Source organism: Ambystoma mexicanum, chromosome 2q (genome assembly GCF_040938575.1).
Source record: "Ambystoma mexicanum isolate Mex_15411 chromosome 2q, UKY_AmexF1_1, whole genome shotgun sequence".
NCBI classification, from domain to species: Eukaryota; Metazoa; Chordata; class Amphibia; order Caudata; family Ambystomatidae; genus Ambystoma; species Ambystoma mexicanum.
In genome coordinates, this window is record NC_090924.1 from 1,413,936,065 (window position 1) to 1,414,961,915 (window position 1,025,851).

The window sequence follows — 1,025,851 nt, forward strand, 5'->3', positions numbered from 1 at the left end:
GTAGAGGTGGTTCCCTGGACAGACCACGACATGGTTAGAATAAAAATGGGTGTGCCACCGGCCCCGCCACCCGGGTTCTTATGGAGGTGTAACGACCTCCTTCTACATGACAAAGAGGTGCGACAATCCCTCCTTACAGCCATTACTGAATACTTCTCTATCAACGACAACGGGGAGGTCGGAGTCATGGGGGTTTGGGAGGCATTCAAGGCGACCATTAGAGGCATTCTCATCGGGACAGGTTCAAGAAAAAAGAGGGAGAGTGGACAGGAGGAGGCACAGTTGAGGAAAAAGATAGAGGCTATCCAACCTGGTGGGAAACTAAAAACACAAATGTTCCCCGGGAAGTGGGAGGAACTCCAAAGGTTGCGCTCAAGCCTGGCAGATCTCCAGGTTGGACAAACGGAAAAAAAGCTGTCCTTCCTGAAACAGAAGTACATGGAAAAGGGGGAAAAGGCTGATAAAATACTTGCTTGGAGGCTCCGGGAGCTCAGACATAGCAGGAGGGTTAATTCCATCCGGCCACCGGGAGGGGAGCCAACTGCAAGGGACAGCCAAATAGCTGAACACTTTCGGCACTATTATGAACGCTTATACAGCTCGGAATACACAGGGGACGGAACCGAGATCGATAGTTTCTTGGACTCTTTCCCGATTCCCGGCCTCTCACCTGAAAAGGCAGACATATTGGATCTCCCTGTATCTCCAGAGGAGATAATAGATACCATATCCTCCTTGAAGAGTGGAACAGCCCCAGGCGACGATGGGTTTACAGTCAAATTCTATAAGACTTTCCGGTCCACGCTAGCCCCGTTTATGCCCAAAATGTTCAACTCGGCACTTGACCAGGGCACCCTCCCACCTTCAATGATGTCAGCACTGATAGTAGTAATCCCTAAAGAGGGGAAGGACCCTTCCCAGTGTCAATCATATCGCCCCATTTCCCTTCTCAACGTGGATGTCAAGATCCTGGCCAAACTTCTGGCGAACAGGCTGGCAAAACTCCTCCCTTCACTTATACACGGAGATCAGGTAGGGTTCATCCCGGGACGCCAGGGGTCCGATAACATACGAAAGACCCTAGACCTCATGCACGAGGCCTCTAGGCAGGGGGAAGAGGGCTACCTGCTAGTGCTAGATTCAGAGAAGGCCTTTGACCGTGTCGAGTGGCCTTATATGGGCAAAGTTCTCCAGAAAATGGGCCTTGGGGAGAATTTTTGTAGATGGGTCTCCACACTATATAATACTCCCACCGCAAGAGTTCTGGTTAACGGCGGTACGTCGGAACCCTTGGCTCTGTCTAGAGGAACCCGGCAAGGCTGTCCCCTTTCCCCCCTTCTATACGCTCTGGCAATGGAGCCACTGGCCATCGCGATCAGAGCGGACTGTGGAATTACGGGGATAGGCTGTGGTGACTGCGATTTTACACTTTCACTATTTGCCGACGATATCTTGGGGTACCTAACCAACCTCCAGGTCTCTCTACCCAGATTATTTGATCTTATAAACCACTATGGGGCCTTCTCGGGGCTTAAGATAAACGCCTCCAAGTCTAGTATTATGCCAATGGGTCTCGGGGACAAAGACATTGGGGATCGCTCGGAATTCCTGGGAGTAAGGATAGAACGTGTATCCACCAGGTATTTGGGCACTAGCATTCCTAGGAACCTTTTGCTGCTATATCAGTATAACTTCCCGGAGATCCTGGCCAAAATCAGCAGTGATCTCAAACGCTGGGCTCCCCTTACACTCTCCTGGTTTGGCCGTATGGTAACGGTTAAAATGAACATACTGCCTCGCCTCCTGTATCTCTTTGCAGCCCTCCCTGTGGTCATTCCTGAATCCTTCTTCGAGGTTCTACAGGCCCGCGTCCTCCAGTTTATATGGGACGGGAGAAGACCAAGAGTCAAATTCTCCACCCTGACTCTGCCGAAATCTCATGGTGGATTTGCCCTCCCTGACTTCAGATTATACTATAAAGCAGCTCAGCTCCGGGTGATGATGGAGCACATGCGAGAGGATATGAGGACATACTGGACATATATAGAAGATGTCCACACACACCCTAAAAAAGTTAGAGATCTGCTATGGGCCTCCCCCAGAACCCTCCCCTCCTATCTCAGAGAACACCCCACACTGGCAGTCTTATGGACACTCTGGAAGCCGAATAAAGATAACAAAATGCTGTCGTCCTGGCCGGCCCCTTTAACGTCACTATGGGGTCCCCCTATCAACCTAGACACCAGAGGCTTCCGCGACACGCAAGCCTGGTCAGACATGGGGTTGGAGAGAGTTTCCCAGCTCTCCCGTGAGGAGGGCTTCATTGACTACGAACAATTGACCGAAGCACTGGGGGATAAACCACCAACGATCTTTGAGTACTTGCGTTTGAAGGGAATTCTGACCCATCCTCGGTGGGCTGACAATCTAACCCGCCCCCTCACCCTCTTTGAAGAAGTATTAACTAAAAGTGTCACTCGAAAGGGCTCCCTGTCCAAGTTCTATAGTACCTTGATAACGGCTAATCTGGAGGGGAGGCAGCCCTTCAAAGGTATATGGGAAGAAAGGCTGGGCATGGCATTAGATGATCATACATGGAGGGCAGTTTTCAAAACCATATTTACTGGTACTTTGTACACTGCAGCCATGGAGCATACTTTCAAGATTCTCCACTCCTGGCATCGCCCCCCAGACACCCTCTCCAAAATGTTCGCGGAAGTATCCCCCTACTGTCCTAGGCTATGTCACCAAAGAGGCACATGGTTCCATATGTGGTGGGGATGCCCGGTTATTCAGGTGTTCTGGTCGGAGCTCCTCAGCTGGATTAAGGATATAGAGGGATTCTGTCCAACGCTTCTCCCCTTAGAAATCCTCCTGGGTACTCCCATGCCGAACACGGAACAAACTGCATTCCCAAGGGTTATCGGGGCCATGCTGAGGGTGGGGAGGCTAGCACTGGCCCAAAAGTGGAAAAGCGCTTTTGCACCAACCAAGGAGGAGTGGCTCGGTAAATTAAGGGCTATATTCACTTATGAAAAACTTACTGCAGTAAAAAACGATAGAGTCTTGGAGTTCTCACAGGAATGGACAGCAGTTCTCCTCCACGATGACTGTGTCTCTATGCGACTGTAATGATGGATCCCAATATGTATCTCCCGGGCTCACCCCAGCGCCGGCCCTAGAACGGGAGACTGCCCAACATTTTGCTTGGATCCATGCTGCTCCCACGATGTCAAATTGTATAACAAATGCATATAACGATGTTCAAAAGTTCTCACTGTTGCTTCCGTAAACTGCAAAAACCTCAAAGCTTGGTATGTTGCAAAGTTGGGGGGGAGGGGAGGGTGGGGGCTGGGAATTATGTTGAAAAAAGTTGGGGGGGGCAGGAGGGGGGTGGCCGGAGGTGAGTAAAAAGTAAAAAATTCTGTCAGTTATGTTGGCCTGGTGTATTCCTGGTAGGGATTGCTCGTGCACCCTACCTTATTTGTATTATGTCAATAAAAACAAAGTTAAAAAAAAAAAAAGAATGCAGTGGCATTGGGGTCCCTGCTCTGCGAGTTGTGGGTAGGGGAGGCCTGGAGGTTGTTCCGTGCGGGTGAAAATGATTACTCCTTCTGCTCACAAGTGCTCTGGAGGAGTACTTAGCAGACAGAACCACGCAAAACTTTGTTAAAAACCAAACAATCTTACTATGCCAATGGGAACCGGGCCAACCCTCTACTGGTGGCTAAATTTAAGAAAATCCGGAACTCAGTGTTAGCTCTACGGGATGGGAGGGGAGTGATGCGGTGGGGAGGGACAGAGAAACAAAGACTGTTCGAAGAGCATTTTGGCGAAATGTTCCAAGGGGGGGCTGAACAACCATTAGCCCAGGCCCAATATCTCCAGGGGGTGAACATCGAGAAACTGACAGAGACAGAGCGTGCATCCCTAGAGGCCCCGATTGTACTGGGGGAGGTGGAATGGGCCATTAAGACGTTGAAGGATAGGATCCCCAGGCCGGAATGCTTTACAGCCACATTTAATAAAAATTCAGTACTCTCTTGGCTCCCTTTCTGGTTGGTCTTTTTTACTCATTTGGCGCGTCAGGTATGGTGGCACCTACCATCGGTATCTCAACAACGGTGCTGATTCCCAAACCAGGGAAGGACCCGACACTATGTGCTTCATACCGGGCAATTGCCCTTACTAACATAGATTCCAAGCTCTTCGCTAAGATCCTAGCCTGCCGCATGATGGAAGTTCTCCCCAGAATTGCAGCAGAGGATCAAGCAGGGTTTATTGTGGGACGTAGCACCCACAACAATGTAAGACAGGTTCTTAACCTGCTGGAGGTGGGGGAGAGGTTGGGGGGCCGGAATTGGAATTCACGCGCTAAACGCGTATAAGGCCTTTGACAGGGTAAGCTGGGGGGTATTTTAGAAAGGTTCTGGAAAGCTTTGGGTTTGGCCCTTGGTATATTAAATGGGTCATGGCTATCTATCAGAACAAGTCAACATCTCTTCCGGTTAATGGACAATCCCCGATTGGGTTGCCAGTTACTATGGGTACCAGGCAGGGCTGTCCTCTGTCCCCATTGATATTTGCGCTGTGCATGGAGCCGTTGGCCTGTCGGATCAGGGATAATGGGGGCGTTGAGGGGATTGAAGTGGGGCGGGGTTTAACTATAAGGTATCATTATAGGCGGACGGCATCCTGCTCACGCTCTGAAATCCCTGCACCTCCATGACTAGACAAATGAAGGGGCTGGCAAGCGTTTTGGGAAGATCGCCGCAGTAAAGATGAATATCGTACCTTGATTACTATATTCATGTCTGGCGCTCCTGGTCAGAATCCCGGACTCAGAACTTTGCACACTGCAGGGGAAGATTCTCAAATTCATATGGGGAAACAAAAGGGCCTGAATCTCAAAGAAGGTGTTAATGAGGCTGTCGGTGGTGGGGGTCCCAGACGTGTTCAGATACACAGATCTCTCATGTGGTCGCCTGGGGGGGACCCCACTAGGCAAACAACCTGTAAAGCTATAGAACAGACACAATCAGCTGTGGGGCTAGCTCACCTTGCATATGTAGCCCCGGGCTCCCTTTACTTGGCGCACGGCTTCTCACTTTCGTTGGCTAAAATGGGCACACACTGTACTAGTTGGGACAAGCTCTTCGTAGGTGGGGCATTATATGAGGACCCGGTCTACTCACACTGGTCTGGAATAACCCAGAGTTTCACCCAGGGTGTGATGTTAGGAGTTTTGGGGCATGGGTAGCAGGCGGGTTGGAAACGCTACAGCAGATATACAGGAAGGAGCGCCCACTCACCTTCCAAGAATGCAAAGACGCATTTACTTTGCCCGAAACAGAACGTTTCCAATACACACAGTTGAGGCACTGGGCTTTGCATCCCCTCACGAAACCTCGGGCTGCCAGACAGCTAAATGCCTTTGAATTGTCAATTATGGGAGGGGCTTCTCAGGGCAGGGTCTGACAGATCTAAAAGCTACTAGACACAAGGGAGGTAGTGGTGAGGCTGTTGTATATGAATCGGTGGGAGGAAGATCTGGGGGCCCCATTAGAGGATGAAGCACGGCTCCAGATTTGGGCAAGAATGCATGTCATCTCGTTGTGTTGCGGACAAGGAATGTGCATACAAGTTCTGCCTCTGGTGGTGCCTCACGCCGGAAAGACTGCGCTAGATTTTGACAGAATACCCATCAAAGTGCTGGTGGGGCTGCAACACAGTGGGTTCTTTCTTCCATATGGTGTGGACATGTGCAAGCGTCCAGCTCTTCTGGAAGGAGGTGATGTCCAAGATGAAGGAGATTACGGGGCTGACTCTCCTTATGAACCCCCAGGTGGTACTGCTAGGGGACACGAGTGAAGGGCTATTTCCCTTGTTGAGTGAAGGGCTATTTCCCTTGTCGGGTCCAAAGGCTACGCTGATTAGGCATCTCCTCCTGGCAGCCAAATTGATTATTGTACGCAACAAAAATGAGGAATGCCCACTGGTCCAAATGAGGTGGGTTAAAATATGGGAGATTATAGTGGCAGACAAAAATACATGCAATTCGTGAGGGGAGGCACAATAAATACCTGTCTGTATGGAGACCCTTTATTGACTAGGCAGAAAACCGCCTAGCGATTGTGGGTAGACCCCCACAAATGAGACACTTTGTATTAGTGTGAGGGATCGGACAGCACATGAAACTCCTGGCTGGGGGCTTGCCCAAAGAGTCCGTTGGAGGTGCCAAGTGTTGGGGACTACCTCTGGCACACAGGAACAGTTATTGTTGCTACTCCCTTGTTGCTACTCCCAGTCGGTTTATTAAATTGCAGTGTGATAGGGGTTATGTGAATCTATTGGAATGCAAAGTATGTATTTATGTATCTGTCCTACACGCAGTATGTTAAACAAAGGTTTTACGAGAAACAAAAAAGAAAAGACTACGGCCTTTAAAGCACCTTATAGTAGGGCTCACCTAAACAGTAGCGTATTTTCACCAGAAAAGTTTGAGTAGGGAAGACTGCAATCACCCCTGGCCTGGGAACCCAAGTGTAAGTTTTTGTGAGACTATATTCATAATGCTTTTTGCCTCATTGAGAGGCTTGTTGCAACGTCCAGATTTCAATTAAGGTTGTGAATTGCTACACGGGAAAAAAATAAAAGATGACTACCAATTCACAACCCTGATTCCAGCTTCTATAGCTGCACACAGCTGTTAGCACTTGCAGCTTTATTACATTTAATTGTGCCCTCAAATTTGATTATAATGAGGTGAGAATGTCTGGCGGCTGGCCCTACAAACGGGCTGAGTCATTAACAAAAAAGAAATGAATGGAATGGTGCGAAAGGATTAGCAGCTCCAAGCGTTCCCTCAGGCAGGACGTCCAGCATATGGCCTGTCAAGTGTGTAAAACTAAAAACATTTACAGATTCATGTCAGGGGAGAAAGTAAAAGCAGCTCAAGGCCGGGCCAGGGCAGATAGGCTGTAGTGGCTGAGCCAGGAAGAAGTCCATGAAGGGAGGAAGAGACAACATCAGGCAGATGTGGATTGAGAAAGATTCGGAGAACACCTGATAAAGGAGACTGGATCTATGTCAAAGGTCAATGTCAAGGAGCTAGAAGAGACTAGGAAAGGTGGCCGTGGAACAAACAGAAAGAAGCCTTTGTACATCCACCTGGTAGCACTATGAGAATTGGCAGGAGGAAGTAGAAGCAGCTAGGAGAGGGAAGAAAGAAAAGGTAGACGACTGGGATTAAACAGCTAAAATAGATATGTTTCAGAATTCCCGGTCAGGCTCTAGGTATGACCAGACATTTGGAGGAGGAACAGCAGGGGGAGGGGGGAAGAAAGGGCACCAGATATTATGGAGAGTAGGGAAGAAGCAGGGCACAGCCACGGAAGACCAAGTCTACTCTTTCACCTTGTCCTGGCCAAGAAGATTCCTGTTGCTAAGCAACACTGGCAAGACCCTTGTGTTGGATGGTCTTTGGGTTCAAGACCCCAGTAACTCCACATTAAGTGAGTCATCCGGACCACAACCTGGACACAAAGTGTATCTATCGAGGGTAAAGGAGTCCCTTGCAGGACAGAAAACACTGGACACTAGCTTTTCTTTTCTGGAAGCTCACCCTGAGACTGAAAGCCCGAAGGACTTTGGAGTGAACAGGGCGGAACATCGGGGAGTACCGGGCTTGGGTGGCCTCACTAAGAGACTTAAATCCATCTGGACACTATTCTTTGAAGGAAAGGCCCTTTTTTGTTTTATGTTGACCCATCATTACATTTTCCCTTAATAACTGATCTTTCAACTGGCCTTCTTAAAAGTATTGGTATCGTTCTTGATCTCGCTTGTTCTACGTGACTCGCCGAAGCAATCAATCTTTGAGGCGGAGAAAAATCAAGACTTTTAACCTGGTGCTTTTGGATGCAATGAAAACTACAAACAATGAGGGAACATTCCCTGTGCGGGTTGAGATGTAAATGTTACCTGACATGGAGACTCATGATTTTCTATTAGCTTGTCATGACACCATCCTCTTGGAGACAGCTCATCATGATGTGAGGGGATTGCTGCGACTACTGATGAATATAGGGCACGATTTACAAACCCACCTACATTAATGTAGCTTTCTCCAAAAAAGGAAGAAATGTAACAGCAGCATTGCACATGTCATGCTGTTTCCATTACTTAATAGAATGTAGAGTGAATTTAGTGCTGATGGCAGAATTTGAACCTATATCTTTTCTGGTTGGACTGGTCATGCCTACGGGAAAGCTGTCTGCTCACTGGTGGTCACGATCTTGCTAGATAAAGGTATACATGTTTATCGCGGTCTCTGGGCACCTTCATTTAAAGATTGCCAGGCAACACAAAGGAAAGTCCATTGTGACTTTTGACTCCAGTCATATCACAGAATCTCCCACTGCATGTATACGCCAAGCATGGTTGCATTTATTTGAGAACCATACAATTCTCTGGGGTGCTTGTCACAGACATCTTCGGTAAGAGAGAAACTAGGGCAAGCGGGCTGGAATTTTTATCAATGGATTGTATGCTTACACAGATTCCTCATATTGATAGATATTCATCCAGCGTCAGCTACTCAGATTTTATTTTTTGACAGGGGGCATAGCGCCGTTTGACACAGTTTCTTGATGACTCTCCCATATTGGGTTGCGCCACTCCTCGACAACAGACGTGACGTCAATCGCCATTTTACCTCAGTTTCCTTTTTACGCGTGTTGAGCACACTTCTCGGAACAAGCTCATTCTTTCGACCTAATGGAATTTCTTGCTACGGCATCATGTCAATACTAAACCGCCCAGTTAAACATGCTGCAATAACTGAACCACTAAAATGTCCTTCATGGAATTATACACTATCTGTGTGTGGTGTCTCGGTGTTGGACATGATACAGAGCAATGATTCTTGCCTAGCTATGAACCCGAAAGTGGTGAAGGAACGCTCTGCTAAACTTACGCTCGATAGACCACCATTGAAATCCCAGGCCAAGCCCTGAGAAGTGTCAGGAGAGAAGGCAGCACAAAAAATCTAAGAAGCTTGCACACTCGCCAAGCGAATCCCAGCACACTTCCTCGTCATCGTCGTACAAAAAGAAGCGCAAGCGCGATTCCGATTCATCCGACGACAAGGGAAAGTCAGACCCCATGAAGGGTGCATCTGGGAAGGAGTGGGAGAACTTCAAAAGGCAGATGAGGAAGGTTTTTGAGAAGGCCTCAGCTGATACGGCATTGGCCTTGACGCTGCAGGTATATTCGGCTCCTACTGTTCCTGGTTGGTACAGCACATAGGAAGCCAAGGGAGGTCAGACACCCTCGAGCGAGACCCCAAAGGAATAGCCTACTCCTCAGCAGATACCATCGGCAGCTCACGCGGGCCAAGAAGTCCCCCAACTGGCAGCATCCCTTTAAGATCGAACCGAATTCGTGATCTGTTTTCTTTGACTCAATGCAGTCGATCTTTGATGAGGACGACAGCCGATACCTTTTGGATTGGAACTGATGTGGGTGCAGCCTTGGATCTGTTACCCAATTTCATGGAGGAGAAGGCAGGGTTACTGGAACTGGCAGAGGGCCTCTACGACGCAAGCAGAATGACCAAATCCCCGGACGTTGAGTTCCAATAATCAAAAACATGCGCGCACCCGAACGCTCAATACTGTAAGACAGTCAAGAAGGTTGTCATGGCTCTAAAGCTCGGAGCTCTGTCAAAGCAAGCATGTCAATACGATCTTACCGTAATCCTCAAGGTGGGGCTGCAGGCTGAAGGTGTTTTATGTTTCAATGGTGCCACAGCGCATCCGGTCATGACCTTGCGGCAACGCCCGTGTTTGAAGCCGGCAGTCGACACAGAGCTGCCAAAGAAGTATAAGTCGGCAAGAGTGGATTTTCTGTTCTTGCCGGACCACCCAAACCCTGAAGGAAATGTTGTGCAGGTCACAACAGTTAGTCTAGGCCCTTAATGTCACCACTGATAAGTCGAAGAAAGTCAACAATTTGGCAAAGGAAGTGTTCTCACCTTGGGAAGCATGGCGCTTAAAGCCATTAATGCCTCTTGTGCATTTGTGAAGTTCTCGCATGTCCTATGGAACACCATCTCAGAGGCATTCAACCATTTCCCGGTAGGAGGGTTCAAGAATGTTTTCTTGTAGATTATAGGTGATGGTAAAGAGACGGCCTGTCAGACACTCCAAGTTGGACTGGATGCCTCAAACGGAGTGGGCCGCACCGGGGGCCCCTCTACGGTCCTGCGCACGTCAGCCTACCTGTGGGGCTCTGGGTTTTTGATGAACGTCCAGGCAAAGCTGCTAGATCTGACCTTTGATGGAGAGCATTTATTTGGCCCAAAGTCAATGAGTCTCTCAAAAAATTCAAAGACTCTACGCTGCCAGCTAAATCACTGGGGTTGGCTATGCAGCAGCAGCTTCCAAGGCATAAATGTGCCTTTGGATAGAGTGGACGGTGCTAACGGTCATACACCACTTTACCAAGAGGGATGCAATTCCTGTAGGCCAAGCACGAACAACGTAGATTCCCACGGGCAGGGAGAGGCAGAGGAGGGTCGGGGCAGGCTTCTGCTGCCATGTCGCTGGCAACCGTGCCTCAAAAACCACTTTGAGGTCTGCCCTATACTTCTCTGGTTGGAGAGAAAGTCTCAGGGTTCTTGGGCAAATAGAAAGATCAATTCCGGCGCTTGGGTCTTTCAGTTGATCGACTGCCTACCGTTTTGAAACAGCCACCAGACAGGCTTCCACTATCTTCCCGACAACCAGAACGGGAGCTCCAGGAGGAGCTGCAAGCCCTTCTTTTGAAGGAAGCAGTAAAGGAGATGGTAGACTAAGAAAAAGGTGAAGGCTGCTATTCTCTGTACTTCCTGGTACCCAAGAATGGGGGATGGGGGGCTACGTCCCATTCTGAACCTCAAGGACTTGAATTAATTCCTGAGGTAAGACAAATCCAGGATGGTGATGTTGAGGGAAATTCCCCAAGACTGGCTGGTGTCATTGGACCATCAGAATGCCTATTTTCACATGCCTATCCACCGGAAACACAAGTGGTTCCTGAGGTTTGTCATCGGGGAAGCCCATTACCAGTTCAAGGGACTCACTTTTGGCTTGGCCTCCACACCCAGGGTCTTTACCAAGATGATGGCAATAGTAGTGGGCCATCTCAGGAGAGCTGGCATCTTTGTGTTCCCCTACTTGGACAATTGGCTGATCCGGAACAAGTTTCGAGGCACCTCAAGGACACTTGTTTGCTGTTGCACACCTTGGATTTCTCCCTGAACTTACAGAAATCACAGATCTCACAAGCACAGAGGGTCAAGTTCATCGGAGCAGTCTTGGACACCCGGGAAGGGAAAGCTTTTGGTCCCGGAGAGTCACCAATGTTGCAAAGATGGTCAGTCTCTTGCAGAATTCCTGCAGTCTCCACCCATCCGCTTTCTTGTGCCTACTGGGCCTCATGCCATCCTGTATTTTCCAGGTGCCACAAGCCAGACTCCAGATGAGATCCCTGTAGTGGCTTCTCAAGAGCCAGTGGCTGCAGTATTTCAACGAGATGTCGGATGTCTCCAGGTGTCAAGGTCTGTGGTCAACAACCTGACCTGCTGGAATAACGGTACAAACACGATGGCAGGTGCAGGTAGTCGGGGACGCCTCGCTGAAGGGTTGGAGAGCTTATTGCGGCTCTCTCCAAATTAGCAGCCATTGGTCGGAGAAGGAAAGATTTGCACTAGCGCTGACAGCATTTACGCCTTTTCTGCAGGGGCGGCATGCCCTTGTTCTGATGGACAACACTGTCAACATGCACTACCTCAACAATCAAGGAGGCGCGAGTTCACTGCCCATGTGCATGGAGGCCCTGCAACTATGGTTCTGGATGCTGGAGAACAACATCTCAGCCTCTGCAGCTCATCTGGCAGGGGTGGAAAATAGGGTGGGGATGCCCTGAACAGGCAGATCTCAGTCTCCCACGAGTGTGACCTATGCCCAGAGGTCATTATGGAGATCTTCACCTGGTGGGGCACCCCCAATGTGGATCTGTTTGCAACAAAGGACAATGTCGTCAGAACTCACAACAGCTTGGCTTTTGGGCAAGGGATGTATCCCGTTAATGTGATTTCTCAGCATTGGTACGCTGTAAACAACACTACGTATATAGCAAGCGCTCTCTCTACATGTTTTGCACGGGATTTTCTCCAATGGGAGCTAATAATCCGTTTTGACTTTGGAAAAGACTTAAGTGTGACACCGAGTTTCTAGAATCTTTAAAGACTAACCAAACCTGGGATCGAAATTACAGTTTGACTTGCCTTGAGGACGACATAATGTGGTTTGAAACACGTGTCGGCTGTTACCGATCACACTACATAGACTCATTAAAGCTTCTTTGAAAAGCTGTGCATTTTGCGTTCTACATTCAATGGAATACTGTACTTTAATTCATCAGAATTCTTTTTTTTTAATTGGTGCTTCAACTACAATAGGCTTGAGCGCAGTAACCTCAGGACCCAATCCCTGTTTTGTTCTCTTAACATTTCTATTAGGCCTCTACAGGTGGCCTTCGGTCTTTTTGAGAACTTGCAGCCACCCACTTCCATTCTTTTCCTGGTATCTTAGCGCCTTCCCTTTAGGGATCGTACCCATAGTAGGTCAATCACGAGATTCAGAGCTCACCTGATCGCCCCGGACTGGGCAAGGAGGATGTGGTACCCGGATCTTCTAGAACTGGCCGCATGCCCACCTCTCCGGCTTTCTCAGAGACCAGATCTCTTGTCGCAGTGGGGAGGCAATGCGATTCACACAAACTTTGCCCCTCTCAACCTGCATGCTTGGCTCTTGAGAGGCTGTGGCAGGGGGACTGGGATCTCAACAAGGAGGTGCAAGAGGTGTTGCTGGATGAACGTAGATCATCCACTGGTTCCCTGTGCAGATGGAGAAAATGTGTAGCCTGGTGCAAGTCGAAGGAAGTGGACACAATGTTGTGTGCCACCTCCTCATTGATGGGAGTTTTTTATGGCCTTAGCCAAATCGGGCCAACAAGTGTATATAGTGACCCATTTCCTGAAGGGCCTGGTTAATTCCTTCCCTCTGTAGCCTTTGTGGTCCCTGATTGGGATTTGAACCTGGTTCTCACTTTTCTAACGGCTGCTCCGTTTGAACTTTTGCATTCTTAATCCATCAGATGGCTTACTTTAAAGACTGCTTTTTTGGTGGTGATTATGTCTACCAAACAGGTCAGTGAATTGCAATTGCAAGCCCCCTTTCTTGAGGTTTTTCAAGGAGAAGGTATCCCTGAAAGTTTGCCCTAAGTTTTTACCAAAAGTGGGATCAAAATTCCACTTGAGCCAGAGCATAGATCTCCCAGCGTTTTACCCTCCACCCCATCCATTTATGGATGATTAGAGACTCCATAGATTGGATCCCAAGAGGGCGTTGAGTTCTTACATAGCCCGAACAGGCTCTTTCAGGAAGGATGAACAACTGTTCATTGCGTTCTCGCAATCCATGTTATTGGGGGAGCTGTTACCAAACAGACTATCTCTTGTTGGATAGTACTGTGCATCGCAGAGTGCTACCATAGCACAGGTAAAAAGGTCCTGCCAGGGCTTAGGGGCCACTCTACCAGAGGGGTCGATGCCTCCTCAGTCGACCTGAAGGGATTGCCAGCTAGATACATTTGTCACACAGCAACATGGTTTTCTATGCACACGGTTGCCAAACATTACAGCCAAGACATTGCCTGGGTGACGATGCTTGCTTTGGTAGAGCAGTTCTCCAGAGTTTCTTGGTGTCACTGCCAACCCTCCACCAGCATGGTCACAACTTTGGGAGTCTATCAAGATGAGGAATCTGTGGGAGAATGCAATGGATTGAAGGAGAAATTACATCCTAGTAATGTTCTTTCTATGGATTCTTCTCCCACAGATTCCTCATCACCCTTACAACCTACCCGATTGGAAGTTCATGGGTCTCAATTGCGGTCTGTTGTCACGCTTCTGTGTGTTGATGACAAGAGTAAGAGTTTTATTTAATGATGCAACATCAACGGGCTACCCAAATTTACCGGTTCCTGCTGGTTTAAAAACTTACTTCATGTTTTTTATTTATTTATTGATTAGATATACATATAGCCAATTGGCTTTGTATAACACATTAACAGAACAACATAAATACACACAATCTAAAAACATATTACATTTTCACATGTGCTATACAATACAGTTTAAAATTGCCACAATTTTCAAATAAAATACCACCATAGAATATATCAAGTTAATAACATTGCCTCGCATAAAATTCATCCATTGCTCAGAGATCTCAGTCATCACTGTGTCATTGTTATAAGATTTAAAACATGTAGTTCGCAGATCATTTAGACTTTCACAGCACATGATTAGATGATGAAGGAACTCAACTACATTTACTCCACATAGGCGACAATACTTCAACATATGTGTGGAACCAATGTTCGCACAATTTGTTTCTAGTGCATCAGTCACATTAAATTTCATCATTAGGTAGGTGCGAATTATGGCAGCATTGCGATAAGCAAGAATATAGGAGGGAGACAACACTCTACTCATATATTCATCGAGAAACCTGCCACTATGCTTTTTAGATGTTAAGTTTACAATATTTTGTTCATGGCAATAGTCCTGCACCTTGACCTTAAGTCTCATTTTTAAAGATAGTAGAGAAAGAGTGCATGGCTCAGACCCATTAGTCCATGTACAGTGTAGTCTTTGAATGATACCAATGGTACCAATCAACACATTATCTTCCAGACTAAGATATGCTTTCACAAATGGCACAAAGATAGTTTCAGTGCAGAGTGTTGCAGCTTTCTCATAGGATAGAACACATTGGCAGATATATGCATACAAATAACTTTTGATGTTGAATTCCAAATACAGATATTCCACACTCACTCTCGGAGGGAGACGTAGTAATTTTCTTAAGAGAATAGACTCAAAGACCACACTACGTTTGACAAACTTATGCCCCCAAATTTCCACAGCATAGAGCAGCATTGATCTTATTTTTGCAAGGTAAATGTTGAGAACTGCAATGACCGAATAACAGCAATTGCGACCAATAAAAACACTTAAAGCGTTTGCAGCCACAGTACATCTGCTCTTGATAGATGACCACTGTTCCTCCCAATCCAACTTTTCATCAATAACAACTCCCAGATATGTATATGATTTGACCTGTTCCACTTTTTTGCTTTCCAAGCTCCATGAGTATTTCTTTGGTCTGCATTTATTAGAGAAGACCATTATCTTGCTCTTATCGATGTTAATGGTTAAACCATTCTCAGCAGAGTAGATAGCCAAAGAGTCAAGCATATGCTGGAGGCCCGCCGGGGTATAATCTAACAATAGCAGGTCGTCAGCATAGGCAAGCCATCCAATAGTTACTCCATTAACTCTCACGGGGTTAGCTTCTGGGATATGTTATCCTTTATGTTTTTGGTTAAATTGCCATTCCCCACTGATGCATGTTCACTCTTGCAGGGTGTGACCATGGGAGAAAATAGTGGGGGACTGAGGTAAGAGGAAAGCAGAGACTTTGGCTTCAGCTCAACTCCATAGTGCATACTTCTAATGATCGCGGTGGCAGATGGAAACTGGAGATAAACGTGACTGCTGTGTGGGAGCCTGTCTGTGTCCTGTGCTGTACATATTGTGAGGGCGCTGCTGTCAAGATGGTACTAAATAGGTTGATCCTTCCCTTATCAGTCTTTCCTCCTTGCTCTGTTTCTCTACATTTTTATCTTTCATGACATTTTTGATAATATTTTTCACCCTTTCCTGCTTTGTACCACTGTTTTCAGTTTTCTTTCCTCTCTATCCCTCCAACCCTTACTACTTCATTTCTCCTCTCTTGTCCATCTCCCGAGATTTCTTCTCAGTTACCCTTCCGTTCCTCTGTTCCCCCAACACCTCTTCTCAGCCTCCTAAATCAATTTTCTTTTAATTTACCTTTCTTCTCAGCCCACCTTTTCTGAGCTCTTCTTTCCCCTCAGGCTGCAGTGTTCTTAGATGTGATAGGCTGTCATGTGTGCATGTAAAAAGGTGTGGGGTGCATGCATGTGCAAGGCAGAGGGTGCACATGAGAAAACCTGTTGGGTGTTTGCATGTGAAAGGCCATCATTTGTGTGTATGTGAAATGTCATGGTGCATGTGAAAGGCCGCGTGTGCATATGGACCTGAGCCTGACATGTGCACCTAAAAGTCTAAATTACTTGAGCATATGGAAGATTGTGGTGCTCGAAGTATATGAAGCTTCAGTGAAGGTACATGTTGCCATTTCTGCACCTTCGTAAATTGATAAAAAAGTACCCAAATGTAAGAATAAGGTTAGTTAGCCCTGCTAGTGCCAGAATTTACAGCCAGGTCAAATGTGCAGAGCGTAAGCTAATCATCTTTAATGTATGTACATGTCACATGGAAGGGAATCTATAGACCATTTGGATGCTGACATCTGCCCTTCCATCCAAATGTGAACTTTGCTTCCCATTGAAAGCAGGGCCAGGTTTATGATTCGTGTGGTTCTGTGTAACAAAAAACAAAAAGGCTGCCTGTTATGCTTGAGCTAAAACATGGCGCTGATGCGCAGTACATTCTGGGGGCACTCAGAGCTATAATGGATATTTATTACATGCCTCAGTGAAAACTGCACTTGCTTTGCTAAAAGACATGCTTTCTATGTTATTTGTTGCTGAGCCTGGTATGCAGGCCTCAGTCAAGGACATTGTGCTGGGAAAGCTGGTTGTGTTATGTCTTGCTTAGGATGAGTTATGGAATTGTTTTCTGTGGTGCTTTAGAGGAGGGAAGCTTTGCTCCTTGGGGGTTACGGTCGGTTGACCCGGCCGGCAACAACGGTCACTCAGCAATGCGCAAGCGCTAATGCCAGAAGGTTCGAGAAATTGCCACCCCTTTTTGAGGAAGGCATATATGTGAAGCTCTGGAAAGGTCAGGTGGAAAAAACACAAAGGCCTCAGTCGGAGCGGGGACGCCTTGTTCCAACCTTCCTGCGGGCTGTTGTGCTGTCTGCCTGGCTGTTACCAGGTTCTTCCAGCCACTTCTGGCGAGATGAGGGATTCAGTTACGCCCAGGGTGATGTATTTTCTCTTGAATTCTATATCTTTTCTGTGATTTATTTCTGTTTTATCACTTGGTGCTTCTTAGCTATGAATAAATAGCCGTATGAGTGCTCATTATTTTGCTAACTTCATATCTGGTTGTGAGTTATTGCTCCGTCTACCTGCGTTCAAAGTATTTGCTTTGCTCTGCAAATGTACTGGTGATAAATAACTGTCCGTGCACTCTTGGCGAGCAATACACTGCCCTAACTTGTATTGAAATCACTGGAAGTGATATCACACGAAATAACATTCCAGTCTTTGATACTCATTGGAAAGTTACATCACAATAGATTGTTTTAAGGAAGCCAAGTGATGAAAATAATTTACACGTAGCCGGTCAAGTTGCGTTGTTATTAAAATATATTAAGCAGAAAAATGAGTGATTGTTTTTTTGTGTAATTTACACATGACAACTGAATGGCATCTGGGGGCTTTTAATGTTGGTAAATAATACAGTAAAATAAAATAGTTTGTCCAGGATCACAAACCTCAGTTAATTTGCAAAGCCAGGATTCGTGAGCAGTTTGCAAGATAGGCTTTTAACCACATATCTTCCTAGCTCTAATTGGTAGAACTAAGTGTTTCGTTTTCAAGAATGCTCTATTTGGTAGACATGACTTGAAACTTACAAACAGTCCTAATTGGACAACCTAAAAAAATATATAAACCCATAGAGAAATATGTGAAGCACAGAGAAAATGTGCGTGCCTTTATTTTCCTTTTCCTATTCTTGATGAAAAACTACAAGAACCAGAATGCAAATTAATGGGAGGTGAAAAAACATGTTCTGAGTTTGGAAAATGTACTTTCAAGACTTAGACACACAACACAAGTTAAGTTGGATAAAGTCACCATCTTATAGTTGTTTGACAGTCATGCTGCTTGCCGTTACATACTATGTAAAGGAAAAGTGAAGTGGACACGTGTAAGAAACCACGGGTACAAAGTGAACCATCACTAATAAGGAGCTTCCCATTTAAATGCTCTGTCGATAGCATAGAGTGTTCATTATTTGCAAGGCCCTAGTGGGAAGCCCTGTTGAATTTGCCAGGGTAGAACTTTCCAGTAGTATATCTAAAAAAAGCCAACCCCTCCTAGCTCAGCTTGCAAAGCAATGCGCAAGGCCCTTGGACCCTCTGCTGCTGCAGAGGCACATGCCTTTCACCAGCCCTAAATGACAATGAGGATATACATATTTGCTAATTATATACGTTGGATTGCTAATCAAAATATTTTTATTTAGCAACTCAACTAATCAATTTTGTAAAGCGAATGTTCCAAGACCAACTGTGTTTGTGCGCTGAGCACCTGCAATCATGGAGGGCTAAGCTCCCTACATTTGCAAGCTGTTTAGCTATGTTCCTCCCATCTTGTATCACCACTGAGGTGAAGCTTCACACATGTTTCGTGTGTTAATAGCATAGTTTTAGGTACTTTGACATTCTGGGAAAAGTAGTGGGGCATAGACTCAAAAGCTAAGTTCTGGATCGTATGTTTTAGGTTAGAGTAGCCTTCATGATGTACTATCCGGCTAATGGCGACATGATGAAGAGGCCACGCAAATGTTAACCCAAATGTGGTAGAAATGATTTAAGGATATAGAGAAAAACCAAAAGTTAAAACTGAGGTAACAAATGATGTTATGGTAACCATGTGATAGTCAAAATCTCAATTGACGCTGGGAAGTGATGAGACTCAAAAGCGGTTTTCGGTTTCCAGGAAACTGACAAACCTTTACTCAGATACAGTGACTTACCCACAGAACTGTGCGCAGATAAAACTATTGAAGAAGCATACAGCATACTGGGATTTGAACTGAGCTTCTGAGAGGCGGATCTGTTCCTGCCACTTCTTCCCCCTGCCTCTTGCTCAAATATATCTCAAAAGCTGCATTTTTAAATGGAAAACGCTGCACAAACAAAGCTGTAATTCGGACATCACTTGCTGTAGAGTTGAGTAACATTATTGGCGTGTCGGCGTATTCAGCAAAAAGTAAGGTTCACAGGCTTCTAAAGGAGATTGATGGGCCAAAAATGCAATGACAGGGATTGTTAAATTCTCTGGACCAATGACAAAGCTTCAATAGCAAAACAAAAGAGGTGATGGCTGGAAGGTTTAGAATGAATCTTAACCTCTGGCATTTCTCTGGGCAACCCTCCAGACCATCGTTCTTCGCCTGCCAAGCCATGCAAAAGGAGAAAGAGCATATGCAAATCAGCCTTGGTCCCCCCCAAAGGGGTAGTCCAGCCCGAACTGCTTGATCACATCCCTTCTGCACGAGACCACAAGAATCCCCAGACATGTTTCAGCCTTGTTGGGCGTCATCAGTGAGGAGTAGCTTGGGTCTCTAGGCCCAGCAGGCACGGGACGCACGTCTGGGCATACCCAGACTTGAGTGCCTGTTCGAGTGCAGCAAAAAGGACGCCTCGGCACCTTTTAGTTCCTGAGATCCAGCGATTATTCCCAAACGGGACCGTGGCGATTTCTCCAGTCCGGGTGGATGAATCGCCCCAGTTTCACTACAGCAGGCTTCAGGGGCAAGAGGGTCACAAACTTGCAAAGGTTGTTGCCGTAGCAGGGCAACATGGTAACCACGTTTACTCCGGTCCGGGCGCACTCGTCTCACTTCAGACCTGGGAATGCCAAGTGTACAAAATTCGGTGTGAGGGTGCTGTGGACACAGAGCTAGCAGTATACCAAGTCTCGAGGGCCTCCTCGAAACAATGGCAGAGAGAGAGCAAAGGTCCTGCATAAGCTGGGCAGCCTACTGGTTGGCACAGGGACACTTCTGAGAAAGCTTACTTGCAGGTTTTGGTGAAGGTGCCAATAATAGTTGGTCCCACTATTCTAATGGGTCGAAGCATCTTCGCAGACCTAGGACGACCAAATGGAGAGGGGTTCCACAGGACGAGAGCGGGCTCAGGGTGCCAAACCTTCCAGCGGGTCACCAGCGGTTCCTCGACTCAGCTTCGTAGTTGCAGGATACTTGGATCCTATCCTTTGTTCATTGAGAACTCAGGAGATTGACCTTGTTGTGGTGTTTCCAGCCTGCTCTTATCCAAAGTTCCCTTCGTGCCAAAACAGAGGTGACCCAATGGGAGATCTGCTCACAAACACACACACCATACATGGACTAATTACAGACCACGGTGGTCTCAGGCATTCAGGACACTCCAGACTCTCTGGCACCCAGGATGTGTATTGGGACCAGACATCCCAGCCCACATCCTGGAGACACACACACAAGGCATGCAGAAGCCAGCGAAAGCATTGGGATTCGCGGGAAAGTGCATGACCAAATAAGGACTGGCATGGGTCGACTTGACTTGGGGAAGGTGAAGGGAAAAGATGGCCAAAGGACAGGACAAAGAACCTCGTGGCATGGTCATTTTGGAGCCAGGGCACCTATTTGTGCCAAACGCGGTTAACGCGGTTAACATTGCAGGGTTAAAAATAATGTGAAACGATAGCTGCCACCAGTCCTGTCCATGACACATCTGCACAGTTCATAAAAAGTCCAGCGAGAGTATCTAGGGCCTTTAGAAATGACTATAGAGCCAAGTGTGCTGTATGGTAAGATACATTGCACACTGGTTACATGTTGCACAAAAGTTGCAACATGAGTAAAGGAAAGGACTAAGGGAAACAAAGTCTCCCAGTACTGACTGTCTTAAGGGCATGTCAGTTTCCCCATAAAAAGTGAGCAAAAGCCCAGAAGAGTGCAGATGAAGGCTGTGCTTCTCTGCCAAAGTCAGTCAATGGTGTCTAAACAGCAGCAAAACGTTTGGGGGTTGACACATGGAGGGACAATTGCATACAACTATGAAATCTTTCCTAACAACCATAAATCGTCCAAAACTGTCAGTACCCAGGTGTTCCATGAATAATCACATTCACCCCCCTTTGAAGAGAGGATTACGTATTAGAAAGGCATCAATGCCAGAAATCATGGACCCATATTTAAAAGGATTGGTTGCGGATCGAAAAAGAACAAGTTACTTACCAACTGGTAACGTTCTTTCGACTGGATGTTCCTCCAAAGTATTCCACATCTTTGACATGTAATGTCCAAAGCTTTGCACTTCAGAAACTTTTTCAGCAGATGGCGTCCTGCGTCGATGAAGTCGGGTCAAAGCCCTCGCAGGCCTCTGTCAAGGGCGACGTCACCGTATGTTATAAATAGGACGTACGACGCCCGTAGCCTCAGTTTAAGTTTTTTCCCTCAGAACATGTGGCACCAGTTTCATGCCTGCTTGACTGCACATAGCCTTGCAGAAACGGAAGCTGCAATCGCATAGGAAATTCTCCAGAGGGGCAGGCTGGGAGGGGGATGTGGAATACTTTGGAGGAACATCCTGTCGAAAGAACGTTACCAGTTGGAAGTAACTTGTTCTTCGAATGGATTGTGTCCTCCAACGTATTCCACATCTTTGAGACTCCCAAAGCAGTATCAGTAAATGGAGGAGGGAAACAAATTTAGAGTACCCAAACAGATTGCAGAATAAAGAACCGCCTTACCAAAGGCCATATCCTGACCATGCATTGTATCCAGGGAATAATGCTTAACAAAGGTATGAAGCAGAGCCCATGTAGCGGCATCACAAATATTCCTAATAGGAACACCCTGCTAGAGGGCGGTGGAAGCAGCCACGCCCCTAGTGGAATGAGCTCGCAACCCTTCAGGAGGGTCCTTACCCACCAATCGGTAACACTCAGTAATAGTGAGGATAATCCACCTGGACAACTTCTGTTTTTTACCAGCCTCGCCCAATCGGTGTCCTGCATATACTACAAAGAGTTGATCGTCCACTCTGACCCTGGACATACTAGAAATGTAAAAGCTCAGAGCTCTCCTAAGATCCAACCGATGGAGTCACTCCTCTTCCTTAACAGGATGAGGAGAAGGAGGATAGAAAGATGGGAGAACCACTTTCTGACTCAAATGACATTCAGAAACTACCTTAGGTAGAAAGGACGGACATACCCTAAGTACTACCCTGTCCTTGTGGAACACAGTAAAGGGTGGCTTAGAGGGAAAGTGCCTGCAATTCACTCACTCTGCGAGCGGAAGTAACCGCAATAATCTCAAAAGACAAGAGTGCAAAGGTTCAAACGGAGCACCCATGAGAAATTTCAAACCAAATTTAAATCCCAAACCGGCACCTGGAAAGGAGACGGCGGGCACACGCCAACTTGAAGGCCCCTCCAGGCCAAAGAAAGCAAAAAAGACACCATCATAGGAATGGAGCACTGAAAAGGATCCACATTGTGACCTCTGCACCAGTCGAAGAACTTATGCCAATGGCAACGGTACAGGGATTTTGTTGCAGGCCGCCTGGCCGAAAGCAACACCTCCAACACGTCATCCGGGAGGTCCCAATCCTTATAGCTCAACCTTTCAGATACCAAGCATGAAGGTTGAGAGTCTTGACCTCTGGATAGAGAACCCGACCCCCCTCCCCCACCCCTTCGCGCACAATGGCAGATCCTCTCGGCAGGGAAGACGGTGTGGAGGGCAGATGGACATTTCTAGAAGGTCCGCGTACCATGCTCTCCAGGCCCAATCCGGAGCAATGAGAGTCATGTGGGAACCAAACCTCTGTAACCTCTGCAACACTTGAGGAATGATGGGGACTGGAGGAAACGCGTACAGCAGTTGGAATGACCAATCTACTACGAACTTGTCTCCTAAGGCTCCTTTTGGAGAAAATTTGCTTGAGCAGAATCTCTCGCACTTCCGGTTGACACTGGTGGCGAAGAGATCCACTTGCGGGGTTCCCCAAAGGGCGAAGATCTCCTGAAGGACTTCCTGAGCCAACTCCCACTCGTGAGAGATCGTGTTCTGCCTGCTCAGAGCGTCCGCCGCCGCATTTTCTTCTCCAGCCAGATGAACTGCCGAGATCGAAATTCCCTGCTGGATGGCCCAGAACCAGAGCTGCATTGCCTCTCTGCACAATGGGAGTGACCCCACCCCCTTTTTTGTAGAGGTAATGCATGTCCACTGTGTTGTCCGTCATGATTAGGACACTCTTCCCCCGTACAGCCGGCAGAAAAGCCTTCAGGGCTAGCCTGATGGCCCTCAGCTCTAACAGGTTGATGTGGAGTTTGGGCTCCAACGGAGACCAACGACTGCTGGCGGTCAAGTCGTCGGCATGAGCGCCCCATCCTGTGAGGAAAGCATCCATCACTACAGTCACCTCCTGCCATGGTTGACAAAACAGCTCCCCTTCATCAAGTTCCCTTCGTTGGCCCACCACAGAAGATCCTGCGAGACCGAGAGGGAAATCTGAACGGGATCCGACATCTTGCCTGAGAACTGCGACCATTGCATCTTGGAGACCCATTGCAGGGATCTCATCCTCAGCCTGTCCTCTGGCACCATAAAAATGCAGGATGCCATGAGGCCGAGCAACCTTAAGAATTCGAAAGCCGGGAGACTCTGGGCATGTTGAAACTTGTCCACCATCTGCACAATGTGACGAGCCCTCACCTTGGGAGGCGAGCACTTCCCCAAGGACATGTCTAACCCAGCTCTGATGTACTGGAGCTGTTGGGAAGGTGTCAGATGTTACTTCTTGAAATTAAGGGAGAAGCCCAGCTTGATGAGGGAGCGGCAGGTGAGACCGAGGTGATCCAACGCTTGCTCGGGAGAGCACGTCCAGATCAGCCAGATGTCCAGGTAGGGGTAGACGTGAATTCCCCTCACCTAAGGTACTGTGCCACCACCACCATTAGCTTGGTGAAGACCCTCGGGCCGGAGGGCAATCCGAACGGCAGGACCCGAAACTGAAAGTGCGAGTCTGCAGTTGCAAACCTCAGGTACTTTCTGTGCGTGGGATGAATCGGCACATGAAAGTAAGCATCATGAAGGTCCAGTGACACTAACCAATCCTGAAGTTGAAGGGCCTGGAGGACTTGAGAAAGAGTAACCATCTTGAACTTGTCCTTCCTGCGAAGTCTGTTCGACCAGCGCAAGTCCAGGATGGGTCTCAATCCCCCATCTTTCTTGGGGATCGAAAAATAAGGGGAATACCATCCCTTGTTCCTCTCTGCTACAGGCACCAGTTCTGTAGTGCTTTTCTCCATCAGGGTTAAGATTTCCTGCGCAAGGAGCGGATCTGGAAGCTTCAAAGAGAGTTTCCCCGGTGGATTGTCGTGAGGCCGTTGTAGGAAGGGAAGACAGTAGCCGTGGACTATGGTATCCATCTTCTAGATGCTGAGACATTCTGCCCCCAACCGGCGAACCATGGGACATGGCCTCATGACTGTTTGGAAGCGGCTGCGGCAGTGCCTGACGGCAAAGAGGCAGCTGCCTGAGCGGCTCTTGCACCTCTTTTTCCCCGACCACCACGGGTACTTTTTTGTTGGCCCCTTTCACTGGCGGTCCCTCTTGTTCTACCAAAAGGAGGCGTAGTAACGAATAGAACCTCCCCTCCACTGCTGTCCACTAGGATGAAAAGGCGGCGGTTGATGCACGGCTGCGTTTAAAGATTTTGCCACAGCCTTTGAGGTCTGCAACCTCTCAAGGCTCTCGTCAGCCTTATCGCCAAACAAATGTGCGCCATCAAAGGGCATGTTCAGAAGACGGCTTTGCACATCCGGAGCAAAGCCCGACTTCCGCAACCACACAAATCTGCGTACACGGTGCCCACAGCCAGCCATGGACCGGCTAATACTGTCTGCCATATCTAAACCCGACTGAAGGGATTTGCACATAGCATCCTTGCCGTCTTGCACGAGAACAGGAAGCCATCCTTTCTGTCATGGGTATCAGGCAGGTAGTTGGGACAAGCTGGGTGGAGGCTTGGCAGGTCTGGCATAGGCACACAAAGAAGCCATAACAAATCCCTCCTTTAATTTCTTCCTAGTGTTTGTAGTAACTTCCTGGTTACCACTTCCTGTTGCGAAACAGGAAGTGCATGATAACTCATGAGCTCTCTAGTGTTTGGGTGTGGCTAGCTATATAAGCCACACCCAAGATTCTTCCAGTGCTTTGTGTTGCTTACTGTGAGCTGTATCAGCAACACACTTGCCGTGCTCTGGATCATCCAGCATCTGCTTACCTGCTCCGGATCATCCTGCTCCTGCTTACCTGCTCCGGATCATCCTGCTTCTGCTTACCTGCTCCGGATCATCCTGTATCATCTGCTTCTGCTTACCTGCTCCGGATCATCCTGCTTCTGCTTACCTGCTCCGGATCATCCTGTTTCTGCTTACCTGCTCCGGATCATCCTACTTCTGCTTACCCGCTCCAGATCATTCAGCTTCAGCTTACCTGGTACTTACTCCACGCCGCAGCTATCTCCAGTCAAAAGGGGACTTCTACACCGGCACCTGTAAGAACAAAGAAGAACAGCGTTAACACGCGCACATCAGTAATGCTGCGCATACTCACCGAATCTTCCCGTGATGCTGGAATCCAGGTTAGTTGCACGAGCGTACAAACCCCTTTAAGAAAGAAGAGACATTATTCATTGCGCTCGCTCCAATAACGCAGACACTTATTTCATTGCGCTCTCTCTCTCTCTCTCTCTCTACGTGGTGCATACTTACCAAAAGCCTCTGTGCAAACTTACCTAACCACCAAGTCTCCAGTAGTGCTGAACCCAGACTCAAGGCGCTAATACCACATAATTTCTCCTGCAAGGGAAAGGGAGAGACATTACCAGGCGCGCTCGAATTGAAGGCACTGCGCAAACCTACCAGCAGCTAGCTTCTACACGCAGCGCTACTCACCCACAAAAATACCAGCAAAGACAATACGGACAATTTTGGACACTCAACATTCTCTGCGCAATGTTCACTTGTGGGAAGGACTTTCTAACCAGTGAAGAAACGGGCGCCTTGAACTCTCGGCTTCGCTGTGAAGGCATAAAACAGTGTTTGGCATCTGAACTCAGCCTACAGACATTGGCACCAATCACATGAGTGAATCGTGCCCCTGCAAATGCAGGATGGAGTGCACACCCTGCTAAAGATCAAGGGAAGCCCATAGGGGGACATCACAGCACACAGTAAAGAGAAGGGAAGGGCCCAGGGGAATCGGGTGAAATCGGGTGAATTCAGGTCTGAGTGTACACCTTGTATTTGACAGGTATCACTCCAGGTGAAACAGGGGAAGTGAAGACTCGGGGTCAAGGGAGACTCGTCCATCGCTCCTGCAGAGACACAGGGGAGTGTGACAGAACAGAAAGCCATCCTCAATACCTGTGCCCGAGCGATGGAAACCTCAGAGGTAGACCAGCTTTCCCTATTATTAGGTGAACTACGGCCCGAGGTGCATACAGCCCACGCAGAGACAAACGCCTTAAGGCGCGAACTGGTAGTGAACAGGGACAAAACAGACGATTTGGCAAGGCAGCTCCTACAGACCCAGGCTGGTCTAGCACCCCTACCAGGTGGAGTTCCACAGGAGCAGCCTACCGTGGCACCTGTAGCCACACCTGTTCAGGTATTGATTCCAGGCAACATCCCTTTAGCACCCCCGGAACGCTTCTCTGGGGATCCCAAGAAATTTGGAGCGTTCATGAATCAATGCCGGCTACATTTCATATGCAAACTAGATAACACAGGGGAAGACATAGGTGCGGTAGCAGAAAACTCCAACGCCCCGGCAGATGTAGAGGTCAGTCTGTCGAGCCAGGAACAGAGCACTCAGATCTCACATTTCAGTATTCCTGTGGTTTTGGTAGACCCTTCACAGCCCACCCGAATGCATGCCCTCAAGGCTTTCATAGACAGTGGGGCTATTGGGAACTACCTGGACATAAACACTGCAAAGACCTTGGGATTAGCATTCCACCGTAAGGACACTGCAGAAAGCGTGACAGCTGTGGATGGCACAGAACTCCTTTCGGGACCAGTAACACATGTATATCCACCAACACCTAAATCTGCCAAGATGGCCACAGAGAAAGTATTAGATTTGACCTTATCGCTGCACCCCAATTCCAGCTGATCCTTGGGATACCGTGGCTAGAGACACACAACCCAAAGATGGATTGGCGAGCTTGAACCTTACTCTTTTCCACGGAATGCGCCTCTTGTTACGACATCAAAGGGATCAAAGGAAGCCCATTGTTAGCTTCACAGGAAAAGATAGCAGGTTTAGGCTTGGTGGGCACTTTAGCAGAGGAATAGCAGGAGTTCCAGGATGTGTTCGCGAAGGAGCAAGCTAATACACTACCACCACATCGAGTTTACGACTGCCAGATCGACCTGCAACCAGGGGCACAAGTACCGTGCAGCCGCATTTATGCATTAACCGAGGAAGAAAACACTCATCTACGGACCTACTTGGATCAATACCTGGCCAATGGCTTCATTAGACCATCTAAATCACCAGCCGCCTCCCTACTCTTCTTCGTACCGATGAAAGAGGGGAACTTAAGAACATGTATTGATTACCGGGCCCTAAATCAAGTCACCATAAAAAATAAGTAACCGTTACCTCTGATACCAGTACTCATAGACCAGGTGAGACAAGCGAAGATTTTCACCAAGCTAGACTTACGTGGCGCATATTACCTGGTGCGCATGAAGAAAGGGGACGAGTGGAAGACTGCGTTCCGTACCCGCTATTGCTTGTACGAATACCAGGTCATGATGTTTGGGCGTTGCAATGCCCCGGCTGCGTTCTAGCATTTTATGAATGATGTGTTGTGGGAACTCCTCATTGTCTGCGCAGTTCTATACATCGATGACATTCTGATCTACTCCACCACTCCCCAAGAGCACGTAACCGACGTGCAAGCTGCACTCTGCAAATTGCATGAAAACCAACTGTACGCAAAGCTAGATAAATGCTCCTTCCACGTCACCGACTAACAACGCAGGGGATCAAGATGGACAATAGAAAAGTGGAGGCAATCCTAACTTGGTCCTCACCCACGTCTGTAAAGGGAGTAAAGAGTTTCCTAGGGTTTGCAAACATTTATCGACACTTCATATCAGGATTCACACATATTATTCATCCAATAACGTCCTTGCTGTGCAAACACCGAAAGTTCGAATGGACGCCAGCAGCGGAAGAAGCTTTCCGACCTCTCAAGGAAAAATTCACCTCAGCCCCAATTCTGCAACACCCACAGCCCGATTTACCGTACATCGCAGAATTAAACTATGCAATTTCTGAGAAATAACTCCTAGCAATCAAAAGCGCACTGTGTGAATGGCAACATTACTTACTAGGAGCAAAACACACCATCACAATAATAACAGATCATCGGAACTAGCAATACTTACGCTCAGCAAAAGCTAATTCTTCTAGGCAACTCTGTTGTGCCCTATCCTTATTGGATAACACTTTGTAATCACCTACCGCCCCGGAGTTAAGAACGGGAAAGCGGATGCGTTATCCCGCATTGGCACAGGAGATGAAGTCTACAATGCCCCTAACCCGGTGGAGATCATACCCAGCCATAAAATTCTCGGCCTCTGCATCAGCCCATCTCCGTTAAATACTCTGCAGGAAACAATAAAAGAAAATATTTCTGAAGAAGACTTACTGGCTTGGGACACAAAGGGAGATCAGTTCACCATTCAAGACAAACTACCATACCACCAAAAACGTCTGGGTGAATTCAACTGGCATCTAGGACCCCCCCCCCCCGAATCCATGTCTCGAGAGTTGAATCCTTGACTCACCCCAGCCTTTACCTGTGCAGGGTTCTCCCAAACCCATCCCAAGATTCCCTCCCCTTACCCCTCCCCACGGAACCACCTTAAACAAATTTAGTTGACATTAACTTAACTTGGCTTGACTTGCGCCCTCTGTTAGGGAGAATTCTCTTATAAGGCTAATTTCCCAAACCTAGTGAGTCCCCCAGCAGCTTTGCTGGATGTTTGGGGTTTGTTTTTATCTCCTGCTAAGAGTGAGACTCTTTTCCTCCCACTCTTAGGCATGATTTAAGGTATATCTTTGACTTTTTGTGTGCTTATGGGCTATGGGGTCTTTTACTCCATAGGGTATCATCTGTTTTTAGTGTGTGTGTTACACAGCACCCTCAGTGCAGTAACACAGGGGTGTCATAGTGACCCCCAAACATAGACTCCATACCATGGGACTGACTACTGTCTCCCAGGGCATGTAAAGACACCATTGGCTTTACTAGTCCAAAATTGTGAACAGAACCAGTATAAACCATCATATTGTGGAAGTACTGAAGGGGTTAATTAGATTGCCCCTGGGTCTGTTTCCAAGGGGGCACTGTCCAGACCCCCCTTGTCCCGTTTCTGGCTGGTGGCAGTGGTTACCACGCAAAGTATTCCAACACCAGAATATTTCCAATGGGATTTTCCCATTGATTTTAAACGCACCACTTTTTGGTGCAATGTTAAAGATACTGCCGGTTTATTTATTTAATATTAAATCACCGGTTGGGTCTTTTTGCCGGAACTCTTTTCTAAAATGGCGTTTGTGTCAGTCTCTGTAACTCAAACCAAGGACGGGCCCTTTGTTCCACATTTTGGCGGGCTTCTCCACAGAAGCCCTCCAACTGGTGCCACTCTGTCTGGATTCCACAGGATATGTGGGTGGGGGAATTGGACTGCGTTGCCTTAGCAACCCAAGTCGCACTCTGTTCCGATTGGCCCAGTGGTGAGCCGCCCGGCTCACCACTTAGCATGTATGAGTGACAGGTAGGCTTTGAATGGGGGGTTTTCTGCATAAAAGCAGGGCTTTTGGGACTGAAACTTCAGAAGTTGCCACATGACCTAAGAAATCCAAAGAGGGGAGAAGCTCTGTCCATCTGCAACAATGACACCACCGGTAGAGCCCTGCTGCAACAACCTCACCACTTTCCCGACGACAAGAGAAGATCTTCTGCTGAAAGAGTCTTCTTCCCCTGATCTGGTGGGATCAACCAGTTCACCATTTCACCTTCCAGGACGTCTCTTGGTTGAATCGCCCGTGCAAAGCACCCCGGCGGCCGGATAGCCAAGCTTCACGAACTGTGACCGCGAATACCAGGAACGCACCTTTTATCTGACGAACTGTGCGGCTGGTTTCTTCCCTGGGCAGTGCAACGACTCCAAGTTTCCTCCTCGATGAGATCCTCTCTTCCCCTGGTCGAAACCACAAACTGCACCCGCTGCCAGGAACAACTGCCACCACTGGAGCATCCTCAACTTTAAAAGGTACTGTGTTCCACCTGGCCTCCCTTTCTTCGGTTTGCTCAAGGTGACCCTTAAATCCTTGGCTTTCCAACTGGGTTGGCCCGAGACCTTCTAACTTTACCTTTTGAACCAACCTCTTTTGAACATTTCAACAAAGACTTGAATGCATTTCTCAACTGTGTGATCTTGGGCACATTTCACCTTGCTCCATTTAAAGTGGGCCTGGCCTATGAACTTTGGCTCTACAGTAGACTCTGCCATCACTAACTTGTTTTGGTCTCTTAAAAGTGTTGGGATCTGTTTTTTTTATGACCTGCCTTTTTCTCTCCCTTTTATTTAATTATTGGAGTGCCATCTAAGTTACGCGCTCACCTCTGTTTTGACAAAATTTGGTGTTTTGACTTAGACTTGTCTAATAATTCTTAAGGGAGGTGTGTATACTTTTCTGATTGTGTTTTGAACTTGCTTTGATTTATAGTGCTATTGTATTTTCTAAAGTGTGTGTTAAATAAATAATTATATACTTTTGATAACAATTGCTGGTCAGTGTTTGCTTGCCCTACTGTGTTTTTGGCCCTATTGTGTATCCTCTGTATACTGCCTAACTCTTCTTGAGAGAGGTCTGACTGCTCAGCCACAGCTACCAGGTACATCTGGGTGGTACAGACTGTTACCAATTGGGTTTACTGCTTACTCCTGTAGTCTGAATCTTTTGCAGTGTTCCCCAAGGGAACTGCACAGAATTCTGCCTAACACTCCCTAACCCGGTGGAGATCATACCCAGCCATAAAATTCTCGGCCTCTGCATCGGCCCATCTCGGTTAAATACTCTGCAGGAAACAATAAAAGAAAATATTTCTGAAGAAGACCTACTGGCTTGGGACACAAAGGGAGATCAGTTCACCATTCAAGACAAACTACCATACTACCAAAAACGCCTGGGTGAATTCAACTGGCATCTAGACCCCCACAAATCCATGTCTCGAGAGTTGAATCCTTGATTCACCCCAGCCTTTACCTGCGCAGGGTTCTCCCAAACCCATTCCAAGATTCCCCCCTCCTACCCCTCTCCACAGAACCACCTTAAACGAATTTAGTTGACATTAACTTAACTTGGCTTGACTTGCGCCCTCCCCAGGCTGGCAATCAAAACGTGGGTCCCTAATATTCTTGCCCCTCTCTTTTCCTGTCGACGGACCCGTGGGGGATGGATGTTGTTCCCACTTGTTGGGTTTTTTGGATCTTACAGTGGTCCATTCCCAGGGTTTGCGAGAGTTCCATTGAGATTCTGTTGAGCGAGTAGGTGACTGTCGATTCACTTCAATACCCAGTAGGGTGGTGCCTTGCTCGAGCGACGCGATTCTGTGCTGCTTCCCCTGCCAGTCGAACAGTAACCCAAAGGGGAATGTCCATCTGTATCAAATCTTTCGATCTCTTAGGAAGGTTAGAATTGGACTTGTTCTCCTCCTTTTTTTGAGGGTTGATTGTGCTAGTTCCGGGTATAGAAATATTTTGTTTCCATTGTGCATAATTTGTTTCACCCTCCTAGCCATGAGGAGTATTCTTTCTTTGGTCATGTAATCCTGGATGGCTACCAATAAGTCCCTCAGCCTCGCCCCTGGTTCTTGCCTGTGGATCCTATCAAATCTTATCGGAAGGTCGGGTTTGAGGAGACCCCTGAAGATGTTCTGCGTGACTTTGCCGAGATCCTGGTCTTGTGTACCTTCCAATTTTAAGCAAATGTTGGACCTCCGGGATCTATTTACCAGGTCCTCAGCCTGGAGCTAAACGCTCTCGTTGAAGAATTGCTTGAGCAAGGGCTGTGTTATGGGCCGGTCTTGTTCCTCCTGCACGGGGTCGTCTACCTGTTGTGGTGGCCGGTCCGTTATGTGGGAGCCGCCAGGGAGGTCTGGCTCCTTAGCCCAGATCTTGGGTAGGGCGCTTTCCTGCATTTTTCACCAGGGATGGAGGGTCTTTCCCTTTAGATTTAGACATTGCTAGCGTCCGTGTAGTTGTCGAGGATCTTCTAGGTTACTTCTTGCCTCTGGGTGTGTTAGGGCTGGTGGCCCTCTACACCGCACCATTAGAGTTTTTGCAGCCTGCCAGCTCCTGCGGAGCTCGGGGATGGTACGCAGCTTTCCAAGTTACTGCTTGGGGCCGATAGCAGGCGGGATGCGCGGCAGCATGACTTGGTCGCCTGCGTCGCTCATTCTTTCTTCTCCCTTCGTATGGCTTCCTGTCACCTCTCAAAGCCCCTCTGCATCCCATTGGCACGGCAGCAAGGGTTTTTCCGCTGGGCAGTATGTCCACGTTGGCAGGCTGGGTGCGGATGGCTCCTCTCCCTGGGTCCAGGGTGACAGTCAGAGGATGGGTGTCAGTATACGTCTCTCGGTTGCGCCAGATCATGGAACTGCCTGTTCTGCTTTTAAAGGCATGGTCCAGTAAACATTTTTATTGTCCCTACGGGTCGGCCATGTTTTTTTAAGCCTAAGTGGTTCGATTTTAGAAAACTTTCCTATGGACCTTACCTGAGTTTTCGTCCATTAAACGCAAGCGAAAACAGGCACCAGGGAGCCGCCATTTTGTGATAATCCTATCACTTGCCGCATCGCCCTGGCTGACCTGCTTCTGCGGCACTAAATCAAATCCCCCGCCCTTGAGCCTGTCATCAGCAGACTCGTACCGCCCATTTCCCAACGCCAAAGCACATCTCGTGTCAACAATCGCTGAGCCTCAGCTAATGACGTGTCGCCATGGAAATGGCAGGACGCCTCTTTCCTCAATAAGTATAAACAGACCGTTTCCCAACACACAGCAGCAGATTTTCAATTCCATTCCTCTCTCTGTGTTACTTTGAGTATTCTGTGACTCATTTCTGTGCTCTGGTCAGCTACCTTTGCCACTTGTAGCCCGTGTGAACACCTGTACCATCTCTGTAAATTATTTTACTTTGTTTACCACACAATGGCTACAATAATGCCCTACATGTACGAGCCCGAGTATACCGAGGAGGAACTTCTGGAAAGGGAAGCACGCGAAAACGATGGGGATTCGGACGGCAGTTGGGAGGACGATTTAACAGATGAAGAGCCTGGGCCTAGTCGCATGGACGGCGTCTCTACCTGGCGCACATGCAATCGGTGCGAGCTAATGCCAACCGAGGACGAGAACTGCTGCTGCCGAGAAAACTCGGGATGCCTGGCCTACATTTCGGAAGGCGAGCCACGACCGCAATGCATCACCGAGCTGCCAGACTTCAGGGCAGCCTGCCTCACACGGGCCGTGTTGAGAATAATGATGGTGCTTATGCACGAACTTTGCGCAACTGTTCGTCCTCGTAATCCGAGTAACGAGTAAGTATACTCTGCTTGTCATGCCACTCCTATTTCATGTTCTTCTACTATATCCAAAATTATATATTCATATCATAGTAACGCATGAAAGTCGTTCAATAGAGTGCATTGTCTAGATAGCATTTGTCCGTGCAGAATGCCATTAGTTACAAGAATTTTCATTGACAACAAACGTTTATTAAACTTATCTTGGTCATTTAAAAACAGTTTGTTTCATTCCTTTTCACAGGTGGTACAAGCTGGTGGCCTATCGTTCTTTTACATGGTGGCTCCACGGGAGGCTTGGACACCGCGTTCGAAGAATGATACCCGCCTGTGCCGTTCGTGCCATAAGAGAAACATTCCCGAATGACAGCGGTCAGTACAGGGGATTTTCTCTCACTGTCCTGCAACCTGACCTGTATAATCTTTAAAGTCTTGTACTTTTGTGTCATGAAAATACGATACAAAATAAAACACCACATATATTTTAACAACGGTTGTTTCGATTTTTTAAATGAATCAAGTGTGTCTCCATTCAAGGATGGACGTCAGACATCTGTGCTCCGAATGGGTGAAGGTCTGGTCGCTGTGAAGCAGGGTGGTCACTATCTATCTAAGCTAACATAACATATTCTCGATAATGCATGCACTAAATAACACTTGTTCAAGGTCTTTTAGTAGGTTATGTCTCTATAAAAGTCACACATATCTATACTAACAATTACCATTGGATTATACAGGCCTTAGGGTCTTGACCACTATAATACACTGGTTGAAGTGTGGGTCTGTGCTCACAAGAATCTCCGGTATGTGGCATTTGTTATTGATAAGAAACGATGTACTATCAAAGGCAGTTTGCACCCGTGGATGAGCGCTGGCATGTGGGGCTGTCTGGGGCGCGAACGGCCAAGGTGCCAAACAACATGTACACTTCAAAAGGTATCCCACGCCAAGGGGCCATCGGTCACATGGCCTCCTCAGACCCAGTGTCTCCAGCCAGGCCTCCCCTTGAAGTAGGCCGCCCCCCTGCAATCCACATAAGTGTGTCTCCATTCAGCAGTCTTCCTGTGCCTTAACTGCATGCCCCAGGCCCCTCCATCCCACCCATCCTCTATCAAAGGCGGTTCGCGCCAGTGGATGCGCGCTGTCAGGGGCGCGAAAGGCCAAGGTGCCAAACTACATGTACACTTCAAAAGGTATCCCACGCCAAGGGGCCATCGGTCACATGGCCTCCTCAGACCCCGTGTCTCCAGCCAGGCCTCCCCTTCAAGCAGGCCGCCCCCCTAAGACCATGACATACATACGTCATTCATTCACAAACACACCCCTGTTTCTAATACTTTATAAACCACTTGATATGTCTCATAAGAACATCTTTGTGCTTTGCAAGTCAACTCCTGAACGTGCTACCTGGCAACCACTGAGATCTATGCTAATCTGCTCATCGTTGTGCTATCCGTGAACTTCTGTGACCGCTTCGAGCAAACCCATCAGTGTGCTACCTGTGGCCACCCACCTATTCTCCTGCAACATACTGCTCTGCTTGCTGAATCCAACTGTTTGTTGGTCAAGGTAAGGCCATGTATCCTAGTCATATTTCGCAGATTTTTAAATTTCTATCTATTTGCGAGTAGAGTACACAATAGTGCTATGTTCATTGGTCTTATTGCTATTGACTTGAGTTTCCATTGCTATGCTATCAATAGATCTATTTATTTTCATCTTTGTCTATTGTCATCGAATTGCATCCTTCGGGGGTCCAGTCTATAATGTAAGCATGTTTCCTTCTGGTGCAAGACAGAACATCCAAGGGACGAGTCACATGTTCAGATTTTAGTCACATCATTTATACATTTCTGCAACTTATGCAAATACTAAGCTACACATAATGAACTGGTATAGTTCCGGCGACCAAAACAAACCTTGCACTGATCATTGTATGATTCATTTACTTTTGTATCAAATCTTTATTCATGAAGATTGTATAATAATGTCGATATTTACTTTTCAGATTTATCAACAATGCCTGCCTGTTCGATTAGCGGTTGCCCTACGAAGACCCATGCGAAATCTGAAGGCACTACAATGCATGTATTCCCGAAAACTGTTGATCGAATAAGAGAATGGGTCAGACATTGCGGATATCCACTGGATGAGCTGGAAACTAGAGTCCAACAAGTCTTACAGGACAAGAGGGGTGATCGATACCACATCTGCAGCTGGCACTTTTCCTTGGACATGTACACAACATCTTGGGTAACAAAGAAGAATAAACGGCGAACGACACGGAAATTGCTCGAAAACACTATTCCCACTCTATTCGTCCACATTCCGCCACCGGTGAGTGAAGTGTCCGGATTTAGCTTTAGGCCACCCTGCCTCCCTGAAACTTGAGGAGAACCATCTCCAGTTCCGGAAGCACCTCAAAACCTTCCTCTTTGCTTCTGCTTTCTCTCTCCCTCTCCCCTGCTGAACAGCTAATATTCTTCACTGAAACTGCACTGATTCTGCAACTGGACCATTCTTAACGGCCTCGGTCCTGGGCCCAGCCACTCTCCACTTGCACTGATGCCCTGGAATCCCCTCTGCACTGCGGGACTGTCTCTGTATCCCTACAGCCCCCCCCTTTCCAGCACTTGTTCTGCACTTACCTTGCACTTGCCATCAGCTGGCCCTATTTATGTATTACTTTACGCCACTTACCTTGTACTGCACCCCGCCTCCCCTTCCCCTTGCACTTTTCCCCCTCCCCCACCCCTGCACTTGCGCGATCTGAATGACACCTGGCCTAGTAGGATCGTTGTCTGTCTCCCCTTGTTCCTCCCCTCCCTGCCTCGTCGCGCCTTGAAACACCTGTGTATAGGCGCGTTATAAATGCCATATCATATCATATCAGGCCTTGCGGTAGTGTGTAGGTAGCCAAATGGATTAATTGATATTGTAGGTGTTCTATCCTTTGTAATAATTTCGATATTGATATGAGTGTATAGCTTTTTGAATAATGACATTTATCAATATATTCTTTTTCGATTTCATAACCCACAAACGAAATGTACATATATGGGAACAGGGAACTGTGCTGTATTGAGCATTTTTCAAGTATTCTGTCGCCTTACATGGCTATTTTTAATATTGGCATTTCATTATCAATCATTAATTTACCTTTACAACTTCTTGACTATCCCTTGAATCTGAAGCATGAACATTCTACCTCCTTGACGAAGTCGCAGTTATCAACCATTTCTAGCGCATATCAGGTAATCTTACTAGGCTAATCCGCTACAGACTTGTTTTATGCATGTCAAGTAATAGTTTTATTCTATCGTTTTATTATTTTACCGAATGTTTGGTTAGTGCTTTCCAATTGATATACACCTTAGTTATCGTCCACTGTGTTTGTTTTCAGTTATAATTAGTGTTATCCATACTAATGCAAGTACTGTCTTTCAGGGAGATGCTGAAGCGTCCGCCACATCTACAACATTTCTAGATGTTCTTCACCAGCAGGAGAAATGGATACGGACAGCTCCATCGTTTGATTGTTCTACACAATGTTTCAATTGTGGTTAGCCGTTGATATGTACCTGTGCTGTCGACCCCAGGTGTGTGTTATGTTTTCACTATTGTAATCCTCACTAATGCAAGTACTATGTTTCAGGCAGTTGATGGAGCGTCAACCCCTGCACTTGATGGGCAGCCTGACATTCAAGTAATTCCAGGGGAAGTGGAAGCGGAACCATGCGTATACGAATCGGCGCAACAGCTTTCGGAAGTGCGTACTACATTTGCAACATCCATAGATATTCTTCAGCAGCATGAGGTATGGATACTGACAGCTCCATCACGCGTGATCATATAACGTGATTCCATTTGCTATACTTTCTTCCCTATTAACGCAAGTGCTGTGTTTCAGGGAGACGACGGAGCTTCCACTACAATCACAACATCCCATTTAGATGATGCAGATGTAAATAAATCGGAGAAATACATCGATGAAATGTGATCATATTTAGATTTTCCTTTATTCTTTTAGACAATGCATCATTTGTGGTTATCTCTTTATATGTACCTGTGCCGTGGACCCCAAGTGTGTGTTATGTTTCCAATATTGAAAACCATACTAATGCAAGTACTGTGTTTCAGGGAGATGCTGATGCCTCCTCTCCAATACAACCATTCATGGCAGTCCATGCAGAGCCAGAGGTATGGATACTGACAGCTCCATCGAAATAGATCATCACTGGTCGAATACTTGTCGTTTGATTGTTGCACACAATATTTAAATCGTGTTTGGCTATTGAGATGTACCTGTGTGTTTGTCCTCACGTGTGTTTTATGCTAACATTATTTTGATACATAGTAATGAAAGTACTATGTTTCAGGGAGACGATGGAGCCTCATTCCGTGCTGTCTATGCGGATACAGAAAATATAGTCGTTGCAGCGCAAGAGGAAGGGAGGACATGCGGAAACTAATCGGAGCTACAGCGTGCAGATGCTGAAGGTCGAGTCAAAACAGTTGCAAAGAAAAAAACAAAAAAAGGTTAGTTACAAACAGTTAATAACTTTAAAAAAATGTTTGTGCTGGGGAGTATTGTATGTTTTTTTCCAGTCAATTGGACTACACTTTATCTTGTGTTTAAACTGAACATCCCTTTTACAATCTCTCCTCTAGTTACCCGTGGGTGTCAGAACTATACATACACAGACAGTGAAGCGAATGAGAGATGTTGCTTGCCAGACCATGTACACTATGGAGGAACTATTAATTAAAGCGAGGCGTGTTCAGGCTCGAGATGCTCATGTCCAATGGCCAGAACATGAATTAACTGTGTTTGGAAAATACAGCAAAGTTGCATTGGACCATTGCTACAGTGCGACCGCACCACCACAAGAAGATGATATTGAATGTATTGAAGATAGCTCTGAAGTAGTTGCAGATCAATTCACACAATCTACACCCGCCAAAAAATTGCCACTCAAAAACATGTCGACATTGTTGTGTTCTCCCATCAATGTTGAAGTAGCAGATGTCGAAATAACAGAGAATGAACCAGCCGCAGCATCCATAGATGCATCAGAACTTGATAGCATCGATATTACTTTCCAATGTGTTGAAATCTCTGCAACGTCACAGGCCGAAACAACATTGACACAGGATGACAGTCTAATGAAAGAGAGCAAATACATTGTATTCGACAGTTGTTTGATGGAAATTATAAGTATGCTGAAATGTGGGCGTTCAGTTAGAGGGAAAGTATGTGGGAAGCCATTGATTAATGTAACTCGTCAAATAAAAGGCAGTAACGTCAAAATAAATGCCGCCTGTCGATTAAATCATAGGTTCTCATGGTCTGCACAAACGATGCTGGGGAAAATGCCAGCAGGCAATCTACTGTGTGCAGCTGCATCACTTTTTAGTGGCTCCAGTTTTAGAAAGTTAGAGGCTTTCTTTCAGTTTGTGGGACTCCATTTCATTTCTAAATCGCTGTACTACATATACAAACGTGATTATCTGTTTCCGGCCATTAGTGATGCTTGGAAAATTGAACAATTGTCTCTAGCAAGTACATTCGAAGGGAAACGTTTCAGGCTAGCCGGCGATGGACAGTGCGACAGCCCTGGATTTTCTGCCAAGTACTGCACCTACCACTTTCAGGACATGGATAGTAAGAAAACTGAGTTTGGTGGTCGTGCAGGTAACACAATGTACATCCTCAGTGGCCATGGAGAAACTAGGAATTATAAAATCAGTGGAATATCTACAATCAAGGGGAATGCACATCAACCTCATAGCCACGGACAGACACGTTTCAATTGCCAAGACAATGAGAGAGCAGTTCCCGCTTATTAATCATCAATTTGACGTATGGCATCTTGCAAAATCAATCAGTAAGAAAATCTCAGCTGCAGGAAAAAAAAAAGGTTTTGAAAGTATTTTGCAGTGGTCCCAGTCTATCACCAACCATCTTTGGTGGAGCTCAAAAACTTGTGAAGGGTCAGTGGAAATACTACTTGAAAAATGGCAGTCACTGATGCACCACTGTACCAACGTTCACCGCTGGTCAGAAAACCTACATTTCCACCAATGTGAACATGACCCTTTGTCCCCAGAGGAGGCAAGGAAGAAGAAGTGGTTGATTCCATCTTCACCGACACACAAAGCCATTGAGAAGATTGTTTTCGACAAAACTCTATCAAGAGATTTGAGAGGACTGACAGAATTCTGTCACACAGGAGATTTGGAGGTGTTCCACAATATGTGCCTAAAGTACAGGCCAAAGCGCTTGCATTTCAGCTTTCGGGGCATGAAACATCGCACTCTACTAGCGGTCTTGGCCCATAACAGCAATGTCGGACGTGAACAATCTAGGACTAGGGGTAAAGCAAGGATGCCTCACTACACTAAGGTGTTTTCAAAACGAAGTAAGCAATGGGTGATCAAACCAGTCTATGATGAAATGCAGTTCGACTTTGTAAAAGGCCTTATTGTTGCTGTGTTAGAGAAGCACAGATATGGAATTTTGGACGTTTCTGTGTAGAGCAGTGATCCATTGCCACCGAACATTGCAACTGTGCCATGTCCACCAGAAGCACAGCTGGTTGTGAAGTACAAATCCCGGTTTAAATAAATGCAATACGATTGTCTTTTTGTAAATAAATGTTATTGTACAGTGTACCTGTAACCCTAACCCCCACCTTCACCATCATGGGTGGCAAACAAGCTGGGTGTCATCTTTGAATTCTCTCTATTCACCTCATATATGTGTATGTATATATTTTTCTCATGTAAATGTAAATGCTGCGCACTGTTATGCACTGTTAACGGAGGGGAGGCTTGCGTATTGCAAATAATAAAACAAACAATAAATCTCACTTTTGTGGTACTTTATACTTTCCCTGACCTTCCGCCAAAAATTAAATATCTCCATTTGGGCTGCAAAGCTCGCAGACAACGGGGACAAAACTGGGGGCCTTAGAACGCGCCAAGCGGGCCGTGGCATTTGGGAGAGAAGCCAGTTCGCATTTGCACATTGTGGCGCACTACATAGAGGGATTCTAAACTTCAAGTTCTCACAGATGCCTTTACTACGGGATGTTGCAAATAAAGAATGTGAAGGACAGCGGCTTTGATTTTCAGCTCGCGCCCAGAAGAGGCCCACAAGTCTCAATGGAAGTATAAGGGTCTATTGTTTTTTGACCTTGAGACAGGGACCATGCCGAAAGAACTTCATTTGAAGGGGGTGCGCAATAACGTAAGAGACGATAAGGCAGAAAATTCAGAAACTAGACCGAGTTTCATTTTAGCTCAGTATACGAAAAATCGTTGTCAAGAGCACAGTCCGATTTACAGACTGCATTACGCAGAGACACAATGGAAATTTCAAATATAATGTGAGTAAATCTTTAGACGCTTTTATACCGGAATGAAGAATTAATGAATGGATGCATGAATAAATGAATGAATGAAGAGCTAGGAAAAGCAAGGAAAACGTGTTCGTAGTGGGCACATGGGCATGCAGGTTCACTGGTCTCACCGATCTCGGTCCTTGGCCCAGCCACTTTTCCCTGCACTGCCTACCTGCACTACGGGACTGTCTCTCTATCCTTCAGTCCCTTCTCCCGACATTTACCTTGCACTTGCCACCAGCTGGCCCTATTATTTATCTTGTATTCTACTAACCATGTACAGCACTTTTACCCCCCTCTCCTCTTCCCCATGCGCGATCTGTAAGACACCTGGCCTAGTAGGATCGTTGTCTGTCTGCCCTTGTTACCCCCTGCCTCGTCATGCCTTGAAACACTTGTGTATAGGCGCGTTACAAATGCCATATCATATATCATATCATTCCACACGCATGTAGACTGTCATTTCTCATTGTGTGTTGGCCTCGATTTATTTTGTTACTTTTCGCATTGATTTTAGAGCCGAACATACTCCATTGAAATATCCTTGCAAGCAAATAGTTTCTGATCGGCCGTAATAAATAAAATGAGTAATATTAATGAAGATCGGCTGGTGGGACTAATTATAATTTTTTTGTTTTCATAACAGGTATATGCTCCCCTTCTGCTACTGTCATCGGTTTGAGACACCGGCAGACGGATTCTTCAATAGACACCTGCAGCTTCGTGTGAACAACTGGAGCACGTTAACCATATTATGGGACGATCGCAAGGGCCCACATGCCCTTACGCTGTACTAGTGGCTAGAAGCAACATATCAACCTTTATGGTGGACTAGTGCCTAGTTGATGGAACAGCCTTGCGGTATTCCCTGCTTCCAAAGTGCTTATTTTAACGAAAAGCAACACCCTGTGTACCATAAAGGAACAGCGCGTGACTCAATATTAACTTAGACAGATTTGCAGATACAGATAAAAGAAAATAAATGGCTTTCGGAGTTCATATGGCAATTGCTGAATATTCTCTAAACATTTAATGTCAAATAAATGTACTTTACCAACTGTACCGTGTTGCTGTTTGATTTTAAAGTACAGTTTCATATTCCGAATTGTGGCGCGCTGTGTTGTGAGATGGTCTGTGTTGGTTTGCGGGTTCTGTGTGGAGTCGCGTAGAAGACGACTGGGCGCGTTTGCCTACGCAGCACAGAAACGTCACGGAGAGAGGCGGGGAATATGAATGTTTTGATAATGTCAGGCTCAGGGGCGGGGGATTTGATTTAGTGCCGCAGAAGCAGGTCAGCCAGGACGATGCGGCAAGTGATAGGATTATCACAAAATGGCGGCTCCCTGGTGCCTGTTTTCGCGTGCGTTTAATGGACGAAAACTCGGGTAAGGTCCATAGGAAAGTTTTCTAAAATCGAGCCACTTAGGCTTAAAAAAACATGGCCGACCCGTAGGGATAATACAAATTTTTACTGGACCATACCTTTAACGCCTGGGAAGGGCTGATAGTTACTTTCACCCAGTTATTTTAGCTCCTTGGGTCAGGACCGTGTCAACTATGGTCCTGCCAGAGTCACAGCTATCTTGGAATCCTTGTTTGTCTTTTCTTATTGATCTTTTATGTTATAATTGTTTATTATATTTTATTGTAGTGCTTAGAGGTGCATTATAAAAATTAAATAAAACATAAAAAAATAAAAGAATGTGAAAGTAGAATAATACGTTTGAGCCGAATCACACCTGCAACAGCGCCACCTAGCAACCATTACTGGAAGTTCTCCAGTACGTAGCCACATCAGCAAGGCATTGCGGGTATGCAAATTAGCGCAAACGCCAAGCATTTTGCTCCAAAAAATGGTCTTTATCTTAGAGGACAGTGCCACTTTAGTCGTAGGGTAATCAACCCAAAACAAACATTTCTCAAGACTACAGACAACCACTTACCTGGTTTCACCCTTATTAGGGATTATCAGTGCAGCAGTATGGTTGGCGTTTTTGAGCATTTTTAGCAACCACCTGCAAGTTATGGTACAAAAAAAAAACTTTTAATTGGAATAATCCATTTGAGCGATATCACACATGCCACAGTGCCACCTAGTAACCAACTGAGTGTATACAAATTCCAGAGTGCGAGTGTGTTCATGCAAAGACAGCGGGGTGGACCATATCCTGTTAAATCAATGACAGTGCAAGTCATGGTACCAATCACATTCTCATGGTGTAGCACCGATTGCCAGGTTTCACAGAGGTTTACTATACATTCCTAAGCAAACCGTGTCTGTAATGCATAACAAAAGATGATCCTATCCATGAGAAAGAAAATTAATAAAGTGAAATCATTTCTTCTAGTGCTCTTCTACTGCTCAATTTGTTGATAGTGTGCTCTTCTCAGAGATTTACTGTGGCACAGTTCATCAACTGTAATAGCTGCCACAGGTGTGCTAAATGTTTGGCTGCTCTTTTTAACACATTCTAGATCTATGGCTCCTTGCCCTGACTTAATGTTAATTATCGTGATTGGTTCTGGAATTATTTGTTGCTTTGTTAAATTTCTGATCTGCTCCTGAATTAATAATGCTGCTTATTTAATTATCTATATTTTATTCATTCATTTATATTTATTTATATACAGGAGGAACATTGCTCTTTTGATCACAAAATAACATACAATAGATAAGAAATCAGATTTAATGGGAAGCATTGAGCTTCTTATAACGGGGTGAGTTTGAGGGATATTCAAATAAGTGGACATCCAGAGATTAAGGACAACCTATATTGGACATTTTTAAGTGCAGGTAGGCGGTACGGCCAGCTGTGCTTAGGATATGACCATGATGAGTGAAGTGCTAGAATGGTGGCAGAGGAAGTGACAGAGGCAGGTTAGAGGCAATGTTAGCTAGTAGGCAGATGAGAGGTACGTTAAGAGGGACTCAGAGGGAAGTGGGTAGGTTTTTAGTTTGGTTTTGAATAAATCTGTGTTGACTTTCTGGATGTCCGGCAGAAGAGAATTCCATACAAGTGGAGCAAGAAGAGAGAAAGAGCAGATGCGAAAGGAAACAGGGAGGGTGAGGAGCCACAAGGGTAGTCGAGGAGGCAGAGCAGAGATTACGAGAAGGCTTATAGAGTTGTTTTTTTTATTGGCATTTGCAATAAACCAACAGGTAAACAATCCTAACATCCCCCTTCCCTCCCCAATCTCCCCCTTTCACCCCAATTCCCCCTTGCACTTGACCAAGGATCTATTGACCCCTGTACCAACTCCTCCCTGCCCCATTCGTCACCTCTTCACCAACCCCCCCCTCCCCACCCCACCCCACCAATCTTCCCCCAATAGCAGACCGGTCGATCGTCCGTGTCCATCTGGAGTTCTCTCTGTGGCATTTAAACTGAATCAGTTGGAATCTAGCGTTTCACCATCCGCTTCCAATTTACCGTTCACCTTCAATTTCTCACGGGGTACCTCCTCATGTGGGGCCCTATAAAGGTGGGAGATTTTCACCCCCAACCCCTGCCTGTTCCAGTAATACTTTGGCCGTTGGTTTATCAGGTATTCCCTCCGATAGCTCTGCTAGTCTCTTAACTACTGCTCCATATGTCAGGAACAGCCCCTTTGGGAACCCGTACTTATGCATCATTTTGAGAACGTCAGCAGTGTTCGTCCCACAAAAAGGTCTCCTACCACACAGCAACCTTTTACCCGGACCCTCTGTGCCCCAACCCTCCCGATAGCCTGCCTTAACTTTGGATCCGAGCTCTAGGGCAAGGCCCCACTATACAATCCCTTAGGTCGCCTCCTCTGAATGTACTTTCGCCATACCTATCTGACCGCCTGGAACACATTTGTCATCCCTTTGTTTCTGACCGAGTCCCACAACAGCTCCACCCCCATTCAGTGTGTCAGTAGATTCCCCACCAGCCCTTTCAGAGCCTCTCCACCTGCATGCCCCCATTCCAACACCATTTGTAGTTGTGCTGTTATAAAATAGCCCTCATAATCCTGTAAACCAGACCACCCTCCAAATGAAGACGTCGTAACATCGTCAGTGACACCCTCCTCCTTCCCGTGTTCCACAGTAATACCCGATTCTACCACTCAAAATGTTTACCAAACCCATACTTCTCCAGAAAACAGAATAACCAACTCCATTCTAGGGAATCAAACGCCTGCATGACATCAAAAGAGACTAGCGCCATTTCCCCCTCCTGGGTTTTGACCTGGTCCATTAAATAGTAGGCTGATATGTTCACGGTCCATACCCCCAAACATCAGGTACAGACCAAACGGCCCAAGGCGTTGGGTTCCATGGGGGCCTTAAAGACCCCAAAAGATCTCGTAGGGGCTTCCTGGACTCGGTCCTGGCACCATTGGCGCCAGGCTCATACTGCCATCACCAACATGGCACGTTTCAAACCCAATGAAGCACGTGTAAACCAATCTAAAGCAGGTTGAAGCGATTACTTGTCTTGGGACTATTTGCTTGGGTGTGGTTGCTGGGACTACTTTACCTGGGGACTACTTTCAGAAGACTATATAAGCCACACCCTTGGTACAGAACACGCTTTGTGTTATTCTGCACTCCTGCAGAATAACGCTCACCGTGTCTGCAGCTCCAGGCCAGCCATCAGCCACGCCCAACCAGTTGTCTTGAGCTACCTGCAAGGAAAGAGTGAGAATAGAGAACAGAACAAGATACTTACCTGATTCTCCTTTGCCGCCGTTTTTTGGAGTCGCCGCTTTTTCTGAGCTGAAAAGCAAAGGACACCAGATTAGCCGCGCAGCCCACGCAATCTTCATCGCAGTTTAGCTCAACGCTAATACCAGCGATCCAACAGAGCACCATTACACGATCGCCGCTCCATCATCCGATCACTGCTCTGGAGCTGACGCATCTGTAGAAAACAAAGAAAGACATCAGGTTAGCGGTGCAGCGGGGAAGGCCTCATTTAGACTTATAATTTTGCGCAACACCGCTCTCACCTGAAGGCAGCAATCCTCACAGACTCACAATACTTCATCACTCAACCTCTGTCCAGGAGGTTCCGCCACTGCAGAATATAAAGAGCAGCAGGTTAGTTGTGCAGAGAACTGTACCGTGTGGAAAGACTTTCGCATAGCGCTGGCGCAAATCTTACTTGGAAGCCAGCTATCACAGGACCTCGCTCCATCTTAAGCACGAAGAGGAAACCTGTAAGGAAGGGGGCACAGGAGTGAACTTTAACAACTTGAACTCTTAAGCAATCCATACCACTGGAATAGGACTTACCATTGAGTCACAGTTGTCTGGAACCTGGTAGGATCAGTGAAGTAACTAGATCCTTGAACATCTACGCACCCCTGCAAACAGTCGCAGGACGGAGAGCCCACTATTCATAACACAAAAGGTGAGATATAGCAGTGGGGGGTGCAAGAGGACGCCACGGGAGGCGGGAGTTGCCCTCGTCCATATGGTTGGGTAACATGTGATTTAACATTCTAGGCAAGCCTGCTTTCGTGACGAAGTCAGAGGGGAGCACAAGACACCACTCATCACCAGATTGTCCAGCTCCGTTCGGCGCTCCTGTGGAGACCAGGTGAGCATAACAGAACGCGAAGCCTCACTCAAATCTCTACCCGGGTGCCATGGAAACCTCGGAGACCGACCAATTAGTCCAGCTTTTGGGAGAACTCAGAGCAGAGGCGCATTCGGCTCGACAAGAGACTAACGCTTTACGAAGAGAACTGATTGTGGCAAAAGAGCGCACCGATGATTTAGCCTGGCAATTACTCCAAGCTCAGGCTGGCCACACGCTGTTGCCAACAGTGGGGGCCTCAGTCCCAATCCAGTCCAGTAATCCAGTGCAAGTGGTCCTTCCGGGAGCCATACCTTTGGCTCCACCAGAACGCTTTGCGGGAGAGCCTAAGCGGTTTGCGGTTTTCATGAACCAGTGCCGCCTACACTTCCTATGCAGGCCAGGGGCCTTTCCGAACGATCAAGCAAAGGTGGTCTTTGTTCTTTCATACCTCAGTGGGAGTGCAGCGGATTGGTCCATGCCACTAGTGAATCAAGACGACCCTCTTCTTCGAGACTTTCAGGGGTTTCAGCAGAATATGGATAAGTTGTTTGCCCGGCACTCCCAAGGTCAAGCTTTGGATAACGAACTGCTGTCTCTTCGTCAAGGGAACTAGGACCTGTTAACCTATAATGCGACCTTTAACAGACTAGTGGTGCAAACCAGTTGGCCGGAGGAAAAAAGGGTCACGTTATTTCATCGTGGGTTGAGAAGCGAACTGAAGGATGTCTTGACTCAAGTGGTCAACCCACCTCAAGACTGTGCGGAATACATTGACTTAGTGGTAAAACTAGATCATAGACTGCAGAACCGGAAAGCTGACCGAGCTAGATTTGAGAATCGAGCGTTTGTGCATCTGAAAGATAACAACACCAGGACTACAGACACATCTGAACCCATGCAAATTGGAGGTGTGCGAGGACCACTATCTAAGTCTGAAAGGGATAAGAGAAGACAACAACAATTGTGCCTATAAGCGGCACGGTCGGCCATTTCCTCCGAGACTGTCCAGTTAAACCACCCAAGAAGGCAGTCGGGGTAGCCGATAAGGTCAGCACAGAACCGGAGTCAGAAAACTTCTCTGCCCGGCAAGCATAGAGGTCCGCTTGTCGAGCGAGAAGAAGGGTATCCAGACCTCACATATAGCCTTGCCAATCATCCTCATCAGTCACCAGCACCCGTCTCGTATGCACGCAGTCAGAGCTTACATGGACAGTGGAGCTATAGGTAACTATATGGATCAAGAATTGGCTTCAAGGATGAGTCTATCTCTTTGCCCAAAGGAAACGACTGATTTGGTCACCACCGTCGACGGAACAGAGATCTCTTCTGGTCTTGTAACGCACTCGACGAGGGAGATGGCGCTGTTGTGCCAAGACGGACATAGAGAAACAATTGTGTTTGACTTAATCAAAGCCCCCCGATTTCAAGTGATTCTGGGTATGCCATGGTTAGAAACACATAATGCTTTTATAGACTAGCGGGAGAAGAGGTTGACCTTTGCAAACTGTGCTCACACCTGCTATCCAGAAGAATCCAAGGCAATTGCAACAGTCGCAAGTCCGGCAAGTCAGCTACCCCAGGAATACCTGGACTTTCAGGATGTTTTTCAGAAGGACCAAGCCAACACCTTACCACCCCATAGACCGTATGATTGCCAGATCGACCTAATACCCGGAGCTCAGATCCCATGCAGTAGAATCTACGCCCTCACGGAACCCACAAATCTTCACCTAAAACAATATTTGGACCAGTACCTGGCTAAAGGCTTCATTCGTCCATCTAAATCTCCGGCAGCCGCGCCCTTATTCTTCGTCCCCAAGAAGGAAGGAGATATAAGGACTAGTATCGGCTACCGCGCATTAAAGCAGGTGACAATAAAAAAACCGGTACCCACTGTCTCTAATCCCGGAACTGCTGGACCAAGTAAAAGAAGCTCAAATTTACAGTAAATTGGATCTCAGAGGGCGTACCATCTCGTACGAGTTAAAAAGGGGAACGAATGGAAGACAGCCTTCGGCACTAAGTATGGGCTCTTCGAATGTCAAGTGATGCTCTTTGGGCTTTGTAACGCCCCAGCAGCGTTTCAATATTTTATGAATAATGTCCTTCGAGAGCTAATCGATGTCTATGTCGTCGTATATATTGACGATATCCTGGTGTACTAAGCTTCCAAGCAGGATCATGTGAAACACGTCCACGCCGTACTTGAAAAACTCTGACAACATAAGCCGTATACTAAATTGGAAAAATGTTTCTTCCACGTTACAGAGGTCGAGTTTCTTGGTTTTGTTCTAACTCCATGTGGTGTTCGTATGGACTCTAGGAAGGTAGACGCTATCCTCAAATGGCCCTCTCCAACTTCAATCAAAGGAGTTCAAAGCATGCTTGGATTTGCAAACTTCTATCGCAGATTCATCCCAGGCTTTTTGCAATTGGTGCATCCCATCACATCCTTATTACGAAAGAACAAACGCTTTCAGTGATCGGATGAAGCGGAAAAGGCCTTCCAAGACTTAAAAAGAAAATTCACCTCAGCTCCAGTCCTAAAACATCCTCGCCCAGATCTCCCGTATGTAGTAGAAACTGATGCTTCCAGTTTGGCGATGGGAGCGGTTCTTTCTCAGAAGGATCCGGAGACAGGTCAACTTCACCCAGTGGCCTTTTGGTCAGGAAAATTCAAAGCACCAGAACTGAACTATGCTGTAACCGACAAAGAGCTTCTGGCCATCAAGGCAGCATTCAAAGCTTGGCGGCATTATCTCCTAGGGGCCAGACACACCATCACTGTGATTACAGATCACCGAAATTTACAATACCTAAAGTCGGCCAAGGCTCAGTCTTCTCGTCAGCTCCGATGGGCATTATTTTTTGCAGAATACGATTTTGTGATTACTTACCTACATGGGTCCCGAAGCGGCAAGGCTGATGCGCTGCACCGCATAGGGATGGAAGAAGCATATTCAAATCCGGATCCGGTACCCATCATTCCAGGGGGGAGAATCCTTGGAATCACTACCACACTGACCCTGGACGACATCCACAAGGAAATTTCACATCTCCTCGATTCCAAGGTCTTACAAGACTGGTCAGCCAAAATCAAACATCATTTAGTTGCTAATCATTTACCTTATTTCCAAGGACGTCTCTACTTACCTAGTAAAGAACTTCATAAACAGGTCATCTCAAATTATCATGAGTCATTGGTGGAAGGCCACCCTGGAATTGCAAAAACCGAAGCCAAGATCAAGAGATGTTTTTGGTGGCCGACATGGCGTAAGGATATCAAACAATTTGTGCTTTCATGTGGCATTTGTGCTCAGAACAAGGCCCAGAAATGAAACCACCTGGTCTACTGCAGCCTCTAGATGGTCCATCTACACCCTGGCATACGTTGTTTCTTGACTTCATCACAGATCTACCTCCCTGTAACGGCTTCAACACCATATTGGTGGTGGTGGTGGACCTGTTTTCTAAAATGGCCCATTTCATTACGTTAAAAGGTTTGCCCTCCGCTTCAATTTTGGCAAAAGAATTCTTAGAACAAATTGTCCGGATACATGGATTCCCCTCCGTCTTAGTCTCAGATCGGGGCAGTCAGTTTATCTCACAGTTTTGGAGAAAATGTTGTCAGTTGGCCCAGATTGACGTAAGACTTTCGACCAGTCACCATCCCCAAACGAATGGTCAAACCAAAAGAACCAACCAGACTCTGGAACAATACCTAAGATGCATCTTGTATCAAACTGAAAGCAATTGGAAGGACATTTTATGGATAACCGAGTATGCGTACAATAAATCTTTGCATACCAGCACGGGGCAAACTCCATTCTATACAATATATGGAATGCATCCACGAACCTCAGAACTCGACCCACCACAACATTTGGAAATGCCTGCCGTAAGCAGTCTGCACACAACCATTACCCAAGCCTTCAAAAGAGCAACAGAACATTTGAAACAAGCTAAAGAGAGACACAAGAAATTTGCAGATCAACATAGGAGTGAAGCTCCGAAATACCAGTTTGGAGATGAGGTTTGATTAGCCTCAAGACATATACCACTAAAAGGAACCCACACATTTAATCTCAGGTATTTGGGACCATACACCATCAAGGCCATCATCAACCCTGTGGCAGTAAAACTGGAGCTACCTCCAAACATGCAAGTCCATCCTGTATTCCACGTTTTCCTGCTGAAGCCAGTACAACCAGGAACTCTGATAACGAAACTGCCAAGACCCATTTTGGTAGAGGGGGATCCAGAATTCGAGGTCAAAGACATTATAGACTCGAAGTGGATCAAATCAAAACATTTCTATCTAATTGACTGGAAAGGCTATGGTCCTCAAGAAAGGTCATGGGAGCCAAGTGACTTTGTTCATGTACCACGCCTAGTGAACCATTTCCATCGGAACTACCTGACCAAACCCGGACCAATGGGACAAACCACCTTGGAAGGGGGCCTTGGGGGGGGGGGGCAGTGCTGTCACGGTCCATACCCCCAAACATCAGGTACAGACCAAACGGCCCAAGGCATTGGGTTCCATGGGGGCCCTAAAGACCCCAAAGGATCTCGCAGGGGCTTCCTGGACTGAAGCAGGTTGAAGGGATTACTTGCCTTGAGACTATTTGCTTGGATGTGGTTGCTGGGACTACTTTACCAGGGGACTACTTTCAGAAGACTATATAAGCCACACCCTTGGTACAGAACACGCTTCGCGTTATTCTGCACTCCTGCAGCGTAACGCTCACCGTGTCTGCAGCTCCAGCCCAGCCATCAGCCACGCCCGTCCAGTTGTCTCGAGCTACCTGCAAGGAAAGAGTGAGAATAGAGAACAGAACAAGATACTTACCTGACTCTCCTTCGCCGCCGTTTTTTGGAGTCGCCGCTTCTTCTGAGCTGAAAAGGAAAGGACACCAGATTAGCCGCACAGCCCACGCAATCTTCATCGCAGTTCAGTGCAATGCTAAGACTTACCAGTGATCCAACGGAGCACCATCGCACGATCGCCGCTCCATCATCCGATCACCGCTCCAGAGCTGCCGCATCTGTAGAAAACATAGAAAGACATCAGGTTAGCGTTGCAGTGGGGAAGGCCTCATTTAGACTTATAATTTTGCGCAACGCCACTCTCACCTGAAGGCAACAATCCCCACGGACTCGCAATACTTCATCACTCAACCTCAGTCCAGGAGGTTCCGCCCCTGCAGAATATAAAGAGCAGCAGGTTAGTTGTGCAGAGAACTATACCGTGTGGAAAGACTTTCACATAGCGCTGGCGCAAATCTTACCTCAAAGCCAGCTATCACAGGACCTCGCTCCATCTTAAGCACGAAGAGGAAACCTGTAAGGAAGGGGGCACAGGAGTGAACTTTAACAACTTGAACTCTTAAGCAATCCATACCATTGGAATAAGACTTACCATTAAGTCACAGTTATCTGGAACTTGGTAGGATCAGTGAAGTAACTAGATCCTTGAACATCTACGCACCCCTGCAAACAGTCACAGGACGGAGAGCCCGCTATTCATAACACAAAGGTGAGATAAAGCAGTGGGGGGTGCAAGAGGACGCCACGGGAGGCGGGAGTTGCCCTCGTCCATATGGTTGGACAACATGTGATTTAACATTCTAGGCAAGCCTGCTTTCGTGACGAAGTCAGAGGGGAGCACAAGACACCACTCATCACCGGATCGTCCAGCTCCGTTCGGCGCCCCTGTGCAGACCAGGTAAGTGTAACAGATATTCCTTGTTGTATTCCTCCCCCAATAAATCTGCACTGGTCTGGGTGTACCAACTCTGGAGCCACTCCTGCCAGCCTATTCGCCAAAATGTTCCCATTGACGTTCAACAATGAAATAGGATGCTATGACATGCAGTCCAATGGGTCCTTCCTTCTCTTCCTTAAGCAGGACCGTTATAATGGCTTCCCTCATAGATTCCAGAAGGGATACCGTACTCAAATGCATCCTCATACACCTTCTTGAGCCATGGGGCTAGGAGATCACATATTTACAATAAGATTCTACTGTGAGCCGGTAGGTGGCGCTGTGGAGCAGCCCAAGATGGCTGCTTAGCCTTCGAGCTCCGTGTGGGCCTGGCGGACATCTGCTTCCATCTGCGAACAACGGGGAATAATCAACCCACATTTCGGCCGAGCCGCTGCCCTACATCACTGTGCTGCTGCCTGCGAAGTCCCGACTTCTCTTGGTGTCGGGAGGCCTCCGGACGAGCCCCCTACTGTGGCGGCCCGCGGCCTCGCGACATCGGCATCCGCCGGTTTCCTGCCTCCTCCTCTGGGTGCCTGCTGAATTCTGCGACGCGGCGCGGGGCGCTGCCCCTGGGTGCGCCGCCCGCCTGCCTGTGGTCCCCGCTGGGCTAGCGGAGGCCCGGTCGGGGCTTTGAGCTGCGGGGCGAGCTGCGGCTGCCCCCCTGCATGGATTAAGTTGTCGGCGGCCTGCCGGGGCTGCCTTCCGCGGATCGCCGCCGAGCCGGGGGCGTTCGGCACCCGAGACCCTGAGGATCCCGCTCGCCTTTCCTGGTGCCCGCTGGACTGCCTTGGGCCCGATCCGGGTCGCGCGGCTGGGTGACTGGCGGCGGTCGCCCCCCCCTGGTCCCAGCGCCGCGACTGCGACTCGCTGCTGGCCCCTGCCCGGCTGTGGCCCCGGCCGCCGACCTGTGGACCTGTGGACGCTGGCATATCGAGGTGAGGTGCAGGGGGGGGTCCCACTCTGGGCTACGGCGATACCCGCGCTGCTGGCCCGCTGTCTGCCTGAGGCCCTTGGGCCTACTACGCCCCCCGGAGTGCGTGCTGCGTGGACATACGCCAGGCCCGTGCCCCTGGTGCCCATACCTTCTCCTCAGCTGCGCAGCATCACATACCCCGGGTCCCTGCTTTGATTCCGTGCAGTGACTGTGGGGTGGCTGCTGCTCTCACCTGCACTGGGTGCCCCCCCTGCTGACACTTCCACCACTGCCTGGGATATACTGACACCTCTACCTGGCCATATTACCCTTTGGACTACGCTCTCTCCCTCAACGACCGGGTCCTTGCTCAGCGCCACTCCCACGCTTGAATCCACGATGCCTAACAAGACCAGGGGGTCTTCCAGGGGGGGAGCTATGGATAGATTCGCCAGGGCCGTCCCGAGGGGAGAGGAGGATCATGCATCACCCATGCAGGAGGAGCGGGAAGCGGACCACCATCCCATGACCTCTCCCCCGGACCTGACTACACTCATGGAGTCGATGGCCAAAAACTTTGCTTCCTTTCACGAGAAGCTGGACGACATCAACGCCAATGTCGCTTCATTAAAAACACGGGTGGATCAGGCGGGGACCAGAATCACGGATGCAGAGAATCGGATATCAGCAAATGAGGACGAAATACATGTGCTGCAGGATACTGTTGCCTCCCTGTCTCGTGACATGCGTAGTGTGAGAGCGAAGTGCGATGACCTCGAATCCCGTTCTCGCAGAAATAATCTACGAATTATCGGGGTCCCTGAAAATGCCCTTAAGGGGCGCATGGAAGATGCAGTGGAAACCTTGCTCAAAGATCTACTGGGTGACCCGGCCCTGTCACCATACTTCACTGTCGAGCGAGCTCACCGTGCCTTATCTCCAAGGCCCAAACCGGGCGATATCCCTAGGCCCATAATAGCCAGGATCCTCAATTATCGGGACAGAGACCTTATCCTTCGTCTGTCGCGGGAGAAGGGTGACCTGCGCCTTGACTCACATACTATAAGGATCTTTCCGGACTTCTCAATAGCGGTGCAGCAGGAGAGGCGCCAGTTCATTGGAGTCAAGAAGCTACTTAGAGAGCGGAATGTTCCCTACGCCATTCTTTTCCCAGCACGTCTTAAGATTACCTATAATGGCAAACTGTACTTCTTCACTGTTCCGGAGGAGGCAGTGAAATTCATTGAGGCACATCTGCCGCTCCCCAACCCGGCGGGAGCCCCTGCCGAGGCCGAGTGATCCAGAGAGACACTACCCGGAACCCATTTATTGATCCAGTGAATCCGAGACTCGGGACGTGTTTATGGCAACAGCGTACTGTACCCTCAATGATCCAAGCTCCTCTGGCGTTTGATGGGGCTGAGACTAGACCTCACTGAGGTCAACGGCACCTTTCCTGCCCTCCGGGGCGCTGTGCCGGCCATGTTCCCTAGTTACTTATTGGTCTTGTCTCGCCCGCAGCGTTCGGCTAGATATGGAGACCTATCTGGAGATCCGCCCGCAGCAGAACCTACATCAGGCAGCACATGCTGCCCTACATATTATTCTAAGAGCCGCCCACACGGCAACAGCACACCTACTTGCGATTGCAATGTTTAGGTTTTGTTGGTTGTCATTGCTTATTTGCCCCTGTTGGGCTTTGAATGGGGCGTATACCGGTTGGATTACGCCCTCCGACCTCTGCTTCTTGGGGAGAGTTGGGTTTACTGATGGCACTGGCACGGGGGGGTGGAGGACTTACACTGCAAGTTGGGGGTGGGCAGTGAGGGAGGGGGGCGGCACTGTTGGGGTTTTGAGAAATGTTATCGGAAAAGGCAGAGGCGGACCGGCAGGCCGCATCACATCGGGTCTTCTACACCCGAGAAGGCTCAATCTCACATTTGGACTGCGGCGACGGTGGTGGGAGGGCTACCCCCTATGCGGACTCTTCTCACTTAGGACGTGGTCCCGGCTGCGACTGTGGGATGTACCCTAGGCATTTGAAATGTCCACAATAGTGATGTCCTGGAATGTCCGGGGTTTAAGCAACTACACTAAAACGCGCAGGATCATGGCCTATGCCAACAGGCACGGCTGTAAGATTCTGCTTTTGCAGGAAACACACTGTAAAGGCCGACTGGCCAGGAGCATGGCACCCTCTTGGGGCCCCCACAGATATTCTACCGCTTACTCGACCCGCGCCAGAGGGGTATTAACGATGATCCATAGGTCACTCAAGTTCGTGCTCCATAAGAGCTACATTGACCCGGAGGGGAGATATGTTATCCTACATTGCGCAATAGCCAACAGGGAATATCTACTAGTTAACACATATGGCCCCAATGTGGACTCCCCCGACTTTATTGACCAGGTGGCCTCCATATTGCTGGGATACATCAGGGTCCAGATCATCTGGGGGGGGGACATGAACTTCATATTAGACACCACACTGGACCGAACAGGCTTGGCCCCTAGGCTCCTTTCCAATGCAGCTCGCAGGCTCCTTGCGCGCAGCACAACCCTCGACATCCAAGACCCATGGCGGGTAATGCACCCGCAGCTGCGTGAATATACTCACTATTCCTCGGTCCATGATAGCTCTTCTAGAATTGACATGTTCCTCCTGTCCAGTGCCTTGCTGGGGAGGGTGGTAGAAACTCAGATACTGGCGCGCACCCTATCGGACCACTCGCCGATCCGATTATCTCTCGACTTGGGTGGGCCCCCCCCCACGATTAATACATGGCGCTTCAAGTCCTTGGCTTTACAGGACATAGTCTTTAGGGCTGACATTCTATCCGATATCCAATCTTATTTCGAGCTCAATACACCCCAGGCTACCTCTCTGGGGGTCCGGTGGGAGGCTTTCAAAGTCTTCATCAGAGGAATGTCCATTGCCAGGGAGGCGGGAGCCCTCAAAGCCATTAGGGCTGCCCTTGCTCGCTCTGAAACCAAGCTGCGCGAACTTGAGAGTGCCTATCCTGCATCCGTTGACCCTGCCATTCTGTCCCGGATCGGCGAGGAACTCCAATTCTTTAACGAACAGGCTACGAGGGAAGTTCACTACTTTAGTCGCCCGCAGGCTGCCCGTAAATATGGGGAGGGAGACAGGCCCGGCAGGACGCTGGCGACGTTGGCCAGGGGTGAGTGGGGCCAAGCCCAGATACCTTGTATCAAGGACCCCAGGGGGTCGGAACTGTGGTCTGACCAGCGTATTTTGGAGGTCTTCACGGACTTCTATTCAGAATTATACACCCAGCCCCCCGAGCATAGCGAGGTCCAAATGCGCAACCTCCTCGAGCAGATCCCCACGACTATTATTTCTCCCGCAACCAGAGACCAATTAGATTCCCCCATCCGTTTGGACGAAATAACTGAGGCTATATCTAAATTCCCTAAAGGGAAGGCACCTGGTCCGGACGGGCTGACAGCCGAGTTTTATCAGGAGCACGTGGCCATTCTGGCACCCAAACTACTGGAGGTTTGGAACGAGTCACTCCGGCTGGGTTCCCTTCCCCCGTCATTACGTGAGGCTGTCATCACTGTCCTGCTTAAGCCTGGTAAACCTGCTAACGAATGCGGATCATATAGGCCCCTCTCCCTAATGAACCTGGACACCAAAATCTTTGCCAGGGTGATTGCTAGTCGCTTCCTCCCGGTCATGTCGTACATGGTCCATGACGATCAGTCAGGGTTCGTCCCTGGGAGATCAACATCCCATAACATAAGAAGACTGTTTAATGTAATGGCACGCATTGACCAGGGAGTGAGTGCGGTTGCGGTCACACTGGATGCGCAGAAGGCGTTTGACATGGTGTCGTGGAAATATACTTGGTTGGTTTTGGAGAATATGGGCATAGGACCCAAAATGATAGCATACATCCAGCTACTATACACTTCACCGGTGGCCAGAGTTCGAGTTAACTCCCAGACATCCGGTCTGTTCCCCCTCTTCAGAGGTACTCGACAGGGTTGCCCATTCTCCCCGATTCTGTTTGCCTTGGCCATAGAGCCGATGGCCGATTATGTCAGGGAAAGACATGCGCGCAAAGGGGTGCGGCTGAAAGACCCCCCTGAAATTATCTCGCTTTATGCGGATGATGTATTGCTCTTTGTAAGAGACCCAACGGCCCACCTGGACCCAATTCTGCGTGACATCACCCGCATCGGTACGTACTCTGGGTTTACTATAAATTATACTAAGTCTGAGATCCTCCCCCTCACCAGCTCCACGACACAGCCCACCACCGAATACCCGCTCCGCTGGTCCCCGGATGGAATCAAGTACTTGGGGGTTCAGGTGTCCCTCTCCAAGGACTCACTCCTGGCAGACAATTACCGGGCTGTTGCTGAGCAGGCCGAGACCAAGGTTGCACGCTGGCGTGCTCTTCCACTGTCATTGGCCGGAAGACTCTCGCTGGTGAAAATGATACTGCTCCCCAAGCTGCTTTATGTATTTAGTAACGTCCCCGTCTGGCCAGGAAGAAAGTACTTCCTGAACCTGCACAAACTGCTCGCTCAATTCCTATGGCACTCGGGTGCTGTGCGTAAAAAGTGGTCGGCTATGTCATTACCCTATGACAAAGGGGGATTTACAGCTCCGGACCTGTTGCGATATTGGACTGCCTCGCAGGCGCAGTACGCATCCCACTGGTATCCGGGGCCTCCACCCCGTCCCCACGTCAAACTAGAGGTCCTGGCGGCAGCGGGCACCGATGTAATGTCCCTGATTCTAGACCGGCGGTATGTGCCAGACTCGCCCATTGACCCGGTCCGGACTACGGTGCAGGCTTGGGGCCAGATATTTGAAACCTGCGACGAGCAACATCCCTATTACAAATGGCTCCCCGTCTGGAACTTCCCCGGGTTGGAACCCACACACGATACCACCCTGGCGCGACACTGGGAGGCCCTGGGCTACCGTGCCCTCACTGACTTCTATCCGGAGGGACAGTTCATAACACCGCAAACGTGGAGGCCGGGGCACTCGGGCTCGGTTCTGGAGCTTCTGCAGTTCTACAGACTTCGTGCCGCCTTTCGAAATGCCTGGCCTGTCTTCCCCATTGAGCCCCAGGACTCTCCTGGAATTGCTTACATTGCTAACTCGGGTGGTGCTCACGGGGTAGTCTCTTCACTGTACAAGCTCCTCCTGTCCGCCGCTTCTCCCCCTCCATCCAGGGCTCGTACTGATTGGGCCTCCGAGCTAGACCTGGATCTCACAGATCAGCAGTGGGAGAAGATGTGTTCTCTCACTAGCAAGGTGTCCCTAAACTTCCGTTACCGCACCATACAATATAAATTACTCAACCGGTTATATTACACTCCAGGTAGAATCTCGAGGTTTGCCCGCTCTGATCCTAGACTGTGCCCCCGCTGCGGTGCGGAGGGTGCCGACCACCTGCATATGTTCTGGGACTGCCCGGAGCTGGTGACATTTTGGAGTAAAATCATAGAGACACTGTCCGCAATCACTGATACTGTTGTTGACCCAGATCCAATGGGGGTTCTGTTTGGGGTGTGGCGGACTGGGGGGGCTGGAGACACTGTTAGGTTCCTAAATGTGAGCTGTGTCATAGCCAAGAAATGTGTTTTACAAAACTGGAAAAACCCTTCTCCCCCTACATTCCAAAAGTGGTTAAATTTGCTTACGTGGTCCCGAAACTGCGAGGAGGAGTTTCTGTGTATGCTCCCAGTACGTTCTCGACCTCGTAACATATGGTCGGCCTTCAACAGTTACTTGCTCAATTCAAATGACACTTCTTCAACGGATGAATCCTCCTAGTCCCTCAGTCAGAGACTCCGTGTTTCGGCCACCTGTGATATGCTCCTCCCTTTTTTTACTGTCGCCGCATCTTTGCTAATGTGTTCTGTATGTGTATGTACAAGCCACAACTTTATTCATATGCCTCTGATGTGTCTGTTTGTGTTTGCCTCTGCCAGCAAAAATAAAAGTCTAAAAAAAAAAAAAAAAGATTCTACTGTGAGCCCATCACTACCCGAGGCCATACCTTTCTTCATTGTTCGCAATGCCCAACAAATGTCTTCCTCCTCTATCCGACCTTCCAATTCTTCCCTTCGGTCTGCCCCTAGCATTGGCAGTTGGATCGCACGAGCAGCTTGTCTGCATCTTCCTCCACATACATTCCTTCACCGGTATATAAATCCTTATAGAATTTGTGGAACACCTTAGTTCCACCCCTGATTTGGGTTACAGTGCGGCGTGGATGTTCCTGGTCTATTAACCAGGCCAGTAGTTTTCCTGCTTTGTCCCCTTTCCATGCAGTCATACATCTCGTTTGCTACTGTTGAAATTTGCAAGGTCGACCAGGGTCTTGCTATAGGACGACAGAGCCTGGGCCAGTCTGTCACCAACCTGCCCCCCTCCAGCCGCTTCCCTATATAATTCCGCCACTTGTTTTTTCTGCCTGCAGCAGAGCTCCCTGAAACCTTTTCCTTGTGCTTACTGTCTTGGATAAACAAACCCCTCTTATAGTTGCTTAAAGGCCTCTCATAATACCCCCACCATTGCCAATGACCCTGCATTTTGCTCAAAATAGTGTTCTATTCCTCCGTAGAGCTCGTTCCTGAAAGCAATATCCTTCAACGTCATCTCCTGCATGCACCACAACCGTCACGGGGGCCTCTTTCCCATCCCCTGCAGTTTTGGCACTAAGCAGGAGTGGTCTGATAAGATGCGTCCCGAGTATTCAATCCCTTCAAATAGATGAAAGCTTTCCCTACCCGCCAACAGATAATCCAAACGAGTAGGACCCATGTGCACCCGAGTGATACGAGAACCCCCTCTCCTCACCATGTGCCTCTCTCCACAGCTCCACTAGTTCTTCCATTATCATGTGTAGTGATGCTGTCATTTGCCTCTTGTGGGGCCCAGACCCTCCACATTCACACCCAGTTGGCAGTTGAAATCCCCTCCCCATACAAACAAGCCTTCTCTATGTGCCCCTACTATTTTTAATACCAATGGAAAATATTCCTGGTCATCGCTATTCGGTGCATACGAATTCGCCACACATTGTTTGCCCCTCCAATTTCCCCAAGAGCACTACTGTCCTCCCCACCTCGTCCATCAAGACATTTTCCACCTGTAGCAGCATCCCTGCTGCCACCCAAATCAACACCCCCATCCCCTGCGAGGAGTAGGAGATACCAATCACTTGCCCTCCCCATTGTCTCCCTAGTGCCACCAGGTCGGCCCTACTTAAATGTGTCTCCTGTATCAGGAATACCTGTATTCCCTGTCTTTTTAGAAAGCCCCCCCCTCTTGTTTTTTACGGATAGTTTCCAGCCCCCGAACATTCCATGTTCCGATCTTCATGTCCATGTTACCCATTGAGGCCTCCAGGTATAGTTTGCAGTTCCCTCCCGGTCTAACAGCATCCTGCCCTCCTCCCACTGCTTTTTCCTCTTCCTCTTTGTGTTCAACATTCCAATCTCTGGGTCCTCCTCTCTGTCTCACTTCCATATCTTCCCAATTCCCTTGCACACTCCCTCCCCCTCCTTTTCCCCCCAAACTTTCCACAACTTTCCCCTACCCCCTTTCGCCATCTCATCCTCAAACCCCCTCCCCTTCCTAACATCTCCAACCTCCCCCTCATCCCTCCCATTCTCAACCCCCAGTCGCACTGTCCACATTCCCTTTCTACCCTGTGGACGAATACCCAGGAGTACCAGGGATGTCCTCCTCCCTCCCGTTCCACCTGTCCCAAAAAAGAAAAAAACACTGTAGGGAAATATCTCCCTCTTCCTTGCCATTCTTCCCCTTACCCAATCTCAAGCAGTTACTGCCCTATCAGCTGCAGTTTGCACCACCAACCCGAGCCTCCTCCTTTCCCCTTCCTGAATGAGTACAGCCACCACGTCATGTCTCCCCATCTGCTCGATGTTCCCTGAGAGTTGTACGTTGTGGCCTAGACTCCAGACAGTCCCACACCTCCTATAGTGATGCAAAGAACCAAGATGTCCCCTCCACCACAGAGTGAGTTTAGCTGGAAAGAACATCATTTATTTGATATTAAGCTCTCGTAGTCGGCGTCGCACTGCATCATAAATTCTTCGTTGCTTCCGTACCTCCAGTTTAAAGTCAGGGAAGATTTGTAGCTTGGTGTTGTCTATCGCATATTAGCCAATCCTCAGAGATTCCTGTAAAATTGTATCTATGTCCCGAAAGCTTAGGATCTTGGCAACTATCACTCTTGGCTGCCCTCCCGGTGGAGGGGTACTCCCGGGCTGTGTGCCCGCTATACAGTGAAGAGCTTCACCCTCAGTGTATTCAGGATGAGATCCTCCACAAAAAGCTCCATGCTCGGTCCTTACTCTCTGCCAGGGATCCCCACCAGCCAGATGTTACTGCATCTGCACCGTCCTTCTGCATCCTCCGCTCTTGTTTCAAGTGTCCTTGTAGCTCCCACCAGACCCACTACCTCGTTTTAAATGTTATTGTAGGTCATCCTCCATGGTGCTCACCCGCCATGACCCTCTCACACATCTTCCATAGGTCCGCTCTCACCAGGGACACGTCCACCCCTACTTCCTTGATGCTGCCCTCCAGGGAGCTATTAGTAGCTTGTATGGCCTCCATTAGGACATCTAGTGCTACTCCTCCATTTCCTGCCACAGGCAACTCTGCAGGCACCGGAACCCCACCTTCCTGCTTTTGCGGTCTGCTCTTAGGGTTGGTGAACTTGTTTTGCTGGCCTTTTACCATCTTGGCACCATCTGTTGAAATGGCCTCCAGGACAGGTCTTTTACAGTCTCCTCTCACCTCCCTGCTTCTGTGTCCCTCACTGGGGTTGGTGGGGCTCACTCCAATGCTCAATCTCGCTTCTCTCAAACTCCAGAGTGTGTATATCACCACAGTCAAGATTGGCAATTGCCCCACACAAGTCCAACAGCCCACGTGGCACTTTTTTACCCAGTTACAGCCAAGGTAGTACCCAGACTGGCCTGCTCACACCCTCCAAGTTTGTTCTGTGGTTGCCTTGGGCCCTGTCCCTCTCACCTATGCTTTCGCTGTCACTGGTTAGTGCATCAATATCCCCCTCATCCACATTGCTGAATGTGTCCCCAAGCAGCGGCACCTGGGTCAGTCAGCCATCCTCACATTCGCCGGCTCCACTCTCTCTGTTCTATGTCCCTCACTGGGTCCCGTGGTTCAATGTGCCTCACAGGGGCCATGGCATACCTCTCAGCTCCGCTCCCGCTGCTCTCCATCCCTTCCTGGGTCTGGAGGATCAGTGTGCCTCACAGGGACCACTGCGCACCTCTCAGCTCCGCTCTTGTTGCTCTCTGTCCCTCACCGGGTATGAAGTGTCGGTGTGCCTCAGTGGGGCCACCGCATACCTCACAGCTGGTCCCGCCTGACTCCCAACCTCGTCGGGTCATTTTCCGATGTCAGCCAGCATTTCTGTCATGGCCACTTGTCATGAGGCCAGTCCTTCCTCATCCCCGGGGTCCCACTGGACTTGGTCCTGGCACCTCTGGCGCCAGGCTCATCTTAAAGTGTGCTCTGCACACTCTAGGCCCAGGGCATGTACAGCTGGGCCGGGGGTGGTCATGGATCAGAACTGGAAGGCACGTGCCACAGGCCCAAAGAAGGGCAAGGTGGGGTTGGTCAGAGTAAAAAAGGACGACGAATGGAAGACAGCATTCCGAACCAAATATGGCCTTTTCGAGTATCAGGTTATGCCCTTCGGGCTATGCAACACACCAGCCGCATTCCAGTTCTTTATGAACGACGTACTCCACGAACTGCTAGATGTCTGTGTCCTTGTTTACATCGATGGTATCCTTATTTACTCAGCATCCAAGTAAGAGCATGTGGGCCATGTAACAGCCGTATTAGAAAAGCTCCGTAAGAACCACTTATACCGCAAAATTGGAAAAAGGTTTTTTCCACGTTACAGAAGTTGAGTTCTTGGGTTTCATGCTTACCCCCCAAGGAGTACACATGGATACCCGAAAAGTGGAAGCAGTCCTTTAATAGCCATCTCCGACATCAATCAAAGGGGTGCAGAGTATACTCGGGTTTGTCAATTTCTATTGGCGGTTCATTCCGGGATTCTCGCAAATCGTCCATCCTATAACCTTTTTGCTAAAAAGGAATAAAAACTTTTCTTGGACCTCTGACGTGGAAAAAACATTTCAAGAATTGAAATCGGCCTTCACTTCGGCCCCTATCCTCCGGCACCCACGACCTGATCTACCCTATGTGGTTGAGACCGACGCCTCCAATGCGGCTATGGGGGTGGTGTTATCACAGAAAGACCCTGATACCGGACAGTTACAACCTATAGCATTCTGGTCCCGCAAGTTGACAGCACCTGAGAAGAATTATGCCATAACAGACAAGAAATTATTGGCAATCAAAGGAGCCTTTAAACACTGGAGGCATTACTTCCTGGGAGGTAGGCATACTGTCACCGTTATCACAGACCATCGCAACTTGCAGTACTTAAAGACAGCCAAGGCCCAATCATCTCAACAGCTTCGTTGGGCTCTCTTCTTCGCGGAGTACGATTTTATAATCACGTACCGGCCTGGGGTACGGAACGGAAAAGCTGACACTCTGTCGCGAAAGGGCAACAACCAGGACGCATTCATACCATCAGAACCTGTACCCATTATTCCGGAGGAACGAATTCAGAACCAGATTGCAGAACTGCCTGTTGGGAAGAATTAAAGACCGACCTCCTATCTCAAATAGATCAGGCCGCCCAACAAGAATGGTTGAGTAAAGGAGATCAGTATTCTGTCATGGACAACTTACCCTATATACATTAAGGACAAAGAAATCCAAAACAAGATCATCGCCAACTACCATGACTCGCAAGTGGAAGGACACCCCGGGGTTACTAAAACACAAGCCAAGATCAGAAAAAACTATTGGTGGCCCACCTGGAGAAAAGATGCAGCCCAATTCATTGCAACTTGCGGAGTGTGAGCACAACAAATATCGCAGAAGACTAACCCTGCAGGATTATTACATCCCTTAAGCATACCACCGGTTCCCTGGCATACCTTGTCCATGGACTTCATTACAGACTTACCCCCTTGTGAGGGCTTTAATACCATTCTAGTAGTGGTGGACTTATTTTCTAAAATGGCACACTTTATTCCACTAAAAGGACTTCCTACGGCTAGAATCCTAGCCACCGTGTTCCTGGAGCAAGTAGTCAAATTCCATGGTTTCCCCTCTGCATTGATCTCTGATCGCGGAACACAATTTGTCTCAGCCTTCTGGAGGCGTTGCTGCAAAATAGCACAGATTGATCTCTGTCTTTCTACCAGTCACCATCTCCAGACCGATGGTCAAACCAAGAGGATTTACCAGACACTGGAACAGTACCAGAGGTGCATGCTGCAGTGGACCGAGGGATCCTGGAAAGACGTTTTGTGGCCAACGGAATTTGCTTACAATAACTCTATCCACACTAGCACAGGACAAACCCCATTCTTCATCATGAACGGTTGCCACCCCCGGACATCTTTCTTTGACCCACTTGACGAGCTAGAAAAGCCGCGAATTTCCTCACTGCATAATCACTCCAACCCTCAAGGAAGCAACCAAGAACTTAACTAAAGCCAAAGAACAACAAAAGAAGTTTGCGGACCGGCATAGAAGAGAAGCACCACACTACCAAGTCAGAGATAAAGTATGGTTAGCGGCCAGAAACATCCCGTTAAAAGGACCTCAGATCTTCTGCCCCAGGTATCTAGGGCCCTATCCCATCAAGACCATCTTCAACCCCGCCGCGGTAAAGCTAGAACTACCAGACAACTTGCAAATCCATCCTGTATTTCACATTTCTCTTTTAAAACCTGTGAAACCCAAAACAAGGATTACACAACCACCGGAACCCGAGATTATTGATGGAGAACCAGAATGTGAAGTTAAAGACATTTTGGATTCAAAAAGTAGTGCGATCAAAACTGTACTACTTGATCGATTGGAAAGGCTATGGGCCCCAAGATCGCACTTGGGAACCCATGGAATTTATCCATGTGCCTCGGCTGATCAAGCGGTTTCATCGCAATAACCCAACCAAGTCTGGGCCAGGGGGAAGACCACCCGTGAGAGGGGGCCTTGCGCGGGAGTGCGGTCATGGCCACTTGTCATGGGGCCAGTCCTTCCGCATCCCCGAGGTCCCATTGGACTCGGTCTCGGCCTCTGGCGCCAGGCTCATCTTAAAGTGTGCTCTGCACACTCTAGGCCCCGGGCATGTACAGCTGGGCCGGGCGTGGTCATTGATCAGAACTGGAAGGCCAACCCATACACGTGCCCTTCGCTTCACGTTATTCTGCTTCCAAGCAGCGTAACGCTCCCGCTGTACTCACCGGTGCCTCTCTGGATGTTCTCATCCTGAAGATTCTTCCGAGAACGCTCTTACCTGCGGTCTTCCGCCCATCTCTGCAAGCGGCTTCCCTCCAGCTACTCCATCGCTGCAGATGCTTCTTACCTGCTGTCGGCTGCTCCATCTCCGGACACGCATCCTGCTTTTTACCAATCGCTACATCGCTGAAAGCGCACATCTTACCTGTTGCCAGCTGCTACACCGCTGGGCGCTCCACTCACTACACCGCGGAGCGTGCCTCTTACCTGCAACTCGCCGCAGCCTGTGCCGGACCCTTCTTCTTGCCCCATTCCATCACGATCGGAGTCAAAGACTTCCTCCTGCAATCTTCATCGAGGAACCGGACACCATTCTTCATCGGTGGTCGACATCTATGAGGAAACAAGAACAAACAGGTTAGAACTCATATGCATTTGCATGGCCGCATAATACAAGAGACTAAAGCTCCCTTATAAACACCATCTTACCTGTCAATGTAGGGACTCCATCAGCCTCTAAGGTCTCCGGATTCTCTCTGATCCAGATTCTTTTCCAGCACCTATGGAAATGTAATGAGACATTGCAAGAATTACTTTTAAAATGGAATACAAACACTTTAATCGAACAAACTATAATCAAACCAAAGACTTACCTTATACGTGGATTGGTCGCAGCTGGTCTGGATCAAACCCCTCCCACGGACCAGTGAAGTAACTTGGTCCATTCTACGCGCCCCAGCTAGGGAAAGCAGGACGGATAGATGTTCATCACAAAATTACAAGTGAGCGTCTATGGGAAAGTGCTTGCCCACCATATTCTGGCACAAGAGGGCTGAGGGAAGTCACGTTACCCCCACTCCATACTCATTGCATCTCCTCTTCATAGAGGGCAACACCCAGCTCCAGAGCCGCATGTCCAACCATTCTCAGAAGGGGAAGGTGATTTCGCGGAGCCAGTTCGAGGGAGGGCTCCAACCACGCCCCAACACCCCTGCGGAAGCCAGGTGAGCGTAACAGTCTCTCCCCACTCTAGAAGGTGGTAGTCGGCTCAGCTCTGCCCGGCCCCAGTGGTCATCTTTTCATTGGGTCCTCTACGTTGTCCGATCCATCACTCGCAGTTCTCAGGGGCAATGTTCCCCACAGGATCTAACTTGCACAGCTGCTTTCTGGTCTCCTGGTTGGAGGATTACTGTGTTTACGTTCCGTTTTCCTCTTTATAGCAGGATTTCACCAGGATTTCTTCAGCGGCCCAGAGAACTATGTGTGCATGCTCTGACAGCTGGCCATGCCATCTCGAGAAGGCTTATAGAGTTGGAGAGAGGAGGATGGATACAGTGGTGCCTTACTGTGGATACATCTGTGAACCAGGAGAAGAAATTTAATTCTGGCCCTGTTTTGCATCATCAGCCATTCAACCTTGTGGCAGTATGAGGAAGGAGGTGTGAAGTGAAGGAATTCAAAGAGTCCTGGTAGCAAAGTTAATGATCTTGTCGAGAGGACAGAAAGCATAGTTGGGGAGACCAAAGAGGATACTGGCACAGTAGTCCAGTTTAGAGAAGACAAGAGTGGTTAAGAGATGCTTGGCAGTTTTAAAAGGAAGGAGGTGCCCGATTTTCCTAATATTTAGGAGATTGAGGCAAGCCGCTGTTCCAGTTTTGGAGATGAAAGTAGTGAAGGTGTGAGGCGGGTCACAGATGACGCAGAGGTTTCTAGCTGAAGAAGAATAGGCGAGAGTGTCAGGTGGGAACTGGATAGGCAGGTGAAGAGATGAGAGAGAGCTTTTGGAAGGGAAGAGTATGTCTGCTTTGGTAGAGGTTAACATCAGAGAGTGCAGTTGGACACATTCATGCGAGCAGTTTTCCGTGGAAATACATGAGCAAAAACCTGCTTGTAGGTCTCAAAGATACTGGATGTCTGAGAAATTGATAAGACGGTTGAACATAACCCTTTTTGAGTACTTTAGAATAGTGCAGAAGGAGAGACTCAGGGTGAAAGTTAGCCGGTAGGTCCGGGTCAGCCCCTTGTTTTTTAGGAGAGGAATGACCATGGCTGTTTTGAAAACAGAGGGAAAGCAAGGACAGGTTGAAGAGTTCAGCGAGGTGAGCGGCCACTATGCTAGGCCATTAAGAGTGCATATGGAAACTAAGGCACAATAACCATATACTAAAATGATACGTCAGACACAAGGTTTGTTTTCCAAACAAGGCTGGTTTATTTCAAAGTATACTCAGTCGGCCGACTGGGTCTCACGCCTCACGACGTGTTTTCCCAAACACTGTGAGATGCGAGAGAGCAAGCAGCGCTCAAGCAGCAATATATATACATTAGACATAATCTCGGTGAAGGCAATTTGATCCACCCACAAACATGTCGTACAGGCTAGGGTTCAGTGATTGACAATTATGACACGTTGTGACAAGTCTTCATTCAGCCTAAACATAGTTATTTTAGCAAAGGCAGCAGAGACAGCTTTCTGTTATGGGGAACATGGAGCTTCTGGCTCAGCGAGGATATTGTGTTCTTAGCAGGGAAACATTCCTTACTACGTTATCTGTGTGACTTGGGTCATGAGCTAAGGGTCAGATAGTTCTGTAACAGAAAATACCATTCTCTGCGAAGGAGCACCGCTAGAAGAATATAATTCATGTTTTAACTGCCTTTTACTACAGCGTTTGCAAGACAACCCAGCACCTGGTCTGATGATTAGATGCAGCTTCTGCTTGCCTTCAAGGACTTAGTGAAAGAGAAAAACAATGCATTTCTACACAGTTTGACATTCCTGTCTATGTTAGTGTTTCAGCGTTCAAGCCGTGGCCTCGCACGGTGTGCGAGTCTAAAGCATGGAGTACATTTTGCAAAGCGTTCCGACAGAAAAGAAAAAAGCAAATGGCCGCCATTTCACAAAATGGACGCCCTTTGGTTACAGTGACGATTCTGTGATCGCGATGTTTGTCACATGATGCGATTGGCTTCTGGCCAACATATTATACATATCATTCGACTATAGGGTTACTTTTCTGGTCTAACAAACCCTCCTTTTGGCCGTATGCTAATAGCATCATCCATACATTGCGTCTTCATCGGACCAAGTGTCCAATTCCGAACTACCCATGCTGCTATAATCGTCATCAGAAATATTAATGGCCATGAATTATTTATTTCATTTTCGTTCTGTGCACCTTCCATTAAATTGCGTGGAAGTTTCGTTCTAATTGCATGTACACACTCATTTGTCATTTGGGAGCAGAGGACTGGCAGGTACTGTATGCAACAACAGCAGAACATGAGGATTCCAAGTGAAGTGGGAGAATGGAAGAACAAGCTCCCGCCCTTCCCCTCTCACGCTTGGCCTAGAGGATCACAGCCTAGGCACCCGCCACGAGAGGAGTTTGCCTATCTACCAGACGACCAAATATCCTGGTACAGGAACATACGTATGTGCCCACCTACCTGCCCAGCAGCCCGCCCTGCCCATGCCGACACCTGTGGCATGGATCAACTCGACTAAACCTACACGTCGTTAGAGATGCCATGACGACCTAGCCAACGGTCAGCACACCTGTGCACACATGCACACCGGACACTCCCACACCAATCCACACGAACAACATACTCAGTGCTATGACATAGGCGACAGACATACCCACGGACGTGCATCTTTATTATTTTCCACATAGGCTCTCAAAATGCAGAAACGCAAGACGCATAATGAACTTATCTAAAAAGGCTTGCTCACGCTTCTTCTAAGAACCATGTACCATAATAAAGAATATAACGGAGACACGATACTGAGGATAGAGCAATATGATACAGTAACCTAAAGAGCTCTGCATCAAACGGTTCCACCTATGCACCAGGCCCAAGTAGGCCGCAAGCAAAAGTTTCCATGAACATTGAATGAGCGAGAGCCCGGTTGCTGATCCTGCAGAATGAGCCCGGCGAAAGCACACCGCCAAGGGCACGATGTTGCAATCTCGCACGCTGCAAGCCAACACCAAGGTCGCACCTGCAAGATAAACCAGGCACACAGTGGGAAAAACAATATTAATTGTGCTGAATTCGGCCTCAAACACGGTCTCACCTCACGTGACAAAGCCAAACCTGACAGGATGCCAAGCCCAGGAGGAAGGAGACGCCTGAATCCCACGTTTTAAGACACAGGCAGATACAATTAAAAGACTCATTGGACATCTGCAGCAGTGGGAGTAGTCGACCTCCCAACATATGAATAAATCCTCACATTGTTTACACCTACCCATAGTAAAAACATTGTTGCAAATGACAGGTGCACCGCGAGCTGGGAACAGCGATAGTCCCAGACTGGGAGGCTCGCGAGTGGACCAATCAGAACATGGGGCTCTTATCATTGACGCCATTAACATTGACCAATCCTCAGAGGTCTTCATGTAACAATTTTCATGTATCAAATTGAAGGGACAGCCCAAGTATATCACCTGACTAACCCTCAACCACTAATACCTTTCTCTATATGTATGCTATACTAACCCTACCACTCGAGTAACCAATCCAGAGTGGAAATAGGTTTTTTGCTAAACTTTGTAAGATGACGCAAGTAGCACGTCATACTAAGGTAAAAAGGGCCTGCGAGCCCCACGAGTGTGTGTGTGTGTCAGGACGGACGCGTACGATCCTTGACCCATCCCTGCCGTTTTGTCTAATAAACAGCAGAGTCACCTTGCTTCTTGCGTGTGTCTCATACTCTATCTCTTTTGGGATATACGGGAGGAGTTGGGGCCTCCCTGCCCGGAGGTCTATGGACGGCCCGGCCGACCCCGGCGGAATTTCCCCCCGACAAGTTGGAGGCACTGCTGAGATCTGTTTAAGATCTGCTTTTTTATTTTTATTTTTTCCAGGTACTCCCGTTGCGAGGAGGCCCGGCGGCGCGGCCCCCTCTGCCGTTGCCCCCTTCTGAGGACTACAGGACCATCGCGGAACTGCGAGAAGACCGGACAGCGCAATCCGGATATTGGCCTTCGGGAGCCGGTTGAGAAGTATCCCGCCCGCGGTTGGCGAGTGTCCAGACGTGGTCCAGACGAGGGGAGGTGGCGAGCCGCTTGGAGGGGTGCACGCAGTCGAGCGGCCCCGCATCAAGAGAACTTGGTGAGCATGCCACTCACAACAAGCAACGTGAAATTGTGAGGGAGGGGGGAGGCATTAAATACAGAAGGTGGGAGGTGTTGCGCAGGTGCGCGGCGAAGGGTTGACAATTTAGTGTTGGCAATGAAATGAATGGTAGCCGAATGAGTGCGAGAGCAGTCGGCTACGTTGCGCGAGAGAGGGGGGTGGAGCACGAAAACATCACGTGCGGCCGCTCGTAGACACTGATTGGCCTAGGTCGCGACTACGTGTAAGGGTGTGTGTGTGGTTTCCTACGATTTGGCATTTATTGATCAATGAGTAGATGAGGATCCCTATTGTTCGAGCAAGAAACTCGATAGGTAGATGACGTTTCCCTGTAGGCGGTAGCTAGTTAGTTGCCCAATACGGAAGATAATTGGCTGGTTAAGCCCTCCTGTCGAGGGGCGTATCACACGCGAGGCGACGCAGCGTGCGCAGTCCGATTATATTATTGATTACCTTGTTCCAGGAGTGACAGGAAGACAGCTGTGAAGTTAACGGGGGTAGATTACAAGTGTATTTTGGACTTAAAGAATATATGAAGAACTTACCAGTAGCTCGAAGAGATCGGTGACGTCACCAGTAGGACTTTCATAGGATATCCTGAGCACAAGGCATCTTTCTTTCTGAGAGTGGTGGGGAAGGGAACTGTGGTAAGGGAGTGGAAACAGAGATAAAAGGTAATGATTTGATCGGGGAAAGGCGAAACGGGGAACGTGGCTGCGCACGGAGAACGCCGGCCACGGCGAGTGTAGAAGAAGGAGGAGGAGCAAATGAAAACAGGCGACTGTATAAGAACGTCACAAGGGGTACGCAGCCGCAGGGGGCTACATGCGCCTCGGCCGCAGGGGGCCGTAAGGGTGTTGTGTAAAGGAAGAAAGAAAGAAGAGAATATACAAGTGTAAATACTATATTTTAATAATTTTCCTTAGCGGACTATCGCAAGTCCCCAAATTTACGGGGCCAGGTAAAGGTATAAGGCTGTGCATTGTAAGTGTTAGCAAGATAATAGCTACCAAATAGGGGAAGGATAACAAGTGGAGCGCTACTATGTCACACGGGACAGGATCGGGAGGGTGGGGGAACACCCTCACTACCCCACTACAACACATATGTACCACACTGTCACCCCATAGGGAGAAACTGATCAAGTATAGCATAGAATGGACACAGGGGACGGACAACAAAATGATAACACCATGGCCGCCTAATGGTAGCTTCGATCCATATACCCAACATTCACTATTAAACCATCTGCATAATACATACAAAGGGAAGAAGTTGACAAACCACGTGGAGGTGTTTAACTTATGGAGGATGTTCCAAGGGACCCGACCAGGACCAAATGGAATGTTCACTGTGGGGGAAATACCGGAAGAAAAAGAGATTAAGGAGGAAGGAGAGAATGGGGAAAAGGGGAGTGAAGACCCAAAGAACACGGGGAACGGACAAGAGGGAGGAGAAAAGAATAATAACTCAAAAGAAAATGAAATAAAAAAGGAACAGAGCAACGATATACCCCTAGCAAAGGTAGTGAAAACAGAGGGAGGGGGGTTGTACCCTTTAAGAGAATTAGGAGAAATCGAAAGAGGACAGTTAAGGGCGGCTGAGTGGTACTCGAACCCAGCATACAGCCCGCCACCATATGTGGCTCATAGGAAGATGCCAGCTGGGGAGGTGAGGACTGGAGAAGAGCAAACTGTGGAAATAGGACATGAGTGGGTAGCTGCGCAGATACTATTAAAATTACGAGGTTCATTAACAGGAGAAGAGAAGGAGGTAGTAAGGAAAATAGACGAGGATAATACCGGGGAGAGTGGAATGAGAGGGGAAGAGCTGTTACGACAAAAGGAAGAGATTTTGGAGGAATGACTGGCAGAGTTAAGGGATGAACAGAATGAATTGATCAAACAGCTCGAGAGGGAGGAAAGAGAGAGAGCGAGGGGAAGGAAAGAAGGTAAGAACGAATTGGAAAAAATAAGGGAACGAACTGAGGAACAAAGGAGAGAAGCTGAAAGGGTAAACGCAGCAGCAGAAAGGGTCTCAAGAGCAGTGCTACGAGAGAAGAAAAGGGAAGAAGAGGAGAAAGAAACAAAAGAAATGGCAATGTGGAAGAAGAGATTACTATCAGAAACGACTAAGAAATACGAAGAAGGGAGGGTGATAGAGAGTATATTAGAAAGGGAGAGGGTGAGATGGGAAAGGAAGAAAGAGGATGAAAGGATATTGGAAAAGATGAGTAGCGAAGTAATGGAGGAATTAAAAAGGAAAAGGGAGGAAATTGGTAGAGAGATGGAGGAGAGGAATGAAGGGGAAAGAGAAGATAGGAGGAGGGAGAGTGAAGTAAGGGGGTATGTGTATAGAGACACAGAAGTAGCAACAACATCAGCGCAAAGAGGAACGGTTGGTAAAGGAGAAAAGGGAGAACCGGACCTAATAGTCTTAAAAACAGCAACAATCAAGGGGAAAAAGACAGAGTGGGGGCTGCCGTTTGTGAATGACTTTTCTAGTGAGGAAGAAGAAGGAATGGAGAAGGAAGAAAGAAACAGTGAAAGGGAAAGTCTAGATAAACTATACACCACCCGGACCAATACAGACTCACCATGGATCTGTAGGAGAAAGGATGAATTGGAGAGAAGTGAGGACGACGAGCAAGGGATAGCGGTAAAACAGACACATGAAGCCACACCGTCACCATCACACCCTCTCCCATCCCACCCCACCCCACATGCTCAACCACCTCACGCTCATTACGTACAATCAAACTTGCGCCCTTCACAAACGAATTGACACCCTATGCAGGTCGGCTTAGAGACCTCCCTAGACGCAGGCAGGAAGGACGAATACACACGCCCACATTAAATACAGGAAATGATGGAAGAAGGGGAAAAGATGGAGAATAAAGAGTTATGAGTAGGGGAAATACGGATGAAATTGACGATGTAGGAGAGAGGGAAGAAGAGGAGGGGTGTGAGGACTCGATTTTATGGAACCCAAGGGATAAAACGAGACACAACTTAATGCCACTTCTGGAGAGGGGAGGGGTTAGACCACAGTATGTCCCTTGGAAGCATACAGACAAAGAAAATATAAAATGCAGGCTCCCATCATTAAGTGGAGGTGCGGGTAAATGGATATATGAAATGGAAAAACACACCGCAGGACAGAAACTGGCAGTGAGAGATGTAAAGGGCCTTCTAATATCGATATTAGGGGATGCAGCGGATGACATTTGGAAGAGAGCGGGATTCCCTGGGGTAACAATAGCAAACACATCGCACGATGGGGCACCATTCGCAAACTGCAGACCTGCACTATGGCAGGCACTGAGGGTACAGTACCCAGACACATCAGACATAGGAGCAATTACCTCACGCAAGATGCGTGACAACGAATATCCTGTTGATTATATCCAGGAAATCCAAGAGAAGTGGCGCATGGAAACTAGAGAACAATGGGACAAAACACCAGCAATATTTTATCATATACTAGTACAAGGGCTCCCAGAAGGAGTTCAGAAACAACTGAAGAAAGTAGTGGGAATGGAAGCAAAAGCATGGCCAGAAATACAATTGACAATAGTGCATCATTGCAGGACATGGCAAGGAAAAATGAAACAAAAGGAAGAGGACAGGAAAACGGAAGAGGCTAAACTAGTACAGAAAAAACTTACTAAATACACAATGGAAGCGGCACTAATAACTACACCTACAACAATGACCCAAAGCCCCACACAAGTAGTGGCTGCACAAGATCCCTCCCAAATAACACCTTCACAGACTATACCACAACAGGTGCCGCCACTCCAACCATACACGACCAACATGGGAGGAGGATACTCAATGCCAGGAGCTGGGTATTATAATTACAACAGGGGAAGAGGAGGAATTATGAGAGGGAGAGGATACGGATATAACACACAACAGCAGGTGGGAGGACTTAGATATTCCTACCCCACCGGACAACCAGTATACCAGGACAACACAGGAAGCTTTCCATGGCAGAGTAGGGAACCACCAGTGTGTTGGAGTTGTGGATTAATAGGGCACATGTCACGCACTTGTAGAGTAAGACCAGGAACACCATCATGGAGCGAACAGGGACAACCAAGGCCCACACAGGAACAGCAGGGCATACAGCAACAGCAGACGTTGCAACAGGGAAATGAACAGCAACAACTAATAACACAGCAACAGCCATATTCACTGCCACAACAACAGGTAGCGATAACACAACAACCCCAAGCACAACAAACACAACTGGGTAGGGTGACGGTCCTGGGACACAACCCTTACAGAGGAAATGGTCAATCGTTGTATCCTCAATAGGACAGCCCACAGACGGCCTTGGTGTGTCCCATCCTGTCAGTAACACCTAATAGTGCGGAGGAACCACGCATAGAGGTAACGATAGGTGACAAAAAATTATCATTCCTTGTTGACACCGGGGCGACCCGGTCTTGCATAAGGGAAGGTAAATTTAAGATGTCGGGCGAAGCCATGAACACCCAAGGATTCTCTGGGGCTAGAGGGTTGGTTCCCTTTACTGATAATATTCCCTTATCTATAGGAGATTATGACATGTCAGTCCCACTCTTATATTATAGTGCCTCACCAGTAAATATACTGGGGAGAGACTTCATGAACAGGTTGAATATGACGATCTCCTTTACGGAAGACGGCATAATTTGCTCTACTCCAGGAATTAACATGCTCACAGCACGACAGATTATGCAAGCCTACTGCGGACAGACAGCGATTAGGGTTGAGCCAGTAGATGGTGAACTATTCCAGTACGGGACAGACATGGCATTTGCATGGATGCCAGGGATAGAGGGAAAGATCTGGAGAAGACCAGCCGCCTATTTGTTCAGACCAGAAACACCAGTCAATGAACCAGAAGGAAAGGTGGTTCCAGTGGACATTGAGAGCATTATAGCAACAGCTGATTACATTGCGGTACATGCCCAAGACAGAGAAGGAAGAGCATGGAGGGCAGTGATAGCACTAGCAGAAGGATGTGGACTCACCCAGGTGTCAGATGAGGAGCTGTTCTCAGAAGAAAAGGAGGAAGGTGAAATGGTGTTCATGATGAGTGTGGAAATATGGCTAAAAGTGGCGTACAAACAAGTGGCACAGAAAATTGCAATGGCACTTGAGGCACCCACATTCACCCCAGTTCCCTTCTTTGAGGAGGATATGACAAAAGTACCCACATCATTATGGACTACCAGCCCCTATGACGTGGGGTGCATAAAAAGTATAGGGGGAGTAAGGATAAAATTAAAGAAATGTGCAATGCTCCCCAGAGTGAAACAGTACCCACTATCAAAAGAGGCAGATGAGGGCATATATGAAACCATAACGGCCCTTATAAATAATGGCATATTGGTCCCCTCAAAATCACCATGTAACACGGCTGTATACCCAGTGCGCAAGGCTAGAGGGAGGTCTTGGTGCTTCATACAGGATCTCAGGCCCTTGAACAACATAGTAGAAGCAGAATACCCTATAGCCGCAAACCCGGCCACAATATTGTGTGGCATTCCAGCAGGAGCATCACGATTTACAGTGATCGACCTTAAAAATGCTTTTTTCTCAATACCATTGCACCCAGACTCACAAGATTTGACAAGCTTTACTTACAGAAACACAAAGTGGAAACACACCAGATTGCCACAAGGGTACTGCGAATCACCCTCAATATTCAATAGAGTAATACAGATGGATTTGGGTAACATTGAAGTGGAAAGCACAGTGTTGCAGTATGTCGACGACATAATAATTTGCAGTACAAACGAAAGAACATGCAGAAAGGACTCATTAAAGATGCTGACAATACTGGCTGAAAAAGGTTACAAGGTAGACATGGAAAAGTTACAGTACTGTCAAGAACAGGTACTTTACATTGGTCAGCTCATATCTCAACATGGAAGAAAGATTGCACCACAAAGAGCAGAGGCCATTTCAAAAACGCCAGTACCACAAACAGTGAGGGAACTGCAGCAGTTCCTGGGTCTGTGCAACTACTGTAGAGCATGGGTATTTGATTATAGCTCATACATAGGACCCCTGCTTGAGGCATTAAAGGAAGCCAATAAAGGGGAGAAAAAGTTGGGGTGGACAATGGAAATGAAAGAGGCTTTTGATGAACTGAAAGATGCGATATCAACTGCTCCGGTACTGGCAACCCCAGACTATGAGCGACAATTCTTTATATTTTCACATTGCGAATCAGCAGTAATGAAAGCAGTGTTGGCTCAAAAAACAAGCATGGGCTACAAACCAGTAGCATTTTACAGCGGCCACTTAGACCCTGTGATGTTAGGTCATTTCCCTTGCGAACAAGGTCTCGCCGCAGCTGCTTTTGCGGTAGAGAAAGCATCAGCAATCACCATGGGGTGTCCGACTACACTGTTTGTGGAACATGCACTATTTGCAATATTGAATAAACCTAAGTCCACCCTAACCACGCAAAGGGCATCAGGTTATGAGATCATCCTATCCAGAGCTGAACTATCAATTGTTAGATGTAGCACGGTCAACCCTGCAAGGTTCCTAGCAGAAGTACTTGAGGAAGGAGATTATGCACACGATTGTACGCAAATCACTGAAATGTACTCATGTACTAGAAAGATTGAAGAGAACCCACTAGAGGGAGGTGAGCTCCTGTTCATTGATGGGTCATCAACTATCGATCAAAGGGATGGTATAAGGAGGACTGGGGCAGCAGTGGTAAAAATGATAGAGGTACCGGTGTGTGTGGCAATGAAATGTGTACAACTACCACAGCATTATTCCGCTCAAGCAGCAGAACTAATTGCACTGATCTTGGCGTTGAAGGAAAGCTTTGACAAACGAGTGACCATATATTCCGACAGCGCATATGTTACGTCCACTGTCCACTCAGGGCTGTCGAAATGGAGAAGAAGAGGGTTTAGGAGAGCTGATGGCACTCCAGTGCAACATGCCCTCCTATTGGCTGAACTAATTGAAGCAATAAATGACCCCCAAGAATTAGCTTTGGTCAAATGCACCCCACACACCAATGGTGAAGACTACATTTCAAAAGGGAATGCAGCAGCAGACGCACATGCGAAGTATGCTGCATATTTTGGTGAGATATGGAACCCCCCAGAGTCAGAGAGAGGAAGAGGGAGGGGAATGGCTAAGGAGATGTTGATAAGAGAAGGGTACACCCACCTCCCAGCCACACAGATAATGGAGCTACAAGCGGCTGCACCAATGGCAGAAAAAGAATTATGGGTAAAAAGAGGATGCACAATGTCACCAACTGACGCACTATGGCGCCAGGGTGACACTGGAAAGATTGTAATACCACTGGCACTATTGAACACCGCCCTGAGCCAACTACACCACCCAGCCCACACAGGCAAGGAAGTAATTGCAGCACGAATTAGGGAAGACTGGTTCTGCCCTGAGCTAAATTCTCATGTGTCAAATTTTATCAGCAATTGTCTCACATGTCAACAGTTTACGGCCGGTCACACTCTGAAGGTGATAAGAGGTACTATACCCCGGCCAGAGGGACCCTTCCGACATCTCCATATTGACTTTGTTGATATGATCAACGTATGTCAAGGAAATAGGTATATGATTGTAGTAGTATGCCCATTCTCGAGGTGGATTGAAGCAGGGCCCTGTTCACACCCAGATGCATTTAGAGCAGCTAAATTCCTAGTGAGGGAGGTCTTCCCCAGGTGGGGAGTGTGCGAGGTACTGCGGTCAGATAATGGCCCACATTTCGCAAACGAAATGTTCCAGCACATCACATCCTTACTGAACATCAAGCATAAATTTGCATGTGCATACCACCCACAGGCCAACGGTATATGTGAACGCCTGAATGGCCTATTAAAGGAGGCAATTGCAAAAATACAGCAAACAATAAAGAAGAGTTGGTTGTATTGCCTTCCACTAGCCCTATTTGAGCTAAGGAATAGACCAGGTTCCGACCACCACCTCACCCCTCACGAGGTGGTTACCGGACGTTAAATGCGCCTTCCCCTAACGCCAACATCAAGAGCATTTACCGATCACGAGAGTACTGCAAACGTCCTTGGTGATGAAATGTACCAATATGTATCTTCTTTGATTACTAGTGTAGTGTTTGTGTCTCAACAGCTCGAGCGCACACGGGGCGGGTCTAACAGCGATCAACAAAAAGACGCGGATAAAGAATTGGAAAAGGAAAGACTGTGCAAAGTTGCTAAAGGTGACCACGTACTACTTCGCAATTTCAACAGAGAGTGGAACAGCTCACGCTTCACTGGCCCCCATCTGGTAGAAGAGGTATCAACGAGAGCAGTAAAGCTACAGGACAAACGTGCTTGGAACCACCTACACGACGTAAAGATCTACAAACTCCAGACCCGCCCCAGCGCCACCGACAGGGCCACTGGAAGAACAACAACAGCGTCACCAACGGAGGAAGAGACTTCTACTACAACTAACGGCCTAAGTGTCCCCATACCCTGCCACCCCTCAGATTCCCCAGAGACAACTACTAGAAAAGAAAGGGGTGATCCCCATATCGCCCACCCCATGGTTACACGATTAAAGAGTAAAGAGACTTCCGCCAGTTGAGCCCAAACCGTCTGCCCATTGACCCCCTACCTATTGTAGTAATAACTGAACTGAAGGACATTGTCTTGCACATATACACATGTAAACACCTGAATGTTCTCTTTCTTTTCTCTCGCACATGCAGGTACAGCATATTATTGTACTATTAAGAAAGTAGATAACTAACCAATTCACTGCCCAGGAGTAGATGGTACCCTCAGACGATAATTACCTGGAAGAATTGTCACACCAATTTGTATATGAAATAAAAAGGCCAACGTACCTGAAAAGAAGGAGGGTACGTGTCTACTACACAGCATTCCTCTTGGCCATAGAACATTCAATGCCCCACCTCCAACCATATTTGCCTGCCCTAAAATATAGATCGCTTAGATTGGCGGGGGAACAGCTCTTCGCCTGGGCACTGAATGATTACTTGATAGGGAGAGCTTAATAACAATAACTAGCCTTAATAACGAGCATATTAAGAATTTCCAGGCGGGCAACTGTAACGTCGCAAGAATACGCTGCCGGACTGCAGCAAGGTAAGAGCAAAATGCCGGTGAAATTAGCATTTGTAATAAAATTGATGGGGATTTTAATGACCACTGGATTTTTGGCTGCCTCTGTATGGCAGTACAGCTATGCTATCAATATTATTGCTGTACCCAAACCTAATACACCCCCATCCCCAGCTGCAACAGGTGTTACGTCAGGTGGTACTAGTAAAATCCCACACAAGGAAAATAGAGTTAAACGCAGCACATACTCAGACAATAAAGGTATTGCTGATTACATACAAGATTCAGCACACATCTCAAACAACATATGGTACCAACACATGACCCACATAGGGAAGCAGACAACAGAAGACAGCTGCTACGTTTGCTCATTAATACCATACGCCATGAGCGCTTCTCGAACATTTGTTGCCACGGAGATAGATGAAAAAATAGCACGATGTATAATATACCTGGCACTGTTCCAGACGAAAGGAAGATTTCAAGGGACAGTGGTGCAATTGGTGTGGAAAACACGAGATACATATCCATATGAAAACAACTTCCTCAAGACTTATTTGAGTTACCACAAGAGCAGTTTACATGCTGAAGGATTCAGATACATAACAAGTGGTCCTGAAAAAGGAGAAACAAAGAAAGTAACACTACAGTACCTACCATGTGATTGGTACGCCACTGAAGTCCCTGGTAAGAACGGATGTTGGGAAAGACCACTGGTGATAATAACAGGGAAGGTGTACATGAACAACAAATGGGACATAGGAGTGGTTGGTAGCAACATGGTAACAAGAGAAAATATTTCAACTATTGATGGACACAACCACAGATGTTGGATGACCTGGGTCAAGTATGTACCCATGCTCACGTGGATGGAGAAGGATGAAGACCCAATAACGATACTGCCGCTAACTGCGCCTAAGGTATGCTACCAACATAAAGGGGAGGTGGACGTAGGATACAACACCAACTGTGAAAGCGTGATGGAGCTACCTGAGGGGGGAGCAGGAACAGCAGTAGTAATGGACCATTACTGGGCCTGTGGAGAAAAAGCATACCACACACTGCTCCCTCTGTGGAATGGTATATGCACAATAGTGCACGTTAATGTACCATCACTAGTGGTACCCCAGAAACATGTCAATATGGCGAACTTCCCCAAAATGGATGAAGGGAACAAAAAGAAGAAGAGATCTGTACAACCTCAGAAGGAGCCAGAGAGCAAAACCGACGGCAATAATACTGTCCTGAATAGAAAGAAAAGACAAGGAGAACCTCTGACAGGAAACTACTTATGGGGAAGGTCGGAAACAGCACTCACTTCAATTCCACCAGAGCACAGACTATTCAGCAGAGCAGCAATGTTCTTCTCCTCAATAATACATCCAGGACTACAGGCTTACGCAAACGCAAAATGGCTCCAGATAACTCGATGGGAACTAATGATGACTATTAATTCTACGGTAAATCGATTCAACGCAATAAAAGAGGAACTGCGAGCTGTGAGGATGGTAGCACTTCAGAACAGATATGTACTGGACCTCCTCACAGAAATGGAAGGAGGAGTTTGCGCTAAGATAGGACAATCATGCTGCACATTCATCCCTGCCAACGATGCTGACAATGGTACACTGACAGAAGCAGTTTTACAATTGGCCCAGATGCACTCAAAAATGACGGATGAAAGTAAAGGTGTGAAAAAGGATGAGAGCTGGTTTTCAATATTATGGTCATGGATGCCATCTTGGCTGTCAGATGGACTGAAAATTATAGTTGGATGTACTATTTTGGCTGGAGCTACACTGATCATAATAAGATTTTGGAAGGCCCGGAAGGCACGCACCACAGAAGAGATGATCAAAATGGTTGGTATGCACCTCTTGATGCCAACAGATGTCGGCCAACACACACGCACAATCATAAAAGAGAGAGAGAAGTTGCGCAACCAGATCACCACCAACCACCTGGACCCACCATCTGTGAAGCTCGAAAACCCAAGAAACCCAAGGAGCTACATAGGGAAATGGGTATACTGCACTCCTGGAGGAACCTGTGAATATATGTATTGGTCATTTGAAGACCATGTTAACCACTATGGACATTTGGGAGGAATAACTAAAATATGGAGAGTAAGAGGAGATAAAGAAAAGGATATGTTTGTGGTCGACAAGTCGACCAGAGGGGGGACTGAAGTGGGAGAATGGAAGAACAAGCTCCCGCCCTTCCCCTCTCGCGCTTGGCCTACAGGATCACGGCCTACGCACCCGCCACGAGAGGAGTTTGCCTATCTACCAGACGACCAAATACCCTGGTACAGGAACATACGGATGTGCCCACCTACCTGCCCAGCAGCCCGCCCTGCCCATGCCGACACCTGCGGCATGGATCAACTCGACTAAACCTACACGTCGTTAGAGATGCCATGACGACCTAGCCAACGGTCAGCACACCTGTGCACACATGCACACCGGACACTCCCACACCAATCCACACGAAGAACATACTCAGTGCTATGACATAGGCGACAGACATACCCACGGACGTGCATCTTTATTATTTTCCACATAGGCTCTCAAAATGCAGAAACGCAAGACGCATAATGAACTTATCTAAAAAGGCTTGCTCACGCTTCTTCTAAGAACCATGTACCATAATAAAGAATATAATGGAGACACGATACTGAGGATAGAGCAATATGATACAGTAACCTAAAGAGCTCTGCATCAAACGGTTCCACCTATGCACCAGGCCCAAGTAGGCCGCAAGCAAAAGTTTCCATGAACATTGAATGAGCGAGAGCCCGGTTGCTGATCCTGCAGAATGAGCCCGGCGAAAGCACACCGCCAAGGGCACGATGTTGCAATCTCGCACGCTGCAAGCCAACGCCAAGGTCGCACCTGCAAGATAAACCAGGCACACAGTGGGAAAAACAATATTAATTGTGCTGAATTCGGCCTCAAACACGGTCTCACCTCACGTGACAAAGCCAAACCTGACAGGATGCCAAGCCCAGGAGGAAGGAGACGCCTGAATCCCACGTTTCAAGACACAGGCAGATACAATTAAAAGACTCATTGGACATCTGCAGCAGTGGGAGTAGTCGACCTCCCAACATATGAATAAATTCTCACATTGTTTACACCTACCCATAGTAAAAACATTGTTGCAAATGGCAGGTGCACCGCGAGCTGGGAACAGCGATAGTCCCAGACTGGGAGGCTCGCGAGTGGACCAATCAGAACATGGGGCTCTTATCATTGACGCCATTAACATTGACCAATCCTCAGAGGTCTTCATGTAACAATTTTCATGTATCAAATTGAAGGGACAGCCCAAGTATATCACCTGACTAACCCTCAACCACTAATACCGTTCTCTATATGTATGCTATACTAACCCTACCACTCGAGTAACCAATCCAGAGTGGAAATAGGTTTTTTGCTAAACTTTGTAAGATGACGCAAGTAGCGCGTCATACTAAGGTAAAAAGGGCCTGCGAGCCCCACGAGTGTGTGTGTGTCAGGACGGACGCGTACGATCCTTGACCCATCCCTGCCGTTTTGTCTAATAAACAGCAGAGTCACCTTGCTTCTTGCGTGTGTCTCATACTCTATCTCTTTTGGGATATTCGGGAGGAGTTGGGGCCTCCCTGCCTGGAGGTCTACGGACGGCCCGGCCGACCCCGGCGGAATTTCCCCCCGACACAAGTATTATAATCAAAATTGCAATTAGTTTCCATCCCCATGATCGCAGCAGTTCCCAAAACCAGGAGTTTATATTCAGATTCAAACCACCTGTGGGAGCATGAATTTCAGAGCTTAGGACATGCAATTTTTTTATTGCTTCAAATATCGTGGGGGAGGAGTCACTTCCAAATACACAGCACGCTGACCCCACCAATTTGCATACTCCTCCACGATCAGCCAAAATTATATCAAGAACCATTCTATTCTGAAGTGCAATTAATCTGATTGCTTTTTGTTCCAATGTCATATTATAAAGTATATCTGTTGTCCCATTTACCATGTTTTCTAACACCCTGGACAGTTTTCTTATATTCCATGAATGTATTGCTTGTCCCCAAAATGGTATAAATGATTCCGCTATATCCCCTACAATCTGTCCTGCGGTATCATCTCATTGTGGCCGAGATCGAGGTAATTTTGCTATCTCAGATGTTTTGGACAGAAATATACCAGATAGAAGTATACCTAAATAACAGGTCCCTTCCCAAGTTCTAGGTAACCATGGGTAGGCCTGATCTACGAAAATAAAATATATAGAACCTCCCATTTATAATGGTTTTTCTTCTTGCTCAAGCACAGAAATGTTCATGCATCTAGTGAATGTTAACACTGGGTGGGAACCCTTTTTCCGTAAGCAAAATGGGACAGAACGCAGACTATGATTAATAGTATAAGAGGGAGGCACAGCATCTTTATTTCCTACCGGGGCCATCTTAAAAGTGAATAGGGACTTGTAAGGCCTAAAAAGCCTATCTACTGGACTTGTTTTTACTGGGTTTACTTTGTTTCTGCTTGTAAATACCTAACACACCCAACGGTTCCAATACCAATCTTTCAAATTCATTTATGTTTGTTCCATCTAACTGACCAGTGACACTATCATTCCATTTTCTGAAAAATAGCGCTCTTAATGATGCGTAACAGGCGGTAGGTATTAAGTGGCAAAGGATGTACATACCAACCCATTCCTCTTTCCCCGTGCTGGGGTAAATGGGAACAGACCCAATAATTGGACCGATTAAAAGATATCATAATCAATAGCAATGTATTATTGTCATACCCTTTTCTATGTTTCACTTCTTGTGAGGGGAGAGTATAAGAGAGCACATGTACTGGGCTGCTCATAGTAGGAGCATTGGTAGCAGTCAGAGAGTTCAAAGGATGCACAGTTTCTAGATACCAGAATATTGGGACCAGTGTAATCAAGATGCAAAGCGGTATCATAATCATTAGCATATTATTCTTTCCGAACTAAGTCTTTCTTGCAGTAGGCTTAATCTCTATTACTATATAATAAACAACTCGGTGCAGGAGGGAGCAGGAGAAAATATAAGCATTGTCTGTACTGTCTATCTCAAGAAAAGTTTTCCATGTCCATCAGGAAAAGTTCTCCACAGCAACACACGTTAGCAACAAACGTTCAGGCCAGTCCAGGCTAGCCTGTCTATTGATGATAGCAAGCTGATGCAAATTTGCACAGAGCTCCAAAAAGGCAGGAGCAAGTATCAATTTGATAGTGTCGATACCATATGTTCCCGCTTGTCCATGCTAGGTTGCAACGGTCCTTCACTGTTCGATGGTAGCACCAGGAAACCACGTGTCAGAGCTTTCAATTTGAACTTGATACAGCTCGTATGCTCCTTTTCCCTAGGCCTCCGTTCCCAGCGTCATCCGTGGCTAGGAACAAAGGCGAAACAAAAGCTGATCATTTCTGATTGTGAACGTAATTTGTTCCTCACAGCTCCAGGTACAGTATGGTCGATGAACAATGCATTCATTTCCGGATGCAAGATCAATGCCAGTTTGAGATGCACTGCGTGATGATGGTGAGGCAGCAGTCGGACAAAGTTGAGGCACCTCTGGCCTTCTGATCTTCGTTGCAATCTCCACATGCCCTTCCCTGGGCTTAGGAAGCACTTCTGACAGAGAACTGGCGATGATATCTTTGTGATCAAAAGCAGCTGTCTTTCTTTCGATGTCAGGATCATCGATCTCTTTCTCATGTGGCAAAAGAAACGGAACTCTTTTTGTGTGTGTTGTGTGGATCCAATGCTTGCGGGCATTCACTCGGACGCAGTCTGCATAGCCAGGAGCACCTGGAAGGGTCCTGTCCAGCGTGGAGCAAGTGAAGGCTTTCTTTCAAAAATTTTAACCAGCGTCCAGGCCCAAGGCTTCAGACAATGCCCTGGGCCGGTATATCTGACAGACAGGAAGAGCCTCCTGCACCTGCTGATGAAATAAACGCAGGTTTTGAGTTAACTGTTTGCAGTAATCAATAAGTAATGGGTACTCTATATCCCTCAACCATTGCGGCCGCCAACCATTGCGGCCGAGGGACATTCCAAACATTCGCTGGTCTCCCCATCACGATTTTGTAAGGGGGAGACCAGTCCTCGCCTCTACAGTTGTTCGCATGCAAAGTAAAGCTAGCGGTAGTGCATCGGGCCATTTCAAATTGCTCCCTGCACCTATTTTGCTCAACTTGTTATTCAAGATACCGTTTTGACGTTCCACCAAACCGGCACCCATCGGGTGTCTGGCTGAATGGAATCACTTATCAATTTGGAGACCTGCGCAAATTTGCAATATCACGGCCGCAATAATGTACGGGCCGTTATCTGACCATGACACAGGGCAGCCTGAAACGGGCAAAGTACTCTTTTAGCGTGGCTTTAGCTGTGGACATAGCTGTACACTCTTTCAGGGGATAGGCTTCTACCCATTTGCTGAATGCACAGACCAACACAAGGACATACTTATAGTTTGGCACCTCTCTATTTCTCTGAAATCAAAATGGATGACTTCAAATGGCCTGGACGGTGGGCCAAAACTTCCTACTGTTGTCACTGTTCCCTTTTCAATGGTATGTTGTAAACAAGTCATGAAGTTCTGCACCAATCTTTCAGGAGTTTTTCTAATGTGTGGATTCTGCCATACAGATTCCAGATGTTGTATAATTTTTTCTAGAACATATATGTGTCAGACTGTGGGCCATAGTGACCATTGCCAATACATAGCCATTTGGTAACATTTTACGCTCACCTGGTATCCACAGGGACGCCACCCAGCCGGGTTACTCGCTGGTTTGCTTCTCAGCTTTGCCCTGATGTGGTCTGCGGGGAAGGTTCTGCCTGAAAATACAGGAGGACTGTGTTCAAGACTGACCGACTGGGGTAAGTATCCTCCCTCCACCCCCGTATGATTTCAGTCCCTCTGGCGCCCTCTCCTCACATTGCGGTAGAATTAGGAGTGCTCTCCGTCCTGCCTTCTTTGCAGGGGCGCATTGTCTTTCATGGGTGAGTGTGGTCCAGTTACTTCACTGAAGCTGGCCCGTTTGATATTGTTCAGGTAGGTCTTATTGCTGTTCTTTAGTTTTGTTGCTATCCTGCATGCCTTTCTTTGTTTAAAATGTCTCTCTTTTCTCCCTTAGGTATGCGGAGCTTCAGCGCGGCAAACTGGCTTGGTTGAGCCCCGCTGGTAAATGTTGGCGCATTAAGAGCGCTATGATGCGGTAAGTAAGCGCTATGCGCAGCGATGTGAAGTCTTGCCTTTGCTAACCTGTGTTTTCCTTCCTTGTAGGTCACGGTGTTCTTCAGCACGAGTGGAATGTCCGGAGTGGTGCCAGCCGAGAGGCGACCAGCCAGGTAAGCCTTTTGAGCAGTTTGTAATTTGTAAATGTCTCTACTGCTTTCTTTAATGTTGCCTCTATGTCCTCTTTCAGGTCGTTCTGTCCGGGAGGCGTGCAGATTCAAGGAAGCTGTTCTCAGTAGCTGCGAGTGTTTAAAGATGAAGACTGCAGGTGAGATGATGCTGCTAATGATGTTCCTTTTGTCCCCTTGCAGGTTCTGCTTCTCCGAGGTTCGAGGGAATAGCTGGACACGGTGAGCGTCATGTTGCAAGCTGCAAAGTAACGCGAAGCGTGTTGTCTTGCTCGGATGTGGTTTAAATGGTCCCAACAACATAGTCCAGGAAAAGTAGTCCCTAGGCTACCACACCCAAAACACTAGACCGCATAGCTTGGTTCTTACGAACCAAGCTATGTGGATGCCTCCATGTTGGCTGACAATACAATAAAGTAGTTTCCAAGCACATTGTTTTTTCATGGTGTATGAGCCTGGCCCCATGAGGGCTTTTGAAGAGGATGCCAGGCTCTGGAGGCCCGAGTCCTGACTCCACCTGGCCAATGGGTTTGCCAGAGGGAGTTTTGGGCGAGGGTCGTGACATAACATCCATCAGTTATTTTTCTTGTCCATCCAACAACCTTCAGAATCTAATTCTGCTGGTCCCTCAGACCAATTTTTATTTCATCTACAGTAGCTTCTGCTTGCATTTCCTTCGCTGTTGCAACTCCATTTTCTATCATGCAGGGTACTTCCTCTATTTTTTCGACATACATTTTTGTGTGTAAATCAATGGCAGTTTGTTTCGCAATTTTGTCTGCAAATGTCTTTCTCTTTCCAACATTGCATGTTACTTTTTTATGTGCTTCACATTTCATTATCGCTAATCGCTTGGGAAGCGCAAGTGCTGACAATAGTTTCACTATCAAAGTGCCATGTTGGATTTTGGTTCTGTGTGAGGTCAGGAAACCCCTTTCAGCTCATAATCGACCAAAATTGTGTACCACCCGAAAGGCATACTGACTGTCAGTATATCTGTTTACATTGAGATTTGCAGAGATGTCACATGCTCTTGTCAACGCGATTATTTCTGCAACTTGTCCTGAGTTATATGGGATTCGTTTGCTTTCTATAATACTTTTCAGTGTAGTGATGGCATAAGCAGCAGTTGATGTGCCATCTGGTAATTTAAAACAAGAACCATCACAGAACAGTTCTCCATCTGGCTCTTTCTGTGGGGTGTCAGTTAGGTCAATTCTTTCTTTTGTCTCTTGTTCAGTAACCATTAAGCAATCATGGGGGAATTGTTTTTCACCCCCTTTCTCATTTGGAGGGGGCATTAACTCGGCCAGATTTAAAGTGCAACACCTCTTAATTTGAATATGCGGTGCAAATAGAACTATTTCATACCTTGTTAATCTGGCTGATGTAAGGTGTTGCGTCTGTGTCCTGTTTAAAAGAATGTCCACTGAGTGAGGTACCATTATGGTTAAAGTGTGACCTAAAACCATTCCCTCTGTTTGTTTTACTGACGCAGCAGCTGCAGCAACAGCTCGCAAACAACGCGGCAAAGCACATGCAACAGGATCCAACGTGGAAGAGAAGTAACCGCATGGTCTATTCCTTCCCCCATGTTCCTGGGTCAAAACAGCCAAAGCATATCCATTGTTTTCATGCATAAATAACTTAAAACTCTTGTCGTAATTTGGCGTGCCCAGAACTGGAGCTGAATATAATGCAGCTTTGAGCCAGTCAAATGCTTCTTGACATTCCATGGCAAAGGTAAGGTAACACCTTTCCCTGTCATTGTCACTACTGGTTTCACGATCATCGAAAAGTTAGCGATCCACTGCCTACAATATGAAGCCATGCCAATTAAAGCCCTGACTTCTTTCTGCGTATTTGGAATAGGCATATTAGAGATGCTTTCTATTCTTTCTGGTGTCAATCTCTTTCCCTCCTTCAAAAGGAGGTAGCCCAAGTAGGCCACTTCCTTTCGACAATATTGGAATTTTGTTAGCGAAGCTTTGTGTCCATGTGCTGCTAAATGTGTCAATAATGCAACTGTACTCTCTTTACAAATATCTTCTGTGTCTGCAGCTATCAACAAGTCGTCTATGTATTGTAATACAACGCAGCCTGGCGGTAGTTCAAGCATATCTAATTGTTCCTTCAACGCTCTACTGTAAATACTAGGACTCTCAGTGTAGCCCTTTGGAATTCATGTGAATGTAAATGAACGTCCTCCTAGACTAAAAGCAAACAAATACCTGCTATCTGGATGCACTGTGATACTAAAAAATGCATTCTTCAGATCAATCACACTAAAATACGAAGCAGAGGCTGGAATCATAGTCAAAATTGTAGTCACATCCGGGACTACTGGGAAATGGGGATCAACCACTTAATTCGCTCCTCGCAAATCAATTATAAAACAATAAGGTATATCATTACCTCCTTTCTTGTAAACCGGAAGAATCTGACTATTGCAAGTACTACCAGAAGTTTCTTCAATAATGTTTCTTTCAATCAAATCTGATACAATGCATTTCAATGCGTTTTCTCCCTCGGCCGAAATGTTATATTGTGGAATACGCAGTAATGTAATTCCTTCTTTCAGAACAATTTTTACTGGCTCTACTTTCAAACAACCAACATCATTATCGTTCACTGCCCATATACAAGCCGGTACTTTACTAAATTCAGTTGGTAGTGGCTTAGATACAAATTGTGATACAGGAATCTTTTGTGGCGATATTGTCAAATACACTCCATCAGGAGAACAATAAATGACTGCATTGAATTTCTTCAGCAAATTTAATCCCAACCTATTTTTGCTGCAATTTTCTGTCAAACGAAATGAGCAAGACTCTGTGAATGGACCTAATGTTATAGGTACTGATTGCGACACTAGACTAATTATTTTATTTATTTATTTACATTTATATAGCGCACAAGCAGCCCAGGGGCTTTTACTGGCGTACCTGAGAACCCTACTGAGACATTCTTATGCCCTGACAGTGGTATTTCTGGAACTCGCTGATGGTCAATTGAACATTTTTATGCACCTGTGTCCACTAAAAAAAATGTGCTCCCTATTCCCAACCTTCTTTTCTACGAAGGGCCCTTTCTGGTCTACGGGAATAGATACTGGTTCCAACCCCTGTCTCGGGCTGTCCTAGTAAAACAGTACATCGTCAGATGTAAAGTCGCCAGAGTAATATGCATTGGACTGATTGTCAAAAACATTCCCACCATTTGTATTGTTTCGTTGTTGGTTCTGATTCTGATTTTGTTTATCCTGGTTATCCTAAAATTGTGGTGCTCTTTGGTTTCTATTTTGTCCTTGTATTCCCGGACAACCTCTATTCTGTCTTCTCGGAAAAGTGCTATTTCTATTCTGTATATGAGGGCACTGTGCTTGCCAAGGGCCTTCTTGTCTACAATAGGCACATTGATTAATCCATATTGGACGTTAATGCAAATTGGACTCTGGACGGTGCATTCCCACCACCTCTATTATTGTTCGCTACTTGCTGTAACAGTACTCTTGTTTTCAAATTCCCTTTGTCCCTTAGTTCCTTATCCTTTTCTTAATTTACTCTGTTCTCATAATACTGGGCTATATGTAATACTTCACCCTGTGTTTTTGCTTGCCATGCACTTTCAGATATCATTATTAGACTTTGACTTTTCGGTAATAACCCTCGCACAAACTTATCAACAAACAATTTCTTCCCTGGTTCAGTACTTAGATCTTGACCACTAAAATCTGCAGATACTTCTTCAAATTGTTTAAAATAATCCATCGCTCCTTCCTCTTTGCCCTGCAAACAAGTAGTCAATTTATCCCAAACTATTCTTTTTTCTGGCACCAAAGTTTTCAATTTCTCTACTATTCCCGATGGTAGAGCCAACATTACCCGCGGTGGCTTCTCTCCAGCCTTTCTCTCACTATCAATTCTAGTCAAATTCTCCCATGTATCACCTAACATCGGCGCGTCATTTACATTTCTAACCTGTTTACATAGGTCTAGAGGAAGAATCACGGGAAACAATAAATCATTATCACTCAATGTAAAAGGAACAAGTTACTTACCTGTAACTGTTGTTCTCCATCATGGGTCTGGCATGGATTCACATGCTCATGAATATTCCCCATCGTCAGGCCGGGAATCCTCAGTAAAGAAAAAATCAGTATCAGTTTTGTTTCTGATCTGTCTTTCTTAGTAGTAACCAATGACTGATCTCTGGGTCATACAGCCCCCAGCCAATGACTGCCCTCTACCTAAGCCCCTCCCTTGCAGCCATCCTCAGATTTGGTAGCACGTAAAGTGGCAGTATGACCAAGTGAAGAGCTGCAGAGGGGAAGGAGGGAGGGTTCGCATGTGAATCCATGCCAGACCCACGCTGGAGAACAGTTACAGGTAAGTAACTTGTTCCTTCTCCAGCATGGGGTCTGGCATGGATTCACATGCTCATGAATATAAGAATACATAGCAGTATACACATGCACAACCACAGGAGGTGGCAACAGGCTCAACATTAAGCAATACAACAACTCAACATTAAGCATCTCTTACCTCCTCACCAGGCTCACCTTAAGCGAACATGTTGCGCAGCACTGCTTGGCCGACCCTGGATTCCTCCCTGGAGTCCCGATCGACGCAGTAGAATCTTGTGAAGGTGTGCATCGACCTCCACGTAGCAGCCCTGCAGATGTCCAGCAGGGGCACACCAGACAGGTACGCCAGGTAGCAGCGATCGTTCTGGTCGAATGGGCTCTCGGACAGCCGGGCAGCGGTCGGTTTGCCCACCGGTGACAGTGCATGATGCAGCCGGAGAGCCATCTGGAAATGGAAGCCTTCAAGAGAGCCTTCCCTTGATTCACAGGTCCAAAGTTCACAAACAGCTATGATGTCTTCCGAAAACTCTTCGTGCGGGCCATGTAGAACTTCAGCGCTCTAGCCACATCCAGCGAATGCAAAGTCCTCTCGGCCGGAGACAAAGGTGACGGAAAGAAAACTGGCAACACCAAGGGCTCGTTGAGGTGGAAGTCCGACGGGACATTGGGCATAAAGGACGGGTGCGTCCATAGCACCACCCCTGTGTCGTGAAAAGTCAAGTATGGAGGCTTGCAAGATAGGGCCTGGATCTCTCCCACTTGTCGTGCTGAGGTGATGGCCACAAGAAATGCCGTCTTCCACGACAGGAACTTCAACGCGCCAAATGCATCGGCTCGAATGGGGCACCCATGAGCCTGGTCAGCACCACGTTGAGCTCCCACGCCGGGGCAGGTTCCTTCACCGGCGGGAACGATCGGAATAGTCCCTTCATAAATTCCTTCACCAGGCAATGAGACCACAAGGACGCCCGTACTATAGTTCTGGTGTATCGGGAGATGGCAGCCAGATGTATCTTGATGGTGGCGTGAGCCAGTCCAGCTTTGGCCAGCGACAGTAGGTACGGCAATACTTGAGGGGCCGTAATCTGCAGAGGGTTAATCTTCTGTGCACGGCACCAGACAGAGAACCTCTTCCACTTATGTCCATAGCATTTGAGAGTTGAGGACGCCCTGGCTTTTGCAAGAACCTCTCTGCAGTCAGCGGGATATCGTATCCTCCAAACTCTAGTGCTGCAGGAGCCAAGCCTGCAAGTTCAGCAACTACGGGTCGTGATGGAGACTGGTGCCACCTTCTCTGGAGAGAAGATCCGCATCCGTCGCCAGCTTGATAGGTGGGGACGCTGACAAGTCCAGAAGGTCCGGGAACCAGATCTGTCTGGGCCACGTCGGTGCGACGAGGATCATCCTGCACCTGGACCTCTTGAGCTGGTTGATGAGACGGAGCAGCAACGGCGGGAACGCGTACAGTAACAGGCCGTCCCCAGGGAACGAGAAAGCATCGCCCATGCTCCTCGGTTGTGCGAACCTGCTGGCAAACCTCTGGCACACCTCTGGCACTTGGAGTTCGTCACTGTCGCGAACAGGTCGATCTGGGGTTTGCCCCATCGTTGAAAGAGCCGATCCACCTGGTCCTGGCGTAGTTCCCACTCGTGGCAAAAGCACAGCTCCCTGCTGAGTGAGTCAGCAATGTTTTTTTTTATTCCTGCCAGGTGGAAGGGAACCAGAAACATCCCCTGGGCGATGGCCCAGTGCCACAGATCCTGGGCCTCCTTGGATAGGGCTGGGGATCTGGTGCCTCCCTGCTTCCGGATGTAGAAAATCGTGGTGGTGTTGTCGGTGAAGATCCCCACCAATTTGTCCGAGAGACAGAAGGAACGATTTGAGCGCCCAGAACACGGCTTGTAGCTCCAGGATGTTGATGTGAAGAGACCTCTCTTCCGGGAGCCAGAGGCCTCTTGCGTGGAGATCTCCGGTGTGGGCCCCCATCCCTCCAGGGAGGCGTCCGTCGTTACCGTCTCCTGATACGCCGGGGCCTGAAAGTCCATGCCTGTCGCGAGGTGCGCACGGGCACCCCACCATAGAATCGCCCGACGGAACTCATCGTCGAGCGGGATCCTGTCTTCGAAGCTGCCCGCCGCTTGAATCCAGTGGGCGTCAAGGAACTCTTGTAGCGGACGCATCCGAAGTCTTCGAATGGGCACAAGGTAGACGCATGAGGACATCATCCCGAGGAGGGACTTGATGGACCTCACTCTGGCCACATCCGTGGCTAACAGGCGCTACACCTTGCCCAAAATGGCCTTCGTCCTTTTCTTCCGACGGAGATGCCAATCGCTTCACTGTGTCGAGCTTCGCTCCCAGAAACAGTGCCACCTGCGACGGGACCAGATGGGATTTGGGGTAGATGATGGCAAATCCCAGCTCCGTGAGCAGGCGGACGGTCCTCGCTGTGTGTTCGACGGCGAGTTCTCTCGACCTTGCGCGGATTAGTCAGTCGTTCAGGTAGGGGTAGACGTGGATCCCTTGCAGGCGCAGCCACGCTGCCACAGGTGCGAGGCACTTGGTGAACACCCTGGGTGCCGACTTTAATCCGGCTCTGAATTGGTAGTGACGCCCCTGGACTACGAATTTGAGGAACTTTCTGTGTCCTTTTAGAATGGGGATGTGGAAGTAAGCATCCTCCAGGTCCAGTGACGATAGGAAGTCGCCCTCCTCCGGCTGTCCCAGCACGTGCTGGAGGGTGACCATCCTGAATTTCTGTGCCTTGATGTACTTGTTCAACCGACACAGATCCAGGATGGGGCGCCAACCACCTGTCTTCTTTCTGATGAGGAAGTATCTTCAGTATACTCCGAAGCCCCAGAGCCTCTTGGGGACAAGTTCAATGGCACCCTTCTTGAGCATGGCCATTACCTCCAACAGCAGTTGAGGGCCGTGATTGTCCTTCCTGGCCACGGGAGGAATGCGAGGACACTACTTTTGAAATTCTAGCGTGTGTCCGCGGGCCAGGGTGTCCAGCACCCAACGGTCGGTGGAGATGGACTCCCACACGTTGACGAACTTTGTCAGCCGGCCTCCCACCGGGGTGCTTCGGTGGGGGCCCGACGCTACGGCCGGTTCAGTCCTGCTTGGAAGAGGCCTTGCCGCCTTGGCCTCCTTGCCGACGGCGGCGAGACTCTCCTTGCTTGCCACGGCCTCTGTATGCCTCCTCGGACAAGGAGTGGGCTGCCTGGCGGTAAGTAGAAGAGCCACCGCTGGATATCTTGGAGGCTCTCGGTCTGCCTCCAGAGCTCCGAAAGGGCCGCCGTTGCTGAAGGACTCGGGCTGTTTCCGTGTCTGTATTGATGGCCTGGAGGGACTCATCCACCGTCTTTCCAAACAGATTGTTGCCGTCGAACGGCATGTCCAACACTCTGGTCTGGACGTCCTGGCGAAAGTCCGTCGCCTTGAGCCATCCTCGTCGTCGGAGGCAAACCCCATTGCCCAGTTGGCGAAATCTGGTATCGGCAATGTTCGTTGCCACCATTATGGCGTGATCTGACGCCACCTCACCTTCCTGCAGAATCTGTAGGGCCTCCGCCCTCTTGTCGTTCGGTAGGAAGTCTAGCAGAGGAGCTATCTTGAACCAAAGCTCCCTGTCCTAATGGGCCACAATCGCTAAGGCATTGGCCGCCTTAATCGTCCTTGCCGCCGACGAGATGACTCGTCGTCCCATGGAGTCCAACGTCTTGTCTTCGCTGTACGTCGGGGAAGTGGAAGTTGAAGCCGCCGCACCCGCTGCTTTCTTCTTGGCCGCTGCCGAGACGACAGAGTCTGGCATGGGCTAGGCCCTGAGGCACAAGGGGGCGGCATCGGGGACCCGGTACTTCTTCTCGTACCTGTCCCTCTTGGCGGATGTCGTGGAAGGGTTCTTGAAAATAGCTAGCCCCTCGTCCCAGATGTCGTCAAGCAACGGCACCGCGAGGACCGTCTTTCTATTGGCCTCTCGTCGCTGGTAAAGAAAACCTTCCCTTTTCTGTTCCTCAGGGCAGAGCTGGAAAAGCTCAGATGCCCTGGCTATCATGGCGTGAAAAGAGCCAATTTCGTCGGGAGGAGAGGCCCGAGGGGGGGTGATGACGGGATGTCCGTTGTGTCATTGCCGCCGTCGTCGTCCGTCATCGCTGTATCCGTCGCCGTATCCTCCTGAGCGACCGGCGAGAGGGATGAGGGATCCACAGGCCTCGCGGGCACGAAGGGCGGAGCGGGGTGGACTCTCTTCCGCTTGTTCGGAGGGCTTCCCGACGGGCCTGGTTCTGGATCCTCTGTCGGGGTCCGTGGTAATCTCGTCCTTATCTCAGTACATAAGGATTGGATCGCCAACAAAATGGCCACCGAGCTATCCTGGGGCTCGGGTAATGGCTGCGACGGACGGGATGGATCCTCCCTTGGGCCCTCGTCATCACCATCTTCGATCACATCAGCGGGATCCTTCCCCTGGGATCGATCCCGCTGATGGGATCCTTCCCCTGGGATCGAACCTTCTCGAACCTCTCATCGAGGCTTATGAACCTCACGTTGAGGGCTTTCACGGTTTCCACCGGATCCTCCTCGGAGGCTGAATCCGAGTCCGTAATGACCACCGCCCCCCCTCTTTTTCCGTCGGGGTCTTCACGGGGGTCTTAACGATGGTCTGGAAAGAGGATTCCCTCCGCGGTGGCAGGGAAACTCTGGGCCCCGAGGCCGCCTCCACTGGCGTAGCCTCTGCCGGCTTTGCCAGGGCCGCTGCGACAACCTCGATAGAGGCCTTTGCCGGGTGGATAAAGGCCCTCACCACCTTAGGTGCGTCCTGGGCCTTCGCTTTGGGGGGAGGGTCATCGCCTCGCTCCCTCTCGGCTCTCTTCGAGATCGACCGGGGCCTCTCCAGAAGCTTACCTGGGTTCTCGGACTTCCTCTTCCCCGAACCAGAGCGCTGGCTCGTGGTTCATCGTGCCGGGGAAGTCGCGCCCTGCCTGGCAGCCGAGGAGCCCGACCTTTCGGTGCTCCCGGTGCCCGCGGACTGGCGGTGCTTGGCCTTCTGTTGGGCCCCCGTCGCCGGTGCGCCCTCACAGGACTTAGAAGACCGCTCAGACTTTTTCTTCGCCTTCTCACCTGCTGTGTTCTTCTCCAGCCAGGCGGCGAGGCGGGAACGACGATCTTGCTTGGTCCGTTCCGACAGGTTCTTGCGGTACGCACAGTCCTTCTCCACGTGCATCTTGTCCTCATGAAGGTAGTAGAGACATCTCGAATGCTCGTCCTCCTTGAAAACATTTTTCAATCAGCATCCTGGGCAGCTCCTGAACAGCTTGGATCCGGGCGTCGAGCTTCCCTTGTCCTGGGCCATGTCCGTTGAGGTAGGCCACAGATCTTCTGGAATCCTCCAAGAAGCGTAACTCGACAAAAACTTCACCCTTGAGGGGCGTAGAAGAATTCCGAAATGGGTCCCTGTTATCGGAAGTAGAAACGGTGGAGCTTGAGGCTCGATTAACCGAAAAAAAAGAGAAAAATCTCCTGAAAAAGCGTGAAAACGCAGTAAAAGCTCGAGAGCTAAAACACGAGGACTCCCAACACTTGAACGTGCGGTAAAAATCTGAGGATGGCTGCCAGGGGAGGGGCTTAGGTAGAGGGCAGTCATTGGCTGGGGGCAGTATGACTGAGGTTTGCGCACAATAGTTGTAAATAAACACAGTTAGACGGAGATTGAATATTAACTTGTTACCAAGGTAACTTTTATTATCAACTTATAACTTTTCTCATTTTCTCCGCTTTCTTTCAGAAAAAAGGATACAGGTGGTCTCTTGATGTATCTTCTTGTGAGGACAGAAGTCTTCTAGTTATGCGGGTCAGAACACTTCAGGTAAGTCTTAGTTAAGCTTCGTTTCTTCCTTTCTTTAAAGTCTATATTTCTGTTTGTGTCTTTCTCCTATCATATGATCAGTTTCACTTCTTTTCCATTGTAGCTTATAGTCTTTATAAGTTGCTCTTTCTCTTACTTGAAATAAGGGTGTCTGTCTTTAGCAGCTAGTGAAATATAGTCTTTAGACACATGAGTTCACTATTGTATTTAAATGAACAAGTCTCTCTTTATCCCTTAAAGTCTTTAAGAGAGTATAGCCCAGATCCTCAGTTATACTCCCATCTGTATCAATATTTTCGGGGATTACACATAAGGTAGATTGTTACCTTTGTTCCAGTCTTCTTATTCTATTTTACATTCACTCCCCAACCTGTACCTTCATCTCATCTTGTATCAATGCTTCCCCAGTGTTCATTTATATAGCGACTCGACAGTTCGAATCAGCTGCTCCACTTCATTTCGGCTCCTGGCAGCCTAAACTATACCCCTCTTCTCTCTCTTACCGGTGTCAGCTGTTTGCTTCTGTGTGGCTCCGCCCGGCCTCAACTCTGTCCCTCACGTCTCTTCTCGCCTTCAGAGCTTCGCCTCAGCGCGGCCTCTGTTGACCGAAACTCCTTCCCTCGGCGGTGTATCAGCTGCTCGACTCCGCGCCTCCGATGACAGAAACTCCTCCCATCGGCCATCTCAGTGGAGGATCAGCTGCTCGGCCCAGCGCGGCCTCAGCCCGTACGAGCTCCGCCCTCAGCTACTCTCCTCGGCAGATCAGCTGTTCAGTTTTGCGCAGACTCTCCCTCTCTTCAGCTTTTCTCGCCCGTACAATGAAAGAACTGAATAGCGATTTCAAACGATCGCTTATAATAATAATTTCAACAACTTGTAGTTAACTCTGTGCAACGGTACAACATCCATCAGCTTCTGGTCTATATCAATAAGCCCAGTTAAAACCGTCGTTCTTCAAATCCTCCCCCTCTGTCTCCTGGCAACTGAGAAAACAAAAACAAAGAAGAGACAATTGTTGTCAGAAAGCTTCATTTCCATCAAAGCTTTTCTGTGATTGGCCCAATGACCTGTCAATTACTCCCTTCAATCAGATAGATTCAATTAACCCTTCATATGGTCCTTCTGCCTCGTATTAACAGAGCCTGAGCCAGCTGGTGTCCTTGTTGTAGAATCTGCTCCATTTTTATCACAATGACCCAGATATCAGTGATTGGTTACTAAGAAAGACAGATCAGAAACGAAACTGATACTGATTTTTTCTTTACCGAGGATTCCCAGCCTGACGACGGGGAATATTCATGAGCATGTGAATCCATGCCAGACCCCATGCTGGAGAAACAGATGAATTCAAAACAGATTCAATTTCCTTATAGAATCCTGATGGGTTAGTCCTAATATCAGGGATCGTCTGCTTTATAGTATTTACCTCTTGCCTAGAAAAAGGGACATGTACAAACTGCGATATAATGAGCTTCTATCGTTCGTGCTGGAGTTCCTCCAGAGGCAGCAACCTCTACTTTCGGGACAAACGTGGCAGGCACCTCCCTCATGGGTAATTGCAAACCAGGCGATTCTACATTTGTTCGTCTATTAAGCAACAAAGCCAAGTCAAGTGAAAAAACTGTCGTTCCATTTTCAGGCGAAAATGCTCTTTTATAAATCGTCATTAAATCAGCGGGACAACACATCTTATTCTTCATGCATTCATCTTGTAGGTACTCTACCATAACCTGTAATCCCTTTCTCTGCATTTCTGGTGTATACTGACTAAACGTATCATGCACTTCAATTGGGGAAAGGGCAGCATCCATAATCCATCTAAGCGCATCTCGCATACAAATCCGCATCTATTCACTAACAGATTTCAACGGTGGCAAAAATCGTTGCTCGACATTTGACATATGTGGTTTATCTTTTTTCAATAATTCTCTATGCAATCAATCAAGTTCTCGCTTAAACACAAATATTCGACTTATGTGTTCTCGTACTTTCGTCGCATTATCTCGCAAATTCGAAAGAACCAAATCACGCAACTCTTGCAGTACCACTGTATCGGTCAAATCACCCCATAATTTCACAAGATAATTCCCCATGCATTCTAACAATACCTGCTGTTCACCGAGGCCTCTATGATCAGATATGGAACTTTGCACAGCCACTTCACTGTCATCATTCATATATGTTTTGGCCCATTCTTTCAGTTCTTCTTTCCTTCCTTTGCTAATCGAGTCTGTCTAATGCTTCCTTGCGCAGGCCCCATCTCTGTAGAACTGCCTGCTAAAGCGGTTAACTCATGCTCTAGAGGCGGTGGAGGAAATGTCACAGGCACAGGGGGAGAACTGCTTACTATAGGTGCAGATGGAATAACGGGAATGGGAGGTACATAAGGAGGAGGTGCAACGGGGTCAGTACTTTGATTTTCATTTCTCCGCTCATTTAATGTTTTATTAGTTCTTCTGATGTATGCAAATCTTGCTGAGGATATATTTTCTGTACATCTAATTAGAAGGCCCTGTCCATGTTCCTAATGGCTTCTGTCTGCTGATGTTGGTCATGCTCTAGTGCTTTCTCTACATTCGTTTTATGTCTGCGCGCATGTTTCTCCCTACTTCTCAAACAAAGATTAGCTTCCTTCCTCCAGTCTCTTACAACGTTGAAAACTGCAGATCGGGCCTTTTTGCGTAGCAATACTGATTCTAGGTGTTCTATACGTCCTAATTCAAAGCTCCCATTATTAGGCCACTGAAGGTCTGATACATGTCTGGTCTGCCTATGCCAAATAACATTAAACACTATTACCCCTATTCCGTACTTGATATACATTTCATGTGCCGGCGACCCTTCAGGTGGCGCAACCTGGCCAGTTTCCAAAGATTGTCTACTGCAGTGAAAAAAACTCACTAAACAGGAAGACAATTTCCCAGGCATGGTTAATTCTTACCCTTTTCTTACCCTGGGCGTTTGAGCTTGCAAGAGCAACACTCAACCAATATCAGGACGTTTAAGAATCGGGGCACGACTCACCTGATCAACCAATTCGTCACTCAGGACGCAATTCGCCTGTATACAGACGCAAACAAGAATCATCGTGACTGCGTGTCTGGCACAATCCGATTGTTCCAGTACCCTCCCCTTGATGCTCTCTGGGCGCTGCTCATCGATCAGTGATCGGCTGTGTACAGATCTGCGGGGGAGTCTCTTCACTTCTACAGGGGCACCCTGAACACCTTCCGATCCCGACTCGACGGCTTTGTCCTCTACTCATTTATGTCTTCTTCAACTTCAACGTATAAAATGGAGCATTAGTGGGAGGGTCCCTGTTCAGGCACCATATTTGCTAGGCCATAAAGACCGCATATGGAAACTAAGGCACAATAACCATATACTAAAGTGACACGTCAGACACGTGCTTCGTTTTTCAAACAAGTCTGGTTTATTTCAAAGTATTCTCAGTCGGCCGACTGGGTCTCACCACCTCACGACATGAGTTCCCAAACACCGTGAGATGCGAGAGAGCGAGCAGTGCTCAAGCAGCAATATATATACATTAGACATAATCTTTGTGAAGGCAATTTGATCCACCCACATAAATTTCATACAGGCTAGGGTTTAGTGATTGACAATTATGACACGTTATGACAAGACGTCATGCAGCCTAAACATAGTTATTTTAGCAAAGGCAGCAGAGACAGCTTTCTGTTATGGGGAACATGGAGCTTCTGGCTCAGCGAGGATATCATGTTCTTAGCAGGGAAACATTCCTTACTACGTTATCTGTGTGGCTTGGGTCATGAGCTAAGGGTCAGATAGTTCTGAAGCAGAAAATACCATTCTCTGCGAAGGAGCACCGCTAGAAGAATATAATTCATGTTTTAACTGCCTTTTACTACAGCGTTTGCAAGACAACCCGGCACCTGGTCTGCTGATTATATGCGGCTTCTGCTCGCCTTCAAGGACTTAGTGAAAGAGAAAAACAATGTATTTCTGCACAGTTTGACATTCCTGTCTATGTTAGTGTTTCAGCGTTCAAGCCGTGGCCTTGCACGGTGTGCGAGTCTAAAGCATGGAATACATTTTGCAATGCGTTCTGACAGAAAAGAAAAAAGCAAATGGCCGCCATTTCACAAAATGGACGCTCTTTGGTTACAGTGACAATTCTTTGATTGCAATGTTTGTCACATGATGCAATTGGCTTCTGGCCAACATATTATAAATATCATTCGACTATAGGATTACTTTTCTGGTCTAACAACTATAGGGATAATAGGCTTGACTAGCTGAGGACTAAGAGGGTGCTGAGGAGCAAGAGGGTCTGATGAGGCACAAGAGGGGTTAGCCTTCATCAATAGAGATAGCACTCCTTCAGTATTAGTGGGAGATGGAGGCAGAGGATGATGGTAGAGTAGGCGGAGTGTAAAATGTAGGAGTGTGAGGAAAGGTCAGGAGAGTCTCTAATTTTGGTAATTTGTGTGGCAAAGTATTCAGCTATGACATTAACTGTGAGAGTGGAGTTGATAGTCATAGACTTAGGAGCAGTGAGGAGGGAGTTTTGGGAGTCCTGTAGCTGGCGAGGATAGTTGGAGTGAGAGTCGATGAGGGTTAGGTAGAATTCCCTTTTAACTTTATCAAGAGTGGTCTTGAGAGTGTTCAGGGCAGAGATGTAGAGTTTGCATGCCTCATGTGAGTGGCCTCCATTTGCACAGCAGCCGACGTATGTCGGGGCGGATAGAGCATATGAATGGGGTGACCCATGGTTGAGGCTGCTGAGACTTAGGGGTGAAAGTAAGCAGTGGAAAGTGAGACGAGAATGAGTCATATAGTAGGGATTGGAAGTCGGAGAAGGCCGTGTTGGAGGAAGAGGTATCGGGTGTGAAGGAGGAGAGACAATTTTGGGTTGGAGAGAAAGGGGGTATGGCTGAAGGTTTAAATGTCCTTTTAGAAGCAGGCGATGCAAGGGGTAAAGAAAGGTCAGAGGGTGGAAAGGAGATGCTGGAAACAATTGAGTGCTCCGATATGGATAGTGTGACAGTGGTATTAGGGTCTGAGAAAGGGGTGGAGATGTATAAGAGATTAAAAGGGTTACCCCCTGTGTGGGTAGGTAAGTTATGGATAGAGTGGAGAGTGTGATCACTAAGAAAAGACTGACGTTCAGATTTCTGAGAAGTGGCTGGAGAGGGAAGGTTAAAGTCACCTACGAGAATGAGGTGATTTTTAGTGGAACACGCAAATCAAGGAGTTACCCAAGGTCATCAAACAATGGTACAGTGGGTCCAGGAGGGTGATAGATGGAGATGATGCGAACCAAGTGAGGAAGAGCAATAGTAGTGATGGTGAATCCAAGAGAGGTAGGAGAGGACGTGGCATTGGGAATTTGTGTGGCACTGAGCCAGGAAGAAAGTAGTTAAGCGACGCCTCCCCCTCTGCCAGTCAGTTTAGGAGAGTGAACACAGGATAGTTTGGAGTCGTATAGGGCTGCCAGAGTGGCAATGTCAGATGGAGAAATCCAGGTTTCAGTGATAGAAAGAAGGTCTAGGGGAGGAGAGATGGAGTGAAAGCAGTCAGTGTTAAAGGAAGTTTTGTTGCATACAGACTGAGCATTTCAGAGTGTAATGTTTAGTTGATGAGGTAAGGAAGAGAAGAGGCGTCTCAGAGAAAGAGAGGCGAGGTAGATAGGTGTTAGAGGAGGTAGGGTTAGCTCATCGGTTTTGTTTGTTGGAAGGAGGCAGAAGAAACGGAGTAGTGAGAGATTCGAGTGGTGAGTTTTATAATAGGGATAGGAAAGGAGGAAGCTGTAGCCTGATTGGAGAAAGCATAGGGAGAGGCGAGTAGGAGCAGCAGGAGGAGCAAAAGTGAATGCATTATAGGTCAGTAGCGCAGTGTTGAGAGACAGCACAGTAATTTGGAAGCTTCGGGTACTCACAGGTGCAACAGGGAGAAAAGCAAAGGCTCATAGGCCAAGAGGCTTGTAGAGAATGAGCCAAGTACCCACACCTCAACCATCACGCCCATATTGCCTATATGTTGGGAACCAGAGTGAGAGACACATGCAGTACCAGTGAAAATACTGATACCAAGGAGAATCCTGGAGGAAAGGTTCCCACTGAGAAAGCCATATCAGCATATGAGACAGTTTGATGGCCATATGAATGAAATCCCAGAAGAAGCAGGAGCAATGAATGAACAAGCAGATTGGTGACGTCACACGAAGCCAGACTGATGTGCATAGAAGAGATGCAGAGACAAGAGAAGTGAAGATATTCTATAAGGCATCAAGAAGTATCAAGGATAAGTGACACCTCGGGCTCGAGATGAAGAAACCTATGCTACAGAAATGATGAAGATATCAAGTTATTTTACAAGCGTACAGATGCAAAGAAATGCAAGCAGATGAAGTATTCTTGAGGCTAGCTTTATACTGAATAGATTGCAGCATGCACCAACGTGTGTCTGTATATATATATATATATATATATACACACGAGTAAGTAAAGAATGGATGTTTCCATAACGCATTATAGCAGAGCTGGTCCAGAGAAGGAAGGCCTTTTTCAGTGTGTTGCAGTTGAAAAACAATGAAATTACAGAAGTGAATCTCAGAAAGGCGAGGCTGGATCAGCCCCAAGAAGCCAAGGTGTTATCGGACTAGGATGAGCAGACATTAGTTACAATCATGTGAAAGAATTAAACTCTTGTTCAGAAGGAATGGACGAAAACAAGGAAGATGTAGGATCTATTAAAAAATAGTATTTTAAATGCACCAGAGCTCAGGTTTGTGGTCTTCAGTCACATGGATGGATGAACTGGACAAACATGACGAACCACACCCACGCAGAGGGGCAGAGCGTGCCTCTACTCCCCTGTATTCTCCAAAGCAAAGAACATTTCCAAGGCCAAGTTCAAAGCCTTAATTGCTGTGCAGACCACTGAGGTGATGATCAATGATATGCTAATTTGTGGGAAGCTATGGTTATGCCCAGCGCACCAGAAGTCTAGCCTGTGTGCTGCTAACGTGGGTGGAAAAGTACTGACGGATGTAAGAGTGATAACCAATAGTAAGGGGCTGCATGATTAAGAGCCCTATAGTTTGTGTAACCAATGGGACGTTGTGTATTTAGTGACGTTCAAAGTGACTTCCTTGAGGGGAGGGCTTAGTAGTCCCATCTAATGTTAAGGAGCCTATCACTTTCTTAGACTAGCAGGGAATGTATACTTAGATTTTCCCTCTAAGCCTATCACATTTGCCACTAGGTTTTTGTAATTTGCCACGTAGGATGACATTAGTAAATACATAGGTTGTCATCAATGACGAGTTTTTACTATAAGTATGATGTTTTTTTATGAAGCAAGTTGAGAGACCATGCTATGAGACGTCCGTTGATGTCTGTTGTACTCCCTGTTTTAGATAATTGAGAATAATACATTCTTTGCCAACTTCCTGAGTCGTTTTGATTATTGATATTTGAGTAACTTCTGCATCCCCATTCATCTCAAAGTACTGCTACCTCATCTTAAAGAGCTGGGGCAGCTGTCCCGGTTAACGTGGTAGCAGGGGATGGTTCAAGAGCCATCGACCCAAGTTAGCTGTGGGTTCCCAGCAATATCTAATGTCCTCTGCCATTCGTCTGAAAGGACGTGAAGCTCCCTGTAGATAGTTTTTAAACCTAGCCTTGCAAGCGTAGGTGAGACAGGTCCCTTGGTTTGTACGAAATCCCCTCCTGACTTCTACAGGAAGCTGAACGGACAGAAGGTTGAAGCGGCTAATAAAGAGGAGGTGATCCCGAGAGACAGAAGTCGAAAAAGAGAATCGAGTGTAAAACTGAGTGAGGTGGCAAAATTGTGAATGGGCACTGAGTGGATAAAGTGATAAGGGGGAATGAGTAACAGAGGGAGGTTGGGGTCAAGACAACTGAAGACGATGAGCATCGAGTTATTAAGTACTTGACTTCAGGAGAGGAGCCAAGCAATCAAGAAACTGTGAGATGAGGAACATCACAGTAGAGTAAGCCCAGTGTCAATGTCATAGCACGTAACAGAAGGAGTCGTATCTAGAGTCCCATTAGCGGATGGCGTAGGCCACAGACTTGTTTAAAGACTTGTCTAAAGAGAACGATTCACATCACAATCGGGGTATTTTTTTAGGGGATACATATGGCCGGTCGAGTATGTCTGTGTGTTTTATGTATTGTACAGATATAGGAAATATTAGATGAATTAAGAAACGTGAAAAGGGAACACATGATTTAAGAGTTCATTGTTTTTTGTTGAAATTGAATTGATAGTGTTCAGTGGATAAAGTAAATTGGAGTAAAACATGATATAAAGGGTTTGGAGCTACGCCGATTGGTTCACGCTCATATTGTATAATTTTTCGGAAAACGTATTTTTGAAAAAGTGCAAAGTGTAAAGGTGGGTGTTGACAGTCAAGTGTGACGAGTCAACATGGAGGCTATTACTCCACTTACACTTCTATGTAAGCATTTGCCGGCAAACGTACATAATCTTAAACAGTACAGTGCAGAATGGGTTAAGGGCATGGCAGACAAGATGTTCATGCCAGGGCCACAAGGGGGATTACTTTCAAAGGCAGTTTTGCAACACATGATGACATATTTGCATGCAGCATACACAGGAAAAAAGTTAGATAAAAGGCTAGTGAGCTTAGAGCTCTGGAAAATGTATCAGGAGGAAAGAGAAGAGCTGCCTCCTGAAGAATGGATGCTTAAAATATGCAAAGTGGGTGTGAGGAGCCTTCTGCTCCTCCCACCGCGCCTGAAGTCAAAGGCGATAGTATAAAAGATGATGGGTGTACCCCTTAAGAGAACCTAAGGCAGCGGCAGGGTACAGCAATCCAGCATATGAGTCACCTGCGCATAGCAGCGACGAGCGGACCGAAATAATTCCTAAAGAGAGGAGATCTCTAAAGTCGCGAGGGACAAAAAGAGAAAGGGCCAGGAGAGAAAAGACCAACCAAGTACATCCTTAGATATAGGAAGAGAAATAAAGAGATGGGAGGGAGAAAAAGATAAGGCTGATGAGGTAGCACTCATACCAAATGAACGGATGGGTGGTCAGACTTTGCTCAAACTTGATGGTTAGAGCATTGAGGAAGTAAGGCAAAAGGAAGATTGCGACGAACACGACAAAAAAGATAGGGACAGAGAGGAACGATTTAAAGAAGATGGGGCAAGGAGGAAGGATAGACAAAGATGGGAACAGTTGTATCAGGATGAACAACTGAAAAAACAAGAAAGGGCAGAAGAACAGAGAAAATATGACAACAGACAGAGGGCAATTGAAGAATGAGAAAGGCTAGAAAGAGGAGCAGGAAGAACAACAATTAAGGGATAAAAGGGATACAAAGACAGAGGCGAAGAAATATGAAGGGCAAATGAGAGAAGAGATTTGAAAAGAAAAGAAGAAAGGATGAGAGAAGAAGCAAGGAAGCAAAGAGAGCTCGATGATGAAATAGAACGGAAAAGAAGGCAAAGAGCACGCAACATTAAGTGTGTAGAAAAGAATAAATGGTTCCTAATCCAGTGGGAGGACATAGAGAATTCTTCCCAGCACATGAACCAATGCCAGGTCCGTCTAAAGTAAACCTAGAGGATGAGTTTGACTCTAGAAGAATTGGGGACGCAATTGATAAAAGTCTATCATGATATGAGGACTAAGAAAGAACTGAAAGGAAGGGGTAACAAGAAAGTACGCAGTTATATGACAGAGAGGGAGGATTGTGTAGTTTTGAGCCTAAAGAGTTGTCTTTAAACAGGCTAACTCTGAATAGAGACGAAGAGGAGGGAAGCAATAAAAGTTGGGGACAGGATATGTCAGACGAAGACCGAGAAGCCTTCCGTGGGTGGGAGGGAGGTAACATGTGTGGTCCCGAGGTATGTTCTCCAATAGAGAAGTAAGATGGTCAGATCTAGATATACCCAAATGGAGGGCATCAGAATCCCTGGCGCGACTAGTTCGACCTAGAGGGATAATTTCATAGTGAGAGGGGGGACTCGGCACCTTATGTGAGCAGGTTAAGATCGCTGCCAGGAAGAAAGCAGTGTGGAACCATTGTTCCTGCTATGGACAGACAGACGATGAGGGATGAATGAGAGTTTGGGATATTGCAGTTTCCTTTGTTAGAAAAAGGAGGAGTCAGACCACAATGTATACCATGGCCACAAATGGATAAGGACAATGTAAGGTGTAAACTCCCGAGTTTAACTTCTGGTGCCGGGAAATGGATACATGGGTTCGAATAAAATGACTGGAGGAAACACTTTAGCAATAGGAGACATTAAAGGTCTTCTAACCGCTATCCTTGGGGAGAGAGCAGACAATGTTTGGTCGAGAGCAGGATACTCGAGTATCACTATGCAGAACACTGCTCACGATGGAGCAACATTTAATAACTGCAGGGCGGCAGTCTGGAAAGCGCTATATCCAGACACGTCAGATATGGGAGCTATGACAACGAAATAGATGCAGGAAGGGGATGATCCTCTTGTTTACATTCAAAATTTCCAAGAGCAATGGTCTTTGGAAACTCAAGAGCCTTGGGGGAAATCTATACCTGTATTATATCATATATTATGCCAAGGGCTGCCAGAGCCAATACAGAAGCAGCTCAAAAAAATAGTGGGCATGGAAGCGAAGCCATGGTCAGAAATTCAGTTGACCATTGCGCATTATTGCAGACTGTTGCAGGAGAAGAATCGAAAGAAAGTTAATGCTAGGAAAGGTGAAGTGAAATTAGTGCTGAAAAAATTGTCAAAGTAAGCCATAGAAGGTGTGATGTTGACTAGCGGAGAAGGGTCGAGTTCACAGCAAACAGCAGGTATGCCACAGGTGAATAACCAAAGGCAGTACGATCAAAGTAATAATGGATTCGTACCACGGGGAAGGGGAGGCTTCCGAGGTAGAAGCTTCCAGAATAATTAGGGAAATTTCCAGAACCACCAGGGTGGTTTTCAAAACATGCAGAATGATAGTCAAGGCATGCAGGAAGGGCAAATTATGAGACCTCCTGTATGTTGGACATGTGGTATGTCAGGACACCTTGCACGCATGTGAAGAAGCCAAAGGTTTGTGCAAAATGGGCAGTTCTCAAGAGGGGGGACTATATACCCACCAGAATACACTCAACAGAATGGAGAGGGGTTTCCCCAAAATCAAACAGTGCAGCAAACACATGCACCCGGAATGCAACCAGGTTTGCAAACACCGCAGACAATAGTACCCTCCAAAACTCTAGTGCTGCAGGAGCCAGGCCTGCAAGTTCAGCGACTGTGGGTCATGATGGAGAATGGCGCCTCCTTCTCTGGAGAGAATATCTGCGTCCGCCGGCAGCTTGGCTGGTGGGGACGTTGAAAAGTCCAGAAGGTCCAGGAACCAGATTTGTCTCGGCCACGCCGGTGCAACGAGGATCATTCTGCACCTGGACCTCTTGAGCTGGTTAATGAGGCGGAGCAGCAACGGCAACGGAGGGAACGCGTAAAGAAACAGGCCGTGCCAGGGGAACGAGAAAGCATCGCCCATGCTCCTCGGCTGCGGGAACCTGCTGGCGAATCTCTGGCACATGGAGTTTGTCGCCGTCGCAAACAGGTCGATCTGGGGTTTGCCCTATTGTTGGAAGAGCCGATCCACTTGATCCTGGCGTAGTTCCCACTCGTGGCACGAGCGCAGCTCCCTGCTGAGTGAGTCGGCGATGGTGTTTTTTATTCCTGCCAAGTGGAAGGGAACCAGAAACATCCCCTGGGCGACAGCCCAGTGCCACAGATTCTGGGCCTCCTTGGATAGGGCTGGGGATCTGGTGCCCCCTTGCTTCCGTATGTAGAACATTGTGGTAGTGTTGTCGATGAAGATCCTCACCACTTTGTACTTGAGGGACGGAAGGAACGACTTGAGCGCCCAGAACACTGCTCGGAACTCCAGAATGTTGATGTGGAGAGACCTCTGCTCCGGGAGCCAAAGGCCTCTTGCGTGGAGATCTCTGGTGTGGGCCCCCCCAACCCTCCAGAGAGGCGTCTGTCGTTACAGTCTCCTGAAACACCGGGATTTGAAAGTCCGTGCCTGTAGTGAGGTGAGCACGGGTACCCCACCATAGATCGCCCGACGGTACTCCTCGTCGAGAGGGATCCTGTCCTCGAAGCAGCCCGTCGCCTGAAACCAGCGGGCGTCGAGGAACTCCTGTAGCGGACGCATCCGAAGTCTGCAAAGGGGTACAAGATAGATGCATGAGGACATCATCCCGAGAAGGGACTTGATGGACCTCACCCTGGCCACGTCCGTGGCTAACAGGCACCGCACCTTGCCCAGGATGGTCTTGGTCCTCTCCTCTGACGGGGAGGCCAATTGCCCCACTGTATCGAGCATCGCTCCCAGAAACCGTGCTACTTGCGATGGAACCAGGTGGGATTTGGGGTAGTTGATGGCGAACCCCAGTTCCGAGCAACCAGACGGTCCTCGCTGTGTGTTCGACGGCAAGTTCCCTTGTCCTTGCCCGGATTAGCCAGTCGTCCAGGTAGGGGTAGACGTGGATCCCTTGCAGGCGCAGCCGCGCCGCCACTGGTGCCAGGCACTTGGTGAATACCCTGGGTGCCGACTTTAATCCGAACGGTAGGGCTCTGAATTGGTAGTGGCGTCCCTGAACCACGAACCTGAGAAACTTCCTGTGCCCTTTTAGAATGGGGATGTGGAAGTAAGCATCCTCCAGGTCTAACGACGATAGGAAGTCGCCTTCCTCCAGCTGTCCCATCACATGCTGGAGGGTGACCATCCTGAATTTCTGTGCCTTGATGTATTTGTTTAACGACGCAGGTCCAGGATGGGGCGCCAACCGCCTGTCTTCTTTCTGACAAGGAATTACCTGGAGTACATTCCGGAGCCCTGGAGCCTCCTGGAGACGAGCTCGATGGCACCTTTCTTGAGCATCGCCCCTATCTCCAACAGCAGTTGAGGGACGTGATTCTCCTTCCTGGCCACGGGAGGAATGCGAGGGCACTTCTTTTGGAATTCCAGTGAGTGCCCGTTGGCCAGGGTGTCCAACACCCAACGGTCGGTGGAGATGGACTCCCACACGCTGATGAACTTTGTCAGCCGGCCTCCCACCAGGGTGCTTCGGTGGGGGCCCGACGACACGGCCGGGTCAGTCTTGCTTGGAGGCGGCCTTGCCCCCTTGGCCTCCTTGGCGACGACGGCGGGATCCCCCTTGCTTGCCGCAACCTCTGTAGGCCTTCTGGGAAGAGGAGCCGGCCGCCTGGCGGTAAGTGGAGGAGCCACCGCTGGATCCTTTGGAGGCACCCTGTCTGCCTCCGGAGCTCCGAAAGGGCCGTCACTGTTGAAGCACCCCAAGGGCTCGGGCCGTCTCCGAGTCGGTCTTGAAGGCTTGTAGAGACTCGTCCACCGCCTTACCAAAAAGGTTGTTGCCGTCGAACGGCATGTCTAACACTCTGGTCTGGACGTCCTGGCGAAAGTCTGTCGCCTTGCCCAGTTGGTGAAATCCGGTATCAGCAATGTCTGTTGCCACTGTTATGGCGTGATCCGACGGCACCTCGCCTTCCTGCAGAATTTCTAGGGCCTCCGCCCTCTTGTCGTCAGGTAGTAAGTCTAGCAGGGGAGCGATCTTGAACCATAGCTCCCTGTCGTAGCGGGCCACTTGGCCGCCTTAATCGTCGTTGCCGCCGACGAGATGACTCGTCCCATGGAGTCCAACTTCTTGCCCTCGCTGTCCGGCGGGGAAGTGGAAGTTGAAGCCGCCGCACCCGCTGCTTTCTTCTTGGCCGCTGCCGAGATGACAGAGTCCGGCATGGGCTGGGCCCTGAGGCACAAGGGTGCGGCATCGGGGACTCGGTACTTCTTCTCGTACCTGTCCCTCTTGGCGGGTGCCGTGGAAGGTTTCTTGAGGACAGCAAGCCCCTCGTCCCAGAAGTCGTCAAGCCAAGGCACCGCGAGGACCGTCTTCCTCTTGGCCTCTCGCCGTTGGTAAAGAAACCTTTCCTTTTTTTGTTCTTCAGGGCAGAGCTGGAAGAGCTCGGATGCCCTGGTTATCATGGCGTGGAAGGAGCCAATTTCGCCGGCTGGAGAAGCCCGCAGGGGGGGAGGTGATGACGGGCTGTCCGCTGTGTCATCGCCGCCGTCGTCGTCCGTCCCCGTCGCTGTATCCATCGCCGTATCCTCTCTAGGGTCCGACGAGGGGGATGAGGGGTCCACAGGCCTCGCGGGCATGAAGGGCGGAGAGGGGTGGACCCTCCTCCGCTTGTTCGGAGGGTTTCCCGACGGGCCTGGTTCTGGATCCTCTGTCGGGGTCCGTGGTAATCTCGTCCTTATCTCGGTACATAAGGATTGGATCACCAACAAAATGGCCACCAAGCTATCCTGGGGCTCGGGTAATGGCTGCGACGGACGAGATGGCCGCTCCACTGGGCCCTCTTCGTCGCCATCATCGCTATCTTCGATCACGTCAGCGGGGACCGCCCCCTGGGATCAAACCTTCTCCAACCTCTTGTTTTGGCCTATGAACCTCTCGTTGATGCCCTTCTCGGTTTCCACCAGCTCCTCCTCAGAGGCTGATTCAGAGTCTGTAATGGCCACTGCCCCCCCTCTTTTTCCGCAGGGATACTCTGGGCCCAGAGGCCGTTTCCACTGGCGTAATCTCACTCACCACCTTAGGTGCGTCCTGGGCCTTCGCCTTGGGGGGAGGGTCAGCGCCTCGCTCCCCTTTCGAGATCGACCGGGGCCGCTCCAGCAGTTTACCCAGGTTCTCGGACTTCCTCTTCCCCGAACCAGAGCGCTGGATCGTGGTGGAACGTGCCGGGGAAGTCACGCCCTGCTTGGCAGCCGAAGAGCCGACCCTTCGGCGCTCCCGGTGCCCGCAGACTCGTGGTGCTTGGCCTTCTGTTGGGCCTCCGTCGCCGGGGCGTCCTCACAGGACTTAGAAGCCCGCTCAGACTTTTTCTTCGCCTTCTCACCTGCTGTGCCCTTCTCCAGCCAGGCGGCGAGGCGGGAACGACGATCTTGTTTGGTCCGTTCCGAAAGGTTCTTGCAGAACGCACAGTCCTTCTCCACGTGCGTCTTGTCCTCATGAAGGCAGTAGAGACATTGCGAATGCTCGTCCTCCTTGAAAACGTTTTGTAATCCGCATCCAGGGCAGCACCTGAACAGCTTGGATCCGGGCGTCGAGCTTCCCTTGTCCTGGGCCATGTCCGTTGAGGTAGGCCGCAGATCTTCCGGAATCCTCCAAGAAGCGTAAACTCGACGAAAACTTCACCCTTGAGGGGCGTAGAAGAATTCTGAAACGGGTTCCCGTTATCGGAAGTAGAAACGGTGGAGCTTGAGGCTCGATTAAACTGAAAAAATAAGAAAATCTCCTGAAAAAGCGTGAAAACGCAGCAAAAACTCGAGAGCTAAAGCACGAGGACTCCCAACACTTGAGCGTGCGGTAAAAATCTGAGGATAGCTGCCAGAGGCGGGGCTTAGGGAGAGGGCAGTCATTGGCTGGGGGCAGTATGACCCAGAGTTCAGTGATTGGTTACTACTAAGAAAGACAGATCAGAAACGAAACTGATACTGATTTTTTCTTTACCGAGGATTCCCAGCCTGACGACGGGGAATATTCATGAGCATCTATGTCAGACCCCATGCTGGAGAAATTTACGTTATCTAGGAATGCCATGAATGCTCAAGGTTTCACGGGAGCTACAAGTAGAGATCCTTTTACTGAGAAATTGCCAGTCCATATAGGAGAATGTGACATGTCTGTACCATTATTGTATTTGAGACAGACGCCTGTGAATATACTAAGTCAAGATTTAATAACAAAGTTGAACATGACGATTTCATTTACTGATGAAGGCATAGTATGTTCAACTCCAGGAATGCATTATTTAAACGTGAGTGAATTTATTATGGCATTTACAGGACAAATGACCATACGAGGAATACTGCTTGAGCCAGGTTTTTCATTATGGGGTACGCATTTTGTTAACATGGCTACCAGGTTTAGTGGGTAAAACTGTGAGAATACCTGATGAATTTTTATTCAGACCCAAGATACCTATGGATGAAGAGGGAGGGCGAGTCTTTCCCTTAGAATTACAAGCAGCCATAGTGGGGGGAGAAATAGCTTTGCTTGATGGAACCGATTATGAAGGAAGACTATGGTGCACAGTGATTGCCATTGAGGAAGGCTATAGATTGGCTGACGTCACTGACAAGGATATATTTAGAGACCATCCGTCAGATGACGAAGTAGTATTTGGAATGAGTATTATTTATTGCGTGAGAGCAATCAAACACAAGGTTCCTCAAAAAATTATTTTAACATTGAAAGGTCCTGAGTTTTTTGAGGAGGACATGGCAAAAGTGCCAGCTTCATTGTAGACAGCAGGCACCTATGACGTAAGCCTATTAAAAGGGGCTGGAGAAGTTAAGATTAAATTAAAACCAGGGGAAATTTTAACTCGAGCACAACAGTATCCTATGTCTCGAGAGGCAGACAAGGCACCTTAGTGACGCTTGTCACTGTGTAATATGTCGGTGTGTCCTGTAAAAAAAAAGAAAAGGGGGGGGTTGTGGCATTTAGTGCAAGACCTTCGCCCAATTAACCAGATTGTAGAGGCTGAGTTTTCTCTAGTTCCTAATCCTCCAACAATCTTATGTAGCATCCCTGTTGAGGCACGATATTTCACGGTGACTGACTTGAAAAATTTGTTTTTCTCAATCCCATTCCATAAAGAGTGTCAAGATCTGATGTCATTTACATTTCTTCAGACCAAGTTAAAAAGCACGAGATTCCCTCAGGGGTACTGTGAGTCTCCATCGATTTTCAATAGACTCCTGCAGGTGGACCTAAGCAATATTGATTTGCAAAATGTTGTGTTGCAATACGCAGATGACATATTGGTCTGTAGCACCTCAGAGGAAGAGTGCAGAAGTGAATCAGTACAGATGATTATTCTTACAGAGAAAGGATATAAAGTAGATAAGGAGAAATTGCAGTATTGTTAAAAGGAAGTGCTATACATAGGTTAGTTAATTTTGCATGAAGGGAAGAAAGTCACTCCTGAGAGAGCTCAGGATTTTTTAAAAACAGCAAAGCCACATACGATAAAGCACATGCAAAGTTTTTTGGGACTATGCAATTATGTGAGAGCATGGGTCTTTGATTACAGTTCATGTATAAGGCCCTTGTTGCAGGCTCTTAAAAAAGCACAGTCAACCCAGGAGAGAATTGTCCGGACTGAGGAAATGGAAGAAGGGTTTGATGAGTTGAAAAAGGCAATTTGCACAGCTCCAGTTTTAGGGATTCCCAATTATGCTGAGGATTTCTTCTTATTTCGCATACGAATGGCACAGTCATGACGGCAGTACTCAGACAGAACCACGTTGGGGTACAAATCTATAGCATATTATAGTGGGATCCTGGACCCAGTAATGCAGGGCCATTTTCCCTGCAAGCAATCTATGCCGGCCGCCGCATTCGCCATTGAAAAGGCTGCTAGCATAGTAATGGGATGTTCAATTACGTTATTTGCTGAACATGCTTTGTTTGCCATTTTGGAAAAACAAAAAGGTATGTTGACTTCTCAAAGGGCTTCTGCCTACGAGGTAGTCATATCGAATCCAGTGATTAAAATAGTCAGATGCAGAATAGTGAACCCTGCCATGTTTATAGAACCATTGGCAGAAGACGAGCATGCGCATGATTGCTCGAATTATGAGGAATTCTATGATGAGATCCTGAGAGTAAAGGAAAATGCTTTGACCGCTGGTGAGATTCTCTTTATTGACGGTTCTGCTAGAATCGAACAGAATGATGGACTGAGATATACAGGTGCAGCTGTGCTGAAGCACAAGGCCAATGGAGAATTTGAAGTACCGATAAGTGCATGACTACCGTCTCACTTTTAGGCACAGGCTGCAGAATTAGTGGTGCTGATTGTCGTGCTCGAGAATGGTGGGCCAACGAAAGCAAAAAAGACAGATTTACAGGAATGTTACATGAAAAAGGGTCCACATTCTTAACCCTGCACCAGTCGCAGAACTTTCTCCAACGGCAATGGTACAGGGACTTTGTTGCCGGCCGTCTGGCCGAAAGCAACACCTCCATCACGTCTTCAGGGAGGTCCCAATCCTTATACCTCAACCTTTCAGAAGCCAAGCGTGAAGGTTGAGGGATCTGACCTCTGGATGGAGAACCTGACCCCCCTCCCATGAGAGGAGGTCGTCTCGGTAGGGAAGACGACGTGGAGGGCAGATGGACAAGTCGAGAAGGTCCGGGTACCACGTCCTCCGAGCCCAAGCCGGAGCAATGAGGATCATCCGGGAACTGAACCTCCGTAACCTCTGCAGCACTTGCGGGATGACGGGGACTGGAGGAAACGCGTACAGCAGTGGGAAGGACCACTCCACCACAAACGCGTCTCCTAAGGCTCCTTTTGGAGGAAATTCCAGCAAGCAGAACCTTTCGCACTTCCGGTTGACACTGGAGGCGAAGAGATCCACCTGAGGGGTCCCCCAAAGGGCGAAGATCTCCAGGAGAATCTCCTGAGCCAGCTCCCACTCGTGAGAGATCGCGCAGTGCCTGCTCAGAGCATCCGCCGTGTCGTTTTCGTCTCAGGCCAGATGAACTGCCGAGATCGAAACTTCCTGCTGGATGGCCCAGAACCAGAGCTGCATCGCTTCCCTGCACAGAGGAAGTAACCCTTCCCCCCCTTTTTGTTGAGGTAGTGAATGGCCACTGTGTTGTCTGTCAGAATCAGGACATTCCTTGCTTGCACAGTCGGCAGAAAAGCCTTCAGGGCCAGCCTGACGGCCCGCAGCTCCAACAGATTGATATGGAGTCTGGACTCTGACGGAGACCAACGACTGCTGACTGTCAACTCGTTGGCATGAGCTCCCCACCCCGTGAGGGATGCGTCTGTCACAATCGTCACCTCCGGCAGGGTAGCCAAAACGGAGCCCCCTTCATCAGATTGTCTTCGACGGCCCACCACAGAAGGTCCTGGGCGACCGAGGGAGGCACCTGAACGGGGTCTGACATCCTGCCAGAGGACTGCAACCACTGCATCTTGAGACCCCACTGCAGAGATCTCATCCGCAACCAGGCCTCCGGCACCAGAAGAATGCAGGATGCCATGAGGCCGAGCAACCTCAAGAACCCGAACGCTGGGAGACTCTGGGCGTGTTGAAACTTGTGCACCATCTGCTGAATGTGATGAGCCCTCACCGGGGGAGGAAAACACTGCCCCAGGGAAGTGTCGAGCACTGCTCCGATGTACTGGAGCCGCTGGGTTGGCGTCAAATGGGACTTCAAGTTGAGGGAGAAGTCCAGCCTGTGAAGGGAGTGGCAGGTGACGGACAGATGATCCAGGACTTGCTCAGGAGAGCGTGCTCTGATCAACCAATCGTCCAGGTAGGGGTACACGTGAATCCCCCCCCTTTACTGAGATACGCTGCCACCCCCACGAGCTTGGTGAATACCTCGGGGCTGAGGTTAATCTGAACGTCAGGACCCGAAACAGTAAGTGCGAGTCGCCAACCACGAACATCAGGTACTTCTTGTGCTTTGGATGGATCGGCACATGAAAATAAGCGCCCTTGAGGTCGAGAGAATCATTCAGTCCTGAAGTTGAAGGGCCTGGAGGACTTGAGAAAGAGTAACCATCTTGAACTTGTCCTTCCAGAGGAGCTTGTTCAAACCGCGCAAGTCCATGATGGGTCTCAATCCCCCCTCTTTCTTCGAAATCAAAAAATAATGGGATTACCATCCCTTGTTCCTCTCCGCTACAGGCACCAGTTATATGGCGACTTTCTCCAGCAGGGATTAAATTTCCTGCGCAAGGAGCGGTTCCGGACTCTTCAAAGAGAGATTCCCTGGTGGATTGTCGTGAGGCCTCTGCCGGAAAGCAAGACAGTATCCTTGGTCTCTGATCTCCAGAACCCACACATCTGAAGTAATGGCACGCCACTCTACAAGATGCTGCGTCAGCTTTCCCCCAGCCAGCGAACCATGGGACATGGCCTCATGACTGAGCTGAAGCGGCTGTGGCAGTGCCCGAGGGCAAAGAGGCAACTGCCCGAGCGGCATTGGCACCTTGAGTACCCCGTTTTCCACCTCTGGCACTCCTACAGTGGCCCCTTTGACTTGCAGCTCCTCTCGATTTACTAAAGGATGACTAATATCGAAAGGAACCTCCCCTCCATTGCTGTCCCCTAGGACGAAAAGGCGGAGGTTGGCGAACTGCAGCACTCAACGACTTTGCTGCGGGTTTGGAGGTCTGCAACCTCTCAAGGCTCTCGTCAGCCTTGCTGCCAAAAACATGTTCACCATCAAAGGGCATGTTGAGGAGCCAGGCCTGCACATCAGGAGCAAACACCGACTTCCGCAACCACGCAAACCTGCTGCCATGTCCAAACCCGACTGAACGGCCTCACACATGGCATCCTTGCCATCCTGTACAATAGCAAGAAAACCATCCCATTCCTCTCCTTAGGGAATATGTTCAGCTGCCAAGGAAATACAGTTCCACAGAGTGTGCATGAAACGTGACAAGGCACACACGGAGTAGGCTGCCTGTAAAGCCATACCCCCTGAAGAAAACACTTTCTTCGCCCAGCCACCAAACACTTGTCGTCCCTATCAGGAGGGATAGTAGGGTATGACGCCTGCTTTGCTGGGGCCGAAGGTTCCCGGTGACCGCTCGAGCCCGAAGGCGTGTGAACAGTGTCTCTTTCACGTTCCCTGTCGGCGTCTTTCGACGGCGCGGACGGAACGGAGCCCTGCAACTGAAAAATCACCATCATCTCCTTACAGAATGAATCCCATTCTGCAGGGCAGAGTCCTCGGATGAGGACAGGGAAGGCGACCGATGACGGCGCTTCCGTGAGTGCCTCAAAGAGGCAGAGAAGGGCGGGACCCGCTCCGGGACCGAGACCCCCTGGACTTATGCCGACGATGCAGAGAGTCGCCCCTCGAATCGTCTGTCGAAAGCCCAGTGGATTTTGACTTCCGGGGCTTGGACACCTTACCGACAGAAAGCTTCTTCTTACGCTCTCGCAAGGCCTTCGAAGTTAACGCCTGGCAATCGCCACAATCGTCCGTTGCGTGGTCGTCACTGAGGCACCAGAGACGGGCCTCGTGCCGGTCCGTCAGCGACATCTTGGACCCGCAGTCCCGGCCCTTCTTGAAACCTGGCCACGGGGTAGAAGAAGACAAAGACATCATGGAAATCTTCACAAACAAACTGGTTCTAAGAACCGATAGAACAACTCAGAAGAACCGAGGCGCGCCGAGATCTCCGAAGCGAACACGTTCGTGGAAAAAACGGAACTGAGGCTACGGCAGTATAACATCCGGTGACGTCGGCTTGACGGAGGCCCTCGAGGACAGCATATCGACGTCATCGACGCAGACGCCGAACATTTTCTGAAGCAGCACAGCTGTGGTGATTATCTGTCATAGATATGGAATACGTCGGAGGGCCCAATCCCCTCGAATGGATGTTTCCACAGCGTATTATATCCGAGCTGGACCAGAGAAGGAAGGCCTTTTTCAGTGTGTCACAGTTGATAAACAATGAAATTACAGAAGTGAATCTCAGAAAGGCGATGCTGGATCAGCCCCAAGAAGCCAAGGTCTTATCGGACTAGGATAAGCAGACATTAGTTACAATCATGTGAAAGAATGAAACTCTTGTTCAGAAGGCATGGACGAAAACAAGGAAGATGTCAGAGGTCTATTAAAAAATTGTATTTTAAATGCACCAGAGCTCAAATTTGTGCTCTTCAGTCCCATGGATGGATGGAACTGAACAAACACGACGAACCACACCTACGCAGAAGGGCAGAGAGTGCCTCTACTCCCCTGTATTCTCCAGAACAAAGAACATTTCCAAGGCCAAGTTCAAAACCTTAATTGACATGCAGACCACTGAGGTGATGATCGATGATATGCTAATTGGTGAGAAGCTATGGTTATGACCAGCTCACCAGCACCTGGAATTCCAGCCTGCATGCTGCTAACATGTGTGGAAAAGTACTGACGAATGTAAGAGTTCCATACAATTGTAGGGGGCTGCATGATTAAGAGTCCTATAGTTTGTGTAACCAATGGGACGTTGTGTATTTAGTGACGTTCATAGTGACTTGTTTGAGGGGAGGGCTTAGTAGTCCCACCTGATGTTAAGGAGCCCATCACGTTCTTAGACTAATGGGGAACGAATATTTCTATGTTCCCTCTAAGCCTATCACATTTGCCACTAGCTTTTTGTAGTTTGCCAGGTAAGACAACGTTAGTAAATACGTAGGTTAACGTCTTCAATGACAAGTTTTTATAATAAGTATGATGTTTTTTATCAAGCAAATTGAGAGACCATGCTATGAGACGCCCGTTGATGTCCGTTGTACTCCCTGTTTTAGATAATTGAGAATAAAACAGCCAACATCCTGAGTCATTTTGATTATTGATGTTGGAGTAACTTCTGCATCCCCATTCATCTCAAGGTATTGCTACCTCGTCTTAAAGAGCTGGGTCGGCTGTCCCGGTTCAGGATGGTCAAGGGCTGGTCTTCAACGTTCACTTTACCACCCTTAACTAAAATTGTGAATAAAATCTATTACTAATCAGTTTGATATTTGATTTGCTTGCAGTTTGTTTGATAAGCCCAAGTGTCCTAAACTAACCTGTAACATATTAGTTGTTTTCCCATTTTAAATGGTCCTTTATGCCCTCCAGTGCCCAGTTTGTTAATGAGGTTATCTGTCCAGAAATGTAGCTATCGCTGCCCCTGGCTAACGGTCCTCAAACTGTATTTCTGCTAACGGATGCTTTAGTCTAGTTTTCTCACTTTATGTATTTTTGCTCCTTGGTTATAGTGAATATAAAAGTTGTACTTGATAAATACTTGGTTTGGGCTGATGCATCTAGTTGTCTAGCAGTAATGTTTAGTTATGCCTGTGCACTCTCCATCGCTGTCCTGTGGGCAAAAAGAGCAAAGAACATTTTATATAAGCTAATTATGCTTTCAACTCTGCACCCTATGTTAAACATATTTGACTCCTCTGGTTGAATGTATGTGGAGTTCGGGTAGACATTCAGGTCTAGTGATGAAGAAAGTTGTCCTCTTTAGTGGAGAAGAGGGTCTGTTACACGGAAAACAAAAGAATTAAATAAAATAGTTCTTTGAAACTGTTACACCTATCTATTTATAGCATCTACTTGCAGTAGTTCATATACTACATTGTGGGTCTTTATCTGGACCTCTGTGTGTCAAGATGTATTTTGTAGACTTTTCAAAGTTTTTATTGAAAACCTACTTCATTTGTAGTCTCTACTAAATACAAAATCGTTGTTTTGCTAATTGTATAAAGGTGACGCTAAGAGGATTGCTGCTCACTAATGTTGATTTTCAACATGTATGTGGGGAAACGTATGACCCCTCTTAATTGAGGTGCTGGATGCTCGTCTAGCGAGAGGCTGTTTTGCAATGTTCTTTTCTGAGCAGCAGTGGAATTCACTGCACTGCAGTAATCCTATATGGGACTGATACCTTGTGAGATTGCTGAAAGTGGTCTCTTTCTAGCAAACAGGGCTTTAAAGGCAATATCAGAATGGCAAATTCCTTATTTCTCCCTTGTATTTTTATAGTGATGGTCTATGAGGGCAGCCATTACTTTCTTAGTGGGTAATTCTGATATTTCTTCTTCCTTTAGTAAGGATACTCTACACAATAATTCTTCCACATAACCCAATTTAAAAGCAAAACAACATTATTCCATATACTTTAAAACAGTACTCTAACTTCTAATAGGTCAGTTTCAAACCTCATGTGCTTTCGCACTTGTCAATGGAAGGACAAAGAAAACTCCTGGCATTATACTGTATATTCATTCATTCTTGATAGGTCAAAGGATAGATCGAAGCTAGACAACTAGAAGCATCAGTCCACCCTGTAAAGAAGGCATGGCATCAACAGTATGGCAGACACAAGTGACCACTGTATAAGGGTGTTTATTGAACTTCAAATAAGGGTGAGATAAATGCCTATCGAAATCTACAAATGGGAACAAGCTAAGACCATCAAATAATAATAATACAGTCATCGTCATGTTTTGCCAAAATAAAAGGGCCTAAACAAAAAAAAACTATTGCCATTCCTTACATCTAAATACAAATAATATGTGAAACAAGGTTATGAAAAGAAAGAAATGTTCAGAATGATATGTCAGGATTTTCAGGCCATTGCCCTCCCTTCCCCACATTTTTAGCACGGGACAAGCAGTTCACTTGAGCGCAGCACAATCTCTGGCTTCTTTAGCACAAGGATACAGTTCAAGCAATGGCATCATGGTCTTCGACGCACAAGTCTCCTTGTTCTCAAAGTCTCTTTACCTCGGGGCCGAATGCAACCAAATAAACAAGTTCCTTTCTTCTTCAGATTCTTACAAGTATTCACTTTCGGTGACTCTATTCACCCCAAATCCCCATCAGTCGGTCTCAGATCCCTTTAGCATAATGTTGGTCATTTTCGATCCCCTTCATTCGGGCTCAGATCCCTTATATACAATGTTCGTAGGATATTCCTCTTTCGGGTGACTCACTGTTCAACCTGGATCCCCCTCAGCCAGGCTCAGATCCCTTTAACACACAATGTTCATAGGATATTCCTTCTCTGTGTGACTCACGGTTCACGCCGGATCACCCTCAGCCGGGCTCAGGTATCTTTAACACAATTAGTCTCCCTCAGCCGGGCTCGGATCAATGTCAACTTTACATCAAGTATTGATGACTTTCAAATGGGCACAGGCTTTGGCTTGACCTGTTGCAGGACCACTTTGATTTCAAAATTGTTGCAGGACCACCTTTGATTTCCCAATTCCTTCTGTTTTAACGTTCGCAGATACCCAACAGAAACTTTTGAATGAGCACCCACATGATGCCGGACCATTCTGTCTGCGGTTATGTATTTTAGCTTCAAAGTTCATTCATTCATCTGCTCTATCTTCTTCAAACAATGCTGCTTGCAACATTGGTTTTCACACAGACTGGTCTGGTATCAATCTCTCCAACTTACCGGCTGTGCTGACTTCACGGCCACTGCTTTGTTGTAGGAGCCAAGGACAGCACCACAGCTGCAAACTTGTCACCCCGTCTTGACTATATTTCCTTTTCGTGAAGGCTCATGAAAGATACAGTCTTTCGGTGAAAAGGTCAAGGGCACTTCGCTCCTTGCAACCATCTTCGGTCTTGCCGTCTTCCCCATCATGTTAAACGGCCATCTTGGAATTTCTGCTTCCTCGTATGCTTTGCTTCGCTCAGAGTGTGCTTTCATACTTCGCCTTTTATCCATGTGGGGAAGAGTGATGGAAGTCAGGTGCGTGTAATGATCAGTGATTGCCTGACCATTGTAGTCGGACATGTCAGGTATACGGCTCGGGTGTCAGTCTGTTATCCCTCACAGTGAGCGGTCCATGAGAAAGTGTTTATGTCAGAAAACGGGGGTTCGCAGGGGTAAAGGTGTTACAGGGAAGGGGATACCGCGTCTTGCCATACAGTGTCCCACTTCCACTCCCCGAAGACCCCCCGCCATCCAGGTTATCCTCCTGTACTGGTCCACCCCTAGGAACTGGATCCAAAAGCGATGGCTGTATCCTGGCCAACTGGGGACTAGCGGGTAAAACACCTTAACTAGGCTTGCCCTACATCAAGCCCTACAGATAAGGGGTGTAACAGCCGCTTTTACTCCCTTAAAATAGGCAAATTATCTCAAAAAATAAAAATAGGTAGTAAAAATACCCCCAAAAAAACAGGAAACAGACACGTATGACCATCTGCTCCTGCTTTCACCCACTCCATGGATATACTTGGACCAGTAGTGCACACACTACCACAGGAGGAAACTTCTATTATTACTGCCTGATTGGAAGAAGTAAAAATGTTTTCCAGTAAAATCATTTTAACTCACTTATAAAATACTCTAATTGGTAATTGGACTTACATTTTTACCCCCATAAAAATCATTTTAATCTCAATTTTAACAAATAGGGAGTAAAATAATTCCACTAAAAAATCTTATCTGGAGCACTGCCTACATCTAGTTTGTGCGCTTATTATTAAAGTATGCATCAGCTTCAATGCTTTCATACTGTTGCAAAAGAACACAGGTGTGAATGCATGATTTTACTTTACTACTTTTAACACGCCCAGAGGCCTATGTGCGCATGCAAAACAGATTATATTCGAACAACAAAAAAGGCACCAGAAGGGCTAACCAAATGTAGGAAACTAGTTCATTCCTTTATTAAAAAAGTGACTCTTGATTGCTTTTTTGAAGCGCGTTAAGCAGGGGATTGTACTCATGGTAAGAGGAAGCTTGTTCCAAGTAAGCAGGGCCCAGAAGTCGACTCTGGCCCTCACACGTTTGAAAATTGTACTGTGGCAAAGCTAGTAGTTGCGAGTCATTCGATCGTAAGACTCTCCTAACTGGTGCAATCATGAGCCGTTCAGCCAGGTACTGAGGTGCAGCACCATGAAGACATTTATGTGTCCGCGTATGTGCCTTGTGGAGAATTCTATACTTTACCGGTAACCAGTGAAGACCACACCTGCTTGCAGTAATATGATGTTTGCCTAGTCCGCAGACAGCCCGGACTGCCCCATTCTGAATAATCAAAGTTGGAGACATTTGAAACAGAGATGCCAACTAGTAGACTATTACAGTAGTCCAGCTTTGGGTTGAAGCAACCACAACTCTATTCTCCTCAGCGAGGATGGGGTGGATTTGCCTAAGTAAGTTGTTAAGGTAGGCACTGGAGGAGAGCAGATGGGAAGTATGTTTATTGAAGGACAGCTAAGAGTAAAAAAATATGCCAAAGGTTTTAACATGGGGACACACCTTAATGGAACATCCATCAATTAAAGAAATGGCTAAAGCAAGAGTCGAGTTTCCTTAGCCTGGAGGCCGAACCGATAATCAACAATTCTGTTTTACTGTCAAACACCAATGAATTCAACCATCCAGGACTGAATTGAGGCATATATCTTGTTCTTGGGTGTGGTATCGCGGGCGTGATCACCAGACTATTCTAGAACAATCTGTGTATCATCCACATAATTTGTGTAGCAGACTCCCAATCGGTCAAGTAAATCAAACAAGGGCCTTGTATAGATGTTAAACAACGTGGGCGATAAACAAGAGTCCTGTGAGACCCTGCAAGTAAGTTGAACAGGGGAGGCCTGGAAGTCACCCACTGCAACCCTCGCAGGGCGGGGACACTGCCCTGCAGAGAAGGGGTGTACTTGCCACCTTTACTCCCTGAAAATAGGCAAATACTCCCCAAAAATAACAATAGGGAGTTTAAATACTCAAAACAAACAATAGGAAACAGACACGTATGACCTTGTGCTCCTGTTTTCACCCACACAGCTCCATGGATAGGTTTGGACCAGTAGTGAACATAGTACCACAGGAATAAACTATTATTAATGCCTGATTGGAAGAAGTTAACATATCTTTTAATGTGTATGTAAAACCAGGTGCAAAGGAAAAATTATTACAAAAATATTTCAATGTTCCAGTCACATTTTTACTCGCTTATAAAATACTCACATTGGGAATTGGGCTTGCATTTTCACTCCCTAAAAATTCATTTTACTCCCAACTTTAAAAAATAGGGAGTAAAATACTCCCACATCAAAATCTTATTTCTAGCCCTGCAGGGACTGCAGAAAGATTTAATCCAATCTGCGGCAGTTTCTGCGCATCTACAAATTTCCACCAGTCTGCTAATAAGCAGAGAGTGATCCACCAGGTTGAAGGCAGCTAAGAGGTCGAGGAGCATCAGCAAGGATGTGTGATCACCATCAATGCCTGCAATATTAGATTTTAGATCCAGCAGGTCCATCTCAGTTCTGTGTTTGACTCAGAAGCTCGATTATCGCATCCCAATAGACTGTGTCTCAGAGAACTCCTGCAGCTGTATATACGTAATCCTATCAAAGATTTTCTGTGGTATCTGGTCATTTCATCGAATGTAATACCATCGAATGCCTTTCCATCAAAAAGATTGCACTAAAAAAAGCATTGAATGCATGTTTTTTTAAGGCAAAGGGTTTAGTTTAAAATATATTTTTTTTAAATGCATGCGTTGCAATTTTCTTTGATGGATATTTTTCAATGGAATGGTCTATCGATGGTAAGAATTCGATGGAATGACTATAAACCATTTTCAGAAGGAAAGGGACGTTGGCAATTGGCCGATAATTACCAACTGCTGCAGGGTCAAGATTGTCCATGCCTCCTTAAGAGAAGTAGGAACATATGATTCAGCAAAGAAGGTATTGACGATCCTGGTGATCCAGGAAATGAGGGCCTCAGAGTCCTTAATAATGCTTGCAGGGCATACATCTCCCAAACAGGAGTTAGATTTCATACCGCTAATGATGGTGTGAACTTCGATCTCAGACACTTGGTTGAAGACAAACCTAGGCTGAGCCACAAGAGGTGGCAGGACTGAGGAATCCAGAGGGTCTACTGGACAGGGGATCGAAGGGTCAAGAGTTAATAAAAGTGTTTTCATAGTTTGTTAATGGAAAGATATTTTCCTTGCAAATTCATCCTGGCTTGCTTGGCACCAGGAATAGCGTTTTTCAATCTCTGCCTCCTCCATAATTCTAGACTTGTAACTGGCTTGCCCGGCTGACATGATGGCTCACTTGTAGTCGGCCACAGCCTTTTTGTAGTTGATTTTTGTAGTTGATCAAGGTGTCAGCGCAAGGATTATTCATCCACAGGCGCTCTCCTGCCCGCCTAAATCTCCTATATGAGATAATCTCAGCATTAAACCATGTATTTTTCTTTACATCACTTTTAATGGTTTCTACACAAAGCAAGTGTGTCAATGGCCTGTTGGAATTGCAGAAGTAGGTCATTAGCCGTAGCATAAGGGGGCACACTAGAAAATGTCACCATGGTTGCTAGAGCCTATGGTGTGACATTCTTAAAGTTTTTGACCTTTTGAAAACCTGCCACAGTTATAATGTATTAAAAAGAAAAAATAAATAAGAGTTTATAGTACACAGATTTATGTTGATTGTCTGCCATATTTCTGATGTAGGCCAACACGTATTTGTTTTATATTCGAAGTTTGAGGAGTCATGTCTGGAGTCATGTCTCCGCACAGTCTGTGAGAAATAAAATGGCCTAGATAAGGCCAGCTTTGTTATGTTATGTTATTGAGATTTATCAAGCGCACGCCCAACCGTAGGTATCATGGCGATAGGAGAGAGGTGGAGAAAGAAAGAAAGCCAACAGGAAGCAAAGAACTTATTTAAAACAGTAACGTTTTCAGGTTGTGCTGGAAAGTAAGATGGTCGATAGTCTTGCGCAGGGGTAGAGGCAGATTATTCCATTCCTTAGCCGCCGCTACAGAGAACGCACGGCCACCTTTGCGAGCAAATCTAAAGCAGGGTACCATCAGTCGACAAGTCCCTTGAGAGCAGGGGCACCAGTGGGTAGGTAGCGAGGGAATTTAGCCTGCAGGTATTCGGCTCCAACACCACAGAAGGCCCTGTGCACCATTCACATTGGGTTAAACACAATTTGCTGGGAAACTGGTAGCCAGTGCAACTGGCCCAACAGAGGGGTCATGTGGGTGCCAACAGGGGGATGGAGAATGGATCTGGCCGCAGCTGCAGGAGCTGAAGCCATCCTGTCAGGTGGGTGGGTTGTGCCAGATAGAGCGAGCTGCAATAATACAGCATGCTCAGCACCAGAGCCGCGACTACGGGAGCCTGGTTTATGGCTGGAATATGGAAGAACCTTTCGTAAGATCCTAAGTTTAAAATGGGCGATTTACATAACACTGAGATCCGCACGCCAAGGTTACGTACCGATGATACCGGTAAAGGAAGGGGACCGAGGGAGGGAGGCCAGAACTCAGTAGTCCAGAAGGATTGTGGATTGGAAGTGCCTACAACGAGAACCTCGGTTTTACTACCGTTAAGTTTCAACCAGCTTTGTGACATCCATATGCCTAATTCCTCAAGACAATGCCTACAGCGAAATGCCGTTTCGGTTTTGGTTAGGTCAAGGCGGCCCAGAATCTGGGTATCATCCGCGTAGGAATAGAAGCGGAAATCATGAGAGGCGATGAGGAACAGGAGGTATCTTATATAGATATTAAATAGAATAGGGGATAGAGCTGATCCCTGAGGAACGCCACATGATAGATGAACTGGGACAGAGCAGAAAGGGGTGGAAGAGACAGATTGCGAGCAATCCGCCAGGAACGCGATAAAGCATTTTAGCACTTGGCCATCAATCCCAGCCTTGGGGAGCCGGGAGATAAGAAGGACATGGTCGACGGTGTCGAAGGCAGCCAAAAGATCTAATAACAGGATTGCCCCGACACCGCCCTTGTCAGCCAAGCACAGCAGGTCATCCATGACTGAGTTGAGTACTGACTCGGTGCCTCTGCCAGGCCGAAAACCAGATTGAAAGGGGTCGAGAAAATGGGAGGATTCCAGGAAAGCCAAGAGAAGCGGGGACACCAGCGCCTCCAGAACCTTCATCAAGAATGGGAGGAGAGAAATCTGGCAGTAGTTGGCCAGTACATCGGGATCGAGTGAGGGCTTTTTTAGCAAGGGAATAACTAAAGCGTATTTGAGGGGGCCTGGTATCACCCCTGTTGTAAAGGAGATGTTGACGGCAGAAGTAATAGAATTGAATATATCAGGCGATGATTCCTGCAAAAGAGACAGAGGTATGGCATCATCCGGGGAGGCAGATTTAAGTTTTAAAATAGCGGATAGCACATCCGCATTGGAGAAGTGGGGAAAAGTGGACCAAGATCCTATCGTAGGAGGAGGTATGGCTGCCGCGGAGACCTTTGTGATTAGCTGGAAGTCGGCTTTTATAGTGTCGCGGAAGGTAGTAATTTTTTCCACAAAGAAGGTGGAGATAGCGTTGCATAGCGCCTGGGAAGGGGGAGCTGCATTGTGTCCAGCTTTAGGGGTGGACCGAGATTGGACAAGGTCAAAGAGGGCTTTGGGTTTGTTTATAGCCTTCTCTACTGACTGACCAAAGTAAATTTGTTTGGCATTTACTATATCGCTATGATATGCGGCATGCATATTTCGATAGAGTAAGCTTGCATTCAGGCAGGTAGCCTTGGCACCATTTCCTTTCCGCTTGCCTACAGCGAAGTTTGCTTTCTTTTAAGCCTTGGGAGAACCATGGCTCTGGTGGACAATCACGCTGTTTGCGCAGTTTAATCGGGGCCAGGGTATTTATTGGCAGTAGTTAGGAAGGCTGCTTCCAATGTGAATAGGGTACAGATTGCGTTTCTGCTGCACTGACTTTGCAATGAGCGAATTAGCTCAGGTTTTACAATCAACAGTTTTGGAAAACGGATTGTTCAGATTTGGGAGATTAGAAGAAAACCAGATAAAATGTATGTTTTACCCTCACCACATCCATTGAGTCACCCCTGGGAGCATGGAGGGTGAGCCAACTACCGGGCATGTGAGAGTGAGTCATCCCCAGGGCATGTGAAGGTGAGCCATCTCCATGGCATGTGAGGGTGAATGATCTCCAGGACATGCAAGGGTGAAATAAGCATGTGAGGTTTTCTGACTTATGTCTTCAGTTCGTTATCCGTGGTGGAAGTAAAGACCCTTCCTGGGCATTGAAGTGGGTCCTGAAGTCTAGAATTTAATTGGAATTGGTGTTCAGATACATGTTTCTCCATAAATGTTGTATTACGCTAAGGAAAGCTGTATGAGGTGCCAATGTGCCTGTGGGGTCTCAGACCCAAGTTGACAAGATGGCGCACACCAGAGACCAGGAGAAGTTTTTGGTTAAAAAACCTGATTTTTGGATGATCGTTGCAAGGTGTAATGGGGTGCAGCTTGGTTTAGAGAGCCAAGTGATCCAGAAGCAGCCCCTCATACAGAAAAGCTCAACCAACTTTGTTGGCCTTGTGTAAACAGTGAACACTCAATGAAGATGATTATCTGAGACATTATACAAGTTTATGCAGTGTTGTCAAAAATCTTCTGGTAAGCAAAGAATTTAGGTAATGATTTTTGTTCATATTGACAGTGTTTCTGTTAAGACTAATCCAGGCACTACTGGTAGGTTTAAGGTTCTTAAAGGTACCTCAGTCCTTCTCATACCATCGTCCATACAAAGCTGCTGTCACCAGACCAGAGCTGGTCTTTTCTTTGCTCATGTAGCAGTCATGGCCCGCCCAACCCCAGTCACCCGGCAAGTCCAGAGTCATGCCGGACATGAGGAGCAGAGGAAACACATAGGAGGTGCTGAAATTCCCCCATAACTGAAAATCCAGCACGCCACCAGCCTCAGTAATTTCTTGTCCACAGGTTTCCCCACATTTCACTAGGGTACAGACCTGGAGGTAGTATGTGCCATGGATGGTGTGGAGACCATCGAAAACACCCAGAGCATAGGTCTCGCCAGACAAGGCTGCATTCCTGTAGCTGAGGGAACAGCATAGAGAGTTTGAACAAACTTGGAGCCCACCTTCAGCACCAGTTATAAGAACAAGTGTGAAATTGTCATACATCATCTCAGAAAAAAAGGCAGGCGTTGGTTTATGAAATCCCACTGGTTTTCCTTCACAACGTACCCCTTGCTGCTCCACTTGGCAAACTGAACTGTCTAAAGGCAGGTCAACCATGAGGCCTTGTGTCTGGCTTACTTTGTGCCGCGACTCCTTCTTTCGGGAACATTCCAAGGATGGATTCACTGGTACCTGGGCAACAATAAGCTTGCCTTCCTGACTCTTCATGTTGTGGTAGTAGTGCGATTTTGCAGGTGTGTAAATGCCGCTGCCTGTGAGACCCAGGGAGGGCTCATGGATGTTGGCAGCCAGGAAGTTAATGTTGAAACTGCTGGAGAAGCCTCGCTGGATCTGAACAGCAGAGAGGAGTGGGAGCTGGTTCATCCAGGCTGTTGGGTACAGTACATGCTTCACCTGGTGCTGTGTAACGAGGCCCACAGCTGGCTCCCGGAAAAGGATGTCAAAGCAAGTGAAGAGGCCAAACCCATTAGCGAATGGGGTGTCAAAAACAATGTGTTCCATTTCAGGGGGCGAGTTGAATGCATCCTCAAAATACAGGTTTTGTTTATGGTACCTGGCCACAAGTGTACCAGCAGCACTAAAAACAACATCTGTGTTGAACTGGTATTGACCGTCTGGTGGGCAGCCAGGATCCAGGTGCTGGCACGGCATCTTGGTGCCAACATTTGCCACCACAAACATGCTGCCATTTAACGCCATGCAGCTCAGCCTCTGAAGGACCTGGGGAAAAGGAACAAAAAAAAACCAAACCCATCAGAAGCAAACTTCCACAAAGATATACAATGGCTTATGTGTAATCACACAGTGCAACAAAATGATTAATATGGAGATTTCACAGTAAGCACAAGTCACGTTTAAAAGAAAAATAACAGTACAAGTAATAAGCTGTTACCTAAAAATAACTGTACCATTTTGCTGTATTCTTAATCAGTTTTGCACGGTGGGAATGGCATATGCATTTATTATTAATTTATAGTGTGCTTACTTAATACAATCACTCCAAGACTCGCATAACCTTACATGCCCATACAGACACACACACTCAATCCTGCGCAATTAGTAGATTTTAGAAATAATTGGGTGGGCTGGCACAGCCAATTACGAGGGAACCTGTAGGGTTTGCATTGCTAATAGGAGAGACAGGAGAGATCAGAGCAGGCAGCTTCATCACTCCTCCACCTTGGAACTATACTTTTATCATCCAATAGGAGCTCATTCCAAGGCAAAGACATTAAAGGAATTTGCTATGGTGGATTTTGTAAAGTGCTGCTTTTGTCCTTGGACATCTTGGCGCTATAAGATCAGTAGGCAATCAGCATGCTGCCACCAGTGATGTGACCACCAGTCTAGATTTGGCAGCTAAAAAAAGCAAGGTATGCTTTTTTTTTTGGATTGTTTAGGTAAGCAGGATTCTTTCGAAATGTAGCTGTTTGGGGGCAGCAGTCCATTCTATTGCTGCCTGAACATAAAATGACCCGCCAGCTACTTCCGTTTTCTCACATTTAGGTACAGTCAACAGACAATTGTGTTAAAATATAAACCTTCTGGTCGGGACCTTGTTTAGCAATTGCTTCGTTAGGTATTGTCGTTCTTCTGACATAAAATACTTACGGGGTAATTTAAAATAAAATGCTAATCACAATGTTATCCCTTACCTGCTGTTGGTTCCCCTGCATGCAATTTTCACATTTAGAAAGCCGAGTGTAATTGTGAAGAGTAAAAGCAGGCAAAGTCAGCTTTAATTTTCCTTTTTACACTCCGCTTTGTAAAAACAAAAAATAATAAAAAACACCACCTGCAAATTACGCTTTAGAGACCAGTTTTATATTGATTCCTATGGAATCGGCCTCTATTTGTTTTATTGCTACAGGAAGATTGCATGCCGACGTAAGACCTACTGCCTCCCAAGAAGAAGGAAAGCAAAGCGCTGATGCAAACTCTGTTATCTCTCCTCCTCCACCTTCGAAAGACCCAAAGATAATTCTTGATATTACTTGTAGCCAGTAAAAGGATAATTTATTCCAATTAAGGAACTTTTAGGAGCAGTCTAGACTCTGCAGGTGTTTTGTGGATTTTTCAGGTGGACACAGTTATATGCTATTGCCCAAATCCAGCCTGGAAGAGACTGGACGATTAGCAGGCATGGCCTTGAGGCAAAAGGAGAGTAAAGGTAGAATGATTCTGAGTTTTCTCAAATGCAAGAAACAGGATTATACAACTGTATTTTGTATTTCTTTATTATTTATAACGCAGACCAAACCCTAAGGTAACTGGGCACTTGACAGACTTCGGAGTTACATACAAGGTGAGGCAATATAAATTGACAATATACGTTGACATGCAAATATAGCGGCAGAGAGGGACCCTGGTTACAGATGGGTCAGTGAGCAAGAAGTAATTGTACAGCAACTTAAATAAACAGTGGTCAGATAGACGATGGTTCAGCGAGGAGTGGTAGTAACATCTTAAAGAAGGGATTTGTTACTCAACCAGTCTTTTATTTTAGCTTTAAAAGTGAGGAAAGAAGATTCTTGTCTTATGGGAATGGGTATGGAGCACCAACGTTTGGCAGCTTGGACTGGAAAACTGGCTCCTCCAGCAGTTTTTAGGCTGAACCTCGGAACCACAAAGCTGTGAGAGTGGGCCGAACTGGTGGTATGTGAGGGTTGGTGTTTGCAGTTTTTATCGGACAGATATTTAGGGGCTGAGGTTTTGAGACATTTGTGTGTGATAGCCAAGGTACGTAGTGTGATTCTATCACGGATAGGCAGCCAGTTGGCGTTATGTCTAATCATGGAGATCAGGCTTGATCTGGGTAGACTGAGTGCTGCTCTCAGTGAGTTCTGGAGGACCTGGAGTCTGTTTAAGTTGTATTCAGAGGAATCTAGGAATAGTGTGTTACAATAGTCTAGTTTACAGTGTGTTGGTTCTGCTGAGGCTGAGGGGGAGAAAACTCTGGTGGTCCGATTGGAGAGAAAGGAGCTAACCCAATCCGAAGAATTAATGGAGAATGCTGCTGCTGTGGAGAGGTGCTTAGTGAGAATTTGGTGGTCGACGAGGTCGAAAGAGGCAGATAAATCGAGGAGTAGGAGTATTGCTAACTTGCCTTTGTCCTTTGCCTCGTCCATTTCAATCTTAAGGTCAAGGAGTGCAGTCTTGGTACCGTGTCTGGGCCTGAAGCCCGATTGTCTAAGGCCTAGAAATTCGTTTTCCTCTAAGCCAATGAAACAGCCTTGGCTCTGTGGGAGTATTGATAGGTCCCATCTAAAGAACAGGAACCGCTAAGCTCATAATAATTAGTCATAAATGAGATCCTCCATCTTGCAATCGTAGCGTTCGGTGTAGCCTCTCTTGTATCCAACATACTGTAAGTGATGGACAGGTGGGAAGATAGGTAATGGCAAAGGGTCCTGTCAAAGTAAAGTTTAAAGGCTCACATCCACAGAGAGTGTGTCTGTTCATTTGTAGTAATAATACCAAATCCATGAAACGCATAGATACAAATATATTACTTCAACAAGCATAAAATCAGAAATAAAACAGACAATTAGTCAAAAAACAACAAGAATTAAATTATACAGTACCCATCTTTCTTTTTGTAATATGCATAGTAATGTTATCACAAATAGGACATACCGATTGATCCTTATTCCAGGATTTGCGTGGTGGAAAAAAAAAGGGATGTTGGTAAAATTGCAAACAAACTAGGGGTATCCCAGCTGGGCATAGATCTTGTCAACTCTGTTCAGATTCTATCAGCGCACTTTTTGCTGGCCACGTCTGACATAAGGGAACATTTTGGGGGTAAATGTGTTCACAATCCATCCTTTTTAAGCTCAGACTCTTTTGGGCATCGACTTATTAGTGGTTCTCAAAATTCTGTAATTATCGCTCCCACTCTTCGCTTGATTTTAATCTATGATTTATTAGGTGAAATGATTTATAATGATTGATACATTTTGATGAATTGATGAATTTTTAATATTTATGCAGAATATGTATATGTTGTTCATGAAGTTTTCTATTATGAAACGTTTTAACAAACTACACCACAATAAAACGAATGTGCTTAACACAACCATAATTAAAGCTAAACATGTGGCAAACATTAGTACAAGTAATTTGGGAAAATTAATACAAAAAAATGAGAAATTAGTTTTAGCGACACACAAGAAGTACAAATCCCCAGTGACAAAAATATTCTGTAATTCAATCATGCCACCCAAGAGACAATCTATTTTTGTAAAGCCGCCTGATGCTCGGCATAAAGAGGCTGGCAGGGAAACAAGACAGTTGAACCACAGCATCAAAGACTTCAAGCACAAGCATGCAGGCAGGCAGCCTTGAGACAGCATGACACACCAGAACAGAGATAAGCCAGACAACAGGCTAATGCAGTCGTCTGATACTCGGCGTAATGAGGCAGCCAGGGCAGCAGTGGAACACGTTATGAAAAGTTTGGGAAAATTGATAATAGGAAATTAATCTTCTCGACACTCAAGAAGTACACACCCTAATTGACAAATTACAATCATGCCACCCGAGAGACTATCATTCAACTATATCATCCATACTGGAGACATTTCTATATAACTTCATTAGGTTCATAGTGAGCATGGCTAGGTTTGTCTAAATGTGGATCATGTTTGGCACTTAAAAACAAAAGTGGCCCCACAAGTCCCACACAGAATTTTGGATTCCCATTAACGAGTATGTTTAATTCATGCATCTGATAATCATATTGTTTATTATGACGAATAAGGGCTGTGCTCATTATTGCTTTGTGAAAATATTCCCAATTTATAAAATCATAGATACACAGTTTATATGATCAATTATCATTAAATGTTCCTTTTGTAGAATGACTCACCTTTTCTTAATTAACATTTGTTCTGCTTTACCTACATAGGAAATGGAAAACGAGCATTGTGGAACATTACCAAGCCCAACACAAAATTATATGTAATGACATTTCCTTCCCAGGGCTACAGAGCATGGTTCATGAAATTTTGTTTAAAATGCTTGCCTACATTTGAGGTTATGGGTCCATATTGGATATTCCCTGTGAATTAAGAACTTGCAGATTGTGCACTCTAAATTGTCCCGAAACTATTCCATGCTGTTATGAAATGTGAGGCTAAAGGTGCCGACAGAATAAAGCACCCGAGTCCTTTTGTCAATTGTATTTCCAGAGTTATTACAAACTGATATCTGGAATATACTAATGAATGGAACACAGCTATCTTTAGTACTTGCTTTGGTGAGATTTTTAATGGTAATTTTTAATACATTGAAATTAGTTGAAAGTGAAGGGGAGGAATTATTACAACTAATATGTGGAAATGTTTAATGAAGTAGAAGGAACAAGTTACTTACCTGTAACTGTTGTTCTCCAGCATGGGTCTGTCAGGGAGTCACATGCTCATGAATATTCCCCGTCGTCAGACTGGGAATCCTCGGAAAAGAAGAAAATCAGTTTAAGTTTCATTTCTGAACTGTCTTTCTCCTAACAACCAATCACTGGTCTCTGGGTCATACTGCCCCCAGCCAATTACTGGCTTCTACCTAAGCCCCTCCTCTGGCAGCCATCTTAAGATTTGGTAGCACATAAAGTGGCAGTAGGACCAAGAGAAGAGCCGCCGAGGGGTAGGCGAGAGGGTTTGCATGTGAATCCATGCCAGACCCATGCTGGAGATCAACAGTTACGGGTAAGTAACTTGTTCCTTCTCCAGCATGGGGTCTGGCATGGATTCACATGCTCATGAATAAAGAATACATAGCAGTACACACATGCACAACCACAGGAGGTGGCAAGGCTCAACATAGGCATCTCTTACCGCCTCACTAGGCTCACCTTCAAGCGAACAGGTTGCGCAGCACTGCTTGGCCGATTCTGGACTCCTCCCTGGAATCCCAGTCGACGCAAAAGAATTTTGTGAAGGTGTGCGTCGACCTCCACGTAGCAGCCCTGCAGATGTCCAGCAGGGGCACACCAGACAGGAACGCCAACCAGTTACAATGGGTGATGCAGCGTTAGAACCACCTGGAAATGGAAGCCTTGCAGAGGGCCTTCCCATGGTTCACAAATTCTTTGTGCAGTCCACATAGAACTTCAGCGCACTAGCCACATCCAGCGAGTGCAAAGTCCTTTCAGCCGGCGACAAAGGCATCGGAAAAAAACACAGGAAACACCAAGGACTCGTTTAGATGAAAGTCCGATGGCACCTTGGGCATGAAGGAGAGATGCGTCCTCAGCACCACCCTCGTACCATGAAAAGTCAATTAGGGTGGCTTACAGGACAAGGCCTGAATCTCACCCATCCGTCGTGCAGAGGAACGTTGTTTTCCACGACAAAAAACCTGCACTGTATGCATAGGTTCGAATGGAGGACCCATGAGCCTAGAAAGCACCACATTAAGCTCCCACGCCGGGGCTGGATCCTTCACTGGCGAGAGCAAACAGAGGAGTCCTTTGAAGAACTCCTTAACTAGACGGTGTGACCATAACGTCCGCCCCGGAGATCTGGTGTAGCGGGAGATAGCCACCAGATGAACTTTGATGGAGGAATGGGCCAGTCCCGCTTTGGCCAGCGATAGCAAATACTGCAGTACCTGCGGAGCCGTGACTCGTAGAGGGTTGATCTTCTGTGCACGGCACCAAACGGCGAACCTCTTCCATTTATGCCCATAGCATTTTAGAGTAGATGATGCTCTGGCCTTGGCAAGCACCTCTTTGCAGTCCGCTGGGAGATCGTAGCCCCCGAACTCTAACTCTGCAGGAGCCAGGCCTTCAGGTTCAGCGATCCTGGATCGTGGTGCAGAATTGCGCCTCCTTCCCTGGCGAGAAGATCTGCGACCATTGGAAGCTTGACCGGAGGGGACGCTGACATGCTGAGACGGTACGAGTACCATATCTGCCTCGGCCACGCCGGTGCGACTCGGATCATCCTGCACCGGGACCGTTTGAGTTGATTGATGAGACGAAGAAGCAACGGCAGCGGAGGGAATGCATACGGAAACGGGCCGTCCCAGGGGAATAAGAATGAGTCACACATGCTCCCCGGCTGGGGAAGCCTGCTGGCGAACCTCCGACACTTGGTGTTTGTCGCTGCCACAAACAGATCAATATGGGGGCTGCCCCACCTGCTGAACAGGTGATCCACTTGGTCCTGCCGAAGTTCCCACTCGTGGCAAGAGCGCAGCTCCCTGCTGAGAGAGTCGGCAACAGTGTTTTTCACTCCTGCCAGATGAAACGGGATGAGGAACATTCCCTGGGCTACAGCCCAGTGCCATAGGTCCTGCACCTCTTTCAAGAGCAGCGGGGACCTGGTGCACCCCTGCTTCCTGATGTAAAACATTGTGGTGGTATTGTCTGTGAAGACCCGCACCACCCTGCCCTTGAATGACGGAAGGAAGGACTCGAGGGCCCAAAACACTGCTCGCAGCTCCAGCACGTTGATGTGCAACGTATTCTCCTCCGGCAGCCACAGGCCTTTTGCGTGAAGACTTTCGGTATGAGCTCTCCAACCTTCCAGAGAGGCGTCCATCGTGACCATCTCCTGGTGTGGTGGGGGTCTGGAAATCCACGCATCTGGACAGATGTGCGAAAACTCCCCACCACTGTATCGCTCCCGACACATGTACCCAACAGACGTCAAGGAACTAGTAATGGAAGCATCCGTAGCCTGCATAGTCAATGAGGTAGATGCATGACTACATCATGCCGAGCAGAGACTTGACGGTCCTCACCGTGGTGACCTCCAGTGCCAACAGCCGTTGCACCTTGTCCAAGATGGCCGCTATCCTTTCCTCCGATGGAGATGTCAGGCATGACACCGTGTTGAGTAGAGATCCCAGAAACAGGCGTCCTGCGATGGAGTCAAGCAGGACTTTGCATAGTTCACCGAGAACCCCAGATCCGTCAGAAGGCGGACGGTCCTCGCCGTGTGGTCGACGGCGATGTCCTTTGAGGTGGCCCGAATGAGCTAGTCGTCCAAATAAGGGTAGACGTGGATCCCTTTTGGGGCAGCTACGCAGCCACCGGTGCCAGAAAACCCTTGGCGTCGACTTCAAACTGAAGGGAATGGCCTTGAATTGGTAATGCTGCCCTTGAACCACGAAGCGCAGAAACTTGCGATGTCCCTTGTGAATGGTGTTGTGGAAGTTAGCATCCCTCAAGTCCAGTGACGACAGAAAGTCCCCTTCTTCCAGCTGTCCAAGCACGTGCTGAAGATTCACCATCCGTAACTTTTGGGACTTGATGTATTTGTTTAGACAACGGAGGTCTAGGATGGGTCTCCAACCGCCGGTCTTCTTTTTTACGAGGAAGTAACGAGAGTACACTCCGGAGCCCTGAAGCCTCCTTGAGACGAGCTCTATCGCGTCTTTCTTCAGCATGGCCCACATCTCCTGCAGCAGCTGAGGGATGTGGTTTTCCTGCCAGGCCACCGGTGATATAGGGGGACACTTCATTTGAAATTCCAGGGTGTGTCCGTGGGCGAGTGTGTCCAGCACCCATCGGTCGGTGGAGATGGTCTTCCACATGCTGACGAAGCTCGCCAGGTGGCCTCCCACCGGGGTGCAAGGGTTGGGGCCCCGACACCATGGTCGGTTCAATCCTGCTTGGATTTCAAAACGCTGCCTTGGGGACCCAGGTGACGACGTTCTCCTACAGACTTGGCGCAGCCCCTGTTGTTCTCCTGGGCCGACAAGCGGGATGGTTGATTGCTCCATAGACTGAATGGGCAAAAACTTTGTGCACGGCTACAGCCCGAACGGCTGGACGGATTTGCACCAAATTTGTGGCAGGAGCGGGGGCTTGGTTCAGAAAGTGGTGGGAATCCGATCAGTACTTTTGTTGCAAAGAACTGAAATGTACGTCTCTAAAAATGTGTGATATCTGAGTCCACTCTGCGGACAAATTTCCCTGTTCACTCCGCGGACAGAAGTGTCATTGGCTTGCAGTACGGCGTGCTGTCGAACAACTTTGGACGCGGTCGATGGTTGGCTGAAGGGAAGCGTAATCTGCATCAACAATTTTTGGCAAACGCCGCCATGGTGTATCGGTGGACAGTGCGGCAGTGGAATGGTCTGGAAAATATACCGTACGCCATGTGTTGGCAGCAAGAAGGGAGGAAAAGGGTGGGGAAGTAAGAAGTGGTTCATGTGACATATGTAAATAGGTGTGTAGAATTTGAGCGTATTGCGCCAATTCGCGAGTACCTAGACAGGCAACTACTTTGTGTGGTGATTGGAGGCAGCTGTCGTAATGGGGCGATAGCTTCTGCCGCAACCTGTTTGTGGCGACCTCTTTCCGTGGACGAGTGGTGGCAGGTGAATTTCAGAAGGGGAGTGAATTGCACATGACATAGGTTGGATGGGAGCGCGGGTGGCTGGGCTATGCGGATGGATAGCGGTAGTTGGTTACATGAAGTTGCGGTGGGTCTGTTGAAGGATTAAAATATTGGGTGCATGGCCATAGGCCATGCACTCAAGAGACAAGGCCTTTAGCACACCCACCGCAGAAATACATGTCTGACTCTGCATCCAGTAGAGAGTGGCGCTTGCATAGTGTGGTGTGTGCAGATTGGTTGGAGTAGGGCCAGTGTTGCGAACAGTATGTGTGTAGGTGGTCAGTGACAATACTTTGTGAATCAAAGTGGGTACGGCCATAGTATGTGAATAAAAGTTCACAGGGGTGCAGGAGACAGTGTTTTATTTATACATCATGGTAACTATTGCAATTTATTGCTGCATAGCTCCATGGCTGTACGCAGCTTGGGTAGGAGTGCTGGTGGCAGTGGTGTGTATGTAGATTGTCGTAGTTGGTGACATAGTGACATGCATGGTGGCATTAAGTTGCAGTGGATGTGTGTAAGGCCTAGACTATTGGGTGCATGGCCGAAGGATGTAGGTCGTAGGCCATGCACTCAAGAGCCTAGGACTTGAGCACACCCTTCTGAAGGGGAGTGAATTGCACATGACATGGTTGGGTGGGAGCGTGGGTGGTTATGCTATGCGGATGGATAGCAGTAGTTGGGTACATGGTGGCATACATTGGTGCATGCAGTTGCGGTGGGTCTGTTGAAGGATTAGACTATTGGGTGCATGGCCAAAGGATTGAGCACACCAACGGCAGTAATGCATTTTTGAGTCTGCATCAGTTAGAGGGTGGTGACCTGTAAAGAATAGTTGTGGAGCACATTTCAGACGCCATAGAGCAGCAGAAGTAAGCTTCCATGCGTGTATGTTTGGTTCCACAGGTGAGGTCACTGTTGGAACATGGTCAAGTTTTAGATGTGTGGTTGGAGATGGTGCAGTAAAAAGACACGCAGTGTGGGCACTGGGTGCAGTGTTTGCATACTGTCAGTATGGTAGAGGGTATGGTTGAAGTGCAGCTTATATGTCCTTGGATAGTGTGCTGTGCGCAGATTGGTTGGAGTAGTGGCAATGTTGTACATTTTGTGGTTAGGTTGGCAGTGACACAGTACTTTGTGAATGGAAGTCGGTAAGACCATAGTATGTGAATGAAAGTGCATAGGGGTGCCGAAGACAGTGTTAGGTTTGCAGATTATGGTAACTGTTGCATTTTACGCTGTACAACTCCATTGCGGCGCAGAGGTTGGGTAGGAGTGCTGGTGCCAGTGGTGCATATGTGCATTGTGGTAGTTGGTGACATGCTCACATGCATGGTTGCATTACGGTGCAGTGAATGTGTCGAAGTAGCGCACCTACTGCAGCAATGCAGGTTTCACAGTGCCTCAGGTAGAGGGTGGTGATCTTTGGAGAATGGGTGTGGAGCACAATGTAGACGTGCGACGGCAGCACACGCGAGTTAAAAAGTGTGTATTGTGCGTTCCATGGTTGTGGTGATAGTAGGAACATGCTACACTATTTGGTGTACGGCAGGAGATGGTGCAGTGAGAAGTTGTGCAGTGTGGGAACAGGGTGCAATGTTTCTACACTGCGAGTATGGAAGAGGGTATGGTTAAAGTGCAGCTTATAAGTGCTTGGTTACTCTGCTTTGTGCTGATTTGTTGAAGTAGGCCCAATGTTGTGAAAATGTGGTGAGGTTGGCAGTGACACAATACTTTGCGAATGGCAGTGGGTAGCAGTGGTGGAAGCTATGGTATGTTTGTGGATTGTGCTAATTGTGACTCGTTTTCATGGTTAGGTGTTTTATGGTGTGGGGGAGGTGGATAGAAGTGTCGCTATGTATGTTACGTTTGTGCATAATGGTAGCTGCCCAGATGGTCGCATGCATGGATCCATAGTGTTATGCTGGGTGTGGGCAAGGGCTGGACTGTTGTGTGCATGGCCAAAGGTGTGCTAGGTGCGCCTCAGGATCTTTGTGGATGCTGAAATAGTGCACCCTTTAGCAGAAGTTTCTGGTGGAGGGGGAAGCAAACGGAACATGCACTGAGAGTGTTGAGTGGTAAATATGGAGTGGTGTCCAGAAATGATAGTGTGCAATGCAGAGGTTTAGTATATGATTGCTGCATGCGTGTTTGAAAATTTCACAGCAGCCAATGAGGGCGTGTTAGAGAAATGCCAGTGCAAAGGGAAGACGTATTGCGTTTGCTTTACTGGGGCATGGCCCTCGCTGTAGCTGGGAAAGCGCACGTGCCACATCCTGCCCTTTTGAGCATGGTGCCTTTGCAAATGGAACTGTGGGGATTATCCAATGAGGTGTCTAGGGTGTGGTTCACAGGAAGGGGCAGTGACATATTTACCCAAACTTCGATGTAGTGAGGTTGGCAGAGATGGACAGATGCCGCGTGCTGATAGTGGGTGATAACTTTGTGCCGTATCTGCACAGGTATGCCCTGGAAAGAGGTTTTGATACTAACTTCAGTTGGAAGGAGTGGAGGCTTTTTGGGGGACAGTCTATGAGTGGGGTTTCGGTACCATGGTTCTGCTTTGTACATGTGTTGCTTCTGTCGGTACTGTGTAGGTTATGGGCGTGCATTATGGAGGACAACATTTGGGGTACATGTCGTGCTCTTGTTTGCTCAGTCACCTCAAGAAGTTGATGACAGCAGTGATGCAGTGCAGATTTTTTCACACTGCCAAGGTCATTTTCTCATCCCTACCACCAAGAGGTGCTAGGGACCATGTCAGTGTCATTTGTCCACAGCCAGAGGTCGGGAGGTGTTTCATAAACAGAGGCATGTGTGATTTTATGTGCAGTGCTGGGATATTCTGCACCGACTATGACTTTATTAACGAGCAAGATTTGCAGTGGTTCCAAGGAAATGGCATTTTAACATCCATTGGCAATGCTGTTTTGTTTGCCACTCTGCACGAAGCATCAGAGCGAATCCTGTAGCAATGTAAGAGAAGGGTTAACGTTCAGTGCGTACAAATGTCAGGAGGACAAGCAAACAAAGTGATGGAAAGACAAATTATAAAAAAAACATTTTGTCAGACATTACTACAGACCCAAACCCCTACCCTGCTTTACACGCCCCCCCCTGCCCCCAATGCCCATTCCCTCCCACCCCTAGCACGAAAACTCAGCGGATTACACTGTACTTTCACACTTACACATGCAACATCCAGACATTTTCAGGATGGGAGCCATGGAAATGAAACATTGGAGAGAAAGACAGTGCTCTATAATGTTTGTGGTTCAGGTGTGTACGTAAACACTATGGCAGAAGGTCACTTTGTACAATGAATTGCAGGAGGCTACGGTGGAAATGTGCAAGGTAAGGGGCAGGTATCCTGGGTATATGCATGAACTGTATGTATTTGTTTTACATTTTTAACATGCATGCAGTGCTCCTTTTGAGTGATATTTTTTGAAAAGTGGGAAGAAAGTGGGTTACTGGGGAAAACAAAAAAAATGTGCGGTGTACACTGAGTGGCAGGCCTCCTACTGTTTTGAATGCATTGTGAGTATGATATCATATGATGTGGATTTGTATGCTATGGCATTCGTAGTGCGCCAATACACACGTTCAGCAAAGCGCAATGAAGCAAGGGAAGGGGGAACAGAGGGGACACACAGACAACGACCCTACTAGGCCAGGTGTCACTTAGATTGGCCAAGTGCATGGGTGGAGGGGGGGGAAGGTACAGTACATGTTAGGAATAACAAATAATAAGTGAAAATACGGGACGATTATGCCAAGTGCACACATCAGTTGGTGGAGGAACTGTTAGGAATACAGAAAACAGTCCCCAAGTGCAGGGTTTGCTAGGAAGGCCGTGCAGGGGTATGCCTGGCGGGGGGAGGTGACATGGGCCTGACATCACAGAGTCGCCAGGTAACCAGTGCACATTAAGTGTACGCAAAGGCAGTCAGGCGGGGAGAGGAGCACAAACAGCAGACGCTAAGAGAAAGGCTTTGAGGTGCTTCCGGGACCAACAATGGTTCTCCTCATGTTTCAGGGAGGCTTTTGCAGAGGGAGGACCCAGGCGAAAAAAAGCATCTACCACCACCTGGTTTCTTGCAGAAGCGACTGACCCTGAGGGAGTTGGATGAGGGAGCTATCGGAAACATTTCAGTGCAGGAGAGATACCTTCTCAAGGCGCACACTCCTCTTCTGGATGCGTTCCAAAGGGACGGAGAGTGGAAGCAGGCAGATTTACAAAGAGCCTGTTGCAATAGTGTAGCTTGGACAGAAGTACAGCTGTGCAGACAGTGATCTTTTGTAAAGTTGCTTTCAGTTGGTATAATGAAATCAATGCTTCCTTTGGTGGCATATTTTTACGATTTGTGTACGAAGTGGGTTAGTGGGGAAAACATTTCGTAGCATTGTAGGAAGGAAAGCAGAGAGTTCCTGTCTTGATATTACAATGTATGATATGGGTAAATGAGAACGTTGCAAGCACATATCACTGCAGTGCTACTTGAGGTTAGGGGATGGGGAAAAAAACAGTATGCTTCTAAAGAACGTAATGGCCGCTCAGTGGCACATACCGTGCGATGAGGCACGTATAACTCAGTTATAAACAAACTGTCGAAAAAGTTTTCGTACCACCACTTTGTGGGGATAGGTGCTCATGTACATGAATGTGCCTGCAGAAATCTTGCAATCTTTTACGGAACTTTGCACTGGACATCCTTTTGAGTGAAAGGACACTTGTGCGCTGAATTTGTTACGGTACCTATGAAGTGTTCTGCAGAACTGATAGTGTTAACTGCTAACAGCTTGCATGGCATTGGTGTAATCATGCCGGTCAAGTGGCGCAGCGAGTAGCGCGCTCGCTTAGACATCCGTGCAGAGCCGGTTAACGCAGGTTCGAATCCCGGCGGGGCCAAACTCAGCCTTTCATCCTTCCGAGGTCGATAAATGAGCACCACACACCGTGGGTAATAATAAGCAGCGCTCAGAGCCTGAGGGTCCGTAGCGCTATATAAATGCCTAATTATTATTATTATCATGTGTGCCTATTTACCTGTAACCCAATGAGGTAGTGGTGGAGAAAAGATAGTGTAAAGGGAAGAAGGCCTGCTGCAGCTTTACAGCTTTACAGGGGTGCGGTCCTCGTGGTACTTTGGGAAACGCACGTGCCCCAATCTGCGCTTCTCACAATGCTGCCCAATTGACATGGAACTGTGGGGATTATCCAATTAGGTAATGTGGGTGTGGTTCACAGGAATGGCCAGTCAAACTGTTGTACATTACACTCTGCGTAGTGAGGGTGGCCGACATGGCGAAACGCATTGTGTTCACTGTAGGTGATCCCTTTGTCACAGATCTGCACAAGTATGCCCTGGAAAGACAGTGACTGCAATTTTGGTTTGGAAGGAGTGGGCGCATTGTGGAACGCTGTGTATGAGTGCAGTTTTGCCGATATGCATGCACTTTTGAAAGATCTGCCCACTTTTGCTACTGTGGATGTCATCGTCATTTACCACGGCGGCATGCATTTGGGTTACGTGCATTGCTTACATTTGTTCCATTGACTGAGAACATTGCTGGATGCAGTGAAGATGTTTTGCCCCACTGTCAAGGTGCTTTTCTCATCCACAATACCTCGAAGAGTATGGGGCACTGCTCATGGATGTAGTTTCAAGCCAGACGTAGGAAGGTGTCTCATCAACAGAAGCATGTACACTTTTGTCCGCTCGTGGGATGTTAATCTGCAACAATGACCTCATTAGTTGCGGAAATGCTGAGTTCTTCCAAGAAAATGGCATTTTGTTGTCGCCCATTGGTAATGCAGTTTTGTTAGCCCATGTACAGGATGCAGTTAAGAGTTTACTGTAATAGTGTGAGTACACAAAAACACAAAGGGAAATAAAAAAGGTGTTTTTCTAGAAACATCTAAGAAAAAAAAAGCTCTCAAGAGCCGCCCCTTACCACGAACTCCCCCTACCCGGGTTGCAAGTTATTCCCCCATGCCCGCACGCAGCACGAATACCACATCCAGGGATTTTGAGGATGGCGGCAATGGAAATGGGACCGTGGGGATTGTCCAATCAGGTGATTAAGGTGTGCAGCAATAGGAAGGAGGACTCCTGCTTCACTCGAGCCCGGCTCTCGCGGTACTTGGGGAAGCACACGTGCCACATTCTGCGCTTCTCCCCATGCTGGCCTATGGAAATGGGACTGTAGGGATTGTCCAACCAGGTGCTCAGGGTGTACGTCAAAGGAAAGGGCGGCAATGTATTTTCCCACTACTCTGTGTGCTGACAGTAGCAGGCAGAGATGGCGAGACACACACTTTTCATAGTGGGTGATCTCTTTCTGCTAGATCTGCTCCAGTATGCTGCGGAAAGAGGCTTTAATGGCAATTTGAATTTGGAGGAAGTGGAGGCTTTGTGGTGCGGTGTTGATGTGATTAGTTTCGGCCATATGCTTGCAGAATATCGACGAGTGGCCACTTTTGCTACTGTACACGTTGTGGTCGTGCATTATGGAGCCTTGCTTTTGAGTTCCATGGCTTGTTCACATGTGTACCGTCAACTCAAAAAAGATGATGAAAGCAGTGAAGCACATTTTTCCCACTGCAAAGGTGCTTTTCTCATGTATACCATCAAGTCCAGTATATAACTATTCCAATGAATGTTATCGTCAGCCAGAGGTTGGAAGGCATCTTATCAACAGAAGCACGACTGTTTCTGTTGGTGTCCGGAGCAGCTGTGCAGAATGCTGTACATGAAATTATCCTAGTGCACTGTTGGAAGGGTAGTACCCTGCCCACTGGTGCCTTGTGCTTCGATTTCAGTTCTCGCCACATGCAGTACAGACACTTCATGGGACGCCATTAGCCGTAGGACCAGCATTCACGGACATGAATACATTCTGAAATAAAATAATGGTTACAATAAGGTGAAACACAGCTTCATTACGTGAAGCAGGAAGAGAAGTATTCAGCGACACCCATGCGGCTACACTACTATTCTAACCACCACTGATATTCTTTGCGCTCCGAAGAATCTGCTGTTTCTTTACTTCTCTTTACATGCACTTGTATGTGAGTGGCCAAGGTGCACCGCTTTGCAATTTTGCAGACTGTTACACCTGCAATTAAATGTTTACTCCAACTCTACGACCTACCGGCAAACTCTTACTTTCTGTCATAGTGCTCACTGCAGAGACAGTGTGTCTATTTCACGGGTCATGAAAAGGCAAGCAGCACATCAATCAAATGAATACAACATTTAACACGCCCGCCGTACATTGGAGGTTGTTATTCCTTGATTTCTGCATCCATACATCGGTAGGTTTGCACAGCAACCCACGCAGTCGGCATGACTGCTTGAAAATTGGTAGCCTACTGTATGAAACCGTAGGCCTGGCAACAGGGGCGGTGTTACCAGCACACAGAGGATGCCCTACGCATGCGAATAGCTGTGCAACAGACAGACGTGTGCACTCACAACTACTTAAACGTGCATTAGAAAATGCGGCCAGTACTGGAGTCCTGAGGAAACTTGCATTGTGATTGTACATACACTAGCCAGGTGCGGTCTCCCTAGGAAACCTCCATATTACTCCCCTGCAGCCATCTGATACAGTACTGTGCGCCACAGACTCGCCATACATTGTTAACAGAAAAAGAAAAACCACTCCCCAACGTTTAACATGTACACCTTCAATTTCTAAGATACATCAGACACTATTAGGAAAGGGAAGGGAAGGGGTAGCACAAAGGGATACATACACAGGGGAATTTGCCCTTTCAACAAGTTCGTCGTGAGGGCAGCCAAGGATTACATGAACAAATGTTAACGGCACATCATGGTTCAGTTGCGCTACCACAAACCTTTCACCTTCACAGAAAACACTATGCTAAAGCAACGTTCTGGTTACAAAAAAGGCAGGCAAACATGTGATGTCATTAGTCATGTCATCAATGACATGTGTGATGGCATGGGTGTTAGTCCTTGCAGCGCACAGTGGTATCACAAGTTATAGTTGCTTATCTTCCATAACTCGCAAATGGTTGGGGTTTTGCAGTTTTACCAGTAACCATAATATCCCTGTAACAATGTTTTTCCATTGAATTTCAATGTTTTTTGTTATGTATTTATGGGATACATTACTCACTTTAATCATATTTCTGATGCTTGTATCTGCTAAGATTCACATGCTGTGCATAGGCCGACATCTAGTGGAAGCTGCTGAGTATTACAGTTTGTTTTTCGAAACTCGAAAATGGGCGTCGACACAGGGCGTGCCAGTAATACTATCCCTAGTGTGACGTCCACTGTACCCATGATCCCTCACGCGTCTAGGACCCTCAGATTGTATTTTTTCTGACATGAGGTAGCATGAGGAGTAGCGCGAGTACAGATAATCCAAGCAGATAGATAGAAAGGTAAGACTACAAGCATCCATCAGCCTTCTCTCAGAGGGGAGGGAGGGTGGGTCGCATGTGAATCTAAGCAGATACAAGCATCAGAAATACGATTACGGTGAGTAATGTATCCCTTCTGAGGCTTGTGGAATCTGCTTAGAGCTCATGTTGTGCATAGATTAGCGAGCAGTACCTGAAGAAGGAGGTGGGATGTGAGAAGGGTCATGAGCAAATAAATGTCTTAGAACCGCTTGTCCCACTTGTGTATCTGTCTTGGAATGGGTCTCAATGCAGTAATGCTGAGTAAAAGTGTGAATAGAACTCCAAGTAGCTGCTTTGCAAATGGTGTCAAGGGGTACATTTGCAATGAAAGCCAGAGTGGCCCCAATGCCTCTTGTAGAGTGGGCTCTTGGCATGAAAGGCAGAGTTTTTTCAGAAAGGGAGTAATACAGCTGGATACAGTTAATAATCCACTTAGAGATGGCACCTTTAGAGACGCAATCCCCCTCTCTGCCTGTAGCTACGGAGACAACCAGCTGGTCTGTTTTCCTTAGCGGTCTGGTCTTGTTTACATAGTAGAGGACCACCCTACGCACATCTACGGTGTTTAGTTTCACCTCAGCCGAGCTTTGTGGATCTTGGAAGAAAGCCGGAAGCTCGATGGACTGGTTAACGTGGAATGTGGAAATATACTTAGGTGAGAACCTAGGGTGTGTGCGTAAAACCAGTTTATCTTTATGGACAGTAAAGAAGGGATCTTGCACTGACAGAGCCTGAATTTCACTGACCCTTCTTATAGACGTAATTGCTACTAAGAAGGCCGTCTTATAAGTCAGGTGTTTGAGACTGCTTTTATGCATGGGCTCGAATGGGGGGCCCATGAGTTTAGACAGCACCACGTTAAGGTCCCATCCTGGTGGTGGGTTTGAAATAGGAGGGTGAAGTCTCTTTACTTCTTCCATGAAGGCTTTAACTACTGGTACTTTCCACCACAACACCTTGTTTTGGGAAGTGGTGTATGCCGACAAAGCTGCCAGGTGTACCTTCAGTAAGTTAAAAACCAGTCCTGCATCCAGCAGGTGGAGCATGTATGAAACAATAGTGGAAGGAGTGCAATCAACTGGGTTGATTTGTTTATTCTGGCACCAGATAACGAATCTCTTCCATTTGTCAAAGTAGCAGTGCCTTGTGTTTGGCTTCCTAGATTATTTTAGGATGTCCATACACCTCTGTGGTAAATTGAGATGTCCGAACTCTATGACCTCAGGAGCCATGCTACCAGGTTCATTGAGTTGGGTGGAGGATACACTGTTTGACCTTGGTGCTGGGACAGTAGGTTGTACCAGGCCGGAGGTTTGATGGGTTTGCACACCGCTAATCTGCTAAGTGTGGGAACCACGGTTGTCTCGGCCACATGGGAGCAACCAGGACGAGCGTCATCGATTCTCTGTTCATCTTGTTGATCACCTTCCTGATGAGGAGTTGGTGGAATAGCGTACGCAAACATTCCTGACCAGTTCATCCACAGGGCGTTCCCCTGGGAGTCTGGTTGGGGGAACCTGGATGCAAATCCTGGGCATTGTCTGTTTTCGCTTCTGGCGAATAGGTCTATAGTGGGGAAAACCTGAGAGAAGATATCTTCTACGACGTCTCTGTGTAGACACCATTCTTGTTCCTCTGGTAGGGGGTGTCTGCTCAGAGCATCCGCTAGGGAATTGAGATCCCCTGGAACATGTTGCGATGACAGGAAGATGTTCCGTCTGAGTGCCCATATCCACATTTTCTGGGCAAGCTTGGACAGATTTGGCGAACGAGTCCCTCCTTGATTGTTCAGGTAAAACATGGCTGTAGTGCTGTTCATCCGGATTTGCACTGACAGATTTAGCAGGTAGGGCTCGAATGCTTGAAGCACTCTGAATACTGCCAGAAGCTCTAGCAGGTTGATGTGATTCTTGGCCACTGAGTGAGACTAGAGACCCTGAGCTGTGTGGTGGAGATGGTGAGCTCCCCACCCTGCCAGGCATGCATCGGTTGTGACTACCGCCTGTATCTCGGGATCGTAAAAGGCTTTCCCCTTGGACAGATTTTCTCTTGTCCACCAGTGAAGGCTTTGTACAAGTGTTGGCGAAACGACCACTAGATCGTCCCACTGACCACTTGCCCGAGACCACTGTTTTCGCCAACCATTCCTGCATGGGACGCATGCGCAGGCACGCGTGGGGGACCAGGTAAATACATGACGCCATCATGCCCAGCAAACGCATTGCTTTGCGTACTGTTATCTGGCGACCGGACCGATATTGCAGAATTTGCAGCAGTATATTCTGAATTCTTTCCTCGGAAGGAAAGGTCAACCCCTCTTGAGTGTCTAGGATAGCTCCTAGGAACTGTTTGGAGGTGCTTGGCACCAGACTTGAATTTTTCTCGTTTATTGAGAAGCCCAATTCGAAGAGGAGGTCGATTGTCCTTTGAATGTTTGTTCTGCAAATTACTGGGGTCTCCCCCGTGATGAGCCAGTCGTCCAGGTAAGGGTACACCGGGATTGCCTCCCTACGTAGGTGTGCTGCCGCCACCGCCAGTACCTTGGTGAATACCCTTGGAGCCGAAGCTATCCCGAAGGGCAGTACCTTGAACTGGTAGTGCCGACTGTCCACCTTGAAGCGCAAGTACTTTCTGTGCGCTTGGAACATGGAAATACGAAAATAGGCATCTTTCAGGTCTAATGTTGCCATGTAATCCCCCTTTCTTAGGAGGGGGATTACCTCCTGGAGAGTAGTCATGCGAAACTTTTGGGGCTTGACATACTTTTGCAGGCCGTAAGTCCAATACTGGGTGCATTGTTAAATCTTTTTTTGGCACAAGGAAGTAAGTTGAATAAATACCCTTGTTTACCTGGTGTCCCGGGACAAGTTCTATCGCGTCATTTGCTAGCAGATTGACGATCTCCTCGAGGAGGATCTTCTGGTGGTCCAGAGAATGTATTTTTTGTCGTGGAGGATGGTTTCGGAGACGCTCTAACAGTTCTATGCAGTACCCTGCGGATACTGTGGACAGCACCCATCTGTCTGATGTGATCCCTTCCCAGCTTGGGTGAAGTTGGAAATGCATCCCCCTACTGGGGTTGCGTGAGAAGGGACCCTGAACGGAGCGTCACGGTTTTGGTGGAGGCGTGCCGCCTCCTCTAATGGGGCTGCCTTTACCACGTCCTCTTTTATTATCCCTGCCGTAACCCTGGGTAGACTGTTGGCTATTATTCTTCCACGGTGTACCCTGCCCCTGGGAATAGTTAGATCCTCTCTGGGAATCTTGCCCGCGTGGGTGACGAAAATTGCCATTCCCTCTCTGATTAGGGGGTTTATTGGTCAGTTGGCCTAGGGATTTGAGTGTCTCATACTCGTCCTTGGCATTTTTCAGCGCATCCTCGACCGCCTTACCAAACAACAGATCCGGCTCCACCGGTTTAACTAACAATGATGCTTGGGTTTCAGCTTTGAATCCAGACTGCTGTAACCAAGCGTGTCTCTTGATAACAGTTCCTTCTGCTATCAATCTGCCGGCGTTATCCGCGGCATCAAAGGTTGCTTTTAAAATGCAACCGGACACGGCTCTTCCCTCCGCCGAAACACATGCCAACTGGCTCCTTAAGGGTTCTGGGGCAGAGTCCATGAGTGCCGCGACTTCTTCCCACTGATGGCAGTTGTAGCTGGCCAACAGGGTGGTGGAGTTGGCAATCCTTGCCTGGTAGGCGGAAGTGGAGGCTACTTTCCTGCCCAAACCATACAGTTTCTTGCTCTCCTTGTCGGGAGGAGCTTCGGACGATGACAAAGGTGTTCCAGCCCTCTTACGGGTGTTTGTAACAACCAGGGAGTCCGGCTTCAGATGTCCCCTTATATACAGTGGGTCTGATTGGGCTGCCCTGAAAAGTTTCTCAATCCTGGGGTTCACTGCCCTGGTGAGGTTAGGATTTACAAGTGAAGGGTCTATTCTTCTCTGAATAGACTTAAGGATAGGGGTGGCCTGAGCAACAGGCCTCCTTTCTCCCACTAACTCCTCGGCGAAGTCCCTCTCCTCTTGAGCACCCTGCGTGTCAATGTGGAAATGTTCTGCTGCTCGAGACAGAACTTCATTCAGGAGAGGTTGGTTGTCGACAGGGGAGTCGGTAACCAGGGGTTCCTTCTCTACCGGGGAATCTACTCTTTAGGTTTCAGGGTCTTCCTTTTCCTTTTCTTGGTCCTCATAATCCCCATAGTAGCCCGTACCAGTTTGCTTTTCCAACATGCCCAAATCTGGATCCTCACAATAGGATGTCTCTCCTTGATACTGAGAGTAGGGCTGTACATAGAAAGGGTCCGAAGACCGTGTTGGTGTTTCAAACCGGGACTTTTTACTTGGAGGCATTGGATCCTTAGAGCCCGAGGGTGCTGACCCGTCGGGAGTATAGGAGAGAAAGTGTTCAGGGTTTTTTGTGTAAAAATCTGCCAATGATGACATCCTTGACATAACCCTGTCTATGTCATCACTAGACCATTCTCTAGAACTGGGAATGACCCTTTCTGGGACTTTCTCCGCCTTATCCTGACTAGACTTACTGGTCTTAGCAGGGGTCCTTGGGATAACAGAAGACTGGGAGTTGTCCGTCTGTTTATGTGGAGTGGACATTTTTTGAGGTGTGTAAGGAGGCCGAGACTGCTTCCTTTGTAGTTTTCCCCCCTCCCCGTGGGCGGAAGAGTGTTTTCCCTGCCTTTCTGCCCCAACGGAGCCTTCCGACACCTGGCGTCGAGGTTCGGGGGTAGTGTCCCTATCTTTAGAACGTGGAGGTAGGGACTCGGGAGCTGCCGTTATGCGGTCTGCGGGCGCCGACTCCTGGAGTGCGGTCTGGGGATGGAAGTCGGCTTCGTCTTCCGACGATCGAACTTCCGTTACCTTGGGGAGCGAGGCACTCTTGGCAACAGTGGATGATTGCCTGGAGTCATGCGGCGATCTAGAACGCCCAGAGGACACCGATTCGGACCGTTCTCTATGTGCCTCTTTCCGAGACCTCGACGTGTGCGTCGAGTCTCGGTTGGACTTCATGTGCTTTGTGGAAGTGCTGTGGGTAGCGCTTGTGTCGCCGGGGGTCTTCCCCATAGCCGCCCTGCCGGACGACCTTCCGAGGTCGGGGACTTGCGCTCGGCTGTCGCTTGACGCCACGTTACCCTCCCCGCGTTGCTGCCATCACTGAAGGCGCCCTCCGCTGCCATGGCCTCCTGATGCCTGGCGTGGTGGGCCCAACGCTTGATCGAACGGTCCTTAAGTGTTTTTGGTTTAAACCTACTACACGCTCTGCAGTTCGCCTCTGGGTGGTCACTCGGCAAGCAGAGATTGCACGTGGCGTGCCTGTCGACCCAAGGGTACTTGCGGTTGCACTTGGGGCAGAATTGGAAAGGGGTACCCTCCATACGCACCTTGTGGCAGCGGGCTGGTAAGTGTAGGAATATATAAGAATGTACCTATATACCAAAAGAGTGTAGAGTATGCCCACCCCCCACTCTCCCTACTTGCAGGGCCGAGGCCAGCGGCCTTCCAAGGCTCGGGCCGAGGCCAGAGGCCTTCCGAGGCCCAAATCCGTCATGCAGCTGTAGACGGTGGTATTCTTCTCCGGGCCGGCGTCGAGTGTGGAAGTTCGGTGACTCGACGTTGGGGTGGAGAAATGGGTAAATATAACAATATTTAGCAAAAGTATGGCTAAGGCCAGGGAACTCTGCAAAATGCTTCCGACCAGTATGGCGGAAAAAAACAATCTGAGCGTCCTAGACGCGTGATGGATCATGGGTACAGTGGACGTCACACCAGGGATAGTATTACTGGCACGCGCTGTGTCGACGCCCATTTTCGAGTTTCGAAAAACAAACTGTAATACTCCGCAGCTTCCACTAGATGTCGGCCTATGCACAGCATGTGATCTAAGCAGATTCCACAAGCCTCAGAAATATATATATATATATATATATATATATATATATATATATATATATATATATATATATATATATATATATATATATATATATATATATCTATCCTAATGTTTATTCATAAATTTCCCCAAACACACAGAGTTAAATGTCATGTAGGTGTGTTTGTTCAGGCATCGGTTGGCCTGGGGAGCCAAAAGTTGCTCCTGGCAGCCTGGCAGCTGTTGGTGTTCAGACAACCAGGCTCTTCTAGGCTACAAGCAGTAGCTTAATAACTTCCAGCTGCTCTCGCATTCGAACCCTTGTGAAGGGAGCTAGTGGAGACCCTTTTCCGTGGCATTGGCAGGGCCTGAGGCACAGAACGGTGACAGAGCCGAAACCGGTGCCCAATAGGTAAGTGCTTGCGGTTAGAATAGGAGGGCAGGGAGTGTGTGTTAGGGAGAATTCTCTGTTCAGGCTGAATTTCCTAACCTAGTGAGTCCCCCAGCAGCTTTGCTGGATTTTTGGGGTTTATTTTTTTTCTCCTGCCAAGAGTGAGACTCTTTTACCCTCACTCTTGGGCATGATTTGAGTGTGTTTCTTTGAATCTAGATGTGTTTAATGGGCTATGGGGTCTTTTACTCCATAGGGCTTCATGTGTTTTTGTGATATGTGTTACACAGCACCCTCAGTGCAGTGACACCCGGGTGTCATAGTAACCCCCCAGTATAGACTCCATACCCTGGGACTGACTACTGTCTCCCAGGGCATGTAAAGTCACCATTGACTTTACTAGTCTTAAATTCTGAACAGAACCAGTACAAACCATCATATTGTGGACGTACTGGCTGGGGCAATTCGATTGCCCCAGGGTCTGTTAGTCGAGGGGGCACGTCTCCGTCCCCCCTGATCGAGTTTTGGCTGGTGGCAGTGGATACTACTTTTTATATTCAACCGCAAATATTTTCCTATGGGATTTACCATTGTTTTAGGCTACTATCTTTATTTAATTATTTACGGTAGCCTCGAACATACTGCCGGTTTATTTAATTAATATTAATTCTCCGGTTGGTATTTTTTGCCAAAACTTGATTCTAAAATGGTGTTTGTGTTCTCTTCTGTGACTCCAACCCAAGTCGAGCCCTTTGTTCCACTTTTTGGCGGGCTTCTCCACAGAAGCCCTCCAAAGTGGTGTCACTCTGTCTGGGGTACTTAGGAGGGGTGGAGGGAAATTTAGGCACCCTGGACTGAGTTGCCTAGGCAACTCAAGTCGCACTCCATCCTGATTGGCCCAAGTGGTGAGCCGGCCGGCTCACCACTTAGCATGTTTGAGTGACAGCTAGGCTGAGTGAATGGAGGTTTGCTGCATAAAAGCAGGGCTTTGGGGACTGGAACTTCAGAAGTCGCCACAGGACCTAAGAATCTGACGAGGGAGAAGCTGAGCCGACCTGCCACGACACCACCACCGGTGGAGCCCTGCTGGACTGCCTCACCACTTTTCCCAACGACAGAGGAGATCTCCCGCCGGAGAGTCTTCTTCCTTTGACTGGTGGGGATAACCAGTTTCACCGTCTTTTCGCTTTCTCGACGTATCTCGTGGCCGCCTTGCCCGTGCCAAGTACCCCGGCAACCGGGATACCACGTTTTACCACGACCACGAAACAAAGGTACCTCCTTTAACCGGAAGACTCCACGGCTGGTTTCTTCCCTGGTAGTGCAACGACCTTCATCTTTCCTCCAAGTCGAAATTTTCTCTTCCCCTGGACGATGACGCAACTTGCACCCACTACCAGGAACAACTGTCACCGCTGGAGCATCCTTCCCACTTAAGGTACCGTGTCCCGCCTGGCTTCCCTTGCTACCGACTGTACGGGGTAGATTTAGTCCCCGGCTTTGGAACCTGGGTTAGTCTGGGACACCCTGGCTAAACTTTCTTAAAGCCTCTCTAAACCCTTTTTGAACCCTCTGCAAGACTTTCTAAGCATAGTGTAACTGTGTGATCTTGGGCGCATTTGTGCTCTGCTCTTTCTAAGAGTGGGCCCAGCCTTTGGACATTGGCTCACCAGTGACTTTTTGCTCTTTGCCTTGCTAACCGTGTTCCTGAATCTTAGAGGAGTGTACCATTTCATATTCTGTCTTTTTCCCTCCCTTTCTCACGAACTTATTGGAGTGCCATCTAGTTAAGCGCTCACCTCTGTATGAAAATAAGTGGTGTTTTACAGTGACTTATCTGATAAGGAAAAAGGGGTGTATATATTACAATAGTAACTGTGTTTAGAATATTTTACAATAAGAGTGCTGGAGTGTTTCAACTGTGTGTTTTTAAATAAATAATTATATACTTTGATACCAAAGCTCTGGTCAGTGTTTGCTTGTATTATTGTACCTGAGTGCCTATTGTGTATACTCTGCATACTGCCTAACTCTTCTTGAGGGAAGTCTGACTGCTCAGCCACAGCTACCAGGTAAATCTGGGTGGTGCGGACTGCTACCAAGTGGGTTTACTGCCAACACCTGTAGTCTTAAATCTTTTGCAGTGGTCCCTAAGAGAACTGCACAGGTTTCTGCCTAACAGTGTGTTGGGCAGAGTAGGGTTGGGGAGGGAAGGCGGTAGGAAGAGCTAATGATAAGTAGCGAAAGAGACAGTAAGAGGTGATGACATCATCAGGATGAAACACAGGCCTACACCGGTGTATAAAGCTGGAGATACTTTACTGCTGATTGACTGCACCTCCTCCCATGGTGCTGATTAGACAGAAGGGGAACTCAATGCCTCCCCACAGGTCTCCCTTAGCTCCACCCCCGGAGGCCACCTTCAGATTTTTTACCGCACGCTCAGTGTTGGAAGTCCTCAAACAATCTCTCCATTCTTTTGACTATTTGTTGATTGTTTCTTGTTTGTTTTTTTCCTACTGTTTCTTGTTGTTCCAGTTCTCTTTGCCTCTGGAAGTATATTTCGGCTACTTTTTATTGATGCCTTGAAATTGTTTTCCGTGAAGCTATGGATGACACCAGGAAGAAAAGCCTTTTCAAGGTCTGCGCTACCTGTCCCTTGACAAACGTTTACGTAGTCTAACTTCACAACAAAAGTATCCTAAGAGATGGTGACTGTTCCATCGGCCAGTCGTTCTCCAACAAGAGGCTTCGAGACACTGGAAGTTAATGAATTGGTTAGATGATGGTGCTGGACCCTCTGCTATAGCCTATATCCAAGGCCATGCTTCCGTTAGGCAGAGTAGACCCCTGGAGCGTACCTCCTCGTCCAAGAGGTCACAGGTGCACAATGACTTTTCCTGAGGGAAAAGAGCTAAAAAGGGACATACGACCCAAACTTGGGTTGCCACCACTAGTCTTATATGGCCCGTCCTGAGAACATATTGTTACCTGTCAATGAAGCATATTTTGAAGGTCAGGGAAGTGTGTTTTCTGATGTTGACCACACCTACGCAGATGTACCGATGACTACCCCAGTTGGTGCTCCGGCAACTATGCCACCCCGTGAAGTAGTCCTGCTCCCATTGGACCATCGCCAAGGCAGGCTCCCACAACCGGAGCCTCGTGACCTTTCTCACCAGACTGTCGTGTCGGAATTGCAGCAGGCTACATGTTCCAGTTGTACATGCACAACACGATCTTCCTGCTGGCTCATTGCCTGCTACTCTGTCTCCTACTGGCTGTCCCCTCACACCTGCTCTTTCTCCTACCAACCTTAACGATACTGACTCTGACGACGTGTCTCACTGTGGCATGTCCACTCGCACTAATACCTCTGACGAGTTTAATAATGTTGTGCCAGGGGATGACGAGCGCGAGGATCCTCCGCTCAGAGATTATCCCCCTGATGACATTGGTTCCTTCCACGCTCTCATGTCCAGGGCTGCTAAACTGTTTGATCTCATCCCAGAGAAGCAAAAGAAAGAAGGTTTCTTGTACTAACAGAGGGAGCAAACAAGGAAGTCTGTTTTTGCCATACTCGTCCTTGAGGACGGACTGTTTCTTGACCATGAAGTAGTTTTTGGGGGTTTGTTCTGGGTGCAACCTCTTATGCCGGCGACCTCAATGTACCACCTTTTGTGTCATGTTGCGTTGGTGTGGTGGTTTTAGGAGTGACCGATCCCCCACACTCCTTGGTTTCTTGAACACTCTATTAACTGCGCCACCAAAATCTTTTTGCCTCCGGAAATTCCTTTATCCATGTGGTTTCATTCAAATGAAATTTATTGATTGATTATGCCCATTGGTTGTTTACATGTGTTTCAGCCTCCCAAGGGCCTTTTTCAAAACAGAAAGAGTCTGGGCAGGTTAAATCATGTTCTAATGAAAAATATATATACACACGTCAATCACGAATAATAGATAAATGGAAATAAAATTGATAATCGAATGTATGAAAAGCAGAGAGGAAAAATATAAAAGGTTTGTAGGCACCATTGATTATTAATTCATGTATCACAAACATGACAATACGGGAGACCAAATAAAATAGAACAAGACAAAAAGAAGATAACAGAAAAATAAATAAATATTTATGTATAAGAATACACATTAGTTTGCTTTAAAAATAAGTCACAGTTACTTGCATTAATTTATATTTTGCATTGTACACACCTAGTCTACTCATATAGTGTGCTGACACCTTAATCTCATATAATACGTAGTTCCCCAAGTATTAACACTTATAAGATAGTAATGACACTTTTTAGTGTAAGTACCCTGCAGCACGCCGCAGCTGGTACACTAAGTTTTAATATACATTTTTTCTCTTGTGTTTTAACAAGGCTATGACTAATGAAGCCTGCTTACCATTGTGAAATGTTGATCAGTCTCAGGATAATCCCTGTAAAAGCAAACACATAGTTCTATAATGTCTGTCGTCTGATGTAATTATAACTTGAAAAAGTTTTTTAGTTGGTAGACTGCTCACTCAGATCTACTGTCTATGGCATATTTGTCAAATCAAAGTGAAATAAACATGCTCATTGGCAATAATGGGCCGCTTGACTCGAGCGTGTCTGTACAGATATGAAATCTGTTACAGAAACGCGGTGATATGAATGTGCTTGTTTACAATGGCAAATAATGTAAAATCCATTCCCCTCTGTTTCTTGACCTTGCGGAATCCTTTTTCTATCCCTCCCAAGAAGGACAGGTTTGAAAAGAAGTGCAAGGCTCCTGTTTCGGCGCCTAAGTGCCTACAGAAGCAATCTAGTCCAGAATCAGTGGTGTCGGCTGCGGCCCGAAAATCATTCAGCTAATCCGTCCTCTACCCACCTTCTCGGGAAGAATTGAGCATGCAAACAACTTGATACCTTCGGAAAATATATCATCTCCACTGCCGCAACCACCATTTAGGCAGCTAACGCTATCGCTAGCCTGTCTCGCTTTGACAGGGAATTGTGCTATAAATTGGGCCCTGCATTGGATTTTCTTCCCGATGACCAGAAGAATGGAGCTTTCGCCCTTCTTCACGAAGGAGAGACTGCTTCAGACCAAGCAATTTCTGTAGCGTTGATATTGTGGACTCTGGCATCAGACACATGGGAAATGGTGCAGTTCTCCGCTGACAAGGATGGCTCAAGGCCACTAATTTCCATCCAGAAGTCCAGTCGAAGGTGGTGGATATGCCCTTGAAAGAGGAAGACCTGTTCGGCAAGAAATCCGACGACACACTTCAGGCCATCAAAGCAGACACTGATACCACTCATTCCCTGATCATGCTCCAGCAACGGCGTCAGTCCTTTCGGTCAGGCAAGACACGGTTCTCAAGAATGCCCTTCGACTAAAGACTCATATTGGTCTAAGGCTTACCAGTCCAACAACTAAACTGCCTCGCTCAACTACAAGGGGAAGTCCCAATCCTGAACGGGGAATGATGCTCCTCGCACACCAAGGGCCAATCCACAAAGCAGGCCTGGCCAGATTCCGACGCCGCCCCTTCAACTTTCACACCCCAGTGGGAGGGCACTGCTCCAACTCCAAACAGTGACCTTACATCACCACAAATTAATGCCTGTTGTCATTAATCCAGCAGGTACACGCGCTAGAATTCATTGGGCATCCGCCCTCCATTGTCCAAGGTCGAAAGCACTTGCCATTACTACTGCACAAAGTTCAGTCCCTCATCTCCAAGGTGGCAATCAAACCTGTTCCATTTCATCAACAAGGCCAAGGGGTGTACTCAAGATATTTTCTCGTAAAACCTAACTACCTGTTCTTGATCTGCGTCTCCTCAACAAATTCCTGCAATCTCAGACTTTCAAGATGGATACCGTCCGGCATATCCTAACTTAGCTGTAGGAAGGGCATTTCCTTTCACCTTTAGACTTAGAAGACGCATACTTCCACGCCTAAATTCAGCGATGGTACCAAAGGCTCCTAAAGTTCACAGTCGCATGACGGCGCTGCCAGTTCAAGGCCTTGCCCTTCTGCCTGAGATCTGCTCCGAGGGTGTTTACCCAACACCTTGCCCCAGTGGCAGCTCATCTCCATCGTTCGGGGGTTCACGTTTACCCATACCTCGACGACTGGCTGGTTCGGACGGTGCCTCGTCCTCTGGCTATTCTTCATACAGAGACCACAATTGTTGCTTAACATCTTTGGCATTCTGCTTGACCCCTTTTCAACACGCTCTGTTCTTGGGAGCTCGCCAGGACATGCTGGCAACCCGTCGCCATTCTTGCAAAGACTCTCCTGCTTTCGCAAAAGAGGTGTGCATCAGTCCGCAACCTGAAGCTCTTGTTGGGGAGGATGTCAACCGGCAGCCCCCCTGATCCAGCACTGCTGGCTTCGGATGAAGCCTCTCCAAGACATCCTCGATGCTCAATGGAGCAGGTTTCCGGCTCTTGAGAGGACAAAATCCTGTTGAAGCGCACCTTCTGCGATGCTCTTTGCTGGTGGATTCTCTACTCCAATCTTACATAGGGGGACGCTTTTTCGTCTGCCGGCTCATCAGGTCAAAGTCATGACAGACTTGTCTCTGGAGGGTTGCGGTGCCCACACAGCCCATCTCCAGCCAGGGGTGCCTGGTCCCATGAGGAAAATGTTACATATCAATGGTCTGGAATTATGTGCTGTGTTCTGGGTCCTTAAGTCCATTCAACCACAACTTCTAGACCGGTTGTTTATGGACAACACACTGCTGTCCAGAGACCAAGAAGCAGTGCAACACCACTACCCAGCCTCCCGCAATCTGATGGCCCGGCTCCTCCTTTCTTAGAGTTTGGAAGTATACCATTACCTCCAGGCTGTCTTGAGGTTCTAGCCATGGCTCAGGCTTCCTCCACGGCTCCCTGCTACAAAAGCAAGTCAAAGCTTTTCTACTTTTGGTGTTCTGGTAGTGTCCTCGACTCTTTCTGTGTGCAAGCTTGGGATGTCTTGGCCCATCTTTTGTCTTCTGCGAGGGCCGGTCTTCCATCACACCTTGCTGCCATCTGCAGATGTAGTTGTTCCCCTGGGGCACCTTCTCTGTCACACAGGCTCATAAAGGAATTCCCTCCTGTCCAAGCCCCTGCTCCAGATTGGGAATTGAATGTGGTCCTCTCCAAACTCATGGGAACCCCTTTCAGGCCTATACACAAAGCCTCTCAAGTGTTTGTCCTAGAAGAACGCCCTGTTGGTTGCCTTCACCTCTGCAAGGCATGTGGGGGAACTCCAGGCTCTCTTGTGCAAACCTGCCTATTTGACTTTCCATAGCTTTAAAGTGGTTCTACGGACATATTCGTCTTTCATTGCCAAGGTTCCATCTTCCTTCCCCCTTAACGAATCTGTGGTGTTACCTGTCTTTTATGGTTCCCCTTTCTTTCCTGCGGAACACTCTTTGCATTCCTTGGCTGTGAAGCCCTGAAATTCTACGTCTCTCACACTGAGACTTTCCGTAAGTCCTCTCTGCTATTTGTGTCATTTGGTCCATCTGGCTTAGGCAAATGCTCTTTTGAAGACATTGATTGCACGGTAGCTGTCCTCCTGCATTTCCTACTGGCATCAGCTTGCGAACAGGCCTCTTCCTGACATACCTCAAAGCTCATTCTACAAGGTCTTTTGGAGCAATGATGACTTTCTTCTCCAGTGTTCCCCTGCTGGATATTTACAGGGCTTTCACGTGGAGATCAGTGCACATCTTTGCTAGGTTCTACTGTGTCAAAAGGAATTCCATGGAGTAGTCAGGGTCAGCCAGGCAGTTTTTTCTGAGGCGAGTCACCTTCAGGTGAGCTTTTCCACCACCCATTCCTGGTACTGTGTGTGCTACTTTATAATCTATTCAAACAGCATGTGACTCTATGAAAGATTCAAAGCTGGAGAAGAAATAAGTTACTTCTAACTCCTGTTCTCCAGCATTGGTATCTTTCATCATAGATTCACACACATCCCTCCCACCTACACCACTTGGCTCTTTTTGGGGTAACAGGTAATAAAATTGTGGCAAAAATGTCGCCGGTAAAAAAGAAATTGCAGCAAAAATGCAGTGGTTTCACCCGGTAAAGGTGCACCCCATTATACCATTTAAGGGGAGCAGGGGTTGCGGGGGTGTCCCCCGTTACCCTTAAATGGTATAATGGGTCCTGGTGTTGCGAGGGTGTCCCCCCGCATCCTTTACATGATTGTGGCGGCAAAACCACAGCATTTTTCTGCAATATTTTGTAAACATGGCCATTTTTGCCACGATTTAAGACATGGAACCCTTTTTGGCTCATATAGCCATGTTCATGTGCGCTTGCCAAAATCTGAAGATGGCGTCTGGGGGTGGAAGTAAGGGAGACCTGTCAAATGGCTGTGTGGCAATACAACCCAAAATGACTTTGATGGAACACTAAAGTGACATCAGTTTTTTAAACTGAAATGTAAACTGCTTTAACGCTAGAGAGGATTCCCAGCCTGAAGACGGGGATTATTTGAACAGCACAAATGAAAATTAATGTATGAAAGATACCAATGTTGGACACAGGAGTTACAGGCAAGTAACATATTTCTTGGAAGAAGCTAATCAGTAGAGAATGGAAGTGAGATTTGTCCAGAGGTTTACAACTAAGGAGATCATCCGCGAGTGTGATATGGTGTGAATTAAATCACTCCAAGACATGCATAAAGCAGTGTTCAACTCTACTATACCAGTAAGCGGTTTATGAAAGCAATATAGTCCAATAGTGACATTGGTGGGTGGGATGAAGTGACATTGAAGTGACATTGGATTCATTGTCACAGGGACCTCAAACTGATATCCCCAGGCCCACAAATACAGCTGTAACACTTAAATATATTTCTCAAAGCCAAGCATCACTAACCTTTGTGAAGGAGCAGATAAGCAGGAGCTAGGTCTCTCATAATCGCCCTAGTTCACAGAGGGAAACGGTGTAATGGATCCAGAAAAATGAACTATGGATTCAGGAAAAGGTGAAATAGGAGAAGTCCCTAATAAGGCTCCCAAGAGCGAGCTACCCAGGCCCTGCTAACAAACCGAGCAAAGAAAGACTGCATCTCCCATAATGCACTGCTCTCCAAAGGGGAAAACACAGAACAGATCCAGGAAATGTAGTTATGGCTTCAGGGTAAGGAAAACTATCATGGGGACCTGAGCAACACACAAAGGTGCCTTCAACACACACCCCAAAGATGAAAGTAACAAAAGGTCTACATGCCTTTCCCATTTGCCACACAGAGCTAGGGATACGTGCAGCCTTTTGCAGTACAGCAACCAGACACACTGAAAAAACTCAACCTCTTCCCCATACCCCAGGGGCACCTGAAGAGAGGAACACTAAGGTTTCCCTCATAGCTGCACCACTAGGGGTAGACAGTCTACAGCATCCAATCCCCATTAAAATCAAAGGACTAGAAACATGAAGCAGGACGGATAAATGTTTTTCAAAGCTCATTAATCCCCAAAGGAAATCCACGGCACACACACTGGCCTGTTATGTACAAGGAATAGCAAAATCGAATGCCAGTAGTGAGGAGCCCTGCCAGCAAGAGCTGCAAAACCAGCCAAGCCACCAGCAGACCTTCATAGGAAATTGATTCAAAATGGCGACTGGCCTTTTTAAAGACTTCCCCCCAATGGAGTTAGAACTACAAAATATTCCTACTACTGAGCATGCCCAGATAAGTCATGCGACCCTTCCAGCCAATTAAAGAGAAGCTATTTAGTACATGTTCTATTCCAGGGCTGGCTCCCATGATAGCAGGGTAAGTGGGCTTAGGTAGTGTAAAGTTGCAGTGGAGGAAGACTGTTCTGGAAGGAGACAAGGACTGTGGAGAGGAGGAGCTGGCTAGCAGAGGCATGAGAAACACAGGCTTTAAGACCCACAGAACAGCTGTGGATTGTAAGACCTGGAGAGATCTAGAGCAGAGGAAGTAACTGTACAAGCTGAAAGGATAGGAGCAGTTACGGGGGAGTGTAGCTCAGAGAAGGGAGTGAAATTGGAGAGGAGGAGAACATGGTGAGCATGGGAGCTTGCCCCAAGAGGGGAAGGTGAGCATTGCACCTTATCCCTAGAAAGAATAGACTGAGGCATTAGCTCACAAACAGGCAGCAGTGGTTGTCGTCCAGGGAATGACCACTTTAGTGAAGACGGAGGAGGCTGCAAAGTAGGAGAGAAAGGAGTTGGTAGTCTTAAGAGTAAGTGAAGAGGGTAGTGGTTGAATCTCTAGTCAAGGAAAGGGCATAGAGAGAAAAGGCTAAAGTGACAGCTCAGATCAAAGCCCAGAGAGGAATTCCAATACTCTAACCTATGACCACGCACAGGAAAAAGATCAATGTCCTGACCAAAGAAAGGTAAAAAAAAGTGGAAATCTGATGAGAGGGCAGATAAAGCAAGGGTGAAGGCCCTGACCAAGAAAAAGGCAGAGACAGATAAAATTGAGGCCATGCTCAAGAAGAGCAGACAAAGCCAAGAGAGGGGGCCTAACCAAGGAAAAACAGGGGGCAAGTCTTGAAAGAGTTTCCTGGAAGCTAATCAAGGAAGAAGACCAAGAGTTAAAGTTGCCTGGGGGCTCACACAGGATGCAAACAAAAACAGTAATCTGGGGACTAACCTAGAACATACACCAGCCAGAAGATTCACCAGGAGACTAACCCTGGACAAAGGTAAATTGAACAGGTCACCTGGGAACTAACCCAGGACACGGGCAAGCCAGAAGAGTTGTATGGGGACTAATGCAGGAAGAAGGCGAGAACTTGCAGAGACTATTGCACAGTGTTAGGAACCCCATCCCATCATGAAAAAGAGTTAAAGTTACACTCCTTTGTGTACCATCTGTAACAGCTTGTTACAGAACACAATGGTGGACTATGTCAATATTGACCACTGTAAAGTCCAGTGTGATTAGTGCTGAGACAGATAGTGAGGAAAGTCATGTTGTTGCTTTTTGGAATGATGTATTGATCAGCAGCAATGGAGAGAATCAGTTGCAGGTGGTTTTATGTTCATATGTTTATGGCAAGTTCATATTTCTAAACCTGATCTGGCTTTGCCACCTTTGCAGGACAACTCAATTCTACACAAAAAATCCAGGTAGTTGACGGTCTGTGTAAATATCAAGGAATTTGAATGGATTCGGAATTAGAACCATAAAACAGTTTTAAATTAGGCGAACCCTGCAGAGATGATCCAAAGTAAAAATATTAAGGCAACAATTATACATTTTACATTGTTAAATACTATAGTAATACTGAAGGAAAAAGAAGTAGACAACCAGACTTTAACCCATAGCATGTTATAGTTGCAATATTGTAAAGTATTTTAAATAAAATGAAAAATATCCACTGAAAACTGACACGTTAGAATGCCGCAAATTCCCCCACCCTGCAACAGGCCATGACTCCAATGCTGGGTTTTACAAGGTAATTATCTAATATTATAGTTTCACTATGGAAACATGGGGAAAGCCCTCCCACTCACTCTGCATTGTCCCTCTATGTCCACATTAAATGGTTATTTCTGCTCGTTGGATACTTTTTAAAGTACCTTTACCCTGAAGAGTGCCTGTGATTTATAATTCTTGCACCTTTTCAAACATCAAGTGGCAAACATTCCTCGGCAGGCTGCACCAGCCAGAAATGGCCCAATGAGTGTTAGAAAAGCTATTAACCAAAAATAAATAATACTACAATTGAAAAAAGTGGCAGTGGGTTGGGACTTCCTCCATGATAGGCACACTTCTCTGGAGCTCTGGTGCAGGACCTACATTGCGATCCACCACAATCTTTTGAAATGTGAGCAGGGGGCTCAGAGGTGCTGTGGTAGGGAATGGAAGTGGTGGGGCCAATGCCTTGAGCCCCTGATCTCTGGGGCTGTTCTGTCTCCTGCCGAGGGATCTCAATATGGCACTGCTTGCTCCGAGGTGGTTCTGAGTGCTGCTTGTTAGGAATTTCTTTTACAACTAATTTACCTCTATATTTATGGACCCACCCATCTCCCCAAACATTTTGCTTTTCTTTCAGCATCCTGACTTGACTTGCCAGTGGAGCACAGCCTTCAGCTGCACTCTACTGGGCTTTCGCTCATTGTTATGGGAAACCTACACATCCTTCAGGCTGTCAATATTGAGAACAAGTTATTAACCCTGGTAATGTTCTTTATACTGGATGTTCCTCCCATGTATTCCTCATCTTTAAATATCTTCCCTTCTAGGGTCAGCTGCTTCAGAATTTCTTTTTCTGCAGAGGGCGTTGTGCGTCACCGTGGCGACTCGATGTCCCTAGAGGGCCTCCATCTTGAGGTTGACGTCATCGAAGGTTTAAATGGCACGCACTGCACCTGTAATTCAGTTCTGTTTCGTCGCTTGCATCCCACAGGATATCCAGCATTAGCATAACCAAGAGAGTATTAGATGTTGAAGGAACGCAAGGTGTAATGCACGGAAATTGTACTGTGGGGTAGGATGGGAGGGGCGATGAGGAATACGTCGGAGGAACAGGTGTCAGGCCATTTCATCAAAAACAATTGGTCGACAGAACATATGGTCGACAGGACATTTGGTCGACGTAATTTCGTCGAAAACCAAATGGTCAAAATTTTTTTTAAAAATGTATATATATATTTTTAAGGTTGTAGTTTAGGGAAAAAAAGAGTTTTTTAGAAAAAAAAAAAGGGGTTGGGGGGATCCCCCCCAAAAAAAGGGTAAAAATAAAAAAATAAAAAATTCGACCATTTGGTTTTCGACAAAATTGGTTCGACCATTTGTCCAGTCGACCAATTTTTTTCGATGAACTGTCTGGTAACCGGAGGAACATCCAGTCAAAACAACATTACCAGGGGTAAGTAACTTGATCTTCGAATGGATTGTGTCCTCTCACGCATGTCTCATTTTTAGATAGACTCCCAAAGTAGTAAGAGATTTGGAGGAGGGTGTATGAATTTTCGGAAAGGGTTAATCATTCTCAAATTTTGTCATGAATGGAATGTAGAACCGCCTTTCCAAATCCCGCCTCCTGGCTTGAAGCAGAGTTTAGGCAAGAGTGCTTTGTGAAGGTCTGGCCATAAAACCAGGTGGCTGCTGCACAAATGTCGCTAATTGGCACCCCTCTGTAAAACAGAAGATGTAGCCATGCCCCTTGTGGCGTGAGCTCGCAGTCCTTCTGGGGGATCCTTTCCTGCAAGTCTATAACACTCTGTGATAAACAGAATTATCCATCTGGATAGCGTCTATTTGGTAAGTGTCAGACCCCAAATTATGTCCGGTGTAAACCACAAAAAGTTGGTTGTCCCATCTAAAATTAGCAAATCATGATATGTAAAAGCTCAGCACACTTTTAGGGTCTATTCTGTGTAGTCTGTCTTCCTCCTTACTGAGGTGTGGAGGAGGCTAGAATGTTGGCAAAAAAGAAATCTGTGGGATATGAAAGTCAGAAACTACTTTGGAAGAAAAGTGGGTTTAACTCTCAAGACAACTTTGTCCTTATAAAAAGTTGTAAATGGTGGCTTACACGATAAAGCTTGTTATTCGCGCACCCTGAGGGCAGATGTTAAAGCAATTAGTAACGTTGTCTTAAATGTCATAAGCCTCAATGGACAGGAGTGAAGAGCCTCAAAAGGAGCACACAAGGAATTTCAGTACTAGGTTTAAATCCCAAACTAGGACTAGAAATGGGATTGGGCGCAACACATTAGTGATTCTCTTTAGAAATTGAATAACTAGCGGCATCTTGAAGTAAGAAGCTTCTTCAGGCGTGCACTTAAAAATTGAAAGTGCCGCTGATACCCCCCGATGGTTCCATTCTGGAGCTCCAGATCAAAAAAATACAATAGGAAGGACAACACCATTGGTGTGTCGCACTGAAAAGGATCCACATTCTTCTCCCTGCACCAGCTGCAGAACTTGTTCTAATGGCAGCGATGCACAGATTTTGTTGCAGGCCTTCTTGCCGAAAGCAAAATATCCATTATGTCTTCTGGGAAGTCCCAATTCTTATATCTCAACCGCTGAGAAATGATGAGTGACGGTTGAGTGTCTTTACCTCTGGATGGAGAACCCGACCCTCCCCTCACAAGAGAAGGTCCTCTTTGTGGAAGACGTATTGGAGGGCAGATAGAAATGTCTAGAAGGTTTGGATAACACATCCTCCTGGCCCAATCTGGAGCAATTAGGATCATGGATTTCCCAAGCTTTCTCAACCTCCTGATCACTTGAGGAATGACGGGGACTGGAGGAAACGCATATAGGAGTGGAAACTCCCAGTCCACTATGAACACATCCCCTAGAACTCGTCTTGGGGAAATTCCCTGGAGCAGAATAGCTTGCACCTCCGGCTGACACTGGTCACGAACAGATCTACTTGAGGGGTTCCCCAAAGGGTGAAGATTTCTTGAAGGACTTCCTGAGCTAGTTAGTGTGCTCTGCCTGCTCAGAACATCCACTGCCGTGTTCTACTCTCTGGTTAGGTTAACTGCTGATGGGGAGATTCCTTCTTGAATTGTCCAGAGCTGCATTGCCCCTCTGCACAGTGGAATTGACCCTACACCTCTCCTTTTGTTGAGATAGTACATGTGTTGTCCGTCAATATCAGGACATTCTTTCCCCGTACAGAGGGCAGAAAAGCCTTAAGCGCTAGTCTGATTGCCCTGCACTCCAAAAAGTGGATGTGTACCTTTGGACTCCGATGGAGACCAACGACTGCGGACAGTCAGATCTTTGGCATGAGCTCCCGACCTCGTGAGGCATCCGTAACTACTGTTACCTCTAGCCATGGTTGCCAAAAATGTTCCCCCTTCAGAATGTTGTCCTCCCAAGCCCACCACAGGCGACTCTGTGCGACTCTGTTCGGAACCTGAAGCAGATCCGACATCTTGCCTGAGAATTGAGACCACTGGGTTCTGAGGGCCCATTGGAGGGATCTTATCCTCAGGCGAGCCTCTGCCACCAGGAAAATGCAGGATGCCATGAGGCCGAGCAACCTCAAAAAGTCAAAGGCCAGAAGATACTGGACACTTGGAATTTGGTCACATCTGCAGAATGTGTTGAGCCCTCACCTCGGGTGTCGAGGGTTTTCCTGAGGACACACCCAGAACTGCTGTGGTGAACTGGAGCATTTGAGATGGTATCATGTGGGACTTCTTGAAATTGTGGGAGAAGCCCAGCCTGTGAAGAGTGTGGCAGGTTAAGCCGAGATGTTCCAGGGCCTGTTTGGGGGAATGAACCCGATTAGCCAATCGTCCAGGTAGGGATGGACGTGAAATTCCCCCCCTCCCCCTCCTGAGACTCACTACCACCACTGCCATCAACTTGGCGAAAACCCTTGGGTGGAGGTCAGCCTGAATGGCAGAACAAGAAACTGATAATGGAAACTGCCAACAGTGAACCTCAGGTACTTTGTGCCTATGATTGATAGGTACAAGAAAGTAAGCATCCTGAAGGTCCAATGACAACATGCAATCCTGAATTTGGAGGGCCTGAAGGATCTAAGAAAGGGTAACCATTTTGAACTTCTCCTTCCTGAGGAACTTGTTCAAGTATCTCAAGTCCAAAATGGGTCTCAATCCTCTGTCCTTCTTGGGAATCAAAAGGTAAGGGGAGTATAACACCCTTTGTTCCTCTCCATCACAGGCACTGGTTCTATAGCACCTTTCTCTAGCAGACTCAACATTTCCTGCAAAAGAAAGAGATCCAGAATTTTATAAGAGTGGCTCCCCGGTGGATGATCGAGATGCCTTCTTAAAAAGGGGAGGCAGTAACCCTGGGCTACTGTTTCCCACGCCCAAGCATCTGAAGTAATGCCTCGCCATTCTTGTAGATGTTGAGTGAGTCTGCCTCCCACTGTGGATTAAGGTCTCAGAGGTTTTGAGGCGGCTGAGGCTAAAGAAGCCGTAGCTTGGGCGGTCTTGCCCCCTCTTCCTCGTCCACCATGAGGGAACTTTCTTTGACCTTACAGTCCTCCCGCCCTTCCAAATGAGGAGTAGTAACGAAAGGACCTACCCCTCCCACGTTGGTGAACTGGGGTGTGAAGGTTGTGGCTGTCTGATGGCAGCGCCGAGTGATTTGGCTTCCACCTTTGGGGTATGCCACATCTATAAGCTGTCAGTCTTGCTGCCAAATAACTGCCAAATAACTGAATGCAGTCCAAGGGCATGTTGAGAAGTGTAGACTGCACATCCAGTGCAGAGCCAGACTACCTCAACCACGCAAACCTGAGTATGACAGTGCTTCCCGCTATGGCTCTGCTAATGCTGTCAGCAGAGTCTAACCCTGACTGGAGAGACTCACACATTGCTTCCTTTCCATCTCTCGCAATGTTCAGAAAGACTTCTCTCTCCTCTCATTCCAGAATGCGTTCAGCCGCCATTACAATACAATCCCACAAGGTGTAGGAAAACTTAGCAAGCGCACAAGCGGCACTGGCTGACTTCAAAGCCATGTTTCGGCTGAAAATACCTTTTTTGCCATTGCGTTGAAACGCTTGTCGTCCCTATCCGGTGGAATTGTGGGCTATGCAGCTTGTTTTGAGGTGGAAGTTGCAGCTTGGAACACCAAGCTTTCCTGTGTCTGGCATCTTGACAGGTACCCCGGGTCACTACTCGAAGTCTGAACTTTTTTGTAGGATTTCTATTGACGGCTGGTCTCCGGGAACCCCCAATTAGCCTTCACCCTCTTCTGAAGGGCTATATGGAATGGTAAGACAGGGTCCTTTTGAGGACCCTTGTCCAAGGTGTCCGTAAGATCATCTTATTCTGAAGAATTCTGTCACTTTAGACATTAGCTGTGTGAGAGACTTGAAGGTGTTGCACCCGCTAGTCACTGGGGATTTGTCATCCAGGTGGCCAGGACACAGCCATCGCTTTTGGACCCAGTTCCTGGGGATGGACCAGTGGGGGAGGATCACATGGATGAGGGGTGCTCGGGGAGTGGAAGTGTGACACCGGAGGGTGAGACGTGGTATCCCCTTCCCAATAACACCTTTTCCCCCATCCTACCAAGTAGAATACCTAGGAATTCACCCCCCGCTACCACTCCTTTCTGACACAAACTCCTTCTCACGGACAGTTCACTGTGATTGACAACGGACTAACACTGGAGCCTCACAATCATGGTATCAAAAGAGACACAGACTCGAAAGTATTCATTTTAAAACCTTTATTTACAGGGGGCGTGGCTAACTGCCAAACGATGGAGACATAAACCTCCATTGCTCCTGTGCCGCCAGCCGAATCCTGCATCTACCCACCCTAGATGGTTTAAAATTCCTCCTACAGCTGTGTGATTACATGCTGCATCGACCCCCGACGAAAACCGGAGCAGAGGTGCTGTACGATCCTGTAGAATCGTAGTTTTGTGGCCGCGGTCTCCGCGCCAAGCAGCGCTCCCAAGATGGCTGCCATGAGACAGATGTAAGCAGTGGACCGAGGGATCGAGACGCGATAGCGGAAGGCAGGCTGTAAACAAGCCTGCCCTGGCGTCTGGGGACCGCCTCTAGCAGCGAGACACCGATCCTCCAGGTGCCTGTGGACACAGGGGACGGGCGAGAGCAAAGAGCGCCTGCCGGCCTCTGCCCCCTGTGCGAGCTGGCGCACGTATTGTGGTATCGGCGCTCCTGCCCCTGAGGTGACACTGCACGACCAACTGTGCCCTGGCTGCTCTGTAAGGCCGAGGAGAGCCGGGTGGTTTCCCGCCGTGGGGCGAGGGGTGATGCAGCGCTGATCCGACTTCTGCGACAGAGGGGGCACGTTTGTGCGCCACTTAGCCACCCCCGACGGCGTCCTTCACACACAGACGCGTCAAGGCCTGCTCATTGGGTCGCTGCAGTGGCGCGGGAGCGAAGCGGCCGCTGCCTGATATACCGCCTGCAATGGCGCAGGTGCTCCGCATTGCGTAGAGCACCTGCGGAGTCATCTACGCCCTGCAATTACTGACACCTGCTGCTCCGTTCCGGAGAACAACTGTGCGGTAAGGAGAGGGGGGGGTGGCAACGGGCGGGGGCTCGAGTTTCAAGACACTGTTGTGCCTCCTCTCCCCAATTCCCCCCTTGCTCGTTGGGGCGGCCCTGCTGAAGCCCTGGTGTCCCCCCTGGATCTACGGAGCGGGCTTGGGGGAATCGTGGACTGGGGCAAACGGGCAACTGCGCAACGGGCGGCAGCGGCTCGGGACTGGAAGAACCCACGGGCCCTGCCTCCGGAGCGTGGAATAACGGGAGCGCACACAAACCATCTCTACCCCGACCCTGCCCCACCCAGTGAAAGGAAACACAACACAACAGATACGAGCACAAGGCGCGCACTTTGGCCCCTCAAATACACGGAATGTATGTGGTACACAGCATCACTGAGTAAAAGTTTGGTGGGCAATGGAGCGAATCTCTATGGTGCAGAGCTGCCCCAACACTCCCTATTGCAGACCATATTGTATATATCCCAGAACGACTGTAGAATCCTCCCCCTGGCAGTGATGGACACTAATGTACCTACTATATGCGCCTGAAGTGACTACACGGCTCGTAACACTGAGAACTTTGCCTGCAGTGAGAGTTCAGCACACAAGCATGCGACCAAGCAGGCCTGTGCTTCACCTCTGTGGGGGACGAACTGGGCAGCCTCAATAGAATGCACAGAATTGCATGTGTGTAACGATCACGAAGCCGGTAGGCACCCACCGGCTCTCACTCATCTCCTGGACTGCATGGGTGCACAGACTGGCGCTCTGCTTTGGGTTGGCTACTAGACACAAAACGAGAGGTTCCGAATAGGAGGTGACCCCTGCACCCGGGAAAGAACTGGTGCCCCGAACTGCTGTCACCTCCTTAAGCTGAACAAAGCAAGCACCTACAACGAGGGCGTAACACAAGGTGTTGCTATACAGTGTGGTGCGACCGTTACTGCTTGAGCGCATGTGCGTCCAGGTTCATATCCAGGGCAATTCCGTGTGGGTCTCAGTGACTGGTGGGTGCCTCGACCACAAAGTGTCCCTGGACCAACAACACCACAACTGGCGCAGATCCCTGGGTGTTCCGCCCACATGACACCTGGACTCTGCGACAACACTCCCAGCCCAGCAGCACTATCAGCCTCCTGCCCCACCGCTGTCGCCTCCCGTCCTGCCCAGGACAAACCCCTGCCAATACCGGACCAGATACCCGGAAATGGGGAAAGATAATCCCAGGAAGACCTCTACGCAGAGCAGAATTGAACAATACGCTACCATGCCATTGACTCGTTCCCCGGAGAGGCCGCAAATATCTGAGTCAGACTGCATGGAAGAGAATATCTCCCTCAGAGATATAATGAATGCCATTGCCAGCTCCAGAACTTCAATGGAAAAAAAGATGGACAGTATCGGTGCGGACGTGTCCCTACTAAGACATGACCTGCAAAAGCTGACTTCACGCACTGGGGAGGCGGAGGCACAAATTACGGAAACCGAAGACCGCCTACGGGGGATAAACCGCAATGTGTCCGGCATGATGGCACGCATCAAGCTCCTAGAGGCTAGAGTGGATGATAGCGAAGGCAGATCCAGGCGAAACAATGTTCGCATACTTGGCCTTCCCGAGAAGGCGGAGGGGGACTGTATGGAACTATTCCTCGAGGAATGGCTTGTGGACACATATGATGCGCAATCCTTCTCGAAATTTTTCTCCATCGAACGGGCCCATCGCATCCCAACTGGCAGGGTCCCCCAGGGAGCACCGCCGCGCACAGTTATCGCAAGATTTCTAAACTATAGAGATAGGGATACGGTGCTGCAGCTGGCGAGATCAAAAGGGACAATCACGTATAATGGATCAAAAATCGCCTTCTTCAATGACTTTACCAAGGAGGTGCAAAAGGCACGCCAGTCATTCGATCCGCTCAAGAAGCGCCTGCACTCACTGGGTGTCAAATACGGACTAATCATTCTTGCCCAACTTAAGGTTTACCATAAGGGTACATCGTGCATTTCACAGATCCCAAGGAGGAGTGGAGTTGGGCCGAGAGGCACATAGATGGCGACTGAAGCCCTGGAAGGGGGGGGGGAGAGATCGCAATAGACCACATCCACCCACCCAACATGGATTTGCAACAGCAGCAACAAATTGAGAATCAGCACCAAGAAAACATATAAGGAGCTACAACAGCTAGTGAAGATGTCTGAAACATTGCACAAGTAACGCAACGGAGCTCACACTCCATAATGGAAACTAAAACATAAGACATATCTAGGCTGGCGGCCGACCGAACAGCCGCCCCCACAAACCAAGGCAACGAATCAAAAGTTAAAGGTTTAATTCGTTGAATGTTTATATTGGGTCGACAGATGCTTCAGTTGGGGGTGGAGTATGGGGTGGGGGGAGTTGAGGATGACGTTTTTTTCTGTTTTCAATATTTAGCATGCAAAGACATGATGAGTACACTGTACAGATCAAACGCGGTACAACTGCCGCGTGTACAACCGAGGAAACACATGCACGAATCTACACCCCAAACAGCCAATGGCACCTGAGACTAATTCAACCCAAAGAAGGCTCAAACTCCTGTCATGGAATGTGAATGGGCTGGAATCCAGTATCAAAAGAAGACTTGTACTGCAGCACCTAAATAGACACTCCCCAGATATAGCCTTTCTGTCCGAAACACACCTTGTAGGAAATGTGTGCAAATTCTTCCAAAGATCAAACTACCGCACAGCAGTGCACGCTGGTTTCTTCATGGGTGCGAGAGGGATGCTCATACTAATCCATAAAAGACTTCCGCTTGTGATCACGCACAAGCTACAAAACAGAGGAGGCTGCTGAGTACACATCCAAGCAACGCTATGGAGCCAAACCCTAGCACTCATGGCAGTATACTCCCCGCCACTTCTTCTTAATGAGCTGCAAACCGAAATTACCCCCATCCTGGCAGCAAACCCCGCAGACACATGGGTGTTAGGAGGGGACTTCAATGAAGTCATGAACAATATCCTCGATCGCACGCACTTGAGAGCCAGGAATCCCGCCACCACTACCAAATTGGCTTCCTTCGTGTCAGCATTGGGCCTGTGTGACGCGTGGAGAGACCTGCACGCTGAGGTTCGACAGTATTCTTTCCATTCTGGGGCCCACGCCTCGGTGTCCAGAATAGACTACTTCTTCTTACCATGCCAAAATATTCATAAAGTATGCAGCGCATTCTTCTGCGGGGGTCTCCGACCACTCCCCAATGGTACTCGAACTGGAAACGGCAAGACCATGACCTCCCCCCTTGTGGCGGCTGAACACCTACTACTTGGGGTTCCCGGACCTTCAAGAAAAGATGGAGGCAGCTACTTCCAACTATTTTGAATTGAACGCAGGCTCGGTTGACGATCCCAATACACTTTGGGAAGCATACAAACCAGTCGTACGCTGTGAAATCATCTCATGGACATCGGCAAAAAAGAAGGTACAACGCGAGAGAATCACTGAAGCCGAAAGCGAAGTCACGTCCAAGGAATTAGATCACATTGCCAGAGACACCCCGGAGATGAACAGAGCCCTTATAATGGCACAGAAGAAGCTCCACAATTTAGCCTTAGACTGTGCCAAAAAGGCACATATTGCTATGAAAGCACATCTGTACGAGATGGGGGAAAAAGCAGGCAAAATGCTCGCGTGGCTGGAAAAGCGCGACAGAGGACAACAGAAGGTGAAGTGCATCAGAACCTCGAATGCAGATCTTGTCTACTCCGATGCGGAGATTGCGGAACGTTTTGCAGAATTCTACGAGGACCTTTACAAACCCCCCATCAATGCTGTAGTCAGCACCATACTGAACGACATTGACCTCCCAACACTTACCACAGAACAAGCTACCACTCTAGAAAACAAAATTACGGCTGACGACATATCAACAGCCATTGCCCAACTCCAAACAGGCAAGAACCCAGGTCCCAATGGGTTCACACTTGACATCTGGAAAAAGCTGAACCATCTAGAAATACCCACTCACTTGCTCAACATGTTCAAACACTCCCTAGCCAAGGGCGAACTCCCACCAGACGCCCATTCAAACGTGGTCTACTTTCTTAGGCGATTGTGGCTCTTGACAAGCCGGCTCTTTAATACTTTCAGACTCACCGGACAGACCTCTGCGCCACCACTTTACTCCGGCTCTTCGTTACGAGGCCAGGGTCTCACCACTTGCCCCTCTGGCATTCCTGGGCTGCCTCACCGGCAGGGGGGAATGAGCTTTCACATATACAGGTTCTGCGGGGCACCATCCCGCCTCTCGGCTCCCTATCACGGACCCTTCTTGGCTCCCGGGAGAGACAGCTCCCGTGCCATGCTTCTGCCCTTTCGCACAGCAGCTCCTCAGAGTCTCGGCCTCCCGGGCTCTGGCCCTGGGCAGTTGTGGCAACTTGGCTATCATCCCAACTTGCTCTCCTGCTTGCTCTCTTACTCACTCATACACTTGTGTCAGACCACACCTTTTATAGTGAAAAGGCCAGTCAAGTGGTGTCAGGTGTGAATGATTACTATTGAATGCCAGACCCTGCCTATTAGTGGGACAACCGGAGTTCTTGTTATGGTAGGTTTCCCTTATTTTCCCCACTTGCAGGGTCAAGCTCACCTGTGCACATTGCAGTCACGCAGATCGTCTGCATGCATGCTGGTAGTCGTGATTTTGAATCACAATGCAAAGTCGATTTGTGTGACATGTACAGGCCGCACCTGAGGTGAACGGTAACAGGTACCCATTCTTCACCCCATACAGGCGACGCCGGCTATCCCCTGAAGAGGTGGCTCCTAACCCCTGTACGGAACCCACAGAACTGTCAGGAAGAGGACTATAATCGTGCACATACCCGTACCCGTGTCGTGAGAGCAGGCATTTGGCCTTTCGAAGACACAGCTCTGGTGCCTAAGCGGGCCAGGTGAGGGTCTTCTGTACGGCCATGACAAAGTGCCGAAGATAACCATGGCATGTGTAATGCAGCACAAAATGTGCATCAGACGGAATGTGCCTATGCCACCTGACATTGACATGCAACCACCAGATGAGGATGATGATGTTGGGGATGAGGATGGGTGAAATGGTCCGCCAGGACATGCAAGAGGCGATGGCCAGGAGGGACACGATGTGCGTCAGCATCTGATGTATCAAATGTTATGAGATACAAGGGAGAACTATTATGGATGGAGATGGGTATTGTTGCCCTATTGTATGTGGTGAGGCCCACAAAGGATGCTGTCCCCAATAAAGTACACATACACAATGATGAAGACCAAGCCTGTGTTTCAACTTTTCAACAGTGTATTGTGATCAAAATGTGAACAAAAAGTGCATGGCCCTAACTGTGCAAACACCCTTTCCTCCCTCCCCCCACAACACTCCCAAAAACACCCTTTCCCCCTTCCCCCCACGACACCCCCATGTGAGGCTTATAGTGTGTAGGAGTCCTGCTCCACATGTGCCAGCAAGTTCTTGCTGGCCCTAATTCTCATGGTCTTCTCCGGCATTGGGTGGTTGGGATGGCGTGTGCCTCATGGTGCGTAGAGGGCCGCCGGGGGCTTGTTTGACGTGAACTCGCAGAGGAGGAGGTGCCCGGTTGATCCTGTGGTGGGGGGTGGGGTATTGTCGCTCCATGGCGTCCACAATACGTGTGAGGGCCTGCCTAAGTTGGGCCATTTCCTCACAAATCCGGTTTGTGCAGGCCTCCATGCCCTCCCTTGTCTGGCTTGCATACGACCTAACGTCATCCTCAGACGGGCTGCCTCTGCCACATGCTGGCCAACCAGCTCAGTGATTTCAACCTGCCTCTGACTGATGGTTGCAAGGTCATGTTGACTGGGTCCAGCTGTTGGGGTGGCTGCTGCGCCCTGGTCCATGCCTCTGGCATCAGGTGAGGACACCTGAGGGCTCCATCCCCCTTCCACAGTTTTGTTGCCTGATTCTACATGGCTACCTGATTGTGATAATGGCCTTGAGCTTGGCTCAATGGACCGTGGTGGGCTGGGGGTCTGGCTTTGATTCTGAACGTCAATTGCCTCCTCCACGTCCGAAAGCGGCGCAGTGGCTGCTGCCTCACCAGTGGAACTGGTAGCAGCAGAGTGCGGGCCCTCCGTGCTGGTTTCCAATGTCATGGGGTGCACTGCGGTGGGTGGAACAATTGCAGCAGCCGTGGCCTGAGGCTGTGTAGAACTGGTGCTCTTGCTGCCTTTGCCCCTCTGCTGCTGATCACTCCTTCCGGTTCCCCTTGAGGTGGTGGCGGTGTCCCCTCTCTCATGTGTCCTGGGCTTTTTCTTTGCTGGGGGAGCAGGTGTCACAGTGCCCGGTTCATCAGTGTCTGTCTGTGATCCTGTAGAGGACAAAAATAGGAAATATCATTGTTTATGGTTCTACGTGCCTTATGCAGAATGTTTACGTCATGCCGCTCTATGCATTGGGGCCTCTTTATTTTTGATTCCGGTAATGGGGATGTCGGGTGGGTCATGCATGAATGGGCCTGTGTTGCACGTGTATGTGGTGATGCGTGCATGTAGATTTGTGGCTGGATCGATGGCCTGATTATGGACTCATATTTGGGGGGGCCCATCACCCTTCACTGTGCATTGTTTGATGTAAACACTCGCCTCCATCTGATGAAGTGGGCGCACCATGCTCCATGTCTTCGACACACTCGATCGATTCCACACCAATTGTGGTGGCGCAGTTCTCCTCCCACTCCCGGAGTTTTATAGGGGAATCAGCGCCACCTCCTGTGGCCATTGCCAGCTTGCGATTCACAGCCAGAATGTTTCGTACACGGACCCGTAGGTCGTCCCACCGCTTTCGGCAGTCCTAGACAGTGCGGGTGGTGGTGCCCACGCACTGACTTTGTGGGCAACCTCTGCCCAGATGGCCTTTTTCTAGACAAGGGTCTCCCGCCGCATGTCATTTGTAAATACTACATTGGCATTTGCCACAAGTGTCTCAGTAAGCATGATCAGCTCCTCGTCGCTGAACTTTTCTTTTCGCTGGCGATCAGCGCCTTTCTTGACGGCCTTGGGCATCTTTGCGCTATCTGGGATGATTTTGTGTTGGAGTCTTGTGGAAAGAGTTCCTGGATGCAGAGGATGGCAATGGATTGTGTTTTTAAAGATGGCCGCCCTGCTCCTTCCCGTTCCTGTGCGATGACGCTATTTCTGGTTCCGCAATTTAACTGTCACCGCTAATAGCGGTGATCGCTAATAGCGGTGACCGCTATTTGCATGTAGAGTGAGGGCAGAGGTGCTATCAGCACTTTCGTCGAAGCCGGTAAGGGACTTTTGGGGTCTTTAGCGGAATGACGGTAGGGTCATTATCGGCATGGCGCTATGCTCGTGTCCGCATACTCGTAATGGTACGCTATTAGCGCCCTCTTGCCAAGGCGGACACGCTAATAGCGCCATGCCGGTAAATGTTGACTTTTACCGCACAACGTGTAATGAGGTCCAATGTGTTTTATTTTGCTTAGGGTTATTTGTTGTATTATTCTAACTGTACATAATTATATTAATCTTTGAGCTGCCCCCTAGACCTACCCTATTCAACCTGCTATTAACTATTAGGCTTGCCCTGACACTCATTGTATTGCACTTCACCTAGATTGTAAACTGGGCCAAAGGACCAGTCATGGACTTTAGTTTGTCAGGTGATATAAGTTAATTACCTCAGTTCCATTAAATCTGCCAGACTCCAGGCATGGATTCCAGGTCTTGAGGGAGACTGGAGGTTCAAACTCCAGGAAGGGCTGGATGGACTCCCATGTGAAGTTGAAGCCATGGATGCCATCTTCAGGGAACACGATGATCTGCACACCCTGTGTTCAGATTAGAAGGAACAGAAGAGGTTAAGAAAATTTGAATTGCTACTGTGAGAAGCCTGCTCAGTGCTCCACCATCGGTAATACCACAGCAACCTATGGCTTGTTTCAAAACGTACAACTCAAATAAATGTAGCGACTACAAGTACTCTATCCTATCAGAAGGGATGGACAGTAAGTAAAATAAATATTCACTGGGGATGGAATAGGATTAACATTATTTACTGGGAACAAACTGCAAGTAAAGCAATTCAATTGGGAAGGACAACAATCAACAACATTCACTGTGGGAGGATTACATAATGTAACTGGTGCATTACTAGAGCACAAGCTCACATCCCCAGGGAGTTTCTTGTGCTATAAAACTGTAAGAGATGTTTAATGATATAGCCTATTGGGGATCCACAAAGACGCCAAACATGATCTCATGTTGAACCAAGTTTTATTTAACACGCAAAGGTGCTCTCCTGGGTAAAACCCAAAACAAGGCATCAAGATAGTCCCTACTCAACAGTTCTAACTGTACCAGGGTTTCCTTATAAAGTTCCGAAGGGTTCAAGGTGCTACCCCCCTCCCTGTCACTCGGATCCATGTCTTTGCCTCAACACTTTTGCAACCGATGGGCACTAGCATCGGTGTATTAGCATCATTGGATGTGCCACTTTTTCTTTCCTATGCTACATTTCTTTCCCATACTCCTTTCCCCATTTTTGTCCATCTGTTTTGCTTGTTTCTTGAAAAAACACAAACTAGCAAAACAGATCCCAGACCCTCTCCCGTATTGCTCTTCCTTTTTTAACATTCCGCCTTCCCATTTTCATATTGGTTTGGCTTGTTTTGTAACTTACCTCCTTCTCCCTCATCTCTCCAAACTCATTCCACTGGCTCCTTCAAAAATTTCTAACTAACTCCAAATTCCTGTTATAACCTCCTATTCCAAACCCCTACACTGCCCGACTAGGACTCAGAGCATATCTAGCCATGTAAGACCTGCCCGTGGGTTGAGCTTTATGTGAGGGACTGCACCCCTAGATGTGTACGTGTAAGAGTCTGTGATTGGCTACTATTAATTGACTCACAATTACTGCATTCCGGAAAGCCCTACCGCCCCTCTTACCTACATACCATAGTTTACCAAGGTTTGCTAGCTAATAAGTAGTGATTTTAGGCGCTTTCTCAAATTTAGATGCTTCTGCATTTACTACTGTAGCCCCAATTTAGGCATTTCTCCCTCTATTCAGCTGTTTCACTCTTGCTGCTGTCATCTCACTGCCACTCACCAGACCCCTCCTTACTCACATACAAGAGCAGCTCTCAAGCACTCCAGAATACACCACATCCAACCTACATCCTTCACCCTCTTTCTGCACCTAGCACCACACTCACCCAGAATCACTCATGCACACTCTGCCTCTCATCCCACACCTCCCAACTCAGGTACACGAGGAGCCTTTGGGGATTCCAGAAGACACCCAATCCACCCTACATCCTTCACCTTTGCACCCTCATTCCTGAACCCAACTTAAACACTACAAAACCTTTTCACCTCTGACCCTCCACGCAAACCCTACACACTTACCAACTCAACACCACCGCCGCACTCCACACACCCTCCAGGTCTGCTACCAGAGGACTCGCCCTCTGCCAGCCCCCCTCCAAACTACTTCGGCAGACCCTCCACTCATTTCCAATCCTTATTTCCCAGCCACCTTCAGAGAAAACCCACAGCCTCCCACAACCTCTCAGCGCCCACCCTCCAACTCTCAGACCAGACAGGCACACTGGTGTACCCAGAAACAACTGAACACTGTACCGCTCTCAGCAACCCCAGCACAACCCCTCCCCACTGTCCCACATCTCCACCCCGCTTTCCCAGGCGGAGGTCATTCTCCCACTCACAGCATCCATCTTTCAGACCAGAGATGCCGTTGGGCATTCCAAAAAACATTACCCCGCCGCCAGCACAATTCTTGCGCCAACCTTCGGGAACACACCCTTCACCTCTCTCACCCTGCTCCTGTCCCTCACCCCCACAGCTAGAGCCCCAGGGACCACACTGTGTCACACTCAGTCTATTTATCATATGAGGGGAGCCCCCTCCTTCAGCCCAATTGCCCCACCTCCCCTCCCACACCATCCAACCACAAACCCTCCCATGACACACACCTACGACCCATCCTACTCCCTCTCCAACACCACCTCAGAGTAATCCCGGGGGTGCTGCGACAGCCAGCGCCCAACCTCATGCCTCCCCAGGCCCCCTCGGCACTGCTTTCTTCTCCCTTGCCCCAACCACACCTCCCTCGACAAGCATTACACACGAACCGTCCATCCCCTCCAACACTCCTACCACTACCAGAAGACCACCTGTGGCCACCTCCTTCCCCTCTCTCAGCTGTGAGAAACCGGACCATGTCTCACCCGCTAGTCTCAGGGGATCCGTCATCCAGAAGGCCAGGACACGGCCATTGCTTTTGGATCCAGTTCCTGCGGATGGACCAGTGCGGGAGGATCACCTGGAATAAGGGGTCTTCGGAGAGTGGAAGCGAGGCACTGAATGGTGATACACCGTATCTCCTTCCCTGTAACGCCTTTTCCCCATGCTATCAGGATACCTAGGAACTCACCCACCCCCCTTTCCCAACACAAACACTTTCTCACTGACAGTTTACTCTGAGCGACAACGGACTAACACCAGAGCTGTATACCCAACATGTCCCAATGCCATGGACAGACAAGGTCAGGCAATTACTGATCATTACACACACCTAGTATAAATTATAGGGCTCCTGGCGATTCCCTGATCTGCCCAAGTGAATGAAATGATAATGTACAAAAATGATCAGGGCGTCCTGAATGGACGAAAAAACTCTCGTGACTACAAGAGGTTTAGTAAAATGCTTTCCTCATGTTGAGTTTTACAATAATTTAGAATTTGTTGCCTATTACACAATAATCCTAGTTACACAGGACAAAACACATATATATATATATGAATTGATGAAAACGGCAACGAGATCAATGCACATATGGGAAAGCAACAAATATTTTTCACAATACCCAGAGCAGGTGGGAGACATTTCATCTATTGGGAGCAAAATTCTTATAATATTTGCTGATTCAAACAGCTTCAAATTTACAATGTTAACATTTGACACTATAGAAGGAATTGTCGACACTGGTGTGTTTCCGCCACTTTTAGCAGATCTGAGATGCTTAAGGTTGGGCTGCCTTCATCAGGACGGAAAAAGAAATGAGGCGGCACTGAATGATGGATTCTGTGTGTATCTGTGAAGTATTAAAGGGTGGTGATTGAGTTTGGGTGAATCATTGGTTACTTATTGAGCTATTATTGCTTCTAATTAATGAAGAGACCCCAGAGGGACTTACAGTGAGAAACATTGTTACACACGGTATAGAAATGACTCCACTAGTGGTGGTTGTAGAGGGCCCCGGTAAGGCTGGGAATAAACTGTCAACAAAGCCTGACAGTCTGTTGGGGCAAAACGAGGGCCATCTTAGTTTACCCAAGAATCGTCTAAAGGTGCGACTACACTGTGTAAAATCTAGTAGTGATACGTCAATGCTGTAAAGAGTCTTTGAATCCCAACTGCGCATCGTAGGTGAGCGCCACACATCAAATGGATTAGGAGATTCCTACCGCACTCTCCAAAAAGACCATGGAGAATAACATTGTATCTTACTCAGATGAACATTAGCAAAGACTTCTGGGCACATCTACCACATTGAATATGGACTAAGGACCATTAGCACAAGGTGTTTCAAAAGATGAAGTCGATACCATCAATCAGAAAACTGAAATGCATTGGAAATTCATTCTGGAATATCTGAAAGCTGGGATTATCCCAGAGGGCTTACAAGTAAGAAATATCCTGCGTGTGTTTATAGACAACCCCAAGTTCAAACTCAACTTTAGCATTGCCGGAAACAAAGGTAGCCGAGACTGGCTCATCTTGGTCATAGATATGGCAGGCGAGGAATGCAAAATATAAGGAGAACTAGAAGAGATAGAGCAGCGTTTCCTCGACAACCTGTCTAATCAAGACGCCAAAAATAAATTAGAAAAATCGGAAGTCTCCATATTCAATTGGTTACTATAAACAAGAAAGTACAAAAACTCAGAAAGATTTACATAACTACAGCAAAGAAAGAATGTACCCCTAGCTACGAGAGTTTCTACACCGACCAAAAACAGGAAGGACTTAATAGACAGATGTGTAACGTTCTCAGGCACATCAGCATCATCGAGCAACAGGAATCCTGGTCCCTCTGGTCGACAAATGCAGCACCCTTTTTTCAAAGTGGAGGACAACAGGGAGGACCCAAACGGAGACCGGTGCCATCAGGACAACACATGCGGGCGCAGCAGTGGTACACGAACCAATGAAGCATGACACCATCCCCATTTTCAACCTATCGACACATCCCATCACAGCGACAGAAAAGGCCTCTCTTTTGTCCCAGCCTCAAAGGCAAAACTTTGAGACAGAACTAAAACTCAATAGATTCTATAGAAATACCAGGCTGAAATACTTATTTAAGGTTTACCTTCCAGAACATCAAAATAATGAACAAAGGGAAGAAAACGCAGCTATCCACACAAGCTTCAACACGACAGGATGCAAGACAAAATCCATCTTCAACCCCCCACCGCAAATAATTCCAGCGGAATTTGAGGTTTTTGAGAAACTAGTTGCCAAGACCATCCTGGGTGACATAAAAAAGAACAGCCATTATCAAGGCAACCTCTCCAAAGAAGAGAGACTAAGAATGTGAAAGTTTATGCTCAGACAGAGAGGCCTATCTGAAATGAAACCACAATCCCACTGTACGACTCCAAGAGGAGATACAGAGTCTAACACGCCATGCAGAACAAGGCTGGATCTGTCTGTGAGGATGAAAGGATTGTTCTAAACAAAACACATCCCCGAACTTCAGCTTTCTACATTCTCCTGAGGTCCATAAGAACGCGACCAATCCGCCTGGCTGTCCGATCGTTTCAGCCTGTGACCGACTCCTGGAAGTCCGATTATTGCTGTACACAACATTTTCTTGAAACCCTTCGTCACTCGCATGATGTCTTATATAAAGGACATCACGGATACCTTAAACATTCTAAGCAACATCAATTCACCGGAAACCTGCATCGTAGCCACCCTGGATGTTGAGGCACTGTTAGGGAGAATTCTCATTCTATGGCTAATTTCCCTTACCTAGTGAGTCCATCAGCAGCTTTGCTGGATTTCTGGAGTTTATTTTTTCCACTTGGTAAGAGTGTGAGCTTTTCTCCCACTCTACCTGTGTTTTTCCATGTGTATTTCATCTGTTTTTGTGATTGTGGACTCTGGAGTACATCACTTCAGTAGCCCCACTCATTTGTGTGTTACACAGCACCTTCAGTGCAGTGACACAGGGTTGTCGTTTTGACTTCCCACCAGCTCCATTCCTGGGGCCGACTACTGTCCCCCAGAAAAGGGTAAAGTTACCATTAACTTTACATAGTCATTTAACCACAGATCCAGTACACCCCATCTTATATGGAGTATTGGAAAGGGTTAATTTTTAGCCCTTTTTATCTGTACCTCTTCGAGCACTGTTTCGCTCCCTTAACATTAAGACTTAGCTGGTGGCAGTGGTATCTACCCTAATTTTCCTACGGCAATTATATTACATAACGTGGTATTGTTTTAGGCTATTTTAGTAGCCTTGAACTTTAAACCCGCTAGCCCAAATACTTTTTATTTCGGCTCCGGTTGGGTTTAATCGCCATTTCTTTTTGTTAACATCCTTCTTGGGTATTTCTTTGTGCGGCAAACCAGGTGTGTCTCCTTTGTTCGCCGACCTTTGGCTGGCTTCTGACCAGAAGCCCTCCTTTGGCGTCTGGGTGTCTAGGCTGGCTGAATGTGAGGGAGGGGTGTAGTCACCCCCTGCACAGGGTCTCCTTGGAGACCCAAGTCGCACTTTGTATTGATTGGCTGAGGTGGTTGTCTGGACTGGACAACCTCACTACTGAGTGATTGACAGCCAGGCTGTGTGAATGGGGGATTTTGGCATAAAAGGCAGGACTCTTGAGCTAGAAGGCAGAGTCGACACTGGAACTACAAGGAACCAAAGAGAAGCGGAGAAGAAGACAGCTGCTGCAGATCCTCGGCAACTGAGCATCTGCTCCATTGACACTGGCGCAGGCCTATTGACTTTAATCTGTATCATTGAATAAGTCCTTGAGTCTCCTTGCCTTGAAAAAGTATTGCCTATGATTTTTATTCACTTTTCCCTTGTTTGAAATTCTTAAGTACAAAGTGTGTTTTAACTTCGTGAGCATTTCTATCCGCGGGTACGTGTTAGTATCGCAACACCGGTCTGTCAAACCCTAATGTACTTACCTTGAATTTACTGAAGCAAGCAGAATTGGTTGTGTGTCGTGTATTTTACGTGTGGTTTTGAATTTATAGAAGTATTGTGTTTTATAAACAGATGGTTTAAAAATAAATGTCCTTATATTTTTTACCTGAAACCTTGAGTCAATGTTTGCTTGAGTCACAGTCATTGTGGTCCTTTGTGTAATCTCTGCTACTGCTCATATACTCTTGAGATAAGCCTGGCTGCTCCGCTACTGCTACCACTACCAAATTAACATAGTAGTACAGGCTTGTACAAAAGGTGAACTTGTATTACCACTTGTAGTCTTAACTGTGTGTAGGGGTGCCTAAGGGCGCTGCACAGGATTCTGCCAAACAGGCACTATATTCGCCCATTCCCCAACGGGAAGGCCTTGAGGCTCTTCGCACCATCCTAGACACCAGACGAGATAACCAAACAGTACCAACAGATTTCATCTTGGAGTGTATCAGACTCGCAATGACCAAAAAAGATTTCCTTTTCAAAAACCAGCTTTTTAGACAAACCAAGGGTGTGAGCATGGGAGCAACTTTCGCCCCAGATATAGCCAACCTGTTCATGGCCCAATATGAATCAGACCACATGTACTCTGACTCGAATCCTTTCAAGGGCCACATTCTCGTGTGGCGTCGGTACATCAATGATGTCCTCCTAATCTGCACAGGATTAGCTAAAGAACTTGTTTTGTTCCATCAATGGCTTAAGTCCTGCAACAGACACATTAAGTTCACAATTCACTGGGATTCTGACTCCATCAATTTTCTCAATCTTCACATTTACAGATCGGGCGCCACACTAAAAATAGAACTATTTTGCAAGAAAACAGATGGGAACAGTCTTCTACACTTCTCCAGTTACCACCCGATGGGTCTCAAGTACAATCGCCCCTACGGACAGTCCCTGAGAATCAGGAGAAACGTCACTGATTAGACAAACGTTTTACAACATGCAGAAAATCTCCAACAAAGACTCATTGACAGGGGGTATCCCAAAAAAAAGCGATAAGGATGTCCAAGAAGAGGGCCGGAGACACGTGCAGGGAAACAGGTCTAGCATCCAAGACACAAGGACCCTTAGAGAGGTTGGCTCGTGTCACCACATACAGCCCATTGAGCAATTTGATGAAAAGCAATATCAACAAACATTGGTATTTGATCAAGAACAAAGGAACCCTCTCAAAGAAACCATTTGCCTTCAAGAAAAGCTGTAACCTCAAATAAAGATTGGTCCACACCTACATTGTACCGGCAAAATCAACAAACCACTGCAACACTGTGAGGCCCGCCACCGGTAAAAGGCCACTACAAATGTGGCTGCTGCGTGGCGTGCACATATACCGAAACTAGAAAGGTCTTTGAACACACCACCATTTTATGGGAACTCCAAGAACATAACTGCAACAGCAAAATGATCATCTATGTGATAGAGTTCCCATGTGGTATACTTTACATTAGCAAAATTATCCGGGCAGTAAAGCATTGCATCTCGGAGTACCGCTCCTGTATCAAGAATCAAGTACCAGACAAACGTCTGGTTGAACACTACGTTATCAGAAAACACACCAACTCAGAACTAAAATGGTTTATTCTTCAAATGATCTCCCCGCAGAAAAAAGGAGACATCAACAGAGAACTGACCAAACTCGAACAAATGTGGATACATCGTTTAGACACTGTAAACATTTCCTAGCGGCCCGATAACTTTGCTCCGTGCCCCGCTTCATTTGTGTAGGTTTTATTGACTTCTTCTGTTCACTCTACTGCATTAGAGTCTTTGTTCACTAATCTCTTAACATTTTCTGTAACAAGACACTACGACATAGAAAATGTCTATAATTGTGTGTCACCAAGAATCATTGCTAGCAAATTACCATTCTGGAACCATGTGGGCATGTTGTGTTATACCTGCTATACTTGTGGCACACAGGAGTCCATTCAGATCTCTGTCTTTTTCCACACGCTCCCTTTACCCAGAGAAACCCAGCTACTCACATCGGGCCCCTATTAGGGGCTCTGGTGCTCATTACAGGGGGAGTACATACTCTCATGCATAGGACGCCTTGAAAATTATCTCCAGTGTCAAATCTTTATTAGTCCCTGTGAAAGGGTTAATATGGAAGAATTGGGTCAGGAGGGCTTGTCGGACAACACCAGGCATCGGGGCAGTAAAAGGTTAAAAGCTGATAAGAAGGACATTCTTGGGGGGCTTGATGGACAGCTGATACAACCAGTAGGACAGAATGTAGAGGGGGCCTTTTTTTCCAATAATTTTTTCTTTTCGGTTGACAGGAATCAGCTGTTGAAGGAGACAATGTTAGCTATGAATGAGCATACTGATACGTGAGGAGTGAAAGAATTAAAGAGTTTGTGTGTTCAGAAGTTGTTTCAAAGGTTTAACCTTCAGCCTCGTTGGGCTACAAAAATAAGTTAAGAAGTGTAAGCCGTGCCACCGAGAGAGAGGTTGGCGGGAGGCCAGAAGCAGAGAGCAGACTATCACCAAAGCGAGTCAGCTCCACAGACTGCAAGGCCCGTCTCTCCTGCCCACGCTCAGAGGCCGCTGAGGAAAGGAGGCGGGCCTGCCCAGCAGCCGTCATCGAGCGAAGTCAGCTTTGGGGGCGTGTCAAGCTTTCCGCTCGCTGCAACTTGATCAGCTGAGCAGCGCCGAGCCCGTAGTACGGCTGTTGCGAAGGTCGTAACTGACAAAGCCGAAACTGACAAACTGAAAGTAGAAGGCGGGGAAGATTATCCGACGCACGAAAACCTCGCATTGGCAGAACAGCGGTGGCGATCCAGAGATAAGTAAGGAGAAGGACCAAGAGAAAGGATGATGATCGCATGAAATATCTACGAGCAGAAAATGTCTAAAGGGAAGTTGTAAAAGCTCTATGTCTTTAAATGGGAAGGGTACCATTTAGAGACATGTTATTAAAATGAGAAGACCGGCTACAGGTCAGCATTATTGAGAGGGTCAGAACAGGGAAGAGATCCAAGGAATCCAAGTGTAAGAAAGGCCCATAAGAACTGATTCCCAGATTTAAGACCAACAATTCTTTGCATGAGAGGGACAAAGGAAGGCTCCATATAAAAAATTACACTGTGTTACTCTGACACCGGAGAAGACTTAAGAGCTTTTCAATCCAGTTAAAAGTCAATAAACTCCTTATAAGTTGAACTCATATTGGTATGTTGTCGTTTACCCCACCACGAAATTGTGACAGTCCCACATGTAATTTTGTCCACACATGGATGAGGAATATGGAATTGACAATAATAGGATTTGTCTAAACCATTCCACAATATCCACCATTTCAGCATCATGCGCTGGTGTTATTTCATAAAAATTCGCCATCCCGCACCGGCAATGGGTCTGTGTTCACAATGAGGGAGAGCTGACACGGATGCCGGCTCTCTCACTGTTTCAAAACGTCTGCCATGTTGCACAGCGCTGTAATAGACAACAAATATGTTGCCATTGGCAACTGACCCCTAAGGCGTTCCTCCTTATGGCACAGACACGGCAGTTCTCGCACTGACACCGACGGAAGCGCATTCGCGACGGCTGCACGATTGACTTGCAGCAATTTCCAAAATCGCGGTAAGCAATGTCAATATAGTTATGCACGCATGATTCCTGGGTTAATCAAATGCGCACAAGCAGATTGCTGAGCATGTATCTGCCGAAACAGATACCCCGAGCCAGGCTTTTCCCACTAGAGTGATACTGTATGCATATGGGTAAAACCGGTATTGTGCCACACTTACACAGCGTTTGTGCAACGGGCTGAACATGTATCTGCCGGAACAGAGGCATGTCGAGTCAGTCTTTCACACAAGAGCGACACACATAAACAGTGTTTGTGCACCGGCCCTCTCTGTTTCTTCTTCCTAGTGCTGAACCTTTACTTTTGGTCTACACACGATGCGCATGCATGCACTTTAGTCAACGCATCATGGGACGTGCTAACTATGTAGGAGGCAATCAATTTATTTGGTCCCCATGACTATCCACACCACCCACCATGGGAAACCATGCATAGACAGAGCACTACACATCACAGCTCACCTACGATGCGCAGCTGTGATTCAACCACTCTTTGGCATTGACGTATCACTACTAGATTTTATACGGTGTAATCGCACCTTTAGGCGATTCCTATCTAGACTAGACTAAGATGACTCTCCTTTTGCCCCAACAGACTGTCGTCCACAAGGCGTTGTTGAGAGTGTATTCCCAGCCTTAATGGGACCCTCTACAACCACTGGTAGAGTCCTTTCTATACCGTGTCTAACAGTTCTTCTCACGGTAAGCCCCTCTGGGGTCTCTTCATTAATTTTTAACGCTTACCTTTGGACTCTGCGGGGGCACCTGGGCTGTGGCACTCTGCTGAGTGGTGCAGTGCTCAGTTGGACCCACCGATACCTCTGGACCTCGACCCACTGCACGGATTCTCACCTAGGCCAAGAGCATTATTTGCCTCCCCAGGCAAACTCCTTTCACCTTTGAGTTTCTTTTATGGTGCTCTCCTTTCTGCTATCAACCGCAGGGGCGCGTCATCTCGTGTGACTCCAGTTACTTCACTGGAGAGTGATGGCCAGTTCAGCTGTGGCTTGCTAGTTTGGCTTTCTCCTTCTTTAGGCTGCTTATCTTTCGGTCTAGAACTAGACCTAATCTCATCCTTGCCCTTTGCTTCAGAGCCATTGGATTGGCAGTTAGTAGACAGTGACACTGGTGTCCTTAAACGGTCCGTGGTGCATTGCGTGCATGTGAGCGATGCTGCGAAGGGTACTGAAACCTTGGAGAAGGTTCCCGCTTATGTGCTGTGCTTTTGAGCGCATTCAGGCTTTCAGAAATGTCCTTAGTAGCTTGGCGGTGTTAATAAGCACATCCACACTTTCAGCTACGTTTTCTGTAGCTTGGCAGTGTTGCGTGATGTTCATAAGCACACTCACGCTTTCAGCAATGTCTTTTGTGGCTTGACAGTATTGCGCGATGTTAATTAGCACATTCACGCTTCCAAATATCCTTTGCACCTAGTTGCGCCGTGCCTGCGTGTGCGTTTGCTTTTCAAATGTTATTTTCTCTGCCCGAGGTCACAGGCATCAGCTAACCTTGATCTCTTTCTTTCCTTTCTTGCAGGTTCAAAGTCAGAGCTGTACGGGAATGGAATGCCGTCTTCTCCGGTGTCCAACAATAGCTGTAGAGGCGGACTGGCTGCTCGGGAAACACGTGGTAAGTAAATGCTGGGATCAGATCTCTCTACGAAGTCAGGAGACGACGGTAAGCGTTACGCTGCTGTAGGCTGTTTAACGCGCAGCGAGGCTGCACACGTGGGTGTGGCTATACATAGAGGCCCATCCAGGCAAACTAGTCAGCTACCCAAATGAATATTAAATGGCTCAACTGTAAGCCCTGTTGGTTGACTCAATGTCCAACTATAGGGGCCATCTTGGAGGAGCTTCTGCCTGTACTGGCATGTTGGCAAAGCAGTGGGAGCACCAATTATGCCACAGCGAGGTTCAGTCTGCCCTCTCCTTGATTGTCTTAGGCCTGCTTGTTATGTGCATATGAGGCTTATGCATGTTTGTGGGGGCCACCCTGGAATTCATGACATAATTAGAAGCAATATTAGTACCCAGCAAGGGTGCAATCAGAATGAAAGGACCATTCTGATTGGCCCTCGACGGGGCATTACCTGGCCGGGAATCCTGCGGATTCCATGCCTTTGTCCCCGGAAGGGGGCGTGGCAGCCCCTCAGCCAATGAGGAGGCTCGAAGTGGGGCCATCCCTGCTCCGAGCTTCCACACGGCTGGAGGCCGCCTTCGTCCCCCGCCAGGAATTCGGGTATTTTTTTTTTTCCACCCACGACCCTTTCCTCCCTCCCCCACTTACCTTCTGCCTGCTTTGTCCCCATGGGGGATGATGGCAGCCTCCAGCCGTGTGGAGACTCGAAGCAGGGCAATCACCGCTCCGAGCCTCCACACAGCTGGAGGATTCCATCGTCCCCCGCTGGGGACTCAGGTACGTTTAGCTCGGGCCTATAACTATGAGTGCCGGGGCATTACCTGAGTCGGTAATTCCCCCGCCGCTCGGGGCCTATTGCTTAAATAGCTCACTAAATAACCAATGATTCACCGAATGGTAGCCAAATGACTCAATCACCAACCTTTGTTTAATACTTCACAGATACACACAGGATCCATCATTCTGTGCCGCCTCATTTCTTCTTCTGTCCTGATGAAGGCTGCCGGTAACACTGTCATTTTGAAGCTGTTTGAATCTGCAAATGTTATACGAATTTGGCCCCCAATAGATGAAATGGGACCCACCTGCTCTGCATGTTTTTGTGAAAACAAATTCTGTTTTCCCATATGTGCATTGATCTCTTTGCTGTTTTCATCAAATCACATATATATTTTGTCCTTTGTAACTAGGATTATTGGATTATTGTGTAATAGGCAACTAATTCCAAATTCTTCTAAACCTCAACGCGAGTAAAGCATTTTACTAAACTTCTTTGAGTCACAAGAGTTTTTAGTCTCCATTCGGGACGCCCTGATCATTTTTGCACATTATCATTTCATTACACACACCTGACTTCTATCACACTTCTCCACACGGATAAAAGGCGGAGCACATAAGCACACTCTGAGCGAGGTAAAGCACACAAGGAAACATCAGTTCTAAGATGGCAGTTTGTACAAGGAGAAAGACGGCGAGACCAGAGAGGATTGTAATGAGGGAAAAACCCTTGACCTCTAAGACAGTTACTTTCGCGAAACATGGAAAGTAAGAAGCCTAAGACCGGGAACTAAAGCAAGTGTTTCAAGGCGCGACAAGGCAAGGGAGGGAAAACAGAGAGAAGACCAAAAACAATCTTACTAGGTCTAGTGACATTCAGATCTTGCAAGTGCAGGGGAGCAGGAAGGGGAGAAGTGCAGGGGGGCGGGTGGGAGGATCTCTAAATGCAGCATAAGGAAAACAGGAAAACAACAATTAGTGCAGCCAACGGGTGGCAAGTACAAGTGTTAGGAGTGCAAAGAACAAGTGTCTGATAAGTGCAGGAGAGGGGGCTGTAGGGTTACAGATAGAGACTACAAGTGCAAGGGGTGCCAAGAGGCATTGTGGGTATGCAGCTGGTCAGGCAGGGACCTGGGCCTGAGTTCAGAGGGTTGTCCGGTGACCAGTGCATGTAACAGGCAGGGGAGAGCAAGAGAGAAGGCAGAAGCCAAGAGGTTGAGGTGCTTCCGGACCCGTAGATGGTTCTGCTCAGGTTTCAGAGACGCTGGGAGGCACCAGCGAAAGAAAGATCTGCCCCCAACTTGTTGCTTGAAGAAGAGACTGGCCCTCAAGGAGTTGGAGGAGAAGGAGTGAAGAGCTCGAATAGGAAGCTATTTCAGTAGAGAGTTGGAGGTATTGCGGTCACAGGCCCCAGAAAGCCTTGTGGACGATGTAGAGGGTCTTGAACTTGATCCTTGCTGCCACTGGGAGGCAATGAAGAGATTTCAGTGCTGGAGAGATACGATCCCTGGACTTGAGGCCGAGGACAAATTTTGCAGTCTTGTTCTGGATGAGTTGTAGAGGACAGAGAGTAGAAGCAGGTAGATTTAGAAAGAGGCTGTTGCAGTAGTCCAGCCTAGAGAGAACCAGAGCTCTTGAGAAAGTGAGCTTCTGGGGGAAAGCGAGGCAGGGAAGAATACCTCTGAGGAGGTGCAGCTGGTAGTTTGACTTCTTAGAGATGTCAAAGATGTGAGGAGAGAGGGAGAGTGTGGAGTTGAAGATGACGTTGAGGTTCTTAGCCTCACAGGTAGGAGTAGGAAGAGGCTCCAGGCTGGCGGCCAGACAGTGAGAGGAAAGTAAGGTAATGGTGAGCTGATGAGCAGGATCTCCGTCTTACTGGCATTAAGGCAGAGATAATTGGAAGCACACCACTCCTGGATTGCGGACAGAATCCGGGATGAGAGGGCGAAAAGGAGGCTGAGGGGAGCGTAAAAGCGAGCAGAGTCTTCTGAATAGCACTGAAAGCTGGAGCAGAGAGCAGCTATGCAGTGGGTGAGAGGTGCCAGGTATTGGTTGAACAGCCGAGGAGAAAGATTACACTCTTGGGGAACACCACAGGTAGAGAGATAGAGAAGAGGAAGGACCCAATGTGTTACTGTCCTTGGCTCCTACAACAAAGACGCGCCAGTAAAGACAGCACAGCTGGTGAGTCAGAGAGACTGATACCAAACCAGCTTGTGTTTGAACCGGGGTTGCAAGCGTCAACATTGTATGAAGAAACCCAAAGAGGACAGTGTGTGAAACGCATGTGATGAACGACGAAAATATAATTGGAAACCAAAGGAGTGAATGAACTTTAGGACGCCAAGTGAAATACTGTACACAGAATCGTCGGGCGCCACGTGGGTGCTCATTTGAAGGTCTCTGTTAGGTATCCAACTGAAAGGTGACTGTATTGTAAAACAAAAGTTTGTATTGAAGTGGTCCTGCAACGGGTCAAGCTAAATCCTGCGCACTTTCGAAAGTCTTCGATAAACCACAGTGAACTACAATTGGTCCGAGCCTCGGTTAGGGAGACTAATTAAAAAAAGGGAAGCATGTGAGCCTAGCTGAGAGTAATCCGGGGTGAACCGTAAGTCACCCAAGAAAACAAATATTCTCTGAACTTTGTAATAACAGGGATCTGAGCCCTGAAGAGGGGGATCCAAGGTGAAGCACCCGAGTTGGATACATGAACCATGAAAAGAACTGTATATCTTAATTTTGTGTACAACAGGCCTTCTGAATCAAGAGACTTTGATGAGAAGAGAGACTTGGGCACAGAAGGCCCTGTTGCTGGAAATCAAAGTGTATCCTTGTGTCGAAGAAGCCAGAGTGTGTGCTTTGCGTGAGTGAAACTCCTTGCCCCGTGCTGAAAATGTGGGGAAGGGAAGCCAACTGTTAGGGAGAATTCTCTCTTTAGGCTGAATTTCCTAACCTAGTGAGTCCCCCAGTAGCTTTGCTGGATTTCTGGAGTTTTTTTTTTTCTCCTGCCAAGAGTGAGACTCTTTTTCTCCCACTCTTGGACATGATTTATGGTGTTCCTTTGAATGTTAATGCGTTTTATGGGCTATGGGGTCCTTTACTCCATAGGGTCTCATGTGTTTTTACTATGTGTGTTACACAGCACCCTCCGTGCAGTAACACAGGGGTGTCATAGTGACAACTCACCATAGACTCCATACCCTGGGACTGACTACTGTCTCCCAGGGCATGTAAAGTCACCACTGGCTTTACTAGTCCCAAATTATTAACAGAAACCAGTACAAACCATCATATTGTGGATGTACTGGTCGGGGCAATTCGATTGCCCCGGGGTCTGTTAGTCGAAGGGGCACGTCTCCGTCCCCCCTGATCGAGTTTTGGCTGGTGGCCGTGGATACGACTTTTTATATTCGACCGCGAATATTTCCCTATGGGATTTTACCATTGTTCGAGGCTACCAACTTTAATTATTTCATTCTCATAGCCTCGAACATACCGCCGGTTTATTTAATTAATATTAATTCGCCGGTTGGTATTTTTTGCCAGGACTCGATTCTAAAATGCCGTTTGTGTTCTCTTCTGTGACTGCAACCCAAGTCGAGCCCTTTGTTCCACTTTTTGGGGGGCTTCTCCACAGAAGCCTCCAAAAGTGGTGCCACTCTGTCTGGGTACCACAGGGGGTGTGGGAGGGGGTTTAGGCACCCTGGACTGCGTTACCTTGGTAACTCAATTCGCACTCTTGTGTGATTGGCCCAAGTGGTGAGCCGGCCAGCTTAGCATGTTTGATTGACAGCTAGGCTGAGTGAATGGGGGTATGCTGCATAAAAGCAGGGCTTTGGGGACTGGAACTTCATAAGTCGCCACAGGACCTGAGAATCCGACGAAGGAGAAGCTGAGCCGACCTACCACGACGACACCACCGGTGGAGCCCTGCGGAACCGACTCACCACTTCCCGACGACAGACGATCTCCCGGCTGGAGAGGCTTCTTCCCCCGACTGGTGGGCACAACCAGTTTACCTTCTTCTCTTCGCACCCCAGACTGGTTTGTGGTCGAACTGTCCGTGCCAAGCACCCCGGCAGCCGGATAGCCTCTTACCACTGGACTGCGAATCAACGGACCGCTCCTTGTACCTGAGAAACTCTGCGGCTGGTTTCTTCCCTGGCAGTACAACAGACTCCTGTCTTCCTCCCCGACGAGATCCTCTCTTCCCCCAGACGAAGCACCGAATTGCATCCGCTGCCAGGAACAACTGCCCCCGCTGGAGTATTCTCACCACTTAAGGTACTGTGTCCGCCAGGCATTCCTTTCTAAAGATTGCTACAAGGTAATAATAACCCCTTAACCTTCTGGACTGGGCTGGCCGCTTTGACCCTCTAACTGGTCCCTTTCTTTGGTCCAACTCCTTTTTGAACCGTTACAAGACTTTTGTGCACTGCAACCGTGTGACCTTGGACACATTTCGTTTTGATCCTCTTAAAGCGGATCCGGCCTACTGACTCTAAATTCACGGTGTTACTTTGCCTTCCTCTCTTGTTGTGTTCGTGAAAAAGTGTTGGGATCTGTTTCAATTTATTCTCTGCTTTTCTCTCCCTTTTTAAAACAAATTATTAGAGTGCCATCTACGTTAAGCGCTCACTGCTGTCTGAAAATAAGTGGGGCTTTACTTAAGACTTGTCTAAAATTCTTTTAAGGGAGTGTATATCTTTTAGTGACCGTGTTTTTGAATTGCTTACTATTAGTGCCTGTGTGTTTTTCTAGATGTGGTTTTAAATAAATAATTATATCTCTTTTACACCCAGCCCTGGTCAGAGTTTACTTGTTCTATTGTGTTCTCTTGACCTATGGTGAATACTCTGTATACTGCCTAACTCTTCTTGAGGGAAGTCTGACTGCTCAGCCACAGCTACCAAGTGAATCTGTGTGGTACAGACTGCTACCAAGTGGGTTTACTGCCAAACACCTGTAGTCCTAAATCTTTTGCAGTGGTCCCAGAGGGAACTGCACAGGTTTCTGCCTAACACCAACGTCCCAGACATTCCGACATATAATTTTGTGATCACTTATATCTTTTTCATGAACACAACCCCACCTTATTTGTAAATTAGTGGTAAGGATTGGCAATAGTTTTTTTTATAGTATAGGCCCTTTTACTTTGACCCGACTCCACTAGAACTACATTATTGTTATTTGATGGTCGCAGCTTGCTCCCATCTGTAGATTTAGGTTTAGATAGGTGTTCATCACATCCTTGTGAAAGTTCAATAAACCGTTGAACTGTGGTCACTTGAGTCTCTTACTGTGGATACCATGCCTTCCTTACACAACATGGCACGTCTTGCCCTCTCCCGAACCATCACCTCAAACCCTTTCCCTGTGACGGCCCACCCTCTCGCACACTCCTGCAGCACCCAAACGCAAAAAACCCAAAGGTAAAGGCCACCCCCTGACCCTCAACTCTACATGCCTCACCAGCCCTGTATCACTCGACCCAGCGTACCTTTCCTAGCTTCATTACCACATCCCGTCACCCCTGCCTCCCACTTCCTTCATTGTACACAGTCTATCCCCCTGCTTTCTACTTCAACCCACATCATATCCCACCTCCTGTGCCCCATGCACCAATCCGTAACTGCACCAAGCCTGACACCTCCGAACAACCCAGCTCATCTCACCACCACCCCTCAATCCTCTGAGCCATTCTCTACCAACTAAACATCCATCCCACGCCACTACTCTGCCAAAGACCTTAGACAGACTGCCCTCCCACTCTTTCCGGACATACAACCAAATGGTTCGCCACGCACCTGAAGACTCTAAAAACCCATAACCGCTTCCATGAGCGCAAATGGTGAGCCTCCAGAACCCCGCAAAGCAAACCAGTACTTGCCCACCACCACCGAAATTACAAATCTGAGATCCCAAAGGCCAAAAAAGCCTATTATAATAAAAGGATCCTGAACTGCCATAACGGCAGCAAAGAGATCCACAGAATTCCTGAACCCTTCCTGCAACGCAGCCCCGACCCACTCCTCACAAACACTTTGCAACTCCCTCTGTGAACATTTCCACAGAACAGCCCTAAAGAGGACTACCACTTACAACACCAAACTCTCCAACCCGTCTACCCACCCAACACCCGCTCTACAAGAATCAACCCTCTTACCTCTGCCACCCCCGAGAGTCCTTTGCTCTGCTCTTTCAACCCTATCTTGAGCGAGGAGTTCATTAAACTATTATCAGACAGCTGGCCCTTCTGGCTCACTCCAGCATACTTGCCCAGCCACTCTCCTCAAAGAAATATTCATCTTCTCTTGTGCAGGAGAACTGGCGAGGTCCATTCTTAATAACTCCATCACCTCTGATAAATTTCCAGAACCCTTCAAATCCGCACATGTAAAACCTCTCCTCAAAAAAGCTTCCCTCGACCCTCTCCAAACAACTACAGGCTCATGTCCACCACCCGATTCTCGGCAAAGCTCATCGACCACTCTGCGTACTCCAAGCTCAATGGTTTTGTGGAATCAAACAATCTCCTAGACCCCTGCAATCCGGTTTCTTTCCACGCCACGGAACAAAAACCACACTGGGAGGACCTCAAAGTCAAAGCAGACTGAGAATGATTTGCAGAACATGTTCTTCTTGACCTCTAGGCTACGTTTGACATCATTAACCACATGATCCTCCTCGACAGACTGCACTCCCTAGCAATAAGAGATTCAGCACTCACCTGGATCGCCACATTCCTCACTAACAGGCAGAAAATCACCGTCCTCCCCCTTTCCACTCCAACGCATGCCCAGTGAACACTGGAGTACTTCAAGGCACCTGCCTCTCAACCCTTCTCTTCAACTTTTACATGACCCCTCTGCCCAGGATTATCCGCTAACACAAGCTCCCCTGCTATAACTATGCAGATGACACACAAATCATCTTGAGAATCCCTAAATCAACTTCCGACGCTTACCCTGACCTAGCAGCTTGTGTCACTGACATTGACCGCTAGATGACGACTAACCCTCTCCTTCTGACCCAGGGAAAACAGATCATGGTATGCGGCAAAACTGCTCTATTACCCCAACCGACTCCCTGGCCTCCCTCACTCGACCCTCCCCCCGTCGACTACCACCACCTCCGTCAATGGTAGCAGAAAAACGCTCCTTGATTCCGTCAAGCAAAAACATCAACGCAAATGTTAATTTATTGTCAGTTTCATTAAAACACTTTTGCCACCAGTCTTCTGCGTTCATTGAGCGATTATTCATTATTAGTGGACCTAGATGTTTGGTTCTTTCATTTCTCTAAGCCCCACAGAACAGTATCAGGTGTTTTAGTGTCTCGTCATGTTTGTTGCAGAATCTGCAATTTAAACTCATGCCTGTATATTTGGGCCAACGGCTTATCACCTCTGGTTTTAAATGTATTCATTCTAAATTTCACAAAGAGGCTTCTCCGATGTCTGTCTGGAAATGTATTAGATATTTAGAGAGCTTGCTTCGGGATTTAGCCTCTGCTGGCAAATTTTTCATGAGTTTGTATTTGTTTCTTAGATCCCCTGTGTCGGTCCAGACCTTAGCCCACAGTTATTTTTTTTACTGCATCTGGGTTGTTTTCAAGGGTGTCTTTATCAGTGCTCAGATTGTCGAGTATTCTTACACAACGTTCTACCCATAGTAAGAGAAGGCTGTTTGTCTCTCCACTGCTTGGGGTATGTAAGATGTCAAATTGCGGGGGTCCATTTACCATGGTCATCTTCCGATAAATTGTCAATATGTTCCAGGTAATTCTAGAATTTATAGAGAGCAGGCTCAATTCGTATCGAATTAAAGGTGCAGGTGTTCCTCTATTTTGGCTCAAAACTTTAGACCAGAAGATGTTTTCAAGGGTATCCCAGAGAGACGAAGGACAGCCCAAAGCATTTTCAGCTCCAAATATCATGTCAGGCACTGCTTTTTTATTATAGAAATGTATAGCCGGTTTCATTGAGAATCTACTATATTTTTTTATTGAGGACTGCTGCTTGCACTGCGAGCGTCGACATTTGGCCTTTGTTTTTTCAGCCCAAGGGGCAGCATTCAAACTTGAACTAATCCACATGCCTAAATATCTTGTATGCATTACACTACTCAGTGGTTGTTTCTCCAGGAACCATTTAAATGTTTTCCCTTTTTGGGATCTGTTCTTTCTCAAGTCTTGGATTGTAAAAAATATCAGATTTGTTGGAATTGATACAGAGCCCATTTATTGCAACATACTGTTCCAAGGTATACAGTTTTTGTTGCAGACAAATCTGTGCTGAATCAAGAAAGACGAGATCGTCTGCATAAAGAATCCAACTTAAATGGGTTCCGTGGATTTTCAGAGGAAATGTGATGATGTCTTCAAAAGTGTCACCAATATCGGACAAAAATAAGTTAAATATTATTAAGGCTAGTGGACATCCTTGCTTGCCCCACAGAATGTTTAAATGGGGGTAGATAGCGTACCAGTGCTATCAAGGCGAATCTTGATTTCCGTGTTTGTGTGGAGATCTTTTATAGCCATCAATAAACTCAATGGACAGTTCCATTTTTTAGGTTTTGTCCAAAGGATTTTATGATCTACACGATCCAAGGCATGTGACAGATCTACAAAGGCAAGAAACATTTTGCCACCTCTTTTTATGGCATCCATTTTCATTAAATTAATGAGAATCAGATTTAACCCGAAGCGCACACCTTTAATAAATACTGATTGTCGAGGATCAAAGTGGCTGCTATTTCAGATCCAAGAGGACAGTGAATGCTGTAATTGTGTTGCATAGAGGTTGCCGACTACATCCAGCAGCGCAATGGGCCGATAGTCTGGTGGGTTTGCTCTGCTGCTTTTTTTGAAAATAGGCACAATGATTGCCTTCTTCCACGATGCCGAGGTGGAACACTATCGCTATTTTAGTGAATACTAATGTTCAAAACTCAGCCCAGGCCTTAGGATTGGTATTCACGATCTGATTTGTTAACCCATCTGGGCCAGAGCTTTTGAGGAATTAATTTTTTGGATGTTTTTCAAAATGTCCACCTTTTGCAAATCAAGTTCCCACTGATTTATTAATGGGAGGGTCAGGTCTTACACCTCTCCTTTCTTTGCATAGAGTTTGCTAAAGTTTGTGACCCATTGTGTTTCCATCAGCATGCTCTTTTGCAGTGCTTGTTGCAAACTGCACTCTTTGTTGATCACTTTCCAGAATTCAGCAGAGTTTTTATTTGCCAGGCATTTCATTATTCTTTCTGCATCTTGTTGTTCCATGACGCAGCGATGCGCAATTAACCAGCTTTTATATTTCTGTTTGATTTTCTTTTTCTCTGAAGACTGAGTATTAGAATTACATTTTGTGATATTCCTCAGTTCTCTGCGTAGCTCACGTTTTCGTTGGACCACTTGAATATCGTATGAATGTTTAGATTTTAAAGCACATTTTCGGAAGTCATGAGAGCGTTCCACATATTGATCCAATAGATGCGTATATTCTACGCCAAGGCCGTGCATGTTATTGCGATAGGGTTCGGTAATTAGGTTCACATTAATTGCTTTGAGTCCAAGTCTATTTCGGCTCAAATTTACCGATACCACAGGTTTCCAGGTCTGAGGACCATGAATCTGCAGTGCAACAAAGGACGCTTTTAACAGGTTGTGATCGCTTTCGACCATTTCAACAACCTGCATGGTTTTGCTGTTCATGGCCAAGTTTTCAGAAGTGAATATATAATCGAGGACAGATTCTTGGGAGTTTCCTTGCCATGTTGCTCGAGGAGTTATATCCCCTAGTGTGTTTCCATTAAGCATTGTCAAGTCTCGCAATTCCAACTCATCACACCATTTTTGTGCCAAACGTTGTTGAGATGAAGATGTTTGCCATCCTTTATACAGCTTAGATTTAAATCGCCACACAAAATGCTGTTTCATTGGGGATCCTCAAACTTAATCTCGTCAATTATTTCAGACACCTGGTATATATACGAAATTGATCATGCCAGTTTATGCTGCCAATAAAGGTTTATGATATACAGACGAGAACTTCCTTTATTGTCTGTTTTGTTCTGATCAATTGCGGTGATTTCTATATATGAAGTGATGTTTCTTGACTCACGAATTGTGAATCCTGAACTTTTCCGCACAAGAGTTACTAGCCCTGCTATGGGCCGTCCCTTTGCTTTTCTTATTGCGGGATTCATTACAATATCAAACTCATCAGTAATTGGGCAGACATCTAACCAAGTTTTTTGGAGGCACAATACATCAAGGCACTTTGCCCAATCTCCTTTTGAGTTATACAAGTGCATGAAACCTCTGGTGTTCCACGTGACTAAACAGAAGTTCTCTCTTTTTTCATGTCTACGACATTAGCTATGGTCACGTTTTGCAAGCGTTTTAGCCAGCCAATTCCAATTAGCAGATTCCTCGCTGTCACAGTAAATTTTACTTTATTTGGCACAGCTTCAATGGGCTATTGCCTGCCCTCTACAGCGCTTTGTATCCACTCCCCTTGTTGTACCTCTCGCGGAAGGCAATGTAGTTGAAGATCAGCATTAAAACTTTCAAATTCCTTCTTCCACTCGTCTTCAGATGTTGACTCCTGATCCATGTGATTTTATTTCGCCTTTGTTTTTAGAATTGGTTGTTGGTATGTTTGTTAGGTGTTTCTTTCTCGGTCTGTGTTTGGAGAAGCACTGTTTTAAAAAATGTCAAAGCCACATGGCCGGAAAACTGGCGCGGTGTCCAGCAGAGAGTCAGAAATTAGCATTGAATCGACATGTAAATATAGTCTGTCGTAGCAAGGTTCCTTTTTTCGAATTCTACTGTTCTGATATCACTGGACTTGATCGTCCTCAGAGATGGCACGTGGCATAATAACCTTAATACGTTATTTCTGTTCATAAGTAAGCCATCATTTATGGGCAAAAATCTTTCAAGTGTTTTCAGATATTTAGATTCATGTTTTTGCTGCCTTGTATGGCTGTTGTTTTGATCACGTTTGCTTGTATTGATAAGTTCCTGTGCCTTATCCTGGACTCTAGGATTTATTTCAAGTTTCAAGTCATAGTCCAGATTTAGTTTATTGTATGTGTCGTATGAAGAGGCCGTCTTATTTTTTAAATCATGCATGATCGAAGGTTGTATCACTCCATCAGACCTCACATTAAGGCCTTCTTTGTTACACATCTGTTCTAATAGTCTTTCTTTTTTCATTTAATGTTAAACATCTCCTTTCCTTATATTCGTCTTCCTTTGGCTTTAGTTTTTCCTCAGGCATAATAATAGTGCACATTCGACTCCGCCTTGCAGCAACACTCTTACCGCCGAGCTATGCTCTCGGATCACATCACTGACAACTACAACATCTCTTGGCTCAGGTACATCACTTTGCACACACTCGTCCTCCACACTGTAGTCTTCTTGATATGTTGATTTAATAGGGCCTCTACATAATTTTCTTCTATATAGATTACACCATCTGTGTTTGGCTTAACGTGCATAACTCTCTAAGTTGATACAAGGAGTCTTTTCTAGCGATCTGCCTGTTGAATTTACACGACTCTCTGTGTTTACAGTTACATTCACTGTTTTGATATTTCTAAGGAATTTTCGTGAATTATTCATGGTTTTCCTTTTAGTCTGATTTTTAGTTTTTTTACTATTGAGTTGGTTGGTAAACCTTGTTTTTCTTCCATTTGATTTTGCTGTGAAGATAGAAAATAAACCATTAGTTTCTACTAATAAACTTTTGTCAGGTATCTCCTTTTGAGGATGGTCGGTTGCTCCTTTTTGCTTGACTAAGGTAGATGTTATAGAGGGCTCTAAGTCATCTTTACTGCACTTGTGAAGACTCTCCACAACAGCCACAGGTACAATCTCTAAAGTTCGTGTCACCTCCACTATTGACACTATTATTCCTTCGCCATTGGCTGATGTCGAGGGTCTTGGGGAGTTAGACTCCTCTCTCTGCATGGGTAGTTTCACTTGCCCCTGCGCCATACTTCCAGCTTGATCAATATGTTCCATGGGCGCACTTATTGCAGAAGTGGCAACTATCCTCCTTTCGTCTTCAGCCCCGACTTCCTTTTCATCAATTGTTATTTTATTGTTATCATCCATATTTCGTGTTTTTCGTAGATGTATGAATCTCAAAATGTTTAGTTTGACAAATTCTAATTCCTCTTGTATGCTCATATCACCCAGAGTAGATGTCTTCTGATGATGTTTTAATAGGCCACAGACTTCTCTGGCCACTTCAGCAAGTACATTTTTATCTTCATTATTATTGCGTCCCAGCCCCAATAGATTTTTTAGAGCGCTTTCTGTATTTTTGTTTTCACTCATCATTTTTACTTTATTCATGTTGGTTTAATTTTCCAAATTCATCATGTTTGAATTCATTAGAGTAGTCAAGGTGGTTAAATCTTTGATTTATTTATATTTATTTAGCTTTTTTTTTTTTGAAAGCGCTCACTCAGCACACGGGCATCGAGGCGCTGTTACAGGAATTGTTTGTTTTATAGGTTGCGTAATTATTTTTTTTTGTCTTAGTTGCGTATTTATACGCGCTTAAAGACCCAGAGGTTTCTAAGCGCGGACCCGGGGATCGAACCTGTGTTGCTTAGTGTCGTCTTGCTTCCAAAGCGCACATGTTGCCGTTAAGCTATCCTCCCAGGACATGATGTTTCGATGTAACATGAGGTTTTCATTCAGCTGCTCATACATTTAAAATAGGGAGCTACGTACGGCAATGTTCACCGTGGACATGATTATGGGTTGCAGCTCAAGTATGACCTGCTTGGCCACTTCCCGCGCATCAATTTTTTTCTCTTGATTTTTCATCCATGTCGTGAATGTGGAACGCCTGATTTTTGGGGAAAGCATGTTCCATAAGTGAGCAATCAACTGTTGTGTCGTTAGAAGAGTACTCGCTTGAACTATGTTCGCCTGTAACGTTTCCTACTTCACTTGCAAGTCTGTTTTCTGGTTCTGCAACTTGAACTATGTGCTCTTCCACGAATCTCTGCAAGTGCTTAGATCTTCTTTGAGAGTAATTTAGTGAAGATGACGAACTGAGATCGATTCGCCTACGTTTTCTAGTTTCTTCATGCGAGATTTCGTAAGCCGCGTTCTTCATCGCAGAATTAGTGTTATTAGAAATTGTGCAAGTTCCCTCCAACTTGTTTTCAGAAGTATCTGTAGTTATTGTATTTCCACCCTCTCTAGGGAATTTACGAATTCTGATGTTAAATTCATTATTCATCTGCGTTATATCACGCAACAGTTTATCCGCCACTGTCAAAGATTTTCTTCTTTCATTCATATTCGTCAATTCACAATCTGCTTCATCGCCCGCAGGCGGAAGACTTAAAGAACTCTTTGTGGTATATACCGTATTGTGAAACACCTCATTTGACTGATTTAACAAGTTCATGTTCACAACATTCAGCGCCGTGCCCAGAGTTGGCGTGGGGACAGCTTCTTCTACGCTGACACATTCCATACAGCACTTTTGTGCGATCAAGGGCACGATTCTTGCAGACAATTTGCTGTCATACTCATGATCATAAGTCTCACGTGCGCACTCAAAATTGGTGCAAGAAGTTGCCAAATGTCGGACCCCTTGAGTTGCCCTCCAAGCCAATAAACGTAATTGCGGGACTAAGGGCTCAAAGAGAGGTCCAATAGCGGATAAACGTAAGCATTCTTTCTCTACATTGTGACAACAAGCACTCCCTTCTTTCGCCAGAGCTAGAGCCGTACCAAATGTTCCAAGTAAATGGCTACGATTAGTCATATTGTTTGCATGCTTATTTTTGCTCAGACTCATGCCCCCCATAATTGCAGTCACATTTGCAGCTCTTAACAACACTACGCGAGTCTGCATATTCGATGTATTCAATTCCTTTCAAGTCTGTCACCAATACTATCTGTATCGTTACAGGGAACAACAAGAACACAGGCAGAATCAAGCACGGCATCAGACGCGCATGCACGATTTATGGCTTTGCTTACTTGCTTCAGTGGCCGTTCCGTTCTCCGCTTGTGCTCATTGACCTCCAAGCCTCGGGTATTTTCAGTACCCCGCCTCACACGGAGGAGTGCCAGCTGGTGCTCCGTGTGCTCCATATATTCCATTTGAATTCCCAGCTGGATACTATTCTTCAGTTGACGTGGAGCTGCCAGAAGCCGCCCGAGCCTCACAAGACTCGGTGCCAACTCCGCACCGCTCTGCAGAGTACAGGTGCTTTTTACCAATGCTCCTCCTTGATGGATAAACTAGTAGAAAGACTTCCAGAAGTATAGTTTTGTACATCAAAAAGCCAGACACCTCCACCTCTCACAAGACTGCGCTATACAAATGCCCAATAACATTACATAACATGATAACCTTTACTATAGGTTTCCCTTTGGTAGTGAGCTCTGCTCCCTTAAAGGTAGTGCTTCTTAAACTGTATAAGCTCCGTGAATACATAAATTACTTAACATACATGACGTATGCTTAGGGCCAGGGCATACAATGGATCCTTGATTCCATTTTGTTTCAGATACCAAAGTGTGGGACCTGTGTCTCTTGAAGAAAGTGCCCCCAAATTGTCTTATGTGACTACCCTCTGCCCTGGGATTGGACCCAAGTGGGGGTGACCAAGGGATCTGCCACATAACATTACTGGGACCGATCATCCACTAGGTCAGGTAGGCACACAGCCTCCTTGGACACTCTGTTAGATGTCCTTAGACTAAAGCAGGGGACTTCCTTAGTAGCACCCAACTCAATTGTACTTATTTTATCAACCTCTGTAGGATGATTAGCCGAGTCCTGCTGCAGGAGTTAAAATAAGTCAAGCACAGATAATGGGAATGAGGTGATCCTGGGGGGAGGGGCTGGTAGCATCCCCCTCACTCCATAATGTAGGCCCTAAAGGAGGGACATGGAGAATACCCCAAAATCTCCCCAGTCCATAACCAGCATTAAGACTTTGGTCACGTTCAGAAGCCTTAACATTGGGATGGGGAGGCAAGCCTGGGAAGGTAATAAGCAAGGATAATGGTTGCCAAATAGATAAGAGGTGGATCTCGGAGGGGGCGGGAGGGGGTTAAGTTACAGGGACGAGAGAAAGTTACCCTTCTGGGTCAACAGGTAGCCTAATGAGGAAATATGTACTCCCAACAGTATCTTTGGAAGGGTGAGAGTAGAAATCAGGCCCAGGTTTAGCACCCCAGCAGCCCTAAGAAGTTGTGTCCATTTCTAAGAAACACCACTATGAATGGCATGGAGGATTTACTGCTTCCATCCATATGAATGTCTTCTGTACTGTCAGAGGTTTCCTAAGGAGAAATGCCACTTGTACAATGCAGAGGAGACTTGCTATTAATGCTCAAGAGAAGAACAAGTTACTTACCAACTGTAACGTTCTTTCGATTGGATGTTCCTCCCACGTATTCCTCATCTTAGATATATATCCTTACCTTTAGGTTTAACCTCGGAAGATTTTTCCTCTCTCCGCTCGAGGCGGCGACGTCGATGTCCCTCGGGGGCCTCCGTTGAGTGACGACGTCATCCGTAGTATAATTGCCTCGAGCGCGCCCGTTGGCTTCAGTTCTGTTTTTTCGTGTATCAGAGCCCATGTATTATAAACAAAGGCGTGCCTCTCACTGACCCAAGCACTGAAAGAATTTAGAGTGTAAACCACGTAAACTGTACTGTGGGGTAGGATGGGAGGGTCGATGAGGAATACTTGGGAGGAACATCCAATCGAAAGAACGTTACAGTTGGTAAGTAACTTGTTCTTCGAATGGATTGTGTCCTCCCACATATTCCTCATCTTAGATAGACTCCCAAAGCAGTTTTCTATTGGAGGCGGGAGTACAGGTGTCTTTTTACTCATGTACCGAATGTAGTACAGATTTGGCAAATAGACCTCCCTGAGAGGTAGTTGAGTCCAAAGCATAATGTTTGATGAAAGTATGCATGGATGACCATGTGGCTGCTGCACAAATGTCTTGTACAGGGACACCCCTCTTAAGTGCTGTTGAAGTTGCTATGCCCCTAGTTCAATGAGCTCTTAAACCCTCAGGGGGATCTTTTCCAGCTAGCCTATAACACTCAGTTATGGCTAAGATTATCCATCTTGATAATATTTGTTTGGTTACAGCTAGTCCTAATTTACGACCAGTGTATCCCACAAATAGTTGTTCACACTGACGCATTTTTGACAATCTTGAGATGTAGAAGCTAAGAGCCCTTCTGGGATCGAGCCTATGCAGTCTTTCCTCTTCCTTACTTGTGTGAGGAGGGTAGAACACAGGTAGATATATTTTCTGAGACAGATGAAAGTCTTAACTATTTTTGGTAGAAAAGAGGGTTTGACTCGAAGGTCAACTTTGTATTTGTGAAAGATGGTGTGAGGAGGACAACTCGAAAGTGCCTGCAACTCACTTACTCTGCGGGCTGATGTCAATGCAATTAGAAGTATAGTTTTTAACGTAAGAAGCCTTAACAGACAAGAATGTAAAGGCTCAAATGGTGCACATGTCAGAAATGTAAGTACCAAATTTAAATCCCACACAGGAACTTGAAAGGGTATTGGTGGAAAAACATTGTTTAAACCTTTAAGAAAATGTAATATTAAAAGGTATCTTAAAATAAGATTTTTCTTCTGAAGAGCGCTTGAAGATAGATAGCACTGCTACGTATCCTTTTATTGTCTTAACCTGGAGCCCCAGATTAGCTAAATGTAACAGGAACGATAATACCATTGGAATATCACATTCAAAGGGATCCACATTCTTATCCCTGCACCAGTTACTGAACTTGTTCCAATGACACTGGTACAAGGATTTTGTTGCTGGCCTTCTGGCCGAAAGCAAAATCTCCATAACATCATCCGGAAGGTCTCAATCCTTGTATCTCACCCTCTCAGAAGCCATGCGTGAAGGTTGAGTGTGTTGACCTCGGGATGGAGCACGTGACCTCCCTCTTGCGAGAGAAGATCCTCTCTTTTTGGAAGACGTGTTGGAGGGCAGATGGACATGTCGAGAAGGTCCGGGTAGCACGTTCTCCTGGCCCAATCCGGGGCAATTAGGATCATGGTTTTCCTGAACTTTCTCAACCTCCTGATTACCTGAGGGATCACATGGACTGGAGGGAATGCATATAGAAGAGGAAACTCCCACTCCACTATGAATGCGTCTTTTAGAGCTCCTCTATGGGGAAATTCCCTTGAGCAGTACAGTTCGCACTTCCTGTTGACAATGGTCGCGAACAGATCCACTTGAGGGGTTCCCCCAAAGGGTGAAGATCTCTTGAAGGACTTCCTGAGCTAGTTCCCACTCGTGGGAGACTGAGCTCTGCCTGCTGAGAACATCTGCCGCTGTGTTTTGCTCTCCTGCTAGGTGAATGGCAGATAGAGAGATCCCTTCTTGTATTGCTCAGAACCAGAGCTGCATTGCCTCTCTGAAAAGTGGCAGTGACCCTACTCCTCTCTTGTTGAGGTAGTACATGGCCACTGTGTTGTCCGTCATTATCAGGACATTCTTTCCCCGTACTGAGGGCTAGTCTGATCGCCCTCAGCTCTAACATGTTGATGTGTAGTCTGGACTCCGATGGAGACCAACGACCGCTGATTGTCAACTCGTTGGTGTGAGCTCCCCACCCCGTGAGTGAGGCGTCCGTTACTACTGTTATCTCCGGCCATGGTTGCCAAAAAGATTCTCCCTTGAGGATATGTTTCTTGCAAGCCCACTATTGTAGATCCTGTGCTACCCTGGTTGGAACTTGTAAAAGATCCGTCATTTCCCCTGAAAATTGGGACCATTGAGTCTTGAAGGCCCATTGAAGGGATGTCATCCTCAATCTGGCTTCTGGCACCAGAAAAATGCAGGATGCCATGAGGCCGAGCAACCTGAGAAAATCGAAGGCCGGTAGATACTGGGCATTCTGGAATTTTGTCACCATCTGCAGAATGTGGTGAGCTCTCTCTTCGGGAGGCGAGGCTTTGCCCGAACAAGTATCCAAGACTGCCCCTATAAACTGGAGCTTCTGTGATGGTATCATGTTTGACTTTTTTAATTCAGAGAAAACCCTAGTTTGTGAAGGAAGTGGCAAGTCTTGGATAGATGATCCTGGGCTTGTTCTGGAGAACGTGCCCTGATCATCCAATCGTCCGAATAGGGGTAGACTTGAATCCCCCCGCTTCTGAGACTCGCTGCCATTACCGCCATCAACTTGGTGAAAACTCTTGGGGCGGAGGTCAACCCGAATGGCAGAACTCGAAACTGATAGTGAGAGTTGCCAATCGCGAACCTCAGGTACTTTCTGTGCTTGAGATGGATTGGCACATGAAAGTAAGTATCCTGAAGGTCCAATGATACCAACCAGTCTTGAAGTTGGAGAGCCTGAATGATCTGAGAAAGAGTGACCATCTTGAACTTGTCCTTCCTGAGGAAGTATGGAGAATGCCAACCCTTGTTCCTTTCCGCTACAGGTACATGTTCTATTGCACCTTTCTGTAGCAGGGTCAAAACTTCCTGCAACAGTAACGGATCTGGGTTTTTGGTAGGGTTATATTCCGGTGGGTGATTCTGAGGTTTCTTTAGAAAGGGAAGGCAGTAACCTTGGGATACTGTTTCCAGTGCCCAAGCATCTGAAGTAATGCCTCACCATTCTTTCAGATGCTGTGAGATCCTGCCTCCCACTGGGGTCTTGCGAGTCTCAGAGAACAACAGTTACAGGTAAGTAACTTGTTCCTTCTCCAGCATGGGGTCTGGCATGGATTCACATGCTCATGAATATAAGAATACATAGCAGTACACACATGCACAACCAACGGGAGGTGGCAAAGGCTCAACATTAAGCATTACATCAGAAACTCAACATTAAGCAATTCTTACCTCCTCAGGCTCACCTTAGGCGAACAGGTTGCGCAGCACTGCTTGGCCGACCCTGGACTCCGCCCTGGAATCCCAGTCGACGCAGTAGAATCTCGTGAAGGTGTGCGTCGACCTCCACGTAGCAGCCCTGCAGATGTCCAGCAGGGGCACACCAGACAAGAACGCCGTGGTAGCAGCAATAGCTCTGGTCGAATGGGCTCTCGGACAGCCAGGCAACGGCCGGTTTGCCAACTGATGACAGCGCATGATGCAGCATGAGAGCCATCTGGAAATGGAAGCCTTCGAGAGAGCCTTCCCTTGGTTCACAGGTCCAAAGTTCACAAATAGTTGTGATGTCTTCCGAAAACTCTTCGTGCGGTCCACTAGAACTTCAGCGCTCTAGCCACATCCAGCGAGTGCAAAGTCCTCTCGGCCGGTGACGAAGGCGACGGGAAGAAAACAGGTAACACCAAGGGCTCGTTGAGGTGGAAGTCCGACGGCACCTTGGGCATAAAGGAGGGGTGCATCCTCAGCACCACCCTTGTGTCGTGAAAAGTCAAGTATGGAGGCTTGCAGGATAGGGCCTGGATCTCTCCCACTCGTCGTGCGGAGGTGATGGCCACAAGAAACGCAGTCTTCCACGACAGGAACTTCAACAGTGCCGAATGCAGGGGCTCGAATGGCGCCCCGATGAGCCTGGTCAGCACCACGTTGAGCTCCCACGCCGGGGCAGGAGCCTTCACCAGCCAGAACGATCGGAACAGTCCCTTCATAAATTCCATCACCAGGCGATGGGACCACAAGGATGCCCGTCCTGTGGTTCTGGTGTATCGGGAGATCGCAGCCAGATGTATCTTGATGGAGGCGTGAGCCAGTCCAGCCTTGGCCAGCGACAGTAGGTACGGCAGCACTTAGGGCCGTAATCCATAGAGGGTTAATCTTCTGTGCACGGCACCAGACAGAGAACCTCTTCCACTTATGTCCGTAGCACTTGAGAGTTGAGGACGCCCTGGCCTTTGCAAGAACCTCTCTGCAGTCAGCCGGGATATCGCACCCTCCAAACTCTAGGGCTGCAGGAGCCAGGCCTGCAAGTTCAGCGACTCCGGGTCATGATGAAGTATGGCGCCTCCTTCTCTGGAGAGAAGATCCGCGTCCGTCGGCAGCTTGACTGGTGGGGACGCTGACAAGTCCAGAAGGTCCGGGAACCAGATCTGCCTCGGCCACGCCGGTGCGAGGAGGATCATCCTGCACCGGGACCTCTTGAGCTGGTTGACGAGTCGGAGCAGCAACAGCAACAGAGGGAACGCATATAGGAACAGGCCGTCCCAGGGGAACGAGAAAGCATCGCCCATGCTCTTCGGTTGGGGAAACCTGCTGGCGAACCTCTGGCACTTGTAGTTTGTCGCCGTCGCGAACAGGTCGATCTGCGGTTTTCCCCATCGGAAGAGTCTATCCACTTGATCCTGACGTAGTTCCCACTCGTGGCACGAGCGCAGCTCCATGCTGAGTGAGTCGGCAATGTTGTTCTTTATCCCTGCCAGATGAAAGGGCACCAGAAACATCCCTTGGCCGACGGCCCAATGCCACAGATCCTGGGCTTCCTTGGAGAGGGCTGGAGATCTGGTTCCTCCCTGCTTCTGGATATAGAACATGGTGGTGGTGTTGTCGGTGAAGAGTCTCACCACCTTGCCCTTGAGGGATGGGAGAAAGGACCTGAGGGCCCAGAACACTGCACGGAGCTCCAGGATGTTGATGTGGAGCGGCTTCTCTGGGAGCCAAAGGCCTCTCGCGTGAAGTTCTCCGGTGTGCGCTCCCCACCCTTCCAGGGAGGCATCTGTCATCACCGTTATCTGGTGAGATGGGGTCGGGTGCCCCACCACCGGATCGCTCGTCGGAAGGTCTCGTTGAGCGGGATCCTGTCCTCGAAGCTGCCCGTCGCTTGGATCCAGCGGGCGTTGAGGAACTCTTGCCGAGGGCGCATCCGAAGCCTGCACAGGCGCACGAGATATATGCAGAAGGACATCATCCTGAGGAGGGACTTGATGGACCTCACCCTGGCCACGTCCGTGGCCAGCAGATGCTGCACCTTGCCCAGGATGGCCTTCGTCCTTTCCTCCGACGGCGAGGCCAGACACGCCACTGTGTCGAGCTTGGCTCCCAGAAACAGTGCGACTTGCGACGGGACCAGGTGGGATTTGGGAAAGTTGATGGAGAATCCCAGGTCCGTGAGCAGCTGGACGGTCTTCGCTGTGTGATCTACGGCGAGCTCCCTTGTCCTTGCTCGGATGTGCCAGTCGTCCAGGTAGGGGTAGACGTGGATCCCCTGCAGGCGCAGCCGCGCCGCCATCGGTGCGAGGCACTTGGTGAACACCCTGGGTGCCGACTTCAATCCAAACGGGAGGGCCTTGAACTGGTAGTGCCGTCCTTGGACCACGAACCTGAGGAACTTTCGGTGTCCTTTTAGAATGGGGATGTGGAAGTATGCATCCTCCAAATCCAACGACAGGGAATCGCCCTCCTCCAGCTGTCCCAGCACGTGCTGGAGGGTGACCATCCAGAACTTCTGTGCCTTGATGTACTTGTTCAGTCGTCGCAGGTCTAGGATGGGACGCCATCCTCCTGTCTTCTTTTCACGAAGAAGTACCTTGAGTATACTCCAGAGCCCCGGAGCCTCTTCGGGACGAGCTCAATGGCATCTTTTTTGAGCATCGCCCTTACCTCCAATAGCAGTTGAGGGACGTGATTTTCCTTCCTGGCCACGGGTGGAACGCGGGGGCATTTTTTTAGAAATTCGAGGGCGTGCCCCTGGGCCAGAGCGTCCAGCACCCAATGGTCGGTGGAGATGGACTCCCACACGCTGACGAACTTCACCAGCCGGCCTCCCACCGGGGTGCTCCGGTGGGGCCGACACCGCTGTCGGTTCAATCTTGCTTGGAGGACGCCTTGCCGCCTTGGTGACGACAGCGGGGTCCACCCAACTTGCTTCGTCCTCTATAGGCTTCCTGCGACGAAGAGCGGGCCGCTTGGCGGTACGTAGAGGAGCCACCGCCGAATCCCTTGGAGGCACCCTGCTTGCCTCCGGTGCTCCGAAAGGACGGCCTTCGTTGCCAGAGAACGCCAAGGGCCTTAGCTGTCTCTGTGTCCGCCTTGATGGCTTGGAGGGACTCATCCACTGTTTTCCCAAAAAGATTGTTCCCATCGAAGAGCATGTCCAAAACCTTGGCTTGTACGTCCTGGCGGAAATCCGTTGCCTTGAGCCACCCTCGTCGTCTAAGGCAAACGCTGTTGCCTAGCTGGCGGAAACCGGTGTAAGCAATGTCCGTTGCCACCGTAATGGCGTGGTCCGACACCACTTCACCTTCTTGCAAGATCTCCAGGGCCTCGGCCCTCTTGACGTCCGGTAGGAAGCCCAACAGGGGGGCGATCTTGTACCATAACTCCCTGTCGTAGCGGGCCACGATCGGGAGGGCGTTAGCCGCCTTAATTGTTGTTGCCGCTGACGAGATAACTCGTCTCATTTCGTCCAGCTTCTTTCCTTCGCCGTCAGGCGGGGAAGTTGATGTTGAGGCCGATGCCCCCCCTGCTTTCTTCTTGGCCGCCGCTGAGACGACCGAGTCAGGGGTCGGTGCGCCCTAAGTCACAAAGAGACCGCGTCGGGGACCCGGTACTTCTTCTCGTACCAATCCCTCTTGGGTAGGCGTCGTAGACGGGTTCTTGAGAAGGGTGAGACCCTCGTCTCAGATGTCATCCAGCAGAGGCACGGCGAGGACTGTTTTCCTCTTGGCCTCGCGCTGTTGGTAAAGGAAACCTTCCTTCTCTTCGGGGCAGAGCTGAAAAAGCTTGGATGCCCTGGCGATCATTGCATGGAAAGATCCGATCTCGTCGAGCGGGGAGCTCCGTCCCATCGCCGTCGGTACCCATCGTGGCCGTTTCCGTTCCCGTGTCATCCCCAGGGACGGGGGACGTGGGCAAAGGTTGAGTAGGCCGCGAGGGCTGAAAAGTCGAGGCTGGGTGTATCCGTCTTCTCTTGTTTGGGGGGCTTCCCGCCGGGCCTGGCTCCTCCGTCGAGCCTGGTTCCGGATCCTCCGTCGGTGGTAAGTGCAATCTCGTCCATATCTCTGAACATAAGGATTGTATCGCCAACAAAATGGCCGCTGAGTTATCCTGCGGCTCCGTAAGCGACGGGAGACTAGGGCCCTTGCCGGTGCCACCATCGCTCTCGTCGTCACGTTCGTCGGAATCCCTCCCGTGGGAACGGGCCTCTTTGACGCCCTCGTCGAGGCCCTCTAAGACTTCTACCAGCTCCTCCTCGGATGCTGTGTCCGTGTCCACAATGGCCACCGCCCCCCCCCTCCTTTGCCGCCGGGGTCTTCATGGGGGTCTTTTCGATGGGTCTGAAAGAGGCTTCCCTACGCGGAGGCAGGGAGACTCTGGGCCCCGAGGTCGCCTCCACTGGTGTAGCCTCCACAGGCTGCGCCAGGGCTGCCGCGACTTCCTCGATAGAGGCCTTGGCCTGGTGAATCAAGGGCTTTACCACCTTGTGTGGGCCTGTGGCCTTCACCTTGGGGGGAGGGTCACCGCCTCGCTCCCCCTCGGCCAGATCCTTCGAGCTCGACCGGGGCCTCTCCAGAAGCTTTGCCGGGTTCTCGGCCTTCCTCTTCCCTGAGCCAGAGCGTTGGCTCGTGGTTGATGGCGCTGGAGAGGGTGCACCCTGCCTGGCAGCTGAGGAGCCCGACCGTTCGGCGCTCCCAGTGCCCGCGGACTCGCAGTGCTTTGCCTTCTGTCACAGGACTTAGAAGATCGGACTTCTTCTTTTTCTTCTCACCTGACGGGCTCTTTACTTCCAGCCAGTTGGAGAGACAAAGGTGTTGGTCCCGGATGGTCCGTTCCGACATGTTCCTGCAAAACGCACAGTCCTTCTCCACGTGCGTTTTGTCCTCATGAAGGCAGTAGAGACATTTCGAGTGCTCGTCCTCCTTGAACACATTCTGCAGCTGGCATCCAGGGCAAATCCTGAACAGCTTTCCGGGCGTCGAGCTTCCTTTCTCCTGGGCCATGTTCGGGTAGGCCGCAGAAACTTCTGGACTCCTCCAAGAAGCGTAACTCGATGAAATCTTCACCCTTGAGGGGCGTAGAAAAATCCGACACGGATCCCCGTTACTCGGATGTAGAGACGGTGGAGCTTGAGGCTCTATTTGACCGAAAAAAGAGAAATTCTCCTTGACAAAGCACGAAAACGCAGCAAAAGCTCGAGAGCTAAACACGAGGACACCCAACACTTGAGCGTGCGGTAAAAGTCTGAGGATGGCTACCAGAGGCAGGGCTTAGGGAGAGGGCAGTCATTGGCTGGGGGCAGTATGACCCAGAGACCAGTGACTGGTTACTACTGAGAAAGGCAGATCAGAAATGAAACTGATACTGATTTTTTCTTTACCGAGGATTCCCGGCCTGACGACGGGGAATATTCATGAGCATGTGAATCCATGCCAGACCCCGTGCTGGAGAAGGATGCTTACTCAAATACTCTGTATCGGAGTTACAAGGTCTGTATTTTGCCACATATTTTTTATTCACTGCTGGAATAGATTCCGGTCTTTCCCAAGCAGCATTTACTCTCCTTTGCAGGGCAATATGAAAGTATGGGATCCGGTTGAGGACCTCCTGACAAAATATCTGTCATATCATCATCCTGATATACAGGTGAATTCCTACCGCATCCCATAAACTCTGTTACTTTATTCATAAGTTTTCTGTAACCCAAATCAGCATGTTCTGCTGGATCTGGTCTTTCAAATTCGTATTCAGGGGACTTATCTAGTCCACTTGCAGACTGTAAACATTCATACAAATCCTGCATTTTTGATTGAGGATTGATTAATTCCTCAGGAACTTCTCTTGTACCATATTTTACTCCTGCTGATGAAACTTCAGGTTCATCATCTTCTTCATCCTCCTCATTTTCTGAGGACATTTCTCCATATACAGCTGACATAGTTTGGAAAAAATTATGTCTGCTTGCTGGGTGAAATACTTTCTCAGGAATAGGTTTCAACCCTGTAATTGGTGTCGACGTCGACAGAAGCGTTGATGGCGTCGAAGTTGTGGCCGTTACCTTCGATGTTATTGCGGTATTCTTTGATGTTTTCGAAGGCACTATTAATGCTATCCAAGGAATCTTCGAGGCAGTCGACGTTGTCGAAGTAGCCTTTGAAACACTCGACGCCGTCGAAGAAGTCTTCGAGGTCGTCGATAAAGCACTCGACGTGACTTTTTTCTGCTGGGTCGTCAACCCTTTATACTCGACAGCCTTCGACAGGGGCTTCGAAGATGTTTTCGTCAAGGTCTTTAAAGACGTATCAACATCTAGAGTCTTTTTTCTTAAGGGCTGTCTTTTTAAGTGTCTGGGAAGAGTCCCTAGAAGACACCCCTGACAATCTGTCGAATTTTCTAGTTTTAGACCTTTCTCTGACACTTCTTTTGTGAGTAGAGGCATGACCTTCAACAGATTATTTTGAGGGGGTCTGGGCCGCGTTCTCAACATTTTTTTATCATCGACTCTCTAAATGCTTCCCACTTTCTAGTGGAGTCATGTTTAGTTGGACAAGAAATAACTTCCTCCGAAGTCGAGGAAGAAGAAGAAGAGGGTGATCGGTGTCGTCTCTTCTTCGCCTTTTTGGACGAAGAAGAAGAAGACTTCCTTGATCTACTCCTCGATCTGGATTTTTTATGGAGTTTTACCAAAAGACTCAGCCAAGTCTTTCTTCCCTCTCGAAGAAAACTTCGAGGATTCCTCCCCCACCGCCAGTTTACCTCGTCTTTCTTTCAAGGCCTTATGGGTCATAGATTGGCACGAACCGCAGTAGTCGATCCGATGTTCGGACCCGAGGCGCCAAAGACAGTTACGGTGAGGGTCGGTCAGCGACATTTTTCTTCTGCACCTTAGACATTTCTTAAACCCCGTTTTCGGAGTAGACGGGTTCGGAGAAGATGACATAATTCGCCGTCACTGAAGCGCCGTTTTATTTTGATCCGAAGCAAAGCTAACAGAAAAACGGAACTGAAGCTAACGGCGCGTGCGAGGCAAATATACTACGGATGACGTCGTCACTCGACGGAGGCCGCCGAGGGATATCGACGTTGCCGCCTCGAGTGGAATGCCCTTTGCTGGAGAGCGGAACATTTTTCCGATGCGAAACCTAAAGGTAAGGATATATATCTAAGATGAGGAATACGTGGGAGGACACAATCCATTCGAAAGATCTGTTTGACAAGCATAAGATATTTGTTTGCCTATCTGTGGATAACCTATCGTAGGTGTCTAGGGAACCCAGGACAAGGTTGTTGAAGATTGGTTTCAGCAGAAACATTTGACAGTGGCTGTCCGTCACCATGCCCATGTGAATCTGGAGTTTGCAGAAGCTGGTGTGTGGTGAGAAAACCCATTCTTACCCACCACCAACAAAGAGGAACCCTGGAACCTGAAGAGCGGGCTCTACGACGAAAAATGAGAATTCAAGAAGCTGGACCATATAGAAATGATCTCAGATCATGGTGCCACACACAGGCCTGCCCACCATATAGCAACATTCGGGAAGTTTGTAGTCCCATGGAGAGCAATTCAAAGACTGCACTTGCCCACAGCATTCACATGGGTGAAGGCAATCAAACAACTAGGAACCCTGAGTATAAAACGGAGAGCGGGAAAGACAGGGGTGTAGGAGACAGGTGTTGGAAGTATGATGTAAAGGCAGCATGTGGCAGAGTAGCAAGGATGAAATGAAAGGAAGGACCAGAGGTGGAGGAGGTGGCAAGAAGTAGGATGGAGAAGTGGAGAAGATCAGAGAGAGAAAGAGGAGGTTGAGAAGTAAAGGGAAGCAGTAAGGAGGAAGGGAGAATATCAGAAAGAGTGGAGGTGAAGAGGGGCAAAGATGGGCAACAGAGAAGGGGACTGGAGAAGTTCAAAGAGGAGGAACTCTGAAGGATAAGGAGGGAGGTGGAGCCATGGAAATTACAAAGGGAGGAGGACAGGAAGATACAACCAAAGAAGGAGAAGGCAAGAGCCAGAAAGAATGGGGTGGAGTGGAGCAGAAAACACCATGTTGGAATATCAAAGAGGAGAGAGGAACAGGAGGAGAGAGGTGGTGAAAACAAGAAAGAAGAAAGTTATAAGGAGAAGTCCAAGGAAGGGGGCAGCAAGAGATGGGCTGGTCCAAAACAGACCTCCAGGAGAGATCTGTGTTTGGTAGAGGAGCAGTATCCAGAGAGGTCCCCGACAACCTGGATGGACATTATGTCTGATAACCCAAGGGCCCAACGCGATCTTGGGGAACCCAACGTCTGACCCATGTTTAGAAGACCCAAAGTCCAAAGGGCGGTGACCGGTTTTACCCTAGAACTGCAACATCCTGACCATTTCTCCGAAAGCCAAGCAAGCCACTTTACCAGCTAGGAAAGTAGAGTGGGGTATCTAAGCCAAAGATTGAGTGTGTTTTTATCCACCAGGAATGCAGAGTCTATGAGGACGAATAAAGACTGTGAACATAGTCCTGTAGACAAACCTGGCTTTTTGAGTTCCAATTAAATAACCTAATATAGAACTAATCCCTTAGTTTTCTGTTTGTTGTAACCAAGACCCTTAAATTTTAGACATTGGCTCCGAGTCCACTGCTGTTCTCTCAGCTGTAACAGCATACATTAGTGAACTGAATCAAAAAGCATACAAAATAATTTTTTTACTGGAGATCGAATACAAGCAAAGCTATTCACGTGGGTTGTAGTAGAGGAAAGGGCAGTCACTCACATGGGATGGACTAAAAGTGCAGATTGCATCATGGATAGACAAAGCAAATTCATTCACTGGGATCAGACCACAAGGGAAGCCATTTATTTTGGATGCACAACAAGGAAAGTCATTTGTCGGGGACAGAAAAGTAAAGTTGCTCACTGGAGATGAATTAAATAAATAAGGCCCGTCACCAAGGTTTGTAGTCAAAGTTTGTCTCACTATGTGAGAGAGGGTATGCCCAGACGTGGGTCCCTTGCTCGCTGCGCCATAGGGAACCAAGCTGCAGCTCACTGAGGAGGCCCAACAAGGCCGGAACATGTCTGGGGTTGCTTGTGTTTCTGTGCGGAATGGGAACGGGACAATTGAAGTCCTTCATAGTGATGGATTGCAAGTAAAGTTGCTCACTGAGATCAAATTAGAAGTATGGTCATTCATGTGAACAAGCTACAAGTAAAATCATTCAGTGAGGATGGATAGCAAGTAATGTTGTTAAATGAGATGAATTACAAATAAAGCTGTTCAAAGTAAAAAGACCTCATGTAAAATTGTTCAGTGGAGCTTCACTACAATAAGGCTATTCACTATGGCTGGGTTAAGGATAAAGTAATTTACTTTCAACTGACGAGAATTAAAGCCATTCTAGCAGTCATGAATACAGGTAAATCCCGGCACGTGGGTCGGGGACATCTTGCTTTCCTCCGGCTTACCCATGATATGATACTTTCTATCAAGCTCATTCTCACATGCACGGCAATGCGCCCACATGTCTCCATGATGAGGCAGTATTAACATTTATCTTCGACCAGTCATAGCTATCTGTCCTTTAATACATGAGCTGGAGCCAGGAATGACTCCCTGCAGAGCCAGAAAATGTCAACATCGTGAGTAAAGTGTGCAATAAAACAAAGTGCATCCAAAACCGGGCCCACTACAGAGCCGAGAGGCTGCCAAATGCCTGGGAAAAAAACTGAACAATCCATAGACTATGACCACAGAAATGTAGTGATACTCTGTGCTCATGTTACAAAGTATGAGAAACTCACTGTCAATGTAATAGTCTGCACAGGAAGTACAAATAACTCACTGCCAATGTATGGAGGTATGGAAACTCACTGTCACTGCAGAGAAGGACTGCTGCTCATGACTACTAGTACAACAAACTCAATGTGAATGCATGAAGGCCTGGCAACTCAATGCTTGCAAGTGTGGAAACAATGTCACTGCATGGAGGTATGGAAATTCATAATCAGTGCAGAGACGCAATGCTACTCAGTTCTAATGAAGTATGAACAACTCACTGTTAAAGCATGAAGGTACTGAACCTCACAGTCAATGCATGGAGGCTTTGAAACTCACTATCACTGCAGTCAAGTCAACTACTCAGTGCCTATGAAGTTCAAAGAACTTGCTGACAATGCATGGAGGTATGGACACTGTCACTACAGAGACATAATACTCAGTGTTCAAAAGAAATGAAAAACATACTATCAATACATGGAGGAACAGTAACTCACTGTCACTGCAGAGAAGAACAAGTTACTTCTTACCTTGTAACGTTCTTTCGACGGGATGTTCCTCCGACGTATTCCTCATCTTAGATATCTCCTTCCAGCTCTGCTGGCCTCGGAAAAAATTTTCTCTAGAGGGCGATGCGCGTCGAGTCCTCCGAGTCGATGTCCCTCGACAGCCGCCGTATCGACGTCGACGTTATCCTGCCTATAAAGGCCGCGCGCAGCGTCCGTTGCTCAGTTCCGTTTTGTAGCCCACAATAATTCTTTCTGGACTAGACTAATCACCCTGAAGGAGCGTAAGCTGCAACAACAAGGGAAGTGGAACTGTGGGGATGGATGGGAGGGTCGATGAGGAATACGTCGGAGGAACATCCCGTCGAAAGAACGTTACAAGGTAAGAAGTAACTTGTTCTTCGAAGGGATTGTGTCCTCCGACGTATTCCTCATCTTAGATAGGCTCCCATAGCAGTATTCTATTATTGGAGGAGGGAGTACTGACTTCACGCTGTCTTCTATTGATGAATAGAATGCAGTACAGCCCTTCCAAACCTAGTCTCTTGACTGGAGGAGGAATCCAAGTTGTAAAATCGTGTAAAGGTATGGACAGACGACCATGTAGCGGCCGCACAGATGTCTTTAACCGGCACACCTCTTTTGAGGGCCGATGAAGCTGCAATACCTCTGGTCGAATGAGCCCTAAGGTTTTGAGGGGGCTCTTTCCCTGCCAGTTTATAACATTCCAGAATGGCTAGAATGATCCATCTGGAAATGGTCTGCTTAGTTATTGGTAACCCCAGCTTGTGACCTGTGTAACCTACAAACAGCTGGTCTGCCTGTCTTATCCTGGCTAGTCTACTGATGTAAAAACTTAAAGCCCTTCTAGGGTCTAGCCTGTGTAACCTCTCTTCCTCTTTCCCCTGATGAGGAGGAGGATAGAAAGATGGTAGGGTAATCTTCTGAGTGACATGGAATTCAGAAACCACCTTTGGGAGGAAATTAGGCTTCACTTGCAGGACAACTTTGTCTTTGTGAAATATTGTGTGAGGGGGTTTACAAGAAAGAGCTTGTAATTCGCTCACCCTTCTAGCAGATGTAAGTGCTATTAATAAAACAGTTTTAAGGGTAAGGAATCTTAATGAACAAGAATGGAGTGGTTTGAAAGGTGTGCCCATCAGGAAAGTTAGTACTAAGTTTAAATCCCATAGGGGAACTTGGAATGGTCTTGGGGGATAAACATTGGTTAACCCCTTTAGAAACTGTATTACCAAGGGTAATTTGAAATAGGATGGTTCTTCCGCAGTGCGCTTAAAGATGGATAGCGCTGCGAGATAGCCCTTAATGGTGCCAACTTGAAGGCCTGAATTCGCCAAATATAGAAGGAAGGACAAAACCATTGGAGTACCACATGAAAAAGGGTCGATATTCTGTTCTCTACACCAGCTGCAAAATCTGTTCCAACGGCAGCGGTATAAAGACTTTGTTGCTGGTCTCCTTGCCGAAAGCAACACCTCCATAACATCATCAGGGAGGTCCCAATCCTTGTACCTCAACCTTTCAGAAGCCAAGCGTGAAGGTTGAGGGTTTTGATGTCTGGATGGAGAACCTGACCTCCCTTCTGTGAGAGTAGGTTCTCTCTGAGTGGAAGTCGAATTGGAGGGCAGATGGACAAGTCTAGAAGGTCCGGGTACCACGTTCTCCTGGCCCAATCCGGGGCAATTAGGATCATGGTTCTCCGGAATCTTCTCAATCTCCTAGTCCACTATGAACGCGTCTCCCAGAGCTCCTCTCGGGGGAAATTCCCTTGAGCAGAACAGATCGCATTTCCTGTTGAAGCTGGTGGCGAACAGATCCACCTGAGGGGTTCCCCAAAGGGTGAAGATCTCTTGAAGGACTTCCTGAGCTAGTTCCCACTCGTGGGAGACTGTGCTCTGCCTGCTCAGAGCGTCCGCTGTCAAGTTCTTCTCTCCGGCTAGGTGAACTGCCGATAGAGAGATTCCTTCTTGGATTGCCCAAAACCAGAGCTGCTTCGCCTCTCTGCACAGGGGTAGTGATCCTACGCCTCCTCTTTTGTTGAGGTAATGCATGGCCACTGTGTTGTCCGTCATTATCAGGACGTTTTTCCCTTGTACAGCTGGCAGGAACGCCTTCAGCGCAAGTCTGATGGCTCTCAGCTCTAACAGGTTGATATGTAGTCTGGACTCCGATGGAGACCCACGACCGCTGATGGTCAAGTCGTTGGCGTGGGCTCCCCACCCCGTGAGTGAGGCATCCGTGACTACTGTTATCTCCGGCCAGGGTTGCCAAAAATGTTCTCCTTTCAGAATGTTCTCCTGACAGGCCCACCACTGAAGGTCTCGAGCCACCCTGTCGGGAACCTGAAGAAGATCTGTCATTCTCCCTGAGAATTGTGACCACTGAGTCCTCAGTGCCCACTGGAGGGATCTCATTCTCAGGCGAGCCTCTGGCACTAGGAAAATGCAGGATGCCATGAGGCCTAGCAACCTCAAAAAGTCGAAGGCTGGGAGACGTTGGGCATGTTGAAACTTGGTAACCATCTGTAGAATATTTTGAGCCCTCACCTCTGGTGGCGAGGCTTTTCCCAGGGAAGTGTCCAGGATCGCTCCTATGAACTGGAGTCTCTGCGATGGTATCATTTGTGACTTCTTTAAATTGAGGGAGAAGCCCAGTCTGTGAAGGGAGTGGCACACGTGATTTAGTTGGATCTGAGCTTGTTCCGAAGAAACAGCCCTGATCAACCAATCGTCCAGGTAGGGGTAGACGTGAATCCCTTCCCTCCTTAGACTTGCCGCCACTACCGACATTAACTTGGTGAAGACCCTCGGGGCGGAGGTCAGCCCAAATGGCAGCACTCAAAATTGATAGTGAGAGTTGCCAATTGCGAACCTCAGGTACTTCCTGTGTTTGAGATGGATAGGCACATGGAAATAAGCGTCCTGAAGGTCCAGAGATACCAACCGGTCCTGGAACTGAAGGGCCTGGAGGATCTGGGAAAGAGTGACCATCTTGAATTTGTCTTTTCTGAGGAATTTGTTCAATTCTCGCAAGTCCAAGATGGGTCTCAGTCCTCCGTCTTTCTTTGGAATGAGAAAGTAAGGGGAGTACCAGCCCTTGTTCCGCTCCGCTACAGGTACCGGTTCTATGGCACCTTTCTCTAGCAGGTCCAAAATTTCCTGCAAGAGGAGCGGATCTGGAGCTTTCTGAGAGCTGATCCCCGGTGGATGACTCTGAGGTATACGTAGGAAAGGCAGGCAGTAACCGTGGGCAACTGTTTCCAATGCCAAAGCATCTGACGTGATAGCCTGCCATACCGCCAGATGTTGAGTCAACCTGCCTCCTACAGGTGTCCTGTGAGGGAAGTCCTCAGAGTGGTTTTGGGGCGGCTAATGCAGATGCCGATGGTAAAGAGGCACCTGCTGTTGCTGCGGCTTTTGAATATCTACCCCGTCCACCTCGGGTAGTTCTTCTTTGTCCCCTTTGAGCCGGTCGACCTCTACCTCTTCCGAATGCGGAGTAGAAGCGAAAGGACTTGCCCCTCGCAGAGGTTCCTGTGGGACGAAAAGGAGTCTGACGGATTGCAGCTCCTAGGGATTTTGCTGCTGCTTTTGAAGTTTGCAGTTTCTCTAAACTGTCATCCGCCTTTTTCCCAAACAAAGAAGAGCCATCGAATGGCATGTTCAAGAGCCTGGCTTGCACATCTGGGGCAAAACCAGACTTTCTCAACCAAGCGAATCTCCTGGTTGATGTACTTGCCGCCATTGCTCTGCTGATACTGTCAGCCGAATCAATGCCTGTCTGGAGGGATTCGCACATAGTGTCTTTACCGTCCTGTATAATATTCAGGAACGCATCCCTTTCTTCTCCCTCCGGGATGCAGTCAGCCGCTGTAGAAGCACACTCCCAAAGTGTATGGCTGAACCTAGCAAGGGTGCAAGTAGCATTAACAGATTTTAATGCCATGCTACATGCTGAAAAGACTTTCTTTGCCATAGCATCATATTTTTTATCGTCCGTGTCCTGTGGGACGGTAGGATAAGCCGTCTTGACATCTGTAGAGGATGCTGCCTGTACCACCAGACTTTCTGCGGATGGGTGTTTAGACAAAAACTCCGGGTCTGTAGAGGATACCCTGTACTTAGTAGACAGTTTTTTATTTACTGCTGGTACGACATCTGGGGTTTCCCAGTTTGTCATGACCTTCCTCTGAAGAGCTTTATGAAAAGGCACCACAGGATCCTCCTGTGGGCCTTTGTCAAGAATATCCGTGAGGTCATCTTGTTGGAAAGATTGTGAAGGTGCAGACCACCCCATGAACTCTGTGATCCTGGCCATTAAGGCTCTATAGGGGGTTTCAGCATGCTCCCCCGGGTCTGGCCTAGCAAACTCCACCTCAGGGGAAGTGTCTAACCCACTTGCCTCATGTAAGGAATCATGAAGATCCTTTAACCTGCGTTCTTCAGAGGAAAATTCCTCTCTAATTGGGGTTACAGGTCCCTGCAACTCAAATGTGTCTTCCTGTTCAGACAATTCACCCTCTTCCAAAATTGAGGACATAGTTCTCAATTGTTCTGAACTCATAAAGGGAGTAAATCCCATTTCCAAGGCAGAGGGTGCCGAGCTTGTCATTATCGGCCTCGAAAACGTCGATGTCGTCGACGCCGAAGGCTTCGAGCGTGGCGTCGAAAACAAAGGCGGAGGCCTCGATGACCTCGACAGAATTGGGATTCTACTCGACAATCTCGAAGCCATCGCCATCGAGGACCTGGGGATAGTCACTGGGTGTGTCGTGACCGTGACTTTTCTTGGCGTCGACGCCGGCGTCGACGGAACCCTCGTTGACGGCGTCGACGGAACCTTCGAGGAAGGTTTGGAGGTCATAGTCCTACTCGAGGGTTCGAGACGCGCTCGAGAGGTTTCCTTCGCCGGGTACTGCGACTCGCAGGGTCTTTCGACCAGAGCATCGCTCTCGGCAGTCTTCGAGGGGGTCGAGGCCGCTTTCTCGAAGACGCTCATCATATTTTTGCGGAATTCCTCCCTTTCAGCCCAGGAACTATGTTTCGTGGGGCAAGGGATTCTTTTTGGCGAAACAGAGGAAGAGGAAGACGGAGAAGGGGATCTTCAACGTCTCCTCTTCGAGTGCTTCGATCTCGAGGAGTGATGGGACCCACTCCGAGACCTGGAGCGCGAATGGTGACGAGGAGACGAGTGTCTCGACTTCGTCGACGAAGAAGAAGCTTTAAAAGTCTTACCTTTCTCCAGATTCCTTCAGGGCTTTAGCTGTCATGGACATACAGTCCTCGCACTCCGAACAATGATGTTCAGCTCCCAAACACCACAGACAAACTCTGTGAGGGTCAGTCAGCAACATCTTTTTCTCAAAATCTCGGCATTTTTTGAAGCCAGATCGAGGAGTTGTTGGTTCCGACGAGGAAGCCATCGAGTACGGATCGAATAACTCGAGGTAAATAGGATTATATCTGACAAGAACTGAGCAACGGTATTCCGAGGCACTGAGTAAGCGCGGAAAAACGGAACTGAACAACGGACGCTGCGCGCGGCCTTTATAGGCAGGATGACGTCGACGTCGATACGGCGGCTGTCGAGGGACATCGACTCGGAGGACATCGACGCGCAGCGCCCTCTAGAGAAAAATTTTTCCGAGGCCAGCAGAGGTAGAAGGAGATATCTAAGATGAGGAATACGTCGGAGGACACAATCCCTTCGAAGTATGGATACTCGCTGCTCATGATAATTAGTACCAAACACTCAAGGTCAATGTATTGTGATGAATCTGATGATGTCATCACTCCTTTCTCAGCCGCAGCCTCTCCTCATGTGGCCTGGGGACGGCAACCACTACCTGATTCTGACCATGGGAGTGGCTTCTTGAGGAAGGACCACAGGAGGGGAGGCGATCCTCATGAGGGGGGGATTGGCAACATCAGATGAGACATGGAAGCTATCTGCCCCCTTTAAGTACGTCCCATCCATTCCCCATGGCTTTATGGCCTACTGTGGTAACCACCTCCAACATTCCACAAGTCTTGCTGATGACATCCCACAATATCCTGTAATGACAAAGACTATCAATCTCATGTGTACGAGTCCTTTAAAGATACTTGGACGAGGAGGAGAAATTGCGTTAAGAAGATAGCTAGAGCACAGAAGCCCACTACGCACTCTAGTTGTTGGAAGGAGTGGGCTTGTGGTAGGAGCTTTAAATCCCCAACAGCTGATGAAGCTGAGGAAGCTGACAGGAGCAGGCGGGTTCCGTTCGAAGGAGAAATGCTTTGGCCAGAGCCCTGCTGAATCCAAGGCCCACAGAGCAAAGAGGAAGGTACCGAACGTTGTGTAATATTGAAGGAGCTCCACTTGAGATGTAGCTCCTCAAATTCCAGAAGCTCCTCAAGACTTTCCTTTTCACTTCCTCCTTCACTCCTCTGCTAATTTCACAGTCGCTGTGATTGGTGACCAGGGCCCTTGTGTCCACGGTGCCCTGGCCTCTCCACACCCTATTTCCTCAGCCTCTGCCTACACACAGCACTTTCCCGGGCACCCACTGGCCTACGCCTTGTTGGCCTGCACTTACATACTTACTGCAGCTCTACGCTCCCTAGCACTTAACATACTTGGCACTCACTTCTGCTGCTCACCCTCGAGCACAGACACTTCAGCACTTACCACCCACTCCCTATTTCTCTCTGCTCTCTCTGCACTTGCACGTTCTGCATACTTGCATGGCCTAGTAGGTTTGCCTTTATCCTGCAGTGTTTATATTGTTTTCAATACCAAGTTCCCTCCCTGTTAGTATGTGGGTGCCTTGAAACACAATTCACTTGTTGTATAAGCGCCTAACATGCACAAAAATAAAATAAATAAGGTCTGCTGGTACTTCTGAGAGGGAGAAGCAGGAGAACTGGAGTCTTTGCGCTGCCTGAGCAGTGACAGACCATGGAAGCCAACCGAAGAGCGCAGAAAGGACGAGACGCTCTCCTGAGCTACCAGAGTATTACAGCAACCACGGAAGATCGCGAAGGACACTGAAGCAGCAACACATAACCGTTGAGCCCAGCTGGGGAAGGTGGGACGCCGTGACACTTCACAGCAAATGCTGCGCACCATGGTAGAGGGAGGCAAACCTAATAAATGTGATTGAGAAAGGGTTGCAGAGTAACTGGATATAAAAAGCATGGCAAAGGCTGAAGCATACAGTTTAATACGAGTATAAGAGACACACCCGAAAATAAGAGACTTGTAAATTATGTTAACTGTGAAAGTCGTGGCAGGGGAGTATACCAGGCAAAGCCAATTGTCTGAAACAAACCTTAAGGATGAGCCATGCCCTTGGAATTGTGAAATGAAGGAAGAGGAAGTTCTCTTCTTAAGTTACAAAGAACTTAGTTGTATTTTGGAACTTTTGTTTTGCAGGAAAGAAACCTGGGGAAGAGAGACATTCCCAGGAACTGTGTACACCATCCAAGTGAAAGCCTTTTTATTGGAGTTGAACATATTGTTGAACATGGACACTTGCGCACTTTTCAAGCCGAAGATTACCCATAGCACCTTAGAGTTAATTGTAGAGCGTGAGTGCCAGAATAGGATTTTCGGACACAGGACAGTTTGTTTTGGACGTCTTGACATCAGAAGACTCTTAGTTTTGGTTGAGGTAGGAAAACACCCCTAAGAGCAGGGACAGCAAGGCATTTCCAATCCTCTTATTATTTGAATAAAAGTCTATAAAAATCAACACTACCTGTGTCCGTGTCTCATTCCTGGTTCATCACAGTATGGAGTAATGGAAATCCTCTGTCACTGCAGGAAAGTAATGCTACTCAGAGTTCAATTACTGTAAACTCACTGTCAATGCATGGAGGGAGATCTGTAAACTCACTGTCACCACATGGAGGTATAGACACTTACTGTCACTGTGGAGAAGTACTGATACTCACTGCTCATGGTAATTAATACGAAATATATCAATGCAAGGAGGTGTGGAAACACACTGCCACTGTAGTGAAGTACTGAAACTCAGTCCCCACAAAACACACAAAAACTGTCAATGCATGGAGGTATATAAACTGTTCGTGCAGAATATCACTGGCCATTTTCAAGATAATTAGTACAGCAAAACCCACTGCCAATACACAGTGGTATGGAAACTCACTGTCAATGTATGGAACTTTGGAAACTCACCCAAGTGATGGATTGATACTCACTGACATGTTGAGAAATCTGAAAAGCAAGCTTTGTCAATGCATGGGGGTACAGAAACTCACTGCCACTTGTGACGACAGGATCAACAGAACAAACCAGGCGCCAGTATGAGTTAACAGTTTTATTAGACAAAAAAAGAACGTCTGTAGGATAAGTCTTTTTTACTCATCTGTAACTGTATTTCTCCAGCACTTGCACGATCTGAATGACAAGGGCTAGTAAGATTGTCTGTCTTGTCCTCCCTCCATCTTCCCTTACTTGTCTTGTTGTTACCAGAAACACTTGTGTACAGGCGTTATATATTACATATATCATATCAATGATAAACATTTCTATGAGACTCACTCTGTATAAGTGAGCCATGCACAGAAACATGTAGGTAGAGAGCCACGAGTATCTGGAAGGAGGGATACAGATTAGTATCACAAGCATACTTAGGCTGCTCCTATCTTAAGCGAATGGGTGTTGAAGCATTGCCTGTCCTACTGCAGTCAACCTTCTGGTGTCTTCCTCGAGGCAGTAATGCCGGGCGAACGTGTGGAGCATGCTCCATGCTCCATGTGGCCGCACAACATATATCTCCACTTGGAAAGCTGTCGAAGCTGCTCTTGCCCTGGTGGAGTGTGCTGTCGGCATACACGGTAGTGGACCACCTCTCATCTGGTGGCAGTGGGTGATACAGCTCGAGACCCAGCAAGCCAGTCCCTGTTTGGAGATGCATTGTCCCCTGCTGCGTCCCGCAAAGGTGACGAAAAGTCTCTTGATAGATCTGAAGTCCTTTGTATGTAGACTTTTAGTGTTCTAGAAACATCCAGGGAAATGCAGTGTCTGTTCAGCTGCAGTGGTATGATTGCCGAAGAAGGTAAGTATTACCATCTTCGCAGACAATGTAGTCTCAGGAAAAACCTCGGGTGTGGGCGAAGAATGATTTTATCCTTCTGGAAGATGGTTAAAGGGTGGTTCAACGGAAAGTGCATGTAGTTCCCCAGTGTGTTTGATAGAAACTTTAGGTCGCACCTATGAATAGGCTCGTAGGGCGCTCTCATCAGCACTGTTGGAACGGTGTTAAGACTCCAGGAAGGGATGTGTTTCCATTCCTTGGGGAAGGTGACCATCAAACCTTTCAGGAAAGCCTTAACTGCTGGGTCAGAGACCACAGATTCTTGATGAGGCTTTGTGGTTGTAATGCTTGTGCGAAAATGAGCTAAAAAAAATGGCGCCGGTGTGCAGCCATTTTGGACATTCATTTCCAAAACCGTAATGGAAGTCTATGTTTCTGTGAGCTCAGTCAGCAGACATGGGTTCTGCCATGGTAGCAATGTGTATATTTGGAAGCAGATAAGCTGATTATGGAGGATAGTTGGCATATTGTTCGATCAAGGACGCGCCAAGAAGGGTGTTTGAGTTATGCAGGGGCAGTGATAAGGGGTGCTGAGAACGAGCAAGATGGAGAGAAGCTGGGTTTTTCCACTTCAAACTGGATTTTTTCACTTTTTGCTCCCCATGCTTGCTGTTTGTCCTTCGGCCGGGGCCAGGCGGTAACCATGAAGGGGCCGGGATCTGCTCCCCATAAAGAGGAGAGGTATTCCTAATGAAAGACCAGAGAATTGGAACCCTGAGTGATGATGTCTCACTGAGAAGAAGGACGCTCCAGATCCCGTTAGTACGTGTGATCTCGATGCCTACCTACCTTGGGACTGGGTAGTGTCATATTGGTTGATGTCTTCAACTGCACTAACGGTGATGTAATTGTTTTATTCTTTAACTTAACTGTATAAATGATCAACAGCCTGTTTGTTTTTGTTTTTTTGCCCATATGTATAACCAAATCTATTCATTTTCAGAGTTGTCTGTATAGTCTGTTTGAATAAAAGGTCTGTAAAGAGCCAATTATATTCTAACTATTGATCTAAAAGTGTGTATATGTGTGTGTTATTGACTCTCAGTCCAAGAACGTTTTGTCTGTGTGGTTAGGTAAGTGGTTCTGAGTCCCTTACACGTGACAGAAAAGAAAAACAGTGGTGTAAGCGGAAATGGCTGATGTACCTTGATGGATGAAAGCGCTAATCCACTCTGCGCCAACTGCAGGAGACAGGGTAAGATTTGCTAGATAGATGTTGAATATGGGTCTGCGAACCTGCGAATCACACCTTGAAAAGCTTCCACTTCTTGACATACGTCTGCTGTGTGGACGGAGCCCTGGCTGCTTTATGTATGTCCCAGCACTAACTCGAGGTTGTGGGATCTTCGCTGCCGAGGAACCAGCTCCTGAGACATATACTGGCAGAGTTGTGGCGGAGAAACCTGCTCTTTTACTACGACAGCAGATGCTGGTGTGATTGGAAACGGATGGAGGTCTCCTGCGAAAGTTGCAGAAGTGTATTCTACCACATTTAACGTGTCCATGCCGGGGCTATCATGGTGCATGGTTGCTCCTTCATTCTTCGGAGCACACATGGTATTCATGGTATCGGAGCGAAGCTGTAGAGGAATTTCCCCGTCCATTCCACTGAGAAGGTGTCTACCAGAGAGTGTACCTAGAAGCAAACCGGGCTTCCCCCACCTGTTGAACAGCTTGTTTAGCTCCTGTTCGCTCAGTTCCGATTTGTGGCATTGTAAGAAGTGTCTGCTGAGCTTGTCCGCCAGTATGTTGTTCTTTCCGGGAAGGTGTTCTGCCCTCAGGTGGATCTTGTGTTTCAGTGCCCACATCCAGAATCTCTGTGCTTCTAGCGACAAGATTTTGGATTTCGTGAACCTCTGCCCTTCCATGCTTGATCATATAGTGCATTGACGTTGTGTTGTCTGTTTGCACCTTCACCACTTGACCAGTGAGAACTGGTAGGAAAGATCTCAGTGCCGATCACATTGCACTGAGCTCCAGCACATTTATGTGTAGGCAAGATTATTTTTCAGACCACACTCCGCTGCCCTGCAGGTTTTCCAAGTGGGCATCCCATCCGGGAGGCGTCTGTCCTTAGTAGTAGAGTGAACGTGGGTGCTTGAAATGGCATGCCCTGTAGTAGATTGGTCGTTTTGTCCCACCATTGCAAAGCCTCGTGGAATGTTGGTGTGAGGTGCACAATGTCCTCCCATAATCCGCTGTACTGGACCAAATATCTGTCCAGCTCTTCTTGAAGCAGCCTCATCTTCAGTCTGGAATTCGATACGAGGAAGCTACAGGAGGACATTATGCCCAGGGGGGGCCTTGTATTGCTGTACAGTGGAGTTTGCCTTCTTCAGAAACCACACAATGGGGCCTAGTATCGCTGCTGCTCAGTCTGGAGTTGGGCATACCCCGGGGACCCAGCCAGATCTGCCCCCAGGAACAATGAGGTTTGCGCTGGTACAGGAGAGGACCTTTCCTTGTTGATGGAAAATTCTAGGTCCTGAAGCAGAGCTGTATATTGTGTCACCGCTTCCGACGCTGCTCTCAGGGATACTCCCTTTAGGAGTCAGTCATCCAGGTATGGAAAAACCTCCACTCCCAACTGCCTGAGATAGGCAGTTACTGGTGCCAGGCATTTTGTGAAGACTCTCAGTGTTGACTGGAGTCCAAAAGGAGTCACCTTGAACTGGAAATGATGTTTGCTCACTGAGAACCGAAGGAACTGCCTGTGCGAGGGGTGGACAGGAATATGAAAGTAGGCGTCTTCTAGATCTAGGGTGCCTAGAATGTCACCCTTGTTGAGAAATTGGAGGACCATCTGGAGAGATGTCATTATGAATTTGAGGCAGCACACACACTTGTTGAGGGCCCTTAGATCCAGTATTGGGCGCCACTGCCCATTCTTTTTCTTGATTGGGAAGAAGTGCGAGTAGAACTCCTTTCCTTGTTGCTGGAGCGGGGCCCGCTCCATTGCTGCCTTTAGCATTAGCTTGTCGACTTCTGCCATCAATTATCCAGATTGTCATGTATTCCTTGATCGAGGAGGTTGCTGTTGGAAGTCTATGGTGATGACCCCCTGCCCGATCTGTAAAACCCACCTGTGTGATGTGACAGTGCCCCAGTGTTGCAGGTGTTGGGTTATGTATCTTCCCACCTGGGTGCGATACGGGAGGCCCTGCTCCCTGGAGTACATTTTTCTTAGCCTGGGCTCTGCCCTGTCTGGATCCCCTTTTTCCTCTTTAGGTTTGGTATCTGAAGGAGCTCTGATGGTACCTAGCCATTGTTTGGTAGGTGTCTGATGAGGTTTGTGCTTGAAAGAACCTGAGGTGCGCTCTGTATCTAGCGCTAGAGCCTTGAAAGGAGGGATTGCACTTGCTGTATCAGTGTCCGATTTAATGCCTTCTAGGTGGTTGTCAATCTTCTTCCCAAAGAGCTCTTGGCCGTTAAAAGGCATGTCTAGAATTTGTGCTTGGACCTCTAGTTCGGGCTGAGTTCAGTCTGCGGCAGTCGCTGGTCCTGTTGGTTGCTGTGAGGAGCTGCTGCTACACCCAGCGATTTGGAGATCCTGTGCTTTGGACCACTTCTTCTTTAAGAAAAAGAAGCCCAACTCTCTTTAAAAACTCCCCCGGAGCGCGCGCGGAGTTCGGGCTGAGTTTAGTCTGCGGCAGTCGCTGGTCCTGTTGGTTGCTGTGAGGAGCTGCTGCTACACCCAGCGATTTGGAGATCCTGTGCTTTGGACCACTTCTTCTTTAAGAAAAAGAAGCCCAACTCTCTTTAAAAACTCCCCCGGAGGGCGGAGCGCGCACGGAGTTCGGGCTGAGTTCAGTCTGCGGCAGTCGCTGGTCCCGTTGGTTGCTGTGAGGAGCTGCTGCTACACCCAGCGATTTGGAGATCCTGTGCTTTGGACCACTTCTTCTTTAAGAAAAAGAAGCCCAACTCTCTTTAAAAACTCCCCCGGAGCGCGGAGCGCGCGCGGAGTTCGGGCTGAGTTCAGTCTGCGGCAGTCGCTGGTCCTGTTGGTTGCTGTGAGGAGCTGCTGCTACACCCAGCGATTTGGAGATCCTGTGCTTTGGACCACTTATTCTTTAAGAAAAAGAAGCCCAACTCTCTTTAAAAACTCCCCCGGAGCGTGGAGCGCGCGCGGAGCTCGGGCTGAGTTCAGTCTGCGGCAGTCCGCGGCCGTACGCCGCCGCACGCAGCTGAGGCTGAAGCCGGAGCCCTGCTGGAGAGAAGGTAAGAAACCTGTCATTATGGCTGAGTCAGGACCCCTGACTCGTGCCATGTCCAGACAAACATTACAATCTAATGGCAAGTTGGACTCCCTTAGAGTGGAAGGCTCCCTGTCCGCTTATCCAGATGAGCCCGAGCCCGAGCCCGAGCCAATGGATGTGGCGGTCTCTCAAGAATTGAATCCATTGACTGTATCCTCCCTCCAGAGAGACTGTATGACTAAAGAGGGTTTGTCAGATGGATCCTTAAAGAGCCATGACTGGGAACAGCAGAGGTCGAGTGGGCCTCTCACGGTGGGCAAAACACTCCTTAGCCCATGTTCAAGCTTTGCCCACTCCATAAATCCATCAAACCCACACTCGCTATTTAACCCCATGACGCCTGGCTGCATCCATAGCACCTCCTGTAATCCTTGCACCGCTACATCACGGCGTCAGTCTTTAACTCCTGACCTAGCGCCTGAATTACTGAGCGATCCCATAGTGTCGCTATTAGATCTGGAAGTGGGTGCAACCCCTCAGTTGATTGCGTCACTCACACAGTCAGCGACGGATTTGTCCGTGGCAGTACCACCTGTCCCTGTGGTCGGCCAGGAGGAAATTTCGCATGACGAAGTCTGTGCAACCATTATAACCAACGATCATACCGAATTGAAGAGAAACGCCTTTGTCCCTTTCATGAACGCCTCTCACCATGCGAATGAAGGAAAAAGGGGAAGACCGTTGCATGAGTGCGATGTGACGGACCTCGAACTCATTGAGCACGAGAAAGAAATGGTGTTGGTCTCCACTGATGCTGGAACATTCGAACTAACGAACCCTGCAAACACTAGTAACTATCAAACACCTGAGGCGGAATTGAGCCTCGAACCCTCTAACCATATGGAAGAGAGATCAGGTCCACTTTCGAACAAAGATACCTCAGGCAATCCGAAAACACTACCAAGATCAAGCGCTGAAATTGCGAATAACTTGATTAAAGCCAAAGCGATTCGGAAAGAGAGATGTGCTACTGCTGAGTTGCAAAACTCGCTTGCATACTCCCCTGCATACAACATAAATTCGACCCAGGTGTTAGATCTAGCAGGACGTGAAGCTAGACTTGCGGAACGCCTGAAAGCTGACTTCGAAACAATGAAAGAACGCTTGTCTATAGGCTCCTTAAGAACTGAAATGGAGCCCCTTGACAACTACAATAGGAAGCCTCGCCCTGTCGGCCTCTATAATGTCGCAATGGTCTCTCCTCCTCAAATGTTCCACCATGTATCAAGAGAGGCGCAGAGAAATGCTGATGAAGTCTCAAGCTATCAGAGAAATAGACTCTCACGGCTAGAGAACCTAGGGGGGGACTGTGTCTCCAGTAACTATCAAAACTCATTGACGAAGACCGTATCTACCTGTTCCACCCCGAGAACCCCGTCAAACTTCAAACCTACGAGCAACAAAAGGATGGGACCTGGAGAAATGGGGCCAAAGAAGCAAAAGGACCTACTGATCCCGTCTGATGGAAACACAGACGGTGATGCGGCCGCAGCCTACAAATCAAATCTGTCGGCTGCCGCCGCTCTTCAAATTCATAATAATGTGTTAGCCGCATCATCGGTTGCTTTATTACCTTTCACCAAATTATACGATAATTTACATGAGGCGCTGCAATCAAATGGAGGGCTACTTTCCCACATTGTGGAAAAATTAGCCAAACAAGAACAACTAATTGCACAGTTGCAAAACAACCTTGAATCTGAAAAAACAGCGCTGTCAGAGTTCCAAAAGCAAGTAAATGAAGGTATGGCAAAAGGAAATCAGGAAAAGAATGACTTGATAACATCGATTGCTGCCTGCCTAAAGCAATCAATCACGTTAATGAGATCGATGCGTCCAATGGAGTCTATAACACCGACTCCTAAAGCAAATGAAACAATTGGAACACCCCATTCCGACACAATGGAATTGATGCCGAAAGAGCCAGTCGTGTCCAACGACGTGGCAATAATAGTAGGGACTGTGGAGCCACCTTCTATGTCTTCTAATCTTAAGCCAGGACTAGAGGAGCGTGAACCCAAGTCCCAAGACATCATTAAATGTGCCAATCAAACCCGACCAAGTTCATCTTTCAGGATTTTCATTGGAGCTGCAAAAAATTTTAAAGGACTAGGAAAAAATCCAACTTTAGAGAAAGAAAACGTCGAGAAACCCAAAAAGCTGCTGGCCACTGCTAACACCCCGAAGAAACGAAAAGAAAAGAAAAAACATTGTGAACCTCGCAATCAAACCAACAAATCTAGAAAATTTATACGCAATCTGACGTCTCCAGCCAAACCGAATTTCTTCTCAAGAACTCAAAAAAATAATGCATCAATGCCGCCTAAAGAGACCGTAAGTACGAGTAAAGATGTCGGAGAAGCTACAGTTGAAAAGGGAAACCCCAAAAAACGCCAGAGAGTGGAAATGGAAGAAGCGGAAAGCCCAGCCCAAACCTCATCCATCGATCTTTGCAATCTATCAACGTATTCAATAGAAGATGACTGCGAGACAAACAACCCAAACGCTTCAATCAACTCGACGAGCAGCCTGGAAACAAATGAGTCCCTCAATCCTGACCAAAATGAATCCTACACACCTAAGGGAAAAAGGGCGGGAAACCCTTGGATACTAAAATCCAAATCTTGCTCGAAGGCCACTGTACATCGGGCCAAATCGGACTGTAAAAACCAAAAAATGTCCAGAGGCGATTTGTCAGACGTGGGCTCATTAACACAAGGCTTAGGTGGCAGCCCTATTAATATGAGAAGTTTAAATCCCAAATGTACAGCCGGACAAAGACTACTTCAGGCGGTGAAGACTAGGTCTAGAGCCCATGAATCAATGGTCGATAGAAACCCACGAATCGCAATCACGAACATCCATAAAGATGATCCTGATGTGAACTTGAACAGAAGGAATGTAATGCGCCTCCTACACTCGGTACCGGCTCTGAGAATTGTGACGTCTAATGACATTGCTATTATCGAATATATGTCTGAGAAATACGCAGACAAAGTATATCTTCATATATCTTCCAAAGCAGTACGCAATATAATTCTGGCAGCAAAGGATGAAATTCTGCAGCTTGGCTTTGAGACAAGGGAAGTATCGTCTGACTTGGTAAGTCATAGACCAGTCAATATAAAGAATCCGTCAAACAGCTCCGGACATAAAGTGCCCTCTCAAGATCAACGGAGGAGTGAACTAAGAAAACAACTAAGAACTGAACCGCCCATGCTCCACTCTGGGAAAACCAACAAACACGGGGCAGGTTCCAAATAGCTAGTCTCTGACAAAGAGATGAAATCGACTTCCTTAATTTCTTGGAACACGAGAGGCTTCCGTCATCTCTATGAAAGTTTTCCGATTGAGCTGAATGATAATCTCATAATTTGTCTACAGGAAACATGGCTAAGATATCCTCCTGTGAAAGAAGGCTATGCCACAATGCTGAACCCTGCAGGAAAAAATTCACATGGACGTCCTTTCTCCGGCCTGATAACCATGATGAAAATCGGATGTGATTGGAAGGTGCTTAAAAGTGAAAACCCAAATCTGTTTGTGCAATGTACGCTGATGCAACAAAAAAGTCGTGATGGGAACAAACCGCAACAACTTCTTGTATTAAATGTATACTGGAATCCGGCGATGATCACCTCCAAACGATTTATAGGCATGGTAATAAATCTGTTGGATAAGTACATGCATAAGAAGAACAATATCATACTACTAATATGTGGTGACATGAACTTGTCCTGGTTTTCTGAGAAGGGTGCGCGAATATCCAACGACCGTGCCAATAGCCCCTTAAATCAGGAGAGAAGGATCATCTGGGACAATATCATGGAGGCGTATGATTGTGACATGGTGAACGGTCAAATTGATGGAGACAGGCCCCCCAAAAATACGTGGCAGAACATGGACACTGCAAAAGTTTTGGACTATATATGGGTCTCAAAACATGCTTGGAACTTACTTCATGAACTGAACGTAACTCCCACGAAAACCAGTGACCATGATCCGTTGGTATTACATCTGAGGATACAATCAGGAACAAATAAGGCAATAGCGACTCAAGCTCTGGAAGTAAACAACAGAAAAAACAGGCTACGATTATCTACTGCTCAGATAACCAGTCTAACGGCGAAACTGGATGCAGTAGACCGTCTGTCTCTGTGTAATGTGGATTACGTATCGCTGTTACCGCTGAAAAGTTTACCGACCTTGTGGAAGAAAAATTCTGAGAAAAAACATATCCATGAATGGATCACAAGAGTAAACGAAGAAAAAAAAGCGTCTAAAGCGTCACATACGCAAGCTGAAAGCGCAAGGTGGTACTAACAGCGCCAACCTAATAAAAAAAAGGACACAAACATACCGTAATTGGTCTAAGGCATTTAAATTCCAACGCGACCAAGAAAGAGGCGAACTCATGCTGACAAGAATAAGATCACACAAATGCAGAGACATTTGGCAAATTCTAAACAACTGTACAGCCAACCAAGCGATCAAAATGGCAAACGTGGTCACTGAGGCGGAGTGGAATAAACATTTTATTAAGGTTTTCTCAGGAGATAATGAAACAGATATCAAACAAAGAAACCTAAGGTCTGTAAACTGGGACTGCACCGAAACCAGGGATGACATCCTATCTGCCATTGGAAAACTGAACAACTCGCGAGCCGCTGGCCCAGATGGCATCTCTAACGTAATGCTTAAACAACACAAATTGGAATGGGCAAAATTGATCGAAATTTTATTTGCCAACATCAAAAAGCTTAGAGAGATACCGGCCTCGTGGACATCTGCAATTATAGTTCCTATATTCAAGAAAGGCGATCGAGCTGATCCGGCAAACTATCGCCCTATCGCCTTACTAGACACCATCGGCAAAGTGTTTGCGAACTTCCTGCAAAAAAAACTAACGAAGTGGGCTGACACGAGAGGAATCACTGATCCTAGACAAACAGGCTTTACAAAAGGCGTTGGAACTGAAAATAATCTGACCCTGTTAAACTTACTCAAGTTGAATGCCATGGAAAAAAAAACACAGTTATTTATGGCATTCATTGATCTTCATCAAGCTTTCGACCGCATTGATCGGGAAACCCTGTGGGCTAAACTAAACAACTGGAATTGTCCAGATGAGATTCTGTTTCCCATCATTGCATTGCACACAGCCACGACCATTCAGATAAGACTGAATGAAGCCGGGACTCTATCGGACAAAATGAAGACCCAGAGAGGTGTAAAACAGGGCTGTCCCATTGCAGCATGCTTGTTTAAACTATTCATCGCAGATATTCCATCAGCATTGAAAGAGGTGCGTTGCTTTCCGTCGAAACTGAATGGATTTCATCTAAACTGCTTAATATACGCAGATGACAATCTTAATAGACACCACGCCGATCGGCCTACAACGACTATTACATAAAGTATACCAATACATGAATATAAACCACCTGAATATAAATACGTCAAAAACAAAAATTATGAAAATTGGAACGCAGAAAGGAACAAAGAAAAACCGTTTCAAGTGGCAAATTGGAAACACGAGTCTTGAGGAAGTAATTGAATTCAGATACCTAGGTATAATGATATCCTCCTCGATATGTGAGAAGAGCTGGTCAAGACATTTAGGATGTCGCATGAATACTTTGGCCATCCAAGGAACCAGAATTCATAACCTTTTCGGCAAATTCTCTCTGACCCCAATTCGGCTATTCTACTTGCAAAAAGTAATTCCATGTGTTACCTATGGAACAGAAGCTGGTTGGAATCTTGACTACAACCTTTGGGCAAAACTGGAAGGCTATTTCTGGCGACGTGTCTTAAAGCTACCAAACTGCTTTTCAGTCTCAATAATAAGGCATGAACTTGCCTTGGATGCTCTACACACAACAGTTATCTGGAAATCAATAGCACTACTGAGAAAGATGACAATAATAGAGAAAGAACCCGCCTACGAAATCTTAGCAATAGATGACGTGTGTCCTTCGAAGACGATCTTAAACATCTGGACCACAAGATTTCATGACATCATGCGAGCAGCCAATATAAGCAAAGAAATGTTGATAAAATGGCCTCAACTCGCAAAGAAAAAACTAAAAGAATGGGCTTGGGTACAAAACATCGAGCGTCTGGAAAAAATGGTATCGGCGCCTAAACTGGGACCAACCACCAACAAAATAAATAAGATGCCGAGATATCTCACTCAGTTTCCCTCAAGACATCACCGTGACCGCTTTCTTCATTTGCGAATGAATGCGTTACGAACAAAAGAAGTTTTATTAAGACGGAAAGAACCAATGATCTGTGATAACTGGTGCAGATTCTGTCTAAAGGAAATCGAAACCATAAAACATTTGGTAATTGGCTGCACTAAACTGAATTCAATCAGATCGATACACCTGAGCAAATATGCACCGACAAATGGAAATATGGAGGACTGGTGGTTCAGAATACTGAGTGGGAGTTCCGTATTTCTAACTTGCTCGGTGATAAATTTTATCGACATGCTCGATGTATAAGATTGTAGGCCGGACCTGAGAACTGTAATCCTTGAGCTTTCTTCATAGAATGGGGAAATGATTAAGAAATTGTATTTTTCAAAAAGTTTATTATTAAAATAAGAAATAAAAAAAAAAAAAAAAAAAAAAAAGGCATGTCTAGAATTTGTGCTTGGACCTCTAGTCTAAAATTAGTGGCCTTCATCCAGGCTTGACATAGCAAGACCGTGCCATGAGCCATTTGCCTAAACCCACAATGGGCGACATCCACAGAGGCATCGATCATATGGTCCGAGGCACTCTTGCCATCCGTGACTATGGATTAAGCCTCCTCCTAAAACTCAACTGGTAGGTGTTTAACCAGTCACAAGATTCAGAGCCAAAACTTAATATCTAATCTGGCCATCATAGCCATTGTGTTACTGGACCTCACCAAGGAGTTTGGCTTTGGATGACCTCTTATGCACAAAAGAGTCGAATCAGGGGCTTTGTTCTTGTTCTCTGATCTCGCCACCAACGCAGGCGTGGAGAGTGGAGTGACTAATGTCTTCTCCCGAACTTCCCATAGAGGACTGATGTCGTCTCCTCAGAAGCCACTTGGATTTAAAAAATCTCAGCCGATTTGGCAATGGTGGAGTGACATGAGTATATCATCCAGAGGCGAGGCTCTCCCGGTGGAGTCATGCTTTTTCTGCTTCTCAAGGACAATGGTGTCCCAGTTGTCCGGTTCTGTGTTGGGCGTATCCCTAGGTAGCTCTCCCTCTTGCTCGTTCCCTTGTGTGTCAGGGTCAGAAAAATCCCTGAAAGGGTCATCCCCATCGGATCGTCCATGGGATCTTCATGCCATTCAGAGACTGTGATGGTAGATGGTGCTTTGGGCTCTCGGGTCCTTCGTGGTGAGGACCATGTCGGGGATGGAGAATGCCTCTGTGTTTTGGGTCTTGCGACCCACTATAGTGCAATCACTGCCTATGGTACTACTCACCGACGGTGAAGAGCATTGAGTGCGGGCTGCGGGGGACATGCTTCGAGTGCGGGCTGCCTGCTTCGTGAGGGTCTCCCTTCTCCTTGACTTGGCAGAGCAGTAACTAGTTTAGCACTTTGTCTCCTTTGAAATTCCTCCATGATTCTTTGCATGGATTGCATTAGGGTCGGGTCGACAAGAACCCCTGTGTCTTTCATGACTGGTTGCCAGTGTGGGCTATGTTCTTAAAGTTGTGCTCGCTATAGCTGCTCTCCCTCCGACTACTCTTCCTCCTGTAGAATGAAGTCTGCCATTTCTGTCATTGGGGACCGCTCTGCGGCCCCCTCTAAACTCCCTAACTGGGGAGCTTGGATTCCAGAGCAACTCGCTCTTTCTCCAAGTGAATTGATTGTATTGGAAGCTTGTCGATGATGTGGCGCTAGTCGAAAGGGCCTTTTTCTGAAGTTTGGAGGTGTCAGTCGACAAGCGTTGTTTCATAGACTAATGCGGTTTCATAGTCGATGAGTGTTTCGTCAATGAGGTTATGATTTTCTTGGTCGACGATTTGTCCATCGACGGACCAGGTGTCTTGGACAGTGGCAAAGGTTTTGGTGTGGACAGTGCCCCCGTAAACGATCGTTCAGCCGAAGACGGCAACATCAATTCTTTACCTTTTTTGTGGCGATCCCCTTCTGTAGAACCTTGTAGCCTTTTCTGAACCCAGGGTGGTCTTCTCACTTGTTTTCTTCCCATTGGGAGGTGGAGATTCCGTCCTGTCCACTGTTGAAGCTCTCCTCTTTGGAGCTTGCTTCTCAGTGTGTCTGGGTGTTGTGGAACACAGCGTTTCTAAAGATTCCTTGTCAGAAGACATTTACCTGCTTTCCAAAAGTAGTAGTTGCGTTCTATGCATAGTCTCCAGAGTCTTTTTTGAGACGGTCTGGCAAATCTTGCAGAACTGTATTTCATAGGGATAGAGGCAATACATACAGTATTTATGAGGGTCTCTGATAAAAATCACCCTCTTGCCATACTTGCTGCAGTCTCTGAAGAGGGAGGGTTTTTTCGTTATCAGTGTGCATGACTGGCTCTGCCACGAGGTGATAGGAAGGTGGCCAAAACACCCTGTGATTTTGGAGGGAAGGTAGGTGTCCTAAGCCCACGAAACACTATGGCCAGTGAAGGCACAATCCCAGCAATAACAAACTACCTTTCGGTAGAAAAAAAAAAACAGGTTTAAAGGATTAAAGTGAAAATAGCTCAGCGAGCTTGAGGATTCACTGTCATTTATACCACAGTAATAAATCTAAAAGTGTCTGCCTGGGGTGGAGCTTATCCCTGCCTCCTCCTTGGTTAGGGTCTAAAAGGACCAAAGGAAGTGAGGGACTGCACAAGTGAAGGGCTACACAGGCCCTATGGGACTGCTGTGTAGCATTTTCCTACAGGAAAAGTTTCATTAACTAAACAAATTTTAAATTACTGAGGATTCCCAGTCTGACGACTGGGAATATTCAGGCATGTGAATCTATGAAAGATCCAATGCTGAAGAAATGGGGGTTTCTCTAGAAAGAACAAAGCAGGGATCTGCAGATGTTTCTGACTAAAACTCCCTTCACTGGCATAGTATGCTAGTGTTTGTTTATATCTTTCGGAATGTTTAAGGCCAAGAATGATTACTGTATTCCCTTGTTCCCTTCCCGCCTTGAAGCACTTTGAAGCACTTCACCTGTGTATAAGCGCTGTATATATATATAAAAAGTGATAAATAAATCTGCCATAGCTGCATAGTTTATGCTGAAGGAGCATGGGAGTGGTAGTCCAAAGCATCTGCAGTGTCACCTGTTGCAGACCCTTGGAATAAATGCATCGGGGAATAACTGTCTTGGGAATAGGGACCAAGGCTGTTCGACAAAAGATTAACCTTGTATTTAGACAATCACCCATCACAATGACAACTGTGTTAATACCATCCAAGTTAGAATATTCCCATTTCATTCACTCCTAAACATCAGGGTTCGGAATTGCCAAGAGCTGGAGGTATTTGGCTTCTGGTTGAAGCCCAGAAGAGACTGATTCGCTTGAAACCAACAGCTACCATAAGCTAATACAACTGTCCATGCTAAGGGGCACCAAACAAACGTAGGTATGGGATATTACCTGTTCACGTCTGTCTGTTTATTTTTTTTTTAAGAGGAGAATAAAGAGCACAACCTGAGGACATTTAAAGCATAAAGTTAGAATTTGCATCGCGCACATAGGTTACATTTGCTGCTTTCTTTGTACCAGCACCTTGTTCCCTAGGGTAGCTCCTGCTTAACAGGTGCTGCCTGATAACCAGGAGCTTCTAGATCCTGCTCAACAAATCCTAATTTCGAGCACAGTAAGCATACAAATCATATTAAAAACCAAGTGTATCAAAATGTCATGTAAATGAGAAACCATGATCATAAATGGTAAAGATATGATTAATGTGAATGGATTCATACATTTCCATTGACGCATTTCAACAAATATTCAAATAAGGCGTTTTTCCTTTTGGTCTTCTAGTTCTGGCAAGCAAACAGGCCAACATGTTTCAACAGGTGGGACATATCATACCCAGTGTTCGTCAGGGTTGTAATCATTACTTGTATCATTTATATGGGCTGAACGTATACCTCAGTAGTCTATATATTCCATGGAATTAATTGAGATACGCAACCACCAATTTATGGGGGATGCCATGTTAATAAAGCAACAGATGTATTTAAAGTTTCAGCCGAGAAACAGAAAACCAGAGAAACGACCTTGCGGGCAAGTAGCTAAAACCTTCAACACCATTTATTGAAACATTTACAGGGAGTTCCTTTATAGAGTTGCAAAACATGTAGAGAAATGCAAAAAAGGGGGTAATAAGCATGGGTAGTACCAGGAGTATCTGATAGAAGGTATACGTTATTTGTAATTTTACAATTTTGAAACTTCTTACCTAATCTACTAAGTAAGCAACATGGAAACATGGTCCCTGTAGCAATTTGATGTGGCATGCACAAGAACAGAAAAGAAGAACAAGTTACTTATAGATGTGGAATACGTCGGAGGACACAATCCCCTCGAAGAATGAGTTACTTAACCTTATCGGGTAACGTTCTTTCGATGGGATGTTCCTCCGACGTATTCCACAACGTACCCTCCCAGCCTGCCCCTCTACAGAATTTCTTATGCAGCTTACGTTTCCGCAAGGCTTTCTGCAGTCATACTGGCAGGAGATTGGTGCCACGCGCTCTGGGAAAAAACTACAACTGAGGCTACAGGCGCCGTGCGTCCTATATACAACATTCAGTGATGTCGACCCTTGACGGAGGCCCTCGAGGGACAACGTGTCGACATCATCGAAGCAGGATGCCTACGCCGAAAAATATTCTGAAGCAGTACAGCTGTGGTCATTACCTGTCATAGATGTGGAATACGGCGGTTGAACAGCCCCTTTGACTGGCAGCTCCTCTCGATCTACCAAAGGAAGAGTAGTACCGAAAGGAACCTCCCCTCCATTGCTGTCCTCTAGGACGAAAAGGCAGAGGTTGACGTACTGCTGCGCCCAAAGACTTCACTGCAGCTTTGGAGGTCTGCAACCTCTCAAGGCTCTCGTCAGCCTTGCTGCCAAACAGATGGACCCCATCAAAGGGCATGTTGAGAAGCTGGGATTGCACATCAGGAGCAAACCCCGACTTCCGCAACCACACAAATCTGCGTATCACGGTGCTCGCAGCCATGGACCGACTGACACAGTCTGCCGTGTCCAAACCCGACTGAACGGCTTCACACATGGCATCCTTGCCGTCCTGCACGAGGGCTAGAAAACCATCCCGTTCCTCCCCTTCGGGAATATGCTCAGCCGCCAAAGATGCACAATTCCAAAAAGTGTGAGTGAATCTTGCCAAGGCACAAACGGAGTTGGCTGCCTTCAAAGCCATACCCCCCAGATAAAAATACCTTCTTCGCCCAGCCATCAAATCGCTTATCGTCCCTATCAGGAGGAATGGTAGGGTACGCAGCCTGCTTTGTGGGGGCTGTAGCCGCCTGCACCACCAAATTCTCCGGAGTAGGGTGCGTTGACAAGTCGCAGGGGTCACCACTGGCTGGACGGTATTTTTTCGGAAGAGACATATTCACTGCCGGGAGACTCTCCGGAGCAGTCCAAGCCGCCGCCACCCTTCTTTGCAAATCCATATGAAATGTCAACACCGGGTCAGTGGGTGGACCTTGGTCCAGGAAATCCGTCAGATCATCCTGCAGAAAATCAACAGGTGGAGCAGACCACCCCAAGTATTCAGTCACCCTCGACATGAGACGCCTATATGAGGATTCGGCATACATGCCAGGCTCAGGCCTGCCAAACCACCTCCGGAGAGGTGTCCAGTCCAATGGCGTCATGCAAGGACTGACTAGAGTTCTTCCATCTGACTGTGACCAGACAACAGGTCATCAGGGACATCAGGAGGCACAACCATCTCCTCATCAGATCCTCCTTCCTCCTCCAAAATGTAATACAAAGGTTGAAATAAATCCAATCTGGGTGGAGGAACAGAGAAGGGCTCAAAAACAGGCCTCAGGGACTTACTGAGACCCTTCCTCTGAGTTTCCACAGCCCTCCGGGGTACCCCTGGTAAATCCTCCACAAAGGGTGTTGGGGCGCAGATCGAATCGGCGTCGACGTCGACCGAGGCGCCGATGACTTTGACAACTGCTTTGAGGCTGGAGCCCCGAGAGGGTTCTTCGACAGCCTAGGCGCCAATTGCATCGACGACTTCTTCGAAGCCGGAGCCTCGAGAGAGTCCCTCGACGGACACGGCGCTGATGGCGTCAACGCCTTCTTGGAAAGCTTCACAGGTTCCGACGGTCTCGATGGCGTCGAGGACCGGGACCTGGATCTGGCACAGCTATGGCGATCAACCTTGTCCGATCGTGACCTCGACTGCTCCCGATGATCGCACCGACCGCCCGAGCGAGTGGTGGACCGAGCCCGTTCCTTGCCGGCTTCTCTCGAAGGCGCGGACGGAACAGTGCCTTGCGATTCGAAAATCGCCATCTGCTGGTGGAATGCATCCCATTCGGCCGGCGACGAAGACTGTCAACCGCCTTCTGGCTGAGTCCTCAGACGGGTAAGGCGACGGCTTCCAAGAATGCCTCAAAGAGGCAAAGAAATGGCGGGAACCACTCCGAGACCGAGACCGTCTGGACTTTCGCTGATGCGGAGAGTCGCCCCACGAGTCGTCGGTCGAAAGCCCACCGGATTTCGACTTATGGGGCTTAGACACCCTATTTACCTTTAATTTCTTCTTCCGTTCCCGCAATGCCTTCGATGTCAAGGACTGGCAGTCATCACAGTCGTCGGTGGCATGGCTTTTCGCTGAGGCACCAGAGGCAGATGTCGTGCGGGTCCATGATGGCCATTTTCGAACCGCAGTGCCGACATTTTTTAAAGCCCGACTTCAGGGTAGAAGAAGAAAAAGACATTGCTTTCGAAATAGAAGAATCGAGCGCACCGAGATTCTGAAGCAAACACGTTTCCAGAAAAAAACGGAATTGAGGATACTGGTGCCGTGCTTCCGTTATATAACATCCGGTGACGTCGACCCGCAACTGAGGCCCTCGCGGGACAACGTGTCGACGTCATCGACGCAGGACGCCTACGCCGAAAAAAATTCTGAAGCAGCACAGCTGTCATTACCTGTCATAGATGTGAAATACGTCGGAGGACACAATCCCCTCGAAAAACAGGAGACTCTGTGACTGCAACTACTCCTCAGTTACCCTTCAGGAGTTTTGCTGTTGCAACCTCTGTATCACTCATTCTCTACAACTCAGGGAGTCTGGCCATGGAAACAGTCAGGTGTGCACAAGACCCTTGAAGGGAGGCAGTTCGAATGGGGTGGTTCAGGAGGCCAACAGGGGGCTTGTGTTTCTTCTCTTCTGGCTCGATACAGTGATGCTACCCAAAACTAGGTGGGAAAGGTGGTTGTGGTACTGGAGGTGCCTAAGCAAAAAAAGATGTTAGAGCATTTCCCTATGGGAGTTTTGTTCCCAATGGAGGCTTAAGAGTACCTTTCCTAAGGCAGACAAGTGTGGGGATGTCATAACCCATCTCCCTCACCCACCTCAGTGTCAGGTAAATGGTGACGTAATGCACACCATCTGCTTTTATCATACATGGTCTCTTCTAGAATGACTCGGAAGAATCCTTCCTATGCCTCCTCCATGTAGCATTTGACACGGTACATGGGTTCATGATTCCAGGGCTCCTGCAAATGTTATGGTAGGTTAGACAACATGACAGGCGCACAAAGTAGAGATTTACCGATACATACTGCCCATTTTAAGTAGTACAACAAATGCACTGTCACTGCAGTGTGGTACTGAAACTCATTAAAGTGAAATACTGATGCACAATGCCCATGTTGGGAAGTACGGCAAATTCACCATCAATGAATGGAGGTTTGGAAACTAACTGTGAATGCAGAAAAGCTGTAAAACGTACTGGCAATGCAGAGATGCACTGAAACTCAATGTCAATATACCGAGACATTGAAATGTACTGTCATTGTAGAGAAGTACTGACACCCACTACTCATGTGGGACAAAGTCCCCAGCCAAAATGTGGGGCTACCTAACAGTGTTACGCTCACCTGGTATCCACAGGGACGGCACCCAGCCGGGTTACTCGCTGGTATGCTTCTCAGCTTTGCCCTGATGTGGTCTGCGGGGAAGGTTCTGCCTTGTGGTAGAATTAGGCGTGCTCTCGTCCTGCCTTCTTTGCAGGGGCGCGTTGTCGTTCATGGGCGAGTGCGGTTTAGTTGCTTCACTGACGCCGACCCGTTTGATATTGTTCAGGTAGGTTTTATTGCTCAGAGAGACAAAGCTTCACCTCACTGATGAGGCCCAACAAGGCTGAAACACGTGTATGGGGTTGCTTTTGGTACTCCTGTTCAAAGAGGAATTGCCATAGCATTTCGGTGCTGGACTGCCCATGTGGGCGGGACAAAGACTGATATGCAAATGGATATTTCCCATCTGTGAAAGGTACAGTGAGCAATAAGTGTGTGCTGCAAACTCTCATCTCAGAACAGCTTATCATGCCATGTTCTTTCTGGAGAGGAGCGCCTGATACCTTCTTTGAAAGGTCTTATTGATGTTCTTTAGTTTTGTTGCTATCCTTCATGTCTTTCTTTGTTTAAAATGTCTCTTTTTTTCTCCCTTAGGTATGCAGAGCTTCAGCGCGGCGAACTGGCTTGGTTGATCCCCGCTGGTAAATGATGGTGCATTAAGAGCGCTATGATGCGGTAAGTAAGCGCTATGCGCAGCGCTGCAAAGTCTTGCCTTTGCTAACCTGGGTTTTCCTTCCTTGTAGGTCGCAGTGTTCTTCAGCGCGAGTGGAATGTCAGAAATGGTGCCAGTCGAGAGGCAACCAGCCAGGTAAGCCTTTTGAGCAGTTCGTAATTTGTAAATGTCTCTACTGCTTTCTACTGGAAAGCGTGGAGTCAAAGATGACCCTGAGGTTCTTAGCCACGCAGGTGGGGGTAGGAGGAGGGCCAAGGGAGGTCGGCCAGAGAGTGACCGAAAAGGAGGGTGAAGGTGTGCCGATGAGGAGGATCTCCGTCTTGCTGGCTTTCTTTAATGTTGCCTCTATCTTCCTCTTTCGGGTCGTTCTGTCCGGAAAGCGTGCAGATTCGAGGAAGCTGTTCTCAGTAGCTGCGAGTGTTTAAAGATGAAGACTGCAGGTAAGATGCTGCTGCTAATGATGTTCCTTTTGTCTCCTTGCAGGTTCTGCTTCTCTGAGGTTCGAGGGAATAGCTGGACATGGTGAGCGTCAAGTTGCAAGCTGCAAAGTAACGCGAAGCGTGTTGTCTTGCTCGGGTGTGGTTTAAATAGCCCCACAAAATAGTCCAGGTAAAGAAGTCCCTAGGCTTCCACACCCAAAACACTAGACCTCATAGCTTGGTTCTTAGGAACCAAGCTATGTGGATGCCTCCATGTTGGCTGACAATACAATAAAGTAGTTCCCAAGCACGTTGTTTTTCATGGTGTATGAGCCTGGCGCCATAGGCACCAGGACTGGCCCCATGAGGGCTTTTGAAGAGTGCGCCAGGCTCTAGAGGCCCGAGTCCTGACTCCACCTGGCCAATGGCTTTGCCAGAGGGGGTTTTGGGCAAGGTTTGTGACAATAGTGAGTCCAAGGGAGTCAGGTGCCTCCCTTTGCTATTGGATGATTGGCCTGGGTTTGGTTCCGGGAGGATTCCCTGGTTGCACACATTTACTCCCCCCAGTCCCCTAGGGAAGAATCTCATCACATGATGCCATTAAAGAACAGTGCTCCCTTAAGGAAGAAAGCTCCTACAGCTGGAGATCTGAAACAGTATGGAATAAAATACCATGCTATCCTCATTCTTAAAGAGGAGAACTTTATGCATTCCTAGAGCAAATGAATTTGTTAATACTGTCAGTTTAACTGAACTCTGCAAGCAAATTGAAAAAAATCCCATTGACGCTGGTACTGAACAATTACACCGACATCAGAGACACGCCCCATTATGTATGGTATTCACTTCACAAGTCCGGTCAGACATAAGAGGCCCGTCTGATTTTCTTACGCCAATCGCAGAGTGAATCGACTGAAACATACATCAGAAGCACAATACATTTTCCTATCACAACTGCACAGTGGATCCCCTCAAGAAACAAATGCTGCTTTATTTTTCTTGAAGCATGAGCAGAGATCTCACAGGGAACTGCTGCCCCCATCAAAACTGCTTTCAATTGACTCACCCTCAGCAGACTCTCCAGGGACTGCATGCTCAGGTACCCGAGCAGTGGCAACCAAAGGGAATGCTCTGATGCCCAAGAGTGTGTACACTACTGAAAGTAAAATCCTAGCTTGCAGTCAGCCTTTTAAAGCCACAAACCTCCAAAATAAACAAAGGTGAATCAATTAACAAGTTACTCTCTTGCATGGTAACGTTCTTTCGATGGGATGGTCCGACAATGTATTCCACATCTATGACAGTAATCATCACAGCTGTGCTGCTTCGGAAAATCTTTCGGCGTCTGCGTCGATGACGTTGACACGGTGTCCTCGAGGGCCTCCATCGAGCCGACATCACTGGATGTTATAAGTAGGACGCACGACGCCCGTAGCCTCAGTTGTAGTTTTTTCCCAGAACGTGTGGCACCAATCTTCTGCAAGTATGACCACAGAAAGCCTTGCGGAAAAGTAAGCTGCAATCGCATAAGAAATTCTGTAGCGGGGTAGTCAGGGAGGGAGCGATATGGAATACGTCGTCGGACCATCCCATCGAAAGAACGCTACCAGGTAAGAGAGTAACTTGTTCTTCGAGGTGATTGGGTCCTCCGACGTATTCCATATCTATGACAGACTCCCAAAGCAGTACCAACGTAAGGAGGTGGGGAAAGAATTTAGAATATACACATTTAGAATGCCCAATCAAATTGCAGAGTAAAGGACCGCCTTGCCAAAGGCCAGATCCTGCGCATGGGTAGAATCTAGGGAGTAGTGACGTACAAAAGTATGGACCGAAGCCCAAGTGACTGCTTCACAGATGTTACGAATAGGAACACCCCTCTGCAGGGCAGTAGAGGCAGCCATACCCCTAGTAGAATGGGCCCGTAAGCCTACTGGAGGGTCCTTACCCGCCAAGCGGTAACATTAAGAAATTGCCAAGATAATCCATCTAGACAAAGTCTGTTTAGTAACAGCTTGTCCCAAACGCCTTCCAGCGTAACCAATAAAGAGCTGATCGTCCACTCTGACCCGGGACATGCGTGAAATGTAGAAACTTAAAGCTCTCCTAGGATCTAACCTGTGGAGCCTCTCCTCGTCCTTACCAGGATGCCCAGGAGATTTAAATGCCGGAGGAATGACCTTCTGGCTCAAATGAAATTCTGACACAACTTTCGGAAGAAAGGAAGGACGAACTCTAAGGACAACCCTGTCCTTATGAAACACATTGAAGGGTGGCTTAGCTGACAGTGCCTGTAACTCACTCACTCTGCGAGCGGAAGTGACCGCAACTAAAAATACAGTTTTCAGGGTTAACAGTCTCAAAGGACAAGAATGCAAAGGCTCAAATAGGGCACCCATTAGATACTTGAAAACAAGGTTCAAATCCCAACCGGGCACCTGGAAAAGTTACGGAGGGAACACATTAGTGAGCCCGTTCATAAACTGAGAAATTAAAGGAATTTTAAAATAAGAATACTCCTCAGACGAGGGCTTAAATATGGACAGCGCCGCCAGTTGTACCCACTTGCAAGCCCCTGTGGGCTAAAGAAAGCAAAAAAGACAGAACCACAGGAATGTCACATGAAAAAGGATACACATTCTTAACCCTGCACCAGTCGCAGAACTTTCTCCAACGGCAACGGTACAGGGACTTTGTTGCTGGCCGTCTGGCCAAAAACAACACCTCCATCACCTCTTCAGGGAGGTCCCAATCCTTATACCTCAACCTTTCAGAAGCTAAGCATAAAGGTTGAGAGATCTGACCTCTGGATGGAGAACCTGACCCCCCTCCCGTGAGAGCAGATTGTCTCGTTAGGGAAGACGACGTGGAGGGCAGATGGACAAGTCGAGAAGGTCTGGGTACCACGTACTCCGGGCCCCTGCCGGAGCAATGAGGATCATCCGGGAACCGAACCTCCATAACCTCCGCAGCACTTGCGGGATGACGGGGACTGGAGGAAACGCGTACAGCAGTGGGAAGGACCACTCCACCACGAATGCGTCTCCTAAGGCTCCTCTTGGATGAAATTCCCGCGAGCAGAACCTTTCGCACTTCCGGTTCACACTGGAGGCGAAGAGATCCACTTGAGGGGTCCCCCAAAGGACGAAAATCTCCAGGAGAATCTCCTGAGCCAACTCCCACTCGTGAGAGATCGCGCTCTGCCTGCTCAGAGCGTCCGCCGTCTTGTTTTCGTCTCCGGCCAGATGAACTTCTGAGATCGAAATTTCCTGCTGGATGGCCCAGAACCAGAGCTGCATCGCCTCCCTGCACAGAGGAAGTGACCCTGCCCCCCCCCTTTTTGTTGTGGTAGTGCATGGCCACTGTGTTGTCCGTCAGAATCAGGACATTCTTTCCTCGCACAGTCGGCAGAAAAGCCTTCAGGGCAAGCCTGACGGCCCTCAGCTCCAACAGATTGATATGGAGTCTGGACTCCGACAGAGACCAACGACTGCTGACTGTCAGCTCGTTGGCATGAGCTCCCCATCCCGTGAGGGACGCGTCTGTCACGATCGTCACCTCCGGCCAGGGTAGCCAAAACAGAGCCCCCCCCCTCATCAGATTGCCTTCAACGGCCCACCACAGAAGGTCCTAAGCGGCACCTGAACGGGGTCCGACATCCTGCCGGAGGACTGAGACCACTGGAGCTTGAGAGCACATTGCAGAGATTGCATCCGCAACCTGGCCTCTGGCACCAGAAGAATGCAGGTTGCCATGAGGCAGAGCAACCTCAAGAACTCGAACGCTGGGAGACTCTGGGCATATTGAAACTTGTGCACCATCTGCTGAATGTGGTGAGCCCTCACCTGGGGAGGAAAACACTGCCCCAGGGACGTGTCGAGCACTGCTCCGATGTACTGGAGCCTCTGAGTTGGCGTCAAGTGGGACTTCTTTAAGTTGAGGCAGAAGCCCAGCTTGTGAAGGGAGTGGCAGGTGACGGACAGATGATCCAGGACTTGCTCGGGAGAGCGCGCCCTGATCAACCAATCGTCCAAGTAGGGGTAGACGTGAATCCCCCCTTTCCTGAGATACGCTGCCACCACCACGAGCTTGGCCGAACGCGGCGCCGACAGCATTGATTGTGTCGTCACAGGCCTCGAGGCCGGAGCCCCGAGCGTGTCTCTCGACAGCCTGGGCGCCGACGACTTCTTCGGAGGCAGGGCCTCGAAAGAGTCCGTCGACGACCTCGACGCCACCAGCGTCGACGTCTTCCTCGAAGACACCACAGGTGCACACGGTCTCGAGCGCGTCGAGGACCGGGACCCGCAGACCTCGAATTCCGTGGCTTGGACACCTTACCTACCGACAACTTCTTCTTGCGCTCCCGCAAGGCTTTGGACGTGAGCGACTGGCAGTCGACACAGTTATCCGTGTCATGGGACTCCCCGAGGCACCAGAGGCAGGCGTTGTGCGATTCCGTCACCGACATCTTGGACCCACAGTCCCGCAATTCTTAAAGCCCGGACGCGGGGTGGAAGACGAGGTAGACATTTTCACGAAGAATATACTTCACAATACGAACAGGTTCGAAGAACCGAGAAAGAACAGAAACTCCAAAGAGTCGAGGCGCGCCAAGATCTCTGAAGCGAACACGTTTGCGGAAAAAACAGAACTGAGGCTACGGGCGTTGTGCGTCCTACTTATAACATCCAGTGACGTCGGCCGTCGGAGGAGGTCCTCGAGGGCAGCGTATCGATGTCATCGAAGCAGGACGCAGATGCCGAAGATTTTCCGAGGCAGCACAGCTGTGGTGATTGCATGTCATAGATATGTAATACGTTGGAGGACCCAATCCCCTCGAAACAGATGTCTACAAGCGAACCAGAGAGGATCCTATCCCATCAACAACCACAAACAAGTAGGAAGAAACTCAGAGTGAGTGCCTTTGAGTCTTCGAGTGACTGGAAGGTGCCCAAAAACGTGTGACGTTTATAAGGAATCCTTCAGACTGTTGGATCTGTTGAAAAAACTATACTGACACCTTGATTGTGGCACAAAAGAAAGCAGTTGTCTAGTAGAACTCTGGAAGAACTCCTCTGTCACCTGGGGTTTCGAAAGGGCTCCTTTTTTGTCACCTCACCTCCTATATGTTCTACTGCTAATGTCCCTTATGTTATGGTTAGCCAATAAAAATCTTCACTTAAACCCTACGAAGACCGAACTCATGCTCCTGGATCCAAGCACTTATTAAATGATCCTTCACGCTCTCCTTAATCTCCTTCCCGCTTAGGTCCCCCGACTAACTTTGCCAACAAGGTCACAAACTTTGGAACCACATGGAAGCCTGGTCTGAGAATGACCGCACAAATCAATGCAGTTTTTAAATCGGTTTTAGTTCAGCTTCCAATTGCTGCGATGCACCTCCCTTACCTTCACCATTCAGATCATGCTAAAGTGGTAAGGGCATTGGTTAATTCTCGATTGCATTATTGGTATTGATATTTTATTTGTATCCTGCTCGTACACAAGTGTTTCAGAGTGCAACAAGGCAAGGGAGGGGAACAAGGGAGAACAAAACAACAATCTTACTAGGCCCAGTGACATTGAGAATGAGCAGGTGCATGGGAGAGGAAAAGGGGAAAGTGCATGGGAGGGGTGGGAGAAGTGGAAAGTGCTAAACAGAGGAATACAGATAAATAAATAATAAAGCAACAAACAGTGGTAGTGCAGCCAGACGGGTGGCAAGTGCTAGGTTTAAGGCAACAGACAAGGAGTGATTGATAAGTGCGGAAAAAGGTGGGGGGACTGTATGGTTACAGAGACAGACCCTAGTGCAAGGGATTGCCGGAGGCAGTGCAGGTGGGTGGCAGGGTGAGCAGGTACCTGGGCCCGAAAGTCATACGGAAAACCAGGTGCACAGTGCCAAGACAAAGCAGATCAGCAGGGGAGAGGAGGAGCAAAGGCGGAAGCAAATAGAAAGGTCTCGGGGTGCTTCCGGAACCAGAGATGGTTCTCCTCAAGTTTCAGGGATGAGTGGCAGGGATGCTGTTCCAGAGAGAGGCTCAGCCGAAGACAGATCTTCCCCGGCTTGTTTCTTTGAAAAACGACTGACTCTGAGCTCCAGTGGGAAGGTATTAATGGAGGGACAGCTGAATGTATTTTGGTCCCAGGCCCCAGAAAGCCTTGTGGACAACGTAAAGGGTTTTTAATTTAATCCTTTGAAGTCACTAGGAGCAAATGGAGAGATTTCAGGGCTGGAGAGATACGATCCCAGGGCTTGAGGCCAAGAACAAGTCTTGCAGTCCAGTTCTGGATAAGTTGCAAAGGGCGGAGAGTAGAGGCAGGTAGATTTAGAAAGAGGCTATTACAATATTCCAGCCTAGAGACAACCAGGGCTCGAGAGACAGTGAGCATCTGGGGGAGGGAGAGGAAAGGCAGAATACCTCTGAGGAGATGCATTAGGAAGCTTTACTTTTAGCGACATCTGAGATGTGGGCAGAGAAGGAAAGCGTGGAGTCAAAGATGACCCTGAGGTTATTAGCCTCGCAGGTGGGGGTAGGAGGAGGGCCAAGGGTGGTCGGCCAGAGAGCGACAGATAAGGAGGGTGAAGGTGTGCTGATGAGAAGGATCTCCGTCTTGCTGGCATTCAGGAAGAGATTTTTGGCAGCACACCAATGCATGCAAATGCCATTATGCAAATACACTATATGCAGGTCTTCATAAACATCTTCTACAAAGACCTCAGCTTGCTCAAAATGTGGCTAACAGCCTCATCTTTCATCTACCTAAATTGACTCCCATCTCTGACTTCAGACAGACTTTGCATTAGCTACCTGTCTGATGCACATATATAGACCAGACTGAGTATCTTAAAGGTGATATACTTCACCTTTAAGAGACTCTGTCTGGTCTACAGATGTATCCATGGGTTGGCAACTCAATATCTTGAGCAAAGAATTCAGATCAACCCTCGCACCCTCTCAAATCAGCTCAACTTTGTCTTGTATTCATCCCTCCTTCACACTGTCTGACCGAAGGAGATGGGTGTTGTTCTTGGTGATTGGACCCTGCTCCATGACTTTGCCGTTAGCCTTTTGTAAAAGCCTGAAAGACTTCCTTTTCTATTAGCTTTTCCTCTTTTCTTTCAGATACATTATTCCAACTTTCTAGTTACCATCAACTAGTGGTTGTCATCTGCACCAACATACCCTGCTGGGTTCTGCGCCATAAAAATCTAACCAAATCAAATGAGTACAACACCATTTGAAGCAAAACATTGTGCTTGGCTTATTTGCGGACCTGCCTCGTCCATAGGACTGTGATGCTGGAAATGCATCGGAGGGACAGGGCCTCTGTATCCTTGTCCTTTACTGCCTTTTATCATGTGTTCTGTTGTGTTTTACGCGCAGGAGTTCATGTGGGACTCCTCGCGGTGAAGCTCTCTTTTTGGTTTGGTGTACAGACCCATGGGATACCCTTATGGTACCCATAGGTGGGGCTACAACCCTGTGCCCCTAGTGTATGTTTTTGGGCACTATGTGTGGCCCACAGAGCAGGATATGGGCTGGTGGCAGCTCCTTGCTGAATTTGACAGATGCTCTGAGTATCCTCCATTTTGGGATACCAAGGCCCTGGCATTGGAATCAGTTGATTCCTGATCAGAAACCAGATGGCCCCTGTGGCCTCTTGCGTTCTCTTGCCTGTTACATTGTTTTCCCAAAGTCCAGGGAAGCCCTGACTCTGTCCCTTCCCCCTGACTGGCTGTTGGGTGGAATTTCCATATATGGTGTTGTTGAGAAGTCCAGACCAGACTGGCTGGAGCCTTCCCAACGAGTGTATGTTGTGGGTACGCCCTGTGGGTGGGACCTGGGTGAATGGAGTGTGTAACAAGTCCGCATTCTGTGTTGTGGATGTCGAGTATCTGGTGTTTGACACAATGACTGAGACAGCCCTGCTCGAAACTGGTATGAATGCAGTGTGGAGTGTTGAATGGCTGGGTACTTGTCCCAGTACACATAACATGTTGTGAGTGTCTGGAGAGACGTGAATGGCCTGAATGCACTATGCACCTGATTGGCTGCCTGCCTGCATGAATACCCTTCTGACCGATTGGTTTCCTGAGTGTGACCCAGCAGAATGAATGGGAGATCAACTAGTATATCTGGGGGCCTCTCACTGCTAGGAATCGTGTTCAGAAGCTGAAGAGTAACTGGAGGGAAACTGAAGCTTGACCTTGAAGCCCTGCTGGAAGAGAGGAATTGCTGTTGCCCTTCTTCATCAGTCAGAAAGCTACTGTGTCTCCAAGGACTGACCCGGAGAGGACCTGGTAAGGCACCCTCTTCCCGAGCTACGAGGGACCATCGTGCACCAGCTGATCTTTGCCAAAGCTCCCTGGTAGATAGACCTACGACAGGCTGCCGAACGGAGACGGGGACTGCCACGGAATCCCAAAGAGAAGTGCCCGGACTGTTGTCCGCCACCGTCGACGACCGCCATCGCCGACCGGAGCCGCCGTGCTCCTGTTGCCTAAGAACTTCATTTGATCCAAGGACGCTCTCGCCTGCACCGCCGTCCACCTTGTTCCGCCGGAGAAGGCCAGGCCGTCGACACGCCGAGGAGCATCCGCCAGTGGGTTTCCTGCCACACAAAGACCACAAAGACGCCGACAACTCAATGCCCTTGCTGGGCCACAGTTCTTCAAACTCTTTGCGGTCCAGAACTATCGACACAGAGGTGCCCCGCACGCCTCTTCCTTGCAGGATGTTTACGCTTCCCCGTCGACAAGCACTGCTAGGAAAGAAGCGGCCACTTCATCGTCGTAGTTCACCCTGTTCTCCATCAGACGTTCGACGACCCGTGACTCCTGCCTTAAAGGGAGGGCACTCGAGAAGGGCTGTCGATTCCCCGACGAAGAACTCTACAACGTCAGGTACTTAGGGTTTGCAGAACTATTGGAAAGTCTCTTGTGAACAATATATGGACGGGGCTTGTGATATATCTTTATTCCACAGGTTGCCCAGGTGGGGGAGGGGGGGAAGATTCGCCACACAGAACTGTGTCTAGTGGTAGGGGCCAGTATTCTGACAATTGTTGTAACCAACTGCTTTCCTCTTATATCTATTGTTGGTTTCCTTTACAAACTGATTTGTGTGACATTTAACCGTACAGTTGATGCACTTTAATGAGATCTAATAGTAATAGTGCAACCACGTAGAACTGTATATTTGCCATTTTAGATAACTGAGTACAAAGTGAGTTAACGTGATATTATACATAACCTTGAATATTATATAAAGACTGTGTTTTAACTAATACAGTGTGCGGACATTCCTTTGTGGGTGCTTGGGGATTAGACGGTACTTAAGAACCAGCCTGCATCACCTCCTGAGAAGCTAGGCTTTGATTGCTCAACCACGTACCAATAATAAATAGATCATTTTGGCTGAGGTCCTCTGTACCTCTCCTCTGCCATATAGAGAGCAGAAGTACAGACACCCCCCTCCAGTCTTTACAAGGACATAAGAAGTAACTTAGTATTCTAAAAGTTCACTGATGCTTCTGTGTAATAAGGCATTGCTGAAGGTTGTTTCTGTTTCTTGAATACTTGTGATAACGGAAGAGTGCTCTTGAAACGTCAATGCATGCAAGTAATGGGATGCCAGGGATACTGCAATGCCTTTAAGGAACATGGCCATGGAAAATATATTTCTAATAATTCAATGCCTGTGAATAACAGTGTTGCGACGACGCCTCTGGTACTTCAATGCTTTGATTAAAAGGGTACAAGAAAGTCCTCTTCTAATATTCCAGGGCCTGTTAGTAATGCGGTGCGGGAAGGGCTGCACAGGCTACTTTGAGAATGTGTATACTCTCCTGGTAATGTCGGGGAAGCAAGAGTCACTCTGTAAAGTGTGCTTTACATGCATGATCACTCTCACACAACCACACACACTCACCTGCTCTGCGGCTGCCTTCACCTGCTCCTCATAGACTGCCAGGTTCTTGTACATTAGTTCAAGGGCAGCCCTGCGAGTGTGGGGCACCTTTGGGTCGGGAGTCAGCACTGGCCGATGCTCATACACTGCAGCCATGTAAAATGCCCCTTTGTCAACATCCAGCGAAAGCGCTTCCGGGCAAAAAAGGTGTAGGAGGATGAGTATGCAGCCAGTTACCTTCATGGCACCTATATAACCTGGAGGTGAAAGACAGACAAAGTTGAGCAACGTGCAAAGCTCATGTGTCCTTACCCATGGATCAGAGACTTTCAAGATAAAGAAAATCATTCTAAAATATTGGGACATTGTGAAACTAAACCTACCGGATGAGCCTCACCCACGTTTTGTTCTTAAAAGAGCAACAAATATACGGGACAAACTGGTTAATTCCAGTTAGCAAAAACAGTAAACAGCAAAGACGGGCCTTTGGGATCTACGATCAATAAAAGTCCACCATCCCTGCGGTGCACGCTCTGCATGTGCCTTCACAAAGACAATCAAAGAATTTCGAATTGGTGAACGCACATGGACTTTGACAACCTCATCAAACTGTAAGACAAAACAAGTGGTTTATTGTATCGAGTGCCCATACGGACTTAGATACGTGGGTCAAACCACTCGAGCTGTTGATATCCGAATAGCTGAACATCGGTCCCGCATCAGGTGCAAAACCACCACGGCACCGCTTCTTAATAATTACCTGCCATCTAAACACTCACCCAACGACATCTTGTGGTGGGTATTAGATGTAGTAAAAAACTCGTCCATCATATCCAGATGCTTGCTTGAGAAAGAAGCACGTTGGATTTATCGGTTGGAAACACATACCAGAGGGCTTAATGAGGAATTCATTCCACCCCTCTAAGCTTTCAAGCTTCTAAGAAAGCCAGCTTGTTCATTTGCATTAACATGATTACCATATCACCAGGAACTCCATTGGTAACCAAGTTGCAATTGCTTCAAAGTGAGAATTTGAATCGCATCGTTATGGTTTAAATAAACTGTCTTTTACTTGAAAACAAAAAGCTTTTCCTTTTGGCAAAAATATGGGGGCATAATTATGACCCTTACAAATTGTTGCCTTCCATGACAGTAGCTAAATCCTCCACACATTGACATCAGCAGTTCATTTCATGTCGACCAATTAGTAAAAGATCTCATATGGTGATTAGGCTACGAGCGGCACTCACCGCACAAACCTGAACCCGTGCAGCCTAACAGTTACATGTAAAAACACGGATGGCTGCATAACACACAGAAAAATAAACATCTTGTTCAAACCTACCCGTAATGAAGAAAAAGATTAACTTTTCTTTTCAAACATGGCGGGCACAACAAAAAGGAAAAGTGTTTTCATGTAACCTTGGTTACAGTGCTACATAATTTCAGGAAGTAACACGAATACTCTGTCAACTGGAAACATGTGCCCCAAACAGGTAGTGACTAACCAATTGCAAGCAGGCTACGTCACTACAGGAAGCAGGCACTTCAGAAGTTCCGTCTGAATCATTGTGCAAGCTGACTGACTGCTGCACTGCCCGAGCTACCGTGAATACTGACAGAAAGGTAAGCATTAATCAATGCATTAGCATACTTGAGCGCCATACACATTCAGGCAGATTACATGATAATCGGAATGCGTGCCATTATTTAGATAACTGGTGTCCTTGTCCCCTGCTCCTTCTCGTGAGGCGTGTTTTCAAGCCATGAGGACGGCGCAACAAAGGTTTCTACAATCAGGTTCACAATTACGATTAACAAATACTGCACGCATATTTGCATGCACTGTTCTGTGAACTACTAGTTCTATTGTTTCTGCCACAGCCAATTCCTGCTACGTGCTGCAGTCTGTGTCTGCCCACATGTAGCAGTACGGTTACGCCATCATGATTCTGAAGCTATTTTCCTATATTATTTTTCAGGATTCCTTTCCTGAACATTTGTCACCAAATTATTTTGGACTCCGGTTGAAATAAGAAAAACCAACAAATATTACAAAAGCAATTCCAATCACACTCCAATTGAATTGATTCAGGCTGAACAAACACAGATGCAACTCTGACGTTTGAAAACAAATGGTAAAATATATTTTTTTGTCAAAATAATCACCCATAACAACTCTTAGCAGTTTAGACAACATAAGTGCTCTATTCAGATCAATTTAATGGCCATTCTTGTTATTTATTTATTGTATTTAGAATAACCAGACAAATGCAATGTGAAGAACTGACACCTTTCTAATAAACACAGGCAATGATTCTTCATAATGCTGGACCACGCATGCCACTAACGACGGGTCTCTGTCTCGGGACAAACTGCTCCTGTTTTTCTTTACCAACTAATGAGGTAAGATTCCCTTTTTGTTCAGGAGTTTTGAAAAAAGCAGTCAACATTCATGTTTATACCAAATATATAATACTAACACAATTGCAGTTAAACACAGCCAGTACGTAACCTCTGAAAAAACATTTTTTCTTCCGTTTCTGTGTTTGCCTCCCTCACAGGGTTTGTCAACCTAAAAAAACTGCCCTGAGGAAGGCGTATTTTTGAAATTTAGGCCTCACAGGTGGTCTCGCCGAAACGTAACAAAGGTCAACAGCAAAGAAAAACTATTTGAGTTTTCTATGAACTTGAAATACAGCATTTCTGACCATGAAGCCAACTACTAATTGTTGTCTTCCACATAGGCAAACCTGCTTTAGTTACCCATTTGGTTATACTTTGAATACTCATAAACAACTTACTCTGTACAAACACTATTACAAACTGTTTTTGTTGTTCTATTGTCTTTTGTTGTCCAAATATGTAATTTTTTGCTCACACAGGTTGCTTTAACAAAACTTTTTTCTTAAACAAAAATAATCTTTTTTTGGATCTCATTGTCCACATTAGTTTCTCTTTGAACTTTTATCAGCAACCATACTGTTCTTTGAACTTTTATCAGCTACCATACTGCATTATATTTTTTCATAAAAATCTTTTTTATATTTTTGTCATCATGGAATAAAAATGTTAAGAATTCCTCTTTCTCCTCTCCTTCTTTCCGGCTGACTGCTCACTTTAACTATAACTGAGATATCTAAAGATACTCAACGCAAAAACTAATTGAATTTATTTAATCATTTGGGCTAAATAATACTTTTGCAAGCAGTCTTTTGGAAACTAAACCTATATATATTGTTAGACCCCCACCAAAAGCTGCATCACTAGGAGTAACCCCCTTTTTTTGTTATCAGTTGAGCTCACGGTTGAAGTCAGGAGTGTCCTGGTCAGTCCTTGAAAAGTTACATATGATTTCCTCTCTCCAGGTGGGACCTGTTGCTTGATGGTAGCACTCTGGCTAATGTGCAGTAGGCCCAGTAGTGGATGGTCCATTATGAAGGGTGGGGCAGAGACACTACATTGACAGCCAGCGGGCACAAGTAAAAAAAAAAAAGAGACAAAATATTGTATTTGTGTCAGCAACATCCGGCAAAGGTACGCCAAATCTCTGAACTGTATATGTGAGGTCCCGGGAGAGGGAAAGACTTGCAACTCAAAGCTGAAGTTGTGCAACTAAGTAGGGAAGGAAAGGGGCTGCATTTTGTTGGTTTTAGCGATGAAGGGGATATCAAACATGTGCGAACCTCATTGAGAATGGCATGGCCTGTTTTTCAAGAAAGAGATCTTGGCGACTGTGGTGGTGATTCAGCATGGGTCATACAGGTGTCTGTCTGTGGCACTGGCAGCTTTGGCTTCCTGACAACCTGTTTTTTGTCCTTGCTACCATGGCTGAAAGAACAGTTCCAGGTGGGGAGACAGACCCTATCCAGGCCATGGCAGGAAATTGCATGCACGCAGAGTTACACATGAATGTGGGGGTGTGGCACACAGGCAGAAAGGGAGAGTGGAGTTGAAGGGCTATTGTTAGACAATAATGACAGACACACTTGTTTCTTTGGTATCTAAAACATGGTTTGGTATCCCTGCATCTCTTGCCAAATAAACCATTTAAAGAGTTTATTCTGATTCAATCAAATGATCACAGATAATATTTAAAAGGGTAAAATGAGAGCAAAGTGAATTACAACACTGATTAAGAGAGCATAACAGAAACCTACATCAAAAGGTTATCAATTTATTAGGGACGCATGGTGTGACTATTCACCTACTCTCGTCACTTCTCCCCAGAGGGGAACCCCTTTCCATGAGGCTACGGAGATGAGGCTCCTACACAATAGTCTCCCTAAGGATGGTTTAATGCGGAAGGAGCTCATGGGAAGGGACTCTCCTCCTGGGGATAAGTACGACCACCTGGCTAACAATAGGGACAACAGCCCAAACCTAACAATCCCAAAACATCCAACACCTTCTCAAAAAACCTCCCTACCTAATATGTACATTTGTTATTGTAAAGACGGAACCATGACATCTCCTGAGATGAAGATGATGGTGAAAAGCATGAGGAATGGTCTTTGTCCAAATACTGGCACGAGAAGGATGCACAGAGGCATGAAGACTGATCCATGGAACTGGGAGCAGCTTTCTAGCCTTCTGCAGAGGAGTGTTCAACATTATAGCATAAAAACTAGGAACGGACTAAAGCAAATGTCAAGCACAGCGCGGTCAAGCCGGCCCCGGAGTAGCGAGAGGCGAGTAATCTGCTAAACGCAGGAGTCCAGAAGTGGCAAAGACTAGAGACTGGAGGACGCAAGCAGAGAGCATCTCCAGTGGGCCCGATGGCAGTGGATCCAAGGACCATTGGAAGAAGGCGAGGTAGTGCTGTGACCTCTCGCAGGGGGTGGATTGTGGGGTCCACAACGATGCTCAGACTGCAGGGAGCTGACAGACTCAGAAACGGCATAAAGTAACCGAAGACCGCAGGAAGCCAGGAAGAGACTGATGTTAGTCCCTGGAAGAACCAGCACCTTGCAAGCAGCTTCTAACCGGTAACTGGAGGCATGGGCGGACCAATAGGGACAGGGAAGAGTCGAGGGATCTCAGCTTCCAGCCGTAATGTGGCAGAGCCTGAAAGTGGGCCAAGAAGGGTTGGGGACCCAATAATGATTAGAGTGTCCTTCCAAGGAGTACTCTCTTGTCTCAGTGGAGACAGCAAAACAACTGACCACCAGAGAAGGGTCACGGAACTCACAAAGAATAGAGAGTGCATCCGGGGAGTACTTCTTCGTCTCAGTGGACAGAGAGAAACCACCGACCACTATTGAAGGGGCCGGGACCTTAAAATTGTTGAAAGAAGCAACAGAGAACGTCCTCAACCCAGTAGCCATAGGAAGACCGCTGAATACTGAATAAGGATCAGGAACCCAAAGCAAAGTGCAAAACAGCATAGGGGAAACTTTCCTCAATTTAGTGACCAGAGGAACATCACTGAAACTCGTAGAAGGAGTTGGTACAGAATTCAGAGGTCAACAGAATAACTGAGCTGGCAGGAGTTCAGAACATTACACGTTATATGTCGAGAACCAGAGAAAGGGAGTCCTTCCCTCTGGTCCAAAGTGTGTGGACACTGTGATACATCCATTCAAACCAGGAAAAGGGAGGCATTCTCCTGCTAAAGAATCTGAAAGATGAACTAATATAGAAGTCAATAGAACGTCAGGAGAAGAGAGGCATTCTCATGGTTGAAGATCTTGTGTGGTTGGACTTTGCCAGGAGAAGGGATGCATTCTATGGACTTAACTACACTGAATACCAGGAGAAGGGAGTAATTCTCCTGGTGGAAGACTCATATTTAGCATTCTTAGGTTTAAGTGTAAGGGATATTTGTTTATTTATTTGTATAGCACGCAAACCTCTAAGGTAACTCGGCACTTATACTTAGATTCAGTGCTTCAGGTTACAGAAAAGGAAGCGTACAAAGAGAATTACAGCATCACAGAACGTGCAAGTTAATATAACATACACAAAGTGCAAAAAGAGAAGTACAGGGCGATTACATCCATTGAACATGGCACCAAATTAAGGACAGCAGCAGCACAAGAATGCAGTGACAAATTAATGGGCAAAATACATGGTGCCAACCCCATTTTACAGGGCGGCAGCAGCACACATATGCAAGTGTCAAATCAGTGGGCAGATGCCTGAGGACAACCCCATCTTATAGGGAGGCAGCAGCACACATATGCAAGTGTCAAATCAGTGGGCAGATGCCTGATGACAACCCCATTTTACAGGGAGGCAGCAGCACACAAATGCAAGTGTCAAATCAATGGATAATTACAAGAGACCTGTCCCATGTTGTGGGGCAACAAGAGCATGCAGATACAATATGTAATTAGGTAATGCGACCAGGGGTGGGGGGTGGGGGCCACACATTCACACCCTCTCACCGCACAAACCTGGACACAAACAGGGAGACAAACAGGGGCCTTACGATCGGGCCTTCAGAGGAGGGCCAGCCAAGCCTGCCGGCTTTTCATTAGACCGTAAAGAGTGGTGCCTGAGCCAATGACGGCCCAGCACCAAAGCACATCAGAGCACACACAGAGTGCGTGCTGCCATCATGGAATGACGGCTTGCCGTTCGAATATGCTGCAAGGAAGTCAAATCGGGTGAAAATGCACTTATGCCGGTAGAAATATCCAAAGTCCAAAACATAAGAGTGAAGTGCTACGATCATCATGGCAAAGTAACAATCAGAAGGAATGGCAGCGCAGTAGGGCACTTGCCTGTGAAGGCCCAGGGAGGGGCTTACCTTCATCCCCACAAGATGTTTGAGCTACACCCAGTGACATCCGATAGAATGGGGAGGGCGTAGTGTTCATCCAACACCTGCTGCCTGGCCGATGCGCAGGAGAATGATACAAGTAGGGTTTTGGACAAGTATGTGGACTATTATTTAACGGACATTCTGACATTTTAGGTTGAGGCAGGGAAACCCCTCAGAGTTAGAGAGGTTTCTTTGTGGTATATAACAATAAAGGTTTATAACCAAAACAATGCCACCTCTTGGTCCATGTCATACTTATATACTCTTGCCATGGTTACCAACATAGTACACACAACAATAGTCAATTCATCAGGAACACATGATTCTCAACATAGTACAATAAGAATCCACAATTATTATACATCAAGAGGTTTGACATATAAATCAAGCATTATTTGTATAAGAAACATAATTAACAAAAGAAATGAAACAGACCTCCTGTAAAGTATATGTGTGATGATGTCTCCTGCCTGGCTCGTCGGGTGTGAGTGTGACTCAGTGTGTCAGGCCCCACCACGCACTTTTCTATGTGGGGTCAGAGGGTGTTATGAGGAGGCTCGCCCACACAGGACTATAAGCATGGAGCAGGGGAAGGCCACATTAATTCTGCAACCACTGCTGGCCTTTAAGGATTCCAAACAGAGAAGTGGGGCTGAGAGACACGTCTTTTGTTCATATGGACCCGTGTGGCTTACACCTGAGAAGGGCAAGAAAAAGTTTACATACCTTCATCTCCCTCCAGATATAACCCAAGCAGGCACAGTGACTCGCCCGCTGTACACAGAAGACTTGCCAGCTATGTGGGCTCCACTTGGTGAACTCCACTAATGCGTTCCAACCTGCATGTGTGCAGGTGAGAATTCCAAGATGGCAGACAGCCTTTTTGAAGTCTCTGACCACGTAGGAAGGCTCAAAGAAAATGAGTTATTAAACACACATCACTGCCCCCAACCCTAGAGTACAGTCAAAAGTAAACACAGAATAATTATCATACCCAGGTTCAACTCATAAGAAGAAGCCTGGCCAAGGGGGAGAGAATAAACCCCTATAAAAGTCTGGGTAGAGATGTAGATGGTATGAGCAGTTGGAGTAGCAGAGCAGTGAATGGTGGAGCAGAAGAGTTGAAAACATAGGAGGAGAAAGAGCTGCAGGAAGAGTTGAAGGTGCAGGAGGATGTGGAGAGGCTGTAGGAGTTGTAAGAGCAGAAGAGGTGGAACAAAACGGCTACTGCTCTGCAGCAGTATATGATGAGTAGTGGCTAAACTGCCTTTTCATCCCCACACTACTACTAACCAAGCAGTGATCCAAATAATAAAAGGTAACAGACACACCCTGATGTGTATACCTCCTTTGCCTTTTGTGATAACATGGGCCAAGAGCACGCTATACTCTCAGGAGGGGTGTGAAGTGATGACTGTAGAAAACCAAATAGTAATAGTGCAGAGACTCCAAAATGAAAGAATGTCCAATCAAGGTTTTGTCAAAAGATATATACTTTGATTAAACAATGAAAAATGCAAACTAACTAAAACACGAACAAAAACCAATCCATGTGGAGCGAACATAGAAAATGCAGAATTATATAGAATAGCAAAATATAATAGTTAGGGTAATCCGCAATTGAGTGCACTTGGACCCTGATTTATGCCCCTTATGTTGGTTAGATACAGTGTCGGTAAGCCGCAGTCCTGGTCAATATAGGTCCTACTCATGACTGAATATATATGAACAAGTGTATAAAGTTAACCAGAATTCTGCGCTGACCAGGTTATAATCATTAATAAAGATATATGAAAGCAATGTTTTTATCAATTAATGAGTGTATTGATATATAAATCCAAAATTAAATGACAATTGTTGTACACTTATAAGCATGAATGTCATTAAATAATTAGCAGCCAATTAGTCACTTTGTTACACTTTTTTTGTCTCCATATATATTGTTATATTAATACTAAACACAAATTCCCTTACACATCCAACAGCCTGACAATGTACACACCATAAACAGAAATTCCATATACAGACAGCAGCCAACATGTGTTTCGACCGGTGGTCTTTCTCAAGGCTGATACATAAGCTGTTGTCATTATAATATGTTAGATATCTAGTTTGAATCCAAATTTAAGTTCAACATAACACAAAAAGAAAATGGAAAAGAATAAGAGACATGACAAGAACAAGCAGAAAAAGGAACATAAAAAAAGATTTTTATTTTTGTATTTTATTTTTTGCATGGCGCCTATAATCGGAAATTGTTTCCAGGCATCACAAGACAAAGGGGGGTGGGTGAGGAGAGAAGAAAACATAACAGTAACAGTCCTACTAGGCCTAGTGACCTTCGGATCGTGCAAGTGCAATAACAGGAAGTGCAGTGAGCAGGGAAGAGGCAGAAAGAAGTGCAGAAGAGAGGGGGCCAGTGGGATGGGCAAGTGCAAGGGAGGCCCAAGAGGGAAAGTGCTCGGGGGAAAAAAGGAAAGGGGTCAACTAGTGCGAAGAAGGGTGTGTGGACCAGACTCAGTAGGCTAGTCAGGGAAGGAGGGCCTGGACCCAGAAAGGCTCATGAGGGAGGCAGGCAACCAGACATAGAAGCAGGTGGGATTAGCATGTGAGGGGGAGGGAGAAGGAGGAGAAGAGGAAGGTCTTGAGAAGCTTCCGGAATTTAAGGAGATCCGGCTCAAGACGGAGTGGGGAAGGAAGGCTATTCCAGAGAGAGACTCCTGCCGAAGAGAGAGATCTACCCCCACTCTCTGCTTGGAGAAGCGCTTGAGTTTCAGAGAATTAGAGGACCAAAGAACTCTAGCAGGGAGGTATTTAGAGAGAGCGAGTTGGATGTAGTGAGTTTCCAGGCCCCAGAAAGCCTTATGGATAATGCAGAGGGTCTTAAATTGACCCTTGCAGCCACACTGAGCCAATTGGGAGATGTAAGGGCTGGAGAGATGTGGTCCCTGGGCTTGTGGGCAAGGATAAGTCTAGCAGTCCTATTCTGGATTTGTTGAAGAGGGCGCTGGGATGAAAGGGGCAGATTATGGAGGAGGATGTTACAGTAGTCAAGCCTGGAGAGAACCAAAGCTCTGGAGACATTGCGTTTCTAAGGGGGAAGGTGAAGAAAGGGAGAATGCCTCTGAGGAGGTGAAGCTGAAAGTGAGATTTATTGACAAGGTCAGCGATGTGAGGTGAGAAGGAGAGAGAGGAGTCAAAGATGACACCCAGTTTTTTTGCCTCACAAGAGGTTGAGGGGGGGAGCCCCAGGAGGGTGGCCAGAGAGGAGGATAGGAGGCCGGAGTCCCAATGAGAAGGACCTCAGTCTTACTGGCATTAAGGCAAAGATCGTTAGCCGCACACCATATCTGAATAGCAGTCAGACAGTCGGGAATGAGAGGAAGGAGAGGAGGATAGAGGAGGGAAGCTTAAAGGAGAGCTGTGTGTCAGCATAGCATTAAAAATGAGGAGAGAAGGTGGAGATAAGGTTGGCGAGAGGAGCAAGGTAAATATTGAAGAGCCACGAGGAAAGGATAGATCACTGAGAGACACTGGAGGTGGAGAGTGCGGTAGAAGAGAGAAACTGACCGAGTTGTACTTAGGAGGGCCTGTTCAAGAGGAAAGAGGTCAACCATTCCATTGCCCGCTCAGTGATGCCAAGGGTATCATGTAGCTGATTTATGAGGCTCAAAGGAGGACGACAGATTGAGGAGAATGAGGAAAGAAAGGGAGTTGGAATCAAGGTTTGAGAGCTGGTCATCACAGTCTTCAGGAGAGCAGTTTCTGTACCTCTGGCGGCTCTGAAGCAAGACTGGTGGTCATGGAGACAGACAACAGATTCAGTGTGGTGGACTAGTTTGGAGATGACTAACTTCTACAAATGTTTGCCCAAGAAGTGAGTAGTGGAGATAGGGCGGTAGTTAGGAAGTAAAGATCTGCAGACAACTTTTTTACAACGGGGTGCACAAGGGAGTGCTTGAGGGGGTGAAGGAAAGGAGCTAGTGGAGAAAGAATGGCTGAGTTCTGTAACCAAGGAGGGAGTGAGAGAGGCAATGTTGTCCTTGATAGTGCTACAGAAGCAGGGAAGCACCTGTTTGGACAAGACTTTCATAGCGCAGACTGTCTTGGTGACCTCGTCCGGTGCTATGGGTGAGAAGGAGAGAAGAGGGGAAGGAGAGCGGGGTTCCAAGAGAGGCCTGGATATAGAGGGAGGAGTGGGGGGGGAGAAGAGAGAGAGGACAGGATGTCCTGAGTTTTGGTGGTGATGTGGGTGGCCAGGGCCATGCAGAGGGCCTGGAAAGGAAGAAGAGAAGTAGAGACAGAGGTAGGATTGGCCAGTTCCTTGAAGATTTTGAAAAGTTCAGCCGTGTTTGTGGCCCCAGAGACTGGTGCTTGAATGTGGACCCGTTTCTTGGAGCGGATGGAGAATCTGTATTGCCTTTGGAGAAGGTGACAGGCCAGTTTGTCAGAGGATGTGTGAGAAGTCAGCCATTTTCGTTCAGCAACTTATTATGAACCATTATGTTATAACAGTTTTTTTTTTAAAGAATTTTTTATTTTGAAAAATAAACAATACAAACCAAACTTGCAGCATTATTTACAATAAACTCGTGAATATCAATTAACGCTCGTTACTGCTCCCCAAATCCCCCCGCCCCTCAAGAGCTTATTTGCATTTCTAGTTCTGTATCCGCTGCGTGTGGCTGGGTATCGCTTCCTTCCGAAGCTGCAGGATCCACTACTGTGCCAAACAGTCCTGTTATTAACATTCTCCAAGCCATCAGGTTACCTACATCTTCCTTCCCGCAATTGCTACATGCCTCTTGCCACACCACCGTTTCAGCCTCTGCCCATTTTTGCAAGTCCCGCCACCATACCTCTACCTGTGGCTTGTGGCATTGCTTCCAGCCCATGGCTATCCTTCTTTTAGCAAGCACCTATGCCAGGTCCCTCAGTTTCCCAAGGTGTTTAGTGTTCCGTGGTCTGGGAAACCCTCCCAACAGGCAGGCCCAGGCCGTATCTATGTTGAGCGGGACCCCTTTATCCGCTAGTTTCCGTGCCACTTCCCCCCAAAAAGCTTCAATCACTGGGCAAGACCAGAACATGTGTGTCATATCAGCGTCTTCCCCATCGCATTTTGGGCATGCTTGTCTTCCTGCGTTTGCAAACTTAGATATTCTCTTCGGGGTCATATCGGCTCTATGCGTTATGTATAACTGTATCTGCTGCAATCTGGCATTTCTGGAAACTTTCTTGTGGTATCCTATGGCACGTTCCCACATTCCAACAGTCATCTGTGCCCCCACCTCCGCTTCCCAGTCCAGCCTCAGATCAGTCAAATCCTTCCCCACCCGGGTCATCACCATCTCATATAGTCCAGAGATCTCGTGCCCTCCCTCCGATATGTCATATATTGTTCCCATTAGAACGTCTGGCTCTTCCGCCAGTACAGTCTCTGGCCAGGTTTTGCGAATAGTCTGAACTAGCCTAAGATACGTGACATATTGGCCTCCATGCAAGCCTGCCTCTTCTCCCAGGTCTTCGAAATCTTTAATAGCCCCTTCTTGCCATATGTCTCCCAATGTGGCCAGCCCAACCGATTCCCAATAGCTGATTATCATCCTGAGCTGGTTGTCTCCCCTAGCCAAGGCAACCAGTGGCACCTGTGGGGAACACGGGCACGGGTTCTCCATCAGTTGGCATACTCTGTGCCACATCTTCCACCCAAGCAACAGCATACCCGGGCGTTCTTTCATTTCAAGTCTAGGAACCCAGATAATCTCTTTTAGGCAGTCCTGCCCAAACAGCCTAGATTCAGGAGTTTCTTCATCAGAAAGCCATTTGGTTACATATTGCAACTGACTGGCTACAAAATAGGCCTCAAAGTTCGGCAGCTTAATGCCCCCTCTATCATGGAAGTTCTGTAGCTTCCATAGCGCCACTCTATTGCGAGTGCCGTGCCACAGGAAGTGCCTACACATGCTGTTTAGTTTGACAAAAAAGTTTTTGGGTATCAGGTATGGTATATTACTGAAGAAATGTAACAGCCGTCCCATCATCGCCAGCGGCAGCTTCTCCCAAAACTTCATATTTATGCAGATTTTTTTCACTGCCACCTCGGTGTTATGCAAGTGTTCCCCCTCCACAGTATGATACACATCTATTCCGAGGTAGCGGAAGGAATCAGCCGCCCAAGGTACAGACAACACTGGCAGCCGTTCCAGAGGGACTCCTATGTAGCTCCCCAATGGGAACATGCTCGATTTTTGGGGGTTCACCGCTATGCCGGACAGTTCTGCATACTTTTCCATGACCTCTAGAATATACTGAAGATTTTCTTCCGGATATTTCAAATACAGTAGCAAATCGTCAGCATATAAGGATATTAGGTGTTTCTCTCCCCCTGCTTCAATACCGACCATGTCATATTGTTGTCTGAGGTACACTGCCAGGGGCTCTAGGGCCAGAATGTATAACATCGGGGACCAGGGGCACCCTTGTCTGGTGCCTCTACTGAGTTCCACCTCTCAGATATCACTGATCCTGTGCGTACTCTGGCCAGTGGTTCACTGTACAACAATTTCGCCCACCTAACATAACCCGGCCCCATCCCGAATTCTTCCAGGGCCGCCAGCAACCATGGCCACCTCACTGAATCAAAAGCCTTGACTGCATCTAGGGACACACCACTGCCATTTCCCCATCGATTCTGTTTCTCTCTTCAATCACCCGGTGGAGTCGCCTGTGGTTGTGGGTTATATTTCTGTTGGGGACATAACCTGTCTGATCCGGGTGTATCAGTTTACTGATGACCCTTCGTAGCCTATTAGCCAGGACCGCCGTCAAGATCTTGCTGTCCTGGTTCAACAATGGCAACAGCCTATAGGAGCCGCAGCAATGCCCTGGCTTGTTGGGCTTGGGGAGCGGCACGATTAGTGCTTCTCTGAGCGTGTCCGGTAGCCGACCCTTCTCAAAAGACTCATTGAGCATCTCTAGCATAGGGGGGAGTACTTCTGCTTTATATATTTTGTAAAACTTGCCTGGGAATCCGTCCATACCCGGGGTCTTGCAGGTGGGCAGCTGTTTTACCACCTTCTCTAATTCCTCCAGGCTAATCGGTGCGTCTAGTTCCTCCCTTTCTTCATCACTAATCTTAGGTAATTCCATGTCTTTTAGTGTTTCTCTAATCTCCTCCTGATTGTCCCCTCCCTGTCCTTATATAATGTTCTATAATAGTCCAAGAATGCCTCGTTGACTCCTTTCCGGGTGTCAACCACCTCCCCGTCCTCTCTGGTTATTATCCTAATCGGGGGCCTGGGGGTTTCGCTCTTATATAACCACGCCAACAAGCGGCCAGTTTTATCCCCACCTGCATGTTGCCTCTCGACATACTTTTTGTAGTTAAGGTTGCAGAGCCTTTCCCAAAGCTCTGCACACCTCTGCTGCAACTCGAGTACAAGTTCCGCGTCCCCTCCTGCCCTGTCGCTTTCGCGCTCCAGTTTCTCTTCCGCTTCCTCTAGTTCTGTTAGGACCCCACCCTGTAGGCCTTTTGACTTAGCAATAGCAGCACCCCGCAACACCACCTTAAAGGCCTCCCAGAGTGTGCACGCTGAATCTACGCTGCCTGTGTTCACCTCAAAGTACTGTGAGATCGCATCCCTGATGTCTTCCCTGAAGACTGGGTCTCTGAGCGCCTCCGCCCGGAGGCGCCACGTCGGTATCCGCGCCCTGGGGCGGCAGTGCTGCCAGGTCAGCACCAGAGGCGAGTGGTCCGACAGGACCCTCGCTCTTTATTATATTTGGGTGGTCTCTATCATCACATCTGGCATGGCAAAAAAAATAATCCAGCCTCGTGTGCAGGTGCTGCGGAGCTGAGTAGTGCGAGTACTGTGTTTCATTAGGGTGTTTCAGTCTCCAAACATCCGCCAGCCCAAAGTCATCTAGTAATGTCTGTAATACCCTGGCCGCCGGGGTGGGCCGATCAATCTTCCCATCAGATCTGTCTGCCTTTGGGTCGAGCACACAGTTAAAGTCCCCTCCCCAGATAACCGCTCCCCCCACACACGCGCCCAGATGAGTACATAGGGTTCTAAAATACGTAGCAGTGTTTTGGTTGGGGGCATATGTATTTATAATGCACACCTCTTTATTCTCTACCAAGGCCTTCAATATGACCAACCTACCCTCCGTGTCCACCACCTCTTGTGTGAGTTGGAGCGGAACGTGCGGTGCCACCCAGACCAGCACTCCCCTAGCGTAGGCAGAGTACGGAGAGCCCACTACAGTGCCTCTCCACTTCTTCCCCACGAGTTCCAATTTTTGCTGGGTCAGATGTGTTTCCTGCAACAGCGCAATATCAATCCTCTGTCTTTTTAGGTACATCATGACTTTGTTCCTTTTTAAGTAGCTGTTAAGTCCCCTGACATTCCAAGTTACGATCTTAAGGTCTCCCATGGCTCATGAGTGTCTTCCTGCCTCCCATGTAGCGACTCCCCTTTGCCCACGTGATAGAGATACAGCCCTCCATTTTTGCTTGTAGCTTCTCGTACGAGCTCAAACTCCCCATAACTATGTACACAATAAATCCCCAACTTCCCTCCCCTCCCCCCACCCGTCCCCTCCCCAACATCACACACCCCAACTGCTGCCCAGCTCCATCCTCGGAGCTCAGGCACCCCCACATCTAGCCCCGCAAGCACCGAACGATGCACAGAGCTCAGTAGGGTGAAGTCGCCCTAATGGCCACTTAACTAAAACTGTTGTGGGGTAGAGAGAATCGCTCCGTAAGGCTCCCGTTAAGTCAACATTAACCACAGTGCTTATGAAAAATAGTGCAATAGTCTGACCTTCTCTACTGAAGGCTGCGCAAGCGACTATATTCAAGTCCCACGTGCCGCGCCATCTTGCGGCACCTTCTTCATGCATCACTTATCTCTTCAGAGCTCTTTCTCCGTACGAACTTCTGACACCTGGGGACATCCTTGCGCATCGAGCCATCCCATGTCATCCTCCGGGGTCTCAAAAAACAAAGTTTTATGTTTATGAATGACTTTCAATTTTGACGGATACAGTAACATATATTTGTGGCCCGCCTCTCTCAATCTCCGCTTTACCGTCCCAAAGTTCATGCGGCTACTCTGCACAGACAGGGTGTAGTCCGGGTAAGCCGTGATGTTTGCCGCTCCTCGTGTGATCGTTCCTCCCTTACGAAAGTGCTCCAATATCCTCCCCCGGTCACGGTAATTAAGAATTTTGGCTATCACAGGCCTAGGCGGGTTCCCCGGTGGCGGCCTCCTTGTTAGGGCTCTGTGTGCCCTTTCCACTGCAAATCCTTGGGATGGGGCTCCTCCCGGTATCTCTTGCAGTAGCATGGATTCAATGAATTCCGTGGGATCGTGGCCCTCCAATCCCTCCGGCAGGCCCACGATGCGGATGTTGTTTCGTCGGGCTCGTCCTTCCGCCTCCTCCGCTCTGCTCTCCAAGTTGCCCACTCTTTGTATCAGGGTGTGCAGTTCAGCTTTATGGGAGGTGCAATCCGCAGTGTTCGGGCTGACTTCCTTCTCAAGGGACTCCGTGCGCTCCGCCAAGGCCCTGACATCCTGTCGGAGTAGGTTAACGTCCTCCTGCACCTCTCCGACCTTGAGGTCCAGTGCCGTTTTTAGTTCAGTGACGGCTAGTTCGAGCTTAGATTCCCAGGCCGCCCTTAGGTCCGCAATCGCAGCCAGGATTTCTTGGTTGGCACCCGAAGTCGTCATGCCGCTTGCAGGCAGCTTGTCCCTGCTCTTGGTAATGTCTTGACCCGGGGACGTCTTAGCGAAGTCGTCTAAGGTGGGCTAAATTGCCTTCGGCCTCACCATTCTATTCGACATGACCCAGGGGATCTGTAGTTTGCACAAGTGACAAATGTGCACTCAGTGCGCCCCTTTCGCTGGGTCACCGTGCGGCCTGCTTCTTCCTTTGTTCCGGACCTTGGTCGGCCATTTTGTGTCGTCTTTCGTCTCCGGTGCTCCTTATCTCTTCCGCACCGATCTCTGCCGCCGTACCTCCCTGCACCATCCAGAAGTTCACCACGCGTAGCCCAATCATTCACACACCGCAATGTGTATTTTCAGCGTTCGACGGCCAGTCTTCACGCACTTTTTTGCCCGGATCATTGCAGGATCTCGGGAGCTCCTCCAGAACGCGTCCTCCTACATGGCCCTCGTAGCCACGCCCCCATTATGTTATAACAGTTATATACTTCCACAGTTATATACTTCCACAATCCATAACATCTAACAGCCCCTAGTATTGTGATCACCCTCTTTTCTCCTTAAAGTGTAGTCTTGATGAAGCAACCGCAAGCCACAATTCCAATAAGTCCTCTAGACCAATTCAAATGAGGTCAGTTCCTCACCAATGCATTGTGCCTATCTTAGAACCAAGTCTGTCAATGTAGTTAAGTGGGTTGCCGGGACTATTTTTACATTTTGCATCTGGCTAGTTAGTTTGAAAGTGCTATTATACTGGAGTGTGCGCTTAATAGCCCATGATGTGAGTTATATCTGTTAGACCTAATGATTGCCCTTATTATGGGTATCGCTACTATGGTCCCAAACGTGGACTAGGGGGACAGGGAATCTTCACAGTACCCTATTGTTTTCTTTGGAGGGGGAGGGCGACAGTGTCAAGCCAGGCTTCTCAGAGTTTCCTGTGGTGATGATTTGGCATTGGGTTGGCGAGCTGGTTAGATGGGTCCAACATGCCATCCAGTCCAAGCAGCAATGGCAGGTGGCAAGAAGCTGTTTGTGGTAGGCAAGCAGGCAATGTCCTGGGCGGTGTAGTTCACCAGTGGTTCACAGTGGGAATCAGGGCTCCGAATTGTTCCTTGACTTCTGGGCTTCTGGGAGATCAATTCCAGGGTATCGAGGGACAAGATATGTTCCTTGGTTGAACTCTTGCTCCAGGGAGCTTGGCTGGCGACTATAGAAGATCCTTCACTTCCAGCGAACCGGGTCATGGTTCTAAAATGCAGTCAGCAGTGAGGCCTTGGTCCAACAGCACTGTGCCCAATTGTTCCCTGGGGATGGTTGGGGTACAGAACTCTCTTGTGCCTTCAGTCTTCACCTTGATGACAAAGGACTTAGGAATGGACTGCACTCCCAACATAGGTGGTATAATTCTCTTGATGGAATCAAATATGTAGTGGGAGACCCTGCTCTTAAGGTATAAGTTCACAGGGGATTGGGCAGAAGCAAGCCAGTTGTAAGGGGTACAATCCCTGCTGCTGTAACAAGTGACACTTGCCTTCTTGCATCATACCCAGAGTGCCTTGTTCTGGAGGAAATGGAGGGGACAGGGAGGAAAGAGCCTCACAGGAAAACAAGATGGTGTAACACTTTCACAGGTCCACTTTATTCTCTCTGGCAACCCAAAGTCTGCCCCGTGCCAATCCTGTACTTCAAAACAACCTGGTTTGAGGCTGGCCTTTGATACGTGTGACAAGGTCAGTACTCTGACCTTGTCAAGAGAAGATAGAAAATATCTCAGCCTGAGGTGGAGGATCTACCAAGGAGAAATTCAAAGCCAGTTTTACCCGAAATGGAGATGGCAGTGGTTTGAAGGGCCCCATTTCCTATCTCCTACACACGTGGCATTCTATACATGTGCAGTACCAATCTACATCACCTCATGCTGCTGAACACAAGCGCTAGCACATTTTCTCTTTCTTTTCTGGAGAAACCACAGACATGGGAGAAGACCACCTGCTAGACAGGAACCTACCAGCTGTTAAGGATTTCAATCAGGCGAGGCACACCTTAGTCTCAGCCCGGTATGCAGCGCGCAATTGAAATGCTTATGTGTGATAGATTAGATTCTATATTGAGATGATGCACCACTCATATCACACCCCCTTTTCAAATACCCCGGGTCACAGTGGACCATGAACCAGGCTGGTTGATAAAATATAATATTTATTTATTTACAAAATCAAGAAAATCACACACTTTTTAATATATGGGGCAGCAATCACCAATGGGGTGATAAGAACACCATGAATGTAAGCAAGGCACTTAGTTTAACCTTCTACTGACAAAACACCAGGGAATAGGAGCACTTTTGATTTTACATAAGTTCGAATTTCTCCCTATAACGTTCCCTCAACCCAAAAATAATCAATTGTAAGTGGATAAACAGAATCCGCAGGTAATCAGGAATGACAAATAAGAAACAGAATAGAAATCTGACTTTCCCTCCCCAAACAAGAGAGAAAAACGGATTTAAACCCTGGCAATGCTAAAATGACACTCGGAAATGGATGGATAAACAATGAATGTGTCTAAAACTCTTGAAACAAAAACAATATTTTACAGGATCAACACTGGAATCACAAGCAATGGATTGAGCAAAAGCATACAATTCGAAATTGAATGGAAGATTGAAAACCGTTTATAACCAAAATGACATGTAAAATTACACACTTTTGCAAATCCCGCCTGAATTTACCAAAATGGTTTTGAATAAAAACAGGTGAAATTCTTTTTTTTTAATTTTTTTTTTATGAGCATGTTTCTAGTTTACATTTAAACCTTTTTATGCTATTTACAAACAAAAACAAAAACAAATAAATAAATATAAAACTCATACAATTACTTACAAGAAGAAATGTATAAAATCTCATTAAAATAATAAAGAAGAAGAAGAAAAAAAAAAACAGGAAAAGCTAAAAATGAGTAGGGCCCCCTAATCCTTTCCCAAAAGTCTGGTTGTGCTCCATTCTTCAATTTTTTCATCTCAATACAGGTGAAATACGTTTTTTGGGTTGGGGTGTAGCTATGGATACTAGTACAATATGCAAGTGAAATGAGGTCTGTAGCTGTTAAATTGAATGAGACATGCCAGATAGAATGATCTGCGTTTTTGGAAAAATAAAGGCACGAAAAAGGAACAGAAATCAATTTTGACAAGGACCGTTTTACTTTACACTAGGGCATTCAGGCTAGGCTACCAGCTTGAAACACAGTAAACTCCAGAGTTGATCCTCAGAATCAACCCTAGCACCTCCGCGCCTGCCCTGGCGGACCCAGTATGATCACCAGAGGGTTGACTAAGGGTTTAGGATTTCACAAGACAAAATTATTAAAGACGTTCGCACTAGCGCAAGGAATCAAAGGCAGAGTTTCAAGAATGATCGTGACAATATTACAGTTATCAGGATAAGGATTGGATGACTTCGAGATTGGGATGGAACAAAGCAAGGCAAAGTTTACTATGTTTCTATGGTTCCTATTGATACTCTCAGTCCATTTTTAGTTTGGATTTTGGACAGTCAGCGCTCTGGATCACCACACGGATTTGGTCTAACACAGGGCAGCCGGACAAACTGAGCAGGGCAGAATCAGCTGGGCAGGGGCTGGATACCAAAGGATAGTTCTTCTGGACTGGCAATTTTGGTTACTGGATACTATAGGGCATCAGGATAGCAGCAGCATGCAGTGAGCGGCAGCAAGCCAGGTGCATTCAGGATGCTTCCCCAAAACACCACAGTGATTGCCTTATTTTAGAATTGAGGCCTAGCTGAAGCAGGATAAGTACTTTCTTGGCCTTATGGTTCGGATCTGGAGTTTAGATGGATAGATGCAAGTTGAAGACAGGAACAGGACGCCGGTGTAGAAATCAGTAATATGTGTGTGTCCTGAGTGCTAGTCAGGGGCCCTTATTTATAATGCCAGATGACATCATTACAGTATATGCAGGGGCAGTTTTGATTATCTACACCCCTAACAGCTCGCAATGATGATTGCACTTCCTGACGTTTTCTGTGGCTCATATACTTAATATTCATAAAAGGTTAAGATGGTATTGCGGCTTCTGCTGGGCCGGCAATAATTGCAATTGTACGTGCAACACAAGGATGTCAGAAAAAGCAGAGGTGTGCACAGCAGCAACGGGTTACAGTACACTTGTGTGGCGTCAAAGGCAAGCAGCAGTCAGTGTGGGCAGGGCATCTGGGAAAAGTGAATGTGCAAACTGAATCCTCAGTTGAAGCAACTTGCAGAGAAGACTAAAAACTACAAAATAAAGCATGGTAAAACACCTAGAAGATGGTGTTTGAAGGAAAGGCTTGCGAATTGACAGCCTAACACAAATCACGCTAGTTGTATGGCGCATGCATAAGAACATAATTAGGTGAAAGAAGAACAAGTTACTTTCCACTGCTAAAGTTCTTTCGACTGGATGTTCCTCCCGCGTATTTCATCTTTGATATTCGATATCTAGCTTCAGCTGTTTTGGTAAAGAAAATCGGCAGAGGGCCCTGTGCCTCTATGGTGTTGACTCAATGTTCCTCAAGGGCCTCCGTCTTGAGGATGATTTCATCGAAGGCATATATAGCATGTGCAGCGCCCGTTGGCTTCAGTTCTGTTTTTTCCCTTACAGCAGGAATACCCGCATAACCACAGGAACGAAAGATGCAATAGCATGGGAGATTCTACTGTGGGGTAGGCTGGGAGGGCGATGATGAATACGTGGGAGGAACATCCAGTCGAAATAACATTACCAGGGGTAAGTAACTTGTTATTCGAACAGATTGTGTCCTCCCACGTATTCCTCATATTTTATAGACTCCCAAAGCAGTATTTGATTTGGTGGAGGGAGTAGAATTTGATTTTAATTGTTTTCATACACTGAGTGCAGGACTGCTTTACCAAAGCTACAATCCTGACCGAGAGAAGATTCCAGGCGGTAATGCTTTGTGAACGTGTGAATAGTAGACCCACGTTGCCGCTTCAAACATTTTTTATACGTACATCCCTTTTCAGGGCTGTAGATGTAGCCATGCCACTGCTGGAATGGGCTCTTAAACCTTCCCTACCAACCTGTAACATTCTGCAATGGCCAGAATGATCCATCTGCATATGGTCTGCTTAGAGACAGCCTGACCCAGTTTGTGGGCAGTATATCCAATGAAATGCTGATCACCAATACAGAGTTTTGACAGTCTAGATCAGGGGTGCACAACTGATTTTGGCAGAGGGCCGAATGACAGAGGAGACATGCTGTCTATAGTGGGCCGAAAAGTAAATGTGGGGGATGTGGGGTGGGGTAGTGTTTGGTGGGGCTGGAGGCCTTTTCAACCCCCAATTGTTATAAGGCACATGGAAAAAGAATAACTGTTTTGGAGGTGTACCGGTCTTTATTTGTATTTAAAACGTACATTTTGTAGTAAACATTTTTCAGTCCACTTTTATCATTTCCTTCTTTGCAAAGGACATATTGGCACTAGAATAAATATGTAAATCTTACAGGATGAAACAGTGAACCAAACATACTTGATCAGTAAGAATAATTATGCGTTTCTCAGCTGTCAGATTCTGGAGGATCTCAGGCTCCAGTGATGATTTTCCTACTCTCAGGATAGCATGGAGATGTTGGTCAGTGAGTCTTGTCCTCAGGATGGATTTATGCAGTCTAATTTGCGAAAAGACGTGCTCGCAAATGTAAGTACTGCCAAACATAGATACCATCTTTAATGTTTCCCGTGACAGATTGGGGAATTGAGCACTGTTCAGAGACTGATAAAAGGCTAATAAAGGCCTCTCTCTGCGCTTATTTTTCAGGGCACTACAGCACTGAAGTTCAATCACTTACAGTTGAAGTTCAGTTGCACACTGTCGACAACACCAGAGAAAGGGTCTGCAAAAAGTTTACAAGAGGCTCTCTGTGCTTTGAATTGTGTGAAACTATGCTCAAAAACATTTTGCAGTTCCTTCAGGACCTTCACATGCCAATACCACTCTAGATACTTGTCATGGGGGAAAACCTCTGCACATGCGGGGAAGTGTACCAGCATCCCTTTCCCCAGTTGGGCTGTCAGAAGCCTTAACTTTATTTCAAAGGCACAGACTGCCTCAAACAGATCAGATATTAGATGTTGGCTTCCTTGCAACTTTAAATTTAAATTATTCAAATGGCCTGTTAGGTCAGTCAGAAAAGCAAAGTCAGCTACCCAGTCAATATCTTGCATGATAGAAGTGTCCATTCCCTTTTCATCAAGGGATGCTTTTATTTCCTGCCGTAAAGCAAAGAATCGCTTCAGAACATTGCCACGACTAAGCCATTGAACATCAGTTTGATATAGGACATCACCATAATCCACCATTACCTCTTCTAAAAACGCCTGGACAAATCGGTGATTTAAAGAGCGTGCACGGATAAAATTAACAGTTTTCACAATTAAGTGCATGACTTCACTTCTGGGAATTTCAAATGTTTTACACATAATGCCTACTGATGTATGATGCAGTGATAATTTTTTTAATGGACAGCCTTCTCGCCCAAGTGTCTTTTCAAGTTGCCAATAAAACCATTTTGCTCCCCAACCATGGCTAGCGCCCCATCAGTCGTCATGCCTACCAGAGTATCTCATCGGAAATTTAAATCATTGATGACTTTTTGCAAAGGTATTAAAAATGTCAGCACCAGTAGTCCTGCCATGCAAAGATACCAGGGAAGTCAGTTCCTGAAATACACTGCGTTCGTTATTGACCCCCCCCCACCCCTCAATGAAAATTAAGAGTTGGGCTGTGTCACTTGATCCCGTGCTCTCGTCAAGGGCAGCTGAAAAGAACTTGACATCCTTACATTGCATTTTCATTTGGCTGTAACAATTGTCAGCCATGTCTACAATATGCCGCTGGATACTCATCTGTGAAAAGGGAACATTTGTAAAAGCATCTTTTTTTTCTTTACACACTGCCTCGCAAATCTCCATCAGGCAGTCTTTTACGAAATCCCCATTTGTGAAAGGACGTGCTGACCTTGCAATAAGTTGTGCAACCTTATAACTCGCAATGGTGGCATATTCAGATTTTCTTTTTTCTGGGCAAAAACACCCTGTTGCTTGGTCAGCTGTGTTTTTACCTCCCCAGCTTTCTTAATTCTCACTTCCCCCGGCAAATCCTTATATTGTGAATGTTTCATTTCACAATGGCGGCGGATATTATATTTCTTGGGGACTGCTATGCGCTTGAGACAAATGAGACACAAGCACACGTTGGATTGGACTTGATGAAAAAAAAACATCTCAAACCATTCATCCTTAAATTGAAGGTGCTCCTGGTCAATCTTTCTTTTTTTTTAACTGCACTGGACATTGGCAGGGACATCTTTGGAGCAGGAACAGTGATTCAATGCACCCTGGGGCCTGTGTACCAACAGTAAAGGGCAGGTTCAATGGTAATTCGGGGGAAGATACGAACTCCACTGTTATGCTCCCACCACGACATTCCAAGTCTAGAGTATATACAAATTATATACTTTTTAGAGAAGCCTAGAAGCGACAAAAGAACAAAATCAGACAAAGAACATAGCCTTGCCAGTATACTATTTCATGCACTTACTGATGGATATTTCCTTCAGGAATAGCGGGCTGAATAGTGTATCAAACTGCTATGTTTAAGATTAAGGTGATGAATGCAGGGATTGGCTGGCCCTACTACAGTAGCCATTTGAAATTGTGGCAGAGCTGCGCCGTAACACATCCCACCTTCAAAGCATACAATCAACCAGAGCACAAAATGTAGAAACCGGCACAAATGCACTGTCGGAAGTCTCAACTTTATAGAAAAGTCATTTTTGCAAAACTAAAACTGCCATAAGGTGTACATGCCCTGGAAAATGAGTGCTCAATATAGGAGGGCTGTGGCGGAGACAGTATTTTGGACTGCTATACTTTGCTGTTTGGGTCGGCCATACTCTTGGGAGTATAGCCTTGGTTGGGTCACGTTTCAACAAAAGTTTGAAGGAAGTACATATCTTAGCTTTTCCCGTTTTAGCTTTATGTTGTTCAAAGAGCCATGCAGGGAACCCAAGCTACTGTAGTGTCATAAGAAACAGTTTTTACCTGGTCTGGAGTCTGAAGTCTACTTTTGTTCCCAGTTTCTAGGCTGGCTTCATGAAGGTGGATCCGGGCACTTTCTTGATCGTTCCCCTGTCTGCTGCCTTATCTATCTGGAATGAAAGCATTCATAAGCTTTACCAAATGTTGTATGTTTGTTTGGATGTGGCCACACATTTATTTGCCACACTTGGTGAGCCTGCATTGACATGGTCAAACGTTACATAGAAAACTGATTTTCTGTGCAAGATTTGCTTTGTGCATGGCCTTTGACCAGCCCCAGCAAGACATCCATTTTGCCTTCTCATATTTGGCTGAATGCAGATATTGTCCGGTCGGCCAGATGGCCATGCCCAGTGAGCACTTGTATGCACTTCCAAGACAACCCATTGTGTCCAGTGGACCAGGCCAATGGGCATGACCACGAGACACTGTGCCAGCACATACCCCCCAAGAGCCCAATGTCCACACCAGGCATTTCCAGAAGCCATGACAGTGGCCACACTGCACTAGACAAATCCTGGCATCATACCCCAGGTACCTCCAGTCACCCCTTTGGCCCATTGGGCAGTGCCTTTGGGCCTGGGCAGTAGGCTATGTGCCTACAGCATAGCCTTCGGCCATGACCCAGTCCCTTCGCTTAACAAGCATACACCATGCATACATACAACCATATAGACCTGAACCCCCATCCCCCAACTCTGCATACAAACTAACAAGCATACACCATGCATACATACACCCATACAGTCCCGACCCCCCAACTCGGCATACAAACAAGCATACACCATGTATACATACACCCATACAGACCCGAACCCTCCCACCCCCAACTCCGCATATAAACTAACAAGCATACACCATGCATGCATACACCCATACAGACCCGAGCCCCCACCCCAGCATACAAACATGGATACACCATGCATGCATACACCCATGCAGACCCGAGCCCCCACCCCAGCATACAAACATGCATACACCATACATATATACACCCATACAGACCCAAGCCTCCCCACCCCCCCAACTCAGCATACAAACTAACAAGCATGCACCATGCATACATACACCCATACAGACCCGAACCCCCCACCCCAACTCAGCATACAAACTAACAAGCATACACCATGCATACACACACATACATACCCGAATCCCCCACCCACACTCTCAGCATACACTGCCCATACATAAAAAAACAAACATACAGACCAAACACCCATCCACCCCCGCACCTCAACATACACTGCCCATCTACACAAAAACAAACATACAGGCAGACCCAACATCCGCCCCACCCCCGCATCTCAACAGACACACACACAAACATACAGGCAGGACAGCCCTGCCAAAAAAACATACAGGCAGGACAGACGTGCTGGAAGACAGGCTTGCTGGAACGCTTGCAAGGTTTCTGGTACTATGGCTGGCGTGGCAAGGCTGAAATGCCTTCCGGCATCAAGCCTTATTGAACATGCTAGCCGTAGTGCTGGCCCTCCATTGGTGCAGCACACACACACTACGTGACTCGTAGGAGCTACGTGGTGCGTGTGCACTGAGCCATTGAGGGTCCGTGTTTTGTCCGGCCCAGAAGACTAACAAAGACTTTTCCTGATGGATGGCATCCGATGCTGCTTGCGGGCCGGACTGCAATAGGAAAAAGTCTTTGTTCCCGGTGGGCCGGACAAAACAGCATAGCGGGCCGCAACTGGCCCGCAAGTTGTGCATTCGTGGTCTAGATATATAAAAGCTTAAAGCTCTACGAGGGTCCAACCTATGTAATCTCTCCTCCTCCTTACTAGGAAGAGGGGGGGCAGAAACGAGGCAAATATTTCTTGTCCCATGTGGAAATCAGAAATGATTTTGGGTAAAAATGAAGGTTTAACCCTTAAAACAACCCTGTCCTTGTGGAAGATAATAAAGGGTGGCTTGGACGAAAGTGCCTGCAACTCGCTCACTCTATGGGCTGATGTCAGAGCTACCAATAAAATGGTTTTAAAGGTTAACAACATTAAGGGACAAGAATGTAAAGGTTCAAAAGGTTCACACATTAGAAATTTTAGAACCAAATTAAGACCCCAAATTGGAACCTGGAACGGAGATGGGGGGAACACATTGGTGAGCCCCTTTAGAAATTGTGTTACCAGTGGAATTATAAAGTATGAACATCCCCTCTGACGAGCTCTTAAAGAGGGACAGTGCCGCCAAATGGCCTTTAATAGTACCAATCTGGGGCCCCAGATTGGCCAAAGATAGTAGAAAGGATTAGAGATTCAGTGTATTACACAGAAAAGGATCTACATTATTTTTCTCTGCATCAGTCCCAGAATTTATTCCAACGGCAATGGTACAAAGACTTTGTTGCTGGCCCTCTCCATTACGTCATCCGGGAGGTCCCAATCCTTGTATCTTAGCTTTTCAGAAACCAAGCGTGAAGGTTGAGTGTTTTGACCTCTGGATGGAGAACCTAACCATCCTCTCGCAAGAGAAGATCCTCTCTTTGTGGAAGATGTACTGGAGGACAGATGGACATGTCCAGAATGTCCGGGTACCACGTCATCCTTGCACAATCCAGGGCAATTAGGATCATGTGTTTCCCGAACTTTCTAAACCTCCTGATCACGTGAGGCACGACGGGGACTGGAGGAATCGCATACAGGAGTGGAAATTCCCAGTCCATCACAAACGCGTCTCCTAGAACTCCTCTTGGGGGAAATTCCCTGGAGCAATACACTCCGCACTTCCGGTTGATACCTGCCGCAAACTGATCCACTTGAGGGGTTCCCCAAGGGTGAAGGACTTCCTGAGCGATTTCCCACTCGTGGGAGACTGTGCTCTGCCTGCTCAAAGAATCCACCGCTGTGTTCTCCTCTCGGGCTAGGTGAACTGCTGATAGGGAAATTCTTTCTTGAATTGCCTCTCTGCACAGTGATAGTGACTCTACACCTCCTCTTTTGTTGTGGTAGTAGTACATGGCCACTGTATTGTCTGTCATTATCAGGACATTCTTTCCCCGTACAGAGGGCAGAAAAGCCTTCAGCGCTAGTAGAATTGTCCTCAGCTCCAAAAGATTGATGTGTAGTTTGGACTCCGATGAAGACCAACGACCAATGACGGTCAGATTGTTGGTGTGGGCACCCCACCCCGTGAGTGAGGCGTCGGTCACTACTGTCATCTCCGGCCATGGTTGCCTAGGCCAGAATGTTGTCATTGCAGGCCAGATCCTGTGCCACCCTGCTGGGAACCTAAAGTAGGTCCGGCATCTTTCCTGAGAATTGGGACCATTGAGTTCTTAGAGCCCATTGAAGGGATCTCATTCTCGGGCGGACCCTCTGGCACCAGAAAAAATGCAGGACGCCATAAGGCCGAGCAACCTCAATCGAAGGCCGGGAGACACTGGGTACTTTGAAATTTGTTGACCATCTGAAGAATGTCTTGAGCCCTCACCTCAGGTGGCGAGCTCTTTCCCAAGGATGTATCCAGAACAGCTCTGATGAACTGGAGTTTCTGAGAAGGTGTCATATGGGACTCCTTGTAATTGAGGGAGAAGCACAGTCTGTGAAGGGAGTGGCAGGTGACGTTGAGATGATCCAAGACTTGTTCGGGAATACGTGCACTGATCAGCCAATCGTCCAGGTAGGGGTAGACGTGAATTCCCCTTCTCCTGAGACTCGCTGCCACTACCGCCATCAGTTTGGTGAAAACGCTTGAGCAGAGATCAGCCCAAATGGCAGAACTCAAAATTGATCATGAGAACCACCAACTGCGAACCTCAGGTATTTTCTGTGGTTTAGATGGACTGGCACATGAAAAAAAGCATCCTGAAGGTCCACTGACACCATCCAATCCTGGAGTGGAGATCCTGAAGGATCTGAGAAAGTGTGACCATCTTTGACTTGTCCTTCCTGAGGAACTTGTTCAAGTCCATGATGGGTCTCAGTCCTCCATCCTTCGTGGGTATTAGGAAATGAGGGGAATGCCAACCTTTGTTCCCCTTCGCTACAGGCACTGGTTCTATAGCGCCTTTCTCTAGCAGGGTTAAAATCCTCTGCACATGGAGCGGATCTGTAATCCTCAAAGAGTGGTTCTCCGGTGGATTGTTCGAAGGTCTCTGTATAAAAGGAAGGCAGTACCCGCGGGCTACAGTTTCCAAAGCCCAAGCATGCAAAGTAATGTCTCGCCATTCTTCTAGATGCTGAGACAGTCTGCCTCCAACTGGTGAATTGTGACCCAACACCTGACGCGGTTGATTCAGCGGCATATGGTAAAGATGCCCCTGCTTGAGCTGGCTTTGCACCGCTTCCTCGTGCACCACAAGGAAATCTTCTTTGGCCCCTTTGACTGGCCATTCCTCTCGCCCTTCCAACTGAGGAGTAGTAGCAAAAAGATCTACCCCTTCCAAGGTTGTCCACTAGGTTAAAAAGGCTGAGGTTGCCTAATAGTTGTACCTAAAGTTTTGGCTGCCGCCTTCAAGGTCTGCAACTTCTCAAGATGAGCCTTGTTGCCAAAAATGGTGAGACCTGTCATAGGGCATGTTGAGAAGTCTGGATTGCACATCCGGTGCAAAACCCGACTTGCGCAGCCATACAAACCTGCCCATAACAGTGCTAGTAGCCATGGTTCTGATGAAGCTATCAGCAGAATCAAGAACTGACTGAAGAGACTTGCACATGGCTTATTTGCTGTCTCAAACTATGGCTAAGATCCCATCTCTTTCATCCCCTTCGGGAATGTGCTCTGCCGCCATGGAAATGCAGTCCCATAGAGTGAACGTACATTTTGCAAGCGCACATGTGGAATTGGTAGATTTGAGTGCTATACTCCCTGCGGAAAATACCTTCCTTGCCCATCCATCTACTCTTTTGTCATCCCTATCCGGAGGGATGGTAGGGTAAGTCGCTTGCTTAGATGTTGCAGTAGCTGCCTGTACCACCAGACTTTCTGGAGTGGGGTGTTTCGACAGGTAGTCAGGGTCACTACTGGAAGGGTGGTACTTCTTGCTCACGTTTTTATTTATAGCTGGATTGGTTTCAGTGTTTCCCCAATTCGTCGCCACCCTTTTCTGCAAAGCAATGTGAAATGGTAATATGGGATCTGACTGAGGACCCTTATCTAAGATGTCCGATAGAACATCCTTGTTCGAATGGTAATGGAGGCCTACTCCACCCCATGTTTTCCACTACCTTGGACATGAGTTGTCTGTAGGATGCATCTGCATGCTCCCCAGCCTCTGGTTTCCCAAACTCCAAATCAGGCGAGGTATCCACCCCATTTGCAGTCTGAAGGTTGTGATAGAGGTGTCTCAACCTTGACTCCTCTGCAATAAAATTCCCTGGTACATTTGGCGTACCAAATTGGAGGCCAAATAGAGCCTCTTCATCCGAGGGTTCACTCTCTACATATATGGAAGTATGAGACTTAAAATCTTTTCTTGGTAGTGGCACATAGGTTTTCAGGTATGAGAGGTTATGTAAATAATAATGGGTTTGACGCTGGAGCAGCCATCTAAACTTCTTCATTAACGGCATAGGTTTTACCGGGCGCTCTGCGTCGATGGTGCAGCTGGCAATGAGGGCGCAGCTGGCGTCGATGCCTTCGGCGTCGACGTTGAGGGTTTGGCTGGCGTCGATGGTGCCGCTGGCGAAGGTGTTGACAACCTCGAGTTATGCTTTCGACTGGACTGATCCTTCGATGTTACTTCATCGGATCGAGGCCTCGACGGCTCTCGATGTGGATCGGCCTTCGGCCCGAGGGCGCGCAGGATTTAGGTCAAGCCCTTTCCTTCCCAGCTTCTTCTGAAAGACGCGGTAGGAGCATGGCTTGGAGGCTTCAGTTTTTCAAATATTTTGAGCATCTCAGCTCTGAAGGCCTCCCACTCAGGCGGAGTGGATTTTTTATTTGGGTGGAAAACCCTCTCAGAGGAAGCATCAGTCTGTAAAGTCGACGAAGGCGACCTATGGTGCCTTCCCTTAGACTTCTTCGATGACGAAGAAGAGTGGTGAGAGTCACTTCTCGATCTTGACCGCTTGACGCGTCTGTCGAGGGTTTCTTGGCTGGGGTACGGATTCGACCTACCTTCAATTTCCCCTTTCGTTCATTCAAGGCCTTTCCAGTCATCGACTGGCACTTGGAGCAGTCCCAGGTGTTATGGTCTGCCCCAAGGCACCACTAACAAATACGATGGGGATCGGTCAAATATATTTTCGACCTACAATCACAACGCTTTTTTAACCCGGTCTTCGAGGTCGTCAGTGTCCACGAAGATGACATTTTCTCGATTTCTCTTTTGAAATAATGAAGTAGTCACGAAAGTTAAGAAGTGCGCCATATTTCTCGAAGCTAAAGCTGTCGCGGAAAAACAGAACTGAAGCCAACAGACGCAGCGCATGCTATATATGCCTTCAATGACATTGAGATGAGGCCCTCAAGGGACAGAGTCGACACCATCGAGGCACAGCGTCCTCTGCCGGAAAAAAGATTACGAAGAAGCTGAAGCTGGATATCGAATAACAAACATGAGGAATACGTGCAAGGACAATCCATTCGAAAGATGGCTCAGAAAAGCCTCTCCAATACTGAGAAAAGAGGGAACATATTAATGGAATGGGCAGCAGCAGCAGAGAAGATACATGGCTGGGCCTGGGTGCGCAAGAGACTGGGGGATGACACAGATGTTGAAGAAGATATTGTGGTGCTAGACAAAAGGCGAGCCACCAAATAAGAATGCCAAAGACAGTGGAAAACCAACTACAGCAGAGAACAAGGGGAAGCAGAAGGAAAGAGAAAGAAAATCAAAGGTAAAAAAAGAGACAAGCATGACTGAAATGATGGATACTTTTGCGATTAAATACATTGCACAGTAAGAATTAATAGTAAATGCTAAATTTGATAAACTGGAAAAGATGGTGACAGAAATGGGGGAAAAAGAAGTAAGGGAAACAGGGGCAAACGAGGAAAATGTACAAAATGGAAATGGGCATTTAAGGGCTTGGGAGGGATCACAGTGACACCCAGGGCACTGCAGAAAGTGCACCCACAACTAGGGCCATATTGTCAGCACCCACGTTGGTGGACACAGGCCCGCCAGCAAATGCCAACAATAACGACCCAGGCATGGTATCCCTCATAGATGGGAGCAATGGGATCACACCATCACTAATACCAGCCATAATCAGGGAACTAGAAAAAGATACAGAACCCGTTCAAGAGATCCTTAGCATGGAAAAGACCAGGTAGCAAAAGAAAAAATATGGAAGAAAGAGTTTATAGAAATATTTTCTCTATTAGAGGCTGAACAAAAAGGATACGATGTATCCAGGGATCCCAAAAAAGTGAAGAGAAGGCCATAGCTAGAAAATCACAGGTAGAACAAAATGTTGATAACTGGTCAAAAGCATTTAACATAATGGGGACAGTAGTATTGGAGATATTTCCAATGAAGGCAATGGCGCTTTTTGCATACCAGGATAAAATCAGGCAGGTAAGCGAAACCTTTGGGGGGAGGCTTGGCTCACTTATGACGATCAGTTCAGGAGTGCCATGGGCACACGCCCAGAAATAGAGTGGGACGAAGTGCAGGTAAGCCTTTACATTCATGTCGTCTTAAAAACGAAATCCCAATGCTGTGCAGAAAAAAGCACGGCACTGGCAAAAAACCTGCAGACTAACAGCGAGAAATGCACGGACCCAGAACACAAAAACAAGAGCAAGCAGCCCTTTCGTAATAAAGAGCCATGGGTGGCTAGGTCATATACCCACAGCCAGAATGCAAACAAGCCACATAATCCCAGTAAAAACAATGTTACATGTTGGAAGTTTGAAAAAGGGTACCGTTCATGGGGAAGCAGTGCAGATATAAGCATGCATGCACCAAATGTGGGGGTGCACATAGTAGCAACGGATGTACTAGACTGCCCAGTAAACCCACAAAAAGAGGATCTGTGAGACCTACCTGACAACAGGGAGAAAACTCATTAAAAACTGGAATATCAAGGTGAAAGGGGCAAGGATAATAAAGCTGACAAAAATGTAATACCAGGTAAGACACCCATTAAAATAAAGAATTGTATGCACTTATTAGAAACATACAAGGAGATGAGGCAGTCAATAAAAGACGGGTTTATGGAAGGCTTTCGCATCCCCTTTGAAGACCATGGGTCTCTAGAGTGATACCGTTAAACTTAAAATAAGCAACAAAAACCCCTAAACTAGTCAAAAAAGAAGCTGGAAAATGAATTAGAGCTAGGGAGAATGGGGGGGCAGGGTGGGTGGGATACAATGCCTTTCAGTGAGTACATATGCTCTCTGCTGGGTTTGGTACCCTAAAAGAAAGCAGGGCAATATAGATTTAATACACCACCTGTCCTACCTATGGGGCAAGTCGGTGAATGAGGGGATACCAAACACAGAAACAGAATCGTCATACACACACTTCCATGAGGCATTAAGGCTTGTAAAAAAGTGTGGCAAAATGCATTAATGGAGAAAATAGATATAGAATATGCATTTAGACTACTATAAGCCCATGGAGGGCGTGGCTTGGTGCTCATGGAGTGAGGACGCGGAACTTTCGAGCTCCGGCCAAGCCCCGTAGTCTGATCCTGAACTAGGTGTTTCAAGTTTGCTGGGCTGCCCATCCGACAACCTAACCGAAGCTGAGGCGAGGACCCGTGCTCCGCAGCTGCTCTTGACGAAAATCGGAGCTCGGGAGCCCCGATACGGCGCTTTTGCCCAGCCCCCCCCCCTTTCCGAGCGGCGCATTCAAAATGGCGGCCTCGATGCCCGGGAGAGCCTGAACCCTGCAGGAGCGCCGGCGAAACTCCACTCCCCGGGACCAGTCAGGCATTCACGCTCCCTGCTGCTCGAGCAAAACCAACGAAGCGGTGGGACCAGCCGAACCGTGTGGCGCTGCCCAACAGAACATCACTGGGGGGCCCAGGACCCTCCCGGCAAGACTCTCTATCCACGGCGGACGGCGCACGGAGCTGCTCCCGCGAATCCGGGGCCCGCTCGCTGGGACCCTTCCGGATCGTAGCGGGGGAAGCTGTGGGGACCCCCTGGACTGTGATATCGGGTCTCCTGGCACTCGAGGCCCACTGCAATAACACGCGGGGGACCGCGCTCTGGAACCAGCACCGGAGACACCAAAGACGCCCCCCAGCTTAGCCCGACGCCCCGTCCCGACGAACATAATTAGGGCTTGTCCGCCCCCCACGAGTCGGCCCTCGCCTCCGAACAACAAAGCGGGTCGACCCGACAGGCGGATTAACCTGCTGAGGCGCCCCCCCCGCGGGCTGGGCGGAGAGCAGGCTGGGGAGAGCCATACGACCAGACACTTATAACAGGCAAAGGGGACCAGAGACTCTGCAATGTCTACCTCAAGGGGCAAGGCCAAGAATGCCACTATGGATCCTTTCGTCACCCCAAAACCTCACCCGGGCGCCCAGTCCACGCCTAAAAGTACAGCTGCGCAGACCAGCCCAGAGGAACGCGACAAGGACAACCAGGTACTCGAGGCGATTGCTGCCCTAAGGACATTTATTGACACGAAAATTGGTGAGGTGAAGGCTGACATCCAACTCATAAGACAAGATGCCCGCAATCTGACGGAACGTGTCACCAACATGGAAACCACCCAGAAGGACATCGCCGAGGACACACAAGACCTCAAGGCAGAGGTGGCGGACCTTCGGAGAAAGGTGAGCTACTTGGAGGCAAGATCAGACGAGGCAGAGGGCCGCGCCAGGCGTAACAATATTAGGATACTGGGTATTCCCGAGGGAGCCGAGACCACGGACCCGACGGCCTACATAGAATCCCTAATACAGCAGGAAATTGGGGCAGAAAAACTCTCCCAGGGCTTCGCTATAGAAAGGGCCCACAGATCGCTCCAGAAGAAACCCCCCCGGGCTCCTTTCCTCGCCCCATCATAGCGAAAGTCCTCAATTTCCGGGACCGCGAAGTGATCCTAAAGTTCTCGAGAGAGGGCGGAGAGATAGAGCGGGATAATTCAAAAGTCACCATTTACCCTGATTACACGCAGTCAGTGCAGCGAGCAAGGAACTCTTTTGTCCCAATCAAAGCTAGATTGAGAAAACTAAATCTAAAATATATGCTGCTGTATCCCTCCAGACTAAAAGTGATTCACAAGGGGAGAGCGATATTTTTGGAAACTCCAGCCGCCGCCACCATGTGGCTGGAACATAATAACCTGGCGGGTGTCCCCCCTGAACCCACCCACGAGAACTGAACCGAAAGCACAAGGGGCGACGGTCTGACACCTGGACACCACTGCCCTTGAACCAGCACTGTACACCACCACAAGAGTGTACATCACTACCGAGGAAACTACATTGAGGACATCAAGTGACTACGGGGCCCACCCGGCCTCCCGCTCATGGGCGCGCAGCACACATCCACGCAAGACCAGTGCTGGCTAGCTGCCGGCACGAACCTACTCGTGCTAGAAACCCGGATGGGGACAGACAGCACGAGAGCCCCCGAGCACTGCCCCCCCTTGGCAGTAGCTGGGTGCACCAGTTATGGTTATTTTTGTTCAGTTTTTGTTATGACTGCACTCCTCATGAAGACTGTCCCCCAATTTACGGAGGATCAAAGGCCGGAAACTGGAGCCCACCACCCCATGCAAGCAAATCGAAGCATGACACCTAGCAGTGGATGCCCAACCCAGAAAATGGGCGGGGAGCCTCTCCCATCCATGATTAAAGCCAAGCAATGGCAACACGCTTCAGAATAATCACATGGAACGTCAGAGGGATGGGATCCTACCTGCGGAGAAATCGAATACACTCCTACTTGAAAAGGAAGAAGATATCGTTTGCCCTCTTGCAAGAAACGCACCTCACATCCGACACCGCGAACAAATTGGCGGACTACTGGGGCGGCCAGGGCAGTGGCTCCTCTTACTCGAAGTACGCACGCGGCGTATACACGTGGGTGAGTCCTGACACACCCTTTCACCAGATGGGGATGGAGACGGACGAAGAAGGCAGGTATGTGATGATCTGGGGCATGCTGGAAAATTCCCGGCTATGCATAGTCAACTCATACTTCCCACAACATGGCATACCCTCCCACCTCAGGCAGATATGCGCCAAAATTGCACACCACAGGGAGGACGCCCTCTTGTGGGGGGGAGACTTTAACTGCGTGATGAACGAAGACACAGACAGATATTTAACGCCGCGCACACCCAACGGCCCTGCCTCCCGCGCTCTCCGCACTGCGGTTGCGGACTTGTACCTGGTTGACGCCTGGCGAGACTTGCATCCTATCGACAGGGCCTACTCATTCTACTCAGCCCCCCACGATTTACACACCAGGATAGACCACCTTTTCGTCGACAACGCACTGGTTGAGTCGGCGAACTACCTGGGAAGATCGATTTCGGACCATTCTCCTCTCCTGATACAGCTCCACCTAAGAGGCCCGCGGCCCCCTATCCCAATGTGGCGCATGCCAACTGAAACCTTAACGGACCCTGCATTTAAGGAAACCCTAAGAGAGAAACTAGACGAGTACGTACAGATCAACAAAGGATCGGTCCAGAAGTGGAGCACATTCTGGGAAGCCATGAAGGTGGTAACGAGGGGTGAGATAATAGCTGAGGCCGGTGGGATCAGGAGGCAACTGAGGAAGGAGCTGGAGGACAAGGAGGATGAGATCAGGCAACTGGAAGATGCTTCGCCTCCGACCGCTGCCAGGGAAGCCAAACTGAAGGACATCAGGGAAGAATGCAGGACAGCCTGGGAGAGGCTGTCCAAGTTCGACTTCTCCACACGGACCCTGAGGGCACACAAAGAAGCGGACAAGCCCGGCAGGATACTTGCCTGGTTATGTAAGAGGGAGAACCCAAGGCAGGCCCTTAAAGAGATCAAAGACGAGGGAGGTACAACACAGAGGACGCAACAAGCAATAAATGAAGTCTTCTCAAGCTTTTACGCCAGACTTTAAGCCCACAACGAGCGAATCCCCGAAGAAGACATAAGAGACACCCTGGACGAAATCGGACTACCCAAGCTGAGTCAAGAACACCGAGCTGGGCTGGAGGCGGCTATCACACTAGAAGACATATCGGAAGCGATCAGGTCCCTCTCCACCAGCAAGACACCCGGGACGGACGGCCTCACTCCAGAATTCTATAAGGCTTACGAGGAGACCCTAACCCCGATATTACACGAAGTCTATTTGGAGGCTTATGAGACTGGAACCTTGCCGAGCAGCATGAGAGAGACTCTCATAATACCAATGCTCAAGCCGGGCAAACCACCTGATGAGTGCGACTCGTACCGCCCCTTGGCTATGCTGAACTATGATGGCAAAATCCTCACGACTATACTAGCCAAGAGGCTCTCGAGGGTGATAGGGTCCCTAATACATGAAGACCAGAACGGCTTCGTCCCAGGACGCAACACCACCGCCAATCTGAGGAGGCTCCAACATGTTGTGCCACAAACAGTAGAGAGCAAGGAGGACCTAGCGGTACTCTCACTCGACGCTGTAAAAGCTTTCGATTCGATATATTGGGAATGGCTGATCTTGACCCTGAGAGAGTTTGGCCTAGGGGAACACTTCATCCGATGGGTCGAGATACTCTATAACAACCCGGTGGCCCGGGTGAAGACTGGTGGCATGGTATCAAGCGCATGGCCCATCCAAAGAGGAACCAGGCAAGGGTGCCCTCTATCGCCGATGTTGTACATCCTGGGCCTGGAACCAGTGGCAATCTATTTCAGGAAGCAATTGTTCGACTCTGGCATCAGCATTGGCGGAACATACAACATCATTTCCCTATATGCCGACGATGTCCTTCTATACCTCAGGAACCCCCGAGAAACTGCTCCCACAGCACTGGACATCCTCGATAATTTTGCCAAATACTCGGGGATAAAATTTAGTAGACAGAAATCATGCTTCTTCCCCCTTGCGAGACTCAGAGGACGGGACACAGAGGAACTACCTGAAATAGGGATCCAGTGGCAGCCGGAGGCCTTCTGCTACCTAGGTTTAACCATCATGCACACGTCAGCCTCCACCCACGAGCGCAACACCGAAGCAGCAATGTGCGGGGTTCGAAGGTCCATTAAATTCTGGTCAAAGCTCCCCCTCTCAATGATGGGTAGAGCTGCAATCTCCAAAATGATTATACTCCCAAGATTCCTCTACTATTTCACCAACATCACTCACTACATCCCCCCGCCCTTCTTCAGGAAACTGGAATCCCTGGTCGGGGACTTTCTTTGGGGTCAGTCCAGACATAGGCTCGCCCTGAACATCCTCACGCTCCCCCACACCGAGGGCGGCATCCAACTACCCGATTTCCAGAGATACTATCTCGCATCACAACTAACACATGTAACAAAGTGGCTCTCAGATGAACCCTCCGCTGAGACTGGCCTCCTTCGCCAACTGACCGGGCCTACGCACCCTAAGGAGATAATATGGGGCTCGCAGGTGGGCCCTCCTGACCCGCCCATGATAGTAACCTTGGGGAGGCGGGTCTGGAACAGGGTTAGAACACTACTAGGCCTCCATCACCCGTACATGCCCGAAATTCCCATGCTGACAGACGTATGCAGGACCCCCATCGACCTCCCAGTAATGAGGAACTGGGAGATTTGTGGCCTCTACACATGGGGAGACATGTTTGACGAAGGAGCCTTTAGGGACTTTGATTCGCTGCAACTAAAGGACGGACTCTCTTCGGGACAATTCTTATTTTACCAGAGGGTGAGGCACGTAGCCAAGACCAAATGGAACACATGGCCTGAGGAACCAGAGACCCACCCCCTTGTTCAGGAGATGTATAACTTGAGCGACGGCTGGAAGCCGACATCGAGGCTCTACGCCGAGATAAACGACCGAATTAACCCCAGAAGAGCGCGCCTGAAAGAGAGGTGGGAGACCGACATGGGGATAGAAATCACGGAGGAGGAATGGGCAAGAGCCCTGCTGTACCCGAAGGAGGTGTCACGGAACGCCAGGTTCAGGATGATCCAGCTGAACGTCCTTTACAGGACCTACATGACCCCGCACAGGATAGCCACCTTCAACAACAAAATCCACTCGACATGCCCATGGTGCTCCTCCGAACAAGCTGACCTGATCCACATGTTCTGGGCTTGCCCCAGGTCCCAGAAGCTCTGGCTTGCTGCCGAGCAAACCTGCAGGAGAGCTGGACTGGAAAGGTATGAATGGACACCTAAGGAGTGTCTCCTGGGCACCCACCCAAGACTTGGCAAAATCAAACATCTAGTGAAGCTCATGGACATGGCATCCATTCTTGTGAAAAGAACAATAGCGATGGCTTGGAAATCGCCCGCAGGCCCCAGATACGGACCCTGGATCAGGGAAATGGAAAGATGGACCATGGCCGAAACCAGGGTCTGGGAGGAGGGAAACAACAGAGGCGGGGACGACGTGAGCACAACACTGGAGTCCTGGAAAGCCCTCATGAGGGACATGATCTTCTCGACAGACTTCAAACCCCCTGAACAGCCCAACAGGACACAAATTCCAGGTAAAACGTCACGATCAGATCGATGAGCCCTGTGTGCGTTCCAAGTGCTGTGTCCCGAAACGGCCACGAAGAGGGGTGGCCCCGGTCCTGAGCCAAACGCACAGAATAAAGACCACGTCAAGATTCCATGGGAGTGGACAGTCAAAGTTGTTATTACTGTTAATTTTGTTAGTTTGTTGTTATTTGTTGTTCTCTTGGCAGACACGACACATGATCAATAATATAAAGCACACTCCGTGCTCTACTGCTATGTGTATGATTGCAAATGCCAATAAAAACATTTAAAAATAAATAGACTACTATAAGCCCATCCCAGGTCACAGTCCTGTTTGGGTCTTACATTTGAGAATAAATTCTACACAGACAAGTGCCTACCTATGGGTTGCGAAATATCCTGTGCACTATTCGAACAATTCAGTTCTTTCTTTCAATGGGCTTTCCTAAAAGAAAGACCGGGGGCTCAGGTGGCCCATTACCTGGACGATTTCCTGCTAATGGGGCAGCCAGGATCTAACGAATGCAGGCAATCGCTAGAAAAAACGATAGAAATAGAAGTGCATTGCAGTATCCCCCTGGCAAAAGAAAAAACCTCCAACCCATCCACAAGCATCGTTTTTCTGGGTATTGAAATAGATACAGCCGCAGGAGAATGCAGGATTCCAGCAGGGAAAAGGGATGAGTTGCTCATAAATATCAGATCACTTAGGGGAAAAAACAAAAGGTACAGTCAAGCAGGGGAGTTGCTAGGTCTGGAAAAGACCCGGGGCTAAGCTGATGTCAGAACGGTTGGGGGCTAGCTAGTCTTTTGGCTGTAGCTCCTGAGATTGTATCCGGGGCTACAACCAAAAGATCAGGGGCTATAGCCCCCTTAGCCCCCCCCCTAGCAACGCCCCTGCAGTCAAGGAAATACAATCCTTAGCAGGAAGTCTCAATTTTGCAGCCAGAGTAATCCCACAAGGGAAGGTCTTTTCAAGGAGTTTGGAAAAGAACACTGCGCAAAACCATACCTGCACATAAGGTTAGGGGAGGAAGTAAAGAAGTATTTATCAATATGGGAAGAGTTTCTGGCTAAATTCAACGGGAAAATAATATGGCGCACGGCATTGAATACTATCAAGAAAAGGGTACTTTTTACAGATGCAACAGAAAGCAAATGCTTTGGAGCAATCCTAGGGAATTCATTGTATTTATTGTGTTCAGGGTCATGGCTAGAAGCATGGCACACACAAGGACTGGTGAAGAAGAACAAGTTACTTCTTACCTTGTAACGTTCTTTCGACGGGATGTTCCTCCGACGTATTCCTCATCTTAGATATCTCCTTCCAGCTCTGCTGGCCTCGGAAAATTTTTTCTCTCTAGAGGGCGCTGCGCGTCGACGTCCTCCGAGTCGATGTCCCTCGACAGCCGCCGTATCGACGTCGACGTCATCCTGCCTATAAAGGCCGCGCGCAGCGTCCGTTGCTCAGTTCCGTTTTGTAGCCCACAATAATACTTTCTGGACTAAACTAATCACCCTGAAGGAGCGTAAGCTGCAACAACAAGGGAAGTAGAACTGCGGGGATGGATGGGAGGGTCGATGAGGAATACATCGGAGGAACATCCCGTCGAAAGAACGTTACAAGGTAAGAAGTAACTTGTTCTTCGAAGGGATTGTGTCCTCCGACGTATTCCTCATCTTAGATAGGCTTCCATAGCAGTATTCTATTATCGGAGGAGGGAGTACTGACTTCACGCTGTCTTCTATTGATGAATAGAATGCAGTACAGCCCTTCCAAACCTAGTCTCTTGACTGGAGGAGGAATCCAAATTGTAAAAACGTGTAAAGGTATGGACAGACGACCATGTAGCGGCCGCACAGATGTCTTTAACCGGCACGCCTCTTTTGAGGGCCGATGAAGCTGCAATACCTTTGGTCGAATGAGCCCTAAGGTTTTGAGGGGGCTCTTTCCCTGCCAGTTTATAACATTCCAGAATGGCTAGAATGATCCATCTGGAAATGGTCTGCTTAGTTATTGGTAACCCCAGCTTGTGACCTGCGTAACCTACAAACAGCTGGTCTGCCTGTCTTATCCTGGCTAGGCTACTGATGTAAAAACTTAAAGCCCTCCTAGGGTCTAGCCTGTGTAACCTCTCTTCCTCTTTCCCCGGGTGAGGAGGAGGATAGAAAGATGGTAGGGTAATCTTCTGAGTGATATGGAATTCAGAAACCACCTTTGGGAGGAAATTAGGCTTCACTTGCAGGACAACTTTGTCTTTGTGAAATATTGTGTGAGGGGGTTTACAAGAAAGAGCTTGTAATTCGCTCACCCTTCTAGCAGATGTAAGTGCTATTAATAAAACAGTTTTAAGGGTAAGGAATCTTAACAAACAAGAATGGAGAGGTTCGAAAGGTGTGCCCATCAGGAAAGTTAGTACTAAGTTTAAATCCCATAGGGGAACTTGGAATGGTCTTTGGGGATAAACATTGGTTAACCCCTTTAGAAACTGTATTACCAAGGGTAATTTGAAATAGGATGGTTCTTCCGCAGTACGCTTAAAGATGGATAGCGCTGCGAGATAGCCCTTAATGGTGCCAACTTGAAGGCCTGAATATGCCAGATATAGTAGGAAGGACAAAACCATTGGTGTACCACATGAAAAAGGGTCGATATTCTGTTCTCTACACCAGCTGCAAAATCTGTTCCAACGGCAGCGGTATAAAGACTTTGTTGCTGGCCTCCTTGCCGAAAGCAACACCTCCATAACATCATCAGGGAGGTCCCAATCCTTGTACCTCAGCCTTTCAGAAGCAAAGCGTGAAGGTTGAGGGTTTTGATGTCTGGATGGAGAACCTGACCTCCCTTCTGTGAGAGTAGGTTCTCTCTGAGTGGAAGTCGAATTGGAGGGCAGATGGACAAGTCTAGAAGGTCCGGGTACCACGTTCTCCTGGCCCAATCCGGGGCAATTAGGATCATGGTTCGCCGGAATCTTCTCAACCTCCTGATCATTTGAGGAATGACAGGGACCGGTGGGAACGCGTACAGAAGCGGAAACTCCCAGTCCACTATGAACGCGTCTCCCAGAGCTCCTCTCGGGGGAAATTCCCTTGAGCAGAACAGGTCGCATTTCCTGTTTAGGCTGGTGGCGAACAGATCTACCTGAGGGGTTCCCCAAAGGGCGAAGAACTCTTGAAGGACTTCCTGAGCTAGCTCCCACTCGTGGGAGACTGTGTTCTGCCTGCTCAGAGCGTCCGCTGTCAAGTCCTTCTCTCCGGCTAGGTGAACTGCCGATAGAGAGATTCCTTCTCGGATTGCCCAAAACCAGAGCTGCATCGCCTCTCTGCACAGGGGTAGTGATCCTACGCCTCCTCTTTTGTTGAGGTAATGCATGGCCACCGTGTTGTCCGTCATTATCAGGACGTTCTTCCCTTGTACAGCTGGCAGGAACGCCTTCAGCGCAAGTCTGATGGCTCTCAGCTCTAACAGGTTGATATGTAGTCTGGACTCCGATGGAGACCAACGACCGCTGATGGTCAAGTCGTTGGCGTGGGCTCCCCACCCCGTGAGTGAGGCATCCGTGACTACTGTTATCTCCGGCCAGGGTTGCCAAAACTGTTCTCCTTTCAGAATGTTCTCCTGACAGGCCCACCACTGAAGGTCTCGAGCCACCCTGCCGGGAACCTGAAGAAGATCTGTCATTCTCCCTGAGAATTGTGACCACTGAGTCCTCAGTGCCCACTGGAGGGATCTCATTCTCAGGCGAGCCTCTGGCACTAGGAAAATGCAGGATGCCATGAGGCCTAGCCACCTCAAAAAGTCGAAGGCTGGGAGACGTTGGGCATGTTGGAACTTGGTAACCATCTGTAGAATATCTTGAGCCCTCACCTCTGGTGGCGAGGCTTTTCCCAGGGAAGTGTCCAGGATCGCTCCTATGAACTGGAGTCTCTGCGATGGTATCATTTGTGACTTCTTTAAATTGAGGGAGAAGCCCAGTCTGTGAAGGAAGTGACACACGTGATTTAGCTGGATCTGAGCTTGTTCCGAAGAAACAGCCCTGATCAACCAATCGTCCAGGTAGGGGTAGACGTGAATCCCTTCCTTCCTTAGACTTGCAGCCACTACCGACATTAACTTGGTGAAGACCCTCGGGGCGGAGGTCAGCCCAAATGGCAGCACTCGAAATTGATAGTGAGAGTTGCCAATTGCGAACCTCAGGTATTTCCTGTGTTTGAGATGGATAGGCACATGGAAATAAGCGTCCTGAAGGTCCAGAGATACCAACCAATCCAGGAACTGAAGGGCCTGGAGGATCTGAGAAAGAGTGACCATCTTGAATTTGTCTTTTCTGAGGAATTTGTACAATTCTCGCAAGTCCAAGATGGGTCTCAGTCCTCAGTCTTTCTTTGGAATGAGAAAGTAAGGGGAGTACCAGCCCTTGTTCCTCTCCGCTACAGGTACCGGTTCTATGGCACCTTTCTCTAGCAGGTCCAAAATTTCCTGCAAGAGGAGCGGATCTGGAGATTTCTGAGAGCTGATCCCCGGTGGATGACTCTGAGGTATACGTAGGAAAGGCAGGTAGTAACCTTGGGCAACTGTTTGCAATGCCCAAGCATCTGACGTGATAGCCTGCCATACCGCCAGATGTTGAGTCAACCTGCCTCCTACAGGTGTCCTTTGAGGGAAGTCCTCAGAGTGGTTTTGGGGCGGCTGATGCAGATGCCGATGGTAAAGAGGCACCTGCGGTTGCTGCGGCTTTTGAATATCTACCCCGTCCACCTCGGGTAGTTCTTCTTTGTCCCCTTTGAGCCGGTCGTCCTCTACCTCTTCCGAATGCGGAGTAGAAGCGAAAGGACTTGCCCCTCGCAGAGGTTCCTGTGGGACAAAAGGGAGTCTGATGGATTGCAGCTCCTAGGGATTTTGCTGCTGCTTTTGAAGTTTGCAGTTTCTCTAAACTGTCATCCGCCTTTTTCCCGAATAAAGAAGAGCCATCGAATGGCATGTTCAAGAGCCTGGCTTGCACATCTGGGGCAAAACCAGACTTTCTCAACCAAGCGAATCTCCTGGTTGATGTACTTGCCGCCATTGCTCTGCTGATACTGTCAGCCGAATCAATGCCCGTCTGGAGGGATTCGCACATAGCGTCTTTACCGTCCTGTATAATATTCAGGAACGCATCCCTTTCTTCTCCCTCCGGGATGCAGTCAGCCGCTGTAGAAGCACACTCCCAAAGTGTATGGCTGAACCTAGCAAGGGTGCAAGTAGCATTAACAGATTTTAATGCCATGCTACATGCTGAAAAGACTTTCTTTGCCATAGCATCATATTTTTTATCGTCCCTGTCCTGTGGGACGGTAGGATAAGCCGTTTTGACATCGGTAGAGGATGCTGCCTGTACCACCAGACTTTCTGGGGATGGGTGTTTAGACAAAAACTCTGGGTCTGTAGAAGATACCCTGTACTTTGTAGACAGTTTTTTATTTACTGCTGGTACTACATCTGGGGTTTCCCAGTTTGTCATGATCTTCCTCTGAAGAGCTTTATGAAAAGGCACCACAGGATCCTCCTGTGGGCCTTTGTCAAGAATATCCGTGAGGTCATCTTGTTGGAAAGATTCTGAAGGTGCAGACCACCCTATGAACTCTGTGATCCTGGCCATTAAGGCTCTATCGGGGGTTCCAGCATGCTCCCCCGGGTCTGGCCTAGCAAACTCCACCTCAGGGGAAGTGTCTAACCCACTTGCCTCATGTAAGGAATCATGAAGATCCTTTAACCTGCGTTCTTCAGAGGAAATTTCCTCTCTAATTGGGGTTACAGGTCCCTGCAACTCAAATGTGTCTTCCTATTCAGACAATTCACCCTCTTCCAAATTGAGGACATAGTTCTCAATTGTTCTGAACTCATAAGGGGAGTAAATCCCATTTCCAAGGCAGAGGGAGCCGAACTTATCGGCCTCGAAAACGTCGATGTCGTCGACGCCGACGTCGAAGGCTTCGAGCGTGGCGTCGAAAACAAAGGCGGAGGCCTCGAAGACCTCGACAGAATTGGAATTCTACTCGACAATCTCGAAGCCATCGACGTCGAGGACCTGGGGATAGTCACTGGGTGTGTCGTAACCGTGACTTTTCTTGGCGTCGATGCCGGTGTCGAAGCTGGTGTCGAGTCGATAGACCCGTGTGTCGAAGGTCCCTTCGACAACGGCGTGGAAGACATCGACCTCGACGGAATCCTTGTCGACGGAACCTTCGAGGAAGGTTTGGAGGTCATAGTCCTACTCGAGGGTTCGAGACGCGCTCGAGAGGTTTCCTTCGCCGGGTACTGCGACTCGCGGCGTTTTTGACCTTCGGGTCTTTCGACCAGAGCATCGCTCTTGGCAGTCTTCGAGGGGGTCGAGGCCGCTTTCTCGAAGACGCTCATCATATTTTTCCGGAATTCCTCCCATTCAGCCTGAGAACTATGTTTCGTGGGGCAAGGGATTCTTTTTGGCGAAACAGAGGAAGAGGAAGACGGAGAAGGGGATCTTCGACGTCTCCTCTTCGAGTGCTTCGATCTCGAGGAGTGATGAGACCCACTCTGAGACCTGGACCGCGAATGGTGACGAGGAGACGAGTGTCTCGACTTCGTCGACGAAGAAGAAGCTTTAAAAGTCTTACCTTTCTCCAGATTCCCCCTACGCTCCTTCAGGGCCTTAGCTGTCATGGACATACAGTCCTCGCATTCCGAACAATGGTGTTCAGCTCCCAAACACCACAGACAAACTCTGTGAGGGTCAGTCAGCGACATCTTTTTCCCACAATCTCGGCATTTTTTGAAGCCGGATCGAGGAGTTGTCGGTTCCGACGTGGAAGCCATCGAGTACGGATCGAATAACTCGAAGTAAATAGGATTAATCTGACAAGAACTGAGCAACGGTATTCCGAGGCACCGAGTAAGTGAGGAAAAACAGAACTGAGCAACGGACGCTGCGCGCGGCCTTTATAGGCAGGATGACGTCGACGTCGATACGGCGGCTGTCGAGGGACATCGAATCGGAGGACGTCGATGCGCAGCGCTCTCTAGAGAGAAAAAAATTTCCGAGGCCAGCAGAGCTGGAAGGAGATATCTAAGATGAGGAATACGTCGGAGGACACAATCCCTTCGAACATAGCATTGCTTGAAATTATACCAATCTAGCTGGCGCTGCATGTATGGGGCGACTGGCTGGCAAACACGGAGCTAATTGCATGGTCAGACAATATGGCCGTACTAGGGATCATAAACAGGTGATCAACTGTATGCCACTTGGTCCTAATAATACTTAGGGCCATGGGCATTATAACTCTGAACAGGAATATTGAGCTAAGAGCTAAGCACATTGCTGTCAAGGATAATAACATCGCAGATGCATTATCTCGCTTTCAGTGGGATACATTTCACCAAATGAGGCCAGAGGCAGACAGCAAGAGGACAGAAGTACCCAAAGAATGCTGGGAAATACTAGCAAAGAGATGAAGAGAACACCTGCGGCAACGCCGGACGGCCATGACAAAGGTGAGATAACAGCAGAAACAAGCACCTCAGAAACGGGTGCTAACAGGAGCATGCCACCGGACGGTTACACAGACCCTGCAACAGGGTTGTTATTGGGGCTCACCAAGAAAGCTTTGGCAACAAAACACAGCAAAAATATATAGCAAGTGTCTGGAAATGGTACTGAATATTACAAAGAGGGAACATGTAGAGCTTATAACAACAAAAGAAATTAATAGTTTTCTAGAATGGGCAATCAGAAAAGGAAAAAGAATGGGCAAAGATGCACCTGTCAGAGGTAGCCTATTTTGCAAAAATACAAGGGGGATCAGACCCAACTCGCAGCGCACTGATAACTTATGTACTGAAAGGATGGGGAAAGTTAGAGGTCCCACACAAGGACAAGAGGCGTCCTTAAACTTTGAGAAAAATAACAACACTATCAAAATTGCTTGAAACCATGTGCTCGCACAAGTACGAGGCAGCTGTTTAAAGCAGCATTTGCCATTGCGTATTTTGGGGCAGTTAGAGTAAGTGAGCTCATCGCATCAAGCACAAAAGCAAGTGATGGGTTAGGCATGTTGGAGGTCCAAGTAAAAGGGGACTGTATTGCAATAGATGCACAAACATCCAAGACAAGGAACAAGAGGGCAATCATGATTTATTGCATTGAAGACAAAACAAACTGCCCAGTATGTATCACAAACCAGTATGTTAGGTTCCGTCCGTGCATTGGGGGGCGGTTTCTGATACACAAGGATTGCAGGGCACTCAGTAATTTTCAATGGAAGGCAGTCCTCAAGATAACCATTGAAAAAGCAGGTTGGAACAGCAGAGAATATGGGACCCACTCGTTTACAATCGACGCAGCAACATCAGCATGGCAAGGGGGCCTAGGGGCTGAAAAAGTTAAACAAATCGGGGGCTGAAGGTCTGATTGTTATAAAAAAATATGTAAGGCCATAACTAATATAACCATAATTTTCCTCGACAGAACAAGACGCCCCCTTCCAATCGGCATGGATCATAGGACATTCATTCATTAATTTTCAGGACAGGGAGATGGTCCGGAGAAACATAAGACAAACCAGCGTTCAGAAATACCATTACATCATGGTGGGGGTACACAGGTATGAAATGGTCGGAGATACACGACAGACTGGCGGACCTGGTAGCCTTCAGGGACCCACCAGAATTCTTAATTATACATCAGGGAGGCAAATCTGGAACGCAGTACCGTTGCACCTCCGAACGGACCAAACGTTCCTTATCTTTAGAAAAAACATGAAAACCTGATTAGTCTCTAATGTCATCTGAACCCTTCCATGCGCTTGGCTACCTCATTATGCACCTTTTGCATACTGCCTTTATCCGTAACCTGTCTCTATGTATTGTATAATGCTGTAACACCTACCTGTTTCTCATGCATTTTAAATAATTTGTTTTCACCTGCAACATTCTGCACTGTATAAAAATGTATAATCTTGTTGCGCCCAGATACCCTTTGGTGAGGAGTGCATTACAAATAATAAACAAAGATTTGTAGGACAAGGCAGAAAACGATTGCTGACAGACATATGCGCATCCCTGGCAGGAACTGGAAGGAGAACGATATTTTCTATTCAGCCGTGTTACCCAGAAAAACATGGCAGGGGGCAAATTCATACAATGTAATAGACAAAGCCAGGGGGGTAGAAAAATTCCGCACCAGCAGGGGAATTCACTTCATCCGACACAATGCGATTTCGCTAGCAGACCCGGACTGTTCCACAAAGACGGAGTCCCACCTGTCGGTTAATGGAATGGGCAAGTTCCACACAGTTTATAAATAATTGAGCCACAAGAGGATGCAGGTCAACCCACGAACGCAGGAGACTTCTTTCTTTTCCCAATCCCACCCAGAAAGAAGAAAAAGGGAGTAGAAAGGGAAGAACAGGGCAACGAACTGGCCCACAAAGTCATTGGAAGAAGTAGGAGGCACGGGCCAGGTAGGTGGCCCCTGGTCACAGTGCCCAAAAGATAACAGTATTTATCATTGTGTGTTTTTGGATAAATACATTCACTAAAATATGTTTTAGGATTATACTTTGTGCAATAAAAACCACAGCCTTTTATTGCCAACCACAATACAATGCCTCTAGTCGTCATTGTACAACACTAACCAGGGTAATAGGTCAGCCAGCTCTGGGCTCCACACATTATAAGAAACACACCTGCTCCAGTTTCACATCCTTGCACCCTTACACACGTGCCGTTACTTAAGACAAAAACTGTTACAAGGCCATATCCTTTGCGATGAAGCACCTATAGGCCAGTGGTCAAGTGTAAAAGATAAAGTAGTGGATCTAGGGCATTTGATCGAAAAGATTTTGGAGAGGCGTGGTCAGAGGCGGGCCTATTGAAAGTGCAAAAGTGGGCAGTGCTAGAAAAAGCAGAACAAGGTACTTACCAACTGTAACATTCTTTCGATTGGATGTTCCTCCCACGTATTCCTCATCTTAGATATATTTGTATCTTGAGCTTTGCTGCTTCGGAAAAAAGAAATTCCACCAGGGGGCGCTGTGCTCGAGGTCGTGGCGTTGATGTCGCGAGGGCTGCCGTCAAGCGTCAACGTCATCCGCAGTATAAAGGGCTCAAGCTGCGCCCGTTGGCTTCAGTTCTGTTTTTTCCATATACCCAGCTGAATAGTTGACCAAGCGTTCTTTGGACCTCAAGCTCTCAAGGAATTCGGAGTGCAATTGACGTAAACTGTACAACGGGGTAGGCTGGGAGGGTCGATGAGGAATACGTGGGAGGAACATCCAATCGAAAGAACGTTACAGTTGGTAAGTAACTTTTTCTTCAAATGGATTGTGTCCTCCCACACATTCCTCATCTTAGATAGACTCCCAAAGCAGTATAAATTTGGAGGAGAGAGTACTAGATAATACTAATCATGGACCGTATGAAGAACGTCCTAAGCAAACAGGCCTCCTTGTGATGAGGTGGAATCTAAAGAATAGTGTTTCACAAAAGTGTGCATAGACGACCAGGTGGATGCTACACAAATATCTTGCACCGGGGCACCCCTCTGGAGAGTTGTCGAAGTTGCCATGCCCTCTAGTTGAGTGAGCACTTAGCCCATCTGGAGGCTCTTTGCCAGCTAATCTGTAGCATTTGGTAATTGCCAAAATTATCCATCTGGATAATGTCCATTTCGTTAATGCTAGGCCCAATTTATGACCAGTATAGCCAACAAAAAGTTGGTCACTTTGCCGAAATGTTGCCAATCTAGCGATATAAAAACAGAGCTCTTTTGGGGTCCAGTCTGTGTCGTCTTTCTTCGGCCTTACTTGCATGAAGGGGTGGATAAAAAGAAGGCAGAGTGATCTTTTGCGACAGATGAAAGTCAGAGAATATTTTAGGCAAAAACGAGGGTTTCACTCTAAGAATAACCTTGTCATTATGAAAGATGGTGTGAGGAGATTTACAAGAGATAGAGTCTGCAACGCACTCACCCTGTTGGCTGATGTAATTGCCACTAGAAGGATTGTCTTTAAAGTAAGGAGCCTTAGCGGACAAGAGTGCAAGGGTTCAAAAGGAATGCATGTAAGGAACTTTAAACCTAAATTAAAATCCCACATGTGTATCTGAAATGGAACTAGAGGGTATACATTTGTGAGACTTTTTAGGAACTGTACAACCAAAGGCATCTTGAAGTAAGACACTTCTTCTGAGGAGCGCTTAAAAATAGACAGCACTGCCAGGTATCCTTTTATTGTGCCAACCTGAAGCCCCAGATTGGCCAAGTGTAAAAGGAAAGAAAGTACCATAGGTGTATTACATAGGAATGGGTCCACATTCTTGTCTTTGCACCAGTTACTGAACTTGTTCCAACAACACTGGTACAAGGATTTTGTTGCTGGCCTGCTGGCCGAAAGCAAAATCTCCATTACGTCATCCAGGAGGTCCCAATCCTTATATCTCAGCCTCTCAGAAACCATGCGTGAAGGCTGAGTGACTTGACCTCTGGCTGGACAACCCGACCTTCCTCTTGCGAGAGGAGATCCTTTCTTCGTGGAAGACGTATTGGAGGGCAGATGGACATATCCAGAAGTTCCGGGTACCACGTTCTCCTGGCCCAATCCGGGGAAATTAGGATCATCGTTTTCCTCAACTTTCTCAGCCTCCTGATTACGTGAGCAATCACGGGGACTGGAGGAGACGCGTGCGTATAGGAGTGGAAATTCCCAGTCCACTACAAACGCGTCCCCTAGAGATCCTCTTGGAGGAAATTCCCTTGAGCAGTACAGTTCGCATTTCCTGTTGACACTGGTCGTGAACAGATCCATTTGTGGGGTTCTCCAAAGGGTGAAGATCTCTTGAAGGACTTCCTGAGCTAGTTCCCACTTGTGGGAGACTGTGCTCTGCCTTCTCAAAGCGTCTGCTAGGTGAACTGTCGATGGAGAGATTCCTTCTTGTATTGCTCAGAACAAGAGTTGCATTGCCTCTCTGCACAGTGGTAGTGACCCTACGCCTCCCCTCTTGTTGAGGTAGTACATGGCCACTGTGTTGTCCGTGATTATCAGGACATTCTTTCCCCATACAGAGGCCTTCAGCGCTGGTCTGATTGCCCTCAGCTCCAAAAGGTTGATGTGTCGTTTGGACTCAGATGGAGACCAACGACCGCTGATTGTCAGATCGTTGGTGTGAGCTCCCCATCCTGTGAGTGAGGTGTCCGTCACTACTGTCATCTCTGGCCATGGTTGCCAAAAAGATTTCCCTTGAAAATATTATCCTTGCAAGCCCACCATAGCAGATCTTGAGCCACTCATGCCGGAACATGCAAAAGATCTGACAAATTCCCCAAAAATTGGGACCATTGAGTCCTGAGGGCCCAATGAAGGGATCTCATTCTCAATCTGGTTTCTGTCACCAGAAAAATGCAGGATGCCATGAGGCCGAGCAACCTCAGAAAATCGAAGGCCGGCAGATGCTGGGTATTCTGGAACTTTGTTACCATTTGCAGAATGTGTAGAGCTCTCACCTCGGGAGGAAAGGCTTTCCCCGAGGAAGTATCCAGGACTGCTTCGATGAACTTGATCTTTTGGAGTGGTATCATTTGTGACTTCTCGTAATTGAGGGAGAAGCCCAGTCTGTGTAGGAAGTGGCAGGTAATGGTCAGATACTCCTGGGCCCGTCCGGGTGAACTCACTCCGATTAACCAGTCGTCCAGGTAAGGGTGGACGTGAATCCCCCCTCTCCTGAGACTCGCTGCCACTACAGCCATCAGCTTGGTAGCCCAAATGGCAGAACTTGAAACTGATAGTGAGAACCGCCAACCGCGAACCTCAGATACTTCCTGTGCTTGAGATGGATCGGCACATGAAAGTAAGCATCCTGAAGGTCTAATGATACCAACCAGTCTTGGATTTGGAGAGCCTGAAGGATCTGAGAAAGGGTTACCCTCTTGAACTTGTCCTTCCTGAGGAACTTGTTCAAGTGTCAAGTCCAAGATGGGTCTCAATCCTCTGTGCTTCTTTGGGATGAGAAAAAATAAGGGGAGTACCAACCCTTGTTCCTCTCCGCTACAGGTACATGTTCTATTGCACCTTTCTCTAGCAGGGTTAAAATCTCCTGCACAAGGAGCGGGTCTGGAATTGTGATAAGAGTTGGCTCCCGGTGGATGGTCCCGAGGCCTTTGTTGAAAGGGAAGGCAGTAACCCTGAGCTACTGTCTCCAGTGCCCAAGCATCTGAAGTAATGCCCCGCCATTCCTTCAGATGCTGAGAGATCCTGCCTCCCACCGGGGTCTTGTGGGTGAAGGCCTCAGAGTGGCTTTGCGGCAGCGGCTGTGGGGACAGTTGCCGCTGCTGGGGCTGATCTAGCACTCTTTCCTCTTCCACCACGAGGACATTTTCTTGGCTGTCCTCTGACTAGCCTGCCCTTGCCCTCTTCCAAATGAGTAGAATCGAAAAGAAAAACCCCTCCAGGAAGATGAGCCTGAGTAGGAGTGTTGTTGAGGTTGTCGTATGGAGGCGCTAAAAGACTTAGCCGCCGTCTTAGAGGTCTGCAGCTTCTCCAAACTTTCATCCGCCTTGCTGCCGAACAACCTCAAGCCGTCAAAAGGCAAACTGAGTAGTCTGGCCTGCACATCCGGTGTGAAGCCCGACTTTCTCAACTATGCAAACCTGCGTAGCACTGTGCTAGATGCCATGGACCTGCTTATGCTATCAGCAGTGTGCAGTCCTGATTGATGGCATTCCCCCATAGCCTCCTTTCCATCTTTTACAATCGCGAGGAAACCCTCTCTCTCCTCACCCTCAGGAAGGTGTTCAGCCGCTGCAGTAATATAATCCCACAGGGTGTATGTGAATCTTGCAAGGGAGCAAGTCACATTTGTTGACTTTAAAGCCATGCTGCCTGAAGAGGAAATCTTGCGAGACCAAGCATCAATTCTCTTATCGTCCCTATCTGGGGGAATTGTAGGGTATGCCAATTGTCTAGTGGATGCGACTGCCTGGACTACTAAGCTCTCAAGTGTGGGATGTTTAGTTAAGTATTCAGGGTCAGAAGGCGGCCTGTATTTTCCTGCAAATTCTTTATTTACCGCTGGTCCAGAATCTAGGGTTTCCCATGTGGCCATAACCTTCTTCTGAAGGGCAGTGTGGAAAGGAAGGACAGGGTCCTTTTGAGGACCTCTACTGAGAATGTCCGTCATGTCGTCCTGCTCATAAATGGGGGAATTTCTATTCCACCCCATGAATTCTACCACCCTATTCATAAGATTCCTGTATCCCAAGTCTGCACGTCAGTAGGGTCGGGTTTTATCAAATCCAATTCAGGAGACGTGTCTAGACCACTAGCTGTTTGCAGACATTCATAGAGGTCAGCCATTTTTGAGTGAGGATCAATTATTTCCTCAGGAACATCACTTGTACCATATTTTACCCCAGAAGGGGAAATATCCTCTTCAGAAGATTGTTCTTCGTAAATAGAAGCCATAGACTTGAAAAAGTCTCGTCTAGGCACAGGGTGAAAAATGTTACCCGTGGATTGTGAAGGCATAGGCCTTGGCTTCGACAAAGGCGTCAATATTGGTGCCGGAATCAGCTTTGACCTCGACAAAAACATTGATGGCGTCGAATTAGGCTCCGACAAGGCTGAAGGAGCTTTGGATGTAAGCGCCATTGAGAAAGCGATCGACACTGTCCTCGACACTGGCGTTTGGTAAGTCTTCGACAGATGCATTGAGGAGACCTTCGACACCGACTTCGATTGCGGTTTGGTACCTGATGCCATTTTGTCTGGTGTTGCCTCCCGTTTATCCACCGGTAGCCCTGTCTTGCTCTTTTTATGAGGTGTCAGAGAGGTTTCTCTCGACGACACCCTTGATGATTTTACACCAGATTTAGAGCATCTAGTCTCTGACCTCCCACTGCCACTCTTCGAATGAGCCGGGGCATGGCCTTCACGCGATTTCTTCGAGGTAGTCTGGGCCACGTTCTCAAAGATTTGCATCATCGAGGCTCTGAAGGCATCCCCTTTCCTAGAGGAATCGTTCTTTGATGGACATTTGATAACCCCTGTTATAGGACGACGAAGGAGAAGATCGGTGACGCCTCTTCTTTGAAGATGACGAAGATTTACGAGACCGACTCCTTGACCTAGATTTCTTCGATTTACATCAGAATTTATCACTAGACTCAACTGAGTCTTTTTTCTCGACACAGACTTCGATGATTCCTCCCCCACCGCCAATTGACCTCTTCGTTCCTTGAAAGCTTTGTTGGTCATGGCTTGACAGGAACCGCATTCGTCAATGGTCCGGACCAAAGCACCAGAGGTAAACTCGATGGGGGTCAGTTATAGACATTTTCTTCCTGCATTTCTGGCACTTTTTTAAAACAGTTTTGGGGGTCGAAGGATTTGATGATAAAGACATTGTCGAAAGACTGAAGCGCTGTTTTCGTACTCACGTAAGCGAAAGCTTCGTCGGAAAAACAAAACTGAAGCCAACGGGCGCGGCTCGAGCCCTTTATACTGTGGATGACATCGACGCTTGACAGCCGCCCTCGAGGGACATCGATGCGCGACCTCGAGCACAGCACCCACTGGTGGAAATAAATTTCCAAAAGCTGAAAATACAAATATATCTAAGATGAGGAATACCTGGGAGGACATAATCCATTCAAAATGTTCTTATTGACTATTTTAAATTGGAGACAATGGCTATTGAAGGTTGCTACTCGTGGGACAAGAGAATGGCTTCAATAAAGTTTTTTTTTTAATTAAGTAATTTTACCACTTCCATGCACCTACAACGCGATGTTTGTGTGACCCAATTCTTCGTCATTCAAAGGAGAACAGACCTCAGACCAGCCCTTCTGAGGATCGACCCCATATAACCTGCGGGCCTCAGCACAGCCCACCGATCATGTGCTTCAACAGCCAGCGCATCGGTCACACATCTGCCTTCTGCCACTAGGAGCCACGCTGCGTGCGATGTGGGGAGAACCACGCATCGCAACACTGCCCCTGAGGCCAAACAGAGCCGGCAACCCGCGCCAACTGCAAGGGACCTCACCCTGCCAGCTACCACGGATGCCCAGCCCTGACCAGAGCAAAACAGGATGAGCAGAAGAGGAGGGCACCACGACCACTGCAAGCTCCACCGAACCCAGAAACCACTGTAAATGACTTGCAGAGGACACCATCAACCACACCAAAGCATTGCACATCGCCATGACTCAAAACCAACAGCGGCCATGCAGAGGAACAACCCACCTCGCTCGCCACCAGGCCAAGGCCCAACGAAGACCCAGAGGAGACCCACCACATCCGGGCTGAGCTACACCGCAGTCCTAAATCCGCCACCCGACCCGCCGCAAGCTGCCAACCCAGCGCAGGAAGAGGGAACAGCAAGCTGCATCAACTGGAAGACCATCATTGTGAAGATCACAGCTTTTGTTTGCAGAGCTGAACATAGACCCCACCATGACGAGGGGAGCAAGGCTCGCCCTGAGCCTATTCCCGGGCGAAGAAACAAACCAACATACCATCTAAGCCCAGCTATGCCATCGTGATGCGGAATGCAAACAGTATCCAGAAGAAGATAGACAAATTCCTTCACTTGATGGAAACAAGAAAGATGAGTGCTGCCTTGTTGTCAGAGACCCACCTGCAAGGAAATCAGAAGCTGAGCCTGGCGAACCACAGAGTGCACCGGACCGACCAACCTGCAGGAGCCACAGGAGGGGGGACAGCAGGGATAGTGAAGATGACAATTGGCCACCATGAGATTGCACTCCCACCCCTCAGAAGCATTGAAGCCACTGGAGTGCAAGTCAACACTACGACAGGACCACTCTGGCTGATTGCAACTTACTGCCCTCCGAAAGCAAATCTGTTTCTTGGAGACCTTGATGCTTTGCTGGATTTCACCGTTCCGACAATCATCGGAGGACACCTCAATGCCAAATATCGATGCTGGAACCCCAGGACTGTCAACCAGACTGCCAACCAGAGGGGACAGACACTGCTGGCGCATTCCAGGAAGAATGCCTGTGTGGTAGCAGGCCTGACTGAGCCCACACACTACCCAGGTGTAGCAAGTCACAACACAGATGTGCTGGACATCGTGCTACTGAAGAACCCGCAACACTCTGTGTAGCTGGAAACAGGAGGCAATCAAGAGCAGCGTTCCGAAGCAGAAGACAAACCGATGTTCCATCTATGACCTACCGAGAGGCATCCAACAGTCAATCGCTGGCAAAAACAGGGTCTGACACCAGTGGCAGATGTTCTGCATGCCTGAGCACCTGTAGAAGACAACACGCTCACAAGACTCCTGCGGGAGAAAATTAGACCGCACCGTGGAGAGAAGTGGGAGGCTGCAACAGCCAAGCTGAAGGAGGCAGACAACTCAGTATGGAGAATGACTTGTCGCCTGACTGGGAAGAAGGAACCAAGCCCACCAATTCAGGGACGAACCCATCTTGCATGCAGCAACAAGGACAAAGCATAGGCCCTTGCCGAAACACTGGAGGCTTTGTTCACCCCGAAGGTAAGTAGGCTGTCAGACAGAGTGGCAGAAGAAGTTGAGAAGCATCTTGCAGAAGACCGAACCAGGATGGGAGCAGAAGATATCAAGGAATGCACAAGCTCTGAGGTAGCAGAGAACTTGCAGAGAAGCTGGTGAACGGCAAGGCACCAGGGAGTGATGGAATAACCAACCTGGCAATCCAGAACCACCCGCCGACATCAATGGAGCACCTCACAGAGAAATCTACTAGCAAAGGAACAGTTTGGATTTCGAAAGGAGCATGCAACGACCCATCAGCTGCTGAGAGTAGTGGACGTCATCAGTCATGCATTCAACATCAAGAGGTCCACGTGAATTGTCTTCTTCGATGTCGCCAAAGCATTTGACCGAGTCTGGCACAAGGGACAGCTGCACAAGAGGATTGGCCTGGGATTCCCGAACTAAGTGGTGAAGACGATTACAAGCTACCTCGGAGACCGCACCTTCCATGTCACCATGCGCTCTGAGATATCCTCATCCCATCACATCCGAGCAGGCGTGCCACAAGGATCGAACCTCGGACTCTCCTGTTCAACATCTTCACCAACGACATTCCGGGTGATCTCCACAAGACCGACCTGGCACTGTATGCGGACGATGTTGCAGTCATTGCCCAGTCATTCAGCGAAAAAGAAGTGGCGCAGAACCTGCCAACTTCATTGGATACCATCTCGACCTGGTACGACGAATGGCGGATAGAACTCATCACCAGAAAGACAACAGCATCGCTGTTCACCAGATAGAAGAGCAAGGAGCACCCGCACATCAGCCTCAATGGGGAGACCAAGTGGGAGAGCAGCAGCCGCTACCTTGGTGTGACCCTGGACAGCAAACTCAACTGGGGAAGCCATATCGAGAATACTCAGCAGAAGGCAACAGGAAAGATGGCAGCACTGTACCCACTCCTGAAGACCAAGTCCATGCCCCGCCGGACAAAGATCAACGTCTACAAGGCTATCATCAGACCTACATGGGTGTATGCCTCCCCAGCATGGATGACCTGCCATGAGCAACACCGGAAGAGTCTTCAGATAGTCCAGAACAAGGCCCTGTGGATATTGTCTGGAGCTCCAATCTTCACAAGGATAGCTGACCTTCACAGGGAACTTGACATCGAGATGCTGGACGAACATCTTCAAAGTTGAGTAAGAACTTCTGCCAAGGACTGGATCAGAACCCGAACCCTCTGATCAGAAGATCACTGCAAACCCTGTTGACCGCTAACTGCGGACCATCACAGCAAAGAACCTGTGAAACCTGCCCTACTGTGACAAATCCACACAGACTAAGAAGAATCCTAACCCACAAGTACACCACTCTCAACCCGAGAAGATGGAGTAATGCGGCCAGTGCTTAAAGTGGGCCCCTTCTTACCGCAACATTGTCGGGATGCATTATCCCGTCGCGGCCGCAGCCTGTGTGCATGCCGGGTGGCTTCAAGGTCTGCGAGGTTGTGGGCGCAATGCACAGGAAGAAAGAAGGGTCAGCAGAGTCGGGGGTTGTCCCACATATTACGTTTATTGTGTTACCTTATGAAAAAAACGGCGCGGCTCTGCATGTAAACGAAATGTACGGCACGCCCAAGGAGAGACCGTTCGTAATTACGATTCCGCCACACACATGACTACTGCGCCGCAGGACCACTCCTACTCAGCCTCACACTCCTACTAAAATAGCAGTGATCCCAATCATAAAGGTGAAGCAAGCGCAACCTGAATGATACACCTCCTTCATGGCATGTGGTATTGTGGGTCGGGGAGGGGTGTGAGCCAGCACAGAAGCATCCAAACAGTAATAGTACGGTTCTCCCTAAATACAAGAATGTCCAGCGAAGGTTACATTAAAACCAGGAGTCATTAACTAAACTAAAGATACAAACACACTAATCAAAAAGATACTTACTATGCAATCTTTGTAGTGAAAGGGGGTACTCTGGCACTGAAGCAAGGGGTGCACATGCAATGAAGTCAGGCAAGCTGACAGAAGTGGCAGCCAGCCACAGTGACGCTGTGACTGGCTGCCACTTCTGTCAGTCATAGTAACTGCATCTGGTGACCCCTCACGCGAGAGGTCACCAGAGGCAGTTACTGTCCCTTTGTGTCGCTGAGTCTTTAACCCTCGGCGAACCTGGGGATTCCTCGACATATTTTGAGGTTTATAAAAGATGGCCTGAATTGTGTACTTTCAAAGCCATCTTTTATAAACCTGAAATGTTTAAAAAAGATGGCCTGAAAACTAGGCAAACCGTAGGGTATGCACACAAATATATATAAATGTTATATATTTGTGTGCGTACCTTACTATGGTTTGTGTACTTTGCAAGTCATCTTTTATAAACGTAGAAATATGTAACATTCTAATATGTAATGTATTTCTATGTTTAGAAAAGATGGCTTGCATAGTACACAAACCATAGTAAGGTACGCACACAAATATATAACATTTATATAGATTTGTGTGTATACCCTACGATTTGAGTACTTTTTTAGGCCACGCCCCTCCCACAAGCCACGCCCTTAAATGAGGGCCCCCCTCGACTTCTTACCCCACTTACATCCCTGAATGCGGCTCAATCCTCGGTATCAAAAAATCACCTCTGATGGATAAAATCTATCAGCAACACGAAGACAGACAGGAGATCCCACAGAGCTTCTGTTGCTTACTTGGTGCAAGAGGTTAGGGGGAGTACGAGTGCTCCTCAACCATTGCCAACAATCAATCTTAACTAATATTAAAATATGCCACCATTCCAGTAGCCTCCGAGAAGGCATTCTTTACGCTAAGTCTTTAAGCATCACCTAATCACTGTGCTTACTTGACACCTGTTCTAGTAGGATCGTTGTTTGTCCTCCCTTTGTTCCCCTCCCTTGCCTGGACGCGCCTTGAAACACTTAGAGTGTAGGCGCGTTATAAATGCCATATCATATGTAGGCAGGCAGCAGCAAGATCCCAGCAGCTGCATAGTGAGATCGCCTGGTGCTGGTTGCTCGTGGAGCAAAACAAATCAGTCTCTCATGCGAAAAGACCTGCTTATCGAAGAAGTTGGCGTTCGGTACTTAAGCTTTTAAAGTGGCATACACCTCCATGCTAGCTGGTGGGGTGACTCACTTTAAATCCCGACCCCCACCTCTCGTGTTAGCCGCTTTGCCTCGCAGCCAAGAACCGCGGGATTGCCAAAGGGAACCCTCCGCCAGTGGCTCCACCCAGAAATCATCACACGCACCTGCAGCAATGCAGGCAAGGGACACAATCAACTAGTGCACTTTCAGCACCGTCCAGGAACGGTGAGCCCCAGTAAAACAAAGTAAGGGAACGATGTCTACTTCTTTTGTTTCTAAGTAGAGGAGCGTCGTACCCTCTAGTTCCCGCCCGCTATGACCTCTGCTGCAGGCTGATGTATCGACGACGACGCGCTTTATAACTTGCTCTGCATCCTACCCATTCCTGTTCTGTCTGAGTGCCCTCAATATTTCACTATGAGGATCCTGCTTTGAGCTGCTGCTGCCACCCAATATCATGGAGCGGCCCGCCTGTCTCACGTGCGCGCCCTTCTGGCACGCCCTCGCCTCCCACCCCACAGCTCCTGCTTAATGGACTCAAGGTAGGAAGGTGAGGAGCCGCCCCTCCTCCCGGAGAGTGGGAAGGTGCGGAGAAACGATGGTATATATGGCGGCAGGGAAGCATACGCGCCTGTCTGTAGCGGGATCAGGAGTGGGAACTTCCTGGACGATCAGGAGTGGGACAGCTGCTCAATACCGTTCAGAAGGTAGGTGAATGCGGGCTTCTAGAGGCAGAGGCTAGGATGATTCGCGCGCCCAAGACTATGCAAGTTCCCCTTCACTTGAGCTGCGGAACCATGGCCAAGAGAGCTCCGCGTATCAATGCACCTGTTGCAGAGGTCCGTGAATGTATAGTTCGCAGATACCGTGCTGTGCGCGGTTGGCGTGAGCTATAAATGGACAACGCTGTTCTAAGAAGAGCCGTAGTCAGAACACGTTTCAGAAAGTAATCTCTATGTTGCAACCTGCTTCTATCCCCCAGCCCCTCGATGGGAAGCCTACTGTCTAGGTAACCCCATCTGTACTCCATACAATGCCATGTATATCATGGCGAGTTGTTCGTGCAATCTTATATATATAAATGTATACGTAATACGGTATGTTGTATACGTTGTGTTTTTTTTCGTGATGTTTTATTTTAAGTTGTATTATTTGATATAAGTAAGTGAAAATAAAAGCCCATAAACACCCATGAAAGAAAAGGCGTTGCTTTATCGATGCAAGGACACGAACACGAAAGAATAGTGAGGGCAGCGCTTTCTTCCCACGAGGACAGAGATAGTCCAATAGTGTTTTGCAAAATCATCCGCACGGAGTTTAGAACCTTTGCAACATCCGTCATGATTTGCTATTTTTGATATAGTAAATATGAAGTCACACGTGGTCTAGTGTTGCGGAAGGGAGAATTCGGAAGGAACGGACCTTACTGTGCCGTCTTAGCAGTACTGCTGCGGTCACAGCGTCTGGAGGGCAGTCTGTGGCGAGTGTTAATGACTACACTGCGAGCATTCGGATTGGCTAAGCAGTGGCTGTTCAGAAACACAAGGCGCCGACATATATGAATTGTTCTATACTATAGGCCGATAGGTCCTGTGAACTATATGTACTGTGTGCATACCGGGGTGGCTTCAGGGTCTGCGAGGTTGTGGGCGCAATGCACAGGAAGAAAGAAGGGTCAGCAGAGTCGGAGGTTGTCCCACATATTACGTTTATTGTGTTAACTTATGAAAAAAAAGGCGCGGCTCCGCGTGTAAACGAAATGTACGGCACGCCCAAGGAGAGACCGTTCGTAATTTACGATTCCGCCACACACATGACTACTGCGCCGCAGGACCACTCCTACTCAGCCTCACACTCCTACTAAAATAGCAGTGATCCCAATCATAAAGGTGAAGCAAGCGCAACCTGAATGATACACCTCCTTCATGGCATGTGGTATTGTGGGTCGGGGAGGGGTGTGAGCCAGCACAGAAGCATCCAAACAGTAATAGTACGGTTCTCCCTAAATACAAGAATGTCCAGCCAAGGTTACATTAAAACCAGGAGTCATTAACTAAACTAAAGATACAAACACACTAATCAAAAAGATACTTACTATGCAATCTTTATAGTGAAAGGGGGTACTCTGGCACTGAAGCAAGGGGTGCACAGGCAAACATTTCAGCATCAAAGTCAAGTTCACTGAAGAGGTTTTTTAAAAAAATAGAAAAGGGGGACCCTATTGCCCATTGGGGCTTTTTAAAATGGGCCAGGGGACAGAACCACTTCAAATATTTTATAGGCTTGTTTTGGGGGGCTTGATAGCCTCATGATGTGCTTATAGAGGCTTTACAATGGTTTAATCAGCATAGAGATGCTTTGAGTCGGTTGTTCCCAATGGGTATTGGGTGTTGAGACGGTGGAGTCGGCTTGAGACAATCCATCCAGCAATGCAGTGTGATCCTGTAGCGTTGAATAGTTGGAACCAGGTGAGGAACAGCCAAGCAATAGTCGAGTAACTGTCTCAAATTGGTTGAGTTGGCTCGAAGAGGTCAATGATGCCATGCAGTAGGTCAGTGGCAATCAGCTCAAAAATGACTGGGGTGCTGATAGGCGATGAGTGTCAAAGGCATCTCTGGGTGCTGGTGGCATCTCGAAAAGAGTCTGAAAGCAGTCCAGCCGGCTTCTAAATGTATTGATGTGGTAAACAGTGCTCAGCACTGGTTCTCGACTTCCGATTGCTGGGGGACCTCATTGAGGGTCTCCAGGCCCAAGTTCAGTACTTGCTCTGCACTTCCCGGCAAGGAAAGTTTCTAGAAAGCACTTGCAGGGTAAGTCACCTCCAGCGAGCAGGTTCCTGGGTACCAGCAATCTCACCTTACAGTAGGCCTTATCCAGCCAAATGGTGAGTGATGTGATGGGTGATTGAAGGGTCTTTATCCGTTCTTGGAGCCTTTGTCTTCACCTCTATTGACTGAACACCAACGCAGTTCCAAATGAAATGTTACTTCTTCAGTAGTTCAAAAATGATTCAACAAAGAGCGGTCCCATTCTCTTATATACCCAATCACCCACAGCGTATTAGTATCTTTCTAGCCTTCTGTAAGGTATCAGGTAATATTATCGCCACCAAAAATATCGCCGTACATATGGTCGTCGGGAACGACCATAGGCGATATTTTTGGTGGGGATAATTTATGAGGTAAATGGATGGGGGGGGTTGCAGGGGTGTTGCGGGAGGGGTTGCGGGGGTGGACCCCCGCTCACTTTTAAAATATATGGGGGTTGCGGGGGTGTCCCCCGCAGGTTCAATGGGGTAATATCGTCGCAAAAATATGGCAACATTTTTGTACGGCGATATTTTTGCGGCGATATTATCACATGGAACCTTCTGTAAGGGGTCCAATCCTGGCTGATGTGTTCAGAGCCTTTTGCCTGATGATGGCAAAACTAGAGTACACTCAGTCTGCAGGAAATGGGGGTAGTGGACACACAGTGTGGTATTCCTGGGAGAATCCAACATGGTGGGACCCTTCTCTGGACTGGTGCTTCTCTTCCGGCTACTCTAACTTTACCCCCTCTACTATCTGCACTGCACCAAAGAGTCTCTGTTAATTACTACCCTGTTCGAATCTCTCCATTGTCATGTCATAGCTTGGTGAAGGTGAAAAGCCTTCCCAGCGGTATGAACACAGGGTTCTTGTGGATTGGGTCAAAATGGTTGTTTTGATTCAGTCTTAGATGCTGATACACATAGTCACTAGCAACCAAGCTTACAATAATATTGCAACAATAGGTTTTGGGCAGCATAATTGTAGATTCCCTGAGACCACCATGTCAAAACCAGATATAACTCATATTTAAAGTTTCATCTGGCACCAGGCACTGGTAGCAAACATTTATAATTTTAGATTAGGATAGCCCACAGTTAATGGCAGACCCTGGCTGCTGTAACTTTGGGTTCCATTAGGCTGCTGGCAGGAACTCGCATGCCGCTTTGTGACTGCAGGGTTCGAAATTGAGGGGAGCCGGGAGCGAGGTTGCAGGGGTGTGTCCCGCTTCCCTTGTACGGTATAATGGGATCGGGGGCTGCGGGGGCGTCCCCAGCTTCCATTGGAAGGATTGCTGGGGATAAATGACCGCTAATACGGTTTTCGAAATGTGATCTTATGAAACTGTTATATTCCACACGATGTGCAATGTTGCCATCGTGTGGAATATGACAGTATCGTAAAATTACATTTCCAAAAATTCAGTGCGCTTTCCGTTTTTTCATTAACTCTTTACGCGCGTTTCCTACGCACAGCATTATCACGCAATCAAAACTGTCCCAAGGTAATCCCCCTAAACCAACTAGGGCTAATCGATATATCGAGTTTTGGAGATATATTAATATGTTTTAAAAATAAATATAGGATGAGACTACATCGTTAACATGAGATATATATATATATTATATCAATAGGAATCATATATCTTGTCTATGCTGTTTTATGAATGGGTCACATTCTTATATTATGGAAATGTATCTCGCTCAGTATAAACATGTGTCTATAAACCCAGCTATGGCTCTCCTGGGAATTAGAATGCACAGGCACTTTATAGTTTGCAATCTTGCACTGGTAAAATCACAGCGACACAACACACAGCATTATGCTATATATGCACATGCTTGTCAAATATTGTGGTAAATTGTGCCAGCACTGTTATATACCTTTTAGCTGAATAAGGAGTACTATACTTATATTATAATTCCATGGTTTGGGTACATATATTTCAGACAAGGCAACAGCTTTTTAAACGCACTATGCCCTTTAAATATGACCCTCAGAAACATGTTACACATTTTACGATTACACAACTCTGAAGTTATGCTACCATTGGGACACAACAGCTCCTTGAAATGTAACAAACTAAGCCCAATTCACGTAGAAAAAGACGTTTTTTTTACCGTGTTTCTTATTATGTAATAATGACAACATGCACGTTCTATTATGAACGTTGAAAACGATTCTTTTTTATTTTTTAAGCTAACTTTTCTACGCTCTTTGTGATATGGGCAAAGTTGGGCCCTGATAGCCCTATCCAACATGGCTATTAACCATGTATTGATTCTGCTTGCAAGTCACCTTTTCTATGCTTATCACTTTGGTGTGGTGCTGGGTACAAAAACAAACTCCCAAAGGGGGAGGAGTAACTAAGCAAGCCACTAGGTTGCGGCGAAACACGTCAGACTGCCGTCTGCCTAATGATATTATTGGGAAAATTCCTTTTTAAAGAAACTGCTATGAAATATTAAAGGCTGTTTAAATGCACGTACCCGGTGCAGTTTCTTCTTTCAACCCGTGCTTTGCAATAAGGTAATTTGAAACCTCCAGTTTGGAACTGGATGGTGAGGAGTGCAGCTTGAGGGAACAGCGTTTTCCATGCTGTTTTAAACGAAAAACACACACACACGCACACGTTTGATATTTATACAGCTGTGTGTATTCTCAAACCAGAATAAGAACTCTGTATCTGCACTTTATTTTGATCAATGTCTTATAAAAGGTGTTTCTGACATCTCACATGTAGTTGGCTGCTTACAACTGAGCATTTAACACAAACAAGATCGAGATATACTACATATCGCCATTCAGCCCAAAAATATTGAGATATAACTTTTGGTCCATATCGCGCCAAAACCTACCTGGTTGTTGGGGAATCTGGCATCCGGTGGCAGAAACCATGCCATCTGAGTGGTCCAGGTGATGCCCGACGTGTAGAGAGAAACCAGCATGGTGGAGCTGCTGAAAGCAGAAGGAAGACTGCAGGAGCCCAGAGTAAGCCGCAGACGCTTACCAGTGTTCGAGAGGACCGAGACCCTCACGGACCAAGCGAGAAGTCCAGGGGAAGAGATCATTGGACCCAAGTCAGGAGAAGTCCAGCAAAGCGGTCCTTTGGCACCAGTTATGTGAAGACCAGAGGAAGCAAGATATATCCTTTGGAGGTTGATACAACGTTCATAAATAAGACTATTGGAAAAGAGTCAGAGAAAGGCTTGGGGAAGGGAGACTCCTTCCCAATATGGTTTTGGAACTTTGAAAGACCGCCTCCCCTTCTACGGGGACAACATATTAAAGCCTATTGACGGCTAAAGGGAAGAAGATTACTACCCCAACATTTATTAACTGCCTGAAACATCCCAAAGTAGGGAGTTAGTCTGTTATAAGCAGAGTACAATTTAGTTATAGGTTTCTGTTGAAGTGTGAGGGACGGAAATAGTTTTGGGACATAGGACAGTGGAATATTTACTTTTGAAAGACATTCGGACGTTATCCGTAGTTTTGTTTCAGGCGGGAAACCCCTCTTAGTTCTAGGGACAGGTAGGGGTTTTCTTTATTTTCAATTCAATAAAAGTTTGTACCAACAGGTATGCCATCTTTGTTTAACACGTCTACTTCCGAACCCTTACAGGAGCCAAAAGTATCTACTGGTAGCTGCTGGTGTCAAGCTAACCAGGCTCCTCTAGGCCACAAGCAGGCGCTAAATGGCCCCCAGCTCCCCTCATTTCGAACCCTGCTGTGCTACAATCCAGATACGAGACACTGCTGTAACCATCCCTGTTAAGATTGACATGGATGTCCCAACAATGGTATTGCTTGGGAATGATCTAGAAGAGGGATACTCACAAACATTTTCTAGGGATCTACATGTTCGATGCAGCCTTTGTCCAAGAGCTGTATTGATTAGTGGCCAGTATTCAAAACTTGAAGCTCCCAAAAACACAAATACCTCAATTTTACTGACACTGAGGGTTCGAAGTCCCTAAAATTAGGTGTTCATTCTTAAAATCACAATGAGCAATTAATATTGATAAAACATGAAATTGTTTAAATACCACATCATAATGCATATGGCGACTCTACCCAAGATGTTTTGTTGTATGACATGGTGCATTTTAAAGCACACCTACAAGTAACATTAATAATACATGAAAGGAAGACAAATTCAATTTGTATGGAGGTTTGGGTGTTTTTTCCACAAAGAATAATGGTTAAAAGTAGTACTTTGAGCCAGCTATAAGGAAGGTTTGAGTTTTGAAAAAAATAATACATGTTTTGCGCAGATTTGACAACTTCAGAAACAAATGTTTGTTTAATTGTTTTAATACCACGCACTTTACGGCTAATGCCATGCGCATAAGAAATGAGCTTCCTTTGGGTGGCAGTACTGTGGCAGGTGAGGCTTTGCTTGGCTTACGATGGGAACACATGGACGTGTGAGGCTGCACTGTAACTCATGCATAGTAACTATCAGATCTGACCATAGGGAATGCTTATAAATAAAGCACTCGCATTTCACATCTCAGACAGGGCTGGCTAGTCTGCCCTTCGCAAGCCTGAATTCCGAGCCTAGGATGACCTAGCCCTTCATCGTTGCAAAATAATGTGTGTATCAGAAAATGACGGAATTATAACACATTACGGTGCTTAGAAGCAAGAGGAATCTGGCATGACATAATGTAGGGACAGAAATTATTATACCATTCATGTGAGGCATTAACTGGAATTGTATGGCATTACTCAGGCATTTGTGGCTGCCCTTGGCATATGATGGCAGCCACTTGACATGCGAAGGCTGTACCATGCATCTCTCACCTCATTAACCCTCACCCCATCTCTTTCAGATTCCCAAGAGACCATTCAGATGGCAGATCGGTGATATAGATCCCAGTAACATAAGTAGACATTAACTGGTATTACTGTAGCATTGGAGGCTATGCATGTCCAGCAACTAGATGCAAGGATGCACTGTACACCTGGTGCCTAAATGATGCCTGTGAGACATTAACGGCCATTGGATGACATTACTAGGGCATTTGAGGTTAAGTTTGCTTTCTCGACACGAGAAATGCACTCGCCTCAAGGGGACTGGTTACAACATATTTACCAGTGCTGTTTGTAAAATGGTGCATGTCGCCATAAGCACACTTCATCATATTTGGTGCAATGCTGCCACGCACGCACAGTGAAACTTGCATTTGACACTTATTGCATTAATGGAAAATACGTTTCTAACATCCCCATCCTCACGATCAAGGTCGAGTATCATGCAAATAAAAACTACTCACCAATGCTAGTGGGCTAGTCGATTTTTCAAGCCCTAAAGGCAGTAGCCCTCCGATGAGGGAGGAAGAAGAGGTATCCACTGAGAGGACAGCCTCTAATTTCAGTGACATACACGAATTGTAGGGTCTTTGTGGAGGTGGTGGTCCTGAGAATGAACATTTTTGTGAGAGCCAAAGACATTGTCAATCTCTAGAGGGCTGGCGACATCTGGCCCAATTCCAGTTGAAAGAGACACTCCTGGCTGGGAAGCAAGGCATGCATAGTGATCTTGTTGAGCATGCCTGAAATGGGTTACACTGACGGGGCCATACAGACAAGGAGGACTGGCAGCCCCCAATTGTGAGAGGTTTTGGATTGTTTCGCAGGTGCAACATGCAGCATACTGGTTTGATGCGGGCAGTCAGCGCCCCATGTTAAACTAGAGCGACAGGCGGTCGGGAACCATGATGTGAGGTCCCTGAACCTGCCCCCGTTGATGCACACCATCGAGGTCATGGACCCAGTCGCCACTACGGGTCTTGCATGGGGCAACATCTGGAGGCTTGTTGAGAAACCGAACTTGTTCCACAGAGACCTCCTCCTGTGGAATTGCCTGCCGGAGACACCTAGTCATTTCATCAAAACTGTAGCATCGAAATGCCACAGCATCGAAACCAAAGCATCATTTACCAATGCATCAACAGGCTATCTATTACATGTAAAAGTGCTTTTCATCTAAACCAGTCCATCGAAAATATAAATGGACTGGTTTCAATGGAAATGCACTTTTACATGTAAAAGATAGTATTTCAATGCATTTTTTTGTAACTTTAAAACATCATATGAAGCTGTCCAGTCCTGAAATTTCGGCACTGGCCAGCTCCTTGTAACGTTTTAATGTTTTTTTTTTTGTATACTGGGGGGGTGGAAGGAGTGGAGTCCCCTCCAACCCCCATGCCCACTGCCCGAATCCTAACCCTAATGTAACCCTTAATCTAACCCTAGCCCTAGCCTCAACCCTAACCCTAATGTAACCCTACTGCAAAAAAAATATTAATTTATTTTATTTATTCGCATTTGTATAGCGCACTTGCAGCCCATGGACATCGAGGCGCTGTTACAAGTAGGTGTTGGATTCTTAATTCAGCAGATATGCATGAGACCAGAGGTCTTATGGATAAAGAATTACAGGCATAGTTGCAGGTGAGGCATGATATTCGTAATACAGTAACAGAGTGCAGTCAGGTACGTTTCATACAAAGAGCTTAGTTTTAACAGCTTTGCGAAAGGCTAGGTGGGATTCAATCATTCTGATGTGCGGTGGCAGTGCATTCCAGTGGGTGGCGGCCCGAGTGGGAAAGCTGGCACCACCGGCGCGCACCTTGCGTGATTTGGGCGTGACAATCGTGTTGGTATAGCACATTCTTAATGGTCTGGTGGCAGAGTGCTTGGTGATTCTTTGGGTCAGGTAGGGTGGAGCAAGTTCATGGAGGCATTTGTGGGTGAGGGCGAGTGTTTTGAAAACAATCCTCTCTTTCACCGGAAGCCAGTGTGCCTGTCTTCTGACTTCTGAGATGTGGTCTTTTCTCGCGGTACCTGTGGCCGCCCTGAGTGCATTGTTTTGAACTAGCTGAAGTTTGGCCAGGTTCTTATTGGAGGTCCCAACGAGTAGGGCATTACAGTAGTCCAGCCTAGATCCAATTATTGCCCTAGCAATGGTGAGGCAATTCTGGCGTGACAGGAAAGGTCTGGCAGCGTTGAGGACTTTCGAGTAATAGGCTGAGGAGGAGGCAATGGCATTGACCTGTCTATCCATTGACAAGTCGGAGTCTAGGTAGACTCCGAGTGTCTTCACATGATTGGAGACCTTGATGGGAATGTTGTCGATAGTGAAGGAAGTGTACTGTTCACCGAGGTTCCCCAGCGTGGAGGGTGCTCCTATGAGGAGGAGTTCAGTTTTTTCACTATTGAGGCATAGCCAGTTATCTGCCATCCATGATTGGATAGTGGAGTAGATGGTGGTAAGAGTTTTGGTGTCCGCCAGGTAATCGCCTGTGAGTGGGATGAGGACCTGGGTGTCATCCGCATAGTTTGTATACGAGATGCCCAGGGAGTCAAGGATGCTGAACAGTGGCCTGGTGAAGAGGTTGTAAAGCGTGGGCGCGATACATGAGCCCTGAGGCACACCACAGGTGATGTGGCTAGGGGTGGCACAGGCTGAGTCAGAGAAGACTTTCATGACCCTTTCTTGGAGGAAGGAGGTAATCCATTCGCAAGCTTTGGGGGAAAAGTTAGCTTGGGTAGCTAGATGGTGACACAGGGTGTTGTGATCCACCAGGTCAAAGGCGGCGGATAGATCCAGGAGCAGAAGGAGAGCAGGTTTCCCTGCGTCTCTTAGATCGTCCATTTGGTTCTTTAGGTCCAAGAGAGCCGTTTCGGTACCGTGTCGTGGGCGGAAGCCAGATTGCCGCAGGCCGAGGAGACGGTTTTCTTCAAGGAACTTTTGGACTTGCAGGTAGGCTGCTTTGTCCAGAATTTTTAGCAGGAAGGGTACAGTGGTGATAGGTCGATAGTTCCCCGGGATCGTTGGGTCCAGCGAGGGTTTTTTGAGGAGTGGGCGTACCCAGGCCTCCTTAAGTCCAGTTGGAACGTGGCCAGACTGGAAGGATGAATTAATGAATGCTGTGAGGAATGGAGCTAGGATCTGTGCTGAGTCTTTAATGAGACTGGCTGGACAGGCATCTCCCTTACAGTTGGAAGGTTTGATGGATTTGAGCAGGGCGATGACCTCGTGCTCAGTAATATCTTTGAAGTCAAAAGATGGAGAGGGATTAGTGGTGGAGGGTTGACTATGCAGGTTGGCTATGAGGCGGGAAAGGGCTTTTTGGTGGCCACGAATTTTAGTTTGAAGAGTGTTAAGCTTGTCTAGCATTGCGGATTGAATACTCTTGCACCATTTGTCATCTTTGATGAGAGCGGGAGGAGGAGAGGATGGTTTTTCCAGTTCCCTGAATATGGTGAAAATTTCCTTTGACCCCGATTTGGCGTCATAGATCCTAGCGTTGAAGGAAGCAGCTTTAGCTAAGGTGATGTTAGTTTTGTATGATTTAGAGATGGCTTTGAAAGCATTGTTGGTGGTTTCTGATGGATTAGCTTTCCAGGTGGAGAGGGCAGTCCTCTTTTGTGCACGTTGATCAAGGAGTTCTTTGGAGAACCATGAATTAGCATGTTTGGTTTTCTTGGCTTTTTTGAGGGTCAGTGGCGCAACGGCGTCGACTGCTTGGGTGATGACTTCTTTGAATGTGTTGGCTAGGGTTTCTGGGTTGTTGGAGAATGGGGCCTGCAAGGCCGGGTTGCGGAGGTAGGGGGCTAAATTCTCGACTGTGAGTTGGCGGGAGCTCCTGGCGAGAGTGGCTGGGCAAGGGGCGGGAGGTGAGTTGGTCACTTTTTTGGTGCAAAGGTTGAATTGGATGTAATGGTGGTCAGACCATGGGGTGGGCGTGTTTTCCGTGACAAGTAGTGAACAGTTATGTTGACTGATCCAGTCGAGGGTGCGCCCTTTGATGTGGGTGGAGTCAGAGACAGATTGCGCAAAGCCTAGGGTGGATAGGGCGTTCTTGAGGGTTTTGGCATGGGGGTCCTTCAGGTCATTGAGCCCCAGGTTGAAGTCGCCCAAGAGTATGACCTGAGAAGTCTTTTTGATGTTGTTGGACAGTGCGAAAATGAGGGTGTCATGGAAGTCAGTGCAAGGACCCGGAGGTCTGTAGACAATGTGCACAGTTATGGTGCAGTTAGGAGAAACATTAATTTTGAGTGGGAGGTAGTCACTATTGTGGTCAAGTTGCCCTGCCATTTCCCTAATAGCAAAGGTTTCCCTGGCGATGAGGGCCACGCCAACACCTCTCTGAGAGGTGCGGTCCTTCCTGAATATGGAGTACCCAGATGGGATAGCCAGAGATAATGCCGGTCCTGAACTTTCAATGAGCCAGGTTTCTGTGAGGAATAGGAGGTCAAGATTGTCCTTGATGATCAAGTCGTTGATGTCGAGGGCGTGGGCAGGTACGGAGCGAGCGTTGATCAGGGCGCAACTAAGGGTGTGGACTGTTGGAGGTGTGATGGAAGTGGGTGGTCTAGGGGGGGTAGTGGGTGGGTAAGGGATAGGGGGTAGTATGTTTTTGGACTTAGTCGTGGTGTCAGCATTAGGTATAACAGGCAATGCAGAAACAACATTGGGCATAATGGCAACAGTATCAACAATGTGAACAATATGAACATTTGGCATGGGGGCATCATTAGGCATAACAGGTGGTACATAATCAAGATGGGGTATAAGTGCAGCATAGACAGTAGTAGCAGCATTGGGCTTGTAGGCATCACTTGGCCTGGGCGTGGATGGTATATCCGTGGCAGTGTTAGTAATGGGCATTTTGATTTGGGCGTCTGATGAGTTAGGGCGAAGGTGAGGTGCAATGGCTTCAGAGAGCAATGGTGCCAAGGCGCAGGCTGGCCTGTGGGGCACAAAAGTGTCATCCGGGTGGGTCGAGTTAGAGTTGTGCCTGCGTGATGGCGGCAGACATCTGAGACCTACCTTTAGGTTACGGTCTATTATATTGGGGGTGTAGGTGATAGAGGGGCGTGCGTTTCTGAAGCTGCACGGTACTGTGCACCATGTAGTAGGGAGGGCCTTCCCCCATGATGGGTGGGACATGCAGATATTAAGGCAAGTAGCCTTACCTTGTGTGGGATGGCATAATAGCGCCTGCGGCTTCGCCTGCCGGTCTGCCTCCTCTCCCTTTAAGGCAGGAGAGGAGGGGCTGGCGGGCGCGGCAGGCAGATCAGCTGATCCCTCAGCTGTGAAGAGACGCGCTGTGCGGGAGGGGCTCTGCTCTTCCAGGTGCACCGCGGGCCGGGCCGCGTGCATCGCAATGGCGGCGGGGTGGGGGCTGCAGCTGTGGATCCTGGGCCCTCGCAGCGGAGCTGCAGAGAGCGGCGTCGGCCTTTTCCACCGGCCTTCGCCCGACTGCGGCTTCGCCTGCCGGTCTGCCTCCTCTCCCTTTAAGGCAGGAGAGGAGGGGCTGGCGGGCGTGGCAGGCAGATCAGCTGATCCCTCAGCTGTGAAGAGACGCGCTGTGCGGGAGGGGCTCTGCTCTTCCAGGTGCACCGCGGGCCGGGCCACGTGCATCGCAATGGCGGCGGGGTGGGGGCTGCAGCTGTGGATCCTGGGCCCTCGCAGCGGAGCTGCAGAGAGCGGCGTCGGCCTTTTCCACCGGCCTTCGCCCGACTGCGGCTTCGCCTGCCGGTCTGCCTCCTCTCCCTTTAAGGCAGGAGAGGAGGGGCTGGCGGGCGCGGTAGGCAGTTCAGCTGATCCCTCAGCTGTGAAGAGACGCGCTGTGCGGGAGGGGCTCTGCTCTTCCAGGTGCACCGCGGGCCGGGCCGCGTGCATCGCAATGGCGGCGGGGTGGGGGCTGCAGCTGTGGATCCTGGGCCCTCGCAGCGGAGCTGCAGAGAGCGGCGTCGGCCTTTTCCACCGGCCTTCGCCCGACTGCGGCTTCGCCTGCCGGTCTGCCTCCTCTCCCTTTAAGGCAGGAGAGGAGGGGCTGGCGGGCGCGGCAGGCAGATCAGCTGATCCCTCAGCTGTGAAGAGACGCGCTGTGCGGGAGGGGCTCTGCTCTTCCAGGTGCACCGCGGGCCGGGCCGCGTGCATCGCAATGGCGGCGGGGCGGGGGCTGCAGCTGTGGATCCTGGGCCCTCGCAGCGGAGCTGCAGAGAGCGGCGTCGGCCTTTTCCACCGGCCTTCGCCCGACTGCGGCTTCGCCTGCCGGTCTGCCTCCTCTCCCTTTAAGGCAGGAGAGGAGGGGCTGGCGGGCGCGGCAGGCAGATCAGCTGATCCCTCAGCTGTGAAGAGACGCGCTGTGCGGGAGGGGCTCTGCTCTTCCAGGTGCACCGCGGGCCGGGCGCATCGCAATGGCGGCGGGGTGGGGGCTGCAGTTGTGGATCCTGGGCCCTCGCAGCGGAGCTGCAGAGAGCGGCGTCGGCCTTTTCCACCGGCCTTCGCCCGACTGCGGCTTCGCCTGCCGGTCTGCCTCCTCTCCCTTTAAGGCAGGAGAGGAGGGGCTGGCGGGCGCGGCAGGCAGATCAGCTGATCCCTCAGCTGTGAAGAGACGCGCTGTGCGGGAGGGGCTCTGCTCTTCCAGGTGCACCGCGGGCCGGGCCGCGTGCATCGCAATGGCGGCGGGGTGGGGGCTGCAGCTGTGGATCCTGGGCCCTCGCAGCGGAGCTGCAGAGAGCGGCGTCGGCCTTTTCCACCGGCCTTCGCCCGACTGCGGCTTCGCCTGCCGGTCTGCCTCCTCTCCCTTTAAGGCAGGAGAGGAGGGGCTGGCGGGCGCGGCAGGCAGATCAGCTGATCCCTCAGCTGTGAAGAGACGCGCTGTGCGGGAGGGGCTCTGCTCTTCCAGGTGCACCGCGGGCCGGGCCGCGTGCATCGCAATGGCGGCGGGGTGGGGGCTGCAGCTGTGGATCCTGGGCCCTCGCAGCGGAGCTGCAGAGAGCGGCGTCAGCCTTTTCCACCGGCCTTCGCCCGACTGCGGCTTCGCCTGCCGGTCTGCCTCCTCTCCCTTTAAGGCAGGAGAGGAGGGGCTGGCGGGCGCGGCAGGCAGATCAGCTGATCCCTCAGCTGTGAAGAGACGCGCTGTGCGGGAGGGGCTCTGCTCTTCCAGGTGCACCGCGGGCCGGGCCGCGTGCATCGCAATGGCGGCGGGGTGGGGGCTGCAGCTGTGGATCCTGGGCCCTCGCAGCGGAGCTGCAGAGAGCGGCGTCGGCCTTTTCCACCGGCCTTCGCCCGACTGCGGCTTCGCCTGCCGGTCTGCCTCCTCTCCCTTTAAGGCAGGAGAGGAGGGGCTGGCGGGCGCGGCAGGCAGATCAGCTGATCCCTCAGCTGTGAAGAGACGCGCTGTGCGGGAGGGGCTCTGCTCTTCCAGGTGCACCGCGGGCCGGGCCGCGTGCATCGCAATGGCGGCGGGGTGGGGGCTGCAGCTGTGGATCCTGGGCCCTCGCAGCGGAGCTGCAGAGAGCGGCGTCGGCCTTTTCCACCGGCCTTCGCCCGACTGCGGCTTCGCCTGCCGGTCTGCCTCCTCTCCCTTTAAGGCAGGAGAGGAGGGGCTGGCGGGCGTGGCAGGCAGATCAGCTGATCCCTCAGCTGTGAAGAGACGCGCTGTGCGGGAGGGGCTCTGCTCTTCCAGGTGCACCGCGGGCCGGGCCGCGTGCATCGCAATGGCGGCGGGGTGGGGGCTGCAGCTGTGGATCCTGGGCCCTCGCAGCGGAGCTGCAGAGAGCGGCGTCGGCCTTTTCCACCGGCCTTCGCCCGACTGCGGCTTCGCCTGCCGGTCTGCCTCCTCTCCCTTTAAGGCAGGAGAGGAGGGGCTGGCGGGCGCGGCAGGCAGATCAGCTGATCCCTCAGCTGTGAAGAGACGCGCTGTGCGGGAGGGGCTCTGCTCTTCCAGGTGCACCGCGGGCCGGGCGCATCGCAATGGCGGCGGGGTGGGGGCTGCAGTTGTGGATCCTGGGCCCTCGCAGCGGAGCTGCAGAGAGCGGCGTCGGCCTTTTCCACCGGCCTTCGCCCGACTGCGGCTTCGCCTGCCGGTCTGCCTCCTCTCCCTTTAAGGCAGGAGAGGAGGGGCTGGCGGGCGCGGCAGGCAGATCAGCTGATCCCTCAGCTGTGAAGAGACGCGCTGTGCGGGAGGGGCTCTGCTCTTCCAGGTGCACCGCGGGCCGGGCCGCGTGCATCGCAATGGCGGCGGGGTGGGGGCTGCAGCTGTGGATCCTGGGCCCTCGCAGCGGAGCTGCAGAGAGCGGCGTCGGCCTTTTCCACCGGCCTTCGCCCGACTGCGGCTTCGCCTGCCGGTCTGCCTCCTCTCCCTTTAAGGCAGGAGAGGAGGGGCTGGCGGGCGCGGCAGGCAGATCAGCTGATCCCTCAGCTGTGAAGAGACGCGCTGTGCGGGAGGGGCTCTGCTCTTCCAGGTGCACCGCGGGCCAGGCCGCGTGCATCGCAATGGCGGCGGGGTGGGGGCTGCAGCTGTGGATCCTGGGCCCTCGCAGCGGAGCTGCAGAGAGCGGCGTCGGCCTTTTCCACCGGCCTTCGCCCGACTGCGGCTTCGCCTGCCGGTCTGCCTCCTCTCCCTTTAAGGCAGGAGAGGAGGGGCTGGCGGGCGCGGCAGGCAGATCAGCTGATCCCTCAGCTGTGAAGAGACGCGCTGTGCGGGAGGGGCTCTGCTCTTCCAGGTGCACCGCGGGCCGGGCCGCGTGCATCGCAATGGCGGCGGGGTGGGGGCTGCAGCTGTGGATCCTGGGCCCTCGCAGCGGAGCTGCAGAGAGCGGCGTCGGCCTTTTCCACCGGCCTTCGCCCGACTGCGGCTTCGCCTGCCGGTCTGCCTCCTCTCCCTTTAAGGCAGGAGAGGAGGGGCTGGCGGGCGTGGCAGGCAGATCAGCTGATCCCTCAGCTGTGAAGAGACGCGCTGTGCGGGAGGGGCTCTGCTCTTCCAGGTGCACCGCGGGCCGGGCCGCGTGCATCGCAATGGCGGCGGGGTGGGGGCTGCAGCTGTGGATCCTGGGCCCTCGCAGCGGAGCTGCAGAGAGCGGCGTCGGCCTTTTCCACCGGCCTTCGCCCGACTGCGGCTTCGCCTGCCGGTCTGCCTCCTCTCCCTTTAAGGCAGGAGAGGAGGGGCTGGCGGGCGCGGCAGGCAGATCAGCTGATCCCTCAGCTGTGAAGAGACGCGCTGTGCGGGAGGGGCTCTGCTCTTCCAGGTGCAAAGCGGGCCGGGCCGCGTGCATCGCAATGGCGGCGGGGTGGGGGCTGCAGCTGTGGATCCTGGGCCCTCGCAGCGGAGCTGCGGCGTCGGCCTTTTCCACCGGCCTTCGCCCGACTGCGGCTTCGCCTGCCGGTCTGCCTCCTCTCCCTTTAAGGCAGGAGAGGAGGGGAGGGGCTGGCGGGCTCGGCAGGCAGATCAGCTGATCCCTCAGCTCTGAAGAGACGCGCTGTGCGGGAGGGGCTCTGCTCTTCCAGGTGCACCGCGGGCCGGGCCGCGTGCATCGCAATGGCGGCGGGGTGGGGGCTGCAGCTGTGGATCCTGGGCCCTCGCAGCGGAGCTGCAGAGAGCGGCGTCGGCCTTTTCCACCGGCCTTCGCCCGACTGCGGCTTAATTTCGATACTACCATCGAATTATAGTCATTGAAAGGGTACTTCGATGGTAAGGCTTTTCGTTGCACATAATTCGATGTTGTGGTGTTAGATGAAATTACATTCGATGGAATGACTAGATACCCCTTCAACAGGCAGGTCAGCCACGCACAGCTGGGCAGAGGACAGATTTGTTAAAATGCGGGATGCCTATGAGTTGGGCTCCTTCATTGAATGGTGGGGGATCTACCCAGGACCCTGGGAGCTCGCTCCTCTGGGTGGTTACACTATGCTGGTCTCCGTCGTGCACTTAAAACCAGATGAGACAAGTTCCCATCCCTGCCTCTAAAATGACACACTCGCACCTAATCCTGGAAGGGATACTGGCCCCGATGAGAATATCGAGAATGTACGACTTGCTACAGAGCCGAGCCTGCAGTCCACTGCAGAGGCTCCGTGGAGCCTGGAGCATAGATCTAGGAGTTGATATCGCTGACAGAACTATGTGTCTACGTACACATGCAGTGTCATTTAAGTCCAAACTCCGACTGATCCAATCTAAGGTCCTACACAGATATCACTACACCCCTGCTAGGCTGCACCTGATGTCATATGATCGCTCTCCACTATGTCCCAGATGTCGGACTGACACGGATGGGTCTTCCATATGCTCTGGGCGTGCCCGAGGCCTGGGTCGTTGTTCTGGGAGGGGGGTCTGCATGGCTGTTTGTTGGACTCCGGCGAGGGTATAGGAAGCTGGGCAGATGTGTATTGATTCTGGCTGTACGTTGTATATTGCTGCTATGGATGAGGCCGGTTTGCCCTACTATAGCACAATGGCTTTGCGCTGTCACTTGGGCCTCGGACACAGAGGAGCGCTGGGCCGCCATGCAACCACCCACCCACCTGTAAACCTGTTGATATATGGCCCCCCTTCCACATCTATTTACTTCAAATTAGCAACTAAGCATCCAGAAATGTTGCATCTGCCCGATTATGCATGTTCATCTATTGCCCAACTACTAACTGATGCCCCCCAGGTGTCTAAATAAATAATGTACAACTTATTGTCATATAGATCACCTACAGCTGTACACTTCCCTATGCTCTACGACTGCGCGGAGCAGTGTGCTATTTACTGTTCATCCATTACTGCTTTAATGTCAAGCAACTATAAATAAAGTTTAAAAATAAATAATAAAATAAACACCCTTGAACAGTGATCACTTGGTGTCTGTCTTTACTGTTGCCACCATGAGTTCCATTCAATCCCTGCATTCAGTTTCCGCTTCTATCAGTGGACTTTGGTGCTGCCTAATTAGGACGTGGACTCGGAGTCTCGGTGCGTTGCAACTTCAGGTTATTCCCTGAACACCGACACTCGTAGTTCCTTATGACTTCCTGTTACTCTGCAGTTGTTGCTTCTGGTCCTTGGTTGCCTTGCTTCCTGGTCCTTCGTGATTCTTGATACTCCTGCTTTCAGCTAGCATTATCCCTGGGTACTCAGCTACCAGGATATTATTCCCTGGTTACTCCTGCCTCAAGCTAACAGCATATTCCCAGAGTACTCTTGCCTTCAGCCTTCTGCATCATCCCTCGGTCCTCCTCGCTCAGCCTTATGCATCCTTCTCCGATTCTCCAAGAAAGGTTCAGCCTCATTTCCCACTTCTATATCCGGCACCCATTGATCTGCTGTATATTCGGACTTCGACATCCTGCGTGGGACTTCTATCACCTTGTCATCGTGGAGAAGGGTTATTTTCCCCAAGAGGGTTTCCCTTCAGGAGGTTGCCCTGAGGGGCACTTACTCACCAGTTCTGTAGAGACAGGAGGTGAAGTGACCTTTAGTGGAGGTCACCCATTGTTCAGCAAAACCAAAATCAAGCTAAACCTCAGGTACGTCCAATTGCTGACATGGAGTCAAAGCAGCACATTTGTTGGTCTTGTTAGGGACAGTTTGTTCTCTCGCAGACCTACAGGGGTGCCAATCTTACATGTACTTTGTCGTCTATCAACAGATAGAGGAATCATTATGTGCCTCAAGGATGTTGAAGTGTGCAATTCCTCATGTGCAAAGAGTGTCACTGATGAGAGCGCAAGACCACCGGTGGAAGTAAGTTCTGGAGTTGTAGAGTGGGAGTTCGGAGGCAGAGAAGGAGCACTCAAGGAAACTACAAATGCAGAATGAAAAGGAGGAAGAAGGTGTGAAGAACCTGAAGGCAGCCTCCCATCTACTTCCCTTGGACCTTCCTCTCAGGTGGCCAGGGAAAGGCAATCACTTTTGGATCCTGACCCTGGGGGTGGATTTGCGAGGGAGGATTACATGGGTGGAGGGACCTTGTGGAGTGGGGGGCGGGAAGATGTCGGCAGGTGAGACATGCTATCCCCCCCTTTCCCTGTGAGAATGAATCCTACACTGCCACTTCTTTGATAGGGTTTTCCCAGACCCTATCCCACACACACACACACACACTTTATGACCCTCAATCATATACTGGAATGAGGAAGTGGCGACTAGGAGCACTGCACACTTCTAGTCAGTTTCACTACTGTGATACTGAGACCAGGAAGATGCCTATGGAGGATCAGGCATGTCCAGTTAATTGGTGTAATGAGTTAGTAAACATATTTGCATCTGCAACCTATTGGAAGGCTACAGGTGCTTAAAAGGAGGCTCAAGCAGCAAAGCAGGGAGAACCTGTTTGGAGAGAAGGTGGCAGCTGTGTGGCGTAGAGCAGGACCGGCAAATAGGACGCTGTGTGTTGTCACTGGAAGAGAGAGGTGTCACAACCCGAACGAGCCGCAAGAGGACCAAAGCCCCAGCAATTACATGAGCCGCGTGTTCCCAGCTGGAGCTGGGGGGAAAACGTAAACCTCCTAACTGCCACGGGACGCTGCGCAAAGCTTTTCCTGACAGCGAGCGCTGCTCACTGGAGCTCCCGACGCATGCCCAGGAGTGAAGTCAAGGACAGAGAAGGGCAAGAAGGCAGCCAGCGAGGCGGAGCAGTCCTGGTGAGTTCAAGAAGGGGAATCCTCGTACCGGGGTTTTCTAGGGGCGAATCCTGGCCATTTAATGATTGTGAACTGATGAAAAGTGGGTTTTAGAACACGAACAAAGAAATAATTAAATATGAAAAAGTTGTCAAGTATTTTGGAAAAGGCAACCGCTTATATTGAATACCATACTAAAGCAAAGATATGGAAATCATGTGAAATTATAACAGGAGTGGAAAGCAATTGGTGTGCTATGGTGAAAGAAGTGAAATGTGCTAAGAAGCATTATGAAACAAAGTGAAAGGTGTCATGAATACTTATGAACTACATGAAAAGCAAGTGTGAAAGACAAGTGGTTGCAACTAAGGTGGGGGGCAAGGTGGTGGAAGAAGATATATACCACAGAGAAAGTAAATGAAAGTTGTGGCAAAGCCAAACGACTGCCAATATAGAAGTGGTAACCAAGCGCCAGAAACTGCTAAAGAAAAACCCCAGCATATGTTAAGTACTGACACTGGTAATAGGTAGAAAACCAGTGTTAATCAAGACGACTTAAAAGCATCACAAAGTGCCATGGGTTATCGGTTGCGTGACTAATGGGTGGATCGAGTAGCCCGACTTGGGAAAGAACCAAGAAAAACCCAAAGACAAAGGCTGTACGATCCAAGTGCCGATGTGAAGGAAAGCATCTGTCTGAATTGATACGAGTCAAAAGGAGTATAAAGTGAAGTGGACAATATTGGTGAAAATCAAGAGTCTTGGACCGTGTGGAACTGTGTTGAACTTGGGTAAGGGTACCACGAGACATTCTGGTGTTACACTTGGGGAACGGAACCCAGAGTCCTTTTTGTGGGACTATTTGAACTTGGGCAAGGGGAAGCTGAACCAAGCCCAAGCTGGAAAAAGTTCAGAACTTTATTTGGAACACTGTTTTTTTTGGTGCTGCCATCCCTACACATTATTTATCTGTAGTTCTGAGGGCAAGCATAGGTTTTGGACACACACAGGCTCTTGAGTGAATGTACTGACACATAACACCCTTAGTTTCTTTAGGTAGGGAAATCACACCTTAGCATATGGCAAGTTAGGCGTTAGTCCATCCTGTCCTATAAAATAAAGTCCTTTTTGTTAAGGAAGTGAATCTTGTCTGTGTCTTGCTTTCATGATGCCTTCACAAAGACTATAGAGCGGTGGCCAGATTCCATGAGACGAGGTTAAAGGTGGTAAACAATAAGGGGTCGTAAAGGAATTAGATCAGTAAACTAAAAGAGAACATCAGGTGGAGGAAGGTAACTGGAGTGAATGAGGAGGTTGGTGAGATACATTGAGGAGTGTAATCAGGACGTAGTTGGAAGAGATATTGGAGGAGAGACAAAGGATGAGATCTGAGAATAGCGGAGGAGAGAGAGAAAGAGTATCAGGCCGACACCAACTCTGAGGGTTGTCAGTGAATGGGGGGTGGTGGCGGTGCAAGCAGATGGCCGCGTGTCATGGAGGTGGAAAGGAGACTAAGAGAAGAGGTGGCAATAGGAACTATAGGAAAGATCCCCTTAGGGGCAAAACCATTGTGTCAAGGTGGTAGTCGAGAATGCAAGTCTTCGAGTTGAGGCCTTCCCCCCAGCCTCCGCTCAAACCGGTAGAGAGGTTTAGTTGGCTAGCCTTTTGATGCACTTCTGACTCACCCAGCCCTCGCTTTTCTCATTACCTAGGCTGACCGTGCAGGCGTAGGTAAGGTCTCGACACCCATGTGAAGGGACCTCTTGGGAGATGAGGAATAGAGGCAGAGGACCTTAATTACCATAAAGAGAATCCTAGAAACTGGCATTTGGCACCAGAAACGATTGTTGTAAGTCATAGAAGTTTGGGCTATTCTCAGATTTAGGGGGTTCTTTGTTAAGGTTAATACCAGGATCCTCCCTCTCTTCCTTCTCACCTGTTGCTTGTTCCTCAGATGAGCTCTCAGTAGATATCGTCCTTCTATTTCTCCAAGTTCCCTCTTCTCTCTCCTTGTAGGTTTTGGGACGAACTCGACTGGAGGCCACCTTGCCAGTTCGCAGATTGCTCGGCAGTGGGACCCTCAGGGAGTCCGCCCCTAATTCCAGGGAAAAAGGTGTATGCCGGAAAAAACCCTGGCGTGATGGTTAACTGCTGCGGGATGGAATGCAGGAGAGCGTAGAACGTGATTCCCAAAAGACTCTTCCAAGAATCAAACAAAGCAAAGCGAAATCCAGGCACAACAAGGTGGAAGGTGAGAGAATGCAGCTGAGTGGAAGCAGGATTCGTACACGAAGGGAAGCGGGAAACGAGAGTTGTAGTACATGGACCAGAGAAGAGAAGCACAGAGCGGGGACGGAAGACAAACAAGGTAAGCAAGCAAGGTAAGGCGGAGGAATGCGGGAGTCAGAACCCCAGCGGGGAAACAGCTGGAGGGCAGAGAAATACTCACACGGAGCGCGAAGGAAGGAACTTCAGCGTGTTAACCCGAAGCGGAAACTGAGGGTTGCAACGCACCGGCGTAGCTGTTCGGTGCGTAGATAACGTTGAGCCTCATGGGGCGTGGCACGGCAGTCCGGACACTAGACCGCAGTGTATGGTTCAGTTAGTGTTTCCTCCATCGATTCCACAGTTTCCAGGACGGACGCGTTGTGACAGTATAACCTCTTCTCCTCTGGACTCCTCCGGGTTTCCCTGGATGGTTTCTATGGAAGAGACGTAGTAGTCGAGGTGCACTGAGGTTTCTTGCAGGTTCCCAGGACCTTTCGGTCCAAGGGCATCCCTTCCAAAGTATGAGGTACTGGAGAACCCCGTGTCTGTAACGAGAGTCCAAGATTTGAGACTTCATATTCGGGATCTTCTTCTAAGTTTGGGATGCATTTCTTGATCGGTCTTTGATATGGATCTTTTTTGCAAGCCTTGAGAAGGGACACGTGAAACACTGGATGGATCCTTCGTAAGAAAGAGGGTAGCTTAAGTCGAAAAGCTACTGGATTGATCTGCTGTTCAATGATGTATGGGCCAATATACCTTGGAGTGAATTTTCCTGGACGTATACGCCTTGGTAAGTATTTTGTGGATAACCAAACCTTATCTCCAGGCTTCCAGATCGGATTTGCTCGTCGCTTTCTGTCGGCCCATTTCTTATAGGATTGACGGCTAGCTGTTAATGTTTCCTGAGCTCTCAAGTGGGTTTGTTTGAGAGTATTCAACAATTGGTCTACAGTAGGTATGTTAGTGGTTGGAATCACTGACTGTGGGATATGTCGAGGTTCGTATCCATAAGTACATTTGAAAGGGCTCATACCAATCACCGAATGTACTGTATTATTATAGGAGAACTCGGCTATGGATAGAAGTTGGCTCCAGTTATCCTGTGTCTGGTTGCAGTAACATCTGAGGTATTGTTCCAGGGTAGTGTTTAGTCGTTCGGTTTGTCCATTGCTCTCGGGATGGAATCCGGAAGACAATGCCCTTTGAATCTGTACTTGTTTACACAACGAGGACCAAAATTTTGAGGTAAACTGAGTCCCTCCATCCGAGACTATTGTATGTGGTAGACCATGTAGTTTGACTATGTCTTTCAGAAATACTTCTGCAGTCTTAGTAGCAGATGGAGTACTCTGGAGGGGGGAAAAATGAGCAAGTTTACTAAATGAGTCCACTACAACCATGATGGCTGTGAATTCTTCTGAAGGAGGTAAGTCCACGATAAAATCCATGGATATATGCTGCCAGGGACCCGCAGGTAATGAATCCTGTTGGAGAAGGCCCAGTGGTTTGGCCGTGCTGTATTTACCTTGAGCACACGTGGGACAAGAAGATACATAGGCATAGACATCCTTGACCATTGTCGGCCACCAAAAGTTTCTCTTTAGTAGGTGTAGTGTGGCTGCTCGACCCTTATGTCCTGCTGTGGGTAGATCGTGACACCAGGCTAGTGCTTGAGACTGTAGACCGGTATTTGGTAAGAACAGCTGGCCGTCTTTAAACAAGTATTCACCCTTTGTGGTTAAGGATGGAAAACGTGTGACTATGGATCTTGTTTGGGCTTCTAACACTTGTAAAAAGGTGTTGACTGTTCCTATGAATTTCTTCCCTTGAAGTAACTGTTCGTGATTGGAGTATGAACCCGATTCTTCCCCAAAACTTCGGGAGAGGGCATCCGCTAGGTGATTCTCCTTTCCTGGTAAGTAAGTTAGTTCGAAATCATATTGAGCGAAGAAGTATGCCCACCTGGCATGGCGGGAATTTCGACATTCCATACTCTTGAGTACACTAAGATTCCGGTGATCAGTACGTACTTGGAACGGGAAGTTCGCTTCTTGTAAAAGGTGTCTCCATTCTTCACATGCCTGTCTGATGGCCAACAGTTCCTTTTCTACTACAGGGTAATTCTTTTCACTCGGGGAGAGTGTCCTAGAATAATAAGCAACAGGATGCTCCAGTTGATCTTCCTTCTTTTGGAGGAGAGCAGCTCCAATCGCTCCTTGTGAGGCATCTGTCTCTACAATAAAAGGTAAGGTTTGATCAGGTTGCCTGAGGATGGGTGCGGAAATGAAAGCCTCCTTGAGATGTTTGAAAGCCATATCAGCCTCTGTATTCCAGGAACATCGTGTGCCTTTCTTTAGTAAGGCTGTGATAGGTAGGACAATGTTGGAAAAACCCGGGATAAATTTACGGTAAAAATTCGTCAATCCTAGGAACCTCTGTATATCTTTTACAGAGTTTGGAGTGGGCCAGTATTGGATGGCTGAGGTCTTGTTGGGATCCATTTCTACCCTTCCTTCTGACAGGATAAATCCCAGATAAGGGACTGTAACAGCCTCAAACAAACACTTTTCTGGTTTGGCTAGCAGATGAATACTGAGCCTTCGAAGTACCTCTGATACCTGCTGACGATGTGGTGTAAGGGTTGATGAAAATACCAAAATGTCATCCAGATAGACCACTACTGAATTGAACAAAAGATCACAGAAAATCTTATCCATAAATCTCTGGAATTGAGCTGGAGCATTCACCAACCCAAAAGGCATCACTTTGTACTCGTAATGACCCAAGGGAGTCCGGAAAGCGGTCTTCCATTCATCTCCTTTTCGTACCCTCAAGAGATGATATGCTCCTCTTAGGTCTAACTTAGTAAACCACTTGGCTCCTTGCACTGCTTCCATTATATCCTTAATCAAGGGCATGGGGTACCGATCCCGAATGGTCAAGCTATTAAGACCCCTATAGTCAATACAAGGACGGAGCTCCTTGGTGCCTTTCTTGGGGATAAAAAATAAAGATGCTCCGGCTGACGAGGTGGATTCTTGTATAAGACCATTTTGAATATTGGTGTCCAAATAATCTCTTAGAGCTTCCCTTTCAGGCAGAGACAATGGAAACATACGTCCAAAAGGAACTACAGCATCCGGTACCAGATCGATCTGCGACTTGGTGGTAAAGGTCTGGGTTGAACGTCTGCAAACACATCAGCATAATCTTGATAGTGTCTTGGTATGGTGTTGATACTTCTTACAGAGAGAGTAGACGCTTGAGGACATAATTGTTCCTCATTGGATGGGCAGGATCGAAGACACTGTAGCGGAATTCCACTACATTGGCTGTCCAGTCAAGGCCAGGATTATGCCTTCTTAACCATGGGATGCCTAGGATAATAGGAAAGTGCGCTGCTCTTATGAGATCGAACACCATTATTTCCTGATGTAATTTCATCTTTACTCCCAGTTCTTGAGTCTCCTGCCTGATGGCCCGAGGACAAAGGGGTACCATCCACCCCTTCTACAGGGATTGGGATAGGTTTCGCTCTTCTGGGGATAGCATGATCTAGAGCCCATTGATCGTCCATGAAGTTCCCGGCCGCTCCACAATCCAACATGGCCAGACATTCTACAGAGTGTCCTCCTTTCCATTCTAGAACCACAGGTAAAACCATCAACTGATGTGAGGCATTTGGTACTTGGGGTGTATTAGTAATACAGGGATCTGCCGTTTGAACCCCTTCCTTGTCCCTGTTCAGGGTCGGGGTCTTTCGTTTCCCGATCTCCTGGGAGGTACATGCGGACAATCTCGCAGTAGGTGTTTCTCAGAACCACAATACATACATAAGTTCAAGTCTTTACGTCTCTTTCTCTCTATTACAGTTAGAGGCCCTCGTGCAGTTCCGACCTGCATGGGTTCTTCTGTTTGTCGCACGGTTCTTTCAGGTGTTGTAGGAATAAAGGAGAAGGATGAGGAGGGTGATATTCCAGACTTGTATCTTCGTCTTTCAGTGCGTCTCTTGGCCATGCGGTACTCTATCTGAAGAGCCAGAGTAACCAGTTCCTGGAAGGTCTCTGGTCTAGCGACCCTCGAGAGTTCATCTTTAAGTTCATCTAGTAAACCCCATCTGAAGAGGGTCTGTTTGGCAGAATCCGGCCATCCTGTTTCCGCTGCAATCCTTTGAAAGGTTGACAAGTACGTCTGTACGTCTTGAGAACCCTGTTTAATATCCACTAGGTTCTCATATGAGGAGAATAGAACTTCGGGTCTTTCGAATCTTGTGTGGAACTGTTGAACAAAGGCTCCATAATCAGCTAGAATTGGGTCGGTGTTAGTCACCAACGGAGTTGCCCAAGCAAAGGCATTACCTCCTAGATTGGAGATAAGAAAACCGACTTTGGCTCTGTCAGATACAAACATCCGAGGGCGAAAGGTAAAGTAAACCCGACAGGCATCAAGAAATTCTTTCATTCCTTTGGGATTTCCTTCGTACTTGCCACATGGCAAGGGCATAGGAGGAAGGTCATCTCGTACCTCCTCCCTTTGTGTAACTTGTAGGCGTAGAGCAGCATTATCCGCCTTTAATGCATTATTACCGACCTTTACTGCCTGCAGTTCGGCTGTAATTCCCTGAATAGCATTGACAAGTTCCTGATATTGCTCCAAACTGGCCATCCTTGGGCGTTGCAATCTCAGATTTAGGGGGTTCTTTGTTAAGGTTAATACCAGGATCATCCCTCTCTTCCTTCTCACCTGTTGCTTGTTCCTCAGATGAGCTCTCAGTAGATATCGTCCTTCTATTTCTCCAAGTTCCCTCTTCTCTCTCCTTGTAGGTTTTGGGACGAACTCGTCTGGAGGCCACCTTGCCAGTTCGCAGATTGCTCGGCAGTGGGACCCTCAGGGAGTCCGCCCCTAATTCCAGGGAAAAAGGTGTATGCCGGAAAAAACCCTGGCGTGATGGTTAACTGCTGCGGGATGGAATGCAGGAGAGCGTAGAACGTGATTCCCAAAAGACTCTTCCAAGAATCAAACAAAGCGAAGCGAAATCCAGGCACAACAAGGCGGAACGTGAGTGAATGCAGCTGAGTGGAAGCAGGATTCGTACACGAAGGGAAGCGGAAACGAGAGTTGTAGTACATGGACCAGAGAAGAGAAGCACAGAGCGGGGACGGAAGACAAACAAGGTAAGCAAGCAAGGTAAGGCGGAGGAATGCGGGAGACAGAACCCCATAGGGGAAACAGCTGGAGGGCAGAGAAATACTCACACGGAGCGCGAAGGAAGGAACTTCAGCGTGTTAACCCGAAGCGGAAACTGAGGGTTGCAACGCACCGGCGTAGCTGTTCGGTGCGTAGATAACGTTGAGCCTCAGGGGGCGTGGCACGGCAGTCCGGACACTAGACCGCAGTGTATGGTTCCGTTAGTGTTTCCTCCATCGATTCCACAGTTTCCAGGACGGACGCGTCGTGACAGCTATAACCCAAAGACATTTGGGTTGAAACCCACATACATGCATGAACCAAGAAACTATAATTTAACCAAAAAAGAAACCATTGTGTACATTGTTGGAGAGGACACTTCGAAACCCTCCCACCCTCTTGGCAAAATATAATTAACGTACTTGGGTGGTTGTGTTACATGTAGCATTCAATATAGTTACCGATCTAGAAGTCTTCAGTTCTGTGAGGGGGGGGGATTTAGTACATCATGACAAAGTGTTGCAGGGGCTGAAACAGGCTAGCCTGACTAACAAGGCTTCAAAAGTGGCACAAATGTCAGGGCTCAGTGGTCTACCTATGGCACGAGGTTGTTGACGTACGTACAAGCGGTACAAGATTGGGGGACCCCAACAACTTAGACCCAGGTGAGTCATTTTGAGGCTCATTAGACATTACCTTTGTAAAGCTTGAGTGTTGATGGCTTTGTATTATAGTAAGCCTTCTACAGGATGTTGGCAGTGCTTCAGGGCAGCTTAAAAGGAAAGGTTCTCTCAAAGAAGTGAAAGAGTGTCCAAAGAACAAGTTACTCTCTTACCTGGTAAAGTTCTGTCGATGGGATGGTCCGACGACGTATTCCATATTTATGACAGTAATCACCACAGCTGTGCTGCTTCAGAAAATCTTTCGGCGTCTGCGTCGATGACGTCGATACACCGTCCTCGAGGACCTCCTCCGACGGCCGACGTCACCAGATGTCATAAGTAGGACGCATGACGCCTGTAGCCTCAGTTGTAATTTTTTCCCCAGAACGTGTGGCACCAATCGTCTGCCAGTAGCCAGTATGACCACAGAAAGCCTTGCGGAAACGTAAGCTGCAATAGCATAAGAAATTCTGTAGCGGGGAAGGCACGATATGGAATACGTCGTCGGACCATCCCATCGTAAGAACGTTACCAGGTAAGAGAGTTACTTGTTCTTCGGTCCTCCGACGTATTCCATATCTATGACAGACTCCCAAAGCAGTACCAACGTAAGGAGGTGGGAGAAGAATTTAGCAAAAGAAATTTAGAATGCCCAATCAAATTGCGGAGCAAAGGACCGCCTTGCCAAAGGCCAGATCCTGCCCACGGATGGAATCGAGGGAGAAGTGACGTACAAAAGTATGTACCGAAGCCCAGGTGGCTGCATCACAGATGTTACGAATAGGAACACCCCTCTGTAGGGCAGTAGAGGCAGCCATCCCCCTGGTAGAATGGGCCCGCAAGCCGACCGGTGGGTCCTTACTCGCCAAGCGGTAACACTCAGAGATAGCCAAAATAATCCAGCGAGACAAAGTCGGTTTCATCACAGCTTGTCCCAAACGCTTTCCAGCGTAACCGATGAAGAGTTGATCGTCCACTCTGACCCGGGACGTGCGTGAAATATTTATTTTATTTAATTTATTTATGTGTTTATATTGCGCTGCAGCCCGCAGGCATCAGAGCGCATTACATTAAGACAGACTAAAATATAGGAAACAGGACATGGCGGGGGGCACATAAAACAGGACATAAAGAGAAGATGTAGGGCTAACTGAAGAAACTAAGGTAAGCTCCTATTTGAAGAGAAGTGTCTTTAATTGTTTTCTGAAGAGTAGGTGGTTGGTTTCCAATCTCAGTGCGGGAGGGAGTTTGTTCCATTTAAGGACCGCTTTGGTCGTAAAGGCCCTACCTAATCCTTTAGCTTTTTTTGTTGGAATAACTTGGATAAGACCAGTTTTGTTTGATCTCAGGTTGCGGTATGATTCATACCACGTGAATTGTTTTTTTAGGTAGATTGGCGCTTTTCCATATAAACATCAGTGTACTAGGGCAAGGGCTTTAAATATGATGCGTTCCTCAATCGCCAGCCAATGTAGATCCTTTCTGTCCTTTGTGACATGTTCTCTTTTAGGTTTACTGGTGATTGTTCTAATAGTGTTGTTTTGGATCACTTGGCACTGTTTTATACATTTGCTGCTGGCGCCCATTAATAAAGAGTTTCCATAATCCAATCGGGAGAGAATTGTGGCTCTTGCTATTATTGTGCTGTTTTGTAGGCTCAGCAAGGGTCTGATTTTTTTTTTTCAATAGTTTCTGATGATATTGGCAGGTCCTTTTGAGGTAAGCAGTGTTGGCTTCTGCTCCTAAAGATGCCTGTAGATAAATGCCTAGTGTTTTCACTTATTCTGCTATAGGGATTTGTGTCTCTTTGATCTTAAATGCTGTGTATTGCGGACTTCGTTTTTTTCTGCCATAAGGTGATCCAAAAATCATGAGCTCTGTTTTGGTGGCATTTAAGCACATCCAATTGTCCTTCATCTGACTTTCGATGATGTTGATGTTTTTCGCTGTCCCCTGTTCGTAGTTACCACTAAGTTCAAACACCAGTTGGGTGTTTGAACTTAGTGGTACTTAGTGGTGCTTAACGCTCTCCTAGGATCAAGCCTATGGAGCCTCTCCTCTTCCGTACCAGGATGTGGAGGAGGATAAAACGCCGGAAGAACAACCTTCTGGCCTAACTGAAATTCTGACACCACCTTCGGAAGAAAGGAAGGACGAACTCTAAGGACAACCCTGTCCTTATGAAACACAGTGAAGGGTGGCTTAACTCAAAGTGCCTGTAACTCGCTCACTCTGCGAGCGGAAGTGACTGCAACCAAGAATACAGTTTTAAGAGTTAACAGTCTCAAAGGGCATGAATGCAAAGGCTCAAACGGAGCACCCATCAGAAACTTGAGAACAAGGTTCAAATCCCAACCGGGCACCTGGAAAGGTGACGAGGGAACACATTAGCGAGCCCTTGCAGAAAATGAGAAATTAAAGGATTTTTTTTTTTAACTTTGTTTATTTTTTAACAAGGCAGGATGACAATTACACAACCACTTGCAACATCATTAAAGCATTTTAAGCATGTTAACCCCCAGACACTTTCCTGTGCCCCTCCCCCACACTCCTCCTCCTCTCCCCAGGTCTGGGCTCCCCCCTCCAGGGCCGTCTGTTCCGTGCCCTGGCCACTGTGTCCCTTTCGGGGTTTTCTTGGTCCTTCAGGATCCAGCGAGCGTTAATGGGTTTATAGGTCAGAGCTGGGAATTGCCGGTCATATTCCAGAACTGGGGCCCAGATGTTCTGAAATCTGTGTAGGGCACCCGCCTTTGCCGCCGTTACCTTTTCCGCCACCAGTATGTCCCAGAGTTTCGTCCACCACTGGGCCATCAAGGGGCCTTCTGGGTACTTCCAGGCGCGGGCCAGGGTTGTTTTCCCGGCTAGTAGGCATTGGTTCAGCAGTTTTGCTCTATTGCCGGCCCGTGGGTAGATCGTTGGGATCTGTGCTCCCAACAAGACGGGTTCCGGCTCTAGCGGGATCACCGACCCAGTGATTTGCGCGATGGTCTCTAGGCATGTCTTCCAGAATTGCTGAATCCGTGGACATGTCCACCACATGTGGAAAAAAGAGCCTGGGTGACCGCACCCTCTCCAGCAGAGGTAGTCCACTTGGGGGTTCATGTGATGAAGTCTGAAGGGCGGGTAGTACCACCGTAGCATGATTTTGTAGGCGCTTTCCCCGTTTGTGATGCAGGTGGACGAGGTGTGCGTCCGGGTCCAGATGTCCACCCATGTCTGGTCTTCTATCGGGTGACCCAGGTCCGCTTCCCATTGGGCCTTGCAGGGCGTTCTCGTGCTCAGGAAGTCCCCTAAGAATCGCCTGTATAGGGTGGATATCTTCCCGCAGGCCGCAAGGTCCCCGAGTGTCAGTTCCAGGGCGGTAGGGGGGCGCGTTGCTGCCTGCAGAGTTTGGGGGGGGTGTGCACCAGTGACGCAGTTGAATATAAGTGTATCTGTCTCTTTCCTGGAGTTGGAATTTTTCTTTACATTGCTCGAATGTCAGGGGTGCCCCCTCCCCGTATAGCTGGTCTATGGTTTCAAGGCTGCCGTTTATCCAGTTTTGGAAATTGCGGGGGCTCGTGCCAGGCGAGAAGGCCGGGTTAAAGAAGATCGGGGATTGAGGGCTCAGGCCTCTCGGGACCCCCTTCCGTTTTAGCGCCCAATCCCAGGACTTTAAGGTGTGATTAGTTGCCAGGAGAAGGCCTCCCCAGTGTGTTCGGAGAGGGGGTGGGTTGTGTGGCAAGATTCGAAGTGGTAGCGGTGTTCGTGACTGTTCCAGCTCCACCCATCTGGGGCGGTTTGTGATTGTCTGCCATGCGTGGATTTGCGCTAATTGGGCTGCCACCCTATAAGCCTGTAGGTCCGGGACTCCCAGACCTCCCAATTTGGAGCCCCCCAATAGCGTTTTGAGGGGGATTCTCGCCTTCTTACCTCTCCAGATAAATTTCAACATCTTCCTCTGTAGGTTTCGGAGGGCTGGAGCGGGGATCGCCACTGGGAGGGAGGCGCAGGCGTAAAGGAATCTCGGTAGGAGGTTCATCTTGCACGCTGTTATGCGCCCTAGCAGCGAGATCTCCTGCGTCATCCATCGTTTCAGGTCACCTTCCAGTTCCCCGAACAGCCGGGGAAAGTTTGCCTTGTATGTGTCTTTCGGGTCTGCTGAGATATAGACCCCCAGATAAGGGATCGCCCTTTCTTCCCACGTGGTTGGGCACATTTTAGCCAGTGGTTCCCATTCTCCTGGGGTGAGGCCAATGCTTAGGGCCGTAGACTTAGCGAAGTTTACCGAAAAGCCGGGCACCTCGCCATAGCTTTCTATCTCATCTAGCGCGTGTCGGAGGGATGAGCTGGCTTCTGAAAGCATGAGTAAGACATCATCGGCATACAGAGCGATTTTCTGTTGCGAGGGGCCGACCCTCGGGCCTTTGATCTGATTGTTGAGTCTGATTCTTTGGGCAAAGGGCTCCATGGTCAGGGCAAACAGCAGTGGGGACAGCGGACAGCCCTGTCTAGCCCTGCAGGTCAGGGGGATTGGGGCCGAATGGTGTCCATTGATTCTCAGGAGCGTCTTCGGGCCAGTATAGTTAGCTAGTACCATTGATTGGAATGTTGCCCCAAAGCCGAAGGCCCGCAAGGTGTTTTTCATAAACATCCAATCCACCCTGTCGAAGGCCTTGGTCGCATCTAGGGCCATTAGGACCAACTTCTGGGATTTCCGGGCAGTAAGGTCCACCAGGTTAAGAGTTCTCCGGATGTTGTCTCCTGCCACCCGATGTATGATGAAACCTGCCTGGTCTGGCTGAATGATCCCTGGTAGGATGGGTCCCAGGCGGTTTGCCAACATTTTGGAGTATAGGTTTGCATCAATGTTCAATAGAGCAATCGGCCTATACGAGGCTAAGTCTCGTGAGTCTTTCCCAGGTGTAGGGAGGAGGATGGTGGTCGACTCCTGCATCGAGGGCGTCACAGATCCTGTCTCCCTGAAGGAGTTAAAGCGTGTGACCGGGGGGGGGGGGAGGACCAGCTGGGGCCTAAATAGTTTATAGAACCTTGCTGAGAATCCATCTGGGCCCGGGGCACGTGATTTGAGTGACTTGATGGCCTCCTTAACCTCCTCCTCTGTGATGGGCGCCTCCAGCTCCTCCCTTTCGGTGTCAGAAAGCCGCGGTAGCGCCGCTTTACGTAGGTATTCCTATTGTTGCGGTTGGTTTCGTGGATTGGCCGTCATGATCTTGGTGAAGTAGTCCATCGCTAGCTTTTGCTTTTTGGATTCCGAGAATTGGGTGACTCCTTTGGGGTCACGTAGGCCCGTGATAAAGTTGGTCCGTCTTAGTTTGGCCACCAAGATTTTATTTGCCTTGTTGTTCTTCGCGTAATACGATTGTTTAGCTCCGGCCATGAGTAGGGTGGTCTGTGCCGCATAATGGGCCTCTAATTTCTTTCTGGCTATGCGCAAGGCTTTCTGTGTCTTAGGGGACCAGCCTTTCTTCTTGTGGGTCTCTTCTGCGGCCTTCAGTTCTTCTTCCAAGGCTGTCCGGGTTTGTCGCCTATTTCTATGGTAGGCAGCAGCCTCTGATGACTGCTTTCATTGCATCCCAGGTGTTTCCCACAGAGGTGTCGGATGCTGGGTTTTCTTCAAAGAAGCACTTGATGGATTTCGCGATATTGTCCCTTGTAGCCATCTCATTGAGGATGGGGTCGTATAGAGTCCATCTGCGTGGGCTGTCAGATTTTGGATTCTGTGCCCGGATTTCCAGGATCACTGGGGCATGGTCCGATAGGGCTCTCGTGCCGATGGCCACCTCCTTGATGAAAGCTAGAGTTTGGGGGGAGGTTAAGTGGAGGTCCATCCTCGAGAAGGTTCGATGGACGCCTGAATGAAAGGAGAAGTCTGTTTCGGTGGGGTGAAGGACCCGCCAAGCGTCTACTACCTCCAGCGAACGGAACATCTTGAGGAGACTCGATGCCTGGATGAAGTCGCTCAGGGTCAGGGGGTGCGATTTGTCCTTTATGGGATCTGGAACGCCGTTGAAGTCTCCTCCGAGTATTGTCTGGCTTTCTATAAATGAAAAGGAGGTACTTAGCGAGTCGTAAAAATATGATTACCCGGTGTTGGGGGCGTATACCGAGATGAAGGTGTATAGGTCTCCTAGCAGAAGACATTTGACCGCCATAAAACGGCCTTCTGTACAGGCTTTTGTTTCCAATATCTGTGGGTTTAAGTCCTTCCGGAAGAGGATCACAGTGCCCCCTTTTTGAGTTCTCCCTGAGGCGAAGAATTGGAAGGGGTACGATCGGGAGCGGAGCCGTCCAGTGTCCGACTGTAGTAAGTGTGTCTCCTGGAGCATGGCTATTGCCGCCTCTTCATCCTGAAGTTTGAGAAGAATTGTTTTCGTTTGGCAGGTGAGTTCAGCCCATTGACGTTTAAGGAGAAGAGTCTCAGGATTTGGTGATCTGCCAACCGGTCATGTTCCGTGGGGGGGGGGAGCCGGGTGGAGGTGGGTCAACTGCCATTACTGTTGAGATTTAGACGTGTGTCATCCTGCACTTGAGTTTTTAACATGCGCCCCCAATGGGGGGGCGTAACCTTAAATGGCGGGTGGGCCGACATTGTGTGTGCGGACGCACCCATGGCCAACTGGGCCGATAGAGGAGTCAAGGTGTAAAGAATCGTGGTTTCCAAGGATCTGTTGTTGGAACTATCCCTGGGGTGGGTATGAGCCGTGGGTGTGGCCCACCGCCACCGTCGAAGAGCTCTATTTATTCAGAGATGAGCTGGCGGTTCTATAGTGAGTGAGGGCGATCCGGCCGAGGGCCAAAGTCAGTGTGGCCCAGGTTTCTGAGGTGCACATCGCCCCTAGTTATCTCCTCCTGTGGTTTCGTTGAATCTTCGACCATGAGGACCGCCTGGGCTTTGGGGAGGGGGGGGTGGTTCAGAGTCCCCCGCCTTTTCCGGTGAGGAGGTCTCTCTGGGTGAGGTTGGCTGCATGATTGAATTTGCGTTCTCCAAATGACTGATTCGTCGAACAGCGCCTCTGTATGAGAATTGTAGCGCCGTTGGGAACAACCACCTGTATCGCACCTGTTGGTCTTGGAGAAAGAGTGCTAAGGGGCGAGCGCCCTCAGTTTTCGTAGAGTGAGCAGCGAAACGTCCTGGTAAATCTGAAGGGGGGGGAGCCCTGGAACGAGAGGGTGTCTCCCGTACGGCTAATCACTGAGATGGCCTCCTTAGTTGTAAAGAAATGAACCCTGGTGATCACATCTGGGGGGAGGGTCTGAGTCCACTCCCCGGCACGGGTGCAGTCGGTGGGTCCGATCTAGCAGTAGTTGGGATTTGTCTAGATCTGGTAGCAGGGCTTGAAAGAAGTCCCCTATGTATTCCGTTAACTTGTTGTTGGGAACAGAGGATGGGACCCCTCGGATCCGGAGATTATTGATACGCGCCCTATTTTCGAGGTTCTCCTGTTTAAACTTCAAAATCTCATATTTATCTTGCAGGGCGTTGATGGATTGCTGGATTTCTCCAAGGGAGGCAGTGTGGGCTTGTGACCGATCCTCTATCTCCCCCTGCCGTTGTTCAACCTGTTACCCTCTGGTCCGTCTGCTCTACTTTGGAGGCGAGTTCCACTATGCAGGAGCGAAATTCAGCCTTAATGTCCGCCATAAAGGCCACCAGATCCCCTCTAGTGGCAAGAGCGTCTTTTTCCTCCGGCTGTTTCTGTGGGGTCAGTTTGAGAGGGTCCTGTTTCTTGCCTTTGTCCGCTCCTGAAAACATAGTCGGGATATCCGCGGCTTTGCCAGCTTTCGTTTGCCTGGACATGGTGGCTGTATGGAGGGGTCACGTTGGGGAGGTTCCGGCGGCCTCCAGAGGGCCCCAAGAGTGTAGAGGAGGGCTCGTAGGTGAACTCTCCTGGTGGGCACCCCCAAGGATCAGGACTTGCGACTTCTTGAGTGTTGACGGGCTGGTTGATTAAGTGTGTCCAATGGTGGCTGTCGTGAGGCGTTTTGCGTGGGGGGTCCCAGAGGCCTGTTGCTTTGATGAGCGCTGGATGAACGTGCTGGGCGAGGATGTGGGCCGGGGCGCCCCAGGAAGAATGTGGGGGGTGAGAGTTTGTATCTAATTGGGGCTTAGCTGGAGGTGCTTCAGCTGGGCTAGTGTGAATTTGTGCTCTCAGCGCCCTTCACCGGGGAGGGTCTGCGCTCTTTGCGTGGGGAGAGGCGGCAGTGTTCCGGAGGTTCTTGACTGTGCCCCTGTGCTGCTTAAGGGGCTGACGGCATTCCCCCTGTTGTTGCTAAGTTCGGACTGGGCCTATGGCCGACGGATAATGCTGGGGAAGGTCTTGTGAGGAAGCCGGAGGTTTACGGTGGGGGGCCGTGCCCTCAGCTGTAGTCAATTGGATCCAGGGGAGGAGGGCCAGCAGGCGACCCAGGAGGTCTGCGGTGCAGGAGAACAACCTCGAGCATATAAATCGGCTGTCTGCTGGTGCAGCGAGGCTCTGGGGTGTAGTTGGGGCCTTCACCCGTGGGGCAGGGTGGCCTCCGTAGCTCTGAGGAGGTCCAGACTGGAGGGGCGTGGGGGGGTTACCAACCCGAGGCCCCAGCCTCTTGGGCCCGCGCCTGGAGTGACTGCTGGAGTATGTGCTGGCTGGGGGGCAGGGCGACTCCCAAGTGTTATCGCTACTCCCTCGTAGTGTGGGCTCCTCTCCAGGACCTCGGCCGGATCAGCTTGTGGATGCCGCTCGGCTCCGACAGGGTTCCGGGGTTGAGGGCCCCTGGTGGCTGCGCAGGTATAGTTGCAGCCGCGGTTCTCACCAGGGTCGCGGCCGGCTCTGCCTCCTCCTGGAGCCCGGGTGGGCTCCGCAGGTGGGGCCGTGGCTGTTTGCATTGTCGGCTGTCAGTGTGCCCCTCCTCTTCGTCCTCTGCCAGCTCCTCTCATCTCGGCCCGATCCGCTCGTTAGGGTTAGCGGGCGTCCGCCATCTTGTTTTCCTAGGAGGGCGCTGGGTGCTGGGCTTGAGAGGCAAATTTAGGCATAACGCTGGCGCGTTATCGGTCAACCTCGGCGTGCTTCAGAGGTTCCGGTCACCAAAGATGGTACTGGACATCACGGAGCTTCGCTGGAACCGCATGATAATCGCGGCAGCGGCGGGTCATCCATGGGAGGCTTCAAGGGAGCAACCGCATCAGTGGCGCTCCAAGCCACGCCCCCCCAATTAAAGGAATTTTAAAATAGGAACACTCTTCAGACGAGTGCTTAAATATGGACAGCGCCTCCAGGTTACCTTTAACGGTACCGACTTGCAAGCTCCTGTGGGCCAAAGAAAGCAAAAAAGACAGAACCATGTGAATGTCACATGCAAAAGGATCCACATTCATAACCCTGCACCAGTCGCAGAACTTACGCCAAAGGTACAGGGACTTTGTTGCGGGCCATGTGGCCGAGAGCAACACCTCCATCACGCCTTCAGGGAGGTCCCAATCCTTATACCTCAACCTTTCAGAAACCAAGCGTGAAGGTTGAGGGATCTGACCTCTGGATGGAGAACCTGACCCCCCTCCCGTGACAGCAGATCGGCTCGGTAGGGAAGACGACGTGGAGGGCAGATGGACAAGTCGAGAAGGTCTGAGTACCACGTCCTCCGGGCCCACGCCGGAGCAATGAGGATCATCCGGGAACCGAACCTCGGTAACCTCCGGAGTACTTGCGGGATGATGGGGACTGGAGGAAACGCATACAGCAGTGGGAATGACCACTCCACCACAAATGCGTCTCCTAGGGCTCCTTTTGGAGGAAATTCCTGCGAGCAGAACCTCTCGCACTTCCGGTTGACACTGGAGGCAAAGAGATCCACTTGAGGGGTCCCCCAAAGGGCGAAGATCTCCAGGAGAATCTCCTGAGCCAACTCCCACTCGTGAGAGATCACGCTCTGCCTGCTCAGAGCATCCGCCGTCTCGTTTTCGTCTCCGGCCAGATGAACTACCGAGATCGAAACTTCCTGCTCGATTGCCCAGAACCAGAGCTGCATCGCCTCCCTGCACAGAGGAAGTGACCCTGCCCCCCCTTTTTGTTGATGTAGTTCATAGCCACCGTGTTGTCCGTCAGGATCAGGACATTCTTCCCTCGCACAGTCAGCAGAAAAGCCTTCAGGGCTAGCCTGACGGCCCTCATCTCCAATAGATTGATATGGAGTCTGGACTCCAACGGAGACCAACGACAGCTGACTGTCAACTCGTTGGCATGAGCTCCCCATTCTGTGAGGGATGCGTCCGTCATGATCGTCACCACTGGCCAGGGTAGCCAAAATGGAGCCCCCTTAATCAGATTGTCTTCGCCGGCCCACCACAGAAGGTCCTGGGTGACCGAGGACGGCACCTGAACAGGGTCCGACAACCTGCCAGAGGACTGAGACCACTGGAGCTTGAGTGCCCATTGCAAAGATCTCATCCGCAACCTGGCCTCTGGCACCAGAAGAATGCAGGATGCCATGAGGCCGAGCAATCTCGAGAACTCGAACGCTGGGAGACTCTGGGCAAGCTGAAACTTGTGCACCATCTGCTAAATGTGATGAGCCCTCACCTGGGGAGGAAAACACTGCCCCAGGGACATGTCGAGCACAGCTCCGATGTACTGGAGCCTCTGAGTTGGTGTCAAATGGGACTTCTTGAAGTTGAGGGAGAAGCCCAGCTTGTGGAGGGAGTGGCAGGTGACTGACAGATGAACCAGGACTTGCTCGGGAGAGCGCGCCCTGATCAACCAATCATCCAGGTAGGGGTAGACGTGAATCCCCACTTTCCTGAGGTGCGCTGCCACCACTACCACAAGCTTGCTGAAGACCCTCGGGGCAGAGGTCAATTCTAACGGCAGGACCCAAAACTGAAAGTGCGAGTCGCCAACCACGAACCTCCGGTACTTCTTGTGCTTTGGATGTATCGGCACATGAAAATAAGCGTCCTTTAGGTTGAGAGACAACAACCAGTCCTGAAGTTGATGGGCCTGGAGGACTTGAGAGAGAGTAACCATCTTGAACTTGTCCTTCCTGAGGAGTTTGTTCAAACCGCGCAAGTCCATGATGGGTCTCAAACCCCCGTCTTTCTTGGAAATAAAAAAATAAGGGGAATACCATCCCTTGTTCCTCTCCGCTACAGGCACCAGTTCTATGGTGCCTTTCTCCAGGAGGGATTGAATTTCCTGCGCAAGGAGCGGATCCAGACTCTTCAAAGAGAGATTCCCCAGTGAATTGTCTTGAGGCCTCTGCCGGAAAGGAAGACAGTAGCCGTGGGTTATGATCTCCCGAACCCACACATCTGAAGTAATGGTGCGCCACTCTGCAAGATGCTGCGCCAGTCTTCCCCCAACCGGCAAACCATGGGACATGGCCTCATGACTGAGCTGACGCGGCTGCGGTGTTGCCTGAGGGCAAAGAGGCGACAGTCCGAGCGGCCTTGGCATCTCGAGTACCTTGTTTTCCACCTCTGGCACTCTTACGGTGCCCCCTTTGACTTGCAGCTCCTCTCGCTTTAGTAAAGGATGAGTAATAACGAAAGGAACCCCCCCTCCATTGCTGTCCCCTGGGACGAAAAGGCGGAGGTTGGCGGACTGCAGCACCCAGTGCTTAAAGTGGGCCGGGGCCGGGCCCCGGCAGTCTCCAAAAAGTGGGGCTCAGCCGGGGCCCCGTCCCACCGCCCGCAACATTGGCCGCGACGGGAGATGCATGCGCCTGCCATGAAGTCAGGCGATCTGACAAAAGTGGCAGCCAACCACAGCGACGCTGTGACTGGCTGCCACTTCTGTCAGTCATAGTAACTGCCTCTCGCGCGAGAGAGGTCACCAGAGGCGGTTACTGTCCCTTTGTTTCCCCAGGTCACCGAGGCGTCTTTAACCCTCGGCGAACCTGGGGATTCCTCGACATATTTCGAGGTTTATGAAAGATGGCTTTGAAAGTACACATTTCAAGCCATCTTTTATAAAGCTTTGCCGACGGACAATTTTGTCCGTAGTCAAAGCTTTATAAAAGACGGCTTGAATTGTGTACTTTCAAAGCCATCTTTTATAAACCCGAAATGTTTAAAAAAGATGGCCTGAAAACTAGGCAAACCGTAGGGTATGCACACAAATATATATAAATGTTATATATTTGTGTGCGTACGTTACTATGGTGTGTGTACTGTGCAAGCCATCTTTTCTAAACATGGAAATATGTTACATATTTCCATGTTTAGAAAAGATGGCTTGCACAGTACACACACCATAGTAAGGTACGCACACAAATATATAACATTTATATATATTTGTGTGTATACCCTACGATTTGCGTACTTTTTAGGCCACGCCCCTCCCACAAGCCACGCCCCCAAATGAGGGCCCCCCCCTCGATTGCTTACCCCACTTAAAGCCCTGGCAGCGCCCAACGACTTCTCTGCAGCTTTGGAGGTCTGCAACCTCTCAAGGCTCTCGTCAGCCTTGCTGCCAAAAAGATGTTCACCATCAAAGAGCATGTTAAGGAGCCTGGCTTGCACATCAGGAGCAAAACCCGACTTCCTCAACCACGCAAATCTGCGTATCACGGTGCACGCCGCCATGGACCGGCTGACAGTCTGCCATGTCCTAACCCGACTGAACGGACTCACACATGGCCTCCTTGCCATCCTGAATAATAGCAAGAAAACCATCCCGTTCGTCCCCTTTGGGAATATGTTCAGCCGCTAAGGAAATACAGTTCCACAGAGTGTGCGTGAAACGAGACAAGGCACATACAGAGTTGGCTGCCTGAAGCGCCACACCCCCTGCAGAAAACACTTTCTTCGCCCAGCCATCAAAACGCTTGTCGTCCCTATCAGGAGGGATGGTAGGATACAACGCCTGCTTAGCTGGGGCCGTAGCCACCTGCACCACCAAACTCTCCGGAGTGGGGTGCGTGGTCAAGTAGCAGGGGCCACTACTGGCTAGGTGGTATTTTCGCGGCAAAGACTTGCCCACTGCCGGGAGACTCTCCGGAGCAGTCCAAGCCGCTGCCACCCTTCTTTGCAGAGCCATATGGAATGGCAGTACCGGGTCAGTGGGTGGACCTTGATCGAGGAGATCCATAAGGTCATCCTGCACAAAAACAACTGGGGGCAACGACCACCCCAAGTAGTCTGTGACCCTCGACATAAGGCGCCGGTACGATGACTCGGCATGGGTGCCAGGCTCAGGCCTACAGAACTCCACCTCTGGAGAGGTGTCCAGACCACTGGCGTCATGCAGTGACTGACGCAAGTCCTCAATCTGGCTATGACCAGAAAGAATCTCATCTGGTACCGTGTCCGGAACCAACCCATCTTCAGAACCCTCTTCCACCTCGGAAATATAATCCGTAGGCTGGAAAGTGGGCATTGAATAGGGGAGGAAGACATGTTTTGCCTTGGCCAGAGCCTTTTTAGGGGGTTCTCCCGTGCCACAGGGTACCTCCGACACCACAGCCTCGAAAGGCGGAGGGCGTCGAGCGCAGTGCTGACAACATAGACGGCTTCGACACAGGCCTCGAGGGCGGAGCCCCAAGCGTGTCCTTCGACATCCTGGGTGCCGATGGCGTCGACAACTTCCTCTGAGACGGAACCTCGAGAGAGTCAGTCAACGACCTCGGTGACACCGGCGTCGACGTCTTCTTCGAAGACTGCACGGCACACGGGCTCGAGCGCGTCGCGGACCGGGACCTGGAACGGGCATGACTGGAACGATTACCCTTGTCCGAGCGGTACCTCTCCCGCGAATCGTGCCAACTACCCGAGCCTGAAGGCATACGAGTGGTGTCTCCAGTACGGTCACGACCGACCCCTCTCGGAGGCGCGGACGGACCAGAGCACTGCGATTCAAGAATCGCCAACATTTTCTTCCTGAAGGAAGCCCACTCCTCTGGAGAGGAATGCTTGGTGGGATAAGAAACCCGCCGACGGGCGGAGTCCTCGGATGAGGACGGGGAAGGCGACCGATGACGATGCTTCCGGGAGTGCCTCCAAGAGGCAGAGTAGTGGCGGGACCCACTCCGGGACCGAGAGCCCCTAGACTTACGACTACGATGCGGAAAGTTGCCCCTCGAATCGTCCGTCGAAAGCCCAGTGGACCTCGTCTTCCGGTGCTTGGACACCTTACCGACCGACAGCTTCTTCTTACGTTCCCGCAAGGCCTTGGACGTAAGCGACTGGCAGTCGACACAATCATCCGTGTCGTGGGCTTCCCCGAGGCACCAGAGGCAGGCGTCGTGGGAGTCTGTCACCGACATCTTGGACCCGCAGTCCCCACACTTCTTGAAGCCCGGACGCGGGGTGGAAGAAGAGGAAGACATCCCGATAATACTTTACACAAAACGAACAGGTTCGAAGAACCGAAAGAACAGAAACTCCAAAGAGTCGAGGCGCGCCGAGATCTCCGAAGCGAACACGTTCGCGGAAAAAACGGAACTGAGGCTACGGGCATCGTGCATCCTACTTATAACATCTGGTGACGTCGGCCATCAGAGGAGGTCCTCGAGGGTGGCGTATCGACGTAGGACGCCGAAAGATTTTCCGAAGCAGGACAGCTGTGATGATTACTGTCATAGATGTGGAATACGTCGGAGGACCCAATCTCCTCGAATAAAAGGTTCTGCATAACCCAATGAGCAGGTTTCTCGCAGCAGGTTAATGTAATAACCAATGCAACATTCTTGGTTTCTATGTTCTGTTTACTGGGTCCATTCACTCCTCTGTAGCTCTTGGAGCCCTTCTTTCATGTGGGGCCTCATGTACCCCATGTTTCCTCCATTAGTTAATATTGGTCCCTTGTTGGAGGCAGGCTTATAGGTAAGCACTAGGACTACTTGGGGGTATTTATTTTCTTTGAGGTCTCCAAGCCTTACTTATATTTCAGTTAAACTTTGTGCACTTGTACTAACATTTCATGATCCACTTAGATCATTATTATGTTTTTTTCTTGGATTTTGAAATATTCACGAGGCATTCCCATCAACCTCCACCTTATCCCCCCCAGACAGAGCAACTATTTCAATCCAGACAGAAAGGCGGGAGGCGAAGAACCCCCGGCAAACCCTCCCAGGCTGTTCAAAGAGAAAGTGAAACAAGTTGAATACAGGGAAAGAACCACAAGTCCCTAAACAATCCCTACTAATAACCTAACGTCCAATAGAGGATGTAAGTGTCTGCTCGAAATCTATGCATTCCTAAACCCAGCCACCAAACCCAGAATCGATAGATCAGAGAACCTGCATGAAGACAAGATATGTGACAAAAAGAAAAATGCTCTGAGAATGATGCCAACTCAAGGATGAAACCTAAGAAGAGGACAGTAGAGAGACAGGACCAAATTTGGTGCGTATTGTCAGTTCCAGTTCTAGGAGAATCCACTTCAAGATATAGCAAATAGCATGTACTGGAGCTGCAGAAAGGAGCTGAAGGAAGGTGGACAGGAAGTTCCAATAGGTCCTGGCGGGAAAGGGACACGTACTATCAATGGGAACTACTCAAACAAGCAATAGAGGGAAACTGTTCACCCCAAGGCAGGCGTTGAGAGAGCAGAAGAGCAATATTGACTTCTACAGAGAAAATAATGGAAGATGCTCCAGCCAGAAACCTAAGACCACATAAGAGCCAAGTGGTAAGCAACAGTGAGGGAGCAGGCGCAGTCAAGGCCAAATAGGTAAAACCAAGATCTGGTAACAGTAGCAGATACGCAGGAAGTTACTATACTGCAGACAAAGGCAACAAGAGTCCAGTGCACACAACAGCAGTCGGACAAGGAGCGACCAGTTGCTTTCACTCCGTGTCTTCCATGTGAGCTGATGCAAGCACGAACGTACCACTTAAGATTTACGGCATACATGGCCCATAGGACACATTCTTGTGCAATTGGCTATGATCCTGTGGCACCAGGGTGTCCTTTCGGCATCCCCACAATCCCATATTGTTGAGGTCAGACAGTATTTAATGTATTCTAAAAATGTTTTAATGATTTACCTACTTATACATATTGTGTAGTTATTTCCTATGCATAACATTATATAGCACATATTTTAATAAATATATTTTATGGGCCTTCTCTGCAAATTTAAAGTGTTTAGCGTATCTTTAAACCAGCTCTCTTTCACTTTAGAGTCAGAAACACAAAAGGAAACCCCCTGTAAACCAAGTAGGTTGATATGGCTATATCCTAAACGTTAGGTCGAAGAAAAACCTCCCAACAGGCCCTGATTTCATATGACAGGACTGTGCCCTACAATCACTATAGACATTATTGCTCTGTTTCCTACTTTCAGGTGTGTTTATTGTGTAAACAGGTGCTTCTTTCATGTTCCAAACCTCTGGAACAAGCTCACTCTAGACATTAAAACACATCCATCCCAAATCGCAACCAGGAAGTTCTCTATACCTCCCTCTTTTTGGAATCCCTCTCTCTGGCTTGTGCTCTTTCTGGTCCTGCCTTCCATTTTGGGACCACGCCTATAGACAATTCAGTTAATCATATGCATGTAAAAAATCTGGAAATATACACATGATTTGAGGATATCTGTCTGACATTCTTATAGGGGGCCATATTGTGGCACGTCGTCAAAGATTTGCTAACGCTCCCTCTAGTCGGACCAAAATGTGAAACAATCACTGGAACACAGATGTTTACAAGGATTTTTGTTTCTGTTTCAGGATGAGGGACACTCACTTCCTAGCAGTCACATTTGCGGTTTCCATATTTCTGGCCTGTGCAGTCAGTGATCCGGTCTCCAACGAGGTGGAATGGCGGTCCCTGGGGAACCCTTATAACAGAGACCTGGTAAGTGGTCACAACTATCCAGCTTGTCTATTTCCTAACTGCCCACGGCACAGAAAGCCTACATGGGCTCCAGCAATACTGAAGCTTACTATGTCTGACTGAGCTGGGGCGGTTTATCACATTGCTTACAAATACTTACAATTATAGGTCGCGGGTGTGCATGCTCAAATGGAGACGTGCAACCCGAAAACAGGGGAATGCCACGAAAATACTGCAGCCCCTGCAAAAGTCATGAAGAGCCCGAGCGGGAGGTCAGAGAGACCCACGGACAACCAGAGTGCCAATAAACACCATGTGAAGTTATGGGTGGCGCAAACGTTTGGTGGCACCCTAACGGGCGGATTACTAGTGGAGAAAGGGTCTGGAACACCCAGCACATAACGAGCAGCCTCCTAAGCCTTCTTCCTCATCGCAGTAGTTGGGAAGGAAACTTCCCAGATACTAAAAGCCAAAAGAACAGAAAGAACGATCTGGGACCCACACCAGAAGAGTGAACTGTGGAGCAGATAGGCAGCCACTGGCAGTGTAGTGAACCAAGGTTGTCCACTGGATTTGTGAAGTAAACAAACATTCCCTCACAGGTTAGTGAACCAGGGCTGTCCGAAAGCCTGGGAAAGGGCAGCGGAAGAGAGACATTCCCCAACCATTTGTTCAACTTTCTGAAAACTCTGAGAAAGGCAAAGAGAGACATTTCCCCCATCAGTATTGAACTGTCAGAAAGGCTTGAACAGGGCCAGGGGGAAGACAGACTTTCCCCCACAGAGGAAAAAAAAATCTGGGAAAGGTTATGGTGAGAGAGACATCCCCCTGACATTGTGAATTGGGACTAGAGGGGCCCTGGTCAGGAAGATTGAACAAAGCAAATTCCCAAGGAAACCATAGTGAAAGCAACTATGAAGATATACCTACAGAATCTGATGAACCTGAAACGTTATGTTGCTTCAGTACGAGAATGCAACCTGAGGAAGTAATACATGCCCTCAAAGAATAGTTTCAGTGTAAACTTGTCAGTGATTTAATTTCTTTCGTAGCGTAAGGGCAGGAAATAGGATTTTGACACATGACGGTGCACACCTTTAGGCATCCTGACAGACTCTGTAGCACATTTTAGTTGAAGCAGGGAAACAACCTATTAGAAATAGGGCAAGATAAGTTCTCTTTCTTTTCCTTTTATTACGATAAGTATTTTCTAATTACCATGCCACCATTGTGTCAGACTCCTGTTTCTGCACCTTTACAATGTGTAACACCCAAGCTGCTTCTAGTTAAACCATTACCATTGTAACCTAGCCTTGCAAGTCCTTGTCTCTCCTAGAGACTACCTACTCTACAAAGTAAAGTCCCAAAATAGATGGCCAACAAATAGTTCAAACACCCTATCACATTTTTTAGAATCCTAGCTACCCTAGGCTAACCGCACAATGTTAGAAGGATTAGCCCAATGCAAACGGCCATAAACCTAATCTTCGAAGTCAGGGATCGAAATTGAGATTTTATAAGCAGGAGCTAAAAGCAGCACCTGGGTATCCAGAATTAACCAGGAGTTACAACTGGGGTACCAGTAGCTAGTACTTAAACATAAGATTAAATCCTATCACGTTGTCAATTATGCATGGCTCCTTGTGCTTTAAATGTTATATCGATGTTTCCTAATGTTTAGTTAAAGATTGCACCAAATGTGCAAAGTTAAATTGGCATAGGTGTGTTTGTTCCCCATCAATTGGCCTGGGAAGCCAAAAGTAGCTCCTGGTAGCAGTTGGTGTGAAGCTAACCAGGCTCTTGTAGGCTACAAGCAGGAGGTAAATAGCTCCCGGCTCCCCTCAATTTCGAACCCTGAAAGTCCAGCCCTATTCTAATACAACAAAACCAATGTGCGCCCCTGAGAAGGTTCTTGTAGCAGTTACACAGTCTGGTCCCTCCTTCAGGCCCCTCTGCTTCCACCTTGCTTCTACAGACCTCTCCCAGAGTTGAGGTGTCAGAGCACTCTTCTTTTGGCTGCCAGTAGCCTTACCACAATTACGTGCGGGCTTCTCCCTGTCATTGGTATCTTTTCTGTATGTCTCTCACAGGTGACACTGTTTGGACAGCAGGTACCTCATGGAACTTGGCTCTCAGGATGCACAACGGGTCCCTCCAAGACTTCTGCTTTTTTTCAGGACTCACAACAGGCCCCTCTTGGACCCTAGTATTTGGATTCTCAGAAGATCCCTTGTTGGTCTTTGACTTTGCCAGAAGTCTACAAAAGGAATGGGTATTTCTCCCCCACCCTCACAGTCCTCGTCAGCCAGATATCATTATTGCACCCTCCTGCCAGAGCTTCAATGTCTCTCCCATTTTACCTTAAGGTCACTGGTGGAGAGCCTCAAGCTTTGGCCTTCTAATTCCCACTAGGGTTGGGAGTTCTGTGACAAACTCCATGGTTCTCTTCTTTCTCCAGGGTCTTGAGACCTGGGCTGCTTCCAGTCTTCTAGATTATCTTTGACTTTTTCCAGACAGCCCTCTTCTGGATAATCCCCTTTTAGCAAGGTTGTGCAGCTAGACACGTTGTCCTCACCCGGAGGAATTCTCTTGCCTACTGAACCTTCCTAGCTACTTTTATATTCATTCGAGTTGGGCCAGTCTCCAAATCTCATTGCTGATAGATTAGTTCCCATTTCAGTGTGAACCCTTGAGTCTGATTGGTTATTCTGAGTCAGTGTCTTAAATATTCCTCATTAGGTTAGCAAGCCTGAAGGATCCCTCCTCTTCCACTCTCTGGGAGCCACATTAGTAGCGGCAAGCCCAGCCCAGCCCCTGGCTGCTTGCTACCCCCATATGTAAGGATGAGGAGTTGAGACAACTCACCAAAGACTCACTCAAAAGTAATGTTTCCTATGATGCAATGCTACAGCCAATGCAGTGTACAATGCCCCCCACAACATCATAACGACAGAAGTAACCCTCCCATTCCTCCTCTCCTGCTCCCCCACACAACTGTAGATTTACAAGAGCCTTTCTCTGCCCTTCTTAGCTCCTCTTTCCTAGACACATACAGATCATGTTTGATTTTCCCAGAATGCACATAACAAATATATTAAATAATGAGAATTTATTAGGTGGGCTGGTTCCTTCTCACCTGGACCATTTTTTATGTCCAAAATAAACATTCAGTGTTCCCCGGATAATTGACCTCGTTTCTCCCCATTTGCCACTGATCGGGAAGACTAGGACACTACTATGAATTCATTTTATATTTTATGTTGTATTCATTTGGTGTAAGGTCTATCATTAAAGCACTAGGCGCCAGGAAGTTGGGTCTTGTGGAGCGAAGTGGGCAACGTTGTATTTACGTGGTGCACACAGTGTTTTCTTTGTGACTATTGAGGAGGCATTTCCCTGACAAACCTGAACACTATAATTGTGCAGGAGCAGTGCGGAGTGCTGCGTGGTGTGTGGACCAAAGTGGGGCAAAGTGGTCTTTACGTGGTCTGTACGAGCTGGAAGGGCAAGGGAAGTGACACCTGACTAGCCTGTTGCATACAGGGGAATAAGTAAGCGCTAATAGAGGTAAGCGTTTTAAATGTTAAGGCCCGGAGTAATGGAATTATTTCTCTGTAAAACAGAGATTTACATGCCATTCTGCCCGCAAATCCCCGTTTGATTAATACGCAGGCAGAATGGCAAACAAATCCCTGTTTTAAACGCAAATCATTCCATGAATCAGGGCCTAAATACTTACTGCTGTGTCTGTGTAGCCATCTCACTCCCTGTAAACCTGTGCCCGGCGTAAAAGCTCACATTTAAACCACAATAATGCCTGGAAAAGCAGCAAACCGCAATAAGGCGCACATTTTGCGTATGGCTAAGCCGTACGGACTTAGATCAGAGAAACAAACAGGAAATGTATTCGATACGGGCAGGCAGCCGGCAACAAATACAGCAGAGGCCATGGGGAAACTTCAGTGTTAGATATATGATACGATATGGCATTTATAACTCACCTATACACAAGTGTTTCAAGGCGCGACAAGGCAAGGGAGGGGAAACAGAGGGAGGTCAAAAAAACAACAATCTTATTAGAAATAATGTCATTCAGATCGCGCAAGTGCAAGGAAACAGGGAGGGGAGAAGTGCCGGGCCGGGGTGTGGGACGATGGAGAGGTGCAGGACAAGGAAAACTGAATAAGTAGTGCAGTCAACAGGTGGCAAGTGCAGGTGCTCAGAAGTGCAGACTAGTGTCTAATAAGTGCAGGAGTGGGGACTGTAGGGGTTACAGCTACATACCACAAGTGCGGGGGAGGGTGCCAAGAGGCAGTGCGGGTTTGCAGCAGGAGTGGCAGGGACCTGGGCCCGAATTCAGAGGGTGGCCAGGTGCCCAGTGCGTAGATCAGACAGGAGATCAGCAGTGGAGAGGAAGTGAGAAGGCAGAAGCAAAGAGGAGGGTCTAGAGGTGATTCCGCAACCAGAGATGGTTCTGCTCAAGTTTCAGAGAGGCAGGGAGGCTGCTCGAGAGGAAGGCACCACCCGAAGAAAGATCTGCCCCAACTCGTTGCTTGGAGACTGACCCTTAGGGAGTTGGGGGTAGAGGAGCAGAGGGCCAGAGTAGGAATATACCACCTTTAGCAGGTTAGAAAGTAGTGTCCCACAAGTACGAGATCAGTCTGCATTCCCACAGCAGGTGGTGAACGGTCCCCACAGCTTCTCCACATTTGAGGCATGTGTCAGTCTCCGCTCTACCCATTCTGTGGAGCCGGTCCCTCGAATAATGCACCCTATGCAAAATCGTACATTGGATGAGCCTCATCTGCGAGGACACGTAAACCTCTCTGGCCGCCACCATCGCATCCACCCACTCTTCGTTCTCTAAGGTGCCCAGATCTTTCGCCCCATCTCTCTTTCAACTGCGTTAGTGTCGGTGTTGATAAGTTATTAATTGCCTGATACAGTATTGTAATGCCCTTCTTTTGCAGTGCTTCAGTGAACACATTTATCTCATGGGGCTGTGGTCTGGGAGATTGACGTCTCCTTCAAATTGTGTCGCCATAGCATGTGCTAGACGTGTGTATATGTATGCTTCTCTCTGCCCGAGGCCATATTGTCTCTCAAACCTTGGAAGGACATTAGGGTGTTTTGCTCTAGCACGTCCTCCACTTTCGCTATCCCTACCTGAGCCCATTATTTCTGTGCGCCAAGTTTCCTGATCTCTTTCAGGCCTGGGTTGTCCCACAATGGCTGGATCCGTGAGAGTTCTCCCCCGCCATTATCCCATCGCTCTTGTGATTTGCTCCCGTATGCGCACTAACCTTCACCCAACCGTGGGAGTTGCCTCCATCTTGGGGCACCCCATACAGAGTTTGCAAAGGATCCACCCCCCCCACCCAACCCCCCAGGCATCTATTTATCTATTTCTAGTCTTGTGTGTGGAGGTCTCCCTTTCCCAAATAGGCATTCATTTCCGACCACCATGTGGGCAGCCCAATAATACTTTCTGATGTTCGTCAGTCCCACCCCTCTCTCCCATTCCGACCTGGTCAGTGTGTGTAGTGCTATACGCGGGTTCTTGTTCCCCCCATACCCCCATATCACCCCTCTGATCAGGGCATTAATCACGTCAAACTGTCCATTTGGGATCTTCACTGGGGTGTTCTGTAGGGTTTATAGTGATAATATCGAATACAAAAAATGTCGAAAGTCATAATTTTGAAAAAAAAATCTAATTTCTTTTTCACTACGTTTTTTATTCGAAAAGGGGGGTTTTCCTCTTAACCCCCCCTTTTTTTCGTTTCTACCTTTTTTTACTCGCGAAACCCATAAATATATAAATAAAAAATTAAGAATTTGATTTTTTTTCTGACATTTTTTCGAAATTATTGTCTTTCAACATTTATTTTTCGATATTATGACTGAACACCGGTCTGTAGCACATACAATAATCTGTGGAGTGCCAGCATCTTCAGCAAGTTGACCCTGCCCAGTAGGGTTACCGGTAGTGTGGCCCAATTGTTTGCATCTTCCCATAACCTGTTTACTACTGGGTCATTGCATCTGAATCCCCAAGTACTTTAACCTCTCTGCCTCCACCCGTAGGGGGCAGTCCGGCATGATCACTGATTTTTCACCAGTTGCCCCTGAGTCTGCAATACCACAGGAACTCCCGTAGTACCTTGATAGTTCTTGGGCTTGATCTCGCTGGGTCCCCAAGATATTCTAATAGGTCATCTGCGTATAGGGAGAGGGATCTAGGGAAAGAGTTGGAAGATCGCCTGTGGGCAAAGATGTGTAGGAGAACTTTCAAGACCTCCGTAGCTTTTCAATATAAAATGCACGTAGTAAAACCTCTGCAATGCTGGCAATACGACACAGTGAGGCTCTCTCAGATGTTTGCATCCGTGAACCCCCACTGCTGGCACACGTGTGGAGAAAAAGCATATCACTGGCATATGTGGTGGGGCTGTCGCAAGGTGCAGGTGTTTTGGGCGGAAGCCCTGGGTTGAATCAAGGAGGGGGAGGAACAGAATCTGGACCCCATGCTGATGTTTAGAATTTAGTGGGAGGAGGAAAGAGCTAAGGTACTGCCCCCACATGGCTCATTTCCAGTTGTTGGTCCCTAGAGCATGCCTGGCTAGGAATTGGAAGAGGGAGAAACTTCCAGAGAAGGGCGAATGGGTGGCTAAGGACATTTACCTGATGGAAAAAATTACAGCAGCGCTGCATGGCGGGAGCTCAGTATTGGAAGGGGAATGGTCTGGTGTTTGCAGCAAACTTTCGGATACTGAAGACACTGGGGCCCCATGTTAATGCACAACGTGTCAGGGCGTATAAGAGGTCAGGGGGAGAGGAGGTCACATGGTCCTTTTGAATGTTCCTAATGGCGGAGAAACATATGGAGCCTGCCAAAATAGAGCCAGTCCTCTACAGCTGTGAGATATCTGTAGAAATATGGTGTTTTTGGTTCTGGAGGGTGGGATGGGAGAGGTGGGGGTGTTTGTTTTTTTTGTGACGATTCACATGGCTGTATAACTTGCTTTTTTGAAATCTGTATGGAGACTTGTGAATTTCACTTGGAAAAACAATAAAAAGTTCAATTTGAAAAAATAACAAAAATGGCGCATTGGGCCTGGCTAAAATTTTATAAGACAACTATTGCCAGGACGAATTCAGAGCAGTTTGTATGTGAATTTAAGAAGTGTGACACTGGTGCCTTCTGGAAAATGCTTGCTAAATCCAAGGGGCATGGGGTAAAAAAACTGGTAAACCCCATTTCTGTTGCAAGCTGGAGAGTTTATAGTAGATCAAAATGTGTTCATGACGCAATAGAGCCATACGAAGAAACTGGTGTAAGGTCAACATGGTTTATGGACCTTAGTTGGGAAGTAATCGAATAATCAAACTGAAGAACTCAAGATCAACTGGCCCAAATGACTTGGCAAATGCAGTTCTTAAGAAAGACCCACAGAATTGGGCTTGCATAATGTATCTGTTATTCTCTAAGGTATGTCAGGAGCGAAGGGTACCGTCCTCATGGCAGCAGTCTGTATGGATGCCTGTAAATAAAAAAGGTGATCGGACGTGTGTAGATAATTAAAGACTGCTGCCCATGTTGGATGTTACCGGTAAGCTCTTTGCAACTCTGGTATTAAAGGAGCTCCAAAAATAGGTGGATGTTAACAGTTTACACCCATTTCAGACTGGTTTCCAGCCAGGATAAGCCACTGTCCACGATATCAGAGCATTAGATTCTCTGATACATGGTGCACATAGTAGCAGTGGTTTATCGCTATGTGTCAGTTTTGTAGGTTTTAAATCTGCTTTTGATCAAGTGAATAGAGCAATCCTGTGGTCAACATGGAGTAAACTTGGCTGCCCTGGATGGTTACTTCAAATACTCACTGAATTACACAGTTTGCTGGAGAAATTGAATTGCCCGCCAAAGCTTGGCAGCGTTCCATTGGTTGCCATGCTATATGCGAACGGCCAGGTTATGATTGACCGGACATTTACTGGAATGAGGAATATGCTCAATGAGTTATCCAGTTTGCAGACGAGCATGATCTGATGATCAACCTAGACAAGAGACACAATGTGAATATCAGGTAATAGGTTAAATAAAGTCAAGATGGGTACCTCGTTAGGCACGATTAACTATACCACAAGCTATGCCTACCTGGCACTTGAGCTATGTATAGTCTCTAATTATAACCGCATAATTGAGACTAAGATCAGAAAGGCTAAACAATGTACTTTACAGATTTGGAAATTCGCTAAGGAATATGCTGGCTTCTCATTTGCGGGCATAGTCTCCCTATAAAAGCAATGCTTCTGCCCTACTATATTATATGGACTTGAAGCACTAGCCATGCAAGACTTAAAATGGCTGAACAGGATTGAGGACTTCTTCTGGCGTAAATTGCTGGCCATGTCTCCATCTTGCCCAGTAGAATTTATACGACTAGTGTTAGGTCTGACTTCCCTTAGGAGAATTGACGGTAGAACAGTGTGGTCCAAAGGCCTATGTAAACAACCAGCGCAATTGCTCAACATTAGAAATTTAAAAAAGGCAGCGTTCAACATGAAAGTGTGAGGGTGCCAGGACCAAGAACCCTCAGTAAGCAGAAATTAGATGTAATCAGTGAACTGCGCCAATTATCAGTGATACAGTAACAGTTGGGTTATATTTTTAATTCCCTTCCACAGCCTGACACGTGTTTCGAGCAAGGCTCTTTTTCAAAGGCTGTACATAATAATAGATATACAACCAATAATACATGCATAAATAAATTTACAACAAACCAATGTAGCAAACATCAAGGGGTTACAAGGGGATTAGCCAAAAAATAAATGTGTGTTACATAATGCCATACCATTGGATTTAAAAGAAACATTTTATAAAGTAAAACATTTTCCATGCAACCAATTACCGTTCAATAAGAGGATCCATCCGATTACAAACCCAGTAAAAGGGATGACAAAACAACAAAATAAAAGATTAGGTGTGTGCGGTGGAAAACAACCATAGATAGAATGATGTATTGAATCAACTAAATGGATCAAAACTGACTAATTATATTTATCGTTGAACTTGTCCGAAAAGAAACTCTACGGCAAGAAAATAATTTAGCAAAGATTAGCTATTACCATATACGTTCAAAAGCAACCAATTTTACCACATTAATTATGAAAATTGATAGAAAATAAAATCATGATTACCTTAGTATTACTTGCGGTTGCAATGACCATTATATAAATACTGCAAAAATCCACGTATGAAAGGGAAATGTTGCCCGTAGATTACACCACACAACCAGTTCAGAACGAGTCACGTATCCATTGTCAATGGGTGATTGGGCAATTAGCAAGAGAAAAAGAAAGAAACAGGCTCTGTGGAAATGTTTCCTGGTTTCTGACCAACCCACAATGCCAACTGCCTATTTTTTACCTAAGATTCATAAGCCGTTTGATAGGATACCTGAAGGTAGACCTATTATCAGTGGCCAGGGTGGAATTTTGGAACCTATATCAGTGTATATTAATGATGCATTGCACCTCTGGTTCATTCTACACCCACATACTTACGAGACACTATGCACATTCTTGAGATTCTTGCACAATTGCCTTGTACTTCTGAAATATTATTGGTCACACTTGATGTTAAATCATTATATACTTCTATTGACCACCATAAAGCAATTGCCAGCATTACCTATATTTCCGACACAAATCAGCATCATACCATCTTCATATTGAAATGATCAAAGAATTTCTTCTTTGTGCTCTGCAAAATAATGTTTTCCTTTTCAATGATACTTATTACCAACAATTGATTGGTATTGCAATGGGAGCTAGCTTTGCTCCCTCTGTGGCGAATATATTTATGCACCAATTTGAAGAACAATATGTGTTTCATAATAATGTTTTTTCACCCTTGATATATCTTTGGAAAAGATATATTGATTATGTTTTTATGATTTGGACTGGCAATGTTGCTGAACTAAATTTTGTAAATTTTCTAAACGCCAACAATTGGGGTTTGCAATTTGCACATTATTTTTCAAATGATTCTGTGGATTTTCTTGACTTGAATATCTCTAAGTCCCCCATGGGCTTTATCACTAAAACTTTTCGTAAACCCACTTCGGTTAATGCAGTTTTACACTCATCTAGTTCTCACAAACGCTCTGTTATCAACAATATTCCGAAAGGTGAATACATTAGAGCTAAACGGAATTGCTCCCTTAATGCTGACTTTGAAGCGGATAAACTGTTTGTACGTGACCAATTTGTACAACGGGGGTATCAATCAAACCTCCTTGCTAAGGTTGAACGTGAAGTGTCCAGTATGAAGAGGGCTGATTTACTTAAACCCAAAACTAGAACAAACTCAGCTAACACGCGTTTTAATAAAATCAAGTTGATTACTAGATACACCAGTGATAGTAATGAGGTGTATGCTATACTAAAACGTCATTGGCACTTACTCCACCTAGACAAGGATCTCACCAAACTATTGGAACCTAACCCTTCAATAGTTTTTAGTAGAGCTCCTACTCTTAAAAAATCTTTTATGCCCGTCTTTTATGGCACCAGTACTTACTGCTAGAACATGGTTAGATCAAGGGCGCTTGAATGGGTTTCACAAATGTGGGAATTGCAATATGTGTTCACATACATTTGAATCCGTGGAGCTTGATTTTGGCACAACAGGCAAACATGTAATTAATTTGTTTATTAATTGCAACACCAAGTTTGTGGTGTATTGTATTATATGTGTTTGCGGCTTATTTTATGTTGGGAGCACCATTAGGCCACTCAAAATTCGCATTCGGGAGCATTTGGCCTCTCTGCACAAACAGGATGCCAAATACCCATTGGCATTGCATTGGCAGACTCTACATCAACTGGATGATTTTAAGGATTTAAAATTTATTTTGTTGTCTCAAATACGCCCCTTAAAAAGAGGTGGCAATATGGAACTTAGACAACTAGAGGCAAGACTTATTTGTAAACATAGATTGGTAAACCGTGGACTCAATTCCGATCATGAATTTCATGTTTTCTTATGACTCAATTTCATATTTAAAGCTGGTTTTGTGCCACTGACACTTGGGTAGCTACACCTGATTACCGTGTTCCTTTTGTTACTTAATTGTATTTGGAATTCTTATTGAAATGGGAACTTATCTGTTTCAAGAATGTCCTGTGATGTACCAATGGGTGTGTGCGGTTGAATATACAACCTGTGATAACATATTCTTTCAGACCGCCAAGATTATTCTTTTTATCATCGGCTTAGAAAATGTGCCAGATGAATTGGAATGTTTGTTAATTTAATTGAGCCTTAAGTGGTTACTTAGACGTAGTAGCACCGACAGGCTGTGTGCTTACCGCATAACCTGAATTCACTATTTCCGGGGGGGCATTTTTTATTATAATTTGTATCATTACGTAATTATGCATGTAAAAGCATTTAATATAACTGCGTTATTCCCATAAATTGTTGGTGAATTCTAAGGTGTTAAATATGGCTCGAGAGAATATCACTTTACTAGAGCCGGCCCTCTCCCTCACCCAACATGGCCGCCGCTGTTTGCTCTGTCATGTTGCTGCCTATGCGATCCAGTTTTTCTTTTTAACTATACGAGTAGCATCACGCGCGCGCGCTTTTCCTTGTACACTGTTGTTGCCGGAAGGCTGGTAAGAGGCCCGGCTGCTCTTTTGATACGATCCCTGTATTCCAATTAGTCGCTTTTATCTAACTCCGAGCCTGTTTCCTTCTTTTTCTCTTGCTAATTGCCCAATCACCCATTGACAATGGATACGTGACTCGTTCTGAACTGGTTGTGTGGTGTAATCTACGGGCAACATTTCCCTTTCATACGTGGATTTTTGCAGTATTTATATAATGGTCATTGCAACCGCAAGTAATACTAAGGTAATCATGATTTTATTTTCTATCAATTTTCATAATTAATGTGGTAAAATTGGTTGCTTTTGAACGTATATGGTAATAGCTAATCTTTGCTAAATTATTTTCTTGCCGTAGAGTTTCTTTTCGGACAAGTTCAACGGTAAATATAATTAGTCAGTTTTGATCCATTTAGTTGATTCAATACATCATTCTATCTATGGTTGTTTTCCACCGCACACACCTAATCTTTTATTTTGTTGTTTTGTCATCCCTTTTACTGGGTTTGTAATCGGATAGATCCTCTTATTGAACGGTAATTGGTTGCATGGAAAATGTTTTACTTTATAAAATGTTTCTTTTAAATCCAATGGTATGGCATTATGTAACACACATTTATTTTTTGGCTAATCCCCTTGTAACCCCTTGATGTTTGCTACCTTAGGAGAATTGCCCTTAGGGCAAGAGGCCTGATCTATATAAAATCTAGAACAAGCCCTTCTTGTCGGTTACTAGAAAGTCTTGTAGAAAACTGTGACCAAGAAGTTGTATGGAGGGGTAGTAATTATCTAGCCTTGAATAACAAAGTCTTTGAAATGATAGATTGGCAACCAATATTTTAACTTGAGAAGTCCTATGCTGTATTGAAGGTGGCTTTTGAAAAGAGATTTAACGGGTGGGACTGGCACAATAGCTATTCTCACTTGTTTAAACTAAAGAGTTATGAGGCAGTGGCCACAGTGGTTCACCACTATAGAAGAATCCAGTCCTACTTGACCATATGTCCTGGCCTGGAAGTCAGACGCTTGATACATTTGCCCATACCAATCAACTACCCTTATAAGCTGTATGTAGTCCTCAGTTAAATCTAGTACCTGAGGCACGTTACTGTCATATCTGTAGAATTCCTCAAAAGAGATAAACAGCGAGAATTCTTTTTACGCTGTGTGTGGAAACTGGTCCACTATACATGTGTTACTTGGATGGCTTGGTTCATAACTACGAGGCAATTATAACAAAAGCGTTTTGGGATTATTGTCTTAACACGATTCCATTTATTCTCAGATAGCCTTATACCGTGTATGGTTGCAAATCAAAACCCACCTGGGCTAATTTGAGTTGTGTACACGTAAGGAGGATTATTTTCCCTGGATGGTTTATTAATATTTGAATGGTATTTTCAGGGTCCTTTTAAGGTTTTAATGCATGTAATACATATTAAGGTTTTAATACATGTAATGATTTGTGTGTTTAGTGTATGTATTATAGACGTAATTATGAAAATATGTTTTGTTTATATGATTGTGTAAAGTTCAATTAGAGCTAAAACAATAAAGATTATTAGCATGTGTAATTGTAGACGGCGGGACATGTGCTTTGTACTTGAGGGTTTCTCTAAGTCTACCCAAAAGGAGGTTTGGGTATGGCTATTGGTGGAAAGGGGACAGCCCCGTCCCACCACCCCTTGGTGCTTTAAAAGTGAGGCAAGATGCAGTTGAGGCACTGTGATGGGCCAGGGGGAAGGGGTGACAGTGAGAAGGAGGCCTTCCTGTCTAACAGGACCCCATTTATATATAATCAAATATAGTCTAACTACATAATATAGCCCAAGGCACAAGCAGCATTGTTATTTTTGCGTAGATATTAGTAATCCTAGGTAGAAGGGAAGTCCTGCGCGGTAAATTCTGCATTGGATGCAGTAGCCCCAAATTCACGAGACCACAAATTCCCAGCCATGCCCGAGCTCCCATGAGGACAGCTCACAACCCCAACTGCCGCAAGGTCTGTTCGTTGTTCTAACAGTGTTGCAAAGATGTGTTCTGTGTAGATCCAATAGTGCAGCAAAAGGAAATGACCGATGACAAATTGTTTACAGATAACAACAAAGAGGAGGAAATAATCCTAGAGATCTGCATCCCATGTGACATAATGATACAGTACTGAAGAGGTGCAGTGTCCCTTAATGGCAGCATTAAATCCATCTCCATTTTTTTTTTAAAACATCTTTTTATTGGCATTTCATAATCATGTTACAGTGCACAGAATATCAGAGTCAATTACAGCCACATTCCGACAATATTTCAACATTTCAATCTTTCATTTGTTGCAGGTTGTTATAGTTCTTTATGCTTTCGCCAGTTTTGCCTTAGATCGCTGCACCGCCTTAGGCTTCAGCCCCCTCCCCTCCTTCTGGACCTGTGCTCTGATGCTTCCACGTTCCTCTGGGCTAGGTTTACAACGGCCTAGCCCATACAGCTTGTATAAACGTAACCCCTCTTAACTCCCCCCTTCCACCCAAAACTAAGAGTTGCTTCCTGGCTCTGCATCTCTTGTGTGGGAGCTAGGTGCTCCTTTAGCCATGTCCCCTGTTGACATTGCACCATGTGCAAGTGTGCTTGACTTGCCTGGCGGTGCTCGAGGGTGGTCCGTCACCCCTGTTTATTTTATTTTTTCCTTCTATTGTATGTGTCTATCAACTCACGGAATTTTGCTGCTTTAGCAGGGCTGCGTGTCTTCCTTCTCACCATCCCAGCCAGCTCATATCTACATGTTTTTGCTAGGAGTGCCATGCGCTCGGCTGGCGGGGGGCCTTCGTCCTCCAGTGCATGATAGCAGTTTTCTAGCCGTGAATATCATTGAGCCGATTAGTTGCGGGTTAGAGGGTCCTCATGCCATTCTTCGGTGTCTGCCCCCCTTCAAGTGTGAATGTGACCCTGCTCCCCCCCCCTTCTATGTTCCCTATCTGCCCATGTACCTCCTGCCAGTATCGAGTGATCTTGGGATAGTACCAAAATACATGGCCCATTGATCCTAAGGAGTCGCATTCCTGCCAGCATTTGTTGGATTGTGCAATCCCCATCTGGTAAATTGTCGTGGGGGTGAAGTATGATTTTTATATTGTATCTCTCTATTTTTGATGTTTGTGGATATCAGGGGGGTGGCTGCAAAGTATTAAAGGATATTGGTCACCTTGATTCGGGTCCCTAGGTCTTCCGACCAGGAGTGTGCCAATGCTAGGTTTCGCCCTTGTTTCCCGCTATCGCTATTTGGTAGAAGGTGCACAAGTGTGGTGATGCGTCTAGGGGTTTCTCCATCTCCGCCTCACATGGTGCCAGGGTCGGCGGATGTTAGCTTTGTGCTGTGTGGAGTCGAATAGTGGTGCAGATGGTGTCGTATGTAAGCCAGTCTCCGTTGTTGAGACCCAGTTTGATACACGCTTCTTGGAACAGTTGTATTCGTCCGTCAGGTGTTAGCCCAGTCTGTGTGTTGCTCGTAGTGGATTTTATGTTTGTGTCCATAGCAGAGAACTGTCCTGATGATGGCCCAGGGTGGTGCGTGTCTGGTTTGGATCCCTTGTGCTGCCCTGAGCTTGTGCCATTGTGCCGGATTATTGGGTGTTTTTTGAGAGGTGTGGGGAGCTTGCCTGGGGGGGGGGGGGGAATTGCCATAACCTCTATTGGGTTGATTGCCTTCATTAGTCCAACCTCCATGTGCCTCCAGCTGGAGTCGTCCGTCACATCTAGCCACCGCTTGACCCAGCAAGTCTGTGCAGCTTGATAGTAGGCCTTTAGGGAGGGAGCTGCTAGACCGCCGTTTGCTTTGGCGGCTTGTAGGAATGGAAGGCAGTTTCTCGCCTTCTTTCCTCTCCATATGAACTTGGCTATTGCACGATCTAATTCTTTCATTGAGACCGGGGTCGGGCACACCGGGATCATTGTGGCTATGCATGTGAGCTTGGAGAAATAATTAATTCTCAGGGCATTTATTCTACCCGTCAGCGAAAGGGCTAGGGTGTCCCATCTCTTGAGGTCTTGGCATAGTTGAGGTCACTTATATTATCTAGGGAAGCGCTGATGTTAATGCCTAGATATTTGATGTGGTGTCATTGCAAGGACAATGGGGCGACTCCCCCCGGGTACCATGGGATGTCTGGGCGTAATGGCATGACTTCGGACTTGCTCCAGTTAATTATGTATCCCGCCATTGGGCACACTTCTAGTAGGAGGGATCGAATGTAGGCGAGGACTGTGGAGCCTTTGCTTACGTAGAGTAGCATATCCTCTGCGTAGAGAGATCCAGTGTTCCTGCCCCCCTTGTGTGATGCTTGCCCACCCCCCTATGGGTTCTATTGATGGCACGTATAATAGTGGCAACAGAGGGCAGCCCTGGCCCGTTCTGGATTGCAGCACATCAGCGGGGGACGTGATTATCTTGGTCACGACTGCTGCCATGGGGCCTGTGTAGAGCAGCTTGATGAGTTGCACCAGGTAAGGGGGGGAAGCCGTATCACAGTAGAACTTTAAAGATGAATTCCCATTGTACTGAACGCTTTTTCGGCGTCGACAGCTAGGATCAGGTCCACAGGGTCTCGTTTTCCGCTATGAGGTGGAGTTTTCTAACGTTATTGCTGGAATGCCTATTGCGTATGAATCCCATCTGGTCTTTATGGACGATGTGAGGGATGCTGTTTTTTATCCGCTAAGCTAGGCACTTGGCCAATATCTTGGCATTATAAGAGAGATGGACCGGTAGGATCTGCACAATTCGGGGTCTCTCCCCTCCTTGTGGAAGACCACTATGTTAGCATCGAGCATGGATTGGGGAGGCGACCCGTGGCGGTAGCCTCATTGAATATTTCTTCTAATCGGGGTGCAGTGTCCACACTAAGCTCTTTACAAATCTACAGGGATCCCGTCCGGCCCAGCGGCTTTACCCGCGGCGAGTATGTGATCAGGCGGGAATTTTGGGATCTGTACGGAGTTTAGGAAGCAGTCTATGTCATGGGGTGTGGATGTCCTCGAGGCCGTGTATAATTATTTGTAGAATTCTGTGAACCGTGTGTTTATTGTGATGTCTCCCGTGAGCTGCTCTCCCTCTTTGTCCCGAATTGTGGTTATGGTTTATGCGGCCCGACGCTGCTTCAGGGCTAGGGCCATCATTCTCAAGGCTTTATCGCTTTCTGAGTAGTAGGATTGGGACCAACTATTATAGGACTTTTGGGTTTTGTCAGCAGCGAGCCTCCCTATTTCTGCGCAGAGCTCATTTAGCTGAGGTTCGGGGCGTTTGTCCAGAAAGCGATTGTGTTCCCTCTCCGCTTTTCCCAGTTCCGCAGTGAGGTGGGTTATTTCCTTCCCGCAGGACTTGCGTTTGTGCGCCCAGTGTGAGATGCACTGGCCCCACATGTATGCCTTGTAAGCGTCCCAACACTTGTTGGTTGTGTATCCCTGGACCAGGTTGGATTCCCAGAACTGTACGGAGTCTGTTACAAGATGTTCTAGGAGGTCTGGGTATTGGAGCATGCATAGATTTAGTCTCCATGGGGGGGGTTGCGTGGGGTGTCTCGAAGGGATATGCGGAGGAGAACCAGGGCATGGTCTGAAATGACGGTCGGGAGGATGGTGCATTCGGATACTAAGTGGATGATGCCAACAGGGGCCCGCCAGTAGTCTAGGTGGGAATAACTGTTGTGGGGGTGTGAGTAGGTTGTGAAGTCCTGGTGTTGACTGTGAGAGGCCCTCCAGATATCGACTAACCAGAGTTCTTTCATCAAGGACTGGATGGCTTCACGTTTCTTGGATGTGGCAGAGCATGCAGGGGTCGTACCTTGGCGGTCTAGTGAGGGGTCCAGTGTGACGTTGATCGCCTCCAATGATTGTAAGATTGGCCATATGTTGTGCACAAGTTGCAAACATCTTTGTGAAAAACTATGGGGTATCAGAGGTGGGGGCGTATACATTGAGGAGAGTGATGCTATGTTGGTGTAAGAGTTCCTGAGCCAGAATGCATCTACCTTCTTTGTCTGCTATTGTGTTTTGGACCTGTAACGGGATCCGTTTGTTTATGAGGATGGAGACACCCCTTTTCCCATGATGGGGGAGTGGAATGTCGAGCCCACCCACCCCGCTGGAGTTTCCTTGATTCTGTGACATCCAGTTGAGTTTCTTGGAGGAAGATTAGGTCGCCTTGAAGATCCAGCATATTAGTTATCATTCTCCTGCGCTTAATGGGGTGGCCCAATGGATGTTTAATGTTATAAAGCTGACGCCTAGGGCCATGGTCTATGTAAGACTTTCCCTGTACAAGTATTGCCACCAGCCATTCGTAGGTGACTTGGTGCACATGGGGCTGCTTTGAGAGTGTAAGGGGGTCAATGTAGCTTTGTGTTAAGGGCATGCAACTCAGTAGGGCTCGGACCTGAGCCTGTAGTAACCTGAAACACAACAAACTTGGTAACCCATAGCCTGCTCCTAATACAGGGTATTACTACCCTAACACGAGGTAAGGGGGGGTCCTTGCCGAGGAAGGTCCCCCGTTCCTTGTGTCGCACCCAGCTGCGAGGGCTTATCCCCGTTTCTCGCTCCTATCGGGGTGGCAGCATGCCACTGTCGTCTGTGGCCGGCTTTTGAAGGATCTCGGTCTGATCGTTTGAGTTTCTAAAATAAGGTGTGCAGAGTGCAGCCAATGTTAGGATCCAGAGTCTGTCTGTGAATCATGAATCGTGGGACGGGCCTCGTGTGGGCCCAGTTGGTCCCTTGAAGTTGAGTATTTTGGTCGCTACGTGACTTGTCGATCTCGCCTCTTTGGCCCCCAACCCCTCGGTGTCCGGCGGTTCTTCTGCCACTTCTCATTTGCCTGTGCTCCCTCAGGATTGGGGGGCAGAAGGGGGTGGGGGTTAAAAAAAACATAAAAAAAATAAAATAGGTGGGCTTTCCAGTCGCAGGCGGCGGCTGGTCAAGATCCACAGTTTATGTCATGTTGGCGGAAAAAGCACCTGCTGTCTCAGGGTCCTCAAAGGATTGCCATTGCTTGTCGATTTGCACGCACCATGTTGCAGGGAATTTGAGATAATGGATAATGGTGGTAGTCTGTAGCATTCATGGCCCCAAATATTGGGTTGAATTCTTTGCGTCTCCTCGATACCTCCAGCGAGTAATCATTAAAAAACCAGATGTCTGCTGCCTCTACTTTGATTGAGGCAGCTGCTCTGTACGCTTTGAGGATCGCCATTTTATGCTGGAAATTGAGCATCCTCGTGGTTATGGTTCGGGGTCTCTGCTTGGGTGACGGTTTTGGGGCTCAGGCCCTATGCACCCGCAGTGAGTTGCCGGGAGTTTTCTATTTTGAGGGAGTCTCGGAGGAGGTCATACATGTAGTTGTCCAGGTCCGCAACCTCCACGTTCTCCGGCAGGCCCACCACCTGCAGGTTGTTGCGCCTGGAGCGATTTTCCTGGTTGTTGAGTTTTTCACCTAGTCTTTGGACCTCTCTGATGACCCCGTCCAGGTCGTTGCCCGTGGCTGACTGATTGTCTTCTACCGCACCTATCCGTTCATTGTCCGTGATACGCTCAACTTGTGCAGTCAGGTGGGCTTGAAAAACTTGCAAATCATGTTTTATGTCCTGCACCGTGGTATTTCTTGGGTGTGTTGGCTAATGATTTTAATTTCTGCTAGGATAGCTTGGAGTTGTGCTTGTGTTTCCACTTCCGCCTTGTTTCTGCTGGATCTCCTCAGCAGGCTGGGTGAGGCCGGGACCGTTGTCTGCCCTGGTTGTGGGGTGCAACCTCCCCTTCACATGCCCCTGTGGGCTCCGTTGCTAGGCCAATGGCTGGCAGGGTTTGAACTTGTGGGTTATGGTGTCATTAAGTCTAATTCTGTTGTGGTCCCGCTTGCTTTCAGCCGAAGGTCTTAATCTTGGTGAGTACCAGGGTTCTCTGTTTGTTCCGTATGCCTCCCGGCCCTCGGTGTATGCAGGGTTCTGCTACCTAGCTTTCATGTCTTGGTGCTGTTCTGATCGTGGCTTTGTCCCCCTCTGTTCGCCTGCGTTGGCAGCGGGGGTGGTCCTGGCGTGTCTAAGTGGCTTGCCTGCGTGCATAGGTCAGTTGCTTAGTGGGGCTTTGTTCGGACCCCCTTGTCGCCCCAGCCTTTGTCTGCACCACTGGAGAGATCTGTGTTCCCCTAATTGGGGGGATGAAATTGGAGGCTATGTGGTGCTTTGCGTTGGCCTGATTTCTGTGTGCAGGCTTTATATGGGTCAGTTTGTGGCAGTATCGGTGCGCCTTGAAGGGCAGTCCCCCGATATTTGAGCTCTCGGGTAGGCTGAGCCTCCTGTGGTCCTCCTCTGGGGGTGCTTGCTTGTAGTGGCAGCTGATTGTGTGGGCCTGCTCAGTCGGGGGTCCGCCGTGGCACCTCGGTTTGCCCGATTCGGGGTCCTCAGGACTTGTGTTGCTATGGGGGGGGAGCGGGCAATCCCACGGTATCGGTTGCGAGACCACTGGGGAGTCGTCCATTGGTGCGCCGGATGAGCTGGCTACGTTGGAATGCCTTTGTCTTGCTCTGGGGAGGGTCCTTACCCTCTCGGGGAGAGCGTGGCTTCGTCACTTCTGTCTCTCTCTGGTTCCCCCCCCCGTTGTTTGTGGCGGCTTACTTGGTGTCAACGGGCTGATGGATGGCGGTCTTGGGCCATCGTCCCTCAGCTGGTCCAGGCGGCTGTTCTCCTGGGGAGTCTCGGGCAGTGGCGGCGTCTGTCCTGGAGGCGCCGCGTCCCCGCCTCTGCTTCGGGGGGGGAGGGGGTTCGATGCTGCTGTCAGTCGCCTTTATCTGCGCCTGCGAGTCCTAGTGTCGGGCGTGCTCTCTTAATTTGCAGGGGTGGGAGGGGGCCTTGCTCTGACTCCGGTCCGGCCCGCGTGCAACTCCTCCCTCCAGAGTTCAGCGGTGACACCCTCACTGAGTTGCTCCTGCAGGGCAAAATTGGCTGGCAGTTGACGATGCAGCAGGCCTGGGGGTAACTGCTGCCTTGCATCTCAGCTTTCTGTGTCCCGATTCACTCGCCTTCGGTGTCCTATGGATCCTGGACTGGTTATCTACTGTTGTCTGCTATTTGTGTAGACCCATTGTTCTTATTTAGTGCATCTTTGCTCAGTTCTGTTCCCGTTCGGCAGGAGCTCCATTAGTCCGCGGCCATCTTGTGCCACGCCCCCTAGTGGATCCTCCTCATCTCCATTTTTTGATGTAGATTTACAACACGTGCCTTCACAGTTGTGGACTACAAATCCACATGATGTAGGATTACTGAAAGACATAACATCTGTGCGTATAACACTAAAGCCAGGTGCGGTGTTACCCAGGGTAAGACAATATGCACTATCGAGAGAGGCGGAGGAGGGTATTAGTAAAACAATATAGGCCCTACTGGACCAGGGGATTATCGTGCCATCTTCATCCCTATGTAACAGGGCAATATACCCAGTCAAAAAATCAACAAGGGGCAATTGGAGAATGATTTAGGACTTGCACCCCCTAAATGACGTGGTACAGAAAGAGTTTCCAGTCAGTCCGAATCCTGCAACAATTTTATGCAGCATCCCCAAAGATGTAGTGGATTTGAAAAACTCATTCTTCTTGATTCCACTCAATCCGGAGTCGAGGTACCTTACACCACACAGAATACGGCATGCCGATCTTGGGGAAATTCAGATGCCTAGCATGATTATCCAGTACGTGGAGGATATGCTAGTGTGTAGTGAGTGTGAACAGCGTCGGACTTCTACAGTTGTTGCCCTGTAAGGGGTACAAGGTTGACAAGGCCAACTTGCAATATTGCCAACAGGAAGTTATCTATTTGGGGCAGTTCATATCAGCGAATGGCAAGAGACTACTACCAGACAGGGCAGCATCAGTAAACGCCACCCCCAGACCCGCCTCAATTAAAGAGATGCAGAGGTTTCTGGGTCAGTCTAACTACTGCAGGGCTTGGAGCCTGGGGCCTAGATTACATGGGGTACACAAGGCCACTTATAAAGGCCCTTAGGGAAGCACAAAAGACAAAGGGCCATAAGTTACAGAGGACAGCTGAAATGATCAGACAGTTTGACGACTTAAAAGAAGTAATTCGTTCGGCAGCTGTACTGGCCACCCCAGATTATATGCAGGAATTGTATGGGATGGCCAGCTAATGACAGCAGTGTTGACGCAGAAAAAAACTATGGGCTATAAGCCATTGGCCTACTATAGTGGTACTTTGGTGCAAGGGCAGTTTGCGTGCGAACAAGCTTTAGCAGCAGCTGCCTTTGCAATGGAGAAAAGTTCTACAATTGTAATGGGGAGTTCAGTAACATATGTGGAACCTTTGTTGTTTGCCATTCTAGAAAGGTCAAAGTCTACCTTGACTACACAAAGGTCTTCGGCATAGGAGATCATTATTTTCAGACCCTATATTCATGTGGTTCGGTGTAAAACAGTGAACCCCGCTGCCTTTTTGACGGACATGCCTATACAGAGGATTTGACGGTTCATGACTGTGCCACATAAGAGGGGAGGAGGATGACACTCCGAAAGCAAGGTACTGTGCATTGACAGAGGGTGAGATACTTTTTGTTGACGGGTCTTCCACAATTGATCAGAAGGATGGGAAGAGATGGACAGCGGCAGCAGTGGTACGACTTGAGAAAGGGGAGTACAAGACAGTGGTCATGAAAAGGTTGCCTACGCATTATTCTGCATAGGCGGCAGAACTTGTGGTGCTCATCGAAGCACAGAGCGGCACAAATGTGCCATGTCACAATATATTCTAACTCGGCATACATTACAACAACAGTACATGCCGGTCTATCCCACTGGCAGAAGGGGTTTCGGAGAGCAGATCGATCCCCAATGCAGCATGCAGCATTGTTAGAAATGCTGATAGAAGCATTATCAAAGCCATCTCTTGTGGCGGTCGTCAAGTGCGCCGCCCACATTACCGGGACAGATGAAATATCAATGGGGAATGCAGCCACCGACGCGGCTGCCAAAATGGTGGCGTTGCTAAATGAAATATCCACTGAGTACTGTGAGAAACCGGAGGCGTTTTTCCCAGGTTATTCCCAGGGATCCTTTGTTCAGGTGGTCAGGGAAGGGCCATCACTCTTGGATACCATCCCTGGGGGTGGACGAGCAGGGGAGGATGAAATGGGCAGGGGGTCCTTGGAGAGTGCGAGAGGAGAGTCCTTGGGCGAGACACGGTATCCCATTTCTTCCAATGCACGCCTACCTGATATCCCAGCAGCCTTTATGGGATGTTGTCTCCAAAATCCCACACCCCCCCCAGCACTTTCCCTTACAGAAAAGACAGAGAAAACTGGGGAACTCCAAATTACCTATAAAACCCAATACTAAGGTTACCTCTCTACAATACTACAACTCCCATAATCCCATTCCCCATTGAAATCACCCAGGACGAGGAAGAGGCAGGTGGGAGTTATGGGGATTACACATAGGAATCAATGGGCAATAGATTCCTATGGGCAGTCTCAATGTTGTCCCAATAACGAGGTCAGGCAGGGAGAGACAACTTCTCACACCGGACTCCAATTAACTCTAGCTGGGAGTATAAAAGCAGCAGCCAGGAACATCATGGTGAGCGAGTCGGGGATGCTGGAAGGTACCGGAGTGCAGGAGAGAGCCCTAGCGAGCTGGAGAGACCTGAAGAACGGGAAAACTGCCCAAACACTGGTCCTGCAACCAGAGAGGAGATTGCAGTGTGGAGGAGGAAAATTGTCCCTCCAGAAAGCAAGACCATGGCAGCTGGGGTTGCCTGGTGGTACTGACAAACTCCTCCCCTGGGCCAGGCAGGCAAACAAGTGCCTGAGGGGCAGAGGGAAAGACCCTGACCTCCTACAGATAACCCCTGCAGCTCCCAAAGACAGAAAGTGGCATTTCAGGGAGCAACGAAGTCGGAGCAATACCTGCCCAATGCATTGTGGGACTAGAAGTCCCAAAACGTTTTTTTTTTGTTAAAACTTCTGACTTTTGGAAAAGGGGTCCAAGCCCGGCAGATGGAGTACCTTGTGTTACGCTCACCTGGTATCCACAGGGACGCCACCCGGCCGGGTTATTCACTGATATGCTTCTCAGCTTTGCCCTGATGTGGTCTGCGGGGAAGGTTCTGCCTGAAAATACAGGAGGACTGTGTTCAAGACTGATCGACTGGGGTAAGTATCCTCCCTCCACCCCGTATGATTTCAGTCCCTCTGGCACCCTCTCCTCACTTGTGGTAGAATTAGGCGTGCTCTCCGTCCTGCCTTCTTTGCAGGGGCGCTTTGCCTTTCATGGGCGAGTGCGGTCCAGTTAATTCACTGACGCCGGCCTGTTTGATATTGTTCAGGTAGGTCTTATTGCTGTTCTTTAGTTTTGTTGCTATCCTGCATGCCTTTCTTTGTTTAAAATGTCTTTTTTCTCCCTTAGGTATGCAGAGCTTCAGCGCGGCGAACTGGCTTGGTTGAGCCCCGCTGGTAAATGATGGTGCATTAAGAGCGCTATGATGCGGTAAGTAAGCGCTATACACAGCGCTGCAAAGTCTTGCCTTTGCTAACCTGTGTTTTCCTTCCTTGTAGGTCGCAGTGTTCTTTAGCGTGAGTGGAATGTCCGGAGTGGTGCCAGCCGAGAGGCAACCAGCCAGGTAAGCCTTTTGAGCAGTTCGTAATTTGTAAATGTCTCTACTGCTTTCTTTAATGTTGCCTCTATCTTCCTCTTTCAGGTCGTTCTGTCCGGGAGTTGTGCAGATTCGAGGAAGCTGTTCTCAGTAGCTGCGAGTGTTTAAAGATTAACACTGCAGGTAAGATGCTGCTGCTAATGATGTTCCTTTTGTCTCCTTGCAGGTTCTGCTTCTCCGAGGTTCGAGGGTATAGCTGGACACGGTGAGCGTCCCGTTGCAAGCTGAAAAGTAACGCGAAGCGTGTTGTCTTGCTCGGGTGTGGTTTAAATAGCCCCAACAAAATAGTCCAGGTAAAGTAGTCCCTAGGCTACCACACCCAAAACACTAGACCGCATAGCTTGGTTCTTGGGAACCAAGCTATATGGATGCCTCCATGTTGGCTGACAATACAATAAAGTAGTTCCCAAGCACATTGTTTTTCATGGTGTATGAGCCTGGCGCCATAGGCGCCAGGACTGGCCCCATGAGGGCTTTTGAAGAGGATGCCAGGCTCTAGAAGCCCGAGTCCTGACTCCACCTGGCCAATGGGTTTGCCAGAGGGGGTTTTGGGCGAGGGTCACGACACCTTGAAGAACTTCAAGAAGTTTCTGAGCCCGACAGAGGGAGACCTAGTGGTTAAAATACAAGACCTAAATAAAACCTTCAAGACCAGCTGCAGAGTACTCCGGTGCCACGTGGGTGCTTGTATGCAAGACTCTGGCTAATCCCACTCTGTTTTGTGTTCAAACTACAAGAACTAGAAGGCCGTGCGAGAGCTGCAAGAAGAATGTCAAAGTGGTCCTACAGAGGTTGAGCAACATCTGCTGTACAGTCGAAAGTCTTTGCAAGTAATTGAAAGCTAAAGAAAACTAATCCTGCATGGTGAGAGAAAAGATTGGCAAGAGTGAACCCGGCGGAGGGATGCCTTTGATGGGGTCTGCGCCTGCAAAAGGGGGACGCAGGGGTGAAGAACCACACCCCAAAATTGTGTAAAAAAATAGTGGTAGAGACTGATGCCTCAATAAACAGTAGTGCTGACAAGGGTGAACCCAAGAAAGGGAGGCAGACCATGAACTGGTTAAAAGGACATTAAAAATCGTGAATGTAACGGAGAAGATTGGTTACAGAGCTATCTTGGAATACAACCAGAGTGAACCCGGTGAAGGGAGGCAGACATCCAAGGTGGGTCGAAGCCCAGAAGAGGGGAACCCAGGGATGACAAAGTACCACCCTGAGTATAATAGAGAAAGGATTTTGTTTTATCAGACCCTCGGAACCACAAGATATCTAAACCTCGAAGGTCCGTATCCTTTTAGAAACACGTGGTGGGTTTGCACCCGGAAGAGTGGGACCCAGGGGTGAAGGCATCACCAACCGAATAATTTGAAAGTAACTTTTGTTTTGTTATATTTGGAACCATCAGATCCCTGGAGGCAAGAGACTTTTTATTAAAAAAAAGACGTATCCAAGAAGAACCTGGTACTTACAAAGGAACTGTCAGCTCATGCTGGTTTAGCTCAAGCGTGTGCTGCACACAGGACTGCCACCTAATCCTGTGCTCAAAACGTGGGGAAGGGAGACCCCTGGCTAAAGCCCATCCTGACTTATAATTTGAGAACACTTCTTTCTTTACTGAAAACCCCATCCCACACTCTATATTAGTTGTAAGGATTTGACAATTGTCGTTTTAGTATAGGCCTTTTTACTTTATTTTTCATTTGATGGTCGAAGCTTGTTCCCATCTTAGATTTAGGTTACATTAGGCGTTTTTCCACCCTGTATTTATTGTTTAAATAAACACCCTTGAATCGTGATCACTTGTGTCTGTCTTTACTGTTGCCACCATGAGTTCTTTACAGTAGGTTATGCCTGCCCCACTGGTAAGCAAGCATCCAGTATCTTACACAGCATTGCCCATCTCCCAGATTATCGAACTACAAGGAAGGGCACCTGAAATAGAGAAAGAGTTGTAGTTACAGAGAGGTTGCAAGCAATCCCCGACAGATCTGTTATGGAGGCAAGAGAGCTGTGGGAAGACAGAAATGCACCAGGAGCTGCTAGCAGTAGCATTCAAACAGATACATTATCCGTTCCACATCTCGAAGCAGCACATAGCAACTGATATACAGGAGGACTGGTTTATACCAAACATCCAGGAAAGCATTACAGAAATGGTCATACTTTGCACTACACCTCAAAGTTTCAGTGCAGGGATGACGCTATGGACGTTACAGGGCACATTGTCCCGCCCTACTGGGTCTTTCCGTTAATTACACATAGATTACACTGATATGGGTGAGCATTGTAATGGATCTAGGTACCTCATTGTAGTGGTCTGTCCTTTCTCACGGTGGGTGGAAGCAGGGGCGGGTGTACATCCGGATGCCAAGTGTGCTGCGAGATTCTTAGTGCAGGACATTTTTCCGGAATGGGGTTTTGTGCAAGGTTTTAAGTTCAGATAAAGGTGATTTCTCCCATGCACTTCCGCAATTTCAAAGTCACTTGGCCTAGTAAGATTGTTTTCTCTGTCCTCCCCTGTTCCCCTTCCCTTGCCTCATCGCGCCTTGAAACACTTGTGTATACACACGTTATAAATGCCATATCATATATCACACATTTATTTCAATACGTTACAGCACTACTTGGCATCAAGCATCAGATGTTTTCGATTCATCACCCACTGGCAAATGGTGTTGTGGAGAGAATTAATGGGCTCCTTAAAAGTGAGTTATCCAAACTGTGTTCCACGTTGAAGAAACACTGGGTGCACTGTTTTCCCCTGCCCTCTTCAGTTTACGTACGCAGCCAAGCAAAGACCATTTGTCACCTCACAAAGTGGTCACTGGCTGGCATAGGCATACTCCCATATGCCCTGTACGAAGGGCTTCAGACACACATAGGGCTTCAGCAGTGCTAGGCGAGGAGTTCAAAGAGTATTTGACTACGCTAACTAGGGCCATTAAAGATATCTTCCGACAGATTGCACCTCCCAGGATTGTGACGACAGACACCAGATGCCGAGACTACTATGGTGATGGACCCCAAGATTTTGACCAAACGACCACTGCTGCCTAGTGACTTTATGCTCACAAGTTTATTTGCAGATGGAATAACCCTTGGTTCCTAGGGCCTTACGAGGTAGTGTTCTGTACTCTCCTCGCAGTGCTCTACTGGGTGCACCTCTCTGACGTTCGCAGGGCACCTCCTGAGAACAGATTGGTGCATCAGTTATCTTAAAATCAGGGGTACCAGTTCCTATACCCCGAATGTCTCACCGGCCTATCCAGGAGCGATACCTGTGTGATTGCACGCTCAAGTGGCAAGCCAAAGCTCAGCTGCTAGCTCCATATTTTTCTTTTTTCTGGGAGTGCTTTTTTCTTTCTTTTTTTCTCGCTCTCTCTCTCATCTTTCCTTCACTTCTCCCCTCTCTTTCTTGATCCTTCTTTTGTGTACAAAGTATGTTTCTCTCTCTCGGTTGTCTTGTGTGTCTGTACTATTTCAGGAAAGAAGAAGATGGATGTAACTAATGGAAATTTGTTAAGCAGGGACCCGAGGCACAGATGCCCGAATGAGAGAATGTGGACCTACATGTATTATTGTGGATCAGTTATTGCTGGAGGATTGTGTGTGATATTACTAGTACTATAGGGAGAGTATTGGGGGGGTATTATAGGGGAAGGTCCTATAAAAGGGGGAATGGGAGAAATAGGATTGTACATTATCCACATGGAACGATACATATAGATGTTAGTAACAGGAGTGGATTTACAAATATTAACACTAATGTGAACACTAACAATAATAATGGAAATTCAGTTAATGACTAATTTGCACAATACATCAGTGGAGGAAACAGAGAATAGGTTGTTTGCAACAAGTATGGGATTGTCTAGCACCATGAAATGATATGTTATTTCTGATGGTACTGCAAAAGCAGCCATCTCTGAGAATGTATATACGACAAAAGTATGATGCGTATCAAGGGCTGGGTTTTGATGTGATTGAGGCTGTTCATCACCCGAGTACACTAAGGAACAAGTTACTTACCTGTAACTGTTGTTCTCCAGCATGGGTCTGGCATGGATTCACATGCTCATGAATATTCCCCGTCGTCAGGCCGGGAATCCTCGTTATAGAAAAAATCATTATCAGTTTAGTTTCTGATCTGTCTTTCTCGGTAGTAACCAATCACTGGTCTCTGGGTCATACTGCCCCCAGCCAATGACTGCCCTCTCCCTAAGCCCCGCCCCTGGCAGCCATCCTCAGATTTGGTAGCACGTGAAGTGGCAGTATGACCAAGTGAAGAGCCGCAGAGGGGTAGGCGGGAGGGTTCGCATGTGAATCCATGCCAGACCCATGCTGGAGAACAACAGTTACAGGTAAGTAACTTGTTCCTTCTCCAGCATGGGGTCTGGTATGGATTCACATGCTCATGAATATAAGAATACATAGCAGTATAAACATGCACAACCACGGGAGGTGGCAAAAGGCTCAATATCAAGCAATACAACAACTCAACATTAAGTAACTCTTAATCAGGCTCACCTTAGGCGAACAGGTTGCGCAACACTGCGCCTGGCCGACTCTGGACTCCTCCCTGGAATCCCGGTCGACGCAGTAGAATCTCGTGAAGGTGTGCGTCGACCTCCACGTAGCAGCCCTGCAGATGTCGAGCAGGGGCACACCAGACAGGAACGCTGTAGTAGCAGCGATCGCTCTGGTCGAATGGGCCCTCGGACGGCCAGGCAATGGTCGGTTTGCCAACCGGTGACAGTGCATGATGTAGCCGGAGAGCCATCTGGAAATGGAAGTCTTCGAGAAAGCCTTCCCTTGATTCACAGGTCCAAAGTTCACAAACAGCTGTGATGTCTTCCGAAAACTCTTTGTGCGGTCCACGTAGAACTTCAGCGCTCTAGCTACATCCAGCGAGTGCAGAGTCCTCTCAGCCGGCGATGAAGGCGACGGGAAGAAAAGTGGCAACACCAAGGGCTCGTTGAGGTGGAAGTCCGACGGCACCTTGGGCATGAAGGAGGGGTGAGTCCTTAGCACCACCCTCGTGTCGTGAAAAGTCAAGTATGGAGGCTTGCAAGACAGGGCCTGGATCTCTCCCACTCGTCATGCAGAGGTGATGGCCACGAGGAATGCTGTCTTCCACGACAGAAACTTCAACGGCACTGAATGCATAGGCTCGAATGGGGCCCCCATGAGCCTGGTCAGCACCACGTTGAGCTCCCACGCCGGGGCAGGGGCCTTCACCGGCGGGAATGATCGGAACAGTCCTTTCATAAATTCCTTCACCAGTCGATGAGACCACAAGGACGCCCGTCCTGTAGTTCTGGTGTAACGTGAGACGGCAGCCAGATGTACCTTGATGGAAGCCTGAGACAGGCCAGCCTTGGCCAAGAACAATAGGTACGGCAATACTTGAGGGGCCGTAATCCCCAGAGGGTTAATCTTCTGTGCACGGCACCAGACAGAGAACCTCTTCCATTTGTGTCCGTAGCACTTGAGAGTTGAGGATGCCCTGGCCTTCGCAAGAACCTCTCTGCAGTCGGCCGGGATGTCGTATCCTCCAAACTCTAGTGCTGCAGAGGAGCCAGGCCTGTCACCTGTCACTGTCACCTGGTGGGCCGGGGCTAGGAAACCTGTTCCCGCCGTCAGATGAGAGCGGACACCCCACCATCGTATCGCCTGACGGAACGCTTCGTTGAGCGGAATCCTGTCCTCGAAGCTGCCCGTCGTCTGGATCCAGTGGGCGTCGAGAATTCTTGCAAGGGCCGCATCCGAAGTCTGCAGTGGCGCACCAGATAAATGCAGGAGGACATCATTCCGAGGAGGGACTTGATAGACCTCACTCTGGCCACGTCCGTGGCCAGCAGACGTTGCACCTTTCCCAGGATGGTCCTTATCCTTTCCTCTGACAGTGAGGCCCGCCGCGCCACTGTGTCGAGCTGTGCTCCCAGAAACAGGGCGACTTGCGACGGGACCAGGTGGGATTTTGGAAAGTTGATGGAGAACCCCAGGTCCGTGAGCAGCTGGACGGTCTTCGCAGTGTGTTCCACGGCGAGCTCCCTTGTCCTTGCCCGTATGAGCTAGTCGTCCAGGTAGGGGTAGAAGTGGATCCCCTGCAGGCGCAGCCGCGCCTCCACCGGTGCTAGGCACTTGGTGAACACCCTGGGCGCCGATTTTAATCCGAACGGGAGGGCCTTGAACTGGTAGTGCCGCCCTTTGATCACGAACCTGAGGAACTTTCGGTGTCTCTTTAGAATAGGGATGTGGAAGTATGCATCCTCCAAGTCCAACAACGACAGGAAATCGCCCTCCTCCAGCTGTCCCAGCACGTGCTGGAGGGTGACCATCCGGAACATCTGTGCCTTGATGTATTTGTTCAGTCGTCGCAGGTCCAGGATGGGACGCCATCCTCCTGTCTTCTTCTTTACGAGGAAGTATCTTGAGTAAACTTCGGAGCCCCGAAGCCTCTTTGGAACGAGCTCGATGGCACCTTTCCTGAGCATCGCCCTTACTTCCAACAGCAGTTGAGGGACGTGATTTTCCTTCCCGGCCACGGGAGGAATGCGGGGGCACCTCTTGTGGAACTCGAGGGCATGCCCCAGGGCCAGGGTGTCCAGCACCCAACGGTCGGTGGAGATGGACTCCCACACGCCGACGAAATTCATCAGCCGGCCTCCCACCGGGGTGCTTCGGCGGGGGCCCGACCCGATGGTCGGTCCAATCTTGCTTGGAGGCCGCTTTGCCTCCTTGACCACCTTAGCGACGACGGCGGGATCCACCTGACTTGCCGCGTCCCCTGTAGGCCTCCTGCGAAGATCTTGCCGCTTGACGGTACGTAGATGAGCTGCTGCCGGCTCCCTTGGAGGCACCCTGTCTGCCTCCGGAGCTCCGAAAGGACAGCTGTTGCTGTTGGAGCACACCCAGTGCACAGGCCGTCTCGGTGTCCGTCTTTTATCGACTGAAGGGACTCATCAACCGCCTTCCCAGAAAGGTTGTTCCCCATCGAAGGGCATGTCCAAAACCTTGGTCCGAGGCAATCTCACCTTCCTGTAAAATTTCCAGGGCCTCAGTCCTCTTGGCGTCCGGAAAGAAGTCCAACAGAGGGGCGATCTTGAACCATAACTCCCTGTTGTAGCGGGCTACGATGGCCAGGGCATTGGCCGCCTTGATGGTCGTCGCTGCAGATGAGCTGACCCCGTCGTCCCATCGCATCCAGCTTCCTACCCTCACCGTCCGGCGGGGAGGTTGAAGTCGAGGCCGATGTCCCCCCCCCGCTTTCTTCTTGGCCGCTGCCGAAACGACCTAATCCGGGGTAGGTTGCGCCCTAAGGCACAAGGGGGCAGCATCGGGGACCCGGTACTACTTCTCGTATCGGTCCCTCTTCGCGGGAGCCGTAACAGGGTTCTTGAGGAGGGCGAGCCACTCATCCCAGATGTCATCAAGAAGCGGTACGGCGAGGACCGTCTTCCTTTTAGCCTCGCGCCGTTGGTAAAGGAACCCTTCCTTCTTCTTTTCTTCGGGGCAGAGCTGGAAGAACTCTGATGCCCTGGAAATCATAGCATGGAAGGATCCAATCTCGTCGGGCGGGGATGCCCAGGCAGGGGGCGACGGGGGACACGTCCCGTCGTCGCCTCCGCCTCCGTCGTCATCCGTACCCGTCGTAGTCCTATCCATGCCTGTATCATCCCTGTCGGTAGTGGACCGGGGGGAAGGCAGAGAAGGCCGCAGAGGTGGGAGAGGAAGCCTAGGATGCGTCCTCCTCCTCTTGAGTGGTGGGCTCTCCGAAGGTCCTGGCTCCGGTTCCCCCGTCGGGTCTGGCTCAGGTACCTCCGTCGGGGGAAGGGGCAACCTAGTCCTTATCTCCGAGCTTAAGGACTGGATGGCTGACCAAATGGCCACCAAGGTGTCCTGCGGCGCCGGAAACGACGGGAGCGAGGGCTCTTGAGGAGCCTCGTCTGCGTCACCCTCGCCCTCGTCGTCGCCCTCGTCTGGATCCCTCCCAATGGGCTGGGCCTCCTCCACGACTTGGATGAGCTCCTCCTCTTCAGAGGTCGTGTCCGTATCCATGACGGCCACCAACCCCTCCCCCACCCTTTCCAACGAGGACTTTGTGGGGGTTTTCTCGATGGGCCTGAAAGACGACTCCCTCCGCGGTGGCAGGGAGACTCTGGTACCTGAGGGCGCCTCCACTGGTGTAGCCTCCACAGGCTGAGCCAGGGCCGCGGCGACATCCTCAATCGAGGTCTTAGCAGGGTGAATTAAGGCCAACGTCACCTTCTGTACGCCTGGGGCCTTCACCTTGGGGGGAGGGTCCAAGCCTCGCTCCCCCTCTGCCGGAATCTTCGAGATCGACCGGGGCCTCTCCAGAGGCTTCGCCGGGTTCTCGGACCTCCTCTTACCTGAGCCAGAGCGTTGGCTTGTGGTCGATGGCGCTGGGGAGGATGCGCCCTGCCTGGCAGCCAAGGAGCCCGACCGTTCGGCGCTCCCGGTGCCGGCGGACTCACGGTGCTTAGCCTTTTGTTGGGCCCCCGTCGCCAGAGCACCCTCACAGGACTTAGAAGACCGCTCAGACTGCTTTTTCTTCTTCTCGCCTGGCGGGCTCTTACCTTCCAGCCAGTTAGCGAGACGGAGGTGGCGATCCTTCATGGTCCGCTCCGACATGTTCCCACAAAACGCGCAGTCCTTTTCCTTGTGCGTCTTGTCCTCATGGAGACAGTAGAGGCATAACGAATGCTCGTCCTTGAAAAAGTTGTGAAGCTGGCATCCAGGGCAGGTCCTGAACAGCTTCCCGGCGTCGAGCTCCCTTTCTCCTGGGCCATGTCTGGGGTAGGCCTCGGAACTTCTGGAATCCTCCAAAAGCGTAACTCGACGAAATCTTCACCCTTGAGGGGCGTAGAAACTCCGAAACGGATCCCCGTTGATCGGAAGTAGAAACGGTGGAGCTTGAGGCTCTATTTAACTGAAAAAATGAGAAAATCTCCTGAAAAAAGCGAGAAAACGCAGCAAAAGCTCGAGAGCTAAGCACGAGGACTCCCAACACTTGAACGTGCGGTAAAAATCTGAGGATGGCTGCCAGGGGCGGGGCTTAGGAAGAGGGCAGTGATTGGCTGGGGGCAGTATGACCCAGAGACCAGTGATTGGTTACTACTGAGAAAGACAGATCAGAAACAAAACTGATACTGATTTTTTTCTATACCGAGGATTCCCGGCCTGACGACGGGGAATATTCATGAGCATGTGAATCCATGCCAGACCCCATGCTGGAGAACTCATGGTACTCTGATATGAGTGGTGTTGGGAGAAACGCTGTGAATAGGAGCGGTTATGTATGTTCACTTATTCCAAATGCGTCAGGGGCTCCCAGGTGTTAGTTACGCAAGCGGTCCAAATTATAGATTCACAATGCCTAGTTCATCTTGCGCTATGCAGAATAAAAGGAGCTACCCTATCTGTCGGTGAAAGGGGGGAACCGTGTCAATAACAACTGGCAGGACATCACACTACCTTGCTAGGCAGAGGGACAGATAACATAGCAAGGAAATGATAGCACAAGTGGACACTTTCTGTGTGCAAATCCAGACAGAGCATATCACAAAGCTGACGTGGCTTGCAACAATGGAAAAGCCAGTATGAGTTTGAAAGGAATAACAACATAGATTGTGTTTCCACAGTAAAGCTACAGTCTTTGTTGGTACAAATGAAAATTGCAATAAGACTCTCTTGATCACAGACATGAAGAAAGGAACAGTGGCGCTGATGGATTACTACAGGTTCTGCGGCCGACAAACTTACTAGCAACTCCCACCATCATGGAGGGGCTGTTTGCTAGCCACATTGCACTCAGCGCTATTAATAATCCCAGAAGAGCACCTGAAGGGGGGGAGCACTGCCTTCAGAGGGACCATTGAATTTCCCCACAGTCGAAAATTAAGATAAAAGCTTGGTACCCACACAAAGGACAGTTCTAACAAGATCGAATTACATATCCAAAGACTTCTACATTGCTTGCTGAAATACCAGAAGAATACAGTCTTCGCAGCTCAGCAGAATCCTTTTATGCATCTTTACTCTTGCCGGGAGTGCAGGCCACAGCGAATGGCAAATGGTTAAATGCTGGACATATTAACAGCGATGTAAGGTGGGGTTTGCAAACAATTTGGCGATTCCTGCTGTACATACGTGCTTCCAGAGGATGCAGAGAAAGCATCATTTTCCTACATCATTGCTGCTGTCCATGATATGATATTCGATATGATATGATGTGGCATTTATAACGCGCCTATACACAAGTGTTTCAAGGCACGACGAGGCAAGGGAGGGGGAACAGAGGGAAGACAGACAATGATCTTCATAGGCCAAGTGTTATTCAGATCGCGGAAGGGGGAGGAAGAAAAGTGCAGGGGTGGAGGGAAAGTGCAGTGCATGGGATAATAGAATAACAAGATAAATAAAAGAAAGACCAGCAGGTGGCAAGTGCAGGGTGAGTGCAGACATAAGTGCTGGTAGGGGGGGACTGTAGGGATACAGAAAACAGTCCCCAGGTGCAGGGGTTGCCAGGGAGGCAGTGCAGGCGTGCATTTGGCAGGGCTAGGGCCCGAGATCAGATGTGTGGCCAGGTAACCAGTACAGTCTCAGTAACAGCCAGGACTTTAGCAGGGGAGAGGGGGAGAGAAAGCAGAAGCAAAGGGGAGGGTTTTCAGGTGCTTCCGGAACCGAAGATGGTTCTCCTCAAGTTTCAGGGAAGCAGGGATGCTGTTCCAGAGCGAGGACCCAGCCGAAGAGAGAGATCTACCACCAACTCGTTGCTTGGAGAAGCGACTGACCCTAAGGGAGTTGGAGGCGGATGAGCGAAGAGCTCGAGGGAGATATCTAGGAAGAGAGAGATGAAGGTATTGATGCCCCAGACCCCAGAAGGCCTTGTGGACGATGCAGAGAGTTTTGAACGTAATCCTCGCAGCCACTAGGAACCAGTGCAGAGATTTCAGTCCTGGAGAGATATGATCCCTGTGCTTGAGGCCAAGGACAAGTCTCGCAGTCTTGCTCTGGACTGGTTGCAGAGGGCGTAGAGTCGAAGCAGGGAGATTTAGAAAGAGGCTGTTGCAATAGTCCAGCCTAGAGAGAACCAGAGCTCTAGAGACAGTGAGCTTCTGGGGGAAGGAGAGGAAAGAAAGAATAACTCTGAGGAGGTGCAGCTGGTAGTGTGACTTCTTAGAGACGTCCAAGATGTGAGGAGAGAAAGAGTGTGGAGTCGGAAGATGACCCCAAGGTTTTTAGCCTTGCAGGTGGGAGCGGGAAGAGGGCCAAGAGAGGCCGGCCAGAGTGCTACAGGGAAAGAGGGAGTGGGTGTGCCGATGAGGAGAATCTCAGTCTTACTGGCATTAAGGCAGAGGTCATTGGCGGCGCACCACTTCTGGATAGAAGACAGTCAGTCAGAGATGAGGGACGGAGAAGAGGTGGCCGAAGGTAGCCTGAAAATGAGCTGAGTGTCATCGGCATAGCACTGAAAGTTGGGGCAGAGAGCGGCAATGCAGTGGGCAAGGAGTGCCAGGTATTGGTTGAACAGCCAGGGAGAGAGGTTAGACCCCTGGGGGGACACCACAGGTACAGAAGAAGATAGCGGAGAGGAAGGATCCAAGTTGGACCTGGGAGGGTCGGTCAGAGAGGAAGGAAGTCAGCCACGTCAGGGCCTGACCGGTGATATCTAGGTTATCACAGAGACAATTAAGCAGGATGGCATGGTTGACAGTGTCAAGGCAGAAGAGAGATCAAGCAATATGAGGACACAGGGGGTGTTAGAGTCAAGGTTGGAGAGCAGGTCTTCACGGATGTTCAGGAGAGCAGTTTCTGTGCTTCTGGCAGCTCTGAAGCCAGACTGATTGTCATGAAGACAACCAACAGATTCAGTGTGGAGATGTAGCTGGGAGATGGCCAGTTTCTCCAGGAGCTTGCCCAGGAAGGGAGTGGTGGAGAATTGGTGATAGTTAGCCGGGCAAGAGGGATCGGCAGAGGGTTTCTTAAAAAGAGGGTGCACAAGGGAGTGCTTCAGGGGGGAAGGGAAGGGAAGACTCCAGTGGCGAAGGAGTGGTTGCAGAAGTCAGCCAGGGCAGGGGCAAGGGTGTCACTGTGGTCCTTGATGGTCCGGGTCACCCATGGTCTGGGTGTTCGCATGAAGGAGGGAGGAGGAATACAGGACAGTGATTGGCTGTATATGGCTTTTACCTGAGCTGAGTCGTGGCTCGGACCCGTTGTGAAGATGTTAATGTCCATCATTGTGTTCTTCTGGTTATCTTCTGCACTTGTCAGCTGGTCCTTTGATACTGTATGTCAGGACCTCAGCCAGCGCTTGGCCTCTCTGGCAGCAGTGGAGAAGACGGACATCTCCACAGAATTCTGTACGATCCAAGATGGCACCGACTTGGGCAACGTTTCAGTCTATTCCAAGATGGCGCCGGGGATACACTCCGACTCAGTCAGAGGATCGGAATATAATGCTGCTGAGAGGTGAGCGCCCTGCATCGCTTCAATCCTTTGAGCACTTCCGCGCCTTGGCTCACTCTGCGCTCTGGGTCAAGGCTCTGGATGCACTACTGATTAACTAACTTGCCTTCCCTTCCGATTTTCCCTTTCTCATTGCCTTTGCCTATTGGACAGTTTCCTGCTCCCCTTGGTTGTAACTCTCTCTTACAAGCCCCCTTATCCTTGGCATGATATACCAGACTAATCCATCATTCTCTGTCCATCTGTCGGCTGTTCCAGCGGATTCTACCTACTTCAACCAACGTGGGTACCGACTGCAATCTCCGGCTTCTTAGACGAGGGTTTTTTCACTTCACAGGTTTTTCCCTTTGGGCTTGGTCCACAAAGCACCTCTTGTTGCCCTGTTCCCGTTGGGCTCACAGGAGACTTTGTGGGCTTTGTCTCTTGCCACAATCATCAGGCGAAATAGTGGAGGAGACTCACTGCTTGCTCAGGTCAGTCCAAAGACACCTAATCCTTATACTGTGCCACTGGATAGCGCAATAATAATGGTATCAATTGGGGTTCCAAAAGCACCTTGCGAAACATAAAATATTGAAGTACAAACTGATATTTTACAGGATGGCCTGAAGTACGAAATGTTCCTCCGTCCGTATGGAGATGAAGTTGATCCTCTACACCACACCATTATTGCCCCACCCCCTGACACAGAACATTTCACAGAGGTTTGTGTGGACCTGGCAGGGGTATGTATTTATACCTGAAGAGTACGCACATAAGGGGGAGAGTTTGCGATCATTCTGTATGGCCTGGGTGCCAATGAAGGGTACTCAGCCATAAGCAAATGCAGAAACGGGGAGGGGGAGCGCAGAAGCATTCCAGAGTTTGTTACTGTAGAAGTAATGAAAGGGGGGAATGTGGGGAAGGGGACAGCCGTGTCCCACCCCCCATTGGTGCTTTAAAGTGAGACAAGATGCATTTGAGGCACTGTGAGGAGCCGAGGAGGAGGACATTGAGAGGGACGCCTTCCCGTTTAACAGGACCCCATTTTAATATAACCAAATATAGCCATGAGATAGGACAGGTCTCACAGGAGCTCCCGCTGACCCGGCAAAAATCCTTTGAAGCGCAAGGGATTACAGTGTCATGCTAGCTGTATGAACCTACCGACAACACGGTCAAACAGTGGGGCGCGCGAAGCTCTATACTGCAGCAATTTCTGGAATAGGGAAAGGGAGCTACGCAACGAGAATGAACCGACACAGAGACCCCAACAAAGATGGCCGCCCCGAGTGAACAAAGAAAACAACAAGCGCCCTCCGAGGTCCCCGCGAGGTAACACTGAGCACCCGCAGCGTGAACGAAGATGGCAGGATAACGCAACAAGCTGGTTGCAGCTGCGGAGAGATGTCATGATGCCTACTCCCGGAGAACCAGTCCTGGACCAGTGTCCCCAGAAGCAGACATGTTCCCGGGGAAAAGACCAGCAACCTCTAGTAGCGGCCCTTTCATTTTGGACCTCAGTCCTGGCGCCACATAGGCGCCAGGCTCATAAAGGGAGGGTTTATGTGAACTTACCTGATGCAGACCGTGCTGCCAGATCCAGACCTCTTTGAGGCCTGAAAGGGACTATTTTACCTGTGGGACTATTTTGCCACACGGGCATGGCCGGGGAAGAATACATACCTGGAACTACTTTGGGGGCTATTTAAGCCACGCCCAGACAGCAGCTCACGCTTCGTGTTGTTCTGCACCTAGCAGCTGGACACTCACTGTGTCTGCTCCTGCATCCTGACTCCAGCCACGCCCACCACACCTGAAAGGAAAGAAGAGAAGGGAAAAGGTGAACAGAAGAACATTACCTGCTTCTACCCGGAGTCATCACGCCGGCGATCCGAAGGGAAGACATTTATTTTAAAAACGCACCGCGTTGCTCGCTGCAGTGCCGCGTTCCACTCACCTGTTCACGAGGCATCTCCGTGCTCCTTAGCGACCATCTGCACGATCCACCGCATACCTGCGCCTAAGGGGGAAGAGAAGAACAAAAGGTGAGCAAAAGGAACATATTGAGGAAAGCCAGATTTTCGCCATAAGACTTACCTGATTATTGTTGGGAGAATCTTTCCTCATCTCGGGTCAGCGCCGCTTCTTCGGCAGTACCGTACCCCGGCCCCTATGGGGAAAAAAAGACACACGCATTAGTGGGTGAATATAAGGACATTAAAGGAACCACCCATCATAAACTCACCTGAGTTTACCTTCGGCGAATTGTTTCCTCTACGCGAAATCTTCACTCAGCACCTGTGATAAAAGGGATAAGAGACGACTACTGAATATAAAGGCAAATAGAAAAGGAGGCCAACTCTTGAACTTTACAACAGTATACTTACGGCACCTTGCCAGGAAAGTCAAGTAAGCTTGGATCCTCACCAATCCGAACACCAGTGAAGTAACTGGATATAATCGCACCCCTGCACCAGAAGCAGGATGGAGAGCTCGTCCTTTCAAACCTTAAGGTGAGAGTTAACGGGGAATTTCGGAGGTGGTCTGAGGAGAGTGAAAGAGGGAAGTGGGAGGCCGACGCGCTACTCTGCAGGTAGTTAATCCCCTTTCTCCATCTGCAGAAGGATTCTCCTGCGAGTCAGACAAGCGAGATTTGGGGGTCCTGTCCAGTCGGTCTTCTGAGTTCTGCGCATCACCTTAGAAGAGGCCACAGCAGTCCAGACCTGGTCAGCGTCTCCGTGGGAGTCAGGTGAGCGTTACAAGAGATGGATGCCGGAGAGCGGGTGAGCTGGGCCCCCACCACAACCACTGACGGAAGGTACGGCTGCGTGAAGGACCATGAGGAGGAAGACAGAACCCCCAGGAGTAGACGACACAGAAACCAGCCCAGGAGCCGCCGTAAGGAACACAGGACAGCGCGCCGACACATCACCAGAAAGCAGGAACGAGTCTGCAGACTCGGACCATAAGCAACGCAGTTGGGGAGCCTCCGATGAAAAATCAGGAAGACGTGAGGCCAGTGTTCACCCAACGAGCCGCCAAACAGAAGTAGCCCAGACAAGCCACGGACACGGGCATAAAGCAGATACCCGTTACAGGACTGCAAGGCGAGGTGCAGCAGCATATGCAAGCTGCGAAGTAAGCGCTCCGAGAAATCTGACGGAGATGGTGCCTAAATGTGGCTGTGAGGACTGCAACGGCTCGACGCTGAATGAAATGGGAGTGAGACAATAGGGAGCCCCTCCATGCTGGGAACAAAACGGCACATACTAACATACTTTGGAAGGCAAGAGGGACCTGGGACACCAAGCCACAAGAGAAACAGTGGAGCCCAAATTCAAAACGCTCCCATTAATCTAGGGGCTTCCGGTAGTAGCCAAGCATTGAAGTGAAGGGAACCCATGACCCGGATGGTGGAACCTGAGAACACTGGAGGCACCAGCTAAAAGAAAAGTGGCCACGGGGGCAAGCAGGATACTGATCCAATTGCAAGTGCGGGTAACCGAATTGTGGCGGATCACAACAACAACTGATACGCAGCAGTATAAATAAGGCCCCCGAACATAGTGGTTCTGAGACCAGAGTGTAACAAAATCGGTGCGCCTGTGGAAATAAGGCAGGCATGACACTGGCAGACTTGCTACCCACAGGAGAGTGCTGAGAACAGAGGAGGCTCGAGACCTACACAAGACAAGTGGACCTTAAAGCGTATGCTACAAAAAGCTGATTGTCCACTCTGACCCGGGACATGCGTGAGATGTAGAAGCTTAACGCTCCCCTAGGATCCAACCTATGGAGCCTCTCCTCTTCCTTACCAGGATGCAGAGGAGGATAGAACGCCGGAAGAATGACCTTCTGGCTCAAATGAAATTTCGACACAACCTTCGGAAGAAAAGAAGGACGAACCCCAAGGACAACCCTGTCCTTATGGAACACTGTGAAGGGGTGGCTTGGCAGAAAGTGCCTGCAACTCACTCACTCTGTGAGCGGAAGTAACCGCAACTAAAAACACAGTTTTAAAGGTCAACAGTTTCAAAGGACAAGAATGTAAAGGCTCAAACGGAGCTCCCATTAGGAATTTCAGAACCAGGTTCAAATCCCAACCGGGCACCTGGAAAGGTGACGGTGGGAACACATTAGTGAGCCCTTTCAGAAACTGAGAAATCAAAAGGAATCTTAAATTAAGCACACTCCTCACACGAGCGCTTAAATATGGACAGCGCCGCCAGGTAACCTTTAATGGTACCCACTTGCAGGCCCTTGTGGGCTAACGAAAGCAAAAAAGACAGAACCACAGGAATGGCACATGAAAAAGAATCCACATTCTTAAACCTTCACCAGTCGCAGAACTTTCTCCAACAGCAATGGTACAGGGACTTTGTTGCAGGCTTTCTGGCCGAAAGCAACATCTCCATCACGTATTCAGGGAGGTCCCAATCCTAATACCTCAACCGTTCAGAAGCCAAGAATGAAGGTTGAGAGACTTGACCTCTGGATGGAGAACCTGACCCCCCTCCCGTGAGAGCAGATTGTCTCTTTAGGGAAGACGGCGTGGAGGGCAGATGGACATGTCGAGAAGGTCTGGATACCACGTTCTCCAGGCCCATGGCGGAGCAATGAGGATCATTCGGGAACCGAACCTCCGTAACCTCTGCAGCACTTGTGGAATGACGGGGACTGGAGGAAACGCGTACAGCAGTGGGAAGGACCACTCCACTCCTACGAATGCGTCCCCCTAAGGCCACTAAGGCCACTAAGGCTCCTAAGGCTCCTTTTGGAGGAAATTCCCGCGAGCAGAATCTTTCGCACGTCCGGTTGACACTGGTGGCGAAGAGATCCAATTGTGGGGTCCCGTCAAAGGGAGAAGATCTCCATGAAAATCTCCTGAGCCAGATCCCACTCGTGAGAGACTGTGCTCTGCCTGCTCAAAGCGTCCGCCGCCACGTTTTCGTGTCCGGCCAGATGAGCCGCCAAGATTGAAATTTCCTGCTGGATGGCCCAGAACCAGAGATGCAGAGACCATGCCCCCCCTTTTGTTGAGGTAGTGCATGGCCAATATTTTGTCCATCAGAATCAGGACGTTCTTCCCCCGCACAGACAGCAGAAAAGCCTTCAGGGCTAGCCTAACGACCCTCAGCTCCAACAGATTGATATGGAGTCTGAACTCCGACAGAGACCAACTACCGCTGACTGTCAACTCGTTGGCATGAGCTCCCCATCCTGTGAGGGATGCGTCCGTCACTATCGTCACCTCCGGTCAGGGTAACCAAAATGGAGCCCACTTCATCAGATTGCCTTCGACGGCCCACCACAGAAGATCCTGGGCGACCGAGTGCAGCACCTGAACGGGATCCGACATCCTGCCGGAGGCTTGCGACCACTGCATCTTGAGAGCCCACTATAAAGATCTCATCCACAGCCTGGTCTCTGGCACCAGAAGAATGCAGGATGCCATGAGGCCGAGCAACCTCAAGAACTCAAATGCCGGGAGACTCTGGGCACGTTGAAACTTGTCCACCATCTGCAGAATGTGATGAGCCCGCACCCGGGGAGGCGAACACTGCCCCAGAGATGTGTCGAGCACTGCTCCGATGTACTGGAGCCGCTGGGTAGGTGTCAAGTAGGACTTCTTTAAGTTGAGGGAGAATCCCAGCTTGTGAAGGGAGTGGCAGGTGACTGACAGATGATCCAGGACTTGCTCGCGAGAGCGTGCCCTGATCAACCAATCGTCCAGGTAGGGGTAGACGTGAATCCCCACTTTCCCGAGATACACTGCCACCACCACCATGAGCTTGGTGAAGACCCTCGGGCGGAGGTCAATCCGAATGGCAGGACCGGAAACTGAAAATGTGAGTCGCCAACCATGAACCTCAGGTACTTCTTGTGCTTGGGATGCATCGGCATATGAAAGTAAGTGTCCTTGAGGTCGAGAGATACCAACCAGTCCTGAAGTTGAAGGGCCTGGAGGACTTGAGAAAGAGTAACATCTTGAACTTATCCTTCCTGAGCGCATGTACAAACCACACAAGTCCATGATGGGTCTCAATCCCCCATCTTTTTTCGGAATCAAAAAATATGGGGAATACCATCCCTTGTTCCTCCCCGCTACAAGCATCAGTTCTATGGCGCCTTTCTCCAGCAGGGATTTGATTTCCTGAGCAAGGAGCGGATCCAGACTCTTCAAAGAAAGATTCCCTGGTGGATTGTCATGAGTCCTCTGCCAGAAAGGAAGACAGTAGCCGTGGGCTATGATCTCCAGAACCCACACATCTGAAGTAATGGCACGCCATTCTACCAGATGCTGCGCCAGCTTTCCCCCAACCGGCGAACCATGGGACATGGCCTCATGACTGAGCTGAAGGGGCTGCAGCATTGCCTGAGGGCAAAGAGGCAACTGCCCGAGCGGCTTTGGCACCTCGAGTACCTTGTTTTCCACCTCTGGTACTCCTACCGTGGCTACTTTGACTTTCAGCTCCACTCGATCTACCAAAGGAAGAGTAGTATCGAAAGGAACCTCCCCTCCATTGCTGTCCCCTAGGACAAAAAGGCGGAGGTTGATGAACTGCAGCGCTCAACGACTTTGCTGCAGCTTTGGGTCTGCAACCTCTCAAGGCTCTCGTCAGCCTTGCTGCCAAAAAGATGTACACCGTCAAAGGGCATGCTGAGAAGCCGGGCTTGTACGTCAGGAGCAAACCCCTACTTCCGCAACCACGCAAATCTGCGCATCACGGTGCTCGCCGCCATGGACTGGCATGTCCAGACCCGACTGAACCGATTCACACATGGCATGCTTGCCATCCTGAACGAGGAAAAGAAAACCATCCCGTTCCTCCCCTTCGGGAATATGTTAAGCCGCCAAAGACACACAATTCCACAGAGTGTGCGTGAATCTTGCAAGGGCACAAACAGAGTTGGCTGCTTGTAAAGCCATACCCCCAGAAGAAAATACCTTCTTCGCCCAACCGTCAAAGCGTTTGTCGTCCCTATCGGGAGGGATTGTAGGGTACGGCGCCTGCTTCGCTGGGGCCGTAGCCGCCTGCACCACCAAACTCTCCAGAGTGGGGTGCATAGTCAAGTAGCAGGGGTCGCCACCGGCTGGACGGTATTTTTTCGGCAACGACTTGCACACTGCCGGGAGACTCTCCGGAGCAATCCAAGCCGCTGCCACACTTCTCTATAAGGCCATATGAAATGGCAGCACCGGGTCAGTGGGTGGACCTTGGTCAAGGATATCGGTCAGGTCATCTTGCGGAAAATCCACTGGTGGCGCAGACCACCCCAAGTACTCCGTCACCCTCGACATGAGACGCCGGTATGAAGACTCGGCATGCGTGCCAGGCTCAGGCCTACCGAACACAACCTCTGGAGAGGTGTCCAGACCACTGGCGTTGTGCAAAGACTGACGCAGGTCTTCCAACTGGCTATGACCAGACAATAGTTTGTCAGGAACCAAACCTTCATCAGACCCTTCATCCACCTCAGATGTAATCCAGAGGCTGGAATAAATCCCTGGATGAGGGCACAGAAAAAGGATCAAATACAGGCCTCACTGACTTCCTCAGCGCCTTCCTCGAAGTTTGCACCGATGCACGGGGTACCTCCGGTAAAGCCTCCACAAAAGGCATCGAGGGCATCGACGGAATCTGCGACGAACGAGGCAGCGACGGTTTCGACACAGGCTTCGAGGCCGGAGCCCCAAGCGTGTCGCTCGACGGCCTCGGCGCCGATGGCGTCAATGACTTCCTCGAAGGCGGAGCCTCGAGAGTCCCTCGACGGACATGGCGCGGATGGCGGCGACGTCTTCTTAGAAGACCTTACAGGCTCCGACGGCTCCCTATCATCGCGCTGATTGCCCGAGCCCGAAGGTGTACGAGCGGTGGCCCTAGCTGGCTTCTCTCGAAGGCGCGGCCGGAACGGAGCCCTGCGATTCAAAATCACCATCATTTCCTTACAAAATGCGTCCCATTCTGCAGGAGAGGTATGCTTGGTAAGACAAGATACCCGCCGTATGGCGGAGTCCTCGGACGAGGACGGCAAAGGCGAACGGTGACGGCGCTTTCGCGAGTGCCTAGAAGAGGCAGAGGAATGGTGGGAACCACCCCGGGACCGAGACCCCCTGGACTTATGCTGACGCGGAGAGTCGCCCCTCGAATCGTCGGTCGAAAGCCCAGCGGATTTTGACTTTCGGGGTTTGGAAACCCTACCTACAGATAGCTTCTTCTTCCGCTCCCGCAAGGCCTTCGACGTCAAAGACTGGCAATCGTCGCAGTCATCGGTGGCGTGGTCCTCGCCGAGGCACCAGAGGCAGACGTTGTGTGGGTCCATAAGCGACATCTTGGAACCGCAGTCCCAACACTTCTTGAAGCCCGACCGCGGGGTAGAGGAAGACGAAGACATGATACTTCACAAACAACCATGTTCGAAGAACCAATAGAATATCAGAAGAACCGAGGCGTGCCGAGATTCCGAAGCGAACACGTTCGCGGAAAAAACAGAACTGAGTCTACGGGCGTTGTGCGTCCTACTTATAACATCCTGTGACGTTGGCTCGACAGAGGCCCTCGAGGACATCGTATCGGCGTCATCGACGCAGGACGCGGAAAATTTACAGAAGCAGCACAGCTGTGGTGATTACCTGTCATAGATGTGGAATACGTCGGAGGAACCAATCCCCTCGAAATATATATACTCAGACAACAAGTGCACAACCTGGAGAGCAAAGCTGAGGAAGCCAAAGGAAGAGCCCTCAGAAATAACATACGCATAGTGGGGCTCCCTGAAGGGGAAGAAGGGCCGAACCCCACAGACTACATCAAGACCATGTTACTGCAATAAATCGGAGGAGGGGAACTAACCCAGGGATTCGCGGTGGAGAGAGCGCATAGAGCCCTGACAAGTAAACCACCATCCGGAGCTCCCCCAAGACCGATAATAGCCAAAATCTTGAATTACCGGGATAGGGAGAAGATTCTGGAATTTTTCCGGAAAGGAGGTACAATACGAAGGGCAACCGCGGCCATAACGGCATACACTGACGGTGCAGAGGAAGCCTATGAACTATGGAACAGTGAAGAGAAGACTGCGGCCCGCTAACTTCAAGTACATGCTGATGTATCCTGCGAAACTGAAAGTCTTTCACAAAAACGGAGCTCTATTCTTCAAAACCCCTGAGGAGGCTACAGAATGGCTGGATGGACAGAATTGCCCGACAGGGACCGATTCGCAGAACACAGACGGGACGGAGAAGTGAGGCGACAGCTCCAGAGATCGAGGGGCCGTATAAACAGAGATACTGAGACTTGATTATAAGATAGTGTAAACATATGCTGATAATGGGTTTGGTTTACGGATAATGCGCATAACATTATAAACACGAGTGTGGGAGTAACAATGGTCCCGCTATCATACCCCAATAATTAGGTTAGACAGGATACCGGTAGAGTGGTATCCTCCTGCTGGGTTCCCAATACCGGCAAGCCGAGATAGGACCAAATGCGGGATCGCCTGAGATCCAGGGATGGAGCTGGGCAAAAGTTGTGGACGGGAAGGGTGGGGGTAGGGGAGGGAGTTGAAGAGTTTGTAGTAGTTTTAGCAGGGGACTTTGGACAGGGAACAAGCTCCCATCCACGCCAAGCAAACTCGGAGAGAAGGACAAGGAGGGAGGGAGAAGGGATAAGATATGGATGATAATGGGAGACCTTAGAATAGTAACCTGGAATGTCAGAGGCCTCAACAGCTACCTGAAGAAAAATAAGGTAATGATGTACCTGAGAAGGCAAAAAGTGGATATAGCCATATTGAAAGAAACCCACCTCACCAAAGAGAAACAAAAGGTGGTAAAGAAAAAGTGGAGAGGGACCACCATAGTAGCAACTTACTTGGCATATGCCAGAGGGGTAATCATTTGGGTGGCACCACATGTGCCCTTCCAGATGCTACAGGCCACAGAGGAGCCGGACAGGAGGATGGTAGTGATTCGGGGGCTGTTGGAGGACAAACAACTGCAACATATGCCCCTAACCAAGACACAGTGGCCTATTTTAAAGACACTATATAGTAAAATCATTCCACACATAGGAGGCGCGGTTATATGGGTGGGGACTTCAACTGCACGCTGAACCCCAAAATGGACAGGTCAGATACAAAATTAGATAAGCCCACACCTGCAGCGAAATCGCTACAAGCCCTGCTGAGAGACTTTGGGTTGGAAGACATGGAGGCAGCAACACCCGAATGATAGGCACTACTCACACTATGCCGCCCCACACAACCTGTATACAAGACTGGATTATATGTTCACCACTCCGGAACTTGTTGGGGAAATGACAGGTTCAGGATCCCAACATGGAGGCTTAGAGCCGAGGCATTGAAGGATACCGCATTCCGTGAGGACCTAAGGGAGGAGATAATTGGGTATTTTCAAAATAACACAGGAAGCGTGGCGTCAGAGGGAACCCTATGGGAGGCCTTTAAGGTGGTAGTGATGGGTTCAGAATATAAGGCAAGAATATTATCGGACCACTCCCCTCTGGTGGCATGGCGCCATCAGCCCCCTAGAGCCAGGATCCCAACATGGAGGCTTAGAGCATTTTGAAAATAATACAGGAAGCGTGTAGTCAGAGGGAACCCTATGGGGGGCCTTTAAGGTGGTAGTGAGGGGGCAGCCATATCTGAATCTAGAAGGCTGCAAGGGGGTATAGAGAGAGTTACAGGAGACAGAAAAGAAACTAGAAGTAATTATGAAAAGAGGGGGCACCTCACAGGAAGACGCTGAACAGGTGAGCCAACTACAACAGGCTTGTGGTGGGCTCTGGGAGAGGCTAAGCAATCTGAATTACAAAAAATACATTGAAAGTAACATGCAGGGGGAGACACACCGGGGAGGCTGCTCACATGGCTATACAAGAACGAGCCACCAAGATCAGCAATTAGGGAGATAACGGGTGAAGCGGGCCAAGTCTGGAACACCCAGGAGAGTGTGAACGAGGGATTGCTTAGATTCTACAAACGCCTCTATGAAGATGCAGGGCAGACTGCAGAGCAGGGGACTCAGGAGACGCTAGAAGACATAGGATTACCTAAATTGAATGAGGAAGACAGGGAGAACCTGGATGCCCCTATCACAATAGAGGAATTAGAGACTGTGGTAATACATCTGCCCACGAGCAAAGCCCCGGGGACAGACAGGCTCCCTAGTGAATTCTATAAAACATATAGACAAGAAGTGCTCCCCCCGCTATTGGCAATGCTAAACAAGGCCTTTGAGAAAGGGAGGCTGCCGGAATCTCTGAGGGAGGCGGTAATTATTCCGCTTCTCAAACTTGACAAGCAAAGAATGTGGGTCGTACAGACCCCTAGCCATGCTAAACCAGGACAGTAAAATTCTCACGGCTGTGCTGGCGAACAGACTGAAGAGGGTAATAAACAAACTCATACACCCCGATCAAACCGGATATGTCCCAGGTAGAAGCATATCCGATAACCACAGGAGGCTCCACCATATCATAGAACAGGCAGAGGGTGACCCAAGTGAAATAGCAATGCAGTGAAAGCCTTCGACTCCGTAAGGTGGCCTTGGATGATGGCGGCCCTGAAAGAATACGGGATGGGGCCAGGGTACCTGCGGTGGGTGAAAATGGTGTATAGCTTCCCAACAGCCAGGCTCAAAACGGGAGCGATAATTTCAGATAAATGGCAACTTAGCAGAGGCAGGAGGCAAGGCTGTCTATGGTCCCAGATGCTGTACATCCTGGCACTAGAACCATTAGCAATCTGTTTGAGACAGCATTACAAAGAAATAGGGGTCTACACTAAGGGGGGACCGCACTTGATATCATTGTATGCGGATGACATGCTGCTATACCGGTGGTACCCAGAGGAAAACTTGCAATACATCTTGGAGGTGATGGAGCGCTATGCGACTCTTTCAGGCATAGCAGTGAACCCCAAAAAATTGTGCATGTTCCCCTTGGGGAGGTACAGAGGAGTCCCACAGGAGAACTTACCTATTTTGCAGATAGCCTGGCAGACCAGAGCATTCCGATACCTGGAGATTAACATATATCATACGATTGTAGACCAGCACAAATATAACACGGAGAGGGCAGTAGAAGGTATCAAGAACAGCATGGGGTTCTGGGCAAAGCTCCCCCTAGCCATGGTGGGAAGGGCGGCCTTGCTCAAAATGGTGGTCCTTCCTAGGCTACTACACTTCTTCGCAAATATCCCATACATGTTGCCCAAACACTTTTTTATTAAACTCCAGCGTTTATGTAGAGGTTTCCTGTGGCACAACTCCAGAAACAGAGTAGCCCTATGGAAATTACAGAATACGTATGACAGAGGGGGCATAAACCTGCCGAACTATGAGATATACCACTTGGCAGGGCAGTTACAATATGTCACTAGGTGGCTGTCGGAAGTCGAGACAGCAGAATCTAGATGGCTGAGGGGTGAATGCGACCCTTATTTTCTAAAAGAACTGATATGGCTACCCAAACCAGAGCTCCATGGGCAATCGAGATTGCTGGAACTGGGCTGGAAGACAAGGCGCAAAGTGTGCCGAGCTGTGGGAAAACCGACCCAATGCCCCCCGCAGGCGCCACTCGTGGTGCTACGCGGGTGGATGAGCAACTGAGGAAAGGGATCCGCAAACACTGGGAGCCGGTAAGCCTAGCGACCTTGGGAGATATATGGCAAGAGGGGAAGGCACTGGACTTCCAAACGATAGTGGACGAAACTGGGGTACATACGGGGAAATATATCACATATACTAGAATAATTAAACGGGTGAAGGAAATGTGGTCCGAAATAGCACTAGCAGAACAACCTAACACTTCCATAGAAACAATGTACGATATCTCGGAGGGAGGGCACAAAATATCCCGGATTTATGAACTGGTGATATCGAGAGTGGGTAAGGAGTTGCTCCAACTGAGACGGGACTGGGAGGAGGAAGTGGGAGAACCTATGCAAGACGGGCAGTGGGAAAGAGCCCAGAGATATCATAGAAAGGTGTTCAGGAATGCGAGGCTGCAGCAGATTCAGTTATATTTTACCATAGGGCATACATGACCCCCCGAAAGATCGCCTGATTTGGGAGTACAGAAGTACAAAAATGCCCCAAGTGCAGGGAGGTGGATGCTGGGATGATCCATATGTTCTTGGCGTACCCGGAGGTGGGAAAATTCTGGGAGGAAGTTAAAATACGACTATCTGAAAAGGAAATTAAGTTAGATGTGGAATCCGTATGGGCATGCATGATGGGAGGATGGGGGGCGATTTACCAGACCACGCAACCTGAAACACGTTTGCAAACTCAAGAATCTGGCCTACATTCTGGCCAAAAGGAGAATAGCCATGGGCTGGAAAGCAGCTCACAGACCCAGATTAGAGGTATGGTGGAACGATCTCCTGAAATGGGCAGATCCTGCGACAGTAGTATGGTATGAGGCAGCCAGCAGAGGAGAGGATGATAAAGTGGGACCTCTGATAGCATGGAGACAAATGGTAGCCACATTGTCGGGATCCTCCCATGCCAGTTCCAGTGAATATGATACGTCCAAGAACGGCAAAGTGGATTAACCCCAAAAGGAAATCTGAGGAACTGAGGTGGAAGCTCGAGTTAAAGTGGGGAAGGGGGAAGACAGTAATAAATAATATGCAAATATATGCTAAGAAGCTTGTAACCGCAAATGTCGGGTGTGATGGTTATGTTTTGTTTGTTGTAAAAATCAATAAAATGTATTAAATAAATAAATAGTCTAACTACATAATATAGCCCAAGGCGCGAGCAGCATTGCTAATTTTGTGTAGATATTAGTAATCATAGGTAGAAGGGACAGCCTGCACGGTACATGCAGCATTGCATGCAGTAGGCCCAAATTCACCAGACCAAAGAAATCCCCAGCCATGCCTGAGCTCCTATGAGGAAAGCATCACATCCCCAACCGCCACAAGGGCTATTCATTGTTCTAATAGTGTTGCAAAGATGTGTTTTTTTTACCCAAGAGGAATGTGCCCTACAAGGCCGCGATCAGAGACCGGCGCCTAGTGTGCATGTTATTTCACCCTAACCAAAGCATGACCCACCCATTCCCGGGTGACCACAAGTTATGGGCCATATAACTGACTAAACCATAAGATCCCTGAATTCCATGGCACCAGGTGCCCTTTGACCACCAACCCCAAAGTAACAAGTCCTGAAATGTTCAAAGTGGACGGACAGGACATATCGTTAAAGCGACAATCGTGTGATTTGTATTGCAAGGTGCTGGGAGGGGTAAATAGTTAAAAAATGAGGGTGGAGACCTTCGAGCCGGATGGCATGCCAAGTGCACAGCACGAGTGATAAAATATTCGTATGGTAGGAGTATCATTTATTTTCTGACCTTCGACATGAGAAGACGAGCCACGCAGCACCCACGTGATGGTTGACGGACGGACTGTGACCAATAGACCGGCACCCCTTATGGGTAAAGGTGGAACGTGTGTGGGGTCCAACCAATCAGCCGTGCTGGTTTTTACTGTATGTTATTGCTTCATTATGACACTGTGCAGCTTTAAAAGTTTCTGCTTGTAGCTCTGTTCAGCAGAACGTTCTTGGCAGCAGAGTTATTTGCTGTTGCTCTCATCTGTGTGTAAGATTAAAACTTATATCCTTATGGTGGGGCCGCTGTTGTGTATGTTGAGAAATGGCCGCCTGAGGACGGAGCTCCGACCCAAGAAATATCCTGTTTGCAATTAATCCTGTCAGGAGCCGCCTGTACACCAAACCTGTTGAGGACCTGAAGTCGGAAGGAGTATACAACATCTCATGAAAGCACTGAGCCTATCTGCCGATCCACAACGAAGATATTGGCCTGGGGACTCTTGAACGGGTACGGGCCGTGTGAGCTGCCGCCTGGCGACTCTGCGAGATAACAACGGTGAGCCGGAGGCAGAGACTACTGGAAGGCCGTGTGGGGGAGGTGTGGAGCAGGAGCAAAGCGGCGCCATTGACTGCATAACGCAAAGGACTGGAATACGGATTCCACAAACGATTTCGCGAAACGCCTGCTGATACTATCCCCGCTGGAGAGCCAAGAAGACCCACCCTTAGCAGGGGAGAAGCGAACCCAGAACCAAGGTCAGTGACGGCAGCTGCTGCTGCTGCTGCCCCCGTGCCGGGTGGGTAAACCTGACACCCGAAGCGAGCTCCCAGGGTGAGCCCCGGGAGTGGAGTGAGAGGCTACACTCTCACCAAGACAACGCGCATCGACACAACCGTGGGTGTGCGTGCGGTGGGAAGCCCCCACCCAGCCGCGCTGGCCCCGTCTGCTCCCCCCTCCGACGTGTTAAACGGGCACAAGACGCTGTTGGCGGGGTACCCGCTCCCTGTGGGCATTAAAACAAAGAAGCCATCGGCCACAGTATAACAGCCCCCCGATCCTCCCATAACGTGGCAGAACTGGGTAGACAATGTGGACTGCACTCAGGTGAGTGTATGCGGCGGCATACAGGACTACCAGTTCGTATCTAGGACGAGAGGGGCACCGGACATTACACAGACACACTGAGGGGTCTACCGAGGCTGACAAATCCGTACTTCACGAGGTAGGATTACTCTATAAAGACTTAACACTCACACCAGGTGTGGACAAGGGGTGCAGTTTGAAACCCAGTGGGGTCTACGAGCAGACTGTAGTATGGATAAGGAGCGGGCCGACACAAACTGAAAAAGCACAGTGGAAGCCACTGTTTGAGTGGGTCTGGACATTATTGGCTGTGCAGCTGATGTGGTTCGCACCCACAGCAAGCCTGATTGTGGGCTCACACTGAGGCGTTATGTTCATGCTTGACCACGGCGATCACACCCTTCATTATCCAGGCTGCGTACCTGGGTGGAGAGCATAAAGGTTGTATAACCTCTCGCACGCATCCAAACTCATCTGCAACAGAAAGTGTGTGGGACTCCAGGGGATAAAGCAGTGGAGCACGATACAGTAAAGGCAATAGATGGGGAACTGAAGTTCCAGGTGAACCACCACCACACCTCCACGGTACCCCTACAAGAGCAATCCTGAAAGGACACTGATACGAGAGCAGCCTTGCTCTCGGTGGCTGCCACAGGGTTCCATGCTATAATCCCAACCTTATTCTTGGCATCTGAGGCTGGAAAACACTCCCCCCAGGTGCTACGTGCAACAGCTTGTCCGCTCACATACGACTGCTGCACGGATCATATCAACGCCCACACCGCAACAGATCCACTTATACAACAAAGAGACAAGCCGCTGCATCATCTGATTGAACCTTGGTGGTGTCATATCTGCACTGTCCCGGAGCTGTTACAGAACCGCCAAGCCAACCCTGAGATCACCATAACAAAACCATCCTAAACCTGTCATGAGATGTGGGAGAACACAGTCCACTCTCTGTGGGCAGTGGCGCCATATGGGCCGCCACGAGAAGAAAGGTACAGGAGCCAAAAAAAACAGCCCAATGGACTAATTCGCTAGCTCCCAGCCTCATGGATCCGCCACAACCCTGCTACTGACGCTGGACTGCCAGGCCGAGGCCTCCACCGATTCAAGAGAAGACTGCTAGCGACACTGGTACAAAACGGCTTTTTAGCGGTAAAAGTCAAGTTGGACGACATTGTGGCAACAATTAGCTCCCTGAAGGCCAGAGTCCACGAGGAGAGTACACGTATCACTGACGCAGAGAATAGGATTAGCACAAACGAGGATACTATAACCCAACACACCCGAGACATCGCACAACTAAAAGGGGAACTACATAAGACCCAAACAAATGCGAGGACCTCGAATCAAGAACCAGAAGAAATACCATCCGGATAGTTGGCATCTCGGAGCCCTTCTGTAAAGGCCCAACAGAGCAACACATGGAAAACCTCCTGAAAACCCTGTTGGGTGCACAGTCCTTCTTGAACCACTTCCTGGTCGAAAGGGCCCATCATACCATTGCCCCACCTCCAAGACCTGGGGCACCACCCTGCACCATAATCGCCCGTCTCCTCAACTATAGAGATAGAGACACGATCCTGAGACTGTCCAGAGATAAAGGCACCCTACACTACGAGGAAAATAGGATACATATCTATCCAGACTTCTCGACTAATGTTCAAACACAGAGGAGGTCCTATGAACCGGTCAAGAGACAACTCAGGCTACACTGCATCCCCTATGCCCTCATATTCCCGGTGAAGATGAGAATCCAACATGGAGGCAGAGCTCTGAGAATCCTACTGAAACAATGGCATACATCGAGGCCTCTATCCCTATGCCCCCCAGATACCGAGTAATTGACCAAAATAGTCACCCACGTCCTGGAGAGGAGAGACTCGACCCTGCAGGCTGAGAGGGATGTTGACTCATATCCTTTGTTGTTTGAGGTTTTAAATCTGAATTGATTGCTCCAATTAATAGTTGTTGAAATCAGGGTTGTGAGCCTCTGTTGATGGTGGCCATACAGCCGCAACGAGTGACCCTCATGAGTTCCACAAGTTATGGGAAATGGGATACATCATCGTGTTGGGGTTGATGGTGCGTGTGGGGGCGGGGTGGGGCACGAAGTATAAGTAATTGGAGTTGGGGAGGAGCTCGAGGTGAAGTTTTCCTCATCAACTCTGAGACCTGTTGAGAATGTTAAGTGTTTAAAATCAGAGTATTAGTGCATCGTACGCAGCTGAAGCAGCAGTTGCTTCTCATTGTGCTTCTCATTGTCCAGGATACATATCTGTGATCAAAGAGGACTATGGCACAGGGTAGTAATGGAATAATTGTTAAACTCTTTTCCTGGCACGTCCAGGGGCTTAACACCCTGTCAAGCCCCAGAAAACCGCAGCATATATCACTAGGCAGCCACAACCCCAGATCATACTGTTACAGGAGACACATGCACTTGGTCAGGTCTGTACCAGTTTCCTCCCAAAATGGGGACCGCTAAGATTTTATACTGAGTTCTCCAACCAGGCCAGGGGGGGCTCACATTAACCCACCCGAAATTGGGATTCTGACTCCAAGATACCAAAATAGACCCCCACGCTAGATTTGTGCTGGTCTGGGGGGAGAAGGCGGAACGACAAGTTGAGATTGTCAATACCTATGGTCCCAATACAGACGACCCCAGTACTATACAAAATATGACAAAAAAAGGTAGCAGGCTCTCCACTCCAGAAAGAACATGGCATGATAACCTGTACTGAGATGAGAGTTGGCAGCACACGCTTTTTGCTCACTGTACTTTTCACAGATGGGAAAAATTCATTTGCATATCAGTCTTTGTCCTGCCACACCAAAATGCTATGGCAATTCCTCTCTGAACAAGAGTACCAACAGCAACCACATACACGTGTTTCAGCCTTGTTGACCTCATCAGTGAGGTGAAGCTGTGCCTCTATCAGCACAGTGAGCAGGGAGTCCACGTCTGGTTGCCCCCAGGTAACTCAGAGTGACCAACCCCATGTTCCTTGCAAATATTTTAAAAAAGGTAGCAGGCGCTTTATGCTGGGCCATTTCTTCTCTGTGAAAAGAACAGTGAGCTAAAGAATTGGTTGAGATGCTCCCAGTGGCCATCTACCCAAGAACAAGTCAATGGGCTGTGTTTGTGCTGGTAGAGAGTTTCCCAGACCCCCCTCTGTTTTGTATACACAATATGATAACCAAAACTGATGACCCAGCAGTAATATGGTTGGGGGGGACTTCAATACGATCCTTGATATAGACTTGGACTGGTACTCTACTACCCCCCACTTTCCCACTAAAGCTGCACTTACTTTACACCAGATATGGCGGGAAACACATCCCCAGGAAAAGCGGTACACATACTGTTCATCGGTACACGACTCTGAATCACACAGACTACTGGCTCATTAGCTCGACCCTCTCTGATACAGTATTGAACTGTGAGGTGTATCCCCACACACTCTCAGACCATTCTCCAATGTGTCACCCTAACTAAACACAACTCTACATCGCAGACTCGACGTTGGAGGATGCCCCCGCTATACTAAGGGACCCCCAGGTATGTGAATCCCTCCATATTGAAATAGAGGAATTTATTCAATTAAATGAGGGATCGGTGGACAGACGTGCCACGCTGTGGGAGACATTCAAAGTATGGGTGCGGAGGGCTATCGTGGCTAAGTCCACTGGGCTGTTGAGATCTTTTAGAAGGGAATTAGACATAGCCGAAGCAAAGCTTGAATTACTGGAGTTTAAATACAGCACCACACACAGTAAAGAATCCCTCTCCGATATACATACAACACTGGGCAAATTCAATAGATTCACGGATCGGGAAATCCAGTACATGGCTGCCCCAGCCCGAGCCCATAGATATAGGGAAAGCAACAAGGCCGGGAAATTCCTGGCACAGATGCTTAAAACCAACAAAGTCCCATTGCCAGCATATGGATATCCCACGGGACGATGGTAAATCGAGTTCAAGATATTAATGACACATTTACTGAATTCTACAAAACCCTCTATTCCAATCGTGACAGCAAGTTGAAGGAAGAGATAGCTAGTTACCTACATGCATTAGATCTCCAAACACTCACTCTGAAAACAAGAACGATACTAGACACTCCCATTACAGTGGAAGAAATTACAGAGGCAATCAAAGCTTTAACCTCAGGCAGGGCCCCGGTCTGGGAACCGAATTATATAAAGAATTCCAAGACAAACTAGCCCCGATCCTGTTGAAAGTCTGGGAAGAAGCCATGGAGCGGGGAACACTGCCAGAGTCCATGCGCGATGCAGTAATAATGGTGCTCCTTAAACCCTGGCAACCTGCACAGGATATGGGCTCATATAGACGACTATCGCTTATCAATACAGATGCAAAGATTCTCGCAACTAGACTACTACCCTACATGCCCATACTAGAGGACCCCGACCAAGCCGGCTTCATACCAACCAGATCTACAGCCCTAAATTTGCGGCGACTCTTCCGAGTTATGGCACAATTAAACCCAAAGGCAAATGCGGCCATCGCTGCGCTGGACGCCGAGAAGGCCTATTATTCTGTCTCATGGGCCTACCTGTTCTTGGTCCTCGAAAGATTCGGATTAGGCCAATATTTTGTTAAGTGTGTCCGCTTACTCTATACGAACTAATAATACGTCACCTTCCTTTTTACTAAATAGAGGTACCAGGCAGGGGTGCCCTTTCTCTCCCATTCTATTTGCACTAACAACAGAACCTATGGCTGAATTTGTGCGGCCAAATCACGCGCACAGGGGACTCAGAATGAACAGAACCCTGCAAATAATTTCCCTTTATGCAGACGATACCCTATTATACATTCAGGATCCAGCAGAAAACCTGGGGCCCATCATGGCGGATATAGAGGTTTTCTCCAATTACTCAGGGTACAAAATTAATGTTTCAAAGTCTGAATTATTCCCACTAAACTCCAACACCAAAGATGGGTCTGGCGTAGACGGGTTTAAATGGTCCCCCGTGCATGTCCGTTATTTGGGAATAATGATATCCAGAGATAGAAACACATTGGACACTGAGAACTATGGAGAATTTATACAATCTCTCTCCAACAAACTCCAACTATGGGCTAATCTACCCATCTCGCTATACGGACGGATAGCCCTTCTTAAGATGATAGTTCTCCCCAAATTATTGTATTACTTTTGCAACATTCCGATTTGGCCGACTAGAGCCTTCTTCGCAAAGCTAAGACACTAACTACCTCCTTTGTATGGGGAGGCAAAACAGCCAGGCTAGAATGGGCCAAAATGACACGAGCCATTTTCGAAGGGTGGGATCTCAGCGCCGGACTTTGAACTATACCATTTGGCATCACAGGCACATTTTGCAAGGCACTGGTTCGACCCAGACGATACAGCAGTACACATCCCCCTGGAAAAATATGCCACCTCCCCGACGAAATTGCAGTGCGTCATGTTTGATCCCAAACGCAGGGACTCCTGCGTATACGACCCTGTGAGCACTACCACGCGAGCATGGCTCAAGATATATAAGACAATTGGTCTCATGACCCCATATGACCCAGAGATACTGTTAAGGAATTTTCCTGGCATAGCACCCACATTTGATAAGGCGATACCAAGGGCATGGGATCCAAATAAATGTTTTAAGATGCGAGATATGTTCCCGGATGGCAGGTTCTGCGAACTGGGTGCAAAGATTTCGTTGAGACAGTGGGTGGGGGACACCTCAAGCGATTCCAGTTTTATCGAATGAAAACCGCCTTTGACGCCAAATGGCCTACATTCCCATCAGAGCCCACTATTCACGAATGCATTAGTGCAATGACGGCAACGGATGGCCATAGGAAAGGAATCTCCCTAATATATAACTTGGTCCAGACACATTCAAAACCATGTAACAACATTAAAGAGGCTTGGGAACGTGACTTGGGGCTGGAACTAGGCAAATCTAGCTGGTTGCGCTGTTGTCAACTCACTCAGAATGTCTCTATAAACTCGGGGCTGAGACTAATCCAATGTAAGGTTCTCAACCAACTCCACTACCCCCAGCCAAACTAGCTAAGTTTGTGGATGGCCATACAGGCAGATGTCCCAAATGCGATGCCCCTAGGGCAGATGCACATCATATGTACTGGGCGTGCCCCTCTGTATCCCTATTCTGGGGGAAGGTAGCAGAAATCCTAGAAGATATCACCATGATCCTGGCTAGACCCTCTCCATTGAAATATCTGTTTGGGGATATTGGCATGGTGGCCGAGACCACCAGACAACTGTTCAACATTGCATGTGTACTTGCAAAACGAAGCATTCTGAAATGCTGGAAATCTACAGAAGCACCCAAAAGGGAAGACTTCCTGAAAGACCTGTCAATGATGAATGAATGTGAGGAGCAATTTGTTGTAACTGTGCCGTCGACCTGTCGACCCAAGGACATATGGTCTCTTTCCGCCTTTACTTATGTAATATGCTCCCTGAAGAAGATGACACCACATTATTACCATCCTGACTGGGATTTGTTTATTGTAACAACATATATCTGTGCACTGTCATGCTACTCTGCCGACTGCTCTGAACTCTGTTCCCGATGTAACTCTCTTTGAAAAATAAAAGTTAAAAAAAAAGTTTCAAATAAACGTATATCCTTACAAGATCGACTTGGGCTTTCTTCGCTAGCGGGTTGTATTCTCTTGGCTGTGAGCGCTTAGGGGCGTGCCTTCACCATCTTTAAAAGTACCACATAAACAGTATACGTAGAAAATGGCGAATGATTATTATTATTTTTTTTAATCGCACAGCCAAAAATGCTGAATGCGCCCTTGGAAAAACGACCATATAACCAGATTGTCAATCAAGGAGAGTGGAGGTTGCAGAGGTGTCCCCTGCTTCCATTAAAAGGAAAGCGGGGGACAAAGTAAAAAAAAAAAAGAAATAGGAAAAGAACCCTGCAGCCGAAGTTCCGCCTCTCAATGGGGAGGCGGAAACATTGCAGGGTGAGCAATGCACTGAAGGAGTTAAGGGTAAATTGGGCACCAGAGGTAAGTATGAGTCTATTAGGGTTAGGGAGGTGGGGGAGGAGGGGTGGCGGACAGTTGTGATGTATGGTATTATTTCCTTTATGAACATTTTAAATTCATAATTTTCGTTTTTCGAAATTTTCACAATCAAAATAATCACGTACATCCAAATAAACATGCAGATTGTGGACTGCTGGGCAGTGTCTTACGGTCTTTGTTTATGCCACATGTTTCTGAACTAAAAGAGGCCATCTTGACTGGCTATTGTGGGTTTTGTAAGAAACTCATGGTAGCAACAGTAAAGACAGACACAAGTGATCACAGTTCAAGGGTGCTTATTAAACTGTATAATCGGTGAGAAAACACCTATGGGCCGATTCATAGAATTATTTGTGCCGAAAAACAAGGATTTGTGTGCCATTCTGCCTGCAAATCCCCATTTGTTAAAAAGGGATTTGCGGGCAGAATGGCGCACAAACCCTGTTTTTCGGCGCAAATAATTCCATGAATCAGCCCCCTAGTCTAAACCTAAATCTAAGATGGGAGCAAGCTACAACCATCAAATAATAATAAAGCAGTCCTAGTGTTGTCTTGTCAAATAAAAAGGGCCTATCATTTTTTTTTAAACTGTGTTTATTTTTGCAACAGAGCAGAGTGAAAACATTAGAATCAAAATCAGTGCATGGCCGCCGGCCCCCAACCCCCTCCCAAAAAGGGCCTATCCTTTTAAAAAGAACTTTTGCCAATCCTTACAACTAAGTTACAAAATAGTGTGGGATAATGTTCTTAAGAAAAGAAAGAAGTGTTCACCAAATGATAAAAGTCAGGATTGTATAGCTGGGTCTCCCTGGCCCATGTTTTTAGCACGGGACAAGGCAGGTCCTTACAGTACAGTGTTAGGGAGAATTCTCATTCTATGGCTAATTTCCCTCACCTAGTGAGTCCCCCAGCAGCTTTGCTTTGCTGTTGCTTGAGTCACAGTAATTGTAGTCCTTTGTGTAATCTCTACTACTGCTCATTTGCTCTTGAGATAAGTCTGGCTGCTCTGCTACTGCTACCACTTTAACAGTGTAGTACAGGCTTGTACCAAAGGTGAACTTGTATTACCACTTGTAGTTTTAATTGTGTGTAGTGGTCCCCAGACGTCTGGAGCGATCTGCACTACCCAGGGTTGAAGCCAGCAGCAGCAACAGCAGTGGTGAATAAAAGGTGCGCTCCTTTAAAACAGGAGAGGCTCTTCAGATGGCTATCCAGAGCACTGCAGCAGTGTGCAGCGATTTCGACCAAGAAGAGGATCCTCTGCCTGTGGAAGGTAAGCTGGTTGATCCCACCAGGCTTAAGGGAAGAAGACTCCAGACTGGATCTTCTCTTGTCGTTGAAGGGTAGATAGCTCAGGACTGCAGCAGGGCTTCACCGGGACTCGGTAGTTGAAGCAGCTGTCTTCTTCTCTGCTTCTCTTCGGTTCCTTGCAGTTCCAGTGGCGACTGACTTCCAGCCCAAGAGTCCTGCCTTTTATGCGAGAATCCCCCAGCCTGGCTGTCAATCACACAGCAGGGGGGTTGTCCGCCCCGGACAACCCCTCCAGCCAATGGATGCATAGTGCGACTTGGGTTTCCTAGGAAACCCTGTGCAGGGGGTGACTACACCCCTCCCTCACATTCAGCCCATCTAGACACCCAGGCGCCAAGAGGAGGGCTTCTTCAGGGAAGCCCGCCAAAAGACGGTGAACAAAGAAGGCAAATCTGCTTTGCCGTTCAAAGTAAAACACAAGAAGGACTTTAATCAAAAGAAATGGCGAATAAACCCGACCGGAGCCAAAAGAAAGTATTTGGTCAAGTGGGTTTATGTTCGAGGCTCATATAATAGCCTGGAACAATACCACGTTTATATGGTATAATTGCAGTAGAAAAGTTAGGGTAGATACCACTGCCACCAGCCAAGTCTAAATGTTAAAAGAGCAAAACAAAGCTCAGAGAGGCACAGACAAAAAGGGATAGGAATTAACCCTTTCCAGTACTCCATGTAAGATGGGGTGTACTGGGTCTGCAGTTTTAAATAACTACATAAAGTAAATAGCAACTTTACCTGTTTCTGGGGGACAGTAGTCAGCCCCAGAAAAATGGAGTCTCAAAGACAACCCGGTGTCACTACACTGAAGGTGCTGTGTAACACAAAAAGGGGGGCTCATAGAGCCCAAGATCACACAAACAGTAGAAATACACATGGCAAAACACATGTAAGAGTGGGAAAAAGGTTCACACTCTTACCAGGTGGAAATATAAACTCCAGAAATCCAGCAAAGCTGCTGAGGGACTCACTAGGTGAAGAAAATTAGCCATAGAATGAGAATTCTCCCTAACACTGCCCCCACCCCGGCCCCAGACTAAGGGACAGGAGGATTTAATTCACTCCTGGATGGATCTTATACCTCTAGTCGGTTATAAACATCCTAGAGAGACCATCAGCATTTTGGTGGTGACTTCCTGCTCTGTGCTCAATGGTAAAATCAAACCCTTCCAGGCAGATTGACCATCTGAGTAGTTTAGGGTTTTCCCCTTTCATTTGCATTAGCCATCTCAAGGGTTGGTGGTCAGTCTGAATAATGAAGGTAGATCCATACAAGTATGGTCTAAACCTCTTCAGTGACCACACAATAGAAAAATATTCACGTTCTATGGTTGCCCACCTTGTCTCAGGAACCTTTAACTTCCTGCTGATGAAACACATAGGATGTTCCCTACCTTTCTCATCCAGTTGATTAAGGGCTGCACATATACCTACATTTGGAGCATCCGTTTGTACAATGAAGGGTTGGTGGTAGTCAGGAGCTCTTAGGACTGGAGCTTGACAAAGAGCTTTCTTCAGGCCTTCAAAGGCTTGATTGTACACCTCATTCCACCTGAACTTTTTAGGAAATATGGGAGAGGAGATGACATTCAAGGGAGAAGCTATGGTTCCATGGTTCTCTATGAAGTTCATGCAATACCCAGTGAGACCTAGGAAGGCTCTCACTTGGGTTTGAGTAGTAGGGGTGGCCCAGTTTTGTACAGCCTGTACTTTGCTAGGCAATGTCCTTATTTCACCACCTCCTACTTCATGTCCAAGGTAGACCACTGTACTCTGACCAGTTTGACATTTACTTACCTTTATGGTCAGATGAGCCTGTTCCAGAGCCTGCAAAACATATCCTAGGTGATCAATATGTTTGTTCCATGTAGGGCTGAACACTGCAATGTCATCCAAGTATGCCATGCAGATGTCCTCCATCCCATTCAGAACTTGATTGACCATCCTCTGAAATGTAGCAGGTGCATTCTTTAATCCAAAAGGCATTACCTTAAATTGGTAGAAGCCAGCTGGGGTGGAGATTGCAGTTTTCTCCTTGGCATGGTCTCTCAGGGCTATTTGCCAATAGCCAGACATTAGGTCAAATGTGCTGAGGTACTTGGCTGCACCAAGTTTGTCCACCAGCTCATCTGTCCTAGGCAAAGGATGGGCATCAGTCTTGGTGACTGCATTTAGAGCTCTATAGTCCATGCAGAATCTCAACTCCTTGGATCCTGCCTTTGGTACAAGCACAACTGGGCTAGACCATGGACTAGTAGAGGGTTCTATAACCCCGAGATCAAGCATCTTGTTGATCTCATTCCTTATATGGGTTCTTATATTGTCTGACATTCTGTACCCCCTGCTTTTCACAGGCAAACAAACACCAGTGAGCATATCATGCTGGCCCCAAGGGGTCAAGCCTGGTGAAAGTGAGGACAGGGAGGCAAACTGATTTAACAGTAATATGCACTCATCCTGCTGGTCAGATGTTAGACTCCTTCCACCTGCTCACCTAAAGGTAAGCCTCTGAGGTCAGGGAGAGGATCCCTCTCCTCCTCCTCCTGAGGTGAAGCTAGAAGCAAAGCTCCCATTTCAGGTCTAGAGACATAAGCATTCAAACGGTTGGTGTGAAAGACTCTAGGAGCCTCCTTAGGATTGTCTAATTCCACCAGATAGTTCACCTCTCCAAGTTTACCCACAACTTTGAAGGGTCCTATCCATTTGTCCTGTAAGGCCCTTTGCCTTGTAGGTACCATAACAAGAACAAGCAGGTCTTGACCAGCTATCAAGTTATCACTTGCCCCTGCCATCATGTGTGACATTCTCCTCCGGAGACCTATCACATAGTCAGTCACTCTGACTGGCTTGGGGGAAGGAGCACTTTCCAACTCCTCCTTAATCAGGGCCAATGGACTTCTGACTGGATGGCCAAAGAGAAGTACAAAGGTACTATAACCTACTCCCTCCTGAGGGACATCTCTATATGCAAAGAGAAGGCATGGCAGTAGAAGGTCCCACTTTCTTTTAAAGGGGTTCTTCTAAAGCACCCATCATGCTCTTCATAGTTCTGTTAAACCTCTCCACCAACCCATTGGTTTGGGGATGGTAGGCAGTAGAGAACTTGTAGGTGACTACACAGGTTTTCCACATGGCTTGCATGTAGTGGGACATAAAAGTTGATCCCCTGTCAGATATCACATCCTTAGGAAAACCTACTCTGGTAAAAATACCAAGTAGGGCCTTAGCCACAGCCTGAGCCGTAACGGTCCTCATAGGTATTGCTTCAGGATACCTAGTAGCATGGTCTACTACATCCAGGATAAACCTGTTACCTGAAGATCTGGGAGGATCAAGGGGACCAACAATGTCAATCCGTACCCTCTCGAAAGGAACTCCTACCGCTGGGAGAGGCACCAAGGGTGCCACATTCTTGGCTCTACTCTTGCCAGAGGATTGGCAAGTGTGACAGCTCCTACCGAATTTGTCTACTTTTGAACCCATTTTAGGCCAGTAGAAGTAGAGGGAGCCTTTCCTTAGTCTTCTTAAAACTTATGTGACCAGCCAAAGGTATCTTGTGGGTTAACTGTAGGAATTGGAGTTGATTCACTAGAGGTACTACAAGTCTTTTGCAGTTTCCAGGGGTTGACTCAGTCGTTTCACTGTAAAAGAGGCCATCTTCCCAGTGCAACCTATACTTTCCAGGCTCTTTCCCATCGAGCTGAGAAGCTGCCTGTAGGCGAAGACCTTCAAGAGTAGGACACTCCCTTTGTCCCCTGCTGAAGTCTGCCCTGGTTGGTCCACCTTCTGCCAGAAAAGACTGCAGCTCAGGATGTTGAACAGGGTCAATATCTCCAACCAGAGTAAGATCTTCTTCTAGATCTGATTCCTCAGTATCTAGTTGAACCATACAGGGTTGAACCTCACACTCAGCCTCAGCTGGTGGAGGAGTGACAGGTGTAACTTTGGGAAGTCTTGGTGATGTCCTTCTGGGCACAGGGGTGCTTGCTGCTTTCTTGCTGACAGACCTGGGCTTCCCCTTTGTCTCCTTCTGTCCTGCAATATCAGTAAGTTCTGTGGAGTTGGGGTGATAGTTTCTTCTATCAAGTACCCAGGAGAACCTCTCAAGGTTCTCTCCCTAGCAGACCTTGTGAGCTCCTGCTTCCTTTTGCTGGGAGGCGTGGGGGTACTAGACACAACTCCAAGAGTTTTAAGGTCATTACCCAACAGGACCCTTCCAGGTACGTCACTTTGCACACTTACAGGTATTCTGACAGTCATGTCATTGCACTGGATGAGAGCTGGTAACCGTGGAACCATTTGCACAGGGCATCCAGCTATCTTGGTTAGGTGTTTCGGTGTCTTAGCAACATCCTCTACCTTGAAAATAAATTCATCAACCACAGCTATGCTGGCTCGAGTGTCTCTGATGGCAGGGGTTTCCTGACCAGTCACATGACCATTCACAAGAACACTATCTTTATAATACTCTTTAGTATTATCTGGGATTGAGTTCTAGACATCTAAGTTCTGTTGTTCCCAAAGACCCAAGGACACTAAAGAAACACTAGCTGAGACTCTCATAGGCTCATCAGCTAGTAACTGAAAGTTTCCACTGGCTATAGGTACTTCATCCACCTGGGAGAAGGCTAAAGAGACAGTGTGGACCCCTGAAGGTTTACCCTTACATTTGGGATCCTCTTTCACATGGTCAGTTGACCCACAAGCAAAACATTTCCCAAATGCTTTAATGAATGGGGGTTTGTTCTGACCTCCAGATGGTACACTAGCCTGATTCGGTTTCCCTTGTGGTTTACCCTGGTTATGTTTGGCGCCCTCTTTTGGATTGGAATTCTCCTTGTTATCTTTCTTTGGCTGCTTTCCCTCATCCTTCTTCTGAGTTGCCCCAGAATCCTTGTGAGTAGCCCTGTTGGCAACCCACAAGTCAGCAGCCTTAGCTAACTTCTTAGGATTTATCTCCTTTGAATCAGCCAAGTGCTATCTAAGCTCAGGAAAGCAGGCATCATAGATTGACTCCAACATAACAAGATTCATCAAACCTTCATAAGTGTTCACTTTGTAACCCTTAACCCAACCATCTAAGTTTTTCAAACACTCACACACCGAGGTAGCCCAAAGGGTACCATCATGCTTTTTGAGGGTCCTAAACCTCTTAAGGTACTGGGAAGGGGTCTTCCCAAATCTAGCTATCAAAGCTAGCTTCACACACTCATAATCCTGTTTATCTTCCTCCCCCAACTCCATTACAGCATCACTTGCAACAGGGGGAAGCCTAGAGAAAAGCCAAGGAATCAACCGATTCCCTGAGATACCTTGAATCCCATGATTATACTCAAACATTGCTAACCAATCCAAAACATCAAGTTTAGTCTCATACATACCAATCACTTCCTTTGGCATACGGGGTCTCCTAGGGCTGGAAGACCTAGAAGACTCTGGGAGATAAGCATTTTCCAAAGACAATTTCTTCATTTTTAGAGCATGAGCCATCTCCATTTCTCTGAGCCTTAATTCTTGATCTGTCATGGCAGTTTGTGCATCAATATGTTCACTTCTAATTCAAGTCTCATTTTCTCCAGGGCAATAAACTCAGGAGTAAGTGTAAGACCTGTGGGGGTCCCTGTGGACAGAGGTTGTGAGCAGGTAAGGGAGTTGTAGGGTTTCCTAACAATGATTAATCTACTTATTCTAATCCAACACTCTCAGAATCAGAAATATCAGTATCCACATTTGCTAGGGGGTAGGCCCTTCTGACCCACTCCCCAGACTTTGCTTTCCCATTAGCAACCAGTTCAGATTTCTTTCCTTTACCATAGAGATTCTTTTCCCTACACATGGTTCTCAAAACCTCAGCAGTGTAGTTTAAGGGACTCTTCACTGTAGTTTTCCATACTTGACATGATTTTTCAGCTAACAGAATTAGTGGCGTTTAGCCTAGTGGTTAGTTGACCCAAGTTAATAGCAGCACTCTAAGTGTAATCACTGTACTTAAAAATCCTCACCGCTGTACACCAGTGTTAGGCAGAATCCTGTGCAGTGCCCTTAGAGACCACTACACACAATTAAGACTACAAGTGGTAATCCAAGTTCACCTTTGCTCCGCTACTGCTACCAGTTTAACAGTGTAGTACAGGCTTGTACCAAAGGTGACCTTTTATTACCACTTGTAGTCTTAATTGTGTGTAGTGGTCCCTATGTGAACTGCACAGGATTCTGCCTAACACACAGTTCACTCCTGGGCCTCGCCACCACAAGTTTACAGTTCCTTTCAACAATGCCAGGACCTTCCGGGACCAAGTCTCTTTCCTGCAAAAGTCGCATGCCTTGGAAGGCTGGCTGTACCAAAACAATAAACAAACAAAAGTTCCTTTAGCAATCTTTTGACGTGGGGCAACTGCTCTTCGCCTCTTGGATCCCTCTCAGCCAGGCTCTGATCCTTCTTGCCACGTTAGCCTCCCTCAATCGGGTACACTACGGCCTTTCACTCAACATGCATCACTTAACAGTCTTAACGTTCTTTTCACCAACTATCCATTGTGGACATCCCTCAGCCGGGTTCACACTTGTCGTTACAATGTTCTCGGGTGTATCACTAGTTACGCTCAATACACAGGCATCCCTTGGTCAGGTTCACATTTGCCACCATTGCAGACATCACTCAGCCGAGTTCACATTTGTCGTCACAATGTCTCTTCACTAGTTACTCTTTATTTAAGCTCGGGTCTTGGCCCCCAGTCAGGCTTCTCTTAAAGCCTGAGTCAGACTTCACATAGTTCTATTACTCTCTGGTTTACGGGTGTGTTCCCTGTTACCTTGATTTATAGGCATCAGGTTTACTGTTGCCACTTTCACAGGTCAATCTGTTTTCTCTCCTTTGTCAAAGACTTTCGAGTGTATGAGGGGTTTTGCTCGACCCTCGTAGGACCACTTTGACACTTTACACTAACCCCTCCTAATGCCTCTTGGTCTTCGTAGTTTCAACAAAACAACACAACCCCAAAAAGGCTTGCGTAAGAGTCCTTTGAATGAGTGCCCCCGCGACGTTGCTTCTGAACCTTTTGATAGGGTTCCTTTAAAGTTCAATTACACAAGTTTTTTTGTTCAACAAGGCCGCCATCTGCAACCTTGGGCCGAGCACAGTTCAGTTTCACTATCAGTCTCCCCCGGCTCACTGGCTGTGCTGAACTGTTAGAGTCGCTTGTCTCAGGAGTCAAGGTAAGCACCACGGTGGCAAGCGTTTCTCCCCGCTTTGACCATCAATGTGAGAGGTCCCTGTGTGCTGTTGACACCTGTCACACCACATGTCAGCTGGACTTCCCTGTCTTATGGTTTCCCTTTCGGAGGCTTCGCGGGTCTGAGGTGAAAAGGGCAAGGGCAATTCCCTCCTAGTTGTCCCTCCAGGCCTCTCCGCCTTTCTCCTCTGAACTGCCCATCTGGAATAGCTGCTTCCTCGTGCTTTTGGTCTTGCTCGAAGTGTGCTTTCGTGCTCCGCCTTTTATCCCTGTGGGAAGGCAAAGGGCTGTCAGGTGTGCTTAGTTCTTGTCAATTGCCTGACATTGCCTGACCCTTGTGTTGGGACATGTCAGGTAAACGGCTCGGGTGTTAGTCCGTTGTTTGGTATAGTGTAGGAAAGTGTTTGTGTTGGAAAAAGGGGGGGGGATTAGAACTTCTGAATATCCTACGGGGTAGGATGGGGGAAAGGTGTTCCAGAGAACGGGGTACTGTGTCTTACCCAGTGTCCCACTTAAACTCCCCAAGGACCCCTCATCCAGGTGATCCTCCCACACTGGTCCACCCCAGGAACTGGATCCAATAGGGATGGCCGTTTCCTGGCCACCTGGATGACGGACCCCCAGGGACTAGCAGGTGAGACACCTTCAGGTCTCTCACAGTTAGTATACCCTGGAAGTGCATGTAAATGTTGAAATTAGACTGTTCAGTTTTTAAATATATCTACGGTCAATAAAGTGCAAATCTAGCTGCAAAGCTACAGAATGCTGTTCAAAGGGAACACACCCAGAAGATTAGTTGTAAGTGTGCGCTCTGAAGATTGCAGAATTAGGTTGGATAGGGAACCAAGGTTATAATGCAGGTCGGGAACAGCGAAAAATACCGTCCTTATCCACCAGGGCACATATCCATTAACGACCAATAGAAGCAAGTTAATGATGAACATTTCATTAGCCACTAGACTGCATATCCATTAACCACATCACCATTACCCACAAGGACACCCCTATTATTCTCTGTACATAATTCTAAAGTGATATCACCAGGTAGAGCTACTGCATCTATTAGCAGGTCAAAAAAAGGAGTGGAGGGGGGGGGGGGCTTTTGGCCTGTGTGGAAAATTATCAGATTTATTTATTAAATACATTTTGAACAGAAAAGAAAAAGAAAAAGGTAATCACATTAGGTAGCAATAGTTTAGCCTTTTTAGGTAATTGTTGGCCAGACTACAAGGACATGATGATTGGTGACTTTAGGTAGCTGTCAATATATGCGTGTTTATTTTGGGTCATGTGCGGAAGTCTGTGTGCGGCACCAAGTATTTTATGATTTTACCCACTGTGCTTAACTGACCTGTTTTTTCTTCTAGTTTTTCAAATTTATGAAATCCTACATCATGGGTCGTGGCATGCATGGCATAGCACCGGGCCGCAAGGACAAGGTTGGGAATCACCTCCGAAGGGACGCCCAAGCCTTTGACAGCTTTCAGCAGAACCTCGACACTAACCGGGTCTAGGAGGGGCCTCAGCAGAGCACATCCATAAGTGGATTCCTGCATCACACTTGGAGCTCTATACTTTGTTGATCTGCTTGAGCCTGCTCAGTTTCTATCATTTGACAAAAATAAATGGTACTTTTGATAAACGGATGTAATTATAGAATGGTTATTTGGGCTACTGTGTGTTCAGCTCTAAAACAATAGCACAAAATAAAGAATACAGGGGCCCGGTACCCCATGGTAGGTGTGAGGGAACAGACCAACTCAAATGCATGTGTTCCCGTTCAAATAACCTCCAATCTATCTCAAATCTACTTTCTTAGCCAACCAAGTAGAAAACGGGAGAACAAAACAAGTGTTGCATGTCTTTTGAATTCAACAATGTATTGGAAAAGGGAGGTTTTACATCAGGGATAGGGTCTGAGCTTGTTGTAGATAAAAGGGAAGATAACATAGTGGTACTAGTAGATTTATCTGCAGCATTTGACAGTTAGCATCCCATCATGAACTTGAGACTCCAAGAGGATTAGTTACTTCTTGAATGATAGTCCCCAAATGTATGATTTGGGGAGAAATACATTAATTACAAATGATTTTTATATCCCGAAATGTATGCCTGGATCATAGCAATGAATATTCATCCAAGAAATCACAAAAGGAAATAAATTAATCAGGCTGCACAAGTGGGTATTTGTATGGAAAACCTTCTCCAATTGCAAATTCGCACCCAGCTGCTGTGCTGAAGACGAGACGATCTGAAAACTGAGAGCTTGGACTTTATCGGCTGATACACCTGCATTCTGAGTTGTGTTGTCTCACCTTCAAGGAGAATACACCTCCCCCAGGAGGATGTATCAGTGGACAAAGAAAGGACTAGATAGGAGTGCAAGATATTGTCAAGTGCACCGATATCACAATAACAAATTCATGCACTCAATATAATTCAAGGGAACGTCGTAAGGGTGACCTACTGGATTTCGCACAATTTAAAAAAAGGAAAATAATTGTGACTGAGTGAATGTAAACCTGGACCCTGACCTGATCGGTCACTAGAAACCAGATCCATTGGGCTGGCAAGGAAGTTTTCGCTCGTGTTTGGGGGGTATAGCATCCTTACTCATGGCTATGAAGGACACTGATAATTTCCACTAAGCTTAACAAAAGTTAGACAAGAATCGACTATCTTTGGTGATAGTGGGGACGCTAGAGATGATAACTACAATTAAAATTGTTGTAAGGAAAATCATATTAGTTCATAGAAATTAAATACTTTAATAATACAATAGAAATCATAGCCTACCTCCTTGCAGACCGAGATGAGAAGAAATTGTCAGCAACAGAAGAGGTTCCTAAGGAAAGAATACAAAGAAAATGTGAAATGAGTTACAACTCTTCCCTATCTGCACGGGTGTCAGGTTCACATCCAAAGTCAATCACAGGTGACCATGTGCAGAGAAAATGTAAAATTAGCTTATAGTTCACCAAACCAGCAATGTGAAAGTAACTGACCTAAACTGACAGAGAATATAGTTAGGAGCACCAGGTAAAGCTGGCTACGTACTGAATTGAACTAAAACCATGGTGCAGGCCTACTGGCATACACTCTCACTCCAGTTAAACTGTAGTGTGTCGTGCTCCCACTACTACACACTCTCTCTCCCACACTGCCTGTGTCTCAACAACAGCTCTACTCTCATTTTCTCTCCATCACTAATCACTTCTTACACATAAATACCCACATTCTTTTCAGTAATGGTCTCGTATGGACGACGGCCACAATCTGCAGTCTAAACATTTTTAAACACATCACATGTTTGATACACCCTGTACCTTAAAATGGTAAGCTCAGATATGGTGAATTACATAATCTAAAGAAGATGGTGTATTTGGAGTATAAGTAATTGAGGCAAAAACATTTAAAACATACCAACAATGAGGCAAACTCTATTTTGATCACATAGCAAATACGAATAGCGAATAAAGAAAATACTTGGAGCGTGAATGGAAAATTACTGAAATAACCTTTTGAACATAGGGTCCTTTTGGGTAGTGTATCATGCAGTGGATGGGAAGCAGAGTAACTCTTACACCAAATAACAGAACCAACTCAGGAAGATGGCAAGTTTGTGTTTTAATATCAGTTGTCTAAACCAGGGAGTTACAACCGACATCCATGTATGTAGCACAGCATTCTCAAAGTATTTCATTAAAAGAAAAATCACATTTATATAATAAAAGTTTGTCATATGTGACCTCATACAACGTGGCAAATAAGAAAAACATACGGGGTGTTGTGATAGGTTCAAGGGGAAAATGTAAGTATATTTTCTATATGGGATTGGGTTGTGATAGGACATCTACTGTCAGGTGGACAACTCATGCCCACCCCTAGTGCAAGTCATCTTCAACAATTATTAGATACAAAAGACATCATTGGCACTCAAACTATAAAGCCCTTCGTTATATGGCCCTCTACAATTGGTTTTCACGCTCGTGCCAGTCTGGAACTTTCGGCTCACTAGCAGCACGGTTGCTCATACCCCAGGTGTCAGGAGGTGGACTGGACTGTACCTCCCCAACCAATTAGCCTGACATCGCTCATCACCCATGCCTTCTGCCATGAAGATTGTCTTTGAACTTGGCCTTGCAATGTATTCTTGTCTCTGAGAATATAAGGGAGTGTGCGCACACGCTTATAGTTCTTGAACTGTATGCCCAACTCCATTTTCATCTTTGGTTCATGTGACAGGTGACCGCAATTCGGCCAATTTTGCAACATTTAATTGTCTTAAATGAATAAAACTTGGCACTCATGGTATTCTTTCTCTGCACCTTAACAAGGGATGATTTAGGGTTTCACTGTTACTCACTTCAAGAAAATATAACCAGTCTTGGCTGCTTCATCCTTGACGCTAGGCCAGACAGCCCTTCTTGACCTCCATGATCCCAGCTATTTATTTGCTGCGACACAGCTTTCGATCCTTCTCTCCATGGGTTTGAACTTCCTAAGTTGTGACACCAATGTCCAGCTTCTATATAATGGCGGCTCTGCCTGCGGTCTATTTACTACGTATAGCCAGCTTCTATGATCACTTAGTCTACTTGCATGGATGCACCTGTACAGTTATTGAACGATTTGCATTTTCTGCAGTGCTCTTCACACGTACAATCTTCTTTTCACATATGAAAGTTTACAAAATTCTTTATTTAGTCATCAGTTTCTATAATGTCCGTACACTCTCCTTTAGCCAGTCTTCTTTGTGCATCACGCTCGTTTCTTGTGACATCACCAACTCCTTTTCTTGTTCTTTTCATATTTCTTCAGGGACTTCCTCCATGAGATTGTCATCTCTTTGGGAATAGATCTGATAGGGTTTTCTTAGTGGATACTTGCTGTCAAAGATTTGCCGTGGAATGGTCACAACTGCTGGTGTCAAGCATGGCGCAATTTCAGACTTTCAGCATATAAGTGGGAGGGGGCGGGCCTTCTTGTAGGGGCAGTTGGCTGCTCCTCTACACTTTCATAGAGTGAGAATCCAGGACGTCCTCAAGTTGAACATTCAAATACCTTGTTCCAATATGACAATGGTGAAACCATGTAAGACATCATCTGTGGGACCCTTTCAAAGCTGCGGTTAGAAGTGGATACACCCAACTTGCTTCAGAGAAAAAAAAAAAAGAATACAGGTTAGACAATGAACCCACCAGAAACTGTAAGGACAGCTGGTCACACTGGAACAAAAGCATTAGAAACCCTGGTTGAACACTTTATAAGCAGAAGACCGACATTTAGTATGCATGTCTAAGATGCCTCCAGCGATAGTGCCCTTTAAACATCATACCTATTGCCCTGTACTCCAAAGAAATCCAAGATGACCAAACCTTCAAACAAAACACAACAACGATGGGAAGACAAATGGAAGACAAAATATGCATCTCCAAATATCATAGCCCAATTCAGATTGTATTCAGAGACTACAAAGAAATGGGACTCATGGCACATTACTATGCATTTCTTCTTGCTCCAGAACTTGTGGGATGTCCCATATCAGGATTAATACGTAGCTATGGGATAAGCAACAAGAGGCTCTCGACATGTTTTGGCGTACAACTTTAGGCACAGCCAAAAATGTGTGAATAAAGGATCATGGGGGTTGTAGGCCAACGCCTCTTGATAACTGCAGTTGCCTACCCCTGACCTAGATGGAGTGCCTCATCTGAGAGCAGTCGAGGAAGAGTGAAATGGGTTGAAAACAGCTGATCACAAATGACTAGACGGAGAAACTCGCACACAGTGGCTGGAGGGTTTGATGTCCTGCTGCAAAATTAAAACAAAATACATATCATAAGATAACTAAAACCATTTCTCAAAACATATACCACTTTCTTTGAAATACCATAGATTAGAAGCAGCTGTTTTAATTGCCCTTAAACAGGATGAAGACACTCATCTCTGGGTGCCCACCAACCGAACTGCAGCAGCTAATGTTATCCTGTTAGCAAGGGCAGTGTAACATACCATTTTCAGGAAAGTGCACCCTAGTCATCAGGTATTTAATGCAGACATTAATTTGAATGGCTGTGTTCTTATATGGTCAACACATGACTAAAACGGATGTTGTAAGCATATGGCAGTAAATATTTTGGGATAATGCTTATGATACACATTTCACATGAAACAGTAAAGTTGTGGTTTGTTACAAGACTGTTTAGAGGTCCATCAGGTCATAACCCAGAAAAATAAGTGTACTGTGAATGGCTATCGCTACAATGTTCCACTAAGTTAAGCCACAGTGTCTGGAGATGCATTTACATATGGTGCAGATGAGACCATCTTAAATGACCGCCTCATATCTGTTTTTTGTGAAGTTTACATATGATCCTATATCTAAGATAACCACAGCCAATTACCTGACCAGAATTTAGCTATGATTGAAGATCGTACTTCACTGCATGACAATAGTGGCACAGAGGAGCCCTTGCTGAGATAAGGGTTGTGTAATGTGAGAAACCGGAGGGTGTTCTCGCTCCTATTGGCCATGGATCATCAGTGCAGGTGGCCAGGGAAAGACCATCGTGCTTAGATCCTGACCCTGGGAGTGGACAAGCGATGGAGGATCACCTGGGTGTAGGGTCTGTGGGGAGTGGGATTCCCTTGGGAGAAACATGGTATGCCCCTTTCCCTAATAAAGACCAACCCATCCCCTTTCTTCATGGGGTATTAGAAAACAACTCCCCAGACATATTCACAGAACTACAAAAAGCACTGAGACGAGGAAGAAGCAACTAAAAGCAGTGAAGAATAGTTGTTTTCACCACTTAGGTACTGGGACAAAGACGAGGCCTGCTGGCAGCAGTAAAGGTCAGGCATGTCCCTGTAATGACGGTCAGGCAGGGCTAATTGTGAACTCTACAGGGCTACAGGTGTTTAAAAAGCACCACCTAACTAGGGTAAGGGAGGGAATGGCGATAGGAGCAGTGGCAGTGAATTTGAGTAGCAGAGAGGCCAAGAACAAGCTTATGATTCAGGGAAGAGCGGCCCGCGAGCAAGGGCTCTGTGGAACCGAAAGGGGAGCTGCGTTGGAAGGCTGCCCTTTTTCCTTGTGCAAGGTGCTCGTTCTCCTGGGACAAGAAGCTGACTCAGGAGGGCCTGAGGGGCAGGAGGTGGAGCCCTGAAACAAAGAAGAGAAGGCAAGAGGATCTGTGCTGCAGAAACGAGCATCAAATCAACCAGTGAGTTTCTAGATTGAAAGAAACCTGGTGTGCGAGTGTTTGATGCTGCACGTAAGGATACTTTGTTACCGAGTGGTTGTGTGGATTGAAAGGCACGTTGTTGAAGGTCTCTGAATAGAATCCTTACAAACCAATGGACATTACAGACTTGTTAACTCATGAAAGCCAACTGAAAGCCTGTTATCGAAAGTCTCAGCATGATAAGAACAATTTAAAGACACAAGAGGATTACAACACTTAACGTAATTGAACAAGCATAACCAAGCTACTTATACTTGAACCCTTAAAATGTTAGAGGTGCCGCACGGCAGAGACCATTCAAATTCTAAAACTGCATAATTTTGAATACTGCATTGAAGGAAAAACTTTTCTTATGAAGAAACCAAGAGAAGGGAAGCTTTCTCAATATAATTAAATACATCATATAATAAGCCAGTTCCAACACCAAGGAACTTTTCCTAATCCTCAGAGTACTAGAAACCCCTATCCCACCTCCAGAAAGCTGCAATAAAGACGTAGACTGGTCCGAGAATATAAAAAATGCCCTCCAAAACAAAATCGCCCACCTCCAATCTACAATCGAAGTCAAAAAGAACAGCCTAGACAAATTACACAAACTCCCAACGCCACTGTCGCTAAGAAGCTTCCCCAATTTGAATTCACGCAGGCCTCCATTCCAGAAGATTTGAAGATCATCCGTAGCCTAAAACCTTCAAGATGCCAAGGCGACCCATATCCACCAACTCACTCCATTCATCACCAATCTTATCAATTCCTCATTCAAAAGCAACTGCGTCCCATCTGACCTAAAAAAAGCTTGGGTGCTACCCTTATTAAAAAAAATACACTCTGGACCCCAACACTCCAACCAACTACCGCCCTATAACAACGGTACCGTTTCTATTGAAAATTCTGGATCGAGTAGCTTATCTGCAAATTCAGAATTACTTGGAAACTAATGACATCCTGGGGTTACGTCAGTCTGCCTTCCGTCCAAGAAACGGGATGGAAACCGCATTACTGGATTTAAAAATCCAAATGGACAATCTGTGGGACAATGGGAAACTAGCTGTGTTTCTTCTCCTAGACCTCTCCGCTGCATTCGATCTGTTGGACCACAACATTCTTTGTGAACACCTATCAGCAGCAGCAAACGTCTCCCCTAAGGCCACACTCTGGATTCATTCCTTTCTCAGCGACAGAACTATGAAAGTCTTCTTCCCCAAAGCCGACGACCCCCACCACAGTATGCTGTAGTGTACCACAAAGATCCTGTGTGGCCCCCCCACCTTGTATAATATATTCACAAAGCCACTTTTTGAACGCCTCGACGACCTGGGTGTCATCTACACCAACTACGCAGAGGTCACCTTGGTCCTCATTCCTATCTCAGGAGACCACGACACCGCCATCCTCAATGCAATATACCAATCTATCCAAGATTGGATGGCGTAGCACGGGCTATGTTTAGATAAGACGAGCTGCTTATCATCGGCTCTCAACACAAAATCGACAAATTAAATCACCACTTCAAGTCTTTCATCATAGTTGGACACACTATTAAAGCCACCAACGAGGTAAAAACGCTTGGCTGCCACCAACTCCTCACTCATTCTCAACAAACAAGCAGATGCCACCACCTCAGCCACCGCATACACATGCAGACTCATTAGCACGTTCAGAAAATTCCTCTCACCAGACAGACGTTTTACTTTAGCCAGAGTCTTAGTCCTTACGTGCCTCGACTACTGCAACACACTGTACGGTGGGACGAAGATACAGAATATCCGTAAGTTACAGGTCCTACATAATAATGCCCTCAGGGCTGCGCTCAACATCCCCAGATCTGCACACATCTCAGCCACTAGACACCAACAACACTGGCTCCCAGTACAGGAATGCATCATGTGCAAATCACTCACCCTCGCACATAAATGTCTCCACCAGATGGCTCCAGACTACTTGTACAACAGCTTCACGCTGACAACGCTCTAGACCCACCCGAGCAATCTATCAGCACCGCCTAGCTACTCCCAGATTCAATCTCCAAAAGGCAGGCGGCAGCAGCTGCCCCACGTTCGCCAGCAAACTCTGGAACTCACTGCCTCTCCCACTCAGAGCTCAAGACCCCTTCTGGATCTTCAGGAAACAACTCAAAATGCACCTCTTCGCCCAAAGTTTAAGCAACCAAGCACCCCCTCTCACCTAGCTCGTCACCACACCCCCCTGCTCCTACCGGTTCACGCCATCTATTTGTAATGCCATTATCTTCACGGCGTCTGTCTTGTACTTGCTTTGTAACAACTGTAACCTCTACACTCTGTAAGAAAGTGCCCAGATGCCTTTGGGCTTGGCGTGCTATATAAGCTTCAAAATAAATAAATACTGAAGTGAAAGAAACTTTACATTGCACCTAACTTTCAACTATGTTATGTCTACAAAATCACTGTGTATACATGTAAAGATGACTAAGCATGATGAACTACAAAGTGAATGCCAAGGCCAGCAAGTCTAATGCTTATTATTTCTCAAAGTGAAGGGAACTTTGGGAAATCACAGGTGAACTCGAATGATTTACCAGTTTCAACCAAAACTTTTTTGTGGTACAAAGACTAGCAATACACAAAGGGCCCCAGAGTGGCACAGCACATTAAAGAAATTGGGAAACACCCACAAATGATTACATCACTAATATTATGCCTTCGGGAAGGGATCCCTGAGGTTGGAATTGTTTCATTGTCTTGAGGGCAGAGCCTCTGGATATTTTGTGTTTTAAACTGTTTTGAAACCTGGGAAAGGAAACCCAGAGTGTTGTTCAACTTTACATCACTTTGAAACTCAAGGCAATTTTCAGACTTTTTATTATACTTGGGCAAGGGGGCTGAATGAACGCCACATGCTGAACCAAGTTCTGAACTTTATATTAAACCCTCTTTTGTTGGTTACTGACAACCCTACATGTTGTATAAGATTAGTAGTGAGACCAAGTATAGGTTTTGGACACAGAGATTTCTAAATTGAACTTATTGACTTTGACTTTCCTTAGTTTTGGTTAGGTAGGAAAATCCAACATTGTAGAGGGCAAGCTAGGCGTTTTTCCTTCCTGACTTAAGTTAATAAAAGTGGCTCTTTTGAACTTTGAATCTGCTGTGTCTTACTCCAAGATGCCCTCACAGTAAGAGAAAGGGTAGCTACTTTCAATAACAGTTAAGAGCATTTTAATATTGGAGAGACAAAGCGGTTCCGATATGCAATGTTGAATCCCTCCACGGCTATAGTAATATGGGGCACAAAACAATTTACCCCATTGAAAAATGTGATCAAGATCAAAATAACCAAGAATGTGGTCCCTAAACTGTCGATCACAAGACAGAAATAACAGACAAAAAGATGCCCACCATGGTATGCCCTTTCTGATGAATGTTCCTCCATCTCTTACTCTTTCACTTATGCTCTCCCCTTCTCAATATGGCCCTCCCCAACTTCACTCTCCCCTGCCTCTATTCCCACTTTCAATTCTGCACCTCCTCACCACACACCCAGGATTATCTTCTTTCCTGTAGCTAACCCTCTGCTCATTCTGATGCTCTCTCTAGCTTACAAGTCCTAACTGCCATGCCATTATCTGGTTCTCTCCTTCACTCCTTTCTCCTCCTAGCTTTCTCTGCCCCCCCTAAAACCACTCCGTACTCCGACTCCTCCCACCCACACTAGACCTCTTCATTTATCAATGTAAAAAGGGTGTTGAGGCCAGGTTGCATAATTGTGTTAAGGGGATTATGCAGTGCGAGTTGGTCTATAACCAAGATTTGCTGCTACACAAACTATTCATCATGCAGTTTCTTTTAGAAAGCTGTCCACTCATGGCTCCTCTTCTAAGGTATGGCTGCCATTTTGAAAGTGGCCCGATTGCAGTTCTGATTTTTGCAACCCTTCCCAAGGCCATCTCTGTGAATTCTCTTCCAAATGCAACTCCTGACTTCCCTTTAAGGATTGCAGGCTCTGGTGAATGGGCGTGGGTATGCAGGGCTAAGGGGATTTTCAATGAGCAGTTCTTAAAAACTCCTCCTCAAACATTATGGACTTACCAGGACCATGACATGGTAACTCAGACTCCCAAAACCACAGACATCTTGCTTCAGATTTGTGGCTTATGGAATGACCACATTGTACTAATGTTCTTCAGGGCATATTATGGTGGGATTGTAAGAGTAACTTGTTGTACAGACAAAGCTAGGGATGGGATGGTATGGTAGGACCTAAGGGATCAGCCGTATACTCCCCCCTCACACCCTGCATCCTATAGTGGATGGCGGTCCATCCCTCCCAGTTTCACCCCATCATCTAGCCTCCTGTATGTGCATTTGTCATAGTAAATACACAATCCGATTCGCAATATTTAAACACGCAAAGCGCACGGGTCGGAAACTGCCATCTTGTGATAATCTTATCCATTGATCAATAGCCTAAGTTCAGGTGCCATGGCAGCAGTAAATCATATCACATGCCCCTCAAGCGGACATGGCCTTGCCAAATCGATAGGCCACGCCTCTTGTCATGATGTTGTTGCACATTGTAACCAAATATATGCTTTCAGCAACTACAGGCGTGAGGATAGCTTATGGACAACACGTTTCAAGACAATGCAGAGCAAAGCAGGGTTGATTCCCACGCTCAGAGAATGGTTCCACGCTTACAGAATGGTCTCTGGTATTAAGTGCGTTATAAAAGATTATTAATCACCCAACGCAAAATGAGGAAAATACACATTCAGTTTATGTTTATTCGCTTTTCAGAAATAGAAGATAACAAGCTACACTTTTCAATAATTACTCATAGTCAGCGGGAAATTACTGAGTCGTTATTTTATTGCAACTGAAACAGTTCAATACATAGAACAGAGCCATTACAACTGTTTCCATACATAATCAATGGATGATCAGATTGTTTTCTACAAGCTATAGTAATCATGTTATGTTATTGATATTTATATAGTTCAACATCCGCCCAGAGTAATCTTGGCACTAGGCTGCAAATGGGCGAGAGGAATGGAACCTTGACAAAAGGAGGGTATATTAGAACAATGGGTTAAAATCAATGGGTTTTAAGGGAGCGCCAAAAAGATGGATAATTAGCCAGTGAATGGAGTGACAGATGGAAGGCATTACAAAGCACAGCAGGTGCGATGGAAAAAGCACTGCACCCAATGCAAGAGTATTTAGCCCGGGAACAACAATGTGGTAGGCACTGGCAGAGTGGAGAGACCAGGGGGAACATACAGACAACATTTTGCATGAAGATACTCTGCCCCAGTGCCATGCAGAGCGCGGTGCACCAAATGCAGCAATTTAAATTGAACACGCTTGGCCACCGGGAGCCTTTGCAGGTGGCACAGAACAGGCGAAATGGGCCTGGAGGCTCCTGTGGGGATTTTCACGGCTACTCTGCAAGACCCGCAGATATGCAGGTTGTGCCAGATAGAGAGAATTGCAGTAATCCAGAGAAGATAGGACAAGGTATGCCACCACCGGATTTCCAAACTCAACTGGTATGAAAGGGAGGACGTTACGCAAGATCTTCAGCTGGAAATAGCCCTTCTGGCAAACAGCCTTAATCTGGTTTTCAGCAGAAAGAGAGGCTGAGATTTTAACCTCTAGATCATTAACAGCCACCACTGGAATAGGAAATGTGCCATGCAAAGGGGGCCAGAAGAGAGGAGTCCAAAGAGTCATACCTAAGGTGGGTCCTACCCACCAACACCTCGGTCTTGTCACCGTTTAGCTTGAGCCAGTTAATGCTCATCCACTCCCCCACGCCCTTTAAGCAGGTTCTTAGCCCGAGCGCAGTGTCAGCCTGGGAAAGATCAAGGCGTGCAATGATTTGACCATCATCTGTGTACGATTAACACTGGAAGCCATGAGAGAGGATGAGCTTGGTCAGAGGCTGGATGTAGATATTAAACAAGACCGGGGAGATGGTAGACCCTTGAGGGACACCACAGAGAAGAGAAACAGGGGTGGAACAAAAATTTGGGAGAGAGAGGGATGGAGTCTGGTCTGAAAGAAAAGATCTAAACCAGGCAAGGACGGCACCCGTGAGGCCAGCGCTCAAAAGACGCTCCAGCAGGCTGACATGATTAATAGTGTCAAAGGCGACGGAGAGGTCAAGAATAATAAGCGCTCACACACCATCCTGATCCTGCAGACACGTCAGATGGTCATTAGCAGACACGATAACTCCCTCAGTGCCATGGCCTGGTCGGAAACCGGATTGAGAGGGATTGAAAAAGGAAGAATCTTCTAGAAAGGAACTAAAACAGGGACAGAAGGATCCAGAGATGGTTTCTTCAGAAGAGAGGTAACCAAAGTGTGCTTTAGAGTAGCAGGAATAGAGAAAGAACTAAGTGAGAGATTGACAGCATGAGTAACCATCGGGGCTGCCAGGGGCCATACACCAAATAATCCTTTATGTCCCGGAACTGCTCTCTCATGACCTTTCCTATTCCCACGTGCCTGTCCGTAGTTATCAATTTTATTTGCAATCTCCCTGATTGTAGAAGTTCAATGGATTTAATGAAAACCTATTTCTCCATTGCAACAGAGGATGTACATTCTGGCATTTGCACCACGACAGAACTCACTATTTTCTGGGTCCACCTCTCCTGAAGTGATAAGCGCAGTACTTCGCTGGAAATGCAGGATTGTCGCACTGTCCATCACCAGCAAGCAGCAGTCTTTTGTATGGAAGAGCATAGTCGATGGCTATCTGCTGTAGTATGCTGTTCTAGCATTTAACTCAAGATTTATTGAAACTTGAGATCTTATTGATCCACTGAACAACAGAGCACCAAAAATAATTACATTTCCAGCTGATACTTTTCCAAAAATGGGCTGAGTGGAACATGAAAATGTTGAAAGCTTGTGCACACAGCTACCCTTTATCTTCAGGTTGGTGCCTTTTGACTTCGAGTAAACGTGAATGGCTTCCCACATTTCCCATAGTTTCATTTTTATAATCTCAATTAGGCAGCTGTCAAAAACAATGTATTTTGGCTCCCTCAAAAGCCAATCATCCTTCGATAGTGGTTTCAGATTTGAGGGTGGTGGATAAGTCCACTGCACTACCAATGGTGTAGTCAGGGTCATGTATATCATTGTTGATGAATCTCGAAGATGCCTCATTGATTTCAAGATATTTCTAGATTTTTAGAATGTATTGGGGATACAGGAAAGATGATGACTTTCTTTGACCGAAACAGTTTTGAGGGGGTTTATAGTCATTGCATTGAATGCAATAGCATCGAATTCCATACCAGAGAAAAAAAAAGCATTGGAAAAAATGCATCGAATTTATTTTTTTTCATTTTTTTTTTTTAATGGGGGTTGAGGGGGGGGGTTTTCCCCAACCCCTTTTTTAACCTTTAAAACCCATTTTAATTCAACTAAACCCTATACATTAAAGAACAATGCATTAAATGCTTTTTTTTTCCAATCCTTCTTCTCTGGCATGCCATTCAATGCTATTGTATTCGATGCAATGACCCAGATACCTTTCGAAGACGTAAGAGGATTGGCAACTAATGAAGAAGCCTCTTCTGTGTTGTCCATCAGTTCCTGTTGACGTATTGTGCTGGAACAACGATCCATCATTACTTTCCAAGGCTTGCTGGTCATACTCAGTTAAAATTCCAGCCACTGCACATCGGCATCCCGATTCTGAACTTTAGAATGAGCATTTGCAACCTCAAACAATAGGTATTGCCAAATTATTATTTTTATACTTGTAGTCTTTGTATCTCTTTCATCTCGACCATTTCAGTGGTAGACTCCATGTACATAAAAACACATGAAATAAACATTAGATCAAAAATTGCTATTAGAATGTTAACTTGTTTGATAACAAAAATGACATCTTGATGAATGACCTTTTATGCATGACAAATTTTAACAAGTGGTGCATAGACCAATGACAATGTAATATTGAAAAAGATGTGCAATTTTAGAATTGAAAAAACATAACATTTTTATAAAGAGAAAGACAGCCCTTCTAATCATTTAAATGTTGACCATAATTCACTATAAATCATACTGGTTGAACTTCACTGGTTTGACAAGCAACATCATTTGTTAGTGGTGTGGTCCGAGGCTGCCTGTTCTTTTTATTACTCGCCCTCTAATAGATTAAACAAATAACCCTTATTTCTTTCCACTTACTGTGTATAAAACATTAATATCAACATTACAATTTAATACCAACGATCACATTTTCAAATACTGATTTAAAAAGAAAAATATAAAGCCTGAATTGCATTTATCTGGTTTTCCTAGTGCATTTTGGTACAGTCAATCTTAATGCGCAGAGTCCATCCACCATCTGTAATAGAACATTCACAATAAGTTTGAAATGCCCGTAAAAATAATTTTTGGTACTGTTCCTCCTTCTGTTGGTTGACAGTCAACAACAAGAGTGTTTAAATACCTGTACATTCTAATGAATGAAAAATATTGAACAGAAAAGTATGTCATTTCTCACATTTAAGAATATACTAGTGATCATTTGTTATATTATGGTGAAGATTGGAAATAATCTTGAGCTACATATCATAGCTACATACACCTCCATAATTCACTGTTTATCCTTCAGGTCCATTATGAGTCAATCCATAAGATAAGCAAGTTTCTAACTCACTTTTAAGAAAGTAGAATATAGAATATAAATGTATTATGAAGCTATTAGATCACAAATACTTGCTCATAGTAAGGTTCAGACAATGTTTTTAGGTAGAAAAGATACTTACTCCTTTACCTTTCAATATGTTTATCTTTAGTGATAACTTTAATTACAGAAAATGTACTTACTCCAGGTACACTACCTGGAGACCATCACCAGAGCCATGGGTAATGGAAAGAACGCATTGCGCCATGGGGAATGGATAGAACGCATTGCGCCAATGTATCCTCCCATCAATGATAAAGCAAAAGATGAGTTGAACACAAGAAATTAAAATATTTTATTTGTGCTTCAATTACTCAATACTTTAAATAGTTATATGTTCAGTGCCAAGAAACAAATACAATTACAAGTACACTATTTCTCTTTGATTAACATTTTGCACAATGTAAGGAATATTAAAGTCCAATGGATGATAAATGATGACTGTCACTATTATTTTTATACTTGTGGTCCTTGTGTCTCTTCCATCTCGACCACTTCCGTGGTAGACTACTTGTACATAAAAACACATGAAATAAACATTAGATCAAAAATTGCTATTAGAATGTTAACTTGTTTGATATCAAAAATGACATCTTGATGAGTGACCTTTTAAGCATGACAAATTTTAACAAGTGGTGCAAAGACTATTGACAAGGTAATATTGAAAAAGATGCGCAATTTTAGAATTGAAAAAACATAATATTTTTATAAAGAGAAAGACAGCCCTTCTAAATCATCTGAAATGTTGACCATAATTCACTATAAATCATACCGGTTGAACTTCACTGGTGTGACAAGGAATTGACATTAGTGTTAGCACAATACTCTCCTCCTTTAAATCAAATGAGAAATTATTTGCACCAAAATATGTAGTATATGAAGTTAATTTTAATTTCTTGTTCTTCAGATATACAGTATATAAAAAACAGAGCATTTTTGAGAAAAACGGAATCCATGACATTGATCTACAAACCCACTTTGATGTATGGATTACTATCAATGTTGGAAGGTTCATGTGTGATTCATCAGCAATGATTCCCACAGAAAGCCTGGCCTGGGACTCTTGTCATGTGACCTGGGGGAGGCAGATGCTTTCAGACCCCAACCCTGGGGGTGGTGTTCTGCATGAGGATCACATGAGGGCGGAAGGTCAGGAGGAATGGTAAACCCCCTTGTTCAACTTACCCCGTAACCCCAAACTTTTAATGGCTTATTGCAAAAACCGAAGAGTTCATAAAAACTAACTTTGTAACTAGGGACTTCAAGTCCCATAACCCTCCCCGACCCCGTCTCCAAGTACTGGGACATGAAAAAGGGCTACAGAGGAACAATTCTGCAGGAATGGTCAATTCATTCATGTAAATGACCCACACCTGAGGGAGACTGGAGGGCTTAAAAAGCCCCCTCAGGTGCAGGCATTAAGAGGAAGAGAAGGAGGAGGAATGAGCTTTTTTCAGAGCAAGCAGGAAGAGCAGTGCAGACCGTGTATGCAGCTAAGGTTGGGACTGGAGGAGAGAGAAGACACTGGGACCATTGTGGCTGGTCAGAAAAGGATCCATGTCTCCAATTGTCCCAGTTGCAGAGGTCATGCAGCGGGAAGCGTGCGGGACACTTGCCCTTCGAGGTCCCAATGGGCAGAGGCTGAGCAGCAGTCAGAGAAAGCAGCAAGGGAAGTTTCCCCTCTCGAGAGGTCTCTGGTGAACGCCAGAGACTATCAGGAGCGAAGGAAGCTCCAATAACGACTGGCACGGACGAAGAAAGATCCGGAGGAGCTGTCCACTGGGTAACAAGGAGCCACTACAGCAGAAGGCCTGTGAACGGCAGGAGGATCAGAAAAGCGTGACTTAGTAGGTTTACAAGTGACTCCGTTGTAAACTCTGACACTGCTCACGTATTCCAGGCAGGAAGTTTCACTCGCGTATTGACAGAGAGAAATTTTAGTAGTGCTTTTAAATACTGAACTAACAAAAGTTGCGAAAGTTGTATTCTTTCTTTAATTTTTTTAAAATTGATTGTGTTTTAGCCATCCAAGGAAATAAAATACTGATTTATGACTTAACAAATGTATAGCACACAAAATCATGACATTAAAAAGTAAAAATAGAGAATGAAACAAACAATACAAGATGAAACTTTGCAACAGTTTCAAAAATGGAAAATAAAATAAGACCCAAACATATACATCATAAGGTGTAAATCACAGTACCTTCAAAATTGCCTAGATTAAGGATGATTCCCCCCCGCCCAATCCAGAGCTGTAAGAAAGGCAACTACTTCAGCAGTCAGGAAGGTTTCATTACACGACGACAATCTGTCCCAAAAAATATCTGAATTCAAACACCTGGCATCATGGACAAATCTCTGGAATCTCACCAGTCTCAGAGACCAGGTGCCTGGACATTGAGATAATAGATGTTTTAGTGATTGTTTTTCATTATCATCACATTTATCATAGATGGGAGAAGGGTATTCCTCTCTATTGCGGATAGATCGAATTTCCAGAGTGAGACACAAGTGCAATCTGAATCTTAGAAACTCTGCTCTAACCACTGGATCTGGAGATTTATTCAGATAGCGAGGGAGCCAGGATCTGGATTTAGCAAAGCGCGCATATGACGCTAAAAGATTTGCCAGCCTCATTTTGTCTGTTGATTGGATCCAATCCATTTGTTTTATACGCACTCTGACTTTCCCAGGATATTGGATGGGGAGCTCTGTATAACAATCCGAGTTGACCAAGATCTCACGACACTTAAGACTAAAGTTGTTGATCAGCTCTCTGCATTGACAGTGAAACATTCTCATATAACGAACCCTTGGGTGGGTCGAGAATTAACCTAAACATAGATACCCATTTCCACTCCATCATAGCCATAAGGGAGGACAGACCCAACTCATACCTTAGACACACAATGGGAACACAGTTTGGTAAATTCAAAGACCTCTTCCAAAGTTTAGCCTCGATTTTATCCCAGTCTATATTGATGTATAATGGATTTGAGTCCACGTTGAATACAATGACAGGGACCACTTTTCCTATATAAAAGCTCACCAAAGGTTGATTAGAAAATGTGCATAATTTAGAATAAATTAGTTTCATCTGAGATCCCAAATTAATCATCTTAAGGTCGAGAATCGAGAGAAGATGGTTCAATGTCGGGAAGGCTTTGATGACCGCCCCCAAATAGGTTAACTCAGTTACTAATTCAATTGAACAATTCTCCAATGACCAGCTATAAGACTTAAGTATCTTATTGGGATGTTTAAAGATCAACACCTTGGATTTTTTAAGGTTTATTTTTAGGTCATTTGTCTGGGCATAGTCTGTCAGGGCGGATAATAGGCGTTGCAGCCCAACTTGCAGAGGTCTAAAACCACTAAATCATCGGCATAGGCCGACCAGTTTAATTTAGTCTCTACAATTTTTGGGGTGATTAGCCCTATGCCTTGCAACCAAAGACATGGTTCGACATAAAAAGGATGAAGAGGAAAGGGGCAATCAGGCAACCCTGACGCACACCTCTTTCAACCTTAATGTGGCTCGACAGTACGCCTAATCAGGAGATCCTAACTCGCATTATGGAGTTCTGATGGAGCTCGATCAGAATGGACAGCAGGTTGGAGGGGACAACCCAGGCGTTCAACTTCCTCCACAGAAGATTTCTATTGATGGTGTCGAAATGCCTGGGACAGATCGGTCCAAGCACCGAAGAGGGGGGTGCCTCCCTTCAAAAAGGATTGCGCACTAATATAGCTAAGGCCAAGTCCATTTAAGGCTCTAGATAGACCCCTTCTAAAGCCTGTTTGCTGTTTGGGAATGACGCCTTTAGATTTAGCCCAGGTCTCCATCCCTCCCAGAATCAGACCTAAAAAGATTTTACTGTCTGCATCTAAAAGAGAGATAGGACGATAGTTCGAAGCTGCGAGTCGGTCCCCTCTTTTATAGATGGGAATTACAATAGATGATCTCCAGGATTCTGGTATTTTCCCTGAGAGCACAATGTTGTCAAGGAGAGATTTTAAGACCTTTGCCCAAAGAGCCGGGTTCATTTTTTAGGAAGGAATTAATCAGTCCATTGGGGCCAACCGCACTTGAAACTGGAAGACTTCTTTATCAGGTCTTCTATGTACTCACAGGAAAAAGCTAGGGACCATGAGCTGGTCACCTCTAATTTGGAGACCACCAGTTCGGAAGGTCTATAGACCTCAGAGAGGTGTGTAATCCATACCTGTTCCTGCAGGATAGTTTCCTGATTAGAGAAGGAAATACTATTTAGGGACCCCACAAGTGCCCAGAGGTTTCTAGAGTTTTTGGAGAGTAGCAAGCTTAACATTTTCTCCCCATCTTGCTGTAATATTAGATGCCTATGGGAACAGACCCAAATTCTGTAACTTATTATCTAAGCATCTAAGTTGTCTTTCAAGATCTTTTTCATCATGGACCTCCTTCTTAAGGCGAGCCCTTTGTGAATGTTTACGTTTTTTTTATCTTGAATTTGAACATCAAAATAGTGCTTATGAACCTTGCACTGTCTAGGGGCTGTTTTAATTTTGGGACTCAAATCCCATAGGAAGGGCAGAAAGCTGGCTGACTGACAACACACCGAGAGTTGATCAGTGAAAAGCCAGTTAACTAGTTCATTCAAGTTATTTGTGAGAGTCTGACCAACTCTGTCGAACTTCCTAATTAGATTACTGGTGGAATTAAGGGATAGTTCATGGATGTAACAGGATGGAATATGTGTAGAGTCCATGGCCAAAGTCACCACTAACATATCATGATCATCTCTATTCCCCTTCACAACCTTATATTTGCAGCAACTATTCAAGATTATTCCAGAGACGAAGAAATAGTCAATTGCTGAAAAGGAAACTCCTCTATGCCAGGTTGGAGCAATCGAAAATCCCCCGTCAACTTTGCCATTAAGCAACCAAAGGTCCCACTCCCTCAAAGCTTGACCAGCTTTGAGGGAGTGGGACCTTGACAAAGCTTGAACGGATCTTTAGGTGACACACACTGGGAATTCAAATCTCCCTCTATTATTATCTCGCCTGAGGGAAAGAGAGATGAGAACTTAACTAAACGGTCAGATAGATCTTGTACAAATTCAGAGAGAGGGGAGGCCAGGGGGTTCCAATATAAATTAACTATCCAACTCAAAACTGCCTTGCCACCATTTATCTCCACTCTCACCATCAAGATACCCTGTTTATCATTGGACAGCAATTTAGAAGAACAAAAAAAGTCGTTTTTACAAGCAACCAATAGCCCCCCTACAGGTCTGCCCCCTCCTGAAACATGAGCCAGCTGCTGAAATGTGGCAAACCCATCAATTCCCAGTGTTGAGGGCAGCCAAGTTTCCTGAAATAAAATAAAATCTGAGTTCTGAACAGTCAGACGTTTTTTAGGGTCTTTTGAAAAAGAGGAATATTTTCTGGTATTCAAGGAGAGAAGAATTAACTGCGAAATTGCTAGAGCCTCTGTTGAGGGAAACCCATTCTAAGGAAGACTTGGGAGATAATCTCCGGGACCATTTCCCACATGTTCGTGGCTGGAGGAGCATTGCTGGCATTGCTTTGTGGTACAGAGCTAAGGGTAGGGCTACAAATATGTGCCAATTGCTTTTTTTCAAACTGAGGGCATGATTTAGAGACCAACAGACCCCTTTGATACCAGAGATCTTTGGCCCCTAAGATTGACTCTTGGCCCAGTCTTGACTTGAGAACCAATTAGACTATATCTGTATTGGGGGAGTGGGAGAAGCTCACTCTGTCGATATCAAAGGAAGAAAAGTACTTTAGTGGTGGAATACACTTCATTTCCGATAAAATGGTTGCACGATTTAGAGGAGAGTTTCCAGAGTCACTTAAACATTTCCTTGACAGGTAAATATTGCACCCGATTTCTGTACTGAGGGTTTCAAGATTTGTTGCCGCTGATCTGAAGCCTTGTTCATGGGGCCTGGGTTCAGAGCTGGCCCATTAACATTCAACCTATTTATGCTCCCCAAACACTGCTGAAGGGGAAAAGGGTTTCCTGAGTTAACTGGGGGCTGTGGCCTAGCTCCGCCTAAATGATTAGGACCCACTGCCTCAGAGTCCGCCCGTTTCATGCCAACTGAAACGGGCCTACCCATGATTTTAAGACCATCTTTAGAAATAGGTTTTAAAGAGGTTGGCGCAATTTTCACTGTGGTACGCCCCGGGTTAGATTTTTGGGCCACATTCAAAAAGATTGGGGTGATTTTTTTCACTGGAATGATCGCATCGGTTCGGATCCCTACTGCAATTTTTGCAGTTACCACCTCCTCGAGATTGTTAGCGGATTTCTTTCCCTTTTCAAAAGTAATAGGAGGTCTCTACTGTCGCCTCAGGCTCGGGTGATCCTTTTACATTTTTTATGGAACGATTAGTATCCGTCATACGGTTTTTCTTTTTTTGTTTGGCTTCTTTGCTGGCTTCTGTAGGTGGTGTTGCAGCTGATCCCTTGTTAACGTTTTTCTTCCGTTTTTTGGTTTGGTTTAGTTTTTTCCTATGAAACTGCAGTTCTTCTGAAGCTGAAAACACATTCATTATGGGCACCTCATCTGGGACTATGTTGGGAGGATCAAGGTCAGCGGCCTGGGTCAATCGCAGAAACTCCTCATTAACAGAAGCAGAGAGGGGAGTGCCGTTCATCTCATTCTATGAGTTATTAATCTCCTCTAACGAAAGAGCCGGCCCAGAGGCACCTTGGGGCGGGGAGTCTTGTTTCGCTGAGAGGAGCTTCACCTCTTCCTGGACTCCCATCCACTGTTCGATTAGAATATCAATTTTGGATGACTGGACCATGGAAACGACGCGCAATTCTCCAAGAATCTCTGAAACTGATTCATTGAAGGCTGATTTAATGGCGACCATGGTTGATTAATTTCAAGTTCCTTTGTACATTTCCAAGAGTTTGCCCGACTGCTGCTGTACTTCTAGTTTTACATTTTCGAACACTTGCACCAGAGAACTCAATACAAAGTTGACAGCCGTTATTGTTGGAGGGAAAAGTTCTTGCGATTTATCAATTTCCAAGGATTTGCTTTTAACGAAAGGGGTTCTGTGGAGACTTCGTGATCGGGTCCTTTGGTCTTGAGTCATTAGCCCAATGTCGCTGATAATACATTGAGTTCATAAGATGATTCGGCCATGACTCGATTATCCAGTTCTAGCATTTCTTCATCGAGCAAATCAATATTTGAGGCGGTTTCTATTTACACATAGTATTCTGTACCTACTGCATTCCCATTGTGACAAATCTAGGGAACCAGTCATTTCTCACCGAGGGGAGCCCCTTCCTGTGAGACTAGGGGGTGAGCCTGCTTCGCAATACCCTCCCTAGGGGTAGAGGTAAGTGGGATTTCACTGGGAGAGACAAGGACTCACATTCCTGTGAGAAACTCCCTCCAGAAGTATGCCCAATGGCCTATATGTGATGCTTCAGAACACCAGATTCCATCAAGTACCAAGACTGTGCAGAAGAAGCAATATCAGCAACTGAATTATTCAGACTGGGACGAGGAAGCCATGATACCCGAGACTATGAATGATCCCTACTAGAACGAGGAAGACATGAGTCCAGAGACTGTGAATGATCCCTAATGGTGTTAGGGAGAATTCTCCGTTTAGGCTGAATTTCCTAACCTAGTGAGTCCCCCAGCAGCTTTGCTGGATTTTTTGGGGTTTATTCTTTTCTCCTGCCAAGAGTGAGACTCTTTTACCCTCACTCTTGGACATGATTTGAGTGTGTCTCTTTGATTCTATGTGTTTAATGGGCTATGGGGTCTTTTACTCCATAGGGCTTCATGTGTTTTTGTGATGTGTGTTACAGTAACACAGGGGTGTCATAGTGACCCTTTTCCCAGCGACAGAGGAGATCTCCAGCCCGGAAAGTCTTCTTCCTTCGACTGGTGGGGATAACCAGTCTGCTTCCTTTTTCGCTTCCTGGAGCATCTCGTGGCCGCCTTGCCTGTGCCAAGCACCACGGCAACCGGGATACCACGTTTTACCACTACCGCGAATCAAAGGGTAGTACCTTTAACTGGAAAACTCTGCGGCTGGTTTCTTCCCTGGCACTGCAACGACCTTCATCTTTCCTCCATGTCGAGATCTTCTCTTCCTCGGGACGACGCCGCGACTTGCACCCGCTGCCAGGAACAACAGCCCCCGCTGGAGGATCCTTTCCACATAAGGTACCGTGTTCCGCCTGGCTTCCCTTGCAACCGACTGTACGGGGTAGATTTAGTCCCCGGCTTTCGACCTTGGGTTAGCCTGGCACACCCTGGCTAAACTTTTCTGAACTTAACTAAAACCTTTCTGAACTCCCTGCAAGACTTTTTAAAACCTGTTGTCATTGTGTGATCTTGGGTGCATTTGTGCCCTGCTCTCTCCAAGAGTGGGCCCGGCCTATGGACTTTGGCTCACAAGTAACTTTTGACTTTTCTGCCTTGCTTCAGAGTTCCTAAGTATTAGTGTGGTGTATTTTCCTACATTCTGCCTTTTTCCCTCCCTTTTTCGTTAACTTATTGGAGTGCCATCTATAGTTAAGCACTCACCTCTGACTGGAAATAAGTGGTGTTAACTAAGACTTGTCTGATAAGGAATAAGGAGTGTATATATAATAATAGTAATTGTGTTTAGAGTGATTTACAATAATATTGCTGGAGTGTTTCAATAAGTGTGTTTTAAATAAATAATTATATACCTTGATACTAAAGCTCTGGTCAGTGTTTGCTTGTGCTATTGTATCTGAGTACCTATTGTGTATACTTTGCATACTGCCTAACTCTTCTTGAGGGAAGTCTGACTGCTCAGCCACAGCTACCAGGTAAATCTGGGTGGTACAGACTGCTACCAAGTAGGTTTACTGCCAACACCTGTAGTCCTAAATCTTTTGCAGTGGTCCCCAAGGGAACTGCACAGGTTTCTGCCTAACAACTGGGATGAGGAGAATCCTAAAGGAGATCATTATCTAAGAGAAATAGAACATATCTCTTTAAAGCCCAAACTCCAATCCCCGAGGAGGTGGATAAACAGGACTTCACTGGGGATTGAAGAGCGATGAGATGGAGAGAATCACACTCGCGACAGCTGGGAAAGGTCCAGGGGTGCATGATGTAAACCAGACAAAGAGAGCAGTACGCCAGCTGGGCAGTTCCCCAAGCCGCGTACACCGCACCAGCGACAAAGATTGCATAGCCGGCGAGTTTCAAAGTCAATACTGTATCCGAGTTTCAGGTGATACACTGGAGCCAGGGCAAGCGAATAACCCAAGAAATCAAAAAAGCCAGAGCTCATCCAAAAGTGGTGGTGAGGGGACAGGAATCCTTGGTGAACCAGGTATCCAGGTAACATTGCCTATATCACCGACGGCTGGATGCACCAGGCAGTACAGTCGAGTGCAAGATGACCGCAGCACTTTGCCGGGAAACCAGGCTGAAGGAGAGACGCTGGCAGCCTGGATGATGAAGAAGGAAATACCATGATGAAGGCTCCCACGGATGTTCTCCTATCAGTAGGAAGGGAACAGGGAGAACGGGAGGTCTGGGGAGAACCTAAAGGATCATTATAACAATCAGTTAACTCGTCCTAGTACCAAATTGGAAACAGAGTGGAGTTGGAGAAAAAAAATGGAACCCAAGAGCAATAATTGTATAAAATAAACTGTTGAATGGTTAAATAGTGAAGGAGAATAGAAGAGAGGAAGCTACCCTCGGAAAGAGGGATGTTAACTAGACATCCTGTACACAGTCAAAATAAGTTTAAAGAGGAAACAAGATATGAGCAAAAACCTAGAGTACCCAGGCAATTGAATCACAACTTAAATATATCAAGAGACTGCAAAAACGCATGCGGGAAATCTCAAATCAGAAATAAGGAATGATAACAGAATCCTGAGCAGGATAAGAGGGGAGGAAAGAAAGCCAAGTAATCCATTAAGGAATTAAAGAGTTTAATTAGAAGAATCACAAGAGACTATTCATAATTCATCTATTGAAGAGTCGGTACTAGGAGTACCCCAGAAGAAGGACCTAAGAATCTTTTTCAAGAGACTATTTTTATTGATTCACATACCGAATGTCTGATACTAGGAGTACCTTAGGAGACAAGACATTTTCCCGATTCAAGTTTATCTTTGCATAGTGGTAGGGTAGTTTGGACAGCTGGCTTATATTGTTTGGGACAATCACGACTGACGAGCACCGTAGTTATTAAAGTAGGCAGGGCACATCCAGAGTGATGGGGAAAGATGGGCATCATTTGGTTTGCTTAATAAAACGCTTACTACAATGCCCACAATGAGTCCGCGTCTTCTGACTCGCCACACCACCCACCCACACATCCCATTGTGAGCGCATGGCCCATTTGAGAACTGCCTTTGATAATGGAGGGGGGTGGCTAAATAGGAAGCGAGCGCAATAGGCCCTGCACCTTGTCAAAGAACACACAGATATCTTGATTGTAGAGACGGGGTCTTCAAAGGGTAGTATGGAGACACCAGGTCTGGGGGTATTCGTCCATTCTCCCCAGAACCACCCCCTTTAAAGACAGCCTGCTCAGCAAGGAACAGTCTTTTGAGTTCCAATGTAGGCAGAAAATGTATTCGGAAGTGGGACTTCCTTATTGGAATGGGAGTCCTTGTCCCCGAGAAGGGAGTCACACCCAGTGAGGTCCCACTTGCCCAGGCCCCTAGGGAAGACCTTATGAGTATGGGCAGGTGGGACCTCACTGGGAGTGACTCCCGTCTCATGGACAAGGACTCCAGAAGGTGTCACCAGCTAGTCCCCGGGGGTCTCTCCCTCAGGTGGCCCGGGCACGGCCTTCGTCTTTGGATCCAGACCTGCATTATGGAATCATTGGAACCACTCACTAGGCGTTTTGCTTATCTCTAGGTGGTGAATTGTGATTGAAACAAGCTATGAATTTGGACGCACCCTGAGTCCATTATAATACTGCATGGTGTTCACTGTCAATTCCATATAAAGGTTAGTTTCAGATTAATGGCAATAGACGCCCCCTTGGTAGATGGTGGTGTGCACTGGCTTTGGCCTATTTTCTCACATTTCTACATACTTCACTATTATTTCAGGAGAAGACAATTGGCAAACTGTAACTAGTGAATCTAATCCTTTCCGTCAGGAGTTCTACGGTGAGCAACACTGGCCCTTTCATTTTAACATCACTGGGTGGCGTGATGAGCATGACTACAACACTGCAAATTCACGTATTGTTCGACAATGGTTTCACTAGGCCGAACAGGGGAGCGGGAGTCCCGTTAAATTACTTCAACTCTGATGGGATCACATCTAGTTGGCTCGTTTATTTGATCAACTGCATAAATATAAAGAAATGTTGGTGACTGGAGGGGTTAATTCTCTAAGAGATGAGAATGTGATTAAGACTGAGTACATTGATTTGGTTCTATGTGACTTTTTCTGCAGTCCGTTAGGCTCAAGAAGAAGGGGTCAAAACCTCGAAACTCGTCAGCAAAAAGCGGACCTGATATTCAATGTTGACTATTTTTATTGTCATTAAATTTTACTTTTATGTATAAATCGGATTGATTTGCTTTTGATTTATCAGTGATGGAATCGAATCATGTTTACAGTCCTTTGAAATGTTGACTGTTTTGTACAGTAAATCATAGTGTGCAGGGCACCTTTAAACACGTATAGGTTGTTTAGATTTGTTTTTTTAACACTTTAGGTGTGCACGAACAGTTTTTTGTTCTGTATCAGTTCACTAGGATTCTAGTGTGGCACATGAGTTGAGTAGCACCCTATTTTGTTTAGTATTCTTTTATATATATATATATATATATATATATATATATATAATTTTTGAGAATTAACAAACTCACAAACACGCGATCACCTTAGCATTCAGTGCAGATGAGGCGCAGCGTATTCCATCATTAAGGACACAGATAAGTCACTTCAGGGCCGAGAGGATCCTAATAAAACTTATTTTCAAACTAGAAAGGCTCTTAAGACGCAAAATCTCACACAAACTCCACACAACCACTTTGGTGGATTATTATAAATCCCACAAAATCCCACGTGGACTGAAGATATACCCGAGACCTACCCTGCGTAGGGATGTTAAGGACTTTATAACTAAATGAGACCAAATACTTAATAACTGTTCATTAGATTTAATTCTATTGACAATAGAGGAACTTTCTAGATCCCTAACAAACACTGACTCAGAGATTACTACTCTCAAAACACAACCATCCAAATTCAAATCTAAACAAGAACTCACACGAGTATTAGAAGAGGTGAATGCTAAATTGGCAAGCTATAAATCAGATATAGAACAGAGAAAGTTTAAGCAGGAGACCTTTGATTATTTGAACGATATTGTCTATACCTGGCAGGAATTTTACGACCATAGACATCTCAATAGGGGTAGACCTTAACAACCAGGTGCACCTAACTCAGGGAGTAGTAGCAACAGTAATATAGGGGAACCTACTCAACCTGAGACAACTCAACAACTGACTGATATTCCCAATATTCCAGGCGAGAACTCGGACAGAGGTACAGGGATAAGAACAGGCCCTGAGACTTCAACTACAGCTGGTGCTGGTGTTTTTTTTTTAGGGTTAAGAGAAAAACAAGGAGAGGGAATAAACCCACAAAAACGAAGGCACAAGTGAGCAACGAGAATCTAGTGGTTAATTTCTCAAGTAAGACACTAACTAGTGGCCAACTGGATATCCTAAATCGAGGATTGTCCTTTCTACCCACTGATGAAATAAAATCTGCCTGCACAGACTTTTGAGGAAGGTTAGACTTAAAATCTTTTTCGTGAATCAACCACCATTGGAAGTATCATCACCTATGGGCGACAGATTGGAAATGCGTCCTAAAAGCAGGTTCGACCCACAGGTACACAACTCCATATTGAATCTGTTCGAGAAAAATGTCCTGGCTGATTGAAGTAGGATTAATTACCAGAGATCCACTCCTTGGAATGTTAAAAACTGCCAACTTGAACATGTTGAGACTTTAGCTCATGATGAAGAACTAACTATCAAACCGGCTGATAAGGGAGGAGCGATCATTGTGATGGACACCGTCCACTACACCAACAGATGCCTAGAATTACTTCACAAGGAATCCACATACATAAGACTGGATAGTGATCCTCTTAGGGAGATCAAGACCATTGTTAATAATACAGTGGAGAAAGCCTTGGACAAAGATTGGATTAGCCGTAAAACCTATACATTTTTGATTGATCGCTTTCCAATAACTCCTGTCTTTTACGGTCTACCGAAGATTCACAAGGACCAAATAAATCTTCCTTTAAGACCCATTGTAGCCGGGACTGATAACATTTTCGACCCGTTGGCTATCTATGTCAATAGACTATTAAAACCTCTTGTTCAGAACATACCTACATACATGAAAGATACAACTGACTCCTCAATTGCCTAAAAGATATATCGGCACTCAGTTCTGAATGCATTCTGTTTAGCCTAGATGTGTGTAGTTTATACACATCGAGTCACCATGAAGAAGGACTTGAAGCAGTAGAATGGCTCCTAGTTTCTATGAACTCAGAGGGAATGCTCAATTTGTCCTTGAATTACTTAACTTGATTCTAGTTAATTATTTTAGATTTCAAGGGACATACTATATCCAAGCTTCCGGCACATCCATGGGGTCAGCGTTGGCTCCGGTTTATGCCAATACCTTTATGTGCAAATTCAAAAAGAATGGTCAATGAATATCCTGATGTGGAAGAGATTCATCGACAATATCTTTGGTATACAGTGCAGAACTAAGGAAGACTTGTTAGCATTCTTTACTTATCTAAATACAGTACATACCAGGATTAAATTCACACTAGAAATTGGAAATCCATCACTACACTTTCTGGATGTGTGTCTAGAAATTGAGGATGGGAATATCTCCACTACAGTTTACCATAAACCAAGTGATGCGAATAATGTGCTTCACTTCACAAGCTTTCATTCAAAAGCTATGTTGGAAGGTCTTCCCTACAGCCATATTCTTAGACTTAAGAGGATAATATCAGACCCGGCCAGACTAGATATAGAATGTGCCACACTAGTAGATGAATTCAAAAAAAGGAGGTTACCCGATGGAGGTTCTGGATGAAACTAAGTCGAGTTCTTTGAAGCTGTCAAAAGAGCAATTATTGAAACCTAAAGACAAAACTAAAGAGGTACCACTACTGTTCATCTCCAAATTCTCGAGACAGATTTTCCAGATTATTAAAATCATTACAAAGCACTACCTAATTACCCTACTTTGTACAAATTGTTTCCCAAAGCGCTGATGATGACCTTCAAATGAGGAAGAAACTTGAAGGATAAATTGGTCAGGGCTGAAAAAACGATAAAGAACAGGCAAACTGTCTTTAAAACCAACAAGAAGGGAATATTTCCTTGCTAATGTTGCACTCACTGTACAATATTGTAAACAGCGATACAATTTTACATCCACATACTGGAAAAAGAATTAAGCTGAAGGATTTTGCGACTTTCCTCACCCCAGGTGTTATTTTTACAATAAAATGTCCCTGTGGGAAGCTATATATTGGACAGACCATGAAACCGGCAAAGGAGCAGTGGATGAACACAAGTCAAACATAAGATGCAATAACCAACCAAAGGTCCCCAGTAGTGAGACACTTCTCTGAACACCACCACACTATTGCACAATTGAAGTTTCAAATATTAGACATAGTCAAACGCCCACAGAGAGGAGGGAATTATCCGCGACTTCTTTTAGAGAGACAGATGTACTGGATTAACTTACTGGACACTGTACAACCAAAGGGGTTAAATGAGGATTGCTCGTTGAATTGTTTTGTATGATGTGGGGTCACTTTCTGATATATTGTTATTGAGGGAAAATCATTGATCTGATGATGTTCCACTTTATTGTGGTCAATAAAAGTTGTCTTTGGAAATTCCTATGGAATACCCATCTCATGGAATACCTGAAGTTGACATGCAAATTACACTAGAACTATTTTGACTTCATAAATGGATCAAATAAAACATTTTTTTTTTTTACAGACTTGCTGAATGTAACCTTAATGCATAATCGGGCATGTACTAGATCATGTACTAGATGGGCCAGTCCTCATGAATAATGCTATTAGGATATGGGGATAGTTTGCAGTAAGGGTGGATGGGGGACAAATGCCTAATCAATAGAGCATAGGACTATGGTGGTGAAAAACGACCTTATATTAGGTACGTGAGAGAGTGTACCCTTTTCCACATAAATGCCTTAAAGTTAGTCCAACATGATGATGGGTTACAAATAGTTGTTTGCTCTGTAATGTGGGCTTTAAAGGAAATATTTAGCAAATATATGGTGTGTGAAATACTGTATAAAGATAAATCAGTTTTCTTGTTTAAAAAAAAAAAAAACATTGTATTGTTGAGGGATCTCTTGTAAATCATACACAAGCCATTGAGATGCTGACCTGAGCATACATGAGTAGTTTCCATAGCCTGGGATATTGGCTTCTAAAGTATCCTGATTTTCTCCGTGGGGATATACAAAATACTGAACATGACCACAATGATGGGAATTCGAGAATGGGTGGTAAGGTTTGGAACCGTGAGGTGGCTAGAGATCCATAGAGCATATTCCCTTCCAACATGGTGGCTATGAGAGAGAAACCGGCTTAGTTAGTCCGTCATCCATGTTGTGGCTGACAACAGTCTACAAGTTTCACCTAGATGGCCGTCGTCCCGAGCATACAGCGTTGCTGTAACTTTGGTGAAAGACGCCACTCTGCAGGGATCACGGCAGTTCTGCTGTGTCGCTTTAGACATGGTAAGCAAGGCGATCAACAGAACTCAGTTCTCTGTGTAATTGATTAGGAACATATTCAAGTGGGCGGCTTCAGCACATACTGCTGACACTGGTGTCGCTTTCATTCTTGAGAGTTTTCTGCACAAAACAAAGTGCCATAATCGCAGCTATACACTAAGTGATGAAACCATAGCGGTTGTTGGCAGAGTTGCCATCCATACAGAACAGACAGCGAGCCCCCAGCAGGGGGTGAGTAGTTATTGTTGATCCCCCAGTGATGTAGTACACCAATAAATGGAATTCTAGACTGTCAAGGAAATTGAAACATAATGTATTGTAGCGCACGCTGCATTATGGAATCATGGAACCACTCACTAGGCGTTTTGCTTATCCCTAAGTGGTGACTTGTGGTTCAAACAAGCTACGAATTTGGATGCACCCAGAGTGCATTATAATACTGCATGGTGTTCACTGTCAATTACATATAAAGGTTAGTTTCAGATTAATGGCAATAGACGTCCCCTTGGTAAATGGTGGTATGCACTGACCTTGGCATATTTTCTCACATTTCTACATACTTCACTATTATTTCAGGAGCAGAAGATAGGCAAACTGTAACTAGTGAAACTAATCCTTCCCATGAGGTGTTTTACGGTGAGCAACACTGGCCCTTTCATTTTATCATCAATGGGTGGCATGACTACAACACTGCAAATTCACGTATTGTTCCACAATGGTTTCACTAGGGCTAACAGTGGAGCGGGAGTCCCGGTAAATTAGTTCAACACTGATGGGATCACATCTAGTTGGCTCGTTTATTTGATCAACTGCATAAATATAAAGAAATGTTGATGACTGGAGGGGTTAATTCTCTAAGAGATGAGAATGTGATTAAGACTGAGTACATTGATTTGGTTCTATGTGACTTTTTCTGCAGTCCGTTAGGCTCAAGAAGAAGGGGTCAAAACCTCAAAACTCGTCAGCAAAAAGTGGACCTGATATTCAATGTTGACGATTTATATTGTCATTAAATTTTACTTTTATGTATAAATCGGCTTGATTTGCTTTGATTTATTAGTGATGGAATCGAATCATGATTACAGTACTTTGAAATGTTGACTGTTTTGTACAGTAAATCATAGTGTGCCGGGGACGAGACGATCCTAACTTTGGATCGTCTATTCTTTTGTAATTACTGGTAATCCCTCACACCTGACTTCCATTAACCTTCACCACACGGATAAAAGGCAGAGCACGAGAGCACACCGTGAGCGAGGTAAAGCACACGAAGGAACAGTACTTTTCCGATGGCAGCTGAACGAGGGAAGAAAGACGGCAAACCAAGAAGGGTACACAAGGAGGGATATACCCATGACCTTTTCGGAGAGAGACTGTTACTTTCCAAAATTCTTCAAACTAGAAAGCATAAGGCCCAGAAACCAAACTGAAAAATCCTGTACGGAGATACCCGGGGTCCCTCCTGCATGGCTGACTGAGTCGAAGAGGATAGGTTGCCGCTGTGGTACCATCCTTAGCTCCAAGATCAAAGCAGCGGCTGAGAGATCAACAAAGCCGGTGAGTTGTGGACACCGATACGAGACTGGTCTGTGTTGAAGTTAAGACTGCAAGCGGCAACATTGTGTAAAGAGTGCAAGAACGAGGATTGAAACGCGTAAAACGAATGCGAAGAAAGCTTAATTGCTGATAGATGTTTTAACATTTACGAAAGAAAGTTGCAATACCAGTGAGAGGGGTCCAGCGCCGCGTGTGTGCTTAATGGAAAGGTCTCTGAAGGTATCCAGCCAAGAAGTGGCAGAAACGAAAGTAAGGACATTGTGTGAATTGAATCGATGTGGTCCTGCAACAGTTTAAGCAAAACCCATTGCACATTCAAGTCTTTGATTTTTTATATCAAGAGGAAAACGTAGGTGAGATTCATGGTCTGGGCCTGAATGAGGGAGATCAGTTGTGAACATTGTGGTAAAGGGGATACAAGCCTGAAGGAGGGAGACCCATGATAAATACTCAAAGCAAGAACTTGTACATGTGAAAATCCTGAGAAGAAAAGAACTTGGTGCTTGTTTGTTACGACATGCCTCTGTAGTAAGAGACTGTTTTTGGAAAGGAGGCTTTAGCAGAAGGCCTCAATACCTATGCTGTGAACTGTATCCTCGTGGCCGAGAAGCCAGAGAGTGTATGAAGCTCGAATGTGCCGCCTTACCCCGTGCTGAAAAAGTGGGGAAGGGAAGCCAACTGCTCAACTATCCTGACATATTATTTTGTGAATACTTCTTTTCCATACACTATTGCCCCACACCATTTTGTATTTAGAAGCAAGGATTGTCAATACGTTTATTACTATAGGCCCTTTTATTTGTACATACTCGACTAGGACTGCGTTATTATTTGATGGTCGTAGCTTGCTCTCATACTTAGATTGAGGTTTATACAGGCGTTCAACTCATTGAAGTTCAATAAACACCCTTGAACTGTGATCACTTGTGTCTGTCTTCACTGTTTGATACCATGCCTTCCTTACACATCCCAATAAGAAACTCCCAATCTGGAATACATGGTCTGCCTACATTGGAACTAAAAAGACTGTTACTTCTGTTTTGAATTCAGCTAATACTGACATTTCTCCTGTGACGTGTATAAAGAGATTGGATTGTGAAGCAAAGGGAGTCTCTTAAGGAGGCAGTGGGACTGTTAGGCAGCGGTGACCCTCTGCAGTATTGATGTCCTGGAGCGGCCGAGCCACACTGGGCCGTGGAGCCTGGGGCAGCAAGCAGGGCAAGCAACGTGCTAGCTGAACGCCTGTGAGTTGGCGTTTTACCCGATCGAGAAGCTGAGGTCGGAGAAGAGGCAGAAAAGCAGACACAATTGTCTCATCTGGTGGTGTGACCACAAAGGAGCTGTGTTGGGCCGGCAGGCCTATAGCTGATGCCGAGACAAGACAGCCCGAGGTCCAGGTCCCAGACCACCTCACACATCGGACCGTACCTACCAATCCAAGTAGCAATGGGGAGATCCAACGTGGCTATGGGAGCCTGAGAAATCCGACAGACATTGAGAGAAGGCTACGAAAGCAGACGAGGTTACGATGCCTGCAAAATCAGAGGGTGCATATACCCTAAGGGGGATTGAGAAAGAAAGATTGACACTTTGAATTAAAGCTCAGAAAGCAACAGAAGGTAAAGAACTTTGATAAGACAGGGTGAACAGCCGCCCTATCTGAAACAACTTGGATTCAGGAAAATAACCTATACGAGGACCACAGTTCTTTGGGGAGAACCCAACACCTCAAAGGCGAAATGGTTTTTCTGTTTGGCTTCCAGAAATACTGAAGGAATGCAAATGTTTACAAGAGACAGTTTCTTTGTTAGGAAAAAAGGGAAACCACAACTTGATACAAAGACTGGGAAGAATATCCTGTGGTGCTAAAAAAGTAATGTTTGAAACCTTAACACAGCCAATATAAAATCAGTGAAGGCAGACGCCTGGTGCGGCTATTGTGCAAAGCCTCCCATTCCCCGTTTACGCATATATTTTTTTCTAAAGTGGAAGGGCCAGTTAGGTGGATAGGATTTGGACCAAAGAACTTTATTTTAGATTTTTGAGCACACATTTAGCTTTTATTTTTTTTTAGGTATGGAACTTCCCTCCCTTCTGGTTTCGACACAACATTCACCCACCTCCCTTGCAAGCGCATGGCCTAAGTGAGAACTACCTTTGATAAGGTGTGCAAGTAGGAAGCGAATGCAACAAGCTCCACTTCTTGTTAAAGTACACACAAATATCTTGATTGCAGGAATGGGTCTTCAAAGGGAAATATAGAGACACCGGGTCTAGGGTGACCAGGTGGCCATTGGTGCCTAGAAGGAAGACCCCTTTGAGTTGTACATGGTATTCGTCAACTTGTGCATGCACCACCACCCCCTCCCATTGCGAGCACATGGCCCAAGTGAGAACTGCCTTTGCTAAGGGATGAGCGATGGATATGGACGTAGTGCGAGAAAAGGCCTGGTTCCATGTCAAAGGACACCGGATATTTGTATTTATTGGATGTTTATAGGATGCTTATAGAGCAAGACAGTGTTTCAAAGTGCCACAAGGCAAAAGGCAAGGGAACAAGGGAGCAAATAAACATTGAAAATTGAGAATGAATAAATAGTAGCAAAAAGCAGTCCTACTATGCCTTGTGAAATTCAGAGCATGCAAGTGCAGTGAAAAGAAAAAAAAACAATAAAAAGACGGGGTGGGGGTTTTGGGGAATGGGCTGGGTGTATGTGCTATTAGGGTCACCCAGGGGTGGGGGAAGCAAGGTCCAGGGTTGCCTGTTGGGAAGGAAATGCATGGGCAGAGACATTCCAAGCGTTGCGGGGAGGTCTACCGCCCAACAGGTAAGTGCAGGGTGGAGGCAAATCACCCACAGGCAGGTGTGGGCCAGATGGCAGTACAGGGGGTGGGGGAGGCTGGTAGAGATTGGGCAAGGCCGGATCTGGTCCTATTTGAACTCTGTTGATTGCAGGGACGAGGTCTTCAAAGTGGGGTATGGAGACACTCGTGTGGGTTGGCCAAGTTTAGACGCAAGAAAACTTTGCGCTGCACATTCACTTAGGCTCTGGTGTAACTGCAGGCCCAAAACAACCCAAACGAAAAAGCATGGACAAACCGATAACAGTGCATTGATAAAGGGAGAAGTGTTGCATGTGATTAATATTGGTAAAGTATTCAAATGATCTTGCTGGTATAGCATACCTTTTTTATTAGTAGGCTTAGTGGTGCTGATGACTTGGACAAACACTAATTCACTCGTCATCATATTACTTCATTGCCTTTATTTCCTACAACTGTGAAAGTGTAAGAATTGTTAACATTTAACAAAAGACTTGTGTATTCCTGAATACAATTTAATGAAATTTAGAGAACTTGAAACAAAGTAGTAACATGTGAAGAAATAATACTGATAAGAAATGCAATCCCCCTTAGAATGCAACTACTGAGTATTTGGTACTGGGACTTGTGCCTTCTTGTATTTTTTTATGGGAACATATAAAAAAGTTAGTAAAACTAAAATCTTGAAATGACATCAACTAACATGAAATAATTAGAAAGTAAACAATTCCAAATGATTAGTGACATTTATTGAAATTAACTTATTTTAATAAAGAATGCATTTTAGAAAAATGTTTGATGGTATATATACAAACCCCAAATTATACTGATCTGGTAGTGGTACCGTCTGTAAAAATCCAGTGTGCAGTCCTGAGGCACTGGGAAATTGTTAATGGATGGCTCGAATGATACAGGCAGGTATGACATCAAACACGGAATCAGAGTCTTCCATCTATCCACCAGGTAAATGTTCGATAGGCCACACGCTTGTACCATCTGCACAGAAAAAAGATAAATAGGTTTGTTGAATACATCAAAAAATTGGAGGTATCTTTTTGGGCATATCTTTGAAAAAATAAGGTATAGATAGGAATTCAAAAACATACCTGTGAATAATGGAGTCACCGTACAATATTTCTGAAATATTATAACATGAAACGTGCTTTTGAAAAAAAAGCAAGATATGAGGGTCATTTGGTCATAGCTTGTAATGGACACAATTTTGTTGACTCAAAATAGAAGATGTAATCGTTTACCATGAAAAAAGAACAATACATTGTTCAACATATCAAAGTAAATATAGGGAGTGAATCTATGATATCACAATGGCCTTGTAGTAAAACATAAAAGGCTATAGTGCAATGTTGGCACACATCAAACAGATATTCACAATACTAACTCATTATTAGGAACACAAGGGCGAACCATTGCTATAAATTGATGCATCTGCACCATCAGTACTCTGTCGGATCACGTAAGGAAGGCTGCCCTAAGTCTTGCTGCTGGGTCACACATAGTGGTGGAGGGTTCTTCTTCGGCTATGTAGGCCAAGTAGCCAGAGATTTCTCAGCAGCAAGTGTTCTCCACCACAGTTGGCATTACTAAACATTGATGGTACGTACACCAAGTGGAAACCTCCTCTATGTGACAAGGATCAGGATCCTGTGAGCTATTGTCATCACCACTTTCACTCGATTCACCATCTTTTCAGTAACTTTCTTGCACATTTCCTCTTTGGTATGCTCAGGCTACTACAGGAAGGGTTGAATTGATGACATAATTGAGGATTAAAGAAAGAAAATCAACTGTGGGAGAAAAAATAAATATTTCATAATTTAAATCAAAGAATGCAGTGATGTTTTATTTCTAAATGGCATGTTGAAGAAAAGAGAGGACAAGACACGAGCATGCTATAAAAACCCATAGTGCAATGACAACAGGAATAGGCCCAAAGTTTGAAAGTTCTCATCGCCACAGTTAAAAAAAAAAACAACTGACCTAAAAATACCATGTATATCTGGTTTAGCTAAGACATTTGTCAATTATGCAATCATTATTGAAAGGCTAAGCGCTTATAGAGAAAAGTCAGAGCTAGGGTAAGTACCTTTTTGTGTTCTATTCATCATAGTTGTTAAGATAGCTGGACATTACAGGGCAAGAAGGAGTAGTGGAGACACTGAAATAGACATGAAGGCAGGAGAAACTCCAGTGTTGTCTGAACGCAAAAAGGTTTATTGATATTTAGAGAGCAAAGAGACGTCTTGGAATTTCCATGGAGCCACGTCAATAGATCGCGCACAGAAGACGTTCGAATGATACGTGCAATAGCGTGATGACAAGGGGCGCAAGCTTAAAGTTAGCGTCTGCTGTCTGCTTGATGATATATGATATGATATGGCATTCATAACGCGCCTATACACAAGTGTTTCAAGGAGCGACGAGGCAAGAGAGGGGGAACAGAGGGAAGACGGAGACAACGATCTTACTAGGCAAGGTGACATTGAGATCGCGCAAGGGGATTGGGGTAAGGGGGAAGTGGCAAAGTGCAGGGTGAAAGAGGGTGAGGGCAGTGCAGTACATAGGATAACAGTAAAATAAAGACAATAAATAAAAAGTGCAGACATCTGGTCGCAAATGCTGGTAGGAGGCTGTAGGCATACAGAAACAGTCCCCGAGTGCAAGGGTTACCAGGGGGGGCAGTGCAGGAGTGCAACTGGCAGGGAGGGGGACCTGGGTCCGGGATCAGAGGATAGCCAGGTAACCAGTGCAGTCTCAGCCAGGAGATCAGCAGGGGAGAGGAGGAGAGAAAGCAGAGGCAAAGAGGAAGGTCTTGACGTGCTTCCGGAACCGCCGATGGTTCTCCTCAAGTTTCAGAGAGGCAGGGAAACTGTTCCAGAGGGAGGCCCCAGCAGAAAAAAGCGATCTAGCACTAAATTGTTGCTTGGAGAAGCCACTGACCCTGAGGGAGTTAGAGGCGGATGAGCGACGAGCTTGAGAAGGAAGATATTTAGGAAGAGAGAATTGAAGGTATTGAGGCCCCGGGCCCCAGAAGGCCTTGTTGACAATGCAGATGGGGGTGTGTTATGATTTACTGCCACCAGGGCACTTGAAGTTAGGGCGATTGATCACAAGACGGCAGTCACAGTCGATCATGGAGCAAAAGCTAGACCCCGGAGAAGATATGCTGCAGTGGACTGCTCTCACACTAACGCTATTTAACCAACACAGTAGAAAAGGGAAAGTGTAAAGAATGCTGGGAGGAAACATTGGTGAAGAAATACGCGAAACAGAGTGATGTTAGGATATAGAATTATATCACGGCTTGTTATGGGGTTAGGGAAGACATGGAACAGATAGTGTACTAACAGTTACTGATATAGGTAACACACAAGTCTTAATGTCATTACAGGAAGACAATGAGGAAATGGATAGCATTGGTATCCTTCAAGAAATGGACATTGATTCCAAACATTTAACCAATCAAGGGATATGATAGTTTATTTATATAGCGCCTATACACAATGTGTTTCAAAGCGCATCAAGCAAGGGAGGGAACAAGGAAAACTACAATTACATTCTTAAAGACCATGAGTTACTCGGCCTGACGACATTTCAGATACTGCAAGAGCTAATACATAAGGAAGGGAGGGAGAGAGAAGGAAGGAAATGGAAACAGACAGGTGACTACCAAACTAGGCCTGACAACATTTCAGTGAGGGAGAGGGGTGCAGAAAGGGAGGGGAGGAACAAAACAAGCGACTATCGTACTAGGCCTGACAACATTTCAGATAGTTGGAGGGGAAGAAAAAAAAACAAGTAAGGAGAGTGGGGAGGAGACAGACGAGGTTGCTATCATACCAGGTCCAGGGACAATTCTGCTAAAGTAAGTGCATAGAAGAAAGTAAGGAGAGGAGGAGAGGAGATAGGAAAGGGAGAAGGGGAGAAGAGGAGAGAACAGAGAGTAAGCAGTCACAAAGAGTGGAGAAGCAAGAGGGGGAAGTGAATACAATTGCAGAAGTCAGTAGTAACACATAGGGGGTAATTCATGGAATAAATATGCACTGGAATAAGTGGCGCAAGCTGGCGCAAGCGCGAAAAAGCTGGCACACGCGTGCGATTCACACGCGTGCGATTCATGGAAGGCCCTGCGCGTGTATTTCTTGGGATGTACGCCAAATCCACGCATGGTGCACACATCACTGCAACATCCAGAATGCTGTGCGCAACTCGCACAGCGAAAGTGCACAATCTTAGCGCGCACACACTAAAAAGGGGGCGGAACACGCGGAATGGGGAACAACGCGTGAAAATAAGGGCGTAACTGGGGAGTACTGCTGGGAAATACACAGAACGCCCACACGCAAGCGAACTACACATATTCAGGGAATGGAATAGGGGAAACATGCGCACACCAAAAGACACACACAGGCCTAAACACGTCCGCCACACGAAGGCAGGAGAAAGCATCCAAACGCAGTATAAAAGGGTGCACAAACAACAAACATGTATATACAGCTACGATGAATGTCCCATTTTGTGGCCCCTTAGGAGAAATGACGAATCGCGCAACACCAGGCATCCCAAAAAAGCAAGAAAAAGAGATACGTGAATCCTGTAGGCCACGTGCGTGTAAAAATAAAAAATAAACACGCAGTACGCTGTGGCAGCCAGGAACACAAAGAATGTGTACGTGATCAACACGCAGGCTAGTATGCCCGAAAAAAAGGGGTACGCGACTAACGGTGACACCCGCAGTAGGAAAAATAGCATGTGAGACTCACCGTCTGCCTTGCGTGTAGAAGAGCGCGTAGCCAACACCCACGCCAAAAGAAGAAGTACACACTGTAGCCGCTGTGAACTAATTGCATGTGAACCCCAACATCTGGAAAACACACGCACCGCTTTCCACGAAAAGCACGTACAGAGCGAAGGAAACCCATGTGGGACCTTCAACCCGTGCCGAGGGAAACGCCTGCGCGCACGTTACATCACCTACGCGCTAAGGTCCTTTCCTCGGAATTCACGTAAACGTGCTGTTTTTCACGTGCCAAATCACTCCGTATCAAGCTGGCCACGCAACAACACACCGAAGACCACGCTCCTGCCCAGAAGGCCGAATTACTGCCCCCCAGAGCAGCCTCCCACAAGCCATCTGCTGCTGCCTGGTGCCAGTGTGCCCTGCCATTTGGTGCCTGCACATGTGCCATCTGTAGGGGTCCAGTTGCTGTGACCACCCCTGCTGGAACAGAAGACTCCCGACTGGTGTTCCATCACTCCACAGCCCAGCCCCAGGTCCCAGTTGCCCACCCACACCTGCCTCGGAGGTTAACATGTCTGACACAACACCTTCTGGCACCAGTGGCAACCCCCCAGCAGAGAGGCAGAGGGCTACCAGCTTCAGTGAAAAGGAAGTTTGTATCCTGGTGGAGCAAGTTCTGTGGCATTCTGATGCCCTCTTTACACCATCGTGCACCGACAAGGAAGGACGGAAGAGGATCTGGAAGATCTGGAAGTACATAGTGGGTGCCATCTACACAGAGGGGGTGGCACCCCGCAACATCAAACACGTCCAGAAGCGTTGGGAGGACTACAAGTCCAGGACCCTCAAGAAGGCCCAGTGCCTCTTGGAAGCAGCGGATGTAGTGGGGCACCGGGTCCAACTTACCTCCAAGCAGATTAGGGTCCTGGAGCGCATTTGCCCAGTGCCTCACCACCAGATCCTCAGGATCCAGGCCCGCCTGGAGTCGAGCGATAAGTGGCCATGCATTCACGTTCAAAAAAGGCCATGTTGCAGTGTGCTGGTAGTTAGCTACTTGGCTGCATATGTAACATGGGTCATGTTTGGATGTGTGTGTGTGCAGGGACATGATGGTGCCGCAGCATGTGAGTCCAGTCAGGCGTGAACCACATGGATGGTGTATGTGTTACAATGCATCATGCGGAGCAGCATACGGAACACAGACATGTATGCATGCCTGTGTCTGTACTTGGACATGTTTGGGGTGGGAGAGATGTGTGTTGCTGTCATAGACATGCATGGTGTACATGTCCGTGTGTCTGAGTAGTGTGTGCGCCATGGATGCATGACACATGTCCGTGTCGATGTGTTGATTCACTGATACAGCCTAGTCATCTTTGTATCCACTGTGTCTGTGGGTATACGGGGCCAGATGCATGACCCTCCGGTGATGTGTGTGCATGTGACCAGCATGTCCGATGATGCATGCGAGTTTCAGCACACCATTGGATGCATCTACGGTGCCTTGGACATGGATGCCAATGTGTGTTGCATGTGCCATGCCTGTTCGTGCATGTGTGTTGCCTGCACTGATCCATGTGTTGTGGAGGGACATGATGGAAGTGACGTTAGACAGTGCCACTCATGTGCTATTGATTTCTGTCTAGGGGACTATTGTACAGTACCCTGATGCTTGTGTTCAATGACTCCCTTTACACAGCGGCGAGTGAAGAAGAGGGCGGAGACGGCGTTGTCGAGGAAAGCGGCAGGGATTCCTCCACCGGCCGGCGACGCAAGGCCCAGTCACGCTCCCAGGACAGTCCATCATCCGGGAACGAGGGGGACTGGTGCCACGTCCGCCACTACGGCTGCAGCGGAAGGGACGGATGAGCCCTCACAGGGGCTTGCAACGGCAAAGACGGTGTGGAGCCATCCAGGTCGGTGGTGTGTACGGAAGAGGAGGAGGCCACTACAGAGCCGCACATGGGGCCTGGTGGGGGTGATACCACCGGTGCAAGTGGTGCAGTCCAGGGGCAGGAGGCAGCACAGGTCGCCGCGGAGCTGCCTGTGCATGTCTCTTTCCCTGACACTGTGACTGCATCTCCATGCATCAGCAGGGAAGCCCCGTCCCAGGCCAGTCCGCAGGTAGGGGGGCATGTCCACGTCATCTGGCACTCCTCTACCTGCAGACGTGGGGACCCGTGACCCGATTTAGTCCATCCTGATTGGGGTTGCGTTGCGCACACGTGACATTCGTGATGATGTGCATGCTTCCTGGGGGCCCACGCACGTCATCACGAATTGCTGTGTGCCAACATAGCCCAGTTGGGAGGGACCGTGGTCGGAGGTTTCCTCCATGTGTCGGCCAGTCTCTCCTCCTCTGTGCACACTATATGCCAGTTGTTCTCCGTGGATCTGCCCCAACCAACGCAGCCAGCCTGGTGGAGATCCCATCCCTGCCACAGTCGGGAGTCGGAGGTCCAGCAGGGGTGGTGACCCCACCAACAGGGCCCCAGCAGATGGAGGATGTGGCAGCATTATAGGCAGGGCACGTGCACGACGGCGCTGGTGGATTCCATCAGCCCGGAGGCCATCGTGGTGGCAGAGGCAGTTGCGTTGAGGCAGCAGCAGGCTCAGCGTGGGAGGCATCATGGCTTGAGGCCATCAACAACCCAGGGGCAGGCATCAGCCGAGGGGTAGGAGGACCCCGGACTGGCAGTGTCTTCCGTGTGGCAGCGGTTGGGCCAGCAAATAGATGTGGAGAGGCGGCGGGCGGAGAGGGTACGGCTCACTATGGTCAGGGCGGAGAACTCCATGCGCAGGACATTGAGGCGGGCTGAGTGCCTCAAGGCAACTTGCAGGGAGTTGGAGGAGGCCATGGATGCTTCCCTGCGAGACCTCGAGGCCAGGGAAGAGGCCCGCCTCCGCAACATCGACGTGGAGTTTGATGATGCCCTGGCCCGGAACATCAAGAAGTGAGCCATAGGACTTGCCCGCCACCTTTGTACATAGTTCTTTAGGGTTAGGTTTCCTTTGTTTTATATTTTTATTGGGAGTTCATGGACATTGCTCCACTTTCTGTATATAGTTTCATTCATAGGAATTTTTTGTAGGTTTCCTTTTGTTTGTGGATCATGGACCTTTTGGACTTCGATTGTATATAGTTCTGGACTTGTACATACTTACTTTGGACAACCCATGGATCAATGTTTTTTAAACATTTCCTATGGACATTGGCAATGGTCCACTTTTCTATTTTCCTGTTGTGGATTTGTTTTTACATGTGTCGGGGCTCCCAAGTGCATGGTGCCATGTGGGCTGCCTGCGGGGCATTCCCAGGGGTGATGGGCTGCCTGCGGGGCATGCCCAGGGGTGTAGGGTGGTCCCCTGTGTTGTGGGCTGCCTGCAGGGCATGGGGGGAGGAACACACCTGGGAGGGCCCACACTGCCAAATCCACGCGCACCCCTCGGAATACATGTACTCCGCTCGCGCTAGCAAAAACGCGTGCTAAACTCCCTGCGGACCCCCGGAATATGCGCATGCAGCCCATCCACCCGCCCCATGGCCCGCATGCAGCCCATCCACTCCTGGGCATGCCCCGCAGGCAGCCCACACCACAGGAGTACTTTCTTCATGCGTTTTCGCTAGCGCGGGTGGGGTACGCGTATTCCAAGGGGTGCGCAGGGAGTTTTCCATGCGTTTTCATGGTTGGGGGCTACATACTGGTCCACTGGCCTTTGCGCCATTTAGGGGAGTTGTTCGATGTTTTTGTTTTTGGCGCACGGGAGGGGTAGGGGGCGTAACTGCCACTGCTGCAGGGTCGCTGCGCCGCGGCTGGTTATGGATGTTAGTATCCCTGAATACGCTGTGCGCTAAAATGGGTTTTGGCGCACGCGGCTATCGCAGATTGTCGCACGCGCACTCTGTACGCCAACCGTGTGCGCCACTTGTGCGCTAAATTCTATGAAGTACCCCCATAATGTTGCAAGCCATGATACAAGATGAGATGGGAACAGCATGATTCAGGACCACCATGAGTACAAGATGCAAAGGAAGTCCAGCATGAGAGTTGATAAAAGGTGACGCACCATGAATCAATGAAGTCCATAAAAGTAAAATGCAGAAATATGCCACAAGAGGGTGATGGTGAAACCAGAATGTATCAGGACAGACTCCTGCACAAGTAGGTTGGAAGGACAGCAGGGTAGAAGAATCAAGCAAAATAGGCAATACCTGTGGGGGACACAAAGGAACATCACAAGGGAACCGGAGGTGGTGGGGATGGCCTGTGGGGACAGCGGGAGTAAACACATGTTGGTGCATGCCTATCTGCTGCCTGAGAAGGGAGTCAGGCCCTGGGTCCTCCTGTCCGAACAGGTCCAAACAGGAATTGCCCTTTTCTTCATCTGCCCTTCGCTTCGGACGCCCGGACTGGAGACGGCCTTGATGTAACAGTTAAGAGCAGGAAGGAAGAGGTAGGGCTAAGAAGGTGGGTGGTGCTTAGGCCAGGTGACCTAGATTCAATTGCACTCGCTCCCCATCTGCAAAGGAAAAGAGCGGCAACCAGAAAGGCACCAGATAGGCACCAGGTGGACGGGGGCTTGATTTATTTATTTTAAAGTGTTTTTATTGGCATGTCAAACAAAGAACAGGCAATAATGAATTATAAGTGCATTATTCAGGTTAGCGGGAAGGAAAAGGGGGAAAAAGGGAGGAGAGGACGAGGAGAGGGAATACCAAGTTAAACATAACTTATAAACAAACCTATTAAGGTCGTAACTGACCCGCACCTTCCTTCGGAGCTGATCTGGAGGTAGATCGCAACAGGTGCAAGACCTGCCTTTCGGAGGAGCTGCGTTCACTGAATAGGGGGGGGGGGGGGGGGGGAATCAGATTGTGATGGGATGTGGTCCCAACTGTGTGTTTAAAGTTCCAGGCAGGGAGGTGTTGTTCATGGCGGCTTGTCAGATGGCTGGAACAAGTCCTGTAACAATGATTTCCAGGCTTCGTAGGTCATGATCGGGCCTTCTCTGGTTTTGGCTATCCCTTCTCCCCACAGCCTGATTTCCGCCTGCGACCAGTGTTCCAGTTTTTTGAGCCATTTGACGTATCAAGGACCAGTTGAGGTTTTCCATGTCATAGCAATTGCTCTTTTGGCCAGTATGCAGGCCATGTCCATGAGTTTGATGATGTGCCTAATCTTACTTATCTGAGGGTAGGAACCCAACAGGCATTCCTTAGCTGACCATTCATAGCAGGTCAGGCCGGCTCCCCAGCATGCCTGTCGAATTTTGGTCCAAAAGGCTTGTACCATGAAGCAGTTCCAAAACATATGCGCCATTCCTGCATCTTCTGAGTTGCATCGAGGGCATAGCGGGGCCTGGGGTTTGCTGAATTTAGCTATCCTACTAGGGGTCATGTAGGTTCTGTGGAGAACGTTCAGTTGAACCAATCTGAATCTGGTGTTTCTCAACACTTCTCTGGTGTATTGTTAGATTCTTCCCCATTCCTGTTCCGTAATACTAGTTCCCAGGTTGGTTTCCCACGCGCTCTTCAGAGCCTCACTCTTGGGGTTAGGTCTGTCCGAGAGCTGGGCATATATCCTGGAGGTTGGTTTTCAGCTGTCTCCCAGGATGTGCAGTAGGGTCAGAGTCAGATCCGGTTCTGGTTCCTTTGGCCATTCACTCCATTTTTGTTTTGCTACATCCCCGATTTTCCTGCAACTGAGGTGCTGGCCTTTGGAGAGACTGTTGTTAGTTACTAGGGAGTCCAGTTCTCTTAAAGAATTTTCTACATACATATCCCCCGAGGTGTAGACTCTGTGTCTTTCCCATAGTCTTGTTAGTGCCAGTTCGTCTCTGCTAGAACAGGTGTCAGCAATAAGTGGTGTCTCTGGAGAATATGGATTCACCAGTTTCTGTAGCTTTAGGGCTCTGTCCCAGACTTTATGGCCCAGTTGGGCGGGGGCTTGATAATTGGGGAAAAAGAGCTGGGATGAAGGAAAAGTCCAAATTCATGCTTTTTTTGCGACAGAAAATGCCATTGATCTGTTCCAGAAGGCGGTTTTTCTACACATTCATAAAATCATTGATAAAAAGAAAAAAAAAGAAATAGACAAAATCTCACTGAAGTGGAAAGACAAAATCTCACTGAAGTGGAAAGACAAAATCTCACTGAAGTGGAAAGACAAACAGTCACCAGATTATAATTAAGCAAGCAGATCAAGGTGGAAAACATTGTGATAATGAATAAGGATGATTACCTAATTATGGCGAACACACATTTAGAGTTACCAGGTTGCTATGAGAAATTGGGTATTCCGTCCATCAAAGGAATAGTTAAAGAGGCAGAAGACTTGGTCACCAGATGGATGAGAACTGGTTTGTTAACAGATGATGATAAAACTGATTTACGACTCCCAAAATCCCAACAATATATTTTCTACTGAAAGTACACAAGGTATTTCAAACCATTCCAGAAGGGAAACCAATAGTAAGTGGTATTGGGTGGATAACTGAAATATTTTCCAAATATATTGATATTGTTATTGTTAGGGAGGTGTCTAAACTCCTGGCATATTTGAGGGACACCATGCATCTTTTACAGATCTTGGAAAACTTTGATTGGGAGACTGACTATATTCTTGTGAAACTTGATGTTAAGGCCCTGTTCAAGTCAATCCAACATGACATGGCATTTAGAATTTTGTATTATACATATGCAACAAAAAAAAACAGCATCATACCTTTTGCATATAAAGATGGTCAAAGATATGTTAAAGTTATCACTGAGAAACAATGTTTTCTTGTTTGATAAGAACTTGTTTAGACAGACCAGAGGGGGTAGCAATGGGAGCCAATTATACCCAGTCACTGGCAAACCTATTCATGGGTATGTTTGAGAATGAATATGTGTATTCTGACACTTTGTATAGATCAAGGATCAAAGTGAGGAGGAGAGGAAGAGGTGGGGATCCTGATGGCATGGAAATTGTTGATAGCGGAACTGTTTGGAACAATACAAGATCTGACAGAATCCACTGAAAATGAGACTCCACCACGCGGGTCGGATACAGAATGAGTGGAATAAATAGGCTCGTAAGGGGGGGTGGGATAAGGGGAGCAGTGACTAGAATTGTGTAATGAACAATGTGGAAATTGTATTAGTGATATCTGCACTGCATGTTTGGTTTGTATTGGTTTTGTTTGTTTGAATATGCAATAAAATTGTTTAAAAAAAAAAAAAATCAAGGATCAAAGTGATCCACAGTGTCAAATGCCACGAATAAGTCAAGAAGAATAAGAAAGAGGAGTGTTTAGAGTAACGAGCTGAAAGAAGAATTTAGCACAGCGATCAAGGCAGTTTCAGTAGGGTGGAGAGGACGAAAACCAGACTGAAATCGGGGAAGAAGAGAAGAGTCAGTGACACATAAGGAGATCTGAGAATAGACAAGACATTCTAAAAGTTTAGAAAGATAGGAGAGAAGAGAAATAGGACTGAAATTAGAAACAATCAAGGGATTAGCTGTAGGTATTTTCAAGATAGGAATAATAGATGCATGTTTAAAGGATGCAGGAAAAATAGATGTAGAAAGACAGATGTTAAAGAAAGACTAGATAGGGTACAAGAAGAGGATAGGAATGAGGGTGGAAGGAATTGAATCAGTGGGTAAAGCAGTAGGCTAGTAGGAGCTTTGGCTAGTAAAAGAACATCAGTATTGGAAACAGGAACACAAGGAGAAATGAAAGCAGGAAGATGTAGGAGGAGGCGATGTGCCCAGAGGAAGAGAGGCTTCAATATCTTTACGAAGAGAGAGGACTTTTGAAGAAAAGAAATTAGCAAAGTCAGAAGCAGACAAGGTGGTGTTAAGAGAGTAGTCAAGGGTGGGAGGAGAGAGAAGTCGTGCAAGACTTTGAAAAAAGACGCCTAGCATAGGTGGACCCAGTGTGAAGAAGATCAGAGAAATAAGCAATGTGTCTAGAAAGTAAGTATGTTTTGCAGTAAACTGGTGTCATAGAGAGTGTGATAGGAAAAGTAGGAAGAATGATCAGGTGTTGATTTAGATTTAAGCCACCGCCATTCAAGTCAGCCAAGAAGACGCTGCATGGAGCGAAGGTGAGGGGATAGCCATGGTTGAGATGGTTTCCAGGAGGGGTGGAATGCAGACAAAGGATACAGTTGGTCAAGACAGGAGGAAAGAGATGAGGAAATAGATGCTGCATCATCAGCATTGAGGACGGAAAAGAGTGAAGGAGGGAGAGCAGAAATACAGGTGGTATTAAAAAGTGTGGGACTGAAGCTTCGTAGATCACGGCGAAATATTTTTTTTGGAAGAGAGAGAACAGGGGTGTTCTGAAAGATTGAGGACAGTAGTGACACAGAGTAGGTAATGATCCAAGAGGTAGACTGGTAAAGCTAGTACTGGGGAAGCAGTGAAAGTTGAGAGGAAAATTAAATCAAGAGAGGAACCAGATATGTGTATTTATTTTAAAGTTTGTTTATTGGCATTTGTGGTTATAAGCATTTTACATTATTACTGGTCAGGGCCTTTATTTAGGATACCTGACAGACTTATTGTAATTATGCCTTGTTTGTAAAATAAAATAACATTCATACAACAAATTTAACATTAACTGTCTCCTTACAATGGGCGAATGGTGGTTGGTATTATCGGGGAGGGTGGGTGTGCTTTCCTCAGGGGAGCGGGAGTAGTCCTTTCTGGTGTAGTTCAGGGTTTAGGGGGTCTGGTGCTCAGTGTTCTGTGCCTTCATGTAGATCAGTAGAACAATCATTTGTGTCGTTCAGGGGGGTTTATCATCAGAGGATCGGAACAGTTTAGATATGGTGTCTTTCCATGCCTCTAATGCCATGCTTGAATCTTCAGTGGATCTAGTTACGCTGTCCTCCCAGGCTCTGGTTTCGGCGTTCGCCCATCTTTCCAGTTCTTTGTGCCATACTTTGTGGCTTGGTCCTGTGGGCTTTTTCCAGGCCATGGCGATAGTTCTTTTGGCCGTTATGCACAGCAAGTCCATTAGTTTTACAGCATATTTAAGTTTGGCTAGCCTAGGGTAGCTGCCTAGGAGGCACTCAGCTGGAGTCCATTTGTATCTTGTGACTTCTGCTTCTTCGCAGGTTTGTTTTACTTTCAACCAGAGGTTCTGTGCCTTGGTGCAGTTCCATAACATGTGGATCAAGTCTGCCCCATCTGTCCCGCACCAGGTGCATTGTGTCTCAGCGGTTCTACTGAACATCGCTATTTTGCTTGGGGTCAAGTAGGTGCGGTATAATACATTGATTTTTATTAATCGAAATCTCTGGTTCCTGGAGACCTCTTTTGGGAAGGACAGTGCTCTGAGCCATTCATTTTCTGTCATTTCGTGTCCCATGTCCGTTTCCCAGCGGGTCTTTAGTGCAGCACTGCGAGGGTTGGGGGTGTCCCTTAGAAGACTATATATTTGAGATACCGCTTTTCCTCCTTCGTTCAAGTTATACATCAGTGTCAAGAAGGGGTCCTCTTCAGGTTCTCCTGGCCAGGTGGTCCATCTCGTGCGGGCTATGCTGCGGATCTTTTGGTACCACAGGAATTGACCCGCCTGTATGTCTTCTACCGCCTGCAGCTCGGGGAATTCTCTGAATGTACCGTCGGTGTATAGGTCACCCCAAGTATATATCTCTTTCTTTTCCCATAGCCTGATGTTGTATAGGTTGGTATCTGTTTTGTCGAGCCCCGAGATTATTGGCACTTCCCGGAAGTATGGATGTTTCAGGCGCAAGACCATTATGGTTATTGTGTCAAGAAGTTGGAAAAAAGGTTTTGTGATGTAGAAGTGGACATTTTGGAATCCGTACAAGAATCTGGGGAGAATAATCATCTTGGCTATCGAGGCCCTCCCTAGCATGGATAATGGAAGCTTTGCCCAGAATCTTATGGATTTGCGTAGTGTGGGTACTGTGGCCTTCGTATTGTGTATGTGCATCAACTCCGGGGTGTGCATTATTTGGATCCCTAGGTAACGGAAGGAGGTTGTCTGCCACTTGACGCCCACCTTGGGGAGTTCTTCATTGCCTCTGTTTTTCAGTCCTGCCAGAGGGAACAAGCAGGATTTAGTTTTGCTAAATTTAATGCCAGAGAATTTGGCAAAATTGTCAAGGACTTCCAGTATTGTCGGCACATTTAGATGGGGATTGTTAACATATATTAGAACATCATCAGCATATAATGAGATATGGTCGATTCCTGCCAACCTGATCCCTGCATAAAAAAACTGCTGTCTAAAATAAATTGCTATAGGTTCCAATCCTAAAACATAGAGCATGGGGGAGAGTGGGCAGCTCTGCCTAGTACCCCTCGGAATGTCCCATGCTTCAGACACATACTTCCCAGATTTCAGCCTGGCCTTTGGTTTGTTGTACAGGATCTTGACCCGTCTGATGAATCCCTGGCCGACTCCGAATCCCTCCAGGACCGCTATTAGCCATTCCCAGTATATGGAGTCGAAAGCCTTAATGGCGTCTAAGGATAGTAGTGCTAGTCGTTTGTCACATGTGTCAGTCTGGGTTATGATATGTTGGAGCCTGCGCAAATTTAGGGATGTGTTGCGGCCGGGTATGAAGCCGTTTTGGTCTGCATGTACTATTTCTCCTATCACTTTAGATAATCGCTTTGCTAGGATCGTCGTCAATATTTTAACGTCGTAATTAAGCATGGCGAGCGGGCGATAGGAATCACATTTGTCGGGGGGCCTATCGGGCTTAAGCATCGGGATCACTAGGGTCTCTCTCATGCTGTCTGGAAGGACACCTCTTTCGTATGCCTCTGAAAAGACTTGGTGTAGTAGTGGCGTTAGGGAGGGTTCAAATGCTTTATAGAACTCGGGGGGGGGGGGGGGGAGCCCATCACTTCCCGGGGTTTTACACGTGGCCAGGGACCAAATAGCTTCTGTTATGTCTTCCAGTGTGATGTCGGAGTCCAAGGTGTCGGATTGTGCTGGCGATAGCTTAGGTAGGCCTATTTCCTCTTGTGTGTCCGCAATTTGTTCTAGTGGGATCCTGTCCGCATGGGAGTATAGACTTGCATAGTAAAGTTTAAAAGTGTCGTTGATACTCTGCTGGGTTCTGTGCTCTGTACCGTGTTCGTCCCTTAATATTGTGGTTATATGTTTGGGGTGTTCTCGTTTACACAGCCAGGCCAGTAACCGGCCCGGTTTATCGGCTTCTGCGTGTGTTCTACCAGTTCTGGCGCTAAAATCAAATTTGGCTAGTCTATTCCACGCGCCGGAGCAAGCATCTCTAAGGGTTCTGAGGTCGTCCTCCCTCCCGGGGGTTTCTACTGGAGAGGCCTCTAGTTTTAGGATCTCGCATTCTCTCTGCTCAAGTTCAGCTTAGTGTTTTCCTGATGCCCCCCGCTTTCGCAATAACTTCTCCTCGGGTGACTACTTTTAAGGCTTCCCAAACCGTGCTGGTGTGTTCTACGCTACCAGAATTTTCTGTTATGTAATTCTCTATGGATTCTTGCAATTCCTCCCTCAAGGCTGGGTCCTTCAGGGCCTCGGTAGGCATCCTCCACATGGGGATGGGTGGTCTGGGACTGTTGTGATGCCAGTCCAACAGGAGTGGGGAATGGTCGGAGATAGTCCTCCCCAAATATTGCATGCCCCCTACTTGTGGCAGGTGCTCCTTGCTTATGAAAAGGTAGTCCAGCCTAGTGTGGAGTTTATGGGGGGATGAGTAGTATGAATAGGCTCTCTCGTCTGGATGCAATTCTCGCCGTGCATCTGCCAGGTCTAATTCCTTGACCAGGGTGGCTAGGGACATAGTGGCTGCGGAGGGACCTTTTTACTGGAGGCCAGGACCTGTCCAACTCAGAATCGTGGACACAAATGAAATCTCCTCCCCACAGAAAAAAGCCCTCTCTAAATTGCACCATCTTGGCACTCGGTGTTTTCAAATGGGCTGGGATATTATTGTTGGGGAAATATGAGTTTACTATGCAAATCTCTCTCTGCTCGAGAGTGCCCCATATTATTAGGTATCTGCCCTCTGGGTCCTTTTCCATATTAGTCAGGTGGAATGGCACCTGGGGGTTGATCCAGGTGTAAACCCCTCTGGCGTATTTGGAGTAGGGTTCTCCGAAACCCTGTCCCCCCCAGTGTTCCTTCAGTTTTGCGTTGGCTTCTGTGGTGCAGTGCGTCTCCTTCAGTAGGGCAATGTCCACTTTTTTCCTGCATAAGTAGGATTTAATCCTATTTCTACGGAGATAAGTGCCCAGGCCCCTCAGATTCCAAGTTAATATCTTAATGTGCACAGCCATCCTGGTATCGGTGGAGGTTCAGAAGACGCTTGTTCCCCCCCGAAGTGTTTGCGGTCACGTCTAGGGCCCCAGGGTCACCGCCAGCTCGTGGATTCCAGCCCTTCCCGACCGCTGTTCCAGCCCGCCAGACCTATGGTTGTGTTTTACTGTATGGAGACTTACTAACTATTTTAACTACCATTCCGTGGAATGGATTAACTAGGAAAAACAACAAGGAACTGCCCCCAGCAGTCATTTCAAACTGACAACGCTCGGGGGCTCCCGGGCCTTCCAGTCCTGTCCAGGTCTTTTGGCTCGGGCAGTGTGTAGGTTTTTTGCCTACACCTTTCCGGTTGGGGGGAAGGGGGGTCATCAGCGGCTTTGTGATTGGGCTTCCAGTTTCCTGCCCAGTTGTGATATTTCCTTGATGCAGCATTAGATTTGGTCTCAATATTTAGGTGCACGTAGTGCCTTTGTATGGTCTCATCTTTTGCTTTGTTCATTCAATTCCTCAGTGTCTTCTGCAAGGTTATTGTGTTCGAGCCATAGGTTTGCTGCAGCCGGGGTCTCTAGGAAAATGGCCTTTCCCTTGTATAGTATTTTAAGTCTTGCCGGGTACAGCAGCATATATTTAAGGTTCAGTTTCCGTAGTCTGGCCTTTATAGGTATGAAGGAGTTTCTTGCCCGCTGTACCGCAGGAGTGTAGTCAGGGTACAATGACTATTGATGCATTGTTTCTATTGATCTCACCTCCCTCCCTCCCTCGAAAACCTTAGTATAATCTCTCGGTCTCTAAAGTTCAATATTTTCGCAATCATTGGTCTTGGGTAAGACCCAGGGGGTGGTCGCTTCTGAAGAGACCTATGGGCCCACTCCACAGAGAACCCTTGGATGAGATTGCCCGCTCCAATTTCCTGCATCAGCAGTGTTTCTATGAACTCTGTGGGGTTTGAGCCCTCCATGTCTTCCGGAATTCCCAGAATTCGGACGTTATTTTGTCGGGCCCGGCCTTCCGCATCTTCGGAGCGTGCTTCTAAACGAGCCACAGTTGTTTCCACCTCTTTAATCGCTGTTAGCTCCTGTGTGGTCTCTGTGGTTTCCTGTAGAGTGGCTTCTGTGGCAGTGACTCTCTCGGCCAGGTTACGGGCATCTTGTCTTATTAATTGCAAGTCCGATTTTATTTCTCCTCTCATGTCTTCAACAGTTGTTTTCAGTGCTGCTATCGGCTGAAGGATCTGAGAGTCGCGAGGGTCCTCCGCCGGGGTTGGTGGCTCGGTCATGGTGTCCCCCTCTTGTGGCATATGTGTCTTTGGTCGAGCTGTGGTGAACGAGTCCATCGTTACGGTTCTGGACCTGTTTTTGGGAGGAGACATCGCACCATACGAGGTTTCCGGGTTTTCGTGCAGTGTAATGTTGGCTTTGGTAGTTGTGGTCGGCGGCCTTAGTTTGATGTGGGGAGCCCACTTCTGGGGGTCTGTGCGAGTATGAGGTTGAGTTATGCTCTGATCCAACTTCTCAACGGCTGACCCTATGTGGTAGTTTAGCGGAGGCTGGTGCAAGGCGCTTCCCCTAGCACAATACCTAGTTCGCTGTCCACGGCCTACGCAAGGAAGGTAGTTGCCCCCGCACAACTGGTGACAGTGTGGGGCAGTGAGCTCTTAAATGGGGGCAGCCACTTCATTTTGGGTTGGGTGGGTCCACAGGTGTCATCAGGGTTCATATTCTTAGGTGTGGGTGCCTTGTGGTAGCTGTCTGAACTGCTGCGTGGGTTCCTGGCTGCTCCCTCGTGTGGATCTTTCCAGGAACCAGATATGTGTAAAGGGGGAGTCACAAGAGGCAAAAGAAAGTGGGAGTCAAGAACAGAGAGAAAAGGAGTAGTAGAATGAATAGAAGATAGGTGAAGATTAAAGTCGTTAACGACAGGAGTGGGGCTAGGTAAGATGATACAAGAGATGGTCAATGTCTTCACAAAAAGAGCCGACTGGGCCAGGATGACGATGGACAATGATGAATGAAATAGAAAGAGGTATAGTAAAGATTTTATAAATATATTCAAAGGAGGAATAGGATGTAATAGCAACAGAAGGAAGAATAGAAGAGAAACAAGAACAATAGTAAGCCAGTAATCCCTGTCAAGGCTGGTGGCACGGGGGACGTGGGCAAAAGAAGTCACAGATGTAGTCAGAGACGCAGCAACAGTTGTGTTATGAGGCAAAATCAAAGTTTCAGCGATACATAAGAAATGAAAATGTAGTCTTAGAAATATGTCCAGGTTCGCAGTAGAGTTGTTGCATAGAGACCCGGCATTCAAAAGACCCACGTCAATAGTGACAATATTTTTAGAAACCAAGGGATAGATGAGATTGGATTTAACACAGTTATTTGTGAACCTGACATCTGAGTGAAAGCTTTCTGGAGCTAATGAGTTAGGTATAGTTAAAGTCATGAGTAGTAAAACCAGCACCTTGATGTAAAAAAAACTGATGCCAGGAGAGGACTTGCCTCGATGTACTGGGGAAGGGGTGAAGACGCAGGATGGCATTGCTACACAGTTTTGTATAGCGCGTTCCCGCCGCGGACAGCAGAGACCAACTTGTCTTCAACTTCACCACGGCTTCGCCTCATGATCCGTTCATAACGATATAGAAACCAGCAGAGGGGCATGCAGGTAAGAAATGCATCATCGGAGTGCTAAATGAAAGCTATATAAGTCTATGAGCGTTTCTACTTCCTGAAAGGAGTTTAAAAGACTAATCCAAGATCACTGTGGATACTTTTTATAGCAGGGCCAGGTGTCATGAAATCTCCTTCATGGAGGATTTGGGATACATGGAAACCCTGCCATTGAAGCGCCTTCACGTTAGCTCCCAACGTGCTTGCAGAGGTCTAGTGCTCAGTCGCCTTTCTCACGTTTCCTTAACACAGGCTTTCTCTGCCCCTCCTTGCGTTGCAACCCTTGTCGTGCTTTGGGTCTGGGCACTGTTTTCCTTGCTCCTTTTCTGTGCTCCTTTTTGCCTCGCTTCGCTTCCTTCCTGGATTCCACTTGTGCCTTCTTGCCTGCTGCTTTCACTCCACGTTGCTACTTTTGTTTGTCTATCGTATCATCCTACCTCACATCCTGTTTTACTCCACCTGTAGAGCTGTCATCCGGTCTATTCAACGGACCCTGTGTTTTCTGCACATCCAAACTGGGGGGTTTTATGCCCAATGGCTTGCCCCCACAATTGGGCTGTTTCCAGGAGGGACGCCTCTACCCCCGCCTTTGTTACCACTCACAGTGCATAGTAACGACGTCCCGGAATAGAGCCAATCTCTTCGATAAGAAGGGAGCGTTCAGGAACCAGTCTTTGGACTCCAATCCAAGACCAGTCAGCCTGTCCACCTTCACTCTCCTGAGAAGAGTGAAGGGTTGTGAGACCAGGAGAAGGGAGTCATTCCTCTGGTGCCTTGTGATGGGATATTGAAGGAGTTTCTTCTACTATAAGACTCAAGCAAGAAACCAGGAGAAGGGAGTCAAGTCATTCTCTTGGTGAAGGAAACACGAATACACTTTAGTTAAAGGCTTATGTTTATAGTGTTAGATTAGTTGGTTTCTGACAGAGGGCCGAACACATGTCATTTTGACGGACATTCTGACAGCTCGCCAAAGTTTCCCTAGGTCGAGGACGGGCAAGCAGGTTAGAAGTAGGGAGAGATAGGCTTTCTTGATTTATACAATAAAGGTTTATAGCCCACAAAATGGGCCCTACATGTCATTCTCCTTTTTCTACACCCTCACAAAGGGAAATCGTAAAAAGACATTTAGATCAGGTCCAAGAGTAGGAAAAAGGCAGCATAATATAAACATTCAGGAAATCAGTTTTAGTTCTTCTTCCGACATCTGATAATAAGATGATTTCCAAGTGGCACGGCCCTTATGAAATCCTAGAAAAAAAGGTCCCCTAAAGCATCTAATTTCTCCACCTGATAGGCATCAGAAAACACAAGTCTATCATGTTAATCTTTTGAAAGAATGGAAGGTACATCGCAGTGTGACGACTATGGTCACTATGGCCGCCCTCCTTACTGACCCACAAACTGACACCCAATTGACTACACCAGAGTTGCCATTGTCCCATAAAGAGGACCTCAGCAACTTATGGCTCAATTTCCCAAAGTATTTTCAAAACAACCAGGGAGAGTCGCTAATCTCTTCCATTACATCCACACACCACCAGGGAAAACGATCAACTTAAACCCCTATAGGATCCCTGAAGCCAGAAGCAAGATTATCGAACAGGGAATTGAGGAGATGCTCAAGGGCGACATCATCGATCCTTTGGAAAGTCCTTGGTCCTCCAGTAGTTTCCTAGTTGCCAAACCTGGTAACTCTTGGCGATTTTGTATAGATTTTAGGAAAATGAACTCCATATCCATTTTGACAGTTATCCGCATTGACGGTTAAAATCGAGAAGGTAGGGACGGCCAAGTACATTTCTACTCTCGATTGAACAAAAGGATATTGGCAGGTTTCCTTAAATCCGACAGATAGGGAGAAGACCGCCTTTTCAAAACCAGGACGACTCTTTCAGTTTAAAGTCTTAACCTTTGGATTAAATGGAGCACCTGCCACTTTTCAGCGGCTCATAGAGAAAACCATACACTACTTTTTGGGGGCCTACCTCGAGGACAGTGTGGTACATAGTAACAGCTGGCTAGAACATTTACACCATCTTTATTCTATCACCCATGCTCTTAGGAAAGCAGGTCTAAGAGCAAACCCTCATAAGTGCCACTTGGCAAAGTCTGCAGTAAAATATCTCAGATACTTTGTGGAGAATGGCTTAATCCAACCTCAAACAGAGAAAGTGGAGACATTGTAACAAACACCGACCCCTAAAACCAAGCAAGATCTCTAAGCCTTCCTAGGTCTAACAGGGTATTACATAAGGTTTATTTCCAGCTATGCCAACCCTACTGGCTAATCTGACAGACAAACCAAATAAAATCACCCCCCCCCCTAGAAATTGGTTTGGAATAAAGCAGAATAAGCAGGTTTCGAAGGCCTGAAGACCATCCTATGTCAGGAGCCTGTTCTTAAGATGGCAGATTGTAATACAACATTTCATTTACAAACAGATGCATCAAAAGTAGGCTTTGGTGTAGTATTTCCTCAAGAGTATGATGGAGTGGCAGGAGAGTGAGTTCTATAAACCACCCAGAAACTCTTCTCCCCAGAGCAGTCATACTCCACGGTAGAACTTGAAGCTCTTGCTAGTAAAAGAGCGATCGTACATCTGAGGTACTACCTCACAGAAGGAAATTCAGGTTGCTTGCCTATCACTCACCATTAACATGAACAAGCCTGAGAAAAGACACTAACCAAGAGTAATGAGATGGTTCTTGGATCTACAAACATTTTGCTTCACTGTGGAACAACGGAAGGGGAAAGAACAAGAAAATGTAGATTTTCCAAGTCGATTCCCTCTGAACGGAGAGGGGGGAAGGTACCACCGTAAGGAGAATGGCATGTGATGAATCACAGGTATTCGTCCCTTCTCCCCAATGGGGAGACTCCCCCTGTGAGGCTAAGGAGGTGAGCCCGCTCCGCAAGAGCCTCCCCAGGGGTCGAGGCAAGTAGAACCTCACCAGGAGATACTCCACCTTTGGGGAAAAGGACTCCCGTTCCTGTCAGGAACTCCCTAAATCACCTACTATAGCCATATACATAGCACTGCCTAGTATAATGAATAATGGAATATCTTTTCATTTGGATGAAGACAATGCAAAGATAAACCTATGTGGACAAAAAAAAGGGAGATGTCTCTAACAAGATATGTATATTCAAGCTAGACAAGTCTGATGAGAAGAGGAGGAGAGCCTTGTGCGCAGGGGAAGCCCCATGACCTCACACCTTGTGGGGTGGAGTGAAGGCGAGTCGCAGCGCTCCCGACTTTCAACGTGTCAAGAGAACGCCAATACAAAAGGCCGTAGGCCCGGAATGTGCAGATGCGAGGAAAGCATTTTGGAGGAGCAAAGAAGGAATGAGGTATTCGGTGGTGGCGTGACCACAAGTGTAGTGGGGTTGGCAGGATGCCCGAACGACAACACTGAGATCACAATTGCAAGAAGCGTCAATGGCTTCTGATCATCCGTGCCAGTGTACGGCAGGGTCCAGACGAGAAGTCGACGACCGAAAAGAGCGAGAAAGCATACCCGAGAGAGAGCTGAGCCCTGCCACCTTCCCCTGCATAGAGAGAGGTATTGGGGGAAACAGGAGAAGAGGGATGCAGCGGGGGTATCATTGTCCTTCTGAAGAAACTTGTTGCAGTTCTAAGGACGAAAATGTAAAGATAAAATTGTAATTGGAATATTAAAAAGCAGAGAAAACAACTAACAAATAACCCAGTCGGGGAAGAGGGTTATTACAAGAAGACAGAAAATCATCTGAGTCCCGAGGACGAGATACTAAAAGAGAAACCCGTTCAAAACAAAAGGAAAAGAATATACAAAAGGGGTTTACCCAACCCAGGTGGGGAACAAGCAGAGACTGGAAACAAATCCCCTGGGAGGAAGGGAAGATGCCCTATGACAAGGATAAAAAGCAGAGTTGAGAAATCATTACAAGGAAAGCCTAAAAAGGGTCAAGATAACCCCAGCTCATGAAAACCTGACATTAAAGACTTGGAGGAGTCTACAAAGGATGACATGAGTGTGAGGAATCACTGCCAGAGAATGTGTTATAAATATAGGATTACAGAAAGCACAAAAACCGAGAGTATCTTTGAAGAACTACAAAAAATGATCTCAGAGACCATCCAAGGAGATCATGTTAAGAAATATCAGTACCACAGAGAAAGGTTGTCACTAAAGAAGAGACCAGGTGAATACAAGACATTCTCATGGCCCATTTAATTAGATATAGGGGTAGGATCAGATAGAGTTAGTTTGGATAGAGGATACATTTACTTTGGACTTTCTGACAACTGACAAACACTTTTAGATAGGTAGGGTATTACCTCTAGCAATAGGGAAAGTTAGTCTTTTAATTTATAATTTCATTAAAGATATTGAATAATGTCTTCTGTGTGTCCAACTCCTTCTTCTGACCCGCCACACAACCTAACACATCCAACAACACTGCAGCCTGAGGGGAAAGAAGGGCTCAGAAAAGGTGGACTGAGAAGAAAGGTGAATTAAAAGAAAACTGATTTGGGAAGCAGAGAAGAGGTGTCAGAGGAACATATGTACGAAGGGTATCTGAGAAGAGATATGGGGAGATGGGCAAGAGAGGACAAAGGAAGATATAAGGGTTGGAGGGATAAAGGAGAGGAAAGAAAAGTGAACACAGCAGTACAACAGCAAGAAAGGGTGAACAATATCAAAAAGGTTATGAAAGAGGAAATGCAGGGGAACAGAGGAAGGTGAAAAGATTGACAAGGGAAGGGTAAACTCATTTAGTACCATCTTGAAAGCAGCACCCTCCAAATATTTACAGCCAAGGACACAGACAGGCTCCCACAAAGCAGTCACTCTTATCTCCATTTTCCATCTGCCACCGCGATCATTAGATGTTTGCACCTTGGTGTTGACCTGCAGCCCGAATCTCTGCTTTCGTCTTTGAATAGGTCCGGTAAGGGTGCAGGCTTGGACACAATGGTGGCATGTTTTTAGGTATAAAGTTGTATTAAGAAAAGGTTGGAAAAATGCCTCTCTATCCCTAAAGCTCAGAGGATTTCCCCTGCCACAAAGAACTAGTGAAATTGTCAGGAAGTCCGAAACTAAGTTTGTCAGTGTCGTGCCCAAAATCCTGCTTCTGTCCCCAACACTAATAATATAAAGCTACTGTGCAAAGATGATCTTGTTCTTTGTGTTTTCAACCAATAGAAAAGATCCCAGTCTCTCTGGTAGTAAAATGTGATGAAGTAAACAATGTTCATAAATACAAGATTCCCATTCTAGGGTTATGCGCCCCTAGACTCCTCAGTTTCATTCCTTTTGGGCTTGTGAGCCACTTTATCCTCAATGTTACTAGACAATTCACAGGGATATGTTTCCTTCTATCAACTTAATGCAGTTCGTAATCAAATGCAGACCTCCTTTTTAGCAATTCCGGGGTACTTGACCCCTACAATCTCTCACCTGGGTGCAGGTCCCAGACTACCAATATAGCTTGGTTCACTCTCCTGCCAAGCTATTGTCCTCTCGGACTGTCTCCATTTTAAGTGGGTCCCAGACCCTCTTATTCTTCCTTATATTAGGCGTTTACGGGTCCAAGACAGTTCGTTGTCATGGGTTTGGTTCACTCTCCTGCCATACACATGACTCCTATGACATGCTCGTTCTTATGATATTGTATGTTTTTGGTTTGCTCTCCTTTCAAAACACCCAATTCCGTTGTCTTGGTTGCTCACAGCTTCTCATATGGGTGCTGTCCCAGACTTGCAATATCCTTTCAGGATTGCATACCCCACCTTTACCAATGTTTCTATTCACCTCTGAGCTTCCGCAGACCTCCATTGCTTCCTGGAAAACCTACATACTGGTGTTTCTCCAGCCACTGCGTTGGTCCATGATGCTCCGGCAGCTTTTGGTTTAATGGCGGAGTATGCAGGCGTCTCTCTCTGTAATGGCGGTGTGTCCTTCCTCGCCGGCGGCTCACTAGAGCCAAGGTATGTCCTGGCAGCAGCCCATGTTGTCCTTCCAGCTTGGACCCCGGTCATGCTCTCCTTTCCCTTGGTTCGTGGCTCCCCTTGCGGATTTTCTCTGCTTGCCCGGTGCACAGCTCCTGCAGCAGTTCTTCCTTGGAAGATCGTTCTCTCTTGGTCTCCCAGCTGAATACCTTTTAAACTCCTGCGCTGGCTTGCTGTATTCATTTGGGTAAGTGACAACCCGTGAGAAGCTAGATCGCTCACTCCGCTTCTGCGGTGTGATCCTCGGACTCTCAATGATCTTCACAGTACTCACTTTTAACTCTGATGCAACACACTTAGTATCCTCTTGTATTTTAGATTTGTCAAGTATATTCAAGTGACTGACCTGGCAACAGAGCACATTTGCTGAGAGGGGGCTTAGAATTTGGCATTTGAGAAAGGGCTGGATGTATTAAGACGGGGGAATACCGTGTTCCCTGAGAATAGTTGTAACCAATCCCATTGGGGGGCTCTCCTGCCCAAGCGATCCTCCGTCGAGGCGCCACCCCTAGGACTATTGTACTATGGACGCACAGCCCTGGCACCATCGGAAATGTCTCCCACTAGGTGAGAAGGGATGACATCCTCAGATGTGTCATAGCCCTGTGTGCTGTCCTGGGGAATGGTATACAGATCAACAAATGTGTTTTCTCTGAAATCATTTTGCAGTCATGATTGATAAAATGAAAAACAATTAATTACGATTACATTGTGAATTGCGATGTGATACTGTTTATTTGATGTCTTTTAGGGAGTTAGGTTTATGATCAGCATGTCTAGTCGTCCTGCTCATCTTTCTCCATCAGACGTCTCCCACTCCTCATTTGAAGACACTTTCATTCAATTCCTTGCCTCACCACTCCCCATTCTCCTTAAAAATAGGCCTTTTGGCCCCCTTATCTGGAACATATTCTTGATTCTCCTCCCACTGAGGACCCCAACATTATCATGGGAGACCTCACTCTGAACATCTACACTGCTCACAACATGGAACCCTCTCTTCTCCCGTACTCTCTGCCTACCTTTCACAATCTACCAACGCCAGACAATGATAACTCTCTGGACCTTATTTAGATCTCATCCCTCCTCACCTCCTCTGCCTTTTTCAATCAATCGCTCTCCATTAGATGAGTTCCTGATGCAAATCACTGTCTTTTACGCTCTGCACTCTCTCACTCACCCTCTCCTACCTCCCCACTGCCAAAAAGTATATTCCACCCTGACTCGTTGGCTCCCTACCTAGAAGAGATCAGATTGTCTATCCTTACAATATATGCACCCATGCCTCCTGCAATGAACCGGCCGTGATTTACACTCATCTAGCAACTTCCCATTCTAACACCAGTAACCAGTTTTCACATTCACTTCCTCATGCTCGGCCCCCAACCCTAGCTTAACAGCGAAATGAACAGTGATGCCAATCCACCTATGCAGTTGGTGCACGTGTCTCACAACTGCTCTTCGTGTTATTTTTAAGGATTTTCTCTCCACTTCATTGACTGTCATGGATACTGATAAGTACAATCAATACTCAAACCTCATATTGTCCCTCAAGCTCTGATCCATGCAACAATCCCCAAATCTGAGGTCAAGCTGCCCCCACATCTCACTCCACTTCCTCTGCCAACTCTGTCAGGAACTTTTACACATATCTCCTCTACGATCTCCAAGATCAGAAACACTCGCACTGCCCTGCTTTCTCTTCCCCCATCTTCCTCCTATCTCCCATCCTTTCTGGGATTCCTCTCCTGAACCGCCTCCTGTGAAGTCATACCTGTCCCAAACCCATAATGTCTTTCTGTGGATCTATCTGCATTTCAAACAATTGAAAACCTAACATCCATCAACACTCTCTCTGCCTTCCGGAATCTTTCTAGCTTGATGCATAACAGCCCACATGAAAAAAATAAACTCAGACAACCTCAGAAACCTAGCACTACTACAGATTTTGAAACATGTGGTTAACCACTCTATTAAGGGATGATCCTTTTGAAAATGAGGAAAATCTGCCCTCACATCAAATACCACTTCACCAAAACCCTCCTTTAAACCATTGTCCTTAGCTGTCTTCAATACCGCTCAAATGTTCTCTTGGGCCTCCCTATCTACTTCTGCACACATGGGACAAAGTCACATTCAAAAGGCTGCATTGGAGGTTCAGAGGGGCGCTATCACCGCGGTTGCTCACCCACTAAATGAAGCAATACTCAGAAAATGATGGATTTCCCAGACACCTTCCAAGCTTACCCATCCTGTGTGCCTGGCATACATGGAAGCAAACAGATATCAAAGTCCCAATGTTTATATCTTTCCTTTAGGTGCAGATCCCACACATAGGAGAGACAGGGAGCCAGGGGGAAATTACCCCTCTTACGGATCCTTCTGCTTCGATAGGGCCTTTCATATAGACCCGCTTCAGGTAGGAGGAAGAGCCCAACCATCCACAACCCCTTGGTTTATCATGCCGCTTGAGACCCTCACAACAAGGTCAAAAGAGGAATCACTGACGCCACTGATAAATATTGCATTCACCTGAAACATAGCGAACCGCTGCAGAGTGATCAGTGAGACCAGCCACATGAATCCATGAAGAGAAAACGTGGCTTCTGCCTAACTTCTAAATGGCAGACCAGACCTTTCAGTCCTTGACCAGCACCATGGAGCCCTGATTTAGCAAATTTCACTAACAGAACAGGCAGGTAACAATGAGTAACAACACTGAATAGCAATTAAATAAACATAAGAAGTAATTGCAAAAGGGTAATTATCGATCCCGAACAGAGCGAGTAGAGAGTAACTTATCAGACACGTTATATGGCAATATACTCCATCCAGGGGGCTATAAAAATGCTCTGCTTGGTACGGAAAGTGACACAGACAGGCTTTCCGAGCGGAGATTTAAGAGGGGGAAAGGAGACCAAGAGAAGGAATTTGCTGTGGGCTATACCTCAGATAGCTGGGAGCGACCAACTCGAGAAAATAAGCCAAGACCCCCCTGTGGCCTGTGTGCGAAACCTGTCTCCCTGGCTAGTCCCCAGGGATCGGTCATCCAGGTGGCCAGGACACGGCTATCGCTTTTGGATCCAGTTCTTGGGGGTGGACCAGTAAGGATCGATCACCCATATGGGGGAGTGGGAGGCTCCTTGAGGAGTCGGACACTGATGGGTGAGACGCGGTTTCCCTCTTCTTTCAGCACTTTATCCCCACCCTACCACATAGGATATTCTCAAACACAGCCCCCCCCCACTTTTGCACAACAAAAAAGACAACAGACTAACACCAGAGCTGTTTACCGGACATATCAAAATACAAGGACTAGGCAGAATCAGGCAATTCGCCAGAATAACACACCTGACAGCCCCTTCCCCACAGGGATAAAAAGGTGGAGGACAGGATTAGCAAGGCAGACCACACAACGCAAGAGCTAACTCAGCATGGCAGTTCAAGAAGAGGAGAAAGACAGCACATACCGAGGGGGTGACAAGGTGAGAAGCGACCTTGCCCTTTCCGACCAAGGCCCGTGAATCCTCCACAGAAGGAATCATAAGGCTGCAAACAATAGCCAGCGTGTGTCGCAACAGACGTCTACGGTACACAAGACCCTCCTCTGCTGATAATCAAGCCGGGGCGAGACACTGGTCTCTGTGGTACCGACCTTGACTAAAAGGAGAAAGAAAGCCAAGCGGCTCGTCACAGCTGGTGAGTAGAGTGGATAAGAAACCGAACTGTGCTGAACGAAAAGTAGCCAATGGCTAATTTGAACTTTGAAAAGTTTAAAAGATACAATTGATGGAAAAGGGGGAAAGCCAGTAACAGAGGAGTCCGGCACCACGTGGGTACTCACGCAAGAAACTCTGAATGATTACCTGATGGTAGAAACTACCATAACCAGAAGACCTTGGGAAGAGGCGAAAAGAGGTCAAAGTGGTCATACAGGGGTCTTGTAAAATTCTCTGTATGTTGAAAGTCTTTGACCTACAGATGATTGTGAAGGAAAGGGAGATGAATCCTGCTTGGTGAAATTAGCGCATGACTTGGGTATTGTAAAGGTTGGCAAGAGTGAACCCGGCACAGGGATGCTAACGAGAAGGGGCGAGGCTTGAAATCCGTATGAACAGTGTGTTGACAGGAGTGAACCCGACCGAGGGATGCCCACAGTGAACGGTTTTGCAAAAGGTGGCCAGAGTGAACCCGGCAGAGGGAGGCAGACACACAGGGGCAAACCCTGAGGAACTGTTTAAAAGGACATTAAGATTTGTGAAAGCAAGAAGTATGTCAAGGCCAGGGAAAGTGAACTGTCCCCTTTGTCATTTTACATCAGGCCCTCGAAGGCAAGAGACTTTTTATTGCAAAGAGACAACCATCGGAGAACCTGATTGTTGCTATGGAACGGAACTGTTGGCTCGTACTGGGGAAGAGTGTGTGCTGTTCTCAGGAGATCCACTTTGTCCTGTGTTCAAAACGTAGGGGAGGGAAACCCCTAGCAATCACATCCTGACTTATTATTTGTGAACCCTTCTTTCTTTTTGAAAACCCACTCTTGTCGAGAGCTCCCTCTCAGAACCTGGGGCAGGCCACGCCCAGAGAAAAGCCTGAAGAGTTGGTGGAACACTAAGTTGGCACGGGAGGGTTACTTGTTGCTGGCGAGCGCCAAGATCACAGCCTAGAGAGAAAAAAAGCAAGGAAAACAAGGGATAAAAACACTTGCTGGTGGTAGTGTATCCAACGGTATTGTGAACGGCGCAGGAGGGAGTACTTGCTGGGAGGGGAAGCAAAGAAGTAAGCTAGGAGCTATATCCTTGAAACCGTGAAGCCAAAAAACAAGCACGGTGCTACAGCCCAGAGACTGGTATTGGAACCAAGAAGCACGCTGTGCGCTACATCACCGAAACTAAACAAGGACGTATCAGGAAGCCCATAGAGAGGCCCATAGGTAGGGCAATGAGACGAGTTATTTCAACTGTACGCTTTTAATGAAGGGAATAATTGATTTGCTTCTATTTTGATTCCCCTGGACTATGGGTCCGCAAACGTGGCTCTCCAGATATTTCTGACTACGTCTCCTATACCTTCCCCATTGACTCTGCTAGTTAGAGGTGATGGGAGTTGTAGTCCAAAACATCTAAAGAGCCAAGGGTTGCAGACAAATGTCCTAGACCCTGCATGCAATTATCCAAACTGCTTCCCTAATGGCCAACAGGTCCCAGGAAGAGTGTTGGACACTCGACAAAAAGACTTTGCAAAAGGCCAGAGATAAACATGGTAAGTATACCGACAACACATACCTTGATAACTCACGATTTGTTGGAGCGGGAGGTTGCAACATGAAGGGATGCAATGTGCCTTGTGGTCTTTACTGATGCTATTTTACACAATGCAGGAGGTTTGTATTATTATGTACTGAGCAGTGCATTGCACAATGTAGGGGAAGAGTTCTGCAACTCTCCTGTGCCCTTTTATATTGTATCCCGACTTTGGAATGGTGAAAAGGGTAAGGCACTTCAATCATTTAGGCAGTGTTTACCTATTTTATTTTGAAGATAGGTGACAGCTGAGGAGACGTGGCAGTGTATGTGGGCGGAGATTTGGTGGTCTGGGGGCCAGTACAGGTTTCCTAGGTGTTGGGAGACAAGGTTGTTTGTTTTGGATTATTTGTTTTTAAAACAAACATTAGTCTTGGCTCTACACAGGATCAACTGTTATATGGCAGCCCTGTATATGGAAGTGTTGACATATTTCAGGTGTTAGCTGATCAATATTTGAACCAGCATATTGTGGTGACATTTTGGGATTTAATTGGCAAGAGGCGCACAGCACCACTGAGCCCACCTGTTTGTGGAGGCTTTGATCTGTAAGGTTTCACACCTTAGGTTTGATGGGTAGGAAATCACAAAAGGGAGTGGGGGAGGGCCGAAGGTGACTTGTGTGTCACTTGCATTTTAATGGATTTGTATTTAGTGATTCCAGAAGAGGTTCACTAGTGGTTTGTCATAAATGTTGAAAAGAAGAGCGGGTAGAGAGTTTCCTGAGGAACTCTGCACGTTTTGTTTGTTGTGCAGGAACTCTTCTTGACCTCTAAGCACTTGAGTTCTCGTAAGGTTGCCATAACCCCAGAGATTCTTGAAAGTACGTGTCATGAGCAAAGTCGTAATTAGGCAAGGAGGATGAGGTGAAGCAAGCAATGCAAGTTAGAAATGCTTGGTGGTGAAAGAAAAGGAAAAGAAAAGACAGAGGTAGGATTTTTTCCCTTCTATGTGCACCGTCTGGTTAACTGTTACTAAAGACTCTGAAGCCTTCTGTTCTGGTCCTGACTGCTGACTGACTATGCCCATGCTTATTGGAGCCTCGATTTGAGTGATAGAAGCAGAAGATGACAGACTTGAATTTGTGTGCTGGCTTTGATTATTCAGTGCTTTTGCTCAGAGCCATTCTGTAAATTCTTAGGCCCACCTAGGCACTGTGGTTCCCTGAAAGGTCTTTGACTGTGACTTACATATTAGATGTTTAATGTATGACGCTGGGAATGTGACTTGGTGACACTGTGAAACATTAACTAATTTTGTTTACAGTTTTTAGGCTCCAGTTAGATTTGTGGACCTACAGCACCAATATCAGGGTTTTACTACCGGTTTAAGTCCCTTGAGCAACTCTGGCGGCCCCTGCTGTTTAGGAGAGGTGTTATGTGCTTATAGTTGTTTGATGGATGGGTTCTCTAAACGTAAACTTGATTTCAAACCAAGCACATTACTCAAGATTTGGACTTGCATTATTATTATTATTATTATTATTATTATCATCTGCATTTTTTCTTCAATTTGCACTTTGGATTTTTTGTTTGATTTTATTAATCTTAAAGAGTTGGCGTTATTTTAGTTTTTTTTCATTTTTATTTTAAGGACTAGTGGCCATCTTCCTTTTCGCCTTACTGTGACTCCCTTTTATTTGATAGAGCATTTTTTTTATTTATCTAGCACAGTATGTGACAGGGGCAGCTGTATTATCAAGAGGGAATAGGGACCCCCCATCAGCCTGGTGTGATTCCCAGAGCCAGTCCTACCCCAGAGACGTGCTGTGGGAGTTGGGGGTGTAGGGCAGTCCCATTTTGTGGCTGCATGCTTGACATAAGTACAACCTTTACCCAGTGGTAGAAGAGCGAATAACTGGCCTGACCTGGTGAGAGAGAGCCAGAGCCCTCAGGACGGGTAAAACCTCAGCAAGCAGAATGACATTTCAAGTTGTGTACATGCACAGAGCCCCACTGCTTTCAAGAAGAGAGCAACACGGATAGCCATAAGCAGAAGACTGTTACCTACCGGGCCACAGACCGCACCAGGTGTGAATTCGGCATCCCCTGTGTCCCGGGAATGCATTTCAACAAACTGGAACACAGACTTTAGTGTGCTGTTGCAGGCTGCCATTGCCGAGACCCAGCTGACACGCACTTCAGGAAGCGGCGGGGCATAAGTCCCCATTTATAACTTTACTAACCTGTAACACCTCCCAGGCTGAAAGGAAGCCAGTTGTTGAACCATGGAACTAGGCAATGGAGGTAGCCAATGGAGGCATGGGAAGGATAAAGAAGGAACAGGAAGGTTTGGGTTAGTCGGTTGAGATCGAGGAAGTGGGATCCTTACCCGAATTCACAGTTAGGTATCCCATAGAGTGGATACCCAGCCTAAACTGCATAGCTTCCTTGCCTCCCTTGGATATCCAAATCCATCTACTCTTCCACCCCCCACCTAGATCTGTGGGGCATGTACCAACATTTCATTGCATAGCTCCCCCAATATATCTTTTAAACAGTAAAACCTGTCCCTAACTAGTACAGCAGATCGGTGGTACAAAGTGCTCCGTGCTCAGCTTCTGGGTGCAGTCACCGGTGGGGCTCTGTGAACACAGGCAGCGTGGAATGTCGTTTTGCTTGTTGTGGTCTTCCGCTGCCTAGAGGGCTCTGGCACTCGCCCTCTCCTGGTCGGGCCAGTTGCTTGTTTTTCTCCCACTGAGTCCTATTTTCCTGTGAGAGACAGACGGGCGAGCATTGTGCAAACTTGGTATTGGGCAAAACAAGGTGGTACTTATGCAGCAAGGCACAAAAAGAAGGGACAACAAATGCCCCCAACTCCTACACTGCCTCTCTGTGGTAGGACTGGTTTTCAAAACCATTGTGGTAGGCCTCCCACCCCAGGCTGAGCAGGGTCCCCATCCCTTGTTGACGAGGTCAGCTTGATAATACTGGACTAATGAGTCCGATATACATAGTTTTCTCCATCGGGAATGATTTCGGCGATATGTCCTAGCTTCCTGCATGCCCAAATCGCGTAGTCTTTTCCTCACCCAACAGTGGTTTTGTAAACTCCTGTCTCCATGTTTGTCCATATCCTAATCCAATAAGCCATCAGTAAAAATGCAATGCAGTCATGGATCATCCCCTAGTTTCAAAGTGAAGAAGCACAGAAGGAGTCCACCTAAGAATTGTAATAATAGAACAGGAAGGGACAGGCAGCGTATATCCAATTGTCAGTGCCTTAAGACGCCTTCCGTTGATAAACATCTGGTGCAGGTGTCCGCAACCTGAGGCTTTCCAGGTTTTTTGGACTCTGACTCACATCATTCCTCACCATTAACTAAGCTGCTAGGGCTGTCATCCAAAATATCTGGAAAGATAAAGGTTGCAGAACCCCGATCTAGTGCCTGCACTAAGGAATTGCCCCCAAGCTTCCTCTGGAATCATAACACCTGTGAGGGGTCAGAAATGAAAGCCGGAAATAAAGTTTTCATGTTTTGTGGGTGAAGACTTAAACCAATAAACCAAAAACTAAGGATCTTTCTGTGTCAGGATGTCAATAACTGAAAAGCCGTCCCTGTGTCCAAAATTTCCTATCCTGACCCTCACACTACAAACAAAACAATAAAATGTGCAAGGAAACGTCTTCAACTGGATATTGGCAAAAAAGCGCACAATGAAGATTAGAATAACTCCAATAAAAATGTTCTCCAAGGTGAAAGGCCTTGTGCCCAGATGGTGGCTCACTTCCCTTGGATTCTGGAATGGGTGGCAAAGTTTCTTTTACTAACAATTCCTTTATGACTATCTTTGATTCACAGTGTTCCTTTTAGGCAACGGGTTCTGCAACAGTCTTTCTTCAACACAAGTATTTCCTTTAATTAGAAAAACACTATTCTTCTTTAATATTCATGGTAGCTTTCCAACTCACCAGGTATACTCCCCTGCCAGGACTTCTTAAGCATTTAATTTGCCTGGTATCATTCTCTTGCCAGGACTTCACATACGTTTCATAGTTTCTCTGCATCACTAAATCTGTGCATACTGTGTTGTACCCATTACATCTGTTTGTGGTAATAGTTGTTCAAACTTTGCACCACACTTGTACCTCACACGTGTATCTCATTGAGGCTTGAGTCTGTACTTTGTCTTTTCTGCATTCAAACAAACTTCTTATATTTTCTATATTAGAAATCTCTAAATGTTCAAACTGTCGTTGGCGCAGTCGCGGGAATACCCGCCGGGCTCCCCACTTGCTTCGGGTCGACTCACTGGTGCTCACCAGCATCTCCAGTCCTGCTTGCACTTCTGTGGCTTGACTCTGCCACTCACTTCCCACTCTGGATGCTGCAGACATCCTTCCGACTTCCTTCGCGGCTCCCCAGTAACATGCTTGCTTCTCTTCAGGTCCTGGTCTGGAGAACGCTGCTTCTTCAAGCTGCCGAGAGCCCAGGAACTCTCTCATGGTTGCAGGCATCTCCACAACTCTTCCTGCTCTTGCTCAGAGCATCTCTTTCTGCGGATGCCTCTGCTCCATCACACTAGTACGTGTGTCTTGCACTTGAAAGCCTTCTCTTTGAAGTCGGCGTCTTCTCCTGCACTGGCCCACTCTGTAGTGCAGTTGTCATCTTTAAATGTCCCATGCACAGGTATTTCTGTAGAACTAGTCTTCACATTGAGCTTCAACCTTCTGTTGTAACAACTCCTTCATCCACCTCGTCTCAGTACTTCAGGGAATATGGTGGGTGGAGTCCATAGATGCCATAGGATATAAAGCATTAAGATTGTTTTTCAGTGGTTTTACGCAAGCAGCGTATTAGAAGAAAAAAAGGTTCTCTTTGAATTGTAGGTGTATAGGTCAAAGCTGGAGTTTTGACCCAAGGAATAATGAGAAGAGGTTTCCTTACTTCCTCTACAAGGGGGAACCAAAACCTGACAATACACCATTAAGGCGTTGGGTCTTAGAGGATCTTCCTCATGGGAAAGGTGGGGGGATCCAATCAGGGGACTGTGATAATAGTATTATTGAAACAATGATCCTCTTCCCTTTCCTTTGCCACAACTATAAATGGTGGCAAATGAAAGGGGGTATAGAACTCTTTCGGAGGAATGGTATTGACTCTTGCCATGCTGCTATACATTGCAGCGCCCCCACATCATGTGAGAAAATTGTTAACTAGTCGCCCTGTATGACCGAAAGAAAGAACTAGAAGAAGAAGGCTCGGCCTTCCGGATCCTTTCTTGAGCCTCACCCTTCGACCTCCTCACCTGCCTCACCCTTCGTCCTCCTCACCTGCTACTCGCCCACCAACCAGAGATGAACCGATGCAGATTGGTACAACCAGAGCTCTTTTGACGGTAGAAGAGAAGAAGAGGAGACGAGAGGGCAGTCTGTGCCTCTATTGTGGTTCGGCCACTCACCTCTTGAGAGACTGTCCCGACATACACCCGAGGAGGCCGGGAAACGAACGCCCTCGGTAGTCGGTAGGACAAACTATCGAGGGGCATCAGTTAGTTCCTACACTACTCTCTCGATGACTTCGGCAAAATCCTCCGAAGACCATCGTTTGATGGTAATCACCGTCCAACTCCAGTTCAGAGGAAAGGAGATGGAGACACAAGCCTTGCTCGACTGTGGAGCTGCCGGGAACTTCCTAGACACCTTGTGGGCAGACAAGGTGGGTCTTGTCCGAGTTCCCAAAAAGGAAGACCAGAAGGTAGAAGGGGTGGATGGCACTCCTTTATGCTCCGGGCTCATCACCCACACTACGGAGGAAGTGCGAGTATCCATCCAACAACATTCTGAGGTATTAAAGTTCGATATCATCAGGGCAGCCCATTTTCCTGTTATATTGGGGATTGGTTGGCTCCGGAAGCACAATCCAACAATAACCTGGACAGACAATCTACTGAGTTTTCATTCTACTTTTTGTCAAGAGAAATGTTTGCCAGGACCAGTGTTTGAGAAAGTCAAGACACTATGTGCCACTGAAAATAGCTCCATTCATTGTATACCCAGGCAATTCGAGGAATTTGCAGCCATCTTCAAAGAACAACCACATTGGTACTCCCTCCTCATCGGCCGGAAGACTAACATTGACCTCATACCTCAGGACTTGGTTCCCTTTGGGAGAATGTACCCCCTTTCTATGTCCGAATAGGAAGTTCTCCGGGGTTACTTGGATAACAACCTAGCCAACGGACTGATTCGACCATCAAGATCCCCGGCAGGTGCTTCCTTATTTTTCATACCCAAGAGAGACTCCAAGGAGTTGAGACCTTGTAGTGCTTACAGGGGTCCAAATCAAATTACTATCAAGGACAGATATCCTATCCCCATCATCTCAGAGATACTAGAAGCCGTTCAGGGATAGGTGATTTTCACAAAGCTCGATCTTCGGAACGCATATCATCTGCTTCGGGTCAAATTTGGCGATGAATGGAAGACTGCTTTCCGCACTCCCTACGGGCTTTTTGAGTACAGAGTGATGCCATTTGGACTGGTTAATGCCCCCTCAATCTTCCAAAGGTTCATGGACCGCATATTTTCCGATCTGTTCGGAATCAACACCGTGGTGTACCTTGATGACATCTTGATATATTCCCGTAAGAAGGAAGAACATAATTCCCAGGTATCTGAGGTGTTACACAGACTCCAATTACATCACCTACTGGTGAAAGCAGAGAAATGGGTTTTATACTCTCTGAAAAGGGAATTACCATGGATCCCAAGAAGGTTGAAGCCATTCTCGCATGGCCATCTCCCTCATCTGTCAAGGATATCCAAAGGTTTCTAGGTCTGGCTAACTTTTACCGGAAATTCATCCCTGGGTTCTCGAGGCTTACTCTGCCCATGACTTCTCTGCTAAAGAAATCCTCCATGCCTTTTTTTTGGAACAAGGAGGCCGAAGACAGTTTTGTCGGTCTCAAAAGAAGATTCTGCACGGCCCCTATTCTCAGGCAGCCTGACCAACAGAAGCCCTTCGTAATGGAGACGGACGCCTCTGCGGCGGCGGTAGGTGATGTTCTCCTGCAAACTGACCACAACATGGAACATCCAGTAGCTTATTTCTCTAAGACTTTGACAACCAGTCAACAAAATTATTCGGTCACCGAGAAAGAACTTTTAGCTTTAGAAATTGGCTTGTCTGGAATGGAGACACCTACTCCAAGGAAGTATGCACCCATTTCTGATACGCACCGATCACAAGAATCTACAGATCGTGAGGCAACAGGAATGCTACAATACCCGACAAGCCAGATGGGCACACTTTTTTGCTCAATTTCATTTCTCCATCACGTACATTCCGGGCTCTCAAAACCAAGTCGCTGACGCATTATCCCGGAGAAATGAAGTCAACAAGGTATATCAGAAAGAACTCATGTTCCCTCATACCAAAATCGTCCTGGCTGTGTCATCTTTTCTGGAAGAGGTTAGGGGAGCTCCTCCTTCTTTAGAAGAACCCACGCCCAGCCTATTACCTGTCGAGATAAAGGACAGACTGTATTTCAACCGGGGAAGGCTAATCCTTCCTACACGCAATCTCCAGGTACAAGCCCTTCGGTGGTGTCATAACTCAAAGGTCGCGGGTCATCGAGGTTTACGCGGAACACTAGAGTTGCTCCAAAGAACCTTCTATTGGCCCAACATGAAGGCAGACACTCAGGCTTACATTCAGACTTGTTTGACTTGCTTACGAAACAAGAATTCCACCCAGAAGCCGTTAGGGTTACTTCAACTCAACCCGATCCCTCCAGGTCCTTGGATGAACATTTCTACGGACTTCATCGTGGATTTACCTGAATCCCAAGGTTGTACATGCATCATGGTAACAGTCGATACCTATTCCAAATAGGTACATTTTTCTCCTTTGTCTGGCATACCCTCCGCTTCGGTTACTGCTGAGGTTTTCCTAAAGGATATATTCAGATTACACAGTCTGCCACAAAAGATTGTATCCGATCGTGGCAGCCAGTATACCTCTAAGTTTTGGTCAGTGTTGTGCAAATTGTTGGGGATTGAGAGGGCTCTTTCTTCTGGATTCCATCCTCAAACCAATGGCCAAACTGAGAGGTTGAACGGCACCCTTAAACAATATCTGGGGTGTTTTGTAAATCAGTCACAAGATAATTGGGTATCTCTTCTCCCAACTGCTGAGTTCACGTACAACAACTCGATCCATGCCTCTCTAGGTATGAGCCCTTTCTATAGCACTTATGGGTACCACCCCAGATCTATAATACCCACTTTCTGGAAGGACACCTCCATTCCATCGATAGAAACCAGCTTGGCACAACTGAGAGAAGCCCACATATCCGCCAAACAGAGTCTCCAAAGAGCAAGCGTTCAGTATAAAGAACAAGCAGATCGACACAGGGGGCAGGTGCCAGCTAGGGAAAAGGGTACCAATGTTATGCTGTCCACTAAGTTTTTACCCTGTTGGGTCCGACCATCCAAGTTGTCTCCCCGTTACATTGGCCCTTTTGACATCCTGTCCAAAATCAACCCAGTGGCTTACCGCCTCAAGTTGCCTAAGTCGCTCAGCCGAGTTCCCCCGACTTTTCACTCCTCACAGCTCCGCTCCTATGTGGCTGACGATAGAAAGCAGGAAGCTTCCAGACTTTGCATATCGCCCGACCCTAACTCAGAAGAATATGAAGTCTCCCACATCCTGGATTCCCGTTACCATAGGGGACGTTTGGAATATCTCATTCATTGGAAGGGCTTTCCTTCGTCCGAGGATTCCTGGGAACCCCGGTCCTATGTTCATGCACCCCGTTTGTTACACCGGTTCTACAACCTGCATCCCGGCAAGCCGGGGGGGTGTCGCCCTAGAAGGGGGCATACTGTCACGACCGCGGGTCGCTGGCAGCTGTGGAAGAGGTGGAATCTTGGCCGCCATTAAACTGTGCCGTCACGTTTCCTCCTTGACGACGCTAGCGTTCTAGTCTTTCCCAACATGGCCGCCGCCTATGTGTATATATCCTTTCCACACTAGGCGGTTCGGCGCGTTGCAACATCGGATTCCCTCTGTTGCTCTCGCTCCCTCTATGTTTTCTCCTTGGCGGTGCTCCGCCCGCTTTCTTACCTTTCTCCTGTGTCCGGTCTCTCTCTCTCTCTCCCTGGATTCTGCCTCTCTCTTCCCTGTTCCCCGTTTTACCCTCAGTGGTTCCCGGACTGCTCCGTTATTCCTTCCATCTTCCTGTGTGGTCTTATTCCCTCCTCCCTTGCTGATTTTCGCCATTGCTCACACCTCTGTCTCCGGATCTTGCTCTTCTTCGTACTCACCTCATATTGGATCCGCAGTGTGCGTTTCACCGAGTTTTCCTGGTTCCGGTTCAGCTTGCTTCAGTACTCCGGAGGGGTTTTTACGCCATTGGCTTTTCCCCTCACTCTGTTGTTAGTCCGTCGCGGAGGGGGGGTCACCGAGCCTCCAGTGAGGAGCCGCGGTGGCTTCTTTTCGAGCCCGACCATACCTCTTGAAGAAGAAAAGATCTCCCGCTCTGCACGCCAGGAGAAAGAAACTAAACTACTCTTTGACTTCAGCTGAGGAGGAAAGGGAACCGGGAGACGAGCTGAGTTCTACAGAAGAGGAGGACATTACTGATCAGCCTGATAAGGTAGTGAGTCAGCCAGTCAACGCTGATAGTGTGCCCCAAGGTATGAATGTGTGTCTGCCCTTGCGTTAGGGTCCTAGACCCTTCATTATCGGCTTCCTTGTGGGTGCAGGTCCCAGACTCGTGTGTAGCTTTCTGTTCTGATAGACTTGGTTCACTCTCCTGCCCAGTGCTATCATGCGACCCAAAATATTATATTGTTTATTCCATTTGATCAGGGTACAGACCCTATATTTCTGGCTTGCTCTCACCTTTTGTGTGCTCCACCACCTTCTCGGGGACTATTGGTAGGCAGGAGGCGGTATGCAGTATTGAAAACAAAGGTCCTTCAATCAGGTTGCACAACATACCTAGTCAATGAATGGAATGCTTTACGAATGTTCAAAAAAAAGAAAAGCAAAAGTAGCCGCTCATCACTCGGCTCGGAGTAGGGAAGTCGTCTGCTTCGGGCTGCTCGATGCTTAATATGCCCAGTGGAAGCTTGTGCCGTCATCACTCCATTCCTTGCAGCCCTCTCCGTCTGGTCAAACAAGAGAAAACACAAGAACACAAAGTTGGTGTGATTCTGGCTTTTATCAGGCCAACCCCCTTTTCCCGCCTATCACCGGGCCTCTTGGTTGCTTCCCGGGACAGGATGAACACTCAGGTCGCCACCATTCCTCTACACCTACACTGGCCCAGTCCTGTTCTCCAGCTAATTCCGTTGTCATGGCGGTATCGCCACAGTGGAAAATCGTCTATAAGGCAGTAAGGGGTTTGCCTGCAATGCCTTCTGTTGCTAGTGTGCGTCTTCCGGCAGACTGCTGACTGGTAATACGGCGCTCCGGTGTTGCCAGGCTTTCTGGGACTCGTAGACCCGATGGTGGGAGGTTCCATGCAGCACTCTTAATGTTATGTTGTTGGATTGAATTATGCCGAAGCATGACATACCTGGGGCTGGCGCGCATCTCCCACCAAGCTTTGTACAGGCAGGGCTCATCTCAGTGATCAGGGAGGCCCTTGATGTTACAGCGCTGTGTTGTGCCCGAGCCCCTTCGGATACACCCTCACATACTCCCACCAAAGTACCGAGCTGTTTGGGTAGGTCCAAGAAGATGGATAAATAATCAGCGACCAGTTGGTACTTGCCCGGCTTATGAACTGTAGCAAAGTCAAACCGCTGTAGGGTAAGGAACCAACTTAAGACCCGGTGATTGGAGTCTTTCTGTGGGGCCAGCCATCACAAGGGAGCATGATCCGTAAACAAGGCAAAATATCTTCCAAGCAGATAGTAACGAAGCGACTCCACTGCCCACTTAATCGCAAAGGCACTCCTTTTCCAGGGGGGAATACGGCACTTCACGTGGGAGTAGCTAAAGCTACTCCCACGTGAAGTGATCCTAAAGGATGGAGGTCGGATAGAACAGCACCCAGTCTGCAACCTGATGCGTCGGCTTGTAAAACAAAAGGTTCTGAAAAATATGGGCAGTGTAACACTGGCTGACGGGGAATCATGGTAATCAGGGTGTGAAAAGCTGGTCTTCTGGTCTGAGTGGTATCTGCCAGTAACCCTTAGTCAGATAAAGTGTACTTAAATACAGGGCTGGACCCAGTTTTTTGAGTAACTCAATACGGGGCATGGGATAGGCCTCATAGTGGGAGATGGCATTTAACTGTCGGAAGTCCATAAAGAACCTTGTGGTACTGTCTGCTTTAGGTACTAGTACAACAAGAGAACACCAGGCACTTTTAGATGGTACAATGGTGCCCAGTTTCAGCATTTCTTGGATCTCCTTGGTGATTTCAGCCCTTTTTGCTTAAGGCATCCGATACAGTCTGAGGCGGACCATTTTGCCTGCATCTGTCTTGATTAAAGGTGATACAAGGTTGGCTCTTCCAAGGAGACCGGAGGAGATTGAAGTGACAGGTTTGAGGTAGTTGAACAGTTCAGTTTCCCGTTCTTTACTCATCTGGTCTCCTAACAGTACGTCCTGTATACGGCTTGGGTTGTTCAGTACCAATTGTTCTGGTATGGATAGATCTGAGTGGTTGGTATTCATGATAGGGACCGGATTTTCTTTCCATTGCTTTAGTAAGTTTATATGGTAATTTTAGAACTTTGTCTGCCGGTCGGGTTGTTCCACCTCGTAGTTCACTGGGCACAACACCTTGGTCACCTTGTATGGCCCTTTCCATTGTGCCAGTAATTTGCTCTCACTGATAGGGAGCAATACCAACACCTTATCACCTACGTTGAGTGAACGTAACCGGACTGTTTTGTTATAATAGCTTTCTTGCTGCTCTTGGGCTCTTCCTAGTTTTTCTTGGGCAAATTCCCATAGCTGGCCCAGATGATCCCTTAAATCACATACATAGTCCATTAGATTTGTTTCTTCTTGGGCCTCCCATGTCTTCTTCAATACCTCGAGAATGGTTCTGGGCTGTCTCCCAAACAGGAGCTCAAAAAGGGAATAACCTGTGGATGACTGAGGAGTGTCTTGTAGAACCATTAATCCCCAGGGTAGGGCTCGACCCCAGCCTAACCCGGTTGGTCATGTTGCGCGACGTACCATCTGCATGATGGTTCTATTATATCTCTCTGCGAATCCTTTGGTCTGAGGATGGTAACCCGACGTTTTGAGATGGGTAATCCCCAGGGTTTTATAGATCTGCTTCATGAATAGCAACATGAAATTACTGCCCTGGTCGATGACCATTTCCTGAGGTATCCCGACTCGAGCGAAGTACGGGAGTAGTACATCACACACCTGTCTTGTTGACGTTCCCCGTAAAGGGTAGGCCTCCAGGTATCTGGTGGCATAATCTACTACCAATAGAAAACGATATCCCCTTTTGTTGGGTTCCAGAGGTCCTACAATGTCCATTCCTATCCTCTGGATAGGTTCCTCTATGAGGGGCATCCGTTGTAGGGGTGCTCGGGGAGGTAGGTACGTACTGTTTTCTGACAGGTGGGGCATTCTTGACAATACCTGATGACCTCGGAGTAGATCCCCTGCCAATAGAAACTTTGTAAGAGTCTTTTCAGGGTCATGTTCTCAGCCAGGTGACCCCCTGTGTTGTGGTGATGGGCTAACTGAACCAATGTTTTTCTATAAGAGCGAGGTACCAACAGTTGGCCCTTCTCGATTTTGTCGGTCCCCACTGTGAGCCTATACAATAGGCCCGGTTTATCCTTGAAGTAGGGTAGAGAGGGGTTATGTGGGTCTGGTTCCTGTGCCTGCTTGCTGGCCCGTTTTAGGGTGTCATCTGTCCCTGTTTCAGTGTGAAAGGATGGTAAATTATCCTCTAGCCTCCAATCCACTAGGCCCATCTCTCTGGGATCTTCATTCCATGCCGCTTTCAGTTTCCTTTTCATGGACCTGGACAGGTGTGCCCTTAATGAGGACTGAGCTCATAACGCAACATTCGCAAAGGGGGCTTAGTGTAACACGTCCGTAGAGCTAAATAAACTGGAAAACCCGGGAAGGTCCATACCCAGAAGAACGGGGGCCGGGAGGGATGGCATAATGGCAGCCTTTATAGGTTATCAACAGCCCCTTTATTCCCCACGTGATGTCCCAGTATGGGTAGTCCTTAATATCCCCATGCACACACTTCACAGGAATCAGCCCATTTGGTATATGAAGACGTTCACTTACTTGGGGTTATATATCGCGGTCTGTCTACTGCCGCTGTCGATCATAGCCAGAGCCAGGCATCCATCCACGTAACCACAATGACATATGGCAGTCGTCTCCGACGATACTCTTGGGTCTGCAAGGCCCCTATCTACATGGGCTCCGTCTTGCGCTTCAGTGGGAAGAAGTGAGCGATGTGGCCACACTCAAAGTGTCAGGATTAAAGGTTTAGGCCAAAGGAGAGTGAGGATAAGGGCTTGAACTACACTTCACAGCAGGCAGTGGTTCATTGTGTAGTTCAGCATGTGTGCGCGCGTCGGCCCAGCTGGCGTCAATCAAGTGTCTTCATAACCACCAACCGCCCGTGCCCTGGTGCAGATAATCAACGTTGGACGGCACGGGCGGCGGCGGTTTGCAGAGTTATGGGGAGAAATACTGTGAAGAGCGAGGAGACGGAGGACTGCCGGGGAATCAGGTGTTTGCTTTCCCAATCCAAGCTACACGGGCTTGCGTGCAGGAAAGTGTTTGCTCTGGGCTGAGGCGGTGGGTTTCAGCGGTCGCTTCCAGCAGCTCTATCTTCCTAAGCCACGGGGGTGATAGAGGCAGCCCGGTTGATTTTCCGCGTCATCACTACAGGTCCGGATGGCCTCCAGTGGACATTAAGATAAGTGGCAACCTACAGTTTTGTGATCTTGCTAACCATATATAGGGGTGCTATGAAGTGCATGCGATAAACTTGAACAAAAAGGACACTTCTTTTCTTTTCAGTACAGTATATTAAGCAGAAAAATGTTTAAAGCCAGACAAGGAGAGTTTTGGCATTAACACAGTGTATGTGTACGTTATGTGTTGGTTGCTTACGCTTGCCCAAGAGGACATGTGTTTTTGTTTTTCACTTAAGGGAATTCGCTTTGTTTTGTGCCATCAAGCTTGCAATCTATGTTAACTGGTCTGGTGGTCAGAAAGAATGATCAGTGTCTTGTACACTCTATGTGCCAGGAACTAACCTCTTTGTGGCATGTGCATTTATGTGTAAACTAGTACAGTGTCAAGTATTACAGTTTTTGGGTATTCAGTTTCAATAGGAGGTCAGGAATAGAGTGAGAGGGAGTTTTGGTTATAGGAGGTCAGGTTGAGAATTATAGATTCTAGGTTATGGTATAGGAATACTATAAGCAGATATGTGTATGTTTCTTCCCCTTCCTTTCCTTTGTCATTCCATCCCCTTTCCCTAACTCCGTCTTTCCCCCATTGGCTGCCACGTGGTTACCTGTGTAATTACAATTCAGGCGCCCGTGCCAACCACGGTGGGAGGGTCTATCATTTCGGCTTCTGTGGTTCGGGAGAGCGGATTGATACCCCAATCCATTTGTACTAAGCATACCTTGACAGAATTATCTGCCCCCATCGTGGGATATTGAACCACCCAGGTCAAAATGGAAAACCCTCCCTTGTTAGCAGATGTGCTAAAAGCGTTACAGGAGATTCAATTGGAGCTGGTACATGATAGACAGGAATCAGGTACGCTGAAAACCCAGGTGCAGGGTCTGGTAGCTCAAAGGACACCATTGGAGGAAGCAACTTCAACTGGAATCCCAGCAGTTAAAGCACCTATTGTGATTGTCCAGCCGTCTAGTAGCGTACCGTTGACAGCACCTGGTTAAGGGAAGCAGAGAGGGACAACCCATGCAAATCGGGGGGACAAGAGGACCATTAACGGCAGCTGAGAAGGAGCTGCGGAAGGCTAACAATTTGTGTTTGTACTGTGGGCAACCCGGACATTACATTCAAACGTGTCCAAACACCCCGAAGAAGGTAGCAGGTGGAGACAGAAACAAGGGTGAGGCAGGAAAGGGTTTGGGCCGGCCTTAGGGGGAACTCGGGTGTCAGGCCCAGTGGAAGGCAGGATCCCCACTTGGGTGGCAAATACAGCAAGAAAGGGTTATTCCCACTTGTACATTTTGGTGACATTAGTCTTTGCCTGTATGAAGCAGATGGTATCAGCAATGGAGGATTCCGGGGCTACAGGAAACTTCATTGATATCAGTTTGGCTAAAAGATTGGATTTACCTTTGAGGGAGAAAGCTCAGGTGGAAGGGGTGCAGTCGGTAGATAGGTCCTGAAATTAAGGGAGATCTATTTGTCAGCAAACTCAACCTATAAGGATCAGGTGTGGGTCAGGGCATATGGAAGAAACTGTGTTGGATTTGATAGCGGCTCCACAATTGGACTCATTTTAGGGATGCCTTGGTTAACTCAGCACAACCCTAGGACTGATCTGGGTGACACGGGAGGTGTTTTTTGAAGGTTATGAGTGTAGGGGTCACATAGAGGAAGAACGGGGTCCAGCTTTGTTTTTAGCGGATCAGACACCAGTATGTCAAGTAGTTGGAGCCATAGGACCGAGTGTTCCAGACCAGTATCAAGATTTTGTTAGTGTTTTTGATAAAGGAGGGACAGAAAAGCTGCCTCCTCACCGACCATATGATTGTGTGATTGAGTTAGAACCTGGGGCCAAATTACCTTGTAGTAGGATCTATGCTTTGACAGAAACAGGGAATCAACATCTAAGAGAGTATTTGGATGATATGTTGAAGAAAGGCTTTATTAGACATTCCACTTCTCCAGTTTCATCTCCTATTATTTTTTGTTCCAAAGAAGGAACACTCAGAATGTGCATTGACTACCACGCTTTAAACAAGGTGACAGTGAAAAACAGGTATCCATTGCCATGAATCTCAGGTTTGTTGGATCAGGTGAAGAACGCAGGGGTCTATACCGAACTTGATTTGAGCAGGGCCTACCATGTGATTCGTGTGAAAGAGGGAGATGAATGGAAGACTGCATTTCGAACGAAGTTCGGGCTATTTGAGTATTTGGTTATGCCTTTTGGTTTATGTAATGCTCCTGCAGCTTTTCAGTATTTCATGCAGGGAGCGTTAAGTGAATTTTTGGATATTTTTGTTATTGTATATATTGATGACATTTTGATTTACTCCTCTTCAATGGATCAGCATATAGGCTATGTGAGAGCGGTTTTGGGAAAATTACAAGATTATCAACTGTATGTAAAATTGGAAAAATGTGCCTTTCATACCACTCAGGTGGAGTTCCTAGGATTCATTCTGACTATGACAGGAATAATAATGGACAAAAAAAAAAAGTACAAGCAGTGACTGACTGGCCGACACCTCAATGTGTTAAAGATATCCAGTCTTTTTTGGGTTTTGCTAATTTCTACAGACAATTTCTCACAAACTGTGACCCCCATAACTAGATTGTTGAGAAAATCAACCAATTTTGGTTGGGATCAGGAGGCGGATAGGGCTTTTCAAGATCTGAAGAAAACTTTCACGTCAGCAGCAGTACTGAGACACCCGGATCCACAGAAAACTTTTCAAGTAGAAACGGATGCGTCCAATATGGCAGTAGGGACAGTGTTGTCGCAATCAGATGAAGAAGGAATGTGGCACCCAGTAGCTTTTTATTCTCACAAACTTACCAGCTGTGAGCAGAATTATTCTATTACAGACAAAGAGCTGTTAGCCATTCGGTGGCCTTTTTGGAATGGAGGCATTACTTACTGGGAGCCCGACATCAAGTGATGGTGGTTACTGATCATAAAAACTTGTAGTACTTTAAGACAGTAGGTAAAACATGAAGGAAGGTGAGGCACGCACTCCAGGTCCTGGTCAATTAGACATGTTGCAAAAAATATATATATCTGGGTTAAATCCCAAAATGAACAAGTTGCTCAGTATTACCAGGGTTAGATCCCTTCAGCTGCAGTTCTGTTGTCTGTAGTTGTACTCCTTCAAGCGCTTTCTTATCACCCACCTTTTTTTACATGTACTTTAAGACAGCACACACATTAAGCCCTAGGCAATTACATTGGTCACAGTATTTTAATGAGTTTGCCTTCCTGGTAACATTTAGAAAACGGGTAAAAGAAATGGAAAAGCGGATGCTTTGTCCAGACAGCAGAATTTGGAGAATATTGTGACTGAGGTAAAAACAATAATTCCAGCAGTGGGTGGTGGGAGCTGTGGTAACCGCATTGTTGAAACAAGTAAAACAAGAAATGAGGAAGCATATGAATTGGGACTGGGGGTCGAAAGATCCCTTAGAAACTTTCAGAGATCAACTTCCATATTATGCGGGAAGGTTATATTTGCCCACCATTGAGTTACGAAAGAAAGCAATGCTTGGTGTCATAATTCGCCACTGGCAGGACATTCGGGAAGTCGAAAGACACAAGATATGCTGGAGAGGTACTTTCGGTGGCCGAATTTGAGGCAGGTCGTCAGTAATTATGTGCAGAGATGTGAAATATGTGTACGTAGCAAAACTGACCACACTAAAAAAGCAGGGTTGCTTAAACCATTGTCCACTCCGAAACGGTGTGGACCCATTTCTCGATGGACTTTATCACAGACTTACCTCCGGATGAACAGTATGACGCTATCTGGGAAGTGGTGGACTATTTGTCTAAACAAGCTCATTTTGTGCCTTGTAAAGGAATTCCGGGAGCAGGGAAACTGGCAGAATTATTTTTGCAACATGTTGTTTGGTTACATGGATTGTCTCAAAGTATTGTATCTGATAGGGGCCCTCAATTTACCTCTAAGTTTTGGCGAGCCTTCTTTCAGATGTTAGGAATCGATTGTGCTCTGTCCACCAGTTATCATCCTCAGACAAACGGACAAACGGAGAGAGTTAACCAGACTTTCGAACAGTATTTGCGCTGTTACTTAAGTGAGGGTATGGAGTCATGGGTCAAGCTTTATTGTTAGCGGAATTCACATACAACAATACCGAACATGCCTCGCTGGGAATGGCACCTAATGAATGTTTCTACAGGCAGAGAATTTACCTGAAGTGGAAGATATGCCTGTCCTCCAAGAGACAAAACAACTTCTAACCATCCGACAGAAGGCTCGAGCCAATTTGGAGCAGGCTAAAAAGCAGTATAAAAAATATGCTGATAAGAAGACGTGTGGCCCCTCAATACAAGGTGGGAGATAAAGTATGGTTATCCACACATAATCTGTTGTTAGTAGGACCTCGTAAATTTGCTCCCAAGTTTATTGGACTTTATGAGATTGTGCAATGTGTGTAAGAGATGGCGGTGAAATTAAGATGGCCTCACACTGTAAAGATATTCCCAGTATTCCATGTCTCTTTGCTTAAACCTGCAGCTCCTGGGACACGTGTGCACAGACCCCGCGCAATCATCAAGGCAGGTCAGACAGAATACGAGGTGAAGAAAATTCTGGATTCAAGGCGAAGGCATCAAGGATTTTGGTATCTAATCGAGTGGGCTGGATATGGGTTGCAAGATTGTTCCTGGGAACCGGCTAGTTCAGTGAATGCTCCTCGTTTGGTAAGACAGTTTCATTTACGCTATCCTGAGAAAGCAGGTCCTAGGTGGAGCCCTAGGAGAGTAGGTACTGTCAGGATTAAAGGTTTAGGCCAAAGGAGAGTGAGGATAAGAACTTGATCTACACTTCCCAGCAGGCAGTGGTTCATCATGTAGATCAGCGTGTGCACGCGTCGGCCCAGCTGGCGTCAATCAAGTGCCTTCATAACCGCCAACCGGCCGTGCCCTGGTGCAGATAATTAACGGACAGCACGAGCGGCGGCAGTTTGCAGAGTTATGAGGAGAAATGCTGTGAAGCGGGAGGAGCTGGAGGCCTGCCGGGGAATCGGGTGTTTGCTTTCCCAATCCAAGCTACGCACTCTTGCGAGCAGGAAAGCGTTTGTTCTGGGCTGAGGCGGTGAGATTCAGCGGCCGCTTCCAGCAACTCTATGTTCCCGGGCTACGGCGGTGAGTCAGCGGCCGCTTCCAGCAGCTCTATGTTCCCGGGCCGCAGCGGTGATAGGGGCAGCCTGGTTGATTTTCCACGTCATCACTACAGGTCCGGATGGCCTCCAGAGGCGTCCGGACATTAAGATAAGTGGCAACCTACAGTTTTGTTTTGTGATCTTGCCAACTTCATATATATATATGGGCCGCCAAGGTTTTTCAATACTGGAGGGTTTACAAGTGATTACACTGTTTATGTAATTAAGTAACCTTTTTGACTTATATCCTAGGTTGGCTTATTGTGATTACAGGTTTATGATATATTTTTTGACAAACTTCTTGTATAACAGAGGAAAATATGAAGCTTAGGTTTTAAACCTAGGACACACTTTGTTGTGTCCCATTTTAACATTGAATTTATTTTTCTGTTCTTTGGATTAGTGCACACAGGCTCACAACTTTTAGGGATATATTGTTTTTTGGTATTGTCTTCTCTCCCTTGGTTTATAATTCTCTCTCTCAGATTCCACTACATTCGCAGGCTTTTCCTGTGCACACTTGTGTTTGATTCTGTGGGACCATGTAACTTTGTTGCTCATGTTGCCTTGTGTCAATATTGCTTTGAGACAGGAATCCAGGTTTATTATAAAAATAGGCATTATATATTTGGTTGCTTATTTGCACAGGTCTATTGTCAGTTGCTGACCATATGTTTACATGCACTAAGCACTTTATAATGTATATGCACTTTATAGGATACAACAAAATTGTGGATTATATCTATGATAATGCTGCTTTGCATATTTGCACAGGGAAGCTGGCAGTTACCGTCATCCCGCATACAGGAGGCACTTTATTTATCGATGCCAGTAATAGAGGCTTTTCCTCCATGGATATCCTCCCGTCCACTATTATTTGTTAACTTTGAACGATATCAGAGCTAGCATGCACTTTGGGGCCATCAATGCTTCCAGTGCTTTCACATTTTGTAAGCTTTAATGTTTTGCTCAATATTATGGGCTAAACGGGCAAAATGGCATTGCATCATATTTTAAAGAGCAACATTTTTGAACAGCAATTCTCAGAGTTCCACTGCCCGCATATTTTTTTTTTGGGCATATTATTGAAAAAACATGCTGAAATGACAACACTAGAGGCATGCATAGAGCATTAATGCTTGACAAACAGTTTTGAAATTATGCATTTTCGAGAAATTCTTTGCATTACGCATTTATATTTTTTATGAATGTAACTGTTTATTAACTTTGGTATCAGGTTATGTAAACCGAAACTGCCAACGTTATCATGCAAAGTGTTCAAAATAAGTTTGACATGTTTAAATCAAGGTAAATCGGCAGGCTTTTGTGCACGTTAAGATGTCTGCCTTGTTGGAATCGTGAAAGTAGTTAATTGCTTTGGAGACATTCCTCACTGAGCACTGGGGATAGAGATGTATGAACTTATATATAGTCACCTTGTCTGTGTTTGCACTTTTCCTACGTGACCAAGCGGTTTGTTTACCGTGAAACACGTTGTATTCTGTGCTTTTTTCTTATCCATGCTGACTTTAAAATAAAGGTATGTCAGTCTGGACGAACTCTGGTTTTACTGCCTCTGTATAGAGGGTCATTTTGGCTTTCTCTATTTGTTTTTGGGAGTGCATTCCGCTAACCTTATCCTGTTTCCATCACGGATCGGGTAATGGTTTTTTTTTTAAACATATATATATATATATATATATATATATAGGGATGCTATGAAGTGCATGTGATAAACTTGAACAAAAGGACACTTATTTTCTTCTCAGTACAGTATGGGAGAGTTTCCTCCAGGAACTGTGGCATATACTAAGCAGAAAAATGTTTAAAGCCAGACAAGGAGAGTTTTGGCATTAACCCAGTGTATGTGTATGGTATGTGTTGGTTGCTTACGCAGGCCAAAGGGGCCATGTGTTTTTGTTTTTCACTTAAGGGAATTCCCTTTGTTTTGTGCCATCAAGCTTGCAATCTATGTTAACTGGTGGTCAGAAAGAATGATCAGCGTCTTGTACCCTCTATGTGACGGGAACTAATAAGTACAGTGTTAAGTATTACAGTTTTTGGGTTTTCAGTTTCAATAAGAGGTCAGGAATAGGGTGAGAGGGTAGTTTTGGTTATAGGTCAGGTTGAGAATGATAGATTCTAGGTGCTAGGTTAAGGTTATAGTATAGGAATACTATAAGCAGATATGTGTATGTTTCTTCCCCTTCCTTTGTCATTCCATCCGCTTTCCCTAACTCCCGTCTCCCCCCCATTGGCTGCCATGTGGTTACCTGTGTAATTATAATTCAGGTGCCTGTGCCAACCACGGTGGGAGGGTCGATCATTTCGGCTTCTGTGGTTTGGGAGAGGAGATTGATACCCCAGTCCATTTGTACTGAGCATACCTTGACACAAAGCACAGAGGTGGTTGGGATCTAGTAATGGCCCTTCTGGGTAAAGTCTGGGTTTCGGGTCAAAGTCTTGGATCGGGTTGTACCGCTCTTAGTGGTCCGTTGCGGGGAGTCATGGGATCATTACCTGATCTTCCGGGGCCTGACTGTAAAGGATTTTGGCATTCTGGCCTCCTGGTATGCTGTGGCTACATTAATAGCCCCTGTTGGAGCCAAATGATGATGTTGTCGAACCCATCTTTGTACGGGTCCTGGTAGGGAGTTCACAAACTGTTCTAGGAGAATCTTATCTCTTATTTGGGCTATGGTGGGCATGCTAGGCTGAAGCCATTTTTCTGCCAGATCTTGTATCTGGTATAAGAGAGTTGGCGTGGACTTTCCCCAGGCTTTAGGCGCATCTCTCTGTATCTTATTCTATGTCTCCTCATCCAAGCCCACCCTCTCCAATATGTTTTTTTTCTCAAATCGGCATAAGGGGTGTCTCCGGTCGGATTGGCCGCTTGATATGCCCCTTGCATTTCCCGTCAATAAAAGGAGCCAGAAAGAACACCCATCTTTCTGGTGGCCACTGCACTGCTCTGATGATCCGTTCAAAGTTTAGAAAGAAGAAACTGGGATCATCCCTGCTTGATATTTTTGTAGCACAGTGGGAGAGACAGACGCTTGGACTTTGTTGCCAGCTGTCATGCCTCGGGTTTCCCTGCGCAGACACCAGAGTATCCCCCGTACTTCTTGGAGGCTGACCAGGCGTCTTTTTCAGCATCCGTATTGCCACAAACATAGGCGAACTACGGCTCCCAGCAGGCTCAGTGACACCTAGTCACGAGGGGGCGTGCGTAACGTTCCCTCTGCCCCTCGCAGCACTGCAGCTTTTCAAACAGCTGACAGCCACGGCCCGGTGCTCCTTAGCCGTTGTTAATTTGGCTTCGGAAAAGTAGCATCTAGTTGTTTTTAGTCTAATAATTCCCGATTGACCTTGGCTACCAAACTCGGAACTGTTGACACGGACTCTGCACATAATACCTCTGGTTGGTTTCTGGCTCCTGGTCCCTTCTGACTGCTTTTCTCACATTTGTTTGACCTCCAGCTTTGTCCCTTGACCATTCTGAGGATCACATTTATCTCCGTGTTCCTTTGCTACAGTGTTACCCTTCTACACAAGGCTCCGATTCCAAAGCTACTGCTCTCCTTCCGTTCTTCCTGTTGTTTCTGCATAACATCGAACTTACGTTTCATAAAGACGCATTGCTGCACAATCACAAGGTTCTTTCAGCACCAGCACTGAAGGATTTAAACAGTTTTTTGCTTGAAGGACATTCTGCTGCTCTTCCCCAAACGTGTAGTGACCTGTTGAACACTCTGCAGTACCCAACACAGGTTACTCCATTGGATTATCACTTTTGGACACTTTTTTGTTTTCATCTTGGTTGGATACTTCCTTCAATACCAAAATCCTCTTAGTTTGCGCCCTTGTGCCGTTAGGGTCAGGATTCCTTGTGATATACACCCCTTTTGGGATTTGGTTCTTCAAGTACTACGCTCGAACACCTATGGTGGCCTACCTTTGTCTACAAGTAGATTTCCTGCCTATCCACACCACTGAGCAGGTAAGAGTGAGGTTGCTGAGGGCAGTGCAGCTGGGACATCTGGTTTGTAATTGGTACTTATATCCATTGTATCTGCTTTCCTTCCTTAGCTCTGTTGCCGCTCCTGCCCTTTCACTCAAGCCCCTAGCCTGTCAAGTATTATATTATGCTGTAGGCTGCGCTCTTGGGGTGGGGGGTGGGGGGGTGTCTATTATTCATTGGTGTCCAGGACCTCGGACCCCGCCTGAGTGACCTGTCTCTGAGGGTTCGTGGATCCTTCCCATAGCCTACGGTACACGACAGCAGTCACGGCTTCCCACAGTATTCTAAGGGCTTCCCGTGTCAGGAATCGTCCTGGAAGTTATGGGACGACTGGAGACACTAGCTTATACGTGTGCTCCGCTCTAGTCCTCACCCAAGATGGCCGACGCCACTACATAGGTCAGCTACGCCCCCCCCACCCCCTGCCGGTGCGTTGTATCTGTGCTTTTTTGTTACTACGCTCCGTGTATACTGTTGCTCTTTGCCTTCGCTGTGCCTCGTTTGTTCCAGCCTTTTCCCCGTTATTGCCTTTCTTACTAGGATTCCTTTTTCTGAACTCCGAGTCTGCTGCTGCGCTTACCTCTGTTTTTTCTGTGGACCTTCCACCTTTTGGGTTCGGTTTGTATCTACTTTTGGCGTGCTTCCGCCATTCTGACTCTCCGCTACCCGTCCTATGGGCTCGGATTGTTTTGCGATGCTACGCTACTCCTCCTCTTTGATCCTCTCAGTCTTCGGCATCTAGCCCTCTCTTGCCTAACTTATTGCTGAATCATTTCTATATAGATACTTACTTTGTTCCTGTTCTAACCATTTGTCTAATACCCGCTGGTTCTATATTTCAGAGCTGCTTACCTGTTCTGAACTGGGGGTTAGTCCGGGGTTCCAGTTCTCTCTGTAACAACCGGACTCAGTCCTGTTTCTACTTCTGTCTTTATTCTGTTTGTCTTCTCTTTTACTATTATCTCCTATATCCTTTGACCCTAGTCATTTTCCTTCTAGATATTTCAGTACACATTAATACTTACCTGGAATGTGATTGGAGTTAGTTATTCTCCTAGCCTCATCTGGATACTGCTCAACCAAGACGGGTGTATTCGAACTATCTTCACAAATCCCTTCCTGCATACGAACTCTCCAGGGTTTTTTCTACTATCCGGCTTTTTCCCTGAAATTGGAGGCTGGCCCCCCGGGAGTTCTCAAGAACAGATTTCCATCTCTGTCAAGGGGGCCTCCGGAGGGACCAGACCTTACTTACACGAACTGAAGATCAAGAAGGCTAAGGAAAAGACCCCAACCAAGAAGAAGAGCCGCCTAAAGGCAAGGATCGTTTCCAAGGACGCTTCTTCTGAAGGCTCAGGTGAGGAGGTAGAGGAGGGTGAGCCGAGGTCTGACATCCCGGCCCTGATCTTGTGCAGCACTTTGGATTTGCAGTGCCTGTTGCAGGGCTTGCCGGTCAGCCTGGCCTTGGTGCCCCTGTACCTGCAGTAGCTGTTGCAGTTGTTGCTGGCCCACAGCCAGGGTTCTTATAATGGACTCCATGTGGACGTTATCAAATCCCATAGCTTCCACCACTGTTAAGAAGTAAGCAGGAGGTGGTATGCAACATTGAAAACAAAGGTGCTTTATTCAGGTTGCACAAAGTCCCTTGTCAATGAATGGGATGCTTTACGAAAGTTCAAAGAAAAGTTAAAGAAGCCGCTCATCACTAGGGAGTAGAGAAGTCGCCTGTTTCGGGCTGCTTGATGCCTAATATGCCCAGTGGAAGCTTGTGCTGTCCTCACTCCATTCCTCACTGTCCTCCTTTGTCTGGCCAAATGAGAGAAAACACAAGAACACAAAGTTCCTGTGTTTCTGGCTTTTATCAGACCAACCCCCTTTTCCCCTCCGATCAGCAGGCCTCTTGGTTGCCGTGAAATGAATGGGAATGGGTACTTCCCCCCTCCCCGGGACAGGATGAACCCTCAGGCCGCCGCCATTCCTCTGAATCTACACCGGCCCAGTCCTGCTCTCCAGCTAAATCCTTTGTCATGGCAGTTTCAGCCACGGTGGAAAATCGTCCATAAAGCAGTAAGTAAGGGGGTTGTCTGCAATGTCTTCTTTTGCTAGGGCGGATTTTCTGGCAGACTGCTGACTGGTAATATAGCACGCTTTCTGGGACTCATAGTACCATTGGTGGGAGGTTCCATGCGGCACTCTTTTAATGTTATGTTGTTGAATTCAAGGGGGCCCGTGATGTTACAGCGCTGTATTGAGCATGAGCCCTATGGACACACCCTCACAGGGCCCCAGCGCCCTCACAGCGATGAGCGCACCTTCTCTCGCGGCTGACAATCGTCATGGGTCTTCTCTGGCATCGCACAAATTGGTTAATGGTGGGCACCACTATGATGCTTATTTCTATTTTGAGCTATTCTCACTATATTTATTCTACATTTATCAGAACACAACCGTATAAAATCTTTGGCACCAGGGCTTGCTACATCTTTCATGGCTTCTGCGATTAGCTGTGGGGCTTCCCAAACAGTCGTGGCCCGCCTTCTTGCTCAGGCGGCTCTGCAGCTGCAAGCTTTCTGTGGGATGCACGGCTCTCCCTTTTCTTGCTGTCCATTGGTAAGGAAAGCCTAAAACTTCTCTTGGTGGGACTGTCAAGCGGCTCGCCCAGTTCGGACTGGCCCCGGAGCTCCTCGCTTCCTTTTTGGCGGCCTGGTCTGCCTTCTTCCCCTCAGTGCCGTGCTGTCTTTCGCAGCTCCTCCAGGGTGGATCTAAAGAACTTTGCAGTCCTTCTTCCCTTTTTATGTATTTGAAATGTCCATATTGAATCGAACACCTATCTTGGTTCCACATTGTGCTTGTTATTCCTCTGCAGATCTTCGTTGTCCCAGCGTTATCCTTATTAGTCTCCACTGGGTTAGTTAGGTGGGATCCTCCTTGTCTCAGTTCCTTTATGTACTTGGTATGGGAAGTCCCTACGCGTCTCAGTATGTCCTACGAGGCTGGAGTTGTCTACCTTGCAAAAACAAATAGAGGTGGGTGTTAGGTAGGAGGATGAGGGCGGTATGGGTGGAAGGCCCACATTCTCACGACAGTGTTCACTGGTCCCATAGGGGGGTTTGCTGAGTAGAACCCTTAGGGGGGACTTCGGGTAGCGGTCTCACCTGCCTGGGCTCATGGGAAGGCACTCCCCTCATGGGAACAGCAGTGACAATATCCTTGGATTCGTCACAGGGCATATAAACCCCATCATTTAGTTCCATTGCTTCTTTGTCAGAAAAGTGTGAAACCATCAAAGCGCTTCTGATGACACATTTACTACTGATGCCAGGTAATTCATACAGGTGACGTGATCGACTGTGTTGCATAACGAGGTGGGGCAACTGAAGAGACAAGCTGTGGGGTAATTCCCAGCCTTGGAGTAGAGGAGTGAATGCTAGAGGATTGTTTTTAATATTGTTCCAAGAGCATGAAAGTAACTTCCCATCTTATTTATTGAACTCTCGCCTTTTCAATATCTAAACCATGTAAGGCGCTCAGAGATCCTCTGGGTATTCAATGTGGATGAGTTACTAAGAAATGTTTGGTAATCCTCCAATAGCACATTCTTGACAGAGTGGGTTAGGGGCAACTGCTTAATAACTGCAATTATGTTTCTATCACGGTCGCTGCCAGTGCTTGCATGATATTTACACGACTGTACAACACGCTGTCGAGTTTGCCAAATTTGAGATGCCAGGTAGGGGTTATGAGTGTGTGAGGGGTTGGGAGGACAGGTGCCATGTGTGTTGGGGAATTGGGAGGCGGGTATGCGTTTTGTGTTGTGGGTGAAGAAGCAGGGTGTCGGCTACGCTGTTCTGGGCTGCAAGATTGACACGGCAGTCTCGTTTACACCGTGGAATTCTCTGGCTCGCTCGTTGACAGCTATTGCCCTACCTTGTTATAGCTCACCTGGGTCACTTCTAAAGATGGTATTACGCGTCTACAGTCGCTATATCGGCTCCACTTAAGTCTCTTCTACTATAAAAGCCGCATGGCGCTTTACCACAGCCACCTGCGCTGCGCCGAAGAGTGCGATTTCCCGAAGAAAGGAGCTGCGTGCCTGCCGGGAGTGGTGTGACGTCAACTTCCGGTGTGGATGACATCCACTTCCGGTGGTGTAGGTCAGCTCAGCTGACTGAACTCTTCATCAGCAGCAGTAACGTTCCCCAGATCCTCTTAGGTATATTGAATGATGTTCATTTGAGAAAGCATGAAACAAACTACTCGCAGGTTTGAAGAAAAATATCTGAGGCTCAGGCGTTAGAAAGCCCTTACTTTGCTTATCAGCGGCGCCAGCACCCAGAGTGTCGGGCTACAGACCAGTCAAATCAGCCTCTTTTGCCGGGTGTCACCCGACTTGGGCACATTGTCACTCACGCCCACAAAACGTCAATGGTCTTCGATGGACTTCCAAGTAACTCAGCCGCACAGCAAAACGTTTCCCAATACTACTACTTCTGGTTAGGGGGCTCCCAAAAACCAGGAGCCGGCGATTTTCATCTGAGTACATGATGCTCGCCAAACTTCCCACAGACCAACCACCCAAAAAAATAACATCACACTACAATAAAACCACCACACATCAGGAGACTTGTCCGACTAAAGCGAAGCAGCAGGAAGTGCCTCTGTATTTTGCCGTCGTCTATGTCCATGGCCACGGGTCCCTCTTTTGTGTCCATGGCCACGGGTCCCTCTTTTGTGTCTATGCTCAGTCTGCCTGGCTGCTGCTCCTGGCTTGAACTCAGTCAGTCTGGCAGTGCTAGAGCCGGGAGCTGCAGCCATGGGCACTCAGGAGATGGTCACAGGCGCGCAGATTATCGCACAGGCTCTGGCGGCCCAGGTAAGGGGACCCCTCAGCCCTTGAGTTGACAGATCTGCTAGCTTGTGATCAGACAGGACGTCCGAGCCAAGACCCTAGCACCCACCCCCATGCTATATGCCCCTCTAGAGAATAAGAGCCACTGCACCCACCCACCGCGAACAGCGCAACTCCTGCACAGATCTGCTTTAGCTTCGCACACCCCCTCCCCAGAACCACTGAAACTGTCTCTGCTTCACCGGGCATGGCCCCCCTACAACAGCCGAATTGTGCTTTAAGGCTGTCTCATTCAGTTCCTTCATACCATGCCCGCTCTCTCCATGCAGTAGGCAGTGATCGAAGTGTACGAATAATAGAAGTAGTGGAACTGTGCCCCATAATAGAAGTAGTGGAACTGTGCCCCCTCCCATGCACAATACAAATACATGCACCTGCTGTTTAAGAGAACATTCAGTGCAGTGCACTGAAAGTGCAAGCTTCAACTTCTTCCTGCACATTTATTTTAAAATGAAACATTTCCCGAACAGTTTATTTTTTTATAATAAAAGTATAGGAGCAGTAAAACCTAATTTTAAAAAGTAGAGGTCTGCCCGTACCCCAACAGGATAGTCTCCCCTCACAGGACACCACCTCCACGCTGAGCATTCCCAGGATAGCCCCCACCCCTTCCATCAAGCCTCTGCACGATATTGAAAGCCACTTCACCTCGTAGGTCAGACTCTGCCACTCCATGGGAAGACCTATACCTCCCCTGTAAGGTGTGAGCACGAAGCCCACTGTTGGTAGCAATCCGTGTGAAGAGGCGGTGGGGACCAGCGTTACCAGACCGGTGCAGTGCAGCATGTGCAATCGGACTAGGTACTCTTTCCAGGTGGCAAACCACCCTAATTCAGAAAGACCCTGGCCCACTTCTCTGTTTCCCAGTGCCCCCCTGGCGCCCAGACACACCACACTGCCAATGACATGCCAACACGTTACAGAGGGTTGGAGAAGTTAATCGGTTTTCATTCGCTGGGGAGTAACCTTTGACCCGTGGTCTGAGCACTGTCTTTTTGCACTTTGGCAAATCTCTGTTGTAACATCTTCTTCACCTTTGTGCTTTAGATTCTGCCGCACCTTTCGCTCTCTTGGAGCCGCGCTGGGTGACGTGTGTCCAACTGCCTCTGTTCATCTAACTCTACAGTCGTGTAGTGCTTAACTACCACCACATCATTCATACTTATTGTTTCATTTCACGTATCCCTGTTTCTTACCCATCCTCCTCCCTACCTATGCTTATAACCTGGGCAGCACTACAAATCAAAACACATTTTGTTGGCTTGTGGCTTCTAAGCCCTATTGACCAACTTACACTATTTTACTATTTTAATTCATTTTTCCTCCCAGAATGTTGATATTTTACAAACTTTTTGTCTTGTGTTTGTACGTCACCCAAAGGAAACAAATCCTCCCTTTTCATGTGAAAAATCTCCCTCTTTTTGCATTCTTGATCAATTTTCTTGAGGGGGCGGGGGGTTAGTTGACTGACAACTACTCCAGTCTGATGTGTCTGTTCACTGTGTATTAAAATGTAAGACAGCAGCGAGATGCCATCCTTTCATCATAGCCTTACCTTCCTTTATGGGGGTTGCGTCCGTGTTAAAAGTGCATCTGTCACACACTGTATCTTGCATAAACAGTAACTTTTTTGAGCAAGGACGGGTTGGTCTGGCATGCCCTACACCAAACATGCTTAAGTGATATCGTGAGCTAGCTCATTTAAGGCAGGCTAATTATTCCATTAATAACTTTTTGTCATGGTTTATTTAAACCTTTCAAAAGTACTTAAAAACGTCCATAAATACAGTGTATTATACAATAGGGGTTTATTCTAAATAATTTAAAGTCAAAGATACGAGGTCATACAAAATCTAAATCTGTTTCACTAAGAATCTTTAGACGTCGATTCCCCTTTATAAACAACTTAAGTCAGTGAGCGTGATTTACTTTAAGAAACGCAAACAACTTCTAGTGTCGCTGTAAGTTTTTTGCGTTTCTTAAAATAAATCAACCTCGTAGAGAGGCAGAAAAGATACAGGCCCGTAGTAAAGCAGATTCCACAAAGGCAAGGTTGGTAAAACATTTCCCATCAATCCGCACTTTTAATAAAGCTGGACATACCAGTAAATGCTTTAAGGACTCCATCGCGAAGAGCACACAATGGCGACAAAATGGGGGTGTATGTTCTTTGTTGTTCCTGGAATGCAGAATCGCATTAGTATGTAATACGTTTAAACAGACTCTCAGCCTTAGGTCAGTGTTGGGAATTTTCACAAGATCTAAGTGAAGAACGCACCTTTTTCTTATGTTCTCTTTTATTTATTATTATTTTTTTTTTAGTTCTTCATAGATTTTGCACTTAGTTAGCGCTTGAATAGTATGTATTCAGTTGTATTCCCACAACCGCTCCTTTACTATCTGTGGGCATCAAACTAGTAAGCCAACAGTGCCCCCGAGATCAGCAAGGGTAGAAACACGTTTCACCACCCATCCTTCCAGAATGTCGCTCTTCTTGTCTCCGTAAATATTGCCTAGGTCCTCAAATAACAAGTCCTGAGTGAGTAGTAAGACTTTTCCTGGACAGGCATAAAGAATTCCAGAGTATATAGTTAGTTTCATGCATCTAGAAATCTGCACCCAGATACAGGGTTTCCGGTTCTGTCCTTCTGAATTAGTGTGTGACAAATGTGAACATACATTAATGCATAAATACCCTGGCTTTTAAGGATAGTAATCCATGGAAGCAGGGACACAATTTGGTAAGCATAATACATTCCTCCAATTGATCCCAAATCGTCCGGATTATTGGTCTGAAAGGTTTCCTGGCCATAAATGATCTTTGGAATGGCCTTGCCGTTATAATATTTTATGGTGGGTAAAAAAGAAATCTGCTCATATTTGCTATTCAATGCTTTCATTCTTGGGATTATTTTTTCGACTCTAGTTAGAATCATTCCGATTAGTGTAGTCCTGCACACATCGGCGACAATCTGACTCCCCAAATAAATGTATTCTTTAACTACCTCCAGAAGTGTAACATCCAGCATCCAAGTATAACCCATTTTACGCCTACTTCGGGATAGCCTCCCCATTTAAAAAAAATAATAATATATAACAACCACTAAAGAGGTAATTCGTTTTAGTCTAATGGAAGTAAATAACCTCTGAAAGCCAATGGGCGTGTGATCGAGGAGAACCACATAATCCGTGCATGCTAACCAGAAGGGCTGTGAAGTACCCAGTCGGGGCACTACAAAAGAAGATGGTTCCAAGTATTGCCCCAAATCAGTAATATAAATGTTAAATAGACAGGGCGCCAATACGTTGCCCTATCTCGGGCCACGATGCATCAGAATATTATATGAAAGGCCCCCCAATACATTCAGCCTTACCCTCATGCTGCTATCAGTATGTAGGTAAACTAATATATTAAGGAGTCCCGTTGGGAGGCCCCGCAAAGACAGTTTCCTCCATAGGATGTTATGATTAACTGCATCGAACTCGGAGCTAAAATCCACAAAGCCCATGTAAGCAGGCGGGTTACCAGCAATCATTGTCATGTTGCACCATGTTAATAATTGACCCATTAATAGTATCGCAAAGGTTAGGGAGGCTATTTATTGGACAAGCCCTGAATCACTGTATGAGATGGAGACTTTGCATTTGTTCTAGAAAGAGACTATAAGGTGTCCATGAAAGTTCGTTCCTTTGGCACAAGGCACTGAAAATAGTACCACCAAGTTTATCCACTCTTGATACTCATCCGTCAAAGCCCTGAAGCTTTGTTGTGACCCCAACTATAAAGTGCTTTTGTAGGCTCTTAATAATAAGTCTCTGGCATCTATCCTTGTTCTAACTCATCTGAAATCGCCCACTGCCCATCCCCTTCTTAAGAACCCATATGTGGACTGTCTGTCATGATTACCTAATCTGCTGTTAATGCACCAACCGCAAACCTTCGATTCTGCTGAGATCCTTTTGCTTATTACAAGCAGGTTTCCATTTGCATGCAGTGTCTAAAGTACAATCCTCTTCTGGTTTTCTTCCCTTTTTTATCCCTGACAATTTTTTTTCCCTTACTCCCTTCTCTTCTCTCCCCACTCACTATCTTAGTTTTCCGCAGGGGGTGGGGGTTGTCTTCTTTCCTACCACCTTATTTTGAAAGCTATATGTTAAATTTGTAGAGCTGCTTCTCTCTTCCTTTGAATTCATCTACCATGTACGTATGCAGATTTTTGCCCAGCTCGTGCAGCTGAGTGGAAGGAGGGAGTGTTCTGCAGCTACAAGTTCCATGCATGCCACCTCCATTGCCTACTGGATGATTTCTAAAACTCCCTCAGACTGTATTCCAACAATATAGAGTAGGCCATCTTTTGCGGGCAAATCAGTTGGCGTCCCCCATTCTGGGCTCTTTGATTGAGATTTTGCCCCAACCCGGTTTCTACAGTGAACCATGTTGGCTTTAAGTTCGATGAAAATGTATCTCTCAGTCCTCGGATTAACGCAGGTTTCCTCTTCCTACTATTGTCATGATCACCTCTTGTGACTGATTTTCCCATTACTTGAGCGTTGGCTTCGTATCTCTGCTGCTTCTTCCCTTGTACACTCTTGTCTAGATATGTAAATTCCCACATACTTGGGCACCCTGCTTAGAAGCTTAGGCCTCAAAGATCCTTCAGAATGTTTCACCTTGTGGCCTTCATCGCACTTCGATCACTCCCTTTCTAGTAAGATTTCATTGGCTCCATGTCAGAGTGAAGCAAAAGGGGTGATGGCTGGAAGGTTTTAAATTAATCTTAACCTCCTGGCATCGCTGTGGGTAACCCTCCAGACCTTCGTTCTTCGCCTGCCAAGCCATTACAGAAAAGGCCAAAGACCATATGCAAATCAGGCTTGATCCCACCCAAATATGGGCAATCCAGCCCGACTAACTAGGTCAAATAATTTCTGCACAAGATCACAAGCATCCCCAGACCTGTTTCGGCCTCATTGGGTGTTATCAGTGAGGAGTAGCTTGGGTCTCTAGGACCAGAAGGCATGGGACCCACGTCTGGGCATACCCGTCCCACTCGGGGTGACTAAAGCAAAGCAAAAGAGATGATGGCTGTAAGGTTTCAAATTAACTTTAACCTCTGAGCAACCCTACAGATCATCGTTCTTCGCCTGCCAAGTCATTACAAAAAAGGGAAAGACCATATTAAAATCAGTCTTGGTCCCACCCCAAAATGGGCAATACAGGCCGATTCGCTTGATTACATCCATTCGGCATGAGACCACAAGCATCCCCAGACATGTTTCAGCCTCAACTTTTGGATTTGTTGTGGAGTCACCCCGTGTGGGACGTGTATGCCCAGATGTGGGCCCGAGCCGGCTGGGCCTAGAGACCAAGCTACTCCTCACTGATGACGCCCCAACAAGGCCAACGCATGTCTGGGGATGCTTGTGGTCTCGTGCAGAAGGGATGGGACCTAGCAGGTTGGGCTGGACGCCCCCTTTTTTGGACAGGACCAAGCCTGATTTGCATATGGTCGTTCCCCTTCTGTAAAAGGCTTGTCATGCTGAATAACAATGGTCTGAGGGTTGCGCAGAGCTGCACTCGTGGTTATGATTTGTTCAAAACATTTTGGTTTCCCTGTCGGGGGTGCACTTTAAGGGAATCTTCACTTTCATACAGTTTCTCTTCAATAATGATACTCCTTTCTTGACCTCGAGGTTCAGTCTCTACTGTCATTTCTGATTGTTCCTTTCTCTCCTCTATGTGCTCCACGTTTTGTCGAGCCCGTTTTGGTGGTTGGGGCTGCTTCTCATCTCAATCTCCCTCCCTGTGAAATTCCCTCCCCTTTCATGTTCAGTTGGTACCCTGTGTTAGGCAAAGTTTGAATGCAGTACCCTCTGGGAACACTACAAACAACTATGACTACAGGTATAGGCAACCCAACCTTTGGTATAAGCTTGTACTACACAGTTTTGGTAGTGTGTTGGGCAGCCAGGCTTATCCCAAGAGGTGAAATGTGGGCTATAATGGAGTTACACGAAGATTCACTGTTACAGGTATTCAAATAAACTCTTATACTCAAGGTTTCTTGCATAGACAAATAATAATGTATATCAGTCAGTTATAAAGCCTTCTTCAGAAGAGAGCAATATAATAATACACATAAATATACTTCAAGACTGTAAACTTTGAGTTTCTGAGTCAGACAAGGCCCTTTTGGGATGGCCCACAGACACAACCTACACCCACAGGTGACTTCACTAACAAGGGTGCTGGAGACATTAATACCTTATTGTTGGCATTCAGAATATTCTTTAAAAGTTGGTAAAAGGCAAAGGTTATTAGAACACAAGAGACCACAAATATTCTTAAGCAGTGCAGATACTTTTAGGGTTCACTAGAAGAGTCATTCAATTCAATAGGCTAAGCCAAAGTCAATGGGCAAAAGTCTTGGATAGGATAAAGCACTTCTGGTAAGTAATGGAGAAGTCTTTGCACAAGTTCTTAGGAGTCTTTGATGAAAAGAAGATTCAAATGTAGGGCCACATGCTGATTAGACTTGTGAGTTGTGGAAGTGACAAGCACTTCTACAGTAAGAGGTAAGTTCTCTTAGACTTATTTTACAGTACCTTTGAAGAAAAGAGGCAGCTGGTGATTTTTGTTCCTGTGCAGCTCTGCAGATCACGCTGTTCCTGGGCCTCCGTCATGGGGACATGAGGGAGGATGTCGGGGGATTTCTGCACTGCACCGGTCAAAACTGGCAACTGGCAAACTTTACTTTCAGTGGCTGTTTCGCCTTTCAGCTCCTTGCGGTACAGCAAATAGCAATAAGATGTCCTCACTTCTGGGGTCCCGCACTCTGCTGAGAGGGCTCAGGCTTGGTCAGTCCTGCTCCGTGAGAGTCCGGAGGATCTTCCAAAAGCTTTAGGCCATCTTAAAAGTAACGCACACAATCTGGTGTCCCTCTCCCTGGCTATACGAAATTCAACCAGCTCCGAGATGGGTGTCCAGCTGGCTTACTTTGGAGTTGATTGGTCCCAAAAGGTGTCCAGCTGGCTAACTTTGGAGTTGATTGGTCCCACCAGCGGGGGAGCAGGTGTAAGTGGATCTAGGTCCCCTGGCCTAAGCACCGCCCACCTGGTGCCTACCTGGTTGCCGCTCTTTTTCACCACTTAGCAAGCCCTGCCCACCTGGAGCCTTCCTGCTTGCCGCTCTTTTTCCCTACTTAAAAAGCCATCCAGCCTCTTTTCCTTTGCAGCTGGGGAGCAGGTGTAAGTGGATCTAGGTCACCTGGCCTAAGCCCCGCCCACCTGGAGCATTCCTGGTTGCAGCTCCTTTTCACCACTTAGCAGGCCCCTCCTACCTGGTGCCTTCCTGCTTGCCGCTCCTTTTCACCACTTAGCAAGCCCAGCCCACCTGGTGCCTTCCTGCTTGCCGCTCTTTTCCCTACTTAATGATCCCTCCAACCTCTTTTCTTTTGCAGCTGGGGAGCAGGTGCAATTGGATCTAGGTCACAAAGCCTAAGCACCACCCACCTTCTTAACCCTGCCTCTTCCTTCCTGCTCTTAACTATTAGATCAAGGGCGTCTCTCGCCCGAGCGGCCTAAGCGAAGGGCAGACGAAGAAAAGGGCAAGACCTGTTGGGACCAGGAGGATTCAGGGTCCGACCCCCTGCTAAGACAGCAGGTAAGCATGCACCAACATGTGTTTACACCCTCTGTCCCCACAGGCCATCCCCACCCTCTCTGGTCCCCCCGTGTTGTTCCCTTGTGCCCCCCCTTCCTGCACACAGGAGTCTGTCCTGATACATTCTGGTTTCACCATCACTGTCTTGTGGCCAATGCTGGATTTTACTTTTATGGACTTCATTGATTCACAGTGCGTCAACGTTTCTCAACTCTCATGCTGAACGTCCTTTGCATCTTGTACTCCTGGTGGCCCTGAATCATGCTGTTCCCATCTACATCTTGTATCCAGACTTGCAACATTATTTGTTACTATCGACTTCTGCAATTGTATTCGCTCTCCCCTCTTGCTTCTCCACTCTTTTTGACTGCTTACTCTCTGTTCTCCCCTCCCCTCTCCCTTTTCCTATCTCCTCCCCTCTTCCCCTTACTATTCCCCCCTCCCTCCAGCACTATCTGAAACATTTTCAGGCCTAGTACGTTAGTTGCCTTTTTTTGTTCCTCCCCTCCCTTTCTGCACCCCTCTCCCTCACCTTTTGTTTTCCTCTGGCTCTACCAGAAATGTCATGTCCTAGTACGGTAGCCGCCTGTCTGTTTCCATTTCCTTCCCGTTCTCCCCCTCCCTCCCTCCCTTCCTTGTCTTAGCACTTGCACTATCTGAAATGTCGTCAGGCTGAGTACGATAGTTAATTTCACATCCTTACTGTTCATGGCCTGTAAGAATGTCGTATTTTCCCTTGTTCCCTCCCTTTTCTTGAAGCGCTTTGAAACACATTGTGTGTAGGTGCTATATAAATTATCATATCAAAGGGAGAATTCGTCCTTGCAGGGGCTTCTTTGTCGATGCAAACTTGGCAAGTAGTTACTGCAGGCGGGCTTCACCGCGCAAACCAACGGTCCAGTAGTTGCAGCAGGCGTCCTCTTCAAGCTCTTCTTCGGTTCATTCGTCCGGCGGTCAACTCTGCCTTCCAAGCCAGAAGACTCCCCTTTTATTCAGTTCTCTCCCATTCATTCCAGCCTAGCTGCCACTCACCCAGCAGGATGGCTGTCCTTGCCGGACAGTCAGCCAGCCAATCACCACAGAGTGCATTTGGGTCTCCTAGGAGACTAAGCACAGGGAGTTACGGGCACCTCCCTCACCTCCTGCCTACCCCAGACCCTCTGGAGCCAGGCGCGGGTTTCTCTCAGAAACCCCACCAAAGGCAAAATGAACAAAGAGACCAAACCTGGTTTGGCGTGCAGAGAAACTCTCTAGAAGGACCTTTCCACAAAGACCTGGCGAAAAAAGAAAACCGGGCACCATTTTAGCAAAGATGGCTGGATGCCATTTAGAAAAAGATGGCTCCCGCGAATACTTTGCCGGAGCTGCGAATGGTCGCAGTAAATGCAAACCAAAGTAGTTCAAAATTAAACCACTGCCACCAGCCAGTCAATTTAGGAAAGGGTAACATAAAAATTGTTACATGAGCATTTAGGCATAGGGGATACTAAGGAACCCCTCCAGCACTCTATTGGAAGATAGGGTGTGCTGGGTCTAGCAAGTACAATGCTAAGTAAAGTCAATTACACTTCACTTTACTGCTCTGGGAAACAGTAGTTGATCCTAGAGAAGGTATTTAAACCTTGGGAAATCTGGAAGACTTCCCTGTGGCACTGCACTGAAGGTGCTTTGTGACAATTGTAAAAGATCATGCCTATGGAGGTGGTTAGACTCCATAACCAAAAAAGAAACTAACACAGAAAACACAAAGAATTTTAAAGTTCAAAGTCCCAAAGTTCAGCAGAAGAGCTGGAGGTCTCTAAGGTGGGAGGAATTTAGTACTAAACTGGAAATTCTCCCTAACACCCTTCTAGCCCGACCTTTGCAGAAAACTAAAAATCTGGGTGTTCTTTGTCTCATTCCATAATTATTTGTTTCTCTTCCGGCCTCGGAAAACCATTTTGTGGTGTGCATGTACACTTGTAATCTACACTTGTAGCATCCCGGTTTTCAGGACCCCACAGGCTAGCCATGATAGCCTCACAGAACCCTCCACCCCCTTCCTCGGTTCTTTGACGAAACAGTTTCAAAGAGATCCTGAAAGAAGTGGCAACAAATGCAGGGAGGGAGACGCACCAACCATCGAACCCCAAACTGTGGGGAGAAAACACAGGCAGCCTAGTTGGCGCCACTTTGATGGAAGTGCTAACAAATAGACTCTAACATACAAAGACAAGGTACTCCTGCGGAAGTCTTGGGGTGAGCGTAAAACCAAAGGACGTGTAGCATATTGGGAAAGGACCAAGGACCTTGATATGTAGTATACTGGGAAAGGAGGAAGGGCCACACCAGCCGAGGAACCTGATGACACAAGCATGTGCCTGGCAGCAGATTGATATAGGAACTTTTAGGACAGAATTACATTTTTTTGATTTTTAGGACACACTCTGTGGCACCCCTAAACCTTTAATATTTGTTTACAGGGATCCCACATTTTTACTTCTACTAAAGTCCCCCTGCCACTTCAACTCTTTTTGTGATGCCCTTGTAGTCAATATGGCTACCAGGGCAGGCGTGCTTTTTACGCAGCCCAGTTTGCTTCTAGGGTTTTTTTGTCGCCACAAGGATAGCTCTGGGGCATTTTTGGTCCGATCCCCAGGTCCACGCTTAGGAATGGTTCGGTCAAAATATTTTATTGTCCCTACGGGTCGGCCATGTGTTAAGCCAAAGTCGCTCGATTTTAGAAACATTTCCTATGGACCTTACCTGAGTTTTCGTCCATTAAACGCACGCGAAAACAGGCACCAGGGCACTGCCATTTTGTGATAATCCTATCACTTGCCGCATCGCCCTGGCTGACCTGCTTTTGCGGCACTAAATCTTATCCCCCGCCCCTGAGCCTGACATTATCAAAACATTCTTATTCCCTGCCTCTCTCCGTGACGTTACTGTGCTGCGTAGGCAAACGCGCCCAGTCATCTTCTACGTGACTTCACACAGAACCCGGAAACCAACACAGATCAACTCACAACATAGCATGCCACAATTCGGAATATGAAACTGTACTTTAAAATCAAACAGCAATACGGTACATTTGGTAAAGTATATTTATTTGAAATTAAATGTTTAGAGAATATTCAGCAATTGGCATATTAAATCGGAATGGAATTTCTTTTTCTTTTCTCTCGATCCGTAAAAGTTTATCGTGAGTCACGCGCTGTTCCTTTATGGTACACAGGGTGTTGGTTTTCGTTAAAAGAAGCACTTTGGACGCACAGTGAACCGCAAGGCTGTTCCATCAACTAGACACTAGGCCACCGTAAAGGTCGATATGTTGCTTCTATCTGCTAGTACTGCGTAAGGTCATATTGCTCGTTGGCGATCGTCCCATAAGATGGTCAATGTAGTGCAGTTGGTTTACAAGAAGCTGCAGCTGGCGGTTGAAGAAGCCGTCTGCTGGGGTCTGGAATAGGTGGCAGTGGCAATATGGTAGGATGTACCTGTTTAGAAAACATATAAAAATTGAAATTAGTCTCACCAGCTGATCTTTATTACTATTATTCATTTTATTTATTACGGGCGAGCTGAAACTATTTGCTTGCGAGGATAGAGCAGTGGAGTATGTTCGGCTCTAAAAGTAATGCGAAACTAACGAAATAATTCGAGGGAAACACTCAAACTAATATTTTTTTTGTTACCGTTGAACCACAGAGAAACACCTGTTTGTCTACATGCGTGTCGAACGGGCACATGCATGCCCATGTGACCGGTAGAAAGACGATCCCACAAATGTTGTACTTGCTCTTCATTCATTCATTCATTCATTCATTCATTCATTCCGGTATAAAAGCGTCAAGAGTTACTTACATTATATTTGCCATTTCCATTGTATCTCTGTGTAATGCAGTCCGTAAATCCTACTGTGTTCGTGCCAACGATTTTTCATATACTGAACTAACATGAAACTCGGTCTAGTTTCAGAATTTTCAGCCTTATCGTCTCTTACGATATTGGCCACCTCCTTCAAATGAAGTCCTTTCGACATGGTCCCTGTCTCTCAAGGTCAAAAAACAATAGAACCTTATACTGCCAGTGCGATTCGCGGGCCTCTTCAGCCCGCGAGCATAAAATCAAAGCCGCTGACCTTCACTCTGCATGAGCGTACATTCTTACTTTGCAACATCCCGTGTAAAGCCATCTGTGAGAACTTGAATTTTCGACTCCATGTTTGTACTAGGCCTCAATGTGCAAATGCGAACTGGATTCTCTCCCATCTGCAACGCCTCGCTTGGCGCGTTCTAAGACCCCAATTTTGTCCTCGTTGTCCGCGAGCTTTGCAGCCCTAGAGAACCGTAACTATGGAGACATTGACTTTTTGGGGGAAGGTCAGGGAAAATATAAAGTACCCGAGGAGTTGAGTTGAAAGTGAGATTTATTGTTTATTTGTTTTATTTGCAATACGGGTTTTCCAACCACCGGATAAGTAAGATTATTCAGATCCTCTGATTCCTGTGTTATATTGTATTTGCCTGGTACTTAACCTCGTTCTTTCTGCAGCAGCAACAGTGTTCCAGAGGTTCCGTGGATCCGGGAAGTAACATCTCCCACCTGTGGCTCCAAAGTTCGCACAGCGGGGTTCTTTAAGTTCCCCTGAGCGTCACTTGGGGACGGAGGTCTCAACGGTCTACACGACACTCAAGTCAGAACAGTAACTAACCTTATTTTTGTTTCTTTTCTTTGCAATTTTCCTGACTCGAACTTCAACATCTGCACGCTGTTGCTCCGATTCATTTCCGCATGTCTTCCCTTCCTCTTGCACTGCAACGACTATATTTTCTGGATCCGCACAGACAGCATGGAATGACGCTCCATCGACTCCCTGAAACATAGTACTTTCATTACTATGTATCACAATATTGAAAACATAAAACACACGTGTGGACGAACACCCAGGTACATCTCAATAGCTAAACACGAATTAAACATTCTGTAGAACAATCAAACGACAAGTATTCGAGCTCTGATGATCTAGTTCGATGGAACTGTCAGTATCCATACCTCTGGCTCTGCATGCACTGCCATGAATGGTTGTATTGGAGAGGAGGCATCGGCAACTCCCTGAAACACAGTACTTGCATTAGTATGGTTTTCAATATTGGAAACATAACACACACTTGGGGTCGACGGCACAGGTACATATAAAGAGGTAACCACAAATGATGCATTGTCTAAAAGAATCAAGGAATATCTAAATATGATCAGACTTATTTCTCCGATTTATTTACATCTGCATCATCTAAATGGGATGTTGTTATTGTAGTGGAAGCTCCGTCGTCTCCCTGAAACACAGTACTTGCGTTAATAGGGAAGAAAGTATAGCAAATGGAATCATGTTATGACGCTCGATGGAGCTGTCAGTATCAGTATCCATACCTCGTGCTGCCGAAGAATATGTAGGGATTTTGTAAATGTAGTGCACACTTCCGAAAGCTGTTGCGCCGATTCGTATACGCAAGGTCCCGCTTCCACTTCCCCTGGAATTACTTGAATGTCAGGCTCTGCATCAAGTGCAGGGGTTGACGCTCCATCAACTGCCTGAAAGATAGTACTTGTATTAGTAAGGATTACAATATTGAAAACATAAGACACACTTGGGGTCGACCGCACAGGTACATATTGATGGCTAACCACGAATGAAACATTGTGTAGAACAATCAAACGACAAGTATTCCAGCTCTGATGATCTAGTTCGATGGAGCTGTCAGTATCCATACCTCGTGCTGCTGAAGAACATCTAGGGATGTTGTCAATGTGGTGGACGCTTCAGCATCTCCCTGAATGACAGTACTTGCTTTACTATGGATAACAATAATCATAACTGAAAACAAACACCAGTGGACGATAACTAAGGTGTATATCAATTGGAAAGCACTAACCAAACATTCGGTAAAATAATTACACGATACAATAAAAATATTACTTGACATGCATAAAACAAGTCTGTAGCGGAATAGCCAAGTAAGATTACATGCTACGCGCTAGAAGTGGTTGATAACTGCGAGCACGTCACAGATGTAGAATGTTCTTGCTTCAGATTCAAGGGATAGTCAAGCAATTGTAAAGGTGAATTATTGATTGATAATGAAATGCCAATATTAAAAATTGCCATGTAAGGAGACAGAATGCTTGAGAGTAATGCTATTGAAAATGCGCAATATAGCACAGTTCCCTGTGCCCATATATAGATTTTGTTTGTGGGTTATGAAATCGAAAAAGAATATATTGATAAATGTCATTATTCAAAAAGCTATACTCCTATCAATGTCGAAAGTATTACAAGGGACACAACACCTAAAATATCAATGAATCCATTCGGCTACCTACACACTACCGCAAGGCCTAAAGCTAAATCCAGACAATCGACTCACCAGTGGCGGAATGTGGACGAATAGAGTGGGAATAGCGTTCGCGAGCAATTTTCGTGTCGTTCGCCGTTTATTCTTCTTTGTTACCCAAGATGTTGTGTACATGTTCGAGGAAAAGTGCCGGCTGCAGATGCGGTATCGATCACCCCTCTTGTCCTCTAAGACTTGTTGGACTCTACTTTCCAGCTCATCCAGTGGATATCTGCAATGTCGGACCCATTCTCTTATTCGATCAACAGTTTTCGGGAATGCATGCATTGTAGTGCCTTCAGATTTAGCATGGGTCTTCGAAGGGCAACCGCTAATCGAACAGACAGGCATTGTTGAAAATTCTGAAAAGTAAATATCGACATTATTATACAATCTTGATGAATAAAAATGTGATACAAAAGTAAATGAACCATACAATGTTCAATGCAACGTTTGTTTTGGTCGCAGGAACTATATCAGTTCATCATGTGCGGCGTAGCATTTGCATAAATTGCAGAAATGTATAAATGATGTGACTAAACTCTGAACATGTGACTCGTCTGTTGGATGTTCTGTCTTGCACAAGAAGGAACATGCTTACATTATAGATTGGACCCCTGAAGGATGCAATTCGATGACCATTGACACAGATGAAAATAAATGGATCTATTGATAGCATAACAATGGAAACTCAAGTCAATATCAATGAGACCAATGAACATAGCACTATTGAGTACTCTACTCGCAAATGGATAGAAATTAAAAAATCAGTGAAATATGACTAGGATACATGGCCTTACCTTGACCAACAAACAGTTGGATTCAGCAAGCAGAGCAGTATGTTGCAGGAGAACAGGTAGATGGCCACAGGTAGCACACTGACGAGTTTGCTCGAAGCTGTCACAGAAGTTCACGGATAGCACGACTACGAGCAGATTAGCATAGATCTCAGTGGTTCTCAGGTAGCACTTTCAGGAGTTGACTTGAAAAGCACAAAGATGTTCTCATGAGACATATCAAGTGGTTTATAAAGTATTACAAACAGGGGTGTGTTTGTGAATGAATGACGTGTATGTCGTGGTATTATGTGGTTTTCCTGGGGCCGGCCAGCGTGAGGGGGGGGTGTCCTGGCCGGACACACAGTCTGAGGAGGCCATGTGAGCGATGGGCCTTTGGCGTGGGATACCTTTTGAAGTGTACATTCTGTTTGGCACCTTGGCCGTTTGCGCCCCTGACAGCCCCCCATGGCAGCGTGCATCCACTGGCGCGAACCGCCTTTGATGGAGGGGGGTGGGATGGATGGGCCTGGGGCGTGCAGATGAGGCACAGGAAGACTGCTGAATGGAGACACACTTATGTATATGGCAGGGGGGCGGCCTGCTTCAAGGGGGAGCCCTGCCTGGAGACACGGAGTCTGAGGAGGCCATGTGAGCGATGGGCCCTTGGCGTGGGATACCTTTTGAGGTGTACATGCTGTTTGGCACCTTGGCCGTTCGCGCCCCTGTCAGCCCCCCATGGCAGCGAGCATCCACTGGTGAGAACCGCCTTTGATAGAGGGGAGTGGGATGGATGGGCCTGGGGCGTGCAGATAAGGCACAGGAAGACTGCTGAATGGAGACACACTTGATTGATTTTAAAAAATCGAAACAACCGTTGTTAAAATATATGTGGTGTTTTACTTTGTTTCTTTTTTTGATGGCACAAAAATACAAAACTTTACACATTGTACAGGTCAGGTTGCAGCACAGTGAGGGGAAAATCCCCTGTACTGACCGCTGTCACTCGGGAAAGTTTCTCTTATGGCACGAACGGCACAGGCGGGTATTACTCTTCGAACGCGGTGTCCAAGCCTCCCGTGAAGCTACCATGTAAAGGAACGACAGGCCACCAGCCGGTACCACCTGTGAAAAATAATGGTACAAACTGTTTTTAAATGACCAAGATAGCTTGATTAAACGTTTGTTGTCAATGACAATTCTTGTAACTAATGGCATTCTGCTCGGACAAATGCTCTCTAGACACTGCACACTATTGAACGACTTTCATGCGTTACAATGATATGTAGATGTAATTTTGGATATAGGAGACGACCATGAAATAGTAGTGGCATCACAAGCAGATTATACTCGTTATTCGGATTACGAGGACGAACAGTTGCGCGAAGTTCGTGTATAAGCACCATCATTATCCTCAACACGGACCGTGTGAGGCAGGCTGCCCTGAAGTCTGGCAGCTCGGTGATGCATTGCGGTCGTGTCTCGCCTTCTGAAATGTAGGCCACGCATCCAGAGTTTTCACAGCAGCAGCAGTTCTCCTACGTTGGCATTAGCTCGCACCAATTGCATGTGCACCAGGTGGAAACACCATCCATGCGACTAGTTCCAGTGTCTTCATCCGTTGATTCGTCCTGCCAACTGCCGTCCGAAGCCCCATCGTTTTCGCGTGTTTCCCTTTCCAGTAGTTCCTCCTCGCTATACTCGGGCTCATACATGTAGGGCATTATTGAAGCCATTGTGTGGTAAACAAACTAAATAATTTATAGCGATGGTACAGGTGTTCACACGGGATACAAGCGGCAAAGGTAGCTGACCAGAGCACAGAAACGAGTCACAGAATACTCAAAGTAACACAGAGAGAGGAATGGAATCGAAAATCTGCTGCTGTGTGTTATGAAACGGTCCGTTTATACTTATTGAGGGAAGAGGGGTCTTGCCATTTCCATGACGACACATCAGCTGAAGCGCAGCGATTGTTGACACGAGACGTGCTTTGGCATTGTGAAATGGGCGGTACGTGTCTGCTGATGACAGGCTCAGAGGCGGGGGATATGATTTACTGCCGCAAAAGCAGGTCCGCCAGGGCGATGGGGCAAGTGATAGGATTATCACAAAACGGCAGCGCCCTGGTGCCTGTTTTCGCGTGCGTTTAATGGACGAAAACTTGGGTATCTGTAACGCTCACCTGATTCCCGTAGAGGCGCCGGTCTTGACTGGGCGTATACCGTATCTTCAAAGGTGATGTGTAACACACGGCTGGCTCTTTGGGCTGGACCTCTGTGCACTGTATGTTTGACTCGAAGGGTAAGATGTCTGCAGATAGAAAATATGGGATTAATGAACTGGGTTATTGAATGTCTCTCTCTTCTTCCCTTTCCCTTCTCCTGTAGAACCCCGAAGGTTAACGCTCTCACCTTAGGTAAGTGAACGCCGTGCTCTCCATCTGCCTCGGGGCAGGGTGCTGTAACCAGTTTCTTCACTGGATAAGGGGAGCAGGCCTCTTGACTTCAGAGGACTGCTGTCCGTCGTTTACTGCACGAACGGTAAGTTTCGAGTAATTCTAATGTCTTTAAAGTCTTTAGTAATGATGTCTCTTGTTTTGCAGGGTTCCGGCGATGGTGGATGACGGGCTGAAGTGAGTTGAAGATGGAGCCCGTCTGATGAATAGAAGCGCCTGGAAGCACGTAAGTAAGCGCTTGTTGCCTGCTTCACGATGCGCTCTAACTGTCTTTTTATTTTGCAGGTACAAGTTCGGAGCGGCTGCAGGGTGCCGGAATACCCACTGGGTTAGATGTGGAAAGGAGTAATGGCACGTGAGTATTAAAGTTCCCCAATGTCTTTAAACGCACCTTGTTTTGTCTTTCAGATGCGGGATGCAGCGCCGAAGGCCTCCGGAGCGCACGAAGAGTAGGTAAGCCTTTGTCTTTCAGAATGCAGCGCGAGGCGTTGGTGACAGCCGATGGCCCAGGTAAGTGAAGAGCTGTCACTGAAGACCGTAATGCTAACCTGTTCTTTCTTGTCTTTATAGGTGATGCTGAAGACTGGATTCAGGATGGTAAGCCTTTTTCCTTAGGCCCAGGATCAGATGCAGAAGACACGATGAGCGTTCTGCTGCAGAGGATGCAGAATAACGCAAAGCAAGATTCATCCATCAGGTGTGGTTTAAATAGCCTCCTGTAGTGCTTAGCGTCTCCTTCCACAGCCACGCCTAGGTATGAAAAGAGTTCCTGCTTTCCAGAAGAGTTCCAGTGTTCTGAACCTAGGGAGTGGCTCCTGCCCCACCCAACAGGAAAAGTTGTTCCAAACAGAAGAGGATCAGAGGCTCAACTGGCAGGCAAGTAAGCAGCATGGTCTGCTGCAGGTAAGTCCACCCAAGCATTATGAGCCCGGCGCTTCCAGCGCTGGGACTGGGCATATTTATGAACCTGGTGCCACTGGCGCCAGGACTGGGTCCAAAAGGTCCCAATTGGGACTGGTTGGCACTCGGAACCTGGGTTATGAATCTGCTTCCAAGGAAGTTGGGAAGACCCTGACCTTTTGGAAGCAGAGATCATGACAGTAACCCCCCCCCCCCCTTCAAGGCCCCGCCCAAAACGGGCTTCTCCGGGGGTCTTGGCTTGTCAGGAAATATTCGGTGAAATCTTTTGATTAGGCGAGGAGCGTGGACATATTCAGCAGGTTCCCCGGATCTCTCTTGGGGTCCGTAGCCTTTCCAGTCAATTAGGTAAAATAGTTTAGATTTGGAGATCTTGGAGTCCAGAATGCTTTTGACTTCAAACTCGAGTTCCCCATCAACTAGGATAGGTTTTGGAGATTTAGTTAGTCGGGTTTGAGGTTGCACGGGTTTTAATAGAGAGACGTGGAAGACCGGATGTATCTTCATGTGCGGGGGCAAGTCCAACTTGACCGCTACTGGGTTTACTATGGTAGTGATGGAATAGGGACCAAGGTATCTTGGGTTGAATGTGCGTGGCCCTTTTAGAGGTAGATATTTGGTGGATAACCAGACTTGATCCCCTACTCGATATTGAGGGGCTTCCTTCCGATGTTGATCTGCTCCTTTCTTGTATTGTTCTTTAGCCCTTTGAAGGTGAGAAACAGCTTCCTTAAAGGCTTGGGTGATTGTAGAATGCAGGTAGTCTACTGCTGGTGTTTCAAGATCTTGGAGGGGATCCAACTCCGAGGTTCGAGGGTGACTGCCGTACAAAAGAAAAAACGGGGTTTTCCCAGTTCCGGAATGGACAGAGTTATTGTAGGCATATTCGGCTATCCAAAGGATGTCTTTCCAAGTTTTTTCAGTTTGTTGCAGCATGCAGCGTAAATACTGTTCCAGAGTTTGATTGGTCCTCTTGGTTTGTCCGTCGGTCTGAGGGTGGTGACTGGTCGATAGTCTCACATCAATTTGAGCCGACCGACAGCAACTTCGCCAAAAATGAGAAATAAATTGACTACCTCGATCCGAAATTAGAACCGAAGGAAAACCGTGCAGTCGGACGATGTTTTCGAGAAATTCTCGGGCCAGAGTTGCTGCTGTTGGCAATCCTTTGAGCGGAATGAAATGCGCCATCTCGGAGAATAAGTCCACGATTACTAGAATCGTATTGTATCCGGAGCATGGAGGTAGATCGGTGATGAAGTCCATAGAAAGCGTATGCCAAGGGCGAGGTGGGATGTCAATAGGGCGTAAGAGGCCTGCTGGTCTTTCCTTTTGACTCTTGTTTTGGGCGCATACTCCACAGGACATTATAAAGTCTCTGATATCTTTTTTCCAAGACGGCCACCAGAAGTAGCGCTTGATCTTTTCTGAAGTCTTGGCTATACTGGGATGTCCTTCCATTAAAGAATCGTGATAACAAGAGATTACTTCTTTCTGTAAATCTGTGCTGGGTAGGTATAATCGTTCTTGGAAATACAATAAGTTGTCCTTTACTGCAAAGTCCTTTCCTTGCAGATGCCAATTCTGTATGTCTGCTGGAGTTACAAGTTGCCTGGCTTTATCCTTAACTTCCTCTATGGATTGTGTGGCGATTACACCCAGCATTCTTTGTTCGGGAATGATTGGTACAGGTTTAGGGTTGATCAAGTGTTCTTCCACTCCCATCCGAGAAAGGGCATCAGCTTTACCGTTTTTTGTACCAGGTCGATAGGTAATTATGAAGTCAAACTCGGCAAAGAATAATGCCCAACGGAGTTGTCTAGAGGATTGGGCTTTTGCGGTTTTCAAATATTGCAGGTTTCGGTGATCCGTAATCACAGTAACGGTGTGTCGGGCCCCCAGCAGATAATGCCGCCAAGCCTTAAAGGCAGACTTGATAGCCAGAAGTTCCTTGTCAGTAATCGTGTAATTGATTTCAGGAGGCGAGAATTTGCGGGACCAAAATGCCACGGGATGCAACTGATTGGTTACCGGGTCCTTTTGTGATAGAACTGCCCCCATGGCAAGGCTTGAAGCATCAGTTTCCACGATGTAGGGGAGTTCGGGGCGAGGGTGTTTTAAGATTGGTGCAGAGATAAATTTAGTCTTCAAATCCTGGAAAGCTTGTTCCGCCTCGGTAGACCATTCAAAACGTTTGTTTTTCTTTAACAAGGCAGTGATGGGCTGGACTATTCGAGAGAATTCGGGGATAAACCTGCGGTAAAAGTTAGCGAAGCCTAACATGCTTTGCACACCTTTTACGGAGGATGGTGATGGCCATTTGAGAACTGCATCGACCTTCTTTGAATCCATACCCACTCCGCCAGGTGATAATATGAATCCCAAGAATTCAACTTCAGTCACGTTGAAAACGCATTTTTCCAACTTAGCGAAAAGTTTGTGTTGACGCAATCTTTCGAGGACCATTTTCACGTGTTTCCGATGTTCAGATTCCGATGAAGAATAAACGAGGATGTCGTCAATGTAAACAACAACACACACATCTATGAGCTCTCTGAGGACATCGTTCATAAAATATTGAAAGGCGGCCGGGGCATTGCAAAGTCCGAAGGGCATGACCTGATATTCAAATAGCCCATACTTGGTGCGGAAGGCCGTCTTCCATTCATCGCCCTCTTTTACTCGTACCAAGTGGTAAGCTCCTCTAAGATCCAGCTTTGTATATATGCATGCTTTTCTGACTTGGTCCAGGAGTTCAGGGATCAAAGGTAACGGATATCTATTCTTAACGGTGATCTGGTTCAGGGAGCGATAATCTATACAAGTTCTAAGGTCTCCTTCCTTTTTTGGAACGAAGAACAAAGCTGAAGAAGCAGGGGAAATGGAATAAACCCATTTGCCAGGTATTGATCCAGGTATTGTCGAAGGTGAAGGTTCTCAGGCTCGGTGAGGGCATAAATTCTACTACAAGGAGGAGTAGATCCAGGTATCAGGTCTATCTGGCAGTCATAAGACCTATGAGGAGGTAGAAAGTTAGCCTGATCCTTCCGGAAAACATCTTGGTATTCTAGGTATTCGGGAGGTAGCTGGGGAGTCTCTGAATTAATTGCTGCCAGTGCAACACCAGGTGGAGGGTGACAAGTAGAGACACATTCTGGAAACTGGACCGTTCTTGCTCGCCAATCGATCAGAGGATTGTGTTTCTCTAACCAAGGTATTCCTAGAATAATTTGAAACTGAGGGGCCTTGATCACATCGAACACGATCTTCTCATGGTGTCCATCTTGACTTATTAGCGTCACTTCTTGAGTGGTATGCGTTACTGGCCCGGAGGCTATCTCCGTACCATCCACCGTAGTAATGACGTCCTTTACAGCCTTGGGACAAAGAGTTACATTCATCCTCAAAACCATTTCATGATCCACATAATTGCCGATGGCACCGCTGTCGACGTAAGCTTCAATTGCATGTAATCGATCCGGATTATCAGGGCTAATGAGGACCATAGATATCACGAAATGCGAGGTCACGGAACTGGTTTTCACGCTCGGCAAGAGGACCACTATTCTTGTCGGGCGAGGTCGTTTCCCTGCTCAGAGTTTGTAACTTTGGTAACTGCAGCTCCTACTGCCTTCTTAGCAGGTTTCACCGGACAGTCTCGAAGAAAGTGCCCTGAGTTTCCGCAATAGAGGCATAATTGCAACTGTTTTCTCCTTTCCCGCTCCTTTTGTGTTAGAGGACCTTTCAGACCCCCTATTTGCATGGGTTCCCCGGAGTCTACTCCTTTGGAAGGAGTTGGCGGTTTGGAAAATACTCGAGCATCAAACTTGGAACGATCGGCCTTCCTGTTCTGCAGTCTGTGATCTATTTGAACAACTAAGTCTATATAGTCCGAACAATCTTGTGGGGGATTCACTACTCGGGCTAACACATCTTTGAGCTCTCCACGTAGACCTCTATAAAACAGCGTAATCCTTTTGTCCTCAGGCCATTGAGTTTCCACTATCAGTCTGTTGAAAGACGCAATATAAGCCAAAAGGTCTTGATTACCTTGTCGCAACGAAAGAAGCTCATTGTCCAAGGCCTGCCCCTGTGAATGTCTTGCGAACAGTTTTTCCATACTGAGCTGAAAAGCTTGAAAATCATGGAGGACCAGATCATCTTGATTTACTAGAGGGATCGACCAGTCTGCCGCATTGCCACTAAGGTACGAAAGCACGAAAGCTACTTTAGCTTGATCAGTTGGAAAGGCTGCTGGCCGGCATAACAAATGCAACCGGCACTGATTGATAAATACTGCAAACCTCTTTGGGTCACCAGAAAATCGTTCGGGCGGAGCAAGAGGTACATTCCCAGGTAGGTTGATCTGCACTGGATTCATAGAGGATGTAGAAGGAAGATTTCCCCCAGATGCGGGTAACAGGGTCTGTCCGGCTTGTGACTGTAGCAATTGTCTAGCGAGATCATCTGTTCGCTCCTTGGAAATAATCAGTTCCCTTCTTAGAGCGTTCGTTTCCTGACGGGCTGCATGCACTTCTGCCCTTAGTTCCCCAAGTAACTGGGTTAGTTGGTCGGTATCCGAGGTTTCCATAGCGCCTAGACGGGAGTTTTGTGGTAGGCTTTGCGTTCTGTAACGCTCACCTGATTCCCGTAGAGGCGCCGTTCTTGACTGGGCGTATACCGTATCTTCAAAGGTGATGTGTAACACACGGCTGGCTCTTTGGGCTGGACCTCTGTGCACTGTATGTTTGACTCGAAGGGTAAGATGTCTGCAGATAGAAAATATGGGATTAATGAACTGGGTTATTGAATGTCTCTCTCTTCTTCCCTTTCTCTTCTCCTGTAGAACCCCGAAGGTTAACGCTCTCACCTTAGGTAAGTGAACGCCGTGCTCTCCATCTGCCTCGGGGCAGGGTGCTGTAACCAGTTTCTTCACTGGATAAGGGGAGCAGGCCTCTTGACTTCAGAGGACTGCTGTCCGTCGTTTACTGCACGAACGGTAAGTTTCGAGTAATTCTAATGTCTTTAAAGTCTTTAGTAATGATGTCTCTTGTTTTGCAGGGTTCCGGCGATGGTGGATGACGGGCTGAAGTGAGTTGAAGATGGAGCCCGTGTGATGAATAGAAGCGCCTGGAAGCACGTAAGTAAGCGCTTGTTGCCTGCTTCACGATGCGCTCTAACTGTCTTTTTATTTTGCAGGTACAAGTTCGGAGCGGCTGCAGGGTGCCGGAATACCCACTGGGTTAGATGTGGAAAGGAGTAATGGCACGTGAGTATTAAAGTTCCCCAATGTCTTTAAACGCACCTTGTTTTGTCTTTCAGATGCGGGATGCAGCGACGAAGGCCTCCGGAGCGTGCGAAGAGTTGGTAAGCTTTTGTCTTTCAGATGCCGAAATGCAGTGTGAAGACCTCCGGGGCGCACGAAGAGTAGGTAAGCCTTTGTCTTTCAGAATGCAGCGCGAGGCGTTGGTGACAGCCGATGGCCCAGGTAAGTGAAGAGCTGTCACTGAAGACCGTAATGCTAACCTGTTCTTTCTTGTCTTTATAGGTGTTGCTGAAGACTGGATTCAGGATGGTAAGCCTTTTTCCTTAGGCCCAGGATCAGATGCAGAAGACACGATGAGCGTTCTGCTGCAGAGGATGCAGAATAACGCAAAGCAAGATTCATCCATCGGGTGTGGTTTAAATAGCCTCCTGTAGTGCTTAGGTGTCTCCTTCCACAGCCACGCCTAGGTAAGAAAAGAGTTCCTGCTTTCCAGAAGAGTTCCAGTGTTCTGAACCTAGGGAGTGGCTCCTGCCCCACCCAACAGGAAAAGTAGTTCCAAACAGAAGAGGATCAGAGGCTCAACTGGCAGGCAAGTAAGCAGCATGGTCTGCTGCAGGTAAGTCCACCCAAGCATTATGAGCCCGGCGCTTCCAGCGCTGGGACTGGGCATATTTATGAACCTGGTGCCACTGGGTCCAAAAGGTCCCAATTGGGACTGGTTGGCACTCGGAACCTGGGTTATGAATCTGCTTCCAAGGGAGTTGGGAAAACCCTGACCTTTTGGAAGCAGAGATCATGACAGTATGGTCCATAGGAAATTTTTCTAAAATCGAGCGACTTAGGCTTAAAAACACATGGCCGACCCATAGAGACAATAACATTTTTTGATCGAACCATTCCTTTAAGCGTGTTATAAATAGCCAATTATTATTCCCTTAGGGTGGAGTCGGCTGTAATTTAGATTTGACTTCACCAGGGATTCGGTCGTTATGACGTTTAGTAGCCTAGCTCACCAATATGGTAGCCATTTGGATACTAAGCCATTTTGTATGTCTTTCTCCCGGCCATTTTGTTTTGAGCCATCCCTTTGATTGTGTGGACCACGAGGCAAGCCTAAAATGGCCACTGTGTTGATGACCAGCTTTGCAACCTTTAAAGTGGTTTAAACTGGGTTAGCCTGTATTCTTGCGACAGAGCTACCAATAAACAACCTGCGTGTATTGACTTAAGTGTTTGACAGTTTTTGTGGCCCGCCTGATTTAGTTGGCAGTCATGTGTGTAAATGGAGGGCCGGCCTCAATTAGCTCCTATAGAGTTTGCTTATTTAGAGGAGACATTCCACGAATCAAGCTTCTTACCTGGATGGCTGGAGGATTTTCATGCAGGCGAGCTGCTGCATTTGAGGACCTGGTTTGGCCATGCCTCGATTTCTTTGTCCATGCCCTGTTTTTTTAAGGTGGCTGGAATTCCTTCCTGGGCTTTTCCTCGTTCTCTCCAAGTACTCCATGCTGTCTGGCTTGTATCACCATGCGCCAGTTTTCAGGCCATTGCTGTGCTGCCTCACTTCAAAATCTCGAAGAGTCTCGTGGTAGGTTGACTCCCTTGCCTGGACAAGTGATGAGTTGCCACTACTCCGTTTGAGCTCCGTCATGGACCCTACTGGGTCTCCTCCATCCATTGCCCCCATCTTGAGATCATTCTCTGTTGACTGACTGCCCTGTCCTGCCCCTTAAATTGACCTGATCAATTTGGTTGATTCCTTCATCTTCTGGTGCCCTTGCTGTTGCTGCTTTTATCTAGTGGATCGTTCTCATGGGAACAGATATACATCTTTTCATCCATTTGTGTTGTTGCTGGTCTGGCCTTCAAGTCCCTGGTTACCGGATACTTGTCCCAGCCCTGTTAAAGAAGCTTTGTACTTGGGTTTGTCTTCTGTTTCGGAGCATAGTCCTTAGTGACTGGAACCATAAGTACTTGTCCCGGGGTTATGATGTATTACTTAGAATCATTGTTGGGATCTCCTGAGTATTGGGTTGTTGCTGGCAGGGTCTTGTACTGGAAAACAAAAGGTGATACCTGGAAGGTTTAGAATTAATCTTAACCTCTGGCATTTCTATGGGAACCCCTCCTCCCCAGACCATCGTTCTTCGCCTGACAAGCCATTACAAAAGGGGAAAGACCATATGCAAATCAGGCTTGGACCCACCCCAAAAAGGGCAGTCCAGCCCAAACTGCTTGGTCACCTCCTTTCTGCACGAGACCACAAGCATCCACAAACATTTTTCTGCTTCGTTGGGTCTTATCAGTGAGGAATAGCTTTGTTCTTTAGGCCAGCAGGCATGGGACCCACGTCTGGGCAAACCTGTCCCACTTGGGGTGACTACAGCAAAACAAGTGGTGATGGCTGGAAGGTCTTATACTGGAGCTCTTCAAGGTGTCTCCTCTGGTGTTCCTGAGGTTGGATGCTTTCTTGACCATACTCGAGGAGTGGAACAATTACTGACATGGGCTGCTTATAGTTCCTGTCCTGTTATTTCCTATGTGGAAACATTTACAAATGCTCCCCCAGAAGTGACTAAAAAGGGTTGTTACCTGTCCCTTGACATAGTTTGTGGGTCCCTTGTGTTTTATATCCAAGACTGGCTTTTTAGATGGTGCCTGTGATTTATTAGGAACTTCAGTTTAAAGTGATACATTAGTGCATGCATCCCAAAGAAATGTATGAGGATACACTGTATAACTGTGGTGTGCACCTTCTAAGGGTGCAGAAGGAGAGAGACGACACAGACGGCATTTCTGTTTGGGCTAAAGACTTTTATTTGTGTCAAGAATGAAAGTAAAAGGGGTTATGGAAAGCCCCAACTATCCTTAACCACTAAGAGGGTTTGCCCTAACCTAAAACTATGCATGGTCCAAAGTTCAAACTAACGAGTCCACTGTTTCGTCTAACATATCTCTGTCCCTTGCACTTAATACAAAAGGTGCGTAGCGTTTTGTCTTCGTTAGCTGACAGTTTCAGTGTTGAACAGGTTACAGTGTTCCAACAAATGTTCCAAAAATGCAAGTTCTTCCTGGCTCCTCATCACGGGAAGAAAATGTTTTAGGATGTCAACGAAGTTCCCAAAATAACTTCACAAAGAGTGTGACCTTGTGGACCCTCGGGGTTATCCCTTCACCCTGGTGTATTCCAGCAGCAGCTCCACAAGGGGCTGTATTCTTACTTGTTTGTATGTGTGTATAATATATATATATTTTTTTATATATATACACACACACACACACACACACACACACACGTTTCCCTTCCCCCAGTGTATCCCTCTGCATCATTCTCAGTCTTTATAACTCCCACATCACTTTCTCCTGGGTTGGGGCTCTTGCCCTAGGTTTCTCTTTCTCAGTTTGTTCAATTCCGGTAGCCCAGGCCTTCCTCGGACAGTTCTGGGTCCCAGACCCTGGGTTTCACCTGTCCCAGTCTTCCCCGGGGAGGTATCCTTGGTCCCAGGCTTTCCCTGTGTAATGGTGAGTCCCAGACCCTTGGTGGCAGTATCCTGGCCGGCTTCTTTTACTCCCAGGTTTCCCTGGGTAATGGTGAGTCCCAGACCCTTGTTGGCTGCACTCCGACCGGCCTTCTCTTTTGTTTCAGCCGCCTCAGGCTCAGTGGACGGATGCTTCTGTCTCTGCAGTAGGAAGCGGCACTCTTCCACGCAGTCCAGCCGGTCTCTACATTGTGGGTGTCCCGCCGACTGCAGTACACTAAGGGACTACGCCACCACTTGTTGCAGGCATCTCTGGTCAGCAACACCCTTGTAAATCCTAGTTGATATTTAAACTAGTCCACCTTTCTCCTTCATTTTATCAATAGGAGCTTTGAGCACCCACACTTTAAAAATATGCTTCTTTCTCCGTTATATTCTTCTTGACTACATGTCAAAATACAGCAGTTCCAGTCTCCTGCAGGATCGACCTAACATTCAAAATAATTTGCCAGGCCTAATTCCTCAATGAGACTAGTTCAGATCTGTATCATTAAAGCATTTGGAACGGGGGCCGTTAGCAAGAACCCACTCTTCCTGGTGAACCTTTCCCATTCCTCGGTTATCTGCCCCGTACACCTTTGGCTATATATTTGTATACGATTACTCAATCCGTTTTCTTCTGTAATCATTTCCTCCTGTATATAATTATCATATACTGTTCTGTTAACTGTGTGCCACCGAATGTAAACCTTATTTGCCTGAACAGTGTCTTCCACTCTGCCTAAAGCTAGGTGAATTAAGCATATTGCCTCATTTAACGACCACTCTATTGGTGAAAACAACTTAGGTGTGGCTATTGCACAGGGGATCAGTGAACAAACAAAACAAACATGGGTCACTCGATTTCTCTTTCCTGTTAGGACTGATTTTATGTACTCTGGCCTGGTGGACAGATGTATAGAAGGCCAACCTATGTTGTGAAAGGGACAACTCTGGAGAGCTGTAACCAAGCCAGTTCAAGGTAGCAGTGACGAGGGTCTAGGCTAAGTCTCAAGAGGTGGTGAGCTTGTAAAGTGTCCACAATGAGTACACACAATGGGAATCACTGATTACGCTTGGACAGTATGTATAAAAATAGTTATTTATTTATGGCAATATCACTATGAGCAATGACTACGGTAAGGTAAAAATATCACGCAACACTAATAATAGATTACATATACAGTCACTGGTTGAGGGCATAATACAAATCAACCCCTGTAAACGAAAGTACCAATTTAGATTATGCACCAGAGGTCCAGCATAGGTCAACAGAGAGTTAAACCTAACTTCAAAAGTCATTCCCCAAGTTGTCTGGGGCCTTATCCCAAAGGTTCAGGAAAGTTCTGACAAAGTTTGTGAAGCTGGAAAAAATGAAGACTAGGGTCTCTGGGGTCCAGTGAACAGTTCCAAGGGTTAGAGGACAATGTATTCTGACTAATAAGTGTCCCCAATGTTTGGAATGCTTGTGCCAGCAAGCTATGGTAAAACCAAAGTATATTAACATTTTTGTAAAAGTTAGGAAAACAGAAGAAGAACTGTAACTTACCCTCCGTACTCTGGTTCTTCCCCAGATTTGCAGGTCAATGGAAGAGGGTCCGAGGTTGCATTTCCTACCGTCAGTCACAGTCCTTGATTCGCCGGGGTTGCAGGTTCGAGCTGATCTCCTGTTGGTGTCTTCCGCTGGTGCAAGGACTCTTGGATCAAGAATGCAGCAAAACCTGATGCAGGAGCCCTCTCAGGACTGGACTCGGGTCAGGTAAGGTGTTTCAGACGGTGGCCACCGCAGCACAGTGACGCCAATGGCCGTACTTGTTGCGGTCAGACTTTCCCTCCTTTCTCGGGTCTCCTTGCAGCTAGAACTCTGAAAATTTGCTGAGGTAAGTCGTGTATGACAAGCTGAGAATCTCCCAAGTTCCAGATCGCAACTCGGAACAGTGACATCGGCAGCATGGTAGCCCAAACTCTGAGCTAGTCAGCCACAGGACGGTCTTACGGGACACTTCTGAAAAATCTTCTTTGCAGGGTACCGAGCAAACATCAGTAATGCATGTTCCCTCCACTCCAAGGGTCGTAGCTCCCTCGCAGGACTGCTGACGATCGCAAGCAAGACGGGGCTCCACCAGGACAGCAGCAGAAGTTGGTCGCCAGGTCTCCTTCAGTCGGTCTCCGGTCTCTTCACGGGTCTCACAGCTGGACGGGAGTCTTGGTTCCTTCAGGTTACTCCAGGATCTCTGAAGAATGAGTGCAGAGGTCCTCTTCTTATCCTAAAAGCCAGGTAAGAGCCGAAAATCCCACTAGCTAATATCGAAACTAGCCCACACACCCCAGCAGTGGTCCAATCGGGACCACTGGTGGGAACACTCATGCATACCACTCAGACACACTGAAATCGGTTTGTTGATTGGGACTGGACGGACGCGGCCCAAATATATATCTCCCTGTCTCCCTGTCTCTCTCTCTCCCCCCCCCCACACCAAGACTTCTTTAACGTGTCACACATTTTGGCCAGCATTTGCTTTAGGAGACAATTCATCCTCTCCATCATCCTGTTGGCCTTTGGGTGATAAACTGAGCACCATTTATGTTTAACAAAAGGCACATTTCTTTGATCATGTCATTAAAGAAGTGGGTCCCGTTATCGGACCTGAGGATGCCACAAATCCTCCCGCCCCCATTGGAGAAATGCTTTGCATACCAAAAATCTGGATGCACATTTGGCATCAGGGCTGACGCAGGGACCCACCTCAATCCATCATGAATAAGGACAAACCACAACAATACGGTAACAATAGTTACTGCACCTGTTAACCATGTTGACATACTCAATGGGTAGATGCCAAAAGCGTCCTGAGGGGTGGGGTAAGGTTGCTTTGCGAAGGGTACGACTATTATATTTCTGACAGGTAATGCCGTTTGTTATAAAATCTGCAACAAGCTCTTGGAGGTTGAGAATAACCCGTCCTGTTGTAATTCTGCAGCAATGTGTCCTGGACCTGTGTGCTGGGAAGTGCAATTGTTCAAGGGCAATGATAAGGAGTGCTTGGGGCATAACTGGCTTCCCTGAAATATTTTGTCGCCAAATAAGGTAAGTAGGAGAAAGAGAGCACCCTCTCTTTATCCATAAATCATTTTCCTTGTGAGGGCACTTGCTCTTTTAATTCAATAAGCTAGGTCAGGGGAAGGGTGTTGTAGGGAGCAGAAGTTTCTACTAGTTATACCATGAATTCAGTAGCTTTTATGTTAACAGGGTCTGCTTAATATGCTGCCTCCGTGGTTGCTATATCTGAAGAGTCTTTTTGTTTTTGATGGGTCATCTAAATAGGCGGCTTCTTTTGCTGCTAAATCTGTTGCATGGTTGCCATAAGAAATTGGGTCTGTTATTTGTCTGAACTGCATGTTTTACTACTGCAGGGAGCCCTAGTGCATCTATTAACCTCAAGAGTAGTGCTGCATGGGTGTAAAATCTGATTTTCTAAACCATCTCCTCTGCCTTCTGGAGAGGCCAGAGTGCACCGTGGATGTAACGTATGCTGAATCCGATGCTGCTATGAGGGCCCCAAGCTCTCCCCCTTGCGTTGAATAGTGTAAGGGCAATTGCACTAGTGCAACCACCCACTATTCCCCTGTAACCACCGCTGTCCCTGTGTGCCTGACTCCCGTGCTCTGATCAGTAGTTGATGACGCATCAATGAAGAACACGACTCCTAAAAGTGATCCTTTCTAAAGCAGGCACTCTCATCTGAGGTGTCCTCCTATGCCGTGTAAATGTGTACTGTGTCATGTGCATGTGCCTGAACTGGATATGCAATAAATGTAGCTGGATTAACGACATGGCACCTCACAATGTGGATCGAGGGATTTGACAGAATTACCTTGTACCCCGATGGTCATTGAGTTGTGAGAGTGGAGTTTGATTTCTCTAGGATTGCAAAGTGCATGTTCCAAGTAAAGGGTGTCTGGGCACCCCACAGTAATGGTAGATGTTTTCTGTATTACAGAAGCAGCTGCTGCAGGGGCCTGCTTGCATGGGAAATGTCCCTGCATCACTGGGTTCAGAAGACCACTGAAATAAGCTAGAGGCTTATGTCACATTGAAGTTTTCTGTGTGAGGACAGGTGTCATCACCTGACCATTGGAGTGTTAACAAAAAATAATTGTTTTTTTATAATCTGGTGTGGCCAGAACTGGGGCACTACAGATCGTTTTATTAAGATCCTGAAATGATTCGATCATCTGATCTGTCCAGATAATGTGTTCTTTTGCTTTCTCTGCTTCTTTTCGCCCTTGCAGTAGGGCTTTAGTGTATGATGAATAGTCAAATATCCATGCTCGACACTTGTTATATAGAACTAAAAATGGTTGCCTGTGGTTGGCTGTGGTATGTTGTGTACTGCTTTGGACCTTTTCTGGTGTTCTTTTCCTGCCTGCTGATATTCTCTGTCCCAGGTAGACAATCCCTTGCTGGCAATACTGCACTTTACCCTTATCTACTCTGTACCCCTTGTCAGCCATTAGGGCTAGGCATGTTACCAAGTCATTTCTACATTGCTCTTCTGTCGTACTGCAGACCAAAAGGTTGTCTACATACTGAATCACTGTGCTTTGTGTTTGCAAGTTACAGAGGTCCATTTGTAATGTCCTGTTAAAAATGCTGGGGACTCGGAGTCCCTTGAGGCAAATGAGTATGTTGGAATCCTTGTCCTCTATAGGTGAGTGCTGTGACGTACTGACTTTATGGATGTAATGGGTGTGAGAAAAAAAAATCACTCTTGAGGTTGATTACAGTAAACCATGTTGCTGCTTTGAGGATGTTAGGCAAAATGGTGGCGGGGTTGGGGACCACTGGGAATTCTGCCTCTACGTTGTTGTTCACAGGGTGCAAGTCCTGCGCCATCCGCCAAGAGGACCCTTTCACTTTTTTCACAAGTTAAATAGCCGTGTTATATGGGGTCTCTGATGGTTGACTTATGCCCTGCTGCCATAAAGTCTATAAGGTCAAAAAAATGCCTTGCTCGGTTTCTTTTTACCTGGTGTATTGTTTTGCTCGGGGTAAAAATGCTCCTTGTTTCAGTGTGATTCGAATCACCCCTATGCTTTTTAGCAAGCCTACATAATGTGGACAATTGGTCCACAATTTACTGGGCAACCTGTCTAAATCCTCCTGTATGTGTGGCAGCATTCTGTTGATGAGGAGGAGAGTGTGCTGTACTTCTGTGTTTTACTACAACCTGGCAGGCTATGGACATTTCAAATATTTACCCCGCTTCTTCTGTGTCCTCGAACAGCTCTTCGTCGGACACATTCCTCAATCTATGTGTTGGATCAATGCATAAAACGAGCGCCATTCGCGATCCCCCTCGTCTAAACCAGACAGGATTACCATGTCTTTCTTGTTGATCACTGCCTCCAAATATATTTTGACAATGGTGCCTGGCGTCCAGTCCTTCTGAACCGCAGGTCTAAATGGAAACTCCCCTGGTGCATGCAAAATCTTGTCCTTAATTCCTGGCACCCATCCCAATACAACTGTTTACCCCTGTGAGTAACCTGAGGGTATTCTCGCAGTATGAGCTCGAGAATCCTTTATTCAGGTGGCCAGGTCACTGCCATCGCTGTTGGATCCAGTTATCGTGAGTGGACCAGTGGGGAAATATCACTGGATAGGGAAACCTGGGTTTATAATCGGGGGGGGGGGGAGGGAATACTCCAGGTGAGACGCGGCTTTCATGGGCTGTATTGCATCTGCCTCTCTTCCTCCTGAGGGGGACCCGGGAGTGAGCCACTATCACCCTGATGGGGGATGGGGGCGTGGCCTGGAGCTCATCCTGCAAGGCTGCGTTTGTGCTGAGCTTCTGGCATCTATCCTGCACAGATCCTTCACACAGCCTTTAAACTGCTTCACATTTCTCCCGTTTCAGGAAGTATCTGCCTGGTGTAACCTCTGCTACCAAGAACCAGACTGTGTTGCATCTATTTATAGCCCTAATGCGTGAAAAATCGATGGAGGTACGGACCGATAAGCAGGGCGGATGAAGGCAAAATGACAGCTATCATACGCTGCTCAGTGAGCCGTGATAAGCAGCACCAAGCTACCGAAGGGCACAGACGGTAACGTAGCGGTAACGTAGTGGATGGCAGCGAGCCGCACAGAAGCATGGACCTCCCCTTGTCAAGAGTCTGTATACTCAGCGACGACGGAGTGCATCCCAGCGGGCTTTCCAGCGACTTCCCTGGACTAGCGGCTGGGATCTGGACACCGCTCAGGAGTGAACACAAGTCGGACCGGTAGTATGAACGGCGCTGAGGTGCTGATGCAGAGATAAGGAGGTAGCAGAGGTAGCTTGCACCGACGTGCTGAATGGCAAGGTGCTTCACAAGTGGGATATGCAGCGGTACTCCTACGTGGGCCCACAGCTGCAGGACTGAATCTCTTAGCCCCAGAAGTTACGCTGGAATGGTTAACAGCCAGGGCCTCTTAGCACCGACACCCTCAGTGGGGTGGCACGGCGACAGCCCTCGTTGTACCCAATGCCCATCCCCCACAGTCTCTCATTCAGATTCTCACTCCTTCCCGACTACCCTCCTCCCACGGAGCCCAACCCCCTTACACTCCAAAGGAGAGGCATGACCAGTTGGATGAGTAGGAGAAAAAATTGCCACAGCAAATTATATTACATACATAAAGTCAGGAGTTAGCTTACAGGTGTTCCGTTTTAAACTCAGGATTCTGCGCTGAGAGCAATGCAACTTTTCCCCCCCACCCCTTTGGGTCCTTGGGGGACCCGATGCAGGCGCCCAGTCCCTTCCTCAGCAGTCCCTCTCTACCCTTTGGCCATTTCGTTATTTTGAAATTTTCTTTTCATTTTTCTTTCCCCATCTCTATTTAAGTGCAATTTTCATTCCATGTATTACTTTCTTTCCATTCTCCATTTCTGCTTAGGCTCCTTTCTAAAAGGATATGTTCCGGTCTCCTTTTCCCCCTTTTTGCTCCCTTTCCCTTGGATTACATCTTCCCCTTTCCCCTGATTGGCTTATTAATCTTTGTTAATTTTTCTCTCCCCCAAAAAAGTTCCTCCCTTAGCCCGTCCTGCCAGGGAACCCCCCTCCCCCTTCCGCCAAGACCCCGGGCTGGCCTAGCTCTCCCCGCCTTAGTTGTCCCATCCCCTCCGGCCCCTCTTCCCCATAGCACCCTCCTGTTCTCGAGAGCCCCATCCATCCAGCGCTACCTACCCCCCAGAGCCCATCAACCTTCTTATTCCCATCCTCTTCCCCTGCCTTTTGCTAAAGAGGGGTCCTCCCCAGCTCCTCCTGGCCCCTACCCCCCTGCATTCCAAGGCCCCCCCTTCCCCTGTGTTTCTTTTAGATCTGCTTGAGCTACCAATCTCGAATACCCCTTCCCCTTACCAACCACTTATCTCCCATGGGCCCCCTTTCCCCTCCGTTTCCAACCTACTTGCCGGAGCCCCGTTTACTGTGAAATGTTTCAATTCACCCCCCCCCCCTTGCTGACTTCATTGTTGCTCTCCATTTTTTTTTTCAAACGCTTCACTTCCCATTTCCCCACCCACTTTTGGAGTTGGAAGGTCTTCCAAGCCCCCTAACCCTCCCCATTAACATGGGCCTCCCTTGAGTCTAATACTCCTGGGCGCCATTCATAATAAACTGATGGCTGTGCAGTTCCCCTTGTGGTATCCGCCAGTACTTTCTAACGGGAACACCAGGTAACATCCGCTGGGCTTGTCTGCAAGAGACCTGTCGCTGCGACCGGTGTCTCAGCCACGACTCGCAGCGGGCCACCGGCCGCAGTGAGTTCCCCCTCGTGCACCTGGTCACCTGAGCTGCCCAGTTATAATTCCAACAATGCTCCTTTACCCCCATTCATTCCGATCACAACAGACAAGCTGGCCCTCCGGACCAAACTGGTGGCGTGATGAATTGAGCCGCGGCCTTTCCTGCCGGCGTTCTTCTCGATTGCTTGATCGCTTGTTCCGTGCTCCATTGCAGGAGGGCCAACTGACCTGGCAGCGGTGTTCCGAAATGAGGTCTTCCTTTGACCGTTCCGTTTCCTTAGCGGAGGCCCCTCCCCCCACCCCCAAGTGTTGGGGAGGGAGCGTTTCGGGCCAACTAATGGCCTTTCTTAGTGGGTAGTGCCTCTCTTGCCACCTTCCCTCCCTTCACCCCCCTTTGGCCTCTCCTTGTGGTTCATCTGCAGCCCCAACCCTTCCAGCGCATCCTTCAGGACAGCCGCTATCACCCTCACCCCCCCTTCCGATAATGCACTTTAACCTTCCAAAATCAACCCAGGGATTTCGACTATTCAAGGCATGCTTGCTCCATCCCAGGCCACTGTTATTCAGGAATTTCCCCAGTTTTGGTATGATCTCTGACCCCGCCACTGCTGTGCCCCGGAAACTGTTCCCTATTTGGGTAAGAGCGGCCCTCATCCCCGCCGCCAATCGCCCCCTTGACCCCCGGTCGTTTCCACCCAAGTGGATCACTATTCTGTCCGGGCGGCCATGGCACCAACGGCAATCGTCCTGCACCCCCCACCACTCGTCCCATCTCGTGCCTTCTTTGGCTACCCCGAAAATTCCGGTCTGTAAAAGCCCCTATGCGAATCATTGTATTCATTCTCCCCGCCCTTTGCTGCCCGGGCCACGAATGAGTGGCCGATGACCCATCCCGATTTGCGATCTGTGGTGAGATGAATGTTGCTGTTTGGTGACTTGTCCCATGCCTTGCGCAGCTCCCTAGCTTCCTTGGCCCCCCTTCGCAGCCGGCTTAAAGGGCTCTGTGCTAACTATTAGTTGCAGAATAGGAAGTCCCCGAGATTGAGTTGAGTAAAACAAACCTGCCACCTTGATTGTTATCTCTACAAACCACGCCAACTACAATAAGCAGTGCACCTTTGTAAAACTTTTATTTTATGACCATTGGTATTGTCTACATTCCTGTATTGTGGCGATTGCTGAAGAAATGAGTTCCGTCTGAACCCTTGTGCCCCTTTCAAAGAGAATGATCCTGTTGGCCCCATGATTTCGATTGCTTGTGCCTGGACATCCCTTGCGGCAGCCCCTTCTATTGTAAACCAAGGTTGCCCCCCTTCTCCTGGCCACTAATCCCCCACCTGCTTGTGCTCCCATCTCAAGCTGGGGTCGCTCTCCATGCTTCTCCTAAACCTTAGGTCATTCCCTAGCCAAAACGTGCCCCCCCACTTTCTGTGTTCCCCCACCACGCATTCTCTGTAGTAGTGTAAGGCCGGCCCCTGGTTGGGGTCCTTCTCCATTATTATCTGCTCCATGATTCTGAATGCTGCCAACCAGTTCTGCAGGTTTTCCTAAGGCCTCACCCTCTTTCCGGCCTGCACTCTGCCCCCACTTGACTGCAGGTTGTCATACCCTCGAAACCCGTCATCCAGTGACCCGCCGCCCCCCTGGCGTTGGTGCCCCAGACCGTCCGCTCGACCTTGCGTGTCCATGCTCCTTGTGATTGTCGGCCGTAGGACTAGCCCTGTTTCCTGTGGGAGATGTCGAGCCGGAGTAGGAGGAGGGGGAGGCTGCCACCCGGGAGCTGGTTGCTTCGCCGGCTAGCTGTGGGCCCCCCATCCTGGCCACCACAGTTTCGCATCCTTCGGTCTTGGCCAGCACTACAAATCTTGCCCAGGCCTATGCGTTAATTATCTCAAGCGGATGCAGCAAACGACCAATCTCGACCCTTCTTCTGCTGACTGCTCGTCTCCCATCTTCTCCCGGTCCGGCCTTTGACGATGAAGCGTGGCAACCCTGTCTTCCTAACCCAACTAGGGGGCTCGCCGCTGCTGCCATCCGGTGCGCAAAATACGCCGGCTCCTATCCCTGCATGGTACGTGAGCTGTGTGGCGGACCATGAAGGATGAAATAAACACGGTGAGCGAGTCGAAAACCTGTTGTTGACCCCCTTCCCAAAACCCCATACTCCAGGGCTATGTATTGTCCTTTCAGTGTGCAGGGGATCCTGCCAATTCTTCCACCCCCCCGTGTACACTCTCCCATCACCCACTCCCCTTTCCTTTCAACCCCCATGTCACTGTGCATGTAATCCGCCCCTCCTATCGCCCCCTCCCCCTCCCTCTGCCCCCCCCCTCACACGCCCGCCTGAGCACCCCTCTCCTGCCAGAGAGAGAGGGGGGGGGATCAGGCTTGCGCACCCTACCTTCCCCATAGCTTAACCCGCGCTATTGGCCATCCCACTTCTAAAGCCTGTGGCAGAGATTACGCCCGTGCCGCTCCATCACATCCCCTTCCAGAGCGGGGGGGGGGGTTTGCCCTTGCGCCCGGCCCGAAACGCTCTGTTTACTCACAGCTAATCATGCAAGAACCTTGGTGATGTCGTTTGACGCTGCTACACTCTCACGGGTATTTGTAGGTGTCCCCTGCGCTCCCAATTGTTCTAACCGAATGCTCTCTTTCTGTATCTATTGTTGGTTAATCCTAATCCTTGAACCTTTTTTTTTTTTTTTTTTTTCCTCCCTTCCTTTCCTCTTTCCTATCTCCCAGCCTCTGGCTCCCCCCTCGCCAGAACGTTACTCATTTTATAACCCTCACCAAAACATGCTGGCGCACTATTCCTAACTCCGACCCCCTCCCCCCACAAGAGAACACCACGCCACTATTCGAACTCGGGTTACAACCAACCCAAACCTTCGCCCACTGATGGACCCCGCAAGTGAACCTCCACTCAATTACCCAAAATGGATGCGGCGTCGCCATTGTAACCCTGCTGCCCAGAAACCAACTGTGTCCACATTGGGCCCTGCCTAAAACCAAGAGCACACCCCAAATGATAACCACAACAAGCATTTTGCACCTAGCTCGCTCTAGTCACTAGCCCTGCCCCCATCCTGAGGTTGCAACAGCCTCCCTCCAATGTGGTCCCGACTCCCAGAGGCCAAGCAAATGGCATTTGAAATACAATTATTTATCCAATTGCCTACCAAATTACAACAGTTTGCGTATCGGCGCTATATAAATAAACTATCATGTCATACTGTAGCATGTCATATCGTACCCTAGCCCCCGCCCCAGCCTGCCTGCTTACCTTACTTCCTGGAAAAGCACTACCCTGTGCTGTGCAGCTGCACTCCGTTCCCCATTCCTTGATCGGCCCCTCAGCTGGGTTTGTTGGTTCCCGTGAGTGCTCCCCTATTCGCAGGCAGCCGCCATTACCCACGAGGCAGCCACGATTTATAAACGGGGCCCCCAGCACAACATCAATCCTTCAACCGTGCATCCCTACATCGTCGTTGTAATATTCGTTCTGAACGAAGAGCATCCCCAAGCGATGACAAATCATCTGATATATCATACGTTGCTATGTTGTGCGCAGACAAGCCGAGATTACATGCGTTAAATCACTTCGCTTGGTGTGCTGCTTCATATGTGCCTCCTATGGCGATGGTGAGCTTGGAGATATATTCCTTTCCCTTCAGCATTACATCCTTCTATAAAGTTTGATAACCGTTGCGTTTGGTGATGTGGTACGTGTACCTTCCAAGTCCTGCACTGCCTGCTTTTCCCTGCCCTGCCTGCTGCATTCCCCCATTCCCCCTCTGCCCTGCATTGTACGCAAGCAATTAACCCCCGTCAGACCTCCACCCATGCACCCACCCTTTGTTGCACGCAAACGATCCTCCCTTTATTACTGTAAACCCAACATTCAGTAGTTAAGACATACCCCAAGCGCCTACTCGGAGCCAAACTGGCAGTCAAGCGGCTGCCTCCTAGTAACCACCAACCTGGCCCAAATTATATATAATAACCTTGCAAACACCCCCCCCCCCCCCAATCCTCCCCCCCCCGGCAGAGCCAAATGTACATCCCCACCTGAATGGCCACGTTACCCTCCTGAAACACCGTCTGCATGCCATATGGTTGCTACCCATCACCCTTCCTCATTTGGCCCCTCTGCTGGGGTTTACCAGCTTGCCTTCCGAGCCCCCCACCATCCCAATCCTGCCTTCAAACGTAACTCAGCAATGCAGTACCTGATGTGGCAACCCTGCATGACCCCATTAAACATGCATTAGCTTGAGTCACACTACCCCCAAACCTCTGCCTTGCCGCGTGGCTAAATACTATTATTGCACCGCCCACCACCCGGTTAAACATGCGGGCAGGTGCAATATTCCTCACTCCGACCCTTCCACCCACAAAGAAAACACCCTTAAAACAATTTCGACATGTGGCGACCCATAACCCCTCCCACAACCACCACTTGTGTTTGAACAAGTTATGCCATGCCCGACAAACCAATAACTTTACCCCAAACGCGATGCCACCAGCCCACCAAGCCATTTGCAATTGACTCATTCTGCCCACTAGATCTGCAGCATTCATTAATTACAACCGCCTTGCCCCTGCGTGGGCCCACCGACCAAAGCCCCAAACCAGTGGTGTTACAAACTTGGAAAGGAGACCAACCCGCACTCTGACTCCATTGCCAACATCTGGTGTAAAGAATGAATTAAACGCCTTCCGGGACACAGCAGGAACGCCCTTACCGCCCTATCCCTATAAACATGCAACCATTTAATAATCCTTGCCTTGCAACCCCTTCTCCCCAGCGAGGTCCTAGATGTTACAATTTGCATTATGGCCCCACTCCGCCTCTTGCATGCTGCACATGCCCCAATTTCACAGACTCTGCGCTTTGGAGAGCACTTAACTTCGAATGACTGAAAGCGCCTTCCCCGCCCACAAAGCAGTAAAGCAACTGCCTTCATGAGACCTCTATGCCCCAGGCCCCGTGCGGCACAGGACCCCGTGCGGCACAAAGTGCGGCACGATAGAGGGCCTGGGGGGCTAGGCGCGGGGTGGGGGAACCAAACGGCGTGAACTGCAAGGGGAGGGGCAGCCAAGCGGCGCCCCCACCCGCGGCGTTGCCAAGGGAACACAAACACACATGGGGAAAGGTGTGAGGTAAAAGCAACAGGGGGGCAGGAGGAAGTCCAGCCCCCCAGTAGTACAACAATGGGCCAAGGTTGTACAAGTACCCCAACGAAAAGAAGGATGGGCACAACCAGGTAAGGAGCTCACCTCTTTTGGGTAAGCTCCCAGGGCCTGGAAAAGGGGGTGAAGGAAACGTTTTGGTTTGCTCTTGCGGGCTTACTGTCGGTTTTCCTCTTCCAGAGTCACTTGGCCAGGTTTGCTCTTGCGGGCTTAGTAATGGCAATTGCTTGATCTTACTGGGAGTAACCTTCGGCAGAGATCCAGGCGGCGCGGGAGACAAGTGCCGGCGTGCAGGAGAAGTGAAAAACCTGCGTGGGAAGTCAGCCGGAGTCGCGCCGTCGCATCGGGGAGAGGACAACAGAGCAGCAGTCCCCGGAACGTAGAAGCAGCACGGGAAAACAGCCGGAGGCGCAGCGGGCAGGAGGATCCACATCGGAGAGCAGCGAGGAGGTAACCGCTGCAAGGAAGCCCGCTTGGGAGAATAAACGTATAGCACAGGAGCAGCAGGAAGGCGGGACCACCCGCCTCGAGCGAACGAATCAATTACGTTTACCCGGGCGTTGTCTGGGGCCTGCAACAACAAGGATCTTTAAAGGTACAGGCGCGAGGGGGCGTGGCCGGCCCAGACACACGTAATCGGTGCGAAGCGGACACGCTGGGAATTTCTTTTAAAGATACAGGCGCCCGGGCTGCTAAAGTAACGGCAACCCATAAACACTGGAAACTAACTGATTAGATACGCTGGGAGCCTGAGTTACAGGACAAGTAACATATTTAACAGCAGTCCGGAAACACAGACAGGCTCTGGGGCAAGGTCAGTAGGTGTGCTGACTTATGTCTGAGAGGTTGGGGTTCGGGCCAAACCTCCTACTGCAAAATTCTGTAAGCATCTTGAATAGTAATTATAGTGTTAAGAAGATCTTTGCACGTCTGAGCTGAACAAAAACGAATTTTGGAAGCAATGGCTGAAGAAAGGGCAAGAAAAGCGCAAGAATTTAGCGCATGGGCTAAAAAAGCAGAAAAAGAATATGGAGCGCAGTGGGTTCTGGAGCTGATGCAGAAGGAGGAGAATGCAAGGGCAATGTCGCCTTTGCTACTAAAGGAGTCCAGCAGCGGCGAAGAGGAGGTAGCAATGCCATAAGGCCAGAAGAGGGCGAGAGAAGTGGCAGGGGGGCCACAGGAGCAGCCGGAGGAGCCCAAGAAGAGGCAAAAGAAAACCAACAAAAAAGGTAAAGAAAAAATTGATAATAACATTGGGGACAAAATTGTTAAAATGTTGAAAGAATGCATCACGGTTCAGGGTAAGTCGCCCAGAACCCAGGAAGAAAAAGAAGAGACACAAAAAGCACAGGGCCGAACAAGTGGCAGTGACATCCGAGGAGGAGGATAGTAGTGAGGACGAGGAAAAGGGAGCACTTGAAGGCATGGGTGAGATGGAAGTGGGTAATACGTAAAGATAAGCAGAAAAAGGCCAGGACAGATGGGGCAGGTGACGGTCAGGGGACTGGTGGGCCAAGCCCAGCAGACAACGGGGTACCCATCCCACAAGGGGGGGGGGGACAAGAGGATCCACCAGGGTCAACTCCCCAGGGGGCGAACACCAGCATACCGGTGGCACCGGCCGGGCTTACAAACATAGCAGTACAAGAACCAGCCACAGTTATGACAAAATATGGCAGGCTCACGGTCGGGAAAGATGCCCCGGGGCGTTCTATGAAGGCCCAGGCATGGTACATTAATGAAAAAGTGAAGGAAAAAATATGGAGGAAAGAATTTATAGATATCCTTTCATTACTAGATGTACAAAAGAGAGGTCAGAATGTATCATTAGAGGATATAAAGGAGGATGAAAAGGGTTTACTAAAAAGGGCACCAGTACCTAGGAGTTTTGATAATTGGACAGCGGCTTTCCAAATTATGTCCACTATCATACTGCAAAAATACCCAGAAGACGGTTTATCACTGGTAACATACCAGCAGAGGGTGTTGAAGGTTTACAAAGCATTTGGGGGAGATGCATGGAAAGAATATGACCACGAATTTAGAAAAGAAATGGATTGCTTCCCAGATATAGGTTGGGATGAGGAGAACTTCAACCTGTACATATTCAATGTGCTAAAAGAAAAATTGGAAGCCAGGGAACAGAGTAGTGCGGGAGGATATCAAAGGAGGCAATATTGGCAAAAACGATTTTAGAAACGATTATACATATAATACCAGAAGATATGAGAGCAATTATGACCGAGCAAGTGATCAGAGTTTTCGGAGCAGGCAATACAGCTCACAGAGAAGTTGGCAGAACGGCATATTGCCAACAGCACAAGTGGTTGTAGGGGGAACAATGGGCCAACTAGGACAGAGGCAGCGCAATGTCGAAACTTTGAGAATGGGGTACCATGTAGCTGGGGCAAGAAATGCAAATTCAGCCACAGATGCGAAAATTGTAGGGGCGAACATAGTACCACAAAATGTACCAGAACAGCATCCAGCGCTCACAGGGTACTGGAAAAACGGAGTTAAGAAAAACGGTGAGAAAGGGGCCACACCAGTTAGGGTTGAAAGAATGGAGAAGTGGCTACAGGTTTTTCCAGACAAAGAAGTCGCAGAGATGATCAGGAGATGCTTCCAGGAGGGTTTCAATATCCCATTTGAAGGGCATGGGCCCCAGAATACCCCAGAAAACCTGAAATCTGCTTTAGAGAACAGATTGTTAGTGGGCCAGAAAATCAAGAAAGAAGTAGAACTGGGGAGGATAGGGGGCCCATACAGATCTCCTCCCCCCCACCCCCCCCATTTTTCGAATACATATGCTCACCATTGGATCTGGTCCCAAAGAAGGAGGCAGGCGAATTCAGGCTGATTCACCACTTAACATACTCTCCAGGGGCATCGGTGAACGATAGCATACCACAGGATGCAGTGTCAGTGTCTTATGCAGATTTTCAAGAAGCAGTACAGGTGGTCAGGAAAGCAGGGGAGGGGGCATGGATGACGCAGGCCGATTTAAAGTCAGCCTTTCGCCTGCTTCCAGTCAATGGGGAATCACAGAGGTGGCTATGCATGCATTGGCCGGGCAAATATTTTGTCGATAAATGCCTCCCAATGGTTTGCGCCATCTCGTGCGCATATTTTGAAAAAGTGAGTTCATTCTTACAATGGGCACTCACAAAGGAGATGGAGGAGGCACAAGTAGTTCACTACCTGGACGATTTTTTATTTGTGGGACCACAGGGTTCCGAACTATGTAGGGCTATCTTGAATAAATTCATGGCATTAACAGAAGATTGGGGCTTCCCGCTGGCGGAAGAAAAAACAATGGGCCCAACACAAAGAATCCAATTTCTAGAGATAGAAATAGACTCACAAAGGGGAGTGTGCAGGATCCCGGAGGAAAAAGTGGCAGAGCTATTGAGAACAATCAAAAGCCTAAAAGGAAAAAATAAGGCCACGGTTAATGAATTGCAATCACTGGCAGGTAAACTAAACTTTGCTGGTAGGGTTATACCACAAGGCAGGATATTCCAAAGAAGGATTGAACAGAGAACAAGAGGGGCGAAAGAGGGGCACCACAGAGTCAGAATTGGCGAGGGAATCAAGAAAGATTTGTAGGTATGGGGTGTATTCCTTAAATCATTTAACGGAGCAGTGATCTGGCACTCACCAATCAACGAAGAGAGCAAGAGGGTGCTATTTACAGATGCAGCCGGGGGATTTGGTTTTGGCGCAATATTGGGGACAGATTGGTGGGCAGAAAAGTGGCCAAAGGCATGGCAGGATGCAGCTTGGACGAGTAATATTACATTACTGGAGCTGGTTCCTATCTGGGTAGCACTGTGTGCATGGGAGGCAGAGCTAAATATCCAAGAGCTAAATGTTTGGTCAGACAACATGGCAGTAGTGCATGTAATAAATAATTGAAGCGCATCATGCCCGCTGGTCTTGGAATTAATGAGGGCAAGAACATTGGGTTGTCTGAATAATAATGTGGTCTTAAAGGCGAGGCATATCGCCGGAGAAGCAAATGTGGTCGCTGACGCCTTGTCTCGTTTCCTGTGGGACAAGTTCCGAGAGCTGCGGCCGGATGCAAACGGGATAAAAACGCCCACGCCACAGAAGGCATGGGTCCCATTAAAAGCAATGGAGGAAAAACGGTCAACTACAAGGTTGACTCAGAAGAGGAGGTGCAAGGTCAAGTGATAGAAAGATTGGCCAGGAACGCTATAACATACAAAACTGGTAAGCAATACAAGAAGCATGTAAATGATGTGTTAAAGGAAACTGGTTTGCAAGAAGTGGGGGAGATTACAATCTCCAAAATGTGTGACTTCTGGAGAAAGCATTTGCAGCGGCAGCACATTTGGCCGCAGTCGCATATACCTCTAAGGTGGCCGGGGTGACAGACCCAACAGTTAGCCCACGGATAAAATATGCAATGAAGGGCTGGGCAAAATTGGAGGGAAAGAAACCAGACAGCAGGAGACCCCTGAATTTTGGAAAAATGGTTAAACTGTTACATGTGTTGCATAGTATGTGTAGCGACAGCTATGAGACAAGGCTGTTCAGGGCGGCATTTGCACTAGTGTATTATGGGGCTTTTAGGATTGGGGAACTGGTAGCGCGCAACACAGTTGCAGGGGACGGGCTAGCAAGAGGCGACGTCCGCAAAGGATCCAAAGGCATGTCGATATTACTGAAGAATTCGAAAACAGACCAGATGGGGAAAGGCAGAACAATAGAGCTGAATTGCATTAAGGATAGGGAGCATTGTCCCAGGTGCATCACCCAGGAATTTATTGAGGTACGGCCGGAAGTCAGGGGGCAGCTACTAATACACAGGGACGGCAGGGCGCTCAGCAGATACCAGTTCCAAGCAGTTATAAAGAAAACTATAGCTGAAGCAGGGTGGGATGCAGCAGAGTTTGGGACCCACTCTTTTAGAATAGGGGCAGCCACGTCGGCATGGGCAGGAGGTCTGGGAGCAAAAGGCGTAAAGAAAATCAGGGGTGGAGGTCACAATGCTTCAAAAGATATGTAAGAGAAAACTTGATATGATTTCTCTCCTATCCACCCATTCAGATACGAGCCCCTACAAGTCGGCATGGATAGTCGGCCATTCATTTGTGACACGGGCAGGCAGGTGGATCGAAGACTTCAAAGAGGGCCTGCATTTTAAAAAGACAATAACATCCTGGTGGGGCCTCCCAGGAATGCATTGGGAGGACATTCATGATCGGTTATCGGACCTGATCGGGTTTAGGGACCCCCCGGAGTATCTGGTAATCCACCTTGGTGGACATGACCTGGTCAAAACAAATAGGGGCGAACTGATGCGCAACATGTGCGAGTCCCTAAGGGCTATAGCACACTGCTGGTGGAAAACTTAAATTTTTATGTCTGAGATAGTTACCCGCAGAGTCTGGTATGGGGCGCACAGGAGGCATGCAATCGAAGTTGCAAGGAAAAAGCTCAACAAGGCGGTAGAAAAGTACTGTAGGAGTATGGGGCTTCAGTTTATAAAGCATGGCTTGTCGCAGAACAACCCAGAGATGTTCCACCAGGACGGGGTACATCTATCCAACAAAGGGATGGGAATGTTTACAGATAACAGTTTTAGAGCCTTAGCTGAGTGAGGTTGCAGATAGGGACGCTTTTTGGGGGGACCTGAGCGGCCGAGGCGACACCCACTCTGGTGTGGCGGCACGTGTCCAGGAACAGATGCCCTGGGTAACTAAGACTAGCCAAGGAGAAGGCTGGGCATCTACACCCCCTGGACACGAAGTGCCCAAAAGCGAGTTGGTGTTATTGTTGGTTGTTATGATTATTGTTTGGCGTTATTTTCTGTAGAAAATAAACAAGCCTACGGCCATCATTTTTCCACGAACAAAAACCCTGTCTGTATTATTATTGCTGTATCAGGGGTATCCGGGTTTAAGAATTAGAGCGAAGGGGAGCCCACACTACTCAGCCTATGCCCCATGCCCCGTGCGGCACAAAGTGCGGCACGATAGAGGGCCTGGGGGGGTTAGGCACGGGGTGGAGGAACCAAACGGCGTGAACTACAAGGGGAGGGGCAGCCAAGCGGCGCCCCCACCCGCGGCGTAGCCAAGGGAACACAAAGACACATGGGGAAAGGTGTGAGGTAAAAGCAACGGGGGCAGGAGGAAGTCCAGCCCCCCAGTAGTACAACAATGGGCCAAGGGGGTATAAGTACCCCAACGAAAAGAAGGATAGGCACAACCAGGTAAGGAGCTCACCTCTTTCGGGTAAGCTCCCAGGGCCTGGAAAAGTGGGAGAAGGAAACGTTTTGCCATCCAACGAAAAGGCGAGGAGAAAGAACAAGGAACACGAACGCTGAGTACTTTCTTCAGTACACTGTTGCAGAAAGTCGTAGGCAGCGGCACGTGTCCAGGAACGGAGGCCCCGGGTAACTAAGACTAGCCAAGGAGAAAGCTGGGCATCTACACCCCCTGGACACGAAGTGCCCAAAAGCGAGTTGGTGTTATTGTTGGTTGTTATGATTATTGTTTGGTGTTATTTTCTGTAGAAAATAAACAAGCCTACGGCCATAATTTTTCCACGAACAAAAACCCTGTCCGTATTATTATTGCTGTATCAGGGGTACCAGGGTTTAAGAATTAGAGCGAAGGGGAGCCCACACTACTCAGCCTAAACAAGCCCACATTCATACGGTTCAAACCCACCCCTTACCCCCCTGCGCGGTCTAAATTTTAACCCCCCCCCCCGAATGATTATATAAACTTTCCAAAACAGAAACCATGCTGTTCGACTGCTCTCCGTTCCCCATTCCTTGTTTGGCCCCTCTGCTGGCCCATGCCGTGCCCCAAAACTCGAGAGCCCCCCAATCCTGGTTTGGTAAAGTGAGACCATCCAGCCTTGACTCTAACAATTGAGCGAACCTACGCAGTGCTGCAGTTGCCTCCTTGAACCCTTTAAACGTGACAATCCCTTAATTGTTAGATTATTAAAACCTTCGCCCCGGCACGGTTGCAACCGCACCACAGCCCCTACCCGAGGCCGTCCCGCACCAGTGGTTTCGCCGGCCTGTTCCCTTGCTAAGGGGCCGCAGCAACGTCCTTGCAACTGCCAAGCGCGCTTCCACCACACGACCTGAAACCTCTACCACAATTGGGAACTTTTTGGTGCCCCATGCAACTGCAATGTCCCCCTGCCCGCCCAATGGCCGGGGGGGGGGGGGGGAGTCATGTCATGGCGCATAGCAGCTCCCAGCCTTACTTGTACCCGCAGCCTCTGGCGTTTTGTGCATACACCATCTGGTGAACACCTTAACGTGCACCAACTGCCTGTGCCTGGGCCCCTCGATCAATAGAGTAATGCCCTACCATGTTACTATACTTGTCCCACGCTGGAGCGCATCACCCCTTAACCACCTAGGCATGTGCCCCACATCACCCCGTGGCCCCCACCCATCCTGTTGCCCCCGCTCCTGACCTCAGCCTCCTTGCCGATTTATACCTTAACCCCCCCCCCCTTGAATGGAGCCGTGTCCTACCGCGTGTGGAGGGAGCCATTGCATGCTTCTAACGCTCCATGCACCTTAGGGTAGAACGCACCACACCGTGTTCATGCTATTATTTATTTTTTTACACCACGACCCTTCCAGCACTTCTAACACATGCAGTCTTCTTCCATCGTGTTGTCGACCGTCCGCCTTCATAATTAGTTTCCTGTCTAAGAACTGACCTTTTTACTTTGTCTCTATCCCCGTGACGATGCTCCCTCGTCCGGCTGCTGGACCCGATTCCTTCTTTTCCTCCTTCCTGGATTCAGAACCCTGGATAACCGCAGCTAGTACTGGCAAACTCCTTCACAGGAACGGCTGGAAAACCTTGCACAGGACCACTTCCATCAGCGAACTGCAACTTTGGCTGGGAGTCGGCAGAGAGAGGCCCTACTACAATTCCTGGGCTTTTTATAGCGTCTCTGGCTGGGGGCGCGCTGGCCCGCGTGTTCGAGATGACTGTTATGTGTGACCCTCCCAATGTGCATTGCCCCTTTAAGGGGATGTGTCCCTCCCACGTGTATTGCCCCTTTAAGATGGGCCATGACTGTGTCATGGCCCAAGCTAATAAAAGGAGCTCCTGCAGGCATGTGAGACAGAACGGCTGCAGACTCCCAAAGAGGAACGACTGAGTCCGTGTCTCATTAATGATGTAGGCCGCAGGCCTACCCGTGGAGGCACAGGCCTGCACGCCCTGATGCCATGGGACCCGCATGCCAGGACGGTGGCCGAGGTCCGCATGGTCAGGTGCCTGGCAGGCTGTGCCCCACCCCAATGGCGCTGATGCCCCATAGTGCCAAGGGGCCTGCCGGATGTCCAGGGCAGGCCCCAACCCCCACAGATAGTGGGCCTGTGTCGTGCTCACGGAGATAGCACCCAGAGGCGATTGCCGGATGACCGTGGCAGGTGACCCCCAACAATGACGTCACTCCCCTAACCACCCTGATGGGGAAATGCTTGGCTCCACGCCCCCCCACTCCACTTCCCGCCATGCCTCATGAGGTGGTCGGCACTAAGGGGGGCCCCTCCTTTGTAGGGCGTGGGAGCCCGTCGATTTTAAGGTAACTCGTGGTGGCTGGGGCTCTTGCAATATCCCTTAACCCCGGAAACAACCTTGCTCGATAAATGTTTTGTGACTGAATCCAAGACCATAGCTGGCAGCAGGTGCTCCGGCGAGCCCATAGGGGCCCCCTCGACATAGAGAGCGGGCGCTGCTGGACAGTGGGGCTTGTCTTTTCCCCAGGAACTGAAAGCCGCGCTGCCTGCATTTTATTTCTCAGCATAGTCTGTGAAGGGCACACACATGGTGAGAACGACCGGCAAGACCCCGGGCAGTGCGACAGAGGAACAGAGCATCGTACACACCAAAGGTGACAGAATACCTACCCTCTTGTTCCCTGTTGGGTGCATGACCCCTACGGGTGCGAGCATAACTGGGCTCTTGTGTCTCTATTGCTGAACTGCATTTGAGGCGATGACGGCAAATTACTGGGAAATGACTGCCCAATTGTCGTACGTGTTAAGTGGCTGTGCACCCTCCCTGGTGAACACAAGATCACTCACTAGGCACTGCCCCCTGAGAGAACCCTGAGCACTTGCTCCCAGTACTGGGCAGGGCTTGTGCTTGTGTGTAGGGAGTTAGCAGAGACTTGGCTTAACTAGCGCTGCGCCATAGAATTAATCGTGCGAGTGCCACCCGTGCTACAACTGCATGTCAACAGCCTCCTTTTGGTTGGAGGCCTCTACATATATACACCTCATCTGGGCATATTAGAAGAGTGATTCGCAGACCTCATACAGACGTCTTATAAACTGGTCTAGACTGGAATTCGCGGGTCCCAAGGCACCCGGTTTATGCCTAGAGGCTCCTTGGTCTAAGAGCCTGGTTAATCATTAAAACCAAACCAGGCACATGTGACTTTGGAAGATACACTTTTTGCACCTTCATCAAGAGAGTGACTGTATAAAACAATCCCACACTGACAGCAAAGGAGCCTGATAAGTCGTCTGTGGAGAAAACCTGGACCTGAATAGTTGTGCACAGATCAGGAAGAGTCAGCCTGAAGAAAAACCTCAATCGGAGGGACGATTCAGAGAGCACAGTATTAGGGTGCACAGCAAGCAGTAAGCTACAGAGGCAAACGTTATGCCATCATCAAAAAGTAAGCAGAATGTTAACATCGTGGACTCCTTCGCCGGTCTTGGAAGAACACATCATCCTGATCGAGAACCACAGTAAACCCTGTGAGGGGAGGATAAGAATCGAGAGGGGTCTGAGCCTGGCAGAGGGGGATTCAAGGGTGAAAAGTTGCTAAGATTGAGAAGAGTGAAAGCAAAAGTAAGAAACGGCAAGAGTAAACCCAAAGGAGGGATGCCAAAGAAGAGGGGTCCAGGCCCGGCAGTGGGAGATCCAGGGGTATAGCGATCATCCAAACTCCAAGGAAGAAAAGAACTGATATATAAGTATGGAACACGATACGTGAAGGGTCTGTGCCCAGAAGCAGAGGGGGGGGAAGAGACCCATGGGTGAAGCAGTCACCCAATTTGAACTGTGGAATTCAATTGAGAAGTCTCAGTGCCCAGAAGAGGGGAGACGCAGGTGTGAATCACTATCACCCTAACAAACGTTCATTTGGTTAAAAGAAATGTTGTTTTTGTTAGTGGAACGCATCAGGCCTCGAAGGCCAGAGACTTTCAAGTGAAATGAGACTTGGCCATCGACCCTGAGAACTGCCATTGGAACTGTCTTGTGCTGGAGAATCCCGACTGTACTGTGCTCCAAGCTCCCATTTTACCCTGTGTGCAAAACGTGGGGGAAGGGAGACCCATGTCACTGCATCCTGACATTTTATTTAAGAACACTTCTTTCTTTTCTTGAACTATCCCACACCCTTTTTTGTATTAGTTGTGAGGTTCTGCAATAGGTTTCTTAGTACAGCCCATTTTATTTGACACAACACCACTAGGACTGCCTTATTTTTCATTTGATGGTCGACACATGCTCCCATTTTAGATTTAGGTTTAAAATATGCATCTTTCCAACCTACATACATAATTCATTGTTCAATAAACACCCTTGAATTGTGATAACCTGTGTCTTTCTTTCGTGCTGTCACCTTGAGTTTCTCACACCCCATAGTGGAACAAGACTAGATGGAGTGGTATGCCTCCCGGTGTCCCGTGGCCACAGGGTGCCTCTACCATTGCGGCGGCCCTCGTGTGGTACATGCCTGGCGTGGAACACACTATGCCTTCCTCTGTAATTGGTTCTATTCAATGTGCTCATTGGGTCTCTACCCAGAAGAATGGCTAGGGAGTCCTGTAATATAACAAAGAAGCTCACGGTTCATGCATTCTCACAGTGATAGGTAATCCTTCAGTGAAGAAAACCGATACCAAAACCCCAGAAATACATGCATGTCCTTAATTTTGTCTCGCTTCGGGGACGACCCCTCGGTAATACAGGATTTTGAGCTCCTGTGTCGACCAAAAAAGAGAATGTTCTATTCCCCAACTTCACCCTCACCCAGGGTTCCTTATCCGGGTTAGTAGTTACTGATAGTAGTACAGTATGGGCATTTACCTATGTTAAGGTCACTGCAGTGCGCCCAACTACATTAGCTTCAGGCCCCATTTGTTAGCAATCCTGGCTACGCCTCTGGGCACACCAGAACTCCCTGTGGGCTGTCTTTTTGAGAAAATGTGTTCGACCTTGGAGCAGGAAAGGGCTACTCCCTAACACGCTTGCCCCCGTGTAGTGAGTTACTGTTCCCTGTGGCAGGGTGTTCCTATCCCATGGCTGGGCAGGTGACTGGGTGAAATCTGGTGCCGGGGGTTGCACCTGTTGTTGTACTGGCATAGGCAACAAAGTTCTGGGTCTGCGAGGCAAACTGTGGTTGGGTGTTGTACTGTGGTTGGTGCTGAAAAGCGGGGTGATGCGCTGGGATGTTATAGTGAAAGGGCGTTCCTGGTCTGCTCCAACATTCCCATGCAAAGTGACCCATTTTCCCACATGACTAACACTGCTCCCCTGTCCGAGGCCTCATACCTCCAAATCTGCCTCCTCAGCCCCTCTGGAAATGTCCTCTTCCTTTCTGAAAACCTCCCATGCCCCTTCTTTGCATCACTAGGTCCCTCCGTCCATCCCTTGTGGGGGTTTTGCTCTTCTCGCCCTGCCCCATGCTAGTTATCACCCCTCCTCTTCCACACTCAATTTCGCTAACTTTTTCTGTACCAATTTTACCTCTGCCCTCTGTGCTTGCTCTGCCCTGTTTCTTGCTCTGTCCTGTTTCTATCTGTAGTACTGTACTATGTGTGCCTCTATTTCTGGCCATTCGCTTGCTTCTAGCCCAACAACTTTGTTCAAATCTGCTGGGTCCCCTACACAGTACCGGATAAAAAGCAATCATATTCTTGTCCCATGCCTCCCCTATTTCTGCTATGTTTTTTGTGTTTGTTGTATATAAGCTGTGGGGGCCTCATCCACACTCATTGTGCAGGCCATGATGGAATGCATATCAGGTCTATTGGGGTACATGTTACTTAACACTCTCCACACAGGCACCCGGCAGTTATTAAACAGGGTGCCATCTTCAGCAGTATCATTTAAGGTTATTCCTGGATACCCCACCTTTTTCCAAATCTCGTCCGCTTGTTCCCCTAACAGGGTGGCAAACATACTTTTTATGTCTCCCACAGCTAAACCTGCAGTATGTTTCTCAGACGTACATCCACTCCCGCTGTAAGAGAGGGCAGAGTGTTTGTTAAGTTTAGCCGGTCTATTTGAGGCGAGGGCACATACTGCGGTCACCTGCACCTTCTGGAGTAAGGGTAACTGTATTCCCTGCTGGTTCGGTAGGGCAACCCACACCTGTTTCTTGGTCTTCCCTAGGATCATCCAACCGTGCAGTTGTCAGAGCCTTCTCTTGTGTGACCTTACCTCCTCCTGCTCCTCGGATTCCCACCCAGTTTCCTTGTCCTGTTCCCCAAAACTCCTGTCTCTTTCTTCGCCGTCCCCATCCGGCAATTCCCAACCCTGCGCTGCACACACTGCTCATATCGTCTAGGGACGTGTCATCTTTGTCTTTACTATTGATCTTAAAGAGAATGTGTCCTGTCCTCGCTTCATCATCGCATATAGGTGTACACAGCCCATCCTCTTGTCCCTGCTGCCGGTTTGCATTTCCCCCTGCTCGTGATGGCTCCCTTTCAGCCTTTTGTATCTTGTCCTGTGACTACCTTTGCAACTGGTCTTCAGTTTCTGCAATCCGTGAATCTTTGGTTATTCCCTCTGATTTCCCTGACCTTGCCTTCCCACTTTCTATAGGGGGAGAAAATGTGGGCTTAGTGTATCCTACAGCACGTCGTAGGGGGTAGTATCCATATGGGATTTGCGGGATAACTGTCTGCAGCAGTGGTGGGGCGATTGCCTGTTTAACCGTATCAAAAGTATTTTCGTTGCCTACAAACATTTTCCATATATTTAGAATATCTTGCTGTTTCTTCAATTGTTTCCTTTTACATGTTTATAACAAATATATATGCATATGTTTCAATTAACCTTTAATGTGAATTCCTTTCTCAGGCCATGGTGTAAAAATGTTCCCCATCGTTCCCTGCACCCACTCTTTGTGGCATTTAAAAAATCTTTTCTTTGTTCTGCGGTAGCGCTTTACACATGTGGGCCAATGGTGTGTCCATACTGCCACAATAAAAAATAAAACTGGTTCACTCATACAATAACCAACCTCATCAGACAATAATGCCACCTTTTGTTAACACAATTACAAAAAATATCTGACTCCTGAACACTTTCATTTACACACTTGCTACCAATACTGAACAAAGAAAAACCTCTTCAAATACACAGTTGATAACACCTAACAACAAATAAAACAATGTATTTACACAATGATCTATATCCTTCCTCTGTCCTCTTACCTTGAGATAATGGTACTAAAATCTTGTAAAGCACCCTTGCCCCATGGAACCTAGGGATAGCCTGCCCTTTCATAATAGGATGATCACTTTACACTGCCTTGTCTTTCCCCATAAAGGGGAGTTTCCGAATATTTCCTCAACACATATACAATAACAAACTACAAGGAAAGAAGAGGGGCAGAGAGAAAAACACTATATCTTGTCCAACACATACTTTGTACTTACTACGCGATCTCTGAATCCTCCTGAGGCCGCACGGCCCAGCCCGGCACCCCAATCCAGAAAACAGCAAGGCCTTTAAGGTAACATGGCGCCACTCCACCTCTCTGTTAGTGTGCACACTAACTCCTATCTTGAAGGTGGGTGCGGCGGCAGCCAGGAACATGCAGCAGGACTCTGGCGCTCTTGGTGGGCACTGGAGATCACGTCAGCGTCACCAAGTCAAAAGGAAGACCCTTAGTGATTTCCAGGAAACAATAACAAGAGGCACGAGTTGCGAGAAAACACAGGTTTATTAAAAAGTATTTATTAACTGCTGGGAGAGGTCCGTCAATAGCGTACGACCAAAAAGCTGAGAACTCACCACGCCGACATAGGTTAGTTATTTAAAGACAAAAACTACAAAAATAAATATATTCACATATAATCTCAACATTATTTGTAACTTCATCCCAAGCATCCTATTGGCTCTTAACTACATAAAACCTAAGTCGGCAGTCGCTTCCCAATGCTAATAGGTAAGTACATTTCTCCAACCCTATTGGTTAGTACATTTCGAGGTGCATCCCCCCAAGAAGGTGACCTAATCACGTGCAATCGGCAGGAAGAGTGAAATCTTCCATCCTCGGCATAAACTAAATGCAACACTGTTCTCCTCTGTGAGACCAGATAACCTGGGAACCCTTTGTTACTCTACGCACCTGCAGCTCTACCACATTGATGCATCCCTGTGTTCCTATTGCATTTGTGTCTGAATATGCCAAGGCATAAGTCGTGATTTCATTGTGTGCTCACCTCCCCACAAAGAATCCCATGAGAAAGCGTACCAGATGCCTAACTCTCAGAAGAATAGCTAATATTTCTTCTGGCTGGAATATCCGGCAGTTGGACGCTCCTTCTTGAATCGCTGCAGGAATAAAACCAAATTCAGTAAAGGGCATAAGCCTGAAAACATGCTCTAGAATGGCAAACGTGCATCTTCCTAATGGCAAAGCCTGCACCTGATGCAATGAAATTGGCGGAGATACCCACTTCAGTATTGTTCACGTAGTTTGTATTTTCTCCCATGTTTGCTTCTTTTGTTTCTTTTCCACACTTTGTTGACACCCTCATAAAAGGGGTCATGTCTGGTTGTCTGGTTTCCATCTTTGAGCTATTCTACGCGCACCGTTCAGGAGAATACCTCCTTCAACTTACATGTGTAATTGTAAGTCATTTCCCATCGAAAAATTGAATCCCTGTTCTTATAATAAATATATACATTTGTGTCTTCTGGGCATTGTTTAAAAGTGCATAATCACTTCACTCCCCCCAGGAGCTGCATTTAAGTGTATGATTTATCTCTGAGTAACTTGTTTTTCCTTTATACTAAATATTGTGATGGATACTTTGGCTGTTTTTGGTATTGAAGATCCTGAAGATGATTCAGTAATTACTTTTACTGATGCCTGAGACCACCCTTTCGCTCCCTTATTATAATACCATGAGTTTTGCCACCTTTATTATCTATAGGAGTGTGTGTCTTGCCTATGGTCCTTGACTGTTTTTTATTTAAACTGTGTTTACATGTGAAGTGAACTTCTGTGTACCAAGTTATATTAAATGTATCATTTTCAGTATACCGCTAGTGAAAGTTCTTGGCTTATCTATTAGGACTAACTGTACCTACTCACTGGCCTTCTCCCCTTCTTTGCTAGTAAATCTATTCTTTCATCAAAGTATGTTCTATTGTGGTTTAGCAGTTTTCCATTCAGTGCGGTTGACTATCCTCAATGCAGTGATTGTTTTATTTGCTTAATGACAATGGTTTCAGCTGGATAGTTTACCTTACTGTTCTGTAAACTACTGTGATCAAAATCACAGTACTTAACAGTGGGTAGGTTGTTTTTATGTTGGCTAGCTTAGATTTGTTCTTGTTTAGGTTGGTGACTTTGTTTTTCATTTATTCCTTTTGAATAGTTATCCACTAACATTGCAAAGCTACTTATCATTTCTTCCCATTGGTTATGCCTTGACTACTTAGCGTTATCTAGTGAGAGTTGTTTTTATCTATTGGAAAATGTATCTGTACCCGTGTAAAGATGGAGTCTTTTACCAATGTGGCCCTCAACAAAAGGAATGGTGATGGATTGACAACATTATTCTCAACGTATTGGGTACAAAAGATGCACTTGTCAAGGCTATTTAAGGCTCCCCAACTGGATGCGCTTAGCAAGGCTATTTAAGGCTCCCCAACTGGAAATATTGCTGCTGAGGCAGTAGAGGTAAGCTCTACATTTGATGCTACATTGTTTGCTTCTCTTGTTGAAGTCTTCTTCTCCCTGAGGGAGAACCTCAAAGTTAGGACTATGGAACTGGACCTGAAAATGTCCCAAGTTTTGCTGAATTTAAATCCTCAGGATATAACCCTGACACGTTTGAGAGAAAAGGAGGGACAGTGTCCACCAAGCCTGACTGATCTACCAATGCTTACGATGGAGTAAGTTTGATTTTTATGGAACCTTGTCTTGCCTTTAGAATATTTTGTTTAAAAATCCTCACGAGAGGGCTCTGGAAAAATGTAATTAAAAGAATTGATGGCTGTGAGAAACCAGAGGGTGTTATCACATATACTCCCTATAGGTCCTTCTCTTCCCCGGTGGCCAGGGAAAGGCCATCACTTTTGGATCCTGACCCTGGCGGTGTATAAGCGATGGAGGATCAACTGGGTGGAGGGTCCTTGGGGATTGTGGAGAGGATGTCCTTTTGAGGGATGCACTATTCCCCCTTCACATTCCTTAATGAACCCGAAATCCCAGGCGTAGTTGTGGGGTGTTGTTACCCCCTTACCAACATCAAGGCATATGAATCCAGCAACCACAGAAGGAGGGTAAAAGGGAGGAGGGTTCATACAGAGATATGGTATTCACCTGTTGAAAACCATCAGCATAACTCTTACCTTCCCCACTCCCCATATTTTATGGGCTATTGTAACACCATTCCCCACATTTCCATCATTTAACACACTGTGGTACTGCGACAAGGAATTGGCAACTCAGTAATGAACAATTAATTTCACCACTGTAGTACTGAGACGAGATAGAGTCTGCAGTGTATAGTAAAAATCAGGTATGTCCATTTACAAAGCCCACAAAGCCCAACAGAAATAAAAACGTGGGCTTTTCAAGTTGGAGAAGGTTTCACAGCAGGCTAGAATGTGGAGCCGGCTGGATCTGAAAGCGGGTGAGCCGGAGAGACGGGAGCGAGAACGTGAGTGCAGGAAGTCATGTCAGGCGAGGATCAGAGACGCCAGGGGCCAGAGTCGTGCTCAGAGAAGGTCGGGAAGTCCTTTGCACCCTCCGTGTCGGGTGCAATCGGGAGCTGTGGGGTGTCGAACTATGGCTGTCGCTGACCAGAGGGATAGCGAGCAGCACTCTCTCTGAATTCCACGTTGGAGGCATGGAGACATGGAAGCTGGAAAGGCACAACAGGAACAGAGGCGAGGGGAGCTGCCGCCTGAAGACGTTGAGTGCAGATGGGAATCACTCATACCGGGGCTCTGGCAATAAGCCGCTCTTGAAGGTTGAACATTGTGGAAACCGTCATAAGTGATTTCGAAAGCTGAAGCAAGTGCTTATAAGCCTGAAAGGAAGTGAAGATAGTTTTAAGGGTGAAAGAGATGAATATCGTACAGAATTAAAGCAACATGAAAGTGTCCAGACTGCAAAGGGCTATGGTACACTCCCCTGACCCCTCCTCACCTGAAGTTCCAGACGATGTGCTTGGTGTCTGCGAGGTCTCTCTTCTTCTTAGTGTTGCCTTCTGGGTCTTCTTCTTTCTTGTCTTTACCCTCTTGTTGTGTAGGTAAGGACGGGCTCTGCCGGAGGCCACCTTGGCGGCAGGGGGTAACACCTAGCCAAGTGGGACCCCCAGCTAGCCCGCCTTAGTCTCAGGGAAAAAGCTTCTGCGGCTCCAAAAAACCCTGGAGGGTGATGACGGCGAGAGGAGTTTGACTTGGCTTGAATCAGGTAAGTCTTTTAATGGCGGGCGTAGAGCCAGCAAGTCCAATGGTGTGACGTTTTATGAAAGGATCAGCAGATGGTAAGTCCAAGATAGCGTGTAAGAATAGATAAAGTAACAGAGGAGAATACTATAGGGGGAAATGCCCAGAGTGGCTCCAGAGCGTACAGGAGCGGAGAATCCCGCAAAGAGATTAATCAAATTGTGAGAATGTTTTGAATGAAACGAGAGCAATGTGGTGTAAGTGGCAAATGACACCGAGCAAGTTGATTGAAATACAAGTGTTGGCAAAGCAAATACAATCCCAAGAAGGGTGTGAGAAACAAGTAGTGACAAAAGCCAAGTGGTCCAGGAACTAGAGGTTCAGTGAAAAAGTTTATTGGCAAGGGGTAGTGAAGTTCCACAACATAACCAAGTGAATGGTGATCAAGCTGACCACGATAAAGTGTTGGAAGAGGATAATTCTGATAAAAGAAGTACTTTTCACTGTCAAGGGAAAGCAGTGGACAATTGTTGCAAAAGCTGATGAAGAGTGGTATTGGTTGCGTGACCTGTGATGGGTGCACCCTTTGGTCTGTCAACTGTGCCTAGACCGAGTGCCCTGCATTAAAAGCAAGTGAAAGGAGGAATTGAGAGTGTGAATATCCACAAGGAGCAAGTCACTGGAAATATGGAAAGACTTGTGTGAATTGGTGAACCAGAGAAATCACTCTTGGTAAAAGGGTTGGGAGGACCCCAATCCTTTGAGAACTGTTAAGTGTGAACTGTATAGTGAACTTTGAAATTTCTGTCTTGAACTTGGAGAAGGGAATCCGGAGAATTCTGTGGAACTGTTTTAAACTTGAAAATGGGAGCTAAAAAGTACGCCAGGAGCTGGAAGAAGCTCAGAACTTAGTTTTTGAACGCTTTTTCATTTATTGCTGACATCCCTACACCTTGTTTAGCTGTAGTTGTGAGGGCAAGCATAGGTTTTGGGCACAGACAGACTTAGAAATTGAACTCTTTGACTCAGACTATCCTTAGTTTGTTTAGGTAGGGTAATCACACCTTACCTTGGGGGCAAGTTAGGCCTTCGTTCATCATGCCATTTAAGTTAAATAAAGTAAGTTTGTTTAAACTTTGAATCTGTTGTATGTGCCTTGCTTCATGATGCCTTTAAATAGTCCAACAAGAAAGCAGTCCAGTAACCCAAATAAACCAGAGTGAACAACATGCAGTCCAGAAAACCTCCAGAAACATGGTTATGGAGGTGTTCAGGAATGCTAGGGGTGGATCAAGACCAAAAAGTACCAGGAAGGAATTGAGGGAGAAGGTAGGTTGGCAGAGGTCCTGTTTAACAGGTGGTAGTTATGGGGCAGATGACTAGTGATGAGACTAGATGCCAGAAGAACCACAGTTTGGGGAACTGGAAACAAGCCAATAAAGGAATGGAGATCAGAAGACGGAGCTAGGCCCAAAGTAAGCCAAAACACTACCACTGGGGTCCTGGTGGGTGAGTTCCAGAAAACAGAGCTCAGTATGGCAACAGGAACGGTTAGCCGTCAATATGGACAGGTGAAAACAGCAAGCACCATAAATGGTAATTTGTTGGTTTATTAGAACTAGGCGCCTCCTGGGTTTGCATAGCCCAATGTTGCCATGTACAGCACGTGTGCAAGAACATAAACATTGTCCTGATGCTGCCAGGAAGGCAGAATTCTATGGTTTTGCTGCGGGAACCCAAATTCTACGAAGCAGGACGAGAGCAATCCCCCCATTAGACAAATAAGAGGGAGTGAATGTGGTGGCGTGAGGTTCTGAATTAGGAGGGCCAAGTGGGGGCTGCAGTCCCATGCCACGGGTGAGGTCTGAGCACCACATTTGCATCCAACCTCTTAACAGTTGTAGTTTGCATACAAAACACTCTGTAGTCAGCTTAAAAAGCAGCAAGGGTGATCAAAGTTGAACAAGTCATGCTTTTCAGATTTATCTGTGTGAATAAAAGATGGCCCTGAGACAATGACCCCTGTTTTAGAGAAGCTGAAATCTGACTTGTGTCCCCAGTACTCGGGGGCAAGGAGGATTACATTTGCACCCAGCCATAACTTAGTCCTTTTCCCCCCCACCGCTAGAGCCTGATGGAACAGAGCAGTTTTTGCCTTACTTTTGGGAGTAGTGGAGCAAAGGTGCCATCAACCGATGGCCCAGTGGGCAGAAATATCAGCCACAAGTCCTCGGTAGTGCCACACAAGCCCAGATTTCCACTATTTCTCCATCATGTGCAGCATGCTCCCCTCTATCATGCACTCCTTTCATGCCTATAAGGACACTACCAGGGCCCTCTTAACCAGTGGATGTTGCCCTGAGTTATCCGCATTGACCAGCACTTCTACACTTACTCTGATGGGCACCTGTCTGCCCTAGCCTCTCCAAGACGCTCTTCCATCGTGCAGTAGCTTCACAACCTCAACACTCCACAGCAGCTGAGACTCACGAAAGCTACTGCTGTTTTGGTTTATTTCCGCTGCATCGTCTCAACTTCCTGTACACAAGTGGCTTTTTTCTCCCTCGCTATTACCTCTCACTCTGGTGCCCTCCAGTAAAATGTGGTTTTCTTATTTAGGCCTCCACCATAAATCTCATTGTGGTTATGGATAGCTCCATCAGTTTTACTTACTTTAGAAAATCAAACCTTTTTCAGACTTTTGTTCTCGGTTATGGTGCCTCCTTCTCTCGAAGTTGGATGAACACTACTCTGCATGGTCTACCGCCTTCCTTTCTCTTGTCCTCCATTCTCCTGCCTGGTTGTCTCTGCAGTACCGTGTAACCGGGCCATATTAGCCCTCATTTTGTCTCTTTGTTTGGGCTCCCCACTCACCATCACACATTGTTACTGCTTGGCTGCATTACTGTCAAGGCATTTGTCATGGTTGTGCCAAAATAGCTGAATGATAATATTCAACTGTCTGGGTGAAGAAGAGAACACAACACATATGGCCGACATTTGCAAGCTTGATATAGTTGCAATATTCCAAACTTTCCCCTCCGGCTTTCTCGGCAGCAGCTCCTGAGGCTGACCATTTTGGCCTGTTGACTTCCAGCTTGATTCCCCCTTGCTTTACTTGTTTTCTCACTCTTACACAGAAACCTATACTTTGTCAACTTTTTATTATGGTTGGTATTCTTGCTGTACGCTTTTAATTTCCTTTCTTCTTGTTTATTGTAATTCTGATTATTGTATGTTGCTTTTATAAATATTAATTTTTTGTAGAGCCCTCCCACCCCTTCTTCTACCTCCAGCCCCCCACCAGGGTGGCCTCATAAATAATTTAAGTACATGTGGATTTTGGACATTGGTATTCCTCTGTCCAGTATTTTAAAAGAAGAAAAAAAAAAGAAAAGGAAGGACACTTTTTCTAGTTTAAATGAGCGTACCAACTGAAAAATCAGTTCTTGTATCCCAGAACCACGTATTGGCATCTTCTAATCCCACTAGTAACAAAGTGTAACTGATTTTGTCAAAGAAAATTACAGCATAGCTATAAAAACTGGGCATTATTCCGGAGCCCATAAATGTTCCAATGTGATGCCTATTTGTGGAAGAGAAATGAGGAGGTGACGGTGAAAGCAATAAGTTTAGCGGTGAGTTAGAAGTCAGGGACCACAGTGAGAAAGGTGTCAAGATGGGCAGATCCCAGGCAAGCAGTTCTCACCCCATTTCTCTACGGTGTCCACAGACACTTCTTGCTTCCTCCCTCTAAGGATTGTTTTTCAATTGTATATTTTGTGTTCTGACCAGTGTCTCATGAACTGTCTGAGACCGCGACTCCTGCTTCCATGGACCCATTTTCTTTGTGGCAGTGAAACCTGTGTCCATGACAACGAGGTTAGGAACTGGTTGTGCCTATGCTTCTTCGATCAAGGAGGATTCTGGAAAAGCAGTACTTGAGGAGGTGTTATGATTTCTATGGCCGGCACTACTAGCCGAGTATACTGTTCAAGCGGCTTGCCTGCCAGGCTTAAAACGTCATTTGCACCCTCACTTCTTCACATAATTTCTTATTCGCCAAGAGTCACTAGGCAATTGCTCATGTGCAGATTCACCTTGGGGGAATAACCACTCAAAATGTTTTTTTTTTTTTTATAAATGCATAAAAAAGGCATCATAGCTCTACCTCAATTAAACAGTGGGGTGTAATTCACTCGGATCTGTGTAAACATGTTTTTTGTCTTTCTGAAGCAAAGCATTTCTCGGGGCCAGCAGTAGAGATGACCACCCCTTAGCCGACTGCTATGAGAGAGACCTTTGACCTTCTCTTTATTTCTTTAATCTTGATATTACCATTTTGTTGGCTGACAGTGATCCAAGTAAACTGCCTTTCTGGTTGGTACAGAGTAAAGCAATCCGTGAGGATATTGGGACGGATTGCATTAATGGCCTTGTGTACCATTAACATGGATCTAAACATTATTTTTTATTGGACCGGCAGCCAGTGCAGCACCGCTAGAACCATTAATATATGATTGAATTATTTAATTTTTAACAATGTTCTAGCAGGCCCATATTGCAATCCTTGCATTCTCAGAAGCAGTCTCTCTGGTAACCCAGATAAGACGCTGTTCCTGAAATCTAGGCACAATGAGACCAGTGTGGTTATAGCAATGGTACCATGTGGTCTAAAGATAGTAGCTTTAACAGCTGTTTTTACTTTCTTAAAGAAAATAAAACCAATTTGACCGAGCTATTTGAGGTTCCATGCAGGAGATGGTTAAAGGCTATCACTAAATGTAGATGGCCAGAATAATTCGATCCAGGGATTCATAGCTGCCTTAATCACCAATACATTTGCTTCACATGGATTGATTAGCAAAAAATGTAAGTTCATTGAAAACTTTATCAATTTAAGACATTTCTGAAGTCGTATCGGGATTGGCTAATCTATTTCTTGAGCCATTGACCATAATTTGGGTATCCTCTACATTTTTCCTGAATAAAAGTCCACCTTGTCAAACCAGATAAGCCAAGGATTGAATATAAAGATTACAAATTGTTAGGGACATGGAGAACCCCTGCGTGCCCCACAATTTGACAATGTATGGCTTGAGAAATACTTGCCCAAATGAACTATCTGTACGCTTCCGGTCAAAAAGGACCTTTCTCGCTAGTGTCAGAGGAACTAAGCATGTACAGGAGAATTTCCTGGTCCTCCATGTTGAGCAGCAAGGGTAGGCCAGTGCCACAGCCCCCAGCCCCCCACCGTCCACTTCCTTTCTGACCTGGTGATTCATAGACGCTACAAGCTCTGCTGCACTCCCTCTTCTGAAGCCAAGTTCAGACTACTCAAATAACTTCTTTTGCTCCATATAATTACTAATTTGTGTAGCCCCTACTTGTTCTACCTTTTTTGCCAAATATGGCATTTGCGATTCGCTGGTAATTACCCAGTTCATTTGGGACTTAAGTATTAAAAGTGGTTTTACAATAGCCATGTGTCAATGCTGTGGTACCACTCCTTCAGTTAAAGATTGGCTTAACCATTTGGTCATTTCGGGGATGAACAATGTGAATAATGCTTTTGCAGTTTTAGGTGTCACGTCATCCATCAGTGAACTTAAGCATTTAGCTGTTAAAAGGTATTTGGTCCAGTTGTCCTTCTGATGATGCGAAAACTGTCTAATGTAGGTAGGTAGGTAGGTATGTATGTAAGTGATTTATATAGCACGAAGTAGCTAGAAAGCAATGGAACATTATTGGAGGTGGCTGTTATCCTGTAAGTCTGTGGTCATTATTTTCTGTCTTAAGTGCAAGTCACAATACATCGATACCAAATTAGAAAGGCTTTTCAAGTACCACCAATGTTTGCTTGAATTTTCTCTATTTCTGTTCCTCAAAATACGTTGCTAAATTGTCCAGAATGGTTTGAGATGGAATTATGTTTGGTCCTAAGTCTGACGGATTAACCTAACTGACCCTATCTGGAGGGGATGTATACGGTGCCCTCTCTTGGATGTGGAGATAGCCAGCAAGATGGATGATTTGAATCTCTTGATCCTTTCTGCTCTATAGAAAGATGGGATGGGGACACCTCTCTGCCTGGGCTGGGAGGCCTATCACAGGGATTCCCAGATCCAGTCCTGCCCCAGAGGCGGTTTTTGGGAGTTAGGAGGTCCCCAGTCTCTATCCCCTCTTTTTGTGCTTGCATGGAATGAGTACCACCTTGTCTTTCCCCATGCCTGTACTTTATGATGGCTTGCCAGTCTGTTTCTTCTAGGAAAATACAATTCCGAGAACCCGGCAGGAGAAGAACGAGCATCCAGCCTGACAAGGAGAGAAACTGCAAGAGCGCCCTAGGCAGCAGAACAACCCATGTACCAATCTTAGCAGCCAACGCAACCCAAGCTCCAATGATGATACACCCCACCACAGTGTAAACGTACAACACAGTAACTCTCAAGGAAAACATCATGTTACAGGGAGCGGTCCTGTTTTCAATCTGGCATCCTGTATATGCCAAGGAGCCTCACACGAACTGGGGTGGATTGTTGCTATAGTGGGCTTCCTTGCTTTGAACCGGCGGATCAGTGCCTCTGAAAGGAGCAAGGCTTAAGACCCCTTTTATGTTTTTTCTCGCGTGTAACATCTTCCAGTAGGAAAAGGAAGCCTGCAGTTGGCCTTCTTTTGAAACCGGTAAGGAAGGTAGCCAATCGAGAAGGGATGTACAGGATAAAAGGGAAGGCAGGAAGAAGTAGTAGTGCAGTAGTGGAGTGGAGTGGAGTGGAGAGCAGCGGGGAGGTGGGAGCAGCCGTGTAGCGGGAGAGAGGAATAGCATCAGGAGTGGGTAGTATCGGGGTGGGGGAGGAAGTGCATGGGAGAGAAAGACAGTGGGGGGTAGTTGGAGAAAAGGGAGAGACACGGAAGGAAGTAGAGGAAAGAACAGAAGGGTGCAGAAGTAAGAGACCAAGTGGGTCCAGCACATCTAAAAGCATGTTGAAGACTACTCCTAACTTTGGGACTTTAGTTCAGGGTTCACCTAGATATTTCCCAGAGGCAATTTGAAAAGTAAGGCATTGGCCTTTAGATCATTGCATTCAGTCAGTCAGCTATTAGTGGGCTCTAACTATCTCTAAAGGAGTTAAAATGTCTCAGAAGAACCTTTAACTGTGGATACTTAGGGGTCGACCTCAGCGCCTTATAAATTACCTCTGACTTGAATACAGTTTAGTCGCATGACTATGGTAACCAAATAGATTAGTGGTTACTCTGCTAGATAAAGATTGCACTTGTACTGTTACTTTTTATTGGATTCATGCGCCATAAAGAAATCCAAGTTCACACCGTGTTTCTTGTGAAGACCACTTCAATAGATCTTGAGTGGTATTTTATATTTCTATACAGTTGCTCTTTGTGATAACAAGTGTTTCAGTGGAAAACGCTGCCTTCTTCAAATCGGGGCTAGTCTGAAGGTTGCTATACAAAGAATACATACACATAAAGAAGAAAAAATAAAATTCATAAACCAAAACATCAAACCGTTTTTCGAAATGGTCCCAAATTATGTTCAGACATTGCAAGTTGCCAAAGGTAGAACAGTTATATAAAATCAATGGTCCCACACAAAAGAATGTATGTATCTGATGCCATTTCCTTTGTATAAATAACAGACATGAAGGGAGGGATGTTTCAGGTAGAAGAGTACACAGAAAATAAGATAAATAACAAAACAAAAAGAGAAATTGTCAATATACGACCATTTAGATATTATGCATATAGTATGCTTGGAGAGTTAAAGTTCCTTCTTGAGTCAATAACGTCATTCAAATCTTTTGTTACAGCTTTATGGAAAGCCTCCACAAGTATCTGGCACCAGTTGCGGTCTAAATTTTGATTTCACTTTCACTTCCTCTTTTGCAAGACTAGTTTGTTGAATCCTTAATTCGTATATAGTTTCATGCATTGGGCATTCCGTAGTGTCTTGTAGTGATCTTAGAAGATGAATATTGTTGAGCTATTCTATCGATAATTCACTTCTGGTCACGTCTTCTGTTTGACGAGTAAAGTTCGATACTTGGGCGGCGAAGAATTTCTTTAGCTTGAGTTTTCTTACGAATTTAAAGAAATCCTTGTGTACATCTGTCATGTTGCATTCCATAGCTGGGGCAAATGAGAAACCTTTATTCAGTAACGATGTGATGAAAACACCAACATTGGAGATTACAGATTGTTGTATACAAAAGGGAAAGTACTTTATTTGGCAGGTTGGGATTGAACCCATGACTTTTTTCATTGGCATAAAGACCACTTACTCATCAAGGCACAGCTATTTGGTAAGAGTTTAACACTTTAATCTCCAAGCATACTATATGCATAATATCTAAACGGACATATATTGACAATTTCTCTTTTTTTTTTTGTTGTTATTTCTCTTATTGTCTGTGTACTCTTCTACCTGAAACATCCCTCCCTCTCCCCATTCCTTCATGTCTGTTTTAATTTATACAAGGGAAATGGCTATAGATATGTACATTCTTTTGTGTGGGACCATTGATTTATATAACTGTTCTACCTTTGGTAACTTGCAATGTCTGAACCTAATTTCGGATCATTTTGAAAAACTGTTTGATGTTTTGGTTTATGAATTTTATTTTTTCTTCTTTGTGTATGTATTCTTTGAATTGCAACCTTCAGACTAGCCCTGATTTGAAAAAGGCGGTGTTTTCCGCCGAAACATGTGTTATCACAAAGGGAAACTGTATAAAAATATAAAATACCACTCAAGATCCATTGAAGTGGTCTTCACAAGAAACACGGTGTGGACTTTATTGGATTCATGCGCCATAAAGAAAACAAAGTATCTCTAAAGGAGCCTGGGGTCTTAGGGATGCCTAGGTTGGGGGGGCACTGCCCTTAAAGGGCACCATGACTACTAAAAAACAAAAAACAAACACATGAAACTGTCTTCAAGAGTTGGTGTGTTCTTGGGACCATCTGCGACATAAGGTCACTCAGATTTTCTAAACAAGAGAATTGTTCATTTGAGGGTTTGGCAGATGTAGATATTTTATTATTCAGATAATGGCCTTCTATCTTGAGGATAGACTTTTTATAGAGGTGAAGTAGTCTTCAAGATGGATAGATAGTATAATCCTACTTTTTACACCCCCTTTGTTCTTGATTTCAAACCTTTTGCTGGATTACTGAGAGAACCAGCTATTTACCATTTTTCTTCTTGTAGAGTGTTGTTTCATGGGATCCAGCTCGTCAACGTTGTGAAGTAGTTGTCTTGATAAGATGTCATTTTTCCCCAAACTGATTAGGGTAATAGCTGTCACGATTTCCAAACCATTTCTTTCGGACTGCGTTATTTTTCATAGCTTTCCATGAGCGCCTTAATGTAGCCTGGTTTGGTTTACCTGATACAGATTTAGACCGCGCATATTTTATGTCACGTCGAATTGCCACGTAGTCTCACCATAATAGAGGTAGAAGGTGCTCTAGTATAACTTCATACATTGTAAAGATCTGGTCAGTCTGTGCCCGACTCTGTGTGTAGGGTAGATTATTAGATGATTAAGACCCTAACCAGTCAATGATTTTAATAAGTGGGCCATAGACACATCTTTCACCCACTCAAACAAAAAAATTTAAATCATCCCGAACAATGGAATGTGAATTTGACGACATAATCGTGGTTGGCTCCTAGAAATCGTGCTTTGAAATTCTGTGCTCTGTCGATTAGAATGTTCACGATCATCTCCTGATGAATTTTTAAGCTGACATAAAGTGCTCAGTCCCTACAGTTGTGGTTGCTTCCATAAATGATTAGCATGGCGATTGCTTTTACAGAATTGCTATGGCTCCTGCATGTTTTGATTGGCGGGAATGAGTGTAGATTTTATTTCCCTGTGTAGCCATGTCTGCACTTGAAAACATGTTCCTCTGCTGTGTTTCGGTCAAACGAAGGATATATGTAATGTGTGTTCTCCTATCCAATCATACACCACAGCATTATTTGTCACAGCTGATGTAGCATTTAACAGCGTACAATATAAGACTGCATTGTCCAGTATTTTGACTCCACTGTCTACGCCATGATTCTTGAGAAGTGTAACAAGATTACGTTCCTTCCCTTCAGGCAGACATAATACACGCAAGTGGAGTATAATTTGATATGAATTGTTGCAGTATCCGGTTTATATCAACTTTTAACTCTGTTGTGGTGAGACCAGAGGTCTGGGCCCTGGGTGCAGATCCTGCGCGAACTGCAGCAGACAGGCTTGCCTTTGGTGCTGGATGTGACACGGGTGGTCTTGGGACTAAAAGAGGCCCTGTACATTATTTTCAAAATGACCCTATATGACACATTTTCAGCAAACCCAACCCTTTTCCTATGAGAATATGTGGAAATAAAATAGGTTACCACACAAAAAAGATCTCTAGAGTTCCCTATAGGCCACTCCACCATTGGACGTGTCAGCAGTTTCCCAAACTGCTATAACTAAGAACAAACTAGGACCGCTTGTCCCACTGCCGCCAAGTCTTCGCTTTCCTAGCCACCTTCTCACCCGCTGATATCTGGGCATATTGACCCTACTCTATAAAGCTAATATATTAACACAGTTCCCCCAGCCCTGTAAATGGGTAACAAAGACGGGGAATTAAAATCCCTAAAGACTTTTAAATTATTAAAAATTGCTGTAAGAATGCGATCAAATATGAGATGCCAATTACTTGGTCATTAAACACTCAAGTTGAGAATATCTTTGTAACTTTTTTCTAGAAAGTGGAGTACATGTTTGGGATTGTCGGCATTCCTGTCATTGAAGTGGCAGTCGCTGCTCAAGCAGCCGGGATCAAGTATATTGGAATGAGGAACGAACAGGCGGTGAGTAGCGCCGAATCTGATTTACAAGCAGGTGCCAAATAGTCTTGTACTTTGTTCATGTTGAAAATAAGATCACAAAACACATTTTACATCAAAAATATTGAAAACTGCAATAGGTTTTACATACATTCCAAGAAGGAAGTTAACATTGCTTACTTGAAAAAGCATGAAAAAATTGTCATAAATGATTGATCCTGCATTTGCCACTACTTGATCATTTCTAGTAGGTGACGTGATCTTACCTGCCTCGCTAATGTCTGTGCAAAACCCCAGAAATACAGACCACACAGACACTGTGTTTGGGGCATTGGGGTATTGTCTGTGGTATACTAAGGCCAGCAGCAGATCAGGGTGATTGTTTGCTGGGGAGGCAGGCATGTAGGGTTCTGACTAAAGGTATATTGGCAAGTTAGACAGAGGTGGAAGAACTGCAGGGGCGCTGTGAGATTGGAGCATGGTGGTGTGACTGCGGAAGAAAAGGAGGATCAAGCCCCTTGTTCTTGTCTTTGCGGTGGGGGAGAAGATGGAGTTTGTATGTATTGATTTATAAAGCGCCTTACGCCAAAGAGCTGTACAGTGTTCAATGAAAGGTTTGACTCGGTGTTAGTCCTCCAGTTATTAATCAATTTAATGTTATTGCTATCGACCTCCAAAGGGCGAATGGCTGTGTAGTCCTGCTGGCTTATGGATTGCGACGTACAGGCTGAGCAAATGCCATGGATGAGTGCTTAATGCGTGAGCCATCCTACCAAGTGATGCTTTTAGTTTTTTTTATATGCTTTAATTCTCTAGTTGATCATTTGATTTTATTTATGGCATAATAACCAGATGGTGGGTAACGTCTTGTAAAATACTAGCCGCTATATTCACTAAAACCCACAGTGCTTAGGTCTGTCCTGGTATGCCGTGTTACGCACTCGCTTATATACATACATATATGGGTTAAATGGTGTTTGGGGTAGACGGTGCAGGGGTGGTATGGGAGAAATTGACGAGGGGGAAGTGGAAACTCCCCCATAACAGGAAAAAAGGGGAAGTTTGGTATGGTCAATGAGAAAATGTTGACCAAATCTCAATCAATCAACGAGGGATTGTTGTAAATACTTAGAACAGTCAGTCAGATAAGACACTCTGCTAGTGGTTCACGTCTCCAGGTTGGGTTGTGATCTTGCATACATCTCCTACAGCAAATATGGTTTATTTGATTTTTGAGTGTTGTGGCGCATGCACAGATGGAGTAAACATGTTAACCGCAAGCTGTTTGCACATCCTGTTCGATCAGAACGGGCGCGTGACACAAAGTATAACAGCCAGTGTTTTCCTTTCGAAGAAGCACACCATACAAAGTTAATTTATTGTGTGCAGACAATCAGCTGATGTCCTTCTAGTTGAGCCTTCGCTCTATGCGTGTTCCATCATCGGAGCGCAAGGCACATTTCTCTCTTGATGCACTTTGTGAACTGCATCTATCCTGTGCTGATGGAAATTCAGGAAGTATGTTCTGCTTATATACCTTCAAAGCACTGTATCCACCTGAATCCACCCAAGGCTGAGGCTTCAGCAGAAGATGCCAGGAAAAATAGCACAACAGGTTAAGCTGGTGTCACATGGCCTAATAAATTCACAGGGCTTATTTCAAGACAATCCATTATAGCATATGGTGTGCCAACTGTTATTTTCATCAATAGGTAGTTTTCAGTATAACGGAAGGCCTATTGTTCAATAGAATGGAAAAGGGGCGGGTTTGGCGGGTCTCTTTCTCGCCCTCTTTCTCTCGATACTTATTGTTTCTCTATCGGTATGCTGAAGTCTACCTTCTCTTTGAGGACCGCCTTTTCTGTCTAACATCCCTGAGAGACTTCCTAGGATAGCCCTAGATTATCGATGATGATGTTTCTAGAGGGATTATGGTGCTCAAGCACAAGGTGGTCTTCCTCCATCATGCTCAGATGTTCCTTTCCTTATCTCTGATGACTATTCTCCACTCCTCCATCCAACTCCAACCATCCTCTGCTCTCCCTGTCCTTCTGTCTCTCACTCCTATCACCTGCTACTTCTCCCTCCTCTGCACTATTACTCTCTGCACTTCTACTACTCTTCTGTACCCCCCTCACCCCATACTCTATTTGGTGCCCTGCTCACCCTTCCAATGAGATGGTGCCCTGCTCACTCCCAATACACTCGTTCTCCCTATTTTAACCCCTTCTCTTCTCCACCCTTCTCCTTGCACTCCATTCCTACACCCCGCTCTAATATCCTTACAGCACCCACTCTCTGGCACTCTACCCTCTACCCTCACCCGGTCTCCCCTCACTGCTCCACTCACCATAACAAACACTCTGTCATTCACTGCTTAACTCTCACAATCTGGTATCACTCTCCCTCACAAATGCCTAACCTTGCACAGCAATCCGCACCCCTGCTCCTATGCACTGGCATTCCTCTTACTGATCTTTTGGTCTGCCTCCGCCGCCTCTGACCTCACATGAACAACTCAATCCTCTGCCTTTCTTTCTGTCTCCTTTTTTTACTGCGGTCCTGTTTGTGCGGTCCCTCCATGCCATTGGCTGAAGCGATCACCTGACTCTAGGCACCAATTGGTGCCTCTCTTTTCCAGAGGAGCTGGATTACACATGAGAGAGGCTTCAAAAACCCCTTTAAAGACCTTCTCCCTTTTCCAGCACAGTTTTGGAAATGGTCTCTAATGCTTTTCCTGATGTTTCTTTTGCATGCTGTGAATCTGGAAGTTCGTTTTTCTGCTGTTGTGGTAAGTTCTTTCCTTTTCTGAGGTGCTGGACCCTATTGGGTTGTGGTTCTGGTTTACAGTTAGTATTAATTGATGCATTTCGTATTTTCTTTTATTTTTTGGTTTCTGGGCAGGATTTTCTCAGCTGCTCCCAGTTGTGAGTCGTGGGTCTGGAAAGGTAAAAAAAACTAACATCGGCCGGAAAAAGTGCTGGGAGGTATTTTTCAACAGAGGGCGTTGCCATTAATAAAGAGCATGAGACATGAGGGGGTTTCAGAAACTGCGGTTCCCCTATCACTGCTGCCCCCCATCCTCCCCCCAACAGGGTAAAGCCTTGTGTTCAATGACCTATGAAAAGTAAAATGACCACATAATGGTCTGATACTATGCAGGAGAGTGTGCCATAAGCTAAGCAGTATTTATTAACAGGATTGCCCCCCTCCCCACTCATCCCCCACCTCACAAACAGCAAATTATTTGTAGCATTAAATGGTCGAACGATTATCTGGATAGGCCTTGATGCCAAGGAAAAGAGTGATTAACACAATATGTTTGGCCATCCTGGTCACCCGTCAAATGCTTTTATTTGCTCTGGTTTAGCATGGATTGTGCAGCAGCATTTTGAATGTGCTGAAAGCTTGCAGCCCTTTACACTGTAATGCCTAGATGGATGCCATTGGAATATTTCACTCGAGAGCAGAGAATGGGGCTCATTACAAGTATGGTGATCTGGGGGAAAAGTGGCGGTAACAGAATTACTGACACTTTTCCCATTCCGCCATACTACAATTTACTACAGCAATAATTCCGGCAGTAGTATTTCCGCTGAAATCCCCAATGGAGTCCTATGGATTACACATAAAAGTGGACTAACACTGCCACAACCCCCTGTAAATTCGACAGTAAACCCGCCAGTCCAAGTCACACTAATGGTAATTCTGTTGGGCGGTATTCCAGCAGATTTATTGCCAGAATACCGCCAACTCGTAATGCTGAGATTTCGTAATAACTAGGATTGGGAATGGGCTAAGAAACTCTGTCCAGATAAATGGGAAGCTCATCCGTAACTGAAGATGGAAGTCTTGGTTAGCGATGAATTTCAGTCTGTTTTATTTTTATCCTGGGCATAGGCTTTGTAATGCAGATCTAGAAATCTAACAATTTCTTTTCTAGAATGCGCCGCCCTCTCCCTCAAGCCCACCTTCCTACCCCCAAACCTATCCCCTTTCTTCCTCAGTTGCCACCACCACATCGCTGTCCAGTCTCGGGAGATCTTGGTCCCCACTGCATGAACAAGCTCAGGCTAAAGGAATGTACCAAGGAAGGAAGGCAGGCATAATGTCGACCAAGTACAACTCTGCACGGGTATGTTTTCTGTTCATACTCTGATGATAGTTTGCCACTGGGATTATGATCTAACCAACAGGAAATGTGTTATGCAAGCCAACATCTGATCATGAGTCCTAGTGCGGTTTCAAAAACCCTTGGAATAGCCTTTTGGAACATATTGAAGGCTGCAGCCAGATGTGAAATAATGCAGCCTGGCCACCGCCCGCTTTCATCGGTCTCTGGCAGTGTTTCACTCCTATCTGAAATGTTTGCCATTTTGAGCTGTTTTATTTTGGGCCCAACAGTGTCCACTCAGTGGGAATTCCCCTTGTATAGCAGCCTTTACCAACAGCATGGTTTTACTCTTGGGGATCATTCTGTAGGAATGTCCCCTGCAGTGTCTTTTGTATGGAATAAATGTATGTGCACTTACAGACGTTTCCAGTGTGCTAAGGGTGTAAGCATGAGCCGTAGTAGAAAGATGGTGTGTGGCGGTGAATTGCGTATGATCCCTGACTATTTGAAATTTTACCAAGTTCTGGTTTTAAACATTTGCCTTTTCAGATTTCTAAGCTGTTTAGCATTTTTTGAGTAATTCATTTTGTATTGGTGTTTTAGGTCTGCTTTATTTCGTTTTTAATATTTTACTAATGTGCTGGATATTTGTTTTTTTTCTGGACATCCCTCAAATGCATTTGTGCCTTGGTCACACTTCATAAAAATGTGTAAATAAATAAACTCCCCCTACTGGCTAATGAATTCATTTAACATAGTACACCTGATTCATGTTTGATAGAAAAGCAATGTCTCCTGGAGCTGATAAGCTACCTTAGGTAATACCAATGTCGGAGTTTATGGATTTATTGCAGGACTCCACACAAACATTCTTAGGTGGGATGCCAAGGGGTCTGACAGTGAAAGTTGTATTGTCCACATTTAATGTAAAATGATGGTTGATAGTGGTACTTCTCTCATAAGTAGAAGAGGCCATCTTCTGAGTGTTCGCACTTGAAAATCCATTGTAAGGGAGAATTGACAGTCTCCTGAACGAACAGAGAGAGCATTAAGGCTTTCTGTAATGCATCCATGCTGCCATTGTTATGGATGAGCCTGGATGCTACCCTGCCTCTGGGACATTGTAACTTGCACATCCTGTTGCATACATCAGATAATGGGTGAACACCTAGCTTGGCCTGGCTCGCCATCGCTGCACCCCTTTTTCCATAGTCCAGAGTGGGAAATTCCTTATACGTGTATCAAATGTTGTCATTGGACTCTAGTTACCTGGTAAAGGAGGTATAATTAAATTCAAGTGTGTTTCAGGTGACCGAGCATGGCCTATGTGGTATGGGGTACACGGTCTAGTCACTCAACCTCAATGGGGTGGGGGCTCTCATCTGGATGGGCAGATGAGGCCCCCCCATTGTTTATTGTATTAGCTTACGTGTCAGGATGGTGTAAGGCCTAACTTGCCCTATGCCTAGGTGGGATTTCCTTACCTAAAGAGTCAGTAAGTGCAACTTAAAAGTCTGTGTGCCAAAACCTATACTTGCCCTCACAACTAAAGCTAAACAATGTGTCGGGATGTCAGCAACAAAAACAATAGTTTTCCAAGTAAAGTTCTGAGCGCCTTCCAGTTCTTGGCTTGCGTTTCAGCCCCTTCCCTGAGTGCAAAACAGTTCCACACAAAAGAGCTCAGAGTTCCCTTCCCCAAGCTCCTACAGGCCTCAGGGTTACCTTCCCCAAGTTCAAACACAGTTCAAAAGGGACTTGGGGTTTCCTTCCCCAAGTTCAACATGGTCAGTTCTCTTGACTTTCGACAAGGGTTTTTACACCAACTTTACAACCTTTCAGGCTGCTTGTACCTAATAAGTATTGAAGTTATTCAAGAAAAGAACAGCTTCAGTACATTAACTTTCCTTGGTTCACTCCAAGTATGGGTTACACGGTCAAGGTGTAGTTATTGTACCACACAGGCCACCCACTGCAGGTCACGCAGCCCATAACCCAGGGCATTTTGTTATATTTCCTTGTTCTCTTTGGACTTCCTTGCTAACACAAGCTCCCTCTTTGAACCTGGGTCAATTGTCCACTTGCAGTTCTTTTTATCCTTGGCAGCTTCTTACCTCTGCCACAACGTGACTTTCACACCATTCCCCTTGTGAGGTGCTTTCCTTGTCCCTACCTTCCTTTCACACTTCACAATAGGGCTTCTTAGTAGCCTTTTACTTGTTTCTTCAGCCCTTGTTATTGGCTTTAATTTGGTTCAAACTCGCACATTGTCCATTATGACTTTTACTTGCTTTCACTGCATTCGAAATTGCATATCACGTTCATTTAGGTTGTTCGGTACTTTCATGTACTTTGCATAACTTTTCCTTAGTTTGGTATTCAATAATGCTTTAAACACTGTGCAGCACGTTCAGCATTCATAAAGCTTTCCTTTGGTCTCCCGTCCCTCTTATCAGGAGTTTTCATCTGATAGGCATCTCCATTTCCCCACGCCTAGTCCGTAGAGCGATCCGGTGTGACTATTCCCTTTCCGTCACTCACTGGTCTCCGGCAGCACATCCGGGTGCTTTCGGCTTTCACCGCTGTGGTATCTCGCTCCCCATCCGCTCGCCGGGAGATTTGACGAGCAGCGCTAGTCTTCTCCGAACCTTCCTGCTGCTTCAGTCGGCTCTCTGGAGTCTTCAGTGTCCCCCCAACTACAGCGGAGGACACACGGCACAGGATTATGCAGGGGCACCCGATCCCCCACCTCACAGCATGCTTGGGTGGCAGTGTCTTCTACGCTCTTCTGCAGCTCTCTCTCCAGCCTGCTCTGTACCGGTCTGCGCATTCTTCTCCCCAAGCTGGTTTCTTCCTGCAGGTGGGACTCTTTCCAAATGGGTCTCTCCATTTTAGATACACCTGTAGCCTTCCAACTGGCTGCAGGTGTAAGTCCTTTGCCTGACCCTCATTAGTGGGACTCACTCACAGTCCACTTATTCATCTCGGTACCAGAGTGGTGTGCACACATGGAAGTGTGCGTCCCTCCTCGCTGCCTTTTCTTCGTCACAGTCTTAAAGGCATATGAACGGGGAAGAGTGTGTGTGTGTGTGTGTGTGTGTGTGTGTGTGTGTGTGTGTGTGTGTGTGTGTGTGTGTGTGTGTGTGTGTGTGTGTGTGTGTGTGTGTGTGTGTGTGTGTGTGTGTGTGTGTGTGTGTGTGTGTGTGTGTGTGTGTGTGTGTGTGTGTGTGTGTGTGTGTGTGTGTGTGTGTGTGTGTGTGTGTGTGTGTGTGTGTGTGTGTGTGTGTGTGTGTGTGTGTGTGTGTGTGTGTGTGTGTGTGTGTGTGTGTGTGTGTGTGTGTGTGTGTGTGTGTGAAAAAATATCCTATAAAGGTTGGGTGGAGGGCATTGTACATTCTGGAAAGGGGGATAGCAATTCTCTTGCATATCCACCCCCAGGGTCAGGATCCAAAAGTGATGGCCTTTCCCTGGCCACCTGAGAAGAGGATCCAAGGGGAATAGATGGGAGGATGCCCTCAGGTTCCTCACACCTCTAGTAGACCTGCTTGTTGCTGACACCCGGACCTATTGTACAGGAATAGGCCCCTCTCATATCTTTTATTTGTAACTAGGACATGTGATTCCTTGGCTGTTTGGGTGCTAGATTCTTGCTTGTACTGCTCGTCTTGATGCTGACAAAAGGAAGGGGTGACTTACCATTGATGACCTTCTCTCACCACTGTGAGAAACTTAAAGGTGTCTCGCCCGCTAGTCCCTGGGGATCTGTCATCCAGTTAGCCAGGACACAGCCATTACTTTTGAATCCAGTTCCTGGGGGTGGATCGGTGTGGGAGGATCACTTGGATTAGGGGTCTTCGGACAGTGGGAGTGGGACACCGAATAGTGAGATGCACCATCCCCTTCCCTGTAACACCCTTTCCCCTCATCCTACCAGGTAGGTGTATACCTGACATGTCCCAAAACAATGGTCAGGCAGTGTCGAGCAATTACTGGTCATTACACACACCTGACTTCATCACACCTCCCCACACGGAAAAAAGGCGGGGCCCAAAAGCACACTCTGAGCAAGGCACAGTACACGAGGATGCAACGGTTCCAATTTGGCAGTTTAATACGAGGAGAAAGATGGCAAGACCAGAGAGGGTTGCAAGGAGGCAACTGCCCTTGACCTTTTTAGAGAAAAAACACAAGCCTTCGAGAAGTTACATAAGAGCTGGAATTAAAGCTGAGGAAATCTACCTTGTGTGTCGGAGGTACCTGGGACTCTCACGCATCGATAGCCACGGTGGGGAGGAGCGTTAGACGCTGTGGTACTGTCCTTGGCTCCTACAACAAAGCAGCACCAGGAAAGTCAGCGCAAACAGTGAGTTGGGGAGACTGATAGCAGACCGGCCTGTGTTAGAACCAAAGTTGCAAGCGGCAACATTGTATGGAGAAATCTGAAGAAAACAGTGTGTGAAGCCTATGTGATGAGCGACGTGAATATAATTGAACATCAAAGGAGTGACTGAACTTTTGAAGCCAAGATAGATACCATATACAGAGTGGTCTGGCGCCACGTGGGTGCTAATTTGAAGGTATCTGTAAGGTATCCAACGGAGAGGTGGTAAACGTAAAAATGAATTGTGAGACCTAAGTGGTCCTGCAACGGGTCACACTAAACCCTGAAATTGGTCTGAGCCCGGCCGAGGGAGACTAATTGTGTAGGATCTGAGCCCGGAAGAGGGGGATCCGGGGTGAATCGAGAGTCACCCGAGATAGAATATTCTCTGAACTTTGAAATAGGAAATCTCAGCCCGGAAGAGGGGGATCCAAAGTAACGTTCATTGTATAAAAGGTATCTGGGCCCGGCAGAGGGGGATCCAGGGTGAACAGCGAATCACCTGAATTGAGTACTTGTAAGAGGAAAGGAACTTTTCGTTGATTTTTGGTACATCACGCCCTCTCAATCTAGAGACTTTGATAAGTAAACAGACTTGGGCACAGAAGTCCCTGATGCTGGTAATGGAACTGTATCCTCATGCCGAAGAAGCCAGGGAGTGTGCTATGCTCATGTGAACTTCCTTGTCCCGTGCTGAAAACATTGGGAAGGGAGGCCAACGGCCTGAACATCCAGACATATCATTTTTGTGAACACTTCTTTCTTTTTCATAAACACTACCCCACACTATTTGTATTTAGAGGGATTGGCAATAGTTTTTTTTTTTAGTATAGACCCTTTTATTTTGACAAGAGACCACTAGGACTGCATTGTAATTTGATGGGTGTAGCTTGCTCCGCCTGTAGATTTAGGATTAGATAGGCGTTTAATCACACCCTTGTTGAAGTTCAATAAACACCCTTGCACTGTGGTCACTTGTGTCTGTGTTACTGTTGATACCATACCTTCCGTACACCATCATGGGATTATCTGCTGAGAGCTTGCTGACGGAGACCTCCTTGACCCTCTTCATCACCCCCCAGATAACGGTATAGCTCTGGGTTTGAGAGCCGAAGCTTTTCAAGGATGTGAAGTGCTATTAAGAGGGTGTGGAGGTCTGCACACAAGATTGTTGTCTGGGACACTGCACCCTAGAATATGGTTTAATATAATGACATGCAGCATCAGTCTTATCTGTGAGATACTCCTTCATGGCTCCTGTGTCCTGTCAGATGAAGCCTTGCTTATGCTTAGTAGTAAGCTAGTGTGGCAAGCGCCACCTATACATATATCTACCTCAAGGAGCACTTTATATAAGTATACTTCCACTATGCACAAGAGCAGAATCAACCAAAAGGTAACTAAAGGTCTCAGGAGGAGAGCTTTGCAGCAAACAAATCGAGAATTAAAGACGGAGAGAAACTCAGACGAAGACAATCGTGCCAAGAAGCCAAGGTTGTATTGGCTGAAATAGCCCAACAGTGGATACAATTAATAAGAAGAAGAACAGAGTATCCTGTTCAGAAGGTCAAGATAAGCCATAGATGGCAGCCGACTCGCAGAATTAAATCAAATACACACATTGCATGAAGAATAAGATGAGTTCACAGTGTCAAAATCACGTGACCAGCCAAGCAGAAGGGATGAAACGTTCAAACCTACGCATGGACCTGTGCCATGCACAAAAGCCTTTACTTTCCCAGACCAAGAAGCAGTCTTGTGGCCAACAACAAAGAATTAATTGACATATGACCACTGAGCTGATGAGTGATTGTAGAAATAATTGGAGGGAAGCTGGGGGTGCAGACGAACTCCCTGCACCTGGCCGGCTATTCTGCACGCTGCTAAGCAAGTGGAAAAGTATGAGTGGGGTCAATGCCAACCTAATCATAGGGAACCAAGTAATCTAGGGTCCTATAGTTAGCAGAACCAATGAGACGTCGTACTTTTAATGACGTCTACAGTAGCCATTTTGAAGGAAGTGCTTAGGTGCCCCACCTAACAGTGTTTATCCAATCCCCACTCCCTGTTACCATACATAGATATAGTACCTATATTAAAGTTACCTTCCTAGAACCAATCAAGTTGCATGCTAAGTTTTAAGCATTACACGTCAGTGATGAAGAGGTTTTGGTATAAATGATGTGTTTTTTCTGAAATGAATTGGAGTTGAAGCGGGAAGGAAGATCGAACGATTGGTAATATTCATGAACTCCGTGTTTTTTTTGTACTTGTCATTAAATGGACAAGTACAAACTATCCAGTTGTCATTATTGATTTGATGCAATAGTATTAATCTGCATCCCCATCCATCTCAAGGGTGCTGCTGCTCATCTTAAAGTGCTGTTGGGGAAACCTCCAGTCCTATGGGCCGGCTGGGATCCTACTGCACAAGAACATAGACCTTGTAGGAAAACTAGGGAAGAGAGCAGTAGGAGTGAGCAGGGCTCCTGTAGGGAAAGAGCATACACTCTACAGGAGAACTGGGAAAGAGATGCAGGTGTGAGAAGGCCAATCTACATGAGAACTGGGAAGACAGATGTGGGGGTTAGCAGGGCTCCCTGCATGAAGGAGCATGAGCATTGCAGGAGAAATGGGAACGGATGAGGCAGGGTTCCCTGCAGCAAGGAGCAGAAGCATTGCAGGAGAACCCCAAAATGAGTGCGATCTCAAATACATTTTTTTCTGTGTGTAAAAGGTTGATTTTGGACAACATTGGACAGAGGGTTAATCCAATTGCTTAATTCCCATATTGTTTTTTTACAGGCCAGTTATGCTGCTTCTGCTGTTGGGTACCTGACAGGCCGGTGAGCTGTGAATCTTTTGAGTTGTTTGAGGGGGTTTCTGAGCAGAGAAAGATTGATTTACGACTCCTGGCCTCCAAGTAGCCAGTGTGCATGCGTAACCACTGAAAAATAATGCTACGTGAGATAATTAATCTAGGGTTTTATATAACGCCCCTAGCTAGTTGTATAATGCTTATTAACCAATGCTATTTTTGTTTGTAATTATTACCCACAATCTGGTACTCAGTGTATCAACCAGTGGGCAGTGGATGAAGGCCTAAATTGACCCAAATGGGGTATCGAGCCCATGAACGCACAGTATCGTCCAAGTCCAAGGCGAGCATGTTACACTTACCCTCCCGGGCCACCAAAATAGTGCTGGTTACCTGGCAAGTGCCCAAAGCACTTGTGTACTTGTGAAACCTGTTGCACACATGAATATCTGTCAAACCCCTCCAAAACCCATGCGTACGACAGAAGCCTCGAAAGCAGGTGTACACCTTGGAAATCCCTGGAGGAATTGCCTATCTGGTAAACCCTTGGACTAGAGCAAGTGGGTAGCGCCCTTGGAAGAACAATGCTAAATTTGTCAGTCTGTCAAATTCTGCCCGAATCGGATTTGATACTGAAATGGAACTTGTATCCAAGGTAAACCAAATGTCGGTATATACTGGCGGCATGAACTTTCTTTTCAAGAACAAATAAACCAATTGGCAAAGGCGTTTTTTATTTTGTTTTATTTTAGTTTTTTTAAACCACTGCTCCCCAAAGATTCCTCATTCATTGACAAAAAATATTTTGCCGGGGTGTTCGGTTCTCTAATAAATTTAAAATGAGACTACTCCAACTTAATTCATTTAGGTATCCCTGATTTTCAATTGTTTTGGGAGGATAACTCGGGGACAACGTGCTCGCCTTGGAAGCAAGATGACACGAAGCAACACAGGTTCGATCTACGGTCCGCACTTAAACTTCTGGGTATTAAGTGCGTTATAAATAACTTATCATATCACATCAATTCCAGCAATTATAAAAGGTACAGAATGCTGCAATCCGAATAATTCATCAATTGTTAATTATTTATTGCATTTGTGTGCTCTGGGAATCTATTTCCCCTTTATGCTGATCTCTACATTGGCTGTCAATAAACAAACAGAATACTTTTTAAGGTTCTGTGTTTAACCTTTAAGTGGTTGCATGGATTGGTTCTCCCATACCTGCCAGATATATTTAAGATCTATAGTGCAACAATAACTGTGCGCTCAAAAGATAAGCTCTTTCTGGCTAATCCTGTATCTAATTTTGTCGATGGTAGCGTCGCAGTTTTCCTGTGGCTGCCCCTTGTCTATTGAACCCCCTTCCACAGAGTATAAGGGAGCTAGATGAATTCTTGCAATTTCATAAAGCCACCAATCATTGGCTGTTTTGCTAAATTGAAATATGATGGTATTCAGTAGACCGCATGCTGCTCCTTGGTGCAGTTAATTCTGTAAGTGGCGCGTTATAAATACAAATATCTTAAAGCCTATTTAGAGCAAAAATTCCCACGTTTGACCTTGTTACATCAGGATCCTCATTGTATCCCTGTTTTAACTTCTAATTCCAGTTCAAACGGCCGCTGCTTTCCTCATCCTGTTTTGACTGTGTACTCTGTTTGACTGCTTCGCCTCTCTGTTCCCATCTTGTCCCAGCTCACATCTCCATTTTGTTTTCAGACCCGGTGTGTGCCTTGTTGTCTCTGGGCCAGGACTCATCAATGCTCTAAGTGGGATGGCTAACTCCAACGAGAACTGCTGGTAATGTCAGCAAATTGTTTTGTTTTCAGGTTTCTTCTTGCCAAAATGTGTTTTTGTTACTGTCATACTGAAATTCAGAATGGAGTACATATGGATACCCGATGCTTGAATGACAAAATTTAGTTCAAAGATGATGGACTAGAACTTGACCTTTTACACCATATAGGTCCGTGCATGGTAGTGCGATAAGGCCCTGGGTATCACGCTGTAAAGGTTGGGTGACAATCTCTCACGCAGTGGGGTTGCCGGTATAGAAGGGCATAGACAGAGGCAGAGTTGAAGGGGTGCTTCTGTCACCAGCATACATTGGGCTGTTGTCAGAACTGTGATACTGCAAATCGCGATGTCCTCCTGGGAGTCACGAAGAAGGGTCTACTCCTAATTTGGACGTCAGAGACTACTCCCCGTTCAGCAATGAGAGAGAGGAGGCGACTATGACTACCAAAACAGAAGCAACATAACATAGACGCTTCAGGTAGATATCCTGACACCTCAAAGAGGAGCTGTAGTGAGACCAATAACAACCATTTAGTGTTGGTAATAGTGGTCAGTTAAGGAGTTCTTTTCCCCCTTCCCCAGCATAACAATAATACCCTTAATCTCCAGTCTTGGAGCTCACACCACCAGGGTATCTTGAAAAAGTATGTAAACGGAGTTCCTGTTTAAGAAAAAAGGTTTAGAGTCAAGGGTCCAGGGTTTCAGACAAACATATAAAGGGCTTAGTAGAGATCACTTAAGAAAGAAGTCTGTACAAATGAGAAAGCTAATGTAAGGCTAAATACCTACAATCTGTGAATGGCATCTGATGATCTGCATTGCAAGACACTGCTTCTTGCTTGTGGCCTGCTTTTATACCGACTGCTTGCTGACAATGACTGACAGCTGAGACTGGATGTCGGCGGCCATCTTGGGTTGGGCAGCATGGTCTTACTTGGCGGGCATCTTGGTTTGGGTAGCATGATATAACAGGGTGGCTATCTTGGAGGTGGCAGTTTATTCTGCCAACAATGTGGAATAGGAAAACTTTGCACTGGCAGCTACATAGCGTTGTCCATCGGGGTTGCCATATGCGGCCCGGAAGGTGCAGGGCATGTCACGGACAGACTGAATTTCTAACAGCTGTGTATGTACATTGGTGCATCTTTTTTGGACCCGATGCCCATCGCCCTTTGTCCTCGCCAGGTCTCTTTCTATAATCTTTCTGGTGGTTCCAGGGAGACCTCAACATCCAGATAAAATAATCTGACTACAAGTACCACAATGCACCTGGCCCCAACAGATAGTTCTTGGCCTGAAACAGGAGGAACTGGCCTTATTGAATGGACTATGCTACCCCATTCAGGAGGCATATGGGAGACCAAACATCCACTACAGACTACCCAGCCCAGCTACAAGGGAACGTTGGAGCAACAGAGAATGATGCAGCACTAGGAGGGAGAACAAGGAACCCTCGCCAAAGCCATAATGGACATTGACTTACATGGGATCTCCCTCCAGGCTCGGATCCTTCTTGTACAGATGGGCCTCCCTCCGTTGGGTTCACTACGGCCCTTCTTCAACACAGTTCATGTATTCCTAATATAGTTCATGTATTCATTTTCATGAGAAAGCAGTGTTTCTCTCTCTTTAGCTTTTGGCATCCCTCAGTCGGGTTCACACTTGCCAATTGTCACAATTCAAAATGTTAGTAGAACGCATGGTTCCATTCCCCTAGCTTTCCTCTGGAAATGGGTCAGAGACTTCCGATTATATAAGGGATTTGACGTGACCCTTATAGGACCACTCTGATTCCTCATTCCACCCTTTCCTAGGGCATCCTGGTTGCAGTTGTTTCAAAAACAGGTCCTGGTCAGAGTCTTTCGAATGATCGCCCACTTGGCGCCTCACCCCTCTGCACCTTGACCTCAACTGGGCTTTCTTTAAAGTTCAAACATGCACCCACATTCCTTCTTGCGTTCAAAATGTTGCTACTCACAACCCTGGGTTCAACACAGTTTGGTTTCATATTAGCTTCCTCCGAATCAGAAACGGTGCTGAACCCATTGGCTTCTTTGTTCTCTGTAGTCAAGGATAGTACCACAGTAGCCAACTTGCCTCTCCGCCTGCATTATCAAAGCGGGAGGCCACTGTGTACCATTGACCTCTGTTGCCCTGCAGGCCAGCTGTAACTCCCGGTCTTAAGTTTTCCTTTCTGGAAGCTATGCGGGTCTGAGTTGAAAAGGGCAAGGGCCAATCCCCCCTTGTCGTCCTTCCTGGTCTCACCGCGTTTCTTCTTCCTTTGTAATGCCGGTTCTGTGTAGCTGTCTCTTTGCGCGTTCGGCCTTGCTTTAAGTGTGCTTTCTTTCTCAGCCTTTTATCACTGAGGGAAGGTAAAGGGCTGTAAGGTGTGCGTGATTGTCAATTGCCTGACTCTGCCTTACCCGTGTGTTGGGACACGTCAGGTAAACGGCTCTGGTGTTAGTCCGTTGTCTGTTATAGTGTAAATGTATTCACGTGGTAAAAGGGGGTGAGGGGTGGTAGAGCGTCTAAATATCCTACGGGGTAGGATGGGGAACAGGTGTTACGGGGAAGGGGATACTGCGCCTCAACCCTCAGCGTCCAACTTCGAATACCCCTCGCCCAGGTGATCCACCCCCACTGGACCACGCCCAGGAACTGGATCCAATAGCGATGGCCTTGTCCTGGCCACTTGGACAACAGATTCTCAGGACTAGTAAGAGAGACGCCCTCGGGTTTCTCACAGTAGGGATTGGTCACTGGTGTTTTTCTCAGCCTTAGCACCTTGGAATGTTACCAGCACATGAGCAACAATAGGAGTTGGTGGGAGCGGCACCAATAAGATTACCATTTCTGATTCTCTAGGCCACAAGCCAGGATGTTTAGCTTTCAGCATTTCACTACCTTGTATCTTTTGTCCTGAGAACTGGAGGAGAACGAAGGTCTCAGTCTGTCTCTGAATCTAATGAATAGACATTATCCTCTAACTGCAGCTTGTGTGAGAAGACCACATTTTGGATTATTCTTCTCAGTATCTATTAGTATTTTAGCCCTTATTACTGCGGGTGTCATTATCTGCCTTGGCCTCTTTGGACTTGTTCGAGCTAATGTCTTCTCCATATTAAGTCTGTGCCAGTGGGAATCGGACCATCCAACGTTAATTTGTTTCTTTTGCTTATGTAAGAAAAATGTATCTCAAGTCTGGGACCTGGTATCATCTTCTCTCTTGGTTGTCGATTAAACCTTTCTTTCCACTGTACCGTGGCAAAACATATGCACTTGTTGTCTGAGCTGCTTAGATTTGGCTTTTCTGCCAACTCAGCAAACCAGGTCCCCCTGCAGCTCAGAGCCTTCTTAATGTCTCCTGTTCACCCCAACGTGGCTGTGCCATCCATCTGGTTTTACATGGTCACTCGTTGCATTAAGCAAGCTTGGTGTATTCTTGGGCGTCTTACTTTTCAGCGTAGATAAGGCATGTGTCTTCTAACCTATTGGATGCAAGCATATTCTTTGTGTCTAAGTGCAATTTGACCTATTGTTTGTGTAGCTTCATGGTGGATACGTATGCGCTTTATGTCTAATGCACCTACGTCAGTCAGTGTTCAGCAGTGACATCTTTTGTTTAAACCCTCTTGATCATAGCATTTTTATATCCTCCGTAGCTTGCAGATTCAGCTTTTCTGTGATTCCTCCGGGATAGGGTCTATAGGGATGTCTCAGTGAGCACCGTCGTCTCTCACACCAGCGGTATGGCGGTGGGGAGGAGTCAGATGTCATAAGTGATATGCACCTTCCGTTTCTATAGCATCGGGACAATGGAGGGGCTTTATGTAAGACTTAATGAAAGACACGTTCATTTGCCAGGCTTCATATTTCTGAGTGAGAGATTGATGATACTTTAGGAAGAATATTAGAAGAGGGACTCGGAGAAGTTGATATATGGAAAGTTATATGGGAGGGGAGATAGAAGAGGTAAGAGGTAGACCAAGGAAGTGAGGGTAGGACTAGTATTCGGTCACGTAGGACATCCCTGGGGAAGTTGGGTAGATGAGGCTGTTGCCTTGAGGCCACCAACAGTAGGTCCAGCTTAGATAGTTTGGGCACCCTGACTGTAGTGAAGCAGTATTTGCCAAGACCTTTTCAGGATATGGGACCCTGGCCTGGAGAAGTGGGAGCCACCTCAGCGGTCCAGGGAAAATGTACAGGGGCCACTCATAGATTTGAAGTCCTTTTTTCTTGTATGTTTTTTTGTTTTTTAAAACATAAAACAGAAATCTTATTTACTGGTCCTGTGACTTATTGAGAATCCTGTCACAGTAGACACTCGGTCCCATCCACAAGCATGCAGAGGGTGCCTAGTGATGTACAGTACTGTAAGGTAGGCATGGCATCAAAAGAATGACACTGACACAAGAGGTACAGTTTGTACACCTTTATTCAATTTTCGGGGTTTGGAAAATCTCCTGCATTGCTGTATAGCTATAATGGAAGTAGTCTCTACCATCAAATAATAAAGAAAACAGTCCTAGTCAGTCTCTGTGAAATCACAGATGGCCTATACTAACAAAACCCAATGCCTTCCCTATCTCTTATATACACACTGTATAAAGGGGAATATGTATGCAAAGGAAAACCAGTGTTAGAATATAAAAAATCAATGTGGCTGAGTCAGCTCTCCTCCCCAGGTTGGACCACACAGAGAAAGTCGGCCCTTGTAAACAGGATGACACACTCAGGCTTTCAAAACAAAGGCAGTTAAAAACGTGGATCGAGGCCTACTCTGCCTTCCACACTAAAGTCGCCTATTCCAGCTTTCAAAAGTTATTTCACAGTTCAACAAAGTTCACGCAGGTCTTCCTCGGCCGGGCTCGGACCTCGCAATCACAGCACTTGCAGGGGTTCCCTTCCCCAAGCTTACTTCATATTTGTTAGGGGTTCCCTTTCCCAAGCTCCTCACACTTCCGGTCTCCCTCAGTCGGGCGGACCTTTTCCTGATGTCTAAGACCTCCGCAGGACCACTTCAACTTGCACACTTGTGTTTTTTTGCCCCTGTTTCGTTTGGTGTGGGTAGTTGAATATCATAAGCACAAGTTCAACATTCACCTTTTCACTTCCCCTTTTGGTGGGGTTAATCTTGATCATTATGCTTTTTAGAGTTCGTTCACTTTGTCGCTTCATAACAACAAAACATTTCACCTTTTGCTGAGACTTTTGAGTGGACTACTTCCTTTCATAGGACCACTCTGTTACCCTGTATCACTGGCTTCACAGTTATCGGTAGTTTAAAGTTCACCACAGGTCCCCCTTCCTTTGCATCTCAGCCACTCGCGTGCAGCCTTCAATTGTGAGATGTACTGTTGCAACTTCAATCTTTCCTTAACACACATCGGTCTTTCATGTTGCTCGCCAACTCACCAGCTGTGTGCATTCCTTTCTTGTCTTTGGGGTTTTAATTTCACGAGTCAAGGTTAGTTCCATGGGATTAGCCTTGCCTCCACAACTCAGTCGTTCACCCGGGTCGGTCGCTGGTGCCCTTGAAACACAATGTAGTCTTCTAGTCTGGGATTTGGCCTTCTCCACGTATCTTTCACGGCTCTTGGGAGGAAACAACCTCCTTTGGGATCTCCTGGGTTTCTCGACCCTTTGCTCTCGTCCCTCTGTCGGTTGTTTTGCTCCAGTGGATTCGCCGTCACCCCAGAAGTTCTGCTCTTTCTCGTATTCCCCCTTGCTCAGAGTGCCTATCTATGTCCCGCTTTTTATCCTTGTGGGGGAGCGAATGGGTATCGGATGTATATAATTAAAGTCAGGTTCCTCACTTTGCCTGACCCGATTAGCGGGACATGTCCGATGAAATATGTTAGGGTTAGCCTCTTTACTCTGTCACCCTCTTCCTCGGCCCAATGTTTGTGTGAAAGAGGTGGGGGCGGGAGGAGTTGGAACATTGGAGAATCCTATAAAATAGGATGGGTCATGGGTACAGGAAAGGGGTGAATACCGCATCTTACCATCGGCTGTCTCACCCCCGCTCCCCGAAGACCCCTCAACCAGGTGATCCTCCCGCACTGGTCCGCCTCCAGGGTCTGGAACCAAAGGCGATGGCCGTGCCCTGGCACTTGAGATGGAGATCCCCCAGGACAGTAGATGAGACACCCTTTGGTTTCTCACAGTACTGTGTATGCTTGCACATGCTTCTTAATCACAGCATTGGTAGTTTGGAGGATTGAACACTGAACGTTGAAAAAAGGGAGCAGGCCTGTGACCTGGATTCAAACCTTTCCTCTTTTTTCGGGAAAGTATTATGACCTAAAGTGGTCTGCAATAGACTTACAGTTAAAACAGAACCATGAAAATATGAACAGTTATTCCTATATTACAGCTGTATAAAATATTTAAGGAATAATGGATGAGCCTTGTGTGCTGATTTCAGATATCTCTGCCTGGCACTTACTTTATTTTCTTTTTAATGTATTTTTTTGTATTTATTTCCAGTGTAAATTGGAATAACCTAACATTAAAACAAAAGATACATTACAATTGCCAAATATGAGCAGCAATGGGAGCTTTGTTCAAACCACTCCACCTGTCCACTGTTTTTTCTTCTGTGTAAGACCAGAACCCATGTTTTGCATGATGTGTAGGTGTCATGTGTGGTCCGAGGGGTTGGTATACCTTTCTCATAAGATATTCCAGGGTTCGAAATTAAGATTCGATGAGCAGGAACTAAAACTAGCTCCTGGGTGTCCAGGATCACCCCGAAAGCAGGTGCTGCTGCTGGGGAACCAGGAGCGAGTAAACTGCAGATTGGAAATCTATACACACTAACATTTTCCCCATTATGTATCATCCATTATATTTCAATGTAGATTCTCTTTTTTTATTTCCTGAAATGCATGTCTTCTCTTGGTTGAAAAGAATTGGGTCCCTGACCCTGTTGAGCCAAGCTGGCTTCCCAGTGCAGTGATGAATCGGAACAGCCTGGATACTTCCAAGCTTTGTTGACAGTCCCAGACCCTTGTGAGCAGACCCGGCTTCTAGGTACTGCGACTAGGAACAACTTGGATGCCTTTCTCAAGCTGTGCTGAGGGTCCCAGACCCTTGTGAGCAAACCTGGCTTCCAGATACTACAATGAGGAGGAAGGGTTTTGTATCTCCCTCCTATTTGCAACTGGCCCCAGACCCTGCTTTCTGTACCCACTTGGTCCACTCTCCTGCCAAATGGGGTACCCAATACCTTTCAGTTCTCTTTACCTGCTTTCACCCCGAACCATAGCCTTGGTTTACTCTCTTGTCAATGTCTCATATACAATATTCGGATTTGTCACGCACTGCCCCACTTACCTTCCATGGCCTGGCGCCTCTACCTGCAGTGGTGTGGCTGAGCACTCCTTTGGCTTCAGGTTCTTTGTCTACCACGGCAGGCATTACGGCAATTCCTGGTCCGTCGAGGCAAAACGTGGCCATTGTGGCGTTGCGTCCTGGTTTCAGGGGGTCAGGTGATGGAGCGCCATGGCAACGGCTTCCTGGAGCCAATGGCAATGGCCCACGCTATGGGCGCTACGTGCTCCCACTCCATTGTTTGGTCTGTGACACCCTTTCCCTTTTGAAGACCGACCTAACCTTTCCCCTGTCTTTGTGGGCTATTGTCAAACGTCTCCCCCCACATTTCCCCACATATTTCCCATGATAGTACTGAGACAAGGAAGAGGCGACAAGGAGTAGTGAACACTAGTAACTCCTTTTACCACTCTAGTACTAGGACGAGGAAGATGCCCGTAGGGTACTGTGAAAGTCGGGCATGTCCAACTAATTACTCTTATCAAAGTCAGGCAACTACATTCAAGGGCAGACACCTGGGGCCACTTAATCAGGATCTCAAGTATAAGAAGGCGTGCCATATAGCAGAGAGGAAGGCAGGAAAACTTGAAGCAGCTGAAGCCACGTGGCAGGAGAGCCGTAGCGGGAGTTGTAGCGGATCGTTGGAGGCAGAGTATGCCGTGACCAACACCCTTGTGAGGCTGTGATCAAGTGCTGCGGCTGGCGTTAGAGCAGGAGCTCCACTCTGCTGCGTTCGCACAGCGGGAACTGGTGCCGAGCTGGGCTGTTCTCAAAGAAGTGTAACAAGATACCAGTTACCTACAGGTGTTAACCAATCACCGGAGTGTCTGAGGGGCAGGAGAAGTCTCCGTAGGAAACGGAGCAGCAGGGAGTTGGACCCTGATTGGAATTCACAGCAGAGAGGTACGCCTTAGAAGCAGAGCCAAGCTGCAATACCGGTGAGTTTCTGTGTCTGGAGAAAAGCCAGGCTGCTCTGCACGCGGATGCCAATATCCCATGAAACAGTACCAAGTGGTTCAAAAACATTGTTGAATCCGTCTGTGTGTGAAACGCTATGCGGGAGCAGTGACAAAGTAGCAAGCCATTGTTAAAACCATTAAGACCTTCAGCGAGAAGAGAGCTCCTCGCGAGCACGCTTTACTAATGTCCAATGACTGAATCATTGTATCCCTGAATGTTGAAAGCTAAAACACAAAATAAGGGAACCAATATCGTCTGTACATGGGGAAGGGTTGCTTGCATACCTGAGGGGTTACGCAGGGTAAGGGGGGGGGGATTTTGGGGAAGAAAGGAATAACACCACCACGCAGTGACCTTAATGCAATAATGCAATGCAGCAAGGCCAAAGACTGGCAGGGGATATGTGACCCACTGTGGCAAAGCCAAGAGGCTAACCAGGAGAAGACACAGACACACAGACACACAGACACACAGACACACAGACACACACAGACACACACACAGACACACACACAGACACACACACACACACACAGACACACACACAGACACACACAGACACACACAGACACAATCACACAATCACACAATCACACAATCACACAATCACACACTCACACAATCACACACACACTCACTCCTCCTTCCTGTGTGGGCTGAAGCACCTATGGGTCCTAGTTGCACAACCTCTGAAACCAACATCGGTTGCTATGTTGAAATCTTGGGATGGGAACCCTGAGACTTCATGAACTGCAAAGGCTGTCTTGAGGACGGGGCATCAAGACCCTTTTCCTTTGAACTTGGGGAAGGGAACCTTGAAGGGTTGTGTGGAACTATATGGTTTGAGCTTGGACAAATAGCCCTTGGTCAGATCAATCGTGAACATTTATGTGGCGGTGCCCCATTGATTAATGAGTTCATCATTTCTTGGCGTTGGGTAATTATCAAATTAGCGTTCAGGACTATTGGTGAACACCATGGACTCTGAGATGGTTCTATATCATCAGTCGGCATCTTCTCCACATCCTGAATAAGGATTTCCCTTTGCACTTCCGGGATTCGGTTTGTTCTTAGGTTTATGACCTTTCCTAAGGGGGTGTGTATATGGTCATTCACACCTTACTCTCCCGGGCTCGTATTTAAATACAACTGGATGAGGAGATCTTGGATGTATTGTTGTTGTTTGATGGGAAGATATTTAGAAACAAGATTTAAATGATTACCTTCCTCTGTTAATAGACTAGCCATTACTATAGAGGTAGACTCACTGGATCTTGTTTCCACTCCTTTGGGAGATTTACATTTTCTACTTGAATGTTTAACTGTTGGTCCGGTTGAGTGTCCCGGTAATCACATGGTCCGGTTTACTCCAAGATTTCATAGGGACTGTACCAACAGGACAACATTTTGTTTTCTGAAGAAGGACAAGGACGTTGTGTCCTATGGAGAAAGAACAAGGGGATTGGCTTTTAACCATTAAAAACCCTTTTGCTTTTCTTGGGCCTTGGCTAGGTTGGAACATACTATTTCTCTTACAAGCGCCATGTTTTCTTTAATTCTTTGCACAGTTTGAGATAATGGTAGGATAGCTTCCTCTCGCTCTTCGCATGTCTAGCACGTCTCTGGGATGCCTCACATATAGGAGTTCAAAGGGTGAGAATCCCAGAGAGCTTATAGGGACTTTTCTCACAGCAAATGGGGCCTAGGGTACCATCATGTCCTATTTCTTCCCATCAGCTTCAACTAATTTCTTTAGAATTCTTTTCAGGGTTGATTGAACCATTCACCAAGCCATCAGTCTGTGGATGGTATACAGATATGAGGGTTTTAATTTGACAGATTTACTTTACTTGTGCCATGACCTTACTCATGAACATCATGCCTTGGTCGGTAAGGATTTCTCTGGGGAAGTTTACCCGTGATAAAAAGGGGATTAGATGTTTCAGTATTTGTTATGTGGTATTGCTTCTCATAGGGAAAGCCTCAGTATAACAGGTGGCATCATTTAAGTTGACAAGTATATAATACCGGTTTCCCAGTTTGGAAGGCTCCAAGGGACCTATGATGTACATGCCTATTCTGGAAAATGGTACATCTATAATAGGTAGTGGTGGTAAGGGGACTATTATTTGGGATCGTGCGACACCCTGATGGGTAACATACCCCCTCTAAAATAGCCCATGTTTTATTTAAAAATGGACCCTCCTTTCTTCTTCTTTCTTCGTCTGATATTTACTTTGAGGAAAGCCTCCGATAGTATAGGGTCATTCTTCTGTTCAAATGTGAGGTCCAACCTGATTTCTGTTTCCTCCTGATCAGTTTTAGGTTCAACAATCTCGGTACTAGTAGGTGGATGTTGGTCTGCCTCCCGAACCCTTTTGTACCTCTATTTGATCTTGGTTGGGACTTCATCTATGTTGGGAAATACTGCTCTTTACAAAATCCCCTGGGCCCCTGTATCCTCTACTTCGATCAAGTAAGAGATCTTCCTGTTTTGCATCAAGATTTTTACATCTCCCCTTTAATCTGGGTCTACTACGCCTGCTAAAACATTCAGCCCATCTCTCCATGCTAACCAAGACTTGGATGTCAGTTGGATGTTGATTCCTACTGGTTGAGTTAGAACTAGGCCAGTTAGAATTATATGTCTCGTCCCCCGGCTCTATGGTCAACTCTTGGCTACTACAAAGGTCAACACTAATAGACTCTCTGGTAGCCACAGTTGGGGCGGAGGCTTTAGTCAAGAGTTTGGTAAACTTTAGGGTTCCCTTATTTGAATCAACCAGGTCCGATCCCACTCTAACACCATATGTGAGGGTGTAGGAGTAAGACTCGGACACAATGGTGGCATGTTGATTGATGAAGACTTTTATTAATTATAAAAACTGGATTTTGGAGGAAATCCTTGCTAGCCCCATCTCTTAGAGGGCATTCCCTGCCTCAACAAAAGTAGCAAATGAAACTGTCTGTGTCAGAATGTCCAAAGTAAAGTACACTGGCTTGTGTCCAAATCCTAACCTATACCTCACAAACTAAACTTGATATAAGGTGAAAAGGAAAAATGTCTCTTGGCTGGCCACATAACGGGCCCTGATTTGTAGTGCTCCATGAAAGTTCAAAAAGAAAAAGGTGCTCCAAACAAAGTTCCACAATGTTGGGGTTATTTCCCTTCCCTTTTGAGTCTCTTTAGGGTTTGTGAAATGTCTCCCAACTCTTGGTTGAAAACAAATGGGTCCCAGGCCCTGTTGAGCCTACCTAGCTTCCCGGTGTAGTGACGAATGGGAACAGCCTGGATACTCTTTTACAAGCTTTCGAGGGTCCCAGACCTCTCTGAGCAGACCCAGCTTCCAGATACTGCGATGCACAACAACCTGGATGTATTTCCTCAAACTGTCTCAAGGGTCTTAGACCCTTGTGCGCAGACTCAGCTTCCAGATACTGTGACGAAGAACAACCTGGATGCCTTTCCAAAGCTCTGCTGAGGGTCAGACCCTTGTGAGCAGACCCGGATACCGGGTAACTACAATGAGGAGTAAGGGATTTGGATCTACCTCCTATTTGCAACGGTTCCGCAACCTGCTTTCTGTGCCCACTTGGTCCACTCTCCTGCCAAATGAGGTACTCAATACTTTTACTCTTGCTTTATCTGCTTTCCCCCCGACCCACAACCTTGGTTTACTCTCCTGCCATGGTCTGTGTCCAACTCTCATGTACACTGTTCGTATTCCTCTTGTAATGTTTGGTATGTATTCCCCCATTGTGGGTCCCAGGCCCCCTTTACTTAGTCTTGGTTACTATTCACTTAGGTCAGTCTGTACGTTTCTTAATGTTTTTTGCACCCTCTGGGTCTCCCCAACCCCAGGCTTAGCCACCCTAGTACCTGCCTAGGACTTTGCTATCCTGTTTGCGGGTCTCCCAGGATCTTCTGCAGCTTCTCTGGCTCCCAGGAGCCTCTCCAGCAGTTCTATGGTGGTTTCTCTGCGCCCCAGCACCCCGGGAGAGAGTATTTCCTTCTCTTCGGTAAATGTCCCTCTGCATGGGGTTCTCGCGGATGCCCTTCTCTTCCCCAATACCGTCTGCTTCTCTGGTCGAACCTTCTGCGTGTAGTCTGCCAAGCTCTTGTCCGTTTTCTTCCCTCGCTCGTTTTGAACGACAGCTGGCAAATCTGATCGCTGGGAAGACTAGAGCCTGTGCCTTTGTTCGCATCATTGATCTTCATTGCTCTTAGTTTCTTCCTCGCCCCAGTATTGCCATCAACCCCCCCAACCCTTCTTATGGATCTTTTCCTTCCCAGTGGTCCCTACTTGGTATGGATAGCGAAAATGCATGGGGGTAACCGACGGGGAGGTAGGGTATAGTTGATAAGGGGAGGTGGGAGGGTTAAAGGAGTGCCACGTTCTCCCGGGATCGTTACTGCTCTCAATGGGGGTTTCCCTCTCCATCTGATTCTCCCTCTGAGCGGTCTCACCTTCCTGGCCTCATGGAAAGATGCTTCCCCATCAAAAGTAGTGGCGATACCTCCGAATTTGTCAGTCACCAATCCTTTAATCTGGGCTCATCCTGATACTCCAATTAAGAATTAAACTCTTGTGAGCCTTCCCTCTACCCCATCAAGCCTTTAAAGCACTCTTTGAAGTCCACCTTCTTTCTTTGTCCGTTGCAGCTCATAAAGTATTTTTATCCTACTATACGCTTTAGTTTTCTGGTACTGCACAATGTCTGTCATTGGGCTAGCGATGAGCACAAAGCAGAGGGAGCTTTTTGCTGTTTGGCTAGAACAATCAATAAATCCAGCAATAGCTCTGCATTGTCACAACTTCCCTCCCACAATTGGCCTTCTATTACTACAATAGGGGGAGGGAAGCACTCCCACAAAATAGTATAAAAATGAGTGTTGTGGGGTTCTGTTATTTGGTTGTTGGGGTATTGTACTGCACCATATATGAGAAATCCAATGTCTTGAGTGGTTCTGAACACTAATCTTCCCTTTCACTTTGCGCCTTAGATCAGGAGGATGATGAAAGAACTGTGACAGTTTATTTTCTGCTAGACTCATTTTACGGGATTGAAATCACAAACTTGAGCTGTACACAGTGCTCAGCAAGTTTTGAGGTGGGGATGGTACACTTTCTTTTCCTGGTGCAAATGAGTGTTATCTAATGTTGGATTACAAAGTCTGGATCCACTAGAGTGAAGTGGAAAGTAACGTAACAGTGGGGGCCAATTTACCTTTTCTGAAGTGTTTGTGAGATGTTTATATACAGTGTATACAGTGCAGGAAGAGTGGGGATGATCAGACTGTGTTTCTCTCCAGATGTTTTGGCTTGTTAGTCCCATTGGCCCTGCTCAGTATAGTCAATTGTGGGATGACAAGGGAGTCATTCGCCAAACCATTTGGAGAACTGCAGGTTCCCTTCTTCTGATATAGAGTAAAATATTGCATGTCTGCTTCTTCAGCGTTCTCCGATGATGATCATTAAGTCCTTTTTATTCTGTCATTGGGTTCATTTCTGCAGTCTAGTCATCAGCAATGGGGAAGGCGCAACTTTACTTTTTGTCCAGTGTTTGTGCATAGGATATGTACGGTAAACGTATATTTATTTGCGTGTTCTAGGGTATTATCCATACTCTGTGGGATGAAGAAGAGGAGCAGGTCTTTAAGGCTAAATACTTAATCGAGACAGGCAAGCACTTCTGACATACTATTAACCAAACAAAAATCCCTCAGACTTGAACGGTTTAACTAGATGGCCTTTTCAAGAGAGGACAACAGCCTTGTTAACAAACATACAGTGAAATTTTGGGGGCAGTGTGCTCATCCTTGAATGGTCCAGGATACATTGTCCTTTTTGAAGGGATAATGGACACATCTGTCACGTTTGGTCTTTGTAGTAAATGCCTTCATGAACCGGAAGTCAGTATACAGCCAATTTTGGAGAGAAAAACCTGAACCCCTCCCCGCACCCCCACACCTGCCCTCCCCCCCCGTAACATTGACAGAAGCTCAATGATTCTCTGCTGGTAAGGGCATCTTGTGTGCCCCTGTAGCAGGATTTGTGGATGGCCCAGAAAGTCTACTGGTAGGTGTAAGGAAGGCATGGTATCACAACAGAAGTCATCACAGTTCAAGTGTGTTTATTCAACTGTAAAGGTAGGTTGGAAAAATGCCTAATCTAAACCTAAATCTAAGATTGGAGCAAGCTTCGACCATCAAATATAATAAGACAGTCCTAGTGGCGTTGTCAAAATAAAAGGGCCTATATTAAGAAAAACCTATTGCCAATCCTTAAGCTAAATACAAAAAAGTGTGGGATAATGTTCTTAAGAAAGAAGGAAGCGTTCACAAATGTTAAGTCGGGCTGCAGTGTTTGAGGTCTTCCCTTCCACACGTTTTTAGCGCGGGACAAGGTGGGACTTTGAAACACAGAACACGCTTGAGCTTTCCCAGCACAAGCTAACAGTTCCGCTATCAGCAATCCGGGCACTCAGTGGTTAAGTCTCTTTACTATCAAAAGAGTTACATCTGGTGATGTCTTTCACCCTTGCATCCCCATCTTCTGAGCTCAGACCTGAGTGCCAAGGCGGACATCCACTTCCCCTGGTCTTTCACAAATACACCTGTTGTACTTCAGAGGTTTTAATGTCTTTTAGAACAATTCAATGTAAACCACCCTCTGCCGGGTTCACTCTAGTCAACACACTGTTCCCTTTGGGACTTTAGACTTTGCCCCTTTTTAACGGCATCCCTCCTTCGGGTTCACTCTTGCCAATTTCACAGTTCCTTTTAGTCTTATGAAGTGGGTTTCACTTCCCGTATTCACGATCTGGCGGTCAAAACATTTGACTGTACAGAGGATTCTACTAGACCACTGTATGACCATTTCGAAGGGATTGTGTCCTCCGGCGTATTCCTTATCTTTGATATATGTTTCCAGCTTGCTGGCCTCGGAAATTTTTTCTCTGTAGAGGGCGCTGCGCGTCGACGTCCGCCGAGTCGATGTCCCTCGACGGCCACCGTATCAGTGCCGACGTCACCATGCCCATAAATAGACACGCGCTGCGTCCGTTGCTCAGTTCCGTTTTTCCGCGCTTCGTGGGGCCTCGGAACGTCGTTGCTCTGTTTAGTCAGGTTTATCTAAATCTATTTTGAAGAATATTCCTCATCGTTCTCGATGGCTTCTTCATCAGAACCGACGACGCCGCGATCCGGCTTCAAGAAATGTCGAGACTGCGGTAAAAAAATGTCAATACCGGATCCACACAGGGTCTGTTTATGGTGCTTGGGGTCCGAGCACCATTGTTCGGAGTGTGAGGACTGCATGTCCATGATGGCGAAAGCCCTGAAGGAGCGAAAGGGTTGCTCGAGAGAGGTAACTCAGCCAAAACCTCCTCGAAGGTTTCGTCGGCCGGGTCGAGGCATTCGTCTCCTCGCCGTCGAAAACACTCCCATTCTAGATTTCGAAGCAGCTCCCACCATTCGTCGAGATCCAGACACTCAAAATAGAGACGTCGAAGGTCCCATTCCTCGTCTTCGGTGTCCCCAGAAAGAGTTTCCTGTCCCACCAAACACAGTTCTCAAACTGAGTGGGAGTAATTCAGAAAGAAAATATTAAGCGTCTTCAAGAACGCGGCCTCGACCCCCTCGAAGACAGCTGAGGGTGATACCCCGGGTGAAAAACCCAAAAAATCAAAACGCTGTGAGTCGCAGCACACGGCGAAACATTCCACCCGAGAGCGCCATGAGCCATCGGGTAAGAAGGCACCGTCGATTCCCTCGACGCACGGGTCGACGCCGTTGTCGAAGGGTTCCTCGACGCATCGGTCGATCGACTCGACGCCGATGAAAGAGAGGACCAAGGCTCCACAGCCAACAGTGTTTTCAAGGGCCTCCGGCACGACGCCGAGACCGTCGACGATGCCCTCGAGTAGGATCTCGAATTCTTCGAGGCCCCTTCCAGTTTTTTCGACACCATTTTCGGCGCCTTCGAGGCCATTTACATCGGCGTCGACGACTTTGACATTTTCTCGTCCAATAACGACGAGTTTGGCTCCTTCAGCCCTAGAGATGGGCTTTACTCCATTTCAGAGATCAGAATACCCTGGTCTTTCTTCAATTTATGAAGAAAGAGAAGACTCTGACCAAGAAACTTTTGGTTTACAGAGATCCTCACTGCCTGCTGCAGAGGATTTCACCTCTGAAGAAAGGAGGCTGAAGGAACTACAGGACTCACTTCATGAGGCCAGTGGACTTGACACTTCCCCAGAAGTGGAATTTGTAAAGTCAGACCCAGGGTAACATACCGAAACACCATATAGAACCCTGATGGCAAGAATAATTGAATTTATGGGTTGGTCTGCGCCTTCACCTGTTTTCCAACAGGATGATCTAACGGATATATTGGACAAAGGCCCACAGGAGGACCCGGTGGTCCCCTTCCATGCAGCCCTACAAAGAAAAATTGGGAGACTCCCGAAGTCATCCCAGCAGTCAATAAAAGACTGTCGACAAAGTATAGGGTAGCGGCTGCTGACCCTGAATACCTGTCAAAACACCCGACCCCAGAGAGCCTGGTGGTTCAAGCGGCAACTTCATCCAGCAGTAGGACTGCGTACCCTACTGTCCCACAGGACAGGGATGACAAGAGGTACGACTCTATGGCAAAGAAAGTATTCTCTGCCTGTAGTATGGCGTTGAAGTCCATCAATGCCATCTGTACGCTCACCAGGTTCAGTCACACATTATGGGAGTGTACTTCATCAGCGGCTGACTGCATACCCGATGGAGAGGAGAAGGAAGCCTTCCTTAACATCATTCAAGATGGCAAAGATGCCATGTGCAAGTCTCTTCAAACTGGCATCGATTCCGCTGACAGTATCAGCAGGGCCATGGCGGCTAGTACAACAATCCACAGGCATGCGTGGTTGCGAAAGTCTGGCTTTGCTCCAGATGTACAGGCCAGACTTTTGAATATGCCCTTTGACGGCTCTTCGTTATTTGGAAAAAAGGCTGATGACAATCTGGAAAAGTTACAGACTTCTAAAGCAGCAGCGAAATCCTTAGGAGCTGCTATCCGCCAAACTCCTTTTTGCCTCTCGGGAACCTCTGGGAGAGGAAAGTCCTTTCGCTATTATTCCGCATTCGGAAAAGGCAGAGGACAGCCAGCGCAAAGAGGCCAAAGAAGATCCACCCGAGGTGGACGGGTCAAAGGTACTAAGACCGCAGCAGGTGCCTCTTTACCCTCGGCATCTGCATCAGCCGCCCCCAAACCACTCTGAGGCCTTTGCACACAAGACACCTGTAGGGGGCAGGTTAACTCACCATCTGACGGAATGGCAGGCTATAACGTCAGATGCTTGGGCATTGGAGACAGTTGCCCAAGGTTACTGCCTACCCTTTCTACACATCCCTCAGTCATCCACCGGGGAACAGCCCCCGAAAAGTTCCAGATCCGCTCCTCTTGCAGGAAATTTTGGACCTGCTAGAGAAAGGTGCCATAGAACCGGTTCCGGTACCTGTAGCAGACAGGAACAAGGGCTGGTACTCCCCCCCCCCCCCCCCCCCACCCCCCCCAACCCCCCCCCCCCCCCCCCCCCACCCCCCCCAACCCCCCCCCTACTTTCTCATACCAAAGAAGGACGGAGGACTGAGACCCATCCTGGACCTAAGAGAATTGAACAAGTTCCTCAGGAAGGACAAGTTCAAGATGGTAACTCTCTCTCAGATCCTTCAGGCCCTCCAGCTCCAGGACTGGTTGGTATCTCTGGACCTTTAGGATGCTTATTTCCATGTGCCAATCCATCTCAAGCACAGGAAATACCTGAGGTTCGCAATTGGCAACTCTCATTATCAATTTCGTGTTCTGCCATTCAGGCTGACCTCCTCCCCGAGGGTCTTCACCAAGCTGTGTCGGTAGCCGCGGCGAGTCTAAGGAGGGAAGGGATCCACGTCTATCCCTACCTGGACGATTGGCTGATCAGGGCCGTACCTTCGGAAAAACAGGCCCGGACCCAGCTAGATTATGTCTGCCTCTTCCTTCACAGACTGGGCTTCTCCCTCAATTTAAAGAAGTCACAGATGATACCATCTCAGAGACTCCAGTTCATTGGAGTGGTCCTGGACACTTCCCTGGGAAAAGCCTCGCCACCAGACGTGAGGGCTCAAGATATTCTGCAGATGGTCACCAAGTTTCAAAATGCCCAACGTCTCCCAGCCTTCGACTTTTTGAGGTTGCTAGGCCTCATGGCATCCTGCATCTTCCTTGTGCCAGAGGCTCGCCTGAGAATGAGATCTCTTCACTGGGCACTGAGAAGTCAGTGGACACAATTCTCAGGGAGAATGTCAGACCTCCTCCGGATTCCGGACAAGGTAGCCCACGACCTTCAGTGGTGGGCCTATTCAGAGAACATCTTGAAAGGAGAACTGTTTTGGCAACCATGGCCAGAGATGACGGTAGTCGCAGAAGGGAGGTCAGGTTCTCCATCCAGACATCAGAACCCTCAACCTTCACACTTGGCTTCTGAAAGGTTGAGGTACAAGGATTAGGATCTCCCTGATGACGTCATGATGATGAAGTCATGGAGGTGTTGCTTTCGGCCAGAAGACCAGCAACAAAGTCTTTATACCGCTGCTGTTGGAACAAGTTTTGGAGCTGGTGTAGGGAAGAGAATATCAACCCTTTTTCATGCGATACACCAACGGTGCTATCGTTTCTACTCTACTTGGCAAACTCAGGCCTTCAAGTTGGCACTGTAAAAGGCTATCTCGCAGCGCTTTCTATCTTCAAGCGCACTGCAGCGGAACCATCATATTAAATTCCTCTAGTGGTACAAGTTCTCAAGGGTCTGACTAATGTTTACCCTCCAAAACCATTCCAGGTTCCATTATGGGACTTAAATCTAGTCTTAAACTTCTTAATGGGCACTCCATTTGAGCCACTTCACTCTTGTGCATTAAGATTTCTCACACTTAAAACTGTCCTACTTGTAGCACTAACATCGGCTAGGAGGGTGAGTGAGTTACAAGCTCTCTCCTGGAAACTCCCACATACAGTCTTCCACAAGGACAAGGTTGTCCTCCAGGTGAAGCCTAATTTTCTCCCAAAGGTGGTTTCTGAATTCCATATTACTCAGAAAATTACCTTGCCTTCATTCTACCCTCCCCCCCCCCATCCGGGGAAAGAGGAGGAAAGGCTACATAGGCTGGACCCTAGGCGAGCTCTCAGCTTTTACATCAGCAAAATGGCTAGAATCAGGCAAGCAGACCAGCTGTTTGTAGGATACTCAAGTCACAAGTTGGGACTACCCATAACAGAACAAACCATCTCCAGGTGGATTATCTTGGCCATCCTGGAATGTTATAGACTAGCATGGAAAGAGCCACCCCAAAACCTCAGGGCTCATTCAACCAGGGCTATCACAGCTTTTTCGGCTCTCCAGAGAGGGGTACCGGTCCGGGACATATGTGTGGCTGTCACATGGTCGTCCGCACATACATTCACAAAATTTTACAATCTGGATTCCTCCACTGCTCAAGAGACCAGATTTGGCAAAGCCGTATTGCACTCGGTCCATCCCTAAAGGGATATATAACACTATCACTCCCTCCTCCAATTACATACCACTGCTATGGGAGTCTATCAAAGATAAGGATTACGTCGGAGGACACAATCCCTTCAAAGAACAAGTTACTTTCTTACCTGGTAACGTTCTTTCGACGGGATGTTCCTCCGACGTATTCCTTATCGCCCCTCCCATCAATCCCCGCAGTGATAATTTCCCTTGTGGTTGCAGCTTTCGCTCCTTCAAGGTTACTAACCAATTCAGACATGTCTTTCTTATACTACAAAACAGAACTGAGCAACAGACGCAGCGTGTGTCTATTTATTGGCATGGTGACGTCGGCGCCGATACGGTGGCCGTCGAGGGACATCGACTCGGCGGACGTCGACGCGCAGCGCCCTCTACAGAGAAAAAATTTCCGAGGCCAGCAAGCTGGAAACGTATATCAAAGATAAGGAATACGTTGGAGGAACATCCCGTCGAAAGAACGTTACCAGGTAAGAAAGTAACTTGTTCTTTGACCATCTACTCGCCTTTCCCAAGGCCTTCTGAAATAGTTTCCCCAATAGGGTAATCACGCAGAGTTTCTTTAGTGAGCACCCACGTGGTGCCTGGCTCTTCTGCAGCTGGCTTTCCCCTTTTACATCAACAGTTCTTTATACATTCTGCAATCAGACTTTTGCTACTTTTGTTCAACACAGTTCGTTTTTTTTATCGGTTCTCCCCTCGACTCACCGGCTGCGATGAACCGCTTGGCTTTCTTTGTATTGGGAGTCAAGGCCGGTACCACAGTAGCAGGTGTCTCCCCCCGTCTTGCTTATCAGCGTAAGCCCGCTCTGTGCAGCGTTGACATCTGCTGCAACACACTTGGGCTATTGTCTGCGGTCTTGGAATTTGTTCCACGGAGGTCGCACTGGCCTTGGTTGGAAAGAGTGCGGTTGTTTCTCTCCTTGTCAACCTCTCGGGTCGCGCCGTCTTTCTCTTCCTCTTGAACTGCAGTGCTTGGTTAGCTGTCTCGTCGTGCAGTCTGCCTTGCTCGTAGGGTGCTGTCGTGCTCCACTTTTTATCCCTGTGGGGAAGGGAAAAGGAAAGGGCTGTTGGGTGTGTGTGATTCAAGTCGATTGCCTGACTGTTGTGTTGGGACATGTCAGATAAACAGCTCGGGTGTTAGTCCCTTGTCTGTGGTGTGGGAAAGTGTTTGTGTCAGAAAAGGGGGTGGGGGCAGTGTTTTAGAATATCCTGCAGGGTAGGATGAGGAAAAGGTTATAGGAAGGGGGATACCGCATCTCAACCGTCGGTGTCCCACTTCCACTTCCTGAGTACCCCACATCCAGGTGATCCTCCCTCGCTGGTCCACCCCCAGGAACTGGATGCAATAGCAGTGGCCGTGTCCTGGCCACCTGGATCACAATTCCCCTTGGACTAGTTGGGGAGACACTGTCAGGTTTCTCACATTAGCCATTTCCCTTGAGTTGGAACTGGAGATGCAGATGGGACAATACACACAAAATAAATATTGTAACATAGACTTTTGCTCTTCCTGTAATTCTCCTGAATAACCATCTCTGGGGTGTCAAGAACTGTACATGAGGGAGAGACAGCCAGGGGGCGCCTGATGTAGGTCTAGCTCTCCGTCGCTCCGCCTGGGCCGCCCGAATCCTGCTAAATCCTGGTGCGGACATAAATAAAGGGAAAATTGGGATTGACTGTGCCCGCGCCCACCCCCACAAAAGTCTGACGAAAATCGGTGTGATTTGAGGCCCCCTGCACCCTCGGCAAAATCCATTGAGGCTGCCAGCAAAGCCCGTCTGAAGAAAATGGCCGCCGGGCCCCAGTAGCCAGGACCCATGGAGCTGGTGGACTGGTGCTCCGTGGTGCCGACGGCCGCAACACACCAACACACAGCCAGCATAAGAGGGCCCTCCTCCCCGGCGCCTGCTGTGCAAGCGGCTGGGCGCTCGGGTCGAGGGGTGCCCAACCCTACGACTCGCAAAACGACGCACACAGGACCCGGGGCCAGGTAGGCAGTGCGGCCCCCGTCTCCTCACCGATCCCCAACACACCACCATTGCAGGAGGGGCCGTGTGTGCTGTGTGCGAGCGGCTGGGTCCTCGGGTCGAGGGGTGCCCCGCAGACACGCCTGGCGGTGGCAGGGAGAGGACCGGAAGGCCCCCCACACCGGCTACAACTGCAGGGGGCTTTCTCTCCCCCCCCCCCACCCCTCACCCCCCTCCGTGGGACGCGGCGGGGGACCCCAACGTCCCAGAACATACGGCCCATCCCCCACTGGCGGTTGGAGACCCCCACGGAGCAACAGGGGTCCCACCCAGCAACCAACACCGCAGGGGAGTCATAAGGCCGCAAACTCGACCAACACCCAAATAACTGGGCCGCCACTGGACTGCCTGAACTCCTGCACGCGACTGCGACGCAGGGCTCCCCCCGCCCCGGCGCCGCCCGTGTGCGCTGTGGGCAAGCGGGTGGGCGCCCGGGTGGAGGGAGGCCCCGCCATCTGGTATTTGGGGAAACTTTGGGGGAACAAGCCTGGCGACCAGACGCACCTGCGGGCAACAATAAAGGGGACTACAACACACTGGGACAGCGGCTATCCCAATGAAACACGTGGCTAGCACCCCGGATAGGTATGGAACCTGCTACACACATCACGCGGACCTGGGGTCAAAAGAGGGACCTGCCCCGGAATCACTGAGGGGGAAAATATCCCCCCCCCCAACCACCCCTCATCCGGGGATCCAAGACATTAAAAAAACCCATAGCATTACTAACAAAACACAGGCGGATATACCAATACACCAAACCAGCGGTAAAGGCGTATACCCCGCACAGGAAACCCCCCCCTCAGACACGGGCGAAAAGCAGAGACCACACGCAGAGAAGACCTGAGACATAACCGCTCATAACCCAGGGGACGACCCGGAGTGAGAAACAACGAAGGTACCAAACATTGGGAAAGACCTACCCTGCAGAGGGACAGCGCAGAACAAAATGGACAAGTACACAAATTGCACCCCAGCAAGACTCCCTCGACCGACAAACGAGGGGGTGGAGGACAGGGGTGGCGACACGGGCCTGGCACTGTCGCTTACGTACATTATGGCCGCGATAAACCACTCCCCGACCTCGGTGGAGGCAAAAATTGATGGCCTGACCTCTGAGGTGTCATTCCTGAGACAGGACCTGAGGAACCTAACCTCCAGGGTAGGAGACGCGGAACAAAGAATATCTGAATCGGAGGACATGGTTAAAAACCTGGGGGACCGATTGGAACAAGTGGAAAGGAAAATCACCCTCCTGCAACATAGAGCCGAGGACAGCGAGGGAAGATCCTGCCGCAACAACCTTTGCATTCTCGGCCTGCCCGAGAAAGAAGAGGGACCCTCTATGGAACTATTCCTGGAAGACTGGTTAGCAGATCTGATGGCCCCTAAAAAACTCTCAAAATTCTTTTCTATTGAAACAGCGCACAGGGTCCTGACAGGTAGACCGCTTCCCGGGGCCCCCTCCCGCGCACAGTGATCACCAAGCTCATGAACTATAGAGACCGAGACACGCTCCTCGAGATGGTGATGGGCCCAATTACCTATAATGGCAACCGATATCGGCTTCTTCCCCGACTACACAAGGGAAGTCCAGAAGTCACAGCTATCGTATGGCTCTGTTAAAAAGAAGCTAACGTCCCTGAACATTAAATATGCATTATTCTTCCCGGCAACCTTCAAAGTGTACCACAAAGGGGTGGTCCAGGTGTTCCACAACCCCTGGGAAACCTGGGACTGGCTCGAAACGCAGGTTCTCTCGGACCCACATCCCACCAGCCCAAGAAAAGACACACCCCGCGGGAGCGACAGAGGCACCCGCCAACCCCCACCCCTCCCCCCCCCCGAGCAGTCGACACCACCAAGGGGGACGGACGAGATGCACAGGACACTGGCTGAAAATGGGCCCAAATGAGAACCCAGCCATACAAAACAAGGCCCATGGGAACCAAGGAGAAACTTTGGAGCCGGGCGGCCCAGGCGGAGAGGCGCCGAAAGAAGCGTGCCCTCCCACCCCCCCAACCTAAGTGCAGAGTGGCTACAGACTGCACAAGTTGGGACTCTCGGTCCTCCTGACCGCCCACAGTATTTAGTTTATGGTTCGTTTGGTTTGGGCGACAGGTACGTCTGGTTGGGGGGGGTGGTAGTGCAGGGTGGGGGGAGTTTAGGAGTTCTAGTTATTAAAGTAAACGGCTCAATGACAATAAACGCACCACAGACCAGCAATACGCCAATACCGGGACTATCCCTGCTGCAGAAGTAAAGGAAATAGGTATGCCAGTCCTAGGGACCCAAGCATGTCCGCTTATACTCAAATTGAGCCGACATTAATTTCATCGTTAAAGGTTTCTGGGTTTGCAAGCTAAGTACACTATAACGAAAACGCAGCGATAGTGACCATGAAGGGGCACCAGAGCCTGGAACAGAACAAAACACTGCAAGTGATAGCGACATGAAAGCTGCATCACATCCTTCAATACCATCATACAGGAGGACAAATGCCGATGTAGCAAAAATAAGGCCGGTCTCCCTACTGACCTGGAAAGTGAACGGTTTGGGGACGGGTATAAAACGGAAACTGGTACTCCAATACCTTAACAGGCACTCCCCAGACGTTTCATTCATCACTGAAACCCACCTAATGGGTACCACCAGCGGCCTCTTCAGGAAATCCAACTACCCACACACATACCTAGCAGGGTTCTCCAGTGGCTCCAGGGGAGTTATGATCCTCTCACACAAGCGGGTCCCATTTAAGACCAATAAAGTGATATCAGACCCTCGGGGCAGGTTCGTGATGGTACTTGGAGAGATGTGGGGAGAGACATGGGGCATCATCGCAGTGTACGTACACCCCACGCTGACGGCGGAGCTCCTCACTGAGCTCCAACCCATTATGCTGAAAGAACAGGCGGACGCGTGGGTAATCAGGGGAGACTTTAATGAGGTCATGGACATCGGGCAGGATAGAACGCATAGGGGCAACAGGGCCGCAGACACCCCGACCAAGCTGCACACCTTTGCAGACGCAATACGACTATCGGACACGTGGAGGACAATCCACACATCAGAGATGGGCTACTCGTTCTACTCCAACGCGCACAGAACCCTCTCCAGACTGGATCACATTTTCACCCCAATGAACATGACCCATCGACTAAAAGCCGCAGAATTCATGGCAAGAGAGATCTCGGATCACTCCTCCCACCCCCCTACTGATCAAACTCAAAGGGAAACAACATAAGCAGGATCCCACTTGGCGTCTAAGTGCCTACTATCTGGGAATACCGGAAATAATGAAAGGATTCACGGACGAAAACTTCAGAATACTTCGACTTAAATGAAGAAGCGGTCGCCTGCCCAACCGTGCGATGGGAAGCATACAAAACTGTCTTGCGAGGGGAGGCAATTTCCCTGGTATCTGCCCACAGAAAACGGCACAATGAGGCAATCACAGAAGCAGAGACCCAAGTAAACCGGCGAGAGGAACAACTGTTGAAAGAGGGAACCCGTGAGGCACAGGATGCCCTAACGACAGCTCAGACAATCCTAAAGGACAAGGCCCTAGACAAACCCGAAGCCGGATATATGAGAGGGGGGACACGGCTGGCAAGACCCTGGCCTGGCTAGAACTACGAGAACAGAGTAAAGGGCAAGTACGGGCCATACAAACCCAAGAAGGTGAAATTCTAACGGGCGATTCCAAGACTGCGGAGGCTTTTGCCGATTACTATGAACAACTATACTCCCCACCAGCAGAGGATCCCAAACTAAGCGCCCCACACTTTCTTGAACTGATCGAGATCCCCCAACTCTCCAGAGCACAAACAGAACAACTAGACACTGATATTACGGAAGAAGAAATCGGGGAAGCGCTATAACAGCTACAGATGGGGGAAGACCCCTGGACCCAACGGCTTCCCGGTAGAAATCTGGAAGAGATTAAGTGGAACAATGACCAAACACATTCATAGCATGTTCCTCCGCAGCAGAGAGCAGGGCTATCTCCCCCCCAGACCTCAGGAAAACAAACATTGTAGTCATCCCCAAAGCAGGGAAACCCCCTGAGCACTGTGCCTCGTACAGACCTATATCATTAATTAACGGGGAAGCCAAAATACTAGCTAGAGTCCTCGCAAACAGGCTGCTTGGGGTGATCGGATCTCTGGTCCACCCGGACCAATGTGGTTTTTTGCCAGACAAATCCCCAAGAATGAATCTCTGTAGGGTCCGGGTGGCCTAAGACCGCACGGCAGAGATCCCAGACCCGCTCGCCCTCCTTGCGGTTGATTTCGAAAAGGCTTTCGATTCAGTGGGATGGGAGGCCCTATGGGGCATAATGCAATGCATGAGATTTGGGCACTACTTAGTCATGGAATAAACTTCTATACATACTCCCCATAGCATCTGTGCGGGTCAATGGGAAATCGAGGACATTCCCGCTGGGCCTCGGGACCATGCAGGGCTGCCCCTTCTCACCTCTACTATTCCTTCTCACCATCGAGCCCCTGGCAATTAGACTACGCACAGATGCACAATGGAGTGCGCCTGACCTACGGGGGGTGAGGAGCGCGTCTCCCTATATGCAGATGATCTCTTGATCTACCTGAGCAAGCCAGTAACCTCCTGCCCGATGGTAACCAGGACCCTGGAGGAGTACCAACACTTCATGGGCCTTCGGGTAAACGCACAGAAATCGATATACTTCCCGGTACAAAGGGGAGAAGAAGCAATCCCAGACCCCTGCACGTACTCCGTCTCAATACTAGGCTTCACCTACCACGGCATACAGATAACCACCACACCAGGCGACTTCCTCAAACTGAACCTACGCCCAATAGTGGATAGATTTGAAAACAATGTCTCTCACTGGCAAACTTCCTCTCTCACTATTGGGCAGGGCTGCATTATTTAAGATGTTGGCACTCCCGAAATTTCTATACGTCCTCCAGAACGCCCCACTCCCAATCCCGGCTACCACATTCACAGACATCGACGACAAGTCCCTACGCACGTTGTTATGGGGCGGGAAACGGGACCGCATTGCCCTCAAAGCACTCCCGTCGATCGGTGTGGGAGGGAAGCATAGGACTGCCCGATATCCGCATATACTACTGGGCTGCACAAGCAGGGGTGGCAAATGACTGGCTACACAGGGACCCAACGCTCCCACACATCCGGATCGAAACAATGGACAGCGGCCTCCCGCCTCATTTACAAATACTCTACGAGGACAATGAAAACCTGAAGGGGGGGTTCCCAAGAGATCCCTGCACACCCGTCGAATCTGGAAGGAGATACACAGACATATCGGCTGGGAGGGCAAACCAACCCTGATCCAGCCCCTATGGCACAACACACACCTTCCCGAAATCCTGCGAATGGGCCACTTTGACACCTGGGAGAGGAGAGGGATATCCACACTGGCAGACATTATCCACGAGGGTCGGCTGAGGGACTTTGATGCGCTGAATACGACACACGGACTAAGGCCTATGGACCACTTTAGATATCTCCAACTCACACACGCCATCAACACCCAAATCCAGAACCTTAACGACATACCTGCATGCTCCCCCCCCCCTAGAGACAAACACCCTTCCACACCGAATTCCCTCCAAGGTTCCTTCCACCCTCTACCAGGTGATCAACTCCTTTGGCTCTGGGGAACTTGCACACCTCCGAGGAAAACGGGAGCAGGACTTGGGGGCATTTGAAACAGAAGAATGGGTGGAGGCACACTGATGTCCCCACGTGAGATTGGAATAGACGCAAAAATCAGATTAATACAACTCCGGATCCTACACAGATCATACTACTCCAGAACGGGGGAGACGACGATGCAACCTGCCTCCGCTGCAAGAGGGCAGCGGGTACCTTTTACCACATGATCTGAGAATGTGGGGTATTGCAGGACTTTTGGACAGCGTGCCTCTCGCGACTCTCCAGATTGCTGGGAGTCCCAATCTCACAAGACCCCAAACTTATTCTACTGGGAATAGGGGGAGAAACTGATCTTAACAAACATGAAAAGACATTTCTAAGCGTGGCACTAGGGCTGGGGAAGAGACTGACGGCAAGCACCTGGGGCTCTGCGGACAGGATAGGTATTGACCGATGGACCAATGAAATGGACAGGTGCGCCTCCCTGGAAAGGCGAATCTACACGGCAAGGGGGTGCCCCCGGAAGTTCCTGAAGATGTGGGGGAAGTGGGAGGAATAAGAACAATATCAGGAACCGGGGAGAGCCTGGATGTGCTCCGAACTGCTGTAAGGCGCATCGTGCCAACCCTTCTCCCCCTTTCAAGGACTTACTATCAACTGTAATGTCATGTGTTATGCTCTCGCCGTTAAGTCATTCTACTGTGATTATAAACGTGTCCCTGTGCTGTTTTTCTTGTTGAAAACTTAATAAAAAGAAGTAAAAAAAAAAAAAAAAACTATACATGAAGTCTCTCTGTTAGGGAGGTAAAGACAACCCATTACCCAAATATGTTAATGGCATGCCTTGGGGGCATTCAGATGATCTCCTCCCCAAGTAAGTTGATGGCACAAGTTAGAGAGTTTTATCCTATCTCTTGATGCTTGGAGGGTTCTCGGTTTTCTTTCAAGAATTCTGGGAGTCTGCAGTGGATGGCTTATCCAGCAAATGCAACGGACACACTAATTGCCTTATCTGGAGAAAAACACCCATGTCATCCACTAGGCTGCATGAAGCAGGTCATCCATGGGAAAGTTCAGTTCTTTTTTTTGGAATTGCAAGAAGTGGTCTGGTGTTGTCTTCCTTTTACTGCACGAGCGTTATGAACATCTTACGTCCTCACGGCTAGCGTGAGGATGGTGGTCTGACAAGGCATGTGTTATCTATGTTCAAGGATTTTGGATTGGGAACATGTTCATGTGGACAGCCATCCTGAACGAGGACAGGTCTGCAATCACGTGCGCGATCACTGCCCCATGTCTACATTTCCTTGTAGTTGCCCATAGCCGACCTGGTTGTAGTCTGGTGTATAGTTTGATGATGGGTACAGAGTTCCTGACAAGCCTTCCTTTAGAGCAACATAGTGGGGCGCCTGCATACTTTTATGGCTAAGTGAAGCTGAAAACTATGTACAATTTTGGTTGACTACCCAAAACATTTTGCAGTTAGGGTATTTATAGGTCAAGAATACACCTGAACTGATGGTCCTAAATCTGATTGAAGTGGTCTGGGCACAGCAGAAGGGTTAGATGTGTTCACAAACTCATGAACTAGGCTAGGATGTTGGATGGCACCATGAGTTTTGGCCACAGGTACTTTTCAAAGACACTTGCTTGAAGACAGTAAGCCACTGGTTATTGAACAGAATGGAGCTGCAACGAACATGTGATCATGTATCCCCATTAATGTATTTGAACTATGAACATTGCATTCTTTTATATTTTGCCAAGTAAATTATGATAAATACATGCATAATTATTCTGTTTACTTTCTGCAGTAAAGCACCAAACAGGGCTCACTGTGGTCATTAAACCTATCCTGCCTCCTCCAACAAAACATATTGAGAATGACGGGTTGCTTGTGCCACAGATCAAGGGGAACAGGTCCCTAGCCAGCTCATTTCTCTACCACTGTACCTTTAGCAGTTTAGCAAAGTCTAGTGATCAGTCCTTTTTTGATTAGCCACAGCTCTGCCCTCAGGTACCGGTGCTTACAGAGAGAACACACACCAGAGTTGTACTGTTTGTTTTACATATTATTTAAATCTGTTAACTCAACATGTCAACGTGAATTTCAATATGAATAAATATCTGAACAATTGACTTAACATCAATCGGGGAGACCGTTCAGTTGGGTGGAATGGTGTTTTGTTGTGTAGATTTAAGACGAGGGAGGCATTGAAGGTTTGAGACATGTGTTTTGGGTGGAGGTGAGGGTTCATAGACATAATTTCGAATACAAAATATTCGAAAGTCAAAAAGTCGAAAAAAAAACGTCTAAAAAAAAGTCGAATTTTTTTTTAATGACGTTTTTTTTTCGAAATGGGGGGTTCCCCCCCTAGCCCCCCTTTTTTTTATTTTTACCTATTTTCTTAACAGAAACTAGAGCCCAAAAAAAAATATCGAAAAAAAAAACAATTCGACATTTTTTTTTTCGACATTTTTGATTCGACTTTTTTGACTTTCGAAATTATGTTTTCGAAATTATGACTGGACACCGGAGGTGAGTATGTTCTGGACGACGCTGACCAGTGGTGCTGTTCTGGGTGGCTCATAATAATGTGGGCTGGATCGGGTGTTGAGGGGAGCACTCTGTGGATGACTGCTAGAAAGACAGAGTATTGCTGGCATGGATCCTAGAGGGTGGTGGGGTGGAATGCTGGGATTGAAGTCATGGGCTGTTTGTCCTTTGGGTAGTCCTAGAAATTGCTGTGTATCGAGAGGTGACCCCTGCCAGTGCCCCATGTATTTTTCCCTGCTGATCGATATGTGCATCTAGAATGCCATGCCTCTTAACAGTCCCTTAACTGGTGCAGTAATTTTAAAAGTCGCAAATGCCTTATTTGGTTGCTGGTTTAATGGCAAATGCTCTGCATGACGGAGTGTGAGTGGTAAGGGCAACCATGCAAATGCCAGGCTCATTTGTAGGCAACCAAGTCTTTGTTCTTTAGTGAAGCGACTTTCCAGCTCTAATTCTGTGGCATTTTGTACCTCTGCTCCATCATCCAGACCACAATCTGGTTGTTCTAGCCCCTGCTCCTTTTCCCACTCATTGTTGTCTCCTCCACCGGTATCCAGTGATTTTATCAAACCTTTTATTCGAGGCATTTTTTACTGAAACAAATCCACCAAAAAACACTGAATTGTTGTTATATATATTGGTGGTGCGGGGGAGGAAGGGGTTAAATCGTCAGGAAAGAGCGACTTGGAGTGGCCCCCCAGATAATTAAAAAAATAATTTAGGTGCGTTTTTCAATGGATTTGCTTAGGAAAAAAGTGCCTCGGAAAAAATAAATCGATAAAATCACAGTAAACCCATGCAGCACAATATCAAGCACTGCTAGGGACAGCTGAGGTGGTGTGATTTCTCAGAGAGTGGACTCCGAGTTGTAGAATGGGTTTAGGTGAAGGTTGCCTATTCCAAAACAGTAAGTTGTGACAGTTATTTGCCCAGAGGGGGTAGAGTCGGACTTTCTGGGGAATGGAGAGCACCTACTCCCTGCCGAGACCACAGGAGGCACTAAATGGAGGATCCACCAGAGCTCCCCCAGTTTTTCCATTGCAATCTTGAGGGTCAGCAACAAATCTGGTTTGAAAGAAATAAGACCTTAATCAAGAAGAAAAGTTTCACAAGTCCAAAACTAGATGGCCCAGAGTTGAGCTCAGGGCCTTATTCGACTCAAACAGCAAACAAACCCCATAACAAATCACCCTAGGAGAGGTCCTCTCTGTATAGGAGACATGCTATTGAGCTGCATAGTGCATTTAGACCCAATCACAGCTTCATAAGGAGTGGGAATGAAAACATTGCATACTTCACATGTGTACACCCCAGCATGGAGCCTACGGTAGCAATAGAACCCACGGGAATAGTGTCCACATTCTGTTGTTGAAATTGAAGTTTTCATACCTGTGAATGAAGAAAAATGATTATGATAATTGGGTGACTGCCATACAATACCTGATCGAGTTAGACAGGGTTTTTATGATGTTGGGTCATGGGCCAATCCAACTCATTGGAATATTACGCAATGCCTGAAATCAAACAAGCTAGGACTCGCACGTGAGGTGGAGACCAAATCATTGGGAGATCTTGAGCGAAGATATTAAAATATTAATGGGGAAATGGACTCCTTTATCGGTATAATTACGGTAACAATCATTTCTAGAGCACACATATAAAAAATAATGAACTTGTTGACTTTGGGGGTGTTAGGATGACATTTCTGGGTGCACGAGGTGGTGTTGTAAAATTACCTTGTGAAGGATAGCATGTAGAAGACTAGAACTTGCACTGACCAAGCGTAATAAGCCACTTCATAGGAATAATTACTGAAGCAGCAATCCGTGGCAGAGACGGCTTTTGGTGCCAGGGGGGTGGCGGCTCCTGAGTGGACACTATCATTCTGAAAGCTTCAAGGTTAGTGCACCTCGTGAATATTTTCAGTGTAGGGTGTGAATAAGTGTCGAAGAAGGAAGCTGACAGAAAGGTGGCATGATTTTGGTTATAGACTTTTATTTTATTGTGTTGAAAACCTAACTGCCCCTATCTCTTTGGGGGTTTTGCTGCCTCAAAACTAATAACTAAAGCGTCAATGTGACTTGGATTTGGTAATCGATGGAAGGGAGGGTAAGCTTCGGGAGGACTTTGGGGTTCAGGGACCTCACATGCGGGTGCCTGTGGTGATTGAAGTTGCAGAACACATTCAAATAGCAGAAATATCGGAGGGTCCTACCGCTGGTCTAGATGACAGGCTTTCAGCGCAACCATTGTTACTAGACCAGGAGTGTCTGGAAGTGGCAGATGGCAGAAGTGCTGGCCAGCTGTAATCTACGAACATTCAGGGGGATTGTGATTCTGCATCTCGAGAAAATATAGATATAATTAACACTCACAGTAATCGCACTCTGCAAAAGGAGGCAGAAATGGGTCTGCGTGCAGATCCTATGCTCCAGGCCCTCCATTTTGTTGTCAATTCCCTGGTCAATGTCTTTGACGGGCTGAAGGGGGAAGTCGCTCAAGCTCTGGTTCATTACTGGAGCTGATCAAGAACTCTGCGGATTGCGAAATCAGCTATTGTAGGTTTGCCGAACGCCATTAACCAGGGTCCAGCTGATAAAATTGGGGACCTTAAATTGCAGCAGTAACTCAAAGTGAGAAATTGCAGACCTGGCAGTCTAGTAAACCTTTTAATGATCGTATGTTGAGCCTGGAGGGCAACATAGTGTCTATAGTTGATCTGTTAAAATATAACCTCTGCCCAAATGTTAGTCCCAGTGTATCTCAGGGGAATTTGCAGGGGAGGCAGCAACTTTTACTTTTATTCCAGTGTTTATGTGCATAGGGTATGTACGGGAAAGGTATATTTATTTTCATGTTCTAGGGTATCATCCATCTGTGGGATGAATAAGTAGGAGCAGGTCATTAATGCAAAACAATTAATCGAGACAGGCAAGCACTTCTGACATACTATTCAACAAAGAAACATCCCTCATACTTGAACGGTTTACCTAGATGGCCTTTTGAAGAGAGAACAGCCTAGTTAACAGCCAAGCATGCAGTGAAAGTGTGTTGGGGGGGGTGGGGGGCACGGGAGTGTGTATCTCTGTGCATAGTCCAGGATACATTGTCTTCACTTGGGATCGCATACACAAACTATGCTGATGATACCCAGGTGCTCCTTCCAGTAACAGGCTCATATCACCAAGACCCTACAGCCCTACGAGAAATCTATTCCACCATCCAAGCCTGGATGGCCACAAATGGCCTAAGCCTCAACAGGGACAAGACAGAGATTCTTATTCTTGGCCAAAAGTCCACCCTAGCAAAACTTGACTGTCTCTACTCCAACTTCAACATTGACAACTGCATCATTTCAGTCCTATCATCTGTTAAGACTTTAGGGGTCCACATTGATGCTACTCTATCCATGAACAAGCAAGTCAGCGCTATTATTTCTACCTCCGCCCTAAGTACCAAACTCATTAACGCCATAAAACCCTTCCTAACTAAGGACAACTGTCTCTCAATAGCAAGAAGCAGCATATGGGCCAAGCTGGATACTGCAATGCGCTCCTAGCTGGCACCTCCATAAAAAACACGAAAAAACTCCAAATCACCCAAAATAACTCACTAAGAGCAGCCCTGAGCATCCCAAAAAAAGATCACATCTCACAAGCAAGAAAGACTGTCCATTGGCTCCCAGTCAAAGACCGCATCTCTTTCAAAATTCTCACGACTACACACAAATGCATTAACCTTTCAGCCCCGTCATACCTTTCAGACACACTATCCAGAGCAACCTCAACTAGGCCTACTAGAACATGCTACACCAACCAACTCACTGTATCACGTATCAACAGTGCCAAACAGGAGGGATAGTTTTCCCATATATAGCCCCTAAGCTATGGAATGCGCTACCCACTGACCTCCGAGCAGAAACGTCTCTCACTGCCTTTAGAAAAAGCCTTAAAATGGCTCTCTTAACTAATACACTCTCCACTTCCTACCATTTCTCACCTTCTAACCTATCCATGTGTTTTTACAAATTGTTCTGTCCCCACAAAATTATACAATAAGTATGCCTGTATGATTTTTCTGTGCAACTCAGCTCTGATCACTCACTGTAACTAGCGCCGCGATGCCTTCAGGCTGCTGTGCGCTCAACAAATACGAATAAATAAATAAATAAATAGTCTTATTTGAAGGGATAATGGACACAGCTGTCACATTTGGTCCTTGTAGTAAATGCCTTCATGAACCGGAAGTCGGTATACAGCTAGTTTGTTTGTGCATTTATATAGCGCTACGAACCCTCTGGTATCTGAGCGCTGCTTATTTCCCACGGTGTGTGGTGCTCATTTATCGACCTCGGAAGGATGAAAGGCTGAGTTTGGCCCTGCCGAGAAAAACCTGCAACCACCCTCTTCCCCTCCCACCCCCCCCCGTAACATTGACAGAAGCTCAATGATTCATTGCTGGTAAGGGCATTTTATGTGCCCTTGTAGCAGGATTTGTGGATGGCACAGTAAGTCTACTGGTAGGTGTAAGGAATGCATGGTATCACCAATAGACCGACACAAGTGATCACAGTTCAAGCGTTTTTATTAAGCTATAAAGGTAGGTTTGAAAAAACGCCTAATCTAAATCTAAGATGGGTTCAAGCTTCGACCATCAAATAATAAGGCAATCCTAGTGGCGTTGTGTCAAAATGAAAGGGCCTATGCTAAGACAAATCTATTGCCAATCCTTATGCTAAATACAAAAAAGTATGGGATAGTGTTCTTAAGAAAGAAGGAAGTGTTCACAAATGTTAAGTCAGGATGCAGTGTTTGAGGTTTCCATTCCCCACGTTTTTAGCACAGGACAAGGTGGGACTTTGGAGCGCAGCACATGCATGAGCTTTCCCAGCACGAGCTAACAGTTCCACTATCAGCAATCTGGGCACTCAGTGGTTGTCTCTTTACTAACAAGTCTCTTGCCACTGTGGGCCTGATATATTCAAATAATAAACAATCACATCAGGTGATGTCTTTCACCTCTGGATCCCCCCCTTCCGGGCACAGATCCTTAGAAAGTTCTTCTGGATTGCACTGGGGTGACGATTCTTCATCCTTGGTCCCGCTGTTCCGGGCTCGAGAGTCAAGTGGGACAATCCACATCCCCTGGTCTTTCACAAATACCTTCACCTGTTGTACTTCACAGGTCCTGTACTCTCCTTTCCCAAGGCTTTCTGGTTATAGTTATAGTAGTTCCACAAATCGGGTAACCGGCCAGAGTTTCTCGAGTGAGCACCCACGTGGTGCCTGGCTCATCTGCAGCTGGCTTTCCCCTTTTACATCAACAGTTCTTTGTACATTCTGCAATCTGCTGTTTGCTACTTTTGTTCAACACAGTTCGGTTTCTTTATCCAATAGGCAATCCTCCATCTCTTAGGATGGTGTCTCCTCTGTCGCCGCCCATTGTGGAGTCCCGCAGGGGGCATTCGTCTCACCAACCATATTTAATCTGTACATCAGACCACTGTGTGACCTGTTTGAGTCGCTCGGGTTACGTTTACCAACTATGCTGACACACAACTGATTTTGGAAATTGTTGGAGACTATGAGAAGGATGGCAAGAACTTGGCTACCGTTCTCGAAGTAATAGAGAATTGGGCAACAGAGCATTGGCTCTGCCTTCATGAAATTGAGAACGAATTGCTACTGTTCGGGGGTACTGGGACGAGAGCTCGACTGGGTCATGAATACTGACCGTTTAGCATTAAAGACACTGTCTTTACAGTGGTGGACACAGTTAAGACCCTTGGGGTATTCTTTAACGCAGACATCAATACTGAGGCACAGACTGCTTACACTGTGAAAAAATGCAACTACTATTTAAAACTGAACTGATGAGGAATATTAAATCACTCATCTCAGAAGAGAACTGCGTCGATTGGCAGAGCCATCATTTTTATCACGCATTGACTACTGCTATTCCCTGCTGATAGGGGCTAAGAACAAGTTTACCGAGTGGTTGCAAACTCTCCAAAACGATGCAGTTAGAATCATTAAGGGTACCCGGAGAAGGGAATATATCTCCACAGGGAGAGAATCACTACACCGGCTGCCTATTGTGGCCTGGATCCACTTCAAAGCAGCCAATATCGTCCATAAGTGTTTTTATGGTCAGACCCCAAAGTAGCTAAAGACACGCAGTAAGGACAGTAGCTAATTCCCTTATGCCCACAACTGGGTGCTAAGATCGGCCAATTTGGGAATAATTAAATTGCTCCGATTCAGAAAGGCCGGAGATTTGGGTTGAGCTTCCCCGACTAGGGCAGCACAGATTTGGAATAGGCTGGAAAAAACAAAAATCAACAGCTTCCCTGCCATATTGAAACTGTTACTGTTAAAAGGGGTTAACTAGCACCACCTAGCATTCTCCTGAGACTACCACATAAATGTTCAGTCCCGTCTAATAAATGTCCTTCATGTCTATGTGCGCCCCGATGCCTGAGGGTTCCTGCGCTATATAAGTAAATAAAATAAATGTATCGTTTCTCCCCTCGACTCACCGGATGTGATGAACCACTTGCCTTTCTTCGTATCTGGAGTCAATGCCGGTACCACAGTAACCGGTGTCTTCCTCTGTCCAACTTGTCAGCGTAAGCCTGCTCTGTGCGGCGTTGATATATGCAACATACTTGGGCTATTGTCTGCAGTCTTAGAATTCATTCTACAGAGGTCTTGCGGGCCTTGGTCAGAAAGAGAAAGGTTGTTTCTCTCCTTGTCACCCTCTCGATTTGCACCGTCTTTCTCCTCCTCCTCTTGAACTGCCGTGCCCGGTTAGCTGTCTCGTCGTGCGGTCTGTCTTGCTCGTAGTGTGCTTTCGTGCTCCACCTTTTACCCCTGTGGGGGAAGGGAAAAGGAAAGGGCTGTCTGGTGTGTGTGATTCAAGTCAATTGCCTGACCATTGTGTTGGGACATGTCAGGTAAATGGCTTGGGTATTAGTCAGTTGTCTGTGGTGTGTGAAAGTGTTTGTGTTGGAAGAGGGGGAGGTGCAGCATTTTTACAGAATATCAGACGGGGTAAGATGGGGGTGGGTGGGAAGTGATATAGGAAGGGGGATACTACGTCTCGCCCATCAGTGTTCCACTTCCACTCCCCGAGGACCCTCCATCCACGGGATCCTCCCTCACTGGTCCACCCCCAGGAACTGGATCCAATAGCAATGGCCTTGTCCTGGCCACCTGGATGACAGATCTCCGGGTACTAGTTAGGGAGACAGTCAGGTTTCTCACATAGGCCATTTCCCCTTGAGTTGGAACTGGAGATGCAGATGGGACAATACACACAACATAAATATTGGATGTGGACTTTTCCTTTTCCCCTAATTCTCCTGAACAACCATCTCTGGGGTATTAAGAACTATGCATGAAGTCTGTTTGGGAGGTAAAGACCACCCATTACCCTAATATGTTAATGGCATGCCTTGGGGGCATTCAGATGATCGCCTCCCCAAGTAAGTTGATGGCACATGTTGGAGAGTTTAATCCTATCTCTTGATGCTTGGAGGGTTTTCTGTGTTGCTTCAGGAAAGCTGGGAGACTGTAGTGGATGGTTTATCCAGCATATGCAAATATAACATTAACAAAAAGAGCTAGGAGAAAACAATAACACATTGAAAAATCTGGACTACTGCCCGTTGCTCATACCTTACCTTCAAACTAGGTACGCAAGGAAAATAGAAAAAAAACATCTGCATAAATACAATGACGAAATCCGCTCAAAGAAATCTGAGCTACGAAAATCATTAAGGAAAGCCAAAAAAATACCCCACACAGTTAAACTTAGATCTTGCAAACAAACAAAAAAGAAAGTATAAACGGTGGCTTCAAACATTCAGAAAAAACTTGTACCAAGAAGACGCAGAGACTATGCTTAGAGCAGTCTGCAAAAGAAATTCGAACGACTTCTGGACTCTACTATCAGGTCCAACAAAAACAAGCACTAACAACGTCCCAGAAGACAGATGGCTAAAACACTTCACAAAACTATTTGCAGAAACTGAGCCATCGGAAAAAAGACCACCAAAACCTGCAAAAACTAAATGGGTGGCATTTACGGAGGAAGAGATTCGAAAGAAAATCACTAAATTAAACAACTCCCGTGCACCAGGTCCGGATGGAATTACAAACTTACATCTCAAACAAGAGATGGAAACTTGGGCGCCGTTAATTGCAGAAATCTTTAGAAGATGTAGGACAACACAATCTATCCCGGCCACATGGCGAACAGCTAATATTGTTCCAATTTACAAAAAGGGGCTGAAGGATGATCCAGGAAATTATAGACCTATCGCACTATTGGACGTGCTGGGTAAACTCTTCGGATCCCTGATGCTAGAGAAACTCCAAGACTGGCAGAAAATGGCACACACAGCAGATCCCCTACAAACAGGCTTTGAAAAAAAATCTAGGTACCGCGGTCAACATTATGATGATTAGTATTTTGAAGGCCAGAGTCTCCGAGGGCTATCCAACAATCTTCATAGCATCGATCGACCTGGTACAAGCCTTCGACCGTGTAAACAGGAGAAAACTATGGTGCAAACTGGAAAAACAAAGGTGCCCTACTTCACTCCTCAACCCTATCAAAGCGCTGTACAGTAACACCTCAATCAGAGTTCGCCTGAACGAAGCTGGCCTACTATCAGAAAGTATACGAACAGCAAGAGGAGTCAAACAAGGATGCCCTCTAGCTCCGGCCCTCTATAAGGCGTACATGGCTGACATAATGGATGCAGAAATCGACAAACGCTCCTTCCCTCCAAAAATAGGAGAGTCGAAAGTGACAAGACTGCTCTATGCGGACGATATCCTTCTGCTGGATCAAACACTGATCGGACTGCAGCGCCAACTAGACAGTCTTGTAAGCTATCTAAAGAAGAATGACTTGGATCTGAATACTGCCAAAACTAAAATCATGATCTTAGAAAAATCATCCAGGCCAACTAAAAGACCACAATGGTTTGCCAACTCAGAGAAGCTGGAGACAGTGAAAACCTTCACATACTTAGGAGTGAAAATATCCCGCAGCCAAATAGAACTATCGATGCAAGAACACCTTATCTCAAAGATGAAAACATTGGCTGCACAAGCAACACTCCTGGAAAGGAAATTTGGAAAATTCACCATCCTCCCAGTACTAAAATTTTTCAAAGCAAAAGTCACTCCAGCACTAACTTATGGGGCTGAAGCAATGCCTCATCTTCCTCCTACACTGTGGAAAAAATTGGAAGGCGCGTTTTGGCGCAAAGTCTTGCGACTACCCAATTCAACCCCAACAGCAGTAATCTGAAGAGAACTATGTCTTCAATCACTGGAATCAGTAGTAATCAGAAACGGACTCCTGTTCCTGGGAAAAATTTTAAGAACTCCACGACCTATTATTCTGGATATCATCTACCAAGAAATGACGAACCAAAAAAACAACATGCTGACAAAATGGTACAAAAACTTATTACAGCACTCAGAGAAAATCGGATGTTCGGAATGGGAGATAGAACGCACCCCAGAAAAAATCAAGAAAAAATTAAAAATCTATGATTGGATCGAGATCTTGGAAAAAGCAGAGAAACACACATCACAGAGTCACCGCACAATCAACATACAAAGGATAGACGAGACAAGGAATTATCTAAAACAATTTCCAGACAAACCTCTGCGTATAATCTTTCTGAGAGCACGTCTGAATATTCTAAAGACGAAAGAAATCTTACACCTCAGAAAACAGGTTCGAGATAAAAACTGTCGGTACTGTGACACCCTAGAAAGCGAAACAGTGCAACACCTACTTCTTTACTGCTCAGGTACAAGTAGTCTCAGAACGACCTACCTACGACCACACAAAATGAAACATCTTACCACCAGTGACGAAGATTGGTGGAACATGCTAATGAGTGGAGAATCCACAACATTGACAGTAGCAACAGCTAAATTTTTCGAAGGTCTAAAACTGGAAGAAAAACTAAGTCGAGAGTAAACAAAGAAAAACAAAAAAACAAAAAATAAAAACATGGACTTTAAAGAAAGAAATATAGAAACAGGGAGAACTTCAATTTCACCAATCAAGGATTCGCAATAGAAATGTCGGAAAAACAACAGTCAACAGAAAGTTTTTGCAAAAATTGTAAAACAATTAAACGCAAAAAAAAAAATATAACATTTCAAAAAACCTAAAGGAAACACTTAACTGCCTAATCTGGAGAAAAACACCAATGCCATCCTCTGGGCTATGGGAGGCAGGACATCCATGGGAAAGATCAGTTCTTTTTTGGGAATTGCAAGAAGTGGTCTGGTGTTGTCGTCTTGCGGGTGAGTTCTGAACATCTTGCGTCCTCACGACTAGCGTGAGGACGGTGGTCTGACAAGGCATGTGTTGGCTGCGTTCCAGGATCTTGGATCGGGAACATGTTCATGTGGACAACCATCCTGAACTAAGACCGGTCTGTACTCACGTGTGCGATCACTGCCCCATGTCTACATGTCCTAGAAGGTGATGATAGCCGACCTGGTAGTAGTCGGGAATATAGTTTTATGACTGGTACAGAGTTCGTAAGAACAGCCTTGTTTTAGAACATAGTGGGGCGACTACATAAGTTTATGGCTAGGGAAGCTGAACACTATGGACAATTTTGGTTGATTCCCAAATACATTCTGCAGTTAGGGCATTTAGAGATCAAGACTACACCTGAATTGATGGTACTAAATTTGGGGCACAGCACAAGTGTTTGATGTGTTCACAAACCCATGAGCTAGGCTAAGATGTTGGATGGCGCCAGAGGTTTTGGTCACAGGTTCTTTTCAGAAACTTGATGCAAGACAGTAGGCCACTGGTTATTGAACAGAATGGAGATGCAACAAACATGTGATCCCCATTAATGTATTTGAACTATGAACATTGCATTCTTTTATGTTTTGCCAAGTAAATTATACTAAATACATACATAATTATGTTGTCTCCTTTCTGCAGTAAAGCCCCAAACAGTGCTCCCTGTGGTCATTAAACCTATCCTGCCTCCCCCAACAAGAGGCTCATTGCCACTAACTGGATCGAGTAGAAACAACCTCCCATCACCTTAAAATGTACACTTTGCACTCAAAACACTGGACCTTTTAGCAGTTTAGCAAAGTCCAGTGATCGGTCCTTTTTGATTAGCCACAGCTCTGCCCTGAGGTACCGGTGCTTACAGAGTGAGCACACACCAGAGTTGTACTGTTTGTTTTACATATTATTTAAATCTGTTAACTCAACGTGAATTTCAAGATCATTAAATATCTGAACAACTGACTTAACATCAATCGGGGAGACCGTTCAGTCGGGTGGAATGGTGTTTTGTTGTGTAGATTTAAGACGAGGGAGGCATTGAAGGTTTGAGGCATGTGTTTTGGGTGGAGGTGAGACAGGGCCTATCCTGAATAAGGGTGATATGGGCGCAGTTTGGGACTGGTTCAAGGGAGCCCAAGAACGCTGTCATTTGGTCTGCAAAAATGAATCTATGTTCTGGATGAACTGCTCCGAATCAACAGAACGTTTGTCAGGAATGGAGAGCATTTCAGCAGGATGGTGTTTCCGGGTGGTAACAATGACCTGCTCTTACTCCACAGAAATGGCTTTCAAGGTGTAATTACTGAGGTGAGGGACGTCTTCTACCATGTGCAGCACAGAGGGTGCTGTGAGGGATCAAAGTTACTGGTCTTTCCATATCCTTTACAAAGGAGAGCGGTGGTCCGGGGTGGTAGGGTTTTCGTTCTGGAAGGGGGCGCTGTTCTGGGTGGTTTTACAATTATGTGGGCTGGTTCAGGTGTTGAGGGGCACTCTGGGGATGGCTGCTAGAAAGACCATTGGAGGATTGCTGGCATGGATCCTAGAGGGGTTTGGGGTGTAATGCTGGGATTGAAGTCATGGGCTGTTTGTCCTTTGAGTATTCCTAGAAATGACTGTATCAAGAGGTGACACCTGCCAGTGCCCCATATCTTTTTCCATGCTGATTGATCTGTGCATCTAGATTGCCATGCCTGCTAATCTTAGCATATGGGTAGTGAGGCTATGCATAGTGTCATGATATGGGGCAACATTAGGCTGTTTTGGGAACAGGACACCAATATGGCTGGATTATCTGTGAGGAGTGCATAATGTTACAGCGCCTACAAGCTCAGTGCGGCACTGGGACAGAGTTAGGCGTGCTCAACAGGCAGCGGCTGTGTGCCGTAGGACACGCAGAGCTTCACCGTGCCGGGTCTGGTATCTGCAATGGAAGAAAGAAGTTATCACAACTACTCTTCCTTGTCGCAGTACCTGGCAAGGAAGTAAACCAGGTCTACCAACAAGGGTCTGGGACACACACCCACATAGGAAGAGCATCACAATCACTCTTCCTCATTGTAGTACCTGTCAAGGAAGTAAACTAGCTGTCTCACCACAGGTTGGGACCTACACCCAAAACAAGAAACCTGAGAAGGGAGTCATTCCCCCACTACAGGGAAACTGCAAGCCAGGAGAGCTCCGGGTAAGGAAGCCATTCCCTCTGGTATTGTGTACCATGAAGCCAAGTAGAGAAAGGACCGGGGAAGGGAGTCATTCCCTTGGCATTGTGAAAGTATTGCTAACAAGATACCTGGAAAAGGGGAGACATCTTCCAGGAACCCAATAGTGAAGACCACTCTGGGCAATAAGCAATGATGTTTGAGTTGGAACTGAGTACCTTATAGCATCACAAGCTGGAACTTTGTTTTGTATCTTGGAAAGGAACTGAGACCTGGGGAAGGGAGTTATTCTCTGAGGCAAAGTTCCCACCTGCAACTGGAACTGTAGTCCATTGTCCACAAGAAGGGAGCCATTCTTCTAGACCAAGAAGATTCACTGCCTCGTTAGTATTATTATTATCATTGTTATTATTATTACATTTCTTATTCAGTGCAACACGCCCAGGGGCCGTAAGAGGCTGCTATTAGTCATTAGATTAGTTAGAAGTGTGCGGGACAGAAGTAGGCATTTTGACATACAATGGTGGGCTCTTTTCGTTTACTTGGACAGCCTGACCGTTCCTTAGTTGAGGCAGGGAAAGCCCTCTTGGAGTTAAGGAGAGGTGGGTTGCCACTTTATTTTGTTTAAATAAAATGTTATGCCAAAAATCATGCCACCTTGTCAGACTCCTCCTTCTGCACCCTTACACAACACTTTTTTTTAAAATGTACCTTCACACATAAGATCTACTGTTCAGGCATCAGGCTCTCTCCCATCTGACAGGTTCTGGGGCAGCAGGACTTGCCATCATGCCACAGGAAAGGAAGTAGGAGGAACACGTGGCATGAGATGGCAGAGAAATTCTTGAGTGCTTGCAATAGCTTGTGTATGCTACAGTAAGCAATGGCGGTATGCCACCAGTTGTTCAGCAGCTTACTCCCAAGTGTATTTTTTAATTAATAAAAGTGGCAGCACAGCAGGTGGTGGCGGGGGTTCCACACCAGGAGGGGTGGCTCACAAAAGCATTGTACCCCCCAAACCCCTTTTATCACTCCTTGCCCCCTGGATCTGCCACCACCAGCGATGGCAAAGCCTAGTGGGCTGCACTTTCCACAAGGTCTCGTTACATGGAAAGGGTAGAATCAAAAGCTTGTTAGAAGCCTGGACCCTAGTCTGAAGGGGGCCAGGTCATAGGTGAAGACTGGGAGAGCAGCCAGCTGGGGCCTCTAGTCCAGACCTTGCTGGAGCAGCCAGCTGGGGCCTCTAGTCCAGACATTGCTGGAGCAGCCAGCTGGGGCCTCTAGTCCAGACCTTGCTGGAGCAACCAGCTGGGGCCTCTAGTCCAGACCTTGCTGGAGCAGCCAGCTGGGGCCTCTAGTCCAGACCTTGGGACATTGGGGCCTTGCTGGAGGTTGTATGGCCGCCAATCGGGCTTTCTTGGCTTGAAACATTTTGAGAATACCGGCCACAAGGTAGGAGGGTACATAATCCTACCTGGAGATAACCAGGTATTGTGGAGAAATCCTAACCAAATGTGGGCCGAGAAAACCCTCTAGGACAATAGGGGTACAATAAAGGGCTGCATTGGTAGCAGTGTCAAAGACACCCTGCCAGGAGCAGGTGGTGCGGCAGGGTCTTCGAAATAAGACAGTGTTTTGGGGCTCTTAGAAATCCCTGTGACTGTCGGTGGCTTAGCAATACTGCCCCGGGAGAATAGCCAGGGAATTCAGAATTCGAATAGGAATTGGAATTTGGTTATAAGGTTTAAGTATAGGCCCTTCACCTAACTTTTTTAAATCACATTTACCTCCAACCGTTACCTTACATACTTCAACTTGTTTTTGTTTCTTTCCTAACCTATCGTCCGATATTGAAAAAACAAAGGGAAATGAAGGCCCAGAGAATGTACAGTAGTTTGGAGACAAAGGGAAGACTTACCCTATCAGTCCCCCTTTGTCAGCGAGGAATGCGGTGGATGCCTTTGTTCATTTATTGAAAGATTGTTTTGTTGCATCTACTAAAGTGCTAAGGGTTGTATGATTTCCCTTGGCTCAGTCACTCTGTGTTCCTTGTTCCTCAAACAGACCTGGCTAGGGAAGCCTTTTTTGTGTTTACCTGAGCGTTCATTTACTCTCGCCTCCTGGAACTGCCCTCGGTGTAGCCTCACAATCCGCGACATTCGCCATTGTTCCTTTACTCATCCAGCACTTCTACACAAAAGCCAATTGTTTTAAACACCTACCTTTGTGCAGTGTCACAGTCGTACAGGTAAATATTCTCTTATGCTTCTCTACATTGCACTCCTTACCATGACATTTTATACATTTTGGAAATGATTTAAAAAAAGGGTAAATGTTTCAAGCTGCAAGGTAATAGCCAGCTATAAAAGTCACCTGACACCTGAGTTCTGCACATACATACAGCAAATTGGACCTCATCACAAGTTGAGCGGTATTGCGCCGGGATACCACCCAACGCTATTTGTTATCGCAACTCGGTCCGGTTCAATTAGCACCGGGTCCCGAGTTGTGGGTGGCTGGGTGGGGAGGTTGTCAACCCCTATTCCCATTGGGTCCTTTGGACCCAATGGCGTTGGGGTGGCACTATTAGCAAAATGCTGGAGTTAAAACTCCCGTTGTACACCAAACTCATGATTGAGCCAGCCCTTAAATGCGGCAGTAATCGCGTGACCGCTGCATCCAAGGTCTACTGCCCAACTCATGATGAGGCCCATTATAACTTGCCTACGCCTAGTGGTGAGTGTACATTTTGCATCCTGTTTAAATGATTTCATTTCAATATGATTCAGGTCGAATAAAGTGGTTTTATTTCTTTTTATTTGAATGCTTTACTGTGATGGCCTCTTAACAATTATTGATATTGCTAAATAAACCAAGAATACAACATTTCATGTTATTTACACTTTATCACCAATATGTACAGTTTACAGATTGAGAGAAGAGAGTGGAGTCAATTATTTTTCAGGTCATTACTGTATTGAGTCAATGAATAGAAACATTCTTTGGAGATTGATAAAGGTTTGGTGGGAGGGCGATTCCTCTGAATGGCATGTTTGTTTTGAGAGAGATGAGATTGACGCAGATGACACCCTTTAACTGCGAGTACTGTTCGCCTTCCCCTGCTTTTCTTCCTCTACTCTGTGGGGTACCCCAAGTCTCAGCGAACTCCATGCTTACTTCGTGCCTTTGTGGGAAGTTGCTTCTTTTTAGTTTTGGTGTTTGCTATGTGGAACAGTATTCCTTTGTCCCTTTGCAAGAAGAACAACGCTCTTGCGTTTTGCCGTACTCTTAAAACCTTTCCCACTATGTGGCAAGTTGCACTACCTTCCTTGCAGCTAGCACTATGATGCCAGTTGGTGACCAAGTACTCCAGAAAACCCCCAAACATAAGCCTATCAAATTCTTACACGGCCCATAGAACATGTACTAGATGACCAGCCACTTCTCCATTACAACCACCATCAAAGCAGAACACTGTGTAAATTACCTACTGCAGCCCCTAGATAGCCAGTTAGATGTATTGGGAGTTAACTGTCTGTCGACTTAGATGTATTTTCGGGGCAGGAAATGTGTCGCACTTGGATGTATTTTCGGGGCAGGAAATGTGTCGCACTTGGATGTATTTTCGGAGCAGGAAATGTGTCGCACTTGGAAGTATTATGGGGCAGGAAATGTGTCGCACCTGCTTCTATTCTGGGGGCAGAAAATGTGTTGGACCTAGATGGATTTGGACGGTTGACAATGTGTGGCACTCAAACATTAGCCTGTCCATTTGCGCAGAAGATTTATGATGGTATCCTGACCACTGCACTAAGAAGATTATAGGGAGAACCGGTCCAATGCGCCTTGTAGGGATTGATTTTGCATTGAGCCAACCAGCATGGTAGTGAAGTGCGGAGGTGGGAGAAGGATCCCGGTAAGTTGTAGATGGTATAAATAGCAACATTTGGGGATTTGTTAATGGGAGAGAAGTAGCGGGTAGACCAAGGAGTAGGCTTGAGCAGTAACCGAGTGTACTATGCACAGGAGTGGAGTTTACCGTTTTGGCTGAGGGATCTGTGAGGTGGGAGAAAATTCTTCTGATGTTGAGGAAAAGGACTCCTGTAGCCGTGGCAGGAGCCATATTGAGCTGTTGGAGTCCGAGGTCATTGACAAATAGGACCCCAAGATTTCAACCCTTGTATGAGAGAGTGAAGATGTCAGGAAATTAATAAGTAGGAAGTGGGCAAATGGGACTTGCATGTGAGGCTGGGAGAAATATCTGTTTTCCAGGGGTTTTGCAACAAGTAGCGTATTTCTTTGACAGTGACAGATAGCAGCGCCTTGTAGTCTACCCTCTACCATCTGACCGCTTCTCCTTTTGCACCATCTCATGAAACTGGCAATAAAAGCTCAATCTGGGTTTGAGGTAAGGAGGGTGGGATGCAGGACAACAGCAGCCACTACTTGTGCAAAGCCTGGTCATCTCTGCCATTGGCAGTTCATTGGTGGCCTCAACATCAGTGTTGGGACCCCAGTAGCCATCACTCTGGCAGGCTGTCTCCTTAACCTGGTGAATGGTGCATCACTTTAAATCGGATTACATTGCCACCCGCTGTGTCACTTGCCACCTGGTCCATAGTGTGCATTCCTGGTGGTTCAGCGCACAAGTCTGGCGCTGTGGATTTCTAATCATAGACACGTGACGATGCAGCTCCAATTGCATACATTTATTTCAATTTTAGTATTTTTATTTTTGCCAAATTGCTTCCAGTGTGAAGGGGGCAATTTTTAAATTGGAATAACGGTAAGGCATTTTTTGTTCCACGCTCTGAGGACACTGCAACTACTGGCCTTAATGGGAGAGCTATTACACCTGACAAGTGTAGCCAAACCTCTCTTACTGTCAGAACCAAAAGGGTTGATTCTCAGGTAGGGATAGTAGGTACACACAAAGGTACAAATAGTCTAGACACTTACCTCTAGAAAATCCATTAACTGCTGGGCTATTCTGCATGTGTATGCAAATAGGACGAGAATACTCGTCCCGGGCACTTATTACATGACGAGGAGATACCTAGTGGGGAAATTAGACCGCGTCTGTCGCGTGGGTGTTGACTGCAGGAAGAGCCGTTTCGGATGATAAAACATGTCCACACATCACTTTCATGTGCAGTAGATTTCCCGTTGACTGTGCCTCCCTCAGCATAGGTTCATTGAGGGCACGGGTCTGAGAATCTATCCCTGGCCACTTCACAATTACTAATTAGGATGCACAGGGTATCAACTTGAATAGATTGATAATCCTCTTTTCCAGAAGCACCCATTTTTATTACGGAAAACAATGCAATTCTGGAAATTCAGAATCGGTTGCTACTGTTCTGCTGTCAGTTTAATTAATATGTTTCTCGCTTTTCTTCTGCCACTTTAAATTTGGCTGTCTGTTTTAGGCCTTTGCTCGTAATCGGGGGCTCTTCGGATAGAAATCAGGAGACCATGGGGGCTTTCCAGGAATTCCCACAGGTAAGTTGCAGCAGTTCACTGCCAAAGTCTCTTCTGCAAACTTGTGCAACTAAAGGTCTGTTGGGACCTGCAACAGCTTTACTCAAAAGAGCTACTAATGTACAATAGATGCTGTCTAGAGGTTTGTACATGGAAAACTCTGGTACGGGATTCTCTCAAGCCCTCCCATTGTTTGTTTTGTTTGTTTTTATTACTTGTATTGCGCACCAGACCCAGGGGTAACCGGGCGCATTTTTATAAGACAGCTTACAGCTTAGTTACATGAAAAACACATGGCAAAAAGAAACAAGAAATATACAAGGAATATATGTACACAAAATACACAGCAACGTATTTACAGTTCTACATGAACAGGCAGTAACTGCTGGGCAGTGGGTGTGTGCAGAGTGCAGAAGTGGAGAGGGCTGCAGGATCCATCCAGGCGGGGTGGTGGTCTGTTATTTGTCTGCGTCTTTAATCCACTTTGTAAGGTTGTGTCGGAAGGTGAAGTATGGTTGGTATGTCCGCAGGGTGGGTGGTAGGGAGTTCCAAAGTTGAGCTGCTTTAACCTGGAAGCTACAGCCACCGACTCTGGCTAATTTAAATCTGGGAGTTGAAATGTTGTTAGAGTTAACGGATCTGGTGAGTCTTGTAGGTTTTGTTCTCATAAATCTTGCAGAGAGGTAGCATGGTGCGGCATTGTTTAGGCATTTGTAAACAAGTGAGGCCACTTTTAGCTGGATTTTCTCCTGAGTAGAAAGCCAGTTGTTGGCCCTTCTGAGTTCGGTGATGTGGGCTCTCCTGGGAATGCCTAGTGCTGCTCTAAGCGCGGCGTTCTGTAAGATTTGAATTTTTTTGATAACTTCCTTGTTGGCCCCAATATAGAGCGAGTTGCAATAGTCCAACTTTGATAACACGAGCGCTCTCGCAGGTGTGATGCAGCTATTGTTGGACAGGAAGGGTTTGCCTGCTCTTATCAATTTGCAAGTTTAGGCGGTGGCCGAAGCCATTGCGTTCACCTGCTTATTGAATGAGAGGGTAGAGTCCAGGTAGAAACCCAGGGTTTTTACCTCGTGAGCGGTTGTGATTTGGTTATTATCTGTTAAAAGAGGAGTAGTTGGGGCCTAGTTTTTTGAGGGTGGCGGGTGTGCCAAGGATAATGATCTCAGTTTTGTCATCATTCAGGCATAGTCCATGAGTGGCCATCCATGCCTGGATGATGAGATACACCCTGTTCACCGAGGCTAAATCCTTATCATAATCACCAGTAAGTGGTAGGAGAATCTGAGTATCGTCTGCATAGTTAGTGTAGGTGATACCAAGAAGGTCCAGATCATCGAAAAGGGGCTTCGTGAAGATGTTGTAGAGTGTAGGGGAGACGCACGATCCCTGGGGCACGCCGCATGTAATGGGGATAGGGTCTGCTGCCGCAGTGGTGGAGAAGACTCTCATGGTCCTATTATTGAGGAAGGATTGGATCCAGTCTATGGCTTCTTCCGAGAAATGCGCAGCCATGTCCAAATGCCTACAAAGGACCTTGTGGTCAACAAGGTCAAATGCAGCTGATGGGTCCAGAAGGAGGAGTAAAGCTGGTTTTCCTTGATCCCTTAGCTCGTCAATTTGTGCTTTTAGATCTAAGAGGGCTGTTTCGGTTCCGTGCTGGGGACGGAAACCAGACTGCCGTTCTCCCAGCAGGTTATTAGTTTCGAGGTGTTTCTGAATTTGAGAGTATGCCACTTTATCTATGATTTTTAGGAGGAATGGCACAGTGGTGATTGGGCGGTAATTAGTGGGAATGGCTGGGTCTAGTGTCTGTTTTTTAAGTAGTGGGAGAACCCAAGATTCTTTTAAGTTACTTGGTATAGATCCTGTAGTGAAAGAGGCGTTAATGAGCTTTGAGATAAAGGGAGCTAGGTCTCTGGCTGCGTCCTTTATCAGTTGGGCTGGACATTGGTCCCCCTGACAGTTTGATGGTTTTAGTGACAGAATGATTTTTTCAGTCTCAATAATAGAAACTTAGGAGAACTTGAAGCGAGGAGTGTCAGTGTTATTTTTGGGGGGGAGGGTAGTAGACATTTTAGGCTTAGCATCCAAGCTGAGTGATGCTTTTTTCTTGGCAATTTTAGATTGGAGAGTTGACACTTTGTTAGCTAGGGCTAGCTGAATATTGGTGCACCATGGTTCGTCTGTGACACAATTGTCTGGCACCGGGATAGGAGATTCTATTTCCTTTAGGATGATAAAGAGTTCCTTAATGCTGGAGTTGGCTTGGGCTATTCTAGTGTTATAGGTTTCTCGTTTTTCCGACAATATTTCCTTTTTGTAGAGGGTGGATATATCTCTGAGTGCTTTTATTTTCTTCAGAGGGTTGTAGTTTCCATGCGACCTCAGATTGTCTTTTTTTGGTGCGAAGTGTTTTCAAGTGGGGGGTGTACCAGGAGTTGAGGTGGGCTTTATGTTTACTTTGTCTCATTTTAAGCGGTGCAATTGAGTCCAGTGCAGAGGCCATACTTTTGTTATACTCATTCACTAGAGTTTCGGGGTCCAGGTTGTCTGGTAGTGAATTGAGTGTGGGGAGGATAAGCGGAAGTAGGTTATCTGTGGTGATGTTTTTCTTATTCCTTGTCGGGATGGACAGAGCTGGCTGGGCTAAGGTAGGAGTTGGTCTGTCTGTTTCTAGAACAAATGTTATCAGGTGGTGGTCTGTCCAGATTTGGGGGGAGATCGATAGGATGGAGGCGTTGCAGTTATGGTCTGCCACCCAATCAAGTATTCTGCCTTTGTTATGGGTAGGGTGAAGTACTCTTTGTGTGAAGCCTAGTTCAGAGAGTAGATTAACCACTCTACTTGCATGTGGGTCGTTTTGGTCATTGAAGCCCAGGTTAATGTCCCCTAAGAGGATGACCTGTGATTTGTTTTTTAGGTTATGAGATAGAGTGCTGGAGATGTCTTCCTCGAAGGTTCCGATAGGGCCTGGGGGGTCTATAAATCAAGTGGATGGTGAGGGTTTGGGAGTTGTTAATAGCTAATTTGGCTGTTAGGCTTTCGCAGGATTTAGTGTCATTAGCTGGGACTATCCTGGTAGATAAGTTGGATTTGACGATAAGGGCTATGCCTCCTCCACGGGCTTCATTTCTGTCTGATCTCAGAATGGTGTAACCATTGGGGATCGCTAACATGATAGCAGGTCCTGCAGCGGCATGGAGCCAGGATTCCGTAAGGGCCAAGAAGTCAAGGTTTTCGGTCTGAATGAGCTCAGCAATCTCAATGGCATGAGCAATCATGGATCGGGCGTTAATCAAAGCACCTTTAAGGTGGGGGGTGGTGGATAGATGTGTGCGTATCTTTTCATGGGTCGTGGCAGGGGGGTGCATACGCTCATTCTGTGTTTTGGGGATAGGGTTGTGAGGTTTTTCTGTACTCCTGTTAAATGTAGGCTTGCTACGGTTGGACGCAGTCAACGTTCTAGCGAGAGGTTCATATATTTTAGCAAGTCTGGCTCGGAGTCTATCATTTCTGGATGTGGTATTGCGCGGTTTGGACTTGATAGAGCAAGGCTGTTGGTGTGCTTCAAGTTGGTCATTGTGATTTGTTAGTGGTAAAGGTTGTGACTGAGTCATGGTGGGAGAGAGGGCCCAGAATTGAAGGGTAGTGTAATCAGTGGCAAGTACTGGAGCGATCCTGAGTTTGTGAACTAGGAGTGCTGTTAGTGTGGAGAGGGCTAGTATGGCTCGTAAAGTTTGCATCTTGTGGTGATGTCGTGGTAGGGTAGGCAAATCACGGTGTAACAGTGCTATGTAGGTCAGCCCACTGTGGAAGTTAAATTCCAATAAGCACAGTGAGCTGGAGAGGCTGCTTCAAATGGGTACATTGGGCAGAATATAGCATAGGCACAGCAGGACGCAGTGACTAAGGCTCAAGTAGCATAGGCACAGTGGGTATCAAAGACTGAGTTATACAGAGGCACAGTGGGCAAAGTTCAGCATAAGCTACAATGTGGGCAAAGTTCAGCATAGGCTACAATGTCTAATACTCATAGGCACAGTGGGCAAAGTTCAGTATAGGCTACATAAGCTACAATGTCTAAAATACTCATAGGCACAGTGGGCAAAGTTCAGCATAGGCTGTAATGACTAAAGTACTCATAGGCACAGTGGGCAAAGTTCAGTATAGGCTACATAAGCTACAATGTCTAAAATACTCATAGGCACAGTGGGCAAAGTTCAGCATAGGCTGTAATGACTAAAGTACTCATAGGCACAGTGGGCAAAGTTCAGCATAGGCTACATAAGCTACAATATCTACAATATTCATAGGCACAGTGGGCAAAGTTCAGCATAGGGTACAAAGTCTAAAATACTCGGGCACAGTGGGCAAAGTTCAGCATTGCCCCCATATCCTGACTAAGCTTAGACGATTGGGGGTTGTGACCTTCAGAGCTCTGATGCCGACTACCCACCTCAAGCTTGAGCAGCACCACTAGAGATAGCCTTACCTTGTGAGTTCTCATGCTGTAGCTTCTGGTGTTTGATGCTCGGAGGCTGAAAAGATGATCTCTCTGAAATCCCTCTTCCCACCTCCTCAATAATCCCTTCTCCAGGAGAACCACTGCCCTTGGCCCAATCCCTTTGCTTATTTTGGGCTACATCCTTTGGTTTGCCCCAGTGAACTGGCCTTACATTCCAAATTGGACTTTAGAGAAGAAGTCTTGACTTGGTCTACCCTCCAATTATTTTCCATGAACTTATTCATGCCCTTTTTGTGCTACCAAACTTTTTCAGATAACCTACGCAAAAAGTGTTGCCAGGTTAGTGTACTTACAATTATCTACCCAGTGAGGGGACGAGCGTGCTGCTCGTTCTAACATTATCCTGTGCACCCTTCCATTATCCCAAACGGTAGCTTCCAAGTACACTATAGCTTCCAATGTTCTTCATTTGGGCTTACATTAAGCTCTGCATACATGGCTCATGGGTTAAACACTTACCTGTGACATGGTGCAAACCTGGGCTTTGCAAGTTGAACTGCAGTCAGGGCAGACAGACATTCATTCTTCTGAAGTTCATCAATAGGGTAATATTAATCAGAAATATTATAGTGCTTGTAAGCATGGGGAATCCAACATGTATTGCTATATAATATCTTGATAGTTTAATAATTGTACTTAAAACTACTTTGGAACTGTTAATTTCTGGAGACCTCGAGATGTGACCATTATTCTAGTCTTTAAACCTTGTATTTGATTGTATTATTGTTTTTATGGAACACTATGTGACGTGGCCTAGGTTGTATTCTTGCTCGTAGGTTTGTCTGTTGGAGCTGTGCACAAACTTTCTACCCACATAGCTGTTCCTTGGATCACTCAAATGAAGTCTCCCAAAAACCTACTGGTTCCCCCAGTCAGGTTCTCAAGGAGCCTTTGCCCTATGTCGGATGTTGCTCGCTGGGGAGCAGGGGCCCACCGAAACTCTCGCTATTAAACATATGCTTCATTATTGGCAGCAGGCAGACACTCGTCCCATCCCTCTGTTTGGAGAATGTTGCACCATTTGCAGATGCCCACATCGCGCCTCTCGATTTGGAGAATGCCAAGTGACTGGCACTCCAAGCACTCTGGCAGGTTCAGAGCAGCCTCTTTTTCTCTTAATGGGTCTAAGAGTATGAGAAGTGCTTGCACTGGGAAAGTGCAGGTAAAGCAAAATGAAGTTGTGGAATGTACATCAGACTCTGGGTGGGAGAGCTGCACAGGGCACAGTGTGATGACACCCAGCACCGGTGGGAGGTGGATGGTAGGGAGGAGGAGGTTATTGGCAAGGGCTGCTTATTATTGCAAGAGGTCTACATTTGGTATGTTTGGCTAGAATTTAAATAATATAATAAAAGCCTTCTCTCACCTTTGCAGGTTGAAACTTGCAGGCTGTACAGCAAATTCTCTGCCCGACCCAGCAGTTTGGAGGCTATTCCTAGCATTATCGAAAAGGTATGGCGCATAGCGAGACATTACCTCTGAGATATTCTAATGGTAGCATTAACGGCATTGGCGCACACACAGTGATAGTTTGCTGGTGACAGTGGTACAGTTGCCGAAGGGGCGCGTTGGGACAGAGGGATGTGCATGAGAGAGTGTCAGTTGCAGAGGACAAGAGATGTACCAAGTGAGAGGGACAAAGCAATGTAAACATTCTGTGATGAGGTGATGTGGCATTGGCATAAACAATGGGTTTTTGAAACAAAGGAATGGGGGATGTCCTGCTCCTGGCCAGAGCAGGTCTTCCATATCAGAAACATGGTAGACATTTTTTTCCATCTTTTTAGCAGAAAAATGAGGGGGAAAAATTCCAAATAAGAAAAGAGATTCTAGATCCCTAGCGAGGATATGGAAGATCAGGAAGATGAAAAAGAGATCCAATGTAAGGGGATATACCTTGTAACACCTAAACCTGCAATAGGGTATACAAATCCAGTCTAAGCCTCCAGTGTACTCTTGGGGGGCGGGGGGGTGGTCACATGTAGCTATAAATAAGGAGTTAAGAGCATTGCAGGAAAGGTTGATCAGGTTACAAGAACCTGAAGAAGTATCACCAGAAGTAAGGGGTACCAGTGCAGAAAACAGGGGAGTGGAAGCAGTGCTCCAGATAAGATTTTGAAGTGGGAGTATTTTACTCTCCATTTTTAAACTTTGAGAGTAAATGTGATTTTTAAGAGAGTAAAAATTACTTTTCTCCTTCGCAAGGGAGTAAAATGTATGCAACATCCAGCCGACATTTGAACAAACTGTATGGATATCATTACTATGTGGCAGCTTTCTGCATTGTGACCCAATACACCTTTCATTATTTCTGGCCATTTGATCTTTGCTTTATATATTTAAATGTTGACATCACAAAAACATAGCCACTTATATAGTAAAGCATACATGAATTTGTATTGTGTGTTTTGAGATTCGATAGCAGAATTGTCTTTTGATGTTTAATGAAAGAACTAATTTCCTGGAGCTATTACTACCTAATGGTATGCCAATGTTATGATACAATAGCGCAGAGAGGCAAGGACCCCATGCTAAATTCTATATCTAATCTAGTGGTCAAATGGTTATTTATATAGCTATTTTGGCAAAGTGCTGTACATAGAACATATTTATCACAATTACCACCAAACCAAAGTCGGTACTCCTTTATCGACCTCGAAAGGATGAAAAGCTGCGTTGGACTTGCCGGGATTCGAACCCGCAACCCACATATCACGCAGAGATTGCAGCAACGAGTGCTCAACCGGTTGAGCTATCTTATTGGCTAACATCCTTCAGAGGTTGGTTAACTGAGTATCGACTGAGGGATATTGATCACAGTACCTAGATGTATGACAAACCTTTGATGAAGCGCTACATAAAGTTAAATACCTATCCAGAGGGACAGGTTTTGCTGAGTTTCTATTTCAATTACCAATGTAACTTTCATTTGTGTGATTTTGAACAACAGCGCTTGCACTTTCTTGAGAGTCAGGTTTTGGATGTTTTATTTGTAGTCTTGAAGATTTGAGAGGCTAGAACACCTGTGATCAGTGTAATGACAATTACTCACCCTCGAGCAAAGACTCTGCTGCCACTGACCATTTAAGTAATGTACCCCATTGTCTGCAAGGTTGAAAGGATGTAAACTAGACTGTGCATAGTCATCATTTTACACACTGTTTTTATAATTGGACTGTAAATTAAATTAGAAGTGTAAAAATGATCTGCCTCTGCATGATTATGCACACAGCACCAGAACTCTGAAAAATACAATTGTGCAATACTGGTTTGCTTTCACTGGAAAAAAAGCATTACTTGTTAAAAAAAAAAAAAAATACTAATTCTCAATTGCAACTTAGTTTTCCATCTTATTAATTATACAATCCTAAAATTCTAGGAAAACATGCACAGTGCTTCTGAAGCTGAATGGAAAGAAACCATTCCTTTTATCAGTTTGCAGTTTATTTTTTTGAAAGGCTTCAGAGAAATACATTCTGTTTCAAAGGTGGCTTGCAACTACATCCATGTAGATACAAATCACAAGAAGCCTTCTGGTTTCTGTCAAGTAACCCGACCTTTGCACTGCCTCTGCTCTAAACCTGTGTGTAAATGTACGCAGGAAAATAATAAAGCTGGCATATTTACAAGATTTTCATGCGTAAAAGGGCCTGGTACTCGCCTTATCTGGAGCCCTGAGTGGAAGTCAGGAGATGTTTTGGTTAGACTCAAACTTGGGGCAATAAGAAACGTTTGTGTCGAAAGAGGTGATGAGGAGAGGGTATGGGCCGTCCTGGGACAAGAAGTAGAACTAGCATGGGAAAATGTCTGGGAAGACCAAGATAGCAGAAATAATGAAGAGGCAGGGCAAGAAAGAGATCAAGGAAAGGAGGTGGCGGGAAACCCGTCCCCACCACAAGAGGCAGTGAAAAGGGATAGACCAAGAAATAGACCAGATTTAATGGTGGTAGTACAAGATCAGAAAAATATTTTAAAAGGGGTAGAAAACAAAATAGACATGCAGATGCCTCTTGTACATAAAGGAGTAGGGATAACACAGTATGTGCCATAGCCTCAAATGGACAGAAATAATTTGATTAAAACTCTCACCCAGTTTACAGCTGGAGCCAGTTCATGGATCTATGAATTTGCAAAACAAACAGCAGGGGTAGCCTTAACACCAGGAGACCTTAAGAGTCTACTGGTTCCCATAGTTTGGGACCAGACTGGGGACATATGGACAAGGGCTGGGTGCCCTGGGATAAGTCTTGCAGATAATGAACATGATGGAGCAGCCTTCAATGAAGTAAGGCAGGCCCTATGAAAGATGTACCAGTTCACGATGGGTGATGATGAGGACCCAGTTAGGTTTATTCTTAAGTTACAGGAAATGTGGAGAGTTGAGACAGCAGGGCAATGGTACCACTCCGTACCTTTTATGTACTTTATCATAAAGAGGGGATTACAAAAGCGGTCCAGAAGGCACAAGATAAAATTGTGGGGTTAGAAGCCAAAGAGTGGGCGGGATACAAAGTAGAATAGTCCAACATTGTAAGAGAATCAAGGAGCAGGGCAGGGAGACAACCCAGAAGCGGCAAATGGACGAGGCAAAACTAGTGGAAAAGAAACTAAATAAGGTTGTCATCCAAGCACCAGTGATGGCACCGGCTTAGGGGGAAAAGGACAGGAGACACTCAACAAATTGTGACTGCCATAATTGCCGCACTATGGGGCGAAGGAGGAAAGGGACAATGGTGTTGGGGGCAGGGCGGTAACAGTACCCCAGCCCACAGTGGCAGTATGAAGGAGCACCAAGGTGAAGAGGAGGATTTCAAGGAGCAAGAGGCAGAGGCTTTGGGGGCTATTGGGCCCCCGGGGAGAAGGATTGGGAACATCACAGTGCTGGTATTACTGGAGATGGGGGCATTTCCAAGGAGTTACAGTGGCGGGGGGGCAGCTCTTTTTCATTCCCTGGGACAAATGCATATTCTTATTAGAACAGCCCACAGAGAGCACTTGCATGTCCAATCCTATGGACAACCGCACACCCTGAAGAGAATCCCTTGGTCGAGGTGGAAATGGGAAACGAGCAATTTATATTTGTGGTAGATTCAGGTGCAAATAAATCATGCATTATGAAGGGGAACTTTCTATTATCAGGTAAAACTCTTGACATGCATGGATTCTCTGGGGCTATTTATACGGTTCCATAAACTGAGGAGCTGGATATAAAAGTGGAAGGGAAGGTAGTAGGAGTTCCCCTGTAAACTTGTTGAGTAGGGATCAGCTCAGTAAACTAAATGTAACTTTATCATTCACAGATCAAGGGGTAGCGTGTTCCACTCCAGGGATGTGTGTAGCTCGAGCAATGGTAATAATCAATACAATGGCAAGGGAGTCAATAGTCCGTGGGGTTCTTGTGCTCCCGGACATATTTGTCTATGGCATCAAGGTGCTAGCAAAAGCAGTGACTCAAATTTTCTGACCCATGGTGCCACCCGAGATGGTGGCAGGGACAATATTGTCATTCAATTGCAAAGACTAGTAGTGTCAGACAAAAGAGTAGTCCTGATTGGAACAGACCAGGACAGATGCGAGTGGCGCACAGTACTATGTGTAGACCCGACCATACAATTGAAGGAAATGACTGAGAAGTTATTTGAGGACAGTGAGCAAAATGGGGGGGGGGATCATTTTGGAAATCTGTATCCCCTGTGATGTGATATGGTGCGGTGCAATATAAGAAGGTACTGTGCCCCCTGATGGCAGTGGTGATCCCATCTTAATTTATTTAGGACATGTGACATGTGCCAGTACAATTATGGACTGTAATCCACATGATGTTTGGTTACTGAGAGACGTGACCTCAATACAGATTACATTGAAGTCAGGAGCAGTACTCTTGATGTTGCGGCAGTACCCGTGCTCAAGGGAAGCAGAGGCAGTGATGAAAGGCACTATTCAGGCTCAGCAAGAGATCATTGTGCCATCCACGTCCCCATGTAATCGGCCATATACCCAGTCAAGCAAGCAATAGGGGGTAGTTGGAGGATGAGCCAGGATCTGCGTCCTCTTAATGACGTGGTGCAGAAAGAGTTTCCGGTAGTTCCAAATCTGGCGACAATCCTCTCTAGCATTCCCAAGACAGCAACGTACTTCACAGTGGTGGATCTGAAGAATGCGTTCTTCTCAATCCCGCTTCATCCTGATTAATTGTATCTCACTGCGTTTACGCATGGTCAACGGCGCTTTGAGCACACAGGATTGCCTCAAGGGTACTGTGAAAGTCCAAGTATTTTCAATAGAGTACTACATGCCGACTTTGGAAATATTCCGGTGCCTAGCACAATCATCCAGTATGTGGATGATCTGCTAGTATATAGTGAAAATGAACAACCGTGCAGGAGGGATTCTTCTGCCTTATTGTAATTGCTGGCTCACAAAGGGTACACACCAGATAAAAAGAAGCTACAAAACTGCCAACAGGAGGTACTATACTTGGGGCAACTTATTTCTGCAAATGGGGGAAAGAAATATTATCAGATAGGGCTGCGGCAGTACGCTCCACCCCTAGGCCCAATACTGACAAGGAAATGCAGCAGTTTTTGGGCTTATGTAATTATTGTAGGGCATACCTGTATACCGGCTGCCTTACCCAACTTACTCTGCCTGGGAGAGCACGTCTTTCTCCACCACTCTCCTGGCTTCCTGCATCCAACCGCACACGTTGCACTTTCAACTCTTCTGCTGCGGTATCTCTCAGCTCAGGTGTTTTACCATGGTCGCACTATGCTGCTGTGATGCCATAGACGACATTCTGTCCTTTTTTTCTTAGGTTATTCATGATGTTGAAAACATTTCATTAGTGCCTTAAAGCATTGTTTTGCATGTCAAGATACTACACCTCATGGATATAAATAAATCTTTAAATGGGTGCTTTGGGTTGCTCACTTTTACTAGCACAGATTTGCTAGGTACCTGTTGCCTTGCGAGCGCTCTGAGTTGGAAATGTTCCATCATGCATATAAAAGAAATGTGTGTGCAACCTGAGCACCTTAACGACCTGCAGAGAGAGAGAGAGAGAGAGGCAGACAGAGAGGCAGACAGAGAGGCAGACAGAGAGGCAGACAGAGAGGCAGACAGAGAGAGAGGCAGAGAGAGAGGCAGAGAGAGAGGCGAAGAAAAAAAACTGGCAGTGCTTGAATGTCTAGCCTGATACAATATTATATTTGGCTCGTGAGAAAGAATAAGCGACCAGGGGGCATTTCTTGAGCCTTTGAACTAAAGGTACTCTGTAAAAATTAAAAGAACTTGTGGCACGGCGTACCAATGATTTGTACTACACTTCCATCTCTGATGTTGGTGAATTGCTCCCTCCTCTCCCACATTTTGCAGGTATTAAGGCTTCATTAACACTGTCCATGAAAATGCAGTGGAGGATACAAAATACATGTCCTTCAAACGTACTTGGTAACAGTAAAGGTCACCATCACTTTATTTGGGAACTCCATACTAATGAATAACAGGGAAAGTACAATTCGAATGGATTGTGTCCTCCCACGTATTCCTTATCTTTGATATTTCCTAATATCTAGCTTGCTGCTTCGGAAATAAATGTTTCCCATTAGAGAGCTCTTTGCGTCGATGCCCGTCGAGTCGATGTCCCTCGGAGGCCTCCGTCGACGTCATCACAGGTAAACGTAGCGCGCACAGCGTCCATTGCTCAGTTGTGGTTTTCTGCACTTCACAGCTTCTGGAACGTAACACTCTGTTCTGTGAGAACATCCAAATCCGTCGATTTTTCTTCTGCTAAACTTCGAAGACATGGCGTCATCGGGTCCGTCTACTCCCGGTCCAGTTAAAAAACAAAATGCAGAGACTGTGGGGCTAAGATGTCAATGACGGATCCACACAGGGTCTGTCTTTGGTGCCTTGGGGCAGAGCATCCATGTTCTGAACGCGACAAGTGTATGTCCCTGACGGCCAAGGTCTTGAGGGAGCGCAGGGGGAAGCTGGAGCGAGGTAAAGCCCAAAAGTCCATTACCCCATCGAAACGCACTTCAGACGAGTCGAGGCCTTAGTCTCATCATCCCAAAAAAACACTCCCGATCACGCTCCCGAAGTGGATCACATCATTCTTCCTCTTCGAAACACAGCAAGAAAAAGCGCCATACGTTGCCGTCCACCTCTTCCTCCAGTTCTCCTGAGAGGGTTATTTGTCCAACGAAAAACAGTACCCAGGCACAGTGGGAGGAATTCTGCAAAAGAATGTTAAAGGTGTTCGAGAATGCGGCCTTGACCCCTCAAAGGCATTTAGATGCGATACCCCAGGAAAAACACACAGAAGCCGTGAATCTTCGACCTCAGCTGAGGAGACTCCTTGAGAGCGTCCACAACCCTTGAGTCGAGAAAAAGCCTCTGACGCACAAGTGGTCGTCACTATCGACTCATACGGCTAAGTCTGAGAGTGCGTCATCGACGCCCTCTGCGCCTCCATCGAAGAAGAATTCACCGACACTCTGTATGCCGATCTCCTCGGTGCCGCACAAGGCTATACCTTCGACAATCTCATCGAAGACGTTGACGTTTCTGTTGATTTCGATGACCTCGAAGCCATTGAGTTTCATCGAAGCCGCTGATGTCATCGGCGATGATTTCGACAATTTTGGTGCTGAAAACGACATACATAGCATCTTCTGCTTCTACATTTGAAAGACTACACATCACAACCTCGTTCAGATTTTTTTAAGACCCTATCCTCAATCTATGAGGAGACGGAGCCCTCTGAAGAAGGACCCTTTGGTCTCAAGTATGGGATGCCCTCAGTCCCAGAAGAACCGGTGTCGGAGGAATCTAGGTTGAAACATCTGCAGGAATCCTTGCATGAAGCAAGTGGAATTGATACTTCCCCGGAAGTTGATTTTTGTTAGGCCTGATCCAGGAAATCACGCTGAAAGCAGTTGCAGATTTCTTATGACTCGGGTGATCGAGTATATGGGGTGGTCTAGACCCACACCTGTGTTCGATCAAGATGACCTAACAGATATACTCGACAAGGGACCACAGGAGGACCATATTGTCCCATTTCACAAGGATTTACATAAAAGGGTATCTACCATCTGGGAAACACCGGAGGTGATCCTTACAGTTAACAAGGGATTGACAGCTAAATATAGAGCATCAGCTTCGGATCCTCCATCTCTCAATGCACCCAATACCAGAAAGTCTGATTGTACAGGCTGCAACTTCTTCTGGAAAGCAGAATGCATACCCTACAATCCCACACAATCGTGATGACAAGAAATTTGATGTCATGGCCGAGAAAGTTTTCTCGGCATGCAGCATGGCACTAATGCCACATGTACGCTGCCGAGATTCACGCACACCCTTTGGGATTGTGTTTCGATGGCGCCTGTCCATATCCTCGAAGGAGAAGAAAGGGACGGTTTCTTGAACCTTATCAAGGATGGAAAGGATGCAATGTGCGAATCCCTCCAAACCGGTCTTGACTCTGTTGACCGCATCAGCAGATTTGCATGGTTGCGGATGTCCAGATTTGCCCCAGACGTACAGTCCAGACTTCTCAACATGCCCTTTGATGGCACACACCCATTTGAAAGTAAAGCTGATGACATTTTGGAGAAGCTGCAAACTTCCAAGGCGCCAGCCAAATCACTTGGCGCTGCGATAAGGCAAACTCCAAACCGCCCCACAGGTGCGCCCTGGAGGGGTAGGTCCTTTCACTATTGTTCCGCATTCGGAAAAGGCAGAGGACAGCCTACTCAGAGGTCAGAGACGATTCTTCTGTGGTGGACGGGGTAGAGGTACTAAGACCGCAACAGCAGGTGTTGCTTTACCCTCAGCATCTGCGTCAGCCGCCCCAAAACCTCTGAGGTCTTTCATCACAAACAATGGTAGGAGGCAGATTAACTCACCATCTGACAGAAAGGCAGGCTATTACTTCAGATGCTTGGGTATTGGAGACAATCGCCCAAGGTTACGATCTGCCTTTGCTACAAACACCTCAGCCATCCACCGGGAGTCAGCTCTTTGAAGATTCCTGATCCGCTCCTTCTACAGGAGATTTTAATGCTGCTAAAAAAGCTGCTATAGAACCGGTATCTGTAGTGTAGAGGAACAAGGGTTGGTATTCCCCGTATTTTATAATACCGAAAAAAGACGGAGGATTGAGACCCATCTTGGACTTAAGAGACTTGAATAAGTTCTTCAGGAAGGACAAGTTGAAGATGGTGACCCTCTGTCAAATCCTTAGGCACTCCAGCTTCAGGATTGGTTGCGATCATTGGACCATCGGGATGCTTACTTTCATGTGCCTACCCATCACAAGCACAGAAAGTACAGGAGGTTCACCATTGGCAACTTGCATTATCAATTTCGGGTGATGCCATTCGGACTAACCTCCGACCGACGGCTTTCACCAAGTTAATTCACATCTACCCCTACCTATACGATTGGTTGATCAGGGCAAATTGCCTGGACAAGCCCTAGATCATCTAAGTTACGCGTGCCACTCCTTCCAGACTGGGCTTCTCCCTCCACTTCAAGAAGTCCCACATGATACCATCACAAAGACTCCAAATCATTGGAGCAGTCCTGGATACATCCTTGGGTAACGCCTCGCCACCAGAGGTGAGGGCTCAAGACATTCTACAGATGGTGACAAAGTTCCAGAATGCCCAACATCTTCTGGCCTTTGACTTTCTGAGGTTGCTCAGCCCCATGGCATCCTGCATTTTTCTGGTGCCAGAGGCTCGCCTGAGAATGAGATCCCTCCAATGGGCTCTCAGGACCCAATGGTCACAGTTCTCAGGAAGGATGTCAGATCTCCTACGAATCCCACACAGATTCGCACTGGACCTTCATTGGTGGACCTGTCGGGAAAACATCTTGAGAGGAGAACCCTTTTGGCAACCATGGTCGGAGATAACAGTAATGACGGACGCCTCACTCATGGGGTGGGGAGCTCATACCAGTGATTTGACCATCAGCTGTCGTTGGTCTCCATCAGAGGCCAAACTTCATATCAACCTTTTAGAGCTGAGAGCTTTCCTGCCATCTGTACGGGGGAAAGAATTTCCTAATAATGACAGACAACACAGTGGCCATGTACTACCTCACCAAAAGAGGAGGTGTAGGGTCACTACCACTGTGCAGAGAGGCAATGCGGCTCTGGTTTTGGGCAATACAAGAAGGAATCTCTCTATCGGCAGTGCACCTAGCCAGAGAGAAGAACACGACGGTGGACGCTCTGAGCAGGCAGAGTGCCGTCTCCCATGAGTGGGGAACTAGCTCAGGAAGTCCTTCAAGAACCCCTCAAGTGGATCTGTTTGCAACAAATGCCAACAGGAAGTGCAAGCTGTACTACTCCAGGGAATTTCCCCCGAGAGGAGCGCTAGAGGACGCGTTTGTGGTGGACTGGGAATATCCACTTCTCTACTTAATTTCCTCCAGTCCCTCTCATTCCTCATGTAATAAAAAGGTTGAGGAGGTTCAGGAAATCCATGATCCTAATTGCCACCGGATAGGGCCAGGGGAACGTGATACGCGGACCTTCTAGACATGTCCATTGTTACGCTCAACTGGTCTCTGCGGAGGCATTGGGACAATGTTGCAGCCCTCCCTGAACTTTAATCACCCCCTTCAGGCCTCTCCCTCGGTAGAAAAACTGTGAGCGGTGGTAAGGATTAGTCCAGTCCAGCTGCTACTATGCTTCTACTTATGATTGGTAAGTGGCTCTTGAGCTCTTGTGATTCTGTTGATTCTGTTTGTCTTTATATGTTGCTTCTAATGCCCGAAATAAAGTCTCTCTTCTGTTTTCTTCCCTTAGATGGAAATGTGGCCTCAATGCAGCTGTGAGACTCGAGACGCGGCCGGATGGAAGATTGATGCTACCGCAATGTACGACAGCAGGTGAGTGATGGTTTAAGGAAAAGCGCGAAGTATGGTGAAGCGTGACCTTAAACTGACTGTTTTTTGATATCTAACTTTGTCTTCTGTTTTTCCTTGCAGGGGCTGCTGTTGACGATGGAGCGTGTCGTGATGTGGTGCCAAGATGAAGATTTCAGAATTCCGGAAACTGTAAAGATTAATGCTCAGTTCGCCGAGGAGATGTACAGGTAAAGAACAGCTTCCCCCAGTTGGTAAGTATGCTGGCAGGAAGCAGGATGTCCAGGAAGCATGTGACGGTGAGCGTTAGGCTGCTGGTAAGTGCAAAATAACGCAAAGCGTCTGTCTTGAGGATCAGGACAGCTTATATAGCTGTGAATCCATTAGCAGTCACACCCAAGAATACACTTGGGGCTGCTTAATGGATGGAATGTTTGAGGTTAATGCATCTGAAGTGCTATGTCCATAATAAAAGCTTTTTGGTGTTAAATGGATGTTCTTGTTTACTTTTGTTCATGAGCATGTCTTCAAAGGCGCCAGGACAGTGTCCACCCAGGACTCCTGTGCATGCAACCCCTGCATGCCTGTGCCCCTGACTTCATGACCATGACAGCACTCCCTCTCAAGGCGCCTCTTAAGGGTGGTTATCCTCCCGGTCCTGGTTTGGTGGGATTATTGCGATGGAACTGTCTGATTAAATGCAGAGCATTGATGTGTTCACTGGGTTCCCAAGTTCGGTCTTGTAACTTTTTCAGTCAATTAGGTAATACAATTTTGATCAAACCTACTTGGAGTCTAGGATGGATTTCCCTTCATATTGTGGTTCTCCATCTATTACTTAGGGCTCTGGCAGAGGACTAAGCCCTGTATTGGACTTCATTGGTTTGAGGAGAGAGACGTGAAATACGGGGTGAATTTTCATGTGAGAGGGTAACTCCAATTTCATGGCAACAGGATTGATGATGGACTTTATAGTATAGGGGCCCAGGTATCTTGGGCAGGAAGCTCTTGGCCCCTTCAGGGGAATATATTTGGATGATAACCACACCGTTTCTCCAATCTGGTAGGCGGGAGCTTCCTTCCGATGCCGATCAGCAAACAGTGTTTGTCTTTCCTTAGCCTTGGTCAGATGCTCTGACGCCTCCTTAAGAACCTGAGTGATGGTTTTATGCAAGTTTTTTATGCCTGGCATTTCCAGGGTATCGGGTGGATTAAATACTGATGTCCTCGGATGTCTTCTGTGCACAGTGTATAATGGAGTTTTACCTGTGCTTGTGTGAACTGAGTTGTTGTATGCATACTCAGCTATCCAGAGAATATTTTTCCAAGAATCCTCGGACAGTTGCAACATACACCTGAGATATTGCTCTAAAATTTGGTTGGTTCGTTCAGTTTGCCCATCAGTTTGAGGGTGATGGCTTGTGGACAACGGGAAGTCTTTTTTGCAATCGTACAACACTTTCTCCAAAAGGCAGAAACAAATTGAGTTCCGCGATCAGAAACTAATCCATGCAATCTAACAAATTGCTCTAGGAACACAGACGTGAGAGTTGACACAGTTTGGAGTCCCTTCAGAGGGAGGAAATGGGCCATTTTGGAGAATAAATCCACAACGACTAATATGGTGTTGTAGCCATTGCAAGGTGGAAGATCTGTGATGAAGTCCATCGATGAGGTCTGCCAAGGTGCTGGTGGTACTGTTAGGGGATGTAGTAAGCCAGCAGGGTTCTGTTTCTGAGACTTGTGTTGTGCACAGACTCCGCATGTTTCAATAAATTGGGTGATGTCTTTTCGCCAGGTTGGCCACTAGTAGTTTTGTTTGACCTTAGCCTGAGTTTTGGCTATTCCTGGGTGTCCTTCCACTAACGAATCGTGGTAATTTGTGATGATTTGCTTTTGCAGTTCTTGGTCTTGGACATATAATCGTCCTTAGAAATACAGTAGATTGTCTTTGTGGTATACTGGTCACCTTTTAACAGCCATTCCTGTTGTGTTGATTGATCCATTGGGGATTGCAAACTGGTCATTTGGTCATCCACACACGTGGTGGCAGCTATTCTGGTTTGAATCCTTTCCTCGGGAATTATGGCCACAGAGTTGGATGCTGTAAAAGCCTCTTTTTCTTCACTCATGCGTGATAGAGCGTCTGCCTTCCCATTGCGTACTCTAGGTCTATAAGTGATAATGAAATAGTATTCCGCGAAAAAGAGGGCCAAACAAAGTTGACGCAAGGATTGTGCTTTGGCGGTTTTCAAGTATTGCAAGTTACGGTGGTCCGTGATGAGTGACCGTATGTCTCGGCCCAAGAAGGTAATGTCTCCAGGCCTTGAATGCTGCTTTAGTTGCCAGTAATTCCTTATCTGTGATTGCATAGTTCAACTCAGGGGCTGAAATTTCGCAGGATCAGAATGCGACGTGGTGTAATTGTCCTGGTTCCGTGTCTCGTGACAATACTGCTTCCATGGCTATTTTTGAAGCATTTGTCTCAACTATGTAAGGTAGGTCTGGTCGTGGGTGTCGAAGGACTGGTGCTGTAGTGAATGCTAGTTTCAACTATTGGAAGTCTTCTTCAGCTTCTGTCGACCAATGGAACTTTTGATTTTTCTTTAACAAGGAGGTAATTGGATGTACAATTTGTGAAAACCCAGGTATAAACCGACGATAAAAGTTGGCGAATCCGAGTACTCTTTGAACTCCTTTCGTGGAAGTTGGTGAGGGCCATTGGAGGATTGCATCAACCTTTTGTGTGTCCATATATACGCCTTGTGGTGTGAGCATGAAATCAAGAAACTTGACTTCGGTGACATTGAAAAAAGAATGTCCAACTTGGCATGCAATTGGTGTTGTCGAAGCTTCTTTAAGACTGCCCGGACATAGCCTACATGATGTTCCATGGAATTTGAGTAGATAAGAATGTCGTCAATGTAAACAAGAGCTCAAACGTCCAATAGTTCACGGAGTACATCATTCATAAAGAATTAGAAAGCCGCAGGGGCATTACATAGCCCAAAGGGCATGACCTGGTATTCAAAGAGGCCGTACTCCGTGCAGAAGGCCGTTTTCCACTCATCTCCTTCCTTTACTCTTACAAGATGGTACGCTCCTCTTAAATCCCGTTTTGTGCAGATTCAAGCATGTTTCACATGATCCAGGAGCTCTGGTATAAGTGGTAAGGGATATTGTTTTTTTTTCTCTTTTATTTATTTATTTATTTTTAATTTTTTTTACTGTGATCTGATTGGTGGCGCTATAATCGATGCAAGTTCTTAAGTCCCTCTCCTTTTTAGGCATAAAGAATAAGGGCGAGGAGGCAGGTGACTTGGACGGGCGAATGAAACTGTTCGCCAGGTACTGATCCAGATAAGTTCTAAGATGCTGGTTTTCCTGTTCTGTTAGAGCGTAAATTCGGCTTAAATGGATCTGGGCTCTGGGTATAAGATCTATTTGACAATCGTAGGATCTGTGCGGGGGCAGAACGTTGGCTTGCTCTTTTTTGAAAACATCCTGGTAATCTTGGTATTTAAGCGGTAAGGAGCTGATGAGGCACAAACACAATTCCTTTTGATTCAGATTGGCGTCATCTTTTTTTGTAACATGTGTCAGCACAATCATGAGGAAATGTCACAACTCGTTTCTGCCAGTCGATCCTAGGATTGCGGGTCTCCAGCCAGGGTTCCCAATATCATCTGGAACTGAGGAGCACCGATGCGATCGAAAGTAATGTCCTCTTGGTGTCCGTCCTGACACAGAAGCTTGACTTTCTCAGTGTATTGTGTCACCGGTCCGGATGATAGCTGAGAACCATCCACAGCAGTGATGTTTTCTTATTTCTGCTTCTGTTGGAGAGGAAGGCCTATTCAGAGAGCCAAATCTTGGTCAATGTAGTTGCCCACAGCTCCACAATCAATATATGCCTTCAAGGCATGTATTTCTGATGGTTGCTTGTGATTCACAAAAGCACTGGAAGGACTAGATGTGAGGTCTCAATGGATTCCTTTTTCATGCTGGACAAGTACACCCCTACACTTGCCGACCATTGGCGTTTCCCGAGTTCTGTTCTTCTTCTTCATCAATTTTGTCTGTTGCCTGTTGTCTGTTGCCCCAACCGTTTTCTTGGGTGGTTTTACCGGGCAGTCATGGGAGAAGTGACCTGCTTGTCCACAATGTTTTTCCCTTTCTGCTTTGGTAAGGGGACTTCGTAATCCACCAATTTGCATTAGCTCAGACTGTTCATGTAGTTTAGTCTGATTCTCACGAGGTTGTACGTAAACTGACCGTCCCTCTGATCGAGCTCAATCCATTTTCCGATTCTGCAACCTTTGATCGAGTTGCACCATCAGGTCAATGTAGTCTGCACACCTCTTTCGGGGATTCACCACTTGCGCCAGCACATCCTTAAGTTCTCCATGTAACCCTCAGTAAAAGAGTGTAGTCCTCTTCTCCTCCGGCCAGTTTGTCTGGGCTACGAGACTATTGAAAGTTGCTATATAGGTTAATAGAACTTGACTCCCTTGTCTGAGTGACAACAACTCGTTATCCAGAGCTTGTCCTTGAGTATGACGGGCAAACAATTTCTCCATCTCATGTTGGAAATTTCCAAAGTTCCGGACTAAAGGGTCATCTTGGTTTACCAAAGGTATAGGCCAGTCCGCCGCACTACCTCCTAAATACGGGAGTACAAATGCCACTTTGGCTTGGTCTTTAGGAAAGGCTCCTGGTCTGCACAAGAAATGAAGGCTACTTTAAAATATCGCTGGTAATACAATTCTTGAAGGGGTTAACTAATGTTTATTCCCCAATTCCTTTTCAGTTGCCCCTGTGGGATCTAAATTTAGTCTTAATGGGTACTCCCTTTGAACCTCTTCATTCTTACCCATTAAGACTACTTACCTTCAAAACAGTCTTTTTGGTGGCAATAACATCTGCCCGAAGGGTGAGTGAGTTACAGGCCTTGTCTTGCAACCCTCCTCACACTCTCTTTCACAAGGACAGAGTAGTATTCAGAGTGAAGCCTAACTTCCTTCCCAAGGTGGTATCTGAGCTCCACATAACTCTGTGGAGAACCTTGCCTTCTTTTTACCCTCCTCCGCATCCAGGGAAGGAGGAAGAAAGGCTGCTAGACTCAATACAAAGAGTGCCTTGAGATTATATATTAGCAGACTTGCTACCCTGAGGCAAACTGACCCATTATCTTTGGGTTACACAGGCCAGAAGTTGGGCCTAGCCATCACCAAGCAAACCATCTCTAGTTAGATCATTTTAACAATTGCAGAATGTTATAAATTGTCCGGTAAAGACCCTCCAGAACACAAACAGGCTCATTCAATCAGGGGTATTACAGCTTTGTCAGTTCTTCAGAGAGGAGTTCCTTAAAAGGATTTTTGTGTGGCTGCCACATGGTCGTCTGCAGACACCTTTACAAAATTCTATAGCCCGGATTCCTCAACTAGCCATAAGAATCTAAATTTGTAAAGGCAGTACTGCACTCTGTGCATCCTTAATTAATCTAATGTTACTCCCTCTTCCTGATCATATTACTGTTTGGGGAGAGGATCAAAGATAAGGAATAAGTGGGAGGACACAACCCATTCGAAGAACCAGTTACTTACCCCATGTAACGTTCTTTCGATTGGATGTACCTCCCACATATTCCTTATCATCCCTCCCTTCCTACCCCGCAGTAAAACCTCCCTTGTGGTTAGTCTGCGCTCCCTCAAGGGTAGTACCGTCTAACTTAAGACGGTCTTGTGCTTCAAAACTGAACTGAGCAACGGACGATACGCGCGCTACTTATACCTGTGATGAGATCGGCACACGGGCCTCTGAGGGACATTGACTCGACAGGCATCAACGCACTGTGCCCTCTACTGGGACATTTATTTTTTTTCCAAACCAACAATTTGGATATTAGGAAATATCAAAAATAAGGAATACATGGGGGGAACATCCAATCGAAAGAACGTTACCAGGGGGTAAGTAACTTATTCTTCTACCATAGTTGGTTAGATAGCTCAGCGGGTTGAGTACTTCTTGCTGTGATCCATGTGTGATATGTTGGTTCTCATCCCGGCAAGACTAACTCAGCCGTTTATCCTTCTGAGGTAGGAAAATGGGTACCAACTTCGGTACACGTTTATCGACCTGCAAATATGCTGTACAGCGCTTTGGAGAAAGTGTTTTGTGCAGCCATTTCCCAGGCTCGGCCCGTGGTGGGCTCCTAGAGCCAGGCCTGACCCCCAGGCTCAGCTCTACCTATGAAATTAAATCTCTAGCTCCCCCACCTCTAGCTGTAACAACATCCTTCATTTAGTACCACTTTCACTTCTAAAACCTGCTTGTAACCACCTCTTTCCTCTGGCTTACGCCTTCATTGCGGTCACCCAGTGATACGATATGATATGATATGATATGGCATTTGTAACGCGCCTATACACAGGCGCCTATACCTCACTCCTTTCAGTGCCTCCCTCGCTTATATCAAATGCTATAGCACCTCTATCCTTCTCACCTCCCCTCTCCAAATGATTCCCTTTTAAACTTTACTCACCAGCCTTCTCTTGCCCTCTACTCCTAGATCATGGCTTCCTCTCCCCTTCCTTCAGTCTTCTCTCCTTTTCAACTTTCTTCAAACATGAGCCGCCTTCTCCCTCCACCCACACTGCCTGGCTGGAGATAGCTGCATTTATAGTGTTTTCTCCTCCACCCCCTGAGGGAAGGTCTTTAAGTGAGGGTCTCCACCTATAGATTGTAAATGGTTGAGGGCTGGGATTGGTGGTTGTTCCTTGGTGTCCTGGGGGATGCTTTGGACTTGTGTGGGACCGCGTTTATAACTTGCTAGCCACCAGTCCTGGAAGCCATTAATCCATCAGGGATTGTTCTCTGTGCTGCTTTTATGGCACTGCATGTGAATTCAACTGTACACTCTTTGATTTACTGAAAAGTCTTTGTGCATGAAGAAACTGCATCATTGTATTCTTGGCATATAAACTCTCTGCTGAGTGACAATGCTACTTGAACTTTGTTTTCCCTCTCATACAATCCACTGGTTTATTTAAAGAGTTGCAAGCTCTCACAATTGAGGGGGAGGGTGCCTTAGCATTACACTGCAAAGTCTCACCTTGGGTTTGGGTAGGAGTAGGGCTTCCAGGACTTGTCTGTCTTGGTGGACCTGTGAAGTTTGGATCTAGACAACTAGGTGTGGCAGTTTGATTGTCACCCTGCTATGTGATGGGATCAAGTTGGGGGGGGAGGTGTGAATCCTCCTCTTGGCTCCACCAGTCCCAACATCCACTGGCTTGGGACCTGGCCCCCTTAGTCAACATCTTGGGGGTACCCAGAAACCACACAGTGGACCCAGTCACTGCCCTTAAATGAACATTGGGGTTTGGGGGCATTTGTGCTTTCTGATGCCTGCAACCTTCACTAAGAGTCCCTTTGAACTGTATGGACATGCGAGAACACTTCATGATCCCGTGGCATCATTATTCTGGGTGTTTAGTATCCTTAATCAGTAATAAATGAACTTATCTAATTATTTTCAATGCACAACTTTATTATAAATATATTTTGATCCTAACATTTCCTTATGGTATATTTATCTCACATCATATGCAGAGTTGCCTTGTCTGCTCAGCCATTCTATAACTTGGGGGTGTTAGGAACTCAGGAAATGCCCTGTAAATCAATCGTGTTGAAACATCTAGGCTCTAGAAATGTAGACTAAGAAAAACATCACTAACAAGGTGGTGGGGAGGGGGGGCTTTGAATTGCAGCTTTGGGGGGGGGGGCAACCTTGCGACATCCGCTGATCAGGAAAGGAAGGGAAACTGGTAATCTAGCCAGGGCCGAGACCATGGTCTGCTAGGTTTCGGCAGCCTATGCAGCGTCTTCATAGCTGTGGCGGTGCTACCCTAGCAATTTAGGCCAAAGGTAAGTCAGACTTTGTGTGCTGACCACCCTGTAAAGTGTTTTATGACTGCCAGTTCACTGCAGATTGCATTGAACAAACTGACCTTACATCCAAGGCTCTCCACACTACCCATCAACAAGCTACCAAACAAAAATGCAGGACATATCTTTATTCCCAGTTTGTTGCTGTCATATGACACTTTATCAAGCTATATGTACGAAGTGTACTGTTTTGATTGTATGGTTGACATGTGTGTGTTGGTTCACCCTGCAGGCAGTGAGAAGCAGTCTTTATGGACGTCCAGGGACTTCCTACATTGACATTCCAGGAGATTTTGTGAATGCAGAGGTGAAGCAGAGTTCGGTCAGGTGAGAGAGGGTGTCTGTCTACTTCTAATGCCATCTTAAGGGTGCATTGCACTTGTAAGTCGCCTTACTGCTAAACATAGCATGGAATGACACAATGCAAACCGTTCAGGGTTCCACTGTGAACCCACAGTAGTGCAATGCATAATGAGATTATCTGTGCAATCTGGTGTAGTGGGGTGTACAGATGCTTACATCTTAGTACCATTGAGAGTTGTGCTTTTAAAGGAGATCAGATTCACCAAAAATGTGTAGGATCATAGCAGATCACCTTGGCGGGAGATGGCTACTTCTGGCTTCAAGAGTAGTTTTACAATGACAAGAGTAGAATGTTATGTTCTCCAGTAGTTCTGCTGTGCCTATCCCGACTGTAGTGGGCTTACATCAACTGGAGGAAGTGATGTGAAAGAGAAATTAAACAATAAAATAACGAAAGTCTGAACAAAAGCAATTGATATGATTGGTGGGCATAGGGAGTTGGTGGTTGATGCAGGGATGTGTGTTTCTTAAATATGATTAGCTACAAGTATGAGTTAAGATCCCGGGATCTATCACCTCAATCCTTGACTGAATGGGGGCATCAAATCTGGTGGAGAAAACACAAACGGCAAACCTCTGTTCTAGCAGAGCTTCATATCATCTGGAGGAGACAACTAATCCAGCCCTCTCTTGTCAGAGCTTCACTGAAGGACACCGACTCGGTGAGGACACGATTCACAAAGTTCCATTAAAATAAAGGATAATGCCTAACTTTCCCTATATCTATGGGTGTTCCCTGCCTATATTTTTAACTAAGGTACTCGTCCCATCCTATTTTACCTTCCCACTATAAGAAAACTAACTCTATATCTGGAGAATTACTCCCTTCTCCTTAAGGGCATTGTAGTTCCAGTGAGTGCATTTTTAATGATGTGAAATTCTCCAATAGTCTCTTGTGACTTCTTTGATTGACCTCTAATTCTTTAATTGAGCTTCATACTTTTTTCCTTCTCCTTGGGATCCCCTTTTGGGTTTCTTTTCCAAGATGTTTATATTCTTTATTGCCAATTCCAGTGTATCTTTTTTAAAATTTCTATTTGTTTTCATACATTTACATTTCTAAATTCGTTCAATTAGCCAAAACCAAACCTCACCCTTCCCTTCCTTTCCCTGTGCTGAGTTCCAGTCTCAGAGAAAGTTCCACCATGATTGTAGAATGTCCATTATTCTAATATTGTGGGGGCACCATTGTTGCATATAGTCACTTTGTAGTTGTCTCAGTATCTGCCCCCATTCTTCCCCAAACTCCTCATGGGCACCTTGGAGTTTGTATGTTGCCCATTTCAACTAATCAAAATTCCAAACTTTTTGCAACCATTATATTGAGCATGCTGTTCTTTTCTTCCATTGTTGGGCTATTGAGAGCCAGCCTGCTATTACCAAGATCATAAAGTCCCTTTTCTGTGCTTTGGTTAAGCCTCCCGGCCTGGTTCCCACTTCCCTGCCATCCAAACCCTTTCCAGAGCTTCTCTGTTCCTCTTAACAGCTTGCCTACCTGTTCCTTCACCCCTTCCCAGAATTGATGAATTGCCAGACAGCTCCATCAAATGTGCCTCCAATCCCCCTTGCCTGTGCACCCTCTCCTGCACTTGACCGGTGTCGCTGGTAACCTTGCGTGTAGCCTCTCTGGTGTATAGAGCCATTAAAGTATCACTTTTTGCCACATCTCTGGGACTTGTATTGAGCGTGTTAGTTTTGGGATAATTCCTCAAATGTATTCCCACTGTTTATCGTTTCCTGCAATGTCTTTTCCCACTTCATCATATAGTTTCACTTTACCTCCTATCTCTGGGTGTTCAGAAGCCTATACTGGTTCGAGACTAATTTCTCCGTTCCCGGATTTGTCGTCCTGTTTAGCTCGAAGGGTGTCGGTTGGCCTGTGGCTGCCTGCCGTATATGGGGTGGTCGCAAGCCAGTGCTTGAGCTGGGTATACTCAAAGGTGCCCTTGACTGTTAACCCCAAAGCTTGATTGCATTCTTGGAATGTCCTAATATTCTGCCCCTGATACATACCCCTAATCGCTCAGCATCCTGCCAGTGCCAATTTTTTCTATGTAGCAGTATCCATCCCCGGTAGAAAGTCTGGGTTTTCGAACATTGGTAGGAATGAGGAGTAGGTTGTTGGTGCCCCTCTCTTGATTGCCCCGTCCTATATTTCAACCCCCACTACTAACACTTCACTCAACTTGACATTCAGATGCCTATGTTGTCTCTCAAACCAAAGCAGACCGAGAGTGGGGACCCTGCCACAGCCCTGTCCTGCCTTGCCCATATATGTTGTGGAGTGTCCGCTAGCCATTCCTTTATTACCCGCAGTTGGGCCGCTTCATGTTAGCTACGGAAATGGGGAAGTGCCAATCCTCCCTGATTTCTGGGTTCCGTCATCGTTGGCATCGCTATTCTTGGTGTCTTTTGCTTCCCTATATATGTCTTTATGGTTTTATTCAGGGATTTAAAGAACGTATTTGGTATCCTAATGGGTAGGGCTTGGAAATAATATAAGTTTTGGTAGTACCACCATTTTAGTTGCCACCATTCTCCCCCACCACAATGTCGTTAGTGAATTCAATTTCTTGATCTGTTTACATTTTTTCTAACAAGTTTGTATAATTTGCTTTATACATTTGGCTAAGTGATGATGATGGTGTGATCCCCAAGTATATTATCCCTGTCTTTGCCATTTTTAACTGTTTATTTTGGGTCAGACTTTCTATCGTGTCCTGTCGTGCCGCTAAGTTTAACATTTCCAATTTTTGTTTATTTTTAGTCCAGATATTGCCCCAAACCTTTCCAGTTCCTTCATAAAATCCGGGCAGGGAGTGCTCCGGGGCTGTTAATGTTACCAGCATATCATCTGCAAATGCCATGGTTTTTAGTTCCCCTCCTGCCATTGCTATCTCCTTCACCTCATCCGCCTCCTGGATCCTCGCCAGCAGTGGCTCCAGATAAATCGTGTACAATAGCGGTGACAGTGGGAAACCTTGGTTTGTTCCCCTCCCCAGGATCACCGGTTCTGACAATATTCCATTCAGGGCAACACCCGTCCGAGGTGAGTGGTAGTTGGCCTTCATCATTTGAGGAATTTCTATCCAAACCCCATTTGTTCCATTGTACGGAATAACTGCGTCCACTCCACCGATTGAATGCTTTCTCCGCATTCAAAGAAACTAGTATTGCCGGTGTTTGCTTCATTTCCGTTTTTTCTATTAGATGACCTACCCTACGCGTATTGTCAAATGTCTGCCTTGTCGGAATATATCCTGATTGATCTGGTGCTATTAATCTAGGGAGTAGACGCAATATTCTATCTGCCAGCACCTTAGTATATAACTTTGCATCTAAATGTATTAGAGATATTGGACGGTATGATCCCGGGAGTTCTAAATCTTTACTCTGCTAAGGAAAAATTACTAGTTTTGCCTCGTTCATGGATGGGGTAATGTTGCCTTGCATTTTAAATGAATTGTACAATTTTGTTAATTTAGGGGCCAAGATGTCCTTAAATGATTTATAAAAACAGTCTGGGTATCCATCTGGACCCGGTGCCTTGTTTCTCTGCAGATCTTTTATTGCTTTCTTCGCTTCTTCCTCCGCTGTGTCTCCCTCCAAGTTCTCATTATCTTCCTTTGATATCCAGGAGAGGTTGGGGTTCCCTAAGTATTCATCCTGTTTGTCCACTTTCGAATTATCGGATGTGTATAGCGTTTCATAATAGTCCCTTAATATTTCACCCATATCTTCGTCCTGGGTCTTCTCCGGCCCCTGTTTGTCCCGGAGCATCGTAACTGGTCTACTCTTCACACTTTACTTTAGTTGCCTAGCTAGGTGATTGCATTTCTGTTGATCCCTTCCCCCTTTTAAGGCTATAGGGTCCCCCCTTAATACCGCATTAAAGGCGTCCCAAACTATTCCCGGCGATACATCCCCTTTGTCATTGTCCGAAAGGTGTTGTTCGATCTTCCCTCGTAGAGTCCCGCTGAACCTTGTCTTGTAGGAGTTCCGTAGGGAACTTCCATTTCCATAATCCTCCTTTATTGTGTCCTAAAATGAATGTCGCCATAATCTGGGCCTGATCGGAGAGGGAAATCGAGCCTAAATCAACCTCTTTTACCATGCCTACCAGTCCTGTGGAGGCCCATATATAGTCAATTCTTGATTGTGAGTTGTGGACATGGGAGTAATGTGTGTATCCCTGTGCTTTTCCCATAGCTGCCCTTCAAACATCGTGGAGTACTAACATCTCCATTTTATTTTTCAACGCTTTTGATGGGGCCACATCCTTGAGCATGCAATGTTGTTCCTGTCCAGGTGGGGGTCCCAGGCTACATGGAAATCCCCCGGTAGAATAATTTCACCCGTGTGAATCCTTCTAAACTAGAGAGAAGCCCCCTTAGGAACCAATCTTGTCCTATGTTAGGGGCGTATAGTGAGGCCAATGTGAATTTCCCATTCCCATAGGTTCTATTTAGGAAGAGATAGCGTCCCTCCTTATCAGACAAATCTCCCTGCACATGTACGCCCCTTCTCTCCTGTATTGCTATCAGGACACCCTCCCTTTTCTCCCCAGCGTTGGCTTGATATATTTGTAAAAATCTTCTCATTTTTAGTAGTTGTTTCTTATCTGTTTTCTCTATCTGCATCTCCTGATACATTAATATGTACGCTTTCACCCCCCTAGTCAGTTGTTCCACCTTTTTCCTCTTGATGGGGGTATACATTCCCCTCACGTTATGTCAATATTTTCAATGATGCCAACCTATCCCCCATTTATTCTGTTTTCTCTTAGTCTCATCCCTGGAACTATGCCTCCTTTGCCCCCTATTCCTTCCCCTTTCGCTCCCCTAACCCCAACATTATGCCTCCCCCTTCCCAACTCCCTGAGGAAGAGAGCAGGTTCCTATGAACGTTCGGACGGAATGTCCGCCGCGCCTGGCCCTCTAGCCTTCTAGAAATATTGCAGGGAATTCTGAAACCCACTAGGAGTTCCACGATTCATCTCCCCTCCTGTCCCCTGGGCCGTTTATTCATTATAAAGTTGACGATTGTTGTCCCCTATATGGGGTCCAGCGTATGACACCCTGCCCACTCTTACTTGACCAGTGTTAGGAAAGATTTCCATGTATGTGTAATTTTCCCTCCAATTGAGTACCCCCAACGCTTTTGCTGCTGTTTAACACCTTAGTCTAACTTTACCAGGGGAGCCCAGCCTTATGCTGTGCTCCTGGGTTTTCGCTCACTTTTAATGGGGAAACTAACATGCCCTTTAGACATTCAGTACTGGGAGACTTTGTTTCCCTTGGTCCTTTCCAATGTTGTAACTTTTCTGCAACATATAACAAGTATACAATGTACCTTCCAGTACAGTACACTTGGGTCTCTTAGTCATTTCCAAAGGCCAGAGATACTTGCGAAGGATTTTTTAGGAGATGTGCAGATGTCACGAACAGGGCTGGTGGCAGCTTATCTTTTCATGTATTTTTAATATATCTACTTCTGGCTGGGAGTGATTTGTAAGTGTCCTATACTCTGTGTGCTCATTGAGGTCTTTCAGTCACCCTCACCCCTCCTGAGACTTAGTCTTGACCGCCGCCAAGCTACCTTGAATGGTCCGGCTTGTCCAGAAGGTTACCCTGTTCCAAGAAACTAGGCTGGCCTTCTGAACCTCTGTCCACCAGTGCAAAGGTTCAGAAAGCCATCTTATCACTTCCACCTCGGTTGTATATGTTCTGTCTATGGCTTCCTACGCCCCTTTACTTCTTTTTGGCTGTTCTCAGTGTTGGTGACCCTTTTCCATTCCCTTCTGCTTCCTGCAGTTATTGTCTCTTCTCCGCTGTCCCTCGCTTGATTCCTGCAAGTCTCCTTGCAAGTTCAAAATTAGTTCTCCTTCACATGTGGTGATTCTGTGTTGCAGTCCTTCAAACGTGAAAAGAAATCCGAAAGGAAATGTCCATTTATAACTCGTATGCTTTGATGTAAAATATTTCACTTCTGTCTGCTTCCAATATTTCTGCAAAGAGTTGTTGGACAGTAGTTTTCATGTCCTTATCCTCCACTTTTTCCGAGATTATTAATTCTTATATTTCACCTCCATGAGCGGTTTTCTGAATCTTTGGCTTGTATTTTCAAGTTATGCATCAGGAGCGCCATATGTATCAGGGCCTATTTGTCATTCTCCGTGTCCTGGACTTCCCATTCTAATGTCTGTCCTTTCTTCCAATTTGGCCACACCCGGTTTTATTTCCTGCATCAACTGTTTCATTTCTACTTTTAAAGTCTCTGTTTGCGTTTGAAAGAGGCCAAAAACTGGTTTTCGAATTCCCTGAACCAGTTCTGCATATTTTCTTTGCACATTGCCATTGTTTCTCCTGTTCCGGTCTCCTGTTGTATCGGGCTTAGTTTCTTTCCTCCACTCCGTGTAGCAGCTGTTGCCTCCATACTCCATAGCTGTTTAATGCTCACAGTCTGTTTAACTTGGAGTTTGTTGGGTCGCCGCCATCACTGCTTTCCCCTCGTTTTGTACATGTGGCTCATGGGGTCTGCAGTACTGTGGGCTTAATCTGTGGGCTTTTACTGCACACTTTCAGAGTGTCTTCTCCTGACCCGCTCTGTATTTTACCCCTTCTCAGAGTGTTGAGTTCTTGGAATAAGTCTGTTCACTGTCCATGGGTTCCCCTATCCCTCTCCTGAGGCCACTGCCCTCCTTATGGACTTGCACTGCCACCTTTGTCTGCTTTCTGCCTGTATTTCACTGGATGTTTTGTGCCCTGCACTCGCATATTTCCCTCCTGTTTCATTTACTGGCCACCAGACCCTTTCTTCCCAAGGTGTGTTGCCGCTTAGTTTGAAGAGAGGGGTGGGGCCTTGCCTTACCCACTCCAGCTCCTCCGGGTGTTATATGTCCCCTTAGGATGTTTCCGAGTGTACACAGGAGCCTGATTGTACGTGGTGGGGGCACACGTCCAATAGTGCACTTTGATCTTCCCCATCGTCAGGTGTTCCGTTACTCCTGCCACTCCCCCATTCCACTTGATATCCCCCTGCCGTATGTCAGGTTGAGGGTGTCCCTTCTCCTCTGCTTCCCCTGGCCGAGAGTACCTTTCTTTCCTCCTTTGGCTCCGTTGCCAGGGCCCACCTCCACTCTGCCGTTGCTAGCCTCATATGCCACTCGCTGGTCACTTTCTGCAGAGCGCGCTGTTAATCCCCATAAAGGATTCTCTGCGTTCGTTTGACTCTCCTCGTTGGGGGTATTATGCCACATATATTTCTGGTACCATCTGCATGGTCTCAGATTCGTCCCTGTTGCTTGATTATGCACTTTACAGCAGCCCGGTTGGGAGAGGCTCTACAACGCAACCTCTTCCCACGCCGGCCATCTTGGATCTCTCCAGTGTATCTTTGAAAGATAATATTATTCAGGTGGCCTTTCTCTTTGGATGAATTAGAAATCAACTTGCTCTCTCCTACTGGCTTATTTAGTTGGCTGAATGATATATGCAATGGTTCTAGATAGTGCTAGTTCTTGTTTTAGTACTTTCACATTCTGATTCTCTGTGTCTCTATTTTGTTTCATCTTTCTTTCTATCCCAGTAAATTGTTCTCTCTGATCTTTTCCCACAATGTTTCTCTCTCTTGTACCCCAACAATGTAGATTCGCTCGGTTTAAGGATAAGTCTCTCTCATTTATACTGGGACGAGTAATCTGCGTGATGCGATTCCTCTTTGGTCTTCCGTTCTCCCCCATTAACTTATCTTACGAGGGGGAACGTCTTCGGGAGCCATGTTCCTTGTTAATGTCTTCTCAGGCATCAGAATGTGGTCGCCTTGCCTTCTTCAGCGTGTTTCTCTATGTGGTCTCTTTTCTCTACAGTGTCCCGGTCTGATGGGCCAGATACCACCTCTAGAAAAGCAGAGGCTGGTATCCGCGATATTTCCTGGACCGGCTGTTCCCCACAGGCTTTCTGTGGTCTCTCCACCACCTTCTCCTGGGCTTCTGCCCTTTTGTTCTCTCGTACTGGGTTTGTGCATTGGCTTTGGTGTCCTAGTTTCGCGTCTCAGGCTCCTGTCCTGTACCTTTCTCATTTTGGGGCTGTGCTGTGACTTTGGCGTTTCAGCCTCTCGTAGCAGGCTCCTGCACTGTTGCGCTCTCATGCCGTGGTTGTGCCTTGGCTTCGGTGTCCATCTCTTGTTTCGGGGTCCTGCACTGTGGCTTTCTCATAGCGGGGGTGCGCTGTGACTTTGGTGCCCCCACTTCTTGTATATGGTTAGTTTCAAACTTGAGGATCTCCTCCCTAGTGTGTACTCTACGTCCTCTCAAACTTATGCAGTACACTCTCTAGGCCGAATAAATATTCCTCTCTCTCAGCTCTCCATACAGGGTTTGTTATTTAACGTACTCGCCCCATTGAGTTGCATACTTTGATTTGAAGGGACATGTTCATTTCTTATAAGATGGTATCGCTCTGGAGTTTCTTCGTCCTAGTCTTTGTCTTTACAAGATTCTAGTTTTGTAGAACTTGTCATGTAGGCCTTAGTGTGTGTAACTGTAGGGAGTTCCTAACGGGAGTCCTTGTCCCTTAAGAGGGGAGGGGGAATCTCTTCTGATGAGGATCCACTTGCCTCGACCCCTAGGGAGGGTGCTCCGGAGCGGGCTCCCCTCCCTAGCCTGGGTGAGCCTGGGGTGGCTCCCCCTTTGGGAAAAGGGACAAATTCCTTCGATTCGTCAAAGTACATACAGAACAATGCTATAAGTGATTGAAAAACTCCAAATGACTGAGGTAAAGAGAACTTTTCATACCCCTCCGCTCACAAAGACTGAATTATACAGAACCCCTTCACTCAGGAGTCCCGTGCTTTAGAACAATCCATCTCTTACCAGGTCACTCACAAGCACTCAGTGCGAGATATAACACTCACTTGCACTCCAAATCTGAGAACTACATTGTTTGACTTCTGAAGAATGTAGTCTTTCGGCAAGCAGAGTTGCTTACTATTATTCAGACATCTTTTGAGAGAATTATTGGTTGCAGTGCCTTGAGGGCGACCAGGTGGACTACTGATTGAATGAACATATTCTGCATCTACCTAATAATATGAAGAGCGCTGACATAACCAGACCTCGCTTAATTTCTGTACGCTTACTATTTCAGAGACTTCACGGGTGGCTCTGTTGGTCTGGTTCGTCCGCTGCCCCCAACCATATACGACTTATTTAACAGGGCCTTCCAACCGTGAGGATCGTACCAGTTTTCAAACTTTACATACATTTTTAGCCCGACCCACTTGTCTCCACCACAGACCATAATTTGGCTTGCAGTGTGAATTAATTCCACTACTCGCAAGGGAGTGCACTACAGAATGAATCCCCAGCACTTATGGAAGACTGAGCTAGGATGTCCAGTCACACCACTCGTTTTTATTATTTATTCTTTTGTTTATACATAGGAGGAACAATGCCCTTTTGATCACAAAAGAACGTACAGTAGATACAAAAATAAGATTTGTCGGGAAGCTGTGAGCTACTTACAATAGGGTGAGTTAGAGGGACATTCTGACCAGGTTGTGGACTGGAGTAAATGGAACAGTTACCTGGGACAATGCATAAGTGGACATGCATCGATTAAGGGCAAAGAACATTTCAAATTAAGTGCATATGGGCAGTACGGCCAGCTGTGCTCGAGATGTGACCATGATGGGTGAAGTGCTAGAATGGGGACAGAGGCAGGTTAAAGGCGAGGGGGAAAAATGTTAGGTAGCAGGCCGATGAGGTAGGTTAAGTGGGTAACTCTGAGGCGAGGTGGTAGGCTTTTAGTTTGGTTTTGAACATATCCTTATGGACTGTTTCTCAGATGTTTGGGGGAAGGGAATTCCATGCAAGTGGAGCAAGAAGAGAAGAGAGGAAGCACAGGGAAGGTGAGGAACAAGGGTAGTAAAGGAGGCAGAGTCGAGATTATGAGAAGGCTTGTAGGGTTGGCTAGAGGAGGATAAATACAGTGGTCCCTTACCCTGGATGGATATGTGAACCAGGAGAAGAAATGTAAATCTGGCCCTGTTTTGCAGTGAATAAATTGATTATTTCAAATTGATTTAATAAATTATTGATTTAGAAAGACTGCTCGGTGGCCGCTCCAAGCAGTCTTTCTAAATTGAACAGTCAGCCCCTGTGATGTGCACGGCGACTGCCAGAAGGAGTCTAGGGAGTTCCATTGTGGGGGATTGATTGGGAATGCTTGGGGCAAAAGGAGGTAGTGTGGGGGACCGAAGGGGGGCTTGGGTGGTGAAACCCCCGAAGGTAAAGAAAACCCATCGGTGCAGGAGGGGCAGTGGGTGCGGGCGGACCGGGGAACGGCTTGCTTGGGAGGTTGGGGTTGTAAAGCCCGCGAACCACCCCCCCAGGCATGTTCTATTTCTGCTTTTTGAGGGCCTCACAAAATCGACCAAAATAAATCTCTTTTGTGAGTGCGCCCTTCAAAAAGTGCAAAAATCACACACAACCGTCCAGCCTGGTGACTGTATGAAGAAGTAAGTGTGAAGTCAGAGAGTTCAAAGAGTGCTGGTAGCAAAGTTAATGACCTTGTTAATCAAGAGGACAGAAAACATAGTTGAGGAGACCAAAGAGGATGCTGGCACAGTAGTCCAGTTTAGAGAAGTTAAGAGTTTCTTGGTAGTGTTGAAAGGAAGGAGGTGCCTGATTTTTCCATAATATTTAGGAGGTTGAGGCGACCTTTTTTTTTGGAGATGAAAGTAGAGAAGGATCATACATGAGAGGTTTCTAGCTGAAGAGGAGAGTGCCAGGTGGGAACTGGATAGGCAGTGGGAGAGATGAGATGGCTTTTGACAGGGAAGAAGAGCACCTGTAACATCAGAGAGTGTTTGAAGCCAGACAATATTTGATGGCAGAGAGACCGTTGGACATTTTGATAGAGAGAACAGAGGAGAGTTCAGGAAAAGAGAAGATGATTTGAGTGTCGTCTATGAAAAGTTGGTACGAGAACTTAAAGGAGGAGATAGTCCCCCAAGACCAGAGGTGTAGAGTATAAAGAGGAGATCACCCAAGACCCAGCCTTGTGGAGCACCAACAGTCAGAATAATTGTTGAGGTGAAAGGTAGGATTCAAACCAGGCAAGGGCTTGATCGTAAATACCAGTAAGAAAGAGAGAATAAGGAGATCAGAGTGATCTACTGTGTCAAAGGCAGCAGACGGGTCAAGAAGAATTTTGATAGAGGGTAGGTTGAAGTGCTTAGCAGTTTCCGTAGTGTGATGGGAGCGGAAACCTGCTTTTAGGGGGTCTCGAAGTTTGTGAATGTCTAAAATTGGTAAAACGGTTTAACACAAACCTTTCAAGCATTTCAGAGTAGTGCATAAGGAGAAATGCAGGGCGAAAGCTAGCCGGTAGGTTCAGGTCAGGCCCTTGCTTTTTTAGGAGAGGGATGACTGTTTTGAAAACAGAGGGAATGCAAGTGGAGTCTACGGACATGTTGAAGAGTGAGGTGAGAGGCCAATAAAGGGGTAATAGGTTTGACTAGCTGAGAAGCAAGAGGGTCTGAGGAGACACAATAGTGGTTAGCCTTCACCAGTAGAGAAAGGACTCTGCCAGTATTAGTGTGACTCAAGTGGGAGATGGAGGCAGAGGATAATGGTAGAGTAGGCAAAGTGTAAAATGTAGGAGGAGGGAGTGTGAGGAAGGTCAGGAGAGCGTCTCTAATTGTGAAATTTTTGCAGCAAAGTAGTCTCATGAGGGACTTGTGATCTCTAGACCCTCTCATCCCACCGCAGTAAAGGTCGGAGATAAGTAACTAAACCTTGCCCTGCCCCTTGTCCAAGTGCCCAGAGCAGACTACAGTGCTTCTGTTCTTGGCAATCTGCCCCAAGAATGCAAAGGATGTGACACAGTTTAGTTGTAACGTCAACTTTCTAAAGCACTGCCCTGGAGAAAGTTGCTCTTGTCCTCTGGTTGGTAAGTCGTGCTGCTGTTTGTTGTATTTTAGAATCTCTTGATGTTGATTTTCGCTTTGCATCAGATGGAGCTTTTACAAGTGATGGTTGTTTTTTATGCTGCATGTTTCAGTCACTCAATGGCCTCCGCAAATTTGAGAAAATGTCCAAGAAAGATGGATTGATTGTGCTCTCTTCTAGTAAATGAACTTAAGTAAATTGTAACCTTGCCATTCCCCATATTTGGAACATCGTGATAAAAAAACCAATACATTCCCTTTAACAATACTTTAATAAACAATTTCGAACTGTATACAATAGTAATACATTTCAAAGGAATAACCAACACATTGAAAATGTAGTTTCAAACACATTTCCAGATGTTGCCTCCTTTTAGTACCTCCTTTAGTGAATCAGGGTGTCTACGGAGTGAATTATTTGCATCCAAACATAGACTACAATCTTGCCCTCGACAAAAGAGGAATCCATGCAAAATTAAGTAGACGTGGGTTCAACGGTATGGATTTGTATAGATGGACAAACATACACATACATACATTCAGCTTTACATATAAAGAAGAAAGTATGTAGTTATTATTTTTACACCAGAATCACTTTAGAAGTTTATGTTCGAGCACTGAAGAATACTTGATAATTCACTTCAAAGGGCACTTTCACTTTTGTGTTTGTTCGCGGTTACATTTGTAGCAATGTTGGAAAGGAAAAAGACAATGTTATTGTATTATCGGTTATTGCGCACTCATGCGCTTTTCAACGGGTTATACAGCAAGACATTTACTCTGCAAACGCATATAATAAAGTCACTTAAAGGGAGGAAAATGCTTTGTTAGTGTAGCATGAGCTTAGTTCAAGGCTCTTTAGACAGGTTCTTTGCCTAGTAAGTATTTTAAGTCCAAAAACGCAACCCTAGCTAAAGGCAGTTCGGAGAGGGCTTAAAGTCTTGACAATCAGGGAATTGCGAAGTGTTCCTGTGGATTTCTTAGTGTCTAGAGTTAATGAAGCAGCAAGTTAACAACTAACAAGAGACCTTTAAACAAACTCTAGAAGGGGGCACAAGCAGCAGCTTGAGTCAGGTAAGCAGGGGTTGCCATGGACATCTCTACATGCACTCCAGCGCTCTGGAGTGACTTCTTGGAATCAGGTAAGCAATACATTTCTCCCCCTACAGTACCTTAGGTTAGAAAAAAAAGTTTGTGCTGGAGGCTCTGCGATCTTGCAGCACTGGACCCGACCTCTGCATACCTTGGTCTGGTGACTGAAGACAGGACAATCGATTGGGATCTCTCAGCAGCAATCTCGAGGGAGGACCTGCAGCATGACTTTCAGCAACTTCTTAGTTCACTCTGCGGTTTTGATGCCTTTTTTGCAGCACCAACAAAGGACACGGATCACCCGGTCAATTTTCCTTGCTTCCTGCAGTCCCACACTCTGGTGCGCAACCAGATGGAATGTTCCAGTTCCTTCAGAAAGTATATTGTATCATTCTGCTATGCAGCAGTTCTGTTATTTGATGGTAGTGCGAGAGGGCCGCCTGTTCATTGACCCTTTTGCACCACAAGGAATCGTTATTGCTGGTGATAATAATCGGGAGGAGGTGGAAGGAGCAATCACGTGGCACATAGCCAATAGTGAAGCAGACCCACAAATCAGGAACCACACTTTCTCAATCACCTAATGAACTAAAACATAAAAGACTCAATCCTACTAACTGTGTGGGAGATGGAATGGCTTGCCTAAGAGTGGTGACAAGAGAGTTTAGTTAAGAGGAGGGGAAAGCGTGCTGCATTCAAGATGTCCAGTAAGAGTCAGAAGAGGAGCCTAAGCTTGAGAGACACTAGGGTTTGAGAGTATTAATAGAGAAGTCTGTGGCCTTTTGCTCAGGGACTGGTAGATAAACAACCCCTCAGATTGCTACAGTAAGATGAGAAACGTAGTGGGGTAGCGAGGCCACTAAAATAAACAAGTCTTGATAGAGCTTCAACCCTGTGTAGACGGCAACAGATCTTACCTGAAAATTCCCATGTACGGGGGAATACTTATCAGTGCGGTTGATCAAGCACCCGCAGAGCAAAAGGGGTAACCTGAAGGTGTTCTCCAGGTAGCTTTGTTGATGCCATTTACCTCATCCTTCCAAGACTAAGACATTGACCAAACAACACTAAGCATCAGGATTGCAACAAAGACTAATGCCTGGATAAAGACCCCACCTTTGGGAAGGGTACATGCCGATCAAATCATGGCGGTTTCATAGCAATTTGTGAACTGCAATTTTGCTGCATTTGTTGTGGCTTTTGTTTTGGGGGTGGGCCGGGTTAGGGAGCAATATAAATAATTTGTGGTGTACTAGGAGGGTTGAATGGCATGGGAGGCATGCCCCACATAAAAAGACACATAAAAAAACACTGTGAAAAATTGGGCAATAATGCATATGCAATCAATGGATCTGATCTAATGGAAAGTGAAGACTGCAGTGACACCCAAAACATTATCTTGCGCAAAGCCTGTCAGTATAACTTTATTATTATAATAGGGATGGCCTTTGGAATTCCAGCCTTTTCAACTAGTATCTTGGCATGGACATTGTTGTGTCTTCTCCCTTGTACTGCCTACCCATCTGCTTGAAATTTTAAATAAAAATCTGTGATAACATCACTTGCGTTGTGTTTTCTGTGATCACAACCCCTGGTTGGAGAAAAAGTGCCCCTAACACTGGCACATCCAAGGGCTATTTGTCTGATTTGCCCGACTGAGGGTCGGCTTTTGAAAGGTCGGATTATCTCTTTCCTCCTAAGGCATTTTTTGTTCCATCGTGCATATCCAGCTGTGTACTTGATAACGGTTCCATCTGATCCCCTGCACTCTTGCCCATTGAGGATCCTTGCCATTAAAACATTTTGCTCACAACCATTGCTTAATGGGTGAGCTTTAAGCCCTTTGCGTGGACCCTCCTTTCCTGGTTTTGTCCAAGGAAGAAATTACAATCAAAGTCAGTCCCAAGATTTACCTTCTGGTGCGTTTTTCCTCTCTCCATCCATTGAAGATGGCCAAAGGAGTTCAATGCCTTTACTCCAAGTGGACACTTGGATATCATGTTTCCATTTCGAAAGAGTATAATGTTGATGACATGTGGGGGCGGCCCATGTCAGGAAGAGCATGGTTTTCATCCACCTATATCCCAATACGTTGCTGCTTAATCCACGTTCCTGCCAGGTGTAAGAGGATTCAATTCAACACTACAGCTAAGTCAATGCCTAGTCTGGGATACTGAATGGAAACCCTTATTGATATATCTTTATGTCCAGTTCATGAGTTCTGGATGACTACCCCTATATAACACCCCTCTCTTGGAATCCCCCTGACCCCACTGAGCCAAGAAGTAGTTCTGTTTTGCAAGTTTAAAAGGTTTATTTAAGAATTTAAACAATATATATATATATCACACTTTTATAATGAATTAATAATTGAATATCACACTTAATCTGAGCAGTAATCAATAATGGATAGTCTGACACTAGCACACTTCTTTATAATCCATGATGAGTGGGTATAGGATGGATAAGATAGCAACAATACTTTTATGGTTTCAAATAGATATAATGTGGAATGAAAATGCAGTACAGAAAACAACTTGATAGGATTTCAGCAAAAGACAATGTAATCACTTTCTTGGACAATTCACCCCCCCCCCCTTTATGCAATGTAAGGAGATGAAGATGAGAGCACACAGTTCTTAGGAATGCAATCAAATAGAATTCAGTTCAATTCCCCCCTGCAGCTTATACAACAGATAGGAGTTTTGAAACACAGGCAAAATGCTTTGAATATGGTGACAATGCAGTGAGAAATATGCTGAAAATGCTTTTAATTCCCTTTAGGAGGTTCAGGGTGAGTGAGAGATACTAGGGATGAGTGCAGGCTCACTTTAGCAATGTTTCAGGGATGGTGATTAAGAGGCAAATTAAATTTTTGGCAAAGGAAAGCAAGGAAGCTGCTGTTTTCACACGTGGCTGAATTTTTAACCAAATCGCGAATCGCGGCAAAATTCACGAATGCGTGAATCACAATTACGGCAAAAGTATAAGGAGTAGCAAGTCGGTTCTAGGTTCGTTGAAAAGCTAAGATTCTAAGCTTTCAGAGGAAAGCCCAAACGGTTCCAAAGATATGAACGATTTTGTAAAGCTTGTTTTTTTAATTTAAAGTAACTCAAATTGACAGGTGCCAGCTTTTAGAATTGACAAGTGACAGTTAGGAGGCAGTTCTACTTAGATTAAATAGATTGAATTAGATCACTGGAAACTAAGAGATTTGGTTGCACACCGTCCTAGCTGTACTCACAATTTATTTGGAAGGTCTAGGTCTCACGGATCGGGTCAAGATGGCTTCGGTTCTGGTTTCGCCCCGGACGGTCTCTGCGCACAGCGTCTGGTCTCTGCTCTGCTGGTCTGGTCTGACACTGCTCCTGGCCCGGCTCCTGGATCTCTGGGTACAGCGTCTGTGCACAGCTCCTGGATCTTTCTGCACAGCCCTCTCTGGACACAGCGCTGATCTGCACAGCTCCTGGATGCTGCTACCGCTGTTAGGTTTGCTGGATGCTGCGGCCCGCTGAGAAGAGTTCTTAGTTTGTGGGTTTAGGCCCTTGCTTTGAGTTCTGAATCAAGTTCTTTGGAGTTTTAAAGTCTAAGTGTTGGATCTGGTATCTTCTGGATGTTCTGTGGTCCGGCAGAGCGCGTTGCAGCAAATGGATTTGAATGTGCTCTCTAGCTTCCAGTGGCTCTTTTTATGTCTTTTGAATATGGGTGTGTGTGCAGCATCACTAGCCAGCCCCTCTCTCAATTGCCCATTGGTCAAGCTTTCCGCACTGCTTTGATTGGGGGAAGGAAATGTGAGTCAGAGTGATGCTGTAGGTTTTATGGGTCAGAGGATCCTCCCCTGGTCAGTTTGCCCAAAAATCTATATTTGATTCAAATACATATTGCACAGATACACAGTTGTTTAAAATTACATGCACCCATCACATATCACATGAGGTATACTCTGTTCAAACTCTGCTCTTCCTGAGGGCTTGCATTCAAAAATGGGTACTTATTTTCGATTTTAGTGGGTTATGCAACCTTGGTTCTTCATTAAAAGTTATACACATATACAGAGGCTGTCCATACCTATTCCAGTAAATTCCCATATCTCTAGCTTAAACACAGAGTATGTGGTGTCAATAAATAGCGGGGTTTTGCCCCAGAACATCACACAAATTGGAGTTTGGGCTTAAATCGAAGGTACATTTTTTAAATTAAGGCTCTCAAAGTTATACATTCCTGTCATTTGATTACAAAGAGTTATCAGTATTTTTGTAAAATATATATTTTCCTTTCAATTCAGTTCTCAGAGTGTTGGAGTCCGCCTCCAAGACTTGGGTGGGTCAGAAACCATGCCTCTGCTGGCAGGCAGGCCTTTGCTGACAGGAAACAGTCAAAATCAACATATTCTATTCAAGTGCAAGAGCCTATTGTGTGGTCTCCAGGAGGCTGAGGTCAGCAGACCAGGGGGTCACTTTGCATTTGGTTATTATGACCATGTGATATCCTGGGCTGTGGTGTGAATCTCTTGAGGTGAGAGGGTTTCCCATGCTTCTGGCCTCTGGGAACAGCAGGTGGCTAATTTTTGATTAAATACAGCCTTTGAAGTCAGCTGAGTCAAATTCCTTTGTCAGCAACTGCACTCAGTTCTCCTGTCAGAGTTTAGACCGCTAGCGCCGCCTTGGGGATTTTGTTGGTACTGCATCCATTTTTGGGATCTTTCTTGGATTAATGCATTCCAAACAGGAATGGTTCTTACATGGTAGTAAATAATCCTTGCTTAACATTGTTTTGATGGGGCTCCTTACAGTAAAATGGTTATGTGGAACCCCACAAAAGGGTTGAATCTTTAAAGTGGTCCGGTGAGCCACGATTTCAGCAACTTTTTGACATCAGTAACAGTGGATTTTGTTAACAAAGATCTTTCTTTACACTGGTGGGTGGCAAGTTAGGTAACCATTTTGGTGTGCGCACAAACTGCGTGGTTCTCCTGGATTCTGGCGCACATGTCGGCTTTTTGGCCTTCTTGGATTTTCTCAGCCCACAGCACCAAATGGTGCAGCATGATAGCTCAAACGTGTGTCAGGACACCCAACAAGGCCCCCCCACCCGACTGCACTTTAAATCTGAGTTGATGGGGAGTCGGGTGCAAAGGAGGTTTTGACCCACGTTTGGTATGTCCGCATAATCTTCTTCCAATTCTGCAATGGCACAGTTCAGCATCTTTTCCTCCCTCCAGTCGATCAATCAGTTCTCCTTGCTGGTCCTGATGGGAGGATTGTGCGGTACCCCGGGCCCCTCGGGTCTCTGCTCCCGGTCTCCGGATCGTCCTCCTTGGCCAGTCTCCAGGTTTTCTTTCCCCTAGGACGACAAAGGAAGAGCGGCAATACCTATTCATGGACATTTCTCCCCCACCATTGATATAGTGGGGTGGCATATATATATTTTAGAACTCAACAGATATGAACATGCACATTTTTTTTAATTAAGCAACAGGAACACATAAACTTGAGAAACACAGAATTTGATAGGCTATATGTAGGATATTTTAGGGTTGGAATTGAATTACTCTGGAGCGGTACCCTCTGGGATTACAGAGGACTCCTCCAGTTGCTGTAAAGTGTGCCTGGGATGGCAACACTTCAACTGGTTTATGTGGACCCACTTGTCTTCCCCCTCTGCCAAACCGCCTTTGGGGATGCGGATCTTGTAGGCCACAGGGGAGATCTTGTCTATAATCTCAAAGGGTCCCTTCCATGTAGGCAAAAATGTGCGCTGTCTTGCCTGGTTTCTTTGGAAGTTGTATAAATAGACCCGGTCCCCCACCTGATATTCCTTCCGGGAAGTTTTCAGGTCATAGTGGGTCTTCATGCTATCAGCTGATCTTTCTAGATTCCGCTGAGCATAGGCAAAAGCATGTTGAAGGTGTTTCCTTAAATTCTCCACATACTCATGAGTTGTGGAGGCATTTATCAATGTTTGCTCTTGGGTTCTGTAGAGCAAATGCTGGGGAAGCACCATCTTGCGTCCAGTCATCAACTCAAATGGTGACATTTTGGTTGCAGATGAAGGGGTAGATCTGATGGCCATTAGGACCAGAGGTAATCGGATATCCCAACTTGGCCCAGAATCTGCCACAAACTTTTTTAAGATGCTCACAATTGTCCGGTTGTAGCGTTCCACTGCTCCAGAAGAAGCTGACCTGTAAGCAATGTGTAGCTTTCTCTTGACCCCCAGTATCTCCCACATCTTTGTCATAACTTCACTGGTGAAGTGGCTACCTCTGTCTGATTCAATCCTTTGAGGTAGACCAAAACGGGAAAAGATGTGGTTAATCATCAAGGCAGCTGCCGTTTCTGCCTTGCAGTTTGGGGCTGGGAGACATTCCACCCACTTGGTAAACAAGCATGTCACAGTCAACATGTACTTATTCCCCCTAGCGGAGCGAATCACGGGGCCTACAAAGTCAATTTGTAAATCTGACCATGGGAGTGTCATTCCCTTCTTTTGGAGAGGCGCCCGGTGTGTGAGGGATGTTGGCTGAAATTGTGCACACACAAGACAACCCTTCAAATATTGGTTGAGGTCCTGGCCCATGTGTGGCCAGTAGGCAACCTCTCTTAAGATCTCAAGTGTTGTGTGAAACCCCGTATGACCGGCGGTGGCCGCATCAAGGGCGTGACTTATCAGGCTTCGGAATGAGGTAGGAACCACCCACTGATCATGGCCAGCTTGGGATTTCCGTACCAACAAACCGTCTTGGATTCGGAACATTTTTGGACATTTCATCAACACTCTTAGGTCCTCTTTCCCAATGTAATCGGTATCCGTCAGGGGAAAGGTCTCAGGGTCCTCAAGGTGTTGGTAAAACTTGATTGGATCCCCCTTCTGAGCTGTAATTAAATCAGCATCAGGGGTCTCCTTACTCCATTGTGCAGTTGAAAGATCATTATGAGCACTTGTCTGGGACCTAGTGATAGCGGTGACCTTGATTTCCCCCAACAGGGACTCTATTTCTATTAGATCCCCTTGGATGGCCCCGGTTTTGGCCAGCTGATCAGCTAAGTAATTTCCAGTTTTGTCTGGTCCCTCTATTTTGGAATGGCCCTTGATCTTTTTCCAGTAGATGGTCATCCCATTCGATGTGACCAGATCATCAATGTTTTGGATTAACTTCCCATGTATCAAGGGTTTGTTATTAGCGCATAACATGCCTCTGGTTTTCCAGTTGACCAGGTGCTCCACGAACCTGTTCCGTACATAATCTGAATCTGTAATTATGACCAGTTCGTGGAGTTGATGTTGGACAGCAGTGAGGATGGCCTGATGCACAGCCATCAATTCTGCCACCTGACTACTTCGGGGACCAATTTTGTATCCAGCGGAGGGTTCTGGGAACTCATTCACCTATGCATTCCCTACGTCCGCCACCAGTTCTTTCTCCCCGTCGTTGTCAACATGGTAAGAGCATCCATCCACATACAGTGGGCATTCCCTCACACTTGTCTTCTTCAAAGACTTTGTGTGGGGAATTAAGGTATGCCTCCATGTTGTCCTTGATGTTTAGACTTTCGTCCTCGAGACAGCTTTCTCCGGCACAATCATGCAAGTCAGCCAGACCTTGCGCGAGGGGACTCTTCTTGTTTTGGCCATATCTGACCTCCACAGGAAAGCCTTGCATTGACAGAATCCAGGAAGTAATTCGGGAATTACTCACATTTCCGGCCCGGATTCTGTCACTTTGGAGATATTGCAGAGGCTGGTGTGGAGTCTCCACGATGATGTGTTCCCCCTGGATAAACGGGCGGTAATTCTTCAATGCCCACACCGTTGCCAGGAGTGCCTTCTCACAATCGTTGAATTTTTCCTCCACAGAGGATAAAGTTTTGCTCGCATAGGAGATTACTTTATTGACCTTGTCATGCTTTTGGTATAATACTGCCATCAAGCACGTATTAGAGAACCCTGTCTCCAGTAAGAACTCCTTGTTTCTGACAGAGTAAGCTAGGCAGGGCGCTTGTGAGAGGCTTTTTTTGAGTTGTCTTACTGCCTCGGCTTGTTCTGGACCCCATTCCCACTTGACCCCCCCCCCCCCTTCAGGAGATGAATCAGGGGTCTGGTGATCTCTGCGTAGCCCTCAATGAACTTTCTGCTGTAATTAGTCAGTCCAAGGAGGTTCCTTAGTTCCCGCAGAGTTGTGGGGTCTTTCAGTTTCTGAAGTGCTTCCACTTTCTTTTCCTGGGGACAGAGACCCTGAGGAGTAATCTCATGCCCCAAGAAATTAACACGGGTTCTACACCACTGTGCTTTCTGAAAGGAAAGTTTTGCTCCGGCGGCCCTCAACTGGGTCAGAACATAACGGATCTCCGCTATGTGTTCCTCCACAGAGGACATCATCTACATAAGCCAGGTTACCCCTTGCACCCAGGTCGGGCATGGCCTTGTGTAGGAAAATGTTGAATTCATTGCCGGAGTTGAGGTATCCGAAGGGAGTCCGGGTCCATGTGTACTGCTGGCCCCCAAAGGTAAAAGCCAGCTTGTATTGGTCCTCCCTACTGACAGGCACAGTCCAGTATCCATTGGTCAGGTCTATTGCAGTGAATACCTGTGACCCCTGGATCTGGGCCAGCCCTTGGTCAATGTAGGGCAGAGGCCATCGGGAAGTCTGGACCCGTTTGTTGAGCTCCCTGAGGTCGGCGCAGAGTCTCCACTGGCCGTTCGGCTTCAATATTCCCAGCGCCGGGTTATTGAAGGTGCTGTGTATTGGACGAATTATTCCCCGGGACTCAAGGTTCTTAATTATTTCAGTAAGGGACTCCATGGATGCGAGAGGCAAACGATATTGCTTCACAAACACTGGAGTCATGCCAGGGTCCGTGGGGATTGTTGTGGTGTGGATGTCGGTGCGACCACAGTCATATGAGTCTACCGCAAAGAGATCTTGGAAATCCAAGAAAACTTGTTTCAACTTTTGCTTTTGTTCCAGAGTCACACAGGCATCAGCTAGGTTGACTCTCTCTTCCACCATCTGCCTGAAGCCTGGAAAGACTTCTGGTTTGGCTATCTCAGCGGCCTCCTCCAGCTGGGTGGAGAAGTCCCTGGTCAGAGTGCTGATTTGGACTGGAGGCCTCAGGTGGGAAAGGCAACCCTCATGGACCTGGAAAATCACCTCATCCCTCCTGAAGTCACAAGTCACATCTTCCTTACCATAAGGGCAAGAAGTGTACACCAGGAAGTTCACCCCCATGCCGGGTGAAAATCCTGTCTGGTGTTGTGTTGTCATCACTGTCACTGTCAAAACAGTCCTTGGGGATTGGTCCTAACAGTTCATTTCCTAAATCAATGGAAAAATGTCGGTCATCAACCGCCATTCCAATAATGGTGCCTGCGGCTAGAGTAATACTCTTTAAGTCGCTGTTGTCCATCTCTATTAGAATGGTGTCATGTTCTATGTTGACTAATGGAGTTGGGTTTACCCCCAACCCTTCCTGTTGGAGAGAAGCGTTTTGATGGATATATGCATCAGGGTTTTGCAATTTTTGTCCTCTTTTAACTCACTTCCAGGGAGAATTGTCGGGTCCTTTCTGGGATGGTGACTTCCTCTTTGATCTGAATTTCAACTGCATAAGGTAGCAATTGAGCTGACCTAAATGCTTTTTCTGGATCATCAAAGCCCATGGGATTATCCGCTAATCGGGACCAAGCTTTGAAGTTTATTAGGTCCAAACTAATGGCAAAGCGATTGAGAATGTCACTGCCTAAGTAAAAGGCGGCAGTGACGTCTCGCACGACCCAACAATTATGGACTATGCTCTTGTTGCCAATGGAGATTTTGAGCATACACCTGTTTGGCAGGAGATGTTTGGAATTAGGTGCTTCCAGGTCCATTTCCCATGTGTCTATCAGTTTGAATGTGGGAATGGCTGGAGCTTTTGGGAGTTGGTGGAACATGGCTTCGCTGATGAAGCTCTTACCGTTGTTCACACACACTCGAGCGAGAACAGAGTCCTTCCCATAATTTAACTGGACAGGGATGAACAACTGCTCTCTAATTTGCTGAATATCAGCCAGGCTCTGAGCTGATTTCACATCTTTCTGGACTATAGGAGTGGGAGTTTCTGATTGTGGATTAGTAAAGAATTTCAGGGTGTTTCCTTCCAGTGTGGGATACCATCTTAAACTGGAAGAAAGGTTGATTTTCAGAAATAGAGAGGACCCCCATCATCAGTCTGTTGTCCTACTGCTATTACTGTCACGTCTGGAGTTTGGTTGTTCCGGAAGTGAAATTCTACTTGGTCAGATTTTTGTTCAACCATGTGGCAGGTGCCGTTTAAACTAACATGGTTGACACTCTGTTTTAATTTTATTGGTCAGCTAGTCTGGGTGCAGAGGACCTTGTTTGCACAATCTATTAGGGATGACAACCTTTTCAGGAGGTCATTCCCTAGTAAACAAGGGGCGCCCTCTGGAGTCACTACTATGACCGGGTGTTTCACCTTGTGTCGCCCAATTTTAATGTCCAAGTCTGCAGTCCCCTCAACGGGAATTTCCTTCCCGTCAAAGATCTGCAGTTGTCCAGGAAGAGAGGTGAGAGGAATTCAGTAATTCTCCCCCCTTCCTGCATTTAGTTCCTCAAAGGCCCTTTTGGACAGAAGGGTAGCTTGGGATCCAGTGTCCACCAGTGCCAAAATTGTACCCTGCCCCTGTACTTGTACTGGGGCATAGTATCTTCCCTCCTTCTCCTCAAGGGGGCATAGATAATGCACATTTTTGGACAACTGCTGGACTAACTTTCTGGTTTTGGACATTGCTAGCGAAGAGATTTGGGCAGAATTCTGTGGAGAGCCTTGGGAATCTGAAAGAAAAAGTTGGCAACTGGAGATCAGAGCCATTGTGGGTTCCCCTGGTTCCGGTTCTGGGCCGCCCCCCCCCTCTTCTTGGAGGCAGTCACCAGGATGGGTTTGAACCAGGGGATTTCGGTATTGTGGGTTCTGGGATGAGATGATAGGCGGCGGTAGCTCAGTCTCCATATCTCCCCAGTCTGAATTGACATCCCTTGGGACCCATTTTTCCTTGGGAGGAGTTCCCCCATCTCTGAAGGAGAAGATCCTTTTCACAGGATCTTCTGAGGATCCCTCTCCCTCAAATTGGAAGACCTGTACCTCCTCCACAAGGGTCTGTTTGGGTCCTTTGTTTCTCCTACCCCCCCTCTGCTCCTTGGGAGGCAGGCTTTCAGGGGCAGGAGATTTTGTTTCCGGTTCCTGGTTTTCCAGAGGCTGTTTACAAGTTGGGAAGGAAGCTTCCTCCAAGGCTTTACACCCCCCTTCCCCTTGTGCCTCCTCCCTGGGAACCGGTGTGTTATCGGGGTGCTGCCCCCGTCATTGTTCTGGAGCACCAGGTCCAGAGTTTGGGGCATTCTGCGGTGGCATGCTCATCTGAGGGTTCTGTTGAGCCCTCAGTATGTGACCCAGATCCCGTGCCATATTTTGGACCTGGCGCTCTAACTGGGAAACCCGCTCGGGCTGATACGGGGCTCTATTTTCTCCCCTGGGCTGATCCCGGGAAGGGTAGCTATCCCTTCTCTGGTAGTACCCCTGGTTGGGAAGATTTTGGCACCCCTCCACCCTTGGCCTCCCCTCTCCCGGATTAGGTTGTCTGGGCTCAGGGAATTGGGGAAAGAAGGATGGATGATTTTGGGGCTGGAAATTGGGTGGATACCTGGGGAAAAAGTTCTGCCCAGGATTTGGAGAATTTCTGCCCTCCTGGGGGAAGTTAGGAGGGAAGTTCCCCGGGTCAGGTGCTTGGCTGGATCCCCTCCCTTGGGCTGGAGGAGTCCACACATAACCCAGGATTGGTCGGTTTCCCTTGTAGCGGGGACTTACATAGTCAGGGGAGCGGGGGACCCCATTTGTGGGACTACCTCCTCGACTCCCTGTCTGTGACTGGCCCGAGGGCCTTCTGGGCTGTGAATTATCTGGTGCAGGCAGGTTTTTAGGCCCCCCCATCTCCAAATCTAAAACGGGGGCAACCTTTACCTCTGCCACCTTGGCAGCAGCAGGGGTGCTGTTGGTTTTGGGGTTTTTCGGCGCGTTATTTTTATTTTCGATAGGCTTCTGCACCTCGTAGATCCGGGTAGCCTGTTCAATGACCCAGTCTAAAGATCTTTCCTCATGAAAATCTCTCATGAGCTGGGTCATTATGTATTTGGGCAAGGCATGGAAAAATGGATTGACAAATTCTCTGCTGTCTGTGCGCACCCTTCTGGTGGTCTGCGCAAAGGCACGTTTCAGTTCTTGCACAAATTCTTGTGGGGCCTGATCCTCCCCACATTGCAAATTGTAGGTTGCCTCGCGAGCCTCTTGGGGATTTCTGTGCACAGAAAACTGTTTCAAGATGGCCGCCCTATAGGTGGACCACCTTGAATGATTTTGGTCCTCCAGGCCCGCAAAGAAACTGGAGTACTCTGGGGAGAATGTCCACTTTACATACTGAATACAGCTTTGGCTGTCCTTCAAATGAAAGATCTCCATCATTTGCTCATAGAGCTCCAAGTGTTCCCAAACAGAATACTTGGCGTTCTTATGATAAGGCGTGATGACACTCCTGATCCCCTAATCTGTTTCAATGGGTCCTTAAGCAAGGCCCTTTTTGCCTTATTGGCCTTTTTGGTTCGGGTAACCCTGGTCCATTCATCCTCTGACTCAGAGGCACTGCTCCCAGAGGTTCCTGTCTGATCTTCCAGGTTTTCCCGGATTCTGCGAGCCTGGGAGTGGCTGGCAGAATGTGGGGACCTGGTCTCCTGTGTCCTGTACCGCTCAGAGGAGTCTTCAGATCCCTCCTCGCTGCCAGGATTTGATGGGTACCCCCCCCACTGACCTAACTGGGCAGAGGTTTTCAGGATGCCCTTAATGGGCCTACTCTCCTGGGGTTCCCCACTAAATTGCACTGTGCTTGGGTGCCCATACCCAGATGCCCGCCTCTCCATACCTGGGTGGTACTGGCCTATGAGCCCCATGCTTTTGGCTGGATAGTAATCTGCCATCCCTGTGGCCCGGTGCTCATGTGCGCCAGGGGACATGGGGGTGGCAGAGTCCAGGGACTGAGAGAGATAAAAGCCTCTGGTACTAGGGCTCCTGAGGTTATGCTCAGGAGTTTCCCTTTCCCAGCGAACCTGGTCTCTATCCGCCCCTGCTCCCTGTTGCAATGCAAGAGCCTGCGCCTTCAGTTCCTCAGTTAAGGCCTTACTAGACTCTTATAGCCGGTCAAGTGGCACAGCGAGTAGAGCGCTCGCTTTGACATCAGTGCAGAGCCTGCTAACGCAGGTTCGAATCCAGGCAGCGCCAAACTCAGCGTTTCATCCTTCCGAGGTCGATAAATGAGCACCACACACCGGGGGTAATAATCAGCAGCGCTCAGATACCTGAGGGTTCGTAGCACTATATAAATGCCAAATTATCAGTCTCTCCTGCATCGCTACCTGTTGTTGGAGCCTATCGTCGCGCTGGCAGAGAGCCTCATTCTCTCTCTGCATTTCCTGATTGGTCCTGGAGCACTGGGCCAGACTTTGCTGCAGGAGGGTTACCTCCTGAGCTGTGTCCCTATTGGCCTGCTCCTGTCTTGCCAGGGTCTCCTCCACCCTCCTGGTGTGCTCTAGCAAGTCCTGGTGTTCTTTTTGGAGGTCACCCAGTCCCTGGTGGGCCAGGTGATTTTCTTCCATCTTCCTTCTTAAGTGGCAGACTTCCTGGCCTAAGGTGTCCCTTTCCTGACCAAGAGCTTCAATTTGTGACGCCAGGTCGTCCCTTTGCCTTTGGAAGGCACCAGCTTTCTGGCGCTCCTGATCAAACTCTGCCTGGGTATCCATGTCTTTCAGGATCAGTTTATTGCTCTCCTCTTTCTCTCGGTCTAGTTGGATTTGCAGGGTGGCTACCTGCTCTGTGCATGCCCTGTTGAAATTGATCTGTTGCTCCAGCTTTTTCTGGCTCTGCAGTAGGGAGTCCAAACTGTCTTGGCGTTCCTTCTGCAAAGGCAGAATTCTGGTATCCTGGTCTGTCTTTTCCTGTTGCAGTATATCCATGTCCTCTTTTATTATAATGATATACTGCCTACTATCATTTTCTGACTCCTGGCTCCTCTGCAGCCTCTGCTCAGAAGAGACCAGGTCAGATTGGACCTTCTCTAACACCATCTGTCGCCTATTTGCCAGATCTTGGCTTTCAGTACATTTATCCTGCATGTCTCCCATATATAGGTACAGCTATGCCGCTATCCTGGCAATCTTATTGTGTTCATGTTTGGCTTTAGGAGCCATATATAGTTCACTCAGGGCCACATGTAATGGACCCTGATCTCTCCATATGTCTGACCCTGTTTCAGTGACCTGTTGCGCGATGGCCTGCAACCAGACCGTTTGGTCCTGGTGAGTCCATTCACCTCTCACAAATAGCTTATGTAAGAGGTGCTCCCTCGCTATTTTCATGTCTACTCAAGGTCGTCATTCTAGAGTTTGATCTCTGTCCTGACTTACAGAAATTAGTATTTTATTTTTGCAAAACAGACCTTTTCCTTAGAGTGTCTCTTTGAAGAGTGCTTTACAGCGTAAAACAGCGTGGTGATCCGACCGGATGTATGTATCCCGTCAGTTAGCACACTGTATTAAGCTGCACAATTGATAGATCTAACCCAGACATCCCGGACGAGCCCCCAATTTTGTAAGAGGATTCAATTCAACACTACAGCTAAGTCAATGCCTAGTGTGGGATACTGAATGGAAACCCTTATTGATATATCTTTATGTCCAGTTCATGAGTTCTGGATGACTACCCCTATATAACACCCCTCTCTTGGAATCCCCCTGACCCCACTGAGCCAAGAAGTAGTTCTGTTTTGCAAGTTTAAAAGGTTTATTTGAGAATTTAAACACTATATATATAGATATCACACTTTTATAATGAATTAATAATTGAATATCACACTTAATCTGAGCAGTAATCAATAATGGATAGTCTGGCACTAGCACACTTCTTTATAATCAATGATGAGTGGGTATAGGATGGATAAGATAGAAACAATACTTTTATGGTTTCAAATAGATGCAATGTGGAATGAAAATGCAGTACAGAAAATAACTTGATAGGATTTCAGCAAAAGACAATGTAATCACTTTCTTGGACAATTCACCCCCCTCTTTATGCAATGTAAGGAGATGAAGATGAGAGCACACAGTTCTTAGGAATGCAATCAAATAGAATTCAGTTCAATTCCCCCCCAGCAGCTTATACAACAGATAGGAGTTTTGAAACACAGGCAAAATGCTTTGAATATGGTGACAATGCAGTGAGAAATATGCTGAAAATGCTTTTAATTCCCTTTAGGAGGCAAAGGGTGAATGAGAGATACTAGGGATGAGTGCAGGCTCACTTTAGCAATGATTCAGGGATGGTGATTAAGAGGCAAACGAAATTTTTGGCAAAGGAAAGGAAGGAAGCTGCTGTTTTCACACGTGGCTGGATTTTTAACCAAATCGCGGCAACATTTGTGAATGCGTGAATCACGATTACGGCAAAAGTATAAGGAGTGACAGCTTTTAAAAATGACAGGTGACCGCTATGCGGCTGCAGAATTGACAAGTGACAGTTAGGAGGCAGTTCTACTTAGATTAAATAGATTGAATTATATCACTGGAAACTAAGAGATTTGGTTTCACACCGTCCTAGCTGTACTCACAATGTATTTGGAAGGTCTAGGTCTCACGGATCGGGTCAAGATGGCTTCGGTTCTGGTTTCGCCCAGGACGGTGTCTGCGCACGGCGTCTGGTCTCTGCTCTGCTGGTCTGGTCTGACACTGCTCCTGGCCCGGCTCCTGGATCTCTGGGTACAGCGTCTGTGCACAGCTCCTGGATCTTTCTGCACAGCTTTCTCTGGACACAGCGCTGATCTGCACGGCTCCTGGATGCTGCTACCGCTGTTAGGTTTGCTGGATTGTGCAGCCTGCTGAGAAGAGTTCTCAGTTTGTGGGTTTAGGCCCTTGCTTTGAGTTCTGAATCAAGTTCTTTGGAGTTTTAAAGTCTAAGTGTTGGATCTGGTATCTCTGACGGCAGAGCGCGTTGCAGCAAATGGATTTGAATGTGCTCTCTAGCTTCTAGTGGCGCTTTTTATGTCTTTTGAAAGTGGGTGTGTGTGCAGCATCACTAACCAGCCCCTCTCTCAATTGCCCATTGGTCAAGCTTTCCGCACTGCTTTGATTGGGGGAAGGAAATGTGAGTCAGAGTGATGCTGTAGGTTTTATGGGTCAGAGGATCCTCCCCTGGTCAGTTTGCCCACAAATCTATATTTGATTCAAATACATATTGCAGAGATACACAGTTGTTTAAAATTACATGCACATATCACATGAGGTATACTCTGTTCAAACTCTGCTCTTCCTGGGGGCTTGCATTCAAAAATGGGTACTTATTTTCGATTTTAGTGGGTTATGCAACCTTGGTTCTTCATTAAAAGTTATACACATATACACAGGCTGTCCATACCTACTCCAGTAAATTCCCATATCTCTAGCTTAAACACAGAGTATGTGGTGTCAATAAATAGCGGGGTTTTGCCCCAGAACATCACACAAATTGGAGTTTGGGCTTGAATCAAAGGTACATTTTTTAAATTAAGGCTCTCAAAGTTATACATTCCTGTCATTTGATTACAAAGAGTTATCAGTATTTTTGTAAAATATATATTTTGCTTTCAATTCAGTTCTCAGAGTGTTGGAGTCCGCCTCCAAGACTTGGGTGGGTCAGAAACCATGCCTCTGCTGGCAGGCAGGCCTTTGTTGACAGGAAACAGTCAAAATCAACATATTCTATTCAAGTGCAAGAGCCTATTGTGTGGTCTCCAGGAGGCTGAGGTCAGCAGACCAGGGGGTCACTTTGCATTTGGTTATTATGACCATGTGATATCCTGGGCTGTGGTGTGAATCTCTTGAGGTGAGAGGGTTTCCCAGGCTTCTGGCCTCTGGGAACAGCAGGTGGCTAATTTTTGATTAAATGCAGCCTTTGAAGTCAGCTGAGTCAAATTCCTTTGTCAGCAACTGCACTCAGTTCTTCTAGCGCCGCCTTGGGGATTTTGTTGGTACTGCATCCATTTTTGGGATCTTTCTTGGATTAATGCATTCCAAACAGGAATGGTTCTTACATGGTAGTAAATAATCCTTGCTTAACATTGTTTTGATGGGGCTCCTTACAGTAAAATGGTTATGTGGAACCCCACAGAAGGGTTGAATCTTTAAAGTGGTCCGATGAGCCACGATTTCAGCAACTTTTTGACATCAGTAACAGTGGATTTTGTTAACAAAGATCTTTCTTTACACTGATGGGTGGCAAGTTAGGTAACCATTTTGGTGTGCGCACAAACTGCGTGGTTCTCCTGGATTCTGGCGCACATGTGGGCTTTTTGGCCATCTTGGATTTTCTAAGCCCACAGCACCAAATGTTGCAGCATGATAGCTCAAACGTGGGTCAGGACACCCAACACAGGAAACGCTGCAAGATTTTCAAGCAACTTCATGTGCCACACTCTTACATAAACCACAGCAAGCTCCTGATTGTTGCCTAGACAGTTCAATATTTGGGGCGCCCTCTGAGGCAAGGGGCACATAAATATTTTCCTCAAGGAAGGGAACATACTCCCTCTGTGAGAAAGGTCTGCTTCTATAAAGCAATCCATGCTCGAGTCAGGCTGGCCTTTCCACTTCTTGGCATTGATGGCATCTTGCATCTTCGTAGTGCGTTAGGCATGTTGGTGCATGAGATTCCATCAGGATCAGTGCTCTGACATCAGAAGGTTGAGATGAGAATTTGACAATCTTTGACTGCCACCCGGTCACTTCGTTAGAGGGTTCGGGCAAAGAGCTTTTTCAAATGGAACCCTCTCTGGAAACCTCTTGTGCTATAGACAGTGGGGATTAATACCTCCATATAAGGTTGGGGCACACGCATGGATTCCTTTGTGACTTGGTCGATTGAAAGGAGCTGTTGCTACTTAAGTCAAGAGCATGCTAGAAATATTTCGGAATGATACAAAAATGTTGCCTCGCAAATTGCAACTTCTTCATTAATGCGCCTTTGCGTGGTAATAAAATGTTGACCCCCCCACTACACCGACTAATGGGATGAGGGGTTGCGGGGTTGTACCCGCTCCCTTTTGTCGATGTAGTGGGGAACAGGGGTTGCAGAGGTGTCCCCCGCTTCCATTAGATGTTAACTGGGGACAATAAAAGAAAAAAGAAAGGTTAAAGAAAGAAAAAAGGACCCTGCAAAGCCAGTTTAGACCCACGTTAGTGGGTGAGAATTTACGCTGCGAGGCCGGAGGAGACACGGCAGCCCACTTCATGGTGTGCCACCGCAAAGGTAAGTGGATAGGGGGAGGTTATGGGGATGCAGTGCACAGTGATCTAGGTGATCACTGCACTGCGCCATAATGGGAGTCTGCAATTTAATGGTCGACATTATGGGCGGCGCAGTCATCACATAGATTTAATAATTCTAGATTCAGCTTCCAAATCAGGTTCTCAAGTGAGCCTCTACGAGAATTCTATCTAAGAGGTTGGCTCCATGAATATTCATGAGCATCCTATGAGTGAGAAGAAAAGGCAATTTTAACTGTAATCCTATTCCCCATCATGGGTACCGCCATTAAATTTATAGTGTATCTGCTCTCCTCCCTAAATAAACCAGGGAAAGGAATTAGTGGCGATCAGCTTTGATACCTTCTCTTGCAATCGTTAAAATAAAGTAACTGTGCTGCCCAACACTGTTGCCCACTTTAGAGTGCTTGAGGGGCAATTATTTTTCTTTTGTATGAATACCTGCTTGCGTGTTTTCCTATGCCTTTTTAAAATGATTAAAGAGTATGAATTCCAATAGCACAGTGTTGCTGCTTTCATTTGAAAAGAAATGCTAAATTGCAAATAAAACAATAAAGATAGCTATGCATATTGGTAATTTAAAAAACATAATGATTTCTCGATCTAATGCAGGGAGCTAGCCAGTGCTTATAATGATACCTTTGGTGGAGGTGCTAGGATTGCAGCTAGGTGCATTTACTCTCTGTGCCCAATGATATGAAGACCTATGTATAGTGACCAGACAAAGGACTCGGTGTGAGTATCTTCTTCAGGTCTTCCCTCACCTGCGCCCACCTATCTGCAATGCACTACACCAAATTCAAGAAATCATGCCTACTGTGTTGCCCTACTTGCTCTCTTTTGCCTATTTGATGGTTTCATTATTTCCTGTTTTTCAGTACCGTGGACTGATGAGTGAAGGGGCATGTGCTGTTGTCTTACCTCCTTTCTGACCGCGTTTCTCTCTTGCAGGTACGTGGAATGCTGCCTGCCTCCACCTGTAAGTCTTGCGGACCCTCGCGCTGTGTCAGAGGCCGCCTCCGTCCTGATGGGCGCCAGACGTCCACTCCTCATTGTTGGGAAAGGTACAGCCGTGTTCCTACCTCCTTCACAGGCCAGTGAGAATGAAAGGAGCATTCTGCTCGATGTCTGCCTTACCTGAGAGTGGCACAAGTTTCATAACGTTTTATTCTTCTTGTTTTATATAAATTGTGTAATATCTATCACACTTATCACAGCAAAATAAAACGCTGCACTGTGTTCAAGGAGCTTCCTGGAAGCAACCCCATTGCCCTACATGAAATGTTTCTTAATGCTGTCATTGGAGTACATTTAATTTACTTAAAATCTACCGTACAGATTCTTATTAGTCCTACCTCACATCCCCTTTCCACCACTCGAATGAAGCACCTTAAATTTGAGAAGGTCTGCTTGCCCCCAGGTTCTGCCTCTTGCATGCCCATCATCTCTTGATCGTGTCTACGCAAGGTACATGTGCTGCTGCTTTCTTTTGCCAGTGTCCTTTAAACATCTTGAATGCTTGGGTTCCTCAGTGGGCTCATTTTCTTCTGCTATTCCTTCTTATGCCGCACAACATTGCACAAGGAATGCCATTTCTAGAGTCTTAGATCTCGGAGGTTAATCCTCACGTGTATGGTGTGCGATGTCTGGATGCATGTTTCTTTTGTGGACCTCTTCCAGAGGTGGTAATAGCAATGCATCTACTCCAGTACTCTGGCATTTTCGGAATCCCGTCGCCTCAGAAATTCTGAGACTAAAATGGGAAGCATGCATAGATCTGTTTTCGTACAGTACCCACTTTCCCAGGGCCCAGTTTGCTTTTCTTTGGTCCTCTGCTACAGGGAGAGATATACCAAGTGAGAGGACGGTTGTCTCTGGGCCACTCATCCAGTGTCGAGGCTGTGGATCATTGTGCCACCTGTTCTGTAATGTATACGCATCTTTACACTGAGCTTGATCCTACTGTCTCCAAGTTCCCTTACGCTCTAGTTTGCCCAAAAATACCGGTCAAATAATTTTGCTCTGGACTTAGTTTTGTTTCATCTGTCCCAAAGAGTTTTCCAAGCTTAACAAGTGGATCTCCCCAATGGGCTAGGGTATCATCCTTCCAGAGGTGCTCTTAAAGAATTCTATTCTCCCCGGCCACTTGCAATGGAAGAATACTGTCGATAGGAGCTTTTATTGATCTGTGGAGCTATGTGACATTCAGCCCGTTCCCCACTGCCAGGCAAAGGATGCAAAGAAGGGAGTAAGCAGTACTCTGATTAACTATATAGACTCTAAAAGGCATAAAAGCTACTCGGATCACCTCTTGGGCTAAACACAACATATGCAACACATGATGTAGGCCTCAGCCTCCTGATGATAAAGTAAGCTGGCCTTAAAATGTTGGTTCTGGATGCCCTCTGAGACGTTTTGGCTGACAACCAATTCTTCAGTACATCCAATTGTGGACTGGTGCCTACAGTGGGGACCCACTGAATGATGTCTACTTTTTCCTTCACGTTAGAAACCCTATAGGGCATGTGATTTGTTTTATTTTTTAGGCTCCGATTTTAAAGGTGGTGTTGATTCAGGGCTCTTTTGGATGATGGCCCCAGCAGGTGAGATGTACCAAAAAATATCTAGTTTGAACGCTGTTCTCTAGGGATGTTGAGCACATTTCAGGCCAACTGGTGGATATTCAATTGAATGTCCGAGATCCTATTCAGTGGTTGAAAATACGTTTCCTGTACGGTGCAGTTTGTCCACATCCCACTCGTGCACGCCAGGTGCAACATGTGGTATATATATTAGGCTATGGTGTCTACAACCTGCTTTTTTCTGCACATAATCCTCCCATTGTTTCCATTTCCAAAGGCACTAGTGTACATGACAACAATATATTGGCGTCTAGCTAAACAGCTGTACTTGGGGTTCCTTGAATAAACACACAAAACACCCGTCAAGGTGTTTAAAAAGTAATTGGAGCTTAACTGGTTCCGCCACGATTCAAACATATGACCTGCACCAAGGAAACCTTTAATGGTCTTGTATCGTAAACCAATTTCATGCATAGTTAAACTAGTCTTAAAGAAGCCCCTTGGCATTGGTGGACTCCTTTTGGAAGATAAAAGCATGGCCCACCACATTTCTTCATGAATGGCTACCTAGGTGTGACCACCAGTGTGCAGGCTTAACACCTTGTCTGAAAACTTTATAGTTCCACTTTCTGTGTGGTAGGTTTGTGTGGTTTAGCATTGTGGGTAGAGGGCAAAGCTCTAAGGAACTGTGATGTTGCTGAGCTTCCTTTGAAGAACACAGCTCGGCCACACTGGATTTGGGCTCTCGTTCATTTAGGTTTGAATAAGCATTCACATTATGTTTAGTAGTCTGGTCAGTCCAGTGTGTCCTTTGTCCAATACCCATCAGAAGGAGTCATTCAAGAGAGCTTAGCTTTTCAGGGCTGTGGGCCAGTTCACACTCGCTGCTTTCCAGAGAATCCTTGGGGCTGAACCCAGAGTGCCGTGGTTAATGTCCAAATAAGATACAGAGAGGGTGCTCCATGCTGAGATGCTCTGCTTAGTTAGCAATTTAGAAATGTTGTTCTAGTCACCAAAGCAACACTTTCATGGCCCTATTTTGATTAAAGAATTCTATTTTTTTTAAAATAACTTTATAGGTTTTCCAACAATGTAAACAAGGCAAATGGTAATGAATAAGGCATCACAATCATGGATCTAGTGCTTTACCCCCCTACCCCCCTCCAATCCCTCCCTCTCCCAAGACCACGGGCAGTTCAGTGTCCTTTGTGTCAGTTTATGAGCCAGGGCTATCGCTTTCATCTGAGGTGCTGTCCGCCGCTTTGGGGTGAAGAAACGATGTTAGCGCCACCCAACGTTGTAGTTCTTCACTGGAGTCTAGTCTCTGTTGCTGAATTGCTGTTTCCCATGCTCCGGTCTCAGCAATTATCCACCTTCTGAGGTCCCCCCACCATAGTGCCTCGCTAGGGCTCTTTGGGCTTTTCCATCCCATGGCTATGCGTCTTTTCGCTGTGATGTATATCAAGTCTTTGAGTCTGTTGAGAGGCTTGTTTTTACTGCTGCGTCTGTAGTTGCCTAAGATACAAGCCACAGGCCTATGGGCTTCCACTTCGATGTCTGCCATGCCAACTCTATCTTTTACTTGTGTCCAGAAACCCTGTATGAGTGGGCAGCCCCAGAAAATGAGTCAATCCAGCCCCCGGTTCATTGCATTTGGGGCACACCTGAATTCCCGCACCTTTGAATTTCGATATGGCTTCTGGCGTGAGGTAGGCTCTGTTGGTGATGTACAGTTGGATGAGTTGTAAGTGGGCGTTCCTTGAATTTTTTTTGTGGTAGTGGGTTATCTTTTCCCATTCTTTGACTTTGAATTCGAGGCCCAGTTCGCTTTCCCATTTCACCTTGCATTTGAGTTTGTTTCTAGGCGTACCTTGCAGCAAGGCCTTGTATAGTCATGAGGTTTCGTGGCCACCCTCAGCGGCGTTCAACATGGTTTCTATGGTCTCAAGTTCCGTTGCAGGATTAGCAGCCTCAGGCCATCTGTCCTACATGGCTCGCATTACTGCTCTATAGAGCAAGAACTGTCCTGCAGGAAGCCCTGTGGCCTCGCTGAGCTTGGTGAACATTAAGGTCTCATGTTCTTGAACCAGGTCTCCTAACGTGGCCACCACGTAGGGCTCCAATTGGGCGCGCACTTCCTGATGTCCCCATGCGCGTTTCGCCATGATTGCTGCTATGGGGATTTGTGGAGAGTATGGGTCTGCTGTTCCGACCGTTTGCAGGCCCGTTTCCAAAGGTGGATCCCCAATTTGGCAATGTATGGGTAGTGTTGTGCAATACTCTCCTCGACCCAGAGCAGGTCTGAGTATTAGGCGGGGCAGGGCAGGTTGGAGGAGTCGGGTGTCCGCCGTACTCTATTAAAGAATTCTAACAAGTTTTTGTTTGCTTGTTTCCCACATGTTGGCAACCTTATTTGAGGATCTCTTTACAGTAGGTTGTCTTCACCACCTGGAAACCCCTTTTACTTTAGGTACCCTGGTGATAAACAAGGAAAGCACCCTGGAAAATGACCCCCAGCTCTAGTGAACTGAGTTTGAGACTAATATTTTTTCTGCTGAAATGTAATATGAATCACTTTCTCTAGTTCTCCAATGAGTAACTCATCCGCTGGTGTGTGAAATAAGTAGATGAGCACACAAGTCTCCGGAAACGTTCGTATATAAGATATTCTATGCTGTCCTCATAGGAGATATTTATTTATTGGACATTTATATGGCACCTATACACAAGTGTTTCCAGGCACCACAAGGCAAACAGGGAGGGTTGGGGGGCTACATAGGAAATAACAGTAACGATCATACTAGGTCTTGTGACATTCTTACTGTGCAAGTGCAGAGATGAAAATGTGCTGTGGAGGGGTGAAAGGTTGGTATGGGAGTGGGGGTAAGTAGGAGAGGAGGCCCAGATGATGAGCAAGTGCTGAGGGGAGCCAAGAAAGGGCAATTGCCAGGGGGATAGGTGGGAGAGGGCAAAACTAGTGCGGTGAATGGGGTGGACCAGATTCAGGGTAGTCTGGGAAGGGAGCCCGAAGGCAGATGCTGGTTAGGGATGCTGGGGTAGACTGTTAAAAAAGGAGGGCCTGGTCCCTGTAAGACTCCTAAGTGGCCAAGCACCAGTCACATCGGCAGAGGGACATTAGCACGGGAAGGGGAGAGGGAAGGAGGAGGAGAAAAGGAAAGTCTTGAGAAGTTTCTGGAATTTAAGATCGGGCTCTATCTGAGGGGTCAGGGTGGCCATTCGAGAGGGAGGCTCCTGCCGAGGAGAGGGACCACTCTCTGCTTGGAGAAACGTCTGACCTGCAGAGAGTTGGAACTAGAGGACCTAACAACTCTAGCAGTGAGTAATTTCAGTAGAGAGAGCTGGATGTAGTGAGGGCCCCAGGTAGTCTTGTGGATGATACAAAGAGTCGTGCATTTTGATGCTTGAGGTCATCAGGAGCCAGTGGAGAGACTTTAGTGCTGCAGAGACGCGGTCCCTGGGTTTGAGGCAAAGGATGAGTCTTGCAGCCCTATTCTGGATTAATTGAAGAGGGTGAAGGGAGGAAAGGGGCAGATTGAGTGGACCAAATAGTTTTTTTTTGTGCATGACTTTAATGTTTGTTCATGGTGCAAGTACATCCTCTCACTTCACTTTCCCTGTTTTTCCAGGTGCTGCTTATTCCCATGCTGAGGACAGCATCCGGAAGCTGGTAGAGCAAAGCGGATTACCATTCCTACCCACTCCGATGGGCAAAGGTGTTGTTCCCGACAACCACCCTCTTTGTGTAGCAGCTGCCAGGTCCAGGTAAGTGTCTGGCAAATCTAGGTCCTTGTGAGGCTCAGTTGGGTGCCCCTCAGGATCTTCCTCTGTGTTGGGGGGGAATTTCAGACCAGTCCTTTGGTAGGATGCTGAGAGACCAATCTAGTTGCTGAACAAGCTTTCACCAAACTCTCATAGTTAACATAGGCAGAGCAGTAAGGCAGACTTCAGGCGGGGAGGGGCTGTGGTGTAAGTGCAGTTAACCACTGGAGGCAAGTAATGAAGCTACCCACATAAGTCCAAAAGTATAGTTTTAGGCCTTAAAAATACATGCAGGTAAAACCTAGTATAGTACACAATGCAAAACACTCCTGTCTACACAAGCAAGCCTATAGAGACGTGGTTTGCAATCCTAAAGGAGAGTACAAAATACTGTGCCAGCAACATAGTTAACAATGTCATGCACACACTATAATAGTGAAAGATAACACAAAAAACAAAGTATATTACAACCTGCATAATCATTATTAGGCAACCACCTTTTTCCCTAGCAGGTGTACAAACTATGGAATGCCCCAGAGTCCATGTTAAGGTAAGCACCTGATTGATGGATAGGAAGTCCAAAGTTGCCCGGGTCAAGTTAGCCAACATGTGCGTAAAAAGAAAGTACCTCTCGTAGAATACAGGTAAGCAATAGAAATAAAGATTTTCCATAATAACTTACTAGAAAGTCTTAATTCTATTAAAAGACACGGAGGTGAGCATTATGATTCTCTTTCTTTAATTCACTAATAAAGAAAAAGCTCAGCAGCAAGATATTTTGTGCACCCAAATGTGCCATGAGTAATGTGCATAAAACAGGTGCACTAAATATATAATAAACATAGTAACATAATAACTTATAACCAAGAGTCTCTGAAGGAACTGCATTTCCCAGGGGACTTTGCTCCAGTTCATTTAGAGGCCACCAACATGTGACCTAGTCCTCCAATAGTTGTCCAGATCCCCTCCATAAACAGTCCTAAACATGTCACTTCCTCTTTCGAGGCTGCGAACTTGGCTGTCTGTAGTCGAAGATAACTGTAGCCAACTCGTAGAAGAACCTGTGTCGGCCCCGATCAGACTGACTTGTCTGCAGGTGCTGTCAAAGAAAAAAGGGGGTGAATTACTTCATGTATATGACAACCCTAGATCCCTTATTAGGGTGGGAAAGAAATTCATGGAGTTATTCTGGTAAAATACATATAAGTTCCAAATCATTAATATTCACATTAAAGCCTTAAATCAACATCAAGTGATACGCTGTTATTTCTCGCTGGGTGGGATAATGCTCACCTCTGTGTCTTTAATATAATTAAGACTTTCTAATAAGTTATTATGGAAAATCTTTATTCTATGTCAAGACCGGAGGCTCACATTATGCTTGTTTAAAGCTTACTTACCACAATGGATGCCGGCTGATCTACCGGTTTATGGTAGAATTGTTTGAATACTGATTCGCTTGCCCAGCCTGCCATCCTCATGATGTCTTCTAGACTAACTCCTGCCTCAAAGGCTTTGGAGGCCATGGCTCCTCTAATGGAGTGGGCTCCGAAGTGCTGGGTATGGGTATCGATCCCTGCTTGAGTTAGAGTCCAGCGCACCCAGCGTGCTACAGTCGGCGCTGACACAGCTTTGTGCGGTTTACGTAGAGCTATCAGTAGCTGCCCGTTAGGGGAGGTACTGAGTGAAGCTGTCTTTTCTTCGTAGACTTTCAAGCATTTAACCAAGCAGAGCTTGGGTTGATCTCTGAAGGCGGGATAAGAAATCACCCTGGAATTGCACTTCGTTCTCCTATGAATATGGAATACGATGCCGTCAGGAGAAAAAAACCTGCCTGCTAAATCGAGAGCTCTGACGTCAGACGCTCCTGCAGGATACCAAGCAGAGTAGGGTAGTAAGTTTGCCGGATAGGGCCGTACGTGATAGTTCTTCATTACGGGGCCATGACAAAAAAGAAGTTCAGTACTTTATTAACGTCCCAAAGCCTGTCGTAGTGGGCTGGAGGTGGGACGGTAAGCCTCACACCCTTGAGCAACCTGCACACGAGGTGGTGTTCTCCTGCTGGTACTTCTTGAATAAGGTCATGACCTGCGGAAATTGCTGAACGTTAGGCGTTCACGGCCCTGTAGGCAATCCCTCTTTCCACTATGGATGCTAAGAAATTCAATATCTCCTCTACAGGTGCTGAAATTGGATGTAATCCTTTCTCTCTGCACCAGGAACTCCAGGTGCTCCAAGAGTTGGAATACCTCTTAAGGGTAGTAGGAGCCCAGCTCTCTTCGATGAGATTGATCGCCATGCAAGTCATGCCTGGGAGTCTCCATCTTGACCTGAAATCCTCCAGGCCGCTAGGGTCAGAGATCCGCTGAGGAGAAGGGGATGACGCTGCCCTGAAGGATCTAGTAGGAGATCCAGAAATTGGGGTAGTAGGATTGGAGAATCCGAAGAAAGTTACAGAAGAACTCGATACCAGATCTGAGAAGTCCAGACCGGTGCTATAAGGATCAGATCCGCATGCTCCTGACGGGCCTCCGCCAGGGTCCTCGCTATCATAGTGAAAGGGGGGAAGGCATACAGTATTCCCTGGGACCATGACTGCAGGAATGCGTCCGTTGCGGCTGCTGCTGGGTCCGGCCTCCAGCTGTAAAACACTGGTAGTTGAGTGAGTCTGGAAGCGAAGAGGTCCATGGACAGCGGACCCCAAATATCCTGGAGGCGGAGGAAAACCTCTCTGTTGATCCTCCAATCGCTGTAATATGATGGGTGACAGGAATACCAGTCCGCTACAACATTTGAGAGACAGGGAAGGTATTCCGCTGTCACTGAAATCCGATGATCCAGACAGAAATGCCAGAAATCCTTGGCTAACTCTGCTAGAGGTCTTGACTTGGTGCCGCCCAGATGGTTGATGTATCTTACCGCCAGTGCTTAATTTGTAAAAATATAAGTGCCAGGGCCCAAAAAATGTTGGCCCCCTAATGCCGGGCTGGGACCTGCGGGAGCCGCCCGCAATGCGGGCGTCACGGCCCAGGCCGGTTCAGTGCTAGATCTAGATTGGCCCACCACCAGCCCATCACATTGCTGCTGCTGCTCCATGTCACATGTTTAGCGCTGCAGCAACTGCTGGCACGGACTAATAGTGGGATGGATGCGTAAGGAGCACACATATCTATCTTTGTTTATTTCACAACTTATTTAATTACATGTTTTAAATCACTGAAAGTACTGTGGGATTAACTAGATTTTTCAGGTTGGCATCAACTTGCATTCTGGGAGTTATAGTTTAACATTAAAACCACAACAATATTCTTTTGGCTTAAGATGTTGCTATAATGATTTACATGCGGTCATGTGGCTTTAATTAGAAATGTGCGTTTTTTGTAAGTAAACTCTACAAGACATTATTACTGTAGACCTTGAAATCCAACTATTTGAGCCAAGGTTTGTGATCCTGGTCAGACCCCTTCCCCCCTTGACATCCCCTGCTACGACCTAGGATATGGCCACTGGCCTCTAAATGTCTATTCTATGTAGGTTTCCTATTCATATTGAAGTGGAGGTTATGTTCGGGATAGCCCTCTTATCTTCTGCCTCAGCACCCGTAGTGCCGCCTTGCACATAACCAGCAGGACAGGCACCAGAAGTTAAAGGTGGAAGTTATACAGAAACTACAGCATCTGACCATTTGATTGGCAGCTCCATAAGCAACCCAATGAAATCTATGCCTCCTAATTACCTACAATTATTTTAGCTGCCACAAGTGTTCCAGTGTTTCCCCCTGCTGACTAGTAGCTTGTGTAACATCTTCTTTCAGCTTTGCACTCGTTTCCATATGGGCACGTTGATTTACATGTTAGCATTGTCACAGAGAGCCAGGTCAGCTTCACCCCATCGGTAAAAATCATTAGCAACACCAACAGTTTGGGCTTTTGTGTAGGCATGGGAAAGGCACTTGCCAGGCACTGCCGTAGTGGTATTACCTGGCTATAGAAGGTAGCAGGTGAAAAATGGTGCAAATATGGGCTGGGCATCTAAAAGTGTCTGGCAAATGCCTAATACTTATACAAAAGCCAAAACTGTTAGCGTTGCCATTACTTGTTTTTTACAGGACTTCACTGAAGGACATGTATAGTGCTTATAAATGAAGTGCCTGAAGGCGAACCTGGTTAAGACGTTTTTATTACACCAGTAGCACACCTAGCATAATTAAGTCATTAACTCTAAGAAGAACTGGCAGGCGCTTCTAGTGCAAAGTTTGATGGTGAGGCTCCATTAAAGCAAGCTCAAAGAGTTCCATTGAGGTGATGTTTATCATATCATGTGTGCATCAAGTGCTGGGCATGAGAAAAAGTGAAAGAAAAGAAAAAGCAAACCTAATTTTTCACACCTTGAAACACTTGTGTATAGGCGCGTTATAAATGCCATATCATATCATAATATTCAGTGCATGGACCATTATAGCATGCTAGTTTACAGAGAAACATCCTTAGTGAAGCAAGTGCATATTTCATTGTTGTATATAAAGCTATTTCCAAAGTAATGTCCTGTTTGTAGGGCTGGATGAAGTTAGCCGACAGAAATCAAGGGAATTATAGACATAGTGTAGCCTGTCACTGTCACCCAAGCTCTAAATCGCTAGTGCTGCAATAGTTGTAAATATAGTTAAAAACAAACAGCAGATTGACCATAAAATATGGAGACAATCTCTAAACACCACCAGAGGTCGTACCCAGTGTAACCCGGGCGGCGGCATATCTCAGAATGGCAATCTTCTGGATAAACGCGTTCGTGTTCATACGTTGAAAAAGGTCAAACATGCAGCCCGCCTAAGCATTAAATCAAGCCTCATGTTGAACAAAGCGTTAATCTGCTGGATAAACACGTTCGAGTTCACTGATTGATAAAGATTAAACATGCAACCCACTAAAACATTAAATCAAGCTTCATGATGAGCGCGAGGGCTGCTCAATAAATCAAAGGCTCTGCTTACCTCGCGTACATGGAAACTCCATTAGCACTGGCCAGATGACTCTGGTCTGGGGAAGAAATGAAAGGCTGCCTGGCCCCTCTCATTCATTCAGCAGGGGCGGGGAGGCAGGGGATCACCTCTGCTTCTTTTTGTAGCAAAATCAGCTCTTTCAGCTCACTAGAGTCCACCCACCCCCACCCACAACAATTTGTTATTGGAGGGAGCATGGCTGGCGCCACGCTGGCGGGTAACTGGGCCTCAGCAAGCGATTGAATTCATCAAAGAAAGTTAACCCTTTCGTGTTAACTTTCTTTGATGAATGCCTTCATCCCCTGGGCAGAATGAGTTCCGATGCTGAAATAACTCTGCCGTTGGGGCCCACCCCCAACCACCGGCACAAATTAAGCACTGCTTACCACTGAGATGTTGTCCATTTTTAGTAAGATACAGCAACTCGCTCTGTCTCTGGCAAAAGAGCGTACTGCAAAGGAACCTGCAAGAAGCTCTAGACAGTTGATATGCAGATCCAGCTCCTGAGGAGACCAAGTCCCTCCCATGCCTACGGAATCGCATCTCGCTCCCCAGCCGGAGCGACTGGCATCCGATTTGATGATGATATCTGGAGCGGAACCGAAGATGGCTCTGCTGTTCCAGGCTTCCATGTGAGTGAGCCACCAGTTGAGCTCTGCCCTCGCTTGAGGTGCCAGTGTCAGGAGTTGGGAATAAGAAAGGCTTCGTTTTAAGTGTTGGCCCTTCAGTCTTTGCAGTTCTCGATAGTGAAGAGGGCCAGGACATATTGCCTGAATGGAGGATGAAAGTAGCCCTATCACTCTTGCTAGCTCTCGAAGAGAGAACATGTTCTTCTGTAAAAGCCTGTGTATCTCTCTTTTGGTAGAGTGAATCTTGGCTGATGGGAGTCGAAGTTGAGAATTCTGGATGTCCACTACGAACCCCAGAAATTCCATATTTCTGGATGGAAGAAGAACTGACTTTTCCCAGTTTATGAGAAAACCGAGGCTGTGTAGGAAGTTTATTGCTATTCTGGTCTGTTTCTGAAGTAGTTCTTGCGAATGGGTCATGAAAATGATGTTGTCTAGGTAAATTAAGAGACGGACACCTTGTTCTCTTAAATGAGCTACTACAGGGCTTAAGAGCTTGGTAAAAACCCAAGGAGCTGACTGAAGGGTAGGCTTGTGAACTCCCAATCTCGATTTCTCCAAGAAAATCTCAGGTAATTTGTGTGCCTGATGAATCGGCACTGCGAGGTAAGCGTCTTTTAAATCTAGGCACATAAGCCAATCGCTCGGTCTCAGGAGGCCTCTGAGCATGTGTATGCCTTCCATTTTGAAATGGCGGTAAATGAAGAATTTGTTGAGAGCTCTGAGGTTTATGACTGGGCGTACCTTTTGCTTCCTGCGTACCAGGAATATGGGACTGAAGAAGCCTCCCTGACTTGAGCAGGGGAGAATCGCTTGCTTCTGATGAAGACTGTGTATTTCGCTGTCTAAGGCTGTTTGATCTGTCTGAGACATTACTATGGGAGTAGGGTGACATGTCTGAATGGGTAGCTCAAAAAACTCTAAGCGCAGACCCCGAGCTGTGTCCCTTAACCAGGCGTCTCCCGACATCATTAACCTCCCTCCGATAGGTGTTAGTGGTGCTGGCGCTGCTATAATTACACTGACCTGTAGATTGGTGTTGGGCTGGGTATCTAGCCGCTCTCCTCCAGGGACGCCCTCTTCCACGACCTCTCGAGGGGGAGAATGTGTCGGAGCGTTCTTGCCAGGAGTTATGCTGACCTCTGGATTGTTGAGGTCTCTTGTCGAAGAAGTAACGGCCGGAAGAGCGACCTCTGCCTCGGCCGGCCCTGGAGAAAACCTTGGTTGCGAATACTCTTTTGATTGAAGCCTGTGCTTTGTCCAATGCTGTGAATGTCCCGACAAATTTTGTCATCTCCTTCATAAAAGGATCTCTGAAAAGCAGACCTTGTGCAGTTGGACCAGATTCTGTGTCTGCCAATTCGGTCAGTTTGGTGTCTATTTTGTATAGGATGCCTTTCCGACGCTCTGTTGAAATGGCACAACTGGCGTTTCCCAAGAGGCAAATAGCTCGCTGAACCCAACCGGACAGTATTACTGGGTCATTGGGGTCCGAGGAGCTGATGGCTGCTTCCGCAAGATCTGAGATTTTGGCCAGTGGACCTGCCACTTCCAGTACTTTGTGCTGGCAGGACTTCCAGGCACGATTAATACCCTTCCTAGGGTCTTTGACGTTCTTACCTAGAAAGGTGATCATTTTAGAATCGAGCTCTGGAGTCAGAGCTACTTTGTCCGCAATGTCTGGTCGTGGACATTCAGCACGAAGTCTGGCCCTGGCTTCCTTATCAAGTGGCTTGCGCAGCTTGAGGTGAATATAATTTGATGTCTTGGAAGATGGTTCCCAGTCAGTGGACCTGGGGTGCATTAAGTCTTCCGGGGCGAACATCTCTTCTGCAAGAGGCTTGTTCCCGGTTGTGTCCTTAGGGATGGGGTCTGCCACAATCCGTGAACCTGAGGGTTTTGAACCCTCTATCTGAAACTCTTCAGATGAAGAGTGGGAAAGATCAGCGTCATAGACGCCCCTATTATGGTCTTCTTCTTCCGTGCCCTGTCCATATCCCTCCGGGCTTGAGCGTCTATTTCCCCTATTTTCTTCCTCGGGTATGAGGGTTCGTGGGAAGGGGTTACCTTCCTGTTCATAAAGGCTTGTTTCAGCCTGGAGAAGGCGTCCAAGACGGCAGCTGTGACATTATTTGGCTGGCTCGGGGGGGGGGGGGGGTCGTAGAGCTTCTGCACTTGCGAGCCGGGGTACATCCCCTTCATTAAGGTGCTTTCTTTTCTGGGTCTTTTTCCTACCTGGCAGTGATGTTGCTCTTAGGCACTCCTCCATCGTATCTAGGTGGTTTTGAATGGGTACGAGCATATCAGTCACAGCTTTTTTAATACTGTGTTCAACTGAGGAACCCAGCACTTTCTGTATGCTATTAGCCATAGCCACTTCATCAATGTAGCAGGCATCTTCCTCACACTCAACCTAGGCTTGATCTGATTGAGGGGAGTACTGCGCTGCCATGATCTTCTTTTTTATTTTTATTTTTTATTTTCCTCTGAGATTCTAAACGCCTTCTCTCTAGCCCAGTGTTATTATTTCAGCTTGTTTTATTATATCCCTTATGGGTTGCTGAACAGAAGCTTTCCTTCTTCTCTTTTTTTTTTTTAAATTTAAATATGCTAATTTCAGTATTAGTATTCAAATATCACTCGCGTGAGTACTCGCTTCTGTTCGCGAGGGAAACGCAATGTAATTGATACCAAATTGCTTAAGAAATTTCTTCAGCTATCACAGAAAGTATTCCGGCGCTCGAGCTGCGAAGACCGTTATAAAACTGTCATGCGCACTCGAGCGCCGGAATAAAAAAAAGGACAAAAGAGAGCTGGAGCTCCCCTGGTGGTCTGCGGGTGGTTTTGCGGTCCTCTGTGAGGCCGCACAGGCCTCTCCGTGCCGGCGAGGGAGACCGGAGGGCGAGAGATGTGGAGGCAAGCCTCCGAGGATTTGTTATAAGACGCACAGGCCTTTCCGAGCCTGTGCGCTAGAACCGGAGGGCTGGAAGTGAAGTAAGCCCTGTAAATAGTCCAGTTGCGCGCAATCGAAGCGAAGTACGGAACGAAGGTAAACAAATAACGCTCCTATTACCATAGTCTCTGACGACAGCAGGAGGCCGCTGGTGTCTGGGCTAACAATGCCGAAGATACAATCTCCTCAGAAGAGGATACATTCATAAATTTAAAGCGCGCGCTATCTAGGTATTTAAATACAAATATTTGCTTCATTAGCATATTATAATACGGTAAACAGAAATAATATAAACATGTTATAAACAGTGCTAAACATAATGTACTTATCTCTTGCTGTGAGCAGCAAAGAAAGGAAGTGACATCATGTTTAGAACTGTTTATGGAGGGGATCTGGACAACTATTGGAGGACTAGGTCACATGTTGGTGGCCTCTAAATGAACTGGAGCAAAGTCCCCAAGAAATGCAGTTCCTTCAGAGAGTCTTGGTTATATGTCATGTTAATATGTTTATTATATATTTAGAGCACCTGTTTTCTGCACATTACTCATGGAACATTTGGGTGCACAAAATATCTTGCTGCTGAGCTTTTTCTTTATTAGTGAATTAAAGAAAGAGAAGCATAATGGGAGCCACCCTGTGGCGTTACCCTTGGCTAGAAATCCGTAGGGATGTGCTAGGTAGTGGACTTTGCACTTATGCGAATCCTATGGGGTCAGTGGAACACTCGCCTCTTATCCAGTTTTCTAGTTAACCACCCTAAGGCCCAGAGAATTGCCAGAGATACGTAATTCAAGTGTTAGCTCTGTCGTCGAGGGTCCTGGGGTTGCTAGTGCAGTGACTGAAGATGGTGTTGGGATTGGGTCTGGCTACATGTGGCACCGATCTGGGACAGCTCAGACAGACGTGTGGCTGGATAGGCCAGAAACCTCAGAATAGCAACTACAGTGACTCTCAAGACACGGAAGGACCACCACTAGCACCAGGACCACCCAAGCGAAGAAGTGCTTTGTAAAAACCCCGGCCAGGGGTGAGCAAGTTTAAATCATGACAGCTGCAAGAAACCAGCTGCAGGATGGCCCCTCTTCATAGTGGCAGCAATGTTCTTAGGACACAAGTAGAGGATCGGACACTCTCCAGCTCACAATGGAAATCATAGCATCCGAGAGTCTTTGGAAGTGGATGGGCTGCCCACAGGATGGTCCCAGGACACTTCTGATGGCAGACTGCTGGTGCAGGACGCAGGACCAGTTTATCCCGTCAGTTTAGGATAAGGAGACATTGACAAAGGTCTTCTCAGGTCACATGAAGGGAGGCAGGGCTACACTGGTATATGGCTAGGGCAATGCTTTGTGACCGTAGCAGCAGTTTTCTCAGTCTTCAGTACAGAATCCTCTTCTCTTGAATCTTTGTTTCCAGTAGGCAACCTCTAGGACTGTTGGGGTTGCCCAAGCCCACCAACAGAAAGGATCTGCAAAATTCAGAAAGGGGACGGCTGCCCAATCATGGACAGATACAAACCTCACATCTGCCCAGGAACAGCCATTCCTGGCAAGATGTGTATTTAGCCTGCACAGTCCCAAACCCAGTTCTGACCAGTTCAGACACCTATCATGGGATCCAAGCTGGATCTTCCAAAAGTGCATGTCTTTGTTTGGGGTTTCCCGACCTGAGCGGGTAGGAAGTCTGTTAGAAATGCCCAGATTACTTACTGGGAATCTTCATTACCCTGAGTCCTACTCTTTCTCACGCCCGTCCCTACAATCGGGTGATCCCTCTTCCCAGACAGGTCTCATAGTAATAAAGAAATCTTTGACATTCCCTAAGGGAAGGAGGTTTCTCCTTCCCATGACTAGATCAGAGGAACCTCCTCCGCTCAATCCACCTACTATAGCCAAGCCGGTGGCCAGGCCCAACCTTCCAGGATGAGGATGAGGAAGAGGAAGAGTAGGACTCTGGTTAAGGGAGATTACTGGTAGCTAATCTGGGCATCACCCCTTCGCTCCCTCTTCCTCCTCCCTGTCCATAACAAATGAGGATATGGCAAGAAGGAGCGGGTCACCCGAAATTTGAACTAAGGACATCACGTCAAGAACATGAGGCCTACTCCCTTGCATCATTAACATTGCACCCTTAAACCAATGGAGAGCACTATAAATTACTGATCTATGAAGGAAATTGCAACCCCTAACAGCGAGAGGTAGTTTTTGGCAAAGAAAAGAGCCTGGGGAGGCCCAGGTAGCCGGCGTCAGCTATAGGTATCCCAAAAAGACAGCAATCTCTCCCTGGAAGAAATGCTCTAATGGCCATGGGGTGCCACTTCTGTCAGCTCGTAGCATATGGAAAACGTAGGCCGAATCCAGCAACTAAAAGTTGTGACTGAAGGCGTCCTGCCTGCATGGAAAGCGCCGAAGAAGATCACAGGATCACACCTAACTGTTCCATCCAGACAAGTCTACATGGAACCCCTCATCCCAAGGAACCAGGGAATGTACAATCTAGCAAGAGTTCAGGCAGGACCAGGGATGATGGCATGATGCAACTCTAGAGAGGGACACAGGACCAGACCCCTAGAAGGAAGCAAGACTGCACCAGACACAAAGGAGACACACCAATGCCCCCAGGACGATAAAGAAGTCTCACCCAAGACGGAAGAGGTTCGCCCAGGAGCAACAAAGAAAACACCAGAAAGAGGCTCTGATGCCATTTACTGAATCAGTGGGAGACACCCATCGCAGCCCGATAGGGGCTACTGGAATGATAGATGCTCCAACCATTCCTGAGATAGATCAGAAAACTGATCATAAGAAAAAAAGGGAGGAAAGGCCACGGGATCACCCTAGTCCATGCACAAAATCCTAGAAGACAGTGAGACTTGTAGGAGCAAACCTAGTCAAAAACGGGATTTCGGGACCTCCCACATAAAGACCCGAAAGCCTACTGAGCAAGGCAGCCCAAGTGAATGAAAAGATCAGGCTGAGCGCAGTGATCTTCCCAAAGCCTACTCCTGGGAGAAAAGGAGCCTCCCGGAACATAAGATGCTTCCCTACCCAGGACATGATCCCAGAGGCTCTCGGGAGGATAGCTCGGGGGCAACGTGCTCCCCTTGGAAGCAAGACGCACGGAGCACCAAAGGTTCAATCCTCGGGTCTGCGCTTAAAAACCTCTGGGTATTAAGGGCATTATAAATAACCTATTATATCAGGGGCCAGGGAAGACACCTTGGTCCTGATCAGAAGGAAAGCACTTGGCCACTTTCAGATCCCTGATTGGCCCACTTAAGTGGAAGAGGGTCTGGAGTGTAGATATCCATTTACTGCAGTGATGGACTTCCCCCTTTTATCTTTTTTCTTTTCTCCAGGCACCCCTGCTCAGTGTGTTACTCGTGAACAATACCAGTGTGCCGGTGGGCAACACATTTCACAACAATACTGGATCATGCTAGACCCGAGCTGTGCAACCTGTGCATTTGATTTTCAAGAAAGCTGTTTACATGAGCAAGACCTCTACAGCTTCAGCTACTACCCCGACTGAATAAGAGTGCAAGCACTGAGATTCACAGGAGAAGATGGTTTCGCCAAACCCTTCCCTTCCTCTCCTCCAGACCAATGCAGCTTGGCTCTGGCTGGGTGCCGCAACAGCCCTTGAAAGTATGTTTGAACAGATTACATGAGTACTTTGCAAGAGGCGGCATGCCCTCTGGCTGAGCTGTGTGTTAAACCACATGAAGACAGTGGCCATGGGTATGTGCTTAGGGGATTAACACACTGATGTTGAGATCCACCAACCACTTTAATACTGTGCAGGTTAAGATCTTGTTTGCTTAGTCCACAAATCAACAACTTAAGAAATGTGATGTGTACTTACGGTTTCGTCATTGGCAGAGATCACAAAGATGTTGAGTCACTACTGAAAGCTTCAAGATCCATCCCCTTTAGCCATTTTGGCAACACCTGGTTGATACCAGAATTTTCCAGGAGATAACGCAGATGGAGAAACAAGTTACCTCCTAGGAATAAGCCCACAGGCAAAAAAAGCTTTGGGTGTAGGTGTGCTTCAGGCTTCACGCTTGGTTGTGGTTTGACAGAAGGCTTGAATAATGCCAGGCTGGAGAGTGGATGAGGTGGCTTTGATGAATTGACTAATGAAAGGATGTAGATACAATGATGTAAGGATGAAGAATTGAAACAGGATTTCATGGGGCTTGGATGAGGCAAGGCAGGCGACTGGACAGATGATAAATGGGCTCAGGATGGAAGGGCAAGCTAGCAAGACAGGGGGGGAAAAAACCTGTTCTTGTTTCTTTATTTGCAAGAATGTGTGAGAAAGAGGGTCTTCACCCGAAGTGTAGCCTCCAATGTGTAAGACAGTTGGATGCCTTAACGGTATTGAAAAGGGAATTGTTGGGACAGACATACATTTTTGGGAGTTCTGCACTCTCCTTTTATAGAAGCCCCTAAACATTTTTACGTTTTAACCTTTACATTTTATAGGATATCGGGCCTTATTTTTGTGATGAGAAGGACTTGTACCGAACCTGACGAGCCACTGAAACCCTTTTTTCTGTACTGTCCTTTGGGCCCTAGGGAGATTATATCACTGTATAGTAGTGTTGTGGAGTAGCCTGTTAGCAGCTCTAACTTAGATTTGGCTTCACCATTAGTGCAGCAGATTTTACTGCATTAGGAGTACAGTGTCTCAGTATGGTAGCCATTGGGGCCCTTATGCACCTTTTTTTAAGTCCTACGTTCGCCAAAACCTTTGTGTGCCTATGTAGGAGAGGCCCTGTGCATTTCTAAAGACTGCTGGAAATCTTCTAGATTCTTCCCAGAATCGCTGGAAGATTGGCCATGAGGTTGACTTTTAGGATATGATATGATATGATTGTTTATTTATATAGCGCCTATACACAATGTGTTTCAATGCGCTTCAAGGCAAGGGAGGGAACAAGGGAGAATACAACCACATTCTTACAGGCCATGAACAGTAAGGATGTGAAATTAACTATCATACTCGGCCTGACGACATTTCAGATAGTGCAAGAGCTAAAACATAGATAAGGAAGGCAGGGGGAGAGTGGGAAGGAAATGGAAACAGACAGGCGACTACCGTACTAGGCCTGACGACATTTCTGGCAGAGCCGGAGAAAAACAAAAGGTGAGGGAGAGGGGTTCAGAAAGGGAGGGGAGGTACAAAACAAGCGACTATCATACTAGGCCTGACGACATTTCAGATAGTGCAAGAGCTAAAACATAGATAAGGAAGGCAGGGGGAGAGTGGGAAGGAAATGGAAACAGACAGGCGACTACCGTACTAGGCCTGACGACATTTCTGGCAGAGCCGGAGAAAAACAAAAGGTGAGGGAGAGGGGTTCAGAAAGGGAGGGGAGGTACAAAACAAGCGACTATCATACTAGGCCTGACGACATTTCAGATAGTGCTATAGGGCTGTGGGGAGGAAAAAAAACAGTAATAGGAGGGTGGAGGACAGACAAGTTTGCTATCATATTAGGTCCAGGGACAATTCTGATAGAGTAAGTGCATAGAAGAAAGTAAGGGGAGGAGATAGGAAAAGGGAGAAGGGAAAGGAGGAGAGAAAAGAGAGTAAGCAGTCAAAAAGAGTGGAGAAGCAAGAGTGGAGAGCGAATACAATTGCAGAAGTCAGTAGTAACACATAATGTTGCAAGCCAGGATACAAGATGAGGGTTTACCATACTGACTCGACTCTAGGTCATTTGTCTCTTTCTCCAGTTTCACATTTTGACAGTTGGATGGCCTTCCTGGGCTGATCCTCATTCTCCTCCTTGTCCTTCCCACTGCATTGTCTGGATGTCATCTGCTAGACTGTTTCTTGGCTGTTCCACTTCTGTCTTTGCTGCCCAGAGTGCTGCTGGGACACCACTACCCGTTTGTTTTCATCTGTACCCGTTTGGGTTGCATCCACTGTTATCCCCATTGTGGGACACTTTTCTGCTGGCTGGCTGTTTCCTTATACTTCATGAGCTGTCTTGATCTGTTTGGCTCCTACTTCATCCTGGTGTCCTCTGTTTTTTTTTTCTTCTGCTCTTGACTGATGAGTTGCTCTCCTGGGAAGGCCACTTATTCTTATTTCGGGTCATTTGGCGTTAAGGCACAAATCCCTGGGTAGTGTGACCGATTCATTAGGTTTTGTCCACTTCACCCCAGGGGAGCCCCTTCCCATGAGGCTCTGGTACAGCCTAGGCAGAAAAGACCACGAGGAGGAAGATCACAGAAGAGGTGCAAAGTACTGGTCAGGCAAGTACTGGTAGGAGGTGGGCCTGAGTCATTACCTCTGGTGTAAAGTGTGTGAACACTGTGACCAAGCCATCGACACCTGGAGAAGGCAGGCTTACTCCTGGCAAAGAGAGCGTAAGCTGGTACAATACACAAGTTAGAAGTGTCGGGCAGGGAGTCATTCCCCCTGGCTTGTGGTCTTTTCTTAAGCGAACTCTGAGAAGAACTCCTGGTTGAAGATCTTTTGTGGTCTTTGAGTCAACAGACCTAAAGGTCTACCCAGGCGATATTTGGCTCTGGCACAAATCGGACAGGCTTTAACATATTCGTAGGTCTCCTTCTTCGCGAAAGGAGCTCAAGAGTGTTATCTGCACCTCTATGACCGGCCGAGCGAGAGTGATGGCTCCACTTCAAGATCTTAGTGCGTAGAGGACCCTTAGGGATGTACAGTCTTCTCTTGTAGAAAAGCCAGTCCCCTTTTTGTTGAAAGGGGGAAGTGGATCGTAAGGACAATTGAGGTCCTTCTTGAACCAGGGCCGTCTTAACATCTTGAAGGAAAGATCCGATGCAAGCCAGAATCTGATTGCGATTAAACATGGACTCCTTCCTGATTGCTGTGTGCCCTTTAATGGAGTCTTTGCGGGACAAAGCATCTGCCAAACTATTCTGGGATCCAGGGATATATGTGACCTGGAATTCGAACTGTGCAAAAAGATGAGCCCACCTGGCCTGTCTGGAATTTGAACACTCCATCTCTTGAGGAACCTTGAGATTCTTGTGATCAGTTCTGATCAGCAATTGATGTCTGGCCCCCATTAGCAGATGACGCCACTCCTCACAGGCAAGTTTCATGGCCAGCAGTTCCTTTTCCAGCATGGAGTAATTGAGTTGGCTGGGATAAAGAGTCTTTGACAGATAGGCCACCGGATGTTCCACATCCTGTATGACCTGAAGAAGAACGGCTCCTATCGCGACTGCTGAGGTGTCCGTTTCCAGAATAAATGGTTGTGTCTGATCTGGGTGTTGCAGAATTGGAGCGGAGCAGAAAAGACTCTTAAGATGACTGAAACTCTTTCCGGCTTCGTCTGACCAGGAAAACGGAAATGCTTCTTTCTTGAGCAGTCGCGTAATGGGATACACCACTTCAGAAAAGTTAGAGATGAACCTTCGATAGTAGTTCGCTAGGCCCAGGAATCTTTGTACCTCTCGTATGGAGGTAGGAGCCGGCCAGTCGAGAATAGCTTCAACCTTGGTCTGATCCATGGCAACACCTTCTTCGGAAAGAATAAAGCCTAGATAATGCACCGAAGAAACCGCAAACCTGCATTTTTCAGCTTTGACAAGCAACTGATTCTCCTGAAGACGAGACAATACCTGAGTAACGTGTTTCACATGTTCCTTCATGGTAGAGGAGAAAACAAGGATGTCGTCAAGGTAGATTATGACAGAGACTGAAAGCAGATCTGAGAACATCCTATCCATGAATCTCTGAAAAGCCGCTGGAGCATTCACCAAACCGAATGGCATAACTCTATACTCAGAGACCGTAAGGGGTGCGAAAAGCTGTTTTCCATTCGTCCCCTTCAGCGATGCGGAGCTAATGATATGCGTTCCTGAGATCCAACTTAGTGAATACCCGAGCTCCTTGCACCGCCTCGATGATGTTGGTTATGAGCGGCATAGGATATAGGATATCGATCTCTGACGGTCACCTTATTGAAACCCCTGTAGTCTATGCAGGGTCTGAGGTCGGTGCTGTCCTTCTTTTTGATGAAGAATAAGGAGGCTCCGGTGGGAGACTTCGAAGGTTGGATCAGTCCATGCTCCATATTAGTGTCAAGATAGTTCCTTAGAACCCTCTTTTCTGATTGAGTAAGGGAGAACATCCGCCCAAATGGAACCAGAGCTTTGGGTTCGAGATCAATTGAGCAGTCTTCTGGCCGGTGAGGTGGTAGTCGGGCGTGAATGCTCTCTTGGAAAACTTGAGTAAATTCAGCACAAAAATTAGGGAGAGTGTGAATCCCCACATGATCATTCGAGAGAATCCTGACAGACTGTGGATCCTTCCTGGCTTCTGAAGGAAGACAGTTGGCAGCACAATATATGGAACCGAAACTCAGTTGGTTCTCGGTCCAGTTGATGTGAGGATTGTGCCTGCGAAGCCACGGGATTCCTAAGATTATGGGGAAATGGGCGGCCCGGATGATGTCGAATTGAAGGACCTCTGTGTGTCTGTTGATGACTAAAGACAGTTGCTCGGTGGTATGAGTAATGAGCCCGGAGGACAAAGGGGTACCGTCAACTCCTTCCACTTTCTGACCCTCCTTCCAGGCTATCCGGGTCAGTTTCATCTTGTCTGCCCATAGCGTGTCCGCGAAGTTTCCGGCCGCTCCGCAATCCAGTAAGCCCATGGTGTCTACAGATTAACCCTTGATGTTAAGGCTAAGCAATATTACCATCAGTCTGGAATCATCTTGGGAATCTGATGCTGACACAGATAGAGTAACATAGGGATGATGAAAAAACTCGGAATTCCCCCGGACCCCAGTCCCTATTGGCGCCGAGGGTAATCGTTTCCCGTCTTCTTCTCTGGTAATTCTGAGCAGCCTTTTAGGACGTGTTGATCGGAACCGCAGTATGCACACAGTCCCTTCTCTCTTCTTCGTCTTCTTTCTGCAGGTGACAGTGGTGTTCTTGTGGCACCGATCTGCATCGGTTTGTCGGCAGGGTTAGAAGAGGAGCGCCCAGAGGATGAGTGTGAAGGGGGGTCCACTGGAATTCCTGATCCTCTTTGTTTTCGGCGTTCAGTCCTTCTCTCTTGGAGACGGTACTCAATGTGGAGAGCAGCCGCCAGTAGATCTGAGAGCGGGGAGATCTGGCCAACTCATCCTTCATCTCTTCTCTCAAACCCCTTCTGAAAACAGCATATTGCGCCTGTTCGGGCCACCCGGTACCTGCCGCCAGCGTCTTGAAGGAGGAGATGTAAGACAGTACATCTAGAGAACCTTGTCTTACGTCAAGCAAATCTTCGCAGGCAGTGAAAGACAATTCGGGACATTCAAAAGTCTGCTTCAAAAGGCTCTGAAACCCAGAGAAATCTTGCAGGATGGCATTTCCACTTGTCACCAAGGGAGTGGCCCAGGTTAATGCGTTCCCTTTCAGATTGGAGATAAGAAACCCCACCTTAGCCTGATCCGTCAAACATGTGGGGTCTGAAGGTAAAGAAGATGGCACAGGCCTCTAAGAACTCTCTTACTCTCTTGGGTGAACCATCAAACTTTCCAGACGAAAGAGCCATGGGGGGTAGTTCTGTAGGGTGGGAAGCTTCCCTGGCTGCTGCCATCTGTTTAAGAAGAGCGTTCTCAGTCTTAACACCCTGTAACTCCAGAGACATTGCTTGGAAAGCCTTCCAAAGTTCCTGAACTTGTTCCTCTGCAGACATTCTGATAACCTTTGGCGTTTCAATCTGTGGCTGTTCGTGCTATCGAACCACGTCTCTCCCCTGTACCTCCACACTCTCCTCACCTGAACTTCCTGAGTTGTATGTGTCTTGTAGGTTCCGCCGACTCAGGTAGTCTTTCCTTTTTTAGGGGCACTTGCCTGTCACGGAAGGAAGCCACAGTTACCGCTGAATGGACAGCAGTTCCGGGACTCCTTTTCCGGAAAAAAGCCGGGAAAAGGGAAAAACCCACACGGGGGAAAAAACCCTTGAGGATGCAGAGTGATCGTTGCAGTCTGGAAGATCCACGCAGACAAGGCTGGAGGAGACACAGTCCAAAAATGCAGGTACAGTGGAGTCCAACAAAGAAGAGCCCGGTAGCTGAAGGGTCGAGAAGTAATCCGTAGGGAGGTGAGACTGTCCTAAGAGTAGACCGCTGAGAAAAGGCGGCTAGTAGGGGCTGGGTGGACCGAGGAACACGGCCCAGAGAAGGGAAGAGAACAGTTCCCAGAGAAGGAAGAAGGCAGCGGGAAGAGAAGCAGGAGAACCTTACCGCCACGGAGAGAGAGCGGCCAGGGAGGAGAAGGGAGGAAAGAAAAAACGCACGCCGCTGAGGCAGCAAGAGCGAGGGAAGCGGAGGGAGAAAGGGTACCGCGAAGGAAGCGGCAGAGGAAGGGGAAAAAGACAGGAAAGATAGTATCGCTAGGGGAGCGAAACTAGAAGGTGCCAAGATCCGCTTCGGGAGCCGAGGCAAGCAGAGGGATCAAGCGGGGCCAAGGGGAGCGAAGGAACCAGGAGCGCTGGAGTGAAGTCAGCGAGCGGTTGAAACGCAGTGACTTCCGGGTAGAGAGAGAAGATAACACCTGGCAGCCCTGCGTCTGGCCAATGGGCCCGGACCAGAAACAAAGGAAGGACTAAAAACCCTTTCGTCCGGGTTGCAGTCTCCAACGTGGAAGAAGCCGCCAATTGCGGCGGTGGTGGCGGATGACATACAGAAAACGGTCTCTAAGTGCAAGTGTTGCCAGGGGGGCAGTGCAGCTTGCGGGGGAGGACACCTGGGCCCAAGATCCGAGGGTTGGCCGGGTGATTGGTGCAGTTTCAGTTTCAGCCTGGAGTTCAGCAGGGAAGAGGGGGATAGAAAGCAGAAGCAAAGAGGACGGTTTTGAGGTGCTTCCGGAACCGGAGATGGTTCTCATCAAGTTACAGGGAGGCTGTTCCTGAGGGAGGCTCCAGCGAAGAAAGAGAGCTACCAGCAAATCATTGCTTGGAGAAGCGCCTGACCCTGAGGGAGTTGGAGGCGGATGAACGAAGAGCTCGAGAAGGAAGATATTTAGGAAGAGAGAGTTGAAGGTATTGAGGTCCCAGGCCCCAGAAGGTCTTGTGGACGATGCAGAGGGTTTTGAACGTAATCCTCGCAGCCACTGGGAGCCAGTGCAGAGATTTCAGTCCTGGAGAGGTACAATCCCTGGACTTGAGGCCAAGGACAAGTCTCGCAGTCCTGTTCTGAATGAGTTGCAGAGGGCAGAGAGTAGAAGCAGGCAGATTTAGCAAAAGGCTGTTGCAGTAGTCCATCCTAGAGAGAATAAGCACTTTGGAGACAGTGAGCTTTTGGGGAGAGGAGAGGAAAGGAAGAATACCTATGAGGAGGTGCAGCTGGTAGTGTGACTTCTTAGAGACGTCAGAGATGTGAGGAGAGAAGGCTAGTGTGGGGTTGAAGATGACCCCAATGTTTTTAGCCTCAGGTGAGAGCAGGAAGAAAGACAAGAGAGGCTGGCCAGAGAGTGACAGGAAAGGAAGGAGCAAGTGTGCCGATGAGGAGAATCTGTCTTACTGGCATTAAGGCAGAGATCATTGGCGGCACACTAATCCTGGATAGCAGACAGTCGGAGATGAGAGAAGTAGTAGTAGTAGTAGTAGTAGCGGCAGAAGGGAGCCTGAAAATAAGTTGTCGTCCGCATATCACTGAAGTTTGGGCCGAGAGCAGCAATGCGGTGGGCAAGAAGTGCAAGGTAGTGGTTGAACAGCCAGGAGAGAGGTTCGCCCCCTCGGGAACACCACAGATAGAGATTGAGATTGAGATGGAGGAGAGGAAGGACCCAAGTTGGACCTGGGAGGGTCATCAGAGAGAAAAGCGGTCGGCCAAGCCAGGGCCTGATCGTTGATACCCAGGTTATCATGGAGACGGTTTTGCAGGATGGCATGGTTGACCATGTCAAAGGCAGAAGAGAGATCAAGTAAGGAGGTATTGGAATCGAGGTTTGAGAGCAGGTCTTCAAATCAACAGGTTCAGTGTGGAGATTGAGCTGGGAGATGGCCAGCTTTTTCAGGAGTTTGCCCAAGAAAGGAGTGATGGAAATTGGGCAATAGTTAGCCGGGCAGGACGGGCTGGCAGAGGGTTTCTTAAGAGGGTGCACAAGGGAGTTCTTCAGGGGAGAAGGGAATACCCCAGTGGCGAAGGAGTGGTTGCAGAAGTGGGCTAGAGCGCGTGCCAGGGTGTCAATGTGGTCCTTGATGGTTTTGGAGGATCAGGGGTGAACCTGTTTTGATGAGACTTTTAGATTGGGCTTGTCTAGAAACCTCGTCTGGGGAGAACGGGGGAAAGGCAGAGGAGGAGTGAGGAGAGGTGGCCAAAGAAGGGACATAGGAAGAGGAGGGAGTAGAGGGGGCAGGGAGAGAGGAGGACAGGATGTCCTGAGTTTTAGAGATGAAATGAGAAGCCAGGGCCCTGCTAGGGACCAGAGAGGTAGAGACTGCAGCAGGATTGGCCAATTCCCTGCAGATTTTAAAGAGTTTGGCCGAGTTGTAAGATGCTGCAGAGACGTGGACTTGGATGTGGGCTCTCTTCTTGGTGCGGACAGTGGTTCGGTATTGCCTTTGGAGCAGGCGGCAGGCCAGTTTGTCAGAGGATGTACCAGAAGCACGCCGTTTCCTTGCGTTTAAGGGTGGCGAGGTCTGAGTCGTATCAGGAGTTGCACTTGGCTTTGGGCTTCAAGCGGATCCTCATGACAGGAGCAAGAACATCAAGAGTATCAGATAGCAGAGTGGGGCATGGAGAGGGCTGTGTCAGGGTGTGAGTCAACCAAAGGGGGAGTAGGGGTGAGGAAGTGGCAGCAAAAGTCTCAATTGACGCACGCTTCGTGGGTCGGATAGGTGGCAGTGCTGGAGTTGGCTTGGCCTGAGGTGGGAGGAAAGGAGAAAGTGATCACTCCAGGAGAGAGGAGTGGTGAGAGGGGAAGAGAGGGGAAGGTCTGTGGAGATCAGAACATCCAGAGTGTGCTCTGCAGAGTGAGTCGGGCCAGAGGGGAGGATAGAGAGTGAGAGTCGCAGAGGTCACAAAAGAGTCCAGAGGAAGGACAGGAAGCATCCAGGTGGATGTTAAAGTCTCCAAGAAGGAGGAGTGGTTGATACCAGGAGGGACGAGGAGAGGTCTGCCCACTCGGAGAGGAAGGAGATCTGACAAAGTGGCCGATAGATGGTAACCACAGTAAGGGAATGTCTAGGAGAGAGGGTGAGCCTGCAGATGAGGCAATCGAAAGAAGAGTAGGCCTGCGAAGGAATGACAGAGGCAGGAATCCACTATGGCAAGATCAGGGCTACTACCCCTCTGGAACAGTTGGACCTGGGTGCGGAGAGGTTCTTGTAGCTGTCAGGGAGGAGAGTGTCAAAGCTTGTGACAGAGCTGGCATGAACTATGTCTCGGTGAGATCGAGGTGAAGTTCTTCAAGGAGGCGGCAGATGTCAGGAGTGTTTGACAGCTGAGCAAGAGTTGAGTGGCAACATGGTGAAGGCTGCCATCCTTGAAAGACTTCTGGCGAGGGTTCCAAATTAGAGGTACGCCCTGCAGAAGTGTAGAAGAAGCCTGAGGGTGGGGGGGCAGAAGAGGAAGGAGGAGAGGGCAGGGTAGCCAAGGAGGAGATAGCAGGGGGAGGCATGGAAGCCATGGAGGAAAGAGGAGACAGCAGGAGAAGGAAGGAAATTGGTGAGGCGCGTGAAGCATCTATCAAAGAGGAGAACATTGGCCTGAGGGCCTTGGACCAAGACAGTACCATTCTGGTAAGTATTAATGATGACCTTCGGGGAGTGGAAGGAGGCCAGGAGAGCCTCCCACCGGGTGCCACCATTAATGGGAGAAGGAGAGAAAGGAGAAAGCACAGAGACCATATGAAGAGTCCTTAAGTCTGTCGAGAGAATGACGAAGGGGATGTCGTGAGGGTTTGCCTGGAGGAAGCACTGGTATACGTGTCAACGATAGGGAGGCCAGGGTTGGAGACCAGGATGTCCTTTTTAAATTTCTTCCTCCCAGATTTAGTGAGGAGAGCAGGATAGTCGATAGAGAAGCAGTTAGAAACAATAGGAGAGACAGAGAGCACCATAGAGTAGGTAGGGAGGGAGGGGGAGAGAAGAGAGGGGACGTAGGGGTGGGAAGGACACAAGGAGGGATGCAAGCAGATGAGACATTAATAGACAATTGAACAAATCGTTCACTTAGAAAAGGTAAGAACCAAGGACAGCACTCATTTCAAATGTAGTTTATCAATGGAGACAGCATGCCTAGATCTGAGAGTCCTGTAAAGTGGGAGGAAGGCCTAGGTTTTACAATGCAGTTTAAATACTTACAAAAATGTCACAGCGCTAATCGAGCGCGGCACAGGCTAACAGAACACGCTCTATTCTTCACCCGGGACCACTCCTACCTTACTAGTTGCTGTTGGTTGACGGCTGGCAGCTGGCTTGGTTTCCCCTGCTGACACCTTCAAAACTAGCTGGAGCCACCTCTGAGGGAGCCGCCCTTTGCCTTGGGGCCCTTAGCCGCAGGGGCTGCCGGGCAAAGTGCTGTCCTGGGAAGGTCAGTGATGACCGGTGAAAGGCCAATCAGGCGGGGGGGTTGGGAGGAGGGCTGGAGGAACACGGAAGCAGGATGGCGAGGGAGAAGGCACAATGGGCAACGGGGGACAGGCAAGAAATATTTAAATTTAGCAAGCGCTCTAGCAGTCCCGAGGGACAGTACACTCACCTGGGCAGAGCCTCAAGCTTAGTTGACAGTACAGTTCTTTTTGGCTCGTATATGGTCAATCAGATTTTCATATAGGCTGGAGCTCCCCCGTATAGGCATCTGTGGACAAGGGTGGCTGCCTTAAACTATGTGCGTACTGGGACTGGAAGCCAGTGCATAACTTTTCTGCTGGAGGAGATGTGATCTCTCAGCGAGATCCCCTTTATGATGCGACTAGTATCATTTTGGAGAACTTGGAGTTTTTGAAGGCAGCTTTTGTTAGCACCAGTCAGCAGGGAATTACAGTAATATAGCCTGGATAGTATAGTATGACCTGTGCGATAGTTTTATTTATTTGAATTTATAGAGCGCACTAGCAGCCCAAATGCATCGAGGCGCTGGTCCAGGGAAAGTAATATTTACAAGGTAGAGCTACTGGAAGGCGTAGCATAGGAGGGTGAGGACATCCAACAATAACATTATTAACAGTAATTACAGGAGTTACAAAGTAGACAGTAGGTAGGCAATGGTTGTTCCAGGAGGTGTGAAGTAGCAGGTTCATGTGAAGAGCAAGGTCTTAATTGCTTTACGGAAAGGCTATGTGTGAGGGTATCCCTCTGAGGTGAGGTGAGGTGTTAGTGCTTTCCAATGTGTAGCCACAATAAATGGAAAGCTGGCACCTCCGGCGCATGTCCTAAGGACCATGGGTATAGTGATACGGTTTGTGTAGGGGATTCTGGTGGATTTGATGGAGTGTGGTCTGGAGATTCTTTGGGATAGGTATAGTAGGGCTGTGTCATGCAGGCATTTGTGAGTGATGGCAAGGGTTTTGAAGATTACCATTTCTTTGATGGGGAGCCAGTGGGCTTCTTGTCTGACATAGGTTATGTGGACTCGTTTGGGAATGCCAATGGCCTTTCTGAGCTCTTTGTTTGTTTTTAACTGTGATGCTGGAAATGCATTGGAGGGACAGGGCCTTCCCTGTCCTTGTCCTGTAGTCCTTTTTAATTTGTGGGACTCCTGGCAGTGCAGCTCTTCCTATTTTTGGTTTGGTGTACAGACCCATGGGATACCCTTATGGCACCCATGGGTGGGGGTTCAGTCCTGTGCCCCTAGTGTATGTTTTTGGGCACCTGTGTGTGGCCCACAGAGCTGGGTATGGGCTGGTGGCAGCTCCATGCTAAATTGGACAGGTTCTCTGAGTATCCTCCATTTTGGGGATACCCAGGCCATGCCATTGGAATCAGTTGATTCCCGATAGGAAACCAGATGGCCCCTGTGGCCTCTTGCTTTCTATTGGCTGTTACCTTGTTTTCCCAAAGTCCTTGGAAGCCCTGACTGTCCCTTCCCCCTGACTGGCTGTTGGGTGGAAGTCCCATATATGGTGTTGTTGTGAAGTCCAGGCCAGACTGGCTGGAGCCTTCCCAGTGACTGTATGTTGTGGGTACACCCTGTGGGTGGTACCTGGGTGAATGGAATGTGTGACCAATATGCACTTCTTTTTGTGGATGTCTGGTTTCTAGTATGAAACACAATGACTGAGACAGCCATGTCCGAAACTGGTATGAATGCAGTGTGTAGAGTTGAATGGCTGGGTACTTGTCCCAATACACATTCATTGTTGTGAGTGTCTGAGAGAGAGGGAAATGGCCTGAAAGCACTGTATGCCTGATTGGCTGACTGACGGCTGAATGCCCTTCTGAGAGATTGGTTGCCTGAGTGTGACCCAGCAGAATGAATGAGAGATCAACTAGTATATCTGGGGACCTCTCACTGCTAGAATTCGTTCAGAAGCTGAAGTTGAAACTGACGCTTGATCTCAAAGCCGAGCCTGAAGAAGAAGGTTGACTGTTGTCTCCCTTTGCTGAAATCCAAAAGCCGTCGAGACTGATCCAAGAGAGGACCTGGTTAGGCGCCCTCTTCCCGTGCTCCAAGGATTCAACGAGCACCGCTAATCTTCGCCGAAGCTCCCTAGAAGTCAGACCTCCGACAGGCTGCCAAACGGAGACTGGGACCGCCGAGGAGAACGAAGATAAGCACCGGACATTCTGTCCACCTTAGTCGACCAGGGTTCGCAGGTTTGCTATAACCGCTGGCGCCGTTCTAAGCCGCGCTGCCCAGAAGAGGGGACCGCTTGACGCTGTGCCATCGACGACTGGAGCCGCACGCTCCGTTGATTAAGTCTTTTGATTCACGGACGCGCTCGTCTGCGTTGCCGCCCACCTTATCCCGCCAGAGAAGGCCAGGCCATCGACACGCCGAGGAGCATCCGCCGGTGGGTTTCCTGCCACCCAAAGATCGTAGAGATGCCGGACAACTCAATGCCCTTGCTGGGCCACAGTTATTCCCAAACTCTTTGTGGTCCTGAACTATCGACATCGAGGTGCCCCGCACGTCTCTTCCTTGCTGGTCATCTTCGCTCCGTTGTCAACAAGCACCGCTGGGACCGAAACTGCTGCCTCGATGCCGAGTTCACTTTCTTCAAGGGATTTCGACGATCCGTGGCTCCTGCTTTAAAGGGAGCCGCTCAAGAAGGATCCGTCGACGACTCGTCGTCGAACTCTGCTTTTCCAGGTACATTGGGGTGGTAGAAACATTATAGAGGGAAATAAGACTTATTGAACAATAAATGGACTGGGCTTGAAGTGTATCTTTATTTTACAGTATGGGGGGCGATCTCCACAGTTGTGTCTAGTGGTAGGGGCCAGTATTCTGCCATTTGTTCTAACCAACTGCTTTCCCTCCTATATCTATTGTTGGTTACCTTAATTACGTGATTTGTGTGACATTTAACCACAGGACAGTTAGAGTTAGTCACCACGGCTGGGCGACATGGTAACCGCGTATACTCAGATTCCGGCGCACTCACTTTTTACTCCAGATTCGGTGTGAGAGGGCCGTGAACGTAGAGCTAGCGACATACCAAGTCTCGAGTGTCTCCTCGAAACGGCAGTGGTATCAGGGCAAAGAGTCTGCGTAAACTGGTCAGCCCACTGGCTGGCCCAGGGACACTTCCGAGAAGGCTTACTTGCAGGGTTTGATGAAGGTGCCGAGAATAGTTGGTCCCACTATTCCAATGGGTTGAAGCGTCTTCACAGACCTTCTAGGATGACCAGATGCAGAGGGGTCCCATGGGACGACAGCGGGCTCAGGGTGCCAAACCTTCCTGTTCCTCGGCTTCTTAGCTTCCGGATACTTGGATCCTATCCTTCGTTCAGTGAGCACTCCAGAGATCGACATGATATGGGTGTTTGGGGCCTTCTCTTATCCAAAATTCCTTCGCGCCAAAACGAAGAGGACCCAATGGGAGATCTGATCACATACAGGCACACCAAAAGTGGACCAATCATGGACCACAGTGGTCCCAGGCATTCACAGCACCTCAGACTCTCTGGCAGCCAGGATGTGTATTGGAACCAGACGTTCCAGCCCACATCCTGGAGGCACACACAAGGGATGCAGAAGCCCGCGAAAACTTGGTGTTTCGCAGGAGAATGCATGTCCAAATAAGCACTGACCCAGGTCAGCTCGACCTGGGGAAGGTGAAGGGGCAATATGGCCAAAGGACAGGACAAAGAACCTCTTGGCATGGCCATTTTGGAGCCAGGCCACCTGTTTGTGCCAAATGCAGTACTCACGGTTTATCTGGCAGGAAAGGTTTAAAAATATACAAAATAAGCTGCCACCAGCTCTGTCCAAGGCGCATCTGTACGTCTTCAAAAAAATCCTTCGAGTATCTAGGGCCTTTGGAAATGACAAATAGACCCAAGTGCACGTCCTAGAAGATACATTGTACACTTGTTGCATGTTGCAGAGGAGTTTCAACATTGGCAAGGACTAAGGGAAACACAGTCTCCCAGTACTGACTGTCTTAAGGGCATGTCAGTTTCCCCATAAAAAGTGAGCAAAAAGACTCCAAAGCAAACAGTTGGGGTGTTCAAAACTGGAGGGAAAATTACACTTAAATGGAAATCTTTCCAGACAACTGCCATTGTAACTGACGTCACCGACAGCCAGACCAGCAGTGTCTGCATTCATGACCTACCCACGTGCATCATTGCCCAACCTTGGGGTGCCCTGCTACCAGGAGGTATTGCTGTCTCTGAATCAAGTCCTCCCCAATCAGAAGAGGTAGAGGAAGCATGTGGGGAGGCCATCATATCACTGCTGTCTCCAGCACGCAGTCCATCGCCTCCCAGAAGGCATTCCAGCTCACTGCAGGGTGAGGTAAGCCTGATCAGACTACCACCGGTACCTCCTCTGCATTCACCTCTGGTACAGGACAGTTTGCCTTTAATGCAGCCAGCTCCATTGCTGCCTCCATATGGAAACATATCACTGGATATTGTATCCACATCAACCACTCTGGTGGCATTCTTGCAACAACGGCTGCCTGTACCAGCCATGGGTCCGGTGCCTCCTATGTGACGGCACACAGATGTCGTGGGCCCTCCATGACATCCCTCACCCCAGAGAACATTGCAGGAAATCTGTTATGTCCATCCCTCTGTTGGAAGACTTCTGGGAGGATGGCATGGTCGCCCTGGCGCACCCAGGAACTGACTCGGCTAAGAAAGACTAGTTCCACAAAAAGTACAGAGCCCCAAAGAGCGCTGCCAGCTGCTTCCGCACCCAACCCACGCCAGACTGTTGTCTCTGCTGCTGCCAGAAAAAGGTCTGCTAACCCATAGTCATCCTGCTCCAGACAAGGAAGGCAAGCGCCTCAACAACGTCGGTAATAACATCATTACCACTGCGGTCACAACTATCAAGGCTGCAAATTCAATGGCCATACTCGCAAGCTATGATCGCGAGCTGTGGTACAAGATGGGTCCCCTGCTAGAGTTTCTGCCGGACGACAAGAAACAAGAGGCCATGGACATCTTCCATGAGGGCGAATTGCCAACGGTCTCTGTGGACCTCGATGATGCTGGGTTTCGCCAGCTTGGAAATGTAGCGGTTCTACAATGGAGATGTTGGCTCACGGCCACAAACTTTAGACTCAATATCTAGTCCAGTCGTTGATATGCCCTTTGACGGATCTGCACCTTTTGTGAAGAAGGTGGATCAAGCCTTACAGTCTATAAAAAACGGATACCGCTGGCTCCTTGGACACGCTACAGCAAAGGCCCAGTCCTTTCATTCATGTAAAGGGCATTATGGCTCCACGTACCGTCGTCCTTCTCTTACGAGACTCTGTACTCATCAGGCGACCAGTACAAAAATAATCCCTGTCCTACTGGGGTTCGCAGTGGCACCATGGCTCCTCCCAAGCTAGAGGCCAGTCCTGCAAACAAACATGACCAGCCCAGGCCCTCCCGCTAAAGCACCCCACCAGGTGGGAGGATGACTGTCGAGGTTCGTCGAAGAATGGGCAAACATCACAACTGACGAATGGGTGCTATTCCATCTCCAGCAGGGCCACTCGCTGGAGTTCATGGACTATCCACTGGACATTCCTCCCACCCACAAACCATAAACGTTGCGGCACCTCTTGCTACAGGAAGTATGAGCTCTGCAGCTAAAGGGCGATGTGAAGAAGGTTCCAAAGGAGGAGCTCGGCAGAGGAGTCTGCTCCAGCTACTTCCTGGTAAGGAAAAAGTCACTGCACAACAAGTCAGGGGGTTGGATACCCATATTAGATTGAAGGGTGCTCAGCAAGTTCCTAAAAGCACAAACGTTCTGCATGGTAACACTGCAGCAGGTGTTGTTCAAGCTACAACAAGGAGACTTATTGGCATCCTTCTACTTAGAGGACGTCTACTGTGAGAAACCTGGTGTATTCTCCTGAGCGGACCTCCCGAATCAATTATTCAGGTTGCCAAGGAAGGGCTGACATGCTCAGGCCCCAGCCCTGGAGGCCAAAGAGCGAGAAGGGATCACCTGGATGGGGGAACTCAGGGTTGTGCTCGGGGTGGGGAAAATGTCCCAGGTGAGACGCAGTATCATACCGAAGAGGAAGGTGAGGAAAACAGAGTCCCTGAGGCTTTTGTTGGCTGTACCACATCTGCCTCCATTCGTCACATCGCATCTCTCTTGCCCAAAACCCCCAATATTCCGAACCCATGTATATTCAGAAACTCTCTGAATACTCCGTCATTCTCCTTCACGTCCCTCTGATTATTATTTCCCGCACTCCCAATCTGCTCAGACAAAACACTACTATTCCCACAATTCCCCCTGGTAAGTTTACAATAATAATCCTGATCATTCCCGTTTGCTCCACAAACCCTACCAATCTCACGCTTCTGAGTTTACCAAACCCTCTAGGGCAAAGGCTATAATTATATATAACACCTCTTCGCCGTCCTACCATGCAGAATACTCACACTACCTCTCCCCTTTTTTTCCCAAGACAGTAACACTTTATTCTGACACGAAAGACAATGGACTAACACTAAAGCCGTTTACCTGACATGTCCCTATCCAAGGGTCAGGCAAGGTCAGGCAATTGACCTTAACCGCACACACGTGACTGCCTTTTCCTTACCCCCCAGGGATAAAAGGTGGCGCATGAGAGCACAAGGGGAGCAAGGCAGACCACATGACGACTCAGCTATCAGAGTACGGCAGTTCAAGACGAGAAAGGCTGCGAGAACCGGAAGGGTGACAAGGAGAGAAGCAACTCGCCCTTTCTGACCCAAACACGTGAAAGGAATCGTAAGACCGCAAACAATAGCCAGCGTGTGTTGCAGCAGATGTCAATGGTACACGGGGCCCTCCTCTGCTTATAACCACGCCAGGGAGAGACGCTTGCCACTGGGGTACCGCCCTTGACTCCAGAGACAAGAAAAGCCAAGAGGTTCATCACGGCCAGTGATTCGAAGGGAAAGCCCATAAGAAACCGAACTGTGTTGAGCAAAAGTAGCAAACGGCTAATTGAAGAAAAGTACAAAACTGTTAATGCGATAGGGGAAAACTAGCTGCAGTGGAGACTGGAACCACGAGGGAGCTCACTCGAAAAACTCTGGTCGATTACCCTATTTGTTGAAACTACTGTTACCAGAAAGCCTTGAGAACCGGGCGAGAAAGGGGTCAAAGTGGCCCTACAGGGGTCTAGTAAAATCCTCTGTACAGTCGAAAGTCTTTGACCGGCAGAAGTTGAAAAGCTAAGGGAAGTGAATCCTGACTCGTAAAGAAAGTAGAAGAAATTTAAGTGATTTGATAAAAGTTGGCAAGAGTGATCGTGACGGAGGGATGCCGATGAAAAGTGGCAAAGCCTAAAGTCCCGATGTACAGTGTGTTGACAAAGGTGAACCCGACAGGGTTGTCCACAGTGAAGTGTTTTAAAAAGACATTAAGACTAATAAAGTGAAGAAAAGCCATATGAACCTGACAGAGGGAGGCTAACGTTCAAGATGGACCTGAGCCTGAAAGAGGGGGGATACAGGGGTGAAAAGTCAGCACCCCATTGACAAGTGATTGCTAACTGAGAAATCTTTTTGCAAACAAGCCAGAGTGAACCTGACAGAGGGAGGCTGAGATTCGAGAGCGGTTTGACCCCAGCAGAGGGGGACCCAGGGGTGAAGAATCACCCCAAGTGCAATCCGAAAGGAACTTTTGTTTCTTGCTTTGAATCTATCAGGCCCTCGGAATCAAGAGAGTTCTCCACCAAAGGTCCTGATATCGCTAGAACTGTTTGTGGATCAACTGCCCAGAAGAGGTGTATGCAGGGGTGAAAATTCCTCAACCAACATCCATTTTAAAAAAGGGTCTTTGTACATCAGGTCCTCAAAGGCAAGAGACTTTTATAAGAAAATCGACTGTCCTGATGGCTGAGAACGGAACTGTCATGTCGAGCTGGGAAAGCTCGAAAGTGTGCTGTGCTCAGGAGGACCACCTTGTCCCGTGCTCAAAACCTGGGGAAGGGAAACTCCCTGGTTACCCCAGCCTGACTTATAGTTTGTGAACACTTTCTTCCTTGTGAATCCTTTCCCACACTCCTTTTGTATTTAGCTATAAGGACTAGCAATAGATTATATTAGTATAGGCCGTTTTATTTGACAATACACCACTACGACTGCCTTATTTTTCATTTGATGGTTGGTTGTAGCTTGCTCCCATCTTAGCTTTAGGTGTAGATTAGGCATTTTTCCAACCTTCAAACTCAGCTTAATAAACCACCTTGAACTGTAATCACGTGACTGTCTTTACTGTTCCTACCATGAGTTCCTTACACTAATTTCACATCCTTATTCGATGCTCACACCGGGGCTACCTTTCTTACTTTTCAAGCCACAAAACTGCTGATAATCCTCTCTGGTCTTTTCCCGACTGTTCTACTCTTCTACTTCTCTTTGGTTTTCCAGCTACTCGTCTTGCTCCCCTTAAATCTGTCTTTAATGTCTCTATCCGTCTACTTTGTCTTCTCTCTTTCAGTGACTCAATATCCTCTTCCCTTTCTACTCTGGATCTCTTCGTTCTACATCCCAATTTCTTCTAGTAGTTCCCTGACCTCCCTGTGCTCAGTCTTGCATATTCAGTCTTTTGCTCTCTTAGATTTCTAAGCACAGACCCGGGGATCGAACGTGTTGCTCCGTGTCGTCTTGTTGTCAAGGTGTAGCCCTAGAGCTATCCTCCCGACAGATGGCTTTTATTTTATTGTTGTTACTATTCATTTTCTGTACTGTCCTGATTTTCTGGCTTAAGGCGCTATATAAAATATATACAAATAAGTTTTGTGGTGGCAAGAGTACATTATCACTTCAAGGCACTTCCATTCAGCTTGCGGTCTGCCTCGCAGTGTATTTACCAAATACCTTGCACCAGTGGTGGTGCACCTGCGGCAGAGGGGAGGTTACATCTACCCGTATCTAGACTGGTTGGTGAGAGCCACCTCATCTGCTGGCATTAACCAACACTGCCACCACCATCCAGTGTCAACAGCTGCTGGGTTTCTCCATTAACTTCCTAAAGTTATGCCTGGTTCCATTGCAACAGGCACTCTTATCTAGGACCAAGAATCAACACCCAGACCTGTGCCGCCGGGCCTGCGGACAAAAGGGTGGTGGCTCTTCTTTCTCAACGGCACCCACGTAATGCCAGTCTGCAACTACACATCTCTGCTGGGGATGTTGTCATCATGCATCCTGTTGATCACCAACTGCCGGTTACACATGAGGCCGGTGCAGAAATTCCTGGATGCCAGTTGGATACAAGCCTCAGGGTCCTGGGACAACCGCATTGTTCTGATAAGGTTTTCAGGCAGTGCCATCGCTGGTGGTCAGTGAGGGAACATTTGGTGCAAGGCACCCCCTTCAGGTTGCTGGCCCATTAGGCCACTGTCACAACGGATGGTTCACTGGAGGGCTGGGGTGCCCACTGTCAGGACCCACATACCAGAGGCCTTTTGTCGGAGGAGGAAAAGAGCCAGCACATCAACCTGCTGGAGCTGTGGGTGATTGCTTGGGCCCTGATGTCTTTCCTCTCCCTCCTGATGGGTATACTGGTACGGATTTACACCGACAAACCAACATCAGTGTTTTATGTCCGCAAGCAAAGAGGAACAAGGTCCCCACAGCTTTCCAAGGAGGCACAAGCCCTGTGGCATGGGGCTCTACAGCATAACATGTTTCTCACTCCCCTTCATCTACCAGGGATTGGAAACACTGGTGGATTCCCTTAGCAGGGAGTTGCGCTCTTGTCATGAGTGGGAACTGCTCGGTGACCAGCTTCACCTGTTTCAGACGTGGGCCACTCCAGAGATCAACCTTTTTGCCATTTACGAGAATAGTTACTGCAAGACCTTTGCCAGCCGCTTCCCCCTTCCGGAGTGCTTGCTGAATACCTTTGCATTTCCATGGCAAGGGAAGTTTCTGTATGCATTCCACCCATTTCTACTGGTGCCTCAAGTCCTACACACCTTCAGACTGTATCAGTGCAAACTGATGTTAGTGTCCCCTGATTGGCCGGCAGTTTTGGTACTCCAACCTCCTTGCCTTCTCGTCAGCGGCGGCGATCAAGCTGCGCCTGCACCAATCTCTCCTGCCCAGGAATCGGGGGGGGCCGGTGCTGCACCACGACCTGGCCCCACTCAGTCTGACGGCTTGGCTCCTGTGTTCTTAGAATGAGCTCTGTCCCTTCCGCAAGACTGCCAGGAGGTCCTGGCCCGGGCAAGAGCTCCGTCCACTTCAAGTATTACAAGAGCAGGGGGAAACTCTTCATGTGTGGTGCTAGAACCATCAACTGCAACCTCAGACCATCTGGCCGGAGGATCTGGTGCCTTGATCTGTTGTCCCTGGCTCAGTCTGGCTTAATGCATTCGTCCATTAAGGTGCACCTGGTGGCGATCTCCCCAACCGCTCTACAGGGGTGCCATCCCTGTGGTCTCACCAGCGGGTGAATGAGTTCCTATGTGGGCTGTTCGATCTTTACCAGCTGTCTCTCACCCAGCGCCAGCTAAATGTGCTACTCGCAAGGCTCATGAAGCTGCTTTTTGAGCCCATGCACCAGCTGGGAGCTTGCCTCCGTCCATATGTATTGTTGTAATACTGCTTTGTAATCTATTCACAGCATGTGAATCTATGAACAATCCAGTGCTGGAGAAGGAACAAGTTACATGCCTGTAACTCTGGTTCTCCAGCATTGGTATATTTCATAGATTCACATGCGACCCTCCCACCTACCCCGCATGGCTTGTCTTTTGGGTCTTACTGCCACTCGTGTGCGCTTGCCAAATCTGACGATGGCTGACTGGGGAGGAGTTGAGGGAGGTGTTCCCATTGGCTGTGGGCAGTATGACCCACAGTGACTGTAATAGAGCACACAAATGACAATGTTTTCAGTTTAAGTTTAAACTGCTCTGTTACCGAGGATTCCCGGGCTGACGACTGGGAATATTCACAGCATGTGAATCTATGAAAGATACCAATGCGGGAGAACCAGAGTTACAGGTAAGTAACTTATTCCTACTATTAGGCTTATTACATGGAGTCTGTGTCCCCAATGGCAATCACTCGGCATACCGTGGGCTTTATCAGGACTTTGACGGTATCCCGGCGGTAAATCCGATGGGATACTGCCATTGCAAATTGTGTTACCGCAGCTCGGTCCTGCGCTATTAGCGACGTATCCTGATTTGCGGGAGGGAGTGGAGGGCAGTAAGTCCCCATTTCCCAATGGAACATTCTGGGTGCTACTACCGCTGCGGTAATAGCGCCGCAAATGGGCGGAGCTGTAATGTGGCAGTAATAGCGTGCCCCCCCACCCCCTCCATGTCTGCCAACTTCAGGTCCTTTCAGCTGGGCATCCTTCGCATCCTTTGTCTATTCAGAATGTTAAATCATCTTTTGTATCAATTATGAATGTGTATTGATGGCTTTCTTTTCTTCCCCAAGTTTGGCTTTGGTATTTTTTTCCAGTCAATTATAGTGCTTAAAGTGTACCTGGCGTGCACAGTATTTTCTGTATTTCAAACCTTTTGTCATCCCAAGCTGCAGAAATGTGTCTATTTATTGCCTAGTGATATCCTGCATATAGGGATGTTTCTCAGTGGGCTTTTCTTTCCTCTCTTGGGGGTGCACTGTACGTGCTGGGTCTTGCATGGCGGGATCCAAGCTGTGAAGCCATACTTTTAGGTCCAATCCCATCTGACCTGTAACCTGTGGCAGAGCTCTGCTCTCTGAGGCCCAAGCTACACACGCCTGTAGCCTGCGGAGTATCTCTGCTGTCTGAAGTCAGAGCATGTAAAATGATCTAACTTGGAGGGGGTTGCTTTGCTATCGCAGGCCTGGGTTTCTAAACTCTCTGTAACCTGGATGAAAACCCTGCTTGTCGCCTGTAAATTGAAGGTGATTTGCATCTTAAAGAGACCTCCGAATTGTGTGTCTTGCCCCTGTGAGTTATGCAGCCTTGGGATTCTCTCTACTGTCTAAATTGTGATTGTTGAGAGGTTTTTCAGAACCGTTACTGGTGTAGGCATCTGGAAAACCAACCAATTGGACCCACGTAACAAGACTGAACAGTAATCTTCTTAGACCTGGGAGATTATCCTGGGCTTAGTGTAGGGTGCAGTTACCACAGGAGGTTGACCAGTATTAGTGTTCACATCGCTATATATAAAATATAGTATTTATTAAAGGAAACACCTGAATTAAAATCTAGACTCTATAAAACTAAGCAAAGTAATATTTATAAATGTACATTTCACAGTTTGGTAATCTTAATTGTGTTGCACACCACTTAAGCATTGCCACTGTTTCAATACCATCACTGCAACAGTTTCCTAAAGCGGGGAAGAGATGTTAAATTCAAATCGCAATCATTAACCTCAAAATGATAGAATCCAATACAAAGCTCATAATTAAAGTTAATACGTCAAAGTCCCAGCCTACAAGAATGTTGAGCTGTGTTACATGTAGGTAACCTAGTTGTACAGGTTACTAATGATCCGTTTGAACAGTACTACTATAGCTCGACTCTGGAGAAACAATGGGCTTGAAAGTGTCTTGAAAAAATAGTCTTTAGAGTTAGGGTAAAAGTCCTTATATGGCAAAAGTAGGGTTTCCTGTAAAGAAAACTCTGGGCTATCAGGAGGAAATCAGACGGGACTCTTATGCCTGGGATCTACCACCTATGGCAAGGTAAGGAAAGCTGCTAAGGTGGACTTCACACCCAATGTTTCCTATCGGGAATAGGGGGCATAAGGACATATAGTCAACCTGGCCCACTGAACCCCAAATGCAAAATACAAGGACTCCCCAGCAACAAAGCTCTGCTAGCGTCAACTTCGCTCCCCATTGGTTCTGCTGTAGATGGATCGCCTGATGGAAGATGGGAGGCGTATTCTGACGGGCACCTCTGACACCAGCAGGGACTTCTAGATGGAAGAAGATAGCTCGGCTCTGCTTCCCAAGATGCAGGAGGATCCACTTGGGAGAAGCCGATGGGAGGGAGAGTTGTAGGGCCCGCAGATGGGGCCAATGGGCACCCGGCAGAAAACGATTGGAATTGTGTTCCCGGGACGCCTCCCTCTCCGCCAGGTGCACAGAGTATGCTTTTTAAGGTATATAGCCCAAAGGGTAGACGTGTCCGTGCTAAGAGGCAGTCCACTTCCTGGAGAATGCAGATCAGCTTCATATCCAGCAACTCTTCTGAGATGCGAAGACAGCAGAGCAAGAATCTGAGCTCCAAGAGCAAGGACATCAGAGCAAGACACAAATCTAGTTTTATCCACCATTCAAATGGAGGGGGGACACCTCTTCCTGGACTCCCCTGTCTGAGAAGGCAGAGCTTTGCTATGTGGTGCTTGGCTTTTGCCAATTGCGGATGCAGTTTTACTCTTCCGGGATCCCTCTGTTTGTCCTTAACTAGTTGTTAGGGAGCATCCTCTTATAAGGCTAATTTCCCAAACCTAGTTAGTCCCCCCCCAGCAGCTTTGCTGGATTTTTGGGGTTTGTTTTTTTCTCCTGCTAAGAGTGAGACTCTTTCTTTTTTCCTCCCACTCTTATGCATGATTTGAGGAATGTCTTTGACTTTTTGTGTGCTTATGGGCTGCGGGGATTTTTACTCCATAGGGTATCATCTGTTTTTGTGTATGTGTTACATAGCACCCTCAGTGCAGTAACACAGGGGTGTCATAGTAACCCCCAAACATAGACTCCATATCCTGGGACTGACCACTGTCTCCCAGGGCATGTAAAGTCATCATTGACTTTACTAGTCCAAAATTGTGAAGAGAACCAGTACAAACCATCATATTGTGGAAGTACTGGAAGGGGTTAATTTGATTGCCCCTGGGTCTGTTTCCAGGGGGGCACTGTCCAGTCCCCCCTTGTCGAGTTTCTGGCTCATGGCAGTGGTTACCACGCAAAATATTCCACCGGAAAATTTCCCATGGGATTTTCCCATCGATTTTAAACGCACCACTTTTTGGTGCAATGTTAAAGATACCGCCGGTTTATTTATTTAATATTAAATCAACGGTTGGGTCTTTTCGCCAGAACTCTTTTTCTAAAATGGCGTTTGTGTCCGTCTCTAACTCCAACCAAGGTCGGGCCTTTTGTTCCACGTTTTGGCGGGCTTCTCCACAAAAGTCCTCCAACTGGTGCCACTCTGTCTGGGTTCCACAGGATGTGTGGTTGGGGGAATTGGCACCCTGGACTGCGTTGCCTAAACAAGTCAAGTCGCACTCTGTTCTGATTGGCCCAGTGGTGAGCCGCCCGTGGTTAGCATGTTTGAGTGACAGCTAGGCTGTTGAATGGAGGTTTTTCTGCATAAAAGCAGGGCTTTTCTGACTGGAACTTCAGATGTCGCCACAGGACCTAAGAATCCGAAGAGGGAAGAAGCTGAGCCATCTGCAACGACGACACCACCGGTGGAGCCCTGCTGCAGCGAACTCATCACTTTCCCAACGACAAGAGAAGATCTACTGCTGGATGAGTCTTCTTCCTTTGAGCTGGTGGGATCAACCAGTTCAAACCTTTCGCCTTCCAAAGACGTCTCTTGGTCGAATCGCCCGTGGCAAGTACCCTGGCGGCCAGATAGCCAAGCTTCATCACTTTGACCGCGAGTAAAAGGAACGCACCTTTTAACCGACGAACTCCGCGGCTGGTTTCATCCCTGCGCAGTGCCTTGACTCCAAGTTTCCTCCTCGACGAGATCCTCTCTTCTCCTGGTCGGAACAACGAACTGCAACCACTGCCCGGAACAACTGCCACCGCTGGAGCTTGCTCTCTCTTTAAGGTACTGTGTTCTGCCTGGCCTCCCTTTCCATGGATTGCTAAAGGTGACCCTTAAATCCTTGGCTTTCCAACTGGGTTGGCCCCAGATCTTCTAACTTTACTTCTTGAATCACCCCAACCTCTTTTGAACATTCTGCAAAGATCTTTAGTGCATTTTAAACTGTGTGATCTTGGGCACATTTTGCTTTTCTCCATTTAAAGGGGGCCTGGCCTATGAACTTAGGCTCTACAGGGTATACTTCCTTGACTCCCTTGCTTTGAACTTCGAAACTTGTTGGGAACTGTTTTATTTTTTATGCCCTGCCTTTTTCTCTCCCTTTAACTATTGGAGTGCCATCTAGGTTACGCGCTCACATCTGTTTTAACAAATAGTGGTGTTTTAACTCTGACTTGTCTAATAGTTATCAAGGGATGTGTTTTTATACTTTACCTGACTGTGTTTTAACTTGCTTTTGATTTAGAGTGCTAGTGTATTGGCTAAAGTGTGTTTTAAATAAATAATTATATACGTTTGATACAAAGCTCTGGTCAGTGTTTGTTTGCTATACTGTGTTTTTGGCCCTATTGTGTATACTCTATATACTGCCCTACTCTTCTTGAGAGAGGTCTGTCTGCTCAGCCACAGCTACAGCTACCAGGTAAATCTGTGTGGTGCGGACTGCTACCAATTGGGTTTACTGCTTACTCCTGTAGTCTTAATCTTTTTGCAGTGTTCCCCAAGGGAACTGCACAAGATTCTGCCTAACACTAGTGAATACTTGGCTTTAGTGCCCGATATCACAATTGGCTCCTGATGCTGTCCGATCTCAAAATCCTGGGCCAAGAGACTACTGCCCACTAGTAAAGGACCTACAACTTTAAAACCTGAGTGACATTCAACTTTCAAACAGCCTGCTACTTCTGTAACTGGCCAGCAACAGTGATCTCACTCAGGCTGGAATGTGTATTGGGTCCAGACGGCTCACTTAGGCAGTACTTTCCAGCCCAAAACACACACTGGGCCTTCTAGAGGTTTCTTGACCGGTGCCTGTGAAAGTCAGTCTCGTTACAGTCATTTCCTTCCTGAGAAGAGAGGACGACCGACAACAAAAGATAAACATCCAAGAAGATGGCGGAGACCACAAAGAGCAGCCTTTGTGAGCAGGTGGTCATCCAAAAGGCATTCTCTTTGTGAAAGTAAAGGTGCATGGGTGTGAACCTTTAAAAAACGGTCATGTGCTAATAGCCTGTTCAAGATGCATATTAAAAGTAACAAAAAGTAATTTGCAGAATAATTGGGGGACAGTATGTCTCTGCAGCTCTCACTTAAGGTTGGTGGTGGTGCTGCCATGCAAAAAGCAAGTTGGGGGGGGGGGAATGGGAGAAGCTGTCCCTGCACAGATGGTCTTATAGACTTTGTAATTTATGATCATGCCAGAGATTGGTTTCTAAGAACGGGATATGGATTCAAACCTGTGTTGCGCTGCGTTGTCTTGATTTCAAGACAAATGCGTTGCCCCTGAGCTATCCCCACCTCACCAATATTGATATTATCTAACGTGTAGCTTTTGGTGTAGTGCGACGAAAACTGCAAACTTTGGCCTGGCCTGTAAGATTTGTGTAAACTGTAGCTTAGCTGTGCATTCTTGAGGTCTGAGCTTTCAAGAAATCAAGAGATAGCAAGTCCTTTTTTTAAGATGTGACCAGGTACGCAAAATATGGCTGAACCATGGGATTAGGTTTGTGTGAAAATTCACATATTGTGAAAAGTATTTCATGCTGGTCAACCTTTGGATTACAATCTTTACCAGAGCACTTACCAGGCGTGAACAAAACCGCACATCACTCAACTTTGCTGACTTTATCTCCAAGCATTCCAATATTTGTTAGAGAATACCTAAATAGTGAGGGTGGGAGTGGAGGGGTACTGGAGGGTGCAAGGGTGGAGGATGTACTTCCAGTTTTGGACAAGTTGGGAACTTTGTATTGGAATCAGTATTGTCAAAATCATAGTGGGTGCAAACATGAAATTGCACAACACGTGATACCCCTATCCCCTCACCTGCCCATAATGACAAGAAGGGATAACATTATTCTTGACTCGGATTAGAAGCATGTGTGTCCTTTTTAAAAATGTCTATTGAAAAGTTGAGGCTGTAGTATATTAATAAGGGATTGCTAATTTGCCAGAACACGCAACTATGGCCAAAGTTATAGACCTAATGCCTTTTAATATATCAATAAGCCAAGTGGTTATGCCACTGGGTTGAAAAGCAGTCCACAGTAGTTGCAAGCAGCAACATAATAATGCCCTTAGTTACAATTTAGACCCGTTTGTAAAGGCCACCATTGGCGATCAAATGTGTTTGGTATACTGGTGTTTCAGTTCATTCCATGAGACTCACGTTGCCTTAAAATGGCTATGATGTCTTGCTCAGTGACCTCATGTGTTGTCTTATAGTGCCTGTTAGGAAGGATTATTCTTTTAGAACATTTCCTTCCACTGGCTTAAATGCAACACCCGTGTGTTTTGCTGTGCCTTGATTCCTGGCCTAAATTTGGGGATAAGTAAAGCCAAACCCTCCCACAGGACTGGTTCTGAAAATTAATTTTAACAGTGGGAAATATTTCAGTGGTTTGTGGGACTTGTTTCACTTGACAGAAGATTTTTAAGACTGCTTATTTTTTGTTAAAACTATAACCCCTCATCATTTTAACAAGTGAGGCCGTAATGGAGAGACACCATCACCTTGTGATAGCTGGGATTTCCCAGGCAGAGAGGACTTGAATAATGGCATCCACTCTCGTGGTGCTCATGAAATGAGGTGACATTGTTGCTGTCATGGTGGTCAAAGCTTCTGCATTGGTGGCATTTGGCCTGAATTGTATAACTGGATAATATACACTTGGGACTGACCAGGACAAAAGGTCGATGACGAAAGTGATTATCAAGGCAAAGCTCCTATAGCCACACAGGTAAAACAATGAAGCCAAAACATGAATGTACATCAAAGAGAAGAACATTATTGAAAGTTCTGATGAAGAGAATGGCATGAATATGAAAATGTTGGAGAGCTGAAACTAGTTAGTAGAACTTTGCTATTTACAAAGAAAGACTTCTGTTTATTTTAGAAATGTCTTTATACTTGCTGTTTTATATGAACATTTACAGAAAACATGTGGTTATTGCGTTATTTGAAAGGGGCATAGGTTATGATTCCTTAAATATTTTGCACATTTTCTTTAAAGTGTTTGATGGAAGAAAAAATGAAAAAATAAAAATTATAAATTGATATAAATCGTAAAAAATAAAGATATATGTGTATGTAACGGTGATAAATGTGAATTGTGGCATGTGTAAGTCTAGATGAATGGTATGGTAACTTGAAGTGAGTGAATAATTCTCCTTGCTAAACATTAGTGAGATATTAGCGAGACGGTGCCTCCGGTCCTTTGCTCTGGGTCGCTATCACTCCCAACTACTCCCATCTTCAGGACGAACTTTAACACCATAGGATGTGGGATCGCGCCTATTGCCTAATCCTCCCTTCTCATCAGATGTACTCCACCCCTCAGATGGAAGGCTAAGAAACACTACTGCTCAAACTCCCCATCAACTTGCAATCCACATATAGCATCCTTCCCATCTACCAGCAACCAAACTCTGTCAGTTCTCTGGAGTCAGACAGCCCCCTCCTAATTAGTACCCTTTTGAAGCTCACCACGATATTCAATAAACTAGGCAACTTCAACTTGTGATTCAACAATCCAATAGATAGTAAAGTAGTCTCACGTTTACATGCTACGTTTGATCCTCCTCCACACTAAGGACCAGCACGCCCCCCTAAAATCTAAACTACCTAAACCGCATAAGCTTGCCAACAGCTGGTACGCAGCTGACCATGTCACACTCTGGAGAAACAAGAGAGCCTTGGAGCATCTCTACAAGGAACACTCCACCCCTGCTAACTACATGAAGTTTAGCAACTCTGCCAAATTGTACAAGAAAACAATTATCTCCCGTAAAGCTGACTCCTGTGATACTAGAATATCCAACGTGAGCCCAAATACCAAAGAACATTTATATTAAGAGAACTGATGAACCAAGTACCAAACACTTTGCAGACTAGGTCAAACAAGGACCGGTTGCCCCACCATCCAACAGGCCCTGCCAACAAAACCAAGCTACAGTGTAACAAAATCACTATTAAAAAAGAAAATACTGCTAGCCTCCACTCCACCTCTACCTGTCTTCCTGACACCCCCGGCTCACTCCATATCTAACTCAACACCCTCATTTTTTTCTTTCTCCCTACTCTGCTAGACATCATCCAGTAGTTGAAACACGCTAATTGTAAGGGTGATCCCTTCAAGGCCAATGTTGTCCCCATCAATATGAAAACAGCGTGGGACACGCCACTCAGTGCCCACTAACTACCACCCTATCACCACGGTTCACAAATTGCCTACTCTCACGTACAACAATTCTGACAATTCCACTAACTCCTAGGGGCAAGACAGTCAGGATTCTGCCCTTAACACAGTACAGAGCCCTGCTTGACCACAAAATGCAGCTAGACTCTGTACGTGATTCGGATTTCTTAGCTATCCTCTGACTTTTCCGCAGCATTTGATCTGGTTACCATGACACGCTCTGTCAGCACCTCACTATACATTTTCAATTCTTGATTGATACTGTTGCAAGGGTTAAATCATTACTCAGTTATTGTACCTCAAGATGTTTCATTGTGAACGCAGCATCTTACCCTATCCCAGTCCCCTTGAGTGTTCCCCAAGGCTCCTGTTTGTCCCACACTTTCTACAACACCTACACCAAGCCACTATTTGAAATCCTTAACACCCTTGGCATCATTTATACCAACTTCGCTCATGACACCCAAATTCTCATCCCCCTTAATGGCAACCACTCGGAGGATATAGTCGTCATTAACAGGGTTTACAGCACTATCCAAAACTGTATGGCCACCCATAATCTGTGTCCTAATGATGACAAAACAGTACTTGTCATTGTAGGACAACCCCCTCTTCCCCGCCCTCCCGCCACACACTGCCTCAAAAATCTAGACGCAGCCTATGCCTTTTCCCATTGATGGCACAGCAATCCCAGTCCTCAAACATGTCAAAACCCTGGGAGTAAACTTCGATGCTGCACTCTCCATGACCAAGCACATTAACACCCTGGCCTCATCCAATTCCTACACAGCTAAACTCATCTCACCGAGTAGATAATTTCTCTCACCGAATAACCATCACGTTGGCAACAGCCATCATTGTCAGCAAGTTGGATTTTTGTAATGCTCTCCTCATGGGCACTTCGTATCCAACCTTGCCATGCTCCACCTCCTCCAAAATAAGCCTTTGCGTGCAGCGTTGGGCCTGAGCCGTTCCGATTACATCTCAGTTTCCCAGTGCAAAGTCCACTCGCTCCCCATCAAAGCTTGCATCGATTTCAAATCCTTGACTTTGGCCCACCGCTGCATCTACAAAGAGGCCCCTCTCTGCCTGAACAATAGCATCACTCAGAGACAGCACCTGTGTTCACTAAGATGTCTCAATTGCATCTCACTGGTCACCCCACATTTCAAAAAGTCCAGAGCAGGAAGAGTAAGCTCCTGTGTCACAGGCCCTTCCCTCTGGAACTCATTACCTCCAATCATTAGAAATGAACAATCGTACCCCACCTTCAAGAGACTGGTGAAAACCTGGTTATTCAACAAATATGACTAATGCCACTGTCTTCCTGGAACACCTCGTAATGTACTTTTTATCACTATGCACAAACGGTGTGATACCTGTGGGTCTAGGCGTTAGGCAAATGCTATCAATAAATAAATATTGGGATCTGTAATGAAGCATAGGGGGGGGAACTGCCACTTTACTTATAGGATAGGACAACTCTGTGCACAGCCTTCTCTGGAACCTGCTCCTCAAATACAGTCATGAATGAAGTTGAAACTATCAGCCCTGTCTGTGATAGTTCTCACATCCAGGGCTCTCTCTGTCACTAACATTCTGATGTTTTTCTGTTCTTTTTCCACTTGCATTTCCAGTGCACTGCGAAATGCGGATGTAATACTGCTGCTGGGTGCCAGGCTGAACTGGATGCTACACTTTGGACTGCCGCCCAGATACCATCCTGATGTGAAGATTGTCCAGGTGGGGGGGCACACAACCCATTATTTTGTAGAGAATGCTGCTTGCTGCTGCGACTGTTTTCCTGTTGGCCATAACATTAACATAGTGTTCTGATATGGATGGTGTGAGGGCATCATGAGGCAAGACAGATAACAGATTCAGAATTCAAAACAAGCACTTTTATTAACTTAAATGTCAGGATGAAAAAGACATAACTTTCCCTGTACTAAAGTGGGATTTCCCTACCTAAATAAAAGTAAGGAAAGTCTGAGTCAAAGGGTTCAATTTAGTAATCTGTTTGTGTCCAAAACCTACACTTGCCCTCACAACTAAATCTGTACAATGTGTAAGGATGCCATCAACCTAAAAGAAAATGGTGTTTAACAAAGTTCAGTGCTTCTTCCAACTCGCTGCTTCCTTTCACCTCCCTTCCCTAAGTATAAAACAGTTCTGCAAAGTCTCAAAATTACCTTCCTTGGATTTAAGATAAAATGGTCTTAATCAGGACTCCGGGTTCCCTTCATCAAGTCAGGACTTGGGATTCCCTTACCCAAGTGCTAAGCAACACAGTTAACAAGCAAAGTATCCTTGTCTTCTTAATTTAAGTTTTGAGATTCAATTAATTTTGTTTTCAAATATTTGTTCCTATAGTTTATAGCTTTCACAAAAGTTGGCATCAATATTCCTTTAACTTTTAAAGTTCCACTGTAAATGATGCTTTAGTATCTTTTGTTTACATGATTTTTAAAGTCACATTCATTTTAGAATTCCGCATTCTGGGATTTTCTTATTCTTTAAAGTTAAATTAATTTCAGCGCTTCAACATATAATGGTTTGCTTGGATTTTAAGTTCAGTTTCCTTTTTGGGTTCCAAATATCTTAATTCTGTTAATATAGTTTTGATTCAGTTTGGTATTCAATAATTGAGTTTTACTTGTGACTCATTTTGTCCCATATTAGTTTGTTTTGCTTTAATTGAAAGGCTCAGTGTTGTGAGAAACCTGAAGGTTTCTCCCTAACTAGTCCCCAGGGATCTGTGATCCAGGTGGCCAGGACAAAGCCATCTCTATTGAATCCAGTTCCTGGGGGTGGTCCAGTGAGGGAGGATCACCTGGATGGGGGGTCCTTCGAATGGGAATGGGACACCGACAGGTGAGAAGCGGTATTCCTCTTCTTTTGACACCTTTTTTCCCCCCCCAACCTACCACGTAGGACATTCAAATCCACTGCCCCCCCTTTCGATACGAACACATTCGCACGACACACCAGAGAATGGACAGACCCGTTTACTTGACATGTCCCAATGCAGGGGTCAGGCAGAGTCAGGCAATTGATCAGAATCACAGACACCTGACGGCCCTTCCCTTCCTCACAGGGATAAAAGGTGGACCCAGAGAGCACAGTACGAGCATTGCGAACAGCACAACGAGACGGCTATCCAGGCGCGGCAGTTCAAGAGAAAGAGAAAGGCAGCTGAAAGTGAGGGTGGTGAGGAGGGAAGTGACCTTACCCTTTTCGTTCCAGACCGCGGAACCTTTTGAAGACAAGAGCCTAGGACTGCAAACAATAGCACAAGTATCTTGCAGCAGATGTCAGCTGTACACAGAGCGGGTTGACGCTGATAAGCGGGAGCGAGGGGAGCTCCTGCTACCGTGGTACCGGCCTCGTCTTCAGTAACGAAGAAAGCCAAGTGGTTCATCACAGCCGGTTAGTCGAGGGGAGGGCCGAAAAGAGCCGGGCTGTGGTGAATGAAAATCGCAAACTGGCAAGTTGAACTAAGTTTAAGGAACTGTAAAAGTGTTGAGGGGCAGTCCAGTTGCCGAGGAAACCAGCAGCATGTGGGTGTTGCTCAGAGAGACTCTGATCGATCCCCATTTGAGTAAAAATACAGAAACTAGAAGGGCGTAGGAGAGCCGCCAGAAGAGCTCAAAGTAGCCCTACAGGAGATCTAGTAAAATCCCCGTACAATTGAAAGACTTTGATCTACAAACACGAGAAAGTAAGGGAAGTGAATCCTGCATGGTGAAAGTAAAATGGAAGTGAATCCTGTGAACATTGATAGTAAAGGGTGAATGTGAAACCGGCAAGAGTGAACCCAGAAGAGGGGTGCTAATGAGGAGGGGAAAATTCTAAAAGTCCAGAGAAACGGGGTGTTGGCGAAGGTAATGTAGCCCAGGGTTGTCCACCAGAACTGTTTAAGAAGACATTGAATTTATAGCCGCTCTATTAGTATGATCATTCCAGTTTAATGCACTATCAAACACTTTCCCAAGATAACTAAATTTCGAGACACTCTAGTTTTCGACCACACTCATAAATACTGGTCAAATTATTACTGGGCTTGCCCGCACACATACGTTTTGATTTGTCAGTATTCAACGACTGGTCTCTCGGGTCCATGTATCTAACATAGCCCATATTGAGTTTGTGAAGAGCTAATGGGGTGCGAGATGAGACGGCATCTTCTTCGTAAGAAAGGACACCTGTGTTTCCCTGAAATTCCAGACGCGTCCTTTGTGGTTTCATTTAGCTCTGGTGATAGAGTGCTGATGTAAAGATTAAATAATAATGGCGCTAGCACGCACCCTTGCCTAACTCCGCAGGACACACTGATGGATGAGGTAACTTTACCCATGTTGTCCAATCTCACCCCTGCAGTCCACTCTCACCCCTGCATTAAGGTTGTTGTGCAGGGAAATCAGCATTTCTAAAAGGGGCACGGACATGCGCATTGAAAGCAGTGAACGCCACAGCTCTTGCTGGTTCACGCTGCCGAAGGCTGGCTTGCGTCCATAAACCCCATGTAAACCTGACATCTGTGACCTCTAATGTATATTTCCAGTATCAACTTGAGGTTCAGTGAGGTTAAGGACCCGCTCTACCGTTTCAACTCCTTCTCTAAACCCATATTGCTCTTCTGATAAAATTTTATTTATTTATTTACATTTTTAAAGCGCTCACACAGCCCTGGGGCATCGAGGCGCTGTTACAGGAATATGTCTTGGTTGCGTATTTATAACACGCTTAATACCCAGAGGTTTCTAAGCGTGGACCGGGAATTGAACCTGTGTTGCTTCGTGCCGTCTCGTTTCCAAGGCAAGCACGTTACCGGTGAGCTATCCTCCCAGGATATTGACCTGTGCCCAATCAGTTATACAATTTATAAAGAACCCTGCCTAGCCATTTCGCATTTGAATCGATAAATGATATTGGGCGATAGCAACTTGGATCTAGTCGATTTTCCTTTTTTGAAGAGTGTTTTATCGATTCTCTCCACCTCTACAGGATTTCAGTCATTGGCCACTATACCATTGAAGAGTTTAATATAAACCGGCACCTAAATGAGAATATTTGTTTTAAATGCATCCAGTGTAATCTGGTCCGGAAGCTTATATCTTCAGCTACAAACTGCAGTAAATGGATACCCTCATTTCCCAGTGTGAGATATTTTCTAGGGAAAAATTATCACCTTGTTCTGAAGATTTATAAAGCTGAGACCAATGGTTAAACTCATTTAGCAGTCATTGGAAATACATTTGCATTAACTAAGGTTAAGCTAATTCCCGTTAAGTCTTTGAAAATTCACATTTGTCTCCAATTTTTGCAGCTGCTTCCAGCCGTTGCCAGGACCTTTGCTTCCAGAGGTCTTTGCCTTATCTTATTTTAATCTTATTTTAATGTATTAGACTCGTTTTGGCTCTAATGGGTTCCTTAATGACTTTTAGTAGCATGGATTTCATTTTTCTACAATCCTGATTGTACCAGTTAGGGTATATTGCTGGGGCCTAATGACAGAAGTTAGGTGCAGCCTTGCAATTTCTATTTTGCTGTTATACATTTGTAGTTGCACCAGATCTACTTCAGAGCTAATGAAATGAGGCAGATGTATACACTGCTAAGGCATGCACTAATCAGATTATCTGAAATTCTGTCCATGTTTATATTTGCCCATTATTGGTTTCCTCCGAGTAATAGTGGGTTTATCGCAAATAGTTTGGGAGTTAAATATACGTTTATGATTGTAGATCACAAACAATATCGGAGAGTCGTCGCCACTGCCAGGACGTTTAATTATCCTTAAGTAATGTGAACGGTCAATCGTAAGCATGCATTATAAAAAAAGTTGCTTGTCGATTGGTATCTAGTGTTCCTAAATGTGAATTTCCTGGAGTATCTGATGGTAACCTCCCAATAATTGCAATTAAAGCAGTACACCCGCCTTAGATGTGGTTCCATCCAGCTTGCTTGATAACGATCTGTTGAGGGCGAGGTCATCTTCCTGGGACAGACCTACACCCCTCCCCCCCAAACAATACAATCACCAAACCTTATATTGAAATCACCCCCGATTATTAGCATTGATCTTATGTTACGGTTCAATGATTGGGAAATGCTAGAGTCCGCTAGTCCTTTTAATAGTACCTCAATGTCGAGGCTCAGGTTATTCATTGTGACGAATCGTTGAAATGTATAATTGACTGCGATTATACCAGCACTAATGTGGACCCTTAACACCGTATTGGAAATGATTTCCAGACTAAAGGTAGCGCATAAATGAACATTAATATATGTGGCCAAGCCACCTTTATTCCTGACACTTTTACTCTTTAGGGCTGGCATATGGAACCCGTGAAAATTATGTAATTGAATTGGCATAACTTCCCAGTTTTCCTGCTACATTATATCATAGGAGGATATAAAGGCAACAAACTCAGGATCCCCAAGCTTACTTTTTAGACTGACAATAAACCAAGAGACTAATGTTAGACAACCTTTTGATAGTCTGGCTGTTGCTAGACCCCCCCTTTGTCGTGTGAAATCATTCACATTGGTATAAACGGGGTCACTTGCCTGTGCAGACAATTCCATTCTCAAAGAGCCATTCAACGCCCTCTCAAGGGCCAGGGGATTAATGTCTGTTAGCACCTGGTGTGGGTGGCACAACCAATCATGATCCGCGAATCTCGGGTTGAAACCTATAATCTCAGCCCCCAGTATTTTTATATATTTTTTTTTTTTTAAAGATGCCTAACCCCTCCACCCCATCCCCACTTACCTGATTGCAGAGGCGGGAGCCCTCCGCCGCAGCAGATTTCCTTTTCCGGCCACATGGTCATAGAAGAGGTGCCCCCCTGTGGAGTGCCGCCTTCTATAACCATGGAAGCCATTTTGGATCAGTATTTACATTCATTGAGCGGGACCGATGTGGTAACCTGGGGTGCTAAGGACCTTAACCCTCCCGTTCCAAGGGCTCTCATTAACCACCCTAGCGACCCCCCCCCCCTCCACAGCTCCCCCGTTATAGTCCATGGTACGGGGGTTATCGCCACATTGTTCCACAGAGCTCAGGGATCTCGCTTGTTCGAAATTTGTTATGGGCAGCAACTAATCTCTTTTGCACCGGAGATTTTCCTCCTTAATGATTTTTGTACGAGGACTGGAAGATAACAGTGCTTGTGAAAATGCCATTGCTTGGCTCCCTTTTCTAAATAAACCTCCATACATGTGTTGGAGAAAACCTCTTGCGTATTCAAAAATATATTGCAGATACCTTCATCAGTAAATATCTTAACATTGCAACCACTACAATACATACAATCCGGTATGCGTAATAAAGGGAGCATCTGGTTTGAACTCCCAATAATCCCCACACGCTTTCTTAGCACTTCATCTAGTCTTCTATAGGCATTCCTATTGCCATACAAGCAACCTTTAAAAGTCTGGCTACAGTTCTGTCTTCTGCAGCTTTCTATTTGGTCGAATTGTGTGCTTGTTCTAGAATCCTGCTTTACATGCACATGCAGGTGATTTCATGCTGAATCGCAAGTTTGGTTGCAGGATATGGGTCCCTGATCTTCCGGCTGAGTGTAAAAGATCCTAGCATTTGTAGGTGCAGCAAAGTTAGTGCCCGATGGGCCAATTGACTTGTCCAGACCATTACATGCCCTGCCTTTCAACCCAGCTGCCCCTTGCTGGTCCGACTCTGATTCAGCCTTTTTGAGTGTGGCACTCTTGGCGTTCTGGTACAGCCCTACTGGCTGAATGAACATTTTGAGCTTAGAAATATCCATATTTGTGGATCTCTCTGTAACAATGTTTCCATCTACTTTCATGTGTATTGAGTGATTCTGTTGAGTTTCAGCATCAATTACCTTTTTAGATAAGGTTTGGTCATACTTTGGCCCATCTTGACTCACTAGATCATTTGTCAGATCTAGAATGTTCTCCAGCCGGATTTGGCCTTCAATGCGCTCTTCACTTGCATATCTGACCGCTTGCATTATATCTTCATCATGAGCTCCAGTCGAGGGAGTTGGAATTTTAGTGTCCACCTCCACTGAACGATCTAGATTAGGTAGCCGATCATGAACCCTTATTTCTGGTTCAACTGGTTTGTCTTTTATGGGTAAATGATGACTTCACATGGGCTTGCCGTCAGGTGCCAGTTCCTTGGTGGAAGCATGATTTGTTCACATGGTATTTGAAGCCAAATGATCAGTACCTATTGATGCAGTCATGTCTATGGGATCCTGAATGCTAATAACACTGATTGCACCCCACGACCCACTGCTGGAATGATTAATTGTATCTGCTGAAGCACCTAGACAGTGATCCTCCTTGGTAGGGCTTAGACTGGTGCTCCCAACTATTAGCAAAAGGGCGGTCTGGTGTCAATATAATGTCAATTTTGTATTAACATGGGCATTGCCTATACCAAGCAGAGTTGAGGTTGCAGTTATCGAATGAAAAAATGATGTGCTCAGCTTTTGTGAAAGAGTTCAGGAGTTCATCCAGCTTTAGCCCCAAACGATCAACAATTGGGCCATGATGCAAAGTAGATAGGTGCGTTTGGGGACCAGCCAGGGGGCTTTCAGCTACATTGCCCGATGTTTTCACCGGTGGCCTTGACTAATAGTGTCCCCCTCAACCCCTTTGCGGGAATGCTTATAGCCACTCTTGGTTTTCTGGTCTTGAGTTCGGCAGACTGGAAAGTTACACTGGGTAGTCTGTGGTGAATCTTTGTCCACTCCCCAGACTCAAATCCAGGTCCTCCTCTCGATCAACGTGAATCTGCCCTAGGTCATCTCCCAATTCCTTTGCCAATTAACTGCTCACTAAGGCTATAAAGTCGTCTATGGCGCAGAAAGACTCCATTATCACCTTTGTTGCAAAATCTTGCTCGCAGGCCTCAGACCCCAAGGAATTTATGCCGTAGTCTATTGTGACGTTCTGAAAATGTTAGGGGGTTAAGGCCTGCCCGACAGTCCTGTTGTCCATAGTTGTTCTCTTAATTAAGCCTTTTTTTCAAGAGGTCGAGGCATTGGGCTTGAGTGCGGTACTGTGCCATGACCCCACACCCCCAAAGGCCATAAAGCCTGGCGTCCCCAGTGGATGATAAACTTTCTCTGGGGCAATATGGACGTTGCAGGGACATTGCTTTGGCTTTGACTGCGCAAAACCGATCTTGAGATGGTATTGATGCAGCTGTTTCCTGGACTTATTCTTCATCCGTGTTGGTTGACCCAGGGTAACAGTTGAGCTGGGACCATCTCTACGCTTGGACATGTGCGTGGAGGAGGTAGTGGTGAGCCTTCCTCTTGTATGGGTTTTAGTAGTGCGCCCATCCGCATGCCTGGCTAATTTGACTGGAGCCTTGATGGCCGTCGCGGAGAGATGGCACACTTGCCCATAGAGACCATAGGTATAACGACTGAGGGATTCTCTGTGTGGTCTGGTGTGTAGAGCATTAACATAAGATAAATACAATAAAATAATGATTCTACTCTGTGGAATTTAGCCACTCTTGCCTTACTACCTACCCTGCATAACCAGGCAAGGTAACTAAAAAAATCTTTTAATGAAAAAGCTGTCGTAAAGCACATTAGAGTGCAATTGGGGGCATTCACTTAATCAGTGACTCGATTTATGGTAAAAAATCTCAGGCCATGAGCTGCTGCATGGTTGTTATTGGAAGGTTCGACACAGGGAGTAGGTACTCGCGTCACCCCTTACTCCTTAGCTTACTCTTATCCTTACTGCAGCAGCCCTCGATCAGAAAAGTGGGAAGCCAGCAGCTTGGCAACCCAAGAAGGCAGAGTTCAGCCTCTCCTGTGTACTGCAGCTCGTCCTTCTCCACTACCCCTGAGCCTCTGTCAGCCGGACGGGACCCCTCACCACAGCTGGCAGAGGCGAGGTGAGTGGCGAAAAGCACTTCTCACAACCGCCACGTACAAGAACTGTATACAGAGCACTGGCAGGCAAAGGCTCATACCACACCCTCTGTCTGTGGCAACTCATGTCAGAACGTCTGGGGTCTGGTGGTGTCTCTTAAACTGCGTGATACGCCTCCTTGTCCCCAATAACGAGGAAAAGGGTGCTTTTTTGAAGTATAAACATGGAGGGCTGCTTCCTTGAAAATCCTTAACAAAAGGTTTTTTTTTTTTTTTTTGTTGCATACTGCAGGTTGCCTCTTTCCAGGGCTTTGCCGTACTATGACGGTAAAAGCTATAGATGGGCTTCACAGGCCCCAGGTCGTTTCCCCAAGTCTGTTTCTTTGATGTCTTATGTTTTATTATTGGGCTGGGGCAGACACAAGTGTGAAATGGAGATTGCTAATGGCCATTTTCCCTGACAAGTCATAGCTCACTTGGAAAGGGCCATTAGCATGCCAAAGACCCTCATTCTGCGTATTCTCCACAGTAAATGCATGCATCGCATAAGCCTGAAACGTAAGGCATGACCGCGTCATTCAGAAGATGCCTGTGTCAAACTATTCAGTAATATGAAGACAAGTAGATGTCTGGTCATCTTGTGCAGGTAAGAATTTTTCAAGCATCAGGGTGTTGTAATTGTTTCCAGACTCCTTGATTTCGGGAATAAGGGGTGTTTCAAATGAATGTTGAAAACAAGGAAAGGGGTGTTTTATAAAAATGGGGAGGAGCAGGGGTAGAACTTTAAACTGATGCGCTATCACCAGGGTCTATGGCCGCTTCGGAGCACCATGTCGGTTTACTCTTAAGTCTGAAGATTCCAGGACTGTATAATCAGTGCAAGGTCTTCCGCCTTGCCTATACCTTTTGTCAGACTTCTATCTCCTCTGTGCCTGTGTAATGATTGGAGATGTCCTGCCCAATGTCTGTATCCCTTGAACAGCTTTTGACACATCCATGAGTCCATAATTGGTACAATGTCCTACACCATGCCTGTATGCTGGTAGGCTTCAATTGGTCAAATGCCTGTATAATCCAGGTGTTCGCCCACTCGCCCTCGATCTGTTGCTTTGTATATTGCTCTTTCCCTCTCATTGTCTTTCTTGCTCCCTCACCTCATTGCAGTAATGCACGTGCTCAATGTCCTAGTTCGCTCAGCAGGAGACCACGTTCTTTCTGCTCTCGTTCAACTAGCAGCTTTCTCACCAGCCCGGGTGAGTGGTTAGTGCTCTGTCTACTTGCTCAGTGAGTGGGGAATGATGGACTCCCCAGCATGGCTCTGTGATGGGTGAGTGATGTATGTTATGTCCTGGCGTAGTGCGAGAATTCTGACTTCATAGTGAGCAGTGGCAGATTTTTATCTCTTGGCTTACCGAGTGATAGTGCTGTTTGTCCAGGGTGAGTGATTAATTATCAGATAATTACTGTCTATATGGTAAATGAAAAAATATGGTGGTTGCCTACTATGGAGCAGCTTATTTGCTTGACAGTGACTCTGGGAGCCACAGCGTTGTCTATCACGGGCTAGTGAGCGCATGTGCTCTTTCGCCTGGGTTAGTGAATGGCAAATTATGTGCTTTCTGTCCTCACCTAGTCCTCAATAATTGAAGTGTTCTTTGTCTGCCTCTGAGCAGTTGATAACTTGCATTGTTTTTCCTGGCATACTGAGTGCCTGTGCTCCATCGCAAAATCTAGTGAGTGGTGACTGACTTGCTGGTTCTCTTTTGTTTACAGGTGGATATTTGTGCAGAAGAGTTGGGAAACAATGTGAAGCCGGCAGCGTGCCTATTGGGAGATGTTGATGCTGTCACTAAACAGGTAATATACAGTTCTCTGTTTAGACACTCCGCTGCTGGGCCCTTGCAGTCATTGGACTTCTCCTACAACGAAGCCCGTACAAAAACATTGGGCCTCTGAGAACATTGGGTCCTGCCATGGGTATCGTTGCACCTCTAATCATTGAGCCCCTCGTACAATGAGGCCTCTTTAATTATTGAGGCCTTCAAGATCATCCTGCGATCACTGAGCCTCTATAATAGTTGTCTCTTTATGGCCCTTAGGCCTATAGCATCACTAGAACCATGATTGGATCCCCACAGGACTCTGAGGCACCGCTGTTTCGTTGATGACTGGGGTAGACTGAACTGTTTAAACCATCCTCAAGACTCCCAGGCAATCCATGTATAGATTAAACAATTTAGGAGGGAGGATTAACCCTTTGGGAACTGCAGCAGGGTCTCTGCTCTCGCTCCTTCACAACTGATCAGGAATCTCCTTTTGTTACTGCAAACAGGCAGAAAAGCATTGTTCAGTCCGAAAATCCCTTTTTGGCACAGTTCGCCTAGTTTAGTTGCTAGCGTTTAGTGCCCTGATAACTTTCTGTCCTGTAAGGCTTAATCCAATGCCGCTCAACTTTGTTAGAGACGTCATAGGTCACCAGTGGCAGACTTGGTCTCTGGGTTCTTCAGCATCTATTCTAGTGGGGAGAACCAAGTGATATGGTCTAGGATGACAGGAGGCCTACTGTCGGAAGGTGCCATCGGTCACAGTTTATGTAAGAATTGGACACTTAGGAGTCCCAGCAAAACAATTTGGGTTCTTTGTTGTTCATCAGTACCGTCACAATAGACCCTGGGCTCTGTTATTGATGCTCAGGATTTCCAGTGCGTCTATATGACCGATCTATGCAATGATGAGCAGCCAGTCTTCTCTAGAACTAACTGTTCCTTGGAACTACCTACTAGCCTACCTGCAGATCCAAAAACATCTGGAGCTGCACCACCTTTCAGGCACAAGACAATCAGGTTTTAGACCTCAGCACGGAACTGAAACTGCGCTCATTGATCTTAAAACTCAGGTCGATGAGCTGAGAGACTCCGGAAAGATGGCCCTACTCCTCTTACTGGACCTCTCTGCAGCCTTCGACCTAGTGGATCATGATGTGCTCTGCACCCACCTAGAAACAGCTGCCCACTTCTCCACGCATGCCATCGCATGGATCAAATCATTCCTAACCGGTAGAACTATGAGAGTCTTCTCTGCTTCTGCTGCTGCCGACCCTGTATCCATTACATGTGGAGTCCCACAGGTTCTTGTGTCTCCTCCACTATGTACAACATCTTCACGAAGCCCTTGTTCGATGATCTAGATAAACTGGGTGTCACCTACACTAACTATGCGGATGACACTCAGATTCTCATACCACTTTCAGGGGATTATGAACAAGATTTGGCCTTGGTGAACAAGATTTATCTCATCATTCAGGCATGGATGGCCACCCACGGGCTATGCCTGAATGATGACAAAACGGAACTCATCATACTGGGGAACACACAAAACATCAAAAGATTAAAAGAAGAATACTCCTCCTTCGTCATAGACGGTAACACTATCAAGGTGGCAAAAGAGGTAAAAACACTAGGGTTTTACCTTGATTCCCACCTCTCCCTAACCAAACAGGTGAGCGCAATGGCATCCAGTACCGCATATACCTGCAAGCTGATCAGAGCCGCAAAACCATACCTATCCACTGCCAACTGCCTAACCCTTGCCCGAGCATTAGTGCTGTCGAAATTGGACTATTGCAACGCACTATATATAGGGGCCAACAAACACACGTTGCAAAAGATTCAAACACTACAGAACAATGCTCTTAGAGCTGCCTTAGGAATTCCAAGAAGGGAGCATATTTCAGAAGCTAGAAGACAATCCAATTGGCTCTCCACAGCGGACAAAATCAAACTTAAGACAGCTTCTCTAACCTTCAAAAGTATCAACCATCTAGCACCCAAATACCTAGCTGCTAGATTCAACAGAAAAATCTCCACTAGACCCACCAGAGAAGCATACTCCAACCAATTAGTGATACCCCCATTTAAACTAAGTACGGCCGGAGGAAACAGCTTCCCGGTCAAAGCTGCCCAGCTTTGGAACTCCCTCCCACCCGGCCTGAGATCTCCCCAATCCTACGCTTTCTTCAGATCCAACTGTATCAATTGGATCAAAGAAAATGACCGATAGTCCTGCCCTACACCAACATAACCACTGTTCTACAAACCTACTATGTACATAATTATATACTCTCTATCTTCCTACTGCATATTTCCTGTATATATTATGTTATATGTATATATTATGGCCTGCATTATGTAATTTCTACTATGTATAACCACTACTTGTAATCATGTGTAACCTGTAAAGTTTAAAGTATCCTTGAACAACGCGCCCGGTTACCCTCGGGTCTGGCGCGCGCTATAAATAATAAACAAACAAACAAACTTTCAACCCAGATGTGCTCACCGGGTTAAGAGTAGGGAGCACCGATCTTCCCTTTCCCTCTGGTTTCTTTTAGAGGGTAAAATTCCATTCAGGGAAGGGGGCAGAGGGTTCTCTGTCCCATTTTATGGGATCACTAAAAGTTCTGTTTTTTTACTTTTTAGATTTTCTGGATCTGAACTAATTTTTGTGGTCGGAGGGATTTTTACTAAAGTCCTCTGGGCACTACAACCCTCTTTCCAATACTGTCCTACATTAGCCCATACGACTCCTTAAGCCGTGGTGCTTTTTAAGCAAAACATTTTAGCTGCAGGGGGATTTATAATTCTACTCTTGTGGAGTAGTGTGTTGGCAGCTGTAATTTAGCGTTGCCTCAACAGGGGTTGCAGCCAAGTTGATTGCATTAGTAGTACAATGCATGCAGTAAGGGCCATTGGGGTATTTTTTTTATTTTTTGTTTTAAAATAATTTTATTAATTTTATTTCAACAAACAATACAACCCAAACTTGCAGTGCATACAATAACATTATAAACATACATCTCTGCAACATGTCCACTGCTTCCCCCCTTATCTCCCCCCCTTTACGAGCCTATTCCCTTCCGTGTTCTGGTTCTGCCTCTTGTGATAAGGATTCCTCCTCCATGTCTTCTGTTGGGTCTCGTGGTGACCCAAATATCTCTGCTATCAATTGTTTCCAGGCTATTAGGGTCTCAGCTTCTTCCTCCCCCCCCCAACCTACTTGCATCCTGCCATATCACAGTTTCCGCTTCGGCCCATTTCTGTAGATCTTTCCACCATACTTCTATTCATGGTCTCTGTCATGCCTTCCACCCCATAGTAATTCTCCTCTTTGCAAGCGCATACGCTAAATCCTTTAATTTACTCACATGCTTGAGTTTATGCGATCTCGGAACCCTCCTATGAAACAAGCCCACACCGTATCCACTACAATTTTAATGCCTTTTTCAGCCAGCTTGTGAGCCACCTCGCCCCAAAAATCGCTCAATGGCCGGGCACGACCAAAACATGCACTATTCCGACATTTGGGGCATGCTTATCGTCCCACACGTTTAAATTTGGCTATTCTCTGGGACGTCATATACGCCCTGTGGGTTACATAAAATTGTATTTGTTGCAGTCTTGCATTTCTCGACACTTTTTTGTGGTAGCCTTTGAGCTCGTTCCCACATCCCATCACTCATTGGGCCCCCTACTTTCTCTTCCCAGTCCCGTCTCAGCTGCGCCACCTCCTTCCCCACTTTGGACATAATCATCTCATATATTCTAGATATGTCGTGTTCCCCCTCTGCGATGTCATATATTGTGTCAATAGTAGTGTCTGGTTCTTCTGCTAGTTCTAATTCGGACCATGTCTCCCTAATTTTCTGCACCACACTGTGGTATGTAATATACTGGCCCATATGTAACCCAGTTTCTTCCACCAATATCGCAAAATCCCTTATGTCCCCCTCCTGCCATATATCGCCCATGGTTGCTATCCCCACCGGTTCCCAGTGTTTCCTGATCATCCTCAATTGCTTGTCTTTGCGGGTCAATGCCACTAGTGGTACCTGCGGGGAGCACGGGAATGAATTCACCATCAGCTGACAGGCCCTGCGCCATATCCTCCACCCTAGTACCATCTTTGGGCGCCCTCCCATACTGCCTTAGGCAGCCACATCATTTCCTTTAGGAAGTATGGGGCACAGTCCTGTCGGAACAGCCTGGACTCCGTGGTTGACTCTTCAGAGAGCCTCCTGGCTACATAGTGCAGCTGACTTGCTATATAGTAAATTTCGTAGTTCGGCAATTTTATTCCCCCTTTTTCGTATGAGTTTTGCAGCTTCCAAAGGGCTACCTTATTCCTCGTCCCATGCCAAAGGAAGTCCCTGCACATGCTCTTTCTTTTCAAAGGTCTGCCTTGTTATAAGATACGGGATATTTCCAAAATAATGCAAGAGTCTCGGTAGGACCCCTATTTTCAACATTGCCCCTCGACCCATCATCGCTAGAGGTAGTTTCACCCAGAACTTCATACTATTTCCAATTCTTCTGATCGCCTCCTCTGTAATATATTGGTGTTCCTCCTCTACCGTATGGTATACGTCTATTCCAAGGTATCAGAACGTGCGCACCGCCCATGGTATCTGTAGTACCGGTAGCTGTTCCAGCGGGGTCCCTTTGTACCTGCTGAGTGGAAATATGCCAGATTTTTGGGGGGGTTCACGGCTATACCAGACAGCTTTGCATACATCTCCAGCACTTCTAAAATGTACTGGAGGTTTTCTTCTGGGTGCCTTAAGTACAACATGTCATCCGCATACAGAGAGATCAGATGCGGTTCCCCTCCTACAGCAATGCCTATCGGGTCATACTGTTGCCTCAGGTATATTCTTGCCCAGGGTTCCAGGGCAAGAATATACAACATAGGAGACCACAGGCATCCTTGCCTAGTACCTCTCTGAAGCTGCCACCTCTCTGATATTACCAACCGTGTTTTAACTATAGCATTTTAGCCCACCGTAAGTACCCAGGCCCTATCCCATAACCCGCGAGGGCCGCCATGTGCCACGGCCATTTGACCGAATCGAAGGCCTTTATTGCATCTAGCGATACAATTGCCAGTTCGCCTTCATCCTCATTTGCATATTCAACAACTTGGTGGAGTCGCCCGAGATTGTTGGATATGTTCCTGTTCGGGACATAGCCAGTCTGGTCGGGATATATTAATTTAGCAATAACCCTCTTCATTCTGTTTGCCAATACAGCCGTCAATATTTTGCTGTCTTGATTAAGTATTGACAGAGGTCTGTATGATCCACAGTTGTGTCCGGGTTTATTAGGTTTGGGCAGTGGTATTATTGTTGGGAGTCCGTTCCTGGGGTTTTACTAGTAGGCAGCTGTCGCACTACTTCTTCCAACTCCTCTAAGATAATCGGGGCATCCAGCTCCTCCCGCTCTTCGGCACTAATCTGCGGCAGTCCTATATCTTCTAGTGTTTCAGCTATTTCTGTGCAGTCACTGTCCTCATCTCCATACAGGAGTCGATAATACTCCACAAATTCCTGGTTAGCTCCCTCTTGGGTGTCCACTAAGCTCCTATCCTCCCTCATTATTGTCCTGATTGTGGGACTGGGGGTCTCACTTTTATATAGCCATGCCAGGACCCTCCCTGGTTTATCCCCTCCCGCATGCTGTCTCTCCACATACTTCTTATAATTAACAATCTCTCCCAGTGCCCCGTGAATTTCTGCTGCAGTTTAAGTATTCTTTCATTATCTTCCTTGGTGTTTCCTCCTTCCCTTAGTGCCCTTTCCCTCTCTGTATCTTGCATTTCAGCCTGGATCCCTCTTTGTAGCCCTTTGGACTTAGCTATAGCTACTCCCCTCATCACCACTTTAAAGGCCTCCCAAAGCTTGCCTGCTGTCTTTACACTGCCAGTGTTTATCTCAAAACAGTTTACTATTTCCTCACTCATATCCTCCCGGAAGATGGTGTCTTTTAGCGCCTCTGCTCTGAGGCGCCATGTCGGGATCTTTGCCCTCTGGGGGGCGGTATTGCCATTTCAGGATTAGTGGCGAGTGGTCTGAGAGGACGCTCGCTTTATATTCTGTTTCCGTTATATCTCACTCATTCAATCTTACGTGGCAAACATATAATCCAATCTGGTCTGCAGATTTTGTATAGCTGAGTAGTGAGAATACTGCCTCTCCTGGGGGTGAGGTGCCCTCCATACATTCTGAAATTCGAAATCCTCAAACAGCATACGCAGCGCTCTGGCGGCTGGGGTGGGTTTGTCCATTTTTCCATCTGACCTATCTAACAAAGGGTTTAACACACAGTTGAAGTCTCCTCCCCAGATCACCGCCCCTCCCAAGCACGTACTAAGTTTGTTGCATAAGGTTCTGAAATATACTGCTGTGTTTTGATTCGGGGTGTACATGTTTATAATGCTTATCTCGCTGTTTTCCACCAGTCCTCATCCTGACCATCCTCCCGCCTGCCTCCACCACGCACTGTGACAGTTGGAACGGAACATGTGGCGCCACCCAAATGATCACTCCCCTGGCATAGGCCGAATATGATGTCCCTGCCACAGTCCCTCTCCATTTTTTCCAGATCATCTCCATCTTGTCTTGTGTGAGATGGGTCTCCTGCAGCAGGGCTATATCTACTTTTTGTCTGCGTAGGTATACCATGACCTTGTTCCTCTTTAGATAACTATTGAGCCCTCTGACGTTCCAAGTAATTATTTTAAGATCTGCCCCCCCATGGCATATCAGAGTCTCTCTTCTCCCCCCACAAGTGCAGTCCATGACCAGATACATCCCCATTCTATGCAGGCTCGTCTCCCAACATGAACTTCTCCAAACAACAAACCCCCCAAACTTCCCAATCTCCCTCACTCCCCTCCATTTCCTCTCGCCCCATCACCCTACCCAACTGTCGCCCAGCTCCATCCCTGGATCTCAGGCACCCCCACATCTAGCCCTTTTCTGGCAATTGCCTTTACTCACGGCTCAGCAGGGTGAGGTCGCCCTAATGGCGGCCCTACTACTCATAACTATTGGGGGTAGGTCGTCTCCATCTTGCCGCTCCCATTTACTTCTTTGGAAGCGCGCTTGGTGCTACCAATTTTCATTCACATTTAATATTCTAGTCCAACAAGTCCAAATGTCTCTTATTTGCGGTTTTCAATGTAATCTGTCCTCACCCTGCCCTTATTACTCATTTTCGCATTCTACATAACATGTCCCCCTCACTTATCATGATTCTCGTGGTCTTTCAGGGCCATTGGGGTACTTATGCATTTTTAAGTCCTTCTCTCAGCCTTTTTGTTTTCAGCCATCTTTGTTTTTGGGAACCACAAGGCAGGCCTAAAATGGCAGTTGTGCCCAAATTGGCTCACTCTGAGCTCTGTCTTGCACCATTTGTTTAGACTGGTCGATCCCAATTCACAAATTATATGGGTAGACCTGAGTGTTTGCTGGTTTTTAGGACCTGCCTGGTTGGCTGCCCGCCAAATCATGTGTCTTTGCCCTGTATGTTGTTTGAGGGCCAGCATGGACTCACCATGTCTGAATGTGTATATCACAGTGAGACCCTATTCTGCCAATTTTCAATTGAATTGCATGAAGATTTGCCATGAAGATGGGAGTTGACCTGAACCTGTATGCCTGTGTTTGGCCATACGGGCTGAACTGTCCTTTGCTCTGGTCACTTCTTTTGGCTTCTGGACTTCCTCCTGGGTTAATCCTTGTCCTCTTCACCAACCAGATGGCATGTCCCATGCTGGGCCCTGTTCTGCGCTGTTTTACTGTCTTCACATGTTACCCTTCTTGGCCTAGCGCCTCCATGTAGGAAGCCCCCGTTGTCCAGATGTCTGGTGGGACACCATTACCAAACCACTGGTCTTTGTGTGGGCCATCTTGGGTCGCCTTCACTGTTGCTCCTGTTGTGGGACCGTTTTCTGCTGGTGCCTGGCTGATCTGTATTGTCCTTTGAGCCATTCAGACCCATTTGGTCGAGTTTCTAAGCCTTCCGGGCCTGCCTTCTTTATTGCTCCTGGCTGATGGGCCAACTGGGAAGGACTGTTCTACTTTTGGGTCATCGCTATTCCGGTGTGCATGTCCATGGGTACCAATCCTCTAACTTACCCTGTAGAAAAAGCTTTGTACTCACTGTTTCACTGTTCCTAAGCAAAGTTCTCCGAAACTGGCGCAGTGAGTATTTACTCCTGGGCTGCTGGGTTATTTGTCTGGTTTCCCAACAGAGCTCGCCTGCCTCTGGTAGTAGTGAGCTGCTATAGGTTCCTCACTACTGCGGTTGGCCATTGAATTTCATTGGTCTGAATCCTGCTTTGCTTCCTTCCTGGTTCTTCAGGGTCTCGAGGGTGGAACTGAAACTCTTCAAGGGGATCAGCTCCAGCGTTGGTGCTCATTGGGGTAGGTAGCTGCCCTTTGTGCACCTGTGGTGTAAAATTAGTAATGACCTGACTTACAGCTGTGGTTCTTAGTTTTTGGATTTGTTCTGTTTATTGGATTTCTCAAGGGCTCCTGCCTGTGGCATAAGAAAAAAATGAATGTCTTTAGGCCTTGGTTTCCATTCTGTATCGGTCTATTTAAGTGTCCATAGATGACCAGGCCTCTCCCGGTTTGGTCTGGATCCCCTTCGGTGCCTGCCCCTCCCTGGGGACTCAGGTTTTACACCCCCTCGTGGAGTCTTCACTCACCCAGATCCACTTCGGCTGTTTGCTCTCTCTGCATCTGTAGAGCTCCTTGGGCTCTCAGCCCCTCTCACTAGTTTCTTGGCATCTGCTTCTCTCTCGTCCTCTGCGTTGGTGCACAGGCTTTGGTACTTCCTGTCGGCTCTGGACAAGACGTTGGCATCGGTTACTATAGGCGCCGGTCGAACACGTTTCAACTGTCGCGTCTCTTCTCAGTATGGCGGGAACAAGCTCCTCCATCTCTTGGCCTCGTTTCAGGGAGCTGTGATCTATTGCACTCAGCGCCATCTGCATGGGATGGCTCCCTGACACAGCCTCAAAGGAGGTGGGCCCTCCTCTGCATCTTGGCTCTGCAGCCTTGCAAGAAGCCCTCCAGCTCGTTCTCTTGCTCCTCTTCGTGCCATTCTCACTATGCCTTTTATATCCGTCTCTGAAGGGAGATTGAGCACGCCATCGTTTTTGTGATGGCAACAGTGCAGGACAGCAACCAAACCAGTGATCTAGTGCAATCCCCAAATAACCAGTGAAGACATTTGCTTGCTGAGATAAGGTAGAGTGATGCATATCCCTGTTAAGGGATGACCTGACCTCTAAGGTGTGCACACCCAGTGGGATACATCATGCCCTATCCCTTATGGGGTGTGCAGTTTAGCGGGCCCTCCTCCCTAGTCCCAAAGGGGGTGACTCCCCTTTGGGGGAAAGGGGGCACATTATTTGGATTAATCACAGCTCAAAACATATGGTTTAATCAAGTACGTGCACACTACTTCTCTGATAGGAACAGATCCCTAGATGTATCCCTTTGAGTACTACAGAATGTGAATCGCCATCGTGTGCACAAATAAAGGCCTGGGAACATATAGAATGGGGAGTAACTTCTTTTGCATTCAAAGTCTTTCTATGGTTTAACAGTGAGCAATTGTTTCCATATATAGTTCAGGCAACACCTTTTTATTAATGTATTAAGCTCCTGTATATTAATTAATGCCCTCAATTCATTAAAAAAAAATGTGCCATGATCTCTTACAATTAGTCCCTGTTTTAGGATCAGCCCTAGTGTGTGAACAGTTCAAACAAATGCTGCAGTGCAAAAGTAAAATGAAGCCTATTCACATAAATGAGCATAATGGGCACTGCACCATCGGTCAAAGAAACCAACTGGCTGCACCAAACTTGCCAGGTCTATATGATCACAGCACAGCATGCTGGGATGGTCATGAATGTGGGGAATAACATGAATATGGTGCAACCATAAGCGTCTCCACTTCCTCCCTTTTATAACTAGACACTCAGGTGGAGAGTATGGGAGTGGATCATGAATTTAAGGCCAACGTGGACTTCAGAGCTGATCCTGTATAACTGTGATAGGAGAGTGGTCAAAAGGAACCTCAGCTATTCAGTGCATCCATCCATTATAGACAGTTCTACATGGACAAAACATACTGGACAATTCCACATGATTATGGAAATACAAGTCACTGGGGTCACTGGGGTATAACACATAACACTGTCCTCCATATAAAGAAAACCTATGTTCTGTTCTGTTCCTTGGCATTTATATAGCGCTCTATATATCATTGGTATGACCTCAAAACGCTGGTAGGTTGAACGCCCTCGGGAACCGTAGTTGTGGTCAGTAGTGAGAGTCGTAGGGTGCGTGGGTGTACCAGATATGTTTGCAGCTGATGTAAATGCTGGATGGTTGCTGCATCCTAGCGTTAGGTGTGGTGCTGATGATATCAGTTGGATGTGTGCAGCCTGGTGGGTGGACATCCAGACTGGGCTCTGGCTGCGTTAGGCCTGAAGGACGCATATATGAGCAACAAGGCTGGAATGTGCTTGGCTAGCTGCGTGTTATTAGGGTGATGAGGTGTTCATGGGGGTCGTATTGTATGTGAAAAGCTAGGCCAAATTAATCGGGGGTATAGTTGTGTGATGGTGTATAGTAGAGAGTAAGCATAGTGATGTGATAAGATGGTTATCTCTAAAGCGCCCGAGACCAGACACGTGAACAGGATGGCAGGGAACACAGTGACACACTGACACATACAGACAGTGGGCTGGGCTTACAGCAACAGGAGGGGGGTGCGGATATATAGCAACAGCATGGGGAACAGGAAAGCAGGGTACACAGTGATACATGGACATGTTAACATTTACATTTGCATTTCTAGCTAGATGCAATTCAGGATAATGTTCGCAACTCCACCCAAGTGTGGGACATGCAAACATTTGTAATTCTATCTAGAATCGAGTGTGGCACATGCTACCATTCATAATTCCATCTAGGTGTAGCACATGCTACCATTCACAATTCTTTCTAGGTGTAGCACATGCTACCATTCATAATTCCATCTAGGTGTAGCACATGCTACCATTCACAATTCTATCTAGGTGTGGCACATGCTACCATTCATAATTCCATCTAGGTGTAGCACATGCTACCATTCACAATTCTATCTAGCTGTAGCACATGCTACCATTCACAATTCTATCTAGGTGTAGCACATGCTACCATTCACAATTCTATCTAGGTGTAGCACATGCTACCATTCACAATTCCATCTAGGTGTGGCACATGCTACCATTCACAATTCCATCTAGGTGTAGCACATGCTACCATTCACAATTCTATCTAGGTGTAGCACATGCTACCATTCACAATTCCATCTAGGTGTGGCACATGCTACCATTCACAATTCCATCTAGGTGTAGCACATGCTACCATTCACAATTCTATCTAGGTGTGGCACATGCTACCATTCACAATTCTATCTAGGTGTAGCACATGCTACCATTGACAATTCCATCTAGGTGTGGCACATGCTACCATTCACAATTCCATCTAGGTGTAGCACATGGTACCATTCACAATTCTATCTAGGTGTGGCACATGCTACCATTCATAATTCTATCTAGGTGTAGCACATGCTACCATTCACAATTCTATCTAGGTGTAGCACATGCTACCATTCACAATTCTATCTAGGTGTGGCACATGCTACCATTCATAATTCCATCTAGGTGTAGCACATGCTACCATTCACAATTCTATCTAAGTGAGGGATATGCTATCGTTCATAATTCTATCTCTGTAATATATTGGTGTTCCTCCTCTACCGTATGGTATACGTCTATTCCAAGGTATCAGAACGTGCGCACCGCCCATGGTATCTGTAGTACCGGTAGCTGTTCCAGCGGGGTCCCTTTGTACCTGCTGAGTGGAAATATGCCAGATTTTTGGGGGGTTCACGGCTATACCAGACAGCTTTGCATACATCTCCAGCACTTCTAAAATGTACTGGAGGTTTTCTTCTGGGTGCCTTAAGTACAACATGTCATCCGCATACAGAGAGATCAGATGCGGTTCCCCTCCTACAGCAATGCCTATCGGGTCATACTGTTGCCTCAGGTATATTCTTGCCCAGGGTTCCAGGGCAAGAATATACAACATAGGAGACCACAGGCATCCTTGCCTAGTACCTCTCTGAAGCTGCCACCTCTCTGATATTACCAACCGTGCTTTAACTATAGCCAACGGAGCGCCATATAGCATTTTAGCCCACCGTAAGTACCCAGGCCCTATCCCATAACCCGCGAGCGCCGCCATGTGCCACGGCCATTTGACCGAATCGAAGGCCTTTATTGCATCTAGCGATACAATTGCCAGTTCGCCTTCATCCTCATTTGCATATTCAACAACTCGGTGGAGTCGCCCGAGATTGTTGGATATGTTCCTGTTCGGGACATAGCCAGTCTGGTCGGGATATATTAATTTAGCAATAACCCTCTTCATTCTGTTTGCCAATACAGCCGTCAATATTTTGCTGTCTTGATTAAGCATTGACAGAGGTCTGTATGATCCACAGTTGTGTCCGGGCTTATTAGGTTTGGGCAGTGGTATTATTGTTGGGAGTCCGTTCCTGGGGTTTTACTAGTAGGCAGCTGTCGCACTACTTCTTCCAACTCCTCTAAGATAATCGGGGCATCCAGCTCCTCCCGCTCTTCGGCACTAATCTGCGGCAGTCCTATATCTTCTAGTGTTTCAGCTATTTCTGTGCATTCACTGTCCTCATCTCCATACAGGAGTCGATAATACTCCACAAATTCCTGGTTAGCTCCCTCTTGGGTGTCCACTAAGCTCCTATCCTCCCTCATTATTGTCCTGATTGTGGGACTGGGGGTCTCACTTTTATATAGCCATGCCAGGACCCTCCCTGGTTTATCCCCTCCCGCATGCTGTCTCTCCACATACTTCTTATAATTAAGATTGCACAATCTCTCCCAGTGCCCCGTGAATTTCTGCTGCAGTTTAAGTATTCTTTCATTATCTTCCTTGGTGTTTCCTCCTTCCCTTAGTGCCCTTTCCCTCTCTGTATCTTGCATTTCAGCCTGGATCCCTCTTTGTAGCCCTTTGGACTTAGCTATAGCTACTCCCCTCATCACCACTTTAAAGGCCTCCCAAAGCTTGCCTGCTGTCTTTACACTGCCAGTGTTTATCTCAAAACAGTTTACTATTTCCTCACTCATATCCTCCCGGAAGATGGTGTCTTTTAGCGCCTCTGCTCTGAGGCGCCATGTCGGGATCTTTGCCCTCTGGGGGGCGGTATTGCCATTTCAGGATTAGTGGCGAGTGGTCTGAGAGGACGCTCGCTTTATATTCTGTTTCCGTTATATCTCACTCATTCAATCTTACGTGGCAAACATATAATCCAATCTGGTCTGCAGATTTTGTATAGCTGAGTAGTGAGAATACTGCCTCTCCTGGGGGTGATGTGCCCTCCATACATTCTGAAATTCGAAATCCTCAAACAGCATACGCAGCGCTCTGGCGGCTGGGGTGGGTTTGTCCATTTTTCCATCTGACCTATCTAACAAAGGGTTTAACACACAGTTGAAGTCTCCTCCCCAGATCACCGCCCCTCCCAAGCACGTACTAAGTTTGTTGCATAAGGTTCTGAAATATACCGCTGTGTTTTGATTCGGGGCGTACATGTTTATAATGCTTATCTCGCTGTTTTCCACCAGTCCTCATCCTGACCATCCTCCCGCCTGCCTCCACCACGCACTGTGACAGTTGGAACGGAACATGTGGCGCCACCCAAATGATCACTCCCCTGGCATAGGCCGAATATGATGTCCCTGCCACAGTCCCTCTCCATTTTTTCCAGATCATCTCCATCTTGTCTTGTGTGAGATGGGTCTCCTGCAGCAGGGCTATATCTACTTTTTGTCTGCGTAGGTATACCATGACCTTGTTCCTCTTTAGATAACTATTGAGCCCTCTGACGTTCCAAGTAATTATTTTAAGATCTGCCCCCCCATGGCATATCAGAGTCTCTCTTCTCCCCCCACAAGTGCAGTCCATGACCAGATACATCCCCATTCTATGCAGGCTCGTCTCCCAACATGAACTTCTCCAAACAACAAACCCCCCAAACTTCCCAATCTCCCTCACTCCCCTCCATTTCCTCTCGCCCCATCACCCTACCCAACTGTCGCCCAGCTCCATCCCTGGATCTCAGGCACCCCCACATCTAGCCCTTTTCTGGCAATTGCCTTTACTCACGGCTCAGCAGGGTGAGGTCGCCCTAATGGCGGCCCTACTACTCATAACTATTGGGGGTAGGTCGTCTCCATCTTGCCGCTCCCATTTACTTCTTTGGAAGCGCGCTTGGTGCTACCAATTTTCATTCACATTTAATATTCTAGTCCAACAAGTCCAAATGTCTCTTATTTGCGGTTTTCAATGTAATCTGTCCTCACCCTGCCCTTATTACTCATTTTCGCATTCTACATAACATGTCCCCCTCACTTATCATGATTCTCGTGGTCTTTCAGGGCCATTGGGGTACTTATGCATTTTTAAGTCCTTCTCTCAGCCTTTTTGTTTTCAGCCATCTTTGTTTTTGGGAACCACAAGGCAGGCCTAAAATGGCAGTTGTGCCCAAATTGGCTCACTCTGAGCTCTGTCTTGCACCATTTGTTTAGACTGGTCGATCCCAATTCACAAATTATATGGGTAGACCTGAGTGTTTGCTGGTTTTTAGGACCTGCCTGGTTGGCTGCCCGCCAAATCATGTGTCTTTGCCCTGTATGTTGTTTGAGGGCCAGCATGGACTCACCATGTCTGAATGTGTATATCACAGTGAGACCCTATCCTGCCAATGTTCAACTGAATTGCATGAAGATTTGCCATGAAGATGGGAGTTGACCTGAACCTGTATGCCTGTGTTTGGCCATACGGGCTGAACTGTCCTTTGCTCTGGTCACTTCTTCTGGCTTCTGGACTTCCTCCTGGGTTAATCCTTGTCCTCTTCACCAACTAGATGGCATGTCCCATGCTGGGCCCTGTTCTGCGCTGTTTTACTGTCTTCACATGTTACCCTTCTTGGCCTAGCGCCTCCATGTAGGAAGCCCCCGTTGTCCAGATGTCTGGTGGGACACCATTACCAAACCACTGGTCTTTGTGTGGGCCATCTTGGGTCGCCTTCACTGTTGCTCCTGTTGTGGGACCGTTTTCTGCTGGTGCCTGGCTGATCTGTATTGTCCTTTGAGCCAATCAGACCCATTTGGTCGAGTTTCTAAGCCTTCCGGGCCTGCCTTCTTTATTGCTCCTGGCTGATGGGCCAACTGGGAAGGACTGTTCTACTTTTGGGTCATCGCTATTCCGGTGTGCATGTCCATGGGTACCAATCCTCTAACTTACCCTGTAGAAAAAGCTTTGTACTCACTGTTTCACTGTTCCTAAGCAAAGTTCTCCGAAACTGGCGCAGTGAGTATTTACTCCTGGGCTGCTGGGTTATTTGTCTGGTTTCCCAACAGAGCTCGCCTGCCTCTGGTAGTAGTGAGCTGCTATAGGTTCCTCACTACTGCGGTTGGCCATTGAATTTCATTGGTCTGAATCCTGCTTTGCTTCCTTCCTGGTTCTTCAGGGTCTCGAGGGTGGAACTGAAACTCTTCAAGGGGATCAGCTCCAGCGTTGGTGCTCATTGGGGTAGGTAGCTGCCCTTTGTGCACCTGTGGTGTAAAATTAGTAATGACCTGACTTACAGCTGTGGTTCTTAGTTTTTGGATTTGTTCTGTTTATTGGATTTCTCAAGGGCTCCTGCCTGTGGCATAAGAAAAAAATGAATGTCTTTAGGCCTTGGTTTCCATTCTGTATCGGTCTATTTAAGTGTCCATAGATGACCAGGCCTCTCCCGGTTTGGTCTGGATCCCCTTCGGTGCCTGCCCCTCCCTGGGGACTCAGGTTTTACACCCCCTCGTGGAGTCTTCACTCACCCAGATCCACTTCGGCTGTTTGCTCTCTCTGCATCTGTAGAGCTCCTTGGGCTCTCAGCCCCTCTCACTAGTGCTAGTTTCTTGGCATCTGCTTCTCTCTCGTCCTCTGCGTTGGTGCACAGGCTTTGGTACTTCCTGTCGGCTCTGGACAAGACGTTGGCATCGGTTACTATAGGCGCCGGTCGAACACGTTTCAACTGTCGCGACTCTTCTCAGTATGGCGGGAACAAGCTCCTCCATCTCTTGGCCTCGTTTCAGGGAGCTGTGATCTATTGCACTCAGCGCCATCTGCATGGGATGGCTCCCTGACACAGCCTCAAAGGAGGTGGGCCCTCCTCTGCATCTTGGCTCTGCAGCCTTGCAAGAAGCCCTCCAGCTCGTTCTCTTGCTCCTCTTCGTGCCATTCTCACTATGCCTTTTATATCCGTCTCTGAAGGGAGATTGAGCACGCCATCGTTTTTGTGATGGCAACAGTGCAGGACAGCAACCAAACCAGTGATCTAGTGCAATCCCCAAATAACCAGTGAAGACATTTGCTTGCTGAGATAAGGTAGAGTGATGCATATCCCTGTTAAGGGATGACCTGACCTCTAAGGTGTGCACACCCAGTGGGATACATCATGCCCTATCCCTTATGGGGTGTGCAGTTTAGCGGGCCCTCCTCCCTAGTCCCAAAGGGGGTGACTCCCCTTTGGGGGAAAGGGGGCACATTATTTGGATTAATCACAGCTCAAAACATATGGTTTAATCAAGTACGTGCACACTACTTCTCTGATAGGAACAGATCCCTAGATGTATCCCTTTGAGTACTACAGAATGTGAATCGCCATCGTGTGCACAAATAAAGGCCTGGGAACATATAGAATGGGGAGTAACTTCTTTTGCATTCAAAGTCTTTCTATGGTTTAACAGTGAGCAATTGTTTCCATATATAGTTCAGGCAACACCTTTTTATTAATGTATTAAGCTCCTGTATATTAATTAATGCCCTCAATTCATTAAAAAAAAATGTGCCATGATCTCTTACAATTAGTCCCTGTTTTAGGATCAGCCCTAGTGTGTGAACAGTTCAAACAAATGCTGCAGTGCAAAAGTAAAATGAAGCCTATTCACATAAATGAGCATAATGGGCACTGCACCATCGGTCAAAGAAACCAACTGGCTGCACCAAACTTGCCAGGTCTATATGATCACAGCACAGCATGCTGGGATGGTCATGAATGTGGGGAATAACATGAATATGGTGCAACCATAAGCGTCTCCACTTCCTCCCTTTTATAACTAGACACTCAGGTGGAGAGTATGGGAGTGGATCATGAATTTAAGGCCAACGTGGACTTCAGAGCTGATCCTGTATAACTGTGATAGGAGAGTGGTCAAAAGGAACCTCAGCTATTCAGTGCATCCATCCATTATAGACAGTTCTACATGGACAAAACATACTGGACAATTCCACATGATTATGGAAATACAAGTCACTGGGGTCACTGGGGTATAACACATAACACTGTCCTCCATATAAAGAAAACCTATGTTCTGTTCTGTTCCTTGGCATTTATATAGCGCTCTATATATCATTGGTATGACCTCAAAACGCTGGTAGGTTGAACGCCCTCGGGAACCGTAGTTGTGGTCAGTAGTGAGAGTCGTAGGGTGCGTGGGTGTACCAGATATGTTTGCAGCTGATGTAAATGCTGGATGGTTGCTGCATCCTAGCGTTAGGTGTGGTGCTGATGATATCAGTTGGATGTGTGCAGCCTGGTGGGTGGACATCCAGACTGGGCTCTGGCTGCGTTAGGCCTGAAGGACGCATATATGAGCAACAAGGCTGGAATGTGCTTGGCTAGCTGCGTGTTATTAGGGTGATGAGGTGTTCATGGGGGTCGTATTGTATGTGAAAAGCTAGGCCAAATTAATCAGGGGTATAGTTGTGTGATGGTGTATAGTAGAGAGTAAGCATAGTGATGTGATAAGATGGTTATCTCTAAAGCGCCCGAGACCAGACACGTGAACAGGATGGCAGGGAACACAGTGACACACTGACACATACAGACAGTGGGCTGGGCTTACAGCAACAGGAGGGGGGTGCGGATATATAGCAACAGCATGGGGAACAGGAAAGCAGGGTACACAGTGATACATGGACATGTTAACATTTACATTTGCATTTCTAGCTAGATGCAATTCAGGATAATGTTCGCAACTCCACCCAAGTGTGGGACATGCAAACATTTGTAATTCTATCTAGAATCGAGTGTGGCACATGCTACCATTCATAATTCCATCTAGGTGTAGCACATGCTACCATTCACAATTCTTTCTAGGTGTAGCACATGCTACCATTCATAATTCCATCTAGGTGTAGCACATGCTACCATTCACAATTCTATCTAGGTGTGGCACATGCTACCATTCATAATTCCATCTAGGTGTAGCACATGCTACCATTCACAATTCTATCTAGCTGTAGCACATGCTACCATTCACAATTCTATCTAGGTGTAGCACATGCTACCATTCATAATTCCATCTAGGTGTAGCACATGCTACCATTCACAATTCTATCTAGGTGTGGCACATGCTACCATTCATAATTCCATCTAGGTGTAGCACATGCTACCATTCACAATTCTATCTAGCTGTAGCACATGCTACCATTCACAATTCTATCTAGGTGTAGCACATGCTACCATTCACAATTCTATCTAGGTGTAGCACATGCTACCATTCACAATTCCATCTAGGTGTAGCACATGCTACCATTCACAATTCTATCTAGGTGTAGCACATGCTACCATTCACAATTCCATCTAGGTGTGGCACATGCTACCATTCACAATTCCATCTAGGTGTAGCACATGCTACCATTCACAATTCTATCTAGGTGTGGCACATGCTACCATTCACAATTCTATCTAGGTGTAGCACATGCTACCATTCACAATTCCATCTAGGTGTGGCACATGCTACCATTCACAATTCCATCTAGGTGTAGCACATGCTACCATTCACAATTCTATCTAGGTGTGGCACATGCTACCATTCATAATTCTATCTAGGTGTAGCACATGCTACCATTCACAATTCTATCTAGGTGTAGCACATGCTACCATTCACAATTCTATCTAGGTGTGGCACATGCTACCATTCATAATTCCATCTAGGTGTAGCACATGCTACCATTCACAATTCCATCTAGGTGTGGCACATGCTACCATTCACAATTCCATCTAGGTGTAGCACATGCTACCATTCACAATTCTATCTAGGTGTGGCACATGCTACCATTCACAATTCTATCTAGGTGTGGCACATGCTACCATTCATAATTCCATCTAGGTGTAGCACATGCTACCATTCACAATTCTATCTAAGTGAGGGATATGCTATCGTTCATAATTCTATCTCTGTAATATATTGGTGTTCCTCCTCTACCGTATGGTATACGTCTATTCCAAGGTATCAGAACGTGCGCACCGCCCATGGTATCTGTAGTACCGGTAGCTGTTCCAGCGGGGTCCCTTTGTACCTGCTGAGTGGAAATATGCCAGATTTTTGGGGGGTTCACGGCTATACCAGACAGCTTTGCATACATCTCCAGCACTTCTAAAATGTACTGGAGGTTTTCATCTGGGTGCCTTAAGTACAACATGTCATCCGCATACAGAGAGATCAGATGCGGTTCCCCTCCTACAGCAATGCCTATCGGGTCATACTGTTGCCTCAGGTATATTCTTGCCCAGGGTTCCAGGGCAAGAATATACAACATAGGAGACCACAGGCATCCTTGCCTAGTACCTCTCTGAAGCTGCCACCTCTCTGATATTACCAACCGTGCTTTAACTATAGCCAATGGAGCGCCATATAGCATTTTAGCCCACCGTAAGTACCCAGGCCCTATCCCATAACCCGCGAGCGCCGCCATGTGCCACGGCCATTTGACCGAATCGAAGGCCTTTATTGCATCTAGCGATACAATTGCCAGTTCGCCTTCATCCTCATTTGCATATTCAACAACTCGGTGGAGTCGCCCGAGATTGTTGGATATGTTCCTGTTCGGGACATAGCCAGTCTGGTCGGGATATATTAATTTAGCAATAACCCTCTTCATTCTGTTTGCCAATACAGCCGTCAATATTTTGCTGTCTTGATTAAGCATTGACAGAGGTCTGTATGATCCACAGTTGTGTCCGGGCTTATTAGGTTTGGGTAGTGGTATTATTGTTGGGAGTCCGTTCCTGGGGTTTTACTAGTAGGCAGCTGTCGCACTACTTCTTCCAACTCCTCTAAGATAATCGGGGCATCCAGCTCCTCCCGCTCTTCGGCACTAATCTGCGGCAGTCCTATATCTTCTAGTGTTTCAGCTATTTCTGTGCAGTCACTGTCCTCATCTCCATACAGGAGTCGATAATACTCCACAAATTCCTGGTTAGCTCCCTCTTGGGTGTCCACTAAGCTCCTATCCTCCCTCATTATTGTCCTGATTGTGGGACTGGGGGTCTCACTTTTATATAGCCATGCCAGGACCCTCCCTGGTTTATCCCCTCCCGCATGCTGTCTCTCCACATACTTCTTATAATTAAGATTGCACAATCTCTCCCAGTGCCCCGTGAATTTCTGCTGCAGTTTAAGTATTCTTTCATTATCTTCCTTGGTGTTTCCTCCTTCCCTTAGTGCCCTTTCCCTCTCTGTATCTTGCATTTCAGCCTGGATCCCTCTTTGTAGCCCTTTGGACTTAGCTATAGCTACTCCCCTCATCACCACTTTAAAGGCCTCCCAAAGCTTGCCTGCTGTCTTTACACTGCCAGTGTTTATCTCAAAACAGTTTACTATTTCCTCACTCATATCCTCCCGGAAGATGGTGTCTTTTAGCGCCTCTGCTCTGAGGCGCCATGTCGGGATCTTTGCCCTCTGGGGGGCGGTATTGCCATTTCAGGATTAGTGGCGAGTGGTCTGAGAGGACGCTCGCTTTATATTCTGTTTCCGTTATATCTCACTTATTCAATCTTACGTGGCAAACATATAATCCAATCTGGTCTGCAGATTTTGTATAGCTGAGTAGTGAGAATACTGCCTCTCCTGGGGGTGATGTGCCCTCCATACATTCTGAAATTCGAAATCCTCAAACAGCATACGCAGCGCTCTGGCGGCTGGGGTGGGTTTGTCCATTTTTCCATCTGACCTATCTAACAAAGGGTTTAACACACAGTTGAAGTCTCCTCCCCAGATCACCGCCCCTCCCAAGCACGTACTAAGTTTGTTGCATAAGGTTCTGAAATATACCGCTGTGTTTTGATTCGGGGCGTACATGTTTATAATGCTTATCTCGCTGTTTTCCACCAGTCCTCATCCTGACCATCCTCCCGCCTGCCTCCACCACGCACTGTGACAGTTGGAACGGAACATGTGGCGCCACCCAAATGATCACTCCCCTGGCATAGGCCGAATATGATGTCCCTGCCACAGTCCCTCTCCATTTTTTCCAGATCATCTCCATCTTGTCTTGTGTGAGATGGGTCTCCTGCAGCAGGGCTATATCTACTTTTTGTCTGCGTAGGTATACCATGACCTTGTTCCTCTTTAGATAACTATTGAGCCCTCTGACGTTCCAAGTAATTATTTTAAGATCTGCCCCCCCATGGCATATCAGAGTCTCTCTTCTCCCCCCACAAGTGCAGTCCATGACCAGATACATCCCCATTCTATGCAGGCTCGTCTCCCAACATGAACTTCTCCAAACAACAAACCCCCCAAACTTCCCAATCTCCCTCACTCCCCTCCATTTTCTCTCGCCCCATCACCCTACCCAACTGTCGCCCAGCTCCATCCCTGGATCTCAGGCACCCCCACATCTAGCCCTTTTCTGGCAATTGCCTTTACTCACGGCTCAGCAGGGTGAGGTCGCCCTAATGGCGGCCCTACTACTCATAACTATTGGGGGTAGGTCGTCTCCATCTTGCCGCTCCCATTTACTTCTTTGGAAGCGCGCTTGGTGCTACCAATTTTCATTCACATTTAATATTCTAGTCCAACAAGTCCAAATGTCTCTTATTTGCGGTTTTCAATGTAATCTGTCCTCACCCTGCCCTTATTACTCATTTTCGCATTCTACATAACATGTCCCCCTCACTTATCATGATTCTCGTGGTCTTTCAGGGCCATTGGGGTACTTATGCATTTTTAAGTCCTTCTCTCAGCCTTTTTGTTTTCAGCCATCTTTGTTTTTGGGAACCACAAGGCAGGCCTAAAATGGCAGTTGTGCCCAAATTGGCTCACTCTGAGCTCTGTCTTGCACCATTTGTTTAGACTGGTCGATCCCAATTCACAAATTATATGGGTAGACCTGAGTGTTTGCTGGTTTTTAGGACCTGCCTGGTTGGCTGCCCGCCAAATCATGTGTCTTTGCCCTGTATGTTGTTTGAGGGCCAGCATGGACTCACCATGTCTGAATGTGTATATCACAGTGAGACCCTATTCTGCCAATTTTCAACTGAATTGCATGAAGATTTGCCATGAAGATGGGAGTTGACCTGAACCTGTATGCCTGTGTTTGGCCATACGGGCTGAACTGTCCTTTGCTCTGGTCACTTCTTTTGGCTTCTGGACTTCCTCCTGGGTTAATCCTTGTCCTCTTCACCAACCAGATGGCATGTCCCATGCTGGGCCCTGTTCTGCGCTGTTTTACTGTCTTCACATGTTACCCTTCTTGGCCTAGCGCCTCCATGTAGGAAGCCCCCGTTGTCCAGATGTCTGGTGGGACACCATTACCAAACCACTGGTCTTTGTGTGGGCCATCTTGGGTCGCCTTCACTGTTGCTCCTGTTGTGGGACCGTTTTCTGCTGGTGCCTGGCTGATCTGTATTGTCCTTTGAGCCATTCAGACCCATTTGGTCGAGTTTCTAAGCCTTCCGGGCCTGCCTTCTTTATTGCTCCTGGCTGATGGGCCAACTGGGAAGGACTGTTCTACTTTTGGGTCATCGCTATTCCGGTGTGCATGTCCATGGGTACCAATCCTCTAACTTACCCTGTAGAAAAAGCTTTGTACTCACTGTTTCACTGTTCCTAAGCAAAGTTCTCCGAAACTGGCGCAGTGAGTATTTACTCCTGGGCTGCTGGGTTATTTGTCTGGTTTCCCAACAGAGCTCGCCTGCCTCTGGTAGTAGTGAGCTGCTATAGGTTCCTCACTACTGCGGTTGGCCATTGAATTTCATTGGTCTGAATCCTGCTTTGCTTCCTTCCTGGTTCTTCAGGGTCTCGAGGGTGGAACTGAAACTCTTCAAGGGGATCAGCTCCAGCGTTGGTGCTCATTGGGGTAGGTAGCTGCCCTTTGTGCACCTGTGGTGTAAAATTAGTAATGACCTGACTTACAGCTGTGGTTCTTAGTTTTTGGATTTGTTCTGTTTATTGGATTTCTCAAGGGCTCCTGCCTGTGGCATAAGAAAAAAATGAATGTCTTTAGGCCTTGGTTTCCATTCTGTATCGGTCTATTTAAGTGTCCATAGATGACCAGGCCTCTCCCGGTTTGGTCTGGATCCCCTTCGGTGCCTGCCCCTCCCTGGGGACTCAGGTTTTACACCCCCTCGTGGAGTCTTCACTCACCCAGATCCACTTCGGCTGTTTGCTCTCTCTGCATCTGTAGAGCTCCTTGGGCTCTCAGCCCCTCTCACTAGTGCTAGTTTCTTGGCATCTGCTTCTCTCTCGTCCTCTGCGTTGGTGCACAGGCTTTGGTACTTCCTGTCGGCTCTGGACAAGACGTTGGCATCGGTTACTATAGGCGCCGGTCGAACACGTTTCAACTGTCGCGTCTCTTCTCAGTATGGCGGGAACAAGCTCCTCCATCTCTTGGCCTCGTTTCAGGGAGCTGTGATCTATTGCACTCAGCGCCATCTGCATGGGATGGCTCCCTGACACAGCCTCAAAGGAGGTGGGCCCTCCTCTGCATCTTGGCTCTGCAGCCTTGCAAGAAGCCCTCCAGCTCGTTCTCTTGCTCCTCTTCGTGCCATTCTCACTATGCCTTTTATATCCGTCTCTGAAGGGAGATTGAGCACGCCATCGTTTTTGTGATGGCAACAGTGCAGGACAGCAACCAAACCAGTGATCTAGTGCAATCCCCAAATAACCAGTGAAGACATTTGCTTGCTGAGATAAGGTAGAGTGATGCATATCCCTGTTAAGGGATGACCTGACCTCTAAGGTGTGCACACCCAGTGGGATACATCATGCCCTATCCCTTATGGGGTGTGCAGTTTAGCGGGCCCTCCTCCCTAGTCCCAAAGGGGGTGACTCCCCTTTGGGGGAAAGGGGGCACATTATTTGGATTAATCACAGCTCAAAACATATGGTTTAATCAAGTACGTGCACACTACTTCTCTGATAGGAACAGATCCCTAGATGTATCCCTTTGAGTACTACAGAATGTGAATCGCCATCGTGTGCACAAATAAAGGCCTGGGAACATATAGAATGGGGAGTAACTTCTTTTGCATTCAAAGTCTTTCTATGGTTTAACAGTGAGCAATTGTTTCCATATATAGTTCAGGCAACACCTTTTTATTAATGTATTAAGCTCCTGTATATTAATTAATGCCCTCAATTCATTAAAAAAAATGTGCCATGATCTCTTACAATTAGTCCCTGTTTTAGGATCCCTGTTTTAGGATCAGCCCTAGTGTGTGAACAGTTCAAACAAATGCTGCAGTGCAAAAGTAAAATGAAGCCTATTCACATAAATGAGCATAATGGGCACTGCACCATCGGTCAAAGAAACCAACTGGCTGCACCAAACTTGCCAGCTCTATATGATCACAGCACAGCATGCTGGGATGGTCATGAATGTGGGGAATAACATGAATATGGTGCAACCATAAGCGTCTCCACTTCCTCCCTTTTATAACTAGACACTCGGGTGGAGAGTATGGGAGTGGATCATGAATTTAAGGCCAACGTGGACTTCAGAGCTGATCCTGTATAACTGTGATAGGAGAGTGGTCAAAAGGAACCTCAGCTATTCAGTGCATCCATCCATTATAGACAGTTCTACATGGACAAAACATACTGGACAATTCTACATGATTATGGAAATACAAGTCACTGGGGTCACTGGGGTATAACACATAACACTGTCCTCCATATAAAGAAAACCTATGTTCTGTTCTGTTCCTTGGCATTTATATAGCGCTCTATATATCATTGGTATGACCTCAAAACGCTGGTAGGTTGAACGCCCTCGGGAACCGTAGTTGTGGTCAGTAGTGAGAGTCGTAGGGTGCGTGGGTGTACCAGATATGTTTGCAGCTGATGTAAATGCTGGATGGTTGCTGCATCCTAGCGTTAGGTGTGGTGCTGATGATATCAGTTGGATGTGTGCAGCCTGGTGGGTGGACATCCAGACTGGGCTCTGGCTGCGTTAGGCCTGAAGGACGCATATATGAGCAACAAGGCTGGAATGTGCTTGGCTAGCTGCGTGTTATTAGGGTGATGAGGTGTTCATGGGGGTCGTATTGTATGTGAAAAGCTAGGCCAAATTAATCAGGGGTATAGTTGTGTGATGGTGTATAGTAGAGAGTAAGCATAGTGATGTGATAAGATGGTTATCTCTAAAGCGCCCGAGACCAGACACGTGAACAGGATGGCAGGGAACACAGTGACACACTGACACATACAGACAGTGGGCTGGGCTTACAGCAACAGGAGGGGGGTGCGGATATATAGCAACAGCATGGGGAACAGGAAAGCAGGGTACACAGTGATACATGGACATGTTAACATTTACATTTGCATTTCTAGCTAGATGCAATTCAGGATAATGTTCGCAACTCCACCCAAGTGTGGGACATGCAAACATTTGTAATTCTATCTAGAATCGAGTGTGGCACATGCTACCATTCATAATTCCATCTAGGTGTAGCACATGCTACCATTCACAATTCTATCTAAGTGAGGGATATGCTATCGTTCATAATTCTATCTAAGTGTGGCACATGCTACTGTTTTCAATTCTATCTAAGTGTGACGCGTGCCACCATTTACAATTCCTTCTAAGTGATTGACATGCTACCATTCACAATTCCATCTAGGTGTGGCACATGCTACCATTCATAATTCCATCTAGGTGTAGCACATGCTACCATTCACAATTCTATCTAGGTGTAGCACATGCTACCATTCACAATTCCATCTAGGTGTGGCACATGCTACCATTCACAATTCCATCTAGGTGTAGCACATGCTACCATTCACAATTTTATCTAGGTGTGGCACATGCTACCATTCATAATTCTATCTAGGTGTAGCACATGCTACCATTCACAATTCTATCTAGGTGTAGCACATGCTACCATTCACAATTCTATCTAGGTGTGGCACATGCTACCATTCATAATTCCATCTAGGTGTAGCACATGCTACCATTCACAATTCTATCTAAGTGAGGGATATGCTATCGTTCATAATTCTATCTAAGTGTGGCACATGCTACTGTTTTCAATTCTATCTAAGTGTGACGCGTGCCACCATTTACAATTCCTTCTAAGTGATTGATATGCTACCATTCATAATTCCATCAAAGTGTGGCTCATGCTATAATTTGCAGTTCCATCTAAGTGTGGCACATGCTACCCTTTACAATTCTATCTTTGTGTACTGTCTAGATGTGACAGTCACAGTAGGGTACTATTAAACTTTTTAGTAATCTTTGGGTGATGTGACAGTGATATGAGGCAGTTGCTATCCTCGTTGAATCTGTCTGGGTCTGACGCAGGCCGAACTTCACAATTCTAAATGCGGTTTAATTGCAGACTAATGTTCTTGACTACATCCAGCTGTGGTGCAAGGTAACCTCCACAGGTCTGTCTGAGTGTGGCACACACAAGTGTTCACAGTTCAGAGGCAGGTTAATGATAATGTAGAGTGGCAGGACTTTCTGGAGTATAGTAATTGCTCTACTCCCCACCCGTGCCAGACTTACTTTAGTGGTTGGTGCTGGTTGATTGCTGGCTACTGGCTTCCCCTGTGGGCACTGTCTGGAGCCGCCTCTGTTGGAGCCACCCTTTGCCTTGGGGCCCTTAGTCGCAGGAGGAGGGAGGGAGGGTGAATGGGGAGGAGGGAGGGAATAGGAACCGAAGCATGAAAGGGTAGAGTATGCAACCGCGGTGCACGTGGGCAAGGATGTCTTGGCCAAGCCTAGGCCCCAAGGGGGTCACGATCTCACTAGCTCACCTGAGGGAGGTCGGGGTTCAATGTCTGTGATATTAAAATGTAATGGGTCCACTGAGCATGATTTGCGTATGAGATGAGAGGTGTTCATTTTGTGTATTTCCTTAATCTCTCATTTTAAAGCATGGTGATTGTTCCTATACACACTAGCTATACAATGTGAACCTGACTAAAGCATTGCTCAAGAAATTTACCAATTCAAACTGCTTTAATTCACGCTTTCAAGGAAGTAAATTGCATTTTCTCTACAATGTTGATATGTTTTATCATTCAGTAAGGGGCTGTAACCTTTGCCCCCCAGATGTTTTGAACTATGACGCCCGTTATCCCTCACCATTGACTGTGCTGACCAGGGCTAATGGGAGTTGTAGTATAAACATCTTGAGAGCTAATGGTTGTAGTCTCCTGCAGGTATAATTTAGTAATAGTGCACAGTTGAGTATGTCTTCTGGAAGGGAATATTTATTTATGGATGTCATTTGGGGATTGCTAGTGGGACTAGATGCTACACCTGCCTATTTCCTGGGTAGCCCTGGTACTGCCTGTGCAGACCTTCTCCTGCTGGCTCTCACACTTGGATCTCAAAAGTGATAAAACGATGTAGGTCTGGAATAACCACTTTGGTTTTGCCACTCTTACTGTGTTTTGTACAATTTCCATTTTCAAAATTCAGACTTTGTGTGAGTGTATTTGTATGTATGCGAGTGACTCATATAAGTGTTATTGTTGCATCTCTTGTTATATTATATTCCAGTACCTGCTCCATGGTTACTTAGAATGTTTAAGGGGAACATGGGAGGAGTGTTCAAGAGACAAACTGTTGAAGGAGAGTGGTGGACAGCCTTGAACAGGGGCTTACTTACTTAATAAAGGAAGTAACACAAACCATACCTGACTGCAAGTATCATCGCAACATGTTGGCGACAAGTCAAGCCCCTGCTACCAGCACCATTCTGTGGCAGACTAGGTAGACTTTCTGAGGTGGACCTCCTTAGCGCAGCTGCATGGATTGTGGAATAAAGCGGTTTTTGAATTGTACGACATGTGGAGGAGCCGCTCCCCTCACAAAGTGAGTGCGACACACAGAGGACTTTGGCTAGCTTAGCGAGGTAAAGCGGTATGCATTCCTGTGCTTGGCGACTCACGCCAGGAAGGCAGGAATTGGCTGACAACACAAGTTGCTAAGCAAGCAAGAAGTGATCCTCAACAAGCATTATTGAAAGGAGGACCTTGCAACGTGGGAACATGTTGGCTCTTGCCACAATGATAAACACCAGCCAAGCAGATCTAGAAGAGGTGAAACGTTCAACAAAATTGACAATGGGTATTTTTAAAAGTGCAAAGAGAAGGGAAGCAAATAAATACAAAGATGAAAGAACATAGGAATTACAACTTCTGCATCATGCAGAATGTGCCAGGTTCCATGATGTTCATGGCACATCCAGGCATGCCTAAAGTAAAGAGACGAAAATGGAAAAAAGGATTTTTACACTACCTGACGGCATCTTGTAGGGCACATTTTGGGATGGACAGAAAAGTATGCCTACTCATGCACTCACTGGGATTTGCAGGGCAGAGGATATACAAGACCTTACCAGAACCTGATGATAGTGAAGGTGTGAGCGAAGGACCAAGTGAGTTGGAATATGCATTGAAGAAACTAGACAAACATTTCATCCCCAAATTTAGCACTATATTGGAACCCTATAACTTTGCTATGTATGATGTAAGGGTGCAGATGTAAGGCTCAGCCACAATGGTGGTATGTTTTTGGATATAGACTTTTATTAATAAATAGAGGGTTGGAAAAATTCCTCTATCCCTAAAGTTAAGAGGGGTTTCCCCACATCAAAGCAAACTAGAGAAATTGTCAGGAAGTCCAAAATTAAAAAGTCCATCACTGTTTTGTCCAAAAACCTACTTCTGTCCCTAACAGTCTAAGATAACTTGTGCAAAGATGATCTCTTCTTAAAGTAAAAAGTGTTCTTTGTCTTTTCAAGCAAAAGAAAAGTTCCCAGGTTAGCTGGTAGGAAAATGTGATGCAAAATAATGTTGCAAAATATAAGATTTCAAAGCTAGGGTTGTGCTCCTTTCCCCTAGACTTGTTTTTATCTCAAGGTGCTGGGTAACTCGTGAAGGACTGTTTCTTGTCTTCACAGTTCTCAGCTTGGCATGCTCCACTACTAAGCATAGGATTCCTTTTATCAGTCCGGGTTCTTGACCCTCTTATTCTCAATCTCTCATGTGGGTGTGGGATCCCAACCCTACATTACTTCATACGGCTTGATTCACTCTCCTGCCAAGCAAGTGTTCTTTCCTGGGCTGTCTCTTTTCCTCTTACAGGGTCCCAGACCCTCTTTGATTTAAACTTTGGCTACTCATATGGGTGTGGGTCTGAGACTTGCACTGTTGTGTTGTATCCGCTTGGTTCACTCTACTGCCAAGTATACAACTGTCTCGTTTGCTTCAGGATTCCAAACCTGCTTTTCGGTTCCTGAACTCACCCCGTTGCTCCCCCAGACCTCTCGCAGCTCCTGGGCAACCTGCATACTTGTTCGCTTCCTTCTGTGTACCAGCAGTTCCTGGGCAGCTGTATCCTTTCTAGAGACTCCAGTAGTGTTTGGGCGTCCAATGGGGTCTTCAGCAGCTCTGCAAACTGAAGCTCTCCTCCAGCTGCGCGTTCTCTCTCTTCTGCGCTTCACTGGGTCCTGCGGCTCGCATCAGCTGCTTCCGTGCATGGCTCACACTAGTCCACTTCAGTGGACGGCTCTCTCCCTCTCGCGTCTCTCCTGTGCTTTTTGAGTTTGAACTAACTTTGAATTCCTGGATCGGACTGATGTACTGCTTAGGGCTAATCACTGGCCTTTGGAAACTAGACCACTCATTCTGCTTCTTGCAAGTGATCTTGGTACTCACAGGCATCTTCTTCGTAACAGTATCCGTCTTAAAGCTACATACAGGATAGTTTGTATTATCCAGGTTTTCAGCGTTGTCATGTAGATTAGGTGGATTGAGTTGACAACACAATATAGCAGCTTTATCCAGGGAGGGGGAAGGAGGATTTAAAGTTTGAGATGGGATTGGAAGGAGTAAGAAAAGCATTAATGTAGTAAAGGGCGGAGCACACAGGATGATTCAGAGGACATCGATGAGGGTGCAGGTGTCCCATAAGTGTTCTTGGTGAGGGGTGTGATTATGAGGATGAAAGCCCCATTTCAGAAGTGCATGTTAATGGGATACCTATACACATGATGGCAGACTCGGGGCAAAGTTGCCCCTTGTTTCAGAGGAAGTGTGGGAGAAGGTATTGGGTAGAAAGTAAGAAGAATTGATGCCTCTAGACATTAGACCGGGGGGGGTACAATATGGCCAAAATTGAAATTTTGGATATTTCATGGCAATGTTTGTTTATTTATAACGCGCCTAATACCACACCCAAGTTCTGTTTCTAAGCGCGGATCTGGGATTTGAACCTCTGTTGCTGTGCGTTATCTTGCTTCCAAGACCAGCGTGTTGTCCCTGTGCTATCCTCCGTAGAACTCTGTTCATAGTTAGGATTCAAAGGAATAGAAGCGATAGGGGGAATTGTTACGCGAAAGAGAGCAGCACTGTTAAACTGGAAGGAGCAGCCTAAAATTAAAATTAGGTTAGATCCCAAAACGTGTGACCAAGTGTTAGCGGTTAAGGAACATTTGAATTTGATTCCAGTGATAATGAGGTATGCATAATTGTTCTCTATCAGAGAATTGAAGGGAATGGTGCACGAGGTTATTTTGAAGGAAAAAGCAGTACCAGCAGTGGTGAAACTGCTGTGTGTACCTTTTAGCATTGAGGGATATTGTAGCGAAGGAGCAGAAGAAATTATGCGATAGTGGAATAATAGAATGGGAGGAGCAGTAGAGTGGCTGTCTCCTTTAGTTGTGGCTAAGAAAGCAAATGGTGAGGTGAGGCTATGGGTAGATTTGCGCTAGTTAAATGACTGTAGTGGTGGAGTGACATCCGTTAACAAACATGGGTGAACTACTGAGTCTAATTGGAGATAGAAGTGTATTCAGAAAATGGATTTGGCATTTGTGAATCATCAGGTTGAATTGCATCCCAAGTCAAGGAAATACACAGCATTCATTTCTCATGAGGGGGTGTTTCAGTTTAATCGCTTGCCACTCTGATTAGTTTTCAGCGGCATCTGTTTTCCAAATGGTAATGTACAAATAGTTCAGAGATGTTGAGAAAGTGTTCTGGTTTCAGGACATGTTAATCTGTGGGAGAGATGTATCAGAACAAGATAAAGTGTTGGAAAAGGTATTGAGCATATTGAGTGGGAGGACTCACAGTAAAGAAAGAAACATTTGTTTTCTGGAGAGACGAGGTAGAGTATCTTGGGCATGTGATTTCCAAAGGAGGTGCTAAGCCACGGAAAGAGTTGGTTTGGACCATAAGAGAAGTGGAAGTACCTACAGTTAAAGGTGTGGGTGCAGGGGAGGAATGACTGCCCCTGATGTGAAGCGGTCAACAAACCTATAAGGAAAAAGAGCCCAATTCACTTGTTTCATTATAATATCTCTGAACAAATTCATAGCATTTTTTAAGAATTTGATTTTATGTGGTTTGTACACATCGCAATGTGACTTCCTGAAAAGTTGAGAGTAGATCAGTATTATGGGTTGCAGGAATTGCATTGCCCAGGATGGCTGCCGTGACTTTCTTTGAACAATGTAGAACATCAAAGTCACGTTAGTGGAATCACGTGAGTTTTATCACGTGATGTGAGTTTGGACTCTATTAGAATTGTGGGGTTACTGCATCCGCAACCTCAAGCCGTTCTATGGTTCCGTCTGGGGCGCGTGGACCCTTGGCTGAGTTGGTTGTGAAATGCCCATGGATTGCAAAAGGGTGTGTGTGTGTGTGTCTGTCTGACTGACTGACTGACTGACTGACTGACTGAGTCAGTCAGTCAGTCAGCATTCTAGGTCCCAAACTGAAAAGTATGTGTTGGAGGTAGGTGAAAGTAGTAAGGGAGACCACGGTGGGGAGTGTGGTGAAGTTTCTTGGTGATAAATTTGCTAGGGAGGGGATTCCAGGTAGTGTTTTAACTGACAATGGTCCTCAATTCATTTGAGAAGAGATTTTTGGAGAAGTACAGGATTAAGCACAAGCAAACTTTCCTGTATCATCTGCAAACAAATTGCAAAATTAACTGATTTTAGTAACTTTTTTTTTCCAGTCATTTTGGTGCTGCCGCCAATATTTGGAAAAATCACAAGCCCCTTTTAAGGAAATGCCCGCCCGCCCGCTGCTGGATTGGATTTCTGTTAAATTCGGGGGTGCGGGTTAACCCCCAAATCCACTTACCTTCCCTGCCCACTCCATTTCGTGGCATGAGTCCCCTTGATCCCCCATAAAGATTCCTTCCACACCCGTGACCTTTGTCTTCTGGTCCGGCTTCGCCCGTCAGGCCCTGCGTGCAGTGTGTGGAGAGGCAAGTGATAGGTCACTTTAGATAGACGGCTGATGGAACATAGTCCCGAAATCTTGGTGTGTTCGTTTAAAATTAGAGGAGTGGTAGGACATGTGGTTGACTTCGAAAATCAGAGGTAGCGGAGAAGGCTCAAATCCCAGCTTCTCCACTTGACCAACATGTGTGATCCTGGTAATTTTACTTTTCCTCGCAGGACCTGATTTTTCGTAACTTTTCAACTTGATATCTCTAAACGTGCCTCGGTTTAGTTTGCACTGTAAAATACATACACGCTGAATCATGTATATGTAATTTCAGGCCTACCTGGCATAGGATGACCACACTTGAGCAAATCAGGCTACACCTACCATTGAGCGCAGCACTTGAGCTTGTCGGGCTGTAACTTGCATTTAATGACTATACATAGTGTGGGAGCCTTGACCTGGCACAAGATAGCACTATTATGTAGTATGAGGCGAGCTTAGCATATTATAGCAGTGCATAGCATGTGAGGCAGGAGTTCGCATATTATGGGTAAACCTGTCATGTGAGACTTAACGGATATGAGATAGCAATAACTGCCCAGATGAGTCCGTAATGTCATAATAAACCCATTCTCCTGACATATATGATGGTTCTGCTGGTTGTGCACATGGGTGACGCAAGAGAACAATACTTATATGCTTAGATTCAATCCAAAACGAACAAAACTTCCACTGTCCCTAAAAGGAAGAACTAAGCTCTCCCTGTGGAGGTCAGATTCGCGCCCTCGCTTCTACATTTTAGGAAGGAGCTCAAGACCCGCCTGTTCAAGGAATGGCTCCTCCCGAACACCCATGTCCACACGCTGTCCACTCCCCACCTTACCTGAGACTTGGTGATCTGTTTCCTCCCCAGTTTCCTTCCCTATTTCGTTCCCTGGTTGCTTGTAGATCCCTTGCTGCCAAATTGCCTGCCCTCTCCCTCACCTTAATAATGATCCCTTGCGATCTCCTTCCTCCTGATGACTTGTAAAGGGCTCTGTTGCTTCCTGAAGCTAGTTCTGTGCTCAGTAAATACTTGAATAATAGTATTTCCACTAAAAGGGTAGTTTTAGGGCCACCCCATAGTAGTAGCAGCAAGTTTATTTATTAAGTGCATACAAACTACCAGTAAAACATTTTTCACGGTGTTGTGCAGACAAACGCACTGTATAATAGTAAGACATTACAGTACATTCAACAAAATGTTTAGTACCCCAAATGTCACACTTATTTATGACACATCAAAAAAAGACCCAAGCTGCTGTTTCAAAGTGAGCTTGGATCCAGGTTGTTCAGTACAGTATTTCTGTATTCAGTATTTCTAATTACAGTTAGATTATTCCATAGTCAGTAGCCCAGTGATGACAAAGGCTTTTCTCCAAATGATGCTCAGGAATGTACCCACCTCCAACAGGTTGTTCAGCTTGATCTCAGGTAACATATTTGCCAATAGGGCTGAGACATATATGATACATTCTCAGGAGCAGCACCGTTCACTATTTTCCAGATGTGTCTGTGTGGGCCTGCTCCTGAATCAGATCTTCAACGGTAGCCACCCTAACTCTCGCCAGACCTGGGAGAAGTGGCCGGATTGTTTCAGTTGAAATATGGCACACACAGCTCTGTTTTGAACTGCTTGTCGTTTGGCAATCATCTTTGATAGGCTAAAATAGAGAGACAAACAATACTGTGCTCGCGCAAAAAGCACTGCCTGAACTAGGGTTTTAAGATGGGCCTATGTCTAGTAGGTAACCACTGAATGATACTATACAGATGGAAATGGGCGCCTCTTAGAACAACATCTACTTGCGGAACAAAGGACAACTGATGATCCAACAAAACAGAGAGTGAGGTGCCTCCTGTGATACTTGGCTTCTGTTTGGTACTTGTCAAAGGAGGGGATGAATGGGCTTTTCTCAGGGGTGCATCAGACCTACAGGTGGGTGTTGCCCCGTTTGTTGGTCTTACACCCTTTCTTTAAGGAGAGTTTTAAAGTACTTTTTTCTCTGACCGAATTTCTGTCCATGTCTCCACTCATACCAATACTCTTATCATGTGGGACAACCTGTTTCTTTATGTGGACAATTTCAAACAACTTGCCTTTGCAACTATTTAATCACAAATTTGTTCACAATTTTTGATCAGCATTTTTTTGCCTTCTAATTTCATTTTTTGTGCAACTACGGTGGTTTGCTGATACAAGTGATGAGAACATTATTTTGTATCATATAACTGAAAATAATAAAGTATGCCATGTATTAAAATTATTTAATAGCTTATAAAATCAGGAAAACTCATTGGACACAAAGGCATTTTGCTTTGGGCTGAATCTTTCTTTTGCTTGTTCTCAGATTTCTGAGCGCCTGGAGCAGTTCTCATGGAAGTTTCCACACAGCTCTGAGTGGTGGGAGGTGCTGAAAAGCAAAATCAAGACCAATGTGGACAACTCCAAGGTATGGGTACCGGCACTGTGGTGAACAATGGCTGTTGCCCTCCCCCCATTGCCTTCGGTTACAAGCCCTTCTCCCAGCTTTCCTGGATCCTGCACCGCTTTGCAGGACTTCTCCCTCTTTAAACGGGGCATCCTTTGCCCATATTACCCTTAGCTTCACTATTTGAGCCCTATTGGCTTACCAGAATATCTCATTTCTAATGATATAGACCCTCTGTCCCAATCAGGGTCCCTTCTTCTGCACCCTCACTCCCATTCACAAACCATCTTCCCCATATCTGAAATTATCCCTGACTCTCCCCCACCTCCCCTGCTTCCCACTCAGTGAGCGGGCCCTGCTGCTTTATCAGAATGACTTCATTGATCAGATCCCCGGCCCATATTATGGCCTTACAATATACTTGAAATGTGTTTGAATTTTTTAAAGAAATGTTCTTATCTATTCAAGGGAAGTGCATTACCAAGTTTGAACTATGAATCCTATGTAACGAAAGTTTCTATGAATAAAATAAAAATGATTTTAAAAGTTTCATAATTGGAGTATGTTATGGAGGGTAATGAGGAATTTTAATTCACTGGTTATTGCCATTCCTACTGTACATCATGATTTGTTCAGTTTTTTTTTTTTTTTTAAGTACGGGGATGGCAGAGGACTAGATTGTAGAGATCACAGTGCTGATTAAACAGTGTGATATGTTATTTATAACGCATTTAATACCCAGAGGTTTCTAAGCTTGGACCCGGGGATCTAACCTGTATTGCTCTGTCATCTTGCTTCCCAGGCGAGCATGTTGCTGCTGATCTATCTTTCTGAGACATGGGGAACCTTGCTGCCAATGACTAAGTTTTTGTTAGACGGTGCCCTTTCATCTCAAAAATTGTTTAACCAAGAGGTCTTTTTCAAGGTATGTGGTTATTGTTGAGTTTGGATTCGGAGCACCTCAATAGGGCCTCTCGTTAAGTAACAACCTTTAGAGGGGATTGTGTCCTTCGACGTATTCCACATCTTTGACAGTAATTACCACAGCTGTGCTGCTTCGGAAAGCTTTTTCAGCGTAGGTGTCCTGCGTTGATGACGTCGATACGCTCCCTCGAGGGCCTCCATTGAGGGTCGACGTCCCTGGATGTTATATCTCGTGCGTCCTTAGCCACAGTTTCGTTTTTTCCGCGAACGCGTTCGCTTCGGAATCTCGGCGTGCTCGATTCTACTACTTCGTTGTGACAGTTTGAGATCATGTCTTTGTCGTCTTCTACCCCGAAGTCGGGCTTCAGAAAGTGTCGGGACTGCAGCTCCAAAATGTCCATCATGGACCCGCACGACGTCTGCCTCTGGTGCCGGGCGAAAGCCACGCCACCGACAACTGTGATGACTGCCAGTCCCTGGCTTCAAAGGCCTTGCGGGAGCGGAAGAAGATGCTAACTGTAGGTAGGGTATCTAAAACCCGTAAGCCGAAGTCTGCTGGACTTTCGACCGACGACTCGAGGGGTGACTCTCCGCATCGGCGTAAGTCCAGGGGGTCTCGGAGTGGTTCCCGCCATTCCTCTGCCTCTTCTAGGCACTCTCGGAAGAGCGACACCGGTCGCCTTCCCCGTCCTCGTCAGAGGACTCCGCCAGAAGGCAGGCAGCTTGTCCCACCAAGCATTCATCGCTGGCGGAATGGGACGCATTCCTCAAGGAGATGATGGCGATTTTCGAATCGCAGGGCACCGTTCCATCCGCGCCTTCAAGAGAAGCCGGCAAGGAACTAGCTAGAGCCACCGCTCGCACGCCTTCGGCGCGATCATCGGGAGCCGTCGAGGTCCCGATCGGACAAGGTTTATTGCCATAGCTGTGCCAGGTCCAGGTCCTGGTCCTCGACGCCATTGAGACCGTCGGAGCCTGTGAGGCCTTTTAAGAAGGCATCCACGCCGTCGGCGCCATGTCCGTCGAGGGACTCTCTCGAGGCTCCGGCTCCGAGGAAGTCATTGACGCCGAAGCTGTCGAAGGACACGCTCGGGGCTCCTGCCTCGAAGCCGTTGTCGAAGTCGTCGGCACCTTGGTCGACGTCGACGGCCATTCCATCGGCGCCCTCACCGACTTTTGAGTAAAATTTAACGGAGGTTCCCGGGAGGGCTCTGGAAACTCTGAGGAAGGCCCTCAGTAAGTCAGTGAGGCCTGTCTTTGAGCCCTTCTCTAGCCATCCCCCCAGGCTTGATTTATTCCAGCCTTTGAACTACAATTCAGAGGTGGAAGAAGGGTCGGATGAGGAGGGGGCGGTGCCGCCTGAGGTTCCTGATGACCTGTTGTCTGGTCACAGCCAAATGAAGACCAGCGTCAGTTCTTACATGGCACCAGTGGTCTGGACACCTCTCCGGAGGTTGTTTGGCAGGCCAGGCCTGAGCTACACATGCCGAGTCCTCGTACATGCGTCTCATGTTGAGGGTCACTGAGTACTTGGGGTGGTCTGCTCCACCTGTGGATTTTCTGAAGGATGATCTTGACAGACATCCTGGACCAAGGTCCACCTACTGACCCGGTGTTGCCGTGTCATATGGCCTTACAAAGAAGTCTCTTCCAAAAAAATACCGTCCAGCTAGTGGTGATACCTGCTACTTGTCTACGCACCCCACTCCGGAGAGTTTGGTGGTGCAGGCGGCTACGGCCCCAGCGAATCAGGCTGCGTACCCTACCATCCCTCCTGATAGGGACGACAAGCACTTTGATGGTTGGGCGAAGAAAGTATTTTCATTTGGTGGTATGGCTTTAAAGGCAGCCAACTCCGTTTGTGCCTTGGCAAGATTCACTCACACTCTGTGGAATTGTGCAACTTTGGCGGCTGAACATATTCCTGAAGGAGGAACATGATGGTTTTCTAGCCCTCATTTCAAGATGGCAAGGATGCCATGTGTGAATCCGTTCAGTCACGTCTGGACGTGGCAGACTGTGTCAGCCGGTCCATGGCGGCGAGCACCGTGATGCGCAGGTTTGCGTGGTTGTGGAAGTTGGGGTTTGCTCCTGATATACAGTTCCGGCTTCTCAACTTGCCATTTGATGGTGTCCATCTTTTTGACAGCAAGGCTGACGAGATCCTTGAGAGGTTGCAGACCTCCAAAGCTGCAGCGAAGTCCTTGAGCGCTGCAGTACGTCAACCCATGCCTTTTCATCCTAGGGGACCGCAATGGAGGAGAGGTTCCTTTCGATACTACTCTTCCTTTGGTAGACCGAGAGGAGCTACCTGTCAAAGGGGCCAACATAGGAGTACCAGAGGTGGAAAACAAGGTACTCGAGGTGCCAAAGCCACTCGGGCAGTTGCCTCTTTGCCCTCAGGCATGCCGCAGCCGTATCAGCTCAGTCATGAGGCCATGTCCCTTGGTTCGCCGGTTGGGGGAAGACAGACGCAGCATCTTGTAGAATGGCATGCCATTACTTCAGATGTGTGGGTTGTGGAGATCATAGCCCACGACTACGGTCGTCCTTTCCGGCAGAGGCCTCAAGACAATCCACCGGAGAAGCGCTCTTTGAAGCGTACAGATCAGCTCCTTGCGCAGGAAATCCTATCTCTGCTGGTGAAAGGCGCCATAGAACTGGTGCCTGTAGCAGAGAGGAACAAGGGATGGTATTCCCCATATTTTTTGATCCCGAAAAAAGACGGAGGATTGAGACCCATCATGGACTTGCATGGTTTGAACAAGCTCCTCAGGAAGGACAAGTTCAAGATGGTTACTCTTTCTGAAGTCCTCCAAGCCCTTCAACTTCAGGATTGGTTGGTGTCTCTCGACCTCAAGGGTTCTTACTTTCATGTGCCGATTCATCCCAAGCACAGGAAGTACCTGAGGTTCGCGGTTGGCAACTTGCATTTTCAGTTTCGGGTCCTGCCGTTAGGATTGACCTCCGCCCCGAGGGTCTTCACCAAGCTGATGGTGGTGGCCGCGCATCTCAGGAAAGTGGGGATTCACATCTACCCCTACCTGGACGATTGGTTGATCAGGGCACGCTCTCCTGAGCAAGTCTTGGATCATCTGTACGTCACCTGCCATTCCCTTCACAGGCTGGGCTTCCCCCTCAACTTAACGACTCATGTGACACCTAACCAGCGGCTCCAGTGCATCGTAGCAGTGCTCGACACATCCCTGGGGATGTGTTCTCCTCCTCAGGTGAGGGCTCATCACATTCTGCAGATGGCAAACAAGTTTAAACGTGCCCAGAGTCTCCTGGCATTCGAGCTCTTGAGGTAGCTCGGCCTCATGGCATGCTGCATTTTCCTGATGCCAGAGGGCAGGCTGCGGATGAGATCTCTGCAGTGGGCTCTCAAGATGCAGTGGTCGCAGTTCTCTGGCAGGATGTCGGATCCCGTTTAGATTCCGCCCTCGGTCGGCCCGGACCTTCTGTGGTGGGCCAGCAAAGGAAATCTGTTTAAGGGGGCTCAGTTTTGGCAACCGTTGCCAGAGGCGACGATCGTGACGGTCGCATCTCTCATGGGGTGGGGAGCTCATGCCAACGAGTTGACGGCCAGCGGCCGTTGGTCTCCGTCGGAGTCCAGACTCCACATCAATCTGTTAGAGCTGCGGGCTGTCAGGCTAGCCCTGAAGGCTTTTCTGACATCTGTGCGGGAGAAGAATGTCCTGATTATAATGGACAATAGTGGCCATGCACTACCTCAACAATAAGGGGGTGAGGGGCAGGGTCACTCCCATTGTGCAGGGAGGCGATGCAGCTCTGGTTCTGGGCCATCCAGAAGGAAATTTCGATCTCGGCAGTTCATCTGGCCGGAGACGAAAACGCGGCGGCGGACGCTCTGAGCAGGCAGAGCACAGTCTCTCATGAGTGGGAGCTGGCTCACGATGTTCTGTTGGAAATCGTCGCCCTTTGGGGAACCCCACAAGTGGATCTCTTCGCCACCAGTGTCCACCGGAAGTGCGAAAGATTCTGCTCGCTTGATTTCCTCCAAAAGGTGCCTTGAGGGATGCCTTTGTAGTTTGAGTGGTCCTTCCCACTGCTGTACGCGTTCCATCCAGCCCCCGTTGTTCCGCAAGTGTTGTGGAGGTTACGCAGGTTGGGTACCCGGATGATCCTCATTGCTCCGGCATGGGTCAGGAGAGCGTGGTACCCGTTTTTTTTAGATATGTCCATCTGCCCTCCATGTCATCTTCCCTACCGAAACGATCTGCTCTCACGGGGGTGGGGGGGTTTGAGTTCTCCATCCAGAGGTCAAGTCTCTCAGCCTTCATGCTGGTATCTGAAAGGCTGAGGTATAACAATTATAACAATTGGGACCTCCCTGAAGACATGATGGGGGTGTTGCTTTCGGCCAGAAGGCCCGCAACGAAATCCCTGTACTGTTGCCGTTGGAGGAAGTTCTGCGACTGGTGCAGGGTACAGAGTGTGGATCCTTTTCAATGTTCCATTCCTTTGGTTTTGTTTTGTTTTTTTTGCTTTCTTTAGCCCACAAGGGCCTGCAAGTAGGTACCATTAAGGGGTACCTGGCGGCGCTGTCCATATATAAGCACTCCTCTGAGGAATGTTCTTACTTTAAGATCCCTTTATTTTCTCAGTTTCTAAAAGGGCTAACTAATGTGTTTCCTACATCACCTATCCAGGTGCTCGGATGGGATTTGAATTTGGTTCTAAAGTTCGTAATGGGAGCTCCGTTTGAGCCCTTATATTCTTGCCCGCTGAGACTGTTGTCCTATAAGACTATTTTTGGTTGTGGTTACTTCCGCACGCAGAGTGAGTGAATTGCAGGCACTCTCCGCCAAGCCACCTTTCACAGTGTTCCTTAGGATTCGTCCCTTTCTTCCGAATGTTGTCGGAATTTCATTTACGCCAGAAGGTGGTTCTTCCGGCCTTCTATCCGCCTCCGCATTCCGGTAAGGAAGAGGAGAGGCTCCATGGGTTGGACCCTAGGAGAGCTTTGAGTTTCTATCTCTCACGGATGTCCCGGGTCAGAGTGGATGATCAGCTCTTTGTTGGTTACGCTGGAAGGCGTTTAGGTCAGGCTGTTTCCAAACAGACCTTGTCGAGATAGATCATTTTGACAATCTCTGAATGTTACCGGTTGGCGGGTAAGGACCCTCCAGTAGGCTTACGGGCTCACTCTACTAGGGGTGTGGCTGCCTCCACAGCTTTACAGAAGGGCGTTCTGATTCGCAGTATTTGGGAAGCAGCCACTTGGGCTTCTGTCCATACTTTTGTGAGACGCTATTCCCTGGATTCTATCCATGGGCAAGATTTGGCCTTTGATAAGGCAGTCCTATATTCTGCAATTTGATTGGGCATTCTAAATTGATGAATTTGTAAATTCTTTTCCCACCTCCATACGTTGGTACTGCTTTAGGAGTCTGTCAAAGATGTGAAATACGTCGGAGGTCACAATCCCCTCGAAGAACAAGTTACTTATTTTACCTGGTAACGTTATTTCTATGGGATGTTCCTCCGACATATTCCACATCGTACCCTCCCAGCCTGCCCCTCTACTGAATTTCTTATGCGATTGCAGCTTAGGTTTCCGCAAGGCTTTCTGCTGTCATACTGGCAGGTGGTTGGTGCCACACGTTCTGGGAAAAAACTACAACTGAGGGTACGGCATCGTGCGTCCTAGATATAACATCCGGTGACGTCGACCGTCGATGGAGGCCCTCCAGGGAGCGTATCGACGTCATGGTAATTACTGTCAAAGATGTTGAATATGTTGGAGGAACATCCCATTGAAAGAACGTTACCAGGTAAGATAAGTAACTTGTTCTTCGAGGGGATTGGGTCCTCCGACGTATTCCATATCTATGACATGTAATCACCACAGCTGTGCTGCTTCGGAAACTTTTTTCTGCGTCGATGCGCCGTCGTCGAGGACCTCCTCCAACGTCCGACGTCATCCGATGTGATAAGTAGGATGCACGACGCCCGTAGCCTCAGTTCAGTTTTTTCCGCGAACGTGTTGCTTTGTGATTCTCGGTTCACGCCTCGACTCTTTGGAGTTCTGTTCTTCTCGGTTCTTCGAACCTGTTCGTTTTGTGAAAATCCTTCGTGTGAAGATGTCTTCTACTTCGTCTTCGACCCCGCGTCCGGGTTTCAAGAAGTGCGGGGAGTGTGGGTCCAAGATGTCGGTGACGGACTCGCACGACGCCTGCCTCTGGTGCCTCGGGGAGGCCCACGACACGGATGACTGTATCGACTGCCAGTCGCTCACGTCCAAAGCCTTAAGCGAACGTAAGAAGAAGTTGTCGGTAGGTCGGGTGTCCAAGCCCAGGAAGTCTAAGTCTGCGGGGCTTTCGACGGATGATTCGAGGGGTGACTCTCCGCGTCATCGTCGGAAGTCTCCTGGGTCTCCTTCTAGCTTTCGGTCTCGCCACTCCTCAGCCTCTTCGAGGCATTCTCGGAAGCGCCGACACCGGTCGTCTTCCAGGTCCTCTTCGGAGGACTCTGCCCGGCACGTCGCTTACCCCACCAGCCGTGCGACGTCGGAGGAATGGGCTTCCTTCGGGAAGAAAATGCTGGCGATTCTTGAGCCGCAGGGTACTATGCCGTCCGCGCCCCCGAGTGGGGTCGGTCGTGAGAGGTCGAGAGACACCGCTCGCAAGAGTGGTCGGCACGGGTCACGGGAGAGGTCCCGTTCGGACAAGGAGACTCGTTCTCGACGTACCCGTTCCAGGTCCCGGTCCTCGACGCGTTCGAGACCGCGTGCACCTGTGAGGTCTTCGAGGAAGACATCGACGTCTGAGGCGTCGACAGGCTTTCTCGAGGCTCCGGCTCCGAGGACGTTGTCGAAGCCGTCGACGCTCAGGTCGTCCAGGGACACGCTCGAGGCTCCGGCTTCGAGGGCTGTGTCGACGCCGCCGTTGCTGGAGGCGCTGCATCTGACGTCAACGCCGATTTCCTTGACGCCGATCCTCTCGGCACCGATGCCGGTTCTCTCGACGCCGGTGCCGATTCGCTCGACGCCATCGACGCCTTTCGTGTCGGAGGTGCCCCGTGGCACGGGAGAACCCCCTAGGAAGGCTCTGGTTAAGAGCAAGCACTTTCGGGTGCCTTCTTTTCGCCACCTGGACTATATTTCAGAGGCGGATGAGGATTCTGATGGCCTGGTTCTTAGTCAGGTTCCAGATGAAATTGTCTCGGGCCATAGTCAGTTTGACGATTTGAGACAGTCACTGCATGATGCCAGTGGACTGGACACCTCTCCGGAGGTGGAGTTTTGTAGGCCTGAGCTTGGCTCTCATGCCGATTCCTCATACCGGCGCCTTATGGCTAGGGTTTCTGAGTACTTAGGATGGTCTGCTCCCCCAGGGGTGTTTGTGCAGGATGATCTGACGGACATCCTTGATGTTGGTCCCCTAACTGATCCGGTACTGCCGTTCCATATGGCTTTACAGAGAAGGGTGGCGGCGGCTTGGACTGCTCCGGAGAGTCTCCCGGCGGTGGGCAGATCCTTGTCGCGAAAATACCGCCCAGCCAGTAGCGACCCCTGCTACTTGACCAGGCACCCTACTCCGGAGAGTTTGGTGGTGCAGGCGGCCACGGCCCCGGCAAAGCAGGCGTCGTACCCTACCATCCCTCCTGATAGGGACGACAAACGTGTTGATGGCTGGGCGAAGAAAGTGTTTTCTTCTGGTGGTATGGCGCTTCAGGCGGCCAACTCCATTTGTGCCTTGTCTCGTTTCACACACACTCTGTGGAACTGTGTTGCGTTAGCGGCTGAACATATTCCCGAAGGGGACGAACGGGATGGTTTCCTTGCTATGGTCCAGGATGGTAAGGATGCCATGTGTGAGTCCGTTCAGTCGGGTTTGGACTTAGCTGAATGCGTCAGTAGGTCCATGGCGGCGAGCACCGTGATACACAGGTTTGCGTGGTTGCGGAAGTCGGGGTTTGCTCCTGATGTGCAGTCTCGGCTCCTCAACATGCCCTTTGACGGTGAACACCTTTTTGGCCGCAAGGCTGACGAGAGCCTTGAGAGGTTGCAGACCTCGAAAGCTGCAGCGAAGTCGTTGGGCGCTGCAGTTCGCCAACCTCCGCCTTTTCGTCCTAGGGGACAGCAGTGGAGGGGGTGGTTCCTTTCGCTATTACTCGTCCTTCAGTAAAGCGAGAGGAGCTGGCAGTCAAAGAGGCCAACGCAGGGGTACCAGAGGTGGACGACAGGGTACCCGTGGTGCCAAGGCCGCTCGGGCAGTTGCCTCTTTGCCCTTGGGTAACACCGCGGTCGCTCCCATTCAGTCATGAGGCCATGTCCCATGGTTCGCCGGTTGGGGGAAGGCTGGCGCAGCATCTTGTAGAGTGGCAAGCCATTACTTCAGATGTGTGGGTTCTGGAGATCATAACCCACGGCTACTGTCTTCCTTTTCGGCACAGGCCTCGCGACAATCCACCGGGGAACCTCTCTTTGCAGAGTCCGGATCCGCTCCTTGCGCAGGAAATTCAAGCCCTGCTGGAGAAAGGCGCCATAGAACTGGTGCCTGTAGCGGAGAGGAACATGGGATGGTATTCCCCTTATTTTTTGGTTTCGAAGAAAGACTGGGGATTGAGACCCATCATGGACTTGCGCGGTTTGAACAAACTCCTCAGGAAGGACAAGTTCAAGATGGTTACTCTCTCTCAAGTCCTCCAGTCCCTTCAGCTTCAGGACTGATTGGTGTCACTCGACCTCAAGGATGCTTACTTCCATGTGCCGATCCATCCCAAGCACAGGAAGTACCTGAGGTTCGCGGTTGCCGACTCGCACTTTCAGTTTCGGGTCCTGCCGTTCGGATTGACCTCCGCCCGAGGGTTTTCACCAAGCTCATGGTGGTGGTGGCAGCGCATCTCAGGCAAGGGGGGATTCACGTCTACCCCTACCTGGACGATTGGTTGATCAGGGGGAGCTCTCCCGAGCAAGTCCTGGATCATCTGTCCGTCGCCTGCCACTCCCTTCACAGGCTGGGCTTCTCCCTCAATTTAAAGAAGTCCCATTTGACGCCAACACAGCGGCTCCAGTACATCGGAGCAGTGCTCAACACTTCCCTGGGGCAGTGTTTTCCTCCCCAGGTGAGGGCTCTTCCCATTCAGCAGATGGTGCACAAGTTTCAGCATGCCCAGACGCTCCCAGCGTTCGAGTTCTTGAGGCTGCTCGGCCTCATGGCATCCTGCATTCTTCTGGTGCCAGAGGCTCGCCTGCGGATGAGATCTTTGCAGTGGGCGCTCAAGACGCAATGGTCGCAGTCCTCCGGCAGGATGTCGGACCCGGTTCAGGTGCCGCCCTCGGTCGCCCGGGACCTTCTGTGGTGGGCCGTCGAAGCCAACTTGATGAAGGGGGCTCCTTTTTGGCTTCCCTGGCCGGAGGTGACGATCGTGACGGATGCATCCCTCACAGGTTGGGGAGCTCATGTCAACGGGCTGACAGTCAGCGGTCGTTGGTCTCCGTCGGAGTCCAGACTCGATATCAATCTGTTGGAGCTGAGGGCCGTCAGGCTAGCCCTGAAGGCTTTTCTGACGACTGTGCGAGGAAAGAGTGCCCTGATCCTGACGGACAACACAGTGGCCATGCACTACCTCAACAAAAAGGGGGGGGGCAGGGTCACTTCCTCTGTGCAGGGAGGCGATGCAGCTCGAGTTCTGGGCCATCCAGCAGGAAGTTTCGATCTCGGAAGTTCATCTGGCCGGAGACGAAAACGTGACGGCGGACGCTCTGAGCAGGCAGAGCACGATCTCTCACGAGTGGGAGTTGGCTCAGGAGATTCTCCTGGAGATCTTCGCCCTTTGGGGGACCCCTCAAGTGGATCTCTTCGCCTCCAGTGTCAACCGGAAGTGCGAAAGGTTTTGCTCTCGGGAATTTCCTCCAAAAGGAGCCTTGGGAGACGCGTTCGTGGTGGAGTGGTCGTTCCCGCTGCTGTACGCGTTTCCTCCAGTCCCCGTCATCCCGCAAGTGCTGCGGAGGTTACGGAAGTTCGGTTCCCGGATGATCCTCATTGCTCCGGCGTGGGCTCGGAGGACGTGGTACCCGGACCTTCTCGACTTGTCCATCTGCCCTCTGCGTCATCTTCCCTACCGAGACGATCTGCTCTCACGGGAGGGGGGTCAGGTTCTCCATCCAGAGGTCAGATCCCTCAACCTTCACGCTTGGCTTCTGAAAGGTTGAGGTATATGGATTGGGACCTCCCTGAAGACGTGATGGAGGTGTTGCTTTCGGCCCGAAGGCCAGCAACTAAGTCTCTGTACCGTTGGCGTAAGTTCTGCGACTGGTGCCGAGTTCAGAATGTGGATCCTTTTGCATGTGACATCCCCATGGTTCTGTCCTTTTTACTTTCTTTGGCCCACATGGGCTTGCAAGTGGGTACCATTAAAGGTTACCTGGCGGCGCTGTCCATCTTTAAGCGCTCGTCTGAAGAGTGTTCTTACTTTAAAATCCCTTTAATTTCACAGTTTCTGAAAGGGCTCACTAATTTGTTCCCTCCGTCACCTTTCCTGGTGCCCGGTTGGGATTTAAACCTTGTTCTTAAGTTTCTTATGGGTGCTCCGTTTGAGCCTTTACATTCTTGCCCTTTGAGGCTGTTAACTCTGAAAACTGTGTTTTTAGTTGCGGTTACTTCCGCTCGCAGAGTAAGTGAGTTACAGGCACTTTCAGTTAAGCCACCCTTCACTGTATTTCACAAGGACAGGGTTGTCCTTAAAGTTCGTCCTTCTTTTCTTCCGAAGGTAGTGACGGAATTTCATTTGGCCCGGAAGGTTGTTCTTCTGGCATTCTATCCTCCTCCGCATCCTGGTAAGGAAGAGGAGAGGCTCCATAGGCTTGATCCTAGGAGAGCTTTAAGCTTTTATGTTTCACGCATGTCCCGGGTCAGAGTGGACGATCAACTCTTTATTGGTTACGCTGGAAAGCGTTTAGGGCAAGCTGTGACGAAACAGACTTTGTCTCGCTGGATTATTTTGGCCATCTCGGAGTGCTACCGCTTGGCGGGTAAGGACCCACCGGCTGGCTTGCGGGCCCATTCTACCGGGGGTATGGCTGCATCTACTGCCCTGCAGAGGGGTGTTCCTATTCGCAACATCTGTGATGCAGCCACCTGGGCTTCGGTACATACATTTGTATGTCACTATTCCCTTGATTCCATCCGAGGACAGGCTCTGCTATTTGATTGACTATTCTAAATTTTGATTTTAAATTCTTTCCCTCCTCCTTGCTCTGGTACTGCTTTGGGAGTCTGTCATAGATATGGAATACGTCGGAGGACCCAATCCCCTCGAAGAACAAGTTACTTTCTTACCTGGTAACGTTCTTTCGATGGGATGGTCCGACGACGTATTCCATATCGCTCCCGCCCTGCCTTCCCCGCTGCAGAATTTCTTTTGCGATTGCAGCTTACGTTCCGCAAGGCTTTGTGTCTGGCTGGCAGTTGACTAATGTCACACGTTCTGGGGGAAAAAACTACAACTGAGGCTACGGGCGTCGTGCGTCCTACTTATCACATCGGATGACGTCGGACGTCGGAGGAGGTCCTCGACGATGGCGCATCGACGTCATCGACGCAGGACGCAGACGCCGAAAAAAGTTTCCGAAGCAGCACAGCTGTGGTAATTACATGTCATAGATATGGAATACGTCGTCGGACCATCCCATCGAAAGAACATTACCAGGTAAGAAAGTAACTTGTTCTTTTTGGCTAGAGGGGCCTCTGTCTCGAAATGAGCGATCACAGCTATCTTTTGAAAGACCGCTCATCTCGAGACAGAGGCCCCATAGCATAAAAAGTTTGTTACTTAACTAGAGGCCCATTCAGGAACTCCGTATCAACATTCATCACCTTGTCTCGCAATTACCACATGCCTTGAAAAAGACCCCTGTCGGGTCGAAACACGTGTTGGCTGAAAGGTGCAATTAAAATCATCATGCTATAAAACAATAAGATGCTTCTGCCAATTTCTACATGCATAGTATAGATTACCAGGTGTAATTACGCAACCGTGTTTGGTACGTTTTTTTTTTTTGTTTGTTTTTTTGTTTTCGTACTTGGTATTTTCAAAACCAAATATAAACGGCGGACAAAAATGCCCCTTTCCTATTGAGGTTTTCTCCCATGATGAAGTTGCCCTATTAACTGCAAACAAATTGAACGAGAGGGATGATTTATATAACGTGAACTGCATGACTAAATCACCTCCCCGCACTAGATCTCTCTGCAGAGAGGAAGTGCTAAAGAAGAGAGCCAGAGGCCTCTATCTGTGGAGAATGTAGTATTTCTTGAGGCACTCATTAAAACAAGATGATCAGGTGCTTGCCTAATGTTCTTAGGCAGCAACATACAACTAACAACAACTCCATCAGATGCATCATATTTAGGGAATTAAAAGGATCTTATTTTTGGTAGAACTCATTGATGTAAATGGTTGTGCCAGAGAATTAGAACATTTAGGTATTCTGGTGTGGAATCCCAGGTACAATGCCTTGAATGGCATACGTTGTTGTTTTTTGCGGTAAGGCAGTGCAGGGATTTCATATCTTCATGATGTGGTTCTGTTTTTGGAGACGCAGAACAAGCCTAATTGCATATTTCTGGGTCGCCTGCAACCTTTTGCTAGCAGAATCCGTAAGACCTACGAGAAGGGAGTTTCAGTAATCTAAAAGGGAATTGATCCAGGCCCCCTGTATCACCATAGGGGCCTTCTGCAGGAAAGAAGGGAATAATTTGTTCCAGGTTTCATCCAGAAGAAACAATTCTTTTTGAGTTGATGGATGTTTGGGAGAAGGAGTCTTGTTGAGTCCATGAAAGCACCAAGGTTCCGCAAAGGGGGAAGCTCTATTGCAGGGATAAGCCCTTTGCAGATCGAGTTGGGTCCAAGACCATGGATTTCAGTGTTGGACTAGTTCAACTGCAACCATTTTCTTCTCATTCACAACTGAATGGGAGAAAGACAGATTATGTAGTGAGAAAGCCGATAGATGGACACCAGCTCGTGTATAAGCTGGGTCTTGCTCTGACTGATGACCAATTTTGTATACTCTAATGAAATTATGTTAAAGAGGGGCCGAATGTACACATTGAAAAGAAAAGGTGGGATGGGAGAGAGCTGCGGGACTCTAGTCTGTGACGGATGGGCTGCATGACTGTAGTACCACCTGTTGAGGGAAGACGACGACCAGTCGATGTCATGAACCGCCGATTACGTCCATTCTGGGCTTCATGGTCCATGATGCATCGAGGTCTGAACTCTGTGATCCTTCCAACATGGCCGTCAATTTCGAAACGCTGCTTATCAGCCCTTGCGCGTTACGTTCAACTTCCTACTAAACTGCCACTTCCCCGTGGCTCTGCGCGTCTCAACGCTACTGCTTGGAGTAGTCGGACGTGTGTTGCCAGAGTCCGCTCGGCTCCCTTCCGAGTCCTTGTTCCCATCTTCCTGATTATATTTCCCGCTCGTTCCCTTTCCTTTTCCTACCTATTTTCTGTGCTTCATTCCTGGATCCTTTCTGTGCTCGATCCTACGATGTTTCTGTACCTCCGAGTCAGGACACTGTTCCCTTCCTGGTTCCCGGTTCTGGATGTTTGAACGCTACCCACCGTAAGACATTTGTAAACCTCACGCTGAAATCCGAAGATCTGCACACGGGCCTGTATAAATCCCGGACAGTACGAAAGAAGGAAGTCCCTTCCAAGAGGGTCGCAAGTAAAGAGAAACGGGTGAGAAGGGGAGAGACTTGTGACAGTCGAGGCCTTTCGGTGTCGAATTCGAAGAGGGTCTGTTAATCAGAACTCCATGGTCCACTGTGTTCCGCCACCAAGAGAGCTAATAAATTTGAATGACAGCACCCCAAATCTGTAGCTTCCATGCCAGCATTCCAGAAGGCTAAAAGGGCAGAAGCCATCTCATGTTCTGGGCTAACTCCAGATTGATGGTCATCCAGAATGTTATTAGTCAGTGCAACATGTTGGATCTATATGGTAGCTGTGGCCTCTGAGTTTACATAGTTTAAGGGTGGTTAGTTATTGCCTGGTAATTGGCAGGGTTATCTGGGTCCAAGATGTATTTCTTGAGCGGAGAGATCATTGCATGTTTCAGGAAAAGATATGTCCCAAAAGGAGGGACAAACAACCTGGAGTACTGTGCGCGTCAGATATGCCTGAGAGTTTTAAAGTTTAATGCTGGTAAATGTGGTCTCCGCTTCTAAGTTAGAGACGGATTAGAAGCTAAACAAGCTGGTTCATGTACCTCTTTGAGATGTTTATGGGGACACCCTTCTGGCTATCGGTACCAGAAAGTCTCCTAGCTCCAGAAGGTGGTTGGAACCTTGTTGCGTTGCTCAGGGGAAGACGCCAACGATCTCTAGATGGCAGGTGTCGGGGAGGAAAGCTTCTGAAATACTGTAAAACCACGGGTCATACCTTATTTTAGTTTAACAAACCTTGAAAAGTGCAGTGCCATAAGATAAGCTGGAGACACTATTGAAGATTCAGACCAGATACCAGATCGTTGCAGTTGCCCTGATGTAAAGAGCTATCAAGTAGTAGAGCCAAAAGCAAGATTAAAGAAGGAGTTAGACATATTCCTAAAACAATGAGAGATGAGTACCTGAGAAGCCCGGCCAATATGAGTAATGGGCATTACTTGGAGCAGTAAATAATTGTACAAGGAAATGATCAGACCAGGTAATCGGCACTGTGTGTGAGAAAACTAAATTGTACATACTGTACCTGCAATATTATCCAAGGAGTGGGTCCTACGTTTGTGCTCGAAAAATTAAACATGGAGCAAATCTCTGCAAAGACGGTGCTAAGAGGAATGGAGCAACCTTCTAGGTGAATACTAAAATTAGCAAGATGGACGATTTGATCATACGTGCAGTGAATGCTTTAAAGAAAGGTGGCTGACTTCTTGTGTGTGACGGGGCCTGGTGGCGTAACAATGTCTTGGACAAGTGCTCTGAAAGCTGTCTCTTCGCTATTAATATCCATAGCCCCATTAAGTAGATTGGGCCGTCTATTAAGTTGACGTCTCCTTTTTCAGCAATAACGGCCACCCTTGCACACTAGAGAGTAGAATATGATGAATTGAGTAGTTGAGTTGAACTATAGATGGTAGCATAATCGTGTAGCGCATTGCCCAAACTCACTGCAGATTGGCAGTTAAGAAGGTTGTGGCAATACCCAAATGCCTAATAAGGACTAGCATCTCCGCCCACATCTGAGGTCTCTAAAAAGTCAAATTTTCTACTGCACCTCCTCAGAGGTACTCTGCCTTTCCTCACCTTCCCGCAGTAGCTCATGGTATCCCAAGCTCTGGTTATCTCTTTGTTGTATTATTGTAACAGCCTCTTTCTAAATCTACCTGCCTCTACTCTCCGCCCTCTGCAACTAATCCAGAACAGGTCTGCGAGACTTGTCCTTGGCCTCAAGCCCTGGGATCGTATCTCTCCAGCTCTGCAATCTCTCCATTGGCTCCCAGTGGATGCAAGGATTACATTCAAAACCATCTGCATTGTCCACAAGGCTTTCTGGGGCCTGTGTCCAAAATACCATCAGCTATCCCTCTGCAAATACCTCCCCTCTTGAGCTCTTCGCTCCTCTATCTCTAACTCCCTCAGAGTCAGTCGTTTTTCAAAGAAACTAGCTGGGGGTAGACACTCTAAAACTTGAGGAAAACCATCTCCGGTTCCGGAAGCACCTCAAGACCTTCCTCTTTTCTTCTGCCTTCGCTCCCCCTCACCCCTGCTGCTCTGTTCTCTCTTGACACCTTGCATGTGATCACCCCTTGTCCTCTGGTCCCAGGTACCTGCTCACCCCTCCACCCTCTTGCACTGCCTCCGGGCAACCCCTTGCACTGGGATCTGTATCTGTACCCATACAGACCCCCCTTTATTTCCTGCACTTATCAGACCTACCCTGTCTACTGCCTTAAACTTAGCACTTGCAAATTGCTGGCTGCAATACCATGGTTTGTTGTGTTTATTATTTATTGATATTTATTTGTTTCTCCTCCGCTTCTCACTTTCCACTTCTCCCCCTCTCCCATGCACTTGCGTGTTCACTGTCACTGGGCCTAGTAAGATCGCTGTTTTGGTCTCCCCTGTTCCCCTCCCCTCCCTTGCCTTGTCGTGCTCTGAAACACTTGTGTACGAGCGCAATAGAAATAAAATATCTATCAATACCCAGGATTTGGAAGGAGCTGCCCCACAGTAACTTGAAGGCCAGCTTAGGCTCAGATTGCATGGGCGTTATGCGGAACGCTTGAAGCTCCTGAAACTGACTTTACATTCTTCTCTCATGTGCCCTACTCTTGCACCCCCGGAGTGGGGAGAGTGGCATAATGTCTGGAAACGGAATGCCCAGTTAGCTGCTGGGTCCCAATTTCCATGGCAGTCCGAGTGTTGAAGTTTCAAAGAAAATGGTCTCCTGGTGCACAGGGAAAGATGGCAGAGGACAACAAACATCGGAGTGAATTATTTAGGTTCCCAACGGGACCCATTTTTTTTTTTTCTTAACTTCAAACTTACCCTTTGCCCATAATAACTCCCTTGTTTTTTTTTTTTTTCCGTCAAACTACTAACGTGATTTCCTTTCTAGGGATTTTCTCCACCAGCCCAACCACTGCATGGAGTCATGGGGGACCCTGACGCCAGTCCCAACTACTTCCAATATTTTCCTTTTTCGTTTCAGCATTCTCTCCCCTGCCCAGTCCATTCCTGGTGCAGGGAAGGTACTGTCCATTGTCCTTTATTCTCTTGATCACCCTTCCATCCAGCCCCAGGAAGGTTCTGGATGGTTTAGTCCACAGCAACAAGATAGTATTTAAAGTAAAACACAAACATAAGCCTCCTACCCTGCTGTCTGGCTCTTTTATTTATTCACTGTCCCTATGGGGAAAGCAATGCAGCCCATCTAGGCGGGCCCTAATTGGTCCAGGGGCTCCATAAACCCCACTTTTGAAGCAACCCATGAATCCCTTACTGAAAGCAGTCATTCAGAATGTTTTATTTTATTTGGCATGTTGTAGTAAAAAAAACTACTTTTCACACCAAAGTACAAAAGAATACAAAGACCCACATATCATAAAAGACAATACAAAAAACGGTATGAAAAACATAGTAAAAAGGGACATCGTCTTAAATCAACAATTAAAATGTATTGTCACATCCCGTCCACAATCTAAACGGGGCCTGTGTGATCTTCCATAAATTCACTAAGGCAACAATCATGGAGGAAGTGGTCCAAACATACATCTGTCCCAAAACGAGGAGGTTTCTAAGGTATTGTTATGGACCAAGAGGCCAAATGGTTCCAAATGTTCCCTTCTTATTTTGGGGCGTTGTGTAAAGATGTGTCTAAGAGTTTCAAATTGATTGGTATCTAAGCATAACCAACACACTTCTCTCAGTATTTTTAAGTGGGCACCTGTCACTACCAAGCAAGGAAGTTGATTGAATCTTGCCAACGTGGAAAACCTCCTCTGGCAGGGGCTAAGACACTTTAATAAATATGGTTGAGGTCTACCCGACGTGTAGGTGTGCTGAACCATTTCCTGTGTCGAGTCCTATTTTTTAGCACAATCTAGATTAGAATGAAAATACCAAATAAGTACCCTCTTATGTAATTGGGTAACCAACCCATGTACGTCTAAAGTAAAATCCATAGCCCACTCTGTTCGCGTAGCAAAACTGTCACAGGCCTTACCAAATCACTCTAGTCTTTTTATTACCTCCCTGCATAATTCTTCTCTGAATAGCATAAAACATTAGTAGATTATGCTGCTTATTAACTTTTAGCTGCATGTTGACCCGATGCAATACATACTGAAAGTCCCAGACAAAGGAATTGCAACATAAGAGGAATTGCAGTGCCTCAAGAGCTGAAGAAGAGAGGTGGGAGGACTGCCTTAATGCTGTAAGAAACACCAGCTACCAGTATATTGACCGGAGTTGCAAGAGAAGAATGGGTCAAAGGCTTGCAGGGATGCATAGCATAGGTGCTCCTGATAGTTCCAGAGGAAATGGTGCAGAGAGAGAAGGACGAATACATCAAGGAGTGGCAAGAAGTTCAAGCTGCTCACATGGTTAGAAAACAAGGCAGGCCTCTGTCCAGATTGCCCTCAAGAACAATGCCACTACTTTGCCAGGATGAAGGTTCAGTGAGGATTGGAGAGGGAGGGATGCAGACACATCTCAAAGGTACATGGCACGAGATAAGGCAACACTATTCGTAGACCCACATTGGGCCAGAAGCTCACATGCAGGTGCCACTCAAACGGAGGAGAAGAATGTACCCTGGTTCCCTTCAGCACACCAACGTTAATGGTGCCCCAGAAAGACCCAGAAGTGGATGGATTCCCCAAACTGGACGCACAGTGGAGTAAGAAGAGGTCGGAGGGAGAAAAGTTCGCTGAAGCTGAGCAGGGTGAAGTGGACGAGATGACTTGGAACATGAACCAAGCCAGTAGGAGCTCGAGCAACCTGAGGGAGAGGTGGGGGGTTGGTAAATGTGTGGAACCACAAGACACTCCTCAGTGGGTAGGGGCTTTGAGGATTTGTGGTCCAGAGGGGGAATTGTTGAGGGAGCCTCAAACTCACCCCCCAAGATGACCGATGCCAGCCACTGAAGCAGCCCCACAGACCATAACTGAATGACATCACCAAAGTAATACTGAAGAGGCGCCATGGCTGAACAGAGGCATTAGCCAGGTGCAAAAGAACACACATGAACTGGTTGCAGAAACCTAAAAGCTACCATGCACAGCTATGAAAATAAAGATGGAAGCCACAGCTGCATTAAAATGAATGGAAGACATTGGAAAGGGCGCAAAACAGAGGGCGAGGACTCAAAAAAATGATTTCCCTAAGAAACGCAGAGCTGGTAGTGCAGTCACTGTGCCCAACCTTGTCAAGGGTGCTAGGAGAGGGGGTTTTGGGTCAACAGAAATGATAGAACACGTGCAAGGTTGGGAGCTGAAATTCTTCATGAATCCAAGCATAGAGCTCAATTCTGCGGTCCCTGCACACGTGATCTGAACCTGGGGAACAAGCGCCATTCATCCGGGGCAGGCAGAAAATGTTGGTCCCATCAAACTGAAGACCGAAGATGCAAAAATGTAACACAGCATGAAGCTGGATGCTGGAATGTCCTTGCTCACTCGGGGCCAGAGGAGTCAGCGAGGTGGTAACATTGATGGGGAAACGAGCGGAACCATGAATCCATTCTCTCCACCCATTATTGTGTTCACATGCTGGTAAATTTCCCAATTTGAGAAAGCTCAAACTGGCTTCTTGTGCGTGGTGCAAAGCAGAGCTACCCGATCTGACCCGGCGAATCGGAACAGCTATCCCCTACGGTGCAAGTCTGGTAATACTGTTCACCCAATCCCAGCTTGCCCAAGGTCCAGAAATGTTACTTTTTTTGATGGAACAAAACCTCGCTACCGGCCTGTAATATACTAAGAGTGCATTTGGACACTGCAGAAATCTGTGTGCCTATCCCTGTTTTTGAATTAATAAAAGCAGCCATTTGTTACATTTATGGACTCCTCCATTTCTTGGGCACAGAGGATTTCCCTCAAGCCAACCTGTTTTTTAAAATTCCGCTTCACTGTAACCATTATATGTACATAAAAATTGCATTATGGCACCCAATTTCCTTCCAACTCGGTAGAGGTCATTAATTTGTGCTCGTAACACTTAGCAGTAATTAAGGAATCCAAGTAGGTGTATGTTAAAGTCCTCTCAATAACCATACTGCTAATGCCAACATCTACTTGGATAGGATACCTTTTAGTGCCCAAATACATCAGACGTGTTTTTCTGAGGTTTATTACTAAATCATTTTCCACATAGTATTCAATTAATGCTGTCATGGACATAGTTAATCCGATCTTGGTGTGGTCCATGATGATTGTCCTAAGCATACGATAATAACGTTAAGTGCATTGCACCCCAGTTGGGGGCAAAGCTTCTCCACCTACCTAAACACTTTGGGGATCCGCCATATAGAGGTTATAGAACAGGGGCCAAAATGCACACCTGCTTTAGTCCTTTATTAGTGCATATAGGCTTGGAAAATTGGCCAGTACCTTCTAAGCGGATGCAGACAGTGATGTCTGAGTGAAGTTGACACAACATATTGAGGAGGCCTTTGTCTATGCCCCACTTCAGTAGTTTAGTCCAGAGTTTAGCCCTATTCATACAATCAAATGTGTGGTTGTAATCCACATATGACGTACCAAAGGGGTCCTCTACCACACTTTGCTCAGTTGATAAGAGTTCGAAATATCAATAATTATGTAGGGTTGAACAATATTTTCAATTTGAGTAACATGTACCATTCCCCTATCACCGGCCCATTGTTCAAGGGCCCGCAGTAAAATAGTTGCAAAGACCCTCCCTGCTGCAGACATCTAACATTGCCAGCAACCGGTCATTTGCAGGTGTACCTCTGACCCGCTTTATGGACCAGAATCAATAAGGACTGTCTATATGATATGGCAATTTTGTTTGACTCCACAATATCTCTAAAATAGTCATAAAATATGGTTGCCCAAATACTCTGATCTTCTTTTACAATCAAATTGGATATACCATCCGGGTTGGGCCCCCCCCCCCATATCTTTAAATGGCCATAATCAGTGCTTCAATATCTCCTACCTCATAGATCCTAACATCAAATGTATCATTTAGGATTCTTCCACTGTAGTTCTTGAGGGATGAAGTCAGTCATTTAGAAATGTGTTTAGATGTCGGCAGTGGGTCTCTGACTGAATATATATATATATATATATATATAGTTTTAACACTGCATCATGCAAAAATATAGTGGATCCAAATTCTGGACACCAAATTCCAACATGTTACCTGAGATATGACAGTCTGCGCTGCACAAGAGCAGTTTGTTCTGTCTGTCTGTCTGAGGTAGAGATTAATAGCATCCCTCACCCTGTGGATTGAGCAGCAGCAAAGTCTTAGTCCGTATGAGCTAAATCCTCTGTCTCTCTGTTCCATATGATTGCAATGCCACCGCCACTATAGGATGTGCCCTATTTGTGTCCCGGTCTGCGTGAGATGGAAATGGTTGAGGCTTCCTCTGGAGCCTTAGTGACGGAAAATGATTTATCCTCTCTTCTGTTCTTCAGCTTCTCGCTTCACAGACCTCTCTTCCTATGAGTTACTACACTGTCTTCCACCACATCCGGGAGCTGCTGCCCAAAGACTCTATCATTGTGAGTGAAGGTGCCAACACCATGGACATCGGGCGCACTGTGCTGCAGAATTATTACCCCCGCCACAGGTGAACAATACCTCTTTTGTTCCATTAGAAACTGATCCTTTTGTACTCCTACTCTCAACAATTTCTTGAATAGGATACCCCATGAAGGTTAATCTAGTGTCATTAAAAATGTAATCATTGAGACAGTGTCTCTATCTTATTGTGTGTTATGATCCATAATTCGTGCATGTTGGCCAGCTGAAATATGCTAGCAGTATAAATTAATCAGTTTGTGGCAACAGCATGAAATCAAAATTAGAGCCTGCGGCAGAGGATGTGATATTTAAGAGTATAGAAAGAGTCCAGAGGGGGGGCAGCTGCATATTCTTCGGGCCAGTAAAACTGAATAACAAAAGCGGGACTAGGAGGAATGTGAACGAGGGAAACATAGCAGTGAATGGGAAAGCAATTTGAGTGAGCGGACGAGTGAACAATAACGAGAGGAATGATAATGTGGTAAAACCATGGATGTATTTAATGCTAAAACGGAGGTAGTGAATTTGTAGACAGGCTGGGAATGGGAAGAGAGCATGGAGAGGCAAGCGCAGGAGAGAGATGAGAACAAGCCAGGAGCTGAAAGGAGGCTTGGGTAGGTTGAAGGAGAGCGAGTGCAGTGGCAGGAAGACCAAGGAGGACAGGAACCTGGAAATTCAATGGGAGAAAACTAGAGAAAGAATGTAATTAGGCTTATGAGAATTGGTGAGAAAAGGGTGGATTGTCATTATATTGAAAGGGTGGAAGTGATAGGTGCGAGAGAGATGAGTTGAGATGGCTCAAAGATTACTTCTAGTTTAAAAGCTAAGGAGTAGTAGGGGAGACATATGAGGAAAACTATAGAGGGTGGAGGGAGACAAACATATGGAGTTGAAACAGGAAACCATAATATTGCAGTCTTTGATCATTTAAGGTGAAGATGGTGTTATGTTTGAAGCAGTGAGTCCAAGAAGGGGGAAGTGAAATTGACCAGTGGAGGAGGAGAATGAGAGAAAGATCGGGGAGTCCTCTTCATCAAAGTCCCATCCAGTTAGAGGAAATCAAAGGTGGTGAATAGTGTGGAGAGACAAATAAACGGGTCCCAGGGCAGAGACCTAAGGCCGAGATCTAGACTGTTTCACCATTTAGATAGAAAGAACACCATGATAGGGCAGAACTGGAAAAACCAAAAGAAGAAAGTGATGAACAGAGGGGAAGGTGATCAACCTTATCAGAAGACTGATACGGGTGAAGTGGGATGATGACTGGACATAGACAAATAAAGATAAGAAAGTTAGTGATGGGAATAAGAGTGGATTCAGTAGGATATGATGGACACAATCCTGATTATAGGGGAGGGCTAGGGGTGTTTGGGGTCCACAGAGATGGAGCGCTGAGGGCAAGTGTCTCTTGCATCTAGCTTTGAGAGAAAATCGAGGCATTCAATAGGACAATAATTCACAATGAGAGGAGTTGAGAGAATTGGTACGATAGTGGCATGTTCCAAGATGCAGACAATTTACTATAGAAATTGGAATCCTCATTAAGGAGTGTGTGGACAGGTGAGTGTGTGTTTTTGGGTGTATATGAATTTCTGAGGCTTGTGGATCTGCTAAGAATCGAATGCTTTGTATAGGCCGGCATCCAGTGGTAGGTGCAGAGTATACCATGACTTGTTTTCGAATTTCGAAAAGGGACGTTGGACGGGCTTGTTTTTAATACTATAACTAGTGTGACTTGTACTGTACCCATGAACCCTCATGCGGTAAGGTCCCTCGGCTAGTTTTATTCCGCCATAGTGGTCGTTCGCTCTATGCAGACATTCATGACTAACGCCATTACAAAAGTATTAATGTAGAGTTATTTGTTTGCTACGGATATCGATCGATGCTTCTGCAGCTTTTGGCGTACGTCACCGACTTCTGAGGCTCTTCGCCAACCGTTTTCTTCTCAACGACTCACTGGCTTTGGCCTACACGAGGCCGGCCCGTTACAGTAGTGAGAGTGGGGGGTTTCTCGTACTTTCCATCATTTCTGAGAATGTCTTTTCACATCTTCCCCCTTTACACTTGAGGTTTTGCTGCCTTTTTAAAAAAACTTTTTTACTAATGAAATACACTGGAACAAAATTAACTTAATTCCGTTGTTCTCCCAAGATATCTTCACCCCAATAAACCCACCTCTATCCCCAAGGAATATTACTCAAAATAGGATTTGGTCTACTACTGTGTAAATGTGGCCCATGAAAACGGTCAACCTCTTTACATCCAATTAACCTCCCTCAGGTCTTTGTGGCCCCCTCTCAACCAATAATTCATGATGGGTACCTCCTGCAAATCCGAGCCAGACCCTCGTACGCTCCCCCCCCTAACCAACCTTCCCACCCCTCGTACCCATTAATAGCATCCCAGTTAATGGATACCCCACCGCACTTCTATATTGCTGGTCACAAATCCTCCCTGAAGGTGCATGCATAGTCATGGCATGGACCGTGTTGGTCAATTTATACATTACAAACATTTCTCGAAGTTTCTGCAACCAGTCATCATGGCCTGGGAGATCCAAGCGCTTCCACTCATGGGATAGGGCAACCCTTCCAACTCTGAACATGGCTTCCCACAATCTGGAGTACCTAAACAATTCCTTGTTAGCCAGGGGAACCCCCAGAAGTATCTGGAGGGGGTCCAGAGATAGAAGCTCTCCCGTAACAGCTGACCTCCACCCTAGCAGATCCTTCCAGTATCCCTGCACTTTCGGGCAATGCCACCACATGTGGGCTAGGGACCCGACCTCCCCAAATCCCCTCGGGCATAGTGGAGAGGCCCCCGCTAACATCTTAGAGATCCTCAGTGGATTTCGGTGCCAACTGTGCAATAACTTAAAATTGTGCTCAATGTCCGCTGGAAACAAATTCCCATGAAATGCAACCTTAAAGATCCTTTCCCATTTCTCTTCTGAGACCACATCTGCACCCAGTGTGTTCCAAAATTTCCAGAAATGTTGCCTATCTGCCATATCCGCCATTTACAGTACCCCATAGAGTCTAGACAGAATTCCTTTCCACGAGATAGAATCGTCTAACACCTTATCAAAGGGAGTAAGCGACTGCCTGAGGTTATTTCCCCATTTCTGGTCTGAGGATCCCCTTGAGGCGAGATAGTCAAAAATCGGAATTGTATCCCTTCCCAAGATCTCACTGATATGGCATTTATAACACGCCTGTACAGAAGTGTTTCTAGACGCAACAAGACCAGGGGTTGGGGGGGGGACAGAGGGAGGACAAAACAACAATCTTACTAGGCCTTTTGTCATTCAGATTGCGCAAGTGGAAAGGGGAGAAGTGCCAAGGGGGTGGGGGCGGAGAAGTGCAGGTAGTCCAAAGTGCAGCCAGTGGTTGGCTCAGAAGTCCAGAGAGATGGGACTGTAGGGTTACAGATACAGACCACAAGTGCTGAGGGAGCCAAGAGTCGGTGCGAAAGGTTCAACTGGACATGCAGGGACTTGGGGGTGACCAGTGTGTGGAGCAGACTGGTCTTCAGCAGGGGAGAGGAAGAGAGAAAGCGGAAGCGAAGACGAATGTCTTGAATTGCTTCCGGAACCGGAGGTGGTTCTGCTCAGGTTTGAGAGAGGCTGGGAGGCTGTTCCAGAGAGAGGCCCCCACCGAAGAAAGAGATCTGCCCCCCAACTCTGCTTGGAAAAGCAACCGACCCTCAGAGTTGGAGGTGGATGAGCAGAGAGCTTGAGTAGGGAGATGTTTAGGAAGCGAGAGTTGGAGGTAGTGCGGTCCCAATCTCCAGAAATCCTTGTGGACGATGCAGAGGGTCTTGAACTTTATCCTCGCCACAACTGGGAGCCAATGGAGAGATGCGATCCCTCGGCTTGAGGCCAAGGACAAATCTTACAGTCCTGTTCTGGATAAGTTGTAGAGGACAGAGTAGATGCAGGAAGATTTATAAAGAGGCTGTTGCAATAGTCAATCCTAGAGAGTACCAGAGCTCTGGAGACGAGGAGTTTCTGGGGGAAAGTGAGGAAAGGAAGAATACCTCTGAGGAGGTGCAGCTGATAGTTTGACTTCTTAGAGATGTCGGAGACGTGAGGAGAGGGTGGAGTTGAAGATGACCCCAAGGTTCTTGGCCTCACAGGTAGGAGCAGGAAGAGTACCCAGGGAGGGCGGCCAGAGAGAGGAAAGGAGGGAGCTGGTGTTCCGATGAGGAGGATCTTCGTCTCACTGGCATTGAGGCAGAGATCATTGGTGGCACACCACTCCTGAATTGTTGAAAAGACAGTCTGGAATGAAAGAAGGCGTAGAGGTGGCCGAGGGGAGCCTGACAGAGAGCTGGGTGTCATGACCAAGTCCTAGTCCAAAAGGATTTTCTCTATAAACAGCTGCTCTGCTCTCTCCAAACCTGCATCTGACCAAGCTTGCGCCCCTCGGAAACCCTGACACCTAAGTCTCACCGAAGGACCACACACTGACATCATGCTATGATATGGCATTTATAACGCACCTGTACACAAGTGTTTCAAAGCACCACAAGACAAAGGAGGGAGGACAGAGGGAAGACCAGACAAATGGGCTTTGTGTCTCTGGGCAAGTGCAAGGAGGTAGTGGGGCTGTGGGGCTGTAGGGATTACAGTTAAAGCCCCCAAGTGTGTGGTGGTCAGGAGGCAGTGCAGGAAAGACTGGTAAAAAAAAAGAGCCTGCCAGTGAGACTCCAGTCGGCACAGCTGTCGGGTAAGTTAGCAAGGAAGTGAGAGGCAGTGAGAGTGAGAAGGCAGAGGAGAAAAGGAGGATCTTGAGCTGCTTCCGAAATTTCAGGTGGTCCGGCTCAAGTCTGCGAGGGGCAGAGAGGCCTTTCCAGAGGGAGGCACCTGCTGCAGATAGAGAGAGAGATCTACCGCCCACTCTCTGCCTGGAGAAGCGTCTGACCCTCAGAGTTGGAGGTAGCTGAGCGAAGGGCTCTAGAAGGAAGGTATTTCAGAAGAGAGAGTTGGATGTAGTGCGGGACCCGGCTTCAGAAAGCCTTGTGGACAATGCAGAGGGTCTTGGACTTGATTCTTACGGCCACCGGGAGCCAGTGGAGAGATTTCAGGGCAGGAGAGATACGGTCCCTGGGCTTGAGGCTAAGGATAAGTCTTGCAGTCCTGTTCTGGATTACTTGCAGGGGCAAAGAGTAGAACTAGGCAGGTAGCGAAAGAGGATGTTGCAGTAGTTCATGGACGATGGCCAGGAGGAAAATGTATCCAAGAACCCTCCCCCACATCCACAAATACCACAGCACCCCCAATGTTGGGTGATCCCACAATCTCTTCGCTGTGGCCGAGCAGGGTGCCCAAAGTAGATTGCGCACTTTCGCCAATTGGGTGTCCATAGCCTCTAGATATTTCCAGAAAGTTGTCACGTCATCCCTCATGTGCTCTAATAACTCTCAATTGGGCTGCCAGATAATACAGGGAAAAATCGTGAATCCAAACCCCTGGTGTGCCCACAGAAAGGTAAGGGTGGTCCTCTTAATCCTAGGACGCTTGTTCTGCCAGACAAACCTACTCGACGCCAAGTGTAGACTCACGAAGAAGCTGCTTGGAAGGTATCCTCGGGAGGGCTGAGAAAAGGTACAAGAACCATGGGACTGCCGTCATCCGATCGTACCCCACCTCTGTAGATCACGCTTGACAGTCTCTGAGGGGATCGTAGTTAACCTCAGCAAGCTTAGACTGATCCCTTGGTAGCGAAATCCCCAAGTATCTTGTTGCCATAGTCTCTACCCCTATATGAGGAATCTGTCTCCTACTATCAAGACATTAATCTTGTCTGCGTAGCGCCATTATAGAGGATTTAGATGCATTGATCTTCAACCCAAAGAAAACACTGAATCGTTTAATAAGATATAACAATGTGGGAATGGAGGACTCCACATCTCCTAAATAACAAAATGCATTGTCAATTATCTTCCAAGTGTTGTCCAAGCCCTGATGACCCAAAATAAACCCTACCTGATCCCCCATGGACTAAGGAAGGCAATATTCCCTTGAGCCTATTCCCTAGCAATTTCACCAGAATCTTAACAGCTGTATTGAGTAGGGAGATTGTGTATGGTCTTTACCTTGTTTGGGAATCACGACTATGATTGCACAAATCGTAGTTCCCGGGGAGATCCTCTCCTTCCAGAACCACGTTAAAGACCATAACTAAATATAGAGCCAGCTAGAGCGGAACAGTTTATAAAACCTGACTGAAAACCCATTGTCTCCTGGTGTAGTTCCCACTTTAATCGACTTAATTGTCCTTCTCACGTCCTCCTCGGTTATCAGTGCCTCCAGTTGAGACACCACCAGGTCTCCTGTTAGCTCAATCGGCAAGGGGTCAAGAAAGTTGGCTATATGCAACCCATCTCCCTCGTACTCTGACTTGTATAGTCTTTTATAGTACCCCCTAAATTGAGCTCCGATGCCTTCCGTATCATAGTGAGCAACCCTGAGGTCAGATTATATACCCCCACTATTTTACTCTTATGGGCCTCCCTCAACTTCCAAGCCAAGATCTTATCTGCCCGATCCCCCTTGTGATAATATTTTCACTTAAGGGCAGTTTCTTTTTTGAGCTGAGCCTTGTACCTCTTCACTTTTCCAGCCATTTCTAGAGTCTTTATTCTCCATTGGGTCCCCTAACCCCCAAATGCACTGCTGCAATTTTACTCCTCAGATCATCTTCCTGCCTCATGCACTCTTCCAATTCAAAGTCATCCTAATTAATTCTCCCCTGATCGTTGCCTTAAAGCCCTCCTATGATGTGGCTGGTTCTGCCTCTCCATTATCATTAAATTCAAAGTACTCCTTAATTCTGGTAAGCAGAGTCTGGACAATCTCTTACCTTTTAAGGGAATAATTACATTTCCACATTCCCCACCATGGGTGTCCTCAACCGTCCCCAAACTCCACACACACCAAGTCATGGTCTGACCAAGCCACTGGATCGACACGAAAACAGGAAACCTGTTCATGCAAGCTACTATTCACTACAATATGGCCGATCCTTGAGAAGGAGTTGTGAACCAGAGAGTAAAAGGTGAAAGGAGAGTCGCCTGAGGGTGTCAAAGAGCCCATAATCCCCAACCCCCGATCTATCCGCTGAGACGGCTTTGAGTCTACCTTCCTATATTGAGGTGCCCCTGCTGTCTCTATTCTCTTCCTATCCCCGGTCTGGTCTAAGACCATGTTGAAATCCCCATCCACCATTAGGGGACCTTGGACAAAGGACACCAGTTTCTCTTTCACGTTTTCCCAGAGCAGCATCTGCCCTTCATTTGGACAATACAGAGTGCTAAGAGTCCACTTGCCCCCCTGACTATTGCCCTGCAGAAAAACACACTGACCCTCTGGATCCTTAAGCTCTTTCTCCACCTTAAAGCATAACCGACAGGACACAATAATTGCCACCCCTCTTTTCTTTGCAATAAATGAGGCATGATAGACTCCCTCCATTTGTGCTGATATAAGGGGGTGCTCCTTCCCCCTTACCAAGTGTATCTCCTAGAGGAATAAGGGTTCTAACTTGGAATGTGTGTACTCTTGTAGCACCAAGGGTCTTATCATTGGGGATTTAATACCCCTGGCACTTAAGGACCCAATCGTCATTGCTGTCAACCAACTAGCCATTTGAGGGAATAGACCTTACCACAAAATGCCCCACTGTTTTACGGCTCCTCGCATCTGTACGAGCCACCTTTACACACAATGGAGACCAGCCCCATGTCAATAGAATTTGTGAGATCACTGGAAAACACTCATAACCTCCCCCCCCCCTCAGCCCAACCATTCTCCCCTCTCACTCCTCCCTCCCGCATCCAGCCAGGATCTACAGCCAAAACTGCCTCTTGACCGAACCACCAACAACCCCTCGCTCCCCAGGCTCTCTCTCCACACTACCCCTTTTCCTGAGCCCACGCACCCCCGCCTCTATGAATCACTGCATGAACAACCCACCCTTCAATCTCACAAAACCTCAAAACAACCCCTCCTCTCCAAAACCACACAATGGACAGTGTGAACCCCCAGGGCTCACCCCGCCCTCTGAGCGCCCCTTTTGCAGGGCAGAAAGCTAACCGTACATAATCAAAGTTTCCTCAAATGCGGAGCAGACCTCGTGATCTATTGGCAGGGTGAGTATTCAGCTTTTAAAATGTCAATTTCCTTGAGCCAGGGACTTGCCTTCTGTCTCTTGCAGGCCCCTTCCTGGACCCCCTGCTGAACCCTCTTCCGAGTCATGACCCTGGTTTCCCATGGAGGGTGGGGGGAGGGAGTCGGAAAGTTCTGCTATTGCTCCTCTGATGTTCTGATACCAGTCTGTATTGCTGACCACCATACTCGAGCACAATCGAGAAGGGAAACCCACAACGATAGTGTATCCCCCTTACCTCTGAGCCACTGTGTAAGCGGAGAGCACATCCGTCTTCTAGCCAGGGTGAACATGGAGAGGTCTTGAAAAATCAGGAATGTAACAATGGAGTTAGCCTTCCTATCTTCTAAGATTTTGGCTTTTTCTGCATAGTAATGGAAACGGTCTAGTACCGATCTTGGCCCTGCGACTCTACCCCTAGCCCTATGCGACCTATCTATGGTAGGCTCATTCATGGCTTTTTTACCAAACAGAAGCCTAACCACATCCTTCAGGGCACAGACATGTACCTTCTGTCTCAGGGAAGCCAAAACATCTAAGATTGTTCCTCCTCTCACTGTTCTGAAAAAAGTCCATCTTGAGGGCCCTTGCCTCATCTCTCCTCCCGAATGCCACCAGTCTAGTATCTATTTGCATTTCCAATATGACGACCGAGGACTCGGTCTCCAAGCCTTGTATTCTGTCCTCCATGGTATCTACTCTGTAGTCCAGTTTGTCCAGTCTATGACTGATTCCGGTCCCGATTCCCATGATCTCCTCCTGCAAGGCCGCAATGTCTCTGTTCGTCAACATTGGGTCCCCTTCTGATTCCACCTTTGTAGGTGGAGCGGCTGAGCCTGGTCCCGTTGCGGTCTCACAATATAGATCTCCGTGCCACGCCCCTGCAATGCCAATTTCCAGCTCATCGAAGAGGGACGGCAAGGTTCGGGACAGCAGGGAACAGTACCCTCTCCAGAACTTCAACCACAGGAAGGTGCAACGACACACAGGTAGTACCTCTAGAGCAGCTCAATCTCGAGCGAGAGGTAAGCACGATGATCTGTAGGAATGGCAACAGGTCCCCATCCGCTTACGTACTCTTGAGCTCTTTGACTGTGTGCCTGGGACCAATGCTCGGACCCTGCGGCTACTGGGTGTATAGACCCTCCCTGTCAGGCAGGTCTTGGGTGGGGCTCCAAGGAGGTGAGAGTCCCAGCGTCCCCTGTGGCAGCATCACCCTTCACCCCAATTAAGCGATTTTGCGGGTGAGCCACCTCCGATACTCTTTGGCCCCTTCGTCCAGCAGTGGTGCTGGGTGCTCCCCTGACGGGGCACTGATCTCGGGGGGGGGGGGGGGGGGGGGAAGGTGGGGGAGGCCGGGAGCCGGCCAGGTATGTGGGCTGAAGACAACTCCTTGTACCCCCCACTATGCACCACAGGTCCTTGGCCCAATCACCTGAGTGCTGAAAGGCCTACTGCTACCATAGGCGCCCCTGGGGGAGATGGTGCAGGCCCCGGGCTGCGAGATGCAGTCCTCCGGATCTCTGCACCTCAAGATCCTCTTCGATCCGCGACCACAGCTGCGGGCAGGGTCGTGTCTGTGGCCTCTACTGATTTCTCTCCTGCCAGGACCCCCACGACCAGCGACTGGGCTGCCGGGTCAAGTGCTGGAAGCTTGCAGGAAAATGCGCCTCAGGTGAGGGGCCCACGGGCTACCCACTCTCAATCCATTGATACTCGACTGGCCGCCTCTCTATTTAAATGACCTGCGGAACGGCCTGCTCGCCAATCAATTCAGCCCCTCGAGTGCTTGCGGGTGGAGGGAACAGTGGACCCCCTCCACAGCCCCTGCGCTTGCTTAAAACACTCAATCCGAAGCTGGCTGATTCCAGGTGATAGCCCGAATCGGAGGAACACTGGATGACTGCCAGCCCCGGAAGGCTGTCTGAGTCTCTCCACAAAGCCCTCTGACGGCCCAGTTCTTAGCAGGCCCACCCGTAGGGCATCCACTGGTTTCCACAGGATTGGATCGGCCCACGGGTGGTCAGGAACCGCCACCTACAGACAGGATGGCATCACCAGTGACCTCTTATGCAGGAAAAACTGACCCCGATCGGAGGGCCTTACGGCTATCCCCAGACTCTCCTGGAAGCCGTGTGGAGCTACTTTCTCGCGTCTAGTTTAGCTTCAGCACCCAGGTTGCCGATTCCCGTATCTCCAGAGCTAGAAGCTCCAGATTTCGCCCAGCTCTGCCCCAGGCCACCAACTTCAAAACTGCCCGCACTCTGACTCTCAGGTGCAGGGCTCAAACAGGGACTTGTGTCCCAAAATCGCCGGGGGCAACGCAACTATGCTGCTTGTATCGCTGCGCCTCGGGTTGGCATCAGAATGTCTGTGCAGCCTTTTTTAAAAGTCATGGTAAATACTCCTTTTAGATTCTGTCCGTCCTGTAATCGGAAGTATCTATTGAAAGAGACACATTGTGTGTGCAATCACTGTCTTCCGAGGGATCACTCTGACAAGCGCTGTCTTTCCTTTAAATTGTTAAGACCCAAAACCTTAAGAGACGTACTAAACATTGGGCATCCTGCGCCATGCAAGCCGAGGCTTACACAGATAACCCAGCGCAGAAGAATCCGAGGAAGAGTAAGGCAGTTACGGTGCACAAAGTGACAACAAAGATATTATGGGTTCTGCCGAATCCCACGTTCCAGTCCCCACCTCAGAGAAACAGGCCAGTGGTCCTGTGATGGATACCACACTCGGTGACCAGGGCAATCACAAACGCTCCCACACTAAAGACACAACCCGTAGCTGTTGGACGACTAAAAAGACAAAGCGCAGCAACAGAGTGTCAGAATAAAGTCGCCACCGATTCTGGCTCGAAGCATCTTTTGTCCTCTGGGCCCTCGTCTTCACGTTCACCACAAGACAAACACTGTAAACAGACTGTGAGCTCAACTACTGTGCATAAAGATTCTGTTCACTCGTGTACTGAATGACGAGCATTGAAACATAAATCTTAGACGTCCTCTGGTGGTACATTGAAAAGCACACATCATAACCATATTTCAAAATGGGTTTCCACGTCCTTAGAAGGTATGTTGAAACACACACTATATACATCTGCCCCCCCTCTCCACTTTCAAAGGCTTTACATTCATAACATTTCAAGCTGTAGATGCTTCTATAGCTTTTGACTTTCTAAACACCCCTAGTACAGGGTATTGGACTAAAGAAAAGTTTGAAAAGACTATGGATAAAATGTTATGCTTTGTAAACTTTCCAGAAAAGAACCCTTTGAAACAAAAATACTTTGATTTGGAGAGAGAGGCTCCTGTTAAATATCAAAGGTTACAATCTTCTGCCCAACCCACAACTGTCATCTCTATACCAGATGATCAACAGGACCAACATGATCAAGGGTTAGCGGATGACGTTTACATTGATAATGATCAAGGTCAATTTGATGATCCGTACACCCAGGATCAAAGCTATGATCCTGATATGTATGTGTTGCCATCGCCTGAAGATCACAATAAGCCTATTGCAGATTCCCCAATACACAACCAATTTCAATACAATGTTCGGCTCATCATTGTAAAATTCAGACTCAAAGAGCCCTACAAGACACAGATTTTGTCGATGACTTCTTAGGGGGGAAAAGAAGTCTGTTGGCCAGTTTATTCCCTTGTTTCAGTCAGTTGCTAAACATATTCAGCCTTCTCAGTTTACTCCTTCTCTAACCGGAGCAGTCAATCCACGTGTCAAGAAAACCTTTAAACCTGCGCCTACTGACCCCCCTCTACATTAGAGGAGAGTTAAAACCAGATTACATAGTGGTCACAACCACAAGGAAAAGGGCGGGCACTCCACTTGCGTCTGCTGAGACAGCACCTGTAAAGGAGAGCAAAACATTATATTCTCTAGGTGAAGTATCCACATCCACAGCTTATCAAGTACGCATAGCTAACAATACAACATTCGCCAGCTACGATGGATCACTTTGGGATAGTGTCCACAACCAACTTCATGCTGTTCTAAAACTATTACATCCGCAAAACGGTTTCAGAAGGGAAACACGTTGCCAACTGCATTATTACAAATAATTTAGATGCAGAAGACACCGCTGGTCAAATCATAGCTGAGGGTACTCTTTTAAAACATCATTCTTGGTTACGCCAGTCAGGTTTTTAACTAGAAACGCAAGCGACACTGCTAAATATGCCCATTGAACCCAATGTTTTATTTGGTAAGGCAGTAGATGATGCTCTTAAAAATACTAAAGAAGAGCATGAAACCCCTAAAACTGTGTGGCAGATCTCCAATAAGCCGTTCAACACACGCCGGTCCTTTCGGGGACAAGGATACCCACGAACATCACAAGCAGGTTATAGCCAGGGACCTTCCACTCCATGATATACATCCCAGGCCCAATCATCTCCTTATCAATCCACCTTCCAAAGGGGCTACAAAAGGGGGAGAGGTAGGGTTAGTGCTGCACCCACTAGAGGCTTCGCAGCCCCTAAACAATCACACACCCATTTAGGTTCCCTCCCATGTCTACCCAGTAGGGGGGTCACATTTCTCTATACACCCACCCATGGGAGGAAATCGCGTCAGACTAGTGGTGTCCAAGGGATACATTGATTTCATAGAAAGCCCCAACATCATCCTTCAAGACACAGGAAGATGCCGCAGGAACATCAACAAATTCTACAAGCAGAGATTGAGTCTTTACTCCAGAAAGGTGCAATGGAGCTGGTCCCACCCTATGAGGTAATCAAGGGTGGCTATTCAGTGTACTTCCTAGTTCCAAAGAAGGACTTAACTCTGTGTCCTGTGTTAGACCTATGTCCAGCCAACACATATGGCAAACCACAAAGGTTTTGAAGGACATCTCTTCAAGAAGTAATTCCTCTCCTCAACGAGGGATATTACATAGCTGGATATGAAAGATGCATACTTTCATATTTCAATGTTGCTAGCACAAAGACAATACTTGCTCATCCAGATTAGAAACACACACCCTCAGTTCAAAGTCCTCCCCTTCTGCATTTCTTCAGCGCCAAGGGTGTTCACTAGGTAGTGGCAGCACACTTAAAACGGCAATCCATCCCAGCGTACCCTTATCTAGATGACTGGTTCATAACGGGAGACACGCCACAAATGTGTCAACAGCACACACAAGCAACAATCCACCTTTTATACCAATTGGGGTTCTCCATTAACGAGAAGAAATCATGTCTCGTCCAAGTAAAACAATTCCTGGGTGCATTGATTTGAACACACAAAGGCTTAGTCTTCCCCTCTAAAGAAAGGGTACAAACATGCGGTTTCAAATACCTCATTATGTAGCCGGTCATCGGATAACCGTACGAAAGGCAATGCGCCTTCTCGGGTTGATGGATTAATGCGTATATCTTGTCCCTCACGCACATCTGCGCATGTGCCCAGTGCAGGAGTGGTTGGTGAAAAATTGGTCTCAAGAAAGTGATCAGTGGGACGATCTATTGGTCATTTTCGCAATAACTGGCACAAGCACTGCAGTGGTGGACAGAATAAAGCATGTTGAAGGGAAAACCCTTTCACAACCCGACAGTGCAGGCCACTCTTACAACAGTCACCTCACTCTCAGGGTGGGGAGCTCATTATCTCCATAAAACAGCGCACATAATGTGGACACTGTCAATGTCAAAAAACCACATCAACCTTCTAGAGTTGCTGGCAGTCTTCAAAGCACTTCAAGCTTTTCAACATCAACTAGCGGGAAAGACAGTTATAGTCCTCACAGACATTACTACTGCTATGTCCTACATAAACAGGGCAGGAGACACACTCCAAATCTGTCCATGTTTGCGCAGTAAATGTGGCACTGGTCTCTTCACCATATTCCTCCTGTCTCAACACTACCTAGGGGGAACACAACTCTCTGGCAGATGACTTAAGCAGAGGTTTACAGCTGCCAGTAGAGCCCGAGTGGCAAATACGCGTAGCTATTTTACACATCTTCAGACTATGGGAGCAACCAGACCTAGATCTCTGTGCACCACAAGACAACGCACAATGCCCTAACTATGCATCCAGGTATACCCAGACAAGGGTCCAGGGGGAACCCTCTGTGGATGAATTGGTCAGGGACATTTGCGTATGCTTTTGCCCCAACACCACTTCTGAACAAAATGATCTGCAAAATGTGCCAATAACAAGTCCCTCTCATCATGATGGCACCAATGTGGGCACGACAGCCATGGTTTTCACACCTGCTCAAAATGTCTTCACTCTCCAGTCAAACTACAATTGCCCTTACAACATGCTATCCCAACGTCGGGGGACAACACTCCATCCATGCCCTCAAACACTGAACTTCGTAGCTTGGCTTCTGAAGTCAGAGTTTGGACATTTATACTTGCCACAAAGATGTATGGACATCTTGAAGGAGGCACGTAAACTCAACACAAGACACTGCTATTTCAACAAATGGAAACGGCTGTCATTTGGTATAGAACACACAGCATCAACACCATTGACCGCTCACCTTCACATATAGTACACTATCTGCTTTACCTTTTAGATTCAGGGTTAGTCTTTAATTCCCTTAAGGTTCACCTAGCAGCTCTTTCAGCATACACCACCTCTCAAAGTAAGGTGTCATGGTGGAAAGTAACAGTGGTTAAAGCATACATGGAAGTGGTTAAAAGATTACACTACTCCCCCCCCCCCCCCAATTTAAAGTCCAACTCCATTGTACTTACTAAACTCAAGGGGCCCCCGTTTGCATAAAGCCAATCTTAAACATCTAGCTTACAAAACTGCATTTCTTGTAGCCATTGCATCAATTAGAAGAGTCAGTCCCTCTCAGTTCGAGACCAATTTGTGGTTCTTCATGAAGACAGTGGTTCTAAGAACACATCCATGTTTCTCTCCTAAATGTATCTCCGTTCCATGTTAACAAGTCCATAGAAGTTCCATCTTTCTTCCAAAACCCAACTAATTCAGCGGAATAAGAAGCCTGCATATTTTAGACGATAGGTACTACCTGAACAAAAGAAAGTCTCTGAGAAAACACATCAGTTCTTTGTTTCCAAAGGCATGGGAAAAAAAGGGATCCTGTCTCTCTCGGCTATTTCCGGATGGATTGTCAAAAGCATCCAAGAAAACTTTACCTTTCACGCCCAGAGCATACTCCGCTTTGGGCACAGGAGCTACTTTAGCATTCATAGCAAATGTACCTTTAGATGCCATTTGCAAGGCAGCTACTTGGAGTTCGATTCACACCTTCATAAAGCACTGCTGTTTGGATACACATTCAAGAGGGGACTCGCAGGTCGGGCAAGCAGTGTTTTGCTGCTGTACCTTCTAACAACCCATCACCTTCTCCAGGTACTGCTCGCTAGTCTATGCAAAGTATGTGATTCAAAGCAGATCCACAAGCCTCAGAAGGCATACATTACTCACCGTTATCCTCTTTCTGATGCTTGTATTTGCTTAGATTCACATGCACCCACCCTTCCTCCACTCTTGGAGTTGAAGGTGCATAGATATCTTACAATTTTTCTTGCTTTCCTGTACTCACGCATACTCTATGCTCCCTCATGCCAGAAACAAAACAGTCTGAGGGACCTCGACGTGCGAGGGATCATGTTTGTAATACTATCCCTAGTGTGACGTGTACTGACATGCCACACTAGGGATAGTATTACAAACGCGCCCAGTTGACGTCCCTTTTCGAACTTCAAAAACAAGTCATCCAATACTCTGCACCTACCACTAGATGTTGGGTCTATGCAAAGCATGTAAATCTAAATAGACAGAAGCATAAGAAATACGATAAGTGAGTAATATAAGCCATACATTCATAGTGTCTGTGTGATGGAGATCTATGACTGCCAGCATTATAGCTAGTTTAAAACAATTGTTTTTCTTATAACTATCTTAAAATTACATGCATCAGTCTGCCGAAAAGGAAATCTTGACTGGCTATCCTAAAAGTCTTTTTCTTTATCTTGGACATTCTTCAAGGTGAGCTGGATAATGAAGGCTTTTACTTTCTGAAAATAGTTAAATAGGGCCACTTTGTGTTGCCAGTGGTTATTACGTTATGGAATTTCAGCTTGTTTTTCCTGTTAAGACAACATATAGGCTATTGCAAGCAGAGTAGTAGACAGGGTAGGGCTAGCGGACAAGGCCAACTCTGAGCAGACAGTGCTGTGTGGCCATTTACAGATGTTAATGTCACTGTGGTGGGCCCAAGTATGTTGGCATCAGGCCCCACTTGATGGACAATCCTGGCTACTCCTCTGATTGCAAGGAAAATACAAGGGCAGAAAACCATTGAGACTGTCGGACACCTTCAGCGCCACCTCCCAAGTGTAAGCTATTCTGGACTTCAGTGCATGTGAGAAAATTAAGTTACTTATTTCAACAGTGCACTGAGGACAGTTCAGACTCCCTACCTTGCCCTTTGCACACTAGGGCATGCGGTTTCAGGCCAAGGAAGAAAGACTCATGTAGATAAACTGAGTTAGATGCACAATGTATTTAGCTGGTACAATAGCTCAGCGGGTTGAGTGCTTGCTGCTGCGATCTGTATGTGATCTAAAGGTTCTAATCCCAGCAATTCAACTCAGCATTTCCTCCTTCGGAGGTCGATAAATGAGTACCAACTTTGGTTGAGTGATGTTGGATGTAAATATGTTCTGTATAAAGCTCTTTGGAAAAAACGCTATATAAATAATACATTATTATCATTATTTATTTAAAATTCTTATATAGCGTGAACCCGGCACTTGTGCATCAGAGTGTTTCACAAAAGACGAATATAATTGCATACAAGTTACAAAATCACCAATGCACAACAATAAAACCAAACAATGATACATCACCATTCTCTACAAAGGAACATATTCCCGGTTTGAATGTTGTAGGAGGAGATTTATGTTGACTACTGTTTGTCCCCTTCCCTCAGGCTTGACGCTGGCACATTTGGAACAATGGGCGTTGGGTTGGGATTCGCTATTGCAGCGGCACTAGTGACCCAGGGCCAGAATTCACGACAGCGTGTGGTGGCAGTGGAAGGGGACAGCGCATTTGGCTTCTCTGGGATGGAGGCAGAGACTCTCTGCAGGTAATGTGCAGCGTTCAGGGTGTTTGTTCTTTGCTTCCAAACTCCTGAGCTTCCCATTTAGCCCTCTGTTGGCCATCTATCATGTGTTGAGTGTGGAGAATGAGGGAGCAGGTGCAGGAAGATACCCTTGTGTTGCTAGTGTGTAAGCCAGTCTTCAAATCCAGGCACTTCATCACAAAAGGCCATTATCAAAGTTAATGCTTTCTATTGGGACTTTCTCCCTTCACCCTTATTCAAGTTTACCAGTGGCTGCCTCAGAACAATACCATGTCCTAAAGGGGAGGCCTGCAGCTCTTAAAAGTTTAGATGTACCTAGTTGACTGTACTACTGTACACATTAAAGACCCCGGTCTTTGAGTAAGTGATGGTAGATGTTGCCAGCTTTACACAATGGAAGGCCCTCCTAGAGATGAACGCTATAGAAAAAGATGATCAGTGATACTTTAAGCCTCCATGAACCACCTTCTTTTATTACCGTAAGCAATAGATTTGAACATAATTACCTGAGATGCAAACAGTATTGCTGGTATTGTTTCCAAGAGACTGCATATTTTTCTAAACCTTAAACCCCAGGACCCAGCCTTTGCTACACACTGTGGGTCCTTTGACATTGCACTCTAACCAGCCACTGATGGGGTTGTTCCTCCCAACATACCTGCGACCTTCTGGTATGGGGCAAGAGGAAGACTCCCTGCTCCATTGTTTATGCGTTTCCTAACCACTGCCCCTTGCCCCCCCTTGACATTTTTGCAGATACAACCTCCCGGTGCTCATCATTGTGGTCAATAACAACGGCATCTACAATGGTTTTGATGAGAAGTCTTGGAAGGAAATGATGGCATTTGGCGAGCCAGCGAAAGTGTAAGTACCAATCCCCAAAGCCTTTTAATGTATAGAATATTAGCCCATCTGCACTTTGTAACATCCAATGTGTGGGTACTATTCCTATGCACCTTATCCAGTCACCTTGTGCCTTGCAGCACCTGTCAGTTCCAATCGAAGTTTATTTGAACAGAGTGATACTACCCTCTCTTTACAGAGCCTCTGACTGTAGAATACGCATGGTCCGATCATAAGAGCTCAGCGCAGTGTGAGAAACCAGAGGGTGTCTCACCCATTAGTCCCTGGGGATCTCTCTCTCTCTCTCTCAGGTGACCAGGGCACAGCCATCGCCTTTGGGTCCAGACCCTGGGGGTGGACCAGTGCGGGAGTATCACCTGGGTGAGAGGTCTTCGGGGAGTGGGAGTGAGGCAGCTGATGGTGAGATGTGGTAGTCCCCCCTTTTTTGTTTATCTAACCCATCCTATTTTTGTAGGATTCTCCAAGGTTCCAACCCCCCTCCCCTTTTTCCACACACTGGGCTGAGGTAGAGGGTGACTGAGAGTAACAACACAAACACTCATACATCGTACTGGACATGTCCCGCTATTTGGGTCTGGAAAAATCAGGCACTTGACTTTAAGTGCATACACCTGATACCATTTAGCTCTCCTCGCACGAATAAAAGGCAGAACCGAAAGACGCACTCTGAGCAAGGTAGAACACGAGTATGAGCAGAACTTCCAAGGCAGAGCAACGACCAAGGGACGAGAGCAGCAGGTCGAAAACCCCAAGAGTTCCTTACTGAAGGTTGTTGCTTCCAACAGGCTGCATAAAAAACGTGGAGAAAACCAGATCCCACATCCGAAGGCTGCATTGTGTTTCAAGGATGCCAGCGACCCTGCCGGGTGAACGGCAGAGTTGGGGACTTGAGGCCAATTCTGTGGTACTAACCTTGACTCGTGAATTTGAAATCTTAAAACCAAGAAAGAAACGCACACAGCCAATTGAGTTGGCTAGTGACATGAGAGAGAGTGTGTGTTAAAGAAAGTTGGAAGTGGCAACATTATATCTCAAGTGAAGGTTGCACACGTGTGGATGAGATGCGAAGAAAGGCTGACCTCTGAATGAACTTTGAAGTAAGGACAGCTGTGAAATCAGCAATACCGAGTAAGAGTGGTCCGGCGAAAGGAAGTAGCCAACTCTAAAGTCTCCATGAAATGTGGATTGTTTGTGATGATAAAGTGAATTAACTTCAAAAGCTAAGTAAGCCAAATTAATTCCTAGAGAAGGATAGTTGAATCTTGAACTTTCAGGAGTCGAAGTGGTCCTGCAGAGGTCTGTAAAGAAAGCCACGCACATTCGAAAGTCTTCGACATCCAAAAGCGGTCTGAGCCCGACTGAGGGAGACCCAAAGTGTAATAAGCTTGGGGAAGGGAGCCCATTGCAAGTTTCTTTGAACTTTGTTCTGAAGAGGTCTGAGCCCAACAGAGGGGGCCCATGTGAACTTTTGTTGGTACATTATTTGGTTGGAAGTCTGGAAAGAGAGACTTTAACGTGAAGGCCAGGCGGGCCTCAGTCCACGTTTGGGAACTGTTTATTGTGTTAGAAACCTGAGCCAGAGTGTGTCATCATACCTACAAGGACCACCTTACTCTGTGTGGTCTAACGTGAGGAGGAGAGCTGATTCAGCCATATTTATTATTTTGAACACTGATTTTTCCTTTACATACATTTCTCCTTTGTACACTTTTTGTACAAGAGACAGGGCAGGCTTTAGGTTTTATAAGCATAGGCCATTTTGATTTGACTTCTACACTACAACAATTGTATTTATCATTTGATGGTCGAGACTACTCCCATCTTAGTTATAGGGCAAACTAGGAGTTTTTCCAACCCCAGAAACTTCAATAAAGGCTTATACAAATTGTACCTATTGTGTCAGTGGCATACTCATGATACCATGCCTCCCCTACACCAGCCACCTGCTCTTATACCTGATGATGTACCCTCCCTCCTGAAGGCATTTAGCATGGGAATATAGAGCACATCTTCACATCCTATGAACATTTACACCTAACCCTTGGTATCTATTTGTACGTGGGTTGCACATGATCCCTTGTCCCGCCTACTGTAAATACATCTGCAAACCGTTATATGACAATCACTCTCAGTAGACCGGTATTGAAATTGCACAACAGAAAATATATATTTAAGTCACATAATGACTGTAATTCAGAGCATGCTGATATGTTGTTTGCCTTCTGGTTTAACTCTAGTTTTGGATTTAAGCAAAATGGCATGTAGTTTGACAACAAATGCATATAGAGTAGCATAATAGCAGAATGTAGTGTGAAAGGATGTAGTATAGACTGATAGTAAATGCTAAGTAGGTGAAACCTAGTGTAGTTAGAATGTAGAGTAAACATTGAGTTAATCAGTGGGATGGTAGAGCGGAAGAGAAGCAGGCTGCGATTTATTTAGTGGCTTCTGAGCGGGGCAGTTAAAGTGGAGAACTGTAGTAGTAGCATGGAGATTAATCTTCTCTGTGACGAGTGCAGTGAGCTAAATCCTGGTTGTAGACCCTGCTGAGTGAAAGAAATTCCATAAAACGGGGTATTTGACCCATGTTCGTTTTCAGTAGAGGGGCTCCGACACTCTTGTTTAACTTTAAAGGTAAATCAGTGCTCCTGGTAAGGTGTAGCTCTTGCTCAGTTGTGGATGTCTCTCTTTCCCACCCTCTCTTTCCCCCCCTCTCTTTCCCCCGTGGGTCCTGTTTCTTAATTCTGCGATCATGCATCAGTTCTCTTCTGCAAAGAAAAGTGTGCGCACCTCATATTGTGGCATGTGCTTCCTTATGCAGTGCACCTCCAGTTTGTCTGACACCAAACGCCCGATACGAGCAGGTGATGACCGCCTTTGGTGGTAGAGGCCACTTTGTACAGACGCCAGAGGAGCTGCGTGTAGCGCTCAAGGCCGGCTTGGCGGAGGAGAAGGTGCCCACCCTCATCAATGTGATGATTGACCCTAGGTCTGACCGCAAGCAGCAGGTAAGAGTTTGTGCAAATGTCCCACCTCTCCCACTCCCCTCCATCTCCGTCTAGACTGACTGGCACTGTGTTAAGGGTGCACAGAAAGGTCTTTCAGTCAGTTGCCCATCTCCTCTTCTCTTCCCCTGTATAGAAATTGTATTTAATGTTCTTGTTGTTTAGAATGTATAGATACATCTTTAAATGTCCTCTCACAGCCAGCACTTGTCATATCTCTCTTCTTTTAGCTGAACTCTTCCCCATTACAGTGAATCCACTCTATAGTGAGGACTATATGTATGTGTGGAAATTTGCAGGAATTGTGTGCTAGGACCAAAGGAGGACTGTCCAGTACATACATTGTGTCCTGGAGGGGGGTGTGTGATGCTAGAAATGCCTTAGGGAGGGGCAGGGCCACTTCTCTCTGGGTGTTTTCTCTGTTGTCTGCCACTGAGGTCCAGCTGGACCTCTAGCAGTGCCGCTCTTCGTTTTATCTTTTGGTGAACACCCATGGGATACCCTTATGGCAACCATGGGTGGGGGTACTACCTTGTAGCCCTTATGTGTGTTTTTGGGCACCTGTGTGTGGGCCACAGAGCAAGGTATGGGCTAGTGGCAGCTGCATGCTTACTTGGCAGTGGCTCCGTGTATACTCCATTTTGGGATACCCAGGCCCTGCCATAGAAAGCAATGGATTCCTACACAAAGGCAAGATGGCTACTTTGGCCTCTTGGTTTCTATTGCCTTGTTTCCCAAAGTCCTGGGAAGCCCTGTCTCTGTTCCCTTCCTCATGAGTGGCTGTTCGGCAGAAACACCATATATGTCTGTGTTCCCTTCCCTCTCCTCCTGACTGCCTGTTGGGTGGAAATACCATATATGGCTCTGGAGCTGCCTCCTGTCAGACTGACTGGAGCCTTCCCAGGGCCTGTGTGTTGTGGGTGCACCCTAGGGGTGGGATCTATGTGAATGAAGGTTGGAGTCAACTCACATTCTCTGTTGTGTGTGTAGAGTTTCTGTGTGTGACACAATAAATGAGAAAGCCCTGACTGAAACTGAGATGAATGCAGTGTAGTGTGCTGAAAGGCTGGCTACTTACCCAATTCACATTCTTTGTTATGGGTGTCTGGGTGAAGTGAATGGCCTGAATGCCTGTGAGATTGATTGGTTGAGCCTGACTCGCGAGAATGAATGTGGGAACAGATGTGTATATCTGGGGACCTCTCACTTACCAATTTGTGCTGAAGCTGAAGTCGAAACCTAGCAAGAAGAAGCTGTTATTTGAAGCCCAGCTGGAGGAGAAGTCTGGTGTTGCAATTTCTTCAATGTAATCCGAAAGCTGTCGTGTCTCCCAAGGACTGATCCAGAGAGGACCTGCAAAGGAGTCCTCTCCCAGGCCATGAGGGACCATCGTGGAAAACTGCTGCTCTTCATCCGAAATGCCCTGGAAGTTAGTCCTGTGTGCCTGCCGTCCGGAGAAGGGGTCTTTGTGAGGCATTTTGTGACTGCTGGAAGCTGTTCCTGGATCCCGCCTGTTAGGCAGAATCCTGTGCAGTTCCCTTGGGGAACACTGCAAGAAGATTAAGCCTACAGGAGTAAGCAGTAAAACCAATTGCTAGCAGTCTGCACCACCCACATTTACCTGGTAGCTGTGGCTGAGCAGTCTGACGTCTCTCAAGATGAGTAGGGCAGTATACAGAGGATACACAATAGGGCTAAAAACACAGTAGAGCAAGCACACACTGACCAGAGCTTGGTATCAAAAGTATATAATTATTTATTTAAAACACACTTTAGGAAATACTCTAAGCACTATAGATCAAAGCAAGTTCAAACACAATCAGAAAAGTATACACACCTCCCTTAATAATTAGACAAGTCTAGGTCAAATTACCACGATTTGTAAAGCAAATGTGAGCGCGTAACCTAGGTGGCACTCCAATAATTGAGTTAAAGGGAGAGAAAAAGGCAGGTCATGAAATTAAAACAGTTCCCAACACTTAAGAGACCAAAACAAGATACGGAAGGCAGAGTATACTGTAGCGCCAAAGTTCAAAGGCCAGGCCCTCTTTGAATGGAGCAAGGCGAAATGTGCCCAAGATCACACGGTTTAGCACTGCATTCAAGTCTTTGTAGAAATGTTCAAAAGAGGTTGGGCGATTAAAAAAACAAAGTTAGAAGGTCTGGGGGCCAACCCAGTTGGAAAGCCAGGGATTTAAGGGTCACCTTTAGCAATCCGAAGAAAGGGAGGCCAGGTGGAACACAGTACCTTTAAGAGAGGAAGTTCCAGCGGTGGCAGTTGTTCCTGGCAGCGGGTGCAGTTCGTTGTTTCGACCAGGGGAAGAGAGAATCTCGTAGAGGAGGAAACTTTGAGTCGTTCCACTGCCCAGGGAAGAAACAAGCCGCAGAGTTTGTCAGTGAAAAGGTGCGTTCCTGGTATTCGCTGTCACAGTGGTGCAGCTTGGCTATCTGGTCGCCGGGGTGCTTGACCCGGGTGATTCGACTGAGAGACGTCCGGGAAGGCGAAATGGGGAACTGGTTGATCCCACCAGCTCAGAGGGAGAAGACTCTTCCAGCAGAAGATCTCCTCTTGTCGTCGGGAAAGTGGTGAGGTCGTTGCAGCAGGGCTCCACCGGTGGTGTCGTCGTTGCAGATGGCTCAGCTTCTTCCCTCCTTCGGATTTCTTAGGTCCTGTGGCGACTTCTGAAGTTCCCGTCCCAAAAGCCCTGCTTTTATGCAGAAAAACCCCCATTCAACAGCCTAGCTGTCACTCAAACATGCTAAGTGGTGAGCCGGGCGTCTCACCACTGGGCCAGTCAGAATAGAGTGCGACTTGGATTGCTAAGGCAACACAGTCCAGGGTGCCAATTCCCCCCACCCACACATCCTGTGGAACTCAGACAGAGTGGCATCAGTTGGAGGGCTTCTGTGGAGAAGCCCGCCAAAATGTGGAACAAAGGGCCCGACCTTGGTTGGAATTGGAGACAGACACGAACGCCATTTTAGAAAAGAGTTCTGGCAAAAAGACCCAACAAGTGATTTTATATTAAATAAATAAACCAGCGGTATCTTTAAAATTGCACCAAAAAGTGGTGCGTTTAAAATCAATGGGAAAATCCCATAGGAAATATTCCGGTGGAATATTTTGCGTGGTAACCACTGCCACCAGCCAGAAACTCAACAAGGGGGAACAGGACAGTGCCCCCTTGGAAACAGACCCAGGGGCAATCAAATTAACCCCTTCCAGTACTTCCACAATATGATGGTTTGTACTGGTTCTGTTCACAATTTTGGACTAGTAAAGTCAATGGTGACTTTACATGCCCTGGGAGACAGTAGTCAGTCCCAGGATATGGAGTCTGTTTGGGGGTCACTATGACACCCCTGTGTTACTGCACAGAGGGTGCTGTGTAACACATACACTAAAAACAGATGATACCCTATGGAGTAAAAGACCCCATAGCCCATAAACACACAAAAAGTCAGACATACCTCAAATCATGCCTAAGAGTGGGAGGAAAAGAGTCTCACTCTTAGCAGGAGAAAAAAACAAACCCCTAAAATCCAGCAAAGCTGCTGGGGGACTAACTAGGTTTGGGAAATTAGCCTTATAAGAGAATTCTCCCTAACACCGCCCAGAAGAGGGGGTACCCTGGCATCTTCCTGTTGGACACCAAGAGCTGCGAAAGTTCCAGACTGCCTAAGAACATTTCAAGGGACATCCTTGCCATCATCCCTGACCACTTTTTCCCACGGAAGAGAGTCCAGAGTCACTGAGTACAGAGGAAGGTCCGTCGGTGGGTTTCTCGCCACCAGAAGCTAGCTAAGAGACCCAGAGGGTTCAGACTTGGTGAGGGTCTGTGGTCCACTCAAGTGGTTGAGTCCAGGTCACCAGAAACCACCCAGAGGTCTGTGCTCCTGCTGCAGCACCGATTAAGCCTAAGTCGGAAATCTGTGATAATCCGAAACCCGATACCAAAAGTGACCTATGCACCCGTCGCTGTCGGCAGGAGTCATCAAAGGTTGCTAGGGTTCTTACTCTCATCTGCCAAGCCTTTAAGGAGCCCACAGCAAGTTTCATCTTCACAGGACTTCTACAGTCTGAGAAATTGTCGACCAAAGGAGAGCACAGCAAAGAGTAAACTGCTGCACTTAAAGACTTTGGTAAAAAAAATGTTGTGGACTCTGCATCCCAGTGGCTCCTTCTTTTAAGGGGGTGGTCCATCCTTGGATGGAATCATTGAATGAAACTGAGAAACTCTGACACCTCGCCTGCCAAGGTACACAGGCCCGGTGACGAGAAAGAGCATCTTTGTCATGACTCTTGCCCCTGGCCCTCACTGGCAAGTCAGCCTTCCAGTTAGGGCCAGGTCAAAGGCCTTAAAACCTCATCCAAGACTCTCTTGGAGTCAGTTCTGGCACCAGGCTCATAACCATCATGAAGATCAACATTAGAATGGGACTATTTACTTGGGACTATTTAACTTTGGGGGGAGGTTTAGAGGGGGTGTTCAGCCAACATGGAGGCACACACATAGCTCAGTTACAAGGAACTGAGCTATGCGGTCTAGTCTTTTGGGTGTGGCAGGCCTGGGACTACTTTACCTGGACTACTTTGGGTGTGGCAGGCCTGGGACTATTTTACCTGGACTACTTTACCTGAGACTATTTAAACCACACCCAAACAGCAGAACATGCTTTGCGTTATTCTGCTGTGGGCAGCATAACGCTCACTGTGTCAGTTCTTTGATGCCAGTTTACCTGAAACCAAAGACCTGCAGAGAGAGAAAGAACACTGAAACTTACCTGGAACAGTATCCTGTCTTCAATCCATCGCTGACTTCAGTTCCACTCACCTGAAGGTACGAACTCCATCATCCGGCACAGCATGCATCCTGGAATACCATAACCTGGAAAGAGGAGAAAGAAAGACAGCATTAGTAAGCATTTACTCACGTTTCCTCCCGAATGAAGAAAGCCACACAAGTCTTACCTGGGTAGTCCTCTCCTGGTCAGTATCATTGCTGGAGCATTACGGCACTCGGCGAGGAACATTGCAACCTACAAGGAGAGAAAAGACGCAGGTTAGCAAACTAAAAGGCGAAACAGCGCTGCGCATCGTGCATTACTCACTGGACAGCATCGCGCACACCGCTCTTTCGCCTACCGGCCCATGCTCATCTTCAAACTGCATGACAACACCAAAATACCTTTCCATGCCTAAAAGGAAAGCAGCAAGACATTATTATTCGAACTAATAGGAACATAGGAACTGCATATAAAGACTGTAAAGCAGCAAACCTACGGAGTTGCAGCAGTCCCGGATTCCCACAGGGGGGCTTGCACCAGTGAAGTAACTTGTTCGCTGCCCGCCCCCCACATCTACACGCCCCTGCCACTAGGAGCAGGACGGAGAATCCGCCTTTTACAATATTAAGGTGAGGAGAAGGCCCAAGGGGGAGGAAGGAATTGAGGCCAAGGGAGGTGGGAAAACATAAAGACAATCTGGTATTGAATCCAGCTCTCCTATATTGCAGACCCATCTTTAACCAGAGGCCTTAGCAAGGGACCGGAAGAGGGTTCGAGAGTGCAAATCATCCAACCAGGACTGGGTGGCGTCCCAGTTGATAGCAGGTGAGCGTAACAATCTTCTAGCCACATGTGTCATCCAGCAGTCACAGATTTGTCTTGGATCCTTAGATCCTGTTCCCCTGTGGCCTCTGAGGTTCTTTGGGGTGTTAGAACCTTTTGAAAGAAAGCAGAAGGGCTTTGAACATTATTGGACTGGGCTATAAAAGACAAGATAAGTTACACCCTAACGTTAAAGGCTGCCTGGATGGGGGTGTCCTCACACAGAATTGTGTATCTAGTCCAAAGAAAGAATTCCGCCACTGTTCATAACTAACTTGCCTTTCTTCCCTATTCTGTGCTGATAACCCTCACTTAAGAATTCACATTCCTATGTAAAACGGCCTGCAGTTAGTGCATTTCTTACTGAATTTAAGTATTGTGTGGTACCACTTAGAATGTATATATTTGACATTCTTTGAATAAGTATTCCAAGTACAAAGTGTGGAGATATATATAATCTCTGAGGCTTGTGGAGTCTGCTTAGATCACATGCTGTTCATAGGCCGACATCTAGTGGAAGCTGTGGAGTATTACAGTTTGTTCTTCGAAACTCGAAAATGGGCGTCGACACAGGGTGTGCCAGTAATACTATCCCTAGTGTGACGTCCACTGTACCCATGATCCCTCATGGCTGTAGGACCCTCAGATTGTTTTTTTCCACCATACTTGTTGGAAGCATTGCGCAGAGTTCCCTGGCTTTTAGCGATTTCGCAAAAAATCAATATTAATTCCCCGTTCTTTCACTCCCACATCGAGACATCAAAGATCGACGCCGGTCCGAAGAACAAACAACCGTCGAGAGCTGCATGACGGACTTGGGCCTTGGAAGGCCACTGGCCTCGGCCCGGGCCTCGGAAGGCCTCTGGCCTCGGCCCTACAAGTAGGGAGAGTGGGGGGTGGAAACATACTCTACACTCATTATTTCCTACATATGCTAGCCCGCTGCCTTAAGGTGACATATGGAGAGTACTCCATTTAAATTTTGCCCCAAGTGCAACCGCAAGTACCCTTGGGTTGACAAACACGCCACCTGTAATCTCTGCTTGCCGAGGGACCACCCCGAGGCAAACTGCAAGGCGTGTAAGCTTTTAAATCAAAAACGCTCAAAGACCCCTCCACTAGCGTTGGGCCCACCACGTCAGGCAGCTCGAGGCCATGGAAGCGGTGGGTGTCTTCAGTGATGGCAGCGACGCCGCCTTTTCAGACGGCGAGGGCACAGGGGCATCGAAAGACACCTAAGCGCTAGTCCCCCGACCCCGGAAGATTGTCCGGCAGGGCAGTTATGGGGACCACACCCGGCGACACCAGCGCTACCATCACTACTTTACATAAACACACTAATCCCAACCAGGACTCGACACGCGTGTCGAGTTCTCGGAAAAAAGAGGCATGTAGAGAGCTGTCTACAGAATCGGTGTCCTCTGGGCGTTCCAGCTCGCGATCGACTCATGACACAAGGCAACCGTACACAGTTGCTAAAGGTGCCTTGCTCCCCAAGGTCACAGAGGTATGCTCGTCAGATGACGAATCCAACCTCCATCCCCAAGCTGCACGCTCAAAGTCGGCTCCGGCAGCCCGTTCGGCGTCTGCCTCCAAAAGTCTACGTGCACGCTCAAGACTCCGATAGTACCTTAGACACCCCCGAATCTCGATGCCAGGCGTCAAAGTTCAGATGTAGTCAAAACATCAGGAAAACACCCTTCTATTCAAGGGGAAGGGGACAAACAGCAGAAAAAGCCATCACACTCTACTTATGCACCCCAGGTACACAAGGACACTTCTAAAACTATGTCCCTGTCACTAAGCCTAAGGCTATCCCTCCCGCTCCAAAGGACAGGGGAATAGGTGAAGAACCTCTGCAAAAGGTAGTCATTCCAAGCTCCAGGGAATGGAGCTCTGTGGACATAGACAGCGTGATGAGAAGGATGAGCTTCATGGCTGACTTCTGTGAAAAAGACCCCAATTATTTTTCTAGTTATCAAACTGTCCCGGACTATGCTACTCCCTCGGGATCCAGGGACCCTCAGCCTCCTAATAAAAGACTTCGTTTCAGACTCCAACCCAGGGACTAATTTCGGACCCTTACTATATCCAACCTTACCAACAGTCTGGTGAGGACCCACACATAGAAATGTTGGAGGACCAAACAGGGGTAGATTATGATGGAGATGACAAGGGCCAGGATGGGGAGGAGGAAGACGTTGCAGAGGTCTACTTTAGACTCTACTGTTCAGAAAGAACCTCAGGTTACCGACTCTCCAGTAGATAACAAGCCCCTGATAAATGAGGTCTTGGCTAGAGCGGCAGAGCACTTCCGCTTCGACACTCAGGTGGCACAAGAGGAGAGGGACTTTGCAGAGGAGCTATTGGGAGACAAGAAACCCATTGCTCAAAAACCCCAGAATAGAGAAAATGTTCAGGGCTACCCAGTCAGACCCCCTTTACATAAGGGGGCAACTTGAACCCGACTCCTTAGTAATTACTAACACCAGAAAGAGTGGGGACACCGCTATCATAATCTGAAGCTCCCCCAGGTAAGGAGAGCAAAAGAATTTATGGGTTAGGAAGGAAGGTAGCCTCCACTTCCGCTTACCAAGCGAGAATCGCCAACACCACCACTCTGCTGGCAAGCTATAATTGCCGCCAGTGTGCGCAGGTAGCTGTTCTCATTGACTCTGCACCGGAACCACTAAAGGGTCAGTTGGCCCACATCGCGTCGGAGAGTAGAGCCGTGTCAGGTTGCATCCTGAAGACACACTTTGATGCCGCAGACAATGCGGGCCGGCTCATAGCAGAGAGCACTGTCATTAAAATGCACGCTTGGCTAAGACAGTCAGGGTTTAAACCCGAAACACAGGCGACCCTTATTGACATGCCGGTTGAACCGAATGTCTTGTTTGGCACAGCGGTAGAGGACGCACTAAAATCTGCCAAAGATGAGTATGATACTCTAAAGTCCCTGGGACAATTGACAAATAAGCCCACTAATCAAAGAGGGAATGGTAATTTACGTCGCTCACGCGGCCAAAATTCACAACAGGGCTCTAATTATACACAGGGACAGGGTACATCATGGGGTGGCAACCAGCAGACTACCCAGAGTTACGGCAGAGGTAACAAAAGCACCTGTGGTAGAGGTAGAGGCAGCCCCGGCAGAGGCGGTACGGCTCCCGCAAAGCAGTGACGCTCAGTTCAGGGTCCCTTCCCATGCATCCCCAGTAGGGGGGCGCATTTCCAACTTCACCCAGGCATGGGAAAGGATAACATCGGACAGATGGGTGCTGTCCGCAGGATACTGCATTGAACTGCTAGAGCGCCCCTGCAACCATCCTCCACGACAAAAAATACATTCCATGGACCACCAGAAGATCGTCCTCGAGGAAATTGTCAATCTTCTTGCAAAGGACGCGATAGAACTCGTCCCGGGCAACCAGGGAAACAAAGGTATCTATTCAACTTACCTCCTTGTGCCAAAAAAATATTTGACAATGCGCTCAGTATTAGACTTACGCCCTGAAAACAAGTATATCAAGCCACAAAAATTTCACATGACTACTCTCCAAGAGGTAATCCCACTTCTAAAAATAGGGGATTACTTGGCAACATTGGACATGAAAGATGCCCATTTTCATATTTCCATGTTCCCAGCGCACCGAAGATTCTTGCGCTTCAAGGTGGACAGCCAGCACTACCAGTTCAAGGTGCTGCCCTTCGGTATAGCCTCGACTCACCCAAAGTACTGGCGGTGGCACACCTACGCAGGGAGGCAATCCCAGTGTACCCTTACCTGGACGACTGGCTCATCACGGGGGAAACCCCAGTAATTTGCAGATCCAACATTCAAAGAACGATCAACCTCCTCTCTGAATTGGGTTTCTCCATCAACGAGAAAAAATAGTCTGGTGCCAAGCACCTCCAAACAGTCCCTAGGAGCTGTCCTAAACACTCAAGAGGGGTTGGCCTTTCCATCAGAGGAAAGAATTCGGAATATACTACTGAAAATTCCTCAATATCAGTCCGGTCGCCAGATGAGGGTGCGCAAAGCGATGCGTTTGCTAGGCATGATGGCGTCATGGATTTACCTGGTTCCCCACGCGCGCCTGCACATGCGACCCATGCAGGAATGGTTGCCAAACAGTGTTCTCAGGCAAGTGGTCAGTGGGACGATCTAGTGGTTGTTTCGCCAACACTTGTACAAAGTCTTCACTGGTGGACAAGAGAGAACCTGTCAAAGGGGAAACCATTTTACCATCCGGAGATACAAGCAGTAGCCACTACAGACGCGTCCCTGTCGGGGTGGTGAGCACACCTCCTTCACCACACAGCTCAGGGTCTCTGGTCTCACACAGTGGCCAAAAATCATATCAATCTGCTAGAGATTCTTGCAGTCTTCATAGAGCTTAAAGGGATGGTCTAGTAAACATTTTTATTTAAAAAATAGATAGGCCACATAAAAAAAAATACTAGCATCCTCCGTTTTAAAACTTCCTATGTAAAATTTTGAGCTATTCAAGCTCAAAATTCGAAAAAGCAAGCACAGGGGCGCAGCCATTTTGTGAAATGGAGGCCCTCCTGTGCTGGCTCTTGCTTTTGCGGCACTAATGAAGGAAAAGCCAGCCAGCTGTAGTAAACAAAGTCTACCGCTGGGTGGCTTTCCCTTCATTAGTGCCGGGACTCGGAGGACGCGGACCGGAGACCAGAGCAGGAAAGCTGCAGCTGAATCTCGGTAAGTGCTACTTATTTTTTTTTACAAAAAATAAGCACTAGCTGCGGTTTTTTTTCTAAGTTTTCCGGGCTGGAGGAGCCCGGAAAACTTAGAAATAAAACCGCAGCTTTAAAAACGTTGTATTTATGTTTATTTATTTCAAACCCACCACCAGGATGGGACCTTAATGTGGTGCTTGCTAAGCTCATGGGACCACCCTTTGAACCCATGCATAAAGCCAGTCTCAAACACCTGACCTATAAAACTGCCTTCTTAGTAGCAGCCATTACATCCATAAGAAGGGTCAGTGAAATTCAGGCTCCGTCAGTGCAGGATCCTTTCTTTACTATTCACAAGAATAAACTGGTTCTACGAACACACCCTAGGTTCTCGCCTAAATTCATTTCTAAATTCCACGTTAACGAGTCCATTGAGCTTCCGGCCTTCTTCCAAGAACCCAAAAGCTCTGTTGAGGTGAACCTACACACTCTAGATGTGCGAAGAGCGGTCCTCTACTATGTAGACAAGACCAGGCCGCTAAGAAAAACAGACCAACTCTTTGTCTCCGTAGCTACAGGCAGAGAGGGAGATTGCGTCTCTTAGGGTGCCATCTCAAAGTGGATAGTCAGTTGTATCCAACTATGTTACTCCCATCCTGAAAGAACTCTGCCTTTTATGCCAAGAGCCCACTCTACTCGAGGCACTGGGGCCACTCTGGCTTTCATTGCAAATGTACCCCTTGACACCATTTGCAAAGCAGCTAAATGGAGCTCTATTCACACTTTTGGTACTGCATTGACACTCATTCCAAGACAGATACTCAAGTGGGACAAGCGGTTCTAAGACACCTGTTTGCTCATGACTCTTCTCACATCCCACCTCCTTCTTCTAACACTGTTCGCTAATCTATGCACAGCATGTGATCTAAGCAGATTCCACAAGCCTCAGAAGAGCTGGTATTACTCACCGTAATTATATTTCTGATGCTTGTATCTGCTTAGATTCACATGTGCCCGCCCTGCCTCCCCTCTGATAGAAGGCACATGGATGCGGGTAGTCTTATCTTCTATCTGCTTGGATAATCTGTACTCGCGCTACTCTTCATGCTACCTCATGTCAGAAAAAATACAATATGTGGGTCCTACACGCGTGAGGGAACATGGGTACAGTGGACGTCACACTAGGGATAGTATTACTGGCACGCCCCGTGTCGACTAGATGTCGGCCTATGCACAGCATGTGAATCTAAGCAGAGGTACCTCAGATTGTTTGTTCCACCATCGTGAGCTGTCGCTTCTCGCGGAGTACAATTTCGGCTAACGCCATTTACTTTGACAAAGATTATTAATAGTTACTCTTCTTGTGCTTTTCGACCGCCGTGTCTCGAGGCGGTGAAGATTCACACCGAAGGACAAGACGAACTGTCTGACAAAGCAACTTCGACGGATCCCGTTTGGCCTTGGAAGGCCCAACGGGCCTAGGCCCTTTCAATAGGCAGAGTGAGAGGCGGTCATTACACAATGTATTTTTCCACCCCTTTCTCTTGTTGCCCAGTTGCCTGCCCCAAACATGGATAGGACACCTTTTTTAAATTTTGCCCATCCTGTAATAAAAACCAGTGGATCGATAAGCACAGAGTTTGTTTATTTTATTTATATAGCGCGCCTGACCCAGAGGTATCTGGGCCCTTTAGGAGAGGATGTTGTTACATGATACAATTTTACAGTGGTTACATGTTTAGTATGAAGGCAGAGTACAGATAATGAGTACAGAAACATAATACAGAGTGGTGTCGGGTGTAAAATCAGTAGTTAGTTAGTTCAGTATCCATATGATGACGTGACTTCTGAATTTTTCAAAGGTTTGAATGGTTTTGATGTCCTGTGGAAGAGTATTTCATAATTGGCAGGCTAGAACCGGGAAACTTGTACCGCCTGCTCTTTTTCGGTTGTACATGGGCACTACTAGGCAGGTTGTGTTAGTGGATCTTGTGATTCTGGTCGACAATTTCAAGGTGAATTTCTCTGAGAGATATGATGGGGCTTGGTGGTTCAAAGCTTTGAAAGTAAGGCAGATGGGTTTTAGGTCCATTTCTTTCTTGTATAGAGAGCCATTTGTAGGACTTTCTGGTTGCTGAAATGTGCTCTCTTCTAGGTATAGTGTATATAGTGCAGCACTAAGCGCATTATTTTGCAGCACCTGCAGCTTGTTAATTTTAGATTTGTTAGCTCCTAGGTATAGGCCATTGCAGTTGTCCAGTTTGGACTGTATAAGTGCTCCTGCCGGTATGTTGCAGCTGTTAGGGGACAGCAGGGGTCTGCAGGCCACGATTAGTTTGCCTGTGTAGGCAGTGGCTGAGACAGTCGTATTAACCTGTTTGAGATTGGCATCGAGGTAGAAAACCAGGCGGATATGTTGTTCCCATGGATGAGGATGCTTTTGTAGTTGGGACTAAGTTTCTGAAGGTTATTAGGTGAGCCAATTAGGAGCAACTCAGTATTATCATTCAGGCCGAGTCCATGTGTGGCCATCCATGCCTGAATGATGGTGTAGACTTCATTGATCCAACAGACATCGGTGTCGTAGGTGCCTGACAATGTGTGCAAACCTGTGTCTTAATCGTGACCACGACGAAGGGCACTGTCGAGCTTGCAAGCTTTTTCGACCTAAGACCATTAAAGACTGTAGGACAAAACGTTGGGCCCATCCCGCCATGCTGGCTGAGGCCTCCATTGAAGTGGAGGGGGCTTCCAGCGCAGGCAGCAATGTTGTCTTTGCCGATGGCGAGGATGACTGGGAACAACCACGTTCCCCAGTGCTAGTCCCCGACCCTGGATGACCGGCCTGCGACTCTGTTGTGGGGACTACACCCGGTGGCAAAAGCACTCCATCGCCCCACACTAAGCACAGATCCCATGGCGATGTGGCCGAGATTCGGCGTCGGGGCAGATCTGTGGATTCACTGTCCTATGGGCACTCAGTCTGGATAGCCTCATGACAGGCCCCATAAAACTAAAGACGCCGCCCGCAAAACCCCTTCTGCCCACCGACAAAGGATGCGGCAGGGGCCCTTCCGAGTAGCAAAACTCGACCTGTTTTGTCGAGATCTGCAGGGAGGCCGAAAGAGTCAGGACTTTCTCACCTTCTTAAACATGTCCCAGAAGACCTAATTAAAGCTTCTAGCTCAAAGAAATCGTCCTCTAAAAGCTCCAATCACAAGGATGAGCAGAACGACAAGAAGTCTCATGAAAATAAACCTCATAGTAAGGAGCCTACCCCCAACCGAGACACTGTACAGGAGACTGAAGAGATCCCACACACCGGCTATACCTGACCCTGGGGTTATCCCCAGTTCAGCCAAGTGGTCAGCACAGGACATAGAGTAATTTCCAGGATGTCTTTCTTTGCTAACTTCTTTGAAGAACATCTTCATGCTTTGGAGAGCCTACAAAATACTCCCCCCACTGGTCAGGTTCCAGTTCTCTGCTTTTGCCTGCAACTACTCAGCCCTGTTTGTCATCCCATCCATCGAGTAAGAGATCTCGCACCTCTCCTGATCTCTGATATGTCATCAGCAAAAAAGTCTTGCACCTCTACTGAGCTTTATGAAATACATGAAGAGGCTGTGGAATATCAAAAAGATGAATACTATGATAATGACGATGGGTCAGAGGTCTATGCTATGGACTCTCCAGTTCTGCAGGACCCCCTTTTACCCAGTTCCCCTGTGGATAATCAGCTTTTGCTCAATGATATCCTAATCAAGGCAGCCAAGTTTTTCGGCATTCAGACTCATGAGACTGAGCAAGGCAAACATTTTGTCGAACATCTTGGGTGACAAGAAAGCTGCCACCCAGTTTATACCAATTTTAAAATCTGTTCAAAGGAGGATCCAATCTTCACTTGAAACCCCCAAATAATTAGAGCAGTCAACCCAAGAATAGAGAAACTATTCCGCCCGGCACCATCTGATCCCTTATACATAAGGGGACCGCTTAAGTAAGACTCACTGGTAGTCAAAACTACCCGGAAGAGGGCTAAGTCACCCTTGACCTCTTCTGAAGGTAGCAACTTCTGCAGTCTACCAAGCTAGAATTGCCAACAATTCCACACTGTTGGCAAGCTATGACTGCACTAAATGGGACGAGGTTACGGCCCTGGTTGACTCTGCTTCTGAACCTCTTAAATCAAAACCTTCCCTTGTAGCAGACAAAGGCAGTGCCGCCGCCAGGAGTCTGCTTAAAAATAACCTTGATGCGGCAGATAATGCCGGGCGCATCATCGCAGAGTGTACTATTATTAAACGCCGTGCCTGGCTTCGACAGTCCGGGTTCAAACTGGAGACACAAGCAACCTTGCTCAATATGCCAATAGAACCCAATGTTTTATTTGGCAAATCAGTGGAGGAAGCTCTGAAGTTGGCCAAGGAGGAGTATGACACTCAGGTCCCTTGGCCAACTTACCAACAAACAGTCTGGACAAACAGGTGGAAAAATTCTCGCCGTTTTTGCGGCCAAAATCCACAAAGAGGCTCCGGATACGGGAAAAACCAAAATAATTAATGGAATAACCAGGGACATCCGAAAGCCCAGTGCAGAGGCTGCAGCTGGGGTAGGCCCTCCACTTCCAGATGTGGAGGTATGCCTCCCCAGTAGGGGGACGAATTACTAACTTCACCCACGCATGGGAGGGTATAACAACGGAGAAGTGGGTGTTCTCAACGGTAGCGGAGGTTATTGCGGGGAGCTCCTGGGAACACCATCAAACCTCCCCCCGCGCCGAAGGAAGACATCAAGAGAAGAACAGCTCATCTTGATGGAAGAGGTCATTGAGATAGAGCTGTCCAACGAGGTAAACAAGGGTATCTAGTCAACGTACTTCCTTGTTCCAAAGAAAGATCTGGCTATGTGCCAGTGTTAGAATTGCGCCCTGCAAACACTTATGGAAAACCACAAAAATGTTGCATAACAACGCTAATTCCCATACTAAAGCGGGGAGATTACATGGCAACATTGGATTTGAAAGATGCTTATTTTCATTTTTCAATGCTCCAAGCGCACAGAAGGCTCTTGCGGTTCAAGGTAGCAGACCAGCACTACCAATTCATTCAAGGTGCTACGCTTCGGAATAGCTTCAGCTCCAAGGGTATTCACCACCAAAGTACTGGCGGTGGTGGCGGCGGCGCACCTGCGCAGGGAATCCATCCCAGTGTACCCATACCTGGACGACTGGCTGATCACAGGAGAAACTCCCCATCTTTGCAAAGAAAACACGCAAAGAACCATAAATCTCCTTTTCCAATTGGGCTTCTCAATAAACGAGAAAAAGTCAAGTCTTGTACCAACACATCAAAACAGTTTCTAGGAGCTGTATTAGACATAAAGACTGGCTTAGCCTTTCCGTCCATGGAAAGAGTACAAAACCTGCTTCGGCAAATACCCCAGTATCAAGCCGGTCTCCAGATAAGCGGACGCAAGGCAATACAGTTACTAGGCATGATGGCATTGTGTATTTATCTGGTCCCACACTTATGTCTGCGCATGTGACCAATGCAGGAATGGTTGGTGAAACTATGATATCAGGCAAGTGGTCAGTGGGACGATCTAGTGGTCATTTCACCTACACTGTTTCAAAACCTATGCTGGTGGTTGAGCGAAAATCTGTTAAAGGGAAAACCCTTCCACGATCCGGAAGCGCAAGCGATTGTCACAACAGATATGTAACTTTCCGGGTGGGAGGCTCATTACCTTCACCACACAGCACACGGTCTGTGGACACAAGTCACGGCACAGAACCATATCAACCTACTGGAACTACTAGCAGTCTTCAAAGCACTGCAGGCATTCAAATTGCAACGGACAAATCAGTCAGTTCAAATTCTAACAGACTGCACCACTGCCATGTTTTATATCAACAAATAGGGGGGCACACACTCTCCAATTCTGTCCAAGTTGGCTCAGAAAATATGGAAGTGGGCACTCGGACAAGGGATGTCCCTATCCTCCCAACACGTTCCAGGGGTACTCAACACTTTAGCGGACTCTCTGAGCAGAGACCCACTACCAGAAGAACACAAGTGGCAACTAGACTCTTTTAGACCACAGCTTCTCTCAGTGGGGTTACCCTACAATAGACTTGTTCGCTACAAGAGAAAACGAGCAATGCCCAGCCTTTGCTTCCAGGTTCCCCCAACCAGACTCCAAGGGGAACACCCTATGGATGAGCTGGTCCGGGAAATTTGCTTACGCTGCCTCCTCCACCCCCCGACACCATTAATGAGCAGGATAGGGAACAAGATGCACAGAGAACAGACGATGCTCATCCTAGTTGCTCCTATGTGGGCGAGACAACCGTGGTATCCACATCTTCGCAAGCTGGCGATGTGCAATCCCATCAAGCTCCCGTACCTAACCAACCTGTTAACCCAACACAGGGGGGTAACGGTGCACCCACAACCACACTCCAACTTGGCAGCATGACTTCCGAAGTCATAGTTTGGACGCCTGAATCTTCCACAACGGTGTATGGATATCCTCAAGGAGGCACGAAAACCAAACACTAGGCATTGCTATTTCGATAAGTGGAAAAGATTTGTCATTTGGTGCTAGTCAAATCAAATAAATCCTGTTGAATATACTCCATCACATATTATAAATTATATGCTCCACTTGTTAGATTTGGGTTTAGTATTCAACTTTATAAATGTCCACCTGGCAGCTTTATCAGCCTATACCACCTCTCGGAGCAAAGTCTCGTACTGGAAAGTACCAGTCATTAAAGCATTCATGGAGGGAGTCAAGAGACTCCACCCTCCTATTTCAAACCCACCACCAAGATGGGATCTCAATGTAGTGCTAACAAAGTTCATGGGGCCCCCATTTGAGCCTATGCATAAGTCGAGCTTTAAACACCTGACATACAAGACTGCCTTCTTAGTGGCTATTACTTCCATAAGTTAGTAAATTACAGCATTGTCAATGCAGGATCCTTTCTTTATCGTACATAAAGACAAAATGGTTTTACGTACTCATCCTAGGTTTTCCCCTAAATTCATTTCCTAATTCCACGTGAACCAATCTATTGAGCTTCCGGCTTTCTTTCAGAAACCAAATAGTTCAGCTGAGGTAAAACTCCACACACTTAATGTGTGGAGGGCGGCCCTTTACTATGTAAACAAGACCAGACCGCTTAGGAAAACAGATCAACTGTTTGTCTCCATAGCACCAAGCACAGAAGGAGACCGCATTTTGAAAAATGTCATCTCCAGATACTAAGATGTATTCAATTGTGCTATTCGTTAACAAACAAAACCCTGCCTTTTACACTAAGAGCTCACTCCACAAGGAGCACTGGAGCTACTCATGCCTTTATTGCAAATGTACCATTAGACAGCATTTGCAAAGCAGCTACATGGAACTCAATAAATACTTTCACTCAGCACTACTGCATTGACGCACATTCCAAAGCAGACCCCCCCTTTGTTAATTTGCATATTTAAGTAACTTTGGGTCTCACCCTAAGTTACTAGGGGAATCCAGACGTGGACCCCTTGCTCACTATTCTTAGAGAGGCACAGCTGCACCCTACTGATGAGGTCCAACCAGACTGAAACACGTGTCTGGGTTGCTGTTGGTACTCTTGTTCAGAGGAGAATTGCCTAGCATTTTGGTGCTGGACTGCCCCAGGGCAGGACAAAGACTGATATGTTTGGGATATTTCTTCTCTGTGAAGGATAGTGAGCTAAATACTCTGGGTAAGTCTCTCGTAACCAGGACTAATGTCTGGCAGATGGACTCCCAGGACCCCCCTTGTTAATTTGCATTCCAAAGCAGATACACAGGTGGGAAAAGCGGTTCTAAAACTTCTAGTTGCTGCTGCTCCTTCTCACAACCGACCACGTTCTCATAACACTGCTTACTAATCTATGCATTGCATGTGATCTAAGCAGATTCCACAAGCCTCAGAAGGGATACATTGCTCGCCGTAATCGTATTTCTGATGCTTGTATCTGCTTAGATTCACATGTGCCCACCCTTCCTCCCCTGGGAGAAGGTGCATAGATGTTATGAGCTTTCTGTCTTTATCTGCTTGGATACAACTGTACTCACATTACACTTCATGCAACCTCATGTCAGAACAAAACAATCTGAGGGACCTCGACGCATGAAGGACCATGGGTACAGTGGATGTCGCACTAGGGATAGTATTACTGGCATGCCCTGTCAACGGACCCTTTGCGAATTTTGAAAATAACTGTAATACCCTGCACCTTCCACTAGATGTCGCCCTATGCATAGCATGTGAATCTAAGCAGATACAAGCATCAGAAATACAATTACAGTGAGTAATGTATTATATATATATATATATATATATTAGCTTGACGGCACAGAAACACCGTTGACATGAGCAGCACTCCCATGCGAGATCCTTGAAGTGAATGAGCCAAAAGTCCAAATGTTTAGCAATATAATTTAAACTTTATTGAAAAAATCCATATTTTCATGAAAATATCGGCCTCCCGATACAATCGTACTACAGCGACCCTCCAAACACCACCACAAAAAAGGAAAAGTGCATACTTCTGGAAGAGGTCGCAACGCTGCTGTTAAAGGACGCTGTTTAAATCATCCTGGCTAACCAGATAAACAAGGTTATCTATTCAACATACTTCCTTGTGCCAAAAAAAGACCTAACGATGCGCCCTTTCCTAGACATGCGCCCTAAGCAGGTTGGTGAACAAGAGGCAATGTATATTAGGGAGACAAAGCTTGTGTACAGATGCTAGAGTTTGAAACAACTCTTTAGAGCAGGTGGGGGAGGGACCAGTCGTAATTAAAAGATAAAAATCAATTTTAATAGTTGGTTGTAGAGATTAAAACACATGATTGAATTTGTGGTCCACATTACAAAACATAACATCCAATATAAAACAGGAGATACGTAACAGGCTTAAATAGCACGTTAAAACAAGTTCACAGGAAAAAAACATACACTATTGGTACTTGTAAAACAAATAGTAATGTACCAAGTTCTTATTAGGATTCAATGTATCTTAGATATTGGTCTCTGTTTTTAGTCCTGTTTTTAGTCCAGAGAGTAGTCTACTCTCTGGACTAAAAACAGAGACCAATATCTAAGATACATTGAATAGTGTATGTTTTTTTTAGTGTAAATTTAATTGTGTTTTAATCTCGAAAAACCAACAATTAAAATAGATTTTTATCTTTTAATTACGACTGGTCCCTCCCCCACCTGCTCTAAAGAGTTGTTTCAAACTCTAGCATCTGTACACAAGCTTTGTCTCCCTAATATACATTGACTATTATTTACTCGGCTATAGACAAAGTAAACGCTGTCAACCTGTACAAGTCAGTGCTTTACCGGGTTTCCTCCCCTGATAATTGAGTAGTGAACAAGAGGCACCAGGAACAAGTGACACTAATCCCAGTTGCTGCTATGTTGGCGAGACAACCTTGGTTTCCACATCTGCGCAAACTGGCGTTGTGTGATCCAATCAAAATCAGTGCCCCTACAACATGCTCACACAGCACGGGGAGGACAACGTTCCACCCACACCCTCAGTCTATGAACTTGGCAACTTGGCTCCTGAAGTCATAGAATTTGGCCATTTAAAACTACCTCAAAGTTGTATGGACATCCTCAAGGAGGCACGCAAACCAGACACTGTTATTTCAACAAATGGAAAAGATATGTAATATGGTGCCAAAAAATGTAAACCCAATCGAATGTACTTCATCACACATTCTTCATTACATGCTCCACTTACTAGACTCTGGGCTAGTATTTAACTCCCATCAAGGTTCACCTAGATTTATCCGCCTACACCACTTCTCAAAACAAGGTGTCCTGGTGGAAAGTCCGTCATTAAGGCATTAATGCAGGAGTAAAAAGACTTTACACTCCCATTTCAAACCCGCCTCCAGGGTGTGACCGAAATGTGATACTTGCAAAGCTCATGGGACTCCCCCTTTGAGCCTATGCATGAATCCAGCCCTAAACACCTTGCATATGACCGCTTTTCGAGTGGCTATTCCCTCCATAAGAAGTTTGTGAACTACAAGCTTTGTCGGTGCAAGACCCTTTCTTTGTTATCCACAAAGACATGGTGGTACTAAGAACGCACCCTAGGTTTTCACTTAAGTTCATATCCAAGTTCCATGTCAACCAGTCTGTCGAACTACCTACTTTCTTTCAAACCCCTTCAAGCTCAGCTGAGAAAAAACTTCATACACTAGATATAAGGAGGGCTGTCCTTTACTACATAAACAAAACAAGACCACTACGAAAAACAGACCAACTGCTTGTCACCATGGCTCCTGGCAGGGAAGGCGATGACATTTCAAAAAATGCCATCTCCAGGTGAATAGTGACATGCATACAGCTCTGCTACCCTCTATCAAACTAAACTCTACCTTTCACACCATGGGCTCACTCTACCAGGGGTACAGGAGCTACTTTGGCCTTTATTGCAAACGTCCCGCTAGACGCCATTTGCAAAGCAGCTACATGGAACTCTATTCATATTTTTACTCCGCACTACTGCATTGGCACATTCTAAAGCAGATTCACAAGTGGGACAAGTTGTGCTAAAACATCCATTTGCCTCTGTACCTTCTCACATCCCACCTCCTTCTTCTAACACTGCTCGCTAATCTATGCACAGCATGTGATCTAAGCAGATCCACAAGCCTCAAAAGGGATACATTACTCACCCTAATCGTATTTCTTATGCTTGTATCTGCTTAGATTCACATGCACCCGCCCTTCCTTCCCTGTGGAGTAGAAAGTGCATAGATATTTATCTGGCTTACCTACACTTATCTGATTTATTATATCTGTACTTGCGCTACACTTCATGCTACCTCATGTCAGAAACAAAACATTCTGAGGGACCTCGACACATGAAGGTCCATGGGTACAGTGGACGTCACACTAGGGATAGTATTACTGGCACACCCTGTCGACGTCCCTTTTTGTGTGTGTGTGTGTGTGTGTGTGTGTGTATAAGTGTATATGTGTATATAAATATATATATATATATATATATATATATATATATATATATATATATATATTACACAGCCATGGTAGTTATGGTTAAGTTGCTGTTGCCATAGGAAGAGCCCTTTTTGGGAGGCTTATAACTTTTCTCCCCCTGGACGAATCCTCACCAAACTTTGCAGAAAAAAGTATATAGTTCACTCTGAAGTTTGGTGAGGTTTGGTCCGGGGGGGGCAAAGTTATAGGGGGGCTCCCAAAACTTTGTTTTTCCCGTAGACTGAATGGGGAAAAGACTTTGCTCATGCCTACAGCCCAAACCGCTGCACGGATTTTCACCAAATTTGCGTGCTTTTGCAAATTTGGTGAAAATCCGTCCAGTAGTTTTTAAAAAAAATGACCAAAAAGTAGGTCACAAAAAATGAGTGATATCTATGTTCGGTCCGCGGACACATTTCCCTGTTCGCTCCGCGGACAGTGTCCTGATTGGCCAACCGGCTTGCGTCATGTCCGCGGACATGCAACGTGTTCGCTGATTGGACTTTGAAGTGCGTCAGATTTTCGGGAACACCTGCCATCTTGGATTCGCGGACGTTCGCGGACAGCGCAGTGAAACTTGGTAGAAAAAATACTATTTAGTAGAGTGTGTTGGTGTGTAGAAGTGTTTAGGGAGGGTAGGGGAGTAAGAGATGAGTTAAATGTTGTATTTATTTAGGTGGTAGACCCTCCCTGTTGTGTTCGCTTTGTCCGCTCCCAAGACTCTATGCCCTGGCCCACAACCACCGCAGCATATCACACCCATAGTGGCTTATAACTTTGGGATCCAAGAACAAATTTATAAGCGGCGAAGTTATAAGCCACTATGGGTGTGATATGCTGTGGTGGTTGTGGGCAGGGCCTATATTCTTGGGTGCATGGACAAGATCAAATTTATAAGCATCAAAGTTATAAGTCACTATGGGTGTGATTTGCTGTGATGGTTGTACTTAATATAATATACTTACTGTTTGGTTTAGTAACTGGACTACATGTATTTCTTGTTTATTTCTGTGATCAAAGAAAAGATCATGTTAGTATTGGTATTTTGTAACAACTTATAACATTGAATAATCAACATTTTTTTTTTACCCTCATTTAGTGGATTACAAACCAGTGTACTGTGCAATTTGCTCAGTTTCTGTGTTTGTTGCTAAAATCATTGGGTCTGTGGGAGAAAAAAAAATCCGTTTGTTAAAAAAAAAAAAAAAACTTTTTTGTTATGCTACAGTCTATTTGTTTGTTTTCAGTGTTCACTTGTTGTTTTTGGCTAATGCTCTATATATTGGCTTGTTGCAGATTTTTGGAGCAGTTAGATACCTGTTGACATATTCTAACAGTCTATTTTTTGTTACAATGAAGTGGTATTGATTTATCTGTTTGGATATTGTAAAATGTTGGGGTAGTTAGATACCAGTTGGCGTATTTGTTTATTCTTTGATATAATTTAGTGGTATTCATTTGTCTGTTTAGTTGTTGTTGCATCCTGGGGCAGTTATATAGCTGTTGGCATATTGTAACAGTTTATAGTTCTTTAATAGAAGTTTAGTTAATGTTTAAGTACAGTTTAGATAATACATTTTGGTTTTAAGAACATTAAATAAGCGTTTGTAAGATTTGCAGGTAATCTCTGCTTTAGAGTAATGGTACTATCATTACATTCGAACAATCCACATTTCTTTTTTATATATGCACTGTTGTGACCTGCATTGGTTGTGGCTCCTGTGTGGTAGATTATACCTATTCTTGTGAAGGTTTTCTTAGAAGTGATACTTGACCATGTGTGAATCCAGTCAGCTTGCAGTTGTTTTTGGTACCATCTGCATTGTAACGTAGAAGCATTAGTATTACTTATTTACTATGTGTTTGTATTAGTAAGGTGGAGCGATTATCCAAATTATAGGTAGTACATAATCTACCATGGTTTGCATTTTGTACAAGTTGCTGAAATGGTACGGATTCATAATTAGGTATTGGTACATACACAAAGCGCTCATTGGGGATTTGTTATTTTGTCACATTGTTGCACAGAGTGCATGTATGTTTCCACATGTATGCAATCTGGAAGATTTCATTTATAGGTATGTTTTTGTTTTCCAGTACTTGTAGTAAGTACATTAGAAATTCTTGTGGATCTTCCTGTGAGTTTATAGTGAATTTCCCCATTCCAGCACAGTAGTCCAATTGTTGTCTTATTCCATAAACAATATACGTGTTGTCAGGATTGTTTGTTGCGTTTCTATGAGATACTAACATTTGCAAACACAATTGGTCTGTACTGCGTAAGTAAATGTTGTCAACTATTGGTGGTAATTGAAATGGAATATTCATTGCTACATTTGTGTAGCAACTTACACCAATTACATTTGAAAGTTTAAATGGACCAGGTAGTTCTGTATCTGAGTGCTTTCTTTGGAGTTTGTCTTCCTTCTTTGAAGAAGTACCTGGTTTACTTTCCCTAATAGGTTCTTTTTTGATTGTGGTACTTGATGAAGTATTAGTTTCTTTTAATCTCTTTGGAGGATTTGCAGTGACATCCTGTTGCATTTCTGTTTGATTTAGTTTTCTTTTAGAACATTTTACTTTTTGTGGAATAGGATGTTTTTAGATGGGGGGTGTATAGTGAACAAAGTCTATTGTATTCTAAAATACAAGGAATATCAGCGTTTACTTTACTTGCATCAAAGTTGATTAGAAATAGACCGTCAAGTGTACGTAAGCGTGATAGTGCTACGTAGCTCATGCCTTCTTTAAAAACTGTTACCAATGTCTATCAATGCTTTGTCTAGGGTAAGACCTTGTGATTTATGAATGGTGACTGCATATGCAAGAGTTAGAGAAAATTGTTCTCTGCGTACATACATGTCTTTGAAGAGAAGGAATCGAGCTGTTGAGCGTCCTATCCTTTTCACTTCTGCAAGTTTGTCAAAGAGAATATTGACAAACTGAATGTTGTCACGTGAGTATGTTTGAAAGCCAACAACTTTGCCCAGTGCTCCATTAACTAGTCCTTGATCCACGTCAAGGTTACGTGTAAGCATTACTCTGCAATTTAAGGATAATTTTTATATTTTTTCCAATCCAGCAGTGTTGGAGATTGAATTTTCTAAGCTATTTAGTCTTGTTGTGGCTTGTTCACACATGGGTAGTGTCATACCATGTATGTCTAGATCAGGGGTGCACAACTGATTTTGACAGAGGGCGGAAAGTACCTTACAGGAGGGCTATAGTGGGCCGAAAAGTAAATGTGGGCGGGGCGGTAGGCGGGGCGTGGCAGGAGGCTTTTTAAACCCCCAATTTGTACTAATCACATGGAAAAAGAATGTTTTTGAGGGGTAACGATTTTTATTTGCATTCCAAACTTATATTTTGTATTACACATTTTCCATTGTTATAATTTATTTCTTTTTTTTTTTTTAATATATTTATTGTTTTTTCAAAATACAATACAACCAGCATCATCAACATAGTAATCAGTTATGTGTCAATAGTAACTCCCCCCTTTCCCTCCCCCCCCAATGCAAACCCAGACCGGGACGTTGGGCTGTCTACTGTTTGCGCTAAGGTGAGCCTGGGCTGTCCAGGTCCTCGCATGAGGAGCTGTCCTCTTTAGGGCGGAACAGAGCTGCTGTGAGGGCTATCCATTGTAAAAGGTCCTCAGAGTCGCCAATTTTTTGTTGTCGGTGCGCCAGCTCCCAGGCCCCGATTTCGGCCACAGTCCATCTACGGAGGTCTTCCCACCATGTTGTGAGGCTAGGGGCTCTGCGGCGCTTCCAGGCCATGGCGATACGTCTTTTTGCCAGGATGTACATTAAATCCTTGAGTCTGTTAAGGGGCTTGTTCTTTTTGCCTCGCGGGTATGAGCCCAATATGAAGGCCCTGGGGGACTGTTATAATTTATTTCTATTTAGTTATTGTATCTCGCCTGTTTAACTTATATATATTTTATTGACCCTAGATTGGACATGCCGTTATTTTGGGCTGCTACAGTTTGCTATTTGGGTTGCCCAAGAGGAGTATGGCCTTCGTTGAGTCAGGTTTCCTCAAAAAGCCAAAGATGAACATCTCCTAACTGTGCCTGTTTAGCTTTATTATTGGGTTCACTCTTGGAGTGCAACACTATGCCCCATGGCCCCCTCACCCCCAACCAAACACTATGCCCCATGTCCCTCACCCCCAACCAAACACTATGCCCCATGGCCCCCTCACCCCAAACCAAACATGCCCCATGGCCCCCTCACCCCCAACCAAACATTATGCCCCATGTCCCTCACCCCCAACCAAACACTATGCCCCATGGCCCCCTCACCCCCAACCAAACACAATGCCCCATGGCCCTCTCACCCCCAACCAAACACTATGCCCCATGTCCCTCACCCCCAACCAAACACTATGCCCCATGGCCCCCTCACCCCCAACCAAACACTATGCCCCATGGCACCCTCACCCCCAACCAAACACTATGGCCCATGGCCCCCTCACCCCCAACCAAACACTATGCCCCATGGCCCCCTCACCCCAACCAAACACTATGCCCCATGTCCCTCACCCCCAACCAAACACTATGTCCCATGGCCCCCTTACACCCAACCAAACATTATGCCCCATGGCCCCCTCACCCCCAACCAAACAATGCCCCATGGCCCCCTCACCCCCAACCAAACACTATGCCCCATGCCCCCCACACCCCCAACCAAACTCCCCACCCCATGGCCCCCTCACCCCCAAACAAACCCCCCACCCCCCAAATCAGCACACACAAACCAGCACCAATACAGACCCGAACCCCGACCCCCCCCAACTCGGCACACAAACAAACATGCACCCATAAAGACCCGAACCCCCCACCCCCCAACTCCAAACCCCCCACCCCCAACTCAGCACACACACTCTCAAGCATGCACCCATACAGACCCGAACCCCCACCCCCAACTCAGCACACACACAAACATGCACCCATACAGACCCGAACCCCCACCCCCAACTCAGCACACAAAAAACATTCAAATCAAAACATTCATACACATCCGACAACCCCCCACCCCCGCATCTCAACATACACACAAAAAACATTCAAATCCAAACATTCATACACATCCGACACCCCCTCCACCCCCGCATCTCAACATACACACAAAATACATTCAAATCCAAACATTGATACACATCTGACACACCCCCCACCCCCGCATCTCAACATACACACAAAATACATTCAAATCCAAACATTCATACACATTCGACACACCCCCCCACCCCCGCATCTCAACATACACACAAAATACATTCAAATCCAAACATTCATACACATCCGACACCCCCTCCACCCCGGCATCTCAACATACACACAAAATACATTCAAATCCAAACATTCATACACATCCGACACACCTCCCCCACCCCCGCATCTCAACATACACACAAAATACATTCAAATCCAAACATTCATACACATCCGACACACCCCCCCACCTCCGCATCTCAACATACACACAAAATACATTCAAATCCAAACATTCATACACATCCGACACACCCCCCACCCCCGCATCTCAACATACACACAAAATACATTCAAATCCAAACATTCATACACATCCGACACACCCCCCACCTCCGCATCTCAACATACACACAAAATACATTCAAATCCAAACATTCATACACATCCGACACACCCCCCCACCCCAACATACACACACAAACATAAAGCAAAACAAACCCGACACACAAACAGACCACTTACCACTCTCCAACCCAGGCCTCCCTATCGCTGACACCTACACTAGTGCCTGCTCTAAGGAAACTCTCACTGACATCCTCTTTTTCGTGCCTTCGCCTGACCTATGGACCCTTCATATGGTCTCTGTGCTCTCTCCTTTCTCCTCCTCTCCCATTAATGGTGGCACCCGTTGGGATGTCCTCTTGGCCCCCTTCCGCTCCTCTAAGGCCATCATTAATGTCTACGCTAATGGGACCATCTTGGTCCAAGGCCCTCAGGCCAACCTTCTCCTCTTTGATAGACGCTTCCCACACCTCATCAACTTCCTCTCCTCTCCTGCTGTCCCCCCTCCTATATCCTTGGCTACCTTGCCTCTACCCTCCCTCCCTGCCCCCTCTCGTGCTCCTTCTTCACCTCCTTCTTCAACACCTCCGCAGGGCGTACCTCTGATCTGTACCCCTCCCCGGAAGCTCTTCAAGGAGGGCAACCTTCTCCACATTGCCACTCTAAATTCTCGCTCTGCCATCAAACACTCCTCTGATATCTGTCACCTTCTTGAGGAACTGGACCTCGATGTCCTCTGTCTCACTGAGACATGGTTCACAGCCAGCTCTGCCACCAGCTTTGACACACTCCTACCTGACGGTTACAAGATCCTCTCCATGCCCAGGCCTAACCGTGCAGGGGGTGGTGTTGCCCTTATCTTCCCTGAGTGGATTCCTACCACTGTCACTCCTACGCAGACCTACTCCTCTTTTGAATGTCTTGTCTGCCGACTCTCTCTCTCTCCTAGCCATTCCCTTACCGTGGCTACTATCTATCGGCCACCTGGTCAAATTTCCTCCTTCCTCTCTGAGTGGGCTGACCTCTCCTCCTCACTCCTGTCCTCAACCACTCAACTCCTCTTTCTTGGCGACTTCCACATCCACCTTGATGCCTCCAGTCCCTCCACTGCTCTCTTTCGTGACCTCTGCGACTCTCTCTCACTCTCTATTCTCCCGTCTGGGCCTACTCACTCTGCTGGGCACACTCTTGATGCTTTTGATCTCTTCTGACCTTCCCCTCTCCGTCCCTCTCTCCACTCCTCTCTCCTGGAGTGATCACTTTCTCCTATCCTCCCACCTCACCCTCCCTACCCCACAGGCAAAGCCACCCTCTTCACTGCCACCCACCTTCTCGGTCATCCGACCCATGAAGCGTGTGTCAGTTGAGGCTTTCGCTGCTACCTTCTGGCCCCCCCGTCCCTTCGGCTGACTCCCACCCTGACACAGCCCTCTCTATGCTCCACTCTGCTATATCTGCTACTCTTGATATCCTTGCCCCCGTCATGAGAATCCGCCTGAAGCCCAAAGCCAAATGTAACTCCTGGTATGACTCCGATCTTGCCACCCTAAAATGCAAGTGCCGGGTTGCAGAGAGGAAATGGCGTGCTTCATGTTCATCCTCTGACAAACTGGCCTGCCGCCTGCTCCAAAGGCAGTATCGGCTCTCCGTTCTCACCAAGAAGAGAGCCCTTATCCAAGCCCGCGGCATCTAACAACTCTGCCGAACTCTTTAAAATCTGCAAGGAGCTGGCCAACCCTGTTGCAGTCTCTACCTCTCCTGTCCCCTCCCAGGCCCTCTGCACTGCATTGGCCTCTCACTTCATCTCTAAAACTCAGGACATCCTGTCCTCGCTCTCCTCCTTTCACCTCCCTCCCTCCCTTCCCGGCTCTTCCTCTGGCCCTTCTGCAGTCACCCCTCCTCCCTCTTTCTCTGCCTTTCCACTTTTCTCTGTTGACGAGGTTTCCAGACAAGTCCGATCTATGAAAGTCTCGTCTAAACAGGTTCACCCCTGTTCCTCCAAAACTATCAAGGACCACATCGACTCCCTGGCTCCTGCCCTGGCTCCTGCCCTGGCTGACTTTTGCAACCACTCCTTCGCCTCTGGAGTCTTCCCTTCCCCCCTCAACCACCCCCTTGTGCACCCTCTTCTCAAGAAACCCTCTTCCGACCCCTCCTGCCCGGCTAACTATCGCCCTATCTCCATCACTCCCTTCCTGGGCAAGCTCCTGGAGAAACTGGCCATCTCCCAGCTAAACCTCCATGCTGAATCTGTTGGTAGTCTTCATGACCATCAATCTGGTTTCAGAGCTACCAGAAGCACGGAAACTGCTCTCCTGAACATCCGTGAAGACCTGCTCTTGAACCTCGATTCCAACACTCCGTGTGTTCTCATTCTGCTCGATCTCTCCTCTGCCTTTGACACTGTCAACCATGCCATCCTGCTCAACCGTCTCCGTGAAAACCTGGGTATCACTGGTCAGGCTCTGGCGTGGCTGACCTCTTTCCTTTCAAATCGACCCTCCCAGGTCCAACTGGGGTCCTTCCTCTCCGACATCTTTTTCTCCACCTGTGGTGTCCCCCAGGGATCAAATCTCTCTCCCTGGCTCAACCATTATATGGCACTCCTTGCCCACCGCATCGCCGCTCTCTGCCCTAATTTCTAGTGCTATGCGGACGATACCCAGCTCATTTTCAGGCTACCCTCAGCCTCCCCCTCTCCTTCCCTCATCTCTGACTGTCTGTCTGCTATCCAGGAATGGTGTGCCGCAAATGACCTCTGCCTTAATGCCAGTAAGACTGAGATCCTACTCATCGGTACACCCACTCCCTCCTTCCCTGCAGCTCTCTGGCCTGCCTCCCTTGGCCCCCTCCCTGCTCCTACCTGCAATGCAAAAAACCTTGGTCATCTTCGACTCCACACTCTCCTTCTCTCCTCATATTTCTGACGTCGCTAAGAAGTCACACTACCAGCTGCACCTCCTCAGAGGTATTCTTCCCTTCCTCTCCTTCCCCCAGAAGCTCACTGTCTCCCGAGCCCTTGTTCTCTCGAAGCTGGATTACTGTAACAGCCTCTACCTTAATCTGCCTGCCTCCACTCTCCGCCCTCTGCAACTCATACAGAACAGAACTGCGAGACTTGTCCTTGGCCTCAAGCCCAGGGACCGTATCTCTCCAGGACTGAAATCTCTACACTGGCTCCCAGTGGCTGCGAGGATAAAGTTCAAAACCCTCTGCATTGTCCACAAGGCCTTCTGGGGCCTTGGTCCTATATACCTTCAACTCTCTCTTCCCAAATATCTTCCTTCCCGAGCCCTTCGCTCATCCGCCTCCAACTCCCTCAGGGTCAGCCGCTTCTCGAAGCAACGAGCTGGGGGTAGATCTCTCTCCGCGGCAGGGGCCTCCCTCTGGAACAGCCTTCCTGCCTCCCTGAAACTTGAGGAGAACCATCTCCGGTTCCGGAAGCACCTCAAAACCTTCCTCTTTGCCTCTGCTTTCTCTCTCCCTCTCCCCTGCTGAACAGCCAATTATTCCTCACTGATACTGCACTGATTCTGCAACTGGACCACTCTTAACGGCCTCGGTCCTGGGCCCAGCCACTCTCCACTTGCACTGATGCCCTGGAACCCCTCTGCACTGCGGGACTGTCTCTGTATCCCTACAGCCCCCCCCCTTTTCCAGCACTTGTTCTGCACTTACCTTGCACTTGCCACCAGTTGGCCCTATTTTTTTATTACTTTACGCCACTTACCTTTACTGCACTCCCCCCCCCCTCCCCTTCCCCTTGCACTTTTCCCCCTCCCCCACCCTTGCACTTGCGCGATCTGAATGACACCTGGCCTAGTAGGATCGTTGTCTGTTTCCCCTTGTTTCCTCCCCTCCCTGCCTCATCGCGCCTTGAAACACCTGTGTATAGGCGCGTTACAAATGCCATATCATATCATATGGTGGGGAGTCATAATGTCGAAAAATAAATGTCGACAGACAAAAATGTCGACAAAATAATGTCGAAAAAAAAAATGTCGACTTTCGTTTTTTTAAATTATATATTTATTTTAGGGGTTCGGGAGTAAAAAAAAGGGAAAAATAAAAAAAAAATTAAAAAAAGGGGGGGGCTGGGGGGGGAACCCCCCCCATTTCGAAAAAAAAATGCATTGAAAAAAAAAGTCCTCCATTAGGAAAGTCTTTGTGCCTCGCGGGCCAGACAAAAGAGCATGGCGGGCCGCAACTGGCCCGCGGGCTGTATGTTGTGCACCCATGGTCTAGATTGTCTGTGGTGCTAATTTCAATTATTGCTTGCATTTCTTTTTTTAACATTGTTTCATTGAATTTGAAACAGCTTGCAAGAGTTGGCATTAAGGCCATACAATTGCAATTTTTGTGGGCTAATTGTTCCAGAACATCCGTAGCACATGCGTTATCGCCATAAAGTGCATGAAATTGGCGGGTTTTCAATATTGCTTATGCTTCTTGAGATAATATACCAACTCTAATACTTTTTAAGATGTTGCCATAATTGAGATCTGCAGATTGCCGCATGTTTTCTGTTAATTCTCTGTATTGGAAATGTTGCCAAAGGTTGACATTTCCAATGTTGCCAACAGTTTTACGGCAGAGTTTGTGTCCTAAGGTTTTAAAAATAGGCTCACCTTTCACTGGTGTCAATTGAAGATCTCCGAAAACAATAATGTTTTTTCCTCCAAAGAGCTCTTCGTAGTTTGTTTTGAGTACTTCTTGTAATCTGAGGTAAATCAAGGCCAACATTAGGTTGGAGACCATGCTCACTTCATCTATTAGTAGCATTTTCATTTGTTTTAATTCTCTGCGTAGTTCCATTGCAGCTTCTGTAGAAAGTTTGCAATAGTCTAATTTGTTTTGGTGTTCTACTGGCAGGAGTAGTAATCGGTGTAAAGTGACACCGCCTATATTGTAGGCAGCTAAACCTGTGGGGGCAGTGACAACAGCTGACAGTTTGTTTTTCAATTGTTGAAGGAATTTACTGATGATTTTGATTAAGAATGTTTTGCCAGAACCAGCTTCACCACTGACGTACAGTAGTATAGGTTTGTAAGTTTGGCAGGTGCATTCTTTGTTTTCATGCTGTACACCATGTGCAATTTCTTTTGTTACTTCTTGAGAAATGCTACGTTGCTCCTTGTTTAGTTTTGATTGTAGTATAGTTCAGTCTTCTTTATCTTCATACTGACACATGGTGTTTTCTACTTCTGTCGTAGCTAATTCTGCCTCATTTGTTATTAGTGGCTCTCGCAGTGGTTCTTGGCTTCCTGTTACAGAAGGTTGACTACTGTCAGGATTGTCCTCATCTAGTTGGGCCTGGAGTTCTTTGTGTTGCTGTTCATTGTGCAACATTGTTTTGTACTGTGTAAAGTTTACATCAGTTATAGTGCTTTCAAAGCGTCTTCATAGGAGTCATAGTTATCTAGTATTTATTCTTCTTTTCTCCATGGTTTGAAGAGTTGTAGCAGGGACATGTAATGTAGTTCTTTATGTTGAGGAGTCTTTAATGACAATTTGATATGATTAATTAAATTTGGTTTGGTGAGTTTTACTAAGCTGCCTTCACAATTTGTCACTCTGTATTTACCTTTTTTTCCATCGGGTTTTATATTTTTGTATGTGAAGTTTTGGGCTATGTGGTATAGACACATGGTTTCCAAAGTGGTACTTCTGTTTGGGTAGCATGTGACCATTAAATTGTTTTTTATAATGTCTTGGCTGTTGGGATCATGTTTGGCTATTGTTTCTATATCTTCGTATGATTTTAGAACTCTTTTTCTAGATTTAGCAGGACCAAGACTTAGCCTTACTATATTTTCAAATTTTCCATACAAAGCAGTACCAGTTAAACGATCTGCTGCTTCATAGGAGCCACATTCTCTATGGGAGAGCATTTTTATGCCCAAGCTGTATCATTTTTGAGACAGTGTTTTGTCTGATGACACGTCATTCCAGAGGTCTTGGAGCTCTGTTTTTTCTGCTTTGGTTAAGTATGCTGTAACATATCGTGCAACTGCAGTGGAATTGTCTGCAATGTACTGCACATCTATGTTTGCATTCCATAAGTGGGTAATGATTGCATTGTAATCATTGATATATTTTTCTTCTTCTGTTCTTTTTATGTAATATGTATTTTTTGGTGTTTTACCTTTAACACTGTCTAACTGAAAACATGAAGTTGTTCACTTGACCTGTTTTTGTAACCAGTCTAGGGAAACCAAAGCAGCATTTGGTGTAGTATTTCCCTTTGTTTTTGTATTTGCTACAATATTTGCCACATTTGTGTCTTTGAAATTGTAAAATGTGTGCATGAAGATCACGATTTGTTGCTTCTGATGGAATTTCACAAGTGACATATTTTTCAATAAACTGTAAAACAGTGGCGTCACTGTCTTGACCAAATTTAGGAGCATCTTTAATCCATAAAAGCATGTGGATATGTGGTGCTCCTCTGGCTTGGTATTCTTTTCTCCAAAAGAAGTGTTGCACTTCTCAGAGGGCAGGAGCAGGTTTATTACAAATAAAGTGTAGCGTAGCAATGAAGTTATGGTGAAAATATCTTGAAACATTAACGGGATCTAGAGAACAAAGTTCTCCAGGTGTTAGTATATCTATGTTTGTTTTGTTTGATATGCGTAGGAAATCATGTAAATCTTCCCATGCCTATTCTGCACAACTTAATGTAACAAACCAAGTGGGTGGGTGTATTGCTCTCCCCAGAGTGCACGGAAAAACATAAATCACCAATGCAATTATAGAGCCAATACTTTGAACGCAGACAGACGCAATAACTCGCAACCACACACTCTTAGAAGATAATCAGCACTTATATGGCTATTTATTCAAAGTTTAGAAGCAACCAATAATAACATAGAAATAACTCAAGAAGTAATATAGACATAAATCACAGAAGAAGCAAAGAATTCAAAAGGAAATACATCACTGTGAGCGTAACTGGATTCCTCATCTCGCCCAGAAGCGGCTGGAAGACCCCGGGAACAGCCAGGCCGAGAGCACCACAGCTCACAGGAGTGCCGGACGTAAGCGTCCTCCTCCGGCTGAAGTCTTACCTGACCACCTCCGGTTTCTGCATATATACTCACTCCGAAAAGGGGTGGCAGTTCTCGAACCTTCTGGAAATGGCACTTGCGCAGTTGATGAGCAGCCGTCGGTTGCCAGCTGGGTCAATCGACAGCCACCCTCAAGAAGCAGAGTACCTTCCTTCTCTAAAAACACGATCGTAACAAACCATAACAAAGTTAGCTTTCCCAGCAGAAATGTCCTTGACCGCATACTAGGTTTGGAAAGCATGTTTTCCTCAGCACCGTGAATCTAACACTCATCAAAATGTGTGCAGATTTTCACTGCGGTATGAAGTAAATATCCATCATGGCTCCGAGCGCTCCCAGAATACACTGAGCTCCAGCGCCATTTTAGTTCAAGCATAACAGTGGGCCAAGGTTTCTTATCATACAACGTACATCTCCATGGTGTCGAAACCAGTACTCTTTAGTGCCATGAATATTTGCTAATAGATTTGTAATATTTGATTGTAAAACCTCATCTTTTTGTTGCACTTTTTGTAATAATTGTGTAGCTGACATATTTTGAAAGTGGGATCCTGATTCTAATGTGTGTGCAACTCCATAACATAAATTTGCTAGTTCACTTTCAAAGAGTAGGTGGAATATGTATTCCCAGATTTAGACAAATTGTGGATCTTCAGAATACATCCGTAATGAACGGTATTCTGATGCGGTTATTTGAATAGGTCTATCATCGTACCTTCCTCCTTTGCCAGTAGGAAAAAGTAGAGGAAAAGCACGTGCTTCTATACTTTTTTCCAATATGGTTGGTGATCCTTTTGTTTGACGCATTTGGTACGTTTCTAGTGCATCTTCTACGGTGTCATTAGAGTGCAAACGGGTGAATTGTATAATGGTCTAAAGTATTGAATATTGTAGCATGTTCTAGGAGCTCAAATTGACCAGCTTCTTGTGTCTCTTGAATTATTTCAGTGGTATCCTTCAAGTTTTCTTCAATATCAATTTCTTTGTAGTATTCATTATTGTCTTTTAGATATTGCAAGGCTTGTCTAACTTTATGTAAATCTACCAGTTGTTGCCAAATTTTTTTGTCTTTTGTAGGTACACCATTTACTAAGATAATTAAAGATTGCTCCATTGGATGTTGTCTTCTATTTTGTATGTTAGGTCTACAGTTCTTGTGTTACTTTTATAAAAAGTTATACGGCAACATACACACACATGGTTTGGTACCTCAGCAGATGTACTTTTAAATTTCAGTATTTCTTTTTTGTATGTGTGTAGTAGAAGGTTGCCATGCATAGAATTGTTGCTAATTTGCTTTAAAGCTATTTCATTCTGTAATTGGCTTTCACTTCCAAAATATTTTTTCTGGATATAGTCGATTTCTTCAAGTAGGTCTTTTGCTGTACCATGTAGAAGAATGTTATTTAAATTGGCTAGTGCTAAAGCAGGACCTTTAGCATAGTACAGTTTATAGATTAGATTTCTTATAGTTGAATGATGTGTTGATATCATTTTGAAATAATGGAAGGTGGTTTTGCAAGTAGGTCCTGAAATGCAGGCCAATGAATGTCCTTGTAGTTCTGTGTACTTGCGCACTAGACAGGTATCCATGTTTTGCAGTAGTTTAATTTAGATTTGTCTTTGCCTTTCACATATTGATTGAGGAATTGGCGTAAAGACTTGAAAGATTCTTTGGGAATGTTACACATTGACGTACATGGCCATTTGTATACTAGAAGTTCTGACTCAGTTGAATGGAGAGGTAATTCTAAGTTTTCTGGGGATATTTTTGTAAGCAGTATTTCTTGTTCCATTATGGTATTAACTTTTTCATAACCTCGTCCAACGCTATGTATGGCAATTGTATTTCTTTGCTTTTGTTTGTATGCTTCTTCATTAAAGTATGGTTCTGTGCTCATAGTGACTCCATTCACCTCCACGTTGACATTTCGTTTATTGAGAAGTCTTTTTTGTAATTTAGTCATTAGTTTTGTTAGTGGTTTCATTTTGTTTAACACTAAAATAAATAACTTTCTTTTGAGAAGGATTGCACTGTCTATCAACACTACTAAGATTAATTTCCTACAGTAGGTTTTAAAGGTTGAGCTTGATTTCTCTCCTGTTTTTATAAGATTTTGAAGGACTCTGTGAAGGGACATTTTTGCTAAAACATTTTTTTTTGGGTATGCTTAGTTTGCACTATATCAAGATTTATAAGAGCAGTTTTATCTGTAGTGGTAGCTGATTTTTTGTTAATTGTTTTGTGGTTAGTTCTACATTTTGATAGAGGAGGCAAAGTTTCTGTAGTTGAAGCTTGTTTTGTTTCGCTAATTGACTGTATTAGCTGTTTTGTTTGAACTTTTTTTTACAAATTCTGCTAGAGATGGATGCTTGTTTTGGACACTTCTATTTTCATTTGCTCTGCTTCTCTGTTGCTTTCTACGGACGTGATTTTTTTAGGCATTCTTTAGGGTCTGTTGAAAACAATAAAGAAAGTATGGGTTGGGGTGTTAATGTATGTGTGCTGTGTGCATGGGTGTCTGAGTAAGATGATAAAGATGTATGTAATGGTGTGTGATTGTGCATTGGACAACTACAACTAGTTGGGATGGGTATTCTTGAATGTATGTGCTACTAAAATGGGGTTCAGATGATAGAAAGTAAGCTAGTGGTGTGGAGAAGTAGAAATAGTAAATCTAATGGTATACAATTAAAACAGTTGTTCTATAATATCAAAATTCTAGGGGTTGAGTTGGGTCATTTGTGTGTCGAAAAATAAGAAATTGTGTGTCATTCTGCCTGTAAATCTCGGTTTAAGAAATGGGGATTTGTAGATAGAATGGTGCACAATCTCTATTTTTAGGCACAGAAATAGCATGAATTAACCTTAGTGTGTTTGAATAATAGTACAAATAATATGGTGGTATTCACTTTTTTTCTGAAATGAGCAGGTTTCTTCTTAGTTGTTCTTTGTACTTCAAATTCAGCTGCTTCTTTTCAGGAGAATGGTCTTCACTGCAATTGTAAAGGAAACAAATAAGTAATTTTGTTTGTATATAGCACTGTTTTTAATTTAGATATTGATTATTTTAATTGACATTGACCCTCAGCGCCTCTTCCTCAAAATCATGAAAATTATTTTATTCACATAAGAGGCGTCACACCAGTTGAATACATAACATATGTTCTTAATGCATAAACTGTATTGTAATGACTAACTGTACCAACCAAAATATCATTTGTATGCCTTGTGGAATTCATAATGTGCCACTGAATACCACTATTTCTGTAACTAAGCTCTTGTAAGTAACAACGCCTCAATGCCATGGGCTGCTCGCGCAGTATATAAATATAAGTAAATAAATGTTTGTTTTTGTACAAGTATTGTTATTTGACATTTGAACATACTGTGTGCATGCAATTTTGTTTGAGTATGTTAACTCTTCATATTGTACTTTCAATATGTTCAACATGCTTTGAAAATGTGTGTGTAAAAAGAAATTAAATAGCAGATAGGTTTGGAAGTGACAGTTGATTTTAGGAGATGGCAAAAATGACAGTAAATTCATGTTATATATTATACAAGCTAAAAGTCAGTTAATCTGTTTATATGAATCTATAAAAATTGTACATGTCCTATATAGAAAATATGCATACCTGTAGTTTGTGTTCATGCATATGGATATGCATGCAGCTGCAAGTAGAAATCTTGGAGACTTGTACAGTATTTTTGGTAGAAGGTGCTTTCCAATGATATGACACTTGTACTCAGAGAGATTAACAGTGCATTTAAAGTGCTGATCTATGATGATGATGCAATTAGATGTAGAGGTCTTGGATGTGATTGGTGGATGTTCATGTGACGACTTAGCTATATCCAATGAGGGAATGGCACAGAAAGTGAAAAGGAAATGGTAGAAGGACTGTCCATGCTACGATATGTCCGCGGACATGGCGGTAGTCCGTGGACATTGGGTGTTACATCCGGGGATTTTTGGGTTGGGGAGCCATGCAAATGAGAATGAGCAGAGAAAGGGAGTGGTCAAGAAAATTTAGTGGGTGTGTTGTGCCAGGAGAGAGTTTCTCAGATACTCTCTTTGCTGAGAGAAGAACAGATAGCTATGGCTGTGTGTTTCAGAAAACAGATTGTTTGGATTTTGGGAGACTCATGGATACATTGGTTGAAGGTGCATGCAGAAAGCTGTGGAGTAGCTGTAGATCCTGGATTCCCACATGTGGAAGTGCACTGGCATGGAGTACGTGGGATGAAGTGGTTGGACTTGCTACGTCTCCGTGCTACTTTGGAGACAGAGCAACATCCAGACATAATTGTAATTCATTGTGGAGGGAACAGTTTAGGACATGTGTCTGGAATTTCTTTGCAATTTGCAATGAAAGGACGACTTGGGAAGGTCATGGACATGTTCCCAAATTCTCAAGTAACTTTTTTACAGATTGCGCAGAAACAAATGGTTTCGTTCTTCATTTGGTTCACAAATGGAGAAAGCAAGGCGCAATGTCAATAAGGCTGTTTGTGCCTTTCTAAGAGATTTTGGCATGTCCTCTTTTCACAATGAAAATATTATGTTTTGTAGTACATACATTTTTCGCAGACATTTGTGATGTCATCTTTGATTTCGTGGGTGTTAGTCTTAGCAGTGCACGGTGGTGGCGCGAGATTTGGTTGCTTAGCTTACCATAACTGGCGAATTTCAGGGGTTTTTCGGTTTTACTTGGAACCATAACATCCCTTAAACAAAGTTTTTTCACTGAATTTCATAGGTTTTTAGTAGCACAATTTAACCATAACGTCCCTTTAACAAAGTTTTTTCACTGAATATATATATATATATATATATATATGTTTTAATTACCAGGGGGTCAAAACAACTAATGGATGGATTTATCTCAAACCAGTCAAGGGATTTTAGTCCATGCTTGTGCCCAAATTATCTTGTTAAAAAACTACACTGTTTCTTTATGGAATAATTGAGTATTCTGAAAAAAGCGTATTTGTTTCCTTAATACACTTTTAATTTTGCATGGAATTGTTCCCAAAATGTCTAGTTTAGTGGGGCTCTTGACAAACATTTTTTGAAAAGTGTCATCCAAATCCATCCGTTAAGTCATTAGCCTCGCTCAGCCTCTCTGCTGTAAAAAGCACCGCGGCTGATAAAAAGGTTTTAAGGAGCGGGGGCCACCCCCTTCTCTATCATATATTTTAAAAACTACTGGATGAATTTACCCCAAACCAGTCAAGAAATGTAAGTCCATGCTTTTTGCCCAGGTTTTTATTTGCTCCACGTCTGCTATGCGGTCTTCATGCTACGAATGTTCAAAAACTGGACTTTTTCTCTATTGGAAAATTAATGGGCTGAAAACTGTGAAACTGTGGTGTTCTGCTTTCTTAATAAATTTCTTTGTATAATGGTTTGTTCCCAAAATGTTCTGTTTTGGAGGACCCTTAACAAACGTTTTGAAAATTTCATCCAAATCCATCTAGCAAGTGAAAAGTAATTAGCAATCGAAATTTGGGAACAAATGGCTGCTTTTCCATTTCTGAAAAGCCTCTCAGCTGCCCTGCTGCAAAGCACCATGAGAGATATAGCTATATATTTGGGAGAAGGAGGCCCTTCTCTGTCGAACATTGTAACTACTACCGGATGGAATAACCCCGGACTCCTCTCAGAAATCAAAGTTGTTTCGTACCTGGTCCAATTGTGTTAAACGGGTTTCTGGACTTTTCTCTATGGTAAAATGAATAGGTGTAGGCTGAAAACGGCGGTTTTTGTTCTCTTAATAACTTTTACATTTTTTTTAACGTATCTTTCCCGAGCTTTCCGGTGCCAGTGACAAATATCTTGTTTGAAAAATATCTGCCAAATCCGTCATGCAAGTCAAAGGTCATTAGCAATTCAATGTTCTGGTTCCCTATGGAACTTGATACTAAACTATAGTGCAGAAACCGCCGCACTATATAATGTGTGTAAGTGTATATATGACAAAGGTGTATATTTTTCAGTATACCAGGGTGGTGTATTTTTTTAATTGATAATTGGGCAAATTGTACTTTTGTGTCAGAGTTGAGCCTGACTGCTCAGCCTCACTACTTGCCATAAGAGAGGTTTGGGAGTAGTGTACTCACCCCAATTTAAGGTTAGTGATTGTCTAGCCCTCAAAAGAAGGTTGTAAAAAACTGCCTTGACAGTAACCTTTTATCCAGCGCTCACCTGAAACTGAGCCTTCTCCCATTGTTTACTTCAGTGGCATTCATTTTATTGACTACCCGAGGATGAATGCCAGTGCCCCATCACTTGATAATGTTACACGGAGATCTTTGCAGCGGGGTCTAAGCCCAAGTCAATTTTATAATGGCTTTCACTGGGTAATAAACAAGACATGTGTTCTCTTCTGCACTGGCATGGAATTGTGTGATCAATATTATTTTTTTGTTCTAGGCACTGCACAAACCTTCCTTTTTTTCTTTTTCTTGCAGGATTTCCCTTGGCTAACACGCTCCAACATGTGATCTGCAATATCCGGCACCCGATTGCTTCACCTGTACAAAATCAACTTCAAGCAGCACAATCGATCATCGTTGAATTACGCTTTTTGCTAATTTTGTAAACATTCAATGCAGTCTGACGCACTGCCCCGAGTGTGAGGCTTTCTACATCAGCATAGCATCTGCCGGCTCCTGTGCATCCCTGATTCTCTGGGTTAATTGCCTATAATTCAGCTGCAGTTAAATGTATGATTGAGTTGCTTCACATTGCTTGGAGCACGTGCGTCCCTTTCCTAAAAGGAGCTCAGCTGTGAAATCTCAGGATAGCTGCAGTCGGTGGCAAAACACAAGTATGTAACATATCCACCTTTCGGATCTGCTGTGAAATCTGTGGCATGGTGCATTGGTGACATAGCACACTCGCCTAGCCTATCTGCTGTGAAATCTGCTGCATAGCACAGTGGCCTAGCGTATCTACTGTGAAATCTGAGGCATGCTGTACGGGTGACATAGCACACTCGCCTAGCATACCTGCTGTGAACTCTGCTGCAGTGGTGGCATAGCACACTCGCCTAGGCTATCTGCTGTGAAATCTGCTGCATAGCACAGTGGCCTAGCGTATCTGCTGTGAAATCTGCTGCATAGCACAGTGGCCTAGTGTATCTGCTGTGAAATCTCAGGCATGCTGTACGGGTGACATAGCACACTCACCTAGCATACCTGCTGTGAAATCTGCGGCATGCTGCAGTGGTGGCATAGCACATTCGCCTAGGCTATCTGCTGTGAAATCTGCCGCATAGCACAATGGCCTAGCGTATCTGCTGCGAAATCTCAGGCATGCTGTACGGTTGACATAGCACACTCACCTAGCATACCTGCTGTGAAATCTGCTGCATTGGTGGCATAGCACACTCGCCTAGGCTATCTGCTGTGAAATCTGCCGCATAGCACAGTGGCCTAGCGTATCTACTGTGAAATCTGCGGCATGCTGCATTGGTGGCATAGCACACTCGCCTAGGCTATCTGCTGTGAAATCTGCAGCATAGCACATTGGCCTAGCGTATCTACTGTGAAATCTGCGGCATGCTGCATTGGTGGCATAGCACACTCGCCTAGGCTATCTGCTGTGAAATCTGCCGCATAGCACAGTGGCCTAGCATATCTACCGTGAAATCTGTGGCATGCTGCACTGGTGGCATAGCACACTCTCCTAGGGTATCTGCTGTGAAATCCCTGGCATGATGCAGTTGTGGCATAACACACTCGTCTAGCATAATTGTTGTAAATTCGCCGGCATGCTGCATTGGTGGCATAGCGCACCTTCCTCGCGTATCTGCTGTGAAATCTCAGTTTAGGTGTGGTGGTGGCAGAGCACACATACAAAAAGGTATGCAATCATTCTCTCATACTTGCTCTGAAATGTCCTAGTTCCTGCAGTAGTGGCAGAGCATGAAACACACGCACACGCCCCCGCCCTCTCTAGAATAATTATCTCTGTTGTGGTGTTGGCAGAGGACACATGCCTAGTGTATTTGAAATGGATATGGTAGTAGTAATGTGGTAGTAGAGCACACACGCTTCAAATGTAAGTTGTGTCAAAGGTCGGATGTGTTGCTGTTGGTGCCACAGCACTGACCATATGACCCTAACGTCCTGCACGCATATTGCATCACACAACACACACCTGGCCATAGTTACCGCCTTCAAATTCTCCATTGGGCTGCACTCCAGGACTGCCCAGGTTCTGCTTACTCTCAGGTCAGCCACAGTTCAATGTATTTCAGGTTCAGGCACTGCGAATAGGAAGGCCTATACTGCTATAGATCCATTCCAGAGCAAGAACACTCTGCATGTGTGCCCCAGCTTCCCTGCGAGTGGCTAATGAGGGAGCTGTTCCTATGCAGCATAAAGCGAAAGCCAGGGATGGCAGTGATGCATTCGAAAATATTTTACCCACTGGAGAAGTGATCGCATTCATTTCACTAAACAACGAAATTTACTTTTTCTTGATATAAAGTTGGGGGATGCCCCCAAAGGCCCCCCCCCCCACACCGCTCCCTATCCTAATTTATACCCTTACCCCACACCCCACCTATTATGCACTATACATATACCACTTTACCTACCATTTTCGGTGAAATAATTTCGGTCACTTCTCCTAAAATCGCATTCGGACAAATCTACGGAAACGTAATCCAGCGTGTTTGGAAATCCTGAGGAAAAGTCCCTAAACTGCGCATGAGATGGGATACATCGTGCCACAGCTGAGTGTGTAGTCATTTACAGCATTTATTGTGCCATCGTGCATTGGGCAGGTAGGGGATATGAGATGGGATGCATCGTGCCACAGCAGAGTGTGTAGTCATTTACAGCATTTATTGTGCCATCGTGCATTGGGCAGGTAGGGGATATGAGATGGGATGCATCGTGCCACAGCAGAGTGTGTAGTCATTTACTGCATTTATTGTGCCATCGTGCATTGGGCAGGTAGGGGATATGAGATGGGATGCATCGTGCCACAGCAGAGTGTGTAGTCATTTACAGCATTTATTGTGCCATCGTGCATTGGGCAGGTAGGGGATATGAGATGGGATGCATCGTGCCACAGCAGAGTGTGTGGTCATTTACTGCATTTATTGTGCCATCGTGCATTGGGCAGGTAGGGGATATGAGATTGGATTCATCGTGCCACAGCAGTGTGTGTGGTCATTTACAGCATTTATTGTGCCATTGTGCATTGGGCAGGTAGGGGATATGAGAATGGGATGCATCGTGCCACAGCACAGTGTGTAGTCATTTACAGCATTTATTGTGCCATCGTGCATTGGGCAGGTAGGGGATATGAGATGGGATTCATCGTGCCACAGCAGTGTGTGTAGTCATTTACTGCATTTATTGTGCCATCGTGCATTGGGCAGGTAGGGGATATGAGATGGGATTCATCGTGCCACAGCAGTGTGTGTAATCATTTACTGCATTTATTGTGCCATTGTGCATTGGGCAGGTAGGGGATATGAGATGGGATGCATCGTGCCACAGCAGTGTGTGTAATCATTTACTGCATTTATTGTGCCATTGTGCATTGGGCAGGTAGGGGATATGAGATGGGATGCATCGTGCCACAGCAGAGTGTGTCGTCATTTACTGCATTTATTGTGCCATCGTGCATTGGGCCGGCAGAGGATATCATTTTTTTTATTGCAGACTTGAGAAAAACTACCTGGTGCCCTGCACCCATCATGTCTACCTGTGATCCGTTCTCATTCCATCCAGCAGCAGCTGGTGCCCGGCCCCCTAAACCAGTGGGATCCAGTTGTTTTCATGCTGAGACTCCCTTGAGTAATAATGTTGTCTCTGCCCCCCTTCTTCCCCACAGTGCCATAAATGCTTATATTGTCTATTAGAAACCGTCACCACACTCCCTTTTTAAAGAGGCTCACAACTCCCCCTGGACATCCTTCGGCCCCCCTAGGCAGCCAGCACCACAGTTTCCTCTCCTGTCCAGCACTAACTATGATCTCTACTCCGCCCAGCAATACCTGTTTTCCTGCTGCCCCCTCCCCACCCCCCCAATGCTGTCCAGTAGTACCTAGTGTACTAACTGGTAGTCCATCCAGCAATACCTGGCGCCCTTCGCCCGATGCCTGCCAGCAATACCTGGTGTCCTGTCCTCAATGCTGTCCAGTAATACTGGTGTTTCTGTCCCCTACTCTGCCCATACCTGGTGTCTTGCCTCCCTACTCGGTCCAGAAATACCTGGTGTCCTGTCCCCTACTCAGTCCAGAAATACCTGGTGTCCTGTCCCCTATCCAGTGCAGCAACACTATTTTATTTTTTGTATAGCGCCACATGCCAGGCCTCGGAGCGCACAAAAAACAAAGACAGACAAACTAACAGATACAATCGGGTTCAGACATATCTGGTGTCAGCCTCTCCACTCTGTATCGCAATACCTGGCGTCCTGACCCCCACTCTGCCCAGCATTACCTGGTGTCATGCCCCCCAACTCTGTATCGCAATACTTGGTCCCCTATCCTATCCAGAAACACTGATTTCTGCTTGGTGACAGCATATAAACAAATGCAGCACAATGATCTCACCAGCAACAATACCATAACCCACATTACACAAATAGTACTAGGAAGTAGGAACAACAGCAGCAGGAGACAACCCCAACACATTGTCAGTGAGATTGCTGCGAAAGTCCGACCAGATGTCTTTGGGTCTAGTTTGTGGATGTCGCAAAGTTCCAAAGATGCCTACTGGTCACATGAGGTTAGATGTAGAACCATTAAGGATAAGCAGACGTCCATTAGTCACGTGTCCATGACCTCATTCTCATCATTTGAGGGGGGTGGCATTTCTACATCCGCTTTTATTAGGAACAATTGCGTTAGATGTACACGTCGAATTTGTTTGAAACTATATTAGGATGTCTGGTCCCACCAGCAGGTGGTGGCTGTTTATCAGAAGCTGACAGAGTGTAGCTTTTGGACTGTGGGCCCCACAGTTGCTACATGCGAATATAATTTCCTACTTCTGTAGGAGCAATCACAGAATCACGTGCTTTCTTTTTTGTAATCTTTTCTATTTGCCTTCTCTTCGATTTTACAATAAATTAATATATTTGCTTAAGAGTATTCTTTTTAGAGTTTTTTTTTTTTTTTTTAAATGACATTGATTTCGTCATGTTGCATACACTGCTAAACTCTAGTTCATTGTAGCCTGAATAACTGCAGGATCACATTTCAAAGATCGCATCTTGAAGAAAACGCATTTCAAATACAGGGTTCAGAATCCAACTTTTTACAACGGTTTCAAAGTAAAAGTTTGTTTTTTGTTTTCTGGGCCTGGTTTAAAGTCTGCCATCCATTCCAATCCAGCATTGTTTGGCAACGCCTTGAAGTGAGCCTGCACGTGGGGATTAATTAACCTTTGCCCGATTTACTCTCTCTCCTCCTCCACTGCTGTGTGTGTGTGTGTGATGGTCTGCTTTGCTGAAACCCTTCCTGGGTACCCCTGCGCAGTAAGTTACAAAGTACATAAATACCAGTAACTCTGAGGTCTCGCGATGTACCACGCTATTGAGGTTAATTGTTCATTTTTAAAAAAATAGGATTCAAATATGCATACAAAATTAAATAAAAAAATAATAAAAAAAGGTGAAATAATATGCCGGCATGATCTAAAGTGTGAGAGGGATAGAAGCCTGCAATGATTTCCTGAGCAATTCAGGACACAAATATATTAACACTGTTGCTGGGAAACTAGAAATGTATAAACTCCATCTATGTATGATATCCATGTCTCCTCACTGGTCATGCAACAGCGCCTTGATGCCCTCGGGCTTAGGCGTTTTAGACATGGAAAAATAAATAATTTAAATATACACAGTTAGCACTTAAATATATAAAAAAGAATGCAAAAATTGTAAATACAAAAAGACAAAATACTTCATTTTCTTTTATATACATGCAATGATAAATGCATTGAAAAACAAGTAAATTCATCCTAATGTGTGAGTTTCTGCGTAATTGAAAAACGTATTTATTTTAGAAACATCCATACATATAGAACCGAACAAGAGGTATTCCATATAGGTTTAAATATTTGTTTTTATAGCAATCCAAAAATCTACTTGAGATGTCCTATAACTATTCAGATGGCAAAGTGAGGGCAGCCGTCTACCAAAGTAAATCCATGGCCGCCATGTATGTATAGATATTATACTATTCCAGTTCACAGGTACACACACAATCGTGAAATAAAGCAATTTCCTTTGCAAAAAGTGATCTTCATTTACAATGCCATGGATTTAAAAACTTTGTTAGAGCTTCCTGCACTGACGGGACAAAGCAAGAACTTTCCAAATCTCTTCCCAAAAAGGCCTTTGTTGGCTACATGTAGATGGCATATTTGTAACTACCAACAGATACTTTACAATGGCAGCAATATTCGCTATCACGCTGTAGCTTCCCATGCATCCAGAACTCATATAAAATTAACATTTCGTATTGGTGCAACAAGACCAGAAGAAAACATTAGTTATTAATGAAATATGTGTTCCAAGACACCTCCACTGGTAGGCTTGAGGTCTGCCATGTAGACTATGCAGTATTTTTTAGTATTTTGGGCATACCGTACATCACTGCTATCTCTGGGGGAGATTTAATTTAAAATGCTGCTGTAGTGCCATTGGTGTAACCTACATGTAGTCCCACATCAACACTACGTTTACCGATTTTATGATGTAATCTATTGGATTGTGAGCAAATTCCAAATAGGTTCTCATGTCACTGAGTAGCTTGGATACCTCTGTGCAATTGGTCGTGTGTTACTCGAGCCTCTTTTTCATGATAGTAATAATGTCTCTTTTTTATTAAATGTTACCACTTTGATACTGTTCAGCATCCCAGGCATGTGGAATTCCAGAAAAAAAGTGAATTCCTACCGACTGTTGTGAATTATTCCTGAAATACTTTCATCAATGTGACCTGCAGTCTCCCAATGTGGAGGTGTTGTGGAACCCATAAGAACTCGGCAGCTGGAGGCCGGTGCCCCGAGGAGGCAAGTGGGTGAGGGGCGGGATGGGGGCAGAGGGTGGCGCTAAGCGTGCAGGGTTCGAGGGCAACCCCCCGATAAAGAATGTGTGGGGCCGTGCACAAATGGCCACACTCGCGGATTGCGACCTTTTGTGCGCGGCCTATAGTCCTAGAACTGCACTGGACATGGTCAACATCATTTAGATGACACAATAGACTGCACCCATAAGGTGCAGACATGTACAGACTATCGCGGGCACACCTTTCTGGCTACCTTGGATGTGGTGAAGCTTTATGTAAACATTACATGTGGACCTGGCATGAGGGCTATTCCATTTGTGATCATGCTTCTTGGTTATCAGTTGAACAAAACACGAATGTAGGTTAAACACAAAGATATATATGCAGTTGTGTGGTACATCAATAGTGCTAAAATCAAATCCGTTAATGGATCAATTTGAGCAGAATTTTTTTAATGCAAAAAGCATGGGAATAAAGGAGGTACTTTTATGGACCGGTTTTATCAATGTCTTTGTAATTTGGCAGTCTGCTTTGCAACCATTGAATTAATAATTTTGGTTATCTCAACAGTTTACATCCTACAATACATTTCATCCCTGAAGTGGGTTTTAAATAAGTCTTTTTGGGCACCATAGTAAATATTTTGACCAGAATGCTTGTGTTATCTAGTTGAACATCATGCCACTGTTACTGTCAGCCCACAGATTCACTGTTTAAAGCAGAGTCTGCGGTTCCTAAAGCTATGCTCCCCTCTTTACCTTATTTGCAATGTCTTGCCAGAGATGACAATGTATGAATCCTCTTTCGATGCAATGCACAATAAATGCTTTTACCACAATGTTCTAATGCTTAGTCAACAGCAGGCTAAGGTGTCATTGATCTGAAGTGGGAAATACCCAAGAGAACACCTCCTGGTAGAATTGCGCATCACAGAGTGAGGGCCAGCTCCTTTATCAGACGAACCATGCTAAAATATTAAACGGGTGCTAAGATTGGGCTCTATCAGTGCATCACCTGTCCGACGGATTGTGTTAATTATCTCTTGCAATGCCCTTGCGGCATGGTGAGTGTTCAAGACTTTACAGGAGCTTGAAACTATGCATCATTGATGGCTGTGCTTTTGAGTTTGTCCTACAGGGTGGCAGCTTTAAATAAGCTCTTGAAACGGGGAGGAAGGCAAGGTGTTGTGGCACCACTGGGATGAAACCTATTTTTGCTGCAGTGTCCCTGCGTCTTGTGAAACCCCCTTAGCTGTGGGCACTTGGTGACATCCATGATCCTATGCCGCAAGGATCCCAACACACGAGGCCTGTTTGTTTCTGCCTTGTTACTACTACTCTGTGCATCTCCCACACATCCTAATGTACTGATAATTTGGAACTTCGTGAGCCGAGCAGTGCTATGGCATCTCCCACACCTCCTAATGTACTGATAATTTGGAACTTCGTGAGCCGAGCAGTGCTATGGCATCTCCCACACATCCAAATGTACTGATAATTTGGAACTTCGTGAGCCGAGCAGTGCTATGGCATCTCCCACACATCCTAATGTACTGATAATTTGGAACTTCGTGAGCCGAGCAGTGCTATGGCATCTCCCACACATCCTAATGTACTGATAATTTGGAACTTCGTGAGCCGAGCAGTGCTATGGCATCTCCCACACCTCCTAATGTACTGATAATTTGGAACTTCGTGAGCCGAGCAGTGCTATGGCATCTCCCACACATCCTAATGTACTGATAATTTGGAACTTCGTGAGCCGAGCAGTGCTATGGCATCTCCCACACATCCTAATGTACTGATAATTTGGAACTTCGTGAGCCGAGCAGTGCTATGGCATCTCCCACACATCCTAATGTACTGATAATTTGGAACTTCGTGAGCCGAGCAGTGCTATGGCATCTCCCACACATCCTAATGTACTGATAATTTGGAACTTCGTGAGCCGAGCAGTGCTATGGCATCTCCCACACATTAGCCGTATGGCTCACAAGTCGCAATACACTTTATTTTATGATTAAATGCCATTGATTTGTTATACTGGTGCAGTGCCTCCCTGGCCATGTTTTTTGATCACTCTCCCCTGAGATCTCTTCCAACCACCTGCTCTTAGGTATGTTGGTGAACCCTGGTCGACAGATGCTCACGGTACATTGTTAACATCGCAACCCTTTTCGTCACCATCGAACCAGCTCTGGCGGTTTTTCAAGCAGAAATGCAGCTGGGGCCATAATTAGCCCATGAAGAATCTTATCACGGACCATGGAGCACAATTGCACGTGATGTTTACAGACATGAAAGTTATAATCCAGAAAATGATGCAGGAGCTAAAAGGAGGCGTATGCCTGCACCCCCCCAGCAAGCTGAAAGGATTGAGGATAGTGAGAGATGTATTAGGACTGCTGAAGATCACTATTGTACACTATTGTGAACTAGACCTGGCCATCAATCTAATTCAATGACTCAGTGCAGAAGGACCAAAAAATCGTCACACCAGAATTATCTGCATTGCATTGTGGGCCTACCAGAGAATGCTGGAAAGCGTCATATTGTCATCTTCCTCTAGAAGTCTTTACAGTACCGGAAGCATTAATGCAGATTAACAAAACAGCTGAACGAGCCCCATTCCTAAACCCAGAGAGAACGCCTACAGATCCTTGCACTTCGTTTCTTTAACATCCAAAACATGGAGGCAATAATGAGAGCGAGATCCATTGTTTGTTCAATGACTTCTCCGATGTCTGAAGATGAGGCAGAGTTCAACGCAGTATTTGCAGCTTTCATTGATCAGATAACCAACATTACCACTGGTTTCCTGCAGTATTTCATTTTTGTAATTACAATATCTGGTATTAATTGGAGTCTCCCATAGATGCATGGTTCTTTTTTCTAAATTAATGATCCCCTGAGAAAAATTGAAGTACAGCTCAGACTTGACACAACCTATCTCTAGTCATTCTGGGATTTCGACTAGTGATCAGTCTAACTCTTCCTTCCATGGGCAGTGGAGTAACTTTGCTGAAAATGTTGGTGGGTGGAGACATCTAAATGAAAGGGGCCCCTGCCAAATGAGTAGGACAAAATAGTGTGCCAATAGGGTCGCCAAACACCCTTGTCCCACCACCCCTAAATTTACGTCCATGTACATGGGGGGAGGAAAAAGGACGAGCACAAACATTGACAGTTTCTCAATGGAAAATGTTTCAGAATTGAGTAAGGCTCCAGAGTGGTATTGCAGGTATTGGAGCCTGCGTCTGGAATGGTGGCTCCGCAGCCGAATAATACATGTTCTCTCAATCAAATGTACCAACTTGATGCTCCCTGTTGAACTATTGCTTTTATAGTGCTGCCTGTTACTTATAGCTGAATCTCTGTGTAACAGGACAATGTTTTATTTGCTTTTTTGGCTTAATTCGGTTGCCTTGCCCGATAGGTTTGCCAATTGATCAACCAACTTCTAGATGCACCCACAGATCTCGGATTTGAGGCGCGAGTGACTGTCCTCTTACATATCGCCCTCCTTATTCAGGGCTCAGAGTGACCTTCAGTGTAGCGATGGATCGGAACCATGGGCCCTGCTTCGGGTCACAATATTTTCTTTTGGGGTTACTATTACTTCTTTCCAATATACTACTGAACTATATCTGTTCGCTCTTTGATATGGAGCTTTGTCTGCTAACGGCTTCCATAGGTCTATATCGTCTGTTCCAGGATTGTATTTTTTGGAGAGGTCATTTGGTTGCTAACAAGAATTTATGTATTCTGGTCTCATTTGGGAAGCTTCACTATACTAAATGTAACTGATTCAGCATCATGGTTTTGGGTGATTCCTGGGAGCTCAAATGCACTGGCTACTGGTGAATGATTTTAATTGGAGCCCTGTAAATCTTTCTGATGAAATTGCATTAGCAAGCGAGCATAACGATGGAGCCAAACTAACCAACGAGGATCGTCCTGTCACCCCCACCTCCAGAGAAAATGTTATTCATCTATTAAAATGGGGCATTTTACAGCATACTTTCTGTGAAAAATTGGGTCAAAAGCTGCGCAGTTTAAATTTCATTTTGCCGAGTAACACATTTACAAATCCAATAGTTGCAAGTCATGAACAGCACACAGAGCATTTTCCGTCTCCTTTTCAGGATGACTTTGCAGGAAATGCCAGTATAAAAAGTGTTCATGCAGGCTGCACCAATACATGCCAGAATGACCCTATAAGAACATGTTCCTGTTGGATTTGCCTGTGAAACATGCCCAAGCTAAAGTTAGAAAATATACCCACACTAGCTGCACCAATGTAGGCCAGTATAGCCGTGTTCTAACACTCCTCAGGTTTAATTTACCCTTGATGCTCAGTAAAAAATGCCCTGCAACAGGAAGAAAACATAACCAGACTGGCTGTAGAAATATGTAGGCATGCCAAGCCACATAACAATTATGTAATTTTTTAAAAAAAAAACAATTTGTATTTGTTTTGCACACACAAACATTCCACTTTACAACTGTGGATCATTACCAACATTAAACATTCACTTTTATAACTACTCCCCCCCACCCCCTAATCTCCCTCCCTCCCTTCCCCCATTCGGCCTCCAGCGCACCCCTCCTCCCCCCACTATGCCTCGTTTCGCCCAACAACTCTCCTCCCAACAGTATCATTCGATTAATGGTCCGTTACGATTCCTGAGCACCCTGCTCCGAGAAGGCCAGATCTGCTACTAATTGCCTCCAACCCTCCCTCCCTCCTGTTCTGGGTTCCTATCTCTCGCTTCCTGCCACACGAGTGACTCCGTATTGGCCCATTTTAGCAGGTCTCTCCACCATAGTTGCACAGCCAGCCTTGCTTGTGCCTTCCATGCCATCACTATTCTGCGTTTCGCAAGTATCTATGCTAAATCCTTCAGTTTGCTCACATGTTTAGCTTGTTTAGGTCTCGGGAAACCTCCCAATAGAACAGCCTTTGGGGATCCCACATCCAGGGTAATCTCTACTTTAGCCATTAACTGGGCGACTTCCCTCCAAAAATCTACCTATCTCTGCACATGCCCAGAACACATGTACCAGATCTGCATTCACTTCCCCGCACTTCGGCCACTTCTGTACATTTGTTGGACTGAACTTGGCTATTTTGTTAGGGGTCAAGTATGCTCTGTGGGTAACATATAGCTGAATCTGTTGTAGTCGCGTGTTTCTCTACACCTTTTTGTGGTACCACATCGCCCTTCTCCATATCTCCTCTGACATTGGCTCCCCTAATTCCGCCTCCCACATCTGCCTCGTCTTTCCCATCTCTACCCTGACCCTTGACATCAATAGCTCATATATACGTGAGATTTCGTGCCCTCCTTCTGAAACATCATAAAATGGCTCAAGAATCTTGTTTGCCTTTATGGGCCTCTCTATCTCCGGCCAATGTTCTTCAAGAGTCGGGAATACGTGATGTATTGCCCACAGTGCACCCCTATATCTCTCATTAGTTCCCAAACTCCCTGGCTTTCCCCTCTGTCATTATGTCCCCCACCGTCGCAACCCCCATGGGCTCCCACCATCGCCTCAACTTAGCCTAACGTGTTTGTCTACCCCTTCTAACGCTACGAGTGGTGTCTGTGGGGAATACTGTGCTGCCTCCCCATCACTTGCCATGCTCTGCGCCATTTTGCCTGCCCAGGCGCAACAGTAGATTCTCGCTGATCTTGCTCGAAACAGGTAACCATATCACTTCCTTCAAGAAGAACTGGGCACATTCTGCACGTAGCAACCTAGATTCCCGTGTCTGCTAGTCTGACAGCCATTTAGCCACAAATTGCAGCTGACTAGCCCTAAAGTATATCTCAAGGTTGGGCACCTATATACCTCCTTGTTCATGCGGATTCTGGAGTTTACTCAGTGCCACTCTGCACCTAGAATTGTGCCATAAGTAGCTCCCGCATATACCATGCAATTTCCTAAAGAACGTTTTAGGTATCGCAAACGGGATGTTTGCGAAGCAATGTAGGAGTCTCGGCAGCACCACCATCTTCAGTAAAGCTGCCCGACCCATCATGGACAATGGCAGTCTAGTCCAGAATTTCATACTGTTCTCTATAGTATTCACCACGTTCACTGTGTTGTGTATATGTTCTAACCGAGGGTTGTGGTACACATCTACTCCCAAGTATCTGAATGTCTCTACCTCCCATTTAATCGGCAGCACCGGTAGCTTATGTACTGGCTTCCCAACACACCCTCCTAGGGGGTACAGGCTCGACTTCTGGGGGTTGATGGTTATACCCGACAGTGCAGCATATTTCTCCAGTACATCTAGGACAAATTGCAGATTCTCCTCTGGATACTGTAGGTATAGGAGCATATCGTTCGCATACGGGATCAAATGCCTCCCTCCCGAGGTGCTTATACCCGACTCCCCATATTCCTTCCGTAGATAAACCGCTAGTAGTTCTAGTGTTAAAATGAAGAGCATTGGGGACCATGGGCAGCCCGGTCTCGTGCCTTTACTAAGCTGCCATTGCTCAGAAACCGTGGAAGCCGTTTTGACTCTTGCTGTCGGCTCATTGTACAGTAGCCTTACCCATTCAATGTGTGGAGGTCCCATAGCAAATTCCTTCAAGACCGCCTGCAGCCACAGCCATCTGACTGAGTCAAATGCCTTCACAGCATCCAGTGACACCACTGCCACCTCCTGTGTATCTCTCTGAGTATAGTCTATTATATGATGTAATCTACGCAAGTTATTTGTAATATTCCTGCGTGGTACGTATCCCTTCTGATCAGGGTGCACAAGTTTACCTATGACCGGTCTAAGCCTCTTTCCCATGACTGCTGTTAGAAGCTCGGCCTGTATGAGCCACATTCTGTATTCGGCTTATTTGGTTTGAGGAGTGGGATGTTTATTGGCTCTCTTAGGGACCCTAGTAATTTACCTGTATCTAATGCCTAAATTAGAATTGCTAATAATGGAGGAAGAATTTCAACCATATATTCTTTATGAAACTCCCCATGTAGACCATCCGCTCCTGGGACTTTACTGGATGGCAGTTCTTATATCATACACTCATTTTTCTAACGTGATAGGGACTTCTAAGCTGTCACTTTCCACTTTACTTAGCTTGCGAAGATGAATCTCAGTCATTTCTTCCTGTATATTCACCTCCTCTACCCCCACAGATTCTTTATAGAGTTTGTAAAAACGTTTGTTAACCCCTTCTTGAGTCTCCCGTAGCTTCCCGTCCTCTCCTTTAACAGCTCTAATAGTCTGTTGTGTGGTCTCACCCTTATACAGCCATGCTAACAATCTGCCCGGATTGTCCCCTTCAGCGTTCTGTCTCAACATATTTCTTGTAACTTAATTTGCCTAACCTCTCCCAGTAACCCCTACATTCTGGCTGTAGGCTAGACATTTCATTAGCTTCTTCTAAGGATCTATTTCCTGCCCGCATTATAGTTTCTAGCTTCCTCTGTCTTTTGTAGATCTTGTGTTATAACCTCTTGCATCCCTTTTGCCTTGGCTATGGCTGCCCCTCTAATCACCACTTTAAAGGCTTCCCACAGCCTACCAGCTGAGTCTACGCTACCAGTGTTGTTCTCAAAATATTCTCACCTCGGTTTTCAAGTGCTCTTGGAATCCAGTGTCTTTCAGTACTTCAACCCTCAATCTCCAAGTAGGAATCCTAGCCCAGGGAGGGAGAACCTGCCGTATGACAACCAGCAGGGCGTGGTCCGACAGGACCCTAGCTTTATATTCAGCTTGTGTAAACTCGCCCAACATTTCCTCCCCACGAACACATAATCTAACCTCATGAATAGGTTCTTTGGGGTGGTATAGTGTGAGTATACTTGTTCTTGTGGGTACATTCTCCTCCATACATCAGCTAGCTTAAATGTATGTAACAGTGTGTTCACAGATTTGGGCGACGGCTGAATAAGCAAACGTGCTATCTGATCTGTCCAGCATTCGGTTCAAAGTACAATTACATCCCTATATGGGCTAAATTTAGGATACAATGATCTAAAGTAAGCTGATGTAGCTTGGTTGGGGGTGTACATATGAATGACACATATTTCCCTACTTTCCACCAATCCCCTGATAACCATCCTGCCATCACTGCATAGGTCTGGAGGAGCTTCAATGGGACCAATGGTGCTACCCAAATCAGCACCCTCGATTTGCTGAGTATGTGGAGCCCAGAGTTACCCGACTCCATTTTCGTGCTATCATGTCTTGCTTCTCCTTAGTCGAGTGGGTTTCTTGTAAAAGCGATATATCCATTTTCTGCCTTCTCATGTATGTCATCACCTGGTTTCTTTTAATATAACTTTTGAAGCCTCTCACGTTCCAGGTTGCTATGTTAAGTTCCCCCATCTTCTCCATTCCCTCCCCATTCCGTCTCTCTCCTCAAATTTCCACTCTTTTTTTTCCCTGTGCGTCTCTGTTGGCCAACTTCCCCTCAACTACCCCAACTCCCCAACCTCCTCCCTCCCCAACCGTCCCCAACATTTGCCCAGCTCAAATTATGAATCACAGCCATCCCCGCATCTCGCTCCTTTCTCGGCTTATCACCAGTACTCGGAATGCAGCGGCCGGATACTGACCTCCTGGTATCCTAATTAAACCATACAAGGGGGGGGTAAACTTCTTCCTGCATTTATCAGACCTACCCTGTCTGCTGCCTTAAACCTAGCACTTGCAAATTGCTGGCTGCATTACCACTGTTTGTTGCCTTTATTATTTATTTATTTATTGTTTCTCCTTTGCTTCGCACTTTCCACTTCTCCCCCCTTCCATGCACTTTTCCCCTCCCCCTCTCCCATGCACTTGCGCGTTCTCAGTGTCACTGGGCCTAGTAAGATCACTGTTTTGTTCCCCTCTCTTGCCTTGTCGCGCTCTGAAACACTTGTCACTGGCGTAACAGGGGCCCCCGCGGTGCGGGGGGACCTACCAGCACATGTCCTGGGAGGGGCCCCCACTTTTTTGTTTCTTTTTGAATTCCCCCTGCATTTATAAAGAAATTATTTCTGTAACAGAAATTATTTCTTTATGAAGTCAGAGTGAATTCAAAAAGAAACGATGGGCCTCATTATAGGTTTGGAGGCAACCGTGCCATTGCTACCAGCAGGTTGCAGCCAGATCCGTCATGATTTACCGGCGCCCGACTTCCCGATTACAACCCCGGCGGTCTGGGAAGTCAGGCTCTGGCAAATGGTAAGTCCCCATTTCCATAAGGTCCTATCGGACTCTATGGGAATGGGGACCATAGAAGCACCGGCATCTTTAATAACGATGCCAGTGCTTCCGTGAAAACTATGCGGGTGGGTGCCGTTCTGCCCAGCAGGTCTGACCTGCCGGGCAGGATGGCAACTGCCCGCAGAGCTGTAATATACCGGCCCGGAAACAACAGTGCCGGTGAGCTTACCAGCACCGTTGTTTACAATCCGGCATAGTTGTAATGAGGCCCAATTTCTTTTTTAAGTGTTAGGGCTCCCCTCAACCCCATGATGTGTGCCTGTGCGAGTGTATGGTGAAAGGGTGCACACTTTAATATACGGGTGGCTGCCTGGGTGTGCCTGTATGGTGAAAGGGTGCACACTTAAATGTATGGATGGCTGCCTGGATGTGCCAGTATGGTGAAAGAATGCACACTTAAATGTATGGATGGCTGGGTGTGCGTGTGTGTATATGGTGAATGGGGTGTGTGCTTGCGTTCAGGGGCGCAACACAATCTACATTTCGGGGGATAACCCTTCAAATGTTGGGAGGGGTGCTAACTTCATGGGCGGTGGGTGAGGGGCAAACTTATTTGTTTCGTCATCTCATTTCTTTATACATTTTTATGAGACTATTCTAGTGCAGCTTCAATGTTACAAGCAGTTAACTCTCTCCTTTAAGGTTTAAAGAAACCACTTATGGACTGCTGTGAGAATGAGTGGTCTCCTGTTCCCTCTCTACCCTTCCAATCACTCCCCTGGCATGCAAGTATTAAACCCACATCACGATTTCAATTGCCTAAAAATTTTGGCATTTGAATGCAGGTACTAACAGTGAATTGCTTTATGTTAGTAATTGGTGGGTTCTTGTTACCAGAGAAACCCAGGTGCCGTTTAACATCTGTGTCCTTTTCTGTCTGGCAACTGCTCTGAAGGTCAGCCAGGTCTGGTCAACAGGGGGGGGGAGGGTGCTGAATCCCAGTCAACTCAATGGTGTTGCACCAATACTTGTGTTTAATGCCTGGATTACTTATTGGTAATTTGCATTACTCCTCGCCCTATTCTTCCTCATCCCAGTGTGTATGCGACAGTACTTGTGTATAAGGCACTCTGCCTCATACACAAGTACTGGGATGAGGTAGAGGTACATGGAAGTAATGCTTGATTTAGCTACCTGTAATCTTCATTACTCCTAGTCCCACTCTTCCTCATCCCAGTACTTACCTATGAGGCAAGGAGCCTCAACCGTAAGCTCTGGGGCAAGGAAGAGGGACGTGGAGGTAATTCTGGGCCAAGGAGCTGATTTTGGAGGTTGGGGTGGGAGGGAGAGGGGATGAGTGGGGGGGCAGGATTATAATACAAATTATAATGGCTGTCCATGTCCAGGTTAAGCACGCATGATATGTGGTATTAGTGGCTAGAGAGGCATTTTGGTGCAGCCAGTCTAGTCATTCCTCAGTTTGGTATGACTTTTTTTGAAGGGGGCATTTATGATGAAGCAGTCCTGCTAAGTGAATTACCTGGCTATTTATTTATTATTTATTTATTCGCATTTGTTAAGCGCACATCAGACCGAAGGCATTGTGGCGCTGGTTACAGTGTTTCTTAAACTTAGTTACAAACAGTTGTACCCTTGGTTACATTGGGTAATGGTTATGCTTGAGTACTTGTACATGTAGATAGTAGCGGTGGTCAGGTGTACAAGCTAGTTGAATAGAGCAGTTTTAAGTTGTTTCCGAAAGGAGAGGAGGGATGTTTCTGCTCTGAGGTTGGTGGGCAATGCGTTCCAAAGCTTAGGTGCCAGGTAGGGGAAGCCTATACCTCCGGCCTTGGATCTATTGATGCGTGGTATGGTGAGACAGTTGGCGTATGTGGATCTGGTGGGTCTTGTGGATTGGGATCTAGACAGGGTGTCGGATAGGTAGGATGGTGCTGTGAGGTTGATGCATTTATGCGTTGTGGTCAGGATTTTGAAAGCAATGCTGTCCTTAGCTGGGAGCCAGTGGACGGCTTTCCTGGCTAGGGTGATGTGCTCTCTTTTTAGTATGCTGAGAGCTGCTCTGAGAGCATTATTTTGGGTGGTTTGGAGCCTTGCTAAGTTGTTCTTGGAGGTGCCAGCTAGGAGCGCGTTGCAGTAGTCCAGTTTGGCTCCAATTGTGGCTCTTGCGATGGACAGGCAGTTATCTTTTGTAAGGAACGGTTTTATTGCATTGATGAGTTTAGTGCTCAGTGCCGAAGCCGAGACTAGACTGCCATTTGGGTGCTGCCAGTCAGCCGTTTCTTAATGCAGCATTGTATATTTTTCTGGGCATCTGTGATCAAATGATATGATATAAATCATTTATAACGCACCTGCACACAAGTGTTTCTAGGCGCGACAAGACCAGGGATGGAAGATAGAGGGAGGACAAGACAAACAATCTTACTAGGCCTTGTCATTCAGATCGTGCAAGTGCGATGACGAGAAGCGCAAGGGGAAAGGGACGGGGAAGTGCAAGGGAGAGGGGAGGGGAAAAACAGGGCAGCAATGCTCTGAGTAAGTGTTGTCAGGGCAGCACAGCTCTGGGTAGTGCAAGGAGACCAGGGGACTGTAGGGTTACAGTTACAGCCCCTAAGTGCATGGTAGGACCAGAGGCAGTGCAAGGGTGACTGATCAAGAAAGAGTCTCAGCTCAGCTAGACTCTGAGGGTAGCCAAGCAACCAGTCGGTACAGCAGACAGGTAGGTCGGGTAGGCCAGCAGGGGAGAGAGAGAGAGAAAGCAGAGGAGAAGAGGAAAGTTTTGAGCTGCTTCCAGAACTTCAGGTGGTCTGCTAAAGCTTGAGAGGGGCAGGGAGGCTATTACAGAGGGAGGCACCTGTAGAGGAGAGAGATCTACCCCCCACTCTCTTCCTGGAGAAGCGTCTAACCCTTAGAGAGTTGTAGGTAGCTGAGCGAAGGGCTTGAGAAGGAAGATATTTTGGAAGAGAGCGTTGGATGTAGTGCGGGCCCCGGGCCGAGAAAGCCTTGTGGACAATGCAAAGGGTCTTGAACTTGATACTTGCAGCAACTGGGAGCCAGTGGAGAGATTTCAGGGCTGGAGAGATACGATCCCTGTGCTTGAGGCCAAGGATAAGTCTTGCAGTCCTTTTCTGGATTAGGTGCAGGGGCTGGATAGTAGAGGAAGGCAGATTGAGAAAGAGGCTGTTGCAGTAGTCCAGCCTAGAGAGAACCAGGGCTCTGCAGACAGTGAGCTTCTGGTGGAAAGTGAGAAAGGGAAGAGTCCCTTTGAGGAGGAGCAGCTGGTAGTGGGACTTCTTGGCAACGTCTGAGATGTGAGGAGAGAAAGAGAGTGGAGTCAAAGATGACACCAGTGTTGTTTGCCTCACAGGAAGGCGAAGGAAGAGGGCCCAAGGCGGGCGGCCAGAGTGAGAGGGGGAAAGCAGGGGCAGGAGGCCAAATGAGAAGGATCTCCAGCTTACTGACATTAAAGCAGAGATAGTTGGAGGCACACCAATCCTGAATCGCGGATAGACAGTCGGGAATGGGCGAGAGATGAGAGGAGTCTGAGGGGAGCCTGAAGGAAAGCAGAGTGTCATCCGCATAACACTGAAAGTTAGAGGAGAATGTAGAGATCAGGTGGGTCAAAGGGGCCACATAGAGGTTGAAAAACCAGAGTGAGAGGATGGAGCGGGGAGAAAGGGACCAAGTTGGACCTGGGAGGGGCAGTCCAAGAGGAAGGAGGTCAGCCACTCAAGGGCCTGATCCGTGATGCCCAGGTTCTCATGGAGTTGATTGATCAGGATGGCATGGTTGACCGTGTCGAAAGCACAGGAAAGATCAAGGAGGATGAGGACAGAAGGAATGCTGGAATCAAGGTTAGAGAGCAGAACTTCACAGGTGTTCAGAACAGCAGTTTCCGTGTCTCTGGCACTGAAGCCAGACTGATGATCATGGAGACAACCAACAGATTCCGTGTGGAGAGTAAACTGGGAGATGGCCAGCTTTTTCAACAGTTTGTCCAGGAAAGGGGTGATGGAGATTGGGAGATAGTTTGCCGGGCTGGCAGGTTCGGCAGAAAGCTTCTTGAGGAGTAGGTGCACAAGGGAGTGCTTAACGGGAGAGGGAAAAGAGTGATTACAGAAATCGGTCAAGGCTGGAGCGAGGGTGTCAATATGGTTCTTGATGGTTCTGGTGGAGCAGGAGAGCACCTGTTTGGAGGACACTGTCATAGATCGGACTTGTCTAGAAACCTCGTCAGGTGTTGTCAGAGAGAAAGAGGAGAAAGGAGGAAGAGAGGTAGAGATGGCCAAAGGGGGGGCCGGGAGAGGAAGAGGAGATGGAGGACAGGATGTCCTGAGTTTTAGCGTAGAAGTGAGATGACAGAGCCATACAGAGGGCTTGGGAGGGAACAGGAGATGTAAAGACCTCAACAGGATTGACCAGTTCTTTTCAGATTTTAAAGAGTTTGGCTGTGTTGTTAGAGGCCACAGAGACACAGGCTTGAATGTGTGTTCTATTCTTGATGAGTGTTACTGCTTCGACTGCCATTTTGGTGCCACCAGTCTAGATATGTCTAAATGTGGCCTGGCAAGCTTTACTATGTTGTTATTACATGTCGACACTGGTCTACCTTGTGCAGCCAGTTGGACATGTTTTCATTGTGGCATGGCATTTGTAATAGCAAAGCTTTAATGTTCCTGTGCTCTGTTGGTGAATTGCATCTATTCAATTGGTGTTACCCTACAAATCAATTGCAAACACTCTGGCTTTTTAGCCAATTTTTCTCAAACAGTGTGCTGTATGTTATATTAAAACACATATGTATATCTTTCTCCTAGTGCAGTGTGCGGCATATCCGTTCAGCAGCACGTTTGTGCGTATTGCGCAAGTGTGATAATCTAGTCTGGCCCAGAGTGTAGCTGAGTTGGTTTGTTGCTGAGTTGGGGCGGGGGGCCCTCAGCATGGCTCGCAGGGGGGTCCCCCCACATCTTGTGTTACGCCACTGACTTGTTTACGAGCGCGATAGAAATAAAATATCAATATCAATAGAGCGATCCCTAGCGCTGCCTATGGCTAAGCTGCCTCTGTGCTCCCTGCACTTAGCCACAATAATAATCCGAGCATATTTCCAGCAGAAGTGTCTCTATCGGATAATTATACATTAGCCCCCATGTTCTACAAGAGTACATAAGTCATATTGTAGTTTCAATTATCACTGTCTTCTCCCTTCTAGTCTTCTTTCTCCTTTGGCATATTTTGTAAGTCCATCCACGCGCTCGCATCCTTTGGGGTCTTGAAGAAGTCCGCACAATCTTTATGCAGGGCCTTCATCTTCGCAGGATACAGCAACATATATTTGAGATTGGCCGTGCGTTAGCTCCATTTAACAGCTCTGTAGCTTATCCTCTGTTTCTGCACCAAGAAGGTATAATCCGGGTATACTGTGATGGATGCCGATGCTCGGTTAATCGTTCCTCCTTTCCAAAAGTGTTCTAGTATCTTCTCCTGGTCTTTTTAATGTAATATCTTGGCAATTATTGGCAGAGGCGGGGCTCCTGGTGGCAGCCTCCTGGTCAGGGCCCTATGAGCTCTTTTACTATAAACCCTTGGGAGAGCAATCCCATCCCTATTTCCTGCAAAAGCAAGTGTTCCACATAGCTGGTCGGGTTCCTCGCCTTCTTGAAGCCCCATTATCCACACATTATTTATTCGAGCCCGACCCTCTTATTCTTCCTCCCCGTTCTCCAGATTCTGCACCTGTTTCATTGATCGTTCAGTCAATGCTCTGACATCTTGCCTCAGGAGGTTCACGTCTATGTTCATAGTCAATTTTGAATTCCAGTGTTGCTTTCAGTTCTTCTATTGCCTCTAGTATTTGCTGGTCCATTCGCCCTGGTGTCTCACTTCCATGGGTGTCCTGCATAGTTATTTTCGCACCATCTGTTACCTGTGTAGGTTTGGTGAATGCTTCTATTGATGGCTGCTTTCTTTTGTTCTTGTTTGCTTTCGACTCCATTTCAGCGCCTCTTCATTCTGCTGCACTCCTTCTGCTCCAATACCCATAATGCTGTTGCTTGGTTATCTCCCTACTGTGTTGGGGGAGTATGTCTGCTGCAGGTGTAGCAGCTCTTTCTGTATGGATGCTTTTCCGTATCCTGCGCCTTGTCCTCACCCTGCACTCTTTGTGCAACGTGCCTCTCTACCTGTCCCATCAAGGTGAGCCCCGGTATTGCTTTGCTTCTACGTACTTGCTGGTATGCACATTTGCAGGTATTTCGATGGTAGCCACAGCACTGGTGGGCATACAGTCAACCCCTGGGTTATTGTAATCCTCTGTTGCTTTTCCGGTAGCAATTGCTACCACTGTGGCGGACCGTGTCTGCCTCTGTCAGCAGTCCACTCCTAGGCCAATCTCTGTTTGGTCTCTGAGTCGTCTCCGGTCATCGCACGTGGGCCTGACCGAAGTGTTTACCACTTGTTTAATTTTACCAGCTCTCCCTTTGCTTCTGGGATTGGCTGTATGCATCTGCAATGCAGTGCCTCTCTGTGGGCACTAACTATTTCCGCCACACTTTCGCAACCCACTGTGATGGCCTGCCAGCCGTGTAGTGGATTTGCTTTACTTCAGTGTTACACTAGAATGCTGTGTCTTTACTGCAATGTCAGTTTCACAGGCGCCTTATACCTAGGCCCGCTCGCCGCAGTTCGGTGCAGGCCACATTGTTACCACGCTCTGTGTCTGTGACATAGCAATCCTCAGCATTAGAGGGCTTCCGCTTAGCTCATCAGCTGTTTCAGGGAAACTATATCCCAGAGGCTTCCAGTCCGCCGTCTTTGCAGAGCTGAGTGCCTGTTTCCTCACCATTCCATTTCTGGCAACATTGTTACCATCCTGCTCATCATTTTAGCACACTGGATTACTTACCCGCTTGTATCTCGAGCGCTCGCAGTGCTGCGTAGCCTCTAGTCGGCTCCTCCTCACACCGCTGCAGGTCCCTTCACCCTACACAGCCTCACTTACAGCCGCTGTCTTCCCTGTACTATTTTGCCGATCCTCATCCCTCAGTGAACGAGCGGTCTCCTTGCAGCCCTGCGGCAGCTGGCTCATCTTGATGTGGTGCAAATGTCTATCAGCGCTTCTCTTTGTTCTCGAAAGCGCCCTCTTGTTTCTGCCGCCGGCCAATCTCCTCACACTCCTCTGGGTCATAAGTTAATTCTCGTGCAGCAAATGTTACCAGTCTCTCAACCGCTGCATACCCTTTGTATTCGTGCTCCTGTAGATACCTCCAGACACTTCACAGCAGGCGCAAAGAGAATTTATTTTCCAGGATCATCAGCAGGAGCACCTAGGAATCCCGACCTATCCCTATCACATGGCCATGTAGCCACGCCCCAACAATTATTTAACCTTGATCTTCAGTAAAATAAATGCCATGCCAGAAGCAGAAAACGTAACCCGACTGGCTGCACCAAACAGTCCAGTCTAGCCACAAAACAACCAGTATCTCCATAAGTGTTTCTGAATCGCAAGACTGGACTGCATTGATGCTGTCAATCTCGTTCCATATTTGCATTACATTTTTTACTGGGCATTGTGGTTAAAACAAACCAGATAGTTAGTATGTGGCTTACATTGCTGCATCCAGCCCGGTTATGTTTCCTGACGCAAGCATGACATTTTTTTAAATGTGCATCAAGGTTACAGCAAATAATTTTAGCTTTAATTTTGATGCCCAGTAGAAAATGCCATGCAGGAACCATGAAACTTCACCAGACTGGCTGCAGCAATGCAGCCCAGTCTAGCCACATGGCACTTATCAGTTTTGCTTTAACATTGATGCCCTGTTAGAAAATAGACCACCCGCACCCCCAAATCAGAAGCCCTGCTCACTGTGCTGGTGAGCAGGCCTCTGATTTGGGGTTGTGTGGGGTAGGGGTGCATTTTTCACGCAACCAACCACTCCTTTTAAGCATTCATACACATTCATGTGTGCACCATACATATACACAGCAATCATAACATGCTCTTTTCATTCATATGTGCACCCACACAGCATATACTTCATTCATGTGCAAAGCCAAACACAGACTTATTCCTACACATGGCGCCATACACACATTCACATTTGTTTTTTCTTATCTGAAACCCCAGTCTAGAATCCTCTGCGCCGCCATCATGAGAGGATCCTGCATTGGCTCTTTGGCTCCTGTGCAACATGAACAGTAAGCTGGGAAAGCTTCCTGGTTCCTGTACTTGCATGCAGGAGAGTGCGAACCCCCTGAGGAATATGTGGGGAGGTGCATGGACACCCCTATGCTCATTCAGAGCTGCAGTGACCCAGCCTACATCCCAATGGGCCATGCAAGGCTGGAGAAGCTAAATGCCTGTGGCCTTGCATGGCCCATTGGAAATGTGTGCTGGGGTATGGACTGTCACAGGGAAGCCACGTTCCAGTTCAAGCCAGCCCAGGAGCGCTCCCTCTGCAAGTTGTTTCTTCTGAGGGAGTGCTTAACGTTTTGACTTTGCTGGCTTTGTGTTTCGCCCAAAATGGTTGGGTCGATGACCCGAAGGATTTTGCCCCTCTGACAACAGCTGATACTAAAGGTTATCTATGCAACACACAGGGTTGCCTCCAATATTTTTGAACTACATAACCTATGTTACAGCAACAGAGGGCGAGTTGGCAACAAATCCTGTACTCACATTGGGAAATCTGCCACACACCCAATCAGAAACACTGTTGCTGGCGCAGCAACCGTGCTTCATATTTTGTTTAATTTACAGTGGTTATTGGGCAGACGCAATACTCAGAGCTGAATGTTTGCGACAGCGACACCCAAACAAGAATAGATTTGTTCGCCATAGGCTTGAAATATGCCTGCATTTGTTTATTTAAACGTGTATAATTCTGCCATATTATTGTCATTAACAAATCTGTTCGCAAATGTGTTTAATGTATCAATTTAATATATCACACTAAATAATACCTGACCCTTTTTTTAAGTAATGAATCAAAATAAATTGAATAGTTTTTCAAAATACTTTTCTCAAATTCCACAAGGTGTCTCGTGCTTCATGTGGGGCTGTCCCTTTTGCTTCTTGAGTTTAGTGCACTTGTGACCCTAAAGCACAATTTTTAATTAGTTCAATGAGAGCTTGGCCATCATTTGCTTTTCATGCTTTACTCGTAATGCCAGTAATGATACTATAGGAAAACCTGTCTAAGCTGGCTCTGCCAATATATGCCAGTATCGCCATGTAAGAACATACTCATGTTGGCTCTACCATTAAAAATGCCATGCCACAATATAAAAGCATGTCCAAACTGGCTCCACAATGTAGGCCAGTCTAAGCACGTAATAACAGGTGGGTGGCCTCACGTAAGTACTGTGATGAGCGAGAGCCTGACTAGAAGCAATGAAGATTACCAGTAAGTAATCCATGGGTTTACTTGCATGTTCCCCATTCAGCAGCATTTAGTTACCTATCTTAGCCCTCACCACCAGCTACTGTCCAGTTCGGATCCCACTATGGGCTGCCCCGTGACTACTACCACTGAACATTACTACACCAGCAACTATACCAACCAATACCTTAACGACCCTGCTCTTTGACTAGAAGCAATGAAGATTACCAGTAAGTAATCCATGGTTTTACTTGCATGTTCCCCATTCAGCAGCATTTAGTTACCTATCTTAACCCTCACCACCAGCTACTGTCCAGTTCGGATCCTACTATGGGCTGCCCCGTGACTACTACCACTGAACATTACTACACCAGCAACTATACCAACCAATACCTTAACGACCCTGCTCTTTGGCTGGAACACTTTGCAAGGAAACCCACCCCGAACCAACCCTGCTACCTAGCGCTTAGAAACAAGAGACTAGGCTCAAGATTCCGCCTATTACACACCCGCAGCAATAACTCCAAGCACACTAATACATACACCACCTCGCTCACCTTCACCTACCACTACGCTGAAATCCACTACTACAGCAGCCAAACCGCCACAGATCAAGTGTGCCCTTATTAACGTCAGATCTCTTCCAGCTCACGCATTAGACATCGCAGACCTCATCACAATCCTTGAAGTTTACTTTATTGCCATATCCGAAACATGGCTACATGCCGCATCCTGACCTTCACTGTCCTTGGCCTTACCGCCAGACTACGGCATCACGCGATGCGATCGCATCACTACCCAATCTAGAGGCAGTGGAGTGGCCATCATTCATAAAAACTCTCTTGGTCGAAGAGTGTCGACGAATTCCAAACTTGAGTCAGCCGAACTACTCTCAGTCAAACTACCACTAAGCCCAACCAAACCGCCACCCTCCACCTTATCTACAGACCCCCAGGTCCTGCACCCTCCTTTGTTGGCGAAATATCCACCCTTCTCCTCGACAAAACTAAAACCAATTCGCAAATTATCATCCTAGGTGACCTTAATCTGGGACTTGGTGACCCTAAAGACTCTACTGCATCTGACCTGGAGAATGTACTAACTGACTTTGGCTTCACCATGCACATGCAAGAACCCACCCATACCAAAGGTAGGACCCTTGACTGGTTAGCCAGATCCAACTGTAATATTAATGTCCTCTCCAATACCCCCTGTTTATGGTCCGACCACCACATCATTACCTTCAATATTGAAGCAGCCCCGCGTGCCCCGACTAGAAATAAAAGGGACATAACCAAGGAGAAACTACTCCCATTGCTACTCCCATCTCTCAATGCTGCCACATACTCCTGCACCGACCCTACATCCTTAGCAGTCACCTACAATCATAGCATGCGCACGACTATAAATTCTATCGCCTCTATCAAACTCAGGAAGTCTAAACCACGTGCACATCTCAACTCTTGGTTTACACCACAGTTAACAGTGCTCCGCAAAGCTAAACGCTGCGCTGAAAATCGCTGGAAAAGTCACCCTTCTGATGAGCATAAAGATTGTTTCATCCTTGCCTCCCTCACTTACAAAGATGCCATTATCACTGCTAAAAAGGAGTCCCTTAATAACCGTATCTTGCAAGCAGACTTCAACACAAAAGAACTTTTAAAGATCTTAAAAGAACTCGAATCTCCAGCCACCCCCCTGACACTTGCACTAAAGACAGTAAATGGTGTGCTAACATCCAGTCCGCTCTACTGAATAAAATCTCTACTCTACAATCTAAAATCAAAGACAAACAAGACAGTCTGAAGCTGAACAACCGTCCACCCACCCCTGTAAGGGTCGCTCCTCTAGATTCTCCCATTATTAAACCTTTTGACTTCTCCCCACTCACTACTGCCGAGGTAGAAGACATCAGCAAGAGAATCAAACCTTCAAACTGCCAAGGTGATCCGTGCCCTGCTCCTATCATTAAGGAATCCGCCCACGATTTGGCCCCATTCATCACGTCCTTCATTAATTCCTCTTTTAAAACAGGCACTATTCCTGACAACCTCAGGGATGCATGGGTGATCCCATTGCTTAAGAAAAACATCCTTAGACCCAAGCATACCCACTAACTTCAGACCCATAACTACCGTCCTACTCTTGCATAAAATTCTAGACCGTGCGGCATACCTACAGATCCAAGACTACTTGGAATTCAATAATATCCTAGGTCTACGACAATCTGGATTCCGCCCCAGACATGGGACTGAATCGGCTCTGATAGATTTAAAAACCCAAATTGAGGTCTTGAAAGACAATGGGAAACTAGCAATGCTACTTCTCCTAGACCTCTCTGCGGCTTTTGATCTGGTCAACCACCAAATCTTATGCCGGCACCTTCATTCTGCTGCCCACTTCTCTGACTCAGCCACGGCATGGATCAAATCCTTTCTGAGCAACAGATCTATGAGGGTCTTCTCACTCTCCGCAGCCGCTGACCCCGCTCCAATTCACTGCGGCGTTCCCCAAGGATCTTGCGTGTCACCCACACTTTATAACGTTTTCACTAAACCGCTCTTTGATGTACTTGATTATCTGGGTGTCTCCTATACCAACTATGCTGATGACACCCAGATACTCCTCCCCATCACTGGCGACTATTTAGTTGACACCAAGGCCTTGAACGACGTTTTTCTGGTCATCCAGGCCTGGATGGCCCAACACGAACTATACCTCAATGATGACAGGACGGAGCTCCTCATCTTGGGCTCCTCGCAACGTCTTAGCAAACTAGATCCTTCCTACCAATCATTTATCATAGATGGAAATACCATCAAAGTCTCTAAAGACAAAAAAACATTAGGTTTTTACCTTGACGCCACTCTATCCTTGTCTCGGCAAACAAATGCAGTCAGATCAGCCTCTGCTTACACTTGTAAACTTATTGCAGCTTGTAGACCATTTCTGACTGCTCTGAACAGCGTCAATCTAGCCAGAACGCTTATTATGTCTAAAATTGACTATTGTAGTGCCCTATACTTAGGGACTAGTCAAGGGAATCTGAATAGACTACAAATCACCCAGAACAATGCCATTAAGGCAGCCCTAAACATTCCTAGAAACCACCACATTTACGTATCCAGAACTAACCTACATTGGCTACTTGTCAAGTAGAGAATCTCTTTAAAAACCTCTTGCCCTCACGCACAAATGCCTTGCCAACAAGGCCCCCCCCCATACCTTTGCAACCGGCTCTCCCTCCATTCTTCCACCCGACCTCAAAGAACTGCCCAGACCCATAGCGTATCGATTCCAAGGTTCAAACTCCAAAAAGCGGAGGGGGCACGAGCTTCCCTGTCCAAGCCTCCAAGCTGTGGAACACCCTGCCTGTCACCATCAGATCTGAAGACTCATTTAACACCTTCAAGTTGAAAACGAAATCATGGCTCTTCGATCAGAACTGAGACACTCCTATACTTGCGCTATACACCACAGCTTCGCCGGCGCTGTCTTTGACCACTTTGTTAATCTCTTAAATATGGCATATTTACCTGCCGAACCTCTGTTTTTACTATGACTGTTGCTCCACTTTTTCTACTACACATCTATCCATTGATTTCTGCTCGTTGTACATTTTCTGTCTTTATACCTGACCTTGTTAACTTCTATTGTAATTCATGTATATCTCTGTTTGCATAATATTCATGTATATAACTATTTATGTATATAAGCTATGTATGTATGTATATTTGCACAAGTTGCGCCCTGATGCCCCCGGGCCGGATGGTGTGTGTTATAAATAAACAAAATACAAACAAACAAAAAATACAAATACTCGTACATTCAGTAATCACCTGTATTCATTGATGTGAGCATTGGAAAGCCGAGTGCTGTTCACTTCAGCACATGACCGGCCCAGTGCCTGGGGGGGTTTGGGGCCTGCCCTGGTCATCCGGCAGGCCCTTTGGCGCTATGGGACATCAGCACCATCGGGGTGGGGGCACAGCCTGCCAGGCCCCTGACCATGCGGGCTGCCAGCAGGGTCCCACGGCATTAGGGCTTGCAGGCCTGTACCTCCACGTGTAGGCCTGCAGCCTACATGCAATGAGACATGGACTCAGGAGCTCCTCTTCTGGAGTCTGCAGCCGTTCTGTTGCACGTGCCTGCAGGGTCTCCTTTTATTAGCTTGGCCCATGACAGTCATGGCCCAGTTTAAAGGGGCAATACACGTGGGAGGGACACATCCCCTTAAAGGGGCAATGCACAGGGGAGGGTCACACATAACACTGCTCAAAGGTAGGTTCTATGGGGAATGGGATCCCCTGTATCTGTTTCTGGTAGTTTATTGGGTTTGACCCTTGCTTTTGGTGGTTGGTCGCTTCTGGTGACGTTACGCTGTGTTTGCTGCATCCTATTACAGCTTTCCCTTCTCTATTTCTCTGTCTGTCCGCAGTGCAGGGATGTAGAGATGGCGCGGTCCTTCTCTCCTTGTGGCACTCGCCACCTGGTAGGGTCTGGGTGATGGGCTGCAACCTGAAAGGCAATTCACGATTATCCTCCGGGCCCAAGGAGCACCTAAAAGAGTGAGAAATCCATTGGCAAGTATTCTGCCATGGAGGTATGGCATGATATTAAAGTGGCCTACACAAATACTTTTTCTGTAAAAGAGATGGGAACATGAATTGGAAAGAAGAAAGACTAGCTCTTGGTTTTTCCTGCCCAGCCTCTCAACCACCCCCTCTTGACAATGCCAGAGTATTAGCCTCGTCACAATATCGATATACGTGTATAGAAAATGTATATAACTGTGATCACTGAGCAGATTATGAAGTCTGGCAAGTACGAATGGCAGAATTCCAGGCCAGCAGTTACAGGAACCCCCTGAAAGCTTTGTTTATGCAAACTAGTTCCAACAGGAAATGCCTGGCATCTTGCCAGAGTGCCCCTTTACTCTGTTACACAACCAGTCACCTACCAAACTCTCTATAAGCGCTGTGGGCTTAAGGCCAACTAATCAAAAAGTCTGTAAGGAACCCATTAATCAGTGGGGCCTAGGGATGGAGAAAGGAGGCCGAATGGCAGATTCGATGCCGCAGGTAATGGGGTCATATCAATCTCCATAAAGTCCATGATACATTTCCAGCACCATCTGCAAACCAAGTGACGCTTCACTGCCCTTTGAAATGCAGTTTTTGCCAAATGTGTCTTTCATGTTACGTTTCATCAATGAATGCACGCACAGGAATTTTCCATGTTTTTCTGCTGTTAGATTTTACATAAGGAAGTGATTGATTAATTACTTTTAAGACTATAACCTTAGCATGTGTGGGAGCAGAATAACTGCTATCTCTGAAATTAGGACTGATTGAACCGTGCTAGCATCTAAAAGGAAGTGGCATTTTTCAGTCATCCAAAGGAGAATATGGGGGGGTTTTAGTCTGAGAAAAAAGTAAAAGGTGAATGTTGAAGAAAGCTAAATATACACTTGCCTATATTTTGTAGTAAAATACTAAGTACGCCTTTTAGTGTGGCTTTCTTTTTTTTAACGAAAGTTTCAAGTGTACAAATGGTGTTTCATGTATTTTAAATGTCAAATGTTTTTAAAAATAAGAAAAATGCATTCAAGTCTAAAGAGATAACATTTGAAATTACTTACTTGAATAAAGGAAGGTACGTGCCTGCCAAATACCACATTTGTAAAGTAAGCTTCTTTAGAGTGGAATTAAACACAGTACCGTTTTTGCAATATGTTTGTGAGGAAGCTTTCGTGTTGCTGACAAACAGGTTGCTTCCCTGAACACCTTGTTTTCTAATCCAATGTTGTAGCTCTGCTAACTGTATGATATTGGGCAGCTCCAGGTAGGTTACTTCCTTTAGGAGTGGACATGAATGCACCAGACTGGCTAGTCGACATCAATTGCACAACATCTCTAGTTTGTTGTACGGAGAGGCGTACTATCTGTGTGTAAATGGTTGTACCCTTTTGTCAACCCCACACAACAGCGAATCACCGTTGGATATGTTCTCCAGCCAAGGATCTGGCATGGATTCACATGCTCATGAAGATTCCCCGTTATCAGACTGGGAATCCTCGGTAAAAAGAAAGCAGTCTTGCTTTAAAGCTTAAAAACGGCCTTACTCAAAATTAACTAATCAGACTGTCTGGGTCATGCTGCGTGTTAGGGAGAATTCTCCGTTTAGGCTGAATTTCCTAACCTAGTGAGTCGCCCAGCAGCTTTGCTGGATTTTTGGGGTTTATTTTTTTCTCCTGCCAAGAGTGAGACACTTTTACCCTCACTCTTGGGCATGATTTGAGTGTGTTTCTTTGACTCTAGATGTGTTTAATGGGCTACGGGGTCTTTTACTCCATAAGGCTTCATGTGTTTTTGTGATGTGTGTTACACAGCACCCTCAGTGCAGTAACACAGGGGTGTCATAGTGACCCCCCCAATATAGACTCCATACCCTGGGACTGACTACTGTCTCCCAGGGCATGTAAAGTCACCATTGACTTTACTAGTCTCAAATTCTGAACAGAACCAGTACAAACCATCATATTGTGGACGTACTGGCCGGGGCAATTCAATTGCCCCGGGGTCTGTTAGTCGAGGGGGCACGCCTCCGTCCTCCCTGATCGAGTTTTGGCTGGTGGCAGTGGATACTACTTTTTATATTCGACCGCAAATATATCTCTATGGGATTTCCCATTGTTCGAGGCTACCAACTTTAATTATTTAATTCCTATAACCTCGAACATACTGCCGGTTTATTTATTTAATATTCTCTGGTTAGCATTTTTTGCCAGAACTCGGTTCTAAAATGGCGTTTGTGTTCGCTTCTGTGACTCCAACCCAAGTTGAGCCCTTTGTTCCACTTTTTGGCAGGCTTCTCCACAGAAGCCCTCCAAAGTGGTGCCACTCTGTCTGGGGTATTTAGGAGGGCTGGAGGGGGATTTAGGCACCCTGGACTGAGTTACCTAGGCAACTCAAGTTGCACTCCGTCCTGATTGGCCCAAGTGGTGAGCCGGCCGGCTCACCACTTATCATGTTTGAGTGACAGCTAGGCTGAGTGAATGGGGGTTGTCTGCATAAAAGCAGGGCTTTGAGGGCTGGAACTTTAGAAGTCGCCACAGGACCTAAGAATCCGACGAGGGAGAAGCTAAGCCGACCTGCTACGACGACACCACCGGTGGAGCCCTGCTGAACTGTCTCACCACTTTTCCCAACGACAGAGGAGATCTCCAGCCCGGAGAGTCTTCTTCCTTCGACTGGTGGGGATAACCAGTCTGCTTCATTTTTCGCTTCCTGGAGCATCTCGTGGCTGCCTTATCTGTGCCAAGCACCCCGGCAACCGGGCTACCACGTTTTACCACTACCGCGAATCAAAGGGTAGTACCTTTAACCGGAACACTCCGCGGCTGGTTTCTTCCCTGGCAGTGCAACGACCTTCATCTTTCCTCCACGTCGAGATCTTCTCTTACTCTGGACGACACCGCGACTTGCACCCGCTGCCAGGAACAACTGCCCCCGCTGGAGGATCCTTTCCACATAAGGTACCGTATTCCGCCTGGCTTCCCTTGCAACCGACTGTACCGGGTAGATTTAGCCCCCGGCTTTCGACCCTGGGTTAGCCTGGGACACCCTGGCTAAACTTTTCTGAGCCTAACTAAAACCTTTCTGAACTCCCTGCAAGACTTGTTAAGCCTGTTGTCATTGTGTGATCTTGGGTGCATTTGTGCCCTGCTCTCTCCAAGAGTGGGCCCGGCCTATGGACTTTGGCTCACAAGTAACTTTTGACTTTCCTGCCTTGCTTAAGAGTTCCTAAGTATTAGTGTGGTGTATTTTTCTACATTCTGCCTTTTCCCCTCTCTTTTTCGTTAACTTATTGGAGTGCCATCTATAGTTAAGCGCTCACCTCTGTCTCGAAATAAGTTGTGTTAACTAAGACTTGTCTGATTAGGAATAAGGGATGTATATATAATAATAGTAACTGTGTTTAGAGTGATTTACAATAATAGTGCTGGAGTGTTTCAATAAGTGTGTTTTTAAATAAATAATGATATGCCTTGATACCAGAGCTCTGGTCAGTGTTTGCTTGTGCTATTGTGTCTGAGTGCCTATTGTGTATACTTTACATACTGCCTAACTCTTCTTGAGGGAAGTCTGACTGCTAAGCCACAGTTACCAGGTACTTCTGGGTGGTACAGACTGCTACCAAGTGGGTTTACTGTCAACACCTGTAGTCCTAAATCTTTTGCAGTGGTCCCCAAGGGAACTGCACACGTTTCTGCCTAACACTGCACCCATCCAATGACTATTGTCTCCCTAAGCCCCCACCCCTGGTGGCCATCTTCAGAATGTTTTACTGCACGCTTCAGTGTTAGGAGTCCTCTTTAGTTGCTCCATGAGCTACTTCTCGATTTTGCTATTTTTTACACGAAGAATCATTCTGTTTTTGTACAAATGCTCCATTGGACCCACTGCTAATCTGTACTGGCGACGGGGACCCGTTGCCGGTGAAGATCGGATCTTCGTTTCAAGTTGGAGGGCCTAGTTGAGGCCTACTTCGCGCCTTGCCACGTCTGAAGGCAAGAAGAGCCTGTTCAAACTCTGCGCCAGGTGTGGTTTGAGGAATGTCTACGTGGAAGCAGGCACACAAAATACCTTCACTATCTACATCCCGAGACAGACGAGGACAGATGTGAAATCTGCCTGAGCTTCCCTGCCAAGACAAAGCAGGACCGTTACCAAAGGTTGGTGGCTTGGCTGAAGGATGAGAGGGCCACTGGTGCGACCACAGGGGGTGCACAGGTCAGGATGACCGTTGGAATGGTCTCCCTCTCAGACGAGGTCGAGATCCTCTGAGGATGCTCCTTCACAGGATATCCATAAAAAGACAAAGCGCCACGCCATCCACCGGACAAGGGCCGCCGCGACAGCGGGTTCCAGTTCGGAGTACGAAATAGTGTGCTGGGAGAGCAGAGTTTAAACTGTACGTACCTGTCAGATGACCAGAGAGAGTGTGCGTGAACTGTGAAGTCAGAGGTAGTTTAAACAACGGTAGGAAAACTGAAGTGTCGCCGCTAAATAGGGCGCAGGCGTAGTTACTTATTTTCTTGAAATGTGCAGCCTAGCATAGAGTTCTTGTTAGTGCAGCCTAGCATAGAGTTCTTGTTAGTGCAGCCTAGCATAGAGTTCTTGTTAGTGCAGCCTAGCATAGAGTTCTTGTTGCTGACTGAAGAGACGAGATCAATCATGGAACTGGCGCGCTAATAAACGGAGCGTGAGGAGAAGTGACTGTCACTAAACGTGGCACACCCCTTCCCCCACACAGTATGCCTCCCCAATAATCCCCCTACACAGCATGCAACCTCAGGAGTACCCACCTCCCACACAGTGTGCCACCCCAGGGGTCCCCCGACGCAGTATGCAACCTCAGGAGTGCCTCTGCTGAGTTTGGAAGTCCACGGCTCCCCCACCGAGTTTGCCACTTCAGAGGTTCCCCCAAAGTATGCCACTCGATGAGTCCACCCCCCCATATTATGCCATCCTAGTGGACCCTCACACAGTATGCCACCCCAGCTCTCCCACACAGTATGCCACCCAAGAGACCCCTCCACACAGTATGCAACCTTAGGGGTCTCCTGACACAGTATGCCACCCCAGGAGTCGCCCACCCACAGAGTATGCCCACTAGAAGTCCCCCCACAGAGTATGCCACCTCAGCCCCCCCCTCATGTTATGCCACCCCAAGGGTTGCACCAGACTATGCCACCCCAAGGGTCCCCCACACAGTATGCAACACCAGGAGTCCCCCCTCCCCCACAGAGTATTCCATCTTTGGGGTCCCCCACACAGTATGCCACCCCATGGGCCCCCCCTCCATAGAGTTTGCCATCCCAGGGGTCCCCCTTTGAAGTATTCCACCCTAGGGACTACCCCAACAGTATGCTAGGCATTCAGTGAGCAATGCGGAATGATTGGATTTTGAAAGTGTAAAAAACCTGTTGCCATTGTTCTCCTGTCCGCTTCAAACACATAATTAAATTTAATTAACGAGCAGCTGACCAGCATCGGCCAGGCATTGTCCCCAAACAAGGGCAGAATTGTACCTTCCACCTTTGTACAATGATCTCGAGATGGCGAACCAGGGAGGAAGCTGAACCACTGAATGCCTGCTGAATAGCAATGAATCCTTCTTTGTCAACAAGTGGCTTACGTGGAGGAACCAGTGTTGAAAGGCAACGAGGTGATAACACTCAATTATATTGCATGTTCATGGTAGGTCTGGGCAACATTCTGTTCCACCGGCTGCAGAAGCAAAATCTGAAAGATTTCGATCCATGTTGTCAAAATGCCATTCCGCCACCCATACGTATCAAAAACAGTGGCGGCAAGTTTCTCATGCGTTATGTGAACCTAGTACAAATTGAACAAAAGCACTGTGCAAAGTTTCTCTTACCACTGTGCGAACCTACCACAAATCATGGAAAAACGCACACAGTCTCTGGTGCCACTACACAAAAAGACAGAAAAAGACCTGGCCGATGTTTCTTGGGCCACTGCACAAAACTAGTACGGATCGAAAAAAGACCCACACAAAGTTTCTCGCATTGCTGCGCGAACCAATCACGAATCGAAAAACTGCCCGAAGTTGCCTGTGCCACTGCACAAAACTAGCATGGATAATAAAAAAAAAGAAACTAACATGGGAACGAAACACCACTTGAAACCAGGCCGAATATCGGCGACGGTGGGAAAGTAAGGCTGATTTCGCGGATTGGGCGGAATCCAGTGCAGATACAGCACAATTCGCTTCACAGGTGCAAATTTTGCTTACACTTATTATTAGACAGCTGACTGGCAATATGGGCATTGGCGGCTCCAGCCCCTGGCTCGAAAGGGCTTAAGCCCTCCCACTGTGAGGCAGAAGGCATCACTCTGCTCTGTTGTCCAGCCTGTGGTATCCACATCTTTCAACCCATTTCACAGGCGGCTATTTAGTTCCCCAAATCATTGGAGGTGTGGGCCCTCTAAGGAAGATGAGATTTTTTATTTATTTATTTATTTACATTTATATAGCGCACAAACAGCCCAGGGGCATTGAGGCGCTGTTACTTGCAATGACTTAGTTACATGGTACAGGTAAGATAGCTAGCTATTCAGCCTCCTGGGCTTTGCAGGGGCTGTCGATAAGAGGGTGAGGGGCGCACTGATTACGCAATGGGTTTAATGGCTCTTCACAGTACCAGCTTTCAAAATGCCATTCAGCCCCTCCCACATTTTGAGGCTGGCTCCACCCCTGTATATGAGGGAAGTTGCTGCCCCCCCCCCCGAGGCTCTATGCCCCTTTCATTTGGGCCCTGATGCTGCCCCCCTGATGGCCAGGCTGGCAGGTTCCCTCTCCTGGGCTGAAAGGAAGGACTATTTGGTGCTCTACTAGGCTGAAAGGGGAAGTCACTTCTCTTTCTAAGGCACCCTTGCTGTCTGGCATACAGAGGGCCCTAGCCGGAGGGCAGAGTTCAAACGCTCCCCCATTCCCTTGTTAGCCCTCCCTTCGTTTCAAAACAATGGCCCCATCACGAGTGTGGCGCAAATATGGCAGTGATTTCATTAGTGCCAGGTTGACCGGTCGTATTATTGCTGTATCATGACCCGACAGGCACACGCGCACACCCCGGTGGTAATGGTAATACCGTCTGGCGGTATTACTGCCAATAATGGTGATCTGGTGGTAATACTACCCAGATACAATGATATTACCATTACTGAAGGCACACCCGGAGGTATTATAGCCAGCAGAATTAACGTCACAGCCAGAACGGAAAGCACAGTGGTGCCCATCTTTAAGAATTCAATCCACTCTGCATCTCCCAGTTCCTGTTGCCATCTGGATACCATACTTGGCAAATCATGTCACAGGAAAAGGGAAAGGCTCTGCTCCCAGCACTGAGGCGGCGTAAGCCTAGGTTTAGGGAATCGGAGCTGAATGCTCTGGCTGATGGAGTAGTGCACCACGCAGAGGAGCTGTTCAGCAGTAGACGGCGACAGACCTCGGCCCAGAGGAAGGCAGCAATTTGGTCCACCATCAAGGACAAAGTGGCGGCTGTGGGCAAAGTTCCACGTTATGCAGAGGATCGCTGCAAACGTTTTAACAATTTGAAGTCGAGGGTCTGCAGCCTCGTCTTGCGCCACAGGAGGTAGAGTGCTGCCACAGGAGGTGGCACTGTAGAACCCCTCACCCTGATACTGGGGAAGAGAAGACCTACTCCATCCTCCACGTGGAGGGCCAATTGAGGGGATTGGGAGCACAGAGGCCAGAGCAGGAAGCCACGGCAGTGGCAGTGATTCTATCAGACTCCACATACATGTGACTGGACTGGCCAAAAGCATGCGTCCCCCAGGATAGATCAGTAGAATGGGCAAGGGAATGGGAAAACAAATGGCATCACAGCAAATGCACAGTGAGTACACCGGTGCCATGGAAGGTGGGGAAATGTAGTAAGGCACATGCACTGTAGGTGAAATGTGCTTGCCGTACATGGAAACATGAGAAGGACCCATGTGTGACATGATAGTCCATGTTGGCACGTGAAGCCCCAGCGCATCCACAAGTGACCTTGGCAGGCCAACAAGCAATGTGCACATGCATGCACTGTCTACACCCTCAGCAGGTACTACCTCCACCTAGTAGTAGCAGCACTCCTTGCCCTAATACCACCCTTGGCATATCATCCAAAATATGGGTATGTAGGACACAGAATGTTGCATGAGTGTCTTGCAAGTCTGCAAGATGACTGACAGCATGTCAGTGTACGCTCAACAGTTACACAGTCAATGGACAGTGAAGAGGCCAGACCCTCTACTTCTGCCACATCATTCATCTCCACCCCTGCTCAGGCTGGACCCCTAGGCAGCGGGAGTAAGCGGCCGAGCAAGGCTGCCACTTACCACCATAGTAGAACCTCTTGCAGGGCCGGAGGATAGCACCATCCTGACAGCAGAGCCCAGCGGTCCCTCAACTGACAGCAGAGCCCAGCTGTTCCTCTACCGGCCATGCAGGTGGCACCGCTGCCACTACCACAGCTGGCACCTGTGGCAATGCACACAGCTGCAGTCCCTGCTCCGGCACCGACAAGTCAGGCCACCTGCACACCCTCTGCCATCTCGGGTAGTGCTTCAGCAGCCACACCACCATTGGGCCACTGGCAAGGACTGTGCCATCGAGAAGGAGGATATTGCCTACCACTCTCCATGCATCAGCCCCATCCTTCCCCACAGCCCACCACCTCCGCCCATGCACCATCATGTCAGCCATTTGGGCTCGGCTAGATGCCATCAAGTGGCGCCAGGCATCTCTCGAGACACTAGTGAGCCAGCAGGTGGAGCACATGTGGGCAATGAGGGACTGCCTGCAGGGGTCATGCCACTGCATTTCCTGTTCCCTCTGTCAGGCCACCGCTGCCATCACCCCACTCGGCCAGAAGATGATGGAACACACCGCGGGAATGTCTGCAGCATAGACGGGACCAAGGGTCTGAGCCCTCTACCTCAGTCACCCCCACAGAGGGGTCACAACCCAGCACCCCAAGGCCCTGCTCACAGCGCCACCTGATTCCTAAGGTGTGGGAGCAAGCTTCCAAGCACAAGAGGCTCTGGAAGTGACCGCCAACTGTCTGACATTACCAGGGTGATTTGAGAGGGGAGGGGGGGTTTCTGGAGGGTATTTGGGGAGGGAGAGGTGTTGTACGGATGGTGTTTTGAGGATGGTGTTTTAGGAGGGCTTTTGGGGCGGGTTCTTCACTTGAAGCAGTGCTAGGACATTCCTTATTGTGTGCAAGTGTTTAATAATGTGACTGAATAAAGAGTTGTGTTGTAAGTGCATGTCAACTGTCAATTGGCTTCAAAAGAAATTGTCAATCCGTTCTTGCCGAACCCGCAGGCAGAGAGTCCTCCTCCACTTCTGGTGGTGAAATGTTCTCAGCAGGGCACAGGGGAACATTCCGCCTGAGACCAATCTTGTGTTGCATGGCACAGGCAAGGACAATTTGTCGAACCTTTGCTGGCCGTTAGGGCCCCTCCAGACCAGTGTAGCACCGGAAATGAGCGTTCAAACGGCCAAAGGTCCGCTCGATGCAGAGCCTGGTCTAGATGTGTGCCTCGTTTAGGTCGCCTTATGTGGCGTCTGTGGATTCCCCACAGGTGTCATCAGCCGCGGTAGCTGGAGGTATCCATTCACCTGCAAGGGCAAAGGTCATAGGTGTCAGTTACAGAGCATTGTGGGTCTGTTGCCTGTTACAACTTCATGTATGTTGATAGACAGTCTGTGCATATATTTCACAAGTATTGTCACACAACATGATTGACCATGCTACTACTTGCATCTGGAATCATTCACTCATTTGCTCTGTCATGGAAAACCATGTACACAGCTCACAGCCAGCACTTGTTGCTTTCAGGGTCGGTGATTGACAGGGCAGCATGCCATGTTGCCTGTGTTGGGCATGTGCATTGCAGACAGTATAAAGGGACATGCAGGGCAATGTCAGGCCATCAGTTTGGGAGGAGCAGGAGGCCAGGAGTTGGTACAAATGCAGAAGATGGAAGGCAGGGTCCTTTGGGCACCCACCCACCGCTTTTTTACGCTGACATATTGGCGGGGACTGAAAAAAGGTGAACCTAACCTCACACACTGGGGACTTTTTCTCACCAGTATGGACGTCCTGCTAATTTCGCAGACCATTTGCAGTGTATTGGAAACTCAAGCTAAGGTGTAGCAGCATTCCTGTTTGTGCCCATGTTATTTTGTGCCTTAAAGCTTCTGTGTGCATGTGAATTATGTTACTTCCAAGAGGCAACTGGGTGGTGTATTCCTGGCACTCTTATAACAGCCCCACATCATTGCCACTAAAGGTCCTGCCCCTGCACCCGCCTATAAGGCTGGGGTGAGAGTCACTCACATGGCAGGCATCTCTGAATGCCATGCAATGCCATGCAATGTGATTACTTCCAAGTCCAATGTTCTATTTATGTCTTTTAAGACGTTGGATACAGTACAAACCTCTTTGCCACCACTCAACCCCTCCCTCTCCTCATGGGCTTTGAGAGCCACCCGGCCCTTCTCAGTGATCAGTAACTTCCCGCTGCGCAGCCTTGACATTAATGCTGGCCGACAGATGTATAGCGAACAGTCAGAAGTAGTTTCTTAACATGGACAGTTATGTATTTCAACTGACCTGTACAGAGCCGCTGTCCTGCTGCGCCACCGCGGACCACTGCAGACCACTGTAGCCACTTGTCAGCTCAGGCGCTAAATGCTGCCTCCTTTATAGTCTGCAGCAAAACTAAAGTGTTCAGCACCTCCTCCAAGAAATAGAAAGCAGCAACGAGAGTGTGCGTTCGGGAGGAAGCTCTAACCCTTTTTGATTGGCTGGCAGCCACTCAGCCCATAAAAGGTGAGCAGCTTTCATATTATACAAGCTATTTCCAAACATGGCTTGCTGCTGTTTCAGTACCACTCAAACCAGCAGCTCAAGCAGGTGAGTGGCACTGGTCGCTCACTAGGCCCAGGTGCGAAAGGAGCATCTGGCAGCAAGCCAGTACATTATGGGCCTCTGCCAGGCACACATGGGAGTAGTAGGGAGTAAATGAGTTGGGTAGGAAACGAGCAAGCCACACTGTACAATTGTTTTTAAATACTTATCTTCTAAGGCTTTTGTCCTAGTGCTAGACAGGTTGTGTATTGTTTGCAGCAGGCACAAAGCGCTAAGCATGTTTTGTTTGTTGTTGGGACCTGTGGGTAGCATGCAGGCAGTGCAGGCCAGTCGGAACAGCTCACGAACACCAGGAACTTAACACCCGGCAAGCCAGGAAGATGAAGACGCACCATACATCAGCAGACCAGAAGCAGGCAAGATCATGGCAGTGTCAGAAGAGGAGACTGTGAGACCGTAGGACCACTAAGTGGAAGTAAACAGCAAGAGATGCTCTACTGGGAGAGCCGCTGCAGTGCGATGACCGGGGAGCCTAGCCGACGCTGGCCAGAAGACGAAGCTTACAGCTGGTCAACGTGAAGCCAGGAGAGACGGGTGAGCCCACACATGGAGATTGGGCCTGGGTGAACCCGAGCATGGGTCCTGGGGGATCCTGGCAAGCATGTAAAGTAGTGTGTGAAAGGTGGGCAAAGGCCCAATACTCTAACTGGAAAGAATATGAACATATGTCAGTGTTATTGGCAAAGTCCTGGCAAGAGAGTATACTAGGCACCTTGAATGCGAGTCTGAGATCTGCACCCAAATAAAGAAGTCTGATAATGTCCTGGAAGGAGAGCATACCAGGCAATTCGATTGTGAGCCTGGGACCCGCACCCAAAATACAAATAATAAGGTTTTAACCCAGTCCTGGCAGGAGAGTACACCAGGCCTTTTTTTGTTCATGAGTCGGGGGGAGGCGGGGGTCTCACACCTGAACTGTGATGAAAACAAGCCAGAGGAGAAAGTAAAGAAACCTTGTGAATGTCTGAAACCTAGGGGAAGGGAAACAAGTCCCTTGGAAGGAAGAGATTGTAAGAAGAAGATAGGAAAAATACTTGATACAAAATCCTTACCATACATTAAAAAGTGGAGGGAAAGGCTGGGAGAAGGCGAACACCCTAATGAGAGTGAGAACTGTGAAAGAAGTAAGAAACTTGGGGGAAGGGAAACCCCTTCCAATGATGCTGGAAATGTTGGTTGTTTATTTCCTTTTGGAACTTTGAATTTAACCTGTGAACTACAGCTGCAAGTTGCAGCAAGAGAACATTACCCCATTTTGCACATTATTATAGGTTTAGCATGTGAGAGGGTCAGGATAGGGTTTTGGACATAGGACGGAAGACTTTTTACTTTGGACATCTTGACAGAGACCGTAGTTCCTTTTGTTGAGGCAGGAAAACACCTCCTAGAATTAAAGAAAGACAGGCTTTTCTCCAACCTATGTCTTCTAAGAAAATTTCATAGCAGTCAACACAATGCCTCTGTGTCCGAGTCTTATTCACGATACCTCACAGCATACAGGAACATCCACTGGTCCTGTGCTGCGTGAGATAGGTTATTTTTTGCAGACTGCTGGGGTTGGGTCCAGGTTCGTCCCGTCTCATTTAAAACCTTGTCTAAATGGCTTATAGTTGCTACAGGAGTCAGTTGCATGTTCGGCCCCTTATTCTGAAGGCACTAATGCTAGAGCACAAGTCCTGCTTCTGGATAGGGGCACAGTCACAGGTTCAGACATCAGAGTCATAGCTAACAACTGACCTGCGACTCTCGGATTTGGCCCACAATAAAACACCAAACCCTCGAGGCTGCAAACATGCCGGTAAACCTGCGAGCAGGGCAGGCTGAGTCCTCATGTTAATAAAGTGATGATCCTTTTAGATGAAAAGCGAGCCTTTCATCTGCATACATTGGTTTTACTGAGATCCGCTTCTGCCAAACAGTTCAGATCTTTGACCACCTGTGACCTTGTAAAGTTTATTATTTATTTAATATGCATACAGCCAACAGAGGCTTTGCATATATACAACCATAAGACATCCAAACTTAAAAAGGAGAAATGTGCACATTTCGCAGGCCAGAAGTGGTATAGCCCTGCTGCCTCATCTCCAAAAAAAGCGATTTAAATGCCTTTGAGTTAGGCAGGCACACAAGTTATTGCTGGGGCTGAGTTGGAAATAATGCTTATTTCTGAAAATAAATTGTTTTCTTCATCACTACATGTATTAATTTCTGGTGTTTGAATTCATCAAGAAAGTCACTGGTGAACACACATTCTCAGTTCGGTTTCGCCCAAGATCACAAGGCACTTCAGTGCAATCTCACCACTTCTGAAAGCCTACTAAAAGGAAACTCGAATGTGCAATGCAGTACAAACTTCCACCGAGTGATGCAAATAAGAAAAAGTGCTTGTGTGTCAAACTGATCACAGCCAACTAAGGAACTGTCACCTCTATTGGCGTAAATACTATTTATGCTATTAAACACTATTACAAAAAGGCACATACAGTGATCTGATTTCTTCTAAAATGTAAATGCAATTGCCCTCAATGTTGTGGATGCACAGCTCATTTTGTCCTTTTAGTGAAGTGGGTGGCGCTATGCAAATGATGCACATTTTTTGGGAGTGTGGGCAATGCACAAGTGACCCTCGAGCCCACCGTGAAATGTTGGCATCTGTTCAAAATGGAGGAAAGTATGGTGGCACTGTAAGCAGTGCAGGTGAATGAGAAGTGCTGTGAGGCGGGGAGAGCATTGTGGTCAGAGATAAGGAGGGTTATGCAGAGGGCTGAGGAGGGTATGTTAGATATATGCCATGAGTGATTGGGCATAGAAGCGGTTCTTTACCATGCTTTCAAGCCATGGGTGTTTTCAAGATGCATTTTCCCTTTACTCATTTACCACCAAGGCTTTCCCGTCATGGTCACCCTGGCATGTAGTGTTTCTCAATTGTACAATGCAACACCCACTTATTTGTTGACTGCTCCACAACCTTTGGCTCTCCAGGTGTTTTGTGCCACTTTCATGAGCCACAGTGAAAATAGTTGATGGTGAGGCAACATGGGATTTGTAGTGAAAACCTTCCGGAGAACTGTGGGTTGCAGGCTGCTGTTTTAAAGCTCTAAAGGTTGGACACAATACCTGCCCATAACCTGCATATTGAAGGGGGGCGGGGATGTTCTTATTTTTGATGAAGTACAATTATTTCTGGCCAAATAAGTGCCACTCCCTTTGGACACGAATCTTTGGGCACCGGAAGGCGCTTCTGGGGACGTCTACAATAATCCTACTGGAAGCCTTTGAATGGTTGTGGAGGCCTTCGAAAGGTTGTGGAGGCCGCAGAGACATGTGTAGAAAATGTCATGTGCACTTACATTGCGTACTTCCCAGTGACAGGAAGTCGAAAGAGGAACATTGTGCAGAATGGTTTCTATGCTGGACAAAAAACACACTTTTGTACCCACTTGATGGGTTTTTGCGAATGTAGAAAAAACACAAAAAAGCGAAAAACTGGAGCCAGGAATTCAAAGGGCTTCATTACAAGGTTAACCGTAAAACAGCCATAAGCCGCATGCGTGGGCGTTACTGTTACCGCATGTGGTTATGGGAAGGTTCGTCATGAATCATGCGGACCCTTTGGTTATCCCCCATTCAGGGCTCCCTGGGCAAAGGCCATATTATTGCATTGCCATTCTGCCCTGCGGGATATGAACTGCAGGTAAGACACCATCTCATTTCAGAATTTCCCCTCATAATACAAGTACAGTTATAGCATTGGCTTTAGAAGGCGGAATAGAATATAGTGCCTTGAAGGGGATGAGCAGACGGATTCCTACAATATATCCTCTGAGCATGAAGTAGGTTATATTCACAGAGGCCTTCAGTGTATGTCGAAAGAGTATTACTGTGAAATGTGCTTCAGGGCAGTGCAGACTCCAATACTTAAAACAGCCACTGTAGTGCTGAACACTGCAAAAGTATACTCAAAGTGCTTTAGTGCTCAAATGGACGCCTAGAAAAGTATGTTAGCGTTGTAGTGCCACTCGGTCTGGTTATTGTTTGTTGAAAACAATTCAAGGTGTGTTTTTAAAATAATTCCACCTCTTCCCTTGCACGGCAGCACAGGTTCTTACAAGATTTTTTAATCTTTCCTTGTGCTGTTTATCATTAAAAAGTCGACAGCCTGCTTGGTCTGACCCCAAATACCCATATCGTATTAATACTTCCTTGGCTAGTGTGAGATTCCAACGGAAATGTATAAAGCTTCTTCTTACTTTCCTATCTGGGTATACCGAGTGCTATGGTGCAAGAATTCCCGCTTTTTTATGATCCCCATTCAAATATCTCAGAGATCTACATGCTTGCAGGGAATCCACAGTGGTCGACCAATCACGATGAAGCCAGATCCAGAATAGATGACCCCACTGTGTTCAGAAGCGACAGGCAGAATGATAAGAATGTATTGACAATTCTGTCCCCCTTCAATTCCAAAACTGTTTTTGAATCAGAAAATAAGGAGTCATCCTTGGGGTTAACAATTTGATTGTATAGGCCTAAGGATTTCCAACAAGCCCTCACTTTGAGGGAGTGGGTTCCAAGCTCGTCCATAATTGCGGAAATTGGCACACTGTTTGGAACCTGAAGAATCTTGCTCCACATTATTCCCTCTATAACGGATAAAAAGTCTAGGATCCAAATTTCCACAAGGTAAATCCCATACAAGATTTTTGGAATGATCTTCCCTTCAAAAAATCTTAATATGGGGTACAGTGTAAGTGTGCCGTTTATTGCGTCAATTCTACGTAGCTGCTTCAACAGCGGGATCATGCGTATCTTTAAGTATTCGTTGAGCTTTTTTTGTGGTTTCCTTAATATTGAAAATCCGAGAGAGAGAGAGAAACTTGTTGATCCAGGCGAATTTGCACGTTTGAACCTTTGTAAAGTCTGATGACAAGACATAATAATTCTCCCCCCACCCCCCATAATGCCCATTTATTCAATTTGGCCCATTAAAGAGATCTGTCGACCACATAATGTCTGCTTAAGTTTTTTAATAGACACCTTTTTGACTGATGATGATAATAAAGTATTTCTCTTAATCCCTCTAATGTCTTTCTTCTTTTTTGCCACTTCTGCATCATAACGATACACAGGGTTCCCCCATTGCCCTTTCGAGGATGCACCAAATCTAGTTATTTATCAGATCACTTAAAGAAATTTCAAAATTACAAAACTTTTAAAATGAGCAGCACAAAGAGCTGTCGTACTGCTGTTCCAAGCTGATGGTGTTTAGATAATGTACGACACTTATATTGACGCGGTGCACCGTGGATGGATTCCTTCTTAACCTATTTCCGGGAGTATTTAGGCAAATTCCTGTACCCATTTGATCCAACTCCCTTTCAGTGCCCCCACCCATTGCTAATTCTGCATTCAAAACACAGTGGTCACTAAATTCAGTGGGATAAATGGATAGACACCTGCATCTCTCAACCGTCTACGAATATGCAGTCTAGGGTTGACGTGATGGAGGCGCTATACCAAGTAAAATGACTAGGAATGCCACCTGCAACGGCTCCATTCAGCATCACTAGGCCCATACCAGCTAATAATGTTGCCCAAACGTAACCAAAATACTATTTCCGTTTTAGTCCAGAAATTGTACCCATCATTGAGTCCACTTGCAGATGCGTGGCATTAAGATCTAAGTCACAGTTATTAAAATGTCTGACACGGGTTGCTTTAGTTTAAAGCCAAATGTATGGTTTATGCCCGCAATGATGGAATAAGACGGACTAGATTTCACAAGGGTCAGAAGTCCTCCTTAATGGCTGACCACCTTGCAGACCCTAGTCCAGAATATCCATACCTGTGCAAACATATAGGTATAATGAGTAGGCAGTGGAGCCAAATCCACTATATTTTCCATTTTAGCAGAATAGACAGCAAGTCGCTTGTAAGCTAAGAAAAGCACCTGGTGATGTTGAATCCTTGAGGTGGGGACAATCGGGGCATGTCAGATAGATAACTCCTCTTGGTGCCGTTAAGGATAAATCGGCAGAGTGCCTAGGGGTGGTACAAACCATATTGTTTACCATTATCCTAAGGGGAAAGGGGGGTACTTCCAATCCAGTACGCCAGAAGCTGAGGGATTTCTCTAACAGTGACAGCATTTATGGTAAGTGGGAATTCCAAGTGAGAAATCCTATAAATGGGCTGCTGGCTCATGGACCAGGGCTGTTGCCGATGTCATGCCAGAGATTACCAGGGGGTGGGCTGTCAGCCTCACCTTAAAGTCATTTTTAAGTTATGCTTTGCAATGCATAGAGCTTTTGCTTGACTGAATAATGTGCGATTCTGGTCCTTTGCATTGAATTGTTTCAATTATTTAGAGGCAGACGATCGCTTTATTGAATGAAGCTTTTGGTTTGATTTGGAGGTAGTAGAAATAGGTGTGAGTACCTTGTACAATATGGCGTCATTGCACTGAGCATATTGGTTTGTTTAGAAGTGTTGTACCTTTCCATGGAACGGGCTTTGTGTGTTTGTAACGTGGATTGAGTCCCATGTGGGGAGAATTGGTGGCAAGTAGAAGTATTTCTAGTGCAGTGATTATATGAACTTTGATAATCACTAACAATATGTTTGAACCTTGTTGATTTAGCAAGACGAACTCAAGTACTGCGATTGTAAATACAGGCTTATTTTATATTCAGCGTTGGTCTTCTTTCTTGACTTATTGTGAGAACAGCTTATCAGCAGCACTGCGTGATTTGTTCTCTTGCCTCTTTCTCTGAGTCTTTCTATCTCTCTCTATCCCTGTGTTTGCATTGGGGAACTTTCTGACGCTTGATGAGGAATGGTTGCATAACCTGAGTAAAATGTGAGGTTTTGAGGGCTATAATTGCTAATGATTTGAGGGGGGAGGGAGTCACACTTTGAGGGCCACCAATCACTACTATAAGTGTAGCAAGAGCACATATCGGCTCCGGACTGGCCTGGGGAGACGTCCCTGTGTAGCGAGTCCAGTCACCAGTAGCTCCTTCCATTAGTATTAGAGGGGCGCTAGACCCCTCCCTGAGCTGAGAGAAGGGGCATCGCCCTGACCTGGCCGGAAGGTCGTTGCGACACGACACATGCCAGTATGTGGGATTAACGCTTCAGGATTACTGGATCCAGCACTGTTTTCAAGTGAAGGACATGTCCTTTGCAAGTGTTTCACATCTGAAACTCCGAATTCTGTGCATTACATCCGGTATTGAAGAATACAGCCCGCAAATAAATGGGGCGATGGTAGCTTGCATGGAGTCTCTGAATTTATTGGAAATGCTGAAAATATAAGATGTTCTGAGACTCTGTTTACATTGCACTTTTCTTGTGAAAAATAACCTTTGAACTGAAAAGTATCTGTGAGTGTTTTGGATTGACTTAAGAAGTTTGTAATATTGCAGGATTGTATGTGATGTTCTTGTTTTGATTACTCTTAATTTGAATTTTAGATCTTCTGCCAATATTGTTTTATGTTCTCTATTATTATATTTTAAGCTTTCTTTTTTCTGTTTTCGAAATGTAGAGTTGTAAAATTGTTCATTTAGATTTTTTTAATTTAACAATTTTATATTATGAATTACATATGAGGCCACAATTTTATGAAGTGATGAAAGTTAAGTGATATCTGAAATGTATCTAGAAAGTTATGTTCTGAAACATTTTGTATATTTGAAAGGCTGTTTTTTTTCAGCTATAGCAATTTAACAATAATAATGCTGGACTTTTTTCCTATACCGGCAAACTGATAATGACGCCCAATGTGTGCTTCAAATGACCTCCAGTCGGGCCGACGCTGAGTATTCTTAAACTTGCCGATGGTATTTTATATTTTTGTTGTATATCTACTGAAGTCCTAGTCTCTACTCACAGTGGCTTGTGCTGGAAAGGATAGGCATGTACTCTGAGATTCCACCTGGGGGTGTAGGGGAGCGATGGTTGCAGGGGTGCGCCTTCACCGCTCAGGAGCCGGAGCTCCTTGAGCAGGATTGACCCCTGCAGGAGCAGCGGGCACCCTGCACAAAGGCCACTGTGCCTTCCTCGAAATTCGCATGAGCGCTGACTTCGTCGCGCTTTATTTTTAAAAAACCCTCCTTATTACAGCAACCGCTCTACTCGCCGCTACGTTCCCACTGGAAAGAAGCAGACTGCCTCACGACCTGTAATCAGGTGTTTCTACTGAGGCAAGTGTCTGCAAAGGCCATCAAGATACATGGGGTATCTGAGGCACTCCAACATGGCCGCCCGACCCACAATGCAATCTACCAAAGCCTCACTAGGCTCATACTCCAGCATCTGACCCCCTGATTGGCCGCCGTTCCAACTACAGTGCCCATTGGTCACCGGTAGGCGAAGCCGGCCCACCAGCACCAAGGACCACAGACTAAGGACAACACCTGTTTTGCTGCCTGTTTCGTGCCGATTCTGCCTCTGCCAGTCCCCCTGGCCCACACAGGAGAGCACCAGCATTGAGGACCCGCTGCCCCAGGTCCACTCACTATTGCCTTCCAGCGCCTGAGGTCATCGGGTAAGCTTACCACCAGCATATAAAAATACGCGCACCCACTGATCCCAAGTTGACCAACCCTCACCCCTAGTTGCTAATCCCTACAACCTGGCTGTCGCCCTACACACCTACTGCCACTGGCCCACACCACTCTGGTCACGGTAGCCGCCCAACCATTACGTGACAACTGTACTGTACTCGAGTATTGCCTCTGAATCATTGATTGCCTGCATATGTACTTACCTAGTCGGCCATACCTGAGCAATTGCCTTTGAGTCACTGAGTGCCTGTACTCGCCTAGACGGCCATACTGGATTGCCTTTGAGTCATTGATTGCCCGCACATGTACTTACCTAATTGACCATATTTGAGTAATTGCCTTTGAGTCATTGATTGCCTGCAGATTGTACCGGTTACTAATGTGGTATTCTAGATAGGTCACCACTATACAATTATGTATCTACCAGCCATTTACACAACCCTACTGAGGACTATCCTACATTTACTCATCATGCCAGATGTTAATGTACCTAACTGCTTGCTACTCTTGACGTCTGTAGTACACCTGCACGATAACTCTCCTGACCAATATTTACGTCCGAGGTATGAGCCCTTTGAGACAGCCACCGCAATATCTCACCCATGCGATATACCTAGCAGAAACCTCAGACTCCGTGCTAGACTTTGTAAACTGCATGAACCCCTCTGCAGATCTCGGCCCTCTACCAACATTAAAACAAATCTCAAGCAGGTCTGTAAACCTCGTCATACTGGACAACTTTCACAACCTAATTCCTATACTTGCCTAACTCAGAACAATAAGTCAAAAACACCCAATATGTCTACTATTCTACTTCCTCAAGCCACAGAGGTCACTAAGACCCCAACTATTGTTGGAGCACTCCTTAACGTGAGATCGCTTGTCGCCCATGCCCTAGACATTGCCGACATAATTACAGAAGGCAACCTTGACTTTCTCGCTATCACTGAGACCTGGCTACACAATGCAGCAGGACCTTCGCTCATGCTAGCCATCCCTGATGGCTACACGATAGTTAGACACGACCGAGAAGGTGCTAGAGGTGGCGGCATCACTATAATTTCTAAAACAAGCCTTTCTCTCAGATTAGTACCCACCCAATCGATTCAATCTTGTGAGACCCTATCTCCCAAACTCCAACTAAATAATAATCAAACACTCATCATCCACCTCTAATATAGACCCCCTGGACCTCTAGCCACCTTTGAAGAGGATCTCCATAACCTACTCGCAAATAACCTCAAACCCTACTCTCAATCCATCCTTCTTGGGGACTTTAATTTAGGTCTCCATGACACCACAGATGCCAACGCTACATTGGTAGCCAACACTATTCATGCACTTGGCCTAACTCAAAGAGTTGATAAGCCTATGCACCTGAAGGGAAGACCATTAGATTGGATAGCTGACTGCAACTGTACAGCCACTATTTCATCTAAAATGCCCTTACTCTGGACAGACCACTCTCTGGTGTCCTTTAACCTAGCTACCGTCAGACCTAACCCCACGGCCCTTCCACTAGCGCCACCTTGCTTGACTAGAAATAAAAAATGTATCACTGTAGAGAAGGTGATCCCAGCTATATTACCAACCCTTAACACTCTATCAGCTAATCTAAACCCTAGCATCCTAGTGCAAGAATTTAATTCTATCATGCTCACTACCCTAGATAAAGTGGCTCCTCTCAAACTAAGACCAAGCAAACCGAAAGCTCATCTAAACAAATGGTTTACTCCACAGCTAAGAGATTTACGCATTCTGAAAAGAAAGAGCGAAGCCACCTGGAGGCTCTGCCCATCAGTCCATAACAAAGCTAAACTATCCACTCTCTCCTCACTGTATAAAAAAGAAGTTTGCCAGGCAAAACGTAACTCATATGATGACCGCATAGCGAAATCTAATTCCAGCATGAAAGAGCTTTTTTCCATTCTAAAGGAACTCAAGTCTCCTATTGCCATTCAGGAGACCTGTACTAAGGACAAACCTTGGTGCACGGATATCCAGTAAGCCTTAGCAAATAAAATTATCACACTCCAAAATAAAATCCAGCAAAAAAAAGAAGTACTCAAAATTCAGGATTTGCCTAAAATGCCTCAAACCAATAACTCACTGGCGCACAGTAATACCTTCCACTTCTCCAAAATGACCACTTTGGAAGTAGAAAAAGTTATCCTGTCGCTTAAACCATCAAATTGCAAAGGAGACATTTGCCCAGCACAGCTGATAAAGGACGCTGCCAGAGAATTATCTCCCTTTATCGCTAAATTGATTAACCATCCTTCGCCTCAGGTACCATCTCTGCCACCCTTAAACAGTCCTGGGGACTCCCTCTCCTTAAAAAGCAGACATTAGACCCTCTCATCCCCACTAATTGCCGTCCTATTACTACGGTACCATTTCTTCTTAAGAGTCTGGACAAAGCCGCGCACAACCAAATTCAAAAGCACCTAGAACTACACAACCTATTAGGAGAAAGACAATCGGGCTTCCATCCCCTACACGGAACAGAAACTGCCCTCATTGACTTGAAGTCTCAAATTGATGAGCTGAGAGACAAAGGGAGAACAGTACTCCTACTACTCCTGGACCTCTCAGCTGCCTTTGATTTGGTGGATCACAAAGTCCTCTGCAGCCACCTGGACTCCGCCGCACATTTCTCTTCGGAAGCCATTGGATGGATCAAGTCATTCCTGAGCAAGGGAATGACGAGAGTCTTCTCCCCCTCAGCAGCGGCAGATCCCACCCCTATCTCTTGTGGTGTTCCCCAGGGCTCTTGTGTATCCCCAACCCTATACAACATCTTCACCAAGCGCCTGTCTGATGATCTGGACCATCTTGGTATCACCTACACTAATTATGCAGATGATACACAGATCCTCCTCCCGCTTTCTGGGGATCATGCTAAAGACACGGAATTGGTGAACAAGGTATACCTTATCATCCAGGCATGGATGGCCACTCACGGCCTTGATGAGACAGAGTTGATTATCCTGGGTACCCAAGCCAATATCAAAAAACTAGGACAGGAATTCTCCTCCTTCAACATGGATGGGAACATCATCCAAGTATCCAAGGATGTAAAAACCCTAGGATTCTGTCTTGATTCTACACTATCACTTGACAAACAGCTAAAATCCCTTGCCTCCTCCACGGCCTACACGTGCAAATTGATTAGAGCCGGTAAACCATTCCTTTCCAATAAGAGTTGCCTAATCCTGGCTAGAGCCTTAATTCTCTCCAGAATTGATTATTGTAATGCTCTATACTCTGGAGCTAATAAAAAAGAGCTGCACTAGGCATTAATAAAAGGTCCCATATTTCTTCTGCCAGACGCCATCACAACTGGTTGACCACGGAGAACAAAATAAAACTCAAGATTCTATCCCTGACCCACAAAGCCCTTAATAACTCTGCCCCTAGCTACCTGACTGACAGATTCCACAGGAGAAGGTCTCCTAGACCTACTAGAGCTGGCAATTCTAATTGCTTGACAATACCGAACTTTAGACTCACTACTATGGAAGGAAATAGCTTCCCGGTAAAGGCGGCTAAAACCTGGAACTCACTACCACAAGACCTTAGAGCGGACCTGCCCTACCTTTGTTTTAGGAAAAAAGTCATTCAATTCCTTACCTCGACTGACCTCAGTTGACCGGTGTTACCTACCTCCTACTGGTATAAATCACTAGACCTTCTTTCTATACAACTGTAACTCTGATTGACCTATTTGAACCTGTATTTTGTAATTATTTGTGTGACCCTAATGTAATTTCTAATGTACATTTTGCTATGATGTAACCTTGTAAGTTTCGCATTTTCTTGCCACTGCGCCCTGCTACCCCTGGGTCTGGCGCGCACAAAAAGTGAATAAAACAAACAAACAAACAAACAGCAGGACAGGGCCAGACTTGTAAAAAGTGTAAATAAACACAGGACTAAAACAGCACCACGTTTTAGAGAGAGGACTGGAAATGCACAGAAAGAACATAGTAAACCAATCTGATAATAAAGTTGAGCAAGAACAGTAGGATTCCAGCTTTATTTTCACAGTCCTGCATGAAAGCCTACAATTCCCAGCATGCAGCACGCCACTGGAAAGAAACACAGTGCAAGAAAATGATTGTAATCGTTGTGCCTTACAGCATGCAGGTGTATGCCTCCCTCACATGTTTAATCACCCACAATAGTTACTTCAAAGTATCTCCTGGCTCTGCAGCATCAAATGTTAATTGCACTTATGTTCAGAACAAAATACAAAAAGAGAAGAAGGAGCAGAGCTCTTTTGAGTTAGGCCTGTCTCTTAGTGCTGGTGCAGCTGCTTTTAGCAGTTGGGGTGCGGCCATGGGTTCCTCGGATTCTGGATCCAGGGAAATCTGGCCCAATTCCACCTTTGTCTTTGCCCTGATTTGAACTTTCACGAATTCACTGGCTACTTTGGCTTCAGTTTTCTTTCAAGCCACAAAAAAACAAAAGGCCGTCGAGTTCTACCCGCCATTTTACCTAAATGTTGACCTCTACATTTCCTACACAGAAGTCCTTTTCCCCCCGGGAAATGTAGACTTCCCCAAAAATGCTCAGATTTGGAGGCAATGTGTTTTAAGACTAGCCTTTCCAAATTGAGTTCGAAATAACCATCATTTCAAAAGCACACGGAAACCGTCACGCGTGCCACGTGCCGCGGGCATTGATTTCAGAGCTGATGGGTGGCCCGTTCCTATATTAACTTATATTATTTTACGCCACACACAAATCTAGGGTTTGATGCCTTTTATTGGACTAACTAGAAATGTTACGCTGCGATGGGAGATGCATTAGTTTTCGAAGTCCTAGAGTCTTCTTCATCAGACGGTGGCCACATGGTAAATGAGCAACAAAGACAATTGTACACAAAGCTGAAGGCATTTAGTACAAAGACTAACTGGACTAAGAATAGCATCCAGCACCAGTGTGTGGACAAGCATATCCTTGGACACATTGCACATTGCATGCACTGAATACCATGGCCCTGCTTGAAATGCAATATGCCTGCATTGGCGGTGGGACGGCTTCCCAATGCTAGAGTAAGGGGCCGTTGCTTTCCTATGTTATGGGCCTGTAGACTAAACGGGCCATGCCAGGATGATTCCTTGCACGCCTCTTTCTGCAGCCAATGGAGTTTCCTTGCACGCCTCTTTCTGCAGCCAATGGAGTTTCCTTGCACGCTTCCTTCTGCAGCCAATAGAGTTTCCTTGCACGCTTTCTTCTGCAGCCAATGCAGTTTCCTTGCACGCCTCTTTCTGCAGCCAATGGAGTTTCCTTGCACGCTTTCTTCTGCAGCCAATGCAGTTTCCTTGCACGCCTCTTTCTGCAGCCAATGGAGTTTCCTTGCACGCCTCTTTCTGCAGCCAATGGAGTTTCCTTGCACGCCTCTTTCTGCAGCCAATGGAGTTTCCTTGCACGCCTCTTTCTGCAGCCAATGGAGTTTCCTTGCACGCCTCTTTCTGCAGCCAATGGAGTTTCTTTGCACGCTTCCTTCTGCAGCCAATGGAGTTTCCTTGCACGCTTCCTTCTGCCGCCAACGGAGTTTCCTTGCACGCTTCCTTCTGCAGCCAATGGAGTTTCCTTGCACGCTTTCTTCTGCAGCCAATGGAGTTTCCTTGCACGCTTCCTTCTGCAGCCAATGGAGTTTCCTTGCACGCTTCCTTCTGCAGCCAATGGAGTTTCCTTGCACGCTTTCTTCTGCAGCCAATGCAGTTTCCTTGCACGCCTCTTTCTGCAGCCAATGGAGTTTCTTTGCACGCTTCCTTCTGCAGCCAATGGAGTTTCCTTGCACGCTTCCTTCTGCAGCCAATGGAGTTTCCTTGCACGCTTTCTTCTGCAGCCAATGCAGTTTCCTTGCACGCCTCTTTCTGCAGCCAATGGAGTTTCCTTGCACGCCTCTTTCTGCAGCCAATGGAGTTTCCTTGCACGCCTCTTTCTGCAGCCAATGGAGTTTCTTTGCACGCTTCCTTCTGCAGCCAATGGAGTTTCCTTGCACGCTTCCTTCTGCAGCCAATGGAGTTTCCTTGCACGCTTTCTTCTGCAGCCAATGCAGTTTCCTTGCACGCCTCTTTCTGCAGCCAATGGAGTTTCCTTGCACGCCTCTTTCTGCAGCCAATGGAGTTTCCTTGCACGCTTCCTTCTGCAGCCAATGGAGTTTCCTTGCACGCTTCCTTCTGCAGCCAATGGAGTTTCATTGCACGCTTCCTTCTGCAGCCAATGGAGTTTCCTTGCACGCTTCCTTCTGCAGCCAGTGGAGTTTCCTTGCACGCTTTCTTCTGCAGCCAATGCAGTTTCCTTGCACGCCTCTTTCTGCAGTCAATGGAGTTTCCTTGCACGCCTCTTTCTGCAGCCAATGGAGTTTCCTTGCACGCTTCCTTCTGCAGCCAATGCAGTTTCCTTGCACGCCTCTTTCTGCAGCCAATGGAGTTTCATTGCACGCTTCCTTCTGCAGCCAATGGAGTTTCCTTGCACGCTTCCTTCTGCAGCCAATGGAGTTTCCTTGCACGCTTCCTTCTGCAGCCAATGGAGTTTCCTTGCACGCTTCCTTCTGCAGCCAATGGAGTTTCCTTGCACGCTTTCTTCTGCAGCCAATGCAGTTTCCTTGCACGCCTCTTTCTGCAGCCAATGGAGTTTCCTTGCACGCCTCTTTCTGCAGCAAATGGAGTTTCCTTGCACGCTTCCTTCTGCAGCCAATGCAGTTGCCTTGCACGCCTCGTTCAGCAGCCAATGGAGTTTCCTTGCACGCTTCCTTCTGCAGCCAATGGAGTTTCCTTGCACGCTTCCTTCTGCAGCCAATGGAGTTTCCTTGCACGCCTCTTTCTGCAGCCAATGGAGTTTCCTTGCACGCCTCTTTCTGCAGCCAATGGAGTTTCTTTGCACGCTTCCTTCTGCAGCCAATGGAGTTTCCTTGCACGCTTCCTTCTGCAGCCAATGGAGTTTCCTTGCACGCTTTCTTCTGCAGCCAATGCAGTTTCCTTGCACGCCTCTTTCTGCAGCCAATGGAGTTTCCTTGCACGCCTCTTTCTGCAGCCAATGGAGTTTCCTTGCACGCTTCCTTCTGCAGCCAATGGAGTTTCCTTGCACGCTTCCTTCTGCAGCCAATGGAGTTTCATTGCACGCTTCCTTCTGCAGCCAATGGAGTTTCCTTGCACGCTTCCTTCTGCAGCCAATGGAGTTTCCTTGCACGCTTTCTTCTGCAGCCAATGCAGTTTCCTTGCACGCCTCTTTCTGCAGTCAATGGAGTTTCCTTGCACGCCTCTTTCTGCAGCCAATGGAGTTTCCTTGCACGCTTCCTTCTGCAGCCAATGCAGTTTCCTTGCACGCCTCTTTCTGCAGCCAATGGAGTTTCATTGCACGCTTCCTTCTGCAGCCAATGGAGTTTCCTTGCACGCTTCCTTCTGCAGCCAATGGAGTTTCCTTGCACGCTTCCTTCTGCAGCCAGTGGAGTTTCCATGCACGCCTCTTTCTGCAGCCAATGGAGTTTCCTTGCACGCTTTCTTCTGCAGCCAATGCAGTTTCCTTGCACGCCTCTTTCTGCAGCCAATGGAGTTTCCTTGCACGCCTCTTTCTGCAGCAAATGGAGTTTCCTTGCACGCTTCCTTCTGCAGCCAATGCAGTTGCCTTGCACGCCTCGTTCAGCAGCCAATGGAGTTTCCTTGCACGCTTCCTTCTGCAGCCAATGGAGTTTCCTTGCACGCTTCCTTCTGCAGCCAATGGAGTTTCCTTGCACGCCTCTTTCTGCAGCCAATGGAGTTTCCTTGCACGCCTCTTTCTAAAGCCAATGGAGTTTAAAGTGGGCGGATCAATATCTTTCTATGTACAAAATGTGTCCAGCTCTGGGCTTGATTTCCTTTGTTGCTCATTTTTTCTTGTGACCCCCACTCCCCTCCCCCCATCTGATGAAGAAGTCTGGGATTTCGAAAGCTAAAGTATTCAGCTCATCCAATAAAAGGTATCAGAACCTGGACCAACAAGTGCCAAACCCTTTCTCTGCACGTTACTTTACATTAAAGCCCGAATCGCTGACGATTATTTGGTAAGGGAAGCATCGCCCCCTGGTGGCGTCATCAGCTCACTGCTGACACCTGACAAAGTGCCTGAACAAAAGGAGAGTAGGTCTAATTGGCTCCAAGGTCAATACTCCTATCAGCAAAGGAATTGGCGAGGGGGTGCGCCTCCCTATGCAGCCCCAGCTTTTCCCTCCCCCCCCCCACCCGCCGCAGAGATATCCCACTGCAGACACACGGAGCTGCGTTCTGCAGCACCTACGTGTGTGTGCTCTCAGCATTCATGAACTTGCTCATTTTTCTTACAGTATTTGTATTTCGAAAAAATAAGGCAGCACAAACAACCATTTCCCTCTTTTCTGCTTCGGCCATCTTACAATACCCGCCTGGCCGCGGCAACCACATGCAGATTATGTCAATCCGACGACGCAATCGAGACAATTCGCCATCTTCTGCTAAACTGCCACACTCTCAACGCAGAACGTGTAGCCTATTTGGAACCTTTATGGGTCAATTCAGTGTTGGTGGAGGAAGACACGTGGTGGTGCCGTCTCATCTCGGGTGAAAAAACACGCTGGGCTGTAGCGGCATGCAAACTACTGGAAGTTGCCTTCACAAAAATAAAGGCCATAGAATCTTCTCACTAGGCAGGCGAAAACACAGCCTCTCACTGAGACAGACAGCACCTCCTCTGGTGTAGCAAGGTCTGACCTTCGGACACTCAGTTCTTCTGGGCCTGACCAGTCCGGTCAACCCGTAAAGGACCCTAACTTCTTGCAACGGATTGTGCAAGCTGGCGTATTCACACGAAAGCAGAAGCACACGCGGCTAGCCCGGATTCTGATCATCCTTGTAAAAATCATTGGGCCTCATTACACGGTAGGCGGTAACCATGGCGCTATTAGCGCCATGGTTGCCGCCGGTACCGTACCGAGTCCGCCTTGGTGGATGGCTGAATTACCGCCCTACTCCAAGGTGAGCGGGGGCGGTAATTCCCCAATCCCCATTTACCCTTCCCCATTCCCATTTTTGCCCCATAGGGCATAATGGGAATGGGGAAGGTGCTAATAACGGTACCGCAAATTGCGGTACCGTAATTAGCTCTGAGGTCCCTTTGCGGGTCCCGTCCTTAACGCCTGGAAAAACCAGGCGTTAAGGGAGGACCCGCAAAGGGACCTCGTAGTAAGGCGGTAAGGGTTTACCGGTACCGGTGCCCTTACCGGTACCGGTAAACCCTTACCGCCTACCGTGTAATGAGGCCCATTGTCTCTTATGATTATTCACAAGTAAATAAAAAAAAAAAAATACCCGCCAAAGTATTATTTATAGGACACAGCACACGAGTTATGAGTTTGGAACGCATGGAAAATATATATTGCAGGATTACATACAAAAAACAACAGTAGATAAACTATATTCACCCCATGCGTGTTTTTATGGCGCTGATGCTCTACGTATCCCATGAGAAACCAACTCGTAGTGGGGTGGTAGTTTGCAAATAGGAGGTAAAGTATCAGGTTTTTAGCATTACCACCTTGTGGCGTAAAGTGGCAATTTCCAAGCCCTATGGCCCAGCAGTTGGCCACCCACCCACACAGGATCTGGTTCTAAACAGGGCGGAGCAGCTGGAGTCAAGATGGTGGCCAGAGCCTCGAGTGCCTTCACAAGTTACACTTTTGGGTATCGTCGTGCCAAGGAAGGCATATGGAGGGTCATCTGTGCCAGGCCCTGTGCTGGAGGAACGCGTGGAGGGTGTGGGGTGGTTTCATTTCACGCTGTGCACGCGACTCACAGCGACACAGAACCAGTGTCCGCTGCACACCACCTCGCATGGTCTGGCCTTACGCGGAGGAAAGATGGCGCTGGCTTGGGCTGATGGTACTGTGCGCCCCACAAGAAAGCGGAGGAGTGGGTGCCCATATGGGGATTGGCTGGTGGTGCTAAAGAGACAGGGGGCAACAAAAATATGTGCCGGCCCTGCATGTAGTGGCTACAGGAGATTACGGAGTGGCACCAAAAAACCGAGATGGTCGTGTTACCCATGCCCCCTGCTGAGCAGTGGCTCTCCTATGTTCCTGCTCCTGTGATCAAATGGCAAACCATTAAAAAAGGATGGCGATGAGGACCTCTTTATGGTGTGTCAAGATGGCGGATCCTACGACTGTGGCTACCAGAGAGGAGCTTGCAGATCTGGGTCCCCATAACGTCCACTGTGCAGAATGGAGTCTTATGCTGGTTTAAAATGGTGCACATTTTAAAAAAACCTTTGAGTATTATTAAACATTCCATTCTGGACAAGGGGGTCTTGGCAGTTGATATAATAATTGACACGGGTATCTACTTCCGTTGCCTGCTGGTAATACATATATACTGGAACCCTAAAGATTAAACAATTCAAAGTGTGAATGCTAGAATAGAGGACTGGTTAATGACATGCCCAGGTGGGCAGGTGATTCTTCTGGGGGACTTTGATATTGATAGTTTATTTGTATAGCGCCTACACACACATGTGCTTCAAAGCGCTTCAAGGCAAGGGAGGGAGCAAGGGAAAATACAATGACATTCTTCCAAGGCCTTGAGACATTACAAATGGGAAATTAACTATTGTACTCGGCCTGACGACATTTCAGATAGTGCAAGAGCTTTGACAATGATTGGGGGTGGAGGGAGGGAGGCAGGGAGGGAGGGGGAGGAGGGATGGGGGAAGGGGGAGGTAGGCGATGAGACAGACGACGCCTATCATACTAGGCCTGACTACATATCTGGTAGTGCAGGGGAATGACAAAAGGCGAGGGAAGGGGGGCAGGAGGGAGGAAGGAGAGGATCAAAACAAGCAGCTATCGTACTAGGCCTGGCAGCATTTCTGGTAGTGGCGGAGATTGACAAAAGGAGAGGGGTTTGGGGGGGCAAACAAACAAGCGGTTATCATACTAGGTCTGACGACAATTCTGATAGGGTAAGGGCATAGAATATAGTGAGGGCAGCGGGAGAGGAGAGAGGAAAAAGACAGGGAGAGGAAGGAGAAGACTGAGAAGCTGTGAGTGTGCTGAAAGAGAAGAAGCAGCTAAGCCGACGAAATACAGTCTTATTGAGCACGTAAGCAAGTGGAGAGAGCACATCAAGTGGCAGAGGTCAGTACTGAACACATAATGTGGCCAGAGATCAGCAAGTGCAGGCCAGGATTCAAGTCGTAGATGGGCACAGCATGACTCATGGTCACCATGATTACGTGATGCTTAAGGAAGTCCAGCATGAGAACGACGAGATTCAAGATGGGTGAACCAGCATGAGTCCAAAAGTCAAATCAAACCAACAGCAACAAGGCGGTGATGGTGTCACCATAATGTGTCAATACAAACTCCAGCAAAGGGCAGGGAGGGATTGTTGATGCATGGGGGATTGCAGGAGAGGGCTGCTTTGGGGGGCAGCAAGATGAAGGATTTAAGCATACAGGGATCACATGCATACAACAGGGGGGGGCAGTGAAATACAAGAGGCAGGCATACAGGCATCACATGCATACAACAGGGGGGGTAGTGAAATACAAGAGGCAGGCATACAGGCATCACATGCATACAACAGGGGGGACAGTGAAATACAAGATGCAGGCATACAGGCATCACATGCATACAACTGGGGGACAGTGAAATACAAGAGGCAGGCATACAGGCATCACATGCATACAACAGGAGGGACAGTGAAATACAAGAGGCAGGCATACAGGCATCACATGCATACAACAGGGGGGACAGCGAAATACAAGAGGCAGGCAGCGTTTCACAACTTGCACAACTTATTGTGCCACGGAGCACCTGTCCTCGCCCCAGCACCAGAGAAGTTGACGTTGGCGTTGCCTGATGATGGTGGGGATGGCCTGTGGGGACAGAGGGAGTAAACACATGTTGGTGCAGGCTTACCTGTTGAGTCCCCATGTCTCTGTGTGTGATTACCAATTAAGAGGCTTTGGGACAGAAGGCATAGAAGTGTATAACGAAGAGAAAGAATCAACTGTGACGACTTGTGGGAAGAGACGAAACATTTAACAGAGCCAATTTTGAAAGTTGGGGGCTGAGCCAGTTAATTGTAACTAAAGGAGGTCTGTTATTGGCCCCGGCAACTTGGTATGGAAGTAAGACTTCATCAGTAATTAACTATATTTTTGTCTCGAAAATTCTATTGGAACCTATATTACTCTTTGAGGTCCAACTAAGTGAGTTCAGTGATCATTGTATGCTGTTTATGACTGTCCTGTGAAAGGGGTATTGATCGAGAGGTGAAATTCGAAACAGCCATGAGTGTAAATCAAAATGGTAACCGTATAAGGATGAATGCAGTGAATGTGCACACATTGGTCATGTTGAGGGACTCTGGGAGCTTTCCCCCAGAAAGTAAGTTGTCAACATATGCCTCTGCCTCCTTTAATAGTTATGTAGAGACTGTGAAGAACAAACTACAAAAAGGAAGTAAAATGAGAACATGTGGGAAACCCCATTTACATAAATCTGACTGGATGTACAATACATGAAAAGAACTATACGTAAACAGATTAGGTGGGTAATAAGATCAGAGTCTGAAAGACTGCAAAGATATTATTGTAAAGAAATTGAACGAAAATGAATAACTGGTTAAAAGTTCATAAACATATTCTCTTATAAAAGGATGGTGAGGCAATGATGGTAGATGTGAAGGGGGGGCGCGGAGCTCCAGAAATGTTTGGTCATTGATGAATGACCTTGAAATGAAACAACAAATTGTCCAAACTAATCCAATCTCCGAAGAACGGTGGTCTAGTCACTTTAAAGGTGTTCATAATATTAGGAATGTTTGTAACCCTAAACATTTTGAATACAGAGAAGTACAATGGTCTATGCGATTTACTGTTGAGGAAATTGGAAAGAGGATTATTTTCTCCAGTAAATCTAGAGCGGTAGGACCAAATTTGTTAACAACTTTGCTTTTTAAGCAGAATATGGAGATATGGTCGAGGATTTGGTTTTAACTTTTTGTATTTATTATTAGTACAAAGAATACTCTCACATCATGGAATATCTCATATGTAATACCAATATACAAGAAAGGTGACAAGTTGTCCGCCTTGAAGTACCGACCCATAACCATTATGGATGCAGACTCAAAAATATTTACCTCCCTACTTTTGAGACTTGGGAATTGTACGGGGATGGATTGTGGAGGCCAATTGATGAGCAGTCCCCAGCATTTGGCTTGGATATGAGACAACTGCAATATATGTCACATCCATGGACCTGTCCATGGCATTTGATCTGGTGACAGGCAAACTCTATGGGCAAAAGTAAATAAATTGGGCTTATTGTGGCCCAGTGGCTTATCGGATATATTAATTTATTTTCATACTGACACTAAGATACAAGTAAGGTTTAATAAGGATGGTTTAATGTCTAAGCAGATCCCCACTCAGAATCCCTTAAGACAGGGTTGCATATTTGTGCCCTGCCTTTTTAATATCTACGTCTCTGATGTGGGAGAAGCACTTGCAAAAGTTATGTTTGCTCCGCGGAAAATCGGAAATCTAATAATAGCAGGGGTTGCCTCTGTGGACGATTTTACATTAATTGATAAAACTCTGATAGGCCAACAAAGATTACTGGATGCATTTAATTAGTATATTGTTAAAAATATCTTAAAAATCAATCCACAGAAGATGATATGAAAAATGAGTAAAAAAAGAAAGAGCACATTGTGTGTGGAATATTGACCAAACCAAATTGCAAGTAAAAGACAGTATGATATACTTGGGATATCCGATTATCTCACATCCAAATAAGGGCTTTTATCAGATCTATTTAAGGTAAAAAGCTGTTAGACTGTCCTCACAAATGATTACGTTGGATAAGAAATATGGTAAGTTCTCGGCTCTACCCGTTCTTAAATTCTATAATGCTACAATATTACCACGGCTGAGTCATGGTTTGGAACTTTTCCCTGTTTGGACTACTCGGGAGCTTGGCATTTATGAGTCCGTGATGTGGAGGAAGGGGTTTTACTTTCTCCCAAAGTGTGTTACATATGCAGCAATTGGCTATGAATTGCGTTTGCAATCATTAGTAAGCCGAGACAATTGGCCCTCTTTCGAAAATGTTATGGTAATTCAGACCAGAATCTATATACTGTTTGAGGGAGAGAAGGAATGAACTCCACCTTACGCAATGGGTTTATATGGGCATAGCATGCACATTGCAATAGTGTTTTAGAGACAACTGGTACAAATCTTGAGGTGCTGATAGAAAAAACTGAATTATGTCAGGAGGAAAAATCAGAGATTTGATTGGGCTCTTACTGTGGGGGTAGTTGCAGGAACTAAATTATATGCACAGATGATCTCTTATCAAAAAAGCTTGGGCAATCCTGAACCATATTTGATTCTTTTTCCACACCAGAGCAAAAGAAATGAATGTATTCGCTTCCAATTAAACGTAATGTTAACTAATGAAATTATTGGCGTAAGCAATGGAAAACAGTTAGAAAAGTCATCTTGTAGATTCTGTACGGAGGAACGGGAAAACAAGACTCTGAATCACATTATCTTCCCCTGTGCTGCCCACGGGGCCCTGAGAATTGAAGATCTTTCCAAGTGTGTGATCAACCCAAGTTGGTTGGTGCTGGATGGTCTATGTCGGATATTCCACATGGAAAAACAGTGTCATTGAAACTAAATGTACTAAGGTTCCTAAAGAATGTTTGTAAAATTGTACAAATTACTAAAGAATAAGAAGGAAAGTAGTCATCTGAGGAATTCAAGTTTTGGATTTCTAGATATTTTTTACATTAGATATTTTGTGATAAATTAAGTTGATTTTTGAGGTTTTGTAGTACTGTAATTGTAACTGTATTACTTATCATTTTGTAAAGGTTTTCAACTAATGCAATATGAATAACAATAAATAAATATATAAAATGCCCCTTTGTTCATTTTTACGTCCAGAAAAGATAGAACACGTCTGGAGTCAGACTTTCCTAGATTGCAGCGTGTTTAAATACCACTTCCAATCGGGGAGCAGAAGCCGATTGTATTTTCATTTTCTTGGAATGTGTCCTTGAATCCACTCGGCTGCGGCCAGTGATGGGAATGGAAAAGAATGACTCTGGAGTTCCACTTGTGGAGGGAGTGGGGAGAGAGTGGAGTGGAGGTGAGGGAGATGGGTTGGGGCTGGGCCGGTGGATGGAGCCATAGCAGGCATGTGACAGATTTATAGGAAAACGAATGACTAAATCAACACTATGCCTAATCAGGATGACTTGATGAAACATGCACACAGTACATGACAAACCAACCCGACGATATAGATGAACAATACGAGTATGATTCAAGCTTCATTTGCCCCATCCTCCAGGGAAGCCTGCAACTACCAGCATGCAGATTCATAAGAGGAGAGAAAAATACCTCTGAAAGAAAATACACCTGATTGTAGTCATTGAGCTGCATAGCATGCAGCTCTGTGTATCCCTCCTAGGTTTAATTGGTCCGTGTCTAGCTCGCTGCTGGCCAATTCGCTGCAGTCATTTTGCTACATTTTTTCATGGCATTTTAAGTACGGGTGGCGGCGGTGGGGTGAATTTTTATTTTAAGTTTGGGAAAGGGTGGGGGCGTGCAGTGGAGTTTAAGGGCTTGCCCTGCAAAACATGGCCTAAAAAGGTTGGCTTCCTGTGAGTTGTACCAGATCCGTTTGATCACACCACCCCTCCCCGCACAACTTTTATGAGACAATAGCTAATCCGAAAGATCAACCCGCTGCTTGGTTTGCGCCCATCTAATGATAATTGCATTGTAATGTACTTAAATTCAAAACAAACCACAAACACAGTAATTTGCGGGCTCTTTTGAGCTCCAATAAGCAGCCCTTGCGGTAATTTGGGTGTGTGCACTTTCCACAAACTCATTTGCTGTTCTTTCCTCAGTTGTGTTCTGAACCTTGAAAACGGCCCGTCCTTTTACCTATCTGTGGCCTTGACTCCCAGAATCTTAAACTTGGAAGATTTTGAAAGGCAGCGACTTACCACATGTATATTACACCCTGTCGTTGCACGGTTCACGAATGCCCTCGAGCACGCCACGTGCCGCAGGCTGTGCAGAAGATCGTCACGTGCATCCGGGACCTCCTATTATTTTATGCCCAAGCTAGAATAGCTGACCAGTGTTTGCTACGGAATGCAGCGCCCCCTGGCGGCTTCAGCAGCTCACTGCTGACTCTGGACAAAGTGCCTGCGAAAAAGGGAGGGAGGGTTGGTTTAATTGGCTCCGAGGTCGATAATCCTATTATCAAACGAATTGGCCAGCGCTGCACCTCCGTCCCCAGCCAAACTCTGCCCCCTCCCATCCCCCACTTCCATCAGCCCCTCCTCCTCTCATTGTCAGTGCGTTGGGCTATCTGTGCCTTGTGAGCGAGATCCCACTGCAGCAGCTGGGAGCTGCATTCTGTGGAGTCTAATGATTCATGGAAGTGTTTTATAATGGTGCAATCCCATAGGAAAACGCTCCACGAATCAGGCCCCAAATGTGGGCGCTTTCTCAGTATTCAATGAATTTGCTAAACTTTCTTACTGAAAAAAAAATAGAACAGTACTGAAGCATTTTCCTGCTACTCCTGCGGCCACCTTAGAAAACATACCAAAGTATCATTTTTAAAATGTTTATTTATTTAATAAGCGCGTAGCCACACTGGCTTTGTAAATACAACACAGCGGGTAAACATTTTCCACATTGGGGCTTAATACAAGACAGACTTCATCAAATACATTATATAGAAACAATATATCAATTTGGAATACATGGATAGAATACAATCCTTTGGAAAAATTATCTCTCTTAAAAGAATTTGATTTATACATTCTAAAATAATTCATTGAAAATGTCTATACATTCGATATAACATTTCACTATAAAGTAGATAACATTAATACAGTTTCCTTCCATCCACATATTGCATATATCAGCCTCATCGATGGTATTGATGTAGGATTTAGCATATCTATATCTGATCGAGTTTAGGCTCTCGCAGTGTATCGAAATGTTCTCTGCAGACTCCATCACATTAACACCACATAATCGACACATACGCTCAGATCTAGGTAGTCCAATCCTTGCGCCCTTCGTTTCGAGGACCTGGCTAACATTAAACTTCAGCTGAGATGCTGTCTGATGATGCAACCATCTGGGTACGCTGACACCTCTTCAGGGGGTGATCTGCGCGTCATTCTGGGTTCTATAAATGGACCACTGTTTACATTTGTGGATAGTCGCACAAGATTCCTCTCATAACTATAATAGTTTAACCTGTGTTTTAGCCAAAGTTTACGTGATCTTATCACTAGCCGTTCGCCGGTTCAAGGTGTACGTACGTCAGCCCCAAATTACCCATTTGCTCAAAATGATCTGGTCTCATATAGGCTTGAATATAGTCAACAATGGTTCCGTTCTCAAGGTGCAGCATCGTTTCGTAGCACGTTACAACTTTTCAAATAAAAACGACTGGAATGCCTAAGAGATTGAATTCCAATCTTAAGAACTCAACTGCCGGTGTTTTAGGCATACAAAACAAGAGCCTTAATATTTTAGCCTCAAATTACCCAACTCATTGGTAAACTTGTGACCCCATTCTTGTACGCCATACATTAGGACAGGTTTATTTTTTGCAGTATAAAGACGTAATATGGTCTTCAAAGAGCATCATTTCTCCCGATTAAAGAACTCATGGTTTGTACAATGGTCATACATTTCCTCTTTTTGTCCTCCCAGCGCCAATTCCAACTTAATCTGTCATCCACGATGACTCCAAGTATTTACAGCACTTGACACATTCTACTTCAGAAGGATCAACCTGCCACTTATACTTGGTGCCATTTATTTTATTTTTACCAGTGAATGCCATGATCTTGGTTTTAGTAAGATTGACTCGTAGTCCATTGTTTATGAAAACACAGCACACAAATCGTCCTCATTAAGAGTTTGGTGGTGTGGCCAAAAACGGTGCTAAAGCAGTGGTAACAGATTGCATTACCACACCACTGAACTATGGGTTTGGCGGTAAGGAGGAGGAAAAACCTCCAGCCGAATGTTGGAGATAATTCCACTGCTTCACAGCCACAACAAAAAAACATCAGCGGAATGATCTGCTTGCAGAATTACCACTGGTGGTAATCCCGCTGAAATCCCCATGGAGTACTATGGACTCCAATAAATGGGAACTAACACAACCTACCACCACTTGTAATCCAGCGGTAATTCCGCTGGACAAAGTGGTGGTAACAGTAAATCTGTTTGGTGTTATCTCAGCGGATTTACCGCTGAGACAACACGAGTCTTGTAATCGGGCCCAAGCCCAAAGAGCTGCACTCGGAGTTTGTTGGAAATGGAAACAAAATATGTGACTTTAAATACATTGACCTTTTTGAATACATCTCTTAATTATGAGTTTGGATTGCGTGGGATATTTAGTGCAGGAGTGCATACAGAATAATGCATAGTATAAATAACCCATATTAGCACGTGCAGATCGTTATTGACCTCCTCTCAGCCAATCAGAATGTAACTGAAAGAAAATGCAACTGAGTGGAGTCATTGTCACACAGCATGCAGTGTGTTTAAATTTGACTTTCAGTTGTTTTTTATTTGAGTTTTGTATTTATTTGAAGAACAGGGATGTCACATTTAATTTAATCAGAAATGACTTAGAATAACACATTTATAGATGGCAGAGGCATTCCGGGAAATCAACCATTTATGAGAATTCTCCCTAAGAGAGACGGGAAGTTGTGTATGTGCGAGCAGGGTAATGCTGGCCAAATGGAGTCAAATGTGCGTAGTGACAGTCAGATAAAGCCCAGTCAATGGAAGCAGCACAAATGGAGGAAAAGATGGGAGAGAGGTCCTCACATCATCGAGGGTAGGGGCAAGAATTTCCTCTTAGTCATTGAAGAGGAGAAATGAGGAGTAGAAGGCAGAGGGACTGACATTTTAAGGTGAACAATCGGGTGAGAGGGAGAAGTGTCAATGGAGAGGTCAGAGGAGGAGAGGAGAGCCAATTAGAGAGAAAGACAAGGTCAAGAGAGTTGCCACCAGAGTGGGTAGGCTTGTTGTGTAGGGAGTAGAAGGAGTGGTCAGATAGGCATGAGCTAGGTTTAAGGTACGTGGCCGCAGAGGGCTTGGAGAGGTTAAAGTCCCCCAGCATGACAATGGGGGTGCCGATAGGAATTTACTTAAGGAGAAGGGGCTGCTCTGGAAAGAAGATATTAGGACAGGGTGCCGATAAAGAGCCAGAACTGTGGGAGGGAGGAGTTGAATAGTGACCTATTCAGAAGCGGTGATGTTCGATGGGAATAGAGGGCCAGTGTTGAGGGCCTTATGAATAAGGAAAGCCACACCACCGCCCTTCCCAGCAGGTCTGGGGAGGATGAAGCAGTGGCAGTGTGGAGAGATCTAGGTTTCTGTGATAGCAAAAAGTGAACGTTGAGGGTGATGATGGCAAAAGCGGTCAGTGATGTAGGAAGACTTGTTGCAGAGGGTTTGTGCATTGCAGAGGCCACGGGAAAGAGTGATAGGAGGTGGGGGCGAGGGAGATGGATGAGGTTTTGGATTGTGGGAGAATGGGAGTGTCTTATGTGAGGAGTGCGGTACAGGGGGGTGGAAACGGATGGGGGGGTCTGTAGAGAGATGGAGGCTATGAGAGACGGGTTGGAGATGGGTGATTAGGAGGAGGAATGGAGGGGAGGTCAAGATGCATGATGGAGGGTAGAAGAAATAGGCAAGTAAAGACAATAAAGAAAGGGTGTAAGCACCAAAGAGAGGGAGGGAGAGGATAGGTAGTTGAGCAGAATGGGAAGGGGTTGATGGTTGGCTGTGAAGAAGCAAGTGTACGTTCCGAGTTGGGGCTATAGGTAGCCAAAAGGCCCAAAACCGCAATGTTCCTTGGTCCTGTGAGGTGACAGGGGCTCTGCAGTGAATGCATAGTCAATTTCTACAAAACTCCCTTTTGTGGAAGAAGTCGGGTAAAGTGTGAGCTCAGGGAAATCTTGTTTCGAGTAGTGGTTCTGGCCGAAGGCCCTTTCCAGCCGTAACAGGGCCATACAGGAGCTTCCCTTTGCTGCTTTTGGTCCTTGGCTGCAGACACCCAGGGGAAGACTAAATAAGGGAGTCAGTGTGTCACGTGTCCCTCTGGGAGCAAATGACAGTGCTCCAGATGTCTTGCACACTTGTAGGTAGGTCTTGCAGTTTTGCAGCCAGGACCCTCAGATGGTGCACTGGGTCCACAGGGGTACTCTACAGATGCTGATGGTATTTATCTAATCCCTCCCTGCAGTCAGTGCTGGCAATGGGAAAAGATTGGTCTGAAGTATCACTTGTGGAGGGAGTGTGTGGGGAGTCAGGGGGTGGAGGCGAGGGAAGGGGGATAGCGGTAGGCCTAGAGTCATGGCAGGCAAGTGACAGCCATGTAAAAAGTGTAAGAAAATGCATGACTAACACGTGCAATAGCAACGACTTAAAACGTGCAGAAATGACATAATAAACCAACCTAACAATATACATGAGCAAAAAGAGTACGACTCGAGCTTTATTCTCCTCATCCTGAATGCAAGCTTGCAACTACCAGCATGTGAATGACATGAGAAAAAACATCCGAATGAAAATACACCTGTTCGTAGTCATTGTGTCACACAGCATGCAGCTTTTTGCAGTCCTCCCATGTTGAATCGCCCTTCATTCGCATCTCTCCTGAGACAGCAGTCACTCCGCATTATCCACTCGCTGTTGGGTTGGTGGCCATATAATGTCAATTGCTCTTGAATGTGCTTCGGCTCAAAACAAAACACAAGAAAAGAGAAACTGGATGCGCGCTCTTCTAAGGTCGCAATAAGCAGCTGCTTGCAGTAGTTCACGTCTGGCCATTGCCTGCGACCAGATTGGAATTTCCGCCAATGTAATTGCTACTCGTTCTTCTGTTTTGTTGTGAGCCTTAAAAAAGCCCTGCAAACGGACACGCAGCAGAGCGCTACCCGTCTTCTGACCTAACGGTTGGATTCTATAATTTCATCACCAAGGCCCTTGACTTCCACAGTTTAATGCATAACAGATTTTGACTTTCAAAAAAGGCAACGATTTGCACATTTTAAGGCATGGCATTTTATAATTTCCTCTTCCAAAATGTTAAGAGACGCTTTCAATAACCTGTATTGGGGGATCGTTCCATCGTTGCACGGTTCACGAATGCCCACGTGCGCGCCACGTGCCGCAGGCTGCGCAGAAGGTCATCGGTTTCGGAGTTAACGGGCACGCGCATCGCAGCTCTGCATTATTTTACGCTAAAGCTAGAATCGCTGACGATTGCTTGCTGTAGATTGCAGCGCCCCCTGCTGGCTTCAGCAGCTCACTTCTGACACTTGACAAAGTACCTCCTCAAAGGGAGGGTAATTGTAATTGGCTCCAAGGTCAATAATCCTATTAGTAAATGAATTGGCGAGGGGGTGCACCTCCCTCGCCTGCCTCGCCCCCTTTCCATCTGCCCCGCCTCCTCCCCATCTCGTTGTCGGCGTTTTGGATTATCTGTGCACGGTGAGAGCGATTCCCCAGGGATTGGGCTATTTCCCTGAACAATTGGGCTACTCAAAATGCATTTGTGCTGGAAATTACGGGAGTGTACGGGATGGAGATTGTGGGGCTAGTCCTCACGACAGTCCTTTGAAAATTAAATGTGTTCGTTTACCATATGCAGGGGCGGAAGTGAGATACAAAGCACAGGCACTCCTAACACCAGTACATTTTTATGTACCTTTAGGATCACACTGGCTGAGACACACACACACACCAAACACACACACTCGCTCTCCCTCTCTTTCTCTCTCTCTCTCTCTGACATTCTTTTAGCTTAACACGTTTCTAAAAGTATTTACATGTTTTTAGGTTACAGCAATGTGTGTATTTTGCAATAAAACTATAATACAGAATTATTATAGGGTGTAAAACCCCAACCTTTCGTATTTGTACCAAGTAAAGCCTGGAAGGTGTGTGGTCAAGTGCTTAAGTTGCAGAGTGGGTTAATATGACAATCGCCCTTATGCCAGGGGGCGCCATGGCTGGTAACAGCCTGCCAGCTGGAGTCCAGGTGAGGGCTGTGGGCCATTACATTGCCATTTCTGCCCTATGACAAGGGATTGATAGCCATTCGCACCCCTGGGGTTTGCCCGGTGGTGTGAACAGTTGATTTTGTTTTTCTGGGAGATGGGCTCCGTGGGTTTTGCACGAACCCATTTGCCTGAAAAAAAAAAAAACCATAAAAATGGCCACCGCCATAGGAAACGGGGCTTAGTCCAATGACCTGATTGTGTCACAAAGACCGCTTTGGGAATGCTATCCTAGCAAGGCCTGAAATGGCAGCCGGATCAAAGGGCCTCTGTTTGTGACATGGTTACAGCGACAGCCATATCGCACAGTTTTTGAATCGAGGGAACCGGGAATGTATGGCGCCCTCGTTCCCACAGTGCCGCTGTGGTAGCCGTTGTCATTTCTAGTGCCACTTTTACGTTGGTTGCCTGAACTGGTTTCTTTTTTTGAAAATCATGTCATCCAAACATAAGATCCAGGTAATCTTGAGCGTAATTGCAAAAAGCAACATAGTTCCTGACTGCATGTCACAACATAAGACACCCAAAGGATTAAAGACGTACAAACACGCTATATACACCATATGGGCGAACATATCTCCAGCAAAAGAGAGTCATGCGAAAATGTAGTCAGCAAAAAGTTCTTTTAAGAAATGTAGTCATTCAATGCAAGCAATGCAAACTGTGAAAACCTGAGCAGTAATAAGGTAGCCAAAAAAAAATATTTTTTAAATGCACAAAGGTACAAGACTGGAGCCCTAAATAGGACCCAAATCGCCAACAAAAGCTCCATGATCACACGATCTCCATTCCTAAACCTTCCCCTAACGCTTACTACAACCCTTATCCTACCCTGAACTCTCACAGAACACTAACTCTTCAGAGCGCTGAAGCATTTTATTTGCATGTTACTGAATACAAAATAAATAGAAAATAAACAGTGAACCTGTCGCCAACCCCATCGGCAGCTCGCCACGAAATACATAGCCCTTGCCCTAATCCAAACCCTTGCTCTAGTACTAACCTTATCCTACAATCCAAACCCTTCCTCTAGTACTAACCTTACCCTATAATCCAAACCCTTGCTCTAGTACTAACCTTATCCTACAATCCAAACCCTTCCTCTAGTACTGACCTTACCCTATAATCCAAACCCTTGCTCTAGTACTAACCTTACCCTATAATCCAAACCCTTCCTCTAGTACTGACCTTACCCTACAATCCAAACCCTTGCTCTAATACTAACGTTACCCTATAATCCAAACCCTTGCTCTAGTACTAACCTTACCCTACAATCCAAACCCTTGCTCTAGTACTAACCTTACCCTACAATCCAAACCCTTCCTCTAGTACGAACCTTACCCTTCAATAAAAACCCTTGCTCTAGTACTAACCTTACCCTATAATCCAAACCCTTGCTCTAGTACTAACCTTACCCTATAATCCAAACCCTTCCTCTAGTACTAACCTTACCCTACATTCCAAACCCTTGCTCTAGTACTAACCTTACCCTATAATCCAAACCCTTGCTCTAGTACTAACCTTACCCTACAATCCAAACCCTTCCTCTAGTACTAACCTTACCCTACAATCCAAACCCTTGCTCTAGTACTAACCTTACCCTACAATCCAAACCCTTGCTCTAGTACTAACCTTACCCTATAATCCAAACCCTTCCTCTAGTACTAACCTTACCCTATAATCCAAACCCTTCCTCTAGTACTAACCTTACCCTATAATCCAAACCCTTCCTCTAGTACTAACCTTCCCCTACAATCCAAACCCTTGCTCTATAATCCAAACCCTTGCTCTAGTACTAATTTTACCCTATAATCCAAACCCTTCCTCTAGTACTAACCTTACCCTACAATCCAAACCCTTGCTCTAGTACTAACCTTACCCTATAATCCAAACCCTTGCTCTAGTACTAACCTTACCCTATAATCCAAACCCTTGCTCTAGTACTAACCTTACCCTTTAATCCAAACCCTTCCTCTAGTACTAACCTTACCCTATAATCCAAACCCTTGCACTAGTACTAACCTTACCCTACAATCCAAACCCTTCCTCTAGTACTAACCTTACCCAATAATCCAAACCCTTCCTCTAGTACTAACCTTACCCTATAGTCCAAACCCTTCCTCTAGTACTAACCTTACCCTACAATCCAAACCCTTGCTCTATAATCCAAACCCTTGCTCTAGTACTAACCTTACCCTATAATCCAAACCCTTCCTCTAGTACTAACCTTACCCTACAATCCAAACCCTTGCTCTAGTACTAACCTTACCCTACAATCCAAACCCTTGCTCTAGTACTAACCTTACCCTATAATCCAAACCCTTCCTCTAGTACGAACCTTACCCTACAATAAAAACCCTTGCTCTAGTACTAACCTTACCCTATAATCCAAACCCTTGCTCTAGTACTAACCTTACCCTATAATCCAAACCCTTCCTCTAGTACTAACCTTACCCTATAATCCAAACCCTTGCTCTAGTACTAACCTTACCCTATAATCCAAACCCTTGCTCTAGTACTAACCTTACCCTACAATCCAAACCCTTCCTCTAGTACTAACCTTACCCTACAATCCAAACCCTTGCTCTAGTACTAACCTTACCCAATAATCCAAACCCTTGCTCTAGTACTAACCTTACCCTACAATCCAAACCCTTGCTCTAGTACTAACCTTACCCTATAATCCAAACCCTTCCTCTAGTACTAACCTTACCCTATAATCCAAACCCTTGCTCTACCCTATAATCCAAACCCTTGCTGTAGTACTAACCTTACCCTAACTGCTTACCCCAATGCTTACTTTACCCTAACCCCTAGGTTTTTCCTACGCAAACATCACCAGCCCTTTCCAATCTCCGTATCCCTTTCTTTAACACTTACCCAACCATTACCTATTAGCCCTAGACTTTCATAACCCGTACCCTGACACTTAATCCAGCCCAATGACTAACCAAGCCCCAACTTCTTTAATCTAATCCCTATCCTTACCCCAAACCATGCAATCACAAGCCCACTGAACCCTCCTTAACCCTATTACCCTGGCAGCACATTTCCCCCTACTTTTCAGCTGCATTTTTTGACTACTTTTTGATTGGCAACTTTTCACTGCAGACGTGTTTTCACCACGACTTTTTCACGCACTACATTTTTGTTGGCTACTTTTTCACTGGATGCCCACATATGCAACACAACTATGTGTATATGATAGAAGGTATATGCCTAATTTGCATGCATGACCAGGCTTTGACAATACTTGTATTCTTTGTTGTGCCAAGAACGAGCTATTGTATTTGATTGGACTGGGTAACGGCGAGCGCCTGCTACTGGTTCTGCTTGACCTGTTTGCTGCTTTTGATACCATTGACCAGATAGCACTTCCCAACATAGTTAGTAGCCAAACTAAGGGTTCAACAAAATAGCTCTACGATGGCTAACCTCCTACCTCAAGGACAGATACCACCAAAGCCCAGCGCTGTTGCATAACATGTGGAGTCCCACAAGGGTCCTTCCTCTTCCCAGTTATCTAAAACCTCAACATGAACCCACAAGGGGGGGGGACGTCTAAAGTTGACAATAAGATCCATCAGTATGCCAATGACACTCAGCTCTACCTGAGGTCAATTCCATCAATGAAATTCATGATTAAAAACACAGCCTCTCACTAATTCAAGCATGGAGATCAAGCACCTATCGGATGCTGAACCTCACTAAAGTAGAATCCCACCTCTGAGGCTCTAGCAACCTTGCTGATATACGTAACTGGCTGACGGAAATGAAACCTGGTGGCGCCGCTCAACTCGCATCCGGGGCAAAATCAGATTTCGCCATCCATGCTGCACTTCAGGATGGAGCTGAAGACGGGTTTATCAAGGAAAACCGTGTCTTCCATTAATCCACTGGTATTTTGCCACCTTCCCCCCCCCCCACCCCCCCACTGCTTTTACTTTTTGTATCTCTGAATTTGCGTCATTTCTTTGCACAGCATTCTGTTAATTTCCAGCTTGTTTCTCACTATATAAATCCTTGAGGTGGGAGAGTTGGGTGGGGCCGGAGTGGACCATGGCCAGGTGCCTGGCTTTAGCTCGGCTCTAGTTTCAAGCCATTGACCTGAAAATACGGGCCATGAACCGCTTGCATCCCCCGTTAAAATTTGATGAAAAATCTTTCCTGTGTCTGGGTGGGCAGTGTTTGTCTAATTTCCCACCCAGCCCCTCAATGTCCCGTCCCGCTCCTTTGCACAGAAACCAGTGTCTTTAACTGGTTAACTAATCACTTTGAAAGATTCCAAGGCTCATTTTATAGAAAGTGCAAATTGCACTCAGGGGAGCGCAAAATTTAGCATTTATGTGCTGTTCTGTACCCCGTATGCAATGTTCACCTTTTAGAAAATGAAGTGAAAAAGTAAAGTGTAATAATAGGCAAACTTACCAATATTCTTTTGTCTTACTTTCTCTTTTGTAGAAAATGTATATTTACAATGGATTCCTCTGGAATCCACCTCCTTTTAGCAGGTGCTTAATGCAGGTGGATTCCATAGGAATCCATCCGTTTTACACCGTCATGAAAATCTCATGCTGGTGTAAAACGGAGAGGTTTTGCAGGCTGAACGGTAAGGTGGCGAAGTAACTGTATTTACCCTACCGCAGGGTGCTGCTAGGTCTGGAAAAGACCCGGGGCTATGCTAATGTTGGGACTGTAGGTACTGGGGACTAGCTAGCCTTTTGGCTGTAGCGCCTGAGATTCTATCCAGGGCTACACCCAAAAGACCAGGGCTATAGCCTCCCCTGACCCCCAGCACCGTCTCCCACTCCACCTACGAAACGTGAAGATAACGTGCTGGAGTGGTAAAATAAGTGCAAAGATTGGGTGCTGGAGAAGAGCCATTGTTTTGCAAATGGAAATCATTGCCATACACGGTTATGCAGCTTATGCTTCGAGAGGTTCACCTCATTGACCCGGAAGCAAATGTTATACCTGGAATGGAAGCCTCTGCAGACTACTGGATTCACTTCCAGGGAAATCCAGTTTTCTTTTTTGTCAAGACAGCAGCTCATCGTGGGGTATGGACAAAGAACTCGCAAGATGGCAGCTACATGTTGCAGCCCCCACAAAGGAACTAATAAGATGGCGTACACTGCATGTTTTTCAGTTAGTGCCATGATATGGTGATGCAGTGTCTGCACCAGGAGTCGTGGCGTGAGATTGGAGAGTGACACTCGTCACTGGGGTGCTCAGGAGCACCTCGCCTGGTTGGTCCACTGGCAATACAGAGCAATCAATCCTCCCCTTCCCCGTTGTTAGCTCCGCACTCACTTGTATTGATCACTTGAGATTTGCTTTCCTCTTGCTATACTCCTCCCACCCCCCCATGACTTGTAAAGCGCTCTGTTGCTTCTCGGAGCTAGGTCTGTGCTCAATAAATACCCTAATGATAATGATAATAATAATAACCGAGGACTGTGGAAGAAAGGACCCTCATAGGCCACGTTCACAACTACTCAGAGCTGTTGGTGGGTGGTTCTAGGCAGTCTCCCGGTGCTACTTTTTCTGCCCCTGAGTACAGCAGCACCTGGAATACGCAGTAAGGGCCATTCTACACGAATACCTTGCTAATGGGGGCGGGCCATTGAGTTCCTGCTTCTCCAACTCGCTGCGTTATAGCTCCCCCAACCCTTTTGCTCCAATGCTGCCGCTCTTGCCCTGCCTATTACTACCATTTTAAAATTGCTTTCTAAGAATACCCATGATGACAAATTTCGCTCTAAAAATATATTTTTTTAAACACATCTGCCATCAGCTAATCATAAATCTGAGTGGCTAGAGGTAGCAGGTGTGTATTTCAAGGCTTAATCCTTAGCCATCTGTGGTGTGGGCTGTGTGTTTGGGTATCATTTTGTTTCTTGTGGGCTTGGAGCACCCTTTTACTTGTTTGCCGTTCCCTCTTTCACATCTCCTCTTGTTTCTGCCTCCCTAACCCTCCCTCCAACCCTGATTGGTCAGGCAGCTCTGTGTCCTGCACTGTAGCCAGCTCCTGTGACTTGCCTCGCCACTTCCATTGTGTGGCTACAGGTAGCAGGTGGGTATTTCAAGGCTTAATCCTAAACCATCCATGGTGTGGGCTGTGGGATTGGGTATACTTTTGTTTTGTGTGGGCACTGACTGAGTTTGGAGCGCTTCGGTGGTTTCAAATGCATAATCCCACCCCCCTGCTCCAATTGGCAGAGAGGCCCTATGACACTGCTTGTGCTAGGACAGCCCCCTGCCTGTTGCAGCCCCTACGGCGAAGGACCCAGAGGTAAAGTACAGCTCCTACAGAAGCAGCTCCTGGTGGTGTCTGCAGGTGTTAGCAGGGGAAGCAGGCAGCCGTCAACCAGCGGCAACTGACAACATAGGCTCGATGCAAACAGTAAGGACATCTGCCTCAGTGCATTTTTAAACCACCCCACTGCTCAACCTCACCGATAACACTATCTACCAATCACTGCGAGCACGCATGTCACCCTTTCATAAAGCACAACTAGATCTAACTTCATCTCACTGACTGCTGTACTGTGAAGTGTGGGCCTTTTTCCCACTATCCAGGGAACTAAAATCTGGGTGTGTTCCACTGACTGCTGCACTGTGAAGTGTAGGCCCTTTTTCCACTATCCAGGGAGCTCGAATCTGGGTGTGTTCCACTGACTGCTGTACTGTGACGTGTCAGTCTTTTTAACCACTTTTCAGGGAGCTTGAATCTGGGTGTGTTCCACTGACTGCTGTACTGTGAAGTCTAGGCCTTTTTCCCACTATCCAGGGAGCTCGAATCTGGGTGTGTTCCAGTGACTGCCGGACTGTGAAGTGTAAATGTAGAGGAGCAGCGGCATGCCTCTGCAGGAAGTCCCGCCCCCCTACCTTCTGTATGTTGGAAGCCTGAGATTGTGCCATGCTTGACGCCAGCAGTTGCGACCATACCCCGGCGAATATTAGAAAGAAGGTACCCTTTGAGAAAACCCTATCAAATGTATCCCAGAAGAAACGACAATCTGAGTGAGGAGCTCCCCGAAGGAATATGAAAATGAGCAAGAAGAGGAGCTGGTGAAGTCAAGAAAGACGAACATGACTCCCTGAGAATACTGGCTGATGAGAATGCATGAATCATATAGAAACTGATGATGAAGTTAAGAATCGAGTAAACGTTCATATGCGAAAAGGAGATTGCACGTGTGAGAAGCACTGCAGAAAATGCAAGCCGTTCAATAACTATACAGATCAGATGCTGTAACGCAAGTAGATTCAGGAATCGTAGAAGCTGGCTATGATTAGTAAATAGACTGCAGGTGAAGCCGGCATTGTCTCGAAGCTGGACATCAGTGTCATAAATTCAGTAAGGCCCGACCCATAGAGAGGAAAGGCTGAGAGCTGTATCGCAGCAAGAATTTGCTGAGATAGTGGATACGAATGGCGAGGCTGTTTGGCCTACAGCTGAAGCAGCCAAGGCTGGTTATCTATTCTTGAAGGCGGCAAATGTGAGAAGCTGAATCATGTCTTGTTAAGGCGTAAAGAAAGAACACCAAGCTTGTCAAGTTTTATTCATTTAAGACATTTAAATGCTGAAAAATGGACCAAATAGTGGTCTCCTGTCACGTGAGTCAAGGATGAAAATAGAGTTTAGCATGGAGTTCTAGAAAAACTATAGTGTGTGCTCACACTCCCTTATATTCCCAGAGACAGGAATACTCTGCAAGGCCAAATTCAAATACTGTCTTCATGGCAGAAGGCATGTGTGATGAGAGATGTTGGGCTAATTGGGTGGTGAGGTACAGTCAAGTCCACCTCCTGGCACATGGGTTTGAGCTTACGTACTGCTAAGTGAACTGAATATTCCAGAGATGGCACAAGCATGCCAACCAATTGTAGAAAGCCGTATAACCAAGGGCCTTATAGTTTGAGAGCCAATGATATACCGTGTACTTACTAGTGTTGAAGATGGCATGTTATAGAGGTAGGCATAATTTGTCCACCTGACAGTAGATAACCAATCACAATCCAACCCCTTATTGAAAATATACTTGGATGTTCCGCTTGAACCAATCAGAACCCCTCGTAGTTTTTTCTTATTTGCCACGTAGTATGACGTCACGTCCGACGTATTCATTGTATAAAGGACTGTTTTTACGAGAAATGCATGAGAGCCCAAGTGAACGTCCGGTGATGTCCATTGTAACTCCCTGTTTTAGATAATTGTTAATAAAACAGCAACATTTGCCATCTTCCTGAGTTGGTTCGATTGTTTGCTGTCGGAGTTATTCTGCATCCCATCCATTGCATGCTCATAGGCCTTTTTTCCACTATCCAGGAACCTCTGTGTAATTGCACTGTTGCTGTACTGTGAAGTGTAGGCCTTTTCCCTACTATCCAGGAAACACATCTCAATACATAGGCCACTTCCCATTATCCACTATACCACGTGGGTAGATCCCCGACACCCCCCAGAGAAATATACACACCCCTAGGATCGTATTAAGCTTGGGACCCCTACTACCACCCAAGTCCGTCCTACTGCAGAACAGGGACACCCCAGTCAATCCCCCACCAGCAGCATCCCACCACCACCATCTGTGGATTAACACCCACGTATCAAGTCACAAGACCACAGAGATTACACCATTATACCTATAATCACAACGCAGGAAATTAAGAACCACCACAATCCAAACCCTGCAAGGTTCTACAGGTGGGCTACTGCCCCTGTGACTTACACTCAAACCATCAAAACAACCTACCACTAAGGACCACAACATGCCATGCCGCAGAACAGGATGTAGCCAAAGAAAAACGGAAGAAGGAACAAAACAAATGGGACCACACCATATTCCAGTAGACACTGCCATGAACGCAGAAAAACCCCGCAAACACTTTGGGCAACAGAACGGACATCATGAGAAGAGAAAAGTCCCAATAATAACGCCTTACCTCACAACTAACCATCCACCAGAACATCGAATCACCAGCAACCTAGCTAGGTGCTCTGAAAACATACAGGAGCCACAAAAATAAGACACACCAAGAAGAGAAATGAACGAAACCGACAATCTCACCCCATATATCAAGAAAACATGAGGACACCTTAATCAACTACAAAAAAATATAGAAGTGGAAGAAATCAGCAACCCAATAATTAATCTAACAGACTAATTTAATGAAGAAACAGTTCACACTGAACATGCACCATATATGGAGAGCACCATGGAAGCATACCGATGTAACAACCACGACACAAAGCCAATATTAAAATCTCAAATAAACCACATCGAAATGATCCACTGCAACCTAATCAATGCAAGATTGTTGTCCAAACACGCCACAGAGATTGAGGACCTACTGTGCGGCAGAGGTATCGACATCCTATTCATCACAGAAACACGTCAAGACAACAACTACAAAATCACACTACACAGCTGCATCCCCAACAACTTCAAGTGCTCACAGATAAACAGGGAAAAAAAACAGGTGGGGGCCTTGCAATGCCATACAAGGAGCATCTGAAAATAAAAACAAACTGCTGATAATCATAAACTGCAAATCCCTAATCCTTCACCTGACAATGAACCCCAAAACAAATCTCAAATTCGTTCTGGTTTACAGACCACCAACATACGACACAGCATTCATGGACACCTTCACAGAAGCCATCACTGACCTGGACATCAAACTCAAACACCTAATAATCCTTGGGGACTTCAACATTTGGTTTGAAGAAGAAAATGCAAACTCGCAAAATTCACTAGTCAAGCAACTCAAGACAATCAGATTACATCAGCTGGTTAAAGGAGCAACACACACAGCGGGATACACACTTGGTGCAATTTTTTCGCTAACAGATACCTCATAACCACGGCACCACTAAACAGATACTCTGGAGCGACCACCTCATCATTCCATTTGTACATACGAAAGCAGCCAAACAACTCAATAAACTCCCGACTGTCATGAAAAGAAAGTGGAAAGCCATCAAAGATAGTGACTTAGTAGAACAACTCAAAATCACAAAACCATCAACCATAAGCCTGGATGAAATCGACCTCGAGAGAAAAACAGAAAAACTTCATAAATGGATTAGTGAAACAACCAACAATATCTCCAAGGAAAACCCTTCACCCCATCACGCAGGAGAACAATGGCAAAATGGTTTATTCCCCTCCTCGGGGGCCATGAAAAGGAAAAAATAGCTGGAACTAGAATAGAGGAAAAAATACGACCTGGCAGAAAAATCACAATTTCAACAACAAATAAGCTCATACGAAAAGGAAATCCAAAAGGGCAAAAGAAAATACTACAACAACCGAATCACCAAAGCCACAAACACCCAAAAAGAACTGTTCAACATCATAAATGAACTGAGGAACCCAATTGGATGCAACAACACCCCAGAACCCTCACTGAAACTATGCAACAACCTCGTAGACCACTTCAAAAACAAAATCGGCATCATCCACCAAAGTATACAAAGCAGTCCAGTCAACCAAAATACACAACCAACCCCCCAACCAAGAATCCCCAGAACAAGCTCAGACGCTTCCCCCAACTATCAGTAGAGACTTTCGTCAAGCTGGTAAGAAATAGCAAAAAAGCAGGCTCCCCCATGGACCCCTGCCCTCCAGACATATACAAATCAATCCTTGGAATGTTACAGAAACATCTTCAACCAATCACTCGCAACAGGGAAAGTACTGCACACTTTGAACTCGGCATACATCAAACCACTCCTCAAGAACACGGCGGGCGACTTGGAAGACCTCTTCAACTACAGATCTCGAACATCCCATGCCCATCAACACTACTTGAAACCTACATCTATGGACTAACACAGGAACATATAGAAAAACACCAACTGCTGTACCAGGCACAAGTCGGCTTTAGGCCTAAGAGAGGAACGGAGACAGCACTCCTCTCAATCTGGGATGATCTAAAGGCAAATGTAGACTCTGACGCAAGTTCAGCTCTGATACTCCTGGACCTCTCTGCAGTGTTCGACACATTCAGCCAAGACATCCTCATCAAGAGACTAGAAGAAATAGGAATCACCGACCTATACCTACTCTTCATTAAATCATTCCTAACAGACAGGAAGGAAACTGTTTGGGTTAAACCTTTCAAATCCACCAACTGTAGAGTACCACAAGGATCATCCCTATCTCAACCGCTCTTCAATATCTACCTCACTCCACTAATCAAGCTCATTATAAAACACAGATTTACATGCTACAACTATGCATACGACACACAAATCATCTACAAACTAGAAGACACACAAGAAGAAACCACAACGATGGAAGGCTGTCTACAAGAACGCTATGAATGGATTAACACAAACAGCCTAAAACTCAACCCAGGCAAAACAGAAATAATGGTTGTACTGAAAAACCGAGAAAACAACCACTACATCCTATGGCCCACAGAACTAGGAACTGTTCGGAGGCTGTCGACAACAGTAAAAAATCTTGGAGTCATGATGGAGAACGAACTAACACTAGAACCACAAGTAAACACAATAATCAAGAAACGTTTCTTCCGCCTGCACGCAGTAGAATGGATTCTACCTTTCCTCTCCTTTACCCAACACTTACCATCATCTCCCTCATCATGCCCAGAATACACTACGCCAACAGCTTATACCTTGGAATGCTGAAAAACCTACTAAAGAAACAACATATCCAAAATGTAGCAGCCAGAATCCTGCTCAAACTACCACAGAGGGACCACATCACCCAGCGCTAAAAATTTTACTTTGGTGTTTTGCTTTTCTGACATGTGTAATGACTCCAGAGCTACTCACCTATTACACGAACAAAAAGTTCTTGGACTCAGGAAGGCAATAATACACACCTAGGCCAATGATTGGAATATAATTGTCTCTTTACAGGCCCTTTACACACACACACAATAAGCATACAGATAACTATTGGAATAAATTCAATTGGTTATACAGACAATTGGTTATACATAAACCCGCAAGCAAGAATGGTTACAGAAGGTCTACATCACCGTTAGTGCAGTTGCAGGAGAAGACTTCATCTCAGCCACCACAATACTATCCAGTCCTGAGGCAGGTAGGTAGAGAGATCACACTTACTAACAGGGTCTGAAGCGGAGCGTCCTCCCTCTCAGCGAGACTTCATCACCCAGGGTTCTAATTCTCTATCTACCATCAGGATACCTCTGTAAAGAATCCCCGCCCCTTCTTGGTTGCAGAACTGTCCCCAGCCGAAGGACAGACAGCAAGCATGGGAAGGCAAGAGCGAAAAAATCCAGACAGTAGTGGAAAATCGCAGTTTGTCTCCCGCGCCCTCATTCCCAGCACCCCTTATCAATGCACCTGCACATCTCTGACTCCCTTCTCAGCTTGTCCCTGAGCGAACAATACAACAACTAGCCTTCATAGTGAGCTCTTCTGTTTTATAATATAAGGATGCAACCATTACAAAATTCATGTCTGCCTTCTAACTGAGCTCACAGAAACATAGACTTTCATTGTGGTTTGGAAGTGAATGTCCAAAATGGCCGCGCACTGGTGCCATGGTTTAGCTCATTTTTGCACACACATTATAATTGGCTACCCATTAAACCACAAATAAGATTTTAAACAACTTGCATAATGCACAGAGCTATCCACGGCCAAGGAACAGAATTCCTACAAAAGAAAATAACCTTCTACCTACCAGCAAGACCACTCACATCAAGCCACCATTTTTGCATAGAACAGAAACATACAAACAAAGAAAATTTGGGGGGTCGTCTTTAACCCACCTGGCAGCAAAAACTTGAAACTGCCTCCCAAAAGACATGCACAATACAAAGGATTACCTAAAATTTAAAAAACGACTTAAACTTGGCTTTTCAGCTGAGAATTAGAAAGCACACCTCAATGAGCATACATGGAAGGAACAAGCCAGAGAGAGAGCCCAAAAAAAATCACTCCCTCAATATCCCACTCTAGTCACTACCCCATAATCCGGGAACTCCTCTTACCCACAAACCATGAGCCAATCACAGGGAGCATCAACCAATAATGGGCACCCCAGGAGGGCTTAGTGCACCCGGTCCTCGTGGGTGGGGGTGGTGCACAAGAAACTCAGGGATACAACCAAACCCCCAATCCCATAGCCATCTCCCGCCCCGGGGGCGGCGGGGAGGCCTTCACAGCCTCATGCCCACAACCCACTAGGCAATTACAGAGGAAGGCCACCACCATGCTCAATACACAGGGAACAAACCCCTACAAATCACCCAAAACACAGCAGCGACAGACGATGAACACAGACGTCCAAAGCAACAAAGTAAGAATAACCCCTTCTAACCCAACCCAAAAAACCTCAAGCTCTGCATACACTTCTCAAACGCAAAACAAACTCAACCACTTCTCTGTACAGCAATCCGCACGCACTTCACCAACCTGCAATGACAAACAAACCTCACTTAGCCCTGCACAACAGCACACAGGAATCCACCGAGCCGGTAATCGCACCCAAGCTCAGCGAATGGTGCATACCGAACTGAAGCTGTCAACAGGATATCACAACTCTCCCCCTACCTAGTCCAGATATACCCTACTACCCCCCCGCCCCACTCTTGCCTTTCAGATCCGCCAGTGCGCAGGGTGACCACCTTGGTGGTGATGGTGCACAGTACAAATTATCTTTAACACAATAACATTAAATGAATTTCAAAAATATTCGGGGAAAGCTGATGCATCCTTGACAGTCTCCCACCAACGGGAAATAAGAAAAGAAATAAGAAAAGGACAACATCATACCATCTAAAAAAAATCAAACAAAAAACACAACTAAGGGGAAAGACTTAATAAAGGAGTGAAAAGGGAAATTATAGTATTAGCAAAAAGAAATGTTCACAAAAACAATGCATACAATAAAGAAATCTCATTACTCAGACAGAGGAAGGTGGCAGTAGAAATAGAGAACTTTTTGTTTAAGGAAACCATTATGAGCAATGCCTCTGTCTTGGCAGCGATAGAGCTGTGCGCTCCCCTGCAGGCAACTCACTGGTGATGCTCTGCCATTCTTACTGTGCCCTAGAGAGGCTCTTGGTGGAATTCCATCACACTATGAAATTAAATAAACAATGATTCCGTTCCCCTTGAATTGTCCATCTGTAAAGGGCATTGGGGTGGACACAATTGATCCTCGTGCATCCCAGTGGTGACTCTGTGGATGAGGTGGCCACTGCTGGCCATCTTTGATCCCCGCAATTCAGTCTTGGAGGGGTTGAGTTTCAGGTATGCCCTGGACATTCACGACTGGATCAATGAGAGGCAGGCCTTGAGCCTGCGGATGCCTTCAATGGATGATATCACGAGGTAGAGCTGTGTGTCATTGGCATATTGGTGGATGTGGATGTTGTGTGGCGCAAGGAGGGTTCTGAGCAGTTCCATGTAAACATTAAATACCCATTGGGGCCAAGGATGGATCCTTGAGGGACTACACAGGTGAAGTGCAAAGTTGGTGATATAGGTGAATTGGCAGCGGTTGGCACGGTATTTGAAGCAGCTCAGGATGATCTCACTGGTCCCCATACTGTGATGTAGAATGCCAGTGAATGGCTGGTGGTCTACTCTGCTGAATGCTGCTGAGAGGGCAAGGATAACCACGAGGCAAGGATTTTAAGGGCATTGTCGCTCATATTGACGGTAGCCATTTCCATGCTGCATCTGAAGCCAGATTGGTAGGACTGAAGGAGGTTATTGTTTCGATGTGTTGGAGGAGTTGCGTGGGGACTGCTTTCTCAAGGATCTTACCAAGGAAGAGAAGATTGGTGATGGGGCGGTAATTGCTGAGGTTGTCAGAGTCTGCTGTTGGTTTCTTGAGAGGTGAAAGGATTTGTCTGGTCTTGAGGGTCAGGGGGAAGGTGCCTCGATTGTGGCAGCTGTTGATGATTGCTAGGTAAAGGAGGAATGCTTCAGTCGGAGGTTTCTTGAGTACTGAGGCAGGGAGAATGTTGTCTGTGTTCAATGTGGTCTTGTGGGATGCTAGGGTGGCAGTGAGGTCTTCTATGGTAGGCGTCTTTATAGTCGCCAGATAGTGGGGGGTTTGCGAGATGGGTTGTGTAGTGTGCTGTCAGTTGTGGTGTGGGTGTCTATGTGTTGATGCAGTGCTTCATGGCTTTGTACAAGGCTCAACTTTCGTTGTTGACCTTGGCTATTGTGTTTTGGTCTCTGTCTATGGAAATGGTGTTCAGTCATCTGCGTGTACGACACGCGCCTTGCGCGCCCTCCATCCTGGCGCTTATGGCAGAGATGGCGGCTGCTCCGCCATTAAGTGATTCCGTTCTAACTTCCTCTTTCCCATGTTATCGGTCTAGCTCTTTCCCTTTCATTGTTTTGGTTCCGTTCTTAAGCCCCGCCTCTACTGCCATTCAGCGCGTTGCAACCCATTGCTTTGCACTCCGGGTGCCTGCGCTCTACCTCTCTGGTATCCGTTCTTGTGCCTTCTCTTTCCCGGGTCTCGTCCCGTCCTCCTCATCCTTGAGCCTGCCTTCTACTTTCTGTCCGTCTCTCGGCTTTTCTCTCCTGCCGCCACTCCTGTTACTCTCTCAGTGTTCTGTCCCTCGCCGCCCGCTTTACCTGCTGCGGCTTCGGCGTTCCTTCTTTGCTCCTGCTCCCTACCTTTTCCTCTCGTTCCTTCTCCTCCTTAGTTTCTTTCGTTTTGTGCTTTTCCTTATTTTCTGACTTTTTGGGTTTCTCTCTGTTTTCTTCCTGATTTCCACATTCGCCCCTGTGTGAGCTTTTCAGTCTCTCTTACCTACTGCTCTTCCCGATTCCTAGCTTCCCGTCTTTCTCTTCTTCCCTGTGTTTATTTGGGTTCTTCCTTGGAGTCGCCATCTCTTCAGCCTTCCATCTGCTACGGAAGGCATTGCTGTACCGGCTAAGATTAATGCAAAGAGACTTACCGTCTGGCTCTCCTGATACCATATCCTTCGTACTACGAACCATACTACAAACATCAGTTCAACAGATTACCCTTCAGGATCATCCCTACGCCCAACTTAAGACTGCTGACAAGAGAGGTTTTTTTAAGCACTCGCTTTTTTCCTCTCTCTGGCCCTCTCGGGAGGGGGTGCCCTGCCTGTATCCCTGTCTCTCTAGGGAAGCAGGGTGGCTTCCGTTCGAGGTCGGCCATATCTCTTCTCAAGAAAAAAAACCACAGAAGAAGAAGGGGCACAGGAAGAAGTCATCTTCCGAAGATTGAGGGGAGGAGGAATGGGGTTTGGAAGAGCGTGGGACGTCCGGAATTGACAGTGTAGCATGGAATTCCTTGAGCAGGGCTGCAGGATTTATTTTCGCCATGTCTTATATTGTATCTGGAAGTTTTATTATGTGCCAAATTTCAGTCAACCATTTCAAAGCACTGGGGTAAGGAGGTGCAATAGTTAAGGTGCAAGTGGGAAATGCACAGTCATAATCTCGGGAGGATAGCTCAGCGGCAACCTGCTCCCTTGGAAGCAAGATGACACAGAGCAAGACAGGTTCGATTCCCGGGTCTGCGCTTAGAAACCTCTGGCGTTTAAGCGTGTCATAAATAACCTATCAATCAATCAATAATCAATGGCAATGCAGAAAGCATATTCCTAATTACCAGCAACATAGCACAAAATAAAATTAGGAGACTTCGCACGCAGAGCCTGCACCCCAACAACACAGAAAGAGCAAAATAACCTGCCCAGCCGGACCAGAAAGGCCAATGACAGACAGGGCCATGGGGCAGCTTGCCATTAGATGAAGGGCATGAAAGCGGCGTTTCTAGCAGAGCCTCTCTGCCAGAAAACTGTGAAATGTTGGTGGTGATTCACACAGGGGCGCATTATCCCGTCTCTGGATTCGAACCCGGGTCTTATGGAGACCTAGCAGATGGCAGCTGGATTACCATCATGCATCTGGCTGGGGACGGTGGGCCCACGTTCACGTCACGCATTACCATGGACGTCTGCGGCCTGACATCATGCACCTAATACATTCAGATGAGGCGGTCCGTCCGTTAATTAAGTTCGACGCGCTATTTTGGCCCAGCCAATGGGTTCCTGGAGAGACGAGATAAAGGAATGCACCTAGTCGGCCTTGGGAGGCTCATAAATAGCTGGAGCAGGACCTTTTCTTGGGAGGCCCCTCTGCATCCCCCCTCAGCACTGTCTGCCGTGAATCACCCGAGGCAGCCAGGGAAGCCGCCGGCCTCCATTCCAGAATAGCTTTCATTGCCAGTCCTGGAGAGCAGGGTATTATTAGACCAAGGAGACGGGAGTAGCTATTGGCCCATAGACAGGGCAGGCTCTAGGGCAAGGCATACTACACGGCTGCCATTATAGCCACCAGTAGAGGGGGTGCCAGATCGCAACTAGCAGCAGTGGAGGTCCGCGTAAAGTGACCCTTTCCTTGACATATCCTAGGCTGGCAACAATGCGTGCACCTGCACTGGCCAGTCGGGTGCGGTTGTTTTTTGGGCGTTAGGGTAGGGGTCTGCAACCTACAGCTCCGCAGACAATTTTGTATTCGACACCCATGACCCCTTACGATTCATTATGCTTTTAAAGGCTGCTAGGAAATGTAGTGAGTGGCGGAGACAGCATTTTGTAGGGGTGGTGGGGCGGTGGGGTTGATAATCAGGGTGCCAGTGGTAGGCTGGAGGGTGCGCCAGGGGGGAACCCGGTGGATGGCAGCCCACCTGCCCCTTCCTGGCTCTGCCACTGGTTGTAGTCCAAAACATCTGGAGAGCCAAAGGTTTCTGACTCCTTTTAAGTCCAAAAGACGTAGACACTGAAATGAGCGGCAAAGATCGGCTGGTCGTGTTTTTATATTCGTGATTGACATCACACTTCGTGCCAAGCCCCCGCCCCTAAGCTATCCTCCCATCCCGAGGCCTCTGACCAGCTGCACATGCCTTGTAAATTAGTAGGTGGAAAGGGCCAGAGATATTAGGCTGCAGGGAGGAGAAGCTGAGCATGGCTATGAGTTTGCATGGTAGGGCTGACAGATCATGGAGAGAGAGATGGGACTCCCATGGAATGCCTGATGCCTGAAAAAGACCTCCCACTTTCATAGGGTAGCCAGTGAACAACGCTTCAGGGAAATGTGACAATGGCCTTGACAGCTTGGGCCAAAGAGTAGCTTGGCCATGAGGTTCACGAGTTTTGGGTCAAACCAATCAAAAGTAAAAGGTTAGGGGCCACAAGACACAAGACTAAGTTCTCTTAGGTAGAGGCAGGGTTGTAGAGGGACCCACTGCTGAGCGTCTGGCGAGTAGTTTCCTACTTGGCAGAATTGTCCAGATCCTTCCGCCAGCTTGAGGTCGACCGGAGTGTCGTCCATATGTACGTGACACCCAACATGAAGGACGCTCAAGATGTAGATGAGTGGGGCTACGTGGATGTTGACGGTCAACGATATGCTCCAGCGTTGTGCTAGCTCCAGGGGATTATGTTGCTTTCAAGTGGTATGGATTCTAACCTCCCACCATGGTGACTGAGATGCTGACGGAAAGATGAGGGACTGTCACTCCCGCTGCGTCAGACGTACGCCAGACAGGTAGCACGGTATCGAACGCCATTGATGGTTCGAGTAGTATCAATCTGCGAGTCATCCTGGTCTCCACCAGGCCATTCTGTTAAACCGGGCTGCGGGCCGGCAGCGCCAATCGGCCTATCGTTCACTCTTACTCCCTAGCAACAGGCAAATACTCCCCACCAAGAAATCGGGGCGGACAGATAATCCCAGCAAAAAATAAGACATATGCCCATAGGAACCTACCCCTGCTTGCACCCACACTGCTTCAATCGGCATAATTGGATCAGTGGCACCAGAAGAGCAGTGTCAATGGAGGGGGTTTAGTTCTACTGCCCGATTGGAAGATTGATTTTAAGGTAAAAATGACTTGGTGCAATGAAGTATGGATTACGAAAAGGTATCTGTTGTAGAACTGAAATCTATTTTTATTTGCTTAACATTTTTCCCCCATTTGGCAATGGGAATGACTTGTTTACTCCCTAAAAAGTAATTTTACTCCCAAATGAAAGAAATAAGGAGTAAAATAATCAGCTTGCAGTTCGTCCCTGCATCCCGGGGGCATGGGTGTCAATAACCTGGTCTCCGTTCCTCGTTGAGGTTTTGAAAGTCTTTTGGCTGCACATGGGAGGCGAGTTGAACAGCAAAGACAGATCTTTGCAATGGGCTTCATTATGAGTGTGGGGGGCATTTTTTGATTTTTCAGTAGAATTACCACCAAACTCCTTTCCTATTCCGGCTCCACGGATTTACAGATGGACTACGATGGTGTTTGTAAGGCAATGTGAACCCCGATTTTTGGAGTCCATAAGACTCCATGGGGATTTTAAGGGATTTTCCATGAGCGGTAAATCTACTGCAGTAATTCTGCTGAGTTTTGGAAGTAAAATGGACGATCCAGCATTTAGAGGTGCAGCAAAATTGGAGGTAATTACATTATCGCCCAAAAAGTAGGCGGGAAAGGAATTATCACCCAAAAAAGCTCATGAATGGTAAGGTTTCTGTGCTGTTAGTCTGCAGTTGGTGCAACGTGTAATGCAGATACTCTTTGTCATTTTTATATTTTCTGTATTTTTTGGAGTCGCGGCCTGTAAGTAGGAGTTCACAAGAGGGCTATTGGTAACCAATAAGTAGACAAGGAAATTTAGCTTCCCAGACATTGACTGTATTCCTGTTTAGGGTGTGACAGGGGTGTCGCTAGGATTGGAAAAGATCTGGGGCTACGCTAATGTCGGGACTGTCGAGACTCGGGGCTAGCTAGCCTTTTGGTTATAGCCCCTGAGCTTCTATCAAAAGAAAGGTTGGATATTTAACCGGCCTGACATTTCTGCCTTGCAGGCCAGCAGCTCCTGCACAATTTGGCCACATCATACAGCAAAGAAAAAGTGACAAGATGCCAATCAACTCGATCTCTGCTGCTATTGGCTGTTCCCCCTTCCCTATATGTCTCCAGGGGAGACATGTTTTGCAGTGAACGGTTCCAAAATATGGCACGGCCTACCATGGGAGTTTAGGAATAAGAAAACGCTGACACAGCTTCGGAAATCTCTTAAGACTCACCGTTTTACACGGAAGAACGGGTTTTGATTTAACATTTTTGCCCTGATTCACAGAGCGTTTTCCTGTGGGGTTGCACCATTATAAACCACTGCTGCGAATCAGGCCCTGTAACATGGGGTATGGCTCCTGGCACCTCTAATGTGCACAGCCGGCCTGCAACATGGGGTATGGCTCCTCTAGTGTGCGCAGCCGCCCTGCAACATGAAGGTTGGCTCCTCTAATGTGCGCAGCCGCCCTGCAACATGGGTTATGGCTCCTCTAATGTGCGCAGCCGCCCTGCAACATGGGGTATGGCTCCTCTAATGTGCGCAGCCACCCTGCAACATGGGTATGGCTCCTCTAATGTACGCAGCTGCCCTGTAACATGGGGTATGGCTCCTCTAGTGTGCGCAGCCGCCCTGCAACATGAAGGTTGGCTCCTCTAATGTGCGCAGCCACCCTGCAACATGGGGTATGGCTCCTCTAATGTGCGCAGCCACCCTGCAACATGGTGTATGGCTCCCCTAATGTGCGCAGCCGCCCTGCAACATGGGGTATGGCTCCTCTAATGTGCGCAGCCGCCCTGCAACATGGGGTATGGCTCCTCTAATGTGCGCAGCCACCCTGCAACATGGGTATGGCTCCTCTAATGTACGCAGCTGCCCTGTAACATGGGGTATGGCTCCTCTAGTGTGCGCAGCGGCCCTGCAACATGAAGGTTGGCTCCTCTAATGTGCGCAGCCACCCTACAACATGGGGTATGGATCCTCTAATGTGCGCAGCCACCCTGCAACATGGGGCATGGCTCCTCTAATGTGCACAGCCGCCCTGGAACATGGGGTATGGCTTCTGGCACCTCTAATGTGCGCAGCCGCCCTGCAACATGGGGTATGGCTCCTCTAATGTGCGCAGCCACCCTGCAACATGGGGTATGGCTCCTCTAATGTGAGCAGCCACCCTGTAACATGGGTTATGGCTCCTCTAATGTGCGCAGCCGCCCTGTAACATGGGGTATGGCTCCTCTAATGTGCGCAGCTGCCCTGTAACATGGGGTATGGCTCCTGGCACCTCTAAGGTGCACAGCCGCCCTGCAACATGAAGGTTGGCTCCTCTAATGTGCGCAGCCGCCCTGCAACATGGGGTATGGCTCCTCTAATGTGCACAGCCACCCTGCAACATGGGGCATGGCTCCTCTAATGTGCGCAGCCGCCCTGGAACATGGGGTATGGCTCCTCTAATGTGAGCAGCCACCCTGTAATATGGGTTATGGCTCCTCTAATGTGCGCAGCCGCCCTGTAACATGGGGTATGGCTCCTCTAATGTGCGCAGCTGCCCTTTAACATGGGGTATGGCTCCTGGCACCTCTAATGTGCGCAGCCGCCCTGCAACATGGGGTATGGCTCCTCTAATGTGCGCAGCTGCCCTGCAACATGGGGTATGGCTCCTGGCACCTCTAATGTGCGCAGCCGCCCTGCAACATGGGGTATGGCTCCTCTAATGTGCGCAGCCACCCTGCAACATGGGGTATGGCTCCTCTAAAGTGCGCAGCCGCCCTGCAACATGGGGTATGGCTCCTCTAATGTGCGCAGCCGCCCTGCAACATGGGGTATGGCTCTGCTAATGTGCGCAGCCGCCCTGTAACATGGGGTATGGCTCCTGGCACCTCTAATGTGCCCAGCCGGCCTGCAACATGGGGTATGGCTCCTCTAATGTGCGCAGCCACCCTGCAACATGGGGTATGGCTCCTCTAATGTGCGCAGCCGCCCTGCAACATGAAGGGTGGCTCCTCTAATGTGCGCAGCCACCCTGCAACATGGGGTATGGCTCCTCTAATGTGCGCAGCCGCCCTGCAACATGGGGTATGGCTCCTCTAATGTGCGCAGCCGCCCTGCAACATGGGTATGGCTCCTCTAATGTGCGCACCTGCCCTGTAACATGGGGTATGGCTCCTCTAATAAGCGCAGCCGCCCTGCAACATGGGTATGGCTCCTGGCACCTCTAATGTGCACAGCCGCCCTGCAACATGAAGGTTGGCTCCTCTAATGTGCGCAGCCGCCCTGCAACATGGGGTATGGCTCCTCTAATGTGCGCAGCCACCCTGCAACATGGCGCATGGCTCCTCTAATGTGCGCAGCCGCCCTGGAACATGGGGTATGGCTCCTGGCACCTCTAATGTGCGCAGCCACCCTGCAACATGGGTATGGCTCCTCTAATGTGAGCAGCCGCCCTGTAACATGGGTTGTGGCTCCTCTAATGTGCGCAGCCGCCCTGTAACATGGGGTATGGCTCCTCTAATGTGCGCAGCCGCCCTGTAACATGTGTAACATGGGGTATGGCTCCTGGCACCTCTAATGTGCACAGCCGCCCTGCAACATGAAGGTTGGCTCCTCTAATGTGCGCAGCCGCCCTGCAACATGGGGTATGGCTCCTCTAATGTGCGCAGCCACCCTGCAACATGGGGCATGGCTCCTCTAATGTGCGCAGCCGCCCTGGAACATGGGGTATGGCTCCTGGCACCTCTAATGTGCGCAGCCGCCCTGCAACATGGGGTATGGCTCCTCTAATGTGCGCAGCCACCCTGCAACATGGGGTATGGCTCCTCTAATGTGAGCAGCCGCCCTGTAACATGGGTTATGGCTCCTCTAATGTGCGCAGCCGCCCTGTAACATGGGGTATGGCTCCTCTAATGTGCGCAGCTGCCCTGTAACATGGGGTATGGCTCCTGGCACCTCTAATGTGCACAGCCGCCCTGCAACATGAAGGTTGGCTCCTCTAATGTGCGCAGCCGCCCTGCAACATGGGGTATGGCTCCTCTAATGTGCGCAGCCACCCTGCAACATGGGGCATGGCTCCTCTAATGTGCGCAGCCGCCCTGGAACATGGGGTATGGCTCCTTTAATGTGAGCAGCCGCCCTGTAACATGGGTTATGGCTCCTCTAATGTGCGCAGCCGCCCTGTAACATGGGGTATGGCTCCTCTAATGTGCGCAGCTGCCCTGTAACATGTGGTATGGCTCCTGGCACCTCTAATGTGCGCAGCCGCCCTGCAACATGGGGTATGGCTCCTCTACTGTGCGCAGCCACCCTGCAACATGGTGTATGGCTCCTCTAATGTGAGCAGCCGTCCTGTAACATGGGGTATGGCTCCTCTAATGTGCGCAGCTGCCCTGTAACATGGGGTATGGCTCCTGGCACCTCTAATGTGCGCAGCCGCCCTGCAACATGGGGTATGGCTCCTGGCACCTCTAATGTGCGCAGCCGCCCTGCAACATGGGGTATGGCTCCTCTAATGTGCGCAGCCACCCTGCAACATGGGGTATGGCTCCTCTAAAGTGTGCAGCCGCCCTGCAACATGGGGTATGGCTCCTCTAATGTGCGCAGCTGCCCTGCAACATGGGGTATGGCTCCGCTAATGTGCGCAGCCGCCCTGTAACATGGGGTATGGCTCCTGGCACCTCTAATGTGCACAGCCGGCCTGCAACATGGGGTATGGCTCCTCTAATGTGCGCAGCCGCCCTGCAACATGAAGGGTGGCTCCTCTAATGTGCGCAGCCGCCCTGCGACATGGGGTATGGCTCCTCTAATGTGCGCAGCTGCCCTGCAACATGGGGTATGGCTCCTCTAATATGCGCAGCCGCCCTGCACCATGGGGTATGGCTCCTCTAATGTGCGCAGCCGCCCTGGAACATGGGGTATGGCTCCTGGCACCTCTAATGTGCGCAGCCACCCTGCAACATGAAGGTTGGCTCCTCCAATGTGCGCAGCCACCCTGCAACATGGGGCATGGCTCCTCTAATGTGCGCAACCGCCCTGGAACATGGGGTATGGCTCCTCTAATGTGCGCAGCTGCCCTGTAACATGTGGTATGGCTCCTGGCACCTCTAATGTGTGCAGCCGCCCTGCAACATGGGGTATGGCTCCTGGCACCTCTAATGTGCGCAGCCGCCCTGCAACATGGGGCATGGCTCCTCTAATGTGCGCAGCCGCCCTGCAACATGGGGTATGGCTCCTGCCTCCTCTAATGTGCGCAGCCGCCCTGCAACATGAAGGTTGGCTCCTCTAATGTGCGCAGCCACCCTGCAACATGGGGTATGGCTCCTCTAGTGTGCCCAGCCACCCTGCAACATGGGGTATGGCTCCTCTAATGTGCGCAGCCGCCCTGCAACATGGGGTATGGCTCCTCTAATGTGCGCAGCCGCCCTGCAACATGGGGTATGGCTCCTCTAATGTGCGCAGCCGCCCTGTAACATGGGGTATGGCTTCTCTAATGTGCGCAGCTGCCCTGTAACATGTGGTATGGCTCCTGGCACCTCTAATGTGTGCAGCCGCCCTGCAACATGGGGTATGGCTCCTGGCACCTCTAATGTGCGCAGCCGCCCTGCAACATGGGATATGGCTCCTCTAATGTGCGCAGCCACCCTGCAACATGGGGTATGGCTCCTCTAATTTGCACAGCCGCCCTGTAACATGGGGTATGGCTCCTGGCACCTCTAATGTGCACAGCCGCTCTGCAACATGAAGGTTGGCTCCTCTAATGTGCGCAGCCACCCTGCAACATGGGGTATGGCTCCTCTAGTGTGCGCAGCCACCCTGCAACATGGGGTATGGCTCCTCTAGTGTGCGCAGCCACCCTGCAACATGGGGTATGGCTCCTCTAATATGCGCAGCCGCCCTGCAACATGGGGTATGGCTCCTCTAATGTGCGCAGCTGCCCTGTAACATGGGGTATGGCTCCTCTAATATGCGCAGCCCCCCTGCAACATGGGTATGGCTCCCGGCACCTCTAATGTGCACAGCCGCCCTGCAACATGAAGGTTGGCTCCTCTAATGTGCGCAGCCGCCCTGCAACATGGGGTTTGGCTCCTCTAATGTGCGCAGCCACCCTGCAACATGGGGTATGGCTCCTCTAATGTGAGCAGCCGCCCTGTAACATGGGTTATGGCTCCTCTAATGTGCGCAGCCGCCCTGTAACATGGGGTATGGCTCCTCTAATGTGCGCAGCTGCCCTGTAACATGGGGGTATGGCTCCTGGCATCTCTAATGTGCACAGCCGCCCTGCAACATGGGGTATGGCTCCTCTAATGTGCGCAGCCACCCTGCAACATGGGGTATGGCTCCTGTAATGTGAGCAGCCACCCTGTAACATGGGTTATGGCTCCTCTAATGTGCGCAGCCGCCCTGTAACATTGGGTATGGCTCCTCTAATGTGCGCAGCTGCCCTGTAACATGGGATATGGCTCCTGGCACCTCTAATGTGCGCAGCCGCCCTGCAACATGGGGTAGGCTCCTGACACCTCTAATGTGCGCAGCCGCCCTGCAACATGGGGTATGGCTCCTCTAATGTGCGCAGCCACCCTGCAACATGGGGTATGGTTCCTCTAAAGTGCGCAGCCGCCCTGCAACATGGAGTATGGCTCCTCTAGTGTGCGCAGCCACCCTGCAACATGGAGTATAGCTCCTCTAGTGTGCGCAGCCACCCTGCAACATGGGGTATGGCTCCTCTAATGTGCGCAGCCGCCCTGCAACATGGGGTATGGCTCCTCTAATGTGCGCAGCCGCCCTGTAACATGGGGTATGGCTCCTCTAATATGCGCAGCCGCCCTGCACCATGGGGTATGGCTCCTCTAATATGTGCAGCCGCCTTGCAACATGGGTATGGCTCCTGGCACCTCTAATATGCACAGCCGCTCTGCAACATGAAGGTTGGCTCCTCTAATGTGCGCAGCCACCCTGCAACATGGGGCATGGCTCCTCTAATGTGTGCAGCCACCCTGGAACATGGGTTATGGCTCCTCTAATGTGCGCAGCTGCCCTGTAACATGTGGTATGGCTCCTGGCACCTCTAATGTGTGCAGCCGCCCTGCAACATGGGGTATGGCTCCTGGCACCTCTAATGTGCCCAGCTGCCCTGCAACATGGGGCATGGCTCCTCTAATGTGCGCATCCGCCCTGCAACATGGGGTATGGCTCCTGGCACCTCTAAAGTACGCAGCCGCCCTGCAACATGGGGCATGGCTCCTCTAATGTGCGCAGCCGCCCTGCAACATGGGGTATGGCTCCTGGCTCCTCTAATGTGCGCAGCCGCCCTGCAACATGAAGGTTGGCTCCTCTAATGAGCGCAGCCACGCTGCAACATGGGGTATGGCTCCTCTAGTGTGAGCAGCCACCCTGCAACATGGGGTATGGCTCCTCTAATGTGCGCAGCCGCCCTGCAACATGGTGTATGGCTCCTCTAATGTGCGCAGCCGCCCTGTAACATGGGGTATGGCTCCTGTAATGTGCGCAGCTGCCCTGTAACATGTGGTATGGCTCCTGGCACCTCTAATGTGTGCAGCCGCCCTGCAACATGAAGGTTGGCTCCTCTAATGTGCGCAGCCACCCTGCAACATCGGGTATGGCTCCTCTAGTGTGCGCAGCCACCCTGCAACATGGGATATGGCTCCTCTAATGTGCGCAGCCACCCTGCAACATGGGGTATGGCTCCTCTAATGTGCACAGCCACCCTGCAACATGAAGGGTGGCTCCTCTAATGTGCGCAGCTACCCTGCAACATGGGGTATGGCTCCCCTAATGTTGTCCACCTAATTGACTTTCCTGAATTGTGTGCGCAGCCAACCTGCCACATGGGGTATGGCTCCCCTAATGTTGTCCACCTAATTGACTTTCCTGCATTGTGTGCGCAGCCGCCCTGCAACATGAAGGTTGGCTCCTCTAATGTGCGCAGCCACCCTGCAACATGGGGTATGGCTCCTCTAATGTGCACAGCCGCCCTGCAACATGAAGGGTGGCTCCTCTAATGTGCGCAGCCACCCTGCAACATGGGGTATGGCTCCCCTAATGTTGTCCACCTAATTGACTTTCCTGCATTGTGTGCGCAGCCACCCTGCAACATGGGGTATGGCTCCCCTAATGTTGTCCACCTAATTGACTTTCCTGCATGGTGTGCGCAGCCCCCCTGCAACATGGGGTATGGCTCCTCTAATGTTGTCCACCTAATTGACTTTCCTACATTGTGTGCGCAGCTGCCCTGAAACATGAAGGTTGGCTCCTCTACTGTGCGCAGCCACCCTGCAACATGGGGTATGGCTCCTCTAATGTTGTCCACCTAATTGACTTTCCTGCATTGTCTGCGCAGCCGCCCTGCAACATGAAGGTTGGCTCCTCTAATGTTGTCCACCTAATTGACTTTCCTGCATTCTGTGCGCAGCCCCCCTGCAACATGGGGTATGGCTCCTCTAATGTTGTCCATCTAGTTAACTTTCCTGCATTGTGTGAGCAGCCGCCCTGCAATATGGGTATGGCTCCTCTTATGTTGTCCACATAATTGACTTTCCTGCATTGTGTGCGCAGCACCCTTGCAACATGGGGTATGGCTCCTCTAATGTGCGCAGCCACTCTGCAACATGGGGTATGGCTCTTCTAATGTTGTCCACCTAATTGACTTCCCTGCATTCTGTGCGCAGCCCCCCTGCAACATGGGGTATGGCTCCTCCAATATTGTCCACCTAATTGACTTTCTTGCATTGTGTGCGCGGCCGCCCTGCAACATGGGGTATGGCTCCTCTAATGTTGTCCACCTAATTGACTTTCCTGCATTGTGTGCGCAGCCCCCCTGCAACACGGGGTATGGCTCCTCTAATGTTGTCCATCTAGTTAACTTTCCTGCATTGTGTGAGCAGCCGCCCTGCAATATGGGTATGGCTCCTTTTTTTGTTGTCCACCTAATTGACTTTCCTGCATTGTGTGCGCAGCCGCCCTGCAACATAGGTATGGCTCCTCTAATGCTGTCCACCTAATTGACTTTCCTGCATTGTGTGCGCAGCCGCCCTGTGACATGGGGTATGGCTCCTCTAATGTCCACATAATTGACTTTCCTGCATTGTGTGCGCAGGCCCCCTGCAACATGGGGTGTGGCTCCTCTTATGTTGTCCACCTAATTGACTTTCCTGCATTATGGCTCCTCTAATGTTGTCCATCTAGTTGACTTTCCTGTATTGTGTGAGCAGCCGCCCTGCAATATGGGTATGGCTCCTTTTATGTTGTCCACCTAATTGACTTTCCTGCATTGTGTGCGCAGCCGCCCTGCAACATGGGTATGGCTCCTCTAATGTTGTCCGACTAATTGATTTTCCTCCATTGTGTGCGCAGCCCCCCTGCAACATGGGGCATGGCTCCTCTAATGTTGTCCAACTAGTTGACTTTCCTGCATTGTGTGCGCAGCCCCCCTGGAACATGGGGCATGGCTCCTCTAATGTTGTCCAACTAGTTGACTTTCCTGCATTGTGTGCGCAGCCCCCCTGCAATATGGGGCATGGCTCCTCCAATGTTGTCCAACTAGTTGACTTTCCTGCATTGTGTGCGCAGCCCCCCTGCAACATGGGGCATGGCTCCTCTAATGTTGTTCACCTAATTGACTTTCCTGCATTGTGTGAGCAGCCGCCCTGCAACATGGATATGGCTCCTCTAATGTTGTCCACCTAATTGACTTTCCTGCATTGTGTGCGCAGCCGCCCTGCAACATGGGTATGGCTCCTCTAATGTTGTCCACATGATTGACTTTCCTGCATTGTGTGCGCAGCCCCCCTGCAACATGGGGTATGGCTCCTCTAATGTTGTCCACCTAATTGACTTACCTGCATTGTGTGCGCAGCCGCCCTGCGACATGGGGTATGGCTCCTCTAATGTGCGCAGCCGCCATGCAACATGGGTCTGGCTCCTCTAATGTTGTCCGACTAATTGACTTTCCTGCATTGTGTGCGCAGCCGCCCGGCAACATGGGGCATGGCTCCACTAATGTGCGCAGCCACTCTGCAACATGGGGTATGGCTCCTCTAATGTGCGCAGCCGCCGTGCAACATGGGTCTGGCTCCTCTAATGTTGTCCGACTAATTGACTTTCCTGCATTGTGTGCACAGTCGCCCTGCAACATGGGGCATGGCTCCACTAATGTGCGCAGCCACTCTGCAACATGGGGTATGGCTCCTCTAATGTTGTCCACCTAATTGACTTTCCTGCATTGCGTGCGCAGCCACCCTGCAACATGGGTATGGCTCCTCTAATGTTGTCCACATAATTGACTTTCCTGCATTGTGTGCACAGCCCCCCTGCAACATGGGGTATGGCTCCCCTAATGTTGTCCACCTAATTGACTTTCCTGCATTGTGTGCGCAGCCGCCGTGCAACATGGGTCTGGCTCCTCTAATGTTGTCCGACTAATTGACTTTCCTGCATTGTGTGCGCAGCACCCCTGCAACATGGGGTACGGCTCCTCCAATGTGCGCAGCCACTCTGCAACATGGGGTATGGCTCCTCTAATGTTGTCCACCTGATTGACTTTCTTGCATTGTGTTCGCAGCCGCCCTGCAACCTCACTTGCCTGATGCTGCCTCCTTTAACTAGTAGCACGGCTTCCTAGTATGTAGTGCCTGCCCTAATTGCGTTCACATAACGTAATTTCCTGTAACTAATGTTGCTCAAGCACTTACTGTAACCGTCTTCTTAAGCCAACAGCGCCTAGATAACCCAGAGTTTTGCACGGTATCTAAATGTCAAATAAAATAGAAATTAAAAATAAACTCAAATCAAATCCAATTTTGTGAATCTCCCTGTGTCCTAAACCTCGTGCTGGGAGTTTGGAAAGCAAGAGTGCTCTTACGATCTCCATCGGCAATTGATGTCGATGTCAGTATGTTTACAAGGAGCTTAGGGACTGTGGGACTCACGATCACCTTTAAAGTTTATAAAAGCATTAGGATGCTTTGCGAATATTGTTTAGATGTGGATTTCTGAATCTGAAAAGATATGTTTTTAGATATTTACGTGTATTTCTTTGAACAAAGGGGAAAAAAAGCTTGGGGACAAATTGGGCTTTTAATGCAATATGTTCCAGCTTCTAGTGTATTGTGGGTAGGAACATGTATTCAGTCAATGCACGTGAGCCCTCCTTACGCCCCCCCATAAGATGTCCATCACTAACCCCGATTTATTGGGTTCAAGGGACCACTGGCGATAGTGTCGCTTGTGGGATGGGATTCTGAACCCACCTGACCGGGCTGTAGTGTTGTTTCCCCTGTGCACGTGAATGGTAGGAGGGTTTGGACGTGGGACTGACCACTCCCCTAGAAGAGAGGCCATGACTAGGAATTTGGAAATACAATGGGGAGAAAGGGTTTATGCTGCAGCCCGTGGCTGGACATGTGCCGTACAAAATCAGCCACATACTGAAAGCTACTCTCCTCTAAACGCAAACAATAAGGTTTACCAGTCCCGGACTACCAAAAAGGCAAAGAAGGCACCGCCCGATGGGCCCCACTCCTATTAGGGGCCCTGCGATAATGGATCAACATAATATTGATTTGATATTGAAAGAAAATTTCAATCAAACTTTCTTAAATTTGTTTAAAAAAAGATAGAAAAAAAGAATCAACTCAAAGAACCGAAAACTTTAAATTACAGACTCTATAGAGAAAATACTATATTAATTCAATGCACCAATTAACATCCAGAACCATCAGATTGAGATTCACATAACGGTTTGTCTCTTAAAAGCTCATCTTCTGGCAGTTGTCAATATGTACGAAGATCGGGTGCAAACTACTTACGTGTAATGTGCAGACTGTAATAAAATTGGTTTATTAAAATTGGTTGTTGGTCAAACTGTAAAAACGTATTGAGATCATTTGCGAAGGGGGCTCCGACATTTCCACTGCCTAGGGGCCTCCATAGGATTTAATCCGGAACTACGGTTTACTGTATATAACTAAGCTATATATACCCAGCAATAATATTCTATAAAGATAAGTGTACAACATAAAAAACACCTGGTGACGGAGCTGCATTCTTCAGAGCAGGTGAGGAGGGTCGAGCAGGGTTACCATATGGCTCTATGTCTCAACGGAGACTACATCCAGTCCTGGCTTTCATTTCTCCGCCAATTGCATGCTGGGAGTTGTAGTGTTGGGTCACTTCAATTAAACAATATTGTGAGAAATAAAAACTAAAGCTAAAGCGAAGCCCCGGGCTGGAGTAGGGATTCCCTGGTGACATGGGTTCCTCTTTTAACATTAGCGTGGGGGCGAGCTGGGAAGGTGCTTGGGAGTTGTAGGGGTGCTGGAGAGTGGGGAGGCCCCTTTTTGAAGGCACACCGTTGCAACGCGACTTGGATGTCGACACGTAGGAAAGCGATGCTATGCGTGCTCTGCTGCACGGCACCCTGGGTGGATGCTGCGAGGGACTGACTGGCTGGCTGGCTGGCTGACTGACTGGCTGGCTGACTGACTGACTGACTGACTGGCTCAGGAACGGGTCGCCCGCTGGGTGCTGTGCCGGTGCCTCACAGCTGAAGAATGAACTACAGACTTTCTGTCCTGCTTTTGGCCATGGGTGACAACTTCCCGAGTGCCCCTTTATGTGGTTTGCGACCCATACCTGCACCTACGACAATAGGTGATTACAAAGAGAGGGCTGAGTTTTGTTAGGGGGCAAGGCGGGGCTAAAAGAGGGGAACCTCCCATACTACAAAAGAATGAGGAAATAAAACTCATTTTTAGAAAAAAAACATGTATTTGGTAAGAATTTCATTTTTTTGGGTTGAAAAAAATAGGTGCAATAATCAAAGAAGTCATTTTAGCCTTATTTATGTGAAACTCTGTACCCTGTTTACCTTACTGTTAGTGGAAAATGAGTGAGCTGTACCACTTCCTCTTTACCGCTTTGTTTTCAGTCTAGGGTACTGTACCTGGCGTTGTAATAATACATACAACTGTAAGACACACTGTGGCTGCTTTCGTTGCCCACATGACATGGCTGTGATCCTTGCCTCGCATGGCTACGCCCCTGATTCGCATGGCTAAGCTCCTGACTCGCATGGCTACGCCCCTGCCTCGCATGGCTACGCCACTGACTCGCATGGCTGCGGTCCTGGCCCACATGGCTTTGGCTCTTGCCCTGGCTGCTGCAGTCCCTACCCTCATGGCTATGGTCCTGGCCCACATGGCTGCGGTCCTGTCTTGAATGGCTGTGGCCATTTTCCACATTGCTGCAGTCCTGGCCTGCATGGCTAGGTCCCTGCCCTCAGGGCTGTGGTCCTGGCCTGCATGGCTATGGCCCTGGTCCACATGGCTGCAGTCCTGTCTTGCATGGCTGTGGCCAGTTCCCACATTGCTGCAGTCCTGGCCTGCATGGCTGCAGTCCCTGCCCTCATGGCTGTGGTCCTGGCCTGCATTACTGCGGTCCCTGCCCTTATGGCTGTGGTCCTGGCCCACATGGCTGTGGCCCTTGCCCACACTGCTGCAGGCCTGGCCCTCATGGCTGTGGCCCTGGCCCACACTGCTGCAGCCCTGGCCTGCATGACTGCGGTCCCTACCCTCATGGCTGCACTCCCTGCCCTCATTGCTGTGGTCCTGGGCCAAATGGCTGTAGCCCTTGCCCACACTGCTGCAGTCCTGGCCTGCAGAGCTGCGGTCCCTACCCTCATGGCTGTGGTCCCTACCCTCATGGCTGTGGTCCCGGCCCACATGGCTGTGGCTCTTGCCCACATTGCTGCAGTCCTGGCCTGCATGGCTGCGGTCCCTGTCCTCATGGCTGCAGTCTCTACCCACATGGCTGTGGCCCTTGCCCACACTGCTGCAGTCCTGGCCTGAATGGCTGCAGTCCTTGCCCTCATGGTTGTGGTCCTGGTCCGCATGGCTGTGGCCCTTGCCCACACTGCTGCTGTCCTGGCCCACATGGATGTGGTCCTAACCCAAACCTTGCGGCCCTGGCCTCATGGAGGCAGTGCAATTGCTTCAGTCCTGCCCGCCCTGATCCACGACTAATTTGACCCCACATGGTTTGTATGATTTTGTGATGGAAGGGGGGTAGAATGTGCACCGTGAGCCGTCACATTAGCTAAACTTATCATCATAAGCGGCATAAAAACCTGTGTCCTTATGCAACATTATGTATCTCTCTTTTGCATTGCAGGTAACAATATTTATTTATTTATTTATTATAATTCTTATAATGTGCCACACGCCCACAGGCCTCAGAGCGCAACAAATAAACAGTAATAATGCAGGAATAGAATCTAAAGTCCCTGCTCCAAGACATGGTAACTATAATGCAGACCAATGAACAGCTCGCGTCAGGTCAGATGAGGCTCTCGACAGGTCACTGCAGATGGACAGAAGCGATGGCAGGTGACTGATGCCGCCACCCACCAGTATACAGTCCCTGCCATTCTGAGTCCACCTCTGATCCAGCCTAACCCTTCGGGTGATGTTAAGGTCTGACATTCTTACGACGCCTGGCCCCGTCTTTTGGCGTAGCCATGAATCTCTTTCAAGGATAGCATAAATGACTGAGCCTCTGTCCCTTACTGCTCTCGTGACCTAAGGGACCCCAAATGTGCAGCCACAATTCCAGAGGGGGGAGTGCTTATGAAGTGAAGAGCTTTTGCCGTTACACGATTTCTGATGGTTTTGCATAATTAATTGCTAATTAAAAGGGGGGGGTTACCACAATATGAAGCGGCCCCAAGAGCATTGTGGACAGATACACCAGCCTGGATTCTCCAGAATGACTAAGGACCCTGGAGTCCGGAACCAGACTTCAGCTTGCACCAGCCCTAGCTAGAATCGCCAACGGTGAGGGATCATGGGAGATGTAGTCCAAAACATCTGCAGAGCCACAGCTTGAAGACCCCTGCTCTATCCTGTGCTCTCTGTGGGGCTGTTATTACCAGGAGGCACTTAAGGTGGAAAGCCTGGTGCTCCTTGGTACCCACTAGCTTTCCACATGGCCTTGGCATGATTTCAGCATGCCGTTGAACATGTTTTGTTCCTCCCAGGGTATCTTTGAAGTACATGGAAATATGTCTTGCCATTTTTGACAGGTGTACAAGTAGGGCCGGTTGAAGATGTGTCACGGCTCATGGGAGTCCATTTCAACATAATGTTTGGGGGCCCCCCTTGCTTAGAGCAGAGAACAACAGTCACAGGCACCCATGGGGTGTATACATTATAATGGAGACAAACAAATGCAACCAGGGAGTTCTTAGCTGCCGATGATCATGAGACGACCAGCCAGCACGGAGCTGAAACACTAAACATCCACTGAAAAGCTACTATTTCTTCTTCGCCAGCAGGGGACTGACTACTTTAGAGAAACTGGAGTAAAAAGGTACTGCAGAGGCCTGAGGGAGATGAGACCCTGAATGGCTCCAGCAAAGGCAGTTTGTATTGTGCGTGCGTGCTGTGCGTGCTGCAACGCGCACATATAAAGTCCTGAATGAAAGGCGTATATTGCTGTGTGATAAGATTTCCTACTGCCAACATGAGAGCAGCCGCAGACATGGGGGCCACCGGAAAACCCATGGCTGTAAGACCCGGACACAGTCCCTGTGTGCAAGTGACCTATCCCTGAGGTGTATGGACTTTGCATCGAATTTTTTACATCGAATGCATTTGCATCAAAAGTTTTTGCATCGAAAAAATATGCATCGATATGCCCCCGTTTTTAAGCCTTTAAAACCCACCACAATCAAAATTAACCCTTTTCCCCCAAAAACATGCATTCAATTCATATTTTCTCGATGGAAATGCCTCGATGGAAATGCATTTCATGGAAAGGTATTAGATGCAAAGTCCAGATACCTATCCCTGAACTTGCGAGTATATCTGCCTTTCAGAAAGGTGTTTGTTCTTTGCGTAAGAACCTTTTTTGCTTTCTGAAAGGAAAATCAATGGTGAGGCCTGGCGCAGATCTACTCTGGGTGTTGCTTATGTTGGCGCAGATTTTACAGTCAGAAGAGCACATGCAATATCTATGTGTTGAGGAGATGAAGTTAGAGCTGCAGATATTGTAAATTAAAACAGTGCTTGCAAAATGATATTAGATTGCCTCTTACAGGCAATGTCTGGTCCCCAACCTACCTGCACACCCTCCTGTGTTTGCTCCCTCTCGCTTCTTGCACCAAAACACTGGAATACATTCCCTTATCCATTAGGTCCCTCTAATCTATATCTCTCTCTTCTGGTCCATTTGAAGAACTGTTTACTATCCCTGTCTGCTTCTTAATCGTCCAGGCCGCTTAGCACTGTGCAATGCATTATTTTGGCGGAAGCGCTATGCAAATGAAATAAAATCAGAGTACCACTCATGCTCTCATCCAACCCTCTCCCTAGGCCAGACCTATTCCATTTTTTGTACTATTATCCTTATCATTCCTTCTACATTCATTCTTTCACTGGAAGAGCCCCTTCCCACTGCTCAGTATTTAGCCCCTTACTCCTCACAGCCCGATGTCACTCTCCCCATTTTAACCTTGTGGCCTAGTATTTTCTCTTCCCCCTGGCCCATGATGTTACTAACTGACTTTCTGCAAAAGCATCCTTCCCTATTTGGTGGGTTTACGGCGGCTGCTTTGCTGGACTCTTAACGCTCACACCAGCAATAGGAGACATGCCTCATTACGAGTTGGGCGGTGCAGGTTAAATGTGGCGGTATTATGGTATACCGCTGCATTACTCGTACCTAGATGCCTGAGGGTTTGGTGCGCTGCTGTAAATGTGAAATAGATCTAACTGGGAAACAAGAAGAATTCACCTCCAGCTCTGAGCTGGAGGTAAATCCACGACTTTCCTCCCATTATCGGCAGAATTACTGCAGCGGAAATTCCACCAAAATTACCCCATTGAGTCCTATGGATACAAATTGTATGGGGACTAGCACCGCCACTACCACTTGTAATCCAGTAGTAATACTGCCGGACCATGTGATGGTAACAGTATTACAGTTTGGTGGTATTTTAGCAGATATGCGCTACTCAGGAGTATGCCCTCCCACCGGTAGCCAAGGCCTGTTTGGGGTACTCGCTATCGTCTTGAAGGCATATGCTCGCCGCACCCCCCTGCTCATGGCCTTATTGGTATGTTCAGAATGGATTGATTCCTGTCCAGATTGGACTGGACCAGTGTCTACTGAAAGATCCAAGATATACACATTTACTCTGAAGAATGGGAACGTTTAACTCAATCAGGATCATTGGAGTTGCTCTGGAATTCATCCATTCCATTGATTTTTAGTCCATCTGCATCATTACCCAAGGGGCCAAGGCATTCACAAATGATTTTGTGTCCTGCCGCCAATGGGAGAAATCCAGCCCAAATGATGTTTCAACCTTCTTGGGTTTTGTCAGTGAGGCGCAGCTCGATTCCCTATTCCACAGCGATTGCCTCATTCTCATGTTACCAGGAGTGCAGCTCATAAAGCCAACTCATGTTTCGACTGGTGGAGGCCCTGTCCATAGTAGAACGTTGAAAGCGCGAAGCGCCGGTTATACCCAAGTTTCGAGAAAGAAGATAAGTGGGGTTGGGAGGGCGGGGAGGAGATTTTTTGGATTTGGAGGGGGGGGTGAGGGAAGGGAAGAACACTTACCTCGATCCCTGGGGGGGGGGGGAAGATGGCAGCTCCAGCCGTGCAGTGGTTCAGAGCGTGCATTACCCCGTTCCGAGCCTCCTCATTGGCTGAGTGGCTGCCACCCCCCCATGCTGGGGTCAGAAAGGAAGGAACGTTGTGGGGGAGAGGGATTCCCGGTCGGGTAATGCCCCGGCGAGGGCCAATGAGATTGCATGTTACAATCTCATTGTCCCTGGCTGGGTGCTAATAGAAAGAAGAATTCTGGCTCTGTGCAACTTAGTAGAGAATGAGACAGTGGTGTCTGGGCTTTTGACACAAAGGTGGGGTGCCAAAGCTGGCACATGTGCGGCAGTGGCATATGGATCTGGCTTGGGTGACTGAGTGAAATGATGTTTATTACTAGCATTATTATTGTAATTGGTTATTTATAACGCGATTAATACCGAAGAGGTTTCTAAGCGCAGACTGGGGATTCGAACCTGTGTTGCTCTGCGTCGTCTTGCTTCCAAGAGGAGCGCGTGGCTAGACAGTGCTGCTGAGTGGGCATTCACAGAGTTTGGGTGGGGCCTTACCCGCTTCGGCTCTCCGGTGTCTACACTACTGATGTCTGCATCTCCCTTAGCACGGGTGTCTGTCTCCCTGCCCCTCTTCTATGCCAATCTGTCTGTCTTGCTTTGCATCCATCTGTGCCTCCGAGGAGGCAGGGGGTGCGTGGGGGGCTCACATCACTTGGAAAAGGTGCCCTGTTTGATTCACAGCATAAGTAACTCATCAACACTGACCTCAATGGTTCACATTCAACTTTTCCAGGTCATTTGGGAGCAGAATGACAGCCTGTGAGTTACCCTGGCTGAGTGCACAGAGCAAAGGAAACATGAAGAGTGGGCATGCAGGCACTTGGAGGGGCACTGTGACTGCATGTCCATGCATCGCTCTGCATCGCTTTGAGCCTGTCCACCTGTCTCTGCGCAACTATGCTATACGCCTATGCCTGTGCCTCTCTGAGACTGTCCACCTGTCTCTGCACAACTATGCTATATCCCGAGCCTGTCCACTTGTCTCTGTTCCACTGTGCTATACCCCTGTGCCTCTGTTTCTGTCCACCTGTCTCTTTGCCACTATGATGTACCCCTTTGCCTGTGTCTCCCTGAGGCTGTCCACCTGTCTCTGTGCCACTATGCCATACCCCTATGCTGGTGTCTCTCTGAGTCTGTCCACCTGTCTCTGCACCAATATTATATACCCCATGAATGTGTCTCTCTGAGTCTGTCCACCTGTCTCTGTGCCACTCTGCCATACCCCTATGCCGGTGTCTCTCTGAGTATGTCCACTTGTCTCTGTGCCACTATTCTATACCCCTATGCTTGTGCCTCTCTGACCCTGTCCACCTGTCTCTGCACCACTATGCTATACCCCTTTGCCTGTGTCTCTGAGTCTGTCCACATGTCTCTGTGCCACTATGCTATACCCTTATGCTTGTGTCTCTCTTAGTCTGTCCACCTGTCTCTGCAGCATTATGCTATACCCCTATGCATGTGTCTCCCTGAGACTGTCCACCTGTCTCTCTGCCTCTATGCTATACCCCTATGCCTGTGTCTCTTCGAGTCTGTCCACATGTCTCTGTGCCAGTATGCTATACCCCTTTGCCTGTGTCTCTGTGTCTGTCCACCTGTCTCTGTGACACTATGCTATACCCCTATGCCAGTGTCTCTCTAAGTCTGTCCACCTGTCTCTGTGCCACTATGCTATACCCCTATGCCTGTGTCTCTCTGAGTCTGTCCACCTGTGTCTGTGCCACTATGCCACACCCCTATGCCTGTCTCTCTGAGTCTGTCCACCTGTCTCTATGCCACAATGCTATACCCCTTTGCCTGTGTCTCTGAGTCTGTCCACCAGTCGCTCTACCACTTGCTATACCCCTATGCCTGTGTCTCTCTGAGCCTGTCTACCTGTCTCTGTTCCACTATGCTATACCCCTTTGCCTGTGGCTCTCTGAGTCTGTCCAGCTGCCCCTTTGCCACTATGCCATACCCCTATGCCTGTCTCTCTGAGTCTGTCCACCTGTCTCTGTGACACTATGCTATACCCCTTTGACTGTGTCTCTGAATCTGTCCACCTGTCTCTGTGCCTCTATGCCATACACCTATGCCTGTCTCTCTGAGTCTGTCCACCTGTCTCTGTGCCACTATGCCATACCCCTATGCCTGTCTCTCTGAGTCTGTCCACCTGTCTCTATGCCACAATGCTATACCCCTTTGCCTGTGTCTCTGAGTCTGTCCACCAGTCGCTCCACCACTATGCTATACCCCTATGCCTGTGTCTCTCTGAGTCTGTCCGCCTGTCTCTGTGCCACTATGCTATACCCCTATGCCTGTGTCTCTCTGAGTCTGTCCGCCTGTCTCTGTGCCACTATGCTATACCCTTATGCCTGTGCCTCGCTGACTCTGGCCACCTGTCTCTGCGCCACTATGCTATACCCCTATGCCTGTCTCTCTCTGGGTCTGTCCACCTGTCTCTATGCCACAATGCTGTACCCCTTTGCCTGTGTCTCTGAGTCTGTCCACCTGTCCCTCCACCACTATGCTATACCCCTATGCCTGTCTCTCTCTGGGTCTGTCCACCTGTCTCTGTGCCACTATGCTATACACCTATGCCTGTGTCTCTGAGTCCGTCCACCTGCCCCTGTGCCACTATGCCATACCCCTATGCCTGTTTCTCTGAGTCTGTCCACCTGTCTCTGTGACACTATGCTATACCCCTTTGACTGTGTCTCTGAATCTGTCCACCTGTCTCTGTGCCTCTATGCCATACCCCTATGCCTGTCTCTCTGAGTCTGTCCACCTGTCTCTATGCCACAATGATATACCCCTTTGCCTGTGTCTCTGAGTCTGTCCACCAGTCGCTCCACCACTATGCTATACCCCTATGCCTGTGTCTCTCTGAGCCTGTCTACATGTCTCTGTTCCACTATGCTATACCCCTTTGCATGTGGCTCTCTGAGTCTGTCCACCTGCCCCTGTGCCACTATGCCATACCCCTATGCCTGTCTCTCTGAGTCTGTCCACCTGTCTCTGTGACACTATGCTATACCCCTTTGACTGTGTCTCTGAATCTGTCCACCTGTCTCTGTGCCTCTATGCCATACCCCTATGCCTGTCTCTCTGAGTCTGTCCACCTGTCTCTGTGCCACTATGCCATACCCCTATGCCTGTCTCTCTGAGTCTGTCCACCTGTCTCTATGCCACAATGCTATACCCCTTTGCCTGTGTCTCTGAGTCTGTCCACCAGTCGCTCCACCACTATGCTATACCCCTATGCCTGTGTCTCTCTGAGCCTGTCTACATGTCTCTGTTCCACTATGCTATACCCCTTTGCTTGTGCCTCTCTGACCCTGTCCACCTGTCTCTGCACCACTATGCTATACCCCTTTGCCTGTGTCTCTGAGTCTGTCCACATGTCTCTGTGCCACTATGCTATACCCTTATGCTTGTGTCTCTCTTAGTCTGTCCACCTGTCTCTGCAGCATTATGCTATACCCCTATGCATGTGTCTCCCTGAGACTGTCCACCTGTCTCTCTGCCTCTATGCTATACTCCTATGCCTGTGTCTCTTCGAGTCTGTCCACATGTCTCTGTGCCAGTATGCTATACCCCTTTGCCTGTGTCTCTGTGTCTGTCCACCTGTCTCTGTGACACTATGCTATACCCCTATGCCAGTGTCTCTCTAAGTCTGTCCACCTGTCTCTGTGCCACTATGCTATACCCCTATGCCTGTGTCTCTCTGAGTCTGTCCACCTGTGTCTGTGCCACTATGCCACACCCCTATGCCTGTCTCTCTGAGTCTGTCCACCTGTCTCTATGCCACAATGCTATACCCCTTTGCCTGTGTCTCTGAGTCTGTCCACCAGTCGCTCTACCACTTGCTATACCCCTATGCCTGTGTCTCTCTGAGCCTGTCTACCTGTCTCTGTTCCACTATGCTATACCCCTTTGCCTGTGGCTCTCTGAGTCTGTCCAGCTGCCCCTTTGCCACTATGCCATACCCCTATGCCTGTCTCTCTGAGTCTGTCCACCTGTCTCTGTGACACTATGCTATACCCCTTTGACTGTGTCTCTGAATCTGTCCACCTGTCTCTGTGCCTCTATGCCATACACCTATGCCTGTCTCTCTGAGTCTGTCCACCTGTCTCTGTGCCACTATGCCATACCCCTATGCCTGTCTCTCTGAGTCTGTCCACCTGTCTCTATGCTACAATGCTATACCCCTTTGCCTGTGTCTCTGAGTCTGTCCACCAGTCGCTCCACCACTATGCTATACCCCTATGCCTGTGTCTCTCTGAGTCTGTCCGCCTGTCTCTGTGCCACTATGCTATACCCCTATGCCTGTGTCTCTCTGAGTCTGTCCGCCTGTCTCTGTGCCACTATGCTATACCCTTATGCCTGTGCCTCGCTGACTCTGGCCACCTGTCTCTGCGCCACTATGCTATACCCCTATGCCTGTCTCTCTCTGGGTCTGTCCACCTGTCTCTATGCCACAATGCTGTACCCCTTTGCCTGTGTCTCTGAGTCTGTCCACCTGTCCCTCCACCACTATGCTATACCCCTATGCCTGTCTCTCTCTGGGTCTGTCCACCTGTCTCTGTGCCACTATGCTATACACCTATGCCTGTGTCTCTGAGTCCGTCCACCTGCCCCTGTGCCACTATGCCATACCCCTATGCCTGTTTCTCTGAGTCTGTCCACCTGTCTCTGTGACACTATGCTATACCCCTTTGACTGTGTCTCTGAATCTGTCCACCTGTCTCTGTGCCTCTATGCCATACCCCTATGCCTGTCTCTCTGAGTCTGTCCACCTGTCTCTATGCCACAATGATATACCCCTTTGCCTGTGTCTCTGAGTCTGTCCACCAGTCGCTCCACCACTATGCTATACCCCTATGCCTGTGTCTCTCTGAGCCTGTCTACATGTCTCTGTTCCACTATGCTATACCCCTTTGCATGTGGCTCTCTGAGTCTGTCCACCTGCCCCTGTGCCACTATGCCATACCCCTATGCCTGTCTCTCTGAGTCTGTCCACCTGTCTCTGTGACACTATGCTATACCCCTTTGACTGTGTCTCTGAATCTGTCCACCTGTCTCTGTGCCTCTATGCCATACCCCTATGCCTGTCTCTCTGAGTCTGTCCACCTGTCTCTGTGCCACTATGCCATACCCCTATGCCTGTCTCTCTGAGTCTGTCCACCTGTCTCTATGCCACAATGCTATACCCCTTTGCCTGTGTCTCTGAGTCTGTCCACCAGTCGCTCACCACTATGCTATACCCCTATGCCTGTGTCTCTCTGAGCCTGTCTACCTGTCTCTGTTCCACTATGCTATACCCCTCTGCCTGTGGCTCTCTGAGTTTGTCCACCTGTCTTTGTGCCACTATGCCACACCTCTATGCCTGTGTTTCTCTGAGTCTGTCCACCTGTCTGTGCCACTATGCTATACTCCTATGCCTGTGTCTCTCTGAGTCTGTCCACTTGTCTCTGTGCCACTATGCCATACCCCAATGCCTGTCTCTCTTAGTTTGTCCACCTGTCTCTTGTATCTGCCCACTATGCTATACCCACATGCCCGTGTCTCTCTGTCCACCTCTCTCTATGCCACTATACTATATCCCTATGCTTGTGTCTCTCTGAGTTTGTCCACCTGTCTCTGTGCCACTATGCCATACCCATATTCCTGTCTCTCCCTGAGTCTGTCCACCTGTCTGTCCCACTATGCTATACCCCTATGCCGGTGTCTCCCTGAGCCTGTCCCCTTGTCTCTTGCCTCTGCACCACTATGCTATACCTATATGCCTGTGTCTCTCTCGGAGTCTGTCCCCTGCCTCTGTGTGACTATGCTATACCCCTATGCTGTGTCTCTCTGAGCCTGTCCACCTGCCTCTGTGCCACTATGCTATACCCCTATGCCTGTGTCTCTCTCGGAGTCTGTCCCCTGCCTCTGTGTGACTATGCTATATCCCTATGCTGTGTCTCTCTGAGCCTGTCCACCTGCCTCTGTGCCACTATGCTATACCCCTTTGCCTGTGTCTCTGTGTCTGTCCACCTGTCTGTGCACCACTATGCTATACCCCTATGCCTGTGTCTTTCTCGGAGTTTGTCCACCTGCCTCTGTGTCACTATGCTATACCCCTATGCCTGTGTCTTTCTCGGAGTTTGTCCACCTGGTTCTGTGCCACTATGCTATAACCCTATGCTGTGTCTCTCTGAGCCTGTCCACCTGTATCTGTGCCACTATGCTATACCCCTTTGCCTGTGTCTCTGTGTCTGTCCACCGATCTCTGCACCACTATGCTACACCCCTATGCCTGTGTCCCTCTCTGAGCCTATCCACCTGTCTCTGTGCCACTATGCTTTACCACTTTGCCTGTGTCTCTGTGTCTATCCACCTGGGTATGTGCCACTATGCCATACCCTTATGTCTCTCTCATTGAGTCTGTCCACCTGTCTCTGTGCCACTATGCTATACCCCTTTGCCTGTGGCTCTCTGAGTCGGTCCACCTGGCTGTGCCACTATGCCAGACCCCTATGCCTGTCTCTCTTAGTTTGTCCACCTGTCTCTTGTATCTGCACCACTATGCTATACCCACATGCCCGTGTCTCTCTGTCCACCCGTCTCTGTTCCACTATGCTATATCCCTATGCTTGTGTCTCTCTGAGCCTCTCTACCTGTCTCTGTGCCACTATGCCATACCCCTTTGCCCGTGGCTCTCTGAGTCTGTCCACCTGTCTCTGCACCACTATGCTATACCCCTATGCCTGTGTCTCTCTGAGTCTGTCCACCTGTCTCTGCCACTATGCTATACCCCTATGCTTGTGTCTCTCTGAGTCTGTCCACTTGTCTCTGTGCCACTATGCCAGACCCCTATGCCTGTCTCTCTTAGTTTGTCCACCTGTCTCTTGTATCTGCACCACTATGCTATACCCACATGCCCGTGTCTCTCTGTCCACCCGTCTCTGTTCCACTATGCTATATCCCTATGCTTGTGTCTCTCTGAGCCTGTCTACCTGTCTCTGTGCCACTATGCCATACCTGCCACTATGCCATACCCCTTTGCCCGTGGCTCTCTGAGTTGTCCACCTGTCTCTGCACCACTATGCTATACCCCTATGCCTGTGTCTCTCTGAGTCTGTCCACCTGTCTGTGCCACTATGCTATACCCCTATGCCTGTGTCTCTCTGAGTCTGTCCACTTGTCTCTGTGCCACTATGCCAGACCCCTATCCCTGTCTCTTTTAGTTTGTCCATCTGTCTCTTGTATCTGCACCACTATGCTATACCCACATGCCAGTGTCTCTCTGTCCACCCGTCTCTGTGCCACTATGCTATATCCCTATGCTTGTGTCTCTCTGAGTCTGTCCCCCTGTCTCTGTGCCACTATGCCATACCCCTATGCCTGTGTCTCTCTGAGTAAGTTCACCTGTCTCTGTGCCACGTCTCTGTGCCACTATGCTACACCCCTATGCCGGTGTATCTCTGAGCCTGTCCACTTGTCTCTTGTCACGGCACCACTATGCTATACCTATATCCATGTGTCTCTCTGAGTCTCTCCACCTGTCTCTGTGTCACTATGCTATACCCCTTTGCCTGTGTCTCTGTGTCTGTCCACGTGTCTGTGCACCACTATGCTATACCCCTATGCCTGTGTCCCTCTCGGAGTTTGTCCACCTGACTCTGGGTCACTATGCTATACCCCTATGCTGTGTCTTTGTGTCCGTCCACCTGGGTCTGTGCCACTATGCTATACCCCTATGCTGTGTCACTCTGAAACTGTCCACCTGTCTCTGCGCCACTATGCTATACCCCTTTGCCTGTGTCTCTGTGTCTGTCCACCTGTCTCTGCACCACTATGCTACACCCCTATGCCTGTGTCCCTCTCTGAGCCTGTCCACCTGCCTCTGTGCCACTATGTTTTACCACTTTGCCTGTGTCTCTGTGTCTGTCCACCTGGGTCTGTGCCGCTATGCCATACCCCTATGCCATACCCCTATGTCTCTCTCACTGAGTCTGTCCACCTGTCTCTGTGCCACTATGCCATACCCTTATGCCTGTGTCTCTCTGAATCTATCCACCTGTCTTTGCCACTATGTTATACCCCTATACCTGTGTCTCTCTGAGTCTGTCCACCTGTCTCTGTGCCACTATGCTATACCCTTATGCCTGTTTCTCTCTGAGTCTGTCCACCTGTCTCTGTGCCACTATGCCTGTGTCTCTCTGAGTCTGTCCACCTGTCTCTGTGCCACTATGCTATACCCGTATGCCTGTTTCTCTCTGAGTCTGTTCACCTGTCTCTGTGCCACTATGCATGTGTCTCTCTGAGTCTGTCCACCTGTCTCTGCGCCACGATGCTATACCCCTATGCCTGTGTCTCTCTGAGTCTGTCCACCTGTCTCTGTTGCACTATGCTATACCCTTATGCCTGTCTCTCTCTGAGTCTGTCCACCTGTCTCTGTGCCACTATGTCTGTGTCTCTCTGAGTCTGTCCACCTGTCTCTGCGCCACGATGCTATACCCCTATGCCTGTGTCTCTGAGTATGTGCACCTGTCTCTGTGTAGCTATGTTTGTATCTTTTTGATGTGTCTCTGCTCATGTGTGCCTATGTGTATGCCCCCTGTGCGTGTGTAGTTATCACCCAGTGTCTCTCTGTCTTTGTACAGCTGCCTCTGTGCACCTATGTGTACCCTTATTGCTGAATCTATGTTCCTGTGTGTCTGTGTGTCTCTGTGTGTGTAGGCGGTATAAGGCAGAGGTGTCTCTGTTCCTGTGCAGCTGTCTCTGTGCACTTATGCCCATGTCTCTGAGTTGGTGCACCTGTCTCTGTGCACCTATGTGTGTACCCTAATCGCTGTGCCTCTGTCTCTATGTGCCTATGTGTGTGTGTGTGCACCTATTCATGTGTAGGTATCAGCCAGAGTCTCTGTGACCGTGTGCACTTGTCTCTGTACACCTGTGTGTGCCCTTATTGCTGTTTATCTGACCATGTATGCGTGTGAGTATGTGAGTGTATATATGAGGCAGTGTTTCTCTGAACCTGCGCAACTATTTCCCTGTACTTTATCGTGTACCTATTTCTGTGCGCATATTTGTGTGCCTCTATGCCTTTTTTCTCTGAGCATGTGCAGCTGTTTCGTGTGTGTGTGTGTGTATAAGGCAATGATTCTCTTACCGTGTGCACCTGCCTCTCTGCACCTATGCGTGTGCGCTTATGCCAGTGTTTATGCACCTCTTTCCGTGCACCTATATGTGTGGTCCTGTGACCAGGTATCTCTGAGTATATGCTCCTGTCTCTCTGTCCCTTATTGCTGTGTCTCTTACTCTGTGTGCCTGTGTGTGTGCCCCTATTCATGTGTAGGCATCAGCCAGAGTCTGTGTGGCCCAATGCACTAGTAGTTATGCAGCCAGGTGTAGGTCCCTACACATATATAGGTATCAGTTGGTGTCTCACTCTGACACAGAGCACCTGCTTCTGTGCAAAGATATGTGTGCTGCTATGCATGTGTAGTTATCAGCCAATGTCTGTCTGACCCTGTGCGCTGTCTCTGAGCATCCATGCCAGGGTGCCTGCGGTGTGTGGCTCCCCGGGACCCATTGCTCATTGTAATTCGCCTGTGTGCAGCAGTCTGATGCCCGCTTTATATAATGAGCCTGTGTGCAGCAGTCTGATGCCCGCTGTATATAATGAGCCTTTGTGCAGCAGACTGACGCCCGCTGTATGTAATGAGCCTGTGTGCAGCAGTCTGACGCCTGCTGTATAGAATGAGCCTGTGTGCAGCGGTCTGACGCCAGCTGTATATAATGAGCCTGTGTGCAGCAGTATGACGCCCGCTGTATGTAATGAGCCTGTGTGCAGCGGTCTGACGCCCCCTGTATATAATGAGCTAATGTGCAGCAGTCTGACGCCCGCTGTATAGAATGAGCCTGTGTGCAGCGGTCTGACGCTCGCTGTATATAATGAGCCTGTGTGCAGCAGTCTGACGCCCGCTGTATATAATGAGCCTGTGTGCAGCAGTCTGACGCCCACTGTATATAATGAGCCTGTGTGCAGCAGTCTGACGCCCACTGTATATAATGAGCCTGTGTGTAGCAGTCTGATGCCCGCTGTATATAATGAGCCTGTGTGCAGCAGTCTGACGCCCGCTGTATGTAATGAGCCTGTGTGCAGCAGTCTGACGCCCGCTGTATATAATGAGCCTGTGTGCTGCAGTCTGATGCCCGCTGTATATAATGAGCCTGTGTGCATCAGTCTGACGCTGTCTGTATTTAATGAGCCTGTGTGCAGCAGTCTGATGCCCACTGTATATAATGAGCCTGTGTGCAGCAGTCTGATCCCCGCTGTATATAATGAGCCTGTGTGCAGCAGTCTGATGCCCACTGTATATAATGAGCCTGTGTGCAGCAGTCTGATCCCCGCTGTATATAATGAGCCTGTGTGCTGCAGTCTGACGCCGTCTGTATATAATGAGCCTGTGTGCAACGGTCAGATGCTCGCTGTATGTAATGAGCCTGTGTGCAGCGGTCTGACGCTCGCTGTATATAATGAGCCTGTGTGCAGCAGTCTGACGCCCGCTGTATATAATGAGCCTGTGTGCAGCAGTCCGATCCCCGCTGTATATAATGAGCCTGTGTGCTGCAGTCTGATGCCTGCTGTATATAATGAGCCTGTGTGCAGCAGTCTGACGCCCGCTGTATATAATGAGCCTGTGTGTAGCATTTGGCTGCCCGCTGTATATAATGAGCCTGTGTGCAGCAGTATGATGCCTGCTGTATATAATGAGCCTGTGTGCAGCAGTCTGACGCCCGCTGTATATAATGAGCCTGTGTGTAGCAGTCGGCTGCCCGCTGTATATAATGAGCCTGTGTGCAGCAGTCTGATGCCCGCTGTATATAATGAGCCTGTGTGCTGCAGTCTGATGCCCGCTGTATATAATGAGCCTGTGTTCATCAGTCTGACGCCGTCTGTATATAATGAGCCTGTGTGCAGCAGTCTGATGCCCGCTGTATATAATGAGCCTGTGTGCAGCAGTCTGACGCCCACTGTATGTAATGAGCCTGTGTGCAGCAGTCTGACGCCCGCTGTATATAATGTGCCTGTGTGCAGCAGTATGATGCCCGCTGTATATAATGAGCCTGTGTGCAGCAGTCTGGTCCCCGCTGTATATAATGAGCCTGTGTGCAGCAGTCTGACGCCCGCTGTATATAATGAGCCTGTGTGCAGTAGTATGATGCCCGCTGTATATAATGAGCCTGTGTGCAGCAGTCTGACGCCGTCTGTATATAATGAGCCTGTGTGCAGCAGTCTGACGCCCGCTGTATATAATGAGCCTGTGTGCAGCAGGATGATGCCCGCTGTATATAATGAGCCTGTGTGCAGCAGTCTGGTCCCCGCTGTATATAATGAGCCTGTGTGCAGCAGTCTGGTCCCCGCTGTATATAATGAGCCTGTGTGCATCAGTCTGACGCCGTCTGTATATAATGAGCCTGTGTGCAGCAGTCTGATGCCCGCTGTATATAATGAGCCTGTGTGCAGCAGTCTGACGCCCGCTGTATGTAATGAGCCTGTGTGCAGCAGTCTGACGCCGCTGTATATAATGAGCCTGTGTGCAGCAGTCTGGTCCCCGCTGTATATAATGAGCCTGTGTGCAGCAGTCTGACGCCCTCTGTATATAATGAGCCTGTGTGCTGCAGTCTGATGCCCGCTGTATATAATGAGCCTGTGTGCTGCAGTCTGATGCCCGCTGTATATAATGAGCCTGTGTGCAGCAGTCTGACGCCCTCTTTATATAATGAGCCTGTGTGTAGCAGTCTGATGCCCGCTGTATATAATGAGCCTGTGTGCAGCAGTCTGACGCCCGCTGTATGTAATGAGCCTGTGTGCAGCAGTCTGACGCCCGCTGTATATAATGAGCCTGTGTGCAGCAGGATGATGCTCGCTGTATATAATGAGCCTGTGTGCAGCAGTCTGGTCCCCGCTGTATATAATGAGCCTGTGTGCAGCAGTATGATGCCCGCTGTATATAATGAGCCTGTGTGCAGCAGTCTGGTCCCCGCTGTATATAATGAGCCTGTGTGCAGCAGGATGATGCCCGCTGTATATAATGAGCCTGTGTGCAGCAGTCTGACGCCTGCTGTATATAATGAGCCTGTGTGCAGCAGTATGATGCCCGCTGTATATAATGAGCCTGTGTGCAGCAGTCTGGTCCCCGCTGTATATAATGAGCCTGTGTGCAGCAGTCTGACGCCCGCCCTTACTGTGAATGACCCTGGGGCGGGAGCAGTTACGGGTTTTCTTTGTTCGAGGGCCTTCGCTGAGATGAATGGAGGCCCTGGTGGGTTCGTCAGGCTCTTTAATTAAACCTCTGCTTGCACAGTGGTTTCAGCCCAGCCCCGGGCGGGCGCATGATCCATTGCTCTGGCAGAGGACGAGGGAGCTGACAGCCGGTAAGTGGATTGGGAGGAGACGCCCTCCCCCTCGCTTTAAATGAGTTAACATTAATTCCTGCACACAATAGACTGCTCCATTAATCTGCTCGCGGATCAATACCGTTCATTGCTGTGGGTGATCTGGGTCAGGGCCATAAGAGGGCCACTAAACCTCCCCAAAAACCTTCCTTGCGCACATTTAAAATGCAAACCCAAGGAGCCTTTTGCCAGCGGAGCCCAGTGGGCCTACACCTAGCATGTGGCAGTGGTACTGTCCTATACATGGGAATCATGGCTTTAAGTGGGCTGGTGCTCGCCATCCCAGCCCTCTCCAAACACTGCTCCGAGCTGGGCGCTGCTGGGGCTCCCTCTACCCTTCACTGACAAGCTTCAGTGGGTTTCTCCTGTGCACGTGTCGTGACTGAGTCCATCAAAGAAAGAAGTCCGTCCTCTGCTCAAGCAGGACAGGACACGCCTAATACCCTGAGCTGGTCCTATCGTGTTCTTTTCCGGCCCCATTGATTATATATGGCACCTGCTCGGCACATATTTTTTTGTTAGGGTGAGTGTTGTGACAAATAAAATGAGCACCAATCTCATTGAGCTTCATGTGGAGTTTAGACGGGGTTCATTCTTGAATTGCTGTCACGGATAATTTTGGCAAATATAAAAATCCGTGGTCATTCTTATGTCCATGTTGATTTTATCCAAAGCAGCCAGGAACCCGCATTGAGGCTATTTGCTCTCCTCCCCTTTCTCATACGTGACTTATTTACACAATCAAGGAGCTGTTCTCATGGATTGAATTGTAGTATGTGGACATACTGAGTGAGAGAGTGTTTTATTTACAGACTGCACCTTTTGTACAAACCAAGCCAGAGAGATGTATTTAAAATATGTAGACTGGATGCAAACAAAACCACCAGGGCTGTGCCGAGTGACTCCAAATACATTTTGCAAGATCTCATGAGGTACTGTGTGTAGAGCCCACTCTCGAGTTTGCATCCAACTTAAAGCACTGATTGGACTCTTGGAGGACATCTGATTGGGCCTCTGAAAGGCCCAGGAGGGCTGGAAAAGAGTCAACCATGAGAGGAATGCGTGCCTGAGAGTCACCTTTTGCACCAGACCTACTGCGCCTTTCAGAAGGATACACTTCGGTGGCAATCCAGCTCTGATGGGACTCCAACACCAGAAACGCTCTGTGTGTGGCTTGTCTGACATTTTGGGGAATAGGTCTTAACTGGATATTGATAGGGATTGAAGAACTGGAAGATGGAAATGGCAGACAAAGATAAAGAAATAACACTGATTGCGAGTTCAAAACTCCCTGCCATTGAAACAAGAACCTACCTGAAGTGGGCCTTCCACTGTGGAGGAGTTTGCGGTGGATGGCCCTCAGCTGGTGGATGACCTCAGGCTGAGGACTAGGGTTATCTGCTGGTGGTAGTTCTCAGGTTGGAGGCGGCAGGTGTTCGGTGTTCTGCTGGTGGTTGGTGCCAGGTTGCAGTTGGAATGTGGATAAGCTCAGATTGATGATGAAAGGTGACTTTCTGCTGGGTGATCTCAAGTTCAGGGTGGAGGGTCTTCTACTAGTGGATGATCTCAGATTGGAGGCGGCAGGTGTTCTGCTGGTGGTTGGTGTCAGGTTGCAGTTGGAAGGTGGATAAGCTCAGGTTGATGGTGAAAGGTGACTTTCTGCTGGGTGATCTCAAGTTCAGGGTGGAGGGTCTTCTACTAGTGGATGATCTCAGATTGGAGGCGGCAGGTGTTCTGCTGGTGGTTGGTGTCAGGTTGCAGTTGGAAGGTGTATACGCTCAGATTGATGGTGAAAGGTGACTTTCTGCTGGGTGATCTCAAGTTCAGGGTGGAGGGTCTTCTACTAGTGGAAGATCTTAGATTGGAGACTGCAGGTGTTCTGCTGGTGGTTGGTGTCAGGTTGCAGTTGGAAGGTGGATACGCTCAGATTGATGGTGTAAGGTGATTTTCTGCTGGGTGATCTCAAGTTTAAGGTGGAGGGTCATCTACTAGTGGATGATCTCAGATTGGAGGCGGCAGGTGTTCTGCTGGTGGTTAATGTCAGGTTGCAGTTGGTTGGTGGATAAGCTCAGGTTGACGGTTGACGGTGAAAGGTGACTTTCTGCTGGGTGACCTCCAGCTTAGGGTGGAGGGTCTTCTGCTAGTGGATGATCTGAGATTGCAGGTGGCCCGTCTTCTGCTGTTTGGTGGTCAGAGAGGTACAGACATTGGACAAGTTTCAGGCTGAGATCCTTCCATTACTTATTGGTCTCTGAGACAGCAGATGATGGCCTTCAGGAGAGGCTCATGAGTTGGAGGTGGAGGGACGTCTTCTGTTTGATGGCGTCACCTGTTCATATGTTTGGTGGGCCTTTGCTTTTCTGCGCATGTGTCATGTATTGATCTCAGAGGTTGGAGGTGGATGGCATTTTTCTGTTCACTTGTCCCACATATTAAAGGTCGATGGTTTTGTCAAGTTTCAAGGATTGGAGGATTTTCCTCTGGTCAGTTATGCCAGCTGTTTAAATGTTACATTGAGGAGTAGTCTTCTGTTTGATGGTCTGATGTTGACTCTCTGTACAGGTAAGAATGTGCTGTTGGGAGTCAAAGTATGAATCTTAGCACTGAAGGCTTGACTCAGTGAAAGTGTAGCTATTCATTTATCCAGTGAAGACAAGGACTTATGTTTTTGGTACAGTATACCATATATTAACTCCAATCTACAAGGGTAAAAGTGAAGAACTCAGAAATTAAGGATGCACTAGCTGTTCCCGGCGTAACATACACCGTTCTAGCAGATCTTAAAGGTCAATATCGGTCAGTAATTCATAGGGTCACTTCTGTCCTCTTTGTTAAATATCAGAATTATCACTGATCGCTTCCAGGAAGAGGGCCTAGGTCCCAGAAATGTATTAATGGTCACTGAAAAGGCTAAACGTATAGTTAACTGTCTTCTTTTGAATTTGAAAGGCACATTTGTATCAGATGGAATGAGAGGTATGTGCGGTATAAGAACAGTATCTAAGTCCCACCGAAAACACGGGCCTCTATAATGAGTCATTGTAGATGCACAATTCTCAACCTTGTTCCATTGCAGAATCCCAGTGATGGCATAAGATTACGCAGTAGCATAATTACAGCACCTACCTTCAGTTTTAGCTTGTGAGGAGGCATTCATCCTACAGCATTTCGCTCTTTAGGGACTACAACGTTAAGCCGGTAATTAAGTGTTAATTGACACTGAAACCGCCTTGCCCTCTGTGAAGAGAAGTGGGGATGCAAAGAAGTAACTTGAAATTATTCTGAACGTTTGCGATAGTGGAAGGTGAAGGGGACTGCGTAGAACCGTGCTCATTCTGTTTGTTAAAATGATAGCTGTTGCTGAAGTGGAAGGGCACACAGACGTGTACTTTACCATTTGGACAGCAGAGGGCACTTTAACACTGAGGAATTGCATCAGCTTGGTATGGAAACATACCTAAGCGTTATATATATATATAGGTTCCCTGCAAGATGTCACAGGGAAGGTTTTTGCCAAAATAATGTTGAAAAAGCTCCCACCGGACAGAACAGCATACAGTCATCTATGTAAACCAGATTTTTTAATGGACCACTCACCTGTAAGTGACTTTATCTATAACATATATCTCAATTTTGAGGATTTGTTATGCAGAGAAATACTCCCTGATTTAACACCCCCCTACCATGACAATCCCACCCCAAAATCTTGTAACAAAAATCAGGCTGTTTTGATCTGAGTATTCTGTTTTAATTAAAATAGTAAATCAAAATTAAACGGTGTCCCCTAACGTTATGTTGGAGAAATCACCTACAATATTCCATACACATACAGGCAGCGAGTCTAAAGGAAAGAAAAATGACCTGCCTGCTTTTGTTTCCCTAATATTTAGATTCACAATACACTCCAACATCCATTCATAGAAAATCAAATCTGAATGACTATGTTAGACAAATATAAAGCATCTTCTCCAAGATAAACATTAAAATTATTACCATGTGTTGATATTACATGTCATATTGTCATCAGAAATATACAATATATATATTTCACCTGTTTTTCTCTAATACCACTGACAAGTGTTGGCCTTTAGAGAAAAGCTTTATAATATAAATTTCACTTGATTTTCTCTAACACCACCGACAAGTGTTAGCATCAGAGAAAAATGTCAGCCGCCTTTGACAATGTTAATCATTCTATCCTTCGCTGCTCTATTTCCCATCATTCGTGGCTCTGTAAGCAAATGGTTTTGTTTTCATTTTACGAATCGCACCTACTCATTTCTTGGCCCCTTTCTCTTCTCTCTAAATACAATCCCTCTGGCTTTTATTATCGCTTCCTTCAGTCTCTCTCATCACTTCTGTGCGGAGGATTCTCAAATCGTTCTCTCCTTTTCTTCCTTCTCTAAAACTATCAACTCTACTCTATCAGCCTTTCTCTCGTCTATTCAATCTTGGATGTTTGACAGCTATTTACACCTCAACCCATCCAAAACTGCTACTAGTATTCCTCTGCCTTTACCTCTTCCTTTCTTTCTGTTTCATCTTCTTCTCACTGTCTCCTCTCATATCTTCTTTGCTACCCCCTCCTATCCTTTTCATCTTTATAATGTCTGATTAGCTCATCCTTTTCTTTCTTTTCACAACCCCAATTCCTGTTTCTGCTCTTATTTTTGCTCAACTTTTTTATTGGTTCTACTGCTCGGCCTGCCTGCCTATCAGCTCGCTCCCCTCTGTTCTTTCTACAACTCCTCCATTCGCCTTCTTTTACATCTCGCCCCTCGTGACCTTATATTTCCTGATCTGCAATCTCTTCAATTTGAATCTTATTCAATGTTTCATTTTCTTTGTATCATCTGTAAAAGTTTACATAGCGTGACTCCTTACCTTTCTTTACTGATTTCTTTCCTTTTCCCCCCATTTCGTTCTATTTTTTTCCAGTCACAATTTCTCCCTTCAGTCCCTCATCCTCCATGGGCTCAACCTTGTTTCCATTCAGTTTCCTTTTTGGCATCTGAATTCTTAACCTTTAATCATTGTCTTCTTTATCTCTCTTTTGCGCCCGTCTTCAGGCCTATTTACTGTCCATCTAATTTTATTTCATTCAACCGATTTGATTTTGCAAATCTGCTGGACCGCTTTCTGCCTGTGTAGCGCTTTGTCATGTAGCGCCACACAAATTCAATAAATACGAGTTCTCTATCATGAGCAATTTTCAGAGCCATCAACATGAGAATTGTCCGGCCTCGCCTTGCAACACAAGAGCCACTAACATGAGTATTTTTCATACTTATAGCTATAAAAAGACCAGCCAATAAAAACATAACACAAATGTCTGGTTTATTAAATTAGGTTGCATCGAGCAGCAAAAGATTTTTTTTTCAACACATTTTTTTATTTGATTTTGACAGTGAGGTATTGTGGGAGGTGAGTAGTGGGCACCTTTGGGCTGAGCCTCGGGCGGGGGGGGGTTAATACTTGTGCATTTGCAGCATCTGCTTCTGCATCTGACTTGAAGGATGGGGGCGGGGTAGTGAGAGCAGCAACCTTGCAAAAGATGTGCTGAGCCAAGGCAAGAACTTCAACTGGAGCGGAGTTGGGGCTGGCTGCATGTTCAGGCTGTTCCTCCACCCACGGTGCCGCCCAGGCACAGCACACAGACACACGCAAGGACTATACTCATAGGCAAGGAGAGACATTAGAACCTGGCTTTGGCTTGAATTGGGCTGCATCCAGCCTGCCATTATCGGTATTGGCCTATTTGACCTAAAACAATTGACCTAATGACCAATTTGGTTGAATTTTGCATGGGTGATTTGGCCTTCGGGGCAATTTGGTCGCATATATTGCAAAATACCAACCATGGGGAGCGGGGGTTGCGGTGGTGTCCCCCCACTACACATGTTTGATTATTTCCATTTTTGGGAGTGCAGGAGTGTCCCCCGCTTCCTCAAAATTGGAGGCGGTGGACAAAAGAAAACAGCAACAAAAAAAACGCATGTGTGTTTGAATTGGGCTCGAATGAATGAATTGCGGTCATTTTGCCGCGATCAAAAATAATATGGTCAAACACACCCAAACCCTATCATCAATGTTAAAGGGTGGAATTAATGTTCTGTGTTTGGGTGTTGTACCACTCACTGCTGGCATTTTCCATAGGATCCAGACACTGAAGTGGAACTGAAATGAAAAAAGGGGGGGATTATGGGTGTACCGAGTAAAGACAAGGTGTTGTGTGTAACTGTTGGTGTGTGTAGACCCAGCAGCAACTGGCATCTGTGTTTGTGTGCTTTCCTGGTGGATAGTAATTCATACACTGGAGGCGTTTTGTTTTCAGATGGGAGACCTCAAGTGTTGGTGAGGGTCTGGTTGGTTTGGCCAGTGGACGGGTTTGAAAGTTGATTCGAGAGGTATAGAAGTGTGACTGTTTTGGTGCGTTTCGAGGGTCTTGTTTAGGCATAGGTGTTGGCCAGTTTGGCAAGCATGTGGCGCGTGAGGGTGGTAGTTAGTGGGCTATGTTCTTTGGGTGTTTTTTGCATGCAAAGTTAGCTTTTGACATGCTTGGATGTTTATCATTGGTCTTGGTGAAGGAAAACATTTTGAGGGAGCGTACCCTTACATTTTTGTTCTGGTTTCGGGTCATCTTTGAAAGAATACTAAGCGCTTAGTGTACTTTTTATGGGTTGTGCTTGGGTGGTGAGCTGGCCCAACTAGGCTTGGGGTAAGTTTCCTTTCAGTGTTCCTGCAGGTGTGTTCCTAAATGTTGGTTTGTGCCTTGTGCTCTTGCTGGTGATATTGTCCTGGTGGGTAGGTGTCGGGTCTTCACTATGGCGGTGATGCTGGATCAGTTGCACCTTTATGGCATGTGGTTCCAGGATGAGTTGCTTTAATGGCATTTGTGTTTTTGCAGGTTTGTTCCTTGTTGAGTGTTTGTTACTTTTGTTCATTTTGGTAGGACCTTTGTTGGTTGCGTGACAGTTCATCTCACGGGGATGTTTCATGGCTGTGTGCTGTAATGGTTTTGTCTCTCAGTTGATTGCAAGTTGTTCTTCACGCTGGTGTCTGTGGGATTTACAAGTTCAAACCATTTGTGGGGCTTCCATCTGGGATGACCTGTAGATTTGTATCTTGTTGTTGATTAGTTCCATGTGTAATTCCCAATTCATCTCGTGATGGTGCTGTAAAAAGGCTATGCCTGTATGACATGCAAGCTGGTTGGGATTGGACGCCTTGATTCTGGTGACGTTTGTTGGGTGGGTGCCAGGTTGTACGATTGTGCTGATATTGTTCCGGCGTGTTGTAGTGTATTCATCTCCTGCTGGTTTGTGCGTTATTCAGAATCTGTGAGTATTCAAAATCCATGTTTATAACCATTTTCAAAACATTGAGGGATCTTCTGTTGTCTGGATTTCTTTTGGGACGGAGTTACACAGCTCACTCTTGGATAGCACAAATTAATCTCCTGTTAATTTGAGAGCATTTCTGGTTCAGGTGTCCTTCACACAGTAGTAGTGTTGGGTCACAATTCATAACTTAATAAACCAGTTAAGGTTCGCTGGATGGTTCAAACTACAGTAGCTGGCCAACTAGAAGCTTTCTGTCCCCAGAATAGATTGTCACTTGACCTCTTGTGTTCGGTAACTCAATGCGCCGAGATCAAGAGGTCTCACGATAAGCTGCTGCAAGTAAGATCTTGGCATCACGTGACAGATTCTGAAATACCTGGCCAGGCCTACCTACTACTCCTCACAGAGTGAACCTAATACCCGGCTGTTTGATGCCACCTCAAATCCATCCACAGCCTAGAGGCCTGCGTCCAGAGGCGTGGGGTCAACACAACCCATTTTCAGTATGGCCTACATGTTGATAGATTGCACAGCAAGATTAGCTCTTCCTTGGACTTCAATATGCTGCTTGCAGACACATACGCAAAGGTTGTTAGGTCCAGCTAAGTCGTTCAACCTCCAGATATCGTTTTGAAGACAAATGGCAGGAATACTGTGGCTATAGCGGCACATTAAGGAATACTGTGGCTATAGCGGCACATTTATTGCAGTACAGGGCGTCTGACACCTGCGGGGCAGAGAGACATAAATGAGCCAGATCTGAAACTTCGGGCCTACAAGTCCTTCCAACCAAACTATGGGGGAACCTGTTTCCCCACCAAGGTCACTTATTTGCCCCAGATTCCTTGGGCCGGGTAGTGCTCCAACAGGGTGGGACGGCCAGTCTGACATCAAGTGCTCGGATACCTCAAGGGGTAACATAACATATTTGCTTTTGCACAGCACAAACGTTCATCCCTTCCAGAGTATCTTGGCACTTTCCAAGAATATAGATAATGTTGTTACCCAACTGAATGCTGCTCAATTCATTGACCTGGTAAAGATGACAGGCTGATTCAAACCTGTGACCTTCAGTTTACACAGAGATGATTTGTTTTGTAATCCTCTGTGGGGAAAATATAATAGAAAGTATACATTATCTGAATTTTTAAACAGTTTATATTGAAGTCGTGTTACTAGAATGATTTAATAAAATAGATGACTACACACAGATCATGGATTTCCCACAAAGGAACAGAGGGATTGCAACCTGCATTTACATATTCTGAGTCGATTTAGTTTTTATACTTGAATATTTGGATTTTGGCTCCTTTTTTAGTTACACTAGTCACGTCTTTTGGAAATCCCTTCGCTACTTCGCTATTCTTAGGAAGTGCCTGAGACCTGCCCCCAAATAGTGTGTTGTCCCCATTTGATAGCTTATCCCCCTTAAAGCACTTTAGACAGTTTGGGACATTATGGCGAGGCTCAGGGCCGTCATAAAGGGAGGACAAACTGCCTCAGCCCTGACTCTCTGCATGGGCCTTGCAGGGGGCCCTATCGTCACTCTCTTGCTCGCAGAGTGCACACGTCAACACCTACCTCAGAATGTATCCGTGCTTTAACTGGATACACTCACAGGTAGGTGTTAAGTTGCTGGTGATATCAGGCTTGTGCCCACCTCCTTCGCCATTAACGCTTCTCATCAGCGGCATGGCAGGGTGCAGACTGGCTACAAAAGGAGCATGAGTGAAGCCTCCATTGTACCCCTTGTCTCCACTGTCTTATGAACACAGAGAGGATCTCCCTGCCACCTGGACTCTCTGCAGTTTGCTTGAACGACCTGGAGGGCCTGCTTCCTGTATGATCTCAACCAGACTGGTTGTGATAGAACAGCAGTTTGTCCAGGAGTTATACTTGGTGGGGGCGGCACTGACATTTGCTACAGGTTTGGTTAACACTAACAAAGTCTGACATACAACAATCTGAAGAAACCCTTGCAATTCAGTGAAAAAAACTGTAGTAGAAATGACATTAAGGTGCAGATTTAATGCAACAAGACCCCTGATATGCAGCTGTCACAAGGAAGAGTGAGTTAGTAGTATTATGGTACTGTGATGAGGAAGAATGAGGTGGTGGCAGTGGGGGACTGTGATGAGGAAAAGTGAGGTGGGACATTGGGGGACAGGGACGAGGAAGAGTGAGTTAGTAGTATTATGGTACTGTGATGAGGAAGAATGAGGTGGTGGCAGTGGGGGACTGTGATGAGGAAAAGTGAGGTGGGACATTGGGGGACAGGGACGAGGAAGAGTGAGTTAGTAGTATTATGGTACTGTGATGAGGAAGAATGAGGTGGTGGCAGTGGGGGACTGTGATGAGGAAAAGTGAGGTGGGACATTGGGGGACAGGGACGAGGAAGAGTGAGTTAGTAGTATTATGGTACTGTGATGAGGAAGAATGAGGTGGTGGCAGTGGGGGATGGTGATGAGGAAAAGTGAGGTGGGACATTGGGGGACAGGGACGAGGAAGAGTGAGTTAGTAGTATTATGGTGCTGTGATGAGGGAGAATGAGGTGGTGGCAGTGGGGGACTGTGATGAGGAAAAGTGAGGTGGGACATTGGGGGACAGGGACGAGGAAGAGTGAGGTGGTAGTGTGGTACTGTACCATATAACGGTGAGTTGGTTGTACTGGGGTACTGTGATGAGCAGTAGCGAGTTGATGATAGCGGGGGACTGTGATGAGGAAGAAGTGAGTTGTTGGTAGTGAAGTAGGTTGTATACTAATTGACTTTTTCACAATTGACCTCGGTAGAATTGACCTAATTTAGAAAGTCAATTAGGACATATATGCAGTTTGCTTACCAGCATTCTCTGCTTGTTCTTGGGTCTCTCTGACCTCCCGCTCAAGCTTCTCTTGGCTTCCCTATGGACTGAGGTGCCTCCACAGTGTTCCCCTGTTCTGAGGCTGTGTGTGTCATGCTGACTGTGCACAACAGCAAACTTGATCTGCTGATTGCCTGTAGTCTCTTTGTCTGCCAGTCCTCCAACGGCAGATTTTCCCGCGACACCTCTGCCTGTGGGCCAGTGTCTCGGTTCAGGCTCTCCTGGCTTCTTATCCCCTCTTGCCTTCAAAACCCCGAGTTCCTTCAGGGCTGGCTTCTCCTTCTCGATTGTCCGTTGTTTCTTTTTAAGATGTGACTTTTGATGGCCCCTCCTGCACAACTAGACCCCTCACCATAGTTGTTTTTCATAGTGATCTGCATGCTTTCCGCATTTCTCCCTCATCTCGGTACTCCTCAAAAAGGATGTAGGATTTTCTACCTGGACTTGACATATTGAAGTGTGGGGTATTGAGGGAGTTTCTGTATGACAAGGGATAGACCGAGGGGTTGATTGATTTTGGGAATACCACCGAGTATCAGCACCAGGGGGACTATTGGCTACCGGCCTCACCACTCTGGCCTCATGGGAAGAGGCTCCTCCTGTGGAAGCAGAGACAATATCCTGTGATTCATCACAGGGGCTAAAGGTAAGATTGCTATTGAGTACTGGGACGAGTAAGAATGATATCAGGGTATATAGGGAAGATTGATTTTCAGTACTGAGACGAGGAAGTGGGATCTAGGGGTACAGGTAGGATTACTAAATAGATAAGTAAGATAATTAGATATACTGTGAGGTTCGTAATACCAACAATTGCACCTGGATTTGGGAAAGTCTAGACCACAGTGACATCAAATAGTCAAGTATTTTTGCACAAAATGATAGGCCTCAGAAACATCAACAATCTAGTTGACTCTTAATAAGAAACTGTGGGTCTGGGGCCTCCAGTCTGCCTGGTCTACATAGACACACCCTCCAGCTGTAAGTCTGCGAAAAGAGCACACCAGAGAAAACAAACATGAAACAAGGAAGGCTTCTGGCAGGGGGTATTCTGATGGACCTGGCATGTTGCAGCTCACATCAGCAACACTGTGCACAGAGTCCAGAGTGTACACGCTAGGGTCATGGCTCATGGCCCTAGAAAGTGGTGGAAGATGACTTATGTGGGGCGACCGTGACATGATCTTGGTGAGATGTTCAGTTTGTTCCATCTACAGGTTAACCCTATCCATTTTTTTGATGGTAAGCGCAGTGGACAAAGAACACGTGTTTACTTTAGCCAGCTGCATCCAGAGGCCTCATCAAAAGATCTATGCCCTACTCACAAACTCAAAGGGAGAGTGTTCGATTGTCCTATTGGCAGCGCTGGGCAAGGCAAGAAACAGCAAGGAGGCCTCACTGGATGTTTTTGCTCCAGGCATCACTGAGCACTATGAAAGCCCATGCCAGGCAGGTACAGTGTGTTCAGGCGGAATCGTACAAAAATGTCGACCTGGGATTTGCTTTTTTTAATCCCCCCTTACTGCACATATATATGTGGGGGGTTTAGAATATAATAATATGGGGGAGTTGCGGGGGGTCTCCCCTCCGCAAATATATGTGGTGTACATTTCGGCCGTCGCAATAATCACAAAGATCCTGTTCAGGCTGTGTTGGTCATCAAGTCTGAGCTGATGTTTCATGTGTCAATAGAGCACCTGTGCTGCGTAAACAGCAAGAGATGAGGCCCACATCACTGCACGAAGAACCGGGGTGTTGACATCATTTCCTCTATCTGTGCTTTAGCTTCCGGTTTCCACTTGAGCTGGCGGGAATATTTCT

At 47.2% G+C, this 1,025,851-nt stretch overlaps 2 protein-coding genes and 1 long non-coding RNA gene across 7 annotated transcripts; 2 read left to right on the plus strand and 1 right to left on the minus strand.

Annotated features, from left to right (window-relative positions):
- Nucleotides 1-121,528: 121,528 nt before the first annotated feature.
- Nucleotides 121,529-527,339, minus strand: BTD (biotinidase). Of its 3 annotated transcripts, XM_069648907.1 has the most exons (6): nucleotides 527,145-527,334; nucleotides 435,737-435,785; nucleotides 284,779-284,885; nucleotides 260,165-260,400; nucleotides 179,878-180,027; nucleotides 121,529-130,858 (listed from the first exon to the last, which is right to left on the minus strand). In XM_069648907.1, exons 4-6 carry the CDS (start codon nucleotides 260,384-260,386, stop codon nucleotides 129,695-129,697), a joined length of 1,536 nt encoding a protein of 511 aa, XP_069505008.1. In that variant the 5' UTR covers nucleotides 260,387-260,400; nucleotides 284,779-284,885; nucleotides 435,737-435,785; nucleotides 527,145-527,334; the 3' UTR covers nucleotides 121,529-129,694. The 3 variants fall into 3 exon arrangements, with proteins under 3 accessions (XP_069505008.1, XP_069505011.1, XP_069505009.1); XM_069648910.1 differs by lacking the exon at nucleotides 179,878-180,027 and having other exon boundaries at nucleotides 527,145-527,339; XM_069648908.1 differs by lacking the exon at nucleotides 284,779-284,885 and having other exon boundaries at nucleotides 527,145-527,335.
- On the plus strand, nucleotides 189,088-434,586 carry LOC138570200 (uncharacterized). The gene is made up of 4 exons (XR_011303422.1): nucleotides 189,088-189,248; nucleotides 191,587-191,679; nucleotides 364,923-365,049; nucleotides 434,308-434,586. It is a non-coding gene; the product is annotated as an uncharacterized lncRNA (long non-coding RNA).
- A 604-nt stretch (nucleotides 527,340-527,943) lies between the features above and the next one.
- Nucleotides 527,944-898,035, plus strand: HACL1 (2-hydroxyacyl-CoA lyase 1). Of its 3 annotated transcripts, XM_069648912.1 has the most exons (18): nucleotides 527,995-528,075; nucleotides 559,086-559,192; nucleotides 596,529-596,633; nucleotides 607,907-607,947; nucleotides 609,642-609,722; nucleotides 657,793-657,865; nucleotides 663,747-663,824; nucleotides 682,441-682,535; nucleotides 714,961-715,073; nucleotides 720,239-720,374; nucleotides 764,370-764,475; nucleotides 774,399-774,482; nucleotides 809,498-809,599; nucleotides 831,653-831,807; nucleotides 848,883-849,041; nucleotides 849,795-849,902; nucleotides 852,724-852,910; nucleotides 893,392-898,035. In XM_069648912.1, exons 3-18 carry the CDS (start codon nucleotides 596,541-596,543, stop codon nucleotides 893,422-893,424), a joined length of 1,644 nt encoding a protein of 547 aa, XP_069505013.1. In that variant the 5' UTR covers nucleotides 527,995-528,075; nucleotides 559,086-559,192; nucleotides 596,529-596,540; the 3' UTR covers nucleotides 893,425-898,035. The 3 variants fall into 3 exon arrangements, with proteins under 3 accessions (XP_069505012.1, XP_069505014.1, XP_069505013.1); XM_069648911.1 differs by lacking the exon at nucleotides 559,086-559,192 and having other exon boundaries at nucleotides 527,944-528,075; XM_069648913.1 differs by lacking the exons at nucleotides 559,086-559,192; nucleotides 596,529-596,633 and having other exon boundaries at nucleotides 527,944-528,075.
- The last annotated feature ends 127,816 nt before the right edge of the window (nucleotides 898,036-1,025,851 follow it).

Excerpts from the sequence above, each read along its gene's own strand:
- BTD (XM_069648908.1), bottom strand. The coding sequence starts at position 260,386 with ATGAAGGTAACTGGCTGCATACTCATCCTCCTACACCTTTTTTGCCCG. Across the intron at positions 180,028-260,164 it reads TGAAGGCAGCCGCAGAGCAG|GGTGTGCAGATCATCGTGTT; the intron begins GTGAGTGTGTGT and ends ATCTGAACACAG. Across the intron at positions 130,859-179,877 it reads GCAGATTTAATGGAACTGAG|GTCCTTCAGAGGCTGAGCTG; the intron begins GTAATTAACTTA and ends CCTTTTCCCCAG.
- HACL1 (XM_069648911.1), top strand. The coding sequence starts at position 528,016 with ATGGGCACTCAGGAGATGGTCACAGGCGCGCAGATTATCGCACAGGCT. Across the intron at positions 609,723-657,792 it reads AACTCCAACGAGAACTGCTG|GCCTTTGCTCGTAATCGGGG; the intron begins GTAATGTCAGCA and ends TGTCTGTTTTAG. Across the intron at positions 764,476-774,398 it reads CTGATGTGAAGATTGTCCAG|GTGGATATTTGTGCAGAAGA; the intron begins GTGGGGGGGCAC and ends TTTTGTTTACAG.